Here is a 1,096,628-nt window from a genome sequence, read left to right as displayed (position 1 = left end):
ACGCTCACCAGTCACTCTCCCTGCTTTCCCTCAACTCCCTCTTTGTCAACTTTTCCCACGCTTGTCTCTTTTCCTTTTCAACCTCGCCTGCCTCTTCCCCCCTTTTTTTCCTTCAGTCCCCAAATTTCCCACTCACGCTCGATTTCCTCTACTCCCTACAGTCCCTCAAAGCTCTCTTTCCCTCTCCTTCCCCTTGCCTCTCTCTTTTCCCTAGTTCCGTGACCTCTCCCGTCTTTACGCTCACCAGTCACTTTCCCTGCTTTCCCTCAACTCCCTCTTTGTCAACTTTTCCCACGCTTGTCTCTTTTCCTTTTCAACCTCGCCTGTCTCTTCCCCCCTCTTTTTCCTTCAGTCCCCAAATTTCCCACTTACGCTCGATTTCCTCTACTACCTACAGTCCCTCAAATCTATCTTTCCCTCACTTTCCCCTTGCCTCTCTCTTTTCCCTAGTTCCGTGAACTCTTCCCTCTTTACGCTCACCAGTCACTCTCCCTGCTTTCCCTCAACTCCCTCTTTGCCACCTTTTCCCACGGTTCTCTCTTTCCCTTTACAACCTCGCCTGTCTCTTCTCCCCTCTTTTTCCTTCAGTCCCCAAATTTCCCACTTCCGCTTGTATTCCTCTACTCCCTCCAATCCCTCAAATCTCTTTTCCCGTCTTTTCCCTTGCCTCTCTCTTTTCCCTAGTTCCGTGAACTCTCCCGTCTTTACGCTCACCAGGCACTTTCCCTGCTTTCCCTCAACTCCCTCTTTGCCACCTTTCCCCACGCTTATCTCTTTCCCTTTTCAACCTCGCCTGTCTCTTCTCCCCTCTTTTTCCTTCAGTCCCCAAATTTCCCACTTCCGCTTGTATTCCTCTACTCCCTCCAATCCCTCAAATCTCTTTCCCTGTCTTTGCCCTTTCCTCTCTTTTCCCTAGTTCCGTGAAATCTCCCGTCTTTACGCTCACCAGTCACTCTCCCTGCTTTCCCTCAACTCCCTCTTTGCCACCTTTTCCCACGCTTGTCTCTTTCCCTTTTTCCCCTCTCCTGTCTCTTCCCCGCTCTTTTTCCTTCAGTCTCCGAATTTCCCACTTGAGCTCGCCTTCCTCTAGTCCCTCCCATCCCTCAAATCTCTCTTCCCCCTCTTTCCCCTTGCCTCTCTCTTTTCCCGAGTTCCGTGAACTCTCCCGTCTTTACGCTCACCAGTCACTTTCCCTTCTATCCCTCAACTCCCTCTTTGCCACCTTTTCCCATGCTTGTCTCTTTCCCTTTTTCCTCTCGCCTGTCTCTTCCCCCCTCTTTTTCCTTCAGTCCCCAAATTTCCCACTTCCGCTCGTTTTCCTCTACTCCCTCCCATCCCTCAAAGCTCTCTTTCCCTCACTTTCCCCTTGCCTCTCTCTTTTCCCTAGTTCCGTGACCTGTCCCGTCTTTACGCTCACCAGTCACTCTCCCTGCTTTCCCTAAACTCCCTCTTTGTCACCTTTTCCCACGTTTTTCTCTTTCCCTTTTTCCTCTCGCCTGTCTCTTCCCCCCTCTTTTAACTTCAGTCCCCAAATTTCCCACTTCCGCTTGTATTCCTCTACTCCCTCCAATCCCTCAAATCTCTTTCCCTGTCTTTGCCCTTTCCTCTCTTTTCCCTACTTGGGTGAAATCTCCCGTCTTTACGCTCACCAGTCACTCTCCCTGCTTTCCCTCAACTCCCTCTTTGCCACCTTTTCCCACGCTTGTCTCTTTCCCTTTTCCCCCTCTCCTGTCTCTTCCCCGCTCTTTTTCCTTCAGTCTCCGAATTTCCCACTTGAGCTCGCCTTCCTCTAGTCCCTCCCATCCCTCAAATCTCTCTTCCCCCTCTTTCCCCTTGCCTCTCTCTTTTCCCGAGTTCCGTGAACTCTCCCGTCTTTACTCTCACCAGTCACTTTCCCTTCTATCCCTCAACTCCCTCTTTGCCACCTTTTCCCATGCTTGTCTCTTTCCCTTTTTCCTCTCGCCTGTCTCTTCCCCCCTCTTTTTCCTTCAGTCCCCAAATTTCCCACTTCCGCTCGTTTTCCTCTACTCCCTACAGTCCCTCAAAGCTCTCTTTCCCTCTCCTTCCCCTTGCCTCTCTCTTTTCCCTAGTTCCGTGACCTCTCCCGTCTTTACGCTCACCAGTCACTTTCCCTGCTTTCCCTCAACTCCCTCTTTGTCAACTTTTCCCACGCTTGTCTCTTTTCCTTTTCAACCTCGCCTGCCTCTTCCCCCCTTTTTTTCCTTCAGTCCCCAAATTTCCCACTCACGCTCGATTTCCTCTACTCCCTACAGTCCCTCAAAGCTCTCTTTCCCTCTCCTTCCCCTTGCCTCTCTCTTTTCCCTAGTTCCGTGACCTCTCCCGTCTTTACGCTCACCAGTCACTTTCCCTGCTTTCCCTCAACTCCCTCTTTGTCAACTTTTCCCACGCTTGTCTCTTTTCCTTTTCAACCTCGCCTGTCTCTTCCCCCCTCTTTTTCCTTCAGTCCCCAAATTTCCCACTTACGCTCGATTTCCTCTACTACCTACAGTCCCTCAAATCTATCTTTCCCTCACTTTCCCCTTGCCTCTCTCTTTTCCCTAGTTCCGTGAACTCTTCCCTCTTTACGCTCACCAGTCACTCTCCCTGCTTTCCCTCAACTCCCTCTTTGCCACCTTTTCCCACGGTTCTCTCTTTCCCTTTACAACCTCGCCTGTCTCTTCTCCCCTCTTTTTCCTTCAGTCCCCAAATTTCCCACTTCCGCTTGTATTCCTCTACTCCCTCCAATCCCTCAAATCTCTTTTCCCGTCTTTCCCCTTGCCTCTCTCTTTTCCCTAGTTCCGTGAACTCTCCCGTCTTTACGCTCACCAGGCACTTTCCCTGCTTTCCATCAACTCCCTCTTTGCCACCTTTCCCCACGCTTATCTCTTTCCCTTTTCAACCTCGCCTGTCTCTTCTCCCCTCTTTTTCCTTCAGTCCCCAAATTTCCCACTTCCGCTTGTATTCCTCTACTCCCTCCAATCCCTCAAATCTCTTTCCCTGTCTTTGCCCTTTCCTCTCTTTTCCCTACTTCCGTGAAATCTCCCGTCTTTACGCTCACCAGTCACTCTCCCTGCTTTCCCTCAACTCCCTCTTTGCCACCTTTTCCCACGCTTGTCTCTTTCCCTTTTCCCCTCTCCTGTCTCTTCCCCGCTCTTTTTCCTTCAGTCTCCGAATTTCCCACTTGAGCTCGCCTTCCTCTACTCCCTCCCATCCCTCAAATCTCTCTTCCCCCTCTTTCCCCTTGCCTCTCTCTTTTCCCGAGTTCCGTGAACTCTCCCGTCTTTACGCTCACCAGTCACTTTCCCTTCTTTCCCTCAACTCCCTCTTTGCCACCTTTTCCCATGCTTGTCTCTTTCCCTTTTTCCTCTCGCCTGTCTCTTCCCCCCTCTTTTTCCTTCAGTCCCCAAATTTCCCACTTCCGCTCGTTTTCCTCTACTCCCTACAGTCCCTCAAAGCTCTCTTTCCCTCTCCTTCCCCTTGCCTCTCTCTTTTCCCTAGTTCCGTGACCTCTCCCGTCTTTACGCTCACCAGTCACTTTCCCTGCTTTCCCTCAACTCCCTCTTTGTCAACTTTTCCCACGCTTGTCTCTTTTCCTTTTCAACCTCGCCTGCCTCTTCCCCCCTTTTTTTCCTTCAGTCCCCAAATTTCCCACTCACGCTCGATTTCCTCTACTCCCTACAGTCCCTCAAAGCTCTCTTTCCCTCTCCTTCCCCTTGCCTCTCTCTTTTCCCTAGTTCCGTGACCTCTCCCGTCTTTACGCTCACCAGTCACTTTCCCTGCTGTCCCTCAACTCCCTCTTTGTCAACTTTTCCCACGCTTGTCTCTTTTCCTTTTCAACCTCGCCTGTCTCTTCCCCCCTCTTTTTCCTTCAGTCCCCAAATTTCCCACTTACGCTCGATTTCCTCTACTACCTACAGTCCCTCAAATCTATCTTTCCCTCACTTTCCCCTTGCCTCTCTCTTTTCCCTAGTTCCGTGAACTCTTCCCTCTTTACGCTCACCAGTCACTCTCCCTGCTTTCCCTCAACTCCCTCTTTGCCACCTTTTCCCACGGTTCTCTCTTTCCCTTTACAACCTCGCCTGTCTCTTCTCCCCTCTTTTTCCTTCAGTCCCCAAATTTCCCACTTCCGCTTGTATTCCTCTACTCCCTCCAATCCCTCAAATCTCTTTTCCCGTCTTTCCCCTTGCCTCTCTCTTTTCCCTAGTTCCGTGACCTCTCCCGTCTTTACGCTCACCAGTCACTCTCCCTGCTTTCCCTCAACTCCCTCTTTGCCACCTTTTCCCACGCTTGTCTCTTTCCCTTTTTCCCCTCTCCTGTCTCTTCCCCGCTCTTTTTCCTTCAGTCTCCGAATTTCCCACTTGAGCTCGCCTTCCTCTACTCCCTCCCATCCCTCAAATCTCTCTTCCCCCTCTTTCCCCTTGCCTCTCTCTTTTCCCGAGTTCCGTGAACTCTCCCGTCTTTACGCTCACCAGTCACTTTCCCTTCTTTCCCTCAACTCCCTCTTTGCCACCTTTTCCCATGCTTGTCTCTTTCCCTTTTTCCTCTCGCCTGTCTCTTCCCCCCTCTTTTTCCTTCAGTCCCCAAATTTCCCACTTCCGCTCGTTTTCCTTTACTCCCTACAGTCCCTCAAAGCTCTCTTTCCCTCACTTTCCCCTTGCTTCTCTCTTTTCCCTAGTTCCGTGACCTGTCCCGTCTTTACGCTCACCAGTCACTCTCCCTGCTTTCCCTCAACTCCCTCTTTGTCACCTTTTCCCACGCTTGTCTCTTTTCCTTTTCAACCTCGCCTGTCTCTTCTCCCCTCTTTTTCCTTCAGTCCCCAAATTTCCCACTTCCGCTCGTTTTCCTCTACTCCCTCCAATCCCTCAAATCTCTCTTTCCCTCACTTTCCCCTTGCCTCTCTCTTTTCCCTAGTTCCGTGAACTCTTCCCTCTTTACGCTCACCAGTCACTCTCCCTGCTTTCCCTCAACTCCCTCTTTGTCTACTTTTCCCACGTTTTTCTCTTTCCCTTTTTCCTCTCGCCTGTCTCTTCCCCCCTTTTTTTCCTTCAGTCCCCAAATTTCCCACTTACGCTCGATTTCCTCTACTCCCTACAGTCCCTCAAAGCTCTTTTTCCCTCTCCTTCCCCTTGCCTCTCTCTTTTCCCCAGTTCCGTGACCTCTCCCGTCTTTACGCTCACCAGTCACTCTCCCTGATTTCCCTCAACTCCCTCTTTGCCACCTTTTCCCATTCTTGTCTCTTTCCCTTTTTCCTCTCGCCTGTCTCTTCCCCCCTCTTTTTCCTTCAGTCCCCAAATTTCCCACTTCCGCTCGTTTTCCTTTACTCCCTACAGTCCCTCAAAGCTCTCTTTCCCTCTCCTTCCCCTTGCCTCTCTCTTTTCCCTAGTTCCGTGACCTCTCCCGTCTTTACGCTCACCAGTCACTTTCCCTGCTTTCCCTCAACTCCCTCTTTGTCAACTTTTCCCACGCTTGTCTCTTTTCCTTTTCAACCTCGCCTGCCTCTTCCCCCCTTTTTTTCCTTCAGTCCCCAAATTTCCCACTCACGCTCGATTTCCTCTACTCCCTACAGTCCCTCAAAGCTCTCTTTCCCTCTCCTTCCCCTTGCCTCTCTCTTTTCCCTAGTTCCGTGACCTCTCCCGTCTTTACGCTCACCAGTCACTTTCCCTGCTTTCCCTCAACTCCCTCTTTGTCAACTTTTCCCACGCTTGTCTCTTTTCCTTTTCAACCTCGCCTGTCTCTTCCCCCCTCTTTTTCCTTCAGTCCCCAAATTTCCCACTTACGCTCGATTTCCTCTACTACCTACAGTCCCTCAAATCTATCTTTCCCTCACTTTCCCCTTGCCTCTCTCTTTTCCCTAGTTCCGTGAACTCTTCCCTCTTTACGCTCACCAGTCACTCTCCCTGCTTTCCCTCAACTCCCTCTTTGCCACCTTTTCCCACGGTTCTCTCTTTCCCTTTACAACCTCGCCTGTCTCTTCTCCCCTCTTTTTCCTTCAGTCCCCAAATTTCCCACTTCCGCTTGTATTCCTCTACTCCCTCCAATCCCTCAAATCTCTTTCCCTGTCTTTGCCCTTTCCTCTCTTTTCCCTACTTCCGTGAAATCTCCCGTCTTTACGCTCACCAGTCACTCTCCCTGCTTTCCCTCAACTCCCTCTTTGCCACCTTTTCCCACGCTTGTCTCTTTCCCTTTTTCCCCTCTCCTGTCTCTTCCCCGCTCTTTTTCCTTCAGTCTCCGAATTTCCCACTTGAGCTCGCCTTCCTCTACTCCCTCCCATCCCTCAAATCTCTCTTCCCCCTCTTTCCCCTTGCCTCTCTCTTTTCCCTAGTTCCGTGACCTCTCCCGTCTTTACGCTCACCAGTCACTTTCCCTTCTTTCCCTCAACTCCCTCTTTGCCACCTTTTCCCATGCTTGTCTCTTTCCCTTTTTCCTCTCGCCTGTCTCTTCTCCCCTCTTTTTCCTTCAGTCCCCAAATTTCCCACTTCCGCTCGTTTTCCTTTACTCCCTACAGTCCCTCAAAGCTCTCTTTCCCTCTCCTTCCCCTTGCCTCTCTCTTTTCCCTAGTTCCGTGACCTCTCCCGTATTTACGCTCACCAGTCACTCTCCCTGCTTTCCCTCAACTCCCTCTTTGTCAACTTTTCCCACGCTTGTCTCTTTTCCTTTTCAACCTCGCCTGCCTCTTCCCCCCTTTTTTTCCTTCAGTCCCCAAATTTCCCACTCACGCTCGATTTCCTCTACTCCCTACAGTCCCTCAAAGCTCTCTTTCCCTCTCCTTCCCCTTGCCTCTCTCTTTTCCCTAGTTCCGTGACCTCTCCCGTCTTTACGCTCACCAGTCACTTTCCCTGCTTTCCCTCAACTCCCTCTTTGTCAACTTTTCCCACGCTTGTCTCTTTTCCTTTTCAACCTCGCCTGTCTCTTCCCCCCTCTTTTTCCTTCAGTCCCCAAATTTCCCACTTCCGCTCGATTTCCTCTACTCCCTACAGTCCCTCAAATCTATCTTTCCCTCACTTTCCCCTTGCCTCTCTCTTTTCCCTAGTTCCGTGAACTCTTCCCTCTTTACGCTCACCAGTCACTCTCCCTGCTTTCCCTCAACTCCCTCTTTGCCACCTTTTCCCACGGTTCTCTCTTTCCCTTTACAACCTCGCCTGTCTCTTCTCCCCTCTTTTTCCTTCAGTCCCCAAATTTCCCACTTCCGCTTGTATTCCTCTACTCCCTCCAATCCCTCAAATCTCTTTTCCCGTCTTTACCCTTGCCTCTCTCTTTTCCCTAGTTCCGTGAACTCTTCCCTCTTTACGCTCACCAGTCACTCTCCCTGCTTTCCCTCAACTCCCTCTTTGCCACCTTTTCCCACGGTTCTCTCTTTCCCTTTACAACCTCGCCTGTCTCTTCTCCCCTCTTTTTCCTTCAGTCCCCAAATTTCCCACTTCCGCTTGTATTCCTCTACTCCCTCCAATCCCTCAAATCTCTTTCCCTGTCTTTGCCCTTTCCTCTCTTTTCCCTACTTCCGTGAAATCTCCCGTCTTTACGCTCACCAGTCACTCTCCCTGCTTTCCCTCAACTCCCTCTTTGCCACCTTTTCCCACGCTTGTCTCTTTCCCTTTTTCCCCTCTCCTGTCTCTTCCCCGCTCTTTTTCCTTCAGTCTCCGAATTTCCCACTTGAGCTCGCCTTCCTCTACTCCCTCCCATCCCTCAAATCTCTCTTCCCCCTCTTTCCCCTTGCCTCTCTCTTTTCCCGAGTTCCGTGAACTCTCCCGTCTTTACGCTCACCAGTCACTTTCCCTTCTTTCCCTCAACTCCCTCTTTGCCACCTTTTCCCATGCTTGTCTCTTTCCCTTTTTCCTCTCGCCTGTCTCTTCCCCCCTCTTTTTCCTTCAGTCCCCAAATTTCCCACTTCCGCTCGTTTTCCTTTACTCCCTACAGTCCCTCAAAGCTCTCTTTCCCTCTCCTTCCCCTTGCCTCTCTCTTTTCCCTAGTTCCGTGACCTCTCCCGTCTTTACGCTCACCAGTCACTCTCCCTGCTTTCCCTCAACTCCCTCTTTGTCAACTTTTCCCACGCTTGTCTCTTTTCCTTTTCAACCTCGCCTGCCTCTTCCCCCCTTTTTTTCCTTCAGTCCCCAAATTTCCCACTCACGCTCGATTTCCTCTACTCCCTACAGTCCCTCAAAGCTCTCTTTCCCTCTCCTTCCCCTTGCCTCTCTCTTTTCCCTAGTTCCGTGACCTCTCCCGTCTTTACGCTCACCAGTCACTTTCCCTGCTTTCCCTCAACTCCCTCTTTGTCAACTTTTCCCACGCTTGTCTCTTTTCCTTTTCAACCTCGCCTGTCTCTTCCCCCCTCTTTTTCCTTCAGTCCCCAAATTTCCCACTTACGCTCGATTTCCTCTACTACCTACAGTCCCTCAAATCTATCTTTCCCTCACTTTCCCCTTGCCTCTCTCTTTTCCCTAGTTCCGTGAACTCTTCCCTCTTTACGCTCACCAGTCACTCTCCCTGCTTTCCCTCAACTCCCTCTTTGCCACCTTTTCCCACGGTTCTCTCTTTCCCTTTACAACCTCGCCTGTCTCTTCTCCCCTCTTTTTCCTTCAGTCCCCAAATTTCCCACTTCCGCTTGTATTCCTCTACTCCCTCCAATCCCTCAAATCTCTTTTCCCGTCTTTCCCCTTGCCTCTCTCTTTTCCCTAGTTCCGTGAACTCTCCCGTCTTTACGCTCACCAGGCACTTTCCCTGCTTTCCATCAACTCCCTCTTTGCCACCTTTCCCCACGCTTATCTCTTTCCCTTTTCAACCTCGCCTGTCTCTTCTCCCCTCTTTTTCCTTCAGTCCCCAAATTTCCCACTTCCGCTTGTATTCCTCTACTCCCTCCAATCCCTCAAATCTCTTTCCCTGTCTTTGCCCTTTCCTCTCTTTTCCCTACTTCCGTGAAATCTCCCGTCTTTACGCTCACCAGTCACTCTCCCTGCTTTCCCTCAACTCCCTCTTTGCCACCTTTTCCCACGCTTGTCTCTTTCCCTTTTTCCCCTCTCCTGTCTCTTCCCCGCTCTTTTTCCTTCAGTCTCCGAATTTCCCACTTGAGCTCGCCTTCCTCTAGTCCCTCCCATCCCTCAAATCTCTCTTCCCCCTCTTTCCCCTTGCCTCTCTCTTTTCCCGAGTTCCGTGAACTCTCCCGTCTTTACGCTCACCAGTCACTTTCCCTTCTTTCCCTCAACTCCCTCTTTGCCACCTTTTCCCATGCTTGTCTCTTTCCCTTTTTCCTCTCGCCTGTCTCTTCCCCCCTCTTTTTCCTTCAGTCCCCAAATTTCCCACTTCCGCTCGTTTTCCTTTACTCCCTACAGTCCCTCAAAGCTCTCTTTCCCTCTCCTTCCCCTTGCCTCTCTCTTTTCCCTAGTTCCGTGACCTCTCCCGTATTTACGCTCACCAGTCACTCTCCCTGCTTTCCCTCAACTCCCTCTTTGTCAACTTTTCCCACGCTTGTCTCTTTTCCTTTTCAACCTCGCCTGCCTCTTCCCCCCTTTTTTTCCTTCAGTCCCCAAATTTCCCACTCACGCTCGATTTCCTCTACTCCCTACAGTCCCTCAAAGCTCTCTTTCCCTCTCCTTCCCCTTGCCTCTCTCTTTTCCCTAGTTCCGTGACCTCTCCCGTCTTTACGCTCACCAGTCACTTTCCCTGCTTTCCCTCAACTCCCTCTTTGTCAACTTTTCCCACGCTTGTCTCTTTTCCTTTTCAACCTCGCCTGTCTCTTCCCCCCTCTTTTTCCTTCAGTCCCCAAATTTCCCACTTACGCTCGATTTCCTCTACTACCTACAGTCCCTCAAATCTATCTTTCCCTCACTTTCCCCTTGCCTCTCTCTTTTCCCTAGTTCCGTGAACTCTTCCCTCTTTACGCTCACCAGTCACTCTCCCTGCTTTCCCTCAACTCCCTCTTTGCCACCTTTTCCCACGGTTCTCTCTTTCCCTTTACAACCTCGCCTGTCTCTTCTCCCCTCTTTTTCCTTCAGTCCCCAAATTTCCCACTTCCGCTTGTATTCCTCTACTCCCTCCAATCCCTCAAATCTCTTTTCCCGTCTTTCCCCTTGCCTCTCTCTTTTCCCTAGTTCCGTGAACTCTCCCGTCTTTACGCTCACCAGGCACTTTCCCTGCTTTCCATCAACTCCCTCTTTGCCACCTTTCCCCACGCTTATCTCTTTCCCTTTTCAACCTCGCCTGTCTCTTCTCCCCTCTTTTTCCTTCAGTCCCCAAATTTCCCACTTCCGCTTGTATTCCTCTACTCCCTCCAATCCCTCAAATCTCTTTCCCTGTCTTTGCCCTTTCCTCTCTTTTCCCTACTTCCGTGAAATCTCCCGTCTTTACGCTCACCAGTCACTCTCCCTGCTTTCCCTCAACTCCCTCTTTGCCACCTTTTCCCACGCTTGTCTCTTTCCCTTTTTCCCCTCTCCTGTCTCTTCCCCGCTCTTTTTCCTTCAGTCTCCGAATTTCCCACTTGAGCTCGCCTTCCTCTAGTCCCTCCCATCCCTCAAATCTCTCTTTCCCCTCTTTCCCCTTGCCTCTCTCTTTTCCCGAGTTCCGTGAACTCTCCCGTCTTTACGCTCACCAGTCACTTTCCCTTCTATCCCTCAACTCCCTCTTTGCCACCTTTTCCCATGCTTGTCTCTTTCCCTTTTTCCTCTCGCCTGTCTCTTCCCCCCTCTTTTTCCTTCAGTCCCCAAATTTCCCACTTCCGCTCGTTTTCCTTTACTCCCTCCCATCCCTCAAAGCTCTCTTTCCCTCACTTTCCCCTTGCCTCTCTCTTTTCCCTAGTTCCGTGACCTGTCCCGTCTTTACGCTCACCAGTCACTCTCCCTGCTTTCCCTAAACTCCCTCTTTGTCACCTTTTCCCACGTTTTTCTCTTTCCCTTTTTCCTCTCGCCTGTCTCTTCCCCCCTCTTTTAACTTCAGTCCCCAAATTTCCCACTTCCGCTTGTATTCCTCTACTCCCTCCAATCCCTCAAATCTCTTTCCCTGTCTTTGCCCTTTCCTCTCTTTTCCCTACTTGGGTGAAATCTCCCGTCTTTACGCTCACCAGTCACTCTCCCTGCTTTCCCTCAACTCCCTCTTTGCCACCTTTTCCCACGCTTGTCTCTTTCCCTTTTCCCCCTCTCCTGTCTCTTCCCCGCTCTTTTTCCTTCAGTCTCCGAATTTCCCACTTGAGCTCGCCTTCCTCTAGTCCCTCCCATCCCTCAAATCTCTCTTCCCCCTCTTTCCCCTTGCCTCTCTCTTTTCCCGAGTTCCGTGAACTCTCCCGTCTTTACTCTCACCAGTCACTTTCCCTTCTATCCCTCAACTCCCTCTTTGCCACCTTTTCCCATGCTTGTCTCTTTCCCTTTTTCCTCTCGCCTGTCTCTTCCCCCCCTCTTTTTCCTTCAGTCCCCAAATTTCCCACTTCCGCTCGTTTTCCTTTACTCCCTACAGTCCCTCAAAGCTCTCTTTCCCTCTCCTTCCCCTTGCCTCTCTCTTTTCCCTAGTTCCGTGACCTCTCCCGTCTTTACGCTCACCAGTCACTTTCCCTGCTTTCCCTCAACTCCCTCTTTGTCAACTTTTCCCACGCTTGTCTCTTTTCCTTTTCAACCTCGCCTGCCTCTTCCCCCCTTTTTTTCCTTCAGTCCCCAAATTTCCCACTCACGCTCGATTTCCTCTACTCCCTACAGTCCCTCAAAGCTCTCTTTCCCTCTCCTTCCCCTTGCCTCTCTCTTTTCCCTAGTTCCGTGACCTCTCCCGTCTTTACGCTCACCAGTCACTTTCCCTGCTTTCCCTCAACTCCCTCTTTGTCAACTTTTCCCACGCTTGTCTCTTTTCCTTTTCAACCTCGCCTGTCTCTTCCCCCCTCTTTTTCCTTCAGTCCCCAAATTTCCCACTTACGCTCGATTTCCTCTACTACCTACAGTCCCTCAAATCTATCTTTCCCTCACTTTCCCCTTGCCTCTCTCTTTTCCCTAGTTCCGTGAACTCTTCCCTCTTTACGCTCACCAGTCACTCTCCCTGCTTTCCCTCAACTCCCTCTTTGCCACCTTTTCCCACGGTTCTCTCTTTCCCTTTACAACCTCGCCTGTCTCTTCTCCCCTCTTTTTCCTTCAGTCCCCAAATTTCCCACTTCCGCTTGTATTCCTCTACTCCCTCCAATCCCTCAAATCTCTTTTCCCGTCTTTCCCCTTGCCTCTCTCTTTTCCCTAGTTCCGTGAACTCTCCCGTCTTTACGCTCACCAGGCACTTTCCCTGCTTTCCATCAACTCCCTCTTTGCCACCTTTCCCCACGCTTATCTCTTTCCCTTTTCAACCTCGCCTGTCTCTTCTCCCCTCTTTTTCCTTCAGTCCCCAAATTTCCCACTTCCGCTTGTATTCCTCTACTCCCTCCAATCCCTCAAATCTCTTTCCCTGTCTTTGCCCTTTCCTCTCTTTTCCCTACTTCCGTGAAATCTCCCGTCTTTACGCTCACCAGTCACTTTCCCTGCTTTCCCTCAACTCCCTCTTTGCCACCTTTTCCCACGCTTGTCTCTTTCCCTTTTCCCCTCTCCTGTCTCTTCCCCGCTCTTTTTCCTTCAGTCTCCGAATTTCCCACTTGAGCTCGCCTTCCTCTACTCCCTCCCATCCCTCAAATCTCTCTTCCCCCTCTTTCCCCTTGCCTCTCTCTTTTCCCGAGTTCCGTGAACTCTCCCGTCTTTACGCTCACCAGTCACTTTCCCTTCTTTCCCTCAACTCCCTCTTTGCCACCTTTTCCCATGCTTGTCTCTTTCCCTTTTTCCTCTCGCCTGTCTCTTCCCCCCTCTTTTTCCTTCAGTCCCCAAATTTCCCACTTCCGCTCGTTTTCCTTTACTCCCTACAGTCCCTCAAAGCTCTCTTTCCCTCTCCTTCCCCTTGCCTCTCTCTTTTCCCTAGTTCCGTGACCTCTCCCGTCTTTACGCTCACCAGTCACTTTCCCTGCTTTCCCTCAACTCCCTCTTTGTCAACTTTTCCCACGCTTGTCTCTTTTCCTTTTCAACCTCGCCTGCCTCTTCCCCCCTTTTTTTCCTTCAGTCCCCAAATTTCCCACTCACGCTCGATTTCCTCTACTCCCTACAGTCCCTCAAAGCTCTCTTTCCCTCTCCTTCCCCTTGCCTCTCTCTTTTCCCTAGTTCCGTGACCTCTCCCGTCTTTACGCTCACCAGTCACTTTCCCTGCTTTCCCTCAACTCCCTCTTTGTCAACTTTTCCCACGCTTGTCTCTTTTCCTTTTCAACCTCGCCTGTCTCTTCCCCCCTCTTTTTCCTTCAGTCCCCAAATTTCCCACTTACGCTCGATTTCCTCTACTACCTACAGTCCCTCAAATCTATCTTTCCCTCACTTTCCCCTTGCCTCTCTCTTTTCCCTAGTTCCGTGACCTCTTCCCTCTTTACGCTCACCAGTCACTCTCCCTGCTTTCCCTCAACTCCCTCTTTGCCACCTTTTCCCACGGTTCTCTCTTTCCCTTTACAACCTCGCCTGTCTCTTCTCCCCTCTTTTTCCTTCAGTCCCCAAATTTCCCACTTCCGCTTGTATTCCTCTACTCCCTCCAATCCCTCAAATCTCTTTCCCCGTCTTTCCCCTTGCCTCTCTCTTTTCCCTAGTTCCGTGACCTCTCCCGTCTTTACGCTCACCAGTCACTCTCCCTGCTTTCCCTCAACTCCCTCTTTGCCACCTTTTCCCACGCTTGTCTCTTTCCCTTTTTCCCCTCTCCTGTCTCTTCCCCGCTCTTTTTCCTTCAGTCTCCGAATTTCCCACTTGAGCTCGCCTTCCTCTACTCCCTCCCATCCCTCAAATCTCTCTTCCCCCTCTTTCCCCTTGCCTCTCTCTTTTCCCGAGTTCCGTGAACTCTCCCGTCTTTACGCTCACCAGTCACTTTCCCTTCTTTCCCTCAACTCCCTCTTTGCCACCTTTTCCCATGCTTGTCTCTTTCCCTTTTTCCTCTCGCCTGTCTCTTCCCCCCTCTTTTTCCTTCAGTCCCCAAATTTCCCACTTCCGCTCGTTTTCCTTTACTCCCTACAGTCCCTCAAAGCTCTCTTTCCCTCACTTTCCCCTTGCTTCTCTCTTTTCCCTAGTTCCGTGACCTGTCCCGTCTTTACGCTCACCAGTCACTCTCCCTGCTTTCCCTCAACTCCCTCTTTGTCACCTTTTCCCACGCTTGTCTCTTTTCCTTTTCAACCTCGCCTGTCTCTTCTCCCCTCTTTTTCCTTCAGTCCCCAAATTTCCCACTTCCGCTCGTTTTCCTCTACTCCCTCCAATCCCTCAAATCTCTCTTTCCCTCACTTTCCCCTTGCCTCTCTCTTTTCCCTAGTTCCGTGAACTCTTCCCTCTTTACGCTCACCAGTCACTCTCCCTGCTTTCCCTCAACTCCCTCTTTGTCTACTTTTCCCACGTTTTTCTCTTTCCCTTTTTCCTCTCGCCTGTCTCTTCCCCCCTTTTTTTCCTTCAGTCCCCAAATTTCCCACTTACGCTCGATTTCCTCTACTCCCTACAGTCCCTCAAAGCTCTTTTTCCCTCTCCTTCCCCTTGCCTCTCTCTTTTCCCCAGTTCCGTGACCTCTCCCGTCTTTACGCTCACCAGTCACTCTCCCTGATTTCCCTCAACTCCCTCTTTGCCACCTTTTCCCAAGGTTCTCTCTTTCCCTTTACAACCTCGCCTGTCTCTTCTCCCCTCTTTTTCCTTCAGTCCCCAAATTTCCCACTTCCGCTTGTATTCCTCTACTCCCTCCAATCCCTCAAATCTCTTTCCCCGTCTTTCCCCTTTCCTCTCTCTTTTCCCTAGTTCCGTGAACTCTCCCGTCTTTACGCTCACCAGGCACTTTCCCTGCTTTCCATCAACTCCCTCTTTGCCACCTTTCCCCACGCTTGTCTCTTTCCCTTTTCAACCTCGCCTGTCTCTTCTCCCCTCTTTTTCCTTCAGTCCCCAAATTTCCCACTTCCGCTTGTATTCCTCTACTCCCTCCAATCCCTCAAATCTCTTTCCCTGTCTTTGCCCTTTCCTCTCTTTTCCCTACTTCCGTGAAATCTCCCGTCTTTACGCTCACCAGTCACTCTCCCTGCTTTCCCTCAACTCCCTCTTTGCCACCTTTTCCCACGCTTGTCTCTTTCCCTTTTTCCCCTCTCCTGTCTCTTCCCCGCTCTTTTTCCTTCAGTCTCCGAATTTCCCACTTGAGCTCGCCTTCCTCTAGTCCCTCCCATCCCTCAAATCTCTCTTCCCCCTCTTTCCCCTTGCCTCTCTCTTTTCCCGAGTTCCGTGAACTCTCCCGTCTTTACTCTCACCAGTCACTTTCCCTTCTATCCCTCAACTCCCTCTTTGCCACCTTTTCCCATGCTTGTCTCTTTCCCTTTTTCCTCTCGCCTGTCTCTTCCCCCCTCTTTTTCCTTCAGTCCCCAAATTTCCCACTTCCGCTTGTATTCCTCTACTCCCTCCCATCCCTCAAAGCTCTCTTTCCCTCACTTTCCCCTTGCCTCTCTCTTTTCCCTAGTTCCGTGACCTGTCCCGTCTTTACGCTCACCAGTCACTCTCCCTGCTTTCCCTCAACTCCCTCTTTGTCACCTTTTCCCACGTTTTTCTCTTTCCCTTTTTCCTCTCGCCTGTCTCTTCCCCCCTCTTTTAACTTCAGTCCCCAAATTTCCCACTTCCGCTTGTATTCCTCTACTCCCTCCAATCCCTCAAATCTCTTTCCCTGTCTTTGCCCTTTCCTCTCTTTTCCCTACTTGGGTGAAATCTCCCGTCTTTACGCTCACCAGTCACTCTCCCTGCTTTCCCTCAACTCCCTCTTTGCCACCTTTTCCCACGCTTGTCTCTTTCCCTTTTTCCCCTCTCCTGTCTCTTCCCCGCTCTTTTTCCTTCAGTCTCCGAATTTCCCACTTGAGCTCGCCTTCCTCTAGTCCCTCCCATCCCTCAAATCTCTCTTCCCCCTCTTTCCCCTTGCCTCTCTCTTTTCCCGAGTTCCGTGAACTCTCCCGTCTTTACTCTCACCAGTCACTGTCCCTTCTATCCCTCAACTCCCTCTTTGCCACCTTTTCCCATGCTTGTCTCTTTCCCTTTTTCCTCTCGCCTGTCTCTTCCCCCCTCTTTTTCCTTCAGTCCCCAAATTTCCCACTTCCGCTCGTTTTCCTTTACTCCCTCCCATCCCTCAAAGCTCTCTTTCCCTCACTTTCCCCTTGCTTCTCTCTTTTCCCTAGTTCCGTGAACTCTCCCGTCTTTACGCTCACCAGTCACTCTCCCTGCTTTCCCTCAACTCCCTCTTTGTCACCTTTTCCCACGTTTTTCTCTTTCCCTTTTTCCTCTCGCCTGTCTCTTCCCCCCTCTTTTAACTTCAGTCCCCAAATTTCCCACTTCCGCTTGTATTCCTCTACTCCCTCCAATCCCTCAAATCTCTTTCCCCGTCTTTCCCCTTTCCTCTCTTTTCTCTACTTCCGTGAACTCTCCCGTCTTTACGCTCACCAGTCACTTTCCCTGCTTTCCCTCAACTCCCTCTTTGTCACCTTTTCCCACGCTTGTCTCTTTTCCTTTTCAACCTTGCCTGTCTCTTCTCCCCTCTTTTTCCTTCAGTCCCCAAATTTCCCACTTCCGCTCGTTTTCCTCTACTCCCTCCAATCCCTCAAATCTCTCTTTCCCTCACGTTCCCCTTGCCTCTCTCTTTTCCCTAGTTCCGTGAACTCTTCCCTCTTTACGCTCACCAGTCACTCTCCCTGCTTTCCCTCAACTCCCTCTTTGTCTACTTTTCCCACGTTTTTCTCTTTCCCTTTTTCCTCTCGCCTGTCTCTTCCCCCCTTTTTTTCCTTCAGCCCCCAAATTTCCCACTTACGCTCGATTTCCTCTACTCCCTACAGTCCCTCAAAGCTCTTTTTCCCTCTCCTTCCCCTTGCCTCTCTCTTTTCCCCAGTTCCGTGACCTCTCCCGTCTTTACGCTCACCAGTCACTCTCCCTGCTTTCCCTCAACTCCCTCTTTGCCACCTTTTCCCAAGGTTCTCTCTTTCCCTTTACAACCTCGCCTGTCTCTTCTCCCCTCTTTTTCCTTCAGTCCCCAAATTTCCCACTTCCGCTTGTATTCCTCTACTCCCTCCAATCCCTCAAATCTCTTTCCCCGTCTTTCCCCTTTCCTCTCTCTTTTCCCTAGTTCCATGAACTCTCCCGTCTTTACGCTCACCAGGCACTTTCCCTGCTTTCCATCAACTCCCTCTTTGCCACCTTTCCCCACGCTTGTCTCTTTCCCTTTTCAACCTCGCCTGTCTCTTCTCCCCTCTTTTTCCTTCAGTCCCCAAATTTCCCACTTCCGCTTGTATTCCTCTACTCCCTCCAATCCCTCAAATCTCTTTCCCCGTCTTTCCCCTTTCCTCTGTTTTCCCTACTTCCGTGAACTCTCCCGTCTTTACGCTCACCAGTCACTCTCCCTGCTTTCCCTCAACTCCCTCTTTGCCACCTTTTCCCATGCTTGTCTCTTTCCCTTTTTCCCCTCTCCTGTCTCTTCCCCGCTCTTTTTCCTTCAGTCTCCGAATTTCCCACTTGAGCTCGCCTTCCTCTACTCCCTCCCATCCCTCAAATCTCTCTTCCCCCTCTTTCCCCTTGCCTCTCTCTTTTCCCGAGTTCCGTGAACTCTCCCGTCTTTACGCTCACCAGTCACTTTCCCTTCTTTCCCTCAACTCCCTCTTTGCCACCTTTTCCCATGCTTGTCTCTTTCCCTTTTTCCTCTCGCCTGTCTCTTCCCCCCTCTTTTTCCTTCAGTCCCCAATTTTCCCACTTCCGCTCGTTTTCCTTTACTCCCTCCCATCCCTCAAAGCTCTCTTTCCCTCACTTTCCCCTTGCCTCTCTCTTTTCCCTAGTTCCGTGAACTCTTCCCTCTTTACGCTCACCAGTCACTCTCCCTGCTTTCCCTCAACTCCCTCTTTGTCACCTTTTCCCACGTTTTTCTCTTTCCCTTTTTCCTTTCGCCTGTCTCTTCCCCCCTCTTTTTCCTTCAGTCCCCAAATTTCCCACTTACGCTCGATTTCCTCTACTCCCTACAGTCCCTCAAAGCTCTCTTTCCCTCTCCTTCCCCTTGCCTCTCTCTTTTCCCTAGTTCCGTGACCTCTCCCGTCTTTACGCTCACCAGTCACTTTCCCTGCTTTCCCTCAACTCCCTCTTTGTCAACTTTTCCCACGCTTGTGTCTTCTCCTTTTCATCCTCGCCTGTCTCTTCTCCCCTCTTTTTCCTTCAGCCCCCAAATTTCCCACTTACGCTCGATTTCCTCTACTCCCTACAGTCCCTCAAAGCTCTTTTTCCCTCTCCTTCCCCTTGCCTCTCTCTTTTCCCTAGTTCCGTGACCTGTCCCGTCTTTACGCTCACCAGTCACTCTCCCTGCTTTCCATCAACTCCCTCTTTGTCACCTTTTCCCACGTTTTTCTCTTTCCCTTTTTCCTCTCGCCTGTCTCTTCCCCCCTCTTTTAACTTCAGTCCCCAAATTTCCCACTTCCGCTTGTATTCCTCTACTCCCTCCAATCCCTCAAATCTCTTTCCCTGTCTTTGCCCTTTCCTCTCTTTTCCCTACTTGGGTGAAATCTCCCGTCTTTACGCTCACCAGTCACTCTCCCTGCTTTCCCTCAACTCCCTCTTTGCCACCTTTTCCCACGCTTGTCTCTTTCCCTTTTCCCCCTCTCCTGTCTCTTCCCCGCTCTTTTTCCTTCAGTCTCCGAATTTCCCACTTGAGCTCGCCTTCCTCTAGTCCCTCCCATCCCTCAAATCTCTCTTCCCCCTCTTTCCCCTTGCCTCTCTCTTTTCCCGAGTTCCGTGAACTCTCCCGTCTTTACTCTCACCAGTCACTTTCCCTTCTATCCCTCAACTCCCTCTTTGCCACCTTTTCCCATGCTTGTCTCTTTCCCTTTTTCCTCTCGCCTGTCTCTTCCCCCCTCTTTTTCCTTCAGTCCCCAAATTTCCCACTTCCGCTCGTTTTCCTTTACTCCCTACAGTCCCTCAAAGCTCTCTTTCCCTCTCCTTCCCCTTGCCTCTCTCTTTTCCCTAGTTCCGTGACCTCTCCCGTCTTTACGCTCACCAGTCACTTTCCCTGCTTTCCCTCAACTCCCTCTTTGTCAACTTTTCCCACGCTTGTCTCTTTTCCTTTTCACCCTCGCCTGCCTCTTCCCCCCTTTTTTTCCTTCAGTCCCCAAATTTCCCACTCACGCTCGATTTCCTCTACTCCCTACAGTCCCTCAAAGCTCTCTTTCCCTCTCCTTCCCCTTGCCTCTCTCTTTTCCCTAGTTCCGTGACCTCTCCCGTCTTTACGCTCACCAGTCACTTTCCCTGCTTTCCCTCAACTCCCTCTTTGTCAACTTTTCCCACGCTTGTCTCTTTTCCTTTTCAACCTCGCCTGTCTCTTCCCCCCTCTTTTTCCTTCAGTCCCCAAATTTCCCACTTACGCTCGATTTCCTCTACTCCCTCCAATCCCTCAAATCTCTTTTCCCGTCTTTCCCCTTGCCTCTCTCTTTTCCCTAGTTCCGTGAACTCTCCCGTCTTTACGCTCACCAGGCACTTTCCCTGCTTTCCATCAACTCCCTCTTTGCCACCTTTCCCCACGCTTATCTCTTTCCCTTTTCAACCTCGCCTGTCTCTTCTCCCCTCTTTTTCCTTCAGTCCCCAAATTTCCCACTTCCGCTTGTATTCCTCTACTCCCTCCAATCCCTCAAATCTCTTTCCCTGTCTTTGCCCTTTCCTCTCTTTTCCCTACTTCCGTGAAATCTCCCGTCTTTACGCTCACCAGTCACTCTCCCTGCTTTCCCTCAACTCCCTCTTTGCCACCTTTTCCCACGCTTGTCTCTTTCCCTTTTCCCCTCTCCTGTCTCTTCCCCGCTCTTTTTCCTTCAGTCTCCGAATTTCCCACTTGAGCTCGCCTTCCTCTACTCCCTCCCATCCCTCAAATCTCTCTTCCCCCTCTTTCCCCTTGCCTCTCTCTTTTCCCGAGTTCCGTGAACTCTCCCGTCTTTACGCTCACCAGTCACTTTCCCTTCTTTCCCTCAACTCCCTCTTTGCCACCTTTTCCCATGCTTGTCTCTTTCCCTTTTTCCTCTCGCCTGTCTCTTCCCCCCTCTTTTTCCTTCAGTCCCCAAATTTCCCACTTCCGCTCGTTTTCCTTTACTCCCTACAGTCCCTCAAAGCTCTCTTTCCCTCTCCTTCCCCTTGCCTCTCTCTTTTCCCTAGTTCCGTGACCTCTCCCGTCTTTACGCTCACCAGTCACTTTCCCTGCTTTCCCTCAACTCCCTCTTTGTCAACTTTTCCCACGCTTGTCTCTTTTCCTTTTCAACCTCGCCTGCCTCTTCCCCCCTTTTTTTCCTTCAGTCCCCAAATTTCCCACTCACGCTCGATTTCCTCTACTCCCTACAGTCCCTCAAAGCTCTCTTTCCCTCTCCTTCCCCTTGCCTCTCTCTTTTCCCTAGTTCCGTGACCTCTCCCGTCTTTACGCTCACCAGTCACTTTCCCTGCTTTCCCTCAACTCCCTCTTTGTCACCTTTTCCCACGCTTGTCTCTTTTCCTTTTCAACCTCGCCTGTCTCTTCCCCCCTCTTTTTCCTTCAGTCCCCAAATTTCCCACTTACGCTCGATTTCCTCTACTACCTACAGTCCCTCAAATCTATCTTTCCCTCACTTTCCCCTTGCCTCTCTCTTTTCCCTAGTTCCGTGAACTCTTCCCTCTTTACGCTCACCAGTCACTCTCCCTGCTTTCCCTCAACTCCCTCTTTGCCACCTTTTCCCACGGTTCTCTCTTTCCCTTTTTCCCCTCTCCTGTCTCTTCCCCCCTCTTTTTCCTTCAGTCCCCAAATTTCCCACTTCCGCTTGTATTCCTCTACTCCCTCCAATCCCTCAAATCTCTTTTCCCGTCTTTCCCCTTGCCTCTCTCTTTTCCCTAGTTCCGTGACCTCTCCCGTCTTTACGCTCACCAGTCACTCTCCCTGCTTTCCCTCAACTCCCTCTTTGCCACCTTTTCCCACGCTTGTCTCTTTCCCTTTTTCCCCTCTCCTGTCTCTTCCCCGCTCTTTTTCCTTCAGTCTCCGAATTTCCCACTTGAGCTCGCCTTCCTCTACTCCCTCCCATCCCTCAAATCTCTCTTCCCCCTCTTTCCCCTTGCCTCTCTCTTTTCCCGAGTTCCGTGAACTCTCCCGTCTTTACGCTCACCAGTCACTTTCCCTTCTTTCCCTCAACTCCCTCTTTGCCACCTTTTCCCATGCTTGTCTCTTTCCCTTTTTCCTCTCGCCTGTCTCTTCCCCCCTCTTTTTCCTTCAGTCCCCAAATTTCCCACTTCCGCTCGTTTTCCTTTACTCCCTACAGTCCCTCAAAGCTCTCTTTCCCTCACTTGCCCCTTGCTTCTCTCTTTTCCCTAGTTCCGTGACCTGTCCCGTCTTTACGCTCACCAGTCACTCTCCCTGCTTTCCCTCAACTCCCTCTTTGTCACCTTTTCCCACGCTTGTCTCTTTTCCTTTTCAACCTCGCCTGTCTCTTCTCCCCTCTTTTTCCTTCAGTCCCCAAATTTCCCACTTCCGCTCGTTTTCCTCTACTCCCTCCAATCCCTCAAATCTCTCTTTCCCTCACTTTCCCCTTGCCTCTCTCTTTTCCCTAGTTCCGTGAACTCTTCCCTCTTTACGCTCACCAGTCACTCTCCCTGCTTTCCCTCAACTCCCTCTTTGTCTACTTTTCCCACGTTTTTCTCTTTCCCTTTTTCCTCTCGCCTGTCTCTTCCCCCCTTTTTTTCCTTCAGTCCCCAAATTTCCCACTTACGCTCGATTTCCTCTACTCCCTACAGTCCCTCAAAGCTCTTTTTCCCTCTCCTTCCCCTTGCCTCTCTCTTTTCCCCAGTTCCGTGACCTCTCCCGTCTTTACGCTCACCAGTCACTCTCCCTGATTTCCCTCAACTCCCTCTTTGCCACCTTTTCCCAAGGTTCTCTCTTTCCCTTTACAACCTCGCCTGTCTCTTCTCCCCTCTTTTTCCTTCAGTCCCCAAATTTCCCACTTCCGCTTGTATTCCTCTACTCCCTCCAATCCCTCAAATCTCTTTCCCCGTCTTTCCCCTTTCCTCTCTCTTTTCCCTAGTTCCGTGAACTCTCCCGTCTTTACGCTCACCAGGCACTTTCCCTGCTTTCCATCAACTCCCTCTTTGCCACCTTTCCCCACGCTTGTCTCTTTCCCTTTTCAACCTCGCCTGTCTCTTCCCCCCTCTTTTTCCTTCAGTCCCCAAATTTCCCACTTCCGCTTGTATTCCTCTACTCCCTCCAATCCCTCAAATCTCTTTCCCTGTCTTTGCCCTTTCCTCTCTTTTCCCTACTTCCGTGAAATCTCCCGTCTTTACGCTCACCAGTCACTCTCCCTGCTTTCCCTCAACTCCCTCTTTGCCACCTTTTCCCACGCTTGTCTCTTTCCCTTTTTCCCCTCTCCTGTCTCTTCCCCGCTCTTTTTCCTTCAGTCTCCGAATTTCCCACTTGAGCTCGCCTTCCTCTAGTCCCTCCCATCCCTCAAATCTCTCTTCCCCCTCTTTCCCCTTGCCTCTCTCTTTTCCCGAGTTCCGTGAACTCTCCCGTCTTTACTCTCACCAGTCACTTTCCCTTCTATCCCTCAACTCCCTCTTTGCCACCTTTTCCCATGCTTGTCTCTTTCCCTTTTTCCTCTCGCCTGTCTCTTCCCCCCTTTTTCCTTCAGTCCCCAAATTTCCCACTTCCGCTCGTTTTCCTTTACTCCCTCCCATCCCTCAAAGCTCTCTTTCCCTCACTTTCCCCTTGCCTCTCTCTTTTCCCTAGTTCCGTGACCTGTCCCGTCTTTACGCTCACCAGTCACTCTCCCTGCTTTCCCTCAACTCCCTCTTTGTCACCTTTTCCCACGTTTTTCTCTTTCCCTTTTTCCTCTCGCCTGTCTCTTCCCCCCTCTTTTAACTTCAGTCCCCAAATTTCCCACTTCCGCTTGTATTCCTCTACTCCCTCCAATCCCTCAAATCTCTTTCCCTGTCTTTGCCCTTTCCTCTCTTTTCCCTACTTGGGTGAAATCTCCCGTCTTTACGCTCACCAGTCACTCTCCCTGCTTTCCCTCAACTCCCTCTTTGCCACCTTTTCCCACGCTTGTCTCTTTCCCTTTTTCCCCTCTCCTGTCTCTTCCCCGCTCTTTTTCCTTCAGTCTCCGAATTTCCCACTTGAGCTCGCCTTCCTCTAGTCCCTCCCATCCCTCAAATCTCTCTTCCCCCTCTTTCCCCTTGCCTCTCTCTTTTCCCTAGTTCCGTGAACTCTTCCCTCTTTACGCTCACCAGTCACTCTCCCTGCTTTCCCTCAACTCCCTCTTTGTCTACTTTTCCCACGTTTCTCTTTCCCTTTTTCCTCTCGCCTGTCTCTTCCCCCCTTTTTTTCCTTCAGCCCCCAAATTTCCCACTTACGCTCGATTTCCTCTACTCCCTACAGTCCCTCAAAGCTCTTTTTCCCTCTCCTTCCCCTTGCCTCTCTCTTTTCCCCAGTTCCGTGACCTCTCCCGTCTTTACGCTCACCAGTCACTCTCCCTGCTTTCCCTCAACTCCCTCTTTGCCACCTTTTCCCAAGGTTCTCTCTTTCCCTTTACAACCTCGCCTGTCTCTTCTCCCCTCTTTTTCCTTCAGTCCCCAAATTTCCCACTTCCGCTTGTATTCCTCTACTCCCTCCAATCCCTCAAATCTCTTTCCCCGTCTTTCCCCTTTCCTCTCTCTTTTCCCTAGTTCCATGAACTCTCCCGTCTTTACGCTCACCAGGCACTTTCCCTGCTTTCCATCAACTCCCTCTTTGCCACCTTTCCCCACGCTTGTCTCTTTCCCTTTTCAACCTCGCCTGTCTCTTCTCCCCTCTTTTTCCTTCAGTCCCCAAATTTCCCACTTCCGCTTGTATTCCTCTACTCCCTCCAATCCCTCAAATCTCTTTCCCCGTCTTTCCCCTTTCCTCTGTTTTCCCTACTTCCGTGAACTCTCCCGTCTTTACGCTCACCAGTCACTCTCCCTGCTTTCCCTCAACTCCCTCTTTGCCACCTTTTCCCACGCTTGTCTCTTTCCCTTTTTCCCCTCTCCTGTCTCTTCCCCGCTCTTTTTCCTTCAGTCTCCGAATTTCCCACTTGAGCTCGCCTTCCTCTACTCCCTCCCATCCCTCAAATCTCTCTTCCCCCTCTTTCCCCTTGCCTCTCTCTTTTCCCGAGTTCCGTGAACTCTCCCGTCTTTACGCTCACCAGTCACTTTCCCTTCTTTCCCTCAACTCCCTCTTTGCCACCTTTTCCCATGCTTGTCTCTTTCCCTTTTTCCTCTCGCCTGTCTCTTCCCCCCTCTTTTTCCTTCAGTCCCCAATTTTCCCACTTCCGCTCGTTTTCCTTTACTCCCTCCCATCCCTCAAAGCTCTCTTTCCCTCACTTTCCCCTTGCCTCTCTCTTTTCCCTAGTTCCGTGAACTCTTCCCTCTTTACGCTCACCAGTCACTCTCCCTGCTTTCCCTCAACTCCCTCTTTGACAACTTTTCCCACGCTTGTGTCTTCTCCTTTTCAACCTCGCCTGTCTCTTCTCCCCTCTTTTTCCTTCAGCCCCCAAATTTCCCACTTACGCTCGATTTCCTCTACTCCCTACAGTCCCTCAAAGCTCTTTTTCCCTCTCCTTCCCCTTGCCTCTCTCTTTTCCCTAGTTCCGTGACCTCTCCCATCTTTACGCTCACCAGTCACTTTCCCTGCTTTCCCTCAACTCCCTCTTTGCCACCTTTTCCCACGTTTTTCTCTTTCCCTTTTTCCTTTCGCCTGTCTCTTCCCCCCTCTTTTTCCTTCAGTCCCCAAATTTCCCACTTAAGCTCGATTTCCTCTACTCCCTACAGTCCCTCAAAGCTCTCTTTCCCTCACTTTCCCCTTGCCTCTCTCTTTTCCCTAGTTCCATGACCTCTCCCGTCTTTACGCTCACCAGTCACTTTCCCTGCTTTCCCTCAACTCCCTCTTTGTCAACTTTTCCCACGCTTGTCTCTTCTCCTTTTCAACCTCGCCTGTCTCTTCTCCCCTCTTTTTCCTTCAGCCCCCAAATTTCCCACTTACGCTCGATTTCCTCTACTCCCTACAGTCCCTCAAAGCTCTTTTTCCCTCTCCTTCCCCTTGCCTCTCTCTTTTCCCTAGTTCCGTGAACTCTCCCGTCTTTACGCTCACCAGTCACTCTCCCTGCTTTCCCTCAACTCCCTGTCTACTTTTCCCACGTTTTTCTCTTTCCCTTTTTCCTCTCGCCTGTCTCTTCCCCCCTTTTTTTCCTTCAGTCCCCAAATTTCCCACTTACGCTCGATTTCCTCTACTCCCTACAGTCCCTCAAAGCTCTTTTTCCCTCTCCTTCCCCTTGCCTCTCTCTTTTCCCTAGTTCCGTGACCTCTCCCATCTTTACGCTCACCAGTCACTTTCCCTGCTTTCCCTCAACTCCCTCTTTGCCACCTTTTCCCACGTTTTTCTCTTTCCCTTTTTCCTTTCGCCTGTCTCTTCCCCCCTCTTTTTCCTTCAGCCCACAAATTTCCCACTTATGCTCGATTTCCTCTACTCCCTACAGTCCCTCAAAGCTCTCTTTCCCTCATTTTCCCCTTGCCTCTCTCTTTTCCCTAGTTCCGTGACCTCTCCCGTCTTTACGCTCACCAGTCACTTTCCCTGCTTTCCCTCAAATCCCTCTTTGTCAACTTTTCCCACGCTTGTCTCTTCTCCTTTTCAACCTCGCCTGTCTCTTCCCCCCTTTTTTTCCTTCAGTCCCCAAATTTCCCACTTACGCTCGATTTCCTCTACTCCCTACAGTCCCTCAAAGCTCTTTTCCCCTCTCCTTCCCCTTGCCTCTCTCTTTTCCCTAGTTCCGTGAACTCTCCCGTCTTTACGCTCACCAGTCACTTTCCCTGCTTTCCCTCAACTCCCTCTTTGCCACCTTTTCCCACGTTTTTCTCTTTCCCTTTTTTCTCTCGCCTGTCTCTTCCCCCCTCTTTTTCCTTCAGCCCCCAAATTTCCCACTTACGCTCGATTTCCTCTACTCCCTACAGTCCCTCAACGCTCTCTTTTCCCTTGCCTCTCTCTTTTCCCTAGTTCCGTGACCTCTCCCCTCTTTACGCTCACCAGTCACTTTCCCTGCTTTCTCTCAACTCCCTCTTTGTCAACTTTTCCCACGCTTGTCTCTTTTCCTTTTCAACCTCGCCTGTCTCTTCCCCCCTCTTTTTCCTTCAGTCCCCAAATTTCCCACTTCCGCTCGTTTTCCTCTACTCCCTCCCATCTCTCAAAACTCTCTTTCCCTCTCTTTCCCCTTGCCTCTCTCTTTTCCCGAGTTCCGTGAACTCTCCCGTCTTTACGCTCACCAGTCACTTTCCCTTCTTTCCCTCAACTCCCTCTTTGCCACCTCTTCCCACGCTTGTCTCTTTTCCTTTTCAACCTCGCCTGTCTCTTCTCCCCTCTTTTTCCTTCAGTCCCCAAATTTCCCACTTCCGCTCGCCTTCCTTTACTCCCTCCCATCCCTCAAATCTCTTTCCCTCTCTTTCCCCTTGCCTCTCTCTTTTCCCTAGTTCCATGAACTCTCCCCTCTTTATGCTCACCAGTCACTCTCCCTGCTTTCCCTCAACTCCCTCTTTGCCACCTTTTCCCACGCTTGTCTCTTTCCCTTTTTCCCCTCTCCTGTCTCTCCCCCTCTCTTTTTCCTTCAGTCCCCGACTTTCCCACTTAGGCTCGATTTCCTCTACTCCCTACAGTCCCTCAAAGCTCTCTTTCCCTCTCCTTCCCCTTGCCTCTCTCTTTTCCCTAGTTCCGTGACCTCTCCCGTCTTTACGCTCACCAGTCACTTTCCCTGCTTTCCCTCAACTCCCTCTTTGCCACCTTTTCCCACGTTTTTCTCTTTCCCTTTTTCCTCTCGCCTGTCTCTTCCCCCCTCTTTTTCCTTCAGCCCCCAAATTTCCCACTTACGCTCGATTTCCTCTACTCCCTACAGTCCCTCAGAGCTCTCTTTTCCCTTCCCTCTCTCTTTTCCCTAGTTCCGTGACCTCTCCCCTCTTTACGCTCACCAGTCACTTTCCCCGCTTTCCCTCAACTCCCTCTTTGCCACCTTTTCCCACGCTTCTCTTTCCCTTTTTCCCCTCGCCAGTCTCTTCTCCCCTCTTTTTCCTTCAGTCACTAAATTTCACACTTCCGCTCGACTTCGTCTACTCCCTCCCATCCCTGAAATCTCTCTTCCCCTATTTTTCCCCTTGCCTCTCTCTTTTCCCGAGTTCCATTAACTCTCCCGTCTTTACGCTCACCAGTCACTTTCCCTTCTTTCCCTCAACTCCCTCTTTGCCACCTTTTCCCACGCTTGTCTCTTTCCCTTTTCCCCCTCGCCTGTCTCTTCCCCCCTCTTTTTCCTTCAGTCCCCAAATTTCCCACTTCCGCTCGTTTTCCTCTACTCCCTCCCATCTCTCAAAACTCTCTTTCCCTCTCTTTCCCCTTGCCTCTCTCTTTTCCCGAGTTCCGTGAACTCTCCCGTCTTTACGCTCACCAGTCACTTTCCCTGCTTTCCCTCAACTCCCTCTTTGCCACCTTTTCCCACGCTTGTCTCTTTTCCTTTTCAACCTCGCCTGTCTCTTCTCCCCTCTTTTTCCTTCAGTCCCCAAATTTCCCACTTCCGCTCGCCTTCCTTTACTCCCTCCCATCTCTCAAAACTCTCTTTCCCTCTCTTTCCCCTTGCCTCTCTCTTTTCCCTGTTTCCATGAACTCTCCCCTCTTTATGCTCACCACTCACTTTCCCTGCTTTCCCTCAACTCCCTCTTTGCCACCTTTTCCCACGCTTGTCTCTTTCCCTTTTTCCCCTCTCCTTTCTCTTCTCCCCTCTTTTTCCTTCACTCCCCAAATTTCCCACTTCCGCTTGTATTCCTCTACTCCCTCCAATCCCTCAAATCTCTTTCCCCGTCCTTCCCCTTTCCTCTTTTCTCTACTTCCGTGAACTCTCCCGTCTTTACGCTCACCAGTCACTCTCCCTGCTTTCCCTCAACTCCCTCTTTGCCACCTTTTCCCACGCTTGTCTCTTTCCCTTTTCCCCCTCGCCTGTCTCTTCCCCCCTCTTTTTCCTTCAGTCCCCAAATTTCCCACTTCCGCTCGTTTTCCTCTACTCCCTCCCATCTCTCAAAACTCTCTTTCCCTCTCTTTCCCCTTGCCTCTCTCTTTTCCCTAGTTCCATGAACTCTCCCCTCTTTATGCTCACCAGTCACTCTCCCTGCTTTCCCTCAACTCCCTCTTTGCCACCTTTTCCCACGCTTGTCTCTTTCCCTTTTTCCCCTCTCCTGTCTCTTCCCCCCTCTTTTTCCTTCAGTCCCCGACTTTCCCACTTGAGCTCGCCTTCCTCTACTCCCTCCCATCCCTCAAATATCTCTTCCCCTCTTTTTCCCCTTGCCTGTCTCTCATCCGGAGTTCCATGAACTCTCCCCCTTCTTTACGCTCACCAGTCACTTTCCCTTCTTTCCCTCAACTCCCTCTTTGCCACCTTTTCCCATGCTTGTCTCTTTTCCGTTTCCCCCTCGCCTCTCTTCCCCCCTCTTTTTACTTCACTCCCCAAATTTCCCAGTTCCGCTCGTATTCCTCTACTCCCTACAATCCCTCATAGCTCTCCCCCCCTCTTTTTCCCCTTGCCTCTCTCTTTTCCCTAGTTCCGTGAACTCTCCCGTCTTTACGCTCACCAGTCTCTTTCCCTGCTTTCCCTCAACTCCCTCTTTGCCACCTTTTCCCACGTTTTTCTCTTTCCCTTTTTCCTCTCGCCTGTCTCTTCCCCCCTCTTTTTCCTTCAGTCCCCAAATTTCCCACTTCCGCTCGATTTCCTCTACTCCCTCCCATCTCTCAAAACTCTCTTTCCCTCTCTTTCCCCTTGCCTCTCTCTTTTCCCGAGTTCCGTGACCTCTCCCGTCTTTACGCTCACCAGTCACTTTCCCTGCTTTCCCTCAACTCCCTCTTTGTCAACTTTTCCCACGCTTGTCTCTTTCCCTTTTCAACCTCGCCTGTCTCTTCCCCCCTCTTTTTCCTTCAGTCCCCAAATTTCCCACTTACGCTCGATTTCCTCTACTCCCTACAGTCCCTCAACACTCTCTTTTCCCTTGCCTCTCTCTTTTCCCTAGTTCCGTGACCTCTCCCCTCTTTACGCTCACCAGTCACTTTCCCTGCTTTCCCTCAACTCCCTCTTTGCCACCTTTTCCCACGCTTGTCTCTTTCCCTTTTTCCCCTCGCCTGTCTCTTCCCCCCTCTTTTTCCTTCAGTCCCCAAATTTCCCACTTCCGCTCGTTTTCCTCTACTCCCTCCCATCCCTCAAATCTCTTTCCCCCTCTTTCCCCTTGCCTCTCTCTTTTCCCGAGTTCCGTGAACTCTCCCGTCTTTACGCTCACCAGTCACTCTCCCTGCTTTCCCTCAACTCCCTCTTTGCCACCTTTTCCCACGTTTTTCTCTTTCCCTTTTTCCTCTCTCCTGTCTCTTCCCCCCTCTTTTTCCTTCAGCCCCCAAATTTCCCACTTTACGCTCGATTTCCTCTACTCCCTACAGTCCCTCAAATCTCTCTTTCCCTCTCCTTCCCCTTGCCTCTCTCTTTTCCCTAGTTCCGTGAACTCTCCCGTCTTTACGCTCACCAGTCACTTTCCCTGCTTTCCCTCAACTCCCTCTTTGCCACCTTTTCCCACGTTTTTCTCTTTCCCTTTTTCCTCTCGCCTGTCTCTTCCCCCCTCTTTTTCCTTCAGCCCCCAAATTTCCCACTTACGCTCGATTTCCTCTACTCCCTACAGTCCCTCAGAGCTCTCTTTTCCCTTCCCTCTCTCTTTTCCCTAGTTCCGTGACCTCTCCCCTCTTTACGCTCACCAGTCACTTTCCCCGCTTTCCCTCAACTCCCTCTTTGCCACCTTTTCCCACGCTTCTCTTTCCCTTTTTCCCCTCGCCAGTCTCTTCTCCCCTCTTTTTCCTTCAGTCACTAAATTTCACACTTCCGCTCGACTTCGTCTACTCCCTCCCATCCCTGAAATCTCTCTTCCCCTATTTTTCCCCTTGCCTCTCTCTTTTCCCGAGTTCCATTAACTCTCCCGTCTTTACGCTCACCAGTCACTTTCCCTTCTTTCCCTCAACTCCCTCTTTGCCACCTTTTCCCACGCTTGTCTCTTTCCCTTTTCCCCCTCGCCTGTCTCTTCCCCCCTCTTTTTCCTTCAGTCCCCAAATTTCCCACTTCCGCTCGTTTTCCTCTACTCCCTCCCATCTCTCAAAACTCTCTTTCCCTCTCTTTCCCTTGCCTCTCTCTTTTCCCGAGTTCCGTGAACTCTCCCGTCTTTACGCTCACCAGTCACTTTCCCTGCTTTCCCTCAACTCCCTCTTTGCCACCTTTTCCCACGCTTGTCTCTTTTCCTTTTCAACCTCGCCTGTCTCTTCTCCCCTCTTTTTCCTTCAGTCCCCAAATTTCCCACTTCCGCTCGCCTTCCTTTACTCCCTCCCATCTCTCAAAACTCTCTTTCCCTCTCTTTCCCCTTGCCTCTCTCTTTTCCCTGTTTCCATGAACTCTCCCCTCTTTATGCTCACCACTCACTTTCCCTGCTTTCCCTCAACTCCCTCTTTGCCACCTTTTCCCACGCTTGTCTCTTTCCCTTTTTCCCCTCTCCTTTCTCTTCTCCCCTCTTTTTCCTTCACTCCCCAAATTTCCCACTTCCGCTTGTATTCCTCTACTCCCTCCAATCCCTCAAATCTCTTTCCCCGTCCTTCCCCTTTCCTCTTTTCTCTACTTCCGTGAACTCTCCCGTCTTTACGCTCACCAGTCACTCTCCCTGCTTTCCCTCAACTCCCTCTTTGCCACCTTTTCCCACGCTTGTCTCTTTCCCTTTTCCCCCTCGCCTGTCTCTTCCCCCCTCTTTTTCCTTCAGTCCCCAGATTTCCCACTTCCGCTCGTTTTCCTCTACTCCCTCCCATCTCTCAAAACTCTCTTTCCCTCTCTTTCCCCTTGCCTCTCTCTTTTCCCTAGTTCCATGAACTCTCCCCTCTTTATGCTCACCAGTCACTCTCCCTGCTTTCCCTCAACTCCCTCTTTGCCACCTTTTCCCACGCTTGTCTCTTTCCCTTTTTCCCCTCTCCTGACTCTTCCCCTCTCTTTTTTCCTTCAGTCCCCGACTTTCCCACTTGAGCTCGCCTTCCTCTACTCCCTCCCATCCCTCAAATATCTCTTCCCCTCTTTTTCCCCTTGCCTGTCTCTCATCCGGAGTTCCATGAACTCTCCCCCTTCTTTACGCTCACCAGTCACTTTCCCTTCTTTCCCTCAACTCCCTCTTTGCCACCTTTTCCCATGCTTGTCTCTTTTCCGTTTCCCCCTCGCCTCTCTTCCCCCCTCTTTTTACTTCACTCCCCAAATTTCCCAGTTCCGCTCGTATTCCTCTACTCCCTACAATCCCTCATAGCTCTCCCCCCCTCTTTTTCCCCTTGCCTCTCTCTTTTCCCTAGTTCCGTGAACTCTCCCGTCTTTACGCTCACCAGTCACTTTCCCTGCTTTCCCTCAACTCCCTCTTTGCCACCTTTTCCCACGTTTTTCTCTTTTCCTTTTTCCTCTCGCCTGTCTCTTCCTCCCTCTTTTTCCTTCAGTCCCCAAATTTCCCACTTCCGCTCGATTTCCTCTACTCCCTCCCATCTCTCAAAACTCTCTTTCCCTCTCTTTCCCCTTGCCTCTCTCTTTTCCCGAGTTCCGTGACCTCTCCCGTCTTTACGCTCACCAGTCACTTTCCCTGCTTTCCCTCAACTCCCTCTTTGTCAACTTTTCCCACGCTTGTCTCTTTCCCTTTTCAACCTCGCCTGTCTCTTCCCCCCTCTTTTTCCTTCAGTCCCCAAATTTCCCACTTACGCTCGATTTCCTCTACTCCCTACAGTCCCTCAACACTCTCTTTTCCCTTGCCTCTCTCTTTTCCCTAGTTCCGTGACCTCTCCCCTCTTTACGCTCACCAGTCACTTTCCCTGCTTTCCCTCAACTCCCTCTTTGCCACCTTTTCCCACGCTTGTCTCTTTCCCTTTTCCCCCTCGCCTGTCTCTTCCCCCCTCTTTTTCCTTCAGTCCCCAAATTTCCCACTTCCGCTCGTTTTCCTCTACTCCCTCCCATCCCTCAAATCTCTTTCCCTCTCTTTCCCCTTGCCTCTCTCTTTTCCCGAGTTCCGTGAACTCTCCCGTCTTTACGCTCACCAGTCACTTTCCCTGCTTTCCCTCAACTCCCTCTTTGCCACCTTTTCCCACGTTTTTCTCTTTCCCTTTTTCCTCTCTCCTGTCTCTTCCCCCCTCTTTTTCCTTCAGCCCCCAAATTTCCCACTTTACGCTCGATTTCCTCTACTCCCTACAGTCCCTCAAATCTCTCTTTCCCTCTCCTTCCCCTTGCCTCTCTCTTTTCCCTAGTTCCGTGAACTCTCCCGTCTTTACGCTCACCAGTCACTTTCCCTGCTTTCCCTCAACTCCCTCTTTGCCACCTTTTCCCACGCTTGTCTCTTTTCCTTTTCAACCTCGCCTGTCTCTTCCCCCCTCTTTTTCCTTCAGTCCCCAAATTTCCCACTTACGCTCGATTTCCTCTACTCCCTACAGTCCCTCAGAGCTCTCTTTTCCCTTCCCTCTCTCTTTTCCCTAGTTCCGTGACCTCTCCCCTCTTTACGCTCACCAGTCATTTTCCCCGCTTTCCCTCAACTCCCTCTTTGCCACCTTTTCCCACGCTTCTCTTTCCCTTTTTCCCCTCGCCAGTCTCTTCTCCCCTCTTTTTCCTTCAGTCACTAAATTTCACACTTCCGCTCGACTTCGTCTACTCCCTCCCATCCCTCAAATCTCTCTTCCCCTATTTTTCCCCTTGCCTCTCTCTTTTCCCGAGTTCCGTGAACTCTCCCGTCTTTACGCTCACCAGTCACTTTCCCTTCTTTCCCTCAACTCCCTCTTTGCCACCTTTTCCCACGCTTGTCTCTTTCCCTTTTCCCCCTCGCCTGTCTCTTCCCCCCTCTTTTTCCTTCAGTCCCCAAATTTCCCACTTCCGCTCGTTTTCCTCTACTCCCTCCCATCCCTCAAATCTCTTTCCCTCTCTTTCCCCTTGCCTCTCTCTTTTCCCGAGTTCCGTGAACTCTCCCGTCTTTACGCTCACCAGTCACTTTCCCTGCTTTCCCTCAACTCCCTCTTTGTCAACTTTTCCCACGCTTGTCTCTTCTCCTTTTCAACCTCGCCTGTCTCTTCTCCCCTCTTTTTCCTTCAGTCCCCAAATTTCCCACTTACGCTCGATTTCCTCTACTCCCTACAGTCCCTCAACACTCTCTTTTCCCTTGCCTCTCTCTTTTCCCTAGTTCCGTGACCTCTCCCCTCTTTACGCTCACCAGTCACTTTCCCTGCTTTCCCTCAACTCCCTCTTTGTCAACTTTTCCCACGCTTGTCTCTTTTCCTTTTCAACCTCGCCTGTCTCTTCCCCCCTCTTTTTCCTTCAGTCCCCAAATTTCCCACTTACGCTCGATTTCCTCTACTCCCTACAGTCCCTCAGAGCTCTCTTTTCCCTTCCCTCTCTCTTTTCCCTAGTTCCGTGACCTCTCCCCTCTTTACGCTCACCAGTCACTTTCCCCGCTTTCCCTCTACTCCCTCTTTGCCACCTTTTCCCACGCTTCTCTTTCCCTTTTTCCCCTCGCCAGTCTCTTCTCCCCTCTTTTTCCTTCAGTCACTAAATTTCCCACTTCCGCTCGACTTCGTCTACTCCCTGCTTTCCCTCAACTCCCTCTTTGTCAACTTTTCCCACGCTTGTCTCTTTTCCTTTTCAACCTCGCCTGTCTCTTCCCCCCTCTTTTTCCTTCAGTCCCCAAATTTCCCACTTACGCTCGATTTCCTCTACTCCCTACAGTCCCTCAGAGCTCTCTTTTCCCTTCCCTCTCTCTTTTCCCTAGTTCCGTGACCTCTCCCCTCTTTACGCTCACCAGTCACTTTCCCCGCTTTCCCTCTACTCCCTCTTTGCCACCTTTTCCCACGCTTCTCTTTCCCTTTTTCCCCTCGCCAGTCTCTTCTCCCCTCTTTTTCCTTCAGTCACTAAATTTCACACTTCCGCTCGACTTCGTCTACTCCCTCCCATCCCTCAAATCTCTCTTCCCCTATTTTTCCCCTTGCCTCTCTCTTTTCCCGAGTTCCGTGAACTCTCCCGTCTTTACGCTCACCAGTCACTTTCCCTTCTTTCCCTCAACTCCCTCTTTGCCACCTTTTCCCACGCTTGTCTTTCCCTTTTCCCCCTCGCCTGTCTCTTCCCCCCTCTTTTTCCTTCAGTCCCCAAATTTCCCACTTCCGCTCGTTTTCCTCTACTCCCTCCCATCTCTCAAAACTCTCTTTCCCTCTCTTTCCCCTTGCCTCTCTCTTTTCCCGAGTTCCGTGAACTCTCCCGTCTTTACGCTCACCAGTCACTTTCCCTGCTTTCCCTCAACTCCCTCTTTGTCAACTTTTCCCACGCTTGTCTCTTTTCCTTTTCAACCTCGCCTGTCTCTTCCCCCCTCTTTTTCCTTCAGTCCCCAAATTTCCCACTTACGCTCGATTTCCTCTACTCCCTACAGTCCCTCAGAGCTCTCTTTTCCCTTCCCTCTCTCTTTTCCCTAGTTCCGTGACCTCTCCCCTCTTTACGCTCACCAGTCATTTTCCCCGCTTTCCCTCAACTCCCTCTTTGCCACCTTTTCCCACGCTTCTCTTTCCCTTTTTCCCCTCGCCAGTCTCTTCTCCCCTCTTTTTCCTTCAGTCACTAAATTTCACACTTCCGCTCGACTTCGTCTACTCCCTCCCATCCCTCAAATCTCTCTTCCCCTATTTTTCCCCTTGCCTCTCTCTTTTCCCTAGTTCCGTGACCTCTCCCGTCTTTACGCTCACCAGTCACTCTCCCTGCTTTCCCTCAACTCCCTCTTTGTCAACTTTTCCCACGCTTGTCTCTTTTCCTTTTCAACCTCGCCTGTCTCTTCCCCCCTCTTTTTCCTTCAGTCCCCAAATTTCCCACTTCCGCTCGTTTTCCTCTACTCCCTCCCATCTCTCAAAACTCTCTTTCCCTCTCTTTCCCCTTACCTCTCTCTTTTCCCGAGTTCCGTGAACTCTCCCGTCTTGACGCTCACCAGTCACTTTCCCTGCTTTCCCTCAACTCCCTCTTTGCCACCTTTTCCCACGCTTGTCTCTTTTCCTTTTCAACCTCGCCTGTCTCTTCTCCCCTCTTTTTCCTTCAGTCCCCAAATTTCCCACTTCCGCTCGCCTTCCTTTACTCCCTCCCATCCCTCAAATCTCTTTCCCTCTCTTTCCCCTTGCCTCTCTCTTTTCCCTAGTTCCATGAACTCTCCCCTCTTTATGCTCACCAGTCACTTTCCCTGCTTTCCCTCAACTCCCTCTTTGCCACCTTTTCCCACGCTTGTCTCTTTTCCTTTTCAACCTCGCCTGTCTCTTCCCCCCTCTTTTTCCTTCAGTCCCCGAATTTCCCACTTGAGCTCGCCTTCCTCTACTCCCTACATTCCCTCAAAGCTCTCTTTCCCTCTCCTTCCCCTTGCCTCTCTCTTTTCCCTAGTTCCGTGACCTCTCCCGTCTTTACGCTCACCAGTCACTTTCCCTGCTTTCCCTCAACTCCCTCTTTGTCAACTTTTCCCACGCTTGTCTCTTTTCCTTTTCAACCTCGCCTGTCTCTGCCCCCCTCTTTTTCCTTCAGTCCCCAAATTTCCCACTTCCGCTCGTTTTCCTCTACTCCCTCCCATCTCTCAAAACTCTCTTTCCCTCTCTTTCCCCTTGCCTCTCTCTTTTCCCGAGTTCCGTGACCTCTCCCCTCTTTACGCTCACCAGTCACTTTCCCTGCTTTCCCTCAACTCCCTCTTTGCCACCTTTTCCCACGCTTGTCTCTTTTCCTTTTCAACCTCGCCTGTCTCTTCTCCCCTCTTTTTCCTTCAGTCCCCAAATTTCCCACTTCCGCTCGCCTTCCTTTACTCCCTCCCATCCCTCAAATCTCTTTCCCTCTCTTTCCCCTTGCCTCTCTCTTTTCCCTAGTTCCATGAACTCTCCCCTCTTTATGCTCACCAGTCACTTTCCCTGCTTTCCCTCAACTCCCTCTTTGCCACCTTTTCCCACGCTTGTCTCTTTTCCTTTTCAACCTCGCCTGTCTCTTCTCCCCTCTTTTTCCTTCAGTCCCCAAATTTCACACTTCCGCTCGCCTTCCTCTACTCCCTACATTCCCTCAAAGCTCTCTTTCCCTCTCCTTCCCCTTGCCTCTCTCTTTTCCCTAGTTCCGTGACCTCTCCCGTCTTTACGCTCACCAGTCACTTTCCCTGCTTTCCCTCAACTCCCTCTTTGTCAACTTTTCCCACGCTTGTCTCTTTTCCTTTTCAACCTCGCCTGTCTCTGCCCCCCTCTTTTTCCTTCAGTCCCCAAATTTCCCACTTCCGCTCGTTTTCCTCTACTCCCTCCCATCTCTCAAAACTCTCTTTCCCTCTCTTTCCCCTTGCCTCTCTCTTTTCCCGAGTTCCGTGAACTCTCCCCTCTTTACGCTCACCAGTCACTTTCCCTGCTTTCCCTCAACTCCCTCTTTGCCACCTTTTCCCACGCTTGTCTCTTTTCCTTTTCAACCTCGCCTGTCTCTGCCCCCCTCTTTTTCCTTCAGTCCCCAAATTTCCCACTTCCGCTCGTTTTCCTCTACTCCCTCCCATCCCTCAAATCTCTTTCCCCCTCTTTCCCCTTGCCTCTCTCTTTTCCCGAGTTCCGTGAACTCTCCCGTCTTTACGCTCACCAGTCACTTTCCCTGCTTTCCCTCAACTCCCTCTTTGTCAACTTTTCCCACGCTTGTCTCTTCTCCTTTTCAACCTCGCCTGTCTCTTCCCCCCTCTTTTTCCTTCAGTCCCCAAATTTCCCACTTACGCTCGATTTCCTCTACTCCCTACAGTCCCTCAACACTCTCTTTTCCCTTGCCTCTCTCTTTTCCCTAGTTCCGTGACCTCTCCCCTCTTTACGCTCACCAGTCACTTTCCCTGCTTTCCCTCAACTCCCTCTTTGTCAACTTTTCCCACGCTTGTCTCTTTTCCTTTTCAACCTCGCCTGTCTCTTCCCCCCTCTTTTTCCTTCAGTCCCCAAATTTCCCACTTACGCTCGATTTCCTCTACTCCCTACAGTCCCTCAGAGCTCTCTTTTCCCTTCCCTCTCTCTTTTCCCTAGTTCCGTGACCTCTCCCCTCTTTACGCTCACCAGTCACTTTTCCCGCTTTCCCTCAACTCCCTCTTTGCCACCTTTTCCCACGCTTCTCTTTCCCTTTTTCCCCTCGCCAGTCTCTTCTCCCCTCTTTTTCCTTCAGTCACTAAATTTCACACTTCCGCTCGACTTCGTCTACTCCCTCCCATCCCTCAAATCTCTCTTCCCCTATTTTTCCCCTTGCCTCTCTCTTTTCCCGAGTTCCGTGAACGCTCCCGTCTTTACGCTCACCAGTCACTTTCCCTTCTTTCCCTCAACTCCCTCTTTGCCACCTTTTCCCACGCTTGTCTTTCCCTTTTCCCCCTCGCCTGTCTCTTCCCCCCTCTTTTTCCTTCAGTCCCCAAATTTCCCACTTCCGCTCGTTTTCCTCTACTCCCTCCCATCTCTCAAAACTCTCTTTCCCTCTCTTTCCCCTTGCCTCTCTCTTTTCCCGAGTTCCGTGACCTCTCCCGTCTTTACGCTCACCAGTCACTTTCCCTGCTTTCCCTCAACTCCCTCTTTGTCAACTTTTCCCACGCTTGTCTCTTTCCCTTTTCAACCTCGCCTGTCTCTTCCCCCCTCTTTTTCCTTCAGTCCCCAAATTTCCCACTTACGCTCGATTTCCTCTACTCCCTACAGTCCCTCAACACTCTCTTTTCCCTTGCCTCTCTCTTTTCCCTAGTTCCGTGACCTCTCCCCTCTTTACGCTCACCAGTCACTTTCCCTGCTTTCCCTCAACTCCCTCTTTGCCACCTTTTCCCACGCTTGTCTCTTTCCCTTTTCCCCCTCGCCTGTCTCTTCCCCCCTCTTTTTCCTTCAGTCCCCAAATTTCCCACTTCCGCTCGTTTTCCTCTACTCCCTCCCATCCCTCAAATCTCTTTCCCTCTCTTTCCCCTTGCCTCTCTCTTTTCCCGAGTTCCGTGAACTCTCCCGTCTTTACGCTCACCAGTCACTTTCCCTGCTTTCCCTCAACTCCCTCTTTGCCACCTTTTCCCACGTTTTTCTCTTTCCCTTTTTCCTCTCGCCTGTCTCTTCCCCCCTCTTTTTCCTTCAGCCCCCAAATTTCCCACTTACGCTCGATTTCCTCTACTCCCTACAGTCCCTCAAATCTCTCTTTCCCTCTCCTTCCCCTTGCCTCTCTCTTTTCCCTAGTTCCGTGAACTCTCCCGTCTTTACGCTCACCAGTCACTTTCCCTGCTTTCCCTCAACTCCCTCTTTGCCACCTTTTCCCACGTTTTTCTCTTTCCCTTTTTCCTCTCGCCTGTCTCTTCCCCCCTCTTTTTCCTTCAGCCCCCAAATTTCCCACTTACGCTCGATTTCCTCTACTCCCTACAGTCCCTCAGAGCTCTCTTTTCCCTTCCCTCTCTCTTTTCCCTAGTTCCGTGACCTCTCCCCTCTTTACGCTCACCAGTCACTTTCCCTGCTTTCCCTCAACTCCCTCTTTGCCACCTTTTCCCACGCTTCTCTTTCCCTTTTTCCCCTCGCCAGTCTCTTCTCCCCTCTTTTTCCTTCAGTCACTAAATTTCACACTTCCGCTCGACTTCGTCTACTCCCTCCCATCCCTCAAATCTCTCTTCCCCTATTTTTCCCCTTGCCTCTCTCTTTTCCCGAGTTCCGTGAACTCTCCCGTCTTTACGCTCACCAGTCACTTTCCCTTCTTTCCCTCAACTCCCTCTTTGCCACCTTTTCCCACGCTTGTCTCTTTCCCTTTTCCCCCTCGCCTGTCTCTTCCCCCCTCTTTTTCCTTCAGTCCCCAAATTTCCCACTTCCGCTCGTTTTCCTCTACTCCCTCCCATCTCTCAAAACTCTCTTTCCCTCTCTTTCCCCTTGCCTCTCTCTTTTCCCGAGTTCCGTGACCTCTCCCGTCTTTACGCTCACCAGTCACTTTCCCTGCTTTCCCTCAACTCCCTCTTTGTCAACTTTTCCCACGCTTGTCTCTTTTCCTTTTCAACCTCGCCTGTCTCTTCCCCCCTCTTTTTCCTTCAGTCCCCAAATTTCCCACTTACGCTCGATTTCCTCTACTCCCTACAGTCCCTCAGAGCTCTCTTTTCCCTTCCCTCTCTCTTTTCCCTAGTTCCGTGACCTCTCCCCTCTTTACGCTCACCAGTCATTTTCCCCGCTTTCCCTCAACTCCCTCTTTGCCACCTTTTCCCACGCTTCTCTTTCCCTTTTTCCCCTCGCCAGTCTCTTCTCCCCTCTTTTTCCTTCAGTCACTAAATTTCACACTTCCGCTCGACTTCGTCTACTCCCTCCCATCCCTCAAATCTCTCTTCCCCTATTTTTCCCCTTGCCTCTCTCTTTTCCCGAGTTCCGTGAACTCTCCCGTCTTTACGCTCACCAGTCACTTTCCCTTCTTTCCCTCAACTCCCTCTTTGCCACCTTTTCCCACGCTTGTCTTTCCCTTTTCCCCCTCGCCTGTCTCTTCCCCCCTCTTTTTCCTTCAGTCCCCAAATTTCCCACTTCCGCTCGTTTTCCTCTACTCCCTCCCATCTCTCAAAACTCTCTTTCCCTCTCTTTCCCCTTGCCTCTCTCTTTTCCCGAGTTCCGTGACCTCTCCCGTCTTTACGCTCACCAGTCACTTTCCCTGCTTTCCCTCAACTCCCTCTTTGTCAACTTTTCCCACGCTTGTCTCTTTTCCTTTTCAACCTCGCCTGTCTCTTCCCCCCTCTTTTTCCTTCAGTCCCCAAATTTCCCACTTACGCTCGATTTCCTCTACTCCCTACAGTCCCTCAGAGCTCTCTTTTCCCTTCCCTCTCTCTTTTCCCTAGTTCCGTGACCTCTCCCCTCTTTACGCTCACCAGTCATTTTCCCCGCTTTCCCTCAACTCCCTCTTTGCCACCTTTTCCCACGCTTCTCTTTCCCTTTTTCCCCTCGCCAGTCTCTTCTCCCCTCTTTTTCCTTCAGTCCCCAAATTTCCCACTTCCGCTCGTTTTCCTCTACTCCCTCCAATCCCTCAAATCTCTTTCCCCGTCCTTCCCCTTTCCTCTTTTCTCTACTTCCGTGAACTCTCCCGTCTTTACGCTCACCAGTCACTCTCCCTGCTTTCCCTCAACTCCCTCTTTGCCACCTTTTCCCACGCTTGTCTCTTTCCCTTTTCCCCCTCGCCTGTCTCTTCCCCCCTCTTTTTCCTTCAGTCCCCAGATTTCCCACTTCCGCTCGTTTTCCTCTACTCCCTCCCATCTCTCAAAACTCTCTTTCCCTCTCTTTCCCCTTGCCTCTCTCTTTTCCCTAGTTCCATGAACTCTCCCCTCTTTATGCTCACCAGTCACTCTCCCTGCTTTCCCTCAACTCCCTCTTTGCCACCTTTTCCCACGCTTGTCTCTTTCCCTTTTTCCCCTCTCCTGACTCTTCCCCTCTCTTTTTCCTTCAGTCCCCGACTTTCCCACTTGAGCTCGCCTTCCTCTACTCCCTCCCATCCCTCAAATATCTCTTCCCCTCTTTTTCCCCTTGCCTGTCTCTCATCCGGAGTTCCATGAACTCTCCCCCTTCTTTACGCTCACCAGTCACTTTCCCTTCTTTCCCTCAACTCCCTCTTTGCCACCTTTTCCCATGCTTGTCTCTTTTCCGTTTCCCCCTCGCCTCTCTTCCCCCCTCTTTTTACTTCACTCCCCAAATTTCCCAGTTCCGCTCGTATTCCTCTACTCCCTACAATCCCTCATAGCTCTCCCCCCCTCTTTTTCCCCTTGCCTCTCTCTTTTCCCTAGTTCCGTGAACTCTCCCGTCTTTACGCTCACCAGTCACTTTCCCTGCTTTCCCTCAACTCCCTCTTTGCCACCTTTTCCCACGTTTTTCTCTTTTCCTTTTTCCTCTCGCCTGTCTCTTCCTCCCTCTTTTTCCTTCAGTCCCCAAATTTCCCACTTCCGCTCGATTTCCTCTACTCCCTCCCATCTCTCAAAACTCTCTTTCCCTCTCTTTCCCCTTGCCTCTCTCTTTTCCCGAGTTCCGTGACCTCTCCCGTCTTTACGCTCACCAGTCACTTTCCCTGCTTTCCCTCAACTCCCTCTTTGTCAACTTTTCCCACGCTTGTCTCTTTCCCTTTTCCCCCTCGCCTGTCTCTTCCCCCCTCTTTTTCCTTCAGTCCCCAAATTTCCCACTTACGCTCGATTTCCTCTACTCCCTACAGTCCCTCAACACTCTCTTTTCCCTTGCCTCTCTCTTTTCCCTAGTTCCGTGACCTCTCCCCTCTTTACGCTCACCAGTCACTTTCCCTGCTTTCCCTCAACTCCCTCTTTGCCACCTTTTCCCACGCTTGTCTCTTTCCCTTTTCCCCCTCGCCTGTCTCTTCCCCCCTCTTTTTCCTTCAGTCCCCAAATTTCCCACTTCCGCTCGTTTTCCTCTACTCCCTCCCATCCCTCAAATCTCTTTCCCTCTCTTTCCCCTTGCCTCTCTCTTTTCCCGAGTTCCGTGAACTCTCCCGTCTTTACGCTCACCAGTCACTTTCCCTGCTTTCCCTCAACTCCCTCTTTGCCACCTTTTCCCACGTTTTTCTCTTTCCCTTTTTCCCCTCTCCTGTCTCTTCCCCCCTCTTTTTCCTTCAGCCCCCAAATTTCCCACTTTACGCTCGATTTCCTCTACTCCCTACAGTCCCTCAAATCTCTCTTTCCCTCTCCTTCCCCTTGCCTCTCTCTTTTCCCTAGTTCCGTGAACTCTCCCGTCTTTACGCTCACCAGTCACTTTCCCTGCTTTCCCTCAACTCCCTCTTTGCCACCTTTTCCCACGTTTTTCTCTTTCCCTTTTTCCTCTCGCCTGTCTCTTCCCCCCTCTTTTTCCTTCAGCCCCCAAATTTCCCACTTACGCTCGATTTCCTCTACTCCCTACAGTCCCTCAGAGCTCTCTTTTCCCTTCCCTCTCTCTTTTCCCTAGTTCCGTGACCTCTCCCCTCTTTACGCTCACCAGTCACTTTCCCCGCTTTCCCTCAACTCCCTCTTTGCCACCTTTTCCCACGCTTCTCTTTCCCTTTTTCCCCTCGCCAGTCTCTTCTCCCCTCTTTTTCCTTCAGTCCCCAAATTTCCCACTTCCGCTCGTTTTCCTCTACTCCCTCCAATCCCTCAAATCTCTTTCCCCGTCCTTCCCCTTTCCTCTTTTCTCTACTTCCGTGAACTCTCCCGTCTTTACGCTCACCAGTCACTCTCCCTGCTTTCCCTCAACTCCCTCTTTGCCACCTTTTCCCACGCTTGTCTCTTTCCCTTTTCCCCCTCGCCTGTCTCTTCCCCCCTCTTTTTCCTTCAGTCCCCAGATTTCCCACTTCCGCTCGTTTTCCTCTACTCCCTCCCATCTCTCAAAACTCTCTTTCCCTCTCTTTCCCCTTGCCTCTCTCTTTTCCCTAGTTCCATGAACTCTCCCCTCTTTATGCTCACCAGTCACTCTCCCTGCTTTCCCTCAACTCCCTCTTTGCCACCTTTTCCCACGCTTGTCTCTTTCCCTTTTTCCCCTCTCCTGACTCTTCCCCTCTCTTTTTCCTTCAGTCCCCGACTTTCCCACTTGAGCTCGCCTTCCTCTACTCCCTCCCATCCCTCAAATATCTCTTCCCCTCTTTTTCCCCTTGCCTGTCTCTCATCCGGAGTTCCATGAACTCTCCCCCTTCTTTACGCTCACCAGTCACTTTCCCTTCTTTCCCTCAACTCCCTCTTTGCCACCTTTTCCCATGCTTGTCTCTTTTCCGTTTCCCCCTCGCCTCTCTTCCCCCCTCTTTTTACTTCACTCCCCAAATTTCCCAGTTCCGCTCGTATTCCTCTACTCCCTACAATCCCTCATAGCTCTCCCCCCCTCTTTTTCCCCTTGCCTCTCTCTTTTCCCTAGTTCCGTGAACTCTCCCGTCTTTACGCTCACCAGTCTCTTTCCCTGCTTTCCCTCAACTCCCTCTTTGCCACCTTTTCCCACGTTTTTCTCTTTTCCTTTTTCCTCTCGCCTGTCTCTTCCTCCCTCTTTTTCCTTCAGTCCCCAAATTTCCCACTTCCGCTCGATTTCCTCTACTCCCTCCCATCTCTCAAAACTCTCTTTCCCTCTCTTTCCCCTTGCCTCTCTCTTTTCCCTAGTTCCGTGACCTCTCCCGTCTTTACGCTCACCAGTCACTTTCCCTGCTTTCCCTCAACTCCCTCTTTGTCAACTTTTCCCACGCTTGTCTCTTTCCCTTTTCAACCTCGCCTGTCTCTTCCCCCCTCTTTTTCCTTCAGTCCCCAAATTTCCCACTTACGCTCGATTTCCTCTACTCCCTACAGTCCCTCAACACTCTCTTTTCCCTTGCCTCTCTCTTTTCCCTAGTTCCGTGAACTCTCCCCTCTTTACGCTCACCAGTCACTTTCCCTGCTTTCCCTCAACTCCCTCTTTGCCACCTTTTCCCACGCTTGTCTCTTTTCCTTTTCCCCCTCGCCTGTCTCTTCCCCCCTCTTTTTCCTTCAGTCCCCAAATTTCCCACTTCCGCTCGTTTTCCTCTACTCCCTCCCATCCCTCAAATCTCTTTCCCTCTCTTTCCCCTTGCCTCTCTCTTTTCCCGAGTTCCGTGAACTCTCCCGTCTTTACGCTCACCAGTCACTTTCCCTGCTTTCCCTCAACTCCCTCTTTGCCACCTTTTCCCACGTTTTTCTCTTTCCCTTTTTCCTCTCTCCTGTCTCTTCCCCCCTCTTTTTCCTTCAGCCCCCAAATTTCCCACTTTACGCTCGATTTCCTCTACTCCCTACAGTCCCTCAAATCTCTCTTTCCCTCTCCTTCCCCTTGCCTCTCTCTTTTCCCTAGTTCCGTGAACTCTCCCGTCTTTACGCTCACCAGTCACTTTCCCTGCTTTCCCTCAACTCCCTCTTTGCCACCTTTTCCCACGTTTTTCTCTTTCCCTTTTTCCTCTCGCCTGTCTCTTCCCCCCTCTTTTTCCTTCAGCCCCCAAATTTCCCACTTACGCTCGATTTCCTCTACTCCCTACAGTCCCTCAGAGCTCTCTTTTCCCTTCCCTCTCTCTTTTCCCTAGTTCCGTGACCTCTCCCCTCTTTACGCTCACCAGTCACTTTCCCCGCTTTCCCTCAACTCCCTCTTTGCCACCTTTTCCCACGCTTCTCTTTCCCTTTTTCCCCTCGCCAGTCTCTTCTCCCCTCTTTTTCCTTCAGTCACTAAATTTCACACTTCCGCTCGACTTCGTCTACTCCCTCCCATCCCTCAAATCTCTCTTCCCCTATTTTTCCCCTTGCCTCTCTCTTTTCCCGAGTTCCGTGAACTCTCCCGTCTTTACGCTCACCAGTCACTTTCCCTTCTTTCCCTCAACTCCCTCTTTGCCACCTTTTCCCACGCTTGTCTCTTTCCCTTTTCCCCCTCGCCTGTCTCTTCCCCCCTCTTTTTCCTTCAGTCCCCAAATTTCCCACTTCCGCTCGTTTTCCTCTACTCCCTCCCATCTCTCAAAACTCTCTTTCCCTCTCTTTCCCCTTGCCTCTCTCTTTTCCCGAGTTCCGTGACCTCTCCCGTCTTTACGCTCACCAGTCACTTTCCCTGCTTTCCCTCAACTCCCTCTTTGTCAACTTTTCCCACGCTTGTCTCTTTTCCTTTTCAACCTCGCCTGTCTCTTCCCCCCTCTTTTTCCTTCAGTCCCCAAATTTCCCACTTACGCTCGATTTCCTCTACTCCCTACAGTCCCTCAGAGCTCTCTTTTCCCTTCCCTCTCTCTTTTCCCTAGTTCCGTGACCTCTCCCCTCTTTACGCTCACCAGTCATTTTCCCCGCTTTCCCTCAACTCCCTCTTTGCCACCTTTTCCCACGCTTCTCTTTCCCTTTTTCCCCTCGCCAGTCTCTTCTCCCCTCTTTTTCCTTCAGTCACTAAATTTCACACTTCCGCTCGACTTCGTCTACTCCCTCCCATCCCTCAAATCTCTCTTCCCCTATTTTTCCCCTTGCCTCTCTCTTTTCCCGAGTTCCGTGAACTCTCCCGTCTTTACGCTCACCAGTCACTTTCCCTTCTTTCCCTCAACTCCCTCTTTGCCACCTTTTCCCACGCTTGTCTCTTTCCCTTTTCCCCCTCGCCTGTCTCTTCCCCCCTCTTTTTCCTTCAGTCCCCAAATTTCCCACTTCCGCTCGTTTTCCTCTACTCCCTCCCATCCCTCAAATCTCTTTCCCTCTCTTTCCCCTTGCCTCTCTCTTTTCCCGAGTTCCGTGAACTCTCCCGTCTTTACGCTCACCAGTCACTTTCCCTGCTTTCCCTCAACTCCCTCTTTGTCAACTTTTCCCACGCTTGTCTCTTCTCCTTTTCAACCTCGCCTGTCTCTTCTCCCCTCTTTTTCCTTCAGTCCCCAAATTTCCCACTTACGCTCGATTTCCTCTACTCCCTACAGTCCCTCAACACTCTCTTTTCCCTTGCCTCTCTCTTTTCCCTAGTTCCGTGACCTCTCCCCTCTTTACGCTCACCAGTCACTTTCCCTGCTTTCCCTCAACTCCCTCTTTGTCAACTTTTCCCACGCTTGTCTCTTTTCCTTTTCAACCTCGCCTGTCTCTTCCCCCCTCTTTTTCCTTCAGTCCCCAAATTTCCCACTTACGCTCGATTTCCTCTACTCCCTACAGTCCCTCAGAGCTCTCTTTTCCCTTCCCTCTCTCTTTTCCCTAGTTCCGTGACCTCTCCCCTCTTTACGCTCACCAGTCACTTTCCCCGCTTTCCCTCTACTCCCTCTTTGCCACCTTTTCCCACGCTTCTCTTTCCCTTTTTCCCCTCGCCAGTCTCTTCTCCCCTCTTTTTCCTTCAGTCACTAAATTTCCCACTTCCGCTCGATTTCCTCTACTCCCTGCTTTCCCTCAACTCCCTCTTTGTCAACTTTTCCCACGCTTGTCTCTTTTCCTTTTCAACCTCGCCTGTCTCTTCCCCCCTCTTTTTCCTTCAGTCCCCAAATTTCCCACTTACGCTCGATTTCCTCTACTCCCTACAGTCCCTCAGAGCTCTCTTTTCCCTTCCCTCTCTCTTTTCCCTAGTTCCGTGACCTCTCCCCTCTTTACGCTCACCAGTCACTTTCCCCGCTTTCCCTCTACTCCCTCTTTGCCACCTTTTCCCACGCTTCTCTTTCCCTTTTTCCCCTCGCCAGTCTCTTCTCCCCTCTTTTTCCTTCAGTCACTAAATTTCACACTTCCGCTCGACTTCGTCTACTCCCTCCCATCCCTCAAATCTCTCTTCCCCTATTTTTCCCCTTGCCTCTCTCTTTTCCCGAGTTCCGTGAACTCTCCCGTCTTTACGCTCACCAGTCACTCTCCCTGCTTTCCCTCAACTCCCTCTTTGCCACCTTTTCCCACGCTTGTCTTTCCCTTTTCCCCCTCGCCTGTCTCTTCCCCCCTCTTTTTCCTTCAGTCCCCAAATTTCCCACTTCCGCTCGTTTTCCTCTACTCCCTCCCATCTCTCAAAACTCTCTTTCCCTCTCTTTCCCCTTGCCTCTCTCTTTTCCCGAGTTCCGTGACCTCTCCCGTCTTTACGCTCACCAGTCACTTTCCCTGCTTTCCCTCAACTCCCTCTTTGTCAACTTTTCCCACGCTTGTCTCTTTTCCTTTTCAACCTCGCCTGTCTCTTCCCCCCTCTTTTTCCTTCAGTCCCCAAATTTCCCACTTACGCTCGATTTCCTCTACTCCCTACAGTCCCTCAGAGCTCTCTTTTCCCTTCCCTCTCTCTTTTCCCTAGTTCCGTGACCTCTCCCCTCTTTACGCTCACCAGTCATTTTCCCCGCTTTCCCTCAACTCCCTCTTTGCCACCTTTTCCCACGCTTCTCTTTCCCTTTTTCCCCTCGCCAGTCTCTTCTCCCCTCTTTTTCCTTCAGTCACTAAATTTCACACTTCCGCTCGCCTTCGTCTACTCCCTCCCATCCCTCAAATCTCTCTTCCCCTATTTTTCCCCTTGCCTCTCTCTTTTCCCTAGTTCCGTGACCTCTCCCGTCTTTACGCTCACCAGTCACTCTCCCTGCTTTCCCTCAACTCCCTCTTTGTCAACTTTTCCCACGCTTGTCTCTTTTCCTTTTCAACCTCGCCTGTCTCTTCCCCCCTCTTTTTCCTTCAGTCCCCAAATTTCCCACTTCCGCTCGTTTTCCTCTACTCCCTCCCATCTCTCAAAACTCTCTTTCCCTCTCTTTCCCCTTACCTCTCTCTTTTCCCGAGTTCCGTGAACTCTCCCGTCTTGACGCTCACCAGTCACTTTCCCTGCTTTCCCTCACCTCCCTCTTTGCCACCTTTTCCCACGCTTGTCTCTTTTCCTTTTCAACCTCGCCTGTCTCTTCTCCCCTCTTTTTCCTTCAGTCCCCAAATTTCCCACTTCCGCTCGCCTTCCTTTACTCCCTCCCATCCCTCAAATCTCTTTCCCTCTCTTTCCCCTTGCCTCTCTCTTTTCCCTAGTTCCATGAACTCTCCCCTCTTTATGCTCACCAGTCACTTTCCCTGCTTTCCCTCAACTCCCTCTTTGCCACCTTTTCCCACGCTTGTCTCTTTTCCTTTTCAACCTCGCCTGTCTCTTCCCCCCTCTTTTTCCTTCAGTCCCCGAATTTCCCACTTGAGCTCGCCTTCCTCTACTCCCTACATTCCCTCAAAGCTCTCTTTCCCTCTCCTTCCCCTTGCCTCTCTCTTTTCCCTAGTTCCGTGACCTCTCCCGTCTTTACGCTCACCAGTCACTTTCCCTGCTTTCCCTCAACTCCCTCTTTGTCAACTTTTCCCACGCTTGTCTCTTTTCCTTTTCAACCTCGCCTGTCTCTGCCCCCCTCTTTTTCCTTCAGTCCCCAAATTTCCCACTTCCGCTCGTTTTCCTCTACTCCCTCCCATCTCTCAAAACTCTCTTTCCCTCTCTTTCCCCTTGCCTCTCTCTTTTCCCGAGTTCCGTGAACTCTCCCCTCTTTACGCTCACCAGTCACTTTCCCTGCTTTCCCTCAACTCCCTCTTTGCCACCTTTTCCCACGCTTGTCTCTTTTCCTTTTCAACCTCGCCTGTCTCTTCTCCCCTCTTTTTCCTTCAGTCCCCAAATTTCCCACTTCCGCTCGCCTTCCTTTACTCCCTCCCATCCCTCAAATCTCTTTCCCTCTCTTTCCCCTTGCCTCTCTCTTTTCCCTAGTTCCATGAACTCTCCCCTCTTTATGCTCACCAGTCACTTTCCCTGCTTTCCCTCAAATCCCTCTTTGCCACCTTTTCCCACGCTTGTCTCTTTTCCTTTTCAACCTCGCCTGTCTCTTCTCCCCTCTTTTTCCTTCAGTCCCCAAATTTCCCACTTCCGCTCGCCTTCCTCTACTCCCTACATTCCCTCAAAGCTCTCTTTCCCTCTCCTTCCCCTTGCCTCTCTCTTTTCCCTAGTTCCGTGACCTCTCCCGTCTTTACGCTCACCAGTCACTTTCCCTGCTTTCCCTCAACTCCCTCTTTGTCAACTTTTCCCACGCTTGTCTCTTTTCCTTTTCAACCTCGCCTGTCTCTGCCCCCCTCTTTTTCCTTCAGTCCCCAAATTTCCCACTTCCGCTCGTTTTCCTCTACTCCCTCCCATCTCTCAAAACTCTCTTTCCCTCTCTTTCCCCTTGCCTCTCTCTTTTCCCGAGTTCCGTGAACTCTCCCCTCTTTACGCTCACCAGTCACTTTCCCTGCTTTCCCTCAACTCCCTCTTTGCCACCTTTTCCCACGCTTGTCTCTTTTCCTTTTCAACCTCGCCTGTCTCTGCCCCCCTCTTTTTCCTTCAGTCCCCAAATTTCCCACTTCCGCTCGTTTTCCTCTACTCCCTCCCATCCCTCAAATCTCTTTCCCTCTCTTTCCCCTTGCCTCTCTCTTTTCCCGAGTTCCGTGAACTCTCCCGTCTTTACGCTCACCAGTCACTTTCCCTGCTTTCCCTCAACTCCCTCTTTGTCAACTTTTCCCACGCTTGTCTCTTCTCCTTTTCAACCTCGCCTGTCTCTTCCCCCCTCTTTTTCCTTCAGTCCCCAAATTTCCCACTTACGCTCGATTTCCTCTACTCCCTACAGTCCCTCAACACTCTCTTTTCCCTTGCCTCTCTCTTTTCCCTAGTTCCGTGACCTCTCCCCTCTTTACGCTCACCAGTCACTTTCCCTGCTTTCCCTCAACTCCCTCTTTGTCAACTTTTCCCACGCTTGTCTCTTTTCCTTTTCAACCTCGCCTGTCTCTTCCCCCCTCTTTTTCCTTCAGTCCCCAAATTTCCCACTTACGCTCGATTTCCTCTACTCCCTACAGTCCCTCAGAGCTCTCTTTTCCCTTCCCTCTCTCTTTTCCCTAGTTCCGTGACCTCTCCCCTCTTTACGCTCACCAGTCACTTTTCCCGCTTTCCCTCAACTCCCTCTTTGCCACCTTTTCCCACGCTTCTCTTTCCCTTTTTCCCCTCGCCAGTCTCTTCTCCCCTCTTTTTCCTTCAGTCACTAAATTTCACACTTCCGCTCGACTTCGTCTACTCCCTCCCATCCCTCAAATCTCTCTTCCCCTATTTTTCCCCTTGCCTCTCTCTTTTCCCGAGTTCCGTGAACGCTCCCGTCTTTACGCTCACCAGTCACTTTCCCTTCTTTCCCTCAACTCCCTCTTTGCCACCTTTTCCCACGCTTGTCTTTCCCTTTTCCCCCTCGCCTGTCTCTTCCCCCCTCTTTTTCCTTCAGTCCCCAAATTTCCCACTTCCGCTCGTTTTCCTCTACTCCCTCCCATCTCTCAAAACTCTCTTTCCCTCTCTTTCCCCTTGCCTCTCTCTTTTCCCGAGTTCCGTGACCTCTCCCGTCTTTACGCTCACCAGTCACTTTCCCTGCTTTCCCTCAACTCCCTCTTTGTCAACTTTTCCCACGCTTGTCTCTTTCCCTTTTCAACCTCGCCTGTCTCTTCCCCCCTCTTTTTCCTTCAGTCCCCAAATTTCCCACTTACGCTCGATTTCCTCTACTCCCTACAGTCCCTCAACACTCTCTTTTCCCTTGCCTCTCTCTTTTCCCTAGTTCCGTGACCTCTCCCCCTCTTTACGCTCACCAGTCACTTTCCCTGCTTTCCCTCAACTCCCTCTTTGCCACCTTTTCCCACGCTTGTCTCTTTCCCTTTTCCCCCTCGCCTGTCTCTTCCCCCCTCTTTTTCCTTCAGTCCCCAAATTTCCCACTTCCGCTCGTTTTCCTCTACTCCCTCCCATCCCTCAAATCTCTTTCCCTCTCTTTCCCCTTGCCTCTCTCTTTTCCCGAGTTCCGTGAACTCTCCCGTCTTTACGCTCACCAGTCACTTTCCCTGCTTTCCCTCAACTCCCTCTTTGCCACCTTTTCCCACGTTTTTCTCTTTCCCTTTTTCCTCTCGCCTGTCTCTTCCCCCCTCTTTTTCCTTCAGCCCCCAAATTTCCCACTTACGCTCGATTTCCTCTACTCCCTACAGTCCCTCAAATCTCTCTTTCCCTCTCCTTCCCCTTGCCTCTCTCTTTTCCCTAGTTCCGTGAACTCTCCCGTCTTTACGCTCACCAGTCACTTTCCCTGCTTTCCCTCAACTCCCTCTTTGCCACCTTTTCCCACGTTTTTCTCTTTCCCTTTTTCCTCTCGCCTGTCTCTTCCCCCCTCTTTTTCCTTCAGCCCCCAAATTTCCCACTTACGCTCGATTTCCTCTACTCCCTACAGTCCCTCAGAGCTCTCTTTTCCCTTCCCTCTCTCTTTTCCCTAGTTCCGTGACCTCTCCCCTCTTTACGCTCACCAGTCACTTTCCCCGCTTTCCCTCAACTCCCTCTTTGCCACCTTTTCCCACGCTTCTCTTTCCCTTTTTCCCCTCGCCAGTCTCTTCTCCCCTCTTTTTCCTTCAGTCACTAAATTTCACACTTCCGCTCGACTTCGTCTACTCCCTCCCATCCCTCAAATCTCTCTTCCCCTATTTTTCCCCTTGCCTCTCTCTTTTCCCGAGTTCCGTGAACTCTCCCGTCTTTACGCTCACCAGTCACTTTCCCTTCTTTCCCTCAACTCCCTCTTTGCCACCTTTTCCCACGCTTGTCTCTTTCCCTTTTCCCCCTCGCCTGTCTCTTCCCCCCTCTTTTTCCTTCAGTCCCCAAATTTCCCACTTCCGCTCGTTTTCCTCTACTCCCTCCCATCTCTCAAAACTCTCTTTCCCTCTCTTTCCCCTTGCCTCTCTCTTTTCCCGAGTTCCGTGACCTCTCCCGTCTTTACGCTCACCAGTCACTTTCCCTGCTTTCCCTCAACTCCCTCTTTGTCAACTTTTCCCACGCTTGTCTCTTTTCCTTTTCAACCTCGCCTGTCTCTTCCCCCCTCTTTTTCCTTCAGTCCCCAAATTTCCCACTTACGCTCGATTTCCTCTACTCCCTACAGTCCCTCAGAGCTCTCTTTTCCCTTCCCTCTCTCTTTTCCCTAGTTCCGTGACCTCTCCCCTCTTTACGCTCACCAGTCATTTTCCCCGCTTTCCCTCAACTCCCTCTTTGCCACCTTTTCCCACGCTTCTCTTTCCCTTTTTCCCCTCGCCAGTCTCTTCTCCCCTCTTTTTCCTTCAGTCACTAAATTTCACACTTCCGCTCGACTTCGTCTACTCCCTCCCATCCCTCAAATCTCTCTTCCCCTATTTTTCCCCTTGCCTCTCTCTTTTCCCGAGTTCCGTGAACTCTCCCGTCTTTACGCTCACCAGTCACTTTCCCTTCTTTCCCTCAACTCCCTCTTTGCCACCTTTTCCCACGCTTGTCTCTTTCCCTTTTCCCCCTCGCCTGTCTCTTCCCCCCTCTTTTTCCTTCAGTCCCCAAATTTCCCACTTCCGCTCGTTTTCCTCTACTCCCTCCCATCCCTCAAATCTCTTTCCCTCTCTTTCCCCTTGCCTCTCTCTTTTCCCGAGTTCCGTGAACTCTCCCGTCTTTACGCTCACCAGTCACTTTCCCTGCTTTCCCTCAACTCCCTCTTTGTCAACTTTTCCCACGCTTGTCTCTTCTCCTTTTCAACCTCGCCTGTCTCTTCCCCCCTCTTTTTCCTTCAGTCCCCAAATTTCCCACTTACGCTCGATTTCCTCTACTCCCTACAGTCCCTCAACACTCTCTTTTCCCTTGCCTCTCTCTTTTCCCTAGTTCCGTGACCTCTCCCCTCTTTACGCTCACCAGTCACTTTCCCTGCTTTCCCTCAACTCCCTCTTTGTCAACTTTTCCCACGCTTGTCTCTTTTCCTTTTCAACCTCGCCTGTCTCTTCCCCCCTCTTTTTCCTTCAGTCCCCAAATTTCCCACTTACGCTCGATTTCCTCTACTCCCTACAGTCCCTCAGAGCTCTCTTTTCCCTTCCCTCTCTCTTTTCCCTAGTTCCGTGACCTCTCCCCTCTTTACGCTCACCAGTCACTTTCCCCGCTTTCCCTCTACTCCCTCTTTGCCACCTTTTCCCACGCTTCTCTTTCCCTTTTTCCCCTCGCCAGTCTCTTCTCCCCTCTTTTTCCTTCAGTCACTAAATTTCACACTTCCGCTCGACTTCGTCTACTCCCTCCCATCCCTCAAATCTCTCTTCCCCTATTTTTCCCCTTGCCTCTCTCTTTTCCCGAGTTCCGTGAACTCTCCCGTCTTTACGCTCACCAGTCACTTTCCCTTCTTTCCCTCAACTCCCTCTTTGCCACCTTTTCCCACGCTTGTCTTTCCCTTTTCCCCCTCGCCTGTCTCTTCCCCCCTCTTTTTCCTTCAGTCCCCAAATTTCCCACTTCCGCTCGTTTTCCTCTACTCCCTCCCATCTCTCAAAACTCTCTTTCCCTCTCTTTCCCCTTGCCTCTCTCTTTTCCCGAGTTCCGTGACCTCTCCCGTCTTTACGCTCACCAGTCACTTTCCCTGCTTTCCCTCAACTCCCTCTTTGTCAACTTTTCCCACGCTTGTCTCTTTTCCTTTTCAACCTCGCCTGTCTCTTCCCCCCTCTTTTTCCTTCAGTCCCCAAATTTCCCACTTACGCTCGATTTCCTCTACTCCCTACAGTCCCTCAGAGCTCTCTTTTCCCTTCCCTCTCTCTTTTCCCTAGTTCCGTGACCTCTCCCCTCTTTACGCTCACCAGTCATTTTCCCCGCTTTCCCTCAACTCCCTCTTTGCCACCTTTTCCCACGCTTCTCTTTCCCTTTTTCCCCTCGCCAGTCTCTTCTCCCCTCTTTTTCCTTCAGTCCCCAAATTTCCCACTTCCGCTCGTTTTCCTCTACTCCCTCCCATCCCTCAAATCTCTCTTCCCCTATTTTTCCCCTTGCCTCTCTCTTTTCCCTAGTTCCGTGACCTCTCCCGTCTTTACGCTCACCAGTCACTCTCCCTGCTTTCCCTCAACTCCCTCTTTGTCAACTTTTCCCACGCTTGTCTCTTTTCCTTTTCAACCTCGCCTGTCTCTTCCCCCCTCTTTTTCCTTCAGTCCCCAAATTTCCCACTTCCGCTCGTTTTCCTCTACTCCCTCCCATCTCTCAAAACTCTCTTTCCCTCTCTTTCCCCTTACCTCTCTCTTTTCCCGAGTTCCGTGAACTCTCCCGTCTTGACGCTCACCAGTCACTTTCCCTGCTTTCCCTCAACTCCCTCTTTGCCACCTTTTCCCACGCTTGTCTCTTTTCCTTTTCAACCTCGCCTGTCTCTTCTCCCCTCTTTTTCCTTCAGTCCCCAAATTTCCCACTTCCGCTCGCCTTCCTTTACTCCCTCCCATCCCTCAAATCTCTTTCCCTCTCTTTCCCCTTGCCTCTCTCTTTTCCCTAGTTCCATGAACTCTCCCCTCTTTATGCTCACCAGTCACTTTCCCTGCTTTCCCTCAACTCCCTCTTTGCCACCTTTTCCCACGCTTGTCTCTTTTCCTTTTCAACCTCGCCTGTCTCTTCCCCCCTCTTTTTCCTTCAGTCCCCGAATTTCCCACTTGAGCTCGCCTTCCTCTACTCCCTACATTCCCTCAAAGCTCTCTTTCCCTCTCCTTCCCCTTGCCTCTCTCTTTTCCCTAGTTCCGTGACCTCTCCCGTCTTTACGCTCACCAGTCACTTTCCCTGCTTTCCCTCAACTCCCTCTTTGTCAACTTTTCCCACGCTTGTCTCTTTTCCTTTTCAACCTCGCCTGTCTCTGCCCCCCTCTTTTTCCTTCAGTCCCCAAATTTCCCACTTCCGCTCGTTTTCCTCTACTCCCTCCCATCTCTCAAAACTCTCTTTCCCTCTCTTTCCCCTTGCCTCTCTCTTTTCCCGAGTTCCGTGAACTCTCCCCTCTTTACGCTCACCAGTCACTTTCCCTGCTTTCCCTCAACTCCCTCTTTGCCACCTTTTCCCACGCTTGTCTCTTTTCCTTTTCAACCTCGCCTGTCTCTTCTCCCCTCTTTTTCCTTCAGTCCCCAAATTTCCCACTTCCGCTCGCCTTCCTTTACTCCCTCCCATCCCTCAAATCTCTTTCCCTCTCTTTCCCCTTGCCTCTCTCTTTTCCCTAGTTCCATGAACTCTCCCCTCTTTATGCTCACCAGTCACTTTCCCTGCTTTCCCTCAAATCCCTCTTTGCCACCTTTTCCCACGCTTGTCTCTTTTCCTTTTCAACCTCGCCTGTCTCTTCTCCCCTCTTTTTCCTTCAGTCCCCAAATTTCCCACTTCCGCTCGCCTTCCTCTACTCCCTACATTCCCTCAAAGCTCTCTTTCCCTCTCCTTCCCCTTGCCTCTCTCTTTTCCCTAGTTCCGTGACCTCTCCCGTCTTTACGCTCACCAGTCACTTTCCCTGCTTTCCCTCAACTCCCTCTTTGTCAACTTTTCCCACGCTTGTCTCTTTTCCTTTTCAACCTCGCCTGTCTCTGCCCCCCTCTTTTTCCTTCAGTCCCCAAATTTCCCACTTCCGCTCGTTTTCCTCTACTCCCTCCCATCTCTCAAAACTCTCTTTCCCTCTCTTTCCCCTTGCCTCTCTCTTTTCCCGAGTTCCGTGAACTCTCCCCTCTTTACGCTCACCAGTCACTTTCCCTGCTTTCCCTCAACTCCCTCTTTGCCACCTTTTCCCACGCTTGTCTCTTTTCCTTTTCAACCTCGCCTGTCTCTGCCCCCCTCTTTTTCCTTCAGTCCCCAAATTTCCCACTTCCGCTCGTTTTCCTCTACTCCCTCCCATCCCTCAAATCTCTTTCCCTCTCTTTCCCCTTGCCTCTCTCTTTTCCCGAGTTCCGTGAACTCTCCCGTCTTTACGCTCACCAGTCACTTTCCCTGCTTTCCCTCAACTCCCTCTTTGTCAACTTTTCCCACGCTTGTCTCTTCTCCTTTTCAACCTCGCCTGTCTCTTCCCCCCTCTTTTTCCTTCAGTCCCCAAATTTCCCACTTACGCTCGATTTCCTCTACTCCCTACAGTCCCTCAACACTCTCTTTTCCCTTGCCTCTCTCTTTTCCCTAGTTCCGTGACCTCTCCCCTCTTTACGCTCACCAGTCACTTTCCCTGCTTTCCCTCAACTCCCTCTTTGTCAACTTTTCCCACGCTTGTCTCTTTTCCTTTTCAACCTCGCCTGTCTCTTCCCCCCTCTTTTTCCTTCAGTCCCCAAATTTCCCACTTACGCTCGATTTCCTCTACTCCCTACAGTCCCTCAGAGCTCTCTTTTCCCTTCCCTCTCTCTTTTCCCTAGTTCCGTGACCTCTCCCCTCTTTACGCTCACCAGTCACTTTCCCCGCTTTCCCTCAACTCCCTCTTTGCCACCTTTTCCCACGCTTCTCTTTCCCTTTTTCCCCTCGCCAGTCTCTTCTCCCCTCTTTTTCCTTCAGTCACTAAATTTCACACTTCCGCTCGACTTCGTCTACTCCCTCCCATCCCTCAAATCTCTCTTCCCCTATTTTTCCCCTTGCCTCTCTCTTTTCCCGAGTTCCGTGAACTCTCCCGTCTTTACGCTCACCAGTCACTTTCCCTTCTTTCCCTCAACTCCCTCTTTGCCACCTTTTCCCACGCTTGTCTTTCCCTTTTCCCCCTCGCCTGTCTCTTCCCCCCTCTTTTTCCTTCAGTCCCCAAATTTCCCACTTCCGCTCGTTTTCCTCTACTCCCTCCCATCTCTCAAAACTCTCTTTCCCTCTCTTTCCCCTTGCCTCTCTCTTTTCCCGAGTTCCGTGACCTCTCCCGTCTTTACGCTCACCAGTCACTTTCCCTGCTTTCCCTCAACTCCCTCTTTGTCAACTTTTCCCACGTTTGTCTCTTTTCCTTTTCAACCTCGCCTGTCTCTTCCCCCCTCTTTTTCCTTCAGTCCCCAAATTTCCCACTTACGCTCGATTTCCTCTACTCCCTACAGTCCCTCAAATCTCTTTCCCTCTCTTTCCCCTTACCTCTCTCTTTTCCCGAGTTCCGTGAACTCTCCCCTCTTTATGCTCACCACTCACTTTCCCTGCTTTCCCTCAACTCCCTCTTTGTCACCTTTTCCCACGCTTGTCTCTTTTCCTTTTCAACCTCGCCTGTCTCTTCTCCCCTCTTTTTCCTTCAGTCCCCAAATTTCCCACTTCCGCTCGTTTTCCTCTACTCCCTCCCATCTCTCAAAACTCTCTTTCCCTCTCTTTCCCCTTGCCTCTCTCTTTTCCCTAGTTCCATGAACTCTCCCCTCTTTATGCTCACCAGTCACTCTCCCTGCTTTCCCTCAACTCCCTCTTTGCCACCTTTTCCCACGCTTGTCTCTTTCCCTTTTTCCCCTCTCCTGACTCTTCCCCTCTCTTTTTCCTTCAGTCCCCGACTTTCCCACTTGAGCTCGCCTTCCTCTACTCCCTCCCATCCCTCAAATATCTCTTCCCCTCTTTTTCCCCTTGCCTGTCTCTCATCCGGAGTTCCATGAACTCTCCCCCTTCTTTACGCTCACCTGTCACTTTCCCTTCTTTCCCTCAACTCCCTCTTTGCCAGCTTTTCCCATGCTTGTCTCTTTTCCGTTTCCCCCTCGCCTGTCTCTTCCCCCCTCTTTTTACTTCACTCCCCAAATTTCCCAGTTCCGCTCGTATTCCTCTACTCCCTACAATCCCTCATAGCTCTCCCCCCCTCTTTTTCCCCTTGCCTCTCTCTTTTCCCTAGTTCCGTGAACTCTCCCGTCTTTACGCTCACCAGTCACTTTCCCTGCTTTCCCTCAACTCTCTCTTTGCCACCTTTTCCCACGTTTTTCTCTTTCCCTTTTTCCTCTCGCCTGTCTCTTCCTCCCTCTTTTTCCTTCAGCCCCCAAATTTCCCACTTACGCTCGATTTCCTCTACTCCCTACAGTCCCTCAAAGCTCTCTTTCCCTCTCCTTCCCCTTGCCTCTCTCTTTTCCCTAGTTCCGTGACCTCTCCCGTCTTTACGCTCACCAGTCACTTTCCCTGCTTTCCCTCAGCTCCCTCTTTGTCAACTTTTCCCACGCTTGTCTCTTTTCCTTTTCAGCCTCGCCTGTCTCTTCCCCCCTCTTTTTCCTTCAGTCCCCATATTTCCCACTTACGCTCGATTTCCTCTACTCCCTACAGTCCCTCAAAGCTCTCTTTTCCCTTGCCTCTCTCTTTTCCCTAGTTCCGTGACCTCTCCCCTCTTTACGCTCACCAGTCACTTTCCCCGCTTTCCCTCAACTCCCTCTTTGCCACCTTTTCCCACGCTTCTCTTTCCCTTTTTCCCCTCGCCAGTCTCTTCTCCCCTCTTTTTCCTTCAGTCACTAAATTTCACACTTCCGCTCGACTTCGTCTACTCCCTCCCATCCCTCAAATCTCTCTTCCCCTATTTTTCCCCTTGCCTCTCTCTTTTGCCGAGTTCCGTGAACTCTCCCGTCTTTACGCTCACCAGTCACTTTCCCTTCTTTCCCTCAACTCCCTCTTTGCCACCTTTTCCCACGCTTGTCTCTTTCCCTTTTCCCCCTCGCCTGTCTCTTCCCCCCTCTTTTTCCTTCAGTCCCCAAATTTCCCACTTCCGCTCGTTTTCCTCTACTCCCTCCCATCCCTCAAATCTCTTTCCCTCTCTTTCCCCTTGCCTCTCTCTTTTCCCGAGTTCCGTGAACTCTCCCGTCTTTACGCTCACCAGTCACTTTCCCTTCTTTCCCTCAACTCCCTCTTTGCCACCTTTTCCCACGCTTGTCTCTTTCCCTTTTCCCCCTCGTCTGTCTCTTCCCTTTCTTTTTCCTTCAGTCCCCAAATTTCCCACTTCGCTCGTTTTCCTCTACTCCCTCCCATCTCTCAAAACTCTCTTTCCCTCTCTTTCCCCTTGCCTCTGTCTTTTCCCGAGTTCCGTGACCTCTCCCGTCTTTACGCTCACCAGTCACTTTCCCTTCTTTCCCTCAACTCCCTCTTTGCCACCTTTTCCCACGCTTGTCTCTTTCCCTTTTCCCCCTCGTCTGTCTCTTCCCTTTCTTTTTCCTTTAGTCCCCAAATTTCCCACTTCCGCTCGTTTTCCTCTACACCCTCCCATCTCTGAAAACTCTCTTTCCCTCTCTTTCCCCTTGCCTCTCTCTTTTCCCGAGTTCCGTGACCTCTCCCGTCTTTACGCTCACCACTCACTTTCCCTGCTTTCCCTCAACTCCCTCTTTGTCAACTTTTCCCACGCTTGTCTCTTTCCCTTTTCAACCTCGCCTGTCTCTTCCCCCCTCTTTTTCCTTCAGTCCCCAAATTTCCCACTTACGCTCGATTTCCTCTACTCCCTACAGTCCCTCAACACTCTCTTTTCCCTTGCCTCTCTCTTTTCCCTAGTTCCGTGACCTCTCCCCTCTTTACGCTCACCAGTCACTTTCCCTGCTTTCCCTCAACTCCCTCTTTGTCAACTTTTCCCACGCTTGTCTCCTTTCCTTTTCAACCTCTCCTGTCTCTTCCCCCCTCTTTTTCCTTCAGTCCCCAAATTTCCCACTTACGCTCGATTTCCTCTACTCCCTACAGTCCCTCAGAGCTCTCTTTTCACTTCCCTCTCTCTTTTCCCTAGTTCCGTGACCTCTCCCCTCTTTACGCTCACCAGTCACTTTCCCCGCTTTCCCTCAACTCCCTCTTTGCCACCTTTTCCCACGCTTCTCTTTCCCTTTTTCCCCTCGCCAGTCTCTTCTCCCCTCTTTTTCCTTCAGTCCCCAAATTTCCCACTTCCGCTCGTTTTCCTCTACTCCCTCCCATCCATCAAATCTCTTTCCCTCTCTTTCCCCTTGCCTCTCTCTTTTCCCGAGTTCCGTGACCTCTCCCGTCTTTACGCTCACCAGTCACTTTCCCTGCTTTCCCTCAACTCCCTCTTTGCCACCTTTTCCCACGCTTGTCTCTTTTCCTTTTCAACCTCGCCTGTCTCTTCTCCCCTCTTTTTCCTTCAGTCCCCAAATTTCCCACTTCCGCTCGCCTTCCTTTACTCCCTCCCATCCCTCAAATCTCTTTCCCTCTCTTTCCCTTTGCCTCTCTCTTTTCCCTAGTTCCATGAACTCTCCCCTCTTTATGCTCACCACTCACTTTCCCTGCTTTCCCTCAACTCCCTCTTTGCCACCTTTTCCCACGCTTGTCTCTTTCCCTTTTTCCCCTCTCCTGTCTCTTCTCCCCTCTTTTTCCTTCACTCCCCAAATTTCCCACTTCCGCTTGTATTCCTCTACTCCCTCCAATCCCTCAAATCTCTTTCCCCGTCTTTCCCCTTTCCTCTCTTTTCTCTACTTCCGTGAACTCTCCCGTCTTTACGCTCACCAGTCACTCTCCCTGCTTTCCCTCAACTCCCTCTTTGCCACCTTTTCCAACGCTTGTCTCTTTCCCTTTTTCCCCTCTCCTGTCTCTTCCCCCCTCTTTTTCCTTCAGTCCCCGAATTTCCCACTTGAACTCGCCTTCCTCTACTCCCTACAGTCCCTCAAATCTCTCTTTCCCTCTCCTTCCCCTTGCCTCTCTCTTTTCCCTAGTTCCGTGACCTCTCCCGTCTTTACGCTCACCAGTCACTTTCCCTGCTTTCCCTCAACTCCCTCTTTGTCAACTTTTCCCACGCTTGTCTCTTTTCCTTTTCAACCTCGCCTGTCTCTTCCTTCCTCTTTTTCCTTCAGTCCCCAAATTTCCCACTTAAGCTCGATTTCCTCTACTCCCTACAGTCCCTCAGAGCTCTCTTTTCCCTTCCCTCTCTCTTTTCCCTAGTTCCGTGACCTCTCCCCTCTTTACGCTCACCAGTCACTTTCCCCGCTTTCCCTCAACTCCCTCTTTGCCACCTTTTCCCACGCTTGTCTCTTTCCCTTTTCCCCCTCGCCTGTCTCTTCCCCCCTCTTTTTCCTTCACTCCCCAAATTTCCCACTTCCGCTCGTTTTCCTCTACTCCCTCCCATCTCTCAAAACTCTCTTTCCCTCTCTTTCTCCTTGCCTCTCTCTTTTCCCGAGTTCCGTGAACTCTCCCGTCTTTACGCTCACCAGTCACTTTCCCTGCTTTCCCTCAACTCCCTCTTTGCCACCTTTTCCCACGCTTGTGTCTTTCCCTTTTTCCCCTCTCCTTTCTCTTCTCCCCTCTTTTTCCTTCAGTCCCCAAATTTCCCACTTCCGCTTGTATTCCTCTACTCCCTCCAATCCCTCAAATCTCTTTCCCCGTCCTTCCCCTTTCCTCTCTTTTCTCTACTTCCGTGAACTCTCCCGTCTTTACGCTCACCAGTCACTCTCCCTGCTTTCCCTCAACTCCCTCTTTGCCACCTTTTCCCACGCTTGTCTCTTTCCCTTTTCCCCCTCGCCTGTCTCTTCCCCCCTCTTTTTCCTTCAGTCCCCAAATTTCCCACTTCCGCTCGTTTTCCTCTACTCCCTCCCATCTCTCAAAACTCTCTTTCCCTCTCTTTCCCCTTGCCTCTCTCTTTTCCCTAGTTCCATGAACTCTCCCCTCTTTATGCTCACCAGTCACTCTCCCTGCTTTCCCTCAACTCCCTCTTTGCCACCTTTTCCCACGCTTGTCTCTTTCCCTTTTTCCCCTCTCCTGTCTCTTCCCCGCTCTTTTTCCTTCAGTCCCCGACTTTCCCACTTGAGCTCGCCTTCCTCTACTCCCTCCCATCCCTCAAATATCTCTTCCCCTCTTTTTCCCCTTGCCTGTCTCTCATCCGGAGTTCCATGAACTCTCCCCCTTCTTTACGCTCACCAGTCACTTTCCCTTCTTTCCCTCAACTCCCTCTTTGCCACCTTTTCCCATGCTTGTCTCTTTTCCGTTTCCCCCTCGCCTGTCTCTTCCCCCCTCTTTTTACTTCACTCCCCAAATTTCCCAGTTCCGCTCGTATTCCTCTACTCCCTACAATCCCTCATAGCTCTCCCCCCCTCTTTTTCCCCTTGCCTCTCTCTTTTCCCTAGTTCCGTGAACTCTCCCGTCTTTACGCTCACCAGTCACTTTCCCTGCTTTCCCTCAACTCTCTCTTTGCCACCTTTTCCCACGTTTTTCTCTTTCCCTTTTTCCTCTCGCCTGTCTCTTCCTCCCTCTTTTTCCTTCAGTCCCCAAATTTCCCACTTACGCTCGATTTCCTCTACTCCCTACAGTCCCTCAAAGCTCTCTTTCCCTCTCCTTCCCCTTGCCTCTCTCTTTTCCCTAGTTCCGTGACCTCTCCCGTCTTTACGCTCACCAGTCACTCTCCCTGCTTTCCCTCAACTCCCTCTTTGTCAACTTTTCCCACGCTTGTCTCTTTTCCTTTTCAACCTCGCCTGTCTCTTCCCCCCTCTTTTTCCTTCATTCCCCATATTTCCCACTTACGCTCGATTTCCTCTACTCCCTACAGTCCCTCAAAGCTCTCTTTTCCCTTGCCTCTCTCTTTTCCCTAGTTCCGTGACCTCTCCCCTCTTTACGCTCACCAGTCACTTTCCCTGCTTTCCCTCAAATCCCTCTTTGCCACCTTTTCCCACGCTTCTCTTCCCCTTTTTCCCCTCGCCAGTCTCTTCTCCCCTCTTTTTCCTTCAGTCACTAAATTTCACACTTCCGCTCGCCTTCGTCTACTCCCTCCCATCCCTCAAATCTCTCTTCCCCTATTTTTCCCCTTGCCTCTCTCTTTTCCCGAGTTCCGTGAACTCTCCCGTCTTTACGCTCACCAGTCACTTTCCCTTCTTTCCCTCAACTCCCTCTTTGCCACCTTTTCCCACGCTTGTCTCTTTCCCTTTTCCCCCTCGTCTGTCTCTTCCCTTTCTTTTTCCTTTAGTCCCCAAATTTCCCACTTCCGCTCGTTTTCCTCTACACCCTCCCATCTCTCAAAACTCTCTTTCCCTCTCTTTCCCCTTGCCTCTCTCTTTTCCCGAGTTCCGTGACCTCTCCCGTCTTTACGCTCACCAGTCACTTTCCCTGCTTTCCCTCAACTCCCTCTTTGTCAACTTTTCCCACGCTTGTCTCTTTTCCTTTTCAACCTCGCCTGTCTCTTCCCCCCTCTTTTTCCTTCATTCCCCATATTTCCCACTTACGCTCGATTTCCTCTACTCCCTACAGTCCCTCAAAGCTCTCTTTTCCCTTGCCTCTCTCTTTTCCCTAGTTCCGTGACCTCTCCCCTCTTTACGCTCACCAGTCACTTTCCCTGCTTTCCCTCAAATCCCTCTTTGCCACCTTTTCCCACGCTTCTCTTCCCCTTTTTCCCCTCGCCAGTCTCTTCTCCCCTCTTTTTCCTTCAGTCACTAAATTTCACACTTCCGCTCGCCTTCGTCTACTCCCTCCCATCCCTCAAATCTCTCTTCCCCTATTTTTCCCCTTGCCTCTCTCTTTTCCCGAGTTCCGTGAACTCTCCCGTCTTTACGCTCACCAGTCACTTTCCCTTCTTTCCCTCAACTCCCTCTTTGCCACCTTTTCCCACGCTTGTCTCTTTCCCTTTTCCCCCTCGTCTGTCTCTTCCCTTTCTTTTTCCTTCAGTCCCCAAATTTCCCACTTCCGCTCGTTTTCCTCTACTCCCTCCCATCTCTCAAAACTCTCTTTCCCTCTCTTTCCCCTTGCCTCTGTCTTTTCCCGAGTTCCGTGACCTCTCCCGTCTTTACGCTCACCAGTCACTTTCCCTTCTTTCCCTCAACTCCCTCTTTGCCACCTTTTCCCACGCTTGTCTCTTTCCCTTTTCCCCCTCGTCTGTCTCTTCCCTTTCTTTTTCCTTTAGTCCCCAAATTTCCCACTTCCGCTCGTTTTCCTCTACACCCTCACATCTCTCAAAACTCTCTTTCCCTCTCTTTCCCCTTGCCTCTCTCTTTTCCCGAGTTCCGTGACCTCTCCCGTCTTTACGCTCACCAGTCACTTTCCCTGCTTTCCCTCAACTCCCTCTTTGTCAACTTTTCCCACGCTTGTCTCTTTCCCTTTTCAACCTCGCCTGTCTCTTCCCCCCTCTTTTTCCTTCAGTCCCCAAATTTCCCACTTACGCTCGATTTCCTCTACTCCCTACAGTCCCTCAACACTCTCTTTTCCCTTGCCTCTCTCTTTTCCCTAGTTCCGTGACCTCTCCCCTCTTTACGCTCACCAGTCACTTTCCCTGCTTTCCCTCAACTCCCTCTTTGTCAACTTTTCCCACGCTTGTCTCCTTTCCTTTTCAACCTCGCCTGTCTCTTCCCCCCTCTTTTTACTTCAGTCCCCAAATTTCCCACTTACGCTCGATTTCCTCTACTCCCTACAGTCCCTCAGAGCTCTCTTTTCACTTCCCTCTCTCTTTTCCCTAGTTCCGTGACCTCTCCCCTCTTTACGCTCACCAGTCACTTTCCCCGCTTTCCCTCAACTCCCTCTTTGCCACCTTTTCCCACGCTTCTCTTTCCCTTTTTCCCCTCGCCAGTCTCTTCTCCCCTCTTTTTCCTTCAGTCCCCAAATTTCCCACTTCCGCTCGTTTTCCTCTACTCCCTCCCATCCATCAAATCTCTTTCCCTCTCTTTCCCCTTGCCTCTCTCTTTTCCCGAGTTCCGTGACCTCTCCCGTCTTTACGCTCACCAGTCACTTTCCCTGCTTTCCCTCAACTCCCTCTTTGCCACCTTTTCCCACGCTTGTCTCTTTTCCTTTTCAACCTCGCCTGTCTCTTCTCCCCTCTTTTTCCTTCAGTCCCCAAATTTCCCACTTCCGCTCGCCTTCCTTTACTCCCTCCCATCCCTCAAATCTCTTTCCCTCAACTCCCTCTTTGCCACCTTTTCCCACGCTTGTCTCTTTCCCTTTTTCCCCTCTCCTGTCTCTTCTCCCCTCTTTTTCCTTCACTCCCCAAATTTCCCACTTCCGCTTGTATTCCTCTACTCCCTCCAATCCCTCAAATCTCTTTCCCCGTCTTTCCCCTTTCCTCTCTTTTCTCTACTTCCGTGAACTCTCCCGTCTTTACGCTCACCAGTCACTTTCCCTGCTTTCCCTCAACTCCCTCTTTGTCAACTTTTCCCACGCTTGTCTCTTTTCCTTTTCAACCTCGCCTGTCTCTTCCCCCCTCTTTTTCCTTCAGTCCCCAAATTTCCCACTTACGCTCGATTTCCTTTACTCCCTCCCATCCCTCAAATCTCTTTCCCTCTCTTTCCCCTTGCCTCTCTTTTCTCTACTTCCGTGAACTCTCCCGTCTTTACGCTCACCAGTCACTCTCCCTGCTTTCCCACAACTCCCTCTTTGCCACCTTTTCCCACGCTTGTCTGTTTCCCTTTTTCCCCTCTCCTGTCTCTTCCCCCCTCTTTTTCCTTCAGTCCCCGAATTTCCCACTTGAGCTCGCCTTCCTCTACTCCCTACAGTCCCTCAAAGCTCTCTTTCCCTCTCCTTCCCCTTGCCTCTCTCTTTTCCCTAGTTCCGTGACCTCTCCCGTCTTTACGCTCACCAGTCACTTTCCCTGCTTTCCCTCAACTCCCTCTTTGTCAACTTTTCCCACGCTTGTCTCTTTTCCTTTTCAACCTCGCCTGTCTCTTCCCCCCTCTTTTTCCTTCAGTCCCCAAATTTCCCACTTACGCTCGATTTCCTCTACTCCCTACAGTCCCTCAACGCTCTCTTTTCCCTTGCCTCTCTCTTTTCCCTAGTTCCGTGACCTCTCCCCTCTTTACGCTCACCAGTCACTTTCCCTGCTTTCCCTCAAATCCCTCTTTGCCACCTTTTCCCACGCTTCTCTTTCCCTTTTTCCCCTCGCCAGTCTCTTCTCCCCTCTTTTTCCTTCAGTCACTAAATTTCACACTTCCGCTCGCCTTCGTCTACTCCCTCCCATCCCTCAAATCTCTCTTCCCCTATTTTTCCCCTTGCCTCTCTCTTTTCCCGAGTTCCGTGACCTCTCCCGTCTTTACGCTCACCAGTCACTTTCCCTGCTTTCCCTCAACTCCCTCTTTGCCATCTTTTCCCACGCTTGTCTCTTTCCCTTTTCCCCCTCGCCTGTCTCTTCAACCCCTCTTTTTCCTTCAGTCCCCAAATTTCCCACTTCCGCTCGTTTTCCTCTACTCCCTCCCATCTCTCAAAACTCTCTTTCCCTCTCTTTCCCCCTCTTTCCCCTTGCCTCTCTCTTTTCCCGAGTTCCGTGAACTCTCCCGTCTTTACGCTCACCAGTCACTTTCCCTGCTTTCTCTCAACTCCCTCTTTGCCACCTTTTCCCACGCTTGTCTCTTTCCCTTTTCCCCCTCGCCTGTCTCTTCAACCCCTCTTTTTCCTTCAGTCCCCAAATTTCCCACTTCCGCTCGTTTTCCTCTACTCCCTCCCATCTCTCAAAACTCTCTTTCCCTCTCTTTCCCCTTGCCTCTCTCTTTTCCCGAGTTCCGTGAACTCTCCCGTCTTTACGCTCACCAGTCACTTTCCCTGCTTTCCCTCAACTCCCTCTTTGTCAACTTTTCCCACGCTTGTCTCTTTTCCTTTTCAACCTCGCCTGTCTCTTCCCCCCTCTTTTTCCTTTCAGTCCCCAAATTTCCCACTTACGCTCGATTTCCTCTACTCCCTACAGTCCCTCAGAGCTCTCTTTTCACTTCCCTCTCTCTTTTCCCTAGTTCCGTGACCTCTCCCCTCTTTACGCTCACAAGTCACTTTCCCCGCTTTCCCTCAACTCCCTCTTTGCCACCTTTTCCCACGCTTCTCTTTCCCTTTTTCCCCTCGCCAGTCTCTTCTCCCCTCTTTTTCCTTCAGTCCCCAAATTTCCCACTTCCGCTCGTTTTCCTCTAGTCCCTCCCATCCCTCAAATCTCTTTCCCTCTCTTTCCCCTTGCCTCTCTCTTTTCCCGAGTTCCGTGAACTCTCCCGTCTTTACGCTCACCAGTCACTTTCCCTGCTTTCCCTCAACTCCCTCTTTGCCACCTTTTCCCATGCTTGTCTCTTTTCCTTTTCAACCTCGCCTGTCTCTTCTCCCCTCTTTTTCCTTCTGTCCCCAAATTTCCCACTTCCGCTCGCCTTCCTTTACTCCCTCCCATCCCTCAAATCTCTTTCCCTCTCTTTCCCTTTGCCTCTCTCTTTTCCCTAGTTCCATGAACTCTCCCCTCTTTATGCTCACCACTCACTTTCCCTGCTTTCCCTCAACTCCCTCTTTGCCACCTTTTCCCACGCTTGTCTCTTTCCCTTTTTCCCCTCTCCTGTCTCTTCTCCCCTCTTTTTCCTTCACTCCCCAAATTTCCCACTTCCGCTTGTATTCCTCTACTCCCTCCAATCCCTCAAATCTCTTTCCCCGTCTTTCCCCTTTCCTCTCTTTTCTCTACTTCCGTGAACTCTCCCGTCTTTACGCTCACCAGTCACTCTCCCTGCTTTCCCTCAACTCCCTCTTTGTCAACTTTTCCTACGCTTGTCTCTTTTCCTTTTCAACCTCGCCTGTCTCTTCCCCCCTATTTTTCCTTCAGTCCCCAAATTTCCCACTTCCGCTCGTTTTCCTCTACTCCCTACAGTCCCTCAAAGCTCTCTTTCCCTCTCCTTCCCCTTGCCTCTCTCTTTTCCCTAGTTCCGTGACCTCTCCCCTCTTTACGCTCACCAGTCACTTTCCCTGCTTTCCCTCAACTCCCTCTTTGCCACCTTTTCCCACGCTTCTCTTTCCCTTTTTCCCCTCGCCAGTCTCTTCTCCCCTCTTTTTCCTTCAGTCACTAAATTTCACACTTCCGCTCGCCTTCGTCTACTCCCTCCCATCCCTGAAATCTCTCTTCCCCTATTTTTCCCCTTGCCTCTCTCTTTTCCCGAGTTCCGTGAACTCTCCCGTCTTTACGCTCACCAGTCACTTTCCCTTCTTTCCCTCAACTCCCTCTTTGCCACCTTTTCCCACGCTTGTCTCTTTTCCTTTTCAACCTCACCTGTCTCTTCTCCCCTCTTTTTCCTTCAGTCCCCAAATTTCCCACTTCCGCTCGCCTTCCTTTACTCCCTCCCATCCCTCAAATCTCTTTCCCTCTCTTTCCCCTTGCCTCTCTCTTTTCCCTAGTTCCATGAACTCTCCCCTCTTTATGCTCACCAGTCACTCTCCCTGCTTTCCCTCAACTCCCTCTTTGCCACCTTTTCCCACGCTTGTCTCTTTCCCTTTTTCCCCTCTCCTGTCTCTTCCCCCCTATTTTTCCTTCAGTCCCCAAATTTCCCATTTCCGCTCGTTTTCCTCTACTCCCTCCAATCCCTCAAATCTCTCTTTCCCTCAGTTTCCCCTTGCCTCTCTCTTTTCCCTAGTTCCGTGACCTCTCCCGTCTTTACGCTCACCAGTCACTTTCCCTGCTTTCCCTCAACTTCCTCTTTGTCACCTTTTCCCACGTTTTTCTCTTTCCCTTTTTCCCCTCTCCTGTCTCTTCCCCCCTCTTTTTCCTTCAGCCCCCAAATTTCCCACTTCCGCTCGTTTTCCTCTACTCCCTACAGTCCCTCAACGCTCTCTTTTCCCTTGCCTCTCTCTTTTCCCTAGTTCCGTGACCTCTCCCCTCTTAACGCTCACCAGTCACTTTCCCTGCTTTCCCTCAAATCCCTCTTTGCCACCTTTTCCCACGCTTCTCTTTCCCTTTTTCCCCTCGCCAGTCTCTTCTCCCCTCTTTTTCCTTCAGTCACTAAATTTCACACTTCCGCTCGCCTTCGTCTACTCCCTCCCATCCCTGAAATCTCTCTTCCCCTATTTTTCCCCTTGCCTCTCTCTTTTCCCGAGTTCCGTGAACGCTCCCGTCTTTACGCTCACCAGTCACTTTCCCTTCTTTCCCTCAACTCCCTCTTTGCCACCTTTTCCCACGCTTGTCTCTTTTCCTTTTCAACCTCGCCTGTCTCTTCTCCCCTCTTTTTCCTTCAGTCCCCAAATTTCCCACTTCCGCTCGCCTTCCTTTACTCCCTCCCATCCCTCAAATCTCTTTCCCTCTCTTTCCCCTTGCCTCTCTCTTTTCCCTAGTTCCGTGACCTCTCCCGTCTTTACGCTCACCAGTCACTTTCCCTGCTTTCCCTCAACTCCCTCTTTGTCACCTTTTCCCACGTTTTTCTCTTTCCCTTTTTCCCCTCTCCTGTCTCTTCCCCCCTCTTTTTCCTTCAGCCCCCAAATTTCCCACTTACGCTCGATTTCCTCTACTCCCTACAGTCCCTCAAAGCTCTCTTTCCCTCTCCTTCCCCTTGCCTCTCTCTTTTCCCTAGTTCCGTGACCTCTCCCGTCTTTACGCTCACCAGTCACTTTCCCTGCTTTCCCTCAACTCCCTCTTTGTCAACTTTTCCCACGCTTGTCTCTTTTCCTTTTCAACCTCGCCTGTCTCTTCCTCCCTCTTTTTCCTTCAGTCCCCAAATTTCCCACTTACGCTCGATTTCCTCTACTCCCTACAGTCCCTCAACGCTCTCTTTTCCCTTGCCTCTCTCTTTTCCCTAGTTCCGTGACCTCTCCCCTCTTTACGCTCACCAGTCACTTTCCCTGCTTTCCCTCAAATCCCTCTTTGCCACCTTTTCCCACGCTTCTCTTTCCCTTTTTCCCCTCGCCAGTCTCTTCTCCCCTCTTTTTCCTTCAGTCACTAAATTTCACACTTCCGCTCGACTTCGTCTACTCCCTCCCATCCCTGAAATCTCTCTTCCCCTATTTTTCCCCTTGCCTCTCTCTTTTCCCGAGTTCCGTGAACTCTCCCGTCTTTACGCTCACCAGTCACTTTCCCTTCTTTCCCTCAACTCCCTCTTAGTCACCTTTTCCCACGCTTGTCTCTTTTCCTTTTCAACCTCGCCTGTCTCTTCTCCCCTCTTTTTCCTTCAGTCCCCAAATTTCCCAGTTCCGCTCGCCTTCCTTTACTCCCTCCCATCCCTCAAATCTCTTTCCCTCTCTTTCCCCTTGCCTCTCTCTTTTCCCTAGTTCCATGAACTCTCCCGTCTTTATGCTCACCAGTCACTCTCCCTGCTTTCTCTCAACTCCCTCTTTGCCACCTTTTCCCACGCTTGTCTCTTTCCCTTTTTCCCCTCTCCTGTCTCTTCCCCCCTATTTTTCCTTCAGTTCCCAAATTTCCCATTTCCGCTCGTTTTCCTCTACTCCCTCCAATCCCTCAAATCTCTCTTTCCCTCACTTTCCCCTTGCCTCTCTCTTTTCCCTAGTTCCGTGACCTCTCCCGTCTTTACGCTCACCAGTCACTTTCCCTGCTTTCCCTCAACTCCCTCTTTGTCACCTTTTCCCACGTTTTTCTCTTTCCCTTTTTCCCCTCTCCTGTCTCTTCCCCCCTCTTTTTCCTTCAGCCCCCAAATTTCCCACTTCCGCTCGTTTTCCTCTACTCCCTACAGTCCCTCAACGCTCTCTTTTCCCTTGCCTCTCTCTTTTCCCTAGTTCCGTGACCTCTCCCCTCTTAACGCTCACCAGTCACTTTCCCTGCTTTCCCTCAAATCCCTCTTTGCCACCTTTTCCCACGCTTCTCTTTCCCTTTTTCCCCTCGCCAGTCTCTTCTCCCCTCTTTTTCCTTCAGTCACTAAATTTCACACTTCCGCTCGCCTTCGTCTACTCCCTCCCATCCCTGAAATCTCTCTTCCCCTATTTTTCCCCTTGCCTCTCTCTTTTCCCGAGTTCCGTGAACGCTCCCGTCTTTACGCTCACCAGTCACTTTCCCTTCTTTCCCTCAACTCCCTCTTTGCCACCTTTTCCCACGCTTGTCTCTTTTCCTTTTCAACCTCGCCTGTCTCTTCTCCCCTCTTTTTCCTTCAGTCCCCAAATTTCCCACTTCCGCTCGCCTTCCTTTACTCCCTCCCATCCCTCAAATCTCTTTCCCTCTCTTTCCCCTTGCCTCTCTCTTTTCCCTAGTTCCATGAACTCTCCCCTCTTTATGCTCACCAGTCACTCTCCCTGCTTTCCCTCAACTCCCTCTTTGCCACCTTTTCCCACGCTTGTCTCTTTCCCTTTTTCCCCTCTCCTGTCTCTTCCCCCCTATTTTTCCTTCAGTCCCCAAATTTCCCATTTCCGCTCGTTTTCCTCTACTCCCTCCAATCCCTCAAATCTCTCTTTCCGTCACTTTCCCCTTGCCTCTCTCTTTTCCCTAGTTCCGTGACCTCTCCCGTCTTTACGCTCACCAGTCACTTTCCCTTCTTTCCCTCAACTCCCTCTTAGTCACCTTTTCCCACGCTTGTCTCTTTTCCTTTTCAACCTCGCCTGTCTCTTCTCCCCTCTTTTTCCTTCAGTCCCCAAATTTCCCACTTCCGCTCGCCTTCCTTTACTCCCTCCCATCCCTCAAATCTCTTTCCCTCTCTTTCCCCTTGCCTGTCTCTTTTCCCTAGTTCCATGAACTCTCCCCTCTTTATGCTCACCAGTCACTCTCCCTGCTTTCTCTCAACTCCCTCTTTGCCACCTTTTCCCACGCTTGTCTCTTTCCCTTTTTCCCCTCTCCTGTCTCTTCCCCCCTATTTTTCCTTCAGTTCCCAAATTTCCCATTTCCGCTCGTTTTCCTCTACTCCCTCCAATCCCTCAAATCTCTGTTTCCGTCACTTTCCCCTTGCCTCTCTCTTTTCCCTAGTTCCGTGACCTCTCCCGTCTTTACGCTCACCAGTCACTTTCCCTGCTTTCCCTCAACTCCCTCTTTGTCACCTTTTCCCACGTTTTTCTCTTTCCCTTTTTCCCCTCTCCTGTCTCTTCCCCCCTCTTTTTCCTTCAGCCCCCAAATTTCCCACTTACGCTCGATTTCCTCTACTCCCTACAGTCCCTCAACGCTCTCTTTTCCCTTCCCTCTCTCTTTTCCCTAGTTCCGTGACCTCTCCCCTCTTTACGCTCACCAGTCACTTTCCCTGCTTTCCCTCAAATCCCTCTTTGCCACCTTTTCCCACGCTTCTCTTTCCCTTTTTCCCCTCGCCAGTCTCTTCTCCCCTCTTTTTCCTTCAGTCACTAAATTTCCCACTTCCGCTCGCCTTCGTCTACTCCCTCCCATCCCTGAAATCTCTCTTCCCCTATTTTTCCCCTTGCCTCTCTCTTTTCCCGAGTTCCGTGAACTCTCCCGTCTTTACGCTCACCAGTCACTTTCCCTGCTTTCCCTCAACTCCCTCTTTGTCAACTTTTCCCACGCTTGTCTCTTTCCCTTTTTCCCCTCTCCTGTCTCTTCTCCCCTCTTTTTCCTTCACTCCCCAAATTTCCCACTTACGCTTGTATTCCTCTACTCCCTCCAATCCCTCAAATCTCTTTCCCCGTCTTTCCCGTTTCCTCTCTTTTCTCTACTTCCGTGAACTCTCCCGTCTTTACGCTCACCAGTCACTCTCCCTGCTTTCCCTCAACTCCCTCTTTGCCACCTTTTCCCACGCTTGTCTCTTTCCCTTTTTCCCCTCTCCTGTCTCTTCCCCCCTCTTTTTCCTTCAGTCCCCGAATTTCCCACTTGAGCTCGCTTTCCTCTACTCCCTACATTCCCTCAAAGCTGTCTTTCCCTCTCCTTCCCCTTGCCTCTCTTTTCCCTAGTTCCGTGACCTCTCCCCTCTTTACGCTCACCAGTCACTCTCCCTGCTTTCCCTCAACTCCCTCTTTGCCACCTTTTCCCACGCTTGTCTCTTTCCCTTTTTCCCCTCTCCTGTCTCTTCCCCCCTATTTTTCCTTCAGTCCCCAAATTTCCCACTTCCGCTCGTTTTCCTCTACTCCCTCCAATCCCTCAAATCTCTCTTTCCCTCACTTTCCCCTTGCCTCTCTCTTTTCCCTAGTTCCGTGAACTCTTCCCTTTTTACGCTCACCAGTCACTTTCCCTGCTTTCCCTCAAATCCCTCTTTGCCACCTTTTCCCACGCTTCTCTTTCCCTTTTTCCCCTCGCCAGTCTCTTCTCCCCTCTTTTTCCTTCAGTCACTAAATTTCACACTTCCGCTCGCCTTCGTCTACTCCCTCCCATCCCTGAAATCTCTCTTCCCCTGTTTTTCCCCTTGCCTCTCTCTTTTCCCGAGTTCCGTGAACTCTCCCGTCTTTACGCTCACCAGTCACTTTCCCTGCTTTCCCTCAACTCCCTCTTTGCCACCTTTTCCCACGCTTGTCTCTTTTCCTTTTCAACCTCGCCTGTCTCTTCTCCCCTCTTTTTCCTTCAGTCCCCAAATTTCCCACTTCCGCTCGCCTTCCTTTACTCCCTCCCATCCCTCAAATCTCTTTCCCTCTCTTTCCTCTTGCCTCTCTCTTTTCCCTAGTTCCATGAACTCTCCCCTCTTTATGCTCACCAGTCACTCTCCCTGCTTTCCCTCAACTGCCTCTTTGCCACCTTTTCCCACGCTTGTCTCTTTCCCTTTTTCCCCTCTCCTGTCTCTTCCCCCCTATTTTTCCTTCAGTCCCCAAATTTCCCATTTCCGCTCGTTTTCCTCTACTCCCTCCAATCCCTCAAATCTCTCTTTCCCTCACTTTCCCCTTGCCTCTCTCTTTTCCCTAGTTCCATGAACTCTTCCCTTTTTACGCTCATCAGTCACTCTCCCTGCTTTCCCTCAACTCCCTCTTTGTCACCTTTTCCCACGTTTTTCTCTTTCCCTTTTTCCCCTCTCCTGTCTCTTCCCCCCTCTTTTTCCTTCAGCCCCCAAATTTCCCACTTACGCTCGATTTCCTCACCTCCCTACAGTCCCTCAAAGCTCTCTTTCCCTCTCCTTCCCCTTGCCTCTCTTTTCCCTAGTTCCGTGACCTCTCCCGTCTTTACGCTCACCAGTCACTTTCCCTTCTTTCCCTCAACTCCCTCTTTGCCACCTTTTCCCACGCTTGTCTCTTTTCCTTTTCAACCTCGCCTGTCTCTTCTCCCCTCTTTTTCCTTCAGTCCCCAAATTTCCCACTTCCGCTCGCCTTCCTTTACTCCCTCCCATCCCTCAAATCTCTTTCCCTCTCTTTCCCTTTGCCTCTCTCTTTTCCCTAGTTCCATGAACTCTCCCCTCTTTATGCTCACCAGTCACTTTCCCTGCTTTCCCTCAACTCCCTCTTTGCCACCTTTTCCCACGCTTGTCTCTTTTCCTTTTCAACCTCGCCTGTCTCTTCTCCCCTCTTTTTCCTTCAGTCCCCAAATTTCCCACTTACGCTCGATTTCCTCTACTCCCTCCCATCTCTTAAAACTCTCTTTCCCTCTCTTTCCCCTTGCCTCTCTCTTTTCCCGAGTTCCGTGAACTCTCCCGTCTTTACGCTCACCAGTCACTTTCCCTGCTTTCCCTCAACTCCCTCTTTGCCACCTTTTCCCACGCTTGTCTCTTTTCCTTTTCAACCTCGCCTGTCTCTTCTCCCCTCTTTTTCCTTCAGTCCCCAAATTTCCCACTTCCGCTCGCCTTCCTTTACTCCCTCCCATCCCTCAAATCTCTTTCCCTCTCTTTCCCCTTGCCTCTCTCTTTTCCCTAGTTCCGTGAACTCTCCCGTCTTTACGCTCACCAGTCACTTTCCCTGCTTTCCCTCAACTCCCTCTTTGTCAACTTTTCCCACGCTTGTCTCTTTTCCTTTTCAACCTCGCCTGTCTCTGCCCCCCTCTTTTTCCTTCAGCCCCCAAATTTCCCACTTACGCTCGATTTCCTCTACACCCTACAGTCCCTCAAAGCTCTCTTTTCCCTTGCCTCTCTCTTTTCCCGAGTTCCGTGACCTCTCCCCTCTTTACGCTCACCAGTCACTTTCCCTGCTTTCCCTCAAATCCCTCTTTGCCACCTTTTCCCACGCTTCTCTTTCCCTTTTTCCCCTCGCCAGTCTCTTCTCCCCTCTTTTTCCTTCAGTCACTAAATTTCACACTTCCGCTCGCCTTCGTCTACTCCCTCCCATCCCTCAAATCTCTCTTCCCCTATTTTTCCCCTTGCCTCTCTCTTTTCCCGAGTTCCGTGAACTCTCCCGTCTTTACGCTCACCAGTCACTTTCCCTTCTTTCCCTCAACTCCCTCTTTGCCACATTTTCCCACGCTTGTCTCTTTCCCTTTTCCCCCTCGCCTGTCTCTTCCCCCCGCTTTTTCCTTCAGTCCCCGAATTTCCCACTTGAGCTCGCCTTCCTCTACTCCCTACAGTCCCTCAAAGCTCTCTTTCCCTCTCCTTCCCCTTGCCTCTCTCTTTTCCCTAGTTCCGTGACCTCTCCCGTCTTTACGCTCACCAGTCACATTCCCTGCTTTCCCTCAACTCCCTCTTTGTCAACTTTTCCCACGCTTGTCTCTTTTCCTTTTCAACCTCGCCTGTCTCTTCCCCCCTCTTTTTCCTTCAGTCCCCAAATTTCCCACTTACGCTCGATTTCCTCTACTCCCTACAGTCCCTCAACGCTCTCTTTCCCCTTGCCTCTCTCTTTTCCCTAGTTCCGTGAACTCTCCCGTCTTTACGCTCACCAGTCACTTTCCCTGCTTTCCCTCAACTCCCTCTTTGCCACCTTTTCCCACGCTTCTCTTTCCCTTTTTCCCCTCGCCAGTCTCTTCTCCCCTCTTTTTCCTTCAGTCACTAAATTTCACACTTCCGCTCGCCTTCGTCTACTCCCTCCCATCCCTCAAATCTCTCTTCCCCTATTTTTCCCCTTGCCTCTCTCTTTTCCCGAGGTCCGTGAACTCTCCCGTCTTCACGCTCACCAGTCACTTTCCCTGCTTTCCCTCAACTCCCTCTTTGCCACCTTTCCCCACGCTTGTCTCTTTTCCTTTTCAACCTCGCCTGTCTCTGCCCCCCTCTTTTTCCTTCAGTCCCCAAATTTCCCACTTCCGCTCGTTTTCCTCTACTCCCTCCCATCTCTCAAAACTCTCTTTCCCTCTCTTTCCCCTTGCCTCTCTCTTTTCCCGAGTTCCGTGAACTCTCCCGTCTTTACGCTCACCAGTCACTTTCCCTGCTTTCCCTCAACTCCCTCTTTGCCACCTTTTCCCACGCTTGTCTCTTTTCCTTTTCAACCTCTCCTGTCTCTTCTCCCCTCTTTTTCCTTCAGTCCCCAAATTTCCCACTTCCGCTCGCCTTCCTTTACTCCCTCCCATCCCTCAAATCTCTTTCCCTCTCTTTCCCCTTGCCTCTCTCTTTTCCCTAGTTCCATGAACTCTCCCCTCTTTATGCTCACCAGTCACTCTCCCTGCTTTCCCTCAACTCCCTCTTTGCCACCTTTTCCCACGCTTGTCTCTTTCCCTTTTTCCCCTCTCCTGTCTCTTCTCCCCTCTTTTTCCTTCACTCCCCAAATTTCCCACTTCCGCTTCTATTCCTCTACTCCCTCCAATCCCTCAAATCTCTTTCCCCGTATTTCCCCTTTCCTCTCTTTTCCCTAGTTCCGTGACCTCTCCCGTCTTTACGCTCACCAGTCACTCTCCCTGCTTTCCCTCAACTCCCTCTTTGCCACCTTTTCCCACGCTTGTCTCTTTTCCTTTTCAACCTCGCCTGTCTCTTCCCCCCTCTTTTTCCTTCAGTCCCCAAATTTCCCACTTCCGCTCGTTTTCCTCTACTCCCTCCCATCTCTCAAAACTCTCTTTCCCTCTCTTTCCCCTTGCCTCTCTCTTTTCCCTAGTTCCGTGAACTCTTCCCTCTTTACGCTCACCAGTCACTCTCCCTGCTTTCCCTCAACTCCCTCTTTGCCACCTTTTCCCACGCTTGTCTCTTTCCCTTTTTCCCCTCTCCTGTCTCTTCCCCCCTCTTTTTCCTTCAGTCCCCGAATTTCCCACTTGAGCTCGCTTTCCTCTACTCCCTACATTCCCTCAAAGCTGTCTTTCCCTCTCCTTCCCCTTGCCTCTCTTTTCCCTAGTTCCGTGACCTCTCCCCTCTTTACGCTCACCAGTCACTCTCCCTGCTTTCCCTCAACTCCCTCTTTGCCACCTTTTCCCACGCTTGTCTCTTTCCCTTTTTCCCCTCTCCTGTCTCTTCCCCCCTATTTTTCCTTCAGTCCCCAAATTTCCCACTTCCGCTCGTTTTCCTCTACTCCCTCCAATCCCTCAAATCTCTCTTTCCCTCACTTTCCCCTTGCCTCTCTCTTTTCCCTAGTTCCGTGAACTCTTCCCTTTTTACGCTCACCAGTCACTTTCCCTGCTTTCCCTCAAATCCCTCTTTGCCACCTTTTCCCACGCTTCTCTTTCCCTTTTTCCCCTCGCCAGTCTCTTCTCCCCTCTTTTTCCTTCAGTCACTAAATTTCACACTTCCGCTCGCCTTCGTCTACTCCCTCCCATCCCTGAAATCTCTCTTCCCCTGTTTTTCCCCTTGCCTCTCTCTTTTCCCGAGTTCCGTGAACTCTCCCGTCTTTACGCTCACCAGTCACTTTCCCTGCTTTCCCTCAACTCCCTCTTTGCCACCTTTTCCCACGCTTGTCTCTTCTCCTTTTCAACCTCGCCTGTCTCTTCTCCCCTCTTTTTCCTTCAGTCCCCAAATTTCCCACTTCCGCTCGCCTTCCTTTACTCCCTCCCATCCCTCAAATCTCTTTCCCTCTCTTTCCTCTTGCCTCTCTCTTTTCCCTAGTTCCATGAACTCTCCCCTCTTTATGCTCACCAGTCACTCTCCCTGCTTTCCCTCAACTGCCTCTTTGCCACCTTTTCCCACGCTTGTCTCTTTCCCTTTTTCCCCTCTCCTGTCTCTTCCCCCCTATTTTTCCTTCAGTCCCCAAATTTCCCATTTCCGCTCGTTTTCCTCTACTCCCTCCAATCCCTCAAATCTCTCTTTCCCTCACTTTCCCCTTGCCTCTCTCTTTTCCCTAGTTCCATGAACTCTTCCCTTTTTACGCTCATCAGTCACTCTCCCTGCTTTCCCTCAACTCCCTCTTTGTCACCTTTTCCCACGTTTTTCTCTTTCCCTTTTTCCCCTCTCCTGTCTCTTCCCCCCTCTTTTTCCTTCAGCCCCCAAATTTCCCACTTACGCTCGATTTCCTCACCTCCCTACAGTCCCTCAAAGCTCTCTTTCCCTCTCTTTCCCTTTGCCTCTCTCTTTTCCCTAGTTCCGTGACCTCTCCCGTCTTTACGCTCACCAGTCACTTTCCCTTCTTTCCCTCAACTCCCTCTTTGCCACCTTTTCCCACGCTTGTCTCTTTTCCTTTTCAACCTCGCCTGTCTCTTCTCCCCTCTTTTTCCTTCAGTCCCCAAATTTCCCACTTCCGCTCGCCTTCCTTTACTCCCTCCCATCCCTCAAATCTCTTTCCCTCTCTTTCCCTTTGCCTCTCTCTTTTCCCTAGTTCCATGAACTCTCCCCTCTTTATGCTCACCAGTCACTTTCCCTGCTTTCCCTCAACTCCCTCTTTGCCACCTTTTCCCACGCTTGTCTCTTTCCCTTTTCCCCCTCGCCTGTCTCTTCTCCCCTCTTTTTCCTTCAGTCCCCAAATTTCCCACTTACGCTCGATTTCCTCTACTCCCTCCCATCTCTTAAAACTCTCTTTCCCTCTCTTTCCCCTTGCCTCTCTCTTTTCCCGAGTTCCGTGAACTCTCCCGTCTTTACGCTCACCAGTCACTTTCCCTGCTTTCCCTCAACTCCCTCTTTGCCACCTTTTCCCACGCTTGTCTCTTTTCCTTTTCAACCTCGCCTGTCTCTGCCCCCCTCTTTTTCCTTCAGCCCCCAAATTTCCCACTTACGCTCGATTTCCTCTACACCCTACAGTCCCTCAAAGCTCTCTTTTCCCTTGCCTCTCTCTTTTCCCGAGTTCCGTGACCTCTCCCCTCTTTACGCTCACCAGTCACTTTCCCTGCTTTCCCTCAAATCCCTCTTTGCCACCTTTTCCCACGCTTCTCTTTCCCTTTTTCCCCTCGCCAGTCTCTTCTCCCCTCTTTTTCCTTCAGTCACTAAATTTCACACTTCCGCTCGCCTTCGTCTACTCCCTCCCATCCCTCAAATCTCTCTTCCCCTATTTTTCCCCTTGCCTCTCTCTTTTCCCGAGTTCCGTGAACTCTCCCGTCTTTACGCTCACCAGTCACTTTCCCTTCTTTCCCTCAACTCCCTCTTTGCCACATTTTCCCACGCTTGTCTCTTTCCCTTTTCCCCCTCGCCTGTCTCTTCCCCCCGCTTTTTCCTTCAGTCCCCGAATTTCCCACTTGAGCTCGCCTTCCTCTACTCCCTACAGTCCCTCAAAGCTCTCTTTCCCTCTCCTTCCCCTTGCCTCTCTCTTTTCCCTAGTTCCGTGACCTCTCCCGTCTTTACGCTCACCAGTCACATTCCCTGCTTTCCCTCAACTCCCTCTTTGTCAACTTTTCCCACGCTTGTCTCTTTTCCTTTTCAACCTCGCCTGTCTCTTCCCCCCTCTTTTTCCTTCAGTCCCCAAATTTCCCACTTACGCTCGATTTCCTCTACTCCCTACAGTCCCTCAACGCTCTCTTTCCCCTTGCCTCTCTCTTTTCCCTAGTTCCGTGACCTCTCCCCTCTTTACGCTCACCAGTCACTTTCCCTGCTTTCCCTCAACTCCCTCTTTGTCAACTTTTCCCACGCTTCTCTTTCCCTTTTTCCCCTCGCCAGTCTCTTCTCCCCTCTTTTTCCTTCAGTCACTAAATTTCACACTTCCGCTCGCCTTCGTCTACTCCCTCCCATCCCTCAAATCTCTCTTCCCCTATTTTTCCCCTTGCCTCTCTCTTTTCCCGAGGTCCGTGAACTCTCCCGTCTTCACGCTCACCAGTCACTTTCCCTGCTTTCCCTCAACTCCCTCTTTGCCACCTTTCCCCACGCTTGTCTCTTTTCCTTTTCAACCTCGCCTGTCTCTGCCCCCCTCTTTTTCCTTCAGTCCCCAAATTTCCCACTTCCGCTCGTTTTCCTCTACTCCCTCCCATCTCTCAAAACTCTCTTTCCCTCTCTTTCCCCTTGCCTCTCTCTTTTCCCGAGTTCCGTGAACTCTCCCGTCTTTACGCTCACCAGTCACTTTCCCTGCTTTCCCTCAACTCCCTCTTTGCCACCTTTTCCCACGCTTGTCTCTTTTCCTTTTCAACCTCTCCTGTCTCTTCTCCCCTCTTTTTCCTTCAGTCCCCAAATTTCCCACTTCCGCTCGCCTTCCTTTACTCCCTCCCATCCCTCAAATCTCTTTCCCTCTCTTTCCCCTTGCCTCTCTCTTTTCCCTAGTTCCATGAACTCTCCCCTCTTTATGCTCACCAGTCACTCTCCCTGCTTTCCCTCAACTCCCTCTTTGCCACCTTTTCCCACGCTTGTCTCTTTCCCTTTTTCACCTCGCCTGTCTCTTCTCCCCTCTTTTTCCTTCACTCCCCAAATTTCCCACTTCCGCTTCTATTCCTCTACTCCCTCCAATCCCTCAAATCTCTTTCCCCGTATTTCCCCTTTCCTCTCTTTTCCCTAGTTCCGTGACCTCTCCCGTCTTTACGCTCACCAGTCACTCTCCCTGCTTTCCCTCAACTCCCTCTTTGCCACCTTTTCCCACGCTTGTCTCTTTTCCTTTTCAACCTCGCCTGTCTCTTCCCCCCTCTTTTTCCTTCAGTCCCCAAATTTCCCACTTCCGCTCGTTTTCCTCTACTCCCTCCCATCTCTCAAAACTCTCTTTCCCTCTCTTTCCCCTTGCCTCTCTCTTTTCCCGAGTTCCGTGAACTCTCCCGTCTTTACGCTCACCAGTCACTTTCCCTGCTTTCCCTCAACTCCCTCTTTGCCACCTTTTCCCACGCTTGTCTCTTTTCCTTTTCAACCTCGCCTGTCTCTTCTCCCCTCTTTTTCCTTCAGTCCCCAAATTTCCCACTTCCGCTCGCCTTCCTTTACTCCCTCCCATCCCTCAAATCTCTTTCCCTCTCTTTACCCTTGCCTCTCTCTTTTCCCTAGTTCCATGAACTCTCCCCTCTTTATGCTCACCAGTCACTTTCCCTGCTTTCCCTCAAATCCCTCTTTGCCACCTTTTCCCACGCTTGTCTCTTTTCCTTTTCAACCTCGCCTGTCTCTGCCCCCCTCTTTTTCCTTCAGTCCCCAAATTTCCCACTTCCGCTCGTTTTCCTCTACTCCCTCCCATCTCTCAAAACTCTCTTTCCCTCTCCTTCCCCTTGCCTCTCTTTTCCCTAGTTCCGTGACCTCTCCCCTCTTTACGCTCACCAGTCACTCTCCCTGCTTTCCCTCAACTCCCTCTTTGCCACCTTTTCCCACGCTTGTCTCTTTCCCTTTTTCCCCTCTCCTGTCTCTTCCCCCCTATTTTTCCTTCAGTCCCCAAATTTCCCACTTCCGCTCGTTTTCCTCTACTCCCTCCAATCCCTCAAATCTCTCTTTCCCTCACTTTCCCCTTGCCTCTCTCTTTTCCCTAGTTCCGTGAACTCTTCCCTTTTTACGCTCACCAGTCACTTTCCCTGCTTTCCCTCAAATCCCTCTTTGCCACCTTTTCCCACGCTTCTCTTTCCCTTTTTCCCCTCGCCAGTCTCTTCTCCCCTCTTTTTCCTTCAGTCACTAAATTTCACACTTCCGCTCGCCTTCGTCTACTCCCTCCCATCCCTGAAATCTCTCTTCCCCTGTTTTTCCCCTTGCCTCTCTCTTTTCCCGAGTTCCGTGAACTCTCCCGTCTTTACGCTCACCAGTCACTTTCCCTGCTTTCCCTCAAATCCCTCTTTGCCACCTTTTCCCACGCTTGTCTCTTTTCCTTTTCAACCTCGCCTGTCTCTTCTCCCCTCTTTTTCCTTCAGTCCCCAAATTTCCCACTTCCGCTCGCCTTCCTTTACTCCCTCCCATCCCTCAAATCTCTTTCCCTCTCTTTCCTCTTGCCTCTCTCTTTTCCCTAGTTCCATGAACTCTCCCCTCTTTATGCTCACCAGTCACTCTCCCTGCTTTCCCTCAACTGCCTCTTTGCCACCTTTTCCCACGCTTGTCTCTTTCCCTTTTTCCCCTCTCCTGTCTCTTCCCCCCTATTTTTCCTTCAGTCCCCAAATTTCCCATTTCCGCTCGTTTTCCTCTACTCCCTCCAATCCCTCAAATCTCTCTTTCCCTCACTTTCCCCTTGCCTCTCTCTTTTCCCTAGTTCCATGAACTCTTCCCTTTTTACGCTCATCAGTCACTCTCCCTGCTTTCCCTCAACTCCCTCTTTGTCACCTTTTCCCACGTTTTTCTCTTTCCCTTTTTCCCCTCTCCTGTCTCTTCCCCCCTCTTTTTCCTTCAGCCCCCAAATTTCCCACTTACGCTCGATTTCCTCACCTCCCTACAGTCCCTCAAAGCTCTCTTTCCCTCTCCTTCCCCTTGCCTCTCTTTTCCCTAGTTCCGTGAACTCTCCCGTCTTTACGCTCACCAGTCACTTTCCCTTCTTTCCCTCAACTCCCTCTTTGCCACCTTTTCCCACGCTTGTCTCTTTTCCTTTTCAACCTCGCCTGTCTCTTCTCCCCTCTTTTTCCTTCAGTCCCCAAATTTCCCACTTCCGCTCGCCTTCCTTTACTCCCTCCCATCCCTCAAATCTCTTTCCCTCTCTTTCCCTTTGCCTCTCTCTTTTCCCTAGTTCCATGAACTCTCCCCTCTTTATGCTCACCAGTCACTTTCCCTGCTTTCCCTCAACTCCCTCTTTGCCACCTTTTCCCACGCTTGTCTCTTTCCCTTTTCCCCCTCGCCTGTCTCTTCTCCCCTCTTTTTCCTTCAGTCCCCAAATTTCCCACTTACGCTCGATTTCCTCTACTCCCTCCCATCTCTTAAAACTCTCTTTCCCTCTCTTTCCCCTTGCCTCTCTCTTTTCCCGAGTTCCGTGAACTCTCCCGTCTTTACGCTCACCAGTCACTTTCCCTGCTTTCCCTCAACTCCCTCTTTGCCACCTTTTCCCACGCTTGTCTCTTTTCCTTTTCAACCTCGCCTGTCTCTTCTCCCCTCTTTTTCCTTCAGTCCCCAAATTTCCCACTTCCGCTCGCCTTCCTTTACTCCCTCCCATCCCTCAAATCTCTTTCCCTCTCTTTCCCCTTGCCTCTCTCTTTTCCCTAGTTCCGTGACCTCTCCCGTCTTTACGCTCACCAGTCACTTTCCCTGCTTTCCCTCAACTCCCTCTTTGTCAACTTTTCCCACGCTTGTCTCTTTTCCTTTTCAACCTCGCCTGTCTCTGCCCCCCTCTTTTTCCTTCAGCCCCCAAATTTCCCACTTACGCTCGATTTCCTCTACACCCTACAGTCCCTCAAAGCTCTCTTTTCCCTTGCCTCTCTCTTTTCCCTAGTTCCATGAACTCTCCCCTCTTTATGCTCACCAGTCACTCTCCCTGCTTTCCCTCAACTCCCTCTTTGCCACCTTTTCCCACGCTTCTCTTTCCCTTTTTCCCCTCGCCAGTCTCTTCTCCCCTCTTTTTCCTTCAGTCACTAAATTTCACACTTCCGCTCGCCTTCGTCTACTCCCTCCCATCCCTCAAATCTCTCTTCCCCTATTTTTCCCCTTGCCTCTCTCTTTTCCCGAGTTCCGTGAACTCTCCCGTCTTTACGCTCACCAGTCACTTTCCCTTCTTTCCCTCAACTCCCTCTTTGCCACATTTTCCCACGCTTGTCTCTTTCCCTTTTCCCCCTCGCCTGTCTCTTCCCCCCGCTTTTTCCTTCAGTCCCCGAATTTCCCACTTGAGCTCGCCTTCCTCTACTCCCTACAGTCCCTCAAAGCTCTCTTTCCCTCTCCTTCCCCTTGCCTCTCTCTTTTCCCTAGTTCCGTGACCTCTCCCGTCTTTACGCTCACCAGTCACATTCCCTGCTTTCCCTCAACTCCCTCTTTGTCAACTTTTCCCACGCTTGTCTCTTTTCCTTTTCAACCTCGCCTGTCTCTTCCCCCCTCTTTTTCCTTCAGTCCCCAAATTTCCCACTTACGCTCGAATTCCTCTACTCCCTACAGTCCCTCAACGCTCTCTTTCCCCTTGCCTCTCTCTTTTCCCTAGTTCCGTGACCTCTCCCCTCTTTACGCTCACCAGTCACTTTCCCTGCTTTCCCTCAACTCCCTCTTTGCCACCTTTTCCCACGCTTCTCTTTCCCTTTTTCCCCTCGCCAGTCTCTTCTCCCCTCTTTTTCCTTCAGTCACTAAATTTCACACTTCCGCTCGCCTTCGTCTACTCCCTCCCATCCCTCAAATCTCTCTTCCCCTATTTTTCCCCTTGCCTCTCTCTTTTCCCGAGGTCCGTGACCTCTCCCGTCTTCACGCTCACCAGTCACTTTCCCTGCTTTCCCTCAACTCCCTCTTTGCCACCTTTCCCCACGCTTGTCTCTTTTCCTTTTCAACCTTGCCTGTCTCTGCCCCCCTCTTTTTCCTTCAGTCCCCAAATTTCCCACTTCCGCTCGTTTTCCTCTACTCCCTCCCATCTCTCAAAACTCTCTTTCCCTCTCTTTCCCCTTGCCTCTCTCTTTTCCCGAGTTCCGTGAACTCTCCCGTCTTTACGCTCACCAGTCACTTTCCCTGCTTTCCCTCAACTCCCTCTTTGCCACCTTTTCCCACGCTTGTCTCTTTTCCTTTTCAACCTCTCCTGTCTCTTCTCCCCTCTTTTTCCTTCAGTCCCCAAATTTCCCACTTCCGCTCGCCTTCCTTTACTCCCTCCCATCCCTCAAATCTCTTTCCCTCTCTTTCCCCTTGCCTCTCTCTTTTCCCTAGTTCCATGAACTCTCCCCTCTTTATGCTCACCAGTCACTCTCCCTGCTTTCCCTCAACTCCCTCTTTGCCACCTTTTCCCACGCTTGTCTCTTTCCCTTTTTCCCCTCTCCTGTCTCTTCTCCCCTCTTTTTCCTTCACTCCCCAAATTTCCCACTTCCGCTTCTATTCCTCTACTCCCTCCAATCCCTCAAATCTCTTTCCCCGTATTTCCCCTTTCCTCTCTTTTCCCTAGTTCCGTGACCTCTCCCGTCTTTACGCTCACCAGTCACTCTCCCTGCTTTCCCTCAACTCCCTCTTTGCCACCTTTTCCCACGCTTGTCTCTTTCCCTTTTTCCCCTCTCCTGTCTCTTCCCCCCTATTTTTCCTTCAGTCCCCAAATTTCCCATTTCCGCTCGTTTTCCTCTACTCCCTCCAATCCCTCAAATCTCTCTTTCCCTCACTTTCCCCTTGCCTCTCTCTTTTCCCTAGTTCCATGAACTCTTCCCTTTTTACGCTCATCAGTCACTCTCCCTGCTTTCCCTCAACTCCCTCTTTGTCACCTTTTCCCACGTTTTTCTCTTTCCCTTTTTCCCCTCTCCTGTCTCTTCCCCCCTCTTTTTCCTTCAGCCCCCAAATTTCCCACTTACGCTCGATTTCCTCACCTCCCTACAGTCCCTCAAAGCTCTCTTTCCCTCTCCTTCCCCTTGCCTCTCTTTTCCCTAGTTCCGTGACCTCTCCCGTCTTTACGCTCACCAGTCACTTTCCCTTCTTTCCCTCAACTCCCTCTTTGCCACCTTTTCCCACGCTTGTCTCTTTTCCTTTTCAACCTCGCCTGTCTCTTCTCCCCTCTTTTTCCTTCAGTCCCCAAATTTCCCACTTCCGCTCGCCTTCCTTTACTCCCTCCCATCCCTCAAATCTCTTTCCCTCTCTTTCCCTTTGCCTCTCTCTTTTCCCTAGTTCCATGAACTCTCCCCTCTTTATGCTCACCAGTCACTTTCCCTGCTTTCCCTCAACTCCCTCTTTGCCACCTTTTCCCACGCTTGTCTCTTTCCCTTTTCCCCCTCGCCTGTCTCTTCTCCCCTCTTTTTCCTTCAGTCCCCAAATTTCCCACTTACGCTCGATTTCCTCTACTCCCTCCCATCTCTTAAAACTCTCTTTCCCTCTCTTTCCCCTTGCCTCTCTCTTTTCCCGAGTTCCGTGAACTCTCCCGTCTTTACGCTCACCAGTCACTTTCCCTGCTTTCCCTCAACTCCCTCTTTGCCACCTTTTCCCACGCTTGTCTCTTTTCCTTTTCAACCTCGCCTGTCTCTTCTCCCCTCTTTTTCCTTCAGTCCCCAAATTTCCCACTTCCGCTCGCCTTCCTTTACTCCCTCCCATCCCTCAAATCTCTTTCCCTCTCTTTCCCCTTGCCTCTCTCTTTTCCCTAGTTCCGTGACCTCTCCCGTCTTTACGCTCACCAGTCACTTTCCCTGCTTTCCCTCAACTCCCTCTTTGTCAACTTTTCCCACGCTTGTCTCTTTTCCTTTTCAACCTCGCCTGTCTCTGCCCCCCTCTTTTTCCTTCAGCCCCCAAATTTCCCACTTACGCTCGATTTCCTCTACACCCTACAGTCCCTCAAAGCTCTCTTTTCCCTTGCCTCTCTCTTTTCCTGAGTTCCGTGACCTCTCCCCTCTTTACGCTCACCAGTCACTTTCCCTGCTTTCCCTCAAATCCCTCTTTGCCACCTTTTCCCACGCTTCTCTTTCCCTTTTTCCCCTCGCCAGTCTCTTCTCCCCTCTTTTTCCTTCAGTCACTAAATTTCACACTTCCGCTCGCCTTCGTCTACTCCCTCCCATCCCTCAAATCTCTCTTCCCCTATTTTTCCCCTTGCCTCTCTCTTTTCCCGAGTTCCGTGAACTCTCCCGTCTTTACGCTCACCAGTCACTTTCCCTTCTTTCCCTCAACTCCCTCTTTGCCACATTTTCCCACGCTTGTCTCTTTCCCTTTTCCCCCTCGCCTGTCTCTTCCCCCCGCTTTTTCCTTCAGTCCCCGAATTTCCCACTTGAGCTCGCCTTCCTTTACTCCCTACAGTCCCTCAAAGCTCTCTTTCCCTCTCCTTCCCCTTGCCTCTCTCTTTTCCCTAGTTCCGTGACCTCTCCCGTCTTTACGCTCACCAGTCACATTCCCTGCTTTCCCTCAACTCCCTCTTTGTCAACTTTTCCCACGCTTGTCTCTTTTCCTTTTCAACCTCGCCTGTCTCTTCCCCCCTCTTTTTCCTTCAGTCCCCAAATTTCCCACTTACGCTCGATTTCCTCTACTCCCTACAGTCCCTCAACGCTCTCTTTCCCCTTGCCTCTCTCTTTTCCCTAGTTCCGTGACCTCTCCCCTCTTTACGCTCACCAGTCACTTTCCCTGCTTTCCCTCAACTCCCTCTTTGCCACCTTTTCCCACGCTTCTCTTTCCCTTTTTCCCCTCGCCAGTCTCTTCTCCCCTCTTTTTCCTTCAGTCACTAAATTTCACACTTCCGCTCGCCTTCGTCTACTCCCTCCCATCCCTCAAATCTCTCTTCCCCTATTTTTCCCCTTGCCTCTCTCTTTTCCCGAGGTCCGTGAACTCTCCCGTCTTCACGCTCACCAGTCACTTTCCCTGCTTTCCCTCAACTCCCTCTTTGCCACCTTTCCCCACGCTTGTCTCTTTTCCTTTTCAACCTCGCCTGTCTCTGCCCCCCTCTTTTTCCTTCAGTCCCCAAATTTCCCACTTCCGCTCGTTTTCCTCTACTCCCTCCCATCTCTCAAAACTCTCTTTCCCTCTCTTTCCCCTTGCCTCTCTCTTTTCCCGAGTTCCGTGAACTCTCCCGTCTTTACGCTCACCAGTCACTTTCCCTGCTTTCCCTCAACTCCCTCTTTGCCACCTTTTCCCACGCTTGTCTCTTTTCCTTTTCAACCTCTCCTGTCTCTTCTCCCCTCTTTTTCCTTCAGTCCCCAAATTTCCCACTTCCGCTCGCCTTCCTTTACTCCCTCCCATCCCTCAAATCTCTTTCCCTCTCTTTCCCCTTGCCTCTCTCTTTTCCCTAGTTCCATGAACTCTCCCCTCTTTATGCTCACCAGTCACTCTCCCTGCTTTCCCTCAACTCCCTCTTTGCCACCTTTTCCCACGCTTGTCTCTTTTCCTTTTCAACCTCGCCTGTCTCTGCCCCCCTCTTTTTCCTTCAGTCCCCAAATTTCCCACTTCCGCTCGTTTTCCTCTACTCCCTCCCATCTCTCAAAACTCTCTTTCCCTCTCTTTCCCCTTGCCTCTCTCTTTTCCCGAGTTCCGTGAACTCTCCCGTCTTTACGCTCACCAGTCACTTTCCCTGCTTTCCCTCAACTCCCTCTTTGCCACCTTTTCCCACGCTTGTCTCTTTTCCTTTTCAACCTCGCCTGTCTCTTCTCCCCTCTTTTTCCTTCAGTCCCCAAATTTCCCACTTCCGCTCGCCTTCCTTTACTCCCTCCCATCCCTCAAATCTCTTTCCCTCTCTTTACCCTTGCCTCTCTCTTTTCCCTAGTTCCATGAACTCTCCCCTCTTTATGCTCACCAGTCACTTTCCCTGCTTTCCCTCAAATCCCTCTTTGCCACCTTTTCCCACGCTTGTCTCTTTTCCTTTTCAACCTCGCCTGTCTCTTCTCCCCTCTTTTTCCTTCAGTCCCCAAATTTCCCACTTCCGCTCGCCTTCCTTTACTCCCTCCCATCCCTCAAATCTCTTTCCCTCTCTTTACCCTTGCCTCTCTCTTTTCCCTAGTTCCATGAACTCTCCCCTCTTTATGCTCACCAGTCACTCTCCCTGCTTTCCCTCAACTCCCTCTTTGCCACCTTTTCCCACGCTTGTCTCTTTCCCTTTTTCCCCTCTCCTGTCTCTTCTCCCCTCTTTTTCCTTCACTCCCCAAATTTCCCACTTCCGCTTCTATTCCTCTACTCCCTCCAATCCCTCAAATCTCTTTCCCCGTATTTCCCCTTTCCTCTCTTTTCCCTAGTTCCGTGACCTCTCCCGTCTTTACGCTCACCAGTCACTCTCCCTGCTTTCCCTCAACTCCCTCTTTGCCACCTTTTCCCACGCTTGTCTCTTTTCCTTTTCAACCTCGCCTGTCTCTTCCCCCCTCTTTTTCCTTCAGTCCCCAAATTTCCCACTTCCGCTCGTTTTCCTATACTCCCTCCCATCTCTCAAAACTCTCTTTCCCTCTCTTTCCCCTTGCCTCTCTCTTTTCCCGAGTTCCGTGAACTCTCCCGTCTTTACGCTCACCAGTCACTTTCCCTGCTTTCCCTCAACTCCCTCTTTGCCACCTTTTCCCACGCTTGTCTCTTTTCCTTTTCAACCTCGCCTGTCTCTTCTCCCCTCTTTTTCCTTCAGTCCCCAAATTTCCCACTTCTGCTCGCCTTCCTTTACTCCCTCCCATCCCTCAAATCTCTTTCCCTCTCTTTACCCTTGCCTCTCTCTTTTCCCTAGTTCCATGAACTCTCCCCTCTTTATGCTCACCAGTCACTTTCCCTGCTTTCCCTCAACTCCCTCTTTGCCACCTTTTCCCACGCTTGTCTCTTTTCCTTTTCAACCTCGCCTGTCTCTTCTCCCCTCTTTTTCCTTCAGTCCCCAAATTTCCCACTTCCGCTCGCCTTCCTTTACTCCCTCCCATCCCTCAAATCTCTTTCCCTCTCTTTACCCTTGCCTCTCTCTTTTCCCTAGTTCCATGAACTCTCCCCTCTTTATGCTCACCAGTCACTCTCCCTGCTTTCCCTCAACTCCCTCTTTGCCACCTTTTCCCACGCTTGTCTCTTTCCCTTTTTCCCCTCTCCTGTCTCTTCTCCCCTCTTTTTCCTTCACTCCCCAAATTTCCCACTTCCGCTTCTATTCCTCTACTCCCTCCAATCCCTCAAATCTCTTTCCCCGTATTTCCCCTTTCCTCTCTTTTCCCTAGTTCCGTGAACTCTCCCGTCTTTACGCTCACCAGTCACTTTCCCTGCTTTCCCTCAACTCCCTCTTTGCCACCTTTTCCCACGCTTGTCTCTTTTCCTTTTCAACCTCGCCTGTCTCTTCCCCCCTCTTTTTCCTTCAGTCCCCAAATTTCCCACTTCCGCTCGTTTTCCTATACTCCCTCCCATCACTCAAAACTCTCTTTCCCTCTCTTTCCCCTTGCCTCTCTCTTTTCCCGAGTTCCGTGAACTCTCCCGTCTTTACGCTCACCAGTCACTTTCCCTGCTTTCCCTCAACTCCCTCTTTGCCACCTTTTCCCACGCTTGTCTCTTTTCCTTTTCAACCTCGCCTGTCTCTTCTCCCCTCTTTTTCCTTCAGTCCCCAAATTTCCCACTTCTGCTCGCCTTCCTTTACTCCCTCCCATCCCTCAAATCTCTTTCCCTCTCTTTACCCTTGCCTCTCTCTTTTCCCTAGTTCCATGAACTCTCCCCTCTTTATGCTCACCAGTCACTTTCCCTGCTTTCCCTCAAATCCCTCTTTGCCACCTTTTCCCACGCTTGTCTCTTTTCCTTTTCAACCTCGCCTGTCTCTGCCCCCCTCTTTTTCCTTCAGTCCCCAAATTTCCCACTTCCGCTCATTTTCCTCTACTCCCTCCCATCTCTCAAAACTCTCTTTCCCTCTCTTTCCCCTTGCCTCTCTCTTTTCCCGAGTTCCGTGAACTCTCCCGTCTTTACGCTCACCAGTCACTTTCCCTGCTTTCCCTCAACTCCCTCTTTGCCACCTTTTCCCACGCTTGTCTCTTTTCCTTTTCAACCTCGCCTGTCTCTTCTCCCCTCTTTTTCCTTCAGTCCCCAAATTTCCCACTTCCGCTCGCCTTCCTTTACTCCCTCCCATCCCTCAAATCTCTTTCCCTCTCTTTACCCTTGCCTCTCTCTTTTCCCTAGTTCCATGAACTCTCCCCTCTTTATGCTAACCAGTCACTTTCCCTGCTTTCCCTCAAATCCCTCTTTGCCACCTTTTCCCACGCTTGTCTCTTTTCCTTTTCAACCTCGCCTGTCTCTGCCCCCCTCTTTTTCCTTCAGTCCCCAAATTTCCCACTTCCGCTCGTTTTCCTCTACTCCCTCCCATCTCTCAAAACTCTCTTTCCCTCTCTTTCCCCTTGCCTCTCTCTTTTCCCGAGTTCCGTGAACTCTCCCGTCTTTACGCTCACCAGTCACTTTCCCTGCTTTCCCTCAACTCCCTCTTTGCCACCTTTTCCCACGCTTGTCTCTTTTCCTTTTCAACCTCGCCTGTCTCTTCTCCCCTCTTTTTCCTTCAGTCCCCAAATTTCCCACTTCCGCTCGCCTTCCTTTACTCCCTCCCATCCCTCAAATCTCTTTCCCTCTCTTTACCCTTGCCTCTCTCTTTTCCCTAGTTCCATGAACTCTCCCCTCTTTATGCTCACCAGTCACTTTCCCTGCTTTCCCTCAACTCCCTCTTTGCCACCTTTTCCCACGCTTGTCTCTTTTCCTTTTCAACCTCGCCTGTCTCTTCCCCCCTCTTTTTCCTTCAGTCCCCAAATTTCCCACTTCCGCTCGTTTTCCTCTACTCCCTCCCATCTCTCAAAACTCTCTTTCCCTCTCTTTCCCCTTGCCTCTCTCTTTTCCCGAGTTCCGTGAACTCTCCCGTCTTTACGCTCACCAGTCACTTTCCCTGCTTTCCCTCAACTCCCTCTTTGCCACCTTTTCCCACGCTTGTCTCTTTTCCTTTTCAACCTCGCCTGTCTCTTCTCCCCTCTTTTTCCTTCAGTCCCCAAATTTCCCACTTCCGCTCGCCTTCCTTTACTCCCTCCAATCCCTCAAATCTCTTTCCCTCTCTTTACCCTTGCCTCTCTCTTTTCCCTAGTTCCATGAACTCTCCCCTCTTTATGCTCACCAGTCACTTTCCCTGCTTTCCCTCAAATCCCTCTTTGCCACCTTTTCCCACGCTTGTCTCTTTTCCTTTTCAACCTCGCCTGTCTCTGCCCCCCTCTTTTTCCTTCAGTCCCCAAATTTCCCACTTCCGCTCGTTTTCCTCTACTCCCTCCCATCTCTCAAAACTCTCTTTCCCTCTCTTTCCCCTTGCCTCTCTCTTTTCCCGAGTTCCGTGAACTCTCCCGTCTTTACGCTCACCAGTCACTTTCCCTGCTTTCCCTCAACTCCCTCTTTGCCACCTTTCCCCACGCTTGTCTCTTTTCCTTTTCAACCTCGCCTGTCTCTGCCCCCCTCTTTTTCCTTCAGTCCCCAAATTTCCCACTTCCGCTCGTTTTCCTCTACTCCCTCCCATCTCTCAAAACTCTCTTTCCCTCCCTTTCCCCTTGCCTCTCTCTTTTCCCGAGTTCCGTGAACTCTCCCGTCTTTACGCTCACCAGTCACTTTCCCTGCTTTCCCTCAACTCCCTCTTTGCCACCTTTTCCCACGCTTGTCTCTTTCCCTTTTCAACCTCGCCTGTCTCTTCCCCCCGCTTTTTCCTTCAGTCCCCGAATTTCCCACTTGAGCTCGCCTTCCTCTACTCCCTACAGTCCCTCAAAGCTCTCTTTCCCTCTCCTTCCCCTTGCCTCTCTCTTTTCCCTAGTTCCGTGACCTCTCCCGTCTTTACGCTCACCAGTCACATTCCCTGCTTTCCCTCAACTCCCTCTTTATCAACTTTTCCCACGCTTGTCTCTTTCCCTTTTCAACCTCGCCTGTCTCTTCCCCCCTCTTTTTCCTTCAGTCCCCAAATTTCCCACTTACGCTCGATTTCCTCTACTCCCTACAGTCCCTCAACGCTCTCTTTCCCCTTGCCTCTCTCTTTTCCCTAGTTCCGTGACCTCTCCCCTCTTTACGCTCACCACTTTCCCTTCTTTCCCTCAACTCCCTCTTTGCCACCTTTTCCCACGCTTCTCTTTCCCTTTTTCCCCTCGCCAGTCTCTTCTCCCCTCTTTTTCCTTCAGTCACTAAATTTCACACTTCCGCTCGCCTTCGTCTACTCCCTCCCATCCCTCAAATCTCTCTTCCCCTATTTTTCCCCTTGCCTCTCTCTTTTCCCGAGTTCCGTGAACTCTCCCGTCTTCACGCTCTACCAGTCACTTTCCCTGCTTTCCCTCAACTCCCTCTTTATCAACTTTTCCCACGCTTGTCTCTTTTCCTTTTCAACCTCGCCTGTCTCTGCCCCCCTCTTTTTCCTTCAGTCCCCAAATTTCCCACTTCCGCTCGTTTTCCTATACTCCCTCCCATCTCTCAAAACTCTCTTTCCCTCTCTTTCCCCTTGCCTCTCTCTTTTCCCGAGTTCCGTGAACTCTCCCGTCTTTACGCTCACCAGTCACTTTCCCTGCTTTCCCTCAACTCCCTCTTTGCCACCTTTTCCCACGCTTGTCTCTTTCCCTTTTCAACCTCGCCTGTCTCTTCCCCCCTCTTTTTCCTTCAGTCCCCGAATTTCCCACTTGAGCTCGCCTTCCTCTACTCCCTACAGTCCCTCAAAGCTCTCTTTCCCTCTCCTTCCCCTTGCCTCTCTCTTTTCCCTAGTTCCGTGACCTCTCCCGTCTTTACGCTCACCAGTCACATTCCCTGCTTTCCCTCAACTCCCTCTTTATCAACTTTTCCCACGCTTGTCTCTTTCCCTTTTCAACCTCGCCTGTCTCTTCCCCCCTCTTTTTCCTTCAGTCCCCAAATTTCCCACTTACGCTCGATTTCCTCTACTCCCTACAGTCCCTCAACGCTCTCTTTCCCCTTGCCTCTCTCTTTTCCCTAGTTCCGTGACCTCTCCCCTCTTTACGCTCACCACTTTCCCTTCTTTCCCTCAACTCCCTCTTTGCCACCTTTTCCCACGCTTCTCTTTCCCTTTTTCCCCTCGCCAGTCTCTTCTCCCCTCTTTTTCCTTCAGTCACTAAATTTCACACTTCCGCTCGCCTTCGTCTACTCCCTCCCATCCCTCAAATCTCTCTTCCCCTATTTTTCCCCTTGCCTCTCTCTTTTCCCGAGTTCCGTGAACTCTCCCGTCTTCACGCTCTACCAGTCACTTTCCCTGCTTTCCCTCAACTCCCTCTTTGCCACCTTTCCCCACGCTTGTCTCTTTTCCTTTTCAACCTCGCCTGTCTCTTCCCCCCTCTTTTTCCTTCAGTCCCCAAAATTCCCACTTCCGCTCGTTTTCCTATACTCCCTCCCATCTCTCAAAACTCTCTTTCCCTCTCTTTCCCCTTGCCTCTCTCTTTTCCCGAGTTCCGTGAACTCTCCCGTCTTTACGCTCACCAGTCACTTTCCCTGCTTTCCCTCAACTCCCTCTTTGCCACCTTTTCCCACGCTTGTCTCTTTTCCTTTTCAACCTCGCCTGTCTCTTCTCCCCTCTTTTTCCTTCAGTCCCCAAATTTCCCACTTCCGCTCGCCTTCCTTTACTCCCTCCCATCCCTCAAATCTCTTTCCCTCTCTTTACCCTTGCCTCTCTCTTTTCCCTAGTTCCATGAACTCTCCCCTCTTTATGCTCACCAGTCACTTTCCCTGCTTTCCCTCAAATCCCTCTTTGCCACCTTTTCCCACGCTTGTCTCTTTTCCTTTTCAACCTCGCCTGTCTCTGCCCCCCTCTTTTTCCTTCAGTCCCCAAATTTCCCACTTCCGCTCATTTTCCTCTACTCCCTCCCATCTCTCAAAACTCTCTTTCCCTCTCTTTCCCCTTGCCTCTCTCTTTTCCCGAGTTCCGTGAACTCTCCCGTCTTTACGCTCACCAGTCACTTCCCCTGCTTTCCCTCAACTCCCTCTTTGCCACCTTTTCCCACGCTTGTCTCTTTTCCTTTTCAACCTCGCCTGTCTCTTCTCCCCTCTTTTTCCTTCAGTCCCCAAATTTCCCACTTCCGCTCGCCTTCCTTTACTCCCTCCCATCCCTCAAATCTCTTTCCCTCTCTTTACCCTTGCCTCTCTCTTTTCCCTAGTTCCATGAACTCTCCCCTCTTTATGCTCACCAGTCACTTTCCCTGCTTTCCCTCAAATCCCTCTTTGCCACCTTTTCCCACGCTTGTCTCTTTTCCTTTTCAACCTCGCCTGTCTCTTCCCCCCTCTTTTTCCTTCAGTCCCCAAATTTCCCACTTCCGCTCGTTTTCCTCTACTCCCTCCCATCTCTCAAAACTCTCTTTCCCTCTCTTTCCCCTTGCCTCTCTCTTTTCCCGAGTTCCGTGAACTCTCCCGTCTTTACGCTCACCAGTCACTTTCCCTGCTTTCCCTCAACTCCCTCTTTGCCACCTTTTCCCACGCTTGTCTCTTTTCCTTTTCAACCTCGCCTGTCTCTTCTCCCCTCTTTTTCCTTCAGTCCCCAAATTTCCCACTTCCGCTCGCCTTCCTTTACTCCCTCCCATCCCTCAAATCTCTTTCCCTCTCTTTCCCCATGCCTCTCTCTTTTCCCTAGTTCCATGAACTCTCCCCTCTTTATGCTCACCAGTCACTTTCCCTGCTTTCCCTCAAATCCCTCTTTGCCACCTTTTCCCACGCTTGTCTCTTTTCCTTTTCAACCTCGCCTGTCTCTGCCCCCCTCTTTTTCCTTCAGTCCCCAAATTTCCCACTTCCGCTCGTTTTCCTCTACTCCCTCCCATCTCTCAAAACTCTCTTTCCCTCTCTTTCCCCTTGCCTCTCTCTTTTCCCGAGTTCCGTGAACTCTCCCGTCTTTACGCTCACCAGTCACTTTCCCTGCTTTCCCTCAACTCCCTCTTTGCCACCTTTCCCCACGCTTGTCTCTTTTCCTTTTCAACCTCGCCTGTCTCTGCCCCCCTCTTTTTCCTTCAGTCCCCAAATTTCCCACTTCCGCTCGTTTTCCTCTACTCCCTCCCATCTCTCAAAACTCTCTTTCCCTCTCTTTCCCCTTGCCTCTCTCTTTTCCCGAGTTCCGTGAACTCTCCCGTCTTTACGCTCACCAGTCACTTTCCCTGCTTTCCCTCAACTCCCTCTTTGCCACCTTTTCCCACGCTTGTCTCTTTCCCTTTTCAACCTCGCCTGTCTCTTCCCCCCTCTTTTTCCTTCAGTCCCCGAATTTCCCACTTGAGCTCGCCTTCCTCTACTCCCTACAGTCCCTCAAAGCTCTCTTTCCCTCTCCTTCCCCTTGCCTCTCTCTTTTCCCTAGTTCCGTGACCTCTCCCGTCTTTACGCTCACCAGTCACATTCCCTGCTTTCCCTCAACTCCCTCTTTATCAACTTTTCCCACGCTTGTCTCTTTCCCTTTTCAACCTCGCCTGTCTCTTCCCCCCTCTTTTTCCTTCAGTCCCCAAATTTCCCACTTACGCTCGATTTCCTCTACTCCCTACAGTCCCTCAACGCTCTCTTTCACCTTGCCTCTCTCTTTTCCCTAGTTCCGTGACCTCTCCCCTCTTTACGCTCACCACTTTCCCTTCTTTCCCTCAACTCCCTCTTTGCCACCTTTTCCCACGCTTCTCTTTCCCTTTTTCCCCTCGCCAGTCTCTTCTCCCCTCTTTTTCCTTCAGTCACTAAATTTCACACTTCCGCTCGCCTTCGTCTACTCCCTCCCATCCCTCAAATCTCTCTTCCCCTATTTTTCCCCTTGCCTCTCTCTTTTCCCGAGTTCCGTGAACTCTCCCGTCTTCACGCTCACCAGTCACTTTCCCTGCTTTCCCTCAACTCCCTCTTTGCCACCTTTCCCCACGCTTGTCTCTTTTCCTTTTCAACCTCGCCTGTCTCTGCCCCCCTCTTTTTCCTTCAGTCCCCAAATTTCCCACTTCCGCTCGTTTTCCTCTACTCCCTCCCATCTCTCAAAACTCTCTTTCCCTCTCTTTCCCCTTGCCTCTCTCTTTTCCCGAGTTCCGTGAACTCTCCCGTCTTTACGCTCACCAGTCACTTTCCCTGCTTTCCCTCAACTCCCTCTTTGCCACCTTTTCCCACGCTTGTCTCTTTTCCTTTTCAACCTCTCCTGTCTCTTCTCCCCTCTTTTTCCTTCAGTCCCCAAATTTCCCACTTCCGCTCGCCTTCCTTTACTCCCTCCCATCCCTCAAATCTCTTTCCCTCTCTTTCCCCTTGCCTCTCTCTTTTCCCTAGTTCCATGAACTCTCCCCTCTTTATGCTCACCAGTCACTCTCCCTGCTTTCCCTCAACTCCCTCTTTGCCACCTTTTCCCACGCTTGTCTCTTTCCCTTTTTCCCCTCTCCTGTCTCTTCTCCCCTCTTTTTCCTTCACTCCCCAAATTTCCCACTTCCGCTTGTATTCCTCTACTCCCTCCAATCCCTCAAATCTCTTTCCCCGTCTTTCCCGTTTCCTCTCTTTTCTCTACTTCCGTGAACTCTCCCGTCTTTACGCTCACCAGTCACTCTCCCTGCTTTCCCTCAACTCCCTCTTTGCCACCTTTTCCCACGCTTGTCTCTTTCCCTTTTTCCCCTCTCCTGTCTCTTCCCCCCTCTTTTTCCTTCAGTCCCCGAATTTCCCACTTGAGCTCGCCTTCCTCTACTCCCTACATTCCCTCAAAGCTCTCTTTCCCTCTCCTTCCCCTTGCCTCTCTCTTTTCCCTAGTTCCGTGACCTCTCCCGTCTTTACGCTCACCAGTCACTTTCCCTGCTTTCCCTCAACTCCCTCTTTGCCACCTTTTCCCACGCTTGTCTCTTTTCCTTTTCAACCTCGCCTGTCTCTTCTCCCCTCTTTTTCCTTCACTCCCCAAATTTCCCACTTCCGCTCGCCTTCCTTTACTCCCTCCCATCCCTCAAATCTCTTTCCCTCTCTTTACCCTTGCCTCTCTCTTTTCCCTAGTTCCATGAACTCTCCCCTCTTTATGCTCACCAGTCACTTTCCCTGCTTTCCCTCAAATCCCTCTTTGCCACCTTTTCCCACGCTTGTCTCTTTTCCTTTTCAACCTCGCCTGTCTCTGCCCCCCTCTTTTTCCTTCAGTCCCCAAATTTCCCACTTCCGCTCGTTTTCCTCTACTCCCTCCCATCTCTCAAAACTCTCTTTCCCTCTCTTTCCCCTTGCCTCTCTCTTTTCCCGAGTTCCGTGAACACTCCCGTCTTTACGCTCACCAGTCACTTTCCCTGCTTTCCCTCAACTCCCTCTTTGCCACCTTTCCCCACGCTTGTCTCTTTTCCTTTTCAACCTCGCCTGTCTCTGCCCCCCTCTTTTTCCTTCAGTCCCCAAATTTCCCACTTCCGCTCGTTTTCCTCTACTCCCTCCCATCTCTCAAAACTCTCTTTCCCTCTCTTTCCCCTTGCCTCTCTCTTTTCCCGAGTTCCGTGAACTCTCCCGTCTTTACGCTCACCAGTCACTTTCCCTGCTTTCCCTCAACTCCCTCTTTGCCACCTTTTCCCACGCTTGTCTCTTTTTCTTTTCAACCTCGCCTGTCTCTTCTCCCCTCTTTTTCCTTCAGTCCCCAAATTTCCCACTTCCGCTCGCCTTCCTTTACTCCCTCCCATCCTTCAAATCTCTTTCCCCTTGCCTCTCTCTTTTCCCTAGTTCCATGAACTCTCCCCTCTTTATGCTCACCAGTCACTCTCCCTGCTTTCCCTCAACTCCCTCTTTGCCACCTTTTCCCACGCTTGTCTCTTTCCCTTTTCCCCCTCTCCTGTCTCTTCCCCCCTCTTTTTCCTTCAGTCCCCGAATTTCCCACTTGAGCTCGCCTTCCTCTACTCCCTACATTCCCTCAAAGCTCTCTTTCCCTCTCCTTCCCCTTGCCTCTCTCTTTTCCCTAGTTCCGTGACCTCTCCCGTCTTTACGCTCACCAGTCACTTTCCCTGCTTTCCCTCAACTCCCTCTTTGTCAACTTTTCCCACGCTTGTCTCTTTTCCTTTTCAACCTCGCCTGTCTCTGCCCCCCTCTTTTTCCTTCAGTCCCCAAATTTCCCACTTCCGCTCGTTTTCCTCTACTCCCTCCCATCTCTCAAAACTCTCTTTCCCTCTCTTTCCCCTTGCCTCTCTCTTTTCCCGAGTTCCGTGAACTCTCCCGTCTTTACGCTCACCAGTCACTTTCCCTGCTTTCCCTCAACTCCCTCTTTGCCACCTTTTCCCACGCTTGTCTCTTTTCCTTTTCAACCTCGCCTGTCTCTTCTCCCCTCTTTTTCCTTCAGTCCCCAAATTTCCCACTTCCGCTCGCCTTCCTTTACTCCCTCCCATCCCTCAAATCTCTTTCCCTCTCTTTCCCCTTGCCTCTCTCTTTTCCCGAGTTCCGTGAACTCTCCCGTCTTTACGCTCACCAGTCACTTTCCCTGCTTTCCCTCAAATCCCTCTTTGCCACCTTTTCCCACGCTTGTCTCTTTTCCTTTTCAACCTCGCCTGTCTCTTCTCCCCTCTTTTTCCTTCAGTCCCCAAATTTCCCAGTTCCGCTCGTTTTCCTCTACTCCCTCCCATCTCTCAAAACTCTCTTTCCCTCTCTTTCCCCTTGCCTCTCTCTTTTCCCGAGTTCCGTGAACTCTCCCGTCTTTACGCTCACCAGTCACTTTCCCTGCTTTCCCTCAACTCCCTCTTTGCCACCTTTTCCCACGCTTGTCTCTTTTCCTTTTCAACCTCTCCTGTCTCTTCTCCCCTCTTTTTCCTTCAGTCCCCAAATTTCCCACTTCCGCTCGCCTTCCTTTACTCCCTCCCATCCCTCAAATCTCTTTCCCTCTCTTTCCCCTTGCCTCTCTCTTTTCCCTAGTTCCATGAACTCTCCCCTCTTTATGCTCACCAGTCACTCTCCCTGCTTTCCCTCAACTCCCTCTTTGCCACCTTTTCCCACGCTTGTCTCTTTCCCTTTTTCCCCTCTCCTGTCTCTTCTCCCCTCTTTTTCCTTCACTCCCCAAATTTCCCACTTCCGCTTGTATTCCTCTACTCCCTCCAATCCCTCAAATCTCTTTCCCCGTCTTTCCCGTTTCCTCTCTTTTCTCTACTTCCGTGAACTCTCCCGTCTTTACGCTCACCAGTCACTCTCCCTGCTTTCCCTCAACTCCCTCTTTGCCACCTTTTCCCACGCTTGTCTCTTTCCCTTTTTCCCCTCTCCTGTCTCTTCCTCCCTCTTTTTCCTTCAGTCCCCGAATTTCCCACTTGAGCTCGCCTTCCTCTACTCCCTACAGTCCCTCAAAGCTCTCTTTCCCTCTCCTTCCCCTTGCCTCTCTCTTTTCCCTAGTTCCGTGACCTCTCCCGTCTTTACGCTCACCAGTCACTTTCCCTGCTTTCCCTCAACTCCCTCTTTGCCACCTTTTCCCACGCTTGTCTCTTTTCCTTTTCAACCTCGCCTGTCTCTTCTCCCCTCTTTTTCCTTCAGTCCCCAAATTTCCCACTTCCGCTCGCCTTCCTTTACTCCCTCCCATCCTTCAAATCTCTTTCCCCTTGCCTCTCTCTTTTCCCTAGTTCCATGAACTCTCCCCTCTTTATGCTCACCAGTCACTCTCCCTGCTTTCCCTCAACTCCCTCTTTGCCACCTTTTCCCACGCTTGTCTCTTTCCCTTTTTCCCCTCTCCTGTCTCTTCCCCCCTCTTTTTCCTTCAGTCCCCGAATTTCCCACTTGAGCTCGCCTTCCTCTACTCCCTACAGTCCCTCAAAGCTCTCTTTCCCTCTCCTTCCCCTTGCCTCTCTCTTTTCCCTAGTTCCGTGACCTCTCCCGTCTTTACGCTCACCAGTCACTCTCCCTGCTTTCCCTCAAATCCCTCTTTGCCACCTTTTCCCACGCTTGTCTCTTTTCCTTTTCAACCTCGCCTGTCTCTTCTCCCCTCTTTTTCCTTCAGTCCCCAAATTTCCCACTTCCGCTCGCCTTCCTTTACTCCCTCCCATCCCTCAAATCTCTTTCCCTCTCTTTCCCCTTGCCTCTCTCTTTTCCCTAGTTCCATGAACTCTCCCGTCTTTACGCTCACCAGTCACTTTCCCTTCTTTCCCTCAACTCCCTCTTTGCCACCTTTTCCCACGCTTGTCTCTTTCCCTTTTCCCCCTCGCCTGTCTCTTCCCCCCTCTTTTTCCTTCAGTCCCCAAATTTCCCACTTCCGCTCGTTTTCCTCTACTCCCTCCCATCTCTCAAAACTCTCTTTCCCTCTCTTTCCCCTTGCCTCTCTCTTTTCCCGAGTTCCGTGAACTCTCCCGTCTTTACGCTCACCAGTCACTTTCCCTGCTTTCCCTCAACTCCCTCTTTGCCACCTTTTCCCACGCTTGTCTCTTTTCCTTTTCAACCTCGCCTGTCTCTTCTCCCCTCTTTTTCCTTCAGTCCCCAAATTTCCCACTTCCGCTCGCCTTCCTTTACTCCCTCCCATCCCTCAAATCTCTTTCCCTCTCTTTCCCCTTGCCTCTCTCTTTTCCCTAGTTCCATGAACTCTCCCCTCTTTATGCTCACCAGTCACTCTCCCTGCTTTCCCTCAACTCCCTCTTTGCCACCTTTTCCCACGCTTGTCTCTTTCCCTTTTTCCCCTCTCCTGTCTCTTCTCCCCTCTTTTTCCTTCACTCCCCAAATTTCCCACTTCCGCTTGTATTCCTCTACTCCCTCCAATCCCTCAAATCTCTTTCCCCGTCTTTCCCGTTTCCTCTCTTTTCTCTACTTCCGTGAACTCTCCCGTCTTTACGCTCACCAGTCACTCTCCCTGCTTTCCCTCAACTCCCTCTTTGCCACCTTTTCCCACGCTTGTCTCTTTCCCTTTTCCCCCTCTCCTGTCTCTTCCCCACGCTTTTTCCTTCAGTCCCCGAATTTCCCACTTGAGCTCGCCTTCCTCTACTCCCTACAGTCCCTCAAAGCTCTCTTTCCCTCTCCTTCCCCTTGCCTCTCTCTTTTCCCTAGTTCCGTGACCTCTCCCGTCTTTACGCTCACCAGTCACTTTCCCTGCTTTCCCTCAACTCCCTCTTTGTCAACTTTTCCCACGCTTGTCTCTTTTCCTTTTCAACCTCGCCTGTCTCTGCCCCCCTCTTTTTCCTTCAGTCCCCAAATTTCCCACTTCCGCTCGTTTTCCTCTACTCCCTCCCATCTCTCAGAACTCTCTTTCCCTCTCTTTCCCCTTGCCTCTCTCTTTTCCCTAGTTCCGTGAACTCTCCCGTCTTTACGCTCACCAGTCACTTTCCCTGCTTTCCCTCAACTCCCTCTTTGCCACCTTTTCCCACGCTTGTCTCTTTCCCTTTTTCCCCTCTCCTGTCTCTTCCCCCCTCTTTTTCCTTCAGTCCCCGAATTTCCCACTTGAGCTCGCCTTCCTCTACTCCCTACAGTCCCTCAAAGCTCTCTTTCCCTCTCCTTCCCCTTGCCTCTCTCTTTTCCCTAGTTCCGTGAACTCTCCCGTCTTTACGCTCACCAGTCACTCTCCCTGCTTTCCCTCAACTCCCTCTTTGCCACCTTTTCCCACGCTTGTCTCTTTTCCTTTTCAACCTCGCCTGTCTCTTCTCCCCTCTTTTTCCTTCAGTCCCCAAATTTCCCACTTCCGCTCGCCTTCCTTTACTCCCTCCCATCCTTCAAATCTCTTTCCCCTTGCCTCTCTCTTTTCCCTAGTTCCATGAACTCTCCCCTCTTTATGCTCACCAGTCACTCTCCCTGCTTTCCCTCAACTCCCTCTTTGCCACCTTTTCCCACGCTTGTCTCTTTCCCTTTTCCCCCTCTCCTGTCTCTTCCCCCCTCTTTTTCCTTCAGTCCCCGAATTTCCCACTTGAGCTCGCCTTCCTCTACTCCCTACATTCCCTCAAAGCTCTCTTTCCCTCTCCTTCCCCTTGCCTCTCTCTTTTCCCTAGTTCCGTGACCTCTCCCGTCTTTACGCTCACCAGTCACTTTCCCTGCTTTCCCTCAACTCCCTCTTTGTCAACTTTTCCCACGCTTGTCTCTTTTCCTTTTCAACCTCGCCTGTCTCTTCCCCCCTCTTTTTCCTTCAGTCCCCAAATTTCCCACTTCCGCTCGTTTTCCTCTACTCCCTCCCATCTCTCAAAACTCTCTTTCCCTCTCTTTCCCCTTGCCTCTCTCTTTTCCCTAGTTCCGTGACCTCTCCCGACTTTACGCTCACCAGTCACTTTCCCTGCTTTCCCTCAACTCCCTCTTTGCCACCTTTTCCCACGCTTGTCTCTTTTCCTTTTCAACCTCGCCTGTCTCTTCTCCCCTCTTTTTCCTTCAGTCCCCAAATTTCCCACTTCCGCTCGCCTTCCTTTACTCCCTCCCATCCCTCAAATCTCTTTCCCTCTCTTTACCCTTGCCTCTCTCTTTTCCCGAGTTCCATGAACTCTCCCCTCTTTATGCTCACCAGTCACTTTCCCTGCTTTCCCTCAAATCCCTCTTTGCCACCTTTTCCCACGCTTGTCTCTTTTCCTTTTCAACCTCGCCTGTCTCTGCCCCCCTCTTTTTCCTTCAGTCCCCAAATTTCCCACTTCCGCTCGTTTTCCTCTACTCCCTCCCATCTCTCAAAACTCTCTTTCCCTCTCTTTCCCCTTGCCTCTCTCTTTTCCCGAGTTCCGTGAACACTCCCGTCTTTACGCTCACCAGTCACTTTCCCTGCTTTCCCTCAACTCCCTCTTTGCCACCTTTCCCCACGCTTGTCTCTTTTCCTTTTCAACCTCGCCTGTCTCTGCCCCCCTCTTTTTCCTTCAGTCCCCAAATTTCCCACTTCCGCTCGTTTTCCTCTACTCCCTCCCATCTCTCAAAACTCTCTTTCCCTCTCTTTCCCCTTGCCTCTCTCTTTTCCCTAGTTCCGTGACCTCTCCCGTCTTTACGCTCACCAGTCACTTTCCCTGCTTTCCCTCAACTCCCTCTTTGCCACCTTTTCCCACGCTTGTCTCTTTTCCTTTTCAACCTCGCCTGTCTCTTCTCCCCTCTTTTTCCTTCAGTCCCCAAATTTCCCACTTCCGCTCGCCTTCCTTTACTCCCTCCCATCCCTCAAATCTCTTTCCCTCTCTTTACCCTTGCCTCTCTCTTTTCCCGAGTTCCATGAACTCTCCCCTCTTTATGCTCACCAGTCACTTTCCCTGCTTTCCCTCAAATCCCTCTTTGCCACCTTTCCCCACGCTTGTCTCTTTTCCTTTTCAACCTCGCCTGTCTCTGCCCCCCTCTTTTTCCTTCAGTCCCCAAATTTCCCACTTCCGCTCGTTTTCCTCTACTCCCTCCCATCTCTCAAAACTCTCTTTCCCTCTCTTTCCCCTTGCCTCTCTCTTTTCCCGAGTTCCGTGAACTCTCCCGTCTTTACGCTCACCAGTCACTTTCCCTGCTTTCCCTCAACTCCCTCTTTGCCACCTTTTCCCACGCTTGTCTCTTTCCCTTTTCCCCCTCTCCTGTCTCTTCCCCACGCTTTTTCCTTCAGTCCCCGAATTTCCCACTTGAGCTCGCCTTCCTCTACTCCCTACAGTCCCTCAAAGCTCTCTTTCCCTCTCTTTCCCCTTGCCTCTCTCTTTTCCCTAGTTCCATGAACTCTCCCGTCTTTACGCTCACCAGTCACTTTCCCTTCTTTCCCTCAACTCCCTCTTTGCCACCTTTTCCCACGCTTGTCTCTTTCCCTTTTTCCCCTCGCCTGTCTCTTCCCCCCTATTTTTCCTTCAGTCCCCAAATTTCCCATTTCCGCTCGTTTTCCTCTACTCCCTCCAATCCCTCAAATCTCTCTTTCCGTCACTTTCCCCTTGCCTCTCTCTTTTCCCTAGTTCCGTGAACTCTTCCCTTTTTACGCTCATCAGTCACTCTCCCTGCTTTCCCTCAACTCCCTCTTTGTCACCTTTTCCCACGTTTTTCTCTTTCCCTTTTTCCCCTCTCATGTCTCTTCCCCCCTCTTTTTCCTTCAGCCCCCAAATTTCCCACTTACGCTCGATTTCCTCTACTCCCTACAGTCCCTCAAAGCTCTCTTTCCCTCTCCTTCCCCTTGCCTCTCTCTTTTCCCTAGTTCCGTGACCTCTCCCCTCTTTACGCTCACCAGTCACTTTCCCTGCTTTCCCTCAACTCCCTCTTTGTCAACTTTTCCCACGCTTGTCTCTTTTCCTTTTCAACCTCGCCTGTCTCTTCTCCCCTCTTTTTCCTTCAGTCCCCAAATTTCCCACTTCCGCTCGCCTTCGTCTACTCCCTCCCATCCCTCAAATCTCTCTTCCCCTATTTTTCCCCTTGCCTCTCTCTTTTCCCGAGTTCCGTGAACTCTCCCGTCTTTACGCTCACCAGTCACTTTCCCTTCTTTCCCTCAACTCCCTCTTTGCCACCTTTTCCCACGCTTGTCTCTTTCCCTTTTCCCCCTCGCCTGTCTCTTCCCCCCTCTTTTTCCTTCAGTCCCCAAATTTCCCACTTCCGCTCGTTTTCCTCTACTCCCTCCCATCTCTCAAAACTCTCTTTCCCTCTCTTTCCCCTTGCCTCTCTCTTTTCCCGAGTTCCGTGAACTCTCCCGTCTTTACGCTCACCAGTCACTTTCCCTGCTTTCCCTCAACTCCCTCTTTGCCACCTTTTCCCACGCTTGTCTCTTTTCCTTTTCAACCTCGCCTGTCTCTTCTCCCCTCTTTTTCCTTCAGTCCCCAAATTTCCCACTTCCGCTCGCCTTCCTTTACTCCCTCCCATCCCTCAAATCTCTTTCCCTCTCTTTCCCCTTGCCTCTCTCTTTTCCCTAGTTCCATGAACTCTCCCCTCTTTATGCTCACCAGTCACTCTCCCTGCTTTCCCTCAACTCCCTCTTTGCCACCTTTTCCCACGCTTGTCTCTTTCCCTTTTTCCCCTCTCCTGTCTCTTCTCCCCTCTTTTTCCTTCACTCCCCAAATTTCCCACTTCCGCTTGTATTCCTCTACTCCCTCCAATCCCTCAAATCTCTTTCCCCGTCTTTCCCGTTTCCTCTCTTTTCTCTACTTCCGTGAACTCTCCCGTCTTTACGCTCACCAGTCACTCTCCCTGCTTTCCCTCAACTCCCTCTTTGCCACCTTTTCCCACGCTTGTCTCTTTCCCTTTTCCCCCTCTCCTGTCTCTTCCCCACGCTTTTTCCTTCAGTCCCCGAATTTCCCACTTGAGCTCGCCTTCCTCTACTCCCTACAGTCCCTCAAAGCTCTCTTTCCCTCTCCTTCCCCTTGCCTCTCTCTTTTCCCTAGTTCCGTGACCTCTCCCGTCTTTACGCTCACCAGTCACTTTCCCTGCTTTCCCTCAACTCCCTCTTTGTCAACTTTTCCCACGCTTGTCTCTTTTCCTTTTCAACCTCGCCTGTCTCTTCCCCCCTCTTTTTCCTTCAGTCCCCAAATTTCCCACTTCCGCTCGTTTTCCTCTACTCCCTCCCATCTCTCAGAACTCTCTTTCCCTCTCTTTCCCCTTGCCTCTCTCTTTTCCCAAGTTCCGTGAACTCTCCCGTCTTTACGCTCACCAGTCACTTTCCCTGCTTTCCCTCAACTCCCTCTTTGCCACCTTTTCCCACGCTTGTCTCTTTCCCTTTTTCCCCTCTCCTGTCTCTTCCCCCCTCTTTTTCCTTCAGTCCCCGAATTTCCCACTTGAGCTCGCCTTCCTCTACTCCCTACAGTCCCTCAAAGCTCTCTTTCCCTCTCCTTCCCCTTGCCTCTCTCTTTTCCCTAGTTCCGTGACCTCTCCCGTCTTTACGCTCACCAGTCACTTTCCCTGCTTTCCCTCAACTCCCTCTTTGCCACCTTTTCCCACGCTTGTCTCTTTTCCTTTTCAACCTCGCCTGTCTCTTCTCCCCTCTTTTTCCTTCAGTCCCCAAATTTCCCACTTCCGCTCGCCTTCCTTTACTCCCTCCCATCCTTCAAATCTCTTTCCCCTTGCCTCTCTCTTTTCCCTAGTTCCATGAACTCTCCCCTCTTTATGCTCACCAGTCACTCTCCCTGCTTTCCCTCAACTCCCTCTTTGCCACCTTTTCCCACGCTTGTCTCTTTCCCTTTTCCCCCTCTCCTGTCTCTTCCCCCCTCTTTTTCCTTCAGTCCCCGAATTTCCCACTTGAGCTCGCCTTCCTCTACTCCCTACATTCCCTCAAAGCTCTCTTTCCCTCTCCTTCCCCTTGCCTCTCTCTTTTCCCTAGTTCCGTGACCTCTCCCGTCTTTACGCTCACCAGTCACTTTCCCTGCTTTCCCTCAACTCCCTCTTTGTCAACTTTTCCCACGCTTGTCTCTTTTCCTTTTCAACCTCGCCTGTCTCTGCCCCCCTCTTTTTCCTTCAGTCCCCAAATTTCCCACTTCCGCTCGTTTTCCTCTACTCCCTCCCATCTCTCAAAACTCTCTTTCCCTCTCTTTCCCCTTGCCTCTCTCTTTTCCCGAGTTCCGTGAACTCTCCCGTCTTTACGCTCACCAGTCACTTTCCCTGCTTTCCCTCAACTCCCTCTTTGCCACCTTTTCCCACGCTTGTCTCTTTTCCTTTTCAACCTCGCCTGTCTCTTCTCCCCTCTTTTTCCTTCAGTCCCCAAATTTCCCACTTCCGCTCGCCTTCCTTTACTCCCTCCCATCCCTCAAATCTCTTTCCCTCTCTTTACCCTTGCCTCTCTCTTTTCCCGAGTTCCATGAACTCTCCCCTCTTTATGCTCACCAGTCACTTTCCCTGCTTTCCCTCAAATCCCTCTTTGCCACCTTTTCCCACGCTTGTCTCTTTTCCTTTTCAACCTCGCCTGTCTCTGCCCCCCTCTTTTTCCTTCAGTCCCCAAATTTCCCACTTCCGCTCGTTTTCCTCTACTCCCTCCCATCTCTCAAAACTCTCTTTCCCTCTCTTTCCCCTTGCCTCTCTCTTTTCCCGAGTTCCGTGAACTCTCCCGTCTTTACGCTCACCAGTCACTTTCCCTGCTTTCCCTCAACTCCCTCTTTGCCACCTTTCCCCACGCTTGTCTCTTTTCCTTTTCAACCTCGCCTGTCTCTGCCCCCCTCTTTTTCCTTCAGTCCCCAAATTTCCCACTTCCGCTCGTTTTCCTCTACTCCCTCCCATCTCTCAAAACTCTCTTTCCCTCTCTTTCCCCTTGCCTCTCTCTTTTCCCGAGTTCCGTGAACTCTCCCGTCTTTACGCTCACCAGTCACTTTCCCTGCTTTCCCTCAACTCCCTCTTTGCCACCTTTTCCCACGCTTGTCTCTTTTCCTTTTCAACCTCGCATGTCTCTTCTCCCCTCTTTTTCCTTCAGTCCCCAAATTTCCCACTTCCGCTCGCCTTCCTTTACTCCCTCCCATCCTTCAAATCTCTTTCCCATTGCCTCTCTCTTTTCCCTAGTTCCATGAACTCTCCCCTCTTTATGCTCACCAGTCACTCTCCCTGCTTTCCCTCAACTCCCTCTTTGCCACCTTTTCCCACGCTTGTCTCTTTCCCTTTTCCCCCTCTCCTGTCTCTTCCCCCCTCTTTTTCCTTCAGTCCCCGAATTTCCCACTTGAGCTCGCCTTCCTCTACTCCCTACATTCCCTCAAAGCTCTCTTTCCCTCTCCTTCCCCTTGCCTCTCTCTTTTCCCTAGTTCCGTGACCTCTCCCGTCTTTACGCTCACCAGTCACTTTCCCTGCTTTCCCTCAACTCCCTCTTTGCCACCTTTTCCCACGCTTGTCTCTTTTCCTTTTCAACCTCGCCTGTCTCTTCTCCCCTCTTTTTCCTTCAGTCCCCAAATTTCCCACTTCCGCTCGCCTTCCTTTACTCCCTCCCATCCCTCAAATCTCTTTCCCTCTCTTTACCCTTGCCTCTCTCTTTTCCCTAGTTCCATGAACTCTCCCCTCTTTATGCTCACCAGTCACTTTCCCTGCTTTCCCTCAAATCCCTCTTTGCCACCTTTTCCCACGCTTGTCTCTTTTCCTTTTCAACCTCGCCTGTCTCTGCCCCCCTCTTTTTCCTTCAGTCCCCAAATTTCCCACTTCCGCTCGTTTTCCTCTACTCCCTCCCATCTCTCAAAACTCTCTTTCCCTCTCTTTCCCCTTGCCTCTCTCTTTTCCCGAGTTCCGTGAACACTCCCGTCTTTACGCTCACCAGTCACTTTCCCTGCTTTCCCTCAACTCCCTCTTTGCCACCTTTCCCCACGCTTGTCTCTTTTCCTTTTCAACCTCGCCTGTCTCTGCCCCCCTCTTTTTCCTTCAGTCCCCAAATTTCCCACTTCCGCTCGTTTTCCTCTACTCCCTCCCATCTCTCAAAACTCTCTTTCCCTCTCTTTCCCCTTGCCTCTCTCTTTTCCCGAGTTCCGTGAACTCTCCCGTCTTTACGCTCACCAGTCACTTTCCCTGCTTTCCCTCAACTCCCTCTTTGCCACCTTTTCCCACGCTTGTCTCTTTTTCTTTTCAACCTCGCCTGTCTCTTCTCCCCTCTTTTTCCTTCAGTCCCCAAATTTCCCACTTCCGCTCGCCTTCCTTTACTCCCTCCCATCCTTCAAATCTCTTTCCCCTTGCCTCTCTCTTTTCCCTAGTTCCATGAACTCTCCCCTCTTTATGCTCACCAGTCACTCTCCCTGCTTTCCCTCAACTCCCTCTTTGCCACCTTTTCCCACGCTTGTCTCTTTCCCTTTTCCCCCTCTCCTGTCTCTTCCCCCCTCTTTTTCCTTCAGTCCCCGAATTTCCCACTTGAGCTCGCCTTCCTCTACTCCCTACATTCCCTCAAAGCTCTCTTTCCCTCTCCTTCCCCTTGCCTCTCTCTTTTCCCTAGTTCCGTGACCTCTCCCGTCTTTACGCTCACCAGTCACTTTCCCTGCTTTCCCTCAACTCCCTCTTTGTCAACTTTTCCCACGCTTGTCTCTTTTCCTTTTCAACCTCGCCTGTCTCTGCGCCCCTCTTTTTCCTTCAGTCCCCAAATTTCCCACTTCCGCTCGTTTTCCTCTACTCCCTCCCATCTCTCAAAACTCTCTTTCCCTCTCTTTCCCCTTGCCTCTCTCTTTTCCCGAGTTCCGTGAACTCTCCCGTCTTTACGCTCACCAGTCACTTTCCCTGCTTTCCCTCAACTCCCTCTTTGCCACCTTTTCCCACGCTTGTCTCTTTTCCTTTTCAACCTCGCCTGTCTCTTCTCCCCTCTTTTTCCTTCAGTCCCCAAATTTCCCACTTCCGCTCGCCTTCCTTTACTCCCTCCCATCCCTCAAATCTCTTTCCCTCTCTTTCCCCTTGCCTCTCTCTTTTCCCGAGTTCCGTGAACTCTCCCCTCTTTATGCTCACCAGTCACTTTCCCTGCTTTCCCTCAAATCCCTCTTTGCCACCTTTTCCCACGCTTGTCTCTTTTCCTTTTCAACCTCGCCTGTCTCTTCTCCCCTCTTTTTCCTTCAGTCCCCAAATTTCCCACTTCCGCTCGTTTTCCTCTACTCCCTCCCATCTCTCAAAACTCTCTTTCCCTCTCTTTCCCCTTGCCTCTCTCTTTTCCCGAGTTCCGTGAACTCTCCCGTCTTTACGCTCACCAGTCACTTTCCCTGCTTTCCCTCAACTCCCTCTTTGCCACCTTTTCCCACGCTTGTCTCTTTTCCTTTTCAACCTCTCCTGTCTCTTCTCCCCTCTTTTTCCTTCAGTCCCCAAATTTCCCACTTCCGCTCGCCTTCCTTTACTCCCTCCCATCCCTCAAATCTCTTTCCCTCTCTTTCCCCTTGCCTCTCTCTTTTCCCTAGTTCCATGAACTCTCCCCTCTTTATGCTCACCAGTCACTCTCCCTGCTTTCCCTCAACTCCATCTTTGCCACCTTTTCCCACGCTTGTCTCTTTCCCTTTTTCCCCTCTCCTGTCTCTTCTCCCCTCTTTTTCCTTCACTCCCCAAATTTCCCACTTCCGCTTGTATTCCTCTACTCCCTCCAATCCCTCAAATCTCTTTCCCCGTCTTTCCCGTTTCCTCTCTTTTCTCTACTTCCGTGAACTCTCCCGTCTTTACGCTCACCAGTCACTCTCCCTGCTTTCCCTCAACTCCCTCTTTGCCACCTTTTCCCACGCTTGTCTCTTTCCCTTTTTCCCCTCTCCTGTCTCTTCCCCCCTCTTTTTCCTTCAGTCCCCGAATTTCCCACTTGAGCTCGCCTTCCTCTACTCCCTACAGTCCCTCAAAGCTCTCTTTCCCTCTCCTTCCCCTTGCCTCTCTCTTTTCCCTAGTTCCGTGACCTCTCCCGTCTTTACGCTCACCAGTCACTTTCCCTGCTTTCCCTCAACTCCCTCTTTGCCACCTTTTCCCACGCTTGTCTCTTTTCCTTTTCAACCTCGCCTGTCTCTTCTCCCCTCTTTTTCCTTCAGTCCCCAAATTTCCCACTTCCGCTCGTTTTCCTCTACTCCCTCCCATCTCTCAAAACTCTCTTTCCCTCTCTTTCCCCTTGCCTCTCTCTTTTCCCGAGTTCCGTGAACTCTCCCGTCTTTACGCTCACCAGTCACTTTCCCTGCTTTCCCTCAACTCCCTCTTTGCCACCTTTCCCCACGCTTGTCTCTTTTCCTTTTCAACCTCGCCTGTCTCTGCCCCCCTCTTTTTCCTTCAGTCCCCAAATTTCCCACTTCCGCTCGTTTTCCTCTACTCCCTCCCATCTCTCAAAACTCTCTTTCCCTCCCTTTCCCCTTGCCTCTCTCTTTTCCCGAGTTCCGTGAACTCTCCCGTCTTTACGCTCACCAGTCACTTTCCCTGCTTTCCCTCAACTCCCTCTTTGCCACCTTTTCCCACGCTTGTCTCTTTCCCTTTTCAACCTCGCCTGTCTCTTCCCCCCGCTTTTTCCTTCAGTCCCCGAATTTCCCACTTGAGCTCGCCTTCCTCTACTCCCTACAGTCCCTCAAAGCTCTCTTTCCCTCTCCTTCCCCTTGCCTCTCTCTTTTCCCTAGTTCCGTGACCTCTCCCGTCTTTACGCTCACCAGTCACATTCCCTGCTTTCCCTCAACTCCCTCTTTATCAACTTTTCCCACGCTTGTCTCTTTCCCTTTTCAACCTCGCCTGTCTCTTCCCCCCTCTTTTTCCTTCAGTCCCCAAATTTCCCACTTACGCTCGATTTCCTCTACTCCCTACAGTCCCTCAACGCTCTCTTTCCCCTTGCCTCTCTCTTTTCCCTAGTTCCGTGACCTCTCCCCTCTTTACGCTCACCACTTTCCCTTCTTTCCCTCAACTCCCTCTTTGCCACCTTTTCCCACGCTTCTCTTTCCCTTTTTCCCCTCGCCAGTCTCTTCTCCCCTCTTTTTCCTTCAGTCACTAAATTTCACACTTCCGCTCGCCTTCGTCTACTCCCTCCCATCCCTCAAATCTCTCTTCCCCTATTTTTCCCCTTGCCTCTCTCTTTTCCCGAGTTCCGTGAACTCTCCCGTCTTCACGCTCACCAGTCACTTTCCCTGCTTTCCCTCAACTCCCTCTTTGCCACCTTTCCCCACGCTTGTCTCTTTTCCTTTTCAACCTCGCCTGTCTCTGCCCCCCTCTTTTTCCTTCAGTCCCCAAATTTCCCACTTCCGCTCGTTTTCCTCTACTCCCTCCCATCTCTCAAAACTCTCTTTCCCTCTCTTTCCCCTTGCCTCTCTCTTTTCCCGAGTTCCGTGAACTCTCCCGTCTTTACGCTCACCAGTCACTTTCCCTGCTTTCCCTCAACTCCCTCTTTGCCACCTTTTCCCACGCTTGTCTCTTTTCCTTTTCAACCTCGCCTGTCTCTTCCCCCCTCTTTTTCCTTCAGTCCCCAAATTTCCCACTTCCGCTCGTTTTCCTATACTCCCTCCCATCTCTCAAAACTCTCTTTCCCTCTCTTTCCCCTTGCCTCTCTCTTTTCCCGAGTTCCGTGAACTCTCCCGTCTTTACGCTCACCAGTCACTTTCCCTGCTTTCCCTCAACTCCCTCTTTGCCACCTTTTCCCACGCTTGTCTCTTTTCCTTTTCAACCTCGCCTGTCTCTTCCCCCCTCTTTTTCCTTCAGTCCCCAAATTTCCCACTTCTGCTCGCCTTCCTTTACTCCCTCCCATCCCTCAAATCTCTTTCCCTCTCTTTACCCTTGCCTCTCTCTTTTCCCTAGTTCCATGAACTCTCCCCTCTTTATGCTCACCAGTCACTTTCCCTGCTTTCCCTCAAATCCCTCTTTGCCACCTTTTCCCACGCTTGTCTCTTTTCCTTTTCAACCTCGCCTGTCTCTTCTCCCCTCTTTTTCCTTCAGTCCCCAAATTTCCCACTTCCGCTCGCCTTCCTTTACTCCCTCCCATCCCTCAAATCTCTTTCCCTCTCTTTACCCTTGCCTCTCTCTTTTCCCTAGTTCCATGAACTCTCCCCTCTTTATGCTCACCAGTCACTCTCCCTGCTTTCCCTCAACTCCCTCTTTGCCACCTTTTCCCACGCTTGTCTCTTTCCCTTTTTCCCCTCTCCTGTCTCTTCTCCCCTCTTTTTCCTTCACTCCCCAAATTTCCCACTTCCGCTTCTATTCCTCTACTCCCTCCAATCCCTCAAATCTCTTTCCCCGTATTTCCCCTTTCCTCTCTTTTCCCTAGTTCCGTGACCTCTCCCGTCTTTACGCTCACCAGTCACTCTCCCTGCTTTCCCTCAACTCCCTCTTTGCCACCTTTTCCCACGCTTGTCTCTTTTCCTTTTCAACCTCGCCTGTCTCTTCCCCCCTCTTTTTCCTTCAGTCCCCAAATTTCCCACTTCCGCTCGTTTTCCTATACTCCCTCCCATCAATCAAAACTCTCTTTCCCTCTCTTTCCCCTTGCCTCTCTCTTTTCCCGAGTTCCGTGAACTCTCCCGTCTTTACGCTCACCAGTCACTTTCCCTGCTTTCCCTCAACTCCCTCTTTGCCACCTTTTCCCACGCTTGTCTCTTTCCCTTTTCAACCTCGCCTGTCTCTTCTCCCCTCTTTTTCCTTCAGTCCCCAAATTTCCCACTTCTGCTCGCCTTCCTTTACTCCCTCCCATCCCTCAAATCTCTTTCCCTCTCTTTACCCTTGCCTCTCTCTTTTCCCTAGTTCCATGAACTCTCCCCTCTTTATGCTCACCAGTCACTTTCCCTGCTTTCCCTCAAATCCCTCTTTGCCACCTTTTCCCACGCTTGTCTCTTTTCCTTTTCAACCTCGCCTGTCTCTGCCCCCCTCTTTTTCCTTCAGTCCCCAAATTTCCCACTTCCGCTCATTTTCCTCTACTCCCTCCCATCTCTCAAAACTCTCTTTCCCTCTCTTTCCCCTTGCCTCTCTCTTTTCCCGAGTTCCGTGAACTCTCCCGTCTTTACGCTCACCAGTCACTTTCCCTGCTTTCCCTCAACTCCCTCTTTGCCACCTTTTCCCACGCTTGTCTCTTTTCCTTTTCAACCTCGCCTGTCTCTTCTCCCCTCTTTTTCCTTCAGTCCCCAAATTTCCCACTTCCGCTCGCCTTCCTTTACTCCCTCCCATCCCTCAAATCTCTTTCCCTCTCTTTACCCTTGCCTCTCTCTTTTCCCTAGTTCCATGAACTCTCCCCTCTTTATGCTAACCAGTCACTTTCCCTGCTTTCCCTCAAATCCCTCTTTGCCACCTTTTCCCACGCTTGTCTCTTTTCCTTTTCAACCTCGCCTGTCTCTGCCCCCCTCTTTTTCCTTCAGTCCCCAAATTTCCCACTTCCGCTCGTTTTCCTCTACTCCCTCCCATCTCTCAAAACTCTCTTTCCCTCTCTTTCCCCTTGCCTCTCTCTTTTCCCGAGTTCCGTGAACTCTCCCGTCTTTACGCTCACCAGTCACTTTCCCTGCTTTCCCTCAACTCCCTCTTTGCCACCTTTTCCCACGCTTGTCTCTTTTCCTTTTCAACCTCGCCTGTCTCTTCTCCCCTCTTTTTCCTTCAGTCCCCAAATTTCCCACTTCCGCTCGCCTTCCTTTACTCCCTCCCATCCCTCAAATCTCTTTCCCTCTCTTTACCCTTGCCTCTCTCTTTTCCCTAGTTCCATGAACTCTCCCCTCTTTATGCTCACCAGTCACTTTCCCTGCTTTCCCTCAAATCCCTCTTTGCCACCTTTTCCCACGCTTGTCTCTTTTCCTTTTCAACCTCGCCTGTCTCTGCACCCCTCTTTTTCCTTCAGTCCCCAAATTTCCCACTTCCGCTCGAGTTCCTCTACTCCCTCCCATCTCTCAAAACTCTCTTTCCCTCTCTTTCCCCTTGCCTCTCTCTTTTCCCGAGTTCCGTGAACTCTCCCGTCTTTACGCTCACCAGTCACTTTCCCTGCTTTCCCTCAACTCCCTCTTTGCCACCTTTTCCCACGCTTGTCTCTTTTCCTTTTCAACCTCGCCTGTCTCTTCTCCCCTCTTTTTCCTTCAGTCCCCAAATTTCCCACTTCCGCTCGCCTTCCTTTACTCCCTCCAATCCCTCAAATCTCTTTCCCTCTCTTTACCCTTGCCTCTCTCTTTTCCCTAGTTCCATGAACTCTCCCCTCTTTATGCTCACCAGTCACTTTCCCTGCTTTCCCTCAAATCCCTCTTTGCCACCTTTTCCCACGCTTGTCTCTTTTCCTTTTCAACCTCGCCTGTCTCTTCCCCCCTCTTTTTCCTTCAGTCCCCAAATTTCCCACTTCCGCTCGTTTTCCTCTACTCCCTCCCATCTCTCAAAACTCTCTTTCCCTCTCTTTCCCCTTGCCTCTCTCTTTTCCCGAGTTCCGTGAACTCTCCCGTCTTTACGCTCACCAGTCACTTTCCCTGCTTTCCCTCAACTCCCTCTTTGCCACCTTTCCCCACGCTTGTCTCTTTTCCTTTTCAACCTCGCCTGTCTCTGCCCCCCTCTTTTTCCTTCAGTCCCCAAATTTCCCACTTCCGCTCGTTTTCCTCTACTCCCTCCCATCTCTCAAAACTCTCTTTCCCTCCCTTTCCCCTTGCCTCTCTCTTTTCCCGAGTTCCGTGAACTCTCCCGTCTTTACGCTCACCAGTCACTTTCCCTGCTTTCCCTCAACTCCCTCTTTGCCACCTTTTCCCACGCTTGTCTCTTTCCCTTTTCAACCTCGCCTGTCTCTTCCCCCCGCTTTTTCCTTCAGTCCCCGAATTTCCCACTTGAGCTCGCCTTCCTCTACTCCCTACAGTCCCTCAAAGCTCTCTTTCCCTCTCCTTCCCCTTGCCTCTCTCTTTTCCCTAGTTCCGTGACCTCTCCCGTCTTTACGCTCACCAGTCACATTCCCTGCTTTCCCTCAACTCCCTCTTTATCAACTTTTCCCACGCTTGTCTCTTTCCCTTTTCAACCTCGCCTGTCTCTTCCCCCCTCTTTTTCCTTCAGTCCCCAAATTTCCCACTTACGCTCGATTTCCTCTACTCCCTACAGTCCCTCAACGCTCTCTTTCCCCTTGCCTCTCTCTTTTCCCTAGTTCCGTGACCTCTCCCCTCTTTACGCTCACCACTTTCCCTTCTTTCCCTCAACTCCCTCTTTGCCACCTTTTCCCACGCTTCTCTTTCCCTTTTTCCCCTCGCCAGTCTCTTCTCCCCTCTTTTTCCTTCAGTCACTAAATTTCACACTTCCGCTCGCCTTCGTCTACTCCCTCCCATCCCTCAAATCTCTCTTCCCCTATTTTTCCCCTTGCCTCTCTCTTTTCCCGAGTTCCGTGAACTCTCCCGTCTTCACGCTCTACCAGTCACTTTCCCTGCTTTCCCTCAACTCCCTCTTTATCAACTTTTCCCACGCTTGTCTCTTTTCCTTTTCAACCTCGCCTGTCTCTGCCCCCCTCTTTTTCCTTCAGTCCCCAAATTTCCCACTTCCGCTCGTTTTCCTATACTCCCTCCCATCTCTCAAAACTCTCTTTCCCTCTCTTTCCCCTTGCCTCTCTCTTTTCCCGAGTTCCGTGAACTCTCCCGTCTTTACGCTCACCAGTCACTTTCCCTGCTTTCCCTCAACTCCCTCTTTGCCACCTTTTCCCACGCTTGTCTCTTTCCCTTTTCAACCTCGCCTGTCTCTTCCCCCCGCTTTTTCCTTCAGTCCCCGAATTTCCCACTTGAGCTCGCCTTCCTCTACTCCCTACAGTCCCTCAAAGCTCTCTTTCCCTCTCCTTCCCCTTGCCTCTCTCTTTTCCCTAGTTCCGTGACCTCTCCCGTCTTTACGCTCACCAGTCACATTCCCTGCTTTCCCTCAACTCCCTCTTTATCAACTTTTCCCACGCTTGTCTCTTTCCCTTTTCAACCTCGCCTGTCTCTTCCCCCCTCTTTTTCCTTCAGTCCCCAAATTTCCCACTTACGCTCGATTTCCTCTACTCCCTACAGTCCCTCAACGCTCTCTTTCCCCTTGCCTCTCTCTTTTCCCTAGTTCCGTGACCTCTCCCCTCTTTACGCTCACCACTTTCCCTTCTTTCCCTCAACTCCCTCTTTGCCACCTTTTCCCACGCTTCTCTTTCCCTTTTTCCCCTCGCCAGTCTCTTCTCCCCTCTTTTTCCTTCAGTCACTAAATTTCACACTTCCGCTCGCCTTCGTCTACTCCCTCCCATCCCTCAAATCTCTCTTCCCCTATTTTTCCCCTTGCCTCTCTCTTTTCCCGAGTTCCGTGAACTCTCCCGTCTTCACGCTCTACCAGTCACTTTCCCTGCTTTCCCTCAACTCCCTCTTTGCCACCTTTCCCCACGCTTGTCTCTTTTCCTTTTCAACCTCGCCTGTCTCTTCCCCCCTCTTTTTCCTTCAGTCCCCAAATTTCCCACTTCCGCTCGTTTTCCTATACTCCCTCCCATCTCTCAAAACTCTCTTTCCCTCTCTTTCCCCTTGCCTCTCTCTTTTCCCGAGTTCCGTGAACTCTCCCGTCTTTACGCTCACCAGTCACTTTCCCTGCTTTCCCTCAACTCCCTCTTTGCCACCTTTTCCCACGCTTGTCTCTTTTCCTTTTCAACCTCGCCTGTCTCTTCCCCCCTCTTTTTCCTTCAGTCCCCAAATTTCCCACTTCCGCTCGCCTTCCTTTACTCCCTCCCATCCCTCAAATCTCTTTCCCTCTCTTTACCCTTGCCTCTCTCTTTTCCCTAGTTCCATGAACTCTCCCCTCTTTATGCTCACCAGTCACTTTCCCTGCTTTCCCTCAAATCCCTCTTTGCCACCTTTTCCCACGCTTGTCTCTTTTCCTTTTCAACCTCGCCTGTCTCTGCCCCCCTCTTTTTCCTTCAGTCCCCAAATTTCCCACTTCCGCTCATTTTCCTCTACTCCCTCCCATCTCTCAAAACTCTCTTTCCCTCTCTTTCCCCTTGCCTCTCTCTTTTCCCGAGTTCCGTGAACTCTCCCGTCTTTACGCTCACCAGTCACTTCCCCTGCTTTCCCTCAACTCCCTCTTTGCCACCTTTTCCCACGCTTGTCTCTTTTCCTTTTCAACCTCGCCTGTCTCTTCTCCCCTCTTTTTCCTTCAGTCCCCAAATTTCCCACTTCCGCTCGCCTTCCTTTACTCCCTCCCATCCCTCAAATCTCTTTCCCTCTCTTTACCCTTGCCTCTCTCTTTTCCCTAGTTCCATGAACTCTCCCCTCTTTATGCTCACCAGTCACTTTCCCTGCTTTCCCTCAAATCCCTCTTTGCCACCTTTTCCCACGCTTGTCTCTTTTCCTTTTCAACCTCGCCTGTCTCTGCCCCCCTCTTTTTCCTTCAGTCCCCAAATTTCCCACTTCCGCTCGTTTTCCTCTACTCCCTCCCATCTCTCAAAACTCTCTTTCCCTCTCTTTCCCCTTGCCTCTCTCTTTTCCCGAGTTCCGTGAACTCTCCCGTCTTTACGCTCACCAGTCACTTTCCCTGCTTTCCCTCAACTCCCTCTTTGCCACCTTTTCCCACGCTTGTCTCTTTTCCTTTTCAACCTCGCCTGTCTCTTCTCCCCTCTTTTTCCTTCAGTCCCCAAATTTCCCACTTCCGCTCGCCTTCCTTTACTCCCTCCCATCCCTCAAATCTCTTTCCCTCTCTTTACCCTTGCCTCTCTCTTTTCCCTAGTTCCATGAACTCTCCCCTCTTTATGCTCACCAGTCACTTTCCCTGCTTTCCCTCAAATCCCTCTTTGCCACCTTTTCCCACGCTTGTCTCTTTTCCTTTTCAACCTCGCCTGTCTCTGCCCCCCTCTTTTTCCTTCAGTCCCCAAATTTCCCACTTCCGCTCGTTTTCCTCTACTCCCTCCCATCTCTCAAATCTCTCTTTCCCTCTCTTTCCCCTTGCCTCTCTCTTTTCCCGAGTTCCGTGAACTCTCCCGTCTTTACGCTCACCAGTCACTTTCCCTGCTTTCCCTCAACTCCCTCTTTGCCACCTTTTCCCACGCTTGTCTCTTTTCCTTTTCAACCTCGCCTGTCTCTGCCCCCCTCTTTTTCCTTCAGTCCCCAAATTTCCCACTTCCGCTCGTTTTCCTCTACTCCCTCCCATCTCTCAAAACTCTCTTTCCCTCTCTTTCCCCTTGCCTCTCTCTTTTCCCGAGTTCCGTGAACTCTCCCGTCTTTACGCTCACCAGTCACTTTCCCTGCTTTCCCTCAACTCCCTCTTTGCCACCTTTTCCCACGCTTGTCTCTTTCCCTTTTCAACCTCGCCTGTCTCTTCCCCCCGCTTTTTCCTTCAGTCCCCGAATTTCCCACTTGAGCTCGCCTTCCTCTACTCCCTACAGTCCCTCAAAGCTCTCTTTCCCTCTCCTTCCCCTTGCCTCTCTCTTTTCCCTAGTTCCGTGACCTCTCCCGTCTTTACGCTCACCAGTCACATTCCCTGCTTTCCCTCAACTCCCTCTTTATCAACTTTTCCCACGCTTGTCTCTTTCCCTTTTCAACCTCGCCTGTCTCTTCCCCCCTCTTTTTCCTTCAGTCCCCAAATTTCCCACTTACGCTCGATTTCCTCTACTCCCTACAGTCCCTCAACGCTCTCTTTCACCTTGCCTCTCTCTTTTCCCTAGTTCCGTGACCTCTCCCCTCTTTACGCTCACCACTTTCCCTTCTTTCCCTCAACTCCCTCTTTGCCACCTTTTCCCACGCTTCTCTTTCCCTTTTTCCCCTCGCCAGTCTCTTCTCCCCTCTTTTTCCTTCAGTCACTAAATTTCACACTTCCGCTCGCCTTCGTCTACTCCCTCCCATCCCTCAAATCTCTCTTCCCCTATTTTTCCCCTTGCCTCTCTCTTTTCCCGAGTTCCGTGAACTCTCCCGTCTTCACGCTCACCAGTCACTTTCCCTGCTTTCCCTCAACTCCCTCTTTGCCACCTTTCCCCACGCTTGTCTCTTTTCCTTTTCAACCTCGCCTGTCTCTGCCCCCCTCTTTTTCCTTCAGTCCCCAAATTTCCCACTTCCGCTCGTTTTCCTCTACTCCCTCCCATCTCTCAAAACTCTCTTTCCCTCTCTTTCCCCTTGCCTCTCTCTTTTCCCGAGTTCCGTGACCTCTCCCGTCTTTACGCTCACCAGTCACTTTCCCTGCTTTCCCTCAACTCCCTCTTTGCCACCTTTTCCCACGCTTGTCTCTTTTCCTTTTCAACCTCTCCTGTCTCTTCTCCCCTCTTTTTCCTTCAGTCCCCAAATTTCCCACTTCCGCTCGACTTCCTATACTCCCTCCCATCCCTCAAATCTCTTTCCCTCTCTTTCCCCTTGCCTCTCTCTTTTCCCTAGTTCCATGAACTCTCCCCTCTTTATGCTCACCAGTCACTCTCCCTGCTTTCCCTCAACTCCCTCTTTGCCACCTTTTCCCACGCTTGTCTCTTTCCCTTTTTCCCCTCTCCTGTCTCTTCTCCCCTCTTTTTCCTTCACTCCCCAAATTTCCCACTTCCGCTTGTATTCCTCTACTCCCTCCAATCCCTCAAATCTCTTTCCCCGTCTTTCCCGTTTCCTCTCTTTTCTCTACTTCCGTGAACTCTCCCGTCTTTACGCTCACCAGTCACTCTCCCTGCTTTCCCTCAACTCCCTCTTTGCCACCTTTTCCCACGCTTGTCTCTTTCCCTTTTTCCCCTCTCCTGTCTCTTCCCCCCTCTTTTTCCTTCAGTCCCCGAATTTCCCACTTGAGCTCGCCTTCCTCTACTCCCTACAGTCCCTCAAAGCTCTCTTTCCCTCTCCTTCCCCTTGCCTCTCTCTTTTCCCTAGTTCCGTGAGCTCTCCCGTCTTTACGCTCACCAGTCACTTTCCCTGCTTTCCCTCAACTCCCTCTTTGCCACCTTTTCCCACGCTTGTCTCTTTTCCTTTTCAACCTCGCCTGTCTCTTCTCCCCTCTTTTTCCTTCAGTCCCCAAATTTCCCACTTCCGCTCGCCTTCCTATACTCCCTCCCATCCCTCAAATCTCTTTCCCTCTCTTTACCCTTGCCTCTCTCTTTTCCCTAGTTCCATGAACTCTCCCCTCTTTATGCTCACCAGTCACTTTCCCTGCTTTCCCTCAAATCCCTCTTTGCCACCTTTTCCCACGCTTGTCTCTTTTCCTTTTCAACCTCGCCTGTCTCTGCCCCCCTCTTTTTCCTTCAGTCCCCAAATTTCCCACTTCCGCTCGTTTTCCTCTACTCCCTCCCATCTCTCAAAACTCTCTTTCCCTCTCTTTCCCCTTGCCTCTCTCTTTTCCCGAGTTCCGTGAACACTCCCGTCTTTACGCTCACCAGTCACTTTCCCTGCTTTCCCTCAACTCCCTCTTTGCCACCTTTCCCCACGCTTGTCTCTTTTCCTTTTCAACCTCGCCTGTCTCTGCCCCCCTCTTTTTCCTTCAGTCCCCAAATTTCCCACTTCCGCTCGTTTTCCTCTACTCCCTCCCATCTCTCAAAACTCTCTTTCCCTCTCTTTCCCCTTGCCTCTCTCTTTTCCCGAGTTCCGTGAACTCTCCCGTCTTTACGCTCACCAGTCACTTTCCCTGCTTTCCCTCAACTCCCTCTTTGCCACCTTTTCCCACGCTTGTCTCTTTTTCTTTTCAACCTCGCCTGTCTCTTCTCCCCTCTTTTTCCTTCAGTCCCCAAATTTCCCACTTCCGCTCGCCTTCCTTTACTCCCTCCCATCCTTCAAATCTCTTTCCCCTTGCCTCTCTCTTTTCCCTAGTTCCATGAACTCTCCCCTCTTTATGCTCACCAGTCACTCTCCCTGCTTTCCCTCAACTCCCTCTTTGCCACCTTTTCCCACGCTTGTCTCTTTCCCTTTTCCCCCTCTCCTGTCTCTTCCCCCCTCTTTTTCCTTCAGTCCCCGAATTTCCCACTTGAGCTCGCCTTCCTCTACTCCCTACATTCCCTCAAAGCTCTCTTTCCCTCTCCTTCCCCTTGCCTCTCTCTTTTCCCTAGTTCCGTGACCTCTCCCGTCTTTACGCTCACCAGTCACTTTCCCTGCTTTCCCTCAACTCCCTCTTTGTCAACTTTTCCCACGCTTGTCTCTTTTCCTTTTCAACCTCGCCTGTCTCTGCCCCCCTCTTTTTCCTTCAGTCCCCAAATTTCCCACTTCCGCTCGTTTTCCTGTACTCCCTCCCATCTCTCAAAACTCTCTTTCCCTCTCTTTCCCCTTGCCTCTCTCTTTTCCCGAGTTCCGTGAACTCTCCCGTCTTTACGCTCACCAGTCACTTTCCCTGCTTTCCCTCAACTCCCTCTTTGCCACCTTTTCCCACGCTTGTCTCTTTTCCTTTTCAACCTCGCCTGTCTCTTCTCCCCTCTTTTTCCTTCAGTCCCCAAATTTCCCACTTCCGCTCGCCTTCCTTTACTCCCTCCCATCCCTCAAATCTCTTTCCCTCTCTTTCCCCTTGCCTCTCTCTTTTCCCGAGTTCCGTGAACTCTCCCGTCTTTATGCTCACCAGTCACTTTCCCTGCTTTCCCTCAAATCCCTCTTTGCCACCTTTTCCCACGCTTGTCTCTTTTCCTTTTCAACCTCGCCTGTCTCTTCTCCCCTCTTTTTCCTTCAGTCCCCAAATTTCCCAGTTCCGCTCGTTTTCCTCTACTCCCTCCCATCTCTCAAAACTCTCTTTCCCTCTCTTTCCCCTTGCCTCTCTCTTTTCCCGAGTTCCGTGAACTCTCCCGTCTTTACGCTCACCAGTCACTTTCCCTGCTTTCCCTCAACTCCCTCTTTGCCACCTTTTCCCACGCTTGTCTCTTTTCCTTTTCAACCTCTCCTGTCTCTTCTCCCCTCTTTTTCCTTCAGTCCCCAAATTTCCCACTTCCGCTCGCCTTCCTTTACTCCCTCCCATCCCTCAAATCTCTTTCCCTCTCTTTCCCCTTGCCTCTCTCTTTTCCCTAGTTCCATGAACTCTCCCCTCTTTATGCTCACCAGTCACTCTCCCTGCTTTCCCTCAACTCCCTCTTTGCCACCTTTTCCCACGCTTGTCTCTTTCCCTTTTTCCCCTCTCCTGTCTCTTCTCCCCTCTTTTTCCTTCACTCCCCAAATTTCCCACTTCCGCTTGTATTCCTCTACTCCCTCCAATCCCTCAAATCTCTTTCCCCGTCTTTCCCGTTTCCTCTCTTTTCTCTACTTCCGTGAACTCTCCCGTCTTTACGCTCACCAGTCACTCTCCCTGCTTTCCCTCAACTCCCTCTTTGCCACCTTTTCCCACGCTTGTCTCTTTCCCTTTTTCCCCTCTCCTGTCTCTTCCTCCCTCTTTTTCCTTCAGTCCCCGAATTTCCCACTTGAGCTCGCCTTCCTCTACTCCCTACAGTCCCTCAAAGCTCTCTTTCCCTCTCCTTCCCCTTGCCTCTCTCTTTTCCCTAGTTCCGTGACCTCTCCCGTCTTTACGCTCACCAGTCACTTTCCCTGCTTTCCCTCAACTCCCTCTTTGCCACCTTTTCCCACGCTTGTCTCTTTTCCTTTTCAACCTCGCCTGTCTCTTCTCCCCTCTTTTTCCTTCAGTCCCCAAATTTCCCACTTCCGCTCGCCTTCCTTTACTCCCTCCCATCCTTCAAATCTCTTTCCCCTTGCCTCTCTCTTTTCCCTAGTTCCATGAACTCTCCCCTCTTTATGCTCACCAGTCACTCTCCCTGCTTTCCCTCAACTCCCTCTTTGCCACCTTTTCCCACGCTTGTCTCTTTCCCTTTTTCCCCTCTCCTGTCTCTTCCCCCCTCTTTTTCCTTCAGTCCCCGAATTTCCCACTTGAGCTCGCCTTCCTCTACTCCCTACAGTCCCTCAAAGCTCTCTTTCCCTCTCCTTCCCCTTGCCTCTCTCTTTTCCCTAGTTCCGTGACCTCTCCCGTCTTTACGCTCACCAGTCACTCTCCCTGCTTTCCCTCAAATCCCTCTTTGCCACCTTTTCCCACGCTTGTCTCTTTTCCTTTTCAACCTCGCCTGTCTCTTCTCCCCTCTTTTTCCTTCAGTCCCCAAATTTCCCACTTCCGCTCGCCTTCCTTTACTCCCTCCCATCCCTCAAATCTCTTTCCCTCTCTTTCCCCTTGCCTCTCTCTTTTCCCTAGTTCCATGAACTCTCCCGTCTTTACGCTCACCAGTCACTTTCCCTTCTTTCCCTCAACTCCCTCTTTGCCACCTTTTCCCACGCTTGTCTCTTTCCCTTTTCCCCCTCTCCTGTCTCTTCCCCCCTCTTTTTCCTTCAGTCCCCAAATTTCCCACTTCCGCTCGTTTTCCTCTACTCCCTCCCATCTCTCAAAACTCTCTTTCCCTCTCTTTCCCCTTGCCTCTCTCTTTTCCCGAGTTCCGTGAACTCTCCCGTCTTTACGCTCACCAGTCACTTTCCCTGCTTTCCCTCAACTCCCTCTTTGCCACCTTTTCCCACGCTTGTCTCTTTTCCTTTTCAACCTCGCCTGTCTCTTCTCCCCTCTTTTTCCTTCAGTCCCCAAATTTCCCACTTCCGCTCGCCTTCCTTTACTCCCTCCCATCCCTCAAATCTCTTTCCCTCTCTTTCCCCTTGCCTCTCTCTTTTCCCTAGTTCCATGAACTCTCCCCTCTTTATGCTCACCAGTCACTCTCCCTGCTTTCCCTCAACTCCCTCTTTGCCACCTTTTCCCACGCTTGTCTCTTTCCCTTTTTCCCCTCTCCTGTCTCTTCTCCCCTCTTTTTCCTTCACTCCCCAAATTTCCCACTTCCGCTTGTATTCCTCTACTCCCTCCAATCCCTCAAATCTCTTTCCCCGTCTTTCCCGTTTCCTCTCTTTTCTCTACTTCCGTGAACTCTCCCGTCTTTACGCTCACCAGTCACTTTCCCTGCTTTCCCTCAACTCCCTCTTTGCCACCTTTTCCCACGCTTGTCTCTTTCCCTTTTCCCCCTCTCCTGTCTCTTCCCCACGCTTTTTCCTTCAGTCCCCGAATTTCCCACTTGAGCTCGCCTTCCTCTACTCCCTACAGTCCCTCAAAGCTCTCTTTCCCTCTCCTTCCCCTTGCCTCTCTCTTTTCCCTAGTTCCGTGACCTCTCCCGTCTTTACGCTCACCAGTCACTTTCCCTGCTTTCCCTCAACTCCCTCTTTGTCAACTTTTCCCACGCTTGTCTCTTTTCCTTTTCAACCTCGCCTGTCTCTGCCCCCCTCTTTTTCCTTCAGTCCCCAAATTTCCCACTTCCGCTCGTTTTCCTCTACTCCCTCCCATCTCTCAGAACTCTCTTTCCCTCTCTTTCCCCTTGCCTCTCTCTTTTCCCTAGTTCCGTGAACTCTCCCGTCTTTACGCTCACCAGTCACTTTCCCTGCTTTCCCTCAACTCCCTCTTTGCCACCTTTTCCCACGCTTGTCTCTTTCCCTTTTTCCCCTCTCCTGTCTCTTCCCCCCTCTTTTTCCTTCAGTCCCCGAATTTCCCACTTGAGCTCGCCTTCCTCTACTCCCTACAGTCCCTCAAAGCTCTCTTTCCCTCTCCTTCCCCTTGCCTCTCTCTTTTCCCTAGTTCCGTGAACTCTCCCGTCTTTACGCTCACCAGTCACTTTCCCTGCTTTCCCTCAACTCCCTCTTTGCCACCTTTTCCCACGCTTGTCTCTTTTCCTTTTCAACCTCGCCTGTCTCTTCTCCCCTCTTTTTCCTTCAGTCCCCAAATTTCCCACTTCCGCTCGCCTTCCTTTACTCCCTCCCATCCTTCAAATCTCTTTCCCCTTGCCTCTCTCTTTTCCCTAGTTCCATGAACTCTCCCCTCTTTACGCTCACCAGTCACTTTCCCTGCTTTCCCTCAACTCCCTCTTTGCCACCTTTTCCCACGCTTGTCTCTTTCCCTTTTCCCCCTCTCCTGTCTCTTCCCCCCTCTTTTTCCTTCAGTCCCCGAATTTCCCACTTGAGCTCGCCTTCCTCTACTCCCTACATTCCCTCAAAGCTCTCTTTCCCTCTCCTTCCCCTTGCCTCTCTCTTTTCCCTAGTTCCGTGACCTCTCCCGTCTTTACGCTCACCAGTCACTTTCCCTGCTTTCCCTCAACTCCCTCTTTGTCAACTTTTCCCACGCTTGTCTCTTTTCCTTTTCAACCTCGCCTGTCTCTGCCCCCCTCTTTTTCCTTCAGTCCCCAAATTTCCCACTTCCGCTCGTTTTCCTCTACTCCCTCCCATCTCTCAAAACTCTCTTTCCCTCTCTTTCCCCTTGCCTCTCTCTTTTCCCTAGTTCCGTGACCTCTCCCGACTTTACGCTCACCAGTCACTTTCCCTGCTTTCCCTCAACTCCCTCTTTGCCACCTTTTCCCACGCTTGTCTCTTTTCCTTTTCAACCTCGCCTGTCTCTTCTCCCCTCTTTTTCCTTCAGTCCCCAAATTTCCCACTTCCGCTCGCCTTCCTCTACTCCCTCCCATCCCTCAAATCTCTTTCCCTCTCTTTACCCTTGCCTCTCTCTTTTCCCGAGTTCCATGAACTCTCCCCTCTTTATGCTCACCAGTCACTTTCCCTGCTTTCCCTCAAATCCCTCTTTGCCACCTTTTCCCACGCTTGTCTCTTTTCCTTTTCAACCTCGCCTGTCTCTGCCCCCCTCTTTTTCCTTCAGTCCCCAAATTTCCCACTTCCGCTCGTTTTCCTCTACTCCCTCCCATCTCTCAAAACTCTCTTTCCCTCTCTTTCCCCTTGCCTCTCTCTTTTCCCGAGTTCCGTGAACACTCCCGTCTTTACGCTCACCAGTCACTTTCCCTGCTTTCCCTCAACTCCCTCTTTGCCACCTTTCCCCACGCTTGTCTCTTTTCCTTTTCAACCTCGCCTGTCTCTGCCCCCCTCTTTTTCCTTCAGTCCCCAAATTTCCCACTTCCGCTCGTTTTCCTCTACTCCCTCCCATCTCTCAAAACTCTCTTTCCCTCTCTTTCCCCTTGCCTCTCTCTTTTCCCTAGTTCCGTGACCTCTCCCGTCTTTACGCTCACCAGTCACTTTCCCTGCTTTCCCTCAACTCCCTCTTTGCCACCTTTTCCCACGCTTGTCTCTTTTCCTTTTCAACCTCGCCTGTCTCTTCTCCCCTCTTTTTCCTTCAGTCCCCAAATTTCCCACTTCCGCTCGCCTTCCTTTACTCCCTCCCATCCCTCAAATCTCTTTCCCTCTCTTTACCCTTGCCTCTCTCTTTTCCCGAGTTCCATGAACTCTCCCCTCTTTATGCTCACCAGTCACTTTCCCTGCTTTCCCTCAAATCCCTCTTTGCCACCTTTCCCCACGCTTGTCTCTTTTCCTTTTCAACCTCGCCTGTCTCTGCCCCCCTCTTTTTCCTTCAGTCCCCAAATTTCCCACTTCCGCTCGTTTTCCTCTACTCCCTCCCATCTCTCAAAACTCTCTTTCCCTCTCTTTCCCCTTGCCTCTCTCTTTTCCCGAGTTCCGTGAACTCTCCCGTCTTTACGCTCACCAGTCACTTTCCCTGCTTTCCCTCAACTCCCTCTTTGCCACCTTTTCCCACGCTTGTCTCTTTTCCTTTTCAACCTCGCCTGTCTCTTCTCCCCTCTTTTTCCTTCAGTCCCCAAATTTCCCACTTCCGCTCGCCTTCCTTTACTCCCTCCCATCCTTCAAATCTCTTTCCCATTGCCTCTCTCTTTTCTCTAGTTCCATGAACTCTCCCCTCTTTATGCTCACCAGTCACTCTCCCTGCTTTCCCTCAACTCCCTCTTTGCCACCTTTTCCCACGCTTGTCTCTTTCCCTTTTCCCCCTCTCCTGTCTCTTCCCCCCTCTTTTTCCTTCAGTCCCCGAATTTCCCACTTCAGCTCGCCTTCCTCTGCTCCCTACATTCCCTCAAAGCTCTCTTTCCCTCTCCTTCCCCTTGCCTCTCTCTTTTCCCTAGTTCCGTGACCTCTCCCGTCTTTACGCTCACCAGTCACTTTCCCTGCTTTCCCTCAACTCCCTCTTTGTCAACTTTTCCCACGCTTGTCTCTTTTCCTTTTCAACCTCGCCTGTCTCTGCCCCCCTCTTTTTCCTTCAGTCCCCAAATTTCCCACTTCCGCTCGCCTTCCTTTACTCCCTCCCATCCCTCAAATCTCTTTCCCTCTCTTTCCCCTTGCCTCTCTCTTTTCCCTAGTTCCATGAACTCTCCCGTCTTTACGCTCACCAGTCACTTTCCCTTCTTTCCCTCAACTCCCTCTTTGCCACCTTTTCCCACGCTTGTCTCTTTCCCTTTTTCCCCTCGCCTGTCTCTTCCCCCCTATTTTTCCTTCAGTCCCCAAATTTCCCATTTCCGCTCGTTTTCCTCTACTCCCTCCAATCCCTCAAATCTCTCTTTCCGTCACTTTCCCCTTGCCTCTCTCTTTTCCCTAGTTCCGTGAACTCTTCCCTTTTTACGCTCATCAGTCACTCTCCCTGCTTTCCCTCAACTCCCTCTTTGTCACCTTTTCCCACGTTTTTCTCTTTCCCTTTTTCCCCTCTCATGTCTCTTCCCCCCTCTTTTTCCTTCAGCCCCCAAATTTCCCACTTACGCTCGATTTCCTCTACTCCCTACAGTCCCTCAAAGCTCTCTTTCCCTCTCCTTCCCCTTGCCTCTCTCTTTTCCCTAGTTCCGTGACCTCTCCCCTCTTTACGCTCACCAGTCACTCTCCCTGCTTTCCCTCAACTCCCTCTTTGTCAACTTTTCCCACGCTTGTCTCTTTTCCTTTTCAACCTCGCCTGTCTCTTCTCCCCTCTTTTTCCTTCAGTCCCCAAATTTCCCACTTCCGCTCGCCTTCGTCTACTCCCTCCCATCCCTCAAATCTCTCTTCCCCTATTTTTCCCCTTGCCTCTCTCTTTTCCCGAGTTCCGTGAACTCTCCCGTCTTTACGCTCACCAGTCACTTTCCCTTCTTTCCCTCAACTCCCTCTTTGCCACCTTTTCCCACGCTTGTCTCTTTCCCTTTTTCCCCTCGCCTGTCTCTTCCCCCCTCTTTTTCCTTCAGTCCCCAAATTTCCCACTTCCGCTCGTTTTCCTCTACTCCCTCCCATCTCTCAAAACTCTCTTTCCCTCTCTTTCCCCTTGCCTCTCTCTTTTCCCGAGTTCCGTGAACTCTCCCGTCTTTACGCTCACCAGTCACTTTCCCTGCTTTCCCTCAACTCCCTCTTTGCCACCTTTTCCCACGCTTGTCTCTTTTCCTTTTCAACCTCGCCTGTCTCTTCTCCCCTCTTTTTCCTTCAGTCCCCAAATTTCCCACTTCCGCTCGCCTTCCTTTACTCCCTCCCATCCCTCAAATCTCTTTCCCTCTCTTTCCCCTTGCCTCTCTCTTTTCCCTAGTTCCATGAACTCTCCCCTCTTTATGCTCACCAGTCACTCTCCCTGCTTTCCCTCAACTCCCTCTTTGCCACCTTTTCCCACGCTTGTCTCTTTCCCTTTTTCCCCTCTCCTGTCTCTTCTCCCCTCTTTTTCCTTCACTCCCCAAATTTCCCACTTCCGCTTGTATTCCTCTACTCCCTCCAATCCCTCAAATCTCTTTCCCCGTCTTTCCCGTTTCCTCTCTTTTCTCTACTTCCGTGAACTCTCCCGTCTTTACGCTCACCAGTCACTCTCCCTGCTTTCCCTCAACTCCCTCTTTGCCACCTTTTCCCACGCTTGTCTCTTTCCCTTTTCCCCCTCTCCTGTCTCTTCCCCACGCTTTTTCCTTCAGTCCCCGAATTTCCCACTTGAGCTCGCCTTCCTCTACTCCCTACAGTCCCTCAAAGCTCTCTTTCCCTCTCCTTCCCCTTGCCTCTCTCTTTTCCCTAGTTCCGTGACCTCTCCCGTCTTTACGCTCACCAGTCACTTTCCCTGCTTTCCCTCAACTCCCTCTTTGTCAACTTTTCCCACGCTTGTCTCTTTTCCTTTTCAACCTCGCCTGTCTCTTCCCCCCTCTTTTTCCTTCAGTCCCCAAATTTCCCACTTCCGCTCGTTTTCCTCTACTCCCTCCCATCTCTCAGAACTCTCTTTCCCTCTCTTTCCCCTTGCCTCTCTCTTTTCCCGAGTTCCGTGAACTCTCCCGTCTTTACGCTCACCAGTCACTTTCCCTGCTTTCCCTCAACTCCCTCTTTGCCACCTTTTCCCACGCTTGTCTCTTTCCCTTTTTCCCCTCTCCTGTCTCTTCCCCCCTCTTTTTCCTTCAGTCCCCGAATTTCCCACTTGAGCTCGCCTTCCTCTACTCCCTACATTCCCTCAAAGCTCTCTTTCCCTCTCCTTCCCCTTGCCTCTCTCTTTTCCCTAGTTCCGTGACCTCTCCCGTCTTTACGCTCACCAGTCACTTTCCCTGCTTTCCCTCAACTCCCTCTTTGCCACCTTTTCCCACGCTTGTCTCTTTTCCTTTTCAACCTCGCCTGTCTCTTCTCCCCTCTTTTTCCTTCAGTCCCCAAATTTCCCACTTCCGCTCGCCTTCCTTTACTCCCTCCCATCCTTCAAATCTCTTTCCCCTTGCCTCTCTCTTTTCCCTAGTTCCATGAACTCTCCCCTCTTTATGCTCACCAGTCACTCTCCCTGCTTTCCCTCAACTCCCTCTTTGCCACCTTTTCCCACGCTTGTCTCTTTCCCTTTTCCCCCTCTCCTGTCTCTTCCCCCCTCTTTTTCCTTCAGTCCCCGAATTTCCCACTTGAGCTCGCCTTCCTCTACTCCCTACATTCCCTCAAAGCTCTCTTTCCCTCTCCTTCCCCTTGCCTCTCTCTTTTCCCTAGTTCCGTGACCTCTCCCGTCTTTACGCTCACCAGTCACTTTCCCTGCTTTCCCTCAACTCCCTCTTTGTCAACTTTTCCCACGCTTGTCTCTTTTCCTTTTCAACCTCGCCTGTCTCTTCCCCCCTCTTTTTCCTTCAGTCCCCAAATTTCCCACTTCCGCTCGTTTTCCTCTACTCCCTCCCATCTCTCAAAACTCTCTTTCCCTCTCTTTCCCCTTGCCTCTCTCTTTTCCCGAGTTCCGTGAACTCTCCCGTCTTTACGCTCACCAGTCACTTTCCCTGCTTTCCCTCAACTCCCTCTTTGCCACCTTTTCCCACGCTTGTCTCTTTTCCTTTTCAACCTCGCCTGTCTCTTCTCCCCTCTTTTTCCTTCAGTCCCCAAATTTCCCACTTCCGCTCGCCTTCCTTTACTCCCTCCCATCCCTCAAATCTCTTTCCCTCTCTTTACCCTTGCCTCTCTCTTTTCCCGAGTTCCATGAACTCTCCCCTCTTTATGCTCACCAGTCACTTTCCCTGCTTTCCCTCAAATCCCTCTTTGCCACCTTTTCCCACGCTTGTCTCTTTTCCTTTTCAACCTCGCCTGTCTCTGCCCCCCTCTTTTTCCTTCAGTCCCCAAATTTCCCACTTCCGCTCGTTTTCCTCTACTCCCTCCCATCTCTCAAAACTCTCTTTCCCTCTCTTTCCCCTTGCCTCTCTCTTTTCCCGAGTTCCGTGAACTCTCCCGTCTTTACGCTCACCAGTCACTTTCCCTGCTTTCCCTCAACTCCCTCTTTGCCACCTTTCCCCACGCTTGTCTCTTTTCCTTTTCAACCTCGCCTGTCTCTGCCCCCCTCTTTTTCCTTCAGTCCCCAAATTTCCCACTTCCGCTCGTTTTCCTCTACTCCCTCCCATCTCTCAAAACTCTCTTTCCCTCTCTTTCCCCTTGCCTCTCTCTTTTCCCGAGTTCCGTGAACTCTCCCGTCTTTACGCTCACCAGTCACTTTCCCTGCTTTCCCTCAACTCCCTCTTTGCCACCTTTTCCCACGCTTGTCTCTTTTCCTTTTCAACCTCGCCTGTCTCTTCTCCCCTCTTTTTCCTTCAGTCCCCAAATTTCCCACTTCCGCTCGCCTTCCTCTACTCCCTCCCATCCTTCAAATCTCTTTCCCATTGCCTCTCTCTTTTCCCTAGTTCCATGAACTCTCCCCTCTTTATGCTCACCAGTCACTCTCCCTGCTTTCCCTCAACTCCCTCTTTGCCACCTTTTCCCACGCTTGTCTCTTTCCCTTTTCCCCCTCTCCTGTCTCTTCCCCCCTCTTTTTCCTTCAGTCCCCGAATTTCCCACTTGAGCTCGCCTTCCTCTACTCCCTACATTCCCTCAAAGCTCTCTTTCCCTCTCCTTCCCCTTGCCTCTCTCTTTTCCCTAGTTCCGTGAACTCTCCCGTCTTTACGCTCACCAGTCACTTTCCCTGCTTTCCCTCAACTCCCTCTTTGCCACCTTTTCCCACGCTTGTCTCTTTTCCTTTTCAACCTCGCCTGTCTCTTCTCCCCTCTTTTTCCTTCAGTCCCCAAATTTCCCACTTCCGCTCGCCTTCCTTTACTCCCTCCCATCCCTCAAATCTCTTTCCCTCTCTTTACCCTTGCCTCTCTCTTTTCCCTAGTTCCATGAACTCTCCCCTCTTTATGCTCACCAGTCACTTTCCCTGCTTTCCCTCAAATCCCTCTTTGCCACCTTTTCCCACGCTTGTCTCTTTTCCTTTTCAACCTCGCCTGTCTCTGCCCCCCTCTTTTTCCTTCAGTCCCCAAATTTCCCACTTCCGCTCGTTTTCCTCTACTCCCTCCCATCTCTCAAAACTCTCTTTCCCTCTCTTTCCCCTTGCCTCTCTCTTTTCCCGAGTTCCGTGAACACTCCCGTCTTTACGCTCACCAGTCACTTTCCCTGCTTTCCCTCAACTCCCTCTTTGCCACCTTTCCCCACGCTTGTCTCTTTTCCTTTTCAACCTCGCCTGTCTCTGCCCCCCTCTTTTTCCTTCAGTCCCCAAATTTCCCACTTCCGCTCGTTTTCCTCTACTCCCTCCCATCTCTCAAAACTCTCTTTCCCTCTCTTTCCCCTTGCCTCTCTCTTTTCCCGAGTTCCGTGAACTCTCCCGTCTTTACGCTCACCAGTCACTTTCCCTGCTTTCCCTCAACTCCCTCTTTGCCACCTTTTCCCACGCTTGTCTCTTTTTCTTTTCAACCTCGCCTGTCTCTTCTCCCCTCTTTTTCCTTCAGTCCCCAAATTTCCCACTTCCGCTCGCCTTCCTTTACTCCCTCCCATCCTTCAAATCTCTTTCCCCTTGCCTCTCTCTTTTCCCTAGTTCCATGAACTCTCCCCTCTTTATGCTCACCAGTCACTCTCCCTGCTTTCCCTCAACTCCCTCTTTGCCACCTTTTCCCACGCTTGTCTCTTTCCCTTTTCCCCCTCTCCTGTCTCTTCCCCCCTCTTTTTCCTTCAGTCCCCGAATTTCCCACTTGAGCTCGCCTTCCTCTACTCCCTACATTCCCTCAAAGCTCTCTTTCCCTCTCCTTCCCCTTGCCTCTCTCTTTTCCCTAGTTCCGTGACCTCTCCCGTCTTTACGCTCACCAGTCACTTTCCCTGCTTTCCCTCAACTCCCTCTTTGTCAACTTTTCCCACGCTTGTCTCTTTTCCTTTTCAACCTCGCCTGTCTCTGCCCCCCTCTTTTTCCTTCAGTCCCCAAATTTCCCACTTCCGCTCGTTTTCCTCTACTCCCTCCCATCTCTCAAAACTCTCTTTCCCTCTCTTTCCCCTTGCCTCTCTCTTTTCCCGAGTTCCGTGAACTCTCCCGTCTTTACGCTCACCAGTCACTTTCCCTGCTTTCCCTCAACTCCCTCTTTGCCACCTTTTCCCACGCTTGTCTCTTTTCCTTTTCAACCTCGCCTGTCTCTTCTCCCCTCTTTTTCCTTCAGTCCCCAAATTTCCCACTTCCGCTCGCCTTCCTTTACTCCCTCCCATCCCTCAAATCTCTTTCCCTCTCTTTCCCCTTGCCTCTCTCTTTTCCCGAGTTCCGTGAACTCTCCCCTCTTTATGCTCACCAGTCACTTTCCCTGCTTTCCCTCAAATCCCTCTTTGCCACCTTTTCCCACGCTTGTCTCTTTTCCTTTTCAACCTCGCCTGTCTCTTCTCCCCTCTTTTTCCTTCAGTCCCCAAATTTCCCACTTCCGCTCGTTTTCCTCTACTCCCTCCCATCTCTCAAAACTCTCTTTCCCTCTCTTTCCCCTTGCCTCTCTCTTTTCCCGAGTTCCGTGAACTCTCCCGTCTTTACGCTCACCAGTCACTTTCCCTGCTTTCCCTCAACTCCCTCTTTGCCACCTTTTCCCACGCTTGTCTCTTTTCCTTTTCAACCTCGCCTGTCTCTTCTCCCCTCTTTTTCCTTCAGTCCCCAAATTTCCCACTTCCGCTCGCCTTCCTTTACTCCCTCCCATCCCTCAAATCTCTTTCCCTCTCTTTCCCCTTGCCTCTCTCTTTTCCCTAGTTCCATGAACTCTCCCCTCTTTATGCTCACCAGTCACTCTCCCTGCTTTCCCTCAACTCCATCTTTGCCACCTTTTCCCACGCTTGTCTCTTTCCCTTTTTCCCCTCTCCTGTCTCTTCTCCCCTCTTTTTCCTTCACTCCCCAAATTTCCCACTTCCGCTTGTATTCCTCTACTCCCTCCAATCCCTCAAATCTCTTTCCCCGTCTTTCCCGTTTCCTCTCTTTTCTCTACTTCCGTGAACTCTCCCGTCTTTACGCTCACCAGTCACTCTCCCTGCTTTCCCTCAACTCCCTCTTTGCCACCTTTTCCCACGCTTGTCTCTTTCCCTTTTTCCCCTCTCCTGTCTCTTCCCCCCTCTTTTTCCTTCAGTCCCCGAATTTCCCACTTGAGCTCGCCTTCCTCTACTCCCTACAGTCCCTCAAAGCTCTCTTTCCCTCTCCTTCCCCTTGCCTCTCTCTTTTCCCTAGTTCCGTGACCTCTCCCGTCTTTACGCTCACCAGTCACTATCCCTGCTTTCCCTCAACTCCCTCTTTGCCACCTTTTCCCACGCTTGTCTCTTTTCCTTTTCAACCTCGCCTGTCTCTTCTCCCCTCTTTTTCCTTCAGTCCCCAAATTTCCCACTTCCGCTCGCCTTCCTTTACTCCCTCCCATCCTTCAAATCTCTTTCCCCTTGCCTCTCTCTTTTCCCTAGTTCCATGAACTCTCCCCTCTTTATGCTCACCAGTCACTCTCCCTGCTTTCCCTCAACTCCCTCTTTGCCACCTTTTCCCACGCTTGTCTCTTTCCCTTTTTCCCCTCTCCTGTCTCTTCCCCCCTCTTTTTCCTTCAGTCCCCGAATTTCCCACTTGAGCTCGCCTTCCTCTACTCCCTACAGTCCCTCAAAGCTCTCTTTCCCTCTCCTTCCCCTTGCCTCTCTCTTTTCCCTAGTTCCGTGACCTCTCCCGTCTTTACGCTCACCAGTCACTTTCCCTGCTTTCCCTCAACTCCCTCTTTGCCACCTTTTCCCACGCTTGTCTCTTTTCCTTTTCAACCTCGCCTGTCTCTTCTCCCCTCTTTTTCCTTCAGTCCCCAAATTTCCCACTTCCGCTCGTTTTCCTCTACTCCCTCCCATCTCTCAAAACTCTCTTTCCCTCTCTTTCCCCTTGCCTCTCTCTTTTCCCGAGTTCCGTGAACTCTCCCGTCTTTACGCTCACCAGTCACTTTCCCTGCTTTCCCTCAACTCCCTCTTTGCCACCTTTTCCCACGCTTGTCTCTTTTTCTTTTCAACCTCGCCTGTCTCTTCTCCCCTCTTTTTCCTTCAGTCCCCAAATTTCCCACTTCCGCTCGCCTTCCTTTACTCCCTCCCATCCTTCAAATCTCTTTCCCCTTGCCTCTCTCTTTTCCCTAGTTCCATGAACTCTCCCCTCTTTATGCTCACCAGTCACTCTCCCTGCTTTCCCTCAACTCCCTCTTTGCCACCTTTTCCCACGCTTGTCTCTTTCCCTTTTCCCCCTCTCCTGTCTCTTCCCCCCTCTTTTTCCTTCAGTCCCCGAATTTCCCACTTGAGCTCGCCTTCCTCTACTCCCTACATTCCCTCAAAGCTCTCTTTCCCTCTCCTTCCCCTTGCCTCTCTCTTTTCCCTAGTTCCGTGACCTCTCCCGTCTTTACGCTCACCAGTCACTTTCCCTGCTTTCCCTCAACTCCCTCTTTGTCAACTTTTCCCACGCTTGTCTCTTTTCCTTTTCAACCTCGCCTGTCTCTGCCCCCCTCTTTTTCCTTCAGTCCCCAAATTTCCCACTTCCGCTCGTTTTCCTCTACTCCCTCCCATCTCTCAAAACTCTCTTTCCCTCTCTTTCCCCTTGCCTCTCTCTTTTCCCGAGTTCCGTGAACTCTCCCGTCTTTACGCTCACCAGTCACTTTCCCTGCTTTCCCTCAACTCCCTCTTTGCCACCTTTTCCCACGCTTGTCTCTTTTCCTTTTCAACCTCGCCTGTCTCTTCTCCCCTCTTTTTCCTTCAGCCCCCAAATTTCCCACTTCCGCTCGCCTTCCTTTACTCCCTCCCATCCCTCAAATCTCTTTCCCTCTCTTTCCCCTTGCCTCTCTCTTTTCCCGAGTTCCGTGAACTCTCCCCTCTTTATGCTCACCAGTCACTTTCCCTGCTTTCCCTCAAATCCCTCTTTGCCACCTTTTCCCACGCTTGTCTCTTTTCCTTTTCAACCTCGCCTGTCTCCCCTCTTTTTCCTTCAGTCCCCAAATTTCCCACTTCCGCTCGTTTTCCTCTACTCCCTCCCATCTCTCAAAACTCTCTTTCCCTCTCTTTCCCCTTGCCTCTCTCTTTTCCCGAGTTCCGTGAACTCTCCCGTCTTTACGCTCACCAGTCACTTTCCCTGCTTTCCCTCAACTCCCTCTTTGCCACCTTTTCCCACGCTTGTCTCTTTTCCTTTTCAACCTCTCCTGTCTCTTCTCCCCTCTTTTTCCTTCAGTCCCCAAATTTCCCACTTCCGCTCGCCTTCCTTTACTCCCTCCCATCCCTCAAATCTCTTTCCCTCTCTTTCCCCTTGCCTCTCTCTTTTCCCTAGTTCCATGAACTCTCCCCTCTTTATGCTCACCAGTCACTCTCCCTGCTTTCCCTCAACTCCATCTTTGCCACCTTTTCCCACGCTTGTCTCTTTCCCTTTTTCCCCTCTCCTGTCTCTTCTCCCCTCTTTTTCCTTCACTCCCCAAATTTCCCACTTCCGCTTGTATTCCTCTACTCCCTCCAATCCCTCAAATCTCTTTCCCCGTCTTTCCCGTTTCCTCTCTTTTCTCTACTTCCGTGAACTCTCCCGTCTTTACGCTCACCAGTCACTCTCCCTGCTTTCCCTCAACTCCCTCTTTGCCACCTTTTCCCACGCTTGTCTCTTTCCCTTTTTCCCCTCTCCTGTCTCTTCCCCCCTCTTTTTCCTTCAGTCCCCGAATTTCCCACTTGAGCTCGCCGTCCTCTACTCCCTACAGTCCCTCAAAGCTCTCTTTCCCTCTCCTTCCCCTTGCCTCTCTCTTTTCCCTAGTTCCGTGACCTCTCCCGTCTTTACGCTCACCAGTCACTTTCCCTGCTTTCCCTCAACTCCCTCTTTGCCACCTTTTCCCACGCTTGTCTCTTTTCCTTTTCAACCTCGCCTGTCTCTTCTCCCCTCTTTTTCCTTCAGTCCCCAAATTTCCCACTTCCGCTCGCCTTCCTTTACTCCCTCCCATCCTTCAAATCTCTTTCCCCTTGCCTCTCTCTTTTCCCTAGTTCCATGAACTCTCCCGTCTTTACGCTCACCAGTCACTCTCCCTGCTTTCCCTCAACTCCCTCTGCCACCTTTTCCCACGCTTGTCTCTTTCCCTTTTTCCCCTCTCCTGTCTCTTCCCCCCTCTTTTTCCTTCAGTCCCCGAATTTCCCACTTGAGCTCGCCTTCCTCTACTCCCTACAGTCCCTCAAAGCTCTCTTTCCCTCTCCTTCCCCTTGCCTCTCTCTTTTCCCTAGTTCCGTGACCTCTCCCGTCTTTACGCTCACCAGTCACTTTCCCTGCTTTCCCTCAACTCCCTCTTTGCCACCTTTTCCCACGCTTGTCTCTTTACCTTTTCAACCTCGCCTGTCTCTTCTCCCCTCTTTTTCCTTCAGTCCCCAAATTTCCCACTTCCGCTCGCCTTCCTTTACTCCCTCCCATCCTTCAAATCTCTTTCCCCTTGCCTCTCTCTTTTCCCTAGTTCCATGAACTCTCCCCTCTTTATGCTCACCAGTCACTCTCCCTGCTTTCCCTCAACTCCCTCTTTGCCACCTTTTCCCACGCTTGTCTCTTTCCCTTTTCCCCCTCTCCTGTCTCTTCCCCCCTCTTTTTCCTTCAGTCCCCGAATTTCCCACTTGAGCTCGCCTTCCTCTACTCCCTACATTCCCTCAAAGCTCTCTTTCCCTCTCCTTCCCCTTGCCTCTCTCTTTTCCCTAGTTCCGTGACCTCTCCCGTCTTTACGCTCACCAGTCACTTTCCCTGCTTTCCCTCAACTCCCTCTTTGTCAACTTTTCCCACGCTTGTCTCTTTTCCTTTTCAACCTCGCCTGTCTCTGCCCCCCTCTTTTTCCTTCAGTCCCCAAATTTCCCACTTCCGCTCGTTTTCCTCTACTCCCTCCCATCTCTCAAAACTCTCTTTCCCTCTCTTTCCCCTTGCCTCTCTCTTTTCCCGAGTTCCGTGAACTCTCCCGTCTTTACGCTCACCAGTCACTTTCCCTGCTTTCCCTCAACTCCCTCTTTGCCACCTTTTCCCACGCTTGTCTCTTTTCCTTTTCAACCTCGCCTGTCTCTTCTCCCCTCTTTTTCCTTCAGTCCCCAAATTTCCCACTTCCGCTCGCCTTCCTTTACTCCCTCCCATCCCTCAAATCTCTTTCCCTCTCTTTACCCTTGCCTCTCTCTTTTCCCGAGTTCCATGAACTCTCCCCTCTTTATGCTCACCAGTCACTTTCCCTGCTTTCCCTCAACTCCCTCTTTGCCACCTTTTCCCACGCTTGTCTCTTTTCCTTTTCAACCTCGCCTGTCTCTGCCCCCCTCTTTTTCCTTCAGTCCCCAAATTTCCCACTTCCGCTCGTTTTCCTCTACTCCCTCCCATCTCTCAAAACTCTCTTTCCCTCTCTTTCCCCTTGCCTCTCTCTTTTCCCGAGTTCCGTGAACTCTCCCGTCTTTACGCTCACCAGTCACTTTCCCTGCTTTCCCTCAACTCCCTCTTTGCCACCTTTCCCCACGCTTGTCTCTTTTCCTTTTCAACCTCGCCTGTCTCTGCCCCCCTCTTTTTCCTTCAGTCCCCAAATTTCCCACTTCCGCTCGTTTTCCTCTACTCCCTCCCATCTCTCAAAACTCTCTTTCCCTCTCTTTCCCCTTGCCTCTCTCTTTTCCCGAGTTCCGTGAACTCTCCCGTCTTTACGCTCACCAGTCACTTTCCCTGCTTTCCCTCAACTCCCTCTTTGCCACCTTTTCCCACGCTTGTCTCTTTTCCTTTTCAACCTCGCCTGTCTCTTCTCCCCTCTTTTTCCTTCAGTCCCCAAATTTCCCACTTCCGCTCGCCTTCCTTTACTCCCTCCCATCCTTCAAATCTCTTTCCCATTGCCTCTCTCTTTTCCCTAGTTCCATGAACTCTCCCCTCTTTATGCTCACCAGTCACTCTCCCTGCTTTCCCTCAACTCCCTCTTTGCCACCTTTTCCCACGCTTGTCTCTTTCCCTTTTCCCCCTCTCCTGTCTCTTCCCCCCTCTTTTTCCTTCAGTCCCCGAATTTCCCACTTGAGCTCGCCTTCCTCTGCTCCCTACATTCCCTCAAAGCTCTCTTTCCCTCTCCTTCCCCTTGCCTCTCTCTTTTCCCTAGTTCCGTGACCTCTCCCGTCTTTACGCTCACCAGTCACTTTCCCTGCTTTCCCTCAACTCCCTCTTTGTCAACTTTTCCCACGCTTGTCTCTTTTCCTTTTCAACCTCGCCTGTCTCTGCCCCCCTCTTTTTCCTTCAGTCCCCAAATTTCCCACTTCCGCTCGTTTTCCTCTACTCCCTCCCATCTCTCAGAACTCTCTTTCCCTCTCTTTCCCCTTGCCTCTCTCTTTTCCCAAGTTCCGTGAACTCTCCCGTCTTTACGCTCACCAGTCACTTTCCCTGCTTTCCCTCAACTCCCTCTTTGCCACCTTTTCCCACGCTTGTCTCTTTTCCTTTTCAACCTCGCCTGTCTCTTCTCCCCTCTTTTTCCTTCAGTCCCCAAATTTCCCACTTCCGCTCGCCTTCCTTTACTCCCTCCCATCCCTCAAATCTCTTTCCCTCTCTTTCCCCTTGCCTCTCTCTTTTCCCGAGTTCCGTGAACTCTCCCCTCTTTATGCTCACCAGTCACTTTCCCTGCTTTCCCTCAAATCCCTCTTTGCCACCTTTTCCCACGCTTGTCTCTTTTCCTTTTCAACCTCGCCTGTCTCTTCTCCCCTCTTTTTCCTTCAGTCCCCAAATTTCCCACTTCCGCTCGCCTTCCTTTACTCCCTCCCATCCCTCAAATCTCTTTCCCTCTCTTTCCCCTTGCCTCTCTCTTTTCCCTAGTTCCATGAACTCTCCCGTCTTTACGCTCACCAGTCACTTTCCCTTCTTTCCCTCAACTCCCTCTTTGCCACCTTTTCCCACGCTTGTCTCTTTCCCTTTTTCCCCTCTCCTGTCTCTTCCCCCCTATTTTTCCTTCAGTCCCCAAATTTCCCACTTCCGCTCGTTTTCCTCTACTCCCTCCAATCCCTCAAATCTCTCTTTCCGTCACTTTCCCCTTGCCTCTCTCTTTTCCCTAGTTCCGTGAACTCTTCCCTTTTTACGCTCATCAGTCACTCTCCCTGCTTTCCCTCAACTCCCTCTTTGTCACCTTTTCCCACGTTTTTCTCTTTCCCTTTTTCCCCTCTCATGTCTCTTCCCCCCTCTTTTTCCTTCAGCCCCCAAATTTCCCACTTACGCTCGATTTCCTCTACTCCCTACAGTCCCTCAAAGCTCTCTTTCCCTCTCCTTCCCCTTGCCTCTCTCTTTTCCCTAGTTCCGTGACCTCTCCCGTCTTTACGCTCACCAGTCACTTTCCCTGCTTTCCCTCAACTCCCTCTTTGCCACCTTTTCCCACGCTTGTCTCTTTTCCTTTTCAACCTCGCCTGTCTCTTCTCCCCTCTTTTTCCTTCAGTCCCCAAATTTCCCACTTCCGCTCGCCTTCCTTTACTCCCTCCCATCCTTCAAATCTCTTTCCCCTTGCCTCTCTCTTTTCCCTAGTTCCATGAACTCTCCCCTCTTTATGCTCACCAGTCACTCTCCCTGCTTTCCCTCAACTCCCTCTTTGCCACCTTTTCCCACGCTTGTCTCTTTCCCTTTTCCCCCTCTCCTGTCTCTTCCCCCCTCTTTTTCCTTCAGTCCCCGAATTTCCCACTTGAGCTCGCCTTCCTCTACTCCCTACATTCCCTCAAAGCTCTCTTTCCCTCTCCTTCCCCTTGCCTCTCTCTTTTCCCTAGTTCCGTGACCTCTCCCGTCTTTACGCTCACCAGTCACTTTCCCTGCTTTCCCTCAACTCCCTCTTTGTCAACTTTTCCCACGCTTGTCTCTTTTCCTTTTCAACCTCGCCTGTCTCTGCCCCCCTCTTTTTCCTTCAGTCCCCAAATTTCCCACTTCCGCTCGTTTTCCTCTACTCCCTCCCATCTCTCAAAACTCTCTTTCCCTCTCTTTCCCCTTGCCTCTATCTTTTCCCGAGTTCCGTGAACTCTCCCGTCTTTACGCTCACCAGTCACTTTCCCTGCTTTCCCTCAACTCCCTCTTTGCCACCTTTTCCCACGCTTGTCTCTTTTCCTTTTCAACCTCGCCTGTCTCTTCTCCCCTCTTTTTCCTTCAGTTCCCAAATTTCCCACTTCCGCTCGCCTTCCTTTACTCCCTCCCATCCCTCAAATCTCTTTCCCTCTCTTTACCCTTGCCTCTCTCTTTTCCCGAGTTCCATGAACTCTCCCCTCTTTATGCTCACCAGTCACTTTCCCTGCTTTCCCTCAAATCCCTCTTTGCCACCTTTTCCCACGCTTGTCTCTTTTCCTTTTCAACCTCGCCTGTCTCTGCCCCCCTCTTTTTCCTTCAGTCCCCAAATTTCCCACTTCCGCTCGTTTTCCTCTACTCCCTCCCATCTCTCAAAACTCTCTTTCCCTCTCTTTCCCCTTGCCTCTCTCTTTTCCCGAGTTCCGTGAACTCTCCCGTCTTTACGCTCACCAGTCACTTTCCCTGCTTTCCCTCAACTCCCTCTTTGCCACCTTTCCCCACGCTTGTCTCTTTTCCTTTTCAACCTCGCCTGTCTCTGCCCCCCTCTTTTTCCTTCAGTCCCCAAATTTCCCACTTCCGCTCGTTTTCCTCTACTCCCTCCCATCTCTCAAAACTCTCTTTCCCTCTCTTTCCCCTTGCCTCTCTCTTTTCCCGAGTTCCGTGAACTCTCCCGTCTTTACGCTCACCAGTCACTTTCCCTGCTTTCCCTCAACTCCCTCTTTGCCACCTTTTCCCACGCTTGTCTCTTTTCCTTTTCAACCTCGCCTGTCTCTTCTCCCCTCTTTTTCCTTCAGTCCCCAAATTTCCCACTTCCGCTCGCCTTCCTTTACTCCCTCCCATCCTTCAAATCTCTTTCCCATTGCCTCTCTCTTTTCCCTAGTTCCATGAACTCTCCCCTCTTTATGCTCACCAGTCACTCTCCCTGCTTTCCCTCAACTCCCTCTTTGCCACCTTTTCCCACGCTTGTCTCTTTCCCTTTTCCCCCTCTCCTGTCTCTTCCCCCCTCTTTTTCCTTCAGTCCCCGAATTTCCCACTTGAGCTCGCCTTCCTCTGCTCCCTACATTCCCTCAAAGCTCTCTTTCCCTCTCCTTCCCCTTGCCTCTCTCTTTTCCCTAGTTCCGTGACCTCTCCCGTCTTTACGCTCACCAGTCACTTTCCCTGCTTTCCCTCAACTCCCTCTTTGTCAACTTTTCCCACGCTTGTCTCTTTTCCTTTTCAACCTCGCCTGTCTCTGCCCCCCTCTTTTTCCTTCAGTCCCCAAATTTCCCACTTCCGCTCGTTTTCCTCTACTCCCTCCCATCTCTCAGAACTCTCTTTCCCTCTCTTTCCCCTTGCCTCTCTCTTTTCCCAAGTTCCGTGAACTCTCCCGTCTTTACGCTCACCAGTCACTTTCCCTGCTTTCCCTCAACTCCCTCTTTGCCACCTTTTCCCACGCTTGTCTCTTTTCCTTTTCAACCTCGCCTGTCTCTTCTCCCCTCTTTTTCCTTCAGTCCCCAAATTTCCCACTTCCGCTCGCCTTCCTTTACTCCCTCCCATCCCTCAAATCTCTTTCCCTCTCTTTCCCCTTGCCTCTCTCTTTTCCCGAGTTCCGTGAACTCTCCCCTCTTTATGCTCACCAGTCACTTTCCCTGCTTTCCCTCAACTCCCTCTTTGCCACCTTTTCCCACGCTTGTCTCTTTTCCTTTTCAACCTCGCCTGTCTCTTCTCCCCTCTTTTTCCTTCAGTCCCCAAATTTCCCACTTCCGCTCGCCTTCCTTTACTCCCTCCCATCCCTCAAATCTCTTTCCCTCTCTTTCCCCTTGCCTCTCTCTTTTCCCTAGTTCCGTGACCTCTCCCGTCTTTACGCTCACCAGTCACTTTCCCTTCTTTCCCTCAACTCCCTCTTTGCCACCTTTTCCCACGCTTGTCTCTTTCCCTTTTTCCCCTCGCCTGTCTCTTCCCCCCTATTTTTCCTTCAGTCCCCAAATTTCCCATTTCCGCTCGTTTTCCTCTACTCCCTCCAATCCCTCAAATCTCTCTTTCCGTCACTTTCCCCTTGCCTCTCTCTTTTCCCTAGTTCCGTGAACTCTTCCCTTTTTACGCTCATCAGTCACTCTCCCTGCTTTCCCTCAACTCCCTCTTTGTCACCTTTTCCCACGTTTTTCTCTTTCCCTTTTTCCCCTCTCATGTCTCTTCCCCCCTCTTTTTCCTTCAGCCCCCAAATTTCCCACTTACGCTCGATTTCCTCTACTCCCTACAGTCCCTCAAAGCTCTCTTTCCCTCTCCTTCCCCTTGCCTCTCTCTTTTCCCTAGTTCCGTGACCTCTCCCCTCTTTACGCTCACCAGTCACTTTCCCTGCTTTCCCTCAACTCCCTCTTTGTCAACTTTTCCCACGCTTGTCTCTTTTCCTTTTCAACCTCGCCTGTCTCTTCTCCCCTCTGTTTCCTTCAGTCCCCAAATTTCCCACTTCCGCTCGCCTTCGTCTACTCCCTCCCATCCCTCAAATCTCTCTTCCCCTATTTTTCCCCTTGCCTCTCTCTTTTCCCGAGTTCCGTGAACTCTCCCGTCTTTACGCTCACCAGTCACTTTCCCTTCTTTCCCTCAACTCCCTCTTTGCCACCTTTTCCCACGCTTGTCTCTTTCCCTTTTCCCCCTCGCCTGTCTCTTCCCCCCTCTTTTTCCTTCAGTCCCCAAATTTCTCACTTCCGCTCGTTTTCCTCTACTCCCTCCCATCTCTCAAAACTCTCTTTCCCTCTCTTTCCCCTTGCCTCTCTCTTTTCCCGAGTTCCGTGAACTCTCCCGTCTTTACGCTCACCAGTCACTTTCCCTGCTTCCCCTCAACTCCCTCTTTGCCACCTTTTCCCACGCTTGTCTCTTTTCCTTTTCAACCTCGCCTGTCTCTTCTCCCCTCTTTTTCCTTCAGTCCCCAAATTTCCCACTTCCGCTCGCCTTCCTTTACTCCCTCCCATCCCTCAAATCTCTTTCCCTCTCTTTCCCCTTGCCTCTCTCTTTTCCCTAGTTCCATGAACTCTCCCCTCTTTATGCTCACCAGTCACTCTCCCTGCTTTCCCTCAACTCCCTCTTTGCCACCTTTTCCCACGCTTGTCTCTTTCCCTTTTTCCCCTCTCCTGTCTCTTCTCCCCTCTTTTTCCTTCACTCCCCAAATTTCCCACTTCCGCTTGTATTCCTCTACTCCCTCCAATCCCTCAAATCTCTTTCCCCGTCTTTCCCGTTTCCTCTCTTTTCTCTACTTCCGTGAACTCTCCCGTCTTTACGCTCACCAGTCACTCTCCCTGCTTTCCCTCAACTCCCTCTTTGCCACCTTTTCCCACGCTTGTCTCTTTCCCTTTTCCCCCTCTCCTGTCTCTTCCCCACGCTTTTTCCTTCAGTCCCCGAATTTCCCACTTGAGCTCGCCTTCCTCTACTCCCTACAGTCCCTCAAAGCTCTCTTTCCCTCTCCTTCCCCTTGCCTCTCTCTTTTCCCTAGTTCCGTGACCTCTCCCGTCTTTACGCTCACCAGTCACTTTCCCTGCTTTCCCTCAACTCCCTCTTTGTCAACTTTTCCCACGCTTGTCTCTTTTCCTTTTCAACCTCGCCTGTCTCTGCCCCCCTCTTTTTCCTTCAGTCCCCAAATTTCCCACTTCCGCTCGTTTTCCTCTACTCCCTCCCATCTCTCAGAACTCTCTTTCCCTCTCTTTCCCCTTGCCTCTCTCTTTTCCCAAGTTCCGTGAACTCTCCCGTCTTTACGCTCACCAGTCACTTTCCCTGCTTTCCCTCAACTCCCTCTTTGCCACCTTTTCCCACGCTTGTCTCTTTCCCTTTTTCCCCTCTCCTGTCTCTTCCCCCCTCTTTTTCCTTCAGTCCCCGAATTTCCCACTTGAGCTCGCCTTCCTCTACTCCCTACAGTCCCTCAAAGCTCTCTTTCCCTCTCCTTCCCCTTGCCTCTCTCTTTTCCCTAGTTCCGTGACCTCTCCCGTCTTTACGCTCACCAGTCACTTTCCCTGCTTTCCCTCAACTCCCTCTTTGCCACCTTTTCCCACGCTTGTCTCTTTTCCTTTTCAACCTCGCCTGTCTCTTCTCCCCTCTTTTTCCTTCAGTCCCCAAATTTCCCACTTCCGCTCGCCTTCCTTTACTCCCTCCCATCCTTCAAATCTCTTTCCCCTTGCCTCTCTCTTTTCCCTAGTTCCATGAACTCTCCCCTCTTTATGCTCACCAGTCACTCTCCCTGCTTTCCCTCAACTCCCTCTTTGTCAACTTTTCCCACGCTTGTCTCTTTTCCTTTTCAACCTCGCCTGTCTCTGCCCCCTCTTTTTCCTTCAGTCCCCAAATTTCCCACTTGCGCTCGTTTTCCTCTACTCCCTCCCATCTCTCAAAACTCTCTTTCCCTCTCTTTCCCCTTGCCTCTCTCTTTTCCCGAGTTCCGTGAACTCTCCCGTCTTTACGCTCACCAGTCACTTTCCCTGCTTTCCCTCAACTCCCTCTTTGCCACCTTTTCCCACGCTTGTCTCTTTTCCTTTTCAACCTCGCCTGTCTCTTCTCCCCTCTTTTCCTTCAGTCCCCAAATTTCCCACTTCCGCTCGCCTTCCTTTACTCCCTCCCATCCCTCAAATCTCTTTCCCTCTCTTTACCCTTGCCTCTCTCTTTTCCCGAGTTCCATGAACTCTCCCCTCTTTATGCTCACCAGTCACTTTCCCTGCTTTCCCTCAAATCCCTCTTTGCCACCTTTTCCCACGCTTGTCTCTTTTCCTTTTCAACCTCGCCTGTCTCTGCCCCCCTCTTTTTCCTTCAGTCCCCAAATTTTCCACTTCCGCTCGTTTTCCTCTACTCCCTCCCATCTCTCAAAACTCTCTTTCCCTCTCTTTCCCCTTGCCTCTCTCTTTTCCCGAGTTCCGTGAACTCTCCCGTCTTTACGCTCACCAGTCACTTTCCCTGCTTTCCCTCAACTCCCTCTTTGCCACCTTTCCCCACGCTTGTCTCTTTTCCTTTTCAACCTCGCCTGTCTCTTCTCCCCTCTTTTTCCTTCAGTCCCCAAATTTCCCACTTCCGCTCGCCTTCCTTTACTCCCTCCCATCCTTCAAATCTCTTTCCCATTGCCTCTCTCTTTTCCCTAGTTCCATGAACTCTCCCCTCTTTATGCTCACCAGTCACTCTCCCTGCTTTCCCTCAACTCCCTCTTTGCCACCTTTTCCCACGCTTGTCTCTTTCCCTTTTCCCCCTCTCCTGTCTCTTCCCCCCTCTTTTTCCTTCAGTCCCCGAATTTCCCACTTGAGCTCGCCTTCCTCTACTCCCTACATTCCCTCAAAGCTCTCTTTCCCTCTCCTTCCCCTTGCCTCTCTCTTTTCCCTAGTTCCGTGACCTCTCCCGTCTTTACGCTCACCAGTCACTTTCCCTGCTTTCCCTCAACTCCCTCTTTGCCACCTTTTCCCACGCTTGTCTCTTTTCCTTTTCAACCTCGCCTGTCTCTTCTCCCCTCTTTTTCCTTCAGTCCCCAAATTTCCCACTTCCGCTCGCCTTCCTTTACTCCCTCCCATCCCTCAAATCTCTTTCCCTCTCTTTCCCCTTGCCTCTCTCTTTTCCCGAGTTCCGTGAACTCTCCCCTCTTTATGCTCACCAGTCACTTTCCCTGCTTTCCCTCAAATCCCTCTTTGCCACCTTTTCCCACGCTTGTCTCTTTTCCTTTTCAACCTCGCCTGTCTCTTCTCCCCTCTTTTTCCTTCAGTCCCCAAATTTCCCACTTCCGCTCGCCTTCCTTTACTCCCTCCCATCCCTCAAATCTCTTTCCCTCTCTTTCCCCTTGCCTCTCTCTTTTCCCTAGTTCCATGAACTCTCCCGTCTTTACGCTCACCAGTCACTTTCCCTTCTTTCCCTCAACTCCCTCTTTGCCACCTTTTCCCACGCTTGTCTCTTTCCCTTTTTCCCCTCGCCTGTCTCTTCCCCCCTATTTTTCCTTCAGTCCCCAAATTTCCCATTTCCGCTCGTTTTCCTCTACTCCCTCCAATCCCTCAAATCTCTCTTTCCGTCACTTTCCCCTTGCCTCTCTCTTTTCCCTAGTTCCGTGAACTCTTCCCTTTTTACGCTCATCAGTCACTCTCCCTGCTTTCCCTCAACTCCCTCTTTGTCACCTTTTCCCACGTTTTTCTCTTTCCCTTTTTCCCCTCTCATGTCTCTTCCCCCCTCTTTTTCCTTCAGCCCCCAAATTTCCCACTTACGCTCGATTTCCTCTACTCCCTACAGTCCCTCAAAGCTCTCTTTCCCTCTCCTTCCCCTTGCCTCTCTCTTTTCCCTAGTTCCGTGACCTCTCCCCTCTTTACGCTCACCAGTCACTTTCCCTGCTTTCCCTCAACTCCCTCTTTGTCACCTTTTCCCACGCTTGTCTCTTTTCCTTTTCAACCTCGCCTGTCTCTTCTCCCCTCTTTTTCCTTCAGTCCCCAAATTTCCCACTTCCGCTCGCCTTCGTCTACTCCCTCCCATCCCTCAAATCTCTCTTCCCCTATTTTTCCCCTTGCCTCTCTCTTTTCCCGAGTTCCGTGAACTCTCCCGTCTTTACGCTCACCAGTCACTTTCCCTTCTTTTCCTCAACTCCCTCTTTGCCACCTTTTCCCACGCTTGTCTCTTTCCCTTTTCCCCCTCGCCTGTCTCTTCCCCCCTCTTTTTCCTTCAGTCCCCAAATTTCCCACTTCCGCTCGTTTTCCTCTACTCCCTCCAATCCCTCAAATCTCTCTTTCCGTCACTTTCCCCTTGCCTCTCTCTTTTCCCTAGTTCCGTGAACTCTACCCTTTTTACGCTCATCAGTCACTCTCCCTGCTTTCCCTCAACTCCCTCTTTGTCACCTTTTCCCACGTTTTTCTCTTTCCCTTTTTCCCCTCTCATGTCTCTTCCCCCCTCTTTTTCCTTCAGCCCCCAAATTTCCCACTTACGCTCGATTTCCTCTACTCCCTACAGTCCCTCAAAGCTCTCTTTCCCTCTCCTTCCCCTTGCCTCTCTCTTTTCCCTAGTTCCGTGAACTCTCCCCTCTTTACGCTCACCAGTCACTTTCCCTGCTTTCCCTCAACTCCCTCTTTGTCAACTTTTCCCACGCTTGTCTCTTTTCCTTTTCAACCTCGCCTGTCTCTTCTCCCCTCTTTTTCCTTCAGTCCCCAAATTTCCCACTTCCGCTCGCCTTCGTCTACTCCCTCCCATCCCTCAAATCTCTCTTCCCCTATTTTTCCCCTTGCCTCTCTCTTTTCCCGAGTTCCGTGAACTCTCCCGTCTTTACGCTCACCAGTCACTTTCCCTTCTTTCCCTCAACTCCCTCTTTGCCACCTTTTCCCACGCTTGTCTCTTTCCCTTTTCCCCCTCGCCTGTCTCTTCCCCCCTCTTTTTCCTTCAGTCCCCAAATTTCTCACTTCCGCTCGTTTTCCTCTACTCCCTCCCATCTCTCAAAACTCTCTTTCCCTCTCTTTCCCCTTGCCTCTCTCTTTTCCCTAGTTCCGTGAACTCTTCCCTTTTTACGCTCATCAGTCACTCTCCCTGCTTTCCCTCAACTCCCTCTTTGTCACCTTTTCCCACGTTTTTCTCTTTCCCTTTTTCCCCTCTCATGTCTCTTCCCCCCTCTTTTTCCTTCAGCCCCCAAATTTCCCACTTACGCTCGATTTCCTCTACTCCCTACAGTCCCTCAAAGCTCTCTTTCCCTCTCCTTCCCCTTGCCTCTCTCTTTTCCCTAGTTCCGTGACCTCTCCCCTCTTTACGCTCACCAGTCACTTTCCCTGCTTTCCCTCAACTCCCTCTTTGTCAACTTTTCCCACGCTTGTCTGTTTTCCTTTTCAACCTCGCCTGTCTCTTCTCCCCTCTTTTTCCTTCAGTCCCCAAATTTCCCACTTCCGCTCGCCTTCGTCTACTCCCTCCCATCCCTCAAATCTCTCTTCCCCTATTTTTCCCCTTGCCTCTCTCTTTTCCCGAGTTCCGTGAACTCTCCCGTCTTTACGCTCACCAGTCACTTTCCCTTCTTTTCCTCAACTCCCTCTTTGCCACCTTTTCCCACGCTTGTCTCTTTCCCTTTTCCCCCTCGCCTGTCTCTGCCCCCCTCTTTTTCCTTCAGTCCCCAAATTTCCCACTTCCGCTCGTTTTCCTCTACTCCCTCCAATCCCTCAAATCTCTCTTTCCGTCACTTTCCCCTTGCCTCTCTCTTTTCCCTAGTTCCGTGAACTCTTCCCTTTTTACGCTCATCAGTCACTCTCCCTGCTTTCCCTCAACTCCCTCTTTGTCACCTTTTCCCACGTTTTTCTCTTTCCCTTTTTCCCCTCTCATGTCTCTTCCCCCCTCTTTTTCCTTCAGCCCCCAAATTTCCCACTTACGCTCGATTTCCTCTACTCCCTACAGTCCCTCAAAGCTCTCTTTCCCTCTCCTTCCCCTTGCCTCTCTCTTTTCCCTAGTTCCGTGAACTCTCCCCTCTTTACGCTCACCAGTCACTTTCCCTGCTTTCCCTCAACTCCCTCTTTGTCAACTTTTCCCACGCTTGTCTCTTTTCCTTTTCAACCTCGCCTGTCTCTTCCCCCCTCTTTTTCCTTCAGTCCCCAAATTTCCCACTTCCGCTCGCCTTCGTCTACTCCCTCCCATCCCTCAAATCTCTCTTCCCCTATTTTTCCCCTTGCCTCTCTCTTTTCCCGAGTTCCGTGAACTCTCCCGTCTTTACGCTCACCAGTCACTTTCCCTTCTTTTCCTCAACTCCCTCTTTGCCACCTTTTCCCACGCTTGTCTCTTTCCCTTTTCCCCCTCGCCTGTCTCTTCCCCCCTCTTTTTCCTTCAGTCCCCAAATTTCTCACTTCCGCTCGTTTTCCTCTACTCCCTCCAATCCCTCAAATCTCTCTTTCCGTCACTTTCCCCTTGCCTCTCTCTTTTCCCTAGTTCCGTGAACTCTTCCCTTTTTACGCTCATCAGTCACTCTCCCTGCTTTCCCTCAACTCCCTCTTTGTCACCTTTTCCCACGTTTTTCTCTTTCCCTTTTTCCCCTCTCATGTCTCTTCCCCCCTCTTTTTCCTTCAGCCCCCAAATTTCCCACTTACGCTCGATTTCCTCTACTCCCTACAGTCCCTCAAAGCTCTCTTTCCCTCTCCTTCCCCTTGCCTCTCTCTTTTCCCTAGTTCCGTGACCTCTCCCCTCTTTACGCTCACCAGTCACTTTCCCTGCTTTCCCTCAACTCCCTCTTTGTCAACTTTTCCCACGCTTGTCTCTTTTCCTTTTCAACCTCGCCTGTCTCTTCTCCCCTCTTTTTCCTTCAGTCCCCAAATTTCCCACTTCCGCTCGCCTTCGTCTACTCCCTCCCATCCCTCAAATCTCTCTTCCCCTATTTTTCCCCTTGCCTCTCTCTTTTCCCGAGTTCCGTGAACTCTCCCGTCTTTACGCTCACCAGTCACTTTCCCTTCTTTCCCTCAACTCCCTCTTTGCCACCTTTTCCCACGCTTGTCTCTTTCCCTTTTCCCCCTCTCCTGTCTCTTCCCCCCTCTTTTTCCTTCAGTCCCCAAATTTCTCACTTCCGCTCGTTTTCCTCTACTCCCTCCCATCTCTCAAAACTCTCTTTCCCTCTCTTTCCCCTTGCCTCTCTCTTTTCCCGAGTTCCGTGAACTCTCCCGTCTTTACGCTCACCAGTCACTTTCCCTGCTTTCCCTCAACTCCCTCTTTGCCACCTTTTCCCACGCTTGTCTCTTTTTCTTTTCAACCTCGCCTGTCTCTTCTCCCCTCTTTTTCCTTCAGTCCCCAAATTTCCCACTTCCGCTCGCCTTCCTTTACTCCCTCCCATCCCTCAAATCTCTTTCCCTCTCTTTCCCCTTGCCTCTCTCTTTTCCCTAGTTCCATGAACTCTCCCCTCTTTATGCTCACCAGTCACTCTCCCTGCTTTCCCTCAACTCCCTCTTTGCCACCTTTTCCCACGCTTGTCTCTTTCCCTTTTTCCCCTCTCCTGTCTCTTCTCCCCTCTTTTTCCTTCACTCCCCAAATTTCCCACTTCCGCTTGTATTCCTCTACTCCCTCCAATCCCTCAAATCTCTTTCCCCGTCTTTCCCGTTTCCTCTCTTTTCTCTACTTCCGTGAACTCTCCCGTCTTTACGCTCACCAGTCACTCTCCCTGCTTTCCCTCAACTCCCTCTTTGCCACCTTTTCCCACGCTTGTCTCTTTCCCTTTTCCCCCTCTCCTGTCTCTTCCCCACGCTTTTTCCTTCAGTCCCCGAATTTCCCACTTGAGCTCGCCTTCCTCTACTCCCTACAGTCCCTCAAAGCTCTCTTTCCCTCTCCTTCCCCTTGCCTCTCTCTTTTCCCTAGTTCCGTGACCTCTCCCGTCTTTACGCTCACCAGTCACTTTCCCTGCTTTCCCTCAACTCCCTCTTTGTCAACTTTTCCCACGCTTGTCTCTTTTCCTTTTCAACCTCGCCTGTCTCTGCCCCCCTCTTTTTCCTTCAGTCCCCAAATTTCCCACTTCCGCTCGTTTTCCTCTACTCCCTCCCATCTCTCAGAACTCTCTTTCCCTCTCTTTCCCCTTGCCTCTCTCTTTTCCCAAGTTCCGTGAACTCTCCCGTCTTTACGCTCACCAGTCACTTTCCCTGCTTTCCCTCAACTCCCTCTTTGCCACCTTTTCCCACGCTTGTCTCTTTCCCTTTTTCCCCTCTCCTGTCTCTTCCCCCCTCTTTTTCCTTCAGTCCCCGAATTTCCCACTTGAGCTCGCCTTCCTCTACTCCCTACAGTCCCTCAAAGCTCTCTTTCCCTCTCCTTCCCCTTGCCTCTCTCTTTTCCCTAGTTCCGTGACCTCTCCCGTCTTTACGCTCACCAGTCACTTTCCCTGCTTTCCCTCAACTCCCTCTTTGCCACCTTTTCCCACGCTTGTCTCTTTTCCTTTTCAACCTCGCCTGTCTCTTCTCCCCTCTTTTTCCTTCAGTCCCCAAATTTCCCACTTCCGCTCGCCTTCCTTTACTCCCTCCCATCCTTCAAATCTCTTTCCCCTTGCCTCTCTCTTTTCCCTAGTTCCATGAACTCTCCCCTCTTTATGCTCACCAGTCACTCTCCCTGCTTTCCCTCAACTCCCTCTTTGCCACCTTTTCCCACGCTTGTCTCTTTCCCTTTTCCCCCTCTCCTGTCTCTTCCCCCCTCTTTTTCCTTCAGTCCCCGAATTTCCCACTTGAGCTCGCCTTCCTCTACTCCCTACATTCCCTCAAAGCTCTCTTTCCCTCTCCTTCCCCTTGCCTCTCTCTTTTCCCTAGTTCCGTGACCTCTCCCGTCTTTACGCTCACCAGTCACTTTCCCTGCTTTCCCTCAACTCCCTCTTTGTCAACTTTTCCCACGCTTGTCTCTTTTCCTTTTCAACCTCGCCTGTCTCTGCCCCCCTCTTTTTCCTTCAGTCCCCAAATTTCCCACTTCCGCTCGTTTTCCTCTACTCCCTCCCATCTCTCAAAACTCTCTTTCCCTCTCTTTCCCCTTGCCTCTCTCTTTTCCCGAGTTCCGTGAACTCTCCCGTCTTTACGCTCACCAGTCACTTTCCCTGCTTTCCCTCAACTCCCTCTTTGCCACCTTTTCCCACGCTTGTCTCTTTTCCTTTTCAACCTCGCCTGTCTCTTCTCCCCTCTTTTTCCTTCAGTCCCCAAATTTCCCACTTCCGCTCGCCTTCCTTTACTCCCTCCCATCCCTCAAATCTCTTTCCCTCTCTTTACCCTTGCCTCTCTCTTTTCCCGAGTTCCATGAACTCTCCCCTCTTTATGCTCACCAGTCACTTTCCCTGCTTTCCCTCAACTCCCTCTTTGCCACCTTTTCCCACGCTTGTCTCTTTTCCTTTTCAACCTCGCCTGTCTCTGCCCCCCTCTTTTTCCTTCAGTCCCCAAATTTCCCACTTCCGCTCGTTTTCCTCTACTCCCTCCCATCTCTCAAAACTCTCTTTCCCTCTCTTTCCCCTTGCCTCTCTCTTTTCCCGAGTTCCGTGAACTCTCCCGTCTTTACGCTCACCAGTCACTTTCCCTGCTTTCCCTCAACTCCCTCTTTGCCACCTTTCCCCACGCTTGTCTCTTTTCCTTTTCAACCTCGCCTGTCTCTGCCCCCCTCTTTTTCCTTCAGTCCCCAAATTTCCCACTTCCGCTCGTTTTCCTCTACTCCCTCCCATCTCTCAAGACTCTCTTTCCCTCTCTTTCCCCTTGCCTCTCTCTTTTCCCGAGTTCCGTGAACTCTCCCGTCTTTACGCTCACCAGTCACTTTCCCTGCTTTCCCTCAACTCCCTCTTTGCCACCTTTTCCCACGCTTGTCTCTTTTCCTTTTCAACCTCGCCTGTCTCTTCTCCCCTCTTTTTCCTTCAGTCCCCAAATTTCCCACTTCCGCTCGCCTTCCTTTACTCCCTCCCATCCTTCAAATCTCTTTCCCATTGCCTCTCTCTTTTCCCTAGTTCCATGAACTCTCCCCTCTTTATGCTCACCAGTCACTCTCCCTGCTTTCCCTCAACTCCCTCTTTGCCACCTTTTCCCACGCTTGTCTCTTTCCCTTTTCCCCCTCTCCTGTCTCTTCCCCCCTCTTTTTCCTTCAGTCCCCGAATTTCCCACTTGAGCTCGCCTTCCTCTACTCCCTACATTCCCTCAAAGCTCTCTTTCCCTCTCCTTCCCCTTGCCTCTCTCTTTTCCCTAGTTCCGTGACCTCTCCCGTCTTTACGCTCACCAGTCACTTTCCCTGCTTTCCCTCAACTCCCTCTTTGTCAACTTTTCCCACGCTTGTCTCTTTTCCTTTTCAACCTCGCCTGTCTCTGCCCCCCTCTTTTTCCTTCAGTCCCCAAATTTCCCACTTCCGCTCGTTTTCCTCTACTCCCTCCCATCTCTCAGAACTCTCTTTCCCTCTCTTTCCCCTTGCCTCTCTCTTTTCCCAAGTTCCGTGAACTCTCCCGTCTTTACGCTCACCAGTCACTTTCCCTGCTTTCCCTCAACTCCCTCTTTGCCACCTTTTCCCACGCTTGTCTCTTTTCCTTTTCAACCTCGCCTGTCTCTTCTCCCCTCTTTTTCCTTCAGTCCCCAAATTTCCCACTTCCGCTCGCCTTCCTTTACTCCCTCCCATCCCTCAAATCTCTTTCCCTCTCTTTCCCCTTGCCTCTCTCTTTTCCCGAGTTCCGTGAACTCTCCCCTCTTTATGCTCACCAGTCACTTTCCCTGCTTTCCCTCAAATCCCTCTTTGCCACCTTTTCCCACGCTTGTCTCTTTTCCTTTTCAACCTCGCCTGTCTCTTCTCCCCTCTTTTTCCTTCAGTCCCCAAATTTCCCACTTCCGCTCGCCTTCCTTTACTCCCTCCCATCCCTCAAATCTCTTTCCCTCTCTTTCCCCTTGCCTCTCTCTTTTCCCTAGTTCCATGAACTCTCCCGTCTTTACGCTCACCAGTCACTTTCCCTTCTTTCCCTCAACTCCCTCTTTGCCACCTTTTCCCACGCTTGTCTCTTTCCCTTTTTCCCCTCGCCTGTCTCTTCCCTCCTATTTTTCATTCAGTCCCCAAATTTCCCATTTCCGCTCGTTTTCCTCTACTCCCTCCAATCCCTCAAATCTCTCTTTCCGTCACTTTCCCCTTGCCTCTCTCTTTTCCCTAGTTCCGTGAACTCTTCCCTTTTTACGCTCATCAGTCACTCTCCCTGCTTTCCCTCAACTCCCTCTTTGTCACCTTTTCCCACGTTTTTCTCTTTCCCTTTTTCCCCTCTCATGTCTCTTCCCCCCTCTTTTTCCTTCAGCCCCCAAATTTCCCACTTCCGCTCGATTTCCTCTACTCCCTACAGTCCCTCAAAGCTCTCTTTCCCTCTCCTTCCCCTTGCCTCTCTCTTTTCCCTAGTTCCGTGACCTCTCCCCTCTTTACGCTCACCAGTCACTTTCCCTGCTTTCCCTCAACTCCCTCTTTGTCAACTTTTCCCACGCTTGTCTCTTTTCCTTTTCAACCTCGCCTGTCTCTTCTCCCCTCTTTTTCCTTCAGTCCCCAAATTTCCCACTTCCGCTCGCCTTCGTCTACTCCCTCCCATCCCTCAAATCTCTCTTCCCCTATTTTTCCCCTTGCCTCTCTCTTTTCCCGAGTTCCGTGAACTCTCCCGTCTTTACGCTCACCAGTCACTTTCCCTTCTTTCCCTCAACTCCCTCTTTGCCACCTTTTCCCACGCTTGTCTCTTTCCCTTTTCAACCTCGCCTGTCTCTTCTCCCCTCTTTTTCCTTCAGTCCCCAAATTTCCCACTTCCGCTCGCCTTCCTTTACTCCCTCCCATCCCTCAAATCTCTTTCCCTCTCTTTCCCCTTGCCTCTCTCTTTTCCCTAGTTCCATGAACTCTCCCGTCTTTACGCTCACCAGTCACTTTCCCTTCTTTCCCTCAACTCCCTCTTTGCCACCTTTTCCCACGCTTGTCTCTTTCCCTTTTTCCCCTCGCCTGTCTCTTCCCCCCTATTTTTCCTTCAGTCCCCAAATTTCCCATTTCCGCTCGTTTTCCTCTACTCCCTCCAATCCCTCAAATCTCTCTTTCCGTCACTTTCCCCTTGCCTCTCTCTTTTCCCTAGTTCCGTGAACTCTTCCCTTTTTACGCTCATCAGTCACTCTCCCTGCTTTCCCTCAACTCCCTCTTTGTCACCTTTTCCCACGTTTTTCTCTTTCCCTTTTTCCTCTCGCCTGTCTCTTCCCCCCTCTTTTTCCTTCAGCCCCCAAATTTCCCACTTACGCTCGATTTCCTCTACTCCCTACAGTCCCTCAAAGCTCTCTTTCCCTCTCCTTCCCCTTGCCTCTCTCTTTTCCCTAGTTCCGTGACCTCTCCCCTCTTTACGCTCACCAGTCACTTTCCCTGCTTTCCCTCAACTCCCTCTTTGCCACCTTTTCCCACGCTTGTCTCTTTTCCTTTTCAACCTCGCCTGTCTCTTCTCCCCTCTTTTTCCTTCAGTCCCCAAATTTCCCACTTCCGCTCGCCTTCGTCTACTCCCTCCCATCCCTCAAATCTCTCTTCCCCTATTTTTCCCCTTGCCTCTCTCTTTTCCCGAGTTCCGTGAACTCTCCCGTCTTTACGCTCACCAGTCACTTTCCCTTCTTTCCCTCAACTCCCTCTTTGCCACCTTTTCCCACGCTTGTCTCTTTCCCTTTTCCCCCTCGCCTGTCTCTTCCCCCCTCTTTTTCCTTCAGTCCCCAAATTTCTCACTTCCGCTCGTTTTCCTCTACTCCCTCCCATCTCTCAAAACTCTCTTTCCCTCTCTTTCCCCTTGCCTCTCTCTTTTCCCGAGTTCCGTGAACTCTCCCGTCTTTACGCTCACCAGTCACTTTCCCTGCTTTCCCTCAACTCCCTCTTTGCCACCTTTTCCCACGCTTGTCTCTTTTCCTTTTCAACCTCGCCTGTCTCTTCTCCCCTCTTTTTCCTTCAGTCCCCAAATTTCCCACTTCCGCTCGCCTTCCTTTACTCCCTCCCATCCCTCAAATCTCTTTCCCTCTCTTTCCCCTTGCCTCTCTCTTTTCCCTAGTTCCATGAACTCTCCCCTCTTTATGCTCACCAGTCACTCTCCCTGCTTTCCCTCAACTCCCTCTTTGCCACCTTTTCCCACGCTTGTCTCTTTCCCTTTTTCCCCTCTCCTGTCTCTTCTCCCCTCTTTTTCCTTCACTCCCCAAATTTCCCACTTCCGCTTGTATTCCTCTACTCCCTCCAATCCCTCAAATCTCTTTCCCCGTCTTTCCCGTTTCCTCTCTTTTCTCTACTTCCGTGAACTCTCCCGTCTTTACGCTCACCAGTCACTTTCCCTGCTTTCCCTCAACTCCCTCTTTGCCACCTTTTCCCACGCTTGTCTCTTTCCCTTTTCCCCCTCTCCTGTCTCTTCCCCACGCTTTTTCCTTCAGTCCCCGAATTTCCCACTTGAGCTCGCCTTCCTCTACTCCCTACAGTCCCTCAAAGCTCTCTTTCCCTCTCCTTCCCCTTGCCTCTCTCTTTTCCCTAGTTCCGTGACCTCTCCCGTCTTTACGCTCACCAGTCACTTTCCCTGCTTTCCCTCAACTCCCTCTTTGTCAACTTTTCCCACGCTTGTCTCTTTTCCTTTTCAACCTCGCCTGTCTCTGCCCCCCTCTTTTTCCTTCAGTCCCCAAATTTCCCACTTCCGCTCGTTTTCCTCTACTCCCTCCCATCTCTCAGAACTCTCTTTCCCTCTCTTTCCCCTTGCCTCTCTCTTTTCCCAAGTTCCGTGAACTCTCCCGTCTTTACGCTCACCAGTCACTTTCCCTGCTTTCCCTCAACTCCCTCTTTGCCACCTTTTCCCACGCTTGTCTCTTTCCCTTTTTCCCCTCTCCTGTCTCTTCCCCCCTCTTTTTCCTTCAGTCCCCAAATTTCCCACTTGAGCTCGCCTTCCTCTACTCCCTACAGTCCCTCAAAGCTCTCTTTCCCTCTCCTTCCCCTTGCCTCTCTCTTTTCCCTAGTTCCGTGACCTCTCCCGTCTTTACGCTCACCAGTCACTCTCCCTGCTTTCCCTCAACTCCCTCTTTGCCACCTTTTCCCACGCTTGTCTCTTTTCCTTTTCAACCTCGCCTGTCTCTTCTCCCCTCTTTTTCCTTCAGTCCCCAAATTTCCCACTTCCGCTCGCCTTCCTTTACTCCCTCCCATCCTTCAAATCTCTTTCCCCTTGCCTCTCTCTTTTCCCTAGTTCCATGAACTCTCCCCTCTTTACGCTCACCAGTCACTCTCCCTGCTTTCCCTCAACTCCCTCTTTGCCACCTTTTCCCACGCTTGTCTCTTTCCCTTTTCCCCCTCTCCTGTCTCTTCCCCCCTCTTTTTCCTTCAGTCCCCGAATTTCCCACTTGAGCTCGCCTTCCTCTACTCCCTACATTCCCTCAAAGCTCTCTTTCCCTCTCCTTCCCCTTGCCTCTCTCTTTTCCCTAGTTCCGTGACCTCTCCCGTCTTTACGCTCACCAGTCACTTTCCCTGCTTTCCCTCAACTCCCTCTTTGTCAACTTTTCCCACGCTTGTCTCTTTTCCTTTTCAACCTCGCCTGTCTCTGCCCCCCTCTTTTTCCTTCAGTCCCCAAATTTCCCACTTCCGCTCGTTTTCCTCTACTCCCTCCCATCTCTCAAAACTCTCTTTCCCTCTCTTTCCCCTTGCCTCTCTCTTTTCCCGAGTTCCGTGAACTCTCCCGTCTTTACGCTCACCAGTCACTTTCCCTGCTTTCCCTCAACTCCCTCTTTGCCACCTTTTCCCACGCTTGTCTCTTTTCCTTTTCAACCTCGCCTGTCTCTTCTCCCCTCTTTTTCCTTCAGTCCCCAAATTTCCCACTTCCGCTCGCCTTCCTTTACTCCCTCCCATCCCTCAAATCTCTTTCCCTCTCTTTACCCTTGCCTCTCTCTTTTCCCGAGTTCCATGAACTCTCCCCTCTTTATGCTCACCAGTCACTTTCCCTGCTTTCCCTCAAATCCCTCTTTGCCACCTTTTCCCACGCTTGTCTCTTTTCCTTTTCAACCTCGCCTGTCTCTGCCCCCCTCTTTTTCCTTCAGTCCCCAAATTTCCCACTTCCGCTCGTATTCCTCTACTCCCTCCCATCTCTCAAAACTCTCTTTCCCTCTCTTTCCCCTTGCCTCTCTCTTTTCCCGAGTTCCGTGAACTCTCCCGTCTTTACGCTCACCAGTCACTTTCCCTGCTTTCCCTCAACTCCCTCTTTGCCACCTTTCCCCACGCTTGTCTCTTTTCCTTTTCAACCTCGCCTGTCTCTGCCCCCCTCTTTTTCCTTCAGTCCCCAAATTTCCCACTTCCGCTCGTTTTCCTCTACTCCCTCCCATCTCTCAAGACTCTCTTTCCCTCTCTTTCCCCTTGCCTCTCTCTTTTCCCGAGTTCCGTGAACTCTCCCGTCTTTACGCTCACCAGTCACTTTCCCTGCTTTCCCTCAACTCCCTCTTTGCCACCTTTTCCCACGCTTGTCTCTTTTCCTTTTCAACCTCGCCTGTCTCTTCTCCCCTCTTTTTCCTTCAGTCCCCAAATTTCCCACTTCCGCTCGCCTTCCTTTACTCCCTCCCATCCTTCAAATCTCTTTCCCATTGCCTCTCTCTTTTCCCTAGTTCCATGAACTCTCCCCTCTTTATGCTCACCAGTCACTCTCCCTGCTTTCCCTCAACTCCCTCTTTGCCACCTTTTCCCACGCTTGTCTCTTTCCCTTTTCCCCCTCTCCTGTCTCTTCCCCCCTCTTTTTCCTTCAGTCCCCGAATTTCCCACTTGAGCTCGCCTTCCTCTACTCCCTACATTCCCTCAAAGCTCTCTTTCCCTCTCCTTCCCCTTGCCTCTCTCTTTTCCCTAGTTCCGTGACCTCTCCCGTCTTTACGCTCACCAGTCACTTTCCCTGCTTTCCCTCAACTCCCTCTTTGTCAACTTTTCCCACGCTTGTCTCTTTTCCTTTTCAACCTCGCCTGTCTCTGCCCCCCTCTTTTTCCTTCAGTCCCCAAATTTCCCACTTCCGCTCGTTTTCCTCTACTCCCTCCCATCTCTCAGAACTCTCTTTCCCTCTCTTTCCCCTTGCCTCTCTCTTTTCCCAAGTTCCGTGAACTCTCCCGTCTTTACGCTCACCAGTCACTTTCCCTGCTTTCCCTCAACTCCCTCTTTGCCACCTTTTCCCACGCTTGTCTCTTTTCCTTTTCAACCTCGCCTGTCTCTTCTCCCCTCTTTTTCCTTCAGTCCCCAAATTTCCCACTTCCGCTCGCCTTCCTTTACTCCCTCCCATCCCTCAAATCTCTTTCCCTCTCTTTCCCCTTGCCTCTCTCTTTTCCCGAGTTCCGTGAACTCTCCCCTCTTTATGCTCACCAGTCACTTTCCCTGCTTTCCCTCAAATCCCTCTTTGCCACCTTTTCCCACGCTTGTCTCTTTTCCTTTTCAACCTCGCCTGTCTCTTCTCCCCTCTTTTTCCTTCAGTCCCCAAATTTCCCACTTCCGCTCGCCTTCCTTTACTCCCTCCCATCCCTCAAATCTCTTTCCCTCTCTTTCCCCTTGCCTCTCTCTTTTCCCTAGTTCCATGAACTCTCCCGTCTTTACGCTCACCAGTCACTTTCCCTTCTTTCCCTCAACTCCCTCTTTGCCACCTTTTCCCACGCTTGTCTCTTTCCCTTTTTCCCCTCGCCTGTCTCTTCCCTCCTATTTTTCATTCAGTCCCCAAATTTCCCATTTCCGCTCGTTTTCCTCTACTCCCTCCAATCCCTCAAATCTCTCTTTCCGTCACTTTCCCCTTGCCTCTCTCTTTTCCCTAGTTCCGTGAACTCTTCCCTTTTTACGCTCATCAGTCACTCTCCCTGCTTTCCCTCAACTCCCTCTTTGTCACCTTTTCCCACGTTTTTCTCTTTCCCTTTTTCCCCTCTCATGTCTCTTCCCCCCTCTTTTTCCTTCAGCCCCCAAATTTCCCACTTACGCTCGATTTCCTCTACTCCCTACAGTCCCTCAAAGCTCTCTTTCCCTCTCCTTCCCCTTGCCTCTCTCTTTTCCCTAGTTCCGTGACCTCTCCCCTCTTTACGCTCACCAGTCACTTTCCCTGCTTTCCCTCAACTCCCTCTTTGTCAACTTTTCCCACGCTTGTCTCTTTTCCTTTTCAACCTCGCCTGTCTCTTCTCCCCTCTTTTTCCTTCAGTCCCCAAATTTCCCACTTCCGCTCGCCTTCGTCTACTCCCTCCCATCCCTCAAATCTCTCTTCCCCTATTTTTCCCCTTGCCTCTCTCTTTTCCCGAGTTCCGTGAACTCTCCCGTCTTTACGCTCACCAGTCACTTTCCCTTCTTTCCCTCAACTCCCTCTTTGCCACCTTTTCCCACGCTTGTCTCTTTCCCTTTTCAACCTCGCCTGTCTCTTCTCCCCTCTTTTTCCTTCAGTCCCCAAATTTCCCACTTCCGCTCGCCTTCCTTTACTCCCTCCCATCCCTCAAATCTCTTTCCCTCTCTTTCCCCTTGCCTCTCTCTTTTCCCTAGTTCCATGAACTCTCCCGTCTTTACGCTCACCAGTCACTTTCCCTTCTTTCCCTCAACTCCCTCTTTGCCACCTTTTCCCACGCTTGTCTCTTTCCCTTTTTCCCCTCGCCTGTCTCTTCCCCCCTATTTTTCCTTCAGTCCCCAAATTTCCCATTTCCGCTCGTTTTCCTCTACTCCCTCCAATCCCTCAAATCTCTCTTTCCGTCACTTTCCCCTTGCCTCTCTCTTTTCCCTAGTTCCGTGAACTCTTCCCTTTTTACGCTCATCAGTCACTCTCCCTGCTTTCCCTCAACTCCCTCTTTGCCACCTTTTCCCACGTTTTTCTCTTTCCCTTTTTCCTCTCGCCTGTCTCTTCCCCCCTCTTTTTCCTTCAGCCCCCAAATTTCCCACTTACGCTCGATTTCCTCTACTCCCTACAGTCCCTCAAAGCTCTCTTTCCCTCTCCTTCCCCTTGCCTCTCTCTTTTCCCTAGTTCCGTGACCTCTCCCCTCTTTACGCTCACCAGTCACTTTCCCTGCTTTCCCTCAACTCCCTCTTTGCCACCTTTTCCCACGCTTGTCTCTTTTCCTTTTCAACCTCGCCTGTCTCTTCTCCCCTCTTTTTCCTTCAGTCCCCAAATTTCCCACTTCCGCTCGCCTTCCTTTACTCCCTCCCATCCCTCAAATCTCTTTCCCTCTCTTTCCCCTTGCCTCTCTCTTTTCCCTAGTTCCATGAACTCTCCCCTCTTTATGCTCACCAGTCACTCTCCCTGCTTTCCCTCAACTCCCTCTTTGCCACCTTTTCCCACGCTTGTCTCTTTCCCTTTTTCCCCTCTCCTGTCTCTTCTCCCCTCTTTTTCCTTCACTCCCCAAATTTCCCACTTCCGCTTGTATTCCTCTACTCCCTCCAATCCCTCAAATCTCTTTCCCCGTCTTTCCCGTTTCCTCTCTTTTCTCTAGTTCCGTGAACTCTCCCGTCTTTACGCTCACCAGTCACTCTCCCTGCTTTCCCTCAACTCCCTCTTTGCCACCTTTTCCCACGCTTGTCTCTTTCCCTTTTCCCCCTCTCCTGTCTCTTCCCCACGCTTTTTCCTTCAGTCCCCGAATTTCCCACTTGAGCTCGCCTTCCTCTACTCCCTACAGTCCCTCAAAGCTCTCTTTCCCTCTCCTTCCCCTTGCCTCTCTCTTTTCCCTAGTTCCGTGACCTCTCCCATCTTTACGCTCACCAGTCACATTCCCTGCTTTCCCTCAACTCCCTCTTTGTCAACTTTTCCCACGCTTGTCTCTTTTCCTTTTCAACCTCGCCTGTCTCTTCCCCCCTCTTTTTCCTTCAGTCCCCAAATTTCCCACTTACGCTCGATTTCCTCTACTCCCTACAGTCCCTCAACGCTCTCTTTCCCCTTGCCTCTCTCTTTTCCCTAGTTCCGTGACCTCTCCCCTCTTTACGCTCACCAGTCACTTTCCCTGCTTTCCCTCAACTCCCTCTTTGCCACCTTTTCCCACGCTTCTCTTTCCCTTTTTCCCCTCGCCAGTCTCTTCTCCCCTCTTTTTCCTTCAGTCACTAAATTTCACACTTCCGCTCGCCTTCGTCTACTCCCTCCCATCCCTCAAATCTCTCTTCCCCTATTTTTCCCCTTGCCTCTCTCTTTTCCCGAGTTCCGTGAACTCTCCCGTCTTCACGCTCACCAGTCACTTTCCCTGCTTTCCCTCAACTCCCTCTTTGCCACCTTTCCCCACGCTTGTCTCTTTTCCTTTTCAACCTCGCCTGTCTCTGCTCCCCTCTTTTTCCTTCAGTCCCCAAATTTCCCACTTCCGCTCGTTTTCCTCTACTCCCTCCCATCTCTCAAAACTCTCTTTCCCTCTCTTTCCCCTTGCCTCTCTCTTTTCCCGAGTTCCGTGAACTCTCCCGTCTTTACGCTCACCAGTCACTTTCCCTGCTTTCCCTCAACTCCCTCTTTGCCACCTTTTCCCACGCTTGTCTCTTTTCCTTTTCAACCTCTCCTGTCTCTTCTCCCCTCTTTTTCCTTCAGTCCCCAAATTTCCCACTTCCGCTCGCCTTCCTTTACTCCCTCCCATCCTTCAAATCTCTTTCCCCTTGCCTCTCTCTTTTCCCTAGTTCCATGAACTCTCCCCTCTTTATGCTCACCAGTCACTCTCCCTGCTTTCCCTCAACTCCCTCTTTGCCACCTTTTCCCACGCTTGTCTCTTTCCCTTTTCCCCCTCTCCTGTCTCTTCCCCCCTCTTTTTCCTTCAGTCCCCGAATTTCCCACTTGAGCTCGCCTTCCTCTACTCCCTACATTCCCTCAAAGCTCTCTTTCCCTCTCCTTCCCCTTGCCTCTCTCTTCTCCCTAGTTCCGTGACCTCTCCCGTCTTTACGCTCACCAGTCACTTTCCCTGCTTTCCCTCAACTCCCTCTTTGTCAACTTTTCCCACGCTTGTCTCTTTTCCTTTTCAACCCCGCCTGTCTCTGCCCCCCTCTTTTTCCTTCAGTCCCCAAATTTCCCACTTCCGCTCGTTTTCCTCTACTCCCTCCCATCTCTCAAAACTCTCTTTCCCTCTCTTTCCCCTTGCCTCTCTCTTTTCCCTAGTTCCATGAACTCTCCCCTCTTTATGCTCACCAGTCACTTTCCCTGCTTTCCCTCAAATCCCTCTTTGCCACCTTTTCCCACGCTTGTCTCTTTCCCTTTTTCCCCTCGCCTGTCTCTTCCCCCCTATTTTTCCTTCAGTCCCCAAATTTCCCATTTCCGCTCGATTTCCTCTACTCCCTCCAATCCCTCAAATCTCTCTTTCCGTCACTTTCCCCTTGCCTCTCTCTTTTCCCTAGTTCCGTGAACTCTTCCCTTTTTACGCTCATCAGTCACTCTCCCTGCTTTCCCTCAACTCCCTCTTTGTCACCTTTCCCCACGTTTTTCTCTTTCCCTTTTTCCCCTCTCATGTCTCTTCCCCCCTCTTTTTCCTTCAGCCCCCAAATTTCCCACTTACGCTCGATTTCCTCTACTCCCTACAGTCCCTCAAAGCTCTCTTTCCCTCTCCTTCCCCTTGCCTCTCTCTTTTCCCTAGTTCCGTGACCTCTCCCCTCTTTACGCTCACCAGTCACTTTCCCTGCTTTCCCTCAACTCCCTCTTTGTCAACTTTTCCCACGCTTGTCTCTTTTCCTTTTCAACCTCGCCTGTCTCTTCCCCCCTCTTTTTCCTTCAGTCCCCAAATTTCCCACTTACGCTCGATTTCCTCTACTCCCTACAGTCCCTCAACGCTCTCTTTCCCCTTGCCTCTCTCTTTTCCCTAGTTCCGTGACCTCTCCCCTCTTTACGCTCACCAGTCACTTTCCCTTCTTTCCCTCAACTCCCTCTTTGCCACCTTTTCCCACGCTTCTCTTTCCCTTTTTCCCCTCGCCAGTCTCTTCTCCCCTCTTTTTCCTTCAGTCACTAAATTTCACACTTCCGCTCGCCTTCGTCTACTCCCTCCCATCCCTCAAATCTCTCTTCCCCTATTTTTCCCCTTGCCTCTCTCTTTTCCCGAGTTCCGTGAACTCTCCCGTCTTTACGCTCACCAGTCACTCTCCCTGCTTTCCCTCAACTCCCTCTTTGTCAACTTTTCCCACGCTTGTCTCTTTTCCTTTTCAACCTCGCCTGTCTCTTCCCCCCTCTTTTTCCTTCAGTCCCCAAATTTCCCACTTCCGCTCGTTTTCCTCTACTCCCTGCCATCTCTCAAAACTCTCTTTCCCTCTCTTTCCCCTTGCCTCTCTCTTTTTCCGAGTTCTGTGAACTCTCCCGTCTTTACGCTCACCAGTCACTTTCCCTGCTTTCCCTCAACTCCCTCTTTGCCACCTTTCCCCACGCTTGTCTCTTTTCCTTTTCAACCTCGCCTGTCTCTGCCCCCCTCTTTTTCCTTCAGTCCCCAAATTTCCCACTTCCGCTCGTTTTCCTCTACTCCCTCCCATCTCTCAAAACTCTCTTTCCCTCTCTTTCCCCTTGCCTCTCTCTTTTCCCGAGTTCCGTGAACTCTCCCGTCTTTACGCTCACCAGTCACTTTCCCTGCTTTCCCTCAACTCCCACTTTGCCACCTTTTCCCACGCTTGTCTCTTTTCCTTTTCAACCTCGCCTGTCTCTTCTCCCCTCTTTTTCCTTCAGTCCCCAAATTTCCCACTTCCGCTCGCCTTCCTTTACTCCCTCCCATCCTTCAAATCTCTTTCCCCTTGCCTCTCTCTTTTCCCTAGTTCCATGAACTCTCCCCTCTTTATGCTCACCAGTCACTCTCCCTGCTTTCCCTCAACTCCCTCTTTGCCACCTTTTCCCACGCTTGTCTCTTTCCCTTTTCCCCCTCTCCTGTCTCTTCCCCCCTCTTTTTCCTTCAGTCCCCGAATTTCCCACTTGAGCTCGCCTTCCTCTACTCCCTACATTCCCTCAAAGCTCTCTTTCCCTCTCCTTCCCCTTGCCTCTCTCTTTTCCCTAGTTCCGTGACCTCTCCCCTCTTTACGCTCACCAGTCACTTTCCCTGCTTTCCCTCAACTCCCTCTTTGTCAACTTTTCCCACGCTTGTCTCTTTTGCTTTTCAACCTCGCCTGTCTCTTCTCCCCTCTTTTTCCTTCAGTCCCCAAATTTCCCACTTCCGCTCGCCTTCGTCTACTCCCTCCCATCCCTCAAATCTCTCTTCCCCTATATTTCCCCTTGCCTCTCTCTTTTCCCGAGTTCCGTGAACTCTCCCGTCTTTACGCTCACCAGTCACTTTCCCTGCTTTCCCTCAACTCCCTCTTTGCCACCTTTTCCCACGCTTGTCTCTTTCCCTTTCCCCCCTCGCCTGTCTCTTCCCCCCTCTTTTTCCTTCAGTCCCCAAATTTCCCACTTCCGCTCGTTTTCCTCTACTCCCTCCCATCTCTCAAAACTCTCTTTCCCTCTCTTTCCCCTTGCCTCTCTCTTTTCCCGAGTTCCGTGAACTCTCCCGTCTTTACGCTCACCAGTCACTTTCCCTGCTTTCCCTCAACTCCCTCTTTGCCACCTTTTCCCACGCTTGTCTCTTTTCCTTTTCAACCTCGCCTGTCTCTTCTCCCCTCTTTTTCCTTCAGTCCCCAAATTTCCCACTTCCGCTCGCCTTCCTTTACTCCCTCCCATCCCTCAAATCTCTTTCCCTCTCTTTCCCCTTGCCTCTCTCTTTTCCCTAGTTCCATGAACTCTCCCCTCTTTATGCTCACCAGTCACTCTCCCTGCTTTCCCTCAACTCCCTCTTTGCCACCTTTTCCCACGCTTGTCTCTTTCCCTTTTTCCCCTCTCCTGTCTCTTCTCCCCTCTTTTTCCTTCACTCCCCAAATTTCCCACTTCCGCTTGTATTCCTCTACTCCCTCCAATCCCTCAAATCTCTTTCCCCGTCTTTCCCGTTTCCTCTCTTTTCTCTACTTCCGTGAACTCTCCCGTCTTTACGCTCACCAGTCACTCTCCCTGCTTTCCCTCAACTCCCTCTTTGCCACCTTTTCCCACGCTTGTCTCTTTCCCTTTTCCCCCTCTCCTGTCTCTTCCCCACGCTTTTACCTTCAGTCCCCGAATTTCCCACTTGAGCTCGCCTTCCTCTACTCCCTACAGTCCCTCAAAGCTCTCTTTCCCTCTCCTTCCCCTTGCCTCTCTCTTTTCCCTAGTTCCGTGACCTCTCCCGTCTTTACGCTCACCAGTCACTTTCCCTGCTTTCCCTCAACTCCCTCTTTGTCAACTTTTCCCACGCTTCTCTTTCCCTTTTTCCCCTCGCCAGTCTCTTCTCCCCTCTTTTTCCTTCAGTCACTAAATTTCACACTTCCGCTCGCCTTCGTCTACTCCCTCCCATCCCTCAAATCTCTCTTCCCCTATTTTTCCCCTTGCCTCTCTCTTTTCCCGAGTTCCGTGAACTCTCCCGTCTTCACGCTCACCAGTCACTTTCCCTGCTTTCCCTCAACTCCCTCTTTGCCACCTTTTCCCACGCTTGTCTCTTTTCCTTTTCAACCTCGCCTGTCTCTTCTCCCCTCTTTTTCCTTCAGTCCCCAAATTTCCCACTTCCGCTCGCCTTCCTTTACTCCCTCCCATCCTTCAAATCTCTTTCCCCTTGCCTCTCTCTTTTCCCTAGTTCCATGAACTCTCCCCTCTTTATGCTCACCAGTCACTCTCCCTGCTTTCCCTCAACTCCCTCTTTGCCACCTTTTCCCACGCTTGTCTCTTTCCCTTTTTCCCCTCTCCTGTCTCTTCTCCCCTCTTTTTCCTTCACTCCCCAAATTTCCCACTTCCGCTTGTATTCCTCTACTCCCTCCAATCCCTCAAATCTCTTTCCCCGTCTTTCCCGTTTCCTCTCTTTTCTCTACTTCCGTGAACTCTCCCGTCTTTACGCTCACCAGTCACTCTCCCTGCTTTCCCTCAACTCCCTCTTTGCCACCTTTTCCCACGCTTGTCTCTTTCCCTTTTCCCCCTCTCCTGTCTCTTCCCCACGCTTTTACCTTCAGTCCCCGAATTTCCCACTTGAGCTCGCCTTCCTCTACTCCCTACAGTCCCTCAAAGCTCTCTTTCCCTCTCCTTCCCCTTGCCTCTCTCTTTTCCCTAGTTCCGTGACCTCTCCCGTCTTTACGCTCACCAGTCACTTTCCCTGCTTTCCCTCAACTCCCTCTTTGTCAACTTTTCCCACGCTTCTCTTTCCCTTTTTCCCCTCGCCAGTCTCTTCTCCCCTCTTTTTCCTTCAGTCACTAAATTTCACACTTCCGCTCGCCTTCGTCTACTCCCTCCCATCCCTCAAATCTCTCTTCCCCTATTTTTCCCCTTGCCTCTCTCTTTTCCCGAGTTCCGTGAACTCTCCCGTCTTCACGCTCACCAGTCACTTTCCCTGCTTTCCCTCAACTCCCTCTTTGCCACCTTTCCCCACGCTTGTCTCTTTTCCTTTTCAACCTCGCCTGTCTCTGCTCCCCTCTTTTTCCTTCAGTCCCCAAATTTCCCACTTCCGCTCGTTTTCCTCTACTCCCTCCCATCTCTCAAAACTCTCTTTCCCTCTCTTTCCCCTTGCCTCTCTCTTTTCCCGAGTTCCGTGAACTCTCCCGTCTTTACGCTCACCAGTCACTTTCCCTGCTTTCCCTCAACTCCCTCTTTGCCACCTTTTCCCACGCTTGTCTCTTTTCCTTTTCAACCTCTCCTGTCTCTTCTCCCCTCTTTTTCCTTCAGTCCCCAAATTTCCCACTTCCGCTCGCCTTCCTTTACTCCCTCCCATCCTTCAAATCTCTTTCCCCTTGCCTCTCTGTTTTCCCTAGTTCCATGAACTCTCCCCTCTTTATGCTCACCAGTCACTCTCCCTGCTTTCCCTCAACTCCCTCTTTGCCACCTTTTCCCACGCTTGTCTCTTTCCCTTTTCCCCCTCTCCTGTCTCTTCCCCCCTCTTTTTCCTTCAGTCCCCGAATTTCCCACTTGAGCTCGCCTTCCTCTGCTCCCTACATTCCCTCAAAGCTCTCTTTCCCTCTCCTTCCCCTTGCCTCTCTCTTTTCCCTAGTTCCGTGACCTCTCCCGTCTTTACGCTCACCAGTCACTTTCCCTGCTTTCCCTCAACTCCCTCTTTGTCAACTTTTCCCACGCTTGTCTCTTTTCCTTTTCAACCTCGCCTGTCTCTGCCCCCCTCTTTTTCCTTCAGTCCCCAAATTTCCCACTTCCGCTCGTTTTCCTCTACTCCCTCCCATCTCTCAAAACTCTCTTTCCCTGTCTTTCCCCTTGCCTCTCTCTTTTCCCTAGTTCCATGAACTCTCCCCTCTTTATGCTCACCAGTCACTTTCCCTGCTTTCCCTCAAATCCCTCTTTGCCACCTTTTCCCACGCTTGTCTCTTTCCCTTTTTCCCCTCGCCTGTCTCTTCCCCCCTATTTTTCCTTCAGTCCCCAAATTTCCCATTTCCGCTCGATTTCCTCTACTCCCTCCAATCCCTCAAATCTCTCTTTCCGTCACTTTCCCCTTGCCTCTCTCTTTTCCCTAGTTCCGTGAACTCTTCCCTTTTTACGCTCATCAGTCACTCTCCCTGCTTTCCCTCAACTCCCTCTTTGTCACCTTTTCCCACGTTTTTCTCTTTCCCTTTTTCCCCTCTCATGTCTCTTCCCCCCTCTTTTTCCTTCAGCCCCCAAATTTCCCACTTACGCTCGATTTCCTCTACTCCCTACAGTCCCTCAAAGCTCTCTTTCCCTCTCCTTCCCCTTGCCTCTCTCTTTTCCCTAGTTCCGTGACCTCTCCCCTCTTTACGCTCACCAGTCACTTTCCCTGCTTTCCCTCAACTCCCTCTTTGTCAACTTTTCCCACGCTTGTCTCTTTTCCTTTTCAACCTCGCCTGTCTCTTCTCCCCTCTTTTTCCTTCAGTCCCCAAATTTCCCACTTCCGCTCGCCTTCCTCTACTCCCTCCCATCTCTCAAAACTCTCTTTCCCTCTCTTTCCCCTTGCCTCTCTCTTTTCCCTAGTTCCATGAACTCTCCCGTCTTTACGCTCACCAGTCACTTTCCCTGCTTTCCCTCAACTCCCTCTTTGCCACCTTTTCCCACGCTTGTCTCTTTTCCTTTTCAACCTCGCCTGTCTCTTCTCCCCTCTTTTTCCTTCAGTCCCCAAATTTCCCACTTCCGCTCGCCTTCCTTTACTCCCTCCCATCCTTCAAATCTCTTTCCCCTTGCCTCTCTCTTTTCCCTAGTTCCATGAACTCTCCCCTCTTTATGCTCACCAGTCACTCTCCCTGCTTTCCCTCAACTCCCTCTTTGCCACCTTTTCCCACGCTTGTCTCTTTCCCTTTTCCCCCTCTCCTGTCTCTTCCCCCCTCTTTTTCCTTCAGTCCCCGAATTTCCCACTTGAGCTCGCCTTCCTCTGCTCCCTACATTCCCTCAAAGCTCTCTTTCCCTCTCCTTCCCCTTGCCTCTCTCTTTTCCCTAGTTCCGTGACCTCTCCCGTCTTTACGCTCACCAGTCACTTTCCCTGCTTTCCCTCAACTCCCTCTTTGTCAACTTTTCCCACGCTTGTCTCTTTTCCTTTTCAACCCCGCCTGTCTCTGCCCCCCTCTTTTTCCTTCAGTCCCCAAATTTCCCACTTCCGCTCGTTTTCCTCTACTCCCTCCCATCTCTCAATACTCTCTTTCCCTCTCTTTCCCCTTGCCTCTCTCTTTTCCCTAGTTCCATGAACTCTCCCCTCTTTATGCTCACCAGTCACTTTCCCTGCTTTCCCTCAAATCCCTCTTTGCCACCTTTTCCCACGCTTGTCTCTTTCCCTTTTTCCCCTCGCCTGTCTCTTCCCCCCTATTTTTCCTTCAGTCCCCAAATTTCCCATTTCCGCTCGATTTCCTCTACTCCCTCCAATCCCTCAAATCTCTCTTTCCGTCACTTTCCCCTTGCCTCTCTCTTTTCCCTAGTTCCGTGAACTCTTCCCTTTTTACGCTCATCAGTCACTCTCCCTGCTTTCCCTCAACTCCCTCTTTGTCACCTTTCCCCACGTTTTTCTCTTTCCCTTTTTCCCCTCTCATGTCTCTTCCCCCCTCTTTTTCCTTCAGCCCCCAAATTTCCCACTTATGCTCGATTTCCTCTACTCCCTACAGTCCCTCAAAGCTCTCTTTCCCTCTCCTTCCCCTTGCCTCTCTCTTTTCCCTAGTTCCATGTCCTCTCCCCTCTTTACGCTCACCAGTCACTTTCCCTGCTTTCCCTCAACTCCCTCTTTGTCAACTTTTCCCACGCTTGTCTCTTTTCCTTTTCAACCTCGCCTGTCTCTTCTCCCCTCTTTTTCCTTCAGTCCCCAAATTTCCCACTTCCGCTCGCCTTCGTCTACTCCCTCCCATCTCTCAAAACTCTCTTTCCCTCTCTTTCCCCTTGCCTCTCTCTTTTCCCTAGTTCCATGAACTCTCCCCTCTTTACGCTCACCAGTCACATTCCCTGCTTTCCCTCAACTCCCTCTTTGTCAACTTTTCCCACGCTTGTCTCTTTTCCTTTTCAACCTCGCCTGTCTCTTCCCCCCTCTTTTTCCTTCAGTCTCCAAATTTCCCACTTACGCTCGATTTCCTCTACTCCCTACAGTCCCTCAACGCTCTCTTTCCCCTTGCCTCTCTCTTTTCCCTAGTTCCGTGACCTCTCCCCTCTTTACGCTCACCAGTCACTTTCCCTTCTTTCCCTCAACTCCCTCTTTGCCACCTTTTCCCACGCTTCTCTTTCCCTTTTTCCCCTCGCCAGTCTCTTCTCCCCTCTTTTTCCTTCAGTCACTAAATTTCACACTTCCGCTCGCCTTCGTCTACTCCCTCCCATCCCTCAAATCTCTCTTCCCCTATTTTTCCCCTTGCCTCTCTCTTTTCCCTAGTTCCGTGAACTCTCCCGTCTTTACGCTCACCAGTCACTCTCCCTGCTTTCCCTCAACTCCCTCTTTGTCAACTTTTCCCACGCTTGTCTCTTTTCCTTTTCAACCTCGCCTGTCTCTTCCCCCCTCTTTTTCCTTCAGTCCCCAAATTTCCCACTTCCGCTCGTTTTCCTCTACTCCCTCCCATCTCTCAAAACTCTCTTTCCCTCTCTTTCCCCTTGCCTCTCTCTTTTTCCGAGTTCCGTGAACTCTCCCGTCTTTACGCTCACCAGTCACTTTCCCTGCTTTCCCTCAACTCCCTCTTTGCCACCTTTCCCCACGCTTGTCTCTTTTCCTTTTCAACCTCGCCTGTCTCTGCCCCCCTCTTTTTCCTTCAGTCCCCAAATTTCCCACTTCCGCTCGTTTTCCTCTACTCCCTCCCATCTCTCAAAACTCTCTTTCCCTCTCTTTCCCCTTGCCTCTCTCTTTTCCCGAGTTCCGTGAACTCTCCCGTCTTTACGCTCACCAGTCACTTTCCCTGCTTTCCCTCAACTCCCACTTTGCCACCTTTTCCCACGCTTGTCTCTTTTCCTTTTCAACCTCGCCTGTCTCTTCTCCCCTCTTTTTCCTTCAGTCCCCAAATTTCCCACTTCCGCTCGCCTTCCTTTACTCCCTCCCATCCTTCAAATCTCTTTCCCCTTGCCTCTCTCTTTTCCCTAGTTCCATGAACTCTCCCCTCTTTATGCTCACCAGTCACTCTCCCTGCTTTCCCTCAACTCCCTCTTTGCCACCTTTTCCCACGCTTGTCTCTTTCCCTTTTCCCCCTCTCCTGTCTCTTCCCCCCTCTTTTTCCTTCAGTCCCCGAATTTCCCACTTGAGCTCGCCTTCCTCTACTCCCTACATTCCCTCAAAGCTCTCTTTCCCTCTCCTTCCCCTTGCCTCTCTCTTTTCCCTAGTTCCATGAACTCTCCCCTCTTTACGCTCACCAGTCACTTTCCCTGCTTTCCCTCAACTCCCTCTTTGTCAACTTTTCCCACGCTTGTCTCTTTTCCTTTTCAACCTCGCCTGTCTCTGCCCCCCTCTTTTTCCTTCAGCCCCCAAATTTCCCACTTACGCTCGATTTCCTCTACTCCCTACAGTCCCTCAAAGCTCTCTTTCCCTCTCCTTCCCCTTGCCTCTCTCTTTTCCCTAGTTCCGTGACCTCTCCCCTCTTTACGCTCACCAGTCACTTTCCCTGCTTTCCCTCAACTCCCTCTTTGTCAACTTTTCCCACGCTTGTCTCTTTTGCTTTTCAACCTCGCCTGTCTCTTCTCCCCTCTTTTTCCTTCAGTCCCCAAATTTCCCACTTCCGCTCGCCTTCGTCTACTCCCTCCCATCCCTCAAATCTCTCTTCCCCTATTTTTCCCCTTGCCTCTCTCTTTTCCCGAGTTCCGTGAACTCTCCCGTCTTTACGCTCACCAGTCACTTTCCCTGCTTTCCCTCAACTCCCTCTTTGCCACCTTTTCCCACGCTTGTCTCTTTCCCTTTCCCCCCTCGCCTGTCTCTTCCCCCCTCTTTTTCCTTCAGTCCCCAAATTTCCCACTTCCGCTCGTTTTCCTCTACTCCCTCCCATCTCTCAAAACTCTCTTTCCCTCTCTTTCCCCTTGCCTCTCTCTTTTCCCGAGTTCCGTGAACTCTCCCGTCTTTACGCTCACCAGTCACTTTCCCTGCTTTCCCTCAACTCCCTCTTTGCCACCTTTTCCCACGCTTGTCTCTTTTCCTTTTCAACCTCGCCTGTCTCTTCTCCCCTCTTTTTCCTTCAGTCCCCAAATTTCCCACTTCCGCTCGCCTTCCTTTACTCCCTCCCATCCCTCAAATCTCTTTCCCTCTCTTTCCCCTTGCCTCTCTCTTTTCCCTAGTTCCATGAACTCTCCCCTCTTTATGCTCACCAGTCACTCTCCCTGCTTTCCCTCAACTCCCTCTTTGCCACCTTTTCCCACGCTTGTCTCTTTCCCTTTTTCCCCTCTCCTGTCTCTTCTCCCCTCTTTTTCCTTCACTCCCCAAATTTCCCACTTCCGCTTGTATTCCTCTACTCCCTCCAATCCCTCAAATCTCTTTCCCCGTCTTTCCCGTTTCCTCTTTTCCCTAGTTCCGTGACCTCTCCCGTCTTTACGCTCACCAGTCACTTTCCCTGCTTTCCCTCAACTCCCTCTTTGTCAACTTTTCCCACGCTTGTCTCTTTTCCTTTTCAACCTCGCCTGTCTCTGCCCCCCTCTTTTTCCTTCAGTCCCCAAATTTCCCACTTCCGCTCGTTTTCGTCTACTCCCTCCCATCTCTCAAAACTCTCTTTCCCTCTCTTTCCCCTTGCCCCTCTCTTTTCCCGAGTTCCGTGAACTCTCCCGTCTTTACGCTCACCAGTCACTTTCCCTTCTTTCCCTCAACTCCCTCTTTGCCACCTTTTCCCACGCTTCTCTTTCCCTTTTTCCCCTCGCCAGTCTCTTCTCCCCTCTTTTTCCTTCAGTCACTAAATTTCACACTTCCGCTCGCCTTCGTCTACTCCCTCCCATCTCTCAAAACTCTCTTTCCCTCTCTTTCCCCTTGCCTCTCTCTTTTCCCGAGTTCCGTGAACTCTCCCGTCTTTACGCTCACCAGTCACTTTCCCTGCTTTCCCTCAACTCCCACTTTGCCACCTTTTCCCACGCTTGTCTCTTTTCCTTTTCAACCTCGCCTGTCTCTTCTCCCCTCTTTTTCCTTCAGTCCCCAAATTTCCCACTTCCGCTCGCCTTCCTTTACTCCCTCCCATCCTTCAAATCTCTTTCCCCTTGCCTCTCTCTTTTCCCTAGTTCCATGAACTCTCCCCTCTTTATGCTCACCAGTCACTCTCCCTGCTTTCCCTCAACTCCCTCTTTGCCACCTTTTCCCACGCTTGTCTCTTTCCCTTTTCCCCCTCTCCTGTCTCTTCCCCCCTCTTTTTCCTTCAGTCCCCGAATTTCCCACTTGAGCTCGCCTTCCTCTACTCCCTACATTCCCTCAAAGCTCTCTTTCCCTCTCTTTCCCCTTGCCTCTCTCTTTTCCCTAGTTCCATGAACTCTCCCGTCTTTACGCTCACCAGTCACTTTCCCTGCTTTCCCTCAACTCCCTCTTTGTCAACTTTTCCCACGCTTGTCTCTTTTCCTTTTCAACCTCGCCTGTCTCTGCCCCCCTCTTTTTCCTTCAGCCCCCAAATTTCCCACTTACGCTCGATTTCCTCTACTCCCTACAGTCCCTCAAAGCTCTCTTTCCCTCTCCTTCCCCTTGCCTCTCTCTTTTCCCTAGTTCCGTGACCTCTCCCCTCTTTACGCTCACCAGTCACTTTCCCTGCTTTCCCTCAACTCCCTCTTTGTCAACTTTTCCCACGCTTGTCTCTTTTGCTTTTCAACCTCGCCTGTCTCTTCTCCCCTCTTTTTCCTTCAGTCCCCAAATTTCCCACTTCCGCTCGCCTTCGTCTACTCCCTCCCATCCCTCAAATCTCTCTTCCCCTATTTTTCCCCTTGCCTCTCTCTTTTCCCGAGTTCCGTGAACTCTCCCGTCTTTACGCTCACCAGTCACTTTCCCTGCTTTCCCTCAACTCCCTCTTTGCCACCTTTTCCCACGCTTGTCTCTTTCCCTTTCCCCCCTCGCCTGTCTCTTCCCCCCTCTTTTTCCTTCAGTCCCCAAATTTCCCACTTCCGCTCGTTTTCCTCTACTCCCTCCCATCTCTCAAAACTCTCTTTCCCTCTCTTTCCCCTTGCCTCTCTCTTTTCCCGAGTTCCGTGAACTCTCCCGTCTTTACGCTCACCAGTCACTTTCCCTGCTTTCCCTCAACTCCCTCTTTGCCACCTTTTCCCACGCTTGTCTCTTTTCCTTTTCAACCTCGCCTGTCTCTTCTCCCCTCTTTTTCCTTCAGTCCCCAAATTTCCCACTTCCGCTCGCCTTCCTTTACTCCCTCCCATCCCTCAAATCTCTTTCCCTCTCTTTCCCCTTGCCTCTCTCTTTTCCCTAGTTCCATGAACTCTCCCCTCTTTATGCTCACCAGTCACTCTCCCTGCTTTCCCTCAACTCCCTCTTTGCCACCTTTTCCCACGCTTGTCTCTTTCCCTTTTTCCCCTCTCCTGTCTCTTCTCCCCTCTTTTTCCTTCACTCCCCAAATTTCCCACTTCCGCTTGTATTCCTCTACTCCCTCCAATCCCTCAAATCTCTTTCCCCGTCTTTCCCGTTTCCTCTCTTTTCCCTAGTTCCGTGAACTCTCCCGTCTTTACGCTCACCAGTCACTTTCCCTGCTTTCCCTCAACTCCCTCTTTGTCACCTTTTCCCACGCTTGTCTCTTTTCCTTTTCAACCTCGCCTGTCTCTGCCCCCCTCTTTTTCCTTCAGTCCCCAAATTTCCCACTTCCGCTCGTTTTCGTCTACTCCCTCCCATCTCTCAAAACTCTCTTTCCCTCTCTTTCCCCTTGCCCCTCTCTTTTCCCGAGTTCCGTGAACTCTCCCGTCTTTACGCTCACCAGTCACTTTCCCTTCTTTCCCTCAACTCCCTCTTTGCCACCTTTTCCCACGCTTCTCTTTCCCTTTTTCCCCTCGCCAGTCTCTTCTCCCCTCTTTTTCCTTCAGTCACTAAATTTCACACTTCCGCTCGCCTTCGTCTACTCCCTCCCATCCCTCAAATCTCTCTTCCCCTCTCTTTCCCCTTGCCTCTCTCTTTTCCCGAGTTCCGTGAACTCTCCCGTCTTTACGCTCACCAGTCACTCTCCCTGCTTTCCCTCAACTCCCTCTTTGTCAACTTTTCCCACGCTTGTCTCTTTTCCTTTTCAACCTCGCCTGTCTCTTCCCCCCTCTTTTTCCTTCAGTCCCCAAATTTCCCACTTCCGCTCGTTTTCCTCTACTCCCTCCCATCTCTCAAAACTCTCTTTCCCTCTCTTTCCCCTTGCCTCTCTCTTTTTCCGAGTTCCGTGAACTCTCCCGTCTTTACGCTCACCAGTCACTTTCCCTGCTTTCCCTCAACTCCCTCTTTGCCACCTTTCCCCACGCTTGTCTCTTTTCCTTTTCAACCTCGCCTGTCTCTGCCCCCCTCTTTTTCCTTCAGTCCCCAAATTTCCCACTTCCGCTCGTTTTCCTCTACTCCCTCCCATCTCTCAAAACTCTCTTTCCCTCTCTTTCCCCTTGCCTCTCTCTTTTCCCGAGTTCCGTGAACTCTCCCGTCTTTACGCTCACCAGTCACTTTCCCTGCTTTCCCTCAACTCCCACTTTGCCACCTTTTCCCACGCTTGTCTCTTTTCCTTTTCAACCTCGCCTGTCTCTTCTCCCCTCTTTTTCCTTCAGTCCCCAAATTTCCCACTTCCGCTCGCCTTCCTTTACTCCCTCCCATCCTTCAAATCTCTTTCCCCTTGCCTCTCTCTTTTCCCTAGTTCCATGAACTCTCCCCTCTTTATGCTCACCAGTCACTCTCCCTGCTTTCCCTCAACTCCCTCTTTGCCACCTTTTCCCACGCTTGTCTCTTTCCCTTTTCCCCCTCTCCTGTCTCTTCCCCCCTCTTTTTCCTTCAGTCCCCGAATTTCCCACTTGAGCTCGCCTTCCTCTACTCCCTACATTCCCTCAAAGCTCTCTTTCCCTCTCCTTCCCCTTGCCTCTCTCTTTTCCCTAGTTCCGTGACCTCTCCCGTCTTTACGCTCACCAGTCACTTTCCCTGCTTTCCCTCAACTCCCTCTTTGTCAACTTTTCCCACGCTTGTCTCTTCCTTTTCAACCTCGCCTGTCTCTGCCCCCCTCTTTTTCCTTCAGTCCCCAAATTTCCCACTTCCGCTCGTTTTCCTCTACTCCCTCCCATCTCTCAAAACTCTCTTTCCCTCTCTTTCCCCTTGCCCCTCTCTTTTCCCGAGTTCCGTGAACTCTCCCGTCTTTACGCTCACCAGTCACTTTCCCTGCTTTCCCTCAACTCCCTCTTTGCCACCTTTTCCCACGCTTGTCTCTTTTCCTTTTCAACCTCGCCTGTCTCTTTTCCCCTCTTTTTCCTTCAGTCCCCAAATTTCCCACTTCCGCTCGCCTTCCTTTACTCCCTCCCATCCCTCAAATCTCTTTCCCTCTCTTTCCCCTTGCCTCTCTCTTTTCCGTAGTTCCATGAACTCTCCCGTCTTTACGCTCACCAGTCACTTTCCCTTCTTTCCCTCAACTCCCTCTTTGCCACCTTTTCCCACGCTTGTCTCTTTCCCTTTTTCCCCTCTCCTGTCTCTTCTCCCCTCTTTTTCCTTCACTCCCCAAATTTCCCACTTCCGCTTGTATTCCTCTACTCCCTCCAATCCCTCAAATCTCTTTCCCCGTCTTTCCCGTTTCCTCTCTTTTCTCTACTTCCGTGAACTCTCCCGTCTTTACGCTCACCAGTCACTCTCCCTGCTTTCCCTCAACTCCCTCTTTGCCACCTTTTCCCACGCTTGTCTCTTTCCCTTTTCCCCCTCTCCTGTCTCTTCCCCACGCTTTTACCTTCAGTCCCCGAATTTCCCACTTGAGCTCGCCTTCCTCTACTCCCTACAGTCCCTCAAAGCTCTCTTTCCCTCTCCTTCCCCTTGCCTCTCTCTTTTCCCTAGTTCCGTGACCTCTCCCGTCTTTACGCTCACCAGTCACATTCCCTGCTTTCCCTCAACTCCCTCTTTGTCAACTTTTCCCACGCTTGTCTCTTTTCCTTTTCAACCTCGCCTCTCTTCCCCCCTCTTTTTCCTTCAGTCCCCAAATTTCCCACTTACGCTCGATTTCCTCTACTCCCTACAGTCCCTCAACGCTCTCTTTCCCCTTGCCTCTCTCTTTTCCCTAGTTCCGTGACCTCTCCCCTCTTTACGCTCACCAGTCACTTTCCCTTCTTTCCCTCAACTCCCTCTTTGCCACCTTTTCCCACGCTTCTCTTTCCCTTTTTCCCCTCGCCAGTCTCTTCTCCCCTCTTTTTCCTTCAGTCACTAAATTTCACACTTCCGCTCGCCTTCGTCTACTCCCTCCCATCCCTCAAATCTCTCTTCCCCTATTTTTCCCCTTGCCTCTCTCTTTTCCCGAGTTCCGTGAACTCTCCCGTCTTTACGCTCACCAGTCACTTTCCCTGCTTTCCCTCAACTCCCTCTTTGCCACCTTTTCCCACGCTTGTCTCTTTCCCTTTTCCCCCTCGCCTGTCTCTTCCCCCCGCTTTTTCCTTCAGTCCCCGAATTTCCCACTTGAGCTCGCCTTCCTCTACTCCCTACAGTCCCTCAAAGCTCTCTTTCCCTCTCCTTCCCCTTGCCTCTCTCTTTTCCCTAGTTCCGTGACCTCTCCCCTCTTTACGCTCACCAGTCACTTTCCCTGCTTTCCCTCAACTCCCTCTTTGTCAACTTTTCCCACGCTTGTCTCTTTTGCTTTTCAACCTCGCCTGTCTCTTCTCCCCTCTTTTTCCTTCAGTCCCCAAATTTCCCACTTCCGCTCGCCTTCGTCTACTCCCTCCCATCCCTCAAATCTCTCTTCCCCTATTTTTCCCCTTGCCTCTCTCTTTTCCCGAGTTCCGTGAACTCTCCCGTCTTTACGCTCACCAGTCACTTTCCCTGCTTTCCCTCAACTCCCTCTTTGCCACCTTTTCCCACGCTTGTCTCTTTCCCTTTCCCCCCTCGCCTGTCTCTTCCCCCCTCTTTTTCCTTCAGTCCCCAAATTTCCCACTTCCGCTCGTTTTCCTCTACTCCCTCCCATCCCTCAAATCTCTCTTCCCCTATTTTTCCCCTTGCCTCTCTCTTTTCCCTAGTTCCATGAACTCTCCCCTCTTTATGCTCACCAGTCACTCTCCCTGCTTTCCCTCAACTCCCTCTTTGCCACCTTTTCCCACGCTTGTCTCTTTCCCTTTTTCCCCTCTCCTGTCTCTTCTCCCCTCTTTTTCCTTCACTCCCCAAATTTCCCACTTCCGCTTGTATTCCTCTACTCCCTCCAATCCCTCAAATCTCTTTCCCCGTCTTTCCCGTTTCCTCTCTTTTCTCTACTTCCGTGAACTCTCCCGTCTTTACGCTCACCAGTCACTTTCCCTGCTTTCCCTCAACTCCCTCTTTGCCACCTTTCCCCACGCTTGTCTCTTTTCCTTTTCAACCTCGCCTGTCTCTGCCCCCCTCTTTTTCCTTCAGTCCCCAAATTTCCCACTTCCGCTCGTTTTCCTCTACTCCCTCCCATCTCTCAAAACTCTCTTTCCCTCTCTTTCCCCTTGCCTCTCTCTTTTCCCGAGTTCCGTGAACTCTCCCGTCTTTACGCTCACCAGTCACTTTCCCTGCTTTCCCTCAACTCCCACTTTGCCACCTTTTCCCACGCTTGTCTCTTTTCCTTTTCAACCTCGCCTGTCTCTTCTCCCCTCTTTTTCCTTCAGTCCCCAAATTTCCCACTTCCGCTCGCCTTCCTTTACTCCCTCCCATCCTTCAAATCTCTTTCCCCTTGCCTCTCTCTTTTCCCTAGTTCCATGAACTCTCCCCTCTTTATGCTCACCAGTCACTCTCCCTGCTTTCCCTCAACTCCCTCTTTGCCACCTTTTCCCACGCTTGTCTCTTTCCCTTTTCCCCCTCTCCTGTCTCTTCCCCCCTCTTTTTCCTTCAGTCCCCGAATTTCCCACTTGAGCTCGCCTTCCTCTACTCCCTACATTCCCTCAAAGCTCTCTTTCCCTCTCCTTCCCCTTGCCTCTCTCTTTTCCCTAGTTCCGTGACCTCTCCCGTCTTTACGCTCACCAGTCACTTTCCCTGCTTTCCCTCAACTCCCTCTTTGTCAACTTTTCCCACGCTTGTCTCTTTTCCTTTTCAACCTCGCCTGTCTCTGCCCCCCTCTTTTTCCTTCAGTCCCCAAATTTCCCACTTCCGCTCGTTTTCCTCTACTCCCTCCCATCTCTCAAAACTCTCTTTCCCTCTCTTTCCCCTTGCCCCTCTCTTTTCCCGAGTTCCGTGAACTCTCCCGTCTTTACGCTCACCAGTCACTTTCCCTGCTTTCCCTCAACTCCCTCTTTGCCACCTTTTCCCACGCTTGTCTCTTTTCCTTTTCAACCTCGCCTGTCTCTTTTCCCCTCTTTTTCCTTCAGTCCCCAAATTTCCCACTTCCGCTCGCCTTCCTTTACTCCCTCCCATCCCTCAAATCTCTTTCCCTCTCTTTCCCCTTGCCTCTCTCTTTTCCGTAGTTCCATGAACTCTCCCGTCTTTACGCTCACCAGTCACTTTCCCTTCTTTCCCTCAACTCCCTCTTTGCCACCTTTTCCCACGCTTGTCTCTTTCCCTTTTTCCCCTCTCCTGTCTCTTCTCCCCTCTTTTTCCTTCACTCCCCAAATTTCCCACTTCCGCTTGTATTCCTCTACTCCCTCCAATCCCTCAAATCTCTTTCCCCGTCTTTCCCGTTTCCTCTCTTTTCTCTACTTCCGTGAACTCTCCCGTCTTTACGCTCACCAGTCACTCTCCCTGCTTTCCCTCAACTCCCTCTTTGCCACCTTTTCCCACGCTTGTCTCTTTCCCTTTTCCCCCTCTCCTGTCTCTTCCCCACGCTTTTACCTTCAGTCCCCGAATTTCCCACTTGAGCTCGCCTTCCTCTACTCCCTACAGTCCCTCAAAGCTCTCTTTCCCTCTCCTTCCCCTTGCCTCTCTCTTTTCCCTAGTTCCGTGAACTCTCCCGTCTTTACGCTCACCAGTCACATTCCCTGCTTTCCCTCAACTCCCTCTTTGTCAACTTTTCCCACGCTTGTCTCTTTTCCTTTTCAACCTCGCCTCTCTTCCCCCCTCTTTTTCCTTCAGTCCCCAAATTTCCCACTTACGCTCGATTTCCTCTACTCCCTACAGTCCCTCAACGCTCTCTTTCCCCTTGCCTCTCTCTTTTCCCTAGTTCCGTGACCTCTCCCCTCTTTACGCTCACCAGTCACTTTCCCTTCTTTCCCTCAACTCCCTCTTTGCCACCTTTTCCCACGCTTCTCTTTCCCTTTTTCCCCTCGCCAGTCTCTTCTCCCCTCTTTTTCCTTCAGTCACTAAATTTCACACTTCCGCTCGCCTTCGTCTACTCCCTCCCATCCCTCAAATCTCTCTTCCCCTATTTTTCCCCTTGCCTCTCTCTTTTCCCGAGTTCCGTGAACTCTCCCGTCTTTACGCTCACCAGTCACTTTCCCTGCTTTCCCTCAACTCCCTCTTTGCCACCTTTTCCCACGCTTGTCTCTTTCCCTTTTCCCCCTCGCCTGTCTCTTCCCCCCGCTTTTTCCTTCAGTCCCCGAATTTCCCACTTGAGCTCGCCTTCCTCTACTCCCTACAGTCCCTCAAAGCTCTCTTTCCCTCTCCTTCCCCTTGCCTCTCTCTTTTCCCTAGTTCCGTGACCTCTCCCCTCTTTACGCTCACCAGTCACTTTCCCTGCTTTCCCTCAACTCCCTCTTTGTCAACTTTTCCCACGCTTGTCTCTTTTGCTTTTCAACCTCGCCTGTCTCTTCTCCCCTCTTTTTCCTTCAGTCCCCAAATTTCCCACTTCCGCTCGCCTTCGTCTACTCCCTCCCATCCCTCAAATCTCTCTTCCCCTATTTTTCCCCTTGCCTCTCTCTTTTCCCGAGTTCCGTGAACTCTCCCGTCTTTACGCTCACCAGTCACTTTCCCTGCTTTCCCTCAACTCCCTCTTTGCCACCTTTTCCCACGCTTGTCTCTTTCCCTTTCCCCCCTCGCCTGTCTCTTCCCCCCTCTTTTTCCTTCAGTCCCCAAATTTCCCACTTCCGCTCGTTTTCCTCTACTCCCTCCCATCTCTCAAAACTCTCTTTCCCTCTCTTTCCCCTTGCCTCTCTCTTTTCCCGAGTTCCGTGAACTCTCCCGTCTTTACGCTCACCAGTCACTTTCCCTGCTTTCCCTCAACTCCCACTTTGCCACCTTTTCCCACGCTTGTCTCTTTTCCTTTTCAACCTCGCCTGTCTCTTCTCCCCTCTTTTTCCTTCAGTCCCCAAATTTCCCACTTCCGCTCGCCTTCCTTTACTCCCTCCCATCCCTCAAATCTCTTTCCCTCTCTTTCCCCTTGCCTCTCTCTTTTCCCTAGTTCCATGAACTCTCCCCTCTTTATGCTCACCAGTCACTCTCCCTGCTTTCCCTCAACTCCCTCTTTGCCACCTTTTCCCACGCTTGTCTCTTTCCCTTTTTCCCCTCTCCTGTCTCTTCTCCCCTCTTTTTCCTTCACTCCCCAAATTTCCCACTTCCGCTTGTATTCCTCTACTCCCTCCAATCCCTCAAATCTCTTTCCCCGTCTTTCCCGTTTCCTCTCTTTTCTCTACTTCCGTGAACTCTCCCGTCTTTACGCTCACCAGTCACTCTCCCTGCTTTCCCTCAACTCCCTCTTTGCCACCTTTTCCCACGCTTGTCTCTTTCCCTTTTCCCCCTCTCCTGTCTCTTCCCCACGCTTTTACCTTCAGTCCCCGAATTTCCCACTTGAGCTCGCCTTCCTCTACTCCCTACAGTCCCTCAAAGCTCTCTTTCCCTCTCCTTCCCCTTGCCTCTCTCTTTTCCCTAGTTCCGTGACCTCTCCCGTCTTTACGCTCACCAGTCACTTTCCCTGCTTTCCCTCAACTCCCTCTTTGTCAACTTTTCCCACGCTTGTCTCTTTTCCTTTTCAACCTCGCCTCTCTTCCCCCCTCTTTTTCCTTCAGTCCCCAAATTTCCCACTTACGCTCGATTTCCTCTACTCCCTACAGTCCCTCAACGCTCTCTTTCCCCTTGCCTCTCTCTTTTCCCTAGTTCCGTGACCTCTCCCCTCTTTACGCTCACCAGTCACTTTCCCTTCTTTCCCTCAACTCCCTCTTTGCCACCTTTTCCCACGCTTCTCTTTCCCTTTTTCCCCTCGCCAGTCTCTTCTCCCCTCTTTTTCCTTCAGTCACTAAATTTCACACTTCCGCTCGCCTTCGTCTACTCCCTCCCATCCCTCAAATCTCTCTTCCCCTATTTTTCCCCTTGCCTCTCTCTTTTCCCGAGTTCCGTGAACTCTCCCGTCTTTACGCTCACCAGTCACTTTCCCTGCTTTCCCTCAACTCCCTCTTTGCCACCTTTTCCCACGCTTGTCTCTTTCCCTTTTCCCCCTCGCCTGTCTCTTCCCCCCGCTTTTTCCTTCAGTCCCCGAATTTCCCACTTGAGCTCGCCTTCCTCTACTCCCTACAGTCCCTCAAAGCTCTCTTTCCCTCTCCTTCCCCTTGCCTCTCTCTTTTCCCTAGTTCCGTGACCTCTCCCCTCTTTACGCTCACCAGTCACTTTCCCTGCTTTCCCTCAACTCCCTCTTTGTCAACTTTTCCCACGCTTGTCTCTTTTGCTTTTCAACCTCGCCTGTCTCTTCTCCCCTCTTTTTCCTTCAGTCCCCAAATTTCCCACTTCCGCTCGCCTTCGTCTACTCCCTCCCATCCCTCAAATCTCTCTTCCCCTATTTTTCCCCTTGCCTCTCTCTTTTCCCGAGTTCCGTGAACTCTCCCGTCTTTACGCTCACCAGTCACTTTCCCTGCTTTCCCTCAACTCCCTCTTTGCCACCTTTTCCCACGCTTGTCTCTTTCCCTTTCCCCCCTCGCCTGTCTCTTCCCCCCTCTTTTTCCTTCAGTCCCCAAATTTCCCACTTCCGCTCGTTTTCCTCTACTCCCTCCCATCTCTCAAAACTCTCTTTCCCTCTCTTTCCCCTTGCCTCTCTCTTTTCCCGAGTTCCGTGAACTCTCCCGTCTTTACGCTCACCAGTCACTTTCCCTGCTTTCCCTCAACTCCCTCTTTGCCACCTTTTCCCACGCTTGTCTCTTTTCCTTTTCAACCTCGCCTGTCTCTTCTCCCCTCTTTTTCCTTCAGTCCCCAAATTTCCCACTTCCGCTCGCCTTCCTTTACTCCCTCCCATCCCTCAAATCTCTTTCCCTCTCTTTCCCCTTGCCTCTCTCTTTTCCCTAGTTCCATGAACTCTCCCCTCTTTATGCTCACCAGTCACTCTCCCTGCTTTCCCTCAACTCCCTCTTTGCCACCTTTTCCCACGCTTGTCTCTTTCCCTTTTTCCCCTCTCCTGTCTCTTCTCCCCTCTTTTTCCTTCACTCCCCAAATTTCCCACTTCCGCTTGTATTCCTCTACTCCCTCCAATCCCTCAAATCTCTTTCCCCGTCTTTCCCGGTTCCTCTCTTTTCCCTAGTTCCGTGACCTCTCCCGTCTTTACGCTCACCAGTCACTTTCCCTGCTTTCCCTCAACTCCCTCTTTGCCACCTTTTCCCACGCTTGTCTCTTTTCCTTTTCAACCTCGCCTGTCTCTGCCCCCCTCTTTTTCCTTCAGTCCCCAAATTTCCCACTTCCGCTCGCCTTCGTCTACTCCCTCCCATCTCTCAAAACTCTCTTTCCCTCTCTTTCCCCTTGCCCCTCTCTTTTCCCGAGTTCCGTGAACTCTCCCGTCTTTACGCTCACCAGTCACTTTCCCTTCTTTCCCTCAACTCCCTCTTTGCCACCTTTTCCCACGCTTGTCTCTTTCCCTTTTTCCCCTCGCCAGTCTCTTCTCCCCTCTTTTTCCTTCAGTCACTAAATTTCACACTTCCGCTCGCCTTCGTCTACTCCCTCCCATCTCTCAAAACTCTCTTTCCCTCTCTTTCCCCTTGCCTCTCTCTTTTCCCGAGTTCCGTGAACTCTCCCGTCTTTACGCTCACCAGTCACTTTCCCTGCTTTCCCTCAACTCCCACTTTGCCACCTTTTCCCACGCTTGTCTCTTTTCCTTTTCAACCTCGCCTGTCTCTTCTCCCCTCTTTTTCCTTCAGTCCCCAAATTTCCCACTTCCGCTCGCCTTCCTTTACTCCCTCCCATCCTTCAAATCTCTTTCCCCTTGCCTCTCTCTTTTCCCTAGTTCCATGAACTCTCCCCTCTTTATGCTCACCAGTCACTCTCCCTGCTTTCCCTCAACTCCCTCTTTGCCACCTTTTCCCACGCTTGTCTCTTTCCCTTTTCCCCCTCTCCTGTCTCTTCCCCCCTCTTTTTCCTTCAGTCCCCGAATTTCCCACTTGAGCTCGCCTTCCTCTACTCCCTACATTCCCTCAAAGCTCTCTTTCCCTCTCCTTCCCCTTGCCTCTCTCTTTTCCCTAGTTCCATGAACTCTCCCCTCTTTACGCTCACCAGTCACTTTCCCTGCTTTCCCTCAACTCCCTCTTTGTCAACTTTTCCCACGCTTGTCTCTTTTCCTTTTCAACCTCGCCTGTCTCTGCCCCCCTCTTTTTCCTTCAGCCCCCAAATTTCCCACTTACGCTCGATTTCCTCTACTCCCTACAGTCCCTCAAAGCTCTCTTTCCCTCTCCTTCCCCTTGCCTCTCTCTTTTCCCTAGTTCCGTGACCTCTCCCCTCTTTACGCTCACCAGTCACTTTCCCTGCTTTCCCTCAACTCCCTCTTTGTCAACTTTTCCCACGCTTGTCTCTTTTGCTTTTCAACCTCGCCTGTCTCTTCTCCCCTCTTTTTCCTTCAGTCCCCAAATTTCCCACTTCCGCTCGCCTTCGTCTACTCCCTCCCATCCCTCAAATCTCTCTTCCCCTATTTTTCCCCTTGCCTCTCTCTTTTCCCGAGTTCCGTGAACTCTCCCGTCTTTACGCTCACCAGTCACTTTCCCTGCTTTCCCTCAACTCCCTCTTTGCCACCTTTTCCCACGCTTGTCTCTTTCCCTTTCCCCCCTCGCCTGTCTCTTCCCCCCTCTTTTTCCTTCAGTCCCCAAATTTCCCACTTCCGCTCGTTTTCCTCTACTCCCTCCCATCTCTCAAAACTCTCTTTCCCTCTCTTTCCCCTTGCCTCTCTCTTTTCCCGAGTTCCGTGAACTCTCCCGTCTTTACGCTCACCAGTCACTTTCCCTGCTTTCCCTCAACTCCCTCTTTGCCACCTTTTCCCACGCTTGTCTCTTTTCCTTTTCAACCTCGCCTGTCTCTTCTCCCCTCTTTTTCCTTCAGTCCCCAAATTTCCCACTTCCGCTCGCCTTCCTTTACTCCCTCCCATCCCTCAAATCTCTTTCCCTCTCTTTCCCCTTGCCTCTCTCTTTTCCCTAGTTCCATGAACTCTCCCCTCTTTATGCTCACCAGTCACTCTCCCTGCTTTCCCTCAACTCCCTCTTTGCCACCTTTTCCCACGCTTGTCTCTTTCCCTTTTTCCCCTCTCCTGTCTCTTCTCCCCTCTTTTTCCTTCACTCCCCAAATTTCCCACTTCCGCTTGTATTCCTCTACTCCCTCCAATCCCTCAAATCTCTTTCCCCGTCTTTCCCGTTTCCTCTCTTTTCCCTAGTTCCGTGACCTCTCCCGTCTTTACGCTCACCAGTCACTTTCCCTGCTTTCCCTCAACTCCCTCTTTGTCAACTTTTCCCACGCTTGTCTCTTTTCCTTTTCAACCTCGCCTGTCTCTGCCCCCCTCTTTTTCCTTCAGTCCCCAAATTTCCCACTTCCGCTCGTGTTCGTCTACTCCCTCCCATCTCTCAAAACTCTCTTTCCCTCTCTTTCCCCTTGCCCCTCTCTTTTCCCGAGTTCCGTGAACTCTCCCGTCTTTACGCTCACCAGTCACTTTCCCTGCTTTCCCTCAACTCCCTCTTTGCCACCTTTTCCCACGCTTCTCTTTCCCTTTTTCCCCTCGCCAGTCTCTTCTCCCCTCTTTTTCCTTCAGTCACTAAATTTCACACTTCCGCTCGCCTTCGTCTACTCCCTCCCATCCCTCAAATCTCTCTTCCCCTATATTTCCCCTTGCCTCTCTCTTTTCCCGAGTTCCGTGAACTCTCCCGTCTTTACGCTCACCAGTCACTTTCCCTGCTTTCCCTCAACTCCCTCTTTGTCAACTTTTCCCACGCTTGTCTCTTTTCCTTTTCAACCTCGCCTGTCTCTTCCCCCCTCTTTTTCCTTCAGTCCCCAAATTTCCCACTTCCGCTCGTTTTCCTCTACTCCCTCCCATCTCTCAAAACTCTCTTTCCCTCTCTTTCCCCTTGCCTCTCTCTTTTTCCGAGTTCCGTGAACTCTCCCGTCTTTACGCTCACCAGTCACTTTCCCTGCTTTCCCTCAACTCCCTCTTTGCCACCTTTCCCCACGCTTGTCTCTTTTCCTTTTCAACCTCGCCTGTCTCTGCCCCCCTCTTTTTCCTTCAGTCCCCAAATTTCCCACTTCCGCTCGTTTTCCTCTACTCCCTCCCATCTCTCAAAACTCTCTTTCCCTCTCTTTCCCCTTGCCTCTCTCTTTTCCCGAGTTCCGTGAACTCTCCCGTCTTTACGCTCACCAGTCACTTTCCCTGCTTTCCCTCAACTCCCACTTTGCCACCTTTTCCCACGCTTGTCTCTTTTCCTTTTCAACCTCGCCTGTCTCTTCTCCCCTCTTTTTCCTTCAGTCCCCAAATTTCCCACTTCCGCTCGCCTTCCTTTACTCCCTCCCATCCTTCAAATCTCTTTCCCCTTGCCTCTCTCTTTTCCCTAGTTCCATGAACTCTCCCCTCTTTATGCTCACCAGTCACTCTCCCTGCTTTCCCTCAACTCCCTCTTTGCCACCTTTTCCCACGCTTGTCTCTTTCCCTTTTCCCCCTCTCCTGTCTCTTCCCCCCTCTTTTTCCTTCAGTCCCCGAATTTCCCACTTGAGCTCGCCTTCCTCTACTCCCTACATTCCCTCAAAGCTCTCTTTCCCTCTCCTTCCCCTTGCCTCTCTCTTTTCCCTAGTTCCGTGACCTCTCCCGTCTTTACGCTCACCAGTCACTTTCCCTGCTTTCCCTCAACTCCCTCTTTGTCAACTTTTCCCACGCTTGTCTCTTTTCCTTTTCAACCTCGCCTGTCTCTGCCCCCCTCTTTTTCCTTCAGTCCCCAAATTTCCCACTTCCGCTCGTTTTCCTCTACTCCCTCCCATCTCTCAAAACTCTCTTTCCCTCTCTTTCCCCTTGCCTCTCTCTTTTCCCGAGTTCCGTGAACTCTCCCGTCTTTACGCTCACCAGTCACTTTCCCTGCTTTCCCTCAACTCCCTCTTTGCCACCTTTTCCCACGCTTGTCTCTTTTCCTTTTCAACCTCGCCTGTCTCTTTTCCCCTCTTTTTCCTTCAGTCCCCAAATTTCCCACTTCCGCTCGCCTTCCTTTACTCCCTCCCATCCCTCAAATCTCTTTCCCTCTCTTTCCCCTTGCCTCTCTCTTTTCCCTAGTTCCATGAACTCTCCCGTCTTTACGCTCACCAGTCACTTTCCCTTCTTTCCCTCAACTCCCTCTTTGCCACCTTTTCCCACGCTTGTCTCTTTCCCTTTTTCCCCTCTCCTGTCTCTTCTCCCCTCTTTTTCCTTCACTCCCCAAATTTCCCACTTCCGCTTGTATTCCTCTACTCCCTCCAATCCCTCAAATCTCTTTCCCCGTCTTTCCCGTTTCCTCTCTTTTCTCTACTTCCGTGAACTCTCCCGTCTTTACGCTCACCAGTCACTCTCCCTGCTTTCCCTCAACTCCCTCTTTGCCACCTTTTCCCACGCTTGTCTCTTTCCCTTTTCCCCCTCTCCTGTCTCTTCCCCACGCTTTTACCTTCAGTCCCCGAATTTCCCACTTGAGCTCGCCTTCCTCTACTCCCTACAGTCCCTCAAAGCTCTCTTTCCCTCTCCTTCCCCTTGCCTCTCTCTTTTCCCTAGTTCCGTGACCTCTCCCGTCTTTACGCCCACCAGTCACATTCCCTGCTTTCCCTCAACTCCCTCTTTGTCAACTTTTCCCACGCTTGTCTCTTTTCCTTTTCAACCTCGCCTCTCTTCCCCCCTCTTTTTCCTTCAGTCCCCAAATTTCCCACTTACGCTCGATTTCCTCTACTCCCTACAGTCCCTCAACGCTCTCTTTCCCCTTGCCTCTCTCTTTTCCCTAGTTCCGTGACCTCTCCCCTCTTTACGCTCACCAGTCACTTTCCCTTCTTTCCCTCAACTCCCTCTTTGCCACCTTTTCCCACGCTTCTCTTTCCCTTTTTCCCCTCGCCAGTCTCTTCTCCCCTCTTTTTCCTTCAGTCACTAAATTTCACACTTCCGCTCGCCTTCGTCTACTCCCTCCCATCCCTCAAATCTCTCTTCCCCTATTTTTCCCCTTGCCTCTCTCTTTTCCCGAGTTCCGTGAACTCTCCCGTCTTTACGCTCACCAGTCACTTTCCCTGCTTTCCCTCAACTCCCTCTTTGCCACCTTTTCCCACGCTTGTCTCTTTCCCTTTTCCCCCTCGCCTGTCTCTTCCCCCCGCTTTTTCCTTCAGTCCCCGAATTTCCCACTTGAGCTCGCCTTCCTCTACTCCCTACAGTCCCTCAAAGCTCTCTTTCCCTCTCCTTCCCCTTCCCTCTCTCTTTTCCCTAGTTCCGTGACCTCTCCCCTCTTTACGCTCACCAGTCACTTTCCCTGCTTTCCCTCAACTCCCTCTTTGTCAACTTTTCCCACGCTTGTCTCTTTTCCTTTTCAACCTCGCCTGTCTCTTCTCCCCTCTTTTTCCTTCAGTCCCCAAATTTCCCACTTCCGCTCGCCTTCGTCTACTCCCTCCCATCCCTCAAATCTCTCTTCCCCTATTTTTCCCCTTGCCTCTCTCTTTTCCCGAGTTCCGTGAACTCTCCCGTCTTTACGCTCACCAGTCACTTTCCCTGCTTTCCCTCAACTCCCTCTTTGTCAACTTTTCCCACGCTTGTCTCTTTCCCTTTTCCCCCTCGCCTGTCTCTTCCCCCCTCTTTTTCCTTCAGTCCCCAAATTTCCCACTTCCGCTCGTTTTCCTCTACTCCCTCCCATCTCTCAAAACTCTCTTTCCCTCTCTTTCCCCTTGCCTCTCTCTTTTCCCGAGTTCCGTGAACTCTCCCGTCTTTACGCTCACCAGTCACTTTCCCTGCTTTCCCTCAACTCCCTCTTTGCCACCTTTTCCCACGCTTGTCTCTTTTCCTTTTCAACCTCGCCTGTCTCTTCTCCCCTCTTTTTCCTTCAGTCCCCAAATTTCCCACTTCCGCTCGCCTTCCTTTACTCCCTCCCATCCCTCAAATCTCTTTCCCTCTCTTTCCCCTTGCCTCTCTCTTTTCCCTAGTTCCATGAACTCTCCCCTCTTTATGCTCACCAGTCACTCTCCCTGCTTTCCCTCAACTCCCTCTTTGCCACCTTTTCCCACGCTTGTCTCTTTCCCTTTTTCCCCTCTCCTGTCTCTTCTCCCCTCTTTTTCCTTCACTCCCCAAATTTCCCACTTCCGCTTGTATTCCTCTACTCCCTCCAATCCCTCAAATCTCTTTCCCCGTCTTTCCCGTTTCCTCTCTTTTCTCTACTTCCGTGAACTCTCCCGTCTTTACGCTCACCAGTCACTCTCCCTGCTTTCCCTCAACTCCCTCTTTGCCACCTTTTCCCACGCTTGTCTCTTTCCCTTTTCCCCCTCTCCTGTCTCTTCCCCACGCTTTTTCCTTCAGTCCCCGAATTTCCCACTTGAGCTCGCCTTCCTCTACTCCCTACAGTCCCTCAAAGCTCTCTTTCCCTCTCCTTCCCCTTGCCTCTCTCTTTTCCCTAGTTCCGTGACCTCTCCCGTCTTTACGCTCACCAGTCACATTCCCTGCTTTCCCTCAACTCCCTCTTTGTCAACTTTTCCCACGCTTGTCTCTTTTCCTTTTCAACCTCGCCTGTCTCTTCCCCCCTCTTTTTCCTTCAGTCCCCAAATTTCCCACTTACGCTCGATTTCCTCTACTCCCTACAGTCCCTCAACGCTCTCTTTCCCCTTGCCTCTCTCTTTTCCCTAGTTCCGTGACCTCTCCCCTCTTTACGCTCACCAGTCACTTTCCCTGCTTTCCCTCAACTCCCTCTTTGCCACCTTTTCCCACGCTTCTCTTTCCCTTTTTCCCCTCGCCAGTCTCTTCTCCCCTCTTTTTCCTTCAGTCACTAAATTTCACACTTCCGCTCGCCTTCGTCTACTCCCTCCCATCCCTCAAATCTCTCTTCCCCTATTTTTCCCCTTGCCTCTCTCTTTTCCCGAGTTCCGTGAACTCTCCCGTCTTCACGCTCACCAGTCACTTTCCCTGCTTTCCCTCAACTCCCTCTTTGCCACCTTTCCCCACGCTTGTCTCTTTTCCTTTTCAACCTCGCCTGTCTCTGCTCCCCTCTTTTTCCTTCAGTCCCCAAATTTCCCACTTCCGCTCGTTTTCCTCTACTCCCTCCCATCTCTCAAAACTCTCTTTCCCTCTCTTTCCCCTTGCCTCTCTCTTTTCCCGAGTTCCGTGAACTCTCCCGTCTTTACGCTCACCAGTCACTTTCCCTGCTTTCCCTCAACTCCCTCTTTGCCACCTTTTCCCACGCTTGTCTCTTTTCCTTTTCAACCTCTCCTGTCTCTTCTCCCCTCTTTTTCCTTCAGTCCCCAAATTTCCCACTTCCGCTCGCCTTCCTTTACTCCCTCCCATCCTTCAAATCTCTTTCCCCTGCCTCTCTCTTTTCCCTAGTTCCGTGAACTCTCCCCTCTTTACGCTCACCAGTCACTCTCCCTGCTTTCCCTCAACTCCCTCTTTGCCACCTTTTCCCACGCTTGTCTCTTTCCCTTTTCCCCCTCTCCTGTCTCTTCCCCCCTCTTTTTCCTTCAGTCCCCGAATTTCCCACTTGAGCTCGCCTTCCTCTACTCCCTACATTCCCTCAAAGCTCTCTTTCCCTCTCCTTCCCCTTGCCTCTCTCTTTTCCCTAGTTCCGTGACCTCTCCCGTCTTTACGCTCACCAGTCACTTTCCCTGCTTTCCCTCAACTCCCTCTTTGTCAACTTTTCCCACGCTTGTCTCTTTTCCTTTTCAACCCCGCCTGTCTCTGCCCCCCTCTTTTTTCCTTCAGTCCCCAAATTTCCCACTTCCGCTCGTTTTCCTCTACTCCCTCCCATCTCTCAAAACTCTCTTTCCCTCTCTTTCCCCTTGCCTCTCTCTTTTCCCTAGTTCCATGAACTCTCCCCTCTTTATGCTCACCAGTCACTTTCCCTGCTTTCCCTCAAATCCCTCTTTGCCACCTTTTCCCACGCTTGTCTCTTTCCCTTTTTCCCCTCGCCTGTCTCTTCCCCCCTATTTTTCCTTCAGTCCCCAAATTTCCCATTTCCGCTCGATTTCCTCTACTCCCTCCAATCCCTCAAATCTCTCTTTCCGTCACTTTCCCCTTGCCTCTCTCTTTTCCCTAGTTCCGTGAACTCTTCCCTTTTTACGCTCATCAGTCACTCTCCCTGCTTTCCCTCAACTCCCTCTTTGTCACCTTTCCCCACGTTTTTCTCTTTCCCTTTTTCCCCTCTCATGTCTCTTCCCCCCTCTTTTTCCTTCAGCCCCCAAATTTCCCACTTACGCTCGATTTCCTCTACTCCCTACAGTCCATCAAAGCTCTCTTTCCCTCTCCTTCCCCTTGCCTCTCTCTTTTCCCTAGTTCCGTGACCTCTCCCCTCTTTACGCTCACCAGTCACTTTCCCTGCTTTCCCTCAACTCCCTCTTTGTCAACTTTTCCCACGCTTGTCTCTTTTCCTTTTCAACCTCGCCTGTCTCTTCTCCCCTCTTTTTCCTTCAGTCCCCAAATTTCCCACTTCCGCTCGCCTTCCTCTACTCCCTCCCATCTCTCAAAACTCTCTTTCCCTCTCTTTCCCCTTGCCTCTCTCTTTTCCCTAGTTCCATGAACTCTCCCCTCTTTACGCTCACCAGTCACATTCCCTGCTTTCCCTCAACTCCCTCTTTGTCAACTTTTCCCATGCTTGTCTCTTTTCCTTTTCAACCTCGCCTGTCTCTTCCCCCCTCTTTTTCCTTCAGTCCCCAAATTTCCCACTTACGCTCGATTTCCTCTACTCCCTACAGTCCCTCAACGCTCTCTTTCCCCTTGCCTCTCTCTTTTCCCTAGTTCCGTGACCTCTCCCCTCTTTACGCTCACCAGTCACTTTCCCTTCTTTCCCTCAACTCCCTCTTTGCCACCTTTTCCCACGCTTCTCTTTCCCTTTTTCCCCTCGCCAGTCTCTTCTCCCCTCTTTTTCCTTCAGTCACTAAATTTCACACTTCCGCTCGCCTTCGTCTACTCCCTCCCATCCCTCAAATCTCTCTTCCCCTATTTTTCCCCTTGCCTCTCTCTTTTCCCGAGTTCCGTGAACTCTCCCGTCTTTACGCTCACCAGTCACTTTCCCTGCTTTCCCTCAACTCCCTCTTTGTCAACTTTTCCCACGCTTGTCTCTTTTGCTTTTCAACCTCGCCTGTCTCTTCTCCCCTCTTTTTCCTTCAGTCCCCAAATTTCCCACTTCCGCTCGCCTTCGTCTACTCCCTCCCATCCCTCAAATCTCTCTTCCCCTATTTTTCCCCTTGCCTCTCTCTTTTCCCGAGTTCCGTGAACTCTCCCGTCTTTACGCTCACCAGTCACTTTCCCTTCTTTCCCTCAACTCCCTCTTTGCCACCTTTTCCCACGCTTGTCTCTTTCCCTTTCCCCCCTCGCCTGTCTCTTCCCCCCTCTTTTTCCTTCAGTCCCCAAATTTCCCACTTCCGCTCGTTTTCCTCTACTCCCTCCCATCTCTCAAAACTCTCTTTCCCTCTCTTTCCCCTTGCCTCTCTCTTTTCCCGAGTTCCGTGAACTCTCCCGTCTTTACGCTCACCAGTCACGTTCCCTGCTTTCCCTCAACTCCCTCTTTGCCACCTTTTCCCACGCTTGTCTCTTTTCCTTTTCAACCTCGCCTGTCTCTTCTCCCCTCTTTTTCCTTCAGTCCCCAAATTTCCCACTTCCGCTCGCCTTCCTTTACTCCCTCCCATCCCTCAAATCTCTTTCCCTCTCTTTCCCCTTGCCTCTCTCTTTTCCCTAGTTCCATGATCTCTCCCCTCTTTATGCTCACCAGTCACTCTCCCTGCTTTCCCTCAACTCCCTCTTTGCCACCTTTTCCCACGCTTGTCTCTTTCCCTTTTTCCCCTCTCCTGTCTCTTCTCCCCTCTTTTTCCTTCACTCCCCAAATTTCCCACTTCCGCTTGTATTCCTCTACTCCCTCCAATCCCTCAAATCTCTTTCCCCGTCTTTCCCGTTTCCTCTCTTTTCTCTACTTCCGTGAACTCTCCCGTCTTTACGCTCACCAGTCACTCTCCCTGCTTTCCCTCAACTCCCTCTTTGCCACCTTTTCCCACGCTTGTCTCTTTCCCTTTTCCCCCTCTCCTGTCTCTTCCCCACGCTTTTACCTTCAGTCCCCGAATTTCCCACTTGAGCTCGCCTTCCTCTACTCCCTACAGTCCCTCAAAGCTCTCTTTCCCTCTCCTTCCCCTTGCCTCTCTCTTTTCCCTAGTTCCGTGACCTCTCCCGTCTTTACGCTCACCAGTCACTTTCCCTTCTTTCCCTCAACTCCCTCTTTGCCACCTTTTCCCACGCTTCTCTTTCCCTTTTTCCCCTCGCCAGTCTCTTCTCCCCTCTTTTTCCTTCAGTCCCCAAATTTCCCACTTCCGCTCGTTTTCCTCTACTCCCTCCCATCTCTCAAAACTCTCTTTCCCTCTCTTTCCCCTTGCCTCTCTCTTTTCCCGAGTTCCGTGAACTCTCCCGTCTTTACGCTCACCAGTCACTTTCCCTGCTTTCCCTCAACTCCCTCTTTGCCACCTTTTCCCACGCTTGTCTCTTTTCCTTTTCAACCTCGCCTGTCTCTTCTCCCCTCTTTTTCCTTCAGTCCCCAAATTTCCCACTTCCGCTCGCCTTCTTTTACTCCCTCCCATCCCTCAAATCTCTTTCCCTCTCTTTCCCCTTGCCTCTCTCTTTTCCCTAGTTCCATGAACTCTCCCCTCTTTATGCTCACCAGTCACTCTCCCTGCTTTCCCTCAACTCCCTCTTTGCCACCTTTTCCCACGCTTGTCTCTTTCCCTTTTTCCCCTCTCCTGTCTCTTCTCCCCTCTTTTTCCTTCACTCCCCAAATTTCCCACTTCCGCTTGTATTCCTCTACTCCCTCCAATCCCTCAAATCTCTTTCCCCGTCTTTCCCGTTTCCTCTCTTTTCTCTACTTCCGTGAACTCTCCCGTCTTTACGCTCACCAGTCACTCTCCCTGCTTTCCCTCAACTCCCTCTTTGCCACCTTTTCCCACGCTTGTCTCTTTCCCTTTTCCCCCTCTCCTGTCTCTTCCCCACGCTTTTACCTTCAGTCCCCGAATTTCCCACTTGAGCTCGCCTTCCTCTACTCCCTACAGTCCCTCAAAGCTCTCTTTCCCTCTCCTTCCCCTTGCCTCTCTCTTTTCCCTAGTTCCGTGACCTCTCCCGTCTTTACGCTCACCAGTCACTTTCCCTGCTTTCCCTCAACTCCCTCTTTGCCACCTTTTCCCACGCTTCTCTTTCCCTTTTTCCCCTCGCCAGTCTCTTCTCCCCTCTTTTTCCTTCAGTCACTAAATTTCACACTTCCGCTCGCCTTCGTCTACTCCCTCCCATCCCTCAAATCTCTCTTCCCCTATTTTTCCCCTTGCCTCTCTCTTTTCCCGAGTTCCGTGAACTCTCCCGTCTTCACGCTCACCAGTCACTTTCCCTGCTTTCCCTCAACTCCCTCTTTGCCACCTTTCCCCACGCTTGTCTCTTTTCCTTTTCAACCTCGCCTGTCTCTGCTCCCCTCTTTTTCCTTCAGTCCCCAAATTTCCCACTTCCGCTCGTTTTCCTCTACTCCCTCCCATCTCTCAAAACTCTCTTTCCCTCTCTTTCCCCTTGCCTCTCTCTTTTCCCGAGTTCCGTGAACTCTCCCGTCTTTACGCTCACCAGTCACTTTCCCTGCTTTCCCTCAACTCCCTCTTTGCCACCTTTTCCCACGCTTGTCTCTTTTCCTTTTCAACCTCTCCTGTCTCTTCTCCCCTCTTTTTCCTTCAGTCCCCAAATTTCCCACTTCCGCTCGCCTTCCTTTACTCCCTCCCATCCTTCAAATCTCTTTCCCCTTGCCTCTCTCTTTTCCCTAGTTCCATGAACTCTCCCCTCTTTATGCTCACCAGTCACTCTCCCTGCTTTCCCTCAACTCCCTCTTTGCCACCTTTTCCCACGCTTGTCTCTTTCCCTTTCCCCCCTCTCCTGTCTCTTCCCCCCTCTTTTTCCTTCAGTCCCCGAATTTCCCACTTGAGCTCGCCTTCCTCTACTCCCTACATTCCCTCAAAGCTCTCTTTCCCTCTCCTTCCCCTTGCCTCTCTCTTTTCCCTAGTTCCGTGACCTCTCCCGTCTTTACGCTCACCAGTCACTTTCCCTGCTTTCCCTCAACTCCCTCTTTGTCAACTTTTCCCACGCTTGTCTCTTTTCCTTTTCAACCTCGCCTGTCTCTTCCCCCCTCTTTTTCCTTCAGTCCCCAAATTTCCCACTTACGCTCGATTTCCTCTACTCCCTACAGTCCCTCAACGCTCTCTTTCCCCTTGCCTCTCTCTTTTCCCTAGTTCCGTGACCTCTCCCCTCTTTACGCTCACCAGTCACTTTCCCTTCTTTCCCTCAACTCCCTCTTTGCCACCTTTTCCCACGCTTCTCTTTCCCTTTTTCCCCTCGCCAGTCTCTTCTCCCCTCTTTTTCCTTCAGTCACTAAATTTCACACTTCCGCTCGCCTTCGTCTACTCCCTCCCATCCCTCAAATCTCTCTTCCCCTATTTTTCCCCTTGCCTCTCTCTTTTCCCGAGTTCCGTGAACTCTCCCGTCTTTACGCTCACCAGTCACTCTCCCTGCTTTCCCTCAACTCCCTCTTTGTCAACTTTTCCCACGCTTGTCTCTTTTGCTTTTCAACCTCGCCTGTCTCTTCTCCCCTCTTTTTCCTTCAGTCCCCAAATTTCCCACTTCCGCTCGCCTTCGTCTACTCCCTCCCATCCCTCAAATCTCTCTTCCCCTATTTTTCCCCTTGCCTCTCTCTTTTCCCGAGTTCCGTGAACTCTCCCGTCTTAAAGCTCACCAGTCACTTTCCCTGCTTTCCCTCAACTCCCTCTTTGCCACCTTTTCCCACGCTTGTCTCTTTCCCTTTCCCCCCTCGCCTGTCTCTTCCCCCCTCTTTTTCCTTCAGTCCCCAAATTTCCCACTTCCGCTCGTTTTCCTCTACTCCCTCCCATCTCTCAAAACTCTCTTTCCCTCTCTTTCCCCTTGCCTCTCTCTTTTCCCGAGTTCCGTGAACTCTCCCGTCTTTACGCTCACCAGTCACGTTCCCTGCTTTCCCTCAACTCCCTCTTTGCCACCTTTTCCCACGCTTGTCTCTTTTCCTTTTCAACCTCGCCTGTCTCTTCTCCCCTCTTTTTCCTTCAGTCCCCAAATTTCCCACTTCCGCTCGCCTTCCTTTACTCCCTCCCATCCCTCAAATCTCTTTCCCTCTCTTTCCCCTTGCCTCTCTCTTTTCCCTAGTTCCATGAACTCTCCCCTCTTTATGCTCACCAGTCACTCTCCCTGCTTTCCCTCAACTCCCTCTTTGCCACCTTTTCCCACGCTTGTCTCTTTCCCTTTTTCCCCTCTCCTGTCTCTTCTCCCCTCTTTTTCCTTCACTCCCCAAATTTCCCACTTCCGCTTGTATTCCTCTACTCCCTCCAATCCCTCAAATCTCTTTCCCCGTCTTTCCCGTTTCCTCTCTTTTCTCTACTTCCGTGAACTCTCCCGTCTTTACGCTCACCAGTCACTCTCCCTGCTTTCCCTCAACTCCCTCTTTGCCACCTTTTCCCACGCTTGTCTCTTTCCCTTTTCCCCCTCTCCTGTCTCTTCCCCACGCTTTTACCTTCAGTCCCCGAATTTCCCACTTGAGCTCGCCTTCCTCTACTCCCTACAGTCCCTCAAAGCTCTCTTTCCCTCTCCTTCCCCTTGCCTCTCTCTTTTCCCTAGTTCCGTGACCTCTCCCGTCTTTACGCTCACCAGTCACTTTCCCTTCTTTCCCTCAACTCCCTCTTTGCCACCTTTTCCCACGCTTCTCTTTCCCTTTTTCCCCTCGCCAGTCTCTTCTCCCCTCTTTTTCCTTCAGTCCCCAAATTTCCCACTTCCGCTCGTTTTCCTCTACTCCCTCCCATCTCTCAAAACTCTCTTTCCCTCTCTTTCCCCTTGCCTCTCTCTTTTCCCGAGTTCCGTGAACTCTCCCCTCTTTACGCTCACCAGTCACTTTCCCTGCTTTCCCTCAACTCCCTCTTTGCCACCTTTTCCCACGCTTGTCTCTTTTCCTTTTCAACCTCGCCTGTCTCTTCTCCCCTCTTTTTCCTTCAGTCCCCAAATTTCCCACTTCCGCTCGCCTTCCTTTACTCCCTCCCATCCCTCAAATCTCTTTCCCTCTCTTTCCCCTTGCCTCTCTCTTTTCCCTAGTTCCATGAACTCTCCCCTCTTTATGCTCACCAGTCACTCTCCCTGCTTTCCCTCAACTCCCTCTTTGCCACCTTTTCCCACGCTTGTCTCTTTCCCTTTTTCCCCTCTCCTGTCTCTTCTCCCCTCTTTTTCCTTCAGTCCCCAAATTTCCCACTTCCGCTTGTATTCCTCTACTCCCTCCAATCCCTCAAATCTCTTTCCCCGTCTTTCCCGTTTCCTCTCTTTTCTCTACTTCCGTGAACTCTCCCGTCTTTACGCTCACCAGTCACTCTCCCTGCTTTCCCTCAACTCCCTCTTTGCCACCTTTTCCCACGCTTGTCTCTTTCCCTTTTCCCCCTCTCCTGTCTCTTCCCCACGCTTTTACCTTCAGTCCCCGAATTTCCCACTTGAGCTCGCCTTCCTCTACTCCCTACAGTCCCTCAAAGCTCTCTTTCCCTCTCCTTCCCCTTGCCTCTCTCTTTTCCCTAGTTCCGTGACCTCTCCCGTCTTTACGCTCACCAGTCACTTTCCCTTCTTTCCCTCAACTCCCTCTTTGCCACCTTTTCCCACGCTTCTCTTTCCCTTTTTCCCCTCGCCAGTCTCTTCTCCCCTCTTTTTCCTTCAGTCACTAAATTTCACACTTCCGCTCGCCTTCGTCTACTCCCTCCCATCCCTCAAATCTCTCTTCCCCTATTTTTCCCCTTGCCTCTCTCTTTTCCCGAGTTCCGTGAACTCTCCCGTCTTCACGCTCACCAGTCACTTTCCCTGCTTTCCCTCAACTCCCTCTTTGCCACCTTTCCCCACGCTTGTCTCTTTTCCTTTTCAACCTCGCCTGTCTCTGCTCCCCTCTTTTTCCTTCAGTCCCCAAATTTCCCACTTCCGCTCGTTTTCCTCTACTCCCTCCCATCTCTCAAAACTCTCTTTCCCTCTCTTTCCCCTTGCCTCTCTCTTTTCCCGAGTTCCGTGAACTCTCCCGTCTTTACGCTCACCAGTCACTTTCCCTGCTTTCCCTCAACTCCCTCTTTGCCACCTTTTCCCACGCTTGTCTCTTTTCCTTTTCAACCTCTCCTGTCTCTTCTCCCCTCTTTTTCCTTCAGTCCCCAAATTTCCCACTTCCGCTCGCCTTCCTTTACTCCCTCCCATCCTTCAAATCTCTTTCCCCTTGCCTCTCTATTTTCCCTAGTTCCATGAACTCTCCCCTCTTTATGCTCACCAGTCACTCTCCCTGCTTTCCCTCAACTCCCTCTTTGCCACCTTTTCCCACGCTTGTCTCTTTCCCTTTCCCCCCTCTCCTGTCTCTTCCCCCCTCTTTTTCCTTCAGTCCCCGAATTTCCCACTTGAGCTCGCCTTCCTCTACTCCCTACATTCCCTCAAAGCTCTCTTTCCCTCTCCTTCCCCTTGCCTCTCTCTTTTCCCTAGTTCCGTGACCTCTCCCGTCTTTACGCTCACCAGTCACTTTCCCTGCTTTCCCTCAACTCCCTCTTTGTCAACTTTTCCCACGCTTGTCTCTTTTCCTTTTCAACCTCTCCTGTCTCTTCTCCCCTCTTTTTCCTTCAGTCCCCAAATTTCCCACTTCCGCTCGCCTTCCTTTACTCCCTCCCATCCCTCAAATCTCTTTCCCTCTCTTTCCCCTTGCCTCTCTCTTTTCCCTAGTTCCATGAACTCTCCCCTCTTTATGCTCACCAGTCACTCTCCCTGCTTTCCCTCAACTCCATCTTTGCCACCTTTTCCCACGCTTGTCTCTTTCCCTTTTTCCCCTCTCCTGTCTCTTCTCCCCTCTTTTTCCTTCACTCCCCAAATTTCCCACTTCCGCTTGTATTCCTCTACTCCCTCCAATCCCTCAAATCTCTTTCCCCGTCTTTCCCGTTTCCTCTCTTTTCTCTACTTCCGTGAACTCTCCCGTCTTTACGCTCACCAGTCACTCTCCCTGCTTTCCCTCAACTCCCTCTTTGCCACCTTTTCCCACGCTTGTCTCTTTCCCTTTTTCCCCTCTCCTGTCTCTTCCCCCCTCTTTTTCCTTCAGTCCCCGAATTTCCCACTTGAGCTCGCCTTCCTCTACTCCCTACAGTCCCTCAAAGCTCTCTTTCCCTCTCCTTCCCCTTGCCTCTCTCTTTTCCCTAGTTCCGTGACCTCTCCCGTCTTTACGCTCACCAGTCACTTTCCCTGCTTTCCCTCAACTCCCTCTTTGCCACCTTTTCCCACGCTTGTCTCTTTTCCTTTTCAACCTCGCCTGTCTCTTCTCCCCTCTTTTTCCTTCAGTCCCCAAATTTCCCACTTCCGCTCGCCTTCCTTTACTCCCTCCCATCCTTCAAATCTCTTTCCCCTTGCCTCTCTCTTTTCCCTAGTTCCATGAACTCTCCCCTCTTTATGCTCACCAGTCACTCTCCCTGCTTTCCCTCAACTCCCTCTTTGCCACCTTTTCCCACGCTTGTCTCTTTCCCTTTTTCCCCTCTCCTGTCTCTTCCCCCCTCTTTTTCCTTCAGTCCCCGAATTTCCCACTTGAGCTCGCCTTCCTCTACTCCCTACAGTCCCTCAAAGCTCTCTTTCCCTCTCCTTCCCCTTGCCTCTCTCTTTTCCCTAGTTCCGTGAACTCTCCCGTCTTTACGCTCACCAGTCACTTTCCCTGCTTTCCCTCAACTCCCTCTTTGCCACCTTTTCCCACGCTTGTCTCTTTTCCTTTTCAACCTCGCCTGTCTCTTCTCCCCTCTTTTTCCTTCAGTCCCCAAATTTCCCACTTCCGCTCGCCTTCCTTTACTCCCTCCCATCCCTCAAATCTCTTTCCCTCTCTTTACCCTTGCCTCTCTCTTTTCCCTAGTTCCATGAACTCTCCCCTCTTTATGCTCACCAGTCACTTTCCCTGCTTTCCCTCAAATCCCTCTTTGCCACCTTTTCCCACGCTTGTCTCTTTTCCTTTTCAACCTCGCCTGTCTCTGCCCCCCTCTTTTTCCTTCAGTCCCCAAATTTCCCACTTCCGCTCGTTTTCATCTACTCCCTCCCATCTCTCAAAACTCTCTTTCCCTCTCTTTCCCCTTGCCTCTCTCTTTTCCCGAGTTCCGTGAACACTCCCGTCTTTACGCTCACCAGTCACTTTCCCTGCTTTCCCTCAACTCCCTCTTTGCCACCTTTTCCCACGCTTGTCTCTTTTTCTTTTCAACCTCGCCTGTCTCTTCTCCCCTCTTTTTCCTTCAGTCCCCAAATTTCCCACTTCCGCTCGCCTTCCTTTACTCCCTCCCATCCTTCAAATCTCTTTCCCCTTGCCTCTCTCTTTTCCCTAGTTCCATGAACTCTCCCCTCTTTATGCTCACCAGTCACTCTCCCTGCTTTCCCTCAACTCCCTCTTTGCCACCTTTTCCCACGCTTGTCTCTTTCCCTTTTCCCCCTCTCCTGTCTCTTCCCCCCTCTTTTTCCTTCAGTCCCCGAATTTCCCACTTGAGCTCGCCTTCCTCTACTCCCTACATTCCCTCAAAGCTCTCTTTCCCTCTCCTTCCCCTTGCCTCTCTCTTTTCCCTAGTTCCGTGACCTCTCCCGTCTTTACGCTCACCAGTCACTTTCCCTGCTTTCCCTCAACTCCCTCTTTGTCAACTTTTCCCACGCTTGTCTCTTTTCCTTTTCAACCTCGCCTGTCTCTGCCCCCCTCTTTTTCCTTCAGTCCCCAAATTTCCCACTTCCGCTCGTTTTCCTCTACTCCCTCCCATCTCTCAAAACTCTCTTTCCCTCTCTTTCCCCTTGCCTCTCTCTTTTCCCGAGTTCCGTGAACTCTCCCGTCTTTACGCTCACCAGTCACTTTCCCTGCTTTCCCTCAACTCCCTCTTTGCCACCTTTTCCCACGCTTGTCTCTTTTCCTTTTCAACCTCGCCTGTCTCTTCTCCCCTCTTTTTCCTTCAGCCCCCAAATTTCCCACTTCCGCTCGCCTTCCTTTACTCCCTCCCATCCCTCAAATCTCTTTCCCTCTCTTTCCCCTTGCCTCTCTCTTTTCCCGAGTTCCGTGAACTCTCCCGTCTTTACGCTCACCAGTCACTTTCCCTGCTTTCCCTCAACTCCCTCTTTGCCACCTTTTCCCACGCTTGTCTCTTTTCCTTTTCAACCTCGCCTGTCTCTTCTCCCCTCTTTTTCCTTCAGTCCCCAAATTTCCCACTTCCGCTCGCCTTCCTTTACTCCCTCCCATCCTTCAAATCTCTTTCCCCTTGCCTCTCTCTTTTCCCTAGTTCCATGAACTCTCCCCTCTTTATGCTCACCAGTCACTCTCCCTGCTTTCCCTCAACTCCCTCTTTGCCACCTTTTCCCACGCTTGTCTCTTTCCCTTTTTCCCCTCTCCTGTCTCTTCCCCCCTCTTTTTCCTTCAGTCCCCGAATTTCCCACTTGAGCTCGCCTTCCTCTACTCCCTACAGTCCCTCAAAGCTCTCTTTCCCTCTCCTTCCCCTTGCCTCTCTCTTTTCCCTAGTTCCGTGACCTCTCCCGTCTTTACGCTCACCAGTCACTTTCCCTGCTTTCCCTCAACTCCCTCTTTGCCACCTTTTCCCACGCTTGTCTCTTTTCCTTTTCAACCTCGCCTGTCTCTTCTCCCCTCTTTTTCCTTCAGTCCCCAAATTTCCCACTTCCGCTCGCCTTCCTTTACTCCCTCCCATCCCTCAAATCTCTTTCCCTCTCTTTACCCTTGCCTCTCTCTTTTCCCTAGTTCCATGAACTCTCCCCTCTTTATGCTCACCAGTCACTTTCCCTGCTTTCCCTCAAATCCCTCTTTGCCACCTTTTCCCACGCTTGTCTCTTTTCCTTTTCAACCTCGCCTGTCTCTGCCCCCCTCTTTTTCCTTCAGTCCCCAAATTTCCCACTTCCGCTCGTTTTCCTCTACTCCCTCCCATCTCTCAAAACTCTCTTTCCCTCTCTTTCCCCTTGCCTCTCTCTTTTCCCGAGTTCCGTGAACACTCCCGTCTTTACGCTCACCAGTCACTTTCCCTGCTTTCCCTCAACTCCCTCTTTGCCACCTTTCCCCACGCTTGTCTCTTTTCCTTTTCAACCTCGCCTGTCTCTGCCCCCCTCTTTTTCCTTCAGTCCCCAAATTTCCCACTTCCGCTCGTTTTCCTCTACTCCCTCCCATCTCTCAAAACTCTCTTTCCCTCTCTTTCCCCTTGCCTCTCTCTTTTCCCGAGTTCCGTGAACTCTCCCGTCTTTACGCTCACCAGTCACTTTCCCTGCTTTCCCTCAACTCCCTCTTTGCCACCTTTTCCCACGCTTGTCTCTTTTTCTTTTCAACCTCGCCTGTCTCTTCTCCCCTCTTTTTCCTTCAGTCCCCAAATTTCCCACTTCCGCTCGCCTTCCTTTACTCCCTCCCATCCTTCAAATCTCTTTCCCCTTGCCTCTCTCTTTTCCCTAGTTCCATGAACTCTCCCCTCTTTATGCTCACCAGTCACTCTCCCTGCTTTCCCTCAACTCCCTCTTTGCCACCTTTTCCCACGCTTGTCTCTTTCCCTTTTCCCCCTCTCCTGTCTCTTCCCCCCTCTTTTTCCTTCAGTCCCCGAATTTCCCACTTGAGCTCGCCTTCCTCTACTCCCTACAGTCCCTCAAAGCTCTCTTTCCCTCTCCTTCCCCTTGCCTCTCTCTTTTCCCTAGTTCCGTGACCTCTCCCGTCTTTACGCTCACCAGTCACTTTCCCTGCTTTCCCTCAACTCCCTCTTTGCCACCTTTTCCCACGCTTGTCTCTTTTCCTTTTCAACCTCGCCTGCCTCTGCCCCCCTCTTTTTCCTTCAGTCCCCAAATTTCCCACTTCCGCTCGTTTTCCTCTACTCCCTCCCATCTCTCAAAACTCTCTTTCCCTCTCTTTCCCCTTGCCTCTCTCTTTTCCCTAGTTCCGTGAACTCTCCCGTCTTTACGCTCACCAGTCACTTTCCCTGCTTTCCCTCAACTCCCTCTTTGCCACCTTTTCCCACGCTTGTCTCTTTTCCTTTTCAACCTCGCCTGTCTCTGCCCCCCTCTTTTTCCTTCAGTCCCCAAATTTCCCACTTCCGCTCGCCTTCCTTTACTCCCTCCCATCCCTCAAATCTCTTTCCCTCTCTTTCCCCTTGCCTCTCTCTTTTCCCGAGTTCCGTGAACACTCCCGTCTTTACGCTCACCAGTCACTTTCCCTGCTTTCCCTCAACTCCCTCTTTGCCACCTTTCCCCACGCTTGTCTCTTTTCCTTTTCAACCTCGCCTGTCTCTGCCCCCCTCTTTTTCCTTCAGTCCCCAAATTTCCCACTTCCGCTCGTTTTCCTCTACTCCCTCCCATCTCTCAAAACTCTCTTTCCCTCTCTTTCCCCTTGCCTCTCTCTTTTCCCGAGTTCCGTGAACTCTCCCGTCTTTACGCTCACCAGTCACTTTCCCTGCTTTCCCTCAACTCCCTCTTTGCCACCTTTTCCCACGCTTGTCTCTTTTTCTTTTCAACCTCGCCTGTCTCTTCTCCCCTCTTTTTCCTTCAGTCCCCAAATTTCCCACTTCCGCTCGCCTTCCTTTACTCCCTCCCATCCTTCAAATCTCTTTCCCCTTGCCTCTCTCTTTTCCCTAGTTCCATGAACTCTCCCCTCTTTATGCTCACCAGTCACTCTCCCTGCTTTCCCTCAACTCCCTCTTTGCCACCTTTTCCCACGCTTGTCTCTTTCCCTTTTCCCCCTCTCCTGTCTCTTCCCCCCTCTTTTTCCTTCAGTCCCCGAATTTCCCACTTGAGCTCGCCTTCCTCTACTCCCTACATTCCCTCAAAGCTCTCTTTCCCTCTCCTTCCCCTTGCCTCTCTCTTTTCCCTAGTTCCGTGACCTCTCCCGTCTTTACGCTCACCAGTCACTTTCCCTGCTTTCCCTCAACTCCCTCTTTGTCAACTTTTCCCACGCTTGTCTCTTTTCCTTTTCAACCTCGCCTGTCTCTGCCCCCCTCTTTTTCCTTCAGTCCCCAAATTTCCCACTTCCGCTCGTTTTCCTCTACTCCCTCCCATCTCTCAAAACTCTCTTTCCCTCTCTTTCCCCTTGCCTCTCTCTTTTCCCGAGTTCCGTGAACTCTCCCGTCTTTACGCTCACCAGTCACTTTCCCTGCTTTCCCTCAACTCCCTCTTTGCCACCTTTTCCCACGCTTGTCTCTTTTCCTTTTCAACCTCTCCTGTGTCTTCTCCCCTCTTTTTCCTTCAGTCCCCAAATTTCCCACTTCCGCTCGCCTTCCTTTACTCCCTCCCATCCCTCAAATCTCTTTCCCTCTCTTTCCCCTTGCCTCTCTCTTTTCCCTAGTTCCATGAACTCTCCCCTCTTTATGCTCACCAGTCACTCTCCCTGCTTTCCCTCAACTCCATCTTTGCCACCTTTTCCCACGCTTGTCTCTTTCCCTTTTTCCCCTCTCCTGTCTCTTCTCCCCTCTTTTTCCTTCACTCCCCAAATTTCCCACTTCCGCTTGTATTCCTCTACTCCCTCCAATCCCTCAAATCTCTTTCCCCGTCTTTCCCGTTTCCTCTCTTTTCTCTACTTCCGTGAACTCTCCCGTCTTTACGCTCACCAGTCACTCTCCCTGCTTTCCCTCAACTCCCTCTTTGCCACCTTTTCCCACGCTTGTCTCTTTCCCTTTTTCCCCTCTCCTGTCTCTTCCCCCCTCTTTTTCCTTCAGTCCCCGAATTTCCCACTTGAGCTCGCCTTCCTCTACTCCCTACAGTCCCTCAAAGCTCTCTTTCCCTCTCCTTCCCCTTGCCTCTCTCTTTTCCCTAGTTCCGTGACCTCTCCCGTCTTTACGCTCACCAGTCACTTTCCCTGCTTTCCCTCAACTCCCTCTTTGCCACCTTTTCCCACGCTTGTCTCTTTTCCTTTTCAACCTCGCCTGTCTCTTCTCCCCTCTTTTTCCTTCAGTCCCCAAATTTCCCACTTCCGCTCGCCTTCCTTTACTCCCTCCCATCCTTCAAATCTCTTTCCCCTTGCCTCTCTCTTTTCCCTAGTTCCATGAACTCTCCCGTCTTTATGCTCACCAGTCACTCTCCCTGCTTTCCCTCAACTCCCTCTGCCACCTTTTCCCACGCTTGTCTCTTTCCCTTTTTCCCCTCTCCTGTCTCTTCCCCCCTCTTTTTCCTTCAGTCCCCGAATTTCCCACTTGAGCTCGCCTTCCTCTACTCCCTACAGTCCCTCAAAGCTCTCTTTCCCTCTCCTTCCCCTTGCCTCTCTCTTTTCCCTAGTTCCGTGACCTCTCCCGTCTTTACGCTCACCAGTCACTTTCCCTGCTTTCCCTCAACTCCCTCTTTGCCACCTTTTCCCACGCTTGTCTCTTTTCCTTTTCAACCTCGCCTGTCTCTTCTCCCCTCTTTTTCCTTCAGTCCCCAAATTTCCCACTTCCGCTCGCCTTCCTTTACTCCCTCCCATCCTTCAAATCTCTTTCCCCTTGCCTCTCTCTTTTCCCTAGTTCCATGAACTCTCCCCTCTTTATGCTCACCAGTCACTCTCCCTGCTTTCCCTCAACTCCCTCTTTGCCACCTTTTCCCACGCTTGTCTCTTTCCCTTTTCCCCCTCTCCTGTCTCTTCCCCCCTCTTTTTCCTTCAGTCCCCGAATTTCCCACTTGAGCTCGCCTTCCTCTACTCCCTACATTCCCTCAAAGCTCTCTTTCCCTCTCCTTCCCCTTGCCTCTCTCTTTTCCCTAGTTCCGTGACCTCTCCCGTCTTTACGCTCACCAGTCACTTTCCCTGCTTTCCCTCAACTCCCTCTTTGTCAACTTTTCCCACGCTTGTCTCTTTTCCTTTTCAACCTCGCCTGTCTCTGCCCCCCTCTTTTTCCTTCAGTCCCCAAATTTCCCACTTCCGCTCGTTTTCCTCTACTCCCTCCCATCTCTCAAAACTCTCTTTCCCTCTCTTTCCCCTTGCCTCTCTCTTTTCCCGAGTTCCGTGAACTCTCCCGTCTTTACGCTCACCAGTCACTTTCCCTGCTTTCCCTCAACTCCCTCTTTGCCACCTTTTCCCACGCTTGTCTCTTTTCCTTTTCAACCTCGCCTGTCTCTTCTCCCCTCTTTTTCCTTCAGTCCCCAAATTTCCCACTTCCGCTCGCCTTCCTTTACTCCCTCCCATCCCTCAAATCTCTTTCCCTCTCTTTACCCTTGCCTCTCTCTTTTCCCGAGTTCCATGAACTCTCCCCTCTTTATGCTCACCAGTCACTTTCCCTGCTTTCCCTCAAATCCCTCTTTGCCACCTTTTCCCACGCTTGTCTCTTTTCCTTTTCAACCTCGCCTGTCTCTGCCCCCCTCTTTTTCCTTCAGTCCCCAAATTTCCCACTTCCGCTCGTTTTCCTCTACTCCCTCCCATCTCTCAAAACTCTCTTTCCCTCTCTTTCCCCTTGCCTCTCTCTTTTCCCGAGTTCCGTGAACTCTCCCGTCTTTACGCTCACCAGTCACTTTCCCTGCTTTCCCTCAACTCCCTCTTTGCCACCTTTTCCCACGCTTGTCTCTTTTCCTTTTCAACCTCGCCTGTCTCTGCCCCCCTCTTTTTCCTTCAGTCCCCAAATTTCCCACTTCCGCTCGTTTTCCTCTACTCCCTCCCATCTCTCAAAACTCTCTTTCCCTCTCTTTCCCCTTGCCTCTCTCTTTTCCCGAGTTCCGTGAACTCTCCCGTCTTTACGCTCACCAGTCACTTTCCCTGCTTTCCCTCAACTCCCTCTTTGCCACCTTTTCCCACGCTTGTCTCTTTTCCTTTTCAACCTCGCCTGTCTCTTCTCCCCTCTTTTTCCTTCAGTCCCCAAATTTCCCACTTCCGCTCGCCTTCCTTTACTCCCTCCCATCCTTCAAATCTCTTTCCCATTGCCTCTCTCTTTTCCCTAGTTCCATGAACTCTCCCCTCTTTATGCTCACCAGTCACTCTCCCTGCTTTCCCTCAACTCCCTCTTTGCCACCTTTTCCCACGCTTGTCTCTTTCCCTTTTCCCCCTCTCCTGTCTCTTCCCCCCTCTTTTTCCTTCAGTCCCCGAATTTCCCACTTGAGCTCGCCTTCCTCTGCTCCCTACATTCCCTCAAAGCTCTCTTTCCCTCTCCTTCCCCTTGCCTCTCTCTTTTCCCTAGTTCCGTGACCTCTCCCGTCTTTACGCTCACCAGTCACTTTCCCTGCTTTCCCTCAACTCCCTCTTTGTCAACTTTTCCCACGCTTGTCTCTTTTCCTTTTCAACCTCGCCTGTCTCTGCCCCCCTCTTTTTCCTTCAGTCCCCAAATTTCCCACTTCCGCTCGTTTTCCTCTACTCCCTCCCATCTCTCAGAACTCTCTTTCCCTCTCTTTCCCCTTGCCTCTCTCTTTTCCCAAGTTCCGTGAACTCTCCCGTCTTTACGCTCACCAGTCACTTTCCCTGCTTTCCCTCAACTCCCTCTTTGCCACCTTTTCCCACGCTTGTCTCTTTTCCTTTTCAACCTCGCCTGTCTCTTCTCCCCTCTTTTTCCTTCAGTCCCCAAATTTCCCACTTCCGCTCGCCTTCCTTTACTCCCTCCCATCCCTCAAATCTCTTTCCCTCTCTTTCCCCTTGCCTCTCTCTTTTCCCGAGTTCCGTGAACTCTCCCCTCTTTATGCTCACCAGTCACTTTCCCTGCTTTCCCTCAAATCCCTCTTTGCCACCTTTTCCCACGCTTGTCTCTTTTCCTTTTCAACCTCGCCTGTCTCTTCTCCCCTCTTTTTCCTTCAGTCCCCAAATTTCCCACTTCCGCTCGCCTTCCTTTACTCCCTCCCATCCCTCAAATCTCTTTCCCTCTCTTTCCCCTTGCCTCTCTCTTTTCCCTAGTTCCATGAACTCTCCCGTCTTTACGCTCACCAGTCACTTTCCCTTCTTTCCCTCAACTCCCTCTTTGCCACCTTTTCCCACGCTTGTCTCTTTCCCTTTTTCCCCTCGCCTGTCTCTTCCCCCCTATTTTTCCTTCAGTCCCCAAATTTCCCATTTCCGCTCGTTTTCCTCTACTCCCTCCAATCCCTCAAATCTCTCTTTCCGTCACTTTCCCCTTGCCTCTCTCTTTTCCCTAGTTCCATGAACTCTCCCCTCTTTATGCTCACCAGTCACTCTCCCTGCTTTCCCTCAACTCCATCTTTGCCACCTTTTCCCACGCTTGTCTCTTTCCCTTTTTCCCCTCTCCTGTCTCTTCTCCCCTCTTTTTCCTTCACTCCCCAAATTTCCCACTTCCGCTTGTATTCCTCTACTCCCTCCAATCCCTCAAATCTCTTTCCCCGTCTTTCCCGTTTCCTCTCTTTTCTCTACTTCCGTGAACTCTCCCGTCTTTACGCTCACCAGTCACTCTCCCTGCTTTCCCTCAACTCCCTCTTTGCCACCTTTTCCCACGCTTGTCTCTTTCCCTTTTTCCCCTCTCCTGTCTCTTCCCCCCTCTTTTTCCTTCAGTCCCCGAATTTCCCACTTGAGCTCGCCTTCCTCTACTCCCTACAGTCCCTCAAAGCTCTCTTTCCCTCTCCTTCCCCTTGCCTCTCTCTTTTCCCTAGTTCCGTGACCTCTCCCGTCTTTACGCTCACCAGTCACTTTCCCTGCTTTCCCTCAACTCCCTCTTTGCCACCTTTTCCCACGCTTGTCTCTTTTCCTTTTCAACCTCGCCTGTCTCTTCTCCCCTCTTTTTCCTTCAGTCCCCAAATTTCCCACTTCCGCTCGCCTTCCTTTACTCCCTCCCATCCTTCAAATCTCTTTCCCCTTGCCTCTCTCTTTTCCCTAGTTCCATGAACTCTCCCCTCTTTATGCTCACCAGTCACTCTCCCTGCTTTCCCTCAACTCCCTCTGCCACCTTTTCCCACGCTTGTCTCTTTCCCTTTTTCCCCTCTCCTGTCTCTTCCCCCCTCTTTTTCCTTCAGTCCCCGAATTTCCCACTTGAGCTCGCCTTCCTCTACTCCCTACAGTCCCTCAAAGCTCTCTTTCCCTCTCCTTCCCCTTGCCTCTCTCTTTTCCCTAGTTCCGTGAACTCTCCCGTCTTTACGCTCACCAGTCACTTTCCCTGCTTTCCCTCAACTCCCTCTTTGCCACCTTTTCCCACGCTTGTCTCTTTTCCTTTTCAACCTCGCCTGTCTCTTCTCCCCTCTTTTTCCTTCAGTCCCCAAATTTCCCACTTCCGCTCGCCTTCCTTTACTCCCTCCCATCCTTCAAATCTCTTTCCCCTTGCCTCTCTCTTTTCCCTAGTTCCATGAACTCTCCCCTCTTTATGCTCACCAGTCACTCTCCCTGCTTTCCCTCAACTCCCTCTTTGCCACCTTTTCCCACGCTTGTCTCTTTCCCTTTTCCCCCTCTCCTGTCTCTTCCCCCCTCTTTTTCCTTCAGTCCCCGAATTTCCCACTTGAGCTCGCCTTCCTCTACTCCCTACATTCCCTCAAAGCTCTCTTTCCCTCTCCTTCCCCTTGCCTCTCTCTTTTCCCTAGTTCCGTGACCTCTCCCGTCTTTACGCTCACCAGTCACTTTCCCTGCTTTCCCTCAACTCCCTCTTTGTCAACTTTTCCCACGCTTGTCTCTTTTCCTTTTCAACCTCGCCTGTCTCTGCCCCCCTCTTTTTCCTTCAGTCCCCAAATTTCCCACTTCCGCTCGTTTTCCTCTACTCCCTCCCATCTCTCAAAACTCTCTTTCCCTCTCTTTCCCCTTGCCTCTCTCTTTTCCCGAGTTCCGTGAACTCTCCCGTCTTTACGCTCACCAGTCACTTTCCCTGCTTTCCCTCAACTCCCTCTTTGCCACCTTTTCCCACGCTTGTCTCTTTTCCTTTTCAACCTCGCCTGTCTCTTCTCCCCTCTTTTTCCTTCAGTCCCCAAATTTCCCACTTCCGCTCGCCTTCCTTTACTCCCTCCCATCCCTCAAATCTCTTTCCCTCTCTTTACCCTTGCCTCTCTCTTTTCCCGAGTTCCATGAACTCTCCCCTCTTTATGCTCACCAGTCACTTTCCCTGCTTTCCCTCAAATCCCTCTTTGCCACCTTTTCCCACGCTTGTCTCTTTTCCTTTTCAACCTCGCCTGTCTCTGCCCCCCTCTTTTTCCTTCAGTCCCCAAATTTCCCACTTCCGCTCGTTTTCCTCTACTCCCTCCCATCTCTCAAAACTCTCTTTCCCTCTCTTTCCCCTTGCCTCTCTCTTTTCCCGAGTTCCGTGAACTCTCCCGTCTTTACGCTCACCAGTCACTTTCCCTGCTTTCCCTCAACTCCCTCTTTGCCACCTTTCCCCACGCTTGTCTCTTTTCCTTTTCAACCTCGCCTGTCTCTGCCCCCCTCTTTTTCCTTCAGTCCCCAAATTTCCCACTTCCGCTCGTTTTCCTCTACTCCCTCCCATCTCTCAAAACTCTCTTTCCCTCTCTTTCCCCTTGCCTCTCTCTTTTCCCGAGTTCCGTGAACTCTCCCGTCTTTACGCTCACCAGTCACTTTCCCTGCTTTCCCTCAACTCCCTCTTTGCCACCTTTTCCCACGCTTGTCTCTTTTCCTTTTCAACCTCGCCTGTCTCTTCTCCCCTCTTTTTCCTTCAGTCCCCAAATTTCCCACTTCCGCTCGCCTTCCTTTACTCCCTCCCATCCTTCAAATCTCTTTCCCATTGCCTCTCTCTTTTCCCTAGTTCCATGAACTCTCCCCTCTTTATGCTCACCAGTCACTCTCCCTGCTTTCCCTCAACTCCCTCTTTGCCACCTTTTCCCACGCTTGTCTCTTTCCCTTTTCCCCCTCTCCTGTCTCTTCCCCCCTCTTTTTCCTTCAGTCCCCGAATTTCCCACTTGAGCTCGCCTTCCTCTGCTCCCTACATTCCCTCAAAGCTCTCTTTCCCTCTCCTTCCCCTTGCCTCTCTCTTTTCCCTAGTTCCGTGACCTCTCCCGTCTTTACGCTCACCAGTCACTTTCCCTGCTTTCCCTCAACTCCCTCTTTGTCAACTTTTCCCACGCTTGTCTCTTTTCCTTTTCAACCTCGCCTGTCTCTGCCCCCCTCTTTTTCCTTCAGTCCCCAAATTTCCCACTTCCGCTCGTTTTCCTCTACTCCCTCCCATCTCTCAGAACTCTCTTTCCCTCTCTTTCCCCTTGCCTCTCTCTTTTCCCAAGTTCCGTGAACTCTCCCGTCTTTACGCTCACCAGTCACTTTCCCTGCTTTCCCTCAACTCCCTCTTTGCCACCTTTTCCCACGCTTGTCTCTTTTCCTTTTCAACCTCGCCTGTCTCTTCTCCCCTCTTTTTCCTTCAGTCCCCAAATTTCCCACTTCCGCTCGCCTTCCTTTACTCCCTCCCATCCCTCAAATCTCTTTCCCTCTCTTTCCCCTTGCCTCTCTCTTTTCCCGAGTTCCGTGAACTCTCCCCTCTTTATGCTCACCAGTCACTTTCCCTGCTTTCCCTCAAATCCCTCTTTGCCACCTTTTCCCACGCTTGTCTCTTTTCCTTTTCAACCTCGCCTGTCTCTTCTCCCCTCTTTTTCCTTCAGTCCCCAAATTTCCCACTTCCGCTCGCCTTCCTTTACTCCCTCCCATCCCTCAAATCTCTTTCCCTCTCTTTCCCCTTGCCTCTCTCTTTTCCCTAGTTCCATGAACTCTCCCGTCTTTACGCTCACCAGTCACTTTCCCTTCTTTCCCTCAACTCCCTCTTTGCCACCTTTTCCCACGCTTGTCTCTTTCCCTTTTTCCCCTCGCCTGTCTCTTCCCCCCTATTTTTCCTTCAGTCCCCAAATTTCCCATTTCCGCTCGTTTTCCTCTACTCCCTCCAATCCCTCAAATCTCTCTTTCCGTCACTTTCCCCTTGCCTCTCTCTTTTCCCTAGTTCCGTGAACTCTTCCCTTTTTACGCTCATCAGTCACTCTCCCTGCTTTCCCTCAACTCCCTCTTTGTCACCTTTTCCCACGTTTTTCTCTTTCCCTTTTTCCCCTCTCATGTCTCTTCCCCCCTCTTTTTCCTTCGGCCCCCAAATTTCCCACTTACGCTCGATTTCCTCTACTCCCTACAGTCCCTCAAAGCTCTCTTTCCCTCTCCTTCCCCTTGCCTCTCTCTTTTCCCTAGTTCCGTGACCTCTCCCGTCTTTACGCTCACCAGTCACTTTCCCTGCTTTCCCTCAACTCCCTCTTTGCCACCTTTTCCCACGCTTGTCTCTTTTCCTTTTCAACCTCGCCTGTCTCTTCTCCCCTCTTTTTCCTTCAGTCCCCAAATTTCCCACTTCCGCTCGCCTTCCTTTACTCCCTCCCATCCTTCAAATCTCTTTCCCCTTGCCTCTCTCTTTTCCCTAGTTCCATGAACTCTCCCCTCTTTATGCTCACCAGTCACTCTCCCTGCTTTCCCTCAACTCCCTCTTTGCCACCTTTTCCCACGCTTGTCTCTTTCCCTTTTCCCCCTCTCCTGTCTCTTCCCCCCTCTTTTTCCTTCAGTCCCCGAATTTCCCACTTGAGCTCGCCTTCCTCTACTCCCTACATTCCCTCAAAGCTCTCTTTCCCTCTCCTTCCCCTTGCCTCTCTCTTTTCCCTAGTTCCGTGACCTCTCCCGTCTTTACGCTCACCAGTCACTTTCCCTGCTTTCCCTCAACTCCCTCTTTGTCAACTTTTCCCACGCTTGTCTCTTTTCCTTTTCAACCTCGCCTGTCTCTGCCCCCCTCTTTTTCCTTCAGTCCCCAAATTTCCCACTTCCGCTCGTTTTCCTCTACTCCCTCCCATCTCTCAAAACTCTCTTTCCCTCTCTTTCCCCTTGCCTCTATCTTTTCCCGAGTTCCGTGAACTCTCCCGTCTTTACGCTCACCAGTCACTTTCCCTGCTTTCCCTCAACTCCCTCTTTGCCACCTTTTCCCACGCTTGTCTCTTTTCCTTTTCAACCTCGCCTGTCTCTTCTCCCCTCTTTTTCCTTCAGTTCCCAAATTTCCCACTTCCGCTCGCCTTCCTTTACTCCCTCCCATCCCTCAAATCTCTTTCCCTCTCTTTACCCTTGCCTCTCTCTTTTCCCGAGTTCCATGAACTCTCCCCTCTTTATGCTCACCAGTCACTTTCCCTGCTTTCCCTCAAATCCCTCTTTGCCACCTTTTCCCACGCTTGTCTCTTTTCCTTTTCAACCTCGCCTGTCTCTGCCCCCCTCTTTTTCCTTCAGTCCCCAAATTTCCCACTTCCGCTCGTTTTCCTCTACTCCCTCCCATCTCTCAAAACTCTCTTTCCCTCTCTTTCCCCTTGCCTCTCTCTTTTCCCGAGTTCCGTGAACTCTCCCGTCTTTACGCTCACCAGTCACTTTCCCTGCTTTCCCTCAACTCCCTCTTTGCCACCTTTCCCCACGCTTGTCTCTTTTCCTTTTCAACCTCGCCTGTCTCTGCCCCCCTCTTTTTCCTTCAGTCCCCAAATTTCCCACTTCCGCTCGTTTTCCTCTACTCCCTTCCATCTCTCAAAACTCTCTTTCCCTCTCTTTCCCCTTGCCTCTCTCTTTTCCCGAGTTCCGTGAACTCTCCCGTCTTTACGCTCACCAGTCACTTTCCCTGCTTTCCCTCAACTCCCTCTTTGCCACCTTTTCCCACGCTTGTCTCTTTTCCTTTTCAACCTCGCCTGTCTCTTCTCCCCTCTTTTTCCTTCAGTCCCCAAATTTCCCACTTCCGCTCGCCTTCCTTTACTCCCTCCCATCCTTCAAATCTCTTTCCCATTGCCTCTCTCTTTTCCCTAGTTCCATGAACTCTCCCCTCTTTATGCTCACCAGTCACTCTCCCTGCTTTCCCTCAACTCCCTCTTTGCCACCTTTTCCCACGCTTGTCTCTTTCCCTTTTCCCCCTCTCCTGTCTCTTCCCCCCTCTTTTTCCTTCAGTCCCCGAATTTCCCACTTGAGCTCGCCTTCCTCTGCTCCCTACATTCCCTCAAAGCTCTCTTTCCCTCTCCTTCCCCTTGCCTCTCTCTTTTCCCTAGTTCCGTGACCTCTCCCGTCTTTACGCTCACCAGTCACTTTCCCTGCTTTCCCTCAACTCCCTCTTTGTCAACTTTTCCCACGCTTGTCTCTTTTCCTTTTCAACCTCGCCTGTCTCTGCCCCCCTCTTTTTCCTTCAGTCCCCAAATTTCCCACTTCCGCTCGTTTTCCTCTACTCCCTCCAATCCCTCAGAACTCTCTTTCCCTCTCTTTCCCCTTGCCTCTCTCTTTTCCCAAGTTCCGTGAACTCTCCCGTCTTTACGCTCACCAGTCACTTTCCCTGCTTTCCCTCAACTCCCTCTTTGCCACCTTTTCCCACGCTTGTCTCTTTTCCTTTTCAACCTCGCCTGTCTCTTCTCCCCTCTTTTTCCTTCAGTCCCCAAATTTCCCACTTCCGCTCGCCTTCCTTTACTCCCTCCCATCCCTCAAATCTCTTTCCCTCTCTTTCCCCTTGCCTCTCTCTTTTCCCGAGTTCCGTGAACTCTCCCCTCTTTATGCTCACCAGTCACTTTCCCTGCTTTCCCTCAAATCCCTCTTTGCCACCTTTTCCCACGCTTGTCTCTTTTCCTTTTCAACCTCGCCTGTCTCTTCCCCCCTCTTTTTCCTTCAGTCCCCAAATTTCCCACTTCCGCTCGCCTTCCTTTACTCCCTCCCATCCCTCAAATCTCTTTCCCTCTCTTTCCCCTTGCCTCTCTCTTTTCCCTAGTTCCATGAACTCTCCCGTCTTTACGCTCACCAGTCACTTTCCCTTCTTTCCCTCAACTCCCTCTTTGCCACCTTTTCCCACGCTTGTCTCTTTCCCTTTTTCCCCTCGCCTGTCTCTTCCCCCCTATTTTTCCTTCAGTCCCCAAATTTCCCATTTCCGCTCGTTTTCCTCTACTCCCTCCAATCCCTCAAATCTCTCTTTCCGTCACTTTCCCCTTGCCTCTCTCTTTTCCCTAGTTCCGTGAACTCTTCCCTTTTTACGCTCATCAGTCACTCTCCCTGCTTTCCCTCAACTCCCTCTTTGTCACCTTTTCCCACGTTTTTCTCTTTCCCTTTTTCCCCTCTCATGTCTCTTCCCCCCTCTTTTTCCTTCAGCCCCCAAATTTCCCACTTACGCTCGATTTCCTCTACTCCCTACAGTCCCTCAAAGCTCTCTTTCCCTCTCCTTCCCCTTGCCTCTCTCTTTTCCCTAGTTCCGTGACCTCTCCCCTCTTTACGCTCACCAGTCACTTTCCCTGCTTTCCCTCAACTCCCTCTTTGTCAACTTTTCCCACGCTTGTCTCTTTTCCTTTTCAACCTCGCCTGTCTCTTCTCCCCTCTTTTTCCTTCAGTCCCCAAATTTCCCACTTCCGCTCGCCTTCGTCTACTCCCTCCCATCCCTCAAATCTCTCTTCCCCTATTTTTCCCCTTGCCTCTCTCTTTTCCCGAGTTCCGTGAACTCTCCCGTCTTTACGCTCACCAGTCACTTTCCCTTCTTTTCCTCAACTCCCTCTTTGCCACCTTTTCCCACGCTTGTCTCTTTCCCTTTTCCCCCTCTCCTGTCTCTTCTCCCCTCTTTTTCCTTCAGTCCCCAAATTTCTCACTTCCGCTCGTTTTCCTCTACTCCCTCCAATCCCTCAAATCTCTCTTTCCGTCACTTTCCCCTTGCCTCTCTCTTTTCCCTAGTTCCGTGAACTCTTCCCTTTTTACGCTCATCAGTCACTCTCCCTGCTTTCCCTCAACTCCCTCTTTGTCACCTTTTCCCACGTTTTTCTCTTTCCCTTTTTCCCCTCTCATGTCTCTTCCCCCCTCTTTTTCCTTCAGCCCCCAAATTTCCCACTTACGCTCGATTTCCTCTACTCCCTACAGTCCCTCAAAGCTCTCTTTCCCTCTCCTTCCCCTTGCCTCTCTCTTTTCCCTAGTTCCGTGACCTCTCCCCTCTTTACGCTCACCAGTCCCTTTCCCTGCTTTCCCTCAACTCCCTCTTTGTCAACTTTTCCCACGCTTGTCTCTTTTCCTTTTCAACCTCGCCTGTCTCTTCTCCCCTCTTTTTCCTTCAGTCCCCAAATTTCCCACTTCCGCTCGCCTTCGTCTACTCCCTCCCATCCCTCAAATCTCTCTTCCCCTATTTTTCCCCTTGCCTCTCTCTTTTCCCGAGTTCCGTGAACTCTCCCGTCTTTACGCTCACCAGTCACTTTCCCTTCTTTCCCTCAACTCCCTCTTTGCCACCTTTTCCCACGCTTGTCTCTTTCCCTTTTCCCCCTCGCCTGTCTCTTCCCCCCTCTTTTTCCTTCAGTCCCCAAATTTCTCACTTCCGCTCGTTTTCCTCTACTCCCTCCCATCTCTCAAAACTCTCTTTCCCTCTCTTTCCCCTTGCCTCTCTCTTTTCCCTAGTTCCGTGAACTCTTCCCTTTTTACGCTCATCAGTCACTCTCCCTGCTTTCCCTCAACTCCCTCTTTGTCACCTTTTCCCACGTTTTTCTCTTTCCCTTTTTCCCCTCTCATGTCTCTTCCCCCCTCTTTTTCCTTCAGCCCCCAAATTTCCCACTTACGCTCGATTTCCTCTACTCCCTACAGTCCCTCAAAGCTCTCTTTCCCTCTCCTTCCCCTTGCCTCTCTCTTTTCCCTAGTTCCGTGACCTCTCCCCTCTTTACGCTCACCAGTCACTTTCCCTGCTTTCCCTCAACTCCCTCTTTGTCAACTTTTCCCACGCTTGTCTGTTTTCCTTTTCAACCTCGCCTGTCTCTTCTCCCCTCTTTTTCCTTCAGTCCCCAAATTTCCCACTTCCGCTCGCCTTCGTCTACTCCCTCCCATCCCTCAAATCTCTCTTCCCCTATTTTTCCCCTTGCCTCTCTCTTTTCCCGAGTTCCGTGAACTCTCCCGTCTTTACGCTCACCAGTCACTTTCCCTTCTTTTCCTCAACTCCCTCTTTGCCACCTTTTCCCACGCTTGTCTCTTTCCCTTTTCCCCCTCGCCTGTCTCTTCCCCCCTCTTTTTCCTTCAGTCCCCAAATTTCTCACTTCCGCTCGTTTTCCTCTACTCCCTCCAATCCCTCAAATCTCTCTTTCCGTCACTTTCCCCTTGCCTCTCTCTTTTCCCTAGTTCCGTGAACTCTTCCCTTTTTACGCTCATCAGTCACTCTCCCTGCTTTCCCTCAACTCCCTCTTTGTCACCTTTTCCCACGTTTTTCTCTTTCCCTTTTTCCCCTCTCATGTCTCTTCCCCCCTCTTTTTCCTTCAGACCCCAAATTTCCCACTTACGCTCGATTTCCTCTACTCCCTACAGTCCCTCAAAGCTCTCTTTCCCTCTCCTTCCCCTTGCCTCTCTCTTTTCCCTAGTTCCGTGACCTCTCCCCTCTTTACGCTCACCAGTCACTTTCCCTGCTTTCCCTCAACTCCCTCTTTGTCAACTTTTCCCACGCTTGTCTCTTTTGCTTTTCAACCTCGCCTGTCTCTTCTCCCCTCTTTTTCCTTCAGTCCCCAAATTTCCCACTTCCGCTCGCCTTCGTCTACTCCCTCCCATCCCTCAAATCTCTCTTCCCCTATTTTTCCCCTTGCCTCTCTCTTTTCCCGAGTTCCGTGAACTCTCCCGTCTTTACGCTCACCAGTCACTTTCCCTTCTTTTCCTCAACTCCCTCTTTGCCACCTTTTCCCACGCTTGTCTCTTTCCCTTTTCCCCCTCGCCTGTCTCTTCCCCCCTCTTTTTCCTTCAGTCCCCAAATTTCTCACTTCCGCTCGTTTTCCTCTACTCCCTCCAATCCCTCAAATCTCTCTTTCCGTCACTTTCCCCTTGCCTCTCTCTTTTCCCTAGTTCCGTGAACTCTTCCCTTTTTACGCTCATCAGTCACTCTCCCTGCTTTCCCTCAACTCCCTCTTTGTCACCTTTTCCCACGTTTTTCTCTTTCCCTTTTTCCCCTCTCATGTCTCTTCCCCCCTCTTTTTCCTTCAGCCCCCAAATTTCCCACTTACGCTCGATTTCCTCTACTCCCTACAGTCCCTCAAATCTCTCTTTCCCTCTCCTTCCCCTTGCCTCTCTCTTTTCCCTAGTTCCGTGACCTCTCCCCTCTTTACGCTCACCAGTCACTTTCCCTGCTTTCCCTCAACTCCCTCTTTGTCAACTTTTCCCACGCTTGTCTCTTTTCCTTTTCAACCTCGCCTGTCTCTTCTCCCCTCTTTTTCCTTCAGTCCCCAAATTTCCCACTTCCGCTCGCCTTCGTCTACTCCCTCCCATCCCTCAAATCTCTCTTCCCCTATTTTTCCCCTTGCCTCTCTCTTTTCCCGAGTTCCGTGAACTCTCCCGTCTTTACGCTCACCAGTCACTTTCCCTTCTTTCCCTCAACTCCCTCTTTGCCACCTTTTCCCACGCTTGTCTCTTTCCCTTTTCCCCCTCGCCTGTCTCTTCCCCCCTCTTTTTCCTTCAGTCCCCAAATTTCTCACTTCCGCTCGTTTTCCTCTACTCCCTCCCATCTCTCAAAACTCTCTTTCCCTCTCTTTCCCCTTGCCTCTCTCTTTTCCCGAGTTCCGTGAACTCTCCCGTCTTTACGCTCACCAGTCACTTTCCCTTCTTTCCCTCAACTCCCTCTTTGCCACCTTTTCCCACGCTTGTCTCTTTTCCTTTTCAACCTCGCCTGTCTCTTCTCCCCTCTTTTTCCTTCAGTCCCCAAATTTCCCACTTCCGCTCGCCTTCCTTTACTCCCTCCCATCCCTCAAATCTCTTTCCCTCTCTTTCCCCTTGCCTCTCTCTTTTCCCTAGTTCCATGAACTCTCCCCTCTTTATGCTCACCAGTCACTCTCCCTGCTTTCCCTCAACTCCCTCTTTGCCACCTTTTCCCACGCTTGTCTCTTTCCCTTTTTCCCCTCTCCTGTCTCTTCTCCCCTCTTTTTCCTTCACTCCCCAAATTTCCCACTTCCGCTTGTATTCCTCTACTCCCTCCAATCCCTCAAATCTCTTTCCCCGTCTTTCCCGTTTCCTCTCTTTTCTCTACTTCCGTGAACTCTCCCGTCTTTACGCTCACCAGTCACTCTCCCTGCTTTCCCTCAACTCCCTCTTTGCCACCTTTTCCCACGCTTGTCTCTTTCCCTTTTCCCCCTCTCCTGTCTCTTCCCCACGCTTTTTCCTTCAGTCCCCGAATTTCCCACTTGAGCTCGCCTTCCTCTACTCCCTACAGTCCCTCAAAGCTCTCTTTCCCTCTCCTTCCCCTTGCCTCTCTCTTTTCCCTAGTTCCGTGACCTCTCCCGTCTTTACGCTCACCAGTCACTTTCCCTGCTTTCCCTCAACTCCCTCTTTGTCAACTTTTCCCACGCTTGTCTCTTTTCCTTTTCAACCTCGCCTGTCTCTGCCCCCCTCTTTTTCCTTCAGTCCCCAAATTTCCCACTTCCGCTCGTTTTCCTCTACTCCCTCCCATCTCTCAGAACTCTCTTTCCCTCTCTTTCCCCTTGCCTCTCTCTTTTCCCGAGTTCCGTGAACTCTCCCGTCTTTACGCTCACCAGTCACTTTCCCTGCTTTCCCTCAACTCCCTCTTTGCCACCTTTTCCCACGCTTGTCTCTTTCCCTTTTTCCCCTCTCCTGTCTCTTCCCCCCTCTTTTTCCTTCAGTCCCCGAATTTCCCACTTGAGCTCGCCTTCCTCTACTCCCTACAGTCCCTCAAAGCTCTCTTTCCCTCTCCTTCCCCTTGCCTCTCTCTTTTCCCTAGTTCCGTGACCTCTCCCGTCTTTACGCTCACCAGTCACTTTCCCTGCTTTCCCTCAACTCCCTCTTTGCCACCTTTTCCCACGCTTGTCTCTTTTCCTTTTCAACCTCGCCTGTCTCTTCCCCCCTCTTTTTCCTTCAGTCCCCAAATTTCCCACTTCCGCTCGCCTTCCTTTACTCCCTCCCATCCTTCAAATCTCTTTCCCCTTGCCTCTCTCTTTTCCCTAGTTCCATGAACTCTCCCCTCTTTATGCTCACCAGTCACTCTCCCTGCTTTCCCTCAACTCCCTCTTTGCCACCTTTTCCCACGCTTGTCTCTTTCCCTTTTCCCCCTCTCCTGTCTCTTCCCCCCTCTTTTTCCTTCAGTCCCCGAATTTCCCACTTGAGCTCGCCTTCCTCTACTCCCTACATTCCCTCAAAGCTCTCTTTCCCTCTCCTTCCCCTTGCCTCTCTCTTTTCCCTAGTTCCGTGACCTCTCCCGTCTTTACGCTCACCAGTCACTTTCCCTGCTTTCCCTCAACTCCCTCTTTGTCAACTTTTCCCACGCTTGTCTCTTTTCCTTTTCAACCTCGCCTGTCTCTGCCCCCCTCTTTTTCCTTCAGTCCCCAAATTTCCCACTTCCGCTCGATTTCCTCTACTCCCTCCCATCTCTCAAAACTCTCTTTCCCTCTCTTTCCCCTTGCCTCTCTCTTTTCCCGAGTTCCGTGAACTCTCCCGTCTTTACGCTCACCAGTCACTTTCCCTGCTTTCCCTCAACTCCCTCTTTGCCACCTTTTCCCACGCTTGTCTCTTTTCCTTTTCAACCTCGCCTGTCTCTTCTCCCCTCTTTTTCCTTCAGTCCCCAAATTTCCCACTTCCGCTCGCCTTCCTTTACTCCCTCCCATCCCTCAAATCTCTTTCCCTCTCTTTACCCTTGCCTCTCTCTTTTCCCGAGTTCCATGAACTCTCCCCTCTTTATGCTCACCAGTCACTTTCCCTGCTTTCCCTCAAATCCCTCTTTGCCACCTTTTCCCACGCTTGTCTCTTTTCCTTTTCAACCTCGCCTGTCTCTGCCCCCCTCTTTTTCCTTCAGTCCCCAAATTTCCCACTTCCGCTCGTTTTCCTCTACTCCCTCCCATCTCTCAAAACTCTCTTTCCCTCTCTTTCCCCTTGCCTCTCTCTTTTCCCGAGTTCCGTGAACTCTCCCGTCTTTACGCTCACCAGTCACTTTCCCTGCTTTCCCTCAACTCCCTCTTTGCCACCTTTCCCCACGCTTGTCTCTTTTCCTTTTCAACCTCGCCTGTCTCTGCCCCCCTCTTTTTCCTTCAGTCCCCAAATTTCCCACTTCCGCTCGTTTTCCTCTACTCCCTCCCATCTCTCAAGACTCTCTTTCCCTCTCTTTCCCCTTGCCTCTCTCTTTTCCCGAGTTCCGTGAACTCTCCCGTCTTTACGCTCACCAGTCACTTTCCCTGCTTTCCCTCAACTCCCTCTTTGCCACCTTTTCCCACGCTTGTCTCTTTTCCTTTTCAACCTCTCCTGTCTCTTCTCCCCTCTTTTTCCTTCAGTCCCCAAATTTCCCACTTCCGCTCGCCTTCCTTTACTCCCTCCCATCCTTCAAATCTCTTTCCCATTGCCTCTCTCTTTTCCCTAGTTCCATGAACTCTCCCCTCTTTATGCTCACCAGTCACTCTCCCTGCTTTCCCTCAACTCCCTCTTTGCCACCTTTTCCCACGCTTGTCTCTTTCCCTTTTCCCCCTCTCCTGTCTCTTCCCCCCTCTTTTTCCTTCAGTCCCCGAATTTCCCACTTGAGCTCGCCTTCCTCTACTCCCTACATTCCCTCAAAGCTCTCTTTCCCTCTCCTTCCCCTTGCCTCTCTCTTTTCCCTAGTTCCGTGACCTCTCCCCTCTTTACGCTCACCAGTCACTTTCCCTGCTTTCCCTCAACTCCCTCTTTGTCAACTTTTCCCACGCTTGTCTCTTTTCCTTTTCAACCTCGCCTGTCTCTGCCCCCCTCTTTTTCCTTCAGTCCCCAAATTTCCCACTTCCGCTCGTTTTCCTCTACTCCCTCCCATCTCTCAGAACTCTCTTTCCCTCTCTTTCCCCTTGCCTCTCTCTTTTCCCTAGTTCCGTGAACTCTCCCGTCTTTACGCTCACCAGTCACTTTCCCTGCTTTCCCTCAACTCCCTCTTTGCCACCTTTTCCCACGCTTGTCTCTTTTCCTTTTCAACCTCGCTTGTCTCTTCTCCCCTCTTTTTCCTTCAGTCCCCAAATTTCCCACTTCCGCTCGCCTTCCTTTACTCCCTCCCATCCCTCAAATCTCTTTCCCTCTCTTTCCCCTTGCCTCTCTCTTTTCCCGAGTTCCGTGAACTCTCCCCTCTTTATGCTCACCAGTCACTTTCCCTGCTTTCCCTCAAATCCCTCTTTGCCACCTTTTCCCACGCTTGTCTCTTTTCCTTTTCAACCTCGCCTGTCTCTTCTCCCCTCTTTTTCCTTCAGTCCCCAAATTTCCCACTTCCGCTCGCCTTCCTTTACTCCCTCCCATCCCTCAAATCTCTTTCCCTCTCTTTCCCCTTGCCTCTCTCTTTTCCCTAGTTCCATGAACTCTCCCGTCTTTACGCTCACCAGTCACTTTCCCTTCTTTCCCTCAACTCCCTCTTTGCCACCTTTTCCCACGCTTGTCTCTTTCCCTTTTTCCCCTCGCCTGTCTCTTCCCTCCTATTTTTCCTTCAGTCCCCAAATTTCCCATTTCCGCTCGTTTTCCTCTACTCCCTCCAATCCCTCAAATCTCTCTTTCCGTCACTTTCCCCTTGCCTCTCTCTTTTCCCTAGTTCCGTGAACTCTTCCCTTTTTACGCTCATCAGTCACTCTCCCTGCTTTCCCTCAACTCCCTCTTTGTCACCTTTTCCCACGTTTTTCTCTTTCCCTTTTTCCCCTCTCATGTCTCTTCCCCCCTCTTTTTCCTTCAGCCCCCAAATTTCCCACTTACGCTCGATTTCCTCTACTCCCTACAGTCCCTCAAAGCTCTCTTTCCCTCTCCTTCCCCTTGCCTCTCTCTTTTCCCTAGTTCCGTGACCTCTCCCCTCTTTACGCTCACCAGTCACTTTCCCTGCTTTCCCTCAACTCCCTCTTTGTCAACTTTTCCCACGCTTGTCTCTTTTCCTTTTCAACCTCGCCTGTCTCTTCTCCCCTCTTTTTCCTTCAGTCCCCAAATTTCCCACTTCCGCTCGCCTTCGTCTACTCCCTCCCATCCCTCAAATCTCTCTTCCCCTATTTTTCCCCTTGCCTCTCTCTTTTCCCGAGTTCCGTGAACTCTCCCGTCTTTACGCTCACCAGTCACTTTCCCTTCTTTCCCTCAACTCCCTCTTTGCCAACTTTTCCCACGCTTGTCTCTTTCCCTTTTCAACCTCGCCTGTCTCTTCTCCCCTCTTTTTCCTTCAGTCCCCAAATTTCCCACTTCCGCTCGCCTTCCTTTACTCCCTCCCATCCCTCAAATCTCTTTCCCTCTCTTTCCCCTTGCCTCTCTCTTTTCCCTAGTTCCATGAACTCTCCCGTCTTTACGCTCACCAGTCACTTTCCCTTCTTTCCCTCAACTCCCTCTTTGCCACCTTTTCCCACGCTTGTCTCTTTCCCTTTTTCCCCTCGCCTGTCTCTTCCCCCCTATTTTTCCTTCAGTCCCCAAATTTCCCATTTCCGCTCGTTTTCCTCTACTCCCTCCAATCCCTCAAATCTCTCTTTCCGTCACTTTCCCCTTGCCTCTCTCTTTTCCCTAGTTCCGTGAACTCTTCCCTTTTTACGCTCATCAGTCACTCTCCCTGCTTTCCCTCAACTCCCTCTTTGTCACCTTTTCCCACGTTTTTCTCTTTCCCTTTTTCCTCTCGCCTGTCTCTTCCCCCCTCTTTTTCCTTCAGCCCCCAAATTTCCCACTTACGCTCGATTTCCTCTACTCCCTACAGTCCCTCAAAGCTCTCTTTCCCTCTCCTTCCCCTTGCCTCTCTCTTTTCCCTAGTTCCGTGACCTCTCCCCTCTTTACGCTCACCAGTCACTTTCCCTGCTTTCCCTCAACTCCCTCTTTGCCACCTTTTCCCACGCTTGTCTCTTTTCCTTTTCAACCTCGCCTGTCTCTTCTCCCCTCTTTTTCCTTCAGTCCCCAAATTTCCCACTTCCGCTCGCCTTCCTTTACTCCCTCCCATCCCTCAAATCTCTTTCCCTCTCTTTCCCCTTGCCTCTCTCTTTTCCCTAGTTCCATGAACTCTCCCCTCTTTATGCTCACCAGTCACTCTCCCTGCTTTCCCTCAACTCCCTCTTTGCCACCTTTTCCCACGCTTGTCTCTTTTCCTTTTCAACCTCTCCTGTCTCTTCTCCCCTCTTTTTCCTTCAGTCCCCAAATTTCCCACTTCCGCTCGCCTTCCTTTACTCCCTCCCATCCTTCAAATCTCTTTCCCCTTGCCTCTCTCTTTTCCCTAGTTCCATGAACTCTCCCCTCTTTATGCTCACCAGTCACTCTCCCTGCTTTCCCTCAACTCCCTCTTTGCCACCTTTTCCCACGCTTGTCTCTTTCCCTTTTCCCCCTCTCCTGTCTCTTCCCCCCTCTTTTTCCTTCAGTCCCCGAATTTCCCACTTGAGCTCGCCTTCCTCTACTCCCTACATTCCCTCAAAGCTCTCTTTCCCTCTCCTTCCCCTTGCCTCTCTCTTCTCCCTAGTTCCGTGACCTCTCCCGTCTTTACGCTCACCAGTCACTTTCCCTGCTTTCCCTCAACTCCCTCTTTGTCAACTTTTCCCACGCTTGTCTCTTTTCCTTTTCAACCCCGCCTGTCTCTGCCCCCCTCTTTTTCCTTCAGTCCCCAAATTTCCCACTTCCGCTCGTTTTCCTCTACTCCCTCCCATCTCTCAAAACTCTCTTTCCCTCTCTTTCCCCTTGCCTCTCTCTTTTCCCTAGTTCCATGAACTCTCCCCTCTTTATGCTCACCAGTCACTTTCCCTGCTTTCCCTCAAATCCCTCTTTGCCACCTTTTCCCACGCTTGTCTCTTTCCCTTTTTCCCCTCGCCTGTCTCTTCCCCCCTATTTTTCCTTCAGTCCCCAAATTTCCCATTTCCGCTCGATTTCCTCTACTCCCTCCAATCCCTCAAATCTCTCTTTCCGTCACTTTCCCCTTGCCTCTCTCTTTTCCCGAGTTCCGTGAACTCTTCCCTCTTTACGCTCATCAGTCACTCTCCCTGCTTTCCCTCAACTCCCTCTTTGTCACCTTTCCCCACGTTTTTCTCTTTCCCTTTTTCCCCTCTCATGTCTCTTCCCCCCTCTTTTTCCTTCAGCCCCCAAATTTCCCACTTACGCTCGATTTCCTCTACTCCCTACAGTCCCTCAAAGCTCTCTTTCCCTCTCCTTCCCCTTGCCTCTCTCTTTTCCCTAGTTCCGTGACCTCTCCCCTCTTTACGCTCACCAGTCACTTTCCCTGCTTTCCCTCAACTCCCTCTTTGTCAACTTTTCCCACGCTTGTCTCTTTTCCTTTTCAACCTCGCCTGTCTCTTCCCCCCTCTTTTTCCTTCAGTCCCCAAATTTCCCACTTACGCTCGATTTCCTCTACTCCCTACAGTCCCTCAACGCTCTCTTTCCCCTTGCCTCTCTCTTTTCCCTAGTTCCGTGACCTCTCCCCTCTTTACGCTCACCAGTCACTTTCCCTTCTTTCCCTCAACTCCCTCTTTGCCACCTTTTCCCACGCTTCTCTTTCCCTTTTTCCCCTCGCCAGTCTCTTCTCCCCTCTTTTTCCTTCAGTCACTAAATTTCACACTTCCGCTCGCCTTCGTCTACTCCCTCCCATCCCTCAAATCTCTCTTCCCCTATTTTTCCCCTTGCCTCTCTCTTTTCCCGAGTTCCGTGAACTCTCCCGTCTTTACGCTCACCAGTCACTCTCCCTGCTTTCCCTCAACTCCCTCTTTGTCAACTTTTCCCACGCTTGTCTCTTTTCCTTTTCAACCTCGCCTGTCTCTTCCCCCCTCTTTTTCCTTCAGTCCCCAAATTTCCCACTTCCGCTCGTTTTCCTCTACTCCCTGCCATCTCTCAAAACTCTCTTTCCCTCTCTTTCCCCTTGCCTCTCTCTTTTTCCGAGTTCTGTGAACTCTCCCGTCTTTACGCTCACCAGTCACTTTCCCTGCTTTCCCTCAACTCCCTCTTTGCCACCTTTCCCCACGCTTGTCTCTTTTCCTTTTCAACCTCGCCTGTCTCTGCCCCCCTCTTTTTCCTTCAGTCCCCAAATTTCCCACTTCCGCTCGTTTTCCTCTACTCCCTCCCATCTCTCAAAACTCTCTTTCCCTCTCTTTCCCCTTGCCTCTCTCTTTTCCCGAGTTCCGTGAACTCTCCCGTCTTTACGCTCACCAGTCACTTTCCCTGCTTTCCCTCAACTCCCACTTTGCCACCTTTTCCCACGCTTGTCTCTTTTCCTTTTCAACCTCGCCTGTCTCTTCTCCCCTCTTTTTCCTTCAGTCCCCAAATTTCCCACTTCCGCTCGCCTTCCTTTACTCCCTCCCATCCTTCAAATCTCTTTCCCCTTGCCTCTCTCTTTTCCCTAGTTCCATGAACTCTCCCCTCTTTATGCTCACCAGTCACTCTCCCTGCTTTCCCTCAACTCCCTCTTTGCCACCTTTTCCCACGCTTGTCTCTTTCCCTTTTCCCCCTCTCCTGTCTCTTCCCCCCTCTTTTTCCTTCAGTCCCCGAATTTCCCACTTGAGCTCGCCTTCCTCTACTCCCTACATTCCCTCAAAGCTCTCTTTCCCTCTCCTTCCCCTTGCCTCTCTCTTTTCCCTAGTTCCGTGACCTCTCCCGTCTTTACGCTCACCAGTCACTTTCCCTGCTTTCCCTCAACTCCCTCTTTGTCAACTTTTCCCACGCTTGTCTCTTTTCCTTTTCAACCTCGCCTGTCTCTGCCCCCCTCTTTTTCCTTCAGTCCCCAAATTTCCCACTTACGCTCGATTTCCTCTACTCCCTACAGTCCCTCAAAGCTCTCTTTCCCTCTCCTTCCCCTTGCCTCTCTCTTTTCCCTAGTTCCGTGACCTCTCCCCTCTTTACGCTCACCAGTCACTTTCCCTGCTTTCCCTCAACTCCCTCTTTGTCAACTTTTCCCACGCTTGTCTCTTTTGCTTTTCAACCTCGCCTGTCTCTTCTCCCCTCTTTTTCCTTCAGTCCCCAAATTTCCCACTTCCGCTCGCCTTCGTCTACTCCCTCCCATCCCTCAAATCTCTCTTCCCCTATATTTCCCCTTGCCTCTCTCTTTTCCCGAGTTCCGTGAACTCTCCCGTCTTTACGCTCACCAGTCACTTTCCCTGCTTTCCCTCAACTCCCTCTTTGCCACCTTTTCCCACGCTTGTCTCTTTCCCTTTCCCCCCTCGCCTGTCTCTTCCCCCCTCTTTTTCCTTCAGTCCCCAAATTTCCCACTTCCGCTCGTTTTCCTCTACTCCCTCCCATCTCTCAAAACTCTCTTTCCCTCTCTTTCCCCTTGCCTCTCTCTTTTCCCGAGTTCCGTGAACTCTCCCGTCTTTACGCTCACCAGTCACTTTCCCTGCTTTCCCTCAACTCCCTCTTTGCCACCTTTTCCCACGCTTGTCTCTTTTCCTTTTCAACCTCGCCTGTCTCTTCTCCCCTCTTTTTCCTTCAGTCCCCAAATTTCCCACTTCCGCTCGCCTTCCTTTACTCCCTCCCATCCCTCAAATCTCTTTCCCTCTCTTTCCCCTTGCCTCTCTCTTTTCCCTAGTTCCATGAACTCTCCCCTCTTTATGCTCACCAGTCACTCTCCCTGCTTTCCCTCAACTCCCTCTTTGCCACCTTTTCCCACGCTTGTCTCTTTCCCTTTTTCCCCTCTCCTGTCTCTTCTCCCCTCTTTTTCCTTCACTCCCCAAATTTCCCACTTCCGCTAGTATTCCTCTACTCCCTCCAATCCCTCAAATCTCTTTCCCCGTCTTTCCCGTTTCCTCTCTTTTCTCTACTTCCGTGAACTCTCCCGTCTTTACGCTCACCAGTCACTCTCCCTGCTTTCCCTCAACTCCCTCTTTGCCACCTTTTCCCACGCTTGTCTCTTTCCCTTTTCCCCCTCTCCTGTCTCTTCCCCACGCTTTTACCTTCAGTCCCCGAATTTCCCACTTGAGCTCGCCTTCCTCTACTCCCTACAGTCCCTCAAAGCTCTCTTTCCCTCTCCTTCCCCTTGCCTCTCTCTTTTCCCTAGTTCCGTGACCTCTCCCGTCTTTACGCTCACCAGTCACTTTCCCTTCTTTCCCTCAACTCCCTCTTTGTCAACTTTTCCCACGCTTCTCTTTCCCTTTTTCCCCTCGCCAGTCTCTTCTCCCCTCTTTTTCCTTCAGTCACTAAATTTCACACTTCCGCTCGCCTTCGTCTACTCCCTCCCATCCCTCAAATCTCTCTTCCCCTATTTTTCCCCTTGCCTCTCTCTTTTCCCGAGTTCCGTGAACTCTCCCGTCTTCACGCTCACCAGTCACTTTCCCTGCTTTCCCTCAACTCCCTCTTTGCCACCTTTTCCCACGCTTGTCTCTTTTCCTTTTCAACCTCGCCTGTCTCTTCTCCCCTCTTTTTCCTTCAGTCCCCAAATTTCCCACTTCCGCTCGCCTTCCTTTACTCCCTCCCATCCTTCAAATCTCTTTCCCCTTGCCTCTCTCTTTTCCCTAGTTCCATGAACTCTCCCCTCTTTATGCTCACCAGTCACTCTCCCTGCTTTCCCTCAACTCCCTCTTTGCCACCTTTTCCCACGCTTGTCTCTTTCCCTTTTTCCCCTCTCCTGTCTCTTCTCCCCTCTTTTTCCTTCACTCCCCAAATTTCCCACTTCCGCTTGTATTCCTCTACTCCCTCCCATCCCTCAAATCTCTCTTCCCCTATTTTTCCCCTTGCCTCTCTCTTTTCCCGAGTTCCGTGAACTCTCCCGTCTTCACGCTCACCAGTCACTTTCCCTGCTTTCCCTCAACTCCCTCTTTGCCACCTTTCCCCACGCTTGTCTCTTTTCCTTTTCAACCTCGCCTGTCTCTGCTCCCCTCTTTTTCCTTCAGTCCCCAAATTTCCCACTTCCGCTCGTTTTCCTCTACTCCCTCCCATCTCTCAAAACTCTCTTTCCCTCTCTTTCCCCTTGCCTCTCTCTTTTCCCGAGTTCCGTGAACTCTCCCGTCTTTACGCTCACCAGTCACTTTCCCTGCTTTCCCTCAACTCCCTCTTTGCCACCTTTTCCCACGCTTGTCTCTTTTCCTTTTCAACCTCTCCTGTCTCTTCTCCCCTCTTTTTCCTTCAGTCCCCAAATTTCCCACTTCCGCTCGCCTTCCTTTACTCCCTCCCATCCTTCAAATCTCTTTCCCCTTGCCTCTCTGTTTTCCCTAGTTCCATGAACTCTCCCCTCTTTATGCTCACCAGTCACTCTCCCTGCTTTCCCTCAACTCCCTCTTTGCCACCTTTTCCCACGCTTGTCTCTTTCCCTTTTCCCCCTCTCCTGTCTCTTCCCCCCTCTTTTTCCTTCAGTCCCCGAATTTCCCACTTGAGCTCGCCTTCCTCTGCTCCCTACATTCCCTCAAAGCTCTCTTTCCCTCTCCTTCCCCTTGCCTCTCTCTTTTCCCTAGTTCCGTGACCTCTCCCGTCTTTACGCTCACCAGTCACTTTCCCTGCTTTCCCTCAACTCCCTCTTTGTCAACTTTTCCCACGCTTGTCTCTTTTCCTTTTCAACCCCGCCTGTCTCTGCCCCCCTCTTTTTCCTTCAGTCCCCAAATTTCCCACTTCCGCTCGTTTTCCTCTACTCCCTCCCATCTCTCAAAACTCTCTTTCCCTGTCTTTCCCCTTGCCTCTCTCTTTTCCCTAGTTCCATGAACTCTCCCCTCTTTATGCTCACCAGTCACTTTCCCTGCTTTCCCTCAACTCCCTCTTTGCCACCTTTTCCCACGCTTGTCTCTTTCCCTTTTTCCCCTCGCCTGTCTCTTCCCCCCTATTTTTCCTTCAGTCCCCAAATTTCCCATTTCCGCTCGATTTCCTCTACTCCCTCCAATCCCTCAAATCTCTCTTTCCGTCACTTTCCCCTTGCCTCTCTCTTTTCCCTAGTTCCGTGAACTCTTCCCTTTTTACGCTCATCAGTCACTCTCCCTGCTTTCCCTCAACTCCCTCTTTGTCACCTTTTCCCACGTTTTTCTCTTTCCCTTTTTCCCCTCTCATGTCTCTTCCCCCCTCTTTTTCCTTCAGCCCCCAAATTTCCCACTTACGCTCGATTTCCTTTACTCCCTACAGTCCCTCAAAGCTCTCTTTCCCTCTCCTTCCCCTTGCCTCTCTCTTTTCCCTAGTTCCGTGACCTCTCCCCTCTTTACGCTCACCAGTCACTTTCCCTGCTTTCCCTCAACTCCCTCTTTGTCAACTTTTCCCACGCTTGTCTCTTTTCCTTTTCAACCTCGCCTGTCTCTTCTCCCCTCTTTTTCCTTCAGTCCCCAAATTTCCCACTTCCGCTCGCCTTCCTCTACTCCCTCCCATCTCTCAAAACTCTCTTTCCCTCTCTTTCCCCTTGCCTCTCTCTTTTCCCTAGTTCCATGAACTCTCCCGTCTTTACGCTCACCAGTCACTTTCCCTGCTTTCCCTCAACTCCCTCTTTGCCACCTTTTCCCACGCTTGTCTCTTTTCCTTTTCAACCTCTCCTGTCTCTTCTCCCCTCTTTTTCCTTCAGTCCCCAAATTTCCCACTTCCGCTCGCCTTCCTTTACTCCCTCCCATCCTTCAAATCTCTTTCCCCTTGCCTCTCTCTTTTCCCTAGTTCCATGAACTCTCCCCTCTTTATGCTCACCAGTCACTCTCCCTGCTTTCCCTCAACTCCCTCTTTGCCACCTTTTCCCACGCTTGTCTCTTTCCCTTTTCCCCCTCTCCTGTCTCTTCCCCCCTCTTTTTCCTTCAGTCCCCGAATTTCCCACTTGAGCTCGCCTTCCTCTGCTCCCTACATTCCCTCAAAGCTCTCTTTCCCTCTCCTTCCCCTTGCCTCTCTCTTTTCCCTAGTTCCGTGACCTCTCCCGTCTTTACGCTCACCAGTCACTTTCCCTGCTTTCCCTCAACTCCCTCTTTGTCAACTTTTCCCACGCTTGTCTCTTTTCCTTTTCAACCCCGCCTGTCTCTGCCCCCCTCTTTTTCCTTCAGTCCCCAAATTTCCCACTTCCGCTCGTTTTCCTCTACTCCCTCCCATCTCTCAAAACTCTCTTTCCCTCTCTTTCCCCTTGCCTCTCTCTTTTCCCTAGTTCCATGAACTCTCCCCTCTTTATGCTCACCAGTCACTTTCCCTGCTTTCCCTCAAATCCCTCTTTGCCACCTTTTCCCACGCTTGTCTCTTTCCCTTTTTCCCCTCGCCTGTCTCTTCCCCCCTATTTTTCCTTCAGTCCCCAAATTTCCCATTTCCGCTCGATTTCCTCTACTCCCTCCAATCCCTCAAATCTCTCTTTCCGTCACTTTCCCCTTGCCTCTCTCTTTTCCCTAGTTCCGTGAACTCTTCCCTTTTTACGCTCATCAGTCACTCTCCCTGCTTTCCCTCAACTCCCTCTTTGTCACCTTTCCCCACGTTTTTCTCTTTCCCTTTTTCCCCTCTCATGTCTCTTCCCCCCTCTTTTTCCTTCAGCCCCCAAATTTCCCACTTATGCTCGATTTCCTCTACTCCCTACAGTCCCTCAAAGCTCTCTTTCCCTCTCCTTCCCCTTGCCTCTCTCTTTTCCCTAGTTCCGTGACCTCTCCCCTCTTTACGCTCACCAGTCACTTTCCCTGCTTTCCCTCAACTCCCTCTTTGTCAACTTTTCCCACGCTTGTCTCTTTTCCTTTTCAACCTCGCCTGTCTCTTCTCCCCTCTTTTTCCTTCAGTCCCCAAATTTCCCACTTCCGCTCGCCTTCCTCTACTCCCTCCCATCTCTCAAAACTCTCTTTCCCTCTCTTTCCCCTTGCCTCTCTCTTTTCCCTAGTTCCGTGAACTCTCCCCTCTTTACGCTCACCAGTCACATTCCCTGCTTTCCCTCAACTCCCTCTTTGTCAACTTTTCCCACGCTTGTCTCTTTTCCTTTTCAACCTCGCCTGTCTCTTCCCCCCTCTTTTTCCTTCAGTCTCCAAATTTCCCACTTGAGCTCGCCTTCCTCTACTCCCTACAGTCCCTCAACGCTCTCTTTCCCCTTGCCTCTCTCTTTTCCCGAGTTCCGTGAACTCTCCCCTCTTTACGCTCACCAGTCACTTTCCCTTCTTTCCCTCAACTCCCTCTTTGCCACCTTTTCCCACGCTTCTCTTTCCCTTTTTCCCCTCGCCAGTCTCTTCTCCCCTCTTTTTCCTTCAGTCACTAAATTTCACACTTCCGCTCGCCTTCGTCTACTCCCTCCCATCCCTCAAATCTCTCTTCCCCTATTTTTCCCCTTGCCTCTCTCTTTTCCCGAGTTCCGTGAACTCTCCCGTCTTTACGCTCACCAGTCACTCTCCCTGCTTTCCCTCAACTCCCTCTTTGTCAACTTTTCCCACGCTTGTCTCTTTTCCTTTTCAACCTCGCCTGTCTCTTCCCCCCTCTTTTTCCTTCAGTCCCCAAATTTCCCACTTCCGCTCGTTTTCCTCTACTCCCTCCCATCTCTCAAAACTCTCTTTCCCTCTCTTTCCCCTTGCCTCTCTCTTTTTCCGAGTTCCGTGAACTCTCCCGTCTTTACGCTCACCAGTCACTTTCCCTGCTTTCCCTCAACTCCCTCTTTGCCACCTTTCCCCACGCTTGTCTCTTTTCCTTTTCAACCTCGCCTGTCTCTGCCCCCCTCTTTTTCCTTCAGTCCCCAAATTTCCCACTTCCGCTCGTTTTCCTCTACTCCCTCCCATCTCTCAAAACTCTCTTTCCCTCTCTTTCCCCTTGCCTCTCTCTTTTCCCGAGTTCCGTGAACTCTCCCGTCTTTACGCTCACCAGTCACTTTCCCTGCTTTCCCTCAACTCCCACTTTGCCACCTTTTCCCACGCTTGTCTCTTTTCCTTTTCAACCTCGCCTGTCTCTTCTCCCCTCTTTTTCCTTCAGTCCCCAAATTTCCCACTTCCGCTCGCCTTCCTTTACTCCCTCCCATCCTTCAAATCTCTTTCCCCTTGCCTCTCTCTTTTCCCTAGTTCCATGAACTCTCCCCTCTTTACGCTCACCAGTCACTCTCCCTGCTTTCCCTCAACTCCCTCTTTGCCACCTTTTCCCACGCTTGTCTCTTTCCCTTTTCCCCCTCTCCTGTCTCTTCCCCCCTCTTTTTCCTTCAGTCCCCGAATTTCCCACTTGAGCTCGCCTTCCTCTACTCCCTACATTCCCTCAAAGCTCTCTTTCCCTCTCCTTCCCCTTGCCTCTCTCTTTTCCCTAGTTCCATGAACTCTCCCGTCTTTACGCTCACCAGTCACTTTCCCTGCTTTCCCTCAACTCCCTCTTTGTCAACTTTTCCCACGCTTGTCTCTTTTCCTTTTCAACCTCGCCTGTCTCTGCCCCCCTCTTTTTCCTTCAGCCCCCAAATTTCCCACTTACGCTCGATTTCCTCTACTCCCTACAGTCCCTCAAAGCTCTCTTTCCCTCTCCTTCCCCTTGCCTCTCTCTTTTCCCTAGTTCCGTGACCTCTCCCCTCTTTACGCTCACCAGTCACTTTCCCTGCTTTCCCTCAACTCCCTCTTTGTCAACTTTTCCCACGCTTGTCTCTTTTGCTTTTCAACCTCGCCTGTCTCTTCTCCCCTCTTTTTCCTTCAGTCCCCAAATTTCCCACTTCCGCTCGCCTTCGTCTACTCCCTCCCATCCCTCAAATCTCTCTTCCCCTATTTTTCCCCTTGCCTCTCTCTTTTCCCGAGTTCCGTGAACTCTCCCGTCTTTACGCTCACCAGTCACTTTCCCTGCTTTCCCTCAACTCCCTCTTTGCCACCTTTTCCCACGCTTGTCTCTTTCCCTTTCCCCCCTCGCCTGTCTCTTCCCCCCTCTTTTTCCTTCAGTCCCCAAATTTCCCACTTCCGCTCGTTTTCCTCTACTCCCTCCCATCTCTCAAAACTCTCTTTCCCTCTCTTTCCCCTTGCCTCTCTCTTTTCCCGAGTTCCGTGAACTCTCCCGTCTTTTCGCTCACCAGTCACTTTCCCTGCTTTCCCTCAACTCCCTCTTTGCCACCTTTTCCCACGCTTGTCTCTTTTCCTTTTCAACCTCGCCTGTCTCTTCTCCCCTCTTTTTCCTTCAGTCCCCAAATTTCCCACTTCCGCTCGCCTTCCTTTACTCCCTCCCATCCCTCAAATCTCTTTCCCTCTCTTTCCCCTTGCCTCTCTCTTTTCCCTAGTTCCATGAACTCTCCCCTCTTTATGCTCACCAGTCACTCTCCCTGCTTTCCCTCAACTCCCTCTTTGCCACCTTTTCCCACGCTTGTCTCTTTCCCTTTTTCCCCTCGCCTGTCTCTTCGCCCCTCTTTTTCCTTCACTCCCCAAATTTCCCACTTCCGCTTGTATTCCTCTACTCCCTCCAATCCCTCAAATCTCTTTCCCCGTCTTTCCCGTTTCCTCTCTTTTCCCTAGTTCCGTGACCTCTCCCGTCTTTACGCTCACCAGTCACTTTCCCTGCTTTCCCTCAACTCCCTCTTTGTCAACTTTTCCCACGCTTGTCTCTTTTCCTTTTCAACCTCGCCTGTCTCTGCCCCCCTCTTTTTCCTTCAGTCCCCAAATTTCCCACTTCCGCTCGTTTTCGTCTACTCCCTCCCATCTCTCAAAACTCTCTTTCCCTCTCTTTCCCCTTGCCCCTCTCTTTTCCCGAGTTCCGTGAACTCTCCCGTCTTTACGCTCACCAGTCACTTTCCCTTCTTTCCCTCAACTCCCTCTTTGCCACCTTTTCCCACGCTTCTCTTTCCCTTTTTCCCCTCGCCAGTCTCTTCTCCCCTCTTTTTCCTTCAGTCACTAAATTTCACACTTCCGCTCGCCTTCGTCTACTCCCTCCCATCTCTCAAAACTCTCTTTCCCTCTCTTTCCCCTTGCCTCTCTCTTTTCCCGAGTTCCGTGAACTCTCCCGTCTTTACGCTCACCAGTCACTTTCCCTGCTTTCCCTCAACTCCCACTTTGCCACCTTTTCCCACGCTTGTCTCTTTTCCTTTTCAACCTCGCCTGTCTCTTCTCCCCTCTTTTTCCTTCAGTCCCCAAATTTCCCACTTCCGCTCGCCTTCCTTTACTCCCTCCCATCCTTCAAATCTCTTTCCCCTTGCCTCTCTCTTTTCCCTAGTTCCATGAACTCTCCCCTCTTTATGCTCACCAGTCACTCTCCCTGCTTTCCCTCAACTCCCTCTTTGCCACCTTTTCCCACGCTTGTCTCTTTACCTTTTCCACCTCTCCTGTCTCTTCCCCCCTCTTTTTCCTTCAGTCCCCGAATTTCCCACTTGAGCTCGCCTTCCTCTACTCCCTACATTCCCTCAAAGCTCTCTTTCCCTCTCTTTCCCCTTGCCTCTCTCTTTTCCCTAGTTCCATGAACTCTCCCCTCTTTACGCTCACCAGTCACTTTCCCTGCTTTCCCTCAACTCCCTCTTTGTCAACTTTTCCCACGCTTGTCTCTTTTCCTTTTCAACCTCGCCTGTCTCTGCCCCCCTCTTTTTCCTTCAGCCCCCAAATTTCCCACTTACGCTCGATTTCCTCTACTCCCTACAGTCCCTCAAAGCTCTCTTTCCCTCTCCTTCCCCTTGCCTCTCTCTTTTCCCTAGTTCCGTGACCTCTCCCCTCTTTACGCTCACCAGTCACTTTCCCTGCTTTCCCTCAACTCCCTCTTTGTCAACTTTTCCCACGCTTGTCTCTTTTGCTTTTCAACCTCGCCTGTCTCTTCTCCCCTCTTTTTCCTTCAGTCCCCAAATTTCCCACTTCCGCTCGCCTTCGTCTACTCCCTCCCATCCCTCAAATCTCTCTTCCCCTATTTTTCCCCTTGCCTCTCTCTTTTCCCGAGTTCCGTGAACTCTCCCGTCTTTACGCTCACCAGTCACTTTCCCTGCTTTCCCTCAACTCCCTCTTTGCCACCTTTTCCCACGCTTGTCTCTTTCCCTTTCCCCCCTCGCCTGTCTCTTCCCCCCTCTTTTTCCTTCAGTCCCCAAATTTCCCACTTCCGCTCGTTTTCCTCTACTCCCTCCCATCTCTCAAAACTCTCTTTCCCTCTCTTTCCCCTTGCCTCTCTCTTTTCCCGAGTTCCGTGAACTCTCCCGTCTTTACGCTCACCAGTCACTTTCCCTGCTTTCCCTCAACTCCCTCTTTGCCACCTTTTCCCACGCTTGTCTCTTTTCCTTTTCAACCTCGCCTGTCTCTTCTCCCCTCTTTTTCCTTCAGTCCCCAAATTTCCCACTTCCGCTCGCCTTCCTTTACTCCCTCCCATCCCTCAAATCTCTTTCCCTCTCTTTCCCCTTGCCTCTCTCTTTTCCCTAGTTCCATGAACTCTCCCCTCTTTATGCTCACCAGTCACTCTCCCTGCTTTCCCTCAACTCCCTCTTTGCCACCTTTTCCCACGCTTGTCTCTTTCCCTTTTTCCCCTCTCCTGTCTCTTCTCCCCTCTTTTTCCTTCACTCCCCAAATTTCCCACTTCCGCTTGTATTCCTCTACTCCCTCCAATCCCTCAAATCTCTTTCCCCGTCTTTCCCGTTTCCTCTCTTTTCCCTAGTTCCGTGAACTCTCCCGTCTTTACGCTCACCAGTCACTTTCCCTGCTTTCCCTCAACTCCCTCTTTGTCAACTTTTCCCACGCTTGTCTCTTTTCCTTTTCAACCTCGCCTGTCTCTGCCCCCCTCTTTTTCCTTCAGTCCCCAAATTTCCCACTTCCGCTCGTTTTCGTCTACTCCCTCCCATCTCTCAAAACTCTCTTTCCCTCTCTTTCCCCTTGCCCCTCTCTTTTCCCGAGTTCCGTGAACTCTCCCGTCTTTACGCTCACCAGTCACTTTCCCTTCTTTCCCTCAACTCCCTCTTTGCCACCTTTTCCCACGCTTCTCTTTCCCTTTTTCCCCTCGCCAGTCTCTTCTCCCCTCTTTTTCCTTCAGTCACTAAATTTCACACTTCCGCTCGCCTTCGTCTACTCCCTCCCATCCCTCAAATCTCTCTTCCCCTATTTTTCCCCTTGCCTCTCTCTTTTCCCGAGTTCCGTGAACTCTCCCGTCTTTACGCTCACCAGTCACTCTCCCTTCTTTCCCTCAACTCCCTCTTTGTCAACTTTTCCCACGCTTGTCTCTTTTCCTTTTCAACCTCGCCTGTCTCTTCCCCCCTCTTTTTCCTTCAGTCCCCAAATTTCCCACTTCCGCTCGTTTTCCTCTACTCCCTCCCATCTCTCAAAACTCTCTTTCCCTCTCTTTCCCCTTGCCTCTCTCTTTTTCCGAGTTCCGTGAACTCTCCCGTCTTTACGCTCACCAGTCACTTTCCCTGCTTTCCCTCAACTCCCTCTTTGCCACCTTTCCCCACGCTTGTCTCTTTTCCTTTTCAACCTCGCCTGTCTCTGCCCCCCTCTTTTTCCTTCAGTCCCCAAATTTCCCACTTCCGCTCGTTTTCCTCTACTCCCTCCCATCTCTCAAAACTCTCTTTCCCTCTCTTTCCCCTTGCCTCTCTCTTTTCCCGAGTTCCGTGAACTCTCCCGTCTTTACGCTCACCAGTCACTTTCCCTGCTTTCCCTCAACTCCCACTTTGCCACCTTTTCCCACGCTTGTCTCTTTTCCTTTTCAACCTCGCCTGTCTCTTCTCCCCTCTTTTTCCTTCAGTCCCCAAATTTCCCACTTCCGCTCGCCTTCCTTTACTCCCTCCCATCCTTCAAATCTCTTTCCCCTTGCCTCTCTCTTTTCCCTAGTTCCATGAACTCTCCCCTCTTTATGCTCACCAGTCACTCTCCCTGCTTTCCCTCAACTCCCTCTTTGCCACCTTTTCCCACGCTTGTCTCTTTTCCTTTTCAACCTCGCCTGTCTCTTTTCCCCTCTTTTTCCTTCAGTCCCCAAATTTCCCACTTCCGCTCGCCTTCCTTTACTCCCTCCCATCCCTCAAATCTCTTTCCCTCTCTTTCCCCTTGCCTCTCTCTTTTCCGTAGTTCCATGAACTCTCCCGTCTTTACGCTCACCAGTCACTTTCCCTTCTTTCCCTCAACTCCCTCTTTGCCACCTTTTCCCACGCTTGTCTCTTTCCCTTTTTCCCCTCTCCTGTCTCTTCTCCCCTCTTTTTCCTTCACTCCCCAAATTTCCCACTTCCGCTTGTATTCCTCTACTCCCTCCAATCCCTCAAATCTCTTTCCCCGTCTTTCCCGTTTCCTCTCTTTTCTCTACTTCCGTGAACTCTCCCGTCTTTACGCTCACCAGTCACTCTCCCTGCTTTCCCTCAACTCCCTCTTTGCCACCTTTTCCCACGCTTGTCTCTTTCCCTTTTCCCCCTCTCCTGTCTCTTCCCCCCTCTTTTTCCTTCAGTCCCCGAATTTCCCACTTGAGCTCGCCTTCCTCTACTCCCTACATTCCCTCAAAGCTCTCTTTCCCTCTCCTTCCCCTTGCCTCTCTCTTTTCCCTAGTTCCGTGACCTCTCCCGTCTTTACGCTCACCAGTCACTTTCCCTGCTTTCCCTCAACTCCCTCTTTGTCAACTTTTCCCACGCTTGTCTCTTTTCCTTTTCAACCTCGCCTGTCTCTGCCCCCCTCTTTTTCCTTCAGTCCCCAAATTTCCCACTTCCGCTCGTTTTCCTCTACTCCCTCCCATCTCTCAAAACTCTCTTTCCCTCTCTTTCCCCTTGCCCCTCTCTTTTCCCGAGTTCCGTGAACTCTCCCGTCTTTACGCTCACCAGTCACTTTCCCTGCTTTCCCTCAACTCCCTCTTTGCCACCTTTTCCCACGCTTGTCTCTTTTCCTTTTCAACCTCGCCTGTCTCTTTTCCCCTCTTTTTCCTTCAGTCCCCAAATTTCCCACTTCCGCTCGCCTTCCTTTACTCCCTCCCATCCCTCAAATCTCTTTCCCTCTCTTTCCCCTTGCCTCTCTCTTTTCCGTAGTTCCATGAACTCTCCCGTCTTTACGCTCACCAGTCACTTTCCCTTCTTTCCCTCAACTCCCTCTTTGCCACCTTTTCCCACGCTTGTCTCTTTCCCTTTTTCCCCTCTCCTGTCTCTTCTCCCCTCTTTTTCCTTCACTCCCCAAATTTCCCACTTCCGCTTGTATTCCTCTACTCCCTCCAATCCCTCAAATCTCTTTCCCCGTCTTTCCCGTTTCCTCTCTTTTCTCTACTTCCGTGAACTCTCCCGTCTTTACGCTCACCAGTCACTCTCCCTGCTTTCCCTCAACTCCCTCTTTGCCACCTTTTCCCACGCTTGTCTCTTTCCCTTTTCCCCCTCTCCTGTCTCTTCCCCACGCTTTTACCTTCAGTCCCCGAATTTCCCACTTGAGCTCGCCTTCCTCTACTCCCTACAGTCCCTCAAAGCTCTCTTTCCCTCTCCTTCCCCTTGCCTCTCTCTTTTCCCTAGTTCCGTGACCTCTCCCGTCTTTACGCTCACCAGTCACATTCCCTGCTTTCCCTCAACTCCCTCTTTGTCAACTTTTCCCACGCTTGTCTCTTTTCCTTTTCAACCTCGCCTCTCTTCCCCCCTCTTTTTCCTTCAGTCCCCAAATTTCCCACTTACGCTCGATTTCCTCTACTCCCTACAGTCCCTCAACGCTCTCTTTCCCCTTGCCTCTCTCTTTTCCCTAGTTCCGTGACCTCTCCCCTCTTTACGCTCACCAGTCACTTTCCCTTCTTTCCCTCAACTCCCTCTTTGCCACCTTTTCCCACGCTTCTCTTTCCCTTTTTCCCCTCGCCAGTCTCTTCTCCCCTCTTTTTCCTTCAGTCACTAAATTTCACACTTCCGCTCGCCTTCGTCTACTCCCTCCCATCCCTCAAATCTCTCTTCCCCTATTTTTCCCCTTGCCTCTCTCTTTTCCCGAGTTCCGTGAACTCTCCCGTCTTTACGCTCACCAGTCACTTTCCCTGCTTTCCCTCAACTCCCTCTTTGCCACCTTTTCCCACGCTTGTCTCTTTCCCTTTTCCCCCTCGCCTGTCTCTTCCCCCCGCTTTTTCCTTCAGTCCCCGAATTTCCCACTTGAGCTCGCCTTCCTCTACTCCCTACAGTCCCTCAAAGCTCTCTTTCCCTCTCCTTCCCCTTGCCTCTCTCTTTTCCCTAGTTCCGTGACCTCTCCCCTCTTTACGCTCACCAGTCACTTTCCCTGCTTTCCCTCAACTCCCTCTTTGTCAACTTTTCCCACGCTTGTCTCTTTTGCTTTTCAACCTCGCCTGTCTCTTCTCCCCTCTTTTTCCTTCAGTCCCCAAATTTCCCACTTCCGCTCGCCTTCGTCTACTCCCTCCCATCCCTCAAATCTCTCTTCCCCTATTTTTCCCCTTGCCTCTCTCTTTTCCCGAGTTCCGTGAACTCTCCCGTCTTTACGCTCACCAGTCACTTTCCCTGCTTTCCCTCAACTCCCTCTTTGCCACCTTTTCCCACGCTTGTCTCTTTCCCTTTCCCCCCTCGCCTGTCTCTTCCCCCCTCTTTTTCCTTCAGTCCCCAAATTTCCCACTTCCGCTCGTTTTCCTCTACTCCCTCCCATCTCTCAAAACTCTCTTTCCCTCTCTTTCCCCTTGCCTCTCTCTTTTCCCGAGTTCCGTGAACTCTCCCGTCTTTACGCTCACCAGTCACTTTCCCTGCTTTCCCTCAACTCCCTCTTTGCCACCTTTTCCCACGCTTGTCTCTTTTCCTTTTCAACCTCGCCTGTCTCTTCTCCCCTCTTTTTCCTTCAGTCCCCAAATTTCCCACTTCCGCTCGCCTTCCTTTACTCCCTCCCATCCCTCAAATCTCTTTCCCTCTCTTTCCCCTTGCCTCTCTCTTTTCCCTAGTTCCATGAACTCTCCCCTCTTTATGCTCACCAGTCACTCTCCCTGCTTTCCCTCAACTCCCTCTTTGCCACCTTTTCCCACGCTTGTCTCTTTCCCTTTTTCCCCTCTCCTGTCTCTTCTCCCCTCTTTTTCCTTCACTCCCCAAATTTCCCACTTCCGCTTGTATTCCTCTACTCCCTCCAATCCCTCAAATCTCTTTCCCCGTCTTTCCCGTTTCCTCTCTTTTCTCTACTTCCGTGAACTCTCCCGTCTTTACGCTCACCAGTCACTCTCCCTGCTTTCCCTCAACTCCCTCTTTGCCACCTTTTCCCACGCTTGTCTCTTTCCCTTTTCCCCCTCTCCTGTCTCTTCCCCACGCTTTTACCTTCAGTCCCCGAATTTCCCACTTGAGCTCGCCTTCCTCTACTCCCTACAGTCCCTCAAAGCTCTCTTTCCCTCTCCTTCCCCTTGCCTCTCTCTTTTCCCTAGTTCCGTGACCTCTCCCGTCTTTACGCTCACCAGTCACATTCCCTGCTTTCCCTCAACTCCCTCTTTGTCAACTTTTCCCACGCTTGTCTCTTTTCCTTTTCAACCTCGCCTCTCTTCCCCCCTCTTTTTCCTTCAGTCCCCAAATTTCCCACTTACGCTCGATTTCCTCTACTCCCTACAGTCCCTCAACGCTCTCTTTCCCCTTGCCTCTCTCTTTTCCCTAGTTCCGTGACCTCTCCCCTCTTTACGCTCACCAGTCACTTTCCCTTCTTTCCCTCAACTCCCTCTTTGCCACCTTTTCCCACGCTTCTCTTTCCCTTTTTCCCCTCGCCAGTCTCTTCTCCCCTCTTTTTCCTTCAGTCACTAAATTTCACACTTCCGCTCGCCTTCGTCTACTCCCTCCCATCCCTCAAATCTCTCTTCCCCTATTTTTCCCCTTGCCTCTCTCTTTTCCCGAGTTCCGTGAACTCTCCCGTCTTTACGCTCACCAGTCACTTTCCCTGCTTTCCCTCAACTCCCTCTTTGCCACCTTTTCCCACGCTTGTCTCTTTCCCTTTTCCCCCTCGCCTGTCTCTTCCCCCCGCTTTTTCCTTCAGTCCCCGAATTTCCCACTTGAGCTCGCCTTCCTCTACTCCCTACAGTCCCTCAAAGCTCTCTTTCCCTCTCCTTCCCCTTGCCTCTCTCTTTTCCCTAGTTCCGTGACCTCTCCCCTCTTTACGCTCACCAGTCACTTTCCCTGCTTTCCCTCAACTCCCTCTTTGTCAACTTTTCCCACGCTTGTCTCTTTTGCTTTTCAACCTCGCCTGTCTCTTCTCCCCTCTTTTTCCTTCAGTCCCCAAATTTCCCACTTCCGCTCGCCTTCGTCTACTCCCTCCCATCCCTCAAATCTCTCTTCCCCTATTTTTCCCCTTGCCTCTCTCTTTTCCCGAGTTCCGTGAACTCTCCCGTCTTTACGCTCACCAGTCACTTTCCCTGCTTTCCCTCAACTCCCTCTTTGCCACCTTTTCCCACGCTTGTCTCTTTCCCTTTCCCCCCTCGCCTGTCTCTTCCCCCCTCTTTTTCCTTCAGTCCCCAAATTTCCCACTTCCGCTCGTTTTCCTCTACTCCCTCCCATCTCTCAAAACTCTCTTTCCCTCTCTTTCCCCTTGCCTCTCTCTTTTCCCGAGTTCCGTGAACTCTCCCGTCTTTACGCTCACCAGTCACTTTCCCTGCTTTCCCTCAACTCCCTCTTTGCCACCTTTTCCCACGCTTGTCTCTTTTCCTTTTCAACCTCGCCTGTCTCTTCTCCCCTCTTTTTCCTTCAGTCCCCAAATTTCCCACTTCCGCTCGCCTTCCTTTACTCCCTCCCATCCCTCAAATCTCTTTCCCTCTCTTTCCCCTTGCCTCTCTCTTTTCCCTAGTTCCATGAACTCTCCCCTCTTTATGCTCACCAGTCACTCTCCCTGCTTTCCCTCAACTCCCTCTTTGCCACCTTTTCCCACGCTTGTCTCTTTCCCTTTTTCCCCTCTCCTGTCTCTTCTCCCCTCTTTTTCCTTCACTCCCCAAATTTCCCACTTCCGCTTGTATTCCTCTACTCCCTCCAATCCCTCAAATCTCTTTCCCCGTCTTTCCCGTTTCCTCTCTTTTCCCTAGTTCCGTGACCTCTCCCGTCTTTACGCTCACCAGTCACTTTCCCTGCTTTCCCTCAACTCCCTCTTTGCCACCTTTTCCCACGCTTGTCTCTTTTCCTTTTCAACCTCGCCTGTCTCTGCCCCCCTCTTTTTCCTTCAGTCCCCAAATTTCCCACTTCCGCTCGTTTTCGTCTACTCCCTCCCATCTCTCAAATCTCTCTTTCCCTCTCTTTCCCCTTGCCCCTCTCTTTTCCCGAGTTCCGTGAACTCTCCCGTCTTTACGCTCACCAGTCACTTTCCCTTCTTTCCCTCAACTCCCTCTTTGCCACCTTTTCCCACGCTTCTCTTTCCCTTTTTCCCCTCGCCAGTCTCTTCTCCCCTCTTTTTCCTTCAGTCACTAAATTTCACACTTCCGCTCGCCTTCGTCTACTCCCTCCCATCTCTCAAAACTCTCTTTCCCTCTCTTTCCCCTTGCCTCTCTCTTTTCCCGAGTTCCGTGAACTCTCCCGTCTTTACGCTCACCAGTCACTTTCCCTGCTTTCCCTCAACTCCCTCTTTGCCACCTTTTCCCACGCTTGTCTCTTTCCCTTTTCAACCTCGCCTGTCTCTTCTCCCCTCTTTTTCCTTCAGTCCCCAAATTTCCCACTTCCGCTCGCCTTCCTTTACTCCCTCCCATCCTTCAAATCTCTTTCCCCTTGCCTCTCTCTTTTCCCTAGTTCCATGAACTCTCCCCTCTTTATGCTCACCAGTCACTCTCCCTGCTTTCCCTCAACTCCCTCTTTGCCACCTTTTCCCACGCTTGTCTCTTTCCCTTTTCCCCCTCTCCTGTCTCTTCCCCCCTCTTTTTCCTTCAGTCCCCGAATTTCCCACTTGAGCTCGCCTTCCTCTACTCCCTACATTCCCTCAAAGCTCTCTTTCCCTCTCCTTCCCCTTGCCTCTCTCTTTTCCCTAGTTCCATGAACTCTCCCCTCTTTACGCTCACCAGTCACTTTCCCTGCTTTCCCTCAACTCCCTCTTTGTCAACTTTTCCCACGCTTGTCTCTTTTCCTTTTCAACCTCGCCTGTCTCTGCCCCCCTCTTTTTCCTTCAGCCCCCAAATTTCCCACTTACGCTCGATTTCCTCTACTCCCTACAGTCCCTCAAAGCTCTCTTTCCCTCTCCTTCCCCTTGCCTCTCTCTTTTCCCTAGTTCCGTGACCTCTCCCCTCTTTACGCTCACCAGTCACTTTCCCTGCTTTCCCTCAACTCCCTCTTTGTCAACTTTTCCCACGCTTGTCTCTTTTGCTTTTCAACCTCGCCTGTCTCTTCTCCCCTCTTTTTCCTTCAGTCCCCAAATTTCCCACTTCCGCTCGCCTTCGTCTACTCCCTCCCATCCCTCAAATCTCTCTTCCCCTATTTTTCCCCTTGCCTCTCTCTTTTCCCGAGTTCCGTGAACTCTCCCGTCTTTACGCTCACCAGTCACTTTCCCTGCTTTCCCTCAACTCCCTCTTTGCCACCTTTTCCCACGCTTGTCTCTTTCCCTTTCCCCCCTCGCCTGTCTCTTCCCCCCTCTTTTTCCTTCAGTCCCCAAATTTCCCACTTCCGCTCGTTTTCCTCTACTCCCTCCCATCTCTCAAAACTCTCTTTCCCTCTGTTTCCCCTTGCCTCTCTCTTTTCCCGAGTTCCGTGAACTCTCCCGTCTTTACGCTCACCAGTCACTTTCCCTGCTTTCCCTCAACTCCCTCTTTGCCACCTTTTCCCACGCTTGTCTCTTTTCCTTTTCAACCTCGCCTGTCTCTTCTCCCCTCTTTTTCCTTCAGTCCCCAAATTTCCCACTTCCGCTCGCCTTCCTTTACTCCCTCCCATCCCTCAAATCTCTTTCCCTCTCTTTCCCCTTGCCTCTCTCTTTTCCCTAGTTCCATGAACTCTCCCCTCTTTATGCTCACCAGTCACTCTCCCTGCTTTCCCTCAACTCCCTCTTTGCCACCTTTTCCCACGCTTGTCTCTTTCCCTTTTTCCCCTCTCCTGTCTCTTCTCCCCTCTTTTTCCTTCACTCCCCAAATTTCCCACTTCCGCTTGTATTCCTCTACTCCCTCCAATCCCTCAAATCTCTTTCCCCGTCTTTCCCGTTTCCTCTCTTTTCCCTAGTTCCGTGACCTCTCCCGTCTTTACGCTCACCAGTCACTTTCCCTGCTTTCCCTCAACTCCCTCTTTGTCAACTTTTCCCACGCTTGTCTCTTTTCCTTTTCAACCTCGCCTGTCTCTGCCCCCCTCTTTTTCCTTCAGTCCCCAAATTTCCCACTTCCGCTCGTTTTCGTCTACTCCCTCCCATCTCTCAAAACTCTCTTTCCCTCTCTTTCCCCTTGCCCCTCTCTTTTCCCGAGTTCCGTGAACTCTCCCGTCTTTACGCTCACCAGTCACTTTCCCTTCTTTCCCTCAACTCCCTCTTTGCCACCTTTTCCCACGCTTCTCTTTCCCTTTTTCCCCTCGCCAGTCTCTTCTCCCCTCTTTTTCCTTCAGTCACTAAATTTCACACTTCCGCTCGCCTTCGTCTACTCCCTCCCATCCCTCAAATCTCTCTTCCCCTATTTTTCCCCTTGCCTCTCTCTTTTCCCGAGTTCCGTGAACTCTCCCGTCTTTACGCTCACCAGTCACTCTCCCTGCTTTCCCTCAACTCCCTCTTTGTCAACTTTTCCCACGCTTGTCTCTTTTCCTTTTCAACCTCGCCTGTCTCTTCCCCCCTCTTTTTCCTTCAGTCCCCAAATTTCCCACTTCCGCTCGTTTTCCTCTACTCCCTCCCATCTCTCAAAACTCTCTTTCCCTCTCTTTCCCCTTGCCTCTCTCTTTTTCCGAGTTCCGTGAACTCTCCCGTCTTTACGCTCACCAGTCACTTTCCCTGCTTTCCCTCAACTCCCTCTTTGCCACCTTTCCCCACGCTTGTCTCTTTTCCTTTTCAACCTCGCCTGTCTCTGCCCCCCTCTTTTTCCTTCAGTCCCCAAATTTCCCACTTCCGCTCGTTTTCCTCTACTCCCTCCCATCTCTCAAAACTCTCTTTCCCTCTCTTTCCCCTTGCCTCTCTCTTTTCCCGAGTTCCGTGAACTCTCCCGTCTTTACGCTCACCAGTCACTTTCCCTGCTTTCCCTCAACTCCCACTTTGCCACCTTTTCCCACGCTTGTCTCTTTTCCTTTTCAACCTCGCCTGTCTCTTCTCCCCTCTTTTTCCTTCAGTCCCCAAATTTCCCACTTCCGCTCGCCTTCCTTTACTCCCTCCCATCCTTCAAATCTCTTTCCCCTTGCCTCTCTCTTTTCCCTAGTTCCATGAACTCTCCCCTCTTTATGCTCACCAGTCACTCTCCCTGCTTTCCCTCAACTCCCTCTTTGCCACCTTTTCCCACGCTTGTCTCTTTCCCTTTTCCCCCTCTCCTGTCTCTTCCCCCCTCTTTTTCCTTCAGTCCCCGAATTTCCCACTTGAGCTCGCCTTCCTCTACTCCCTACATTCCCTCAAAGCTCTCTTTCCCTCTCCTTCCCCTTGCCTCTCTCTTTTCCCTAGTTCCATGAACTCTCCCGTCTTTACGCTCACCAGTCACTTTCCCTTCTTTCCCTCAACTCCCTCTTTGCCACCTTTTCCCACGCTTGTCTCTTTCCCTTTTTCCCCTCTCCTGTCTCTTCTCCCCTCTTTTTCCTTCACTCCCCAAATTTCCCACTTCCGCTTGTATTCCTCTACTCCCTCCAATCCCTCAAATCTCTTTCCCCGTCTTTCCCGTTTCCTCTCTTTTCTCTACTTCCGTGAACTCTCCCGTCTTTACGCTCACCAGTCACTCTCCCTGCTTTCCCTCAACTCCCTCTTTGCCACCTTTTCCCACGCTTGTCTCTTTCCCTTTTCCCCCTCTCCTGTCTCTTCCCCACGCTTTTACCTTCAGTCCCCGAATTTCCCACTTGAGCTCGCCTTCCTCTACTCCCTACAGTCCCTCAAAGCTCTCTTTCCCTCTCCTTCCCCTTGCCTCTCTCTTTTCCCTAGTTCCGTGACCTCTCCCGTCTTTACGCTCACCAGTCACATTCCCTGCTTTCCCTCAACTCCCTCTTTGTCAACTTTTCCCACGCTTGTCTCTTTTCCTTTTCAACCTCGCCTCTCTTCCCCCCTCTTTTTCCTTCAGTCCCCAAATTTCCCACTTACGCTCGATTTCCTCTACTCCCTACAGTCCCTCAACGCTCTCTTTCCCCTTGCCTCTCTCTTTTCCCTAGTTCCGTGACCTCTCCCCTCTTTACGCTCACCAGTCACTTTCCCTTCTTTCCCTCAACTCCCTCTTTGCCACCTTTTCCCACGCTTCTCTTTCCCTTTTTCCCCTCGCCAGTCTCTTCTCCCCTCTTTTTCCTTCAGTCACTAAATTTCACACTTCCGCTCGCCTTCGTCTACTCCCTCCCATCCCTCAAATCTCTCTTCCCCTATTTTTCCCCTTGCCTCTCTCTTTTCCCGAGTTCCGTGAACTCTCCCGTCTTTACGCTCACCAGTCACTTTCCCTGCTTTCCCTCAACTCCCTCTTTGCCACCTTTTCCCACGCTTGTCTCTTTCCCTTTTCCCCCTCGCCTGTCTCTTCCCCCCGCTTTTTCCTTCAGTCCCCGAATTTCCCACTTGAGCTCGCCTTCCTCTACTCCCTACAGTCCCTCAAATCTCTCTTTCCCTCTCCTTCCCCTTGCCTCTCTCTTTTCCCTAGTTCCGTGACCTCTCCCGTCTTTACGCTCACCAGTCACTTTCCCTGCTTTCCCTCAACTCCCTCTTTGTCAACTTTTCCCACGCTTGTCTCTTTTCCTTTTCAACCTCGCCTGTCTCTTCTCCCCTCTTTTTCCTTCAGTCCCCAAATTTCCCACTTCCGCTCGCCTTCGTCTACTCCCTCCCATCCCTCAAATCTCTCTTCCCCTATTTTTCCCCTTGCCTCTCTCTTTTCCCGAGTTCCGTGAACTCTCCCGTCTTTACGCTCACCAGTCACTTTCCCTGCTTTCCCTCAACTCCCTCTTTGTCAACTTTTCCCACGCTTGTCTCTTTCCCTTTTCCCCCTCGCCTGTCTCTTCCCCCCTCTTTTTCCTTCAGTCCCCAAATTTCCCACTTCCGCTCGTTTTCCTCTACTCCCTCCCATCTCTCAAAACTCTCTTTCCCTCTCTTTCCCCTTGCCTCTCTCTTTTCCCGAGTTCCGTGAACTCTCCCGTCTTTACGCTCACCAGTCACTTTCCCTGCTTTCCCTCAACTCCCTCTTTGCCACCTTTTCCCACGCTTGTCTCTTTTCCTTTTCAACCTCGCCTGTCTCTTCTCCCCTCTTTTTCCTTCAGTCCCCAAATTTCCCACTTCCGCTCGCCTTCCTTTACTCCCTCCCATCCCTCAAATCTCTTTCCCTCTCTTTCCCCTTGCCTCTCTCTTTTCCCTAGTTCCATGAACTCTCCCCTCTTTATGCTCACCAGTCACTCTCCCTGCTTTCCCTCAACTCCCTCTTTGCCACCTTTTCCCACGCTTGTCTCTTTCCCTTTTTCCCCTCTCCTGTCTCTTCTCCCCTCTTTTTCCTTCACTCCCCAAATTTCCCACTTCCGCTTGTATTCCTCTACTCCCTCCAATCCCTCAAATCTCTTTCCCCGTCTTTCCCGTTTCCTCTCTTTTCTCTACTTCCGTGAACTCTCCCGTCTTTACGCTCACCAGTCACTCTCCCTGCTTTCCCTCAACTCCCTCTTTGCCACCTTTTCCCACGCTTGTCTCTTTCCCTTTTCCCCCTCTCCTGTCTCTTCCCCACGCTTTTTCCTTCAGTCCCCGAATTTCCCACTTGAGCTCGCCTTCCTCTACTCCCTACAGTCCCTCAAAGCTCTCTTTCCCTCTCCTTCCCCTTGCCTCTCTCTTTTCCCTAGTTCCGTGACCTCTCCCGTCTTTACGCTCACCAGTCACATTCCCTGCTTTCCCTCAACTCCCTCTTTGTCAACTTTTCCCACGCTTGTCTCTTTTCCTTTTCAACCTCGCCTGTCTCTTCCCCCCTCTTTTTCCTTCAGTCCCCAAATTTCCCACTTACGCTCGATTTCCTCTACTCCCTACAGTCCCTCAACGCTCTCTTTCCCCTTGCCTCTCTCTTTTCCCTAGTTCCGTGACCTCTCCCCTCTTTACGCTCACCAGTCACTCTCCCTGCTTTCCCTCAACTCCCTCTTTGCCACCTTTTCCCACGCTTCTCTTTCCCTTTTTCCCCTCGCCAGTCTCTTCTCCCCTCTTTTTCCTTCAGTCACTAAATTTCACACTTCCGCTCGCCTTCGTCTACTCCCTCCCATCCCTCAAATCTCTCTTCCCCTATTTTTCCCCTTGCCTCTCTCTTTTCCCGAGTTCCGTGAACTCTCCCGTCTTCACGCTCACCAGTCACTTTCCCTGCTTTCCCTCAACTCCCTCTTTGCCACCTTTCCCCACGCTTGTCTCTTTTCCTTTTCAACCTCGCCTGTCTCTGCCCCCCTCTTTTTCCTTCAGTCCCCAAATTTCCCACTTCCGCTCGTTTTCCTCTACTCCCTCCCATCTCTCAAAACTCTCTTTCCCTCTCTTTCCCCTTGCCTCTCTCTTTTCCCGAGTTCCGTGAACTCTCCCGTCTTTACGCTCACCAGTCACTTTCCCTGCTTTCCCTCAACTCCCTCTTTGCCACCTTTTCCCACGCTTGTCTCTTTTCCTTTTCAACCTCTCCTGTCTCTTCTCCCCTCTTTTTCCTTCAGTCCCCAAATTTCCCACTTCCGCTCGCCTTCCTTTACTCCCTCCCATCCTTCAAATCTCTTTCCCCTGCCTCTCTCTTTTCCCTAGTTCCATGAACTCTCCCCTCTTTATGCTCACCAGTCACTCTCCCTGCTTTCCCTCAACTCCCTCTTTGCCACCTTTTCCCACGCTTGTCTCTTTCCCTTTTTCCCCTCTCCTGTCTCTTCCCCCCTCTTTTTCCTTCAGTCCCCGAATTTCCCACTTGAGCTCGCCTTCCTCTACTCCCTACATTCCCTCAAAGCTCTCTTTCCCTCTCCTTCCCCTTGCCTCTCTCTTTTCCCTAGTTCCGTGACCTCTCCCGTCTTTACGCTCACCAGTCACTTTCCCTGCTTTCCCTCAACTCCCTCTTTGTCAACTTTTCCCACGCTTGTCTCTTTTCCTTTTCAACCCCGCCTGTCTCTGCCCCCCTCTTTTTCCTTCAGTCCCCAAATTTCCCACTTCCGCTCGTTTTCCTCTACTCCCTCCCATCTCTCAAAACTCTCTTTCCCTCTCTTTCCCCTTGCCTCTCTCTTTTCCCTAGTTCCATGAACTCTCCCCTCTTTATGCTCACCAGTCACTTTCCCTGCTTTCCCTCAAATCCCTCTTTGCCACCTTTTCCCACGCTTGTCTCTTTCCCTTTTTCCCCTCGCCTGTCTCTTCCCCCCTATTTTTCCTTCAGTCCCCAAATTTCCCATTTCCGCTCGATTTCCTCTACTCCCTCCAATCCCTCAAATCTCTCTTTCCGTCACTTTCCCCTTGCCTCTCTCTTTTCCCAAGTTCCGTGAACTCTTCCCTTTTTACGCTCATCAGTCACTCTCCCTGCTTTCCCTCAACTCCCTCTTTGTCACCTTTCCCCACGTTTTTCTCTTTCCCTTTTTCCCCTCTCATGTCTCTTCCCCCCTCTTTTTCCTTCAGCCCCCAAATTTCCCACTTACGCTCGATTTCCTCTACTCCCTACAGTCCATCAAAGCTCTCTTTCCCTCTCCTTCCCCTTGCCTCTCTCTTTTCCCTAGTTCCGTGACCTCTCCCCTCTTTACGCTCACCAGTCACTTTCCCTGCTTTCCCTCAACTCCCTCTTTGTCAACTTTTCCCACGCTTGTCTCTTTTCCTTTTCAACCTCGCCTGTCTCTTCTCCCCTCTTTTTCCTTCAGTCCCCAAATTTCCCACTTCCGCTCGCCTTCCTCTACTCCCTCCCATCTCTCAAAACTCTCTTTCCCTCTCTTTCCCCTTGCCTCTCTCTTTTCCCTAGTTCCATGAACTCTCCCCTCTTTACGCTCACCAGTCACATTCCCTGCTTTCCCTCAACTCCCTCTTTGTCAACTTTTCCCACGCTTGTCTCTTTTCCTTTTCAACCTCGCCTGTCTCTTCCCCCCTCTTTTTCCTTCAGTCCCCAAATTTCCCACTTACGCTCGATTTCCTCTACTCCCTACAGTCCCTCAACGCTCTCTTTCCCCTTGCCTCTCTCTTTTCCCTAGTTCCGTGACCTCTCCCCTCTTTACGCTCACCAGTCACTTTCCCTTCTTTCCCTCAACTCCCTCTTTGCCACCTTTTCCCACGCTTCTCTTTCCCTTTTTCCCCTCGCCAGTCTCTTCTCCCCTCTTTTTCCTTCAGTCACTAAATTTCACACTTCCGCTCGCCTTCGTCTACTCCCTCCCATCCCTCAAATCTCTCTTCCCCTATTTTTCCCCTTGCCTCTCTCTTTTCCCGAGTTCCGTGAACTCTCCCGTCTTTACGCTCACCAGTCACTCTCCCTGCTTTCCCTCAACTCCCTCTTTGTCAACTTTTCCCACGCTTGTCTCTTTTGCTTTTCAACCTCGCCTGTCTCTTCTCCCCTCTTTTTCCTTCAGTCCCCAAATTTCCCACTTCCGCTCGCCTTCGTCTACTCCCTCCCATCCCTCAAATCTCTCTTCCCCTATTTTTCCCCTTGCCTCTCTCTTTTCCCGAGTTCCGTGAACTCTCCCGTCTTTACGCTCACCAGTCACTTTCCCTGCTTTCCCTCAACTCCCTCTTTGCCACCTTTTCCCACGCTTGTCTCTTTCCCTTTCCCCCCTCGCCTGTCTCTTCCCCCCTCTTTTTCCTTCAGTCCCCAAATTTCCCACTTCCGCTCGTTTTCCTCTACTCCCTCCCATCTCTCAAAACTCTCTTTCCCTCTCTTTCCCCTTGCCTCTCTCTTTTCCCGAGTTCCGTGAACTCTCCCGTCTTTACGCTCACCAGTCACGTTCCCTGCTTTCCCTCAACTCCCTCTTTGCCACCTTTTCCCACGCTTGTCTCTTTTCCTTTTCAACCTCGCCTGTCTCTTCTCCCCTCTTTTTCCTTCAGTCCCCAAATTTCCCACTTCCGCTCGCCTTCCTTTACTCCCTCCCATCCCTCAAATCTCTTTCCCTCTCTTTCCCCTTGCCTCTCTCTTTTCCCTAGTTCCATGAACTCTCCCCTCTTTATGCTCACCAGTCACTCTCCCTGCTTTCCCTCAACTCCCTCTTTGCCACCTTTTCCCACGCTTGTCTCTTTCCCTTTTTCCCCTCTCCTGTCTCTTCTCCCCTCTTTTTCCTTCACTCCCCAAATTTCCCACTTCCGCTTGTATTCCTCTACTCCCTCCAATCCCTCAAATCTCTTTCCCCGTCTTTCCCGTTTCCTCTCTTTTCTCTACTTCCGTGAACTCTCCCGTCTTTACGCTCACCAGTCACTTTCCCTGCTTTCCCTCAACTCCCTCTTTGCCACCTTTTCCCACGCTTGTCTCTTTACCTTTTCCCCCTCTCCTGTCTCTTCCCCACGCTTTTACCTTCAGTCCCCGAATTTCCCACTTGAGCTCGCCTTCCTCTACTCCCTACAGTCCCTCAAAGCTCTCTTTCCCTCTCTTTCCCCTTGCCTCTCTCTTTTCCCTAGTTCCGTGACCTCTCCCGTCTTTACGCTCACCAGTCACTTTCCCTGCTTTCCCTCAACTCCCTCTTTGCCACCTTTTCCCACGCTTCTCTTTCCCTTTTTCCCCTCGCCAGTCTCTTCTCCCCTCTTTTTCCTTCAGTCCCCAAATTTCCCACTTCCGCTCGTTTTCCTCTACTCCCTCCCATCTCTCAAAACTCTCTTTCCCTCTCTTTCCCCTTGCCTCTCTCTTTTCCCGAGTTCCGTGAACTCTCCCGTCTTTACGCTCACCAGTCACTTTCCCTGCTTTCCCTCAACTCCCTCTTTGCCACCTTTTCCCACGCTTGTCTCTTTTCCTTTTCAACCTCGCCTGTCTCTTCTCCCCTCTTTTTCCTTCAGTCCCCAAATTTCCCACTTCCGCTCGCCTTCCTTTACTCCCTCCCATCCCTCAAATCTCTTTCCCTCTCTTTCCCCTTGCCTCTCTCTTTTCCCTAGTTCCATGAACTCTCCCCTCTTTATGCTCACCAGTCACTCTCCCTGCTTTCCCTCAACTCCCTCTTTGCCACCTTTTCCCACGCTTGTCTCTTTCCCTTTTTCCCCTCTCCTGTCTCTTCTCCCCTCTTTTTCCTTCACTCCCCAAATTTCCCACTTCCGCTTGTATTCCTCTACTCCCTCCAATCCCTCAAATCTCTTTCCCCGTCTTTCCCGTTTCCTCTCTTTTCTCTACTTCCGTGAACTCTCCCGTCTTTACGCTCACCAGTCACTCTCCCTGCTTTCCCTCAACTCCCTCTTTGCCACCTTTTCCCACGCTTGTCTCTTTCCCTTTTCCCCCTCTCCTGTCTCTTCCCCACGCTTTTACCTTCAGTCCCCGAATTTCCCACTTGAGCTCGCCTTCCTCTACTCCCTACAGTCCCTCAAAGCTCTCTTTCCCTCTCCTTCCCCTTGCCTCTCTCTTTTCCCTAGTTCCGTGACCTCTCCCGTCTTTACGCTCACCAGTCACTTTCCCTTCTTTCCCTCAACTCCCTCTTTGCCACCTTTTCCCACGCTTCTCTTTCCCTTTTTCCCCTCGCCAGTCTCTTCTCCCCTCTTTTTCCTTCAGTCACTAAATTTCACACTTCCGCTCGCCTTCGTCTACTCCCTCCCATCCCTCAAATCTCTCTTCCCCTATTTTTCCCCTTGCCTCTCTCTTTTCCCGAGTTCCGTGAACTCTCCCGTCTTCACGCTCACCAGTCACTTTCCCTGCTTTCCCTCAACTCCCTCTTTGCCACCTTTCCCCACGCTTGTCTCTTTTCCTTTTCAACCTCGCCTGTCTCTGCTCCCCTCTTTTTCCTTCAGTCCCCAAATTTCCCACTTCCGCTCGTTTTCCTCTACTCCCTCCCATCTCTCAAAACTCTCTTTCCCTCTCTTTCCCCTTGCCTCTCTCTTTTCCCGAGTTCCGTGAACTCTCCCGTCTTTACGCTCACCAGTCACTTTCCCTGCTTTCCCTCAACTCCCTCTTTGCCACCTTTTCCCACGCTTGTCTCTTTTCCTTTTCAACCTCTCCTGTCTCTTCTCCCCTCTTTTTCCTTCAGTCCCCAAATTTCCCACTTCCGCTCGCCTTCCTTTACTCCCTCCCATCCTTCAAATCTCTTTCCCCTTGCCTCTCTCTTTTCCCTAGTTCCATGAACTCTCCCCTCTTTATGCTCACCAGTCACTCTCCCTGCTTTCCCTCAACTCCCTCTTTGCCACCTTTTCCCACGCTTGTCTCTTTCCCTTTCCCCCCTCTCCTGTCTCTTCCCCCCTCTTTTTCCTTCAGTCCCCGAATTTCCCACTTGAGCTCGCCTTCCTCTACTCCCTACATTCCCTCAAAGCTCTCTTTCCCTCTCCTTCCCCTTGCCTCTCTCTTTTCCCTAGTTCCGTGACCTCTCCCGTCTTTACGCTCACCAGTCACTTTCCCTGCTTTCCCTCAACTCCCTCTTTGTCAACTTTTCCCACGCTTGTCTCTTTTCCTTTTCAACCTCGCCTGTCTCTTCCCCCCTCTTTTTCCTTCAGTCCCCAAATTTCCCACTTACGCTCGATTTCCTCTACTCCCTACAGTCCCTCAACGCTCTCTTTCCCCTTGCCTCTCTCTTTTCCCTAGTTCCGTGACCTCTCCCCTCTTTACGCTCACCAGTCACTTTCCCTTCTTTCCCTCAACTCCCTCTTTGCCACCTTTTCCCACGCTTCTCTTTCCCTTTTTCCCCTCGCCAGTCTCTTCTCCCCTCTTTTTCCTTCAGTCACTAAATTTCACACTTCCGCTCGCCTTCGTCTACTCCCTCCCATCCCTCAAATCTCTCTTCCCCTATTTTTCCCCTTGCCTCTCTCTTTTCCCGAGTTCCGTGAACTCTCCCGTCTTTACGCTCACCAGTCACTCTCCCTGCTTTCCCTCAACTCCCTCTTTGTCAACTTTTCCCACGCTTGTCTCTTTTGCTTTTCAACCTCGCCTGTCTCTTCTCCCCTCTTTTTCCTTCAGTCCCCAAATTTCCCACTTCCGCTCGCCTTCGTCTACTCCCTCCCATCACTCAAATCTCTCTTACCCTATATTTCCCCTTGCCTCTCTCTTTTCCCGAGTTCCGTGAACTCTCCCGTCTTTACGCTCACCAGTCACTTTCCCTGCTTTCCCTCAACTCCCTCTTTGCCACCTTTTCCCACGCTTGTCTCTTTCCCTTTCCCCCCTCGCCTGTCTCTTCCCCCCTCTTTTTCCTTCAGTCCCCAAATTTCCCACTTCCGCTCGTTTTCCTCTACTCCCTCCCATCTCTCAAAACTCTCTTTCCCTCTCTTTCCCCTTGCCTCTCTCTTTTCCCGAGTTCCGTGAACTCTCCCGTCTTTACGCTCACCAGTCACGTTCCCTGCTTTCCCTCAACTCCCTCTTTGCCACCTTTTCCCACGCTTGTCTCTTTTCCTTTTCAACCTCGCCTGTCTCTTCTCCCCTCTTTTTCCTTCAGTCCCCAAATTTCCCACTTCCGCTCGCCTTCCTTTACTCCCTCCCATCCCTCAAATCTCTTTCCCTCTCTTTCCCCTTGCCTCTCTCTTTTCCCTAGTTCCATGAACTCTCCCCTCTTTATGCTCACCAGTCACTCTCCCTGCTTTCCCTCAACTCCCTCTTTGCCACCTTTTCCCACGCTTGTCTCTTTCCCTTTTTCCCCTCTCCTGTCTCTTCTCCCCTCTTTTTCCTTCACTCCCCAAATTTCCCACTTCCGCTTGTATTCCTCTACTCCCTCCAATCCCTCAAATCTCTTTCCCCGTCTTTCCCGTTTCCTCTCTTTTCTCTACTTCCGTGAACTCTCCCGTCTTTACGCTCACCAGTCACTCTCCCTGCTTTCCCTCAACTCCCTCTTTGCCACCTTTTCCCACGCTTGTCTCTTTCCCTTTTACCCCTCTCCTGTCTCTTCCCCACTCTTTTACCTTCAGTCCCCGAATTTCCCACTTGAGCTCGCCTTCCTCTACTCCCTACAGTCCCTCAAAGCTCTCTTTCCCTCTCCTTCCCCTTGCCTCTCTCTTTTCCCTAGTTCCGTGACCTCTCCCGTCTTTACGCTCACCAGTCACTTTCCCTGCTTTCCCTCAACTCCCTCTTTGCCACCTTTTCCCACGCTTCTCTTTCCCTTTTTCCCCTCGCCAGTCTCTTCTCCCCTCTTTTTCCTTCAGTCCCCAAATTTCCCACTTCCGCTCGTTTTCCTCTACTCCCTCCCATCTCTCAAAACTCTCTTTCCCTCTCTTTCCCCTTGCCTCTCTCTTTTCCCGAGTTCCGTGAACTCTCCCGTCTTTACGCTCACCAGTCACTTTCCCTGCTTTCCCTCAACTCCCTCTTTGCCACCTTTTCCCACGCTTGTCTCTTTTCCTTTTCAACCTCGCCTGTCTCTTCTCCCCTCTTTTTCCTTCAGTCCCCAAATTTCCCACTTCCGCTCGCCTTCCTTTACTCCCTCCCATCCCTCAAATCTCTTTCCCTCTCTTTCCCCTTGCCTCTCTCTTTTCCCTAGTTCCATGAACTCTCCCCTCTTTATGCTCACCAGTCACTCTCCCTGCTTTCCCTCAACTCCCTCTTTGCCACCTTTTCCCACGCTTGTCTCTTTCCCTTTTTCCCCTCTCCTGTCTCTTCTCCCCTCTTTTTCCTTCACTCCCCAAATTTCCCACTTCCGCTTGTATTCCTCTACTCCCTCCAATCCCTCAAATCTCTTTCCCCGTCTTTCCCGTTTCCTCTCTTTTCTCTACTTCCGTGAACTCTCCCGTCTTTACGCTCACCAGTCACTCTCCCTGCTTTCCCTCAACTCCCTCTTTGCCACCTTTTCCCACGCTTGTCTCTTTCCCTTTTCCCCCTCTCCTGTCTCTTCCCCACGCTTTTACCTTCAGTCCCCGAATTTCCCACTTGAGCTCGCCTTCCTCTACTCCCTACAGTCCCTCAAAGCTCTCTTTCCCTCTCCTTCCCCTTGCCTCTCTCTTTTCCCTAGTTCCGTGACCTCTCCCGTCTTTACGCTCACCAGTCACTTTCCCTTCTTTCCCTCAACTCCCTCTTTGCCACCTTTTCCCACGCTTCTCTTTCCCTTTTTCCCCTCGCCAGTCTCTTCTCCCCTCTTTTTCCTTCAGTCACTAAATTTCACACTTCCGCTCGCCTTCGTCTACTCCCTCCCATCCCTCAAATCTCTCTTCCCCTATTTTTCCCCTTGCCTCTCTCTTTTCCCTAGTTCCGTGAACTCTCCCGTCTTCACGCTCACCAGTCACTTTCCCTGCTTTCCCTCAACTCCCTCTTTGCCACCTTTCCCCACGCTTGTCTCTTTTCCTTTTCAACCTCGCCTGTCTCTGCTCCCCTCTTTTTCCTTCAGTCCCCAAATTTCCCACTTCCGCTCGTTTTCCTCTACTCCCTCCCATCTCTCAAAACTCTCTTTCCCTCTCTTTCCCCTTGCCTCTCTCTTTTCCCGAGTTCCGTGAACTCTCCCGTCTTTACGCTCACCAGTCACTTTCCCTGCTTTCCCTCAACTCCCTCTTTGCCACCTTTTCCCACGCTTGTCTCTTTTCCTTTTCAACCTCTCCTGTCTCTTCTCCCCTCTTTTTCCTTCAGTCCCCAAATTTCCCACTTCCGCTCGCCTTCCTTTACTCCCTCCCATCCTTCAAATCTCTTTCCCCTTGCCTCTCTCTTTTCCCTAGTTCCATGAACTCTCCCCTCTTTATGCTCACCAGTCACTCTCCCTGCTTTCCCTCAACTCCCTCTTTGCCACCTTTTCCCACGCTTGTCTCTTTCCCTTTCCCCCCTCTCCTGTCTCTTCCCCCCTCTTTTTCCTTCAGTCCCCGAATTTCCCACTTGAGCTCGCCTTCCTCTACTCCCTACATTCCCTCAAAGCTCTCTTTCCCTCTCCTTCCCCTTGCCTCTCTCTTTTCCCTAGTTCCGTGACCTCTCCCGTCTTTACGCTCACCAGTCACTTTCCCTGCTTTCCCTCAACTCCCTCTTTGTCAACTTTTCCCACGCTTGTCTCTTTTCCTTTTCAACCCCGCCTGTCTCTGCCCCCCTCTTTTTCCTTCAGTCCCCAAATTTCCCACTTCCGCTCGTTTTCCTCTACTCCCTCCCATCTCTCAAAACTCTCTTTCCCTCTCTTTCCCCTTGCCTCTCTCTTTTCCCGAGTTCCATGAACTCTCCCCTCTTTATGCTCACCAGTCACTTTCCCTGCTTTCCCTCAAATCCCTCTTTGCCACCTTTTCCCACGCTTGTCTCTTTCCCTTTTTCCCCTCGCCTGTCTCTTCCCCCCTATTTTTCCTTCAGTCCCCAAATTTCCCATTTCCGCTCGATTTCCTCTACTCCCTCCAATCCCTCAAATCTCTCTTTCCGTCACTTTCCCCTTGCCTCTCTCTTTTCCCTAGTTCCGTGAACTCTTCCCTTTTTACGCTCATCAGTCACTCTCCCTGCTTTCCCTCAACTCCCTCTTTGTCACCTTTCCCCACGTTTTTCTCTTTCCCTTTTTCCCCTCTCATGTCTCTTCCCCCCTCTTTTTCCTTCAGCCCCCAAATTTCCCACTTACGCTCGATTTCCTCTACTCCCTACAGTCCCTCAAAGCTCTCTTTCCCTCTCCTTCCCCTTGCCTCTCTCTTTTCCCTAGTTCCATGAACTCTCCCCTCTTTACGCTCACCAGTCACTTTCCCTGCTTTCCCTCAACTCCCTCTTTGTCAACTTTTCCCACGCTTGTCTCTTTTCCTTTTCAACCTCGCCTGTCTCTTCTCCCCTCTTTTTCCTTCAGTCCCCAAATTTCCCACTTCCGCTCGCCTTCCTCTACTCCCTCCCATCTCTCAAAACTCTCTTTCCCTCTCTTTCCCCTTGCCTCTCTCTTTTCCCTAGTTCCATGAACTCTCCCCTCTTTACGCTCACCAGTCACATTCCCTGCTTTCCCTCAACTCCCTCTTTGTCAACTTTTCCCACGCTTGTCTCTTTTCCTTTTCAACCTCGCCTGTCTCTTCCCCCCTCTTTTTCCTTCAGTCCCCAAATTTCCCACTTACGCTCGATTTCCTCTACTCCCTACAGTCCCTCAACGCTCTCTTTCCCCTTGCCTCTCTCTTTTCCCTAGTTCCGTGACCTCTCCCCTCTTTACGCTCACCAGTCACTTTCCCTGCTTTCCCTCAACTCCCTCTTTGCCACCTTTTCCCACGCTTCTCTTTCCCTTTTTCCCCTCGCCAGTCTCTTCTCCCCTCTTTTTCCTTCAGTCACTAAATTTCACACTTCCGCTCGCCTTCGTCTACTCCCTCCCATCCCTCAAATCTCTCTTCCCCTATTTTTCCCCTTGCCTCTCTCTTTTCCCGAGTTCCGTGAACTCTCCCGTCTTTACGCTCACCAGTCACTCTCCCTGCTTTCCCTCAACTCCCTCTTTGTCAACTTTTCCCACGCTTGTCTCTTTTCCTTTTCAACCTCGCCTGTCTCTTCCCCCCTCTTTTTCCTTCAGTCCCCAAATTTCCCACTTCCGCTCGTTTTCCTCTACTCCCTCCCATCTCTCAAAACTCTCTTTCCCTCTCTTTCCCCTTGCCTCTCTCTTTTTCCGAGTTCCGTGAACTCTCCCGTCTTTACGCTCACCAGTCACTTTCCCTGCTTTCCCTCAACTCCCTCTTTGCCACCTTTCCCCACGCTTGTCTCTTTTCCTTTTCAACCTCGCCTGTCTCTGCCCCCCTCTTTTTCCTTCAGTCCCCAAATTTCCCACTTCCGCTCGTTTTCCTCTACTCCCTCCCATCTCTCAAAACTCTCTTTCCCTCTCTTTCCCCTTGCCTCTCTCTTTTCCCGAGTTCCGTGAACTCTCCCGTCTTTACGCTCACCAGTCACTTTCCCTGCTTTCCCTCAACTCCCACTTTGCCACCTTTTCCCACGCTTGTCTCTTTTCCTTTTCAACCTCGCCTGTCTCTTTTCCCCTCTTTTTCCTTCAGTCCCCAAATTTCCCACTTCCGCTCGCCTTCCTTTACTCCCTCCCATCCTTCAAATCTCTTTCCCCTTGCCTCTCTCTTTTCCCTAGTTCCATGAACTCTCCCCTCTTTATGCTCACCAGTCACTCTCCCTGCTTTCCCTCAACTCCCTCTTTGCCACCTTTTCCCACGCTTGTCTCTTTCCCTTTTCCCCCTCTCCTGTCTCTTCCCCCCTCTTTTTCCTTCAGTCCCCGAATTTCCCACTTGAGCTCGCCTTCCTCTACTCCCTACATTCCCTCAAAGCTCTCTTTCCCTCTCCTTCCCCTTGCCTCTCTCTTTTCCCTAGTTCCGTGACCTCTCCCGTCTTTACGCTCACCAGTCACTTTCCCTGCTTTCCCTCAACTCCCTCTTTGTCAACTTTTCCCACGCTTGTCTCTTTTCCTTTTCAACCTCGCCTGTCTCTGCCCCCCTCTTTTTCCTTCAGCCCCCAAATTTCCCACTTACGCTCGATTTCCTCTACTCCCTACAGTCCCTCAAAGCTCTCTTTCCCTCTCCTTCCCCTTGCCTCTCTCTTTTCCCTAGTTCCGTGACCTCTCCCCTCTTTACGCTCACCAGTCACTTTCCCTGCTTTCCCTCAACTCCCTCTTTGTCAACTTTTCCCACGCTTGTCTCTTTTGCTTTTCAACCTCGCCTGTCTCTTCTCCCCTCTTTTTCCTTCAGTCCCCAAATTTCCCACTTCCGCTCGCCTTCGTCTACTCCCTCCCATCCCTCAAATCTCTCTTCCCCTATTTTTCCCCTTGCCTCTCTCTTTTCCCGAGTTCCGTGAACTCTCCCGTCTTTACGCTCACCAGTCACTTTCCCTGCTTTCCCTCAACTCCCTCTTTGCCACCTTTTCCCACGCTTGTCTCTTTCCCTTTCCCCCCTCGCCTGTCTCTTCCCCCCTCTTTTTCCTTCAGTCCCCAAATTTCCCACTTCCGCTCGTTTTCCTCTACTCCCTCCCATCTCTCAAAACTCTCTTTCCCTCTCTTTCCCCTTGCCTCTCTCTTTTCCCGAGTTCCGTGAACTCTCCCGTCTTTACGCTCACCAGTCACTTTCCCTGCTTTCCCTCAACTCCCTCTTTGCCACCTTTTCCCACGCTTGTCTCTTTTCCTTTTCAACCTCGCCTGTCTCTTCTCCCCTCTTTTTCCTTCAGTCCCCAAATTTCCCACTTCCGCTCGCCTTCCTTTACTCCCTCCCATCCCTCAAATCTCTTTCCCTCTCTTTCCCCTTGCCTCTCTCTTTTCCCTAGTTCCATGAACTCTCCCCTCTTTATGCTCACCAGTCACTCTCCCTGCTTTCCCTCAACTCCCTCTTTGCCACCTTTTCCCACGCTTGTCTCTTTCCCTTTTTCCCCTCTCCTGTCTCTTCTCCCCTCTTTTTCCTTCACTCCCCAAATTTCCCACTTCCGCTTGTATTCCTCTACTCCCTCCAATCCCTCAAATCTCTTTCCCCGTCTTTCCCGTTTCCTCTCTTTTCTCTACTTCCGTGAACTCTCCCGTCTTTACGCTCACCAGTCACTCTCCCTGCTTTCCCTCAACTCCCTCTTTGCCACCTTTTCCCACGCTTGTCTCTTTCCCTTTTCCCCCTCTCCTGTCTCTTCCCCACGCTTTTACCTTCAGTCCCCGAATTTCCCACTTGAGCTCGCCTTCCTCTACTCCCTACAGTCCCTCAAAGCTCTCTTTCCCTCTCCTTCCCCTTGCCTCTCTCTTTTCCCTAGTTCCGTGACCTCTCCCGTCTTTACGCTCACCAGTCACTTTCCCTTCTTTCCCTCAACTCCCTCTTTGCCACCTTTTCCCACGCTTCTCTTTCCCTTTTTCCCCTCGCCAGTCTCTTCTCCCCTCTTTTTCCTTCAGTCACTAAATTTCACACTTCCGCTCGCCTTCGTCTACTCCCTCCCATCCCTCAAATCTCTCTTCCCCTATTTTTCCCCTTGCCTCTCTCTTTTCCCGAGTTCCGTGACCTCTCCCGTCTTTACGCTCACCAGTCACTTTCCCTGCTTTCCCTCAACTGCCTCTTTGCCACCTTTTCCCACGCTTGTCTCTTTCCCTTTTCCCCCTCGCCTGTCTCTTCCCCCCGCTTTTTCCTTCAGTCCCCGAATTTCCCACTTGAGCTCGCCTTCCTCTACTCCCTACAGTCCCTCAAAGCTCTCTTTCCCTCTCCTTCCCCTTGCCTCTCTCTTTTCCCGAGTTCCGTGACCTCTCCCGTCTTTACGCTCACCAGTCACTTTCCCTGCTTTCCCTCAACTCCCTCTTTGTCAACTTTTCCCACGCTTGTCTCTTTTCCTTTTCAACCTCGCCTGTCTCTGCCCCCCTCTTTTTCCTTCAGTCCCCAAATTTCCCACTTCCGCTCGTTTTCCTCTACTCCCTCCCATCTCTCAAAACTCTCTTTCCCTCTCTTTCCCCTTGCCCCTCTCTTTTCCCGAGTTCCGTGAACTCTCCCGTCTTTACGCTCACCAGTCACTTTCCCTTCTTTCCCTCAACTCCCTCTTTGCCACCTTTTCCCACGCTTCTCTTTCCCTTTTTCCCCTCGCCAGTCTCTTCTCCCCTCTTTTTCCTTCAGTCACTAAATTTCACACTTCCGCTCGCCTTCGTCTACTCCCTCCCATCCCTCAAATCTCTCTTCCCCTATTTTTCCCCTTGCCTCTCTCTTTTCCCGAGTTCCGTGAACTCTCCCGTCTTTACGCTCACCAGTCACTCTCCCTGCTTTCCCTCAACTCCCTCTTTGTCAACTTTTCCCACGCTTGTCTCTTTTCCTTTTCAACCTCGCCTGTCTCTTCCCCCCTCTTTTTCCTTCAGTCCCCAAATTTCCCACTTCCGCTCGTTTTCCTCTACTCCCTCCCATCTCTCAAAACTCTCTTTCCCTCTCTTTCCCCTTGCCTCTCTCTTTTTCCGAGTTCCGTGAACTCTCCCGTCTTTACGCTCACCAGTCACTTTCCCTGCTTTCCCTCAACTCCCTCTTTGCCACCTTTCCCCACGCTTGTCTCTTTTCCTTTTCAACCTCGCCTGTCTCTGCCCCCCTCTTTTTCCTTCAGTCCCCAAATTTCCCACTTCCGCTCGTTTTCCTCTACTCCCTCCCATCTCTCAAAACTCTCTTTCCCTCTCTTTCCCCTTGCCTCTCTCTTTTCCCGAGTTCCGTGAACTCTCCCGTCTTTACGCTCACCAGTCACTTTCCCTGCTTTCCCTCAACTCCCACTTTGCCACCTTTTCCCACGCTTGTCTCTTTTCCTTTTCAACCTCGCCTGTCTCTTCTCCCCTCTTTTTCCTTCAGTCCCCAAATTTCCCACTTCCGCTCGCCTTCCTTTACTCCCTCCCATCCTTCAAATCTCTTTCCCCTTGCCTCTCTCTTTTCCCTAGTTCCATGAACTCTCCCCTCTTTATGCTCACCAGTCACTCTCCCTGCTTTCCCTCAACTCCCTCTTTGCCACCTTTTCCCACGCTTGTCTCTTTCCCTTTTCCCCCTCTCCTGTCTCTTCCCCCCTCTTTTTCCTTCAGTCCCCGAATTTCCCACTTGAGCTCGCCTTCCTCTACTCCCTACATTCCCTCAAAGCTCTCTTTCCCTCTCCTTCCCCTTGCCTCTCTCTTTTCCCTAGTTCCGTGACCTCTCCCGTCTTTACGCTCACCAGTCACTTTCCCTGCTTTCCCTCAACTCCCTCTTTGTCAACTTTTCCCACGCTTGTCTCTTTTCCTTTTCAACCTCGCCTGTCTCTGCCCCCCTCTTTTTCCTTCAGTCCCCAAATTTCCCACTTCCGCTCGTTTTCCTCTACTCCCTCCCATCTCTCAAAACTCTCTTTCCCTCTCTTTCCCCTTGCCCCTCTCTTTTCCCGAGTTCCGTGAACTCTCCCGTCTTTACGCTCACCAGTCACTTTCCCTGCTTTCCCTCAACTCCCTCTTTGCCACCTTTTCCCACGCTTGTCTCTTTTCCTTTTCAACCTCGCCTGTCTCTTTTCCCCTCTTTTTCCTTCAGTCCCCAAATTTCCCACTTCCGCTCGCCTTCCTTTACTCCCTCCCATCCCTCAAATCTCTTTCCCTCTCTTTCCCCTTGCCTCTCTCTTTTCCCTAGTTCCATGAACTCTCCCGTCTTTACGCTCACCAGTCACTTTCCCTTCTTTCCCTCAACTCCCTCTTTGCCACCTTTTCCCACGCTTGTCTCTTTCCCTTTTTCCCCTCTCCTGTCTCTTCTCCCCTCTTTTTCCTTCACTCCCCAAATTTCCCACTTCCGCTTGTATTCCTCTACTCCCTCCAATCCCTCAAATCTCTTTCCCCGTCTTTCCCGTTTCCTCTCTTTTCTCTACTTCCGTGAACTCTCCCGTCTTTACGCTCACCAGTCACTCTCCCTGCTTTCCCTCAACTCCCTCTTTGCCACCTTTTCCCACGCTTGTCTCTTTCCCTTTTCCCCCTCTCCTGTCTCTTCCCCACGCTTTTACCTTCAGTCCCCGAATTTCCCACTTGAGCTCGCCTTCCTCTACTCCCTACAGTCCCTCAAAGCTCTCTTTCCCTCTCCTTCCCCTTGCCTCTCTCTTTTCCCTAGTTCCGTGACCTCTCCCGTCTTTACGCTCACCAGTCACATTCCCTGCTTTCCCTCAACTCCCTCTTTGTCAACTTTTCCCACGCTTGTCTCTTTTCCTTTTCAACCACGCCTCTCTTCCCCCCTCTTTTTCCTTCAGTCCCCAAATTTCCCACTTACGCTCGATTTCCTCTACTCCCTACAGTCCCTCAACGCTCTCTTTCCCCTTGCCTCTCTCTTTTCCCTAGTTCCGTGACCTCTCCCCTCTTTACGCTCACCAGTCACTTTCCCTTCTTTCCCTCAACTCCCTCTTTGCCACCTTTTCCCACGCTTCTCTTTCCCTTTTTCCCCTCGCCAGTCTCTTCTCCCCTCTTTTTCCTTCAGTCACTAAATTTCACACTTCCGCTCGCCTTCGTCTACTCCCTCCCATCCCTCAAATCTCTCTTCCCCTATTTTTCCCCTTGCCTCTCTCTTTTCCCGAGTTCCGTGAACTCTCCCGTCTTTACGCTCACCAGTCACTTTCCCTGCTTTCCCTCAACTCCCTCTTTGCCACCTTTTCCCACGCTTGTCTCTTTCCCTTTTCCCCCTCGCCTGTCTCTTCCCCCCGCTTTTTGCTTCAGTCCCCGAATTTCCCACTTGAGCTCGCCTTCCTCTACTCCCTACAGTCCCTCAAAGCTCTCTTTCCCTCTCCTTCCCCTTGCCTCTCTCTTTTCCCTAGTTCCGTGACCTCTCCCCTCTTTACGCTCACCAGTCACTTTCCCTGCTTTCCCTCAACTCCCTCTTTGTCAACTTTTCCCACGCTTGTCTCTTTTCCTTTTCAACCTCGCCTGTCTCTTCTCCCCTCTTTTTCCTTCAGTCCCCGAATTTCCCACTTCCGCTCGCCTTCGTCTACTCCCTCCCATCCCTCAAATCTCTCTTCCCCTATTTTTCCCCTTGCCTCTCTCTTTTCCCGAGTTCCGTGAACTCTCCCGTCTTTACGCTCACCAGTCACTTTCCCTGCTTTCCCTCAACTCCCTCTTTGCCACCTTTTCCCACGCTTGTCTCTTTCCCTTTTCCCCCTCGCCTGTCTCTTCCCCCCTCTTTTTCCTTCAGTCCCCAAATTTCCCACTTCCGCTCGTTTTCCTCTACTCCCTCCCATCTCTCAAAACTCTCTTTCCCTCTCTTTCCCCTTGCCTCTCTCTTTTCCCGAGTTCCGTGAACTCTCCCGTCTTTACGCTCACCAGTCACTTTCCCTGCTTTCCCTCAGCTCCCTCTTTGCCACCTTTTCCCACGCTTGTCTCTTTTCCTTTTCAACCTCGCCTGTCTCTTCTCCCCTCTTTTTCCTTCAGTCCCCAAATTTCCCACTTCCGCTCGCCTTCCTTTACTCCCTCCCATCCCTCAAATCTCTTTCCCTCTCTTTCCCCTTGCCTCTCTCTTTTCCCTAGTTCCATGAACTCTCCCCTCTTTATGCTCACCAGTCACTCTCCCTGCTTTCCCTCAACTCCCTCTTTGCCACCTTTTCCCACGCTTGTCTCTTTCCCTTTTTCCGCTCTCCTGTCTCTTCTCCCCTCTTTTTCCTTCACTCCCCAAATTTCCCACTTCCGCTTGTATTCCTCTACTCCCTCCAATCCCTCAAATCTCTTTCCCCGTCTTTCCCGTTTCCTCTCTTTTCTCTACTTCCGTGAACTCTCCCGTCTTTACGCTCACCAGTCACTCTCCCTGCTTTCCCTCAACTCCCTCTTTGCCACCTTTTCCCACGCTTGTCTCTTTCCCTTTTCCCCCTCTCCTGTCTCTTCCCCACGCTTTTACCTTCAGTCCCCGAATTTCCCACTTGAGCTCGCCTTCCTCTACTCCCTACAGTCCCTCAAAGCTCTCTTTCCCTCTCCTTCCCCTTGCCTCTCTCTTTTCCCTAGTTCCGTGACCTCTCCCGTCTTTACGCTCACCAGTCACATTCCCTGCTTTCCCTCAACTCCCTCTTTGTCAACTTTTCCCACGCTTGTCTCTTTTCCTTTTCAACCTCGCCTGTCTCTTCCCCCCTCTTTTTCCTTCAGTCCCCAAATTTCCCACTTACGCTCGATTTCCTCTACTCCCTACAGTCCCTCAACGCTCTCTTTCCCCTTGCCTCTCTCTTTTCCCTAGTTCCGTGACCTCTCCCCTCTTTACGCTCACCAGTCACTTTCCCTTCTTTCCCTCAACTCCCTCTTTGCCACCTTTTCCCACGCTTCTCTTTCCCTTTTTCCCCTCGCCAGTCTCTTCTCCCCTCTTTTTCCTTCAGTCACTAAATTTCACACTTCCGCTCGCCTTCGTCTACTCCCTCCCATCCCTCAAATCTCTCTTCCCCTATTTTTCCCCTTGCCTCTCTCTTTTCCCGAGTTCCGTGAACTCTCCCGTCTTTACGCTCACCAGTCACTTTCCCTGCTTTCCCTCAACTCCCTCTTTGCCACCTTTTCCCACGCTTGTCTCTTTCCCTTTTCCCCCTCTCCTGTCTCTTCCCCCCGCTTTTTCCTTCAGTCCCCGAATTTCCCACTTGAGCTCGCCTTCCTCTACTCCCTACAGTCCCTCAAATCTCTCTTTCCCTCTCCTTCCCCTTGCCTCTCTCTTTTCCCTAGTTCCGTGACCTCTCCCGTCTTTACGCTCACCAGTCACATTCCCTGCTTTCCCTCAACTCCCTCTTTGTCAACTTTTCCCACGCTTGTCTCTTTTCCTTTTCAACCTCGCCTGTCTCTTCCCCCCTCTTTTTCCTTCAGTCCCCAAATTTCCCACTTACGCTCGATTTCCTCTACTCCCTACAGTCCCTGAACGCTCTCTTTCCCCTTGCCTCTCTCTTTTCCCTAGTTCCGTGACCTCTCCCCTCTTTACGCTCACCAGTCACTTTCCCTTCTTTCCCTCAACTCCCTCTTTGCCACCTTTTCCCACGCTTCTCTTTCCCTTTTTCCCCTCGCCAGTCTCTTCTCCCCTCTTTTTCCTTCAGTCACTAAATTTCACACTTCCGCTCGCCTTCGTCTACTCCCTCCCATCCCTCAAATCTCTCTTTCCCTCACTTTCCCCTTGCCTCTCTCTTTTCCCTAGTTCCATGAACTCTCCCCTCTTTATGCTCACCAGTCACTTTCCCTGCTTTCCCTCAACTCCCTCTTTGCCACCTTTCCCCACGCTTGTGTCTTTTCCTTTTCAACCTCGCCTGTCTCTGCCCCCCTCTTTTTCCTTCAGTCCCCAAATTTCCCACTTCCGCTCGTTTTCCTCTACTCCCTCCCATCTCTCAAAACTCTCTTTCCCTCTCTTTCCCCTTGCCTCTCTCTTTTCCCGAGTTCCGTGAACTCTCCCGTCTTTACGCTCACCAGTCACTTTCCCTGCTTTCCCTCAACTCCCTCTTTGCCACCTTTTCCCACGCTTGTCTCTTTTCCTTTTCAACCTCTCCTGTCTCTTCTCCCCTCTTTTTCCTTCAGTCCCCAAATTTCCCACTTCCGCTCGCCTTCCTTTACTCCCTCCCATCCCTCAAATCTCTTTCCCTCTCTTTCCCCTTGCCTCTCTCTTTTCCCTAGTTCCATGAACTCTCCCCTCTTTATGCTCACCAGTCACTCTCCCTGCTTTCCCTCAACTCCCTCTTTTGCCACCTTTTCCCACGCTTGTCTCTTTCCCTTTTTCCCCTCTCCTGTCTCTTCTCCCCTCTTTTTCCTTCACTCCCCAAATTTCCCACTTCCGCTTCTATTCCTCTACTCCCTCGAATCCCTCAAATCTCTTTCCCCGTCTTTCCCGTTTCCTCTCTTTTCTCTACTTCCGTGAACTCTCCCGTCTTTACGCTCACCAGTCACTCTCCCTGCTTTCCCTCAACTCCCTCTTTGCCACCTTTTCCCACGCTTGTCTCTTTCCCTTTTTCCCCTCTCCTGTCTCTTCCCCCCTCTTTTTCCTTCAGTCCCCGAATTTCCCAATTGAACTCGCCATCCTCTACTCCCTACAGTCTCTCAGAGCTCTCTTTCCCTCTCCTTCCCCTTGCCTCTCTCTTTTCCCTAGTTCCGTGACCTCTCCCGTCTTTACGCTCACCAGTCACTCTCCCTGCTTTCCCTCAACTCCCTCTTTGTCAACTTTTCCCACGCTTGTCTCTTTTCCTTTTCAACCTCGCCTGTCTCTTCCCCCCTCTTTTTCCTTCAGTCCCCAAATTTCCCACTTCCGCTCGTTTTCCTCTACTCCCTCCCATCTCTCAAAACTCTCTTTCCCTCTCTTTCCCCTTACCTCTCTCTTTTCCCGAGTTCCGTGAACTCTCCCGTCTTGACGCTCACCAGTCACTTTCCCTGCTTTCCCTCAACTCCCTCTTTGCCACCTTTTCCCACGCTTGTCTCTTTTCCTTTTCAACCTCGCCTGTCTCTTCTCCCCTCTTTTTCCTTCAGTCCCCAAATTTCCCACTTCCGCTCGCCTTCCTTTACTCCCTCCCATCCCTCAAATCTCTTTCCCTCTCTTTCCCCTTGCCTCTCTCTTTTCCCTAGTTCCGTGACCTCTCCCCTCTTTACGCTCACCAGTCACTTTCCCTTCTTTCCCTCAAATCCCTCTTTGCCACCTTTTCCCACGCTTCTCTTTCCCTTTTTCCCCTCGCCAGTCTCTTCTCCCCTCTTTTTCCTTCAGTCACTAAATTTCACACTTCCGCTCGCCTTCGTCTACTCCCTCCCATCCCTCAAATCTCTCTTTCCCTCACTTTCCCCTTGCCTCTCTCTTTTCCCTAGTTCCATGAACTCTCCCCTCTTTATGCTCACCAGTCACTTTCCCTGCTTTCCCTCAACTCCCTCTTTGCCACCTTTCCCCACGCTTGTGTCTTTTCCTTTTCAACCTCGCCTGTCTCTGCCCCCCTCTTTTTCCTTCAGTCCCCAAATTTCCCACTTCCGCTCGTTTTCCTCTACTCCCTCCCATCTCTCAAAACTCTCTTTCCCTCTCTTTCCCCTTGCCTCTCTCTTTTCCCGAGTTCCGTGAACTCTCCCGTCTTTACGCTCACCAGTCACTTTCCCTGCTTTCCCTCAACTCCCTCTTTGCCACCTTTTCCCACGCTTGTCTCTTTTCCTTTTCAACCTCTCCTGTCTCTTCTCCCCTCTTTTTCCTTCAGTCCCCAAATTTCCCACTTCCGCTCGCCTTCCTTTACTCCCTCCCATCCCTCAAATCTCTTTCCCTCTCTTTCCCCTTGCCTCTCTCTTTTCCCTAGTTCCATGAACTCTCCCCTCTTTATGCTCACCAGTCACTCTCCCTGCTTTCCCTCAACTCCCTCTTTTGCCACCTTTTCCCACGCTTTTCTCTTTCCCTTTTTCCCCTCTCCTGTCTCTTCTCCCCTCTTTTTCCTTCACTCCCCAAATTTCCCACTTCCGCTTCTATTCCTCTACTCCCTCGAATCCCTCAAATCTCTTTCCCCGTCTTTCCCGTTTCCTCTCTTTTCTCTACTTCCGTGAACTCTCCCGTCTTTACGCTCACCAGTCACTCTCCCTGCTTTCCCTCAACTCCCTCTTTGCCACCTTTTCCCACGCTTGTCTCTTTCCCTTTTTCCCCTCTCCTGTCTCTTCCCCCCTCTTTTTCCTTCAGTCCCCGAATTTCCCACTTGAGCTCGCCATCCTCTACTCCCTACAGTCTCTCAGAGCTCTCTTTCCCTCTCCTTCCCCTTGCCTCTCTCTTTTCCCTAGTTCCGTGACCTCTCCCGTCTTTACGCTCACCAGTCACTCTCCCTGCTTTCCCTCAACTCCCTCTTTGTCAACTTTTCCCACGCTTGTCTCTTTTCCTTTTCAACCTCGCCTGTCTCTTCCCCCCTCTTTTTCCTTCAGTCCCCAAATTTCCCACTTCCGCTCGTTTTCCTCTACTCCCTCCCATCTCTCAAAACTCTCTTTCCCTCTCTTTCCCCTTACCTCTCTCTTTTCCCGAGTTCCGTGAACTCTCCCGTCTTGACGCTCACCAGTCACTTTCCCTGCTTTCCCTCAACTCCCTCTTTGCCACCTTTTCCCACGCTTGTCTCTTTTCCTTTTCAACCTCGCCTGTCTCTTCTCCCCTCTTTTTCCTTCAGTCCCCAAATTTCCCACTTCCGCTCGCCTTCCTTTACTCCCTCCCATCCTTCAAATCTCTTTCCCTCTCTTTCCCCTTGCCTCTCTCTTTTCCCTAGTTCCATGAACTCTCCCCTCTTTATGCTCACCAGTCACTTTCCCTGCTTTCCCTCAAATCCCTCTTTGCCACCTTTTCCCACGCTTGTCTCTTTTCCTTTTCAACCTCGCCTGTCTCTTCCCCCCTCTTTTTCCTTCAGTCCCCGAATTTCCCACTTGAGCTCGCCTTCCTCTACTCCCTACATTCCCTCAAAGCTCTCTTTCCCTCTCCTTCCCCTTGCCTCTCTCTTTTCCCTAGTTCCGTGACCTCTCCCGTCTTTACGCTCACCAGTCACTTTCCCTGCTTTCCCTCAACTCCCTCTTTGTCAACTTTTCCCACGCTTGTCTCTTTTCCTTTTCAACCTCGCCTGTCTCTGCCCCCCTCTTTTTCCTTCAGTCCCCAAATTTCCCACTTCCGATCGTTTTCCTCTACTCCCTCCCATCTCTCAAAACTCTCTTTCCCTCTCTTTCCCCTTGCCTCTCTCTTTTCCCGAGTTCCGTGATCTCTCCCCTCTTTACGCTCACCAGTCACTTTCCCTGCTTTCCCTCAACTCCCTCTTTGCCACCTTTTCCCACGCTTGTCTCTTTTCCTTTTCAACCTCGCCTGTCTCTGCTCCCCTCTTTTTCCTTCAGTCCCCAAATTTCCCACTTCCGCTCGTTTTCCTCTACTCCCTCCCATCTCTCAAAACTCTCTTTCCCTCTCTTTCCCCTTGCCTCTCTCTTTTCCCGAGTTCCGTGAACTCTCCCGTCTTTACGCTCACCAGTCACTTTCCCTGCTTTCCCTCAACTCCCTCTTTGCCACCTTTTCCCACGCTTGTCTCTTTTCCTTTTCAACCTCTCCTGTCTCTTCTCCCCTCTTTTTCCTTCAGTCCCCAAATTTCCCACTTCCGCTCGCCTTCCTTTACTCCCTCCCATCCTTCAAATCTCTTTCCCCTTGCCTCTCTCTTTTCCCTAGTTCCATGAACTCTCCCCTCTTTATGCTCACCAGTCACTCTCCCTGCTTTCCCTCAACTCCCTCTTTGCCACCTTTTCCCACGCTTGTCTCTTTCCCTTTTCCCCCTCTCCTGTCTCTTCCCCCCTCTTTTTCCTTCAGTCCCCGAATTTCCCACTTGAGCTCGCCTTCCTCTACTCCCTACATTCCCTCAAAGCTCTCTTTCCCTCTCCTTCCCCTTGCCTCTCTCTTTTCCCTAGTTCCGTGACCTCTCCCGTCTTTACGCTCACCAGTCACTTTCCCTGCTTTCCCTCAACTCCCTCTTTGTCAACTTTTCCCACGCTTGTCTCTTTTCCTTTTCAACCCCGCCTGTCTCTGCCCCCCTCTTTTTCCTTCAGTCCCCAAATTTCCCACTTCCGCTCGTTTTCCTCTACTCCCTCCCATCTCTCAAAACTCTCTTTCCCTCTCTTTCCCCTTGCCTCTCTCTTTTCCCTAGTTCCATGAACTCTCCCCTCTTTATGCTCACCAGTCACTTTCCCTGCTTTCCCTCAACTCCCTCTTTGCCACCTTTTCCCACGCTTGTCTCTTTCCCTTTTTCCCCTCGCCTGTCTCTTCCCCCCTATTTTTCCTTCAGTCCCCAAATTTCCCATTTCCGCTCGATTTCCTCTACTCCCTCCAATCCCTCAAATCTCTCTTTCCGTCACTTTCCCCTTGCCTCTCTCTTTTCCCTAGTTCCGTGAACTCTTCCCTTTTTACGCTCATCAGTCACTCTCCCTGCTTTCCCTCAACTCCCTCTTTGTCACCTTTCCCCACGTTTTTCTCTTTCCCTTTTTCCCCTCTCATGTCTCTTCCCCCCTCTTTTTCCTTCAGCCCCCAAATTTCCCACTTACGCTCGATTTCCTCTACTCCCTACAGTCCCTCAAAGCTCTCTTTCCCTCTCCTTCCCCTTGCCTCTCTCTTTTCCCTAGTTCCGTGACCTCTCCCCTCTTTACGCTCACCAGTCACTTTCCCTGCTTTCCCTCAACTCCCTCTTTGTCAACTTTTCCCACGCTTGTCTCTTTTCCTTTTCAACCTCGCCTGTCTCTTCTCCCCTCTTTTTCCTTCAGTCCCCAAATTTCCCACTTCCGCTCGCCTTCCTCTACTCCCTCCCATCTCTCAAAACTCTCTTTCCCTCTCCTTCCCCTTGCCTCTCTCTTTTCCCTAGTTCCATGAACTCTCCCCTCTTTACGCTCACCAGTCACATTCCCTGCTTTCCCTCAACTCTCTCTTTGTCAACTTTTCCCACGCTTGTCTCTTTTCCTTTTCAACCTCGCCTGTCTCTTCCCCCCTCTTTTTCCTTCAGTCCCCAAATTTCCCACTTACGCTCGATTTCCTCTACTCCCTACAGTCCCTCAACGCTCTCTTTCCCCTTGCCTCTCTCTTTTCCCTAGTTCCGTGACCTCTCCCCTCTTTACGCTCACCAGTCACTTTCCCTTCTTTCCCTCAACTCCCTCTTTGCCACCTTTTCCCACGCTTCTCTTTCCCTTTTTCCCCTCGCCAGTCTCTTCTCCCCTCTTTTTCCTTCAGTCACTAAATTTCACACTTCCGCTCGCCTTCGTCTACTCCCTCCCATCCCTCAAATCTCTCTTCCCCTATTTTTCCCCTTGCCTCTCTCTTTTCCCGAGTTCCGTGAACTCTCCCGTCTTTACGCTCACCAGTCACTCTCCCTGCTTTCCCTCAACTCCCTCTTTGTCAACTTTTCCCACGCTTGTCTCTTTTCCTTTTCAACCTCGCCTGTCTCTTCCCCCCTCTTTTTCCTTCAGTCCCCAAATTTCCCACTTCCGCTCGTTTTCCTCTACTCCCTCCCATCTCTCAAAACTCTCTTTCCCTCTCTTTCCCCTTGCCTCTCTCTTTTTCCGAGTTCTGTGAACTCTCCCGTCTTTACGCTCACCAGTCACTTTCCCTGCTTTCCCTCAACTCCCTCTTTGCCACCTTTCCCCACGCTTGTCTCTTTTCCTTTTCAACCTCGCCTGTCTCTGCCCCCCTCTTTTTCCTTCAGTCCCCAAATTTCCCACTTCCGCTCGTTTTCCTCTACTCCCTCCCATCTCTCAAAACTCTCTTTCCCTCTCTTTCCCCTTGCCTCTCTCTTTTCCCGAGTTCCGTGAACTCTCCCGTCTTTACGCTCACCAGTCACTTTCCCTGCTTTCCCTCAACTCCCACTTTGCCACCTTTTCCCACGCTTGTCTCTTTTCCTTTTCAACCTCGCCTGTCTCTTCTCCCCTCTTTTTCCTTCAGTCCCCAAATTTCCCACTTCCGCTCGCCTTCCTTTACTCCCTCCCATCCTTCAAATCTCTTTCCCCTTGCCTCTCTCTTTTCCCTAGTTCCATGAACTCTCCCCTCTTTATGCTCACCAGTCACTCTCCCTGCTTTCCCTCAACTCCCTCTTTGCCACCTTTTCCCACGCTTGTCTCTTTCCCTTTTCCCCCTCTCCTGTCTCTTCCCCCCTCTTTTTCCTTCAGTCCCCGAATTTCCCACTTGAGCTCGCCTTCCTCTACTCCCTACATTCCCTCAAAGCTCTCTTTCCCTCTCCTTCCCCTTGCCTCTCTCTTTTCCCTAGTTCCGTGACCTCTCCCGTCTTTACGCTCACCAGTCACTTTCCCTGCTTTCCCTCAACTCCCTCTTTGCCACCTTTTCCCACGCTTGTCTCTTTCCCTTTTCCCCCTCTCCTGTCTCTTCCCCCCTCTTTTTCCTTCAGTCCCCGAATTTCCCACTTGAGCTCGCCTTCCTCTACTCCCTACATTCCCTCAAAGCTCTCTTTCCCTCTCCTTCCCCTTGCCTCTCTCTTTTCCCTAGTTCCGTGACCTCTCCCGTCTTTACGCTCACCAGTCACTTTCCCTGCTTTCCCTCAACTCCCTCTTTGTCAACTTTTCCCACGCTTGTCTCTTTTCCTTTTCAACCCCGCCTGTCTCTGCCCCCCTCTTTTTCCTTCAGTCCCCAAATTTCCCACTTCCGCTCGTTTTCCTCTACTCCCTCCCATCTCTCAAAACTCTCTTTCCCTCTCTTTCCCCTTGCCTCTCTCTTTTCCCTAGTTCCATGAACTCTCCCCTCTTTATGCTCACCAGTCACTTTCCCTGCTTTCCCTCAAATCCCTCTTTGCCACCTTTTCCCACGCTTGTCTCTTTCCCTTTTTCCCCTCGCCTGTCTCTTCCCCCCTATTTTTCCTTCAGTCCCCAAATTTCCCATTTCCGCTCGATTTCCTCTACTCCCTCCAATCCCTCAAATCTCTCTTTCCGTCACTTTCCCCTTGCCTCTCTCTTTTCCCTAGTTCCGTGAACTCTTCCCTTTTTACGCTCATCAGTCACTCTCCCTGCTTTCCCTCAACTCCCTCTTTGTCACCTTTCCCCACGTTTTTCTCTTTCCCTTTTTCCCCTCTCATGTCTCTTCCCCCCTCTTGTTCCTTCAGCCCCCAAATTTCCCACTTACGCTCGATTTCCTCTACTCCCTACAGTCCCTCAAAGCTCTCTTTCCCTCTCCTTCCCCTTGCCTCTCTCTTTTCCCTAGTTCCGTGACCTCTCCCCTCTTTACGCTCACCAGTCACTTTCCCTGCTTTCCCTCAACTCCCTCTTTGTCAACTTTTCCCACGCTTGTCTCTTTTCCTTTTCAACCTCGCCTGTCTCTTCTCCCCTCTTTTTCCTTCAGTCCCCAAATTTCCCACTTCCGCTCGCCTTCCTCTACTCCCTCCCATCTCTCAAAACTCTCTTTCCCTCTCCTTCCCCTTGCCTCTCTCTTTTCCCTAGTTCCATGAACTCTCCCCTCTTTACGCTCACCAGTCACATTCCCTGCTTTCCCTCAACTCTCTCTTTGTCAACTTTTCCCACGCTTGTCTCTTTTCCTTTTCAACCTCGCCTGTCTCTTCCCCCCTCTTTTTCCTTCAGTCCCCAAATTTCCCACTTACGCTCGATTTCCTCTACTCCCTACAGTCCCTCAACGCTCTCTTTCCCCTTGCCTCTCTCTTTTCCCTAGTTCCGTGACCTCTCCCCTCTTTACGCTCACCAGTCACTTTCCCTTCTTTCCCTCAACTCCCTCTTTGCCACCTTTTCCCACGCTTCTCTTTCCCTTTTTCCCCTCGCCAGTCTCTTCTCCCCTCTTTTTCCTTCAGTCACTAAATTTCACACTTCCGCTCGCCTTCGTCTACTCCCTCCCATCCCTCAAATCTCTCTTCCCCTATTTTTCCCCTTGCCTCTCTCTTTTCCCGAGTTCCGTGAACTCTCCCGTCTTTACGCTCACCAGTCACTCTCCCTGCTTTCCCTCAACTCCCTCTTTGTCAACTTTTCCCACGCTTGTCTCTTTCCCTTTTCAACCTCGCCTGTCTCTTCCCCCCTCTTTTTCCTTCAGTCCCCAAATTTCCCACTTCCGCTCGTTTTCCTCTACTCCCTGCCATCTCTCAAAACTCTCTTTCCCTCTCTTTCCCCTTGCCTCTCTCTTTTCCCGAGTTCCGTGAACTCTCCCGTCTTTACGCTCACCAGTCACTTTCCCTGCTTTCCCTCAACTCCCACTTTGCCACCTTTTCCCACGCTTGTCTCTTTTCCTTTTCAACCTCGCCTGTCTCTTCTCCCCTCTTTTTCCTTCAGTCCCCAAATTTCCCACTTCCGCTCGCCTTCCTTTACTCCCTCCCATCCTTCAAATCTCTTTCCCCTTGCCTCTCTCTTTTCCCTAGTTCCGTGAACTCTCCCCTCTTTATGCTCACCAGTCACTCTCCCTGCTTTCCCTCAACTCCCTCTTTGCCACCTTTTCCCACGCTTGTCTCTTTCCCTTTTCCCCCTCTCCTGTCTCTTCCCCCCTCTTTTTCCTTCAGTCCCCGAATTTCCCACTTGAGCTCGCCTTCCTCTACTCCCTACATTCCCTCAAAGCTCTCTTTCCCTCTCCTTCCCCTTGCCTCTCTCTTTTCCCTAGTTCCGTGACCTCTCCCGTCTTTACGCTCACCAGTCACTTTCCCTGCTTTCCCTCAACTCCCTCTTTGTCAACTTTTCCCACGCTTGTCTCTTTTCCTTTTCAACCTCGCCTGTCTCTGCCCCCCTCTTTTTCCTTCAGCCCCCAAATTTCCCACTTACGCTCGATTTCCTCTACTCCCTACAGTCCCTCAAAGCTCTCTTTCCCTCTCCTTCCCCTTGCCTCTCTCTTTTCCCTAGTTCCGTGACCTCTCCCGTCTTTACGCTCACCAGTCACTTTCCCTGCTTTCCCTCAACTCCCTCTTTGTCAACTTTTCCCACGCTTGTCTCTTTTCCTTTTCAACCTCGCCTGTCTCTGCCCCCCTCTTTTTCCTTCAGCCCCCAAATTTCCCACTTACGCTCGATTTCCTCTACTCCCTACAGTCCCTCAAAGCTCTCTTTCCCTCTCCTTCCCCTTGCCTCTCTCTTTTCCCTAGTTCCGTGACCTCTCCCCTCTTTACGCTCACCAGTCACTTTCCCTGCTTTCCCTCAACTCCCTCTTTGTCAACTTTTCCCACGCTTGTCTCTTTTGCTTTTCAACCTCGCCTGTCTCTTCTCCCCTCTTTTTCCTTCAGTCCCCCAATTTCCCACTTCCGCTCGTTTTCCTCTACTCCCTCCCATCTCTCAAAACTCTCTTTCCCTCTCTTTCCCCTTGCCCCTCTCTTTTCCCGAGTTCCGTGAACTCTCCCGTCTTTACGCTCACCAGTCACTTTCCCTTCTTTCCCTCAACTCCCTCTTTGCCACCTTTTCCCACGCTTCTCTTTCCCTTTTTCCCCTCGCCAGTCTCTTCTCCCCTCTTTTTCCTTCAGTCACTAAATTTCACACTTCCGCTCGCCTTCGTCTACTCCCTCCCATCCCTCAAATCTCTCTTCCCCTATTTTTCCCCTTGCCTCTCTCTTTTCCCGAGTTCCGTGAACTCTCCCGTCTTTACGCTCACCAGTCACTCTCCCTGCTTTCCCTCAACTCCCTCTTTGTCAACTTTTCCCACGCTTGTCTCTTTTCCTTTTCAACCTCGCCTGTCTCTTCCCCCCTCTTTTTCCTTCAGTCCCCAAATTTCCCACTTCCGCTCGTTTTCCTCTACTCCCTCCCATCTCTCAAAACTCTCTTTCCCTCTCTTTCCCCTTGCCTCTCTCTTTTCCCGAGTTCCGTGAACTCTCCCGTCTTTACGCTCACCAGTCACTTTCCCTGCTTTCCCTCAACTCCCTCTTTGCCACCTTTTCCCACGCTTGTCTCTTTTCCTTTTCAACCTCTCCTGTCTCTTCTCCCCTCTTTTTCCTTCAGTCCCCAAATTTCCCACTTCCGCTCGCCTTCCTTTACTCCCTCCCATCCTTCAAATCTCTTTCCCCTTGCCTCTCTGTTTTCCCTAGTTCCATGAACTCTCCCCTCTTTATGCTCACCAGTCACTCTCCCTGCTTTCCCTCAACTCCCTCTTTGCCACCTTTTCCCACGCTTGTCTCTTTCCCTTTTCCCCCTCTCCTGTCTCTTCCCCCCTCTTTTTCCTTCAGTCCCCGAATTTCCCACTTGAGCTCGCCTTCCTCTGCTCCCTACATTCCCTCAAAGCTCTCTTTCCCTCTCCTTCCCCTTGCCTCTCTCTTTTCCCTAGTTCCGTGACCTCTCCCGTCTTTACGCTCACCAGTCACTTTCCCTGCTTTCCCTCAACTCCCTCTTTGTCAACTTTTCCCACGCTTGTCTCTTTTCCTTTTCAACCCCGCCTGTCTCTGCCCCCCTCTTTTTCCTTCAGTCCCCAAATTTCCCACTTCCGCTCGTTTTCCTCTACTCCCTCCCATCTCTCAAAACTCTCTTTCCCTGTCTTTCCCCTTGCCTCTCTCTTTTCCCTAGTTCCATGAACTCTCCCCTCTTTATGCTCACCAGTCACTTTCCCTGCTTTCCCTCAAATCCCTGTTTGCCACCTTTTCCCACGCTTGTCTCTTTCCCTTTTTCCCCTCGCCTGTCTCTTCCCCCCTATTTTTCCTTCAGTCCCCAAATTTCCCATTTCCGCTCGATTTCCTCTACTCCCTCCAATCCCTCAAATCTCTCTTTCCGTCACTTTCCCCTTGCCTCTCTCTTTTCCCTAGTTCCGTGAACTCTTCCCTTTTTACGCTCATCAGTCACTCTCCCTGCTTTCCCTCAACTCCCTCTTTGTCACCTTTCCCCACGTTTTTCTCTTTCCCTTTTTCCCCTCTCATGTCTCTTCCCCCCTCTTTTTCCTTCAGCCCCCAAATTTCCCACTTACGCTCGATTTCCTCTACTCCCTACAGTCCCTCAAAGCTCTCTTTCCCTCTCCTTCCCCTTGCCTCTCTCTTTTCCCTAGTTCCGTGACCTCTCCCCTCTTTACGCTCACCAGTCACTTTCCCTGCTTTCCCTCAACTCCCTCTTTGCCACCTTTCCCCACGCTTGTCTCTTTTCATTTTCAACCTCGCCTGTCTCTGCTCCCCTCTTTTTCCTTCAGTCCCCAAATTTCCCACTTCCGCTCGTTTTCCTCTACTCCCTCCCATCTCTCAAAACTCTCTTTCCCTCTCTTTCCCCTTGCCTCTCTCTTTTCCCGAGTTCCGTGAACTCTCCCGTCTTTACGCTCACCAGTCACTTTCCCTGCTTTCCCTCAACTCCCTCTTTGCCACCTTTTCCCACGCTTGTCTCTTTTCCTTTTCAACCTCTCCTGTCTCTTCTCCCCTCTTTTTCCTTCAGTCCCCAAATTTCCCACTTCCGCTCGCCTTCCTTTACTCCCTCCCATCCTTCAAATCTCTTTCCCCTTGCCTCTCTGTTTTCCCTAGTTCCATGAACTCTCCCCTCTTTATGCTCACCAGTCACTCTCCCTGCTTTCCCTCAACTCCCTCTTTGCCACCTTTTCCCACGCTTGTCTCTTTCCCTTTTCCCCCTCTCCTGTCTCTTCCCCCCTCTTTTTCCTTCAGTCCCCGAATTTCCCACTTGAGCTCGCCTTCCTCTGCTCCCTACATTCCCTCAAAGCTCTCTTTCCCTCTCCTTCCCCTTGCCTCTCTCTTTTCCCTAGTTCCGTGACCTCTCCCGTCTTTACGCTCACCAGTCACTTTCCCTGCTTTCCCTCAACTCCCTCTTTGTCAACTTTTCCCACGCTTGTCTCTTTTCCTTTTCAACCCCGCCTGTCTCTGCCCCCCTCTTTTTCCTTCAGTCCCCAAATTTCCCACTTCCGCTCGTTTTCCTCTACTCCCTCCCATCTCTCAAAACTCTCTTTCCCTGTCTTTCCCCTTGCCTCTCTCTTTTCCCTAGTTCCATGAACTCTCCCCTCTTTATGCTCACCAGTCACTTTCCCTGCTTTCCCTCAAATCCCTCTTTGCCACCTTTTCCCACGCTTGTCTCTTTCCCTTTTTCCCCTCGCCTGTCTCTTCCCCCCTATTTTTCCTTCAGTCCCCAAATTTCCCATTTCCGCTCGATTTCCTCTACTCCCTCCAATCCCTCAAATCTCTCTTTCCGTCACTTTCCCCTTGCCTCTCTCTTTTCCCTAGTTCCGTGAACTCTTCCCTTTTTACGCTCATCAGTCACTCTCCCTGCTTTCCCTCAACTCCCTCTTTGTCACCTTTCCCCACGTTTTTCTCTTTCCCTTTTTCCCCTCTCATGTCTCTTCCCCCCTCTTTTTCCTTCAGCCCCCAAATTTCCCACTTACGCTCGATTTCCTCTACTCCCTACAGTCCCTCAAAGCTCTCTTTCCCTCTCCTTCCCCTTGCCTCTCTCTTTTCCCTAGTTCCGTGACCTCTCCCCTCTTTACGCTCACCAGTCACTTTCCCTGCTTTCCCTCAACTCCCTCTTTGTCAACTTTTCCCACGCTTGTCTCTTTTCCTTTTCAACCTCGCCTGTCTCTTCTCCCCTCTTTTTCCTTCAGTCCCCAAATTTCCCACTTCCGCTCGCCTTCCTCTACTCCCTCCCATCTCTCAAAACTCTCTTTCCCTCTCTTTCCCCTTGCCTCTCTCTTTTCCCTAGTTCCATGAACTCTCCCGTCTTTACGCTCACCAGTCACTTTCCCTGCTTTCCCTCAACTCCCTCTTTGCCACCTTTTCCCACGCTTGTCTCTTTTCCTTTTCAACCTCTCCTGTCTCTTCTCCCCTCTTTTTCCTTCAGTCCCCAAATTTCCCACTTCCGCTCGCCTTCCTTTACTCCCTCCCATCCTTCAAATCTCTTTCCCCTTGCCTCTCTCTTTTCCCTAGTTCCATGAACTCTCCCCTCTTTATGCTCACCAGTCACTCTCCCTGCTTTCCCTCAACTCCCTCTTTGCCACCTTTTCCCACGCTTGTCTCTTTCCCTTTTTCCCCTCGCCTGTCTCTTCCCCCCTATTTTTCCTTCAGTCCCCAAATTTCCCATTTCCGCTCGATTTCCTCTACTCCCTCCAATCCCTCAAATCTCTCTTTCCGTCACTTTCCCCTTGCCTCTCTCTTTTCCCTAGTTCCGTGAACTCTTCCCTTTTTACGCTCATCAGTCACTCTCCCTGCTTTCCCTCAACTCCCTCTTTGTCACCTTTCCCCACGTTTTTCTCTTTCCCTTTTTCCCCTCTCATGTCTCTTCCCCCCTCTTTTTCCTTCAGCCCCCAAATTTCCCACTTATGCTCGATTTCCTCTACTCCCTACAGTCCCTCAAAGCTCTCTTTCCCTCTCCTTCCCCTTGCCTCTCTCTTTTCCCTAGTTCCGTGACCTCTCCCCTCTTTACGCTCACCAGTCACTTTCCCTGCTTTCCCTCAACTCCCTCTTTGTCAACTTTTCCCACGCTTGTCTCTTTTCCTTTTCAACCTCGCCTGTCTCTTCTCCCCTCTTTTTCCTTCAGTCCCCAAATTTCCCACTTCCGCTCGCCTTCCTCTACTCCCTCCCATCTCTCAAAACTCTCTTTCCCTCTCTTTCCCCTTGCCTCTCTCTTTTCCCTAGTTCCATGAACTCTCCCCTCTTTACGCTCACCAGTCACTTTCCCTGCTTTCCCTCAACTCCCTCTTTGCCACCTTTTCCCACGCTTGTCTCTTTTCCTTTTCAACCTCGCCTGTCTCTTCCCCCCTCTTTTTCCTTCAGTCTCCAAATTTCCCACTTACGCTCGATTTCCTCTACTCCCTACAGTCCCTCAACGCTCTCTTTCCCCTTGCCTCTCTCTTTTCCCTAGTTCCGTGACCTCTCCCCTCTTTACGCTCACCAGTCACTTTCCCTTCTTTCCCTCAACTCCCTCTTTGCCACCTTTTCCCACGCTTCTCTTTCCCTTTTTCCCCTCGCCAGTCTCTTCTCCCCTCTTTTTCCTTCAGTCACTAAATTTCACACTTCCGCTCGCCTTCGTCTACTCCCTCCCATCCCTCAAATCTCTCTTCCCCTATTTTTCCCCTTGCCTCTCTCTTTTCCCGAGTTCCGTGAACTCTCCCGTCTTTACGCTCACCAGTCACTCTCCCTGCTTTCCCTCAACTCCCTCTTTGTCAACTTTTCCCACGCTTGTCTCTTTTCCTTTTCAACCTCGCCTGTCTCTTCCCCCCTCTTTTTCCTTCAGTCCCCAAATTTCCCACTTCCGCTCGTTTTCCTCTACTCCCTCCCATCTCTCAAAACTCTCTTTCCCTCTCTTTCCCCTTGCCTCTCTCTTTTTCCGAGTTCCGTGAACTCTCCCGTCTTTACGCTCACCAGTCACTTTCCCTGCTTTCCCTCAACTCCCTCTTTGCCACCTTTCCCCACGCTTGTCTCTTTTCCTTTTCAACCTCGCCTGTCTCTGCCCCCCTCTTTTTCCTTCAGTCCCCAAATTTCCCACTTCCGCTCGTTTTCCTCTACTCCCTCCCATCTCTCAAAACTCTCTTTCCCTCTCTTTCCCCTTGCCTCTCTCTTTTCCCGAGTTCCGTGAACTCTCCCGTCTTTACGCTCACCAGTCACTTTCCCTGCTTTCCCTCAACTCCCACTTTGCCACCTTTTCCCACGCTTGTCTCTTTTCCTTTTCAACCTCGCCTGTCTCTTCTCCCCTCTTTTTCCTTCAGTCCCCAAATTTCCCACTTCCGCTCGCCTTCCTTTACTCCCTCCCATCCTTCAAATCTCTTTCCCCTTGCCTCTCTCTTTTCCCTAGTTCCATGAACTCTCCCCTCTTTATGCTCACCAGTCACTTTCCCTGCTTTCCCTCAACTCCCTCTTTGCCACCTTTTCCCACGCTTGTCTCTTTCCCTTTTCCCCCTCTCCTGTCTCTTCCCCCCTCTTTTTCCTTCAGTCCCCGAATTTCCCACTTGAGCTCGCCTTCCTCTACTCCCTACATTCCCTCAAAGCTCTCTTTCCCTCTCCTTCCCCTTGCCTCTCTCTTTTCCCTAGTTCCGTGACCTCTCCCCTCTTTACGCTCACCAGTCACTTTCCCTGCTTTCCCTCAACTCCCTCTTTGTCAACTTTTCCCACGCTTGTCTCTTTTCCTTTTCAACCTCGCCTGTCTCTGCCCCCCTCTTTTTCCTTCAGCCCCCAAATTTCCCACTTACGCTCGATTTCCTCTACTCCCTACAGTCCCTCAAATCTCTCTTTCCCTCTCCTTCCCCTTGCCTCTCTCTTTTCCCTAGTTCCGTGACCTCTCCCCTCTTTACGCTCACCAGTCACTTTCCCTGCTTTCCCTCAACTCCCTCTTTGTCAACTTTTCCCACGCTTGTCTCTTTTGCTTTTCAACCTCGCCTGTCTCTTCTCCCCTCTTTTTCCTTCAGTCCCCAAATTTCCCACTTCCGCTCGCCTTCGTCTACTCCCTCCCATCCCTCAAATCTCTCTTCCCCTATTTTTCCCCTTGCCTCTCTCTTTTCCCGAGTTCCGTGAACTCTCCCGTCTTTACGCTCACCAGTCACTTTCCCTGCTTTCCCTCAACTCCCTCTTTGCCACCTTTTCCCACGCTTGTCTCTTTCCCTTTCCCCCCTCGCCTGTCTCTTCCCCCCTCTTTTTCCTTCAGTCCCCAAATTTCCCACTTCCGCTCGTTTTCCTCTACTCCCTCCCATCTCTCAAAACTCTCTTTCCCTCTCTTTCCCCTTGCCTCTCTCTTTTCCCGAGTTCCGTGAACTCTCCCGTCTTTACGCTCACCAGTCACTTTCCCTGCTTTCCCTCAACTCCCTCTTTGCCACCTTTTCCCACGCTTGTCTCTTTTCCTTTTCAACCTCGCCTGTCTCTTCTCCCCTCTTTTTCCTTCAGTCCCCAAATTTCCCACTTCCGCTCGCCTTCCTTTACTCCCTCCCATCCCTCAAATCTCTTTCCCTCTCTTTCCCCTTGCCTCTCTCTTTTCCCTAGTTCCATGAACTCTCCCCTCTTTATGCTCACCAGTCACTCTCCCTGCTTTCCCTCAACTCCCTCTTTGCCACCTTTTCCCACGCTTGTCTCTTTCCCTTTTTCCCCTCTCCTGTCTCTTCTCCCCTCTTTTTCCTTCACTCCCCAAATTTCCCACTTCCGCTTGTATTCCTCTACTCCCTCCAATCCCTCAAATCTCTTTCCCCGTCTTTCCCGTTTCCTCTCTTTTCCCTAGTTCCGTGACCTCTCCCGTCTTTACGCTCACCAGTCACTTTCCCTGCTTTCCCTCAACTCCCTCTTTGTCAACTTTTCCCACGCTTGTCTCTTTTCCTTTTCAACCTCGCCTGTCTCTGCCCCCCTCTTTTTCCTTCAGTCCCCAAATTTCCCACTTCCGCTCGTTTTCCTCTACTCCCTCCCATCTCTCAAAACTCTCTTTCCCTCTCTTTCCCCTTGCCCCTCTCTTTTCCCGAGTTCCGTGAACTCTCCCGTCTTTACGCTCACCAGTCACTTTCCCTTCTTTCCCTCAACTCCCTCTTTGCCACCTTTTCCCACGCTTCTCTTTCCCTTTTTCCCCTCGCCAGTCTCTTCTCCCCTCTTTTTCCTTCAGTCACTAAATTTCACACTTCCGCTCGCCTTCGTCTACTCCCTCCCATCCCTCAAATCTCTCTTCCCCTATTTTTCCCCTTGCCTCTCTCTTTTCCCGAGTTCCGTGAACTCTCCCGTCTTTACGCTCACCAGTCACTTTCCCTGCTTTCCCTCAACTCCCTCTTTGCCACCTTTCCCCACGCTTGTCTCTTTTCCTTTTCAACCTCGCCTGTCTCTGCCCCCCTCTTTTTCCTTCAGTCCCCAAATTTCCCACTTCCGCTCGTTTTCCTCTACTCCCTCCCATCTCTCAAAACTCTCTTTCCCTCTCTTTCCCCTTGCCTCTCTCTTTTCCCGAGTTCCGTGAACTCTCCCGTCTTTACGCTCACCAGTCACTTTCCCTGCTTTCCCTCAACTCCCACTTTGCCACCTTTTCCCACGCTTGTCTCTTTTCCTTTTCAACCTCGCCTGTCTCTTCTCCCCTCTTTTTCCTTCAGTCCCCAAATTTCCCACTTCCGCTCGCCTTCCTTTACTCCCTCCCATCCTTCAAATCTCTTTCCCCTTGCCTCTCTCTTTTCCCTAGTTCCATGAACTCTCCCCTCTTTATGCTCACCAGTCACTCTCCCTGCTTTCCCTCAACTCCCTCTTTGCCACCTTTTCCCACGCTTGTCTCTTTCCCTTTTTCCCCTCTCCTGTCTCTTCTCCCCTCTTTTTCCTTCACTCCCCAAATTTCCCACTTCCGCTTGTATTCCTCTACTCCCTCCAATCCCTCAAATCTCTTTCCCCGTCTTTCCCGTTTCCTCTCTTTTCTCTACTTCCGTGAACTCTCCCGTCTTTACGCTCACCAGTCACTCTCCCTGCTTTCCCTCAACTCCCTCTTTGCCACCTTTTCCCACGCTTGTCTCTTTCCCTTTTCCCCCTCTCCTGTCTCTTCCCCACGCTTTTACCTTCAGTCCCCGAATTTCCCACTTGAGCTCGCCTTCCTCTACTCCCTACAGTCCCTCAAAGCTCTCTTTCCCTCTCCTTCCCCTTGCCTCTCTCTTTTCCCTAGTTCCGTGACCTCTCCCGTCTTTACGCTCACCAGTCACATTCCCTGCTTTCCCTCAACTCCCTCTTTGTCAACTTTTCCCACGCTTGTCTCTTTTCCTTTTCAACCTCGCCTCTCTTCCCCCCTCTTTTTCCTTCAGTCCCCAAATTTCCCACTTACGCTCGATTTCCTCTACTCCCTACAGTCCCTCAACGCTCTCTTTCCCCTTGCCTCTCTCTTTTCCCTAGTTCCGTGACCTCTCCCCTCTTTACGCTCACCAGTCACTTTCCCTTCTTTCCCTCAACTCCCTCTTTGCCACCTTTTCCCACGCTTCTCTTTCCCTTTTTCCCCTCGCCAGTCTCTTCTCCCCTCTTTTTCCTTCAGTCACTAAATTTCACACTTCCGCTCGCCTTCGTCTACTCCCTCCCATCCCTCAAATCTCTCTTCCCCTATTTTTCCCCTTGCCTCTCTCTTTTCCCGAGTTCCGTGAACTCTCCCGTCTTTACGCTCACCAGTCACTTTCCCTGCTTTCCCTCAACTCCCTCTTTGCCACCTTTTCCCACGCTTGTCTCTTTCCCTTTTCCCCCTCGCCTGTCTCTTCCCCCCGCTTTTTCCTTCAGTCCCCGAATTTCCCACTTGAGCTCGCCTTCCTCTACTCCCTACAGTCCCTCAAAGCTCTCTTTCCCTCTCCTTCCCCTTGCCTCTCTCTTTTCCCTAGTTCCGTGACCTCTCCCCTCTTTACGCTCACCAGTCACTTTCCCTGCTTTCCCTCAACTCCCTCTTTGTCAACTTTTCCCACGCTTGTCTCTTTTCCTTTTCAACCTCGCCTGTCTCTTCTCCCCTCTTTTTCCTTCAGTCCCCAAATTTCCCACTTCCGCTCGCCTTCCTCTACTCCCTCCCATCCCTCAAATCTCTCTTCCCCTATTTTTCCCCTTGCCTCTCTCTTTTCCCGAGTTCCGTGAACTCTCCCGTCTTTACGCTCACCAGTCACTTTCCCTGCTTTCCCTCAACTCCCTCTTTGTCAACTTTTCCCACGCTTGTCTCTTTCCCTTTTCCCCCTCGCCTGTCTCTTCCCCCCTCTTTTTCCTTCAGTCCCCAAATTTCTCACTTCCGCTCGTTTTCCTCTACTCCCTCCCATCTCTCAAAACTCTCTTTCCCTCTCTTTCCCCTTGCCTCTCTCTTTTCCCGAGTTCCGTGAACTCTCCCGTCTTTACGCTCACCAGTCACTTTCCCTGCTTTCCCTCAACTCCCTCTTTGCCACCTTTTCCCACGCTTGTCTCTTTTCCTTTTCAACCTCGCCTGTCTCTTCTCCCCTCTTTTTCCTTCAGTCCCCAAATTTCCCACTTCCGCTCGCCTTCCTTTACTCCCTCCCATCCCTCAAATCTCTTTCCCTCTCTTTCCCCTTGCCTCTCTCTTTTCCCTAATTCCATGAACTCTACCCTCTTTATGCTCACCAGTCACTCTCCCTGCTTTCCCTCAACTCCCTCTTTGCCACCTTTTCCCACGCTTGTCTCTTTCCCTTTTTCCCCTCTCCTGTCTCTTCTCCCCTCTTTTTCCTTCACTCCCCAAATTTCCCACTTCCGCTTGTATTCCTCTACTCCCTCCAATCCCTCAAATCTCTTTCCCCGTCTTTCCCGTTTCCTCTCTTTTCTCTACTTCCGTGAACTCTCCCGTCTTTACGCTCACCAGTCACTCTCCCTGCTTTCCCTCAACTCCCTCTTTGCCACCTTTTCCCACGCTTGTCTCTTTCCCTTTTCCCCCTCTCCTGTCTCTTCCCCACGCTTTTTCCTTCAGTCCCCGAATTTCCCACTTGAGCTCGCCTTCCTCTACTCCCTACAGTCCCTCAACGCTCTCTTTCCCCTTGCCTCTCTCTTTTCCCTAGTTCCGTGACCTCTCCCGTCTTTACACTCACCAGTCACATTCCCTGCTTTCCCTCAACTCCCTCTTTGTCAACTTTTCCCACGCTTGTCTCTTTTCCTTTTCAACCTCGCCTGTCTCTTCCCCCCTCTTTTTCCTTCAGTCCCCAAATTTCCCACTTACGCTCGATTTCCTCTACTCCCTACAGTCCCTCAACGCTCTCTTTCCCCTTGCCTCTCTCTTTTCCCTAGTTCCGTGACCTCTCCCCTCTTTACGCTCACCAGTCACTTTCCCTGCTTTCCCTCAACTCCCTCTTTGCCACCTTTTCCCACGCTTCTCTTTCCCTTTTTCCCCTCGCCAGTCTCTTCTCCCCTCTTTTTCCTTCAGTCACTAAATTTCACACTTCCGCTCGCCTTCGTCTACTCCCTCCCATCCCTCAAATCTCTCTTCCCCTATTTTTCCCCTTGCCTCTCTCTTTTCCCGAGTTCCGTGAACTCTCCCGTCTTCACGCTCACCAGTCACTTTCCCTGCTTTCCCTCAACTCCCTCTTTGCCACCTTTCCCCACGCTTGTCTCTTTTCCTTTTCAACCTCGCCTGTCTCTGCTCCCCTCTTTTTCCTTCAGTCCCCAAATTTCCCACTTCCGCTCGTTTTCCTCTACTCCCTCCCATCTCTCAAAACTCTCTTTCCCTCTCTTTCCCCTTGCCTCTCTCTTTTCCCGAGTTCCGTGAACTCTCCCGTCTTTACGCTCACCAGTCACTTTCCCTGCTTTCCCTCAACTCCCTCTTTGTCAACTTTTCCCACGCTTGTCTCTTTTCCTTTTCAACCTCTCCTGTCTCTTCTCCCCTCTTTTTCCTTCAGTCCCCAAATTTCCCACTTCCGCTCGCCTTCCTTTACTCCCTCCCATCCTTCAAATCTCTTTCCCCTGCCTCTCTCTTTTCCCTAGTTCCATGAACTCTCCCCTCTTTATGCTCACCAGTCACTCTCCCTGCTTTCCCTCAACTCCCTCTTTGCCACCTTTTCCCACGCTTGTCTCTTTCCCTTTTCCCCCTCTCCTGTCTCTTCCCCCCTCTTTTTCCTTCAGTCCCCGAATTTCCCACTTGAGCTCGCCTTCCTCTACTCCCTACATTCCCTCAAAGCTCTCTTTCCCTCTCCTTCCCCTTGCCTCTCTCTTTTCCCTAGTTCCGTGACCTCTCCCGTCTTTACGCTCACCAGTCACTTTCCCTGCTTTCCCTCAACTCCCTCTTTGTCAACTTTTCCCACGCTTGTCTCTTTTCCTTTTCAACCCCGCCTGTCTCTGCCCCCCTCTTTTTCCTTCAGTCCCCAAATTTCCCACTTCCGCTCGTTTTCCTCTACTCCCTCCCATCTCTCAAAACTCTCTTTCCCTCTCTTTCCCCTTGCCTCTCTCTTTTCCCTAGTTCCATGAACTCTCCCCTCTTTATGCTCACCAGTCACTTTCCCTGCTTTCCCTCAAATCCCTCTTTGCCACCTTTTCCCACGCTTGTCTCTTTCCCTTTTTCCCCTCGCCTGTCTCTTCCCCCCTATTTTTCCTTCAGTCCCCAAATTTCCCATTTCCGCTCGATTTCCTCTACTCCCTCCAATCCCTCAAATCTCTCTTTCCGTCACTTTCCCCTTGCCTCTCTCTTTTCCCTAGTTCCGTGAACTCTTCCCTTTTTACGCTCATCAGTCACTCTCCCTGCTTTCCCTCAACTCCCTCTTTGTCACCTTTCCCCACGTTTTTCTCTTTCCCTTTTTCCCCTCTCATGTCTCTTCCCCCCTCTTTTTCCTTCAGCCCCCAAATTTCCCACTTACGCTCGATTTCCTCTACTCCCTACAGTCCCTCAAAGCTCTCTTTCCCTCTCCTTCCCCTTGCCTCTCTCTTTTCCCTAGTTCCGTGACCTCTCCCCTCTTTACGCTCACCAGTCACTTTCCCTGCTTTCCCTCAACTCCCTCTTTGTCAACTTTTCCCACGCTTGTCTCTTTTCCTTTTCAACCTCGCCTGTCTCTTCTCCCCTCTTTTTCCTTCAGTCCCCAAATTTCCCACTTCCGCTCGCCTTCCTCTACTCCCTCCCATCTCTCAAAACTCTCTTTCCCTCTCTTTCCCCTTGCCTCTCTCTTTTCCCTAGTTCCATGAACTCTCCCCTCTTTACGCTCACCAGTCACATTCCCTGCTTTCCCTCAACTCCCTCTTTGTCAACTTTTCCCACGCTTGTCTCTTTTCCTTTTCAACCTCGCCTGTCTCTTCCCCCCTCTTTTTCCTTCAGTCCCCAAATTTCCCACTTACGCTCGATTTCCTCTACTCCCTACAGTCCCTCAACGCTCTCTTTCCCCTTGCCTCTCTCTTTTCCCAAGTTCCGTGACCTCTCCCCTCTTTACGCTCACCAGTCACTTTCCCTTCTTTCCCTCAACTCCCTCTTTGCCACCTTTTCCCACGCTTCTCTTTCCCTTTTTCCCCTCGCCAGTCTCTTCTCCCCTCTTTTTCCTTCAGTCACTAAATTTCACACTTCCGCTCGCCTTCGTCTACTCCCTCCCATCCCTCAAATCTCTCTTCCCCTATTTTTCCCCTTGCCTCTCTCTTTTCCCGAGTTCCGTGAACTCTCCCGTCTTTACGCTCACCAGTCACTCTCCCTGCTTTCCCTCAACTCCCTCTTTGTCAACTTTTCCCACGCTTGTCTCTTTTCCTTTTCAACCTCGCCTGTCTCTTCCCCCCTCTTTTTCCTTCAGTCCCCAAATTTCCCACTTCCGCTCGTTTTCCTCTACTCCCTCCCATCTCTCAAAACTCTCTTTCCCTCTCTTTCCCCTTGCCTCTCTCTTTTTCCGAGTTCCGTGAACTCTCCCGTCTTTACGCTCACCAGTCACTTTCCCTGCTTTCCCTCAACTCCCTCTTTGCCACCTTTCCCCACGCTTGTCTCTTTTCCTTTTCAACCTCGCCTGTCTCTGCCCCCCTCTTTTTCCTTCAGTCCCCAAATTTCCCACTTCCGCTCGGTTTCCTCTACTCCCTCCCATCTCTCAAAACTCTCTTTCCCTCTCTTTCCCCTTGCCTCTCTCTTTTCCCGAGTTCCGTGAACTCTCCCGTCTTTACGCTCACCAGTCACTTTCCCTGCTTTCCCTCAACTCCCACTTTGCCACCTTTTCCCACGCTTGTCTCTTTCCCTTTTCCCCCTCTCCTGTCTCTTCCCCCCTCTTTTTCCTTCAGTCCCCGAATTTCCCACTTGAGCTCGCCTTCCTCTACTCCCTACATTCCCTCAAAGCTCTCTTTCCCTCTCCTTCCCCTTGCCTCTCTCTTTTCCCTAGTTCCGTGACCTCTCCCGTCTTTACGCTCACCAGTCACTTTCCCTGCTTTCCCTCAACTCCCTCTTTGTCAACTTTTCCCACGCTTGTCTCTTTTCCTTTTCAACCTCGCCTGTCTCTGCCCCCCTCTTTTTCCTTCAGCCCCCAAATTTCCCACTTACGCTCGATTTCCTCTACTCCCTACAGTCCCTCAAAGCTCTCTTTCCCTCTCCTTCCCCTTGCCTCTCTCTTTTCCCTAGTTCCGTGACCTCTCCCCTCTTTACGCTCACCAGTCACTTTCCCTGCTTTCCCTCAACTCCCTCTTTGTCAACTTTTCCCACGCTTGTCTCTTTTGCTTATCAACCTCGCCTGTCTCTTCTCCCCTCTTTTTCCTTCAGTCCCCAAATTTCCCACTTCCGCTCGCCTTCGTCTACTCCCTCCCATCCCTCAAATCTCTCTTCCCCTATTTTTCCCCTTGCCTCTCTCTTTTCCCGAGTTCCGTGAACTCTCCCGTCTTTACGCTCACCAGTCACTTTCCCTGCTTTCCCTCAACTCCCTCTTTGCCACCTTTTCCCACGCTTGTCTCTTTCCCTTTCCCCCCTCGCCTGTCTCTTCCCCCCTCTTTTTCTTTCAGTCCCCAAATTTCCCACTTCCGCTCGTTTTCCTCTACTCCCTCCCATCTCTCAAAACTCTCTTTCCCTCTCTTTCCCCTTGCCTCTCTCTTTTCCCGAGTTCCGTGAACTCTCCCGTCTTTACGCTCACCAGTCACTTTCCCTGCTTTCCCTCAACTCCCTCTTTGCCACCTTTTCCCACGCTTGTCTCTTTTCCTTTTCAACCTCGCCTGTCTCTTCTCCCCTCTTTTTCCTTCAGTCCCCAAATTTCCCACTTCCGCTCGCCTTCCTTTACTCCCTCCCATCCCTCAAATCTCTTTCCCTCTCTTTCCCCTTGCCTCTCTCTTTTCCCTAGTTCCATGAACTCTCCCCTCTTTATGCTCACCAGTCACTCTCCCTGCTTTCCCTCAACTCCCTCTTTGCCACCTTTTCCCACGCTTGTCTCTTTCCCTTTTTCCCCTCTCCTGTCTCTTCTCCCCTCTTTTTCCTTCACTCCCCAAATTTCCCACTTCCGCTTGTATTCCTCTACTCCCTCCAATCCCTCAAATCTCTTTCCCCGTCTTTCCCGTTTCCTCTCTTTTCTCTACTTCCGTGAACTCTCCCGTCTTTACGCTCACCAGTCACTCTCCCTGCTTTCCCTCAACTCCCTCTTTGCCACCTTTTCCCACGCTTGTCTCTTTCCCTTTTCCCCCTCTCCTGTCTCTTCCCCACGCTTTTACCTTCAGTCCCCGAATTTCCCACTTGAGCTCGCCTTCCTCTACTCCCTACAGTCCCTCAAAGCTCTCTTTCCCTCTCCTTCCCCTTGCCTCTCTCTTTTCCCTAGTTCCGTGACCTCTCCCGTCTTTACGCTCACCAGTCACTTTCCCTTCTTTCCCTCAACTCCCTCTTTGCCACCTTTTCCCACGCTTCTCTTTCCCTTTTTCCCCTCGCCAGTCTCTTCTCCCCTCTTTTTCCTTCAGTCACTAAATTTCACACTTCCGCTCGCCTTCGTCTACTCCCTCCCATCCCTCAAATCTCTCTTCCCCTATTTTTCCCCTTGCCTCTCTCTTTTCCCGAGTTCCGTGAACTCTCCCGTCTTCACGCTCACCAGTCACTTTCCCTGCTTTCCCTCAACTCCCTCTTTGCCACCTTTCCCCACGCTTGTCTCTTTTCCTTTTCAACCTCGCCTGTCTCTGCTCCCCTCTTTTTCCTTCAGTCCCCAAATTTCCCACTTCCGCTCGTTTTCCTCTACTCCCTCCCATCTCTCAAAACTCTCTTTCCCTCTCTTTCCCCTTGCCTCTCTCTTTTCCCGAGTTCCGTGAACTCTCCCGTCTTTACGCTCACCAGTCACTTTCCCTGCTTTCCCTCAACTCCCTCTTTGCCACCTTTTCCCACGCTTGTCTCTTTTCCTTTTCAACCTCTCCTGTCTCTTCTCCCCTCTTTTTCCTTCAGTCCCCAAATTTCCCACTTCCGCTCGCCTTCCTTTACTCCCTCCCATCCTTCAAATCTCTTTCCCCTTGCCTCTCTCTTTTCCCTAGTTCCATGAACTCTCCCCTCTTTATGCTCACCAGTCACTCTCCCTGCTTTCCCTCAACTCCCTCTTTGCCACCTTTTCCCACGCTTGTCTCTTTCCCTTTCCCCCCTCTCCTGTCTCTTCCCCCCTCTTTTTCCTTCAGTCCCCGAATTTCCCACTTGAGCTCGCCTTCCTCTACTCCCTACATTCCCTCAAAGCTCTCTTTCCCTCTCCTTCCCCTTGCCTCTCTCTTTTCCCTAGTTCCGTGACCTCTCCCGTCTTTACGCTCACCAGTCACTTTCCCTGCTTTCCCTCAACTCCCTCTTTGTCAACTTTTCCCACGCTTGTCTCTTTTCCTTTTCAACCCCGCCTGTCTCTGCCCCCCTCTTTTTCCTTCAGTCCCCAAATTTCCCACTTCCGCTCGTTTTCCTCTACTCCCTCCCATCTCTCAAAACTCTCTTTCCCTCTCTTTCCCCTTGCCTCTCTCTTTTCCCTAGTTCCATGAACTCTCCCCTCTTTATGCTCACCAGTCACTTTCCCTGCTTTCCCTCAAATCCCTCTTTGCCACCTTTTCCCACGCTTGTCTCTTTCCCTTTTTCCCCTCGCCTGTCTCTTCCCCCCTATTTTTCCTTCAGTCCCCAAATTTCCCATTTCCGCTCGATTTCCTCTACTCCCTCCAATCCCTCAAATCTCTCTTTCCGTCACTTTCCCCTTGCCTCTCTCTTTTCCCTAGTTCCGTGAACTCTTCCCTTTTTACGCTCATCAGTCACTCTCCCTGCTTTCCCTCAACTCCCTCTTTGTCACCTTTCCCCACGTTTTTCTCTTTCCCTTTTTCCCCTCTCATGTCTCTTCCCCCCTCTTTTTCCTTCAGCCCCCAAATTTCCCACTTCGCTCGATTTCCTCTACTCCCTACAGTCCCTCAAAGCTCTCTTTCCCTCTCCTTCCCCTTGCCTCTCTCTTTTCCCTAGTTCCGTGACCTCTCCCCTCTTTACGCTCACCAGTCACTTTCCCTGCTTTCCCTCAACTCCCTCTTTGTCAACTTTTCCCACGCTTGTCTCTTTTCCTTTTCAACCTCGCCTGTCTCTTCTCCCCTCTTTTTCCTTCAGTCCCCAAATTTCCCACTTCCGCTCGCCTTCCTCTACTCCCTCCCATCTCTCAAAACTCTCTTTCCCTCTCTTTCCCCTTGCCTCTCTCTTTTCCCTAGTTCCATGAACTCTCCCCTCTTTACGCTCACCAGTCACATTCCCTGCTTTCCCTCAACTCCCTCTTTGTCAACTTTTCCCACGCTTGTCTCTTTTCCTTTTCAACCTCGCCTGTCTCTTCCCCCCTCTTTTTCCTTCAGTCCCCAAATTTCCCACTTACGCTCGATTTCCTCTACTCCCTACAGTCCCTCAACGCTCTCTTTCCCCTTGCCTCTCTCTTTTCCCTAGTTCCGTGACCTCTCCCCTCTTTACGCTCACCAGTCACTTTCCCTTCTTTCCCTCAACTCCCTCTTTGCCACCTTTTCCCACGCTTCTCTTTCCCTTTTTCCCCTCGCCAGTCTCTTCTCCCCTCTTTTTCCTTCAGTCACTAAATTTCACACTTCCGCTCGCCTTCGTCTACTCCCTCCCATCCCTCAAATCTCTCTTCCCCTATTTTTCCCCTTGCCTCTCTCTTTTCCCGAGTTCCGTGAACTCTCCCGTCTTTACGCTCACCAGTCACTCTCCCTGCTTTCCCTCAACTCCCTCTTTGTCAACTTTTCCCACGCTTGTCTCTTTTCCTTTTCAACCTCGCCTGTCTCTTCCCCCCTCTTTTTCCTTCAGTCCCCAAATTTCCCACTTCCGCTCGTTTTCCTCTACTCCCTCCCATCTCTCAAAACTCTCTTTCCCTCTCTTTCCCCTTGCCTCTCTCTTTTTCCGAGTTCCGTGAACTCTCCCGTCTTTACGCTCACCAGTCACTTTCCCTGCTTTCCCTCAACTCCCTCTTTGCCACCTTTCCCCACGCTTGTCTGTTTTCCTTTTCAACCTCGCCTGTCTCTGCCCCCCTCTTTTTCCTTCAGTCCCCAAATTTCCCACTTCCGCTCGTTTTCCTCTACTCCCTCCCATCTCTCAAAACTCTCTTTCCCTCTCTTTCCCCTTGCCTCTCTCTTTTCCCGAGTTCCGTGAACTCTCCCGTCTTTACGCTCACCAGTCACTTTCCCTGCTTTCCCTCAACTCCCACTTTGCCACCTTTTCCCACGCTTGTCTCTTTTCCTTTTCAACCTCGCCTGTCTCTTCTCCCCTCTTTTTCCTTCAGTCCCCAAATTTCCCACTTCCGCTCGCCTTCCTTTACTCCCTCCCATCCTTCAAATCTCTTTCCCCTTGCCTCTCTCTTTTCCCTAGTTCCATGAACTCTCCCCTCTTTATGCTCACCAGTCACTCTCCCTGCTTTCCCTCAACTCCCTCTTTGCCACCTTTTCCCACGCTTGTCTCTTTCCCTTTTCCCCCTCTCCTGTCTCTTCCCCCCTCTTTTTCCTTCAGTCCCCGAATTTCCCACTTGAGCTCGCCTTCCTCTACTCCCTACATTCCCTCAAAGCTCTCTTTCCCTCTCCTTCCCCTTGCCTCTCTCTTTTCCCTAGTTCCGTGACCTCTCCCGTCTTTACGCTCACCAGTCACTTTCCCTGCTTTCCCTCAACTCCCTCTTTGTCAACTTTTCCCACGCTTGTCTCTTTTCCTTTTCAACCTCGCCTGTCTCTGCCCCCCTCTTTTTCCTTCAGCCCCCAAATTTCCCACTTACGCTCGATTTCCTCTACTCCCTACAGTCCCTCAAAGCTCTCTTTCCCTCTCCTTCCCCTTGCCTCTCTCTTTTCCCTAGTTCCGTGACCTCTCCCCTCTTTACGCTCACCAGTCACTTTCCCTGCTTTCCCTCAACTCCCTCTTTGTCAACTTTTCCCACGCTTGTCTCTTTTGCTTTTCAACCTCGCCTGTCTCTTCTCCCCTCTTTTTCCTTCAGTCCCCAAATTTCCCACTTCCGCTCGCCTTCGTCTACTCCCTCCCATCCCTCAAATCTCTCTTTCCCTCTCTTTCCCCTTGCCTCTCTCTTTTCCCGAGTTCCGTGAACTCTCCCGTCTTTACGCTCACCAGTCACTTTCCCTGCTTTCCCTCAACTCCCTCTTTGCCACCTTTTCCCACGCTTGTCTCTTTTCCTTTTCAACCTCGCCTGTCTCTTCTCCCCTCTTTTTCCTTCAGTCCCCAAATTTCCCACTTCCGCTCGCCTTCCTTTACTCCCTCCCATCCCTCAAATCTCTTTCCCTCTCTTTCCCCTTGCCTCTCTCTTTTCCCTAGTTCCATGAACTCTCCCCTCTTTATGCTCACCAGTCACTCTCCCTGCTTTCCCTCAACTCCCTCTTTGCCACCTTTTCCCACGCTTGTCTCTTTCCCTTTTTCCCCTCTCCTGTCTCTTCTCCCCTCTTTTTCCTTCACTCCCCAAATTTCCCACTTCCGCTTGTATTCCTCTACTCCCTCCAATCCCTCAAATCTCTTTCCCCGTCTTTCCCGTTTCCTCTCTTTTCTCTACTTCCGTGAACTCTCCCGTCTTTACGCTCACCAGTCACTCTCCCTGCTTTCCCTCAACTCCCTCTTTGTCAACTTTTCCCACGCTTGTCTCTTTTCCTTTTCAACCTCGCCTGTCTCTGCCCCCCTCTTTTTCCTTCAGCCCCCAAATTTCCCACTTACGCTCGATTTCCTCTACTCCCTACAGTCCCTCAAAGCTCTCTTTCCCTCTCCTTCCCCTTGCCTCTCTCTTTTCCCTAGTTCCGTGACCTCTCCCCTCTTTACGCTCACCAGTCACTTTCCCTGCTTTCCCTCAACTCCCTCTTTGTCAACTTTTCCCACGCTTGTCTCTTTTGCTTTTCAACCTCGCCTGTCTCTTCTCCCCTCTTTTTCCTTCAGTCCCCAAATTTCCCACTTCCGCTCGCCTTCGTCTACTCCCTCCCATCCCTCAAATCTCTCTTCCCCTATTTTTCCCCTTGCCTCTCTCTTTTCCCGAGTTCCGTGAACTCTCCCGTCTTTACGCTCACCAGTCACTTTCCCTGCTTTCCCTCAACTCCCTCTTTGCCACCTTTTCCCACGCTTGTCTCTTTCCCTTTCCCCCCTCGCCTGTCTCTTCCCCCCTCTTTTTCCTTCAGTCCCCAAATTTCCCACTTCCGCTCGTTTTCCTCTACTCCCTCCCATCTCTCAAAACTCTCTTTCCCTCTCTTTCCCCTTGCCTCTCTCTTTTCCCGAGTTCCGTGAACTCTCCCGTCTTTACGCTCACCAGTCACTTTCCCTGCTTTCCCTCAACTCCCTCTTTGCCACCTTTTCCCACGCTTGTCTCTTTTCCTTTTCAACCTCGCCTGTCTCTTCTCCCCTCTTTTTCCTTCAGTCCCCAAATTTCCCACTTCCGCTCGCCTTCCTTTACTCCCTCCCATCCCTCAAATCTCTTTCCCTCTCTTTCCCCTTGCCTCTCTCTTTTCCCTAGTTCCATGAACTCTCCCCTCTTTACGCTCACCAGTCACTTTCCCTGCTTTCCCTCAACTCCCTCTTTGTCAACTTTTCCCACGCTTGTCTCTTTTGCTTTTCAACCTCGCCTGTCTCTTCTCCCCTCTTTTTCCTTCAGTCCCCAAATTTCCCACTTCCGCTCGCCTTCGTCTACTCCCTCCCATCCCTCAAATCTCTCTTCCCCTATTTTTCCCCTTGCCTCTCTCTTTTCCCGAGTTCCGTGAACTCTCCCGTCTTTACGCTCACCAGTCACTTTCCCTGCTTTCCCTCAACTCCCTCTTTGCCACCTTTTCCCACGCTTGTCTCTTTCCCTTTCCCCCCTCGCCTGTCTCTTCCCCCCTCTTTTTCCTTCAGTCCCCAAATTTCCCACTTCCGCTCGTTTTCCTCTACTCCCTCCCATCTCTCAAAACTCTCTTTCCCTCTCTTTCCCCTTGCCTCTCTCTTTTCCCGAGTTCCGTGAACTCTCCCGTCTTTACGCTCACCAGTCACTTTCCCTGCTTTCCCTCAACTCCCTCTTTGCCACCTTTTCCCACGCTTGTCTCTTTTCCTTTTCAACCTCGCCTGTCTCTTCTCCCCTCTTTTTCCTTCAGTCCCCAAATTTCCCACTTCCGCTCGCCTTCCTTTACTCCCTCCCATCCCTCAAATCTCTTTCCCTCTCTTTCCCCTTGCCTCTCTCTTTTCCCTAGTTCCATGAACTCTCCCCTCTTTATGCTCACCAGTCACTCTCCCTGCTTTCCCTCAACTCCCTCTTTGCCACCTTTTCCCACGCTTGTCTCTTTCCCTTTTTCCCCTCTCCTGTCTCTTCTCCCCTCTTTTTCCTTCACTCCCCAAATTTCCCACTTCCGCTTGTATTCCTCTACTCCCTCCAATCCCTCAAATCTCTTTCCCCGTCTTTCCCGTTTCCTCTCTTTTCTCTACTTCCGTGAACTCTCCCGTCTTTACGCTCACCAGTCACTCTCCCTGCTTTCCCTCAACTCCCTCTTTGCCACCTTTTCCCACGCTTGTCTCTTTCCCTTTTCCCCCTCTCCTGTCTCTTCCCCACGCTTTTACCTTCAGTCCCCGAATTTCCCACTTGAGCTCGCCTTCCTCTACTCCCTACAGTCCCTCAAAGCTCTCTTTCCCTCTCCTTCCCCTTGCCTCTCTCTTTTCCCTAGTTCCGTGACCTCTCCCGTCTTTACGCTCACCAGTCACTTTCCCTTCTTTCCCTCAACTCCCTCTTTGCCACCTTTTCCCACGCTTCTCTTTCCCTTTTTCCCCTCGCCAGTCTCTTCTCCCCTCTTTTTCCTTCAGTCACTAAATTTCACACTTCCGCTCGCCTTCGTCTACTCCCTCCCATCCCTCAAATCTCTCTTCCCCTATTTTTCCCCTTGCCTCTCTCTTTTCCCGAGTTCCGTGAACTCTCCCGTCTTTACGCTCACCAGTCACTTTCCCTGCTTTCCCTCAACTGCCTCTTTGCCACCTTTTCCCACGCTTGTCTCTTTCCCTTTTCCCCCTCGCCTGTCTCTTCCCCCCGCTTTTTCCTTCAGTCCCCGAATTTCCCACTTGAGCTCGCCTTCCTCTACTCCCTACAGTCCCTCAAAGCTCTCTTTCCCTCTCCTTCCCCTTGCCTCTCTCTTTTCCCTAGTTCCGTGACCTCTCCCGTCTTTACGCTCACCAGTCACGTTCCCTGCTTTCCCTCAACTCCCTCTTTGCCACCTTTTCCCACGCTTGTCTCTTTTCCTTTTCAACCTCGCCTGTCTCTGCCCCCCTCTTTTTCCTTCAGTCCCCAAATTTCCCACTTCCGCTCGTTTTCCTCTACTCCCTCCCATCTCTCAAAACTCTCTTTCCCTCTCTTTCCCCTTGCCCCTCTCTTTTCCCGAGTTCCGTGAACTCTCCCGTCTTTACGCTCACCAGTCACTTTCCCTTCTTTCCCTCAACTCCCTCTTTGCCACCTTTTCCCACGCTTCTCTTTCCCTTTTTCCCCTCGCCAGTCTCTTCTCCCCTCTTTTTCCTTCAGTCACTAAATTTCACACTTCCGCTCGCCTTCGTCTACTCCCTCCCATCCCTCAAATCTCTCTTCCCCTATTTTTCCCCTTGCCTCTCTCTTTTCCCGAGTTCCGTGAACTCTCCCGTCTTTACGCTCACCAGTCACTCTCCCTGCTTTCCCTCAACTCCCTCTTTGTCAACTTTTCCCACGCTTGTCTCTTTTCCTTTTCAACCTCGCCTGTCTCTTCCCCCCTCTTTTTCCTTCAGTCCCCAAATTTCCCACTTCCGCTCGTTTTCCTCTACTCCCTCCCATCTCTCAAAACTCTCTTTCCCTCTCTTTCCCCTTGCCTCTCTCTTTTCCCGAGTTCCGTGAACTCTCCCGTCTTTACGCTCACCAGTCACTTTCCCTGCTTTCCCTCAACTCCCTCTTTGCCACCTTTCCCCACGCTTGTCTCTTTTCCTTTTCAACCTCGCCTGTCTCTGCCCCCCTCTTTTTCCTTCAGTCCCCAAATTTCCCACTTCCGCTCGTTTTCCTCTACTCCCTCCCATCTCTCAAAACTCTCTTTCCCTCTCTTTCCCCTTGCCTCTCTCTTTTCCCGAGTTCCGTGAACTCTCCCGTCTTTACGCTCACCAGTCACTTTCCCTGCTTTCCCTCAACTCCCACTTTGCCACCTTTTCCCACGCTTGTCTCTTTTCCTTTTCAACCTCGCCTGTCTCTTCTCCCCTCTTTTTCCTTCAGTCCCCAAATTTCCCACTTCCGCTCGCCTTCCTTTACTCCCTCCCATCCTTCAAATCTCTTTCCCCTTGCCTCTCTCTTTTCCCTAGTTCCATGAACTCTCCCCTCTTTATGCTCACCAGTCACTCTCCCTGCTTTCCCTCAACTCCCTCTTTGCCACCTTTTCCCACGCTTGTCTCTTTCCCTTTTCCCCCTCTCCTGTCTCTTCCCCCCTCTTTTTCCTTCAGTCCCCGAATTTCCCACTTGAGCTCGCCTTCCTCTACTCCCTACATTCACTCAAAGCTCTCTTTCCCTCTCCTTCCCCTTGCCTCTCTCTTTTCCCTAGTTCCGTGACCTCTCCCGTCTTTACGCTCACCAGTCACTTTCCCTGCTTTCCCTCAACTCCCTCTTTGTCAACTTTTCCCACGCTTGTCTCTTTTCCTTTTCAACCTCGCCTGTCTCTGCCCCCCTCTTTTTCCTTCAGTCCCCAAATTTCCCACTTCCGCTCGTTTTCCTCTACTCCCTCCCATCTCTCAAAACTCTCTTTCCCTCTCTTTCCCCTTGCCCCTCTCTTTTCCCGAGTTCCGTGAACTCTCCCGTCTTTACGCTCACCAGTCACTTTCCCTGCTTTCCCTCAACTCCCTCTTTGCCACCTTTTCCCACGCTTGTCTCTTTTCCTTTTCAACCTCGCCTGTCTCTTTTCCCCTCTTTTTCCTTCAGTCCCCAAATTTCCCACTTCCGCTCGCCTTCCTTTACTCCCTCCCATCCCTCAAATCTCTTTCCCTCTCTTTCCCCTTGCCTCTCTCTTTTCCCTAGTTCCATGAACTCTCCCGTCTTTACGCTCACCAGTCACTTTCCCTTCTTTCCCTCAACTCCCTCTTTGCCACCTTTTCCCACGCTTGTCTCTTTCCCTTTTTCCCCTCTCCTGTCTCTTCTCCCCTCTTTTTCCTTCACTCCCCAAATTTCCCACTTCCGCTTGTATTCCTCTACTCCCTCCAATCCCTCAAATCTCTTTCCCCGTCTTTCCCGTTTCCTCTCTTTTCTCTACTTCCGTGAACTCTCCCGTCTTTACGCTCACCAGTCACTCTCCCTGCTTTCCCTCAACTCCCTCTTTGCCACCTTTTCCCACGCTTGTCTCTTTCCCTTTTCCCCCTCTCCTGTCTCTTCCCCACGCTTTTACCTTCAGTCCCCGAATTTCCCACTTGAGCTCGCCTTCCTCTACTCCCTACAGTCCCTCAAAGCTCTCTTTCCCTCTCCTTCCCCTTGCCTCTCTCTTTTCCCTAGTTCCGTGACCTCTCCCGTCTTTACGCTCACCAGTCACATTCCCTGCTTTCCCTCAACTCCCTCTTTGTCAACTTTTCCCACGCTTGTCTCTTTTCCTTTTCAACCTCGCCTCTCTTCCCCCCTCTTTTTCCTTCAGTCCCCAAATTTCCCACTTACGCTCGATTTCCTCTACTCCCTACAGTCCCTCAACGCTCTCTTTCCCCTTGCCTCTCTCTTTTCCCTAGTTCCGTGACCTCTCCCCTCTTTACGCTCACCAGTCACTTTCCCTTCTTTCCCTCAACTCCCTCTTTGCCACCTTTTCCCACGCTTCTCTTTCCCTTTTTCCCCTCGCCAGTCTCTTCTCCCCTCTTTTTCCTTCAGTCACTAAATTTCACACTTCCGCTCGCCTTCGTCTACTCCCTCCCATCCCTCAAATCTCTCTTCCCCTATTTTTCCCCTTGCCTCTCTCTTTTCCCGAGTTCCGTGAACTCTCCCGTCTTTACGCTCACCAGTCACTTTCCCTGCTTTCCCTCAACTCCCTCTTTGCCACCTTTTCCCACGCTTGTCTCTTTCCCTTTTCCCCCTCGCCTGTCTCTTCCCCCCGCTTTTTCCTTCAGTCCCCGAATTTCCCACTTGAGCTCGCCTTCCTCTACTCCCTACAGTCCCTCAAAGCTCTCTTTCCCTCTCCTTCCCCTTGCCTCTCTCTTTTCCCTAGTTCCGTGACCTCTCCCCTCTTTACGCTCACCAGTCACTTTCCCTGCTTTCCCTCAACTCCCTCTTTGTCAACTTTTCCCACGCTTGTCTCTTTTCCTTTTCAACCTCGCCTGTCTCTTCTCCCCTCTTTTTCCTTCAGTCCCCAAATTTCCCACTTCCGCTCGCCTTCGTCTACTCCCTCCCATCCCTCAAATCTCTCTTCCCCTATTTTTCCCCTTGCCTCTCTCTTTTCCCGAGTTCCGTGAACTCTCCCGTCTTTACTCTCACCAGTCACTTTCCCTGCTTTCCCTCAACTCCCTCTTTGCCACCTTTTCCCACGCTTGTCTCTTTCCCTTTTCCCCCTCGCCTGTCTCTTCCCCCCTCTTTTTCCTTCAGTCCCCAAATTTCCCACTTCCGCTCGTTTTCCTCTACTCCCTCCCATCTCTCAAAACTCTCTTTCCCTCTCTTTCCCCTTGCCTCTCTCTTTTCCCGAGTTCCGTGAACTCTCCCGTCTTTACGCTCACCAGTCACTTTCCCTGCTTTCCCTCAGCTCCCTCTTTGCCACCTTTTCCCACGCTTGTCTCTTTTCCTTTTCAACCTCGCCTGTCTCTTCTCCCCTCTTTTTCCTTCAGTCCCCAAATTTCCCACTTCCGCTCGCCTTCCTTTACTCCCTCCCATCCCTCAAATCTCTTTCCCTCTCTTTCCCCTTGCCTCTCTCTTTTCCCTAGTTCCATGAACTCTCCCCTCTTTATGCTCACCAGTCACTCTCCCTGCTTTCCCTCAACTCCCTCTTTGCCACCTTTTCCCACGCTTGTCTCTTTCCCTTTTTCCGCTCTCCTGTCTCTTCTCCCCTCTTTTTCCTTCACTCCCCAAATTTCCCACTTCCGCTTGTATTCCTCTACTCCCTCCAATCCCTCAAATCTCTTTCCCCGTCTTTCCCGTTTCCTCTCTTTTCTCTACTTCCGTGAACTCTCCCGTCTTTACGCTCACCAGTCACTCTCCCTGCTTTCCCTCAACTCCCTCTTTGCCACCTTTTCCCACGCTTGTCTCTTTCCCTTTTCCCCCTCTCCTGTCTCTTCCCCACGCTTTTACCTTCAGTCCCCGAATTTCCCACTTGAGCTCGCCTTCCTCTACTCCCTACAGTCCCTCAAAGCTCTCTTTCCCTCTCCTTCCCCTTGCCTCTCTCTTTTCCCTAGTTCCGTGACCTCTCCCGTCTTTACGCTCACCAGTCACATTCCCTGCTTTCCCTCAACTCCCTCTTTGTCAACTTTTCCCACGCTTGTCTCTTTTCCTTTTCAACCTCGCCTGTCTCTTCCCCCCTCTTTTTCCTTCAGTCCCCAAATTTCCCACTTACGCTCGATTTCCTCTACTCCCTACAGTCCCTCAACGCTCTCTTTCCCCTTGCCTCTCTCTTTTCCCTAGTTCCGTGACCTCTCCCGTCTTTACGCTCACCAGTCACTTTCCCTTCTTTCCCTCAACTCCCTCTTTGCCACCTTTTCCCACGCTTCTCTTTCCCTTTTTCCCCTCGCCAGTCTCTTCTCCCCTCTTTTTCCTTCAGTCACTAAATTTCACACTTCCGCTCGCCTTCGTCTACTCCCTCCCATCCCTCAAATCTCTCTTCCCCTATTTTTCCCCTTGCCTCTCTCTTTTCCCGAGTTCCGTGAACTCTCCCGTCTTTACGCTCACCAGTCACTTTCCCTGCTTTCCCTCAAATCCCTCTTTGCCACCTTTTCCCACGCTTGTCTCTTTCCCTTTTCCCCCTCGCCTGTCTCTTCCCCCCGCTTTTTCCTTCAGTCCCCGAATTTCCCACTTGAGCTCGCCTTCCTCTACTCCCTACAGTCCCTCAAATCTCTCTTTCCCTCTCCTTCCCCTTGCCTCTCTCTTTTCCCTAGTTCCGTGACCTCTCCCGTCTTTACGCTCACCAGTCACATTCCCTGCTTTCCCTCAACTCCCTCTTTGTCAACTTTTCCCACGCTTGTCTCTTTTCCTTTTCAACCTCGCCTGTCTCTTCACCCCTCTTTTTCCTTCAGTCCCCAAATTTCCCACTTACGCTCGATTTCCTCTACTCCCTACAGTCCCTGAACGCTCTCTTTCCCCTTGCCTCTCTCTTTTCCCTAGTTCCGTGACCTCTCCCCTCTTTACGCTCACCAGTCACTTTCCCTTCTTTCCCTCAACTCCCTCTTTGCCACCTTTTCCCACGCTTCTCTTTCCCTTTTTCCCCTCGCCAGTCTCTTCTCCCCTCTTTTTCCTTCAGTCACTAAATTTCACACTTCCGCTCGCCTTCGTCTACTCCCTCCCATCCCTCAAATCTCTCTTTCCGTCACTTTCCCCTTGCCTCTCTCTTTTCCCTAGTTCCATGAACTCTCCCCTCTTTATGCTCACCAGTCACTTTCCCTGCTTTCCCTCAACTCCCTCTTTGCCACCTTTCCCCACGCTTGTGTCTTTTCCTTTTCAACCTCGCCTGTCTCTGCCCCCCTCTTTTTCCTTCAGTCCCCAAATTTCCCACTTCCGCTCGTTTTCCTCTACTCCCTCCCATCTCTCAAAACTCTCTTTCCCTCTCTTTCCCCTTGCCTCTCTCTTTTCCCGAGTTCCGTGAACTCTCCCGTCTTTACGCTCACCAGTCACTTTCCCTGCTTTCCCTCAACTCCCTCTTTGCCACCTTTTCCCACGCTTGTCTCTTTTCCTTTTCAACCTCTCCTGTCTCTTCTCCCCTCTTTTTCCTTCACTCCCCAAATTTCCCACTTCCGCTTCTATTCCTCTACTCCCTCGAATCCCTCAAATCTCTTTCCCCGTCTTTCCCGTTTCCTCTCTTTTCTCTACTTCCGTGAACTCTCCCGTCTTTACGCTCACCAGTCACTCTCCCTGCTTTCCCTCAACTCCCTCTTTGCCACCTTTTCCCACGCTTGTCTCTTTCCCTTTTTCCCCTCGCCTGTCTCTTCCCCCCTCTTTTTCCTTCAGTCCCCGAATTTCCCACTTGAGCTCGCCATCCTCTACTCCCTACAGTCTCTCAGAGCTCTCTTTCCCTCTCCTTCCCCTTGCCTCTCTCTTTTCCCTAGTTCCGTGAACTCTCCCGTCTTTACGCTCACCAGTCACTCTCCCTGCTTTCCCTCAACTCCCTCTTTGTCAACTTTTCCCACGCTTGTCTCTTTTCCTTTTCAACCTCGCCTGTCTCTTCCCCCCTCTTTTTCCTTCAGTCCCCAAATTTCCCACTTCCGCTCGTTTTCCTCTACTCCCTCCCATCTCTCAAAACTCTCTTTCCCTCTCTTTCCCCTTACCTCTCTCTTTTCCCGAGTTCCGTGAACTCTCCCGTCTTGACGCTCACCAGTCACTTTCCCTGCTTTCCCTCAACTCCCTCTTTGCCACCTTTTCCCACGCTTGTCTCTTTTCCTTTTCAACCTCGCCTGTCTCTTCTCCCCTCTTTTTCCTTCAGTCCCCAAATTTCCCACTTCCGCTCGCCTTCCTTTACTCCCTCCCATCCCTCAAATCTCTTTCCCTCTCTTTCCCCTTGCCTCTCTCTTTTCCCTAGTTCCATGAACTCTCCCCTCTTTACGCTCACCAGTCACTTTCCCTGCTTTCCCTCAAATCCCTCTTTGCCACCTTTTCCCACGCTTGTCTCTTTTCCTTTTCAACCTCGCCTGTCTCTTCCCCCCTCTTTTTCCTTCAGTCCCCGAATTTCCCACTTGAGCTCGCCTTCCTCTACTCCCTACATTCCCTCAAAGCTCTCTTTCCCTCTCCTTCCCCTTGCCTCTCTCTTTTCCCTAGTTCCGTGACCTCTCCCGTCTTTACGCTCACCAGTCACTTTCCCTGCTTTCCCTCAACTCCCTCTTTGTCAACTTTTCCCACGCTTGTCTCTTTTCCTTTTCAACCTCGCCTGTCTCTGCCCCCCTCTTTTTCCTTCAGTCCCCAAATTTCCCACTTCCGCTCGTTTTCCTCTACTCCCTCCCATCTCTCAAAACTCTCTTTCCCTCTCTTTCCCCTTGCCCCTCTCTTTTCCCGAGTTCCGTGAACTCTCCCGTCTTTACGCTCACCAGTCACTTTCCCTGCTTTCCCTCAACTCCCTCTTTGCCACCTTTTCCCACGCTTGTCTCTTTTCCTTTTCAACCTCGCCTGTCTCTTTTCCCCTCTTTTTCCTTCAGTCCCCAAATTTCCCACTTCCGCTCGCCTTCCTTTACTCCCTCCCATCCCTCAAATCTCTTTCCCTCTCTTTCCCCTTGCCTCTCTCTTTTCCCTAGTTCCATGAACTCTCCCGTCTTTACGCTCACCAGTCACTTTCCCTTCTTTCCCTCAACTCCCTCTTTGCCACCTTTTCCCACGCTTGTCTCTTTCCCTTTTTCCCCTCTCCTGTCTCTTCTCCCCTCTTTTTCCTTCACTCCCCAAATTTCCCACTTCCGCTTGTATTCCTCTACTCCCTCCAATCCCTCAAATCTCTTTCCCCGTCTTTCCCGTTTCCTCTCTTTTCTCTACTTCCGTGAACTCTCCCGTCTTTACGCTCACCAGTCACTCTCCCTGCTTTCCCTCAACTCCCTCTTTGCCACCTTTTCCCACGCTTGTCTCTTTCCCTTTTCCCCCTCTCCTGTCTCTTCCCCACGCTTTTACCTTCAGTCCCCGAATTTCCCACTTGAGCTCGCCTTCCTCTACTCCCTACAGTCCCTCAAAGCTCTCTTTCCCTCTCCTTCCCCTTGCCTCTCTCTTTTCCCTAGTTCCGTGACCTCTCCCGTCTTTACGCTCACCAGTCACATTCCCTGCTTTCCCTCAACTCCCTCTTTGTCAACTTTTCCCACGCTTGTCTCTTTTCCTTTTCAACCTCGCCTCTCTTCCCCCCTCTTTTTCCTTCAGTCCCCAAATTTCCCACTTACGCTCGATTTCCTCTACTCCCTACAGTCCCTCAACGCTCTCTTTCCCCTTGCCTCTCTCTTTTCCCTAGTTCCGTGACCTCTCCCCTCTTTACGCTCACCAGTCACTTTCCCTTCTTTCCCTCAACTCCCTCTTTGCCACCTTTTCCCACGCTTCTCTTTCCCTTTTTCCCCTCGCCAGTCTCTTCTCCCCTCTTTTTCCTTCAGTCACTAAATTTCACACTTCCGCTCGCCTTCGTCTACTCCCTCCCATCCCTCAAATCTCTCTTCCCCTATTTTTCCCCTTGCCTCTCTCTTTTCCCGAGTTCCGTGAACTCTCCCGTCTTTACGCTCACCAGTCACTTTCCCTGCTTTCCCTCAACTCCCTCTTTGCCACCTTTTCCCACGCTTGTCTCTTTCCCTTTTCCCCCTCGCCTGTCTCTTCCCCCCGCTTTTTCCTTCAGTCCCCGAATTTCCCACTTGAGCTCGCCTTCCTCTACTCCCTACAGTCCCTCAAAGCTCTCTTTCCCTCTCCTTCCCCTTGCCTCTCTCTTTTCCCTAGTTCCGTGACCTCTCCCCTCTTTACGCTCACCAGTCACTTTCCCTGCTTTCCCTCAACTCCCTCTTTGTCAACTTTTCCCACGCTTGTCTCTTTTCCTTTTCAACCTCGCCTGTCTCTTCTCCCCTCTTTTTCCTTCAGTCCCCAAATTTCCCACTTCCGCTCGCCTTCGTCTACTCCCTCCCATCCCTCAAATCTCTCTTCCCCTATTTTTCCCCTTGCCTCTCTCTTTTCCCGAGTTCCGTGAACTCTCCCGTCTTTACGCTCACCAGTCACTTTCCCTGCTTTCCCTCAACTCCCTCTTTGCCACCTTTTCCCACGCTTGTCTCTTTCCCTTTTCCCCCTCGCCTGTCTCTTCCCCCCTCTTTTTCCTTCAGTCCCCAAATTTCCCACTTCCGCTCGTTTTCCTCTACTCCCTCCCATCTCTCAAAACTCTCTTTCCCTCTCTTTCCCCTTGCCTCTCTCTTTTCCCGAGTTCCGTGAACTCTCCCGTCTTTACGCTCACCAGTCACTTTCCCTGCTTTCCCTCAGCTCCCTCTTTGCCACCTTTTCCCACGCTTGTCTCTTTTCCTTTTCAACCTCGCCTGTCTCTTCTCCCCTCTTTTTCCTTCAGTCCCCAAATTTCCCACTTCCGCTCGCCTTCCTTTACTCCCTCCCATCCCTCAAATCTCTTTCCCTCTCTTTCCCCTTGCCTCTCTCTTTTCCCTAGTTCCATGAACTCTCCCCTCTTTATGCTCACCAGTCACTCTCCCTGCTTTCCCTCAACTCCCTCTTTGCCACCTTTTCCCACGCTTGTCTCTTTCCCTTTTTCCGCTCTCCTGTCTCTTCTCCCCTCTTTTTCCTTCACTCCCCAAATTTCCCACTTCCGCTTGTATTCCTCTACTCCCTCCAATCCCTCAAATCTCTTTCCCCGTCTTTCCCGTTTCCTCTCTTTTCTCTACTTCCGTGAACTCTCCCGTCTTTACGCTCACCAGTCACTCTCCCTGCTTTCCCTCAACTCCCTCTTTGCCACCTTTTCCCACGCTTGTCTCTTTCCCTTTTCCCCCTCTCCTGTCTCTTCCCCACGCTTTTACCTTCAGTCCCCGAATTTCCCACTTGAGCTCGCCTTCCTCTACTCCCTACAGTCCCTCAAAGCTCTCTTTCCCTCTCCTTCCCCTTGCCTCTCTCTTTTCCCTAGTTCCGTGACCTCTCCCGTCTTTACGCTCACCAGTCACATTCCCTGCTTTCCCTCAACTCCCTCTTTGTCAACTTTTCCCACGCTTGTCTCTTTTCCTTTTCAACCTCGCCTGTCTCTTCCCCCCTCTTTTTCCTTCAGTCCCCAAATTTCCCACTTACGCTCGATTTCCTCTACTCCCTACAGTCCCTCAAAGCTCTCTTTCCCCTTGCCTCTCTCTTTTCCCTAGTTCCGTGACCTCTCCCCTCTTTACGCTCACCAGTCACTTTCCCTTCTTTCCCTCAACTCCCTCTTTGCCACCTTTTCCCACGCTTCTCTTTCCCTTTTTCCCCTCGCCAGTCTCTTCTCCCCTCTTTTTCCTTCAGTCACTAAATTTCACACTTCCGCTCGCCTTCGTCTACTCCCTCCCATCCCTCAAATCTCTCTTCCCCTATTTTTCCCCTTGCCTCTCTCTTTTCCCGAGTTCCGTGAACTCTCCCGTCTTTACGCTCACCAGTCACTTTCCCTGCTTTCCCTCAACTCCCTCTTTGCCACCTTTTCCCACGCTTGTCTCTTTCCCTTTTCCCCCTCGCCTGTCTCTTCCCCCCGCTTTTTCCTTCAGTCCCCGAATTTCCCACTTGAGCTCGCCTTCCTCTACTCCCTACAGTCCCTCAAATCTCTCTTTCCCTCTCCTTCCCCTTGCCTCTCTCTTTTCCCTAGTTCCGTGACCTCTCCCGTCTTTACGCTCACCAGTCACTTTCCCTGCTTTCCCTCAACTCCCTCTTTGTCAACTTTTCCCACGCTTGTCTCTTTTCCTTTTCAACCTCGCCTGTCTCTTCCCCCCTCTTTTTCCTTCAGTCCCCAAATTTCCCACTTACGCTCGATTTCCTCTACTCCCTACAGTCCCTGAACGCTCTCTTTCCCCTTGCCTCTCTCTTTTCCCTAGTTCCGTGACCTCTCCCCTCTTTACGCTCACCAGTCACTTTCCCTTCTTTCCCTCAACTCCCTCTTTGCCACCTTTTCCCACGCTTCTCTTTCCCTTTTTCCCCTCGCCAGTCTCTTCTCCCCTCTTTTTCCTTCAGTCACTAAATTTCACACTTCCGCTCGCCTTCGTCTACTCCCTCCCATCCCTCAAATCTCTCTTTCCGTCACTTTCCCCTTGCCTCTCTCTTTTCCCTAGTTCCATGAACTCTCCCCTCTTTATGCTCACCAGTCACTTTCCCTGCTTTCCCTCAACTCCCTCTTTGCCACCTTTCCCCACGCTTGTGTCTTTTCCTTTTCAACCTCGCCTGTCTCTGCCCCCCCTCTTTTTCCTTCAGTCCCCAAATTTCCCACTTCCGCTCGTTTTCCTCTACTCCCTCCCATCTCTCAAAACTCTCTTTCCCTCTCTTTCCCCTTGCCTCTCTCTTTTCCCGAGTTCCGTGAACTCTCCCGTCTTTACGCTCACCAGTCACTTTCCCTGCTTTCCCTCAACTCCCTCTTTGCCACCTTTTCCCACGCTTGTCTCTTTTCCTTTTCAACCTCTCCTGTCTCTTCTCCCCTCTTTTTCCTTCACTCCCCAAATTTCCCACTTCCGCTTCTATTCCTCTACTCCCTCGAATCCCTCAAATCTCTTTCCCCGTCTTTCCCGTTTCCTCTCTTTTCTCTACTTCCGTGAACTCTCCCGTCTTTACGCTCACCAGTCACTCTCCCTGCTTTCCCTCAACTCCCTCTTTGCCACCTTTTCCCACGCTTGTCTCTTTCCCTTTTTCCCCTCTCCTGTCTCTTCCCCCCTCTTTTTCCTTCAGTCCCCGAATTTCCCACTTGAACTCGCCATCCTCTACTCCCTACAGTCTCTCAGAGCTCTCTTTCCCTCTCCTTCCCCTTGCCTCTCTCTTTTCCCTAGTTCCGTGACCTCTCCCGTCTTTACGCTCACCAGTCACTCTCCCTGCTTTCCCTCAACTCCCTCTTTGTCAACTTTTCCCACGCTTGTCTCTTTTCCTTTTCAACCTCGCCTGTCTCTTCCCCCCTCTTTTTCCTTCAGTCCCCAAATTTCCCACTTCCGCTCGTTTTCCTCTACTCCCTCCCATCTCTCAAAACTCTCTTTCCCTCTCTTTCCCCTTACCTCTCTCTTTTCCCGAGTTCCGTGAACTCTCCCGTCTTGACGCTCACCAGTCACTTTCCCTGCTTTCCCTCAACTCCCTCTTTGCCACCTTTTCCCACGCTTGTCTCTTTTCCTTTTCAACCTCGCCTGTCTCTTCCCCCCTCTTTTTCCTTCAGTCCCCAAATTTCCCACTTCCGCTCGCCTTCCTTTACTCCCTCCCATCCCTCAAATCTCTTTCCCTCTCTTTCCCCTTGCCTCTCTCTTTTCCCTAGTTCCATGAACTCTCCCCTCTTTACGCTCACCAGTCACTTTCCCTGCTTTCCCTCAAATCCCTCTTTGCCACCTTTTCCCACGCTTGTCTCTTTTCCTTTTCAACCTCGCCTGTCTCTTCCCCCCTCTTTTTCCTTCAGTCCCCGAATTTCCCACTTGAGCTCGCCTTCCTCTACTCCCTACATTCCCTCAAAGCTCTCTTTCCCTCTCCTTCCCCTTGCCTCTCTCTTTTCCCTAGTTCCGTGACCTCTCCCGTCTTTACGCTCACCAGTCACTTTCCCTGCTTTCCCTCAACTCCCTCTTTGTCAACTTTTCCCACGCTTGTCTCTTTTCCTTTTCAACCTCGCCTGTCTCTGCCCCCCTCTTTTTCCTTCAGTCCCCAAATTTCCCACTTCCGCTCGTTTTCCTCTACTCCCTCCCATCTCTCAAAACTCTCTTTCCCTCTCTTTCCCCTTGCCTCTCTCTTTTCCCGAGTTCCGTGAACTCTCCCCTCTTTACGCTCACCAGTCACTTTCCCTGCTTTCCCTCAACTCCCTCTTTGCCACCTTTTCCCACGCTTGTCTCTTTTCCTTTTCAACCTCGCCTGTCTCTTCTCCCCTCTTTTTCCTTCAGTCCCCAAATTTCCCACTTCCGCTCGCCTTCCTTTACTCCCTCCCATCCCTCAAATCTCTTTCCCTCTCTTTCCCCTTGCCTCTCTCTTTTCCCTAGTTCCATGAACTCTCCCCTCTTTATGCTCACCAGTCACTTTCCCTGCTTTCCCTCAGCTCCCTCTTTGCCACCTTTTCCCACGCTTGTCTCTTTTCCTTTTCAACCTCGCCTGTCTCTTCTCCCCTCTTTTTCCTTCAGTCCCCAAATTTCCCACTTCCGCTCGCCTTCCTCTACTCCCTACATTCCCTCAAAGCTCTCTTTCCCTCTCCTTCCCCTTGCCTCTCTCTTTTCCCTAGTTCCGTGACCTCTCCCGTCTTTACGCTCACCAGTCACTTTCCCTGCTTTCCCTCAACTCCCTCTTTGCCACCTTTTCCCACGCTTGTCTCTTTTCCTTTTCAACCTCGCCTGTCTCTTCTCCCCTCTTTTTCCTTCAGTCCCCAAATTTCCCACTTCCGCTCGCCTTCCTCTACTCCCTACATTCCCTCAAAGCTCTCTTTCCCTCTCCTTCCCCTTGCCTCTCTCTTTTCCCTAGTTCCGTGACCTCTCCCGTCTTTACGCTCACCAGTCACTTTCCCTGCTTTCCCTCAACTCCCTCTTTGTCAACTTTTCCCACGCTTGTCTCTTTTCCTTTTCAACCTCGCCTGTCTCTGCCCCCCTCTTTTTCCTTCAGTCCCCAAATTTCCCACTTCCGCTCGTTTTCCTCTACTCCCTCCCATCTCTCAAAACTCTCTTTCCCTCTCTTTCCCCTTGCCTCTCTCTTTTCCCGAGTTCCGTGAACTCTCCCCTCTTTACGCTCACCAGTCACTTTCCCTGCTTTCCCTCAACTCCCTCTTTGCCACCTTTTCCCACGCTTGTCTCTTTTCCTTTTCAACCTCGCCTGTCTCTTCTCCCCTCTTTTTCCTTCAGTCCCCAAATTTCCCACTTCCGCTCGCCTTCCTTTACTCCCTCCCATCCCTCAAATCTCTTTCCCTCTCTTTCCCCTTGCCTCTCTCTTTTCCCTAGTTCCATGAACTCTCCCCTCTTTATGCTCACCAGTCACTTTCCCTGCTTTCCCTCAGCTCCCTCTTTGCCACCTTTTCCCACGCTTGTCTCTTTTCCTTTTCAACCTCGCCTGTCTCTTCTCCCCTCTTTTTCCTTCAGTCCCCAAATTTCCCACTTCCGCTCGCCTTCCTCTACTCCCTACATTCCCTCAAAGCTCTCTTTCCCTCTCCTTCCCCTTGCCTCTCTCTTTTCCCTAGTTCCGTGACCTCTCCCGTCTTTACGCTCACCAGTCACTTTCCCTGCTTTCCCTCAACTCCCTCTTTGCCACCTTTTCCCACGCTTGTCTCTTTTCCTTTTCAACCTCGCCTGTCTCTTCTCCCCTCTTTTTCCTTCAGTCCCCAAATTTCCCACTTCCGCTCGCCTTCCTTTACTCCCTCCCATCCCTCAAATCTCTTTCGCTCTCTTTCCCCTTGCCTCTCTCTTTTCCCTAGTTCCATGAACTCTCCCCTCTTTATGCTCACCAGTCACTCTCCCTGCTTTCCCTCAACTCCCTCTTTGCCACCTTTTCCCACGCTTGTCTCTTTCCCTTTTTCCCCTCTCCTGTCTCTTCTCCCCTCTTTTTCCTTCACTCCCCAAATTTCCCACTTCCGCTTGTATTCCTCTACTCCCTCCAATCCCTCAAATCTCTTTCCCCGTCTTTCCCGTTTCCTCTCTTTTCTCTACTTCCGTGAACTCTCCCGTCTTTACGCTCACCAGTCACTCTCCCTGCTTTCCCTCAACTCCCTCTTTGCCACCTTTTCCCACGCTTGTCTCTTTCCCTTTCCCCCCTCTCCTGTCTCTTCCCCACGCTTTTACCTTCAGTCCCCGAATTTCCCACTTGAGCTCGCCTTCCTCTACTCCCTACAGTCCCTCAAAGCTCTCTTTCCCTCTCCTTCCCCTTGCCTCTCTCTTTTCCCTAGTTCCGTGACCTCTCCCGTCTTTACGCTCACCAGTCACTTTCCCTTCTTTCCCTCAACTCCCTCTTTGCCACCTTTTCCCACGCTTCTCTTTCCCTTTTTCCCCTCGCCAGTCTCTTCTCCCCTCTTTTTCCTTCAGTCACTAAATTTCACACTTCCGCTCGCCTTCGTCTACTCCCTCCCATCCCTCAAATCTCTCTTCCCCTATATTTCCCCTTGCCTCTCTCTTTTCCCGAGTTCCGTGAACTCTCCCGTCTTTACGCTCACCAGTCACTTTCCCTGCTTTCCCTCAACTGCCTCTTTGCCACCTTTTCCCACGCTTGTCTCTTTCCCTTTTCCCCCTCGCCTGTCTCTTCCCCCCGCTTTTTCCTTCAGTCCCCGAATTTCCCACTTGAGCTCGCCTTCCTCTACTCCCTACAGTCCCTCAAAGCTCTCTTTCCCTCTCCTTCCCCTTGCCTCTCTCTTTTCCCTAGTTCCGTGACCTCTCCCGTCTTTACGCTCACCAGTCACTTTCCCTGCTTTCCCTCAACTCCCTCTTTGTCAACTTTTCCCACGCTTGTCTCTTTTCCTTTTCAACCTCGCCTGTCTCTGCCCCCCTCTTTTTCCTTCAGTCCCCAAATTTCCCACTTCCGCTCGTTTTCCTCTACTCCCTCCCATCTCTCAAAACTCTCTTTCCCTCTCTTTCCCCTTGCCCCTCTCTTTTCCCGAGTTCCGTGAACTCTCCCGTCTTTACGCTCACCAGTCACTTTCCCTGCTTTCCCTCAACTCCCTCTTTGCCACCTTTTCCCACGCTTCTCTTTCCCTTTTTCCCCTCGCCAGTCTCTTCTCCCCTCTTTTTCCTTCAGTCACTAAATTTCACACTTCCGCTCGCCTTCGTCTACTCCCTCCCATCCCTCAAATCTCTCTTCCCCTATTTTTCCCCTTGCCTCTCTCTTTTCCCGAGTTCCGTGAACTCTCCCGTCTTTACGCTCACCAGTCACTCTCCCTGCTTTCCCTCAACTCCCTCTTTGTCAACTTTTCCCACGCTTGTCTCTTTTCCTTTTCAACCTCGCCTGTCTCTTCCCCCCTCTTTTTCCTTCAGTCCCCAAATTTCCCACTTCCGCTCGTTTTCCTCTACTCCCTCCCATCTCTCAAAACTCTCTTTCCCTCTCTTTCCCCTTGCCTCTCTCTTTTTCCGAGTTCCGTGAACTCTCCCGTCTTTACGCTCACCAGTCACTTTCCCTGCTTTCCCTCAACTCCCTCTTTGCCACCTTTCCCCACGCTTGTCTCTTTTCCTTTTCAACCTCGCCTGTCTCTGCCCCCCTCTTTTTCCTTCAGTCCCCAAATTTCCCACTTCCGCTCGTTTTCCTCTACTCCCTCCCATCTCTCAAAACTCTCTTTCCCTCTCTTTCCCCTTGCCTCTCTCTTTTCCCGAGTTCCGTGAACTCTCCCGTCTTTACGCTCACCAGTCACTTTCCCTGCTTTCCCTCAACTCCCACTTTGCCACCTTTTCCCACGCTTGTCTCTTTTCCTTTTCAACCTCGCCTGTCTCTTCTCCCCTCTTTTTCCTTCAGTCCCCAAATTTCCCACTTCCGCTCGCCTTCCTTTACTCCCTCCCATCCTTCAAATCTCTTTCCCCTTGCCTCTCTCTTTTCCCTAGTTCCATGAACTCTCCCCTCTTTATGCTCACCAGTCACTCTCCCTGCTTTCCCTCAACTCCCTCTTTGCCACCTTTTCCCACGCTTGTCTCTTTCCCTTTTCCCCCTCTCCTGTCTCTTCCCCCCTCTTTTTCCTTCAGTCCCCGAATTTCCCACTTGAGCTCGCCTTCCTCTACTCCCTACAGTCCCTCAAAGCTCTCTTTCCCTCTCCTTCCCCTTGCCTCTCTCTTTTCCCTAGTTCCGTGACCTCTCCCGTCTTTACGCTCACCAGTCACTTTCCCTTCTTTCCCTCAACTCCCTCTTTGCCACCTTTTCCCACGCTTCTCTTTCCCTTTTTCCCCTCGCCAGTCTCTTCTCCCCTCTTTTTCCTTCAGTCACTAAATTTCACACTTCCGCTCGCCTTCGTCTACTCCCTCCCATCCCTCAAATCTCTCTTCCCCTATTTTTCCCCTTGCCTCTCTCTTTTCCCGAGTTCCGTGAACTCTCCCGTCTTTACGCTCACCAGTCACTTTCCCTGCTTTCCCTCAACTCCCTCTTTGCCACCTTTTCCCACGCTTGTCTCTTTCCCTTTTCCCCCTCGCCTGTCTCTTCCCCCCGCTTTTTCCTTCAGTCCCCGAATTTCCCACTTGAGCTCGCCTTCCTCTACTCCCTACAGTCCCTCAAAGCTCTCTTTCCCTCTCCTTCCCCTTGCCTCTCTCTTTTCCCTAGTTCCGTGACCTCTCCCGTCTTTACGCTCACCAGTCACTTTCCCTTCTTTCCCTCAACTCCCTCTTTGCCACCTTTTCCCACGCTTCTCTTTCCCTTTTTCCCCTCGCCAGTCTCTTCTCCCCTCTTTTTCCTTCAGTCACTAAATTTCACACTTCCGCTCGCCTTCGTCTACTCCCTCCCATCCCTCAAATCTCTCTTCCCCTATTTTTCCCCTTGCCTCTCTCTTTTCCCGAGTTCCGTGAACTCTCCCGTCTTTACGCTCACCAGTCACTTTCCCTGCTTTCCCTCAACTCCCTCTTTGCCACCTTTTCCCACGCTTGTCTCTTTCCCTTTTCCCCCTCGCCTGTCTCTTCCCCCCGCTTTTTCCTTCAGTCCCCGAATTTCCCACTTGAGCTCGCCTTCCTCTACTCCCTACAGTCCCTCAAAGCTCTCTTTCCCTCTCCTTCCCCTTGCCTCTCTCTTTTCCCTAGTTCCGTGACCTCTCCCGTCTTTACGCTCACCAGTCACTTTCCCTTCTTTCCCTCAACTCCCTCTTTGCCACCTTTTCCCACGCTTCTCTTTCCCTTTTTCCCCTCTCCAGTCTCTTCTCCCCTCTTTTTCCTTCAGTCACTAAATTTCACACTTCCGCTCGCCTTCGTCTACTCCCTCCCATCCCTCAAATCTCTCTTCCCCTATTTTTCCCCTTGCCTCTCTCTTTTCCCGAGTTCCGTGAACTCTCCCGTCTTTACGCTCACCAGTCACTTTCCCTGCTTTCCCTCAACTGCCTCTTTGCCACCTTTTCCCACGCTTGTCTCTTTCCCTTTTCCCCCTCGCCTGTCTCTGCCCCCCTCTTTTTCCTTCAGTCCCCAAATTTCCCACTTCCGCTCGTTTTCCTCTACTCCCTCCCATCTCTCAAAACTCTCTTTCCCTCTCTTTCCCCTTGCCCCTCTCTTTTCCCGAGTTCCGTGAACTCTCCCGTCTTTACGCTCACCAGTCACTTTCCCTTCTTTCCCTCAACTCCCTCTTTGCCACCTTTTCCCACGCTTCTCTTTCCCTTTTTCCCCTCGCCAGTCTCTTCTCCCCTCTTTTTCCTTCAGTCACTAAATTTCACACTTCCGCTCGCCTTCGTCTACTCCCTCCCATCCCTCAAATCTCTCTTCCCCTATTTTTCCCCTTGCCTCTCTCTTTTCCCGAGTTCCGTGAACTCTCCCGTCTTTACGCTCACCAGTCACTCTCCCTGCTTTCCCTCAACTCCCTCTTTGTCAACTTTTCCCACGCTTGTCTCTTTTCCTTTTCAACCTCGCCTGTCTCTTCCCCCCTCTTTTTCCTTCAGTCCCCAAATTTCCCACTTCCGCTCGTTTTCCTCTACTCCCTCCCATCTCTCAAAACTCTCTTTCCCTCTCTTTCCCCTTGCCTCTCTCTTTTTCCGAGTTCCGTGAACTCTCCCGTCTTTACGCTCACCAGTCACTTTCCCTGCTTTCCCTCAACTCCCTCTTTGCCACCTTTCCCCACGCTTGTCTCTTTTCCTTTTCAACCTCGCCTGTCTCTGCCCCCCTCTTTTTCCTTCAGTCCCCAAATTTCCCACTTCCGCTCGTTTTCCTCTACTCCCTCCCATCTCTCAAAACTCTCTTTCCCTCTCTTTCCCCTTGCCTCTCTCTTTTCCCGAGTTCCGTGAACTCTCCCGTCTTTACGCTCACCAGTCACTTTCCCTGCTTTCCCTCAACTCCCACTTTGCCACCTTTTCCCACGCTTGTCTCTTTTCCTTTTCAACCTCGCCTGTCTCTTCTCCCCTCTTTTTCCTTCAGTCCCCAAATTTCCCACTTCCGCTCGCCTTCCTTTACTCCCTCCCATCCTTCAAATCTCTTTCCCCTTGCCTCTCTCTTTTCCCTAGTTCCATGAACTCTCCCCTCTTTATGCTCACCAGTCACTCTCCCTGCTTTCCCTCAACTCCCTCTTTGCCACCTTTTCCCACGCTTGTCTCTTTCCCTTTTTCCCCTCTCCTGTCTCTTCCCCCCTCTTTTTCCTTCAGTCCCCGAATTTCCCACTTGAGCTCGCCTTCCTCTACTCCCTACAGTCCCTCAAAGCTCTCTTTCCCTCTCCTTCCCCTTGCCTCTCTCTTTTCCCTAGTTCCGTGACCTCTCCCGTCTTTACGCTCACCAGTCACTTTCCCTTCTTTCCCTCAACTCCCTCTTTGCCACCTTTTCCCACGCTTCTCTTTCCCTTTTTCCCCTCGCCAGTCTCTTCTCCCCTCTTTTTCCTTCAGTCACTAAATTTCACACTTCCGCTCGCCTTCGTCTACTCCCTCCCATCCCTCAAATCTCTCTTCCCCTATTTTTCCCCTTGCCTCTCTCTTTTCCCGAGTTCCGTGAACTCTCCCGTCTTTACGCTCACCAGTCACTTTCCCTGCTTTCCCTCAACTGCCTCTTTGCCACCTTTTCCCACGCTTGTCTCTTTCCCTTTTCCCCCTCGCCTGTCTCTTCCCCCCGCTTTTTCCTTCAGTCCCCGAATTTCCCACTTGAGCTCGCCTTCCTCTACTCCCTACAGTCCCTCAAAGCTCTCTTTCCCTCTCCTTCCCCTTGCCTCTCTCTTTTCCCTAGTTCCGTGACCTCTCCCGTCTTTACGCTCACCAGTCACTTTCCCTGCTTTCCCTCAACTCCCTCTTTGTCAACTTTTCCCACGCTTGTCTCTTTTCCTTTTCAACCTCGCCTGTCTCTGCCCCCCTCTTTTTCCTTCAGTCCCCAAATTTCCCACTTCCGCTCGTTTTCCTCTACTCCCTCCCATCTCTCAAAACTCTCTTTCCCTCTCTTTCCCCTTGCCCCTCTCTTTTCCCGAGTTCCGTGAACTCTCCCGTCTTTACGCTCACCAGTCACTTTCCCTTCTTTCCCTCAACTCCCTCTTTGCCACCTTTTCCCACGCTTCTCTTTCCCTTTTTCCCCTCGCCAGTCTCTTCTCCCCTCTTTTTCCTTCAGTCACTAAATTTCACACTTCCGCTCGCCTTCGTCTACTCCCTCCCATCCCTCAAATCTCTCTTCCCCTATTTTTCCCCTTGCCTCTCTCTTTTCCCGAGTTCCGTGAACTCTCCCGTCTTTACGCTCACCAGTTACTCTCCCTGCTTTCCCTCAACTCCCTCTTTGTCAACTTTTCCCACGCTTGTCTCTTTTCCTTTTCAACCTCGCCTGTCTCTTCCCCCCTCTTTTTCCTTCAGTCCCCAAATTTCCCACTTCCGCTCGTTTTCCTCTACTCCCTCCCATCTCTCAAAACTCTCTTTCCCTCTCTTTCCCCTTGCCTCTCTCTTTTTCCGAGTTCCGTGAACTCTCCCGTCTTTACGCTCACCAGTCACTTTCCCTGCTTTCCCTCAACTCCCTCTTTGCCACCTTTCCCCACGCTTGTCTCTTTTCCTTTTCAACCTCGCCTGTCTCTGCCCCCCTCTTTTTCCTTCAGTCCCCAAATTTCCCACTTCCGCTCGTTTTCCTCTACTCCCTCCCATCTCTCAAAACTCTCTTTCCCTCTCTTTCCCCTTGCCTCTCTCTTTTCCCGAGTTCCGTGAACTCTCCCGTCTTTACGCTCACCAGTCACTTTCCCTGCTTTCCCTCAACTCCCACTTTGCCACCTTTTCCCACGCTTGTCTCTTTTCCTTTTCAACCTCGCCTGTCTCTTCTCCCCTCTTTTTCCTTCAGTCCCCAAATTTCCCACTTCCGCTCGCCTTCCTTTACTCCCTCCCATCCTTCAAATCTCTTTCCCCTTGCCTCTCTCTTTTCCCTAGTTCCATGAACTCTCCCCTCTTTATGCTCACCAGTCACTCTCCCTGCTTTCCCTCAACTCCCTCTTTGCCACCTTTTCCCACGCTTGTCTCTTTCCCTTTTCCCCCTCTCCTGTCTCTTCCCCCCTCTTTTTCCTTCAGTCCCCGAATTTCCCACTTGAGCTCGCCTTCCTCTACTCCCTGCATTCCCTCAAAGCTCTCTTTCCCTCTCCTTCCCCTTGCCTCTCTCTTTTCCCTAGTTCCGTGACCTCTCCCGTCTTTACGCTCACCAGTCACTTTCCCTGCTTTCCCTCAACTCCCTCTTTGTCAACTTTTCCCACGCTTGTCTCTTTTCCTTTTCAACCTCGCCTGTCTCTGCCCCCCTCTTTTTCCTTCAGTCCCCAAATTTCCCACTTCCGCTCGTTTTCCTCTACTCCCTCCCATCTCTCAAAACTCTCTTTCCCTCTCTTTCCCCTTGCCCCTCTCTTTTCCCGAGTTCCGTGAACTCTCCCGTCTTTACGCTCACCAGTCACTTTCCCTGCTTTCCCTCAACTCCCTCTTTGCCACCTTTTCCCACGCTTGTCTCTTTTCCTTTTCAACCTCGCCTGTCTCTTTTCCCCTCTTTTTCCTTCAGTCCCCAAATTTCCCACTTCCGCTCGCCTTCCTTTACTCCCTCCCATCCCTCAAATCTCTTTCCCTCTCTTTCCCCTTGCCTCTCTCTTTTCCCTAGTTCCATGAACTCTCCCGTCTTTACGCTCACCAGTCACTTTCCCTTCTTTCCCTCAACTCCCTCTTTGCCACCTTTTCCCACGCTTGTCTCTTTCCCTTTTTCCCCTCTCCTGTCTCTTCTCCCCTCTTTTTCCTTCACTCCCCAAATTTCCCACTTCCGCTTGTATTCCTCTACTCCCTCCAATCCCTCAAATCTCTTTCCCCGTCTTTCCCGTTTCCTCTCTTTTCTCTACTTCCGTGAACTCTCCCGTCTTTACGCTCACCAGTCACTCTCCCTGCTTTCCCTCAACTCCCTCTTTGCCACCTTTTCCCACGCTTGTCTCTTTCCCTTTTCCCCCTCTCCTGTCTCTTCCCCACGCTTTTACCTTCAGTCCCCGAATTTCCCACTTGAGCTCGCCTTCCTCTACTCCCTACAGTCCCTCAAAGCTCTCTTTCCCTCTCCTTCCCCTTGCCTCTCTCTTTTCCCTAGTTCCGTGACCTCTCCCGTCTTTACGCTCACCAGTCACATTCCCTGCTTTCCCTCAACTCCCTCTTTGTCAACTTTTCCCACGCTTGTCTCTTTTCCTTTTCAACCTCGCCTCTCTTCCCCCCTCTTTTTCCTTCAGTCCCCAAATTTCCCACTTACGCTCGATTTCCTCTACTCCCTACAGTCCCTCAACGCTCTCTTTCCCCTTGCCTCTCTCTTTTCCCTAGTTCCGTGACCTCTCCCCTCTTTACGCTCACCAGTCACTTTCCCTTCTTTCCCTCAACTCCCTCTTTGCCACCTTTTCCCACGCTTCTCTTTCCCTTTTTCCCCTCGCCAGTCTCTTCTCCCCTCTTTTTCCTTCAGTCACTAAATTTCCCACTTCCGCTCGCCTTCGTCTACTCCCTCCCATCCCTCAAATCTCTCTTCCCCTATTTTTCCCCTTGCCTCTCTCTTTTCCCGAGTTCCGTGAACTCTCCCGTCTTTACGCTCACCAGTCACTTTCCCTGCTTTCCCTCAACTCCCTCTTTGCCACCTTTTCCCACGCTTGTCTCTTTCCCTTTTCCCCCTCGCCTGTCTCTTCCCCCCTCTTTTTCCTTCAGTCCCCAAATTTCCCACTTCCGCTCGTTTTCCTCTACTCCCTCCCATCTCTCAAAACTCTCTTTCCCTCTCTTTCCCCTTGCCTCTCTCTTTTCCCGAGTTCCGTGAACTCTCCCGTCTTTACGCTCACCAGTCACTTTCCCTGCTTTCCCTCAGCTCCCTCTTTGCCACCTTTTCCCACGCTTGTCTCTTTTCCTTTTCAACCTCGCCTGTCTCTTCTCCCCTCTTTTTCCTTCAGTCCCCAAATTTCCCACTTCCGCTCGCCTTCCTTTACTCCCTCCCATCCCTCAAATCTCTTTCCCTCTCTTTCCCCTTGCCTCTCTCTTTTCCCTAGTTCCATGAACTCTCCCCTCTTTATGCTCACCAGTCACTCTCCCTGCTTTCCCTCAATTCCCTCTTTGCCACCTTTTCCCACGCTTGTCTCTTTCCCTTTTTCCGCTCTCCTGTCTCTTCTCCCCTCTTTTTCCTTCACTCCCCAAATTTCCCACTTCCGCTTGTATTCCTCTACTCCCTCCAATCCCTCAAATCTCTTTCCCCGTCTTTCCCGTTTCCTCTCTTTTCTCTACTTCCGTGAACTCTCCCGTCTTTACGCTCACCAGTCACTCTCCCTGCTTTCCCTCAACTCCCTCTTTGCCACCTTTTCCCACGCTTGTCTCTTTCCCTTTTCCCCCTCTCCTGTCTCTTCCCCACGCTTTTACCTTCAGTCCCCGAATTTCCCACTTGAGCTCGCCTTCCTCTACTCCCTACAGTCCCTCAAAGCTCTCTTTCCCTCTCCTTCCCCTTGCCTCTCTCTTTTCCCTAGTTCCGTGACCTCTCCCGTCTTTACGCTCACCAGTCACATTCCCTGCTTTCCCTCAACTCCCTCTTTGTCAACTTTTCCCACGCTTGTCTCTTTTCCTTTTCAACCTCGCCTGTCTCTTCCCCCCTCTTTTTCCTTCAGTCCCCAAATTTCCCACTTACGCTCGATTTCCTCTACTCCCTACAGTCCCTCAACGCTCTCTTTCCCCTTGCCTCTCTCTTTTCCCTAGTTCCGTGACCTCTCCCCTCTTTACGCTCACCAGTCACTTTCCCTTCTTTCCCTCAACTCCCTCTTTGCCACCTTTTCCCACGCTTCTCTTTCCCTTTTTCCCCTCGCCAGTCTCTTCTCCCCTCTTTTTCCTTCAGTCACTAAATTTCACACTTCCGCTCGCCTTCGTCTACTCCCTCCCATCCCTCAAATCTCTCTTCCCCTATTTTTCCCCTTGCCTCTCTCTTTTCCCGAGTTCCGTGAACTCTCCCGTCTTTACGCTCACCAGTCACTTTCCCTGCTTTCCCTCAACTCCCTCTTTGCCACCTTTTCCCACGCTTGTCTCTTTCCCTTTTCCCCCTCGCCTGTCTCTTCCCCCCGCTTTTTCCTTCAGTCCCCGAATTTCCCACTTGAGCTCGCCTTCCTCTACTCCCTACAGTCCCTCAAATCTCTCTTTCCCTCTCCTTCCCCTTGCCTCTCTCTTTTCCCTAGTTCCGTGACCTCTCCCGTCTTTACGCTCACCAGTCACATTCCCTGCTTTCCCTCAACTCCCTCTTTGTCAACTTTTCCCACGCTTGTCTCTTTTCCTTTTCAACCTCGCCTGTCTCTTCCCCCCTCTTTTTCCTTCAGTCCCCAAATTTCCCACTTACGCTCGATTTCCTCTACTCCCTACAGTCCCTGAACGCTCTCTTTCCCCTTGCCTCTCTCTTTTCCCTAGTTCCGTGACCTCTCCCCTCTTTATGCTCACCAGTCACTCTCCCTTCTTTCCCTCAACTCCCTCTTTGCCACCTTTTCCCACGCTTCTCTTTCCCTTTTTCCCCTCGCCAGTCTCTTCTCCCCTCTTTTTCCTTCAGTCACTAAATTTCACACTTCCGCTCGCCTTCGTCTACTCCCTCCCATCCCTCAAATCTCTCTTTCCCTCTCTTTCCCCTTGCCTCTCTCTTTTCCCTAGTTCCATGAACTCTCCCCTCTTTATGCTCACCAGTCACTTTCCCTGCTTTCCCTCAACTCCCTCTTTGCCACCTTTCCCCACGCTTGTGTCTTTTCCTTTTCAACCTCGCCTGTCTCTGCCCCCCTCTTTTTCCTTCAGTCCCCAAATTTCCCACTTCCGCTCGTTTTCCTCTACTCCCTCCCATCTCTCAAAACTCTCTTTCCCTCTCTTTCCCCTTGCCTCTCTCTTTTCCCGAGTTCCGTGAACTCTCCCGTCTTTACGCTCACCAGTCACTTTCCCTGCTTTCCCTCAACTCCCTCTTTGCCACCTTTTCCCACGCTTGTCTCTTTTCCTTTTCAACCTCTCCTGTCTCTTCTCCCCTCTTTTTCCTTCAGTCCCCAAATTTCCCACTTCCGCTCGCCTTCCTTTACTCCCTCCCATCCCTCAAATCTCTTTCCCTCTCTTTCCCCTTGCCTCTCTCTTTTCCCTAGTTCCATGAACTCTCCCCTCTTTATGCTCACCAGTCACTCTCCCTGCTTTCCCTCAACTCCCTCTTTTGCCACCTTTTCCCACGCTTGTCTCTTTCCCTTTTTCCCCTCTCCTGTCTCTTCTCCCCTCTTTTTCCTTCACTCCCCAAATTTCCCACTTCCGCTTCTATTCCTCTACTCCCTCGAATCCCTCAAATCTCTTTCCCCGTCTTTCCCGTTTCCTCTCTTTTCTCTACTTCCGTGAACTCTCCCGTCTTTACGCTCACCAGTCACTCTCCCTGCTTTCCCTCAACTCCCTCTTTGCCACCTTTTCCCACGCTTGTCTCTTTCCCTTTTTCCCCTCTCCTGTCTCTTCCCCCCTCTTTTTCCTTCAGTCCCCGAATTTCCCACTTGAGCTCGCCATCCTCTACTCCCTACAGTCTCTCAGAGCTCTCTTTCCCTCTCCTTCCCCTTGCCTCTCTCTTTTCCCTAGTTCCGTGACCTCTCCCGTCTTTACGCTCACCAGTCACTCTCCCTGCTTTCCCTCAACTCCCTCTTTGTCAACTTTTCCCACGCTTGTCTCTTTTCCTTTTCAACCTCGCCTGTCTCTTCCCCCCTCTTTTTCCTTCAGTCCCCAAATTTCCCACTTCCGCTCGTTTTCCTCTACTCCCTCCCATCTCTCAAAACTCTCTTTCCCTCTCTTTCCCCTTACCTCTCTCTTTTCCCGAGTTCCGTGAACTCTCCCGTCTTGACGCTCACCAGTCACTTTCCCTGCTTTCCCTCAACTCCCTCTTTGCCACCTTTTCCCACGCTTGTCTCTTTCCCTTTTCAACCTCGCCTGTCTCTTCTCCCCTCTTTTTCCTTCAGTCCCCAAATTTCCCACTTCCGCTCGCCTTCCTTTACTCCCTCCCATCCCTCAAATCTCTTTCCCTCTCTTTCCCCTTGCCTCTCTCTTTTCCCTAGTTCCATGAACTCTCCCCTCTTTACGCTCACCAGTCACTTTCCCTGCTTTCCCTCAAATCCCTCTTTGCCACCTTTTCCCACGCTTGTCTCTTTTCCTTTTCAACCTCGCCTGTCTCTTCCCCCCTCTTTTTCCTTCAGTCCCCGAATTTCCCACTTGAGCTCGCCTTCCTCTACTCCCTACATTCCCTCAAAGCTCTCTTTCCCTCTCCTTCCCCTTGCCTCTCTCTTTTCCCGAGTTCCGTGACCTCTCCCGTCTTTACGCTCACCAGTCACTTTCCCTGCTTTCCCTCAACTCCCTCTTTGTCAACTTTTCCCACGCTTGTCTCTTTTCCTTTTCAACCTCGCCTGTCTCTGCCCCCCTCTTTTTCCTTCAGTCCCCAAATTTCCCACTTCCGCTCGTTTTCCTCTACTCCCTCCCATCTCTCAAAACTCTCTTTCCCTCTCTTTCCCCTTGCCTCTCTCTTTTCCCGAGTTCCGTGAACTCTCCCCTCTTTACGCTCACCAGTCACTTTCCCTGCTTTCCCTCAACTCCCTCTTTGCCACCTTTTCCCACGCTTGTCTCTTTTCCTTTTCAACCTCGCCTGTCTCTTCTCCCCTCTTTTTCCTTCAGTCCCCAAATTTCCCACTTCCGCTCGCCTTCCTTTACTCCCTCCCATCCCTCAAATCTCTTTCCCTCTCTTTCCCCTTGCCTCTCTCTTTTCCCTAGTTCCATGAACTCTCCCCTCTTTATGCTCACCAGTCACTTTCCCTGCTTTCCCTCAAATCCCTCTTTGCCACCTTTTCCCACGCTTGTCTCTTTTCCTTTTCAACCTCGCCTGTCTCTTCTCCCCTCTTTTTCCTTCAGTCCCCAAATTTCCCACTTCAGCTCGCCTTCCTCTACTCCCTACATTCCCTCAAAGCTCTCTTTCCCTCTCCTTCCCCTTGCCTCTCTCTTTTCCCTAGTTCCGTGACCTCTCCCGTCTTTACGCTCACCAGTCACTTTCCCTGCTTTCCCTCAACTCCCTCTTTGTCAACTTTTCCCACGCTTGTCTCTTTTCCTTTTCAACCTCGCCTGTCTCTGCCCCCCTCTTTTTCCTTCAGTCCCCAAATTTCCCACTTCCGCTCGTTTTCCTCTACTCCCTCCCATCTCTCAAAACTCTCTTTCCCTCTCTTTCCCCTTGCCTCTCTCTTTTCCCGAGTTCCGTGAACTCTCCCCTCTTTACGCTCACCAGTCACTTTCCCTGCTTTCCCTCAACTCCCTCTTTGCCACCTTTTCCCACGCTTGTCTCTTTTCCTTTTCAACCTCGCCTGTCTCTTCTCCCCTCTTTTTCCTTCAGTCCCCAAATTTCCCACTTCCGCTCGCCTTCCTTTACTCCCTCCCATCCCTCAAATCTCTTTCCCTCTCTTTCCCCTTGCCTCTCTCTTTTCCCTAGTTCCATGAACTCTCCCCTCTTTATGCTCACCAGTCACTTTCCCTGCTTTCCCTCAAATCCCTCTTTGCCACTTTTTCCCACGCTTGTCTCTTTTCCTTTTCAACCTCGCCTGTCTCTGCCCCCCTCTTTTTCCTTCAGTCCCCAAATTTCCCACTTCTGCTCGTTTTCCTCTACTCCCTCCCATCTCTCAAAACTCTCTTTCCCTCTCTTTCCCCTTGCCTCTCTCTTTTCCCGAGTTCCGTGAACTCTCCCGTCTTTACGCTCACCAGTCACTTTCCCTGCTTTCCCTCAACTCCCTCTTTGCCACCTTTTCCCACGCTTGTCTCTTTCCCTTTTCCCCCTCGCCTGTCTCTTCCCCCCTCTTTTTCCTTCAGTCCCCAAATTTCCCACTTCTGCTCGTTTTCCTCTACTCCCTCCCATCTCTCAAAACTCTCTTTCCCTCTCTTTCCCCTTGCCTCTCTCTTTTCCCGAGTTCCGTGAACTCTCCCGTCTTTACGCTCACCAGTCACTTTCCCTGCTTTCCCTCAGCTCCCTCTTTGCCACCTTTTCCCACGCTTGTCTCTTTTCCTTTTCAACCTCGCCTGTCTCTTCTCCCCTCTTTTTCCTTCAGTCCCCAAATTTCCCACTTCCGCTCGCCTTCCTTTACTCCCTCCCATCCCTCAAATCTCTTTCCCTCTCTTTCCCCTTGCCTCTCTCTTTTCCCTAGTTCCATGAACTCTCCCCTCTTTATGCTCACCAGTCACTCTCCCTGCTTTCCCTCAATTCCCTCTTTGCCACCTTTTCCCACGCTTGTCTCTTTCCCTTTTTCCGCTCTCCTGTCTCTTCTCCCCTCTTTTTCCTTCACTCCCCAAATTTCCCACTTCCGCTTGTATTCCTCTACTCCCTCCAATCCCTCAAATCTCTTTCCCCGTCTTTCCCGTTTCCTCTCTTTTCTCTACTTCCGTGAACTCTCCCGTCTTTACGCTCACCAGTCACTCTCCCTGCTTTCCCTCAACTCCCTCTTTGCCACCTTTTCCCACGCTTGTCTCTTTCCCTTTTCCCCCTCTCCTGTCTCTTCCCCACGCTTTTACCTTCAGTCCCCGAATTTCCCACTTGAGCTCGCCTTCCTCTACTCCCTACAGTCCCTCAAAGCTCTCTTTCCCTCTCCTTCCCCTTGCCTCTCTCTTTTCCCTAGTTCCGTGACCTCTCCCGTCTTTACGCTCACCAGTCACATTCCCTGCTTTCCCTCAACTCCCTCTTTGTCAACTTTTCCCACGCTTGTCTCTTTTCCTTTTCAACCTCGCCTGTCTCTTCCCCCCTCTTTTTCCTTCAGTCCCCAAATTTCCCACTTACGCTCGATTTCCTCTACTCCCTACAGTCCCTCAAAGCTCTCTTTCCCCTTGCCTCTCTCTTTTCCCTAGTTCCGTGACCTCTCCCCTCTTTACGCTCACCAGTCACTTTCCCTTCTTTCCCTCAACTCCCTCTTTGCCACCTTTTCCCACGCTTCTCTTTCCCTTTTTCCCCTCGCCAGTCTCTTCTCCCCTCTTTTTCCTTCAGTCACTAAATTTCACACTTCCGCTCGCCTTCGTCTACTCCCTCCCATCCCTCAAATCTCTCTTCCCCTATTTTTCCCCTTGCCTCTCTCTTTTCCCGAGTTCCGTGAACTCTCCCGTCTTTACGCTCACCAGTCACTTTCCCTGCTTTCCCTCAACTCCCTCTTTGCCACCTTTTCCCACGCTTGTCTCTTTCCCTTTTCCCCCTCGCCTGTCTCTTCCCCCCGCTTTTTCCTTCAGTCCCCGAATTTCCCACTTGAGCTCGCCTTCCTCTACTCCCTACAGTCCCTCAAATCTCTCTTTCCCTCTCCTTCCCCTTGCCTCTCTCTTTTCCCTAGTTCCGTGACCTCTCCCGTCTTTACGCTCACCAGTCACATTCCCTGCTTTCCCTCAACTCCCTCTTTGTCAACTTTTCCCACGCTTGTCTCTTTTCCTTTTCAACCTCGCCTGTCTCGTCCCCCCTCTTTTTCCTTCAGTCCCCAAATTTCCCACTTACGCTCGATTTCCTCTACTCCCTACAGTCCCTGAACGCTCTCTTTCCCCTTGCCTCTCTCTTTTCCCTAGTTCCGTGACCTCTCCCCTCTTTACGCTCACCAGTCACTTTCCCTGCTTTCCCTCAACTCCCTCTTTGCCACCTTTTCCCACGCTTCTCTTTCCCTTTTTCCCCTCGCCAGTCTCTTCTCCCCTCTTTTTCCTTCAGTCACTAAATTTCACACTTCCGCTCGCCTTCGTCTACTCCCTCCCATCCCTCAAATCTCTCTTTCCCTCACTTTCCCCTTGCCTCTCTCTTTTCCCTAGTTCCATGAACTCTCCCCTCTTTATGCTCACCAGTCACTTTCCCTGCTTTCCCTCAACTCCCTCTTTGCCACCTTTCCCCACGCTTGTCTCTTTTCCTTTTCAACCTCGCCTGTCTCTGCCCCCCTCTTTTTCCTTCAGTCCCCAAATTTCCCACTTCCGCTCGTTTTCCTCTACTCCCTCCCATCTCTCAAAACTCTCTTTCCCTCTCTTTCCCCTTGCCTCTCTCTTTTCCCGAGTTCCGTGAACTCTCCCGTCTTTACGCTCACCAGTCACTTTCCCTGCTTTCCCTCAACTCCCTCTTTGCCACCTTTTCCCACGCTTGTCTCTTTTCCTTTTCAACCTCTCCTGTCTCTTCTCCCCTCTTTTTCCTTCAGTCCCCAAATTTCCCACTTCCGCTCGCCTTCCTTTACTCCCTCCCATCCCTCAAATCTCTTTCCCTCTCTTTCCCCTTGCCTCTCTCTTTTCCCTAGTTCCATGAACTCTCCCCTCTTTATGCTCACCAGTCACTCTCCCTGCTTTCCCTCAACTCCCTCTTTTGCCACCTTTTCCCACGCTTGTCTCTTTCCCTTTTTCCCCTCTCCTGTCTCTTCTCCCCTCTTTTTCCTTCAGTCCCCAAATTTCCCACTTCCGCTTCTATTCCTCTACTCCCTCGAATCCCTCAAATCTCTTTCCCCGTCTTTCCCGTTTCCTCTCTTTTCTCTACTTCCGTGAACTCTCCCGTCTTTACGCTCACCAGTCACTCTCCCTGCTTTCCCTCAACTCCCTCTTTGCCACCTTTTCCCACGCTTGTCTCTTTCCCTTTTTCCCCTCTCCTGTCTCTTCCCCCCTCTTTTTCCTTCAGTCCCCGAATTTCCCACTTGAGCTCGCCATCCTCTACTCCCTACAGTCTCTCAGAGCTCTCTTTCCCTCTCCTTCCCCTTGCCTCTCTCTTTTCCCTAGTTCCGTGACCTCTCCCGTCTTTACGCTCACCAGTCACTCTCCCTGCTTTCCCTCAACTCCCTCTTTGTCAACTTTTCCCACGCTTGTCTCTTTTCCTTTTCAACCTCGCCTGTCTCTTCCCCCCTCTTTTTCCTTCAGTCCCCAAATTTCCCACTTCCGCTCGTTTTCCTCTACTCCCTCCCATCTCTCAAAACTCTCTTTCCCTCTCTTTCCCCTTACCTCTCTCTTTTCCCGAGTTCCGTGAACTCTCCCGTCTTGACGCTCACCAGTCACTTTCCCTGCTTTCCCTCAACTCCCTCTTTGCCACCTTTTCCCACGCTTGTCTCTTTTCCTTTTCAACCTCGCCTGTCTCTTCTCCCCTCTTTTTCCTTCAGTCCCCAAATTTCCCACTTCCGCTCGCCTTCCTTTACTCCCTCCCATCCCTCAAATCTCTTTCCCTCTCTTTCCCCTTGCCTCTCTCTTTTCCCTAGTTCCGTGACCTCTCCCCTCTTTACGCTCACCAGTCACTTTCCCTGCTTTCCCTCAAATCCCTCTTTGCCACCTTTTCCCACGCTTGTCTCTTTTCCTTTTCAACCTCGCCTGTCTCTTCCCCCCTCTTTTTCCTTCAGTCCCCGAATTTCCCACTTGAGCTCGCCTTCCTCTACTCCCTACATTCCCTCAAAGCTCTCTTTCCCTCTCCTTCCCCTTGCCTCTCTCTTTTCCCTAGTTCCGTGACCTCTCCCGTCTTTACGCTCACCAGTCACTTTCCCTGCTTTCCCTCAACTCCCTCTTTGTCAACTTTTCCCACGCTTGTCTCTTTTCCTTTTCAACCTCGCCTGTCTCTGCCCCCCTCTTTTTCCTTCAGTCCCCAAATTTCCCACTTCCGCTCGTTTTCCTCTACTCCCTCCCATCTCTCAAAACTCTCTTTCCCTCTCTTTCCCCTTGCCTCTCTCTTTTCCCGAGTTCCGTGAACTCTCCCCTCTTTACGCTCACCAGTCACTTTCCCTGCTTTCCCTCAACTCCCTCTTTGCCACCTTTTCCCACGCTTGTCTCTTTTCCTTTTCAACCTCGCCTGTCTCTTCTCCCCTCTTTTTCCTTCAGTCCCCAAATTTCCCACTTCCGCTCGCCTTCCTTTACTCCCTCCCATCCCTCAAATCTCTTTCCCTCTCTTTCCCCTTGCCTCTCTCTTTTCCCTAGTTCCATGAACTCTCCCCTCTTTATGCTCACCAGTCACTTTCCCTGCTTTCCCTCAACTCCCTCTTTGCCACCTTTTCCCACGCTTGTCTCTTTTCCTTTTCAACCTCGCCTGTCTCTTCTCCCCTCTTTTTCCTTCAGTCCCCAAATTTCCCACTTCCGCTCGCCTTCCTCTACTCCCTACATTCCCTCAAAGCTCTCTTTCCCTCTCCTTCCCCTTGCCTCTCTCTTTTCCCTAGTTCCGTGACCTCTCCCGTCTTTACGCTCACCAGTCACTTTCCCTGCTTTCCCTCAACTCCCTCTTTGTCAACTTTTCCCACGCTTGTCTCTTTTCCTTTTCAACCTCGCCTGTCTCTGCCCCCCTCTTTTTCCTTCAGTCCCCAAATTTCCCACTTCCGCTCGTTTTCCTCTACTCCCTCCCATCTCTCAAAACTCTCTTTCCCTCTCTTTCCCCTTGCCTCTCTCTTTTCCCGAGTTCCGTGAACTCTCCCCTCTTTATGCTCACCAGTCACTTTCCCTGCTTTCCCTCAACTCCCTCTTTGCCACCTTTTCCCACGCTTGTCTCTTTTCCTTTTCAACCTCGCCTGTCTCTTCTCCCCTCTTTTTCCTTCAGTCCCCAAATTTCCCACTTCCGCTCGCCTTCCTTTACTCCCTCCCATCCCTCAAATCTCTTTCCCTCACTTTCCCCTTGCCTCTCTCTTTTCCCTAGTTCCATGAACTCTCCCCTCTTTATGCTCACCAGTCACTTTCCCTGCTTTCCCTCAAATCCCTCTTTGCCACTTTTTCCCACGCTTGTCTCTTTTCCTTTTCAACCTCGCCTGTCTCTGCCCCCCTCTTTTTCCTTCAGTCCCCAAATTTCCCACTTCCGCTCGTTTTCCTCTACTCCCTCCCATCTCTCAAAACTCTCTTTCCCTCTCTTTCCCCTTGCCTCTCTCTTTTCCCGAGTTCCGTGAACTCTCCCGTGTTCACGCTCACCAGTCACTTTCCCTGCTTTCCCTCAACTCCCTCTTTGCCACCTTTCCCCACGCTTGTCTCTTTTCCTTTTCAACCTCGCCTGTCTCTGCCCCCCTCTTTTTCCTTCAGTCCCCAAATTTCCCACTTCCGCTCGTTTTCCTCTACTCCCTCCCATCTCTCAAAACTCTCTTTCCCTCTCTTTCCCCTTGCCTCTCTCTTTTCCCGAGTTCCGTGAACTCTCCCGTCTTTACGCTCACCAGTCACTTTCCCTGCTTTCCCTCAACTCCCTCTTTGCCACCTTTTCCCACGCTTGTCTCTTTTCCTTTTCAACCTCTCCTGTCTCTTCTCCCCTCTTTTTCCTTCAGTCCCCAAATTTCCCACTTCCGCTCGCCTTCCTTTACTCCCTCCCATCCCTCAAATCTCTTTCCCTCTCTTTCCCCTTGCCTCTCTCTTTTCCCTAGTTCCATGAACTCTCCCCTCTTTATGCTCACCAGTCACTCTCCCTGCTTTCCCTCAACTCCCTCTTTGCCACCTTTTCCCACGCTTGTCTCTTTCCCTTTTTCCCCTCTCCTGTCTCTTCTCCCCTCTTTTTCCTTCACTCCCCAAATTTCCCACTTCCGCTTCTATTCCTCTACTCCCTCGAATCCCTCAAATCTCTTTCCCCGTCTTTCCCGTTTCCTCTCTTTTCTCTACTTCCGTGAACTCTCCCGTCTTTACGCTCACCAGTCACTCTCCCTGCTTTCCCTCAACTCCCTCTTTGCCACCTTTTCCCACGCTTGTCTCTTTCCCTTTTTCCCCTCTCCTGTCTCTTCCCCCCTCTTTTTCCTTCAGTCCCCGAATTTCCCACTTGAGCTCGCCTTCCTCTACTCCCTACAGTCCCTCAAAGCTCTCTTTCCCTCTCCTTCCCCTTGCCTCTCTCTTTTCCCTAGTTCCATGAACTCTCCCCTCTTTATGCTCACCAGTCACTTTCCCTGCTTTCCCTCAAATCCCTCTTTGCCACTTTTTCCCACGCTTGTCTCTTTTCCTTTTCAACCTCGCCTGTCTCTGCCCCCCTCTTTTTCCTTCAGTCCCCAAATTTCCCACTTCCGCTCGTTTTCCTCTACTCCCTCCCATCTCTCAAAACTCTCTTTCCCTCTCTTTCCCCTTGCCTCTCTCTTTTCCCGAGTTCCGTGAACTCTCCCGTCTTGACGCTCACCAGTCACTTTCCCTGCTTTCCCTCAACTCCCTCTTTGCCACCTTTCCCCACGCTTGTCTCTTTTCCTTTTCAACCTCGCCTGTCTCTGCCCCCCTCTTTTTCCTTCAGTCCCCAAATTTCCCACTTCCGCTCGTTTTCCTCTACTCCCTCCCATCTCTCAAAACTCTCTTTCCCTCTCTTTCCCCTTGCCTCTCTCTTTTCCCGAGTTCCGTGAACTCTCCCGTCTTTACGCTCACCAGTCACTTTCCCTGCTTTCCCTCAACTCCCTCTTTGCCACCTTTTCCCACGCTTGTCTCTTTTCCTTTTCAACCTCTCCTGTCTCTTCTCCCCTCTTTTTCCTTCAGTCCCCAAATTTCCCACTTCCGCTCGCCTTCCTTTACTCCCTCCCATCCCTCAAATCTCTTTCCCTCTCTTTCCCCTTGCCTCTCTCTTTTCCCTAGTTCCATGAACTCTCCCCTCTTTATGCTCACCAGTCACTCTCCCTGCTTTCCCTCAACTCCCTCTTTGCCACCTTTTCCCACGCTTGTCTCTTTCCCTTTTTCCCCTCTCCTGTCTCTTCTCCCCTCTTTTTCCTTCACTCCCCAAATTTCCCACTTCCGCTTCTATTCCTCTACTCCCTCGAATCCCTCAAATCTCTTTCCCCGTCTTTCCCGTTTCCTCTCTTTTCTCTACTTCCGTGAACTCTCCCGTCTTTACGCTCACCAGTCACTCTCCCTGCTTTCCCTCAACTCCCTCTTTGCCACCTTTTCCCACGCTTGTCTCTTTTCCTTTTCCCCCTCGCCTGTCTCTTCCCCCCGCTTTTTCCTTCAGTCCCCGAATTTCCCACTTGAGCTCGCCTTCCTCTACTCCCTACAGTCCCTCAAATCTCTCTTTCCCTCTCCTTCCCCTTGCCTCTCTCTTTTCCCTAGTTCCGTGACCTCTCCCGTCTTTACGCTCACCAGTCACATTCCCTGCTTTCCCTCAACTCCCTCTTTGTCAACTTTTCCCACGCTTGTCTCTTTTCCTTTTCAACCTCGCCTGTCTCTTCCCCCCTCTTTTTCCTTCAGTCCCCAAATTTCCCACTTACGCTCGATTTCCTCTACTCCCTACAGTCCCTGAACGCTCTCTTTCCCCTTGCCTCTCTCTTTTCCCTAGTTCCGTGACCTCTCCCCTCTTTATGCTCACCAGTCACTCTCCCTTCTTTCCCTCAACTCCCTCTTTGCCACCTTTTCCCACGCTTCTCTTTCCCTTTTTCCCCTCGCCAGTCTCTTCTCCCCTCTTTTTCCTTCAGTCACTAAATTTCACACTTCCGCTCGCCTTCGTCTACTCCCTCCCATCCCTCAAATCTCTCTTTCCCTCACTTTCCCCTTGCCTCTCTCTTTTCCCTAGTTCCATGAACTCTCCCCTCTTTATGCTCACCAGTCACTTTCCCTGCTTTCCCTCAACTCCCTCTTTGCCACCTTTCCCCACGCTTGTGTCTTTTCCTTTTCAACCTCGCCTGTCTCTGCCCCCCTCTTTTTCCTTCAGTCCCCAAATTTCCCACTTCCGCTCGTTTTCCTCTACTCCCTCCCATCTCTCAAAACTCTCTTTCCCTCTCTTTCCCCTTGCCTCTCTCTTTTCCCGAGTTCCGTGAACTCTCCCGTCTTTACGCTCACCAGTCACTCTCCCTGCTTTCCCTCAACTCCCTCTTTGCCACCTTTTCCCACGCTTGTCTCTTTTCCTTTTCAACCTCTCCTGTCTCTTCTCCCCTCTTTTTCCTTCAGTCCCCAAATTTCCCACTTCCGCTCGCCTTCCTTTACTCCCTCCCATCCCTCAAATCTCTTTCCCTCTCTTTCCCCTTGCCTCTCTCTTTTCCCGAGTTCCATGAACTCTCCCCTCTTTATGCTCACCAGTCACTCTCCCTGCTTTCCCTCAACTCCCTCTTTTGCCACCTTTTCCCACGCTTGTCTCTTTCCCTTTTTCCCCTCTCCTGTCTCTTCTCCCCTCTTTTTCCTTCACTCCCCAAATTTCCCACTTCCGCTTCTATTCCTCTACTCCCTCGAATCCCTCAAATCTCTTTCCCCGTCTTTCCCGTTTCCTCTCTTTTCTCTACTTCCGTGAACTCTCCCGTCTTTACGCTCACCAGTCACTCTCCCTGCTTTCCCTCAACTCCCTCTTTGCCACCTTTTCCCACGCTTGTCTCTTTCCCTTTTTCCCCTCTCCTGTCTCTTCCCCCCTCTTTTTCCTTCAGTCCCCGAATTTCCCACTTGAGCTCGCCATCCTCTACTCCCTACAGTCTCTCAGAGCTCTCTTTCCCTCTCCTTCCCCTTGCCTCTCTCTTTTCCCTAGTTCCGTGACCTCTCCCGTCTTTACGCTCACCAGTCACTCTCCCTGCTTTCCCTCAACTCCCTCTTTGTCAACTTTTCCCACGCTTGTCTCTTTTCCTTTTCAACCTCGCCTGTCTCTTCCCCCCTCTTTTTCCTTCAGTCCCCAAATTTCCCACTTCCGCTCGTTTTCCTCTACTCCCTCCCATCTCTCAAAACTCTCTTTCCCTCTCTTTCCCCTTACCTCTCTCTTTTCCCGAGTTCCGTGAACTCTCCCGTCTTGACGCTCACCAGTCACTTTCCCTGCTTTCCCTCAACTCCCTCTTTGCCACCTTTTCCCACGCTTGTCTCTTTTCCTTTTCAACCTCGCCTGTCTCTTCTCCCCTCTTTTTCCTTCAGTCCCCAAATTTCCCACTTCCGCTCGCCTTCCTTTACTCCCTCCCATCCCTCAAATCTCTTTCCCTCTCTTTCCCCTTGCCTCTCTCTTTTCCCTAGTTCCATGAACTCTCCCCTCTTTACGCTCACCAGTCACTTTCCCTGCTTTCCCTCAACTCCCTCTTTGCCACCTTTTCCCACGCTTGTCTCTTTTCCTTTTCAACCTCGCCTGTCTCTTCCCCCCTCTTTTTCCTTCAGTCCCCGAATTTCCCACTTGAGCTCGCCTTCCTCTACTCCCTACATTCCCTCAAAGCTCTCTTTCCCTCTCCTTCCCCTTGCCTCTCTCTTTTCCCTAGTTCCGTGACCTCTCCCGTCTTTACGCTCACCAGTCACTTTCCCTGCTTTCCCTCAACTCCCTCTTTGTCAACTTTTCCCACGCTTGTCTCTTTTCCTTTTCAACCTCGCCTGTCTCTGCCCCCCTCTTTTTCCTTCAGTCCCCAAATTTCCCACTTCCGCTCGTTTTCCTCTACTCCCTCCCATCTCTCAAAACTCTCTTTCCCTCTCTTTCCCCTTGCCTCTCTCTTTTCCCGAGTTCCGTGAACTCTCCCCTCTTTACGCTCACCAGTCACTTTCCCTGCTTTCCCTCAACTCCCTCTTTGCCACCTTTTCCCACGCTTGTCTCTTTTCCTTTTCAACCTCGCCTGTCTCTTCTCCCCTCTTTTTCCTTCAGTCCCCAAATTTCCCACTTCCGCTCGCCTTCCTTTACTCCCTCCCATCCCTCAAATCTCTTTCCCTCTCTTTCCCCTTGCCTCTCTCTTTTCCCTAGTTCCATGAACTCTCCCCTCTTTATGCTCACCAGTCACTTTCCCTGCTTTCCCTCAAATCCCTCTTTGCCACCTTTTCCCACGCTTGTCTCTTTTCCTTTTCAACCTCGCCTGTCTCTTCTCCCCTCTTTTTCCTTCAGTCCCCAAATTTCCCACTTCCGCTCGCCTTCCTCTACTCCCTACATTCCCTCAAAGCTCTCTTTCCCTCTCCTTCCCCTTGCCTCTCTCTTTTCCCTAGTTCCGTGACCTCTCCCGTCTTTACGCTCACCAGTCACTTTCCCTGCTTTCCCTCAACTCCCTCTTTGTCAACTTTTCCCACGCTTGTCTCTTTTCCTTTTCAACCTCGCCTGTCTCTGCCCCCCTCTTTTTCCTTCAGTCCCCAAATTTCCCACTTCCGCTCGTTTTCCTCTACTCCCTCCCATCTCTCAAAACTCTCTTTCCCTCTCTTTCCCCTTGCCTCTCTCTTTTCCCGAGTTCCGTGAACTCTCCCCTCTTTACGCTCACCAGTCACTTTCCCTGCTTTCCCTCAACTCCCTCTTTGCCACCTTTTCCCACGCTTGTCTCTTTTCCTTTTCAACCTCGCCTGTCTCTTCTCCCCTCTTTTTCCTTCAGTCCCCAAATTTCCCACTTCCGCTCGCCTTCCTTTACTCCCTCCCATCCCTCAAATCTCTTTCCCTCACTTTCCCCTTGCCTCTCTCTTTTCCCTAGTTCCATGAACTCTCCCCTCTTTATGCTCACCAGTCACTTTCCCTGCTTTCCCTCAAATCCCTCTTTGCCACTTTTTCCCACGCTTGTCTCTTTTCCTTTTCAACCTCGCCTGTCTCTGCCCCCCTCTTTTTCCTTCAGTCCCCAAATTTCCCACTTCCGCTCGTTTTCCTCTACTCCCTCCCATCCCTCAAAGCTCTCTTTCCCTCTCTTTCCCCTTGCCTCTCTCTTTTCCCGAGTTCCGTGAACTCTCCCGTCTTTACGCTCACCAGTCACTTTCCCTGCTTTCCCTCAACTCCCTCTTTGCCACCTTTTCCCACGCTTGTCTCTTTCCCTTTTCCCCCTCGCCTGTCTCTTCCCCCCTCTTTTTCCTTCAGTCCCCAAATTTCCCACTTCTGCTCGTTTTCCTCTACTCCCTCCCATCTCTCAAAACTCTCTTTCCCTCTCTTTCCCCTTGCCTCTCTCTTTTCCCGAGTTCCGTGAACTCTCCCGTCTTTACGCTCACCAGTCACTTTCCCTGCTTTCCCTCAGCTCCCTCTTTGCCACCTTTTCCCACGCTTGTCTCTTTTCCTTTTCAACCTCGCCTGTCTCTTCTCCCCTCTTTTTCCTTCAGTCCCCAAATTTCCCACTTCCGCTCGCCTTCCTTTACTCCCTCCCATCCCTCAAATCTCTTTCCCTCTCTTTCCCCTTGCCTCTCTCTTTTCCCTAGTTCCATGAACTCTCCCCTCTTTATGCTCACCAGTCACTCTCCCTGCTTTCCCTCAATTCCCTCTTTGCCACCTTTTCCCACGCTTGTCTCTTTCCCTTTTTCCGCTCTCCTGTCTCTTCTCCCCTCTTTTTCCTTCACTCCCCAAATTTCCCACTTCCGCTTGTATTCCTCTACTCCCTCCAATCCCTCAAATCTCTTTCCCCGTCTTTCCCGTTTCCTCTCTTTTCTCTACTTCCGTGAACTCTCCCGTCTTTACGCTCACCAGTCACTCTCCCTGCTTTCCCTCAACTCCCTCTTTGCCACCTTTTCCCACGCTTGTCTCTTTCCCTTTTCCCCCTCTCCTGTCTCTTCCCCACGCTTTTACCTTCAGTCCCCGAATTTCCCACTTGAGCTCGCCTTCCTCTACTCCCTACAGTCCCTCAAAGCTCTCTTTCCCTCTCCTTCCCCTTGCCTCTCTCTTTTCCCTAGTTCCGTGACCTCTCCCGTCTTTACGCTCACCAGTCACATTCCCTGCTTTCCCTCAACTCCCTCTTTGTCAACTTTTCCCACGCTTGTCTCTTTTCCTTTTCAACCTCGCCTGTCTCTTCCCCCCTCTTTTTCCTTCAGTCCCCAAATTTCCCACTTACGCTCGATTTCCTCTACTCCCTACAGTCCCTCAACGCTCTCTTTCCCCTTGCCTCTCTCTTTTCCCTAGTTCCGTGACCTCTCCCCTCTTTACGCTCACCAGTCACTTTCCCTTCTTTCCCTCAACTCCCTCTTTGCCACCTTTTCCCACGCTTCTCTTTCCCTTTTTCCCCTCGCCAGTCTCTTCTCCCCTCTTTTTCCTTCAGTCACTAAATTTCACACTTCCGCTCGCCTTCGTCTACTCCCTCCCATCCCTCAAATCTCTCTTCCCCTATTTTTCCCCTTGCCTCTCTCTTTTCCCTAGTTCCGTGACCTCTCCCGTCTTTACGCTCACCAGTCACTTTCCCTGCTTTCCCTCAACTCCCTCTTTGCCACCTTTTCCCACGCTTGTCTCTTTCCCTTTTCCCCCTCGCCTGTCTCTTCCCCCCGCTTTTTCCTTCAGTCCCCGAATTTCCCACTTGAGCTCGCCTTCCTCTACTCCCTACAGTCCCTCAAATCTCTCTTTCCCTCTCCTTCCCCTTGCCTCTCTCTTTTCCCTAGTTCCGTGACCTCTCCCGTCTTTACGCTCACCAGTCACATTCCCTGCTTTCCCTCAACTCCCTCTTTGTCAACTTTTCCCACGCTTGTCTCTTTTCCTTTTCAACCTCGCCTGTCTCTTCTCCCCTCTTTTTCCTTCAGTCCCCAAATTTCCCACTTACGCTCGATTTCCTCTACTCCCTACAGTCCCTGAACGCTCTCTTTCCCCTTGCCTCTCTCTTTTCCCTAGTTCCGTGACCTCTCCCCTCTTTACGCTCACCAGTCACTTTCCCTTCTTTCCCTCAACTCCCTCTTTGCCACCTTTTCCCACGCTTCTCTTTCCCTTTTTCCCCTCGCCAGTCTCGTCTCCCCTCTTTTTCCTTCAGTCACTAAATTTCACACTTCCGCTCGCCTTCGTCTACTCCCTCCCATCCCTCAAATCTCTCTTTCCCTCACTTTCCCCTTGCCTCTCTCTTTTCCCTAGTTCCATGAACTCTCCCCTCTTTATGCTCACCAGTCACTTTCCCTGCTTTCCCTCAACTCCCTCTTTGCCACCTTTCCCCACGCTTGTGTCTTTTCCTTTTCAACCTCGCCTGTCTCTGCCCCCCTCTTTTTCCTTCAGTCCCCAAATTTCCCACTTCCGCTCGTTTTCCTCTACTCCCTCCCATCTCTCAAAACTCTCTTTCCCTCTCTTTCCCCTTGCCTCTCTCTTTTCCCGAGTTCCGTGAACTCTCCCGTCTTTACGCTCACCAGTCACTTTCCCTGCTTTCCCTCAACTCCCTCTTTGCCACCTTTTCCCACGCTTGTCTCTTTTCCTTTTCAACCTCTCCTGTCTCTTCTCCCCTCTTTTTCCTTCAGTCCCCAAATTTCCCACTTCCGCTCGCCTTCCTTTACTCCCTCCCATCCCTCAAATCTCTTTCCCTCTCTTTCCCCTTGCCTCTCTCTTTTCCCTAGTTCCATGAACTCTCCCCTCTTTATGCTCACCAGTCACTCTCCCTGCTTTCCCTCAACTCCCTCTTTTGCCACCTTTTCCCACGCTTGTCTCTTTCCCTTTTTCCCCTCTCCTGTCTCTTCTCCCCTCTTTTTCCTTCAGTCCCCAAATTTCCCACTTCCGCTTCTATTCCTCTACTCCCTCGAATCCCTCAAATCTCTTTCCCCGTCTTTCCCGTTTCCTCTCTTTTCTCTACTTCCGTGAACTCTCCCGTCTTTACGCTCACCAGTCACTCTCCCTGCTTTCCCTCAACTCCCTCTTTGCCACCTTTTCCCACGCTTGTCTCTTTCCCTTTTTCCCCTCTCCTGTCTCTTCCCCCCTCTTTTTCCTTCAGTCCCCGAATTTCCCACTTGAGCTCGCCATCCTCTACTCCCTACAGTCTCTCAGAGCTCTCTTTCCCTCTCCTTCCCCTTGCCTCTCTCTTTTCCCTAGTTCCGTGACCTCTCCCGTCTTTACGCTCACCAGTCACTCTCCCTGCTTTCCCTCAACTCCCTCTTTGTCAACTTTTCCCACGCTTGTCTCTTTTCCTTTTCAACCTCGCCTGTCTCTTCCCCCCTCTTTTTCCTTCAGTCCCCAAATTTCCCACTTCCGCTCGTTTTCCTCTACTCCCTCCCATCTCTCAAAACTCTCTTTCCCTCTCTTTCCCCTTACCTCTCTCTTTTCCCGAGTTCCGTGAACTCTCCCGTCTTGACGCTCACCAGTCACTTTCCCTGCTTTCCCTCAACTCCCTCTTTGCCACCTTTTCCCACGCTTGTCTCTTTTCCTTTTCAACCTCGCCTGTCTCTTCTCCCCTCTTTTTCCTTCAGTCCCCAAATTTCCCACTTCCGCTCGCCTTCCTTTACTCCCTCCCATCCCTCAAATCTCTTTCCCTCTCTTTCCCCTTGCCTCTCTCTTTTCCCTAGTTCCGTGAACTCTCCCCTCTTTACGCTCACCAGTCACTTTCCCTGCTTTCCCTCAAATCCCTCTTTGCCACCTTTTCCCACGCTTGTCTCTTTTCCTTTTCAACCTCGCCTGTCTCTTCCCCCCTCTTTTTCCTTCAGTCCCCGAATTTCCCACTTGAGCTCGCCTTCCTCTACTCCCTACATTCCCTCAAAGCTCTCTTTCCCTCTCCTTCCCCTTGCCTCTCTCTTTTCCCTAGTTCCGTGACCTCTCCCGTCTTTACGCTCACCAGTCACTTTCCCTGCTTTCCCTCAACTCCCTCTTTGTCAACTTTTCCCACGCTTGTCTCTTTTCCTTTTCAACCTCGCCTGTCTCTGCCCCCCTCTTTTTCCTTCAGTCCCCAAATTTCCCACTTCCGCTCGTTTTCCTCTACTCCCTCCCATCTCTCAAAACTCTCTTTCCCTCTCTTTCCCCTTGCCTCTCTCTTTTCCCGAGTTCCGTGAACTCTCCCCTCTTTACGCTCACCAGTCACTTTCCCTGCTTTCCCTCAACTCCCTCTTTGCCACCTTTTCCCACGCTTGTCTCTTTTCCTTTTCAACCTCGCCTGTCTCTTCTCCCCTCTTTTTCCTTCAGTCCCCAAATTTCCCACTTCCGCTCGCCTTCCTTTACTCCCTCCCATCCCTCAAATCTCTTTCCCTCTCTTTCCCCTTGCCTCTCTCTTTTCCCTAGTTCCATGAACTCTCCCCTCTTTATGCTCACCAGTCACTTTCCCTGCTTTCCCTCAAATCCCTCTTTGCCACCTTTTCCCACGCTTGTCTCTTTTCCTTTTCAACCTCGCCTGTCTCTTCTCCCCTCTTTTTCCTTCAGTCCCCAAATTTCCCACTTCCGCTCGCCTTCCTCTACTCCCTACATTCCCTCAAAGCTCTCTTTCCCTCTCCTTCCCCTTGCCTCTCTCTTTTCCCTAGTTCCGTGACCTCTCCCGTCTTTACGCTCACCAGTCACTTTCCCTGCTTTCCCTCAACTCCCTCTTTGTCAACTTTTCCCACGCTTGTCTCTTTTCCTTTTCAACCTCGCCTGTCTCTGCCCCCCTCTTTTTCCTTCAGTCCCCAAATTTCCCACTTCCGCTCGTTTTCCTCTACTCCCTCCCATCTCTCAAAACTCTCCCTCTCTTTCCCCTTGCCTCTCTCTTTTCCCGAGTTCCGTGAACTCTCCCCTCTTTACGCTCACCAGTCACTTTCCCTGCTTTCCCTCAACTCCCTCTTTGCCACCTTTTCCCACGCTTGTCTCTTTTCCTTTTCAACCTCGCCTGTCTCTTCTCCCCTCTTTTTCCTTCAGTCCCCAAATTTCCCACTTCCGCTCGCCTTCCTTTACTCCCTCCCATCCCTCAAATCTCTTTCCCTCACTTTCCCCTTGCCTCTCTCTTTTCCCTAGTTCCATGAACTCTCCCCTCTTTATGCTCACCAGTCACTTTCCCTGCTTTCCCTCAAATCCCTCTTTGCCACTTTTTCCCACGCTTGTCTCTTTTCCTTTTCAACCTCGCCTGTCTCTGCCCCCCTCTTTTTCCTTCAGTCCCCAAATTTCCCACTTCCGCTCGTTTTCCTCTACTCCCTCCCATCTCTCAAAACTCTCTTTCCCTCTCTTTCCCCTTGCCTCTCTCTTTTCCCGAGTTCCGTGAACTCTCCCGTCTTCACGCTCACCAGTCACTTTCCCTGCTTTCCCTCAACTCCCTCTTTGCCACCTTTCCCCACGCTTGTCTCTTTTCCTTTTCAACCTCGCCTGTCTCTGCCCCCCTCTTTTTCCTTCAGTCCCCAAATTTCCCACTTCCGCTCGTTTTCCTCTACTCCCTCCCATCTCTCAAAACTCTCTTTCCCTCTCTTTCCCCTTGCCTCTCTCTTTTCCCGAGTTCCGTGAACTCTCCCGTCTTTACGCTCACCAGTCACTTTCCCTGCTTTCCCTCAACTCCCTCTTTGCCACCTTTTCCCACGCTTGTCTCTTTTCCTTTTCAACCTCTCCTGTCTCTTCTCCCCTCTTTTTCCTTCAGTCCCCAAATTTCCCACTTCCGCTCGCCTTCCTTTACTCCCTCCCATCCCTCAAATCTCTTTCCCTCTCTTTCCCCTTGCCTCTCTCTTTTCCCTAGTTCCATGAACTCTCCCCTCTTTATGCTCACCAGTCACTCTCCCTGCTTTCCCTCAACTCCCTCTTTGCCACCTTTTCCCACGCTTGTCTCTTTCCCTTTTTCCCCTCTCCTGTCTCTTCTCCCCTCTTTTTCCTTCACTCCCCAAATTTCCCACTTCCGCTTCTATTCCTCTACTCCCTCGAATCCCTCAAATCTCTTTCCCCGTCTTTCCCGTTTCCTCTCTTTTCTCTACTTCCGTGAACTCTCCCGTCTTTACGCTCACCAGTCACTCTCCCTGCTTTCCCTCAACTCCCTCTTTGCCACCTTTTCCCACGCTTGTCTCTTTCCCTTTTTCCCCTCTCCTGTCTCTTCCCCCCTCTTTTTCCTTCAGTCCCCGAATTTCCCACTTGAGCTCGCCTTCCTCTACTCCCTACAGTCCCTCAAAGCTCTCTTTCCCTCTCCTTCCCCTTGCCTCTCTCTTTTCCCTAGTTCCATGAACTCTCCCCTCTTTATGCTCACCAGTCACTTTCCCTGCTTTCCCTCAAATCCCTCTTTGCCACTTTTTCCCACGCTTGTCTCTTTTCCTTTTCAACCTCGCCTGTCTCTGCCCCCCTCTTTTTCCTTCAGTCCCCAAATTTCCCACTTCCGCTCGTTTTCCTCTACTCCCTCCCATCTCTCAAAACTCTCTTTCCCTCTCTTTCCCCTTGCCTCTCTCTTTTCCCGAGTTCCGTGAACTCTCCCGTCTTCACGCTCACCAGTCACTTTCCCTGCTTTCCCTCAACTCCCTCTTTGCCACCTTTCCCCACGCTTGTCTCTTGTCCTTTTCAACCTCGCCTGTCTCTGCCCCCCTCTTTTTCCTTCAGTCCCCAAATTTCCCACTTCCGCTCGTTTTCCTCTACTCCCTCCCATCTCTCAAAACTCTCTTTCCCTCTCTTTCCCCTTGCCTCTCTCTTTTCCCGAGTTCCGTGAACTCTCCCGTCTTTACGCTCACCAGTCACTTTCCCTGCTTTCCCTCAACTCCCTCTTTGCCACCTTTTCCCACGCTTGTCTCTTTTCCTTTTCAACCTCTCCTGTCTCTTCTCCCCTCTTTTTCCTTCAGTCCCCAAATTTCCCACTTCCGCTCGCCTTCCTTTACTCCCTCCCATCCCTCAAATCTCTTTCCCTCTCTTTCCCCTTGCCTCTCTCTTTTCCCTAGTTCCATGATCTCTCCCCTCTTTATGCTCACCAGTCACTCTCCCTGCTTTCCCTCAACTCCCTCTTTGCCACCTTTTCCCACGCTTGTCTCTTTCCCTTTTTCCCCTCTCCTGTCTCTTCTCCCCTCTTTTTCCTTCACTCCCCAAATTTCCCACTTCCGCTTCTATTCCTCTACTCCCTCGAATCCCTCAAATCTCTTTCCCCGTCTTTCCCGTTTCCTCTCTTTTCTCTACTTCCGTGAACTCTCCCGTCTTTACGCTCACCAGTCACTCTCCCTGCTTTCCCTCAACTCCCTCTTTGCCACCTTTTCCCACGCTTGTCTCTTTCCCTTTTTCCCCTCTCCTGTCTCTTCCCCCCTCTTTTTCCTTCAGTCCCCGAATTTCCCACTTGAGCTCGCCATCCTCTACTCCCTACAGTCCCTCAAAGCTCTCTTTCCCTCTCCTTCCCCTTGCCTCTCTCTTTTCCCTAGTTCCGTGACCTCTCCCGTCTTTACGCTCACCAGTCACTTTCCCTGCTTTCCCTCAACTCCCTCTTTGTCAACTTTTCCCACGCTTGTCTCTTTTCCTTTTCAACCTCGCCTGTCTCTGCCCCCCTCTTTTTCCTTCAGTCCCCAAATTTCCCACTTCCGCTCGTTTTCCTCTACTCCCTCCCATCTCTCAAAACTCTCTTTCCCTCTCTTTCCCCTTGCCTCTCTCTTTTCCCGAGTTCCGTGAACTCTCCCGTCTTTACGCTCACCAGTCACTTTCCCTGCTTTCCCTCAACTCCCTCTTTGCCACCTTTTCCCACGCTTGTCTCTTTTCCTTTTCAACCTCGCCTGTCTCTTCTCCCCTCTTTTTCCTTCAGTCCCCAAATTTCCCACTTCCGCTCGCCTTCCTTTACTCCCTCCCATCCCTCAAATCTCTTTCCCTCACTTTCCCCTTGCCTCTCTCTTTTCCCTAGTTCCATGAACTCTCCCCTCTTTATGCTCACCAGTCACTTTCCCTGCTTTCCCTCAAATCCCTCTTTGCCACTTTTTCCCACGCTTGTCTCTTTTCCTTTTCAACCTCGCCTGTCTCTGCCCCCCTCTTTTTCCTTCAGTCCCCAAATTTCCCACTTCCGCTCGTTTTCCTCTACTCCCTCCCATCTCTCAAAACTCTCTTTCCCTCTCTTTCCCCTTGCCTCTCTCTTTTCCCGAGTTCCGTGAACTCTCCCGTCTTCACGCTCACCAGTCACTTTCCCTGCTTTCCCTCAACTCCCTCTTTGCCACCTTTCCCCACGCTTGTCTCTTTTCCTTTTCAACCTCGCCTGTCTCTTCCCCCCTCTTTTTCCTTCAGTCCCCGAATTTCCCACTTGAGCTCGCCTTCCTCTACTCCCTACATTCCCTCAAAGCTCTCTTTCCCTCTCCTTCCCCTTGCCTCTCTCTTTTCCCTAGTTCCGTGACCTCTCCCGTCTTTACGCTCACCAGTCACTTTCCCTGCTTTCCCTCAACTCCCTCTTTGTCAACTTTTCCCACGCTTGTCTCTTTTCCTTTTCAACCTCGCCTGTCTCTGCCCCCCTCTTTTTCCTTCAGTCCCCAAATTTCCCACTTCCGCTCGTTTTCCTCTACTCCCTCCCATCTCTCAAAACTCTCTTTCCCTCTCTTTCCCCTTGCCTCTCTCTTTTCCCGAGTTCCGTGAACTCTCCCCTCTTTACGCTCACCAGTCACTTTCCCTGCTTTCCCTCAACTCCCTCTTTGCCACCTTTTCCCACGCTTGTCTCTTTTCCTTTTCAACCTCGCCTGTCTCTTCTCCCCTCTTTTTCCTTCAGTCCCCAAATTTCCCACTTCCGCTCGCCTTCCTTTACTCCCTCCCATCCCTCAAATCTCTTTCCCTCTCTTTCCCCTTGCCTCTCTCTTTTCCCTAGTTCCATGAACTCTCCCCTCTTTATGCTCACCAGTCACTTTCCCTGCTTTCCCTCAAATCCCTCTTTGCCACCTTTTCCCACGCTTGTCTCTTTTCCTTTTCAACCTCGCCTGTCTCTTCTCCCCTCTATTTCCTTCAGTCCCCAAATTTCCCACTTCCGCTCGCCTTCCTCTACTCCCTCCCATCCCTCAAAGCTCTCTTTCCCTCTCTTTCCCCTTGCCTCTCTCTTTTCCCTAGTTCCGTGAACTCTCCCGTCTTTACGCTCACCAGTCACTTTCCCTTCTTTCCCTCAACTCCCTCTTTGCCACCTTTTTCCCACGCTTGTCTCTTTCCCTTTTCCCCCTCGCCTGTCTCTTCTCCCCTCTATTTCCTTCAGTCCCCAAATTTCCCACTTCCGCTCGTTTTCCTCTACTCCCTCCCATCTCTCAAAACTCTCTTTCCCTCTCTTTCCCCTTGCCTCTCTCTTTTCCCGAGTTCCGTGAACTCTCCCCTCTTTACGCTCACCAGTCACTTTCCCTGCTTTCCCTCAACTCCCTCTTTGCCACCTTTTCCCACGCTTGTCTCTTTTCCTTTTCAACCTCTCCTGTCTCTTCTCCCCTCTTTTTCCTTCAGTCCCCAAATTTCCCACTTCCGCTCGCCTTCCTTTACTCCCTCCCATCCCTCAAATCTCTTTCCCTCTCTTTCCCCTTGCCTCTCTCTTTTCCCTAGTTCCATGAACTCTCCCCTCTTTATGCTCACCAGTCACTCTCCCTGCTTTCCCTCAACTCCCTCTTTGCCACCTTTTCCCACGCTTGTCTCTTTCCCTTTTTCCCCTCTCCTGTCTCTTCTCCCCTCTTTTTCCTTCACTCCCCAAATTTCCCATTCCGCTTCTATTCCTCTACTCCCTCGAATCCCTCAAATCTCTTTCCCCGTCTTTCCCGTTTCCTCTCTTTTCTCTACTTCCGTGAACTCTCCCGTCTTTACGCTCACCAGTCACTCTCCCTGCTTTCCCTCAACTCCCTCTTTGCCACCTTTTCCCACGCTTGTCTCTTTCCCTTTTTCCCCTCTCCTGTCTCTTCCCCCCTCTTTTTCCTTCAGTCCCCGAATTTCCCACTTGAGCTCGCCATCCTCTACTCCCTACAGTCCCTCAAAGCTCTCTTTCCCTCTCCTTCCCCTTGCCTCTCTCTTTTCCCTAGTTCCGTGACCTCTCCCGTCTTTACGCTCACCAGTCACTCTCCCTGCTTTCCCTCAACTCCCTCTTTGCCACCTTTTCCCACGCTTGTCTCTTTTCCTTTTCAACCTCGCCTGTCTCTTCTCCCCTCTTTTTCCTTCAGTCCCCAAATTTCCCACTTCCGCTCGCCTTCCTTTACTCCCTCCCATCCCTCAAATCTCTTTCCCTCACTTTCCCCTTGCCTCTCTCTTTTCCCTAGTTCCATGAACTCTCCCCTCTTTATGCTCACCAGTCACTTTCCCTGCTTTCCCTCAAATCCCTCTTTGCCACTTTTTCCCACGCTTGTCTCTTTTCCTTTTCAACCTCGCCTGTCTCTGCCCCCCTCTTTTTCCTTCAGTCCCCAAATTTCCCACTTCCGCTCGTTTTCCTCTACTCCCTCCCATCTCTCAAAACTCTCTTTCCCTCTCTTTCCCCTTGCCTCTCTCTTTTCCCGAGTTCCGTGAACTCTCCCGTCTTCACGCTCACCAGTCACTTTCCCTGCTTTCCCTCAACTCCCTCTTTGCCACCTTTCCCCACGCTTGTCTCTTTTCCTTTTCAACCTCGCCTGTCTCTGCCCCCCTCTTTTTCCTTCAGTCCCCAAATTTCCCACTTCCGCTCGTTTTCCTCTACTCCCTCCCATCTCTCAAAACTCTCTTTCCCTCTCTTTCCCCTTGCCTCTCTCTTTTCCCGAGTTCCGTGAACTCTCCCGTCTTTACGCTCACCAGTCACTTTCCCTGCTTTCCCTCAACTCCCTCTTTGCCACCTTTTCCCACGCTTGTCTCTTTTCCTTTTCAACCTCTCCTGTCTCTTCTCCCCTCTTTTTCCTTCAGTCCCCAAATTTCCCACTTCCGCTCGCCTTCCTTTACTCCCTCCCATCCCTCAAATCTCTTTCCCTCTCTTTCCCCTTGCCTCTCTCTTTTCCCTAGTTCCATGAACTCTCCCCTCTTTATGCTCACCAGTCACTCTCCCTGCTTTCCCTCAACTCCCTCTTTGCCACCTTTTCCCACGCTTGTCTCTTTCCCTTTTTCCCCTCTCCTGTCTCTTCTCCCCTCTTTTTCCTTCACTCCCCAAATTTCCCACTTCCGCTTCTATTCCTCTACTCCCTCGAATCCCTCAAATCTCTTTCCCCGTCTTTCCCGTTTCCTCTCTTTTCTCTACTTCCGTGAACTCTCCCGTCTTTACGCTCACCAGTCACTCTCCCTGCTTTCCCTCAACTCCCTCTTTGCCACCTTTTCCCACGCTTGTCTCTTTCCCTTTTTCCCCTCTCCTGTCTCTTCCCCCCTCTTTTTCCTTCAGTCCCCGAATTTCCCACTTGAGCTCGCCATCCTCTACTCCCTACAGTCCCTCAAAGCTCTCTTTCCCTCTCCTTCCCCTTGCCTCTCTCTTTTCCCTAGTTCCGTGACCTCTCCCGTCTTTACGCTCACCAGTCACTCTCCCTGCTTTCCCTCAACTCCCTCTTTGTCAACTTTTCCCACGCTTGTCTCTTTTCCTTTTCAACCTCGCCTGTCTCTTCCCCCCTCTTTTTCCTTCAGTCCCCAAATTTCCCACTTCCGCTCGTTTTCCTCTACTCCCTCCCATCTCTCAAAACTCTCTTTCCCTCTCTTTCCCCTTGCCTCTCTCTTTTCCCGAGTTCCGTGAACTCTCCCGTCTTGACGCTCACCAGTCACTTTCCCTGCTTTCCCTCAACTCCCTCTTTGCCACCTTTTCCCACGCTTGTCTCTTTTCCTTTTCAACCTCGCCTGTCTCTTCTCCCCTCTTTTTCCTTCAGTCCCCAAATTTCCCACTTCCGCTCGCCTTCCTTTAGTCCCTCCCATCCCTCAAATCTCTTTCCCTCTCTTTCCCCTTGCCTCTCTCTTTTCCCTAGTTCCATGAACTCTCCCCTCTTTATGCTCACCAGTCACTTTCCCTGCTTTCCCTCAAATCCCTCTTTGCCACCTTTTCCCACGCTTGTCTCTTTTCCTTTTCAACCTCGCCTGTCTCTTCCCCCCTCTTTTTCCTTCAGTCCCCGAATTTCCCACTTGAGCTCGCCTTCCTCTACTCCCTACATTCCCTCAAAGCTCTCTTTCCCTCTCCTTCCCCTTGCCTCTCTCTTTTCCCTAGTTCCGTGAACTCTTCCCTCTTTACGCTCACCAGTCACTTTCCCTGCTTTCCCTCAAATCCCTCTTTGCCACCTTTTCCCACGCTTGTCTCTTTTCCTTTTCAACCTCGCCTGTCTCTTCTCCCCTCTTTTTCCTTCAGTCCCCAAATTTCCCACTTCCGCTCGCCTTCCTCTACTCCCTACATTCCCTCAAAGCTCTCTTTCCCTCTCCTTCCCCTTGCCTCTCTCTTTTCCCTAGTTCCGTGACCTCTCCCGTCTTTACGCTCACCAGTCACTTTCCCTGCTTTCCCTCAACTCCCTTTTTGTCAACTTTTCCCACGCTTGTCTCTTTTCCTTTTCAACCTCGCCTGTCTCTTCTCCCCTCTTTTTCCTTCAGTCCCCAAATTTCCCACTTCCGCTCGCCTTCCTTTACTCCCTCCCATCCCTCAAATCTCTTTCCCTCTCTTTCCCCTTGCCTCTCTCTTTTCCCTAGTTCCATGAACTCTCCCCTCTTTATGCTCACCAGTCACTTTCCCTGCTTTCCCTCAAATCCCTCTTTGCCACCTTTTCCCACGCTTGTCTCTTTTCCTTTTCAACCTCGCCTGTCTCTTCTCCCCTCTTTTTCCTTCAGTCCCCAAATTTCCCACTTCCGCTCGCCTTCCTCTACTCCCTACATTCCCTCAAACTCTCTTTCCCTCTCCTTCCCCTTGCCTCTCTCTTTTCCCTAGTTCCGTGACCTCTCCCGTCTTTACGCTCACCAGTCACTTTCCCTGCTTTCCCTCAACTCCCTCTTTGTCAACTTTTCCCACGCTTGTCTCTTTTCCTTTTCAACCTCGCCTGTCTCTGCCCCCCTCTTTTTCCTTCAGTCCCCGAATTTCCCACTTGAGCTCGCCTTCCTCTACTCCCTACATTCCCTCAAAGCTCTCTTTCCCTCTCCTTCCCCTTGCCTCTCTCTTTTCCCTAGTTCCGTGACCTCTCCCGTCTTTACGCTCACCAGTCACTTTCCCTGCTTTCCCTCAACTCCCTTTTTGTCAACTTTTCCCACGCTTGTCTCTTTTCCTTTTCAACCTCGCCTGTCTCTGCCCCCCTCTTTTTCCTTCAGTCCCCAAATTTCCCACTTCCGCTCGTTTTCCTCTACTCCCTCCCATCTCTCAAAACTCTCTTTCCCTCTCTTTCCCCTTGCCTCTCTCTTTTCCCGAGTTCCGTGAACTCTCCCCTCTTTACGCTCACCAGTCACTTTCCCTGCTTTCCCTCAACTCCCTCTTTGCCACCTTTTCCCACGCTTGTCTCTTTTCCTTTTCAACCTCGCCTGTCTCTTCTCCCCTCTTTTTACTTCAGTCCCCAAATTTCCCACTTCCGCTCGCCTTCCTTTACTCCCTCCCATCCCTCAAATCTCTTTCCCTCTCTTTCCCCTTGCCTCTCTCTTTTCCCTAGTTCCATGAACTCTCCCCTCTTTATGCTCACCAGTCACTTTCCCTGCTTTCCCTCAAATCCCTCTTTGCCACCTTTTCCCACGCTTGTCTCTTTTCCTTTTCAACCTCGCCTGTCTCTTCCCCCCTCTTTTTCCTTCAGTCCCCGAATTTCCCACTTGAGCTCGCCTTCCTCTACTCCCTACATTCCCTCAAAGCTCTCTTTCCCTCTCCTTCCCCTTGCCTCTCTCTTTTCCCTAGTTCCGTGACCTCTCCCGTCTTTACGCTCACCAGTCACTTTCCCTGCTTTCCCTCAACTCCCTCTTTGTCAACTTTTCCCACGCTTGTCTCTTTTCCTTTTCAACCTCGCCTGTCTCTGCCCCCCTCTTTTTCCTTCAGTCCCCAAATTTCCCACTTCCGCTCGTTTTCCTCTACTCCCTCCCATCTCTCAAAACTCTCTTTCCCTCTCTTTCCCCTTGCCTCTCTCTTTTCCCGAGTTCCGTGAACTCTCCCCTCTTTACGCTCACCAGTCACTTTCCCTGCTTTCCCTCAACTCCCTCTTTGCCACCTTTTCCCACGCTTGTCTCTTTTCCTTTTCAACCTCGCCTGTCTCTTCTCCCCTCTTTTTCCTTCAGTCCCCAAATTTCCCACTTCCGCTCGCCTTCCTTTACTCCCTCCCATCCCTCAAATCTCTTTCCCTCTCTTTCCCCTTGCCTCTCTCTTTTCCCTAGTTCCATGAACTCTCCCCTCTTTATGCTCACCAGTCACTTTCCCTGCTTTCCCTCAAATCCCTCTTTGCCACCTTTTCCCACGCTTGTCTCTTTTCCTTTTCAACCTCGCCTGTCTCTTCTCCCCTCTATTTCCTTCAGTCCCCAAATTTCCCACTTCCGCTCGCCTTCCTCTACTCCCTCCCATCCCTCAAAGCTCTCTTTCCCTCTCTTTCCCCTTGCCTCTCTCTTTTCCCTAGTTCCGTGAACTCTCCCGTCTTTACGCTCACCAGTCACTTTCCCTTCTTTCCCTCAACTCCCTCTTTGCCACCTTTTTCCCACGCTTGTCTCTTTCCCTTTTCCCCCTCGCCTGCCTCTTCCCCCCTCTTTTTCCTTCAGTCCCCGAATTTCCCACTTCCGCTCGTTTTCCTCTACTCCCTCCCATCCCTCAAAGCTCTCTTTCCCTCTCCTTCCCCTTGCCTCTCTCTTTTCCCTAGTTCCGTGAACTCTCCCCTCTTTACGCTCACCAGTCACTTTCCCTGCTTTCCCTCAACTCCCTCTTTGTCAACTTTTCCCACGCTTGTCTCTTTTCCTTTTCAACCTCGCCTGTCTCTTCCCCCCTCTTTTTCCTTCAGTCCCCAAATTTCCCACTTCCGCTCGTTTTCCTCTACTCCCTCCCATCTCTCAAAACTCTCTTTCCCTCTCTTTCCCCTTGCCTCTCTCTTTTCCCGAGTTCCGTGAACTCTCCCCTCTTTACGCTCACCAGTCACTTTCCCTGCTTTCCCTCAACTCCCTCTTTGCCACCTTTTCCCACGCTTGTCTCTTTTCCTTTTCAACCTCGCCTGTCTCTTCTCCCCTCTTTTTCCTTCAGTCCCCAAATTTCCCACTTCCGCTCGCCTTCCTTTACTCCCTCCCATCCCTCAAATCTCTTTCCCTCACTTTCCCCTTGCCTCTCTCTTTTCCCTAGTTCCATGAACTCTCCCCTCTTTATGCTCACCAGTCACTTTCCCTGCTTTCCCTCAAATCCCTCTTTGCCACTTTTTCCCACGCTTGTCTCTTTTCCTTTTCAACCTCGCCTGTCTCTGCCCCCCTCTTTTTCCTTCAGTCCCCAAATTTCCCACTTCCGCTCGTTTTCCTCTACTCCCTCCCATCTCTCAAAACTCTCTTTCCCTCTCTTTCCCCTTGCCTCTCTCTTTTCCCGAGTTCCGTGAACTCTCCCGTCTTCACGCTCACCAGTCACTTTCCCTGCTTTCCCTCAACTCCCTCTTTGCCACCTTTCCCCACGCTTGTCTCTTTTCCTTTTCAACCTCGCCTGTCTCTGCCCCCCTCTTTTTCCTTCAGTCCCCAAATTTCCCACTTCCGCTCGTTTTCCTCTACTCCCTCCCATCTCTCAAAACAATCTTTCCCTCTCTTTCCCCTTGCCTCTCTCTTTTCCCGAGTTCCGTGAACTCTCCCGTCTTTACGCTCACCAGTCACTTTCCCTGCTTTCCCTCAACTCCCTCTTTGCCACCTTTTCCCACGCTTGTCTCTTTTCCTTTTCAACCTCTCCTGTCTCTTCTCCCCTCTTTTTCCTTCAGTCCCCAAATTTCCCACTTCCGCTCGCCTTCCTTTACTCCCTCCCATCCCTCAAATCTCTTTCCCTCTCTTTCCCCTTGCCTCTCTCTTTTCCCTAGTTCCATGAACTCTCCCCTCTTTATGCTCACCAGTCACTCTCCCTGCTTTCCCTCAACTCCCTCTTTGCCACCTTTTCCCACGCTTGTCTCTTTCCCTTTTTCCCCTCTCCTGTCTCTTCTCCCCTCTTTTTCCTTCACTCCCCAAATTTCCCACTTCCGCTTCTATTCCTCTACTCCCTCGAATCCCTCACATCTCTTTCCCCGTCTTTCCCGTTTCCTCTCTTTTCTCTACTTCCGTGAACTCTCCCGTCTTTACGCTCACCAGTCACTCTCCCTGCTTTCCCTCAACTCCCTCTTTGCCACCTTTTCCCACGCTTGTCTCTTTCCCTTTTTCCCCTCTCCTGTCTCTTCCCCCCTCTTTTTCCTTCAGTCCCCGAATTTCCCACTTGAGCTCGCCATCCTCTACTCCCTACAGTCCCTCAAAGCTCTCTTTCCCTCTCCTTCCCCTTGCCTCTCTCTTTTCCCTAGTTCCGTGACCTCTCCCGTCTTTACGCTCACCAGTCACTCTCCCTGCTTTCCCTCAACTCCCTCTTTGTCAACTTTTCCCACGCTTGTCTCTTTTCCTTTTCAACCTCGCCTGTCTCTTCCCCCCTTTTTTTCCTTCAGTCCCCAAATTTCCCACTTCCGCTCGTTTTCCTCTACTCCCTCCCATCTCTCAAAACTCTCTTTCCCTCTCTTTCCCCTTGCCTCTCTCTTTTCCCGAGTTCCGTGAACTCTCCCGTCTTGACGCTCACCAGTCACTTTCCCTGCTTTCCCTCAACTCCCTCTTTGCCACCTTTTCCCACGCTTGTCTCTTTTCCTTTTCAACCTCGCCTGTCTCTTCTCCCCTCTTTTTCCTTCAGTCCCCAAATTTCCCACTTCCGCTCGCCTTCCTCTACTCCCTACATTCCCTCAAAGCTCTCTTTCCCTCTCCTTCCCCTTGCCTCTCTCTTTTCCCTAGTTCCGTGACCTCTCCCGTCTTTACGCTCACCAGTCACTTTCCCTGCTTTCCCTCAACTCCCTTTTTGTCAACTTTTCCCACGCTTGTCTCTTTTCCTTTTCAACCTCGCCTGTCTCTGCCCCCCTCTTTTTCCTTCAGTCCCCAAATTTCCCACTTCCGCTCGTTTTCCTCTACTCCCTCCCATCTCTCAAAACTCTCTTTCCCTCTCTTTCCCCTTGCCTCTCTCTTTTCCCGAGTTCCGTGAACTCTCCCGTCTTGACGCTCACCAGTCACTTTCCCTGCTTTCCCTCAACTCCCTCTTTGCCACCTTTTCCCACGCTTGTCTCTTTTCCTTTTCAACCTCGCCTGTCTCTTCTCCCCTCTTTTTCCTTCAGTCCCCAAATTTCCCACTTCCGCTCGCCTTCCTCTACTCCCTACATTCCCTCAAAGCTCTCTTTCCCTCTCCTTCCCCTTGCCTCTCTCTTTTCCCTAGTTCCGTGACCTCTCCCGTCTTTACGCTCACCAGTCACTTTCCCTGCTTTCCCTCAACTCCCTTTTTGTCAACTTTTCCCACGCTTGTCTCTTTTCCTTTTCAACCTCGCCTGTCTCTGCCCCCCTCTTTTTCCTTCAGTCCCCAAATTTCCCACTTGAGCTCGCCTTCCTCTACTCCCTACATTCCCTCAAAGCTCTCTTTCCCTCTCCTTCCCCTTGCCTCTCTCTTTTCCCTAGTTCCGTGACCTCTCCCGTCTTTACGCTCACCAGTCACTTTCCCTGCTTTCCCTCGACTCCCTTTTTGTCAACTTTTCCCACGCTTGTCTCTTTTCCTTTTCAACCTCGCCTGTCTCTGCCCCCCTCTTTTTCCTTCAGTCCCCAAATTTCCCACTTCCGCTCGTTTTCCTCTACTCCCTCCCATCTCTCAAAACTCTCTTTCCCTCTCTTTCCCCTTGCCTCTCTCTTTTCCCTAGTTCCATGAACTCTCCCCTCTTTACGCTCACCAGTCACTTTCCCTGCTTTCCCTCAACTCCCTCTTTGCCACCTTTTCCCACGCTTGTCTCTTTTCCTTTTCAACCTCGCCTGTCTCTGCCCCCCTCTTTTTCCTTCAGTCCCCAAATTTCCCACTTCCGCTCGTTTTCCTCTACTCCCTCCCATCTCTCAAAACTCTCTTTCCCTCTCTTTCCCCTTGCCTCTCTCTTTTCCCTAGTTCCGTGACCTCTCCCGTCTTTACGCTCACCAGTCACTTTCCCTGCTTTCCCTCAACTCCCTCTTTGTCAACTTTTCCCACGCTTGTCTCTTTTCCTTTTCAACCTCGCCTGTCTCTTCCCCCCTCTTTTTCCTTCAGTCCCCAAATTTCCCACTTCCGCTCGTTTTCCTCTACTCCCTCCCATCTCTCAAAACTCTCTTTCCCTCTCTTTCCCCTTGCCTCTCTCTTTTCCCGAGTTCCGTGAACTCTCCCCTCTTTACGCTCACCAGTCACTTTCCCTGCTTTCCCTCAACTCCCTCTTTGCCACCTTTTCCCACGCTTGTCTCTTTTCCTTTTCAACCTCGCCTGTCTCTTCTCCCCTCTTTTTCCTTCAGTCCCCAAATTTCCCACTTCCGCTCGCCTTCCTTTACTCCCTCCCATCCCTCAAATCTCTTTCCCTCACTTTCCCCTTGCCTCTCTCTTTTCCCTAGTTCCATGAACTCTCCCCTCTTTATGCTCACCAGTCACTTTCCCTGCTTTCCCTCAAATCCCTCTTTGCCACTTTTTCCCACGCTTGTCTCTTTTCCTTTTCAACCTCGCCTGTCTCTGCCCCCCTCTTTTTCCTTCAGTCCCCAAATTTCCCACTTCCGCTCGTTTTCCTCTACTCCCTCCCATCTCTCAAAACTCTCTTTCCCTCTCTTTCCCCTTGCCTCTCTCTTTTCCCGAGTTCCGTGAACTCTCCCGTCTTCACGCTCACCAGTCACTTTCCCTGCTTTCCCTCAACTCCCTCTTTGCCACCTTTCCCCACGCTTGTCTCTTTTCCTTTTCAACCTCGCCTGTCTCTGCCCCCCTCTTTTTCCTTCAGTCCCCAAATTTCCCACTTCCGCTCGTTTTCCTCTACTCCCTCCCATCTCTCAAAACTCTCTTTCCCTCTCTTTCCCCTTGCCTCTCTCTTTTCCCGAGTTCCGTGAATTCTCCCGTCTTCACGCTCACCAGTCACTTTCCCTGCTTTCCCTCAAATCCCTCTTTGCCACCTTTTCCCACGCTTGTCTCTTTTCCTTTTCAACCTCGCCTGTCTCTGCCCCCCTCTTTTTCCTTCAGTCCCCAAATTTCCCACTTCCGCTCGCCTTCCTTTACTCCCTCCCATCCCTCAAATCTCTTTCCCTCTCTTTCCCCTTGCCTCTCTCTTTTCCCTAGTTCCATGAACTCTCCCCTCTTTATGCTCACCAGTCACTCTCCCTGCTTTCCCTCAACTCCCTCTTTGCCACCTTTTCCCACGCTTGTCTCTTTCCCTTTTTCCCCTCTCCTGTCTCTTCTCCCCTCTTTTTCCTTCACTCCCCAAATTTCCCACTTCCGCTTCTATTCCTCTACTCCCTCGAATCCCTCAAATCTCTTTCCCCGTCTTTCCCGTTTCCTCTCTTTTCTCTACTTCCGTGAACTCTCCCGTCTTTACGCTCACCAGTCACTCTCCCTGCTTTCCCTCAACTCCCTCTTTGCCACCTTTTCCCACGCTTGTCTCTTTCCCTTTTTCCCCTCTCCTGTCTCTTCCCCCCTCTTTTTCCTTCAGTCCCCGAATTTCCCACTTGAGCTCGCCATCCTCTACTCCCTACATTCCCTCAAAGCTCTCTTTCCCTCTCCTTCCCCTTGCCTCTCTCTTTTCCCTAGTTCCGTGACCTCTCCCGTCTTTACGCTCACCAGTCACTTTCCCTGCTTTCCCTCAACTCCCTTTTTGTCAACTTTTCCCACGCTTGTCTCTTTTCCTTTTCAACCTCGCCTGTCTCTGCCCCCCTCTTTTTCCTTCAGTCCCCAAATTTCCCACTTCCGCTCGTTTTCCTCTACTCCCTCCCATCTCTCAAAACTCTCTTTCCCTCTCTTTCCCCTTGCCTCTCTCTTTTCCCGAGTTCCGTGAACTCTCCCCTCTTTACGCTCACCAGTCACTTTCCCTGCTTTCCCTCAACTCCCTCTTTGCCACCTTTTCCCACGCTTGTCTCTTTTCCTTTTCAACCTCGCCTGTCTCTTCTCCCCTCTTTTTCCTTCAGTCCCCAAATTTCCCACTTCCGCTCGCCTTCCTTTACTCCCTCCCATCCCTCAAATCTCTTTCCCTCTCTTTCCCCTTGCCTCTCTCTTTTCCCTAGTTCCATGAACTCTCCCCTCTTTATGCTCACCAGTCACTTTCCCTGCTTTCCCTCAAATCCCTCTTTGCCACCTTTTCCCACGCTTGTCTCTTTTCCTTTTCAACCTCGCCTGTCTCTTCTCCCCTCTTTTTCCTTCAGTCCCCAAATTTCCCACTTCAGCTCGCCTTCCTCTACTCCCTACAGTCCCTCAAAGCTCTCTTTCCCTCTCCTTCCCCTTGCCTCTCTCTTTTCCCTAGTTCCGTGACCTCTCCCGTCTTTACGCTCACCAGTCACTTTCCCTGCTTTCCCTCAACTCCCTCTTTGTCAACTTTTCCCACGCTTGTCTCTTTTCCTTTTCAACCTCGCCTGTCTCTGCCCCCCTCTTTTTCCTTCAGTCCCCGAATTTCCCACTTGAGCTCGCCTTCCTCTACTCCCTACATTCCCTCAAAGCTCTCTTTCCCTCTCCTTCCCCTTGCCTCTCTCTTTTCCCTAGTTCCGTGACCTCTCCCGTCTTTACGCTCACCAGTCACTTTCCCTGCTTTCCCTCAACTCCCTCTTTGTCAACTTTTCCCACGCTTGTCTCTTTTCCTTTTCAACCTCGCCTGTCTCTGCCCCCCTCTTTTTCCTTCAGTCCCCAAATTTCCCACTTCCGCTCGTTTTCCTCTACTCCCTCCCATCTCTCAAAACTCTCTTTCCCTCTCTTTCCCCTTGCCTCTCTCTTTTCCCGAGTTCCGTGAACTCTCCCCTCTTTACGCTCACCAGTCACTTTCCCTGCTTTCCCTCAACTCCCTCTTTGCCACCTTTCCCCACGCTTGTCTCTTTTCCTTTTCAACCTCGCCTGTCTCTTCCCCCCTCTTTTTCCTTCAGCCCCCAAATTTCCCACTTACGCTTGATTTCCTCTACTCCCTACAGTCCCTCAAAGCTCTCTTTCCCTCTCCTTCCCCTTGCCTCTCTCTTTTCCCTAGTTCCGTGACCTCTCCCGTCTTTACGCTCACCAGTCACTCTCCCTGCTTCCCCTCAACTCCCTCTTTGTCAACTTTTCCCACGCTTGTCTCTTTTCCTTTTCAACCTCGCCTGTCTCTTCCCCCCTTTTTTTCCTTCAGTCCCCAAATTTCCCACTTCCGCTCGCCTTCCTCTACTCCCTACATTCCCTCAAAGCTCTCTTTCCCTCTCCTTCCCCTTGCCTCTCTCTTTTCCCTAGTTCCGTGACCTCTCCCGTCTTTACGCTCACCAGTCACTTTCCCTGCTTTCCCTCAACTCCCTTTTTGTCAACTTTTCCCACGCTTGTCTCTTTTCCTTTTCAACCTCGCCTGTCTCTGCCCCCCTCTTTTTCCTTCAGTCCCCAAATTTCCCACTTCCGCTCGTTTTCCTCTACTCCCTCCCATCTCTCAAAACTCTCTTTCCCTCTCTTTCCCCTTGCCTCTCTCTTTTCCCGAGTTCCGTGAACTCTCCCCTCTTTACGCTCACCAGTCACTTTCCCTGCTTTCCCTCAACTCCCTCTTTGCCACCTTTTCCCACGCTTGTCTCTTTTCCTTTTCAACCTCGCCTGTCTCTTCTCCCCTCTTTTTCCTTCAGTCCCCAAATTTCCCACTTCCGCTCGCCTTCCTTTACTCCCTCCCATCCCTCAAATCTCTTTCCCTCTCTTTCCCCTTGCCTCTCTCTTTTCCCTAGTTCCATGAACTCTCCCCTCTTTATGCTCACCAGTCACTTTCCCTGCTTTCCCTCAAATCCCTCTTTGCCACCTTTTCCCACGCTTGTCTCTTTTCCTTTTCAACCTCGCCTGTCTCTTCTCCCCTCTTTTTCCTTCAGTCCCCAAATTTCCCACTTCCGCTCGCCTTCCTCTACTCCCTACATTCCCTCAAAGCTCTCTTTCCCTCTCCTTCCCCTTGCCTCTCTCTTTTCCCTAGTTCCGTGACCTCTCCCGTCTTTACGCTCACCAGTCACTTTCCCTGCTTTCCCTCAACTCCCTCTTTGTCAACTTTTCCCACGCTTGTCTCTTTTCCTTTTCAACCTCGCCTGTCTCTGCCCCCCTCTTTTTCCTTCAGTCCCCGAATTTCCCACTTGAGCTCGCCTTCCTCTACTCCCTACATTCCCTCAAAGCTCTCTTTCCCTCTCCTTCCCCTTGCCTCTCTCTTTTCCCTAGTTCCGTGACCTCTCCCGTCTTTACGCTCACCAGTCACTTTCCCTGCTTTCCCTCAACTCCCTTTTTGTCAACTTTTCCCACGCTTGTCTCTTTTCCTTTTCAACCTCGCCTGTCTCTGCCCCCCTCTTTTTCCTTCAGTCCCCAAATTTCCCACTTCCGCTCGTTTTCCTCTACTCCCTCCCATCTCTCAAAACTCTCTTTCCCTCTCTTTCCCCTTGCCTCTCTCTTTTCCCTAGTTCCATGAACTCTCCCCTCTTTACGCTCACCAGTCACTTTCCCTGCTTTCCCTCAACTCCCTCTTTGCCACCTTTTCCCACGCTTGTCTCTTTTCCTTTTCAACCTCGCCTGTCTCTGCCCCCCTCTTTTTCCTTCAGTCCCCAAATTTCCCACTTCCGCTCGTTTTCCTCTACTCCCTCCCATCTCTCAAAACTCTCTTTCCCTCTCTTTCCCCTTGCCTCTCTCTTTTCCCTAGTTCCGTGACCTCTCCCGTCTTTACGCTCACCAGTCACTTTCCCTGCTTTCCCTCAACTCCCTCTTTGTCAACTTTTCCCACGCTTGTCTCTTTTCCTTTTCAACCTCGCCTGTCTCTTCCCCCCTCTTTTTCCTTCAGTCCCCAAATTTCCCACTTCCGCTCGTTTTCCTCTACTCCCTCCCATCTCTCAAAACTCTCTTTCCCTCTCTTTCCCCTTGCCTCTCTCTTTTCCCGAGTTCCGTGAACTCTCCCCTCTTTACGCTCACCAGTCACTTTCCCTGCTTTCCCTCAACTCCCTCTTTGCCACCTTTTCCCACGCTTGTCTCTTTTCCTTTTCAACCTCGCCTGTCTCTTCTCCCCTCTTTTTCCTTCAGTCCCCAAATTTCCCACTTCCGCTCGCCTTCCTTTACTCCCTCCCATCCCTCAAATCTCTTTCCCTCACTTTCCCCTTGCCTCTCTCTTTTCCCTAGTTCCATGAACTCTCCCCTCTTTACGCTCACCAGTCACTTTCCCTGCTTTCCCTCAAATCCCTCTTTGCCACTTTTTCCCACGCTTGTCTCTTTTCCTTTTCAACCTCGCCTGTCTCTGCCCCCCTCTTTTTCCTTCAGTCCCCAAATTTCCCACTTCCGCTCGTTTTCCTCTACTCCCTCCCATCTCTCAAAACTCTCTTTCCCTCTCTTTCCCCTTGCCTCTCTCTTTTCCCGAGTTCCGTGAACTCTCCCGTCTTCACGCTCACCAGTCACTTTCCCTGCTTTCCCTCAACTCCCTCTTTGCCACCTTTCCCCACGCTTGTCTCTTTTCCTTTTCAACCTCACCTGTCTCTGCCCCCCTCTTTTTCCTTCAGTCCCCAAATTTCCCACTTCCGCTCGTTTTCCTCTACTCCCTCCCATCTCTCAAAACTCTCTTTCCCTCTCTTTCCCCTTGCCTCTCTCTTTTCCCGAGTTCCGTGAATTCTCCCGTCTTCACGCTCACCAGTCACTTTCCCTGCTTTCCCTCAAATCCCTCTTTGCCACCTTTTCCCACGCTTGTCTCTTTTCCTTTTCAACCTCGCCTGTCTCTGCCCCCCTCTTTTTCCTTCAGTCCCCAAATTTCCCACTTCCGCTCGCCTTCCTTTACTCCCTCCCATCCCTCAAATCTCTTTCCCTCTCTTTCCCCTTGCCTCTCTCTTTTCCCTAGTTCCATGAACTCTCCCCTCTTTATGCTCACCAGTCACTCTCCCTGCTTTCCCTCAACTCCCTCTTTGCCACCTTTTCCCACGCTTGTCTCTTTCCCTTTTTCCCCTCTCCTGTCTCTTCTCCCCTCTTTTTCCTTCACTCCCCAAATTTCCCACTTCCGCTTCTATTCCTCTACTCCCTCGAATCCCTCAAATCTCTTTCCCCGTCTTTCCCGTTTCCTCTCTTTTCTCTACTTCCGTGAACTCTCCCGTCTTTACGCTCACCAGTCACTCTCCCTGCTTTCCCTCAACTCCCTCTTTGCCACCTTTTCCCACGCTTGTCTCTTTCCCTTTTTCCCCTCTCCTGTCTCTTCCCCCCTCTTTTTCCTTCAGTCCCCGAATTTCCCACTTGAGCTCGCCATCCTCTACTCCCTACATTCCCTCAAAGCTCTCTTTCCCTCTCCTTCCCCTTGCCTCTCTCTTTTCCCTAGTTCCGTGACCTCTCCCGTCTTTACGCTCACCAGTCACTTTCCCTGCTTTCCCTCAACTCCCTTTTTGTCAACTTTTCCCACGCTTGTCTCTTTTCCTTTTCAACCTCGCCTGTCTCTGCCCCCCTCTTTTTCCTTCAGTCCCCAAATTTCCCACTTCCGCTCGTTTTCCTCTACTCCCTCCCATCTCTCAAAACTCTCTTTCCCTCTCTTTCCCCTTGCCTCTCTCTTTTCCCGAGTTCCGTGAACTCTCCCCTCTTTACGCTCACCAGTCACTTTCCCTGCTTTCCCTCAACTCCCTCTTTGCCACCTTTTCCCACGCTTGTCTCTTTTCCTTTTCAACCTCGCCTGTCTCTTCTCCCCTCTTTTTCCTTCAGTCCCCAAATTTCCCACTTCCGCTCGCCTTCCTTTACTCCCTCCCATCCCTCAAATCTCTTTCCCTCTCTTTCCCCTTGCCTCTCTCTTTTCCCTAGTTCCATGAACTCTCCCCTCTTTATGCTCACCAGTCACTTTCCCTGCTTTCCCTCAAATCCCTCTTTGCCACCTTTTCCCACGCTTGTCTCTTTTCCTTTTCAACCTCGCCTGTCTCTTCTCCCCTCTTTTTCCTTCAGTCCCCAAATTTCCCACTTCCGCTCGCCTTCCTCTACTCCCTACATTCCCTCAAAGCTCTCTTTCCCTCTCCTTCCCCTTGCCTCTCTCTTTTCCCTAGTTCCGTGACCTCTCCCGTCTTTACGCTCACCAGTCACTTTCCCTGCTTTCCCTCAACTCCCTCTTTGTCAACTTTTCCCACGCTTGTCTCTTTTCCTTTTCAACCTCGCCTGTCTCTGCCCCCCTCTTTTTCCTTCAGTCCCCGAATTTCCCACTTGAGCTCGCCTTCCTCTACTCCCTACATTCCCTCAAAGCTCTCTTTCCCTCTCCTTCCCCTTGCCTCTCTCTTTTCCCTAGTTCCGTGACCTCTCCCGTCTTTACGCTCACCAGTCACTTTCCCTGCTTTCCCTCAACTCCCTCTTTGTCAACTTTTCCCACGCTTGTCTCTTTTCCTTTTCAACCTCGCCTGTCTCTGCCCCCCTCTTTTTCCTTCAGTCCCCAAATTTCCCACTTCCGCTCGTTTTCCTCTACTCCCTCCCATCTCTCGAAACTCTCTTTCCCTCTCTTTCCCCTTGCCTCTCTCTTTTCCCGAGTTCCGTGAACTCTCCCGTCTTTACGCTCACCAGTCACTTTCCCTGCTTTCCCTCAACTCCCTCTTTGCCACCTTTTCCCACGCTTGTCTCTTTCCCTTTTTCCCCTCTCCTGTCTCTTCCCCCCTCTTTTTCCTTCAGTCCCCAAATTTCCCACTTGAGCTCGCCTTCCTCTACTCCCTACAGTCCCTCAAATCTCTCTTTCCCTCTCCTTCCCCTTGCCTCTCTCTTTTCCCTAGTTCCGTGACCTCTCCCGTCTTTACGCTCACCAGTCACTTTCCCTGCTTTCCCTCAACTCCCTCTTTGTCAACTTTTCCCACGCTTGTCTCTTTTCCTTTTCAACCTCGCCTGTCTCTTCTCCCCTCTTTTTCCTTCAGTCCCCAAATTTCCCACTTCCGCTCGCCTTCCTTTACTCTCTCCCATCCCTCAAATCTCTTTCCCTCTCTTTCCCCTTGCCTCTCTCTTTTCCCTAGTTCCATGAACTCTCCCCTCTTTATGCTCACCAGTCACTCTCCCTGCTTTCCCTCAACTCCCTCTTTGCCACCTTTTCCCACGCTTGTCTCTTTCCCTTTTTCCCCTCTCCTGTCTCTTCTCCCCTCTTTTTCCTTCAGTCCCCAAATTTCCCACTTCCGCTCGTTTTCCTCTACACCCTACAGTCCCTCAACGCTCTCTTTTCCCTTGCCTCTCTCTTTTCCCGAGTTCCGTGACCTCTCCCCTCTTTACGCTCACCAGTCACTTTCCCTGCTTTCCCTCAAATCCCTCTTTGCCACCTTTTCCCACGCTTCTCTTTCCCTTTTTCCCCTCGCCAGTCTCTTCTCCCCTCTTTTTCCTTCAGTCACTAAATTACACACTTCCGCTCGCCTTCGTCTACTCCCTCCCATCCCTCAAATCTCTCTTCCCCTATTTTTCCCCTTGCCTCTCTCTTTTCCCGAGTTCCGTGAACTCTCCCGTCTTTACGCTCACCAGTCACTTTCCCTTCTTTCCCTCAACTCCCTCTTTGCCACCTTTTCCCACGCTTGTCTCTTTCCCTTTTCCCCCTCGCCTGTCTTTTCCCCCCTCTTTTTCCTTCAGTCTCCAAATTTCCCACTTCCGCTCGTTTTCCTCTACTCCCTCCCATCTCTCAAAACTCTCTTTCCCTCTCTTTCCCCTTGCCTCTCTCTTTTCCCTAGTTCCATGAACTCTCCCCTCTTTATGCTCACCAGTCACTCTCCCTGCTTTCCCTCAACTCCCTCTTTGCCACCTTTTCCCACGCTTGTCTCTTTCCCTTTTTCCCCTCTCCTGTCTCTTCCCCCGTATTTTTCCTTCAGTCCCCAAATTTCCCATTTCCGCTCGTTTTCCTCTACTCCCTCCAATCCCTCAAATCTCTCTTTCCCTCACTTTCCCCTTGCCTCTCTCTTTTCCCTAGTTCCGTGAACTCTTCCCTTTTTACGCTCATCAGTCACTCTCCCTGCTTTCCCTCCACTCCCTCTTTGTCAACTTTTCCCACGCTTGTCTCTTTTCCTTTTTCCCCTCTCCTGTCTCTTCCCCCCTCTTTTTCCTTCAGCCCCCAAATTTCCCACTTACGCTCGATTTCCTCACCTCCCTACAGTCCCTCAAAGCTCTCTTTCCCTCTCCTTCCCCTTGCCTCTCTTTTCCCGAGTTCCGTGACCTCTCCCCTCTTTACGCTCACCAGTCACTTTCCCTGCTTTCCCTCAAATCCCTCTTTGCCACCTTTTCCCACGCTTCTCTTTCCCTTTTTCCCCTCGCCAGTCTCTTCTCCCCTCTTTTTCCTTCAGTCACTAAATTTCACACTTCCGCTCGCCTTCGTCTACTCCCTCCCATCCCTCAAATCTCTCTTCCCCTATTTTTCCCCTTGCCTCTCTCTTTTCCCGAGTTCCGTGAACTCTCCCGTCTTTACGCTCACCAGTCACTTTCCCTTCTTTCCCTCAACTCCCTCTTTGCCACCTTTTCCCACGCTTGTCTCTTTCCCTTTTCCCCCTCGCCTGTCTCTTCCCCCCTCTTTTTCCTTCAGTCCCCAAATTTCCCACTTACGCTCGATTTCCTCTACACCCTACAGTCCCTCAAAGCTCTCTTTTCCCTTGCCTCTCTCTTTTCCCGAGTTCCGTGACCTCTCCCCTCTTTACGCTCACCAGTCACTTTCCCTGGTTTCCCTCAAATCCCTCTTTGCCACCTTTTCCCACGCTTCTCTTTCCCTTTTTCCCCTCGCCAGTCTCTTCTCCCCTCTTTTTCCTTCAGCCCCCAAATTTCCCACTTACGCTCGATTTCCTCACCTCCCTACAGTCCCTCAAAGCTCTCTTTCCCTCTCCTTCCCCTTGCCTCTCTTTTCCCTAGTTCCGTGACCTCTCCCGTCTTTACGCTCACCAGTCACTTTCCCTGCTTTCCCTCAACTCCCTCTTTGTCAACTTTTCCCACGCTTGTCTCTTTTCCTTTTCAACCTCGCCTGTCTCTTCTCCCCTCTTTTTCCTTCAGCCCCCAAATTTCCCACTTACGCTCGATTTCCTCTACACCCTACAGTCCCTCAAAGCTCTCTTTTCCCTTGCCTCTCTCTTTTCCCTAGTTCCGTGACCTCTCCCCTCTTTACGCTCACCAGTCACTTTCCCTGCTTTCCCTCAAATCCCTCTTTGCCACCTTTTCCCACGCTTCTCTTTCCCTTTTTCCCCTCGCCAGTCTCTTCTCCCCTCTTTTTCCTTCAGTCACTAAATTTCACACTTCCGCTCGCCTTCGTCTACTCCCTCCCATCACTGAAATCTCTCTTCCCCTATTTTTCCCCTTGCCTCTCTCTTTCCCGAGTTCCGTGAACTCTCCCGTCTTTACGCTCACCAGTCACTTTCCCTTCTTTCCCTCAACTACCTCTTTGCCACCTTTTCCCACGCTTGCCTCTTTTCCTTTTCAACCTCGCCTGTCTCTTCTCCCCTCTTTTTCCTTCAGTCCCCAAATTTCCCACTTCCGCTCGCCTTCCTTTACTCCCTCCCATCCCTCAAATCTCTTTCCCTCTCTTTCCCTTTGCCTCTCTCTTTTCCCTAGTTCCATGAACTCTCCCCTCTTTATGCTCACCAGTCACTCTCCCTGCTTTCCCTCAACTCCCTCTTTGCCACCTTTTCCCACGCTTGTCTCTTTCCCTTTTCCCCCTCGCCTGTCTCTTCCCCCCTCTTTTTCCTTCAGTCCCCAAATTTCCCACTTCCGCTCGTTTTCCTCTACTCCCTCCCATCTCTCAAAACTCTCTTTCCCTCTCTTTCCCCTTGCCTCTCTCTTTTCCCGAGTTCAGTGAACTCTCCCGTCTTTACGCTCACCAGTCACTTTCCCTGCTTTCCCTCAACTCCCTCTTTGCCACCTTTTCCCACGCTTGTCTCTTTTCCTTTTCAACCTCGCCTGTCTCTTCTCCCCTCTTTTTCCTTCAGTCCCCAAATTTCCCACTTCCGCTCGCCTTCCTTTACTCCCTCCCATCCCTCAAATCTCTTTCCCTCTCTTTCCCCTTGCCTCTCTCTTTTCCCTAGTTCCATGAACTCTCCCCTCTTTATGCTCACCAGTCACTTTCCCTGCTTTCCCTCAACTCCCTCTTTGTCAACTTTTCCCACGCTTGTCTCTTTTCCTTTTCAACCTCGCCTGTCTCTGCCCCCCTCTTTTTCCTTCAGTCCCCAAATTTCCCACTTCCGCTCGTTTTCCTCTACTCCCTCCCATCTCTCAAAACTCTCTTTCCCTCTCTTTCCCCTTGCCTCTCTCTTTTCCCGAGTTCCGTGAACTCTCCCGTCTTTACGCTCACCAGTCACTTTCCCTTCTTTCCCTCAACTCCCTCTTTGCCACCTTTTCCCACGCTTGTCTCTTTCCCTTTTCCCCCTCGCCTGTCTTTTCCCCCCTCTTTTTCCTTCAGTCTCCAAATTTCCCACTTCCGCTCGTTTTCCTCTACTCCCTCCCATCTCTCAAAACTCTCTTTCCCTCTCTTTCCCCTTGCCTCTCTCTTTTCCCTAGTTCCATGAACTCTCCCCTCTTTATGCTCACCAGTCACTCTCCCTGCTTTCCCTCAACTCCCTCTTTGCCACCTTTTCCCACGCTTGTCTCTTTCCCTTTTTCCCCTCTCCTCTCTCTTCCCCCGTATTTTTCCTTCAGTCCCCAAATTTCCCATTTCCGCTCGTTTTCCTCTACTCCCTCCAATCCCTCAAATCTCTCTTTCCCTCACTTTCCCCTTGCCTCTCTCTTTTCCCTAGTTCCGTGAACTCTTCCCTTTTTACGCTCATCAGTCACTCTCCCTGCTTTCCCTCCACTCCCTCTTTGTCAACTTTTCCCACGCTTGTCTCTTTTCCTTTTCAACCTCGCCTGTCTCTGCCCCCCTCTTTTTCCTTCAGTCCCCAAATTTCCCACTTACGCTCGATTTCCTCACCTCCCTACAGTCCCTCAAAGCTCTCTTTCCCTCTCCTTCCCCTTGCCTCTCTTTTCCCGAGTTCCGTGACCTCTCCCCTCTTTACGCTCACCAGTCACTTTCCCTGCTTTCCCTCAAATCCCTCTTTGCCACCTTTTCCCACGCTTCTCTTTCCCTTTTTCCCCTCGCCAGTCTCTTCTCCCCTCTTTTTCCTTCAGTCACTAAATTTCACACTTCCGCTCGCCTTCGTCTACTCCCTCCCATCCCTCAAATCTCTCTTCCCCTATTTTTCCCCTTGCCTCTCTCTTTTCCCGAGTTCCGTGAACTCTCCCGTCTTTACGCTCACCAGTCACTTTCCCTTCTTTCCCTCAACTCCCTCTTTGCCACCTTTTCCCACGCTTGTCTCTTTCCCTTTTCCCCCTCGCCTGTCTCTTCCCCCCTCTTTTTCCTTCAGTCCCCAAATTTCCCACTTACGCTCGATTTCCTCTACACCCTACAGTCCCTCAAAGCTCTCTTTTCCCTTGCCTCTCTCTTTTCCCGAGTTCCGTGACCTCTCCCCTCTTTACGCTCACCAGTCACTTTCCCTGCTTTCCCTCAAATCCCTCTTTGCCACCTTTTCCCACGCTTCTCTTTCCCTTTTTCCCCTCGCCAGTCTCTTCTCCCCTCTTTTTCCTTCAGTCACTAAATTTCACACTTCCGCTCGCCTTCGTCTACTCCCTCCCATCCCTCAAATCTCACTTCCCCTATTTTTCCCCTTGCCTCTCTCTTTTCCCGAGTTCCGTGAACTCTCCCGTCTTTACGCTCACCAGTCACTTTCCCTTCTTTCCCTCAACTCCCTCTTTGCCACCTTTTCCCACGCTTGTCTCTTTCCCTTTTTCCCCTCTCCTGTCTCTTCCCCCGTATTTTTCCTTCAGTCCCCAAATTTCCCATTTCCGCTCGTTTTCCTCTACTCCCTACAGTCCCTCAAATCTCTCTTTCCCTCACTTTCCCCTTGCCTCTCTCTTTTCCCTAGTTCCGTGAACTCTTCCCTTTTTACGCTCATCAGTCACTCTCCCTGCTTTCCCTCAACTCCCTCTTTGTCACCTTTCCCCACGTTTTTCTCTTTCCCTTTTTCCCCTCTCCTGTCTCTTCCCCCCTCTTTTTCCTTCAGTCCCCAAATTTCCCACTTACGCTCGATTTCCTCACCTCCCTACAGTCCCTCAAAGCTCTCTTTCCCTCTCCTTCCCCTTGCCTCTCTTTTCCCTAGTTCCGTGACCTCTCCCGTCTTTACGCTCACCAGTCACTTTCCCTGCTTTCCCTCAACTCCCTCTTTGTCAACTTTTCCCACGCTTGTCTCTTTTCCTTTTCAACCTCGCCTGTCTCTTCTCCCCTCTTTTTCCTTCAGCCCCCAAATTTCCCACTTACGCTCGATTTCCTCTACACCCTACAGTCCCTCAAAGCTCTCTTTTCCCTTGCCTCTCTCTTTTCCCTAGTTCCGTGACCTCTCCCCTCTTTACGCTCACCAGTCACTTTCCCTGCTTTCCCTCAAATCCCTCTTTGCCACCTTTTCCCACGCTTCTCTTTCCCTTTTTCCCCTCGCCAGTCTCTTCTCCCCTTTTTCCTTCAGTCACTAAATTTCACACTTCCGCTCGCCTTCGTCTACTCCCTCCCATCACTGAAATCTCTCTTCCCCTATTTTTCCCCTTGCCTCTCTCTTTCCCGAGTTCCGTGAACTCTCCCGTCTTTACGCTCACCAGTCACTTTCCCTTCTTTCCCTCAACTACCTCTTTGCCACCTTTTCCCACGCTTGCCTCTTTTCCTTTTCAACCTCGCCTGTCTCTTCTCCCCTCTTTTTCCTTCAGTCCCCAAATTTCCCACTTCCGCTCGCCTTCCTTTACTCCCTCCCATCCCTCAAATCTCTTTCCCTCTCTTTCCCTTTGCCTCTCTCTTTTCCCTAGTTCCATGAACTCTCCCCTCTTTATGCTCACCAGTCACTCTCCCTGCTTTCCCTCAACTCCCTCTTTGCCACCTTTTCCCACGCTTGTCTCTTTCCCTTTTCCCCCTCGCCTGTCTCTTCCCCCCTCTTTTTCCTTCAGTCCCCAAATTTCCCACTTCCGCTCGTTTTCCTCTACTCCCTCCCATCTCTCAAAACTCTCTTTCCCTCTCTTTCCCCTTGCCTCTCTCTTTTCCCGAGTTCCGTGAACTCTCCCGTCTTTACGCTCACCAGTCACTTTCCCTGCTTTCCCTCAACTCCCTCTTTGCCACCTTTTCCCACGCTTGTCTCTTTTCCTTTTCAACCTCGCCTGTCTCTTCTCCCCTCTTTTTCCTTCAGTCCCCAAATTTCCCACTTCCGCTCGCCTTCCTTTACTCCCTCCCATCCCTCAAATCTCTTTCCCTCTCTTTCCCCTTGCCTCTCTCTTTTCCCTAGTTCCATGAACTCTCCCCTCTTTATGCTCACCAGTCACTTTCCCTGCTTTCCCTCAACTCCCTCTTTGCCACCTTTTCCCACGCTTGTCTCTTTCCCTTTTTCCCCTCTCCTGTCTCTTCTCCCCTCTTTTTCCTTCAGTCCCCAAATTTCCCACTTCCGCTCGTTTTCCTCTACTCCCTCCCATCTCTCAAAACTCTCTTTCCCTCTCTTTCCCCTTGCCTCTCTCTTTTCCCGAGTTCCGTGAACTCTCCCGTCTTTACGCTCACCAGTCACTTTCCCTGCTTTCCCTCAACTCCCTCTTTGCCACCTTTTCCCACGCTTGTCTCTTTTCCTTTTCAACCTCGCCTGTCTCTTCTCCCCTCTTTTTCCTTCAGTCCCCAAATTTCCCACTTCCGCTCGCCTTCCTTTACTCCCTCCCATCCCTCAAATCTCTTTCCCTCTCTTTCCTCTTGCCTCTCTCTTTTCCCTAGTTCCATGAACTCTCCCCTCTTTATGCTCACCAGTCACTCTCCCTGCTTTCCCTCAACTCCCTCTTTGCCACCTTTTCCCACGCTTGTCTCTTTCCCTTTTTCCCCTCTCCTGTCTCTTCCCCCGTATTTTTCCTTCAGTCCCCAAATTTCCCACTTCCGCTCCTTTTCCTCTACTCCCTCCAATCCCTCAAATCTCTCTTTCCCTCACTTTCCCCTTGCCTCTCTCTTTTCCCTAGTTCCGTGAACTCTTCCCTTTTTACGCTCATCAGTCACTCTCCCTGCTTTCCCTCAACTCCTTCTTTGTCACCTTTCCCCACGTTTTTCTCTTTCCCTTTTTCCCCTCTCCTGTCTCTTCCCCCCTCTTTTTCCTTCAGCCCCCAAATTTCCCACTTACGCTCGATTTCCTCACCTCCCTACAGTCCCTCAAAGCTCTCTTTCCCTCTCCTTCCCCTTGCCTCTCTTTTCCCTAGTTCCGTGACCTCTCCCGTCTTTACGCTCACCAGTCACTTTCCCTGCTTTCCCTCAACTCCCTCTTTGTCAACTTTTCCCACGCTTGTCTCTTTTCCTTTTCAACCTCGCCTGTCTCTTCTCCCCTCTTTTTCCTTCAGCCCCCAAATTTCCCACTTACGCTCGATTTCCTCTACACCCTACAGTCCCTCAAAGCTCTCTTTTCCCTTGCCTCTCTCTTTTCCTGAGTTCCGTGACCTCTCCCCTCTTTACGCTCACCAGTCACTTTCCCTGCTTTCCCTCAAATCCCTCTTTGCCACCTTTTCCCACGCTTCTCTTTCCCTTTTTCCCCTCGCCAGTCTCTTCTCCCCTCTTTTTCCTTCAGTCACTAAATTACACACTTCCGCTCGCCTTCGTCTACTCCCTCCCATCCCTCAAATCTCTCTTCCCCTATTTTTCCCCTTGCCTCTCTCTTTTCCCGAGTTCCGTGAACTCTCCCGTCTTTACGCTCACCAGTCACTTTCCCTTCTTTCCCTCAACTCCCTCTTTGCCACCTTTTCCCACGCTTGTCTCTTTCCCTTTTCCCCCTCGCCTGTCTTTTCCCCCCTCTTTTTCCTTCAGTCTCCAAATTTCCCACTTCCGCTCGTTTTCCTCTACTCCCTCCCATCTCTCAAAACTCTCTTTCCCTCTCTTTCCCCTTGCCTCTCTCTTTTCCCTAGTTCCATGAACTCGCCCCTCTTTATGCTCACCAGTCACTCTCCCTGCTTTCCCTCAACTCCCTCTTTGCCACCTTTTCCCACGCTTGTCTCTTTCCCTTTTTCCCCTCTCCTCTCTCTTCCCCCGTATTTTTCCTTCAGTCCCCAAATTTCCCATTTCCGCTCCTTTTCCTCTACTCCCTCCAATCCCTCAAATCTCTCTTTCCCTCACTTTCCCCTTGCCTCTCTCTTTTCCCTAGTTCCGTGAACTCTTCCCTTTTTACGCTCATCAGTCACTCTCCCTGCTTTCCCTCCACTCCCTCTTTGTCAACTTTTCCCACGCTTGTCTCTTTTCCTTTTTCCCCTCTCCTGTCTCTTCCCCCCTCTTTTTCCTTCAGCCCCCAAATTTCCCACTTACGCTCGATTTCCTCACCTCCCTACAGTCCCTCAAAGCTCTCTTTCCCTCTCCTTCCCCTTGCCTCTCTTTTCCCGAGTTCCTTGAACTCTCCCCTCTTTACGCTCACCAGTCACTTTCCCTGCTTTCCCTCAAATCCCTCTTTGCCACCTTTTCCCACGCTTCTCTTTCCCTTTTTCCCCTCGCCAGTCTCTTCTCCCCTCTTTTTCCTTCAGTCACTAAATTTCACACTTCCGCTCGCCTTCGTCTACTCCCTCCCATCCCTCAAATCTCTCTTCCCCTATTTTTCCCCTTGCCTCTCTCTTTTCCCGAGTTCCGTGAACTCTCCCGTCTTTACGCTCACCAGTCACTTTCCCTTCTTTCCCTCAACTCCCTCTTTGCCACCTTTTCCCACGCTTGTCTCTTTCCCTTTTCCCCCTCGCCTGTCTCTTCCCCCCTCTTTTTCCTTCAGTCCCCAAATTTCCCACTTACGCTCGATTTCCTCTACACCCTACAGTCCCTCAAAGCTCTCTTTTCCCTTGCCTCTCTCTTTTCCCGAGTTCCGTGACCTCTCCCCTCTTTACGCTCACCAGTCACTTTCCCTGCTTTCCCTCAAATCCCTCTTTGCCACCTTGTCCCACGCTTCTCTTTCCCTTTTTCCCCTCGCCAGTCTCTTCTCCCCTCTTTTTCCTTCAGTCACTAAATTTCACACTTCCGCTCGCCTTCGTCTACTCCCTCCCATCCCTCAAATCTCTCTTTCCCTCTCTTTCCCCTTGCCTCTCTCTTTTCCCTAGTTCCATGAACTCTCCCCTCTTTATGCTCACCAGTCACTCTCCCTGCTTTCCCTCAACTCCCTCTTTGCCACCTTTTCCCACGCTTGTCTCTTTCCCTTTTTCCCCTCTCCTGTCTCTTCCCCCGTATTTTTCCTTCAGTCCCCAAATTTCCCATTTCCGCTCGTTTTCCTCTACTCCCTACAGTCCCTCAAATCTCTCTTTCCCTCACTTTCCCCTTGCCTCTCTCTTTTCCCTAGTTCCGTGAACTCTTCCCTTTTTACGCTCATCAGTCACTCTCCCTGCTTTCCCTCCACTCCCTCTTTGTCAACTTTTCCCACGCTTGTCTCTTTTCCTTTTTCCCCTCTCCTGTCTCTTCCCCCCTCTTTTTCCTTCAGCCCCCAAATTTCCCACTTACGCTCGATTTCCTCACCTCCCTACAGTCCCTCAAAGCTCTCTTTCCCTCTCCTTCCCCTTGCCTCTCTTTTCCCGAGTTCCGTGACCTCTCCCCTCTTTACGCTCACCAGTCACTTTCCCTGCTTTCCCTCAAATCCCTCTTTGCCACCTTTTCCCACGCTTCTCTTTCCCTTTTTCCACTCGCCAGTCTCTTCTCCCCTCTTTTTCCTTCAGTCACTAAATTTCACACTTCCGCTCGCCTTCGTCTACTCCCTCCCATCCCTCAAATCTCTCTTCCCCTATTTTTCCCCTTGCCTCTCTCTTTTCCCGAGTTCCGTGAACTCTCCCGTCTTTACGCTCACCAGTCACTTTCCCTTCTTTCCCTCAACTCCCTCTTTGCCACCTTTTCCCACGCTTGTCTCTTTCCCTTTTCCCCCTCGCCTGTCTCTTCCCCCCTCTTTTTCCTTCAGTCCCCAAATTTCCCACTTACGCTCGATTTCCTCTACACCCTACAGTCCCTCAAAGCTCTCTTTTCCCTTGCCTCTCTCTTTTCCCGAGTTCCGTGACCTCTCCCCTCTTTACGCTCACCAGTCACTTTCCCTGCTTTCCCTCAAATCCCTCTTTGCCACCTTTTCCCACGCTTCTCTTTCCCTTTTTCCCCTCGCCAGTCTCTTCTCCCCTCTTTTTCCTTCAGTCTCCAAATTTCCCACTTCCGCTCGTTTTCCTCTACTCCCTCCCATCTCTCAAAACTCTCTTTCCCTCTCTTTCCCCTTGCCTCTCTCTTTTCCCTAGTTCCATGAACTCTCCCCTCTTTATGCTCACCAGTCACTCTCCCTGCTTTCCCTCAACTCCCTCTTTGCCACCTTTTCCCACGCTTGTCTCTTTCCCTTTTTCCCCTCTCCTGTCTCTTCCCCCGTATTTTTCCTTCAGTCCCCAAATTTCCCATTTCCGCTCGTTTTCCTCTACTCCCTACAGTCCCTCAAATCTCTCTTTCCCTCACTTTCCCCTTGCCTCTCTCTTTTCCCTAGTTCCGTGAACTCTTCCCTTTTTACGCTCATCAGTCACTCTCCCTGCTTTCCCTCAACTCCCTCTTTGTCACCTTTCCCCACGTTTTTCTCTTTCCCTTTTTCCCCTCTCCTGTCTCTTCCCCCCTCTTTTTCCTTCAGCCCCCAAATTTCCCACTTACGCTCGATTTCCTCACCTCCCTACAGTCCCTCAAAGCTCTCTTTCCCTCTCCTTCCCCTTGCCTCTCTTTTCCCTAGTTCCGTGACCTCTCCCGTCTTTACGCTCACCAGTCACTTTCCCTGCTTTCCCTCAACTCCCTCTTTGTCAACTTTTCCCACGCTTGTCTCTTTTCCTTTTCAACCTCGCCTGTCTCTTCTCCCCTCTTTTTCCTTCAGCCCCCAAATTTCCCACTTACACTCGATTTCCTCTACACCCTACAGTCCCTCAAAGCTCTCTTTTCCCTTGCCTCTCTCTTTTCCCTAGTTCCGTGACCTCTCCCCTCTTTACGCTCACCAGTCACTTTCCCTGCTTTCCCTCAAATCCCTCTTTGCCACCTTTTCCCACGCTTCTCTTTCCCTTTTTCCCCTCGCCAGTCTCTTCTCCCCTCTTTTTCCTTCAGTCACTAAATTTCACACTTCCGCTCGCCTTCGTCTACTCCCTCCCATCACTGAAATCTCTCTTCCCCTATTTTTCCCCTTGCCTCTCTCTTTCCCGAGTTCCGTGAACTCTCCCGTCTTTACGCTCACCAGTCACTTTCCCTTCTTTCCCTCAACTACCTCTTTGCCACCTTTTCCCACGCTTGCCTCTTTTCCTTTTCAACCTCGCCTGTCTCTTCTCCCCTCTTTTTCCTTCAGTCCCCAAATTTCCCACTTCCGCTCGCCTTCCTTTACTCCCTCCCATCCCTCAAATCTCTTTCCCTCTCTTTCCCTTTGCCTCTCTCTTTTCCCTAGTTCCATGAACTCTCCCCTCTTTATGCTCACCAGTCACTCTCCCTGCTTTCCCTCAACTCCCTCTTTGCCACCTTTTCCCACGCTTGTCTCTTTCCCTTTTCCCCCTCGCCTGTCTCTTCCCCCCTCTTTTTCCTTCAGTCCCCAAATTTCCCACTTCCGCTCGTTTTCCTCTACTCCCTCCCATCTCTCAAAACTCTCTTTCCCTCTCTTTCCCCTTGCCTCTCTCTTTTCCCGAGTTCCGTGAACTCTCCCGTCTTTACGCTCACCAGTCACTTTCCCTGCTTTCCCTCAACTCCCTCTTTGCCACCTTTTCCCACGCTTGTCTCTTTTCCTTTTCAACCTCGCCTGTCTCTTCTCCCCTCTTTTTCCTTCAGTCCCCAAATTTCCCACTTCCGCTCGCCTTCCTTTACTCCCTCCCATCCCTCAAATCTCTTTCCCTCTCTTTCCCCTTGCCTCTCTCTTTTCCCTAGTTCCATGAACTCTCCCCTCTTTATGCTCACCAGTCACTCTCCCTGCTTTCCCTCAACTCCCTCTTTGCCACCTTTTCCCACGCTTGTCTCTTTCCCTTTTTCCCCTCTCCTGTCTCTTCCCCCCTATTTTTCCTTCAGTCCCCAAATTTCCCATTTCCGCTTGTATTCCTCTACTCCCTCCAATCCCTCAAATCTCTGTTTCCGTCACTTTCCCCTTGCCTCTCTCTTTTCCCTAGTTCCGTGAACTCTTCCCTTTTTACGCTCATCAGTCACTCTCCCTGCTTTCCCTCAACTCCCTCTTTGTCACCTTTTCCCACGTTTTTCTCTTTCCCTTTTTCCCCTCTCCTGTCTCTTCCCCCCTCTTTTTCCTTCAGCCCCCAAATTTCCCACTTACGCTCGATTTCCTCTACTCCCTCCCATCTCTCAAAACTCTCTTTCCCTCTCTTTCCCCTTGCCTCTCTCTTTTCCCTAGTTCCGTGACCTCTCCCGTCTTTACGCTCACCAGTCACATTCCCTGCTTTCCCTCAACTCCCTCTTTGTCAACTTTTCCCACGTTTTTCTCTTTCCCTTTTTCCCCTCTCATGTCTCTTCCCCCCTCTTTTTCCTTCAGCCCCCAAATTTCCCACTTACACTCGATTTCCTCTACTCCCTCCCATCTCTCAAAACTCTCTTTCCCTCTCTTTCCCCTTGCCTCTCTCTTTTCCCTAGTTCCGTGACCTCTCCCGTCTTTACGCTCACCAGTCACATTCCCTGCTTTCCCTCAACTCCCTCTTTGTCAACTTTTCCCACGCTTGTCTCTTTTCCTTTTCAACCTCGCCTGTCTCTTCCCCCCTCTTTTTCCTTCAGTCCCCAAATTTTCCACTTACGCTCGATTTCCTCTACTCCCTACAGTCCCTCAACGCTCTCTTTCCCCTTGCCTCTCTCTTTTCCCTAGTTCCGTGACCTCTCCCCTCTTTACGCTCACCAGTCACTTTCCCTGCTTTCCCTCAAATCCCTCTTTGCCACCTTTTCCCACGCTTCTCTTTCCCTTTTTCCCCTCGCCAGTCTCTTCCCCCCTCTTTTTCCTTCAGCCCCCAAATTTCCCACTTACGCTCGATTTCCTCTACTCCCTCCCATCTCTCAAAACTCTCTTTCCCTCTCTTTCCCCTTGCCTCTCTCTTTTCCCTAGTTCCGTGACCTCTCCCGTCTTTACGCTCACCAGTCACATTCCCTGCTTTCCCTCAACTCCCTCTTTGTCACCTTTTCCCACGTTTTTCTCTTTCCCTTTTTCCCCTCTCATGTCTCTTCCCCCCTCTTTTTCCTTCAGCCCCCAAATTTCCCACTTACGCTCGATTTCCTCTACTCCCTCCCATCTCTCAAAACTCTCTTTCCCTCTCTTTCCCCTTGCCTCTCTCTTTTCCCTAGTTCCGTGACCTCTCCCGTCTTTACGCTCACCAGTCACATTCCCTGCTTTCCCTCAACTCCCTCTTTGTCAACTTTTCCCACGCTTGTCTCTTTTCCTTTTCAACCTCGCCTGTCTCTTCCCCCCTCTTTTTCCTTCAGTCCCCAAATTTTCCACTTACGCTCGAATTCCTCTACTACCTACAGTCCCTCAACGCTCTCTTTCCCCTTGCCTCTCTCTTTTCCCTAGTTCCGTGACCTCTCCCCTCTTTACGCTCACCAGTCACTTTCCCTGCTTTCCCTCAAATCCCTCTTTGCCACCTTTTCCCACGCTTCTCTTTCCCTTTTTCCCCTCGCCAGTCTCTTCTCCCCTCTTTTTCCTTCAGCCCCCAAATTTCCCACTTACGCTCGATTTCCTCTACACCCTACAGTCCCTCAAAGCTCTCTTTCCCTCTCCTTCCCCTTGCCTCTCTCTTTTCCCTAGTTCCGTGACCTCTCCCGTCTTTACGCTCACCAGTCATTTTCCCTGCTTTCCCTCAACTCCCTCTTTGTCAACTTTACCCACGCTTCTCTCTTTTCCTTTTCAACCTCGCCTGTCTCTTCCCCCCTCTTTTTCCTTCAGTCCCCAAATTTCCCACTTACGCTCGATTTCCTCTACACCCTACAGTCCCTCAAAGCTCTCTTTTCCCTTGCCTCTCTCTTTTCCCGAGTTCCGTGACCTCTCCCCTCTTTACGCTCACCAGTCACTTTCCCTGCTTTCCCTCAAATCCCTCTTTGCCACCTTTTCCCACGCTTCTCTTTCCCTTTTTCCCCTCGCCAGTCTCTTCTCCCCTCTTTTTCCTTCAGTCACTAAATTTCACACTTCCGCTCGACTTCGTCTACTCCCTCCCATCCCTCAAATCTCTCTTCCCCTATTTTTCCCCTTGCCTCTCTCTTTTCCCGAGTTCCGTGAATTCTCCCGTCTTTACGCTCACCAGTCACTTTCCCTTCTTTCCCTCAACTCCCTCTTTGCCACCTTTTCCCACGCTTGTCTCTTTCCCTTTTCCCCCTCGCCTGTCTCTTCCCCCCTCTTTTTCCTTCAGTCTCCAAATTTCCCACTTCCGCTCGTTTTCCTCTACTCCCTCCCATCTCTCAAAACTCTCTTTCCCTCTCTTTCCCCTTGCCTCTCTCTTTTCCCTAGTTCCATGAACTCTCCCCTCTTTATGCTCACCAGTCACTCTCCCTGCTTTCCCTCAACTCCCTCTTTGCCACCTTTTCCCACGCTTGTCTCTTTCCCTTTTTCCCCTCTCCTGTCTCTTCCCCCGTATTTTTCCTTCAGTCCCCAAATTTCCCACTTCCGCTCGCCTTCCTTTACTCCCTCCCATCCTTCAAATCTCTTTCCCCTTGCCTCTCTCTTTTCCCTAGTTCCATGAACTCTCCCGTCTTTACGCTCACCAGTCACTCTCCCTGCTTTCCCTCAACTCCCTCTTTGCCACCTTTTCCCACGCTTGTCTCTTTCCCTTTTCCCCCTCTCCTGTCTCTTCCCCCCTCTTTTTCCTTCAGTCCCCGAATTTCCCACTTGAGCTCGCCTTCCTCTACTCCCTACATTCCCTCAAATCTCTCTTTCCCTCTCCTTCCCCTTGCCTCTCTCTTTTCCCTAGTTCCGTGACCTCTCCCGTCTTTACGCTCACCAGTCTCTTTCCCTGCTTTCCCTCAACTCCCTCTTTGTCAACTTTTCCCACGCTTGTCTCTTTTCCTTTTCAACCTCGCCTGTCTCTGCCCCCCTCTTTTTCCTTCAGTCCCCAAATTTCCCACTTCCGCTCGTTTTCCTCTACTCCCTCCCATCTCTCAAAACTCTCTTTCCGTCACTTTCCCCTTGCCTCTCTCTTTTCCCTAGTTCCGTGAACTCTTCCCCTTTTACGCTCATCAGTCACTCTCCCTGCTTTCCCTCAACTCCCTCTTTGTCACCTTTTCCCACGTTTTTCTCTTTCCCTTTTTCCCCTCTCATGTCTCTTCCCCCCTCTTTTTCCTTCAGCCCCCAAATTTCCCACTTATGCTCGATTTCCTCTACTCCCTACAGTCCCTCAAAGCTCTCTTTCCCTCTCCTTCCCCTTGCCTCTCTCTTTTCCCTAGTTCCGTGACCTCTCCCCTCTTTACGCTCACCAGTCACTTTCCCTGCTTTCCCTCAACTCCCTCTTTGTCAACTTTTCCCACGCTTGTCTCTTTTCCTTTTCAACCTCGCCTGTCTCTTCTCCCCTCTTTTTCCTTCAGTCCCCAAATTTCCCACTTCCGCTCGCCTTCGTCTACTCCCTCCCATCCCTCAAATCTCTCTTCCCCTATTTTTCCCCTTGCCTCTCTCTTTTCCCGAGTTCCGTGAACTCTCCCGTCTTTACGCTCACCAGTCACTTTCCCTTCTTTCCCTCAACTCCCTCTTTGCCACCTTTTCCCACGCTTGTCTCTTTCCCTTTTCCCCCTCGCCTGTCTCTTCCCCCCTCTTTTTCCTTCAGTCCCCAAATTTCCCACTTCCGCTCGTTTTCCTCTACTCCCTCCCATCTCTCAAAACTCTCTTTCCCTCTCTTTCCCCTTGCCTCTCTCTTTTCCCGAGTTCCGTGAACTCTCCCGTCTTTACGCTCACCAGTCACTTTCCCTTCTTTCCCTCAACTCCCTCTTTGCCACCTTTTCCCACGCTTGTCTCTTTCCCTTTTTCCCCTCTCCTGTCTCTTCTCCCCTCTTTTTCCTTCACTCCCCAAATTTCCCACTTCCGCTTGTATTCCTCTACTCCCTCCAATCCCTCAAATCTCTTTCCCCGTCTTTCCCGTTTCCTCTCTTTTCTCTACTTCCGTGAACTCTCCCGTCTTTACGCTCACCAGTCACTCTCCCTGCTTTCCCTCAACTCCCTCTTTGCCACCTTTTCCCACGCTTGTCTCTTTCCCTTTTCCCCCTCTCCTGTCTCTTCCCCACGCTTTTTCCTTCAGTCCCCGAATTTCCCACTTGAGCTCGCCTTCCTCTACTCCCTACAGTCCCTCAAAGCTCTCTTTCCCTCTCCTTCCCCTTGCCTCTCTCTTTTCCCTAGTTCCGTGACCTCTCCCGTCTTTACGCTCACCAGTCACATTCCCTGCTTTCCCTCAACTCCCTCTTTGTCAACTTTTCCCACGCTTGTCTCTTTTCCTTTTCAACCTCGCCTGTCTCTTCCCCCCTCTTTTTCCTTCAGTCCCCAAATTTCCCACTTACGCTCGATTTCCTCTACTCCCTACAGTCCCTCAACGCTCTCTTTCCCCTTGCCTCTCTCTTTTCCCTAGTTCCGTGACCTCTCCCCTCTTTACGCTCACCAGTCACTTTCCCTGCTTTCCCTCAACTCCCTCTTTGCCACCTTTTCCCACGCTTCTCTTTCCCTTTTTCCCCTCGCCAGTCTCTGCTCCCCTCTTTTTCCTTCAGTCACTAAATTTCACACTTCCGCTCGCCTTCGTCTACTCCCTCCCATCCCTCAAATCTCTCTTCCCCTATTTTTCCCCTTGCCTCTCTCTTTTCCCGAGTTCCGTGAACTCTCCCGTCTTTACGCTCACCAGTCACTTTCCCTGCTTTCCCTCAACTCCCTCTTTGCCACCTTTTCCCACGCTTGTCTCTTTTCCTTTTCAACCTCTCCTGTCTCTTCTCCCCTCTTTTTCCTTCAGTCCCCAAATTTCCCACTTCCGCTCGCCTTCCTTTACTCCCTCCCATCCCTCAAATCTCTTTCCCTCTCTTTCCCCTTGCCTCTCTCTTTTCCCTAGTTCCATGAACTCTCCCCTCTTTATGCTCACCAGTCACTTTCCCTGCTTTCCCTCAAATCCCTCTTTGCCACCTTTTCCCACGCTTGTCTCTTTTCCTTTTCAACCTCGCCTGTCTCTGCCCCCCTCTTTTTCCTTCAGTCCCCAAATTTCCCACTTCCGCTCGTTTTCCTCTACTCCCTCCCATCTCTCAAAACTCTCTTTCCCTCTCTTTCCCCTTGCCTCTCTCTTTTCCCGAGTTCCGTGAACTCTCCCGTCTTTACGCTCACCAGTCACTTTCCCTGCTTTCCGTCAACTCCCTCTTTGCCACCTTTCCCCACGCTTGTCTCTTTTCCTTTTCAACCTCGCCTGTCTCTGCCCCCCTCTTTTTCCTTCAGTCCCCAAATTTCCCACTTCCGCTCGTTTTCCTCTACTCCCTCCCATCTCTCAAAACTCTCTTTCCCTCTCTTTCCCCTTGCCTCTCTCTTTTCCCGAGTTCCGTGAACTCTCCCGTCTTTACGCTCACCAGTCACTTTCCCTGCTTTCCCTCAACTCCCTCTTTGCCACCTTTTCCCACGCTTGTCTCTTTTCCTTTTCAACCTCGCCTGTCTCTTCTCCCCTCTTTTTCCTTCAGTCCCCAAATTTCCCACTTCCTCTCGCCTTCCTTTACTCCCTCCCATCCTTCAAATCTCTTTCCCCTTGCCTCTCTCTTTTCCCTAGTTCCATGAACTCTCCCCTCTTTATGCTCACCAGTCACTCTCCCTGCTTTCCCTCAGCTCCCTCTTTGCCACCTTTTCCCACGCTTGTCTCTTTCCCTTTTCCCCCTCTCCTGTCTCTTCCCCCCTCTTTTTCCTTCAGTCCCCGAATTTCCCACTTGAGCTCGCCTTCCTCTACTCCCTACGTTCCCTCAAAGCTCTCTTTCCCTCTCCTTCCCCTTGCCTCTCTCTTTTCCCTAGTTCCGTGACCTCTCCCGTCTTTACGCTCACCAGTCACTTTCCCTGCTTTCCCTCAACTCCCTCTTTGCCACCTTTTCCCACGCTTGTCTCTTTCCCTTTTCCCCCTCTCCTGTCTCTTCCCCCCTCTTTTTCCTTCAGTCCCCGAATTTCCCACTTGAGCTCGCCTTCCTCTACTCCCTACATTCCCTCAAAGCTCTCTTTCCCTCTCCTTCCCCTTGCCTCTCTCTTTTCCCTAGTTCCGTGACCTCTCCCGTCTTTACGCTCACCAGTCACTTTCCCTGCTTTCCCTCAACTCCCTCTTTGTCAACTTTTCCCACGCTTGTCTCTTTTCCTTTTCAACCTCGCCTGTCTCTGCCCCCCTCTTTTTCCTTCAGTCCCCAAATTTCCCACTTCCGCTCGTTTTCCTCTACTCCCTCCCGTCTCTCAAAACTCTCTTTCCCTCTCTTTCCCCTTGCCTCTCTCTTTTCCCGAGTTCCGTGAACTCTCCCGTCTTTACGCTCACCAGTCACGTTCCCTGCTTTCCCTCAAATCCCTCTTTGCCACCTTTTCCCACGCTTGTCTCTTTTCCTTTTCAACCTCGCCTGTCTCTTCTCCCCTCTTTTTCCTTCAGTCCCCAAATTTCCCACTTCCGCTCGCCTTCGTCTACTCCCTCCCATCCCTCAAATCTCTCTTCCCCTATTTTTCCCCTTGCCTCTCTCTTTTCCCGAGTTCCGTGAACTCTCCCGTCTTTACGCTCACCAGTCACTTTCCCTTCTTTCCCTCAACTCCCTCTTTGCCACCTTTTCCCACGCTTGTCTCTTTCCCTTTTCCCCCTCGCCTGTCTCTTCCCCCCTCTTTTTCCTTCAGTCCCCAAATTTCCCACTTCCGCTCGTTTTCCTCTACTCCCTCCCATCTCTCAAAACTCTCTTTCCCTCTCTTTCCCCTTGCCTCTCTCTTTTCCCGAGTTCCATGAACTCTCCCCTCTTTATGCTCACCAGTCACTTTCCCTGCTTTCCCTCAAATCCCTCTTTGCCACCTTTTCCCACGCTTGTCTCTTTTCCTTTTCAACCTCGCCTGTCTCTTCTCCCCTCTTTTTCCTTCAGTCCCCAAATTTCCCACTTCCGCTCGCCTTCGTCTACTCCCTCCCATCCCTCAAATCTCTCTTCCCCTATTTTTCCCCTTGCCTCTCTCTTTTCCCGAGTTCCGTGAACTCTCCCGTCTTTACGCTCACCAGTCACTTTCCCTTCTTTCCCTCAACTCCCTCTTTGCCACCTTTTCCCACGCTTGTCTCTTTCCCTTTTCCCCCTCGCCTGTCTCTTCCCCCCTCTTTTTCCTTCAGTCCCCAAATTTCCCACTTCCGCTCGTTTTCCTCTACTCCCTCCCATCTCTCAAAACTCTCTTTCCCTCTCTTTCCCCTTGCCTCTCTCTTTTCCCGAGTTCCGTGAACTCTCCCGTCTTTACGCTCACCAGTCACTTTCCCTGCTTTCCCTCAACTCCCTCTTTGCCACCTTTTCCCACACTTGTCTCTTTTCGTTTTCAACCTCGCCTGTCTCTTCTCCCCTCTTTTTCCTTCAGTCCCCAAATTTCCCACTTCCGCTCGCCTTCCTTTACTCCCTCCCATCCCTCAAATCTCTTTCCCTCTCTTTCCCCTTTCCTCTCTCTTTACCCTAGTTCCGTGAACTCTCCCGTCTTTACGCTCACCAGTCACTTTCCCTGCTTTCCCTCAACTCCCTCTTTGCCACCTTTTCCCACGCTTGTCTCTTTCCCTTTTCACCTCTCCTGTCTCTTCTCCCCTCTTTTTCCTTCACTCCCCAAATTTCCCACTTCCGCTTGTATTCCTCTACTCCCTCCAATCCCTCAAATCTCTTTCCCCGTCTTTCCCGTTTCCTCTCTTTTCTCTACTTCCGTGAACTCTCCCGTCTTTACGCTCACCAGTCACTCTCCCTGCTTTCCCTCAACTCCCTCTTTGCCACCTTTTCCCACGCTTGTCTCTTTCCCTTTTCCCCCTCTCCTGTCTCTTCCCCACGCTTTTTCCTTCAGTCCCCGAATTTCCCACTTGAGCTCGCCTTCCTCTACTCCCTACAGTCCCTCAACGCTCTCTTTCCCCTTGCCTCTCTCTTTTCCCTAGTTCCGTGACCTCTCCCGTCTTTACGCTCACCAGTCACTTTCCCTGCTTTCCCTCAACTCCCTCTTTGCCACCTTTTCCCACGCTTCTCTTTCCCTTTTTCCCCTCGCCAGTCTCTTCTCCCCTCTTTTTCCTTCAGTCACTAAATTTCACACTTCCGCTCGCCTTCGTCTACTCCCTCCCATCCCTCAAATCTCTCTTCCCCTATTTTTCCCCTTGCCTCTCTCTTTTCCCGAGTTCCGTGAATTCTCCCGTCTTCACGCTCACCAGTCACTTTCCCTTCTTTCCCTCAACTCCCTCTTTGCCACCTTTCCCCACGCTTGTCTCTTTTCCTTTTCAACCTCGCCTGTCTCTGCCCCCCTCTTTTTCCTTCAGTCCCCAAATTTCCCACTTCCGCTCGTTTTCCTCTACTCCCTCCCATCTCTCAAAACTCTCTTTCCCTCTCTTTCCCCTTGCCTCTCTCTTTTCCCGAGTTCCGTGAACTCTCCCGTCTTTACGCTCACCAGTCACTTTCCCTGCTTTCCCTCAACTCCCTCTTTGCCACCTTTTCCCACGCTTGTCTCTTTTCCTTTTCAACCTCTCCTGTCTCTTCTCCCCTCTTTTTCCTTCAGTCCCCAAATTTCCCACTTCCGCTCGCCTTCCTTTACTCCCTCCCATCCCTCAAATCTCTTTCCCTCTCTTTCCCCTTGCCTCTCTCTTTTCCCTAGTTCCATGAACTCTCCCCTCTTTATGCTCACCAGTCACTTTCCCTGCTTTCCCTCAAATCCCTCTTTGCCACCTTTTCCCACGCTTGTCTCTTTTCCTTTTCAACCTCGCCTGTCTCTGCCCCCCTCTTTTTCCTTCAGTCCCCAAATTTCCCACTTCCGCTCGTTTTCCTCTACACCCTACAGTCCCTCAAAACTCTCTTTCCCTCTCTTTCCCCTTGCCTCTCTCTTTTCCCGAGTTCCGTGAACTCTCCCGTCTTTACGCTCACCAGTCACTTTCCCTGCTTTCCCTCAACTCCCTCTTTGCCACCTTTCCCCACGCTTGTCTCTTTTCCTTTTCAACCTCGCCTGTCTCTGCCCCCCTCTTTTTCCTTCAGTCCCCAAATTTCCCACTTCCGCTCGTTTTCCTCTACTCCCTCCCATCTCTCAAAACTCTCTTTCCCTCTCTTTCCCCTTGCCTCTCTCTTTTCCCGAGTTCCGTGAACTCTCCCGTCTTTACGCTCACCAGTCACTTTCCCTGCTTTCCCTCAACTCCCTCTTTGCCACCTTTTCCCACGCTTGTCTCTTTTCCTTTTCAACCTCGCCTGTCTCTTCTCCCCTCTTTTTCCTTCAGTCCCCAAATTTCCCACTTCCTCTCGCCTTCCTTTACTCCCTCCCATCCTTCAAATCTCTTTCCCCTTGCCTCTCTCTTTTCCCTAGTTCCATGAACTCTCCCCTCTTTATGCTCACCAGTCACTCTCCCTGCTTTCCCTCAGCTCCCTCTTTGCCACCTTTTCCCACGCTTGTCTCTTTCCCTTTTCCCCCTCTCCTGTCTCTTCCCCCCTCTTTTTCCTTCAGTCCCCGAATTTCCCACTTGAGCTCGCCTTCCTCTACTCCCTACATTCCCTCAAAGCTCTCTTTCCCTCTCCTTCCCCTTGCCTCTCTCTTTTCCCTAGTTCCGTGACCTCTCCCGTCTTTACGCTCACCAGTCACTTTCCCTGCTTTCCCTCAACTCCCTCTTTGTCAACTTTTCCCACGCTTGTCTCTTTTCCTTTTCAACCTCGCCTGTCTCTGCCCCCCTCTTTTTCCTTCAGTCCCCAAATTTCCCACTTCCGCTCGTTTTCCTCTACTCCCTCCCGTCTCTCAAAACTCTCTTTCCCTCTCTTTCCCCTTGCCTCTCTCTTTTCCCTAGTTCCATGAACTCTCCCCTCTTTATGCTCACCAGTCACTTTCCCTGCTTTCCCTCAAATCCCTCTTTGCCACCTTTTCCCACGCTTGTCTCTTTTCCTTTTCAACCTCGCCTGTCTCTTCTCCCCTCTTTTTCCTTCAGTCCCCAAATTTCCCATTTCCGCTCGTTTTCCTCTACTCCCTCCAATCCCTCAAATCTCTCTTTCCGTCACTTTCCCCTTGCCTCTCTCTTTTCCCGAGTTCCGTGAACTCTCCCGTCTTTACGCTCATCAGTCACTCTCCCTGCTTTCCCTCAACTCCCTCTTTGTCACCTTTTATCACGTTTTTCTCTTTCCCTTTTTCCCCTCTCATGTCTCTTCCCCCCTCTTTTTCCTTCAACCCCCAAATTTCCCACTTACGCTCGATTTCCTCTACTCCCTACAGTCCCTCAAAGCTCTCTTTCCCTCTCCTTCCCCTTGCCTCTCTCTTTTCCCGAGTTCCGTGAACTCTCCCGTCTTTACGCTCACCAGTCACTTTCCCTTCTTTCCCTCAACTCCCTCTTTGCCACCTTTTCCCACGCTTGTCTCTTTCCCTTTTCCCCCTCGCCTGTCTCTTCCCCCCTCTTTTTCCTTCAGTCCCCAAATTTCCCACTTCCGCTCGTTTTCCTCTACTCCCTCCCATCTCTCAAAACTCTCTTTCCCTCTCTTTCCCCTTGCCTCTCTCTTTTCCCGAGTTCCGTGAACTCTCCCGTCTTTACGCTCACCAGTCACTTTCCCTGCTTTCCCTCAACTCCCTCTTTGCCACCTTTTCCCACGCTTGTCTCTTTTCCTTTTCAACCTCGCCTGTCTCTTCTCCCCTCTTTTTCCTTCAGTCCCCAAATTTCCCACTTCCGCTCGCCTTCCTTTACTCCCTCCCATCCCTCAAATCTCTTTCCCTCTCTTTCCCCTTGCCTCTCTCTTTTCCCTAGTTCCATGAACTCTCCCCTCTTTATGCTCACCAGTCACTCTCCCTGCTTTCCCTCAACTCCCTCTTTGCCACCTTTTCCCACGCTTGTCTCTTTCCCTTTTTCCCCTCTCCTGTCTCTTCTCCCCTCTTTTTCCTTCACTCCCCAAATTTCCCACTTCCGCTTGTATTCCTCTACTCCCTCCAATCCCTCAAATCTCTTTCCCCGTCTTTCCCGTTTCCTCTCTTTTCTCTACTTCCGTGAACTCTCCCGTCTTTACGCTCACCAGTCACTCTCCCTGCTTTCCCTCAACTCCCTCTTTGCCACCTTTTCCCACGCTTGTCTCTTTCCCTTTTCCCCCTCTCCTGTCTCTTCCCCACGCTTTTTCCTTCAGTCCCCGAATTTCCCACTTGAGCTCGCCTTCCTCTACTCCCTGCAGTCCCTCAAAGCTCTCTTTCCCTCTCCTTCCCCTTGCCTCTCTCTTTTCCCTAGTTCCGTGACCTCTCCCGTCTTTACGCTCACCAGTCACATTCCCTGCTTTCCCTCAACTCCCTCTTTGTCAACTTTTCCCACGCTTGTCTCTTTTCCTTTTCAACCTCGCCTGTCTCTTCCCCCCTCTTTTTCCTTCAGTCCCCAAATTTCCCACTTACGCTCGATGTCCTCTACTCCCTACAGTCCCTCAACGCTCTCTTTCCCCTTGCCTCTCTCTTTTCCCGAGTTCCGTGACCTCTCCCCTCTTTACGCTCACCAGTCACTTTCCCTTCTTTCCCTCAACTCCCTCTTTGCCACCTTTTCCCACGCTTCTCTTTCCCTTTTTCCCCTCGCCAGTCTCTTCTCCCCTCTTTTTCCTTCAGTCACTAAATTTCACACTTCCGCTCGCCTTCGTCTACTCCCTCCCATCCCTCAAATCTCTCTTCCCCTATTTTTCCCCTTGCCTCTCTCTTTTCCCGAGTTCCGTGAACTCTCCCGTCTTTACGCTCACCAGTCACTCTCCCTGCTTTCCCTCAACTCCCTCTTTATCAACTTTTCCCACGCTTGTCTCTTTTCCTTTTCAACCTCGCCTGTCTCTTCCCCCCTCTTTTTCCTTCAGTCCCCAAATTTCCCACTTCCGCTCGGTTTCCTCTACTCCCTCCCATCTCTCAACACTCTCCCTCTCTTTCCCCTTGCCTCTCTCTTTTTCCGAGTTCCGTGAACTCTCCCGTCTTTACGCTCACCAGTCACTTTCCCTGCTTTCCCTCAACTCCCTCTTTGCCACCTTTTCCCACGCTTGTCTCTTTCCCTTTTCCCCCTCTCCTGTCTCTTCCCCCCTCTTTTTCCTTCAGTCCCCGAATTTCCCACTTGAGCTCGCCTTCCTCTACTCCCTACATTCCCTCAAAGCTCTCTTTCCCTCTCCTTCCCCTTGCCTCTCTCTTTTCCCTAGTTCCGTGACCTCTCCCGTCTTTACGCTCACCAGTCACTTTCCCTGCTTTCCCTCAACTCCCTCTTTGTCAACTTTTCCCACGCTTGTCTCTTTTCCTTTTCAACCTCGCCTGTCTCTGCCCCCCTCTTTTTCCTTCAGTCCCCAAATTTCCCACTTCCGCTCGTTTTCCTCTACTCCCTCCCATCTCTCAAAACTCTCTTTCCCTCTCTTTCCCCTTGCCTCTCTCTTTTCCCGAGTTCCGTGAACTCTCCCGTCTTTACGCTCACCAGTCACTTTCCCTGCTTTCCCTCAACTCCCTCTTTGCCACCTTTTCCCACGCTTGTCTCTTTTCCTTTTCAACCTCGCCTGTCTCTTCTCCCCTCTTTTTCCTTCAGTCCCCAAATTTCCCACTTCCGCTCGCCTTCCTTTACTCCCTCCCATCCCTCAAATCTCTTTCCCTCTCTTTCCCCTTGCCTCTCTCTTTTCCCTAGTTCCATGAACTCTCCCGTCTTTACGCTCACCAGTCACTTTCCCTTCTTTCCCTCAACTCCCTCTTTGCCACCTTTTCCCACGCTTGTCTCTTTCCCTTTTCCCCCTCGCCTGTCTCTTCCCCCCTCTTTTTCCTTCAGTCCCCAAATTTCCCACTTCCGCTCGTTTTCCTCTACTCCCTCCCATCTCTCAAAACTCTCTTTCCCTCTCTTTCCCCTTGCCTCTCTCTTTTCCCGAGTTCCGTGAACTCTCCCGTCTTTACGCTCACCAGTCACTTTCCCTGCTTTCCCTCAACTCCCTCTTTGCCACCTTTTCCCACGCTTGTCTCTTTTCCTTTTCAACCTCGCCTGTCTCTTCTCCCCTCTTTTTCCTTCAGTCCCCAAATTTCCCACTTCCGCTCGCCTTCCTTTACTCCCTCCCATCCTTCAAATCTCTTTCCCCTTGCCTCTCTCTTTTCCCTAGTTCCATGAACTCTCCCGTCTTTACGCTCACCAGTCACTTTCCCTTCTTTCCCTCAACTCCCTCTTTGCCACCTTTTCCCACGCTTGTCTCTTTCCCTTTTCCCCCTCGCCTGTCTCTTCCCCCCTCTTTTTCCTTCAGTCCCCAAATTTCCCACTTCCGCTCGTTTTCCTCTACTCCCTCCCATCTCTCAAAACTCTCTTTCCCTCTCTTTCCCCTTGCCTCTCTCTTTTCCCGAGTTCCGTGAACTCTCCCGTCTTTACGCTCACCAGTCACTTTCCCTGCTTTCCCTCAACTCCCTCTTTGCCACCTTTTCCCACGCTTGTCTCTTTCCCTTTTCCCCCTCTCCTGTCTCTTCCCCCCTCTTTTTCCTTCAGTCCCCGAATTTCCCACTTGAGCTCGCCTTCCTCTACTCCCTACATTCCCTCAAAGCTCTCTTTCCCTCTCCTTCCCCTTGCCTCTCTCTTTTCCCTAGTTCCGTGACCTCTCCCGTCTTTACGCTCACCAGTCACTTTCCCTGCTTTCCCTCAACTCCCTCTTTGTCAACTTTTCCCACGCTTGTCTCTTTTCCTTTTCAACCTCGCCTGTCTCTGCCCCCCTCTTTTTCCTTCAGTCCCCAAATTTCCCACTTCCGCTCGTTTTCCTCTACTCCCTCCCATCTCTCAAAACTCTCTTTCCCTCTCTTTCCCCTTGCCTCTCTCTTTTCCCGAGTTCCGTGAACTCTCCCGTCTTTACGCTCACCAGTCACTTTCCCTGCTTTCCCTCAACTCCCTCTTTGCCACCTTTTCCCACGCTTGTCTCTTTTCCTTTTCAACCTCGCCTGTCTCTTCTCCCCTCTTTTTCCTTCAGTCCCCAAATTTCCCACTTCCGCTCGCCTTCCTTTACTCCCTCCCATCCCTCAAATCTCTTTCCCTCTCTTTCCCCTTGCCTCTCTCTTTTCCCTAGTTCCATGAACTCTCCCCTCTTTATGCTCACCAGTCACTCTCCCTGCTTTCCCTCAACTCCCTCTTTGCCACCTTTTCCCACGCTTGTCTCTTTCCCTTTTTCCCCTCTCCTGTCTCTTCTCCCCTCTTTTTCCTTCACTCCCCAAATTTCCCACTTCCGCTTGTATTCCTCTACTCCCTCCAATCCCTCAAATCTCTTTCCCCGTCTTTCCCGTTTCCTCTCTTTTCTCTACTTCCGTGAACTCTCCCGTCTTTACGCTCACCAGTCACTCTCCCTGCTTTCCCTCAACTCCCTCTTTGCCACCTTTTCCCACGCTTGTCTCTTTCCCTTTTCCCCCTCTCCTGTCTCTGCCCCCCTCTTTTTCCTTCAGTCCCCAAATTTCCCACTTCCGCTCGTTTTCCTCTACTCCCTCCCATCTCTCAAAACTCTCTTTCCCTCTCTTTCCCCTTGCCTCTCTCTTTTCCCGAGTTCCGTGAACTCTCCCGTCTTTACGCTCACCAGTCACTTTCCCTGCTTTCCCTCAACTCCCTCTTTGCCACCTTTTCCCACGCTTGTCTCTTTTCCTTTTCAACCTCGCCTGTCTCTTCTCCCCTCTTTTTCCTTCAGTCCCCAAATTTCCCACTTCCGCTCGCCTTCCTTTACTCCCTCCCATCCTTCAAATCTCTTTCCCCTTGCCTCTCTCTTTTCCCTAGTTCCATGAACTCTCCCGTCTTTACGCTCACCAGTCACTTTCCCTTCTTTCCCTCAACTCCCTCTTTGCCACCTTTTCCCACGCTTGTCTCTTTTCCTTTTCAACCTCGCCTGTCTCTTCCCCCCTCTTTTTCCTTCAGTCCCCAAATTTCCCACTTACGCTCGATGTCCTCTACTCCCTACAGTCCCTCAACGCTCTCTTTCCCCTTGCCTCTCTCTTTTCCCGAGTTCCGTGAACTCTCCCCTCTTTACGCTCACCAGTCACTTTCCCTTCTTTCCCTCAACTCCCTCTTTGCCACCTTTTCCCACGCTTCTCTTTCCCTTTTTCCCCTCGCCAGTCTCTTCTCCCCTCTTTTTCCTTCAGTCACTAAATTTCACACTTCCGCTCGCCTTCGTCTACTCCCTCCCATCCCTCAAATCTCTCTTCCCCTATTTTTCCCCTTGCCTCTCTCTTTTCCCGAGTTCCGTGAACTCTCCCGTCTTTACGCTCACCAGTCACTCTCCCTGCTTTCCCTCAACTCCCTCTTTATCAACTTTTCCCACGCTTGTCTCTTTTCCTTTTCAACCTCGCCTGTCTCTTCCCCCCTCTTTTTCCTTCAGTCCCCAAATTTCCCACTTCCGCTCGGTTTCCTCTACTCCCTCCCATCTCTCAACACTCTCCCTCTCTTTCCCCTTGCCTCTCTCTTTTTCCGAGTTCCGTGAACTCTCCCGTCTTTACGCTCACCAGTCACTTTCCCTGCTTTCCCTCAACTCCCTCTTTGCCACCTTTTCCCACGCTTGTCTCTTTCCCTTTTCCCCCTCTCCTGTCTCTTCCCCCCTCTTTTTCCTTCAGTCCCCGAATTTCCCACTTGAGCTCGCCTTCCTCTACTCCCTACAGTCCCTCAAAGCTCTCTTTCCCTCTCCTTCCCCTTGCCTCTCTCTTTTCCCTAGTTCCGTGACCTCTCCCGTCTTTACGCTCACCAGTCACTTTCCCTGCTTTCCCTCAACTCCCTCTTTGTCAACTTTTCCCACGCTTGTCTCTTTTCCTTTTCAACCTCGCCTGTCTCTGCCCCCCTCTTTTTCCTTCAGTCCCCAAATTTCCCACTTCCGCTCGTTTTCCTCTACTCCCTCCCATCTCTCAAAACTCTCTTTCCCTCTCTTTCCCCTTGCCTCTCTCTTTTCCCGAGTTCCGTGAACTCTCCCGTCTTTACGCTCACCAGTCACTTTCCCTGCTTTCCCTCAACTCCCTCTTTGCCACCTTTTCCCACGCTTGTCTCTTTTCCTTTTCAACCTCGCCTGTCTCTTCTCCCCTCTTTTTCCTTCAGTCCCCAAATTTCCCACTTCCGCTCGCCTTCCTTTACTCCCTCCCATCCCTCAAATCTCTTTCCCTCTCTTTCCCCTTGCCTCTCTCTTTTCCCTAGTTCCATGAACTCTCCCGTCTTTACGCTCACCAGTCACTTTCCCTTCTTTCCCTCAACTCCCTCTTTGCCACCTTTTCCCACGCTTGTCTCTTTCCCTTTTCCCCCTCGCCTGTCTCTTCCCCCCTCTTTTTCCTTCAGTCCCCAAATTTCCCACTTCCGCTCGTTTTCCTCTACTCCCTCCCATCTCTCAAAACTCTCTTTCCCTCTCTTTCCCCTTGCCTCTCTCTTTTCCCGAGTTCCGTGAACTCTCCCGTCTTTACGCTCACCAGTCACTTTCCCTGCTTTCCCTCAACTCCCTCTTTGCCACCTTTTCCCACGCTTGTCTCTTTTCCTTTTCAACCTCGCCTGTCTCTTCTCCCCTCTTTTTCCTTCAGTCCCCAAATTTCCCACTTCCGCTCGCCTTCCTTTACTCCCTCCCATCCCTCAAATCTCTTTCCCTCTCTTTCCCCTTGCCTCTCTCTTTTCCCTAGTTCCATGAACTCTCCCCTCTTTATGCTCACCAGTCACTCTCCCTGCTTTCCCTCAACTCCCTCTTTGCCACCTTTTCCCACGCTTGTCTCTTTCCCTTTTTCCCCTCTCCTGTCTCTTCTCCCCTCTTTTTCCTTCACTCCCCAAATTTCCCACTTCCGCTTGTATTCCTCTACTCCCTCCAATCCCTCAAATCTCTTTCCCCGTCTTTCCCGTTTCCTCTCTTTTCTCTACTTCCGTGAACTCTCCCGTCTTTACGCTCACCAGTCACTCTCCCTGCTTTCCCTCAACTCCCTCTTTGCCACCTTTTCCCACGCTTGTCTCTTTCCCTTTTCCCCCTCTCCTGTCTCTTCCCCCCGCTTTTTCCATCAGTCCCCGAATTTCCCACTTGAGCTCGCCTTCCTCTACTCCCTACATTCCCTCAAAACTCTCTTTCCCTCTCTTTCCCCTTGCCTCTCTCTTTTCCCGAGTTCCGTGAACTCTCCCGTCTTTACGCTCACCAGTCACTTTCCCTTCTTTCCCTTAACTCCCTCTTTGCCACCTTTTCCCACGCTTCTCTTTCCCTTTTTCCCCTCGCCAGTCTCTTCTCCCCTCTTTTTCCTTCAGTCACTAAATTTCACACTTCCGCTCGCCTTCGTCTACTCCCTCCCATCCCTCAAATCTCTCTTCCCCTATTTTTCCCCTTGCCTCTCTCTTTTCCCGAGTTCCGTGAACTCTCCCGTCTTTACGCTCACCAGTCACTCTCCCTGCTTTCCCTCAACTCCCTCTTAATCAACTTTTCCCACGCTTGTCTCTTTTCCTTTTCAACCTCGCCTGTCTCTTCCCCCCTCTTTTTCCTTCAGTCCCCAAATTTCCCACTTCCGCTCGTTTTCCTCTACTCCCTCCCATCTCTCAACACTCTCCCTCTCTTTCCCCTTGCCTCTCTCTTTTTCCGAGTTCCGTGAACTCTCCCGTCTTTACGCTCACCAGTCACTTTCCCTGCTTTCCCTCAACTCCCTCTTTGCCACCTTTTCCCACGCTTGTCTCTTTTCCTTTTCAACCTCGCCTGTCTCTGCCCCCCTCTTTTTCCTTCAGTCCCCAAATTTCCCAGTTCCGCTCGTTTTCCTCTACTCCCTCCCATCTCTCAAAACTCTTTCCCCTTGCCTCTCTCTTTTCCCTAGTTCCATGAACTCTCCCCTCTTTATGCTCACCAGTCACTCTCCCTGCTTTCCCTCAACTCCCTCTTTGCCACCTTTTCCCACGCTTGTCTCTTTCCCTTTTCCCCCTCTCCTGTCTCTTCCCCCCTCTTTTTCCTTCAGTCCCCGAATTTCCCACTTGAGCTCGCCTTCCTCTACTCCCTACATTCCCTCAAAGCTCTCTTTCCCTCTCCTTCCCCTTGCCTCTCTCTTTTCCCTAGTTCCGTGACCTCTCCCGTCTTTACGCTCACCAGTCACTTTCCCTGCTTTCCCTCAACTCCCTCTTTGTCAACTTTTCCCACGCTTGTCTCTTTTCCTTTTCAACCTCGCCTGTCTCTGCCCCCCTCTTTTTCCTTCAGTCCCCAAATTTCCCACTTCCGCTCGTTTTCCTCTACTCCCTCCCATCTCTCAAAACTCTCTTTCCCTCTCTTTCCCCTTGCCTCTCTCTTTTCCCGAGTTCCGTGAACTCTCCCGTCTTTACGCTCACCAGTCACTTTCCCTGCTTTCCCTCAAATCCCTCTTTGCCACCTTTTCCCACGCTTGTCTCTTTTCCTTTTCAACCTCGCCTGTCTCTTCTCCCCTCTTTTTCCTTCAGTCCCCAAATTTCCCACTTCCGCTCGCCTTCCTTTACTCCCTCCCATCCCTCAAATCTCTTTCCCTCTCTTTCCCCTTGCCTCTCTCTTTTCCCTAGTTCCATGAACTCTCCCGTCTTTACGCTCACCAGTCACTTTCCCTTCTTTCCCTCAACTCCCTCTTTGCCACCTTTTCCCACGCTTGTCTCTTTCCCTTTTCCCCCTCGCCTGTCTCTTCCCCCCTCTTTTTCCTTCAGTCCCCAAATTTCCCACTTACGCTCGTTTTCCTCTACTCCCTCCCATCTCTCAAAACTCTCTTTCCCTCTCTTTCCCCTTGCCTCTCTCTTTTCCCGAGTTCCGTGAACTCTCCCGTCTTTACGCTCACCAGTCACTTTCCCTGCTTTCCCTCAACTCCCTCTTTGCCACCTTTTCCCACGCTTGTCTCTTTTCCTTTTCAACCTCGCCTGTCTCTTCTCCCCTCTTTTTCCTTCAGTCCCCAAATTTCCCACTTCCGCTCGCCTTCCTTTACTCCCTCCCATCCTTCAAATCTCTTTCCCCTTGCCTCTCTCTTTTCCCTAGTTCCATGAACTCTCCCCTCTTTATGCTCACCAGTCACTCTCCCTGCTTTCCCTCAACTCCCTCTTTGCCACCTTTTCCCACGCTTGTCTCTTTCCCTTTTCCCCCTCTCCTGTCTCTTCCCCCCTCTTTTTCCTTCAGTCCCCGAATTTCCCACTTGAGCTCGCCTTCCTCTACTCCCTACATTCCCTCAAAGCTCTCTTTCCCTCTCCTTCCCCTTGCCTCTCTCTTTTCCCTAGTTCCGTAACCTCTCCCGTCTTTACGCTCACCAGTCACTTTCCCTGCTTTCCCTCAACTCCCTCTTTGTCAACTTTTCCCACGCTTGTCTCTTTTCCTTTTCAACCTCGCCTGTCTCTGCCCCCCTCTTTTTCCTTCAGTCCCCAAATTTCCCACTTACGCTCGATGTCCTCTACTCCCTACAGTCCCTCAACGCTCTCTTTCCCCTTGCCTCTCTCTTTTCCCGAGTTCCGTGACCTCTCCCCTCTTTACGCTCACCAGTCACTTTCCCTTCTTTCCCTCAACTCCCTCTTTGCCACCTTTTCCCACGCTTCTCTTTCCCTTTTTCCCCTCGCCAGTCTCTTCTCCCCTCTTTTTCCTTCAGTCACTAAATTTCACACTTCCGCTCGCCTTCGTCTACTCCCTCCCATCCCTCAAATCTCTCTTCCCCTATTTTTCCCCTTGCCTCTCTCTTTTCCCGAGTTCCGTGAACTCTCCCGTCTTTACGCTCACCAGTCACTCTCCCTGCTTTCCCTCAACTCCCTCTTTATCAACTTTTCCCACGCTTGTCTCTTTTCCTTTTCAACCTCGCCTGTCTCTTCCCCCCTCTTTTTCCTTCAGTCCCCAAATTTCCCACTTCCGCTCGGTTTCCTCTACTCCCTCCCATCTCTCAACACTCTCCCTCTCTTTCCCCTTGCCTCTCTCTTTTTCCGAGTTCCGTGAACTCTCCCGTCTTTACGCTCACCAGTCACTTTCCCTGCTTTCCCTCAACTCCCTCTTTGCCACCTTTTCCCACGCTTGTCTCTTTCCCTTTTCCCCCTCTCCTGTCTCTTCCCCCCTCTTTTTCCTTCAGTCCCCGAATTTCCCACTTGAGCTCGCCTTCCTCTACTCCCTACATTCCCTCAAAGCTCTCTTTCCCTCTCCTTCCCCTTGCCTCTCTCTTTTCCCTAGTTCCGTGACCTCTCCCCTCTTTACGCTCACCAGTCACTTTCCCTGCTTTCCCTCAACTCCCTCTTTGTCAACTTTTCCCACGCTTGTCTCTTTTCCTTTTCAACCTCGCCTGTCTCTGCCCCCCTCTTTTTCCTTCAGTCCCCAAATTTCCCACTTCCGCTCGTTTTCCTCTACTCCCTCCCATCTCTCAAAACTCTCTTTCCCTCTCTTTCCCCTTGCCTCTCTCTTTTCCCGAGTTCCGTGAACTCTCCCGTCTTTACGCTCACCAGTCACTTTCCCTGCTTTCCCTCAACTCCCTCTTTGCCACCTTTTCCCACGCTTGTCTCTTTTCCTTTTCAACCTCGCCTGTCTCTTCTCCCCTCTTTTTCCTTCAGTCCCCAAATTTCCCACTTCCGCTCGCCTTCCTTTACTCCCTCCCATCCCTCAAATCTCTTTCCCTCTCTTTCCCCTTGCCTCTCTCTTTTCCCTAGTTCCATGAACTCTCCCGTCTTTACGCTCACCAGTCACTTTCCCTTCTTTCCCTCAACTCCCTCTTTGCCACCTTTTCCCACGCTTGTCTCTTTCCCTTTTCCCCCTCGCCTGTCTCTTCCCCCCTCTTTTTCCTTCAGTCCCCAAATTTCCCACTTCCGCTCGTTTTCCTCTACTCCCTCCCATCTCTCAAAACTCTCTTTCCCTCTCTTTCCCCTTGCCTCTCTCTTTTCCCTAGTTCCGTGAACTCTCCCGTCTTTACGCTCACCAGTCACTTTCCCTGCTTTCCCTCAACTCCCTCTTTGCCACCTTTTCCCACGCTTGTCTCTTTTCCTTTTCAACCTCGCCTGTCTCTTCTCCCCTCTTTTTCCTTCAGTCCCCAAATTTCCCACTTCCGCTCGCCTTCCTTTACTCCCTCCCATCCTTCAAATCTCTTTCCCCTTGCCTCTCTCTTTTCCCTAGTTCCATGAACTCTCCCCTCTTTATGCTCACCAGTCACTCTCCCTGCTTTCCCTCAACTCCCTCTTTGCCACCTTTTCCCACGCTTGTCTCTTTCCCTTTTCCCCCTCTCCTGTCTCTTCCCCCCTCTTTTTCCTTCAGTCCCCGAATTTCCCACTTGAGCTCGCCTTCCTCTACTCCCTACATTCCCTCAAAGCTCTCTTTCCCTCTCCTTCCCCTTGCCTCTCTCTTTTCCCTAGTTCCGTGACCTCTCCCGTCTTTACGCTCACCAGTCACTTTCCCTGCTTTCCCTCAACTCCCTCTTTGTCAACTTTTCCCACGCTTGTCTCTTTTCCTTTTCAACCTCGCCTGTCTCTGCCCCCCTCTTTTTCCTTCAGTCCCCAAATTTCCCACTTCCGCTCGTTTTCCTCTACTCCCTCCCATCTCTCAAAACTCTCTTTCCCTCTCTTTCCCCTTGCCTCTCTCTTTTCCCGAGTTCCGTGAACTCTCCCGTCTTTACGCTCACCAGTCACTTTCCCTGCTTTCCCTCAACTCCCTCTTTGCCACCTTTTCCCACGCTTGTCTCTTTTCCTTTTCAACCTCGCCTGTCTCTTCTCCCCTCTTTTTCCTTCAGTCCCCAAATTTCCCACTTCCGCTCGCCTTCCTTTACTCCCTCCCATCCCTCAAATCTCTTTCCCTCTCTTTCCCCTTGCCTCTCTCTTTTCCCTAGTTCCATGAACTCTCCCGTCTTTACGCTCACCAGTCACTTTCCCTTCTTTCCCTCAACTCCCTCTTTGCCACCTTTTCCCACGCTTGTCTCTTTCCCTTTTCCCCCTCGCCTGTCTCTTCCCCCCTCTTTTTCCTTCAGTCCCCAAATTTCCCACTTCCGCTCGTTTTCCTCTACTCCCTCCCATCTCTCAAAACTCTCTTTCCCTCTCTTTCCCCTTGCCTCTCTCTTTTCCCGAGTTCCGTGAACTCTCCCGTCTTTACGCTCACCAGTCACTTTCCCTGCTTTCCCTCAACTCCCTCTTTGCCACCTTTTCCCACGCTTGTCTCTTTTCCTTTTCAACCTCGCCTGTCTCTTCTCCCCTCTTTTTCCTTCAGTCCCCAAATTTCCCACTTCCGCTCGCCTTCCTTTACTCCCTCCCATCCCTCAAATCTCTTTCCCTCTCTTTCCCCTTGCCTCTCTCTTTTCCCTAGTTCCATGAACTCTCCCGTCTTTATGCTCACCAGTCACTCTCCCTGCTTTCCCTCAACTCCCTCTTTGCCACCTTTTCCCACGCTTGTCTCTTTCCCTTTTTCCCCTCTCCTGTCTCTTCTCCCCTCTTTTTCCTTCACTCCCCAAATTTCCCACTTCCGCTTGTATTCCTCTACTCCCTCCAATCCCTCAAATCTCTTTCCCCGTCTTTCCCGTTTCCTCTCTTTTCTCTACTTCCGTGAACTCTCCCGTCTTTACGCTCACCAGTCACTCTCCCTGCTTTCCCTCAACTCCCTCTTTGCCACCTTTTCCCACGCTTGTCTCTTTCCCTTTTCCCCCTCTCCTGTCTCTTCCCCCCGCTTTTTCCATCAGTCCCCGAATTTCCCACTTGAGCTCGCCTTCCTCTACTCCCTACATTCCCTCAAAACTCTCTTTCCCTCTCTTTCCCCTTGCCTCTCTCTTTTCCCGAGTTCCGTGAACTCTCCCGTCTTTACGCTCACCAGTCACTTTCCCTTCTTTCCCTCAACTCCCTCTTTGCCACCTTTTCCCACGCTTCTCTTTCCCTTTTTCCCCTCGCCAGTCTCTTCTCCCCTCTTTTTCCTTCAGTCACTAAATTTCACACTTCCGCTCGCCTTCGTCTACTCCCTCCCATCCCTCAAATCTCTCTTCCCCTATTTTTCCCCTTGCCTCTCTCTTTTCCCGAGTTCCGTGAACTCTCCCGTCTTTACGCTCACCAGTCACTCTCCCTGCTTTCCCTCAACTCCCTCTTAATCAACTTTTCCCACGCTTGTCTCTTTTCCTTTTCAACCTCGCCTGTCTCTTCCCCCCTCTTTTTCCTTCAGTCCCCAAATTTCCCACTTCCGCTCGTTTTCCTCTACTCCCTCCCATCTCTCAACACTCTCCCTCTCTTTCCCCTTGCCTCTCTCTTTTTCCGAGTTCCGTGAACTCTCCCGTCTTTACGCTCACCAGTCACTTTCCCTGCTTTCCCTCAACTCCCTCTTTGCCACCTTTTCCCACGCTTGTCTCTTTTCCTTTTCAACCTCGCCTGTCTCTGCCCCCCTCTTTTTCCTTCAGTCCCCAAATTTCCCAGTTCCGCTCGTTTTCCTCTACTCCCTCCCATCTCTCAAAACTCTTTCCCCTTGCCTCTCTCTTTTCCCTAGTTCCATGAACTCTCCCCTCTTTATGCTCACCAGTCACTCTCCCTGCTTTCCCTCAACTCCCTCTTTGCCACCTTTTCCCACGCTTGTCTCTTTCCCTTTTCCCCCTCTCCTGTCTCTTCCCCCCTCTTTTTCCTTCAGTCCCCGAATTTCCCACTTGAGCTCGCCTTCCTCTACTCCCTACATTCCCTCAAAGCTCTCTTTCCCTCTCCTTCCCCTTGCCTCTCTCTTTTCCCTAGTTCCGTGACCTCTCCCGTCTTTACGCTCACCAGTCACTTTCCCTGCTTTCCCTCAACTCCCTCTTTGTCAACTTTTCCCACGCTTGTCTCTTTTCCTTTTCAACCTCGCCTGTCTCTGCCCCCCTCTTTTTCCTTCAGTCCCCAAATTTCCCACTTCCGCTCGTTTTCCTCTACTCCCTCCCATCTCTCAAAACTCTCTTTCCCTCTCTTTCCCCTTGCCTCTCTCTTTTCCCGAGTTCCGTGAACTCTCCCGTCTTTACGCTCACCAGTCACTTTCCCTGCTTTCCCTCAACTCCCTCTTTGCCACCTTTTCCCACGCTTGTCTCTTTTCCTTTTCAACCTCGCCTGTCTCTTCTCCCCTCTTTTTCCTTCAGTCCCCAAATTTCCCACTTCCGCTCGCCTTCCTTTACTCCCTCCCATCCTTCAAATCTCTTTCCCCTTGCCTCTCTCTTTTCCCTAGTTCCATGAACTCTCCCCTCTTTATGCTCACCAGTCACTCTCCCTGCTTTCCCTCAACTCCCTCTTTGCCACCTTTTCCCACGCTTGTCTCTTTCCCTTTTCCCCCTCTCCTGTCTCTTCCCCCCTCTTTTTCCTTCAGTCCCCGAATTTCCCACTTGAGCTCGCCTTCCTCTACTCCCTACATTCCCTCAAAGCTCTCTTTCCCTCTCCTTCCCCTTGCCTCTCTCTTTTCCCTAGTTCCGTGACCTCTCCCGTCTTTACGCTCACCAGTCACTTTCCCTGCTTTCCCTCAACTCCCTCTTTGTCAACTTTTCCCACGCTTGTCTCTTTTCCTTTTCAACCTCGCCTGTCTCTGCCCCCCTCTTTTTCCTTCAGTCCCCAAATTTCCCACTTCCGCTCGTTTTCCTCTACTCCCTCCCATCTCTCAAAACTCTCTTTCCCTCTCTTTCCCCTTGCCCCTCTCTTTTCCCGAGTTCCGTGAACTCTCCCGTCTTTACGCTCACCAGTCACTTTCCCTGCTTTCCCTCAACTCCCTCTTTGCCACCTTTTCCCACGCTTGTCTCTTTTCCTTTTCAACCTCGCCTGTCTCTTCTCCCCTCTTTTTCCTTCAGTCCCCAAATTTCCCACTTCCGCTCGCCTTCCTTTACTCCCTCCCATCCCTCAAATCTCTTTCCCTCTCTTTCCCCTTGCCTCTCTCTTTTCCCTAGTTCCATGAACTCTCCCGTCTTTACGCTCACCAGTCACTTTCCCTGCTTTCCCTCAACTCCCTCTTTGCCACCTTTTCCCACGCTTGTCTCTTTCCCTTTTCCCCCTCGCCTGTCTCTTCCCCCCTCTTTTTCCTTCAGTCCCCAAATTTCCCACTTCCGCTCGTTTTCCTCTACTCCCTCCCATCTCTCAAAACTCTCTTTCCCTCTCTTTCCCCTTGCCTCTCTCTTTTCCCGAGTTCCGTGAACTCTCCCGTCTTTACGCTCACCAGTCACTTTCCCTGCTTTCCCTCAACTCCCTCTTTGCCACCTTTTCCCACGCTTGTCTCTTTTCCTTTTCAACCTCGCCTGTCTCTTCGCCCCTCTTTTTCCTTCAGTCCCCAAATTTCCCACTTCCGCTCGCCTTCCTTTACTCCCTCCCATCCCTCAAATCTCTTTCCCTCTCTTTCCCCTTGCCTCTCTCTTTTCCCTAGTTCCATGAACTCTCCCCTCTTTATGCTCACCAGTCACTCTCCCTGCTTTCCCTCAACTCCCTCTTTGCCACCTTTTCCCACGCTTGTCTCTTTCCCTTTTTCCCCTCTCCTGTCTCTTCTCCCCTCTTTTTCCTTCACTCCCCAAATTTCCCACTTCCGCTTGTATTCCTCTACTCCCTCCAATCCCTCAAATCTCTTTCCCCGTCTTTCCCGTTTCCTCTCTTTTCTCTACTTCCGTGAACTCTCCCGTCTTTACGCTCACCAGTCACTCTCCCTGCTTTCCCTCAACTCCCTCTTTGCCACCTTTTCCCACGCTTGTCTCTTTCCCTTTTCCCCCTCTCCTGTCTCTTCCCCCCGCTTTTTCCATCAGTCCCCGAATTTCCCACTTGAGCTCGCCTTCCTCTACTCCCTACAGTCCCTCAAAGCTCTCTTTCCCTCTCCTTCCCCTTGCCTCTCTCTTTTCCCTAGTTCCGTGACCTCTCCCGTCTTTACGCTCACCAGTCACATTCCCTGCTTTCCCTCAACTCCCTCTTTGTCAACTTTTCCCACGCTTGTCTCTTTTCCTTTTCAACCTCGCCTGTCTCTTCCCCCCTCTTTTTCCTTCAGTCCCCAAATTTCCCACTTACGCTCGATTTCCTCTACTCCCTACCGTCACTCAACGCTCTCTTTCCCCTTGCCTCTCTCTTTTCCCTAGTTCCGTGACCTCTCCCCTCTTTACGCTCACCAGTCACTTTCCCTTCTTTCCCTCAACTCCCTCTTTGCCACCTTTTCCCACGCTTCTCTTTCCCTTTTTCCCCTCGCCAGTCTCTTCTCCCCTCTTTTTCCTTCAGTCACTAAATTTCACACTTCCGCTCGCCTTCGTCTACTCCCTCCCATCCCTCAAATCTCTCTTCCCCTATTTTTCCCCTTGCCTCTCTCTTTTCCCGAGTTCCGTGAACTCTCCCGTCTTTACGCTCACCAGTCACTCTCCCTGCTTTCCCTCAACTCCCTCTTAATCAACTTTTCCCACGCTTGTCTCTTTTCCTTTTCAACCTCGCCTGTCTCTTCCCCCCTCTTTTTCCTTCAGTCCCCAAATTTCCCACTTCCGCTCGTTTTCCTCTACTCCCTCCCATCTCTCAACACTCTCCCTCTCTTTCCCCTTGCCTCTCTCTTTTTCCGAGTTCCGTGAACTCTCCCGTCTTTACGCTCACCAGTCACTTTCCCTGCTTTCCCTCAACTCCCTCTTTGCCACCTTTCCCCACGCTTGTCTCTTTTCCTTTTCAACCTCGCCTGTCTCTGCCCCCCTCTTTTTCCTTCAGTCCCCAAATTTCCCACTTCCGCTCGTTTTCCTCTACTCCCTCCCATCTCTCAAAACTCTCTTTCCCTCTCTTTCCCCTTGCCTCTCTCTTTTCCCGAGTTCCGTGAACTCTCCCGTCTTTACGCTCACCAGTCACTTTCCCTGCTTTCCCTCAACTCCCTCTTTGCCACCTTTTCCCACGCTTGTCTCTTTTCCTTTTCAACCTCGCCTGTCTCTTCTCCCCTCTTTTTCCTTCAGTCCCCAAATTTCCCACTTCCGCTCGCCTTCCTTTACTCCCTCCCATCCTTCAAATCTCTTTCCCCTTGCCTCTCTCTTTTCCCTAGTTCCATGAACTCTCCCCTCTTTATGCTCACCAGTCACTCTCCCTGCTTTCCCTCAACTCCCTCTTTGCCACCTTTTCCCACGCTTGTCTCTTTCCCTTTTCCCCCTCTCCTGTCTCTTCCCCCCTCTTTTTCCTTCAGTCCCCGAATTTCCCACTTGAGCTCGCCTTCCTCTACTCCCTACATTCCCTCAAAGCTCTCTTTCCCTCTCCTTCCCCTTGCCTCTCTCTTTTCCCTAGTTCCGTGACCTCTCCCGTCTTTACGCTCACCAGTCACTTTCCCTGCTTTCCCTCAACTCCCTCTTTGTCAACTTTTCCCACGCTTGTCTCTTTTCCTTTTCAACCTCGCCTGTCTCTGCCCCCCTCTTTTTCCTTCAGTCCCCAAATTTCCCACTTCCGCTCGTTTTCCTCTACTCCCTCCCATCTCTCAAAACTCTCTTTCCCTCTCTTTCCCCTTGCCTCTCTCTTTTCCCGAGTTCCGTGAACTCTCCCGTCTTTACGCTCACCAGTCACTTTCCCTGCTTTCCCTCAACTCCCTCTTTGCCACCTTTTCCCACGCTTGTCTCTTTTCCTTTACAACCTCGCCTGTCTCTTCTCCCCTCTTTTTCCTTCAGTCCCCAAATTTCCCACTTCCGCTCGCCTTCCTTTACTCCCTCCCATCCCTCAAATCTCTTTCCCTCTCTTTCCCCTTGCCTCTCTCTTTTCCCTAGTTCCATGAACTCTCCCGTCTTTACGCTCACCAGTCACTTTCCCTTCTTTCCCTCAACTCCCTCTTTGCCACCTTTTCCCACGCTTGTCTCTTTCCCTTTTCCCCCTCGCCTGTCTCTTCCCCCCTCTTTTTCCTTCAGTCCCCAAATTTCCCACTTCCGCTCGTTTTCCTCTACTCCCTCCCATCTCTCAAAACTCTCTTTCCCTCTCTTTCCCCTTGCCTCTCTCTTTTCCCGAGTTCCGTGAACTCTCCCGTCTTTATGCTCACCAGTCACTTTCCCTGCTTTCCCTCAACTCCCTCTTTGCCACCTTTTCCCACGCTTGTCTCTTTTCCTTTTCAACCTCGCCTGTCTCTTCTCCCCTCTTTTTCCTTCAGTCCCCAAATTTCCCACTTCCGCTCGCCTTCCTTTACTCCCTCCCATCCCTCAAATCTCTTTCCCTCTCTTTCCCCTTGCCTCTCTCTTTTCCCTAGTTCCATGAACTCTCCCCTCTTTATGCTCACCAGTCACTCTCCCTGCTTTCCCTCAACTCCCTCTTTGCCACCTTTTCCCACGCTTGTCTCTTTCCCTTTTTCCCCTCTCCTGTCTCTTCTCCCCTCTTTTTCCTTCACTCCCCAAATTTCCCACTTCCGCTTGTATTCCTCTACTCCCTCCAATCCCTCAAATCTCTTTCCCCGTCTTTCCCGTTTCCTCTCTTTTCTCTACTTCCGTGAACTCTCCCGTCTTTACGCTCACCAGTCACTCTCCCTGCTTTCCCTCAACTCCCTCTTTGCCACCTTTTCCCACGCTTGTCTCTTTCCCTTTTCCCCCTCTCCTGTCTCTTCCCCCCGCTTTTTCCATCAGTCCCCGAATTTCCCACTTGAGCTCGCCTTCCTCTACTCCCTACAGTCCCTCAAAGCTCTCTTTCCCTCTCCTTCCCCTTGCCTCTCTCTTTTCCCGAGTTCCGTGAACTCTCCCGTCTTTACGCTCACCAGTCACATTCCCTGCTTTCCCTCAACTCCCTCTTTGTCAACTTTTCCCACGCTTGTCTCTTTTCCTTTTCAACCTCGCCTGTCTCTTCCCCCCTCTTTTTCCTTCAGTCCCCAAATTTCCCACTTACGCTCGATTTCCTCTACTCCCTACAGTCCCTCAACGCTCTCTTTCCCCTTGCCTCTCTCTTTTCCCTAGTTCCGTGACCTCTCCCCTCTTTACGCTCACCAGTCACTTTCCCTTCTTTCCCTCAACTCCCTCTTTGCCACCTTTTCCCACGCTTCTCTTTCCCTTTTTCCCCTCGCCAGTCTCTTCTCCCCTCTTTTTCCTTCAGTCACTAAATTTCACACTTCCGCTCGCCTTCGTCTACTCCCTCCCATCCCTCAACTCTCTCTTCCCCTATTTTTCCCCTTGCCTCTCTCTTTTCCCGAGTTCCGTGAACTCTCCCGTCTTTACGCTCACCAGTCACTTTCCCTTCTTTCCCTCAACTCCCTCTTTGCCACATTTTCCCACGCTTGTCTCTTTCCCTTTTCCCCCTCGCCTGTCTCTTCCCCCCGCTTTTTTCTTCAGTCCCCGAATTTCCCACTTGAGCTCGCCTTCCTCTACTCCCTACAGTCCCTCAAAGCTCTCTTTCCCTCTCCTTCCCCTTGCCTCTCTCTTTTCCCTAGTTCCGTGACCTCTCCCGTCTTTACGCTCACCAGTCACATTCCCTGCTTTCCCTCAACTCCCTCTTTGTCAACTTTTCCCACGCTTGTCTCTTTTCCTTTTCAACCTCGCCTGTCTCTTCCCCCCTCTTTTTCCTTCAGTCCCCAAATTTCCCACTTACGCTCGATTTCCTCTACTCCCTACAGTCCCTCAACGCTCTCTTTCCCCTTGCCTCTCTCTTTTCCCTAGTTCCGTGACCTCTCCCCTCTTTACGCTCACCAGTCACTTTCCCTTCTTTCCCTCAACTCCCTCTTTGCCACCTTTTCCCACGCTTCTCTTTCCCTTTTTCCCCTCGCCAGTCTCTTCTCCCCTCTTTTTCCTTCAGTCACTAAATTTCACACTTCCGCTCGCCTTCGTCTACTCCCTCCCATCCCTCAAATCTCTCTTCCCCTATTTTCCCCCTTGCCTCTCTCTTTTCCCGAGTTCCGTGAACTCTCCCGTCTTTACGCTCACCAGTCACTTTCCCTTCTTTCCCTCAACTCCCTCTTTGCCACATTTTCCCACGCTTGTCTCTTTCCCTTTTCCCCCTCGCCTGTCTCTTCCCCCCTCTTTTTCCTTCAGTCCCCAAATTACCCACTTCTGCTCGCCTTCCTTTACTCCCTCCCATCTCTCAAATCTCTTTCCCTCTCTTTCCCCTTGCCTCTCTCTTTTCCCTAGTTCCATGAACTCTCCCCTCTTTATGCTCACCAGTCACTCTCCCTGCTTTCCCTCAACTCCCTCTTTGCCACCTTTTCCCACGCTTGTCTCTTTCCCTTTTTCCCCTCTCCTGTCTCTTCTCCCCTCTTTTTCCTTCACTCCCCAAATTTCCCACTTCCGCTTCTATTCCTCTACTCCCTCCAATCCCTCAAATCTCTTTCCCCGTATTTCCCCTTTCCTCTCTTTTCTCTACTTCCGTGAACTCTCCCGTCTTTACGCTCACCAGTCACTCTCCCTGCTTTCCCTCAACTCCCTCTTTGCCACCTTTTCCCACGCTTGTCTCTTTCCCTTTTCCCCCTCTCCTGTCTCTTCCCCCCGCTTTTTCCATCAGTCCCCGAATTTCCCACTTGAGCTCGCCTTCCTCTACTCCCTACAGTCCCTCAAAGCTCTCTTTCCCTCTCCTTCCCCTTGCCTCTCTCTTTTCCCTAGTTCCGTGACCTCTCCCGTCTTTACGCTCACCAGTCACATTCCCTGCTTTCCCTCAACTCCCTCTTTGTCAACTTTTCCCACGCTTGTCTCTTTTCCTTTTCAACCTCGCCTGTCTCTTCCCCCCTCTTTTTCCTTCAGTCCCCAAATTTCCCACTTACGCTCGATTTCCTCTACTCCCTACAGTCCCTCAACGCTCTCTTTCCCCTTGCCTCTCTCTTTTCCCTAGTTCCGTGACCTCTCCCCTCTTTACGCTCACCAGTCACTTTCCCTTCTTTCCCTCAACTCCCTATTTGCCACCTTTTCCCACGCTTCTCTTTCCCTTTTTCCCCTCGCCAGTCTCTTCTCCCCTCTTTTTCCTTCAGTCACTAAATTTCACACTTCCGCTCGCCTTCGTCTACTCCCTCCCATCCCTCAAATCTCTCTTCCCCTATTTTTCCCCTTGCCTCTCTCTTTTCCCGAGTTCCGTGAACTCTCCCGTCTTTACGCTCACCAGTCACTTTCCCTGCTTTCCCTCAAATCCCTCTTTGCCACCTTTTCCCACGCTTGTCTCTTTTCCTTTTCAACCTCTCCTGTCTCTGCCCCCCTCTTTTTCCTTCAGTCCCCAAATTTCCCACTTCCGCTCGTTTTCCTCTACTCCCTCCCATCTCTCAAAACTCTCTTTCCCTCTCTTTCCCCTTGCCTCTCTCTTTTCCCGAGTTCCGTGAACTCTCCCGTCTTCACGCTCACCAGTCACTTTCCCTGCTTTCCCTCAACTCCCTCTTTGCCACCTTTCCCCATGCTTGTCTCTTTTCCTTTTCAACCTCGCCTGTCTCTGCCCCCCTCTTTTTCCTTCAGTCCCCAAATTTCCCACTTCCGCTCGTTTTCCTCTACTCCCTCCCATCTCTCAAAACTCTCTTTCCCTCTCTTTCCCCTTGCCTCTCTCTTTTCCCGAGTTCCGTGAACTCTCCCGTCTTTACGCTCACCAGTCACTTTCCCTGCTTTCCCTCAACTCCCTCTTTGCCACCTTTTCCCACGCTTGTCTCTTTTCCTTTTCAACCTCTCCTGTCTCTTCTCCCCTCTTTTTCCTTCAGTCCCCAAATTTCCCACTTCCGCTCGCCTTCCTTTACTCCCTCCCATCCCTCAAATCTCTTTCCCTCTCTTTCCCCTTGCCTCTCTCTTTTCCCTAGTTCCATGAACTCTCCCCTCTTTATGCTCACCAGTCACTCTCCCTGCTTTCCCTCAACTCCCTCTTTGCCACCTTTTCCCACGCTTGTCTCTTTCCCTTTTTCCCCTCTCCTGTCTCTTCTCCCCTCTTTTTCCTTCAGTCCCCAAATTTCCCACTTCCGCTCGCCTTCCTTTACTCCCTCCCATCCCTCAAATCTCTTTCCCTCTCTTTCCCCTTGCCTCTCTCTTTTCCCTAGTTCCATGAACTCTCCCCTCTTTATGCTCACCAGTCACTCTCCCTGCTTTCCCTCAACTCCCTCTTTGTCAACTTTTCCCACGCTTGTCTCTTTTCCTTTTCAACCTCGCCTGTCTCTTCCCCCCTCTTTTTCCTTCAGTCCCCAAATTTCCCACTTCCGCTCGTTTTCCTCTACTCCCTCCCATCTCTCAAAACTCTCTTTCACTCTCTTTCCCCTTGCCTCTCTCTTTTCCCGAGTTCCGTGAACTCTCCCGTCTTTACGCTCACCAGTCACTTTCCCTGCTTTCCCTCAACTCCCTCTTTGCCACCTTTTCCCACGCTTGTCTCTTTTCCTTTTCAACCTCGCCTGTCTCTTCTCCCCTCTTTTTCCTTCAGTCCCCAAATTTCCCACTTCCGCTCGCCTTCCTTTACTCCCTCCCATCCCTCAAATCTCTTTCCCTCTCTTTCCCCTTGCCTCTCTCTTTTCCCTAGTTCCATGATCTCTCCCCTCTTTATGCTCACCAGTCACTCTCCCTGCTTTCCCTCAACTCCCTCTTTGCCACCTTTTCCCACGCTTGTCTCTTTCCCTTTTTCCCCTCTCCTGTCTCTTCTCCCCTCTTTTTCCTTCACTCCCCAAATTTCCCACTTCCGCTTCTATTCCTCTACTCCCTCCAATCCCTCAAATCTCTTTCCCCGTCTTTCCCGTTTCCTCTCTTTTCTCTACTTCCGTGAACTCTCCCGTCTTTACGCTCACCAGTCACTCTCCCTGCTTTCCCTCAACTCCCTCTTTGTCAACTTTTCCCACGCTTGTCTCTTTTCCTTTTCAACCTCGCCTGTCTTTTCCCCCCTCTTTTTCCTTCAGTCCCCAAATTTCCCACTTACGCTCGATTTCCTCTACTCCCTACAGTCCCTCAACGCTCTCTTTCCCCTTGCCTCTCTCTTTTCCCTAGTTCCGTGACCTCTCCCCTCTTTACGCTCACCAGTCACTTTCCCTTCTTTCCCTCAACTCCCTCTTTGCCACCTTTTCCCACGCTTCTCTTTCCCTTTTTCCCCTCGCCAGTCTCTTCTCCCCTCTTTTTCCTTCAGTCACTAAATTTCCCACTTCCGCTCGCCTTCCTTTACTCCCTCCCATCCCTCAAATCTCTTTCCCTCTCTTTCCCCTTGCCTCTCTCTTTTCCCTAGTTCCATGAACTCTCCCCTCTTTATGCTCACCAGTCACTTTCCCTGCTTTCCCTCAAATCCCTCTTTGCCACCTTTTCCCACGCTTGTCACTTTTCCTTTTCAACCTCGCCTGTCTCTGCCCCCCTCTTTTTCCTTCAGTCCCCAAATTTCCCACTTCCGCTCGTTTTCCTCTACTCCCTCCCATCTCTCAAAACTCTCTTTCCCTCTCTTTCCCCTTGCCTCTATCTTTTCCCGAGTTCCGTGAACTCTCCCGTCTTTACGCTCACCAGTCACTTTCCCTGCTTTCCCTCAACTCCCTCTTTGCCACCTTTTCCCACGCTTGTCTCTTTCCCTTTTTCCCCTCTCCTGTCTCTTCTCCCCTCTTTTTCCTTCACTCCCCAAATTTCCCACTTCCGCTTCTATTCCTCTACTCCCTCCAATCCCTCAAATCTCTTTCCCCGTCTTTCCCGTTTCCTCTCTTTTCTCTACTTCCGTGAACTCTCCCGTCTTTACGCTCACCAGTCACTCTCCCTGCTTTCCCTCAACTCCCTCTTTGTCAACTTTTCCCACGCTTGTCTCTTTTCCTTTTCAACCTCGCCTGTCTTTTCCCCCCTCTTTTTCCTTCAGTCCCCAAATTTCCCACTTACGCTCGATTTCCTCTACTCCCTACAGTCCCTCAACGCTCTCTTTCCCCTTGCCTCTCTCTTTTCCCTAGTTCCGTGACCTCTCCCCTCTTTACGCTCACCAGTCACTTTCCCTTCTTTCCCTCAACTCCCTCTTTGCCACCTTTTCCCACGCTTCTCTTTCCCTTTTTCCCCTCGCCAGTCTCTTCTCCCCTCTTTTTCCTTCAGTCACTAAATTTCCCACTTCCGCTCGCCTTCCTTTACTCCCTCCCATCCCTCAAATCTCTTTCCCTCTCTTTCCCCTTGCCTCTCTCTTTTCCCTAGTTCCATGAACTCTCCCCTCTTTATGCTCACCAGTCACTTTCCCTGCTTTCCCTCAAATCCCTCTTTGCCACCTTTTCCCACGCTTGTCACTTTTCCTTTTCAACCTCGCCTGTCTCTGCCCCCCTCTTTTTCCTTCAGTCCCCAAATTTCCCACTTCCGCTCGTTTTCCTCTACTCCCTCCCATCTCTCAAAACTCTCTTTCCCTCTCTTTCCCCTTGCCTCTCTCTTTTCCCGAGTTCCGTGAACTCTCCCGTCTTTACGCTCACCAGTCACTTTCCCTGCTTTCCCTCAACTCCCTCTTTGCCACCTTTTCCCACGCTTGTCTCTTTCCCTTTTTCCCCTCTCCTGTCTCTTCTCCCCTCTTTTTCCTTCACTCCCCAAATTTCCCACTTCCGCTCGCCTTCCTTTACTCCCTCCCATCCCTCAAATCTCTTTCCCTCTCTTTCCCCTTGCCTCTCTCTTTTCCCTAGTTCCATGAACTCTCCCCTCTTTATGCTCACCAGTCACTCTCCCTGCTTTCCCTCAACTCCCTCTTTGCCACCTTTTCCCACGCTTGTCTCTTTCCCTTTTCCCCCTCTCCTGTCTCTTCCCCCCTCTTTTTCCTTCAGTCCCCGAATTTCCCACTTGAGCTCGCCTTCCTCTACTCCCTACATTCCCTCAAAGCTCTCTTTCCCTCTCCTTCCCCTTGCCTCTCTCTTTTCCCTAGTTCCGTGACCTCTCCCGTCTTTACGCTCACCAGTCACTTTCCCTGCTTTCCCTCAACTCCCTCTTTGTCAACTTTTCCCACGCTTGTCTCTTTTCCTTTTCAACCTCGCCTGTCTCTGCCCCCCTCTTTTTCCTTCAGTCCCCAAATTTCCCACTTCCGCTCGTTTTCCTCTACTCCCTCCCATCTCTCAAAACTCTCTTTCCCTCTCTTTCCCCTTGCCTCTCTCTTTTCCCGAGTTCCGTGAACTCTCCCGTCTTTACGCTCACCAGTCACTTTCCCTGCTTTCCCTCAACTCCCTCTTTGCCACCTTTTCCCACGCTTGTCTCTTTTCCTTTTCAACCTCGCCTGTCTCTTCTCCCCTCTTTTTCCTTCAGTCCCCAAATTTCCCACTTCCGCTCGCCTTCCTTTACTCCCTCCCATCCTTCAAATCTCTTTCCCCTTGCCTCTCTCTTTTCCCTAGTTCCATGAACTCTCCCCTCTTTATGCTCACCAGTCACTCTCCCTGCTTTCCCTCAACTCCCTCTTTGCCACCTTTTCCCACGCTTGTCTCTTTCCCTTTTCCCCCTCTCCTGTCTCTTCCCCCCTCTTTTTCCTTCAGTCCCCGAATTTCCCACTTGAGCTCGCCTTCCTCTACTCCCTACATTCCCTCAAAGCTCTCTTTCCCTCTCCTTCCCCTTGCCTCTCTCTTTTCCCTAGTTCCGTGACCTCTCCCGTCTTTACGCTCACCAGTCACTTTCCCTGCTTTCCCTCAACTCCCTCTTTGCCACCTTTTCCCACGCTTGTCTCTTTTCCTTTTCAACCTCTCCTGTCTCTGCCCCCCTCTTTTTCCTTCAGTCCCCAAATTTCCCACTTCCGCTCGTTTTCCTCTACTCCCTCCCATCTCTCAAAACTCTCTTTCCCTCTCTTTCCCCTTGCCTCTCTCTTTTCCCGAGTTCCGTGAACTCTCCCGTCTTCACGCTCACCAGTCACTTTCCCTGCTTTCCCTCAACTCCCTCTTTGCCACCTTTCCCCATGCTTGTCTCTTTTCCTTTTCAACCTCGCCTGTCTCTGCCCCCCTCTTTTTCCTTCAGTCCCCAAATTTCCCACTTCCGCTCGTTTTCCTCTACTCCCTCCCATCTCTCAAAACTCTCTTTCCCTCTCTTTCCCCTTGCCTCTCTCTTTTCCCGAGTTCCGTGAACTCTCCCGTCTTTACGCTCACCAGTCACTTTCCCTGCTTTCCCTCAACTCCCTCTTTGCCACCTTTTCCCACGCTTGTCTCTTTTCCTTTTCAACCTCTCCTGTCTCTTCTCCCCTCTTTTTCCTTCAGTCCCCAAATTTCCCACTTCCGCTCGCCTTCCTTTACTCCCTCCCATCCCTCAAATCTCTTTCCCTCTCTTTCCCCTTGCCTCTCTCTTTTCCCTAGTTCCATGAACTCTCCCCTCTTTATGCTCACCAGTCACTCTCCCTGCTTTCCCTCAACTCCCTCTTTGCCACCTTTTCCCACGCTTGTCTCTTTCCCTTTTTCCCCTCTCCTGTCTCTTCTCCCCTCTTTTTCCTTCAGTCCCCAAATTTCCCACTTCCGCTCGCCTTCCTTTACTCCCTCCCATCCCTCAAATCTCTTTCCCTCTCTTTCCCCTTGCCTCTCTCTTTTCCCTAGTTCCATGAACTCTCCCCTCTTTATGCTCACCAGTCACTCTCCCTGCTTTCCCTCAACTCCCTCTTTGTCAACTTTTCCCACGCTTGTCTCTTTTCCTTTTCAACCTCGCCTGTCTCTTCCCCCCTCTTTTTCCTTCAGTCCCCAAATTTCCCACTTCCGCTCGTTTTCCTCTACTCCCTCCCATCTCTCAAAACTCTCTTTCACTCTCTTTCCCCTTGCCTCTCTCTTTTCCCGAGTTCCGTGAACTCTCCCGTCTTTACGCTCACCAGTCACTTTCCCTGCTTTCCCTCAACTCCCTCTTTGCCACCTTTTCCCACGCTTGTCTCTTTTCCTTTTCAACCTCGCCTGTCTCTTCTCCCCTCTTTTTCCTTCAGTCCCCAAATTTCCCACTTCCGCTCGCCTTCCTTTACTCCCTCCCATCCCTCAAATCTCTTTCCCTCTCTTTCCCCTTGCCTCTCTCTTTTCCCTAGTTCCATGATCTCTCCCCTCTTTATGCTCACCAGTCACTCTCCCTGCTTTCCCTCAACTCCCTCTTTGCCACCTTTTCCCACGCTTGTCTCTTTCCCTTTTTCCCCTCTCCTGTCTCTTCTCCCCTCTTTTTCCTTCACTCCCCAAATTTCCCACTTCCGCTTCTATTCCTCTACTCCCTCCAATCCCTCAAATCTCTTTCCCCGTCTTTCCCGTTTCCTCTCTTTTCTCTACTTCCGTGAACTCTCCCGTCTTTACGCTCACCAGTCACTCTCCCTGCTTTCCCTCAACTCCCTCTTTGTCAACTTTTCCCACGCTTGTCTCTTTTCCTTTTCAACCTCGCCTGTCTCTTCCCCCCTCTTTTTCCTTCAGTCCCCAAATTTCCCACTTACGCTCGATTTCCTCTACTCCCTACAGTCCCTCAACGCTCTCTTTCCCCTTGCCTCTCTCTTTTCCCTAGTTCCGTGACCTCTCCCCTCTTTACGCTCACCAGTCACTTTCCCTTCTTTCCCTCAACTCCCTCTTTGCCACCTTTTCCCACGCTTCTCTTTCCCTTTTTCCCCTCGCCAGTCTCTTCTCCCCTCTTTTTCCTTCAGTCACTAAATTTCCCACTTCCGCTCGCCTTCCTTTACTCCCTCCCATCCCTCAAATCTCTTTCCCTCTCTTTCCCCTTGCCTCTCTCTTTTCCCTAGTTCCATGAACTCTCCCCTCTTTATGCTCACCAGTCACTTTCCCTGCTTTCCCTCAAATCCCTCTTTGCCACCTTTTCCCACGCTTGTCACTTTTCCTTTTCAACCTCGCCTGTCTCTGCCCCCCTCTTTTTCCTTCAGTCCCCAAATTTCCCACTTCCGCTCGTTTTCCTCTACTCCCTCCCATCTCTCAAAACTCTCTTTCCCTCTCTTTCCCCTTGCCTCTATCTTTTCCCGAGTTCCGTGAACTCTCCCGTCTTTACGCTCACCAGTCACTTTCCCTGCTTTCCCTCAACTCCCTCTTTGCCACCTTTTCCCACGCTTGTCTCTTTCCCTTTTTCCCCTCTCCTGTCTCTTCTCCCCTCTTTTTCCTTCACTCCCCAAATTTCCCACTTCCGCTCGCCTTCCTTTACTCCCTCCCATCCCTCAAATCTCTTTCCCTCTCTTTCCCCTTGCCTCTCTCTTTTCCCTAGTTCCATGAACTCTCCCCTCTTTATGCTCACCAGTCACTCTCCCTGCTTTCCCTCAACTCCCTCTTTGCCACCTTTTCCCACGCTTGTCTCTTTCCCTTTTCCCCCTCTCCTGTCTCTTCCCCCCTCTTTTTCCTTCAGTCCCCGAATTTCCCACTTGAGCTCGCCTTCCTCTACTCCCTACATTCCCTCAAAGCTCTCTTTCCCTCTCCTTCCCCTTGCCTCTCTCTTTTCCCTAGTTCCGTGACCTCTCCCGTCTTTACGCTCACCAGTCACTTTCCCTGCTTTCCCTCAACTCCCTCTTTGTCAACTTTTCCCACGCTTGTCTCTTTTCCTTTTCAACCTCGCCTGTCTCTGCCCCCCTCTTTTTCCTTCAGTCCCCAAATTTCCCACTTCCGCTCGTTTTCCTCTACTCCCTCCCATCTCTCAAAACTCTCTTTCCCTCTCTTTCCCCTTGCCTCTCTCTTTTCCCGAGTTCCGTGAACTCTCCCGTCTTTACGCTCACCAGTCACTTTCCCTGCTTTCCCTCAACTCCCTCTTTGCCACCTTTTCCCACGCTTGTCTCTTTTCCTTTTCAACCTCGCCTGTCTCTTCTCCCCTCTTTTTGCTTCAGTCCCCAAATTTCCCACTTCCGCTCGCCTTCCTTTACTCCCTCCCATCCTTCAAATCTCTTTCCCCTTGCCTCTCTCTTTTCCCTAGTTCCATGAACTCTCCCCTCTTTATGCTCACCAGTCACTCTCCCTGCTTTCCCTCAACTCCCTCTTTGCCACCTTTTCCCACGCTTGTCTCTTTCCCTTTTCCCCCTCTCCTGTCTCTTCCCCCCTCTTTTTCCTTCAGTCCCCGAATTTCCCACTTGAGCTCGCCTTCCTCTACTCCCTACATTCCCTCAAAGCTCTCTTTCCCTCTCCTTCCCCTTGCCTCTCTCTTTTCCCTAGTTCCGTGACCTCTCCCGTCTTTACGCTCACCAGTCACTTTCCCTGCTTTCCCTCAACTCCCTCTTTGTCAACTTTTCCCACGCTTGTCTCTTTTCCTTTTCAACCTCGCCTGTCTCTGCCCCCCTCTTTTTCCTTCAGTCCCCAAATTTCCCACTTCCGCTCGTTTTCCTCTACTCCCTCCCATCTCTCAAAACTCTCTTTCCCTCTCTTTCCCCTTGCCTCTCTCTTTTCCCGAGTTCCGTGAACTCTCCCGTCTTTACGCTCACCAGTCACTTTCCCTGCTTTCCCTCAACTCCCTCTTTGCCACCTTTTCCCACGCTTGTCTCTTTTCCTTTTCAACCTCGCCTGTCTCTTCTCCCCTCTTTTTCCTTCAGTCCCCAAATTTCCCACTTCCGCTCGCCTTCCTTTACTCCCTCCCATCCCTCAAATCTCTTTCCCTCTCTTTCCCCTTGCCTCTCTCTTTTCCCTAGTTCCATGAACTCTCCCGTCTTTACGCTCACCAGTCACTTTCCCTTCTTTCCCTCAACTCCCTCTTTGCCACCTTTTCCCACGCTTGTCTCTTTCCCTTTTTCCCCTCGCCTGTCTCTTCCCCCCTCTTTTTCCTTCAGTCCCCAAATTTCCCACTTCCGCTCGTTTTCCTCTACTCCCTCCCATCTCTCAAAACTCTCTTTCCCTCTCTTTCCCCTTGCCTCTCTCTTTTCCCGAGTTCCGTGAACTCTCCCGTCTTTACGCTCACCAGTCACTTTCCCTGCTTTCCCTCAACTCCCTCTTTGCCACCTTTTCCCACGCTTGTCTCTTTTCCTTTTCAACCTCGCCTGTCTCTTCTCCCCTCTTTTTCCTTCAGTCCCCAAATTTCCCACTTCCGCTCGCCTTCCTTTACTCCCTCCCATCCCTCAAATCTCTTTCCCTCTCTTTCCCCTTGCCTCTCTCTTTTCCCTAGTTCCATGAACTCTCCCCTCTTTATGCTCACCAGTCACTCTCCCTGCTTTCCCTCAACTCCCTCTTTGCCACCTTTTCCCACGCTTGTCTCTTTCCCTTTTTCCCCTCTCCTGTCTCTTCTCCCCTCTTTTTCCTTCACTCCCCAAATTTCCCACTTCCGCTTGTATTCCTCTACTCCCTCCAATCCCTCAAATCTCTTTCCCCGTCTTTCCCGTTTCCTCTCTTTTCTCTACTTCCGTGAACTCTCCCGTCTTTACGCTCACCAGTCACTCTCCCTGCTTTCCCTCAACTCCCTCTTTGCCACCTTTTCCCACGCTTGTCTCTTTCCCTTTTCCCCCTCTCCTGTCTCTTCCCCCCGCTTTTTCCATCAGTCCCCGAATTTCCCACTTGAGCTCGCCTTCCTCTACTCCCTACAGTCCCTCAAAGCTCTCTTTCCCTCTCCTTCCCCTTGCCTCTCTCTTTTCCCTAGTTCCGTGACCTCTCCCGTCTTTACGCTCACCAGTCACATTCCCTGCTTTCCCTCAACTCCCTCTTTGTCAACTTTTCCCACGCTTGTCTCTTTTCCTTTTCAACCTCGCCTGTCTCTTCCCCCCTCTTTTTCCTTCAGTCCCCAAATTTCCCACTTACGCTCGATTTCCTCTACTCCCTACAGTCCCTCAACGCTCTCTTTCCCCTTGCCTCTCTCTTTTCCCTAGTTCCGTGACCTCTCCCCTCTTTACGCTCACCAGTCACTTTCCCTTCTTTCCCTCAACTCCCTCTTTGCCACCTTTTCCCACGCTTCTCTTTCCCTTTTTCCCCTCGCCAGTCTCTTCTCCCCTCTTTTTCCTTCAGTCACTAAATTTCACACTTCCGCTCGCCTTCGTCTACTCCCTCCCATCCCTCAAATCTCTCTTCCCCTATTTTTCCCCTTGCCTCTCTCTTTTCCCGAGTTCCGTGAACTCTCCCGTCTTTACGCTCACCAGTCACTCTCCCTGCTTTCCCTCAACTCCCTCTTAATCAACTTTTCCCACGCTTGTCTCTTTTCCTTTTCAACCTCGCCTGTCTCTTCCCCCCTCTTTTTCCTTCAGTCCCCAAATTTCCCACTTCCGCTCGTTTTCCTCTACTCCCTCCCATCTCTCAACACTCTCCCTCTCTTTCCCCTTGCCTCTCTCTTTTTCCGAGTTCCGTGAACTCTCCCGTCTTTACGCTCACCAGTCACTTTCCCTGCTTTCCCTCAACTCCCTCTTTGCCACCTTTTCCCACGCTTGTCTCTTTTCCTTTTCAACCTCGCCTGTCTCTGCCCCCCTCTTTTTCCTTCAGTCCCCAAATTTCCCACTTCCGCTCGTTTTCCTCTACTCCCTCCCATCTCTCAAAACTCTCTTTCCCTCTCTTTCCCCTTGCCTCTCTCTTTTCCCGAGTTCCGTGAACTCTCCCGTCTTTACGCTCACCAGTCACTTTCCCTGCTTTCCCTCAACTCCCTCTTTGCCACCTTTTCCCACGCTTGTCTCTTTTCCTTTTCAACCTCGCCTGTCTCTTCTCCCCTCTTTTTCCTTCAGTCCCCAAATTTCCCACTTCCGCTCCCCTTCCTTTACTCCCTCCCATCCTTCAAATCTCTTTCCCCTTGCCTCTCTCTTTTCCCTAGTTCCATGAACTCTCCCCTCTTTATGCTCACCAGTCACTCTCCCTGCTTTCCCTCAACTCCCTCTTTGCCACCTTTTCCCACGCTTGTCTCTTTCCCTTTTCCCCCTCTCCTGTCTCTTCCCCCCTCTTTTTCCTTCAGTCCCCGAATTTCCCACTTGAGCTCGCCTTCCTCTACTCCCTACAGTCCCTCAAAGCTCTCTTTCCCTCTCCTTCCCCTTGCCTCTCTCTTTTCCCTAGTTCCGTGACCTCTCCCGTCTTTACGCTCACCAGTCACTTTCCCTGCTTTCCCTCAACTCCCTCTTTGTCAACTTTTCCCACGCTTGTCTCTTTTCCTTTTCAACCTCGCCTGTCTCTGCCCCCCTCTTTTTCCTTCAGTCCCCAAATTTCCCACTTCCGCTCGTTTTCCTCTACTCCCTCCCATCTCTCAAAACTCTCTTTCCCTCTCTTTCCCCTTGCCTCTCTCTTTTCCCGAGTTCCGTGAACTCTCCCGTCTTTACGCTCACCAGTCACTTTCCCTGCTTTCCCTCAACTCCCTCTTTGCCACCTTTTCCCACGCTTGTCTCTTTTCCTTTTCAACCTCGCCTGTCTCTTCTCCCCTCTTTTTCCTTCAGTCCCCAAATTTCCCACTTCCGCTCGCCTTCCTTTACTCCCTCCCATCCCTCAAATCTCTTTCCCTCTCTTTCCCCTTGCCTCTCTCTTTTCCCTAGTTCCGTGACCTCTCCCGTCTTTACGCTCACCAGTCACTTTCCCTGCTTTCCCTCAACTCCCTCTTTGTCAACTTTTCCCACGCTTGTCTCTTTTCCTTTTCAACCTCGCCTGTCTCTGCCCCCCTCTTTTTCCTTCAGTCCCCAAATTTCCCACTTCCGCTCGTTTTCCTCTACTCCCTCCCATCTCTCAAAACTCTCTTTCCCTCTCTTTCCCCTTGCCTCTCTCTTTTCCCGAGTTCCGTGAACTCTCCCGTCTTTACGCTCACCAGTCACTTTCCCTGCTTTCCCTCAACTCCCTCTTTGCCACCTTTTCCCACGCTTGTCTCTTTTCCTTTTCAACCTCGCCTGTCTCTTCTCCCCTCTTTTTCCTTCAGTCCCCAAATTTCCCACTTCCGCTCGCCTTCCTTTACTCCCTCCCATCCCTCAAATCTCTTTCCCTCTCTTTCCCCTTGCCTCTCTCTTTTCCCTAGTTCCATGAACTCTCCCGTCTTTACGCTCACCAGTCACTTTCCCTTCTTTCCCTCAACTCCCTCTTTGCCACCTTTTCCCACGCTTGTCTCTTTCCCTTTTCCCCCTCGCCTGTCTCTTCCCCCCTCTTTTTCCTTCAGTCCCCAAATTTCCCACTTCCGCTCGTTTTCCTCTACTCCCTCCCATCTCTCAAAACTCTCTTTCCCTCTCTTTCCCCTTGCCTCTCTCTTTTCCCGAGTTCCGTGAACTCTCCCGTCTTTACGCTCACCAGTCACTTTCCCTGCTTTCCCTCAACTCCCTCTTTGCCACCTTTTCCCACGCTTGTCTCTTTTCCTTTTCAACCTCGCCTGTCTCTTCTCCCCTCTTTTTCCTTCAGTCCCCAAATTTCCCACTTCCGCTCGCCTTCCTTTACTCCCTCCCATCCCTCAAATCTCTTTCCCTCTCTTTCCCCTTGCCTCTCTCTTTTCCCTAGTTCCATGAACTCTCCCCTCTTTATGCTCACCAGTCACTCTCCCTGCTTTCCCTCAACTCCCTCTTTGCCACCTTTTCCCACGCTTGTCTCTTTCCCTTTTTCCCCTCTCCTGTCTCTTCTCCCCTCTTTTTCCTTCAGTCCCCGAATTTCCCACTTGAGCTCGCCTTCCTCTACTCCCTCCAATCCCTCAAATCTCTTTCCCCGTCTTTCCCGTTTCCTCTCTTTTCTCTACTTCCGTGACCTCTCCCGTCTTTACGCTCACCAGTCACATTCCCTGCTTTCCCTCAACTCCCTCTTTGTCAACTTTTCCCACGCTTGTCTCTTTTCCTTTTCAACCTCGCCTGTCTCTTCCCCCCTCTTTTTCCTTCAGTCCCCAAATTTCCCACTTACGCTCGATTTCCTCTACTCCCTACAGTCCCTCAACGCTCTCTTTCCCCTTGCCTCTCTCTTTTCCCTAGTTCCGTGACCTCTCCCCTCTTTACGCTCACCAGTCACTTTCCCTTCTTTCCCTCAACTCCCTCTTTGCCACCTTTTCCCACGCTTCTCTTTCCCTTTTTCCCCTCGCCAGTCTCTTCTCCCCTCTTTTTCCTTCAGTCACTAAATTTCACACTTCCGCTCGCCTTCGTCTACTCCCTCCCATCCCTCAAATCTCTCTTCCCCTATTTTTCCCCTTGCCTCTCTCTTTTCCCGAGTTCCGTGAACTCTCCCGTCTTTACGCTCACCAGTCACTTTCCCTTCTTTCCCTCAACTCCCTCTTTGCCACATTTTCCCACGCTTGTCTCTTTCCCTTTTCCCCCTCGCCTGTCTCTTCCCCCCGCTTTTTTCTTCAGTCCCCGAATTTCCCACTTGAGCTCGCCTTCCTCTACTCCCTACAGTCCCTCAAAGCTCTCTTTCCCTCTCCTTCCCCTTGCCTCTCTCTTTTCCCTAGTTCCGTGACCTCTCCCGTCTTTACGCTCACCAGTCACATTCCCTGCTTTCCCTCAACTCCCTCTTTGTCAACTTTTCCCACGCTTGTCTCTTTTCCTTTTCAACCTCGCCTGTCTCTTCCCCCCTCTTTTTCCTTCAGTCCCCAAATTTCCCACTTACGCTCGATTTCCTCTACTCCCTACAGTCCCTCAACGCTCTCTTTCCCCTTGCCTCTCTCTTTTCCCTAGTTCCGTGACCTCTCCCCTCTTTACGCTCACCAGTCACTTTCCCTTCTTTCCCTCAACTCCCTCTTTGCCACCTTTTCCCACGCTTCTCTTTCCCTTTTTCCCCTCGCCAGTCTCTTCTCCCCTCTTTTTCCTTCAGTCACTAAATTTCACACTTCCGCTCGCCTTCGTCTACTCCCTCCCATCCCTCAAATCTCTCTTCCCCTATTTTCCCCCTTGCCTCTCTCTTTTCCCGAGTTCCGTGAACTCTCCCCTCTTTATGCTCACCAGTCACTTTCCCTGCTTTCCCTCAAATCCCTCTTTGCCACCTTTTCCCACGCTTGTCTCTTTTCCTTTTCAACCTCTCCTGTCTCTGCCCCCCTCTTTTTCCTTCAGTCCCCAAATTTCCCACTTCTGCTCGTTTTCCTCTACTCCCTCCCATCTCTCAAAACTCTCTTTCCCTCTCTTTCCCCTTGCCTCTCTCTTTTCCCGAGTTCCGTGAACTCTCCCGTCTTCACGCTCACCAGTCACTTTCCCTGCTTTCCCTCAACTCCCTCTTTGCCACCTTTCCCCATGCTTGTCTCTTTTCCTTTTCAACCTCGCCTGTCTCTGCCCCCCTCTTTTTCCTTCAGTCCCCAAATTTCCCACTTCCGCTCGTTTTCCTCTACTCCCTCCCATCTCTCAAAACTCTCTTTCCCTCTCTTTCCCCTTGCCTCTCTCTTTTCCCGAGTTCCGTGAACTCTCCCGTCTTTACGCTCACCAGTCACTTTCCCTGCTTTCCCTCAACTCCCTCTTTGCCACCTTTTCCCACGCTTGTCTCTTTTCCTTTTCAACCTCTCCTGTCTCTTCTCCCCTCTTTTTCCTTCAGTCCCCAAATTTCCCACTTCCGCTCGCCTTCCTTTACTCCCTCCCATCCCTCAAATCTCTTTCCCTCTCTTTCCCCTTGCCTCTCTCTTTTCCCTAGTTCCATGAACTCTCCCCTCTTTATGCTCACCAGTCACTCTCCCTGCTTTCCCTCAACTCCCTCTTTGCCACCTTTTCCCACGCTTGTCTCTTTCCCTTTTTCCCCTCTCCTGTCTCTTCCCCCCTCTTTTTCCTTCAGTCCCCAAATTTCCCACTTCCGCTCGCCTTCCTTTACTCCCTCCCATCCCTCAAATCTCTTTCCCTCTCTTTCCCCTTGCCTCTCTCTTTTCCCTAGTTCCATGAACTCTCCCCTCTTTATGCTCACCAGTCACTCTCCCTGCTTTCCCTCAACTCCCTCTTTGTCAACTTTTCCCACGCTTGTCTCTTTTCCTTTTCAACCTCGCCTGTCTCTGCCCCCCTCTTTTTCCTTCAGTCCCCAAATTTCCCACTTCCGCTCGTTTTCCTCTACTCCCTCCCATCTCTCAAAACTCTCTTTCACTCTCTTTCCCCTTGCCTCTCTCTTTTCCCGAGTTCCGTGAACTCTCCCGTCTTTACGCTCACCAGTCACTTTCCCTGCTTTCCCTCAACTCCCTCTTTGCCACCTTTTCCCACGCTTGTCTCTTTTCCTTTTCAACCTCGCCTGTCTCTTCTCCCCTCTTTTTCCTTCAGTCCCCAAATTTCCCACTTCCGCTCGCCTTCCTTTACTCCCTCCCATCCCTCAAATCTCTTTCCCTCTCTTTCCCCTTGCCTCTCTCTTTTCCCTAGTTCCATGATCTCTCCCCTCTTTATGCTCACCAGTCACTCTCCCTGCTTTCCCTCAACTCCCTCTTTGCCACCTTTTCCCACGCTTGTCTCTTTCCCTTTTTCCCCTCTCCTGTCTCTTCTCCCCTCTTTTTCCTTCACTCCCCAAATTTCCCACTTCCGCTTCTATTCCTCTACTCCCTCCAATCCCTCAAATCTCTTTCCCCGTCTTTCCCGTTTCCTCTCTTTTCTCTACTTCCGTGAACTCTCCCGTCTTTACGCTCACCAGTCACTCTCCCTGCTTTCCCTCAACTCCCTCTTTGTCAACTTTTCCCACGCTTGTCTCTTTTCCTTTTCAACCTCGCCTGTCTTTTCCCCCCTCTTTTTCCTTCAGTCCCCAAATTTCCCACTTACGCTCGATTTCCTCTACTCCCTACAGTCCCTCAACGCTCTCTTTCCCCTTGCCTCTCTCTTTTCCCTAGTTCCGTGACCTCTCCCCTCTTTACGCTCACCAGTCACTTTCCCTTCTTTCCCTCAACTCCCTCTTTGCCACCTTTTCCCACGCTTCTCTTTCCCTTTTTCCCCTCGCCAGTCTCTTCTCCCCTCTTTTTCCTTCAGTCACTAAATTTCCCACTTCCGCTCGCCTTCCTTTACTCCCTCCCATCCCTCAAATCTCTTTCCCTCTCTTTCCCCTTGCCTCTCTCTTTTCCCTAGTTCCATGAACTCTCCCCTCTTTATGCTCACCAGTCACTTTCCCTGCTTTCCCTCAAATCCCTCTTTGCCACCTTTTCCCACGCTTGTCACTTTTCCTTTTCAACCTCGCCTGTCTCTGCCCCCCTCTTTTTCCTTCAGTCCCCAAATTTCCCACTTCCGCTCGTTTTCCTCTACTCCCTCCCATCTCTCAAAACTCTCTTTCCCTCTCTTTCCCCTTGCCTCTATCTTTTCCCGAGTTCCGTGAACTCTCCCGTCTTTACGCTCACCAGTCACTTTCCCTGCTTTCCCTCAACTCCCTCTTTGCCACCTTTTCCCACGCTTGTCTCTTTTCCTTTTCAACCTCTCCTGTCTCTTCTCCCCTCTTTTTCCTTCAGTCCCCAAATTTCCCACTTCCGCTCGCCTTCCTTTACTCCCTCCCATCCCTCAAATCTCTTTCCCTCTCTTTCCCCTTGCCTCTCTCTTTTCCCTAGTTCCATGAACTCTCCCCTCTTTATGCTCACCATTCACTCTCCCTGCTTTCCCTCAACTCCCTCTTTGCCACCTTTTCCCACGCTTGTCTCTTTCCCTTTTTCCCCTCTCCTGTCTCTTCTCCCCTCTTTTTCCTTCACTCCCCAAATTTCCCACTTCCGCTCGCCTTCCTTTACTCCCTCCCATCCCTCAAATCTCTTTCCCTCTCTTTCCCCTTGCCTCTCTCTTTTCCCTAGTTCCATGAACTCTCCCCTCTTTATGCTCACCAGTCACTCTCCCTGCTTTCCCTCAACTCCCTCTTTGTCAACTTTTCCCACGCTTGTCTCTTTTCCTTTTCAACCTCGCCTGTCTCTTCCCCCCTCTTTTTCCTTCAGTCCCCAAATTTCCCACTTCCGCTCGTTTTCCTCTACTCCCTCCCATCTCTCAAAACTCTCTTTCACTCTCTTTCCCCTTGCCTCTCTCTTTTCCCGAGTTCCGTGAACTCTCCCGTCTTTACGCTCACCAGTCACTTTCCCTGCTTTCCCTCAACTCCCTCTTTGCCACCTTTTCCCACGCTTGTCTCTTTTCCTTTTCAACCTCGCCTGTCTCTTCTCCCCTCTTTTTCCTTCAGTCCCCAAATTTCCCACTTCCGCTCGCCTTCCTTTACTCCCTCCCATCCCTCAAATCTCTTTCCCTCTCTTTCCCCTTGCCTCTCTCTTTTCCCTAGTTCCATGATCTCTCCCCTCTTTATGCTCACCAGTCACTCTCCCTGCTTTCCCTCAACTCCCTCTTTGCCACCTTTTCCCACGCTTGTCTCTTTCCCTTTTTCCCCTCTCCTGTCTCTTCTCCCCTCTTTTTCCTTCAGTCCCCAAATTTCCCACTTCCGCTTCTATTCCTCTACTCCCTCCAATCCCTCAAATCTCTTTCCCCGTCTTTCCCGTTTCCTCTCTTTTCTCTACTTCCGTGAACTCTCCCGTCTTTACGCTCACCAGTCACTCTCCCTGCTTTCCCTCAACTCCCTCTTTGTCAACTTTTCCCACGCTTGTCTCTTTTCCTTTTCAACCTCGCCTGTCTTTTCCCCCCTCTTTTTCCTTCAGTCCCCAAATTTCCCACTTACGCTCGATTTCCTCTACTCCCTACAGTCCCTCAACGCTCTCTTTCCCCTTGCCTCTCTCTTTTCCCGAGTTCCGTGAACTCTCCCCTCTTTACGCTCACCAGTCACTTTCCCTTCTTTCCCTCAACTCCCTCTTTGCCACCTTTTCCCACGCTTCTCTTTCCCTTTTTCCCCTCGCCAGTCTCTTCTCCCCTCTTTTTCCTTCAGTCACTAAATTTCCCACTTCCGCTCGCCTTCCTTTACTCCCTCCCATCCCTCAAATCTCTTTCCCTCTCTTTCCCCTTGCCTCTCTCTTTTCCCTAGTTCCATGAACTCTCCCCTCTTTATGCTCACCAGTCACTTTCCCTGCTTTCCCTCAAATCCCTCTTTGCCACCTTTTCCCACGCTTGTCACTTTTCCTTTTCCCCCTCGCCTGTCTCTGCCCCCCTCTTTTTCCTTCAGTCCCCAAATTTCCCACTTCCGCTCGTTTTCCTCTACTCCCTCCCATCTCTCAAAACTCTCTTTCCCTCTCTTTCCCCTTGCCTCTCTCTTTTCCCGAGTTCCGTGAACTCTCCCGTCTTTACGCTCACCAGTCACTTTCCCTGCTTTCCCTCAACTCCCTCTTTGCCGCCTTTTCCCACGCTTGTCTCTTTTCCTTTTCAACCTCTCCTGTCTCTTCTCCCCTCTTTTTCCTTCAGTCCCCAAATTTCCCACTTCCGCTCGCCTTCCTTTACTCCCTCCCATCCCTCAAATCTCTTTCCCTCTCTTTCCCCTTGCCTCTCTCTTTTCCCTAGTTCCATGAACTCTCCCCTCTTTATGCTCACCAGTCACTCTCCCTGCTTTCCCTCAACTCCCTCTTTGCCACCTTTTCCCACGCTTGTCTCTTTCCCTTTTTCCCCTCTCCTGTCTCTTCTCCCCTCTTTTTCCTTCACTCCCCAAATTTCCCACTTCCGCTTCTATTCCTCTACTCCCTCCAATCCCTCAAATCTCTTTCCCCGTATTTCCCCTTTCCTCTCTTTTCTCTACTTCCGTGAACTCTCCCGTCTTTACGCTCACCAGTCACTCTCCCTGCTTTCCCTCAACTCCCTCTTTGCCACCTTTTCCCACGCTTGTCTCTTTCCCTTTTTCCCCTCTCCTGTCTCTTCCCCCCTCTTTTTCCTTCAGTCCCCGAATTTCCCACTTGAGCTCGCCTTCCTCTACTCCCTACAGTCCCTCAAAGCTCTCTTTCCCTCTCCTTCCCCTTGCCTCTCTCTTTTCCCTAGTTCCGTGACCTCTCCCGTCTTTACGCTCACCAGTCACTCTCCCTGCTTTCCCTCAACTCCCTCTTTGTCAACTTTTCCCACGCTTGTCTCTTTTCCTTTTCAACCTCGCCTGTCTCTTCCCCCCTCTTTTTCCTTCAGTCCCCAAATTTCCCACTTCCGCTCGTTTTCCTCTACTCCCTCCCATCTCTCAAAACTCTCTTTCCCTCTCTTTCCCCTTGCCTCTCTCTTTTCCCTAGTTCCATGAACTCTCCCCTCTTTATGCTCACCAGTCACTCTCCCTGCTTTCCCTCAACTCCCTCTTTGCCACCTTTTCCCACGCTTGTCTCTTTCCCTTTTTCCCCTCTCCTGTCTCTTCTCCCCTCTTTTTCCTTCACTCCCCAAATTTCCCACTTCCGCTTGTATTCCTCTACTCCGTCCAATCCCTCAAATCTCTTTCCCCGTCTTTCCCGTTTCCTCTCTTTTCTCTACTTCCGTGAACTCTCCCGTCTTTACGCTCACCAGTCACTCTCCCTGCTTTCCCTCAACTCCCTCTTTGCCACCTTTTCCCACGCTTGTCTCTTTCCCTTTTCCCCCTCTCCTGTCTCTTCCCCCCGCTTTTTCCATCAGTCCCCGAATTTCCCACTTGAGCTCGCCTTCCTCTACTCCCTACAGTCCCTCAAAGCTCTCTTTCCCTCTCCTTCCCCTTGCCTCTCTCTTTTCCCTAGTTCCGTGACCTCTCCCGTCTTTACGCTCACCAGTCACATTCCCTGCTTTCCCTCAACTCCCTCTTTGTCAACTTTTCCCACGCTTGTCTCTTTTCCTTTTCAACCTCGCCTGTCTCTTCCCCCCTCTTTTTCCTTCAGTCCCCAAATTTCCCACTTACGCTCGATTTCCTCTACTCTCTACAGTCCCTCAACGCTCTCTTTCCCCTTGCCTCTCTATTTTCCCTAGTTCCGTGACCTCTCCCCTCTTTACGCTCACCAGTCACTTTCCCTTCTTTCCCTCAACTCCCTCTTTGCCACCTTTTCCCACGCTTCTCTTTCCCTTTTTCCCCTCGCCAGTCTCTTCTCCCCTCTTTTTCCTTCAGTCACTAAATTTCACACTTCCGCTCGCCTTCGTCTACTCCCTCCCATCCCTCAAATCTCTCTTCCCCTATTTTTCCCCTTGCCTCTCTCTTTTCCCGAGTTCCGTGAACTCTCCCGTCTTTACGCTCACCAGTCACTTTCCCTTCTTTCCCTCAACTCCCTCTTTGCCACATTTTCCCACGCTTGTCTCTTTCCCTTTTCCCCCTCTCCTGTCTCTTCCCCCCTCTTTTTCCTTCAGTCCCCGAATTTCCCACTTGAGCTCGCCTTCCTCTACTCCCTACAGTCCCTCAAAGCTCTCTTTCCCTCTCCTTCCCCTTGCCTCTCTCTTTTCCCTAGTTCCGTGACCTCTCCCGTCTTTACGCTCACCAGTCACATTCCCTGCTTTCCCTCAACTCTCTCTTTGTCAACTTTTCCCACGCTTGTCTCTTTTCCTTTTCAACCTCGCCTGTCTCTTCCCCCCTCTTTTTCCTTCAGTCCCCAAATTTCCCACTTACGCTCGATTTCCTCTACTCCCTACAGTCCCTCAACGCTCTCTTTCCCCTTGCCTCTCTCTTTTCCCTAGTTCCGTGACCTCTCCCCTCTTTACGCTCACCAGTCACTTTCCCTTCTTTCCCTCAACTCCCTCTTTGCCACCTTTTCCCACGCTTCTCTTTCCCTTTTTCCCCTCGCCAGTCTCTTCTCCCCTCTTTTTCCTTCAGTCACTAAATTTCCCACTTCCGCTCGCCTTCCTTTACTCCCTCCCATCCCTCAAATCTCTTTCCCTCTCTTTCCCCTTGCCTCTCTCTTTTCCCTAGTTCCATGAACTCTCCCCTCTTTATGCTCACCAGTCACTTTCCCTGCTTTCCCTCAAATCCCTCTTTGCCACCTTTTCCCACGCTTGTCTCTTTTCCTTTTCAACCTCGCCTGTCTCTGCCCCCCTCTTTTTCCTTCAGTCCCCAAATTTCCCACTTCCGCTCGTTTTCCTCTACTCCCTCCCATCTCTCAAAACTCTCTTTCCCTCTCTTTCCCCTTGCCTCTCTCTTTTCCCGAGTTCCGTGAACTCTCCCGTCTTCACGCTCACCAGTCACTTTCCCTGCTTTCCCTCAACTCCCTCTTTGCCACCTTTCCCCACGCTTGTCTCTTTTCCTTTTCAACCTCGCCTGTCTCTGCCCCCCTCTTTTTCCTTCAGTCCCCAAATTTCCCACTTCCGCTCGTTTTCCTCTACTCCCTCCCATCTCTCAAAACTCTCTTTCCCTCTCTTTCCCCTTGCCTCTCTCTTTTCCCGAGTTCCGTGAACTCTCCCGTCTTTACGCTCACCAGTCACTTTCCCTGCTTTCCCTCAACTCCCTCTTTGCCACCTTTTCCCACGCTTGTCTCTTTTCCTTTTCAACCTCTCCTGTCTCTTCTCCCCTCTTTTTCCTTCAGTCCCCAAATTTCCCACTTCCGCTCGCCTTCCTTTACTCCCTCCCATCCCTCAAATCTCTTTCCCTCTCTTTCCCCTTGCCTCTCTCTTTTCCCTAGTTCCATGAACTCTCCCCTCTTTATGCTCACCAGTCACTCTCCCTGCTTTCCCTCAACTCCCTCTTTGCCACCTTTTCCCACGCTTGTCTCTTTCCCTTTTTCCCCTCTCCTGTCTCTTCTCCCCTCTTTTTCCTTCACTCCCCAAATTTCCCACTTCCGCTTGTATTCATCTACTCCCTCCAATCCCTCAAATCTCTTTCCCCGTCTTTCCCCTTTCCTCTCTTTTCTCTACTTCCGTGAACTCTCCCGTCTTTACGCTCACCAGTCACTCTCCCTGCTTTCCCTCAACTCCCTCTTTGCCACCTTTTCCCACGCTTGTCTCTTTCCCTTTTTCCCCTCTCCTGTCTCTTCCCCCCTCTTTTTCCTTCAGTCCCCAAATTTCCCACTTGAGCTCGCCTTCCTCTACTCCCTACAGTCCCTCAAAGCTCTCTTTCCCTCTCCTTCCCCTTGCCTCTCTCTTTTCCCTAGTTCCGTGACCTCTCCCGTCTTTACGCTCACCAGTCACTTTCCCTGCTTTCCCTCAACTCCCTCTTTGTCAACTTTTCCCACGCTTGTCTCTTTCCCTTTTTCCCCTCGCCTGTCTCTTCTCCCCTCTTTTTACTTCAGTCCCCAAATTTCCCACTTCCGCTCGCCTTCCTTTACTCCCTCCCATCCCTCAAATCTCTTTCCCTCTCTTTCCCCTTGCCTCTCTCTTTTCCCTAGTTCCATGAACTCTCCCCTCTTTATGCTCACCAGTCACTTTCCCTGCTTTCCCTCAAATCCCTCTTTGCCACCTTTTCCCACGTTTGTCTCTTTTCCTTTTCAACCTCGCCTGTCTCTTCTCCCCTCTTTTTCCTTCAGTCCCCAAATTTCCCACTTCCGCTCGCCTTCCTTTACTCCCTCCCATCCCTCAAATCTCTTTCCCTCACTTTCCCCTTGCCTCTCTCTTTTCCCTAGTTCCATGAACTCTCCCGTCTTTACGCTCACCAGTCACTTTCCCTTCTTTCCCTCAACTCCCTCTTTGCCACCTTTTCCCACGCTTGTCTCTTTCCCTTTTCAACCTCGCCTGTCTCTTCCCCCCTCTTTTTCCTTCAGTCCCCAAATTTCCCACTTCCGCTCGTTTTCCTCTACTCCCTCCCATCTCTCAAAACTCTCTTTCCCTCTCTTTCCCCTTGCCTCTCTCTTTTCCCGAGTTCCGTGAACTCTCCCGTCTTTACGCTCACCAGTCACTTTCCCTGCTTTCCCTCAACTCCCTCTTTGCCACCTTTTCCCACGCTTGTCTCTTTTCCTTTTCAACCTCGCCTGTCTCTTCTCCCCTCTTTTTCCTTCAGTCCCCAAATTTCCCACTTCCGCTCGCCTTCCTTTACTCCCTCCCATCCCTCAAATCTCTTTCCCTCACTTTCCCCTTGCCTCTCTCTTTTCCCTAGTTCCATGAACTCTCCCGTCTTTACGCTCACCAGTCACTTTCCCTTCTTTCCCTCAACTCCCTCTTTGCCACCATTTCCCACGCTTGTCTCTTTCCCTTTTCCCCCTCGCCTGTCTCTTCCCCCCTCTTTTTCCTTCAGTCCCCAAATTTCCCACTTCCGCTCGTTTTCCTCTACTCCCTCCCATCTCTCAAAACTCTCTTTCCCTCTCTTTCCCCTTGCCTCTCTCTTTTCCCGAGTTCCATGAACTCTCCCCTCTTTATGCTCACCAGTCACTCTCCCTGCTTTCCCTCAACTCCCTCTTTGCCACCTTTTCCCACGCTTGTCTCTTTCCCTTTTTCCCCTCTCCTGTCTCTTCTCCCCTCTTTTTCCTTCACTCCCCAAATTTCCCACTTCCGCTTGTATTCCTCTACTCCCTCCAATCCCTCAAATCTCTTTCCCCGTATTTCCCCTTTCCTCTCTTTTCTCTACTTCCGTGAACTCTCCCGTCTTTACGCTCACCAGTCACTCTCCCTGCTTTCCCTCAACTCCCTCTTTGCCACCTTTTCCCACGCTTGTCTCTTTCCCTTTTCCCCCTCTCCTGTCTCTTCCCCCCTCTTTTTCCTTCAGTCCCCGAATTTCCCAATTGAGCTCGCCTTCCTCTACTCCCTACATTCCCTCAAAGCTCTCTTTCCCTCTCCTTCCCCTTGCCTCTCTCTTTTCCCTAGTTCCGTGACCTCTCCCGTCTTTACGCTCACCAGTCACTCTCCCTGCTTTCCCTCAACTCCCTCTTTGCCACCTTTTCCCACGCTTGTCTCTTTCCCTTTTTCCCCTCTCCTGTCTCTTCTCCCCTCTTTTTCCTTCAGTCCCCAAATTTCCCACTTCCGCTCGTTTTCCTCTACTCCCTCCCATCTCTCAAAACTCTCTTTCCCTCTCTTTCCCCTTGCCTCTCTCTTTTCCCGAGTTCCGTGAACTCTCCCGTCTTTACGCTCACCAGTCACTCTCCCTGCTTTCCCTCAAATCCCTCTTTGCCACCTTTTCCCACGCTTGTCTCTTTTCCTTTTCAACCTCGCCTGTCTCTTCTCCCCTCTTTTTCCTTCAGTCCCCAAATTTCCCACTTCCGCTCGCCTTCCTTTACTCCCTCCCATCCCTCAAATCTCTTTCCCTCACTTTCCCCTTGCCTCTCTCTTTTCCCTAGTTCCATGAACTCTCCCGTCTTTACGCTCACCAGTCACTTTCCCTTCTTTCCCTCAACTCCCTCTTTGCCACCTTTTCCCACGCTTGTCTCTTTCCCTTTTCCCCCTCGCCTCTCTTCCCCCCTCTTTTTTCTTCAGTCCCCAAATTTCCCACTTCCGCTCGTTTTCCTCTACTCCCTCCCATCTCTCAAAGCTCTCTTTCCCTCTCTTTCCCCTTGCCTCTCTCTTTTCCCGAGTTCCGTGAACTCTCCCGTCTTTACGCTCACCAGTCACTTTCCCTGCTTTCCCGCAACTCCCTCTTTGCCATCTTTTCCCACGCTTGTCTCTTTTCCTTTTCAACCTCGCCTGTCTCTTCTCCCCTTTTTTTCCTTCAGTCCCCAAATTTCCCACTTCCGCTCGCCTTCCTTTACTCCCTCCCATCCCTCAAATCTCTTTCCCTCTCTTTCCCCTTGCCTCTCTCTTTTCCGTAGTTCCATGAACTCTCCCCTCTTTATGCTCACCAGTCACTCTCCCTACTTTCCCTCAACTCCCTCTTTGCCACCTTTTCCCACGCTTGTCTCTTTCCCTTTTTCCCCTCTCCTGTCTCTTCCCCCCTCTTTTTACTTCACTCCACAAATTTCCCAGTTCCGCTCGTATTCCTCTACTCCCTACAATCCCTCATAGCTCTCTCCCCCTCTTTTTCCCCTTGCCTCTCTCTTTTCCCTAGTTCCGTGACCTCTCCCGTCTTTACGCTCACCAGTCACTTTCCCTGCTTTCCCTCAACTCCCTCTTTGCCACCTTTTCCCACGCTTGTCTCTTTCCCTTTTTCCCCTCTCCTGTCTCTTCCCCCCTCTTTTTACTTCACTCCACAAATTTCCCAGTTCCGCTCGTATTCCTCTACTCCCTACAATCCCTCATAGCTCTCTCCCCCTCTTTTTCCCCTTGCCTCTCTCTTTTCCCTAGTTCCGTGAACTCTCCCGTCTTTACGCTCACCAGTCACTTTCCCTGCTTTCCCTCAACTCCCTCTTTGCCACCTATTCCCACGTTTTTCTCTTTCCCTTTTTCCTCTCGCCTGTCTCTTCCCCCCTCTTTTTCCTTCAGCCCCCAAATTTCCCACTTACGCTCGATTTCCTCTACTCCCTACAGTCCCTCAAAGCTCTCTTTCCCTATCCTTCCCCTTGCCTCTCTCTTTTCCCGAGTTCCGTGAACTCTCCCGTCTTTACGCTCACCAGTCACTTTCCCTGCTTTCCCGCAACTCCCTCTTTGCCATCTTTTCCCACGCTTGTCTCTTTTCCTTTTCAACCTCGCCTGTCTCTTCTCCCCTTTTTTTCCTTCAGTCCCCAAATTTCCCACTTCCGCTCGCCTTCCTTTACTCCCTCCCATCCCTCAAATCTCTTTCCCTCTCTTTCCCCTTGCCTCTCTCTTTTCCCTAGTTCCGTGACCTCTCCCCTCTTTACGCTCACCAGTCACTTTCCCTGCTTTCCCTCAAATCCCTCTTTGCCACCTTTTCCCACGCTTCTCTTTCCCTTTTTCCCCTCGCCAGTCTCTTCTCCCCTCTTTTTGCTTCAGTCACTAAATTTCACACTTCCGCTTGCCTTCGTCTACTCCCTCCCATCCCTCAAATCTCTCTTCCCCTATTTTTCCCCTTGCCTCTCTCTTTTCCCGAGTTCCGTGAACTCTCCCGTCTCTACGCTCACCAGTCTCTTTCCCTTCTTTCCCTCAGCTCCCTCTTTGCCACCTTTTCCCACGCTTGTCTCTTTCCCTTTTCCCCCTCGCCTGTCTCTTCCCCCCTGTTTTTCCTTCAGTCCCCAAATTTCCCACTTCCACTCGTTTTCCTCTACTCCCCCCAATCCCTCAAATCTCTCTTTCCCTCACTTTCCCCTTGCCTCTCTCTTTTCCCTAGTTCCGTGAACTCTTCCCTCTTTACGCTCACCAGTCACTTTCCCGTCTTTCCCTCAACTCCCTCTTTGCCACCTTTTCCCACGCTTGTCTCTTTTCCTTTTCAACCTCGCCTGTCTCTTCTGCCCTTTTTTTCCTTCAGTCCCCAAATTTCCCACTTCCGCTCGCCTTCCTTTACTCCCTCCCATCCCTCAAATCTCTTTCCCTCTCTTTCCCCTTGCCTCTCTCTTTTCCCTAGTTCCATGAACTCTCCCCTCTTTATGCTCACCAGTCACTTTCCCTGCTTTCCCTCAAATCCCTCTTTGCCACCTTTTCCCACGCTTGTCTCTTTTCCTTTTCAACCTCGCCTGTCTCTTCTCCCCTCTTTTTCCTTCAGTCCCCAAATTTCCCACTTCCGCTCGCCTTCCTTTACTCCCTCCCATCCCTCAAATCTCTTTCCCTCACTTTCCCCTTGCCTCTCTCTTTTCCCTAGTTCCATGAACTCTCCCGTCTTTACGCTCACCAGTCACTTTCCCTTCTTTCCCTCAACTCCCTCTTTGCCACCTTTTCCCACGCTTGTCTCTTTCCCTTTTCCCCCTCGCCTGTCTCTTCCCCCCTCTTTTTCCTTCAGTCCCCAAATTTCCCACTTCCGCTCGCCTTCCTTTACTCCCTCCCATCCCTCAAATCTCTTTCCCTCTCTTTCCCCTTGCCTCTCTCTTTTCCCTAGTTCCATGAACTCTCCCCTCTTTATGCTCACCAGTCACTCTCCCTGCTTTCCCTCAACTCCCTCTTTGCCACCTTTTCCCACGCTTGTCTCTTTCCCTTTTTCCCCTCTCCTGTCTCTTCTCCCCTCTTTTTCCTTCACTCCCCAAATTTCCCACTTCCGCTTGTATTCCTCTACTCCCTCCAATCCCTCAAATCTCTTTCCCCGTCTTTCCCCTTTCCTCTCTTTTCTCTACTTCCGTGAACTCTCCCGTCTTTACGCTCACCAGTCACTCTCCCTGCTTTCCCTCAACTCCCTCTTTGCCACCTTTTCCCACGCTTGTCTCTTTCCCTTTTTCCCCTCTCCTGTCTCTTCCCCCCTCTTTTTCCTTCAGTCCCCAAATTTCCCACTTGAGCTCGCCTTCCTCTACTCCCTACAGTCCCTCAAAGCTCTCTTTCCCTCTCCTTCCCCTTGCCTCTCTCTTTTCCCTAGTTCCGTGACCTCTCCCGTCTTTACGCTCACCAGTCACTTTCCCTGCTTTCCCTCAACTCCCTCTTTGCCACCTTTTCCCACGTTTTTCTCTTTCCCTTTTTCCTCTCGCCTGTCTCTTCCCCCCTCTTTTTCCTTCAGTCCCCAAATTTCCCACTTACGCTCGATTTCCTCTACTCCCTACAGTCCCTCAAAGCTCTCTTTCCCTCTCCTTCCCCTTGCCTCTCTCTTTTCCCTAGTTCCGTGACCTCTCCCCTCTTTACGCTCACCAGTCACTTTCCCTGCTTTCCCTCAAATCCCTCTTTGCCACCTTTTCCCACGCTTGTCTTTCCCTTTTTCCCCTCGCCAGTCTCTTCTCCCCTCTTTTTCCTTCAGTCACTAAATTTCACACTTCCGCTTGCCTTCGTCTACTCCCTCCCATCCCTCAAATCTCTCTTCCCCTATTTTTCCCCTTGCCTCTCTCTTTTCCCGAGTTCCGTGAACTCTCCCGTCTCTACGCTCACCAGTCACTTTCCCTGCTTTCCCTCAACTCCCTCTTTGCCACCTTTTCCCACGTTTTTCTCTTTCCCTTTTTCCTCTCGCCTGTCTCTTCCCCCCTCTTTTTCCTTCAGCCCCCAAATTTCCCACTTACGCTCGATTTCCTCTACTCCCTACAGTCCCTCAAAGCTCTCTTTCCCTATCGTTCCCCTTGCCTCTCTCTTTTCCCTAGTTCCGTGACCTCTCCCCTCTTTACGCTCACCAGTCACTTTCCCTGGTTTCCCTCAAATCCCTCTTTGCCACCTTTTCCCACGCTTCTCTTTCCCTTTTTCCCCTCGCCAGTCTCTTCTCCCCTCTTTTTCCTTCAGTCACTAAATTTCACACTTCCACTCGTTTTCCTCTACTCCCCCCAATCCCTCAAATCTCTCTTTCCCTCACTTTCCCCTTGCCTCTCTCTTTTCCCTAGTTCCGTGAACTCTTCCCTCTTTACGCTCACCAGTCACTTTCCCTTCTTTCCCTCAACTCCCTCTTTGCCACCTTTTCCCACGCTTGTCTCTTTCCCTTTTCCCCCTCGCCTCTCTTCCCCCCTCTTTTTTCTTCAGTCCCCAAATTTCCCACTTCCGCTCGTTTTCCTCTACTCCCTCCCATCTCTCAAAGCTCTCTTTCCCTCTCTTTCCCCTTGCCTCTCTCTTTTCCCGAGTTCCGTGAACTCTCCCGTCTTTACGCTCACCAGTCACTTTCCCTGCTTTCCCTCAACTCCCTCTTTGCCACCTTTTCCCACGCTTGTCTCTTTTCCTTTTCAACCTCGCCTGTCTGTTCCCCCCTCTTTTTACTTCACTCCCCAAATTTCCCAGTTCCGCTCGTATTGCTCTACTCCCTACAATCCCTCATAGCTCTCTCCCCCTCTTTTTCCCCTTGCCTCTCTCTTTTCCCTAGTTCCGTGAACTCTCCCGTCTTTACGCTCACCAGTCACTTTCCCTGCTTTCCCTCAACTCCCTCTTTGCCACCTTTTCCCACGTTTTTCTCTTTCCCTTTTTCCTCTCGCCTGTCTCTTCCCCCCTCTTTTTCCTTCAGCCCCCAAATTTCCCACTTTACGCTCGATTTCCTCTACTCCCTACAGTCCCTCAAAGCTCTCTTTTCCCTTGCCTCTCTCTTTTCCCTAGTTCCGTGACCTCTCCCCTCTTTACGCTCACCAGTCACTTTCCCTGCTTTCCCTCAAATCCCTCTTTGCCACCTTTTCCCACGCTTCTCTTTCCCTTTTTCCCCTCGCCAGTCTCTTCTCCCCTCTTTTTCCTTCAGTCACTAAATTTCACACTTCCGCTCGCCTTCGTCTACTCCCTCCCATCCCTCAAATCTCTCTTCCCCTCTTTTTCCCCTTGCCTCTCTCTTTTCCCGAGTTCCGTGAACTCTCCCGTATTTACGCTCACCAGTCACTTTCCCTTCTTTCCCTCCACTCCCTCTTTGCCACCTTTTCCCACGCTTGTCTCTTTTCCTTTTCAACCTCGCCTGTCTCTTCCTCCCTCTTTTTCCTTCAGTCCCCAAATTTCCCACTTACGCTCGATTTCCTCTACTCCCTACAGTCCCTCAAATCTCTCTTTCCCTCTCCTTCCCCTTGCCTCTCTCTTTTCCCTAGTTCCGTGACCTCTCCCCTCTTTACGCTCACCAGTCACTTTCCCTGCTTTCCCTCAAATCCCTCTTTGCCACCTTTTCCCACGCTTGTCTTTCCCTTTTTCCCCTTGCCAGTCTCTTCTCCCCTCTTTTTCCTTCAGTCACTAAATTTCACACTTCCGCTTGCCTTCGTCTACTCCCTCCCATCCCTCAAATCTCTCTTCCCCTATTTTTCCCCTTGCCTCTCTCTTTTCCCGAGTTCCGTGAACTCTCCCGTATTTACGCTCACCAGTCACTTTCCCTTCTTTCCCTCAACTCCCTCTTTGCCACCTTTTCCCACGTTTTTCTCTTTCCCTTTTTCCTCTCGCCTGTCTCTTCCCCCCTCTTTTTCCTTCAGCCCCCAAATTTCCCACTTACGCTCGATTTCCTCTACTCCCTACAGTCCCTCAAAGCTCTCTTTCCCTATCGTTCCCCTTGCCTCTCTCTTTTCCCTAGTTCCGTGAACTCTCCCCTCTTTACGCTCACCAGTCACTTTCCCTGGTTTCCCTCAAATCCCTCTTTGCCACCTTTTCCCACGCTTCTCTTTCCCTTTTTCCCCTCGCCAGTCTCTTCTCCCCTCTTTTTCCTTCAGTCACTAAATTTCACACTTCCACTCGTTTTCCTCTACTCCCCCCAATCCCTCAAATCTCTCTTTCCCTCACTTTCCCCTTGCATCTCTCTTTTCCCTAGTTCCGTGAACTCTTCCCTCTTTACGCTCACCAGTCACTTTCCCTTCTTTCCCTCAACTCCCTCTTTGCCACCTTTTCCCACGCTTGTCTCTTTCCCTTTTCCCCCTCGCCTCTCTTCCCCCCTCTTTTTTCTTCAGTCCCCAAATTTCCCACTTCCGCTCGTTTTCCTCTACTCCCTCCCATCTCTCAAAGCTCTCTTTCCCTCTCTTTCCCCTTGCCTCTCTCTTTTCCCGAGTTCCGTGAACTCTCCCGTCTTTACGCTCACCAGTCACTTTCCCTGCTTTCCCTCAACTCCCTCTTTGCCACCTTTTCCCACGCTTGTCTCTTTTCCTTTTCAACCTCGCCTGTCTCTTCCCCCCTCTTTTTCCTTCACTCCCCAAATTTCCCAGTTCCGCTCGTATTGCTCTACTCCCTACAATCCCTCATAGCTCTCTCCCCCTCTTTTTCCCCTTGCCTCTCTCTTTTCCCTAGTTCCGTGAACTCTCCCGTCTTTACGCTCACCAGTCACTTTCCCTGCTTTCCCTCAACTCCCTCTTTGCCACCTTTTCCCACTTTTTTCTCTTTCCCTTTTTCCTCTCGCCTGTCTCTTCCCCCCTCTTTTTCCTTCAGCCCCCAAATTTCCCACTTTACGCTCGATTTCCTCTACTCCCTACAGTCCCTCAAAGCTCTCTTTTCCCTTGCCTCTCTCTTTTCCCTAGTTCCGTGACCTCTCCCCTCTTTACGCTGACCAGTCACTTTCCCTGCTTTCCCTCAAATCCCTCTTTGCCACCTTTTCCCACGCTTCTCTTTCCCTTTTTCCCCTCGCCAGTCTCTTCTCCCCTCTTTTTCCTTCAGTCACTAAATTTCACACTTCCGCTCGCCTTCGTCTACTCCCTCCCATCCCTCAAATCTCTCTTCCCCTATTTTTCCCCTTGCCTCTCTCTTTTCCCGAGTTCCGTGAACTCTCCCGTATTTACGCTCACCAGTCACTTTCCCTTCTTTCCCTCAACTCCCTCTTTGCCACCTTTTCCCACGCTTGTCTCTTTTCCTTTTCAACCTCGCCTGTCTCTTCCTCCCTCTTTTTCCTTCAGTCCCCAAATTTCCCACTTACGCTCGATTTCCTCTACTCCCTACAGTCCCTCAAAGCTCTCTTTCCCTCTCCTTCCCCTTGCCTCTCTCTTTTCCCTAGTTCCGTGACCTCTCCCCTCTTTACGCTCACCAGTCACTTTCCCTGCTTTCCCTCAAATCCCTCTTTGCCACCTTTTCCCACGCTTGTCTTTCCCTTTTTCCCCTCGCCAGTCTCTTCTCCCCTCTTTTTCCTTCAGTCACTAAATTTCACACTTCCGCTTGCCTTCGTCTACTCCCTCCCATCCCTCAAATCTCTCTTCCCCTATTTTTCCCCTTGCCTCTCTCTTTTCCCGAGTTCCGTGAACTCTCCCGTCTCTACGCTCACCAGTCACTGTCCCTTCTTTCCCTCAACTCCCTCTTTGCCACCTTTTCCCACGCTTGTCTCTTTCCCTTTTCCCCCTCGCCTGTCTCTTCCCCCCTGTTTTTCCTTCAGTCCCCAAATTTCCCACTTCCACTCGTTTTCCTCTACTCCCCCCAATCCCTCAAATCTCTCTTTCCCTCTCCTTCCCCTTGCCTCTCTCTTTTCCCTAGTTCCGTGAACTCTCCCGTCTTTACGCTCACCAGTCACTCTCCCTGCTTTCCCTCAACTCCCTCTTTGCCACCTTTTCCCACGCTTGTCTCTTTCCCTTTTTCCCCTCTCCTGTCTCTTCCCCCCTCTTTTTCCTTCAGTCCCCAAATTTCCCACTTGAGCTCGCCTTCCTCTACTCCCTACAGTCCCTCAAAGCTCTCTTTCCCTCTCCTTCCCCTTGCCTCTCTCTTTTCCCTAGTTCCGTGAACTCTCCCGTCTTTACGCTCACCAGTCACTTTCCCTGCTTTCCCTCAACTCCCTCTTTGCCACCTTTTCCCACGTTTTTCTCTTTCCCTTTTTCCTCTCGCCTGTCTCTTCCCCCCTCTTTTTCCTTCAGTCCCCAAATTTCCCACTTACGCTCGATTTCCTCTACTCCCTACAGTCCCTCAAAGCTCTCTTTCCCTCTCCTTCCCCTTGCCTCTCTCTTTTCCCTAGTTCCGTGACCTCTCCCCTCTTTACGCTCACCAGTCACTTTCCCTGCTTTCCCTCAAATCCCTCTTTGCCACCTTTTCCCACGCTTGTCTTTCCCTTTTTCCCCTTGCCAGTCTCTTCTCCCCTCTTTTTCCTTCAGTCACTAAATTTCACACTTCCGCTCGCCTTCGTCTACTCCCTCCCATCCCTCAAATCTCTCTTCCCCTATTTTTCCCCTTGCCTCTCTCTTTTCCCGAGTTCCGTGAACTCTCCCGTCTCTACGCTCACCAGTCACTTTCCCTGCTTTCCCTCAACTCCCTCTTTGCCACCTTTTCCCACGTTTTTCTCTTTCCCTTTTTCCTCTCGCCTGTCTCTTCCCCCCTCTTTTTCCTTCAGCCCCCAAATTTCCCACTTACGCTCGATTTCCTCTACTCCCTACAGTCCCTCAAAGCTCTCTTTCCCTATCGTTCCCCTTGCCTCTCTCTTTTCCCTAGTTCCGTGACCTCTCCCCTCTTTACGCTCACCAGTCACTTTCCCTGGTTTCCCTCAAATCCCTCTTTGCCACCTTTTCCCACGCTTCTCTTTCCCTTTTTCCCCTCGCCAGTCTCTTCTCCCCTCTTTTTCCTTCAGTCACTAAATTTCACACTTCCACTCGTTTTCCTCTACTCCCCCCAATCCCTCAAATCTCTCTTTCCCTCACTTTCCCCTTGCCTCTCTCTTTTCCCTAGTTCCGTGAACTCTTCCCTCTTTACGCTCACCAGTCACTTTCCCTTCTTTCCCTCAACTCCCTCTTTGCCACCTTTTCCCACGCTTGTCTCTTTCCCTTTTCCCCCTCGCCTCTCTTCCCCCCTCTTTTTTCTTCAGTCCCCAAATTTCCCACTTCCGCTCGTTTTCCTCTACTCCCTCCCATCTCTCAAAGCTCTCTTTCCCTCTCTTTCCCCTTGCCTCTCTCTTTTCCCGAGTTCCGTGAACTCTCCCGTCTTTACGCTCACCAGTCACTTTCCCTGCTTTCCCTCAACTCCCTCTTTGCCACCTTTTCCCACGCTTGTCTCTTTTCCTTTTCAACCTCGCCTGTCTCTTCCCCCCTCTTTTTACTTCACTCCCCAAATTTCCCAGTTCCGCTCGTATTGCTCTACTCCCTACAATCCCTCATAGCTCTCTCCCCCTTCTTTTTCCCCTTGCCTCTCTCTTTTCCCTAGTTCCGTGAACTCTCCCGTCTTTACGCTCACCAGTCACTTTCCCTGCTTTCCCTCAACTCCCTCTTTGCCACCTTTTCCCACGTTTTTCTCTTTCCCTTTTTCCTCTCGCCTGTCTCTTCCCCCCTCTTTTTCCTTCAGCCCCCAAATTTCCCACTTTACGCTCGATTTCCTCTACTCCCTACAGTCCCTCAAAGCTCTCTTTTCCCTTGCCTCTCTCTTTTCCCTAGTTCCGTGACCTCTCCCCTCTTTACGCTGACCAGTCACTTTCCCTGCTTTCCCTCAAATCCCTCTTTGCCACCTTTTCCCACGCTTCTCTTTCCCTTTTTCCCCTCGCCAGTCTCTTCTCCCCTCTTTTTCCTTCAGTCACTAAATTTCACACTTCCGCTCGCCTTCGTCTACTCCCTCCCATCCCTCAAATCTCTCTTCCCCTATTTTTCCCCTTGCCTCTCTCTTTTCCCGAGTTCCGTGAACTCTCCCGTATTTACGCTCACCAGTCACTTTCCCTTCTTTCCCTCAACTCCCTCTTTGCCACCTTTTCCCACGCTTGTCTCTTTTCCTTTTCAACCTCGCCTGTCTCTTCCCCCCTCTTTTTCCTTCAGTCCCCAAATTTCCCACTTACGCTCGATTTCCTCTACTCCCTACAGTCCCTCAAAGCTCTCTTTCCCTCTCCTTCCCCTTGCCTCTCTCTTTTCCCTAGTTCCGTGACCTCTCCCCTCTTTACGCTCACCAGTCACTTTCCCTGCTTTCCCTCAAATCCCTCTTTGCCACCTTTTCCCACGCTTGTCTTTCCCTTTTTCCCCTTGCCAGTCTCTTCTCCCCTCTTTTTCCTTCAGTCACTAAATTTCACACTTCCGCTTGCCTTCGTCTACTCCCTCCCATCCCTCAAATCTCTCTTCCCCTATTTTTCCCCTTGCCTCTCTCTTTTCCCGAGTTCCGTGAACTCTCCCGTCTTTACGCTCACCAGTCACTTTCCCTGCTTTCCCTCAACTCCCTCTTTGCCACCTTTTCCCACGTTTTTCTCTTTCCCTTTTTCCTCTCGCCTGTCTCTTCCCCCCTCTTTTTCCTTCAGCCCCCAAATTTCCCACTTACGCTCGATTTCCTCTACTCCCTACAGTCCCTCAAAGCTCTCTTTCCCTATCGTTCCCCTTGCCTCTCTCTTTTCCCTAGTTCCGTGACCTCTCCCCTCTTTACGCTCACCAGTCACTTTCCCTGGTTTCCCTCAAATCCCTCTTTGCCACCTTTTCCCACGCTTCTCTTTCCCTTTTTCCCCTCGCCAGTCTCTTCTCCCCTCTTTTTCCTTCAGTCACTAAATTTCACACTTCCACTCGTTTTCCTCTACTCCCCCCAATCCCTCAAATCTCTCTTTCCCTCACTTTCCCCTTGCATCTCTCTTTTCCCTAGTTCCGTGAACTCTTCCCTCTTTACGCTCACCAGTCACTTTCCCTTCTTTCCCTCAACTCCCTCTTTGCCACCTTTTCCCACGCTTGTCTCTTTCCCTTTTCCCCCTCGCCTCTCTTCCCCCCTCTTTTTTCTTCAGTCCCCAAATTTCCCACTTCCGCTCGTTTTCCTCTACTCCCTCCCATCTCTCAAAGCTCTCTTTCCCTCTCTTTCCCCTTGCCTCTCTCTTTTCCCGAGTTCCGTGAACTCTCCCGTCTTTACGCTCACCAGTCACTTTCCCTGCTTTCCCTCAACTCCCTCTTTGCCACCTTTTCCCACGCTTGTCTCTTTTCCTTTTCAACCTCGCCTGTCTCTTCCCCCCTCTTTTTACTTCACTCCCCAAATTTCCCAGTTCCGCTCGTATTGCTCTACTCCCTACAATCCCTCATAGCTCTCTCCCCCTCTTTTTCCCCTTGCCTCTCTCTTTTCCCTAGTTCCGTGAACTCTCCCGTCTTTACGCTCACCAGTCACTTTCCCTGCTTTCCCTCAACTCCCTCTTTGCCACCTTTTCCCACGTTTTTCTCTTTCCCTTTTTCCTCTCGCCTGTCTCTTCCCCCCTCTTTTTCCTTCAGCCCCCAAATTTCCCACTTTACGCTCGATTTTCTCTACTCCCTACAGTCCCTCAAAGCTCTCTTTTCCCTTGCCTCTCTCTTTTCCCTAGTTCCGTGACCTCTCCCCTCTTTACGCTCACCAGTCACTTTCCCTGCTTTCCCTCAAATCCCTCTTTGCCACCTTTTCCCACGCTTCTCTTTCCCTTTTTCCCCTCGCCAGTCTCTTCTCCCCTCTTTTTCCTTCAGTCACTAAATTTCACACTTCCGCTCGCCTTCGTCTACTCCCTCCCATCCCTCAAATCTCTCTTCCCCTATTTTTCCCCTTGCCTCTCTCTTTTCCCGAGTTCCGTGAACTCTCCCGTATTTACGCTCACCAGTCACTTTCCCTTCTTTCCCTCAACTCCCTCTTTGCCACCTTTTCCCACGCTTGTCTCTTTTCCTTTTCAACCTCGCCTGTCTCTTCCTCCCTCTTTTTCCTTCAGTCCCCAAATTTCCCACTTACGCTCGATTTCCTCTACTCCCTACAGTCCCTCAAAGCTCTCTTTCCCTCTCCTTCCCCTTGCCTCTCTCTTTTCCCTAGTTCCGTGACCTCTCCCCTCTTTACGCTCACCAGTCACTTTCCCTGCTTTCCCTCAAATCCCTCTTTGCCACCTTTTCCCACGCTTGTCTTTCCCTTTTTCCCCTCGCCAGTCTCTTCTCCCCTCTTTTTCCTTCAGTCACTAAATTTCACACTTCCGCTTGCCTTCGTCTACTCCCTCCCATCCCTCAAATCTCTCTTCCCCTATTTTTCCCCTTGCCTCTCTCTTTTCCCGAGTTCCGTGAACTCTCCCGTCTCTACGCTCACCAGTCACTTTCCCTTCTTTCCCTCAACTCCCTCTTTGCCACCTTTTCCCACGCTTGTCTCTTTCCCTTTTCCCCCTCGCCTGTCTCTTCCCCCCTGTTTTTCCTTCAGTCCCCAAATTTCCCACTTCCACTCGTTTTCCTCTACTCCCCCCAATCCCTCAAATCTCTCTTTCCCTCTCCTTCCCCTTGCCTCTCTCTTTTCCCTAGTTCCGTGAACTCTCCCGTCTTTACGCTCACCAGTCACTCTCCCTGCTTTCCCTCAACTCCCTCTTTGCCACCTTTTCCCACGTTTTTCTCTTTCCCTTTTTCCTCTCGCCTGTCTCTTCCCCCCTCTTTTTCCTTCAGTCCCCAAATTTCCCACTTAAGCTCGATTTCCTCTACTCCCTACAGTCCCTCAAAGCTCTCTTTCCCTCTCCTTCCCCTTGCCTCTCTCTTTTCCCTAGTTCCGTGACCTCTCCCCTCTTTACGCTCACCAGTCACTTTCCCTGCTTTCCCTCAAATCCCTCTTTGCCACCTTTTCCCACGCTTGTCTTTCCCTTTTTCCCCTTGCCAGTCTCTTCTCCCCTCTTTTTCCTTCAGTCACTAAATTTCACACTTCCGCTTGCCTTCGTCTACTCCCTCCCATCCCTCAAATCTCTCTTCCCCTATTTTTCCCCTTGCCTCTCTCTTTTCCCGAGTTCCGTGAACTCTCCCGTCTCTACGCTCACCAGTCACTTTCCCTTCTTTCCCTCAACTCCCTCTTTGCCACCTTTTCCCACGCTTGTCTCTTTTCCTTTTCAACCTCGCCTGTCTCTTCTCCCCTCTTTTTCCTTCAGTCCCCAAATTTCCCACTTCCGCTCGTTTTCCTCTACTCCCTCCCATCTCTCAAAACTCTCTTTCCCTCTCTTTCCCCTTGCCTCTCTCTTTTCCCTAGTTCCATGAACTCTCCCCTCTTTATGCTCACCAGTCACTTTCCCTGCTTTCCCTCAACTCCCTCTTTGCCACCTTTTCCCACGCTTGTCTCTTTCCCTTTTTCCCCTCTCCTGTCTCTTCTCCCCTCTTTTTCCTTCACTCCCCAAATTTCCCACTTCCGCTTGTATTCCTCTACTCCCTCCAATCCCTCAAATCTCTTTCCCCGTCTTTCCCCTTTCCTCTCTTTTCTCTACTTCCGTGAACTCTCCCGTCTTTACGCTCACCAGTCACTCTCCCTGCTTTCCCTCAACTCCCTCTTTGCCACCTTTTCCCACGTTTTTCTCTTTCCCTTTTTCCTCTCGCCTGTCTCTTCCCCCCTCTTTTTCCTTCAGTCCCCAAATTTCCCACTTACGCTCGATTTCCTCTACTCCCTACAGTCCCTCAAAGCTCTCTTTCCCTCTCCTTCCCCTTGCCTCTCTCTTTTCCCTAGTTCCGTGACCTCTCCCCTCTTTACGCTCACCAGTCACTTTCCCTGCTTTCCCTCAAATCCCTCTTTGCCACCTTTTCCCACGCTTGTCTTTCCCTTTTTCCCCTTGCCAGTCTCTTCTCCCCTCTTTTTCCTTCAGTCACTAAATTTCACACTTCCGCTTGCCTTCGTCTACTCCCTCCCATCCCTCAAATCTCTCTTCCCCTATTTTTCCCCTTGCCTCTCTCTTTTCCCGAGTTCCGTGAACTCTCCCGTCTCTACGCTCACCAGTCACTTTCCCTGCTTTCCCTCAACTCCCTCTTTGCCACCTTTTCCCACGTTTTTCTCTTTCCCTTTTTCCTCTCGCCTGTCTCTTCCCCCCTCTTTTTCCTTCAGCCCCCAAATTTCCCACTTACGCTCGATTTCCTCTACTCCCTACAGTCCCTCAAAGCTCTCTTTCCCTATCGTTCCCCTTGCCTCTCTCTTTTCCCTACTTCCGTGACCTCTCCCCTCTTTACGCTCACCAGTCACTTTCCCTGGTTTCCCTCAAATCCCTCTTTGCCACCTTTTCCCACGCTTCTCTTTCCCTTTTTCCCCTCGCCAGTCTCTTCTCCCCTCTTTTTCCTTCAGTCACTAAATTTCACACTTCCACTCGTTTTCCTCTACTCCCCCCAATCCCTCAAATCTCTCTTTCCCTCACTTTCCCCTTGCCTCTCTCTTTTCCCTAGTTCCGTGAACTCTTCCCTCTTTACGCTCACCAGTCACTTTCCCTTCTTTCCCTCAACTCCCTCTTTGCCACCTTTTCCCACGCTTGTCTCTTTCCCTTTTCCCCCTCGCCTCTCTTCCCCCCTCTTTTTTCTTCAGTCCCCAAATTTCCCACTTCCGCTCGTTTTCCTCTACTCCCTCCCATCTCTCAAAGCTCTCTTTCCCTCTCTTTCCCCTTGCCTCTCTCTTTTCCCGAGTTCCGTGAACTCTCCCGTCTTTACGCTCACCAGTCACTTTCCCTGCTTTCCCTCAACTCCCTCTTTGCCACCTTTTCCCACGCTTGTCTCTTTTCCTTTTCAACCTCGCCTGTCTCTTCCCCCTCTTTTTACTTCACTCCCCAAATTTCCCAGTTCCGCTCGTATTGCTCTACTCCCTACAATCCCTCATAGCTCTCTCCCCCTCTTTTTCCCCTTGCCTCTCTCTTTTCCCTAGTTCCGTGAACTCTCCCGTCTTTACGCTCACCAGTCACTTTCCCTGCTTTCCCTCAACTCCCTCTTTGCCACCTTTTCCCACGTTTTTCTCTTTCCCTTTTTCCTCTCGCCTGTCTCTTCCCCCCTCTTTTTCCTTCAGCCCCCAAATTTCCCACTTTACGCTCGATTTCCTCTACTCCCTACAGTCCCTCAAAGCTCTCTTTTCCCTTGCCTCTCTCTTTTCCCTAGTTCCGTGACCTCTCCCCTCTTTACGCTCACCAGTCACTTTCCCTGCTTTCCCTCAAATCCCTCTTTGCCACCTTTTCCCACGCTTCTCTTTCCCTTTTTCCCCTCGCCAGTCTCTTCTCCCCTCTTTTTCCTTCAGTCACTAAATTTCACACTTCCGCTCGCCTTCGTCTACTCCCTCCCATCCCTCAAATCTCTCTTCCCCTATTTTTCCCCTTGCCTCTCTCTTTTCCCGAGTTCCGTGAACTCTCCCGTATTTACGCTCACCAGTCACTTTCCCTTCTTTCCCTCAACTCCCTCTTTGCCACCTTTTCCCACGCTTGTCTCTTTTCCTTTTCAACCTCGCCTGTCTCTTCCCCCCTCTTTTTCCTTCAGTCCCCAAATTTCCCACTTACGCTCGATTTCCTCTACTCCCTACAGTCCCTCAAAGCTCTCTTTCCCTCTCCTTCCCCTTGCCTCTCTCTTTTCCCTAGTTCCGTGACCTCTCCCCTCTTTACGCTCACCAGTCACTTTCCCTGCTTTCCCTCAAATCCCTCTTTGCCACCTTTTCCCACGCTTGTCTTTCCCTTTTTCCCCTTGCCAGTCTCTTCTCCCCTCTTTTTCCTTCAGTCACTAAATTTCACACTTCCGCTTGCCTTCGTCTACTCCCTCCCATCCCTCAAATCTCTCTTCCCCTATTTTTCCCCTTGCCTCTCTCTTTTCCCGAGTTCCGTGAACTCTCCCGTCTCTACGCTCACCAGTCACTTTCCCTGCTTTCCCTCAACTCCCTCTTTGCCACCTTTTCCCACGTTTTTCTCTTTCCCTTTTTCCTCTCGCCTGTCTCTTCCCCCCTCTTTTTCCTTCAGCCCCCAAATTTCCCACTTACGCTCGATTTCCTCTACTCCCTACAGTCCCTCAAAGCTCTCTTTCCCTATCGTTCCCCTTGCCTCTCTCTTTTCCCTAGTTCCGTGACCTCTCCCCTCTTTACGCTCACCAGTCACTTTCCCTGGTTTCCCTCAAATCCCTCTTTGCCACCTTTTCCCACGCTTCTCTTTCCCTTTTTCCCCTCGCCAGTCTCTTCTCCCCTCTTTTTCCTTCAGTCACTAAATTTCACACTTCCACTCGTTTTCCTCTACTCCCTCCCATCTCTCAAAGCTCTCTTTCCCTCTCTTTCCCCTTGCCTCTCTCTTTTCCCGAGTTCCGTGAACTCTCCCGTCTTTACGCTCACCAGTCACTTTCCCTGCTTTCCCTCAACTCCCTCTTTGCCACCTTTTCCCACGCTTGTCTCTTTTCCTTTTCAACCTCGCCTGTCTCTTCCCCCCTCTTTTTACTTCACTCCCCAAATTTCCCAGTTCCGCTCGTATTGCTCTACTCCCTACAATCCCTCATAGCTCTCTCCCCCTCTTTTTCCCCTTGCCTCTCTCTTTTCCCTAGTTCCGTGAACTCTCCCGTCTTTACGCTCACCAGTCACTTTCCCTGCTTTCCCTCAACTCCCTCTTTGCCACCTTTTCCCACGTTTTTCTCTTTCCCTTTTTCCTCTCGCCTGTCTCTTCCCCCCTCTTTTTCCTTCAGCCCCCAAATTTCCCACTTTACGCTCGATTTCCTCTACTCCCTACAGTCCCTCAAAGCTCTCTTTTCCCTTGCCTCTCTCTTTTCCCTAGTTCCGTGACCTCTCCCCTCTTTACGCTCACCAGTCACTTTCCCTGCTTTCCCTCAAATCCCTCTTTGCCACCTTTTCCCACGCTTCTCTTTCCCTTTTTCCCCTCGCCAGTCTCTTCTCCCCTCTTTTTCCTTCAGTCACTAAATTTCACACTTCCGCTCGCCTTCGTCTACTCCCTCCCATCCCTCAAATCTCTCTTCCCCTATTTTTCCCCTTGCCTCTCTCTTTTCCCGAGTTCCGTGAACTCTCCCGTATTTACGCTCACCAGTCACTTTCCCTTCTTTCCCTCAACTCCCTCTTTGCCACCTTTTCCCACGCTTGTCTCTTTTCCTTTTCAACCTCGCCTGTCTCTTCCTCCCTCTTTTTCCTTCCTCCACTCTACTCCCTACAGTCCCTCAAAGCTCTCTTCCCTCTCCTTCCCCTTGCCTCTCTCTTTTCCCTAGTTCCGTGACCTCTCCCCTCTTTACGCTCACCAGTCACTTTCCCTGCTTTCCCTCAACTCCCTCTTTGCCACCTTTTCCCACGCTTGTCTTTCCCTTTTTCCCCTCGCCAGTCTCTTCTCCCCTCTTTTTCCTTCAGTCACTAAATTTCACACTTCCGCTTGCCTTCGTCTACTCCCTCCCATCCCTCAAAGCTCTCTTCCCCTATCTTTCCCCTTGCCTCTCTCTTTTCCCGAGTTCCGTGAACTCTCCCGTCTCTACGCTCACCAGTCACTTTCCCTGCTTTCCCTCAAATCCCTCTTTGCCACCTTTTCCCACGCTTGTCTCTTTCCCTTTTCCCCCTCGCCTGTCTCTTCCCCCCTGTTTTTCCTTCAGTCCCCAAATTTCCCACTTCCACTCGTTTTCCTCTACTCCCCCCAATCCCTCAAATCTCTCTTTCCCTCTCCTTCCCCTTGCCTCTCTCTTTTCCCTAGTTCCGTGAACTCTCCCGTCTTTACGCTCACCAGTCACTTTCCCTGCTTTCCCTCAACTCCCTCTTTGCCACCTTTTCCCACGTTTTTCTCTTTCCCTTTTTCCTCTCGCCTGTCTCTTCCCCCCTCTTTTTCCTTCAGTCCCCAAATTTCCCACTTAAGCTCGATTTCCTCTACTCCCTACAGTCCCTCAAAGCTCTCTTTCCCTCTCCTTCCCCTTGCCTCTCTCTTTTCCCTAGTTCCGTGACCTCTCCCCTCTTTACGCTCACCAGTCACTTTCCCTGCTTTCCCTCAAATCCCTCTTTGCCACCTTTTCCCACGCTTGTCTTTCCCTTTTTCCCCTTGCCAGTCTCTTCTCCCCTCTTTTTCCTTCAGTCACTAAATTTCACACTTCCGCTTGCCTTCGTCTACTCCCTCCCATCCCTCAAATCTCTCTTCCCCTATTTTTCCCCTTGCCTCTCTCTTTTCCCGAGTTCCGTGAACTCTCCCGTCTCTACGCTCACCAGTCACTTTCCCTTCTTTCCCTCAACTCCCTCTTTGCCACCTTTTCCCACGCTTGTCTCTTTTCCTTTACAACCTCGCCTGTCTCTTCTCCCCTCTTTTTCCTTCAGTCCCCAAATTTCCCACTTCCGCTCGTTTTCCTCTACTCCCTCCCATCTCTCAAAATTCTCTTTCCCTCTCTTTCCCCTTGCCTCTCTCTTTTCCCTAGTTCCATGAACTCTCCCCTCTTTATGCTCACCAGTCACTTTCCCTGCTTTCCCTCAACTCCCTCTTTGCCACCTTTTCCCACGCTTGTCTCTTTCCCTTTTTCCCCTCTCCTGTCTCTTCTCCCCTCTTTTTCCTTCACTCCCCAAATTTCCCACTTCCGCTTGTATTCCTCTACTCCCTCCAATCCCTCAAATCTCTTTCCCCGTCTTTCCCCTTTCCTCTCTTTTCTCTACTTCCGTGAACTCTCCCGTCTTTACGCTCACCAGTCACTCTCCCTGCTTTCCCTCAACTCCCTCTTTGCCACCTTTTCCCACGCTTGTCTCTTTCCCTTTTTCCCCTCTCCTGTCTCTTCCCCCCTCTTTTTACTTCACTCCCCAAATTTCCCAGTTCCGCTCGTATTCCTCTACTCCCTACAATCCCTCATAGCTCTCTCCCCCTCTTTTTCCCCTTGCCTCTCTCTTTTCCCTAGTTCCGTGAACTCTCCCGTCTTTACGCTCACCAGTCACTTTCCCTGCTTTCCCTCAACTCCCTCTTTGCCACCTTTTCCCACGTTTTTCTCTTTCCCTTTTTCCTCTCGCCTGTCTCTTCCCCCCTCTTTTTCCTTCAGCCCCCAAATTTCCCACTTACGCTCGATTTCCTCTACTCCCTACAGTCCCTCAAAGCTCTCTTTCCCTATCCTTCCCCTTGCCTCTCTCTTTTCCCTAGTTCCGTGACCTCTCCCCTCTTTACGCTCACCAGTCACTTTCCCTGGTTTCCCTCAAATCCCTCTTTGCCACCTTTTCCCACGCTTCTCTTTCCCTTTTTCCCCTCGCCAGTCTCTTCTCCCCTCTTTTTCCTTCAGTCACTAAATTTCACACTTCCACTCGTTTTCCTCTACTCCCCCCAATCCCTCAAATCTCTCTTTCCCTCACTTTCCCCTTGCCTCTCTCTTTTCCCTAGTTCCGTGAACTCTTCCCTCTTTACGCTCACCAGTCACTTTCCCTTCTTTCCCTCAACTCCCTCTTTGCCACCTTTTCCCACGCTTGTCTCTTTCCCTTTTCCCCCTCGCCTCTCTTCCCCCCTCTTTTTTCTTCAGTCCCCAAATTTCCCACTTCCGCTCGTTTTCCTCTACTCCCTCCCATCTCTCAAATCTCTCTTCCCCTATTTTTCCCCTTGCCTCTCTCTTTTCCCGAGTTCCGTGAACTCTCCCGTATTTACGCTCACCAGTCACTTTCCCTTCTTTCCCTCAACTCCCTCTTTGCCACTTTTTCCCACGCTTGTCTCTTTTCTTTTTCAACCTCGTCTACTCCCTACAGTCCCTCAAAGCTCTCTTTCCCTCTCCTTCCCCTTGCCTCTCTCTTTTCCCTAGTTCCGTGACCTCTCCCCTCTTTACGCTCACCAGTCACTTTCCCTGCTTTCCCTCAAATCCCTCTTTGCCACCTTTTCCCACGCTTGTCTTTCCCTTTTTCCCCTCGCCAGTCTCTTCTCCCCTCTTTTTCCTTCAGTCACTAAATTTCACACTTCCGCTTGCCTTCGTCTACTCCCTCCCATCCCTCAAATCTCTCTTCCCCTATTTTTCCCCTTGCCTCTCTCTTTTCCCGAGTTCCGTGAACTCTCCCGTCTCTACGCTCACCAGTCACTTTCCCTTCTTTCCCTCAACTCCCTCTTTGCCACCTTTTCCCACGCTTGTCTCTTTCCCTTTTCCCCCTCGCCTGTCTCTTCCCCCCTGTTTTTCCTTCAGTCCCCAAATTTCCCACTTCCACTCGTTTTCCTCTACTCCCCCCAATCCCTCAAATCTCTCTTTCCCTCTCCTTCCCCTTGCCTCTCTCTTTTCCCTAGTTCCGTGAACTCTCCCGTCTTTACGCTCACCAGTCACTTTCCCTGCTTTCCCTCAACTCCCTCTTTGCCACCTTTTCCCACGTTTTTCTCTTTCCCTTTTTCCTCTCGCCTGTCTCTTCCCCCCTCTTTTTCCTTCAGTCCCCAAATTTCCCACTTAAGCTCGATTTCCTCTACTCCCTACAGTCCCTCAAAGCTCTCTTTCCCTCTCCTTCCCCTTGCCTCTCTCTTTTCCCTAGTTCCGTGACCTCTCCCCTCTTTACGCTCACCAGTCACTTTCCCTGCTTTCCCTCAAATCCCTCTTTGCCACCTTTTCCCACGCTTGTCTTTCCCTTTTTCCCCTTGCCAGTCTCTTCTCCCCTCTTTTTCCTTCAGTCACTAAATTTCACACTTCCGCTTGCCTTCGTCTACTCCCTCCCATCTCTCAAAACTCTCTTTCCCTCTCTTTCCCCTTGCCTCTCTCTTTTCCCTAGTTCCATGAACTCTCCCCTCTTTATGCTCACCAGTCACTTTCCCTGCTTTCCCTCAACTCCCTCTTTGCCACCTTTTCCCACGCTTGTCTCTTTCCCTTTTTCCCCTCTCCTGTCTCTTCTCCCCTCTTTTTCCTTCACTCCCCAAATTTCCCACTTCCGCTTGTATTCCTCTACTCCCTCCAATCCCTCAAATCTCTTTCCCCGTCTTTCCCCTTTCCTCTCTTTTCTCTACTTCCGTGAACTCTCCCGTCTTTACGCTCACCAGTCACTCTCCCTGCTTTCCCTCAACTCCCTCTTTGCCACCTTTTCCCACGTTTTTCTCTTTCCCTTTTTCCTCTCGCCTGTCTCTTCCCCCCTCTTTTTCCTTCAGCCCCCAAATTTCCCACTTACGCTCGATTTCCTCTACTCCCTACAGTCCCTCAAAGCTCTCTTTCCCTATCCTTCCCCTTGCCTCTCTCTTTTCCCTAGTTCCGTGACCTCTCCCCTCTTTACGCTCACCAGTCACTTTCCCTGGTTTCCCTCAAATCCCTCTTTGCCACCTTTTCCCACGCTTCTCTTTCCCTTTTTCCCCTCGCCAGTCTCTTCTCCCCTCTTTTTCCTTCAGTCACTAAATTTCACACTTCCACTCGTTTTCCTCTACTCCCCCCAATCCCTCAAATCTCTCTTTCCCTCACTTTCCCCTTGCCTCTCTCTTTTCCCGAGTTCCGTGAACTCTTCCCTCTTTACGCTCACCAGTCACTTTCCCTTCTTTCCCTCAACTCCCTCTTTGCCACCTTTTCCCACGCTTGTCTCTTTCCCTTTTCCCCCTCGCCTCTCTTCCCCCCTCTTTTTTCTTCAGTCCCCAAATTTCCCACTTCCGCTCGTTTTCCTCTACTCCCTCCCATCTCTCAAATCTCTCTTCCCCTATTTTTCCCCTTGCCTCTCTCTTTTCCCGAGTTCCGTGAACTCTCCCGTATTTACGCTCACCAGTCACTTTCCCTTCTTTCCCTCAACTCCCTCTTTGCCACCTTTTCCCACGCTTGTCTCTTTTCCTTTTCAACCTCGTCTACTCCCTACAGTCCCTCAAAGCTCTCTTTCCCTCTCCTTCCCCTTGCCTCTCTCTTTTCCCTAGTTCCGTGACCTCTCCCCTCTTTACGCTCACCAGTCACTTTCCCTGCTTTCCCTCAAATCCCTCTTTGCCACCTTTTCCCACGCTTGTCTTTCCCTTTTTCCCCTCGCCAGTCTCTTCTCCCCTCTTTTTCCTTCAGTCACTAAATTTCACACTTCCGCTTGCCTTCGTCTACTCCCTCCCATCCCTCAAATCTCTCTTCCCCTATTTTTCCCCTTGCCTCTCTCTTTTCCCGAGTTCCGTGAACTCTCCCGTCTCTACGCTCACCAGTCACTTTCCCTTCTTTCCCTCAACTCCCTCTTTGCCACCTTTTCCCACGCTTGTCTCTTTCCCTTTTCCCCCTCGCCTGTCTCTTCCCCCCTGTTTTTCCTTCAGTCCCCAAATTTCCCACTTCCACTCGTTTTCCTCTACTCCCTCCAATCCCTCAAATCTCTCTTTCCCTCTCCTTCCCCTTGCCTCTCTCTTTTCCCTAGTTCCGTGAACTCTCCCGTCTTTACGCTCACCAGTCACTTTCCCTGCTTTCCCTCAACTCCCTCTTTGCCACCTTTTCCCACGCTTTTCTCTTTCCCTTTTTCCTCTCGCCTGTCTCTTCCCCCCTCTTTTTCCTTCAGTCCCCAAATTTCCCACTTAAGCTCGATTTCCTCTACTCCCTACAGTCCCTCAAAGCTCTCTTTCCCTCTCCTTCCCCTTGCCTCTCTCTTTTCCCTAGTTCCGTGACCTCTCCCCTCTTTACGCTCACCAGTCACTTTCCCTTCTTTCCCTCAAATCCCTCTTTGCCACCTTTTCCCACGCTTGTCTTTCCCTTTTTCCCCTTGCCAGTCTCTTCTCCCCTCTTTTTCCTTCAGTCACTAAATTTCACACTTCCGCTTGCCTTCGTCTACTCCCTCCCATCCCTCAAATCTCTCTTCCCCTATTTTTCCCCTTGCCTCTCTCTTTTCCCGAGTTCCGTGAACTCTCCCGTCTCTACGCTCACCAGTCACTTTCCCTTCTTTCCCTCAACTCCCTCTTTGCCACCTTTTCCCACGCTTGTCTCTTTTCCTTTTCAACCTCGCCTGTCTCTTCTCCCCTCTTTTTCCTTCAGTCCCCAAATTTCCCACTTCCGCTCGCCTTCCTTTACTCCCTCCCATCCCTCAAATCTCTTTCCCTCACTTTCCCCTTGCCTCTCTCTTTTCCCTAGTTCCATGAACTCTCCCGTCTTTACGCTCACCAGTCACTTTCCCTTCTTTCCCTCAACTCCCTCTTTGCCACCTTTTCCCACGCTTGTCTCTTTCCCTTTTCCCCCTCGCCTGTCTCTTCCCCCCTCTTTTTCCTTCAGTCCCCAAATTTCCCACTTCCGCTCGTTTTCCTCTACTCCCTCCCATCTCTCAAAACTCTCTTTCCCTCTCTTTCCCCTTGCCTCTCTCTTTTCCCTAGTTCCATGAACTCTCCCCTCTTTATGCTCACCAGTCACTTTCCCTGCTTTCCCTCAACTCCCTCTTTGCCACCTTTTCCCACGCTTGTCTCTTTCCCTTTTTCCCCTCTCCTGTCTCTTCTCCCCTCTTTTTCCTTCACTCCCCAAATTTCCCACTTCCGCTTGTATTCCTCTACTCCCTCCAATCCCTCAAATCTCTTTCCCCGTCTTTCCCCTTTCCTCTCTTTTCTCTACTTCCGTGAACTCTCCCGTCTTTACGCTCACCAGTCACTCTCCCTGCTTTCCCTCAACTCCCTCTTTGCCACCTTTTCCCACGCTTGTCTCTTTCCCTTTTTCCCCTCTCCTGTCTCTTCCCCCCTCTTTTTACTTCACTCCCCAAATTTCCCAGTTCCGCTCGTATTCCTCTACTCCCTACAATCCCTCATAGCTCTCTCCCCCTCTTTTTCCCCTTGCCTCTCTCTTTTCCCTAGTTCCGTGAACTCTCCCGTCTTTACGCTCACCAGTCACTTTCCCTGCTTTCCCTCAACTCCCTCTTTGCCACCTTTTCCCACGTTTTTCTCTTTCCCTTTTTCCTCTCGCCTGTCTCTTCCCCCCTCTTTTTCCTTCAGCCCCCAAATTTCCCACTTACGCTCGATTTCCTCTACTCCCTACAGTCCCTCAAAGCTCTCTTTCCCTATCCTTCCCCTTGCCTCTCTCTTTTCCCTAGTTCCGTGAACTCTTCCCTCTTTACGCTCACCAGTCACTTTCCCTTCTTTCCCTCAACTCCCTCTTTGCCACCTTTTCCCACGCTTGTCTCTTTCCCTTTTCCCCCTCGCCAGTCTCTTCCCCCCTCTTTTTTCTTCAGTCCCCAAATTTCCCACTTCCGCTCGTTTTCCTCTACTCCCTCCCATCTCTCAAAGCTCTCTTTCCCTCTCTTTCCCCTTGCCTCTCTCTTTTCCCGAGTTCCGTGAACTCTCCCGTCTTTACGCTCACCAGTCACTTTCCCTGCTTTCCCTCAACTCCCTCTTTGCCACCTTTTCCCACGCTTGTCTCTTTTCCTTTTCAACCTCGCCTGTCTCTTCTCCCCTTTTTTTCCTTCAGTCCCCAAATTTCCCACTTCCGCTCGCCTTCCTTTACTCCCTCCCATCCCTCAAATCTCTTTCCCTCTCTTTCCCCTTGCCTCTCTCTTTTCCCTAGTTCCATGAACTCTCCCCTCTTTATGCTCACCAGTCACTCTCCCTGCTTTCCCTCAACTCCCTCTTTGCCACCTTTTCCCACGCTTGTCTCTTTCCCTTTTTCCCCTCTCCTGTCTCTTCCCCCCTCTTTTTACTTCACTCCCCAAATTTCCCAGTTCCGCTCGTATTGCTCTACTCCCTACAATCCCTCATAGCTCTCTCCCCCTCTTTTTCCCCTTGCCTCTCTCTTTTCCCTAGTTCCGTGACCTCTCCCGTCTTTACGCTCACCAGTCACTTTCCCTGCTTTCCCTCAACTCCCTCTTTGCCACCTTTTCCCACGTTTTTCTCTTTCCCTTTTTCCTCTCGCCTGTCTCTTCCCCCCTCTTTTTCCTTCAGCCCCCAAATTTCCCACTTTACGCTCGATTTCCTCTACTCCCTACAGTCCCTCAAAGCTCTCTTTTCCCTTGCCTCTCTCTTTTCCCTAGTTCCGTGACCTCTCCCCTCTTTACGCTCACCAGTCACTTTCCCTGCTTTCCCTCAAATCCCTCTTTGCCACCTTTTCCCACGCTTCTCTTTCCCTTTTTCCCCTCGCCAGTCTCTTCTCCCCTCTTTTTCCTTCAGTCACTAAATTTCACACTTCCGCTCGCCTTCGTCTACTCCCTCCCATCCCTCAAATCTCTCTTCCCCTATTTTTCCCCTTGCCTCTCTCTTTTCCCGAGTTCCGTGAACTCTCCCGTATTTACGCTCACCAGTCACTTTCCCTTCTTTCCCTCAACTCCCTCTTTGCCACCTTTTCCCACGCTTGTCTCTTTTCCTTTTCAACCTCGCCTGTCTCTTCCTCCCTCTTTTTCCTTCAGTCCCCAAATTTCCCACTTACGCTCGATTTCCTCTACTCCCTACAGTCCCTCAAAGCTCTCTTTCCCTCTCCTTCCCCTTGCCTCTCTCTTTTCCCTAGTTCCGTGACCTCTCCCCTCTTTACGCTCACCAGTCACTTTCCCTGCTTTCCCTCAAATCCCTCTTTGCCACCTTTTCCCACGCTTGTCTTTCCCTTTTTCCCCTCGCCAGTCTCTTCTCCCCTCTTTTTCCTTCAGTCACTAAATTTCACACTTCCGCTTGCCTTCGTCTACTCCCTCCCATCCCTCAAATCTCTCTTCCCCTATTTTTCCCCTTGCCTCTCTCTTTTCCCGAGTTCCGTGAACTCTCCCGTCTCTACGCTCACCAGTCACTTTCCCTTCTTTCCCTCAACTCCCTCTTTGCCACCTTTTCCCACGCTTGTCTCTTTTCCTTTTCAACCTCGCCTGTCTCTTCCCCCCTGTTTTTCCTTCAGTCCCCAAATTTCCCACTTCCACTCGTTTTCCTCTACTCCCCCCAATCCCTCAAATCTCTCTTTCCCTCTCCTTCCCCTTGCCTCTCTCTTTTCCCTAGTTCCGTGAACTCTCCCGTCTTTACGCTCACCAGTCACTTTCCCTGCTTTCCCTCAACTCCCTCTTTGCCACCTTTTCCCACGTTTTTCTCTTTCCCTTTTTCCTCTCGCCTGTCTCTTCCCCCCTCTTTTTCCTTCAGTCCCCAAATTTCCCACTTACGCTCGATTTCCTCTACTCCCTACAGTCCCTCAAAGCTCTCTTTCCCTCTCCTTCCCCTTGCCTCTCTCTTTTCCCTAGTTCCGTGACCTCTCCCCTCTTTACGCTCACCAGTCACTTTCCCTGCTTTCCCTCAACTCCCTCTTTGCCACCTTTTCCCACGCTTGTCTTTCCCTTTTTCCCCTTGCCAGTCTCTTCTCCCCTCTTTTTCCTTCAGTCACTAAATTTCACACTTCCGCTTGCCTTCGTCTACTCCCTCCCATCCCTCAAATCTCTCTTCCCCTATTTTTCCCCTTGCCTCTCTCTTTTCCCGAGTTCCGTGAACTCTCCCGTCTCTACGCTCACCAGTCACTTTCCCTTCTTTCCCTCAACTCCCTCTTTGCCACCTTTTCCCACGCTTGTCTCTTTTCCTTTTCAACCTCGCCTGTCTCTTCTCCCCTCTTTTTCCTTCAGTCCCCAAATTTCCCACTTCCGCTCGCCTTCCTTTACTCCCTCCCATCCCTCAAATCTCTTTCCCTCACTTTCCCCTTGCCTCTCTCTTTTCCCTAGTTCCATGAACTCTCCCGTCTTTACGCTCACCAGTCACTTTCCCTTCTTTCCCTCAACTCCCTCTTTGCCACCTTTTCCCACGCTTGTCTCTTTCCCTTTTCCCCCTCGCCTGTCTCTTCCCCCCTCTTTTTCCTTCAGTCCCCAAATTTCCCACTTCCGCTCGTTTTCCTCTACTCCCTCCCATCTCTCAAAACTCTCTTTCCCTCTCTTTCCCCTTGCCTCTCTCTTTTCCCGAGTTCCGTGAACTCTCCCGTCTTTACGCTCACCAGTCACTTTCCCTGCTTTCCCTCAACTCCCTCTTTGCCACCTTTTCCCACGCTTGTCTCTTTTCCTTTTCAACCTCGCCTGTCTCTTCTCCCCTCTTTTTCCTTCAGTCCCCAAATTTCCCACTTCCGCTCGCCTTCCTTTACTCCCTCCCATCCCTCAAATCTCTTTCCCTCTCTTTCCCCTTGCCTCTCTCTTTTCCCTAGTTCCATGAACTCTCCCCTCTTTATGCTCACCAGTCACTTTCCCTGCTTTCCCTCAACTCCCTCTTTGCCACCTTTTCCCACGCTTGTCTCTTTCCCTTTTTCCCCTCTCCTGTCTCTTCTCCCCTCTTTTTCCTTCACTCCCCAAATTTCCCACTTCCGCTTGTATTCCTCTACTCCCTCCAATCCCTCAAATCTCTTTCCCCGTCTTTCCCCTTTCCTCTCTTTTCTCTACTTCCGTGAACTCTCCCGTCTTTACGCTCACCAGTCACTCTCCCTGCTTTCCCTCAACTCCCTCTTTGCCACCTTTTCCCACGCTTGTCTCTTTCCCTTTTTCCCCTCTCCTGTCTCTTCCCCCCTCTTTTTACTTCACTCCCCAAATTTCCCAGTTCCGCTCGTATTCCTCTACTCCCTACAATCCCTCATAGCTCTCTCCCCCTCTTTTTCCCCTTGCCTCTCTCTTTTCCCGAGTTCCGTGAACTCTCCCGTCTTTACGCTCACCAGTCACTTTCCCTGCTTTCCCTCAACTCCCTCTTTGCCACCTTTTCCCACGCTTGTCTCTTTCCCTTTTTCTCCTCTCCTGTCTCTTCCCCCCTCTTTTTCCTTCAGCCCCCAAATTTCCCACTTACGCTCGATTTCCTCTACTCCCTACAGTCCCTCAAAGCTCTCTTTCCCTATCCTTCCCCTTGCCTCTCTCTTTTCCCTAGTTCCGTGACCTCTCCCCTCTTTACGCTCACCAGTCACTTTCCCTGGTTTCCCTCAAATCCCTCTTTGCCACCTTTTCCCACGCTTCTCTTTCCCTATTTCCCCTCGCCAGTCTCTTCTCCCCTCTTTTTCCTTCAGTCACTAAATTTCACACTTCCACTCGTTTTCCTCTACTCCCCCCAATCCCTCAAATCTCTCTTTCCCTCACTTTCCCCTTGCCTCTCTCTTTTCCCTAGTTCCGTGAACTCTTCCCTCTTTACGCTCACCAGTCACTTTCCCTTCTTTCCCTCAACTCCCTCTTTGCCACCTTTTCCCACGCTTGTCTCTTTCCCTTTTCCCCCTCGCCTCTCTTCCCCCCTCTTTTTTCTTCAGTCCCCAAATTTCCCACTTCCGCTCGTTTTCCTCTACTCCCTCCCATCTCTCAAAGCTCTCTTTCCCTCTCTTTCCCCTTGCCTCTCTCTTTTCCCGAGTTCCGTGAACTCTCCCCTCTTTACGCTCACCAGTCACTTTCCCTGCTTTCCCTCAACTCCCTCTTTGCCACCTTTTCCCACGCTTGTCTCTTTTCCTTTTCAACCTCGCCTGTCTCTTCTCCCCTTTTTTTCCTTCAGTCCCCAAATTTCCCACTTCCGCTCGCCTTCCTTTACTCCCTCCCATCCCTCAAATCTCTTTCCCTCTCTTTCCCCTTGCCTCTCTCTTTTCCCTAGTTCCATGAACTCTCCCCTCTTTATGCTCACCAGTCACTCTCCCTGCTTTCCCTCAACTCCCTCTTTGCCACCTTTTCCCACGCTTGTCTCTTTCCCTTTTTCCCCTCTCCTGTCTCTTCCCCCCTCTTTTTACTTCACTCCCCAAATTTCCCAGTTCCGCTCGTATTGCTCTACTCCCTACAATCCCTCATAGCTCTCTCCCCCTCTTTTTCCCCTTGCCTCTCTCTTTTCCCTAGTTCCGTGAACTCTCCCGTCTTTACGCTCACCAGTCACTTTCCCTGCTTTCCCTCAACTCCCTCTTTGCCACCTTTTCCCACGTTTTTCTCTTTCCCTTTTTCCTCTCGCCTGTCTCTTCCCCCCTCTTTTTCCTTCAGCCCCCAAATTTCCCACTTTACGCTCGATTTCCTCTACTCCCTACAGTCCCTCAAAGCTCTCTTTTCCCTTGCCTCTCTCTTTTCCCTAGTTCCGTGACCTCTCCCCTCTTTACGCTCACCAGTCACTTTCCCTGCTTTCCCTCAAATCCCTCTTTGCCACCTTTTCCCACGCTTCTCTTTCCCTTTTTCCTCTCGCCTGTCTCTTCTCCCCTCTTTTTCCTTCAGTCACTAAATTTCACACTTCCGCTCGCCTTCGTCTACTCCCTCCCATCCCTCAAATCTCTCTTCCCCTATTTTTCCCCTTGCCTCTCTCTTTTCCCGAGTTCCGTGAACTCTCCCGTATTTACGCTCACCAGTCACTTTCCCTTCTTTCCCTCAACTCCCTCTTTGCCACCTTTTCCCACGCTTGTCTCTTTTCCTTTTCAACCTCGCCTGTCTCTTCCTCCCTCTTTTTCCTTCAGTCCCCAAATTTCCCACTTACGCTCGATTTCCTCTACTCCCTACAGTCCCTCAAAGCTCTCTTTCCCTCTCCTTCCCCTTGCCTCTCTCTTTTCCCTAGTTCCGTGACCTCTCCCCTCTTTACGCTCACCAGTCACTTTCCCTGCTTTCCCTCAAATCCCTCTTTGCCACCTTTTCCCACGCTTCTCTTTCCCTTTTTCCCCTCGCCAGTCTCTTCTCCCCTCTTTTTCCTTCAGTCACTAAATTTCACACTTCCGCTTGCCTTCGTCTACTCCCTCCCATCCCTCAAATCTCTCTTCCCCTATTTTTCCCCTTGCCTCTCTCTTTTCCCGAGTTCCGTGAACTCTCCCGTCTCTACGCTCACCAGTCACTTTCCCTTCTTTCCCTCAACTCCCTCTTTGCCACCTTTTCCCACGCTTGTCTCTTTCCCTTTTCCCCCTCGCCTGTCTCTTCCCCCCTGTTTTTCCTTCAGTCCCCAAATTTCCCACTTCCACTCGTTTTCCTCTACTCCCCCCAATCCCTCAAATCTCTCTTTCCCTCACTTTCCCCTTGCCTCTCTCTTTTCCCTAGTTCCGTGACCTCTTCCCTCTTTACGCTCACCAGTCACTTTCCCTTCTTTCCCTCAACTCCCTCTTTGCCACCTTTCCCCACGCTTGTCTCTTTCCCTTTTCAACCTCGCCTCTCTTCCCCCCTCTTTTTTCTTCAGTCCCCAAATTTCCCACTTACGCTCGTTTTCCTCTACTCCCTCCCATCTCTCAAAGCTCTCTTTCCCTCTCTTTCCCCTTGCCTCTCTCTTTTCCCGAGTTCCGTGACCTCTCCCGTCTTTACGCTCACCAGTCACTTTCCCTGCTTTCCCTCAAATCCCTCTTTGCCACCTTTTCCCACGCTTCTCTTTCCCTTTTTCCCCTCGCCAGTCTCTTCTCCCCTCTTTTTGCTTCAGTCACTAAATTTCACACTTCCGCTTGCCTTCGTCTACTCCCTCCCATCCCTCAAATCTCTCTTCCCCTATTTTTCCCCTTGCCTCTCTCTTTTCCCGAGTTCCGTGAACTCTCCCGTCTCTACGCTCACCAGTCACTTTCCCTTCTTTCCCTCAACTCCCTCTTTGCCACCTTTTCCCACGCTTGTCTCTTTCCCTTTTCCCCCTCGCCTGTCTCTTCCCCCCTGTTTTTCCTTCAGTCCCCAAATTTCCCACTTCCACTCGTTTTCCTCTACTCCCCCCAATCCCTCAAATCTCTCTTTCCCTCACTTTCCCCTTGCCTCTCTCTTTTCCCTAGTTCCATGAACTCTCCCCTCTTTATGCTCACCAGTCACTTTCCCTGCTTTCCCTCAAATCCCTCTTTGCCACCTTTTCCTACGCTTGTCTCTTTTCCTTTTCAACCTCGCCTGTCTCTTCTCCCCTCTTTTTCCTTCAGTCCCCAAATTTCCCACTTCCGCTCGCCTTCCTTTACTCCCTCCCATCCCTCAAATCTCTTTCCCTCACTTTCCCCTTGCCTCTCTCTTTTCCCTAGTTCCATGAACTCTCCCGTCTTTACGCTCACCAGTCACTTTCCCTTCTTTCCCTCAACTCCCTCTTTGCCACCTTTTCCCACGCTTGTCTCTTTCCCTTTTCCCCCTCGCCTGTCTCTTCCCCCCTCTTTTTCCTTCAGTCCCCAAATTTCCCACTTCCGCTCGTTTTCCTCTACTCCCTCCCATCTCTCAAAACTCTCTTTCCCTCTCTTTCCCCTTGCCTCTCTCTTTTCCCGAGTTCCGTGAACTCTCCCGTCTTTACGCTCACCAGTCACTTTCCCTGCTTTCCCTCAACTCCCTCTTTGCCACCTTTTCCCACGCTTGTCTCTTTCCCTTTTCCCCCTCGCCTCTCTTCCCCCCTCTTTTTTCTTCAGTCCCCAAATTTCCCACTTCCGCTCGTTTTCCTCTACTCCCTCCCATCTCTCAAAGCTCTCTTTCCCTCTCTTTCCCCTTGCCTCTCTCTTTTCCCGAGTTCCGTGAACTCTCCCGTCTTTACGCTCACCAGTCACTTTCCCTGCTTTCCCTCAACTCCCTCTTTGCCACCTTTTCCCACGTTTTTCTCTTTCCCTTTTTCCTCTCGCCTGTCTCTTCCCCCCTCTTTTTCCTTCAGTCCCCAAATTTCCCACTTAAGCTCGATTTCCTCTACTCCCTACAGTCCCTCAAAGCTCTCTTTCCCTCTCCTTCCCCTTGCCTCTCTCTTTTCCCTAGTTCCGTGACCTCTCCCCTCTTTACGCTCACCAGTCACTTTCCCTGCTTTCCCTCAAATCCCTCTTTGCCACCTTTTCCCACGCTTGTCTTTCCCTTTTTCCCCTTGCCAGTCTCTTCTCCCCTCTTTTTCCTTCAGTCACTAAATTTCACACTTCCGCTTGCCTTCGTCTACTCCCTCCCATCCCTCAAATCTCTCTTCCCCTATTTTTCCCCTTGCCTCTCTCTTTTCCCGAGTTCCGTGAACTCTCCCGTCTCTACGCTCACCAGTCACTTTCCCTTCTTTCCCTCAACTCCCTCTTTGCCACCTTTTCCCACGCTTGTCTCTTTTCCTTTTCAACCTCGCCTGTCTCTTCTCCCCTCTTTTTCCTTCAGTCCCCAAATTTCCCACTTCCGCTCGCCTTCCTTTACTCCCTCCCATCCCTCAAATCTCTTTCCCTCACTTTCCCCTTGCCTCTCTCTTTTCCCTAGTTCCATGAACTCTCCCGTCTTTACGCTCACCAGTCACTTTCCCTTCTTTCCCTCAACTCCCTCTTTGCCACCTTTTCCCACGCTTGTCTCTTTCCCTTTTCCCCCTTGCCTGTCTCTTCCCCCCTCTTTTTCCTTCAGTCCCCAAATTTCCCACTTCCGCTCGTTTTCCTCTACTCCCTCCCATCTCTCAAAACTCTCTTTCCCTCTCTTTCCCCTTGCCTCTCTCTTTTCCCTAGTTCCATGAACTCTCCCCTCTTTATGCTCACCAGTCACTTTCCCTGCTTTCCCTCAACTCCCTCTTTGCCACCTTTTCCCACGCTTGTCTCTTTCCCTTTTTCCCCTCTCCTGTCTCTTCTCCCCTCTTTTTCCTTCACTCCCCAAATTTCCCACTTCCGCTTGTATTCCTCTACTCCCTCCAATCCCTCAAATCTCTTTCCCCGTCTTTCCCCTTTCCTCTCTTTTCTCTACTTCCGTGAACTCTCCCGTCTTTACGCTCACCAGTCACTCTCCCTGCTTTCCCTCAACTCCCTCTTTGCCACCTTTTCCCACGCTTGTCTCTTTCCCTTTTTCCCCTCTCCTGTCTCTTCCCCCCTCTTTTTACTTCACTCCCCAAATTTCCCAGTTCCGCTCGTATTCCTCTACTCCCTACAATCCCTCATAGCTCTCTCCCCCTCTTTTTCCCCTTGCCTCTCTCTTTTCCCTAGTTCCGTGAACTCTCCCGTCTTTACGCTCACCAGTCACTTTCCCTGCTTTCCCTCAACTCCCTCTTTGCCACCTTTTCCCACGTTTTTCTCTTTCCCTTTTTCCTCTCGCCTGTCTCTTCCCCCCTCTTTTTCCTTCAGCCCCCAAATTTCCCACTTACGCTCGATTTCCTCTACTCCCTACAGTCCCTCAAAGCTCTCTTTCCCTATCCTTCCCCTTGCCTCTCTCTTTTCCCTAGTTCCGTGACCTCTCCCCTCTTTACGCTCACCAGTCACTTTCCCTGGTTTCCCTCAAATCCCTCTTTGCCACCTTTTCCCACGCTTCTCTTTCCCTTTTTCCCCTCGCCAGTCTCTTCTCCCCTCTTTTTCCTTCAGTCACTAAATTTCACACTTCCACTCGTTTTCCTCTACTCCCCCCAATCCCTCAAATCTCTCTTTCCCTCACTTTCCCCTTGCCTCTCTCTTTTCCCTAGTTCCGTGAACTCTTCCCTCTTTACGCTCACCAGTCACTTTCCCTGCTTTCCCTCAACTCCCTCTTTGCCACCTTTTCCCACGCTTGTCTCTTTCCCTTTTCCCCCTCGCCTCTCTTCCCCCCTCTTTTTTCTTCAGTCCCCAAATTTCCCACTTCCGCTCGTTTTCCTCTACTCCCTCCCATCTCTCAAAGCTCTCTTTCCCTCTCTTTCCCCTTGCCTCTCTCTTTTCCCGAGTTCCGTGAACTCTCCCGTCTTTACGCTCACCAGTCACTTTCCCTGCTTTCCCTCAACTCCCTCTTTGCCACCTTTTCCCACGCTTGTCTCTTTTCCTTTTCAACCTCGCCTGTCTCTTCTCCCCTTTTTTTCCTTCAGTCCCCAAATTTCCCACTTCCGCTCGCCTTCCTTTACTCCCTCCCATCCCTCAAATCTCTTTCCCTCTCTTTCCCCTTGCCTCTCTCTTTTCCCTAGTTCCATGAACTCTCCCCTCTTTATGCTCACCAGTCACTTTCCCTGCTTTCCCTCAACTCCCTCTTTGCCACCTTTTCCCACGCTTGTCTCTTTCCCTTTTTCCCCTCTCCTGTCTCTTCCCCCCTCTTTTTACTTCACTCCCCAAATTTCCCAGTTCCGCTCGTATTGCTCTACTCCCTACAATCCCTCATAGCTCTCTCCCCCCTCTTTCCCTCTCTTTCCCCTTGCCTCTCTCTTTTCCCTAGTTCCGTGAACTCTCCCGTCTTTACGCTCACCAGTCACTTTCCCTGCTTTCCCTCAACTCCCTCTTTGCCACCTTTTCCCACGTTTTTCTCTTTCCCTTTTTCCTCTCGCCTGTCTCTTCCCCCCTCTTTTTCCTTCAGCCCCCAAATTTCCCACTTTACGCTCGATTTCCTCTACTCCCTACAGTCCCTCAAAGCTCTCTTTTCCCTTGCCTCTCTCTTTTCCCTAGTTCCGTGACCTCTCCCCTCTTTACGCTCACCAGTCACTTTCCCTGCTTTCCCTCAAATCCCTCTTTGCCACCTTTTCCCACGCTTCTCTTTCCCTTTTTCCCCTCGCCAGTCTCTTCTCCCCTCTTTTTCCTTCAGTCACTAAATTTCACACTTCCGCTCGCCTTCGTCTACTCCCTCCCATCCCTCAAATCTCTCTTCCCCTCTTTTTCCCCTTGCCTCTCTCTTTTCCCGAGTTCCGTGAACTCTCCCGTCTTTACGCTCACCAGTCACTTTCCCTTCTTTCCCTCAACTCCCTCTTTGCCACCTTTTCCCACGCTTGTCTCTTTTCCTTTTCAACCTCGCCTGTCTCTTCTCCCCTCTTTTTCCTTCAGTCCCCAAATTTCCCACTTACGCTCGATTTCCTCTACTCCCTCCCATCCCTCAAATCTCTCTTCCCCTATTTTTCCCCTTGCCTCTCTCTTTTCCCGAGTTCCGTGAACTCTCCCGTCTCTACGCTCACCAGTCACTTTCCCTTCTTTCCCTCAACTCCCTCTTTGCCACCTTTTCCCACGCTTGTCTCTTTCCCTTTTCCCCCTCGCCTGTCTCTTCCCCCCTGTTTTTCCTTCAGTCCCCAAATTTCCCACTTCCACTCGTTTTCCTCTACTCCCCCCAATCCTTCCAATCTCTCTTTCCCTCACTTTCCCCTTGCCTCTCTCTTTTCCCTAGTTCCGTGAACTCTTCCCTCTTTACGCTCACCAGTCACTTTCCCTTCTTTCCCTCAACTCCCTCTTTGCCACCTTTCCCCACGCTTGTCTCTTTCCCTTTTCAACCTCGCCTCTCTTCCCCCCTCTTTTTTCTTCAGTCCCCAAATTTCCCACTTCCGCTCGTTTTCCTCTACTCCCTCCCATCTGTCAAAGCTCTCTTTCCCTCTCTTTCCCCTTGCCTCTCTCTTTTCCCGAGTTCCGTGACCTCTCCCGTCTTTACGCTCACCAGTCACTTTCCCTGCTTTCCCTCAAATCCCTCTTTGCCACCTTTTCCCACGCTTCTCTTTCCCTTTTTCCCCTCGCCAGTCTCTTCTCCCCTCTTTTTGCTTCAGTCACTAAATTTCACACTTCCGCTTGCCTTCGTCTACTCCCTCCAATCCCTCAAATCTCTCTTCCCCTATTTTTCCCCTTGCCTCTCTCTTTTCCCGAGTTCCGTGAACTCTCCCGTCTCTACGCTCACCAGTCACTTTCCCTTCTTTCCCTCAACTCCCTCTTTGCCACCTTTTCCCACGCTTGTCTCTTTCCCTTTTCAACCTCGCCTGTCTCTTCCCCCCTGTTTTTCCTTCAGTCCCCAAATTTCCCACTTCCACTCGTTTTCCTCTACTCCCCCCAATCCCTCAAATCTCTCTTTCCCTCACTTTCCCCTTGCCTCTCTTTTCCCTAGTTCCATGAACTCTCCCCTCTTTATGCTCACCAGTCACTCTCCCTGCTTTCCCTCAACTCCCTCTTTGCCACCTTTTCCCACGCTTGTCTCTTTCCCTTTTTCCCCTCTCCTGTCTCTTCCCCCCTCTTTTTACTTCACTCCCCAAATTTCCCAGTTCCGCTCGTATTGCTCTACTCCCTACAATCCCTCATAGCTCTCTCCCCCTCTTTTTCCCCTTGCCTCTCTCTTTTCCCTAGTTCCGTGAACTCTCCCGTCTTTACGCTCACCAGTCACTTTCCCTGCTTTCCCTCAACTCCCTCTTTGCCACCTTTTCCCACGTTTTTCTCTTTCCCTTTTTCCTCTCGCCTGTCTCTTCCCCCCTCTTTTTCCTTCAGCCCCCAAATTTCCCACTTTACGCTCGATTTCCTCTACTCCCTACAGTCCCTCAAAGCTCTCTTTTCCCTTGCCTCTCTCTTTTCCCTAGTTCCGTGACCTCTCCCCTCTTTACGCTCACCAGTCACTTTCCCTGCTTTCCCTCAAATCCCTCTTTGCCACCTTTTCCCACGCTTCTCTTTCCCTTTTTCCCCTCGCCAGTCTCTTCTCCCCTCTTTTTCCTTCAGTCACTAAATTTCACACTTCCGCTCGCCTTCGTCTACTCCCTCCCATCCCTCAAATCTCTCTTCCCCTCTTTTTCCCCTTGCCTCTCTCTTTTCCCGAGTTCCGTGAACTCTCCCGTATTTACGCTCACCAGTCACTTTCCCTTCTTTCCCTCAACTCCCTCTTTGCCACCTTTTCCCACGCTTGTCTCTTTTCCTTTTCAACCTCGCCTGTCTCTTCCTCCCTCTTTTTCCTTCAGTCCCCAAATTTCCCACTTACGCTCGATTTCCTCTACTCCCTCCCATCCCTCAAATCTCTCTTCCCCTATATTTCCCCTTGCCTCTCTCTTTTCCCGAGTTCCGTGAACTCTCCCGTCTCTACGCTCACCAGTCACTTTCCCTTCTTTCCCTCAACTCCCTCTTTGCCACCTTTTCCCACGCTTGTCTCTTTCCCTTTTCCCCCTCGCCTGTCTCTTCCCCCCTGTTTTTCCTTCAGTCCCCAAATTTCCCACTTCCACTCGTTTTCCTCTACTCCCCCCAATCCTTCCAATCTCTCTTTCCCTCACTTTCCCCTTGCCTCTCTCTTTTCCCTAGTTCCGTGAACTCTTCCCTCTTTACGCTCACCAGTCACTTTCCCTTCTTTCCCTCAACTCCCTCTTTGCCACCTTTCCCCACGCTTGTCTCTTTCCCTTTTCAACCTAGCCTCTCTTCCCCCCTCTTTTTTCTTCAGTCCCCAAATTTCCCACTTCCGCTCGTTTTCCTCTACTCCCTCCCATCTGTCAAAGCTCTCTTTCCCTCTCTTTCCCCTTGCCTCTCTCTTTTCCCGAGTTCCGTGACCTCTCCCGTCTTTACGCTCACCAGTCACTTTCCCTGCTTTCCCTCAAATCCCTCTTTGCCACCTTTTCCCACGCTTCTCTTTCCCTTTTTCCCCTCGCCAGTCTCTTCTCCCCTCTTTTTGCTTCAGTCACTAAATTTCACACTTCCGCTTGCCTTCGTCTACTCCCTCCCATCCCTCAAATCTCTCTTCCCCTATTTTTCCCCTTGCCTCTCTCTTTTCCCGAGTTCCGTGAACTCTCCCGTCTCTACGCTCACCAGTCACTTTCCCTTCTTTCCCTCAACTCCCTCTTTGCCACCTTTTCCCACGCTTGTCTCTTTCCCTTTTCAACCTCGCCTGTCTCTTCCCCCCTGTTTTTCCTTCAGTCCCCAAATTTCCCACTTCCACTCGTTTTCCTCTACTCCCCCCAATCCCTCAAATCTCTCTTTCCCTCACTTTCCCCTTGCCTCTCTTTTCCCTAGTTCCATGAACTCTCCCCTCTTTATGCTCACCAGTCACTTTCCCTGCTTTCCCTCAAATCCCTCTTTGCCACCTTTTCCCACGCTTGTCTCTTTTCCTTTTCAACCTCGCCTGTCTCTTCTCCCCTCTTTTTCCTTCAGTCCCCAAATTTCCCACTTCCGCTCGCCTTCCTTTACTCCCTCCCATCCCTCAAATCTCTTTCCCTCTCTTTCCCCTTGCCTCTCTCTTTTCCCTAGTTCCATGAACTCTCCCCTCTTTATGCTCACCAGTCACTTTCCCTGCTTTCCCTCAACTCCCTCTTTGCCACCTTTTCCCACGCTTGTCTCTTTCCCTTTTTCCCCTCGCCTGTCTCTTCTCCCCTCTTTTTCCTTCACTCCCCAAATTTCCCACTTCCGCTTGTATTCCTCTACTCCCTCCAATCCCTCAAATCTCTTTCCCCGTCTTTCCCCTTTCCTCTCTTTTCTCTACTTCCGTGAACTCTCCCGTCTTTACGCTCACCAGTCACTCTCCCTGCTTTCCCTCAACTCCCTCTTTGCCACCTTTTCCCACGCTTGTCTCTTTCCCTTTTCCCCCTCTCCTGTCTCTTCCCCCCTCTTTTTACTTCACTCCCCAAATTTCCCAGTTCCGCTCGTATTCCTCTACTCCCTACAATCCCTCATAGCTCTCTCCTCCTCTTTTTCCCCTTGCCTCTCTCTTTTCCCTAGTTCCGTGAACTCTCCCGTCTTTACGCTCACCAGTCACTTTCCCTGCTTTCCCTCAACTCCCTCTTTGCCACCTTTTCCCACGTTTTTCTCTTTCCCTTTTTCCTCTCGCCTGTCTCTTCCCCCCTCTTTTTCCTTCAGCCCCCAAATTTCCCACTTACGCTCGATTTCCTCTACTTCCTACAGTCCCTCAAAGCTCTCTTTCCCTATCCTTCCCCTTGCCTCTCTCTTTTCCCTAGTTCCGTGACCTCTCCCCTCTTTACGCTCACCAGTCACTTTCCCTGGTTTCCCTCAAATCCCTCTTTGCCACCTTTTGCCACGCTTCTCTTTCCCTTTTTCCCCTCGCCAGTCTCTTCTCCCCTCTTTTTCCTTCAGTCACTAAATTTCACACTTCCACTCGTTTTCCTCTACTCCCCCCAATCCCTCAAATCTCTCTTTCCCTCACTTTCCCCTTGCCTCTCTCTTTTCCCTAGTTCCGTGAACTCTTCCCTCTTTACGCTCACCAGTCACTTTCCCTTCTTTCCCTCAACTCCCTCTTTGCCACCTTTTCCCACGCTTGTCTCTTTCCCTTTTCCCCCTCGCCTCTCTTCCCCCCTCTTTTTTCTTCAGTCCCCAAATTTCCCACTTCCGCTCGTTTTCCTCTACTCCCTCCCCTCTCTCAAAGCTCTCTTTCCCTCTCTTTCCCCGTGCCTCTCTCTTTTCCCGAGTTCCGTGAACTCTCCCCTCTTTACGCTCACCAGTCACTTTCCCTGCTTTCCCTCAACTCCCTCTTTGCCACCTTTTCCCACGCTTGTCTCTTTTCCTTTTCAACCTCGCCTGTCTCTTCTCCCCTTTTTTTCCTTCAGTCCCCAAATTTCCCACTTCCGCTCGCCTTCCTTTACTCCCTCCCATCCCTCAAATCTCTTTCCCTCTCTTTCCCCTTGCCTCTCTCTTTTCCCTAGTTCCATGAACTCTCCCCTCTTTATGCTCACCAGTCACTCTCCCTGCTTTCCCTCAACTCCCTCTTTGCCACCTTTTCCCACGCTTGTCTCTTTCCCTTTTTCCCCTCTCCTGTCTCTTCCCCCCTCTTTTTACTTCACTCCCCAAATTTCCCAGTTCCGCTCGTATTGCTCTACTCCCTACAATCCCTCATAGCTCTCTCCCCCTCTTTTTCCCCTTGCCTCTCTCTTTTCCCTAGTTCCGTGAACTCTCCCGTCTTTACGCTCACCAGTCACTTTCCCTGCTTTCCCTCAACTCCCTCTTTGCCACCTTTTCCCACGTTTTTCTCTTTCCCTTTTTCCTCTCGCCTGTCTCTTCCCCCCTCTTTTTCCTTCAGCCCCCAAATTTCCCACTTTACGCTCGATTTCCTCTACTCCCTACAGTCCCTCAAAGCTCTCTTTTCCCTTGCCTCTCTCTTTTCCCTAGTTCCGTGACCTCTCCCCTCTTTACGCTCACCAGTCACTTTCCCTGCTTTCCCTCAAATCCCTCTTTGCCACCTTTTCCCACGCTTCTCTTTCCCTTTTTCCCCTCGCCAGTCTCTTCTCCCCTCTTTTTCCTTCAGTCACTAAATTTCACACTTCCGCTCGCCTTCGTCTACTCCCTCCCATCCCTCAAATCTCTCTTCCCCTATTTTTCCCCTTGCCTCTCTCTTTTCCCGAGTTCCGTGAACTCTCCCGTCTTTACGCTCACCAGTCACTTTCCCTTCTTTCCCTCAACTCCCTCTTTGCCACCTTTTCCCACGCTTGTCTCTTTCCCTTTTCCCCCTCGCCTGTCTCTTCCCCCCTGTTTTTCCTTCAGTCCCCAAATTTCCCACTTCCACTCGTTTTCCTCTACTCCCCCCAATCCTTCCAATCTCTCTTTCCCTCACTTTCCCCTTGCCTCTCTCTTTTCCCTAGTTCCGTGAACTCTTCCCTCTTTACGCTCACCAGTCACTTTCCCTTCTTTCCCTCAACTCCCTCTTTGCCACCTTTCCCCACGCTTGTCTCTTTCCCTTTTCAACCTAGCCTCTCTTCCCCCCTCTTTTTTCTTCAGTCCCCAAATTTCCCACTTCCGCTCGTTTTCCTCTACTCCCTCCCATCTGTCAAAGCTCTCTTTCCCTCTCTTTCCCCTTGCCTCTCTCTTTTCCCGAGTTCCGTGACCTCTCCCGTCTTTACGCTCACCAGTCACTTTCCCTGCTTTCCCTCAAATCCCTCTTTGCCACCTTTTCCCACGCTTCTCTTTCCCTTTTTCCCCTCGCCAGTCTCTTCTCCCCTCTTTTTGCTTCAGTCACTAAATTTCACACTTCCGCTTGCCTTCGTCTACTCCCTCCCATCCCTCAAATCTCTCTTCCCCTATTTTTCCCCTTGCCTCTCTCTTTTCCCGAGTTCCGTGAACTCTCCCGTCTCTACGCTCACCAGTCACTTTCCCTTCTTTCCCTCAACTCCCTCTTTGCCACCTTTTCCCACGCTTGTCTCTTTCCCTTTTCAACCTCGCCTGTCTCTTCCCCCCTGTTTTTCCTTCAGTCCCCAAATTTCCCACTTCCACTCGTTTTCCTCTACTCCCCCCAATCCCTCAAATCTCTCTTTCCCTCACTTTCCCCTTGCCTCTCTTTTCCCTAGTTCCATGAACTCTCCCCTCTTTATGCTCACCAGTCACTTTCCCTGCTTTCCCTCAAATCCCTCTTTGCCACCTTTTCCCACGCTTGTCTCTTTTCCTTTTCAACCTCGCCTGTCTCTTCTCCCCTCTTTTTCCTTCAGTCCCCAAATTTCCCACTTCCGCTCGCCTTCCTTTACTCCCTCCCATCCCTCAAATCTCTTTCCCTCACTTTCCCCTTGCCTCTCTCTTTTCCCTAGTTCCATGAACTCTCCCGTCTTTACGCTCACCAGTCACTTTCCCTTCTTTCCCTCAACTCCCTCTTTGCCACCTTTTCCCACGCTTGTCTCTTTCCCTTTTCCCCCTCGCCTGTGTCTTCCCCCCTCTTTTTCCTTCAGTCCCCAAATTTCCCACTTCCGCTCGTTTTCCTCTACTCCCTCCCATCCCTCAAAGCTCTCTTTCCCTCTCTTTCCCCTTGCCTCTCTCTTTTCCCGAGTTCCATGAACTCTCCCCTCTTTATGCTCACCAGTCACTTTCCCTGCTTTCCCTCAACTCCCTCTTTGCCACCTTTTCCCACGCTTGTCTCTTTCCCTTTTTCCCCTCTCCTGTCTCTTCTCCCCTCTTTTTCCTTCACTCCCCAAATTTCCCACTTCCGCTTGTATTCCTCTACTCCCTCCAATCCCTCAAATCTCTTTCCCCGTCTTTCCCCTTTCCTCTCTTTTCTCTACTTCCGTGAACTCTCCCGTCTTTACGCTCACCAGTCACTCTCCCTGCTTTCCCTCAACTCCCTCTTTGCCACCTTTTCCCACGCTTGTCTCTTTCCCTTTTCCCCCTCTCCTGTCTCTTCCCCCCTCTTTTTACTTCACTCCCCAAATTTCCCAGTTCCGCTCGTATTCCTCTACTCCCTACAATCCCTCATAGCTCTCTCCTCCTCTTTTTCCCCTTGCCTCTCTCTTTTCCCTAGTTCCGTGAACTCTCCCGTCTTTACGCTCACCAGTCACTTTCCCTGCTTTCCCTCAACTCCCTCTTTGCCACCTTTTCCCACGTTTTTCTCTTTCCCTTTTTCCTCTCGCCTGTCTCTTCCCCCCTCTTTTTCCTTCAGCCCCCAAATTTCCCACTTACGCTCGATTTCCTCTACTTCCTACAGTCCCTCAAAGCTCTCTTTCCCTATCCTTCCCCTTGCCTCTCTCTTTTCCCTAGTTCCGTGACCTCTCCCCTCTTTACGCTCACCAGTCACTTTCCCTGGTTTCCCTCAAATCCCTCTTTGCCACCTTTTGCCACGCTTCTCTTTCCCTTTTTCCCCTCGCCAGTCTCTTCTCCCCTCTTTTTCCTTCAGTCACTAAATTTCACACTTCCACTCGTTTTCCTCTACTCCCCCCAATCCCTCAAATCTCTCTTTCCCTCACTTTCCCCTTGCCTCTCTCTTTTCCCTAGTTCCGTGAACTCTTCCCTCTTTACGCTCACCAGTCACTTTCCCTTCTTTCCCTCAACTCCCTCTTTGCCACCTTTTCCCACGCTTGTCTCTTTCCCTTTTCCCCCTCGCCTCTCTTCCCCCCTCTTTTTTCTTCAGTCCCCAAATTTCCCACTTCCGCTCGTTTTCCTCTACTCCCTCCCATCCCTCAAAGCTCTCTTTCCCTCTCTTTCCCCTTGCCTCTCTCTTTTCCCGAGTTCCGTGAACTCTCCCGTCTTTACGCTCACCAGTCACTTTCCCTGCTTTCCCTCAACTCCCTCTTTGCCACCTTTTCCCACGCTTGTCTCTTTTCCTTTTCAACCTCGCCTGTCTCTTCTCCCCTTTTTTTCCTTCAGTCCCCAAATTTCCCACTTCCGCTCGCCTTCCTTTACTCCCTCCCATCCCTCAAATCTCTTTCCCTCTCTTTCCCCTTGCCTCTCTCTTTTCCCTAGTTCCATGAACTCTCCCCTCTTTATGCTCACCAGTCACTCTCCCTGCTTTCCCTCAACTCCCTCTTTGCCACCTTTTCCCACGCTTGTCTCTTTCCCTTTTTCCCCTCTCCTGTCTCTTCCCCCCTCTTTTTACTTCACTCCCCAAATTTCCCAGTTCCGCTCGTATTGCTCTACTCCCTACAATCCCTCATAGCTCTCTCCCCCTCTTTTTCCCCTTGCCTCTCTCTTTTCCCTAGTTCCGTGAACTCTCCCGTCTTTACGCTCACCAGTCACTTTCCCTGCTTTCCCTCAACTCCCTCTTTGCCACCTTTTCCCACGTTTTTCTCTTTCCCTTTTTCCTCTCGCCTGTCTCTTCCCCCCTCTTTTTCCTTCAGCCCCCAAATTTCCCACTTTACGCTCGATTTCCTCTACTCCCTACAGTCCCTCAAAGCTCTCTTTTCCCTTGCCTCTCTCTTTTCCCTAGTTCCGTGACCTCTCCCCTCTTTACGCTCACCAGTCACTTTCCCTGCTTTCCCTCAAATCCCTCTTTGCCACCTTTTCCCACGCTTCTCTTTCCCTTTTTCCCCTCGCCAGTCTCTTCTCCCCTCTTTTTCCTTCAGTCACTAAATTTCACACTTCCGCTCGCCTTCGTCTACTCCCTCCCATCCCTCAAATCTCTCTTCCCCTATTTTTCCCCTTGCCTCTCTCTTTTCCCGAGTTCCGTGAACTCTCCCGTATTTACGCTCACCAGTCACTTTCCCTTCTTTCCCTCAACTCCCTCTTTGCCACCTTTTCCCACACTTGTCTCTTTCCCTTTTCCCCCTCTCCTGTCTCTTCCCCCCTCTTTTTCCTTCAGTCCCCGAATTTCCCACTTGAGCTCGCCTTCCTCTACTCCCTACAGTCCCTCAAAGCTCTCTTTCCCTCTCCTTCCCCTTGCCTCTCTCTTTTCCCTAGTTCCGTGAACTCTCCCGTCTTTACGCTCACCAGTCACTTTCCCTTCTTTCCCTCAACTCCCTCTTTGCCACCTTTTCCCACGCTTGTCTCTTTCCCTTTTTCCCCTCTCCTGTCTCTTCTCCCCTCCTTTTCTTTCACTCCCCAAATTTCCCACTTCCGCTTGTATTCCTCTACTCCCTCCAATCCCTCAAATCTCTTTCCCCGTCTTTCCCCTTTCCTCTCTTTTCTCTACTTCCGTGAACTCTCCCGTCTTTACGCTCACCAGTCACTCTCCCTGCTTTCCCTCAACTCCCTCTTTGCCACCTTTTCCCACGCTTGTCTCTTTTCCTTTTCAACCTCGCCTGTCTCTTCTCCCCTCTTTTTCCTTCAGTCCCCAAATTTCCCACTTCCGCTCGCCTTCCTTTACTCCCTCCCATCCCTCAAATCTCTTTCCCTCTCTTTCCCCTTGCCTCTCTCTTTTCCCTAGTTCCATGAACTCTCCCCTCTTTATGCTCACCAGTCACTTTCCCTGCTTTCCCTCAACTCCCTCTTTGCCACCTTTTCCCACGCTTGTCTCTTTCCCTTTTCCCCCTCGCCTGTCTCTTCCCCCCTGTTTTTCCTTCAGTACCCAAATTTCCCACTTCCACTCGTTTTTCTCTACTCCCCCCAATCCCTCAAATCTCTCTTTCCCTCACTTTCCCCTTGCCTCTCTCTTTTCCCTAGTTCCATGAACTCTTCCCTCTTTACGTTCACCAGTCACTTTCCCTTCTTCCCCTCAACTCCCTCTTTGCCACCTTTTCCCACGCTTGTCTCTTTTCCTTTTCAACCTCGCCTGTCTCTTCTCCCCTTTTTTTCCTTCAGTCCCCAAATTTCCCACTTCCGCTCGCCTTCCTTTACTCCCTCCCATCCCTCAAATCTCTTTCCCTCTCTTTCCCCTTGCCTCTCTCTTTTCCCTAGTTCCATGAGCTCTCCCCTCTTTATGCTCACCAGTCACTCTCCCTGCTTTCCCTCAACTCCCTCTTTGCCACCTTTTCCCACGCTTGTCTCTTTCCCTTTTTCCCCTCTCCTGTCTCTTCCCCCCTCTTTTTACTTCACTCCCCAAATTTCTCAGTTCCGCTCGTATTGCTCTACTCCCTACAATCCCTCATAGCTCTCTCCCCCTCTTTTTCCCCTTGCCTCTCTCTTTTCCCTAGTTCCGTGAACTCTCCCGTCTTTACGCTCACCAGTCACTTTCCCTGCTTTCCCTCAACTCCCTCTTTGCCACCTTTTCCCACGCTTGTCTCTTTCCCTTTTTCCTCTCGCCTGTCTCTTCCCCCCTCTTTTTCCTTCAGCCCCCAAATTTCCCACTTTACGCTCGATTTCCTCTACTCCCTACAGTCCCTCAACGCTCTCTTTCCCCTTGCCTCTCTCTTTTCCCTAGTTCCGTGACCTCTCCCCTCTTTACGCTCACCAGTCACTTTCCCTGCTTTCCCTCAACTCCCTCTTTGCCACCTTTTCCCACGCTTGTCTCTTTTGCTTTTCAACCTCGCCTGTCTCTTCTCCCCTCTTTTTCCTTCAGTCCCCAAATTTCCCACTTCCGCTCGTTTTCCTCTACTCCCTCCCATCTCTCAAAACTCTCTTTCCCTCTCTTTCCCCTTGCCTCTCTCTTTTCCCGAGTTCCGTGAACTCTCCCGTCTTTACGCTCACCAGTCACTTTCCCTGCTTTCCCTCAACTCCGTCTTTGCCACCTTTTCCCACGCTTGTCTCTTTTCCTTTTCAACCTCGCCTGTCTCTTCTCCCCTCTTTTTCCTTCAGTCCCCAAATTTCCCACTTCCGCTCGCCTTCCTTTACTCCCTCCCATCCCTCAAATCTCTTTCCCTCTCTTTCCCCTTGCCTCTCTCTTTTCCCTAGTTCCATGAACTCTCCCCTCTTTATGCTCACCAGTCACTCTCCCTGCTTTCCCTCAACTCCCTCTTTGCCACCTTTTCCCACGCTTGTCTCTTTCCCTTTTTCCCCTCTCCTGTCTCTTCTCCCCTCTTTTTCCTTCACTCCCCAAATTTCCCACTTCCGCTTGTATTCCTCTACTCCCTCCAATCCCTCAAATCTCTTTCCCCGTCTTTCCCGTTTCCTCTCTTTTCCCTAGTTCCGTGACCTCTCCCGTCTTTACGCTCACCAGTCACTTTCCCTGCTTTCCCTCAACTCCCTCTTTGTCAACTTTTCCCACGCTTGTCTCTTTTCCTTTTCAACCTCGCCTGTCTCTGCCCCCCTCTTTTTCCTTCAGTCCCCAAATTTCCCACTTCCGCTCGTTTTCCTCTACTCCCTCCCATCTCTCAAAACTCTCTTTCCCTCTCTTTCCCCTTGCCCCTCTCTTTTCCCGAGTTCCGTGAACTCTCCCGTCTTTACGCTCACCAGTCACTTTCCCTTCTTTCCCTCAACTCCCTCTTTGCCACCTTTTCCCACGCTTCTCTTTCCCTTTTTCCCCTCGCCAGTCTCTTCTCCCCTCTTTTTCCTTCAGTCACTAAATTTCACACTTCCGCTCGCCTTCGTCTACTCCCTCCCATCCCTCAAATCTCTCTTCCCACTCTTTCCCCTTGCCTCTCTCTTTTCCCGAGTTCCGTGAACTCTCCCGTCTTTACGCTCACCAGTCACTTTCCCTGCTTTCCCTCAACTCCCTCTTTGCCACCTTTTCCCACGCTTGTCTCTTTCCCTTTCCCCCCTCGCCTGTCTCTTCCCCCCTCTTTTTCCTTCAGTCCCCAAATTTCCCACTTCCGCTCGTTTTCCTCTACTCCCTCCCATCTCTCAAAACTCTCTTTCCCTCTCTTTCCCCTTGCCTCTCTCTTTTCCCGAGTTCCGTGAACTCTCCCGTCTTTACGCTCACCAGTCACTTTCCCTGCTTTCCCTCAACTCCCTCTTTGTCAACTTTTCCCACGCTTGTCTCTTTTCCTTTTCAACCTCGCCTGTCTATTCCCCCCTCTTTTTCCTTCAGTCCCCAAATTTCCCACTTCCGCTCGTTTTCCTCTACTCCCTCCCATCTCTCAAAACTCTCTTTCCCTCTCTTTCCCCTTGCCTCTCTCTTTTTCCGAGTTCCGTGAACTCTCCCGTCTTTACGCTCACCAGTCACTTTCCCTGCTTTCCCTCAACTCCCTCTTTGCCACCTTTCCCCACGCTTGTCTCTTTTCCTTTTCAACCTCGCCTGTCTCTGCCCCCCTCTTTTTCCTTCAGTCCCCAAATTTCCCACTTCCGCTCGTTTTCCTCTACTCCCTCCCATCTCTCAAAACTCTCTTTCCCTCTCTTTCCCCTTGCCTCTCTCTTTTCCCGAGTTCCGTGAACTCTCCCGTCTTTACGCTCACCAGTCACTTTCCCTGCTTTCCCTCAACTCCCACTTTGCCACCTTTTCCCACGCTTGTCTCTTTTCCTTTTCAACCTCGCCTGTCTCTTCTCCCCTCTTTTTCCTTCAGTCCCCAAATTTCCCACTTCCGCTCGCCTTCCTTTACTCCCTCCCATCCTTCAAATCTCTTTCCCCTTGCCTCTCTCTTTTCCCTAGTTCCATGAACTCTCCCCTCTTTATGCTCACCAGTCACTCTCCCTGCTTTCCCTCAACTCCCTCTTTGCCACCTTTTCCCACGCTTGTCTCTTTCCCTTTTCCCCCTCTCCTGTCTCTTCCCCCCTCTTTTTCCTTCAGTCCCCGAATTTCCCACTTGAGCTCGCCTTCCTCTACTCCCTACATTCCCTCAAAGCTCTCTTTCCCTCTCCTTCCCCTTGCCTCTCTCTTTTCCCTAGTTCCGTGACCTCTCCCGTCTTTACGCTCACCAGTCACTTTCCCTGCTTTCCCTCAACTCCCTCTTTGTCAACTTTTCCCACGCTTGTCTCTTTTCCTTTTCAACCTCGCCTGTCTCTGCCCCCCTCTTTTTCCTTCAGTCCCCAAATTTCCCACTTCCGCTCGTTTTCCTCTACTCCCTCCCATCTCTCAAAACTCTCTTTCCCTCTCTTTCCCCTTGCCCCTCTCTTTTCCCGAGTTCCGTGAACTCTCCCGTCTTTACGCTCACCAGTCACTTTCCCTGCTTTCCCTCAACTCCCTCTTTGCCACCTTTTCCCACGCTTGTCTCTTTTCCTTTTCAACCTCGCCTGTCTCTTTTCCCCTCTTTTTCCTTCAGTCCCCAAATTTCCCACTTCCGCTCGCCTTCCTTTACTCCCTCCCATCCCTCAAATCTCTTTCCCTCTCTTTCCCCTTGCCTCTCTCTTTTCCCTAGTTCCATGAACTCTCCCGTCTTTACGCTCACCAGTCACATTCCCTGCTTTCCCTCAACTCCCTCTTTGTCAACTTTTCCCACGCTTGTCTCTTTTCCTTTTCAACCTCGCCTCTCTTCCCCCCTCTTTTTCCTTCAGTCCCCAAATTTCCCACTTACGCTCGATTTCCTCTACTCCCTACAGTCCCTCAACGCTCTCTTTCCCCTTGCCTCTCTCTTTTCCCTAGTTCCGTGACCTCTCCCCTCTTTACGCTCACCAGTCACTTTCCCTTCTTTCCCTCAACTCCCTCTTTGCCACCTTTTCCCACGCTTCTCTTTCCCTTTTTCCCCTCGCCAGTCTCTTCTCCCCTCTTTTTCCTTCAGTCACTAAATTTCACACTTCCGCTCGCCTTCGTCTACTCCCTCCCATCCCTCAAATCTCTCTTCCCCTATTTTTCCCCTTGCCTCTCTCTTTTCCCGAGTTCCGTGAACTCTCCCGTCTTTACGCTCACCAGTCACTTTCCCTGCTTTCCCTCAACTCCCTCTTTGCCACCTTTTCCCACGCTTGTCTCTTTCCCTTTTCCCCCTCGCCTGTCTCTTCCCCCCGCTTTTTCCTTCAGTCCCCGAATTTCCCACTTGAGCTCGCCTTCCTCTACTCCCTACAGTCCCTCAAAGCTCTCTTTCCCTCTCCTTCCCCTTGCCTCTCTCTTTTCCCTAGTTCCGTGACCTCTCCCCTCTTTACGCTCACCAGTCACTTTCCCTGCTTTCCCTCAACTCCCTCTTTGTCAACTTTTCCCACGCTTGTCTCTTTTCCTTTTCAACCTCGCCTGTCTCTTCTCCCCTCTTTTTCCTTCAGTCCCCAAATTTCCCACTTCCGCTCGCCTTCGTCTACTCCCTCCCATCCCTCAAATCTCTCTTCCCCTATTTTTCCCCTTGCCTCTCTCTTTTCCCGAGTTCCGTGAACTCTCCCGTCTTTACGCTCACCAGTCACTTTCCCTGCTTTCCCTCAACTCCCTCTTTGTCAACTTTTCCCACGCTTGTCTCTTTCCCTTTTCCCCCTCGCCTGTCTCTTCCCCCCTCTTTTTCCTTCAGTCCCCAAATTTCTCACTTCCGCTCGTTTTCCTCTACTCCCTCCCATCTCTCAAAACTCTCTTTCCCTCTCTTTCCCCTTGCCTCTCTCTTTTCCCGAGTTCCGTGAACTCTCCCGTCTTTACGCTCACCAGTCACTTTCCCTGCTTTCCCTCAACTCCCTCTTTGCCACCTTTTCCCACGCTTGTCTCTTTTCCTTTTCAACCTCGCCTGTCTCTTCTCCCCTCTTTTTCCTTCAGTCCCCAAATTTCCCACTTCCGCTCGCCTTCCTTTACTCCCTCCCATCCCTCAAATCTCTTTCCCTCTCTTTCCCCTTGCCTCTCTCTTTTCCCTAGTTCCATGAACTCTCCCCTCTTTATGCTCACCAGTCACTCTCCCTGCTTTCCCTCAACTCCCTCTTTGCCACCTTTTCCCACGCTTGTCTCTTTCCCTTTTTCCCCTCTCCTGTCTCTTCTCCCCTCTTTTTCCTTCACTCCCCAAATTTCCCACTTCCGCTTGTATTCCTCTACTCCCTCCAATCCCTCAAATCTCTTTCCCCGTCTTTCCCGTTTCCTCTCTTTTCTCTACTTCCGTGAACTCTCCCGTCTTTACGCTCACCAGTCACTCTCCCTGCTTTCCCTCAACTCCCTCTTTGCCACCTTTTCCCACGCTTGTCTCTTTCCCTTTTCCCCCTCTCCTGTCTCTTCCCCACGCTTTTTCCTTCAGTCCCCGAATTTCCCACTTGAGCTCGCCTTCCTCTACTCCCTACAGTCCCTCAAAGCTCTCTTTCCCTCTCCTTCCCCTTGCCTCTCTCTTTTCCCTAGTTCCGTGACCTCTCCCGTCTTTACGCTCACCAGTCACATTCCCTGCTTTCCCTCAACTCCCTCTTTGTCAACTTTTCCCACGCTTGTCTCTTTTCCTTTTCAACCTCGCCTGTCTCTTCCCCCCTCTTTTTCCTTCAGTCCCCAAATTTCCCACTTACGCTCGATTTCCTCTACTCCCTACAGTCCCTCAACGCTCTCTTTCCCCTTGCCTCTCTCTTTTCCCTAGTTCCGTGACCTCTCCCCTCTTTACGCTCACCAGTCACTCTCCCTGCTTTCCCTCAACTCCCTCTTTGCCACCTTTTCCCACGCTTCTCTTTCCCTTTTTCCCCTCGCCAGTCTCTTCTCCCCTCTTTTTCCTTCAGTCACTAAATTTCACACTTCCGCTCGCCTTCGTCTACTCCCTCCCATCCCTCAAATCTCTCTTCCCCTATTTTTCCCCTTGCCTCTCTCTTTTCCCGAGTTCCGTGAACTCTCCCGTCTTCACGCTCACCAGTCACTTTCCCTGCTTTCCCTCAACTCCCTCTTTGCCACCTTTCCCCACGCTTGTCTCTTTTCCTTTTCAACCTCGCCTGTCTCTGCTCCCCTCTTTTTCCTTCAGTCCCCAAATTTCCCACTTCCGCTCGTTTTCCTCTACTCCCTCCCATCTCTCAAAACTCTCTTTCCCTCTCTTTCCCCTTGCCTCTCTCTTTTCCCGAGTTCCGTGAACTCTCCCGTCTTTACGCTCACCAGTCACTTTCCCTGCTTTCCCTCAACTCCCTCTTTGCCACCTTTTCCCACGCTTGTCTCTTTTCCTTTTCAACCTCTCCTGTCTCTTCTCCCCTCTTTTTCCTTCAGTCCCCAAATTTCCCACTTCCGCTCGCCTTCCTTTACTCCCTCCCATCCTTCAAATCTCTTTCCCCTTGCCTCTCTCTTTTCCCTAGTTCCATGAACTCTCCCCTCTTTATGCTCACCAGTCACTCTCCCTGCTTTCCCTCAACTCCCTCTTTGCCACCTTTTCCCACGCTTGTCTCTTTCCCTTTTCCCCCTCTCCTGTCTCTTCCCCCCTCTTTTTCCTTCAGTCCCCGAATTTCCCACTTGAGCTCGCCTTCCTCTACTCCCTACATTCCCTCAAAGCTCTCTTTCCCTCTCCTTCCCCTTGCCTCTCTCTTTTCCCTAGTTCCATGAACTCTCCCCTCTTTATGCTCACCAGTCACTTTCCCTGCTTTCCCTCAAATCCCTCTTTGCCACCTTTTCCCACGCTTGTCTCTTTCCCTTTTTCCCCTCGCCTGTCTCTTCCCCCCTATTTTTCCTTCAGTCCCCAAATTTCCCATTTCCGCTCGATTTCCTCTACTCCCTCCAATCCCTCAAATCTCTCTTTCCGTCACTTTCCCCTTGCCTCTCTCTTTTCCCTAGTTCCGTGAACTCTTCCCTTTTTACGCTCATCAGTCACTCTCCCTGCTTTCCCTCAACTCCCTCTTTGTCACCTTTCCCCACGTTTTTCTCTTTCCCTTTTTCCCCTCTCATGTCTCTTCCCCCCTCTTTTTCCTTCAGCCCCCAAATTTCCCACTTACGCTCGATTTCCTCTACTCCCTACAGTCCCTCAAAGCTCTCTTTCCCTCTCCTTCCCCTTGCCTCTCTCTTTTCCCTAGTTCCGTGACCTCTCCCCTCTTTACGCTCACCAGTCACTTTCCCTGCTTTCCCTCAACTCCCTCTTTGTCAACTTTTCCCACGCTTGTCTCTTTTCCTTTTCAACCTCGCCTGTCTCTTCTCCCCTCTTTTTCCTTCAGTCCCCAAATTTCCCACTTCCGCTCGCCTTCCTCTACTCCCTCCCATCTCTCAAAACTCTCTTTCCCTCTCTTTCCCCTTGCCTCTCTCTTTTCCCTAGTTCCATGAACTCTCCCCTCTTTACGCTCACCAGTCACATTCCCTGCTTTCCCTGAACTCCCTCTTTGTCAACTTTTCCCACGCTTGTCTCTTTTCCTTTTCAACCTCGCCTGTCTCTTCCCCCCTCTTTTTCCTTCAGTCCCCAAATTTCCCACTTACGCTCGATTTCCTCTACTCCCTACAGTCCCTCAACGCTCTCTTTCCCCTTGCCTCTCTCTTTTCCCTAGTTCCGTGACCTCTCCCCTCTTTACGCTCACCAGTCACTTTCCCTTCTTTCCCTCAACTCCCTCTTTGCCACCTTTTCCCACGCTTCTCTTTCCCTTTTTCCCCTCGCCAGTCTCTTCTCCCCTCTTTTTCCTTCAGTCACTAAATTTCACACTTCCGCTCGCCTTCGTCTACTCCCTCCCATCCCTCAAATCTCTCTTCCCCTATTTTTCCCCTTGCCTCTCTCTTTTCCCTAGTTCCGTGAACTCTCCCGTCTTTACGCTCACCAGTCACTCTCCCTGCTTTCCCTCAACTCCCTCTTTGTCAACTTTTCCCACGCTTGTCTCTTTTCCTTTTCAACCTCGCCTGTCTCTTCCCCCCTCTTTTTCCTTCAGTCCCCAAATTTCCCACTTCCGCTCGTTTTCCTCTACTCCCTCCCATCTCTCAAAACTCTCTTTCCCTCTCTTTCCCCTTGCCTCTCTCTTTTTCCGAGTTCCGTGAACTCTCCCGTCTTTACGCTCACCAGTCACTTTCCCTGCTTTCCCTCAAATCCCTCTTTGCCACCTTTCCCCACGCTTGTCTCTTTTCCTTTTCAACCTCGCCTGTCTCTGCCCCCCTCTTTTTCCTTCAGTCCCCAAATTTCCCACTTCCGCTCGTTTTCCTCTACTCCCTCCCATCTCTCAAAACTCTCTTTCCCTCTCTTTCCCCTTGCCTCTCTCTTTTCCCGAGTTCCGTGAACTCTCCCGTCTTTACGCTCACCAGTCACTTTCCCTGCTTTCCCTCAACTCCCACTTTGCCACCTTTTCCCACGCTTGTCTCTTTTCCTTTTCAACCTCGCCTGTCTCTTCTCCCCTCTTTTTCCTTCAGTCCCCAAATTTCCCACTTCCGCTCGCCTTCCTTTACTCCCTCCCATCCTTCAAATCTCTTTCCCCTTGCCTCTCTCTTTTCCCTAGTTCCATGAACTCTCCCCTCTTTAAGCTCACCAGTCACTCTCCCTGCTTTCCCTCAACTCCCTCTTTGCCACCTTTTCCCACGCTTGTCTCTTTCCCTTTTCCCCCTCTCCTGTCTCTTCCCCCCTCTTTTTCCTTCAGTCCCCGAATTTCCCACTTGAGCTCGCCTTCCTCTACTCCCTACATTCCCTCAAAGCTCTCTTTCCCTCTCCTTCCCCTTGCCTCTCTCTTTTCCCTAGTTCCGTGAACTCTCCCGTCTTTACGCTCACCAGTCACTTTCCCTGCTTTCCCTCAACTCCCTCTTTGTCAACTTTTCCCACGCTTGTCTCTTTTCCTTTTCAACCTCGCCTGTCTCTGCCCCCCTCTTTTTCCTTCAGCCCCCAAATTTCCCACTTACGCTCGATTTCCTCTACTCCCTACAGTCCCTCAAAGCTCTCTTTCCCTCTCCTTCCCCTTGCCTCTCTCTTTTCCCTAGTTCCGTGACCTCTCCCCTCTTTACGCTCACCAGTCACTTTCCCTGCTTTCCCTCAACTCCCTCTTTGTCAACTTTTCCCACGCTTGTCTCTTTTGCTTTTCAACCTCGCCTGTCTCTTCTCCCCTCTTTTTCCTTCAGTCCCCAAATTTCCCACTTCCGCTCGCCTTCGTCTACTCCCTCCCATCCCTCAAATCTCTCTTCCCCTATTTTTCCCCTTGCCTCTCTCTTTTCCCGAGTTCCGTGAACTCTCCCGTCTTTACGCTCACCAGTCACTTTCCCTGCTTTCCCTCAACTCCCTCTTTGCCACCTTTTCCCACGCTTGTCTCTTTTCCTTTTCAACCTCGCCTGTCTCTTCTCCCCTCTTTTTCCTTCAGTCCCCAAATTTCCCACTTCTGCTCGCCTTCCTTTACTCCCTCCCATCCCTCAAATCTCTTTCCCTCTCTTTCCCCTTGCCTCTCTCTTTTCCCGAGTTCCGTGAACTCTCCCGTCTTTACGCTCACCAGTCACTTTCCCTGCTTTCCCTCAACTCCCTCTTTGCCACCTTTTCCCACGCTTGTCTCTTTTCCTTTTCAACCTCGCCTGTCTCTTCTCCCCTCTTTTTCCTTCAGTCCCCAAATTTCCCACTTCCGCTCGCCTTCCTTTACTCCCTCCCATCCCTCAAATCTCTTTCCCTCTCTTTCCCCTTGCCTCTCTCTTTTCCCTAGTTCCATGAACTCTCCCCTCTTTATGCTCACCAGTCACTCTCCCTGCTTTCCCTCAACTCCCTCTTTGCCACCTTTTCCCACGCTTGTCTCTTTCCCTTTTTCCCCTCTCCTGTCTCTTCTCCCCTCTTTTTCCTTCACTCCCCAAATTTCCCACTTCCGCTTGTATTCCTCTACTCCCTCCAATCCCTCAAATCTCTTTCCCCGTCTTTCCCGTTTCCTCTCTTTTCTCTACTTCCGTGAACTCTCCCGTCTTTACGCTCACCAGTCACTCTCCCTGCTTTCCCTCAACTCCCTCTTTGCCACCTTTTCCCACGCTTGTCTCTTTCCCTTTTCCCCCTCTCCTGTCTCTTCCCCACGCTTTTACCTTCAGTCCCCGAATTTCCCACTTGAGCTCGCCTTCCTCTACTCCCTACAGTCCCTCAAAGCTCTCTTTCCCTCTCCTTCCCCTTGCCTCTCTCTTTTCCCTAGTTCCGTGACCTCTCCCCTCTTTACGCTCACCAGTCACTTTCCCTTCTTTCCCTCAACTCCCTCTTTGCCACCTTTTCCCACGCTTCTCTTTCCCTTTTTCCCCTCGCCAGTCTCTTCTCCCCTCTTTTTCCTTCAGTCACTAAATTTCACACTTCCGCTCGCCTTCGTCTACTCCCTCCCATCCCTCAAATCTCTCTTCCCCTATTTTTCCCCTTGCCTCTCTCTTTTCCCGAGTTCCGTGAACTCTCCCGTCTTCACGCTCACCAGTCACTTTCCCTGCTTTCCCTCAACTCCCTCTTTGCCACCTTTCCCCACGCTTGTCTCTTTTCCTTTTCAACCTCGCCTGTCTCTGCTCCCCTCTTTTTCCTTCAGTCCCCAAATTTCCCACTTCCGCTCGTTTTCCTCTACTCCCTCCCATCTCTCAAAACTCTCTTTCCCTCTCTTTCCCCTTGCCTCTCTCTTTTCCCGAGTTCCGTGAACTCTCCCGTCTTTACGCTCACCAGTCACTTTCCCTGCTTTCCCTCAACTCCCTCTTTGCCACCTTTTCCCACGCTTGTCTCTTTTCCTTTTCAACCTCTCCTGTCTCTTCTCCCCTCTTTTTCCTTCAGTCCCCAAATTTCCCACTTCCGCTCGCCTTCCTTTACTCCCTCCCATCCTTCAAATCTCTTTCCCCTTGCCTCTCTCTTTTCCCTAGTTCCATGAACTCTCCCCTCTTTATGCTCACCAGTCACTCTCCCTGCTTTCCCTCAACTCCCTCTTTGCCACCTTTTCCCACGCTTGTCTCTTTCCCTTTCCCCCCTCTCCTGTCTCTTCCCCCCTCTTTTTCCTTCAGTCCCCGAATTTCCCACTTGAGCTCGCCTTCCTCTACTCCCTACATTCCCTCAAAGCTCTCTTTCCCTCTCCTTCCCCTTGCCTCTCTCTTTTCCCTAGTTCCGTGACCTCTCCCGTCTTTACGCTCACCAGTCACTTTCCCTGCTTTCCCTCAACTCCCTCTTTGCCACCTTTTCCCACGCTTGTCTCTTTTCCTTTTCAACCTCGCCTGTCTCTTCTCCCCTCTTTTTCCTTCAGTCCCCAAATTTCCCACTTCCGCTCGCCTTCCTTTACTCCCTCCCATCCCTCAAATCTCTTTCCCTCTCTTTCCCGTTTCCTCTCTTTTCTCTACTTCCGTGAACTCTCCCGTCTTTACGCTCACCAGTCACTCTCCCTGCTTTCCCTCAACTCCCTCTTTGCCACCTTTTCCCACGCTTGTCTCTTTCCCTTTTCCCCCTCTCCTGTCTCTTCCCCACGCTTTTACCTTCAGTCCCCGAATTTCCCACTTGAGCTCGCCTTCCTCTACTCCCTACAGTCCCTCAAAGCTCTCTTTCCCTCTCCTTCCCCTTGCCTCTCTCTTTTCCCTAGTTCCGTGACCTCTCCCGTCTTTACGCTCACCAGTCACTTTCCCTTCTTTCCCTCAACTCCCTCTTTGCCACCTTTTCCCACGCTTCTCTTTCCCTTTTTCCCCTCGCCAGTCTCTTCTCCCCTCTTTTTCCTTCAGTCACTAAATTTCACACTTCCGCTCGCCTTCGTCTACTCCCTCCCATCCCTCAAATCTCTCTTCCCCTATTTTTCCCCTTGCCTCTCTCTTTTCCCGAGTTCCGTGAACTCTCCCGTCTTCACGCTCACCAGTCACTTTCCCTGCTTTCCCTCAACTCCCTCTTTGCCACCTTTCCCCACGCTTGTCTCTTTTCCTTTTCAACCTCGCCTGTCTCTGCTCCCCTCTTTTTCCTTCAGTCCCCAAATTTCCCACTTCCGCTCGTTTTCCTCTACTCCCTCCCATCTCTCAAAACTCTCTTTCCCTCTCTTTCCCCTTGCCTCTCTCTTTTCCCGAGTTCCGTGAACTCTCCCGTCTTTACGCTCACCAGTCACTTTCCCTGCTTTCCCTCAACTCCCTCTTTGCCACCTTTTCCCACGCTTGTCTCTTTTCCTTTTCAACCTCTCCTGTCTCTTCTCCCCTCTTTTTCCTTCAGTCCCCAAATTTCCCACTTCCGCTCGCCTTCCTTTACTCCCTCCCATCCTTCAAATCTCTTTCCCCTTGCCTCTCTCTTTTCCCTAGTTCCATGAACTCTCCCCTCTTTATGCTCACCAGTCACTCTCCCTGCTTTCCCTCAACTCCCTCTTTGCCACCTTTTCCCACGCTTGTCTCTTTCCCTTTCCCCCCTCTCCTGTCTCTTCCCCCCTCTTTTTCCTTCAGTCCCCGAATTTCCCACTTGAGCTCGCCTTCCTCTACTCCCTACATTCCCTCAAAGCTCTCTTTCCCTCTCCTTCCCCTTGCCTCTCTCTTTTCCCTAGTTCCGTGACCTCTCCCGTCTTTACGCTCACCAGTCACTTTCCCTGCTTTCCCTCAACTCCCTCTTTGTCAACTTTTCCCACGCTTGTCTCTTTTCCTTTTCAACCCCGCCTGTCTCTGCCCCCCTCTTTTTCCTTCAGTCCCCAAATTTCCCACTTCCGCTCGTTTTCCTCTACTCCCTCCCATCTCTCAAAACTCTCTTTCCCTCTCTTTCCCCTTGCCTCTCTCTTTTCCCTAGTTCCATGAACTCTCCCCTCTTTATGCTCACCAGTCACTTTCCCTGCTTTCCCTCAAATCCCTCTTTGCCACCTTTTCCCACGCTTGTCTCTTTCCCTTTTTCCCCTCGCCTGTCTCTTCCCCCCTATTTTTCCTTCAGTCCCCAAATTTCCCATTTCCGCTCGATTTCCTCTACTCCCTCCAATCCCTCAAATCTCTCTTTCCGTCACTTTCCCCTTGCCTCTCTCTTTTCCCTAGTTCCGTGAACTCTTCCCTTTTTACGCTCATCAGTCACTCTCCCTGCTTTCCCTCAACTCCCTCTTTGTCACCTTTCCCCACGTTTTTCTCTTTCCCTTTTTCCCCTCTCATGTCTCTTCCCCCCTCTTTTTCCTTCAGCCCCCAAATTTCCCACTTACGCTCGATTTCCTCTACTCCCTACAGTCCCTCAAAGCTCTCTTTCCCTCTCCTTCCCCTTGCCTCTCTCTTTTCCCTAGTTCCGTGACCTCTCCCGTCTTTACGCTCACCAGTCACTTTCCCTTCTTTCCCTCAACTCCCTCTTTGCCACCTTTTCCCACGCTTCTCTTTCCCTTTTTCCCCTCGCCAGTCTCTTCTCCCCTCTTTTTCCTTCAGTCACTAAATTTCACACTTCCGCTCGCCTTCGTCTACTCCCTCCCATCCCTCAAATCTCTCTTCCCCTATTTTTCCCCTTGCCTCTCTCTTTTCCCGAGTTCCGTGAACTCTCCCGTCTTCACGCTCACCAGTCACTTTCCCTGCTTTCCCTCAACTCCCTCTTTGCCACCTTTCCCCACGCTTGTCTCTTTTCCTTTTCAACCTCGCCTGTCTCTGCTCCCCTCTTTTTCCTTCAGTCCCCAAATTTCCCACTTCCGCTCGTTTTCCTCTACTCCCTCCCATCTCTCAAAACTCTCTTTCCCTCTCTTTCCCCTTGCCTCTCTCTTTTCCCGAGTTCCGTGAACTCTCCCGTCTTTACGCTCACCAGTCACTTTCCCTGCTTTCCCTCAACTCCCTCTTTGCCACCTTTTCCCACGCTTGTCTCTTTTCCTTTTCAACCTCTCCTGTCTCTTCTCCCCTCTTTTTCCTTCAGTCCCCAAATTTCCCACTTCCGCTCGCCTTCCTTTACTCCCTCCCATCCTTCAAATCTCTTTCCCCTTGCCTCTCTCTTTTCCCTAGTTCCATGAACTCTCCCCTCTTTATGCTCACCAGTCACTCTCCCTGCTTTCCCTCAACTCCCTCTTTGCCACCTTTTCCCACGCTTGTCTCTTTCCCTTTCCCCCCTCTCCTGTCTCTTCCCCCCTCTTTTTCCTTCAGTCCCCGAATTTCCCACTTGAGCTCGCCTTCCTCTACTCCCTACATTCCCTCAAAGCTCTCTTTCCCTCTCCTTCCCCTTGCCTCTCTCTTTTCCCTAGTTCCGTGACCTCTCCCGTCTTTACGCTCACCAGTCACTTTCCCTGCTTTCCCTCAACTCCCTCTTTGTCAACTTTTCCCACGCTTGTCTCTTTTCCTTTTCAACCTCGCCTGTCTCTTCTCCCCTCTTTTTCCTTCAGTCCCCAAATTTCCCACTTCCGCTCGCCTTCCTCTACTCCCTCCCATCTCTCAAAACTCTCTTTCCCTCTCTTTCCCCTTGCCTCTCTCTTTTCCCTAGTTCCATGAACTCTCCCCTCTTTACGCTCACCAGTCACATTCCCTGCTTTCCCTCAACTCCCTCTTTGTCAACTTTTCCCACGCTTGTCTCTTTTCCTTTTCAACCTCGCCTGTCTCTTCCCCCCTCTTTTTCCTTCAGTCCCCAAATTTCCCACTTACGCTCGATTTCCTCTACTCCCTACAGTCCCTCAACGCTCTCTTTCCCCTTGCCTCTCTCTTTTCCCTAGTTCCGTGACCTCTCCCCTCTTTACGCTCACCAGTCACTTTCCCTGCTTTCCCTCAACTCCCTCTTTGCCACCTTTTCCCACGCTTCTCTTTCCCTTTTTCCCCTCGCCAGTCTCTTCTCCCCTCTTTTTCCTTCAGTCACTAAATTTCACACTTCCGCTCGCCTTCGTCTACTCCCTCCCATCCCTCAAATCTCTCTTCCCCTATTTTTCCCCTTGCCTCTCTCTTTTCCCGAGTTCCGTGAACTCTCCCGTCTTTACGCTCACCAGTCACTCTCCCTGCTTTCCCTCAACTCCCTCTTTGTCAACTTTTCCCACGCTTGTCTCTTTTCCTTTTCAACCTCGCCTGTCTCTGCCCCCCTCTTTTTCCTTCAGTCCCCAAATTTCCCACTTCCGCTCGTTTTCCTCTACTCCCTCCCATCTCTCAAAACTCTCTTTCCCTCTCTTTCCCCTTGCCTCTCTCTTTTTCCGAGTTCCGTGAACTCTCCCGTCTTTACGCTCACCAGTCACTTTCCCTGCTTTCCCTCAACTCCCTCTTTGCCACCTTTCCCCACGCTTGTCTCTTTTCCTTTTCAACCTCGCCTGTCTCTGCCCCCCTCTTTTTCCTTCAGTCCCCAAATTTCCCACTTCCGCTCGTTTTCCTCTACTCCCTCCCATCTCTCAAAACTCTCTTTCCCTCTCTTTCCCCTTGCCTCTCTCTTTTCCCGAGTTCCGTGAACTCTCCCGTCTTTACGCTCACCAGTCACTTTCCCTGCTTTCCCTCAACTCCCACTTTGCCACCTTTTCCCACGCTTGTCTCTTTTCCTTTTCAACCTCGCCTGTCTCTTCTCCCCTCTTTTTCCTTCAGTCCCCAAATTTCCCACTTCCGCTCGCCTTCCTTTACTCCCTCCCATCCTTCAAATCTCTTTCCCCTTGCCTCTCTCTTTTCCCTAGTTCCATGAACTCTCCCCTCTTTATGCTCACCAGTCACTCTCCCTGCTTTCCCTCAACTACCTCTTTGCCACCTTTTCCCACGCTTGTCTCTTTCCCTTTTCCCCCTCTCCTGTCTCTTCCCCCCTCTTTTTCCTTCAGTCCCCGAATTTCCCACTTGAGCTCGCCTTCCTCTACTCCCTACATTCCCTCAAAGCTCTCTTTCCCTCTCCTTCCCCTTGCCTCTCTCTTTTCCCTAGTTCCGTGACCTCTCCCGTCTTTACGCTCACCAGTCACTTTCCCTGCTTTCCCTCAACTCCCTCTTTGTCAACTTTTCCCACGCTTGTCTCTTTTCCTTTTCAACCTCGCCTGTCTCTGCCCCCCTCTTTTTCCTTCAGCCCCCAAATTTCCCACTTACGCTCGATTTCCTCTACTCCCTACAGTCCCTCAAAGCTCTCTTTCCCTCTCCTTCCCCTTGCCTCTCTCTTTTCCCTAGTTCCGTGACCTCTCCCCTCTTTACGCTCACCAGTCACTTTCCCTGCTTTCCCTCAACTCCCTCTTTGCCACCTTTTCCCACGCTTGTCTCTTTCCCTTTCCCCCCTCGCCTGTCTCTTCCCCCCTCTTTTTCCTTCAGTCCCCAAATTTCCCACTTCCGCTCGTTTTCCTCTACTCCCTCCCATCTCTCAAAACTCTCTTTCCCTCTCTTTCCCCTTGCCTCTCTCTTTTCCCGAGTTCCGTGAACTCTCCCGTCTTTACGCTCACCAGTCACTTTCCCTGCTTTCCCTCAACTCCCTCTTTGCCACCTTTTCCCACGCTTGTCTCTTTTCCTTTTCAACCTCGCCTGTCTCTTCTCCCCTCTTTTTCCTTCAGTCCCCAAATTTCCCACTTCCGCTCGCCTTCCTTTACTCCCTCCCATCCCTCAAATCTCTTTCCCTCTCTTTCCCCTTGCCTCTCTCTTTTCCCTAGTTCCATGAACTCTCCCCTCTTTATGCTCACCAGTCACTCTCCCTGCTTTCCCTCAACTCCCTCTTTGCCACCTTTTCCCACGCTTGTCTCTTTCCCTTTTTCCCCTCTCCTGTCTCTTCTCCCCTCTTTTTCCTTCACTCCCCAAATTTCCCACTTCCGCTTGTATTCCTCTACTCCCTCCAATCCCTCAAATCTCTTTCCCCGTCTTTCCCGTTTCCTCTCTTTTCTCTACTTCCGTGAACTCTCCCGTCTTTACGCTCACCAGTCACTCTCCCTGCTTTCCCTCAACTCCCTCTTTGCCACCTTTTCCCACGCTTGTCTCTTTCCCTTTTCCCCCTCTCCTGTCTCTTCCCCACGCTTTTACCTTCAGTCCCCGAATTTCCCACTTGAGCTCGCCTTCCTCTACTCCCTACAGTCCCTCAAAGCTCTCTTTCCCTCTCCTTCCCCTTGCCTCTCTCTTTTCCCTAGTTCCGTGACCTCTCCCGTCTTTACGCTCACCAGTCACTTTCCCTTCTTTCCCTCAACTCCCTCTTTGCCACCTTTTCCCACGCTTCTCTTTCCCTTTTTCCCCTCGCCAGTCTCTTCTCCCCTCTTTTTCCTTCAGTCACTAAATTTCACACTTCCGCTCGCCTTCGTCTACTCCCTCCCATCCCTCAAATCTCTCTTCCCCTATTTTTCCCCTTGCCTCTCTCTTTTCCCGAGTTCCGTGACCTCTCCCGTCTTTACGCTCACCAGTCACTTTCCCTGCTTTCCCTCAACTGCCTCTTTGCCACCTTTTCCCACGCTTGTCTCTTTCCCTTTTCCCCCTCGCCTGTCTCTTCCCCCCGCTTTTTCCTTCAGTCCCCGAATTTCCCACTTGAGCTCGCCTTCCTCTACTCCCTACAGTCCCTCAAAGCTCTCTTTCCCTCTCCTTCCCCTTGCCTCTCTCTTTTCCCTAGTTCCGTGAACTCTCCCGTCTTTACGCTCACCAGTCACTTTCCCTGCTTTCCCTCAACTCCCTCTTTGTCAACTTTTCCCACGCTTGTCTCTTTTCCTTTTCAACCTCGCCTGTCTCTGCCCCCCTCTTTTTCCTTCAGTCCCCAAATTTCCCACTTCCGCTCGTTTTCCTCTACTCCCTCCCATCTCTCAAAACTCTCTTTCCCTCTCTTTCCCCTTGCCCCTCTCTTTTCCCGAGTTCCGTGAACTCTCCCGTCTTTACGCTCACCAGTCACTTTCCCTTCTTTCCCTCAACTCCCTCTTTGCCACCTTTTCCCACGCTTCTCTTTCCCTTTTTCCCCTCGCCAGTCTCTTCTCCCCTCTTTTTCCTTCAGTCACTAAATTTCACACTTCCGCTCGCCTTCGTCTACTCCCTCCCATCCCTCAAATCTCTCTTCCCCTATTTTTCCCCTTGCCTCTCTCTTTTCCCGAGTTCCGTGAACTCTCCCGTCTTTACGCTCACCAGTCACTCTCCCTGCTTTCCCTCAACTCCCTCTTTGTCACCTTTTCCCACGCTTGTCTCTTTTCCTTTTCAACCTCGCCTGTCTCTTCCCCCCTCTTTTTCCTTCAGTCCCCAAATTTCCCACTTCCGCTCGTTTTCCTCTACTCCCTCCCATCTCTCAAAACTCTCTTTCCCTCTCTTTCCCCTTGCCTCTCTCTTTTTCCGAGTTCCGTGAACTCTCCCGTCTTTACGCTCACCAGTCACTTTCCCTGCTTTCCCTCAACTCCCTCTTTGCCACCTTTCCCCACGCTTGTCTCTTTTCCTTTTCAACCTCGCCTGTCTCTGCCCCCCTCTTTTTCCTTCAGTCCCCAAATTTCCCACTTCCGCTCGTTTTCCTCTACTCCCTCCCATCTCTCAAAACTCTCTTTCCCTCTCTTTCCCCTTGCCTCTCTCTTTTCCCGAGTTCCGTGAACTCTCCCGTCTTTACGCTCACCAGTCACTTTCCCTGCTTTCCCTCAACTCCCACTTTGCCACCTTTTCCCACGCTTGTCTCTTTTCCTTTTCAACCTCGCCTGTCTCTTCTCCCCTCTTTTTCCTTCAGTCCCCAAATTTCCCACTTCCGCTCGCCTTCCTTTACTCCCTCCCATCCTTCAAATCTCTTTCCCCTTGCCTCTCTCTTTTCCCTAGTTCCATGAACTCTCCCCTCTTTATGCTCACCAGTCACTCTCCCTGCTTTCCCTCAACTCCCTCTTTGCCACCTTTTCCCACGCTTGTCTCTTTCCCTTTTCCCCCTCTCCTGTCTCTTCCCCCCTCTTTTTCCTTCAGTCCCCGAATTTCCCACTTGAGCTCGCCTTCCTCTACTCCCTACATTCCCTCAAAGCTCTCTTTCCCTCTCCTTCCCCTTGCCTCTCTCTTTTCCCTAGTTCCGTGACCTCTCCCGTCTTTACGCTCACCAGTCACTTTCCCTGCTTTCCCTCAACTCCCTCTTTGTCAACTTTTCCCACGCTTGTCTCTTTTCCTTTTCAACCTCGCCTGTCTCTGCCCCCCTCTTTTTCCTTCAGTCCCCAAATTTCCCACTTCCGCTCGTTTTCCTCTACTCCCTCCCATCTCTCAAAACTCTCTTTCCCTCTCTTTCCCCTTGCCCCTCTCTTTTCCCGAGTTCCGTGAACTCTCCCGTCTTTACGCTCACCAGTCACTTTCCCTGCTTTCCCTCAACTCCCTCTTTGCCACCTTTTCCCACGCTTGTCTCTTTTCCTTTTCAACCTCGCCTGTCTCTTTTCCCCTCTTTTTCCTTCAGTCCCCAAATTTCCCACTTCCGCTCGCCTTCCTTTACTCCCTCCCATCCCTCAAATCTCTTTCCCTCTCTTTCCCCTTGCCTCTCTCTTTTCCCTAGTTCCATGAACTCTCCCGTCTTTACGCTCACCAGTCACTTTCCCTTCTTTCCCTCAACTCCCTCTTTGCCACCTTTTCCCACGCTTGTCTCTTTCCCTTTTTCCCCTCTCCTGTCTCTTCTCCCCTCTTTTTCCTTCACTCCCCAAATTTCCCACTTCCGCTTGTATTCCTCTACTCCCTCCAATCCCTCAAATCTCTTTCCCCGTCTTTCCCGTTTCCTCTCTTTTCTCTACTTCCGTGAACTCTCCCGTCTTTACGCTCACCAGTCACTCTCCCTGCTTTCCCTCAACTCCCTCTTTGCCACCTTTTCCCACGCTTGTCTCTTTCCCTTTTCCCCCTCTCCTGTCTCTTCCCCACGCTTTTACCTTCAGTCCCCGAATTTCCCACTTGAGCTCGCCTTCCTCTACTCCCTACAGTCCCTCAAAGCTCTCTTTCCCTCTCCTTCCCCTTGCCTCTCTCTTTTCCCTAGTTCCGTGACCTCTCCCGTCTTTACGCTCACCAGTCACATTCCCTGCTTTCCCTCAACTCCCTCTTTGTCAACTTTTCCCACGCTTGTCTCTTTTCCTTTTCAACCTCGCCTCTCTTCCCCCCTCTTTTTCCTTCAGTCCCCAAATTTCCCACTTACGCTCGATTTCCTCTACTCCCTACAGTCCCTCAACGCTCTCTTTCCCCTTGCCTCTCTCTTTTCCCTAGTTCCGTGACCTCTCCCCTCTTTACGCTCACCAGTCACTTTCCCTTCTTTCCCTCAACTCCCTCTTTGCCACCTTTTCCCACGCTTCTCTTTCCCTTTTTCCCCTCGCCAGTCTCTTCTCCCCTCTTTTTCCTTCAGTCACTAAATTTCACACTTCCGCTCGCCTTCGTCTACTCCCTCCCATCCCTCAAATCTCTCTTCCCCTATTTTTCCCCTTGCCTCTCTCTTTTCCCGAGTTCCGTGAACTCTCCCGTCTTTACGCTCACCAGTCACTTTCCCTGCTTTCCCTCAACTCCCTCTTTGCCACCTTTTCCCACGCTTGTCTCTTTCCCTTTTCCCCCTCGCCTGTCTCTTCCCCCCGCTTTTTCCTTCAGTCCCCGAATTTCCCACTTGAGCTCGCCTTCCTCTACTCCCTACAGTCCCTCAAAGCTCTCTTTCCCTCTCCTTCCCCTTGCCTCTCTCTTTTCCCTAGTTCCGTGACCTCTCCCCTCTTTACGCTCACCAGTCACTTTCCCTGCTTTCCCTCAACTCCCTCTTTGTCAACTTTTCCCACGCTTGTCTCTTTTCCTTTTCAACCTCGCCTGTCTCTTCTCCCCTCTTTTTCCTTCAGTCCCCAAATTTCCCACTTCCGATAGCCTTCCTCTACTCCCTGCCATCCCTCAAATCTCTCTTCCCCTCTTTTTCCCGTTGCCTGTCTCTTTTCCCGAGTTCCGTGAACTCTCCCGTCTTTACGCTCACCAGTCACTTTCCCTGCTTTCCCTTAACTCCCTCTTTGCCACCTTTTTCCTCCCTTGTCTCTTTCCCTTTCCCCCCTCGCCTGTCTCTTCTCCCCTCTATTTCCTTCAGTCCCCAAATTTCCCACTTCCGCTCACCTTCCTCTACTCCCTCCCATCCCTCAAAGCTCTTTCCCCGTCTTTCCCCTTTCCTCTCTCTTTTCCCTAGTTCCGTGAACTCTCCCGTCTTTACGCTCACCAGTCACTTTCCCTGCTTTCCCTCAACTCACTCTTTGCCACCTTTTCCCACGCTTGTCTCTTTCCCTTTTTCCCCTCGCCTCTCTCTTCCCTCCTCTTTTTCCTTCAGTCCCCGAATTTCCCACTTGAGCTCTCCTTCCTCTACTCCCTCCCATCCCTCAAATCTCTCTTTCCCTCTTTTTCCCCTTGCCTCTCTCTTTTCCCGAGTTCCGTGAACTCTCCCGTCTTTACGCTCACCAGTCACTTTCCATGCTTTCCCTCAACTCCCTCTTTGCCACCTTTTCCCACGCTTGTCTCTTTCCCTTTTCCCCCTCGCCTGTCTCTTCCCCCCTCTTTTTCCTTCAGTCCCCAAATTTCCCACTTCCGCTCGTTTTCCTCTACTCCCTCCCATCCCTCAAAGCTCTCTTTCCCTCTCTTTCCCCTTGCCTCTCTCTTTTCCCGAGTTCCGTGAACTCTCCCGACTTTACGCTCACCAGTCACTTTCCCTTCTTTCCCTCAACTCCCTCTTTGCCACCTTTTCCCACGCTTGTCTCTTTCCCTTTTCAACCTCGCCTGTCTCTGCCCCCCTCTTTTTCCTTCAGTCCCCAAATTTCCCACTTCCGCTCGTTTTCCTCTACTCCCTCCCATCTCTCAAAACTCTCTTTCCCTCTCTTTCCCCTTGCCTCTCTCTTTTCCCGAGTTCCGTGAACTCTCCCGTCTTTACGCTCACCAGTCACTTTCCCTGCTTTCCCTCAACTCCCACTTTGCCACCTTTTCCCACGCTTGTCTCTTTTCCTTTTCAACCTCGCCTGTCTCTTCTCCCCTCTTTTTCCTTCAGTCCCCAAATTTCCCACTTCCGCTCGCCTTCCTTTACTCCCTCCCATCCTTCAAATCTCTTTCCCCTTGCCTCTCTCTTTTCCCTAGTTCCATGAACTCTCCCCTCTTTATGCTCACCAGTCACTCTCCCTGCTTTCCCTCAACTCCCTCTTTGCCACCTTTTCCCACGCTTGTCTCTTTCCCTTTTCCCCCTCTCCTGTCTCTTCCCCCCTCTTTTTCCTTCAGTCCCCGAATTTCCCACTTGAGCTCGCCTTCCTCTACTCCCTACATTCCCTCAAAGCTCTCTTTCCCTCTCCTTCCCCTTGCCTCTCTCTTTTCCCTAGTTCCGTGAACTCTCCCGTCTTTACGCTCACCAGTCACTTTCCCTGCTTTCCCTCAACTCCCTCTTTGTCAACTTTTCCCACGCTTGTCTCTTTTCCTTTTCAACCTCGCCTGTCTCTGCCCCCCTCTTTTTCCTTCAGCCCCCAAATTTCCCACTTACGCTCGATTTCCTCTACTCCCTACAGTCCCTCAAAGCTCTCTTTCCCTCTCCTTCCCCTTGCCTCTCTCTTTTCCCTAGTTCCGTGACCTCTCCCCTCTTTACGCTCACCAGTCACTTTCCCTGCTTTCCCTCAACTCCCTCTTTGCCACCTTTTCCCACGCTTGTCTCTTTCCCTTTCCCCCCTCGCCTGTCTCTTCCCCCCTCTTTTTCCTTCAGTCCCCAAATTTCCCACTTCCGCTCGTTTTCCTCTACTCCCTCCCATCTCTCAAAACTCTCTTTCCCTCTCTTTCCCCTTGCCTCTCTCTTTTCCCGAGTTCCGTGAACTCTCCCGTCTTTACGCTCACCAGTCACTTTCCCTGCTTTCCCTCAACTCCCTCTTTGCCACCTTTTCCCACGCTTGTCTCTTTTCCTTTTCAACCTCGCCTGTCTCTTCTCCCCTCTTTTTCCTTCAGTCCCCAAATTTCCCACTTCCGCTCGCCTTCCTTTACTCCCTCCCATCCCTCAAATCTCTTTCCCTCTCTTTCCCCTTGCCTCTCTCTTTTCCCTAGTTCCATGAACTCTCCCCTCTTTATGCTCACCAGTCACTCTCCCTGCTTTCCCTCAACTCCCTCTTTGCCACCTTTTCCCACGCTTGTCTCTTTCCCTTTTTCCCCTCTCCTGTCTCTTCTCCCCTCTTTTTCCTTCACTCCCCAAATTTCCCACTTCCGCTTGTATTCCTCTACTCCCTCCAATCCCTCAAATCTCTTTCCCCGTCTTTCCCGTTTCCTCTCTTTTCTCTACTTCCGTGAACTCTCCCGTCTTTACGCTCACCAGTCACTCTCCCTGCTTTCCCTCAACTCCCTCTTTGCCACCTTTTCCCACGCTTGTCTCTTTCCCTTTTCCCCCTCTCCTGTCTCTTCCCCACGCTTTTACCTTCAGTCCCCGAATTTCCCACTTGAGCTCGCCTTCCTCTACTCCCTACAGTCCCTCAAAGCTCTCTTTCCCTCTCCTTCCCCTTGCCTCTCTCTTTTCCCTAGTTCCGTGACCTCTCCCGTCTTTACGCTCACCAGTCACTTTCCCTTCTTTCCCTCAACTCCCTCTTTGCCACCTTTTCCCACGCTTCTCTTTCCCTTTTTCCCCTCGCCAGTCTCTTCTCCCCTCTTTTTCCTTCAGTCACTAAATTTCACACTTCCGCTCGCCTTCGTCTACTCCCTCCCATCCCTCAAATCTCTCTTCCCCTATTTTTCCCCTTGCCTCTCTCTTTTCCCTAGTTCCGTGACCTCTCCCGTCTTTACGCTCACCAGTCACTTTCCCTGCTTTCCCTCAACTCCCTCTTTGCCACCTTTTCCCACGCTTGTCTCTTTCCCTTTTCCCCCTCTCCTGTCTCTTCCCCCCGCTTTTTCCTTCAGTCCCCGAATTTCCCACTTGAGCTCGCCTTCCTCTACTCCCTACAGTCCCTCAAAGCTCTCTTTCCCTCTCCTTCCCCTTGCCTCTCTCTTTTCCCTAGTTCCGTGAACTCTCCCGTCTTTACGCTCACCAGTCACTTTCCCTGCTTTCCCTCAACTCCCTCTTTGTCAACTTTTCCCACGCTTGTCTCTTTTCCTTTTCAACCTCGCCTGTCTCTGCCCCCCTCTTTTTCCTTCAGTCCCCAAATTTCCCACTTCCGCTCGTTTTCCTCTACTCCCTCCCATCTCTCAAAACTCTCTTTCCCTCTCTTTCCCCTTGCCCCTCTCTTTTCCCTAGTTCCGTGAACTCTCCCGTCTTTACGCTCACCAGTCACTTTCCCTTCTTTCCCTCAACTCCCTCTTTGCCACCTTTTCCCACGCTTCTCTTTCCCTTTTTCCCCTCGCCAGTCTCTTCTCCCCTCTTTTTCCTTCAGTCACTAAATTTCACACTTCCGCTCGCCTTCGTCTACTCCCTCCCATCCCTCAAATCTCTCTTCCCCTATTTTTCCCCTTGCCTCTCTCTTTTCCCGAGTTCCGTGAACTCTCCCGTCTTTACGCTCACCAGTCACTCTCCCTGCTTTCCCTCAACTCCCTCTTTGTCAACTTTTCCCACGCTTGTCTCTTTTCCTTTTCAACCTCGCCTGTCTCTTCCCCCCTCTTTTTCCTTCAGTCCCCAAATTTCCCACTTCCGCTCGTTTTCCTCTACTCCCTCCCATCTCTCAAAACTCTCTTTCCCTCTCTTTCCCCTTGCCTCTCTCTTTTTCCGAGTTCCGTGAACTCTCCCGTCTTTACGCTCACCAGTCACTTTCCCTGCTTTCCCTCAACTCCCTCTTTGCCACCTTTCCCCACGCTTGTCTCTTTTCCTTTTCAACCTCGCCTGTCTCTGCCCCCCTCTTTTTCCTTCAGTCCCCAAATTTCCCACTTCCGCTCGTTTTCCTCTACTCCCTCCCATCTCTCAAAACTCTCTTTCCCTCTCTTTCCCCTTGCCTCTCTCTTTTCCCGAGTTCCGTGAACTCTCCCGTCTTTACGCTCACCAGTCACTTTCCCTGCTTTCCCTCAACTCCCACTTTGCCACCTTTTCCCACGCTTGTCTCTTTTCCTTTTCAACCTCGCCTGTCTCTTCTCCCCTCTTTTTCCTTCAGTCCCCAAATTTCCCACTTCCGCTCGCCTTCCTTTACTCCCTCCCATCCTTCAAATCTCTTTCCCCTTGCCTCTCTCTTTTCCCTAGTTCCATGAACTCTCCCCTCTTTATGCTCACCAGTCACTCTCCCTGCTTTCCCTCAACTCCCTCTTTGCCACCTTTTCCCACGCTTGTCTCTTTCCCTTTTCCCCCTCTCCTGTCTCTTCCCCCCTCTTTTTCCTTCAGTCCCCGAATTTCCCACTTGAGCTCGCCTTCCTCTACTCCCTACATTCCCTCAAAGCTCTCTTTCCCTCTCCTTCCCCTTGCCTCTCTCTTTTCCCTAGTTCCGTGACCTCTCCCGTCTTTACGCTCACCAGTCACTTTCCCTGCTTTCCCTCAACTCCCTCTTTGTCAACTTTTCCCACGCTTGTCTCTTTTCCTTTTCAACCTCGCCTGTCTCTGCCCCCCTCTTTTTCCTTCAGTCCCCAAATTTCCCACTTCCGCTCGTTTTCCTCTACTCCCTCCCATCTCTCAAAACTCTCTTTCCCTCTCTTTCCCCTTGCCCCTCTCTTTTCCCGAGTTCCGTGAACTCTCCCGTCTTTACGCTCACCAGTCACTTTCCCTGCTTTCCCTCAACTCCCTCTTTGCCACCTTTTCCCACGCTTGTCTCTTTTCCTTTTCAACCTCGCCTGTCTCTTTTCCCCTCTTTTTCCTTCAGTCCCCAAATTTCCCACTTCCGCTCGCCTTCCTTTACTCCCTCCCATCCCTCAAATCTCTTTCCCTCTCTTTCCCCTTGCCTCTCTCTTTTCCCTAGTTCCATGAACTCTCCCGTCTTTACGCTCACCAGTCACTTTCCCTTCTTTCCCTCAACTCCCTCTTTGCCACCTTTTCCCACGCTTGTCTCTTTCCCTTTTTCCCCTCTCCTGTCTCTTCTCCCCTCTTTTTCCTTCACTCCCCAAATTTCCCACTTCCGCTTGTATTCCTCTACTCCCTCCAATCCCTCAAATCTCTTTCCCCGTCTTTCCCGTTTCCTCTCTTTTCTCTACTTCCGTGAACTCTCCCGTCTTTACGCTCACCAGTCACTCTCCCTGCTTTCCCTCAACTCCCTCTTTGCCACCTTTTCCCACGCTTGTCTCTTTCCCTTTTCCCCCTCTCCTGTCTCTTCCCCACGCTTTTACCTTCAGTCCCCGAATTTCCCACTTGAGCTCGCCTTCCTCTACTCCCTACAGTCCCTCAAAGCTCTCTTTCCCTCTCCTTCCCCTTGCCTCTCTCTTTTCCCTAGTTCCGTGACCTCTCCCGTCTTTACGCTCACCAGTCACATTCCCTGCTTTCCCTCAACTCCCTCTTTGTCAACTTTTCCCACGCTTGTCTCTTTTCCTTTTCAACCTCGCCTCTCTTCCCCCCTCTTTTTCCTTCAGTCCCCAAATTTCCCACTTACGCTCGATTTCCTCTACTCCCTACAGTCCCTCAACGCTCTCTTTCCCCTTGCCTCTCTCTTTTCCCTAGTTCCGTGACCTCTCCCCTCTTTACGCTCACCAGTCACTTTCCCTTCTTTCCCTCAACTCCCTCTTTGCCACCTTTTCCCACGCTTCTCTTTCCCTTTTTCCCCTCGCCAGTCTCTTCTCCCCTCTTTTTCCTTCAGTCACTAAATTTCACACTTCCGCTCGCCTTCGTCTACTCCCTCCCATCCCTCAAATCTCTCTTCCCCTATTTTTCCCCTTGCCTCTCTCTTTTCCCGAGTTCCGTGAACTCTCCCGTCTTTACGCTCACCAGTCACTTTCCCTGCTTTCCCTCAACTCCCTCTTTGCCACCTTTTCCCACGCTTGTCTCTTTCCCTTTTCCCCCTCGCCTGTCTCTTCCCCCCTCTTTTTCCTTCAGTCCCCGAATTTCCCACTTGAGCTCGCCTTCCTCTACTCCCTACAGTCCCTCAAAGCTCTCTTTCCCTCTCCTTCCCCTTGCCTCTCTCTTTTCCCTAGTTCCGTGACCTCTCCCCTCTTTACGCTCACCAGTCACTTTCCCTGCTTTCCCTCAACTCCCTCTTTGTCAACTTTTCCCACGCTTGTCTCTTTTCCTTTTCAACCTCGCCTGTCTCTTCTCCCCTCTTTTTCCTTCAGTCCCCAAATTTCCCACTTCCGATAGCCTTCCTCTACTCCCTGCCATCCCTCAAATCTCTCTTCCCCTCTTTTTCCCGTTGCCTGTCTCTTTTCCCGAGTTCCGTGAACTCTCCCGTCTTTACGCTCACCAGTCACTTTCCCTGCTTTCCCTTAACTCCCTCTTTGCCACCTTTTTCCTCCCTTGTCTCTTTCCCTTTCCCCCCTCGCCTGTCTCTTCTCCCCTCTATTTCCTTCAGTCCCCAAATTTCCCACTTCCGCTCACCTTCCTCTACTCCCTCCCATCCCTCAAAGCTCTTTCCCCGTCTTTCCCCTTTCCTCTCTCTTTTCCCTAGTTCCGTGAACTCTCCCGTCTTTACGCTCACCAGTCACTTTCCCTGCTTTCCCTCAACTCACTCTTTGCCACCTTTTCCCACGCTTGTCTCTTTCCCTTTTTCCCCTCGCCTCTCTCTTCCCTCCTCTTTTTCCTTCAGTCCCCGAATTTCCCACTTGAGCTCTCCTTCCTCTACTCCCTCCCATCCCTCAAATCTCTCTTTCCCTCTTTTTCCCCTTGCCTCTCTCTTTTCCCGAGTTCCGTGAACTCTCCCGTCTTTACGCTCACCAGTCACTTTCCATGCTTTCCCTCAACTCCCTCTTTGCCACCTTTTCCCACGCTTGTCTCTTTCCCTTTTCCCCCTCGCCTGTCTCTTCCCCCCTCTTTTTCCTTCAGTCCCCAAATTTCCCACTTCCGCTCGTTTTCCTCTACTCCCTCCCATCCCTCAAAGCTCTCTTTCCCTCTCTTTCCCCTTGCCTCTCTCTTTTCCCGAGTTCCGTGAACTCTCCCGTCTTTACGCTCACCAGTCACTTTCCCTTCTTTCCCTCAACTCCCTCTTTGCCACCTTTTCCCACGCTTGTCTCTTTCCCTTTTCAACCTCGCCTGTCTCTTCTACCCTCTTTTTCCTTCAGTCCCCCAATTTCCCACTTCCGATAGCCTTCCTCTACTCCCTGCCATCCCTCAAATCTCTCTTCCCCTCTTTCTCCCGTTGCCTGTCTCTTTTCCCTAGTTCCGTGAACTCTCCCGTCTTTACGCTCACCAGTCACTTTCCATGCTTTCCCTCAACTCCCTCTTTGCCACCTTTTCCCACGCTTGTCTCTTTCCCTTTTCCCCCTCGCCTGTCTCTTCCCCCCTCTTTTTCCTTCAGTCCCCAAATTTCCCACTTCCGCTCGTTTTCCTCTACTCCCTCCCATCCCTCAAAGCTCTCTTTCCCTCTCTTTCCCCTTGCCTCTCTCTTTTCCCGAGTTCCGTGAACTCTCCCGACTTTACGCTCACCAGTCACTCTCCCTGCTTTCCCTCAACTCCCTCTTTGCCACCTTTTCCCACGCTTGTCTCTTTCCCTTTTCCCCCTCTCCTGTCTCTTCCCCCCTCTTTTTCCTTCAGTCCCCGAATTTCCCACTTGAGCTCGCCTTCCTCTACTCCCTACATTCCCTCAAAGCTCTCTTTCCCTCTCCTTCCCCTTGCCTCTCTCTTTTCCCTAGTTCCGTGACCTCTCCCGTCTTTACGCTCACCAGTCACTTTCCCTGCTTTCCCTCAACTCCCTCTTTGTCAACTTTTCCCACGCTTGTCTCTTTTCCTTTTCAACCTCGCCTGTCTCTGCCCCCCTCTTTTTCCTTCAGCCCCCAAATTTCCCACTTACGCTCGATTTCCTCTACTCCCTACAGTCCCTCAAAGCTCTCTTTCCCTCTCCTTCCCCTTGCCTCTCTCTTTTCCCTAGTTCCGTGACCTCTCCCCTCTTTACGCTCACCAGTCACTTTCCCTGCTTTCCCTCAACTCCCTCTTTGTCAACTTTTCCCACGCTTGTCTCTTTTGCTTTTCAACCTCGCCTGTCTCTTCTCCCCTCTTTTTCCTTCAGTCCCCAAATTTCCCACTTCCGCTCGTTTTCCTCTACTCCCTCCCATCCCTCAAAGCTCTTTCCCCGTCTTTCCCCTTTCCTCTCTCTTTTCCCTAGTTCCGTGAACTCTCCCGTCTTTACGCTCACCAGTCACTTTCCCTGCTTTCCCTCAACTCACTCTTTGCCACCTTTTCCCACGCTTGTCTCTTTCCCTTTTTCCCCTCGCCTCTCTCTTCCCTCCTCTTTTTCCTTCAGTCCCCGAATTTCCCACTTGAGCTCTCCTTCCTCTACTCCCTCCCATCCCTCAAATCTCTCTTTCCCTCTTTTTCCCCTTGCCTCTCTCTTTTCCCGAGTTCCGTGAACTCTCCCGTCTTTACGCTCACCAGTCACTTTCCATGCTTTCCCTCAACTCCCTCTTTGCCACCTTTTCCCACGCTTGTCTCTTTCCCTTTTCCCCCTCGCCTGTCTCTTCCCCCCTCTTTTTCCTTCAGTCCCCAAATTTCCCACTTCCGCTCGTTTTCCTCTACTCCCTCCCATCCCTCAAAGCTCTCTTTCCCTCTCTTTCCCCTTGCCTCTCTCTTTTCCCGAGTTCCGTGAACTCTCCCGACTTTACGCTCACCAGTCACTTTCCCTTCTTTCCCTCAACTCCCTCTTTGCCACCTTTTCCCACGCTTGTCTCTTTCCCTTTTCAACCTCGCCTGTCTCTTCTACCCTCTTTTTCCTTCAGTCCCCCAATTTCCCACTTCCGATAGCCTTCCTCTACTCCCTGCCATCCCTCAAATCTCTCTTCCCCTCTTTCTCCCGTTGCCTGTCTCTTTTCCCTAGTTCCGTGAACTCTCCCGTCTTTACGCTCACCAGTCACTTTCCATGCTTTCCCTCAACTCCCTCTTTGCCACCTTTTCCCACGCTTGTCTCTTTCCCTTTTCCCCCTCGCCTGTCTCTTCCCCCCTCTTTTTCCTTCAGTCCCCAAATTTCCCACTTCCGCTCGATTTCCTCTACTCCCTCCCATCCCTCAAAGCTCTCTTTCCCTCTCTTTCCCCTTGCCTCTCTCTTTTCCCGAGTTCCGTGAACTCTCCCGTCTTTACGCTCACCAGTCACTCTCCCTGCTTTCCCTCAACTCCCTCTTTGCCACCTTTTCCCACGCTTGTCTCTTTCCCTTTTCCCCCTCTCCTGTCTCTTCCCCCCTCTTTTTCCTTCAGTCCCCGAATTTCCCACTTGAGCTCGCCTTCCTCTACTCCCTACATTCCCTCAAAGCTCTCTTTCCCTCTCCTTCCCCTTGCCTCTCTCTTTTCCCTAGTTCCGTGACCTCTCCCGTCTTTACGCTCACCAGTCACTTTCCCTGCTTTCCCTCAACTCCCTCTTTGTCAACTTTTCCCACGCTTGTCTCTTTTCCTTTTCAACCTCGCCTGTCTCTGCCCCCCTCTTTTTCCTTCAGCCCCCAAATTTCCCACTTACGCTCGATTTCCTCTACTCCCTACAGTCCCTCAAAGCTCTCTTTCCCTCTCCTTCCCCTTGCCTCTCTCTTTTCCCTAGTTCCGTGACCTCTCCCCTGTTTACGCTCACCAGTCACTTTCCCTGCTTTCCCTCAACTCCCTCTTTGTCAACTTTTCCCACGCTTGTCTCTTTTGCTTTTCAACCTCGCCTGTCTCTTCTCCCCTCTTTTTCCTTCAGTCCCCAAATTTCCCACTTCCGCTCGCCTTCGTCTACTCCCTCCCATCCCTCAAATCTCTCTTCCCCTATTTTTCCCCTTGCCTCTCTCTTTTCCCGAGTTCCGTGAACTCTCCCGTCTTTACGCTCACCAGTCACTTTCCCTTCTTTCCCTCAACTCCCTCTTTGCCACCTTTTCCCACGCTTGTCTCTTTCCCTTTCCCCCCTCGCCTGTCTCTTCCCCCCTCTTTTTCCTTCAGTCCCCAAATTTCCCACTTCCGCTCGTTTTCCTCTACTCCCTCCCATCTCTCAAAACTCTCTTTCCCTCTCTTTCCCCTTGCCTCTCTCTTTTCCCGAGTTCCGTGAACTCTCCCCTCTTTATGCTCACCAGTCACTCTCCCTGCTTTCCCTCAACTCCCTCTTTGCCACCTTTTCCCACGCTTGTCTCTTTCCCTTTTCCCCCTCTCCTGTCTCTTCCCCCCTCTTTTTCCTTCAGTCCCCGAATTTCCCACTTGAGCTCGCCTTCCTCTACTCCCTACATTCCCTCAAAGCTCTCTTTCCCTCTCCTTCCCCTTGCCTCTCTCTTTTCCCTAGTTCCGTGACCTCTCCCGTCTTTACGCTCACCAGTCACTTTCCCTGCTTTCCCTCAACTCCCTCTTTGTCAACTTTTCCCACGCTTGTCTCTTTTCCTTTTCAACCTCGCCTGTCTCTGCCCCCCTCTTTTTCCTTCAGTCCCCAAATTTCCCACTTCCGCTCGTTTTCCTCTACTCCCTCCCATCTCTCAAAACTCTCTTTCCCTCTCTTTCCCCTTGCCCCTCTCTTTTCCCGAGTTCCGTGAACTCTCCCGTCTTTACGCTCACCAGTCACTTTCCCTGCTTTCCCTCAACTCCCTCTTTGCCACCTTTTCCCACGCTTGTCTCTTTTCCTTTTCAACCTCGCCTGTCTCTTTTCCCCTCTTTTTCCTTCAGTCCCCAAATTTCCCACTTCCGCTCGCCTTCCTTTACTCCCTCCCATCCCTCAAATCTCTTTCCCTCTCTTTCCCCTTGCCTCTCTCTTTTCCCTAGTTCCATGAACTCTCCCGTCTTTACGCTCACCAGTCACTTTCCCTTCTTTCCCTCAACTCCCTCTTTGCCACCTTTTCCCACGCTTGTCTCTTTCCCTTTTTCCCCTCTCCTGTCTCTTCTCCCCTCTTTTTCCTTCACTCCCCAAATTTCCCACTTCCGCTTGTATTCCTCTACTCCCTCCAATCCCTCAAATCTCTTTCCCCGTCTTTCCCGTTTCCTCTCTTTTCTCTACTTCCGTGAACTCTCCCGTCTTTACGCTCACCAGTCACTCTCCCTGCTTTCCCTCAACTCCCTCTTTGCCACCTTTTCCCACGCTTGTCTCTTTCCCTTTTCCCCCTCTCCTGTCTCTTCCCCCCTCTTTTACCTTCAGTCCCCGAATTTCCCACTTGAGCTCGCCTTCCTCTACTCCCTACAGTCCCTCAAAGCTCTCTTTCCCTCTCCTTCCCCTTGCCTCTCTCTTTTCCCTAGTTCCGTGACCTCTCCCGTCTTTACGCTCACCAGTCACATTCCCTGCTTTCCCTCAACTCCCTCTTTGTCAACTTTTCCCACGCTTGTCTCTTTTCCTTTTCAACCTCGCCTCTCTTCCCCCCTCTTTTTCCTTCAGTCCCCAAATTTCCCACTTACGCTCGATTTCCTCTACTCCCTACAGTCCCTCAACGCTCTCTTTCCCCTTGCCTCTCTCTTTTCCCTAGTTCCGTGACCTCTCCCCTCTTTACGCTCACCAGTCACTTTCCCTTCTTTCCCTCAACTCCCTCTTTGCCACCTTTTCCCACGCTTCTCTTTCCCTTTTTCCCCTCGCCAGTCTCTTCTCCCCTCTTTTTCCTTCAGTCACTAAATTTCACACTTCCGCTCGCCTTCGTCTACTCCCTCCCATCCCTCAAATCTCTCTTCCCCTATTTTTCCCCTTGCCTCTCTCTTTTCCCGAGTTCCGTGAACTCTCCCGTCTTTACGCTCACCAGTCACTTTCCCTGCTTTCCCTCAACTCCCTCTTTGCCACCTTTTCCCACGCTTGTCTCTTTCCCTTTTCCCCCTCGCCTGTCTCTTCCCCCCGCTTTTTCCTTCAGTCCCCGAATTTCCCACTTGAGCTCGCCTTCCTCTACTCCCTGCCATCCCTCAAATCTCTCTTCCCCTCTTTTTCCCGTTGCCTGTCTCTTTTCCCGAGTTCCGTGAACTCTCCCGTCTTTACGCTCACCAGTCACTTTCCCTGCTTTCCCTTAACTCCCTCTTTGCCACCTTTTTCCTCCCTTGTCTCTTTCCCTTTCCCCCCTCGCCTGCCTCTTCTCCCCTCTATTTCCTTCAGTCCCCAAATTTCCCACTTCCGCTCGCCTTCGTCTACTCCCTCCCATCCCTCAAATCTCTCTTCCCCTATTTTTCCCCTTGCCTCTCTCTTTTCCCGAGTTCCGTGAACTCTCCCGTCTTTACGCTCACCAGTCACTTTCCCTTCTTTCCCTCAACTCCCTCTTTGCCACCTTTTCCCACGCTTGTCTCTTTCCCTTTCCCCCCTCGCCTGTCTCTTCCCCCCTCTTTTTCCTTCAGTCCCCAAATTTCCCACTTCCGCTCGTTTTCCTCTACTCCCTCCCATCTCTCAAAACTCTCTTTCCCTCTCTTTCCCCTTGCCTCTCTCTTTTCCCGAGTTCCGTGAACTCTCCCGTCTTTACGCTCACCAGTCACTCTCCCTGCTTTCCCTCAACTCCCTCTTTGCCACCTTTTCCCACGCTTGTCTCTTTCCCTTTTCCCCCTCTCCTGTCTCTTCCCCACGCTTTTACCTTCAGTCCCCGAATTTCCCACTTGAGCTCGCCTTCCTCTACTCCCTACAGTCCCTCAAAGCTCTCTTTCCCTCTCCTTCCCCTTGCCTCTCTCTTTTCCCTAGTTCCGTGACCTCTCCCGTCTTTACGCTCACCAGTCACTTTCCCTTCTTTCCCTCAACTCCCTCTTTGCCACCTTTTCCCACGCTTCTCTTTCCCTTTTTCCCCTCGCCAGTCTCTTCTCCCCTCTTTTTCCTTCAGTCACTAAATTTCACACTTCCGCTCGCCTTCGTCTACTCCCTCCCATCCCTCAAATCTCTCTTCCCCTATTTTTCCCCTTGCCTCTCTCTTTTCCCGAGTTCCGTGAACTCTCCCGTCTTTACGCTCACCAGTCACTTTCCCTGCTTTCCCTCAACTGCCTCTTTGCCACCTTTTCCCACGCTTGTCTCTTTCCCTTTTCCCCCTCGCCTGTCTCTTCCCCCCGCTTTTTCCTTCAGTCCCCGAATTTCCCACTTGAGCTCGCCTTCCTCTACTCCCTACAGTCCCTCAAAGCTCTTTCCCTCTCCTTCCCCTTGCCTCTCTCTTTTCCCTAGTTCCGTGACCTCTCCCGACTTTACGCTCACCAGTCACTTTCCCTGCTTTCCCTCAACTCCCTCTTTGTCAACTTTTCCCACGCTTGTCTCTTTTCCTTTTCAACCTCGCCTGTCTCTGCCCCCCTCTTTTTCCTTCAGTCCCCAAATTTCCCACTTCCGCTCGTTTTCCTCTACTCCCTCCCATCTCTCAAAACTCTCTTTCCCTCTCTTTCCCCTTAACCCTCTCTTTTCCCGAGTTCCGTGAACTCTCCCGTCTTTACGCTCACCAGTCACTTTCCCTTCTTTCCCTCAACTCCCTCTTTGCCACCTTTTCCCACGCTTCTCTTTCCCTTTTTCCCCTCGCCAGTCTCTTCTCCCCTCTTTTTCCTTCAGTCACTAAATTTCACACTTCCGCTCGCCTTCGTCTACTCCCTCCCATCCCTCAAATCTCTCTTCCCCTATTTTTCCCCTTGCCTCTCTCTTTTCCCGAGTTCCGTGAACTCTCCCGTCTTTACGCTCACCAGTCACTCTCCCTGCTTTCCCTCAACTCCCTCTTTGTCAACTTTTCCCACGCTTGTCTCTTTTCCTTTTCAACCTCGCCTGTCTCTTCCCCCCTCTTTTTCCTTCAGTCCCCAAATTTCCCACTTCCGCTCGTTTTCCTCTACTCCCTCCCATCTCTCAAAACTCTCTTTCCCTCTCTTTCCCCTTGCCTCTCTCTTTTTCCGAGTTCCGTGAACTCTCCCGTCTTTACGCTCACCAGTCACTTTCCCTGCTTTCCCTCAACTCCCTCTTTGCCACCTTTCCCCACGCTTGTCTCTTTTCCTTTTCAACCTCGCCTGTCTCTGCCCCCCTCTTTTTCCTTCAGTCCCCAAATTTCCCACTTCCGCTCGTTTTCCTCTACTCCCTCCCATGTCTCAAAACTCTCTTTCCCTCTCTTTCCCCTTGCCTCTCTCTTTTCCCGAGTTCCGTGAACTCTCCCGTCTTTACGCTCACCAGTCACTTTCCCTGCTTTCCCTCAACTCCCACTTTGCCACCTTTTCCCACGCTTGTCTCTTTTCCTTTTCAACCTCGCCTGTCTCTTCTCCCCTCTTTTTCCTTCAGTCCCCAAATTTCCCACTTCCGCTCGCCTTCCTTTACTCCCTCCCATCCTTCAAATCTCTTTCCCCTTGCCTCTCTCTTTTCCCTAGTTCCATGAACTCTCCCCTCTTTATGCTCACCAGTCACTCTCCCTGCTTTCCCTCAACTCCCTCTTTGCCACCTTTTCCCACGCTTGTCTCTTTCCCTTTTCCCCCTCTCCTGTCTCTTCCCCCCTCTTTTTCCTTCAGTCCCCGAATTTCCCACTTGAGCTCGCCTTCCTCTACTCCCTACATTCCCTCAAAGCTCTCTTTCCCTCTCCTTCCCCTTGCCTCTCTCTTTTCCCTAGTTCCGTGACCTCTCCCGTCTTTACGCTCACCAGTCACTTTCCCTGCTTTCCCTCAACTCCCTCTTTGTCAACTTTTCCCACGCTTGTCTCTTTTCCTTTTCAACCTCGCCTGTCTCTGCCCCCCTCTTTTTCCTTCAGTCCCCAAATTTCCCACTTCCGCTCGTTTTCCTCTACTCCCTCCCATCTCTCAAAACTCTCTTTCCCTCTCTTTCCCCTTGCCCCTCTCTTTTCCCGAGTTCCGTGAACTCTCCCGTCTTTACGCTCACCAGTCACTTTCCCTGCTTTCCCTCAACTCCCTCTTTGCCACCTTTTCCCACGCTTGTCTCTTTTCCTTTTCAACCTCGCCTGTCTCTTTTCCCCTCTTTTTCCTTCAGTCCCCAAATTTCCCACTTCCGCTCGCCTTCCTTTACTCCCTCCCATCCCTCAAATCTCTTTCCCTCTCTTTCCCCTTGCCTCTCTCTTTTCCCTAGTTCCATGAACTCTCCCGTCTTTACGCTCACCAGTCACTTTCCCTTCTTTCCCTCAACTCCCTCTTTGCCACCTTTTCCCACGCTTGTCTCTTTCCCTTTTCCCCCTCTCCTGTCTCTTCTCCCCTCTTTTTCCTTCACTCCCCAAATTTCCCACTTCCGCTTGTATTCCTCTACTCCCTCCAATCCCTCAAATCTCTTTCCCCGTCTTTCCCGTTTCCTCTCTTTTCTCTACTTCCGTGAACTCTCCCGTCTTTACGCTCACCAGTCACTCTCCCTGCTTTCCCTCAACTCCCTCTTTGCCACCTTTTCCCACGCTTGTCTCTTTCCCTTTTCCCCCTCTCCTGTCTCTTCCCCACGCTTTTACCTTCAGTCCCCGAATTTCCCACTTGAGCTCGCCTTCCTCTACTCCCTACAGTCCCTCAAAGCTCTCTTTCCCTCTCCTTCCCCTTGCCTCTCTCTTTTCCCTAGTTCCGTGACCTCTCCCGTCTTTACGCTCACCAGTCACATTCCCTGCTTTCCCTCAACTCCCTCTTTGTCAACTTTTCCCACGCTTGTCTCTTTTCCTTTTCAACCTCGCCTCTCTTCCCCCCTCTTTTTCCTTCAGTCCCCAAATTTCCCACTTACGCTCGATTTCCTCTACTCCCTACAGTCCCTCAACGCTCTCTTTCCCCTTGCCTCTCTCTTTTCCCTAGTTCCGTGACCTCTCCCCTCTTTACGCTCACCAGTCACTTTCCCTTCTTTCCCTCAACTCCCTCTTTGCCACCTTTTCCCACGCTTCTCTTTCCCTTTTTCCCCTCGCCAGTCTCTTCTCCCCTCTTTTTCCTTCAGTCACTAAATTTCACACTTCCGCTCGCCTTCGTCTACTCCCTCCCATCCCTCAAATCTCTCTTCCCCTATTTTTCCCCTTGCCTCTCTCTTTTCCCGAGTTCCGTGAACTCTCCCGTCTTTACGCTCACCAGTCACTTTCCCTGCTTTCCCTCAACTCCCTCTTTGCCACCTTTTCCCACGCTTGTCTCTTTCCCTTTTCCCCCTCGCCTGTCTCTTCCCCCCTCTTTTTCCTTCAGTCCCCGAATTTCCCACTTGAGCTCGCCTTCCTCTACTCCCTGCCATCCCTCAAATCTCTCTTCCCCTCTTTTTCCCGTTGCCTGTCTCTTTTCCCGAGTTCCGTGAACTCTCCCGTCTTTACGCTCACCAGTCACTTTCCCTGCTTTCCCTTAACTCCCTCTTTGCCACCTTTTTCCTCCCTTGTCTCTTTGCCTTTCCCCCCTCGCCTGTCTCTTCTCCCCTCTATTTCCTTCAGTCCCCAAATTTCCCACTTCCGCTCGTTTTCCTCTACTCCCTCCCATCCCTCAAAGCTCTCTTTCCCTCTCTTTCCCCTTGCCTCTCTCTTTTCACGAGTTCCGTGAACTCTCCCGTCTTTACGCTCACCAGTCACTTTCCCTTCTTTCCCTCAACTCGCTCTTTGCCACCTTTTTCCCACGCTTGTCTCTTTCCCTTTTCCCCCTCGCCTGTCTCTTCCCCCCTCTTTTTCCTTCAGTCCCCAAATTTCCCACTTCCGCTCGTTTTCCTCTACTCCCTCCCATCCCTCAAAGCTCTCTTTCCCTCTCCTTCCCCTTGCCTCTCTCTTTTCCCTAGTTCCGTGAACTCTCCCCTCTTTACGCTCACCAGTCACTTTCCCTGCTTTCCCTCAACTCCCTCTTTGCCACCTTTTCGCACGATTGTCTCTTTCCCTTTTCAACCTCGCCTTTCTCTTCCCCCCTGTTTTTCCTTCAGTCCCCAAATTTCCCACTTCCGCTCGCCTTCCTCTACTCCCTCCCATCCCTCAAAGCTCTTTCCCCGTCTTTCCCCTTTCCTCTCTCTTTTCCCTAGTTCCGTGAACTCTCCCGTCTTTACGCTCACCAGTCACTTTCCCTGCTTTCCCTCAACTCACTCTTTGCCACCTTTTCCCACGCTTGTCTCTTTCCCTTTTTCCCCTCGCCTCTCTCTTCCCTCCTCTTTTTCCTTCAGTCCCCGAATTTCCCACTTGAGCTCTCCTTCCTCTACTCCCTCCCATCCCTCAAATCTCTCTTTCCCTCTTTTTCCCCTTGCCTCTCTCTTTTCCCGAGTTCCGTGAACTCTCCCGTCTTTACGCTCACCAGTCACTTTCCATGCTTTCCCTCAACTCCCTCTTTGCCACCTTTTCCCACGCTTGTCTCTTTCCCTTTTCCCCCTCGCCTGTCTCTTCCCCCCTCTTTTTCCTTCAGTCCCCAAATTTCCCACTTCCGCTCGTTTTCCTCTACTCCCTCCCATCCCTCAAAGCTCTCTTTCCCTCTCTTTCCCCTTGCCTCTCTCTTTTCCCGAGTTCCGTGAACTCTCCCGACTTTACGCTCACCAGTCACTTTCCCTTCTTTCCCTCAACTCCCTCTTTGCCACCTTTTCCCACGCTTGTCTCTTTCCCTTTTCAACCTCGCCTGTCTCTTCTACCCTCTTTTTCCTTCAGTCCCCCAATTTCCCACTTCCGATAGCCTTCCTCTACTCCCTGCCATCCCTCAAATCTCTCTTCCCCTCTTTCTCCCGTTGCCTGTCTCTTTTCCCTAGTTCCGTGAACTCTCCCGTCTTTACGCTCACCAGTCACTTTCCATGCTTTCCCTCAACTCCCTCTTTGCCACCTTTTCCCACGCTTGTCTCTTTCCCTTTTCCCCCTCGCCTGTCTCTTCCCCCCTCTTTTTCCTTCAGTCCCCAAATTTCCCACTTCCGCTCGTTTTCCTCTACTCCCTCCCATCCCTCAAATCTCTCTTTCCCTCTCTTTCCCCTTGCCTCTCTCTTTTCCCGAGTTCCGTGAACTCTCCCGACTTTACGCTCACCAGTCACTTTCTCTTCTTTCCCTCAACTCCCTCTTTGCCACCTTTTCCCACGCTTGTCTCTTTCCCTTTTTCCCCTCGCCTGTCTCTTCCCCCCTCTTTTTCCTTCAGTCCCCAAATTTCCCACTTACGCTCGTTTTCCTCTACTCCCTCCCATCCCTCAAATCTCTCTTCCCCTCTTTTTCCCGTTGCCTGTCTCTTTTCCCTAGTTCCGTGAACTCTCCCGTCTTTACGCTCACCAGTCACTTTCCCTGCTTTCCCTCAACTCCCTCTTTGTCAACTTTTCCCACGCTTGTCTCTTTTCCTTTTCAATCTCGCCTGTCTCTTCTCCCCTCTTTTTCCTTCAGTCCCCAAATTTCCCACTTCCGCTCGTTTTCCTCTACTCCCTCCCATCCCTCAAAGCTCTCTTTCCCTCTCTTTCCCCTTGCCTCTCTCTTTTCCCGAGTTCCGTGAACATTCCCGTCTTTACGCTCACCAGTCACTTTCCCTTCTTTCCCTCAACTCCCTATTTGCCACCTTTTCCCACGCTTGTCTCTTTTCCTTTTCAACCTCGCCTGTCTCTTCTCCCCTTTTTTCCTTCAGTCCCCCAATTTCCCACTTCCGATAGCCTTCCTCTACTCCCTGCCATCCCTCAAATCTCTCTTCCCCTCTTTTTCCCGTTGCCTGTCTCTTTTCCCTAGTTCCGTGAACTCTCCCGTCTTTACGGTCACCAGTCACTTTCCATGCTTTCCCTCAACTCCCTCTTTGCCACCTTTTCCCACGCTTGTCTCTTTCCCTTTTTCCCTTCGCCTGTCTCTTCTCCCCTCTTTTTCCTTCACTCCCCAAATTTCCCACTTCCGCTCGCCTTCCTCTACTCCCTCCCATCCCTCAAATCTCTCTTCCCCCTCTTTTCCCTTGCCTCTCTCTTTTCCCTAGTTCCGTGAACTCTCCCGTCTTTACGCTCACCAGTCACTTTCCCTTCTTTCCCTCAACTCCCTCTTTGCCAACTTTTCCCTCCCTTGTCTCTTTCCCTTTCCCCCCTCGCCTGTGTCTTCTCTCCTCTTTTTCCTTCAGTCCCCAAATTTCCCACTTCCGATAGCCTTCCTCTACTCCCTGCCATCCCTCAAATCTCTCTTCCCCTCTTTTTCCCGTTGCCTGTCTCTTTTCCCGAGTTCCGTGAACTCTCCCGTCTTTACGCTCACCAGTCACTTTCCCTGCTTTCCCTCAACTCCCTCTTTGCCACCTTTTTCCTCCCTTGTCTCTTTCCCTTTCCCCCCTCGCCTGTCTCTTCTCCCCTCTATTTCCTTCAGTCCCCAAATTTCCCACTTCCGCTCGTTTTCCTCTACTCCCTCCCATCCCTCAAAGCTCTCTTTCCCTCTCTTTCCCCTTGCCTCTCTCTTTTCACGAGTTCCGTGAACTCTCCCGTCTTTACGCTCACCAGTCACTTTCCCTTCTTTCCCTCAACTCCCTCTTTGCCACCTTTTCGCACGATTGTCTCTTTCCCTTTTCAACCTCGCCTGTCTCTTCCCCCCTGTTTTTCCTTCAGTCCCCAAATTTCCCACTTCCGCTCGCCTTCCTCTACTCCCTCCCATCCCTCAAAGCTCTTTCCCCGTCTTTCCCCTTTCCTCTCTCTTTTCCCTAGTTCCGTGAACTCTCCCGTCTTTACGCTCACCAGTCACTTTCCCTGCTTTCCCTCAACTCACTCTTTGCCACCTTTTCCCACGCTTGTCTCTTTCCCTTTTTCCCCTCGCCTCTCTCTTCCCTCCTCTTTTTCCTTCAGTCCCCGAATTTCCCACTTGAGCTCGCCTTCCTCTACACCCTCCCATCCCTCAAATCTCTCTTTCCCTCTTTCCCCTTGCCTCTCTCTTTTCCCGAGTTCCGTGAACTCTCCCGTCTTTACGCTCACCAGTCACTTTCCATGCTTTCCCTCAACTCCCTCTTTGCCACCTTTTCCCACGCTTGTCTCTTTCCCTTTTCCCCCTCGCCTGTCTCTTCCCCCCTCTTTTTCCTTCAGTCCCCAAATTTCCCACTTCCGCTCGTTTTCCTCTACTCCCTCCCATCCCTCAAAGCTCTCTTTCCCTCTCTTTCCCCTTGCCTCTCTCTTTTCCCGAGTTCCGTGAACTTTCCCGACTTTACGCTCACCAGTCACTTTCCCTTCTTTCCCTCAACTCCCTCTTTGCCACCTTTTCCCACGCTTGTCTCTTTCCCTTTTCAACCTCGCCTGTCTCTTCTACCCTCTTTTTCCTTCAGTCCCCCAATTTCCCACTTCCGATAGCCTTCCTCTACTCCCTGCCATCCCTCAAATCTCTCTTCCCCTCTTTCTCCCGTTGGCTGTCTCTTTTCCCTAGTTCCGTGAACTCTCCCGTCTTTACGGTCACCAGTCACTTTCCATGCTTTCCCTCAACTCCCTCTTTGCCACCTTTTCCCACGCTTGTCTCTTTCCCTTTCCCCCCTCGCCTGTCTCTTCTCCCCTCTTTTTCCTTCAGTCCCCAAATTTCCCACTTCCGCTCGTTTTCCTCTACTCCCTCCCATCCCTCAAAGCTCTCTTTCCCTCTCTTTCCCCTTGCCTCTCTCTTTTCCCGAGTTCCGTGAACTCTCCCGACTTTACGCTCACCAGTCACTTTCCCTTCTTTCCCTCAACTCCCTCTTTGCCACCTTTTCCCACGCTTGTCTCTTTCCCTTTTTCCCCTCGCCTGTCTCTTCCCCCCTCTTTTTCCTTCAGTCCCCAAATTTCCCACTTCCGCTCGTTTTCCTCTACTCCCTCCCATCCCTCAAAGCTCTCTTTCCCTCTCTTTCCCCTTGCCTCTCTCTTTTCCCGAGTTCCGTGAACATTCCCGTCTTTACGCTCACCAGTCACTTTCCCTTCTTTCCCTCAACTCCCTCTTTGCCACCTTTTCCCACGCTTGTCTCTTTTCCTTTTCAACCTCGCCTGTCTCTTCTCCCCTCTTTTTCCTTCAGTCCCCCAATTTCCCACTTCCGATAGCCTTCCTCTACTCCCTGCCATCCCTCAAATCTCTCTTCCCCTCTTTTTCCCGTTGCCTGTCTCTTTTCCCTAGTTCCGTGAACTCTCCCGTCTTTACGCTCACCAGTCACTTTCCCTGCTTTCCCTTAACTCCCTCTTTGCCACCTTTTTCCTCCCTTGTCTCTTTCCCTTTCCCCCCTCGCCTGTCTCTTCTCCCCTCTATTTCCTTCAGTCCCCAAATTTCCCACTTCCGCTCGCCTTCCTCTACTCCCTCCCATCCCTCAAAGCTCTCTTTCCCTCTCTTTCCCCTTGCCTCTCTCTTTTCCCTAGTTCCGTGAACTCTCCCGTCTTTACGCTCACCAGTCACTTTCCCTTCTTTCCCTCAACTCCCTCTTTGCCACCTTTTTCCCACGCTTGTCTCTTTCCCTTTTCCCCCTCGCCTGTCTCTTCCCCCCTCTTTTTCCTTCAGTCCCCAAATTTCCCACTTCCGCTCGTTTTCCTCTACTCCCTCCCATCCCTCAAAGCTCTCTTTCCCTCTCCTTCCCCTTGCCTCTCTCTTTTCCCTAGTTCCGTGAACTCTCCCCTCTTTACGCTCACCAGTCACTTTCCCTTCTTTCCCTCAACTCCCTCTTTGCCACCTTTTCCCACGATTGTCTCTTTCCCTTTTCAACCTCGCCTGTCTCTTCTCCCCTCTTTTTCCTTCAGTCCCCGAATTTCCCACTTGAGCTCGCCTTCCTCTACACCCTCCCATCCCTCAAAGCTCTCTTTCCCTCTCCTTCCCCTTGCCTCTCTCTTTTCCCTAGTTCCGTGAACTCTCCCCTCTTTACGCTCACCAGTCACTTTCCCTTCTTTCCCTCAACTCCCTGTTTGCCACCTTTTCCCACGATTGTCTCTTTCCCTTTTCAACCTCGCCTGTCACTTCCCCCCTGTTTTTCCTTCAGTCCCAAATTTCCCACTTCTGCTCGCCTTCCTCTACTCCCTCCCATCCCTCAAAGCTCTTTCCCCGTCTTTCCCCTTTCCTCTCTCTTTTCCCTAGTTCCGTGAACTCTCCCGTCTTTACGCTCACCAGTCACTTTCCCTGCTTTCCCTCAACTCCCTCTTTGCCAACTTTTCCCTCCCTTGTCTCTTTCCCTTTCCCCCCTCGCCTGTGTCTTCTCCCCTCTTTTTCCTTCAGTCCCCAAATTTCCCACTTCCGCTCGCCTTCCTCTACTCCCTCCCATCCCTCAAATCTCTCTTCCCCCTCTTTTCCCTTGCCTCTCTCTTTTCCCTAGTTCCGTGAACTCTCCCGTCTTTACGCTCACCAGTCACTTTCCCTTCTTTCCCTCAACTCCCTCTTTGCCAACTTTTCCCTCCCTTGTCTCTTTCCCTTTCCCCCCTCGCCTGTGTCTTCTCTCCTCTTTTTCCTTCAGTCCCCAAATTTCCCACTTCCGCTCGTTTTCCTCTACTCCCTCCCATCCCTCAAATCTCTCTTTCCCTCTCTTGCCCCTTGCCTCTCTCTTTTCCCGAGGTCCGTGAACTCTCCCGACTTTACGCTCACCAGTCACTTTCCCTTCTTTCCCTCAACTCCCTCTTTGCCACCTTTTCCCACGCTTGTCTCTTTCCCTTTTCCCCCCTCGCCTGTCTCTTCCCCCCTCTTTTTCCTTCAGTCCCCAAATTTCCCACTTCCGCTCATTTTCCTCTACTCCCTCCCATCCCTCAAAGCTCTATTTCCCTCTTTTTACCCTTCTCTCTCTCTTTTCCCTAGTTCCGTGAACTCTCCCGTCTTTACGCTCACCAGTCACTTTCCCTTCTTTCCCTCAACTCCCTCTTTGCCACCTTTTACCCACGCTTGTCTCTTTCCCTTTTCCCCCTCGCCTGTCTCTTCCCCCCTCTTTTTCCTTCAGTCCCCAAATTTCCCACTTCCGCTCGTTTTCCTCTACTCCCTCCCATCCCTCAAATCTCTCTTCCCCTCTTTTTCCCGTTGCCTGTCTCTTTTCCCTAGTTCCGTGAACTCTCCCGTCTTTACGCTCACCAGTCACTTTCCCTGCTTTCCCTCAACTCCCTCTTTGTCAACTTTTCCCACGCTTGTCTCTTTTCCTTTCCAATCTCGCCTGTCTCTTCTCCCCTCTTTTTCCTTCAGTCCCCAAATTTCCCACTTCCGCTCGTTTTCCTCTACTCCCTCCCATCCCTCAAAGCTCTCTTTCCCTCTCTTTCCCCTTGCCTCTCTCTTTTCCCGAGTTCCGTGAACATTCCCGTCTTTACGCTCACCAGTCACTTTCCCTTCTTTCCCTCAACTCCCTCTTTGCCACCTTTTCCCACGCTTGTCTCTTTTCCTTTTCAACCTCGCCTGTCTCTTCTCCCCTCTTTTTCCTTCAGTCCCCAAATTTCCCACTTCCGATAGCCTTCCTCTACTCCCTCCCATCCCTCAAATCTCTCTTCCCCCTCTTTTCCCTTGCCTCTCTCTTTTCCCTAGTTCCGTGAACTCTCCCGTCTTTACGCTCACCAGTCACTTTCCCTTCTTTCCCTCAACTCCCTCTTTGCCAACTTTTCCCTCCCTTGTCTCTTTCCCTTTCCCCCCTCGCCTGTGTCTTCTCTCCTCTTTTTCCTTCAGTCCCCAAATTTCCCACTTCCGATAGCCTTCCTCTACTCCCTGCCATCCCTCAAATCTCTCTTCCCCTCTTTTTCCCGTTGCCTGTCTCTTTTCCCGAGTTCCGTGAACTCTCCCGTCTTTACGCTCACCAGTCACTTTCCCTGCTTTCCCTTAACTCCCTCTTTGCCACCTTTTTCCTCCCTTGTCTCTTTCCCTTTCCCCCCTCGCCTGTCTCTTCTCCCCTCTATTTCCTTCAGTCCCCAAATTTCCCACTTCCGCTCGTTTTCCTCTACTCCCTCCCATCCCTCAAAGCTCTCTTTCCCTCTCTTTCCCCTTGCCTCTCTCTTTTCACGAGTTCCGTGAACTCTCCCGTCTTTACGCTCACCAGTCACTTTCCCTTCTTTCCCTCAACTCCCTCTTTGCCACCTTTTCGCACGATTGTCTCTTTCCCTTTTCAACCTCGCCTGTCTCTTCCCCCCTGTTTTTCCTTCAGTCCCCAAATTTCCCACTTCCGCTCGCCTTCCTCTACTCCCTCCCATCCCTCAAAGCTCTTTCCCCGTCTTTCCCCTTTCCTCTCTCTTTTCCCTAGTTCCGTGAACTCTCCCGTCTTTACGCTCACCAGTCACTTTCCCTGCTTTCCCTCAACTCACTCTTTGCCACCTTTTCCCACGCTTGTCTCTTTCCCTTTTTCCCCTCGCCTCTCTCTTCCCTCCTCTTTTTCCTTCAGTCCCCGAATTTCCCACTTGAGCTCTCCTTCCTCTACTCCCTCCCATCCCTCAAATCTCTCTTTCCCTCTTTTTCCCCTTGCCTCTCTCTTTTCCCGAGTTCCGTGAACTCTCCCGTCTTTACGCTCACCAGTCACTTTCCATGCTTTCCCTCAACTCCCTCTTTGCCACCTTTTCCCACGCTTGTCTCTTTCCCTTTTCCCCCTCGCCTGTCTCTTCCCCCCTCTTTTTCCTTCAGTCCCCAAATTTCCCACTTCCGCTCGTTTTCCTCTACTCCCTCCCATCCCTCAAAGCTCTCTTTCCCTCTCTTTCCCCTTGCCTCTCTCTTTTCCCGAGTTCCGTGAACTTTCCCGACTTTACGCTCACCAGTCACTTTCCCTTCTTTCCCTCAACTCCCTCTTTGCCACCTTTTCCCACGCTTGTCTCTTTCCCTTTTCAACCTCGCCTGTCTCTTCTACCCTCTTTTTCCTTCAGTCCCCCAATTTCCCACTTCCGATAGCCTTCCTCTACTCCCTGCCATCCCTCAAATCTCTCTTCCCCTCTTTTTCCCGTTGCCTGTCTCTTTTCCCTAGTTCCGTGAACTCTCCCGTCTTTACGGTCACCAGTCACTTTCCATGCTTTCCCTCAACTCCCTCTTTGCCACCTTTTCCCACGCTTGTCTCTTTCCCTTTTCAAACTCGCCTGTCTCTTCTCCCCTCTTTTTCCTTCAGTCCCCAAATTTCCCACTTCCGCTCGTTTTCCTCTACTCCCTCCCATCCCTCAAAGCTCTCTTTCCCTCTCTTTCCCCTTGCCTCTCTCTTTTCCCGAGTTCCGTGAACTCTCCCGACTTTACGCTCACCAGTCACTTTCCCTTCTTTCCCTCAACTCCCTCTTTGCCACCTTTTCCCACGCTTGTCTCTTTCCCTTTTCCCCCTCGCCTGTCTCTTCCCCCCTCTTTTTCCTTCAGTCCCCAAATTTCCCACTTCCGCTCGTTTTCCTCTACTCCCTCCCATCCCTCAAAGCTCTCTTTCCCTCTCTTTCCCCTTGCCTCTCTCTTTTCCCGAGTTCCGTGAACATTCCCGTCTTTACGCTCACCAGTCACTTTCCCTTCTTTCCCTCAACTCCCTCTTTGCCACCTTTTCCCACGCTTGTCTCTTTTCCTTTTCAACCTCGCCTGTCTCTTCTCCCCTCTTTTTCCTTCAGTCCCCCAATTTCCCACTTCCGATAGCCTTCCTCTACTCCCTGCCATCCCTCAAATCTCTCTTCCCCTCTTTTTCCCGTTGCCTGTCTCTTTTCCCGAGTTCCGTGAAGTCTCCCGTCTTTACGCTCACCAGTCACTTTCCCTTCTTTCCCTCAACTCCCTCTTTGCCAAATTTTCCCTCCCTTGTCTCTTTCCCTTTCCCCCCTCGCCTGTGTCTTCTCTCCTCTTTTTCCTTCAGTCCCCAAATTTCCCACTTCCGATAGCCTTCCTCTACTCCCTGCCATCCCTCAAATCTCTCTTCCCCTCTTTTTCCCCTTGTCTCTCTCTTTTCCCGAGTTCCGTGAACTCTCCCGTCTTTACGCTCACCAGTCACTTTCCCTGCTTTCCCTTAACTCCCTCTTTGCCACCTTTTTCCTCCCTTGTCTCTTTCCCTTTCCCCCCTCGCCTGTCTCTTCTCCCCTCTATTTCCTTCAGTCCCCAAATTTCCCACTTCCGCTCGCCTTCCTCTACTCCCTCCCATCCCTCAAAGCTCTCTTTCCCTCTCTTTCCCCTTGCCTCTCTCTTTTCCCTAGTTCCGTGAACTCTCCCGTCTTTACGCTCACCAGTCACTTTCCCTTCTTTCCCTCAACTCCCTGTTTGCCACCTTTTCCCACGCTTGTCTCTTTCCCTTTTCCCCCTCGCCTGTCTCTTCCCCCCTCTTTTTCCTTCAGTCCCCAAATTTCCCACTTCCGCTCGTTTTCCTCTACTCCCTCCCATCCCTCAAAGCTCTCTTTCCCTCTCCTTCCCCTTGCCTCTCTCTTTTCCCTAGTTCCGTGAACTCTCCCCTCTTTACGCTCACCAGTCACTTTCCCTTCTTTCCCTCAACTCCCTCTTTGCCACCTTTTCGCACGATTGTCTCTTTCCCTTTTCAACCTCGCCTGTCTCTTCTCCCCTCTTTTTCCTTCAGTCCCCGAATTTCCCACTTGAGCTCGCCTTCCTCTACACCCTCCCATCCCTCAAAGCTCTCTTTCCCTCTCCTTCCCCTTGCCTCTCTCTTTTCCCTAGTTCCGTGAACTCTCCCCTCTTTACGCTCACCAGTCACTTTCCCTTCTTTCCCTCAACTCCCTCTTTGCCACCTTTTCCCACGATTGTCTCTTTCCCTTTTCAACCTCGCCTGTCACTTCCCCCCTGTTTTTCCTTCAGTCCCAAATTTCCCACTTCTGCTCGCCTTCCTCTACTCCCTCCCATCCCTCAAAGCTCTTTCCCCGTCTTTCCCCTTTCCTCTCTCTTTTCCCTAGTTCCGTGAACTCTCCCGTCTTTACGCTCACCAGTCACTTTCCCTGCTTTCCCTCAACTCCCTCTTTGCCAACTTTTCCCTCCCTTGTCTCTTTCCCTTTCCCCCCTCGCCTGTCTCTTCTCCCCTCTTTTTCCTTCAGTCCCCAAATTTCCCACTTCCGCTCGCCTTCCTCTACTCCCTCCCATCCCTCAAATCTCTCTTCCCCCTCTTTTCCCTTGCCTCTCTCTTTTCCCTAGTTCCGTGAACTCTCCCGTCTTTACGCTCACCAGTCACTTTCCCTTCTTTCCCTCAACTCCCTCTTTGCCAACTTTTCCCTCCCTTGTCTCTTTCCCTTTCCCCCCTCGCCTGTGTCTTCTCTCCTCTTTTTCCTTCAGTCCCCAAATTACCCACTTCCGATAGCCTTCCTCTACTCCCTGCCATCCCTCAAATCTCTCTTCCCCCTCTTTTCCCTTGCCTCTCTCTTTTCCCTAGTTCCGTGAACTCTCCCGTCTTTACGCTGACCAGTCACTTTCCCTTCTTTCCCTCAACTCCCTCTTTGCCAACTTTTCCCTCCCTTGTCTCTTTCCCTTTCCCCCCTCCCCTGTGTCTTCTCTCCTCTTTTTCCTTCAGTCCCCAAATTTCCCACTTCCGCTCGTTTTCCTCTACTCCCTCCCATCCCTCAAATCTCTCTTTCCCTCTCTTGCCCCTTGCCTCTCTCTTTTCCCGAGGTCCGTGAACTCTCCCGTCTTTACGCTCACCAGTCACTTTCCCTGCTTTCCCTCAACTCCCTCTTTGCCACCTTTTCCCACGCTTGTCTCTTTCCCTTTTCCCCCTCGCCTCTCTCTTCCCCCCTCTTTTTCCTTCAGTCCCCAAATTTCCCACTTCCGCTCGTTTTCCTCTACTCCCTCCCATCCCTCAAAGCTCTCTTTCCCTCTCTTTCCCCTTGCCTCTCTCTTTTCCCGAGTTCCGTGAACTATCCCGACTTTACGCTCACCAGTCACTTTCCCTTCTTTCCCTCAACTCCCTCTTTGCCACCTTTTCCCACGCTTGTCTCTTTCCCTTTTTCCCCTCGCCTGTCTCTTCCCCCCTCTTTTTCCTTCAGTCCCCAAATTTCCCACTTCCGCTCGTTTTCCTCTACTCCCTCCCATCCCTCAAAGCTCTCTTTCCCTCTCTTTCCCCTTGCCTCTCTCTTTTCCCGAGTTCCGTGAACATTCCCGTCTTTACGCTCACCAGTCACTTTCCCTTCTTTCCCTCAACTCCCTCTTTGCCACCTTTTCCCACGCTTGTCTCTTTTCCTTTTCAACCTCGCCTGTCTCTTCTCCCCTCTTTTTCCTTCAGTCCCCCAATTTCCCACTTCCGATAGCCTTCCTCTACTCCCTGCCATCCCTCAAATCTCTCTTCCCCTCTTTTTCCCGTTGCCTGTCTCTTTTCCCTAGTTCCGTGAACTCTCCCGTCTTTACGCTCACCAGTCACTTTCCCTTCTTTCCCTCAACTCCCTCTTTGCCAAATTTTCCCTCCCTTGTCTCTTTCCCTTTCCCCCCTCGCCTGTCTCTTCTCTCCTCTTTTTCCTTCAGTCCCCAAATTTCCCACTTCCGATAGCCTTCCTCTACTCCCTGCCATCCCTCAAATCTCTCTTCCCCTCTTTTTCCCCTTGTCTCTCTCTTTTCCCGAGTTCCGTGAACTCTCCCGTCTTTACGCTCACCAGTCACTTTCCCTGCTTTCCCTTAACTCCCTCTTTGCCACCTTTTTCCTCCCTTGTCTCTTTCCCTTTCCCCCCTCGCCTGTCTCTTCTCCCCTCTATTTCCTTCAGTCCCCAAATTTCCCAATTCCGCTCGCCTTCCTCTACTCCCTCCCATCCCTCAAAGCTCTCTTTCCCTCTCTTTCCCCTTGCCTCTCTCTTTTCCCTAGTTCCGTGAACTCTCCCGTCTTTACGCTCACCAGTCACTTTCCCTTCTTTCCCTCAACTCCCTCTTTGCCACCTTTTTCCCACGCTTGTCTCTTTCCCTTTTCCCCCTCGCCTGTCTCTTCCCCCCTCTTTTTCCTTCAGTCCCCAAATTTCCCACTTCCGCTCGTTTTCCTCTACTCCCTCCCATCCCTCAAAGCTCTCTTTCCCTCTCCTTCCCCTTGCCTCTCTCTTTTCCCTAGTTCCGTGAACTCTCCCCTCTTTACGCTCACCAGTCACTTTCCCTTCTTTCCCTCAACTCCCTCTTTGCCACCTTTTCGCACGATTGTCTCTTTCCCTTTTCAACCTCGCCTGTCTCTTCTCCCCTCTTTTTCCTTCAGTCCCCGAATTTCCCACTTGAGCTCGCCTTCCTCTACACCCTCCCATCCCTCAAAGCTCTCTTTCCCTCTCCTTCCCCTTGCCTCTCTCTTTTCCCTAGTTCCGTGAACTCTCCCCTCTTTACGCTCACCAGTCACTTTCCCTTCTTTCCCTCAACTCCCTGTTTGCCACCTTTTCCCACGATTGTCTCTTTCCCTTTTCAACCTCGCCTGTCACTTCCCCCCTGTTTTTCCTTCAGTCCCAAATTTCCCACTTCTGCTCGCCTTCCTCTACTCCCTCCCATCCCTCAAAGCTCTTTCCCCGTCTTTCCCCTTTCCTCTCTCTTTTCCCTAGTTCCGTGAACTCTCCCGTCTTTACGCTCACCAGTCACTTTCCCTGCTTTCCCTCAACTCCCTCTTTGCCAACTTTTCCCTCCCTTGTCTCTTTCCCTTTCCCCCCTCGCCTGTCTCTTCTCCCCTCTTTTTCCTTCAGTCCCCAAATTTCCCACTTCCGCTCGCCTTCCTCTACTCCCTCCCATCCCTCAAATCTCTCTTCCCCCTCTTTTCCCTTGCCTCTCTCTTTTCCCTAGTTCCGTGAACTCTCCCGTCTTTACGCTCACCAGTCACTTTCCCTTCTTTCCCTCAACTCCCTCTTTGCCAACTTTTCCCTCCCTTGTCTCTTTCCCTTTCCCCCCTCGCCTGTGTCTTCTCTCCTCTTTTTCCTTCAGTCCCCAAATTTCCCACTTCCGCTCGTTTTCCTCTACTCCCTCCCATCCCTCAAATCTCTCTTTCCCTCTCTTGCCCCTTGCCTCTCTCTTTTCCCGAGGTCCGTGAACTCTCCCGACTTTACGCTCACCAGTCACTTTCCCTTCTTTCCCTCAACTCCCTCTTTGCCACCTTTTCCCACGCTTGTCTCTTTCCCTTTTCCCCCTCGCCTGTCTCTTCCCCCCTCTTTTTCCTTCAGTCCCCAAATTTCCCACTTCCGCTCATTTTCCTCTACTCCCTCCCATCCCTCAAAGCTCTATTTCCCTCTTTTTACCCTTCTCTCTCTCTTTTCCCTAGTTCCGTGAACTCTCCCGTCTTTACGCTCACCAGTCACTTTCCCTTCTTTCCCTCAACTCCCTCTTTGCCACCTTTTACCCACGCTTGTCTCTTTCCCTTTTCCCCCTCGCCTGTCTCTTCCCCCCTCTTTTTCCTTCACTCCCCAAATTTCCCACTTCCGCTCGTTTTCCTCTACTCCCTCCCATCCCTCAAATCTCTCTTCCCCTCTTTTTCCCGTTGCCTGTCTCTTTTCCCTAGTTCCGTGAACTCTCCCGTCTTTACGCTCACCAGTCACTTTCCCTGCTTTCCCTCAACTCCCTCTTTGTCAACTTTTCCCACGCTTGTCTCTTTTCCTTTTCAATCTCGCCTGTCTCTTCTCCCCTCTTTTTCCTTCAGTCCCCAAATTTCCCACTTCCGCTCGTCTTCCTCTACTCCCTCCCATCCCTCAAAGCTCTCTTTCCCTCTCTTTCCCCTTGCCTCTCTCTTTTCCCGAGTTCCGTGAACATTCCCGTCTTTACGCTCACCAGTCACTTTCCCTTCTTTCCCTCAACTCACTCTTTGCCACCTTTTCCCACGCTTGTCTCTTTTCCTTTTCAATCTCGCCTGTCTCTTCTCCCCTCTTTTTCCTTCAGTCCCCCAATTTCCCACTTCCGATAGCCTTCCTCTACTCCCTCCCATCCCTCAAATCTCTCTTCCCCCTCTTTTCCCTTGCCTCTCTCTTTTCCCTAGTTCCGTGAACTCTCCCGTCTTTACGCTCACCAGTCACTTTCCCTTCTTTCCCTCAACTCCCTCTTTGCCAACTTTTCGCTCCCTTGTCTCTTTCCCTTTCCCCCCTCGCCTGTGTCTTCTCTCCTCTTTTTCCTTCAGTCCCCAAATTACCCACTTCCGATAGCCTTCCTCTACTCCCTGCCATCCCTCAAATCTCTCTTCCCCTCTTTTTCCCGTTGCCTGTCTCTTTTCCCGAGTTCCGTGAACTCTCCCGTCTTTACGCTCACCAGTCACTTTCCCTGCTTTCCCTTAACTCCCTCTTTGCCACCTTTTTCCTCCCTTGTCTCTTTCCCTTTCCCCCCTCGCCTGTCTCTTCTCCCCTCTATTTCCTTCAGTCCCCAAATTTCCCACTTCCGCTCGTTTTCCTCTACTCCCTCCCATCCCTCAAAGCTCTCTTTCCCTCTCTTTCCCCTTGCCTCTCTCTTTTCACGAGTTCCGTGAACTCTCCCGTCTTTACGCTCACCAGTCACTTTCCCTTCTTTCCCTCAACTCCCTCTTTGCCACCTTTTCGCACGATTGTCTCTTTCCCTTTTCAACCTCGCCTGTCTCTTCCCCCCTGTTTTTCCTTCAGTCCCCAAATTTCCCACTTCCGCTCGCCTTCCTCTACTCCCTCCCATCCCTCAAAGCTCTTTCCCCGTCTTTCCCCTTTCCTCTCTCTTTTCCCTAGTTCCGTGAACTCTCCCGTCTTTACGCTCACCAGTCACTTTCCCTGCTTTCCCTCAACTCACTCTTTGCCACCTTTTCCCACGCTTGTCTCTTTCCCTTTTTCCCCTCGCCTCTCTCTTCCCTCCTCTTTTTCCTTCAGTCCCCGAATTTCCCACTTGAGCTCTCCTTCCTCTACTCCCTCCCATCCCTCAAATCTCTCTTTCCCTCTTTTTCCCCTTGCCTCTCTCTTTTCCCGAGTTCCGTGAACTCTCCCGTCTTTACGCTCACCAGTCACTTTCCATGCTTTCCCTCAACTCCCTCTTTGCCACCTTTTCCCACGCTTGTCTCTTTCCCTTTTCCCCCTCGCCTGTCTCTTCCCCCCTCTTTTTCCTTCAGTCCCCAAATTTCCCACTTCCGCTCGTTTTCCTCTACTCCCTCCCATCCCTCAAAGCTCTCTTTCCCTCTCTTTCCCCTTGCCTCTCTCTTTTCCCGAGTTCCGTGAACTTTCCCGACTTTACGCTCACCAGTCACTTTCCCTTCTTTCCCTCAACTCCCTCTTTGCCACCTTTTCCCACGCTTGTCTCTTTCCCTTTTCAACCTCGCCTGTCTCTTCTACCCTCTTTTTCCTTCAGTCCCCCAATTTCCCACTTCCGATAGCCTTCCTCTACTCCCTGCCATCCCTCAAATCTCTCTTCCCCTCTTTCTCCCGTTGCCTGTCTCTTTTCCCTAGTTCCGTGAACTCTCCCGTCTTTACGGTCACCAGTCACTTTCCATGCTTTCCCTCAACTCCCTCTTTGCCACCTTTTCCCACGCTTGTCTCTTTCCCTTTTCCCCCTCGCCTGTCTCTTCCCCCCTCTTTTTCCTTCAGTCCCCAAATTTCCCACTTCCGCTCGTTTTCCTCTACTCCCTCCCATCCCTCAAAGCTCTCTTTCCCTCTCTTTCCCCTTGCCTCTCTCTTTTCCCGAGTTCCGTGAACTCTCCCGACTTTACGCTCACCAGTCACTTTCCCTTCTTTCCCTCAACTCCCTCTTTGCCACCTTTTCCCACGCTTGTCTCTTTCCCTTTTTCCCCTCGCCTGTCTCTTCCCCCCTCTTTTTCCTTCAGTCCCCAAATTTCCCACTTCCGCTCGTTTTCCTCTACTCCCTCCCATCCCTCAAAGCTCTCTTTCCCTCTCTTTCCCCTTGCCTCTCTCTTTTCCCGAGTTCCGTGAACATTCCCGTCTTTACGCTCACCAGTCACTTTCCCTTCTTTCCCTCAACTCCCTCTTTGCCACCTTTTCCCACGCTTGTCTCTTTTCCTTTTCAACCTCGCCTGTCTCTTCTCCCCTCTTTTTCCTTCAGTCCCCCAATTTCCCACTTCCGATAGCCTTCCTCTACTCCCTCCCATCCCTCAAATCTCTCTTCCCCCTCTTTTCCCTTGCCTCTCTCGTTTCCCTAGTTCCGTGAACTCTCCCGTCTTTACGCTCACCAGTCACTTTCCCTTCTTTCCCTCAACTCCCTCTTTGCCAACTTTTCCCTCCCTTGTCTCTTTCCCTTTCCCCCCTCGCCTGTGTCTTCTCTCCTCTTTTTCCTTCAGTCCCCAAATTTCCCACTTCCGATAGCCTTCCTCTACTCCCTGCCATCCCTCAAATCTCTCTTCCCCTCTTTTTCCCGTTGCCTGTCTCTTTTCCCGAGTTCCGTGAACTCTCCCGTCTTTACGCTCACCAGTCACTTTCCCTGCTTTCCCTTAACTCCCTCTTTGCCACCTTTTTCCTCCCTTGTCTCTTTCCCTTTCCCCCCTCGCCTGTCTCTTCTCCCCTCTATTTCCTTCAGTCCCCAAATTTCCCACTTCCGCTCGTTTTCCTCTACTCCCTCCCATCCCTCAAAGCTCTCTTTCCCTCTCTTTCCCCTTGCCTCTCTCTTTTCACGAGTTCCGTGAACTCTCCCGTCTTTACGCTCACCAGTCACTTTCCCTTCTTTCCCTCAACTCCCTCTTTGCCACCTTTTCGCACGATTGTCTCTTTCCCTTTTCAACCTCGCCTGTCTCTTCCCCCCTGTTTTTCCTTCAGTCCCCAAATTTCCCACTTCCGCTCGCCTTCCTCTACTCCCTCCCATCCCTCAAAGCTCTTTCCCCGTCTTTCCCCTTTCCTCTCTCTTTTCCCTAGTTCCGTGAACTCTCCCGTCTTTACGCTCACCAGTCACTTTCCCTGCTTTCCCTCAACTCACTCTTTGCCACCTTTTCCCACGCTTGTCTCTTTCCCTTTTTCCCCTCGCCTCTCTCTTCCCTCCTCTTTTTCCTTCAGTCCCCGAATTTCCCACTTGAGCTCTCCTTCCTCTACTCCCTCCCATCCCTCAAATCTCTCTTTCCCTCTTTTTCCCCTTGCCTCTCTCTTTTCCCGAGTTCCGTGAACTCTCCCGTCTTTACGCTCACCAGTCACTTTCCATGCTTTCCCTCAACTCCCTCTTTGCCACCTTTTCCCACGCTTGTCTCTTTCCCTTTTCCCCCTCGCCTGTCTCTTCCCCCCTCTTTTTCCTTCAGTCCCCAAATTTCCCACTTCCGCTCGTTTTCCTCTACTCCCTCCCATCCCTCAAAGCTCTCTTTCCCTCTCTTTCCCCTTGCCTCTCTCTTTTCCCGAGTTCCGTGAACTTTCCCGACTTTACGCTCACCAGTCACTTTCCCTTCTTTCCCTCAACTCCCTCTTTGCCACCTTTTCCCACGCTTGTCTCTTTCCCTTTTCAACCTCGCCTGTCTCTTCTACCCTCTTTTTCCTTCAGTCCCCCAATTTCCCACTTCCGATAGCCTTCCTCTACTCCCTGCCATCCCTCAAATCTCTCTTCCCCTCTTTCTCCCGTTGCCTGTCTCTTTTCCCTAGTTCCGTGAACTCTCCCGTCTTTACGGTCACCAGTCACTTTCCATGCTTTCCCTCAACTCCCTCTTTGCCACCTTTTCCCACGCTTGTCTCTTTCCCTTTTCCCCCTCGCCTGTCTCTTCCCCCCTCTTTTTCCTTCAGTCCCCAAATTTCCCACTTCCGCTCGTTTTCCTCTACTCCCTCCCATCCCTCAAAGCTCTCTTTCCCTCTCTTTCCCCTTGCCTCTCTCTTTTCCCGAGTTCCGTGAACTCTCCCGACTTTACGCTCACCAGTCACTTTCCCTTCTTTCCCTCAACTCCCTCTTTGCCACCTTTTCCCACGCTTGTCTCTTTCCCTTTTTCCCCTCGCCTGTCTCTTCCCCCCTCTTTTTCCTTCAGTCCCCAAATTTCCCACTTCCGCTCGTTTTCCTCTACTCCCTCCCATCCCTCAAAGCTCTCTTTCCCTCTCTTTCCCCTTGCCTCTCTCTTTTCCCGAGTTCCGTGAACATTCCCGTCTTTACGCTCACCAGTCACTTTCCCTTCTTTCCCTCAACTCCCTCTTTGCCACCTTTTCCCACGCTTGTCTCTTTTCCTTTTCAACCTCGCCTGTCTCTTCTCCCCTCTTTTTCCTTCAGTCCCCCAATTTCCCACTTCCGATAGCCTTCCTCTACTCCCTGCCATCCCTCAAATCTCTCTTCCCCTCTTTTTCCCGTTGCCTGTCTCTTTTCCCTAGTTCCGTGAAGTCTCCCGTCTTTACGCTCACCAGTCACTTTCCCTTCTTTCCCTCAACTCCCTCTTTGCCAAATTTTCCCTCCCTTGTCTCTTTCCCTTTCCCCCCTCGCCTGTGTCTTCTCTCCTCTTTTTCCTTCAGTCCCCAAATTTCCCACTTCCGATAGCCTTCCTCTACTCCCTGCCATCCCTCAAATCTCTCTTTCCCTCTTTTTCCCCTTGTCTCTCTCTTTTCCCGAGTTCCGTGAACTCTCCCGTCTTTACGCTCACCAGTCACTTTCCCTGCTTTCCCTCAACTCCCTCTTTGCCACCTTTTTCCTCCCTTGTCTCTTTCCCTTTCCCCCCTCGCCTGTCTCTTCTCCCCTCTATTTCCTTCAGTCCCCAAATTTCCCACTTCCGCTCGCCTTCCTCTACTCCCTCCCATCCCTCAAAGCTCTCTTTCCCTCTCTTTCCCCTTGCCTCTCTCTTTTCCCTAGTTCCGTGAACTCTCCCGTCTTTACGCTCACCAGTCACTTTCCCTTCTTTCCCTCAACTCCCTCTTTGCCACCTTTTTCCCACGCTTGTCTCTTTCCCTTTTCCCCCTCGCCTGTCTCTTCCCCCCTCTTTTTCCTTCAGTCCCCAAATTTCCCACTTCCGCTCGTTTTCCTCTACTCCCTCCCATCCCTCAAAGCTCTCTTTCCCTCTCCTTCCCCTTGCCTCTCTCTTTTCCCTAGTTCCGTGAACTCTCCCCTCTTTACGCTCACCAGTCACTTTCCCTTCTTTCCCTCAACTCCCTCTTTGCCACCTTTTCCCACGATTGTCTCTTTCCCTTTTCAACCTCGCCTGTCTCTTCTCCCCTCTTTTTCCTTCAGTCCCCGAATTTCCCACTTGAGCTCGCCTTCCTCTACACCCTCCCATCCCTCAAAGCTCTCTTTCCCTCTCCTTCCCCTTGCCTCTCTCTTTTCCCTAGTTCCGTGAACTCTCCCCTCTTTACGCTCACCAGTCACTTTCCCTTCTTTCCCTCAACTCCCTGTTTGCCACCTTTTCCCACGATTGTCTCTTTCCCTTTTCAACCTCGCCTGTCACTTCCCCCCTGTTTTTCCTTCAGTCCCAAATTTCCCACTTCTGCTCGCCTTCCTCTACTCCCTCCCATCCCTCAAAGCTCTTTCCCCGTCTTTCCCCTTTCCTCTCTCTTTTCCCTAGTTCCGTGAACTCTCCCGTCTTTACGCTCACCAGTCACTTTCCCTGCTTTCCCTCAACTCCCTCTTTGCCAACTTTTCCCTCCCTTGTCTCTTTCCCTTTCCCCCCTCGCCTGTCTCTTCTCCCCTCTTTTTCCTTCAGTCCCCAAATTTCCCACTTCCGCTCGCCTTCCTCTACTCCCTCCCATCCCTCAAATCTCTCTTCCCCCTCTTTTCCCTTGCCTCTCTCTTTTCCCTAGTTCCGTGAACTCTCCCGTCTTTACGCTCACCAGTCACTTTCCCTTCTTTCCCTCAACTCCCTCTTTGCCAACTTTTCCCTCCCTTGTCTCTTTCCCTTTCCCCCCTCGCCTGTGTCTTCTCTCCTCTTTTTCCTTCAGTCCCCAAATTACCCACTTCCGATAGCCTTCCTCTACTCCCTGCCATCCCTCAAATCTCTCTTCCCCCTCTTTTCCCTTGCCTCTCTCTTTTCCCTAGTTCCGTGAACTCTCCCGTCTTTACGCTGACCAGTCACTTTCCCTTCTTTCCCTCAACTCCCTCTTTGCCAACTTTTCCCTCCCTTGTCTCTTTCCCTTTCCCCCCTCGCCTGTGTCTTCTCCCCTCTTTTTCCTTCAGTCCCCAAATTTCCCACTTCCGCTCGTTTTCCTCTACTCCCTCCCATCCCTCAAATCTCTCTTTCCCTCTCTTGCCCCTTGCCTCTCTCTTTTCCCGAGGTCCGTGAACTCTCCCGTCTTTACGCTCACCAGTCACTTTCCCTGCTTTCCCTCAACTCCCTCTTTGCCACCTTTTCCCACGCTTGTCTCTTTCCCTTTTCCCCCTCGCCTCTCTCTTCCCCCCTCTTTTTCCTTCAGTCCCCGAATTTCCCACTTGAGCTCTCCTTCCTCTACTCCCTCCCATCCCTCAAAGCTCTCTTTCCCTCTTTTTACCCTTCTCTCTCTCTTTTCCCTAGTTCCGTGAACTCTCCCGTCTTTACGCTCACCAGTCACTTTCCCTTCTTTCCCTCAACTCCCTCTTTGCCACCTTTTCCCACGCTTGTCTCTTTCCCTTTTTCCCAAAGCCTGTCTCTTCCGCCCTCTTTTTCCTTCAGTCCCCAAATTTCCCACTTCCGCTCGTTTTCCTCTACTCCCTCCCATCCCTCAAAGCTCTCTTTCTCTCTCTTTCCCCTTGCCTCTCTCTTTTCCCGAGTTCCGTGAACTCTCCCGACTTTACGCTCACCAGTCACTTTCCCTGCTTTCCCTCAACTCCCTCTTTGCCACCTTTTCCCACGCTTGTCTCTTTCCCTTTTCCCCCTCGCCTGTCTCTTCCCCCCTCTTTTTCCTTCAGTCCCCAAATTTCCCACTTCCGCTCATTTTCCTCTACTCCCTCCCATCCCTCAAAGCTCTATTTCCCTCTCTTTCCCCTTGCCCCTCTCTTTTCCCTAGTTCCGTGAACTCTCCCGTCTTTACGCTCACCAGTCACTTTCCCTTCTTTCCCTCAACTCCCTCTTTGCCACCTTTTACCCACGCTTGTCTCTTTCCCTTTTCCCCCTCGCCTGTCTCTTCCCCCCTCTTTTTCCTTCACTCCCCAAATTTCCCACTTCCGCTCGTTTTCCTCTACTCCCTCCCATCCCTCAAATCTCTCTTCCCCTCTTTTTCCCGTTGCCTGTCTCTTTTCCCTACTTCCGTGAACTCTCCCGTCTTTACGCTCACCAGTCACTTTCCCTGCTTTCCCTCAACTCCCTCTTTGTCAACTTTTCCCACGCTTGTCTCTTTTCCTTTTCAATCTCGCCTGTCTCTTCTCCCCTCTTTTTCCTTCAGTCCCCAAATTTCCCACTTCCGCTCGTTTTCCTCTACTCCCTCCCATCCCTCAAAGCTCTCTTTCCCTCTCTTTCCCCTTGCCTCTCTCTTTTCCCGAGTTCCATGAACATTCCCGTCTTTACGCTCACCAGTCACTTTCCCTTCTTTCCCTCAACTCCCTCTTTGCCACCTTTTCCCACGCTTGTCTCTTTTCCTTTTCAACCTCGCCTGTCTCTTCTCCCCTCTTTTTCCTTCAGTCCCCCAATTTCCCACTTCCGATAGCCTTCCTCTACTCCCTGCCATCCCTCAAATCTCTCTTCCCCTCTTTTTCCCGTTGCCTCTCTCTTTTCCCTAGTTCCGTGAACTCTCCCGTCTTTACGGTCACCAGTCACTTTCCATGCTTTCCCTCAACTCCCTCTTTGCCACCTTTTCCCACGCTTGTCTCTTTCCCTTTTTCCCATCGCCTGTCTCTTCTCCCCTCTTTTTCCTTCACTCCCCAAATTTCCCACTTCCGCTCGCCTTCCTCTACTCCCTCCCATCCCTCAAATCTCTCTTCCCCCTCTTTTCCCTTGCCTCTCTCTTTTCCCTAGTTCCGTGAACTCTCCCGTCTTTACGCTCACCAGTCACTTTCCCTTCTTTCCCTCAACTCCCTCTTTGCCAACTTTTCCCTCCCTTGTCTCTTTCCCTTTCCCCCCTCGCCTGTGTCTTCTCTCCTGTTTTTCCTTCAGTCCCCAAATTTCCCACTTCCGATAGCCTTCCTCTACTCCCTGCCATCCCTCAAATCTCTCTTCCCCTCTTTTTCCCGTTGCCTGTCTCTTTTCCCGAGTTCCGTGAACTCTCCCGTCTTTACGCTCACCAGTCACTTTCCCTGCTTTCCCTTAACTCCCTCTTTGCCACCTTTTTCCTCCCTTGTCTCTTTCCCTTTCCCCCCTCGCCTGTCTCTTCTCCCCTCTATTTCCTTCAGTCCCCAAATTTCCCACTTCCGCTCGTTTTCCTCTACTCCCTCCCATCCCTCAAAGCTCTCTTTCCCTCTCTTTCCCCTTGCCTCTCTCTTTTCACGAGTTCCGTGAACTCTCCCGTCTTTACGCTCACCAGTCACTTTCCCTTCTTTCCCTCAACTCCCTCTTTGCCACCTTTTTCCCACGCTTGTCTCTTTCCCTTTTCCCCCTCGCCTGTCTCTTCCCCCCTCTTTTTCCTTCAGTCCCCAAATTTCCCACTTCCGCTCGTTTTCCTCTACTCCCTCCCATCCCTCAAAGCTCTCTTTCCCTCTCCTTCCCCTTGCCTCTCTCTTTTCCCTAGTTCCGTGAACTCTCCCGTCTTTACGCTCACCAGTCACTTTCCCTGCTTTCCCTCAACTCACTCTTTGCCACCTTTTCCCACGCTTGTCTCTTTCCCTTTTTCCCCTCGCCTCTCTCTTCCCTCCTCTTTTTCCTTCAGTCCCCGAATTTCCCACTTGAGCTCTCCTTCCTCTACTCCCTCCCATCCCTCAAATCTCTCTTTCCCTCTTTTTCCCCTTGCCTCTCTCTTTTCCCGAGTTCCGTGAACTCTCCCGTCTTTACGCTCACCAGTCACTTTCCATGCTTTCCCTCAACTCCCTCTTTGCCACCTTTTCCCACGCTTGTCTCTTTCCCTTTTCCCCCTCGCCTGTCTCTTCCCCCCTCTTTTTCCTTCAGTCCCCAAATTTCCCACTTCCGCTCGTTTTCCTCTACTCCCTCCCATCCCTCAAAGCTCTCTTTCCCTCTCTTTCCCCTTGCCTCTCTCTTTTCCCGAGTTCCGTGAACTCTCCCGACTTTACGCTCACCAGTCACTTTCCCTTCTTTCCCTCAACTCCCTCTTTGCCACCTTTTCCCACGCTTGTCTCTTTCCCTTTTCAACCTCGCCTGTCTCTTCTACCCTCTTTTTCCTTCAGTCCCCCAATTTCCCACTTCCGATAGCCTTCCTCTACTCCCTGCCATCCCTCAAATCTCTCTTCCCCTCTTTCTCCCGTTGCCTGTCTCTTTTCCCTAGTTCCGTGAACTCTCCCGTCTTTACGCTCACCAGTCACTTTCCCTTCTTTCCCTCAACTCCCTCTTTGCCACCTTTTACCCACGCTTGTCTCTTTCCCTTTTCCCCCTCGCCTGTCTCTTCCCCCCTCTTTTTCCTTCACTCCCCAAATTTCCCACTTCCGCTCGTTTTCCTCTACTCCCTCCCATCCCTCAAATCTCTCTTCCCCTCTTTTTCCCGTTGCCTGTCTCTTTTCCCTACTTCCGTGAACTCTCCCGTCTTTACGCTCACCAGTCACTTTCCCTGCTTTCCCTCAACTCCCTCTTTGTCAACTTTTCCCACGCTTGTCTCTTTTCCTTTTCAATCTCGCCTGTCTCTTCTCCCCTCTTTTTCCTTCAGTCCCCAAATTTCCCACTTCCGCTCGTTTTCCTCTACTCCCTCCCATCCCTCAAAGCTCTCTTTCCCTCTCTTTCCCCTTGCCTCTCTCTTTTCCCGAGTTCCATGAACATTCCCGTCTTTACGCTCACCAGTCACTTTCCCTTCTTTCCCTCAACTCCCTCTTTGCCACCTTTTCCCACGCTTGTCTCTTTTCCTTTTCAACCTCGCCTGTCTCTTCTCCCCTCTTTTTCCTTCAGTCCCCCAATTTCCCACTTCCGATAGCCTTCCTCTACTCCCTGCCATCCCTCAAATCTCTCTTCCCCTCTTTTTCCCGTTGCCTGTCTCTTTTCCCTAGTTCCGTGAACTCTCCCGTCTTTACGGTCACCAGTCACTTTCCATGCTTTCCCTCAACTCCCTCTTTGCCACCTTTTCCCACGCTTGTCTCTTTCCCTTTTTCCCTTCGCCTGTCTCTTCTCCCCTCTTTTTCCTTCACTCCCCAAATTTCCCACTTCCGCTCGCCTTCCTCTACTCCCTCCCATCCCTCAAATCTCTCTTCCCCCTCTTTTCCCTTGCCTCTCTCTTTTCCCTAGTTCCGTGAACTCTCCCGTCTTTACGCTCACCAGTCACTTTCCCTTCTTTCCCTCAACTCCCTCTTTGCCAACTTTTCCCTCCCTTGTCTCTTTCCCTTTCCCCCCTCGCCTGTGTCTTCTCTCCTCTTTTTCCTTCAGTCCCCAAATTTCCCACTTCCGATAGCCTTCCTCTACTCCCTGCCATCCCTCAAATCTCTCTTCCCCTCTTTTTCCCGTTGCCTGTCTCTTTTCCCGAGTTCCGTGAACTCTCCCGTCTTTACGCTCACCAGTCACTTTCCCTGCTTTCCCTTAACTCCCTCTTTGCCACCTTTTTCCTCCCTTGTCTCTTTCCCTTTCCCCCCTCGCCTGTCTCTTCTCCCCTCTATTTCCTTCAGTCCCCAAATTTCCCACTTCCGCTCGTTTTCCTCTACTCCCTCCCATCCCTCAAAGCTCTCTTTCCCTCTCTTTCCCCTTGCCTCTCTCTTTTCACGAGTTCCGTGAACTCTCCCGTCTTTACGCTCACCAGTCACTTTCCCTTCTTTCCCTCAACTCCCTCTTTGCCACATTTTTCCCACGCTTGTCTCTTTCCCTTTTCCCCCTCGCCTGTCTCTTCCCCCCTGTTTTTCCTTCAGTCCCCAAATTTCCCACTTCCGCTCGCCTTCCTCTACTCCCTCCCATCCCTCAAAGCTCTTTCCCCGTCTTTCCCCTTTCCTCTCTCTTTTCCCTAGTTCCGTGAACTCTCCCGTCTTTACGCTCACCAGTCACTTTCCCTGCTTTCCCTCAACTCACTCTTTGCCACCTTTTCCCACGCTTGTCTCTTTCCCTTTTTCCCCTCGCCTCTCTCTTCCCTCCTCTTTTTCCTTCAGTCCCCGAATTTCCCACTTGAGCTCTCCTTCCTCTACTCCCTCCCATCCCTCAAATCTCTCTTTCCCTCTTTTTCCCCTTGCCTCTCTCTTTTCCCGAGTTCCGTGAACTCTCCCGTCTTTACGCTCACCAGTCACTTTCCATGCTTTCCCTCAACTCCCTCTTTGCCACCTTTTCCCACGCTTGTCTCTTTCCCTTTTCCCCCTCGCCTGTCTCTTCCCCCCTCTTTTTCCTTCACTCCCCAAATTTCCCACTTCCGCTCGTTTTCCTCTACTCCCTCCCATCCCTCAAAGCTCTCTTTCCCTCTCTTTCCCCTTGCCTCTCTCTTTTCCCGAGTTCCGTGAACATTCCCGTCTTTACGCTCACCAGTCACTTTCCCTTCTTTCCCTCAACTCCCTCTTTGCCACCTTTTCCCACGCTTGTCTCTTTTCCTTTTCAACCTCGCCTGTCTCTTCTCCCCTCTTTTTCCTTCAGTCCCCCAATTTCCCACTTCCGATAGCCTTCCTCTACTCCCTGCCATCCCTCAAATCTCTCTTCCCCTCTTTTTCCCGTTGCCTGTCTCTTTTCCCTAGTTCCGTGAACTCTCCCGTCTTTACGGTCACCAGTCACTTTCCATGCTTTCCCTCAACTCCCTCTTTGCCACCTTTTCCCACGCTTGTCTCTTTCCTTTTTTCCCTTCGCCTGTCTCTTCTCCCCTCTTTTTCCTTCACTCCCCAAATTTCCCACTTCCGCTCGCCTTCCTCTACTCCCTCCCATCCCTCAAATCTCTCTTCCCCCTCTTTTCCCTTGCCTCTCTCTTTTCCCTAGTTCCGTGAACTCTCCCGTCTTTACGCTCACCAGTCACTTTCCCTTCTTTCCCTCAACTCCCTCTTTGCCAACTTTTCCCTCCCTTGTCTCTTTCCCTTTCCCCCCTCGCCTGTGTCTTCTCTCCTCTTTTTCCTTCAGTCCCCAAATTTCCCACTTCCGATAGCCTTCCTCTACTCCCTGCCATCCCTCAAATCTCTCTTCCCCTCTATTTCCCGTTGCCTGTCTCTTTTCCCGAGTTCCGTGAACTCTCCCGTCTTTACGCTCACCAGTCACTTTCCCTGCTTTCCCTTAACTCCCTCTTTGCCACCTTTTTCCTCCCTTGTCTCTTTCCCTTTCCCCCCTCGCCTGTCTCTTCTCCCCTCTATTTCCTTCAGTCCCCAAATTTCCCACTTCCGCTCGTTTTCCTCTACTCCCTCCCATCCCTCAAAGCTCTCTTTCCCTCTCTTTCCCCTTGCCTCTCTCTTTTCACGAGTTCCGTGAACTCTCCCGTCTTTACGCTCACCAGTCACTTTCCCTTCTTTCCCTCAACTCCCTCTTTGCCACCTTTTTCCCACGCTTGTCTCTTTCCCTTTTCCCCCTCGCCTGTCTCTTCCCCCCTCTTTTTCCTTCAGTCCCCAAATTTCCCACTTCCGCTCGTTTTCCTCTACTCCCTCCCATCCCTCAAAGCTCTCTTTCCCTCTCCTTCCCCTTGCCTCTCTCTTTTCCCTAGTTCCGTGAACTCTCCCCTCTTTACGCTCACCAGTCACTTTCCCTGCTTTCCCTCAACTCCCTCTTTGCCACCTTTTCCCACGCTTGTCTCTTTCCCTTTTCAACCTCGCCTGTCTCTTCCCCCCTGTTTTTCCTTCAGTCCCCAAATTTCCCACTTCCGCTCGCCTTCCTCTACTCCCTCCCATCCCTCAAAGCTCTTTCCCCGTCTTTCCCCTTTCCTCTCTCTTTTCCCTAGTTCCGTGAACTCTCCCGTCTTTACGCTCACCAGTCACTTTCCCTGCTTTCCCTCAACTCACTCTTTGCCACCTTTTCCCACGCTTGTCTCTTTCCCTTTTTCCCCTCGCCTCTCTCTTCCCTCCTCTTTTTCCTTCAGTCCCCGAATTTCCCACTTGAGCTCTCCTTCCTCTACTCCCTCCCATCCCTCAAATCTCTCTTTCCCTCTCTTGCCCCTTGCCTCTCTCTTTTCCCGAGGTCCGTGAACTCTCCCGTCTTTACGCTCACCAGTCACTTTCCCTGCTTTCCCTCAACTCCCTCTTTGCCACCTTTTCCCACGCTTGTCTCTTTCCCTTTTCCCCCTCGCCTCTCTCTTCCCCCCTCTTTTTCCTTCAGTCCCCAAATTTCCCACTTCCGCTCGTTTTCCTCTACTCCCTCCCATCCCTCAAAGCTCTCTTTCCCTCTCTTTCCCCTTGCCTCTCTCTTTTCCCGAGTTCCGTGAACTCTCCCGACTTTACGCTCACCAGTCACTTTCCCTTCTTTCCCTCAACTCCCTCTTTGCCACCTTTTCCCACGCTTGTCTCTTTCCCTTTTTCCCCTCGCCTGTCTCTTCCCCCCTCTTTTTCCTTCAGTCCCCAAATTTCCCACTTCCGCTCGTTTTCCTCTACTCCCTCCCATCCCTCAAAGCTCTCTTTCCCTCTCTTTCCCCTTGCCTCTCTCTTTTCCCGAGTTCCGTGAACATTCCCGTCTTTACGCTCACCAGTCACTTTCCCTTCTTTCCCTCAACTCCCTCTTTGCCACCTTTTCCCACGCTTGTCTCTTTTCCTTTTCAACCTCGCCTGTCTCTTCTCCCCTCTTTTTCCTTCAGTCCCCCAATTTCCCACTTCCGATAGCCTTCCTCTACTCCCTGCCATCCCTCAAATCTCTCTTCCCCTCTTTTTCCCGTTGCCTGTCTCTTTTCCCTAGTTCCGTGAAGTCTCCCGTCTTTACGCTCACCAGTCACTTTCCCTTCTTTCCCTCAACTCCCTCTTTGCCAAATTTTCCCTCCCTTGTCTCTTTCCCTTTCCCCCCTCGCCTGTGTCTTCTCTCCTCTTTTTCCTTCAGTCCCCAAATTTCCCACTTCCGATAGCCTTCCTCTACTCCCTGCCATCCCTCAAATCTCTCTTCCCCTCTTTTTCCCCTTGTCTCTCTCTTTTCCCGAGTTCCGTGAACTCTCCCGTCTTTACGCTCACCAGTCACTTTCCCTGCTTTCCCTTAACTCCCTCTTTGCCACCTTTTTCCTCCCTTGTCTCTTTCCCTTTCCCCCCTCGCCTGTCTCTTCTCCCCTCTATTTCCTTCAGTCCCCAAATTTCCCACTTCCGCTCGCCTTCCTCTACTCCCTCCCATCCCTCAAAGCTCTCTTTCCCTCTCTTTCCCCTTGCCTCTCTCTTTTCCCTAGTTCCGTGAACTCTCCCGTCTTTACGCTCACCAGTCACTTTCCCTTCTTTCCCTCAACTCCCTCTTTGCCACCTTTTTCCCACGCTTGTCTCTTTCCCTTTTCCCCCTCGCCTGTCTCTTCAGCCCTCTTTTTCCTTCAGTCCCCAAATTTCCCACTTCCGCTCGTTTTCCTCTACTCCCTCCCATCCCTCAAAGCTCTCTTTCCCTCTCCTTCCCCTTGCCTCTCTCTTTTCCCTAGTTCCGTGAACTCTCCCCTCTTTACGCTCACCAGTCACTTTCCCTTCTTTCCCTCAACTCCCTCTTTGCCACCTTTTCGCACGATTGTCTCTTTCCCTTTTCAACCTCGCCTGTCTCTTCTCCCCTCTTTTTCCTTCAGTCCCCGAATTTCCCACTTGAGCTCGCCTTCCTCTACACCCTCCCATCCCTCAAAGCTCTCTTTCCCTCTCCTTCCCCTTGCCTCTCTCTTTTCCCTAGTTCCGTGAACTCTCCCCTCTTTACGCTCACCAGTCACTTTCCCTTCTTTCCCTCAACTCCCTGTTTGCCACCTTTTCCCACGATTGTCTCTTTCCCTTTTCAACCTCGCCTGTCACTTCCCCCCTGTTTTTCCTTCAGTCCCAAATTTCCCACTTCTGCTCGCCTTCCTCTACTCCCTCCCATCCCTCAAAGCTCTTTCCCCGTCTTTCCCCTTTCCTCTCTCTTTTCCCTAGTTCCGTGAACTCTCCCGTCTTTACGCTCACCAGTCACTTTCCCTGCTTTCCCTCAACTCCCTCTTTGCCAACTTTTCCCTCCCTTGTCTCTTTCCCTTTCCCCCCTCGCCTGTCTCTTCTCCCCTCTTTTTCCTTCAGTCCCCGAATTTCCCACTTGAGCTCGCCTTCCTCTACTCCCTCCCATCCCTCAAATCTCTCTTCCCCCTCTTTTCCCTTGCCTCTCTCTTTTCCCTAGTTCCGTGAACTCTCCCGTCTTTACGCTCACCAGTCACTTTCCCTTCTTTCCCTCAACTCCCTCTTTGCCAACTTTTCCCTCCCTTGTCTCTTTCCCTTTCCCCCCTCGCCTGTGTCTTCTCTCCTCTTTTTCCTTCAGTCCCCAAATTTCCCACTTCCGCTCGTTTTCCTCTACTCCCTCCCATCCCTCAAATCTCTCTTTCCCTCTCTTGCCCCTTGCCTCTCTCTTTTCCCGAGGTCCGTGAACTCTCCCGACTTTACGCTCACCAGTCACTTTCCCTTCTTTCCCTCAACTCCCTCTTTGCCACCTTTTCCCACGCTTGTCTCTTTCCCTTTTCCCCCTCGCCTGTCTCTTCCCCCCTCTTTTTCCTTCAGTCCCCAAATTTCCCACTTCCGCTCATTTTCCTCTACTCCCTCCCATCCCTCAAAGCTCTATTTCCCTCTTTTTACCCTTCTCTCTCTCTTTTCCCTAGTTCCGTGAACTCTCCCGTCTTTACGCTCACCAGTCACTTTCCCTTCTTTCCCTCAACTCCCTCTTTGCCACCTTTTACCCACGCTTGTCTCTTTCCCTTTTCCCCCTCGCCTGTCTCTTCCCCCCTCTTTTTCCTTCACTCCCCAAATTTCCCACTTCCGCTCGTTTTCCTCTACTCCCTCCCATCCCTCAAATCTCTCTTCCCCTCTTTTTCCCGTTGCCTGTCTCTTTTCCCTAGTTCCGTGAACTCTCCCGTCTTTACGCTCACCAGTCACTTTCCCTGCTTTCCCTCAACTCCCTCTTTGTCAACTTTTCCCACGCTTGTCTCTTTTCCTTTTCAATCTCGCCTGTCTCTTCTCCCCTCTTTTTCCTTCAGTCCCCAAATTTCCCACTTCCGCTCGTTTTCCTCTACTCCCTCCCATCCCTCAAAGCTCTCTTTCCCTCTCTTTCCCCTTGCCTCTCTCTTTTCCCGAGTTCCGTGAACTCTCCCGTCTTTACGCTCACCAGTCACTTTCCCTTCTTTCCCTCAACTCCCTCTTTGCCACCTTTTCCCACGCTTGTCTCTTTTCCTTTTCAACCTCGCCTGTCTCTTCTCCCCTCTTTTTCCTTCAGTCCCCCAATTTCCCACTTCCGATAGCCTTCCTCTACTCCCTCCCATCCCTCAAATCTCTCTTCCCCCTCTTTTCCCTTGCCTCTCTCTTTTCCCTAGTTCCGTGAACTCTCCCGTCTTTACGCTCACCAGTCACTTTCCCTTCTTTCCCTCAACTCCCTCTTTGCCAACTTTTCCCTCCCTTGTCTCTTTCCCTTTCCCCCCTCGCCTGTGTCTTCTCTCCTCTTTTTCCTTCAGTCCCCAAATTTCCCACTTCCGATAGCCTTCCTCTACTCCCTGCCATCCCTCAAATCTCTCTTCCCCTCTTTTTCCCGTTGCCTGTCTCTTTTCCCGAGTTCCGTGAACTCTCCCGTCTTTACGCTCACCAGTCACTTTCCCTGCTTTCCCTTAACTCCCTCTTTGCCACCTTTTTCCTCCCTTGTCTCTTTCCCTTTCCCCCCTCGCCTGTCTCTTCTCCCCTCTATTTCCTTCAGTCCCCAAATTTCCCACTTCCGCTCGTTTTCCTCTACTCCCTCCCATCCCTCAAAGCTCTCTTTCCCTCTCTTTCCCCTTGCCTCTCTCTTTTCACGAGTTCCGTGAACTCTCCCGTCTTTATGCTCACCAGTCACTTTCCCTTCTTTCCCTCAACTCCCTCTTTGCCACCTTTTCGCACGATTGTCTCTTTCCCTTTTCAACCTCGCCTGTCTCTTCCCCCCTGTTTTTCCTTCAGTCCCCAAATTTCCCACTTCCGCTCGCCTTCCTCTACTCCCTCCCATCCCTCAAAGCTCTTTCCCCGTCTTTCCCCTTTCCTCTCTCTTTTCCCTAGTTCCGTGAACTCTCCCGTCTTTACGCTCACCAGTCACTTTCCCTGCTTTCCCTCAACTCACTCTTTGCCACCTTTTCCCACGCTTGTCTCTTTCCCTTTTTCCCCTCGCCTCTCTCTTCCCTCCTCTTTTTCCTTCAGTCCCCGAATTTCCCACTTGAGCTCTCCTTCCTCTACTCCCTCCCATCCCTCAAATCTCTCTTTCCCTCTTTTTCCCCTTGCCTCTCTCTTTTCCCGAGTTCCGTGAACTCTCCCGTCTTTACGCTCACCAGTCACTTTCCATGCTTTCCCTCAACTCCCTCTTTGCCACCTTTTCCCACGCTTGTCTCTTTCCCTTTTCCCCCTCGCCTGTCTCTTCCCCCCTCTTTTTCCTTCAGTCCCCAAATTTCCCACTTCCGCTCGTTTTCCTCTACTCCCTCCCATCCCTCAAAGCTCTCTTTCCCTCTCTTTCCCCTTGCCTCTCTCTTTTCCCGAGTTCCGTGAACTTTCCCGACTTTACGCTCACCAGTCACTTTCCCTTCTTTCCCTCAACTCCCTCTTTGCCACCTTTTCCCACGCTTGTCTCTTTCCCTTTTCAACCTCGCCTGTCTCTTCTACCCTCTTTTTCCTTCAGTCCCCCAATTTCCCACTTCCGATAGCCTTCCTCTACTCCCTGCCATCCCTCAAATCTCTCTTCCCCTCTTTCTCCCGTTGCCTGTCTCTTTTCCCTAGTTCCGTGAACTCTCCCGTCTTTACGGTCACCAGTCACTTTCCATGCTTTCCCTCAACTCCCTCTTTGCCACCTTTTCCCACGCTTGTCTCTTTCCCTTTTCCCCCTCGCCTGTCTCTTCCCCCCTCTTTTTCCTTCAGTCCCCAAATTTCCCACTTCCGCTCGTTTTCCTCTACTCCCTCCCATCCCTCAAAGCTCTCTTTCCCTCTCTTTCCCCTTGCCTCTCTCTTTTCCCGAGTTCTGTGAACTCTCCCGACTTTACGCTCACCAGTCACTTTCCCTTCTTTCCCTCAACTCCCTCTTTGCCACCTTTTCCCACGCTTGTCTCTTTCCCTTTTTCCCCTCGCCTGTCTCTTCCCCCCTCTTTTTCCTTCAGTCCCCAAATTTCCCACTTCCGCTCGTTTTCCTCTACTCCCTCCCATCCCTCAAAGCTCTCTTTCCCTCTCTTTCCCCTTGCCTCTCTCTTTTCCCGAGTTCCGTGAACATTCCCGTCTTTACGCTCACCAGTCACTTTCCCTTCTTTCCCTCAACTCCCTCTTTGCCACCTTTTCCCACGCTTGTCTCTTTTCCTTTTCAACCTCGCCTGTCTCTTCTCCCCTCTTTTTCCTTCAGTCCCCCAATTTCCCACTTCCGATAGCCTTCCTCTACTCCCTGCCATCCCTCAAATCTCTCTTCCCCTCTTTTTCCCGTTGCCTGTCTCTTTTCCCTAGTTCCGTGAAGTCTCCCGTCTTTACGCTCACCAGTCACTTTCCCTTCTTTCCCTCAACTCCCTCTTTGCCAAATTTTCCCTCCCTTGTCTCTTTCCCTTTCCCCCCTCGCCTGTGTCTTCTCTCCTCTTTTTCCTTCAGTCCCCAAATTTCCCACTTCCGATAGCCTTCCTCTACTCCCTGCCATCCCTCAAATCTCTCTTCCCCTCTTTTTCCCCTTGTCTCTCTCTTTTCCCGAGTTCCGTGAACTCTCCCGTCTTTACGCTCACCAGTCACTTTCCCTGCTTTCCCTTAACTCCCTCTTTGCCACCTTTTTCCTCCCTTGTCTCTTTCCCTTTCCCCCCTCGCCTGTCTCTTCTCCCCTCTATTTCCTTCAGTCCCCAAATTTCCCACTTCCGCTCGCCTTCCTCTACTCCCTCCCATCCCTCAAAGCTCTCTTTCCCTCTCTTTCCCCTTGCCTCTCTCTTTTCCCTAGTTCCGTGAACTCTCCCGTCTTTACGCTCACCAGTCACTTTCCCTTCTTTCCCTCAACTCCCTCTTTGCCACCTTTTTCCCACGCTTGTCTCTTTCCCTTTTCCCCCTCGCCTGTCTCTTCCCCCCTCTTTTTCCTTCAGTCCCCAAATTTCCCACTTCCGCTCGTTTTCCTCTACTCCCTCCCATCCCTCAAAGCTCTCTTTCCCTCTCCTTCCCCTTGCCTCTCTCTTTTCCCTAGTTCCGTGAACTCTCCCCTCTTTACGCTCACCAGTCACTTTCCCTTCTTTCCCTCAACTCCCTCTTTGCCACCTTTTCGCACGATTGTCTCTTTCCCTTTTCAACCTCGCCTGTCTCTTCTCCCCTCTTTTTCCTTCAGTCCCCGAATTTCCCACTTGAGCTCGCCTTCCTCTACACCCTCCCATCCCTCAAAGCTCTCTTTCCCTCTCCTTCCCCTTGCCTCTCTCTTTTCCCTAGTTCCGTGAACTCTCCCCTCTTTACGCTCACCAGTCACTTTCCCTTCTTTCCCTCAACTCCCTGTTTGCCACCTTTTCCCACGATTGTCTCTTTCCCTTTTCAACCTCGCCTGTCACTTCCCCCCTGTTTTTCCTTCAGTCCCAAATTTCCCACTTCTGCTCGCCTTCCTCTACTCCCTCCCATCCCTCAAAGCTCTTTCCCCGTCTTTCCCCTTTCCTCTCTCTTTTCCCTAGTTCCGTGAACTCTCCCGTCTTTACGCTCACCAGTCACTTTCCCTGCTTTCCCTCAACTCCCTCTTTGCCAACTTTTCCCTCCCTTGTCTCTTTCCCTTTCCCCCCTCGCCTGTCTCTTCTCCCCTCTTTTTCCTTCAGTCCCCAAATTTCCCACTTCCGCTCGCCTTCCTCTACTCCCTCCCATCCCTCAAATCTCTCTTCCCCCTCTTTTCCCTTGCCTCTCTCTTTTCCCTAGTTCCGTGAACTCTCCCGTCTTTACGCTCACCAGTCACTTTCCCTTCTTTCCCTCAACTCCCTCTTTGCCAACTTTTCCCTCCCTTGTCTCTTTCCCTTTCCCCCCTCGCCTGTGTCTTCTCTCCTCTTTTTCCTTCAGTCCCCAAATTACCCACTTCCGATAGCCTTCCTCTACTCCCTGCCATCCCTCAAATCTCTCTTCCCCCTCTTTTCCCTTGCCTCTCTCTTTTCCCTAGTTCCGTGAACTCTCCCGTCTTTACGCTGACCAGTCACTTTCCCTTCTTTCCCTCAACTCCCTCTTTGCCAACTTTTCCCTCCCTTGTCTCTTTCCCTTTCCCCCCTCGCCTGTGTCTTCTCTCCTCTTTTTCCTTCAGTCCCCAAATTTCCCACTTCCGCTCGTTTTCCTCTACTCCCTCCCATCCCTCAAATCTCTCTTTCCCTCTCTTGCCCCTTGCCTCTCTCTTTTCCCGAGGTCCGTGAACTCTCCCGTCTTTACGCTCACCAGTCACTTTCCCTGCTTTCCCTCAACTCCCTCTTTGCCACCTTTTCCCACGCTTGTCTCTTTCCCTTTTCCCCCTCGCCTCTCTCTTCCCCCCTCTTTTTCCTTCAGTCCCCGAATTTCCCACTTGAGCTCTCCTTCCTCTACTCCCTCCCATCCCTCAAAGCTCTCTTTCCCTCTTTTTACCCTTCTCTCTCTCTTTTCCCTAGTTCCGTGAACTCTCCCGTCTTTACGCTCACCAGTCACTTTCCCTTCTTTCCCTCAACTCCCTCTTTGCCACCTTTTCCCACGCTTGTCTCTTTCCCTTTTTCCCAAAGCCTGTCTCTTCCGCCCTCTTTTTCCTTCAGTCCCCAAATTTCCCACTTCCGCTCGTTTTCCTCTACTCCCTCCCATCCCTCAAAGCTCTCTTTCTCTCTCTTTCCCCTTGCCTCTCTCTTTTCCCGAGTTCCGTGAACTCTCCCGACTTTACGCTCACCAGTCACTTTCCCTTCTTTCCCTCAACTCCCTCTTTGCCACCTTTTCCCACGCTTGTCTCTTTCCCTTTTCCCCCTCGCCTGTCTCTTCCCCCCTCTTTTTCCTTCAGTCCCCAAATTTCCCACTTCCGCTCATTTTCCTCTACTCCCTCCCATCCCTCAAAGCTCTATTTCCCTCTCTTTCCCCTTGCCCCTCTCTTTTCCCTAGTTCCGTGAACTCTCCCGTCTTTACGCTCACCAGTCACTTTCCCTTCTTTCCCTCAACTCCCTCTTTGCCACCTTTTACCCACGCTTGTCTCTTTCCCTTTTCCCCCTCGCCTGTCTCTTCCCCCCTCTTTTTCCTTCACTCCCCAAATTTCCCACTTCCGCTCGTTTTCCTCTACTCCCTCCCATCCCTCAAATCTCTCTTCCCCTCTTTTTCCCGTTGCCTGTCTCTTTTCCCTAGTTCCGTGAACTCTCCCGTCTTTACGCTCACCAGTCACTTTCCCTGCTTTCCCTCAACTCCCTCTTTGTCAACTTTTCCCACGCTTGTCTCTTTTCCTTTTCAATCTCGCCTGTCTCTTCTCCCCTCTTTTTCCTTCAGTCCCCAAATTTCCCACTTCCGCTCGTTTTCCTCTACTCCCTCCCATCCCTCAAAGCTCTCTTTCCCTCTCTTTCCCCTTGCCTCTCTCTTTTCCCTAGTTCCGTGAACATTCCCGTCTTTACGCTCACCAGTCACTTTCCCTTCTTTCCCTCAACTCCCTCTTTGCCACCTTTTCCCACGCTTGTCTCTTTTCCTTTTCAACCTCGCCTGTCTCTTCTCCCCTCTTTTTCCTTCAGTCCCCCAATTTCCCACTTCCGATAGCCTTCCTCTACTCCCTGCCATCCCTCAAATCTCTCTTCCCCTCTTTTTCCCGTTGCCTGTCTCTTTTCCCTAGTTCCGTGAACTCTCCCGTCTTTACGGTCACCAGTCACTTTCCATGCTTTCCCTCAACTCCCTCTTTGCCACCTTTTCCCACGCTTGTCTCTTTCCCTTTTTCCCTTCGCCTGTCTCTTCTCCCCTCTTTGTCCTTCACTCCCCAAATTTCCCACTTCCGCTCGCCTTCCTCTACTCCCTCCCATCCCTCAAATCTCTCTTCCCCCTCTTTTCCCTTGCCTCTCTCTTTTCCCTAGTTCCGTGAACTCTCCCGTCTTTACGCTCACCAGTCACTTTCCCTTCTTTCCCTCAACTCCCTCTTTGCCAACTTTTCCCTCCCTTGTCTCTTTCCCTTTCCCCCCTCGCCTGTGTCTTCTCTCCTCTTTTTCCTTCAGTCCCCAAATTTCCCACTTCCGATAGCCTTCCTCTACTCCCTGCCATCCCTCAAATCTCTCTTCCCCTCTTTTTCCCGTTGCCTGTCTCTTTTCCCGAGTTCCGTGAACTCTCCCGTCTTTACGCTCACCAGTCACTTTCCCTGCTTTCCCTTAACTCCCTCTTTGCCACCTTTTTCCTCCCTTGTCTCTTTCCCTTTCCCCCCTCGCCTGTCTCTTCTCCCCTCTATTTCCTTCAGTCCCCAAATTTCCCACTTCCGCTCGTTTTCCTCTACTCCCTCCCATCCCTCAAAGCTCTCTTTCCCTCTCTTTCCCCTTGCCTCTCTCTTTTCCCGAGTTCCGTGAACTCTCCCGTCTTTACGCTCACCAGTCACTTTCCCTTCTTTCCCTCAACTCCCTCTTTGCCACCTTTTTCCCACGCTTGTCTCTTTCCCTTTTCCCCCTCGCCTGTCTCTTCCCCCCTCTTTTTCCTTCAGTCCCCAAATTTCCCACTTCCGCTCGTTTTCCTCTACTCCCTCCCATCCCTCAAAGCTCTCTTTCCCTCTCCTTCCCCTTGCCTCTCTCTTTTCCCTAGTTCCGTGAACTCTCCCGTCTTTACGCTCACCAGTCACTTTCCCTGCTTTCCCTCAACTCACTCTTTGCCACCTTTTCCCACGCTTGTCTCTTTCCCTTTTTCCCCTCGCCTCTCTCTTCCCTCCTCTTTTTCCTTCAGTCCCCGAATTTCCCACTTGAGCTCTCCTTCCTCTACTCCCTCCCATCCCTCAAATCTCTCTTCCCCTCTTTTTCCCCTTGCCTCTCTCTTTTCCCGAGTTCCGTGAACTCTCCCGTCTTTACGCTCACCAGTCACTTTCCATGCTTTCCCTCAACTCCCTCTTTGCCACCTTTTCCCACGCTTGTCTCTTTCCCTTTTCCCCCTCGCCTGTCTCTTCCCCCCTCTTTTTCCTTCAGTCCCCAAATTTCCCACTTCCGCTCGTTTTCCTCTACTCCCTCCCATCCCTCAAAGCTCTCTTTCCCTCTCTTTCCCCTTGCCTCTCTCTTTTCCCGAGTTCCGTGAACTCTCCCGACTTTACGCTCACCAGTCACTTTCCCTTCTTTCCCTCAACTCCCTCTTTGCCACCTTTTCCCACGCTTGTCTCTTTCCCTTTTCAACCTCGCCTGTCTCTTCTACCCTCTTTTTCCTTCAGTCCCCCAATTTCCCACTTCCAATAGCCTTCCTCTACTCCCTGCCATCCCTCAAATCTCTCTTCCCCTCTTTCTCCCGTTGCCTGTCTCTTTTCCCTAGTTCCGTGAACTCTCCCGTCTTTACGCTCACCAGTCACTTTCCATGCTTTCCCTCAACTCCCTCTTTGCCACCTTTTCCCACGCTTGTCTCTTTCCCTTTTCCCCCTCGCCTGTCTCTTCCCCCCTCTTTTTCCTTCAGTCCCCAAATTTCCCACTTCCGCTCGTTTTCCTCTACTCCCTCCCATCCCTCAAAGCTCTCTTTCCCTCTCTTTCCCCTTGCCTCTCTCTTTTCCCGAGTTCCGTGAACTCTCCCGACTTTACGCTCACCAGTCACTTTCTCTTCTTTCCCTCAACTCCCTCTTTGCCACCTTTTCCCACGCTTGTCTCTTTCCCTTTTTCCCCTCGGCTGTCTCTTCCCCCCTCTTTTTCCTTCAGTCCCCAAATTTCCCACTTACGCTCGTTTTCCTCTACTCCCTCCCATCCCTCAAATCTCTCTTCCCCTCTTTTTCCCGTTGCCTGTCTCTTTTCCCGAGTTCCGTGAACTCTCCTGTCTTTACGCTCACCAGTCACTTTCCCTGCTTTCCCTCAACTCCCTCTTTGTCAACTTTTCCCACGCTTGTCTCTTTTCCTTTTCAATCTCGCCTGTCTCTTCTCCCCTCTTTTTCCTTCAGTCCCCAAATTTCCCACTTCCGCTCGTTTTCCTCTACTCCCTCCCATCCCTCAAAGCTCTCTTTCCCTCTCTTTCCCCTTGCCTCTCTCTTTTCCCGAGTTCCGTGAACATTCCCGTCTTTACGCTCACCAGTCACTTTCCCTTCTTTCCCTCAACTCCCTCTTTGCCACCTTTTCCCACGCTTGTCTCTTTTCCTTTTCAACCTCGCCTGTCTCTTCTCTCCTCTTTTTCCTTCAGTCCCCCAATTTCCCACTTCCGATAGCCTTCCTCTACTCCCTGCCATCCCTCAAATCTCTCTTCCCCTCTTTTTCCCGTTGCCTGTCTCTTTTCCCTAGTTCCGTGAACTCTCCCGTCTTTACGGTCACCAGTCACTTTCCATGCTTTCCCTCAACTCCCTCTTTGCCACCTTTTCCCACGCTTGTCTCTTTCCTTTTTTCCCTTCGCCTGTCTCTTCTCCCCTCTTTTTCCTTCACTCCCCAAATTTCCCACTTCCGCTCGCCTTCCTCTACTCCCTCCCATCCCTCAAATCTCTCTTCCCCCTCTTTTCCCTTGCCTCTCTCTTTTCCCTAGTTCCGTGAACTCTCCCGTCTTTACGCTCACCAGTCACTTTCCCTTCTTTCCCTCAACTCCCTCTTTGCCAACTTTTCCCTCCCTTGTCTCTTTCCCTTTCCCCCCTCGCCTGTGTCTTCTCTCCTCTTTTTCCTTCAGTCCCCAAATTTCCCACTTCCGATAGCCTTCCTCTACTCCCTGCCATCCCTCAAATCTCTCTTCCCCTCTTTTTCCCGTTGCCTGTCTCTTTTCCCGAGTTCCGTGAACTCTCCCGTCTTTACGCTCACCAGTCACTTTCCCTTCTTTCCCTCAACTCCCTCTTTGCCACCTTTTTCCTCCCTTGTCTCTTTCCCTTTCCCCCCTCGCCTGTCTCTTCTCCCCTCTATTTCCTTCAGTCCCCAAATTTCCCACTTCCGCTCGTTTTCCTCTACTCCCTCCCATCCCTCAAAGCTCTCTTTCCCTCTCTTTCCCCTTGCCTCTCTCTTTTCACGAGTTCCGTGAACTCTCCCGTCTTTACGCTCACCAGTCACTTTCCCTGCTTTCCCTCAACTCCCTCTTTGCCACCTTTTTCCCACGCTTGTCTCTTTCCCTTTTCCCCCTCGCCTGTCTCTTCCCCCCTCTTTTTCCTTCAGTCCCCAAATTTCCCACTTCCGCTCGTTTTCCTCTACTCCCTCCCATCCCTCAAAGCTCTCTTTCCCTCTCCTTCCCCTTGCCTCTCTCTTTTCCCTAGTTCCGTGAACTCTCCCCTCTTTACGCTCACCAGTCACTTTCCCTGCTTTCCCTCAACTCCCTCTTTGCCACCTTTTCGCACGATTGTCTCTTTCCCTTTTCAACCTCGCCTGTCTCTTCCCCCCTGTTTTTCCTTCAGTCCCCAGATTTCCCACTTCCGCTCGCCTTCCTCTACTCCCTCCCATCCCTCAAAGCTCTTTCCCCGTCTTTCCCCTTTCCTCTCTCTTTTCCCTAGTTCCGTGAACTCTCCCGTCTTTACGCTCACCAGTCACTTTCCCTGCTTTCCCTCAACTCACTCTTTGCCACCTTTTCCCACGCTTGTCTCTTTCCCTTTTTCCCCTCGCCTCTCTCTTCCCTCCTCTTTTTCCTTCAGTCCCCGAATTTCCCACTTGAGCTCTCCTTCCTCTACTCCCTCCCATCCCTCAAATCTCTCTTTCCCTCTTTTTCCCCTTGCCTCTCTCTTTTCCCGAGTTCCGTGAACTCTCCCGTCTTTACGCTCACCAGTCACTTTCCATGCTTTCCCTCAACTCCCTCTTTGCCACCTTTTCCCACGCTTGTCTCTTTCCCTTTTCCCCCTCGCCTGTCTCTTCCCCCCTCTTTTTCCTTCAGTCCCCAAATTTCCCACTTCCGCTCGTTTTCCTCTACTCCCTCCCATCCCTCAAAGCTCTCTTTCCCTCTCTTTCCCCTTGCCTCTCTCTTTTCCCGAGTTCCGTGAACATTCCCGTCTTTACGCTCACCAGTCACTTTCCCTTCTTTCCCTCAACTCCCTCTTTGCCACCTTTTCCCACGCTTGTCTCTTTTCGTTTTCAACCTCGCCTGTCTCTTCTCCCCTCTTTTTCCTTCAGTCCCCCAATTTCCCACTTCCGATAGCCTTCCTCTACTCCCTGCCATCCCTCAAATCTCTCTTCCCCTCTTTTTCCCGTTGCCTGTCTCTTTTCCCTAGTTCCGTGAACTCTCCCGTCTTTACGGTCACCAGTCACTTTCCATGCTTTCCCTCAACTCCCTCTTTGCCACCTTTTCCCACGCTTGTCTCTTTCCTTTTTTCCCTTCGCCTGTCTCTTCTCCCCTCTTTTTCCTTCACTCCCCAAATTTCCCACTTCCGCTCGCCTTCCTCTACTCCCTCCCATCCCTCAAATCTCTCTTCCCCCTCTTTTCCCTTGCCTCTCTCTTTTCCCTAGTTCCGTGAACTCTCCCGTCTTTACGCTCACCAGTCACTTTCCCTTCTTTCCCTCAACTCCCTCTTTGCCAACTTTTCCCTCCCTTGTCTCTTTCCCTTTCCCCCCTCGCCTGTGTCTTCTCTCCTGTTTTTCCTTCAGTCCCCAAATTTCCCACTTCCGATAGCCTTCCTCTACTCCCTGCCATCCCTCAAATCTCTCTTCCCCTCTTTTTCCCGTTGCCTGTCTCTTTTCCCGAGTTCCGTGAACTCTCCCGTCTTTACGCTCACCAGTCACTTTCCCTGCTTTCCCTTAACTCCCTCTTTGCCACCTTTTTCCTCCCTTGTCTCTTTCCCTTTCCCCCCTCGCCTGTCTCTTCTCCCCTCTATTTCCTTCAGTCCCCAAATTTCCCACTTCCGCTCGTTTTCCTCTACTCCCTCCCATCCCTCAAAGCTCTTTCCCCGTCTTTCCCCTTTCCTCTCTCTTTTCCCTAGTTCCGTGAACTCTCCCGTCTTTACGCTCACCAGTCACTTTCCCTGCTTTCCCTCAACTCACTCTTTGCCACCTTTTCCCACGCTTGTCTCTTTCCCTTTTTCCCCTCGCCTCTCTCTTCCCTCCTCTTTTTCCTTCAGTCCCCGAATTTCCCACTTGAGCTCTCCTTCCTCTACTCCCTCCCATCCCTCAAATCTCTCTTTCCCTCTTTTTCCCCTTGCCTCTCTCTTTTCCCGAGTTCCGTGAACTCTCCCGTCTTTACGCTCACCAGTCACTTTCCATGCTTTCCCTCAACTCCCTCTTTGCCACCTTTTCCCACGCTTGTCTCTTTCCCTTTTCCCCCTCGCCTGTCTCTTCCCCCCTCTTTTTCCTTCAGTCCCCAAATTTCCCACTTCCGCTCGTTTTCCTCTACTCCCTCCCATCCCTCAAAGCTCTCTTTCCCTCTCTTTCCCCTTGCCTCTCTCTTTTCCCGAGTTCCGTGAACTCTCCCGACTTTACGCTCACCAGTCACTTTCCCTTCTTTCCCTCAACTCCCTCTTTGCCACCTTTTCCCACGCTTGTCTCTTTCCCTTTTCAACCTCGCCTGTCTCTTCTACCCTCTTTTTCCTTCAGTCCCCCAATTTCCCACTTCCGATAGCCTTCCTCTACTCCCTGCCATCCCTCAAATCTCTCTTCCCCTCTTTCTCCCGTTGCCTGTCTCTTTTCCCTAGTTCCGTGAACTCTCCCGTCTTTACGCTCACCAGTCACTTTCCATGCTTTCCCTCAACTCCCTCTTTGCCACCTTTTCCCACGCTTGTCTCTTTCCCTTTTCCCCCTCGCCTGTCTCTTCCCCCCTCTTTTTCCTTCAGTCCCCAAATTTCCCACTTCCGCTCGTTTTCCTCTACTCCCTCCCATCCCTCAAAGCTCTCTTTCCCTCTCTTTCCCCTTGCCTCTCTCTTTTCCCGAGTTCCGTGAACTCTCCCGTCTTTACGCTCACCAGTCACTTTCCCTTCTTTCCCTCAACTCCCTCTTTGCCACCTTTTCCCACGCTTGTCTCTTTCCCTTTTTCCCCTCGCCTGTCTCTTCCCCCCTCTTTTTCCTTCAGTCCCCAAATTTCCCACTTCCGCTCGTTTTCCTCTACTCCCTCCCATCCCTCAAAGCTCTCTTTCCCTCTCTTTCCCCTTGCCTCTCTCTTTTCCCGAGTTCCGTGAACATTCCCGTCTTTACGCTCACCAGTCACTTTCCCTTCTTTCCCTCAACTCCCTCTTTGCCACCTTGTCCCACGCTTGTCTCTTTTCCTTTTCAACCTCGCCTGTCTCTTCTCCCCTCTTTTTCCTTCAGTCCCCCAATTTCCCACTTCCGATAGCCTTCCTCTACTCCCTGCCATCCCTCAAATCTCTCTTCCCCTCTTTTTCCCGTTGCCTGTCTCTTTTCCCTAGTTCCGTGAAGTCTCCCGTCTTTACGCTCACCAGTCACTTTCCCTTCTTTCCCTCAACTCCCTCTTTGCCAAATTTTCCCTCCCTTGTCTCTTTCCCTTTCCCCCCTCGCCTGTGTCTTCTCTCCTCTTTTTCCTTCAGTCCCCAAATTTCCCACTTCCGATAGCCTTCCTCTACTCCCTGCCATCCCTCAAATCTCTCTTCCCCTCTTTTTCCCCTTGTCTCTCTCTTTTCCCGAGTTCCGTGAACTCTCCCGTCTTTACGCTCACCAGTCACTTTCCCTGCTTTCCCTTAACTCCCTCTTTGCCACCTTTTTCCTCCCTTGTCTCTTTCCCTTTCCCCCCTCGCCTGTCTCTTCTCCCCTCTATTTCCTTCAGTCCCCAAATTTCCCACTTCCGCTCGCCTTCCTCTACTCCCTCCCATCCCTCAAAGCTCTCTTTCCCTCTCTTTCCCCTTGCCTCTCTCTTTTCCCTAGTTCCGTGAACTCTCCCGTCTTTACGCTCACCAGTCACTTTCCCTTCTTTCCCTCAACTCCCTCTTTGCCACCTTTTTCCCACGCTTGTCTCTTTCCCTTTTCCCCCTCGCCTGTCTCTTCCCCCCTCTTTTTCCTTCAGTCCCCAAATTTCCCACTTCCGCTCGTTTTCCTCTACTCCCTCCCATCCCTCAAAGCTCTCTTTCCCTCTCCTTCCCCTTGCCTCTCTCTTTTCCCTAGTTCCGTGAACTCTCCCCTCTTTACGCTCACCAGTCACTTTCCCTGCTTTCCCTCAACTCCCTCTTTGCCACCTTTTCGCACGATTGTCTCTTTCCCTTTTCAACCTCGCCTGTCTCTTCTCCCCTCTTTTTCCTTCAGTCCCCAAATTTCCCACTTCTGCTCGCCTTCCTCTACTCCCTCCCATCCCTCAAATCTCTCTTCCCCCTCTTTCCCCTTGCCTCTCTCTTTCCCCGAGTTCCGTGAACATTCCCGTCTTTACGCTCACCAGTCACTTTCCCTTCTTTCCCTCAACTCCCTGTTTGCCACCTTTTCCCACGATTGTCTCTTTCCCTTTTCAACCTCGCCTGTCACTTCCCCCCTGTTTTTCCTTCAGTCCCAAATTTCCCACTTCTGCTCGCCTTCCTCTACTCCCTCCCATCCCTCAAAGCTCTTTCCCCGTCTTTCCCCTTTCCTCTCTCTTTTCCCTAGTTCCGTGAACTCTCCCGTCTTTACGCTCACCAGTCACTTTCCCTGCTTTCCCTCAACTCCCTCTTTGCCAACTTTTCCCTCCCTTGTCTCTTTCCCTTTTCCCCCTCGCCTGTCTCTTCTCCCCTCTTTTTCCTTCAGTCCCCAAATTTCCCACTTCCGCTCGCCTTCCTCTACTCCCTCCCATCCCTCAAATCTCTCTTCCCCCTCTTTTCCCTTGCCTCTCTCTTTTCCCTAGTTCCGTGAACTCTCCCGTCTTTACGCTGACCAGTCACTTTCCCTTCTTTCCCTCAACTCCCTCTTTGCCAACTTTTCCCTCCCTTGTCTCTTTCCCTTTCCCCCCTCGCCTGTGTCTTCTCTCCTCTTTTTCCTTCAGTCCCCAAATTTCCCACTTCCGATAGCCTTCCTCTACTCCCTGCCATCCCTCAAATCTCTCTTCCCCTCTTTTTCCCCTTGTCTCTCTCTTTTCCCGAGTTCCGTGAACTCTCCCGTCTTTACGCTCACCAGTCACTTTCCCTTCTTTCCCTCAACTCCCTCTTTGCCAAATTTTCCCTCCCTTGTCTCTTTCCCTTTCCCCCCTCGCCTGTGTCTTCTCTCCTCTTTTTCCTTCAGTCCCCAAATTTCCCACTTCCGATAGCCTTCCTCTACTCCCTGCCATCCCTCAAATCTCTCTTCCCCTCTTTTTCCCCTTGTCTCTCTCTTTTCCCGAGTTCCGTGAACTCTCCCGTCTTTACGCTCACCAGTCACTTTCCCTGCTTTCCCTTAACTCCCTCTTTGCCACCTTTTTCCTCCCTTGTCTCTTTCCCTTTCCCCCCTCGCCTGTCTCTTCTCCCCTCTATTTCCTTCAGTCCCCAAATTTCCCACTTCCGCTCGCCTTCCTCTACTCCCTCCCATCCCTCAAAGCTCTCTTTCCCTCTCTTTCCCCTTGCCTCTCTCTTTTCCCTAGTTCCGTGAACTCTCCCGTCTTTACGCTCACCAGTCACTTTCCCTTCTTTCCCTCAACTCCCTCTTTGCCACCTTTTTCCCACGCTTGTCTCTTTCCCTTTTCCCCCTCGCCTGTCTCTTCCCCCCTCTTTTTCCTTCAGTCCCCAAATTTCCCACTTCCGCTCGTTTTCCTCTACTCCCTCCCATCCCTCAAAGCTCTCTTTCCCTCTCCTTCCCCTTGCCTCTCTCTTTTCCCTAGTTCCGTGAACTCTCCCCTCTTTACGCTCACCAGTCACTTTCCCTGCTTTCCCTCAACTCCCTCTTTGCCACCTTTTCGCACGATTGTCTCTTTCCCTTTTCAACCTCGCCTGTCTCTTCTCCCCTCTTTTTCCTTCAGTCCCCAAATTTCCCACTTCTGCTCGCCTTCCTCTACTCCCTCCCATCCCTCAAATCTCTCTTCCCCCTCTTTCCCCTTGCCTCTCTCTTTCCCCGAGTTCCGTGAACATTCCCGTCTTTACGCTCACCAGTCACTTTCCCTTCTTTCCCTCAACTCCCTGTTTGCCACCTTTTCCCACGATTGTCTCTTTCCCTTTTCAACCTCGCCTGTCACTTCCCCCCTGTTTTTCCTTCAGTCCCAAATTTCCCACTTCTGCTCGCCTTCCTCTACTCCCTCCCATCCCTCAAAGCTCTTTCCCCGTCTTTCCCCTTTCCTCTCTCTTTTCCCTAGTTCCGTGAACTCTCCCGTCTTTACGCTCACCAGTCACTTTCCCTGCTTTCCCTCAACTCCCTCTTTGCCAACTTTTCCCTCCCTTGTCTCTTTCCCTTTCCCCCCTCGCCTGTCTCTTCTCCCCTCTTTTTCCTTCAGTCCCCAAATTTCCCACTTCCGCTCGCCTTCCTCTACTCCCTGCCATCCCTCAAATCTCTCTTCCCCCTCTTTTCCCTTGCCTCTCTCTTTTCCCTAGTTCCGTGAACTCTCCCGTCTTTACGCTGACCAGTCACTTTCCCTTCTTTCCCTCAACTCCCTCTTTGCCAACTTTTCCCTCCCTTGTCTCTTTCCCTTTCCCCCCTCGCCTGTGTCTTCTCTCCTCTTTTTCCTTCAGTCCCCAAATTACCCACTTCCGATAGCCTTCCTCTACTCCCTGCCATCCCTCAAATCTCTCTTCCCCCTCTTTTCCCTTGCCTCTCTCTTTTCCCTAGTTCCGTGAACTCTCCCGTCTTTACGCTGACCAGTCACTTTCCCTTCTTTCCCTCAACTCCCTCTTTGCCAACTTTTCCCTCCCTTGTCTCTTTCCCTTTCCCCCCTCGCCTGTGTCTTCTCTCCTCTTTTTCCTTCAGTCCCCAAATTTCCCACTTCCGCTCGTTTTCCTCTACTCCCTCCCATCCCTCAAATCTCTCTTTCCCTCTCTTGCCCCTTGCCTCTCTCTTTTCCCGAGGTCCGTGAACTCTCCCGTCTTTACGCTCACCAGTCACTTTCCCTGCTTTCCCTCAACTCCCTCTTTGCCACCTTTTCCCACGCTTGTCTCTTTCCCTTTTCCCCCTCGCCTCTCTCTTCCCCCCTCTTTTTCCTTCAGTCCCCGAATTTCCCACTTGAGCTCTCCTTCCTCTACTCCCTCCCATCCCTCAAAGCTCTCTTTCCCTCTTTTTACCCTTGTCTCTCTCTTTTCCCTAGTTCCGTGAACTCTCCCGTCTTTACGCTCACCAGTCACTTTCCCTTCTTTCCCTCAACTCCCTCTTTGCCACCTTTTCCCACGCTTGTCTCTTTCCCTTTTTCCCAAAGCCTGTCTCTTCCGCCCTCTTTTTCCTTCAGTCCCCAAATTTCCCACTTCCGCTCGCCTTCCTCTACTCCCTCCCATCCCTCAAAGCTCTCTTTCTCTCTCTTTCCCCTTGCCTCTCTCTTTTCCCGAGTTCCGTGAACTCTCCCGACTTTACGCTCACCAGTCACTTTCCATGCTTTCCCTCAACTCCCTCTTTGCCACCTTTTCCCACGCTTGTCTCTTTCCCTTTTCCCCCTCGCCTGTCTCTTCCCCCCTCTTTTTCCTTCAGTCCCCAAATTTCCCACTTCCGCTCGTTTTCCTCTACTCCCTCCCATCCCTCAAAGCTCTCTTTCCCTCTCTTTCCCCTTGCCTCTCTCTTTTCCCGAGTTCCGTGAACTCTCCCGTCTTTACGCTCACCAGTCACTTTCCCTTCTTTCCCTCAACTCCCTCTTTGCCACCTTTTCCCACGCTTGTCTCTTTCCCTTTTTCCCCTCGCCTGTCTCTTCCCCCCTCTTTTTCCTTCAGTCCCCAAATTTCCCACTTCCGCTCGTTTTCCTCTACTCCCTCCCATCCCTCAAAGCTCTCTTTCCCTCTCTTTCCCCTTGCCTCTCTCTTTTCCCGAGTTCCGTGAACATTCCCGTCTTTACGCTCACCAGTCACTTTCCCTTCTTTCCCTCAACTCCCTCTTTGCCACCTTTTCCCACGCTTGTCTCTTTTCCTTTTCAACCTCGCCTGTCTCTTCTCCCCTCTTTTTCCTTCAGTCCCCCAATTTCCCACTTCCGATAGCCTTCCTCTACTCCCTGCCATCCCTCAAATCTCTCTTCCCCTCTTTTTCCCGTTGCCTGTCTCTTTTCCCTAGTTCCGTGAAGTCTCCCGTCTTTACGCTCACCAGTCACTTTCCCTTCTTTCCCTCAACTCCCTCTTTGCCAAATTTTCCCTCCCTTGTCTCTTTCCCTTTCCCCCCTCGCCTGTGTCTTCTCTCCTCTTTTTCCTTCAGTCCCCAAATTTCCCACTTCCGATAGCCTTCCTCTACTCCCTGCCATCCCTCAAATCTCTCTTCCCCTCTTTTTCCCCTTGTCTCTCTCTTTTCCCGAGTTCCGTGAACTCTCCCGTCTTTACGCTCACCAGTCACTTTCCCTTCTTTCCCTCAACTCCCTCTTTGCCAACTTTTCCCTCCCTTGTCTCTTTCCCTTTCCCCCCTCGACTGTGTCTTCTCTCCTCTTTTTCCTTCAGTCCCCAAATTACCCACTTCCGATAGCCTTCCTCTACTCCCTGCCATCCCTCAAATCTCTCTTCCCCCTCTTTTCCCTTGCCTCTCTCTTTTCCCTAGTTCCGTGAACTCTCCCGTCTTTACGCTGACCAGTCACTTTCCCTTCTTTCCCTCAACTCCCTCTTTGCCACCTTTTCCCACGCTTGTCTCTTTCCCTTTCCCCCCTCGCCTGTGTCTTCTCTCCTCTTTTTCCTTCAGTCCCCAAATTTCCCACTTCCGCTCGTTTTCCTCTACTCCCTCCCATCCCTCAAAGCTCTCTTTCCCTCTCTTTCCCCTTGCCTCTCTCTTTTCCCGAGTTCCGTGAACTCTACCGTCTTTACGCTCAACAGTCACTTTCCCTTCTTTCCCTCAACTCCCTCTTTGCCACCTTTTCCCACGCTTGTCTCTTTCCCTTTTTCCCCTCCCCTGTCTATTCCCCCCTATTTTTCCTTCAGTCCCCGAATTTCCCACTTGAGCTCGCCTTCCTCTACACCCTCCCATCCCTCAAATCTCTCTTCCCCTCTTTTTCCCCTTGTCTCTCTCTTTTCCCCAGTTCCGTGAACTCTCCCGTCTTTACTCTCACCAGTCACTTTCCCTGCTTTCCCTCAACTCCCTCTTTGTCAACTTTTCCCACGCTTGTCTCTTTTCCTTTTCAATCTCGCCTGTCTCTTCTCCCCTCTTTTTCCTTCAGTCCCCAAATTTCCCACTTCCGCTCGCCTTCCTCTACTCCCTCCCATCCCTCAAATCTCTCTTTCCCTCTTTTTCCCCTTGTCTCTCTGTTTTCCCTAGTTCCGTGAACTCTCCCGTCTTTACGCTCACCAGTCACTTTCCCTGCTTTCCCTCAACTCCCTCTTTGCCACCTTTTCCCACGCTTGTCTCTTTCCCTTTTTCCCCTCGCCTGTCTCTTCCGCCCTCTTTTTCCTTCAGTCCCCAAATTTCCCACTTCCGCTCGCCTTCCTCTACTCCCTCCCATCTCTCAAATCTCTCTTTCCCTCTTTTTCCCCTTGTCTCTCTCTTTTCCCTAGTTCCGTGAACTCTCCCGTCTTTACGCTCACCAGTCACTTTCCCTGCTTTCCCTCAACTCCCTCTTTGCCACCTTTTCCCACGCTTGTCTCTTTCCCTTTTCCCCCTCGCCTGTCTCTTCCGCACTCTTTTTCCTTCAGTCCCCAAATTTCCCACTTCCGCTCGCCTTCCTCTACTCCCTCCCATCCCTCAAATCTCTCTTCCCCCTCTTTTCCCTTGCCTCTCTCTTTTCCCTAGTTCCGTGAACTCTTCCGTCTTTACGCTCACCAGTCACTTTCCCTGCTTTCCCTCAACTCCCTCTTTGCCACCTTTTCCCACGCTTGTCTCTTTTCCTTTTCAATCTCGCCTGTCTCTTCTCCACTCTTTTTCCTTCAGTCCCCAAATTTCCCACTTCCGCTCGCCTTCCTCTACTCCCTCCCATCCCTCAAATCTCTCTTCCCCTCTTTTCCCCCTTGTCTCTCTCTTTTCCCTAGTTCCGTGAACTCTCCCGTCTTTACGCTCACCAGTCACTTTCCCTGCTTTCCCTCAACTCCCTCTTTGCCACCTTTTCCCACGCTTGTCTCTTTCCCTTTTTCCCCTCGCCTGTCTCTTCCGCCCTCTTTTTCCTTCAGTCCCCAAATTTCCCACTTCCGCTCGCCTTCCTCTACTCCCTCCCATCTCTCAAATCTCTCTTTCCCTCTTTTTCCCCTTGTCTCTCTCTTTTCCCTAGTTCCGTGAACTCTCCCGTCTTTACGCTCACCAGTCACTTTCCCTGCTTTCCCTCAACTCCCTCTTTGCCACCTTTTCCCACGCTTGTCTCTTTCCCTTTTCCCCCTCGCCTGTCTCTTCCGCACTCTTTTTCCTTCAGTCCCCAAATTTCCCACTTCCGCTCGCCTTCCTCTACTCCCTCCCATCCCTCAAATCTCTCTTCCCCCTCTTTTCCCTTGCCTCTCTCTTTTCCCTAGTTCCGTGAACTCTTCCGTCTTTACGCTCACCAGTCACTTTCCCTGCTTTCCCTCAACTCCCTCTTTGCCACCTTTTCCCACGCTTGCCTCTTTTCCTTTTCAATCTCGCCTGTCTCTTCTCCACTCTTTTTCCTTCAGTCCCCAAATTTCCCACTTCCGCTCGCCTTCCTCTACTCCCTCCCATCCCTCAAATCTCTCTTCCCCTCTTTTCCCCCTTGTCTCTCTCTTTTCCCTAGTTCCGTGAACTCTCCCGTCTTTACGGTCACCAGTCACTTTCCATGCTTTCCCTCAACTCCCTCTTTGCCACCTTTTCCCACGCTTGTCTCTTTCCCTTTTTCCGTTCGCCTGTCTCTTCTCCCCTCTTTTTCCTTCAGTCCCCAAATTTCCCACTTCCGCTCGTTTTCCTCTACTCCCTCCCATCCCTCAAAGCTCTCTTTCCCTCTCTTTCCCCTTGCCTCTCTCTTTTCCCGAGTTCCGTGAACATTCCCGTCTTTACGCTCACCAGTCACTTTCCCTTCTTTCCCTCAACTCCCTCTTTGCCACCTTTTCCCACGCTTGTCTCTTTTCCTTTTCAACCTCGCCTGTCTCTTCTCCCCTCTTTTTCCTTCAGTCCCCCAATTTCCCACTTCCGATAGCCTTCCTCTACTCCCTGCCATCCCTCAAATCTCTCTTCCCCTCTTTTTCCCGTTGCCTGTCTCTTTTCCCTAGTTCCGTGAAGTCTCCCGTCTTTACGCTCACCAGTCACTTTCCCTTCTTTCCCTCAACTCCCTCTTTGCCAAATTTTCCCTCCCTTGTCTCTTTCCCTTTCCCCCCTCGCCTGTGTCTTCTCTCCTCTTTTTCCTTCAGTCCCCAAATTTCCCACTTCCGATAGCCTTCCTCTACTCCCTGCCATCCCTCAAATCTCTCTTCCCCTCTTTTTCCCCTTGTCTCTCTCTTTTCCCGAGTTCCGTGAACTCTCCCGTCTTTACGCTCACCAGTCACTTTCCCTTCTTTCCCTCAACTCCCTCTTTGCCAACTTTTCCCTCCCTTGTCTCTTTCCCTTTCCCCCCTCGACTGTGTCTTCTCTCCTCTTTTTCCTTCAGTCCCCAAATTACCCACTTCCGATAGCCTTCCTCTACTCCCTGCCATCCCTCAAATCTCTCTTCCCCCTCTTTTCCCTTGCCTCTCTCTTTTCCCTAGTTCCGTGAACTCTCCCGTCTTTACGCTCACCAGTCACTTTCCCTTCTTTCCCTCAACTCCCTCTTTGCCACCTTTTCCCACGCTTGTCTCTTTCCCTTTCCCCCCTCGCCTGTGTCTTCTCTCCTCTTTTTCCTTCAGTCCCCAAATTTCCCACTTCCGCTCGTTTTCCTCTACTCCCTCCCATCCCTCAAAGCTCTCTTTCCCTCTCTTTCCCCTTGCCTCTCTCTTTTCCCGAGTTCCGTGAACTCTACCGTCTTTACGCTCAACAGTCACTTTCCCTTCTTTCCCTCAACTCCCTCTTTGCCACCTTTTCCCACGCTTGTCTCTTTCCCTTTTTCCCCTCCCCTGTCTATTCCCCCCTATTTTTCCTTCAGTCCCCGAATTTCCCACTTGAGCTCGCCTTCCTCTACACCCTCCCATCCCTCAAATCTCTCTTCCCCTCTTTTTCCCCTTGTCTCTCTCTTTTCCCCAGTTCCGTGAACTCTCCCGTCTTTACTCTCACCAGTCACTTTCCCTGCTTTCCCTCAACTCCCTCTTTGTCAACTTTTCCCACGCTTGTCTCTTTTCCTTTTCAATCTCGCCTGTCTCTTCTCCCCTCTTTTTCCTTCAGTCCCCAAATTTCCCACTTCCGCTCGCCTTCCTCTACTCCCTCCCATCCCTCAAATCTCTCTTTCCCTCTTTTTCCCCTTGTCTCTCTGTTTTCCCTAGTTCCGTGAACTCTCCCGTCTTTACGCTCACCAGTCACTTTCCCTGCTTTCCCTCAACTCCCTCTTTGCCACCTTTTCCCACGCTTGTCTCTTTCCCTTTTTCCCCTCGCCTGTCTCTTCCGCCCTCTTTTTCCTTCAGTCCCCAAATTTCCCACTTCCGCTCGCCTTCCTCTACTCCCTCCCATCTCTCAAATCTCTCTTTCCCTCTTTTTCCCCTTGTCTCTCTCTTTTCCCTAGTTCCGTGAACTCTCCCGTCTTTACGCTCACCAGTCACTTTCCCTGCTTTCCCTCAACTCCCTCTTTGCCACCTTTTCCCACGCTTGTCTCTTTCCCTTTTCCCCCTCGCCTGTCTCTTCCGCACTCTTTTTCCTTCAGTCCCCAAATTTCCCACTTCCGCTCGCCTTCCTCTACTCCCTCCCATCCCTCAAATCTCTCTTCCCCCTCTTTTCCCTTGCCTCTCTCTTTTCCCTAGTTCCGTGAACTCTCCCGTCTTTACGCTCACCAGTCACTTTCCCTGCTTTCCCTCAACTCCCTCTTTGCCACCTTTTCCCACGCTTGTCTCTTTTCCTTTTCAATCTCGCCTGTCTCTTCTCCACTCTTTTTCCTTCAGTCCCCAAATTTCCCACTTCCGCTCGCCTTCCTCTACTCCCTCCCATCCCTCAAATCTCTCTTCCCCTCTTTTCCCCCTTGTCTCTCTCTTTTCCCTAGTTCCGTGAACTCTCCCGTCTTTACGCTCACCAGTCACTTTCCCTGCTTTCCCTCAACTCCCTCTTTGCCACCTTTTCCCACGCTTGTCTCTTTCCCTTTTTCCCCTCGCCTGTCTCTTCCGCCCTCTTTTTCCTTCAGTCCCCAAATTTCCCACTTCCGCTCGCCTTCCTCTACTCCCTCCCATCTCTCAAATCTCTCTTTCCCTCTTTTTCCCCTTGTCTCTCTCTTTTCCCTAGTTCCGTGAACTCTCCCGTCTTTACGCTCACCAGTCACTTTCCCTGCTTTCCCTCAACTCCCTCTTTGCCACCTTTTCCCACGCTTGTCTCTTTCCCTTTTCCCCCTCGCCTGTCTCTTCCGCACTCTTTTTCCTTCAGTCCCCAAATTTCCCACTTCCGCTCGCCTTCCTCTACTCCCTCCCATCCCTCAAATCTCTCTTCCCCCTCTTTTCCCTTGCCTCTCTCTTTTCCCTAGTTCCGTGAACTCTTCCGTCTTTACGCTCACCAGTCACTTTCCCTGCTTTCCCTCAACTCCCTCTTTGCCACCTTTTCCCACGCTTGCCTCTTTTCCTTTTCAATCTCGCCTGTCTCTTCTCCACTCTTTTTCCTTCAGTCCCCAAATTTCCCACTTCCGCTCGCCTTCCTCTACTCCCTCCCATCCCTCAAATCTCTCTTCCCCTCTTTTCCCCCTTGTCTCTCTCTTTTCCCTAGTTCCGTGAACTCTCCCGTCTTTACGCTCACCAGTCACTTTCCATGCTTTCCCTCAACTCCCTCTTTGCCACCTTTTCCCACGCTTGTCTCTTTCCCTTTTTCCGTTCGCCTGTCTCTTCTCCCCTCTTTTTCCTTCAGTCCCCAAATTTCCCACTTCCGCTCGCCTTCCTCTACTCCCTCCCATCCCTCAAATCTCTCTTCCCCCTCTTTTCCCTTGCCTCTCTCTTTTCCCTAGTTCCGTGAACTCTCCCGTCTTTACGCTCACCAGTCACTTTCCCTTCTTTCCCTCAACTCCCTCTTTGCCAACTTTTCCCTCCCTTGTCTCTTTCCCTTTCCCCCCTCGCCTGTGTCTTCTCCCCTCTTTTTCCTTCAGTCCCCAAATTACCCACTTCCGATAGCATTCCTCTACTCCCTGCCATCCCTCAAATCTCTCTTCCCCTCTTTTTCCCGTTGCCTGTCTCTTTTCCCGAGTTCCGTGAACTCTCCCGTCTTTACGCTCACCAGTCACTTTCCCTGCTTTCCCTTAACTCCCTCTTTGCCAACTTTTCCCTCCCTTGTCTCTTTCCCTTTCCCCCCTCGCCTGTGTCTTCTCTCCTCTTTTTCCTTCAGTCCCCAAATTACCCACTTCCGATAGCATTCCTCTACTCCCTGCCATCCCTCAAATCTCTCTTCCCCTCTTTTTCCCGTTGCCTGTCTCTTTTCCCGAGTTCCGTGAACTCTCCCGTCTTTACGCTCACCAGTCACTTTCCCTGCTTTCCCTTAACTCCCTCTTTGCCACCTTTTTCCTCCCTTGTCTCTTTCCCTTTCCCCCCTCGCCTGCCTCTTCTCCCCTCTTTTTCCTTCAGTCCCCAAATTTCCCACTTCCGCTCGTTTTCCTCTACTCCCTCCCATCCCTCAAAGCTCTCTTTCCCTCTCCTTCACCTTGCCTCTCTCTTTTCCCTAGTTCCGTGAACTCTCCCCTCTTTACGCTCACCAGTCACTTTCCCTTCTTTCCCTCAACTCCCTCTTTGCCACCTTTTCCCACGCTTGTCTCTTTCCCTTTTCAACCTCGCCTGTCTCTTCTACCCTCTTTTTCCTTCAGTCCCCCAATTTCCCACTTCCGATAGCCTTCCTCTACTCCCTGCCATCCCTCAAATCTCTCTTCCCCTCTTTTTCCCGTTGCCTGTCTCTTTTCCCTAGTTCCGTGAAGTCTCCCGTCTTTACGCTCACCAGTCACTTTCCCTTCTTTCCCTCAACTCACTCTTTGCCACCTTTTCCCACGCTTGTCTCTTTCCCTTTTTCCCCTCGCCTCTCTCTTCCCCCCTCTTTTTCCTTCAGTCCCCGAATTTCCCACTTGAGCTCTCCTTCCTCTACTCCCTCCCATCCCTCAAAGCTCTCTTTCCCTCTCTTTCCCCTTGCCTCTCTCTTTTCCCGAGTTCCGTGAACTCTCCCGTCTTTACGCTCACCAGTCACTTTCCATGCTTTCCCTCAACTCCCTCTTTGCCAAATTTTCCCTCCCTTGTCTATTTCCCTTTCCCCCTCGCCTGCCTCTTCCCCCCTCTTTTTCCTTCAGTCCCCAAATTTCCCACTTACGCTCGTTTTCCTCTACTCCCTCCCATCCCTCAAAGCTCTCTTTCCCTCTCTTTCCCCTTGCCTCTCTCTTTTCCCGAGTTCCGTGAACTCTCCCGTCTTTACGCTCACCAGTCACTTTCCCTTCTTTCCCTCAACTCCCTCTTTGCCACCTTTTCCCACGCTTGTCTCTTTCCCTTTTCCCCCTCGCCTGTCTCTTCCCCCCTCTTTTTCCTTCAGTCCCCAAATTTCCCACTTCCGCTCGTTTTCCTCTACTCCCTCCCATCCCTCAAATCTCTCTTCCCCTCTTTCTCCCGTTGCCTGTCTCTTTTCCCTAGTTCCGTGAACTCTCCCGTCTTTACGGTCACCAGTCACTTTCCATGCTTTCCCTCAACTCCCTCTTTGCCACCTTTTCCCACGCTTATCTCTTTCCCTTTTCCCCCTCGCCTGTCTCTTCCCCCCTCTTTTTCCTTCAGTCCCCAAATTTCCCACTTCCGCTCGCCTTCCTCTGCTCCCTCCCATCCCTCAAAGCTCTCTTTCCCTCTCTTTCCCCTTGCCTCTCTCTTTTCCCGAGTTCCGTGAACTCTCCCGACTTTACGCTCACCAGTCACTTTCCCTTCTTTCCCTCAACTCCCTCTTTGCCACCTTTTCCCACGCTTGTCTCTTTCCCTTTTTCCCCTCGCCTGTCTCTTCCCCCCTCTTTTTCCTTCAGTCCCCAAATTTCCCACTTCCGCTCGTTTTCCTCTACTCCCTCCCATCCCTCAAAGCTCTCTTTCCCTCTCTTTCCCCTTGCCTCTCTCTTTTCCCGAGTTCCGTGAACTCTCCCGACTTTACGCTCACCAGTCACTTTCCCTTCTTTCCCTCAACTCCCTCTTTGCCACCTTTTCCCACGCTTGTCTCTTTTCCTTTTCAACCTCGCCTGTCTCTTCTCCCCTCTTTTTCCTTCAGTCCCCCAATTTCCCACTTCCGATAGCCTTCCTCTACTCCCTGCCATCCCTCAAATCTCTCTTCCCCTCTTTTTCCCGTTGCCTGTCTCTTTTCCCTAGTTCCGTGAAGTCTCCCGTCTTTACGCTCACCAGTCACTTTCCCTTCTTTCCCTCAACTCCCTCTTTGCCAAATTTTCCCTCCCTTGTCTCTTTCCCTTTTTCCGTTCGCCTGTCTCTTCTCCCCTCTTTTTCCTTCAGTCCCCAAATTTCCCACTTTCGATAGCCTTCCTCTACTCCCTGCCATCCCTCAAATCTCTCTTCCCCTCTTTTTCCCGTTGCCTGTCTCTTTTCCCGAGTTCCGTGAACTCTCCCGTCTTTACGCTCACCAGTCACTTTCCCTGCTTTCCCTTAACTCCCTCTTTGCCACCTTTTTCCTCCCTTGTCTCTTTCCCTTTCCCCCCTCGCCTGTCTCTTCTCCCCTCTATTTCCTTCAGTCCCCAAATTTCCCACTTCCGCTCGCCTTCCTCTACTCCCTCCCATCCCTCAAAGCTCTCTTTCCCTCTCTTTCCCCTTGCCTCTCTCTTTTCCCTAGTTCCGTGAACTCTCCCGTCTTTACGCTCACCAGTCACTTTCCCTTCTTTCCCTCAACTCCCTCTTTGCCACCTTTTTCCCACGCTTGTCTCTTTCCCTTTTCCCCCTCGCCTGTCTCTTCCCCCCTCTTTTTCCTTCAGTCCCCAAATTTCCCACTTCCGCTCGTTTTCCTCTACTCCCTCCCATCCCTCAAAGCTCTCTTTCCCTCTCCTTCCCCTTGCCCCTCTCTTTTCCCTAGTTCCGTGAACTCTCCCCTCTTTACGCTCACCAGTCACTTTCCCTGCTTTCCCTCAACTCCCTCTTTGCCACCTTTTCGCACGATTGTCTCTTTCCCTTTTCAACCTCGCCTGTCTCTTCTCCCCTCTTTTTCCTTCAGTCCCCGAATTTCCCACTTGAGCTCGCCTTCCTCTACACCCTCCCATCCCTCAAATCTCTCTTCCCCTCTTTTTCCCCTTGTCTCTCTCTTTTCCCTAGTTCCGTGAACTCTCCCGTCTTTACGCTCACCAGTCACTTTCCCTGCTTTCCCTCAACTCCCTCTTTGTCAACTTTTCCCACGCTTGTCTCTTTTCCTTTTCAATCTCGCCTGTCTCTTCTCCCCTCTTTTTCCTTCAGTCCCCAAATTTCCCACTTCTGCTCGCCTTCCTCTACTCCCTCCCATCCCTCAAATCTCTCTTCCCCCTCTTTCCCCTTGCCTCTCTCTTTCCCCGAGTTCCGTGAACTCTCCCGTCTTTACGCTCACCAGTCACTTTCCCTTCTTTCCCTCAACTCCCTGTTTGCCACCTTTTCCCACGATTGTCTCTTTCCCTTTTCAACCTCGCCTGTCACTTCCCCCCTGTTTTTCCTTCAGTCCCAAATTTCCCACTTCTGCTCGCCTTCCTCTACTCCCTCCCATCCCTCAAAGCTCTTTCCCCGTCTTTCCCCTTTCCTCTCTCTTTTCCCTAGTTCCGTGAACTCTCCCGTCTTTACGCTCACCAGTCACTTTCCCTGCTTTCCCTCAACTCCCTCTTTGCCAACTTTTCCCTCCCTTGTCTCTTTCCCTTTCCCCCCTCGCCTGTCTCTTCTCCCCTCTTTTTCCTTCAGTCCCCAAATTTCCCACTTCCGCTCGCCTTCCTCTACTCCCTCCCATCCCTCAAATCTCTCTTCCCCTCTTTTTCCCCTTGTCTCTCTCTTTTCCCTAGTTCCGTGAACTCTCCCGTCTTTACGCTCACCAGTCACTTTCCCTGCTTTCCCTCAACTCCCTCTTTGCCACCTTTTCCCACGCTTGTCTCTTTCCCTTTTTCCCCTTGCCTGTCTCTTCTCCCCTCTTTTTCCTTCAGTCCCCAAATTTCCCACTTCCGCTCGCCTTCCTCTACTCCCTCCCATCCCTCAAATCTCTCTTCCCCCTCTTTTCCCTTGCCTCTCTCTTTTCCCTAGTTCCGTGAACTCTCCCGTCTTTACGCTGACCAGTCACTTTCCCTTCTTTCCCTCAACTCCCTCTTTGCCAACTTTTCCCTCCCTTGTCTCTTTCCCTTCCCCCCTCGCCTGTGTCTTCTCTCCTCTTTTTCCTTCAGTCCCCAAATTTCCCACTTCCGCTCATTTTCCTCTACTCCCTCCCATCCCTCAAATCTCTCTTTCCCTCTCTTGCCCCTTGCCTCTCTCTTTTCCCGAGGTCCGTGAACTCTCCCGTCTTTACGCTCACCAGTCACTTTCCCTGCTTTCCCTCAACTCCCTCTTTGCCACCTTTTCCCACGCTTGTCTCTTTCCCTTTTCCCCCTCGCCTCTCTCTTCCCCCCTCTTTTTCCTTCAGTCCCCGAATTTCCCACTTGAGCTCTCCTTCCTCTACTCCCTCCCATCCCTCAAATCTCTCTTTCCCTCTTTTTACCCTTGTCTCTCTCTTTTCCCTAGTTCCGTGAACTCTCCCGTCTTTACGCTCACCAGTCACTTTCCCTTCTTTCCCTCAACTCCCTCTTTGCCACCTTTTCCCACGCTTGTCTCTTTCCCTTTTTCCCAAAGCCTGTCTCTTCCGCCCTCTTTTTCCTTCAGTCCCCGAATTTCCCACTTGAGCTCGCCTTCCTCTACTCCCTCCCATCCCTCAAAGCTCTCTTTCTCTCTCTTTCCCCTTGCCTCTCTCTTTTCCCGAGTTCCGTGAACTCTCCCGACTTTACGCTCACCAGTCACTTTCCCTTCTTTCCCTCAACTCCCTCTTTGCCACCTTTTCCCACGCTTGTCTCTTTCCCTTTTCCCCCTCGCCTGTCTCTTCCCCCCTCTTTTTCCTTCAGTCCCCCAATTTCCCACTTCCGCTCATTTTCCTCTACTCCCTCCCATCCCTCAAAGCTCTATTTCCCTCTCTTTCCCCTTGCCCCTCTCTTTTCCCTAGTTCCGTGAACTCTCCCGTCTTTACGCTCACCAGTCACTTTCCCTTCTTTCCCTCAACTCCCTCTTTGCCACCTTTTACCCACGCTTGTCTCTTTCCCTTTTCCCCCTCGCCTGTCTCTTCCCCCCTCTTTTTCCTTCACTCCCCAAATTTCCCACTTCCGCTCTTTTTCCTCTACTCCCTCCCATCCCTCAAAGCTCTCTTTCCCTCTCCTTCCCCTTACCTCTCTCTTTTCCCTAGTTCCGTGAACTCTCCCCTCTTTACGCTCACAAGTCACTTTCCCTGCTTTCCCTCAACTCCCTCTTTGCCACCTTTTCCCACGATTGTCTCTTTCCCTTTTCAACCTCGCCTGTCTCTTCCCCCCTGTTTTTCCTTCAGTCCCCAAATTTCCCACTTCCGCTCGCCTTCCTCTACTCCCTCCCATCCCTCAAAGCTCTTTCCCCGTCTTTCCCCTTTCCTCTCTCTTTTCCCTAGTTCCGTGAACTCTCCCCTCTTTACGCTCACAAGTCACTTTCCCTGCTTTCCCTCAACTCCCTCTTTGCCACCTTTTCCCATGCTTGTCTCTTTCCCTTTTCCCCCTCGCCTGTCTCTTCCCCCCTCTTTTTCCTTCAGTCCCCAAATTTCCCACTTCCGATAGCCTTCCTCTACTCCCTCCCATCCCTCAAAGCTCTCTTTCCCTCTCTTGCCCCTTGCCTCTCTCTTTTCCCGAGGTCCGTGAACTCTCCTGTCTTTACGCTCACCAGTCACTTTCCCTTCTTTCCCTCAACTCCCACTTTGCCACCTTTTCCCACGCTTGTCTCTTTTCCTTTTCAACCTCGCCTGTCTCTTCTCCCCTCTTTTTCCTTCAGTCCCCGAATTTCCCACTTGAGCTCGCCTTCCTCTACACCCTCTCATCCCTCAAATCTCTCTTCCCCTCTTTTTCCCCTTGTCTCTCTCTTTTCCATAGTTCCGTGAACTCTCCCGTCTTTACACTCACCAGTCACTTTCCCTGCTTTCCCTCAACTCCCTCTTTGCCACCTTTTCCCACGCTTGTCTCTTTTCCTTTTCAACCTCGCCTGTCTCTTCCCCCCTCTTTTTCCTTCAGTCCCCAAATTTCCCACTTCCGATAGCCTTCCTCTACTCCCTCCCATCCCTCAAAGCTCTCTTTCCCTCTCTTGCCCCTTGCCTCTCTCTTTTCCCGAGGTCCGTGAACTCTCCCGTCTTTACGCTGACCAGTCACTTTCCCTTCTTTCCCTCAACTCCCTCTTTGCCAACTTTTCCCTCCCTTGTCTCTTTCCCTTTCCCCCCTCGCCTGTGTCTTCTCTCCTCTTTTTCCTTCAGTCCCCAAATTACCCACTTCCGATAGCCTTCCTCTACTCCCTGCCATCCCTCAAATCTCTCTTCCCCTCTTTTTCCCGTTGCCTGTCTCTTTTCCCGAGTTCCGTGAACTCTCCCGTCTTTACGCTCACTAGTCACTTTACCTGCTTTCCCTTAACTCCCTCTTTGCCACCTTTTTCCTCCCTTGTCTCTTTCCCTTCCCCCCTCGCCTGTCTCTTCCCCCCTCTTTTTCCTTCAGTCCCCAAATTTCCCACTTCCGCTCATTTTCCTCTACTCCCTCCCATCCCTCAAATCTCTCTTTCCCTCTCTTGCCCCTTGCCTCTCTCTTTTCCCGAGGTCCGTGAACTCTCCCGTCTTTACGCTCACCAGTCACTTTCCCTGCTTTCCCTCAACTCCCTCTTTGCCACCTTTTCCCACGCTTGTCTCTTTCCCTTTTCCCCCTCGCCTCTCTCTTCCCCCCTCTTTTTCCTTCAGTCCCCGAATTTCCCACTTGAGCTCTCCTTCCTCTACTCCCTCCCATCCCTCAAATCTCTCTTTCCCTCTTTTTACCCTTGTCTCTCTCTTTTCCCTAGTTCCGTGAACTCTCCCGTCTTTACGCTCACCAGTCACTTTCCCTTCTTTCCCTCAACTCCCTCTTTGCCACCTTTTCCCACGCTTGTCTCTTTCCCTTTTTCCCAAAGCCTGTCTCTTCCGCCCTCTTTTTCCTTCAGTCCCCGAATTTCCCACTTGAGCTCGACTTCCTCTATTCCCTCCCATCCCTCAAAGCTCTCTTTCTCTCTCTTTCCCCTTGCCTCTCTCTTTTCCCGAGTTCCGTGAACTCTCCCGACTTTACGCTCACCAGTCACTTTCCCTTCTTTCCCTCAACTCCCTCTTTGCCACCTTTTCCCACGCTTGTCTCTTTCCCTTTTCCCCCTCGCCTGTCTCTTCCCCCCTCTTTTTCCTTCAGTCCCCAAATTTCCCACTTCCGCTCATTTTCCTCTACTATCTCCCATCCCTCAAAGCTCTATTTCCCTCTCTTTCCCCTTGCCCCTCTCTTTTCCCTAGTTCCGTGAACTCTCCCGTCTTTACGCTCACCAGTCACTTTCCCTTCTTTCCCTCAACTCCCTCTTTGCCACCTTTTACCCACGCTTGTCTCTTTCCCTTTTCCCCCTCGCCTGTCTCTTCCCCCCTCTTTTTCCTTCACTCCCCAAATTTCCCACTTCCGCTCGTTTTCCTCTACTCCCTCCCATCCCTCAAAGCTCTCTTTCCCTCTCCTTCCCCTTACCTCTCTCTTTTCCCTAGTTCCGTGAACTCTCCCCTCTTTACGCTCACAAGTCACTTTCCCTGCTTTCCCTCAACTCCCTCTTTGCCACCTTTTCCCACGATTGTCTCTTTCCCTTTTCAACCTCGCCTGTCTCTTCCCCCCTGTTTTTCCTTCAGTCCCCAAATTTCCCACTTCCGCTCGCCTTCCTCTACTCCCTCCCATCCCTCAAAGCTCTTTCCCCGTCTTTCCCCTTTCCTCTCTCTTTTCCCTAGTTCCGTGAACTCTCCCCTCTTTACGCTCACAAGTCACTTTCCCTGCTTTCCCTCAACTCCCTCTTTGCCACCTTTTCCCATGCTTGTCTCTTTCCCTTTTCCCCCTCGCCTGTCTCTTCCCCCCTCTTTTTCCTTCAGTCCCCAAATTTCCCACTTCCGATAGCCTTCCTCTACTCCCTCCCATCCCTCAAAGCTCTCTTTCCCTCTCTTGCCCCTTGCCTCTCTCTTTTCCCGAGGTCCGTGAACTCTCCTGTCTTTACGCTCACCAGTCACTTTCCCTTCTTTCCCTCAACTCCCTCTTTGCCACCTTTTCCCACGCTTGTCTCTTTTCCTTTTCAACCTCGCCTGTCTCTTCTCCCCTCTTTTTCCTTCAGTCCCCGAATTTCCCACTTGAGCTCGCCTTCCTCTACACCCTCTCATCCCTCAAATCTCTCTTCCCCTCTTTTTCCCCTTGTCTCTCTCTTTTCCCTAGTTCCGTGAACTCTCCCGTCTTTACACTCACCAGTCACTTTCCCTGCTTTCCCTCAACTCCCTCTTTGCCACCTTTTCCCACGCTTGTCTCTTTTCCTTTTCAACCTCGCCTGTCTCTTCTCCCCTCGTTTTCCTTCAGTCCCCAAATTTCCCACTTCCGCTCTCCTTCCTCTACTCCCTCCCATCCCTCAAATCTCTCTTTCCCTCTTTTTCCCCTTGCCTCTCTCTTTTCCCGAGTTCCGTGAACTCTCCCGTCTTTACGCTCACCAGTCACTTTCCCTTCTTTCCCTCAACTCCCTCTTTGCCACCTTTTCCCACGCTTGTCTCTTTCCCTTTTCCCCCTCGCCTGTCTCTTCCCCCCTCTTTTTCCTTCAGTCCGCAAATTTCCCACTTCCGCTCGTTTTCCTCTACTCCCTCCCATCCCTCAAAGCTCTCTTTCCCTCTCTTTCCCCTTGCCTCTCTCTTTTCCCGAGTTCCGTGAACTCTCCCGACTTTACGCTCACCAGTCACTTTCCCTTCTTTCCCTCAACTCCCTCTTTGCCACCTTTTCCCACGCTTGTCTCTTTCCCTTTTCAACCTCGCCTGTCTCTTCTGCCCTCTTTTTCCTTCAGTCCCCCAATTTCCCACTTCCGATAGCCTTCCTCTACTCCCTGCCATCCCTCAAATCTCTCTTCCCCTCTTTTTCCCGTTGCCTGTCTCTTTTCCCTAGTTCCGTGAAGTCTCCCGTCTTTACGCTCACCAGTCACTTTCCCTTCTTTCCCTCAACTCCCTCTTTGCCACCTTTTCCCACGCTTGTCTCTTTCCCTTTTTCCCCTCGCCTGTCTCTTCCCCCCTCTTTTTCCTTCAGTCCCCAAATTTCCCACTTACGCTCGTTTTCCTCTACTCCCTCCCATCCCTCAAATCTCTCTTCCCCTCTTTTTCCCGTTGCCTGTCTCTTTTCCCGAGTTCCGTGAACTCTCCCGTCTTTACGCTCACCAGTCACTTTCCCTGCTTTCCCTCAACTCCCTCTTTGTCAACTTTTCCCACGCTTGTCTCTTTTCCTTTTCAATCTCGCCTGTCTCTTCTCCCCTCTTTTTCCTTCAGTCCCCAAATTTCCCACTTCCGCTCGTTTTCCTCTACTCCCTCCCATCCCTCAAAGCTCTCTTTCCCTCTCTTTCCCCTTGCCTCTCTCTTTTCCCGAGTTCCGTGAACATTCCCGTCTTTACGCTCACCAGTCACTTTCCCTTCTTTCCCTCAACTCCCTCTTTGCCACCTTTTCCCACGCTTGTCTCTTTTCCTTTTCAACCTCGCCTGTCTCTTCTACCCTCTTTTTCCTTCAGTCCCCCAATTTCCCACTTCCGATAGCCTTCCTCTACTCCCTGCCATCCCTCAAATCTCTCTTCCCCTCTTTTTCCCGTTGCCTGTCTCTTTTCCCTAGTTCCGTGAACTCTCCCGTCTTTACGCTCACCAGTCACTTTCCATGCTTTCCCTCAACTCCCTCTTTGCCACCTTTTCCCACGCTTGTCTCTTTCCCTTTTCCCCCTCGCCTGTCTCTTCCCCCCTCTTTTTCCTTCAGTCCCCAAATTTCCCACTTCCGCTCGTTTTCCTCTACTCCCTCCCATCCCTCAAAGCTCTCTTTCCCTCTCTTTCCCCTTGCCTCTCTCTTTTCCCGAGTTCCGTGAACTCTCCCGACTTTACGCTCACCAGTCACTTTCTCTTCTTTCCCTCAACTCCCTCTTTGCCACCTTTTCCCACGCTTGTCTCTTTCCCTTTTTCCCCTCGCCTGTCTCTTCCCCCCTCTTTTTCCTTCAGTCCCCAAATTTCCCACTTACGCTCGTTTTCCTCTACTCCCTCCCATCCCTCAAATCTCTCTTCCCCTCTTTTTCCCGTTGCCTGTCTCTTTTCCCTAGTTCCGTGAACTCTCCCGTCTTTACGCTCACCAGTCACTTTCCCTGCTTTCCCTCAACTCCCTCTTTGTCAACTTTTCCCACGCTTGTCTCTTTTCCTTTTCAATCTCGCCTGTCTCTTCTCCCCTCTTTTTCCTTCAGTCCCCAAATTTCCCACTTCCGCTCGTTTTCCTCTACTCCCTCCCATCCCTCAAAGCTCTCTTTCCCTCTCTTTCCCCTTGCCTCTCTCTTTTCCCGAGTTCCGTGAACATTCCCGTCTTTACGCTCACCAGTCACTTTCCCTTCTTTCCCTCAACTCCCTCTTTGCCACCTTTTCCCACGCTTGTCTCTTTCCCTTTTTCCCTTCGCCTGTCTCTTCTCCCCTCTTTTTCCTTCACTCCCCAAATTTCCCACTTCCGCTCGCCTTCCTCTACTCCCTCCCATCCCTCAAATCTCTCTTCCCCCTCTTTTCCCTTGCCTCTCTCTTTTCCCTAGTTCCGTGAACTCTCCCGTCTTTACGCTCACCAGTCACTTTCCCTTCTTTCCCTCAACTCCCTCTTTGCCAACTTTTCCCTCCCTTGTCTCTTTCCCTTTCCCCCCTCGCCTGTGTCTTCTCTCCTCTTTTTCCTTCAGTCCCCAAATTTCCCACTTCCGATAGCCTTCCTCTACTCCCTGCCATCCCTCAAATCTCTCTTCCCCTCTTTTTCCCGTTGCCTGTCTCTTTTCCCGAGTTCCGTGAACTCTCCCGTCTTTACGCTCACCAGTCACTTTCCCTGCTTTCCCTTAACTCCCTCTTTGCCACCTTTTTCCTCCCTTGTCTCTTTCCCTTTCCCCCCTCGCCTGTCTCTTCTCCCCTCTATTTCCTTCAGTCCCCAAATTTCCCACTTCCGCTCGTTTTCCTCTACTCCCTCCCATCCCTCAAAGCTCTCTTTCCCTCTCTTTCCCCTTGCCTCTCTCTTTTCACGAGTTCCGTGAACTCTCCCGTCTTTACGCTCACCAGTCATTTTCCCTTCTTTCCCTCAACTCCCTCTTTGCCACCTTTTTCCCACGCTTGTCTCTTTCCCTTTTCCCCCTCGCCTGTCTCTTCCCCCCTCTTTTTCCTTCAGTCCCCAAATTTCCCACTTCCGCTCGTTTTCCTCTACTCCCTCCCATCCCTCAAAGCTCTCTTTCCCGCTCCTTCCCCTTGCCTCTCTCTTTTCCCTAGTTCCGTGAACTCTCCCCTCTTTACGCTCACCAGTCACTTTCCCTGCTTTCCCTCAACTCCCTCTTTGCCACCTTTTCGCACGATTGTCTCTTTCCCTTTTCAACCTCGCCTGTCTCTTCCCCCCTGTTTTTCCTTCAGTCCCCAAATTTCCCACTTCCGCTCGCCTTCCTCTACTCCCTCCCATCCCTCAAAGCTCTTTCCCCGTCTTTCCCCTTTCCTCTCTTTTCCCTAGTTCCGTGAACTCTCCCGTCTTTACGCTCACCAGTCACTTTCCCTGCTTTCCCTCAACTCACTCTTTGCCACCTTTTCCCACGCTTGTCTCTTTCCCTTTTTCCCCTCGCCTCTCTCTTCCCTCCTCTTTTTCCTTCAGTCCCCGAATTTCCCACTTGAGCTCTCCTTCCTCTACTCCCTCCCATCCCTCAAATCTCTCTTTCCCTCTTTTTCCCCTTGCCTCTCTCTTTTCCCGAGTTCCGTGAACTCTCCCGTCTTTACGCTCACCAGTCACTTTCCATGCTTTCCCTCAACTCCCTCTTTGCCACCTTTTCCCACGCTTGTCTCTTTCCCTTTTCCCCCTCGCCTGTCTCTTCCCCCCTCTTTTTCCTTCAGTCCCCAAATTTCCCACTTCCGCTCGTTTTCCTCTACTCCCTCCCATCCCTCAAAGCTCTCTTTCCCTCTCTTTCCCCTTGCCTCTCTCTTTTCCCGAGTTCCGTGAACTTTCCCGACTTTACGCTCACCAGTCACTTTCCCTTCTTTCCCTCAACTCCCTCTTTGCCACCTTTTCCCACGCTTGTCTCTTTCCCTTTTCAACCTCGCCTGTCTCTTCTACCCTCTTTTTCCTTCAGTCCCCCAATTTCCCACTTCCGATAGCCTTCCTCTACTCCCTGCCATCCCTCAAATCTCTCTTCCCCTCTTTCTCCCGTTGCCTGTCTCTTTTCCCTAGTTCCGTGAACTCTCCCGTCTTTACGCTCACCAGTCACTTTCCATGCTTTCCCTCAACTCCCTCTTTGCCAACTTTTCCCACGCTTGTCTCTTTCCCTTTTCCCCCTCGCCTGTCTCTTCCCCCCTCTTTTTCCTTCAGTCCCCCAATTTCCCACTTCCGATAGCCTTCCTCTACTCCCTGCCATCCCTCAAATCTCTCTTCCCCTCTTTTTCCCGTTGCCTGTCTCTTTTCCCTAGTTCCGTGAAGTCTCCCGTCTTTACGCTCACCAGTCACTTTCCCTTCTTTCCCTCAACTCCCTCTTTGTCAACTTTTCCCACGCTTGTCTCTTTCCCTTTTTCCCCTCGCCTGTCTCTTCCCCCCTCTTTTTCCTTCAGTCCCCAAATTTCCCACTTACGCTCGTTTTCCTCTACTCCCTCCCATCCCTCAAATCTCTCTTCCCCTCTTTTTCCCGTTGCCTGTCTCTTTTCCCGAGTTCCGTGAACTCTCCCGTCTTTACGCTCACCAGTCACTTTCCCTGCTTTCCCTCAACTCCCTCTTTGTCAACTTTTCCCACGCTTGTCTCTTTTCCTTTTCAATCTCGCCTGTCTCTTCTCCCCTCTTTTTCCTTCAGTCCCCAAATTTCCCACTTCCGCTCGTTTTCCTCTACTCCCTCCCATCCCTCAAAGCTCTCTTTCCCTCTCTTTCCCCTTGCCTCTCTCTTTTCCCGAGTTCCGTGAACATTCCCGTCTTTACGCTCACCAGTCACTTTCCCTTCTTTCCCTCAACTCCCTCTTTGCCACCTTTTCCCACGCTTGTCTCTTTTCCTTTTCAACCTCGCCTGTCTCTTCTACCCTCTTTTTCCTTCAGTCCCCCAATTTCCCACTTCCGATAGCCTTCCTCTACTCCCTGCCATCCCTCAAATCTCTCTTCCCCTCTTTTTCCCGTTGCCTGTCTCTTTTCCCTAGTTCCGTGAACTCTCCCGTCTTTACGCTCACCAGTCACTTTCCCTTCTTTCCCTCAACTCCCTCTTTGCCACCTTTTCCCACGCTTGTCTCTTTCCCTTTTTCCCCTCGCCTGTCTCTTCCCCCCTCTTTTTCCTTCAGTCCCCAAATTTCCCACTTACGCTCGTTTTCCTCTACTCCCTCCCATCCCTCAAATCTCTCTTCCCCTCTTTTTCCCGTTGCCTGTCTCTTTTCCCGAGTTCCGTGAACTCTCCCGTCTTTACGCTCACCAGTCACTTTCCCTGCTTTCCCTCAACTCCCTCTTTGTCAACTTTTCCCACGCTTGTCTCTTTTCCTTTTCAATCTCGCCTGTCTCTTCTCCCCTCTTTTTCCTTCAGTCCCCAAATTTCCCACTTCCGCTCGTTTTCCTCTACTCCCTCCCATCCCTCAAAGCTCTCTTTCCCTCTCTTTCCCCTTGCCTCTCTCTTTTCCCGAGTTCCGTGAACATTCCCGTCTTTACGCTCACCAGTCACTTTCCCTTCTTTCCCTCAACTCCCTCTTTGCCACCTTTTCCCACGCTTGTCTCTTTTCCTTTTCAACCTCGCCTGTCTCTTCTACCCTCTTTTTCCTTCAGTCCCCCAATTTCCCACTTCCGATAGCCTTCCTCTACTCCCTGCCATCCCTCAAATCTCTCTTCCCCTCTTTTTCCCGTTGCCTGTCTCTTTTCCCTAGTTCCGTGAACTCTCCCGTCTTTACGCTCACCAGTCACTTTCCCTGCTTTCCCTCAACTCCCTCTTTGTCAACTTTTCCCACGCTTGTCTCTTTTCCTTTTCAATCTCGCCTGTCTCTTCTCCCCTCTTTTTCCTTCAGTCCCCAAATTTCCCACTTCCGCTCGTTTTCCTCTACTCCCTCCCATCCCTCAAAGCTCTCTTTCCCTCTCTTTCCCCTTGCCTCTCTCTTTTCCCGAGTTCCGTGAACATTCCCGTCTTTACGCTCACCAGTCACTTTCCCTTCTTTCCCTCAACTCCCTCTTTGCCACCTTTTCCCACGCTTGTCTCTTTCCCTTTTCAACCTCGCCTGTCTCTTCTACCCTCTTTTTCCTTCAGTCCCCCAATTTCCCACTTCCGATAGCCTTCCTCTACTCCCTGCCATCCCTCAAATCTCTCTTCCCCTCTTTCTCCCGTTGCCTGTCTCTTTTCCCTAGTTCCGTGAACTCTCCCGTCTTTACGCTCACCAGTCACTTTCCATGCTTTCCCTCAACTCCCTCTTTGCCAACTTTTCCCACGCTTGTCTCTTTCCCTTTTCCCCCTCGCCTGTCTCTTCCCCCCTCTTTTTCCTTCAGTCCCCCAATTTCCCACTTCCGATAGCCTTCCTCTACTCCCTGCCATCCCTCAAATCTCTCTTCCCCTCTTTTTCCCGTTGCCTGTCTCTTTTCCCTAGTTCCGTGAAGTCTCCCGTCTTTACGCTCACCAGTCACTTTCCCTTCTTTCCCTCAACTCCCTCTTTGCCACCTTTTCCCACGCTTGTCTCTTTCCCTTTTTCCCCTCGCCTGTCTCTTCCCCCCTCTTTTTCCTTCAGTCCCCAAATTTCCCACTTCCGCTCGTTTTCCTCTACTCCCTCCCATCCCTCAAATCTCTCTTCCCCTCTTTTTCCCGTTGCCTGTCTCTTTTCCCGAGTTCCGTGAACTCTCCCGTCTTTACGCTCACCAGTCACTTTCCCTGCTTTCCCTCAACTCCCTCTTTGTCAACTTTTCCCACGCTTGTCTCTTTTCCTTTTCAATCTCGCCTGTCTCTTCTCCCCTCTTTTTCCTTCAGTCCCCAAATTTCCCACTTCCGCTCGTTTTCCTCTACTCCCTCCCATCCCTCAAAGCTCTCTTTCCCTCTCTTTCCCCTTGCCTCTCTCTTTTCCCGAGTTCCGTGAACATTCCCGTCTTTACGCTCACCAGTCACTTTCCCTTCTTTCCCTCAACTCCCTCTTTGCCACCTTTTCCCACGCTTGTCTCTTTTCCTTTTCAACCTCGCCTGTCTCTTCTACCCTCTTTTTCCTTCAGTCCCCCAATTTCCCACTTCCGATAGCCTTCCTCTACTCCCTGCCATCCCTCAAATCTCTCTTCCCCTCTTTTTCCCGTTGCCTCTCTCTTTTCCCTAGTTCCGTGAACTCTCCCCTCTTTACGCTCACCAGTCACTTTCCCTTCTTTCCCTCAACTCCCTCTTTGCCACCTTTTCGCACGATTGTCTCTTTCCCTTTTCAACCTCGCCTGTCTCTTCTCCCCTCTTTTTCCTTCAGTCCCCGAATTTCCCACTTGAGCTCGCCTTCCTCTACACCCTCCCATCCCTCAAAGCTCTCTTTCCCTCTCCTTCCCCTCGCCTCTCTCTTTTCCCTAGTTCCGTGAACTCTCCCGTCTTTACGCTCACCAGTCACTTTCCCTTCTTTCCCTCAACTCCCTGTTTGCCACCTTTTCCCACGATTGTCTCTTTCCCTTTTCAACCTCGCCTGTCACTTCCCCCCTGTTTTTCCTTCAGTCCCAAATTTCCCACTTCTGCTCGCCTTCCTCTACTCCCTCCCATCCCTCAAAGCTCTTTCCCCGTCTTTCCCCTTTCCTCTCTCTTTTCCCTAGTTCCGTGAACTCTCCCGTCTTTACGCTCACCAGTCACTTTCCCTGCTTTCCCTCAACTCCCTCTTTGCCAACTTTTCCCTCCCTTGTCTCTTTCCCTTTCCCCCCTCGCCTGTCTCTTCTCCCCTCTTTTTCCTTCAGTCCCCAAATTTCCCACTTCCGCTCGCCTTCCTCTACTCCCTCCCATCCCTCAAATCTCTCTTCCCCCTCTTTTCCCTTGCCTCTCTCTTTTCCCTAGTTCCGTGAACTCTCCCGTCTTTACGCTCACCAGTCACTTTCCCTTCTTTCCCTCAACTCCCTCTTTGCCAACTTTTCCCTCCCTTGTCTCTTTCCCTTTCCCCCCTCGCCGGTGTCTTCTCTCCTCTTTTTCCTTCAGTCCCCAAATTACCCACTTCCGATAGCCTTCCTCTACTCCCTGCCATCCCTCAAATCTCTCTTCCCCCTCTTTTCCCTTGCCTCTCTCTTTTCCCTAGTTCCGTGAACTCTCCCGTCTTTACGCTGACCAGTCACTTTCCCTTCTTTCCCTCAACTCCCTCTTTGCCAACTTTTCCCTCCCTTGTCTCTTTCCCTTTCCCCCCTCGCCTGTGTCTTCTCTCCTCTTTTTCCTTCAGTCCCCAAATTTCCCACTTCCGCTCGTTTTCCTCTACTCCCTCCCATCCCTCAAATCTCTCTTTCCCTCTCTTGCCCCTTGCCTCTCTCTTTTCCCGAGGTCCGTGAACTCTCCCGTCTTTACGCTCACCAGTCACTTTCCCTGCTTTCCCTCAACTCCCTCTTTGCCACCTTTTCCCACGCTTGTCTCTTTCCCTTTTCCCCCTCGCCTCTCTCTTCCCCCCTCTTTTTCCTTCAGTCCCCGAATTTCCCACTTGAGCTCTCCTTCCTCTACTCCCTCCCATCCCTCAAAGCTCTCTTTCCCTCTTTTTACCCTTGTCTCTCTCTTTTCCCTAGTTCCGTGAACTCTCCCGTCTTTACGCTCACCAGTCACTTTCCCTTCTTTCCCTCAACTCCCTCTTTGCCACCTTTTCCCACGCTTGTCTCTTTCCCTTTTTCCCAAAGCCTGTCTCTTCCGCCCTCTTTTTCCTTCAGTCCCCAAATTTCCCACTTCCGCTCGTTTTCCTCTACTCCCTCCCATCCCTCAAAGCTCTCTTTCTCTCTCTTTCCCCTTGCCTCTCTCTTTTCCCGAGTTCCGTGAACTCTCCCGACTTTACGCTCACCAGTCACTTTCCCTTCTTTCCCTCAACTCCCTCTTTGCCACCTTTTCCCACGCTTGTCTCTTTCCCTTTTCAACCTCGCCTGTCACTTCCCCCCTGTTTTTCCTTCAGTCCCAAATTTCCCACTTCTGCTCGCCTTCCTCTACTCCCTCCCATCCCTCAAAGCTCTTTCCCCGTCTTTCCCCTTTCCTCTCTCTTTTCCCTAGTTCCGTGAACTCTCCCGTCTTTACGCTCACCAGTCACTTTCCCTGCTTTCCCTCAACTCCCTCTTTGCCAACTTTTCCCTCCCTTGTCTCTTTCCCTTTCCCCCCTCGCCTGTCTCTTCTCCCCTCTTTTTCCTTCAGTCCCCAAATTTCCCACTTCCGCTCGCCTTCCTCTACTCCCTCCCATCCCTCAAATCTCTCTTCCCCCTCTTTTCCCTTGCCTCTCTCTTTTCCCTAGTTCCGTGAACTCTCCCGTCTTTACGCTGACCAGTCACTTTCCCTTCTTTCCCTCAACTCCCTCTTTGCCAACTTTTCCCTCCCTTGTCTCTTTCCCTTTCCCCCCTCGCCTGTGTCTTCTCTCCTCTTTTTCCTTCAGTCCCCAAATTTCCCACTTCCGCTCGTTTTCCTCTACTCCCTCCCATCCCTCAAAGCTCTCTTTCCCTCTCTTGCCCCTTGCCTCTCTCTTTTCCCGAGGTCCGTGAACTCTCCCGTCTTTACGCTCACCAGTCACTTTCCCTGCTTTCCCTCAACTCCCTCTTTGCCACCTTTTCCCACGCTTGTCTCTTTCCCTTTTCCCCCTCGCCTCTCTCTTCCCCCCTCTTTTTCCTTCAGTCCCCGAATTTCCCACTTGAGCTCTCCTTCCTCTACTCCCTCCCATCCCTCAAAGCTCTCTTTCCCTCTTTTTACCCTTGTCTCTCTCTTTTCCCTAGTTCCGTGAACTCTCCCGTCTTTACGCTCACCAGTCACTTTCCCTTCTTTCCCTCAACTCCCTCTTTGCCACCTTTTCCCACGCTTGTCTCTTTCCCTTTTTCCCAAAGCCTGTCTCTTCCGCCCTCTTTTTCCTTCAGTCCCCAAATTTCCCACTTCCGCTCGTTTTCCTCTACTCCCTCCCATCCCTCAAAGCTCTCTTTCGCTCTCTTTCCCCTTGCCTCTCTCTTTTCCCGAGTTCCGTGAACTCTCCCGACTTTACGCTCACCAGTCACTTTCCCTTCTTTCCCTCAACTCCCTCTTTGCCACCTTTTCCCACGCTTGTCTCTTTCCCTTTTCCCCCTCGCCTGTCTCTTCCCCCCTCTTTTTCCTTCAGTCCCCAAATTTCCCACTTCCGCTCATTTTCCTCTACTCCCTCCCATCCCTCAAAGCTCTATTTCCCTCTCTTTCCCCTTGCCCCTCTCTTTTCCCTAGTTCCGTGAACTCTCCCGTCTTTACGCTCACCAGTCACTTTCCATGCTTTCCCTCAACTCCCTCTTTGCCACCTTTTACCCACGCTTGTCTCTTTCCCTTTTCCCCCTCGCCTGTCTCTTCCCCCCTCTTTTTCCTTCACTCCCCAAATTTCCCACTTCCGCTCGTTTTCCTCTACTCCCTCCCATCCCTCAAAGCTCTCTTTCCCTCTCCTTCCCCTTACCTCTCTCTTTTCCCTAGTTCCGTGAACTCTCCCCTCTTTACGCTCACAAGTCACTTTCCCTGCTTTCCCTCAACTCCCTCTTTGCCACCTTTTCCCACGATTGTCTCTTTCCCTTTTCAACCTCGCCTGTCTCTTCCCCCCTCTTTTTCCTTCAGTCCCCAAATTTCCCACTTCCGCTCGCCTTCCTCTACTCCCTCCCATCCCTCAAAGCTCTTTCCCCGTCTTTCCCCTTTCCTCTCTCTTTTCCCTAGTTCCGTGAACTCTCCCCTCTTTACGCTCACAAGTCACTTTCCCTGCTTTCCCTCAACTCCCTCTTTGCCACCTTTTCCCATGCTTGTCTCTTTCCCTTTTCCCCCTCGCCTGTCTCTTCCCCCCTCTTTTTCCTTCAGTCCCCAAATTTCCCACTTCCGATAGCCTTCCTCTACTCCCTCCCATCCCTCAAAGCTCTCTTTCCCTCTTTTCCCTTGCCTCTCTCTTTTCCCTAGTTCCGTGAACTCTCCCGTCTTTACGCTGACCAGTCACTTTCCCTTCTTTCCCTCAACTCCCTCTTTGCCAACTTTTCCCTCCCTTGTCTCTTTCCCTTTCCCCCCTCGCCTGTGTCTTCTCTCCTCTTTTTCCTTCAGTCCCCAAATTACCCACTTCCGATAGCCTTCCTCTACTCCCTGCCATCCCTCAAATCTCTCTTCCCCCTCTTTTCCCTTGCCTCTCTCTTTTCCCTAGTTCCGTGAACTCTCCCGTCTTTACGCTGACCAGTCACTTTCCCTTCTTTCCCTCAACTCCCTCTTTGCCAACTTTTCCCTCCCTTGTCTCTTTCCCTTTCCCCCCTCGCCTGTGTCTTCTCTCCTCTTTTTCCTTCAGTCCCCAAATTTCCCACTTCCGCTCGTTTTCCTCTACTCCCTCCCATCCCTCAAAGCTCTCTTTCCCTCTCTTTCCCCTTGCCTCTCTCTTTTCCCGAGTTCCGTGAACTCTACCGTCTTTACGCTCAACAGTCACTTTCCCTTCTTTCCCTCAACTCCCTCTTTGCCACCTTTTCCCACGCTTGTCTCTTTCCCTTTTTCCCCTCCCCTGTCTATTCCCCCCTATTTTTCCTTCAGTCCCCGAATTTCCCACTTGAGCTCGCCTTCCTCTACACCCTCCCATCCCTCAAATCTCTCTTCCCCTCTTTTTCCCCTTGTCTCTCTCTTTTCCCCAGTTCCGTGAACTCTCCCGTCTTTACTCTCACCAGTCACTTTCCCTGCTTTCCCTCAACTCCCTCTTTGTCAACTTTTCCCACGCTTGTCTCTTTTCCTTTTCAATCTCGCCTGTCTCTTCTCCCCTCTTTTTCCTTCAGTCCCCAAATTTCCCACTTCCGCTCGCCTTCCTCTACTCCCTCCCATCCCTCAAATCTCTCTTTCCCTCTTTTTCCCCTTGTCTCTCTGTTTTCCCTAGTTCCGTGAACTCTCCCGTCTTTACGCTCACCAGTCACTTTCCCTGCTTTCCCTCAACTCCCTCTTTGCCACCTTTTCCCACGCTTGTCTCTTTCCCTTTTTCCCCTCGCCTGTCTCTTCCGCCCTCTTTTTCCTTCAGTCCCCAAATTTCCCACTTCCGCTCGCCTTCCTCTACTCCCTCCCATCTCTCAAATCTCTCTTTCCCTCTTTTTCCCCTTGTCTCTCTCTTTTCCCTAGTTCCGTGAACTCTCCCGTCTTTACGCTCACCAGTCACTTTCCCTGCTTTCCCTCAACTCCCTCTTTGCCACCTTTTCCCACGCTTGTCTCTTTCCCTTTTCCCCCTCGCCTGTCTCTTCCGCACTCTTTTTCCTTCAGTCCCCAAATTTCCCACTTCCGCTCGCCTTCCTCTACTCCCTCCCATCCCTCAAATCTCTCTTCGCCCCTCTTTTCCCTTGCCTCTCTCTTTTCCCTAGTTCCGTGAACTCTCCCGTCTTTACGCTCACCAGTCACTTTCCCTGCTTTCCCTCAACTCCCTCTTTGCCACCTTTTCCCACGCTTGTCTCTTTTCCTTTTCAATCTCGCCTGTCTCTTCCGCACTCTTTTTCCTTCAGTCCCCAAATTTCCCACTTCCGCTCGCCTTCCTCTACTCCCTCCCATCCCTCAAATCTCTCTTCCCCCTCTTTTCCCTTGCCTCTCTCTTTTCCCTAGTTCCGTGAACTCTTCCGTCTTTACGCTCACCAGTCACTTTCCCTGCTTTCCCTCAACTCCCTCTTTGCCACCTTTTCCCACGCTTGTCTCTTTTCCTTTTCAATCTCGCCTGTCTCTTCTCCACTCTTTTTCCTTCAGTCCCCAAATTTCCCACTTCCGCTCGCCTTCCTCTACTCCCTCCCATCCCTCAAATCTCTCTTCCCCTCTTTTCCCCCTTGTCTCTCTCTTTTCCCTAGTTCCGTGAACTCTCCCGTCTTTACGGTCACCAGTCACTTTCCATGCTTTCCCTCAACTCCCTCTTTGCCACCTTTTCCCACGCTTGTCTCTTTCCCTTTTTCCGTTCGCCTGTCTCTTCTCCCCTCTTTTTCCTTCAGTCCCCAAATTTCCCACTTCCGCTCGCCTTCCTCTACTCCCTCCCATCCCTCAAATCTCTCTTCCCCCTCTTTTCCCTTGCCTCTCTCTTTTCCCTAGTTCCGTGAACTCTCCCGTCTTTACGCTCACCAGTCACTTTCCCTTCTTTCCCTCAACTCCCTCTTTGCCAACTTTTCCCTCCCTTGTCTCTTTCCCTTTCCCCCCTCGCCTGTGTCTTCTCTCCTCTTTTTCCTTCAGTCCCCAAATTACCCACTTCCGATAGCATTCCTCTACTCCCTGCCATCCCTCAAATCTCTCTTCCCCTCTTTTTCCCGTTGCCTGTCTCTTTTCCCGAGTTCCGTGAACTCTCCCGTCTTTACGCTCACCAGTCACTTTCCCTGCTTTCCCTTAACTCCCTCTTTGCCAACTTTTCCCTCCCTTGTCTCTTTCCCTTTCCCCCCTCGCCTGTGTCTTCTCTCCTCTTTTTCCTTCAGTCCCCAAATTACCCACTTCCGATAGCATTCCTCTACTCCCTGCCATCCCTCAAATCTCTCTTCCCCTCTTTTTCCCGTTGCCTGTCTCTTTTCCCGAGTTCCGTGAACTCTCCCGTCTTTACGCTCACCAGTCACTTTCCCTGCTTTCCCTTAACTCCCTCTTTGCCACCTTTTTCCTCCCTTGTCTCTTTCCCTTTCCCCCCTCGCCTGTCTCTTCTCCCCTCTTTTTCCTTCAGTCCCCAAATTTCCCACTTCCGCTCGTTTTCCTCTACTCCCTCCCATCCCTCAAAGCTCTCTTTCCCTCTCCTTCCCCTTGCCTCTCTCTTTTCCCTAGTTCCGTGAACTCTCCCCTCTTTACGCTCACCAGTCACTTTCCCTGCTTTCCCTCAACTCCCTCTTTGCCACCTTTTCCCACGATTGTCTCTTTTCCTTTTCCCCCTCGCCTGTCTCTTCCGCACTCTTTTTCCTTCAGTCCCCAAATTTCCCACTTCCGCTCGCCTTCCTCTACTCCCTCCCATCCCTCAAATCTCTCTTCCCCCTCTTTTCCCTTGCCTCTCTCTTTTCCCTAGTTCCGTGAACTCTTCCGTCTTTACGCTCACCAGTCACTTTCCCTGCTTTCCCTCAACTCCCTCTTTGCCACCTTTTCCCACGCTTGTCTCTTTTCCTTTTCAATCTCGCCTGTCTCTTCTCCACTCTTTTTCCTTCAGTCCCCAAATTTCCCACTTCCGCTCGCCTTCCTCTACTCCCTCCCATCCCTCAAATCTCTCTTCCCCTCTTTTCCCCCTTGTCTCTCTCTTTTCCCTAGTTCCGTGAACTCTCCCGTCTTTACGGTCACCAGTCACTTTCCATGCTTTCCCTCAACTCCCTCTTTGCCACCTTTTCCCACGCTTGTCTCTTTCCCTTTTTCCGTTCGCCTGTCTCTTCTCCCCTCTTTTTCCTTCAGTCCCCAAATTTCCCACTTCCGCTCGCCTTCCTCTACTCCCTCCCATCCCTCAAATCTCTCTTCCCCCTCTTTTCCCTTGCCTCTCTCTTTTCCCTAGTTCCGTGAACTCTCCCGTCTTTACGCTCACCAGTCACTTTCCCTTCTTTCCCTCAACTCCCTCTTTGCCAACTTTTCCCTCCCTTGTCTCTTTCCCTTTCCCCCCTCGCCTGTGTCTTCTCTCCTCTTTTTCCTTCAGTCCCCAAATTACCCACTTCCGATAGCATTCCTCTACTCCCTGCCATCCCTCAAATCTCTCTTCCCCTCTTTTTCCCGTTGCCTGTCTCTTTTCCCGAGTTCCGTGAACTCTCCCGTCTTTACGCTCACCAGTCACTTTCCCTGCTTTCCCTTAACTCCCTCTTTGCCAACTTTTCCCTCCCTTGTCTCTTTCCCTTTCCCCCCTCGCCTGTGTCTTCTCTCCTCTTTTTCCTTCAGTCCCCAAATTACCCACTTCCGATAGCATTCCTCTACTCCCTGCCATCCCTCAAATCTCTCTTCCCCTCTTTTTCCCGTTGCCTGTCTCTTTTCCCGAGTTCCGTGAACTCTCCCGTCTTTACGCTCACCAGTCACTTTCCCTTCTTTCCCTCAACTCCCTCTTTGCCACCTTTTCCCACGCTTGTCTCTTTCCCTTTTTCCCCTCGCCTGTCTCTTCCCCCCTGTTTTTCCTTCAGTCCCCAAATTTCCCACTTCCGCTCGTTTTCCTCTACTCCCTCCCATCCCTCAAATCTCTCTTCCCCTCTTTTTCCCGTTGCCTGTCTCTTTTCCCTAGTTCCGTGAACTCTCCCGTCTTTACGCTCACCAGTCACTTTCCCTGCTTTCCCTCAACTCCCTCTTTGCCACCTTTTCCCACGCTTGTCTCTTTTCCTTTTCAATCTCGCCTGTCTCTTCTCCACTCTTTTTCCTTCAGTCCCCAAATTTCCCACTTCCGCTCGCCTTCCTCTACTCCCTCCCATCCCTCAAATCTCTCTTCCCCTCTTTTCCCCCTTGTCTCTCTCTTTTCCCTAGTTCCGTGAACTCTCCCGTCTTTACGGTCACCAGTCACTTTCCATGCTTTCCCTCAACTCCCTCTTTGCCACCTTTTCCCACGCTTGTCTCTTTCCCTTTTTCCGTTCGCCTGTCTCTTCTCCCCTCTTTTTCCTTCAGTCCCCAAATTTCCCACTTCCGCTCGCCTTCCTCTACTCCCTCCCATCCCTCAAATCTCTCTTCCCCCTCTTTTCCCTTGCCTCTCTCTTTTCCCTAGTTCCGTGAACTCTCCCGTCTTTACGCTCACCAGTCACTTTCCCTTCTTTCCCTCAACTCCCTCTTTGCCAACTTTTCCCTCCCTTGTCTCTTTCCCTTTCCCCCCTCGCCTGTGTCTTCTCTCCTCTTTTTCCTTCAGTCCCCAAATTACCCACTTCCGATAGCATTCCTCTACTCCCTGCCATCCCTCAAATCTCTCTTCCCCTCTTTTTCCCGTTGCCTGTCTCTTTTCCCGAGTTCCGTGAACTCTCCCGTCTTTACGCTAACCAGTCACTTTCCCTGCTTTCCCTTAACTCCCTCTTTGCCAACTTTTCCCTCCCTTGTCTCTTTCCCTTTCCCCCCTCGCCTGTGTCTTCTCTCCTCTTTTTCCTTCAGTCCCCAAATTACCCACTTCCGATAGCATTCCTCTACTCCCTGCCATCCCTCAAATCTCTCTTCCCCTCTTTTTCCCGTTGCCTGTCTCTTTTCCCGAGTTCCGTGAACTCTCCCGTCTTTACGCTCACCAGTCACTTTCCCTGCTTTCCCTTAACTCCCTCTTTGCCACCTTTTTCCTCCCTTGTCTCTTTCCCTTTCCCCCCTCGCCTGTCTCTTCTCCCCTCTTTTTCCTTCAGTCCCCAAATTTCCCACTTCCGCTCGTTTTCCTCTACTCCCTCCCATCCCTCAAAGCTCTCTTTCCCTCTCCTTCCCCTTGCCTCTCTCTTTTCCCGAGTTCCGTGAACTCTCCCCTCTTTACGCTCACCAGTCACTTTCCCTGCTTTCCCTCAACTCCCTCTTTGCCACCTTTTCCCACGATTGTCTCTTTTCCTTTTCCCCCTCGCCTGTCTCTTCCGCACTCTTTTTCCTTCAGTCCCCAAATTTCCCACTTCCGCTCGCCTTCCTCTACTCCCTCCCATCCCTCAAATCTCTCTTCCCCCTCTTTTCCCTTGCCTCTCTCTTTTCCCTAGTTCCGTGAACTCTTCCGTCTTTACGCTCACCAGTCACTTTCCCTGCTTTCCCTCAACTCCCTCTTTGCCACCTTTTCCCACGCTTGTCTCTTTTCCTTTTCAATCTCGCCTGTCTCTTCTCCACTCTTTTTCCTTCAGTCCCCAAATTTCCCACTTCCGCTCGCCTTCCTCTACTCCCTCCCATCCCTCAAATCTCTCTTCCCCTCTTTTCCCCCTTGTCTCTCTCTTTTCCCTAGTTCCGTGAACTCTCCCGTCTTTACGGTCACCAGTCACTTTCCATGCTTTCCCTCAACTCCCTCTTTGCCACCTTTTCCCACGCTTGTCTCTTTCCCTTTTTCCGTTCGCCTGTCTCTTCTCCCCTCTTTTTCCTTCAGTCCCCAAATTTCCCACTTCCGCTCGCCTTCCTCTACTCCCTCCCATCCCTCAAATCTCTCTTCCCCCTCTTTTCCCTTGCCTCTCTCTTTTCCCTAGTTCCGTGAACTCTCCCGTCTTTACGCTCACCAGTCACTTTCCCTTCTTTCCCTCAACTCCCTCTTTGCCAACTTTTCCCTCCCTTGTCTCTTTCCCTTTCCCCCCTCGCCTGTGTCTTCTCCCCTCTTTTTCCTTCAGTCCCCAAATTACCCACTTCCGATAGCATTCCTCTACTCCCTGCCATCCCTCAAATCTCTCTTCCCCTCTTTTTCCCGTTGCCTGTCTCTTTTCCCGAGTTCCGTGAACTCTCCCGTCTTTACGCTCACCAGTCACTTTCCCTGCTTTCCCTTAACTCCCTCTTTGCCAACTTTTCCCTCCCTTGTCTCTTTCCCTTTCCCCCCTCGCCTGTGTCTTCTCTCCTCTTTTTCCTTCAGTCCCCAAATTACCCACTTCCGATAGCATTCCTCTACTCCCTGCCATCCCTCAAATCTCTCTTCCCCTCTTTTTCCCGTTGCCTGTCTCTTTTCCCGAGTTCCGTGAACTCTCCCGTCTTTACGCTCACCAGTCACTTTCCCTGCTTTCCCTTAACTCCCTCTTTGCCACCTTTTTCCTCCCTTGTCTCTTTCCCTTTCCCCCCTCGCCTGTCTCTTCTCCCCTCTTTTTCCTTCAGTCCCCAAATTTCCCACTTCCGCTCGTTTTCCTCTACTCCCTCCCATCCCTCAAAGCTCTCTTTCCCTCTCCTTCCCCTTGCCTCTCTCTTTTCCCTAGTTCCGTGAACTCTCCCCTCTTTACGCTCACCAGTCACTTTCCCTGCTTTCCCTCAACTCCCTCTTTGCCACCTTTTCCCACGATTGTCTCTTTCCCTTTTCAACCTCGCCTGTCTCTTCCCCCCTGTTTTTCCTTCAGTCCCCAAATTTCCCACTTCCGCTCGCCTTCCTCTACTCCCTCCCATCCCTCAAAGCTCTTTCCCCGTCTTTCCCCTTTCCTCTCTCTTTTCCCTAGTTCCGTGAACTCTCCCGACTTTACGCTCACCAGTCACTTTCCCTTCTTTCCCTCAACTCCCTCTTTGCCACCTTTTCCCACGCTTGTCTCTTTCCCTTTTTCCCCTCGCCTGTCTCTTCCCCCCTCTTTTTCCTTCAGTCCCCAAATTTCCCACTTCCGCTCGTTTTCCTCTACTCCCTCTCATCCCTCAAATCTCTCTTCCCCTCTTTTTCCCGTTGCCTGTCTCTTTTCCCTAGTTCCGTGAACTCTCCCGTCTTTACGCTCACCAGTCACTTTCCCTGCTTTCCCTCAACTCCCTCTTTGTCAACTTTTCCCACGCTTGTCTCTTTTCCTTTTCAATCTCGCCTGTCTCTTCTCCCCTCTTTTTCCTTCAGTCCCCAAATTTCCCACTTCCGCTCGTTTTCCTCTACTCCCTCCCATCCCTCAAAGCTCTCTTTCCCTCTCTTTCCCCTTGCCTCTCTCTTTTCCCGAGTTCCGTGAACATTCCCGTCTTTACGCTCACCAGTCACTTTCCCTTCTTTCCCTCAACTCCCTCTTTGCCACCTTTTCCCACGATTGTCTCTTTCCCTTTTTCCCCTCGCCTGTCTCTTCCCCCCTCTTTTTCCTTCAGTCCCCAAATTTCCCACTTCCGCTCGTTTTCCTCTACTCCCTCCCATCCCTCAAATCTCTCTTTCCCTCTTTTTACCCTTATCTCTCTCTTTTCCCTAGTTCCGTGAACTCTCCCGTCTTTACGCTCACCAGTCACTTTCCCTTCTTTCCCTCAACTCCCTCTTTGCCACCTTTTCCCACGCTTGTCTCTTTCCCTTTTTCCCAAAGCCTGTCTCTTCCGCCCTCTTTTTCCTTCAGTCCCCGAATTTCCCACTTGAGCTCGCCTTCCTCTACTCCCTCCCATCCCTCAAAGCTCTCTTTCTCTCTCTTTCCCCTTGCCTCTCTCTTTTCCCGAGTTCCGTGAACTCTCCCGACTTTACGCTCACCAGTCACTTTCCCTTCTTTCCCTCAACTCCCTCTTTGCCACCTTTTCCCACGCTTGTCTCTTTCCCTTTTCCCCCTCGCCTGTCTCTTCCCCCCTCTTTTTCCTTCAGTCCCCAAATTTCCCACTTCCGCTCATTTTCCTCTACTCCCTCCCATCCCTCAAAGCTCTATTTCCCTCTCTTTCCCCTTGCCCCTCTCTTTTCCCTAGTTCCGTGAACTCTCCCGTCTTTACGCTCACCAGTCACTTTCCCTTCTTTCCCTCAACTCCCTCTTTGCCACCTTTTACCCACGCTTGTCTCTTTCCCTTTTCCCCCTCGCCTGTCTCTTCCCCCCTCTTTTTCCTTCACTCCCCAAATTTCCCACTTCCGCTCGTTTTCCTCTACTCCCTCCCATCCCTCAAAGCTCTTTCCCCGTCTTTCCCCTTTCCTCTCTCTTTTCCCTAGTTCCGTGAACTCTCCCGTCTTTACGCTCACAAGTCACTTTCCCTGCTTTCCCTCAACTCCCTCTTTGCCACCTTTTCCCATGCTTGTCTCTTTCCCTTTTCCCCCTCGCCTGTCTCTTCCCCCCTCTTTTTCCTTCAGTCCCCGAATTTCCCACTTCCGCTCGTTTTCCTCTACTCCCTCCCATCCCTCAAAGCTCTCTTTCCCTCTCTTGCCCCTTGCCTCTCTCTTTTCCCGAGGTCCGTGAACTCTCCCGTCTTTACGCTCACCAGTCACTTTCCCTTCTTTCCCTCAACTCCCTCTTTGCCACCTTTTCCCACGCTTGTCTCTTTTCCTTTTCAACCTCGCCTGTCTCTTCTCCCCTCTTTTTCCTTCAGTCCCCGAATTTCCCACTTGAGCTCGCCTTCCTCTACACCCTCTCATCCCTCAAATCTCTCTTCCCCTCTTTTTCCCCTTGTCTCTCTCTTTTCCCTAGTTCCGTGAACTCTCCCGTCTTTACTCTCACCAGTCACTTTCCCTGCTTTCCCTCAACTCCCTCTTTGTCAACTTTTCCCACGCTTGTCTCTTTTCCTTTTCAATCTCGCCTGTCTCTTCTCCCCTCGTTTTCCTTCAGTCCCCAAATTTCCCACTTCCGCTCGCCTTCCTCTACTCCCTCCCATCCCTCAGATCTCTCTTCCCCCTCTTTCCCCTTGCCTCTCTCTTTTCCCGAGTTCCGTGAACTCTCCCGTCTTTACGCTCACCAGTCACTTTCCCTTCTTTCCCTCAACTCCCTCTTTGCCATCTTTTCCCACGATTGTCTCTTTCCCTTTTCCCCCTCGCCTGTCTCTTCCCCCCTCTTTTTCCTTCAGTCCCCGAATTTCCCACTTCCGCTCGTTTTCCTCTACTCCCTCCCATCCCTCAAAGCTCTCTTTCCCTCTCTTTCCCCTTGCCTCTCTCTTTTCCCGAGTTCCGTGAACTCTCCCGTCTTTACGCTCAACAGTCACTTTCCCTTCTTTCCCTCAACTCCCTCTTTGCCACCTTTTCCCACGCTTGTCTCTTTCCCTTTTCCCCCTCCCCTGTCTATTCCCCCCTATTTTTCCTTCAGTCCCCGAATTTCCCACTTGAGCTCGCCTTCCTCTACACCCTCCCATCCCTCAAATCTCTCTTCCCCTCTTTTTCCCCTTGTCTCTCTCTTTTCCCCAGTTCCGTGAACTCTCCCGTCTTTACTCTCACCAGTCACTTTCCCTGCTTTCCCTCAACTCCCTCTTTGTCAACTTTTCCCACGCTTGTCTCTTTTCCTTTTCAATCTCGCCTGTCTCTTCTCCCCTCTTTTTCCTTCAGTCCCCAAATTTCCCACTTCCGCTCGCCTTCCTCTACTCCCTCCCATCCCTCAAATCTCTCTTCCCCTCTTTTTCCCCTTGTCTCTCTCTTTTCCCTAGTTCCGTGAACTCTCCCGTCTTTACGCTCACCAGTCACTTTCCCTGCTTTCCCTCAACTCCCTCTTTGCCACCTTTTCCCACGCTTGTCTCTTTCCCTTTTTCCCCTCGCCTGTCTCTTCCGCCCTCTTTTTCCTTCAGTCCCCAAATTTCCCACTTCCGCTCGCCTTCCTCTACTCCCTCCCATCCCTCAAATCTCTCTTTCCCTCTTTTTCCCCTTGTCTCTCTCTTTTCCCTAGTTCCGTGAACTCTCCCGTCTTTACGCTCACCAGTCACTTTCCCTTCTTTCCCTCAACTCCCTCTTTGCCACCTTTTCCCACGCTTGTCTCTTTCCCTTTTCCCCCTCGCCTGTCTCTTCCGCACTCTTTTTCCTTCAGTCCCCAAATTTCCCACTTCCGCTCGCCTTCCTCTACTCCCTCCCATCCCTCAAATCTCTCTTCACCCTCTTTTCCCTTGCCTCTCTCTTTTCCCTAGTTCCGTGAACTCTTCCGTCTTTACGCTCACCAGTCACTTTCCATGCTTTCCCTCAACTCCCTCTTTGCCACCTTTTCCCACGCTTGTCTCTTTCCCTTTTTCCGTTCGCCTGTCTCTTCTCCCCTCTTTTTCCTTCAGTCCCCAAATTTCCCACTTCCGCTCGCCTTCCTCTACTCCCTGCCATCCCTCAAATCTCTCTTCCCCTCTTTTTCCCGTTGCCTGTCTCTTTTCCCGAGTTCCGTGAACTCTCCCGTCTTTACGCTCACCAGTCACTTTCCCTGCTTTCCCTTAACTCCCTCTTTGCCAACTTTTCCCTCCCTTGTCTCTTTCCCTTTCCCCCCTCGCCTGTGTCTTCTCTCCTCTTTTTCCTTCAGTCCCCAAATTACCCACTTCCGATAGCATTCCTCTACTCCCTGCCATCCCTCAAATCTCTCTTCCCCTCTTTTTCCCGTTGCCTGTCTCTTTTCCCGAGTTCCGTGAACTCTCCCGTCTTTACGCTCACCAGTCACTTTCCCTGCTTTCCCTTAACTCCCTCTTTGCCACCTTTTTCCTCCCTTGTCTCTTTCCCTTTCCCCCCTCGCCTGTCTCTTCTCCCCTCTTTTTCCTTCAGTCCCCAAATTTCCCACTTCCGCTCGTTTTCCTCTACTCCCTCCCATCCCTCAAAGCTCTCTTTCCCTCTCCTTCCCCTTGCCTCTCTCTTTTCCCTAGTTCCGTGAACTCTCCCCTCTTTACGCTCACCAGTCACTTTCCCTGCTTTCCCTCAACTCCCTCTTTGCCACCTTTTCCCACGATTGTCTCTTTCCCTTTTCAACCTCGCCTGTCTCTTCCCCCCTGTTTTTCCTTCAGTCCCCAAATTTCCCACTTCCGCTCGCCTTCCTCTACTCCCTCCCATCCCTCAAAGCTCTTTCCCCGTCTTTCCCCTTTCCTCTCTCTTTTCCCTAGTTCCGTGAACTCTCCCGTCTTTACGCTCACCAGTCACTTTCCCTGCTTTCCCTCAACTCACTCTTTGCCACCTTTTCCCACGCTTGTCTCTTTCCCTTTTTCCCCTCGCCTCTCTCTTCCCCCCTCTTTTTCCTTCAGTCCCCGAATTTCCCACTTGAGCTCTCCTTCCTCTACTCCCTCCCATCCCTCAAATCTCTCTTTCCGTCTTTTTCCCCTTGCCTCTCTCTTTTCCCGAGTTCCATGAACTCTCCCGTCTTTACGCTCACCAGTCACTTTCCATGCTTTCCCTCAACTCCCTCTTTGCCACCTTTTCCCACGCTTGTCTCTTTCCCTTTTCCCCCTCGCCTGTGTCTTCCCCCCTCTTTTTCCTTCAGTCCCCAAATTTCCCACTTCCGCTCGTTTTCCTCTACTCCCTCCCATCCCTCAAAGCTCTCTTTCCCTCTCTTTCCCCTTGCCTCTCTCTTTTCCCGAGTTCCGTGAACTCTCCCGACTTTACGCTCACCAGTCACTTTCCCTTCTTTCCCTCAACTCCCTCTTTGCCACCTTTTCCCACGCTTGTCTCTTTCCCTTTTTCCCCTCGCCTGTCTCTTCCCCCCCTGTTTTTCCTTCAGTCCCCAAATTTCCCACTTCCGCTCGTTTTCCTCTACTCCCTCCCATCCCTCAAATCTCTCTTCCCCTCTTTTTCCCGTTGCCTGTCTCTTTTCCCTAGTTCCGTGAACTCTTCCGTCTTTACGCTCACCAGTCACTTTCCCTGCTTTCCCTCAACTCCCTCTTTGCCACCTTTTCCCACGCTTGTCTCTTTTCCTTCTCAATCTCGCCTGTCTCTTCTCCACTCTTTTTCCTTCAGTCCCCAAATTTCCCACTTCCGCTCGCCTTCCTCTACTCCCTCCCATCCCTCAAATCTCTCTTCCCCTCTTTTTCCCCTTGTCTCTCTCTTTTCCCTAGTTCCGTGAACTCTCCCGTCTTTACGGTCACCAGTCACTTTCCATGCTTTCCCTCAACTCCCTCTTTGCCACCTTTTCCCACGCTTGTCTCTTTCCCTTTTTCCGTTCGCCTGTCTCTTCTCCCCTCTTTTTCCTTCAGTCCCCAAATTTCCCACTTCCGCTCGCCTTCCTCTACTCCCTCCCATCCCTCAAATCTCTCTTCCCCCACTTTTCCCTTGCCTCTCTCTTTTCCCTAGTTCCGTGAACTCTCCCGTCTTTACGCTCACCAGTCACTTTCCCTTCTTTCCCTCAACTCCCTCTTTGCCAACTTTTCCCTCCCTTGTCTCTTTCCCTTTCCCCCCTCGCCTGTGTCTTCTCTCCTCTTTTTCCTTCAGTCCCCAAATTACCCACTTCCGATAGCATTCCTCTACTCCCTGCCATCCCTCAAATCTCTCTTCCCCTCTTTTTCCCGTTGCCTGTCTCTTTTCCCTAGTTCCGTGAACTCTCCCGTCTTTACGCTCACCAGTCACTTTCCCTGCTTTCCCTTAACTCCCTCTTTGCCAACTTTTCCCTCCCTTGTCTCTTTCCCTTTCCCCCCTCGCCTGTGTCTTCTCTCCTCTTTTTCCTTCAGTCCCCAAATTACCCACTTCCGATAGCCTTCCTCTACTCCCTGCCATCCCTCAAATCTCTCTTCCCCTCTTTTTCCCGTTGCCTGTCTCTTTTCCCGAGTTCCGTGAACTCTCCCGTCTTTACGCTCACCAGTCACTTTCCCTTCTTTCCCTCAACTCCCTCTTTGCCACCTTTTCCCACGCTTGTCTCTTTCCCTTTTTCCCCTCGCCTGTCTCTTCCCCCCTGTTTTTCCTTCAGTCCCCAAATTTCCCACTTCCGCTCGTTTTCCTCTACTCCCTCCCATCCCTCAAATCTCTCTTCCCCTCTTTTTCCCGTTGCCTGTCTCTTTTCCCTAGTTCCGTGAACTCTTCCGTCTTTACGCTCACCAGTCACTTTCCCTGCTTTCCCTCAACTCCCTCTTTGCCACCTTTTCCCACGCTTGTCTCTTTTCCTTTTCAATCTCGCCTGTCTCTTCTCCACTCTTTTTCCTTCAGTCCCCAAATTTCCCACTTCCGCTCGCCTTCCTCTACTCCCTCCCATCCCTCAAATCTCTCTTCCCCTCTTTTCCCCCTTGTCTCTCTCTTTTCCCTAGTTCCGTGAACTCTCCCGTCTTTACGGTCACCAGTCACTTTCCATGCTTTCCCTCAACTCCCTCTTTGCCACCTTTTCCCACGCTTGTCTCTTTCCCTTTTTCCGTTCGCCTGTCTCTTCTCCCCTCTTTTTCCTTCAGTCCCCAAATTTCCCACTTCCGCTCGCCTTCCTCTACTCCCTCCCATCCCTCAAATCTCTCTTCCCCCTCTTTTCCCTTGCCTCTCTCTTTTCCCTAGTTCCGTGAACTCTCCCGTCTTTACGCTCACCAGTCACTTTCCCTTCTTTCCCTCAAGTCCCTCTTTGCCAACTTTTCCCTCCCTTGTCTCTTTCCCTTTCCCCCCTCGCCTGTGTCTTCTCTCCTCTTTTTCCTTCAGTCCCCAAATTACCCACTTCCGATAGCATTCCTCTACTCCCTGCCATCCCTCAAATCTCTCTTCCCCTCTTTTTCCCGTTGCCTGTCTCTTTTCCCGAGTTCCGTGAACTCTCCCGTCTTTACGCTCACCAGTCACTTTCCCTGCTTTCCCTTAACTCCCTCTTTGCCAACTTTTCCCTCCCTTGTCTCTTTCCCTTTCCCCCCTCGCCTGTGTCTTCTCTCCTCTTTTTCCTTCAGTCCCCAAATTACCCACTTCCGATAGCATTCCTCTACTCCCTGCCATCCCTCAAATCTCTCTTCCCCTCTTTTTCCCGTTGCCTGTCTCTTTTCCCGAGTTCCGTGAACTCTCCCGTCTTTACGCTCACCAGTCACTTTCCCTTCTTTCCCTCAACTCCCTCTTTGCCACCTTTTCCCACGCTTGTCTCTTTCCCTTTTTCCCCTCGCCTGTCTCTTCCCCCCTGTTTTTCCTTCAGTCCCCAAATTTCCCACTTCCGCTCGTTTTCCTCTACTCCCTCCCATCCCTCAAATCTCTCTTCCCCTCTTTTTCCCGTTGCCTGTCTCTTTTCCCTAGTTCCGTGAACTCTTCCGTCTTTACGCTCACCAGTCACTTTCCCTGCTTTCCCTCAACTCCCTCTTTGCCACCTTTTCCCACGCTTGTCTCTTTTCCTTTTCAATCTCGCCTGTCTCTTCTCCACTCTTTTTCCTTCAGTCCCCAAATTTCCCACTTCCGCTCGCCTTCCTCTACTCCCTCCCATCCCTCAAATCTCTCTTCCCCTCTTTTCCCCCTTGTCTCTCTCTTTTCCCTAGTTCCGTGAACTCTCCCGTCTTTACGGTCACCAGTCACTTTCCCTGCTTTCCCTCAACTCCCTCTTTGCCACCTTTTCCCACGCTTGTCTCTTTCCCTTTTTCCGATCGCCTGTCTCTTCTCCCCTCTTTTTCCTTCAGTCCCCAAATTTCCCACTTCCGCTCGCCTTCCTCTACTCCCTCCCATCCCTCAAATCTCTCTTCCCCCTCTTTTCCCTTGCCTCTCTCTTTTCCCTAGTTCCGTGAACTCTCCCGTCTTTACGCTCACCAGTCACTTTCCCTTCTTTCCCTCAACTCCCTCTTTGCCAACTTTTCCCTCCCTTGTCTCTTTCCCTTTCCCCACTCGCCTGTGTCTTCTCTCCTCTTTTTCCTTCAGTCCCCAAATTACCCACTTCCGATAGCATTCCTCTACTCCCTGCCATCCCTCAAATCTCTCTTCCCCTCTTTTTCCCGTTGCCTGTCTCTTTTCCCGAGTTCCGTGAACTCTCCCGTCTTTACGCTCACCAGTCACTTTCCCTGCTTTCCCTTAACTCCCTCTTTGCCAACTTTTCCCTCCCTTGTCTCTTTCCCTTTCCCCCCTCGCCTGTGTCTTCTCTCCTCTTTTTCCTTCAGTCCCCAAATTACCCACTTCCGATAGCATTCCTCTACTCCCTGCCATCCCTCAAATCTCTCTTCCCCTCTTTTTCCCGTTGCCTGTCTCTTTTCCCTAGTTCCGTGAACTCTCCCGTCTTTACGCTCACCAGTCACTTTCCCTGCTTTCCCTTAACTCCCTCTTTGCCACCTTTTTCCTCCCTTGTCTCTTTCCCTTTCCCCCCTCGCCTGTCTCTTCTCCCCTCTTTTTCCTTCAGTCCCCAAATTTCCCACTTCCGCTCGTTTTCCTCTACTCCCTCCCATCCCTCAAAGCTCTCTTTCCCTCTCCTTCCCCTTGCCTCTCTCTTTTCCCTAGTTCCGTGAACTCTCCCCTCTTTACGCTCACCAGTCACTTTCCCTGCTTTCCCTCAACTCCCTCTTTGCCACCTTTTCCCACGCTTGTCTCTTTTCCTTTTCCCCCTCGCCTGTCTCTTCCGCACTCTTTTTCCTTCAGTCCCCAAATTTCCCACTTCCGCTCGCCTTCCTCTACTCCCTCCCATCCCTCAAATCTCTCTTCCCCCTCTTTTCCCTTGCCTATCTCTTTTCCCTAGTTCCGTGAACTCTTCCGTCTTTACGCTCACCAGTCACTTTCCCTGCTTTCCCTCAACTCCCTCTTTGCCACCTTTTCCCACGCTTGTCTCTTTTCCTTTTCAATCTCGCCTGTCTCTTCTCCACTCTTTTTCCTTCAGTCCCCAAATTTCCCACTTCCGCTCGCCTTCCTCTACTCCCTCCCATCCCTCAAATCTCTCTTCCCCTCTTTTCCCCCTTGTCTCTCTCTTTTCCCTAGTTCCGTGAACTCTCCCGTCTTTACGGTCACCAGTCACTTTCCATGCTTTCCCTCAACTCCCTCTTTGCCACCTTTTCCCACGCTTGTCTCTTTCCCTTTTTCCGTTCGCCTGTCTCTTCTCCCCTCTTTTTCCTTCAGTCCCCAAATTTCCCACTTCCGCTCGCCTTCCTCTACTCCCTCCCATCCCTCAAATCTCTCTTCCCCCTCTTTTCCCTTGCCTCTCTCTTTTCCCTAGTTCCGTGAACTCTCCCGTCTTTACGGTCACCAGTCACTTTCCATGCTTTCCCTCAACTCCCTCTTTGCCACCTTTTCCCACCCTTGTCTCTTTCCCTTTCCCCCCTCGCCTGTGTCTTCTCTCCTCTTTTTCCTTCAGTCCCCAAATTACCCACTTCCGATCGCATTCCTCTACTCCCTGCCATCCCTCAAATCTCTCTTCCCCTCTTTTTCCCGTTGCCTGTCTCTTTTCCCGAGTTCCGTGAACTCTCCCGTCTTTACGCTCACCAGTCACTTTCCCTGCTTTCCCTTAACTCCCTCTTTGCCAACTTTTCCCTCCCTTGTCTCTTTCCCTTTCCCCCCTCGCCTGTGTCTTCTCTCCTCTTTTTCCTTCAGTCCCCAAATTACCCACTTCCGATAGCATTCCTCTACTCCCTGCCATCCCTCAAATCTCTCTTCCCCTCTTTTTCCCGTTGCCTGTCTCTTTTCCCGAGTTCCGTGAACTCTCCCGTCTTTACGCTCACCAGTCACTTTCCCTGCTTTCCCTCAACTCCCTCTTTGCCACCTTTTCCCACGCTTGTCTCTTTCCCTTTTTCCCCTCGCCTGTCTCTTCCGCACTCTTTTTCCTTCAGTCCCCAAATTTCCCACTTCCGCTCGCCTTCCTCTACTCCCTCCCATCCCTCAAATCTCTCTTCCCCTCTTTTCCCCCTTGTCTCTCTCTTTTCCCTAGTTCCGTGAACTCTCCCGTCTTTACGGTCACCAGTCACTTTCCATGCTTTCCCTCAACTCCCTCTTTGCCACCTTTTCCCACGCTTGTCTCTTTCCCTTTTTCCGTTCGCCTGTCTCTTCTCCCCTCTTTTTCCTTCAGTCCCCAAATTTCCCACTTCCGCTCGCCTTCCTCTACTCCCTCCCATCCCTCAAATCTCTCTTCCCCCTCTTTTCCCTTGCCTCTCTCTTTTCCCTAGTTCCGTGAACTCTCCCGTCTTTACGCTCACCAGTCACTTTCCCTTCTTTCCCTCAACTCCCTCTTTGCCAACTTTTCCCTCCCTTGTCTCTTTCCCTTTCCCCCCTCGCCTGTGTCTTCTCTCCTCTTTTTCCTTCAGTCCCCAAATTACCCACTTCCGATAGCATTCCTCTACTCCCTGCCATCCCTCAAATCTCTCTTCCCCTCTTTTTCCCGTTGCCTGTCTCTTTTCCCGAGTTCCGTGAACTCTCCCGTCTTTACGCTCACCAGTCACTTTCCCTGCTTTCCCTCAACTCCCTCTTTGCCAACTTTTCCCTCCCTTGTCTCTTTCCCTTTCCCCCCTCGCCTGTGTCTTCTCTCCTCTTTTTCCTTCAGTCCCCAAATTACCCACTTCCGATAGCATTCCTCTACTCCCTGCCATCCCTCAAATCTCTCTTCCCCTCTTTTTCCCGTTGCCTGTCTCTTTTCCCGAGTTCCGTGAACTCTCCCGTCTTTACGCTCACCAGTCACTTTCCCTGCTTTCCCTTAACTCCCTCTTTGCCACCTTTTTCCTCCCTTGTCTCTTTCCCTTTCCCCCCTCGCCTGTCTCTTCTCCCCTCTTTTTCCTTCAGTCCCCAAATTTCCCACTTCCGCTCGTTTTCCTCTACTCCCTCCCATCCCTCAAAGCTCTCTTTCCCTCTCCTTCCCCTTGCCTCTCTCTTTTCCCTAGTTCCGTGAACTCTCCCCTCTTTACGCTCACCAGTCACTTTCCCTGCTTTCCCTCAACTCCCTCTTTGCCACCTTTTCCCACGATTGTCTCTTTTCCTTTTCCCCCTCGCCTGTCTCTTCCGCACTCTTTTTCCTTCAGTCCCCAAATTTCCCACTTCCGCTCGCCTTCCTCTACTCCCTCCCATCCCTCAAATCTCTCTTCCCCCTCTTTTCCCTTGCCTATCTCTTTTCCCTAGTTCCGTGAACTCTTCCGTCTTTACGCTCACCAGTCACTTTCCCTGCTTTCCCTCAACTCCCTCTTTGCCACCTTTTCCCACGCTTGTCTCTTTTCCTTTTCAATCTCGCCTGTCTCTTCTCCACTCTTTTTCCTTCAGTCCCCAAATTTCCCACTTCCGCTCGCCTTCCTCTACTCCCTCCCATCCCTCAAATCTCTCTTCCCCTCTTTTCCCCCTTGTCTCTCTCTTTTCCCTAGTTCCGTGAACTCTCCCGTCTTTACGGTCACCAGTCACTTTCCATGCTTTCCCTCAACTCCCTCTTTGCCACCTTTTCCCACGCTTGTCTCTTTCCCTTTTTCCGTTCGCCTGTCTCTTCTCCCCTCTTTTTCCTTCAGTCCCCAAATTTCCCACTTCCGCTCGCCTTCCTCTACTCCCTCCCATCCCTCAAATCTCTCTTCCCCCTCTTTTCCCTTGCCTCTCTCTTTTCCCTAGTTCCGTGAACTCTCCCGTCTTTACGCTCACCAGTCACTTTCCCTTCTTTCCCTCAACTCCCTCTTTGCCACCTTTTCCCACGCTTGTCTCTTTCCCTTTCCCCCCTCGCCTGTGTCTTCTCTCCTCTTTTTCCTTCAGTCCCCAAATTACCCACTTCCGATAGCATTCCTCTACTCCCTGCCATCCCTCAAATCTCTCTTCCCCTCTTTTTCCCGTTGCCTGTCTCTTTTCCCGAGTTCCGTGAACTCTCCCGTCTTTACGCTCACCAGTCACTTTCCCTGCTTTCCCTTAACTCCCTCTTTGCCACCTTTTCCCTCCCTTGTCTCTTTCCCTTTCCCCCCTCGCCTGTCTCTTCTCTCCTCTTTTTCCTTCAGTCCCCAAATTACCCACTTCCGATAGCATTCCTCTACTCCCTGCCATCCCTCAAATCTCTCTTCCCCTCTTTTTCCCGTTGCCTGTCTCTTTTCCCGAGTTCCGTGAACTCTCCCGTCTTTACGCTCACCAGTCACTTTCCCTGCTTTCCCTCAACTCCCTCTTTGCCACCTTTTCCCACGCTTGTCTCTTTCCCTTTTTCCCCTCGCCTGTCTCTTCCGCCCTCTTTTTCCTTCAGTCCCCAAATTTCCCACTTCCGCTCGCCTTCCTCTACTCCCTCCCATCCCTCAAATCTCTCTTCCCCTCTTTTCCCCCTTGTCTCTCTCTTTTCCCTAGTTCCGTGAACTCTCCCGTCTTTACGCTCACCAGTCACTTTCCCTGCTTTCCCTCAACTCCCTCTTTGCCACCTTTTCCCACGCTTGTCTCTTTCCCTTTTTCCGTTCGCCTGTCTCTTCTCCCCTCTTTTTCCTTCAGTCCCCAAATTTCCCACTTCCGCTCGCCTTCCTCTACTCCCTCCCATCCCTCAAATCTCTCTTCCCCCTCTTTTCCCTTGCCTCTCTCTTTTCCCTAGTTCCGTGAACTCTCCCGTCTTTACGCTCACCAGTCACTTTCCCTTCTTTCCCTCAACTCCCTCTTTGCCAACTTTTCCCTCCCTTGTCTCTTTCCCTTTCCCCCCTCGCCTGTGTCTTCTCTCCTCTTTTTCCTTCAGTCCCCAAATTACCCACTTCCGATAGCATTCCTCTACTCCCTGCCATCCCTCAAATCTCTCTTCCCCTCTTTTTCCCGTTGCCTGTCTCTTTTCCCGAGTTCCGTGAACTCTCCCGTCTTTACGCTCACCAGTCACTTTCCCTGCTTTCCCTTAACTCCCTCTTTGCCAACTTTTCCCTCCCTTGTCTCTTTCCCTTTCCCCCCTCGCCTGTGTCTTCTCTCCTCTTTTTCCTTCAGTCCCCAAATTACCCACTTCCGATAGCATTCCTCTACTCCCTGCCATCCCTCAAATCTCTCTTCCCCTCTTTTTCCCGTTGCCTGTCTCTTTTCCCGAGTTCCGTGAACTCTCCCGTCTTTACGCTCACCAGTCACTTTCCCTGCTTTCCCTTAACTCCCTCTTTGCCACCTTTTTCCTCCCTTGTCTCTTTCCCTTTCCCCCCTCGCCTGTCTCTTCTCCCCTCTTTTTCCTTCAGTCCCCAAATTTCCCACTTCCGCTCGTTTTCCTCTACTCCCTCCCATCCCTCAAAGCTCTCTTTCCCTCTCCTTCCCCTTGCCTCTCTCTTTTCCCTAGTTCCGTGAACTCTCCCCTCTTTACGCTCACCAGTCACTTTCCCTGCTTTCCCTCAACTCCCTCTTTGCCACCTTTTCCCACGATTGTCTCTTTTCCTTTTCCCCCTCGCCTGTCTCTTCCGCACTCTTTTTCCTTCAGTCCCCAAATTTCCCACTTCCGCTCGCCTTCCTCTACTCCCTCCCATCCCTCAAATCTCTCTTCCCCCTCTTTTCCCTTGCCTATCTCTTTTCCCTAGTTCCGTGAACTCTTCCGTCTTTACGCTCACCAGTCACTTTCCCTGCTTTCCCTCAACTCCCTCTTTGCCACCTTTTCCCACGCTTGTCTCTTTACCTTTTCAAACTCGCCTGTCTCTTCTCCACTCTTTTTCCTTCAGTCCCCAAATTTCCCACTTCCGCTCGCCTTCCTCTACTCCCTCCCATCCCTCAAATCTCTCTTCCCCTCTTTTCCCCCTTGTCTCTCTCTTTTCCCTAGTTCCGTGAACTCTCCCGTCTTTACGGTCACCAGTCACTTTCCATGCTTTCCCTCAACTCCCTCTTTGCCACCTTTTCCCACGCTTGTCTCTTTCCCTTTTTCCGTTCGCCTGTCTCTTCTCCCCTCTTTTTCCTTCAGTCCCCAAATTTCCCACTTCCGCTCGCCTTCCTCTACTCCCTCCCATCCCTCAAATCTCTCTTCCCCCTCTTTTCCCTTGCCTCTCTCTTTTCCCGAGTTCCGTGAACTCTCCCGTCTTTACGCTCACCAGTCACTTTCCCTTCTTTCCCTCAACTCCCTCTTTGCCAACTTTTCCCTCCCTTGTCTCTTTCCCTTTCCCCCCTCGCCTGTGTCTTCTCTCCTCTTTTTCCTTCAGTCCCCAAATTACCCACTTCCGATAGCATTCCTCTACTCCCTCCCATCCCTCAAATCTCTCTTCCCCTCTTTTTCCCGTTGCCTGTCTCTTTTCCCGAGTTCCGTGAACTCTCCCGTCTTTACGCTCACCAGTCACTTTCCCTGCTTTCCCTTAACTCCCTCTTTGCCAACTTTTCCCTCCCTTGTCTCTTTCCCTTTCCCCCCTCGCCTGTGTCTTCTCTCCTCTTTTTCCTTCAGTCCCCAAATTACCCACTTCCGATAGCATTCCTCTACTCCCTGCCATCCCTCAAATCTCTCTTCCCCTCTTTTTCCCGTTGCCTGTCTCTTTTCCCGAGTTCCGTGAACTCTCCCGTCTTTACGCTCACCAGTCACTTTCCCTGCTTTCCCTTAACTCCCTCTTTGCCACCTTTTTCCTCCCTTGTCTCTTTCCCTTTCCCCCCTCGCCTGTCTCTTCTCCCCTCTTTTTCCTTCAGTCCCCAAATTTCCCACTTCCGCTCGTTTTCCTCTACTCCCTCCCATCCCTCAAAGCTCTCTTTCCCTCTCCTTCCCCTTGCCTCTCTCTTTTCCCTAGTTCCGTGAACTCTCCCCTCTTTACGCTCACCAGTCACTTTCCCTGCTTTCCCTCAACTCCCTCTTTGCCACCTTTTCCCACGCTTGTCTCTTTTCCTTTTCAATCTCGCCTGTCTCTTCTCCACTCTTTTTCCTTCAGTCCCCAAATTTCCCACTTCCGCTCGCCTTCCTCTACTCCCTCCCATCCCTCAAATCTCTCTTCCCCTCTTTTCCCCCTTGTCTCTCTCTTTTCCCTAGTTCCGTGAACTCTCCCGTCTTTACGGTCACCAGTCACTTTCCATGCTTTCCCTCAACTCCCTCTTTGCCACCTTTTCCCACGCTTGTCTCTTTCCCTTTTTCCGTTCGCCTGTCTCTTCTCCCCTCTTTTTCCTTCAGTCCCCAAATTTCCCACTTCCGCTCGCCTTCCTCTACTCCCTCCCATCCCTCAAATCTCTCTTCCCCCTCTTTTCCCTTGCCTCTCTCTTTTCCCTAGTTCCGTGAACTCTCCCGTCTTTACGCTCACCAGTCACTTTCCCTTCTTTCCCTCAACTCCCTCTTTGCCAACTTTTCCCTCCCTTGTCTCTTTCCCTTTCCCCCCTCGCCTGTGTCTTCTCTCCTCTTTTTCCTTCAGTCCCCAAATTACCCACTTCCGATAGCATTCCTCTACTCCCTGCCATCCCTCAAATCTCTCTTCCCCTCTTTTTCCCGTTGCCTGTCTCTTTTCCCGAGTTCCGTGAACTCTCCCGTCTTTACGCTCACCAGTCACTTTCCCTGCTTTCCCTTAACTCCCTCTTTGCCAACTTTTCCCTCCCTTGTCTCTTTCCCTTTCCCCCCTCGCCTGTGTCTTCTCTCCTCTTTTTCCTTCAGTCCCCAAATTACCCACTTCCGATAGCATTCCTCTACTCCCTGCCATCCCTCAAATCTCTCTTCCCCTCTTTTTCCCGTTGCCTGTCTCTTTTCCCGAGTTCCGTGAACTCTCCCGTCTTTACGCTCACCAGTCACTTTCCCTGCTTTCCCTCAACTCCCTCTTTGCCACCTTTTCCCACGCTTGTCTCTTTCCCTTTTTCCCCTCGCCTGTCTCTTCCGCCCTCTTTTTCCTTCAGTCCCCAAATTTCCCACTTCCGCTCGCCTTCCTCTACTCCCTCCCATCCCTCAAATCTCTCTTCCCCTCTTTTCCCCCTTGTCTCTCTCTTTTCCCTAGTTCCGTGAACTCTCCCGTCTTTACGCTCACCAGTCACTTTCCATGCTTTCCCTCAACTCCCTCTTTGCCACCTTTTCCCACGCTTGTCTCTTTCCCTTTTTCCGTTCGCCTGTCTCTTCTCCCCTCTTTTTCCTTCAGTCCCCAAATTTCCCACTTCCGCTCGCCTTCCTCTACTCCCTCCCATCCCTCAAATCTCTCTTCCCCCTCTTTTCCCTTGCCTCTCTCTTTTCCCTAGTTCCGTGAACTCTCCCGTCTTTACGCTCACCAGTCACTTTCCCTTCTTTCCCTCAACTCCCTCTTTGCCAACTTTTCCCTCCCTTGTCTCTTTCCCTTTCCCCACTCGCCTGTGTCTTCTCTCCTCTTTTTCCTTCAGTCCCCAAATTACCCACTTCCGATAGCATTCCTCTACTCCCTGCCATCCCTCAAATCTCTCTTCCCCTCTTTTTCCCGTTGCCTGTCTCTTTTCCCGAGTTCCGTGAACTCTCCCGTCTTTACGCTCACCAGTCACTTTCCCTGCTTTCCCTTAACTCCCTCTTTGCCAACTTTTCCCTCCCTTGTCTCTTTCCCTTTCCCCCCTCGCCTGTGTCTTCTCTCCTCTTTTTCCTTCAGTCCCCAAATTACCCACTTCCGATAGCATTCCTCTACTCCCTGCCATCCCTCAAATCTCTCTTCCCCTCTTTTTCCCGTTGCCTGTCTCTTTTCCCGAGTTCCGTGAACTCTCCCGTCTTTACGCTCACCAGTCACTTTCCCTGCTTTCCCTTAACTCCCTCTTTGCCACCTTTTTCCTCCCTTGTCTCTTTCCCTTTCCCCCCTCGCCTGTCTCTTCTCCCCTCTTTTTCCTTCAGTCCCCAAATTTCCCACTTCCGCTCGTTTTCCTCTACTCCCTCCCATCCCTCAAAGCTCTCTTTCCCTCTCCTTCCCCTTGCCTCTCTCTTTTCCCTAGTTCCGTGAACTCTCCCCTCTTTACGCTCACCAGTCACTTTCCCTGCTTTCCCTCAACTCCCTCTTTGCCACCTTTTCCCACGATTGTCTCTTTTCCTTTTCCCCCTCGCCTGTCTCTTCCGCACTCTTTTTCCTTCAGTCCCCAAATTTCCCACTTCCGCTCGCCTTCCTCTACTCCCTCCCATCCCTCAAATCTCTCTTCCCCCTCTTTTCCCTTGCCTATCTCTTTTCCCTAGTTCCGTGAACTCTTCCGTCTTTACGCTCACCAGTCACTTTCCCTGCTTTCCCTCAACTCCCTCTTTGCCACCTTTTCCCACGCTTGTCTCTTTTCCTTTTCAATCTCGCCTGTCTCTTCCGCCCTCTTTTTCCTTCAGTCCCCAAATTTCCCACTTCCGCTCGCCTTCCTCTACTCCCTCCCATCCCTCAAATCTCTCTTCCCCTCTTTTCCCCCTTGTCTCTCTCTTTTCCCTAGTTCCGTGAACTCTCCCGTCTTTACGGTCACCAGTCACTTTCCATGCTTTCCCTCAACTCCCTCTTTGCCACCTTTTCCCACGCTTGTCTCTTTCCCTTTTTCCGTTCGCCTGTCTCTTCTCCCCTCTTTTTCCTTCAGTCCCCAAATTTCCCACTTCCGCTCGCCTTCCTCTACTCCCTCCCATCCCTCAAATCTCTCTTCCCCCTCTTTTCCCTTGCCTCTCTCTTTTCCCTAGTTCCGTGAACTCTCCCGTCTTTACGCTCACCAGTCACTTTCCCTTCTTTCCCTCAACTCCCTCTTTGCCAACTTTTCCCTCCCTTGTCTCTTTCCCTTTCCCCCCTCGCCTGTGTCTTCTCTCCTCTTTTTCCTTCAGTCCCCAAATTACCCACTTCCGATAGCATTCCTCTACTCCCTGCCATCCCTCAAATCTCTCTTCCCCTCTTTTTCCCGTTGCCTGTCTCTTTTCCCGAGTTCCGTGAACTCTCCCGTCTTTACGCTCACCAGTCACTTTCCCTGCTTTCCCTTAACTCCCTCTTTGCCAACTTTTCCCTCCCTTGTCTCTTTCCCTTTCCCCCCTCGCCTGTGTCTTCTCTCCTCTTTTTCCTTCAGTCCCCAAATTACCCACTTCCGATAGCATTCCTCTACTCCCTGCCATCCCTCAAATCTCTCTTCCCCTCTTTTTCCCGTTGCCTGTCTCTTTTCCCGAGTTCCGTGAACTCTCCCGTCTTTACGCTCACCAGTCACTTTCCCTGCTTTCCCTTAACTCCCTCTTTGCCACCTTTTTCCTCCCTTGTCTCTTTCCCTTTCCCCCCTCGCCTGTCTCTTCTCCCCTCTTTTTCCTTCAGTCCCCAAATTTCCCACTTCCGCTCGTTTTCCTCTACTCCCTCCCATCCCTCAAAGCTCTCTTTCCCTCTCCTTCCCCTTGCCTCTCTCTTTTCCCTAGTTCCGTGAACTCTCCCCTCTTTACGCTCACCAGTCACTTTCCCTGCCTTCCCTCAACTCACTCTTTGCCACCTTTTCCCACGCTTGTCTCTTTCCCTTTTTCCCCTCGCCTCTCTCTTCCCCCCTCTTTTTCCTTCAGTCCCCGAATTTCCCACTTACGCTCGTTTTCCTCTACTCCCTCCCATCCCTCAAAGCTCTCTTTCCCTCTCTTTCCCCTTGCCTCTCTCTTTTCCCGAGTTCCGTGAACTCTCCCGACTTTACGCTCACCAGTCACTTTCCCTTCTTTCCCTCAACTCCCTCTTTGCCACCTTTTCCCACGCTTGTCTCTTTCCCTTTTTCCCCTCGCCTGTCTCTTCCCCCCTCTTTTTCCTTCAGTCCCCAAATTTCCCACTTCCGCTCGTTTTCCTCTACTCCCTCTCATCCCTCGAATCTCTCTTCCCCTCTTTTTCCCGTTGCCTGTCTCTTTTCCCTAGTTCCGTGAACTCTCCCGTCTTTACGCTCACCAGTCACTTTCCCTGCTTTCCCTCAACTCCCTCTTTGTCAACTTTTCCCACGCTTGTCTCTTTTCCTTTTCAATCTCGCCTGTCTCTTCTCCCCTCTTTTTCCTTCAGTCCCCAAATTTCCCACTTCCGCTCGTTTTCCTCTACTCCCTCCCATCCCTCAAAGCTCTCTTTCCCTCTCTTTCCCCTTGCCTCTCTCTTTTCCCGAGTTCCGTGAACATTCCCGTCTTTACGCTCACCAGTCACTTTCCCTTCTTTCCCTCAACTCCCTCTTTGCCACCTTTTCCCACGATTGTCTCTTTCCCTTTTTCCCCTCGCCTGTCTCTTCCCCCCTCTTTTTCCTTCAGTCCCCAAATTTCCCACTTCCGCTCGTTTTCCTCTACTCCCTCCCATCCCTCAAATCTCTCTTTCCCTCTTTTTACCCTTGTCTCTCTCTTTTCCCTAGTTCCGTGAACTCTCCCGTCTTTACGCTCACCAGTCACTTTCCCTTCTTTCCCTCAACTCCCTCTTTGCCACCTTTTCCCACGCTTGTCTCTTTCCCTTTTTCCCAAAGCCTGTCTCTTCCGCCCTCTTTTTCCTTCAGTCCCCGAATTTCCCACTTGAGCTCGCCTTCCTCTACTCCCTCCCATCCCTCAAAGCTCTCTTTCTCTCTCTTTCCCCTTGCCTCTCTCTTTTCCCGAGTTCCGTGAACTCTCCCGTCTTTACGCTCACCAGTCACTTTCCCTTCTTTCCCTCAACTCCCTCTTTGCCACCTTTTCCCACGATTGTCTCTTTCCCTTTTCCCCCTCGCCTGTCTCTTCCCCCCTCTTTTTCCTTCAGTCCCCAAATTTCCCACTTCCGCTCATTTTCCTCTACTCCCTCCCATCCCTCAAAGCTCTATTTCCCTCTCTTTCCCCTTGCCCCTCTCTTTTCCCTAGTTCCGTGAACTCTCCCGTCTTTACGCTCACCAGTCACTTTCCCTTCTTTCCCTCAACTCCCTCTTTGCCACCTTTTACCCACGCTTGTCTCTTTCCCTTTTCCCCCTCGCCTGTCTCTTCCCCCCTCTTTTTCCTTCAGTCCCCAAATTTCCCACTTCCGCTCGTTTTCCTCTACTCCCTCCCATCCCTCAAAGCTCTTTCCCCGTCTTTCCCCTTTCCTCTCTCTTTTCCCTAGTTCCGTGAACTCTCCCCTCTTTACGCTCACCAGTCACTTTCCCTGCTTTCCCTCAACTCCCTCTTTGCCACCTTTTCCCACGCTTGTCTCTTTCCCTTTTCCCCCTCGCCTGTCTCTTCCCCCCTCTTTTTCCTTCAGTCCCCGAATTTCCCACTTCCGCTCGTTTTCCTCTACTCCCTCCCATCCCTCAAAGCTCTCTTTCCCTCTCTTGCCCCTTGCCTCTCTCTTTTCCCGAGGTCCGTGAACTCTCCCCTCTTTACGCTCACCAGTCACTTTCCCTTCTTTCCCTCAACTCCCTCTTTGCCACCTTTTCCCACGCTTGTCTCTTTTCCTTTTCAACCTCGCCTGTCTCTTCTCCCCTCTTTTTCCTTCAGTCCCCGAATTTCCCACTTGAGCTCGCCTTCCTCTACACCCTCTCATCCCTCAAATCTCTCTTCCCCTCTTTTTCCCCTTGTCTCTCTCTTTTCCCCAGTTCCGTGAACTCTCCCGTCTTTACTCTCACCAGTCACTTTCCCTGCTTTCCCTCAACTCCCTCTTTGTCAACTTTTCCCACGCTTGTCTCTTTTCCTTTTCAATCTCGCCTGTCTCTTCTCCCCTCGTTTTCCTTCAGTCCCCAAATTTCCCACTTCCGCTCGCCTTCCTCTACTCCCTCCCATCCCTCAGATCTCTCTTCCCCCTCTTTCCCCTTGCCTCTCTCTTTTCCCGAGTTCCGTGAACTCTCCCGTCTTTACGCTCACCAGTCACTTTCCCTTCTTTCCCTCAACTCCCTCTTTGCCATCTTTTCCCACGATTGTCTCTTTCCCTTTTCCCCCTCGCCTGTCTCTTCCCCCCTCTTTTTCCTTCAGTCCCCGAATTTCCCACTTCCGCTCGTTTTCCTCTACTCCCTCCCATCCCTCAAAGCTCTCTTTCCCTCTCTTTCCCCTTGCCTCTCTCTTTTCCCGAGTTCCGTGAACTCTCCCGTCTTTACGCTCACCAGTCACTTTCCCTTCTTTCCCTCAACTCCCTCTTTGCCACCTTTTCCCACGCTTGTCTCTTTCCCTTTTTCCCCTCCCCTGTCTCTTCCCCCCTATTTTTCCTTCAGTCCCCGAATTTCCCACTTGAGCTCGCCTTCCTCTACACCCTCCCATCCCTCAAATCTCTCTTCCCCTCTTTTTCCCCTTGTCTCTCTCTTTTCCCCAGTTCCGTGAACTCTCCCGTCTTTACTCTCACCAGTCACTTTCCCTGCTTTCCCTCAACTCCCTCTTTGTCAACTTTTCCCACGCTTGTCTCTTTTCCTTTTCAATCTCGCCTGTCTCTTCTCCCCTCTTTTTCCTTCAGTCCCCAAATTTCCCACTTCCGCTCGCCTTCCTCTACTCCCTCCCATCCCTCAAATCTCTCTTTCCCTCTTTTTCCCCTTGTCTCTCTCTTTTCCCTAGTTCCGTGAACTCTCCCGTCTTTACGCTCACCAGTCACTTTCCCTGCTTTCCCTCAACTCCCTCTTTGCCACCTTTTCCCACGCTTGTCTCTTTCCCTTTTTCCCCTCGCCTGTCTCTTCCGCCCTCTTTTTCCTTCAGTCCCCAAATTTCCCACTTCCGCTCGCCTTCCTCTACTCCCTCCCATCCCTCAAATCTCTCTTCCCCTCTTTTTCCCCTTGTCTCTCTCTTTTCCCTAGTTCCGTGAACTCTCCCGTCTTTACGCTCACCAGTCACTTTCCCTTCTTTCCCTCAACTCCCTCTTTGCCACCTTTTCCCACGCTTGTCTCTTTCCCTTTTCCCCCTCGCCTGTCTCTTCCGCACTCTTTTTCCTTCAGTCCCCAAATTTCCCACTTCCGCTCGCCTTCCTCTACTCCCTCCCATCCCTCAAATCTCTCTTCCCCCTCTTTTCCCTTGCCTCTCTCTTTTCCCTAGTTCCGTGAACTCTCCCGTCTTTACGCTCACCAGTCACTTTCCATGCTTTCCCTCAACTCCCTCTTTGCCACCTTTTCCCACGCTTGTCTCTTTCCCTTTTTCCGTTCGCCTGTCTCTTCTCCCCTCTTTTTCCTTCAGTCCCCAAATTTCCCACTTCCGCTCGCCTTCCTCTACTCCCTGCCATCCCTCAAATCTCTCTTCCCCTCTTTTTCCCGTTGCCTGTCTCTTTTCCCGAGTTCCGTGAACTCTCCCGTCTTTACGCTCACCAGTCACTTTCCCTGCTTTCCCTTAACTCCCTCTTTGCCAACTTTTCCCTCCCTTGTCTCTTTCCCTTTCCCCCCTCGCCTGTGTCTTCTCTCCTCTTTTTCCTTCAGTCCCCAAATTACCCACTTCCGATAGCATTCCTCTACTCCCTGCCATCCCTCAAATCTCTCTTCCCCTCTTTTTCCCGTTGCCTGTCTCTTTTCCCGAGTTCCGTGAACTCTCCCGTCTTTACGCTCACCAGTCACTTTCCCTGCTTTCCCTTAACTCCCTCTTTGCCACCTTTTTCCTCCCTTGTCTCTTTCCCTTTCCCCCCTCGCCTGTCTCTTCTCCCCTCTTTTTCCTTCAGTCCCCAAATTTCCCACTTCCGCTCGTTTTCCTCTACTCCCTCCCATCCCTCAAAGCTCTCTTTCCCTCTCCTTCCCCTTGCCTCTCTCTTTTCCCTAGTTCCGTGAACTCTCCCCTCTTTACGCTCACCAGTCACTTTCCCTGCTTTCCCTCAACTCCCTCTTTGCCACCTTTTCCCACGCTTGTCTCTTTCCCTTTTCCCCCTCGCCTGTCTCTTCCGCACTCTTTTTCCTTCAGTCCCCGAATTTCCCACTTCCGCTCGTTTTCCTCTACTCCCTCCCATCCCTCAAAGCTCTCTTTCCCTCTCTTTCCCCTTGCCTCTCTCTTTTCCCGAGTTCCGTGAACTCTCCCGTCTTTACGCTCAACAGTCACTTTCCCTTCTTTCCCTCAACTCCCTCTTTGCCACCTTTTCCCACGCTTGTCTTTTTCCCTTTTTCCCCTCCCCTGTCTATTCCCCCCTATTTTTCCTTCAGTCCCCGAATTTCCCACTTGAGCTCGCCTTCCTCTACACCCTCCCATCCCTCAAATCTCTCTTCCCCTCTTTTTCCCCTTGTCTCTCTCTTTTCCCCAGTTCCGTGAACTCTCCCGTCTTTACTCTCACCAGTCACTTTCCCTGCTTTCCCTCAACTCCCTCTTTGTCAACTTTTCCCACGCTTGTCTCTTTTCCTTTTCAATCTCGCCTGTCTCTTCTCCCCTCTTTTTCCTTCAGTCCCCAAATTTCCCACTTCCGCTCGCCTTCCTCTACTCCCTCCCATCCCTCAAATCTCTCTTCCCCTCTTTTCCCCCTTGTCTCTCTCTTTTCCCTAGTTCCGTGAACTCTCCCGTCTTTACGGTCACCAGTCACTTTCCATGCTTTCCCTCAACTCCCTCTTTGCCACCTTTTCCCACGCTTGTCTCTTTCCCTTTTTCCGTTCGCCTGTCTCTTCTCCCCTCTTTTTCCTTCAGTCCCCAAATTTCCCACTTCCGCTCGCCTTCCTCTACTCCCTCCCATCCCTCAAATCTCTCTTCCCCCTCTTTTCCCTTGCCTCTCTCTTTTCCCTAGTTCCGTGAACTCTCCCGTCTTTACGCTCACCAGTCACTTTCCCTTCTTTCCCTCAACTCCCTCTTTGCCAACTTTTCCCTCCCTTGTCTCTTTCCCTTTCCCCCCTCGCCTGTGTCTTCTCTCCTCTTTTTCCTTCAGTCCCCAAATTACCCACTTCCGATAGCATTCCTCTACTCCCTGCCATCCCTCAAATCTCTCTTCCCCTCTTTTTCCCGTTGCCTGTCTCTTTTCCCGAGTTCCGTGAACTCTCCCGTCTTTACGCTCACCAGTCACTTTCCCTGCTTTCCCTCAACTCCCTCTTTGCCAACTTTTCCCTCCCTTGTCTCTTTCCCTTTCCCCCCTCGCCTGTGTCTTCTCTCCTCTTTTTCCTTCAGTCCCCAAATTACCCACTTCCGATAGCATTCCTCTACTCCCTGCCATCCCTCAAATCTCTCTTCCCCTCTTTTTCCCGTTGCCTGTCTCTTTTCCCGAGTTCCGTGAACTCTCCCGTCTTTACGCTCACCAGTCACTTTCCCTGCTTTCCCTTAACTCCCTCTTTGCCACCTTTTTCCTCCCTTGTCTCTTTCCCTTTCCCCCCTCGCCTGTCTCTTCTCCCCTCTTTTTCCTTCAGTCCCCAAATTTCCCACTTCCGCTCGTTTTCCTCTACTCCCTCCCATCCCTCAAAGCTCTCTTTCCCTCTCCTTCCCCTTGCCTCTCTCTTTTCCCTAGTTCCGTGAACTCTCCCCTCTTTACGCTCACCAGTCACTTTCCCTGCTTTCCCTCAACTCCCTCTTTGCCACCTTTTCCCACGATTGTCTCTTTTCCTTTTCCCCCTCGCCTGTCTCTTCCGCACTCTTTTTCCTTCAGTCCCCAGATTTCCCACTTCCGCTCGCCTTCCTCTACTCCCTCCCATCCCTCAAATCTCTCTTCCCCCTCTTTTCCCTTGCCTATCTCTTTTCCCTAGTTCCGTGAACTCTTCCGTCTTTACGCTCACCAGTCACTTTCCCTGCTTTCCCTCAACTCCCTCTTTGCCACCTTTTCCCACGCTTGTCTCTTTTCCTTTTCAATCTCGCCTGTCTCTTCTCCACTCTTTTTCCTTCAGTCCCCAAATTTCCCACTTCCGCTCGCCTTCCTCTACTCCCTCCCATCCCTCAAATCTCTCTTCCCCTCTTTTCCCCCTTGTCTCTCTCTTTTCCCTAGTTCCGTGAACTCTCCCGTCTTTACGGTCACCAGTCACTTTCCATGCTTTCCCTCAACTCCCTCTTTGCCACCTTTTCCCACGCTTGTCTCTTTCCCTTTTTCCGTTCGCCTGTCTCTTCTCCCCTCTTTTTCCTTCAGTCCCCAAATTTCCCACTTCCGCTCGCCTTCCTCTACTCCCTCCCATCCCTCAAATCTCTCTTCCCCCTCTTTTCCCTTGCCTCTCTCTTTTCCCTAGTTCCGTGAACTCTCCCGTCTTTACGCTCACCAGTCACTTTCCCTTCTTTCCCTCAATTCCCTCTTTGCCAACTTTTCCCTCCCTTGTCTCTTTCCCTTTCCCCCCTCGCCTGTGTCTTCTCTCCTCTTTTTCCTTCAGTCCCCAAATTACCCACTTCCGATAGCATTCCTCTACTCCCTGCCATCCCTCAAATCTCTCTTCCCCTCTTTTTCCCGTTGCCTGTCTCTTTTCCCGAGTTCCGTGAACTCTCCCGTCTTTACGCTCACCAGTCACTTTCCCTGCATTCCCTTAACTCCCTCTTTGCCAACTTTTCCCTCCCTTGTCTCTTTCCCTTTCCCCCCTCGCCTGTGTCTTCTCTCCTCTTTTTCCTTCAGTCCCCAAATTACCCACTTCCGATAGCATTCCTCTACTCCCTGCCATCCCTCAAATCTCTCTTCCCCTCTTTTTCCCGTTGCCTGTCTCTTTTCCCGAGTTCCGTGAACTCTCCCGTCTTTACGCTCACCAGTCACTTTCCCTGCTTTCCCTTAACTCCCTCTTTGCCACCTTTTTCCTCCCTTGTCTCTTTCCCTTTCCCCCCTCGCCTGTCTCTTCTCCCCTCTTTTTCCTTCAGTCCCCAAATTTCCCACTTCCGCTCGTTTTCCTCTACTCCCTCCCATCCCTCAAAGCTCTCTTTCCCTCTCCTTCCCCTCGCCTGTCTCTTTTCCCTAGTTCCGTGAACTCTCCCCTCTTTACGCTCACCAGTCACTTTCCCTGCTTTCCCTCAACTCCCTCTTTGCCACCTTTTCCCACGATTGTCTCTTTCCCTTTTCAACCTCGCCTGTCTCTTCCCCCCTGTTTTTCCTTCAGTCCCCAAATTTCCCACTTCCGCTCGCCTTCCTCTACTCCCTCCCATCCCTCAAAGCTCTTTCCCCGTCTTTCCCCTTTCCTCTCTCTTTTCCCTAGTTCCGTGAACTCTCCCGTCTTTACGCTCACCAGTCACTTTCCCTGCCTTCCCTCAACTCACTCTTTGCCACCTTTTCCCACGCTTGTCTCTTTCCCTTTTTCCCCTCGCCTCTCTCTTCCCCCCTCTTTTTCCTTCAGTCCCCGAATTTCCCACTTACGCTCGTTTTCCTCTACTCCCTCCCATCCCTCAAAGCTCTCTTTCCCTCTCTTTCCCCTTGCCTCTCTCTTTTCCCGAGTTCCGTGAACTCTCCCGACTTTACGCTCACCAGTCACTTTCCCTTCTTTCCCTCAACTCCCTCTTTGCCACCTTTTCCCACGCTTGTCTCTTTCCCTTTTTCCCCTCGCCTGTCTCTTCCCCCCTCTTTTTCCTTCAGTCCCCAAATTTCCCACTTCCGCTCGTTTTCCTCTACTCCCTCTCATCCCTCAAATCTCTCTTCCCCTCTTTTTCCCGTTGCCTGTCTCTTTTCCCTAGTTCCGTGAACTCTCCCGTCTTTACGCTCACCAGTCACTTTCCCTGCTTTCCCTCAACTCCCTCTTTGTCAACTTTTCCCACGATTGTCTCTTTTCCTTTTCAATCTCGCCTGTCTCTTCTCCCCTCTTTTTCCTTCAGTCCCCAAATTTCCCACTTCCGCTCGTCTTCCTCTACTCCCTCCCATCCCTCAAAGCTCTCTTTCCCTCTCTTTCCCCTTGCCTCTCTCTTTTCCCGAGTTCCGTGAACATTCCCGTCTTTACGCTCACCAGTCACTTTCCCTTCTTTCCCTCAACTCCCTCTTTGCCACCTTTTCCCACGATTGTCTCTTTCCCTTTTTCCCCTCGCCTGTCTCTTCCCCCCTCTTTTTCCTTCAGTCCCCAAATTTCCCACTTCCGCTCGTTTTCCTCTACTCCCTCCCATCCCTCAAATCTCTCTTTCCCTCTTTTTACCCTTGTCTCTCTCTTTTCCCTAGTTCCGTGAACTCTCCCGTCTTTACGCTCACCAGTCACTTTCCCTTCTTTCCCTCAACTCCCTCTTTGCCACCTTTTCCCACGCTTGTCTCTTTCCCTTTTTCCCAAAGCCTGTCTCTTCCGCCCTCTTTTTCCTTCAGTCCCCGAATTTCCCACTTGAGCTCGCCTTCCTCTACTCCCTCCCATCCCTCAAAGCTCTCTTTCTCTCTCTTTCCCCTTGCCTCTCTCTTTTCCCGAGTTCCGTGAACTCTCCCGACTTTACGCTCACCAGTCACTTTCCCTTCTTTCCCTCAACTCCCTCTTTGCCACCTTTTCCCACGCTTGTCTCTTTCCCTTTTCCCCCTCGCCTGTCTCTTCCCCCCTCTTTTTCCTTCAGTCCCCAAATTTCCCACTTCCGCTCATTTTCCTCTACTCCCTCCCATCCCTCAAAGCTCTATTTCCCTCTCTTTCCCCTTGTCTCTCTCTTTTCCCTAGTTCCGTGAACTCTCCCGTCTTTACGCTCACCAGTCACTTTCCCTTCTTTCCCTCAACTCCCTCTTTGCCACCTTTTCCCACGCTTGTCTCTTTCCCTTTTCCCCCTCGCCTGTCTCTTCCGCACTCTTTTTCCTTCAGTCCCCGAATTTCCCACTTCCGCTCGTTTTCCTCTACTCCCTCCCATCCCTCAAAGCTCTCTTTCCCTCTCTTTCCCCTTGCCTCTCTCTTTTCCCGAGTTCCGTGAACTCTCCCGTCTTTACGCTCAACAGTCACTTTCCCTTCTTTCCCTCAACTCCCTCTTTGCCACCTTTTCCCACGCTTGTCTTTTTCCCTTTTTCCCCTCCCCTGTCTATTCCCCCCTATTTTTCCTTCAGTCCCCGAATTTCCCACTTGAGCTCGCCTTCCTCTACACCCTCCCATCCCTCAAATCTCTCTTCCCCTCTTTTTCCCCTTGTCTCTCTCTTTTCCCCAGTTCCGTGAACTCTCCCGTCTTTACTCTCACCAGTCACTTTCCCTGCTTTCCCTCAACTCCCTCTTTGTCAACTTTTCCCACGCTTGTCTCTTTTCCTTTTCAATCTCGCCTGTCTCTTCTCCCCTCTTTTTCCTTCAGTCCCCAAATTTCCCACTTCCGCTCGCCTTCCTCTACTCCCTCCCATCCCTCAAATCTCTCTTCCCCTCTTTTCCCCCTTGTCTCTCTCTTTTCCCTAGTTCCGTGAACTCTCCCGTCTTTACGGTCACCAGTCACTTTCCATGCTTTCCCTCAACTCCCTCTTTGCCACCTTTTCCCACGCTTGTCTCTTTCCCTTTTTCCGTTCGCCTGTCTCTTCTCCCCTCTTTTTCCTTCAGTCCCCAAATTTCCCACTTCCGCTCGCCTTCCTCTACTCCCTCCCATCCCTCAAATCTCTCTTCCCCCTCTTTTCCCTTGCCTCTCTCTTTTCCCTAGTTCCGTGAACTCTCCCGTCTTTACGCTCACCAGTCACTTTCCCTGCTTTCCCTTAACTCCCTCTTTGCCAACTTTTCCCTCCCTTGTCTCTTTCCCTTTCCCCCCTCGCCTGTGTCTTCTCTCCTCTTTTTCCTTCAGTCCCCAAATTACCCACTTCCGATAGCATTCCTCTACTCCCTGCCATCCCTCAAATCTCTCTTCCCCTCTTTTTCCCGTTGCCTGTCTCTTTTCCCGAGTTCCGTGAACTCTCCCGTCTTTACGCTCACCAGTCACTTTCCCTGCTTTCCCTTAACTCCCTCTTTGCCACCTTTTTCCTCCCTTGTCTCTTTCCCTTTCCCCCCTCGCCTGTCTCTTCTCCCCTCTTTTTCCTTCAGTCCCCAAATTTCCCACTTCCGCTCGTTTTCCTCTACTCCCTGCCATCCCTCAAAGCTCTCTTTCCCTCTCCTTCCCCTTGCCTCTCTCTTTTCCCTAGTTCCGTGAACTCTCCCCTCTTTACGCTCACCAGTCACTTTCCCTGCTTTCCCTCAACTCCCTCTTTGCCACCTTTTCCCACGATTGTCTCTTTTCCTTTTCCCCCTCGCCTGTCTCTTCCGCACTCTTTTTCCTTCAGTCCCCAGATTTCCCACTTCCGCTCGCCTTCCTCTACTCCCTCCCATCCCTCAAATCTCTCTTCCCCCTCTTTTCCCTTGCCTATCTCTTTTCCCTAGTTCCGTGAACTCTTCCGTCTTTACGCTCACCAGTCACTTTCCCTGCTTTCCCTCAACTCCCTCTTTGCCACCTTTTCCCACGCTTGTCTCTTTTCCTTTTCAATCTCGCCTGTCTCTTCTCCACTCTTTTTCCTTCAGTCCCCAAATTTCCCACTTCCGCTCGCCTTCCTCTACTCCCTCCCATCCCTCAAATCTCTCTTCCCCTCTTTTCCCCCTTGTCTCTCTCTTTTCCCTAGTTCCGTGAACTCTCCCGTCTTTACGGTCACCAGTCACTTTCCATGCTTTCCCTCAACTCCCTCTTTGCCACCTTTTCCCACGCTTGTCTCTTTCCCTTTTTCCGTTCGCCTGTCTCTTCTCCCCTCTTTTTCCTTCAGTCCCCAAATTTCCCACTTCCGCTCGCCTTCCTCTACTCCCTCCCATCCCTCAAATCTCTCTTCCCCCTCTTTTCCCTTGCCTCTCTCTTTTCCCTAGTTCCGTGAACTCTCCCGTCTTTACGCTCACCAGTCACTTTCCCTGCATTCCCTTAACTCCCTCTTTGCCAACTTTTCCCTCCCTTGTCTCTTTCCCTTTCCCCCCTCGCCTGTGTCTTCTCTCCTCTTTTTCCTTCAGTCCCCAAATTACCCACTTCCGATAGCATTCCTCTACTCCCTGCCATCCCTCAAATCTCTCTTCCCCTCTTTTTCCCGTTGCCTGTCTCTTTTCCCGAGTTCCGTGAACTCTCCCGTCTTTACGCTCACCAGTCACTTTCCCTGCTTTCCCTTAACTCCCTCTTTGCCACCTTTTTCCTCCCTTGTCTCTTTCCCTTTCCCCCCTCGCCTGTCTCTTCTCCCCTCTTTTTCCTTCAGTCCCCAAATTTCCCACTTCCGCTCGTTTTCCTCTACTCCCTCCCATCCCTCAAAGCTCTCTTTCCCTCTCCTTCCCCTTGCCTCTCTCTTTTCCCTAGTTCCGTGAACTCTCCCCTCTTTACGCTCACCAGTCACTTTCCCTGCTTTCCCTCAACTCCCTCTTTGCCACCTTTTCCCACGATTGTCTCTTTCCCTTTTCAACCTCGCCTGTCTCTTCCCCCCTGTTTTTCCTTCAGTCCCCAAATTTCCCACTTCCGCTCGCCTTCCTCTACTCCCTCCCATCCCTCAAAGCTCTTTCCCCGTCTTTCCCCTTTCCTCTCTCTTTTCCCTAGTTCCGTGAACTCTCCCGTCTTTACGCTCACCAGTCACTTTCCCTGCCTTCCCTCAACTCACTCTTTGCCACCTTTTCCCACGCTTGTCTCTTTCCCTTTTTCCCCTCGCCTCTCTCTTCCCCCCTCTTTTTCCTTCAGTCCCCGAATTTCCCACTTACGCTCGTTTTCCTCTACTCCCTCCCATCCCTCAAAGCTCTCTTTCCCTCTCTTTCCCCTTGCCTCTCTCTTTTCCCGAGTTCCGTGAACTCTCCCGACTTTACGCTCACCAGTCACTTTCCCTTCTTTCCCTCAACTCCCTCTTTGCCACCTTTTCCCACGCTTGTCTCTTTCCCTTTTTCCCCTCGCCTGTCTCTTCCCCCCTCTTTTTCCTTCAGTCCCCAAATTTCCCACTTCCGCTCGTTTTCCTCTACTCCCTCTCATCCCTCAAATCTCTCTTCCCCTCTTTTTCCCGTTGCCTGTCTCTTTTCCCTAGTTCCGTGAACTCTCCCGTCTTTACGCTCACCAGTCACTTTCCCTGCTTTCCCTCAACTCCCTCTTTGTCAACTTTTCCCACGCTTGTCTCTTTACCTTTTCAATCTCGCCTGTCTCTTCTCCCCTCTTTTTCCTTCAGTCCCCAAATTTCCCACTTCCGCTCGTTTTCCTCTACTCCCTCCCATCCCTCAAAGCTCTCTTTCCCTCTCTTTCCCCTTGCCTCTCTCTTTTCCCGAGTTCCGTGAACATTCCCGTCTTTACGCTCACCAGTCACTTTCCCTTCTTTCCCTCAACTCCCTCTTTGCCACCTTTTCCCACGCTTGTCTCTTTCCCTTTTTCCCCTCGCCTGTCTCTTCCCCCCTCTTTTTCCTTCAGTCCCCAAATTTCCCACTTCCGCTCGTTTTCCTCTACTCCCTCCCATCCCTCAAATCTCTCTTTCCCTCTTTTTACCCTTGTCTCTCTCTTTTCCCTAGTTCCGTGAACTCTCCCGTCTTTACGCTCACCAGTCACTTTCCCTTCTTTCCCTCAACTCCCTCTTTGCCACCTTTTCCCACGCTTGTCTCTTTCCCTTTTTCCCAAAGCCTGTCTCTTCCGCCCTCTTTTTCCTTCAGTCCCCTAATTTCCCACTTGAGCTCGCCTTCCTCTACTCCCTCCCATCCCTCAAAGCTCTCTTTCCCTCTCTTTCCCCTTGCCTCTCTCTTTTCCCGAGTTCCGTGAACTCTCCCGACTTTACGCTCACCAGTCACTTTCCCTTCTTTCCCTCAACTCCCTCTTTGCCACCTTTTCCCACGCTTGTCTCTTTCCCTTTTCCCCCTCGCCTGTCTCTTCCCCCCTCTTTTTCCTTCAGTCCCCAAATTTCCCACTTCCGCTCATTTTCCTCTACTCCCTCCCATCCCTCAAAGCTCTATTTCCCTCTCTTTCCCCTTGCCCCTCTCTTTTCCCTAGTTCCGTGAACTCTCCCGTCTTTACGCTCACCAGTCACTTTCCCTTCTTTCCCTCAACTCCCTCTTTGCCACCTTTTCCCACGCTTGTCTCTTTCCCTTTTTCCCCTCGCCTGTCTCTTCCCCCCTCTTTTTCCTTCAGTCCCCAAATTTCCCACTTCCGCTCGTTTTCCTCTACTCCCTCCCATCCCTCAAAGCTCTTTCCCCGTCTTTCCCCTTTCCTCTCTCTTTTCCCTAGTTCCGTGAACTCTCCCCTCTTTACGCTCACAAGTCACTTTCCCTGCTTTCCCTCAACTCCCTCTTTGCCACCTTTTCCCACGCTTGTCTCTTTCCCTTTTCCCCCTCGCCTGTCTCTTCCCCCCTCTTTTTCCTTCAGTCCCCGAATTTCCCACTTCCGCTCGTTTTCCTCTACTCCCTCCCATCCCTCAAAGCTCTCTTTCCCTCTCTTGCCCCTTGCCTCTCTCTTTTCCCGAGGTCCGTGAACTCTCCCGTCTTTACGCTCACCAGTCACTTTCCCTTCTTTCCCTCAACTCCCTCTTTGCCACCTTTTCCCACGCTTGTCTCTTTTCCTTTTCAACCTCGCCTGTCTCTTCTCCCCTCTTTTTCCTTCAGTCCCCGAATTTCCCACTTGAGCTCGCCTTCCTCTACACCCTCTCATCCCTCAAATCTCTCTTCCCCTCTTTTTCCCCTTGTCTCTCTCTTTTCCCGAGTTCCGTGAACTCTCCCGTCTTTACGCTCACCAGTCACTTTCCCTGCTTTCCCTCAACTCCCTCTTTGTCAACTTTTCCCACGCTTGTCTCTTTTCCTTTTCAATCTCGCCTGTCTCTTCTCCCCTCGTTTTCCTTCAGTCCCCAAATTTCCCACTTCCGCTCGCCTTCCTCTACTCCCTCCCATCCCTCAGATCTCTCTTCCCCCTCTTTCCCCTTGCCTCTCTCTTTTCCCGAGTTCCGTGAACTCTCCCGTCTTTACGCTCACCAGTCACTTTCCCTTCTTTCCCTCAACTCCCTCTTTGCCATCTTTTCCCACGATTGTCTCTTTCCCTTTTCCCCCTCGCCTGTCTCTTCCCCCCTCTTTTTCCTTCAGTCCCCGAATTTCCCACTTCCGCTCGTTTTCCTCTACTCCCTCCCATCCCTCAAAGCTCTCTTTCCCTCTCTTTCCCCTTGCCTCTCTCTTTTCCCGAGTTCCGTGAACTCTCCCGTCTTTACGCTCACCAGTCACTTTCCCTTCTTTCCCTCAACTCCCTCTTTGCCACCTTTTCCCACGCTTGTCTCTTTCCCTTTTCCCCCTCCCCTGTCTATTCCCCCCTATTTTTCCTTCAGTCCCCGAATTTCCCACTTGAGCTCGCCTTCCTCTACTCCCTCCCATCCCTCAAATCTCTCTTCCCCTCTTTTTCCCCTTGTCTCTCTCTTTTCCCCAGTTCCGTGAACTCTCCCGTCTTTACGCTCACCAGTCACTTTCCCTGCTTTCCCTCAACTCCCTCTTTGTCAACTTTTCCCACGCTTGTCTCTTTTCCTTTTCAATCTCGCCTGTCTCTTCTCCCCTCTTTTTCCTTCAGTCCCCAAATTTCCCACTTCCGCTCGCCTTCCTCTACTCCCTCCCATCCCTCAAATCTCTCTTTCCCTCTTTTTCCCCTTGTCTCTCTCTTTTCCCTAGTTCCGTGAACTCTCCCGTCTTTACGCTCACCAGTCACTTTCCCTGCTTTCCCTCAACTCCCTCTTTGCCACCTTTTCCCACGCTTGTCTCTTTCCCTTTTTCCCCTCGCCTGTCTCTTCCCCCCTCTTTTTCCTTCAGTCCCCAAATTTCCCACTTCCGCTCGCCTTCCTCTACTCCCTCCCATCCCTCAAATCTCTCTTTCCCTCTTTTTCCCCTTGTCTCTCTCTTTTCCCTAGTTCCGTGAACTCTCCCGTCTTTACGCTCACCAGTCACTTTCCCTTCTTTCCCTCAACTCCCTCTTTGCCACCTTTTCCCACGCTTGTCTCTTTCCCTTTTCCCCCTCGCCTGTCTCTTCCGCACTCTTTTTCCTTCAGTCCCCAAATTTCCCACTTCCGCTCGCCTTCCTCTACTCCCTCCCATCCCTCAAATCTCTCTTCCCCCTCTTTTCCCTTGCCTCTCTCTTTTCCCTAGTTCCGTGAACTCTCCCGTCTTTACGCTCACCAGTCACTTTCCATGCTTTCCCTCAACTCCCTCTTTGCCACCTTTTCCCACGCTTGTCTCTTTCCCTTTTTCCGTTCGCCTGTCTCTTCTCCCCTCTTTTTCCTTCAGTCCCCAAATTTCCCACTTCCGCTCGCCTTCCTCTACTCCCTGCCATCCCTCAAATCTCTCTTCCCCTCTTTTTCCCGTTGCCTGTCTCTTTTCCCGAGTTCCGTGAACTCTCCCGTCTTTACGCTCACCAGTCACTTTCCCTGCTTTCCCTTAACTCCCTCTTTGCCAACTTTTCCCTCCCTTGTCTCTTTCCCTTTCCCCCCTCGCCTGTGTCTTCTCTCCTCTTTTTCCTTCAGTCCCCAAATTACCCACTTCCGATAGCATTCCTCTACTCCCTGCCATCCCTCAAATCTCTCTTCCCCTCTTTTTCCCGTTGCCTGTCTCTTTTCCCGAGTTCCGTGAACTCTCCCGTCTTTACGCTCACCAGTCACTTTCCCTGCTTTCCCTTAACTCCCTCTTTGCCACCTTTTTCCTCCCTTGTCTCTTTCCCTTTCCCCCCTCGCCTGTCTCTTCTCCCCTCTTTTTCCTTCAGTCCCCAAATTTCCCACTTCCGCTCGTTTTCCTCTACTCCCTCCCATCCCTCAAAGCTCTCTTTCCCTCTCCTTCCCCTTGCCTCTCTCTTTTCCCTAGTTCCGTGAACTCTCCCCTCTTTACGCTCACCAGTCACTTTCCCTGCTTTCCCTCAACTCCCTCTTTGCCACCTTTTCCCACGCTTGTCTCTTTCCCTTTTCCCCCTCGCCTGTCTCTTCCGCACTCTTTTTCCTTCAGTCCCCGAATTTCCCACTTCCGCTCGTTTTCCTCTACTCCCTCCCATCCCTCAAAGCTCTCTTTCCCTCTCTTTCCCCTTGCCTCTCTCTTTTCCCGAGTTCCGTGAACTCTCCCGTCTTTACGCTCAAAAGTCACTTTCCCTTCTTTCCCTCAACTCCCTCTTTGCCACCTTTTCCCACGCTTGTCTCTTTCCCTTTTTCCCCTCCCCTGTCTATTCCCCCCTATTTTTCCTTCAGTCCCCGAATTTCCCACTTGAGCTCGCCTTCCTCTACACCCTCCCATCCCTCAAATCTCTCTTCCCCTCTTTTTCCCCTTGTCTCTCTCTTTTCCCCAGTTCCGTGAACTCTCCCGTCTTTACGCTCACCAGTCACTTTCCCTGCTTTCCCTCAACTCCCTCTTTGTCAACTTTTCCCACGCTTGTCTCTTTTCCTTTTCAATCTCGCCTGTCTCTTCTCCCCTCTTTTTCCTTCAGTCCCCAAATTTCCCACTTCCGCTCGCCTTCCTCTACTCCCTCCCATCCCTCAAATCTCTCTTTCCCTCTTTTTCCCCTTGTCTCTCTCTTTTCCCTAGTTCCGTGAACTCTCCCGTCTTTACGCTCACCAGTCACTTTCCCTGCTTTCCCTCAACTCCCTCTTTGCCACCTTTTCCCACGCTTGTCTCTTTCCCTTTTTCCCCTCGCCTGTCTCTTCCCCCCTCTTTTTCCTTCAGTCCCCAAATTTCCCACTTCCGCTCGCCTTCCTCTACTCCCTCCCATCCCTCAAATCTCTCTTTCCCTCTTTTTCCCCTTGTCTCTCTCTTTTCCCTAGTTCCGTGAACTCTCCCGTCTTTACGCTCACCAGTCACTTTCCCTTCTTTCCCTCAACTCCCTCTTTGCCACCTTTTCCCACGCTTGTCTCTTTCCCTTTTCCCCCTCGCCTGTCTCTTCCGCACTCTTTTTCCTTCAGTCCCCAAATTTCCCACTTCCGCTCGCCTTCCTCTACTCCCTCCCATCCCTCAAATCTCTCTTCCCCCTCTTTTCCCTTGCCTCTCTCTTTTCCCTAGTTCCGTGAACTCTCCCGTCTTTACGCTCACCAGTCACTTTCCATGCTTTCCCTCAACTCCCTCTTTGCCACCTTTTCCCACGCTTGTCTCTTTCCCTTTTTCCGTTCGCCTGTCTCTTCTCCCCTCTTTTTCCTTCAGTCCCCAAATTTCCCACTTCCGCTCGCCTTCCTCTACTCCCTGCCATCCCTCAAATCTCTCTTCCCCTCTTTTTCCCGTTGCCTGTCTCTTTTCCCGAGTTCCGTGAACTCTCCCGTCTTTACGCTCACCAGTCACTTTCCCTGCTTTCCCTTAACTCCCTCTTTGCCAACTTTTCCCTCCCTTGTCTCTTTCCCTTTCCCCCCTCGCCTGTGTCTTCTCTCCTCTTTTTCCTTCAGTCCCCAAATTACCCACTTCCGATAGCATTCCTCTACTCCCTGCCATCCCTCAAATCTCTCTTCCCCTCTTTTTCCCGTTGCCTGTCTCTTTTCCCGAGTTCCGTGAACTCTCCCGTCTTTACGCTCACCAGTCACTTTCCCTGCTTTCCCTCAACTCCCTCTTTGCCACCTTTTTCCTCCCTTGTCTCTTTCCCTTTCCCCCCTCGCCTGTCTCTTCTCCCCTCTTTTTCCTTCAGTCCCCAAATTTCCCACTTCCGCTCGTTTTCCTCTACTCCCTCCCATCCCTCAAAGCTCTCTTTCCCTCTCCTTCCCCTTGCCTCTCTCTTTTCCCTAGTTCCGTGAACTCTCCCCTCTTTACGCTCACCAGTCACTTTCCCTGCTTTCCCTCAACTCCCTCTTTGCCAACTTTTCCCACGATTGTCTCTTTCCCTTTTCAACCTCGCCTGTCTCTTCCCCCCTGTTTTTCCTTCAGTCCCCAAATTTCCCACTTCCGCTCGCCTTCCTCTACTCCCTCCCATCCCTCAAAGCTCTTTCCCCGTCTTTCCCCTTTCCTCTCTCTTTTCCCTAGTTCCGTGAACTCTCCCGTCTTTACGCTCACCAGTCACTTTCCCTGCTTTCCCTCAACTCACTCTTTGCCACCTTTTCCCACGCTTGTCTCTTTCCCTTTTTCCCCTCGCCTCTCTCTTCCCCCCTCTTTTTCCTTCAGTCCCCGAATTTCCCACTTGAGCTCTCCTTCCTCTACTCCCTCCCATCCCTCAAAGCTCTCTTTCCCTCTCTTTCCCCTTGCCTCTCTCTTTTCCCGAGTTCCATGAACTCTCCCGTCTTTACGCTCACCAGTCACTTTCCATGCTTTCCCTCAACTCCCTCTTTGCCACCTTTTCCCACGCTTGTCTCTTTCCCTTTTCCCCCTCGCCTGTGTCTTCCCCCCTCTTTTTCCTTCAGTCCCCAAATTTCCCACTTCCGCTCGTTTTCCTCTACTCCCTCCCATCCCTCAAAGCTCTCTTTCCCTCTCTTTCCCCTTGCCTCTCTCTTTTCCCGAGTTCCGTGAACTCTCCCGACTTTACGCTCACCAGTCACTTTCCCTTCTTTCCCTCAACTCCCTCTTTGCCACCTTTTCCCACGCTTGTCTCTTTCCCTTTTTCCCCTCGCCTGTCTCTTCCCCCCTGTTTTTCCTTCAGTCCCCAAATTTCCCACTTCCGCTCGTTTTCCTCTACTCCCTCCCATCCCTCAAATCTCTCTTCCCCTCTTTTTCCCGTTGCCTGTCTCTTTTCCCGAGTTCCGTGAACTCTCCCGTCTTTACGCTCACCAGTCACTTTCCCTGCTTTCCCTCAACTCCCTCTTTGCCACCTTTTCCCACGCTTGTCTCTTTTCCTTTTCAATCTCGCCTGTCTCTTCTCCACTCTTTTTCCTTCAGTCCCCAAATTTCCCACTTCCGCTCGCCTTCCTCTACTCCCTCCCATCCCTCAAATCTCTCTTCCCCTCTCTTTCCCCTTGTCTCTCTCTTTTCCCTAGTTCCGTGAACTCTCCCGTCTTTACGGTCACCAGTCACTTTCCATGCTTTCCCTCAACTCCCTCTTTGCCACCTTTTCCCACGCTTGTCTCTTTCCCTTTTTCCGTTCGCCTGTCTCTTCTCCCCTCTTTTTCCTTCAGTCCCCAAATTTCCCACTTCCGCTCGCCTTCCTCTACTCCCTCCCATCCCTCAAATCTCTCTTCCCCCACTTTTCCCTTGCCTCTCTCTTTTCCCTAGTTCCGTGAACTCTCCCGTCTTTACGCTCACCAGTCACTTTCCCTTCTTTCCCTCAACTCCCTCTTTGCCAACTTTTCCCTCCCTTGTCTCTTTCCCTTTCCCCCCTCGCCTGTGTCTTCTCTCCTCTTTTTCCTTCAGTCCCCAAATTACCCACTTCCGATAGCATTCCTCTACTCCCTGCCATCCCTCAAATCTCTCTTCCCCTCTTTTTCCCGTTGCCTGTCTCTTTTCCCGAGTTCCGTGAACTCTCCCGTCTTTACGCTCACCAGTCACTTTCCCTGCTTTCCCTTAACTCCCTCTTTGCCACCTTTTCCCTCCCTTGTCTCTTTCCCTTTCCCCCCTCGCCTGTGTCTTCTCTCCTCTTTTTCCTTCAGTCCCCAAATTACCCACTTCCGATAGCATTCCTCTACTCCCTGCCATCCCTCAAATCTCTCTTCCCCTCTTTTTCCCGTTGCCTGTCTCTTTTCCCGAGTTCCGTGAACTCTCCCGTCTTTACGCTCACCAGTCACTTTCCCTTCTTTCCCTCAACTCCCTCTTTGCCACCTTTTCCCACGCTTGTCTCTTTCCCTTTTTCCCCTCGCCTGTCTCTTCCCCCCTGTTTTTCCTTCAGTCCCCAAATTTCCCACTTCCGCTCGTTTTCCTCTACTCCCTCCCATCCCTCAAATCTCTCTTCCCCTCTTTTTCCCGTTGCCTGTCTCTTTTCCCTAGTTCCGTGAACTCTTCCGTCTTTACGCTCACCAGTCACTTTCCCTGCTTTCCCTCAACTCCCTCTTTGCCACCTTTTCCCACGCTTGTCTCTTTTCCTTTTCAATCTCGCCTGTCTCTTCTCCCCTCTTTTTCCTTCAGTCCCCAAATTTCCCACTTCCGCTCGCCTTCCTCTACTCCCTCCCATCCCTCAAATCTCTCTTCCCCTCTTTTTCCCCTTGTCTCTCTCTTTTCCCTAGTTCCGTGAACTCTCCCGTCTTTACGGTCACCAGTCACTTTCCATGCTTTCCCTCAACTCCCTCTTTGCCACCTTTTCCCACGCTTGTCTCTTTCCCTTTTTCCGTTCGCCTGTCTCTTCTCCCCTCTTTTTCCTTCAGTCCCCAAATTTCCCACTTCCGCTCGCCTTCCTCTACTCCCTCCCATCCCTCAAATCTCTCTTCCCCCACTTTTCCCTTGCCTCTCTCTTTTCCCTAGTTCCGTGAACTCTCCCGTCTTTACGCTCACCAGTCACTTTCCCTTCTTTCCCTCAACTCCCTCTTTGCCAACTTTTCCCTCCCTTGTCTCTTTCCCTTTCCCCCCTCGCCTGTGTCTTCTCTCCTCTTTTTCCTTCAGTCCCCAAATTACCCACTTCCGATAGCATTCCTCTACTCCCTGCCATCCCTCAAATCTCTCTTCCCCTCTTTTTCCCGTTGCCTGTCTCTTTTCCCGAGTTCTGTGAACTCTCCCGTCTTTACGCTCACCAGTCACTTTCCCTGCTTTCCCTTAACTCCCTCTTTGCCAACTTTTCCCTCCCTTGTCTCTTTCCCTTTCCCCCCTCGCCTGTGTCTTCTCTCCTCTTTTTCCTTCAGTCCCCAAATTACCCACTTCCGATAGCATTCCTCTACTCCCTGCCATCCCTCAAATCTCTCTTCCCCTCTTTTTCCCGTTGCCTGTCTCTTTTCCCGAGTTCCGTGAACTCTCCCGTCTTTACGCTCACCAGTCACTTTCCCTGCTTTCCCTTAACTCCCTCTTTGCCACCTTTTTCCTCCCTTGTCTCTTTCCCTTTCCCCCCTCGCCTGTCTCTTCTCCCCTCTTTTTCCTTCAGTCCCCAAATTTCCCACTTCCGCTCGTTTTCCTCTACTCCCTCCCATCCCTCAAAGCTCTCTTTCCCTCTCCTTCCCCTTGCCTCTCTCTTTTCCCTAGTTCCGTGAACTCTCCCCTCTTTACGCTCACCAGTCACTTTCCCTGCTTTCCCTCAACTCCCTCTTTGCCACCTTTTCCCACGATTGTCTCTTTCCCTTTTCAACCTCGCCTGTCTCTTCCCCCCTGTTTTTCCTTCAGTCCCCAAATTTCCCACTTCCGCTCGCCTTCCTCTACTCCCTCCCATCCCTCAAAGCTCTTTCCCCGTCTTTCCCCTTTCCTCTCTCTTTTCCCTAGTTCCGTGAACTCTCCCGTCTTTACGCTCACCAGTCACTTTCCCTGCTTTCCCTCAACTCACTCTTTGCCACCTTTTCCCACGCTTGTCTCTTTCCCTTTTTCCCCTCGCCTCTCTCTTCCCCCCTCTTTTTCCTTCAGTCCCCCAATTTCCCACTTGAGCTCGCCTTCCTCTACTCCCTCCCATCCCTCAAATCTCTCTTTCCGTCTTTTTCCCCTTGCCTCTCTCTTTTCCCGAGTTCCATGAACTCTCCCGTCTTTACGCTCACCAGTCACTTTCCCTGCTTTCCCTCAACTCCCTCTTTGCCACCTTTTCCCACGCTTGTCTCTTTCCCTTTTCCCCCTCGCCTGTGTCTTCCCCCCTCTTTTTCCTTCAGTCCCCAAATTTCCCACTTCCGCTCGTTTTCCTCTACTCCCTCCCATCCCTCAAAGCTCTCTTTCCCTCTCTTTCCCCTTGCCTCTCTCTTTTCCCGAGTTCCGTGAACTCTCCCGACTTTACGCTCACCAGTCACTTTCCCTTCTTTCCCTCAACTCCCTCTTTGCCACCTTTTCCCACGCTTGTCTCTTTCCCTTTTTCCCCTCGCCTGTCTCTTCCCCCCTGTTTTTCCTTCGGTCCCCAAATTTCCCACTTCCGCTCGTTTTCCTCTACTCCCTCCCATCCCTCAAATCTCTCTTCCCCTCTTTTTCCCGTTGACTGTCTCTTTTCCCGAGTTCCGTGAACTCTCCCGTCTTTACGCTCACCAGTCACTTTCCCTGCTTTCCCTCAACTCCCTCTTTGTCAACTTTTCCCACGCTTGTCTCTTTTCCTTTTCAATCTCGCCTGTCTCTTCTCCCCTCTTTTTCCTTCAGTCCCCAAATTTCCCACTTCCGCTCGTTTTCCTCTACTCCCTCCCATCCCTCAAAGCTCTCTTTCCCTCTCTTTCCCCTTGCCTCTCTCTTTTCCCGAGTTCCGTGAACATTCCCGTCTTTACGCTCACCAGTCACTTTCCCTTCTTTCCCTCAACTCCCTCTTTGCCACCTTTTCCCACGCTTGTCTCTTTTCCTTTTCAACCTCGCCTGTCTCTTCTCCCCTCTTTTTCCTTCAGTCCCCCAATTTCCCACTTCCGATAGCCTTCCTCTACTCCCTGCCATCCCTCAAATCTCTCTTCCCCTCTTTTTCCCGTTGCCTGTCTCTTTTCCCTAGTTCCGTGAACTCTCCCGTCTTTACGCTCACCAGTCACTTTCCATGCTTTCCCTCAACTCCCTCTTTGCCACCTTTTCCCACGCTTGTCTCTTTCCCTTTTTCCCTTCGCCTGTCTCTTCTCCCCTCTTTTTCCTTCACTCCCCAAATTTCCCACTTCCGCTCGCCTTCCTCTACTCCCTCCCATCCCTCAAATCTCTCTTCCCCCTCTTTTCCCTTGCCTCTCTCTTTTCCCTAGTTCCGTGAACTCTCCCGTCTTTACGCTCACCAGTCACTTTCCCTTCTTTCCCTCAACTCCCTCTTTGCCAACTTTTCCCTCCCTTGTCTCTTTCCCTTTCCCCCCTCGCCTGTGTCTTCTCTCCTCTTTTTCCTTCAGTCCCCAAATTTCCCACTTCCGATAGCCTTCCTCTACTCCCTGCCATCCCTCAAATCTCTCTTCCCCTCTTTTTCCCGTTGCCTGTCTCTTTTCCCGAGTTCCGTGAACTCTCCCGTCTTTACGCTCACCAGTCACTTTCCCTGCTTTCCCTTAACTCCCTCTTTGCCACCTTTTTCCTCCCTTGTCTCTTTCCCTTTCCCCCCTCGCCTGTCTCTTCTCCCCTCTATTTCCTTCAGTCCCCAAATTTCCCACTTCCGCTCGTTTTCCTCTACTCCCTCCCATCCCTCAAAGCTCTCTTTCCCTCTCTTTCCCCTTGCCTCTCTCTTTTCACGAGTTCCGTGAACTCTCCCGTATTTACGCTCACCAGTCACTTTCCCTTCTTTCCCTCAACTCCCTCTTTGCCACCTTTTTCCCACGCTTGTCTCTTTCCCTTTTCCCCCTCGCCTGTCTCTTCCCCCCTCTTTTTCCTTCAGTCCCCAAATTTCCCACTTCCGCTCTTTTTCCTCTACTCCCTCCCATCCCTCAAAGCTCTCTTTCCCTCTCCTTCCCCTTGCCTCTCTCTTTTCCCTAGTTCCGTGAACTCTCCCCTCTTTACGCTCACCAGTCACTTTCCCTGCTTTCCCTCAACTCCCTCTTTGCCACCTTTTCGCACGATTGTCTCTTTCCCTTTTCAACCTCGCCTGTCTCTTCCCCCCTGTTTTTCCTTCAGTCCCCAAATTTCCCACTTCCGCTCGCCTTCCTCTACTCCCTCCCATCCCTCAAAGCTCTTTCCCCGATTTTCCCCTTTCCTCTCTCTTTTCCCTAGTTCCGTGAACTCTCCCGTCTTTACGCTCACCAGTCACTTTCCCTGCTTTCCCTCAACTCACTCTTTGCCACCTTTTCCCACGCTTGTCTCTTTCCCTTTTTCCCCTCGCCTCTCTCTTCCCTCCTCTTTTTCCTTCAGTCCCCGAATTTCCCACTTGAGCTCTCCTTCCTTTACTCCCTCCCATCCCTCAAATCTCTCTTTCCCTCTTTTTCCCCTTGCCTCTCTCTTTTCCCGAGTTCCGTGAACTCTCCCGTCTTTACGCTCACCAGTCACTTTCCATGCTTTCCCTCAACTCCCTCTTTGCCACCTTTTCCCACGCTTGTCTCTTTCCCTTTTCCCCCTCGCCTGTCTCTTCCCCCCTCTTTTTCCTTCAGTCCCCAAATTTCCCACTTCCGCTCGTTTTCCTCTACTCCCTCCCATCCCTCAAAGCTCTCTTTCCCTCTCTTTCCCCTTGCCTCTCTCTTTTCCCGAGTTCCGTGAACTCTCCCGACTTTACGCTCACCAGTCACTTTCCATGCTTTCCCTCAACTCCCTCTTTGCCACCTTTTCCCACGCTTGTCTCTTTCCCTTTTCAACCTCGCCTGTCTCTTCTACCCTCTTTTTCCTTCAGTCCCCCAATTTCCCACTTCCGATAGCCTTCCTCTACTCCCTGCCATCCCTCAAATCTCTCTTCCCCTCTTTTTCCCGTTGCCTCTCTCTTTTCCCTAGTTCCGTGAAGTCTCCCGTCTTTACGCTCACCAGTCACTTTCCCTTCTTTCCCTCAACTCACTCTTTGCCACCTTTTCCCACGCTTGTCTCTTTCCCTTTTTCCCCTCGCCTCTCTCTTCCCCCCTCTTTTTCCTTCAGTCCCCGAATTTCCCACTTGAGCTCTCCTTCCTCTACTCCCTCCCATCCCTCAAAGCTCTCTTTCCCTCTCTTTCCCCTTGCCTCTCTCTTTTCCCGAGTTCCGTGAACTCTCCCGTCTTTACGCTCACCAGTCACTTTCCATGCTTTCCCTCAACTCCCTCTTTGCCAAATTTTCCCTCCCTTGTCTATTTCCCTTTTCCCCCTCGCCTGCCTCTTCCCCCCTCTTTTTCCTTCAGTCCCCAAATTTCCCACTTACGCTCGTTTTCCTCTACTCCCTCCCATCCCTCAAAGCTCTCTTTCCCTCTCTTTCCCCTTGCCTCTCTCTTTTCCCGAGTTCCGTGAACTCTCCCGTCTTTACGCTCACCAGTCACTTTCCCTTCTTTCCCTCAACTCCCTCTTTGCCACCTTTTCCCACGCTTGTCTCTTTCCCTTTTCCCCCTCGCCTGTCTCTTCCCCCCTCTTTTTCCTTCAGTCCCCAAATTTCCCACTTCCGCTCGTTTTCCTCTACTCCCTCCCATCCCTCAAATCTCTCTTCCCCTCTTTCTCCCGTTGCCTGTCTCTTTTCCCTAGTTCCGTGAACTCTCCCGTCTTTACGCTCACCAGTCACTTTCCATGCTTTCCCTCAACTCCCTCTTTGCCACCTTTTCCCACGCTTGTCTCTTTCCCTTTTCCCCCTCGCCTGTCTCTTCCCCCCTCTTTTTCCTTCAGTCCCCAAATTTCCCACTTCCGCTCGCCTTCCTCTGCTCCCTCCCATCCCTCAAAGCTCTCTTTCCCTCTCTTTCCCCTTGCCTCTCTCTTTTCCCGAGTTCCGTGAACTCTCCCGACTTTACGCTCACCAGTCACTTTCCCTTCTTTCCCTCAACATCCTCTTTGCCAACTTTTCCCTCCCTTGTCTCTTTCCCTTTCCCCCCTCGCCTGTGTCTTCTCTCCTCTTTTTCCTTCAGTCCCCAAATTTCCCACTTCCGATAGCCTTCCTCTACTCCCTGCCATCCCTCAAATCTCTCTTCCCCTCTTTTTCCCATTGCCTGTCTCTTTTCCCGAGTTCCGTGAACTCTCCCGTCTTTACGCTCACCAGTCACTTTCCCTGCTTTCCCTTAACTCCCTCTTTGCCACCTTTTTCCTCCCTTGTCTCTTTCCCTTTCCCCCCTCGCCTGTCTCTTCTCCCCTCTATTTCCTTCAGTCCCCAAATTTCCCACTTCCGCTCGTTTTCCTCTACTCCCTCCCATCCCTCAAAGCTCTCTTTCCCTCTCTTTCCCCTTGCCTCTCTCTTTTCACGAGTTCCGTGAACTCTCCCGTATTTACGCTCACCAGTCACTTTCCCTTCTTTCCCTCAACTCCCTCTTTGCCACCTTTTTCCCACGCTTGTCTCTTTCCCTTTTCCCCCTCGCCTGTCTCTTCCCCCCTCTTTTTCCTTCAGTCCCCAAATTTCCCACTTCCGCTCTTTTTCCTCTACTCCCTCCCATCCCTCAAAGCTCTCTTTCCCTCTCCTTCCCCTTGCCTCTCTCTTTTCCCTAGTTCCGTGAACTCTCCCGTCTTTACGCTCACCAGTCACTTTCCCTGCTTTCCCTCAACTCCCTCTTTGCCACCTTTTCGCACGATTGTCTCTTTCCCTTTTCAACCTCGCCTGTCTCTTCCCCCCTGTTTTTCCTTCAGTCCCCAAATTTCCCACTTCCGCTCGCCTTCCTCTACTCCCTCCCATCCCTCAAAGCTCTTTCCCCGTCTTTCCCCTTTCCTCTCTCTTTTCCCTAGTTCCGTGAACTCTCCCGTCTTTACGCTCACCAGTCACTTTCCCTGCTTTCCCTCAACTCACTCTTTGCCACCTTTTCCCACGCTTGTCTCTTTCCCTTTTTCCCCTCGCCTCTCTCTTCCCTCCTCTTTTTCCTTCAGTCCCCGAATTTCCCACTTGAGCTCTCCTTCCTTTACTCCCTCCCATCCCTCAAATCTCTCTTCCCCTCTTTTTCCCCTTGCCTCTCTCTTTTCCCGAGTTCCGTGAACTCTCCCGTCTTTACGCTCACCAGTCACTTTCCATGCTTTCCCTCAACTCCCTCTTTGCCACCTTTTCCCACGCTTGTCTCTTTCCCTTTTCCCCCTCGCCTGTCTCTTCCCCCCTCTTTTTCCTTCAGTCCCCAAATTTCCCACTTACGCTCGTTTTCCTCTACTCCCTCCCATCCCTCAAATCTCTCTTTCCCTCTCTTTCCCCTTGCCTCTCTCTTTTCCCGAGTTCCGTGAACTCTCCCGACTTTACGCTCACCAGTCACTTTCCCTTCTTTCCCTCAACTCCCTCTTTGCCACCTTTTCCCACGCTTGTCTCTTTCCCTTTTCAACCTCGCCTGTCTCTTCTACCCTCTTTTTCCTTCAGTCCCCCAATTTCCCACTTCCGATAGCCTTCCTCTACTCCCTGCCATCCCTCAAATCTCTCTTCCCCTCTTTTTCCCGTTGCCTGTCTCTTTTCCCTAGTTCCGTGAAGTCTCCCGTCTTTACGCTCACCAGTCACTTTCCCTTCTTTCCCTCAACTCACTCTTTGCCACCTTTTCCCACGCTTGTCTCTTTCCCTTTTTCCCCTCGCCTCTCTCTTCCCCCCTCTTTTTCCTTCAGTCCCCGAATTTCCCACTTGAGCTCTCCTTCCTCTACTCCCTCCCATCCCTCAAAGCTCTTTCCCTCTCTTTCCCCTTGCCTCTCTCTTTTCCCGAGTTCCGTGAACTCTCCCGTCTTTACGCTCACCAGTCACTTTCCATGCTTTCCCTCAACTCCCTCTTTGCCAAATTTTCCCTCCCTTGTCTATTTCCCTTTTCCCCCTCGCCTGCCTCTTCCCCCCTCTTTTTCCTTCAGTCCCCAAATTTCCCACTTACGCTCGTTTTCCTCTACTCCCTCCCATCCCTCAAAGCTCTCTTTCCCTCTCTTTCCCCTTGCCTCTCTCTTTTCCCGAGTTCCGTGAACTCTCCCGTCTTTACGCTCACCAGTCACTTTCCCTTCTTTCCCTCAACTCCCTCTTTGCCACCTTTTCGCACGCTTGTCTCTTTCCCTTTTCCCCCTCGCCTGTCTCTTCCCCCCTCTTTTTCCTTCAGTCCCCAAATTTCCCACTTCCGCTCGTTTTCCTCTACTCCCTCCCATCCCTCAAATCTCTCTTCCCCTCTTTCTCCCGTTGCCTGTCTCTTTTCCCTAGTTCCGTGAACTCTCCCGTCTTTACGCTCACCAGTCACTTTCCATGCTTTCCCTCAACTCCCTCTTTGCCACCTTTTCCCACGCTTGTCTCTTTCCCTTTTCCCCCTCGCCTGTCTCTTCCCCCCTCTTTTTCCTTCAGTCCCCAAATTTCCCACTTCCGCTCGCCTTCCTCTGCTCCCTCCCATCCCTCAAAGCTCTCTTTCCCTCTCTTTCCCCTTGCCTCTCTCTTTTCCCGAGTTCCGTGAACTCTCCCGACTTTACGCTCACCAGTCACTTTCCCTTCTTTCCCTCAACTCACTCTTTGCCACCTTTTCCCACGCTTGTCTCTTTCCCTTTTCCCCCTCGCCTGTCTTTTCCCCCCTCTTTTTCCTTCAGTCTCCAAATTTCCCACTTCCGCTCTTTTTCCTCTACTCCCTCCCATCCCTCAAAGCTCTCTTTCCCTCTCCTTCCCCTTGCCTCTCTCTTTTCCCTAGTTCCGTGAACTCTCCCCTCTTTACGCTCACCAGTCACTTTCCCTGCTTTCCCTCAACTCCCTCTTTGCCACCTTTTCGCACGATTGTCTCTTTCCCTTTTCAACCTCGCCTGTCTCTTCCCCCCTGTTTTTCCTTCAGTCCCCAAATTTCCCACTTCCGCTCGCCTTCCTCTACTCCCTCCCATCCCTCAAAGCTCTTTCCCCGTCTTTCCCCTTTCCTCTCTCTTTTCCCTAGTTCCGTGAACTCTCCCGTCTTTACGCTCACCAGTCACTTTCCCTGCTTTCCCTCAACTCACTCTTTGCCACCTTTTCCCACGCTTGTCTCTTTCCCTTTTTCCCCTCGCCTCTCTCTTCCCTCCTCTTTTTCCTTCAGTCCCCGAATTTCCCACTTGAGCTCTCCTTCCTTTACTCCCTCCCATCCCTCAAATCTCTCTTTCCCTCTTTTTCCCCTTGCCTCTCTCTTTTCCCGAGTTCCGTGAACTCTCCCGTCTTTACGCTCACCAGTCACTTTCCATGCTTTCCCTCAACTCCCTCTTTGCCACCTTTTCCCACGCTTGTCTCTTTCCCTTTTCCCCCTCGCCTGTCTCTTCCCCCCTCTTTTTCCTTCAGTCCCCAAATTTCCCACTTCCGCTCGTTTTCCTCTACTCCCTCCCATCCCTCAAAGCTCTCTTTCCCTCTCTTTCCCCTTGCCTCTCTCTTTTCCCGAGTTCCGTGAACTCTCCCGACTTTACGCTCACCAGTCACTTTCCCTTCTTTCCCTCAACTCCCTCTTTGCCACCTTTTCCCACGCTTGTCTCTTTCCCTTTTCAACCTCGCCTGTCTCTTCTACCCTCTTTTTCCTTCAGTCCCCCAATTTCCCACTTCCGATAGCCTTCCTCTACTCCCTGCCATCCCTCAAATCTCTCTTCCCCTCTTTTTCCCGTTGCCTGTCTCTTTTCCCTAGTTCCGTGAAGTCTCCCGTCTTTACGCTCACCAGTCACTTTCCCTTCTTTCCCTCAACTCACTCTTTGCCACCTTTTCCCACGCTTGTCTCTTTCCCTTTTTCCCCTCGCCTCTCTCTTCCCCCCTCTTTTTCCTTCAGTCCCCGAATTTCCCACTTGAGCTCTCCTTCCTCTACTCCCTCCCATCCCTCAAAGCTCTCTTTCCCTCTCTTTCCCCTTGCCTCTCTCTTTTCCCGAGTTCCGTGAACTCTCCCGTCTTTACGCTCACCAGTCACTTTCCATGCTTTCCCTCAACTCCCTCTTTGCCAAATTTTCCCTCCCTTGTCTATTTCCCTTTTCCCCCTCGCCTGCCTCTTCCCCCCTCTTTTTCCTTCAGTCCCCAAATTTCCCACTTACGCTCGTTTTCCTCTACTCCCTCCCATCCCTCAAAGCTCTCTTTCCCTCTCTTTCCCCTTGCCTCTCTCTTTTCCCGAGTTCCGTGAACTCTCCCGTCTTTACGCTCACCAGTCACTTTCCCTTCTTTCCCTCAACTCCCTCTTTGCCACCTTTTCCCACGCTTGTCTCTTTCCCTTTTCCCCCTCGCCTGTCTCTTCCCCCCTCTTTTTCCTTCAGTCCCCAAATTTCCCACTTCCGCTCGTTTTCCTCTACTCCCTCCCATCCCTCAAATCTCTCTTCCCCTCTTTCTCCCGTTGCCTGTCTCTTTTCCCTAGTTCCGTGAACTCTCCCGTCTTTACGCTCACCAGTCACTTTCCATGCTTTCCCTCAACTCCCTCTTTGCCACCTTTTCCCACGCTTGTCTCTTTCCCTTTTCCCCCTCGCCTGTCTCTTCCCCCCTCTTTTTCCTTCAGTCCCCAAATTTCCCACTTCCGCTCGCCTTCCTCTGCTCCCTCCCATCCCTCAAAGCTCTCTTTCCCTCTCTTTCCCCTTGCCTCTCTCTTTTCCCGAGTTCCGTGAACTCTCCCGACTTTACGCTCACCAGTCACTTTCCCTTCTTTCCCTCAACTCCCTCTTTCCCAACTTTTCCCTCCCTTGTCTCTTTCCCTTTCCCCCCTCGCCTGTCTCTTCTCCCCTCTATTTCCTTCAGTCCCCAAATTTCCCACTTACGCTCGTTTTCCTCTACTCCCTCCCATCCCTCAAAGCTCTCTTTCCCTCTCTTTCCCCTTGCCTCTCTCTTTTCACGAGTTCCGTGAACTCTCCCGTATTTACGCTCACCAGTCACTTTCCCTTCTTTCCCTCAACTCCCTCTTTGCCACCTTTTTCCCACGCTTGTCTCTTTCCCTTTTCCCCCTCGCCTGTCTCTTCCCCCCTCTTTTTCCTTCAGTCCCCAAATTTCCCACTTCCGCTCTTTTTCCTCTACTCCCTCCCATCCCTCAAAGCTCTCTTTCCCTCTCCTTCCCCTTGCCTCTCTCTTTTCCCTAGTTCCGTGAACTCTCCCCTCTTTACGCTCACCAGTCACTTTCCCTGCTTTCCCTCAACTCCCTCTTTGCCACCTTTTCGCACGATTGTCTCTTTCCCTTTTCAACCTCGCCTGTCTCTTCCCCCCTGTTTTTCCTTCAGTCCCCAAATTTCCCACTTCCGCTCGCCTTCCTCTACTCCCTCCCATCCCTCAAAGCTCTTTCCCCGTCTTTCCCCTTTCCTCTCTATTTTCCCTAGTTCCGTGAACTCTCCCGTCTTTACGCTCACCAGTCACTTTCCCTGCTTTCCCTCAACTCACTCTTTGCCACCTTTTCCCACGCTTGTCTCTTTCCCTTTTTCCCCTCGCCTCTCTCTTCCCTCCTCTTTTTCCTTCAGTCCCCGAATTTCCCACTTGAGCTCTCCTTCCTTTACTCCCTCCCATCCCTCAAATCTCTCTTTCCCTCTTTTTCCCCTTGCCTCTCTCTTTTCCCGAGTTCCGTGAACTCTCCCGTCTTTACGCTCACCAGTCACTTTCCATGCTTTCCCTCAACTCCCTCTTTGCCACCTTTTCCCACGCTTGTCTCTTTCCCTTTTCCCCCTCGCCTGTCTCTTCCCCCCTCTTTTTCCTTCAGTCCCCAAATTTCCCACTTCCGCTCGTTTTCCTCTACTCCCTCCCATCCCTCAAAGCTCTCTTTCCCTCTCTTTCCCCTTGCCTCTCTCTTTTCCCGAGTTCCGTGAACTCTCCCGACTTTACGCTCACCAGTCACTTTCCCTTATTTCCCTCAACTCCCTCTTTGCCACCTTTTCCCACGCTTGTCTCTTTCCCTTTTCAACCTCGCCTGTCTCTTCTACCCTCTTTTTCCTTCAGTCCCCCAATTTCCCACTTCCGATAGCATTCCTCTACTCCCTGCCATCCCTCAAATCTCTCTTCCCCTCTTTTTCCCGTTGCCTGTCTCTTTTCCCTAGTTCCGTGAAGTCTCCCGTCTTTACGCTCACCAGTCACTTTCCCTTCTTTCCCTCAACTCACTCTTTGCCACCTTTTCCCACGCTTGTCTCTTTCCCTTTTTCCCCTCGCCTCTCTCTTCCCCCCTCTTTTTCCTTCAGTCCCCGAATTTCCCACTTGAGCTCTCCTTCCTCTACTCCCTCCCATCCCTCAAAGCTCTCTTTCCCTCTCTTTCCCCTTGCCTCTCTCTTTTCCCGAGTTCCGTGAACTCTCCCGTCTTTACGCTCACCAGTCACTTTCCATGCTTTCCCTCAACTCCCTCTTTGCCAAATTTTCCCTCCCTTGTCTATTTCCCTTTTCCCCCTCGCCTGCCTCTTCCCCCCTCTTTTTCCTTCAGTCCCCAAATTTCCCACTTACGCTCGTTTTCCTCTACTCCCTCCCATCCCTCAAAGCTCTCTTTCCCTCTCTTTCCCCTTGCCTCTCTCTTTTCCCGAGTTCCGTGAACTCTCCCGTCTTTACGCTCACCAGTCACTTTCCCTTCTTTCCCTCAACTCCCTCTTTGCCGCCTTTTCCCACGCTTGTCTCTTTCCCTTTTCCCCCTCGCCTGTCTCTTCCCCCCTCTTTTTCCTTCAGTCCCCAAATTTCCCACTTCCGCTCGTTTTCCTCTACTCCCTCCCATCCCTCAAATCTCTCTTCCCCTCTTTCCCCTTGCCTCTCTCTTTTCCCTAGTTCCGTGAACTCTCCCGACTTTACGCTCACCAGTCACTTTCCCTTCTTTCCCTCAACTCCCTCTTTGCCACCTTTTCCCACGCTTGTCTCTTTCCCTTTTTCCCCTCGCCTGTCTCTTCCCCCCTCTTTTTCCTTCAGTCCCCAAATTTCCCACTTCCGCTCGTTTTCCTCTACTCCCTCCCATCCCTCAAAGCTCTCTTTCCCTCTCTTTCCCCTTGCCTCTCTCTTTTCCCGAGTTCCGTGAACATTCCCGTCTTTACGCTCACCAGTCACTTTCCCTTCTTTCCCTCAACTCCCTCTTTGCCACCTTTTCCCACGCTTGTCTCTTTTCCTTTTCAATCTCGCCTGTCTCTTCTCCCCTCTTTTTCCTTCAGTCCCCCAATTTCCCACTTCCGATAGCCTTCCTCTACTCCCTGCCATCCCTCAAATCTCTCTTCCCCTCTTTTTCCCGTTGCCTGTCTCTTTTCCCTAGTTCCGTGAAGTCTCCCGTCTTTACGCTCACCAGTCACTTTCCCTTCTTTCCCTCAACTCCCTCTTTGCCAAATTTTCCCTCCCTTGTCTCTTTCCCTTTCCCCCCTCGCCTGTGTCTTCTCTCCTCTTTTTCCTTCAGTCCCCAAATTTCCCACTTTCGATAGCCTTCCTCTACTCCCTGCCATCCCTCAAATCTCTCTTCCCCTCTTTTTCCCGTTGCCTGTCTCTTTTCCCGAGTTCCGTGAACTCTCCCGTCTTTACGCTCACCAGTCACTTTCCCTGCTTTCCCTTAACTCCCTCTTTGCCACCTTTTTCCTCCCTTGTCTCTTTCCCTTTCCCCCCTCGCCTGTCTCTTCTCCCCTCTATTTCCTTCAGTCCCCAAATTTCCCACTTCCGCTCGTTTTCCTCTACTCCCTCCCATCCCTCAAAGCTCTCTTTCCCTCTCTTTCCCCTTGCCTCTCTCTTTTCCCTAGTTCCGTGAACTCTCCCGTCTTTACGCTCACCAGTCACTTTCCCTTCTTTCCCTCAACTCCCTCTTTGCCACCTTTTTCCCACGCTTGTCTCTTTCCCTTTTCCCCCTCGCCTGTCTCTTCCCCCCTCTTTTTCCTTCAGTCCCCAAATTTCCCACTTCCGCTCGTTTTCCTCTACTCCCTCCCATCCCTCAAAGCTCTCTTTCCCTCTCCTTCCCCTTGCCCCTCTCTTTTCCCTAGTTCCGTGAACTCTCCCCTCTTTACGCTCACCAGTCACTTTCCCTGCTTTCCCTCAACTCCCTCTTTGCCACCTTTTCGCACGATTGTCTCTTTCCCTTTTCAACCTCGCCTGTCTCTTCTCCCCTCTTTTTCCTTCAGTCCCCGAATTTCCCAATTGAGCTCGCCTTCCTCTACACCCTCCCATCCCTCAAATCTCTCTTCCCCTCTTTTTCCCCTTGTCTCTCTCTTTTCCCTAGTTCCGTGAACTCTCCCGTCTTTACGCTCACCAGTCACTTTCCCTGCTTTCCCTCAACTCCCTCTTTGTCAACTTTTCCCACGCTTGTCTCTTTTCCTTTTCAATCTCGCCTGTCTCTTCTCCCCTCTTTTTCCTTCAGTCCCCAAATTTCCCACTTCTGCTCGCCTTCCTCTACTCCCTCCCATCCCTCAAATCTCTCTTCCCCCTCTTTACCCTTGCCTCTCTCTTTCCCCGAGTTCCGTGAACTCTCCCGTCTTTACGCTCACCAGTCACTTTCCCTTCTTTCCCTCAACTCCCTGTTTGCCACCTTTTCCCACGATTGTCTCTTTCCCTTTTCAACCTCGCCTGTCACTTCCCCCCTGTTTTTCCTTCAGTCCCAAATTTCCCACTTCTGCTCGCCTTCCTCTACTCCCTCCCATCCCTCAAAGCTCTTTCCCCGTCTTTCCCCTTTCCTCTCTCTTTTCCCTAGTTCCGTGAACTCTCCCGTCTTTACGCTCACCAGTCACTTTCCCTGCTTTCCCTCAACTCCCTCTTTGCCAACTTTTCCCTCCCTTGTCTCTTTCCCTTTCCCCCCTCGCCTGTCTCTTCTCCCCTCTTTTTCCTTCAGTACCCAAATTTCCCACTTCCGCTCGCCTTCCTCTACTCCCTCCCATCCCTCAAATCTCTCTTCCCCTCTTTTTCCCCTTGTCTCTCTCTTTTCCCTAGTTCCGTGAACTCTCCCGTCTTTACGCTCACCAGTCACTTTCCCTGCTTTCCCTCAACTCCCTCTTTGCCACCTTTTCCCACGCTTGTCTCTTTCCCTTTTTCCCCTCGCCTGTCTCTTCTCCCCTCTTTTTCCTTCAGTCCCCAAATTTCCCACTTCCGCTCGCCTTCCTCTACTCCCTCCCATCCCTCAAATCTCTCTTCCCCCTCTTTTCCCTTGCCTCTCTCTTTTCCCTAGTTCCGTGAACTCTCCCGTCTTTACGCTGACCAGTCACTTTCCCTTCTTTCCCTCAACTCCCTCTTTGCCACCTTTTCCCTCCCTTGTCTCTTTCCCTTTCCCCCCTCGCCTGTGTCTTCTCTCCTCTATTTCCTTCAGTCCCCAAATTACCCACTTCCGATAGCCTTCCTCTACTCCCTGCCATCCCTCAAATCTCTCTTCCCCTCTTTTTCCCGTTGCCTGTCTCTTTTCCCGAGTTCCGTGAACTCTCCCGTCTTTACGCTCACTAGTCACTTTACCTGCTTTCCCTTAACTCCCTCTTTGCCACCTTTTTCCTCCCTTGTCTCTTTCCCTTCCCCCCTCGCCTGTCTCTTCCCCCCTCTTTTTCCTTCATTCCCCAAATTTCCCACTTCCGCTCATTTTCCTCTACTCCCTCCCATCCCTCAAATCTCTCTTTCCCTCTCTTGCCCCTTGCCTCTCTCTTTTCCCGAGGTCCGTGAACTCTCCCGTCTTTACGCTCACCAGTCACTTTCCCTGCTTTCCCTCAACTCCCTCTTTGCCACCTTTTCCCACGCTTGTCTCTTTCCCTTTTTCCCCTCGCCTCTCTCTTCCCCCCTCTTTTTCCTTCAGTCCCCGAATTTCCCACTTGAGCTCTCCTTCCTCTACTCCCTCCCATCCCTCAAATCTCTCTTTCCCTCTTTTTACCCTTGTCTCTCTCTTTTCCCTAGTTCCGTGAACTCTCCCGTCTTTACGCTCACCAGTCACTTTCCCTTCTTTCCCTCAACTCCCTCTTTGCCACCTTTTCCCACGCTTGTCTCTTTCCCTTTTTCCCAAAGCCTGTCTCTTCCGCCCTCTTTTTCCTTCAGTCCCCGAATTTCCCACTTGAGCTCGCCTTCCTCTACTCCCTCCCATCCCTCAAAGCTCTCTTTCTCTCTCTTTCCCCTTGCCTCTCTCTTTTCCCGAGTTCCGTGAACTCTCCCGACTTTACGCTCACCAGTCACTTTCCCTTCTTTCCCTCAACTCCCTCTTTGCCACCTTTTCCCACGCTTGTCTCTTTCCCTTTTCCCCCTCGCCTGTCTCTTCCCCCCTCTTTTTCCTTCAGTCCCCAAATTTCCCACTTCCGCTCATTTTCCTCTACTCCCTCCCATCCCTCAAAGCTCTATTTCCCTCTCTTTCCCCTTGCCCCTCTCTTTTCCCTAGTTCCGTGAACTCTCCCGTCTTTACGCTCACCAGTCACTTTCCCTTCTTTCCCTCAACTCCCTCTTTGCCACCTTTTACCCACGCTTGTCTCTTTCCCTTTTCCCCCTCGCCTGTCTCTTCCCCCCTCTTTTTCCTTCACTCCCCAAATTTCCCACTTCCGCTCGTTTTCCTCTACTCCCTCCCATCCCTCAAATCTCTCTTCCCCTCTTTCCCCTTGCCTCTCTCTTTTCCCTAGTTCCGTGAACTCTCCCGACTTTACGCTCACCAGTCACTTTCCCTTCTTTCCCTCAACTCCCTCTTTGCCACCTTTTCCCACGCTTGTCTCTTTCCCTTTTTCCCCTCGCCTGTCTCTTCCCCCCTCTTTTTCCTTCAGTCCCCAAATTTCCCACTTCCGCTCGTTTTCCTCTACTCCCTCCCATCCCTCAAAGCTCTCTTTCCCTCTCTTTCCCCTTGCCTCTCTCTTTTCCCGAGTTCCGTGAACATTCCCGTCTTTACGCTCACCAGTCACTTTCCCTTCTTTCCCTCAACTCCCTCTTTGCCACCTTTTCCCACGCTTGTCTCTTTTCCTTTTCAACCTCGCCTGTCTCTTCTCCCCTCTTTTTCCTTCAGTCCCCCAATTTCCCACTTCCGATAGCCTTCCTCTACTCCCTGCCATCCCTCAAATCTCTCTTCCCCTCTTTTTCCCGTTGCCTGTCTCTTTTCCCTAGTTCCGTGAAGTCTCCCGTCTTTACGCTCACCAGTCACTTTCCCTTCTTTCCCTCAACTCCCTCTTTGCCAAATTTTCCCTCCCTTGTCTCTTTCCCTTTCCCCCCTCGCCTGTGTCTTCTCTCCTCTTTTTCCTTCAGTCCCCAAATTTCCCACTTTCGATAGCCTTCCTCTACTCCCTGCCATCCCTCAAATCTCTCTTCCCCTCTTTTTCCCGTTGCCTGTCTCTTTTCCCGAGTTCCGTGAACTCTCCCGTCTTTACGCTCACCAGTCACTTTCCCTGCTTTCCCTTAACTCCCTCTTTGCCACCTTTTTCCTCCCTTGTCTCTTTCCCTTTCCCCCCTCGCCTGTCTCTTCTCCCCTCTATTTCCTTCAGTCCCCAAATTTCCCACTTCCGCTCGCCTTCCTCTACACCCTCCCATCCCTCAAAGCTCTCTTTCCCTCTCTTTCCCCTTGCCTCTCTCTTTTCCCTAGTTCCGTGAACTCTCCCGTCTTTACGCTCACCAGTCACTTTCCCTTCTTTCCCTCAACTCCCTCTTTGCCACCTTTTTCCCACGCTTGTCTCTTTCCCTTTTCCCCCTCGCCTGTCTCTTCCCCCCTCTTTTTCCTTCAGTCCCCAAATTTCCCACTTCCGCTCGTTTTCCTCTACTCCCTCCCATCCCTCAAAGCTCTCTTTCCCTCTCCTTCCCCTTGCCCCTCTCTTTTCCCTAGTTCCGTGAACTCTCCCCTCTTTACGCTCACCAGTCACTTTCCCTGCTTTCCCTCAACTCCCTCTTTGCCACCTTTTCGCACGATTGTCTCTTTCCCTTTTCAACCTCGCCTGTCTCTTCTCCCCTCTTTTTCCTTCAGTCCCCGAATTTCCCAATTGAGCTCGCCTTCCTCTACACCCTCCCATCCCTCAAATCTCTCTTCCCCTCTTTTTCCCCTTGTCTCTCTCTTTTCCCTAGTTCCGTGAACTCTCCCGTCTTTACGCTCACCAGTCACTTTCCCTGCTTTCCCTCAACTCCCTCTTTGTCAACTTTTCCCACGCTTGTCTCTTTTCCTTTTCAATCTCGCCTGTCTCTTCTCCCCTCTTTTTCCTTCAGTCCCCAAATTTCCCACTTCTGCTCGCCTTCCTCTACTCCCTCCCATCCCTCAAATCTCTCTTCCCCCTCTTTACCCTTGCCTCTCTCTTTCCCCGAGTTCCGTGAACTCTCCCGTCTTTACGCTCACCAGTCACTTTCCCTTCTTTCCCTCAACTCCCTGTTTGCCACCTTTTCCCACGATTGTCTCTTTCCCTTTTCAACCTCGCCTGTCACTTCCCCCCTGTTTTTCCTTCAGTCCCAAATTTCCCACTTCTGCTCGCCTTCCTCTACTCCCTCCCATCCCTCAAAGCTCTTTCCCCCTCTTTCCCCTTTCCTCTCTCTTTTCCCTAGTTCCGTGAACTCTCCCGTCTTTACGCTCACCAGTCACTTTCCCTGCTTTCCCTCAACTCCCTCTTTGCCAACTTTTCCCTCCCTTGTCTCTTTCCCTTTCCCCCCTCGCCTGTCTCTTCTCCCCTCTTTTTCCTTCAGTACCCAAATTTCCCACTTCCGCTCGCCTTCCTCTACTCCCTCCCATCCCTCAAATCTCTCTTCCCCTCTTTTTCCCCTTGTCTCTCTCTTTTCCCTAGTTCCGTGAACTCTCCCGTCTTTACGCTCACCAGTCACTTTCCCTGCTTTCCCTCAACTCCCTCTTTGCCACCTTTTCCCACGCTTGTCTCTTTCCCTTTTTCCCCTCGCCTGTCTCTTCTCCCCTCTTTTTCCTTCAGTCCCCAAATTTCCCACTTCCGCTCGCCTTCCTCTACTCCCTCCCATCCCTCAAATCTCTCTTCCCCCTCTTTTCCCTTGCCTCTCTCTTTTCCCTAGTTCCGTGAACTCTCCCGTCTTTACGCTGACCAGTCACTTTCCCTTCTTTCCCTCAACTCCCTCTTTGCCAACTTTTCCCTCCCTTGTCTCTTTCCCTTTCCCCCCTCGCCTGTGTCTTCTCTCCTCTTTTTCCTTCAGTCCCCAAATTACCCACTTCCGATAGCCTTCCTCTACTCCCTGCCATCCCTCAAATCTCTCTTCCCCTCTTTTTCCCGTTGCCTGTCTCTTTTCCCGAGTTCCGTGAACTCTCCCGTCTTTACGCTCACTAGTCACTTTACCTGCTTTCCCTTAACTCCCTCTTTGCCACCTTTTTCCTCCCTTGTCTCTTTCCCTTCCCCCCTCGCCTGTCTCTTCCCCCCTCTTTTTCCTTCATTCCCCAAATTTCCCACTTCCGCTCATTTTCCTCTACTCCCTCCCATCCCTCAAATCTCTCTTTCCCTCTCTTGCCCCTTGCCTCTCTCTTTTCCCGAGGTCCGTGAACTCTCCCGTCTTTACGCTCACCAGTCACTTTCCCTGCTTTCCCTCAACTCCCTCTTTGCCACCTTTTCCCACGCTTGTCTCTTTCCCTTTTCCCCCTCGCCTCTCTCTTCCCCCCTCTTTTTCCTTCAGTCCCCGAATTTCCCACTTGAGCTCGCCTTCCTCTACTCCCTCCCATCCCTCAAATCTCTCTTTCCCTCTTTTTACCCTTGTCTCTCTCTTTTCCCTAGTTCCGTGAACTCTCCCGTCTTTACGCTCACCAGTCACTTTCCCTTCTTTCCCTCAACTCCCTCTTTGCCACCTTTTCCCACGCTTGTCTCTTTCCCTTTTTCCCAAAGCCTGTCTCTTCCGCCCTCTTTTTCCTTCAGTCCCCGAATTTCCCACTTGAGCTCGCCTTCCTCTACTCCCTCCCATCCCTCAAAGCTCTCTTTCTCTCTCTTTCCCCTTGCCTCTCTCTTTTCCCGAGTTCCGTGAACTCTCCCGACTTTACGCTCACCAGTCACTTTCCCTTCTTTCCCTCAACTCCCTCTTTGCCACCTTTTCCCACGCTTGTCTCTTTCCCTTTTCCCCCTCGCCTGTCTCTTCCCCCCTCTTTTTCCTTCAGTCCCCAAATTTCCCACTTCCGCTCATTTTCCTCTACTCCCTCCCATCCCTCAAAGCTCTATTTCCCTCTCTTTCCCCTTGCCCCTCTCTTTTCCCTAGTTCCGTGAACTCTCCCGTCTTTACGCTCACCAGTCACTTTCCCTTCTTTCCCTCAACTCCCTCTTTGCCACCTTTTACCCACGCTTGTCTCTTTCCCTTTTCCCCCTCGCCTGTCTCTTCCCCCCTCTTTTTCCTTCACTCCCCAAATTTCCCACTTCCGCTCGTTTTCCTCTACTCCCTCCCATCCCTCAAAGCTCTCTTTCCCTCTCCTTCCCCTTACCTCTCTCTTTTCCCTAGTTCCGTGAACTCTCCCCTCTTTACACTCACAAGTCACTTTCCCTGCTTTCCCTCAACTCCCTCTTTGCCACCTTTTCCCACGATTGTCTCTTTCCCTTTTCAACCTCGCCTGTCTCTTCCCCCCTGTTTTTCCTTCAGTCCCCAAATTTCCCACTTCCGCTCGCCTTCCTCTACTCCCTCCCATCCCTCAAAGCTCTTTCCCCGTCTTTCCCCTTTCCTCTCTCTTTTCCCTAGTTCCGTGAACTCTCCCCTCTTTACGCTCACAAGTCACTTTCCCTGCTTTCCCTCAACTCCCTCTTTGCCACCTTTTCCCATGCTTGTCTCTTTCCCTTTTCCCCCTCGCCTGTCTCTTCCCCCCTCTTTTTCCTTCAGTCCCCAAATTTCCCACTTCCGATAGCCTTCCTCTACTCCCTCCCATCCCTCAAAGCTCTCTTTCCCTCTCTTGCCCCTTGCCTCTCTCTTTTCCCGAGGTCCGTGAACTCTCCTGTCTTTACGCTCACCAGTCACTTTCCCTTCTTTCCCTCAACTCCCTCTTTGCCACCTTTTCCCACGCTTGTCTCTTTTCCTTTTCAACCTCGCCTGTCTCTTCTCCCCTCTTTTTCCTTCAGTCCCCGAATTTCCCACTTGAGCTCGCCTTCCTCTACACCCTCTCATCCCTCAAATCTCTCTTCCCCTCTTTTTCCCCTTGCCTCTCTCTTTTCCCTAGTTCCGTGAACTCTCCCGTCTTTACACTCACCAGTCACTTTCCCTGCTTTCCCTCAACTCCCTCTTTGTCAACTTTTCCCACGCTTGTCTCTTTTCCTTTTCAATCTCGCCTGTCTCTTCTCCCCTCGTTTTCCTTCAGTCCCCAAATTTCCCACTTCCGCTCGCCTTCCTCTACTCCCTCCCATCCCTCAAATCTCTCTTCCCCCTCTTTCCCCTTGCCTCTCTCTTTTCCCGAGTTCCGTGAACTCTCCCGTCTTTACGCTCACCAGTCACTTTCCCTTCTTTCCCTCAACTCCCTCTTTGCCAACTTTACCCACGATTGTCTCTTTCCCTTTTCCCCCTCGCCTGTCTCTTCCCCCCTCTTTTTCCTTCAGTCCCCAAATTTCCCACTTCCGCTCGTTTTCCTCTACTCCCTCCCATCCCTCAAAGCTCTCTTTCCCTCTCTTTCCCCTTGCCTCTCTCTTTTCCCGAGTTCCGTGAACTCTCCCGTCTTTACGCTCAACAGTCACTTTCCCTTCTTTCCCTCAACTCCCTCTTTGCCACCTTTTCCCACGCTTGTCTCTTTCCCTTTTTCCCCTCCCCTGTCTATTCCCCCCTATTTTTCCTTCAGTCCCCGAATTTCCCACTTGAGCTCGCCTTCCTCTACACCCTCCCATCCCTCAAATCTCTCTTCCCCTCTTTTCCCCTTGTCTCTCTCTTTTCCCCAGTTCCGTGAACTCTCCCGTCTTTACTCTCACCAGTCACTTTCCCTGCTTTCCCTCAACTCCCTCTTTGTCAACTTTTCCCACGCTTGTCTCTTTTCCTTTTCAATCTCGCCTGTCTCTTCTCCCCTCTTTTTCCTTCAGTCCCCAAATTTCCCACTTCCGCTCGCCTTCCTCTACTCCCTCCCATCCCTCAAATCTCTCTTTCCCTCTTTTTCCCCTTGTCTCTCTCTTTTCCCTAGTTCCGTGAACTCTCCCGTTTTTACGCTCACCAGTCACTTTCCCTGCTTTCCCTCAACTCCCTCTTTGCCACCTTTTCCCACGCTTGTCTCTTTCCCTTTTTCCCCTCGCCTGTCTCTTCCGCCCTCTTTTTCCTTCAGTCCCCAAATTTCCCACTTCCGCTCGCCTTCCTCTACTCCCTCCCATCCCTCAAATCTCTCTTTCCCTCTTTTTCCCCTTGTCTCTCTCTTTTCCCTAGTTCCGTGAACTCTCCCGTCTTTACGCTCACCAGTCACTTTCCCTGCTTTCCCTCAACTCCCTCTTTGCCACCTTTTCCCACGCTTGTCTCTTTTCCTTTTCAATCTCGCCTGTCTCTTCTCTACTCTTTTTCCTTCAGTCCCCAAATTTCCCACTTCCGCTCGCCTTCCTCTACTCCCTCCCATCCCTCAAATCTCTCTTCCCCTCTTTTTCCCGTTGCCTGTCTCTTTTCCCTTGTTCCGTGAACTCTCCCGTCTTTACGCTCACCAGTCACTTTCCCTTCTTTCCCTCAACTCCCTCTTTGCCAACTTTTCCCTCCCTTGTCTCTTTCCCTTTCCCCCCTCGCCTGTGTCTTCTCTCCTCTTTTTCCTTCAGTCCCCAAATTACCCACTTCCGATAGCCTTCCTCTACTCCCTGCCATCCCTCAAATCTCTCTTCCCCTCTTTTTCCCGTTGCCTGTCTCTTTTCCCGAGTTCCGTGAACTCTCCCGTCTTTACGCTCACTAGTCACTTTACCTGCTTTCCCTTAACTCCCTCTTTGCCACCTTTTTCCTCCCTTGTCTCTTTCCCTTCCCCCCTCGCCTGTCTCTTCCCCCCTCTTTTTCCTTCATTCCCCAAATTTCCCACTTCCGCTCATTTTCCTCTACTCCCTCCCATCCCTCAAATCTCTCTTTCCCTCTCTTGCCCCTTGCCTCTCTCTTTTCCCGAGGTCCGTGAACTCTCCCGTCTTTACGCTCACCAGTCACTTTCCCTGCTTTCCCTCAACTCCCTCTTTGCCACCTTTTCCCACGCTTGTCTCTTTCCCTTTTCCCCCTCGCCTCTCTCTTCCCCCCTCTTTTTCCTTCAGTCCCCGAATTTCCCACTTGAGCTCGCCTTCCTCTACACCCTCCCATCCCTCAAATCTCTCTTTCCCTCTTTTTACCCTTGTCTCTCTCTTTTCCCTAGTTCCGTGAACTCTCCCGTCTTTACGCTCACCAGTCACTTTCCCTTCTTTCCCTCAACTCCCTCTTTGCCACCTTTTCCCACGCTTGTCTCTTTCCCTTTTTCCCAAAGCCTGTCTCTTCCGCCCTCTTTTTCCTTCAGTCCCCGAATTTCCCACTTGAGCTCGCCTTCCTCTACTCCCTCCCATCCCTCAAAGCTCTCTTTCTCTCTCTTTCCCCTTGCCTCTCTCTTTTCCCGAGTTCCGTGAACTCTCCCGACTTTACGCTCACCAGTCACTTTCCCTTCTTTCCCTCAACTCCCTCTTTGCCACCTTTTCCCACGCTTGTCTCTTTCCCTTTTCCCCCTCGCCTGTCTCTTCCCCCCTCTTTTTCCTTCAGTCCCCAAATTTCCCACTTCCGCTCATTTTCCTCTACTCCCTCCCATCCCTCAAAGCTCTATTTCCCTCTCTTTCCCCTTGCCCCTCTCTTTTCCCTAGTTCCGTGAACTCTCCCGTCTTTACGCTCACCAGTCACTTTCCCTTCTTTCCCTCAACTCCCTCTTTGCCACCTTTTACCCACGCTTGTCTCTTTCCCTTTTCCCCCTCGCCTGTCTCTTCCCCCCTCTTTTTCCTTCACTCCCCAAATTTCCCACTTCCGCTCGTTTTCCTCTACTCCCTCCCATCCCTCAAAGCTCTCTTTCCCTCTCCTTCCCCTTGCCTCTCTCTTTTCCCGAGTTCCGTGAACTCTCCCCTCTTTACGCTCACAAGTCACTTTCCCTGCTTTCCCTCAACTCCCTCTTTGCCACCTTTTCCCACGATTGTCTCTTTCCCTTTTCAACCTCGCCTGTCTCTTCCCCCCTGTTTTTCCTTCAGTCCCCAAATTTCCCACTTCCGCTCGCCTTCCTCTACTCCCTCCCATCCCTCAAAGCTCTTTCCCCGTCTTTCCCCTTTCCTCTCTCTTTTCCCTAGTTCCGTGAACTCTCCCCTCTTTACGCTCACAAGTCACTTTCCCTGCTTTCCCTCAACTCCCTCTTTGCCACCTTTTCCCATGCTTGTCTCTTTCGCCTGTCTCTTCCCCCCTCTTTTTCCTTCAGTCCCCAAATTTCCCACTTCCGCTCGCCTTCCTCTACTCCCTCCCATCCCTCAAAGCTCTCTTTCCCTCTCTTGCCCCTTGCCTCTCTCTTTTCCCGAGGTCCGTGAACTCTCCTGTCTTTACGCTCACCAGTCACTTTCCCTTCTTTCCCTCAACTCCCTCTTTGCCACCTTTTCCCACGCTTGTCTCTTTTCCTTTTCAACCTCGCCTGTCTCTTCTCCCCTCTTTTTCCTTCAGTCCCCGAATTTCCCACTTGAGCTCGCCTTCCTCTACACCCTCTCATCCCTCAAATCTCTCTTCCCCTCTTTTTCCCCTTGTCTCTCTCTTTTCCCTAGTTCCGTGAACTCTCCCGTCTTTACACTCACCAGTCACTTTCCCTGCTTTCCCTCAACTCCCTCTTTGTCAACTTTTCCCACGCTTGTCTCTTTTCCTTTTCAATCTCGCCTGTCTCTTCTCCCCTCGTTTTCCTTCAGTCCCCAAATTTCCCACTTCCGCTCGCCTTCCTCTACTCCCTCCCATCCCTCAAATCTCTCTTCCCCCTCTTTCCCCTTGCCTCTCTCTTTTCCCGAGTTCCGTGAACTCTCCCGTCTTTACGCTCACCAGTCACTTTCCCTTCTTTCCCTCAACTCCCTCTTTGCCAACTTTACCCACGATTGTCTCTTTCCCTTTTCCCCCTCGCCTGTCTCTTCCCCCCTCTTTTTCCTTCAGTCCCCAAATTTCCCACTTCCGCTCGTTTTCCTCTACTCCCTCCCATCCCTCAAAGCTCTCTTTCCCTCTCTTTCCCCTTGCCTCTCTCTTTTCCCGAGTTCCGTGAACTCTCCCGTCTTTACGCTCAACAGTCACTTTCCCTTCTTTCCCTCAACTCCCTCTTTGCCACCTTTTCCCACGCTTGTCTCTTTCCCTTTTTCCCCTCCCCTGTCTATTCCCCCCTATTTTTCCTTCAGTCCCCGAATTTCCCACTTGAGCTCGCCTTCCTCTACACCCTCCCATCCCTCAAATCTCTCTTCCCCTCTTTTCCCCTTGTCTCTCTCTTTTCCCCAGTTCCGTGAACTCTCCCGTCTTTACTCTCACCAGTCACTTTCCCTGCTTTCCCTCAACTCCCTCTTTGTCAACTTTTCCCACGCTTGTCTCTTTTCCTTTTCAATCTCGCCTGTCTCTTCTCCCCTCTTTTTCCTTCAGTCCCCAAATTTCCCACTTCCGCTCGCCTTCCTCTACTCCCTCCCATCCCTCAAATCTCTCTTTCCCTCTTTTTCCCCTTGTCTCTCTCTTTTCCCTAGTTCCGTGAACTCTCCCGTCTTTACGCTCACCAGTCACTTTCCCTGCTTTCCCTCAACTCCCTCTTTGCCACCTTTTCCCACGCTTGTCTCTTTCCCTTTTTCCCCTCGCCTGTCTCTTCCGCCCTCTTTTTCCTTCAGTCCCCAAATTTCCCACTTCCGCTCGCCTTCCTCTACTCCCTCCCATCCCTCAAATCTCTCTTTCCCTCTTTTTCCCCTTGTCTCTCTCTTTTCCCTAGTTCCGTGAACTCTCCCGTCTTTACGCTCACCAGTCACTTTCCCTGCTTTCCCTCAACTCCCTCTTTGCCACCTTTTCCCACGCTTGTCTCTTTTCCTTTTCAATCTCGCCTGTCTCTTCTCTACTCTTTTTCCTTCAGTCCCCAAATTTCCCACTTCCGCTCGCCTTCCTCTACTCCCTCCCATCCCTCAAATCTCTCTTCCCCTCTTTTTCCCGTTGCCTGTCTCTTTTCCCTTGTTCCGTGAACTCTCCCGTCTTTACGCTCACCAGTCACTTTCCCTGCTTTCCCTCAACTCCCTCTTTGCCACCTTTTCCCACGCTTGTCTCTTTCCCTTTTTCCCCTCGCCTGTCTCTTCCGCCCTCTTTTTCCTTCAGTCCCCAAATTTCCCACTTCCGCTCGCCTTCCTCTACTCCCTCCCATCCCTCAAATCTCTCTTTCCCTCTTTTTCCCCTTGTCTCTCTCTTTTCCCTAGTTCCGTGAACTCTCCCGTCTTTACGCTCACCAGTCACTTTCCCTGCTTTCCCTCAACTCCCTCTTTGCCACCTTTTCCCACGCTTGTCTCTTTTCCTTTTCAATCTCGCCTGTCTCTTCTCTACTCTTTTTCCTTCAGTCCCCAAATTTCCCACTTCCGCTCGCCTTCCTCTACTCCCTCCCATCCCTCAAATCTCTCTTCCCCTCTTTTTCCCGTTGCCTGTCTCTTTTCCCTTGTTCCGTGAACTCTCCCGTCTTTACGCTCACCAGTCACTTTCCCTGCTTTCCCTCAACTCCCTCTTTGTCAACTTTTCCCACGCTTGTCTCTTTTCCTTTTCAATCTCGCCTGTCTCTTCTCCCCTCTTTTTCCTTCAGTCCCCAAATTTCCCACTTCCGCTCGTTTTCCTCTACTCCCTCCCATCCCTCAAAGCTCTCTTTCCCTCTCTTTCCCCTTGCCTCTCTCTTTTCCCGAGTTCCGTGAACATTCCCGTCTTTACGCTCACCAGTCACTTTCCCTTCTTTCCCTCAACTCCTTCTTTGCCACCTTTTCCCACGATTGTCTCTTTCCCTTTTTCCCCTCGCCTGTCTCTTCCCCCCTCTTTTTCCTTCAGTCCCCAAATTTCCCACTTCCGCTCGTTTTCCTCTACTCCCTCCCATCCCTCAAATCTCTCTTTCCCTCTTTTTCCCGTTGCTTGTCTCTTTTCCCTAGTTCCGTGAACTCTCCTGTCTTTACGCTCACCAGTCACTTTCCCTGCTTTCCCTCAACTCCCTCTTTGCCACCTTTTCCCACGCTTGTCTCTTTCCCTTTTCCCCCTCGCCTCTCTCTTCCCCCCTCTTTTTCCTTCAGTCCCCGAATTTCCCACTTGAGCTCTCCTTCCTCTACTCCCTCCCATCCCTCAAATCTCTCTTTCCCTCTTTTTACCCTTGTCTCTCTCTTTTCCCTAGTTCCGTGAACTCTCCCGTCTTTACGCTCACCAGTCACTTTCCCTTCTTTCCCTCAACTCCCTCTTTGCCACCTTTTCCCACGCTTGTCTCTTTCCCTTTTTCCCAAAGCCTGTCTCTTCCGCCCTCTTTTTCCTTCAGTCCCCGAATTTCCCACTTGAGCTCGCCTTCCTCTACTCCCTCCCATCCCTCAAAGCTCTCTTTCTCTCTCTTTCCCCTTGTCTCTCTCTTTTCCCCAGTTCCGTGAACTCTCCCGTCTTTACTCTCACCACTCACTTTCCCTGCTTTCCCTCAACTCCCTCTTTGTCAACTTTTCCCACGCTTGTCTCTTTTCCTTTTCAATCTCGCCTGTCTCTTCTCCCCTCTTTTTCCTTCAGTCCCCAAATTTCCCACTTCCGCTCGCCTTCCTCTACTCCCTCCCATCCCTCAAATCTCTCTTTCCCTCTTTTTCCCCTTGTCTCTCTCTTTTCCCTAGTTCCGTGAACTCTCCCGTCTTTACGCTCACCAGTCACTTTCCCTGCTTTCCCTCAACTCCCTCTTTGCCACCTTTTCCCACGCTTGTCTCTTTCCCTTTTTCCCCTCGCCTGTCTCTTCCGCCCTCTTTTTCCTTCAGTCCCCAAATTTCCCACTTCCGCTCGCCTTCCTCTACTCCCTCCCATCCCTCAAATCTCTCTTTCCCTCTTTTTCCCCTTGTCTCTCTCTTTTCCCTAGTTCCGTGAACTCTCCCGTCTTTACGCTCACCAGTCACTTTCCCTGCTTTCCCTCAACTCCCTCTTTGCCACCTTTTCCCACGCTTGTCTCTTTTCCTTTTCAATCTCGCCTGTCTCTTCCGCCCTCTTTTTCCTTCAGTCCCCAAATTTCCCACTTCCGCTCGCCTTCCTCTACTCCCTCCCATCCCTCAAATCTCTCTTTCCCTCTTTTTCCCCTTGTCTCTCTCTTTTCCCTAGTTCCGTGAACTCTCCCGTCTTTACTCTCACCAGTCACTTTCCCTGCTTTCCCTCAACTCCCTCTTTGCCACCTTTTCCCACGCTTGTCTCTTTTCCTTTTCAATCTCGCCTGTCTCTTCCGCCCTCTTTTTCCTTCAGTCCCCAAATTTCCCACTTCCGCTCGCCTTCCTCTACTCCCTCCCATCCCTCAAATCTCTCTTCCCCCTCTTTCCCCTTGCCTCTCTCTTTTCCCGAGTTCCGTGAACTCTCCCGTCTTTACGCTCACCAGTCACTTTCCCTTCTTTCCCTCAACTCCCTCTTTGCCACCTTTTCCCACGATTGTCTCTTTCCCTTTTCCCCCTCGCCTGTCTCTTCCCCCCTCTTTTTCCTTCAGTCCCCAAATTTCCCACTTCCGCTCGTTTTCCTCTACTCCCTCCCATCCCTCAAAGCTCTCTTTCCCTCTCTTTCCCCTTGCCTCTCTCTTTTCCCGAGTTCCGTGAACTCTCCCGTCTTTACGCTCAACAGTCACTTTCCCTTCTTTCCCTCAACTCCCTCTTTGCCACCTTTTCCCACGCTTGTCTCTTTCCCTTTTTCCCCTCCCCTGTCTATTCCCCCCTCTTTTTCCTTCAGTCCCCAAATTTCCCACTTCCGATAGCCTTCCTCTACTCCCTCCCATCCCTCAAAGCTCTCTTTCCCTCTCTTGCCCCTTGCCTCTCTCTTTTCCCGAGGTCCGTGAACTCTCCCGTCTTTACTCTCACCAGTCACTTTCCCTGCTTTCCCTCAACTCCCTCTTTGTCAACTTTTCCCACGCTTGTCTCTTTTCCTTTTTAATCTCGCCTGTCTCTTCTCCCCTCTTTTTCCTTCAGTCCCCAAATTTCCCACTTCCGCTCGCCTTCCTCTACTCCCTCCCATCCCTCAAATCTCTCTTCCCCGTCTTTTCCCTTGCCTCTCTCTTTTCCCTAGTTCCGTGAACTCTTCCGTCTTTACGCTCACCAGTCACTTTCCCTGCTTTCCCTCAACTCCCTCTTTGCCACCTTTTCCCACGCGTGTCTCTTTTCCTTTTCAATCTCGCCTGTCTCTTCTCCACTCTTTTTCCTTCAGTCCCCAAATTTCCCACTTCCGCTCGCCTTCCTCTACTCCCTCCCATCCCTCAAATCTCTCTTCCCCTCTTTTTCCCCTTGTCTCTCTCTTTTCCCTAGTTCCGTGAACTCTCCCGTCTTTACGGTCACCAGTCACTTTCCATGCTTTCCCTCAACTCCCTCTTTGCCACCTTTTCCCACGCTTGTCTCTTTCCCTTTTTCCGTTCGCCTGTCTCTTCTCCCCTCTTTTTCCTTTAGTCCCCAAATTTCCCACTTCCGCTCGCCTTCCTCTACTCCCTCCCATCCCTCAAATCTCTCTTCCCCCTCTTTTCCCTTGCCTCTCTCTTTTCCCTAGTTCCGTGAACTCTCCCGTCTTTACGCTCACCAGTCACTTTCCCTTCTTTCCCTCAACTCCCTCTTTGCCAACTTTTCCCTCCCTTGTCTCTTTCCCTTTCCCCCCTCGCCTGTGTCTTCTCTCCTCTTTTTCCTTCAGTCCCCAAATTACCCACTTCCGATAGCATTCCTCTACTCCCTGCCATCCCTCAAATCTCTCTTCCCCTCTTTTTCCCGTTGCCTGTCTCTTTTCCCGAGTTCCGTGAACTCTCCCGTCTTTACGCTCACCAGTCACTTTCCCTGCTTTCCCTTAACTCCCTCTTTGCCAACTTTTCCCTCCCTTGTCTCTTTCCCTTTCCCCCCTCGCCTGTGTCTTCTCTCCTCTTTTTCCTTCAGTCCCCAAATTACCCACTTCCGATAGCATTCCTCTACTCCCTGCCATCCCTCAAATCTCTCTTCCCCTCTTTTTCCCGTTGCCTGTCTCTTTTCCCGAGTTCCGTGAACTCTCCCGTCTTTACGCTCACCAGTCACTTTCCCTGCTTTCCCTCAACTCCCTCTTTGCCACCTTTTTCCTCCCTTGTCTCTTTCCCTTTCCCCCCTCGCCTGTCTCTTCTCCCCTCTTTTTCCTTCAGTCCCCAAATTTCCCACTTCCGCTCGTTTTCCTCTACTCCCTCCCATCCCTCAAAGCTCTCTTTCCCTCTCCTTCCCCTTGCCTCTCTCTTTTCCCTAGTTCCGTGAACTCTCCCCTCTTTACGCTCACCAGTCACTTTCCCTGCTTTCCCTCAACTCCCTCTTTGCCACCTTTTCCCACGATTGTCTCTTTCCCTTTTCAACCTCGCCTGTCTCTTCCCCCCTGTTTTTCCTTCAGTCCCCAAATTTCCCACTTCCGCTCGCCTTCCTCTACTCCCTCCCATCCCTCAAAGCTCTTTCCCCGTCTTTCCCCTTTCCTCTCTCTTTTCCCTAGTTCCGTGAACTCTCCCGTCTTTACGCTCACCAGTCACTTTCCCTGCTTTCCCTCAACTCACTCTTTGCCACCTTTTCCCACGCTTGTCTCTTTCCCTTTTTCCCCTCGCCTCTCTCTTCCCCCCTCTTTTTCCTTCAGTCCCCGAATTTCCCACTTGAGCTCTCCTTCCTCTACTCCCTCCCATCCCTCAAATCTCTCTTTCCGTCTTTTTCCCCTTGCCTCTCTCTTTTCCCGAGTTCCATGAACTCTCCCGTCTTTACGCTCACCAGTCACTTTCCATGCTTTCCCTCAACTCCCTCTTTGCCACCTTTTCCCACGCTTGTCTCTTTCCCTTTTCCCCCTCGCCTGTGTCTTCCCCCCTCTTTTTCCTTCAGTCCCCAAATTTCCCACTTCCGCTCGTTTTCCTCTACTCCTTCCCATCCCTCAAATCTCTCTTCCCCTCTTTTTCCCGTTGCCTGTCTCTTTTCCCTAGTTCCGTGAACTCTCCCGTCTTTACGCTCACCAGTCACTTTCCATGCTTTCCCTCAACTCCCTCTTTGCCACCTTTTCCCACGCTTGTCTCTTTCCCTTTTTCCCTTCGCATCTCTTCTCCCCTCTTTTTCCTTCACTCCCCAAATTTCCCACTTCCGCTCGCCTTCCTCTACTCCCTCCCATCCCTCAAATCTCTCTTCCCCCTCTTTTCCCTTGCCTCTCTCTTTTCCCTAGTTCCGTGAACTCTCCCGTCTTTACGCTCACCAGTCACTTTCCCTTCTTTCCCTCAACTCCCTCTTTGCCAACTTTTCCCTCCCTTGTCTCTTTCCCTTTCCCCCCTCGCCTGTGTCTTCTCTCCTCTTTTTCCTTCAGTCCCCAAATTTCCCACTTCCGATAGCCTTCCTCTACTCCCTGCCATCCCTCAAATCTCTCTTCCCCTCTTTTTCCCGTTGCCTGTCTCTTTTCCCGAGTTCCGTGAACTCTCCCGTCTTTACGCTCACCAGTCACTTTCCCTGCTTTCCCTTAACTCCCTCTTTGCCACCTTTTTCCTCCCTTGTCTCTTTCCCTTTCCCCCCTCGCCTGTCTCTTCTCCCCTCTATTTCCTTCAGTCCCCAAATTTCCCACTTCCGCTCGTTTTCCTCTACTCCCTCCCATCCCTCAAAGCTCTCTTTCCCTCTCTTTCCCCTTGCCTCTCTCTTTTCACGAGTTCCGTGAACTCGCCCGTCTTTACGCTCACCAGTCACTTTCCCTTCTTTCCCTCAACTCCCTCTTTGCCACCTTTTTCCCACGCTTGTCTCTTTCCCTTTTCCCCTCGCCTGTCTCTTCCCCCCTCTTTTTCCTTCAGTCCCCAAATTTCCCACTTCCGCTCGTTTTCCTCTACTCCCTCCCATCCCTCAAAGCTCTCTTTCCCTCTCCTTCCCCTTGCCTATCTCTTTTCCCTAGTTCCGCGAACTCTTCCGTCTTTACGCTCACCAGTCACTTTCCCTGCTTTCCCTCAACTCCCTCTTTGCCACCTTTTCCCACGCTTGTCTCTTTTCCTTTTCAATCTCGCCTGTCTCTTCTCCACTCTTTTTCCTTCAGTCCCCAAATTTCCCACTTCCGCTCGCCTTCCTCTACTCCCTCCCATCCCTCAAATCTCTCTTCCCCTCTTTTTCCCCTTGTCTCTCTCTTTTCCCTAGTTCCGTGAACTCTCCCGTCTTTACGGTCACCAGTCACTTTCCATGCTTTCCCTCAACTCCCTCTTTGCCACCTTTTCCCACGCTTGTCTCTTTCCCTTTTTCCGTTCGCCTGTCTCTTCTCCCCTCTTTTTCCTTTAGTCCCCAAATTTCCCACTTCCGCTCGCCTTCCTCTACTCCCTCCCATCCCTCAAATCTCTCTTCCCCCTCTTTTCCCTTGCCTCTCTCTTTTCCCTAGTTCCGTGAACTCTCCCGTCTTTACGCTCACCAGTCACTTTCCCTTCTTTCCCTCAACTCCCTCTTTGCCAACTTTTCCCTCCCTTGTCTCTTTCCCTTTCCCCCCTCGCCTGTGTCTTCTCTCCTCTTTTTCCTTCAGTCCCCAAATTTCCCACTTCCGATAGCATTCCTCTACTCCCTGCCATCCCTCAAATCTCTCTTCCCCTCTTTTTCCCGTTGCCTGTCTCTTTTCCCTAGTTCCGTGAACTCTCCCGTCTTTACGCTCACCAGTCACTTTCCCTGCTTTCCCTTAACTCCCTCTTTGCCAACTTTTCCCTCCCTTGTCTCTTTCCCTTTCCCCCCTCGCCTGTGTCTTCTCTCCTCTTTTTCCTTCAGTCCCCAAATTACCCACTTCCGATAGCATTCCTCTACTCCCTGCCATCCCTCAAATCTCTCTTCCCCTCTTTTTCCCGTTGCCTGTCTCTTTTCCCGAGTTCCGTGAACTCTCCCGTCTTTACGCTCACCAGTCACTTTCCCTGCTTTCCCTTAACTCCCTCTTTGCCACCTTTTTCCTCCCTTGTCTCTTTCCCTTTCCCCCCTCGCCTGTCTCTTCTCCCCTCTTTTTCCTTCAGTCCCCAAATTTCCCACTTCCGCTCGTTTTCCTCTACTCCCTCCCATCCCTCAAAGCTCTCTTTCCCTCTCCTTCCCCTTGCCTCTCTCTTTTCCCTAGTTCCGTGAACTCTCCCCTCTTTACGCTCACCAGTCACTTTCCCTGCTTTCCCTCAACTCCCTCTTTGCCACCTTTTCCCACGATTGTCTCTTTCCCTTTCCCCCCTCGCCTGTCTCTTCCCCCCTGTTTTTCCTTCAGTCCCCAAATTTCCCACTTCCGCTCGCCTTCCTCTACTCCCTCCCATCCCTCAAAGCTCTTTCCCCGTCTTTCCCCTTTCCTCTCTCTTTTCCCTAGTTCCGTGAACTCTCCCGTCTTTACGCTCACCAGTCACTTTCCCTGCTTTCCCTCAACTCACTCTTTGCCACCTTTTCCCACGCTTGTCTCTTTCCCTTTTTCCCCTCGCCTCTCTCTTCCCCCCTCTTTTTCCTTCAGTCCCCGAATTTCCCACTTGAGCTCTCCTTCCTCTACTCCCTCCCATCCCTCAAATCTCTCTTTCCGTCTTTTTCCCCTTGCCTCTCTCTTTTCCCGAGTTCCATGAACTCTCCCGTCTTTACGCTCACCAGTCACTTTCCATGCTTTCCCTCAACTCCCTCTTTGCCACCTTTTCCCACGCTTGTCTCTTTCCCTTTTCCCCCTCGCCTGTGTCTTCCCCCCTCTTTTTCCTTCAGTCCCCAAATTTCCCACTTCCGCTCGTTTTCCTCTACTCCCTCCCATCCCTCAAAGCTCTCTTTCCCTCTCTTTCCCCTTGCCTCTCTCTTTTCCCGAGTTCCGTGAACTCTCCCGACTTTACGCTCACCAGTCACTTTCCCTTCTTTCCCTCAACTCCCTCTTTGCCACCTTTTCCCACGCTTGTCTCTTTCCCTTTTTCCCCTCGCCTGTCTCTTCCCCCCTGTTTTTCCTTCAGTCCCCAAATTTCCCACTTCCGCTCGTTTTCCTCTACTCCCTCCCATCCCTCAAATCTCTCTTCCCCTCTTTTTCCCGTTGCCTGTCTCTTTTCCCTAGTTCCGTGAACTCTCCCGTCTTTACGCTCACCAGTCACTTTCCCTGCTTTCCCTCAACTCCCTCTTTGTCAACTTTTCCCACGCTTGTCTCTTTTCCTTTTCAATCTCGCCTGTCTCTTCTCCCCTCTTTTTCCTTCAGTCCCCAAATTTCCCACTTCCGCTCGTTTTCCTCTACTCCCTCCCATCCCTCAAAGCTCTCTTTCCCTCTCTTTCCCCTTGCCTCTCTCTTTTCCCGAGTTCCGTGAACTCTCCCGACTTTACGCTCACCAGTCACTTTCCCTTCTTTCCCTCAACTCCCTCTTTGCCACCTTTTCCCACGCTTGTCTCTTTCCCTTTTTCCCCTCGCCTGTCTCTTCCCCCCTGTTTTTCCTTCAGTCCCCAAATTTCCCACTTCCGCTCGTTTTCCTCTACTCCCTCCCATCCCTCAAATCTCTCTTCCCCTCTTTTTCCCGTTGCCTGTCTCTTTTCCCTAGTTCCGTGAACTCTCCCGTCTTTACGCTCACCAGTCACTTTCCCTGCTTTCCCTCAACTCCCTCTTTGTCAACTTTTCCCACGCTTGTCTCTTTTCCTTTTCAATCTCGCCTGTCTCTTCTCCCCTCTTTTTCCTTCAGTCCCCAAATTTCCCACTTCCGCTCGTTTTCCTCTACTCCCTCCCATCCCTCAAAGCTCTCTTTCCCTCTCTTTCCCCTTGCCTCTCTCTTTTCCCGAGTTCCGTGAACAATCCCGTCTTTACGCTCACCAGTCACTTTCCCTTCTTTCCCTCAACTCCCTCTTTGCCACCTTTTCCCACGCTTGTCTCTTTTCCTTTTCAACCTCGCCTGTCTCTTCTCCCCTCTTTTTCCTTCAGTCCCCCAATTTCCCACTTCCGATAGCCTTCCTCTACTCCCTGCCATCCCTCAAATCTCTCTTCCCTTCTTTTTCCCGTTGCCTGTCTCTTTTCCCTAGTTCCGTGAACTCTCCCGTCTTTACGCTCACCAGTCACTTTCCATGCTTTCCCTCAACTCCCTCTTTGCCACCTTTTCCCACGCTTGTCTCTTTCCCTTTTTCCCTTCGCCTGTCTCTTCTCCCCTCTTTTTCCTTCACTCCCCAAATTTCCCACTTCCGCTCGCCTTCCTCTACTCCCTCCCATCCCTCAAATCTCTCTTCCCCCTCTTTTCCCTTGCCTCTCTCTTTTCCCTAGTTCCGTGAACTCTCCCGTCTTTACGCTCACCAGTCACTTTCCCTTCTTTCCCTCAACTCCCTCTTTGCCAACTTTTCCCTCCCTTGTCTCTTTCCCTTTCCCCCCTCGCCTGTGTCTTCTCTCCTCTTTTTCCTTCAGTCCCCAAATTTCCCACTTCCGATAGCCTTCCTCTACTCCCTGCCATCCCTCAAATCTCTCTTCCCCTCTTTTTCCCGTTGCCTGTCTCTTTTCCCTAGTTCCGTGAACTCTCCCGTCTTTACGCTCACCAGTCACTTTCCCTGCTTTCCCTTAACTCCCTCTTTGCCACCTTTTTCCTCCCTTGTCTCTTTCCCTTTCCCCCCTCGCCTGTCTCTTCTCCCCTCTATTTCCTTCAGTCCCCAAATTTCCCACTTCCGCTCGTTTTCCTCTACTCCCTCCCATCCCTCAAAGCTCTCTTTCCCTCTCTTTCCCCTTGCCTCTCTCTTTTCATGAGTTCCGTGAACTCGCCCGTCTTTACGCTCACCAGTCACTTTCCCTTCTTTCCCTCAACTCCCTCTTTGCCACCTTTTCCCACGCTTGTCTCTTTCCCTTTTCCCCCTCGCCTGTCTCTTCCCCCCTCTTTTTCCTTCAGTCCCCAAATTTCCCACTTCCGCTCGTTTTCCTCTACTCCCTCCCATCCCTCAAAGCTCTCTTTCCCTCTCTTTCCCCTTGCCTCTCTCTTTTCCCGAGTTCCGTGAACTCTCCCGACTTTACGCTCACCAGTCACTTTCCCTTCTTTCCCTCAACTCCCTCTTTGCCACCTTTTCCCACGCTTGTCTCTTTCCCTTTTTCCCCTCGCCTGTCTCTTCCCCCCTGTTTTTCCTTCAGTCCCCAAATTTCCCACTTCCGCTCGTTTTCCTCTACTCCCTCCCATCCCTCAAATCTCTCTTCCCCTCTTTTTCCCGTTGCCTGTCTCTTTTCCCTAGTTCCGTGAACTCTCCCGTCTTTACGCTCACCAGTCACTTTCCCTGCTTTCCCTCAACTCCCTCTTTGTCAACTTTTCCCACGCTTGTCTCTTTTCCTTTTCAATCTCGCCTGTCTCTTCTCCCCTCTTTTTCCTTCAGTCCCCAAATTTCCCACTTCCGCTCGTTTTCCTCTACTCCCTCCCATCCCTCAAAGCTCTCTTTCCCTCTCTTTCCCCTTGCCTCTCTCTTTTCCCGAGTTCCGTGAATATTCCCGTCTTTACGCTCACCAGTCACTTTCCCTTCTTTCCCTCAACTCCCTCTTTGCCACCTTTTCCCACGCTTGTCTCTTTTCCTTTTCAACCTCGCCTGTCTCTTCTCCCCTCTTTTTCCTTCAGTCCCCCAATTTCCCACTTCCGATAGCCTTCCTCTACTCCCTGCCATCCCTCAAATCTCTCTTCCCCTCTTTTTCCCGTTGCCTGTCTCTTTTCCCTAGTTCCGTGAACTCTCCCGTCTTTACGCTCACCAGTCACTTTCCATGCTTTCCCTCAACTCCCTCTTTGCCACCTTTTCCCACGCTTGTCTCTTTCCCTTTTTCCCCTCGCCTGTCTCTTCTCCCCTCTTTTTCCTTCACTCCCCAAATTTCCCACTTCCGCTCGCCTTCCTCTACTCCCTCCCATCCCTCAAATCTCTCTTCCCCCTCTTTTCCCTTGCCTCTCTCTTTTCCCTAGTTCCGTGAACTCTCCCGTCTTTACGCTCACCAGTCACTTTCCCTTCTTTCCCTCAACTCCCTCTTTGCCAACTTTTCCCTCCCTTGTCTCTTTCCCTTTCCCCCCTCGCCTGTGTCTTCTCTCCTCTTTTTCCTTCAGTCCCCAAATTTCCCACTTCCGATAGCCTTCCTCTACTCCCTGCCATCCCTCAAATCTCTCTTCCCCTCTTTTTCCCGTTGCCTGTCTCTTTTCCCGAGTTCCGTGAACTCTCCCGTCTTTACGCTCACCAGTCACTTTCCCTGCTTTCCCTTAACTCCCTCTTTGCCACCTTTTTACTCCCTTGTCTCTTTCCCTTTCCCCCCTCGCCTGTCTCTTCTCCCCTCTATTTCCTTCAGTCCCCAAATTTCCCACTTCCGCTCGTTTTCCTCTACTCCCTCCCATCCCTCAAAGCTCTCTTTCCCTCTCTTTCCCCTTGCCTCTCTCTTTTCCCGAGTTCCGTGAACTCTCCCGACTTTACGCTCACCAGTCACTTTCCCTTCTTTCCCTCAACTCCCTCTTTGCCACCTTTTCCCACGCTTGTCTCTTTCCCTTTTTCCCCTCGCCTGTCTCTTCCCCCCTGTTTTTCCTTCAGTCCCCAAATTTCCCACTTCCGCTCGTTTTCCTCTACTCCCTCCCATCCCTCAAATCTCTCTTCCCCTCTTTTTCCCGTTGCCTGTCTCTTTTCCCTAGTTCCGTGAACTCTCCCGTCTTTACGCTCACCAGTCACTTTCCCTGCTTTCCCTCAACTCCCTCTTTGTCAACTTTTCCCACGCTTGTCTCTTTTCCTTTTCAATCTCGCCTGTCTCTTCTCCCCTCTTTTTCCTTCAGTCCCCAAATTTCCCACTTCCGCTCGTTTTCCTCTACTCCCTCCCATCCCTCAAAGCTCTCTTTCCCTCTCTTTCCCCTTGCCTCTCTCTTTTCCCGAGTTCCGTGAACATTCCCGTCTTTACGCTCACCAGTCACTTTCCCTTCTTTCCCTCAACTCCCTCTTTGCCACCTTTTCCCACGCTTGTCTCTTTTCCTTTTCAACCTCGCCTGTCTCTTCTCCCCTCTTTTTCCTTCAGTCCCCCAATTTCCCACTTCCGATAGCCTTCCTCTACTCCCTGCCATCCCTCAAATCTCTCTTCCCTTCTTTTTCCCGTTGCCTGTCTCTTTTCCCTAGTTCCGTGAACTCTCCCGTCTTTACGCTCACCAGTCACTTTCCATGCTTTCCCTCAACTCCCTCTTTGCCACCTTTTCCCACGCTTGTCTCTTTCCCTTTTTCCCTTCGCCTGTCTCTTCTCCCCTCTTTTTCCTTCACTCCCCAAATTTCCCACTTCCGCTCGCCTTCCTCTACTCCCTCCCATCCCTCAAATCTCTCTTCCCCCTCTTTTCCCTTGCCTCTCTCTTTTCCCGAGTTCCGTGAACTCTCCCGTCTTTACGCTCACCAGTCACTTTCCCTTCTTTCCCTCAACTCCCTCTTTGCCAACTTTTCCCTCCCTTGTCTCTTTCCCTTTCCCCCCTCGCCTGTGTCTTCTCTCCTCTTTTTCCTTCAGTCCCCAAATTTCCCACTTCCGATAGCCTTCCTCTACTCCCTGCCATCCCTCAAATCTCTCTTCCCCTCTTTTTCCCGTTGCCTGTCTCTTTTCCCGAGTTCCGTGAACTCTCCCGTCTTTACGCTCACCAGTCACTTTCCCTGCTTTCCCTAAACTCCCTCTTTGCCACCTTTTTCCTCCCTTGTCTCTTTCCCTTTACCCCCTCGCCTGTCTCTTCTCCCCTCTATTTCCTTCAGTCCCCAAATTTCCCACTTCCGCTCGTTTTCCTCTACTCCCTCCCATCCCTCAAAGCTCTCTTTCCCTCTCTTTCCCCTTGCCTCTCTCTTTTCATGAGTTCCGTGAACTCGCCCGTCTTTACGCTCACCAGTCACTTTCCCTTCTTTCCCTCAACTCCCTCTTTGCCACCTTTTCCCACGCTTGTCTCTTTCCCTTTTCCCCCTCGCCTGTCTCTTCCCCCCTCTTTTTCCTTCAGTCCCCAAATTTCCCACTTCCGCTCGTTTTCCTCTACTCCCTCCCATCCCTCAAAGCTCTCTTTCCCTCTCTTTCCCCTTGCCTCTCTCTTTTCCCGAGTTCCGTGAACTCTCCCGACTTTACGCTCACCAGTCACTTTCCCTTCTTTCCCTCAACTCCCTCTTTGCCACCTTTTCCCACGCTTGTCTCTTTCCCTTTTTCCCCTCGCCTGTCTCTTCCCCCCTGTTTTTCCTTCAGTCCCCAAATTTCCCACTTCCGCTCGTTTTCCTCTACTCCCTCCCATCCCTCAAATCTCTCTTCCCCTCTTTTTCCCGTTGCCTGTCTCTTTTCCCGAGTTCCGTGAACTCTCCCGTCTTTACGCTCACCAGTCACTTTCCCTGCTTTCCCTCAACTCCCTCTTTGTCAACTTTTCCCACGCTTGTCTCTTTTCCTTTTCAATCTCGCCTGTCTCTTCTCCCCTCTTTTTCCTTCAGTCCCCAAATTTCCCACTTCCGCTCGTTTTCCTCTACTCCCTCCCATCCCTCAAAGCTCTCTTTCCCTCTCTTTCCCCTTGCCTCTCTCTTTTCCCGAGTTCCGTGAACATTCCCGTCTTTACGCTCACCAGTCACTTTCCCTGCTTTCCCTCAACTCCCTCTTTGCCACCTTTTCCCACGCTTGTCTCTTTTCCTTTTCAACCTCGCCTGTCTCTTCTCCCCTCTTTTTCCTTCAGTCCCCCAATTTCCCACTTCCGATAGCCTTCCTCTACTCCCTGCCATCCCTCAAATCTCTCTTCCCCTCTTTTTCCCGTTGCCTGTCTCTTTTCCCTAGTTCCGTGAACTCTCCCGTCTTTACGCTCACCAGTCACTTTCCATGCTTTCCCTCAACTCCCTCTTTGCCACCTTTTCCCACGCTTGTCTCTTTCCCTTTTTCCCCTCGCCTGTCTCTTCTCCCCTCTTTTTCCTTCACTCCCCAAATTTCCCACTTCCGCTCGCCTTCCTCTACTCCCTCCCATCCCTCAAATCTCTCTTCCCCCTCTTTTCCCTTGCCTCTCTCTTTTCCCTAGTTCCGTGAACTCTCCCGTCTTTACGCTCACCAGTCACTTTCCCTGCTTTCCCTTAACTCCCTCTTTGCCACCTTTTTCCTCCCTTGTCTCTTTCCCTTTCCCCCCTCGCCTGTCTCTTCTCCCCTCTATTTCCTTCAGTCCCCAAATTTCCCACTTCCGCTCGTTTTCCTCTACTCCCTCCCATCCCTCAAAGCTCTCTTTCCCTCTCTTTCCCCTTGCCTCTCTCTTTTCACGAGTTCCGTGAACTCGCCCGTCTTTACGCTCACCAGTCACTTTCCCTTCTTTCCCTCAACTCCCTCTTTGCCACCTTTTTCCCACGCTTGTCTCTTTCCCTTTTCCCCCTCGCCTGTCTCTTCCCCCCTCTTTTTCCTTCAGTCCCCAAATTTCCCACTTCCGCTCGTTTTCCTCTACTCCCTCCCATCCCTCAAAGCTCTCTTTCCCTCTCCTTCCCCTTGCCTATCTCTTTTCCCTAGTTCCGTGAACTCTCCCCTCTTTACGCTCACCAGTCACTTTCCCTGCTTTCCCTCAACTCCCTCTTTGCCACCTTTTCGCACGATTGTCTCTTTCCCTTTTCAACCTCGCCTGTCTCTTCCCCCCTGTTTTTCCTTCAGTCCCCAAATTTCCCACTTCCGCTCGCCTTCCTCTACTCCCTCCCATCCCTCAAAGCTCTTTCCCCGTCTTTCCCCTTTCCTCTCTCTTTTCCCTAGTTCCGTGAACTCTCCCGTCTTTACGCTCACCAGTCACTTTCCCTGCTTTCCCTCAACTCCCTCTTTGCCACCTTTTCCCACGCTTGTCTCTTTCCCTTTTCCCCCTCGCCTGTCTGTTCTGCCCTCTTTTTCCTTCAGTCCCCAAATTTCCCACTTCCGATAGCCTTCCTCTACTCCCTGCCATCCCTCAAATCCCTCTTCCCCTCTTTTTCCCGTTGCCTGTCTCTTTTCCCGAGTTCCGTGAACTCTCCCGTCTTTACGCTCACCAGTCACTTTCCCTGCTTTCCCTTAACTCCCTCTTTGCCACCTTTTTCCTCCCTTGTCTCTTTCCCTTTCCCCCCTCGCCTGTCTCTTCTCCCCTCTATTTCCTTCAGTCCCCAAATTTCCCACTTCTGCTCGCCTTCCTCTACTCCCTCCCATCCCTCAAAGCTCTCTTTCCCTCTCTTTCCCCTTGCCTCTCTCTTTTCCCTAGTTCCGTGAACTCTCCCGTCTTTACGCTCACCAGTCACTTTCCCTTCTTTCCCTCAACTCCCTCTTTGCCACCTTTTCCCACGCTTGTCTCTTTCCCTTTTTCCCCTCGCCTCTCTCTTCCCCCCTCTTTTTCCTTCAGTCCCCAAATTTCCCACTTGAGCTCCCCTTCCTCTACTCCCTCTCATCCCTCAAAGCTCTCTTTCCCTCTCTTTCCCCTTGCCTCTCTCTTTTCACGAGTTCCGTGAACTCGCCCGTCTTTACGCTCACCAGTCACTTTCCCTTCTTTCCCTCAACTCCCTCTTTGCCACCTTTTTCCCACGCTTGTCTCTTTCCCTTTTCCCCCTCGCCTGTCTCTTCCCCCCTCTTTTTCCTTCAGTCCCCAAATTTCCCACTTCCGCTCGTTTTCCTCTACTCCCTCCCATCCCTCAAAGCTCTCTTTCCCTCTCCTTCCCCTTGCCTATCTCTTTTCCCTAGTTCCGTGAACTCTCCCCTCTTTACGCTCACCAGTCACTTTCCCTGCTTTCCCTCAACTCCCTCTTTGCCACCTTTTCGCACGATTGTCTCTTTCCCTTTTCAACCTCGCCTGTCTCTTCCCCCCTGTTTTTCCTTCAGTCCCCAAATTTCCCACTTCCGCTCGCCTTCCTCTACTCCCTCCCATCCCTCAAAGCTCTTTCCCCGTCTTTCCCCTTTCCTCTCTCTTTTCCCTAGTTCCGTGAACTCTCCCGTCTTTACGCTCACCAGTCACTTTCCCTTCTTTCCCTCAACTCCCTCTTTGCCAACTTTTCCCTCCCTTGTCTCTTTCCCTTTCCCCCCTCGCCTGTGTCTTCTCTCCTCTTTTTCCTTCAGTCCCCAAATTTGCCACTTCCGATAGCCTTCCTCTACTCCCTGCCATCCCTCAAATCTCTCTTCCCCTCTTTTTCCCGTTGCCTGTCTCTTTTCCCGAGTTCCGTGAACTCTCCCGTCTTTACGCTCACCAGTCACTTTCCCTGCTTTCCCTCAACTCCCTCTTTGCCACCTTTTCCCACGCTTGTCTCTTTCCCTTTTCCCCCTCGCCTGTCTGTTCTGCCCTCTTTTTCCTTCAGTCCCCAAATTTCCCACTTCCGATAGCCTTCCTCTACTCCCTGCCATCCCTCAAATCCCTCTTCCCCTCTTTTTCCCGTTGCCTGTCTCTTTTCCCGAGTTCCGTGAACTCTCCCGTCTTTACGCTCACCAGTCACTTTCCCTGCTTTCCCTTAACTCCCTCTTTGCCACCTTTTTCCTCCCTTGTCTCTTTCCCTTTCCCCCCTCGCCTGTCTCTTCTCCCCTCTATTTCCTTCAGTCCCCAAATTTCCCACTTCTGCTCGCCTTCCTCTACTCCCTCCCATCCCTCAAAGCTCTCTTTCCCTCTCTTTCCCCTTGCCTCTCTCTTTTCCCTAGTTCCGTGAACTCTCCCGTCTTTACGCTCACCAGTCACTTTCCCTTCTTTCCCTCAACTCCCTCTTTGCCACCTTTTCCCACGCTTGTCTCTTTCCCTTTTTCCCCTCGCCTGTCTCTTCCCCCCTCTTTTTCCTTCAGTCCCCAAATTTCCCACTTGAGCTCCCCTTCCTCTACTCCCTCCCATCCCTCAAAGCTCTCTTTCCCTCTCTTTCCCCTTGCCTCTCTCTTTTCACGAGTTCCGTGAACTCGCCCGTCTTTACGCTCACCAGTCACTTTCCCTTCTTTCCCTCAACTCCCTCTTTGCCACCTTTTTCCCACGCTTGTCTCTTTCCCTTTTCCCCCTCGCCTGTCTCTTCCCCCCTCTTTTTCCTTCAGTCCCCAAATTTCCCACTTCCGCTCGTTTTCCTCTACTCCCTCCCATCCCTCAAAGCTCTCTTTCCCTCTCCTTCCCCTTGCCTATCTCTTTTCCCTAGTTCCGTGAACTCTCCCCTCTTTACGCTCACCAGTCACTTTCCCTGCTTTCCCTCAACTCCCTCTTTGCCACCTTTTCGCACGATTGTCTCTTTCCCTTTTCAACCTCGCCTGTCTCTTCCCCCCTGTTTTTCCTTCAGTCCCCAAATTTCCCACTTCCGCTCGCCTTCCTCTACTCCCTCCCATCCCTCAAAGCTCTTTCCCCGTCTTTCCCCTTTCCTCTCTCTTTTCCCTAGTTCCGTGAACTCTCCCGTCTTTACGCTCACCAGTCACTTTCCCTTCTTTCCCTCAACTCCCTCTTTGCCAACTTTTCCCTCCCTTGTCTCTTTCCCTTTCCCCCCTCGCCTGTGTCTTCTCTCCTCTTTTTCCTTCAGTCCCCAAATTTCCCACTTCCGATAGCCTTCCTCTACTCCCTGCCATCCCTCAAATCTCTCTTCCCCTCTTTTTCCCGTTGCCTGTCTCTTTTCCCGAGTTCCGTGAACTCTCCCGTCTTTACGCTCACCAGTCACTTTCCCTGCTTTCCCTTAACTCCCTCTTTGCCACCTTTTTCCTCCCTTGTCTCTTTCCCTTTCCCCCCTCGCCTGTCTCTTCTCCCCTCTATTTCCTTCAGTCCCCAAATTTCCCACTTCCGCTCGTTTTCCTCTACTCCCTCCCATCCCTCAAAGCTCTCTTTCCCTCTCTTTCCCCTTGCCTCTCTCTTTTCATGAGTTCCGTGAACTCGCCCGTCTTTACGCTCACCAGTCACTTTCCCTTCTTTCCCTCAACTCCCTCTTTGCCACCTTTTCCCACGCTTGTCTCTTTCCCTTTTCCCCCTCGCCTGTCTCTTCCCCCCTCTTTTTCCTTCAGTCCCCAAATTTCCCACTTCCGCTCGTTTTCCTCTACTCCCTCCCATCCCTCAAAGCTCTCTTTCCCTCTCTTTCCCCTTGCCTCTCTCTTTTCCCGAGTTCCGTGAACTCTCCCGACTTTACGCTCACCAGTCACTTTCCCTTCTTTCCCTCAACTCCCTCTTTGCCACCTTTTCCCACGCTTGTCTCTTTCCCTTTTTCCCCTCGCCTGTCTCTTCCCCCCTCTTTTTCCTTCAGTCCCCAAATTTCCCACTTCCGCTCGTTTTCCTCTACTCCCTCCCATCCCTCAAATCTCTCTTCCCCTCTTTTTCCCGTTGCCTGTCTCTTTTCCCTAGTTCCGTGAACTCTCCCGTCTTTACGCTCACCAGTCACTTTCCCTGCTTTCCCTCAACTCCCTCTTTGTCAACTTTTCCCACGCTTGTCTCTTTTCCTTTTCAATCTCGCCTGTCTCTTCTCCCCTCTTTTTCCTTCAGTCCCCAAATTTCCCACTTCCGCTCGTTTTCCTCTACTCCCTCCCATCCCTCAAAGCTCTCTTTCCCTCTCTTTCCCCTTGCCTCTCTCTTTTCCCGAGTTCCGTGAACATTCCCGTCTTTACGCTCACCAGTCACTTTCCCTTCTTTCCCTCAACTCCCTCTTTGCCACCTTTTCCCACGCTTGTCTCTTTTCCTTTTCAACCTCGCCTGTCTCTTCTCCCCTCTTTTTCCTTCAGTCCCCCAATTTCCCACTTCCGATAGCCTTCCTCTACTCCCTGCCATCCCTCAAATCTCTCTTCCCCTCTTTTTCCCGTTGCCTGTCTCTTTTCCCTAGTTCCGTGAACTCTCCCGTCTTTACGCTCACCAGTCACTTTCCATGCTTTCCCTCAACTCCCTCTTTGCCACCTTTTTCCCACGCTTGTCTCTTTCCCTTTTTCCCCTCGCCTGTCTCTTCTCCCCTCTTTTTCCTTCACTCCCCAAATTTCCCACTTCCGCTCGCCTTCCTCTACTCCCTCCCATCCCTCAAATCTCTCTTCCCCCTCTTTTCCCTTGCCTCTCTCTTTTCCCTAGTTCCGTGAACTCTCCCGTCTTTACGCTCACCAGTCACTTTCCCTGCTTTCCCTCAACTCCCTCTTTGCCAACTTTTCCCTCCCTTGTCTCTTTCCCTTTCCCCCCTCGCCTGTGTCTTCTCTCCTCTTTTTCCTTCAGTCCCCAAATTTCCCACTTCCGATAGCCTTCCTCTACTCCCTGCCATCCCTCAAATCTCTCTTCCCCTCTTTTTCCCGTTGCCTGTCTCTTTTCCCGAGTTCCGTGAACTCTCCCGTCTTTACGCTCACCAGTCACTTTCCCTGCTTTCCCTTAACTCCCTCTTTGCCACCTTTTTCCTCCCTTGTCTCTTTCCCTTTCCCCCCTCGCCTGTCTCTTCTCCCCTCTATTTCCTTCAGTCCCCAAATTTCCCACTTCCGCTCGTTTTCCTCTACTCCCTCCCATCCCTCAAAGCTCTCTTTCCCTCTCTTTCCCCTTGCCTCTCTCTTTTCCCGAGTTCCGTGAACTCGCCCGTCTTTACGCTCACCAGTCACTTTCCCTTCTTTCCCTCAACTCCCTCTTTGCCACCTTTTTCCCACGCTTGTCTCTTTCCCTTTTCCCCCTCGCCTGTCTCTTCCCCCCTCTTTTTCCTTCAGTCCCCAAATTTCCCACTTCCGCTCGTTTTCCTCTACTCCCTCCCATCCCTCAAAGCTCTCTTTCCCTCTCCTTCCCCTTGCCTATCTCTTTTCCCTAGTTCCGTGAACTCTCCCCTCTTTACGCTCACCAGTCACTTTCCCTGCTTTCCCTCAACTCCCTCTTTGCCACCTTTTCGCACGATTGTCTCTTTCCCTTTTCAACCTCGCCTGTCTCTTCCCCCCTGTTTTTCCTTCAGTCCCCAAATTTCCCACTTCCGCTCGCCTTCCTCTACTCCCTCCCATCCCTCAAAGCTCTTTCCCCGTCTTTCCCCTTTCCTCTCTCTTTTCCCTAGTTCCGTGAACTCTCCCGTCTTTACGCTCACCAGTCACTTTCCCTTCTTTCCCTCAACTCCCTCTTTGCCAACTTTTCCCTCCCTTGTCTCTTTCCCTTTCCCCCCTCGCCTGTGTCTTCTCTCCTCTTTTTCCTTCAGTCCCCAAATTTCCCACTTCCGATAGCCTTCCTCTACTCCCTGCCATCCCTCAAATCTCTCTTCCCCTCTTTTTCCCGTTGCCTGTCTCTTTTCCCGAGTTCCGTGAACTCTCCCGTCTTTACGCTCACCAGTCACTTTCCCTGCTTTCCCTTAACTCCCTCTTTGCCACCTTTTTCCTCCCTTGTCTCTTTCCCTTTCCCCCCTCGCCTGTCTCTTCTCCCCTCTATTTCCTTCAGTCCCCAAATTTCCCACTTCCGCTCGTTTTCCTCTACTCCCTCCCATCCCTCAAAGCTCTCTTTCCCTCTCTTTCCCCTTGCCTCTCTCTTTTCATGAGTTCCGTGAACTCGCCCGTCTTTACGCTCACCAGTCACTTTCCCTTCTTTCCCTCAACTCCCTCTTTGCCACCTTTTCCCACGCTTGTCTCTTTCCCTTTTTCCCCTCGCCTGTCTCTTCCCCCCTCTTTTTCCTTCAGTCCCCAAATTTCCCACTTCCGCTCGCCTTCCTCTACTCCCTCCCATCCCTCAAAGCTCTCTTTCCCTCTCTTTCCCCTTGCCTCTCTCTTTTCCCGAGTTCCGTGAACATTCCCGTCTTTACGCTCACCAGTCACTTTCCCTTCTTTCCCTCAACTCCCTCTTTGCCACCTTTTCCCACGCTTGTCTCTTTCCCTTTTCCCCCTCGCCTGTGTCTTCCCCCCTCTTTTTCCTTCAGTCCCCAAATTTCCCACTTCCGATAGCCTTCCTCTACTCCCTGCCATCCCTCAAATCTCTCTTCCCCTCTTTTTCCCGTTGCCTGTCTCTTTTCCCGAGTTCCGTGAACTCTCCCGTCTTTACGCTCACCAGTCACTTTCCCTGCTTTCCCTTAACTCCCTCTTTGCCACCTTTTTCCTCCCTTGTCTCTTTCCCTTTCCCCCCTCGCCTGTCTCTTCTCCCCTCTATTTCCTTCAGTCCCCAAATTTCCCACTTCCGCTCGTTTTCCTCTACTCCCTCCCATCCCTCAAAGCTCTCTTTCCCTCTCTTTCCCCTTGCCTCTCTCTTTTCACGAGTTCCGTGAACTCGCCCGTCTTTACGCTCACCAGTCACTTTCCCTTCTTTCCCTCAACTCCCTCTTTGCCACCTTTTTCCCACGCTTGTCTCTTTCCCTTTTCCCCCTCGCCTGTCTCTTCCCCCCTCTTTTTCCTTCAGTCCCCAAATTTCCCACTTCCGCTCGTTTTCCTCTACTCCCTCCCATCCCTCAAAGCTCTCTTTCCCTCTCCTTCCCCTTGCCTATCTCTTTTCCCTAGTTCCGTGAACTCTCCCCTCTTTACGCTCACCAGTCACTTTCCCTGCTTTCCCTCAACTCCCTCTTTGCCACCTTTTCGCACGATTGTCTCTTTCCCTTTTCAACCTCGCCTGTCTCTTCTCCCCTCTATTTCCTTCAGTCCCCAAATTTCCCACTTCCGCTCGCCTTCCTCTACTCCCTCCCATCCCTCAAAGCTCTTTCCCCGTCTTTCCCCTTTCCTCTCTCTTTTCCCTAGTTCCGTGAACTCTCCCGTCTTTACGCTCACCAGTCACTTTCCCTGCTTTCCCTCAACTCACTCTTTGCCACCTTTTCCCACGCTTGTCTCTTTCCCTTTTTCCCCTCGCCTCTCTCTTCCCTACTCTTTTTCCTTCAGTCCCCGAATTTCCCACTTGAGCTCTCCTTCCTCTACTCCCTCCCATCCCTCAAATCTCTCTTTCCCTCTTTTTCCCCTTGCCTCTCTCTTTTCCCGAGTTCCGTGAACTCTCCCGTCTTTACGCTCACCAGTCACTTTCCATGCTTTCCCTCAACTCCCTCTTTGCCACCTTTTCCCACGCTTGTCTCTTTCCCTTTTCCCCCTCGCCTGTCTCTTCCCCCCTCTTTTTCCTTCAGTCCCCAAATTTCCCACTTCCGCTCGTTTTCCTCTACTCCCTCCCATCCCTCAAAGCTCTCTTTCCCTCTCTTTCCCCTTGCCTCTCTCTTTTCCCGAGTTCCGTGAACTCTCCCGACTTTACGCTCACCAGTCACTTTCCCTTCTTTCCCTCAACTCCCTCTTTGCCACCTTTTCCCACGCTTGTCTCTTTCCCTTTTCAACCTCGCCTGTCTCTTCTGCCCTCTTTTTCCTTCAGTCCCCCAATTTCCCACTTCCGATAGCCTTCCTCTACTCCCTGTCATCCCTCAAATCTCTCTTCCCCTCTTTTTCCCGTTGCCTGTCTCTTTTCCCTAGTTCCGTGAAGTCTCCCGTCTTTACGCTCACCAGTCACTTTCCCTTCTTTCCCTCAACTCACTCTTTGCCACCTTTTCCCACGCTTGTCTCTTTCCCTTTTTCCCCTCGCCTCTCTCTTCCCCCCTCTTTTTCCTTCAGTCCCCGAATTTCCCACTTGAGCTCTCCTTCCTCTACTCCCTCCCATCCCTCAAAGCTCTCTTTCCCTCTCTTTCCCCTTGCCTCTCTCTTTTCCCGAGTTCCGTGAACTCTCCCGTCTTTACGCTCACCAGTCACTTTCCATGCTTTCCCTCAACTCCCTCTTTGCCAACTTTTCCCTCCCTTGTCTATTTCCCTTTTCCCCCTCGCCTGCCTCTTCCCCCCTCTTTTTCCTTCAGTCCCCAAATTTCCCACTTACGCTCGTTTTCCTCTACTCCCTCTCATCCCTCAAAGCTCTCTTTCCCTCTCTTTCCCCTTGCCTCTCTCTTTTCCCGAGTTCCGTGAACTCTCCCGTCTTTACGCTCACCAGTCACTTTCCCTTCTTTCCCTCAACTCCCTCTTTGCCACCTTTTCCCACGCTTGTCTCTTTCCCTTTTCCCCCTCGCCTGTCTCTTCCCCCCTCTTTTTCCTTCAGTCCCCAAATTTCCCACTTCCGCTCGTTTTCCTCTACTCCCTCCCATCCCTCAAAGCTCTCTTTCCCTCTCTTTCCCCTTGCCTCTCTCTTTTCCCGAGTTCCGTGAACTCTCCCGACTTTACGCTCACCAGTCACTTTCCCTTCTTTCCCTCAACTCCCTCTTTGCCACCTTTTCCCACGCTTGTCTCTTTCCCTTTTTCCCCTCGCCTGTCTCTTCCCCCTCTTTTTCCTTCAGTCCCCAAATTTCCCACTTCCGCTCGTTTTCCTCTACTCCCTCCCATCCCTCAAAGCTCTCTTTCCCTCTCTTTCCCCTTGCCTCTCTCTTTTCCCGAGTTCCGTGAACATTCCCGTCTTTACGCTCACCAGTCACTTTCCCTTCTTTCCCTCAACTCCCTCTTTGCCACCTTTTCCCACGCTTGTCTCTTTTCCTTTTCAACCTCGCCTGTCTCTTCTCCCCTCTTTTTCCTTCAGTCCCCAAATTTCCCACTTCCGATAGCCTTCCTCTACTCCCTGCCATCCCTCAAATCTCTCTTCCCCTCTTTTTCCCGTTGCCTGTCTCTTTTCCCTAGTTCCGTGAAGTCTCCCGTCTTTACGCTCACCAGTCACTTTCCCTTCTTTCCCTCAACTCCCTCTTTGCCAAATTTTCCCTCCCTTGTCTCTTTCCCTTTCCCCCCTCGCCTGTGTCTTCTCTCCTCTTTTTCCTTCAGTCCCCAAATTTCCCACTTCCGATAGCCTTCCTCTACTCCCTGCCATCCCTCAAATCTCTCTTCCCCTCTTTTTCCCGTTGCCTGTCTCTTTTCCCGAGTTCCGTGAACTCTCCCGTCTTTACGCTCACCAGTCACTTTCCCTGCTTTCCCTTAACTCCCTCTTTGCCACCTTTTTCCTCCCTTGTCTCTTTCCCATTCCCCCCTCGCCTGTCTCTTCTCCCCTCTATTTCCTTCAGTCCCCAAATTTCCCACTTCCGCTCGCCTTCCTCTACTCCCTCCCATCCCTCAAAGCTCTCTTTCCCTCCCTTTCCCCTTGCCTCTCTCTTTTCCCTAGTTCCGTGAACTCTCCCGTCTTTACGCTCACCAGTCACTTTCCCTTCTTTCCCTCAACTCCCTCTTTGCCACCTTTTTCCCACGCTTGTCTCTTTCCCTTTTCCCCCTCGCCTGTCTCTTCCCCCCTCTTTTTCCTTCAGTCCCCAAATTTCCCACTTCCGCTCGTTTTCCTCTACTCCCTCCCATCCCTCAAAGCTCTCTTTCCCTCTCCTTCCCCTTGCCTCTCTCTTTTCCCTAGTTCCGTGAACTCTCCCCTCTTTACGCTCACCAGTCACTTTCCCTGCTTTCCCTCAACTCCCTCTTTGCCACCTTTTCGCACGATTGTCTCTTTCCCTTTTCAACCTCGCCTGTCTCTTCCCCCCTGTTTTTCCTTCAGTCCCCGAATTTCCCACTTGAGCTCTCCTTCCTCTACTCCCTCCCATCCCTCAAATCTCTCTTTCCGTCTTTTTCCCCTTGCCTCTCTCTTTTCCCGAGTTCCTTGAACTCTCCGGTCTTTACGCTCACCAGTCACTTTCCATGCTTTCCCTCAACTCCCTCTTTGCCACCTTTTCCCACGCTTGTCTGTTTCCCTTTTCCCCCTCGCCTGTCTCTTCCCCCCTCTTTTTCCTTCAGTCCCCAAATTTCCCACTTCCGGTCGTTTTCCTCTACTCCCTCCCATCCCTCAAAGCTCTCTTTCCCTCTCTTTCCCCTTGCCTCTCTCTTTTCCCGAGTTCCGTGAACTCTCCCGACTTTACGCTCACCAGTCACATTCCCTTCTTTCCCTCAACTCCCTCTTTGCCACCTTTTCCCACGCTTGTCTCTTTCCCTTTTTCCCCTCGCCTGTCTCTTCCCCCCTCTTTTTTCTTCAGTCCCCAAATTTCCCACTTCCGCTCGTTTTCCTCTACTCCCTCCCATCCCTCAAAGCTCTCTTTCCCTCTCTTTCCCCTTGCCTCTCTCTTTTCCCTAGTTCCGTGAACTCTCCCGACTTTACGCTCACCAGTCACTTTCCCTTCTTTCCCTCAACTCCCTCTTTGCCACCTTTTCCCACGCTTGTCTCTTTCCCTTTTTCCCCTCGCCTGTCTCTTCCCCCCTCTTTTTCCTTCAGTCCCCAAATTTCCCACTTCCGCTCGTTTTCCTCTACTCCCTCCCATCACTCAAAGCTCTCTTTCCCTCTCTTTCCCCTTGCCTCTCTCTTTTCCCGAGTTCCGTGAACATTCCCGTCTTTACGCTCACCAGTCACTTTCCCTTCTTTCCCTCAACTCCCTCTTTGCCACCTTTTCCCACGCTTGTCTCTTTTCCTTTTCAACCTCGCCTGTCTCTTCTGCCCTCTTTTTCCTTCAGTCCCCCAATTTCCCACTTCCGATAGCCTTCCTCTACTCCCTGCCATCCCTCAAATCTCTCTTCCCCTCTTTTTCCCGTTGCCTGTCTCTTTTCCCTAGTTCCGTGAACTCTCCCGTCTTTACGCTCACCAGTCACTTTCCCTTCTTTCCCTCAACTCACTCTTTGCCACCTTTTCCCACGCTTGTCTCTTTCCCTTTTTCCCCTCGCCTCTCTCTTCCCCCCTCTTTTTCCTTCAGTCCCCGAATTTCCCACTTGAGCTCTCCTTCCTCTACTCCCTCCCATCCCTCAAAGCTCTCTTTCCCTCTCTTTCCCCTTGCCTCTCTCTTTTCCCGAGTTCCGTGAACTCTCCCGACTTTACGCTCACCAGTCACTTTCCCTTCTTTCCCTCAACTCCCTCTTTGCCACCTTTTCCCACGCTTGTCTCTTTCCCTTTTCAACCTCGCCTGTCTCTTCTGCCCTCTTTTTCCTTCAGTCCCCCAATTTCCCACTTCCGATAGCCTTCCTCTACTCCCTGTCATCCCTCAAATCTCTCTTCCCCTCTTTTTCCCGTTGCCTGTCTCTTTTCCCTAGTTCCGTGAAGTCTCCCGTCTTTACGCTCACCAGTCACTTTCCCTTCTTTCCCTCAACTCCCTCTTTGCCACCTTTTCCCACGCTTGTCTCTTTCCCTTTTTCCCCTCGCCTCTCTCTTCCCCCCTCTTTTTCCTTCAGTCCCCGAATTTCCCACTTGAGCTCTCCTTCCTCTACTCCCTCCCATCCCTCAAAGCTCTCTTTCCCTCTCTTTCCCCTTGCCTCTCTCTTTTCCCGAGTTCCGTGAACTCTCCCGTCTTTACGCTCACCAGTCACTTTCCATGCTTTCCCTCAACTCCCTCTTTGCCAACTTTTCCCTCCCTTGTCTATTTCCCTTTTCCCCCTCGCCTGCCTCTTCCCCCCTCTTTTTCCTTCAGTCCCCAAATTTCCCACTTACGCTCGTTTTCCTCTACTCCCTCTCATCCCTCAAAGCTCTCTTTCCCTCTCTTTCCCCTTGCCTCTCTCTTTTCCCGAGTTCCGTGAACTCTCCCGTCTTTACGCTCACCAGTCACTTTCCCTTCTTTCCCTCAACTCCCTCTTTGCCACCTTTTCCCACGCTTGTCTCTTTCCCTTTTCCCCCTCGCCTGTCTCTTCCCCCCTCTTTTTCCTTCAGTCCCCAAATTTCCCACTTCCGCTCGTTTTCCTCTACTCCCTCCCATCCCTCAAAGCTCTCTTTCCCTCTCTTTCCCCTTGCCTCTCTCTTTTCCCGAGTTCCGTGAACTCTCCCGACTTTACGCTCACCAGTCACTTTCCCTTCTTTCCCTCAACTCCCTCTTTGCCACCTTTTCCCACGCTTGTCTCTTTCCCTTTTTCCCCTCGCCTGTCTCTTCCCCCTCTTTTTCCTTCAGTCCCCAAATTTCCCACTTCCGCTCGTTTTCCTCTACTCCCTCCCATCCCTCAAAGCTCTCTTTCCCTCTCTTTCCCCTTGCCTCTCTCTTTTCCCGAGTTCCGTGAACATTCCCGTCTTTACGCTCACCAGTCACTTTCCCTTCTTTCCCTCAACTCCCTCTTTGCCACCTTTTCCCACGCTTGTCTCTTTTCCTTTTCAACCTCGCCTGTCTCTTCTCCCCTCTTTTTCCTTCAGTCCCCCAATTTCCCACTTCCGATAGCCTTCCTCTACTCCCTGCCATCCCTCAAATCTCTCTTCCCCTCTTTTTCCCGTTGCCTGTCTCTTTTCCCTAGTTCCGTGAAGTCTCCCGTCTTTACGCTCACCAGTCACTTTCCCTTCTTTCCCTCAACTCCCTCTTTGCCAAATTTTCCCTCCCTTGTCTCTTTCCCTTTCCCCCCTCGCCTGTGTCTTCTCTCCTCTTTTTCCTTCAGTCCCCAAATTTCCCACTTCCGATAGCCTTCCTCTACTCCCTGCCATCCCTCAAATCTCTCTTCCCCTCTTTTTCCCGTTGCCTGTCTCTTTTCCCGAGTTCCGTGAACTCTCCCGTCTTTACGCTCACCAGTCACTTTCCCTGCTTTCCCTTAACTCCCTCTTTGCCACCTTTTTCCTCCCTTGTCTCTTTCCCATTCCCCCCTCGCCTGTCTCTTCTCCCCTCTATTTCCTTCAGTCCCCAAATTTCCCACTTCCGCTCGCCTTCCTCTACTCCCTCCCATCCCTCAAAGCTCTCTTTCCCTCCCTTTCCCCTTGCCTCTCTCTTTTCCCTAGTTCCGTGAACTCTCCCGTCTTTACGCTCACCAGTCACTTTCCCTTCTTTCCCTCAACTCCCTCTTTGCCACCTTTTTCCCACGCTTGTCTCTTTCCCTTTTCCCCCTCGCCTGTCTCTTCCCCCCTCTTTTTCCTTCAGTCCCCAAATTTCCCACTTCCGCTCGTTTTCCTCTACTCCCTCCCATCCCTCAAAGCTCTCTTTCCCTCTCCTTCCCCTTGCCTCTCTCTTTTCCCTAGTTCCGTGAACTCTCCCCTCTTTACGCTCACCAGTCACTTTCCCTGCTTTCCCTCAACTCCCTCTTTGCCACCTTTTCGCACGATTGTCTCTTTCCCTTTTCACCCTCGCCTGTCTCTTCCCCCCTCTTTTTCCTTCAGTCCCCGAATTTCCCACTTGAGCTCTCCTTCCTCTACTCCCTCCCATCCCTCAAATCTCTCTTTCCGTCTTTTTCCCCTTGCCTCTCTCTTTTCCCGAGTTCCTTGAACTCTCCGGTCTTTACGCTCACCAGTCACTTTCCATGCTTTCCCTCAACTCCCTCTTTGCCACCTTTTCCCACGCTTGTCTGTTTCCCTTTTCCCCCTCGCCTGTCTCTTCCCCCCTCTTTTTCCTTCAGTCCCCAAATTTCCCACTTCCGGTCGTTTTCCTCTACTCCCTCCCATCCCTCAAAGCTCTCTTTCCCTCTCTTTCCCCTTGCCTCTCTCTTTTCCCGAGTTCCGTGAACTCTCCCGACTTTACGCTCACCAGTCACATTCCCTTCTTTCCCTCAACTCCCTCTTTGCCACCTTTTCCCACGCTTGTCTCTTTCCCTTTTTCCCCTCGCCTGTCTCTTCCCCCCTCTTTTTTCTTCAGTCCCCAAATTTCCCACTTCCGCTCGTTTTCCTCTACTCCCTCCCATCCCTCAAAGCTCTCTTTCCCTCTCTTTCCCCTTGCCTCTCTCTTTTCCCTAGTTCCGTGAACTCTCCCGACTTTACGCTCACCAGTCACTTTCCCTTCTTTCCCTCAACTCCCTCTTTGCCACCTTTTCCCACGCTTGTCTCTTTCCCTTTTTCCCCTCGCCTGTCTCTTCCCCCCTCTTTTTCCTTCAGTCCCCAAATTTCCCACTTCCGCTCGTTTTCCTCTACTCCCTCCCATCACTCAAAGCTCTCTTTCCCTCTCTTTCCCCTTGCCTCTCTCTTTTCCCGAGTTCCGTGAACATTCCCGTCTTTACGCTCACCAGTCACTTTCCCTTCTTTCCCTCAACTCCCTCTTTGCCACCTTTTCCCACGCTTGTCTCTTTTCCTTTTCAACCTCGCCTGTCTCTTCTGCCCTCTTTTTCCTTCAGTCCCCCAATTTCCCACTTCCGATAGCCTTCCTCTACTCCCTCCCATCCCTCAAATCTCTCTTCCCCTCTTTTTCCCGTTGCCTGTCTCTTTTCCCTAGTTCCGTGAACTCTCCCGTCTTTACGCTCACCAGTCACTTTCCCTTCTTTCCCTCAACTCACTCTTTGCCACCTTTTCCCACGCTTGTCTCTTTCCCTTTTTCCCCTCGCCTCTCTCTTCCCCCCTCTTTTTCCTTCAGTCCCCGAATTTCCCACTTGAGCTCTCCTTCCTCTACTCCCTCCCATCCCTCAAAGCTCTCTTTCCCTCTCTTTCCCCTTGCCTCTCTCTTTTCCCGAGTTCCGTGAACTCTCCCGTCTTTACGCTCACCAGTCACTTTCCATGCTTTCCCTCAACTCCCTCTTTGCCACCTTTTCCCACGCTTGTCTCTTTTCCTTTTCAACCTCGCCTGTCTCTTCTCCCCTCTTTTTCCTTCAGTCCCCCAATTTCCCACTTCCGATAGCCTTCCTCTACTCCCTGCCATCCCTCAAATCTCTCTTTCCCTCTCTTTCCCCTTGCCTCTCTCTTTTCCCTAGTTCCGTGAACTCTCCCCTCTTTACGCTCACCAGTCACTTTCCCTGCTTTCCCTCAACTCCCTCTTTGCCACCTTTTCCCACGCTTGTCTCTTTCCCTTTTTCCCCTCGCCTGTCTCTTCCCCCCTCTTTTTTCTTCAGTCCCCAAATTTCCCACTTCCGCTCGTTTTCCTCTACTCCCTCCCATCCCTCAAAGCTCTCTTTCCCTCTCTTTCCCCTTGCCTCTCTCTTTTCCCTAGTTACGTGAACTCTCCCGACATTACGCTCACCAGTCACTTTCCCTTCTTTCCCTCAACTCCCTCTTTGCCACCTTTTCCCACGCTTGTCTCTTTCCCTTTTTCCCCTCGCCTGTCTCTTCCCCCCTCTTTTTCCTTCAGTCCCCAAATTTCCCACTTCCGCTCGTTTTCCTCTACTCCCTCCCATCCCTCAAAGCTCTCTTTCCCTCTCTTTCCCCTTGCCTCTCTCTTTTCCCGAGTTCCGTGAACATTCCCGTCTTTACGCTCACCAGTCACTTTCCCTTCTTTCCCTCAACTCCCTCTTTGCCACCTTTTCCCACGCTTGTCTCTTTTCCTTTTCAACCTCGCCTGTCTCTTCTGCCCTCTTTTTCCTTCAGTCCCCCAATTTCCCACTTCCGATAGCCTTCCTCTACTCCCTGCCATCCCTCAAATCTCTCTTCCCCTCTTTTTCCCGTTGCCTGTCTCTTTTCCCTAGTTCCGTGAACTCTCCCGTCTTTACGCTCACCAGTCACTTTCCCTTCTTTCCCTCAACTCACTCTTTGCCACCTTTTCCCACGCTTGTCTCTTTCCCTTTTTCCCCTCGCCTCTCTCTTCCCCCCTCTTTTTCCTTCAGTCCCCGAATTTCCCACTTGAGCTCTCCTTCCTCTACTCCCTCCCATCCCTCAAAGCTCTCTTTCCCTCTCTTTCCCCTTGCCTCTCTCTTTTCCCGAGTTCCGTGAACTCTCCCGTCTTTACGCTCACCAGTCACTTTCCATGCTTTCCCTCAACTCCCTCTTTGCCACCTTTTCCCACGCTTGTCTCTTTTCCTTTTCAACCTCGCCTGTCTCTTCTCCCCTCTTTTTCCTTCAGTCCCCAAATTTCCCACTTCCGATAGCCTTCCTCTACTCCCTGCCATCCCTCAAATCTCTCTTTCCCTCTCCTTCCCCTTGCCTCTCTCTTTTCCCTAGTTCCGTGAACTCTCCCCTCTTTACGCTCACCAGTCACTTTCCCTGCTTTCCCTCAACTCCCTCTTTGCCACCTTTTCCCACGCTTGTCTCTTTTCCTTTTCAACCTCGCCTGTCTCTTCTCCCCTCTTTTTCCTTCAGTCCCCCAATTTCCCACTTCCGATAGCCTTCCTCTACTCCCTGCCATCCCTCAAATCTCTCTTCCCCTCTTTTTCCCGTTGCCTGTCTCTTTTCCCTAGTTCCGTGAAGTCTCCCGTCTTTACGCTCACCAGTCACTTTCCCTTCTTTCCCTCAACTCACTCTTTGCCACCTTTTCCCACGCTTGTCTCTTTCCCTTTTTCCCCTCGCCTCTCTCTTCCCCCCTCTTTTTCCTTCAGTCCCCAAATTTCCCACTTCCGCTCGTTTTCCTCTACTCCCTCCCATCCCTCAAAGCTCTCTTTCCCTCTCTTTCCCCTTGCCTCTCTCTTTTCCCGAGTTCCGTGAACATTCCCGTCTTTACGCTCACCAGTCACTTTCCCTTCTTTCCCTCAACTCCCTCTTTGCCACCTTTTCCCACGCTTGTCTCTTTTCCTTTTCAACCTCGCCTGTCTCTTCTGCCCTCTTTTTCCTTCAGTCCCCCAATTTCCCACTTCCGATAGCCTTCCTCTACTCCCTGCCATCCCTCAAATCTCTCTTCCCCTCTTTTTCCCGTTGCCTGTCTCTTTTCCCTAGTTCCGTGAAGTCTCCCGTCTTTACGCTCACCAGTCACTTTCCCTTCTTTCCCTCAACTCCCTCTTTGCCAAATTTTCCCTCCCTTGTCTCTTTCCCTTTCCCCCCTCGCCTGTGTCTTCTCTCCTCTTTTTCCTTCAGTCCCCAAATTTCCCACTTCCGATAGCCTTCCTCTACTCCCTGCCATCCCTCAAATCTCTCTTCCCCTCTTTTTCCCGTTGCCTGTCTCTTTTCCCGAGTTCAGTGAACTCTCCCGTCTTTACGCTCACCAGTCCCTTTCCCTGCTTTCCCTTAACTCCCTCTTTGCCACCTTTTTCCTCCCTTGTCTCTTTCCCTTTCCCCCCTCGCCTGTCTCTTCTCCCCTCTATTTCCTTCAGTCCCCAAATTTCCCACTTCCGCTCGCCTTCCTCTACTCCCTCCCATCCCTCAAAGCTCTCTTTCCCTCTCTTTCCCCGTGCCTCTCTCTTTTCCCGAGTTCCGTGAACTCTCCCGTCTTTACGCTCACCAGTCACTTTCCCTTCTTTCCCTCAACTCCCTCTTTGCCACCTTTTTCCCACGCTTGTCTCTTTCCCTTTTCCCCCTCGCCTGTCTCTTCCCCCCTCTTTTTCCTTCAGTCCCCAAATTTCCCACTTCCGCTCGTTTTCCTCTACTCCCTCCCATCCCTCAAAGCTCTCTTTCCCTCTCCTTCCCCTTGCCTCTCTCTTTTCCCTAGTTCCGTGAACTCTCCCCTCTTTACGCTCACCAGTCACTTTCCCTGCTTTCCCTTAACTCCCTCTTTGCCACCTTTTTCCTCCCTTGTCTCTTTCCCTTTCCCCCCTCGCCTGTCTCTTCTCCCCTCTATTTCCTTCAGTCCCCAAATTTCCCACTTCCGCTCGTTTTCCTCTACTCCCTCCCATCCCTCAAAGCTCTCTTTCCCTCTCCTTCCCCTTGCCTCTCTCTTTTCCCTAGTTCCGTGAACTCTCCCCTCTTTACGCTCACCAGTCACTTTCCCTGCTTTCCCTCAACTCCCTCTTTGCCACCTTTTCGCACGATTGTCTCTTTCCCTTTTCAACCTCGCCTGTCTCTTCCCCCCTGTTTTTCCTTCAGTCCCCGAATTTCCCACTTGAGCTCTCCTTCCTCTACTCCCTCCCATCCCTCAAATCTCTCTTTCCGTCTTTTTCCCCTTGCCTCTCTCTTTTCCCGAGTTCCGTGAACTCTCCGGTCTTTACGCTCACCAGTCACTTTCCATGCTTTCCCTCAACTCCCTCTTTGCCACCTTTTCCCACGCTTGTCTGTTTCCCTTTACCCCTCGCCTGTCTCTTCCCCCCTCTTTTTCCTTCAGTCCCCAAATTTCCCACTTCCGCTCGTTTTCCTCTACTCCCTCCCATCCCTCAAAGCTCTCTTTCCCTCTCTTTCCCCTTGCCTCTCTCTTTTCCCGAGTTCCGTGAACTCTCCCGACTTTACGCTCACCAGTCACATTCCCTTCTTTCCCTCAACTCCCTCTTTGCCACCTTTCCCCACGCTTGTCTCTTTCCCTTTTTCCCCTCGCCTGTCTCTTCCCCCCTCTTTTTTCTTCAGTCCCCAAATTTCCCACTTCCGCTCGTTTTCCTCTACTCCCTCCCATCCCTCAAAGCTCTCTTTCCCTCTCTTTCCCCTTGCCTCTCTCTTTTCCCTAGTTCCGTGAACTCTCCCGACATTACGCTCACCAGTCACTTTCCCTTCTTTCCCTCAACTCCCTCTTTGCCACCTTTTCCCACGCTTGTCTCTTTCCCTTTTTCCCCTCGCCTGTCTCTTCCCCCCTCTTTTTCCTTCAGTCCCCAAATTTCCCACTTCCGCTCGTTTTCCTCTACTCCCTCCCATCCCTCAAAGCTCTCTTTCCCTCTCTTTCCCCTTGCCTCTCTCTTTTCCCGAGTTCCGTGAACATTCCCGTCTTTACGCTCACCAGTCACTTTCCCTTCTTTCCCTCAACTCCCTCTTTGCCACCTTTTCCCACGCTTGTCTCTTTTCCTTTTCAACCTCGCCTGTCTCTTCTGCCCTCTTTTTCCTTCAGTCCCCCAATTTCCCACTTCCGATAGCCTTCCTCTACTCCCTGCCATCCCTCAAATCTCTCTTCCCCTCTTTTTCCCGTTGCCTGTCTCTTTTCCCTAGTTCCGTGAACTCTCCCGTCTTTACGCTCACCAGTCACTTTCCCTTCTTTCCCTCGCCTCTCTCTTCCCCCCTCTTTTTCCTTCAGTCCCCGAATTTCCCACTTGAGCTCTCCTTCCTCTACTCCCTCCCATCCCTCAAAGCTCTCTTTCCCTCTCTTTCCCCTTGCCTCTCTCTTTTCCCGAGTTCCGTGTACTCTCCCGTCTTTACGCTCACCAGTCACTTTCCATGCTTTCCCTCAACTCCCTCTTTGCCACCTTTTCCCACGCTTGTCTCTTTTCCTTTTCAACCTCGCCTGTCTCTTCTCCCCTCTTTTTCCTTCAGTCCCCCAATTTCCCACTTCCGATAGCCTTCCTCTACTCCCTGCCATCCCTCAAATCTCTCTTTCCCTCTCCTTCCCCTTGCCTCTCTCTTTTCCCTAGTTCCGTGAACTCTCCCCTCTTTACGCTCACCAGTCACTTTCCCTGCTTTCCCTCAACTCCCTCTTTGCCACCTTTTCCCACGCTTGTCTCTTTCCCTTTTTCCCCTCGCCTGTCTCTTCCCCCCTCTTTTTTCTTCAGTCCCCAAATTTCCCACTTCCGCTCGTTTTCCTCTACTCCCTCCCATCCCTCAAAGCTCTCTTTCCCTCTCTTTCCCCTTGCCTCTCTCTTTTCCCGAGTTCCGTGAACTCTCCCGACTTTACGCTCACCAGTCACTTTCCCTTCTTTCCCTCAACTCCCTCTTTGCCACCTTTTCCCACGCTTGTCTCTTTCCCTTTTCCCCCTCGCCTGTCTCTTCCCCCCTCTTTTTCCTTCAGTCCCCAAATTTCCCACTTCCGCTCGTTTTCCTCTACTCCCTCCCATCCCTCAAAGCTCTCTTTCCCTCTCTTTCCCCTTGCCTCTCTCTTTTCCCGAGTTCCGTGAACATTCCCGTCTTTACGCTCACCAGTCACTTTCCCTTCTTTCCCTCAACTCCCTCTTTGCCACCTTTTCCCACGCTTGTCTCTTTTCCTTTTCAACCTCGCCTGTCTCTTCTGCCCTCTTTTTCCTTCAGTCCCCCAATTTCCCACTTCCGATAGCCTTCCTCTACTCCCTGCCATCCCTCAAATCTCTCTTCCCCTCTTTTTCCCGTTGCCTGTCTCTTTTCCCTAGTTCCGTGAACTCTCCCGTCTTTACGCTCACCAGTCACTTTCCCTTCTTTCCCTCAACTCACTCTTTGCCACCTTTTCCCACGCTTGTCTCTTTCCCTTTTTCCCCTCGCCTCTCTCTTCCCCCCTCTTTTTCCTTCAGTCCTCGAATTTCCCACTTGAGCTCTCCTTCCTCTACTCCCTCCCATCCCTCAAAGCTCTCTTTCCCTCTCTTTCCCCTTGCCTCTCTCTTTTCCCGAGTTCCGTGAACTCTCCCGTCTTTACGCTCACCAGTCACTTTCCATGCTTTCCCTCAACTCCCTCTTTGCCACCTTTTCCCACGCTTGTCTCTTTTCCTTTTCAACCTCGCCTGTCTCTTCTCCCCTCTTTTTCCTTCAGTCCCCAAATTTCCCACTTCCGATAGCCTTCCTCTACTCCCTGCCATCCCTCAAATCTCTCTTTCCCTCTCCTTCCCCTTGCCTCTCTCTTTTCCCTAGTTCCGTGAACTCTCCCCTCTTTACGCTCACCAGTCACTTTCCCTGCTTTCCCTCAACTCCCTCTATGCCACCTTTTCCCACGCTTGTCTCTTTCCCTTTTTCCCCTCGCCTGTCTCTTCCCCCCTCTTTTTTCTTCAGTCCCCAAATTTCCCACTTCCGCTCGTTTTCCTCTACTCCCTCCCATCCCTCAAAGCTCTCTTTCCCTCTCTTTCCCCTTGCCTCTCTCTTTTCCCGAGTTCCGTGAACTCTCCCGTCTTTACGCTCACCAGTCACTTTCCATGCTTTCCCTCAACTCCCTCTTTGCCACCTTTTCCCACGCTTGTCTCTTTTCCTTTTCAAACTCGCCTGTCTCTTCTCCCCTCTTTTTCCTTCAGTCCCCCAATTTCCCACTTCCGATAGCCTTCCTCTACTCCCTGCCATCCCTCAAATCTCTCTTCCCCTCTTTTTCCCGTTGCCTGTCTCTTTTCCCGAGTTCAGTGAACTCTCCCGTCTTTACGCTCACCAGTCCCTTTCCCTGCTTTCCCTTAACTCCCTCTTTGCCACCTTTTTCCTCCCTTGTCTCTTTCCCTTTCCCCCCTCGCCTGTCTCTTCTCCCCTCTATTTCCTTCAGTCCCCAAATTTCCCACTTCCGCTCGCCTTCCTCTACTCCCTCCCATCCCTCAAAGCTCTCTTTCCCTCTCTTTCCCCTTGCCTCTCTCTTTTCCCGAGTTCCGTGAACTCTCCCGTCTTTACGCTCACCAGTCACTTTCCCTTCTTTCCCTCAACTCCCTCTTTGCCACCTTTTTCCCACGCTTGTCTCTTTCCCTTTTCCCCCTCGCCTGTCTCTTCCCCCCTCTTTTTCCTTCAGTCCCCAAATTTCCCACTTCCGCTCGTTTTCCTCTACTCCCTCCCATCCCTCAAAGCTCTCTTTCCCTCTCCTTCCCCTTGCCTCTCTCTTTTCCCTAGTTCCGTGAACTCTCCCCTCTTTACGCTCACCAGTCACTTTCCCTGCTTTCCCTCAACTCCCTCTTTGCCACCTTTTCCCACGCTTGTCTCTTTCCCTTTTTCCCCTCGCCTGTCTCTTCCCCCCTCTTTTTTCTTCAGTCCCCAAATTTCCCACTTCCGCTCGTTTTCCTCTACTCCCTCCCATCCCTCAAAGCTCTCTTTCCCTCTCTTTCCCCTTGCCTCTCTCTTTTCCCTAGTTCCGTGAACTCTCCCGACTTTACGCTCACCAGTCACTTTCCCTTCTTTCCCTCAACTCCTTCTTTGCCACCTTTTCCCACGCTTGTCTCTTTCCCTTTTTCCCCTCGCCTGTCTCTTCCCCCCTCTTTTTCCTTCAGTCCCCAAATTTCCCACTTCCGCTCGTTTTCCTCTACTCCCTCCCATCCCTCAAAGCTCTCTTTCCCTCTCTTTCCCCTTGCCTCTCTCTTTTCCCGAGTTCCGTGAACATTCCCGTCTTTACGCTCACCAGTCACTTTCCCTTCTTTCCCTCAACTCCCTCTTTGCCACCTTTTCCCACGCTTGTCTCTTTTCCTTTTCAATCTCGCCTGTCTCTTCTGCCCTCTTTTTCCTTCAGTCCCCCAATTTCCCACTTCCGATAGCCTTCCTCTACTCCCTGCCATCCCTCAAATCTCTCTTCCCCTCTTTTTCCCGTTGCCTGTCTCTTTTCCCTAGTTCCGTGAACTCTCCCGTCTTTACGCTCACCAGTCACTTTCCCTTCTTTCCCTCAACTCACTCTTTGCCACCTTTTCCCACGCTTGTCTCTTTCCCTTTTTCCCCTCGCCTCTCTCTTCCCCCCTCTTTTTCCTTCAGTCCCCGAATTTCCCACTTGAGCTCTCCTTCCTCTACTCCCTCCCATCCCTCAAAGCTCTCTTTCCCTCTCTTTCCCCTTGCCTCTCTCTTTTCCCGAGTTCCGTGAACTCTCCCGTCTTTACGCTCACCAGTCACTTTCCCTTCTTTCCCTCAACTCCCTCTTTGCCACCTTTTCCCACGCTTGTCTCTTTTCCTTTTCAACCTCGCCTGTCTCTTCTGCCCTCTTTTTCCTTCAGTCCCCCAATTTCCCACTTCCGATAGCCTTCCTCTACTCCCTGCCATCCCTCAAATCTCTCTTCCCCTCTTTTTCCCGTTGCCTGTCTCTTTTCCCTAGTTCCGTGAAGTCTCCCGTCTTTACGCTCACCAGTCACTTTCCCTTCTTTCCCTCAACTCACTCTTTGCCACCTTTTCCCACGCTTGTCTCTTTCCCTTTTTCCCCTCGCCTCTCTCTTCCCCCCTCTTTTTCCTTCAGTCCCCGAATTTCCCACTTGAGCTCTCCTTCCTCTACTCCCTCCCATCCCTCAAAGCTCTCTTTCCCTCTCTTTCCCCTTGCCTCTCTCTTTTCCCGAGTTCCGTGAACTCTCCCGTCTTTACGCTCACCAGTCACTTTCCATGCTTTCCCTCAACTCCCTCTTTGCCACCTTTTTCCCACGCTTGTCTCTTTTCCTTTTCAACCTCGCCTGTCTCTTCTCCCCTCTTTTTCCTTCAGTCCCCAAATTTCCCACTTCCGATAGCCTTCCTCTACTCCCTGCCATCCCTCAAATCTCTCTTTCCCTCTCCTTCCCCTTGCCTCTCTCTTTTCCCTAGTTCCGTGAACTCTCCCCTCTTTACGCTCACCAGTCACTTTCCCTGCTTTCCCTCAACTCCCTCTATGCCACCTTTTCCCACGCTTGTCTCTTTCCCTTTTTCCCCTCGCCTGTCTCTTCCCCCCTCTTTTTTCTTCAGTCCCCAAATTTCCCACTTCCGCTCGTTTTCCTCTACTCCCTCCCATCCCTCAAAGCTCTCTTTCCCTCTCTTTCCCCTTGCCTCTCTCTTTTCCCGAGTTCCGTGAACTCTCCCGTCTTTACGCTCACCAGTCACTTTCCATGCTTTCCCTCAACTCCCTCTTTGCCACCTTTTCCCACGCTTGTCTCTTTTCCTTTTTAAACTCGCCTGTCTCTTCTCCCCTCTTTTTCCTTCAGTCCCCCAATTTCCCACTTCCGATAGCCTTCCTCTACTCCCTGCCATCCCTCAAATCTCTCTTCCCCTCTTTTTCCCGTTGCCTGTCTCTTTTCCCTAGTTCCGTGAAGTCTCCCGTCTTTACGCTCACCAGTCACTTTCCCTTCTTTCCCTCAACTCCCTCTTTGCCAAATTTTCCCTCCCTTGTCTCTTTCCCTTTCCCCCCTCGCCTGTGTCTTCTCTCCTCTTTTTCCTTCAGTCCCCAAATTTCCCACTTCCGATAGCCTTCCTCTACTCCCTGCCATCCCTCAAATCTCTCTTCCCCTCTTTTTCCCGTTGCCTGTCTCTTTTCCCGAGTTCAGTGAACTCTCCCGTCTTTACGCTCACCAGTCCCTTTCCCTGCTTTCCCTTAACTCCCTCTTTGCCACCTTTTTCCTCCCTTGTCTCTTTCCCTTTCCCCCCTCGCCTGTCTCTTCTCCCCTCTATTTCCTTCAGTCCCCAAATTTCCCACTTCCGCTCGCCTTCCTCTACTCCCTCCCATCCCTCAAAGCTCTCTTTCCCTCTCTTTCCCCTTGCCTCTCTCTTTTCCCGAGTTCCGTGAACTCTCCCGTCTTTACGCTCACCAGTCACTTTCCCTTCTTTCCCTCAACTCACTCTTTGCCACCTTTTCCCACGCTTGTCTCTTTCCCTTTTTCCCCTCGCCTCTCTCTTCCCCCCTCTTTTTCCTTCAGTCCCCGAATTTCCCACTTGAGCTCTCCTTCCTCTACTCCCTCCCATCCCTCAAAGCTCTCTTTCCCTCTCTTTCCCCTTGCCTCTCTCTTTTCCCGAGTTCCGTGAACTCTCCCGTCTTTACGCTCACCAGTCACTTTCCATGCTTTCCCTCAACTCCCTCTTTGCCACCTTTTCCCACGCTTGTCTCTTTTCCTTTTCAACCTCGCCTGTCTCTTCTCCCCTCTTTTTCCTTCAGTCCCCAAATTTCCCACTTCCGATAGCCTTCCTCTACTCCCTGCCATCCCTCAAATCTCTCTTTCCCTCTCCTTCCCCTTGCCTCTCTCTTTTCCCTAGTTCCGTGAACTCTCCCCTCTTTACGCTCACCAGTCACTTTCCCTGCTTTCCCTCAACTCCCTCTATGCCACCTTTTCCCACGCTTGTCTCTTTCCCTTTTTCCCCTCGCCTGTCTCTTCCCCCCTCTTTTTTCTTCAGTCCCCAAATTTCCCACTTCCGCTCGTTTTCCTCTACTCCCTCCCATCCCTCAAAGCTCTCTTTCCCTCTCTTTCCCCTTGCCTCTCTCTTTTCCCGAGTTCCGTGAACTCTCCCGTCTTTACGCTCACCAGTCACTTTCCATGCTTTCCCTCAACTCCCTCTTTGCCACCTTTTCCCACGCTTGTCTCTTTTCCTTTTTAAACTCGCCTGTCTCTTCTCCCCTCTTTTTCCTTCAGTCCCCCAATTTCCCACTTCCGATAGCCTTCCTCTACTCCCTGCCATCCCTCAAATCTCTCTTCCCCTCTTTTTCCCGTTGCCTGTCTCTTTTCCCTAGTTCCGTGAAGTCTCCCGTCTTTACGCTCACCAGTCACTTTCCCTTCTTTCCCTCAACTCCCTCTTTGCCAAATTTTCCCTCCCTTGTCTCTTTCCCTTTCCCCCCTCGCCTGTGTCTTCTCTCCTCTTTTTCCTTCAGTCCCCAAATTTCCCACTTCCGATAGCCTTCCTCTACTCCCTGCCATCCCTCAAATCTCTCTTCCCCTCTTTTTCCCGTTGCCTGTCTCTTTTCCCGAGTTCAGTGAACTCTCCCGTCTTTACGCTCACCAGTCCCTTTCCCTGCTTTCCCTTAACTCCCTCTTTGCCACCTTTTTCCTCCCTTGTCTCTTTCCCTTTCCCCCCTCGCCTGTCTCTTCTCCCCTCTATTTCCTTCAGTCCCCAAATTTCCCACTTCCGCTCGCCTTCCTCTACTCCCTCCCATCCCTCAAAGCTCTCTTTCCCTCTCTTTCCCCTTGCCTCTCTCTTTTCCCGAGTTCCGTGAACTCTCCCGTCTTTACGCTCACCAGTCACTTTCCCTTCTTTCCCTCAACTCCCTCTTTGCCACCTTTTTCCCACGCTTGTCTCTTTCCCTTTTCCCCCTCGCCTGTCTCTTCCCCCCTCTTTTTCCTTCAGTCCCCAAATTTCCCACTTCCGCTCGTTTTCCTCTACTCCCTCCCATCCCTCAAAGCTCTCTTTCCCTCTCCTTCCCCTTGCCTCTCTCTTTTCCCTAGTTCCGTGAACTCTCCCCTCTTTACGCTCACCAGTCACTTTCCCTGCTTTCCCTCAACTCCCTCTTTGCCACCTTTTCCCACGCTTGTCTCTTTCCCTTTTTCCCCTCGCCTGTCTCTTCCCCCCTCTTTTTTCTTCAGTCCCCAAATTTCCCACTTCCGCTCGTTTTCCTCTACTCCCTCCCATCCCTCAAAGCTCTCTTTCCCTCTCTTTCCCCTTGCCTCTCTCTTTTCCCTAGTTCCGTGAACTCTCCCGACTTTACGCTCACCAGTCACTTTCCCTTCTTTCCCTCAACTCCCTCTTTGCCACCTTTTCCCACGCTTGTCTCTTTCCCTTTTTCCCCTCGCCTGTCTCTTCCCCCCTCTTTTTCCTTCAGTCCCCAAATTTCCCACTTCCGCTCGTTTTCCTCTACTCCCTCCCATCCCTCAAAGCTCTCTTTCCCTCTCTTTCCCCTTGCGTCTCTCTTTTCCCGAGTTCCGTGAACATTCCCGTCTTTACGCTCACCAGTCACTTTCCCTTCTTTCCCTCAACTCCCTCTTTGCCACCTTTTCCCACGCTTGTCTCTTTTCCTTTTCAATCTCGCCTGTCTCTTCTGCCCTCTTTTTCTTTCAGTCCCCCAATTTCCCACTTCCGATAGCCTTCCTCTACTCCCTGCCATCCCTCAAATCTCTCTTCCCCTCTTTTTCCCGTTGCCTGTCTCTTTTCCCTAGTTCCGTGAAGTCTCCCGTCTTTACGCTCACCAGTCACTTTCCCTTCTTTCCCTCAACTCACTCTTTGCCACCTTTTCCCACGCTTGTCTCTTTCCCTTTTTCCGCTCGCCTCTCTCTTCCCCCCTCTTTTTCCTTCAGTCCCCGAATTTCCCACTTGAGCTCTCCTTCCTCTACTCCCTCCCATCCCTCAAAGCTCTCTTTCCCTCTCTTTCCCCTTGCCTCTCTCTTTTCCCGAGTTCCGTGAACTCTCCCGTCTTTACGCTCACCAGTCACTTTCCCTTCTTTCCCTCAACTCCCTCTTTGCCACCTTTTCCCACGCTTGTCTCTTTTCCTTTTCAACCTCGCCTGTCTCTTCTGCCCTCTTTTTCCTTCAGTCCCCCAATTTCCCACTTCCGATAGCCTTCCTCTACTCCCTGCCATCCCTCAAATCTCTCTTCCCCTCTTTTTCCCGTTGCCTGTCTCTTTTCCCTAGTTCCGTGAAGTCTCCCGTCTTTACGCTCACCAGTCACTTTCCCTTCTTTCCCTCAACTCACTCTTTGCCACCTTTTCCCACGCTTGTCTCTTTCCCTTTTTCCCCTCGCCTCTCTCTTCCCCCCTCTTTTTCCTTCAGTCCCCGAATTTCCCACTTGAGCTCTCCTTCCTCTACTCCCTCCCATCCCTCAAAGCTCTCTTTCCCTCTCTTTCCCCTTGCCTCTCTCTTTTCCCGAGTTCCGTGAACTCTCCCGTCTTTACGCTCACCAGTCACTTTCCCTTCTTTCCCTCAACTCCCTCTTTGCCACCTTTTTCCCATGCTTGTCTCTTTCCCTTTTCCCCCTCGCCTGTCTCTTCCCCCCTCTTTTTCCTTCAGTCCCCAAATTTCCCACTTCCGCTCGTTTTCCTCTACTCCCTCCCATCCCTCAAAGCTCTCTTTCCCTCTCCTTCCCCTTGCCTCTCTCTTTTCCCTAGTTCCGTGAACTCTCCCCTCTTTACGCTCACCAGTCACTTTCCCTGCTTTCCCTCAACTCCCTCTTTGCCACCTTTTCCCACGCTTGTCTCTTTCCCTTTTTCCCCTCGCCTGTCTCTTCCCCCCTCTTTTTTCTTCAGTCCCCAAATTTCCCACTTCCGCTCGTTTTCCTCTACTCCCTCCCATCCCTCAAAGCTCTCTTTCCCTCTCTTTCCCCTTGCCTCTCTCTTTTCCCTAGTTCCGTGAACTCTCCCGACTTTACGCTCACCAGTCACTTTCCCTTCTTTCCCTCAACTCCCTCTTTGCCACCTTTTCCCACGCTTGTCTCTTTCCCTTTTTCCCCTCGCCTGTCTCTTCCCCCCTCTTTTTCCTTCAGTCCCCAAATTTCCCACTTGAGCTCTCCTTCCTCTACTCCCTCCCATCCCTCAAAGCTCTCTTTCCCTCTCTTTCCCCTTGCCTCTCTCTTTTCCCGAGTTCCGTGAACTCTCCCGTCTTTACGCTCACCAGTCACTTTCCCTTCTTTCCCTCAACTCCCTCTTTGCCACCTTTTCCCACGCTTGTCTCTTTTCCTTTTCAACCTCGCCTGTCTCTTCTGCCCTCTTTTTCCTTCAGTCCCCCAATTTCCCACTTCCGATAGCCTTCCTCTACTCCCTGCCATCCCTCAAATCTCTCTTCCCCTCTTTTTCCCGTTGCCTGTCTCTTTTCCCTAGTTCCGTGAAGTCTCCCGTCTTTACGCTCACCAGTCACTTTCCCTTCTTTCCCTCAACTCACTCTTTGCCACCTTTTCCCACGCTTGTCTCTTTCCCTTTTTCCCCTCGCCTCTCTCTTCCCCCCTCTTTTTCCTTCAGTCCCCGAATTTCCCACTTGAGCTCTCCTTCCTCTACTCCCTCCCATCCCTCAAAGCTCTCTTTCCCTCTCTTTCCCCTTGCCTCTCTCTTTTCACGAGTTCCGTGAACTCTCCCGTCTTTACGCTCACCAGTCACTTTCCCTTTTTTCCCTCAACTCCCTCTTTGCCACCTTTTCCCACGCTTGTCTCTTTTCCTTTTCAACCTCGCCTGTCTCTTCTCCCCTCTTTTTTCCTTCAGTCCCCCAATTTCCCACTTCCGATAGCCTTCCTCTACTCCCTGCCATCCCTCAAATCTCTTTTCCCCTCTTTTTCCCGTTGCCTGTCTCTTTTCCCTAGTTCCGTGAAGTCTCCCGTCTTTACGCTCACCAGTCACTTTCCCTTCTTTCCCTCAACTCCCTCTTTGCCAAATTTTCCCTCCCTTGTCTCTTTCCCTTTCCCCCCTCGCCTGTGTCTTCTCTCCTCTTTTTCCTTCAGTCCCCAAATTTCCCACTTCCGATAGCCTTCCTCTACTCCCTCCCATCCCTCAAAGCTCTCTTTCCCTCTCTTTCCCCTTGCCTCTCTCTTTTCCCGAGTTCCGTGAACTCTCCCGTCTTTACGCTCACCAGTCACTTTCCATGCTTTCCCTCAACTCCCTCTTTGCCACCTTTTCCCACGCTTGTCTCTTTCCCTTTTCCCCCTCGCCTGTGTCTTCCCCCCTCTTTTTCCTTCAGTCCCCAAATTTCCCACTTCCGCTCGTTTTCCTCTACTCCCTCCCATTCCTCAAAGCTCTCTTTCCCTCTCTTTCCCCTTGCCTCTCTCTTTTCCCTAGTTCCGTGAACTCTCCCGACTTTACGCTCACCAGTCACTTTCCCTTCTTTCCCTCAACTCCCTCTTTGCCACCTTTTCCCACGCTTGTCTCTTTCCCTTTTTCCCCTCGCCTGTCTCTTCCCCCCTCTTTTTCCTTCAGTCCCCAAATTTCCCACTTCCGCTCGTTTTCCTCTACTCCCTCCCATCCCTCAAAGCTCTCTTTCCCTCTCTTTCCCCTTGCCTCTCTCTTTTCCCGAGTTCCGTGAACATTCCCGTCTTTACGCTCACCAGTCACTTTCCCTTCTTTCCCTCAACTCCCTCTTTGCCACCTTTTCCCACGCTTGTCTCTTTTCCTTTTCAACCTCGCCTGTCTCTTCTCCCCTCTTTTTCCTTCAGTCCCCCAATTTCCCACTTCCGATAGCCTTCCTCTACTCCCTGCCATCCCTCAAATCTCTCTTCCCCTCTTTTTCCCGTTGCCTGTCTCTTTTCCCTAGTTCCGTGAAGTCTCCCGTCTTTACGCTCACCAGTCACTTTCCCTTCTTTCCCTCAACTCCCTCTTTGCCAAATTTTCCCTCCCTTGTCTCTTTCCCTTTCCCCCCTCGCCTGTGTCTTCTCTCCTCTTTTTCCTTCAGTCCCCAAATTTCCCACTTCCGATAGCCTTCCTCTACTCCCTGCCATCCCTCAAATCTCTCTTCCCCTCTTTTTCCCGTTGCCTGTCTCTTTTCCCGAGTTCAGTGAACTCTCCCGTCTTTACGCTCACCAGTCACTTTCCCTGCTTTCCCTTAACTCCCTCTTTGCCACCTTTTTCCTCCCTTGTCTCTTTCCCTTTCCCCCCTCGCCTGTCTCTTCTCCCCTCTATTTCCTCCAGTCCCCAAATTTCCCACTTCCGCTCGTTTTCCTCTACTCCCTCCCATCCCTCAAAGCTCTCTTTCCCTCTCCTTCCCCTTGCCTCTCTCTTTTCCCTAGTTCCGTGAACTCTCCCCTCTTTACGCTCACCAGTCACTTTCCCTGCTTTCCCTCAACTCCCTCTTTGCCACCTTTTCGCACGATTGTCTCTTTCCCTTTTCAACCTCGCCTGTCTCTTCCCCCCTGTTTTTCCTTCAGTCCCCGAATTTCCCACTTGAGCTCTCCTTCCTCTACTCCCTCCCATCCCTCAAATCTCTCTTTCCGTCTTTTTCCCCTTGCCTCTCTCTTTTCCCGAGTTCCGTGAACTCTCCGGTCTTTACGCTCACCAGTCACGTTCCATGCTTTCCCTCAACTCCCTCTTTGCCACCTTTTCCCACGCTTGTCTGTTTCCCTTTTCCCCCTCGCCTGTCTCTTCCCCCCTCTTTTTCCTTCAGTCCCCAAATTTCCCACTTCCGCTCGTTTTCCTCTACTCCCTCCCATCCCTCAAAGCTCTCTTTCCCTCTCTTTCCCCTTGCCTCTCTCTTTTCCCGAGTTCCGTGAACTCTCCCGACTTTACGCTCACCAGTCACATTCCCTTCTTTCCCTCAACTCCCTCTTTGCCACCTTTTCCCACGCTTGTCTCTTTCCCTTTTTCCCCTCGCCTGTCTCTTCCCCCCTCTTTTTCCTTCAGTCCCCAAATTTCCCACTTCCGATAGCCTTCCTCTACTCCCTGCCATCCCTCAAATCTCTCTTCCCCTCTTTTTCCCGTTGCCTGTCTCTTTTCCCTAGTTCCGTGAACTCTCCCGTCTTTACGCTCACCAGTCACTTTCCCTGCTTTCCCTCAACTCCCTCTTTGTCAACTTTTCCCACGCTTGTCTCTTTTCCTTTTCAATCTCGCCTGTCTCTTCTCCCCTCTTTTTCCTTCAGTCCCCAAATTTCCCACTTCCGCTCGTTTTCCTCTACTCCCTCCCATCCCTCAAAGCTCTCTTTCCCTCTCTTTCCCCTTGCCTCTCTCTTTTCCCGAGTTCCGTGAACATTCCCGTCTTTACGCTCACCAGTCACTTTCCCTTCTTTCCCTCAACTCCCTCTTTGCCACCTTTTCCCACGCTTGTCTCTTTTCCTTTTCAACCTCGCCTGTCTCTTCTCCCCTCTTTTTCCTTCAGTCCCCCAATTTCCCACTTCCGATAGCCTTCCTCTACTCCCTGCCATCCCTCAAATCTCTCTTCCCCTCTTTTTCCCGTTGCCTGTCTCTTTTCCCTAGTTCCGTGAAGTCTCCCGTCTTTACGCTCACCAGTCACTTTCCCTTCTTTCCCTCAACTCACTCTTTGCCACCTTTTCCCACGCTTGTCTCTTTCCCTTTTTCCCCTCGCCTCTCTCTTCCCCCCCTCTTTTTCCTTCAGTCCCCGAATTTCCCACTTCCGCTCGTTTTCCTCTACTCCCTCCCATCCCTCAAAGCTCTCTTTCCCTCTCTTTCCCCTTGCCTCTCTCTTTTCCCGAGTTCCGTGAACTCTCCCGTCTTTACGCTCACCAGTCACTTTCCATGCTTTCCCTCAACTCCCTCTTTGCCAACTTTTCCCTCCCTTGTCTATTTCCCTTTTCCCCCTCGCCTGTCTCTTCCCCCATCTTTTTCCTTCAGTCCCCAAATTTCCCACTTCCGCTCGTTTTCCTCTACTCCCTCCCATCCCTCAAAGCTCTCTTTCCCTCTCTTTCCCCTTGCCTCTCTCTTTTCCCGAGTTCCGTGAACTCTCCCGTCTTTACGCTCACCAGTCACTTTCCCTTCTTCCCCTCAACTCCCTCTTTGCCACTTTTTCCCACGCTTGTCTCTTTCCCTTTTCCCCCTCGCCTGTCTCTTCCCCCCTCTTTTTCCTTCAGTCCCCAAATTTCCCACTTCCGCTCGTTTTCCTCTACTCCCTCCCATCCCTCAAATCTCTCTTCCCCTCTTTCTCCCGTTGCCTGTCTCTTTTCCCTAGTTCCGTGAACTCTCCCGTCTTTACGCTCACCAGTCACTTTCCCTGCTTTCCCTCAACTCCCTCTTTGTCAACTTTTCCCACGCTTGTCTCTTTTCCTTTTCAATCTCGCCTGTCTCTTCTCCCCTCTTTTTCCTTCAGTCCCCAAATTTCCCACTTCCGCTCGCCTTCCTCTACTCCCTCCCATCCCTCAAATCTCTCTTCCCCCTCTTTTTCCCGTTGCCTGTCTCTTTTCCCTAGTTCCGTGAACATTCCCGTCTTTACGCTCACCAGTCACTTTCCCTTCTTTCCCTCAACTCCCTCTTTGCCAAATTTTCCCTCCCTTGTCTCTTTCCCTTTCCCCCCTCGCCTGTGTCTTCTCTCCTCTTTTTCCTTCAGTCCCCAAATTTCCCACTTCCGATAGCCTTCCTCTACTCCCTGCCATCCCTCAAATCTCTCTTCCCCTCTTTTTCCCGTTGCCTGTCTCTTTTCCCGAGTTCAGTGAACTCTCCCGTCTTTACGCTCACCAGTCCCTTTCCCTGCTTTCCCTTAACTCCCTCTTTGCCACCTTTTTCCTCCCTTGTCTCTTTCCCTTTCCCCCCTCGCCTGTCTCTTCTCCCCTCTATTTCCTTCAGTCCCCAAATTTCCCACTTCCGCTCGCCTTCCTCTACTCCCTCCCATCCCTCAAAGCTCTCTTTCCCTCTCTTTCCCCTTGCCTCTCTCTTTTCCCGAGTTCCGTGAACTCTCCCGTCTTTACGCTCACCAGTCACTTTCCCTTCTTTCCCTCAACTCCCTCTTTGCCACCTTTTTCCCACGCTTGTCTCTTTCCCTTTTCCCCCTCGCCTGTCTCTTCCCCCCTCTTTTTCCTTCAGTCCCCAAATTTCCCACTTCCGCTCGTTTTCCTCTACTCCCTCCCATCCCTCAAAGCTCTCTTTCCCTCTCTTTCCCCTTGCCTCTCTCTTTTCCCTAGTTCCGTGAACTCTCCCGACTTTACGCTCACCAGTCACTTTCCCTTCTTTCCCTCAACTCCCTCTTTGCCACCTTTTCCCACGCTTGTCTCTTTCCCTTTTTCCCCTCGCCTGTCTCTTCCCCCCTCTTTTTCCTTCAGTCCCCAAATTTCCCACTTCCGCTCGTTTTCCTCTACTCCCTCCCATCCCTCAAAGCTCTCTTTCCCTCTCTTTCCCCTTGCCTCTCTCTTTTCCCGAGTTCCGTGAACATTCCCGTCTTTACGCTCACCAGTCACTTTCCCTTCTTTCCCTCAACTCCCTCTTTGCCACCTTTTCCCACGCTTGTCTCTTTTCCTTTTCAACCTCGCCTGTCTCTTCTGCCCTCTTTTTCCTTCAGTCCCCCAATTTCCCACTTCCGATAGCCTTCCTCTACTCCCTGCCATCCCTCAAATCTCTCTTCCCCTCTTTTTCCCGTTGCCTGTCTCTTTTCCCTAGTTCCGTGAAGTCTCCCGTCTTTACGCTCACCAGTCACTTTCCCTTCTTTCCCTCAACTCACTCTTTGCCACCTTTTCCCACGCTTGTCTCTTTCCCTTTTTCCCCTCGCCTCTCTCTTCCCCCCTCTTTTTCCTTCAGTCCCCGAATTTCCCACTTCCGCTCGTTTTCCTCTACTCCCTCCCATCCCTCAAAGCTCTCTTTCCCTCTCCTTCCCCTTGCCTCTCTCTTTTCCCTAGTTCCGTGAACTCTCCCCTCTTTACGCTCACCAGTCACTTTCCCTGCTTTCCCTCAACTCCCTCTTTGCCACCTTTTCCCACGCTTGTCTCTTTCCCTTTTTCCCCTCGCCTGTCTCTTCCCCCCTCTTTTTTCTTCAGTCCCCAAATTTCCCACTTCCGCTCGTTTTCCTCTACTCCCTCCCATCCCTCAAAGCTCTCTTTCCCTCTCTTTCCCCTTGCCTCTCTCTTTTCCCTAGTTCCGTGAACTCTCCCGTCTTTACGCTCACCAGTCACTTTCCCTTCTTTCCCTCAACTCCCTCTTTGCCACCTTTTCCCACGCTTGTCTCTTTCCCTTTTTCCCCTCGCCTGTCTCTTCCCCCCTCTTTTTCCTTCAGTCCCCAAATTTCCCACTTCCGCTCGTTTTCCTCTACTCCCTCCCATCCCTCAAAGCTCTCTTTCCCTCTCTTTCCCCTTGCCTCTCTCTTTTCCCGAGTTCCGTGAACATTCCCGTCTTTACGCTCACCAGTCACTTTCCCTTCTTTCCCTCAACTCCCTCTTTGCCACCTTTTCCCACGCTTGTCTCTTTTCCTTTTCAACCTCGCCTGTCTCTTCTGCCCTCTTTTTCCTTCAGTCCCCCAATTTCCCACTTCCGATAGCCTTCCTCTACTCCCTGCCATCCCTCAAATCTCTCTTCCCCTCTTTTTCCCGTTGCCTGTCTCTTTTCCCTAGTTCCGTGAAGTCTCCCGTCTTTACGCTCACCAGTCACTTTCCCTTCTTTCCCTCAACTCACTCTTTGCCACCTTTTCCCACGCTTGTCTCTTTCCCTTTTTCCCCTCGCCTCTCTCTTCCCCCCTCTTTTTCCTTCAGTCCCCGAATTTCCCACTTGAGCTCTCCTTCCTCTACTCCCTCCCATCCCTCAAAGCTCTCTTCCCCTCTTTTTCCCGTTGCCTCTCTCTTTTCCCGAGTTCCGTGAACTCTCCCGTCTTTACGCTCACCAGTCACTTTCCCTTCTTTCCCTCAACTCCCTCTTTGCCACCTTTTCCCACGCTTGTCTCTTTTCCTTTTCAACCTCGCCTGTCTCTTCTCCCCTCTTTTTCCTTCAGTCCCCGAATTTCCCACTTCCGCTCGTTTTCCTCTACTCCCTCCCATCCCTCAAAGCTCTCTTTCCCTCTCTTTCCCCTTGCCTCTCTCTTTTCCCGAGTTCCGTGAACATTCCCGTCTTTACGCTCACCAGTCACTTTCCCTTCTTTCCCTCAACTCCCTCTTTGCCACCTTTTCCCACGCTTGTCTCTTTTCCTTTTCAACCTCGCCTGTCTCTTCTGCCCTCTTTTTCCTTCAGTCCCCCAATTTCCCACTTCCGATAGCCTTCCTCTACTCCCTGCCATCCCTCAAATCTCTCTTCCCCTCTTTTTCCCGTTGCCTGTCTCTTTTCCCTAGTTCCGTGAAGTCTCCCGTCTTTACGCTCACCAGTCACTTTCCCTTCTTTCCCTCAACTCACTCTTTGCCACCTTTTCCCACGCTTGTCTCTTTCCCTTTTTCCCCTCGCCTCTCTCTTCCCCCCTCTTTTTCCTTCAGTCCCCGAATTTCCCACTTCCGCTCGTTTTCCTCTACTCCCTCCCATCCCTCAAAGCTCTCTTTCCCTCTCCTTCCCCTTGCCTCTCTCTTTTCCCTAGTTCCGTGAACTCTCCCCTCTTTACGCTCACCAGTCACTTTCCCTGCTTTCCCTCAACTCCCTCTTTGCCACCTTTTCCCACGCTTGTCTCTTTCCCTTTTTCCCCTCGCCTGTCTCTTCCCCCCTCTTTTTTCTTCAGTCCCCAAATTTCCCACTTCCGCTCGTTTTCCTCTACTCCCTCCCATCCCTCAAAGCTCTCTTTCCCTCTCTTTCCCCTTGCCTCTCTCTTTTCCCTAGTTCCGTGAACTCTCCCGACTTTACGCTCACCAGTCACTTTCCCTTCTTTCCCTCAACTCCCTCTTTGCCACCTTTTCCCACGCTTGTCTCTTTCCCTTTTTCCCCTCGCCTGTCTCTTCCCCCCTCTTTTTCCTTCAGTCCCCAAATTTCCCACTTCCGCTCGTTTTCCTCTACTCCCTCCCATCCCTCAAAGCTCTCTTTCCCTCTCTTTCCCCTTGCCTCTCTCTTTTCCCGAGTTCCGTGAACATTCCCGTCTTTACGCTCACCAGTCACTTTCCCTTCTTTCCCTCAACTCCCTCTTTGCCACCTTTTCCCACGTTGTCTCTTTTCCTTTTCGACCTCGCCTGTCTCTTCTGCCCTCTTTTTCCTTCAGTCCCCCAATTTCCCACTTCCGATAGCCTTCCTCTACTCCCTGCCATCCCTCAAATCTCTCTTCCCCTCTTTTTCCCGTTGCCTGTCTCTTTTCCCTAGTTCCGTGAAGTCTCCCGTCTTTACGCTCACCAGTCACTTTCCCTTCTTTCCCTCAACTCACTCTTTGCCACCTTTTCCCACGCTTGTCTCTTTCCCTTTTTCCCCTCGCCTCTCTCTTCCCCCCTCTTTTTCCTTCAGTCCCCGAATTTCCCACTTGAGCTCTCCTTCCTCTACTCCCTCCCATCCCTCAAAGCTCTCTTTCCCTCTCTTTCCCCTTGCCTCTCTCTTTTCCCGAGTTCCGTGAACTCTCCCGTCTTTACGCTCACCAGTCACTTTCCCTTCTTTCCCTCAACTCCCTCTTTGCCACCTTTTCCCACGCTTGTCTCTTTTCCTTTTCAACCTCGCCTGTCTCTTCTGCCCTCTTTTTCCTTCAGTCCCCCAATTTCCCACTTCCGATAGCCTTCCTCTACTCCCTGCCATCCCTCAAATCTCTCTTCCCCTCTTTTTCCCGTTGCCTGTCTCTTTTCCCTAGTTCCGTGAAGTCTCCCGTCTTTACGCTCACCAGTCACTTTCCCTTCTTTCCCTCAACTCACTCTTTGCCACCTTTTCCCACGCTTGTCTCTTTCCCTTTTTCCCCTCGCCTCTCTCTTCCCCCCTCTTTTTCCTTCAGTCCCCGAATTTCCCACTTGAGCTCGCCTTCCTCTACTCCCTCCCATCCCTCAAAGCTCTCTTTCCCTCTCTTTCCCCTTGCCTCTCTCTTTTCCCGAGTTCCGTGAACTCTCCCGTCTTTACGCTCACCAGTCACTTTCCCTTCTTTCCCTCAACTCCCTCTTTGCCACCTTTTCCCACGCTTGTCTCTTTTCCTTTTCAACCTCGCCTGTCTCTTCTCCCCTCTTTTTCCTTCAGTCCCCCAATTTCCCACTTCCGATAGCCTTCCTCTACTCCCTGCCATCCCTCAAATCTCTTTTCCCCTCTTTTTCCCGTTGCCTGTCTCTTTTCCCTAGTTCCGTGAAGTCTCCCGTCTTTACGCTCACCAGTCACTTTCCCTTCTTTCCCTCAACTCCCTCTTTGCCAAATTTTCCCTCCCTTGTCTCTTTCCCTTTCCCCCCTCGCCTGTGTCTTCTCTCCTCTTTTTCCTTCAGTCCCCAAATTTCCCACTTCCGATAGCCTTCCTCTACTCCCTCCCATCCCTCAAAGCTCTCTTTCCCTCTCTTTCCCTTGCCTGTCTCTTTTCCCGAGTTCAGTGAACTCTCCCGTCTTTACGCTCACCAGTCACTTTCCCTTCTTTCCCTCAACTCCCTCTTTGCCACCTTTTTCCCACGCTTGTCTCTTTCCCTTTTCCCCCTCGCCTGTCTCTTCCCCCCTCTTTTTCCTTCAGTCCCCAAATTTCCCACTTCCGCTCGTTTTCCTCTACTCCCTCCCATCCCTCAAAGCTCTCTTTCCCTCTCCTTCCCCTTGCCTCTCTCTTTTCCCTAGTTCCGTGAACTCTCCCCTCTTTACGCTCACCAGTCACTTTCCCTGCTTTCCCTCAACTCCCTCTTTGCCACCTTTTCGCACGATTGTCTCTTTCCCTTTTCAACCTCGCCTGTCTCTTCCCCCCTGTTTTTCCTTCAGTCCCCGAATTTCCCACTTGAGCTCTCCTTCCTCTACTCCCTCCCATCCCTCAAATCTCTCTTTCCGTCTTTTTCCCCTTGCCTCTCTCTTTTCCCGAGTTCCGTGAACTCTCCGGTCTTTACGCTCACCAGTCACTTTCCATGCTTTCCCTCAACTCCCTCTTTGCCACCTTTTCCCACGCTTGTCTGTTTCCCTTTTCCCCCTCGCCTGTCTCTTCCCCCCTCTTTTTCCTTCAGTCCCCAAATTTCCCACTTCCGCTCGTTTTCCTCTACTCCCTCCCATCCCTCAAAGTTCTCTTTCCCTCTCTTTCCCCTTGCCTCTCTCTTTTCCCGAGTTCCGTGAACTCTCCCGACTTTACGCTCACCAGTCACATTCCCTTCTTTCCCTCAACTCCCTCTTTGCCACCTTTTCCCACGCTTGTCTCTTTCCCTTTTTCCCCTCGCCTGTCTCTTCCCCCCTCTTTTTCCTTCAGTCCCCAAATTTCCCACTTCCGCTCGTTTTCCTCTACTCCCTCCCATCCCTCAAATCTCTCTTCCCCTCTTTTTCCCGTTGCCTGTCTCTTTTCCCTAGTTCCGTGAACTCTCCCGTCTTTACGCTCACCAGTCACTTTCCCTGCTTTCCCTCAACTCCCTCTTTGTCAACTTTTCCCACGCTTGTCTCTTTTCCTTTTCAATCTCGCCTGTCTCTTCTCCCCTCTTTTTCCTTCAGTCCCCAAATTTCCCACTTCCGCTCGTTTTCCTCTACTCCCTCCCATCCCTCAAAGCTCTCTTTCCCTCTCTTTCCCCTTGCCTCTCTCTTTTCCCGAGTTCCGTGAAGTCTCCCGTCTTTACGCTCACCAGTCACTTTCCCTTCTTTCCCTCAACTCACTCTTTGCCACCTTTTCCCACGCTTGTCTCTTTCCCTTTTTCCCCTCGCCTCTCTCTTCCCCCCCTCTTTTTCCTTCAGTCCCCGAATTTCCCACTTGAGCTCTCCTTCCTCTACTCCCTCCCATCCCTCAAAGCTCTCTTTCCCTCTCTTTCCCCTTGCCTCTCTCTTTTCCCGAGTTCCGTGAACTCTCCCGTCTTTACGCTCACCAGTCACTTTCCATGCTTTCCCTCAACTCCCTCTTTGCCAACTTTTCCCTCCCTTGTCTATTTCCCTTTTCCCCCTCGCCTGTCTCTTCCCCCATCTTTTTCCTTCAGTCCCCAAATTTCCCACTTCCGCTCGTTTTCCTCTACTCCCTCCCATCCCTCAAAGCTCTCTTTCCCTCTCTTTCCCCTTGCCTCTCTCTTTTCCCGAGTTCCGTGAACTCTCCCGTCTTTACGCTCACCAGTCACTTTCCCTTCTTTCCCTCAACTCCCTCTTTGCCACTTTTTCCCACGCTTGTCTCTTTCCCTTTTCCCCCTCGCCTGTCTCTTCCCCCCTCTTTTTCCTTCAGTCCCCAAATTTCCCACTTCCGCTCGTTTTCCTCTACTCCCTCCCATCCCTCAAATCTCTCTTCCCCTCTTTCTCCCGTTGCCTGTCTCTTTTCCCTAGTTCCGTGAACTCTCCCGTCTTTACGCTCACCAGTCACTTTCCCTGCTTTCCCTCAACTCCCTCTTTGTCAACTTTTCCCACGCTTGTCTCTTTTCCTTTTCAATCTCGCCTGTCTCTTCTCCCCTCTTTTTCCTTCAGTCCCCAAATTTCCCACTTCCGCTCGCCTTCCTCTACTCCCTCCCATCCCTCAAATCTCTCTTCCCCCTCTTTCCCCTTGCCTCTCTCTTTTCCCTAGTTCCGTGAACTCTCCCGTCTTTACGCTCACCAGTCACTTTCCCTTCTTTCCCTCAACTCCCTCTTTGCCAAATTTTCCCTCCCTTGTCTCTTTCCCTTTCCCCCCTCGCCTGTGTCTTCTCTCCTCTTTTTCCTTCAGTCCCCAAATTTCCCACTTCCGATAGCCTTCCTCTACTCCCTCCCATCCCTCAAATCTCTCTTCCCCTCTTTTTCCCGTTGCCTGTCTCTTTTCCCTAGTTCCGTGAACATTCCCGTCTTTACGCTCACCAGTCACTTTCCCTTCTTTCCCTCAACTCCCTCTTTGCCACCTTTTCCCACGCTTGTCTCTTTTCCTTTTCAACCTCGCCTGTCTCTTCTGCCCTCTTTTTCCTTCAGTCCCCCAATTTCCCACTTCCGATAGCCTTCCTCTACTCCCTGCCATCCCTCAAATCTCTCTTCCCCTCTTTTTCCCGTTGCCTGTCTCTTTTCCCTAGTTCCGTGAAGTCTCCCGTCTTTACGCTCACCAGTCACTTTCCCTTCTTTCCCTCAACTCACTCTTTGCCACCTTTTCCCACGCTTGTCTCTTTCCCTTTTTCCCCTCGCCTCTCTCTTCCCCCCCTCTTTTTCCTTCAGTCCCCGAATTTCCCACTTGAGCTCTCCTTCCTCTACTCCTTCCCATCCCTCAAAGCTCTCTTTCCCTCTCTTTCCCCTTGCCTCTCTCTTTTCCCGAGTTCCGTGAACTCTCCCGTCTTTACGCTCACCAGTCACTTTCCATGCTTTCCCTCAACTCCCTCTTTGCCAACTTTTCCCTCCCTTGTCTATTTCCCTTTTCCCCCTCGCCTGTCTCTTCCCCCCTCTTTTTCCTTCAGTCCCCAAATTTCCCACTTCCGCTCGTTTTCCTCTACTCCCTCCCATCCCTCAAAGCTCTCTTTCCCTCTCTTTCCCCTTGCCTCTCTCTTTTCCCGAGTTCCGTGAACTCTCCCGTCTTTACGCTCACCAGTCACTTTCCCTGCTTTCCCTCAACTCCCTCTTTGCCACCTTTTCCCACGCTTGTCTCTTTCCCTTTTCCCCCTCGCCTGTCTCTTCCCCCCTCTTTTTCCTTCAGTCCCCAAATTTCCCACTTCCGCTCGTTTTCCTCTACTCCCTCCCATCCCTCAAATCTCTCTTCCCCTCTTTCTCCCGTTGCCTGTCTCTTTTCCCTAGTTCCGTGAACTCTCCCGTCTTTACGCTCACCAGTCACTTTCCATGCTTTCCCTCAACTCCCTCTTTGCCACCTTTTCCCACGCTTGTCTCTTTCCCTTTTCCCCCTCGCCTGTCTCTTCCCCCCTCTTTTTCCTTCAGTCCCCAAATTTCCCACTTCCGCTCGTTTTCCTCTACTCCCTCCCATCCCTCAAAGCTCTCTTTCCCTCTCTTTCCCCTTGCCTCTCTCTTTTCCCGAGTTCCGTGAAGTCTCCCGTCTTTACGCTCACCAGTCACTTTCCCTTCTTTCCCTCAACTCCCTCTTTGCCACCTTTTCCCACGCTTGTCTCTTTCCCTTTTCCCCCTCGCCTGTCTCTTCCCCCCTCTTTTTCCTTCAGTCCCCAAATTTCCCACTTCCGCTCGTTTTCCTCTACTCCCTCCCATCCCTCAAATCTCTCTTCCCCTCTTTTTCCCGTTGCCTGTCTCTTTTCCCTAGTTCCGGGAACTCTCCCGTCTTTACGCTCACCAGTCACTTTCCCTGCTTTCCCTCAACTCCCTCTTTGTCAACTTTTCCCACGCTTGTCTCTTTTCCTTTTCAATCTCGCCTGTCTCTTCTCCCCTCTTTTTCCTTCAGTCCCCAAATTTCCCACTTCCGCTCGTTTTCCTCTACTCCCTCCCATCCCTCAAAGCTCTCTTTCCCTCTCTTTCCCCTTGCCTCTCTCTTTTCCCGAGTTCCGTGAACATTCCCGTCTTTACGCTCACCAGTCACTTTCCCTTCTTTCCCTCAACTCCCTCTTTGCCACCTTTTCCCACGCTTGTCTCTTTTCCTTTTCAACCTCGCCTGTCTCTTCTCCCCTCTTTTTCCTTCAGTCCCCCAATTTCCCACTTCCGATAGCCTTCCTCTACTCCCTGCCATCCCTCAAATCTCTCTTCCCCTCTTTTTCCCGTTGCCTGTCTCTTTTCCCTAGTTCCGTGAAGTCTCCCGTCTTTACGCTCACCAGTCACTTTCCCTTCTTTCCCTCAACTCACTCTTTGCCACCTTTTCCCACGCTTGTCTCTTTCCCTTTTTCCCCTCGCCTCTCTCTTCCCCCCCTCTTTTTCCTTCAGTCCCCGAATTTCCCACTTGAGCTCTCCTTCCTCTACTCCCTCCCATCCCTCAAAGCTCTCTTTCCCTCTCTTTCCCCTTGCCTCTCTCTTTTCCCGAGTTCCGTGAACTCTCCCGTCTTTACGCTCACCAGTCACTTTCCATGCTTTCCCTCAACTCCCTCTTTGCCAACTTTTCCCTCCCTTGTCTATTTCCCTTTTCCCCCTCGCCTGTCTCTTCCCCCCTCTTTTTCCTTCAGTCCCCAAATTTCCCACTTCCGCTCGTTTTCCTCTACTCCCTCCCATCCCTCAAAGCTCTCTTTCCCTCTCTTTCCCCTTGCCTCTCTCTTTTCCCGAGTTCCGTGAACTCTCCCGTCTTTACGCTCACCAGTCACTTTCCCTTCTTTCCCTCAACTCCCTCTTTGCCACCTTTTCCCACGCTTGTCTCTTTCCCTTTTCCCCCTCGCCTGTCTCTTCCCCCCTCTTTTTCCTTCAGTCCCCAAATTTCCCACTTCCGCTCGTTTTCCTCTACTCCCTCCCATCCCTCAAATCTCTCTTCCCCTCTTTCTCCCGTTGCCTGTCTCTTTTCCCTAGTTCCGTGAACTCTCCCGTCTTTACGCTCACCAGTCACTTTCCATGCTTTCCCTCAACTCCCTCTTTGCCACCTTTTCCCACGCTTGTCTCTTTCCCTTTTCCCCCTCGCCTGTCTCTTCCCCCCTCTTTTTCCTTCAGTCCCCAAATTTCCCACTTCCGCTCGTTTTCCTCTACTCCCTCCCATCCCTCAAAGCTCTCTTTCCCTCTCTTTCCCCTTGCCTCTCTCTTTTCCCGAGTTCCGTGAAGTCTCCCGTCTTTACGCTCACCAGTCACTTTCCCTTCTTTCCCTCAACTCCCTCTTTGCCACCTTTTCCCACGCTTGTCTCTTTCCCTTTTCCCCCTCGCCTGTCTCTTCCCCCCTCTTTTTCCTTCAGTCCCCAAATTTCCCACTTCCGCTCGTTTTCCTCTACTCCCTCCCATCCCTCAAATCTCTCTTCCCCTCTTTCTCCCGTTGCCTGTCTCTTTTCCCTAGTTCCGTGAACTCTCCCGTCTTTACGCTCACCAGTCACTTTCCCTGCTTTCCCTCAACTCCCTCTTTGTCAACTTTTCCCACGCTTGTCTCTTTTCCTTTTCAATCTCGCCTGTCTCTTCTCCCCTCTTTTTCCTTCAGTCCCCAAATTTCCCACTTCCGCTCGTTTTCCTCTACTCCCTCCCATCCCTCAAAGCTCTCTTTCCCTCTCTTTCCCCTTGCCTCTCTCTTTTCCCGAGTTCCGTGAACATTCCCGTCTTTACGCTCACCAGTCACTTTCCCTTCTTTCCCTCAACTCCCTCTTTGCCACCTTTTCCCACGCTTGTCTCTTTTCCTTTTCAACCTCGCCTGTCTCTTCTCCCCTCTTTTTCCTTCAGTCCCCCAATTTCCCACTTCCGATAGCCTTCCTCTACTCCCTGCCATCCCTCAAATCTCTCTTCCCCTCTTTTTCCCGTTGCCTGTCTCTTTTCCCTAGTTCCGTGAAGTCTCCCGTCTTTACGCTCACCAGTCACTTTCCCTTCTTTCCCTCAACTCACTCTTTGCCACCTTTTCCCACGCTTGTCTCTTTCCCTTTTTCCCCTCGCCTCTCTCTTCCCCCCCTCTTTTTCCTTCAGTCCCCGAATTTCCCACTTGAGCTCTCCTTCCTCTACTCCCTCCCATCCCTCAAAGCTCTCTTTCCCTCTCTTTCCCCTTGCCTCTCTCTTTTCCCGAGTTCCGTGAACTCTCCCGTCTTTACGCTCACCAGTCACTTTCCATGCTTTCCCTCAACTCCCTCTTTGTCAACTTTTCCCACACTTGTCTCTTTTCCTTTTCAATCTCGCCTGTCTCTTCTCCCCTCTTTTTCCTTCAGTCCCCAAATTTCCCACTTCCGCTCGCCTTCCTCTACTCCCTCCCATCCCTCAAATCTCTCTTCCCCTCTTTCTCCCGTTGCCTGTCTCTTTTCCCTAGTTCCGTGAACTCTCCCGTCTTTACGCTCACCAGTCACTTTCCCTGCTTTCCCTCAACTCCCTCTTTGTCAACTTTTCCCACGCTTGTCTCTTTTCCTTTTCAATCTCGCCTGTCTCTTCTCCCCTCTTTTTCCTTCAGTCCCCAAATTTCCCACTTCCGCTCGCCTTCCTCTACTCCCTCCCATCCCTCAAATCTCTCTTCCCCCTCTTTCCCCTTGCCTCTCTCTTTTCCCTAGTTCCGTGAACTCTCCCGTCTTTACGCTCACCAGTCACTTTCCCTTCTTTCCCTCAACTCCCTCTTTGCCAACTTTTCCCTCCCTTGTCTATTTCCCTTTTCCCCCTCGCCTGTCTCTTCCCCCCTCTTTTTCCTTCAGTCCCCAAATTTCCCACTTCCGCTCGTTTTCCTCTACTCCCTCCCATCCCTCAAAGCTCTCTTTCCCTCTCTTTCCCCTTGCCTCTCTCTTTTCCCGAGTTCCGTGAACTCTCCCGTCTTTACGCTCACCAGTCACTTTCCCTTCTTTCCCTCAACTCCCTCTTTGCCACCTTTTCCCACGCTTGTCTCTTTCCCTTTTCCCCCTCGCCTGTCTCTTCCCCCCTCTTTTTCCTTCAGTCCCCAAATTTCCCACTTCCGCTCGTTTTCCTCTACTCCCTCCCATCCCTCAAATCTCTCTTCCCCTCTTTCTCCCGTTACCTGTCTCTTTTCCCTAGTTCCGTGAACTCTCCCGTCTTTACGCTCACCAGTCACTTTCCATGCTTTCCCTCAACTCCCTCTTTGCCACCTTTTCCCACGCTTGTCTCTTTCCCTTTTCCCCCTCGCCTGTCTCTTCCCCCCTCTTTTTCCTTCAGTCCCCAAATTTCCCACTTCCGCTCGTTTTCCTCTACTCCCTCCCATCCCTCAAAGCTCTCTTTCCCTCTCTTTCCCCTTGCCTCTCTCTTTTCCCGAGTTCCGTGAAGTCTCCCGTCTTTACGCTCACCAGTCACTTTCCCTTCTTTCCCTCAACTCCCTCTTTGCCAAATTTTCCCTCCCTTGTCTCTTTCCCTTTCCCCCCTCGCCTGTGTCTTCTCTCCTCTTTTTCCTTCAGTCCCCAAATTTCCCACTTCCGCTCGCCTTCCTCTACTCCCTCCCATCCCTCAAAGCTCTCTTTCCCTCTCTTTCCCCTTGCCTCTCTCTTTTCCCTAGTTCCGTGAACTCTCCCGTCTTTACGCTCACCAGTCACTTTCCCTTCCTTCCCTCAACTCCCTCTTTGCCACCTTTTTCCCACGCTTGTCTCTTTCCCTTTTCCCCATCGCCTGTCTCTTCCCCCCTCTTTTTCCTTCAGTCCCCAAATTTCCGACTTCCGTTCGTTTTCCTCTACTCCCTCCCATCCCTCAAAGCTCTCTTTCCCTCTCCTTCCCCTTGCCTCTCTCTTTTCCCTAGTTCCGTGAACTCTCCCCTCTTTACGCTCACCAGTCACTTTCCCTGCTTTCCCTCAACTCCCTCTTTGCCACCTTTTCGCACGATTGTCTCTTTCCCTTTTCAACCTCGCCTGTCTCTTCCCCCCTGTTTTTCCTTCAGTCCCCAAATTTCCCACTTCCGCTCCCCTTCCTCTACTCCCTCCCATCCCTCAAAGCTCTTTCCCCGTCTTTCCCCTTTCCTCTCTCTTTTCCCTAGTTCCGTGAACTCTCCCGTCTTTACGCTCACCAGTCACTTTCCCTGCTTTCCCTCAACTCACTCTTTGCCACCTTTTCCCACGCTTGTCTCTTTCCCTTTTTCCCCTCGCCTCTCTCTTCCCCCCTCTTTTTCCTTCAGTCCCCGAATTTCCCACTTGAGCTCTCCTTCCTCTACTCCCTCCCATCCCTCAAATCTCTCTTTCCGTCTTTTTCCCCTTGCCTCTCTCTTTTCCCGAGTTCCGTGAACTCTCCGGTCTTTACGCTCACCAGTCACTTTCCATGCTTTCCCTCAACTCCCTCTTTGCCACCTTTTCCCACGCTTGTCTCTTTTCCTTTTCAACCTCGCCTGTCTCTTCTCCCCTCTTTTTCCTTCAGTCCCCCAATTTCCCACTTCCGATAGCCTTCCTCTACTCCCTGCCATCCCTCAAATCTCTCTTTCCCTCTCCTTCCCCTTGCCTCTCTCTTTTCCCTAGTTCCGTGAACTCTCCCCTCTTTACGCTCACCAGTCACTTTCCCTGCTTTCCCTCAACTCCCTCTTTGCCACCTTTTCCCACGCTTGTCTCTTTCCCTTTTTCCCCTCGCCTGTCTCTTCCCCCCTCTTTTTTCTTCAGTCCCCAAATTTCCGACTTCCGCTCGTTTTCCTCTACTCCCTCCCATCCCTCAAAGCTCTCTTTCCCTCTCCTTCCCCTTGCCTCTCTCTTTTCCCTAGTTCCGTGAACTCTCCCCTCTTTACGCTCACCAGTCACTTTCCCTGCTTTCCCTCAACTCCCTCTTTGTCAACTTTTCCCACGCTTGTCTCTTTTCCTTTTCAATCTCGCCTGTCTCTTCTCCCCTCTTTTTCCTTCAGTCCCCAAATTTCCCACTTCCGCTCGTTTTCCTCTACTCCCTCCCATCCCTCAAAGCTCTCTTTCCCTCTCTTTCCCCTTGCCTCTCTCTTTTCCCGAGTTCCGTGAACATTCCCGTCTTTACGCTCACCAGTCACTTTCCCTTCTTTCCCTCAACTCCCTCTTTGCCACCTTTTCCCACGCTTGTCTCTTTTCCTTTTCAACCTCGCCTGTCTCTTCTCCCCTCTTTTTCCTTCAGTCCCCCAATTTCCCACTTCCGATAGCCTTCCTCTACTCCCTGCCATCCCTCAAATCTCTCTTCCCCTCTTTTTCCCGTTGCCTGTCTCTTTTCCCTAGTTCCGTGAAGTCTCCCGTCTTTACGCTCACCAGTCACTTTCCCTTCTTTCCCTCAACTCACTCTTTGCCACCTTTTCCCACGCTTCTCTCTTTCCCTTTTCAACCTCGCCTGTCTCTTCTCCCCTCTTTTTCCTTCAGTCCCCAAATTTCCCACTTGAGCTCGCCTTCCACTACACCCTCCCATCCCTCAAATCTCTCTTCCCCTCTTTTTCCCCTTGTCTCTCTCTTTTCCCTAGTTCCGTGAACTCTCCCGTCTTTACTCTCACCAGTCACTTTCCCTGCTTTCCCTCAACTCCCTCTTTGCCACCTTTTCCCACGCTTGTCTCTTTCCCTTTCCCCCCTCGCCTGTCTCTTCTCCCCTCTTTTTCCTTCAGTCCCCAAATTTCCCACTTGAGCTCGCCTTCCACTACACCCTCCCATCCCTCAAATCTCTCTTCCCCTCTTTTTCCCCTTGTCTCTCTCTTTTCCCTAGTTCCGTGAACTCTCCCGTCTTTACTCTCACCAGTCACTTTCCCTGCTTTCCCTCAACTCCCTCTTTGCCACCTTTTCCCACGATTGTCTCTTTCCCTTTTCAACCTCGCCTGTCTCTTCCCCCCTGTTTTTCCTTCAGTCCCCAAATTTCCCACTTCCGCTCGCCTTCCTCTACTCCCTCCCATCCCTCAAAGCTCTTTCCCCGTCATTCCCCTTTCCTCTCTCTTTACCCTAGTTCCGTGAACTCTCCCGTCTTTACTCTCACCAGTCACTTTCCCTGCTTTCCCTCAACTCCCTCTTTGCCACCTTTTCCCACGATGGTCTCTTTCCCTTTTCAACCTCGCCTGTCTCTTCTCCCCTCTTTTTCCTTCAGTCCCCAAATTTCCCACTTCCGCTCGCCTTCCTCTACTCCCTCCCATCCCTCAAAGCTCTTTCCCCGTCTTTCCCCTTTCCTCTCTCTTTACCCTAGTTCCGTGAAGTCTCCCCTCTTTACGCTCACAAGTCACTTTCCCTGCTTTCCCTCAACTCCCTCTTTGCCACCTTTTCCCACGATTGTCTCTTTCCCTTTTCAACCTCGCCTGTCTCTTCCCCCCTGTTTTTCCTTCAGTCCCCAAATTTCCCACTTCCGCTCGCCTTCCTCTACTCCCTCCCATCCCTCAAAGCTCTTTCCCCGTCTTTCCCCTTTCCTCTCTCTTTTCCCTAGTTCCGTGAACTCTCCCGTCTTTACGCTCACCAGTCACTTTCCCTGCTTTCCCTCAACTCACTCTTTGCCACCTTTTCCCACGCTTGTCTCTTTCCCTTTTTCCCCTCGCCTCTCTCTTCCCCCCTCTTTTTCCTTCAGTCCCCGAATTTCCCACTTGAGCTCGCCTTCCACTACACCCTCCCATCCCTCAAATCTCCCTTCCCCTCTTTTTCCCCTTGTCTCTCTCTTTTCCCTAGTTCCGTGAACTCTCCCGTCTTTACGCTCACCAGTCACTTTCCCTGCTTTCCCTCAACTCCCTCTTTGCCACCTTTTCCCACGATTGTCTCTTTCCCTTTTCAACCTCGCCTGTCTCTTCCCCCCTGTTTTTCCTTCAGTCCCCAAATTTCCCACTTCCGCTCGCCTTCCTCTACTCCCTCCCATCCCTCAAAGCTCTCTTTCCCTCTCTTTCCCCTTTCCTCTCTCTTTTCCCGAGTTCCATGAACTCTCCCGTCTTTACGCTCACCAGTCACTTTCCATGCTTTCCCTCAACTCCCTCTTTGCCACCTTTTCCCACGCTTGTCTCTTTCCCTTTTCCCCCTCGCCTGTCTCTTCCCCCCTCTTTTTCCTTCAGTCCCCAAATTTCCCACTTCCGCTCGTTTTCCTCTACTCCCTCCCATCCCTCAAATCTCTCTTCCCCTCTTTCTCCCGTTGCCTGTCTCTTTTCCCTAGTTCCGTGAACTCTCCCGTCTTTACGCTCACCAGTCACTTTCCCTGCTTTCCCTCAACTCCCTCTTTGTCAACTTTTCCCACGCTTGTCTCTTTTCCTTTTCAATCTCGCCTGTCTCTTCTCCCCTCTTTTTCCTTCAGTCCCCAAATTTCCCACTTCCGCTCGCCTTCCTCTACTCCCTCCCATCCCTCAAATCTCTCTTCCCCCTCTTTCCCCTTGCCTCTCTCTTTTCCCTAGTTCCGTGAACTCTCCCGTCTTTACGCTCACCAGTCACTTTCCCTTCTTTCCCTCAACTCCCTCTTTGCCAAATTTTCCCTCCCTTGTCTCTTTCCCTTTCCCCCCTCGCCTGTGTCTTCTCTCCTCTTTTTCCTTCAGTCCCCAAATTTCCCACTTCCGATAGCCTTCCTCTACTCCCTCCCATCCCTCAAATCTCTCTTCCCCTCTTTTTCCCGTTGCCTGTCTCTTTTCCCTAGTTCCGTGAACTCTCCCGTCTTTACGCTCACCAGTCACTTTCCCTGCTTTCCCTCAACTCCCTCTTTGCCACCTTTTCCCACGCTTGTCTCTTTCCCTTTTCCCCCTCGCCTGTCTCTTCCCCCCTCTTTTTCCTTCAGTCCCCAAATTTCCCACTTCCGCTCGTTTTCCTCTACTCCCTCCCATCCCTCAAAGCTCTCTTTCCCTCTCTTTCCCCTTGCCTCTCTCTTTTCCCGAGTTCCGTGAACATTCCCGTCTTTACGCTCACCAGTCACTTTCCCTTCTTTCCCTCAACTCCCTCTTTGCCACCTTTTCCCACGCTTGTCTCTTTCCCTTTTTCCCCTCGCCTCTCTCTTCCCCCCTCTTTTTCCTTCAGTCCCCGAATTTCCCACTTGAGCTCTCCTTCCTCTACTCCTTCCCATCCCTCAAAGCTCTCTTTCCCTCTCTTTCCCCTTGCCTCTCTCTTTTCCCGAGTTCCGTGAACTCTCCCGTCTTTACGCTCACCAGTCACTTTCCATGCTTTCCCTCAACTCCCTCTTTGCCAACTTTTCCCTCCCTTGTCTATTTCCCTTTTCCCCCTCGCCTGTCTCTTCCCCCCTCTTTTTCCTTCAGTCCCCAAATTTCCCACTTCCGCTCGTTTTCCTCTACTCCCTCCCATCCCTCAATGCTCTCTTTCCCTCTCTTTCCCCTTGCCTCTCTCTTTTCCCGAGTTCCGTGAACTCTCCCGTCTTTACGCTCACCAGTCACTTTCCCTTCTTTCCCTCAACTCCCTCTTTGCCACCTTTTCCCACGCTTGTCTCTTTCCCTTTTCCCCCTCGCCTGTCTCTTCCCCCCTCTTTTTCCTTCAGTCCCCAAATTTCCCACTTCCGCTCGTTTTCCTCTACTCCCTCCCATCCCTCAAATCTCTCTTCCCCTCTTTCTCCCGTTGCCTGTCTCTTTTCCCTAGTTCCGTGAACTCTCCCGTCTTTACGCTCACCAGTCACTTTCCATGCTTTCCCTCAACTCCCTCTTTGCCACCTTTTCCCACGCTTGTCTCTTTCCCTTTTCCCCCTCGCCTGTCTCTTCCCCCCTCTTTTTCCTTCAGTCCCCAAATTTCCCACTTCCGCTCGTTTTCCTCTACTCCCTCCCATCCCTCAAAGCTCTCTTTCCCTCTCTTTCCCCTTGCCTCTCTCTTTTCCCGACTTCCGTGAAGTCTCCCGTCTTTACGCTCACCAGTCACTTTCCCTTCTTTCCCTCAACTCCCTCTTTGCCAAATTTTCCCTCCCTTGTCTCTTTCCCTTTCCCCCCTCGCCTGTGTCTTCTCTCCTCTTTTTCCTTCAGTCCCCAAATTTCCCACTTCCGCTCGCCTTCCTCTACTCCCTCCCATCCCTCAAAGCTCTCTTTCCCTCTCCTTCCCCTTGCCTCTCTCTTTTCCCTAGTTCCGTGAACTCTCCCCTCTTTACGCTCACCAGTCACTTTCCCTGCTTTCCCTCAACTCCCTCTTTGCCACCTTTTCCCACGATTGTCTCTTTCCCTTTTCAACCTCGCCTGTCTCTTCCCCCCTGTTTTTCCTTCAGTCCCCAAATTTCCCACTTCCGCTCGCCTTCCTCTACTCCCTCCCATCCCTCAAAGCTCTTTCCCCGTCATTCCCCTTTCCTCTCTCTTTACCCTAGTTCCGTGAACTCTCCCGTCTTTACTCTCACCAGTCACTTTCCCTGCTTTCCCTCAACTCCCTCTTTGCCACCTTTTCCCACGCTTGTCTCTTTTCCTTTTCAACCTCGCCTGTCTCTTCTCCCCTCTTTTTCCTTCAGTCCCCGAATTTCCCACTTGAGCTCGCCTTCCTCTACACCCTCCCATAGCTCAAATCTCTCTTCCCCTCTTTTTCCCCTTGTCTCTCTCTTTTCCCTAGTTCCGTGAACTCTCCCGTCTTAACTCTCACCAGTCACTTCCCCTGCTTTCCCTCAACTCCCTCTTTGTCAACTTTTCCCACGCTTGTCTCTTTTCCTTTTCAATCTCGCCTGTCACTTCTCCCCTCTTTTTCCTTCAGTCCCCAAATTTCCCACTTCCGCTCGCCTTCCTCTACTCCCTCCCATCCCTCAAATCTCTCTTCCCCCTCTTTCCCCTTGCCTCTCTCTTTTCCCGAGTTCCGTGAACTCTCCCGTCTTTACGCTCACCAGTCACTTTCCCTTCTTTCCCTCAACTCCCTCTTTGCCACCTTTTCCCACGATTGTCTCTTTTCCTTTTCAACCTCGCCTGTCTCTTCCCCCCTGTTTTTCCTTCAGTCCCCAAATTTCCCACTTCCGCTCGCCTTCCTCTACTCCCTCCCATCCCTCAAAGCTCTTTCCCCGTCTTTCCCCTTTCCTCTCTCTTTACCCTAGTTCCGTGAACTCTCCCCTCATTACGCTCACAAGTCACTTTCCCTGCTTTCCCTCAACTCCCTCTTTGCCACCTTTTCCCACGATTGTCTCTTTCCCTTTTCAACCTCGCCTGTCTCTTCCCCCCTGTTTTTCCTTCAGTCCCCAAATTTCCCACTTCCGCTCGCCTTCCTCTACTCCCTCCCATCCCTCAAAGCTCTTTCCCCGTCTTTCCCCTTTCCTCTCTCTTTTCCCTAGTTCCGTGAACTCTCCCGTCTTTACGCTCACCAGTCACTTTCCCTGCTTTCCCTCAACTCACTCTTTGCCACCTTTTCCCACGCTTGTCTCTTTCCCTTTTTCCCCTCGCCTCTCTCTTCCCCCCTCTTTTTCCTTCAGTCCCCGAATTTCCCACTTCCGCTCGTTTTCCTCTACTCCCTCCCATCCCTCAATGCTCTCTTTCCCTCTCTTTCCCCTTGCCTCTCTTTTCCCGAGTTCCATGAACTCTCCCGTCTTTACGCTCACCAGTCACTTTCCCTTCTTTCCCTCAACTCCCTCTTTGCCACCTTTTCCCACGCTTGTCTCTTTCCCTTTTCAACCTCGCCTGTCTCTTCTCCCCTCTTTTTCCTTCAGTCCCCAAATTTCCCACTTGAGCTCGCCTTCCACTACACCCTCCCATCCCTCAAATCTCTCTTCCCCTCTTTTTCCCCTTGTCTCTCTCTTTTCCCTAGTTCCGTGAACTCTCCCGTCTTTACTCTCACCAGTCACTTTCCCTGCTTTCCCTCAACTCCCTCTTTGCCAACTTTTCCCACGATTGTCTCTTTCCCTTTTCAACCTCGCCTGTCTCTTCCCCCCTGTTTTTCCTTCAGTCCCCAAATTTCCCACTTCCGCTCGCCTTCCTCTACTCCCTCCCATCCCTCAAAGCTCTTTCCCCGTCATTCCCCTTTCCTCTCTCTTTACCCTAGTTCCGTGAACTCTCCCGTCTTTACGCTCACCAGTCACTTTCCCTGCTTTCCCTCAACTCCCTCTTTGCCACCTTTTCCCACGCTTGTCTCTTTCCCTTTTTCCCCTCGCCTGTCTCTTCCGCCCTCTTTTTCCTTCCGTCCCCGAATTTCCCACTTGAGCTCGCCTTCCTCTACTCCCTCCCATCCCTCAAAGCTCTCTTTCCCTCTCTTTCCCCTTGCCTCTCTCTTTTCCCGAGTTCCATGAACTCTCCCGTCTTTACGCTCACCAGTCACTTTCCATGCTTTCCCTCAACTCCCTCTTTGTCAGCTTTTCCCACGCTTGTCTCTTTTCCTTTTCAATCTCGCCTGTCTCTTCTCCCCTCTTTTTCCTTCAGTCCCCAAATTTCCCACTTCCGCTCGCCTTCCTCTACTCCCTCCCATCCCTCAAATCTCTCTTCCCCCTCTTTCCCCTTGCCTCTCTCTTTACCCTAGTTCCGTGAACTCTCCCGTCTTTACGCTCACCAGTCACTTTCCCTGCTTTCCCTCAACTCCCTCTTTGCCACCTTTTCCCACGCTTGTCTCTTTCCCTTTTCCCCCTCGCCTCTCTCTTCCCCCCTCTTTTTCCTTCAGTCCCCGAATTACCCACTTGAGCTCTCCTTCCTCTACTCCCTCCCACCCCTCAAATCTCTCTTTCCCTCTTTTTCCCCATGCCTCTCTCTTTTCCCGAGTTCCGTGAACTCTCCCGTCTTTACGCTCACCAGTCACTTTCCCTGCTTTCCCTCAACTCCCTCTTTGCCACCTTTTCCCACGCTTGTCTCTTTCCCTTTTTCCCCTCGCCTGTCTCTTCCGCCCTCTTTTTCCTTCAGTCCCCGAATTTCCCACTTGAGCTCGCCTTCCTCTACTCCCTCCCATCCCTCAAAGCTCTCTTTCCCTCTCTTTCCCCTTGCCTCTCTTTTCCCGAGTTCCATGAACTCTCCCGTCTTTACGCTCACCAGTCACTTTCCCTGCTTTCCCTCAACTCCCTCTTTGCCACCTTTTCCCACGCTTGTCTCTTTCCCTTTTTCCCCTCGCCTCTCTCTTCCCCCCTCTTTTTCCTTCAGTCCCCGAATTTCCCACTTGAGCTCTCCTTCCTCTACTCCTTCCCATCCCTCAAAGCTCTCTTTCCCTCTCTTTCCCCTTGCCTCTCTCTTTTCCCGAGTTCCGTGAACTCTCCCGTCTTTACGCTCACCAGTCACTTTCCATGCTTTCCCTCAACTCCCTCTTTGCCAGCTTTTCCCTCCCTTGTCTATTTCCCTTTTCCCCCTCGCCTGTCTCTTCCCCCCTCTTTTTCCTTCAGTCCCCAAATTTCCCACTTCCGCTCGTTTTCCTCTACTCCCTCCCATCCCTCAATGCTCTCTTTCCCTCTCTTTCCCCTTGCCTCTCTCTTTTCCCGAGTTCCGTGAACTCTCTCGTCTTTACGCTCACCAGTCACTTTCCCTTCTTTCCCTCAACTCCCTCTTTGCCACCTTTTCCCACGCTTGTCTCTTTCCCTTTTCCCCCTCGCCTGTCTCTTCCCCCCTCTTTTTCCTTCAGTCCCCAAATTTCCCACTTCCGCTCGTTTTCCTCTACTCCCTCCCATCCCTCAAATCTCTCTTCCCCTCTTTCTCCCGTTGCCTGTCTCTTTTCCCTAGTTCCGTGAACTCTCCCGTCTTTACGCTCACCAGTCACTTTCCCTGCTTTCCCTCAACTCCCTCTTTGCCACCTTTTCCCACGCTTGTCTCTTTCCCTTTTCCCCCTCGCCTGTCTCTTCCCCCCTCTTTTTCCTTCAGTCCCCAAATTTCCCACTTCCGCTCGTTTTCCTCTACTCCCTCCCATCCCTCAAAGCTCTCTTTCCCTCTCTTTCCCCTTGCCTCTCTCTTTTCCCGAGTTCCGTGAAGTCTCCCGTCTTTACGCTCACCAGTCACTTTCCCTTCTTTCCCTCAACTCCCTCTTTGCCAAATTTTCCCTCCCTTGTCTCTTTCCCTTTCCCCCCTCGCCTGTGTCTTCTCTCCTCTTTTTCCTTCAGTCCCCAAATTTCCCACTTCCGCTCGCCTTCCTCTACTCCCTCCCATCCCTCAAAGCTCTCTTTCCCTCTCCTTCCCCTTGCCTCTCTCTTTTCCCTAGTTCCGTGAACTCTCCCCTCTTTACGCTCACCAGTCACTTTCCCTGCTTTCCCTCAACTCCCTCTTTGCCACCTTTTCCCACGATTGTCTCTTTCCCTTTTCAACCTCGCCTGTCTCTTCCCCCCTGTTTTTCCTTCAGTCCCCAAATTTCCCACTTCCGCTCGCCTTCCTCTACTCCCTCCCATCCCTCAAAGCTCTTTCCCCGTCATTCCCCTTTCCTCTCTCTTTACCCTAGTTCCGTGAACTCTCCCGTCTTTACTCTCACCAGTCACTTTCCCTGCTTTCCCTCAACTCCCTCTTTGCCACCTTTTCCCACGATTGTCTCTTTCCCTTTTCAACCTCGCCTGTCTCTTCCCCCCTCTTTTTCCTTCAGTCCCCAAATTTCCCACTTCCGCTCGCCTTCCTCTACACCCTCCCATCCCTCAAAGCTCTCTTTCCCTCTCTTTCCCCTTTCCTCTCTCTTTTCCCGAGTTCCATGAACTCTCCCGTCTTTACGCTCACCAGTCACTTTCCATGCTTTCCCTCAACTCCCTCTTTGCCACCTTTTCCCACGCTTGTCTCTTTCCCTTTTCCCCCTCGCCTCTCTCTTCCCCCCTCTTTTTCCTTCAGTCCCCGAATTTCCCACTTGAGCTCTCCTTCCTCTACTCCCTCCCATCCCTCAAATCTCTCTTTCCCTCTTTTTACCCTTGTCTCTCTCTTTTCCCTAGTTCCGTGAACTCTCCCGTCTTTACGCTCACCAGTCACTTTCCCTGCTTTCCCTCAACTCCCTCTTTGCCACCTTTTCCCACGCTTGTCTCTTTCCCTTTTTCCCCTCGCCTCTCTCTTCCCCCCTCTTTTTCCTTCAGTCCCCGAATTTCCCACTTGAGCTCGCCTTCCTCTACACCCTCCCATCCCTCAAATCTCTCTTCCCCTCTTTTTCCCCTTGTCTCTCTCTTTTCCCTAGTTCCGTGAACTCTCCCGTCTTTACTCTCACCAGTCACTTTCCCTGCTTTCCCTCAACTCCCTCTTTGCCACCTTTTCCCACGCTTGTCTCTTTTCCTTTTCAACCTCGCCTGTCTCTTCTCCCCTCTTTTTCCTTCAGTCCCCGAATTTCCCACTTGAGCTCGCCTTCCTCTACACCCTCCCATAGCTCAAATCTCTCTTCCCCTCTTTTTCCCCTTGTCTCTCTCTTTTCCCTAGTTCCGTGAACTCTCCCGTCTTAACTCTCACCAGTCACTTCCCCTGCTTTCCCTCAACTCCCTCTTTGTCAACTTTTCCCACGCTTGTCTCTTTTCCTTTTCAATCTCGCCTGTCACTTCTCCCCTCTTTTTCCTTCAGTCCCCAAATTTCCCACTTCCGCTCGCCTTCCTCTACTCCCTCCCATCCCTCAAATCTCTCTTCCCCCTCTTTCCCCTTGCCTCTCTCTTTTCCCGAGTTCCGTGAACTCTCCCGTCTTTACGCTCACCAGTCACTTTCCCTTCTTTCCCTCAACTCCCTCTTTGCCACCTTTTCCCACGATTGTCTCTTTTCCTTTTCAACCTCGCCTGTCTCTTCCCCCCTGTTTTTCCTTCAGTCCCCAAATTTCCCACTTCCGCTCGCCTTCCTCTACTCCCTCCCATCCCTCAAAGCTCTTTCCCCGTCTTTCCCCTTTCCTCTCTCTTTACCCTAGTTCCGTGAACTCTCCCCTCATTACGCTCACAAGTCACTTTCCCTGCTTTCCCTCAACTCCCTCTTTGCCACCTTTTCCCACGATTGTCTCTTTCCCTTTTCAACCTCGCCTGTCTCTTCCCCCCTGTTTTTCCTTCAGTCCCCAAATTTCCCACTTCCGCTCGCCTTCCTCTACTCCCTCCCATCCCTCAAAGCTCTTTCCCCGTCTTTCCCCTTTCCTCTCTCTTTTCCCTAGTTCCGTGAACTCTCCCGTCTTTACGCTCACCAGTCACTTTCCCTGCTTTCCCTCAACTCACTCTTTGCCACCTTTTCCCACGCTTGTCTCTTTCCCTTTTTCCCCTCGCCTCTCTCTTCCCCCCTCTTTTTCCTTCAGTCCCCGAATTTCCCACTTCCGCTCGTTTTCCTCTACTCCCTCCCATCCCTCAATGCTCTCTTTCCCTCTCTTTCCCCTTGCCTCTCTTTTCCCGAGTTCCATGAACTCTCCCGTCTTTACGCTCACCAGTCACTTTCCCTTCTTTCCCTCAACTCCCTCTTTGCCACCTTTTCCCACGCTTCTCTCTTTCCCTTTTCAACCTCGCCTGTCTCTTCTCCCCTCTTTTTCCTTCAGTCCCCAAATTTCCCACTTGAGCTCGCCTTCCACTACACCCTCCCATCCCTCAAATCTCTCTTCCCCTCTTTTTCCCCTTGTCTCTCTCTTTTCCCTAGTTCCGTGAACTCTCCCGTCTTTACTCTCACCAGTCACTTTCCCTGCTTTCCCTCAACTCCCTCTTTGCCAACTTTTCCCACGATTGTCTCTTTCCCTTTTCAACCTCGCCTGTCTCTTCCCCCCTGTTTTTCCTTCAGTCCCCAAATTTCCCACTTCCGCTCGCCTTCCTCTACTCCCTCCCATCCCTCAAAGCTCTTTCCCCGTCATTCCCCTTTCCTCTCTCTTTACCCTAGTTCCGTGAACTCTCCCGTCTTTACGCTCACCAGTCACTTTCCCTGCTTTCCCTCAACTCACTCTTTGCCACCTTTTCCCACGCTTGTCTCTTTCCCTTTTTCCCCTCGCCTGTCTCTTCCGCCCTCTTTTTCCTTCCGTCCCCGAATTTCCCACTTGAGCTCGCCTTCCTCTACTCCCTCCCATCCCTCAAAGCTCTCTTTCCCTCTCTTTCCCCTTGCCTCTCTCTTTTCCCGAGTTCCATGAACTCTCCCGTCTTTACGCTCACCAGTCACTTTCCCTGCTTTCCCTCAACTCCCTCTTTGCCACCTTTTCCCACGCTTGTCTCTTTCCCTTTTTCCCCTCGCCTCTCTCTTCCCCCCTCTTTTTCCTTCAGTCCCCGAATTTCCCACTTGAGCTCTCCTTCCTCTACTCCTTCCCATCCCTCAAAGCTCTCTTTCCCTCTCTTTCCCCTTGCCTCTCTCTTTTCCCGAGTTCCGTGAACTCTCCCGTCTTTACGCTCACCAGTCACTTTCCATGCTTTCCCTCAACTCCCTCTTTGCCAACTTTTCCCTCCCTTGTCTATTTCCCTTTTCCCCCTCGCCTGTCTCTTCCCCCCTCTTTTTCCTTCAGTCCCCAAATTTCCCACTTCCGCTCGTTTTCCTCTACTCCCTCCCATCCCTCAATGCTCTCTTTCCCTCTCTTTCCCCTTGCCTCTCTCTTTTCCCGAGTTCCGTGAACTCTCCCGTCTTTACGCTCACCAGTCACTTTCCCTTCTTTCCCTCAACTCCCTCTTTGCCAAATTTTCCCTCCCTTGTCTCTTTCCCTTTCCCCCCTCGCCTGTGTCTTCTCTCCTCTTTTTCCTTCAGTCCCCAAATTTCCCACTTCCGCTCGCCTTCCTCTACTCCCTCCCATCCCTCAAAGCTCTCTTTCCCTCTCCTTCCCCTTGCCTCTCTCTTTTCCCTAGTTCCGTGAACTCTCCCCTCTTTACGCTCACCAGTCACTTTCCCTGCTTTCCCTCAACTCCCTCTTTGCCACCTTTTCCCACGATTGTCTCTTTCCCTTTTCAACCTCGCCTGTCTCTTCCCCCCTCTTTTTCCTTCAGTCCCCAAATTTCCCACTTCCGCTCGCCTTCCTCTACTCCCTCCCATCCCTCAAAGCTCTTTCCCCGTCATTCCCCTTTCCTCTCTCTTTACCCTAGTTCCGTGAACTCTCCCGTCTTTACTCTCACCAGTCACTTTCCCTGCTTTCCCTCAACTCCCTCTTTGCCACCTTTTCCCACGATTGTCTCTTTCCCTTTTCAACCTCGCCTGTCTCTTCCCCCCTGTTTTTCCTTCAGTCCCCAAATTTCCCACTTCCGCTCGCCTTCCTCTACACCCTCCCATCCCTCAAAGCTCTCTTTCCCTCTCTTTCCCCTTTCCTCTCTCTTTTCCCGAGTTCCATGAACTCTCCCCTCATTACGCTCACAAGTCACTTTCCCTGCTTTCCCTCAACTCCCTCTTTGCCACCTTTTCCCACGATTGTCTCTTTCCCTTTTCAACCTCGCCTGTCTCTTCCCCCCTGTTTTTCCTTCAGTCCCCAAATTTCCCACTTCCGCTCGCCTTCCTCTACTCCCTCCCATCCCTCAAAGCTCTTTCCCCGTCTTTCCCCTTTCCTCTCTCTTTTCCCTAGTTCCGTGAACTCTCCCGTCTTTACGCTCACCAGTCACTTTCCCTGCTTTCCCTCAACTCACTCTTTGCCACCTTTTCCCACGCTTGTCTCTTTCCCTTTTTCCCCTCGCCTCTCTCTTCCCCCCTCTTTTTCCTTCAGTCCCCGAATTTCCCACTTCCGCTCGTTTTCCTCTACTCCCTCCCATCCCTCAATGCTCTCTTTCCCTCTCTTTCCCCTTGCCTCTCTTTTCCCGAGTTCCATGAACTCTCCCGTCTTTACGCTCACCAGTCACTTTCCCTTCTTTCCCTCAACTCCCTCTTTGCCACCTTTTCCCACGCTTCTCTCTTTCCCTTTTCAACCTCGCCTGTCTCTTCTCCCCTCTTTTTCCTTCAGTCCCCAAATTTCCCACTTGAGCTCGCCTTCCACTACACCCTCCCATCCCTCAAATCTCTCTTCCCCTCTTTTTCCCCTTGTCTCTCTCTTTTCCCTAGTTCCGTGAACTCTCCCGTCTTTACTCTCACCAGTCACTTTCCCTGCTTTCCCTCAACTCCCTCTTTGCCAACTTTTCCCACGATTGTCTCTTTCCCTTTTCAACCTCGCCTGTCTCTTCCCCCCTGTTTTTCCTTCAGTCCCCAAATTTCCCACTTCCGCTCGCCTTCCTCTACTCCCTCCCATCCCTCAAAGCTCTTTCCCCGTCATTCCCCTTTCCTCTCTCTTTACCCTAGTTCCATGAACTCTCCCGTCTTTACGCTCACCAGTCACTTTCCCTGCTTTCCCTCAACTCACTCTTTGCCACCTTTTCCCACGCTTGTCTCTTTCCCTTTTTCCCCTCGCCTGTCTCTTCCGCCCTCTTTTTCCTTCCGTCCCCGAATTTCCCACTTGAGCTCGCCTTCCTCTACTCCCTCCCATCCCTCAAAGCTCTCTTTCCCTCTCTTTCCCCTTGCCTCTCTCTTTTCCCGAGTTCCATGAACTCTCCCGTCTTTACGCTCACCAGTCACTTTCCATGCTTTCCCTCAACTCCCTCTTTGTCAACTTTTCCCACGCTTGTCTCTTTCCCTTTTTCCCCTCGCCTCTCTCTTCCCCCCTCTTTTTCCTTCAGTCCCCGAATTTCCCACTTCCGCTCGTTTTCCTCTACTCCCTCCCATCCCTCAATGCTCTCTTTCCCTCTCTTTCCCCTTGCCTCTCTTTTCCCGAGTTCCATGAACTCTCCCGTCTTTACGCTCACCAGTCACTTTCCCTTCTTTCCCTCAACTCCCTCTTTGCCACCTTTTCCCACGCTTCTCTCTTTCCCTTTTCAACCTCGCCTGTCTCTTCTCCCCTCTTTTTCCTTCAGTCCCCAAATTTCCCACTTGAGCTCGCCTTCCACTACACCCTCCCATCCCTCAAATCTCTCTTCCCCTCTTTTTCCCCTTGTCTCTCTCTTTTCCCTAGTTCCGTGAACTCTCCCGTCTTAACTCTCACCAGTCACTTCCCCTGCTTTCCCTCAACTCCCTCTTTGTCAACTTTTCCCACGCTTGTCTCTTTTCCTTTTCAATCTCGCCTGTCACTTCTCCCCTCTTTTTCCTTCAGTCCCCAAATTTCCCACTTCCGCTCGCCTTCCTCTACTCCCTCCCATCCCTCAAATCTCTCTTCCCCCTCTTTCCCCTTGCCTCTCTCTTTTCCCGAGTTCCGTGAACTCTCCCGTCTTTACGCTCACCAGTCACTTTCCCTTCTTTCCCTCAACTCCCTCTTTGCCACCTTTTCCCACGATTGTCTCTTTTCCTTTTCAACCTCGCCTGTCTCTTCCCCCCTGTTTTTCCTTCAGTCCCCAAATTTCCCACTTCCGCTCGCCTTCCTCTACTCCCTCCCATCCCTCAAAGCTCTTTCCCCGTCTTTCCCCTTTCCTCTCTCTTTACCCTAGTTCCGTGAACTCTCCCCTCATTACGCTCACAAGTCACTTTCCCTTCTTTCCCTCAACTCCCTCTTTGCCACCTTTTCCCACGATTGTCTCTTTCCCTTTTCAACCTCGCCTGTCTCTTCCCCCCTGTTTTTCCTTCAGTCCCCAAATTTCCCACTTCCGCTCGCCTTCCTCTACTCCCTCCCATCCCTCAAAGCTCTTTCCCCGTCTTTCCCCTTTCCTCTCTCTTTTCCCTAGTTCCGTGAACTCTCCCGTCTTTACGCTCACCAGTCACTTTCCCTGCTTTCCCTCAACTCACTCTTTGCCACCTTTTCCCACGCTTGTCTCTTTCCCTTTTTCCCCTCGCCTCTCTCTTCCCCCCTCTTTTTCCTTCAGTCCCCAAATTTCCCACTTCCGCTCGAATTCCTCTACTCCCTCCCATCCCTCAATGCTCTCTTTCCCTCTCTTTCCCCTTGCCTCTCTTTTCCCGAGTTCCATGAACTCTCCCGTCTTTACGCTCACCAGTCACTTTCCCTTCTTTCCCTCAACTCCCTCTTTGCCACCTTTTCCCACGCTTCTCTCTTTCCCTTTTCAACCTCGCCTGTCTCTTCTCCCCTCTTTTTCCTTCAGTCCCCAAATTTCCCACTTGAGCTCGCCTTCCACTACACCCTCCCATCCCTCAAATCTCTCTTCCCCTCTTTTTCCCCTTGTCTCTCTCTTTTCCCTAGTTCCGTGAACTCTCCCGTCTTTACTCTCACCAGTCACTTTCCCTGCTTTCCCTCAACTCCCTCTTTGCCAACTTTTCCCACGATTGTCTCTTTCCCTTTTCAACCTCGCCTGTCTCTTCCCCCCTGTTTTTCCTTCAGTCCCCAAATTTCCCACTTCCGCTCGCCTTCCTCTACTCCCTCCCATCCCTCAAAGCTCTTTCCCCGTCATTCCCCTTTCCTCTCTCTTTACCCTAGTTCCGTGAACTCTCCCGTCTTTACGCTCACCAGTCACTTTCCCTGCTTTCCCTCAACTCACTCTTTGCCACCTTTTCCCACGCTTGTCTCTTTCCCTTTTTCCCCTCGCCTGTCTCTTCCGCCCTCTTTTTCCTTCCGTCCCCGAATTTCCCACTTGAGCTCGCCTTCCTCTACTCCCTCCCATCCCTCAAAGCTCTCTTTCCCTCTCTTTCCCCTTGCCTCTCTCTTTTCCCGAGTTCCATGAACTCTCCCGTCTTTACGCTCACCAGTCACTTTCCATGCTTTCCCTCAACTCCCTCTTTGTCAACTTTTCCCACGCTTGTCTCTTTTCCTTTTCAATCTCGCCTGTCACTTCTCCCCTCTTTTTCCTTCAGTCCCCAAATTTCCCACTTCCGCTCGCCTTCCTCTACTCCCTCCCATCCCTCAAATCTCTCTTCCCCCTCTTTCCCCTTGCCTCTCTCTTTTCCCGAGTTCCGTGAACTCTCCCGTCTTTACGCTCACCAGTCACTTTCCATGCTTTCCCTCAACTCCCTCTTTGCCACCTTTTCCCACGCTTGTCTCTTTCCCTTTTCCCCCTCGCCTGTCTCTTCCCCCCTCTTTTTCCTTCAGTCCCCAAATTTCCCACTTCCGCTCGCCTTCCTCTACTCCCTCCCATCCCTCAAAGCTCTCTTTCCCTCTCCTTCCCCTTGCCTCTCTCTTTTCCCTAGTTCCGTGAACTCTCCCCTCTTTACGCTCACCAGTCACTTTCCCTGCTTTCCCTCAACTCCCTCTTTGCCACCTTTTCCCACGATTGTCTCTTTCCCTTTTCAACCTCGCCTGTCTCTTCCCCCCTGTTTTTCCTTCAGTCCCCAAATTTCCCACTTCCGCTCGCCTTCCTCTACTCCCTCCCATCCCTCAAAGCTCTTTCCCCGTCATTCCCCTTTCCTCTCTCTTTACCCTAGTTCCGTGAACTCTCCCGTCTTTACTCTCACCAGTCACTTTCCCTGCTTTCCCTCAACTCCCTCTTTGCCACCTTTTCCCACGCTTGTCTCTTTTCCTTTTCAACCTCGCCTGTCTCTTCTCCCCTCTTTTTCCTTCAGTCCCCGAATTTCCCACTTGAGCTCGCCTTCCTCTACACCCTCCCATAGCTCAAATCTCTCTTCCCCTCTTTTTCCCCTTGTCTCTCTCTTTTCCCTAGTTCCGTGAACTCTCCCGTCTTAACTCTCACCAGTCACTTCCCCTGCTTTCCCTCAACTCCCTCTTTGTCAACTTTTCCCACGCTTGTCTCTTTTCCTTTTCAATCTCGCCTGTCACTTCTCCCCTCTTTTTCCTTCAGTCCCCAAATTTCCCACTTCCGCTCGCCTTCCTCTACTCCCTCCCATCCCTCAAATCTCTCTTCCCCCTCTTTCCCCTTGCCTCTCTCTTTTCCCGAGTTCCGTGAACTCTCCCGTCTTTACGCTCACCAGTCACTTTCCCTTCTTTCCCTCAACTCCCTCTTTGCCACCTTTTCCCACGATTGTCTCTTTTCCTTTTCAACCTCGCCTGTCTCTTCCCCCCTGTTTTTCCTTCAGTCCCCAAATTTCCCACTTCCGCTCGCCTTCCTCTACTCCCTCCCATCCCTCAAAGCTCTTTCCCCGTCTTTCCCCTTTCCTCTCTCTTTACCCTAGTTCCGTGAACTCTCCCCTCATTACGCTCACAAGTCACTTTCCCTGCTTTCCCTCAACTCCCTCTTTGCCACCTTTTCCCACGATTGTCTCTTTCCCTTTTCAACCTCGCCTGTCTCTTCCCCCCTGTTTTTCCTTCAGTCCCCAAATTTCCCACTTCCGCTCGCCTTCCTCTACTCCCTCCCATCCCTCAAAGCTCTTTCCCCGTCTTTCCCCTTTCCTCTCTCTTTTCCCTAGTTCCGTGAACTCTCCCGTCTTTACGCTCACCAGTCACTTTCCCTGCTTTCCCTCAACTCCCTCTTTGCCACCTTTTCCCACGCTTGTCTCTTTCCCTTTTTCCCCTCGCCTCTCTCTTCCCCCCTCTTTTTCCTTCAGTCCCCGAATTTCCCACTTCCGCTCGTTTTCCTCTACTCCCTCCCATCCCTCAATGCTCTCTTTCCCTCTCTTTCCCCTTGCCTCTCTTTTCCCGAGTTCCATGAACTCTCCCGTCTTTACGCTCACCAGTCACTTTCCCTTCTTTCCCTCAACTCCCTCTTTGCCACCTTTTCCCACGCTTCTCTCTTTCCCTTTTCAACCTCGCCTGTCTCTTCTCCCCTCTTTTTCCTTCAGTCCCCAAATTTCCCACTTGAGCTCGCCTTCCACTACACCCTCCCATCCCTCAAATCTCTCTTCCCCTCTTTTTCCCCTTGTCTCTCTCTTTTCCCTAGTTCCGTGAACTCTCCCGTCTTTACTCTCACCAGTCACTTTCCCTGCTTTCCCTCAACTCCCTCTTTGCCAACTTTTCCCACGATTGTCTCTTTCCCTTTTCAACCTCGCCTGTCTCTTCCCCCCTCTTTTTCCTTCAGTCCCCAAATTTCCCACTTCCGCTCGCCTTCCTCTACTCCCTCCCATCCCTCAAAGCTCTTTCCCCGTCATTCCCCTTTCCTCTCTCTTTACCCTAGTTCCGTGAACTCTCCCGTCTTTACGCTCACCAGTCACTTTCCCTGCTTTCCCTCAACTCACTCTTTGCCACCTTTTCCCACGCTTGTCTCTTTCCCTTTTTCCCCTCGCCTGTCTCTTCCGCCCTCTTTTTCCTTCCGTCCCCGAATTTCCCACTTGAGCTCGCCTTCCTCTACTCCCTCCCATCCCTCAAAGCTCTCTTTCCCTCTCTTTCCCCTTGCCTCTCTCTTTTCCCGAGTTCCATGAACTCTCCCGTCTTTACGCTCACCAGTCACTTTCCATGCTTTCCCTCAACTCCCTCTTTGTCAGCTTTTCCCACGCTTGTCTCTTTTCCTTTTCAATCTCGCCTGTCTCTTCTCCCCTCTTTTTCCTTCAGTCCCCAAATTTCCCACTTCCGCTCGCCTTCCTCTACTCCCTCCCATCCCTCAAATCTCTCTTCCCCCTCTTTCCCCTTGCCTCTCTCTTTACCCTAGTTCCGTGAACTCTCCCGTCTTTACGCTCACCAGTCACTTTCCCTGCTTTCCCTCAACTCCCTCTTTGCCACCTTTTCCCACGCTTGTCTCTTTCCCTTTTCCCCCTCGCCTGTCTCTTCCCCCCTCTTTTTCCTTCAGTCCCCGAATTACCCACTTGAGCTCTCCTTCCTCTACTCCCTCCCACCCCTCAAATCTCTCTTTCCCTCTTTTTCCCCATGCCTCTCTCTTTTCCCGAGTTCCGTGAACTCTCCCGTCTTTACGCTCACCAGTCACTTTCCCTGCTTTCCCTCAACTCCCTCTTTGCCACCTTTTCCCACGCTTGTCTCTTTCCCTTTTTCCCCTCGCCTGTCTCTTCCGCCCTCTTTTTCCTTCAGTCCCCGAATTTCCCACTTGAGCTCGCCTTCCTCTACTCCCTCCCATCCCTCAAAGCTCTCTTTCCCTCTCTTTCCCCTTGCCTCTCTTTTCCCGAGTTCCATGAACTCTCCCGTCTTTACGCTCACCAGTCACTTTCCCTGCTTTCCCTCAACTCCCTCTTTGCCACCTTTTCCCACGCTTGTCTCTTTCCCTTTTTCCCCTCGCCTCTCTCTTCCCCCCTCTTTTTCCTTCAGTCCCCGAATTTCCCACTTGAGCTCTCCTTCCTCTACTCCTTCCCATCCCTCAAAGCTCTCTTTCCCTCTCTTTCCCCTTGCCTCTCTCTTTTCCCGAGTTCCGTGAACTCTCCCGTCTTTACGCTCACCAGTCACTTTCCATGCTTTCCCTCAACTCCCTCTTTGCCAGCTTTTCCCTCCCTTGTCTATTTCCCTTTTCCCCCTCGCCTGTCTCTTCCCCCCTCTTTTTCCTTCAGTCCCCAAATTTCCCACTTCCGCTCGTTTTCCTCTACTCCCTCCCATCCCTCAATGCTCTCTTTCCCTCTCTTTCCCCTTGCCTCTCTCTTTTCCCGAGTTCCGTGAACTCTCTCGTCTTTACGCTCACCAGTCACTTTCCCTTCTTTCCCTCAACTCCCTCTTTGCCACCTTTTCCCACGCTTGTCTCTTTCCCTTTTCCCCCTCGCCTGTCTCTTCTCCCCTCTTTTTCCTTCAGTCCCCAAATTTCCCACTTCCGCTCGTTTTCCTCTACTCCCTCCCATCCCTCAAATCTCTCTTCCCCTCTTTCTCCCGTTGCCTCTCTCTTTTCCCTAGTTCCGTGAACTCTCCCGTCTTTACGCTCACCAGTCACTTTCCATGCTTTCCCTCAACTCCCTCTTTGCCACCTTTTCCCACGCTTGTCTCTTTCCCTTTTCCCCCTCGCCTGTCTCTTCCCCCCTCTTTTTCCTTCAGTCCCCAAATTTCCCACTTCCGCTCGTTTTCCTCTACTCCCTCCCATCCCTCAAAGCTCTCTTTCCCTCTCTTTCCCCTTGCCTCTCTCTTTTCCCGAGTTCCGTGAAGTCTCCCGTCTTTACGCTCACCAGTCACTTTCCCTTCTTTCCCTCAACTCCCTCTTTGCCAAATTTTCCCTCCCTTGTCTCTTTCCCTTTCCCCCCTCGCCTGTGTCTTCTCTCCTCTTTTTCCTTCAGTCCCCAAATTTCCCACTTCCGCTCGCCTTCCTCTACTCCCTCCCATCCCTCAAAGCTCTCTTTCCCTCTCCTTCCCCTTGCCTCTCTCTTTTCCCTAGTTCCGTGAACTCTCCCCTCTTTACGCTCACCAGTCACTTTCCCTGCTTTCCCTCAACTCCCTCTTTGCCACCTTTTCCCACGATTGTCTCTTTCCCTTTTCAACCTCGCCTGTCTCTTCCCCCCTGTTTTTCCTTCAGTCCCCAAATTTCCCACTTCCGCTCGCCTTCCTCTACTCCCTCCCATCCCTCAAAGCTCTTTCCCCGTCATTCCCCTTTCCTCTCTCTTTACCCTAGTTCCGTGAACTCTCCCGTCTTTACTCTCACCAGTCACTTTCCCTGCTTTCCCTCAACTCCCTCTTTGCCACCTTTTCCCACGATTGTCTCTTTCCCTTTTCAACCTCGCCTGTCTCTTCCCCCCTGTTTTTCCTTCAGTCCCCAAATTTCCCACTTCCGCTCGCCTTCCTCTACACCCTCCCATCCCTCAAAGCTCTCTTTCCCTCTCTTTCCCCTTTCCTCTCTCTTTTCCCGAGTTCCATGAACTCTCCCGTCTTTACGCTCACCAGTCACTTTCCATGCTTTCCCTCAACTCCCTCTTTGCCACCTTTTCCCACGCTTGTCTCTTTCCCTTTTCCCCCTCGCCTCTCTCTTCCCCCCTCTTTTTCCTTCAGTCCCCGAATTTCCCACTTGAGCTCTCCTTCCTCTACTCCCTCCCATCCCTCAAATCTCTCTTTCCCTCTTTTTACCCTTGTCTCTCTCTTTTCCCTAGTTCCGTGAACTCTCCCGTCTTTACGCTCACCAGTCACTTTCCCTTCTTTCCCTCAACTCCCTCTTTGCCACCTTTTCCCACGCTTGTCTCTTTCCCTTTTTCCCCTCGCCTCTCTCTTCCCCCCTCTTTTTCCTTCAGTCCCCGAATTTCCCACTTGAGCTCGCCTTCCTCTACACCCTCCCATCCCTCAAATCTCTCTTCCCCTCTTTTTCCCCTTGTCTCTCTCTTTTCCCTAGTTCCGTGAACTCTCCCGTCTTTACTCTCACCAGTCACTTTCCCTGCTTTCCCTCAACTCCCTCTTTGCCACCTTTTCCCACGCTTGTCTCTTTCCCTTTTCAACCTCGCCTGTCTCTTCTCCCCTCTTTTTCCTTCAGTCCCCGAATTTCCCACTTGAGCTCGCCTTCCTCTACACCCTCCCATAGCTCAAATCTCTCTTCCCCTCTTTTTCCCCTTGTCTCTCTCTTTTCCCTAGTTCCGTGAACTCTCCCGTCTTAACTCTCACCAGTCACTTTCCCTGCTTTCCCTCAACTCCCTCTTTGTCAACTTTTCCCACGCTTGTCTCTTTTCCTTTTCAATCTCGCCTGTCACTTCTCCCCTCTTTTTCCTTCAGTCCCCAAATTTCCCACTTCCGCTCGCCTTCCTCTACTCCCTCCCATCCCTCAAATCTCTCTTCCCCCTCTTTCCCCTTGCCTCTCTCTTTTCCCTAGTTCCGTGAACTCTCCCGTCTTTACGCTCACCAGTCACTTTCCCTTCTTTCCCTCAACTCCCTCTTTGCCACCTTTTCCCACGATTGTCTCTTTTCCTTTTCAACCTCGCCTGTCTCTTCCCCCCTGTTTTTCCTTCAGTCCCCAAATTTCCCACTTCCGCTCGCCTTCCTCTACTCCCTCCCATCCCTCAAAGCTCTTTCCCCGTCTTTCCCCTTTCCTCTCTCTTTACCCTAGTTCCGTGAACTCTCCCCTCATTACGCTCACAAGTCACTTTCCCTGCTTTCCCTCAACTCCCTCTTTGCCACCTTTTCCCACGATTGTCTCTTTCCCTTTTCAACCTCGCCTGTCTCTTCCCCCCTGTTTTTCCTTCAGTCCCCAAATTTCCCACTTCCGCTCGCCTTCCTCTACTCCCTCCCATCCCTCAAAGCTCTTTCCCCGTCTTTCCCCTTTCCTCTCTCTTTTCCCTAGTTCCGTGAACTCTCCCGTCTTTACGCTCACCAGTCACTTTCCCTGCTTTCCCTCAACTCACTCTTTGCCACCTTTTCCCACGCTTGTCTCTTTCCCTTTTTCCCCTCGCCTCTCTCTTCCCCCCTCTTTTTCCTTCAGTCCCCGAATTTCCCACTTCCGCTCGTTTTCCTCTACTCCCTCCCATCCCTCAATGCTCTCTTTCCCTCTCTTTCCCCTTGCCTCTCTTTTCCCGAGTTCCATGAACTCTCCCGTCTTTACGCTCACCAGTCACTTTCCCTTCTTTCCCTCAACTCCCTCTTTGCCACCTTTTCCCACGCTTCTCTCTTTTCCTTTTCAACCTCGCCTGTCTCTTCCCCCCCTCTTTTTCCTTCAGTCCCCAAATTTCCCACTTGAGCTCGCCTTCCACTACACCCTCCCATCCCTCAAATCTCTCTTCCCCTCTTTTTCCCCTTGTCTCTCTCTTTTCCCTAGTTCCGTGAACTCTCCCGTCTTTACTCTCACCAGTCACTTTCCCTGCTTTCCCTCAACTCCCTCTTTGCCAACTTTTCCCACGCTTGTCTCTTTCCCTTTTCAACCTCGCCTGTCTCTTCCCCCCTGTTTTTCCTTCAGTCCCCAAATTTCCCACTTCCGCTCGCCTTCCTCTACTCCCTCCCATCCCTCAAAGCTCTTTCCCCGTCATTCCCCTTTCCTCTCTCTTTACCCTAGTTCCGTGAACTCTCCCGTCTTTACGCTCACCAGTCACTTTCCCTGCTTTCCCTCAACTCACTCTTTGCCACCTTTTCCCACGCTTGTCTCTTTCCCTTTTTCCCCTCGCCTGTCTCTTCCGCCCTCTTTTTCCTTCCGTCCCCGAATTTCCCACTTGAGCTCGCCTTCCTCTACTCCCTCCCATCCCTCAAAGCTCTCTTTCCCTCTCTTTCCCCTTGCCTCTCTCTTTTCCCGAGTTCCATGAACTCTCCCGTCTTTACGCTCACCAGTCACTTTCCCTGCTTTCCCTCAACTCCCTCTTTGCCACCTTTTCCCACGCTTGTCTCTTTCCCTTTTTCCCCTCGCCTCTCTCTTCCCCCCTCTTTTTCCTTCAGTCCCCGAATTTCCCACTTGAGCTCTCCTTCCTCTACTCCTTCCCATCCCTCAAAGCTCTCTTTCCCTCTCTTTCCCCTTGCCTCTCTCTTTTCCCGAGTTCCGTGAACTCTCCCGTCTTTACGCTCACCAGTCACTTTCCATGCTTTCCCTCAACTCCCTCTTTGCCAACTTTTCCCTCCCTTGTCTATTTCCCTTTTCCCCCTCGCCTGTCTCTTCCCCCCTCTTTTTCCTTCAGTCCCCAAATTTCCCACTTCCGCTCGTTTTCCTCTACTCCCTCCCATCCCTCAATGCTCTCTTTCCCTCTCTTTCCCCTTGCCTCTCTCTTTTCCCGAGTTCCGTGAACTCTCCCGTCTTTACGCTCACCAGTCACTTTCCCTTCTTTCCCTCAACTCCCTCTTTGCCACCTTTTCCCACGCTTGTCTCTTTCCCTTTTCCCCCTCGCCTGTCTCTTCCCCCCTCTTTTTCCTTCAGTCCCCAAATTTCCCACTTCCGCTCGTTTTCCTCTACTCCCTCCCATCCCTCAAATCTCTCTTCCCCTCTTTCTCCCGTTGCCTGTCTCTTTTCCCTAGTTCCGTGAACTCTCCCGTCTTTACGCTCACCAGTCACTTTCCCTGCTTTCCCTCAACTCCCTCTTTGCCACCTTTTCCCACGCTTGTCTCTTTCCCTTTTCCCCCTCGCCTGTCTCTTCCCCCCTCTTTTTCCTTCAGTCCCCAAATTTCCCACTTCCGCTCGATTTCCTCTACTCCCTCCCATCCCTCAAAGCTCTCTTTCCCTCTCTTTCCCCTTGCCTCTCTCTTTTCCCGAGTTCCGTGAAGTCTCCCGTCTTTACGCTCACCAGTCACTTTCCCTTCTTTCCCTCAACTCCCTCTTTGCCAAATTTTCCCTCCCTTGTCTCTTTCCCTTTCCCCCCTCGCCTGTGTCTTCTCTCCTCTTTTTCCTTCAGTCCCCAAATTTCCCACTTCCGCTCGCCTTCCTCTACTCCCTCCCATCCCTCAAATCTCTCTTTCCCTCTCCTTCCCCTTGCCTCTCTCTTTTCCCTAGTTCCGTGAACTCTCCCCTCTTTACGCTCACCAGTCACTTTCCCTGCTTTCCCTCAACTCCCTCTTTGCCACCTTTTCCCACGATTGTCTCTTTCCCTTTTCAACCTCGCCTGTCTCTTCCCCCCTCTTTTTCCTTCAGTCCCCAAATTTCCCACTTCCGCTCGCCTTCCTCTACTCCCTCCCATCCCTCAAAGCTCTTTCCCCGTCATTCCCCTTTCCTCTCTCTTTACCCTAGTTCCGTGAACTCTCCCGTCTTTACTCTCACCAGTCACTTTCCCTGCTTTCCCTCAACTCCCTCTTTGCCACCTTTTCCCACGATTGTCTCTTTCCCTTTTCAACCTCGCCTGTCTCTTCCCCCCTGTTTTTCCTTCAGTCGCCAAATTTCCCACTTCCGCTCGCCTTCCTCTACACCCTCCCATCCCTCAAAGCTCTCTTTCCCTCTCTTTCCCCTTTCCTCTCTCTTTTCCCGAGTTCCATGAACTCTCCCGTCTTTACGCTCACCAGTCACTTTCCATGCTTTCCCTCAACTCCCTCTTTGCCACCTTTTCCCACGCTTGTCTCTTTCCCTTTTCCCCCTCGCCTCTCTCTTCCCCCCTCTTTTTCCTTCAGTCCCCGAATTTCCCACTTGAGCTCTCCTTCCTCTACTCCCTCCCATCCCTCAAATCTCTCTTTCCCTCTTTTTACCCTTGTCTCTCTCTTTTCCCTAGTTCCGTGAACTCTCCCGTCTTTACGCTCACCAGTCACTTTCCCTTCTTTCCCTCAACTCCCTCTTTGCCACCTTTTCCCACGCTTGTCTCTTTCCCTTTTTCCCCTCGCCTCTCTCTTCCCCCCTCTTTTTCCTTCAGTCCCCGAATTTCCCACTTGAGCTCGCCTTCCTCTACACCCTCCCATCCCTCAAATCTCTCTTCCCCTCTTTTTCCCCTTGTCTCTCTCTTTTCCCTAGTTCCGTGAACTCTCCCGTCTTTACTCTCACCAGTCACTTTCCCTGCTTTCCCTCAACTCCCTCTTTGCCACCTTTTCCCACGCTTGTCTCTTTCCCTTTTCAACCTCGCCTGTCTCTTCTCCCCTCTTTTTCCTTCAGTCCCCGAATTTCCCACTTGAGCTCGCCTTCCTCTACACCCTCCCATAGCTCAAATCTCTCTTCCCCTCTTTTTCCCCTTGTCTCTCTCTTTTCCCTAGTTCCGTGAACTCTCCCGTCTTAACTCTCACCAGTCACTTCCCCTGCTTTCCCTCAACTCCCTCTTTGTCAACTTTTCCCACGCTTGTCTCTTTTCCTTTTCAATCTCGCCTGTCACTTCTCCCCTCTTTTTCCTTCAGTCCCCAAATTTCCCACTTCCGCTCGCCTTCCTCTACTCCCTCCCATCCCTCAAATCTCTCTTCCCCCTCTTTCCCCTTGCCTCTCTCTTTTCCCGAGTTCCGTGAACTCTCCCGTCTTTACGCTCACCAGTCACTTTCCCTTCTTTCCCTCAACTCCCTCTTTGCCACCTTTTCCCACGATTGTCTCTTTTCCTTTTCAACCTCGCCTGTCTCTTCCCCCCCCTGTTTTTCCTTCAGTCCCCAAATTTCCCACTTCCGCTCGCCTTCCTCTACTCCCTCCCATCCCTCAAAGCTCTTTCCCCGTCTTTCCCCTTTCCTCTCTCTTTACCCTAGTTCCGTGAACTCTCCCCTCATTACGCTCACAAGTCACTTTCCCTGCTTTCCCTCAACTCCCTCTTTGCCACCTTTTCCCACGATTGTCTCTTTCCCTTTTCAACCTCGCCTGTCTCTTCCCCCCTGTTTTTCCTTCAGTCCCCAAATTTCCCACTTCCGCTCGCCTTCCTCTACTCCCTCCCATCCCTCAAAGCTCTTTCCCCGTCTTTCCCCTTTCCTCTCTCTTTTCCCTAGTTCCGTGAACTCTCCCGTCTTTACGCTCACCAGTCACTTTCCCTGCTTTCCCTCAACTCACTCTTTGCCACCTTTTCCCACGCTTGTCTCTTTCCCTTTTTCCCCTCGCCTCTCTCTTCCCCCCTCTTTTTCCTTCAGTCCCCGAATTTCCCACTTCCGCTCGTTTTCCTCTACTCCCTCCCATCCCTCAATGCTCTCTTTCCCTCTCTTTCCCCTTGCCTCTCTTTTCCCGAGTTCCATGAACTCTCCCGTCTTTACGCTCACCAGTCACTTTCCCTTCTTTCCCTCAACTCCCTCTTTGCCACCTTTTCCCACGCTTCTCTCTTTCCCTTTTCAACCTCGCCTGTCTCTTCTCCCCTCTTTTTCCTTCAGTCCCCAAATTTCCCACTTGAGCTCGCCTTCCACTACACCCTCCCATCCCTCAAATATCTCTTCCCCTCTTTTTCCCCTTGTCTCTCTCTTTTCCCTAGTTCCGTGAACTCTCCCGTCTTTACTCTCACCAGTCACTTTCCCTGCTTTCCCTCAACTCCCTCTTTGCCAACTTTTCCCACGATTGTCTCTTTCCCTTTTCAACCTCGCCTGTCTCTTCCCCCCTGTTTTTCCTTCAGTCCCCAAATTTCCCACTTCCGCTCGCCTTCCTCTACTCCCTCCCATCCCTCAAAGCTCTTTCCCCGTCATTCCCCTTTCCTCTCTCTTTACCCTAGTTCCGTGAACTCTCCCGTCTTTACGCTCACCAGTCACTTTCCCTGCTTTCCCTCAACTCACTCTTTGCCACCTTTTCCCACGCTTGTCTCTTTCCCTTTTTCCCCTCGCCTGTCTCTTCCGCCCTCTTTTTCCTTCAGTCCCCGAATTTCCCACTTGAGCTCGCCTTCCTCTACTCCCTCCCATCCCTCAAAGCTCTCTTTCCCTCTCTTTCCCCTTGCCTCTCTCTTTTCCCGAGTTCCGTGAACTCTCCCGTCTTTACGCTCACCAGTCACTTTCCATGCTTTCCCTCAACTCCCTCTTTGTCAACTTTTCCCACGCTTGTCTCTTTCCCTTTTTCCCCTCGCCTCTCTCTTCCCCCCTCTTTTTCCTTCAGTCCCCGAATTTCCCACTTCCGCTCGTTTTCCTCTACTCCCTCCCATCCCTCAATGCTCTCTTTCCCTCTCTTTCCCCTTGCCTCTCTTTTCCCGAGTTCCATGAACTCTCCCGTCTTTACGCTCACCAGTCACTTTCCCTTCTTTCCCTCAACTCCCTCTTTGCCACCTTTTCCCACGCTTGTCTCTTTCCCTTTTCAACCTCGCCTGTCTCTTCTCCCCTCTTTTTCCTTCAGTCCCCAAATTTCCCACTTGAGCTCGCCTTCCACTACACCCTCCCATCCCTCAAATCTCTCTTCCCCTCTTTTTCCCCTTGTCTCTCTCTTTTCCCTAGTTCCGTGAACTCTCCCGTCTTAACTCTCACCAGTCACTTCCCCTGCTTTCCCTCAACTCCCTCTTTGTCAACTTTTCCCACGCTTGTCTCTTTTCCTTTTCAATCTCGCCTGTCACTTCTCCCCTCTTTTTCCTTCAGTCCCCAAATTTCCCACTTCCGCTCGCCTTCCTCTACTCCCTCCCCTCCCTCAAATCTCTCTTCCCCCTCTTTCCCCTTGCCTCTCTCTTTTCCCGAGTTCCGTGAACTCTCCCGTCTTTACGCTCACCAGTCACTTTCCCTTCTTTCCCTCAACTCCCTCTTTGCCACCTTTTCCCACGATTGTCTCTTTTCCTTTTCAACCTCGCCTGTCTCTTCCCCCCTGTTTTTCCTTCAGTCCCCAAATTTCCCACTTCCGCTCGCCTTCCTCTACTCCCTCCCATCCCTCAAAGCTCTTTCCCCGTCTTTCCCCTTTCCTCTCTCTTTACCCTAGTTCCGTGAACTCTCCCCTCATTACGCTCACAAGTCACTTTCCCTTCTTTCCCTCAACTCCCTCTTTGCCACCTTTTCCCACGATTGTCTCTTTCCCTTTTCAACCTCGCCTGTCTCTTCCCCCCTGTTTTTCCTTCAGTCCCCAAATTTCCCACTTCCGCTCGCCTTCCTCTACTCCCTCCCATCCCTCAAAGCTCTTTCCCCGTCTTTCCCCTTTCCTCTCTCTTTTCCCTAGTTCCGTGAACTCTCCCGTCTTTACGCTCACCAGTCACTTTCCCTGCTTTCCCTCAACTCACTCTTTGCCACCTTTTCCCACGCTTGTCTCTTTCCCTTTTTCCCCTCGCCTCTCTCTTCCCCCCTCTTTTTCCTTCAGTCCCCGAATTTCCCACTTCCGCTCGTTTTCCTCTACTCCCTCCCATCCCTCAATGCTCTCTTTCCCTCTCTTTCCCCTTGCCTCTCTTTTCCCGAGTTCCATGAACTCTCCCGTCTTTACGCTCACCAGTCACTTTCCCTTCTTTCCCTCAACTCCCTCTTTGCCACCTTTTCCCACGCTTCTCTCTTTCCCTTTTCAACCTCGCCTGTCTCTTCTCCCCTCTTTTTCCTTCAGTCCCCAAATTTCCCACTTGAGCTCGCCTTCCACTACACCCTCCCATCCCTCAAATCTCTCTTCCCCTCTTTTTCCCCTTGTCTCTCTCTTTTCCCTAGTTCCGTGAACTCTCCCGTCTTTACTCTCACCAGTCACTTTCCCTGCTTTCCCTCAACTCCCTCTTTGCCAACTTTTCCCACGCTTGTCTCTTTCCCTTTTCAACCTCGCCTGTCTCTTCCCCCCTGTTTTTCCTTCAGTCCCCAAATTTCCCACTTCCGCTCGCCTTCCTCTACTCCCTCCCATCCCTCAAAGCTCTTTCCCCGTCATTCCCCTTTCCTCTCTCTTTACCCTAGTTCCGTGAACTCTCCCGTCTTTACGCTCACCAGTCACTTTCCCTGCTTTCCCTCAACTCACTCTTTGCCACCTTTTCCCACGCTTGTCTCTTTCCCTTTTTCCCCTCGCCTGTCTCTTCCGCCCTCTTTTTCCTTCCGTCCCCGAATTTCCCACTTGAGCTCGCCTTCCTCTACTCCCTCCCATCCCTCAAAGCTCTCTTTCCCTCTCTTTCCCCTTGCCTCTCTCTTTTCCCGAGTTCCATGAACTCTCCCGTCTTTACGCTCACCAGTCACTTTCCATGCTTTCCCTCAACTCCCTCTTTGTCAACTTTTCCCACGCTTGTCTCTTTTCCTTTTCAATCTCGCCTGTCTCTTCTCCCCTCTTTTTCCTTCAGTCCCCAAATTTCCCACTTCCGCTCGCCTTCCTCTACTCCCTCCCATCCCTCAAAGCTCTCTTCCCCCTCTTTCCCCTTGCCTCTCTCTTTACCCTAGTTCCGTGAACTCTCCCGTCTTTACGCTCACCAGTCACTTTCCCTGCTTTCCCTCAACTCCCTCTTTGCCACCTTTTCCCACGCTTGTCTCTTTCCCTTTTCCCCCTCGCCTCTCTCTTCCCCCCTCTTTTTCCTTCAGTCCCCGAATTACCCACTTGAGCTCTCCTTCCTCTACTCCCTCCCACCCCTCAAATCTCTCTTTCCCTCTTTTTCCCCTTGCCTCTCTCTTTTCCCGAGTTCCGTGAACTCTCCCGTCTTTACGCTCACCAGTCACTTTCCCTGCTTTCCCTCAACTCCCTCTTTGCCACCTTTTCCCACGCTTGTCTCTTTCCCTTTTTCCCCTCGCCTGTCTCTTCCGCCCTCTTTTTCCTTCAGTCCCCGAATTTCCCACTTGAGCTCGCCTTCCTCTACTCCCTCCCATCCCTCAAAGCTCTCTTTCCCTCTCTTTCCCCTTGCCTCTCTTTTCCCGAGTTCCATGAACTCTCCCGTCTTTACGCTCACCAGTCACTTTCCATGCTTTCCCTCAACTCCCTCTTTGCCACCTTTTCCCACGCTTGTCTCTTTCCCTTTTCCCCCTAGCCTGTCTCTTCCCCCCTCTTTTTCCTTCAGTCCCCAAATTTCCCACTTCCGCTCGTTTTCCTCTACTCCCTCCCATCCCTCAATGCTCTCTTTCCCTCTCTTTCCCCTTGCCTCTCTTTTCCCGAGTTCCATGAACTCTCCCGTCTTTACGCTCACCAGTCACTTTCCCTTCTTTCCCTCAACTCCCTCTTTGCCACCTTTTCCCACGCTTCTCTCTTTCCCTTTTCAACCTCGCCTGTCTCTTCTCCCCTCTTTTTCCTTCAGTCCCCAAATTTCCCACTTGAGCTCGCCTTCCACTACACCCTCCCATCCCTCAAATCTCTCTTCCCCTCTTTTTCCCCTTGTCTCTCTCTTTTCCCTAGTTCCGTGAACTCTCCCGTCTTTACTCTCACCAGTCACTTTCCCTGCTTTCCCTCAACTCCCTCTTTGCCAACTTTTCCCACGATTGTCTCTTTCCCTTTTCAACCTCGCCTGTCTCTTCCCCCCTGTTTTTCCTTCAGTCCCCAAATTTCCCACTTCCGCTCGCCTTCCTCTACTCCCTCCCATCCCTCAAAGCTCTTTCCCCGTCATTCCCCTTTCCTCTCTCTTTACCCTAGTTCCGTGAACTCTCCCGTCTTTACGCTCACCAGTCACTTTCCCTGCTTTCCCTCAACTCACTCTTTGCCACCTTTTCCCACGCTTGTCTCTTTCCCTTTTTCCCCTCGCCTGTCTCTTCCGCCCTCTTTTTCCTTCCGTCCCCGAATTTCCCACTTGAGCTCGCCTTCCTCTACTCCCTCCCATCTCTCAAAGCTCTCTTTCCCTCTCTTTCCCCTTGCCTCTCTCTTTTCCCGAGTTCCATGAACTCTCCCGTCTTTACGCTCACCAGTCACTTTCCATGCTTTCCCTCAACTCCCTCTTTGTCAACTTTTCCCACGCTTGTCTCTTTTCCTTTTCAATCTCGCCTGTCTCTTCTCCCCTCTTTTTCCTTCAGTCCCCAAATTTCCCACTTCCGCTCGCCTTCCTCTACTCCCTCCCATCCCTCAAATCTCTCTTCCCCCTCTTTCCCCTTGCCTCTCTCTTTTCCCTAGTTCCGTGAACTCTCCCGTCTTTACGCTCACCAGTCACTTTCCCTGCTTTCCCTCAACTCCCTCTTTGCCACCTTTTCCCACGCTTGTCTCTTTCCCTTTTCCCCCTCGCCTCTCTCTTCCCCCCTCTTTTTCCTTCAGTCCCCGAATTACCCACTTGAGCTCTCCTTCCTCTACTCCCTCCCACCCCTCAAATCTCTCTTTCCCTCTTTTTCCCCTTGCCTCTCTCTTTTCCCGAGTTCCGTGAACTCTCCCGTCTTTACGCTCACCAGTCACTTTCCCTGCTTTCCCTCAACTCCCTCTTTGCCACCTTTTCCCACGCTTGTCTCTTTCCCTTTTTCCCCTCGCCTGTCTCTTCCGCCCTCTTTTTCCTTCAGTCCCCGAATTTCCCACTTGAGCTCGCCTTCCTCTACTCCCTCCCATCCCTCAAAGCTCTCTTTCCCTCTCTTTCCCCTTGCCTCTCTTTTCCCGAGTTCCATGAACTCTCCCGTCTTTACGCTCACCAGTCACTTTCCATGCTTTCCCTCAACTCCCTCTTTGCCACCTTTTCCCACGCTTGTCTCTTTCCCTTTTCCCCCTAGCCTGTCTCTTCCCCCCTCTTTTTCCTTCAGTCCCCAAATTTCCCACTTCCGCTCGTTTTCCTCTACTCCCTCCCATCCCTCAATGCTCTCTTTCCCTCTCTTTCCCCTTGCCTCTCTCTTTTCCCGAGTTCCATGAACTCTCCCGTCTTTACGCTCACCAGTCACTTTCCCTTCTTTCCCTCAACTCCCTCTTTGCCACCTTTTCCCACGCTTGTCTCTTTCCCTTTTCAACCTCGCCTGTCTCTTCTCCCCTCTTTTTCCTTCAGTCCCCAAATTTCCCACTTGAGCTCGCCTTCCACTACACCCTCCCATCCCTCAAATCTCTCTTCCCCTCTTTTTCCCCTTGTCTCTCTCTTTTCCCTAGTTCCGTGAACTCTCCCGTCTTTACTCTCACCAGTCACTTTCCCTGCTTTCCCTCAACTCCCTCTTTGCCACCTTTTCCCACGCTTGTCTCTTTCCCTTTTCCCCCTCGCCTCTCTCTTCCCCCCTCTTTTTCCTTCAGTCCCCGAATTACCCACTTGAGCTCTCCTTCCTCTACTCCCTCCCACCCCTCAAATCTCTCTTTCCCTCTTTTTCCCCTTGCCTCTCTCTTTTCCCGAGTTCCGTGAACTCTCCCGTCTTTACGCTCACCAGTCACTTTCCCTGCTTTCCCTCAACTCCCTCTTTGCCACCTTTTCCCACGCTTGTCTCTTTCCCTTTTTCCCCTCGCCTGTCTCTTCCGCCCTCTTTTTCCTTCAGTCCCCGAATTTCCCACTTGAGCTCGCCTTCCTCTACTCCCTCCCATCCCTCAAAGCTCTCTTTCCCTCTCTTTCCCCTTGCCTCTCTTTTCCCGAGTTCCATGAACTCTCCCGTCTTTACGCTCACCAGTCACTTTCCCTGCTTTCCCTCAACTCCCTCTTTGCCACCTTTTCCCACGCTTGTCTCTTTCCCTTTTTCCCCTCGCCTCTCTCTTCCCCCCTCTTTTTCCTTCAGTCCCCGAATTTCCGACTTGAGCTCGCCTTCCTCTACTCCCTCCCATCCCTCAAATCTCTCTTCCCCTCTTTTTCCCCTTGTCTCTCTCTTTTCCCTAGTTCCGTGAACTCTCCCGTCTTTACGCTCACCAGTCACTTTCCATGCTTTCCCTCAACTCCCTCTTTGCCACCTTTTCCCACGCTTGTCTCTTTCCCTTTTCCCCCTCGCCTGTCTCTTCCCCCCTCTTTTTCCTTCAGTCCCCAAATTTCCCACTTCCGCTCGTTTTCCTCTACTCCCTCCCATCCCTCAAAGCTCTCTTTCTCTCTCTTCCCCTTGCCTCTCTCTTTTCCCCAGTTCCGTGAACTCTCCCGTCTTTACGCTCACCAGTCACTTTCCCTGCTTTCCCTCAACTCCCTCTTTGCCACCTTTTCCCACGCTTGTCTCTTTCCCTTTTTCCCCTCGCCTCTCTCTTCCCCCCTCTTTTTCCTTCAGTCCCCAAATTTCCCACTTGAGCTCCCCTTCCTCTACTCCCTCCCATCCCTCAAATCTCTCTTTCCCTCTTTTTACCCTTGTCTCTCTCTTTTCCCTAGTTCCGTGAACTCTCCCCTCTTTACGCTCACCAGTCACTTTCCCTTCTTTCCCTCAACTCCCTCTTTGCCACCTTTTCCCACGCTAGTCTCTTTCCCTTTTTCCCCTCGCCTGTCTCTTCCGCCCTCTTTTTCCTTCAGTCCCCGAATTTCCCACTTGAGCTCTCCTTCCTCTACTCCCTCCCATCCCTCAAAGCTCTCTTTCCCTCTCTTTCCCCTTGCCTCTCTCTTTTCCCGAGTTCCGTGAACTCTCCCGTCTTTACGCTCACCAGTCACTTTCCATGCTTTCCCTCAACTCCCTCTTTGCCACCTTTTCCCACGCTTGTCTCTTTCCCTTTTCCCCCTCGCCTGTCTCTTCCCCCCTCTTTTTCCTTCAGTCCCCAAATTTCCCACTTCCGCTCGTTTTCCTCTACTCCCTCCCATCCCTCAAAGCTCTCTTTCCCTCTCTTTCCCCTTGCCTCTCTCTTTTCCCGAGTTCCGTGAACTCTCCCGTCTTTACGCTCACCAGTCACTTTCCATGCTTTCCCTCAACTCCCTCTTTGCCACCTTTTCCCACGCTTGTCTGTTTCCCTTTTCCCCCTCGCCTGTCTCTTCCCCCCTCTTTTTCCTTCAGTCCCCAAATTTCCCACTTCCGCTCGTTTTCCTCTACTCCCTCCCATCCCTCAAAGCTCTCTTTCTCTCTCTTCCCCTTGCCTCTCTCTTTTCCCCAGTTCCGTGAACTCTCCCGTCTTTACGCTCACCAGTCACTTTCCCTTCTTTCCCTCAACTCCCTCTTTGCCACCTTTTCCCACGATTGTCTCTTTCCCTTTTTCCCCTCGCCTCTGTCTTCCCCCCTCTTTTTCCTTCAGTCCCCAAATTTCCCACTTCCGCTCGCCTTCCTCTACTCCCTCCCATCCCTCAAAGCTCTCTTCCCCCTCTTTCCCCTTGCCTCTCTTTTCCCGAGTTCCGTGAACTCTCCCGTCTTTACGCTCACCAGTCACTTTCCCTTCTTTCCCTCAACTCCCTCTTTGCCACCTTTTCCCACGATTGTCTCTTTCCCTTTTCAACCTCGCCTGTCACTTCCCCCCTGTTTTTCCTTCAGTCCCCAAATTTCCCACTTCCGCTCGCCTTCCTCTACTCCCTCCCATCCCTCAAAGCTCTTTCCCCGTCTTTCCCCTTTCCTCTCTCTTTTCCCGAGTTCCGTGAACTCTCCCGTCTTTACGCTCACCAGTCACTTTCCCTGCTTTCCCTCAACTCCCTCTTTGCCACCTTTTCCCACGATTGTCTCTTTCCCTTTTTCCCCTCGCCTCTCTCTTCCCCCCTCTTTTTCCTTCAGTCCCCAAATTTCCCACTTGAGCTCTCCTTCCTCTACTCCCTCCCATCCCTCAAATCTCTCCTTCCCTCTTTTTACCCTTGTCTCTCTCTTTTCCCTAGTTCCGTGAACTCTCCCCTCTTTACGCTCACCAGTCACTTTCCCTTCTTTCCCTCAACTCCCTCTTTGCCACCTTTTCCCACGCTTGTCTCTTTCCCTTTTTCCCCTCGCCTGTCTCTTCCGCCCTCTTTTTCCTTCAGTCCCCGAATTTCCCACTTGAGCTCGCCTTCCTCTACTCCCTCCCATCCCTCAAAGCTCTCTTTCCCTCTCTTTCCCCTTGCCTCTCTCTTTTCCCGAGTTCCGTGAACTCTCCCGTCTTTACGCTCACCAGTTACTTTCGCTGCTTTCCCTCAACTCCCTCTTTGCCACCTTTTCCCACGCTTGTCTCTTTCCCTTTTTCCCCTCGCCTGTCTCTTCCGCCCTCTTTTTCCTTCAGTCCCCGAATTTCCCACTTCCGCTCGCCTTCCTCTACTCCCTCCCATCCCTCAAAGCTCTCTTTCCCTCTCTTTCCCCTTGCCTCTCTCTTTTCCCGAGTTCCGTGAACTCTCCCGTCTTTACGCTCACCAGTCACTTTCCCTGCTTTCCCTCAACTCCCTCTTTGCCACCTTTTCCCACGCTTGTCTCTTTTCCTTTCCCCCCTCGCCTGTCTCTTCCCCCCTCTTTTTCCTTCAGTCCCCAAATTTCCCACTTCCGCTCGTTTTCCTCTACTCCCTCCCATCCCTCAAAGCTCTCTTTCTCTCTCTTCCCCTTGCCCCTCTCTTTTCCCGAGTTCCGTGAACTCTCCCGTCTTTACGCTCACCAGTCACTTTCCCTTCTTTCCCTCAACTCCCTCTTTGCCACCTTTTCCCACGCTTGTCTCTTTTCCTTTTCAACCTCGCCTGTCTCTTCTCCCCTCTTTTTCCTTCAGTCCCCGAATTTCCCACTTGAGCTCGCCTTCCTCTACACCCTCCCATCCCTCAAATCTCTCTTCCCCTCTTTTCCCCCTTGTCTCTCTCTTTTCCCTAGTTCCGTGAACTCTCCCGTCTTTACTCTCACCAGTCACTTTCCCTGCTTTCCCTCAACTCCCTCTTTGTCAACTTTTCCCACGCTTGTCTCTTTTCCTTTTCAATCTCGCCTGTCTCTTCTCCCCTCTTTTTCCTTCAGACCCCAAATTTCCCACTTCCGCTCGCCTTCCTCTACTCCCTCCCATCCCTCAAATCTCTCTTCCCCCTCTTTCCCCTTGCCTCTCTCTTTTCCCGAGTTCCGTGAACTCTCCCGTCTTTACGCTCACCAGTCACTTTCCCTTCTTTCCCTCAGCTCCCTCTTTGCCACCTTTTCCCACGATTGTCTCTTTCCCTTTTCAACCTCGCCTGTCACTTCCCCCCTGTTTTTCCTTCAGTCCCCAAATTTCCCACTTCCGCTCGCCTTCCTCTACTCCCTCCCATCCCTCAAAGCTCTTTCCCCGTCTTTCCCCTTTCCTCTCTCTTTTCCCGAGTTCCGTGAACTCTCCCGTCTTTACGCTCACCAGTCACTTTCCCTGCTTTCCCTCAACTCCCTCTTTGTCAACTTTTCCCACGCTTGTCTCTTTTCCTTTTCAATCTCGCGTGTCTCTTCTCCCCTCTTTTTCCTTCACTCCCCAAATTTCCCCCTTCCACTCGCCTTCCTCTATTCCCTCCCATCCCTCAAAGCTCTCTTCCCCCTCTTTCCCCTTTCCTCTCTCTTTTCCCGAGTTCCGTGAACTCTCCCGTCTTTACGCTCACCAGTCACTTTCCCTGCTTTCCCTCAACTCCCTCTTTGCTACCTTTTCCCACGATTGTCTCTTTCCCTTTTTCCCCTCGCCTCTCTCTTCCCCCCTCTTTTTCCTTCAGTCCCCAAATTTCCCACTTGAGCTCTCCTTCCTCTACTCCCTCCCATCCCTCAAAGCTCTCTTCCCCCTCTTTCCCCTTGCCTCTCTTTTCCCGAGTTCCGTGAACTCTCCCGTCTTTACGCTCACCAGTCACTTTCCCTTCTTTCCCTCAACTCCCTCTTTGCCACCTTTTCCCACGATTGTCTCTTTCCCTTTTCAACCTCGCCTGTCACTTCCCCCCTGTTTTTCCTTCAGTCCCCAAATTTCCCACTTCCGCTCGCCTTCCTCTACTCCCTCCCATCCCTCAAAGCTCTTTCCCCGTCTTTCCCCTTTCCTCTCTCTTTTCCCGAGTTCCGTGAACTCTCCCGTCTTTACGCTCACCAGTCACTTTCCCTGCTTTCCCTCAACTCCCTCTTTGCCACCTTTTCCCACGATTGTCTCTTTCCCTTTTTCCCCTCGCCTCTCTCTTCCCCCCTCTTTTTCCTTCAGTCCCCAAATTTCCCACTTGAGCTCTCCTTCCTCTACTCCCTCCCATCCCTCAAATCTCTCCTTCCCTCTTTTTACCCTTGTCTCTCTCTTTTCCCTAGTTCCGTGAACTCTCCCCTCTTTACGCTCACCAGTCACTTTCCCTTCTTTCCCTCAACTCCCTCTTTGCCACCTTTTCCCACGCTTGTCTCTTTCCCTTTTTCCCCTCGCCTGTCTCTTCCGCCCTCTTTTTCCTTCAGTCCCCGAATTTCCCACTTGAGCTCGCCTTCCTCTACTCCCTCCCATCCCTCAAAGCTCTCTTTCCCTCTCTTTCCCCTTGCCTCTCTCTTTTCCCGAGTTCCGTGAACTCTCCCGTCTTTACGCTCACCAGTTACTTTCGCTGCTTTCCCTCAACTCCCTCTTTGCCACCTTTTCCCACGCTTGTCTCTTTCCCTTTTTCCCCTCGCCTGTCTCTTCCGCCCTCTTTTTCCTTCAGTCCCCGAATTTCCCACTTCCGCTCGCCTTCCTCTACTCCCTCCCATCCCTCAAAGCTCTCTTTCCCTCTCTTTCCCCTTGCCTCTCTCTTTTCCCGAGTTCCGTGAACTCTCCCGTCTTTACGCTCACCAGTCACTTTCCCTGCTTTCCCTCAACTCCCTCTTTGCCACCTTTTCCCACGCTTGTCTCTTTTCCTTTCCCCCCTCGCCTGTCTCTTCCCCCCTCTTTTTCCTTCAGTCCCCAAATTTCCCACTTCCGCTCGTTTTCCTCTACTCCCTCCCATCCCTCAAAGCTCTCTTTCTCTCTCTTCCCCTTGCCCCTCTCTTTTCCCGAGTTCCGTGAACTCTCCCGTCTTTACGCTCACCAGTCACTTTCCCTTCTTTCCCTCAACTCCCTCTTTGCCACCTTTTCCCACGCTTGTCTCTTTTCCTTTTCAACCTCGCCTGTCTCTTCTCCCCTCTTTTTCCTTCAGTCCCCGAATTTCCCACTTGAGCTCGCCTTCCTCTACACCCTCCCATCCCTCAAATCTCTCTTCCCCTCTTTTCCCCCTTGTCTCTCTCTTTTCCCTAGTTCCGTGAACTCTCCCGTCTTTACTCTCACCAGTCACTTTCCCTGCTTTCCCTCAACTCCCTCTTTGTCAACTTTTCCCACGCTTGTCTCTTTTCCTTTTCAATCTCGCCTGTCTCTTCTCCCCTCTTTTTCCTTCAGACCCCAAATTTCCCACTTCCGCTCGCCTTCCTCTACTCCCTCCCATCCCTCAAATCTCTCTTCCCCCTCTTTCCCCTTGCCTCTCTCTTTTCCCGAGTTCCGTGAACTCTCCCGTCTTTACGCTCACCAGTCACTTTCCCTTCTTTCCCTCAGCTCCCTCTTTGCCACCTTTTCCCACGATTGTCTCTTTCCCTTTTCAACCTCGCCTGTCACTTCCCCCCTGTTTTTCCTTCAGTCCCCAAATTTCCCACTTCCGCTCGCCTTCCTCTACTCCCTCCCATCCCTCAAAGCTCTTTCCCCGTCTTTCCCCTTTCCTCTCTCTTTTCCCGAGTTCCGTGAACTCTCCCGTCTTTACGCTCACCAGTCACTTTCCCTGCTTTCCCTCAACTCCCTCTTTGTCAACTTTTCCCACGCTTGTCTCTTTTCCTTTTCAATCTCGCGTGTCTCTTCTCCCCTCTTTTTCCTTCACTCCCCAAATTTCCCCCTTCCACTCGCCTTCCTCTATTCCCTCCCATCCCTCAAAGCTCTCTTCCCCCTCTTTCCCCTTTCCTCTCTCTTTTCCCGAGTTCCGTGAACTCTCCCGTCTTTACGCTCACCAGTCACTTTCCCTGCTTTCCCTCAACTCCCTCTTTGCTACCTTTTCCCACGATTGTCTCTTTCCCTTTTTCCCCTCGCCTCTCTCTTCCCCCCTCTTTTTCCTTCAGTCCCCAAATTTCCCACTTGAGCTCTCCTTCCTCTACTCCCTCCCATCCCTCAAATCTCTCCTTCCCTCTTTTTACCCTTGTCTCTCTCTTTTCCCTAGTTCCGTGAACTCTCCCCTCTTTACGCTCACCAGTCACTTTCCCTTCTTTCCCTCAACTCCCTCTTTGCCACCTTTTCCCACGCTTGTCTCTTTCCCTTTTTCCCCTCGCCTGTCTCTTCCGCCCTCTTTTTCCTTCAGTCCCCGAATTTCCCACTTGAGCTCGCCTTCCTCTACTCCCTCCCATCCCTCAAAGCTCTCTTTCCCTCTCCTTCCCCTTGCCTCTCTCTTTTCCCGAGTTCCGTGAACTCTCCCGTCTTTACGCTCACCAGTCACTTTCCCTTCTTTCCCTCAACTCCCTCTTTGCCACCTTTTCCCACGATTGTCTCTTTCCCTTTTCAACCTCGCCTGTCTCTTCCCCCCTGTTTTTCCTTCAGTCCCCAAATTTCCCACTTCCGCTCGTTTTCCTCTACTCCCTCCCATCCCTCAAAGCTCTCTTTCCCTCTCCTTCCCCTTGCCTCTCTCTTTTCCCGAGTTCCGTGAACTCTCCCGTCTTTACGCTCACCAGTCACTTTCCCTTCTTTCCCTCAACTCCCTCTTTGCCACCTTTTCCCACGATTGTCTCTTTCCCTTTTCAACCTCGCCTGTCACTTCCCCCCTGTTTTTCCTTCAGTCCCCAAATTTCCCACTTCCGCTCGCCTTCCTCTACTCCCTCCCATCCCTCAAAGCTCTTTCCCCGTCTTTCCCCTTTCCTCTCTCTTTTCCCGAGTTCCGTGAACTCTCCCGTCTTTACGCTCACCAGTCACTTTCCCTGCTTTCCCTCAACTCCCTCTTTGCCACCTTTTCCCACGCTTGTCTCTTTCCCTTTTCCCCCTCGCCTGTCTCTTCCCCCCTCTTTTTCCTTCAGTCCCCAAATTTCCCACTTCCGCTCGTTTTCCTCTACTCCCTCCCATCCCTCAAAGCTCTCTTTCTCTCTCTTCCCCTTGCCTCTCTCTTTTCCCGAGTTCCGTGAACTCTCCCGTCTTTACGCTCACCAGTCACTTTCCCTGCTTTCCCTCAACTCCCTCTTTGCCACCTTTTCCCACGCTTGTCTCTTTTCCTTTTCAACCTCGCCTGTCTCTTCTCCCCTCTTTTTCCTTCAGTCCCCGAATTTCCCACTTGAGCTCGCCTTCCTCTACACCCTCCCATCCCTCAAATCTCTCTTCCCCTCTTTTCCCCCTTGTCTCTCTCTTTTCCCTAGTTCCGTGAACTCTCCCGTCTTTACTCTCACCAGTCACTTTCCCTGCTTTCCCTCAACTCCCTCTTTGTCAACTTTTCCCACGCTTGTCTCTTTTCCTTTTCAATCTCGCCTGTCTCTTCTCCCCTCTTTTTCCTTCAGTCCCCAAATTTCCCACTTCCGCTCGCCTTCCTCTACTCCCTCCCATCCCTCAAAGCTCTCTTCCCCCTCTTTCCCCTTGCCTCTCTCTTTTCCCGAGTTCCGTGAACTCTCCCGTCTTTACGCTCACCAGTCACTTTCCCTTCTTTCCCTCAACTCCCTCTTTGCCACCTTTTCCCACGCTTGTCTCTTTCCCTTTTCCCCCTCGCCTGTCTCTTCCCCCCTCTTTTTCCTTCAGTCCCCAAATTTCCCACTTCCGCTCGTTTTCCTCTACTCCCTCCCATCCCTCAAAGCTCTCTTTCCCTCTCTTTCCCCTTGCCTCTCTCTTTTCCCGAGTTCCGTGAACTCTCCCGTCTTTACGCTCACCAGTCACTTTCCATGCTTTCCCTCAACTCCCTCTTTGCCACCTTTTCCCACGCTTGTCTCTTTCCCTTTTCCCCCTCGCCTGTCTCTTCCCCCCTCTTTTTCCTTCAGTCCCCAAATTTCCCACTTCCGCTCGTTTTCCTCTACTCCCTCCCATCCCTCAAAGCTCTCTTTCTCTCTCTTCCCCTTGCCTCTCTCTTTTCCCCAGTTCCGTGAACTCTCCCGTCTTTACGCTCACCAGTCACTTTCCCTGCTTTCCCTCAACTCCCTCTTTGCCACCTTTTCCCACGCTTGTCTCTTTCCCTTTTTCCCCTCGCCTCTCTCTTCCCCCCTCTTTTTCCTTCAGTCCCCAAATTTCCCACTTGAGCTCCCCTTCCTCTACTCCCTCCCATCCCTCAAATCTCTCTTTCCCTCTTTTTACCCTTGTCTCTCTCTTTTCCCTAGTTCCGTGAACTCTCCCCTCTTTACGCTCACCAGTCACTTTCCCTTCTTTCCCTCAACTCCCTCTTTGCCACCTTTTCCCACGCTAGTCTCTTTCCCTTTTTCCCCTCGCCTGTCTCTTCCGCCCTCTTTTTCCTTCAGTCCCCGTATTTCCCACTTGAGCTCTCCTTCCTCTACTCCCTCCCATCCCTCAAAGCTCTCTTTCCCTCTCTTTCCCCTTGCCTCTCTCTTTTCCCGAGTTCCGTGAACTCTCCCGTCTTTACGCTCACCAGTCACTTTCCATGCTTTCCCTCAACTCCCTCTTTGCCACCTTTTCCCACGCTTGTCTCTTTCCCTTTTCCCCCTCGCCTGTCTCTTCCCCCCTCTTTTTCCTTCAGTCCCCAAATTTCCCACTTCCGCTCGTTTTCCTCTACTCCCTCCCATCCCTCAAAGCTCTCTTTCCCTCTCTTTCCCCTTGCCTCTCTCTTTTCCCGAGTTCCGTGAACTCTCCCGTCTTTACGCTCACCAGTCACTTTCCATGCTTTCCCTCAACTCCCTCTTTGCCACCTTTTCCCACGCTTGTCTCTTTTCCTTTTCAACCTCGCCTGTCTCTTCTCCCCTCTTTTTCCTTCAGTCCCCGAATTTCCCACTTGAGCTCGCCTTCCTCTACACCCTCCCATCCCTCAAATCTCTCTTCCCCTCTTTTCCCCCTTGTCTCTCTCTTTCCCTATTTCCGTGAACTCTCCCGTCTTTACGCTCACCAGTCACTTTCCCTGCTTTCCCTCAACTCCCTCTTTGTCAACTTTTCCCACGCTTGTCTCTTTTCCTTTTCAACCTCGCCTGTCTCTTCTCCCCTCTTTTTCCTTCAGTCCCCAAATTTCCCACTTCCGCTCGCCTTCCTCTACTCCCTCCCATCCCTCAAATCTCTCTTCCCCCTCTTTCCCCTTGCCTCTCTCTTTTCCCGAGTTCCGTGAACTCTCCCGTCTTTACGCTCACCAGTCACTTTCCCTTCTTTCCCTCAACTCCCTCTTTGCCACCTTTTCCCACGCTTGTCTCTTTCCCTTTTCAACCTCGCCTGTCACTTCCCCCCTGTTTTTCCTTCAGTCCCCAAATTTCCCACTTCCGCTCGCCTTCCTCTACTCCCTCCCATCCCTCAAAGCTCTTTCCCCGTCTTTCCCCTTTCCTCTCTCTTTTCCCGAGTGCCGTGAACTCTCCCGTCTTTACGCTCACCAGTCACTTTCCCTTCTTTCCCTAAACTCCCTCTTTGCCACCTTTTCCCACGCTTGTCTCTTTTCCTTTTCAACCTCGCCTGTCTCTTCTCCCCTCTTTTTCCTTCAGTCCCCGAATTTCCCACTTGAGCTCGCCTTCCTCTACACCCTCCCATCCCTCAAATCTCTCTTCCCCTCTTTTCCCCCTTGTCTCTCTCTTTTCCCTAGTTCCGTGAACTCTCCCGTCTTTACGCTCACCAGTCACTTTCCCTGCTTTCCCTCAACTCCCTCTTTGCCACCTTTTCCCACGCTTGTCTCTTTCCCTTTTTCCCCTCGCCTCTCTCTTCCCCCCTCTTTTTCCTTCAGTCCCCAAATTTCCCACTTGAGCTCTCCTTCCTCTACTCCCTCCCATCCCTCAAATCTCTCCTTCCCTCTTTTTACCCTTGTCTCTCTCTTTTCCCTAGTTCCGTGAACTCTCCCGTCTTTACGCTCACCAGTCACTTTCCCATCTTTCCCTCAACTCCCTCTTTGCCACCTTTTCCCACGCTTGTCTCTTTCCCTTTTTCCCCTCGCCTGTCTCTTCCGCCCTCTTTTTCCTTCAGTCCCCGAATTTCCCACTTGAGCTCGCCTTCCTCTACTCCCTCCCATCCCTCAAAGCTCTCTTTCCCTCTCTTTCCCCTTGCCTCTCTCTTTTCCCGAGTTCCGTGAACTCTCCCGTCTTTACGCTCACCAGTCACTTTCCATGCTTTCCCTCAACTCCCTCTTTGCCACCTTTTCCCACGCTTGTCTCTTTCCCTTTTCCCCCTCGCCTGTCTCTTCCCCCCTCTTTTTCCTTCAGTCCCCAAATTTCCCACTTCCGCTCGTTTTCCTCTACTCCCTCCCATCCCTCAAAGCTCTCTTTCCCTCTCTTTCCCCTTGCCTCTCTCTTTTCCCGAGTTCCGTGAACTCTCCCGTCTTTACGCTCACCAGTCACTTTCCATGCTTTCCCTCAACTCCCTCTTTGCCACCTTTTCCCACGCTTGTCTCTTTCCCTTTTCCCCCTCGCCTGTCTCTTCCCCCCTCTTTTTCCTTCAGTCCCCAAATTTCCCACTTCCGCTCGCCTTCCTCTACTCCCTCCCATCCCTCAAATCTCTCTTCCCCCTCTTTTCCCTTGCCTCTCTCTTTTCCCTAGTTCCGTGAACTCTCCCGTCTTTACGCTCACCAGTCACTTTCCCTGCTTTCCCTCAACTCCCTCTTTGCCACCTTTTCCCACGCTTGTCTCTTTCCCTTTTTCCCTTCGCCTGTCTCTTCTCCCCTCTTTTTCCTTCAGTCCCCAAATTTCCCACTTCCGCTCGCCTTCCTCTACTCCCTCCCATCCCTCAAATCTCTCTTCCCCCTCTTTTCCCTTGCCTCTCTCTTTTCCCTAGTTCCGTGAACTCTCCCGTCTTTACGCTCACCAGTCACTTTCCCTGCTTTCCCTCAACTCCCTCTTTGCCAACTTTTCGCTCCCTTGTCTCTTTCCCTTTCCCCCCTCGCCTGTGTCTTCTCTCCTCTTTTTCCTTCAGTCCCCAAATTTCCCACTTCCGATAGCCTTCCTCTACTCCCTGCCATCCCTCAAATCCCTCTTCCCCTCTTTTTCCCGTTGCCTGTCTCTTTTCCCGAGTTCCGTGAACTCTCCCGTCTTTACGCTCACCAGTCACTTTCCCTGCTTTCCCTTAACTCCCTCTTTGCCACCTTTTTCCTCCCTTGTCTCTTTCCCTTTCCCCCCTCGCCTGTCTCTTCTCCCCTCTATTTCCTTCAGTCCCCAAATTTCCCACTTCTGCTCGCCTTCCTCTACTCCCTCCCATCCCTCAAAGCTCTCTTTCCCTCTCTTTCCCCTTGCCTCTCTCTTTTCACGAGTTCCGTGAACTCTCCCGTCTTTACGCTCACCAGTCACTTTCCCTTCTTTCCCTCAACTCCCTCTTTGCCACCTTTTTCCCACGCTTGTCTCTTTCCCTTTTCCCCCTCGCCTGTCTCTTCCCCCCTCTTTTTCCTTCAGTCCCCAAATTTCCCACTTCCGCTCGCTTTCCTCTACTCCCTCCCATCCCTCAAAGCTCTCTTTCCCTCTCCTTCCCCTTGCCTCTCTCTTTTCCCGAGTTCCGTGAACTCTCCCGTCTTTACGCTCACCAGTCACTTTCCCTTCTTTCCCTCAACTCCCTCTTTGCCAAATTTTCCCTCCCTTGTCTCTTTCCCTTTCCCCCCTCGCCTGTGTCTTCTCCCCTCTTTTTCCTTCAGTCCCCAAATTTCCCACTTCCGATAGCCTTCCTCTACTCCCTGCCATCCCTCAAATCTCTCTTCCCCTCTTTTTCCCGTTGCCTGTCTCTTTTCCCGAGTTCCGTGAACTCTCCCGTCTTTACGCTCACCAGTCACTTTCCATGCTTTCCCTCAACTCCCTCTTTGCCAACTTTTCCCTCCCTTGTCTCTTTCTCTTTCCCCCCTCGCCTGTCTCTTCTCCCCTCTTTTTCCTTCAGTCCCCGAATTTCCCACTTGAGCTCGCCTTCCTCTACTCCCTCCCATCCCTCAAAGCTCTTTCCCTCTCTTTCCTCTTGCCTCTCTCTTTTCCCGAGTTCCATGAACTCTCCCGTCTTTACGCTCACCAGTCACTTTCCCTGCTTTCCCTCAACTCCCTCTTTGCCACCTTTTCCCACGCTTGTCTCTTTCCCTTTTCCCCCTCGCCTGTCTGTTCTGCCCTCTTTTTCCTTCAGTCCCCAAATTTCCCACTTCCGCTCGCCTTCCTCTACTCCCTCCCATCCCTCAAATCTCTCTTCCCCCTCTTTTCCCTTGCCTCTCTCTTTTCCCTAGTTCCGTGAACTCTCCCGTCTTTACGCTCACCAGTCACTTTCCCTGCTTTCCCTCAACTCCCTCTTTGCCACCTTTTCCCACGCTTGTCTCTTTTCCTTTTCAATCTCGCCTGTCTCTTCTCCACTCTTTTTCCTTCAGTCCCCAAATTTCCCACTTCCGCTCGCCTTCCTCTACTCCCTGCCATCCCTCAAATCTCTCTTTCCCTCTTTTTCCCCTTGTCTCTCTCTTTTCCCTAGTTCCGTGAACTCTCCCGTCTTTACGCTCACCAGTCACTTTCCATGCTTTCCCTCAACTCCCTCTTTGCCAACTTTTCCCTCCCTTGTCTCTTTCTCTTTCCCCCCTCGCCTGTCTCTTCTCCCCTCTTTTTCCTTCAGTCCCCGAATTTCCCACTTGAGCTCGCCTTCCTCTACTCCCTCCCATACCTCAAAGCTCTCTTTCCTCTTGCCTCTCTCTTTTCCCGAGTTCCATGAACTCTCCCGTCTTTACGCTCACCAGTCACTTTCCCTGCTTTCCCTCAACTCCCTCTTTGCCACCTTTTCCCACGCTTGTCTCTTTCCCTTTTCCCCCTCGCCTGTCTGTTCTGCCCTCTTTTTCCTTCAGTCCCCAAATTTCCCACTTCCGATAGCCTTCCTCTACTCCCTGCCATCCCTCAAATCCCTCTTCCCCTCTTTTTCCCGTTGCCTGTCTCTTTTCCCGAGTTCCGTGAACTCTCCCGTCTTTACGCTCACCAGTCACTTTCCCTGCTTTCCCTTAACTCCCTCTTTGCCACCTTTTTCCTCCCTTGTCTCTTTCCCTTTCCCCCCTCGCCTGTCTCTTCTCCCCTCTATTTCCTTCAGTCCCCAAATTTCCCACTTCTGCTCGCCTTCCTCTACTCCCTCCCATCCCTCAAAGCTCTCTTTCCCTCTCTTTCCCCTTGCCTCTCTCTTTTCCCTAGTTCCGTGAACTCTCCCGTCTTTACGCTCACCAGTCACTTTCCCTTCTTTCCCTCAACTCCCTCTTTGCCACCTTTTCCCACGCTTGTCTCTTTCCCTTTTTCCCCTCGCCTCTCTCTTCCCCCTCTTTTTCCTTCAGTCCCCAAATTTCCCACTTGAGCTCCCCTTCCTCTACTCCCTCCCATCCCTCAAATCTCTCTTTCCCTCTTTTTACCCTTGTCTCTCTCTTTTCCCTAGTTCCGTGAACTCTCCCCTCTTTACGCTCACCAGTCACTTTCCCTTCTTTCCCTCAACTCCCTCTTTGCCAACTTTTCGCTCCCTTGTCTCTTTCCCTTTCCCCCCTCGCCTGTGTCTTCTCTCCTCTTTTTCCTTCAGTCCCCAAATTTCCCACTTCCGATAGCCTTCCTCTACTCCCTGCCATCCCTCAAATCCCTCTTCCTCTCTTTTTCCCGTTGCCTGTCTCTTTTCCCGAGTTCCGTGAACTCTCCCGTCTTTACGCTCACCAGTCACTTTCCCTGCTTTCCCTTAACTCCCTCTTTGCCACCTTTTTCCTCCCTTGTCTCTTTCCCTTTCCCCCCTCGCCTGTCTCTTCTCCCCTCTATTTCCTTCAGTCCCCAAATTTCCCACTTCTGCTCGCCTTCCTCTACTCCCTCCCATCCCTCAAAGCTCTCTTTCCCTCTCTTTCCCCTTGCCTCTCTCTTTTCCCTAGTTCCGTGAACTCTCCCGTCTTTACGCTCACCAGTCACTTTCCCTTCTTTACCTCAACTCCCTCTTTGCCAACTTTTCGCTCCCTTGTCTCTTTCCCTTTCCCCCCTCGCCTGTGTCTTCTCTCCTCTTTTTCCTTCAGTCCCCAAATTTCCCACTTCCGATAGCCTTCCTCTACTCCCTGCCATCCCTCAAATCCCTCTTCCCCTCTTTTTCCCGTTGCCTGTCTCTTTTCCCGAGTTCCGTGAACTCTCCCGTCTTTACGCTCACCAGTCACTTTCCCTGCTTTCCCTTAACTCCCTCTTTGCCACCTTTTTCCTCCCTTGTCTCTTTCCCTTTCCCCCCTCGCCTGTCTCTTCTCCCCTCTATTTCCTTCAGTCCCCAAATTTCCCACTTCTGCTCGCCTTCCTCTACTCCCTCCCATCCCTCAAAGCTCTCTTTCCCTCTCTTTCCCCTTGCCTCTCTCTTTTCCCTAGTTCCGTGAACTCTCCCGTCTTTACGCTCACCAGTCACTTTCCCTTCTTTCCCTCAACTCCCTCTTTGCCACCTTTTCCCACGCTTGTCTCTTTCCCTTTTTCCCCTCGCCTCTCTCTTCCCCCCTCTTTTTCCCACTTGAGCTCCCCTTCCTCTACTCCCTCCCATCCCTCAAATCTCTCTTTCCCTCTTTTTCCCCTTGTCTCTCTCTTTTCCCTAGTTCCGTGAACTCTCCCCTCTTTACGCTCACCAGTCACTTTCCCTTCTTTCCCTCAACTCCCTCTTTGCCACCTTTTCCCACGCTTGTCTCTTTCCCTTTTTCCCCTCGCCTGTCTCTTCCGCCCTCTTTTTCCTTCAGTCCCCGAATTTCCCACTTGAGCTCTCCTTCCTCTACTCCCTCCCATCCCTCAAAGCTCTCTTTCCCTCTCTTTCCCCTTGCCTCTCTCTTTTCCCGAGTTCCGTGAACTCTCCCGTCTTTACGCTCACCAGTCACTTTCCATGCTTTCCCTCAACTCCCTCTTTGCCACCTTTTCCCACGCTTGTCTCTTTCCCTTTTCCCCCTCGCCTGTCTCTTCCCCCCTCTTTTTCCTTCAGTCCCCAAATTTCCCACTTCCGCTCGTTTTCCTCTACTCCCTCCCATCCCACAAAGCTCTCTTTCTCTCTCTTCCCCTTGCCTCTCTCTTTTCCCTAGTTCCGTGAACTCTCCCGTCTTTACGCTCACCAGTCACTTTCCCTTCTTTCCCTCAACTCCCTCTTTGCCACCTTTTCCCACGCTTGTCTCTTTTCCTTTTCAACCTCGCCTGTCTCTTCTCCCCTCTTTTTCCTTCAGTCCCCGAATTTCCCACTTGAGCTCGCCTTCCTCTACACCCTCCCATCCCTCAAATCTCTCTTCCCCTCTTTTCCCCCTTGTCTCTCTCTTTCCCTATTTCCGTGAACTCTCCCGTCTTTACGCTCACCAGTCACTTTCCCTGCTTTCCCTCAACTCCCTCTTTGTCAACTTTTCCCACGCTTGTCTCTTTTCCTTTTCAACCTCGCCTGTCTCTTCTCCCCTCTTTTTCCTTCAGTCCCCAAATTTCCCACTTCCGCTCGCCTTCCTCTACTCCCTCCCATCCCTCAAAGCTCTTTCCCCGTCTTTCCCCTTTCCTCTCTCTTTTCCCGAGTTCCGTGAACTCTCCCGTCTTTACGCTCACCAGTCACTTTCCCTGCTTTCCCTCAACTCCCTCTTTGCCACCTTTTCCCACGCTTGTCTCTTTCCCTTTTTCCCCTCGCCTCTCTCTTCCCCCCTCTTTTTCCTTCAGTCCCCAAATTTCCCACTTGAGCTCTCCTTCCTCTACTCCCTCCCATCCCTCAAATCTCTCCTTCCCTCTTTTTACCCTTGTCTCTCTCTTTTCCCTAGTTCCGTGAACTCTCCCGTCTTTACGCTCACCAGTCACTTTCCCTTCTTTCCCTCAACTCCCTCTTTGCCACCTTTTCCCACGCTTGTCTCTTTCCCTTTTTCCCCTCGCCTGTCTCTTCCGCCCTCTTTTTCCTTCAGTCCCCGAATTTCCCACTTCCGCTCGCCTTCCTCTACTCCCTCCCATCCCTCAAAGCTCTCTTTCCCTCTCTTTCCCCTTGCCTCTCTCTTTTCCCGAGTTCCGTGAACTCTCCCGTCTTTACGCTCACCAGTCACTTTCCATGCTTTCCCTCAACTCCCTCTTTGCCACCTTTTCCCACGCTTGTCTCTTTCCCTTTTCCCCCTCGCCTGTCTCTTCCCCCCTCTTTTTCCTTCAGTCCCCAAATTTCCCACTTCCGCTCGTTTTCCTCTACTCCCTCCCATCCCTCAAAGCTCTCTTTCTCTCTCTTCCCCTTGCCTCTCTCTTTTCCCGAGTTCCGTGAACTCTCCCGTCTTTACGCTCACCAGTCACTTTCCCTTCTTTCCCTCAACTCCCTCTTTGCCACCTTTTCCCACGCTTGTCTCTTTCCCTTTTTCCCCTCGCCTCTCTCTTCCCCCCCTCTTTTTCCTTCAGTCCCCGAATTTCCCACTTCCGCTCGTTTTCCTCTACTCCCTCCCATCCCTCAAAGCTCTTTCCCCGTCTTTCCCCTTTCCTCTCTCTATTCCCGAGTTCCGTGAACTCTCCCGTCTTTACGCTCACCAGTCACTTTCCCTTCTTTCCCTCAACTCCCTCTTTGCCACCTTTTCCCACGCTTGTCTCTTTCCCTTTTCAACCTCGCCTGTCACTTCCCCCCTGTTTTTCCTTCAGTACCCAAATTTCCCACTTCCGCTCGCCTTCCTCTACTCCCTCCCATCCCTCAAAGCTCTTTCCCCGTCTTTCCCCTTTCCTCTCTCTTTTCCCGAGTTCCGTGAACTCTCCCGTCTTTACGCTCACCAGTCACTTTCCCTGCTTTCCCTCAACTCCCTCTTTGCCACCTTTTCCCACGCTTGTCTCTTTCCCTTTTTCCCCTCGCCTCTCTCTTCCCCCCTCTTTTTCCTTCAGTCCCCAAATTTCCCACTTGAGCTCTCCTTCCTCTACTCCCTCCCATCCCTCAAATCTCTCCTTCCCTCTTTTTACCCTTGTCTCTCTCTTTTCCCTAGTTCCGTGAACTCTCCCGTCTTTACGCTCACCAGTCACTTTCCCTTCTTTCCCTCAACTCCCTCTTTGCCACCTTTTCCCACGCTTGTCTCTTTCCCTTTTTCCCCTCGCCTGTCTCTTCCGCCCTCTTTTTCCTTCAGTCCCCGAATTTCCCACTTCCGCTCGCCTTCCTCTACTCCCTCCCATCCCTCAAAGCTCTCTTTCCCTCTCTTTCCCCTTGCCTCTCTCTTTTCCCGAGTTCCGTGAACTCTCCCGTCTTTACGCTCACCAGTCACTTTCCATGCTTTCCCTCAACTCCCTCTTTGCCACCTTTTCCCACGCTTGTCTCTTTCCCTTTTCCCCCTCGCCTGTCTCTTCCCCCCTCTTTTTCCTTCAGTCCCCAAATTTCCCACTTCCGCTCGTTTTCCTCTACTCCCTCCCATCCCTCAAAGCTCTCTTTCTCTCTCTTCCCCTTGCCTCTCTCTTTTCCCGAGTTCCGTGAACTCTCCCGTCTTTACGCTCACCAGTCACTTTCCCTTCTTTCCCTCAACTCCCTCTTTGCCACCTTTTCCCACGCTTGTCTCTTTCCCTTTTTCCCCTCGCCTCTCTCTTCCCCCCCTCTTTTTCCTTCAGTCCCCGAATTTCCCACTTCCGCTCGTTTTCCTCTACTCCCTCCCATCCCTCAAATCTCTCTTCCCCCTCTTTCCCCTTGCCTCTCTCTTTTCCCGAGTTCCGTGAACTCTCCCGTCTTTACGCTCACCAGTCACTTTCCCTTCTTTCCCTCAACTCCCTCTTTGCCAAATTTTCCCTCCCTTGTCTCTTTCCCTTTCCCCCCTCGCCTGTGTCTTCTCTCCTCTTTTTCCTTCAGTCCCCAAATTTCCCACTTCCGATAGCCTTCCTCTACTCCCTGCCATCCCTCAAATCTCTCTTCCCCTCTTTTTCCCGTTGCCTGTCTCTTTTCCCGAGTTCCGTGAACTCTCCCGTCTTTACGCTCACCAGTCACTTTCCATGCTTTCCCTCAACTCCCTCTTTGCCAACTTTTCCCTCCCTTGTCTCTTTCTCTTTCCCCCCTCGCCTGTCTCTTCTCCCCTCTTTTTCCTTCAGTCCCCGAATTTCCCACTTGAGCTCGCCTTCCTCTACTCCCTCCCATCCCTCAAAGCTCTCTTTCCCTCTCTTTCCTCTTGCCTCTCTCTTTTCCCGAGTTCCATGAACTCTCCCGTCTTTACGCTCACCAGTCACTTTCCCTGCTTTCCCTCAACTCCCTCTTTGCCACCTTTTCCCACGCTTGTCTCTTTCCCTTTTCCCCCTCGCCTGTCGGTTCCGCCCTCTTTTTCCTTCAGTCCCCAAATTTCCCACTTCCGCTCGCCTTCCTCTACTCCCTCCCATCCCTCAAATCTCTCTTCCCCCTCTTTTCCCTTGCCTCTCTCTTTTCCCTAGTTCCGTGAACTCTCCCGTCTTTATGCTCACCAGTCACTTTCCCTGCTTTCCATCAACTCCCTCTTTGCCACCTTTTCCCACGCTTGTCTCTTTCCCTTTTTCCCTTCGCCTGTCTCTTCTCCCCTCTTTTTCCTTCAGTCCCCAAATTTCCCACTTCCGCTCGCCTTCCTCTACTCCCTCCCATCCCTCAAATCTCTCTTCCCCCTCTTTTCCCTTGCCTCTCTCTTTTCCCTAGTTCCGTGAACTCTCCCGTCTTTACGCTCACCAGTCACTTTCCCTTCTTTCCCTCAACTCCCTCTTTGCCAACTTTTCGCTCCCTTGTCTCTTTCCCTTTCCCCCCTCGCCTGTGTCTTCTCTCCTCTTTTTCCTTCAGTCCCCAAATTTCCCACTTCCGATAGCCTTCCTCTACTCCCTGCCATCCCTCAAATCCCTCTTCCCCTCTTTTTCCCGTTGCCTGTCTCTTTTCCCGAGTTCCGTGAACTCTCCCGTCTTTACGCTCACCAGTCACTTTCCCTGCTTTCCCTCAACTCCCTCTTTGCCACCTTTTTCCTCCCTTGTCTCTTTCCCTTTCCCCCCTCGCCTGTCTCTTCTCCCCTCTATTTCCTTCAGTCCCCAAATTTCCCACTTCTGCTCGCCTTCCTCTACTCCCTCCCATCCCTCAAAGCTCTCTTTCCCTCTCTTTCCCCTTGCCTCTCTCTTTTCCCTAGTTCCGTGAACTCTTCCGTCTTTACGCTCACCAGTCACTTTCCCTGCTTTCCCTCAACTCCCTCTTTGCCACCTTTTCCCACGCTTGTCTCTTTCCCTTTTCCCCCTCGCCTGTCTGTTCTGCCCTCTTTTTCCTTCAGTCCCCAAATTTCCCAGTTCCGCTCGCCTTCCTCTACTCCCTCCCATCCCTCAAATCTCTCTTCCCCCTCTTTTCCCTTGCCTCTCTCTTTTCCCTAGTTCCGTGAACTCTTCCGTCTTTACGCTCACCAGTCACTTTCCCTGCTTTCCCTCAACTCCCTCTTTGCCACCTTTTCCCACGCTTGTCTCTTTTCCTTTTCAATCTCGCCTGTCTCTTCTCCACTCTTTTTCCTTCAGTCCCCAAATTTCCCACTTCCGCTCGCCTTCCTCTACTCCCTGCCATCCCTCAAATCTCTCTTCCCCTCTTTTTCCCGTTGCCTGTCTCTTTTCCCGAGTTCCGTGAACTCTCCCGTCTTTACGCTCACCAGTCACTTTCCATGCTTTCCCTCAACTCCCTCTTTGCCAACTTTTCCCTCCCTTGTCTCTTTCTCTTTCCCCCCTCGCTTGTCTCTTCTCCCCTCTTTTTCCTTCAGTCCCCGAATTTCCCACTTGAGCTCGCCTTCCTCTACTCCCTCCCATCCCTCAAAGCTCTCTTTCCCTCTCTTTCCTCTTGCCTCTCTCTTTTCCCGAGTTCCGTGAACTCTCCCGTCTTTACGCTCACCAGTCACTTTCCCTGCTTTCCCTCAACTCCCTCTTTGCCACCTTTTCCCACGCTTGTCTCTTTCCCTTTTCCCCCTCGCCTGTCTGTTCTGCCCTCTTTTTCCTTCAGTCCCCAAATTACCCACTTCCGCTCGCCTTCCTCTACTCCCTCCCATCCCTCAAATCTCTCTTCCCCCTCTTTTCCCTTGCCTCTCTCTTTTCCCTAGTTCCGTGAACTCTCCCGTCTTTACGCTCACCAGTCACTTTCCCTGCTTTCCCTCAACTCCCTCTTTGCCACCTTTTCCCACGCTTGTCTCTTTCCCTTTTCAACCTCGCCTGTCTCTTCTCCACTCTTTTTCCTTCAGTCCCCAAATTTCCCACTTCCGCTCGCCTTCCTCTACTCCCTGCCATCCCTCAAATCTCTCTTTCCCTCTTTTTCCCCTTGTCTCTCTCTTTTCCCTAGTTCCGTGAACTCTCCCGTCTTTACGCTCACCAGTCACTTTCCATGCTTTCCCTCAACTCCCTCTTTGCCACCTTTTCCCACGCTTGTCTCTTTCCCTTTTTCCCTTCGCCTGTCTCTTCTCCCCTCTTTTTCCTTCAGTCCCCAAATTTCCCACTTCCGCTCGCCTTCCTCTACACCCTCCCATCCCTCAAATCTCTCTTCCCCCTCTTTTCCCTTGCCTCTCTCTTTTCCCTAGTTCCGTGAACTCTACCGTCTTTACGCTCACCAGTCACTTTCCCTTCTTTCCCTCAACTCCCTCTTTGCCAACTTTTCGCTCCCTTGTCTCTTTCCCTTTCCCCCCTCGCCTGTGTCTTCTCTCCTCTTTTTCCTTCAGTCCCCAAATTTCCCACTTCCGATAGCCTTCCTCTACTCCCTGCCATCCCTCAAATCCCTCTTCCCCTCTTTTTCCCGTTGCCTGTCTCTTTTCCCGAGTTCCGTGAACTCTCCCGTCTTTACGCTCACCAGTCACTTTCCCTGCTTTCCCTTAACTCCCTCTTTGCCACCTTTTTCCTCCCTTGTCTCTTTCCCTTTCCCCCCTCGCCTGTCTCTTCTCCCCTCTATTTCCTTCAGTCCCCAAATTTCCCACTTCTGCTCGCCTTCCTCTACTCCCTCCCATCCCTCAAAGCTCTCTTTCCCTCTCTTTCCCCTTGCCTCTCTCTTTTCACGAGTTCCGTGAACTCTCCCGTCTTTACGCTCACCAGTCACTTTCCCTTCTTTCCCTCAACTCCCTCTTTGCCACCTTTTTCCCACGCTTGTCTCTTTCCCTTTTCCCCCTCGCCTGTCTCTTCCCCCCTCTTTTTCCTTCAATCCCCAAATTTCCCACTTCCGCTCGCTTTCCTCTACTCCCTCCCATCCCTCAAAGCTCTCTTTCCCTCTCCTTCCCCTTGCCTCTCTCTTTTCCCGAGTTCCGTGAACTCTCCCGTCTTTACGCTCACCAGTCACTTTCCCTTCTTTCCCTCAACTCCCTCTTTGCCAAATTTTCCCTCCCTTGTCTCTTTCCCTTTCCCCCCTCGCCTGTGTCTTCTCTCCTCTTTTTCCTTCAGTCCCCAAATTTCCCACTTCCGATAGCCTTCCTCTACTCCCTGCCATCCCTCAAATCTCTCTTCCCCTCTTTTTCCCGTTGCCTGTCTCTTTTCCCGAGTTCCGTGAACTCTCCCGTCTTTACGCTCACCAGTCACTTTCCATGCTTTCCCTCAACTCCCTCTTTGCCAACTTTTCCCTCCCTTGTCTCTTTCTCTTTCCCCCCTCGCCTGTCTCTTCTCCCCTCTTTTTCCTTCAGTCCCCGAATTTCCCACTTGAGCTCGCCTTCCTCTACTCCCTCCCATCCCTCAAAGCTCTCTTTCCCTCTCTTTCCTCTTGCCTCTCTCTTTTCCCGAGTTCCATGAACTCTCCCGTCTTTACGCTCACCAGTCACTTTCCCTGCTTTCCCTCAACTCCCTCTTTGCCACCTTTTCCCACGCTTGTCTCTTTCCCTTTTCCCCCTCGCCTGTCTGTTCTGCCCTCTTTTTCCTTCAGTCCCCAAATTTCCCACTTCCGCTCGCCTTCCTCTACTCCCTCCCATCCCTCAAATCTCTCTTCCCCCTCTTTTCCCTTGCCTCTCTCTTTTCCCTAGTTCCGTGAACTCTCCCCTCTTTACGCTCACCAGTCACTTTCCCTGCTTTCCCTCAACTCCCTCTTTGCCACCTTTTCCCACGCTTGTCTCTTTTCCTTTTCAATCTCGCCTGTCTCTTCTCCACTCTTTTTCCTTCAGTCCCCAAATTTCCCACTTCCGCTCGCCTTCCTCTACTCCCTGCCATCCCTCAAATCTCTCTTTCCCTCTTTTTCCCCTTGTCTCTCTCTTTTCCCTAGTTCCGTGAACTCTCCCGTCTTTACGCTCACCAGTCACTTTCCATGCTTTCCCTCAACTCCCTCTTTGCCAACTTTTCCCTCCCTTGTCTCTTTCTCTTTCCCCCCTCGCCTGTCTCTTCTCCCCTCTTTTTCCTTCAGTCCCCGAATTTCCCACTTGAGCTCGCCTTCCTCTACTCCCTCCCATCCCTCAAAGCTCTCTTTCCCCTTGCCTCTCTCTTTTCCCCAGTTCCGTGAACTCTCCCGTCTTTACGCTCACCAGTCACTTTCCCTGCTTTCCCTCAACTCCCTCTTTGCCACCTTTTCCCACGCTTGTCTCTTTCCCTTTTCCCCCTCGCCTGTCTGTTCTGCCCTCTTTTTCCTTCAGTCCCCAAATTTCCCACTTCCGCTCGCCTTCCTCTACTCCCTCCCATCCCTCAAATCTCTCTTCCCCCTCTTTTCCCTTGCCTCTCTCTTTTCCCGAGTTCCGTGAACTCTCCCGTCTTTACGCTCACCAGTCACTTTCCCTTCTTTCCCTCAACTCCCTCTTTGCCAACTTTTCGCTCCCTTGTCTCTTTCCCTTTCCCCCCTCGCCTGTGTCTTCTCTCCTCTTTTTCCTTCAGTCCCCAAATTTCCCACTTCCGATAGCCTTCCTCTACTCCCTGCCATCCCTCAAATCCCTCTTCCCCTCTTTTTCCCGTTGCCTGTCTCTTTTCCCGAGTTCCGTGAACTCTCCCGTCTTTACGCTCACCAGTCACTTTCCCTGCTTTCCCTTAACTCCCTCTTTGCCACCTTTTTCCTCCCTTGTCTCTTTCCCTTTCCCCCCTCGCCTGTCTCTTCTCCCCTCTATTTCCTTCAGTCCCCAAATTTCCCACTTCTGCTCGCCTTCCTCTACTCCCTCCCATCCCTCAAAGCTCTCTTTCCCTCTCTTTCCCCTTGCCTCTCTCTTTTCACGAGTTCCGTGAACTCTCCCGTCTTTACGCTCACCAGTCACTTTCCCTTCTTTCCCTCAACTCCCTCTTTGCCACCTTTTCCCACGCTTGTCTCTTTCCCTTTTTCCCCTCGCCTCTCTCTTCCCCCCTCTTTTTCCTTCAGTCCCCAAATTTCCCACTTGAGCTCCCCTTCCTCTACTCCCTCCCATCCCTCAAATCTCTCTTTCCCTCTTTTTACCCTTGTCTCTCTCTTTTCCCTAGTTCCGTGAACTCTCCCCTCTTTACGCTCACCAGTCACTTTCCCTTCTTTCCCTCAACTCCCTCTTTGCCACCTTTTCCCACGCTAGTCTCTTTCCCTTTTTCCCCTCGCCTGTCTCTTCCGCCCTCTTTTTCCTTCAGTCCCCGAATTTCCCACTTGAGCTCTCCTTCCTCTACTCCCTCCCATCCCTCAAAGCTCTCTTTCCCTCTCTTTCCCCTTGCCTCTCTCTTTTCCCGAGTTCCGTGAACTCTCCCGTCTTTACGCTCACCAGTCACTTTCCATGCTTTCCCTCAACTCCCTCTTTGCCACCTTTTCCCACGCTTGTCTCTTTCCCTTTTCCCCCTCGCCTGTCTCTTCCCCCCTCTTTTTCCTTCAGTCCCCAAATTTCCCACTTCCGCTCGTTTTCCTCTACTCCCTCCCATCCCTCAAAGCTCTCTTTCCCTCTCTTACCCCTTGCCTCTCTCTTTTCCCGAGTTCCGTGAACTCTCCCGTCTTTACGCTCACCAGTCACTTTCCATGCTTTCCCTCAACTCCCTCTTTGCCACCTTTTCCCACGCTTGTCTCTTTCCCTTTTCCCCCTCGCCTGTCTCTTCCCCCCTCTTTTTCCTTCAGTCCCCAAATTTCCCACTTCCGCTCGTTTTCCTCTACTCCCTCCCATCCCTCAAAGCTCTCTTTCTCTCTCTTCCCCTTGCCTCTCTCTTTTCCCCAGTTCCATGAACTCTCCCGTCTTTACGCTCACCAGTCACTTTCCCTTCTTTCCCTCAACTCCCTCTTTGCCACCTTTTCCCACGCTTGTCTCTTTTCCTTTTCAACCTCGCCTGTCTCTTCTCCCCTCTTTTTCCTTCAGTCCCCGAATTTCCCACTTGAGCTCGCCTTCCTCTACACCCTCCCATCCCTCAAATCTCTCTTCCCCTCTTTTCCCCCTTGTCTCTCTCTTTCCCTATTTCCGTGAACTCTCCCGTCTTTACGCTCACCAGTCACTTTCCCTTCTTTCCCTCAACTCCCTCTTTGCCACCTTTTCCCACGATTGTCTCTTTCCCTTTTCAACCTCGCCTGTCACTTCCCCCCTGTTTTTCCTTCAGTCCCCAAATTTCCCACTTCCGCTCGCCTTCCTCTACTCCCTCCCATCCCTCAAAGCTCTTTCCCCGTCTTTCCCCTTTCCTCTCTCTTTTCCCGAGTGCCGTGAACTCTCCCGTCTTTACGCTCACCAGTCACTTTCCCTTCTTTCCCTAAACTCCCTCTTTGCCACCTTTTCCCACGCTTGTCTCTTTTCCTTTTCAACCTCGCCTGTCTCTTCTCCCCTCTTTTTCCTTCAGTCCCCGAATTTCCCACTTGAGCTCGCCTTCCTCTACACCCTCCCATCCCTCAAATCTCTCTTCCCCTCTTTTTCCCCTTGTCTCTCTCTTTTCCCTAGTTCCGTGAACTCTCCCGTCTTTACGCTCACCAGTCACTTTCCCTTCTTTCCCTCAACTCCCTCTTTGCCACCTTTTCCCACGATTGTCTCTTTCCCTTTTCAACCTCGCCTGTCTCTTCCCCCCTGTTTTTCCTTCAGTCCCCAAATTTCCCACTTCCGCTCGCCTTCCTCTACTCCCTCCCATCCCTCAAAGCTCTTTCCCCGTCTTTCCCCTTTCCTCTCTCTTTTCCCGAGTTCCGTGAACTCTCCCGTCTTTACGCTCACCAGTCACTTTCCCTTCTTTCCCTCAACTCCCTCTTTGCCACCTTTTCCCACGCTTGTCTCTTTCCCTTTTCAACCTCGCCTGTCACTTCCCCCCTGTTTTTCCTTCAGTACCCAAATTTCCCACTTCCGCTCGCCTTCCTCTACTCCCTCCCATCCCTCAAAGCTCTTTCCCCGTCTTTCCCCTTTCCTCTCTCTTTTCCCGAGTTCCGTGAACTCTCCCGTCTTTACGCTCACCAGTCACTTTCCCTGCTTTCCCTCAACTCCCTCTTTGCCACCTTTTCCCACGCTTGTCTCTTTCCCTTTTTCCCCTCGCCTCTCTCTTCCCCCCTCTTTTTCCTTCAGTCCCCAAATTTCCCACTTGAGCTCTCCTTCCTCTACTCCCTCCCATCCCTCAAATCTCTCCTTCCCTCTTTTTACCCTTGTCTCTCTCTTTTCCCTAGTTCCGTGAACTCTCCCGTCTTTACGCTCACCAGTCACTTTCCCTTCTTTCCCTCAACTCCCTCTTTGCCACCTTTTCCCACGCTTGTCTCTTTCCCTTTTTCCCCTCGCCTGTCTCTTCCGCCCTCTTTTTCCTTCAGTCCCCGAATTTCCCACTTGAGCTCACCTTCCTCTACTCCCTCCCATCCCTCAAAGCTCTCTTTCCCTCTCTTTCCCCTTGCCTCTCTCTTTTCCCGAGTTCCGTGAACTCTCCCGTCTTTACGCTCACCAGTCACTTTCCATGCTTTCCCTCAACTCCCTCTTTGCCACCTTTTCCCACGCTTGTCTCTTTCCCTTTTCCCCCTCGCCTGTCTCTTCCCCCCTCTTTTTCCTTCAGTCCCCAAATTTCCCACTTCCGCTCGTTTTCCTCTACTCCCTCCCATCCCTCAAAGCTCTCTTTCCCTCTCTTTCCCCTTGCCTCTCTCTTTTCCCGAGTTCCGTGAACTCTCCCGTCTTTACGCTCACCAGTCACTTTCCCTTCTTTCCCTCAACTCCCTCTTTGCCAAATTTTCCCTCCCTTGTCTCTTTCCCTTTCCCCCCTCGCCTGTGTCTTCTCTCCTCTTTTTCCTTCAGTCCCCAAATTTCCCACTTCCGATAGCCTTCCTCTACTCCCTGCCATCCCTCAAATCTCTCTTCCCCTCTTTTTCCCGTTGCCTGTCTCTTTTCCCGAGTTCCGTGAACTCTCCCGTCTTTACGCTCACCAGTCACTTTCCATGCTTTCCCTCAACTCCCTCTTTGCCAACTTTTCCCTCCCTTGTCTCTTTCTCTTTCCCCCCTCGCCTGTCTCTTCTCCCCTCTTTTTCCTTCAGTCCCCGAATTTCCCACTTGAGCTCGCCTTCCTCTACTCCCTCCCATCCCTCAAAGCTCTCTTTCCCTCTCTTTCCTCTTGCCTCTCTCTTTTCCCGAGTTCCATGAACTCTCCCGTCTTTACGCTCACCAGTCACTTTCCCTGCTTTCCCTCAACTCCCTCTTTGCCACCTTTTCCCACGCTTGTCTCTTTCCCTTTTCCCCCTCGCCTGTCTGTTCCGCCCTCTTTTTCCTTCAGTCCCCAAATTTCCCACTTCCGCTCGCCTTCCTCTACTCCCTCCCATCCCTCAAATCTCTCTTCCCCCTCTTTTCCCTTGCCTCTCTCTTTTCCCTAGTTCCGTGAACTCTCCCGTCTTTATGCTCACCAGTCACTTTCCCTGCTTTCCATCAACTCCCTCTTTGCCACCTTTTCCCACGCTTGTCTCTTTCCCTTTTTCCCTTCGCCTGTCTCTTCTCCCCTCTTTTTCCTTCAGTCCCCAAATTTCCCACTTCCGCTCGCCTTCCTCTACTCCCTCCCATCCCTCAAATCTCTCTTCCCCCTCTTTTCCCTTGCCTGTCTCTTTTCCCGAGTTCCGTGAACTCTCCCGTCTTTACGCTCACCAGTCACTTTCCCTTCTTTCCCTCAACTCCCTCTTTGCCAACTTTTCGCTCCCTTGTCTCTTTCCCTTTCCCCCCTCGCCTGTGTCTTCTCTCCTCTTTTTCCTTCAGTCCCCAAATTTCCCACTTCCGATAGCCTTCCTCTACTCCCTCCCATCCCTCAAATCTCTCTTCCCCCTCTTTTCCCTTGCCTCTCTCTTTTCCCTAGTTCCGTGAACTCTTCCGACTTTACGCTCACCAGTCACTTTCCCTGCTTTCCCTCAACTCCCTCTTTGCCACCTTTTCCCACGCTTGTCTCTTTTCCTTTTCAATCTCGCCTGTCTCTTCTCCACTCTTTTTCCTTCAGTCTCCGAATTTCCCGCTTGAGCTCGCCTTCCTCTACTCCCTCCCATCCCTCAAATCTCTCTTCCCCCTCTTTCCCCTTGCCTCTCTCTTTTCCCGAGTTCCGTGAACTCTCCCGTCTTTACGCTCACCAGTCACTTTCCCTTCTTTCCCTCAACTCCCTCTTTGCCACCTTTTCCCATGCTTGTCTCTTTCCCTTTTTCCTCTCGCCTGTCTCTTCCCTCCTCTTTTTCCTTCAGTCCCCAAATTTCCCACTTCCGCTCGTTTTCCTTTACTCCCTCCCATCCCTCAAAGCTCTCTTTCCCTCACTTTCCCCTTGCCTCTCTCTTTTCCCTAGTTCCGTGAACTCTTCCCTCTTTACGCTCACCAGTCACTCTCCCTGCTTTCCCTCAACTCCCTCTTTGTCACCTTTTCCCACGTTTTTCTATTTCCCTTTTTCCTCTCGCCTGTCTCTTCCCCCCTCTTTTTCCTTCAGCCCCCAAATTTCCCACTTACGCTCGATTTCCTCTACTCCCTACAGTCCCTCAAAGCTCTCTTTCCCTCTCCTTCCCCTTGCCTCTCTCTTTTCCCGAGTTCCGTGACCTCTCCCGTCTTTACGCTCACCAGTCACTTTCCCTGCTTTCCCTCAACTCCCTCTTTGTCAACTTTTCCCACGCTTGTCTCTTTTCCTTTTCAACCTCGCCTGTCTCTTCCCCCCTTTTTTTCCTTCAGTCCCCAAATTTCCCACTCACGCTCGATTTCCTCTACTCCCTACAGTCCCTCAAAGCTCTCTTTCCCTCTCCTTCCCCTTGCCTCTCTCTTTTCCCTAGTTCCGTGACCTCTCCCGTCTTTACGCTCACTAGTCACTTTCCCTGCTTTCCCTCAACTCCCTCTTTGTCACCTTTTCCCACGCTTGTCTCTTTTCCTTTTCAACCTCGCCTGTCTCTTCTCCCCTCTTTTTCCTTCAGTCCCCAAATTTCCCACTTCCGCTCGTTTTCCTCTACTCCCTCCAATCCCTCAAATCTCTTTCCCTCACTTTCCCCTTGCCTCTCTCTTTTCCCTAGTTCCGTGAACTCTTCCCTCTTTACGCTCACCAGTCACTCTCCCTGCTTTCCCTCAACTCCCTCTTTGTCTACTTTTCCCACGTTTTTCTCTTTCCCTTTTTCCCCTCGCCTCTCTCTTCCCCCCTCTTTTTCCTTCAGTCCCCAAATTTCCCACTTGAGCTCCCCTTCCTCTACTCCCTCCCATCCCTCAAATCTCTCTTTCCCTCTTTTTACCCTTGTCTCTCTCTTTTCCCTAGTTCCGTGAACTCTCCCCTCTTTACGCTCACCAGTCACTTTCCCTTCTTTCCCTCAACTCCCTCTTTGCCAACTTTTCGCTCCCTTGTCTCTTTCCCTTTCCCCCCTCGCCTGTGTCTTCTCCCCTCTTTTTCCTTCAGTCCCCAAATTTCCCACTTCCGATAGCCTTCCTCTACTCCCTGCCATCCCTCAAATCCCTCTTCCCCTCTTTTTCCCGTTGCCTGTCTCTTTTCCCGAGTTCCGTGAACTCTCCCGTCTTTACGCTCACCAGTCACTTTCCCTGCTTTCCCTTAACTCCCTCTTTGCCACCTTTTTCCTCCCTTGTCTCTTTCCCTTTCCCCCCTCGCCTGTCTCTTCTCCCCTCTATTTCCTTCAGTCCCCAAATTTCCCACTTCTGCTCGCCTTCCTCTACTCCCTCCCATCCCTCAAAGCTCTCTTTCCCTCTCTTTCCCCTTGCCTCTCTCTTTTCCCTAGTTCCGTGAACTCTCCCGTCTTTACGCTCACCAGTCACTTTCCCTTCTTTACCTCAACTCCCTCTTTGCCAACTTTTCGCTCCCTTGTCTCTTTCCCTTTCCCCCCTCGCCTGTGTCTTCTCTCCTCTTTTTCCTTCAGTCCCCAAATTTCCCACTTCCGATAGCCTTCCTCTACTCCCTGCCATCCCTCAAATCCCTCTTCCCCTCTTTTTCCCGTTGCCTGTCTCTTTTCCCGAGTTCTGTGAACTCTCCCGTCTTTACGCTCACCAGTCACTTTCCCTGCTTTCCCTTAACTCCCTCTTTGCCACCTTTTTCCTCCCTTGTCTCTTTCCCTTTCCCCCCTCGCCTGTCTCTTCTCCCCTCTATTTCCTTCAGTCCCCAAATTTCCCACTTCTGCTCGCCTTCCTCTACTCCCTCCCATCCCTCAAAGCTCTCTTTCCCTCTCTTTCCCCTTGCCTCTCTCTTTTCCCTAGTTCCGTGAACTCTCCCGTCTTTACGCTCACCAGTCACTTTCCCTTCTTTCCCTCAACTCCCTCTTTGCCACCTTTTCCCACGCTTGTCTCTTTCCCTTTTTCCCCTCGCCTCTCTCTTCCCCCCTCTTTTTCCTTCAGTCCCCAAATTTCCCACTTGAGCTCCCCTTCCTCTACTCCCTCCCATCCCTCAAATCTCTCTTTCCCTCTTTTTACCCTTGTCTCTCTCTTTTCCCTAGTTCCGTGAACTCTCCCCTCTTTACGCTCACCAGTCACTTTCCCTTCTTTCCCTCAACTCCCTCTTTGCCACCTTTTCCCACGCTAGTCTCTTTCCCTTTTTCCCCTCGCCTGTCTCTTCCGCCCTCTTTTTCCTTCAGTCCCCGAATTTCCCACTTGAGCTCTCCTTCCTCTACTCCCTCCCATCCCTCAAAGCTCTCTTTCCCTCTCTTTCCCCTTGCCTCTCTCTTTTCCCGAGTTCCGTGAACTCTCCCGTCTTTACGCTCACCAGTCACTTTCCATGCTTTCCCTCAACTCCCTCTTTGCCACCTTTTCCCACGCTTGTCTCTTTCCCTTTTCCCCCTCGCCTGTCTCTTCCCCCCTCTTTTTCCTTCAGTCCCCAAATTTCCCACTTCCGCTCGTTTTCCTCTACTCCCTCCCATCCCTCAAAGCTCTCTTTCTCTCTCTTCCCCTTGCCTCTCTCTTTTCCCCAGTTCCGTGAACTCTCCCGTCTTTACGCTCACCAGTCACTTTCCCTTCTTTCCCTCAACTCCCTCTTTGCCACCTTTTCCCACGCTTGTCTCTTTTCCTTTTCAACCTCGCCTGTCTCTTCTCCCCTCTTTTTCCTTCAGTCCCCGAATTTCCCACTTGAGCTCGCCTTCCTCTACACCCTCCCATCCCTCAAATCTCTCTTCCCCTCTTTTCCCCCTTGTCTCTCTCTTTCCCTATTTCCGTGAACTCTCCCGTCTTTACGCTCACCAGTCACTTTCCCTGCTTTCCCTCAACTCCCTCTTTGTCAACTTTTCCCACGCTTGTCTCTTTTCCTTTTCAACCTCGCCTGTCTCTTCTCCCCTCTTTTTCCTTCAGTCCCCAAATTTCCCACTTCCGCTCGCCTTCCTCTACTCCCTCCCATCCCTCAAATCTCTCTTCCCCCTCTTTCCCCTTGCCTCTCTCTTTTCCCGAGTTCCGTGAACTCTCCCGTCTTTACGCTCACCAGTCACTTTCCCTTCTTTCCCTCAACTCCCTCTTTGCCACCTTTTCCCACGATTGTCTCTTTCCCTTTTCAACCTCGCCTGTCACTTCCCCCCTGTTTTTCCTTCAGTCCCCGAATTTCCCACTTGAGCTCGCCTTCCTCTACACCCTCCCATCCCTCAAATCTCTCTTCCCCTCTTTTTCCCCTTGTCTCTCTCTTTTCCCTAGTTCCGTGAACTCTCCCGTCTTTACGCTCACCAGTCACTTTCCCTTCTTTCCCTCAACTCCCTCTTTGCCACCTTTTCCCACGATTGTCTCTTTCCCTTTTCAACCTCGCCTGTCACTTCCCCCCTGTTTTTCCTTCAGTCCCCAAATTTCCCACTTCCGCTCGCCTTCCTCTACTCCCTCCCATCCCTCAAAGCTCTTTCCCCGTCTTTCCCCTTTCCTCTCTCTTTTCCCGAGTTCCGTGAACTCTCCCGTCTTTACGCTCACCAGTCACTTTCCCTTCTTTCCCTCAACTCCCTCTTTGCCACCTTTTCCCACGCTTGTCTCTTTCCCTTTTCAACCTCGCCTGTCACTTCCCCCCTGTTTTTCCTTCAGTACCCAAATTTCCCACTTCCGCTCGCCTTCCTCTACTCCCTCCCATCCCTCAAAGCTCTTTCCCCGTCTTTCCCCTTTCCTCTCTCTTTTCCCGAGTTCCGTGAACTCTCCCGTCTTTACGCTCACCAGTCACTTTCCATGCTTTCCCTCAACTCCCTCTTTGCCACCTTTTCCCACGCTTGTCTCTTTCCCTTTTTCCCCTCGCCTCTCTCTTCCCCCCTCTTTTTCCTTCAGTCCCCAAATTTCCCACTTGAGCTCTCCTTCCTCTACTCCCTCCCATCCCTCAAATCTCTCCTTCCCTCTTTTTACCCTTGTCTCTCTCTTTTCCCTAGTTCCGTGAACTCTCCCGTCTTTACGCTCACCAGTCACTTTCCATGCTTTCCCTCAACTCCCTCTTTGCCACCTTTTCCCACGCTTGTCTCTTTCCCTTTTTCCCCTCGCCTGTCTCTTCCGCCCTCTTTTTCCTTCAGTCCCCGAATTTCCCACTTCCGCTCGCCTTCCTCTACTCCCTCCCATCCCTCAAAGCTCTCTTTCCCTCTCTTTCCCCTTGCCTCTCTCTTTTCCCGAGTTCCGTGAACTCTCCCGTCTTTACGCTCACCAGTCACTTTCCATGCTTTCCCTCAACTCCCTCTTTGCCACCTTTTCCCACGCTTGTCTCTTTCCCTTTTCCCCCTCGCCTGTCTCTTCCCCCCTCTTTTTCCTTCAGTCCCCAAATTTCCCACTTCCGCTCGTTTTCCTCTACTCCCTCCCATCCCTCAAAGCTCTCTTTCTCTCTCTTCCCCTTGCCTCTCTCTTTTCCCGAGTTCCGTGAACTCTCCCGTCTTTACGCTCACCAGTCACTTTCCCTTCTTTCCCTCAACTCCCTCTTTGCCACCTTTTCCCACGCTTGTCTCTTTCCCTTTTTCCCCTCGCCTCTCTCTTCCCCCCCTCTTTTTCCTTCAGTCCCCGAATTTCCCACTTGAGCTCTCCTTCCTCTACTCCCTCCCATCCCTCAAAGCTCTCTTTCCCTCTCTTTCCCCTTGCCTCTCTCTTTTCCCGAGTTCCGTGAACTCTCCCGTCTTTACGCTCACCAGTCACTTTCCCTGCTTTCCCTCAACTCCCTCTTTGTCAACTTTTCCCACGCTTGTCTCTTTTCCTTTTCAATCTCGCCTGTCTCTTCTCCCCTCTTTTTCCTTCAGTCCCCAAATTTCCCACTTCCGCTCGTTTTCCTCTACTCCCTCCCATCCCTCAAATCTCTCTTCCCCCTCTTTCCCCTTGCCTCTCTCTTTTCCCGAGTTCCGTGAACTCTCCCGTCTTTACGCTCACCAGTCACTTTCCCTTCTTTCCCTCAACTCCCTCTTTGCCAAATTTTCCCTCCCTTGTCTCTTTCCCTTTCCCCCCTCGCCTGTGTCTTCTCTCCTCTTTTTCCTTCAGTCCCCAAATTTCCCACTTCCGATAGCCTTCCTCTACTCCCTGCCATCCCTCAAATCTCTCTTCCCCTCTTTTTCCCGTTGCCTGTCTCTTTTCCCGAGTTCCGTGAACTCTCCCGTCTTTACGCTCACCAGTCACTTTCCATGCTTTCCCTCAACTCCCTCTTTGCCAACTTTTCCCTCCCTTGTCTCTTTCTCTTTCCCCCCTCGCCTGTCTCTTCTCCCCTCTTTTTCCTTCAGTCCCCGAATTTCCCACTTGAGCTCGCCTTCCTCTACTCCCTCCCATCCCTCAAATCTCTCTTTCCCTCTCTTTCCTCTTGCCTCTCTCTTTTCCCGAGTTCCATGAACTCTCCCGACTTTACGCTCACCAGTCACTTTCCCTGCTTTCCCTCAACTCCCTCTTTGCCACCTTTTCCCACGCTTGTCTCTTTCCCTTTTCCCCCTCGCCTGTCTGTTCCGCCCTCTTTTTCCTTCAGTCCCCAAATTTCCCACTTCCGCTCGCCTTCCTCTACTCCCTCCCATCCCTCAAATCTCTCTTCCCCCTCTTTTCCCTTGCCTCTCTCTTTTCCCTAGTTCCGTGAACTCTCCCGTCTTTATGCTCACCAGTCACTTTCCCTGCTTTCCCTCAACTCCCTCTTTGCCACCTTTTCCCACGCTTGTCTCTTTCCCTTTTTCCCTTCGCCTGTCTCTTCTCCCCTCTTTTTCCTTCAGTCCCCAAATTTCCCACTTCCGCTCGCCTTCCTCTACTCCCTCCCATCCCTCAAATCTCTCTTCCCCCTCTTTTCCCTTGCCTCTCTCTTTTCCCTAGTTCCGTGAACTCTCCCGTCTTTACGCTCACCAGTCACTTTCCCTTCTTTCCCTCAACTCCCTCTTTGCCAACTTTTCGCTCCCTTGTCTCTTTCCCTTTCCCCCCTCGCCTGTGTCTTCTCTCCTCTTTTTCCTTCAGTCCCCAAATTTCCCACTTCCGATAGCCTTCCTCTACTCCCTGCCATCCCTCAAATCCCTCTTCCCCTCTTTTTCCCGTTGCCTGTCTCTTTTCCCGAGTTCCGTGAACTCTCCCGTCTTTACGCTCACCAGTCACTTTCCCTGCTTTCCCTTAACTCCCTCTTTGCCACCTTTTTCCTCCCTTGTCTCTTTCCCTTTCCCCCCTCGCCTGTCTCTTCTCCCCTCTATTTCCTTCAGTCCCCAAATTTCCCACTTCTGCTCGCCTTCCTCTACTCCCTCCCATCCCTCAAAGCTCTCTTTCCCTCTCTTTCCCCTTGCCTCTCTCTTTTCCCTAGTTCCGTGAACTCTTCCGTCTTTACGCTCACCAGTCACTTTCCCTGCTTTCCCTCAACTCCCTCTTTGCCACCTTTTCCCACGCTTGTCTCTTTCCCTTTTCCCCCTCGCCTGTCTGTTCTGCCCTCTTTTTCCTTCAGTCCCCAAATTTCCCACTTCCGCTCGCCTTCCTCTACTCCCTCCCATCCCTCAAATCTCTCTTCCCCCTCTTTTCCCTTGCCTCTCTCTTTTCCCTAGTTCCGTGAACTCTTCCGTCTTTACGCTCACCAGTCACTTTCCCTGCTTTCCCTCAACTCCCTCTTTGCCACCTTTTCCCACGCTTGTCTCTTTTCCTTTTCAATCTCGCCTGTCTCTTCTCCACTCTTTTTCCTTCAGTCCCCAAATTTCCCACTTCCGCTCGCCTTCCTCTACTCCCTGCCATCCCTCAAATCTCTCTTCCCCTCTTTTTCCCGTTGCCTGTCTCTTTTCCCGAGTTCCGTGAACTCTCCCGTCTTTACGCTCACCAGTCACTTTCCATGCTTTCCCTCAACTCCCTCTTTGCCAACTTTTCCCTCCCTTGTCTCTTTCTCTTTCCCCCCTCGCTTGTCTCTTCTCCCCTCTTTTTCCTTCAGTCCCCGAATTTCCCACTTGAGCTCGCCTTCCTCTACTCCCTCCCATCCCTCAAAGCTCTCTTTCCCTCTCTTTCCTCTTGCCTCTCTCTTTTCCCGAGTTCCATGAACTCTCCCGTCTTTACGCTCACCAGTCACTTTCCCTGCTTTCCCTCAACTCCCTCTTTGCCACCTTTTCCCACGCTTGTCTCTTTCCCTTTTCCCCCTCGCCTGTCTGTTCTGCCCTCTTTTTCCTTCAGTCCCCAAATTACCCACTTCCGCTCGCCTTCCTCTACTCCCTCCCATCCCTCAAATCTCTCTTCCCCCTCTTTTCCCTTGCCTCTCTCTTTTCCCTAGTTCCGTGAACTCTTCCGTCTTTACGCTCACCAGTCACTTTCCCTGCTTTCCCTCAACTCCCTCTTTGCCACCTTTTCCCACGCTTGTCTCTTTTCCTTTTCAATCTCGCCTGTCTCTTCTCCACTCTTTTTCCTTCAGTCCCCAAATTTCCCACTTCCGCTCGCCTTCCTCTACTCCCTGCCATCCCTCAAATCTCTCTTTCCCTCTTTTTCCCCTTGTCTCTCTCTTTTCCCTAGTTCCGTGAACTCTCCCGTCTTTACGCTCACCAGTCACTTTCCATGCTTTCCCTCAACTCCCTCTTTGCCACCTTTTCCCACGCTTGTCTCTTTCCCTTTTTCCCTTCGCCTGTCTCTTCTCCCCTCTTTTTCCTTCAGTCCCCAAATTTCCCACTTCCGCTCGCCTTCCTCTACTCCCTCCCATCCCTCAAATCTCTCTTCCCCCTCTTTTCCCTTGCCTCTCTCTTTTCCCTAGTTCCGTGAACTCTCCCGTCTTTACGCTCACCAGTCACTTTCCCTTCTTTCCCTCAACTCCCTCTTTGCCAACTTTTCGCTCCCTTGTCTCTTTCCCTTTCCCCCCTCGCCTGTGTCTTCTCTCCTCTTTTTCCTTCAGTCCCCAAATTTCCCACTTCCGATAGCCTTCCTCTACTCCCTGCCATCCCTCAAATCCCTCTTCCCCTCTTTTTCCCGTTGCCTGTCTCTTTTCCCGAGTTCCGTGAACTCTCCCGTCTTTACGCTCACCAGTCACTTTCCCTGCTTTCCCTTAACTCCCTCTTTGCCACCTTTTTCCTCCCTTGTCTCTTTCCCTTTCCCCCCTCGCCTGTCTCTTCTCTCCTCTTTTTCCTTCAGTCCCCAAATTTCCCACTTCTGCTCGCCTTCCTCTACTCCCTCCCATCCCTCAAAGCTCTCTTTCCCTCTCTTTCCCCTTGCCTCTCTCTTTTCACGAGTTCCGTGAACTCTCCCGTCTTTACGCTCACCAGTCACTTTCCCTTCTTTCCCTCAACTCCCTCTTTGCCACCTTTTTCCCACGCTTGTCTCTTTCCCTTTTCCCCCTCGCCTGTCTCTTCCCCCCTCTTTTTCCTTCAGTCCCCAAATTTCCCACTTCCGCTCGCTTTCCTCTACTCCCTCCCATCCCTCAAAGCTCTCTTTCCCTCTCCTTCCCCTTGCCTCTCTCTTTTCCCGAGTTCCGTGAACTCTCCCGTCTTTACGCTCACCAGTCACTTTCCCTTCTTTCCCTCAACTCCCTCTTTGCCAAATTTTCCCTCCCTTGTCTCTTTCCCTTTCCCCCCTCGCCTGTGTCTTCTCTCCTCTTTTTCCTTCAGTCCCCAAATTTCCCACTTCTGCTCGCCTTCCTCTACTCCCTCCCATCCCTCAAAGCTCTCTTTCCCTCTCTTTCCCCTTGCCTCTCTCTTTTCCCGAGTTCCGTGAACTCTCCCGTCTTTACGCTCACCAGTCACTTTCCCTTCTTTCCCTCAACTCCCTCTTTGCCACCTTTTTCCCACGCTTGTCTCTTTCCCTTTTCCCCCTCGCCTGTCTCTTCCCCCCTCTTTTTCCTTCAGTCCCCAAATTTCCCACTTCCGCTCGCTTTCCTCTACTCCCTCCCATCCCTCAAAGCTCTCTTTCCCTCTCCTTCCCCTTGCCTCTCTCTTTTCCCGAGTTCCGTGAACTCTCCCGTCTTTACGCTCACCAGTCACTTTCCCTTCTTTCCCTCAACTCCCTCTTTGCCAAATTTTCCCTCCCTTGTCTCTTTCCCTTTCCCCCCTCGCCTGTGTCTTCTCTCCTCTTTTTCCTTCAGTCCCCAAATTTCCCACTTCCGATAGCCTTCCTCTACTCCCTGCCATCCCTCAAATCTCTCTTCCCCTCTTTTTCCCGTTGCCTGTCTCTTTTCCCGAGTTCCGTGAACTCTCCCGTCTTTACGCTCACCAGTCACTTTCCATGCTTTCCCTCAACTCCCTCTTTGCCAACTTTTCCCTCCCTTGTCTCTTTCTCTTTCCCCCCTCGCCTGTCTCTTCTCCCCTCTTTTTCCTTCAGTCCCCGAATTTCCCACTTGAGCTCGCCTTCCTCTACTCCCTCCCATCCCTCAAAGCTCTCTTTCCCTCTCTTTCCTCTTGCCTCTCTCTTTTCCCGAGTTCCGTGAACTCTCCCGTCTTTACGCTCACCAGTCACTTTCCCTGCTTTCCCTCAACTCCCTCTTTGCCACCTTTTCCCACGCTTGTCTCTTTCCCTTTTCCCCCTCGCCTGTCTGTTCTGCCCTCTTTTTCCTTCAGTCCCCAAATTTCCCACTTCCGCTCGCCTTCCTCTACTCCCTCCCATCCCTCAAATCTCTCTTCCCCCTCTTTTCCCTTGCCTCTCTCTTTTACCTAGTTCCGTGAACTCTTCCGTCTTTACGCTCACCAGTCACTTTCCCTTCTTTCCCTCAACTCCCTCTTTGCCACCTTTTCCCACGCTTGTCTCTTTTCCTTTTCAATCTCGCCTGTCTCTTCTCCACTCTTTTTCCTTCAGTCCCCAAATTTCCCACTTCCGCTCGCCTTCCTCTACTCCCTGCCATCCCTCAAATCTCTCTTTCCCTCTTTTTCCCCTTGTCTCTCTCTTTTCCCTAGTTCCGTGAACTCTCCCGTCTTTACGCTCACCAGTCACTTTCCATGCTTTCCCTCAACTCCATCTTTGCCACCTTTTCCCACGCTTGTCTCTTTCCCTTTTTCCCTTCGCCTGTCTCTTCTCCCCTCTTTTTCCTTCAGTCCCCAAATTTCCCACTTCCGCTCGCCTTCCTCTACTCCCTCCCATCCCTCAAATCTCTCTTCCCCCTCTTTTCCCTTGCCTCTCTCTTTTCCCTAGTTCCGTGAACTCTCCCGTCTTTACGCTCACCAGTCACTTTCCCTTCTTTCCCTCAACTCCCTCTTTGCCAAATTTTCCCTCCCTTGTCTCTTTCCCTTTCCCCCCTCGCCTGTGTCTTCTCTCCTCTTTTTCCTTCAGTCCCCAAATTTCCCACTTCCGATAGCCTTCCTCTACTCCCTGCCATCCCTCAAATCTCTCTTCCCCTCTTTTTCCCGTTGCCTGTCTCTTTTCCCGAGTTCCATGAACTCTCCCGTCTTTACGCTCACCAGTCACTTTCCCTGCTTTCCCTCAACTCCCTCTTTGCCACCTTTTCCCTCCCTTGTCTCTTTCTCTTTCCCCCCTCGCCTGTCTCTTCTCCCCTCTTTTTCCTTCAGTCCCCGAATTTCCCACTTGAGCTCGCCTTCCTCTACTCCCTCCCATCCCTCAAAGCTCTCTTTCCCTCTCTTTCCTCTTGCCTCTCTCTTTTCCCGAGTTCCATGAACTCTCCCGTCTTTACGCTCACCAGTCACTTTCCCTGCTTTCCCTCAACTCCCTCTTTGCCACCTTTTCCCACGCTTGTCTCTTTCCCTTTTCCCCCTCGCCTGTCTGTTCTGCCCTCTTTTTCCTTCAGTCCCCAAATTTCCCACTTCCGCTCGCCTTCCTCTACTCCCTCCCATCCCTCAAATCTCTCTTCCCCCTCTTTTCCCTTGCCTCTCTCTTTTCCCTAGTTCCGTGAACTCTTCCGTCTTTACGCTCACCAGTCACTTTCCCTGCTTTCCCTCAACTCCCTCTTTGCCACCTTTTCCCACGCTTGTCTCTTTTCCTTTTCAATCTCGCCTGTCTCTTCTCCACTCTTTTTCCTTCAGTCCCCAAATTTCCCACTTCCGCTCGCCTTCCTCTACTCCCTGCCATCCCTCAAATCTCTCTTTCCCTCTTTTTCCCCTTGTCTCTCTCTTTTCCCTAGTTCCGTGAACTCTCCCGTCTTTACGCTCACCAGTCACTTTCCATGCTTTCCCTCAACTCCCTCTTTGCCACCTTTTCCCACGCTTGTCTCTTTCCCTTTTTCCCTTCGCCTGTCTCTTCTCCCCTCTTTTTCCTTCAGTCCCCAAATTTCCCACTTCCGCTCGCCTTCCTCTACTCCCTCCCATCCCTCAAATCTCTCTTCCCCCTCTTTTCCCTTGCCTCTCTCTTTTCCCTAGTTCCGTGAACTCTCCCGTCTTTACGCTCACCAGTCACTTTCCCTTCTTTCCCTCAACTCCCTCTTTGCCAACTTTTCGCTCCCTTGTCTCTTTCCCTTTCCCCCCTCGCCTGTGTCTTCTCTCCTCTTTTTCCTTCAGTCCCCAAATTTCCCACTTCCGATAGCCTTCCTCTACTCCCTGCCATCCCTCAAATCCCTCTTCCCCTCTTTTTCCCGTTGCCTGTCTCTTTTCCCGAGTTCCGTGAACTCTCCCGTCTTTACGCTCACCAGTCACTTTCCCTGCTTTCCCTTAACTCCCTCTTTGCCACCTTTTTCCTCCCTTGTCTCTTTCCCTTTCCCCCCTCGCCTGTCTCTTCTCCCCTCTATTTCCTTCAGTCCCCAAATTTCCCACTTCTGCTCGCCTTCCTCTACTCCCTCCCATCCCTCAAAGCTCTCTTTCCCTCTCTTTCCCCTTGCCTCTCTCTTTTCCCGAGTTCCGTGAACTCTCCCGTCTTTACGCTCACCAGTCACTTTCCCTTCTTTCCCTCAACTCCCTCTTTGCCACCTTTTTCCCACGCTTGTCTCTTTCCCTTTTCCCCCTCGCCTGTCTCTTCCCCCCTCTTTTTCCTTCAGTCCCCAAATTTCCCACTTCCGCTCGCTTTCCTCTACTCCCTCCCATCCCTCAAAGCTCTCTTTCCCTCTCCTTCCCCTTGCCTCTCTCTTTTCCCGAGTTCCGTGAACTCTCCCGTCTTTACGCTCACCAGTCACTTTCCCTTCTTTCCCTCAACTCCCTCTTTGCCAAATTTTCCCTCCCTTGTCTCTTTCCCTTTCCCCCCTCGCCTGTGTCTTCTCTCCTCTTTTTCCTTCAGTCCCCAAATTTCCCACTTCCGATAGCCTTCCTCTACTCCCTGCCATCCCTCAAATCTCTCTTCCCCTCTTTTTCCCGTTGCCTGTCTCCTTTCCCGAGTTCCGTGAACTCTCCCGTCTTTACGCTCACCAGTCACTTTCCATGCTTTCCCTCAACTCCCTCTTTGCCAACTTTTCCCTCCCTTGTCTCTTTCTCTTTCCCCCCTCGCCTGTCTCTTCTCCCCTCTTTTTCCTTCAGTCCCCGAATTTCCCACTTGAGCTCGCCTTCCTCTACTCCCTCCCATCCCTCAAAGCTCTCTTTCCCTCTCTTTCCTCTTGCCTCTCTCTTTTCCCGAGTTCCATGAACTCTCCCGTCTTTACGCTCACCAGTCACTTTCCCTGCTTTCCCTCAACTCCCTCTTTGCCACCTTTTCCCACGCTTGTCTCTTTCCCTTTTCCCCCTCGCCTGTCTGTTCTGCCCTCTTTTTCCTTCAGTCCCCAAATTTCCCACTTCCGCTCGCCTTCCTCTACTCCCTCCCATCCCTCAAATCTCTCTTCCCCCTCTTTTCCCTTGCCTCTCTCTTTTCCCTAGTTCCGTGAACTCTCCCGTCTTTACGCTCACCAGTCACTTTCCCTGCTTTCCCTCAACTCCCTCTTTGCCACCTTTTCCCACGCTTGTCTCTTTTCCTTTTCAATCTCGCCTGTCTCTTCTCCCCTCTTTTTCCTTCAGTCCCCAAATTTCCCACTTCCGCTCGCCTTCCTCTACTCCCTGCCATCCCTCAAATCTCTCTTTCCCTCTTTTTCCCCTTGTCTCTCTCTTTTCCCTAGTTCCGTGAACTCTCCCGTCTTTACGCTCACCAGTCACTTCCCATGCTTTCCCTCAACTCCCTCTTTGCCAACTTTTCCCTCCCTTGTCTCTTTCTCTTTCCCCCCTCGCCTGTCTCTTCTCCCCTCTTTTTCCTTCAGTCCCCGAATTTCCCACTTGAGCTCGCCTTCCTCTACTCCCTCCCATCCCTCAAAGCTCTCTTTCCTCTTGCCTCTCTCTTTTCCCGAGTTCCATGAACTCTCCCGTCTTTACGCTCACCAGTCACTTTCCCTGCTTTCCCTCAACTCCCTCTTTGCCACCTTTTCCCACGCTTGTCTCTTTCCCTTTTCCCCCTCGCCTGTCTGTTCTGCCCTCTTTTTCCTTCAGTCCCCAAATTTCCCACTTCCGCTCGCCTTCCTCTACTCCCTCCCATCCCTCAAATCTCTCTTCCCCCTCTTTTCCCTTGCCTCTCTCTTTTCCCTAGTTCCGTGAACTCTCCCGTCTTTACGCTCACCAGTCACTTTCCCTTCTTTCCCTCAACTCCCTCTTTGCCAACTTTTCGCTCCCTTGTCTCTTTCCCTTTCCCCCCTCGCCTGTGTCTTCTCTCCTCTTTTTCCTTCAGTCCCCAAATTTCCCACTTCCGATAGCCTTCCTCTACTCCCTGCCATCCCTCAAATCCCTCTTCCCCTCTTTTTCCCGTTGCCTGTCTCTTTTCCCGAGTTCCGTGAACTCTCCCGTCTTTACGCTCACCAGTCACTTTCCCTGCTTTCCCTTAACTCCCTCTTTGCCACCTTTTTCCTCCCTTGTCTCTTTCCCTTTCCCCCCTCGCCTGTCTCTTCTCCCCTCTTTTTCCTTCAGTCCCCAAATTTCCCACTTCTGCTCGCCTTCCTCTACTCCCTCCCATCCCTCAAAGCTCTCTTTCCCTCTCTTTCCCCTTGCCTCTCTCTTTTCACGAGTTCCGTGAACTCTCCCGTCTTTACGCTCACCAGTCACTTTCCCTTCTTTCCCTCAACTCCCTCTTTGCCACCTTTTCCCACGCTTGTCTCTTTCCCTTTTTCCCCTCGCCTCTCTCTTCCCCCCTCTTTTTCCTTCAGTCCCCAAATTTCCCACTTGAGCTCCCCTTCCTCTACTCCCTCCCATCCCTCAAATCTCTCTTTCCCTCTTTTTACCCTTGTCTCTCTCTTTTCCCTAGTTCCGTGAACTCTCCCCTCTTTACGCTCACCAGTCACTTTCCCTTCTTTCCCTCAACTCCCTCTTTGCCACCTTTTCCCACGCTTGTCTCTTTCCCTTTTCCCCCTCGCCTGTCTCTTCCCCCCTCTTTTTCCTTCAGTCCCCGAATTTCCCACTTGAGCTCTCCTTCCTCTACTCCCTCCCATCCCTCAAAGCTCTCTTTCCCTCTCTTTCCCCTTGCCTCTCTCTTTTCCCGAGTTCCGTGAACTCTCCCGTCTTTACGCTCACCAGTCACTTTCCATGCTTTCCCTCAACTCCCTCTTTGCCACCTTTTCCCACGCTTGTCTCTTTCCCTTTTCCCCCTCGCCTGTCTCTTCCCCCCTCTTTTTCCTTCAGTCCCCAAATTTCCCACTTCCGCTCGTTTTCCTCTACTCCCTCCCATCCCTCAAAGCTCTCTTTCTCTCTCTTCCCCTTGCCTCTCTCTTTTCCCCAGTTCCGTGAACTCTCCCGTCTTTACGCTCACCAGTCACTTTCCCTTCTTTCCCTCAACTCCCTCTTTGCCACCTTTTCCCACGCTTGTCTCTTTTCCTTTTCAACCTCGCCTGTCTCTTCTCCCCTCTTTTTCCTTCAGTCCCCGAATTTCCCACTTGAGCTCGCCTTCCTCTACACCCTCCCATCCCTCAAATCTCTCTTCCCCTCTTTTCCCCCTTGTCTCTCTCTTTCCCTATTTCCGTGAACTCTCCCGTCTTTACGCTCACCAGTCACTTTCCCTGCTTTCCCTCAACTCCCTCTTTGTCAACTTTTCCCACGCTTGTCTCTTTTCCTTTTCAACCTCGCCTGTCTCTTCTCCCCTCTTTTTCCTTCAGTCCCCAAATTTCCCACTTCCGCTCGCCTTCCTCTACTCCCTCCCATCCCTCAAATCTCTCTTCCCCCTCTTTCCCCTTGCCTCTCTCTTTTCCCGAGTTCCGTGAACTCTCCCGTCTTTACGCTCACCAGTCACTTTCCCTTCTTTCCCTCAACTCCCTCTTTGCCACCTTTTCCCACGCTTGTCTCTTTCCCTTTTCCCCCTCGCCTGTCTCTTCCCCCCTCTTTTTCCTTCAGTCCCCGAATTTCCCACTTGAGCTCTCCTTCCTCTACTCCCTCCCATCCCTCAAAGCTCTCTTTCCCCCTCTTTCCCCTTGCCTCTCTCTTTTCCCGAGTTCCGTGAACTCTCCCGTCTTTACGCTCACCAGTCACTTTCCCTTCTTTCCCTCAACTCCCTCTTTGCCAAATTTTCCCTCCCTTGTCTCTTTCCCTTTCCCCCCTCGCCTGTGTCTTCTCTCCTCTTTTTCCTTCAGTCCCCAAATTTCCCACTTCCGATAGCCTTCCTCTACTCCCTGCCATCCCTCAAATCTCTCTTCCCCTCTTTTTCCCGTTGCCTGTCTCTTTTCCCGAGTTCCGTGAACTCTCCCGTCTTTACGCTCACCAGTCACTTTCCATGCTTTCCCTCAACTCCCTCTTTGCCAACTTTTCCCTCCCTTGTCTCTTTCTCTTTCCCCCCTCGCCTGTCTCTTCTCCCCTCTTTTTCCTTCAGTCCCCGAATTTCCCACTTGAGCTCGCCTTCCTCTACTCCCTCCCATCCCTCAAAGCTCTCTTTCCCTCTCTTTCCTCTTGCCTCTCTCTTTTCCCGAGTTCCATGAACTCTCCCGTCTTTACGCTCACCAGTCACTTTCCCTGCTTTCCCTCAACTCCCTCTTTGCCACCTTTTCCCACGCTTGTCTCTTTCCCTTTTCCCCCTCGCCTGTCTGTTCCGCCCTCTTTTTCCTTCAGTCCCCAAATTTCCCACTTCCGCTCGCCTTCCTCTACTCCCTCCCATCCCTCAAATCTCTCTTCCCCCTCTTTTCCCTTGCCTCTCTCTTTTCCCGAGTTCCGTGAACTCTCCCGTCTTTATGCTCACCAGTCACTTTCCCTGCTTTCCATCAACTCCCTCTTTGCCACCTTTTCCCACGCTTGTCTCTTTCCCTTTTTCCCTTCGCCTGTCTCTTCTCCCCTCTTTTTCCTTCAGTCCCCAAATTTCCCACTTCCGCTCGCCTTCCTCTACTCCCTCCCATCCCTCAAATCTCTCTTCCCCCTCTTTTCCCTTGCCTCTCTCTTTTCCCTAGTTCCGTGAACTCTCCCGTCTTTACGCTCACCAGTCACTTTCCCTTCTTTCCCTCAACTCCCTCTTTGCCAACTTTTCGCTCCCTTGTCTCTTTCCCTTTCCCCCCTCGCCTGTCTCTTCTCCCCTCTATTTCCTTCAGTCCCCAAATTTCCCACTTCCGATAGCCTTCCTCTACTCCCTGCCATCCCTCAAATCCCTCTTCCCCTCTTTTTCCCGTTGCCTGTCTCTTTTCCCGAGTTCCGTGAACTCTCCCGTCTTTACGCTCACCAGTCACTTTCCCTGCTTTCCCTTAACTCCCTCTTTGCCACCTTTTTCCTCCCTTGTCTCTTTCCCTTTCCCCCCTCGCCTGTCTCTTCTCCCCTCTATTTCCTTCAGTCCCCAAATTTCCCACTTCTGCTCGCCTTCCTCTACTCCCTCCCATCCCTCAAAGCTCTCTTTCCCTCTCTTTCCCCTTGCCTCTCTCTTTTCCCTAGTTCCGTGAACTCTTCCGTCTTTACGCTCACCAGTCACTTTCCCTGCTTTCCCTCAACTCCCTCTTTGCCACCTTTTCCCACGCTTGTCTCTTTCCCTTTTCCCCCTCGCCTGTCTGTTCTGCCCTCTTTTTCCTTCAGTCCCCAAATTTCCCACTTCCGCTCGCCTTCCTCTACTCCCTCCCATCCCTCAAATCTCTCTTCCCCCTCTTTTCCCTTGCCTCTCTCTTTTCCCTAGTTCCGTGAACTCTTCCGTCTTTACGCTCACCAGTCACTTTCCCTGCTTTCCCTCAACTCCCTCTTTGCCACCTTTTCCCACGCTTGTCTCTTTTCCTTTTCAATCTCGCCTGTCTCTTCTCCACTCTTTTTCCTTCAGTCCCCAAATTTCCCACTTCCGCTCGCCTTCCTCTACTCCCTCCCATCCCTCAAATCTCTCTTCCCCTCTTTTTCCCGTTGCCTGTCTCTTTTCCCGAGTTCCGTGAACTCTCCCGTCTTTACGCTCACCAGTCACTTTCCATGCTTTCCCTCAACTCCCTCTTTGCCAACTTTTCCCTCCCTTGTCTCTTTCTCTTTCCCCCCTCGCTTGTCTCTTCTCCCCTCTTTTTCCTTCAGTCCCCGAATTTCCCACTTGAGCTCGCCTTCCTCTACTCCCTCCCATCCCTCAAAGCTCTCTTTCCCTCTCTTTCCTCTTGCCTCTCTCTTTTCCCGAGTTCCATGAACTCTCCCGTCTTTACGCTCACCAGTCACTTTCCCTGCTTTCCCTCAACTCCCTCTTTGCCACCTTTTCCCACGCTTGTCTCTTTCCCTTTTCCCCCTCGCCTGTCTGTTCTGCCCTCTTTTTCCTTCAGTCCCCAAATTACCCACTTCCGCTCGCCTTCCTCTACTCCCTCCCATCCCTCAAATCTCTCTTCCCCCTCTTTTCCCTTGCCTCTCTCTTTTCCCTAGTTCCGTGAACTCTTCCGTCTTTACGCTCACCAGTCACTTTCCCTGCTTTCCCTCAACTCCCTCTTTGCCACCTTTTCCCACGCTTGTCTCTTTTCCTTTTCAATCTCGCCTGTCTCTTCTCCCCTCTTTTTCCTTCAGTCCCCAAATTTCCCACTTCCGCTCGCCTTCCTCTACTCCCTCCCATCCCTCAAATCTCTCTTTCCCTCTTTTTCCCCTTGTCTCTCTCTTTTCCCTAGTTCCGTGAACTCTCCCGTCTTTACGCTCACCAGTCACTTTCCCTGCTTTCCCTCAACTCCCTCTTTGCCACCTTTTCCCACGCTTGTCTCTTTCCCTTTTTCCCTTCGCCTGTCTCTTCTCCCCTCTTTTTCCTTCAGTCCCCAAATTTCCCACTTCCGCTCGCCTTCCTCTACTCCCTCCCATCCCTCAAATCTCTCTTCCCCCTCTTTTCCCTTGCCTCTCTCTTTTCCCTAGTTCCGTGAACTCTCCCGTCTTTACGCTCACCAGTCACTTTCCCTTCTTTCCCTCAACTCCCTCTTTGCCAACTTTTCGCTCCCTTGTCTCTTTCCCTTTCCCCCCTCGCCTGTGTCTTCTCTCCTCTTTTTCCTTCAGTCCCCAAATTTCCCACTTCCGATAGCCTTCCTCTACTCCCTGCCATCCCTCAAATCCCTCTTCCCCTCTTTTTCCCGTTGCCTGTCTCTTTTCCCGAGTTCCGTGAACTCTCCCGTCTTTACGCTCACCAGTCACTTTCCCTGCTTTCCCTTAACTCCCTCTTTGCCACCTTTTTCCTCCCTTGTCTCTTTCCCTTTCCCCCCTCGCCTGTCTCTTCTCCCCTCTATTTCCTTCAGTCCCCAAATTTCCCACTTCTGCTCGCCTTCCTCTACTCCCTCCCATCCCTCAAAGCTCTCTTTCCCTCTCTTTCCCCTTGCCTCTCTCTTTTCACGAGTTCCGTGAACTCTCCCGTCTTTACGCTCACCAGTCACTTTCCCTTCTTTCCCTCAACTCCCTCTTTGCCACCTTTTTCCCACGCTTGTCTCTTTCCCTTTTCCCCCTCGCCTGTCTCTTCCCCCCTCTTTTTCCTTCAGTCCCCAAATTTCCCACTTCCGCTCGCCTTCCTCTACTCCCTCCCATCCCTCAAAGCTCTCTTTCCCTCTCCTTCCCCTTGCCTCTCTCTTTTCCCGAGTTCCGTGAACTCTCCCGTCTTTACGCTCACCAGTCACTTTCCCTTCTTTCCCTCAACTCCCTCTTTGCCAAATTTTCCCTCCCTTGTCTCTTTCCCTTTCCCCCCTCGCCTGTGTCTTCTCTCCTCTTTTTCCTTCAGTCCCCAAATTTCCCACTTCTGCTCGCCTTCCTCTACTCCCTCCCATCCCTCAAAGCTCTCTTTCCCTCTCTTTCCCCTTGCCTCTCTCTTTTCACGAGTTCCGTGAACTCTCCCGTCTTTACGCTCACCAGTCACTTTCCCTTCTTTCCCTCAACTCCCTCTTTGCCACCTTTTTCCCACGCTTGTCTCTTTCCCTTTTCCCCCTCGCCTGTCTCTTCCCCCCTCTTTTTCCTTCAGTCCCCAAATTTCCCACTTCCGCTCGCTTTCCTCTACTCCCTCCCATCCCTCAAAGCTCTCTTTCCCTCTCCTTCCCCTTGCCTCTCTCTTTTCCCGAGTTCCGTGAACTCTCCCGTCTTTACGCTCACCAGTCACTTTCCCTTCTTTCCCTCAACTCCCTCTTTGCCAAATTTTCCCTCCCTTGTCTCTTTCCCTTTCCCCCCTCGCCTGTGTCTTCTCTCCTCTTTTTCCTTCAGTCCCCAAATTTCCCACTTCCGATAGCCTTCCTCTACTCCCTGCCATCCCTCAAATCTCTCTTCCCCTCTTTTTCCCGTTGCCTGTCTCTTTTCCCGAGTTCCGTGAACTCTCCCGTCTTTACGCTCACCAGTCACTTTCCATGCTTTCCCTCAACTCCCTCTTTGCCAACTTTTCCCTCCCTTGTCTCTTTCTCTTTCCCCCCTCGCCTGTCTCTTCTCCCCTCTTTTTCCTTCAGTCCCCAAATTTCCCACTTCAGCTCGCCTTCCTCTACTCCCTCCCATCCCTCAAAGCTCTCTTTCCCTCTCTTTCCTCTTGCCTCTCTCTTTTCCCGAGTTCCATGAACTCTCCCGTCTTTACGCTCACCAGTCACTTTCCCTGCTTTCCCTCAACTCCCTCTTTGCCACCTTTTCCCACGCTTGTCTCTTTCCCTTTTCCCCCTCGCCTGTCTCTTCTCCCCTCTTTTTCCTTCAGTCCCCAAATTTCCCACTTCCGCTCGCCTTCCTCTACTCCCTCCCATCCCTCAAATCTCTCTTCCCCCTCTTTTCCCTTGCCTCTCTCTTTTCCCTAGTTCCGTGAACTCTTCCGTCTTTACGCTCACCAGTCACTTTCCCTGCTTTCCCTCAACTCCCTCTTTGCCACCTTTTCCCACGCTTGTCTCTTTTCCTTTTCAATCTCGCCTGTCTCTTCTCCACTCTTTTTCCTTCAGTCCCCAAATTTCCCACTTCCGCTCGCCTTCCTCTACTCCCTGCCATCCCTCAAATCTCTCTTTCCCTCTTTTTCCCCTTGTCTCTCTCTTTTCCCTAGTTCCGTGAACTCTCCCGTCTTTACGCTCACCAGTCACTTTCCATGCTTTCCCTCAACTCCATCTTTGCCACCTTTTCCCACGCTTGTCTCTTTCCCTTTTTCCCTTCGCCTGTCTCTTCTCCCCTCTTTTTCCTTCAGTCCCCAAATTTCCCACTTCCGCTCGCCTTCCTCTACTCCCTCCCATCCCTCAAATCTCTCTTCCCCCTCTTTTCCCTTGCCTCTCTCTTTTCCCTAGTTCCGTGAACTCTCCCGTCTTTACGCTCACCAGTCACTTTCCCTTCTTTCCCTCAACTCCCTCTTTGCCAAATTTTCCCTCCCTTGTCTCTTTCCCTTTCCCCCCTCGCCTGTGTCTTCTCTCCTCTTTTTCCTTCAGTCCCCAAATTTCCCACTTCCGATAGCCTTCCTCTACTCCCTGCCATCCCTCAAATCTCTCTTCCCCTCTTTTTCCCGTTGCCTGTCTCTTTTCCCGAGTTCCGTGAACTCTCCCGTCTTTACGCTCACCAGTCACTTTCCATGCTTTCCCTCAACTCCCTCTTTGCCAACTTTTCCCTCCCTTGTCTCTTTCTCTTTCCCCCCTCGCCTGTCTCTTCTCCCCTCTTTTTCCTTCAGTCCCCGAATTTCCCACTTGAGCTCGCCTTCCTCTACTCCCTCCCATCCCTCAAAGCTCTCTTTCCCTCTCTTTCCTCTTGCCTCTCTCTTTTCCCGAGTTCCATGAACTCTCCCGTCTTTACGCTCACCAGTCACTTTCCCTGCTTTCCCTCAACTCCCTCTTTGCCACCTTTTCCCACGCTTGTCTCTTTCCCTTTTCCCCCTCGCCTGTCTGTTCCGCCCTCTTTTTCCTTCAGTCCCCAAATTTCCCACTTCCGCTCGCCTTCCTCTACTCCCTCCCATCCCTCAAATCTCTCTTCCCCCTCTTTTCCCTTGCCTCTCTCTTTTCCCTAGTTCCGTGAACTCTTCCGTCTTTACGCTCACCAGTCACTTTCCCTGCTTTCCCTCAACTCCCTCTTTGCCACCTTTTCCCACGCTTGTCTCTTTTCCTTTTCAACCTCGCCTGTCTCTTCTCCACTCTTTTTCCTTCAGTCCCCAAATTTCCCACTTCCGCTCGCCTTCCTCTACTCCCTGCCATCCCTCAAATCTCTCTTTCCCTCTTTTTCCCCTTGTCTCTCTCTTTTCCCTAGTTCCGTGAACTCTCCCGTCTTTACGCTCACCAGTCACTTTCCATGCTTTCCCTCAACTCCCTCTTTGCCACCTTTTCCCACGCTTGTCTCTTTCCCTTTTTCCCCTCGCCTGTCTCTTCTCCCCTCTTTTTCCTTCAGTCCCCAAATTTCCCACTTCCGCTCGCCTTCCTCTACTCCCTCCCATCCCTCAAATCTCTCTTCCCCCTCTTTTCCCTTGCCTCTCTCTTTTCCCTAGTTCCGTGAACTCTCCCGTCTTTACGCTCACCAGTCACTTTCCCTTCTTTCCCTCAACTCCCTCTTTGCCAACTTTTCGCTCCCTTGTCTCTTTCCCTTTCCCCCCTCGCCTGTGTCTTCTCTCCTCTTTTTCCTTCAGTCCCCAAATTTCCCACTTCCGATAGCCTTCCTCTACTCCCTGCCATCCCTCAAATCCCTCTTCCCCTCTTTTTCCCGTTGCCTGTCTCTTTTCCCGAGTTCCGTGAACTCTCCCGTCTTTACGCTCACCAGTCACTTTCCCTGCTTTCCCTTAACTCCCTCTTTGCCACCTTTTTCCTCCCTTGTCTCTTTCCCTTTCCCCCCTCGCCTGTCTCTTCTCCCCTCTTTTTCCTTCAGTCCCCAAATTTCCCACTTCTGCTCGCCTTCCTCTACTCCCTCCCATCCCTCAAAGCTCTCTTTCCCTCTCTTTCCCCTTGCCTCTCTCTTTTCACGAGTTCCGTGAACTCTCCCGTCTTTACGCTCACCAGTCACTTTCCCTTCTTTCCCTCAACTCCCTCTTTGCCACCTTTTACCCACGCTTGTCTCTTTCCCTTTTCCCCCTCGCCTGTCTCTTCCCCCCTCTTTTTCCTTCAGTCCCCAAATTTCCCACTTCCGCTCGCTTTCCTCTACTCCCTCCCATCCCTCAAAGCTCTCTTTCCCTCTCCTTCCCCTTGCCTCTCTCTTTTCCCGAGTTCCGTGAACTCTCCCGTCTTTACGCTCACCAGTCACTTTCCCTTCTTTCCCTCAACTCCCTCTTTGCCAAATTTTCCCTCCCTTGTCTCTTTCCCTTTCCCCCCTCGCCTGTGTCTTCTCTCCTCTTTTTCCTTCAGTCCCCAAATTTCCCACTTCCGATAGCCTTCCTCTACTCCCTGCCATCCCTCAAATCTCTCTTCCCCTCTTTTTCCCGTTGCCTGTCTCCTTTCCCGAGTTCCGTGAACTCTCCCGTCTTTACGCTCACCAGTCACTTTCCATGCTTTCCCTCAACTCCCTCTTTGCCAACTTTTCCCTCCCTTGTCTCTTTCTCTTTCCCCCCTCGCCTGTCTCTTCTCCCCTCTTTTTCCTTCAGTCCCCGAATTTCCCACTTGAGCTCGCCTTCCTCTACTCCCTCCCATCCCTCAAAGCTCTCTTTCCCTCTCTTTCCTCTTGCCTCTCTCTTTTCCCGAGTTCCATGAACTCTCCCGTCTTTACGCTCACCAGTCACTTTCCCTGCTTTCCCTCAACTCCCTCTTTGCCACCTTTTCCCACGCTTGTCTCTTTCCCTTTTCCCCCTCGCCTGTCTGTTCTGCCCTCTTTTTCCTTCAGTCCCCAAATTTCCCACTTCCGCTCGCCTTCCTCTACTCCCTCCCATCCCTCAAATCTCTCTTCCCCCTCTTTTCCCTTGCCTCTCTCTTTTCCCTAGTTCCGTGAACTCTCCCGTCTTTACGCTCACCAGTCACTTTCCCTGCTTTCCCTCAACTCCCTCTTTGCCACCTTTTCCCACGCTTGTCTCTTTTCCTTTTCAATCTCGCCTGTCTCTTCTCCACTCTTTTTCCTTCAGTCCCCAAATTTCCCACTTCCGCTCGCCTTCCTCTACTCCCTGCCATCCCTCAAATCTCTCTTTCCCTCTTTTTCCCCTTGTCTCTCTCTTTTCCCTAGTTCCGTGAACTCTCCCGTCTTTACGCTCACCAGTCACTTCCCATGCTTTCCCTCAACTCCCTCTTTGCCAACTTTTCCCTCCCTTGTCTCTTTCTCTTTCCCCCCTCGCCTGTCTCTTCTCCCCTCTTTTTCCTTCAGTCCCCGAATTTCCCACTTGAGCTCGCCTTCCTCTACTCCCTCCCATCCCTCAAAGCTCTCTTTCCCCTTGCCTCTCTCTTTTCCCGAGTTCCATGAACTCTCCCGTCTTTACGCTCACCAGTCACTTTCCCTGCTTTCCCTCAACTCCCTCTTTGCCACCTTTTCCCACGCTTGTCTCTTTCCCTTTTCCCCCTCGCCTGTCTGTTCTGCCCTCTTTTTCCTTCAGTCCCCAAATTTCCCACTTCCGCTCGCCTTCCTCTACTCCCTCCCATCCCTCAAATCTCTCTTCCCCCTCTTTTCCCTTGCCTCTCTCTTTTCCCTAGTTCCGTGAACTCTCCCGTCTTTACGCTCACCAGTCACTTTCCCTTCTTTCCCTCAACTCCCTCTTTGCCAACTTTTCGCTCCCTTGTCTCTTTCCCTTTCCCCCCTCGCCTGTGTCTTCTCTCCTCTTTTTCCTTCAGTCCCCAAATTTCCCACTTCCGATAGCCTTCCTCTACTCCCTGCCATCCCTCAAATCCCTCTTCCCCTCTTTTTCCCCTTGCCTGTCTCTTTTCCCGAGTTCCGTGAACTCTCCCGTCTTTACGCTCACCAGTCACTTTCCCTGCTTTCCCTTAACTCCCTCTTTGCCACCTTTTTCCTCCCTTGTCTCTTTCCCTTTCCCCCCTCGCCTGTCTCTTCTCCCCTCTATTTCCTTCAGTCCCCAAATTTCCCACTTCTGCTCGCCTTCCTCTACTCCCTCCCATCCCTCAAAGCTCTCTTTCCCTCTCTTTCCCCTTGCCTCTCTCTTTTCCCGAGTTCCGTGAACTCTCCCGTCTTTACGCTCACCAGTCACTTTCCCTTCTTTCCCTCAACTCCCTCTTTGCCACCTTTTCCCACGCTTGTCTCTTTCCCTTTTTCCCCTCGCCTGTCTCTTCCCCCCTCTTTTTCCTTCAGTCCCCAAATTTCCCACTTGAGCTCCCCTTCCTCTACTCCCTCCCATCCCTCAAATCTCTCTTTCCCTCTTTTTACCCTTGTCTCTCTCTTTTCCCTAGTTCCGTGAACTCTCCCCTCTTTACGCTCACCAGTCACTTTCCCTTCTTTCCCTCAACTCCCTCTTTGCCACCTTTTCCCACGCTTGTCTCTTTCCCTTTTCCCCCTCGCCTGTCTCTTCCCCCCTCTTTTTCCTTCAGTCCCCGAATTTCCCACTTGAGCTCTCCTTCCTCTACTCCCTCCCATCCCTCAAAGCTCTCTTTCCCTCTCTTTCCCCTTGCCTCTCTCTTTTCCCGAGTTCCGTGAACTCTCCCGTCTTTACGCTCACCAGTCACTTTCCATGCTTTCCCTCAACTCCCTCTTTGCCACCTTTTCCCACGCTTGTCTCTTTCCCTTTTCCCCCTCGCCTGTCTCTTCCCCCCTCTTTTTCCTTCAGTCCCCAAATTTCCCACTTCCGCTCGTTTTCCTCTACTCCCTCCCATCCCTCAAAGCTCTCTTTCTCTCTCTTCCCCTTGCCTCTCTCTTTTCCCCAGTTCCGTGAACTCTCCCGTCTTTACGCTCACCAGTCACTTTCCCTTCTTTCCCTCAACTCCCTCTTTGCCACCTTTTCCCACGCTTGTCTCTTTTCCTTTTCAACCTCGCCTGTCTCTTCTCCCCTCTTTTTCCTTCAGTCCCCGAATTTCCCACTTGAGCTCGCCTTCCTCTACACCCTCCCAACCCTCAAATCTCTCTTCCCCTCTTTTCCCCCTTGTCTCTCTCTTTCCCTAGTTCCGTGAACTCTCCCGTCTTTACGCTCACCAGTCACTTTCCCTGCTTTCCCTCAACTCCCTCTTTGTCAACTTTTCCCACGCTTGTCTCTTTTCCTTTTCAACCTCGCCTGTCTCTTCTCCCCTCTTTTTCCTTCAGTCCCCAAATTTCCCACTTCCGCTCGATTTCCTCTACTCCCTCCCATCCCTCAAATCTCTCTTCCCCCTCTTTCCCCTTGCCTCTCTCTTTTCCCGAGTTCCGTGAACTCTCCCGTCTTTACGCTCACCAGTCACTTTCCCTTCTTTCCCTCAACTCCCTCTTTGCCACCTTTTCCCACGATTGTCTCTTTCCCTTTTCAACCTCGCCTGTCACTTCCCCCCTGTTTTTCCTTCAGTCCCCAAATTTCCCACTTCCGCTCGCCTTCCTCTACTCCCTCCCATCCCTCAAAGCTCTTTCCCCGTCTTTCCCCTTTCCTCTCTCTTTTCCCGAGTGCCGTGAACTCTCCCGTCTTTACGCTCACCAGTCACTTTCCCTTCTTTCCCTAAACTCCCTCTTTGCCACCTTTTCCCACGCTTGTCTCTTTTCCTTTTCAACCTCGCCTGTCTCTTCTCCCCTCTTTTTCCTTCAGTCCCCGAATTTCCCACTTGAGCTCGCCTTCCTCTACACCCTCCCATCCCTCAAAGCTCTTTCCCCGTCTTTCCCCTTTCCTCTCTCTTTTCCCTAGTTCCGTGAACTCTTCCGTCTTTACGCTCACCAGTCACTTTCCCTGCTTTCCCTCAACTCCCTCTTTGCCACCTTTTCCCACGCTTGTCTCTTTTCCTTTTCAATCTCGCCTGTCTCTTCTCCACTCTTTTTCCTTCAGTCCCCAAATTTCCCACTTCCGCTCGCCTTCCTCTACTCCCTGCCATCCCTCAAATCTCTCTTTCCCTCTTTTTCCCCTTGTCTCTCTCTTTTCCCTAGTTCCGTGAACTCTCCCGTCTTTACGCTCACCAGTCACTTTCCATGCTTTCCCTCAACTCCCTCTTTGCCACCTTTTCCCACGCTTGTCTCTTTCCCTTTTTCCCTTCGCCTGTCTCTTCTCCCCTCTTTTTCCTTCAGTCCCCAAATTTCCCACTTCCGCTCGCCTTCCTCTACTCCCTCCCATCCCTCAAATCTCTCTTCCCCCTCTTTTCCCTTGCCTCTCTCTTTTCCCTAGTTCCGTGAACTCTCCCGTCTTTACGCTCACCAGTCACTTTCCCTTCTTTCCCTCAACTCCCTCTTTGCCAAATTTTCCCTCCCTTGTCTCTTTCCCTTTCCCCCCTCGCCTGTGTCTTCTCTCCTCTTTTTCCTTCAGTCCCCAAATTTCCCACTTCCGATAGCCTTCCTCTACTCCCTGCCATCCCTCAAATCTCTCTTCCCCTCTTTTTCCCGTTGCCTGTCTCTTTTCCCGAGTTCCGTGAACTCTCCCGTCTTTACGCTCACCAGTCACTTTCCATGCTTTCCCTCAACTCCCTCTTTGCCAACTTTTCCCTCCCTTGTCTCTTTCTCTTTCCCCCCTCGCCTGTCTCTTCTCCCCTCTTTTTCCTTCAGTCCCCGAATTTCCCACTTGAGCTCGCCTTCCTCTACTCCCTCCCATCCCTCAAAGCTCTCTTTCCCTCTCTTTCCTCTTGCCTCTCTCTTTTCCCGAGTTCCATGAACTCTCCCGTCTTTACGCTCACCAGTCACTTTCCCTGCTTTCCCTCAACTCCCTCTTTGCCACCTTTTCCCACGCTTGTCTCTTTCCCTTTTCCCCCTCGCCTGTCTGTTCTGCCCTCTTTTTCCTTCAGTCCCCAAATTTCCCACTTCCGCTCGCCTTCCTCTACTCCCTCCCATCCCTCAAATCTCTCTTCCCCCTCTTTTCCCTTGCCTCTCTCTTTTCCCTAGTTCCGTGAACTCTTCCGTCTTTACGCTCACCAGTCACTTTCCCTGCTTTCCCTCAACTCCCTCTTTGCCACCTTTTCCCACGCTTGTCTCTTTTCCTTTTCAATCTCGCCTGTCTCTTCTCCACTCTTTTTCCTTCAGTCCCCAAATTTCCCACTTCCGCTCGCCTTCCTCTACTCCCTGCCATCCCTCAAATCTCTCTTTCCCTCTTTTTCCCCTTGTCTCTCTCTTTTCCCTAGTTCCGTGAACTCTCCCGTCTTTACGCTCACCAGTCACTTTCCATGCTTTCCCTCAACTCCCTCTTTGCCACCTTTTCCCACGCTTGTCTCTTTCCCTTTTTCCCTTCGCCTGTCTCTTCTCTCCTCTTTTTCCTTCAGTCCCCAAATTTCCCACTTCCGATAGCCTTCCTCTACTCCCTGCCATCCCTCAAATCCCTCTTCCCCTCTTTTTCCCGTTGCCTGTCTCTTTTCCCGAGTTCCGTGAACTCTCCCGTCTTTACGCTCACCAGTCACTTTCCCTGCTTTCCCTTAACTCCCTCTTTGCCACCTTTTTCCTCCCTTGTCTCTTTCCCTTTCCCCCCTCGCCTGTCTCTTCTCCCCTCTATTTCCTTCAGTCCCCAAATTTCCCACTTCTGCTCGCCTTCCTCTACTCCCTCCCATCCCTCAAAGCTCTCTTTCCCTCTCTTTCCCCTTGCCTCTCTCTTTTCACGAGTTCCGTGAACTCTCCCGTCTTTACGCTCACCAGTCACTTTCCCTTCTTTCCCTCAACTCCCTCTTTGCCACCTTTTTCCCACGCTTGTCTCTTTCCCTTTTCCCCCTCGCCTGTCTCTTCCCCCCTCTTTTTCCTTCAGTCCCCAAATTTCCCACTTCCGCTCGCTTTCCTCTACTCCCTCCCATCCCTCAAAGCTCTCTTTCCCTCTCCTTCCCCTTGCCTCTCTCTTTTCCCGAGTTCCGTGAACTCTCCCGTCTTTACGCTCACCAGTCACTTTCCCTTCTTTCCCTCAACTCCCTCTTTGCCAACTTTTCCCTCCCTTGTCTCTTTCCCTTTCCCCCCTCGCCTGTGTCTTCTCTCCTCTTTTTCCTTCAGTCCCCAAATTTCCCACTTCCGATAGCCTTCCTCTACTCCCTGCCATCCCTCAAATCTCTCTTCCCCTCTTTTTCCCGTTGCCTGTCTCTTTTCCCGAGTTCCGTGAACTCTCCCGTCTTTACGCTCACCAGTCACTTTCCATGCTTTCCCTCAACTCCCTCTTTGCCAACTTTTCCCTCCCTTGTCTCTTTCTCTTTCCCCCCTCGCCTGTCTCTTCTCCCCTCTTTTTCCTTCAGTCCCCGAATTTCCCACTTGAGCTCGCCTTCCTCTACTCCCTCCCATCCCTCAAAGCTCTCTTTCCCTCTCTTTCCTCTTGCCTCTCTCTTTTCCCGAGTTCCATGAACTCTCCCGTCTTTACGCTCACCAGTCACTTTCCCTGCTTTCCCTCAACTCCCTCTTTGCCACCTTTTCCCACGCTTGTCTCTTTCCCTTTTCCCCCTCGCCTGTCTCTTCTGCCCTCTTTTTCCTTCAGTCCCCAAATTTCCCACTTCCGCTCGCCTTCCTCTACTCCCTCCCATCCCTCAAATCTCTCTTCCCCCTCTTTTCCCTTGCCTATCTCTTTTCCCTAGTTCCGTGAACTCTTCCGTCTTTACGCTCACCAGTCACTTTCCCTGCTTTCCCTCAACTCCCTCTTTGCCACCTTTTCCCACGCTTGTCTCTTTTCCTTTTCAATCTCGCCTGTCTCTTCTCCACTCTTTTTCCTTCAGTCCCCAAATTTCCCACTTCCGCTCGCCTTCCTCTACTCCCTGCCATCCCTCAAATCTCTCTTTCCCTCTTTTTCCCCTTGTCTCTCTCTTTTCCCTAGTTCCGTGAACTCTCCCGTCTTTACGCTCACCAGTCACTTTCCATGCTTTCCCTCAACTCCCTCTTTGCCAACTTTTCCCTCCCTTGTCTCTTTCTCTTTCCCCCCTCGCCTGTCTCTTCTCCCCTCTTTTTCCTTCAGTCCCCGAATTTCCCACTTGAGCTCGCCTTCCTCTACTCCCTCCCATCCCTCAAAGCTCTCTTTCCTCTTGCCTCTCTCTTTTCCCGAGTTCCGTGAACTCTCCCGTCTTTACGCTCACCAGTCACTTTCCCTGCTTTCCCTCAACTCCCTCTTTGCCACCTTTTCCCACGCTTGTCTCTTTCCCTTTTCCCCCTCGCCTGTCTGTTCTGCCCTCTTTTTCCTTCAGTCCCCAAATTTCCCACTTCCGCTCGCCTTCCTCTACTCCCTCCCATCCCTCAAATCTCTCTTCCCCCTCTTTTCCCTTGCCTCTCTCTTTTCCCTAGTTCCGTGAACTCTCCCGTCTTTACGCTCACCAGTCACTTTCCCTTCTTTCCCTCAACTCCCTCTTTGCCAACTTTTCGCTCCCTTGTCTCTTTCCCTTTCCCCCCTCGCCTGTGTCTTCTCTCCTCTTTTTCCTTCAGTCCCCAAATTTCCCACTTCCGATAGCCTTCCTCTACTCCCTGCCATCCCTCAAATCCCTCTTCCCCTCTTTTTCCCGTTGCCTGTCTCTTTTCCCGAGTTCCGTGAACTCTCCCGTCTTTACGCTCACCAGTCACTTTCCCTGCTTTCCCTTAACTCCCTCTTTGCCACCTTTTTCCTCCCTTGTCTCTTTCCCTTTCCCCCCTCGCCTGTCTCTTCTCCCCTCTATTTCCTTCAGTCCCCAAATTTCCCACTTCTGCTCGCCTTCCTCTACTCCCTCCCATCCCTCAAAGCTCTCTTTCCCTCTCTTTCCCCTTGCCTCTCTCTTTTCACGAGTTCCGTGAACTCTCCCGTCTTTACGCTCACCAGTCACTTTCCCTTCTTTCCCTCAACTCCCTCTTTGCCACCTTTTCCCACGCTTGTCTCTTTCCCTTTTTCCCCTCGCCTCTCTCTTCCCCCCTCTTTTTCCTTCAGTCCCCAAATTTCCCACTTGCGCTCGCCTTCCTCTACTCCCTCCCATCCCTCAAATCTCTCTTTCCCTCTTTTTCCCCTTGTCTCTCTCTTTTCCCTAGTTCCGTGAACTCTCCCCTCTTTACGCTCACCAGTCACTTTCCCTTCTTTCCCTCAACTCCCTCTTTGCCACCTTTTCCCACGCTTGTCTCTTTCCCTTTTTCCCCTCGCCTGTCTCTTCCGCCCTCTTTTTCCTTCAGTCCCCGAATTTCCCACTTGAGCTCTCCTTCCTCTACTCCCTCCCATCCCTCAAAGCTCTCTTTCCCTCTCTTTCCCCTTGCCTCTCTCTTTTCCCGAGTTCCGTGAACTCTCCCGTCTTTACGCTCACCAGTCACTTTCCATGCTTTCCCTCAACTCCCTCTTTGCCACCTTTTCCCACGCTTGTCTCTTTCCCTTTTCCCCCTCGCCTGTCTCTTCCCCCCTCTTTTTCCTTCAGTCCCCAAATTTCCCACTTCCGCTCGTTTTCCTCTACTCCCTCCCATCCCTCAAAGCTCTCTTTCCCTCTCTTTCCCCTTGCCTCTCTCTTTTCCCGAGTTCCGTGAACTCTCCCGTCTTTACGCTCACCAGTCACTTTCCATGCTTTCCCTCAACTCCCTCTTTGCCACCTTTTCCCACGCTTGTCTCTTTCCCTTTTCCCCCTCGCCTGTCTCTTCCCCCCTCTTTTTCCTTCAGTCCCCAAATTTCCCACTTCCGCTCGTTTTCCTCTACTCCCTCCCATCCCTCAAAGCTCTCTTTCTCTCTCTTCCCCTTGCCTCTCTCTTTTCCCGAGTTCCGTGAACTCTCCCGTCTTTACGCTCACCAGTCACTTTCCCTGCTTTCCCTCAACTCCCTCTTTGCCACCTTTTCCCACGCTTGTCTCTTTTCCTTTTCAACCTCGCCTGTCTCTTCTCCCCTCTTTTTCCTTCAGTCCCCAAATTTCCCACTTGAGCTCGCCTTCCTCTACACCCTCCCATCCCTCAAATCTCTCTTCCCCTCTTTTCCCCCTTGTCTCTCTCTTTCCCTATTTCCGTGAACTCTCCCGTCTTTACGCTCACCAGTCACTTTCCCTGCTTTCCCTCAACTCCCTCTTTGTCAACTTTTCCCACGCTTGTCTCTTTTCCTTTTCAACCTCGCCTGTCTCTTCTCCCCTCTTTTTCCTTCAGTCCCCAAATTTCCCACTTCCGCTCGCCTTCCTCTACTCCCTCCCATCCCTCAAATCTCTCTTCCCCCTCTTTCCCCTTGCCTCTCTCTTTTCCCGAGTTCCGTGAACTCTCCCGTCTTTACGCTCACCAGTCACTTTCCCTTCTTTCCCTCAACTCCCTCTTTGCCACCTTTTCCCACGATTGTCTCTTTCCCTTTTCAACCTCGCCTGTCACTTCCCCCCTGTTTTTCCTTCAGTCCCCAAATTTCCCACTTCCGCTCGCCTTCCTCTACTCCCTCCCATCCCTCAAAGCTCTTTCCCCGTCTTTCCCCTTTCCTCTCTCTTTTCCCGAGTGCCGTGAACTCTCCCGTCTTTACGCTCACCAGTCACTTTCCCTTCTTTCCCTAAACTCCCTCTTTGCCACCTTTTCCCACGCTTGTCTCTTTTCCTTTTCAACCTCGCCTGTCTCTTCTCCCCTCTTTTTCCTTCAGTCCCCGAATTTCCCACTTGAGCTCGCCTTCCTCTACACCCTCCCATCCCTCAAATCTCTCTTCCCCTCTTTTTCCCCTTGTCTCTCTCTTTTCCCTAGTTCCGTGAACTCTCCCGTCTTTACGCTCACCAGTCACTTTCCCTTCTTTCCCTCAACTCCCTCTTTGCCACCTTTTCCCACGATTGTCTCTTTCCCTTTTCAACCTCGCCTGTCACTTCCCCCCTGTTTTTCCTTCAGTCCCCAAATTTCCCACTTCCGCTCGCCTTCCTCTACTCCCTCCCATCCCTCAAAGCTCTTTCCCCGTCTTTCCCCTTTCCTCTCTCTTTTCCCGAGTTCCGTGAACTCTCCCGTCTTTACGCTCACCAGTCACTTTCCCTTCTTTCCCTCAACTCCCTCTTTGCCACCTTTTCCCACGCTTGTCTCTTTCCCTTTTCAACCTCGCCTGTCACTTCCCCCCTGTTTTTCCTTCAGTACCCAAATTTCCCACTTCCGCTCGCCTTCCTCTACTCCCTCCCATCCCTCAAAGCTCTTTCCCCGTCTTTCCCCTTTCCTCTCTCTTTTCCCGAGTTCCGTGAACTCTCCCGTCTTTACGCTCACCAGTCACTTTCCCTGCTTTCCCTCAACTCCCTCTTTGCCACCTTTTCCCACGCTTGTCTCTTTCCCTTTTTCCCCTCGCCTCTCTCTTCCCCCCTCTTTTTCCTTCAGTCCCCAAATTTCCCACTTGAGCTCTCCTTCCTCTACTCCCTCCCATCCCTCAAATCTCTCCTTCCCTCTTTTTACCCTTGTCTCTCTCTTTTCCCTAGTTCCGTGAACTCTCCCGTCTTTACGCTCACCAGTCACTTTCCCTTCTTTCCCTCAACTCCCTCTTTGCCACCTTTTCCCACGCTTGTCTCTTTCCCTTTTTCCCCTCGCCTGTCTCTTCCGCCCTCTTTTTCCTTCAGTCCCCGAATTTCCCACTTGAGCTCGCCTTCCTCTACTCCCTCCCATCCCTCAAAGCTCTCTTTCCCTCTCTTTCCCCTTGCCTCTCTCTTTTCCCGAGTTCCGTGAACTCTCCCGTCTTTACGCTCACCAGTCACTTTCCATGCTTTCCCTCAACTCCCTCTTTGCCACCTTTTCCCACGCTTGTCTCTTTCCCTTTTCCCCCTCGCCTGTCTCTTCCCCCCTCTTTTTCCTTCAGTCCCCAAATTTCCCACTTCCGCTCGTTTTCCTCTACTCCCTCCCATCCCTCAAAGCTCTCTTTCCCTCTCTTTCCCCTTGCCTCTCTCTTTTCCCGAGTTCCGTGAACTCTCCCGTCTTTACGCTCACCAGTCACTTTCCATGCTTTCCCTCAACTCCCTCTTTGCCACCTTTTCCCACGCTTGTCTCTTTCCCTTTTCCCCCTCGCCTGTCTCTTCCCCCCTCTTTTTCCTTCAGTCCCCAAATTTCCCACTTCCGCTCGTTTTCCTCTACTCCCTCCCATCCCTCAAAGCTCTATTTCTCTCTCTTCCCCTTGCCTCTCTCTTTTCCCGAGTTCCGTGAACTCTCCCGTCTTTACGCTCACCAGTCACTTTCTCTTCTTTCCCTCAACTCCCTCTTTGCCACCTTTTCCCACGCTTGTCTCTTTCCCTTTTTCCCCTCGCCTCTCTCTTCCCCCCCTCTTTTTCCTTCAGTCCCCGAATTTCCCACTTGAGCTCTCCTTCCTCTACTCCCTCCCATCCCTCAAAGCTCTCTTTCCCTCTCTTTCCCCTTGCCTCTCTCTTTTCCCGAGTTCCGTGAACTCTCCCGTCTTTACGCTCACCAGTCACTTTCCCTGCTTTCCCTCAACTCCCTCTTTGTCAACTTTTCCCACGCTTGTCTCTTTTCCTTTTCAATCTCGCCTGTCTCTTCTCCCCTGTTTTTCCTTCAGTCCCCAAATTTCCCACTTCCGCTCGTTTTCCTCTAATCCCTCCCATCCCTCAAATCTCTCTTCCCCCTCTTTCCCCTTGCCTCTCTCTTTTCCCGAGTTCCGTGAACTCTCCCGTCTTTACGCTCACCAGTCACTTTCCCTTCTTTCCCTCAACTCCCTCTTTGCCAAATTTTCCCTCCCTTGTCTCTTTCCCTTTCCCCCCTCGCCTGTGTCTTCTCTCCTCTTTTTCCTTCAGTCCCTAAATTTCCCACTTCCGATAGCCTTCCTCTACTCCCTGCCATCCCTCAAATCTCTCTTCCCCTCTTTTTCCCGTTGCCTGTCTCTTTTCCCGAGTTCCGTGAACTCTCCCGTCTTTACGCTCACCAGTCACTTTCCATGCTTTCCCTCAACTCCCTCTTTGCCAACTTTTCCCTCCCTTGTCTCTTTCTCTTTCCCCCCTCGCCTGTCTCTTCTCCCCTCTTTTTCCTTCAGTCCCCGAATTTCCCACTTGAGCTCGCCTTCCTCTACTCCCTCCCATCCCTCAAAGCTCTCTTTCCCTCTCTTTCCTCTTGCCTCTCTCTTTTCCCGAGTTCCATGAACTCTCCCGTCTTTACGCTCACCAGTCACTTTCCCTGCTTTCCCTCAACTCCCTCTTTGCCACCTTTTCCCACGCTTGTCTCTTTCCCTTTTCCCCCTCGCCTGTCTGTTCCGCCCTCTTTTTCCTTCAGTCCCCAAATTTCCCACTTCCGCTCGCCTTCCTCTACTCCCTCCCATCCCTCAAATCTCTCTTCCCCCTCTTTTCCCTTGCCTCTCTCTTTTCCCTAGTTCCGTGAACTCTCCCGTCTTTATGCTCACCAGTCACTTTCCCTGCTTTCCATCAACTCCCTCTTTGCCACCTTTTCCCACGCTTGTCTCTTTCCCTTTTTCCCTTCGCCTGTCTCTTCTCCCCTCTTTTTCCTTCAGTCCCCAAATTTCCCACTTCCGCTCGCCTTCCTCTACTCCCTCCCATCCCTCAAATCTCTCTTCCCCCTCTTTTCCCTTGCCTCTCTCTTTTCCCGAGTTCCGTGAACTCTCCCGTCTTTACGCTCACCAGTCACTTTCCCTTCTTTCCCTCAACTCCCTCTTTGCCAACTTTTCGCTCCCTTGTCTCTTTCCCTTTCCCCCCTCGCCTGTGTCTTCTCTCCTCTTTTTCCTTCAGTCCCCAAATTTCCCACTTCCGATAGCCTTCCTCTACTCCCTGCCATCCCTCAAATCCCTCTTCCCCTCTTTTTCCCGTTGCCTGTCTCTTTTCCCGAGTTCCGTGAACTCTCCCGTCTTTACGCTCACCAGTCACTTTCCCTGCTTTCCCTTAACTCCCTCTTTGCCACCTTTTTCCTCCCTTGTCTCTTTCCCTTTCCCCCCTCGCCTGTCTCTTCTCCCCTCTATTTCCTTCAGTCCCCAAATTTCCCACTTCTGCTCGCCTTCCTCTACTCCCTCCCATCCCTCAAAGCTCTCCTTCCCTCTCTTTCCCCTTGCCTCTCTCTTTTCCCTAGTTCCGTGAACTCTTCCGTCTTTACGCTCACCAGTCACTTTCCCTGCTTTCCCTCAACTCCCTCTTTGCCACCTTTTCCCACGCTTGTCTCTTTCCCTTTTCCCCCTCGCCTGTCTGTTCTGCCCTCTTTTTCCTTCAGTCCCCAAATTTCCCACTTCCGCTCGCCTTCCTCTACTCCCTCCCATCCCTCAAATCTCTCTTCCCCCTCTTTTCCCTTGCCTCTCTCTTTTCCCTAGTTCCGTGAACTCTTCCGACTTTACGCTCACCAGTCACTTTCCCTGCTTTCCCTCAACTCCCTCTTTGCCACCTTTTCCCACGCTTGTCTCTTTTCCTTTTCAATCTCGCCTGTCTCTTCTCCACTCTTTTTCCTTCAGTCCCCAAATTTCCCACTTCCGCTCGCCTTCCTCTACTCCCTGCCATCCCTCAAATCTCTCTTTCCCTCTTTTTCCCCTTGTCTCTCTCTTTTCCCTAGTTCCGTGAACTCTCCCGTCTTTACGCTCACCAGTCACTTTCCATGCTTTCCCTCAACTCCCTCTTTGCCACCTTTTCCCACGCTTGTCTCTTTCCCTTTTTCCCTTCGCCTGTCTCTTCTCCCCTCTTTTTCCTTCAGTCCCCAAATTTCCCACTTCCGCTCGCCTTCCTCTACTCCCTCCCATCCCTCAAATCTCTCTTCCCCCTCTTTTCCCTTGCCTCTCTCTTTTCCCTAGTTCCGTGAACTCTCCCGTCTTTACGCTCACCAGTCACTTTCCATGCTTTCCCTCAACTCCCTCTTTGCCAACTTTTCCCTCCCTTGTCTCTTTCTCTTTCCCCCCTCGCCTGTCTCTTCTCCCCTCTTTTTCCTTCAGTCCCCGAATTTCCCACTTGAGCTCGCCTTCCTCTACTCCCTCCCATCCCTCAAAGCTCTCTTTCCTCTTGCCTCTCTCTTTTCCCGAGTTCCATGAACTCTCCCGTCTTTACGCTCACCAGTCACTTTCCCTGCTTTCCCTCAACTCCCTCTTTGCCACCTTTTCCCACGCTTGTCTCTTTCCCTTTTCCCCCTCGCCTGTCTGTTCTGCCCTCTTTTTCCTTCAGTCCCCAAATTTCCCACTTCCGCTCGCCTTCCTCTACTCCCTCCCATCCCTCAAATCTCTCTTCCCCCTCTTTTCCCTTGCCTCTCTCTTTTCCCTAGTTCCGTGAACTCTCCCGTCTTTACGCTCACCAGTCACTTTCCCTTCTTTCCCTCAACTCCCTCTTTGCCAACTTTTCGCTCCCTTGTCTCTTTCCCTTTCCCCCCTCGCCTGTGTCTTCTCTCCTCTTTTTCCTTCAGTCCCCAAATTTCCCACTTCCGATAGCCTTCCTCTACTCCCTGCCATCCCTCAAATCCCTCTTCCCCTCTTTTTCCCGTTGCCTGTCTCTTTTCCCGAGTTCCGTGAACTCTCCCGTCTTTACGCTCACCAGTCACTTTCCCTGCTTTCCCTTAACTCCCTCTTTGCCACCTTTTTCCTCCCTTGTCTCTTTCCCTTTCCCCCCTCGCCTGTCTCTTCTCCCCTCTATTTCCTTCAGTCCCCAAATTTCCCACTTCTGCTCGCCTTCCTCTACTCCCTCCCATCCCTCAAAGCTCTCTTTCCCTCTCTTTCCCCTTGCCTCTCTCTTTTCACGAGTTCTGTGAACTCTCCCGTCTTTACGCTCACCAGTCACTTTCCCTTCTTTCCCTCAACTCCCTCTTTGCCACCTTTTCCCACGCTTGTCTCTTTCCCTTTTTCCCCTCGCCTCTCTCTTCCCCCCTCTTTTTCCTTCAGTCCCCAAATTTCCCACTTGAGCTCCCCTTCCTCTACTCCCTCCCATCCCTCAAATCTCTCTTTCCCTCTTTTTACCCTTGTCTCTCTCTTTTCCCTAGTTCCGTGAACTCTCCCCTCTTTACGCTCACCAGTCACTTTCCCTTCTTTCCCTCAACTCCCTCTTTGCCACCTTTTCCCACGCTAGTCTCTTTCCCTTTTTCCCCTCGCCTGTCTCTTCCGCCCTCTTTTTCCTTCAGTCCCCGAATTTCCCACTTGAGCTCTCCTTCCTCTACTCCCTCCCATCCCTCAAAGCTCTCTTTCCCTCTCTTTCCCCTTGCCTCTCTCTTTTCCCGAGTTCCGTGAACTCTCCCGTCTTTACGCTCACCAGTCACTTTCCATGCTTTCCCTCAACTCCCTCTTTGCCACCTTTTCCCACGCTTGTCTCTTTCCCTTTTCCCCCTCGCCTGTCTCTTCCCCCCTCTTTTTCCTTCAGTCCCCAAATTTCCCACTTCCGCTCGTTTTCCTCTACTCCCTCCCATCCCTCAAAGCTCTCTTTCCCTCTCTTTCCCCTTGCCTCTCTCTTTTCCCGAGTTCCGTGAACTCTCCCGTCTTTACGCTCACCAGTCACTTTCCATGCTTTCCCTCAACTCCCTCTTTGCCACCTTTTCCCACGCTTGTCTCTTTCCCTTTCCCCCCTCGCCTGTCTCTTCCCCCCTCTTTTTCCTTCAGTCCCCAAATTTCCCACTTCCGCTCGTTTTCCTCTACTCCCTCCCATCCCTCAAAGCTCTCTTTCTCTCTCTTCCCCTTGCCTCTCTCTTTTCCCCAGTTCCGTGAACTCTCCCGTCTTTACGCTCACCAGTCACTTTCCCTTCTTTCCCTCAACTCCCTCTTTGCCACCTTTTCCCACGCTTGTCTCTTTTCCTTTTCAACCTCGCCTGTCTCTTCTCCCCTCTTTTTCCTTCAGTCCCCGAATTTCCCACTTGAGCTCGCCTTCCTCTACACCCTCCCATCCCTCAAATCTCTCTTCCCCTCTTTTCCCCCTTGTCTCTCTCTTTCCCTATTTCCGTGAACTCTCCCGTCTTTACGCTCACCAGTCACTTTCCCTGCTTTCCCTCAACTCCCTCTTTGCCACCTTTTCCCACGATTGTCTCTTTCCCTTTTTCCCTTCGCCTGTCTCTTCTCCCCTCTTTTTCCTTCAGTCCCCAAATTTCCCACTTCCGCTCGCCTTCCTCTACTCCCTCCCATCCCTCAAATCTCTCTTCCCCCTCTTTTCCCTTGCCTCTCTCTTTTCCCGAGTTCCGTGAACTCTCCCGTCTTTACGCTCACCAGTCACTTTCCCTTCTTTCCCTCAACTCCCTCTTTGCCAACTTTTCGCTCCCTTGTCTCTTTCCCTTTCCCCCCTCGCCTGTGTCTTCTCTCCTCTTTTTCCTTCAGTCCCCAAATTTCCCACTTCCGATAGCCTTCCTCTACTCCCTGCCATCCCTCAAATCCCTCTTCCCCTCTTTTTCCCGTTGCCTGTCTCTTTTCCCGAGTTCCGTGAACTCTCCCGTCTTTACGCTCACCAGTCACTTTCCCTGCTTTCCCTTAACTCCCTCTTTGCCACCTTTTTCCTCCCTTGTCTCTTTCCCTTTCCCCCCTCGCCTGTCTCTTCCGCCCTCTTTTTCCTTCAGTCCCCGAATTTCCCACTTGAGCTCGCCTTCCTCTACTCCCTCCCATCCCTCAAAGCTCTCTTTCCCTCTCTTTCCCCTTGCCTCTCTCTTTTCCCGAGTTCCGTGAACTCTCCCGTCTTTACGCTCACCAGTCACTTTCCATGCTTTCCCTCAACTCCCTCTTTGCCACCTTTTCCCACGCTTGTCTCTTTCCCTTTTCCCCCTCGCCTGTCTCTTCCCCCCTCTTTTTCCTTCAGTCCCCAAATTTCCCACTTCCGCTCGTTTTCCTCTACTCCCTCCCATCCCTCAAAGCTCTCTTTCCCTCTCTTTCCCCTTGCCTCTCTCTTTTCCCGAGTTCCGTGAACTCTCCCGTCTTTACGCTCACCAGTCACTTTCCATGCTTTCCCTCAACTCCCTCTTTGCCACCTTTTCCCACGCTTGTCTCTTTCCCTTTTCCCCCTCGCCTGTCTCTTCCCCCCTCTTTTTCCTTCAGTCCCCAAATTTCCCACTTCCGCTCGTTTTCCTCTACTCCCTCCCATCCCTCAAAGCTCTCTTTCTCTCTCTTCCCCTTGCCTCTCTCTTTTCCCGAGTTCCGTGAACTCTCCCGTCTTTACGCTCACCAGTCACTTTCCCTTCTTTCCCTCAACTCCCTCTTTGCCACCTTTTCCCACGCTTGTCTCTTTCCCTTTTTCCCCTCGCCTCTCTCTTCCCCCCCTCTTTTTCCTTCAGTCCCCGAATTTCCCACTTGAGCTCTCCTTCCTCTACTCCCTCCCATCCCTCAAAGCTCTCTTTCCCTCTCTTTCCCCTTGCCTCTCTCTTTTCCCGAGTTCCGTGAACTCTCCCGTCTTTACGCTCACCAGTCACTTTCCCTGCTTTCCCTCAACTCCCTCTTTGTCAACTTTTCCCACGCTTGTCTCTTTTCCTTTTCAATCTCGCCTGTCTCTTCTCCCCTCTTTTTCCTTCAGTCCCCAAATTTCCCACTTCCGCTCGCCTTCCTCTACTCCCTCCCATCCCTCAAATCTCTCTTCCCCCTCTTTCCCCTTGCCTCTCTCTTTTCCCGAGTTCCGTGAACTCTCCCGTCTTTACGCTCACCAGTCACTTTCCCTTCTTTCCCTCAACTCCCTCTTTGCCAAATTTTCCCTCCCTTGTCTCTTTCCCTTTCCCCCCTCGCCTGTGTCTTCTCTCCTCTTTTTCCTTCAGTCCCCAAATTTCCCACTTCCGATAGCCTTCCTCTACTCCCTGCCATCCCTCAAATCTCTCTTCCCCTCTTTTTCCCGTTGCCTGTCTCTTTTCCCGAGTTCCGTGAACTCTCCCGTCTTTACGCTCACCAGTCACTTTCCATGCTTTCCCTCAACTCCCTCTTTGCCAACTTTTCCCTCCCTTGTCTCTTTCTCTTTCCCCCCTCGCCTGTCTCTTCTCCCCTCTTTTTCCTTCAGTCCCCGAATTTCCCACTTGAGCTCGCCTTCCTCTACTCCCTCCCATCCCTCAAAGCTCTCTTTCCCTCTCTTTCCTCTTGCCTTTCTCTTTTCCCGAGTTCCATGAACTCTCCCGTCTTTACGCTCACCAGTCACTTTCCCTGCTTTCCCTCAACTCCCTCTTTGCCACCTTTTCCCACGCTTGTCTCTTTTCCTTTTCCCCCTCGCCTGTCTGTTCCGCCCTCTTTTTCCTTCAGTCCCCAAATTTCCCACTTCCGCTCGCCTTCCTCTACTCCCTCCCATCCCTCAAATCTCTCTTCCCCCTCTTTTCCCTTGCCTCTCTCTTTTCCCTAGTTCCGTGAACTCTCCCGTCTTTACGCTCACCAGTCACTTTCCCTTCTTTCCCTCAACTCCCTCTTTGCCAACTTTTCGCTCCCTTGTCTCTTTCCCTTTCCCCCCTCGCCTGTGTCTTCTCTCCTCTTTTTCCTTCAGTCCCCAAATTTCCCACTTCCGATAGCCTTCCTCTACTCCCTGCCATCCCTCAAATCCCTCTTCCCCTCTTTTTCCCTTTGCCTGTCTCTTTTCCCGAGTTCCGTGAACTCTCCCGTCTTTACGCTCACCAGTCACTTTCCCTGCTTTCCCTTAACTCCCTCTTTGCCACCTTTTTCCTCCCTTGTCTCTTTCCCTTTCCCCCCTCGCCTGTCTCTTCTCCCCTCTATTTCCTTCAGTCCCCAAATTTCCCACTTCTGCTCGCCTTCCTCTACTCCCTCCCATCCCTCAAAGCTCTCTTTCCCTCTCTTTCCCCTTGCCTCTCTCTTTTCACGAGTTCCGTGAACTCTCCCGTCTTTACGCTCACCAGTCACTTTCCCTTCTTTCCCTCAACTCCCTCTTTGCCACCTTTTTCCCACGCTTGTCTCTTTCCCTTTTCCCCCTCGCCTGTCTCTTCCCCCCTCTTTTTCCTTCAGTCCCCAAATTTCCCACTTCCGCTCGCTTTCCTCTACTCCCTCCCATCCCTCAAAGCTCTCTTTCCCTCTCCTTCCCCTTGCCTCTCTCTTTTCCCGAGTTCCGTGAACTCTCCCGTCTTTACGCTCACCAGTCACTTTCCCTTCTTTCCCTCAACTCCCTCTTTGCCAAATTTTCCCTCCCTTGTCTCTTTCCCTTTCCCCCCTCGCCTGTGTCTTCTCTCCTCTTTTTCCTTCAGTCCCCAAATTTCCCACTTCCGATAGCCTTCCTCTACTCCCTGCCATCCCTCAAATCTCTCTTCCCCTCTTTTTCCCGTTGCCTGTCTCTTTTCCCGAGTTCCGTGAACTCTCCCGTCTTTACGCTCACCAGTCACTTTCCATGCTTTCCCTCAACTCCCTCTTTGCCAACTTTTCCCTCCCTTGTCTCTTTCTCTTTCCCCCCTCGCCTGTCTCTTCTCCCCTCTTTTTCCTTCAGTCCCCGAATTTCCCACTTGAGCTCGCCTTCCTCTACTCCCTGCCATCCCTCAAATCTCTCTTTCCCTCTCTTTCCCCTTGCCTCTCTCTTTTCACGAGTTCCGTGAACTCTCCCGTCTTTACGCTCACCAGTCACTTTCCATGCTTTCCCTCAACTCCCTCTTTGCCACCTTTTCCCACGCTTGTCTCTTTCCCTTTTCCCCCTCGCCTGTCTCTTCCCCCCTCTTTTTCCTTCAGTCCCCAAATTTCCCACTTCCGCTCGTTTTCCTCTACTCCCTCCCATCCCTCAAAGCTCTCTTTCCCTCTCTTTCCCCTTGCCTCTCTCTTTTCCCGAGTTCCGTGAACTCTCCCGACTTTACGCTCACCAGTCACTTTCCCTTCTTTCCCTCAACTCCCTCTTTGCCACCTTTTCCCACGCTTGTCTCTTTCCCTTTTTCCCCTCGCCTGTCTCTTCCCCCCTGTTTTTCCTTCAGTCCCCAAATTTCCCACTTCCGCTCGTTTTCCTCTACTCCCTCCCATCCCTCAAATCTCTCTTCCCCTCTTTTTCCCGTTGCCTGTCTCTTTTCCCTACTTCCGTGAACTCTCCCGTCTTTACGCTCACCAGTCACTTTCCCTGCTTTCCCTCAACTCCCTCTTTGTCAACTTTTCCCACGCTTGTCTCTTTTCCTTTTCAATCTCGCCTGTCTCTTCTCCCCTCTTTTTCCTTCAGTCCCCAAATTTCCCAATTCCGCTCGTTTTCCTCTACTCCCTCCCATCCCTCAAAGCTCTCTTTCCCTCTCTTTCCCCTTGCCTCTCTCTTTTCCCGAGTTCCGTGAACATTCCCGTCTTTACGCTCACCAGTCACTTTCCCTTCTTTCCCTCAACTCCCTCTTTGCCACCTTTTCCCACGCTTGTCTCTTTTCCTTTTCAACCTCGCCTGTCTCTTCTCCCCTCTTTTTCCTTCAGTCCCCCAATTTCCCACTTCCGATAGCCTTCCTCTAATCCCTGCCATCCCTCAAATCTCTCTTCCCCTCTTTTTCCCGTTGCCTGTCTCTTTTCCCTAGTTCCGTGAACTCTCCCGTCTTTACGCTCACCAGTCACTTTCCATGCTTTCCCTCAACTCCCTCTTTGCCACCTTTTCCCACGCTTGTCTCTTTCCCTTTTTCCCTTCGCCTGTCTCTTCTCCCCTCTTTTTCCTTCACTCCCCAAATTTCCCACTTCCGCTCGCCTTCCTCTACTCCCTCCCATCCCTCAAATCTCTCTTCCCCCTCTTTTCCCTTGCCTCTCTCTTTTCCCTAGTTCCGTGAACTCTCCCGTCTTTACGCTCACCAGTCACTTTCCCTTCTTTCCCTCAACTCCCTCTTTGCCAACTTTTCCCTCCCTTGTCTCTTTCCCTTTCCCCCCTCGCCTGTGTCTTCTCTCCTCTTTTTCCTTCAGTCCCCAAATTTCCCACTTCCGATAGCCTTCCTCTACTCCCTGCCATCCCTCAAATCTCTCTTCCCCTCTTTTTCCCGTTGCCTGTCTCTTTTCCCGAGTTCCGTGAACTCTCCCGTCTTTACGCTCACCAGTCACTTTCCCTGCTTTCCCTTAACTCCCTCTTTGCCACCTTTTTCCTCCCTTGTCTCTTTCCCTTTCCCCCCTCGCCTGTCTCTTCTCCCCTCTATTTCCTTCAGTCCCCAAATTTCCCACTTCCGCTCGTTTTCCTCTACTCCCTCCCATCCCTCAAAGCTCTCTTTCCCTCTCCTTCCCCTTGCCTCTCTCTTTTCCCTAGTTCCGTGATCTCTCCCCTCTTTACGCTCACCAGTCACTTTCCCTGCTTTCCCTCAACTCCCTCTTTGCCACCTTTTCGCACGATTGTCTCTTTCCCTTTTCAACCTCGCCTGTCTCTTCCCCCCTGTTTTTCCTTCAGTCCCCAAATTTCCCACTTCCGCTCGCCTTCCTCTACTCCCTCCCATCCCTCAAAGCTCTTTCCCCGTCTTTCCCCTTTCCTCTCTCTTTTCCCTAGTTCCGTGAACTCTCCCGTCTTTACGCTCACCAGTCACTTTCCCTGCTTTCCCTCAACTCACTCTTTGCCACCTTTTCCCACGCTTGTCTCTTTCCCTTTTTCCCCTCGCCTCTCTCTTCCCTCCTCTTTTTCCTTCAGTCCCCGAATTTCCCACTTGAGCTCTCCTTCCTCTACTCCCTCCCATCCCTCAAATCTCTCTTTCCCTCTTTTTCCCCTTGCCTCTCTCTTTTCCCGAGTTCCGTGAACTCTCCCGTCTTTACGCTCACCAGTCACTTTCCATGCTTTCCCTCAACTCCCTCTTTGCCACCTTTTCCCACGCTTGTCTCTTTCCCTTTTCCCCCTCGCCTGTCTCTTCCCCCCTCTTTTTCCTTCAGTCCCCAAATTTCCCACTTCCGCTCGTTTTCCTCTACTCCCTCCCATCCCTCAAAGCTCTCTTTCCCTCTCTTTCCCCTTGCCTCTCTCTTTTCCCGAGTTCCGTGAACTCTCCCGACTTTACGCTCACCAGTCACTTTCCCTTCTTTCCCTCAACTCCCTCTTTGCCACCTTTTCCCACGCTTGTCTCTTTCCCTTTTCAACCTCGCCTGTCTCTTCTGCCCTCTTTTTCCTTCAGTCCCCCAATTTCCCACTTCCGATAGCCTTCCTCTACTCCCTGCCATCCCTCAAATCTCTCTTCCCCTCTTTTTCCCGTTGCCTGCCTCTTTTCCCTAGTTCCGTGAAGTCTCCCGTCTTTACGCTCACCAGTCACTTTCCCTTGTTTCCCTCAACTCACTCTTTGCCACCTTTTCCCACGCTTGTCTCTTTCCCTTTTTCCCCTCGCCTCTCTCTTCCCCCCTCTTTTTCCTTCAGTCCCCGAATTTCCCACTTGAGCTCTCCTTCCTCTACTCCCTCCCATCCCTCAAAGCTCTCTTTCCCTCTCTTTCCCCTTGCCTCTCTCTTTTCCCGAGTTCCGTGAACTCTCCCGACTTTACGCTCACCAGTCACTTTCCCTTCTTTCCCTCAACTCCCTCTTTGCCACCTTTTCCCACGCTTGTCTCTTTCCCTTTTTCCCTTCGCCTGTCTCTTCTCCCCTCTTTTTCCTTCACTCCCCAAATTTCCCACTTCCGCTCGCCTTCCTCTACTCCCTCCCATCCCTCAAATCTCTCTTCCCCCTCTTTTCCCTTGCCTCTCTCTTTTCCCTAGTTCCGTGAACTCTCCCGTCTTTACGCTCACCAGTCACTTTCCCTTCTTTCCCTCAACTCCCTCTTTGCCAACTTTTCCCTCCCTTGTCTCTTTCCCTTTCCCCCCTCGCCTGTGTCTTCTCTCCTCTTTTTCCTTCAGTCCCCAAATTACCCACTTCCGATAGCATTCCTCTACTCCCTGCCATCCCTCAAATCTCTCTTCCCCTCTTTTTCCCGTTGCCTGTCTCTTTTCCCGAGTTCCGTGAACTCTCCCGTCTTTACGCTCACCAGTCACTTTCCCTGCTTTCCCTTAACTCCCTCTTTGCCAACTTTTCCCTCCCTTGTCTCTTTCCCTTTCCCCCCTCGCCTGTGTCTTCTCTCCTCTTTTTCCTTCAGTCCCCAAATTACCCACTTCCGATAGCATTCCTCTACTCCCTCCCATCCCTCAAAGCTCTTTCCCCGTATTTCCCCTTTCCTTTCTCTTTTCCCTAGTTCCGTGAACTCTCCCGTCTTTACGCTCACCAGTCACTTTCCCTGCTTTCCCTCAACTCACTCTTTGCCACCTTTTCCCACGCTTGTCTCTTTCCCTTTTTCCCCTCGCCTGTCTCTTCCCCCCTGTTTTTCCTTCAGTCCCCAAATTTCCCACTTCCGCTCGTTTTCCTCTACTCCCTCCCATCCCTCAAATCTCTCTTCCCCTCTTTTTCCCGTTGCCTGTCTCTTTTCCCTAGTTCCGTGAACTCTCCCGTCTTTACGCTCACCAGTCACTTTCCCTGCTTTCCCTCAACTCCCTCTTTGTCAACTTTTCCCACGCTTGTCTCTTTTCCTTTTCAATCTCGCCTGTCTCTTCTCCCCTCTTTTTCCTTCAGTCCCCAAATTTCCCAATTCCGCTCGTTTTCCTCTACTCCCTCCCATCCCTCAAAGCTCTCTTTCCCTCTCTTTCCCCTTGCCTCTCTCTTTTCCCGAGTTCCGTGAACATTCCCGTCTTTACGCTCACCAGTCACTTTCCCTTCTTTCCCTCAACTCCCTCTTTGCCACCTTTTCCCACGCTTGTCTCTTTCCCTTTTCAACCTCGCCTGTCTCTTCTGCCCTCTTTTTCCTTCAGTCCCCCAATTTCCCACTTCCGATAGCCTTCCTCTACTCCCTGCCATCCCTCAAATCTCTCTTCCCCTCTTTTTCCCGTTGCCTGCCTCTTTTCCCTAGTTCCGTGAAGTCTCCCGTCTTTACGCTCACCAGTCACTTTCCCTTGTTTCCCTCAACTCACTCTTTGCCACCTTTTCCCACGCTTGTCTCTTTCCCTTTTTCCCCTCGCCTCTCTCTTCCCCCCTCTTTTTCCTTCAGTCCCCGAATTTCCCACTTGAGCTCTCCTTCCTCTACTCCCTCCCATCCCTCAAAGCTCTCTTTCCCTCTCTTTCCCCTTGCCTCTCTCTTTTCCCGAGTTCCGTGAACTCTCCCGACTTTACGCTCACCAGTCACTTTCCCTTCTTTCCCTCAACTCCCTCTTTGCCACCTTTTCCCACGCTTGTCTCTTTCCCTTTTTCCCTTCGCCTGTCTCTTCTCCCCTCTTTTTCCTTCACTCCCCAAATTTCCCACTTCCGCTCGCCTTCCTCTACTCCCTCCCATCCCTCAAATCTCTCTTCCCCCTCTTTTCCCTTGCCTCTCTCTTTTCCCTAGTTCCGTGAACTCTCCCGTCTTTACGCTCACCAGTCACTTTCCCTTCTTTCCCTCAACTCCCTCTTTGCCAACTTTTCCCTCCCTTGTCTCTTTCCCTTTCCCCCCTCGCCTGTGTCTTCTCTCCTCTTTTTCCTTCAGTCCCCAAATTACCCACTTCCGATAGCATTCCTCTACTCCCTGCCATCCCTCAAATCTCTCTTCCCCTCTTTTTCCCGTTGCCTGTCTCTTTTCCCGAGTTCCGTGAACTCTCCCGTCTTTACGCTCACCAGTCACTTTCCCTGCTTTCCCTCAACTCACTCTTTGCCACCTTTTCCCACGCTTGTCTCTTTCCCTTTTTCCCCTCGCCTGTCTCTTCCCCCCTGTTTTTCCTTCAGTCCCCAAATTTCCCACTTCCGCTCGTTTTCCTCTACTCCCTCCCATCCCTCAAATCTCTCTTCCCCTCTTTTTCCCGTTGCCTGTCTCTTTTCCCTAGTTCCGTGAACTCTCCCGTCTTTACGCTCACCAGTCACTTTCCCTGCTTTCCCTCAACTCCCTCTTTGTCAACTTTTCCCACGCTTGTCTCTTTTCCTTTTCAATCTCGCCTGTCTCTTCTCCCCTCTTTTTCCTTCAGTCCCCAAATTTCCCAATTCCGCTCGTTTTCCTCTACTCCCTCCCATCCCTCAAAGCTCTCTTTCCCTCTCTTTCCCCTTGCCTCTCTCTTTTCCCGAGTTCCGTGAACATTCCCGTCTTTACGCTCACCAGTCACTTTCCCTTCTTTCCCTCAACTCCCTCTTTGCCACCTTTTCCCACGCTTGTCTCTTTTCCTTTTCAACCTCGCCTGTCTCTTCTCCCCTCTTTTTCCTTCAGTCCCCCAATTTCCCACTTCCGATAGCCTTCCTCTACTCCCTGCCATCCCTCAAATCTCTCTTCCCCTCTTTTTCCCGTTGCCTGTCTCTTTTCCCTAGTTCCGTGAACTCTCCCGTCTTTACGCTCACCAGTCACTTTCCATGCTTTCCCTCAACTCCCTCTTTGCCACCTTTTCCCACGCTTGTCTCTTTCCCTTTTTCCCTTCGCCTGTCTCTTCTCCCCTCTTTTTCCTTCACTCCCCAAATTTCCCACTTCCGCTCGCCTTCCTCTACTCCCTCCCATCCCTCAAATCTCTCTTCCCCCTCTTTTCCCTTGCCTCTCTCTTTTCCCTAGTTCCGTGAACTCTCCCGTCTTTACGCTCACCAGTCACTTTCCCTTCTTTCCCTCAACTCCCTCTTTGCCAACTTTTCCCTCCCTTGTCTCTTTCCCTTTCCCCCCTCGCCTGTGTCTTCTCTCCTCTTTTTCCTTCAGTCCCCAAATTTCCCACTTCCGATAGCCTTCCTCTACTCCCTGCCATCCCTCAAATCTCTCTTCCCCTCTTTTTCTCGTTGCCTGTCTCTTTTCCCGAGTTCCGTGAACTCTCCCGTCTTTACGCTCACCAGTCACTTTCCCTGCTTTCCCTTAACTCCCTCTTTGCCACCTTTTTCCTCCCTTGTCTCTTTCCCTTTCCCCCCTCGCCTGTCTCTTCTCCCCTCTATTTCCTTCAGTCCCCAAATTTCCCACTTCCGCTCGTTTTCCTCTACTCCCTCCCATCCCTCAAAGCTCTCTTTCCCTCTCCTTCCCCTTGCCTCTCTCTTTTCCCTAGTTCCGTGAACTCTCCCCTCTTTACGCTCACCAGTCACTTTCCCTGCTTTCCCTCAACTCCCTCTTTGCCACCTTTTCGCACGATTGTCTCTTTCCCTTTTCAACCTCGCCTGTCTCTTCCCCCCTGTTTTTCCTTCAGTCCCCAAATTTCCCACTTCCGCTCGTTTTCCTCTACTCCCTCCCATCCCTCAAAGCTCTCTTTCCCTCTCTTTCCCCTTGCCTCTCTCTTTTCCCGAGTTCCGTGAACTCTCCCGACTTTACGCTCACCAGTCACTTTCCCTTCTTTCCCTCAACTCCCTCTTTGCCACCTTTTCCCACGCTTGTCTCTTTCCCTTTTCAACCTCGCCTGTCTCTTCTGCCCTCTTTTTCCTTCAGTCCCCCAATTTCCCACTTCCGATAGCCTTCCTCTACTCCCTGCCATCCCTCAAATCTCTCTTCCCCTCTTTTTCCCGTTGCCTGCCTCTTTTCCCGAGTTCCGTGAAGTCTCCCGTCTTTACGCTCACCAGTCACTTTCCCTTGTTTCCCTCAACTCACTCTTTGCCACCTTTTCCCACGCTTGTCTCTTTCCCTTTTTCCCCTCGCCTCTCTCTTCCCCCCTCTTTTTCCTTCAGTCCCCGAATTTCCCACTTGAGCTCTCCTTCCTCTACTCCCTCCCATCCCTCAAAGCTCTCTTTCCCTCTCTTTCCCCTTGCCTCTCTCTTTTCCCGAGTTCCGTGAACTCTCCCGACTTTACGCTCACCAGTCACTTTCCCTTCTTTCCCTCAACTCCCTCTTTGCCACCTTTTCCCACGCTTGTCTCTTTCCCTTTTTCCCCTCGCCTGTCTCTTCCCCCCTCTTTTTCCTTCAGTCCCCAAATTTCCCACTTCCGCTCGTTTTCCTCTACTCCCTCCCATCCCTCAAATCTCTCTTCCCCTCTTTTTCCCGTTGCCTGTCTCTTTTCCCTAGTTCCGTGAACTCTCCCGTCTTTACGCTCACCAGTCACTTTCCCTGCTTTCCCTCAACTCCCTCTTTGTCAACTTTTCCCACGCTTGTCTCTTTTCCTTTTCAATCTCGCCTGTCTCTTCTCCCCTCTTTTTCCTTCAGTCCCCAAATTTCCCACTTCCGCTCGTTTTCCTCTACTCCCTCCCATCCCTCAAAGCTCTCTTTCCCTCTCTTTCCCCTTGCCTCTCTCTTTTCCCGAATTCCGTGAACATTCCCGTCTTTACGCTCACCAGTCACTTTCCCTTCTTTCCCTCAACTCCCTCTTTGCCACCTTTTCCCACGCTTGTCTCTTTTCCTTTTCAACCTCGCCTGTCTCTTCTCCCCTCTTTTTCCTTCAGTCCCCCAATTTCCCACTTCCGATAGCCTTCCTCTACTCCCTGCCATCCCTCAAATCTCTCTTCCCCTCTTTTTCCCGTTGCCTGTCTCTTTTCCCTAGTTCCGTGAACTCTCCCGTCTTTACGCTCACCAGTCACTTTCCATGCTTTCCCTCAACTCCCTCTTTGCCACCTTTTCCCACGCTTGTCTCTTTCCCTTTTTCCCTTCGCCTGTCTCTTCTCCCCTCTTTTTCCTTCACTCCCCAAATTTCCCACTTCCGCTCGCCTTCCTCTACTCCCTCCCATCCCTCAAATCTCTCTTCCCCCTCTTTTCCCTTGCCTCTCTCTTTTCCCTAGTTCCGTGAACTCTCCCGTCTTTACGCTCACCAGTCACTTTCCCTTCTTTCCCTCAACTCCCTCTTTGCCAACTTTTCCCTCCCTTGTCTCTTTCCCTTTCCCCCCTCGCCTGTGTCTTCTCTTCTCTTTTTCCTTCAGTCCCCAAATTACCCACTTCCGATAGCATTCCTCTACTCCCTGCCATCCCTCAAATCTCTCTTCCCCTCTTTTTCCCGTTGCCTGTCTCTTTTCCCGAGTTCCGTGAACTCTCCCGTCTTTACGCTCACCAGTCACTTTCCCTGCTTTCCCTTAACTCCCTCTTTGCCAACTTTTCCCTCCCTTGTCTCTTTCCCTTTCCCCCCTCGCCTGTGTCTTCTCTCCTCTTTTTCCTTCAGTCCCCAAATTACCCACTTCCGATAGCATTCCTCTACTCCCTCCCATCCCTCAAATCTCTCTTCCCCCTCTTTTCCCTTGCCTGTCTCTTTTCCCGAGTTCCGTGAACTCTCCCGTCTTTACGCTCACCAGTCACTTTCCCTGCTTTCCCTTAACTCCCTCTTTGCCACCTTTTTCCTCCCTTGTCTCTTTCCCTTTCCCCCCTCGCCTGTCTCTTCTCCCGTCTATTTCCTTCAGTCCCCAAATTTCCCACTTCCGCTCGTTTTCCTCTACTCCCTCCCATCCCTCAAAGCTCTCTTTCCCTCTCCTTCCCCTTGCCTCTCTCTTTTCTCTAGTTCCGTGAACTCTCCCCTCTTTACGCTCACCAGTCACTTTCCCTGCTTTCCCTCAACTCCCTCTTTGCCACCTTTTCGCACGATTGTCTCTTTCCCTTTTCAACCTCGCCTGTCTCTTCCCCCCTGTTTTTCCTTCAGTCCCCAAATTTCCCACTTCCGCTCGCCTTCCTCTACTCCCTCCCATCCCTCAAAGCTCTTTCCCCGTCTTTCCCCTTTCCTCTCTCTTTTCCCTAGTTCCGTGAACTCTCCCGTCTTTACGCTCACCAGTCACTTTCCCTGCTTTCCCTCAACTCACTCTTTGCCACCTTTTCCCACGCTTGTCTCTTTCCCTTTTTCCCCTCGCCTCTCTCTTCCCTCCTCTTTTTCCTTCAGTCCCCGAATTTCCCACTTGAGCTCTCCTTCCTCTACTCCCTCCCATCCCTCAAATCTCTCTTTCCCTCTTTTTCCCCTTGCCTCTCTCTTTTCCCGAGTTCCGTGAACTCTCCCGTCTTTACGCTCACCAGTCACTTTCCCTTCTTTCCCTCAACTCCCTCTTTGCCACCTTTTCCCACGCTTGTCTCTTTCCCTTTTCAACCTCGCCTGTCTCTTCTGCCCTCTTTTTCCTTCAGTCCCCCAATTTCCCACTTCCGATAGCCTTCCTCTACTCCCTGCCATCCCTCAAATCTCTCTTCCCCTCTTTTTCCCGTTGCCTGCCTCTTTTCCCTAGTTCCGTGAAGTCTCCCGTCTTTACGCTCACCAGTCACTTTCCCTTGTTTCCCTCAACTCACTCTTTGCCACCTTTTCCCACGCTTGTCTCTTTCCCTTTTTCCCCTCGCCTCTCTCTTCCCCCCTCTTTTTCCTTCAGTCCCCGAATTTCCCACTTGAGCTCTCCTTCCTCTACTCCCTCCCATCCCTCAAAGCTCTCTTTCCCTCTCTTTCCCCTTGCCTCTCTCTTTTCCCGAGTTCCGTGAACTCTCCCGACTTTACGCTCACCAGTCACTTTCCCTTCTTTCCCTCAACTCCCTCTTTGCCACCTTTTCCCACGCTTGTCTCTTTCCCTTTTTCCCCTCGCCTGTCTCTTCCCCCCTCTTTTTCCTTCAGTCCCCAAATTTCCCACTTACGCTCGTTTTCCTCTACTCCCTCCCATCCCTCAAATCTCTCTTCCCCTCTTTTTCCCGTTGCCTGTCTCTTTTCCCTAGTTCCGTGAACTCTCCCCTCTTTACGCTCACCAGTCACTTTCCCTGCTTTCCCTCAACTCCCTCTTTGTCAACTTTTCCCACGCTTGTCTCTTTTCCTTTTCAATCTCGCCTGTCTCTTCCCCCTCTTTTTCCTTCAGTCCCCAAATTTCCCACTTCCGCTCGTTTTCCTCTACTCCCTCCCATCCCTCAAAGCTCTCTTTCCCTCTCTTTCCCCTTGCCTCTCTCTTTTCCCGAGTTCCGTGAACATTCCCGTCTTTACGCTCACCAGTCACTTTCCCTTCTTTCCCTCAACTCCCTCTTTGCCACCTTTTCCCACGCTTGTCTCTTTTCCTTTTCAACCTCGCCTGTCTCTTCTCCCCTCTTTTTCCTTCAGTCCCCCAATTTCCCACTTCCGATAGCCTTCCTCTACTCCCTGCCATCCCTCAAATCTCTCTTCCCCTCTTTTTCCCGTTGCCTGTCTCTTTTCCCTAGTTCCGTGAACTCTCCCGTCTTTACGCTCACCAGTCACTTTCCATGCTTTCCCTCAACTCCCTCTTTGCCACCTTTTCCCACGCTTGTCTCTTTCCCTTTTTCCCTTCGCCTGTCTCTTCTCCCCTCTTTTTCCTTCACTCCCCAAATTTCCCACTTCCGCTCGCCTTCCTCTACTCCCTCCCATCCCTCAAATCTCTCTTCCCCCTCTTTTCCCTTGCCTCTCTCTTTTCCCTAGTTCCGTGAACTCTCCCGTCTTTACGCTCACCAGTCACTTTCCCTTCTTTCCCTCAACTCCCTCTTTGCCAACTTTTCCCTCCCTTGTCTCTTTCCCTTTCCCCCCTCGCCTGTGTCTTCTCTTCTCTTTTTCCTTCAGTCCCCAAATTACCCACTTCCGATAGCATTCCCCTACTCCCTGCCATCCCTCAAATCTCTCTTCCCCTCTTTTTCCCGTTGCCTGTCTCTTTTCCCGAGTTCCGTGAACTCTCCCGTCTTTACGCTCACCAGTCACTTTCCCTGCTTTCCCTTAACTCCCTCTTTGCCAACTTTTCCCTCCCTTGTCTCTTTCCCTTTCCCCCCTCGCCTGTGTCTTCTCTCCTCTTTTTCCTTCAATCCCCAAATTACCCACTTCCGATAGCATTCCTCTACTCCCTCCCATCCCTCAAATCTCTCTTCCCCCTCTTTTCCCTTGCCTCTCTCTTTTCCCTAGTTCCGTGAACTCTCCCGTCTTTACGCTCACCAGTCACTTTCCCTGCTTTCCCTCAACTCACTCTTTGCCACCTTTTCCCACGCTTGTCTCTTTCCCTTTTTCCCCTCGCCTGTCTCTTCCCCCCTCTTTTTCCTTCAGTCCCCAAATTTCCCACTTACGCTCGTTTTCCTCTACTCCCTCCCATCCCTCAAATCTCTCTTCCCCTCTTTTTCCCGTTGCCTGTCTCTTTTCCCGAGTTCCGTGAACTCTCCCGTCTTTACGCTCACCAGTCACTTTCCCTGCTTTCCCTCAACTCCCTCTTTGTCAACTTTTCCCACGCTTGTCTCTTTTCCTTTTCAATCTCGCCTGTCTCTTCTCCCCTCTTTTTCCTTCAGTCCCCAAATTTCCCACTTCCGCTCGTTTTCCTCTACTCCCTCCCATCCCTCAAAGCTCTCTTTCCCTCTCTTTCCCCTTGCCTCTCTCTTTTCCCGAGTTCCGTGAACATTCCCGTCTTTACGCTCACCAGTCACTTTCCCTTCTTTCCCTCAACTCCCTCTTTGCCACCTTTTCCCACGCTTGTCTCTTTTCCTTTTCAACCTCGCCTGTCTCTTCTCCCCTCTTTTTCCTTCAGTCCCCCAATTTCCCACTTCCGATAGCCTTCCTCTACTCCCTGCCATCCCTCAAATCTCTCTTCCCCTCTTTTTCCCGTTGCCTGTCTCTTTTCCCTAGTTCCGTGAACTCTCCCGTCTTTACGCTCACCAGTCACTTTCCATGCTTTCCCTCAACTCCCTCTTTGCCACCTTTTCCCACGCTTGTCTCTTTCCCTTTTTCCCTTCGCCTGTCTCTTCTCCCCTCTTTTTCCTTCACTCCCCAAATTTCCCACTTCCGCTCGCCTTCCTCTACTCCCTCCCATCCCTCAAATCTCTCTTCCCCCTCTTTTCCCTTGCCTCTCTCTTTTCCCTAGTTCCGTGAACTCTCCCGTCTTTACGCTCACCAGTCACTTTCCCTGCTTTCCCTCAACTCACTCTTTGCCACCTTTTCCCACGCTTGTCTCTTTCCCTTTTTCCCCTCGCCTCTCTCTTCCCCCCTCTTTTTCCTTCAGTCCCCGAATTTCCCACTTGAGCTCTCCTTCCTCTACTCCCTCCCATCCCTCAAATCTCTCTTTCCGTCTTTTTCCCCTTGCCTCTCTCTTTTCCCGAGTTCCATGAACTCTCCCGTCTTTACGCTCACCAGTCACTTTCCATGCTTTCCCTCAACTCCCTCTTTGCCACCTTTTCCCACGCTTGTCTCTTTCCCTTTTCCCCCTCGCCTGTGTCTTCCCCCCTCTTTTTCCTTCTGTCCCCAAATTTCCCACTTCCGCTCGTTTTCCTCTACTCCCTCCCATCCCTCAAAGCTCTCTTTCCCTCTCTTTCCCCCTCTTTCCCCTTGCCTCTCTCTTTTCCCGAGTTCCGTGAACTCTCCCGACTTTACGCTCACCAGTCACTTTCCCTTCTTTCCCTCAACTCCCTCTTTGCCACCTTTTTCCCACGCTTGTCTCTTTCCCTTTTTCCCCTCGCCTGTCTCTTCCCCCCTGTTTTTCCTTCAGTCCCCAAATTTCCCACTTCCGCTCGTTTTCCTCTACTCCCTCCCATCCCTCAAAGCTCTCTTTCCCTCTCCTTCCCCTTGCCTCTCTCTTTTCCCTAGTTCCGTGAACTCTCCCCTCTTTACGCTCACCAGTCACTTTCCCTGCTTTCCCTCAACTCCCTCTTTGCCACCTTTTCGCACGATTGTCTCTTTCCCTTTTCAACCTCGCCTGTCTCTTCCCCCCTGTTTTTCCTTCAGTCCCCAAATTTCCCACTTCCGCTCGCCTTCCTCTACTCCCTCCCATCCCTCAAAGCTCTTTCCCCGTCTTTCCCCTTTCCTCTCTCTTTTCCCTAGTTCCGTGAACTCTCCCGTCTTTACGCTCACCAGTCACTTTCCCTGCTTTCCCTCAACTCACTCTTTGCCACCTTTTCCCACGCTTGTCTCTTTCCCTTTTTCCCCTCGCCTCTCTCTTCCCCCCTCTTTTTCCTTCAGTCCCCGAATTTCCCACTTGAGCTCTCCTTCCTCTACTCCCTCCCATCCCTCAAATCTCTCTTTCCCTCTTTTTCCCCTTGCCTCTCTCTTTTCCCGAGTTCCGTGAACTCTCCCGTCTTTACGCTCACCAGTCACTTTCCATGCTTTCCCTCAACTCCCTCTTTGCCACCTTTTCCCACGCTTGTCTCTTTCCCTTTTCCCCCTCGCCTGTCTCTTCCCCCCTCTTTTTCCTTCAGTCCCCAAATTTCCCACTTCCGCTCGTTTTCCTCTACTCCCTCCCATCCCTCAAAGCTCTCTTTCCCTCTCTTTCCCCTTGCCTCTCTCTTTTCCCGAGTTCCGTGAACTCTCCCGACTTTACGCTCACCAGTCACTTTCCCTTCTTTCCCTCAACTCCCTCTTTGCCACCTTTTCCCACGCTTGTCTCTTTCCCTTTTCAACCTCGCCTGTCTCTTCTGCCCTCTTTTTCCTTCAGTCCCCCAATTTCCCACTTCCGATAGCCTTCCTCTACTCCCTGCCATCCCTCAAATCTCTCTTCCCCTCTTTTTCCCGTTGCCTGTCTCTTTTCCCTAGTTCCGTGAAGTCTCCCGTCTTTACGCTCACCAGTCACTTTCCCTTGTTTCCCTCAACTCACTCTTTGCCACCTTTTCCCACGCTTGTCTCTTTCCCTTTTTCCCCTCGCCTCTCTCTTCCCCCCTCTTTTTCCTTCAGTCCCCGAATTTCCCACTTGAGCTCTCCTTCCTCTACTCCCTCCCATCCCTCAAAGCTCTCTTTCCCTCTCTTTCCCCTTGCCTCTCTCTTTTCCCGAGTTCCGTGAACTCTCCCGACTTTACGCTCACCAGTCACTTTCCCTTCTTTCCCTCAACTCCCTCTTTGCCACCTTTTCCCACGCTTGTCTCTTTCCCTTTTTCCCCTCGCCTGTCTCTTCCCCCCTCTTTTTCCTTCAGTCCCCAAATTTCCCACTTACGCTCGTTTTCCTCTACTCCCTCCCATCCCTCAAATCTCTCTTCCCCTCTTTTTCCCGTTGCCTGTCTCTTTTCCCTAGTTCCGTGAACTCTCCCGTCTTTACGCTCACCAGTCACTTTCCCTGCTTTCCCTCAACTCCCTCTTTGTCAACTTTTCCCACGCTTGTCTCTTTTCCTTTTCAATCTCGCCTGTCTCTTCTCCCCTCTTTTTCCTTCAGTCCCCAAATTTCCCACTTCCGCTCGTCTTCCTCTACTCCCTCCCATCCCTCAAAGCTCTCTTTCCCTCTCTTTCCCCTTGCCTCTCTCTTTTCCCGAGTTCCGTGAACATTCCCGTCTTTACGCTCACCAGTCACTTTCCCTTCTTTCCCTCAACTCCCTCTTTGCCACCTTTTCCCACGCTTGTCTCTTTTCCTTTTCAACCTCGCCTGTCTCTTCTCCCCTCTTTTTCCTTCAGTCCCCCAATTTCCCACTTCCGATAGCCTTCCTCTACTCCCTGCCATCCCTCAAATCTCTCTTCCCCTCTTTTTCCCGTTGCCTGTCTCTTTTCCCTAGTTCCGTGAACTCTCCCGTCTTTACGGTCACCAGTCACTTTCCATGCTTTCCCTCAACTCCCTCTTTGCCACCTTTTCCCACGCTTGTCTCTTTCCCTTTTTCCCTTCGCCTGTCTCTTCTCCCCTCTTTTTCCTTCACTCCCCAAATTTCCCACTTCCGCTCGCCTTCCTCTACTCCCTCCCATCCCTCAAATCTCTCTTCCCCCTCTTTTCCCTTGCCTCTCTCTTTTCCCTAGTTCCGTGAACTCTCCCGTCTTTACGCTCACCAGTCACTTTCCCTTCTTTCCCTCAACTCCCTCTTTGCCACCTTTTCCCTCCCTTGTCTCTTTCCCTTTCCCCCCTCGCCTGTGTCTTCTCTCCTCTTTTTCCTTCAGTCCCCAAATTTCCCACTTCCGATAGCCTTCCTCTACTCCCTGCCATCCCTCAAATCTCTCTTCCCCTCTTTTTCCCGTTGCCTGTCTCTTTTCCCGAGTTCCGTGAACTCTCCCGTCTACGCTCACCAGTCACTTTCCCTGCTTTCCCTTAACTCCCTCTTTGCCACCTTTTTCCTCCCTTGTCTCTTTCCCTTTCCCCCCTCGCCTGTCTCTTCTCCCCTCTATTTCCTTCAGTCCCCAAATTTCCCACTTCCGCTCGTTTTCCTCTACTCCCTCCCATCCCTCAAAGCTCTCTTTCCCTCTCTTTCCCCTTGCCTCTCTCTTTTCACGAGTTCCGTGAACTCTCCCGTCTTTACGCTCACCAGTCACTTTCCCTTCTTTCCCTCAACTCGCTCTTTGCCACCTTTTTCCCACGCTTGTCTCTTTCCCTTTTCCCCCTCGCCTGTCTCTTCCCCCCTCTTTTTCCTTCAGTCCCCAAATTTCCCACTTCCGCTCGTTTTCCTCTACTCCCTCCCATCCCTCAAAGCTCTCTTTCCCTCTCCTTCCCCTTGCCTCTCTCTTTTCACGAGTTCCGTGAACTCTCCCGTCTTTACGCTCACCAGTCACTTTCCCTTCTTTCCCTCAACTCGCTCTTTGCCACCTTTTTCCCACGCTTGTCTCTTTCCCTTTTTCCCTTCGCCTGTCTCTTCTCCCCTCTTTTTCCTTCACTCCCCAAATTTCCCACTTCCGCTCGCCTTCCTCTACTCCCTCCCATCCCTCAAATCTCTCTTCCCCCTCTTTTCCCTTGCCTCTCTCTTTTCCCTAGTTCCGTGAACTCTCCCGTCTTTACGCTCACCAGTCACTTTCCCTTCTTTCCCTCAACTCCCTCTTTGCCAACTTTTCCCTCCCTTGTCTCTTTCCCTTTCCCCCCTCGCCTGTGTCTTCTCTCCTCTTTTTCCTTCAGTCCCCAAATTTCCCACTTCCGATAGCCTTCCTCTACTCCCTGCCATCCCTCAAATCTCTCTTCCCCTCTTTTTCCCGTTGCCTGTCTCTTTTCCCGAGTTCCGTGAACTCTCCCGTCTACGCTCACCAGTCACTTTCCCTGCTTTCCCTTAACTCCCTCTTTGCCACCTTTTTCCTCCCTTGTCTCTTTCCCTTTCCCCCCTCGCCTGTCTCTTCTCCCCTCTATTTCCTTCAGTCCCCAAATTTCCCACTTCCGCTCGTTTTCCTCTACTCCCTCCCATCCCTCAAAGCTCTCTTTCCCTCTCTTTCCCCTTGCCTCTCTCTTTTCACGAGTTCCGTGAACTCTCCCGTCTTTACGCTCACCAGTCACTTTCCCTTCTTTCCCTCAACTCGCTCTTTGCCACCTTTTTCCCACGCTTGTCTCTTTCCCTTTTCCCCCTCGCCTGTCTCTTCCCCCCTCTTTTTCCTTCAGTCCCCAAATTTCCCACTTCCGCTCGTTTTCCTCTACTCCCTCCCATCCCTCAAAGCTCTCTTTCCCTCTCCTTCCCCTTGCCTCTCTCTTTTCCCTAGTTCCGTGAACTCTCCCCTCTTTACGCTCACCAGTCACTTTCCCTGCTTTCCCTCAACTCCCTCATTGCCACCTTTTCGCACGATTGTCTCTTTCCCTTTTCAACCTCGCCTGTCTCTTCCCCCCTGTTTTTCCTTCAGTCCCCAAATTTCCCACTTCCGCTCGCCTTCCTCTACTCCCTCCCATCCCTCAAAGCTCTTTCCCCGTCTTTCCCCTTTCCTCTCTCTTTTCCCTAGTTCCGTGAACTCTCCCGTCTTTACGCTCACCAGTCACTTTCCCTGCTTTCCCTCAACTCACTCTTTGCCACCTTTTCCCACGCTTGTCTCTTTCCCTTTTTCCCCTCGCCTCTCTCTTCCCTCCTCTTTTTCCTTCAGTCCCCGAATTTCCCACTTGAGCTCTCCTTCCTCTACTCCCTCCCATCCCTCAAATCTCTCTTTCCCTCTTTTTCCCCTTGCCTCTCTCTTTTCCCGAGTTCCGTGAACTCTCCCGTCTTTACGCTCACCAGTCACTTTCCATGCTTTCCCTCAACTCCCTCTTTGCCACCTTTTCCCACGCTTGTCTCTTTCCCTTTTCCCCCTCGCCTGTCTCTTCCCCCCTCTTTTTCCTTCAGTCCCCAAATTTCCCACTTCCGCTCGTTTTCCTCTACTCCCTCCCATCCCTCAAAGCTCTCTTTCCCTCTCTTTCCCCTTGCCTCTCTCTTTTCCCGAGTTCCGTGAACTCTCCCGACTTTACGCTCACCAGTCACTTTCCCTTCTTTCCCTCAACTCCCTCTTTGCCACCTTTTCCCACGCTTGTCTCTTTCCCTTTTCAACCTCGCCTGTCTCTTCTACCCTCTTTTTCCTTCAGTCCCCCAATTTCCCACTTCCGATAGCCTTCCTCTACTCCCTGCCATCCCTCAAATCTCTCTTCCCCTCTTTCTCCCGTTGCCTGTCTCTTTTCCCTAGTTCCGTGAACTCTCCCGTCTTTACGCTCACCAGTCACTTTCCATGCTTTCCCTCAACTCCCTCTTTGCCACCTTTTCCCACGCTTGTCTCTTTCCCTTTTTCCCTTCGCCTGTCTCTTCTCCCCTCTTTTTCCTTCACTCCCCAAATTTCCCACTTCCGCTCGCCTTCCTCTACTCCCTCCCATCCCTCAAATCTCTCTTCCCCCTCTTTTCCCTTGCCTCTCTCTTTTCCCTAGTTCCGTGAACTCTCCCGTCTTTACGCTCACCAGTCACTTTCCCTGCTTTCCCTTAACTCCCTCTTTGCCACCTTTTTCCTCCCTTGTCTCTTTCCCTTTCCCCCCTCGCCTGTCTCTTCTCCCCTCTATTTCCTTCAGTCCCCAAATTTCCCACTTCCGCTCGTTTTCCTCTACTCCCTCCCATCCCTCAAAGCTCTCTTTCCCTCTCTTTCCCCTTGCCTCTCTCTTTTCACGAGTTCCGTGAACTCTCCCGTCTTTACGCTCACCAGTCACTTTCCCTTCTTTCCCTCAACTCGCTCTTTGCCACCTTTTTCCCACGCTTGTCTCTTTCCCTTTTCCCCCTCGCCTGTCTCTTCCCCCCTCTTTTTCCTTCAGTCCCCAAATTTCCCACTTCCGCTCGTTTTCCTCTACTCCCTCCCATCCCTCAAAGCTCTCTTTCCCTCTCCTTCCCCTTGCCTCTCTCTTTTCCCTAGTTCCGTGAACTCTCCCCTCTTTACGCTCACCAGTCACTTTCCCTGCTTTCCCTCAACTCCCTCTTTGCCACCTTTTCGCACGATTGTCTCTTTCCCTTTTCAACCTCGCCTGTCTCTTCCCCCCTGTTTTTCCTTCAGTCCCCAAATTTCCCACTTCCGCTCGCCTTCCTCTACTCCCTCCCATCCCTCAAAGCTCTTTCCCCGTCTTTCCCCTTTCCTCTCTCTTTTCCCTAGTTCCGTGAACTCTCCCGTCTTTACGCTCACCAGTCACTTTCCCTGCTTTCCCTCAACTCACTCTTTGCCACCTTTTCCCACGCTTGTCTCTTTCCCTTTTTCCCCTCGCCTCTCTCTTCCCTCCTCTTTTTCCTTCAGTCCCCGAATTTCCCACTTGAGCTCTCCTTCCTCTACTCCCTCCCATCCCTCAAATCTCTCTTTCCCTCTTTTTCCCCTTGCCTCTCTCTTTTCCCGAGTTCCGTGAACTCTCCCGTCTTTACGCTCACCAGTCACTTTCCATGCTTTCCCTCAACTCCCTCTTTGCCACCTTTTCCCACGCTTGTCTCTTTCCCTTTTCCCCCTCGCCTGTCTCTTCCCCCCTCTTTTTCCTTCAGTCCCCAAATTTCCCACTTCCGCTCGTTTTCCTCTACTCCCTCCCATCCCTCAAAGCTCTCTTTCCCTCTCTTTCCCCTTGCCTCTCTCTTTTCCCGAGTTCCGTGAACTCTCCCGACTTTACGCTCACCAGTCACTTTCCCTTCTTTCCCTCAACTCCCTCTTTGCCACCTTTTCCCACGCTTGTCTCTTTCCCTTTTCAACCTCGCCTGTCTCTTCTACCCTCTTTTTCCTTCAGTCCCCCAATTTCCCACTTCCGATAGCCTTCCTCTACTCCCTGCCATCCCTCAAATCTCTCTTCCCCTCTTTCTCCCGTTGCCTGTCTCTTTTCCCTAGTTCCGTGAACTCTCCCGTCTTTACGCTCACCAGTCACTTTCCATGCTTTCCCTCAACTCCCTCTTTGCCACCTTTTCCCACGCTTGTCTCTTTCCCTTTTCCCCCTCGCCTGTCTCTTCCCCCCTCTTTTTCCTTCAGTCCCCAAATTTCCCACTTCCGCTCGTTTTCCTCTACTCCCTCCCATCCCTCAAAGCTCTCTTTCCCTCTCTTTCCCCTTGCCTCTCTCTTTTCCCGAGTTCCGTGAACTCTCCCGACTTTACGCTCACCAGTCACTTTCTCTTCTTTCCCTCAACTCCCTCTTTGCCACCTTTTCCCACGCTTGTCTCTTTCCCTTTTTCCCCTCGCCTGTCTCTTCCCCCCTCTTTTTCCTTCAGTCCCCAAATTTCCCACTTACGCTCGTTTTCCTCTACTCCCTCCCATCCCTCAAATCTCTCTTCCCCTCTTTTTCCCGTTGCCTGTCTCTTTTCCCTAGTTCCGTGAACTCTCCCGTCTTTACGCTCACCAGTCACTTTCCCTGCTTTCCCTCAACTCCCTCTTTGTCAACTTTTCCCACGCTTGTCTCTTTTCCTTTTCAATCTCGCCTGTCTCTTCTCCCCTCTTTTTCCTTCAGTCCCCAAATTTCCCACTTCCGCTCGTTTTCCTCTACTCCCTCCCATCCCTCAAAGCTCTCTTTCCCTCTCTTTCCCCTTGCCTCTCTCTTTTCCCGAGTTCCGTGAACATTCCCGTCTTTACGCTCACCAGTCACTTTCCCTTCTTTCCCTCAACTCCCTCTTTGCCACCTTTTCCCACGCTTGTCTCTTTCCCTTTCCCCCCTCGCCTGTGTCTTCTCTCCTCTTTTTCCTTCAGTCCCCAAATTTCCCACTTCCGATAGCCTTCCTCTACTCCCTGCCATCCCTCAAATCTCTCTTCCCCTCTTTTTCCCGTTGCCTGTCTCTTTTCCCGAGTTCCGTGAACTCTCCCGTCTTTACGCTCACCAGTCACTTTCCCTGCTTTCCCTTAACTCCCTCTTTGCCACCTTTTTCCTCCCTTGTCTCTTTCCCTTTCCCCCCTCGCCTGTCTCTTCTCCCCTCTATTTCCTTCAGTCCCCAAATTTCCCACTTCCGCTCGTTTTCCTCTACTCCCTCCCATCCCTCAAAGCTCTCTTTCCCTCTCTTTCCCCTTGCCTCTCTCTTTTCACGAGTTCCGTGAACTCTCCCGTCTTTACGCTCACCAGTCATTTTCCCTTCTTTCCCTCAACTCCCTCTTTGCCACCTTTTTCCCACGCTTGTCTCTTTCCCTTTTCCCCCTCGCCTGTCTCTTCCCCCCTCTTTTTCCTTCAGTCCCCAAATTTCCCACTTCCGCTCGTTTTCCTCTACTCCCTCCCATCCCTCGAAGCTCTCTTTCCCTCTCCTTCCCCTTGCCTCTCTCTTTTCCCTAGTTCCGTGAACTCTCCCCTCTTTACGCTCACCAGTCACTTTCCCTGCTTTCCCTCAACTCCCTCTTTGCCACCTTTTCGCACGATTGTCTCTTTCCCTTTTCAACCTCGCCTGTCTCTTCCCCCCTGTTTTTCCTTCAGTCCCCAAATTTCCCACTTCCGCTCGCCTTCCTCTACTCCCTCCCATCCCTCAAAGCTCTTTCCCCGTCTTTCCCCTTTCCTCTCTCTTTTCCCTAGTTCCGTGAACTCTCCCGTCTTTACGCTCACCAGTCACTTTCCCTGCTTTCCCTCAACTCACTCTTTGCCACCTTTTCCCACGCTTGTCTCTTTCCCTTTTTCCCCTCGCCTCTCTCTTCCCTCCTCTTTTTCCTTCAGTCCCCGAATTTCCCACTTGAGCTCTCCTTCCTCTACTCCCTCCCATCCCTCAAATCTCTCTTTCCCTCTTTTTCCCCTTGCCTCTCTCTTTTCCCGAGTTCCGTGAACTCTCCCGTCTTTACGCTCACCAGTCACTTTCCATGCTTTCCCTCAACTCCCTCTTTGCCACCTTTTCCCACGCTTGTCTCTTTCCCTTTTCCCCCTCGCCTGTCTCTTCCCCCCTCTTTTTCCTTCAGTCCCCAAATTTCCCACTTCCGCTCGTTTTCCTCTACTCCCTCCCATCCCTCAAAGCTCTCTTTCCCTCTCTTTCCCCTTGCCTCTCTCTTTTCCCGAGTTCCGTGAACTTTCCCGACTTTACGCTCACCAGTCACTTTCCCTTCTTTCCCTCAACTCCCTCTTTGCCACCTTTTCCCACGCTTGTCTCTTTCCCTTTTCAACCTCGCCTGTCTCTTCTACCCTCTTTTTCCTTCAGTCCCCCAATTTCCCACTTCCGATAGCCTTCCTCTACTCCCTGCCATCCCTCAAATCTCTCTTCCCCTCTTTCTCCCGTTGCCTGTCTCTTTTCCCTAGTTCCGTGAACTCTCCCGTCTTTACGCTCACCAGTCACTTTCCCTTCTTTCCCTCAACTCCCTCTTTGCCACCTTTTCCCACGCTTGTCTCTTTCCCTTTTCCCCCTCGCCTGTCTCTTCCCCCCTCTTTTTCCTTCAGTCCCCAAATTTCCCACTTCCGCTCGTTTTCCTCTACTCCCTCCCATCCCTCAAAGCTCTCTTTCCCTCTCTTTCCCCTTGCCTCTCTCTTTTCCCGAGTTCCGTGAACTCTCCCGACTTTACGCTCACCAGTCACTTTCCCTTCTTTCCCTCAACTCCCTCTTTGCCACCTTTTCCCACGCTTGTCTCTTTCCCTTTTTCCCCTCGCCTGTCTCTTCCCCCCTCTTTTTCCTTCAGTCCCCAAATTTCCCACTTCCGCTCGTTTTCCTCTACTCCCTCCCATCCCTCAAAGCTCTCTTTCCCTCTCTTTCCCCTTGCCTCTCTCTTTTCCCGAGTTCCGTGAACATTCCCGTCTTTACGCTCACCAGTCACTTTCCCTTCTTTCCCTCAACTCCCTCTTTGCCACCTTTTCCCACGCTTGTCTCTTTTCCTTTTCAACCTCGCCTGTCTCTTCTCCCCTCTTTTTCCTTCAGTCCCCCAATTTCCCACTTCCGATAGCCTTCCTCTACTCCCTGCCATCCCTCAAATCTCTCTTCCCCTCTTTTTCCCCTTGTCTCTCTCTTTTCCCGAGTTCCGTGAACTCTCCCGTCTTTACGCTCACCAGTCACTTTCCCTGCTTTCCCTTAACTCCCTCTTTGCCACCTTTTTCCTCCCTTGTCTCTTTCCCTTTCCCCCCTCGCCTGTCTCTTCTCCCCTCTATTTCCTTCAGTCCCCAAATTTCCCACTTCCGCTCGCCTTCCTCTACTCCCTCCCATCCCTCAAAGCTCTCTTTCCCTCTCTTTCCCCTTGCCTCTCTCTTTTCCCTAGTTCCGTGAACTCTCCCGTCTTTACGCTCACCAGTCACTTTCCCTTCTTTCCCTCAACTCCCTCTTTGCCACCTTTTTCCCACGCTTGTCTCTTTCCCTTTTCCCCCTCGCCTGTCTCTTCCCCCCTCTTTTTCCTTCAGTCCCCAAATTTCCCACTTCCGCTCGTTTTCCTCTACTCCCTCCCATACCTCAAAGCTCTCTTTCCCTCTCCTTCCCCTTGCCTCTCTCTTTTCCCTAGTTCCGTGAACTCTCCCCTCTTTACGCTCACCAGTCACTTTCCCTTCTTTCCCTCAACTCCCTCTTTGCCACCTTTTCGCACGATTGTCTCTTTCCCTTTTCAACCTCGCCTGTCTCTTCTCCCCTCTTTTTCCTTCAGTCCCCGAATTTCCCACTTGAGCTCGCCTTCCTCTACACCCTCCCATCCCTCAAAGCTCTCTTTCCCTCTCCTTCCCCTTGCCTCTCTCTTTTCCCTAGTTCCGTGAACTCTCCCCTCTTTACGCTCACCAGTCACTTTCCCTTCTTTCCCTCAACTCCCTGTTTGCCACCTTTTCCCACGATTGTCTCTTTCCCTTTTCAACCTCGCCTGTCACTTCCCCCCTGTTTTTCCTTCAGTCCCAAATTTCCCACTTCTGCTCGCCTTCCTCTACTCCCTCCCATCCCTCAAAGCTCTTTCCCCGTCTTTCCCCTTTCCTCTCTCTTTTCCCTAGTTCCGTGAACTCTCCCGTCTTTACGCTCACCAGTCACTTTCCCTGCTTTCCCTCAACTCCCTCTTTGCCAACTTTTCCCTCCCTTGTCTCTTTCCCTTTCCCCCCTCGCCTGTCTCTTCTCCCCTCTTTTTCCTTCAGTCCCCAAATTTCCCACTTCCGCTCGCCTTCCTCTACTCCCTCCCATCCCTCAAATCTCTCTTCCCCCTCTTTTCCCTTGCCTCTCTCTTTTCCCTAGTTCCGTGAACTCTCCCGTCTTTACGCTGACCAGTCACTTTCCCTTCTTTCCCTCAACTCCCTCTTTGCCAACTTTTCCCTCCCTTGTCTCTTTCCCTTTCCCCCCTCGCCTGTGTCTTCTCTCCTCTTTTTCCTTCAGTCCCCAAATTACCCACTTCCGATAGCCTTCCTCTACTCCCTGCCATCCCTCAAATCTCTCTTCCCCCTCTTTTCCCTTGCCTCTCTCTTTTCCCTAGTTCCGTGAACTCTCCCGTCTTTACGCTGACCAGTCACTTTCCCTTCTTTCCCTCAACTCCCTCTTTGCCAACTTTTCCCTCCCTTGTCTCTTTCCCTTTCCCCCCTCGCCTGTGTCTTCTCTCCTCTTTTTCCTTCAGTCCCCAAATTTCCCACTTCAGCTCGTTTTCCTCTACTCCCTCCCATCCCTCAAATCTCTCTTTCCCTCTCTTGCCCCTTGCCTCTCTCTTTTCCCGAGGTCCGTGAACTCTCCCGTCTTTACGCTCACCAGTCACTTTCCCTGCTTTCCCTCAACTCCCTCTTTGCCACCTTTTCCCACGCTTGTCTCTTTCCCTTTTCCCCCTCGCCTCTCTCTTCCCCCCTCTTTTTCCTTCAGTCCCCGAATTTCCCACTTGAGCTCTCCTTCCTCTACTCCCTCCCATCCCTCAAAGCTCTCTTTCCCTCTTTTTACCCTTGTCTCTCTCTTTTCCCTAGTTCCGTGAACTCTCCCGTCTTTACGCTCACCAGTCACTTTCCCTTCTTTCCCTCAACTCCCTCTTTGCCACCTTTTCCCACGCTTGTCTCTTTCCCTTTTTCCCAAAGCCTGTCTCTTCCGCCCTCTTTTTCCTTCAGTCCCCAAATTTCCCACTTCCGCTCGTTTTCCTCTACTCCCTCCCATCCCTCAAAGCTCTCTTTCTCTCTCCTTCCCCTTGCCTCTCTCTTTTCCCTAGTTCCGTGAACTCTCCCGTCTTTACGCTCACCAGTCACTTTCCCTGCTTTCCCTCAACTCACTCTTTGCCACCTTTTCCCACGCTTGTCTCTTTCCCCTTTTCCCCTCGCCTCTCTCTTCCCTCCTCTTTTTCCTTCAGTCCCCGAATTTCCCACTTGAGCTCTCCTTCCTCTACTCCCTCCCATCCCTCAAAGCTCTCTTTCCCTCTCTTTCCCCTTGCCTCTCTCTTTTCCCTAGTTCCGTGAACTCTCCCGTCTTTACGCTCACCAGTCACTTTCCCTTCTTTCCCTCAACTCCCTCTTTGCCACCTTTTTCCCACGCTTGTCTCTTTCCCTTTTCCCCCTCGCCTGTCTCTTCCCCCCTCTTTTTCCTTCAGTCCCCAAATTTCCCACTTCCGCTCGTTTTCCTCTACTCCCTCCCATCCCTCAAAGCTCTCTTTCCCTCTCCTTCCCCTTGCCTCTCTCTTTTCCCTAGTTCCGTGAACTCTCCCCTCTTTACGCTCACCAGTGTTTCCCTTCTTTCCCTCAACTCCCTCTTTGCCACCTTTTCGCACGATTGTCTCTTTCCCTTTTCAACCTCGCCTGTCTCTTCTCCCCTCTTTTTCCTTCAGTCCCCGAATTTCCCACTTGAGCTCGCCTTCCTCTACACCCTCCCATCCCTCAAAGCTCTCTTTCCCTCTCCTTCCCCTTGCCTCTCTCTTTTCCCTAGTTCCGTGAACTCTCCCCTCTTTACGCTCACCAGTCACTTTCCCTTCTTTCCCTCAACTCCCTGTTTGCCACCTTTTCCCACGATTGTCTCTTTCCCTTTTCAACCTCGCCTGTCACTTCCCCCCTGTTTTTCCTTCAGTCCCAAATTTCCCACTTCTGCTCGCCTTCCTCTACTCCCTCCCATCCCTCAAAGCTCTTTCCCCGTCTTTCCCCTTTCCTCTCTCTTTTCCCTAGTTCCGTGAACTCTCCCGTCTTTACGCTCACCAGTCACTTTCCCTGCTTTCCCTCAACTCCCTCTTTGCCAACTTTTCCCTCCCTTGTCTCTTTCCCTTTCCCCCCTCGCCTGTCTCTTCTCCCCTCTTTTTCCTTCAGTCCCCAAATTTCCCACTTCCGCTCGCCTTCCTCTACTCCCTCCCATCCCTCAAATCTCTCTTCCCCCTCTTTTCCCTTGCCTCTCTCTTTTCCCGAGGTCCGTGAACTCTCCCGTCTTTACGCTCACCAGTCACTTTCCCTTCTTTCCCTCAACTCACTCTTTGCCACCTTTTCCCACGCTTGTCTCTTTCCCCTTTTCCCCTCGCCTCTCTCTTCCCTCCTCTTTTTCCTTCAGTCCCCGAATTTCCCACTTGAGCTCTCCTTCCTCTACTCCCTCCCATCCCTCAAAGCTCTCTTTCCCTCTCTTTCCCCTTGCCTCTCTCTTTTCCCTAGTTCCGTGAACTCTCCCGTCTTTACGCTCACCAGTCACTTTCCCTTCTTTCCCTCAACTCCCTCTTTGCCACCTTTTTCCCACGCTTGTCTCTTTCCCTTTTCCCCCTCGCCTGTCTCTTCCCCCCTCTTTTTCCTTCAGTCCCCAAATTTCCCACTTCCGCTCGTTTTCCTCTACTCCCTCCCATCCCTCAAAGCTCTCTTTCCCTCTCCTTCCCCTTGCCTCTCTCTTTTCCCTAGTTCCGTGAACTCTCCCCTCTTTACGCTCACCAGTCAGTTTCCCTTCTTTCCCTCAACTCCCTCTTTGCCACCTTTTCGCACGATTGTCTCTTTCCCTTTTCAACCTCGCCTGTCTCTTCTCCCCTCTTTTTCCTTCAGTCCCCGAATTTCCCACTTGAGCTCGCCTTCCTCTACACCCTCCCATCCCTCAAAGCTCTCTTTCCCTCTCCTTCCCCTTGCCTCTCTCTTTTCCCTAGTTCCGTGAACTCTCCCCTCTTTACGCTCACCAGTCACTTTCCCTTCTTTCCCTCAACTCCCTGTTTGCCACCTTTTCCCACGATTGTCTCTTTCCCTTTTCAACCTCGCCTGTCACTTCCCCCCTGTTTTTCCTTCAGTCCCAAATTTCCCACTTCTGCTCGCCTTCCTCTACTCCCTCCCATCCCTCAAAGCTCTTTCCCCGTCTTTCCCCTTTCCTCTCTCTTTTCCCTAGTTCCGTGAACTCTCCCGTCTTTACGCTCACCAGTCACTTTCCCTGCTTTCCCTCAACTCCCTCTTTGCCAACTTTTCCCTCCCTTGTCTCTTTCCCTTTCCCCCCTCGCCTGTGTCTTCTCTCCTCTTTTTCCTTCAGTCCCCAAATTTCCCACTTCCGCTCGCCTTCCTCTACTCCCTCCCATCCCTCAAATCTCTCTTCCCCCTCTTTTCCCTTGCCTCTCTCTTTTCCCTAGTTCCGTGAACTCTCCCGTCTTTACGCTGACCAGTCACTTTCCCTTCTTTCCCTCAACTCCCTCTTTGCCAACTTTTCCCTCCCTTGTCTCTTTCCCTTTCCCCCCTCGCCTGTGTCTTCTCTCCTCTTTTTCCTTCAGTCCCCAAATTACCCACTTCCGATAGCCTTCCTCTACTCCCTGCCATCCCTCAAATCTCTCTTCCCCCTCTTTTCCCTTGCCTCTCTCTTTTCCCTAGTTCCGTGAACTCTCCCGTCTTTACGCTGACCAGTCACTTTCCCTTCTTTCCCTCAACTCCCTCTTTGCCAACTTTTCCCTCCCTTGTCTCTTTCCCTTTCCCCCCTCGCCTGTGTCTTCTCTCCTCTTTTTCCTTCAGTCCCCAAATTTCCCACTTCCGCTCGTTTTCCTCTACTCCCTCCCATCCCTCAAATCTCTCTTTCCCTCTCTTGCCCCTTGCCTCTCTCTTTTCCCGAGGTCCGTGAACTCTCCCGTCTTTACGCTCACCAGTCACTTTCCCTGCTTTCCCTCAACTCCCTCTTTGCCACCTTTTCCCACGCTTGTCTCTTTCCCTTTTCCCCCTCGCCTCTCTCTTCCCCCCTCTTTTTCCTTCAGTCCCCGAATTTCCCACTTGAGCTCTCCTTCCTCTACTCCCTCCCATCCCTCAAAGCTCTCTTTCCCTCTCTTTCCCCTTGCCTCTCTCTTTTCCCTAGTTCCGTGAACTCTCCCGTCTTTACGCTCACCAGTCACTTTCCCTTCTTTCCCTCAACTCCCTCTTTGCCACCTTTTTCCCACGCTTGTCTCTTTCCCTTTTCCCCCTCGCCTGTCTCTTCCCCCCTCTTTTTCCTTCAGTCCCCAAATTTCCCACTTCCGCTCGTTTTCCTCTACTCCCTCCCATCCCTCAAAGCTCTCTTTCCCTCTCCTTCCCCTTGCCTCTCTCTTTTCCCTAGTTCCGTGAACTCTCCCCTCTTTACGCTCACCAGTCAGTTTCCCTTCTTTCCCTCAACTCCCTCTTTGCCACCTTTTCGCACGATTGTCTCTTTCCCTTTTCAACCTCGCCTGTCTCTTCTCCCCTCTTTTTCCTTCAGTCCCCGAATTTCCCACTTGAGCTCGCCTTCCTCTACACCCTCCCATCCCTCAAAGCTCTCTTTCCCTCTCCTTCCCCTTGCCTCTCTCTTTTCCCTAGTTCCGTGAACTCTCCCCTCTTTACGCTCACCAGTCACTTTCCCTTCTTTCCCTCAACTCCCTGTTTGCCACCTTTTCCCACGATTGTCTCTTTCCCTTTTCAACCTCGCCTGTCACTTCCCCCCTGTTTTTCCTTCAGTCCCAAATTTCCCACTTCTGCTCGCCTTCCTCTACTCCCTCCCATCCCTCAAAGCTCTTTCCCCGTCTTTCCCCTTTCCTCTCTCTTTTCCCTAGTTCCGTGAACTCTCCCGTCTTTACGCTCACCAGTCACTTTCCCTGCTTTCCCTCAACTCCCTCTTTGCCAACTTTTCCCTCCCTTGTCTCTTTCCCTTTCCCCCCTCGCCTGTCTCTTCTCCCCTCTTTTTCCTTCAGTCCCCAAATTTCCCACTTCCGCTCGCCTTCCTCTACTCCCTCCCATCCCTCAAATCTCTCTTCCCCCTCTTTTCCCTTGCCTCTCTCTTTTCCCTAGTTCCGTGAACTCTCCCGTCTTTACGCTGACCAGTCACTTTCCCTTCTTTCCCTCAACTCCCTCTTTGCCAACTTTTCCCTCCCTTGTCTCTTTCCCTTTCCCCCCTCGCCTGTGTCTTCTCTCCTCTTTTTCCTTCAGTCCCCAAATTACCCACTTCCGATAGCCTTCCTCTACTCCCTGCCATCCCTCAAATCTCTCTTCCCCCTCTTTTCCCTTGCCTCTCTCTTTTCCCTAGTTCCGTGAACTCTCCCGTCTTTACGCTGACCAGTCACTTTCCCTTCTTTCCCTCAACTCCCTCTTTGCCAACTTTTCCCTCCCTTGTCTCTTTCCCTTTCCCCCCTCGCCTGTGTCTTCTCTCCTCTTTTTCCTTCAGTCCCCAAATTTCCCACTTCCGCTCGTTTTCCTCTACTCCCTCCCATCCCTCAAATCTCTCTTTCCCTCTCTTGCCCCTTGCCTCTCTCTTTTCCCGAGGTCCGTGAACTCTCCCGTCTTTACGCTCACCAGTCACTTTCCCTGCTTTCCCTCAACTCCCTCTTTGCCACCTTTTCCCACGCTTGTCTCTTTCCCTTTTCCCCCTCGCCTCTCTCTTCCCCCCTCTTTTTCCTTCAGTCCCCGAATTTCCCACTTGAGCTCTCCTTCCTCTACTCCCTCCCATCCCTCAAAGCTCTCTTTCCCTCTTTTTACCCTTGTCTCTCTCTTTTCCCTAGTTCCGTGAACTCTCCCGTCTTTACGCTCACCAGTCACTTTCCCTTCTTTCCCTCAACTCCCTCTTTGCCACCTTTTCCCACGCTTGTCTCTTTCCCTTTTTCCCAAAGCCTGTCTCTTCCGCCCTCTTTTTCCTTCAGTCCCCAAATTTCCCACTTCCGCTCGTTTTCCTCTACTCCCTCCCATCCCTCAAAGCTCTCTTTCCCTCTCTTTCCCCTTGCCTCTCTCTTTTCCCGAGTTCCGTGAACTCTCCCGACTTTACGCTCACCAGTCACTTTCCCTTCTTTCCCTCAACTCCCTCTTTGCCACCTTTTCCCACGCTTGTCTCTTTCCCTTTTCCCCCTCGCCTGTCTCTTCCCCCCTCTTTTTCCTTCAGTCCCCAAATTTCCCACTTCCGCTCATTTTCCTCTACTCCCTCCCATCCCTCAAAGCTCTATTTCCCTCTCTTTCCCCTTGCCCCTCTCTTTTCCCTAGTTCCGTGAACTCTCCCGTCTTTACGCTCACCAGTCACTTTCCCTTCTTTCCCTCAACTCCCTCTTTGCCACCTTTTACCCACGCTTGTCTCTTTCCCTTTTCCCCCTCGCCTGTCTCTTCCCCCCTCTTTTTCCTTCACTCCCCAAATTTCCCACTTCCGCTCGTTTTCCTCTACTCCCTCCCATCCCTCAAATCTCTCTTCCCCTCTTTTTCCCGTTGCCTGTCTCTTTTCCCTAGTTCCGTGAACTCTCCCGTCTTTACGCTCACCAGTCACTTTCCCTGCTTTCCCTCAACTCCCTCTTTGCCACCTTTTCCCACGCTTGTCTCTTTTCCTTTTCAATCTCGCCTGTCTCTTCTCCCCTCTTTTTCCTTCAGTCCCCAAATTTCCCACTTCCGCTCGTTTTCCTCTACTCCCTCCCATCCCTCAAAGCTCTCTTTCCCTCTCTTTCCCCTTGCCTCTCTCTTTTCCCGAGTTCCGTGAACATTCCCGTCTTTACGCTCACCAGTCACTTTCCCTTCTTTCCCTCAACTCCCTCTTTGCCACCTTTTCCCACGCTTGTCTCTTTTCCTTTTCAACCTCGCCTGTCTCTTCTCCCCTCTTTTTCCTTCAGTCCCCCAATTTCCCACTTCCGATAGCCTTCCTCTACTCCCTGCCATCCCTCAAATCTCTCTTCCCCTCTTTTTCCCGTTGCCTGTCTCTTTTCCCTAGTTCCGTGAACTCTCCCGTCTTTACGGTCACCAGTCACTTTCCATGCTTTCCCTCAACTCCCTCTTTGCCACCTTTTCCCACGCTTGTCTCTTTCCCTTTTTCCCTTCGCCTGTCTCTTCTCCCCTCTTTTTCCTTCACTCCCCAAATTTCCCACTTCCGCTCGCCTTCCTCTACTCCCTCCCATCCCTCAAATCTCTCTTCCCCCTCTTTTCCCTTGCCTCTCTCTTTTCCCTAGTTCCGTGAACTCTCCCGTCTTTACGCTCACCAGTCACTTTCCCTTCTTTCCCTCAACTCCCTCTTTGCCAACTTTTCCCTCCCTTGTCTCTTTCCCTTTCCCCCCTCGCCTGTGTCTTCTCTCCTCTTTTTCCTTCAGTCCCCAAATTTCCCACTTCCGATAGCCTTCCTCTACTCCCTGCCATCCCTCAAATCTCTCTTCCCCTCTTTTTCCCGTTGCCTGTCTCTTTTCCCGAGTTCCGTGAACTCTCTCGTCTTTACGCTCACCAGTCACTTTCCCTGCTTTCCCTCAACTCCCTCTTTGCCACCTTTTTCCCACGCTTGTCTCTTTCCCTTTTCCCCCTCGCCTGTCTCTTCCCCCCTCTTTTTCCTTCAGTCCCCAAATTTCCCACTTCCGCTCGTTTTCCTCTACTCCCTCCCATCCCTCAAAGCTCTCTTTCCCTCTCCTTCCCCTTGCCTCTCTCTTTTCCCTAGTTCCGTGAACTCTCCCCTCTTTACGCTCACCAGTCACTTTCCCTGCTTTCCCTCAACTCCCTCTTTGCCACCTTTTCGCACGATTGTCTCTTTCCCTTTTCAACCTCGCCTGTCTCTTCCCCCCTGTTTTTCCTTCAGTCCCCAAATTTCCCACTTCCGCTCGCCTTCCTCTACTCCCTCCCATCCCTCAAAGCTCTTTCCCCGTCTTTCCCCTTTCCTCTCTCTTTTCCCTAGTTCCGTGAACTCTCCCGTCTTTACGCTCACCAGTCACTTTCCCTGCTTTCCCTCAACTCACTCTTTGCCACCTTTTCCCACGCTTGTCTCTTTCCCTTTTTCCCCTCGCCTCTCTCTTCCCTCCTCTTTTTCCTTCAGTCCCCGAATTTCCCACTTGAGCTCTCCTTCCTCTACTCCCTCCCATCCCTCAAATCTCTCTTTCCCTCTTTTTCCCCTTGCCTCTCTCTTTTCCCGAGTTCCGTGAACTCTCCCGTCTTTACGCTCACCAGTCACTTTCCATGCTTTCCCTCAACTCCCTCTTTGCCACCTTTTCCCACGCTTGTCTCTTTCCCTTTTCCCCCTCGCCTGTCTCTTCCCCCCTCTTTTTCCTTCAGTCCCCAAATTTCCCACTTCCGCTCGTTTTCCTCTACTCCCTCCCATCCCTCAAAGCTCTCTTTCCCTCTCTTTCCCCTTGCCTCTCTCTTTTCCCGAGTTCCGTGAACTCTCCCGACTTTACGCTCACCAGTCACTTTCCCTTCTTTCCCTCAACTCCCTCTTTGCCACCTTTTCCCACGCTTGTCTCTTTCCCTTTTCAACCTCGCCTGTCTCTTCTACCCTCTTTTTCCTTCAGTCCCCCAATTTCCCACTTCCGATAGCCTTCCTCTACTCCCTGCCATCCCTCAAATCTCTCTTCCCCTCTTTCTCCCGTTGCCTGTCTCTTTTCCCTAGTTCCGTGAACTCTCCCGTCTTTACGCTCACCAGTCACTTTCCATGCTTTCCCTCAACTCCCTCTTTGCCACCTTTTCCCACGCTTGTCTCTTTCCCTTTTCCCCCTCGCCTGTCTCTTCCCCCCTCTTTTTCCTTCAGTCCCCAAATTTCCCACTTCCGCTCGTTTTCCTCTACTCCCTCCCATCCCTCAAAGCTCTCTTTCCCTCTCTTTCCCCTTGCCTCTCTCTTTTCCCGAGTTCCGTGAACTCTCCCGACTTTACGCTCACCAGTCACTTTCTCTTCTTTCCCTCAACTCCCTCTTTGCCACCTTTTCCCACGCTTGTCTCTTTCCCTTTTTCCCCTCGCCTGTCTCTTCCCCCCTCTTTTTCCTTCAGTCCCCAAATTTCCCACTTACGCTCGTTTTCCTCTACTCCCTCCCATCCCTCAAATCTCTCTTCCCCTCTTTTTCCCGTTGCCTGTCTCTTTTCCCTAGTTCCGTGAACTCTCCCGTCTTTACGCTCACCAGTCACTTTCCCTGCTTTCCCTCAACTCCCTCTTTGTCAACTTTTCCCACGCTTGTCTCTTTTCCTTTTCAATCTCGCCTGTCTCTTCTCCCCTCTTTTTCCTTCAGTCCCCAAATTTCCCACTTCCGCTCGTTTTCCTCTACTCCCTCCCATCCCTCAAAGCTCTCTTTCCCTCTCTTTCCCCTTGCCTCTCTCTTTTCCCGAGTTCCGTGAACATTCCCGTCTTTACGCTCACCAGTCACTTTCCCTTCTTTCCCTCAACTCCCTCTTTGCCACCTTTTCCCACGCTTGTCTCTTTCCCTTTCCTCCCTTCGCCTGTCTCTTCTCCCCTCTTTTTCCTTCACTCCCCAAATTTCCCACTTCCGCTCGCCTTCCTCTACTCCCTCCCATCCCTCAAATCTCTCTTCCCCCTCTTTTCCCTTGCCTCTCTCTTTTCCCTAGTTCCGTGAACTCTCCCGTCTTTACGCTCACCAGTCACTTTCCCTTCTTTCCCTCAACTCCCTCTTTGCCAACTTTTCCCTCCCTTGTCTCTTTCCCTTTCCCCCCTCGCCTGTGTCTTCTCTCCTCTTTTTCCTTCAGTCCCCAAATTTCCCACTTCCGATAGCCTTCCTCTACTCCCTGCCATCCCTCAAATCTCTCTTCCCCTCTTTTTCCCGTTGCCTGTCTCTTTTCCCGAGTTCCGTGAACTCTCCCGTCTTTACGCTCACCAGTCACTTTCCCTTCTTTCCCTCAACTCCCTCTTTGCCACCTGTTTCCCACGCTTGTCTCTTTCCCTTTTCCCCCTCGCCTGTCTCTCCCCCCCTCTTTTTCCTTCAGTCCCCAAATTTCCCACTTCCGCTCGTTTTCCTCTACTCCCTCCCATCCCTCAAAGCTCTCTTTCCCTCTCCTTCCCCTTGCCTCTCTCTTTTCCCTAGTTCCGTGAACTCTCCCCTCTTTACGCTCACCAGTCACTTTCCCTGCTTTCCCTCAACTCCCTCTTTGCCACCTTTTCGCACGATTGTCTCTTTCCCTTTTCAACCTCGCCTGTCTCTTCCCCCCTGTTTTTCCTTCAGTCCCCAAATTTCCCACTTCCGCTCGCCTTCCTCTACTCCCTCCCATCCCTCAAAGCTCTTTCCCCGTCTTTCCCCTTTCCTCTCTCTTTTCCCTAGTTCCGTGAACTCTCCCGTCTTTACGCTCACCAGTCACTTTCCCTGCTTTCCCTCAACTCACTCTTTGCCACCTTTTCCCTCGCTTGTCTCTTTCCCTTTTTCCCCTCGCCTCTCTCTTCCCTCCTCTTTTTCCTTCAGTCCCCGAATTTCCCACTTGAGCTCTCCTTCCTCTACTCCCTCCCATCCCTCAAATCTCTCTTTCCCTCTTTTTCCCCTTGCCTCTCTCTTTTCCCGAGTTCCGTGAACTCTCCCGTCTTTACGCTCACCAGTCACTTTCCATGCTTTCCCTCAACTCCCTCTTTGCCACCTTTTCCCACGCTTGTCTCTTTCCCTTTTCCCCCTCGCCTGTCTCTTCCCCCCTCTTTTTCCTTCAGTCCCCAAATTTCCCACTTCCGCTCGTTTTCCTCTACTCCCTCCCATCCCTCAAAGCTCTCTTTCCCTCTCTTTCCCCTTGCCTCTCTCTTTTCCCGAGTTCCGTGAACTCTCCCGACTTTACGCTCACCAGTCACTTTCCCTTCTTTCCCTCAACTCCCTCTTTGCCACCTTTTCCCACGCTTGTCTCTTTCCCTTTTCAACCTCGCCTGTCTCTTCTACCCTCTTTTTCCTTCAGTCCCCCAATTTCCCACTTCCGATAGCCTTCCTCTACTCCCTGCCATCCCTCAAATCTCTCTTCCCCTCTTTCTCCCGTTGCCTGTCTCTTTTCCCTAGTTCCGTGAACTCTCCCGTCTTTACGCTCACCAGTCACTTTCCATGCTTTCCCTCAACTCCCTCTTTGCCACCTTTTCCCACGCTTGTCTCTTTCCCTTTTCCCCCTCGCCTGTCTCTTCCCCCCTCTTTTTCCTTCAGTCCCCAAATTTCCCACTTCCGCTCGTTTTCCTCTACTCCCTCCCATCCCTCAAAGCTCTCTTTCCCTCTCTTTCCCCTTGCCTCTCTCTTTTCCCGAGTTCCGTGAACTCTCCCGACTTTACGCTCACCAGTCACTTTCCCTTCTTTCCCTCAACTCCCTCTTTGCCACCTTTTCCCACGCTTGTCTCTTTCCCTTTTTCCCCTCGCCTGTCTCTTCCCCCCTCTTTTTCCTTCAGTCCCCAAATTTCCCACTTCCGCTCGTTTTCCTCTACTCCCTCCCATCCCTCAAAGCTCTCTTTCCCTCTCTTTCCCCTTGCCTCTCTCTTTTCCCGAGTTCCGTGAACATTCCCGTCTTTACGCTCACCAGTCACTTTCCCTTCTTTCCCTCAACTCCCTCTTTGCCACCTTTTCCCACGCTTGTCTCTTTTCCTTTTCAACCTCGCCTGTCTCTTCTCCCCTCTTTTTCCTTCAGTCCCCCAATTTCCCACTTCCGATAGCCTTCCTCTACTCCCTGCCATCCCTCAAATCTCTCTTCCCCTCTTTTTCCCGTTGCCTGTCTCTTTTCCCTAGTTCCGTGAACTCTCCCGTCTTTACGCTCACCAGTCACTTTCCCTTCTTTCCCTCAACTCCCTCTTTGCCAAATTTTCCCTCCCTTGTCTCTTTCCCTTTCCCCCCTCGCCTGTGTCTTCTCTCCTCTTTTTCCTTCAGTCCCCAAATTTCCCACTTCCGATAGCCTTCCTCTACTCCCTGCCATCCCTCAAATCTCTCTTCCCCTCTTTTTCCCGTTGCCTGTCTCTTTTCCCGAGTTCAGTGAACTCTCCCGTCTTTACGCTCACCAGTCACTTTCCCTGCTTTCCCTTAACTCCCTCTTTGCCACCTTTTTCCTCCCTTGTCTCTTTCCCTTTCCCCCCTCGCCTGTCTCTTCTCCCCTCTATTTCCTTCAGTCCCCAAATTTCCCACTTCCGCTCGCCTTCCTCTACTCCCTCCCATCCCTCAAAGCTCTCTTTCCCTCTCTTTCCCCTTGCCTCTCTCTTTTCCCTAGTTCCGTGAACTCTCCCGTCTTTACGCTCACCAGTCACTTTCCCTTCTTTCCCTCAACTCCCTCTTTGCCACCTTTTTCCCACGCTTGTCTCTTTCCCTTTTTCCCCTCGCCTGTCTCTTCTCCCCTCTATTTCCTTCAGTCCCCAAATTTCCCACTTCCGCTCGTTTTCCTCTACTCCCTCCCATCCCTCAAAGCTCTCTTTCCGTCTCCTTCCCCTTGCCTCTCTCTTTTCCCTAGTTCCGTGAACTCTCCCCTCTTTACGCTCACCAGTCACTTTCCCTGCTTTCCCTCAACTCCCTCTTTGCCACCTTTTCGCACGATTGTCTCTTTCCCTTTTCAACCTCGCCTGTCTCTTCTCCCCTCTTTTTCCTTCAGTCCCCGAATTTCCCACTTGAGCTCGCCTTCCTCTACACCCTCCCATCCCTCAAATCTCTCTTCCCCTCTTTTTCCCCTTGTCTCTCTCTTTTCCCTAGTTCCGTGAACTCTCCCGTCTTTACGCTCACCAGTCACTTTCCCTGCTTTCCCTCAACTCCCTCTTTGTCAACTTTTCCCACGCTTGTCTCTTTTCCTTTTCAATCTCGCCTGTCTCTTCTCCCCTCTTTTTCCTTCAGTCCCCAAATTTCCCACTTCTGCTCGCCTTCCTCTACTCCCTCCCATCCCTCAAATCTCTCTTCCCCCTCTTTCCCCTTGCCTCTCTCTTTCCCCGAGTTCCGTGAACATTCCCGTCTTTACGCTCACCAGTCACTTTCCCTTCTTTCCCTCAACTCCCTGTTTGCCACCTTTTCCCACGATTGTCTCTTTCCCTTTTCAACCTCGCCTGTCACTTCCCCCCTGTTTTTCCTTCAGTCCCAAATTTCCCACTTCTGCTCGCCTTCCTCTACTCCCTCCCATCCCTCAAAGCTCTTTCCCCGTCTTTCCCCTTTCCTCTCTCTTTTCCCTAGTTCCGTGAACTCTCCCGTCTTTACGCTCACCAGTCACTTTCCCTGCTTTCCCTCAACTCCCTCTTTGCCAACTTTTCCCTCCCTTGTCTCTTTCCCTTTCCCCCCTCGCCTGTCTCTTCTCCCCTCTTTTTCCTTCAGTCCCCAAATTTCCCACTTCCGCTCGCCTTCCTCTACTCCCTCCCATCCCTCAAATCTCTCTTCCCCCTCTTTTCCCTTGCCTCTCTCTTTTCCCTAGTTCCGTGAACTCTCCCGTCTTTACGCTGACCAGTCACTTTCCCTTCTTCCCCTCAACTCCCTCTTTGCCAACTTTTCCCTCCCTTGTCTCTTTCCCTTTCCCCCCTCGCCTGTGTCTTCTCTCCTCTTTTTCCTTCAGTCCCCAAATTACCCACTTCCGATAGCCTTCCTCTACTCCCTGCCATCCCTCAAATCTCTCTTCCCCCTCTTTTCCCTTGCCTCTCTCTTTTCCCTAGTTCCGTGAACTCTCCCGTCTTTACGCTGACCAGTCACTTTCCCTTCTTTCCCTCAACTCCCTCTTTGCCAACTTTTCCCTCCCTTGTCTCTTTCCCTTTCCCCCCTCGCCTGTGTCTTCTCTCCTCTTTTTCCTTCAGTCCCCAAATTTCCCACTTCCGCTCGTTTTCCTCTACTCCCTCCCATCCCTCAAATCTCTCTTTCCCTCTCTTGCCCCTTGCCTCTCTCTTTTCCCGAGGTCCGTGAACTCTCCCGTCTTTACGCTCACCAGTCACTTTCCCTGCTTTCCCTCAACTCCCTCTTTGCCACCTTTTCCCACGCTTGTCTGTTTCCCTTTTCCCCCTCGCCTCTCTCTTCCCCCCTCTTTTTCCTTCAGTCCCCGAATTTCCCACTTGAGCTCTCCTTCCTCTACTCCCTCCCATCCCTCAAAGCTCTCTTTCCCTCTTTTTACCCTTGTCTCTCTCTTTTCCCTAGTTCCGTGAACTCTCCCGTCTTTACGCTCACCAGTCACTTTCCCTTCTTTCCCTCAACTCCCTCTTTGCCACCTTTTCCCACGCTTGTCTCTTTCCCTTTTTCCCAAAGCCTGTCTCTTCCGCCCTCTTTTTCCTTCAGTCCCCAAATTTCCCACTTCCGCTCGTTTTCCTCTACTCCCTCCCATCCCTCAAAGCTCTCTTTCTCTCTCTTTCCCCTTGCCTCTCTCTTTTCCCGAGTTCCGTGAACTCTCCCGACTTTACGCTCACCAGTCACTTTCCCTTCTTTCCCTCAACTCCCTCTTTGCCACCTTTTCCCACGCTTGTCTCTTTCCCTTTTCCCCCTCGCCTGTCTCTTCCCCCCTCTTTTTCCTTCAGTCCCCAAATTTCCCACTTCCGCTCATTTTCCTCTACTCCCTCCCATCCCTCAAAGCTCTATTTCCCTCTCTTTCCCCTTGCCCCTCTCTTTTCCCTAGTTCCGTGAACTCTCCCGTCTTTACGCTCACCAGTCACTTTCCCTTCTTTCCCTCAACTCCCTCTTTGCCACCTTTTACCCACGCTTGTCTCTTTCCCTTTTCCCCCTCGCCTGTCTCTTCCCCCCTCTTTTTCCTTCACTCCCCAAATTTCCCACTTCCGCTCGTTTTCCTCTACTCCCTCCCATCCCTCAAAGCTCTCTTTCCCTCTCCTTCCCCTTACCTCTCTCTTTTCCCTAGTTCCGTGAACTCTCCCCTCTTTACGCTCACAAGTCACTTTCCCTGCTTTCCCTCAACTCCCTCTTTGCCACCTTTTCCCACGATTGTCTCTTTCCCTTTTCAACCTCGCCTGTCTCTTCCCCCCTGTTTTTCCTTCAGTCCCCAAATTTCCCACTTCCGCTCGCCTTCCTCTACTCCCTCCCATCCCTCAAAGCTCTTTCCCCGTCTTTCCCCTTTCCTCTCTCTTTTCCCTAGTTCCGTGAACTCTCCCCTCTTTACGCTCACAAGTCACTTTCCCTGCTTTCCCTCAACTCCCTCTTTGCCACCTTTTCCCATGCTTGTCTCTTTCCCTTTTCCCCCTCGCCTGTCTCTTCCCCCCTCTTTTTCCTTCAGTCCCCAAATTTCCCACTTCCGATAGCCTTCCTCTACTCCCTCCCATCCCTCAAAGCTCTCTTTCCCTCTCTTGCCCCTTGCCCCTCTCTTTTCCCGAGGTCCGTGAACTCTCCCGTCTTTACGCTCACCAGTCACTTTCCCTTCTTTCCCTCAACTCCCTCTTTGCCAACTTTTCCCACGCTTGTCTCTTTTCCTTTTCAACCTCGCCTGTCTCTTCTCCCCTCTTTTTCCTTCAGTCCCCGAATTTCCCACTTGAGCTCGCCTTCCTCTACACCCTCTCATCCCTCAAATCTCTCTTCCCCCTCTTTCCCCTTGCCTCTCTCTTTTCCCGAGTTCCGTGAACTCTCCCGTCTTTACGCTCACCAGTCACTTTCCCTTCTTTCCCTCAACTCCCTCTTTGCCACCTTTACCCACGATTGTCTCTTTCCCTTTTCCCCCTCGCCTGTCTCTTCCCCCCTCTTTTTCCTTCAGTCCCCAAATTTCCCACTTCCGCTCGTTTTCCTCTACTCCCTCCCATCCCTCAAAGCTCTCTTTCCCTCTCTTTCCCCTTGCCTCTCTCTTTTCCCGAGTTCCGTGAACTCTCCCGTCTTTACGCTCACCAGTCACTTTCCCTTCTTTCCCTCAACTCCCTCTTTGCCACCTTTTCCCACGCTTGTCTCTTTCCCTTTTTCCCCTCCCCTGTCTATTCCCCCCTATTTTTCCTTCAGTCCCCGAATTTCCCACTTGAGCTCGCCTTCCTCTACACCCTCCCATCCCTCAAATCTGTCTTCCCCTCTTTTTCCCCTTGTCTCTCTCTTTTCCCCAGTTCCGTGAACTCTCCCGTCTTTACTCTCACCAGTCACTTTCCCTGCTTTCCCTCAACTCCCTCTTTGTCAACTTTTCCCACGCTTGTCTCTTTTCCTTTTCAATCTCGCCTGTCTCTTCTCCCCTCTTTTTCCTTCAGTCCCCAAATTTCCCACTTCCGCTCGCCTTCCTCTACTCCCTCCCATCCCTCAAAGCTCTTTCCCCGTCTTTCCCCTTTCCTCTCTCTTTTCCCTAGTTCCGTGAACTCTCCCCTCTTTACGCTCACAAGTCACTTTCCCTGCTTTCCCTCAACTCCCTCTTTGCCACCTTTTCCCATGCTTGTCTCTTTCCCTTTTCCCCCTCGCCTGTCTCTTCCCCCCTCTTTTTCCTTCAGTCCCCAAATTTCCCACTTCCGATAGCCTTCCTCTACTCCCTCCCATCCCTCAAAGCTCTCTTTCCCTCTCTTGCCCCTTGCCTCTCTCTTTTCCCGAGGTCCGTGAACTCTCCCGTCTTTACGCTCACCAGTCACTTTCCCTTCTTTCCCTCAACTCCCTCTTTGCCACCTTTTCCCACGCTTGTCTCTTTCCCTTTTTCCCAAAGCCTGTCTCTTCCGCCCTCTTTTTCCTTCAGTCCCCAAATTTCCCACTTCCGCTCGTTTTCCTCTACTCCCTCCCATCCCTCAAAGCTCTCTTTCTCTCTCTTTCCCCTTGCCTCTCTCTTTTCCCGAGTTCCGTGAACTCTCCCGACTTTACGCTCACCAGTCACTTTCCCTTCTTTCCCTCAACTCCCTCTTTGCCACCTTTTCCCACGATTGTCTCTTTCCCTTTTCAACCTCGCCTGTCTCTTCCCCCCTCTTTTTCCTTCAGTCCCCAAATTTCCCACTTCCGCTCATTTTCCTCTACTCCCTCCCATCCCTCAAAGCTCTATTTCCCTCTCTTTCCCCTTGCCTCTCTCTTTTCCCTAGTTCCGTGAACTCTCCCGTCTTTACGCTCACCAGTCACTTTCCCTTCTTTCCCTCAACTCCCTCTTTGCCACCTTTTACCCACGCTTGTCTCTTTCCCTTTTCCCCCTCGCCTGTCTCTTCCCCCCTCTTTTTCCTTCACTCCCCAAATTTCCCACTTCCGCTCGTTTTCCTCTACTCCCTCCCATCCCTCAAAGCTCTCTTTCCCTCTCCTTCCCCTTACCTCTCTCTTTTCCCTAGTTCCGTGAACTCTCCCCTCTTTACGCTCACAAGTCACTTTCCCTGCTTTCCCTCAACTCCCTCTTTGCCACCTTTTCCCACGATTGTCTCTTTCCCTTTTCAACCTCGCCTGTCTCTTCCCCCCTGTTTTTCCTTCAGTCCCCAAATTTCCCACTTGAGCTCGCCTTCCTCTACACCCTCCCATCCCTCAAATCTGTCTTCCCCTCTTTTTCCCCTTGTCTCTCTCTTTTCCCCAGTTCCGTGAACTCTCCCGTCTTTACTCTCACCAGTCACTTTCCCTGCTTTCCCTCAACTCCCTCTTTGTCAACTTTTCCCACGCTTGTCTCTTTTCCTTTTCAATCTCGCCTGTCTCTTCTCCCCTCTTTTTCCTTCAGTCCCCAAATTTCCCACTTCCGCTCGCCTTCCTCTACTCCCTCCCATCCCTCAAAGCTCTTTCCCCGTCTTTCCCCTTTCCTCTCTCTTTTCCCTAGTTCCGTGAACTCTCCCCTCTTTACGCTCACAAGTCACTTTCCCTGCTTTCCCTCAACTCCCTCTTTGCCACCTTTTCCCATGCTTGTCTCTTTCCCTTTTCCCCCTCGCCTGTCTCTTCCCCCCTCTTTTTCCTTCAGTCCCCAAATTTCCCACTTCCGATAGCCTTCCTCTACTCCCTCCCATCCCTCAAAGCTCTCTTTCCCTCTCTTGCCCCTTGCCTCTCTCTTTTCCCGAGTTCCGTGAACTCTCCCGTCTTTACGCTCACCAGTCACTTTCCCTTCTTTCCCTCAACTCCCTCTTTGCCACCTTTTCCCACGCTTGTCTCTTTCCCTTTTTCCCAAAGCCTGTCTCTTCCGCCCTCTTTTTCCTTCAGTCCCCAAATTTCCCACTTCCGCTCGTTTTCCTCTACTCCCTCCCATCCCTCAAAGCTCTCTTTCTCTCTCTTTCCCCTTGCCTCTCTCTTTTCCCGAGTTCCGTGAACTCTCCCGACTTTACGCTCACCAGTCACTTTCCCTTCTTTCCCTCAACTCCCTCTTTGCCACCTTTTCCCACGCTTGTCTCTTTCCCTTTTCCCCCTCGCCTGTCTCTTCCCCCCTCTTTTTCCTTCAGTCCCCAAATTTCCCACTTCCGCTCATTTTCCTCTACTCCCTCCCATCCCTCAAAGCTCTATTTCCCTCTCTTTCCCCTTGCCCCTCTCTTTTCCCTAGTTCCGTGAACTCTCCCGTCTTTACGCTCACCAGTCACTTTCCCTTCTTTCCCTCAACTCCCTCTTTGCCACCTTTTACCCACGCTTGTCTCTTTCCCTTTTCCCCCTCGCCTGTCTCTTCCCCCCTCTTTTTCCTTCAGTCCCCAAATTTCCCACTTCCGCTCGTTTTCCTCTACTCCCTCCCATCCCTCAAAGCTCTCTTTCCCTCTCCTTCCCCTTGCCTCTCTCTTTTCCCTAGTTCCGTGAACTCTCCCCTCTTTACGCTCACAAGTCACTTTCCCTGCTTTCCCTCAACTCCCTCTTTGCCACCTTTTCCCACGATTGTCTCTTTCCCTTTTCAACCTCGCCTGTCTCTTCCCCCCTGTTTTTCCTTCAGTCCCCAAATTTCCCACTTCCGCTCGCCTTCCTCTACTCCCTCCCATCCCTCAAAGCTCTTTCCCCGTCTTTCCCCTTTCCTCTCTCTTTTCCCTAGTTCCGTGAACTCTCCCCTCTTTACGCTCACAAGTCACTTTCCCTGCTTTCCCTCAACTCCCTCTTTGCCACCTTTTCCCATGCTTGTCTCTTTCCCTTTTCCCCCTCGCCTGTCTCTTCCCCCCTCTTTTTCCTTCAGTCCCCAAATTTCCCACTTCCGATAGCCTTCCTCTACTCCCTCCCATCCCTCAAAGCTCTCTTTCCCTCTCTTGCCCCTTGCCTCTCTCTTTTCCCGAGGTCCGTGAACTCTCCCGTCTTTACGCTCACCAGTCACTTTCCCTTCTTTCCCTCAACTCCCTCTTTGCCAACTTTTCCCACGCTTGTCTCTTTTCCTTTTCAACCTCGCCTGTCTCTTCTCCCCTCTTTTTCCTTCAGTCCCCGAATTTCCCACTTGAGCTCGCCTTCCTCTACACCCTCTCATCCCTCAAATCTCTCTTCCCCCTCTTTCCCCTTGCCTCTCTCTTTTCCCGAGTTCCGTGAACTCTCCCGTCTTTACGCTCACCAGTCACTTTCCCTTCTTTCCCTCAACTCCCTCTTTGCCACCTTTACCCACGATTGTCTCTTTCCCTTTTCCCCCTCGCCTGTCTCTTCCCCCCTCTTTTTCCTTCAGTCCCCAAATTTCCCACTTCCGCTCGTTTTCCTCTACTCCCTCCCATCCCTCAAAGCTCTCTTTCCCTCTCTTTCCCCTTGCCTCTCTCTTTTCCCGAGTTCCGTGAACTCTCCCGTCTTTACGCTCACCAGTCACTTTCCCTTCTTTCCCTCAACTCCCTCTTTGCCACCTTTTCCCACGCTTGTCTCTTTCCCTTTTTCCCCTCCCCTGTCTATTCCCCCCTATTTTTCCTTCAGTCCCCGAATTTCCCACTTGAGCTCGACTTCCTCTACACCCTCCCATCCCTCAAATCTGTCTTCCCCTCTTTTTCCCCTTGTCTCTCTCTTTTCCCCAGTTCCGTGAACTCTCCCGTCTTTACTCTCACCAGTCACTTTCCCTGCTTTCCCTCAACTCCCTCTTTGTCAACTTTTCCCACGCTTGTCTCTTTTCCTTTTCAATCTCGCCTGTCTCTTCTCCCCTCTTTTTCCTTCAGTCCCCAAATTTCCCACTTCCGCTCGCCTTCCTCTACTCCCTCCCATCCCTCAAAGCTCTTTCCCCGTCTTTCCCCTTTCCTCTCTCTTTTCCCTAGTTCCGTGAACTCTCCCCTCTTTACGCTCACAAGTCACTTTCCCTGCTTTCCCTCAACTCCCTCTTTGCCACCTTTTCCCATGCTTGTCTCTTTCCCTTTTCCCCCTCGCCTGTCTCTTCCCCCCTCTTTTTCCTTCAGTCCCCAAATTTCCCACTTCCGATAGCCTTCCTCTACTCCCTCCCATCCCTCAAAGCTCTCTTTCCCTCTCTTGCCCCTTGCCTCTCTCTTTTCCCGAGGTCCGTGAACTCTCCCGTCTTTACGCTCACCAGTCACTTTCCCTTCTTTCCCTCAACTCCCTCTTTGCCAACTTTTCCCACGCTTGTCTCTTTTCCTTTTCAACCTCGCCTGTCTCTTCTCCCCTCTTTTTCCTTCAGTCCCCGAATTTCCCACTTGAGCTCGCCTTCCTCTACTCCCTCACATCCCTCAAATCTCTCTTCCCCCTCTTTCCCCTTGCCTCTCTCTTTTCCCGAGTTCCGTGAACTCTCCCGTCTTTACGCTCACCAGTCACTTTCCCTTCTTTCCCTCAACTCCCTCTTTGCCACCTTTACCCACGATTGTCTCTTTCCCTTTTCCCCCTCGCCTGTCTCTTCCCCCCTCTTTTTCCTTCAGTCCCCAAATTTCCCACTTCCGCTCGTTTTCCTCTACTCCCTCCCATCCCTCAAAGCTCTCTTTCCCTCTCTTTCCCCTTGCCTCTCTCTTTTCCCGAGTTCCGTGAACTCTCCCGTCTTTACGCTCACCAGTCACTTTCCCTTCTTTCCCTCAACTCCCTCTTTGCCACCTTTTCCCACGCTTGTCTCTTTCCCTTTTTCCCCTCCCCTGTCTATTCCCCCCTATTTTTCCTTCAGTCCCCGAATTTCCCACTTGAGCTCGCCTTCCTCTACACCCTCCCATCCCTCAAATCTGTCTTCCCCTCTTTTTCCCCTTGTCTCTCTCTTTTCCCCAGTTCCGTGAACTCTCCCGTCTTTACTCTCACCAGTCACTTTCCCTGCTTTCCCTCAACTCCCTCTTTGTCAACTTTTCCCACGCTTGTCTCTTTTCCTTTTCAATCTCGCCTGTCTCTTCTCCCCTCTTTTTCCTTCAGTCCCCAAATTTCCCACTTCCGCTCGCCTTCCTCTACTCCCTCCCATCCCTCAAATCTCTCTTTCCCTCTTTTTCCCCTTGTCTCTCTCTTTTCCCTAGTTCCGTGAACTCTCCCGTCTTTACGCTCACCAGTCACTTTCCCTGCTTTCCCTCAACTCCCTCTTTGCCACCTTTTCCCACGCTTGTCTCTTTCCCTTTTTCCCCTCGCCTGTCTCTTCCGCCCTCTTTTTCCTTCAGTCCCCAAATTTCCCACTTCCGCTCGCCTTCCTCTACTCCCTCCCATCTCTCAAATCTCTCTTTCCCTCTTTTTCCCCTTGTCTCTCTCTTTTCCCTAGTTCCGTGAACTCTCCCGTCTTTACGCTCACCAGTCACTTTCCCTGCTTTCCCTCAACTCCCTCTTTGCCACCTTTTCCCACGCTTGTCTCTTTCCCTTTTCCCCCTCGCCTGTCTCTTCCGCACTCTTTTTCCTTCAGTCCCCAAATTTCCCACTTCCGCTCGCCTTCCTCTACTCCCTCCCATCCCTCAAATCTCTCTTCCCCCTCTTTTCCCTTGCCTCTCTCTTTTCCCTAGTTCCGTGAACTCTTCCGTCTTTACGCTCACCAGTCACTTTCCCTGCTTTCCCTCAACTCCCTCTTTGCCACCTTTTCCCACGCTTGTCTCTTTTCCTTTTCAATCTCGCCTGTCTCTTCTCCACTCTTTTTCCTTCAGTCCCCAAATTTCCCACTTCCGCTCGCCTTCCTCTACTCCCTCCCATCCCTCAAATCTCTCTTCCCCTCTTTTCCCCCTTGTCTCTCTCTTTTCCCTAGTTCCGTGAACTCTCCCGTCTTTACGGTCACCAGTCACTTTCCATGCTTTCCCTCAACTCCCTCTTTGCCACCTTTTCCCACGCTTGTCTCTTTCCCTTTTTCCGTTCGCCTGTCTCTTCTCCCCTCTTTTTCCTTCAGTCCCCAAATTTCCCACTTCCGCTCGCCTTCCTCTACTCCCTCCCATCCCTCAAATCTCTCTTCCCCCTCTTTTCCCTTGCCTCTCTCTTTTCCCTAGTTCCGTGAACTCTCCCGTCTTTACGCTCACCAGTCACTTTCCCTTCTTTCCCTCAACTCCCTCTTTGCCAACTTTTCCCTCCCTTGTCTCTTTCCCTTTCCCCCCTCGCCTGTGTCTTCTCTCCTCTTTTTCCTTCAGTCCCCAAATTACCCATTTCCGATAGCATTCCTCTACTCCCTGCCATCCCTCAAATCTCTCTTCCCCTCTTTTTCCCGTTGCCTGTCTCTTTTCCCGAGTTCCGTGAACTCTCCCGTCTTTACGCTCACCAGTCACTTTCCCTGCTTTCCCTTAACTCCCTCTTTGCCACCTTTTCCCACGCTTGTCTCTTTTCCTTTTCAACCTCGCCTGTCTCTTCTCCCCTCTTTTTCCTTCAGTCCCCAAATTACCCACTTCCGATAGCATTCCTCTACTCCCTGCCATCCCTCAAATCTCTCTTCCCCTCTTTTTCCCGTTGCCTGTCTCTTTTCCCGAGTTCCGTGAACTCTCCCGTCTTTACGCTCACCAGTCACTTTCCCTGCTTTCCCTTAACTCCCTCTTTGCCACCTTTTTCCTCCCTTGTCTCTTTCCCTTTCCCCCCTCGCCTGTCTCTTCTCCCCTCTTTTTCCTTCAGTCCCCAAATTTCCCACTTCCGATAGCCTTCCTCTACTCCCTCCCATCCCTCAAAGCTCTCTTTCCCTCTCTTGCCCCTTGCCTCTCTCTTTTCCCGAGGTCCGTGAACTCTCCCGTCTTTACGCTCACCAGTCACTTTCCCTTCTTTCCCTCAACTCCCTCTTTGCCAACTTTTCCCACGCTTGTCTCTTTTCCTTTTCAACCTCGCCTGTCTCTTCTCCCCTCTTTTTCCTTCAGTCCCCGAATTTCCCACTTGAGCTCGCCTTCCTCTACACCCTCTCATCCCTCAAATCTCTCTTCCCCCTCTTTCCCCTTGCCTCTCTCTTTTCCCGAGTTCCGTGAACTCTCCCGTCTTTACGCTCACCAGTCACTTTCCCTTCTTTCCCTCAACTCCCTCTTTGCCACCTTTACCCACGATTGTCTCTTTCCCTTTTCCCCCTCGCCTGTCTCTTCCCCCCTCTTTTTCCTTCAGTCCCCAAATTTCCCACTTCCGCTCGTTTTCCTCTACTCCCTCCCATCCCTCAAAGCTCTCTTTCCCTCTCTTTCCCCTTGCCTCTCTCTTTTCCCGAGTTCCGTGAACTCTCCCGTCTTTACGCTCACCAGTCACTTTCCCTTCTTTCCCTCAACTCCCTCTTTGCCACCTTTTCCCACGCTTGTCTCTTTCCCTTTTTCCCCTCGCCTGTCTCTTCCCCCCTCTTTTTCCTTCAGTCCCCGAATTTCCCACTTGAGCTCGCCTTCCTCTACACCCTCCCATCCCTCAAATCTGTCTTCCCCTCTTTTTCCCCTTGTCTCTCTCTTTTCCCCAGTTCCGTGAACTCTCCCGTCTTTACTCTCACCAGTCACTTTTCCTGCTTTCCCTCAACTCCCTCTTTGTCAACTTTTCCCACGCTTGTCTCTTTTCCTTTTCAATCTCGCCTGTCTCTTCTCCCCTCTTTTTCCTTCAGTCCCCAAATTTCCCACTTCCGCTCGCCTTCCTCTACTCCCTCCCATCCCTCAAAGCTCTTTCCCCGTCTTTCCCCTTTCCTCTCTCTTTTCCCTAGTTCCGTGAACTCTCCCCTCTTTACGCTCACCAGTCACTTTCCCTGCTTTCCCTCAACTCCCTCTTTGCCACCTTTTCCCATGCTTGTCTCTTTCCCTTTTCCCCCTCGCCTGTCTCTTCCCCCCTCTTTTTCCTTCAGTCCCCAAATTTCCCACTTCCGATAGCCTTCCTCTACTCCCTCCCATCCCTCAAAGCTCTCTTTCCCTCTCTTGCCCCTTGCCTCTCTCTTTTCCCGAGGTCCGTGAACTCTCCCGTCTTTACGCTCACCAGTCACTTTCCCTTCTTTCCCTCAACTCCCTCTTTGCCAACTTTTCCCACGCTTGTCTCTTTTCCTTTTCAACCTCGCCTGTCTCTTCTCCCCTCTTTTTCCTTCAGTCCCCGAATTTCCCACTTGAGCTCGCCTTCCTCTACACCCTCTCATCCCTCAAATCTCTCTTCCCCCTCTTTCCCCTTGCCTCTCTCTTTTCCCGAGTTCCGTGAACTCTCCCGTCTTTACGCTCACCAGTCACTTTCCCTTCTTTCCCTCAACTCCCTCTTTGCCACCTTTACCCACGATTGTCTCTTTCCCTTTTCCCCCTCGCCTGTCTCTTCCCCCCTCTTTTTCCTTCAGTCCCCAAATTTCCCACTTCCGCTCGTTTTCCTCTACTCCCTCCCATCCCTCAAAGCTCTCTTTCCCTCTCTTTCCCCTTGCCTCTCTCTTTTCCCGAGTTCCGTGAACTCTCCCGTCTTTACGCTCACCAGTCACTTTCCCTTCTTTCCCTCAACTCCCTCTTTGCCACCTTTTCCCACGCTTGTCTCTTTCCCTTTTTCCCCTCCCCTGTCTATTCCCCCCTATTTTTCCTTCAGTCCCCGAATTTCCCACTTGAGCTCGCCTTCCTCTACACCCTCCCATCCCTCAAATCTGTCTTCCCCTCTTTTTCCCCTTGTCTCTCTCTTTTCCCCAGTTCCGTGAACTCTCCCGTCTTTACTCTCACCAGTCACTTTCCCTGCTTTCCCTCAACTCCCTCTTTGTCAACTTTTCCCACGCTTGTCTCTTTTCCTTTTCAATCTCGCCTGTCTCTTCTCCCCTCTTTTTCCTTCAGTCCCCAAATTTCCCACTTCCGCTCGCCTTCCTCTACTCCCTCCCATCCCTCAAATCTCTCTTTCCCTCTTTTTCCCCTTGTCTCTCTCTTTTCCCTAGTTCCGTGAACTCTCCCGTCTTTACGCTCACCAGTCACTTTCCCTGCTTTCCCTCAACTCCCTCTTTGCCACCTTTTTCCCACGCTTGTCTCTTTCCCTTTTTCCCCTCGCCTGTCTCTTCCGCCCTCTTTTTCCTTCAGTCCCCAAATTTCCCACTTCCGCTCGCCTTCCTCTACTCCCTCCCATCTCTCAAATCTCTCTTTCCCTCTTTTTCCCCTTGTCTCTCTCTTTTCCCTAGTTCCGTGAACTCTCCCGTCTTTACGCTCACCAGTCACTTTCCCTGCTTTCCCTCAACTCCCTCTTTGCCACCTTTTCCCACGCTTGTCTCTTTCCCTTTTCCCCCTCGCCTGTCTCTTCCGCACTCTTTTTCCTTCAGTCCCCAAATTTCCCACTTCCGCTCGCCTTCCTCTACTCCCTCCCATCCCTCAAATCTCTCTTCCCCCTCTTTTCCCTTGCCTCTCTCTTTTCCCTAGTTCCGTGAACTCTTCCGTCTTTACGCTCACCAGTCACTTTCCCTGCTTTCCCTCAACTCCCTCTTTGCCACCTTTTCCCACGCTTGTCTCTTTTCCTTTTCAATCTCGCCTGTCTCTTCTCCACTCTTTTTCCTTCAGTCCCCAAATTTCCCACTTCCGCTCGCCTTCCTCTACTCCCTCCCATCCCTCAAATCTCTCTTCCCCTCTTTTCCCCCTTGTCTCTCTCTTTTCCCTAGTTCCGTGACCTCTCCCGTCTTTACGGTCACCAGTCACTTTCCATGCTTTCCCTCAACTCCCTCTTTGCCACCTTTTCCCACGCTTGTCTCTTTCCCTTTTTCCGTTCGCCTGTCTCTTCTCCCCTCTTTTTCCTTCAGTCCCCAAATTTCCCACTTCCGCTCGCCTTCCTCTACTCCCTCCCATCCCTCAAATCTCTCTTCCCCCTCTTTTCCCTTGCCTCTCTCTTTTCCCTAGTTCCGTGAACTCTCCCGTCTTTACGCTCACCAGTCACTTTCCCTTCTTTCCCTCAACTCCCTCTTTGCCAACTTTTCCCTCCCTTGTCTCTTTCCCTTCCCCCCCTCGCCTGTGTCTTCTCTCCTCTTTTTCCTTCAGTCCCCAAATTACCCACTTCCGATAGCATTCCTCTACTCCCTGCCATCCCTCAAATCTCTCTTCCCCTCTTTTTCCCGTTGCCTGTCTCTTTTCCCGAGTTCCGTGAACTCTCCCCTCTTTACGCTCACCAGTCACTTTCCCTGCTTTCCCTCAACTCCCTCTTTGCCAACTTTTCCCACGCTTGTCTCTTTTCCTTTTCAACCTCGCCTGTGTCTTCTCTCCTCTTTTTCCTTCAGTCCCCAAATTACCCACTTCCGATAGCATTCCTCTACTCCCTGCCATCCCTCAAATCTCTCTTCCCCTCTTTTTCCCGTTGCCTGTCTCTTTTCCCGAGTTCCGTGAACTCTCCCGTCTTTACGCTCACCAGTCACTTTCCCTGCTTTCCCTTAACTCCCTCTTTGCCACCTTTTTCCTCCCTTGTCTCTTTCCCTTTCCCCCCTCGCCTGTCTCTTCTCCCCTCTTTTTCCTTCAGTCCCCAAATTTCCCACTTCCGATAGCCTTCCTCTACTCCCTGCCATCCCTCAAATCTCTCTTCCCCTCTCTTGCCCCTTGCCTCTCTCTTTTCCCTAGTTCCGTGAACTCTCCCGTCTTTACGCTCACCAGTCACTTTCCCTTCTTTCCCTCAACTCCCTCTTTGCCAACTTTTCCCACGCTTGTCTCTTTTCCTTTTCAATCTCGCCTGTCTCTTCTCCCCTCTTTTTCCTTCAGTCCCCGAATTTCCCACTTGAGCTCGCCTTCCTCTACACCCTCTCATCCCTCAAATCTCTCTTCCCCCTCTTTCCCCTTGCCTCTCTCTTTTCCCGAGTTCCGTGAACTCTCCCGTCTTTACGCTCACCAGTCACTTTCCCTGCTTTCCCTCAACTCCCTCTTTGCCACCTTTACCCACGATTGTCTCTTTCCCTTTTCCCCCTCGCCTGTCTCTTCCCCCCTCTTTTTCCTTCAGTCCCCAAATTTCCCACTTCCGCTCGTTTTCCTCTACTCCCTCCCATCCCTCAAAGCTCTCTTTCCCTCTCTTTCCCCTTGCCTCTCTCTTTTCCCGAGTTCCGTGAACTCTCCCGTCTTTACGCTCACCAGTCACTTTCCCTTCTTTCCCTCAACTCCCTCTTTGCCACCTTTTCCCACGCTTGTCTCTTTCCCTTTTTCCCCTCCCCTGTCTATTCCCCCCTATTTTTCCTTCAGTCCCCGAATTTCCCACTTGAGCTCGCCTTCCTCTACACCCTCCCATCCCTCAAATCTGTCTTCCCCTCTTTTTCCCCTTGTCTCTCTCTTTTCCCCAGTTCCGTGAACTCTCCCGTCTTTACGCTCACCAGTCACTTTCCCTGCTTTCCCTCAACTCCCTCTTTGTCAACTTTTCCCACGCTTGTCTCTTTTCCTTTTCAATCTCGCCTGTCTCTTCTCCCCTCTTTTTCCTTCAGTCCCCAAATTTCCCACTTCCGCTCGCCTTCCTCTACTCCCTCCCATCCCTCAAAGCTCTTTCCCCGTCTTTCCCCTTTCCTCTCTCTTTTCCCTAGTTCCGTGAACTCTCCCCTCTTTACGCTCACAAGTCACTTTCCCTGCTTTCCCTCAACTCCCTCTTTGCCACCTTTTCCCATTCTTGTCTCTTTCCCTTTTCCCCCTCGCCTGTCTCTTCCCCCCTCTTTTTCCTTCAGTCCCCAAATTTCCCACTTCCGATAGCCTTCCTCTACTCCCTCCCATCCCTCAAAGCTCTCTTTCCCTCTCTTGCCCCTTGCCTCTCTCTTTTCCCGAGGTCCGTGAACTCTCCCGTCTTTACGCTCACCAGTCACTTTCCCTTCTTTCCCTCAACTCCCTCTTTGCCAACTTTTCCCACGCTTGTCTCTTTTCCTTTTCAACCTCGCCTGTCTCTTCTCCCCTCTTTTTCCTTCAGTCCCCGAATTTCCCACTTGAGCTCGCCTTCCTCTACACCCTCTCATCCCTCAAATCTCTCTTCCCCCTCTTTCCCCTTGCCTCTCTCTTTTCCCGAGTTCCGTGAACTCTCCCGTCTTTACGCTCACCAGTCACTTTCCCTTCTTTCCCTCAACTCCCTCTTTGCCACCTTTACCCACGATTGTCTCTTTCCCTTTTCCCCCTCGCCTGTCTCTTCCCCCCTCTTTTTCCTTCAGTCCCCAAATTTCCCACTTCCGCTCGTTTTCCTCTACTCCCTCCCATCCCTCAAAGCTCTCTTTCCCTCTCTTTCCCCTTGCCTCTCTCTTTTCCCGAGTTCCGTGAACTCTCCCGTCTTTACGCTCACCAGTCACTTTCCCTGCTTTCCCTCAACTCCCTCTTTGCCACCTTTTCCCACGCTTGTCTCTTTCCCTTTTTCCCCTCCCCTGTCTATTCCCCCCTATTTTTCCTTCAGTCCCCGAATTTCCCACTTGAGCTCGCCTTCCTCTACACCCTCCCATCCCTCAAATCTGTCTTCCCCTCTTTTTCCCCTTGTCTCTCTCTTTTCCCCAGTTCCGTGAACTCTCCCGTCTTTACTCTCACCAGTCACTTTCCCTGCTTTCCCTCAACTCCCTCTTTGTCAACTTTTCCCACGCTTGTCTCTTTTCCTTTTCAATCTCGCCTGTCTCTTCTCCCCTCTTTTTCCTTCAGTCCCCAAATTTCCCACTTCCGCTCGCCTTCCTCTACTCCCTCCCATCCCTCAAATCTCTCTTTCCCTCTTTTTCCCCTTGTCTCTCTCTTTTCCCTAGTTCCGTGAACTCTCCCGTCTTTACGCTCACCAGTCACTTTCCCTGCTTTCCCTCAACTCCCTCTTTGCCACCTTTTCCCACGCTTGTCTCTTTCCCTTTTTCCCCTCGCCTGTCTCTTCCGCCCTCTTTTTCCTTCAGTCCCCAAATTTCCCACTTCCGCTCGCCTTCCTCTACTCCCTCCCATCTCTCAAATCTCTCTTTCCCTCTTTTTCCCCTTGTCTCTCTCTTTTCCCTAGTTCCGTGAACTCTCCCGTCTTTACGCTCACCAGTCACTTTCCCTGCTTTCCCTCAACTCCCTCTTTGCCACCTTTTCCCACGATTGTCTCTTTCCCTTTTCCCCCTTGCCTGTCTCTTCCGCACTCTTTTTCCTTCAGTCCCCAAATTTCCCACTTCCGCTCGCCTTCCTCTACTCCCTCCCATCCCTCAAAGCTCTTTCCCCGTCTTTCCCCTTTCCTCTCTCTTTTCCCTAGTTCCGTGAACTCTCCCCTCTTTACGCTCACAAGTCACTTTCCCTGCTTTCCCTCAACTCCCTCTTTGCCACCTTTTCCCATGCTTGTCTCTTTCCCTTTTCCCCCTCGCCTGTCTCTTCCCCCCTCTTTTTCCTTCAGTCCCCAAATTTCCCACTTCCGATAGCCTTCCTCTACTCCCTCCCATCCCTCAAAGCTCTCTTTCCCTCTCTTGCCCCTTGCCTCTCTCTTTTCCCGAGGTCCGTGAACTCTCCCGTCTTTACGCTCACCAGTCACTTTCCCTTCTTTCCCTCAACTCCCTCTTTGCCAACTTTTCCCACGCTTGTCTCTTTTCCTTTTCAACCTCGCCTGTCTCTTCTCCCCTCTTTTTCCTTCAGTCCCCGAATTTCCCACTTGAGCTCGCCTTCCTCTACACCCTCTCATCCCTCAAATCTCTCTTCCCCCTCTTTCCCCTTGCCTCTCTCTTTTCCCGAGTTCCGTGAACTCTCCCGTCTTTACGCTCACCAGTCACTTTCCCTTCTTTCCCTCAACTCCCTCTTTGCCACCTTTACCCACGATTGTCTCTTTCCCTTTTCCCCCTCGCCTGTCTCTTCCCCCCTCTTTTTCCTTCAGTCCCCAAATTTCCCACTTCCGCTCGTTTTCCTCTACTCCCTCCCATCCCTCAAAGCTCTCTTTCCCTCTCTTTCCCCTTGCCTCTCTCTTTTCCCGAGTTCCGTGAACTCTCCCGTCTTTACGCTCACCAGTCACTTTCCCTTCTTTCCCTCAACTCCCTCTTTGCCACCTTTTCCCACGCTTGTCTCTTTCCCTTTTTCCCCTCCCCTGTCTATTCCCCCCTATTTTTCCTTCAGTCCCCGAATTTCCCACTTGAGCTCGACTTCCTCTACACCCTCCCATCCCTCAAATCTGTCTTCCCCTCTTTTTCCCCTTGTCTCTCTCTTTTCCCCAGTTCCGTGAACTCTCCCGTCTTTACTCTCACCAGTCACTTTCCCTGCTTTCCCTCAACTCCCTCTTTGTCAACTTTTCCCACGCTTGTCTCTTTTCCTTTTCAATCTCGCCTGTCTCTTCTCCCCTCTTTTTCCTTCAGTCCCCAAATTTCCCACTTCCGCTCGCCTTCCTCTACTCCCTCCCATCCCTCAAAGCTCTTTCCCCGTCTTTCCCCTTTCCTCTCTCTTTTCCCTAGTTCCGTGAACTCTCCCCTCTTTACGCTCACAAGTCACTTTCCCTGCTTTCCCTCAACTCCCTCTTTGCCACCTTTTCCCATGCTTGTCTCTTTCCCTTTTCCCCCTCGCCTGTCTCTTCCCCCCTCTTTTTCCTTCAGTCCCCAAATTTCCCACTTCCGATAGCCTTCCTCTACTCCCTCCCATCCCTCAAAGCTCTCTTTCCCTCTCTTGCCCCTTGCCTCTCTCTTTTCCCGAGGTCCGTGAACTCTCCCGTCTTTACGCTCACCAGTCACTTTCCCTTCTTTCCCTCAACTCCCTCTTTGCCAACTTTTCCCACGCTTGTCTCTTTTCCTTTTCAACCTCGCCTGTCTCTTCTCCCCTCTTTTTCCTTCAGTCCCCGAATTTCCCACTTGAGCTCGCCTTCCTCTACACCCTCTCATCCCTCAAATCTCTCTTCCCCCTCTTTCCCCTTGCCTCTCTCTTTTCCCGAGTTCCGTGAACTCTCCCGTCTTTACGCTCACCAGTCACTTTCCCTTCTTTCCCTCAACTCCCTCTTTGCCACCTTTACCCACGATTGTCTCTTTCCCTTTTCCCCCTCGCCTGTCTCTTCCCCCCTCTTTTTCCTTCAGTCCCCAAATTTCCCACTTCCGCTCGTTTTCCTCTACTCCCTCCCATCCCTCAAAGCTCTCTTTCCCTCTCTTTCCCCTTGCCTCTCTCTTTTCCCGAGTTCCGTGAACTCTCCCGTCTTTACGCTCACCAGTCACTTTCCCTTCTTTCCCTCAACTCCCTCTTTGCCACCTTTTCCCACGCTTGTCTCTTTCCCTTTTTCCCCTCCCCTGTCTATTCCCCCCTATTTTTCCTTCAGTCCCCGAATTTCCCACTTGAGCTCGCCTTCCTCTACACCCTCCCATCCCTCAAATCTCTCTTCCCCTCTTTTTCCCCTTGTCTCTCTCTTTTCCCCAGTTCCGTGAACTCTCCCGTCTTTACTCTCACCAGTCACTTTCCCTGCTTTCCCTCAACTCCCTCTTTGTCAACTTTTCCCACGCTTGTCTCTTTTCCTTTTCAATCTCGCCTGTCTCTTCTCCCCTCTTTTTCCTTCAGTCCCCAAATTTCCCACTTCCGCTCGCCTTCCTCTACTCCCTCCCATCCCTCAAATCTCTCTTTCCCTCTTTTTCCCCTTGTCTCTCTCTTTTCCCTAGTTCCGTGAACTCTCCCGTCTTTACGCTCACCAGTCACTTTCCCTGCTTTCCCTCAACTCCCTCTTTGCCACCTTTTCCCACGCTTGTCTCTTTCCCTTTTTCCCCTCGCCTGTCTCTTCCGCCCTCTTTTTCCTTCAGTCCCCAAATTTCCCACTTCCGCTCGCCTTCCTCTACTCCCTCCCATCTCTCAAATCTCTCTTTCCCTCTTTTTCCCCTTGTCTCTCTCTTTTCCCTAGTTCCGTGAACTCTCCCGTCTTTACGCTCACCAGTCACTTTCCCTGCTTTCCCTCAACTCCCTCTTTGCCACCTTTTCCCACGCTTGTCTCTTTCCCTTTTCCCCCTCGCCTGTCTCTTCCGCACTCTTTTTCCTTCAGTCCCCAAATTTCCCACTTCCGCTCGCCTTCCTCTACTCCCTCCCATCCCTCAAATCTCTCTTCCCCCTCTTTTCCCTTGCCTCTCTCTTTTCCCTAGTTCCGTGAACTCTTCCGTCTTTACGCTCACCAGTCACTTTCCCTGCTTTCCCTCAACTCCCTCTTTGCCACCTTTTCCCACGCTTGTCTCTTTTCCTTTTCAATCTCGCCTGTCTCTTCTCCACTCTTTTTCCTTCAGTCCCCAAATTTCCCACTTCCGCTCGCCTTCCTCTACTCCCTCCCATCCCTCAAATCTCTCTTCCCCTCTTTTCCCCCTTGTCTCTCTCTTTTCCCTAGTTCCGTGAACTCTCCCGTCTTTACGGTCACCAGTCACTTTCCATGCTTTCCCTCAACTCCCTCTTTGCCACCTTTTCCCACGCTTGTCTCTTTCCCTTTTTCCGTTCGCCTGTCTCTTCTCCCCTCTTTTTCCTTCAGTCCCCAAATTTCCCACTTCCGCTCGCCTTCCTCTACTCCCTCCCATCCCTCAAATCTCTCTTCCCCCTCTTTTCCCTTGCCTCTCTCTTTTCCCTAGTTCCGTGAACTCTCCCGTCTTTACGCTCACCAGTCACTTTCCCTTCTTTCCCTCAACTCCCTCTTTGCCAACTTTTCCCTCCCTTGTCTCTTTCCCTTTCCCCCCTCGCCTGTGTCTTCTCTCCTCTTTTTCCTTCAGTCCCCAAATTACCCATTTCCGATAGCATTCCTCTACTCCCTGCCATCCCTCAAATCTCTCTTCCCCTCTTTTTCCCGTTGCCTGTCTCTTTTCCCGAGTTCCGTGAACTCTCCCGTCTTTACGCTCACCAGTCACTTTCCCTGCTTTCCCTTAACTCCCTCTTTGCCAACTTTTCCCACGCTTGTCTCTTTTCCTTTTCAACCTCGCCTGTGTCTTCTCTCCTCTTTTTCCTTCAGTCCCCAAATTACCCACTTCCGATAGCCTTCCTCTACTCCCTGCCATCCCTCAAATCTCTCTTCCCCTCTTTTTCCCGTTGCCTGTCTCTTTTCCCGAGTTCCGTGAACTCTCCCGTCTTTACGCTCACCAGTCACTTTCCCTGCTTTCCCTTAACTCCCTCTTTGCCACCTTTTTCCTCCCTTGTCTCTTTCCCTTTCCCCCCTCGCCTGTCTCTTCTCCCCTCTTTTTCCTTCAGTCCCCAAATTTCCCACTTCCGATAGCCTTCCTCTACTCCCTCCCATCCCTCAAAGCTCTCTTTCCCTCTCTTGCCCCTTGCCTCTCTCTTTTCCCGAGGTCCGTGAACTCTCCCGTCTTTACGCTCACCAGTCACTTTCCCTTCTTTCCCTCAACTCCCTCTTTGCCAACTTTTCCCACGCTTGTCTCTTTTCCTTTTCAATCTCGCCTGTCTCTTCTCCCCTCTTTTTCCTTCAGTCCCCAAATTTCCCACTTGAGCTCGCCTTCCTCTACACCCTCTCATCCCTCAAATCTCTCTTCCCCCTCTTTCCCCTTGCCTCTCTCTTTTCCCGAGTTCCGTGAACTCTCCCGTCTTTACGCTCACCAGTCACTTTCCCTTCTTTCCCTCAACTCCCTCTTTGCCACCTTTACCCACGATTGTCTCTTTCCCTTTTCCCCCTCGCCTGTCTCTTCCCCCCTCTTTTTCCTTCAGTCCCCAAATTTCCCACTTCCGCTCGTTTTCCTCTACTCCCTCCCATCCCTCAAAGCTCTCTTTCCCTCTCTTTCCCCTTGCCTCTCTCTTTTCCCGAGTTCCGTGAACTCTCCCGTCTTTACGCTCACCAGTCACTTTCCCTTCTTTCCCTCAACTCCCTCTTTGCCACCTTTTCCCACGCTTGTCTCTTTCCCTTTTTCCCCTCCCCTGTCTATTCCCCCCTATTTTTCCTTCAGTCCCCTAATTTCCCACTTGAGCTCGCCTTCCTCTACACCCTCCCATCCCTCAAATCTGTCTTCCCCTCTTTTTCCCCTTGTCTCTCTCTTTTCCCCAGTTCCGTGAACTCTCCCGTCTTTACTCTCACCAGTCACTTTTCCTGCTTTCCCTCAACTCCCTCTTTGTCAACTTTTCCCACGCTTGTCTCTTTTCCTTTTCAATCTCGCCTGTCTCTTCTCCCCTCTTTTTCCTTCAGTCCCCAAATTTCCCACTTCCGCTCGCCTTCCTCTACTCCCTCCCATCCCTCAAAGCTCTTTCCCCGTCTTTCCCCTTTCCTCTCTCTTTTCCCTAGTTCCGTGAACTCTCCCGTCTTTACGCTCACCAGTCACTTTCCCTGCTTTCCCTCAACTCCCTCTTTGCCACCTTTTCCCATGCTTGTCTCTTTCCCTTTTCCCCCTCGCCTGTCTCTTCCCCCCTCTTTTTCCTTCAGTCCCCAAATTTCCCACTTCCGATAGCCTTCCTCTACTCCCTCCCATCCCTCAAAGCTCTCTTTCCCTCTCTTGCCCCTTGCCTCTCTCTTTTCCCGAGGTCCGTGAACTCTCCCGTCTTTACGCTCACCAGTCACTTTCCCTTCTTTCCCTCAACTCCCTCTTTGCCAACTTTTCCCACGCTTGTCTCTTTTCCTTTTCACCCTCGCCTGTCTCTTCTCCCCTCTTTTTCCTTCAGTCCCCGAATTTCCCACTTGAGCTCGCCTTCCTCTACACCCTCTCATCCCTCAAATCTCTCTTCCCCCTCTTTCCCCTTGCCTCTCTCTTTTCCCGAGTTCCGTGAACTCTCCCGTCTTTACGCTCACCAGTCACTTTCCCTTCTTTCCCTCAACTCCCTCTTTGCCACCTTTACCCACGATTGTCTCTTTCCCTTTTCCCCCTCGCCTGTCTCTTCCCCCCTCTTTTTCCTTCAGTCCCCAAATTTCCCACTTCCGCTCGTTTTCCTCTACTCCCTCCCATCCCTCAAAGCTCTCTTTCCCTCTCTTTCCCCTTGCCTCTCTCTTTTCCCGAGTTCCGTGAACTCTCCCGTCTTTACGCTCACCAGTCACTTTCCCTTCTTTCCCTCAACTCCCTCTTTGCCACCTTTTCCCACGCTTGTCTCTTTCCCTTTTTCCCCTCCCCTGTCTATTCCCCCCTATTTTTCCTTCAGTCCCCGAATTTCCCACTTGAGCTCGCCTTCCTCTACACCCTCCCATCCCTCAAATCTGTCTTCCCCTCTTTTTCCCCTTGTCTCTCTCTTTTCCCCAGTTCCGTGAACTCTCCCGTCTTTACTCTCACCAGTCACTTTCCCTGCTTTCCCTCAACTCCCTCTTTGTCAACTTTTCCCACGCTTGTCTCTTTTCCTTTTCAATCTCGCCTGTCTCTTCTCCCCTCTTTTTCCTTCAGTCCCCAAATTTCCCACTTCCGCTCGCCTTCCTCTACTCCCTCCCATCCCTCAAATCTCTCTTTCCCTCTTTTTCCCCTTGTCTCTCTCTTTTCCCTAGTTCCGTGAACTCTCCCGTCTTTACGCTCACCAGTCACTTTCCCTGCTTTCCCTCAACTCCCTCTTTGCCACCTTTTTCCCACGCTTGTCTCTTTCCCTTTTTCCCCTCGCCTGTCTCTTCCGCCCTCTTTTTCCTTCAGTCCCCAAATTTCCCACTTCCGCTCGCCTTCCTCTACTCCCTCCCATCTCTCAAATCTCTCTTTCCCTCTTTTTCCCCTTGTCTCTCTCTTTTCCCTAGTTCCGTGAACTCTCCCGTCTTTACGCTCACCAGTCACTTTCCCTGCTTTCCCTCAACTCCCTCTTTGCCACCTTTTCCCACGCTTGTCTCTTTCCCTTTTCCCCCTCGCCTGTCTCTTCCGCCCTCTTTTTCCTTCAGTCCCCAAATTTCCCACTTCCGCTCGCCTTCCTCTACTCCCTCCCATCCCTCAAATCTCTCTTCCCCCTCTTTTCCCTTGCCTCTCTCTTTTCCCTAGTTCCGTGAACTCTCCCGTCTTTACGCTCACCAGTCACTTTCCCTGCTTTCCCTCAACTCCCTCTTTGCCACCTTTTCCCACGCTTGTCTCTTTTCCTTTTCAATCTCGCCTGTCTCTTCTCCACTCTTTTTCCTTCAGTCCCCAAATTTCCCACTTCCGCTCGCCTTCCTCTACTCCCTCCCATCCCTCAAATCTCTCTTCCCCTCTTTTCCCCCTTGTCTCTCTCTTTTCCCTAGTTCCGTGAACTCTCCCGTCTTTACGGTCACCAGTCACTTTCCATGCTTTCCCTCAACTCCCTCTTTGCCACCTTTTCCCACGCTTGTCTCTTTCCCTTTTTCCGTTCGCCTGTCTCTTCTCCCCTCTTTTTCCTTCAGTCCCCAAATTTCCCACTTCCGCTCGCCTTCCTCTACTCCCTCCCATCCCTCAAATCTCTCTTCCCCCTCTTTTCCCTTGCCTCTCTCTTTTCCCTAGTTCCGTGAACTCTCCCGTCTTTACGCTCACCAGTCACTTTCCCTTCTTTCCCTCAACTCCCTCTTTGCCAACTTTTCCCTCCCTTGTCTCTTTCCCTTCCCCCCCTCGCCTGTGTCTTCTCTCCTCTTTTTCCTTCAGTCCCCAAATTACCCACTTCCGATAGCATTCCTCTACTCCCTGCCATCCCTCAAATCTCTCTTCCCCTCTTTTTCCCGTTGCCTGTCTCTTTTCCCGAGTTCCGTGAACTCTCCCCTCTTTACGCTCACCAGTCACTTTCCCTGCTTTCCCTTAACTCCCTCTTTGCCAACTTTTCCCACGCTTGTCTCTTTTCCTTTTCAACCTCGCCTGTGTCTTCTCTCCTCTTTTTCCTTCAGTCCCCAAATTACCCACTTCCGATAGCATTCCTCTACTCCCTGCCATCCCTCAAATCTCTCTTCCCCTCTTTTTCCCGTTGCCTGTCTCTTTTCCCGAGTTCCGTGAACTCTCCCGTCTTTACGCTCACCAGTCACTTTCCCTGCTTTCCCTTAACTCCCTCTTTGCCACCTTTTTCCTCCCTTGTCTCTTTCCCTTTCCCCCCTCGCCTGTCTCTTCTCCCCTCTTTTTCCTTCAGTCCCCAAATTTCCCACTTCCGATAGCCTTCCTCTACTCCCTCCCATCCCTCAAAGCTCTCTTTCCCTCTCTTGCCCCTTGCCTCTCTCTTTTCCCGAGGTCCGTGAACTCTCCCGTCTTTACGCTCACCAGTCACTTTCCCTTCTTTCCCTCAACTCCCTCTTTGCCAACTTTTCCCACGCTTGTCTCTTTTCCTTTTCAACCTCGCCTGTCTCTTCTCCCCTCTTTTTCCTTCAGTCCCCGAATTTCCCACTTGAGCTCGCCTTCCTCTACACCCTCTCATCCCTCAAATCTCTCTTCCCTCTCTTTCCCCTTGCCTCTCTCTTTTCCCGAGTTCCGTGAACTCTCCCGTCTTTACGCTCACCAGTCACTTTCCCTTCTTTCCCTCAACTCCCTCTTTGCCAACTTTACCCACGATTGTCTCTTTCCCTTTTCCCCCTCGCCTGTCTCTTCCCCCCTCTTTTTCCTTCAGTCCCCAAATTTCCCACTTCCGCTCGTTTTCCTCTACTCCCTCCCATCCCTCAAAGCTCTCTTTCCCTCTCTTTTCCCCTTGCCTCTCTCTTTTCCCGAGTTCCGTGAACTCTCCCGTCTTTACGCTCACCAGTCACTTTCCCTTCTTTCCCTCAACTCCCTCTTTGCCACCTTTTCCCACGCTTGTCTCTTTCCCTTTTTCCCCTCCCCTGTCTATTCCCCCCTATTTTTCCTTCAGTCCCCGAATTTCCCACTTGAGCTCGCCTTCCTCTACACCCTCCCATCCCTCAAATCTGTCTTCCCCTCTTTTTCCCCTTGTCTCTCTCTTTTCCCCAGTTCCGTGAACTCTCCCGTCTTTACTCTCACCAGTCACTTTCCCTGCTTTCCCTCAACTCCCTCTTTGTCAACTTTTCCCACGCTTGTCTCTTTTCCTTTTCAATCTCGCCTGTCTCTTCTCCCCTCTTTTTCCTTCAGTCCCCAAATTTCCCACTTCCGCTCGCCTTCCTCTACTCCCTCCATTCCTCAAAGCTCTTTCCCCGTCTTTCCCCTTTCCTCTCTCTTTTCCCTAGTTCCGTGAACTCTCCCCTCTTTACGCTCACAAGTCACTTTCCCTGCTTTCCCTCAACTCCCTCTTTGCCACCTTTTCCCATGCTTGTCTCTTTCCCTTTTCCCCCCTCGCCTGTCTCTTCCCCCCTCTTTTTCCTTCAGTCCCCAAATTTCCCACTTCCGATAGCCTTCCTCTACTCCCTCCCATCCCTCAAAGCTCTCTTTCCCTCTCTTGCCCCTTGCCTCTCTCTTTTCCCGAGGTCCGTGAACTCTCCCGTCTTTACGCTCACCAGTCACTTTCCCTTCTTTCCCTCAACTCCCTCTTTGCCAACTTTTCCCACGCTTGTCTCTTTTCCTTTTCAACCTCGCCTGTCTCTTCTCCCCTCTTTTTCCTTCAGTCCCCAAATTTCCCACTTGAGCTCGCCTTCCTCTACACCCTCTCATCCCTCAAATCTCTCTTCCCCCTCTTTCCCCTTGCCTCTCTCTTTTCCCGAGTTCCGTGAACTCTCCCGTCTTTACGCTCACCAGTCACTTTCCCTTCTTTCCCTCAACTCCCTCTTTGCCACCTTTACCCACGATTGTCTCTTTCCCTTTTCCCCCTCGCCTGTCTCTTCCCCCCTCTTTTTCCTTCAGTCCCCAAATTTCCCACTTCCGCTCGTTTTCCTCTACTCCCTCCCATCCCTCAAAGCTCTCTTTCCCTCTCTTTCCCCTTGCCTCTCTCTTTTCCCGAGTTCCGTGAACTCTCCCGTCTTTACGCTCACCAGTCACTTTCCCTTCTTTCCCTCAACTCCCTCTTTGCCACCTTTTCCCACGCTTGTCTCTTTCCCTTTTTCCCCTCCCCTGTCTATTCCCCCCTATTTTTCCTTCAGTCCCCGAATTTCCCACTTCCGCTCGCCTTCCTCTACTCCCTCCCATCCCTCAAATCTGTCTTCCCCTCTTTTTCCCCTTGTCTCTCTCTTTTCCCCAGTTCCGTGAACTCTCCCGTCTTTACTCTCACCAGTCACTTTCCCTGCTTTCCCTCAACTCCCTCTTTGTCAACTTTTCCCACGCTTGTCTCTTTTCCTTTTCAATCTCGCCTGTCTCTTCTCCCCTCTTTTTCCTTCAGTCCCCAAATTTCCCACTTCCGCTCGCCTTCCTCTACTCCCTCCCATCCCTCAAATCTCTCTTTCCCTCTTTTTCCCCTTGTCTCTCTCTTTTCCCTAGTTCCGTGAACTCTCCCGTCTTTACGCTCACCAGTCACTTTCCCTGCTTTCCCTCAACTCCCTCTTTGCCACCTTTTCCCACGCTTGTCTCTTTCCCTTTTTCCCCTCGCCTGTCTCTTCCGCCCTCTTTTTCCTTCAGTCCCCAAATTTCCCACTTCCGCTCGCCTTCCTCTACTCCCTCCCATCTCTCAAATCTCTCTTTCCCTCTTTTTCCCCTTGTCTCTCTCTTTTCCCTAGTTCCGTGAACTCTCCCGTCTTTACGCTCACCAGTCACTTTCCCTGCTTTCCCTCAACTCCCTCTTTGCCACCTTTTCCCACGCTTGTCTCTTTCCCTTTTCCCCCTTGCCTGTCTCTTCCGCACTCTTTTTCCTTCAGTCCCCAAATTTCCCACTTCCGCTCGCCTTCCTCTACTCCCTCCCATCCCTCAAATCTCTCTTCCCCCTCTTTTCCCTTGCCTCTCTCTTTTCCCTAGTTCCGTGAACTCTTCCGTCTTTACGCTCACCAGTCACTTTCCCTGCTTTCCCTCAACTCCCTCTTTGCCACCTTTTCCCACGCTTGTCTCTTTTCCTTTTCAATCTCGCCTGTCTCTTCTCCACTCTTTTTCCTTCAGTCCCCAAATTTCCCACTTCCGCTCGCCTTCCTCTACTCCCTCCCATCCCTCAAATCTCTCTTCCCCTCTTTTCCCCCTTGTCTCTCTCTTTTCCCTAGTTCCGTGAACTCTCCCGTCTTTACGGTCACCAGTCACTTTCCATGCTTTCCCTCAACTCCCTCTTTGCCACCTTTTCCCACGCTTGTCTCTTTCCCTTTTTCCGTTCGCCTGTCTCTTCTCCCCTCTTTTTCCTTCAGTCCCCAAATTTCCCACTTCCGCTCGCCTTCCTCTACTCCCTCCCATCCCTCAAATCTCTCTTCCCCCTCTTTTCCCTTGCCTCTCTCTTTTCCCTAGTTCCGTGAACTCTCCCGTCTTTACGCTCACCAGTCACTTTCCCTTCTTTCCCTCAACTCCCTCTTTGCCAACTTTTCCCTCCCTTGTCTCTTTCCCTTTCCCCCCTCGCCTGTGTCTTCTCTCCTCTTTTTCCTTCAGTCCCCAAATTACCCACTTCCGATAGCATTCCTCTACTCCCTGCCATCCCTCAAATCTCTCTTCCCCTCTTTTTCCCGTTGCCTGTCTCTTTTCCCGAGTTCCGTGAACTCTCCCGTCTTTACGCTCACCAGTCACTTTCCCTGCTTTCCCTTAACTCCCTCTTTGCCAACTTTTCCCACGCTTGTCTCTTTTCCTTTTCAACCTCGCCTGTGTCTTCTCTCCTCTTTTTCCTTCAGTCCCCAAATTACCCACTTCCGATAGCATTCCTCTACTCCCTGCCATCCCTCAAATCTCTCTTCCCCTCTTTTTCCCGTTGCCTGTCTCTTTTCCCGAGTTCCGTGAACTCTCCCGTCTTTACGCTCACCAGTCACTTTCCCTGCTTTCCCTTAACTCCCTCTTTGCCACCTTTTTCCTCCCTTGTCTCTTTCCCTTTCCCCCCTCGCCTGTCTCTTCTCCCCTCTTTTTCCTTCAGTCCCCAAATTTCCCACTTCCGCTCGTTTTCCTCTACTCCCTCCCATCCCTCAAAGCTCTCTTTCCCTCTCCTTCCCCTTGCCTCTCTCTTTTCCCTAGTTCCGTGAACTCTCCCCTCTTTACGCTCACCAGTCACTTTCCCTGCTTTCCCTCAACTCCCTCTTTGCCACCTTTTCCCACGATTGTCTCTTTCCCTTTTCAACCTCGCCTGTCTCTTCCCCCCTGTTTTTCCTTCAGTCCCCAAATTTCCCACTTCCGCTCGCCTTCCTCTACTCCCTCCCATCCCTCAAAGCTCTTTCCCCGTCTTTCCCCTTTCCTCTCTCTTTTCCCTAGTTCCGTGAACTCTCCCGTCTTTACGCTCACCAGTCACTTTCCCTGCCTTCCCTCAACTCCCTCTTTGTCAACTTTTCCCACGCTTGTCTCTTTTCCTTTTCAATCTCGCCTGTCTCTTCTCCCCTCTTTTTCCTTCAGTCCCCAAATTTCCCACTTCCGCTCGTTTTCCTCTACTCCCTCCCATCCCTCAAATCTCTCTTCCCCTCTTTTTCCCGTTGCCTGTCTCTTTTCCCTAGTTCCGTGAACTCTCCCGTCTTTACGCTCACCAGTCACTTTCCCTTCTTTCCCTCAACTCCCTCTTTGCCACCTTTTCCCACGCTTGTCTCTTTCCCTTTTCCCCCTCGCCTCTCTCTTCCCCCCTCTTTTTCCTTCAGTCCCCGAATTTCCCACTTGAGCTCTCCTTCCTCTACTCCCTCCCATCCCTCAAATCTCTCTTTCCCTCTTTTTACCCTTGTCTCTCTCTTTTCCCTAGTTCCGTGAACTCTCCCGTCTTTACGCTCACCAGTCACTTTCCCTTCTTTCCCTCAACTCCCTCTTTGCCACCTTTTCCCACGCTTGTCTCTTTCCCTTTTTCCCAAAGCCTGTCTCTTCCGCCCTCTTTTTCCTTCAGTCCCCGAATTTCCCACTTGAGCTCGCCTTCCTCTACTCCCTCCCATCCCTCAAAGCTCTCTTTCTCTCTCTTTCCCCTTGCCTCTCTCTTTTCCCGAGTTCCGTGAACTCTCCCGACTTTACGCTCACCAGTCACTTTCCCTTCTTTCCCTCAACTCCCTCTTTGCCACCTTTTCCCACGCTTGTCTCTTTCCCTTTTCCCCCTCGCCTGTCTCTTCCCCCCTCTTTTTCCTTCAGTCCCCAAATTTCCCACTTCCGCTCATTTTCCTCTACTCCCTCCCATCCCTCAAAGCTCTATTTCCCTCTCTTTCCCCTTGCCCCTCTCTTTTCCCTAGTTCCGTGAACTCTCCCGTCTTTACGCTCACCAGTCACTTTCCCTTCTTTCCCTCAACTCCCTCTTTGCCACCTTTTACCCACGCTTGTCTCTTTCCCTTTTCCCCCTCGCCTGTCTCTTCCCCCCTCTTTTTCCTTCACTCCCCAAATTTCCCACTTCCGCTCGTTTTCCTCTACTCCCTCCCATCCCTCAAAGCTCTCTTTCCCTCTCCTTCCCCTTACCTCTCTCTTTTCCCTAGTTCCGTGAACTCTCCCCTCTTTACGCTCACAAGTCACTTTCCCTGCTTTCCCTCAACTCCCTCTTTGCCACCTTTTCACACGATTGTCTCTTTCCCTTTTCAACCTCGCCTGTCTCTTCCCCCCTGTTTTTCCTTCAGTCCCCAAATTTCCCACTTCCGCTCGCCTTCCTCTACTCCCTCCCATCCCTCAAAGCTCTTTCCCCGTCTTTCCCCTTTCCTCTCTCTTTTCCCTAGTTCCGTGAACTCTCCCCTCTTTACGCTCACAAGTCACTTTCCCTGCTTTCCCTCAACTCCCTCTTTGCCACCTTTTCCCATGCTTGTCTCTTTCCCTTTTCCCCCTCGCCTGTCTCTTCCCCCCTCTTTTTCCTTCAGTCCCCAAATTTCCCACTTCCGCTCGTTTTCCTCTACTCCCTCCCATCCCTCAAAGCTCTCTTTCCCTCTCTTGCCCCTTGCCTCTCTCTTTTCCCGAGGTCCGTGAACTCTCCCGTCTTTACGCTCACCAGTCACTTTCCCTTCTTTCCCTCAACTCCCTCTTTGCCACCTTTTCCCACGCATGTCTCTTTTCCTTTTCAACCTCGCCTGTCTCTTCTCCCCTCTTTTTCCTTCAGTCCCCGAATTTCCCACTTGAGCTCGCCTTCCTCTACACCCTCTCATCCCTCAAATCTCTCTTCCCCTCTTTTTCCCCTTGTCTCTCTCTTTTCCCTAGTTCCGTGAACTCTCCCGTCTTTACTCTCACCAGTCACTTTCCCTGCTTTCCCTCAACTCCCTCTTTGTCAACTTTTCCCACGCTTGTCTCTTTTCCTTTTCAATCTCGCCTGTCTCTTCTCCCCTCGTTTTCCTTCAGTCCCCAAATTTCCCACTTCCGCTCGTTTTCCTCTACTCCCTCCCATCCCTCAAAGCTCTCTTTCCCTCTCTTTCCCCTTGCCTCTCTCTTTTCCCGAGTTCCGTGAACATTCCCGTCTTTACGCTCACCAGTCACTTTCCCTTCTTTCCCTCAACTCCCTCTTTGCCACCTTTTCCCACGATTGTCTCTTTCCCTTTTTCCCCTCGCCTGTCTCTTCCCCCCTCTTTTTCCTTCAGTCCCCAAATTTCCCACTTCCGCTCGTTTTCCTCTACTCCCTCCCATCCCTCAAATCTCTCTTCCCCTCTTTTTCCCGTTGCCTGTCTCTTTTCCCTAGTTCCGTGAACTCTCCCGTCTTTACGCTCACCAGTCACTTTCCCTTCTTTCCCTCAACTCCCTCTTTGCCACCTTTTCCCACGCTTGTCTCTTTCCCTTTTCCCCCTCGCCTGTCTCTTCCCCCCTCTTTTTCCTTCAGTCCCCAAATTTCCCACTTCCGCTCATTTTCCTCTACTCCCTCCCATCCCTCAAAGCTCTATTTCCCTCTCTTTCCCCTTGCCCCTCTCTTTTCCCTAGTTCCGTGAACTCTCCCGTCTTTACGCTCACCAGTCACTTTCCCTTCTTTCCCTCAACTCCCTCTTTGCCACCTTTTACCCACGCTTGTCTCTTTCCCTTTTCCCCCTCGCCTGTCTCTTCCCCCCTCTTTTTCCTTCACTCCCCAAATTTCCCACTTCCGCTCGTTTTCCTCTACTCCCTCCCATCCCTCAAAGCTCTCTTTCCCTCTCCTTCCCCTTACCTCTCTCTTTTCCCTAGTTCCGTGAACTCTCCCCTCTTTACGCTCACAAGTCACTTTCCCTTCTTTCCCTCAACTCCCTCTTTGCCACCTTTTCCCACGATTGTCTCTTTCCCTTTTCAACCTCGCCTGTCTCTTCCCCCCTGTTTTTCCTTCAGTCCCCAAATTTCCCACTTCCGCTCGCCTTCCTCTACTCCCTCCCATCCCTCAAAGCTCTTTCCCCGTCTTTCCCCTTTCCTCTCTCTTTTCCCTAGTTCCGTGAACTCTCCCGTCTTTACGCTCACAAGTCACTTTCCCTGCTTTCCCTCAACTCCCTCTTTGCCACCTTTTCCCATGCTTGTCTCTTTCCCTTTTCCCCCTCGCCTGTCTCTTCCCCCCTCTTTTTCCTTCAGTCCCCAAATTTCCCACTTCCGCTCGTTTTCCTCTACTCCCTCCCATCCCTCAAAGCTCTCTTTCCCTCTCTTGCCCCTTGCCTCTCTCTTTTCCCGAGGTCCGTGAACTCTCCCGTCTTTACGCTCACCAGTCACTTTCCCTTCTTTCCCTCAACTCCCTCTTTGCCACCTTTTCCCACGCTTGTCTCTTTCCCTTTTCAACCTCGCCTGTCTCTTCTCCCCTCTTTTTCCTTCAGTCCCCGAATTTCCCACTTCAGCTCGCCTTCCTCTACACCCTCTCATCCCTCAAATCTCTCTTCCCCTCTTTTTCCCCTTGTCTCTCTCTTTTCCCTAGTTCCGTGAACTCTCCCGTCTTTACGCTCACCAGTCACTTTCCCTGCTTTCCCTCAACTCCCTCTTTGCCACCTTTTCCCACGCTTGTCTCTTTTCCTTTTCAAACTCGCCTGTCTCTTCTCCCCTCGTTTTCCTTCAGTCCCCAAATTTCCCACTTCCGCTCGTTTTCCTCTACTCCCTCCCATCCCTCAAAGCTCTCTTTCCCTCTCTTTCCCCTTGCCTCTCTCTTTTCCCGAGTTCCGTGAACATTCCCGTCTTTACGCTCACCAGTCACTTTCCCTTCTTTCCCTCAACTCCCTCTTTGCCACCTTTTCCCACGCTTGTCTCTTTCCCTTTTTCCCCTTGCCTGTCTCTTCTCCCCTCTTTTTCCTTCAGTCCCCAAATTTCCCACTTCCGCTCGTTTTCCTCTACTCCCTCCCATCCCTCAAATCTCTCTTCCCCTCTTTTTCCCGTTGCCTGTCTCTTTTCCCTAGTTCCGTGAACTCTCCCGTCTTTACGCTCACCAGTCACTTTCCCTTCTTTCCCTCAACTCCCTCTTTGCCACCTTTTCCCACGCTTGTCTCTTTCCCTTTTCCCCCTCGCCTCTCTCTTCCCCCCTCTTTTTCCTTCAGTCCCCGAATTTCCCACTTGAGCTCTCCTTCCTCTACTCCCTCCCATCCCTCAAATCTCTCTTTCCCTCTTTTTACCCTTGTCTCTCTCTTTTCCCTAGTTCCGTGAACTCTCCCGTCTTTACGCTCACCAGTCACTTTCCCTGCTTTCCCTCAACTCCCTCTTTGCCACCTTTTCCCACGCTTGTCTCTTTCCCTTTTTCCCAAAGCCTGTCTCTTCCGCCCTCTTTTTCCTTCAGTCCCCGAATTTCCCACTTGAGCTCGCCTTCCTCTACTCCCTCCCATCCCTCAAAGCTCTCTTTCTCTCTCTTTCCCCTTGCCTCTCTCTTTTCCCGAGTTCCGTGAACTCTCCCGACTTTACGCTCACCAGTCACTTTCCCTTCTTTCCCTCAACTCCCTCTTTGCCAACTTTTCCCACGCTTGTCTCTTTCCCTTTTCCCCCTCGCCTGTCTCTTCCCCCCTCTTTTTCCTTCAGTCCCCAAATTTCCCACTTCCGCTCATTTTCCTCTACTCCCTCCCATCCCTCAAAGCTCTATTTCCCTCTCTTTCCCCTTGCCCCTCTCTTTTCCCTAGTTCCGTGAACTCTCCCGTCTTTACGCTCACCAGTCACTTTCCCTTCTTTCCCTCAACTCCCTCTTTGCCACCTTTTACCCACGCTTGTCTCTTTCCCTTTTCCCCCTCGCCTGTCTCTTCCCCCCTCTTTTTCCTTCACTCCCCAAATTTCCCACTTCCGCTCGTTTTCCTCTACTCCCTCCCATCCCTCAAAGCTCTCTTTCCCTCTCCTTCCCCTTACCTCTCTCTTTTCCCTAGTTCCGTGAACTCTCCCCTCTTTACGCTCACAAGTCACTTTCCCTGCTTTCCCTCAACTCCCTCTTTGCCACCTTTTCACACGATTGTCTCTTTCCCTTTTCAACCTCGCCTGTCTCTTCCCCCCTGTTTTTCCTTCAGTCCCCAAATTTCCCACTTCCGCTCGCCTTCCTCTACTCCCTCCCATCCCTCAAAGCTCTTTCCCCGTCTTTCCCCTTTCCTCTCTCTTTTCCCTAGTTCCGTGAACTCTCCCCTCTTTACGCTCACAAGTCACTTTCCCTGCTTTCCCTCAACTCCCTCTTTGCCACCTTTTCCCACGCTTGTCTCTTTCCCTTTTCCCCCTCGCCTGTCTCTTCCCCCCTCTTTTTCCTTCAGTCCCCAAATTTCCCACTTCCGCTCGTTTTCCTCTACTCCCTCCCATCCCTCAAAGCTCTCTTTCCCTCTCTTGCCCCTTGCCTCTCTCTTTTCCCGAGGTCCGTGAACTCTCCCGTCTTTACGCTCACCAGTCACTTTCCCTTCTTTCCCTCAACTCCCTCTTTGCCACCTTTTCCCACGCATGTCTCTTTTCCTTTTCAACCTCGCCTGTCTCTTCTCCCCTCTTTTTCCTTCAGTCCCCGAATTTCCCACTTGAGCTCGCCTTCCTCTACACCCTCTCATCCCTCAAATCTCTCTTCCCCTCTTTTTCCCCTTGTCTCTCTCTTTTCCCTAGTTCCGTGAACTCTCCCGTCTTTACTCTCACCAGTCACTTTCCCTGCTTTCCCTCAACTCCCTCTTTGTCAACTTTTCCCACGCTTGTCTCTTTTCCTTTTCAATCTCGCCTGTCTCTTCTCCCCTCGTTTTCCTTCAGTCCCCAAATTTCCCACTTCCGCTCGTTTTCCTCTACTCCCTCCCATCCCTCAAAGCTCTCTTTCCCTCTCTTTCCCCTTGCCTCTCTCTTTTCCCGAGTTCCGTGAACATTCCCGTCTTTACGCTCACCAGTCACTTTCCCTTCTTTCCCTCAACTCCCTCTTTGCCACCTTTTCCCACGATTGTCTCTTTCCCTTTTTCCCCTCGCCTGTCTCTTCCCCCCTCTTTTTCCTTCAGTCCCCAAATTTCCCACTTCCGCTCGTTTTCCTCTACTCCCTCCCATCCCTCAAATCTCTCTTCCCCTCTTTTTCCCGTTGCCTGTCTCTTTTCCCTAGTTCCGTGAACTCTCCCGTCTTTACGCTCACCAGTCACTTTCCCTTCTTTCCCTCAACTCCCTCTTTGCCACCTTTTCCCACGCTTGTCTCTTTCCCTTTTCCCCCTCGCCTGTCTCTTCCCCCCTCTTTTTCCTTCAGTCCCCAAATTTCCCACTTCCGCTCATTTTCCTCTACTCCCTCCCATCCCTCAAAGCTCTATTTCCCTCTCTTTCCCCTTGCCCCTCTCTTTTCCCTAGTTCCGTGAACTCTCCCGTCTTTACGCTCACCAGTCACTTTCCCTGCTTTCCCTCAACTCCCTCTTTGCCACCTTTTACCCACGCTTGTCTCTTTCCCTTTTCCCCCTCGCCTGTCTCTTCCCCCCTCTTTTTCCTTCACTCCCCAAATTTCCCACTTCCGCTCGTTTTCCTCTACTCCCTCCCATCCCTCAAAGCTCTCTTTCCCTCTCCTTCCCCTTGCCTCTCTCTTTTCCCTAGTTCCGTGAACTCTCCCCTCTTTACGCTCACAAGTCACTTTCCCTGCTTTCCCTCAACTCCCTCTTTGCCACCTTTTCCCACGCTTGTCTCTTTCCCTTTTCAACCTCGCCTGTCTCTTCCCCCCTGTTTTTCCTTCAGTCCCCAAATTTCCCACTTCCGCTCGCCTTCCTCTACTCCCTCCCATCCCTCAAAGCTCTTTCCCCGTCTTTCCCCTTTCCTCTCTCTTTTCCCTAGTTCCGTGAACTCTCCCCTCTTTACGCTCACAAGTCACTTTCCCTGCTTTCCCTCAACTCCCTCTTTGCCACCTTTTCCCACGCTTGTCTCTTTCCCTTTTCCCCCTCGCCTGTCTCTTCCCCCCCTCTTTTTCCTTCAGTCCCCAAATTTCCCACTTCCGCTCGTTTTCCTCTACTCCCTCCCATCCCTCAAAGCTCTCTTTCCCTCTCTTGCCCCTTGCCTCTCTCTTTTCCCGAGTTCCGTGAACTCTCCCGTCTTTACGCTCACCAGTCACTTTCCCTTCTTTCCCTCAACTCCCTCTTTGCCACCTTTTCCCACGCTTGTCTCTTTTCCTTTTCAACCTCGCCTGTCTCTTCTCCCCTCTTTTTCCTTCAGTCCCCGAATTTCCCACTTGAGCTCGCCTTCCTCTACACCCTCTCATCCCTCAAATCTCTCTTCCCCTCTTTTTCCCCTTGTCTCTCTCTTTTCCCTAGTTCCGTGAACTCTCCCGTCTTTACTCTCACCAGTCACTTTCCCTGCTTTCCCTCAACTCCCTCTTTGTCAACTTTTCCCACGCTTGTCTCTTTTCCTTTTCAATCTCGCCTGTCTCTTCTCCCCTCGTTTTCCTTCAGTCCCCAAATTTCCCACTTCCGCTCGTTTTCCTCTACTCCCTCCCATCCCTCAAAGCTCTCTTTCCCTCTCTTTCCCCTTGCCTCTCTCTTTTCCCGAGTTCCGTGAACATTCCCGTCTTTACGCTCACCAGTCACTTTCCCTTCTTTCCCTCAACTCCCTCTTTGCCACCTTTTCCCACGCTTGTCTCTTTCCCTTTTTCCCCTCGCCTGTCTCTTCCCCCCTCTTTTTCCTTCAGTCCCCAAATTTCCCACTTCCGCTCGTTTTCCTCTACTCCCTCCCATCCCTCAAATCTCTCTTCCCCTCTTTTTCCCGTTGCCTGTCTCTTTTCCCTAGTTCCGTGAACTCTCCCGTCTTTACGCTCACCAGTCACTTTCCCTTCTTTCCCTCAACTCCCTCTTTGCCACCTTTTCCCACGCTTGTCTCTTTCCCTTTTCCCCCTCGCCTCTCTCTTCCCCCCTCTTTTTCCTTCAGTCCCCGAATTTCCCACTTGAGCTCTCCTTCCTCTACTCCCTCCCATCCCTCAAATCTCTCTTTCCCTCTTTTTACCCTTGTCTCTCTCTTTTCCCTAGTTCCGTGAACTCTCCCGTCTTTACGCTCACCAGTCACTTTCCCTTCTTTCCCTCAACTCCCTCTTTGCCACCTTTTCCCACGCTTGTCTCTTTCCCTTTTTCCCAAAGCCTGTCTCTTCCGCCCTCTTTTTCCTTCAGTCCCCGAATTTCCCACTTGAGCTCGCCTTCCTCTACTCCCTCCCATCCCTCAAAGCTCTCTTTCTCTCTCTTTCCCCTTGCCTCTCTCTTTTCCCGAGTTCCGTGAACTCTCCCGACTTTACGCTCACCAGTCACTTTCCCTTCTTTCCCTCAACTCCCTCTTTGCCACCTTTTCCCACGCTTGTCTCTTTCCCTTTTCCCCCTCGCCTGTCTCTTCCCCCCTCTTTTTCCTTCAGTCCCCAAATTTCCCACTTCCGCTCATTTTCCTCTACTCCCTCCCATCCCTCAAAGCTCTATTTCCCTCTCTTTCCCCTTGCCCCTCTCTTTTCCCTAGTTCCGTGAACTCTCCCGTCTTTACGCTCACCAGTCACTTTCCCTTCTTTCCCTCAACTCCCTCTTTGCCACCTTTTACCCACGCTTGTCTCTTTCCCTTTTCCCCCTCGCCTGTCTCTTCCCCCCTCTTTTTCCTTCACTCCCCAAATTTCCCACTTCCGCTCGTTTTCCTCTACTCCCTCCCATCCCTCAAAGCTCTCTTTCCCTCTCCTTCCCCTTACCTCTCTCTTTTCCCTAGTTCCGTGAACTCTCCCCTCTTTACGCTCACAAGTCACTTTCCCTGCTTTCCCTCAACTCCCTCTTTGCCACCTTTTCCCACGATTGTCTCTTTCCCTTTTCAACCTCGCCTGTCTCTTCCCCCCTCTTTTTCCTTCAGTCCCCAAATTTCCCACTTCCGCTCGCCTTCCTCTACACCCTCTCATCCCTCAAATCTCTCTTCCCCTCTTTTTCCCCTTGTCTCTCTCTTTTCCCTAGTTCCGTGAACTCTCCCGTCTTTACTCTCACCAGTCACTTTCCCTGCTTTCCCTCAACTCCCTCTTTGTCAACTTTTCCCACGCTTGTCTCTTTTCCTTTTCAATCTCGCCTGTCTCTTCTCCCCTCGTTTTCCTTCAGTCCCCAAATTTCCCACTTCCGCTCGCCTTCCTCTACTCCCTCCCATCCCTCAAATCTCTCTTCCCCCTCTTTCCCCTTGCCTCTCTCTTTTCCCGAGTTCCGTGAACTCTCCCGTCTTTACGCTCACCAGTCACTTTCCCTTCTTTCCCTCAACTCCCTCTTTGCCACCTTTTCCCACGATTGTCTCTTTCCCTTTTCCCCCTCGCCTGTCTCTTCCCCCCTCTTTTTCCTTCAGTCCCCAAATTTCCCACTTCCGCTCGTTTTCCTCTACTCCCTCCCATCCCTCAAAGCTCTCTTTCCCTCTCTTTCCCCTTGCCTCTCTCTTTTCCCGAGTTCCGTGAACTCTCCCGTCTTTACGCTCAACAGTCACTTTCCCTTCTTTCCCTCAACTCCCTCTTTGCCACCTTTTCCCACGCTTGTCTCTTTCCCTTTTTCCCCTCCCCTGTCTATTCCCCCCTATTTTTCCTTCAGTCCCCGAATTTCCCACTTGAGCTCGCCTTCCTCTACACCCTCCCATCCCTCAAATCTCTCTCCCCCTCTTTTTCCCCTTGTCTCTCTCTTTTCCCCAGTTCCGTGAACTCTCCCGTCTTTACTCTCACCAGTCACTTTCCCTGCTTTCCCTCAACTCCCTCTTTGTCAACTTTTCCCACGCTTGTCTCTTTTCCTTTTCAATCTCGCCTGTCTCTTCTCCCCTCTTTTTCCTTCAGTCCCCAAATTTCCCACTTCCGCTCGTTTTCCTCTACTCCCTCCCATCCCTCAAAGCTCTCTTTCCCTCTCTTTCCCCTTGCCTCTCTCTTTTCCCGAGTTCCGTGAACATTCCCGTCTTTACGCTCACCAGTCACTTTCCCTTCTTTCCCTCAACTCCCTCTTTGCCACCTTTTCCCACGATTGTCTCTTTCCCTTTTTCCCCTCGCCTGTCTCTTCCCCCCTCTTTTTCCTTCAGTCCCCAAATTTCCCACTTCCGCTCGTTTTCCTCTACTCCCTCCCATCCCTCAAATCTCTCTTCCCCTCTTTTTCCCGTTGCCTGTCTCTTTTCCCTAGTTCCGTGAACTCTCCCGTCTTTACGCTCACCAGTCACTTTCCCTTCTTTCCCTCAACTCCCTCTTTGCCACCTTTTCCCACGCTTGTCTCTTTCCCTTTTCCCCCTCGCCTCTCTCTTCCCCCCTCTTTTTCCTTCAGTCCCCGAATTTCCCACTTGAGCTCTCCTTCCTCTACTCCCTCCCATCCCTCAAATCTCTCTTTCCCTCTTTTTACCCTTGTCTCTCTCTTTTCCCTAGTTCCGTGAACTCTCCCGTCTTTACGCTCACCAGTCACTTTCCCTTCTTTCCCTCAACTCCCTCTTTGCCACCTTTTCCCACGCTTGTCTCTTTCCCTTTTTCCCAAAGCCTGTCTCTTCCGCCCTCTTTTTCCTTCAGTCCCCGAATTTCCCACTTCCGCTCATTTTCCTCTACTCCCTCCCATCCCTCAAAGCTCTATTTCCCTCTCTTTCCCCTTGCCCCTCTCTTTTCCCTAGTTCCGTGAACTCTCCCGTCTTTACGCTCACCAGTCACTTTCCCTTCTTTCCCTCAACTCCCTCTTTGCCACCTTTTACCCACGCTTGTCTCTTTCCCTTTTCCCCCTCGCCTGTCTCTTCCCCCCTCTTTTTCCTTCACTCCCCAAATTTCCCACTTCCGCTCGTTTTCCTCTACTCCCTCCCATCCCTCAAAGCTCTCTTTCCCTCTCCTTCCCCTTACCTCTCTCTTTTCCCTAGTTCCGTGAACTCTCCCCTCTTTACGCTCACAAGTCACTTTCCCTGCTTTCCCTCAACTCCCTCTTTGCCACCTTTTCCCACGATTGTCTCTTTCCCTTTTCAACCTCGCCTGTCTCTTCCCCCCTGTTTTTCCTTCAGTCCCCAAATTTCCCACTTCCGCTCGCCTTCCTCTACTCCCTCCCATCCCTCAAAGCTCTTTCCCCGTCTTTCCCCTTTCCTCTCTCTTTTCCCTAGTTCCGTGAACTCTCCCCTCTTTACGCTCACAAGTCACTTTCCCTGCTTTCCCTCAACTCCCTCTTTGCCACCTTTTCCCATGCTTGTCTCTTTCCCTTTTCCCCCTCGCCTGTCTCTTCCCCCCTCTTTTTCCTTCAGTCCCCAAATTTCCCACTTCCGCTCGTTTTCCTCTACTCCCTCCCATCCCTCAAAGCTCTCTTTCCCTCTCTTGCCCCTTGCCTCTCTCTTTTCCCGAGGTCCGTGAACTCTCCCGTCTTTACGCTCACCAGTCACTTTCCCTTCTTTCCCTCAACTCCCTCTTTGCCACCTTTTCCCACGCTTGTCTCTTTTCCTTTTCAACCTCGCCTGTCTCTTCTCCCCTCTTTTTCCTTCAGTCCCCGAATTTCCCACTTGAGCTCGCCTTCCTCTACACCCTCTCATCCCTCAAATCTCTCTTCCCCTCTTTTTCCCCTTGTCTCTCTCTTTTCCCTAGTTCCGTGAACTCTCCCGTCTTTACTCTCACCAGTCACTTTCCCTGCTTTCCCTCAACTCCCTCTTTGTCAACTTTTCCCACGCTTGTCTCTTTTCCTTTTCAATCTCGCCTGTCTCTTCTCCCCTCGTTTTCCTTCAGTCCCCAAATTTCCCACTTCCGCTCGCCTTCCTCTACTCCCTCCCATCCCTCAAATCTCTCTTCCCCCTCTTTCCCCTTGCCTCTCTCTTTTCCCGAGTTCCGTGAACTCTCCCGTCTTTACGCTCACCAGTCACTTTCCCTTCTTTCCCTCAACTCCCTCTTTGCCACCTTTTCCCACGATTGTCTCTTTCCCTTTTCCCCCTCGCCTGTCTCTTCCCCCCTCTTTTTCCTTCAGTCCCCAAATTTCCCACTTCCGCTCGTTTTCCTCTACTCCCTCCCATCCCTCAAAGCTCTCTTTCCCTCTCTTTCCCCTTGCCTCTCTCTTTTCCCGAGTTCCGTGAACTCTCCCGTCTTTACGCTCAACAGTCACTTTCCCTTCTTTCCCTCAACTCCCTCTTTGCCACCTTTTCCCACGCTTGTCTCTTTCCCTTTTTCCCCTCCCCTGTCTATTCCCCCCTATTTTTCCTTCAGTCCCCGAATTTCCCACTTGAGCTCGCCTTCCTCTACACCCTCCCATCCCTCAAATCTCTCTCCCCCTCTTTTTCCCCTTGTCTCTCTCTTTTCCCCAGTTCCGTGAACTCTCCCGTCTTTACTCTCACCAGTCACTTTCCCTGCTTTCCCTCAACTCCCTCTTTGTCAACTTTTCCCACGCTTGTCTCTTTTCCTTTTCAATCTCGCCTGTCTCTTCTCCCCTCTTTTTCCTTCAGTCCCCAAATTTCCCACTTCCGCTCGCCTTCCTCTACTCCCTCCCATCCCTCAAATCTCTCTTTCCCTCTTTTTCCCCTTGTCTCTCTCTTTTCCCTAGTTCCGTGAACTCTCCCCTCTTTACGCTCACAAGTCACTTTCCCTGCTTTCCCTCAACTCCCTCTTTGCCACCTTTTCCCATGCTTGTCTCTTTCCCTTTTCCCCCTCGCCTGTCTCTTCCCCCCTCTTTTTCCTTCAGTCCCCAAATTTCCCACTTCCGCTCGTTTTCCTCTACTCCCTCCCATCCCTCAAAGCTCTCTTTCCCTCTCTTGCCCCTTGCCTCTCTCTTTTCCCGAGGTCCGTGAACTCTCCCGTCTTTACGCTCACCAGTCACTTTCCCTTCTTTCCCTCAACTCCCTCTTTGCCACCTTTTCCCACGCTTGTCTCTTTTCCTTTTCAACCTCGCCTGTCTCTTCTCCCCTCTTTTTCCTTCAGTCCCCGAATTTCCCACTTGAGCTCGCCTTCCTCTACACCCTCTCATCCCTCAAATCTCTCTTCCCCTCTTTTTCCCCTTGTCTCTCTCTTTTCCCTAGTTCCGTGAACTCTCCCGTCTTTACTCTCACCAGTCACTTTCCCTGCTTTCCCTCAACTCCCTCTTTGTCAACTTTTCCCACGCTTGTCTCTTTTCCTTTTCAATCTCGCCTGTCTCTTCTCCCCTCGTTTTCCTTCAGTCCCCAAATTTCCCACTTCCGCTCGCCTTCCTCTACTCCCTCCCATCCCTCAAATCTCTCTTCCCCCTCTTTCCCCTTGCCTCTCTCTTTTCCCGAGTTCCGTGAACTCTCCCGTCTTTACGCTCACCAGTCACTTTCCCTTCTTTCCCTCAACTCCCTCTTTGCCACCTTTTCCCACGATTGTCTCTTTCCCTTTTCCCCCTCGCCTGTCTCTTCCCCCCTCTTTTTCCTTCAGTCCCCAAATTTCCCACTTCCGCTCGTTTTCCTCTACTCCCTCCCATCCCTCAAATCTCTCTTTCCCTCTCTTTCCCCTTGCCTCTCTCTTTTCCCGAGTTCCGTGAACTCTCCCGTCTTTACGCTCAACAGTCACTTTCCCTTCTTTCCCTCAACTCCCTCTTTGCCACCTTTTCCCACGCTTGTCTCTTTCCCTTTTTCCCCTCCCCTGTCTATTCCCCCCTATTTTTCCTTCAGTCCCCGAATTTCCCACTTGAGCTCGCCTTCCTCTACACCCTCCCATCCCTCAAATCTCTCTCCCCCTCTTTTTCCCCTTGTCTCTCTCTTTTCCCCAGTTCCGTGAACTCTCCCGTCTTTACTCTCACCAGTCACTTTCCCTGCTTTCCCTCAACTCCCTCTTTGTCAACTTTTCCCACGCTTGTCTCTTTTCCTTTTCAATCTCGCCTGTCTCTTCTCCCCTCTTTTTCCTTCAGTCCCCAAATTTCCCACTTCCGCTCGCCTTCCTCTACTCCCTCCCATCCCTCAAATCTCTCTTTCCCTCTTTTTCCCCTTGTCTCTCTCTTTTCCCTAGTTCCGTGAACTCTCCCGTCTTTACGCTCACCAGTCACTTTCCCTGCTTTCCCTCAACTCCCTCTTTGCCACCTTTTCCCACGCTTGTCTCTTTCCCTTTTTCCCCTCGCCTGTCTCTTCCGCCCTCTTTTTCCTTCAGTCCCCAAATTTCCCACTTCCGCTCGCCTTCCTCTACTCCCTCCCATCCCTCAAATCTCTCTTTCCCTCTTTTTCCCCTTGTCTCTCTCTTTTCCCTAGTTCCGTGAACTCTCCCGTCTTTACGCTCACCAGTCACTTTCCCTTCTTTCCCTCAACTCCCTCTTTGCCACCTTTTCCCACGCTTGTCTCTTTCCCTTTTCCCCCTCGCCTGTCTCTTCCGCACTCTTTTTCCTTCAGTCCCCAAATTTCCCACTTCCGCTCGCCTTCCTCTACTCCCTCCCATCCCTCAAATCTCTCTTCCCCCTCTTTTCCCTTGCCTCTCTCTTTTCCCTAGTTCCGTGAACTCTTCCGTCTTTACGCTCACCAGTCACTTTCCCTGCTTTCCCTCAACTCCCTCTTTGCCACCTTTTCCCACGCTTGTCTCTTTTCCTTTTCAATCTCGCCTGACTCTTCTCCACTCTTTTTCCTTCAGTCCCCAAATTTCCCACTTCCGCTCGCCTTCCTCTACTCCCTCCCATCCCTCAAATCTCTCTTCCCCTCTTTTTCCCCTTGTCTCTCTCTTTTCCCTAGTTCCGTGAACTCTCCCGTCTTTACTCTCACCAGTCACTTTCCATGCTTTCCCTCAACTCCCTCTTTGCCACCTTTTCCCACGCTTGTCTCTTTCCCTTTTTCCGTTCGCCTGTCTCTTCTCCCCTCTTTTTCCTTCAGTCCCCAAATTTCCCACTTCCGCTCGCCTTCCTCTACTCCCTCCCATCCCTCAAATCTCTCTTCCCCCTCTTTTCCCTTGCCTCTCTCTTTTCCCTAGTTCCGTGAACTCTCCCGTCTTTACGCTCACCAGTCACTTTCCCTTCTTTCCCTCAACTCCCTCTTTGCCAACTTTTCCCTCCCTTGTCTCTTTCCCTTTCCCCCCTCGCCTGTGTCTTCTCTCCTCTTTTTCCTTCAGTCCCCAAATTACCCACTTCCGATAGCATTCCTCTACTCCCTGCCATCCCTCAAATCTCTCTTCCCCTCTTTTTCCCGTTGCCTGTCTCTTTTCCCGAGTTCCGTGAACTCTCCCGTCTTTACGCTCACCAGTCACTTTCCCTGCTTTCCCTTAACTCCCTCTTTGCCAACTTTTCCCTCCCTTGTCTCTTTCCCTTTCCCCCCTCGCCTGTGTCTTCTCTCCTCTTTTTCCTTCAGTCCCCAAATTACCCACTTCCGATAGCATTCCTCTACTCCCTGCCATCCCTCAAATCTCTCTTCCCCTCTTTTTCCCGTTGCCTGTCTCTTTTCCCGAGTTCCGTGAACTCTCCCGTCTTTACGCTCACCAGTCACTTTCCCTGCTTTCCCTTAACTCCCTCTTTGCCACCTTTTTCCTCCCTTGTCTCTTTCCCTTTCCCCCCTCGCCTGTCTCTTCTCCCCTCTTTTTCCTTCAGTCCCCAAATTTCCCACTTCCGCTCGTTTTCCTCTACTCCCTCCCATCCCTCAAAGCTCTCTTTCCCTCTCCTTCCCCTTGCCTCTCTCTTTTCCCTAGTTCCGTGAACTCTCCCCTCTTTACGCTCACCAGTCACTTTCCCTGCTTTCCCTCAACTCCCTCTTTGCCACCTTTTCCCACGATTGTCTCTTTCCCTTTTCAACCTCGCCTGTCTCTTCCCCCCTGTTTTTCCTTCAGTCCCCAAATTTCCCACTTCCGCTCGCCTTCCTCTACTCCCTCCCATCCCTCAAAGCTCTTTCCCCGTCTTTCCCCTTTCCTCTCTCTTTTCCCTAGTTCCGTGAACTCTCCCGTCTTTACGCTCACCAGTCACTTTCCCTGCTTTCCCTCAACTCACTCTTTGCCACCTTTTCCCACGCTTGTCTCTTTCCCTTTTTCCCCTCGCCTCTCTCTTCCCCCCTCTTTTTCCTTCAGTCCCCGAATTTCCCACTTGAGCTCTCCTTCCTCTACTCCCTCCCATCCCTCAAATCTCTCTTTCCGTCTTTTTCCCCTTGCCTCTCTCTTTTCCCGAGTTCCATGAACTCTCCCGTCTTTACGCTCACCAGTCACTTTCCATGCTTTCCCTCAACTCCCTCTTTGCCACCTTTTCCCACGCTTGTCTCTTTCCCTTTTCCCCCTCGCCTGTCTCTTCCCCCCTCTTTTTCCTTCAGTCCCCAAATTTCCCACTTCCGCTCGTTTTCCTCTACTCCCTCCCATCCCTCAAAGCTCTCTTTCCCTCTCTTTCCCCTTGCCTCTCTCTTTTCCCGAGTTCCGTGAACTCTCCCGACTTTACGCTCACCAGTCACTTTCCCTTCTTTCCCTCAACTCCCTCTTTGCCACCTTTTCCCACGCTTGTCTCTTTCCCTTTTTCCCCTCGCCTGTCTCTTCCCCCCTGTTTTTCCTTCAGTCCCCAAATTTCCCACTTCCGCTCGTTTTCCTCTACTCCCTCCCATCCCTCAAATCTCTCTTCCCCTCTTTTTCCCGTTGCCTGTCTCTTTTCCCTAGTTCCGTGAACTCTTCCGTCTTTACGCTCACCAGTCACTTTCCCTGCTTTCCCTCAACTCCCTCTTTGCCACCTTTTCCCACGCTTGTCTCTTTTCCTTTTCAATCTCGCCTGTCTCTTCTCCACTCTTTTTCCTTCAGTCCCCAAATTTCCCACTTCCGCTCGCCTTCCTCTACTCCCTCCCATCCCTCAAAGCTCTTTCCCCGTCTTTCCCCTTTCCTCTCTCTTTTCCCTAGTTCCGTGAACTCTCCCGTCTTTACGCTCACCAGTCACTTTCCCTGCTTTCCCTCAACTCACTCTTTGCCACCTTTTCCCACGCTTGTCTCTTTCCCTTTTTCCCCTCGCCTCTCTCTTCCCCCCTCTTTTTCCTTCAGTCCCCAAATTTCCCACTTGAGCTCTCCTTCCTCTACTCCCTCCCATCCCTCAAATCTCTCTTTCCGTCTTTTTCCCCTTGCCTCTCTCTTTTCCCGAGTTCCATGAACTCTCCCGTCTTTACGCTCACCAGTCACTTTCCATGCTTTCCCTCAACTCCCTCTTTGCCACCTTTTCCCACGCTTGTCTCTTTCCCTTTTCCCCCTCGCCTGTGTCTTCCCCCCTCTTTTTCCTTCAGTCCCCAAATTTCCCACTTCCGCTCGTTTTCCTCTACTCCCTCCCATCCCTCAAAGCTCTCTTTCCCTCTCTTTCCCCTTGCCTCTCTCTTTTCCCGAGTTCCGTGAACTCTCCCGACTTTACGCTCACCAGTCACTTTCCCTTCTTTCCCTCAACTCCCTCTTTGCCACCTTTTCCCACGCTTGTCTCTTTCCCTTTTTCCCCTCGCCTGTCTCTTCCCCCCTGTTTTTCCTTCAGTCCCCAAATTTCCCACTTCCGCTCGTTTTCCTCTACTCCCTCCCATCCCTCAAATCTCTCTTCCCCTCTTTTTCCCGTTGCCTGTCTCTTTTCCCTAGTTCCGTGAACTCTTCCGTCTTTACGCTCACCAGTCACTTTCCCTGCTTTCCCTCAACTCCCTCTTTGCCACCTTTTCCCACGCTTGTCTCTTTTCCTTTTCAATCTCGCCTGTCTCTTCTCCACTCTTTTTCCTTCAGTCCCCAAATTTCCCACTTCCGCTCGCCTTCCTCTACTCCCTCCCATCCCTCAAAGCTCTTTCCCCGTCTTTCCCCTTTCCTCTCTCTTTTCCCTAGTTCCGTGAACTCTCCCGTCTTTACGCTCACCAGTCACTTTCCCTGCTTTCCCTCAACTCCCTCTTTGCCACCTTTTCCCACGCTTGTCTCTTTCCCTTTTTCCCCTCGCCTCTCTCTTCCCCCCTCTTTTTCCTTCAGTCCCCGAATTTCCCACTTGAGCTCTCCTTCCTCTACTCCCTCCCATCCCTCAAATCTCTCTTTCCGTCTTTTTCCCCTTGCCTCTCTCTTTTCCCGAGTTCCGTGAACTCTCCCGTCTTTACGCTCACCAGTCACTTTCCATGCTTTCCCTCAACTCCCTCTTTGCCACCTTTTCCCACGCTTGTCTCTTTCCCTTTTCCCCCTCGCCTGTGTCTTCCCCCCTCTTTTTCCTTCAGTCCCCAAATTTCCCACTTCCGCTCGTTTTCCTCTACTCCCTCCCATCCCTCAAAGCTCTCTTTCCCTCTCTTTCCCCTTGCCTCTCTCTTTTCCCGAGTTCCGTGAACTCTCCCGACTTTACGCTCACCAGTCACTTTCCCTTCTTTCCCTCAACTCCCTCTTTGCCACCTTTTCCCACGCTTGTCTCTTTCCCTTTTTCCCCTCGCCTGTCTCTTCCCCCCTGTTTTTCCTTCAGTCCCCAAATTTCCCACTTACGCTCGTTTTCCTCTACTCCCTCCCATCCCTCAAATCTCTCTTCCCCTCTTTTTCCCGTTGCCTGTCTCTTTTCCCTAGTTCCGTGAACTCTTCCGTCTTTACGCTCACCAGTCACTTTCCCTGCTTTCCCTCAACTCCCTCTTTGCCACCTTTTCCCACGCTTGTCTCTTTTCCTTTTCAATCTCGCCTGTCTCTTCTCCACTCTTTTTCCTTCAGTCCCCAAATTTCCCACTTCCGCTCGCCTTCCTCTACTCCCTCCCATCCCTCAAATCTCTCTTCCCCTCTTTTTCCCCTTGTCTCTCTCTTTTCCCTAGTTCCGTGAACTCTCCCGTCTTTACGGTCACCAGTCACTTTCCATGCTTTCCCTCAACTCCCTCTTTGCCACCTTTTCCCACGCTTGTCTCTTTCCCTTTTTCCGTTCGCCTGTCTCTTCTCCCCTCTTTTTCCTTCAGTCCCCAAATTTCCCACTTCCGCTCGCCTTCCTCTACTCCCTCCCATCCCTCAAATCTCTCTTCCCCCACTTTTCCCTTGCCTCTCTCTTTTCCCTAGTTCCGTGAACTCTCCCGTCTTTACGCTCACCAGTCACTTTCCCTTCTTTCCCTCAACTCCCTCTTTGCCAACTTTTCCCTCCCTTGTCTCTTTCCCTTTCCCCCCTCGCCTGTGTCTTCTCTCCTCTTTTTCCTTCAGTCCCCAAATTACCCACTTCCGATAGCATTCCTCTACTCCCTGCCATCCCTCAAATCTCTCTTCCCCTCTTTTTCCCGTTGCCTGTCTCTTTTCCCAAGTTCCGTGAACTCTCCCGTCTTTACGCTCACCAGTCACTTTCCCTGCTTTCCCTTAACTCCCTCTTTGCCACCTTTTCCCACGCTTGTCTCTTTCCCTTTTTCCCCTCGCCTGTCTCTTCCCCCCTCTTTTTCCTTCAGTCCCCAAATTTCCCACTTACGCTCGTTTTCCTCTACTCCCTGCCATCCCTCAAATCTCTCTTCCCCTCTTTTTCCCGTTGCCTGTCTCTTTTCCCGAGTTCTGTGAACTCTCCCGTCTTTACGCTCACCAGTCACTTTCCCTGCTTTCCCTTAACTCCCTCTTTGCCACCTTTTTCCTCCCTTGTCTCTTTCCCTTTCCCCCCTCGCCTGTCTCTTCTCCCCTCTTTTTCCTTCAGTCCCCAAATTTCCCACTTCCGCTCGTTTTCCTCTACTCCCTCCCATCCCTCAAAGCTCTCTTTCCCTCTCCTTCCCCTTGCCTCTCTCTTTTCCCTAGTTCCGTGAACTCTCCCCTCTTTACGCTCACCAGTCACTTTCCCTGCTTTCCCTCAACTCCCTCTTTGCCACCTTTTCCCACGATTGTCTCTTTCCCTTTTCAACCTCGCCTGTCTCTTCCCCCCTGTTTTTCCTTCAGTCCCCAAATTTCCCACTTCCGCTCGCCTTCCTCTACTCCCTCCCATCCCTCAAAGCTCTTTCCCCGTCTTTCCCCTTTCCTCTCTCTTTTCCCTAGTTCCGTGAACTCTCCCGTCTTTACGCTCACCAGTCACTTTCCCTGCTTTCCCTCAACTCACTCTTTGCCACCTTTTCCCACGCTTGTCTCTTTCCCTTTTTCCCCTCGCCTCTCTCTTCCCCCCTCTTTTTCCTTCAGTCCCCGAATTTCCCACTTGAGCTCTCCTTCCTCTACTCCCTCCCATCCCTCAAATCTCTCTTTCCGTCTTTTTCCCCTTGCCTCTCTCTTTTCCCGAGTTCCATGAACTCTCCCGTCTTTACGCTCACCAGTCACTTTCCATGCTTTCCCTCAACTCCCTCTTTGCCACCTTTTCCCACGCTTGTCTCTTTCCCTTTTCCCCCTCGCCTGTGTCTTCCCCCCTCTTTTTCCTTCAGTCCCCAAATTTCCCACTTCCGCTCGTTTTCCTCTACTCCCTCCCATCCCTCAAAGCTCTCTTTCCCTCTCTTTCCCCTTGCCTCTCTCTTTTCCCGAGTTCCGTGAACTCTCCCGACTTTACGCTCACCAGTCACTTTCCCTTCTTTCCCTCAACTCCCTCTTTGCCACCTTTTCCCACGCTTGTCTCTTTCCCTTTTTCCCCTAGCCTGTCTCTTCCCCCCTGTTTTTCCTTCAGTCCCCAAATTTCCCACTTCCGCTCGTTTTCCTCTACTCCCTCCCATCCCTCAAATCTCTCTTCCCCTCTTTTTCCCGTTGCCTGTCTCTTTTCCCGAGTTCCGTGAACTCTCCCGTCTTTACGCTCACCAGTCACTTTCCCTGCTTTCCCTCAACTCCCTCTTTGTCAACTTTTCCCACGCTTGTCTCTTTTCCTTTTCAATCTCGCCTGTCTCTTCTCACCTCTTTTTCCTTCAGTCCCCAAATTTCCCACTTCCGCTCGTTTTCCTCTACTCCCTCCCATCCCTCAAAGCTCTCTTTCCCTCTCTTTCCCCTTGCCTCTCTCTTTTCCCGAGTTCCGTGAACATTCCCGTCTTTACGCTCACCAGTCACTTTCCCTTCTTTCCCTCAACTCCCTCTTTGCCACCTTTTCCCACGCTTGTCTCTTTTCCTTTTCAACCTCGCCTGTCTCTTCTCCCCTCTTTTTCCTTCAGTCCCCCAATTTCCCACTTCCGATAGCCTTCCTCTACTCCCTGCCATCCCTCAAATCTCTCTTCCCCTCTTTTTCCCGTTGCCTGTCTCTTTTCCCTAGTTCCGTGAACTCTCCCGTCTTTACGCTCACCAGTCACTTTCCATGCTTTCCCTCAACTCCCTCATTGCCACCTTTTCCCACGCTTGTCTCTTTCCCTTTTTCCCTTCGCCTGTCTCTTCTCCCCTCTTTTTCCTTCACTCCCCAAATTTCCCACTTCCGCTCGCCTTCCTCTACTCCCTCCCATCCCTCAAATCTCTCTTCCCCTCTTTTTCCCGTTGCCTGTCTCTTTTCCCGAGTTCCGTGAACTCTCCCGTCTTTACGCTCACCAGTCACTTTCCCTGCTTTCCCTTAACTCCCTCTTTGCCACCTTTTTCCTCCCTTGTCTCTTTCCCTTTCCCCCCTCGCCTGTCTCTTCTCCCCTCTTTTTCCTTCAGTCCCCAAATTTCCCACTTCCGCTCGTTTTCCTCTACTCCCTCCCATCCCTCAAAGCTCTCTTTCCCTCTCCTTCCCCTTGCCTCTCTCTTTTCCCTAGTTCCGTGAACTCTCCCCTCTTTACGCTCACCAGTCACTTTCCCTGCTTTCCCTCAACTCCCTCTTTGCCACCTTTTCCCACGATTGTCTCTTTCCCTTTTCAACCTCGCCTGTCTCTTCCCCCCTGTTTTTCCTTCAGTCCCCAAATTTCCCACTTCCGCTCGCCTTCCTCTACTCCCTCCCATCCCTCAAAGCTCTTTCCCCGTCTTTCCCCTTTCCTCTCTCTTTTCCCTAGTTCCGTGAACTCTCCCGTCTTTACGCTCACCAGTCACTTTCCCTGCTTTCCCTCAACTCACTCTTTGCCACCTTTTCCCACGCTTGTCTCTTTCCCTTTTTCCCCTCGCCTCTCTCTTCCCCCCTCTTTTTCCTTCAGTCCCCGAATTTCCCACTTGAGCTCTCCTTCCTCTACTCCCTCCCATCCCTCAAATCTCTCTTTCCGTCTTTTTCCCCTTGCCTCTCTCTTTTCCCGAGTTCCATGAACTCTCCCGTCTTTACGCTCACCAGTCACTTTCCATGCTTTCCCTCAACTCCCTCTTTGCCACCTTTTCCCACGCTTGTCTCTTTCCCTTTTCCCCCTCGCCTGTGTCTTCCCCCCTCTTTTTCCTTCAGTCCCCAAATTTCCCACTTCCGCTCGTTTTCCTCTACTCCCTCCCATCCCTCAAAGCTCTCTTTCCCTCTCTTTCCCCTTGCCTCTCTCTTTCCCCGAGTTCCGTGAACTCTCCCGACTTTACGCTCACCAGTCACTTTCCCTTCTTTCCCTCAACTCCCTCTTTGCCACCTTTTCCCACGCTTGTCTCTTTCCCTTTTTCCCCTAGCCTGTCTCTTCCCCCCTGTTTTTCCTTCAGTCCCCAAATTTCCCACTTCAGCTCGTTTTCCTCTACTCCCTCCCATCCCTCAAATCTCTCTTCCCCTCTTTTTCCCGTTGCCTGTCTCTTTTCCCGAGTTCCGTGAACTCTCCCGTCTTTACGCTCACCAGTCACTTTCCCTGCTTTCCCTCAACTCCCTCTTTGTCAACTTTTCCCACGCTTGTCTCTTTTCCTTTTCAATCTCGCCTGTCTCTTCTCCCCTCTTTTTCCTTCAGTCCCCAAATTTCCCACTTCCGCTCGTTTTCCTCTACTCCCTCCCATCCCTCAAAGCTCTCTTTCCCTCTCTTTCCCCTTGCCTCTCTCTTTTCCCGAGTTCCGTGAACATTCCCGTCTTTACGCTCACCAGTCACTTTCCCTTCTTTCCCTCAACTCCCTCTTTGCCACCTTTTCCCACGCTTGTCTCTTTTCCTTTTCAACCTCGCCTGTCTCTTCTCCCCTCTTTTTCCTTCAGTCCCCCAATTTCCCACTTCCGATAGCCTTCCTCTACTCCCTGCCATCCCTCAAATCTCTCTTCCCCTCTTTTTCCCGTTGCCTGTCTCTTTTCCCTAGTTCCGTGAACTCTCCCGTCTTTACGCTCACCAGTCACTTTCCCTGCTTTCCCTCAACTCCCTCTTTGCCACCTTTTCCCACGCTTGTCTCTTTCCCTTTTTCCCTTCGCCTGTCTCTTCTCCCCTCTTTTTCCTTCACTCCCCCAATTTCCCACTTCCGCTCGCCTTCCTCTACTCCCTCCCATCCCTCAAATCTCTCTTCCCCCTCTTTTCCCTTGCCTCTCTCTTTTCCCTAGTTCCGTGAACTCTCCCGTCTTTACGCTCACCAGTCACTTTCCCTTCTTTCCCTCAACTCCCTCTTTGCCAACTTTTCCCTCCCTTGTCTCTTTCCCTTTCCCCCCTCGCCTGTGTCTTCTCTCCTCTTTTTCCTTCAGTCCCCAAATTTCCCACTTCCGATAGCCTTCCTCTACTCCCTGCCATCCCTCAAATCTCTCTTCCCCTCTTTTTCCCCTTGCCTGTCTCTTTTCCCGAGTTCCGTGAACTCTCCCGTCTTTACGCTCACCAGTCACTTTCCCTGCTTTCCCTTAACTCCCTCTTTGCCACCTTTTTCCTCCCTTGTCTCTTTCCCTTTCCCCCCTCGCCTGTCTCTTCTCCCCTCTATTTCCTTCAGTCCCCAAATTTCCCACTTCCGCTCGTTTTCCTCTACTCCCTCCCATCCCTCAAAGCTCTCTTTCCCTCTCTTTCCCCTTGCCTCTCTCTTTTCACGAGTTCCGTGAACTCTCCCGTCTTTACGCTCACCAGTCACTTTCCCTTCTTTCCCTCAACTCCCTCTTTGCCACCTTTTTCCCACGCTTGTCTCTTTCCCTTTTCCCCCTCGCCTGTCTCTTCTCCCCTCTTTTTCCTTCAGTCCCCCAATTTCCCACTTCCGATAGCCTTCCTCTACTCCCTGCCATCCCTCAAATCTCTCTTCCCCTCTTTTTCCCGTTGCCTGTCTCTTTTCCCTAGTTCCGTGAACTCTCCCGTCTTTACGCTCACCAGTCACTTTCCATGCTTTCCCTCAACTCCCTCTTTGCCACCTTTTCCCACGCTTGTCTCTTTCCCTTTTTCCCTTCGCCTGTCTCTTCTCCCCTCTTTTTCCTTCACTCCCCAAATTTCCCACTTCCGCTCGCCTTCCTCTACTCCCTCCCATCCCTCAAATCTCTCTTCCCCCTCTTTTCCCTTGCCTCTCTCTTTTCCCTAGTTCCGTGAACTCTCCCGTCTTTACGCTCACCAGTCACTTTCCCTTCTTTCCCTCAACTCCCTCTTTGCCAACTTTTCCCTCCCTTGTCTCTTTCCCTTTCCCCCCTCGCCTGTGTCTTCTCTCCTCTTTTTCCTTCAGTCCCCAAATTTCCCACTTCCGATAGCCTTCCTCTACTCCCTGCCATCCCTCAAATCTCTCTTCCCCTCTTTTTCCCGTTGCCTGTCTCTTTTCCCGAGTTCCGTGAACTCTCCCGTCTTTACGCTCACCAGTCACTTTCCCTGCTTTCCCTTAACTCCCTCTTTGCCACCTTTTTCCTCCCTTGTCTCTTTCCCTTTCCCCCCTCGCCTGTCTCTTCTCCCCTCTATTTCCTTCAGTCCCCAAATTTCCCACTTCCGCTCGTTTTCCTCTACTCCCTCCCATCCCTCAAAGCTCTCTTTCCCTCTCTTTCCCCTTGCCTCTCTCTTTTCACGAGTTCCGTGAACTCGCCCGTCTTTACGCTCACCAGTCACTTTCCCTTCTTTCCCTCAACTCCCTCTTTGCCACCTTTTTCCCACGCTTGTCTCTTTCCCTTTTCCCCCTCGCCTGTCTCTTCCCCCCTCTTTTTCCTTCAGTCCCCAAATTTCCCACTTCCGCTCGTTTTCCTCTACTCCCTCCCATCCCTCAAAGCTCTCTTTCCCTCTCCTTCCCCTTGCCTCTCTCTTTTCCCTAGTTCCGTGAACTCTCCCCTCTTTACGCTCACCAGTCACTTTCCCTGCTTTCCCTCAACTCCCTCTTTGCCACCTTTTCGCACGATTGTCTCTTTCCCTTTTCAACCTCGCCTGTCTCTTCCCCCCTGTTTTTCCTTCAGTCCCCAAATTTCCCACTTCCGCTCGCCTTCCTCTACTCCCTCCCATCCCTCAAAGCTCTTTCCCCGTCTTTCCCCTTTCCTCTCTCTTTTCCCTAGTTCCGTGAACTCTCCCGTCTTTACGCTCACCAGTCACTTTCCCTGCTTTCCCTCAACTCACTCTTTGCCACCTTTTCCCACGCTTGTCTCTTTCCCTTTTTCCCCTCGCCTCTCTCTTCCCTCCTCTTTTTCCTTCAGTCCCCGAATTTCCCACTTGAGCTCTCCTTCCTCTACTCCCTCCCATCCCTCAAATCTCTCTTTCCCTCTTTTTCCCCTTGCCTCTCTCTTTTCCCGAGTTCCGTGAACTCTCCCGTCTTTACGCTCACCAGTCACTTTCCATGCTTTCCCTCAACTCCCTCTTTGCCACCTTTTCCCACGCTTGTCTCTTTCCCTTTTCCCCCTCGCCTGTGTCTTCCCCCCTCTTTTTCCTTCAGTCCCCAAATTTCCCACTTCCGCTCGTTTTCCTCTACTCCCTCCCATCCCTCAAAGCTCTCTTTCCCTCTCTTTCCCCTTGCCTCTCTCTTTCCCCGAGTTCCGTGAACTCTCCCGACTTTACGCTCACCAGTCACTTTCCCTTCTTTCCCTCAACTCCCTCTTTGCCACCTTTTCCCACGCTTGTCTCTTTCCCTTTTTCCCCTAGCCTGTCTCTTCCCCCCTGTTTTTCCTTCAGTCCCCAAATTTCCCACTTCAGCTCGTTTTCCTCTACTCCCTCCCATCCCTCAAATCTCTCTTCCCCTCTTTTTCCCGTTGCCTGTCTCTTTTCCCGAGTTCCGTGAACTCTCCCGTCTTTACACTCACCAGTCACTTTCCCTGCTTTCCCTCAACTCCCTCTTTGTCAACTTTTCCCACGCTTGTCTCTTTTCCTTTTCAATCTCGCCTGTCTCTTCTCCCCTCTTTTTCCTTCAGTCCCCAAATTTCCCACTTCCGCTCGTTTTCCTCTACTCCCTCCCATCCCTCAAAGCTCTCTTTCCCTCTCTTTCCCCTTGCCTCTCTCTTTTCCCGAGTTCCGTGAACATTCCCGTCTTTACGCTCACCAGTCACTTTCCCTTCTTTCCCTCAACTCCCTCTTTGCCACCTTTTCCCACGCTTGTCTCTTTTCCTTTTCAACCTCGCCTGTCTCTTCTCCCCTCTTTTTCCTTCAGTCCCCCAATTTCCCACTTCCGATAGCCTTCCTCTACTCCCTGCCATCCCTCAAATCTCTCTTCCCCTCTTTTTCCCGTTGCCTGTCTCTTTTCCCTAGTTCCGTGAACTCTCCCGTCTTTACGCTCACCAGTCACTTTCCATGCTTTCCCTCAACTCCCTCTTTGCCACCTTTTCCCACGCTTGTCTCTTTCCCTTTTTCCCTTCGCCTGTCTCTTCTCCCCTCTTTTTCCTTCACTCCCCAAATTTCCCACTTCCGCTCGCCTTCCTCTACTCCCTCCCATCCCTCAAATCTCTCTTCCCCCTCTTTTCCCTTGCCTCTCTCTTTTCCCTAGTTCCGTGAACTCTCCCGTCTTTACGCTCACCAGTCACTTTCCCTTCTTTCCCTCAACTCCCTCTTTGCCAACTTTTCCCTCCCTTGTCTCTTTCCCTTTCCCCCCTCGCCTGTGTCTTCTCTCCTCTTTTTCCTTCAGTCCCCAAATTTCCCACTTCCGATAGCCTTCCTCTACTCCCTGCCATCCCTCAAATCTCTCTTCCCCTCTTTTTCCCGTTGCCTGTCTCTTTTCCCGAGTTCCGTGAACTCTCCCGTCTTTACGCTCACCAGTCACTTTCCCTGCTTTCCCTTAACTCCCTCTTTGCCACCTTTTTCCTCCCTTGTCTCTTTCCCTTTCCCCCCTCGCCTGTCTCTTCTCCCCTCTTTTTCCTTCAGTCCCCAAATTTCCCACTTCCGCTCGTTTTCCTCTACTCCCTCCCATCCCTCAAAGCTCTCTTTCCCTCTCTTTCCCCTTGCCTCTCTCTTTTCACGAGTTCCGTGAACTCTCCCGTATTTACGCTCACCAGTCACTTTCCCTTCTTTCCCTCAACTCCCTCTTTGCCACCTTTTTCCCACGCTTGTCTCTTTCCCTTTTCCCCCTCGCCTGTCTCTTCTCCCCTCTTTTTCCTTCAGTCCCCCAATTTCCCACTTCCGATAGCCTTCCTCTACTCCCTGCCATCCCTCAAATCTCTCTTCCCCTCTTTTTCCCGTTGCCTGTCTCTTTTCCCTAGTTCCGTGAACTCTCCCGTCTTTACGCTCACCAGTCACTTTCCATGCTTTCCCTCAACTCCCTCTTTGCCACCTTTTCCCACGCTTGTCTCTTTCCCTTTTTCCCTTCGCCTGTCTCTTCTCCCCTCTTTTTCCTTCACTCCCCAAATTTCCCACTTCCGCTCGCCTTCCTCTACTCCCTCCCATCCCTCAAATCTCTCTTCCCCCTCTTTTCCCTTGCCTCTCTCTTTTCCCTAGTTCCGTGAACTCTCCCGTCTTTACGCTCACCAGTCACTTTCCCTTCTTTCCCTCAACTCCCTCTTTGCCAACTTTTCCCTCCCTTGTCTCTTTCCCTTTCCCCCCTCGCCTGTGTCTTCTCTCCTCTTTTTCCTTCAGTCCCCAAATTTCCCACTTCCGATAGCCTTCCTCTACTCCCTGCCATCCCTCAAATCTCTCTTCCCCTCTTTTTCCCGTTGCCTGTCTCTTTTCCCGAGTTCCGTGAACTCTCCCGTCTTTACGCTCACCAGTCACTTTCCCTGCTTTCCCTTAACTCCCTCTTTGCCACCTTTTTCCTCCCTTGTCTCTTTCCCTTTCCCCCCTCGCCTGTCTCTTCTCCCCTCTATTTCCTTCAGTCCCCAAATTTCCCACTTCCGCTCGTTTTCCTCTACTCCCTCCCATCCCTCAAAGCTCTCTTTCCCTCTCTTTCCCCTTGCCTCTCTCTGTTTTCACGAGTTCCGTGAACTCGCCCGTCTTTACGCTCACCAGTCACTTTCCCTTCTTTCCCTCAACTCCCTCTTTGCCACCTTTTTCCCACGCTTGTCTCTTTCCCTTTTCCCCCTCGCCTGTCTCTTCCCCCCTCTTTTTCCTTCAGTCCCCAAATTTCCCACTTCCGCTCGTTTTCCTCTACTCCCTCCCATCCCTCAAAGCTCTCTTTCCCTCTCCTTCCCCTTGCCTCTCTCTTTTCCCTAGTTCCGTGAACTCTCCCCTCTTTACGCTCACCAGTCACTTTCCCTGCTTTCCCTCAACTCCCTCTTTGCCACCTTTTCGCACGATTGTCTCTTTCCCTTTTCAACCTCGCCTGTCTCTTCCCCCCTGTTTTTCCTTCAGTCCCCAAATTTCCCACTTCCGCTCGCCTTCCTCTACTCCCTCCCATCCCTCAAAGCTCTTTCCCCGTCTTTCCCCTTTCCTCTCTCTTTTCCCTAGTTCCGTGAACTCTCCCGTCTTTACGCTCACCAGTCACTTTCCCTGCTTTCCCTCAACTCACTCTTTGCCACCTTTTCCCACGCTTGTCTCTTTCCCTTTTTCCCCTCGCCTCTCTCTTCCCTCCTCTTTTTCCTTCAGTCCCCGAATTTCCCACTTGAGCTCTCCTTCCTCTACTCCCTCCCATCCCTCAAATCTCTCTTTCCCTCTTTTTCCCCTTGCCTCTCTCTTTTCCCGAGTTCCGTGAACTCTCCCGTCTTTACGCTCACCAGTCACTTTCCATGCTTTCCCTCAACTCCCTCTTTGCCACCTTTTCCCACGCTTGTCTCTTTCCCTTTTCCCCCTCGCCTGTCTCTTCCCCCCTCTTTTTCCTTCAGTCCCCAAATTTCCCACTTCCGCTCGTTTTCCTCTACTCCCTCCCATCCCTCAAAGCTCTCTTTCCCTCTCTTTCCCCTTGCCTCTCTCTTTTCCCGAGTTCCGTGAACTCTCCCGACTTTACGCTCACCAGTCACTTTCCCTTCTTTCCCTCAACTCCCTCTTTGCCACCTTTTCCCACGCTTGTCTCTTTCCCTTTTCAACCTCGCCTGTCTCTTCTACCCTCTTTTTCCTTCAGTCCCCCAATTTCCCACTTCCGATAGCCTTCCTCTACTCCCTGCCATCCCTCAAATCTCTCTTCCCCTCTTTTTCCCGTTGCCTGTCTCTTTTCCCTAGTTCCGTGAACTCTCCCGTCTTTACGCTCACCAGTCACTTTCCATGCTTTCCCTCAACTCACTCTTTGCCACCTTTTCCCACGCTTGTCTCTTTCCCTTTTTCCCCTCGCCTCTCTCTTCCCCCCTCTTTTTCCTTCAGTCCCCGAATTTCCCACTTGAGCTCTCCTTCCTCTACTCCCTCCCATCCCTCAAAGCTCTCTTTCCCTCTCTTTCCCCTTGCCTCTCTCTTTTCCCGAGTTCCGTGAACTCTCCCGTCTTTACGCTCACCAGTCACTTTCCCTTCTTTCCCTCAACTCCCTCTTTGCCACCTTTTCCCACGCTTGTCTCTTTCCCTTTTCCCCCTCGCCTGTCTCTTCCCCCCTCTTTTTCCTTCAGTCCCCAAATTTCCCACTTCCGCTCGTTTTCCTCTACTCCCTCCCATCCCTCAAATCTCTCTTCCCCTCTTTCTCCCGTTGCCTGTCTCTTTTCCCTAGTTCCGTGAACTCTCCCGTCTTTACGCTCACCAGTCACTTTCCATGCTTTCCCTCAACTCCCTCTTTGCCACCTTTTCCCACGCTTGTCTCTTTCCCTTTTCCCCCTCGCCTGTCTCTTCCCCCCTCTTTTTCCTTCAGTCCCCAAATTTCCCACTTCCGCTCGCCTTCCTCTGCTCCCTCCCATCCCTCAAAGCTCTCTTTCCCTCTCTTTCCCCTTGCCTCTCTCTTTTCCCGAGTTCCGTGAACTCTCCCGACTTTACGCTCACCAGTCACTTTCCCTTCTTTCCCTCAACTCCCTCTTTGCCACCTTTTCCCACGCTTGTCTCTTTCCCTTTTTCCCCTCGCCTGTCTCTTCCCCCCTCTTTTTCCTTCAGTCCCCAAATTTCCCACTTCCGCTCGTTTTCCTCTACTCCCTCCCATCCCTCAAAGCTCTCTTTCCCTCTCTTTCCCCTTGCCTCTCTCTTTTCCCGAGTTCCGTGAACATTCCCGTCTTTACGCTCACCAGTCACTTTCCCTTCTTTCCCTCAACTCCCTCTTTGCCACCTTTTCCCACGCTTGTCTCTTTTCCTTTTCAACCTCGCCTGTCTCTTCTCCCCTCTTTTTCCTTCAGTCCCCCAATTTCCCACTTCCGATAGCCTTCCTCTACTCCCTGCCATCCCTCAAATCTCTCTTCCCCTCTTTTTCCCGTTGCCTGTCTCTTTTCCCTAGTTCCGTGAACTCTCCCCTCTTTACGCTCACCAGTCACTTTCCCTTCTTTCCCTCAACTCCCTCTTTGCCAAATTTTCCCTCCCTTGTCTCTTTCCCTTTCCCCCCTCGCCTGTGTCTTCTCTCCTCTTTTTCCTTCAGTCCCCAAATTTCCCACTTTCGATAGCCTTCCTCTACTCCCTGCCATCCCTCAAATCTCTCTTCCCCTCTTTTTCCCGTTGCCTGTCTCTTTTCCCGAGTTCCGTGAACTCTCCCGTCTTTACGCTCACCAGTCACTTTCCCTGCTTTCCCTTAACTCCCTCTTTGCCACCTTTTTCCTCCCTTGTCTCTTTCCCTTTCCCCCCTCGCCTGTCTCTTCTCCCCTCTATTTCCTTCAGTCCCCAAATTTCCCATTTCCGCTCGCCTTCCTCTACTCCCTCCCATCCCTCAAAGCTCTCTTTCCCTCTCTTTCCCCTTGCCTCTCTCTTTTCCCTAGTTCCGTGAACTCTCCTGTCTTTACGCTCACCAGTCACTTTCCCTGCTTTCCCTCAACTCCCTCTTTGTCAACTTTTCCCACGCTTGTCTCTTTTCCTTTTCAATCTCGCCTGTCTCTTCTCCCCTCTTTTTCCTTCAGTCCCCAAATTTCCCACTTCTGCTCGCCTTCCTCTACTCCCTCCCATCCCTCAAATCTCTCTTCCCCCTCTTTCCCCTTGCCTCTCTCTTTCCCCGAGTTCCATGAACTCTCCCGTCTTTACGCTCACCAGTCACTTTCCCTTCTTTCCCTCAACTCCCTGTTTGCCACCTTTTCCCACGATTGTCTCTTTCCCTTTTCAACCTCGCCTGTCACTTCCCCCCTGTTTTTCCTTCAGTCCCAAATTTCCCACTTCTGCTCGCCTTCCTCTACTCCCTCCCATCCCTCAAAGCTCTTTCCCCGTCTTTCCCCTTTCCTCTCTCTTTTCCCTAGTTCCGTGAACTCTCCCGTCTTTACGCTCACCAGTCAGTTTCCCTGCTTTCCCTCAACTCCCTCTTTGCCAACTTTTCCCTCCCTTGTCTCTTTCCCTTTCCCCCCTCGCCTGTCTCTTCTCCCCTCTTTTTCCTTCAGTCCCCAAATTTCCCACTTCCGCTCGCCTTCCTCTACTCCCTCCCATCCCTCAAATCTCTCTTCCCCTCTTTTTCCCCTTGTCTCTCTCTTTTCCCTAGTTCCGTGAACTCTCCCGTCTTTACGCTCACCAGTCACTTTCCCTGCTTTCCCTCAACTCCCTCTTTGCCACCTTTTCCCACGCTTGTCTCTTTCCCTTTTTCCCCTCGCCTGTCTCTTCTCCCCTCTTTTTCCTTCAGTCCCCAAATTTCCCACTTCCGCTCGCCTTCCTCTACTCCCTCCCATCCCTCAAATCTCTCTTCCCCCTCTTTTCCCTTGCCTCTCTCTTTTCCCTAGTTCCGTGAACTCTCCCGTCTTTACGCTGACCAGTCACTTTCCCTTCTTTCCCTCAACTCCCTCTTTGCCAACTTTTCCCTCCCTTGTCTCTTTCCCTTTCCCCCCTCGCCTGTGTCTTCTCTCCTCTTTTTCCTTCAGTCCCCAAATTACCCACTTCCGATAGCCTTCCTCTACTCCCTGCCATCCCTCAAATCTCTCTTCCCCTCTTTTTCCCGTTGCCTGTCTCTTTTCCCGAGTTCCGTGAACTCTCCCGTCTTTACGCTCACTAGTCACTTTACCTGCTTTCCCTTAACTCCCTCTTTGCCACCTTTTTCCTCCCTTGTCTCTTTCCCTTCCCCCCTCGCCTGTCTCTTCCCCCCTCTTTTTCCTTCAGTCCCCAAATTTCCCACTTCCGCTCGTTTTCCTCTACTCCCTCCCATCCCTCAAATCTCTCTTTCCCTCTCTTGCCCCTTGCCTCTCTCTTTTCCCGAGGTCCGTGAACTCTCCCGTCTTTACGCTCACCAGTCACTTTCCCTGCTTTCCCTCAACTCCCTCTTTGCCACCTTTTCCCACGCTTGTCTCTTTCCCTTTTCCCCCTCGCCTCTCTCTTCCCCCCTCTTTTTCCTTCAGTCCCCGAATTTCCCACTTGAGCTCTCCTTCCTCTACTCCCTCCCATCCCTCAAATCTCTCTTTCCCTCTTTTTACCCTTGTCTCTCTCTTTTCCCTAGTTCCGTGAACTCTCCCGTCTTTACGCTCACCAGTCACTTTCCCTTCTTTCCCTCAACTCCCTCTTTGCCACCTTTTACCCACGCTTGTCTCTTTCCCTTTTCCCCCTCGCCTGTCTCTTCCCCCCTCTTTTTCCTTCACTCCCCAAATTTCCCACTTCCGCTCGTTTTCCTCTACTCCCTCCCATCCCTCAAAGCTCTCTTTCCCTCTCCTTCCCCTTACCTCTCTCTTTTCCCTAGTTCCGTGAACTCTCCCCTCTTTACGCTCACAAGTCACTTTCCCTGCTTTCCCTCAACTCCCTCTTTGCCACCTTTTCCCACGATTGTCTCTTTCCCTTTTCAACCTCGCCTGTCTCTTCCCCCCTGTTTTTCCTTCAGTCCCCAAATTTCCCACTTCCGCTCGCCTTCCTCTACTCCCTCCCATCCCTCAAAGCTCTTTCCCCGTCTTTCCCCTTTCCTCTCTCTTTTCCCTAGTTCCGTGAACTCTCCCCTCTTTACGCTCACAAGTCACTTTCCCTGCTTTCCCTCAACTCCCTCTTTGCCACCTTTTCCCATGCTTGTCTCTTTCCCTTTTCCCCCTCGCCTGTCTCTTCCCCCCTCTTTTTCCTTCAGTCCCCAAATTTCCCACTTCCGATAGCCTTCCTCTACTCCCTCCCATCCCTCAAAGCTCTCTTTCCCTCTCTTGCCCCTTGCCTCTCTCTTTTCCCGAGGTCCGTGAACTCTCCCGTCTTTACGCTCACCAGTCACTTTCCCTTCTTTCCCTCAACTCCCTCTTTGCCACCTTTTCCCACGCTTGTCTCTTTTCCTTTTCAACCTCGCCTGTCTCTTCTCCCCTCTTTTTCCTTCAGTCCCCGAATTTCCCACTTGAGCTCGCCTTCCTCTACACCCTCTCATCCCTCAAATCTCTCTTCCCCTCTTTTTCCCCTTGTCTCTCTCTTTTCCCTAGTTCCGTGAACTCTCCCGTCTTTACACTCACCAGTCACTTTCCCTGCTTTCCCTCAACTCCCTCTTTGTCAACTTTTCCCACGCTTGTCTCTTTTCCTTTTCAATCTCGCCTGTCTCTTCTCCCCTCGTTTTCCTTCAGTCCCCAAATTTCCCACTTCCGCTCGTTTTCCTCTACTCCCTCCCATCCCTCAAAGCTCTCTTTCCCTCTCTTTCCCCTTGCCTCTCTCTTTTCCCGAGTTCCGTGAACTCTCCCGTCTTTACGCTCACCAGTCACTTTCCCTGCTTTCCCTCAACTCCCTCTTTGTCAACTTTTCCCACGCTTGTCTCTTTCCCTTTTCCCCCTCGCCTGTCTCTTCCCCCCTCTTTTTCCTTCACTCCCCAAATTTCCCACTTCCGCTCGTTTTCCTCTACTCCCTCCCATCCCTCAAAGCTCTCTTTCCCTCTCCTTCCCCTTACCTCTCTCTTTTCCCTAGTTCCGTGAACTCTCCCCTCTTTACGCTCACAAGTCACTTTCCCTGCTTTCCCTCAACTCCCTCTTTGCCACCTTTTCCCACGATTGTCTCTTTCCCTTTTCAACCTCGCCTGTCTCTTCCCCCCTGTTTTTCCTTCAGTCCCCAAATTTCCCACTTCCGCTCGCCTTCCTCTACTCCCTCCCATCCCTCAAAGCTCTTTCCCCGTCTTTCCCCTTTCCTCTCTCTTTTCCCTAGTTCCGTGAACTCTCCCCTCTTTACGCTCACAAGTCACTTTCCCTGCTTTCCCTCAACTCCCTCTTTGCCACCTTTTCCCATGCTTGTCTCTTTCCCTTTTCCCCCTCGCCTGTCTCTTCCCCCCTCTTTTTCCTTCAGTCCCCAAATTTCCACTTCCGATAGCCTTCCTCTACTCCCTCCCATCCCTCAAAGCTCTCTTTCCCTCTCTTGCCCCTTGCCTCTCTCTTTTCCCGAGGTCCGTGAACTCTCCCGTCTTTACGCTCACCAGTCACTTTCCCTTCTTTCCCTCAACTCCCTCTTTGCCACCTTTTCCCACGCTTGTCTCTTTTCCTTTTCAACCTCGCCTGTCTCTTCTCCCCTCTTTTTCCTTCAGTCCCCGAATTTCCCACTTGAGCTCGCCTTCCTCTACACCCTCTCATCCCTCAAATCTCTCTTCCCCTCTTTTTCCCCTTGTCTCTCTCTTTTCCCTAGTTCCGTGAACTCTCCCGTCTTTACGCTCACCAGTCACTTTCCCTGCTTTCCCTCAACTCCCTCTTTGTCAACTTTTCCCACGCTTGTCTCTTTTCCTTTTCAATCTCGCCTGTCTCTTCTCCCCTCGTTTTCCTTCAGTCCCCAAATTTCCCACTTCCGCTCGTTTTCCTCTACTCCCTCCCATCCCTCAAAGCTCTCTTTCCCTCTCTTTCCCCTTGCCTCTCTCTTTTCCCGAGTTCCGTGAACTCTCCCGTCTTTACGCTCAACAGTCACTTTCCCTTCTTTCCCTCAACTCCCTCTTTGCCACCTTTTCCCACGCTTGTCTCTTTCCCTTTTTCCCCTCCCCTGTCTATTCCCCCCTCTTTTTCCTTCAGTCCCCGAATTTCCCACTTGAGCTCGCCTTCCTCTACACCCTCCCATCCCTCAAATCTCTCTTCCCCTCTTTTCCCCTTGTCTCTCTCTTTTCCCCAGTTCCGTGAACTCTCCCGTCTTTACTCTCACCAGTCACTTTCCCTGCTTTCCCTCAACTCCCTCTTTGTCAACTTTTCCCACGCTTGTCTCTTTTCCTTTTCAATCTCGCCTGTCTCTTCTCCCCTCTTTTTCCTTCAGTCCCCAAATTTCCCACTTCCGCTCGCCTTCCTCTACTCCCTCCCATCCCTCAAATCTCTCTTTCCCTCTTTTTCCCCTTGTCTCTCTCTTTTCCCCAGTTCCGTGAACTCTCCCGTCTTTACTCTCACCAGTCACTTTCCCTGCTTTCCCTCAACTCCCTCTTTGTCAACTTTTCCCACGCTTGTCTCTTTTCCTTTTCAATCTCGCCTGTCTCTTCTCCCCTCTTTTTCCTTCAGTCCCCAAATTTCCCACTTCCGCTCGCCTTCCTCTACTCCCTCCCATCCCTCAAATCTCTCTTTCCCTCTTTTTCCCCTTGTCTCTCTCTTTTCCCTAGTTCCGTGAACTCTCCCGTCTTTACGCTCACCAGTCACTTTCCCTGCTTTCCCTCAACTCCCTCTTTGCCACCTTTTCCCACGCTTGTCTCTTTTCCTTTTCAAACTCGCCTGTCTCTTCTCCACTCTTTTTCCTTCAGTCCCCAAATTTCCCACTTCCGCTCGCCTTCCTCTACTCCCTCCCATCCCTCAAATCTCTCTTCCCCTCTTTTTCCCGTTGCCTGTCTCTTTTCCCTTGTTCCGTGAACTCTCCCGTCTTTACGCTCACCAGTCACTTTCCCTGCTTTCCCTCAACTCCCTCTTTGTCAACTTTTCCCACGCTTGTCTCTTTTCCTTTTCAATCTCGCCTGTCTCTTCTCCCCTCTTTTTCCTTCAGTCCCCAAATTTCCCACTTCCGCTCGTTTTCCTCTACTCCCTCCCATCCCTCAAAGCTCTCTTTCCCTCTCTTTCCCCTTGCCTCTCTCTTTTCCCGAGTTCCGTGAACTCTCCTGTCTTTACGCTCACCAGTCACTTTCCCTGCTTTCCCTCAACTCCCTCTTTGCCACCTTTTCCCACGCTTGTCTCTTTCCCTTTTCCCCCTCGCCTCTCTCTTCCCCCCTCTTTTTCCTTCAGTCCCCGAATTTCCCACTTGAGCTCTCCTTCCTCTACTCCCTCCCATCCCTCAAATCTCTCTTTCCCTCTTTTTACCCTTGTCTCTCTCTTTTCCCTAGTTCCGTGAACTCTCCCGTCTTTACGCTCACCAGTCACTTTCCCTTCTTTCCCTCAACTCCCTCTTTGCCACCTTTTCCCACGCTTGTCTCTTTCCCTTTTTCCCAAAGCCTGTCTCTTCCGCCCTCTTTTTCCTTCAGTCCCCGAATTTCCCACTTGAGCTCGCCTTCCTCTACTCCCTCCCATCCCTCAAAGCTCTCTTTCTCTCTCTTTCCCCTTGTCTCTCTCTTTTCCCCAGTTCCGTGAACTCTCCCGTCTTTACTCTCACCAGTCACTTTCCCTGCTTTCCCTCAACTCCCTCTTTGTCAACTTTTCCCACGCTTGTCTCTTTTCCTTTTCAATCTCGCCTGTCTCTTCTCCCCTCTTTTTCCTTCAGTCCCCAAATTTCCCACTTCCGCTCGCCTTCCTCTACTCCCTCCCATCCCTCAAATCTCTCTTTCCCTCTTTTTCCCCTTGTCTCTCTCTTTTCCCTAGTTCCGTGAACTCTCCCGTCTTTACGCTCACCAGTCACTTTCCCTGCTTTCCCTCAACTCCCTCTTTGCCACCTTTTCCCACGCTTGTCTCTTTACCTTTTTCCCCTCGCCTGTCTCTTCCGCCCTCTTTTTCCTTCAGTCCCCAAATTTCCCACTTCCGCTCGCCTTCCTCTACTCCCTCCCATCCCTCAAATCTCTCTTTCCCTCTTTTTCCCCTTGTCTCTCTCTTTTCCCTAGTTCCGTGAACTCTCCCGTCTTTACGCTCACCAGTCACTTTCCCTGCTTTCCCTCAACTCCCTCTTTGCGACCTTTTCCCACGCTTGTCTCTTTTCCTTTTCAATCTCGCGTGTCTCTTCCGCCCTCTTTTTCCTTCAGTCCCCAAATTTCCCACTTCCGCTCGCCTTCCTCTACTCCCTCCCATCCCTCAAATCTCTCTTTCCCTCTTTTTCCCCTTGTCTCTCTCTTTTCCCTAGTTCCGTGAACTCTCCCGTCTTTACTCTCACCAGTCACTTTCCCTGCTTTCCCTCAACTCCCTCTTTGCCACCTTTTCCCACGCTTGTCTCTTTTCCTTTTCAATCTCGCCTGTCTCTTCCGCCCTCTTTTTCCTTCAGTCCCCAAATTTCCCACTTCCGCTCGCCTTCCTCTACTCCCTCCCATCCCTCAAATCTCTCTTTCCCTCTTTTTCCCCTTGTCTCTCTCTTTTCCCTAGTTCCGTGAACTCTCCCGTCTTTACTCTCACCAGTCACTTTCCCTGCTTTCCCTCAACTCCCTCTTTGTCAACTTTTCCCACGCTTGTCTCTTTTCCTTTTCAATCTCGCCTGTCTCTTCTCCCCTCGTTTTCCTTCAGTCCCCAAATTTCCCACTTCCGCTCGCCTTCCTCTACTCCCTCCCATCCCTCAAATCTCTCTTCCCCCTCTTTCCCCTTGCCTCTCTCTTTTCCCGAGTTCCGTGAACTCTCCCGTCTTTACGCTCACCAGTCACTTTCCCTTCTTTCCCTCAACTCCCTCTTTGCCACCTTTTCCCACGATTGTCTCTTTCCCTTTTCCCCCTCGCCTGTCTCTTCCCCCCTCTTTTTCCTTCAGTCCCCAAATTTCCCACTTCCGCTCGTTTTCCTCTACTCCCTCCCATCCCTCAAAGCTCTCTTTCCCTCTCTTTCCCCTTGCCTCTCTCTTTTCCCTAGTTCCGTGAACTCTCCCGTCTTTACGCTCAACAGTCACTTTCCCTTCTTTCCCTCAACTCCCTCTTTGCCACCTTTTCCCACGCTTGTCTCTTTCCCTTTTTCCCCTCCCCTGTCTATTCCCCCCTCTTTTTCCTTCAGTCCCCAAATTTCCCACTTCCGATAGCCTTCCTCTACTCCCTCCCATCCCTCAAAGCTCTCTTTCCCTCTCTTGCCCCTTGCCTCTCTCTTTTCCCGAGGTCCGTGAACTCTCCCGTCTTTACTCTCACCAGTCACTTTCCCTGCTTTCCCTCAACTCCCTCTTTGTCAACTTTTCCCACGCTTGTCTCTTTTCCTTTTCAATCTCGCCTGTCTCTTCTCCCCTCTTTTTCCTTCAGTCCCCAAATTTCCCACTTCCGCTCGCCTTCCTCTACTCCCTCCCATCCCTCAAATCTCTCTTTCCCTCTTTTTCCCCTTGCCTCTCTCTTTTCCCTAGTTCCGTGAACTCTCCCGTCTTTACGCTCACCAGTCACTTTCCCTGCTTTCCCTCAACTCCCTCTTTGCCACCTTTTCCCACGCTTGTCTCTTTACCTTTTTCCCCTCGCCTGTCTCTTCCGCCCTCTTTTTCCTTCAGTCCCCAAATTTCCCACTTCCGCTCGCCTTCCTCTACTCCCTCCCATCCCTCAAATCTCTCTTTCCCTCTTTTTCCCCTTGTCTCTCTCTTTTCCCTAGTTCCGTGAACTCTCCCGTCTTTACGCTCACCAGTCACTTTCCCTTCTTTCCCTCAACTCCCTCTTTGCCACCTTTTCCCACGCTTGTCTCTTTCCCTTTTCCCCCTCGCCTGTCTCTTCCGCACTCTTTTTCCTTCAGTCCCCAAATTTCCCACTTCCGCTCGCCTTCCTCTACTCCCTCCCATCCCTCAAATCTCTCTTCCCCCTCTTTTCCCTTGCCTCTCTCTTTTCCCTAGTTCCGTGAACTCTTCCGTCTTTACGCTCACCAGTCACTTTCCCTGCTTTCCCTCAACTCCCTCTTTGCCACCTTTTCCCACGCTTGTCTCTTTTCCTTTTCAATCTCGCCTGTCTCTTCTCCACTCTTTTTCCTTCAGTCCCCAAATTTCCCACTTCCGCTCGCCTTCCTCTACTCCCTCCCATCCCTCAAATCTCTCTTCCCCTCTTTTTCCCCTTGTCTCTCTCTTTTCCCTAGTTCCGTGAACTCTCCCGTCTTTACGGTCACCAGTCACTTTCCATGCTTTCCCTCAACTCCCTCTTTGCCACCTTTTCCCACGCTTGTCTCTTTCCCTTTTTCCGTTCGCCTGTCTCTTCTCCCCTCTTTTTCCTTTAGTCCCCAAATTTCCCACTTCCGCTCGCCTTCCTCTACTCCCTCCCATCCCTCAAATCTCTCTTCCCCCTCTTTTCCCTTGCCTCTCTCTTTTCCCTAGTTCCGTGAACTCTCCCGTCTTTACGCTCACCAGTCACTTTCCCTTCTTTCCCTCAACTCCCTCTTTGCCAACTTTTCCCTCCCTTGTCTCTTTCCCTTTCCCCCCTCGCCTGTGTCTTCTCTCCTCTTTTTCCTTCAGTCCCCAAATTACCCACTTCCGATAGCATTCCTCTACTCCCTGCCATCCCTCAAATCTCTCTTCCCCTCTTTTTCCCGTTGCCTGTCTCTTTTCCCGAGTTCCGTGAACTCTCCCGTCTTTACGCTCACCAGTCACTTTCCCTGCTTTCCCTTAACTCCCTCTTTGCCACCTTTTTCCTCCCTTGTCTCTTTCCCTTTCCCCCCTCGCCTGTCTCTTCTCCCCTCTTTTTCCTTCAGTCCCCAAATTTCCCACTTCCGCTCGTTTTCCTCTACTCCCTCCCATCCCTCAAATCTCTCTTTCCCTCTCCTTCCCCTTGCCTCTCTCTTTTCCCTAGTTCCGTGAACTCTCCCCTCTTTACGCTCACCAGTCACTTTCCCTGCTTTCCCTCAACTCCCTCTTTGCCACCTTTTCCCACGATTGTCTCTTTCCCTTTTCAACCTCGCCTGTCTCTTCCCCCCTGTTTTTCCTTCAGTCCCCAAATTTCCCACTTCCGCTCGCCTTCCTCTACTCCCTCCCATCCCTCAAAGCTCTTTCCCCGTCTTTCCCCTTTCCTCTCTCTTTTCCCTAGTTCCGTGAACTCTCCCGTCTTTACGCTCACCAGTCACTTTCCCTGCTTTCCCTCAACTCACTCTTTGCCACCTTTTCCCACGCTTGTCTCTTTCCCTTTTTCCCCTCGCCTCTCTCTTCCCCCCTCTTTTTCCTTCAGTCCCCGAATTTCCCACTTGAGCTCTCCTTCCTCTACTCCCTCCCATCCCTCAAATCTCTCTTTCCGTCTTTTTCCCCTTGCCTCTCTCTTTTCCCGAGTTCCATGAACTCTCCCGTCTTTACGCTCACCAGTCACTTTCCATGCTTTCCCTCAACTCCCTCTTTGCCACCTTTTCCCACGCTTGTCTCTTTCCCTTTTCCCCCTCGCCTGTGTCTTCCCCCCTCTTTTTCCTTCAGTCCCCAAATTTCCCACTTCCGCTCGTTTTCCTCTACTCCCTCCCATCCCTCAAAGCTCTCTTTCCCTCTCTTTCCCCTTGCCTCTCTCTTTTCCCGAGTTCCGTGAACTCTCCCGACTTTACGCTCACCAGTCACTTTCCCTTCTTTCCCTCAACTCCCTCTTTGCCACCTTTTCCCACGCTTGTCTCTTTCCCTTTTTCCCCTCGCCTGTCTCTTCCCCCCTGTTTTTCCTTCAGTCCCCAAATTTCCCACTTCCGCTCGTTTTCCTCTACTCCCTCCCATCCCTCAAATCTCTCTTCCCCTCTTTTTCCCGTTGCCTGTCTCTTTTCCCTAGTTCCGTGAACTCTCCCGTCTTTACGCTCACCAGTCACTTTCCCTGCTTTCCCTCAACTCCCTCTTTGTCAACTTTTCCCACGCTTGTCTCTTTTCCTTTTCAATCTCGCCTGTCTCTTCTCCCCTCTTTTTCCTTCAGTCCCCAAATTTCCCACTTCCGCTCGTTTTCCTCTACTCCCTCCCATCCCTCAAATCTCTCTTCCCCCTCTTTTCCCTTGCCTCTCTCTTTTCCCTAGTTCCGTGAACTCTCCCGTCTTTACGCTCACCAGTCACTTTCCCTTCTTTCCCTCAACTCCCTCTTTGCCAACTTTTCCCTCCCTTGTCTCTTTCCCTTTCCCCCCTCGCCTGTGTCTTCTCTCCTCTTTTTCCTTCAGTCCCCAAATTTCCCACTTCCGATAGCCTTCCTCTACTCCCTGCCATCCCTCAAATCTCTCTTCCCCTCTTTTTCCCGTTGCCTGTCTCTTTTCCCGAGTTCCGTGAACTCTCCCGTCTTTACGCTCACCAGTCACTTTCCCTGCTTTCCCTTAACTCCCTCTTTGCCACCTTTTTCCTCCCTTGTCTCTTTCCCTTTCCCCCCTCGCCTGTCTCTTCTCCCCTCTATTTCCTTCAGTCCCCAAATTTCCCACTTCCGCTCGTTTTCCTCTACTCCCTCCCATCCCTCAAAGCTCTCTTTCCCTCTCTTTCCCCTTGCCTCTCTCTTTTCATGAGTTCCGTGAACTCGCCCGTCTTTACGCTCACCAGTCACTTTCCCTTCTTTCCCTCAACTCCCTCTTTGCCACCTTTTCCCACGCTTGTCTCTTTCCCTTTTTCCCCTCGCCTGTCTCTTCCCCCCTCTTTTTCCTTCAGTCCCCAAATTTCCCACTTCCGCTCGTTTTCCTCTACTCCCTCCCATCCCTCAAAGCTCTCTTTCCCTCTCTTTCCCCTTGCCTCTCTCTTTTCCCGAGTTCCGTGAACATTCCCGTCTTTACGCTCACCAGTCACTTTCCCTTCTTTCCCTCAACTCCCTCTTTGCCACCTTTTCCCACGCTTGTCTCTTTCCCTTTTCCCCCTCGCCTGTGTCTTCCCCCCTCTTTTTCCTTCAGTCCCCAAATTTCCCACTTCCGCTCGTTTTCCTCTACTCCCTCCCATCCCTCAAAGCTCTCTTTCCCTCTCTTTCCCCTTGCCTCTCTCTTTTCCCGAGTTCCGTGAACTCTCCCGACTTTACGCTCACCAGTCACTTTCCCTTCTTTCCCTCAACTCCCTCTTTGCCACCTTTTCCCACGCTTGTCTCTTTCCCTTTTTCCCCTCGCCTGTCTCTTCCCCCCTGTTTTTCCTTCAGTCCCCAAATTTCCCACTTCCGCTCGTTTTCCTCTACTCCCTCCCATCCCTCAAATCTCTCTTCCCCTCTTTTTCCCGTTGCCTGTCTCTTTTCCCTAGTTCCGTGAACTCTCCCGTCTTTACGCTCACCAGTCACTTTCCCTGCTTTCCCTCAACTCCCTCTTTGTCAACTTTTCCCACGCTTGTCTCTTTTCCTTTTCAATCTCGCCTGTCTCTTCTCCCCTCTTTTTCCTTCAGTCCCCAAATTTCCCACTTCCGCTCGTTTTCCTCTACTCCCTCCCATCCCTCAAAGCTCTCTTTCCCTCTCTTTCCCCTTGCCTCTCTCTTTTCACGAGTTCCGTGAACTCTCCCGACTTTACGCTCACCAGTCACTTTCCCTTCTTTCCCTCAACTCCCTCTTTGCCAACTTTTCCCTCCCTTGTCTCTTTCCCTTTCCCCCCTCGCCTGTGTCTTCTCTCCTCTTTTTCCTTCAGTCCCCAAATTTCCCACTTCCGATAGCCTTCCTCTACTCCCTGCCATCCCTCAAATCTCTCTTCCCGTCTTTTTCCCGTTGCCTGTCTCTTTTCCCGAGTTCCGTGAACTCTCCCGTCTTTACGCTCACCAGTCACTTTCCCTGCTTTCCCTTAACTCCCTCTTTGCCACCTTTTTCCTCCCTTGTCTCTTTCCCTTTCCCCCCTCGCCTGTCTCTTCTCCCCTCTATTTCCTTCAGTCCCCAAATTTCCCACTTCCGCTCGTTTTCCTCTACTCCCTCCCATCCCTCAAAGCTCTCTTTCCCTCTCTTTCCCCTTGCCTCTCTCTTTTCACGAGTTCCGTGAACTCGCCCGTCTTTACGCTCACCAGTCACTTTCCCTTCTTTCCCTCAACTCCCTCTTTGCCACCTTTTTCCCACGCTTGTCTCTTTCCCTTTTCCCCCTCGCCTGTCTCTTCCCCCCTCTTTTTCCTTCAGTCCCCAAATTTCCCACTTCCGCTCGTTTTCCTCTACTCCCTCCCATCCCTCAAAGCTCTCTTTCCCTCTCCTTCCCCTTGCCTATCTCTTTTCCCTAGTTCCGTGAACTCTCCCGTCTTTACGCTCACCAGTCACTTTCCCTGCTTTCCCTCAACTCCCTCTTTGCCACCTTTTCGCACGATTGTCTCTTTCCCTTTTCAACCTCGCCTGTCTCTTCCCCCCTGTTTTTCCTTCAGTCCCCAAATTTCCCACTTCCGCTCGCCTTCCTCTACTCCCTCCCATCCCTCAAAGCTCTTTCCCCGTCTTTCCCCTTTCCTCTCTCTTTTCCCTAGTTCCGTGAACTCTCCCGTCTTTACGCTCACCAGTCACTTTCCCTGCTTTCCCTCAACTCACTCTTTGCCACCTTTTCCCACGCTTGTCTCTTTCCCTTTTTCCCCTCGCCTCTCTCTTCCCTACTCTTTTTCCTTCAGTCCCCGAATTTCCCACTTGAGCTCTCCTTCCTCTACTCCCTCCCATCCCTCAAATCTCTCTTTCCCTCTTTTTCCCCTTGCCTCTCTCTTTTCCCGAGTTCCGTGAACTCTCCCGTCTTTACGCTCACCAGTCACTTTCCATGCTTTCCATCAACTCCCTCTTTGCCACCTTTTCCCACGCTTGTCTCTTTCCCTTTTCCCCCTCGCCTGTCTCTTCCCCCCTCTTTTTCCTTCAGTCCCCAAATTTCCCACTTCCGCTCGTTTTCCTCTACTCCCTCCCATCCCTCAAAGCTCTCTTTCCCTCTCTTTCCCCTTGCCTCTCTCTTTTCCCGAGTTCCGTGAACTCTCCCGACTTTACGCTCACCAGTCACTTTCCCTTCTTTCCCTCAACTCCCTCTTTGCCACCTTTTCCCACGCTTGTCTCTTTCCCTTTTCAACCTCGCCTGTCTCTTCTGCCCTCTTTTTCCTTCAGTCCCCCAATTTCCCACTTCCGATAGCCTTCCTCTACTCCCTGTCATCCCTCAAATCTCTCTTCCCCTCTTTTTCCCGTTGCCTGTCTCTTTTCCCTAGTTCCGTGAAGTCTCCCGTCTTTACGCTCACCAGTCACTTTCCCTTCTTTCCCTCAACTCACTCTTTGCCACCTTTTCCCACGCTTGTCTCTTTCCCTTTTTCCCCTCGCCTCTCTCTTCCCCCCTCTTTTTCCTTCAGTCCCCGAATTTCCCACTTGAGCTCGCCTTCCTCTACTCCCTCCCATCCCTCAAAGCTCTCTTTCCCTCTCTTTCCCCTTGCCTCTCTCTTTTCCCGAGTTCCGTGAACTCTCCCGTCTTTACGCTCACCAGTCACTTTCCATGCTTTCCCTCAACTCCCTCTTTGCCAACTTTTCCCTCCCTTGTCTATTTCCCTTTTCCCCCTCGCCTGCCTCTTCCCCCCTCTTTTTCCTTCAGTCCCCAAATTTCCCACTTACGCTCGTTTTCCTCTACTCCCTCCCATCCCTCAAAGCTCTCTTTCCCTCTCTTTCCCCTTGCCTCTCTCTTTTCCCGAGTTCCGTGAACTCTCCCGTCTTTACGCTCACCAGTCACTTTCCCTTCTTTCCCTCAACTCCCTCTTTGCCACCTTTTCCCACGCTTGTCTCTTTCCCTTTTCCCCCTCGCCTGTCTCTTCCCCCCTCTTTTTCCTTCAGTCCCCAAATTTCCCACTTCCGCTCGTTTTCCTCTACTCCCTCCCATCCCTCAAAGCTCTCTTTCCCTCTCTTTCCCCTTGCCTCTCTCTTTTCCCGAGTTCCGTGAACTCTCCCGACTTTACGCTCACCAGTCACTTTCCCTTCTTTCCCTCAACTCCCTCTTTGCCACCTTTTCCCACGCTTGTCTCTTTCCCTTTTTCCCCTCGCCTGTCTCTTCCCCCCGCTTTTTCCTTCAGTCCCCAAATTTCCCACTTCCGCTCGTTTTCCTCTACTCCCTCCCATCCCTCAAAGCTCTCTTTCCCTCTCTTTCCCCTTGCCTCTCTCTTTTCCCGAGTTCCGTGAACATTCCCGTCTTTACGCTCACCAGTCACTTTCCCTTCTTTCCCTCAACTCCCTCTTTGCCACCTTTTCCCACGCTTGTCTCTTTTCCTTTTCAACCTCGCCTGTCTCTTCTCCCCTCTTTTTCCTTCAGTCCCCCAATTTCCCACTTCCGATAGCCTTCCTCTACTCCCTGCCATCCCTCAAATCTCTCTTCCCCTCTTTTTCCCGTTGCCTGTCTCTTTTCCCTAGTTCCGTGAAGTCTCCCGTCTTTACGCTCACCAGTCACTTTCCCTGCTTTCCCTTAACTCCCTCTTTGCCACCTTTTTCCTCCCTTGTCTCTTTCCCATTCCCCCCTCGCCTGTCTCTTCTCCCCTCTATTTCCTTCAGTCCCCAAATTTCCCACTTCCGCTCGCCTTCCTCTACTCCCTCCCATCCCTCAAAGCTCTCTTTCCCTCTCTTTCCCCTTGCCTCTCTCTTTTCCCTAGTTCCGTGAACTCTCCCGTCTTTACGCTCACCAGTCACTTTCCCTTCTTTCCCTCAACTCCCTCTTTGCCACCTTTTTCCCACGCTTGTCTCTTTCCCTTTTCCCCCTCGCCTGTCTCTTCCCCCCTCTTTTTCCTTCAGTCCGCAAATTTCCCACTTCCGCTCGTTTTCCTCTACTCCCTCCCATCCCTCAAAGCTCTCTTTCCCTCTCCTTCCCCTTGCCTCTCTCTTTTCCCTAGTTCCGTGAACTCTCCCCTCTTTACGCTCACCAGTCACTTTCCCTGCTTTCCCTCAACTCCCTCTTTGCCACCTTTTCGCACGATTGTCTCTTTCCCTTTTCAACCTCGCCTGTCTCTTCCCCCCTGTTTTTCCTTCAGTCCCCGAATTTCCCACTTGAGCTCTCCTTCCTCTACTCCCTCCCATCCCTCAAATCTCTCTTTCCGTCTTTTTCCCCTTGCCTCTCTCTTTTCCCGAGTTCCGTGAACTCTCCGGTCTTTACGCTCACCAGTCACTTTCCATGCTTTCCCTCAACTCCCTCTTTGCCACCTTTTCCCACGCTTGTCTGTTTCCCTTTTCCCCCTCGCCTGTCTCTTCCCCCCTCTTTTTCCTTCAGTCCCCAAATTTCCCACTTCCGCTCGTTTTCCTCTACTCCCTCCCATCCCTCAAAGCTCTCTTTCCCTCTCTTTCCCCTTGCCTCTCTCTTTTCCCGAGTTCCGTGAACTCTCCCGACTTTACGCTCACCAGTCACATTCCCTTCTTTCCCTCAACTCCCTCTTTGCCACCTTTTCCCACGCTTGTCTCTTTCCCTTTTTCCCCTCGCCTGTCTCTTCCCCCCTCTTTTTTCTTCAGTCCCCAAATTTCCCACTTCCGCTCGTTTTCCTCTACTCCCTCCCATCCCTCAAATCTCTCTTCCCCTCTTTTTCCCGTTGCCTGTCTCTTTTCCCTAGTTCCGTGAACTCTCCCGTCTTTACGCTCACCAGTCACTTTCCCTGCTTTCCCTCAACTCCCTCTTTGTCAACTTTTCCCACGCTTGTCTCTTTTCCTTTTCAATCTCGCCTGTCTCGCCCCACCCCGTGGGACTCGGCACAGGGTCCACCATACCCTGGGCCACAGAGCACTAACACCAATATGAGGATGCTGCAAATGGCGTTTATTCAACTGCGTCACGCCCTTATATACTGTCTGTCGGTCATCCCGCCTCCTTTAACCCTTCTCTTTCCGTACATCGCGAGATCTTCCGAGCGCCAATCCCTACACTATTTCCCCCAATTTCTCTCGCCTTCCCCCCTTCCCTCTCACTCCTCCACTCTCTCTCTTCCCTCGGCTGTCACTGTTCTCCGGCTTTCCCACAAATCCCTCTTTTCCATCTGTTCCCTCGCGTGCCTCTTTCCCCTCGCCTGTGTCTCTCTCCTCTCTTCCTTCGGTCTCTATTTCCCCCACTTTCTCTCGCCTTCCCCCATTCCCTCTCACTCCTCCACTCTCTCTCTTCCCTCGGCCGTCACGGTTTCTCCGCATTTCCCACATCTCCCTCTTTCCCATTATTTCCCTCGCGTGTCTCTTTCCCCTCGCCTGTGTCTCTCTCCCCTCTTCCTTTCGGTCCCTATTTTCCCTATTTTCTCGCTCCTTCCCCCATTCCCTCTCACTCCTCCACTCTCTCTCTTCCCTCGGCTGTCACTGTTCTCCGGCTTTCCCACAAATCCCTCTTTTCCATCTGTTCCCTCGCGTGCCTCTTTCCCCTCGCCTGTGTCTCTCTCCTCTCTTCCTTCGGTCTCTATTTCCCCCACTTTCTCTCGCCTTCCCCAATTCCCTCTCACTCCTCCACTCTCTCTCTTCCCTCGGCCGTCACGGTTTCTCCGCATTTCCCACATCTCCCTCTTTCCCATTATTTCCCTCGCGTGTCTCTTTCCCCTCGCCTGTGTCTCTCTCAACTCTTCCTTTCGATCCCAATTTTCCCTATTTTCTCGCTCCTTCCCCCATTCCCTCTCACTCCTCCACTCTCTCTCTTCCCTCGGCTGTCACTGTTCTCCGGCTTTCCCACAAATCCCTCTTTTCCATCTGTTCCATCGCCTTACTCTTTCCCCTCGCCTGTGTCTCTCTCCCCTCTTCCTTTCGGTCCCTATTTTCCCCATTTTCTCTCGCCTTCCCCCATTCCCTCTCACTCCTCCACCCTCTCTCTTCCCTTGCCGTCACGGTTTCTCCGGCTTTCCCACATCTCCCTCTTTCCCATTATTTCCCTCGCGTGTCTCTTTCCCCTCGCCTTTGTCTCTCTCCCCTCTTCCTTTCGGTCCCAATGTTCCCTATTTTCTCGCTCCTTCCCCCCTTCCCTCTCACTCCTCCACTCTCTCTCTTCCCTCGGCTGCCACTGTTCTCCGGCTTTCCCACAAATCCCTCTTTTCCATCTGTTCCCTCGCCTTACTCTTTCCCCTCGCATGTGTCTCTCTCCTCTCTTCCTTCGGTCTCTATTTCCCCCAATTTCTCTCGCCTTCCCCCATTCCCTCTCACTCCTCCACTCTCTCTCTTCCTTCGGCTGTCAATGTACTCCGGCTTTCCCACAAATCCCTCTTTTCCATCTGTTCCCTCGCGTGCCTCTTTCCCCTCGCCTGTGTCTGTCTCCTCTCTTCCTTCGGTCTCTATTTCCCCCACTTTCTCTCGCCTTCCCCCATTCCCTCTCACTCCTCCACTCTCTCTCTTCCCTCGGCCGTCACGGTTTCTCCGCATTTCCCACATCTCCCTCTTTCCCATTATTTCCCTCGCGTGTCTCTTTCCCCTCGCCTGTGTCTCTCTCCCCTCTTCCTTTCGGTCCCCATTTCCCCTATTTTCTCGCTCCTTCCCCCATTCCCTCTCACTCCTCCACTCTCTCTCTTCCCTCGGCTGTCACTGTTCTCCGGCTTTCCCACAAATCCCTCTTTTCCATCTGTTCCCTCGCCTTACTCTTTCCCCTCGGCTGTGTCTCTCTCCCCTCTTCCTTTCGGTCCCTATTTTCCCCATTTTCTCTCGCCTTCCCCCATTCCCTCTCACTCCTCCACTCTCTCTCTTCCCTTGCCGTCACGGTTTCTCTGGCTTTCCCACATCTCCCTCTTTTCCATCGTTTCCCTTGCGTGTCTCTTTCCCCTCGCCTGTGTCTCTCTCCCCTCTTCCTTTCGGTCCCAATTTTCCCTATTTTCTCGCTCCTTCCCCCATTCCCTCTCACTCCTCCACTCTCTCTCTTCCCTCGGCTGTCACTGTTCTCTGGCTTTCCCACATCTCCCTCTTTCCCATCTTTTCACCCTCGTGTCTCTTTCCCCTCGCCTGTGTCTCTCTCCTCTCTTCCTTCGGTCTCTATTTCCCCCAATTTCTCTCGCCTCCCCCCATTCCCTCTCACTCCTCCACTCTCTCTTCCCTTGGCCGTCACGGTTTCTCCGGCTTCCCCACATCTCCCTCTTTCCCATCTTTTCCAACACGTGTCTCTTTCCCCTCGCCTGTGTCTCTCTCCTCTCTTCCTTCGGTCTCTATTTCCCCCACTTTCTCTCGCCTTCCCCCATTCCCTCTCACTCCTCCACTCTCTCTCTTCCCTCGGCCGTCACGGTTTCTCCGCATTTCCCACATCTCCCTCTTTCCCATTATTTCCCTCGCGTGTCTCTTTCCCCTCGCCTGTGTCTCTCTCCCCTCTTCCTTTCGGTCCCAATTTTCCCTATTTTCTCGCTCCTTCCCCCATTCCCTCTCACTCCTCCACTCTCTCTCTTCCCTCGGCTGTCACTGTTCTCCGGCTTTCCCACAAATCCCTCTTTTCCATCTGTTCCCTCGCGTGCCTCTTTCCCCTCGCCTGTGTCTCTCTCCTCTCTTCCTTCGGTCTCTATTTCCCCCACTTTCTCTCGCCTTCCCCCATTGCCTCTCACTCCTCCACTCTCTCTCTTCCCTCGGCCGTCACGGTTTCTCCGCATTTCCCACATCTCCCTCTTTCCCATTATTTCCCTCGCGTGTCTCTTTCCCCTCGCCTGTGTCTCTCTCAACTCTTCCTTTCGATCCCAATTTTCCCTATTTTCTCGCTCCTTCCCCCATTCCCTCTCACTCCTCCACTCTCTCTCTTCCCTCGGCTGTCACTGTTCTCCGGCTTTCCCACAAATCCCTCTTTTCCATCTGTTCCCTCGCCTTACTCTTTCCCCTCGCCTGTGTCTCTCTCCTCTCTTCCTTCGGTCTCTATTTCCCCCAATTTCTCTCGCCTTCCCCCATTCCCTCTCACTCCTCCACTCTCTCTCTTCCCTTGCCGTCACGGTTTCTCTGGCTTTCCCACATTTCCCTCTTTTCCATCTTTTCCCTCGCGTGTCTCTTTCCCCTCGCCTGTGTCTCTCTCCCCTCTTCCTTTCGGTCCCAATGTTCCCTATTTTCTCGCTCCTTCCCCCATTCCCTCTCACTCCTCCACTCTCTCTCTTCCCTCGGCTGTCACTGTTCTCCGGCTTTCCCACAAATCCCTCTTTTCCATCTGTTCCCTCGCCTTACTCTTTCCCCTCGGCTGTGTCTCTCTCCCCTCTTCCTTTCGGTCCCTATTTTCCCCATTTTCTCTCGCCTTCCCCCATTCCCTCTCACTCCTCCACTCTCTCTCTTCCCTTGCCGTCACGGTTTCTCTGGCTTTCCCACATCTCCCTCTTTTCCATCGTTTCCCTCGCGTGTCTCTTTCCCCTCGCCTGTGTCTCTCTCCCCTCTTCCTTTCGGTCCCAATGTTCCCTATTTTCTCGCTCCTTTCCCCATTCCCTCTCACTCCTCCACTCTCTCTCTTCCCTCGGCTGCCACTGTTCTCCGGCTTTCCCACAAATCCCTCTTTTCCATCTGTTCCCTCGCCTTACTCTTTCCCCTCGCATGTGTCTCTCTCCTCTCTTCCTTCGGTCTCTATTTCCCCCAATTTCTCTCGCCTTCCCCCATTCCCTCTCACTCCTCCACTCTCTCTCTTCCTTCGGCTGTCAATGTTCTCCGGCTTTCCAAAAAATCCCTCTTTTCCATCTGTTCCCTCGCGTGCCTCTTTCCCCTCGCCTGTGTCTCTCTCCTCTCTTCCTTCGGTCTCTATTTCCCCCACTTTCTCTCGCCTTCCCCCATTCCCTCTCACTCCTCCACTCTCTCTCTTCCCTTGGCCATCACGGTTTCTCCGGCTTCCCCACATCTCCCTCTTTCCCATCTTTTCCCCCACGTGTCTCTTTCCCCTCGCCTGTGTCTCTCTCCTCTCTTCCTTCGGTCTCTATTTCCCCCAATTTCTCTCGCCTTCCCCCATTCCCTCTCACTCCTCCACTCTCTCTCTTCCCTTGTGTGATGGGTTGACCCTGGCTGAACACCAGGTGCCCACCAAAGCCATTCTATCACTCCCCCATCCTCAGCTGGACAGGGGAGAGAAAATATAACAAAAGGCTCGCGGGTCGAGATAAGGACAGGAGAGATCATTCACTATTACCGTCACGGGCAAAACAGACTCAATTTGCAAAACATACTCAATTTATTACAAATCAACCAGAGCAAGGTAATGAGAAGTAAAACGAAATCTCAGAACACCTTCCCACCACCCCTCCGTTCTTCCCGGGCACAACTACCCTCCCGGATTTCACCACCAAGCCCCCCCAGCGGCACAGGGGGACAGGGATGGGGTTTATGGTCATCACACGTTATTTTCTGCCGCTTCACCTCCTCAGGACGAGGGCTGATCACACTCTTCCCCTGCTCCAGCGTGGGGTCCCACCCACGGGAGACAGTCCTCCACGAACTCCTCCAACGTGGGCCATTCCCACGGGCTGCAGTTCTTCACGAACTGCTCCAGCATGGGTCCATTCCACGGTGTGCAGTCCTTCAGGAGCACACTGCTCCAGCGCGGGTCCCCCACGGGGTCACAAGTCCTGCCAGAAAGCCTGCTCCGTGGGCTCCTCTCTCCACAGATCCGCAGGTCCTGCCAGGAACCTGCTCCAGCGCGGGGTTCCCACGGGGTCACAGCCTCCTTCGGGAACCCACCTGCTCCGGCGTGGGGTCCTCCACGGGCTACAGGTGGAGATCTGCTCCACCGTGGACCTCCCTGGACTGCAGGGGGACAGCCTGCCTCACCAGGGTCTTCACCACGGGCTGCAGGGGAATCTTCGCTCCGGCGCCTGGAGCATCTCCTCCCCCTCCTTCTTCACTGACCTTGGTGTCCGCAGGCTTGTTTCTCTTACATGTTCTCACTCCTCACTCCCGCGGCAGTTTTTCTCCGTCCCAACTTTTTCCTTCTTAAAAATGTTATCACAGAGGCGTTACCACTATCACTGATTGGCTCGGCCTTGGCCGGCGGCGGGTCCGTCTCAGAGCCGGCTAATATGGGCTCGCTCTCTCTTGAACACAGGGGAAGCTTCCAGCAGTTTCTTACAGAAGCCACCCCTGTAACCCCCCCCCGCTACCAAAACCTTGCCAAACAAAACCAATACATTCCACCCCTCGCCTCTGTGCATCACATTTTTAAGAACTATCATTAAAATCCACATTCATCACACAAAGTCTTCACTCACATCACAAAAATAATTCCCCACACCAAAATCAAAATAATATCATCACAAAACTGACAAAAGTGGACAATTTACACACACAATCCACCCCTCATCCCTTCACCACAATTACAACAATAAAGATTCCCCACTCATCAAGCAGCTCTTAACTCTCTAGCTGCGTTCAGTCCATGTTTTGCCCGTTACCTCTCTCAGTTACTATCCTTATCTCAAATTCCTCACATTGCCCGCATTCTCCACCAAAAAGACTGTGATGGGTTGACCCTGGCTGAACACCAGGTGCCCACCAAAGCCATTCTATCACTCCCCCATCCTCAGCTGGACAGGGGAGAGAAAATATAACAAAAGGCTCGCGGGTCGAGATAAGGACAGGAGAGATCATTCACTATTACCGTCACGGGCAAAACAGACTCAATTTGCAAAACATACTCAATTTATTACAAATCAACCAGAGCAAGGTAATGAGAAGTAAAACGAAATCTCAGAACACCTTCCCACCACCCCTCCGTTCTTCCCGGGCACAACTACCCTCCCGGATTTCACCACCAAGCCCCCCCAGCGGCACAGGGGGACAGGGATGGGGTTTATGGTCATCACACGTTATTTTCTGCCGCTTCACCTCCTCAGGACGAGGGCTGATCACACTCTTCCCCTGCTCCAGCGTGGGGTCCCACCCACGGGAGACAGTCCTCCACGAACTCCTCCAACGTGGGCCATTCCCACGGGCTGCAGTTCTTCACGAACTGCTCCAGCATGGGTCCATTCCACGGTGTGCAGTCCTTCAGGAGCACACTGCTCCAGCGCGGGTCCCCCACGGGGTCACAAGTCCTGCCAGAAAGCCTGCTCCGTGGGCTCCTCTCTCCACAGATCCGCAGGTCCTGCCAGGAACCTGCTCCAGCGCGGGGTTCCCACGGGGTCACAGCCTCCTTCGGGAACCCACCTGCTCCGGCGTGGGGTCCTCCACGGGCTACAGGTGGAGATCTGCTCCACCGTGGACCTCCCTGGACTGCAGGGGGACAGCCTGCCTCACCAGGGTCTTCACCACGGGCTGCAGGGGAATCTTCGCTCCGGCGCCTGGAGCATCTCCTCCCCCTCCTTCTTCACTGACCTTGGTGTCCGCAGGCTTGTTTCTCTTACATGTTCTCACTCCTCACTCCCGCGGCAGTTTTTCTCCGTCCCAACTTTTTCCTTCTTAAAAATGTTATCACAGAGGCGTTACCACTATCACTGATTGGCTCGGCCTTGGCCGGCGGCGGGTCCGTCTCAGAGCCGGCTAATATGGGCTCGCTCTCTCTTGAACACAGGGGAAGCTTCCAGCAGTTTCTTACAGAAGCCACCCCTGTAACCCCCCCCCGCTACCAAAACCTTGCCAAACAAAACCAATACACCTTGCCGTCACGGTTTCTCTGGCTTTCCCACATCTCCCTCTTTTCCATCGTTTCCCTCGCGTGTCTCTTTCCCCTCGCCTGTGTCTCTCTCCCCTCTTCCTTTCGGTCCCAATTTTCCCTATTTTCTCGCTCCTTCCCCCATTCCCTCTCACTCCTCCACTCTCTCTCTTCCCTCGGCTGTCACTGTTCTCCGGCTTTCCCACATCTCCCTCTTTCCCATCTTTTCCCCCTCGCGTGCCTCTTTCCCCTTGCCTGTGTCTCTCTCCTCTCTTCCTTCGGTCTCTATTTCCCCCACTTTCTCTCGCCTTCCCCCATTCCCTCTCACTCCTCCACTCTCTCTCTTCCCTCGGCCGTCACGGTTTCTCCGCATTTCCCACATCTCCCTCTTTCCCATTATTTCCCTCGCGTGTCTCTTTCCCCTCGCCTGTGTCTCTCTCCCCTCTTCCTTTCGGTCCCAATTTTCCCTATTTTCTCGCTCCTTCCCCCATTCCCTCTCACTCCTCCACTCTCTCTCTTCCCTCGGCTGTCACTGTTCTCCGGCTTTCCCACAAATCCCTCTTTTCCATCTGTTCCCTCGCCTTACTCTTTCCCCTCGCCTGTGTCTCTCTCCTCTTTTCCTTCGGTCTCTATTTCCCCCACTTTCTCTCGCCTTCCCCCATTCCCTCTCACTCCTCCACTCTCTCTCTTCCCTTGCCGTCACGGTTTCTCTGGTTTTCCCACATTTCCCTCTTTCCCATCTTTTCCCTCGCGTGTGTCTTTCCCCTCGCTTGTGTCTCTCTCCCCTCTTCCTTTCGGTCCCAATGTTCCCTAATTTCTCACTCCTTCCCCCCTTCCCTCTCACTCCTCCACTCTCTCTCTTCCCTCGGCTGTCACTGTTCTCCGGCTTTCCCACAAATCCCTCTTTTCCATCTGTTCCCTCGCCTTACTCTTTCCCCTCGCCTGTGTCTCTCTCCTCTCTTCCTTCGGTCTCTATTTCCCCCACTTTCTCTCGCCTTCCCCCATTCCCTCTCACTCCTCCACTCTCTCTCTTCCCTTGCCGTCACGGTTTCTCTGGTTTTCCCACATTTCCCTCTTTCCCATCTTTTCCCTCGCGTGTGTCTTTCCCCTCGCTTGTGTCTTTCTCCTCTCTTCCTTTCTGTCTCTATTTCCCCAACTTTGTCTCGCCTTCCCCCATTCCCTCTCCCTCCTCCTCTCTCTCTCTTGCCTCGGCCGTCACGTTGTCTCTGGCTTTCAATCATCTCCCTCTTACCCATCTTTTCCCACGCGTGTCTCTTTCCCCTCGCCAGTGTCTCTCTCCCCTCTTCCTTTCGGTCCCAATGTTCCCCATTTTCTCTCGCCTTCCCCCATTCCCTCTCACTCCTCCACTCTCTCTCTTCCCTTGCCGTCACGGTTTCTCTGGTTTTCCCACATTTCCCTCTTTCCCATCTTTTCCCTCGCGTGTGTCTTTCCCCTCGCTTGTGTCTCTCTCCCCTCTTCCTTTCGGTCCCAATGTTCCCTAATTTCTCGCTCCTTCCCCCCTTCCCTCTCACTCCTCCACTCTCTCTCTTCCCTCGGCTGTCACTGTTCTCCGGCTTTCCCACAAATCCCTCTTTTCCATCTGTTCCCTCGCCTTACTCTTTCCCCTCGCCTGTGTCTCTCTCCTCTCTTCCTTCGGTCTCTATTTCCCCCACTTTCTCTCGCCTTCCCCCATTCCCTCTCACTCCTCCACTCTCTCTCTTCCCTTGCCGTCACGGTTTCTCCGGCTTCCCCACATCTCCCTCTTTCCCATCTGTTCCCTCGCGTGTCTCTTTCCCCTCGCCTGTGTCTTTCTCCTCTCTTCCTTTCTGTCTCTATTTCCCCAACTTTGTCTCGCCTTCCCCCATTCCCTCTCCCTCCTCCTCTCTCTCTCTTGCCTCGGCCGTCACGTTGTCTCTGGCTTTCAATCATCTCCCTCTTACCCATCTTTTCCCACGCGTGTCTCTTTCCCCTCGCCAGTGTCTCTCTCCCCTCTTCCTTTCGGTCCCAATGTTCCCCATTTTCTCTCGCCTTCCCCCATTCCCTCTCACTCCTCCACTCTCTCTCTTCCCTCGGCTGTCACTGTTCTCCGGCTTTCCCACAAATCCCTCTTTTCCATCTGTTCCCTCGCCTTACTATTTCCCCTCGCCTGTGTCTCTCTCCTCTCTTCCTTCGGTCTCTATTTCCCCCACTTTCTCTCGCCTTCCCCCATTCCCTCTCACTCCTCCACTCTCTCTCTTCCCTCGGCCGTCACGGTTTCTCCGCATTTCCCACATCTCCCTCTTTCCCATTATTTCCCTCGCGTGTCACTTTCCCCTCGCCTGTGTCTCTCTCCCCTCTTCCTTTCGGTCCCCATTTTCCCTATTTTCTCGCTCCTTCCCCCCTTCCCTCTCACTCCTCCACTCTCTCTCTTCCCTCGGCTGTCACTGTTCTCCGGCTTTCCCACAAATCCCTCTTTTCCATCTGTTCCCTCGCGTGCCTCTTTCCCCTCGCCTGTGTCTCTCTCCTCTCTTCCTTCGGTCTCTATTTCCCCCACTTTCTCTCGCCTTCCCCCATTCCCTCTCACTCCTCCACTCTCTCTCTTCCCTCGGCCGTCACGGTTTCTCCGCATTTCCCACATCTCCCTCTTTCCCATTATTTCCCTCGCGTGTCTCTTTCCCCTCGCCTGTGTCTCTCTCCCCTCTTCCTTTCGGTCCCAATTTTCCCTATTTTCTCGCTCCTTCCCCCATTCCCTCTCACTCCTCCACTCTCTCTCTTCCCTCGGCTGTCACTGTTCTCCGGCTTTCCCACAAATCCCTCTTTTCCATCTGTTCCCTCGCCTTACTCTTTCCCCTCGCCTGTGTCTCTCTCCTCTTTTCCTTTGGTCTCTATTTCCCCCACTTTCTCTCGCCTTCCCCCATTCCCTCTCACTCCTCCACTCTCTCTCTTCCCTTGCCGTCACGGTTTCTCCGGCTTCCCCACATCTCCCTCTTTCCCATCTGTTCCCTCGCGTGTCTCTTTCCCCTCGCCTGTGTCTTTCTCCTCTCTTCCTTTCTGTCTCTATTTCCCCAACTTTGTCTCGCCTTCCCCCATTCCCTCTCCCTCCTCCTCTCTCTCTCTTGCCTCGGCCGTCACGTTGTCTCTGGCTTTCAATCATCTCCCTCTTACCCATCTTTTCCCACGCGTGTCTCTTTCCCCTCGCCAGTGTCTCTCTCCCCTCTTCCTTTCGGTCCCAATGTTCCCCATTTTCTCTCGCCTTCCCCCATTCCCTCTCACTCCTCCACTCTCTCTCTTCCCTCGGCTGTCACTGTTCTCCGGCTTTCCCACAAATCCCTCTTTTCCATCTGTTCCCTCGCCTTACTATTTCCCCTCGCCTGTGTCTCTCTCCTCTCTTCCTTCGGTCTCTATTTCCCCCACTTTCTCTCGCCTTCCCCCATTCCCTCTCACTCCTCCACTCTCTCTCTTCCCTCGGCCGTCACGGTTTCTCCGCATTTCCCACATCTCCCTCTTTCCCATTATTTCCCTCGCGTGTCACTTTCCCCTCGCCTGTGTCTCTCTCCCCTCTTCCTTTCGGTCCCTATTTTCCCTATTTTCTCGCTCCTTCCCCCATTCCCTCTCACTCCTCCACTCTCTCTCTTCCCTCGGCTGTCACTGTTCTCCGGCTTTCCCACAAATCCCTCTTTTCCATCTGTTCCCTCGCCTTACTCTTTCCCCTCGCCTGTGTCTCTCTCCTCTTTTCCTTCGGTCTCTATTTCCCCCACTTTCTCTCGCCTTCCCCCATTCCCTCTCACTCCTCCACTCTCTCTCTTCCCTTGCCGTCACGGTTTCTCTGGTTTTCCCACATTTCCCTCTTTCCCATCTTTTCCCTCGCGTGTGTCTTTCCCCTCGCTTGTGTCTCTCTCCCCTCTTCCTTTCGGTCCCAATGTTCCCTAATTTCTCGCTCCTTCCCCCCTTCCCTCTCACTCCTCCACTCTCTCTCTTCCCTCGGCTGTCACTGTTCTCCGGCTTTCCCACAAATCCCTCTTTTCCATCTGTTCCCTCGCCTTACTCTTTCCCCTCGCCTGTGTCTCTCTCCTCTCTTCCTTCGGTCTCTATTTCCCCCACTTTCTCTCGCCTTCCCCCATTCCCTCTCACTCCTCCACTCTCTCTCTTCCCTCGGCCGTCACGGTTTCTCCGCATTTCCCACATCTCCCTCTTTCCCATTATTTCCCTCGCGTGTCACTTTCCCCTCGCCTGTGTCTCTCTCCCCTCTTCCTTTCGGTCCCCATTTTCCCTATTTTCTCGCTCCTTCCCCCCTTCCCTCTCACTCCTCCACTCTCTCTCTTCCCTCGGCTATCACTGTTCTCCGGCTTTCCCACAAATCCCTCTTTTCCATCTGTTCCCTCGCGTGCCTCTTTCCCCTCGCCTGTGTCTCTCTCCTCTCTTCCTTCGGTCTCTATTTCCCCCACTTTCTCTCGCCTTCCCCCATTCCCTCTCACTCCTCCACTCTCTCTCTTCCCTCGGCCGTCACGGTTTCTCCGCATTTCCCACATCTCCCTCTTTCCCATTATTTCCCTCGCGTGTCTCTTTCCCCTCGCCTGTGTCTCTCTCCCCTCTTCCTTTCGGTCCCAATTTTCCCTATTTTCTCGCTCCTTCCCCCATTCCCTCTCACTCCTCCACTCTCTCTCTTCCCTCGGCTGTCACTGTTCTCCGGCTTTCCCACAAATCCCTCTTTTCCATCTGTTCCCTCGCCTTACTCTTTCCCCTCGCCTGTGTCTCTCTCCTCTCTTCCTTCGGTCTCTATTTCCCCCACTTTCTCTCGCCTTCCCCCATTCCCTCTCACTCCTCCACTCTCTCTCTTCCCTTGCCGTCACGGTTTCTCCGGCTTCCCCACATCTCCCTCTTTCCCATCTGTTCCCTCGCGTGTCTCTTTCCCCTCGCCTGTGTCTTTCTCCTCTCTTCCTTTCTGTCTCTATTTCCCCAACTTTGTCTCGCCTTCCCCCATTCCCTCTCCCTCCTCCTCTCTCTCTCTTGCCTCGGCCGTCACGTTGTCTCTGGCTTTCAATCATCTCCCTCTTACCCATCTTTTCCCACGCGTGTCTCTTTCCCCTCGCCAGTGTCACTCTCCCCTCTTCCTTTCGGTCCCAATGTTCCCCATTTTCTCTCGCCTTCCCCCATTCCCTCTCACTCCTCCACTCTCTCTCTTCCCTTGCCGTCACGGTTTCTCTGGCTTTCCCACATTTCCCTCTTTTCCATCGTTTCCCTCGCGTGTCTCTTTCCCCTCGCTTGTGTCGCTCTCGCCTCTTCCTTTCGGTCCCAATGTTCCCTATTTTCTCGCTCCTTCCCCCATTCCCTCTCACTCCTCCACTGTCTCTCTTCCCTCGGCTGTCACTGTTCTCCGGCTTTCCCACAAATCCCTCTTTTCCATCTGTTCCCTCGCCTTAATCTTTCCCCTCGCCTGTGTCTCTCTCCCCTCTTCCTTTCGGTCCCAATTTTCCCCATTTTCTCGCTCCTTCCCCCATTCCCTCTCACTCCTCCACTGTCTCTCTTCCCTCGGCTGTCACTGTTCTCCTGCTTTCCCACATTTCCCTCTTTTCCATCGTTTCCCTCGCGTGTCTCTTTCCCCTCGCCTGTGTCTCTCTCCCCTCTTCCTTTCGGTCCCAATTTTCCCTATTTTCTCGCTCCTTCCCCCATTCCCTCTCACTCCTCCACTCTCTCTCTTCCCTCGGCTGTCACTGTTCTCCGGCTTTCCCACAAATCCCTCTTTTCCATATGTTCCCTCGCGTGCCTCTTTCCCCTCGCCTGTGTCTCTCTCCTCTCTTCCTTCGGTCTCTATTTCCCCCACTTTCTCTCGCCTTCCCCCATTCCCTCTCACTCCTCCACTCTCTCTCTTCCCTCGGCCGTCACGGTTTCTCCGCATTTCCCACATCTCCCTCTTTCCCATTATTTCCCTCGCGTGTCTCTTTGTCCTCGCCTGTGTCTCTCTCCCCTCTTCCTTTCGGTCCCAATTTTCCCTATTTTCTCGCTCCTTCCCCCCTTCCCTCTCACTCCTCCACTCTCTCTTCCCTCGGCTGTCACTGTTCTCCAGCTTTCCCACAAATCCCTCTTTTCCATCTGTTCCCTCGCCTTACTCTTTCCCCTCGCCTGTGTCTCTCTCCTCTCTTCCTTCGGTCTCTATTTCCCCCACTTTCTCTCGCCTTCCCCCATTCCCTCTCACTCCTCCACTCTCTCTCTTCCCTTGGCCGTCACGGTTTCTCCGGCTTCCCCACATCTCCCTCTTTCCCATCTTTTCCCCCACGTGTCTCTTTCCCCTCGCCTGTGTCTCTCTCCTCTCTTCCTTCGGTCTCCATTTCCCCCAATTTCTCTCGCCTTCCCCCATTCCCTCTCACTCCTCCACTCTCTCTCTTCCCTCGGCTGTCACTGTTCTCCGGCTTTCCCACAAATCCCTCTTTTCCATCTGTTCCCTCGCCTTACTCTTTCCCCTCGCCTGTGTCTCTCTCCTCTCTTCCTTCGGTCCCTATTTTCCCCACTTTCTCTCGCCTTCCCCCATTCCCTCTCACTCCTCCACTCTCTCTCTTCCCTCGGCCGTCACGGTTTCTCCGCATTTCCCACATCTCCCTCTTTCCCATTATTTCCCTCGCGTGTCTCTTTCCCCTCGCCTGTGTCTCTCTCCCCTCTTCCTTTCGGTCCCAATTTTCCCTATTTTCTCGCTCCTTCCCCCCTTCCCTCTCACTCCTCCACTCTCTCTCTTCCCTTGGCCGTCACGGTTTCTCCGGCTTCCCCACATCTCCCTCTTTCCCATCTTTTCCAACACGTGTCTCTTTCCCCTCGCCTGTGTCTCTCTCCTCTCTTCCTTCGGTCTCTATTTCCCCCACTTTCTCTCGCCTTCCCCCATTCCCTCTCACTCCTCCACTCTCTCTCTTCCCTCGGCCGTCACGGTTTCTCCGCATTTCCCACATCTCCCTCTTTCCCATTATTTCCCTCGCGTGTCTCTTTCCCCTCGCCTGTGTCTCTCTCCCCTCTTCCTTTCGGTCCCAATTTTCCCTATTTTCTCGCTCCTTCCCCCATTCCCTCTCACTCCTCCACTCTCTCTCTTCCCTCGGCTGTCACTGTTCTCCGGCTTTCCCACAAATCCCTCTTTTCCATCTGTTCCCTCGCGTGCCTCTTTCCCCTCGCCTGTGTCTCTCTCCTCTCTTCCTTTCGGTCCCAATTTTCCCTATTTTCTCGCTCCTTCCCCCATTCCCTCTCACTCCTCCACTCTCTCTCTTCCCTCGGCTGTCACTGTTCTCCGGCTTTCCCACATCTCCCTCTTTCCCATCTTTTCCCCCTCGCGTGCCTCTTTCCCCTTGCCTGTGTCTCTCTCCTCTCTTCCTTCGGTCTCTATTTCCCCCACTTTCTCTCGCCTTCCCCCATTCCCTCTCACTCCTCCACTCTCTCTCTTCCCTCGGCCGTCACGGTTTCTCCGCATTTCCCACATCTCCCTCTTTCCCATTATTTCCCTCGCGTGTCTCTTTCCCCTCGCCTGTGTCTCTCTCCCCTCTTCCTTTCGGTCCCAATTTTCCCTATTTTCTCGCTCCTTCCCCCATTCCCTCTCACTCCTCCACTCTCTCTCTTCCCTCGGCTGTCACTGTTCTCCGGCTTTCCCACAAATCCCTCTTTTCCATCTGTTCCCTCGCCTTACTCTTTCCCCTCGCCTGTGTCTCTCTCCTCTTTTCCTTCGGTCTCTATTTCCCCCACTTTCTCTCGCCTTCCCCCATTCCCTCTCACTCCTCCACTCTCTCTCTTCCCTTGCCGTCACGGTTTCTCTGGTTTTCCCACATTTCCCTCTTTCCCATCTTTTCCCTCGCGTGTGTCTTTCCCCTCGCTTGTGTCTCTCTCCCCTCTTCCTTTCGGTCCCAATGTTCCCTAATTTCTCACTCCTTCCCCCCTTCCCTCTCACTCCTCCACTCTCTCTCTTCCCTCGGCTGTCACTGTTCTCCGGCTTTCCCACAAATCCCTCTTTTCCATCTGTTCCCTCGCCTTACTCTTTCCCCTCGCCTGTGTCTCTCTCCTCTCTTCCTTCGGTCTCTATTTCCCCCACTTTCTCTCGCCTTCCCCCATTCCCTCTCACTCCTCCACTCTCTCTCTTCCCTTGCCGTCACGGTTTCTCTGGTTTTCCCACATTTCCCTCTTTCCCATCTTTTCCCTCGCGTGTGTCTTTCCCCTCGCTTGTGTCTTTCTCCTCTCTTCCTTTCTGTCTCTATTTCCCCAACTTTGTCTCGCCTTCCCCCATTCCCTCTCCCTCCTCCTCTCTCTCTCTTGCCTCGGCCGTCACGTTGTCTCTGGCTTTCAATCATCTCCCTCTTACCCATCTTTTCCCACGCGTGTCTCTTTCCCCTCGCCAGTGTCTCTCTCCCCTCTTCCTTTCGGTCCCAATGTTCCCCATTTTCTCTCGCCTTCCCCCATTCCCTCTCACTCCTCCACTCTCTCTCTTCCCTTGCCGTCACGTTTTCTCTGGTTTTCCCACATTTCCCTCTTTCCCATCTTTTCCCTCGCGTGTGTCTTTCCCCTCGCTTGTGTCTCTCTCCCCTCTTCCTTTCGGTCCCAATGTTCCCTAATTTCTCGCTCCTTCCCCCCTTCCCTCTCACTCCTCCACTCTCTCTCTTCCCTCGGCTGTCACTGTTCTCCGGCTTTCCCACAAATCCCTCTTTTCCATCTGTTCCCTCGCCTTACTCTTTCCCCTCGCCTGTGTCTCTCTCCTCTCTTCCTTCGGTCTCTATTTCCCCCACTTTCTCTCGCCTTCCCCCATTCCCTCTCACTCCTCCACTCTCTCTCTTCCCTTGCCGTCACGGTTTCTCCGGCTTCCCCACATCTCCCTCTTTCCCATCTGTTCCCTCGCGTGTCTCTTTCCCCTCGCCTGTGTCTTTCTCCTCTCTTCCTGTCTGTCTCTATTTCCCCAACTTTGTCTCGCCTTCCCCCATTCCCTCTCCCTCCTCCTCTCTCTCTCTTGCCTCGGCCGTCACGTTGTCTCTGGCTTTCAATCATCTCCCTCTTACCCATCTTTTCCCACGCGTGTCTCTTTCCCCTCGCCAGTGTCTCTCTCCCCTCTTCCTTTCGGTCCCAATGTTCCCCATTTTCTCTCGCCTTCCCCCATTCCCTCTCACTCCTCCACTCTCTCTCTTCCCTCGGCTGTCACTGTTCTCCGGCTTTCCCACAAATCCCTCTTTTCCATCTGTTCCCTCGCCTTACTATTTCCCCTCGCCTGTGTCTCTCTCCTCTCTTCCTTCGGTCTCTATTTCCCCCACTTTCTCTCGCCTTCCCCCATTCCCTCTCACTCCTCCACTCTCTCTCTTCCCTCGGCCGTCACGGTTTCTCCGCATTTCCCACATCTCCCTCTTTCCCATTATTTCCCTCGCGTGTCACTTTCCCCTCGCCTGTGTCTCTCTCCCCTCTTCCTTTCGGTCCCCATTTTCCCTATTTTCTCGCTCCTTCCCCCCTTCCCTCTCACTCCTCCACTCTCTCTCTTCCCTCGGCTGTCACTGTTCTCCGGCTTTCCCACAAATCCCTCTTTTCCATCTGTTCCCTCGCGTGCCTCTTTCCCCTCGCCTGTGTCTCTCTCCTCTCTTCCTTCGGTCTCTATTTCCCCCACTTTCTCTCGCCTTCCCCCATTCCCTCTCACTCCTCCACTCTCTCTCTTCCCTCGGCCGTCACGGTTTCTCCGCATTTCCCACATCTCCCTCTTTCCCATTATTTCCCTCGCGTGTCTCTTTCCCCTCGCCTGTGTCTCTCTCCCCTCTTCCTTTCGGTCCCAATTTTCCCTATTTTCTCGCTCCTTCCCCCATTCCCTCTCACTCCTCCACTCTCTCTCTTCCCTCGGCTGTCACTGTTCTCCGGCTTTCCCACAAATCCCTCTTTTCCATCTGTTCCCTCGCCTTACTCTTTCCCCTCGCCTGTGTCTCTCTCCTCTTTTCCTTCGATCTCTATTTCCCCCACTTTCTCTCGCCTTCCCCCATTCCCTCTCACTCCTCCACTCTCTCTCTTCCCTTGCCGTCACGGTTTCTCTGGTTTTCCCACATTTCCCTCTTTCCCATCTTTTCCCTCGCGTGTGTCTTTCCCCTCGCTTGTGTCTCTCTCCCCTCTTCCTTTCGGTCCCAATGTTCCCTAATTTCTCGCTCCTTCCCCCCTTCCCTCTCACTCCTCCACTCTCTCTCTTCCCTCGGCTGTCACTGTTCTCCGGCTTTCCCACAAATCCCTCTTTTCCATCTGTTCCCTCGCCTTACTCTTTCCCCTCGCCTGTGTCTCTCTCCTCTCTTCCTTCGGTCTCTATTTCCCCCACTTTCTCTCGCCTTCCCCCATTCCCTCTCACTCCTCCACTCTCTCTCTTCCCTTGCCGTCACGGTTTCTCTGGTTTTCCCACATCTCCCTCTTTCCCATCTGTTCCCTCGCGTGTCTCTTTCCCCTCGCCTGTGTCTTTCTCCTCTCTTCCTTTCTGTCTCTATTTCCCCAACTTTGTCTCGCCTTCCCCCATTCCCTCTCCCTCCTCCTCTCTCTCTCTTGCCTCGGCCGTCACGTTGTCTCTGGCTTTCAATCATCTCCCTCTTACCCATCTTTTCCCACGCGTGTCTCTTTCCCCTCGCCAGTGTCACTCTCCCCTCTTCCTTTCGGTCCCAATGTTCCCCATTTTCTCTCGCCTTCCCCCATTCCCTCTCACTCCTTCACTCTCTCTCTTCCCTTGCCGTCACGGTTTCTCTGGCTTTCCCACATTTCCCTCTTTTCCATCGTTTCCCTCGCGTGTCTCTTTCCCCTCGCTTGTGTCGCTCTCGCCTCTTCCTTTCGGTCCCAATGTTCCCTATTTTCTCGCTCCTTCCCCCATTCCCTCTCACTCCTCCACTGTCTCTCTTCCCTCGGCTGTCACTGTTCTCCGGCTTTCCCACAAATCCCTCTTTTCCATCTGTTCCCTCGCCTTACTCTTTCCCCTCGCCTGTGTCTCTCTCCCCTCTTCCTTTCGGTCCCAATTTTCCCCATTTTCTCGCTCCTTCCCCCATTCCCTCTCACTCCTCCACTGTCTCTCTTCCCTCGGCTGTCACTGTTCTCCTGCTTTCCCACATTTCCCTCTTTTCCATCGTTTCCCTCGCGTGTCTCTTTCCCCTCGCTTGTGTCTCTCTCCCCTCTTCCTTTCGGTCCCAATGTTCCCTATTTTCTCGCTCCTTCCCCCATTCCCTCTCACTCCTTCACTCTCTCTCTTCCCTAGGCCTTCACAGTTTTTCTGGTTTTCCCACATTTCCCTCTTTTCCATCTGTTCCCTCGCGTGTCTCTTTCCCCTCGCCTGTGTCTCTCTCCTCTCTTCCTTTCGGTCTCTATTTCCCCCACTTTCTCTCGCCTTCCCCCATTCCCTCTCACTCCTCCACTCTCTCTCTTCCCTCGGCCGTCACGGTTTCTCCGCCTTTCCCACAGCTCCCTCTTTCCTATCTTTCCCCTGGCGTGTCTCTTTCCCCTCGCCTGTGTCTCTCTCCCCTCTTCTTTTCGGTCCCTATTTCCCCAACTTTGTCTCGCCTTCCCCCATTCCCTCTCCCTCCTCCTCTCTCTCTCTTGCCTCGGCCGTCACGTTGTCTCTGGCTTTCAATCATTTCCCTCTTTCCCATCTTTTCCCTCGCGTGTCTCTTTCCCCTCGCTTGTGTCTCTCTCCCCTCTTCCTTTCGGTCCCAATGTTCCCTAATTTCTCGCTCATTCCCCCCTTCCCTCTCACTCCTCCACTCTCTCTCTTCCCTCGGCTGTCACTGTTCTCCGGCTTTCCCACAAATCCCTCTTTTCCATCTGTTCCCTCGCCTTACTCTTTCCCCTCGCCTGTGTCTCTCTCCTCTCTTCCTTCGGTCTCTATTTCCCCCACTTTCTCTCGCCTTCCCCCATTCCCTCTCACTCCTCCACTCTCTCTCTTCCCTTGCCGTCACGGTTTCTCCGGCTTCCCCACATCTCCCTCTTTCCCATCTGTTCCCTCGCGTGTCTCTTTCCCCTCGCCTGTGTCTTTCTCCTCTCTTCCTTTCTGTCTCTATTTCCCCAACTTTGTCTCGCCTTCCCCCATTCCCTCTCCCTCCACCTCTCTCTCTCTTGCCTCGGCCGTCACGTTGTCTCTGGCTTTCAATCATCTCCCTCTTACCCATCTTTTCCCACGCGTGTCTCTTTCCCCTCGCCAGTGTCTCTCTCCCCTCTTCCTTTCGGTCCCAATGTTCCCCATTTTCTCTCGCCTTCCCCCATTCCCTCTCACTCCTCCACTCTCTCTCTTCCCTCGGCCGTCACGGTTTCTCCGCATTTCCCACATCTCCCTCTTTCCCATTATTTCCCTCGCGTGTCTCTTTCCCCTCGCCTGTGTCTCTCTCCCCTCTTCCTTTCGGTCCCCATTTTCCCTATTTTCTCGCTCCTTCCCCCATTCCCTCTCACTCCTCCACTCTCTCTCTTCCCTCGGCTGTCACTGTTCTCCGGCTTTCCCACAAATCCCTCTTTTCCATCTGTTCCCTCGCCTTACTCTTTCCCCTCGGCTGTGTCTCTCTCCCCTCTTCCTTTCGGTCCCTATTTTCCCCATTTTCTCTCGCCTTCCCCCACTCCCTCTCACTCCTCCACTCTCTCTCTTCCCTCGGCCGTCACGGTTTCTCCGCATTTCCCACATCTCCCTCTTTCCCATTATTTCCCTCGCGTGTCTCTTTCCCCTCGCCTGTGTCTCTCTCCCCTCTTCCTTTCGGTCCCAATTTTCCCTATTTTCTCGCTCCTTCCCCCATTCCCTCTCACTCCTCCACTCTCTCTCTTCCCTCGGCTGTCACTGTTCTCTGGCTTTCCCACATCTCCCTCTTTCCCATCTTTTCCCCCTCGTGTCTCTTTCCCCTCGCCTGTGTCTCTCTCCTCTCTTCCTTCGGTCTCTATTTCCCCCAATTTCTCTCGCCTCCCCCCATTCCCTCTCACTCCTCCACTCTCTCTCTTCCCTTGGCCGTCACGGTTTCTCCGGCTTCCCCACATCTCCCTCTTTCCCATCTTTTCCAACACGTGTCTCTTTCCCCTCGCCTGTGTCTCTCTCCTCTCTTCCTTCGGTCTCTATTTCCCCCACTTTCTCTCGCCTTCCCCCATTCCCTCTCACTCCTCCACTCTCTCTCTTCCCTTGCGGTCACGGTTTCTCTGGCTTTCCCACATCTCCCTCTTTTCCATCGTTTCCCTCGCGTGTCTCTTTCCCCTCGCCTGTGTCTCTCTCCCCTCTTCCTTTCGGTCCCAATTTTCCCTATTTTCTCGCTCCTTCCCCCATTCCCTCTCACTCCTCCACTCTCTCTCTTCCCTCGGCTGTCACTGTTCTCCGGCTTTCCCACATCTCCCTCTTTCCCATCTTTTCCCCCTCGCGTGCCTCTTTCCCCTTGCCTGTGTCTCTCTCCTCTCTTCCTTCGGTCTCTATTTCCCCCACTTTCTCTCGCCTTCCCCCATTCCCTCTCACTCCTCCACTCTCTCTCTTCCCTCGGCCGTCACGGTTTCTCCGCATTTCCCACATCTCCCTCTTTCCCATTATTTCCCTCGCGTGTCTCTTTCCCCTCGCCTGTGTCTCTCTCCCCTCTTCCTTTCGGTCCCAATTTTCCCTATTTTCTCGCTCCTTCCCCCATTCCCTCTCACTCCTCCACTCTCTCTCTTCCCTTGCCGTCACGGTTTCTCTGGTTTTCCCACATTTCCCTCTTTCCCATCTTTTCCCTCGCGTGTGTCTTTCCCCTCGCTTGTGTCTCTCTCCCCTCTTCCTTTCGGTCCCAATGTTCCCTAATTTCTCACTCCTTCCCCCCTTCCCTCTCACTCCTCCACTCTCTCTCTTCCCTCGGCTGTCACTGTTCTCCGGCTTTCCCACAAATCCCTCTTTTCCATCTGTTCCCTCGCGTGTCTCTTTCCCCTCGCCTGTGTCTTTCTCCTCTCTTCCTTTCTGTCTCTATTTCCCCAACTTTGTCTCGCCTTCCCCCATTCCCTCTCACTCCTCCACTCTCTCTCTTCCCTTGCCGTCACGTTGTCTCTGGCTTTCAATCATTTCCCTCTTTCCCATCTTTTCCCTCGCGTGTGTCTTTCCCCTCGCTTGTGTCTCTCTCCCCTCTTCCTTTCGGTCCCAATATTCCCTAATTTCTCGCTCATTCCCCCCTTCCCTCTCACTCCTCCACTCTCTCTCTTCCCTCGGCTGTCACTGTTCTCCGGCTTTCCCACAAATCCCTCTTTTCCATCTGTTCCCTCGCCTTACTCTTTCCCCTCGCCTGTGTCTCTCTCCTCTCTTCCTTCGGTCTCTATTTCCCCCACTTTCTCTCGCCTTCCCCCATTCCCTCTCACTCCTCCACTCTCTCTCTTCCCTTGCCGTCACGGTTTCTCCGGCTTCCCCACATCTCCCTCTTTCCCATCTGTTCCCTCGCGTGTCTCTTTCCCCTCGCCTGTGTCTTTCTCCTCTCTTCCTTTCTGTCTCTATTTCCCCAACTTTGTCTCGCCTTCCCCCATTCCCTCTCCCTCCTCCTCTCTCTCTCTTGCCTCGGCCGTCACGTTGTCTCTGGCTTTCAATCATCTCCCTCTTACCCATCTTTTCCCACGCGTGTCTCTTTCCCCTCGCCAGTGTCTCTCTCCCCTCTTCCTTTCGGTCCCAATGTTCCCCATTTTCTCTCGCCTTCCCCCATTCCCTCTCACTCCTCCACTCTCTCTCTTCCCTCGGCCGTCACGGTTTCTCCGCATTTCCCACATCTCCCTCTTTCCCATTATTTCCCTCGCGTGTCTCTTTCCCCTCGCCTGTGTCTCTCTCCCCTCTTCCTTTCGGTCCCCATTTTCCCTATTTTCTCGCTCCTTCCCCCATTCCCTCTCACTCCTCCACTCTCTCTCTTCCCTCGGCTGTCACTGTTCTCCGGCTTTCCCACAAATCCCTCTTTTCCATCTGTTCCCTCGCCTTACTCTTTCCCCTCGCCTGTGTCTCTCTCCCCTCTTCCTTTCGGTCCCTATTTTCCCCATTTTCTCTCGCCTTCCCCCACTCCCTCTCACTCCTCCACTCTCTCTCTTCCCTTGCCGTCACGGTTTCTCTGGCTTTCCCACATCTCCCTCTTTTCCATCGTTTCCCTCGCGTGTCTCTTTCCCCTCGCCTGTGTCTCTCTCCCCTCTTCCTTTCGGTCCCAATTTTCCCTATTTTCTCGCTCCTTCCCCCATTCCCTCTCACTCCTCCACTCTCTCTCTTCCCTCGGCTGTCACTGTTCTCTGGCTTTCCCACATCTCCCTCTTTCCCATCTTTTCCCCCTCGTGTCTCTTTCCCCTCGCCTGTGTCTCTCTCCTCTCTTCCTTCGGTCTCTATTTCCCCCAATTTCTCTCGCCTCCCCCCATTCCCTCTCACTCCTCCACTCTCTCTCTTCCCTTGGCCGTCACGGTTTCTCCGGCTTCCCCACATCTCCCTCTTTCCCATCTTTTCCAACACGTGTCTCTTTCCCCTCGCCTGTGTCTCTCTCCTCTCTTCCTTCGGTCTCTATTTCCCCCACTTTCTCTCGCCTTCCCCCATTCCCTCTCACTCCTCCACTCTCTCTCTTCCCTCGGCCATCACGGTTTCTCCGCATTTCCCACATCTCCCTCTTTCCCATTATTTCCCTCGCGTGTCTCTTTCCCCTCGCCTGTGTCTCTCTCCCCTCTTCCTTTCGGTCCCAATTTTCCCTATTTTCTCGCTCCTTCCCCCATTCCCTCTCACTCCTCCACTCTCTCTCTTCCCTCGGCTGTCACTGTTCTCCGGCTTTCCCACAAATCCCTCTTTTCCATCTGTTCCCTCGCGTGCCTCTTTCCCCTCGCCTGTGTCTCTCTCCTCTCTTCCTTCGGTCTCTATTTCCCCCAATTTCTCTCGCCTCCCCCCATTCCCTCTCACTCCTCCACTCTCTCTCTTCCCTTGGCCGTCACGGTTTCTCCGGCTTCCCCACATCTCCCTCTTTCCCATCTTTTCCCCCACGTGTCTCTTTCCCCTCGCCTGTGTCTCTCTCCTCTCTTCCTTCGGTCTCTATTTCCCCCAATTTCTCTCGCCTTCCCCCCTTCCCTCTCACTCCTCCACTCTCTCTCTTCCCTCGGCTGTCACTGTTCTCCGGCTTTCCCACAAATCCCTCTTTTCCATCTGTTCCCTCGCGTGCCTCTTTCCCCTCACCTGTGTCTCTCTCCTCTCTTCCTTCGGTCTCTATTTCCCCCACTTTCTCTCGCCTTCCCCCATTCCCTCTCACTCCTCCACTCTCTCTCTTCCCTCGGCCGTCACGGTTTCTCCGCATTTCCCACATCTCCCTCTTTCCCATTATTTCCCTCGCGTGTCTCTTTCCCCTCGCCTGTGTCTCTCTCAACTCTTCATTTCGATCCCAATTTTCCCTATTTTCTCGCTCCTTCCCCCATTCCCTCTCACTCCTCCACTCTCTCTCTTCCCTCGGCTGTCACTGTTCTCCGGCTTTCCCACAAATCCCTCTTTTCCATCTGTTCCCTCGCCTTACTCTTTCCCCTCGCCTGTGTCTCTCTCCTCTCTTCCTTCGGTCTCTATTTCCCCCACTTTCTCTCGCCTTCCCCCATTCCCTCTCACTCCTCCACTCTCTCTCTTCCCTTGCCGTCACGGTTTCTCTGGCTTTCCCACATCTCCCTCTTTTCCATCGTTTCCCTCGCGTGTCTCTTTCCCCTCGCCTGTGTCTCTCTCCCCTCTTCCTTTCGGTCCCAATTTTCCCTATTTTCTCGCTCCTTCCCCCATTCCCTCTCACTCCTCCACTCTCTCTCTTCCCTCGGCTGTCACTGTTCTCCGGCTTTCCCACATCTCCCTCTTTCCCATCTTTTCCCCCTCGCGTGCCTCTTTCCCCTTGCCTGTGTCTCTCTCCTCTCTTCCTTCGGTCTCTATTTCCCCCACTTTCTCTCGCCTTCCCCCATTCCCTCTCACTCCTCCACTCTCTCTCTTCCCTCGGCCGTCACGGTTTCTCCGCATTTCCCACATCTCCCTCTTTCCCATTATTTCCCTCGCGTGTCTCTTTCCCCTCGCCTGTGTCTCTCTCCCCTCTTCCTTTCGGTCCCAATTTTCCCTATTTTCTCGCTCCTTCCCCCATTCCCTCTCACTCCTCCACTCTCTCTCTTCCCTCGGCTGTCACTGTTCTCCGGCTTTCCCACAAATCCCTCTTTTCCATCAGTTCCCTCGCCTTACTCTTTCCCCTCGCCTGTGTCTCTCTCCTCTCTTCCTTCTGTCTCTATTTCCCCCACTTTCTCTCGCCTTCCCCCATTCCCTCTCACTCCTCCACTCTCTCTCTTCCCTTGCCGTCACGGTTTCTCTGGTTTTCCCACATTTCCCTCTTTCCCATCTTTTCCCTCGCGTGTGTCTTTCCCCTCGCTTGTGTCTCTCTCCCCTCTTCCTTTCGGTCCCAATGTTCCCTAATTTCTCACTCCTTCCCCCCTTCCCTCTCACTCCTCCACTCTCTCTCTTCCCTCGGCTGTCACTGTTCTCCGGCTTTCCCACAAATCCCTCTTTTCCATCTGTTCCCTCGCGTGTCTCTTTCCCCTCGCCTGTGTCTTTCTCCTCTCTTCCTTTCTGTCTCTATTTCCCCAACTTTGTCTCGCCTTCCCCCATTCCCTCTCCCTCCTCCTCTCTCTCTCTTGCCTCGGCCGTCACGTTGTCTCTGGCTTTCAATCATCTCCCTCTTACCCATCTTTTCCCACGCGTGTCTCTTTCCCCTCGCCAGTGTCTCTCTCCCCTCTTCCTTTCGGTCCCAATGTTCCCCATTTTCTCTCGCCTTCCCCCATTCCCTCTCACTCCTCCACTCTCTCTCTTCCCTCGGCCGTCACGGTTTCTCCGCATTTCCCACATCTCCCTCTTTCCCATTATTTCCCTCGCGTGTCTCTTTCCCCTCGCCTGTGTCTCTCTCCCCTCTTCCTTTCGGTCCCCATTTTCCCTATTTTCTCGCTCCTTCCCCCATTCCCTCTCACTCCTCCACTCTCTCTCTTCCCTCGGCTGTCACTGTTCTCCGGCTTTCCCACAAATCCCTCTTTTCCATCTGTTCCCTCGCCTTACTCTTTCCCCTCGCCTGTGTCTCTCTCCCCTCTTCCTTTCGGTCCCTATTTTCCCCATTTTCTCTCGCCTTCCCCCACTCCCTCTCACTCCTCCACTCTCTCTCTTCCCTTGCCGTCACGGTTTCTCTGGCTTTCCCACATCTCCCTCTTTTCCATCGTTTCCCTCGCGTGTCTCTTTCCCCTCGCCTGTGTCTCTCTCCCCTCTTCCTTTCGGTCCCAATTTTCCCTATTTTCTCGCTCCTTCCCCCATTCCCTCTCACTCCTCCACTCTCTCTCTTCCCTCGGCTGTCACTGTTCTCTGGCTTTCCCACATCTCCCTCTTTCCCATCTTTTCCCTCGCGTGTCTCTTTCCCCTCGCCTGTGTCTCTCTCCTCTCTTCCTTCGGTCTCTATTTCCCCCAATTTCTCTCGCCTCCCCCCATTCCCTCTCACTCCTCCACTCTCTCTCTTCCCTTGGCCGTCACGGTTTCTCCGGCTTCCCCACATCTCCCTCTTTCCCATCTTTTCCAACACGTGTCTCTTTCCCCTCGCCTGTGTCTCTCTCCTCTCTTCCTTCGGTCTCTATTTCCCCCACTTTCTCTCGCCTTCCCCCATTCCCTCTCACTCCTCCACTCTCTCTCTTCCCTCGGCCGTCACGGTTTCTCCGCATTTCCCACATCTCCCTCTTTCCCATTATTTCCCTCGCGTGTCTCTTTCCCCTCGCCTGTGTCTCTCTCCCCTCTTCCTTTCGGTCCCAATTTTCCCTATTTTCTCGCTCCTTCCCCCATTCCCTCTCACTCCTCCACTCTCTCTCTTCCCTCGGCTGTCACTGTTCTCCGGCTTTCCCACAAATCCCTCTTTTCCATCTGTTCCCTCGCGTGCCTCTTTCCCCTCGCCTGTGTCTCTCTCCTCTCTTCCTTCGGTCTCTATTTCCCCCAATTTCTCTCGCCTCCCCCCATTCCCTCTCACTCCTCCACTCTCTCTCTTCCCTTGGCCGTCACGGTTTCTCCGGCTTCCCCACATCTCCCTCTTTCCCATCTTTTCCCCCACGTGTCTCTTTCCCCTCGCCTGTGTCTCTCTCCTCTCTTCCTTCGGTCTCTATTTCCCCCAATTTCTCTCGCCTTCCCCCCTTCCCTCTCACTCCTCCACTCTCTCTCTTCCCTCGGCTGTCACTGTTCTCCGGCTTTCCCACAAATCCCTCTTTTCCATCTGTTCCCTCGCGTGCCTCTTTCCCCTCACCTGTGTCTCTCTCCTCTCTTCCTTCGGTCTCTATTTCCCCCACTTTCTCTCGCCTTCCCCCATTCCCTCTCACTCCTCCACTCTCTCTCTTCCCTCGGCCGTCACGGTTTCTCCGCATTTCCCACATCTCCCTCTTTCCCATTATTTCCCTCGCGTGTCTCTTTCCCCTCGCCTGTGTCTCTCTCAACTCTTCATTTCGATCCCAATTTTCCCTATTTTCTCGCTCCTTCCCCCATTCCCTCTCACTCCTCCACTCTCTCTCTTCCCTCGGCTGTCACTGTTCTCCGGCTTTCCCACAAATCCCTCTTTTCCATCTGTTCCCTCGCCTTACTCTTTCCCCTCGCCTGTGTCTCTCTCCTCTCTTCCTTCGGTCTCTATTTCCCCCACTTTCTCTCGCCTTCCCCCATTCCCTCTCACTCCTCCACTCTCTCTCTTCCCTTGCGGTCACGGTTTCTCTGGCTTTCCCACATCTCCCTCTTTTCCATCGTTTCCCTCGCGTGTCTCTTTCCCCTCGCCTGTGTCTCTCTCCCCTCTTCCTTTCGGTCCCAATTTTCCCTATTTTCTCGCTCCTTCCCCCATTCCCTCTCACTCCTCCACTCTCTCTCTTCCCTCGGCTGTCACTGTTCTCCGGCTTTCCCACATCTCCCTCTTTCCCATCTTTTCCCCCTCGCGTGCCTCTTTCCCCTTGCCTGTGTCTCTCTCCTCTCTTCCTTCGGTCTCTATTTCCCCCACTTTCTCTCGCCTTCCCCCATTCCCTCTCACTCCTCCACTCTCTCTCTTCCCTCGGCCGTCACGGTTTCTCCGCATTTCCCACATCTCCCTCTTTCCCATTATTTCCCTCGCGTGTCTCTTTCCCCTCGCCTGTGTCTCTCTCCCCTCTTCCTTTCGGTCCCAATTTTCCCTATTTTCTCGCTCCTTCCCCCATTCCCTCTCACTCCTCCACTCTCTCTCTTCCCTCGGCTGTCACTGTTCTCCGGCTTTCCCACAAATCCCTCTTTTCCATCAGTTCCCTCGCCTTACTCTTTCCCCTCGCCTGTGTCTCTCTCCTCTCTTCCTTCGGTCTCTATTTCCCCCACTTTCTCTCGCCTTCCCCCATTCCCTCTCACTCCTCCACTCTCTCTCTTCCCTTGCCGTCACGGTTTCTCTGGTTTTCCCACATTTCCCTCTTTCCCATCTTTTCCCTCGCGTGTCTCTTTCCCCTCGCTTGTGTCTCTCTCCCCTCTTCCTTTCGGTCCCAATGTTCCCTAATTTCTCACTCCTTCCCCCCTTCCCTCTCACTCCTCCACTCTCTCTCTTCCCTCGGCTGTCACTGTTCTCCGGCTTTCCCACAAATCCCTCTTTTCCATCTGTTCCCTCGCGTGTCTCTTTCCCCTCGCCTGTGTCTTTCTCCTCTCTTCCTTTCTGTCTCTATTTCCCCAACTTTGTCTCGCCTTCCCCCATTCCCTCTCCCTCCTCCTCTCTCTCTCTTGCCTCGGCCGTCACGTTGTCTCTGGCTTTCAATCATCTCCCTCTTACCCATCTTTTCCCACGCGTGTCTCTTTCCCCTCGCCAGTGTCTCTCTCCCCTCTTCCTTTCGGTCCCAATGTTCCCCATTTTCTCTCGCCTTCCCCCATTCCCTCTCACTCCTCCACTCTCTCTCTTCCCTTGCCGTCACGGTTTCTCTGCTTTCCCACATTTCCCTCTTTTCCATCGTTTCCCTCGCGTGTCTCTTTCCCCTCGCTTGTGTCGCTCTCGCCTCTTCCTTTCGGTCCCAATGTTCCCTATTTTCTCGCTCCTTCCCCCATTCCCTCTCACTCCTCCACTGTCTCTCTTCCCTCGGCTGTCACTGTTCTCCGGCTTTCCCACAAATCCCTCTTTTCCATCTGTTCCCTCGCCTTACTCTTTCCCCTCGCCTGTGTCTCTCTCCCCTCTTCCTTTCGGTCCCAATTTTCCCCATTTTCTCGCTCCTTCCCCCATTCCCTCTCACTCCTCCACTGTCTCTCTTCCCTCGGCTGTCACTGTTCTCCGGCTTTCCCACATTTCCCTCTTTTCCATCGTTTCCCTCACGTGTCTCTTTCCCCTCGCTTGTGTCTCTCTCCCCTCTTCCTTTCGGTCCCAATGTTCCCTATTTTCTCGCTCCTTCCCCCATTCCCTCTCACTCCTTCACTCTCTCTCTTCCCTAGGCCTTCACAGTTTTTCTGGTTTTCCCACATTTCCCTCTTTTCCATCTTTTCCCTCGCGTGTCTCTTTCCCCTCGCCTGTGTCTCTCTCCCCTCTTCCTTTCGGTCTCTATTTCCCCCACTTTCTCTCGCCTTCCCCCATTCCCTCTCACTCCTCCACTCTCTCTCTTCCCTCGGCCGTCACGGTTTCTCCGCCTTTCCCACAGCTCCCTCTTTCCTATCTTTCCCCTGGCGTGTCTCTTTCCCCTCGCCTGTGTCTCTCTCCCCTCTTCTTTTCGGTCCCTATTTCCCCAACTTTGTCTCGCCTTCCCCCATTCCCTCTCCCTCCTCCTCTCTCTCTCTTGCCTCGGCCGTCACGTTGTCTCTGGCTTTCAATCATTTCCCTCTTTCCCATCTTTTCCCTCGCGTGTGTCTTTCCCCTCGCTTGTGTCTCTCTCCCCTCTTCCTTTCGGTCCCAATGTTCCCTAATTTCTCGCTCATTCCCCCCTTCCCTCTCACTCCTCCACTCTCTCTCTTCCCTCGGCTGTCACTGTTCTCCGGCTTTCCCACAAATCCCTCTTTTCCATCTGTTCCCTCGCCTTACTCTTTCCCCTCGCCTGTGTCTCTCTCCTCTCTTCCTTCGGTCTCTATTTCCCCCACTTTCTCTCGCCTTCCCCCATTCCCTCTCACTCCTCCACTCTCTCTCTTCCCTTGCCGTCACGGTTTCTCCGGCTTCCCCACATCTCCCTCTTTCCCATCTGTTCCCTCGCGTGTCTCTTTCCCCTCGCCTGTGTCTTTCTCCTCTCTTCCTTTCTGTCTCTATTTCCCCAACTTTGTCTCGCCTTCCCCCATTCCCTCTCCCTCCTCCTCTCTCTCTCTTGCCTCGGCCGTCACGTTGTCTCTGGCTTTCAATCATCTCCCTCTTACCCATCTTTTCCCACGCGTGTCTCTTTCCCCTCGCCAGTGTCTCTCTCCCCTCTTCCTTTCGGTCCCAATGTTCCCCATTTTCTCTCGCCTTCCCCCATTCCCTCTCACTCCTCCACTCTCTCTCTTCCCTCGGCCGTCACGGTTTCTCCGCATTTCCCACATCTCCCTCTTTCCCATTATTTCCCTCGCGTGTCTCTTTCCCCTCGCCTGTGTCTCTCTCCCCTCTTCCTTTCGGTCCCCATTTTCCCTATTTTCTCGCTCCTTCCCCCATTCCCTCTCACTCCTCCACTCTCTCTCTTCCCTCGGCTGTCACTGTTCTCCGGCTTTCCCACAAATCCCTCTTTTCCATCTGTTCCCTCGCCTTACTCTTTCCCCTCGCCTGTGTCTCTCTCCCCTCTTCCTTTCGGTCCCTATTTTCCCCATTTTCTCTCGCCTTCCCCCACTCCCTCTCACTCCTCCACTCTCTCTCTTCCCTCGGCTGTCACTGTTCTCTGGCTTTCCCACATCTCCCTCTTTCCCATCTTTTCCCCCTCGTGTCTCTTTCCCCTCGCCTGTGTCTCTCTCCTCTCTTCCTTCGGTCTCTATTTCCCCCAATTTCTCTCGCCTCCCCCCATTCCCTCTCACTCCTCCACTCTCTCTCTTCCCTTGGCCGTCACGGTTTCTCCGGCTTCCCCACATCTCCCTCTTTCCCATCTTTTCCCCCTCGTGTCTCTTTCCCCTCGCCTGTGTCTCTCTCCTCTCTTCCTTCGGTCTCTATTTCCCCCAATTTCTCTCGCCTCCCCCCATTCCCTCTCACTCCTCCACTCTCTCTCTTCCCTTGGCCGTCACTGTTTCTCCGGCTTCCCCACATCTCCCTCTTTCCCATCTTTTCCAACACGTGTCTCTTTCCCCTCGCCTGTGTCTCTCTCCTCTCTTCCTTCGGTCTCTATTTCCCCCACTTTCTCTCGCCTTCCCCCATTCCCTCTCACTCCTCCACTCTCTCTCTTCCCTCGGCCGTCACGGTTTCTCCGCATTTCCCACATCTCCCTCTTTCCCATTATTTCCCTCGCGTGTCTCTTTCCCCTCGCCTGTGTCTCTCTCCCCTCTTCCTTTCGGTCCCAATTTTCCCTATTTTCTCGCTCCTTCCCCCATTCCCTCTCACTCCTCCACTCTCTCTCTTCCCTCGGCTGTCACTGTTCTCCGGCTTTCCCACAAATCCCTCTTTTCCATCTGTTCCCTCGCGTGCCTCTTTCCCCTCGCCTGTGTCTCTCTCCTCTCTTCCTTCGGTCTCTATTTCCCCCACTTTCTCTCGCCTTCCCCCATTCCCTCTCACTCCTCCACTCTCTCTCTTCCCTCGGCCGTCACGGTTTCTCCGCATTTCCCACATCTCCCTCTTTCCCATTATTTCCCTCGCGTGTCTCTTTCCCCTCGCCTGTGTCTCTCTCAACTCTTCCTTTCGATCCCAATTTTCCCTATTTTCTCGCTCCTTCCCCCATTCCCTCTCACTCCTCCACTCTCTCTCTTCCCTCGGCTGTCACTGTTCTCCGGCTTTCCCACAAATCCCTCTTTTCCATCTGTTCCCTCGCCTTACTCTTTCCCCTCGCCTGTGTCTCTCTCCTCTCTTCCTTCGGTCTCTATTTCCCCCACTTTCTCTCGCCTTCCCCCATTCCCTCTCACTCCTCCACTCTCTCTCTTCCCTTGGCCATCACGGTTTCTCCGGCTTCCCCACATCTCCCTCTTTCCCATCTTTTCCCCCACGTGTCTCTTTCCCCTCGCCTGTGTCTCTCTCCTCTCTTCCTTCGGTCTCTATTTCCCCCAATTTCTCTCGCCTTCCCCCATTCCCTCTCACTCCTCCACTCTCTCTCTTCCCTTGCCGTCACGGTTTCTCTGGCTTTCCCACATTTCCCTCTTTTCCATCTTTTCCCTCGCGTGTCTCTTTCCCCTCGCCTGTGTCTCTCTCCCCTCTTCCTTTCGGTCCCAATGTTCCCTATTTTCTAGCTCCTTCCCCCATTCCCTCTCACTCCTCCACTCTCTCTCTTCCCTCGGCTGTCACTGTTCTCCGGCTTTCCCACAAATCCCTCTTTTCCATCTGTTTTCTCGCCTTACTCTTTCCCCTCGGCTGTGTCTCTCTCCCCTCTTCCTTTCGGTCCCTATTTTCCCCATTTTCTCTCGCCTTCCCCCATTCCCTCTCACTCCTCCACTCTCTCTCTTCCCTTGCCGTCACGGTTTGTCTGGCTTTCCCACATCTCCCTCTTTTCCATCGTTTCCCTCGCGTGTCTCTTTCCCCTCGCCTGTGTCTCTCTCCCCTCTTCCTTTCGGTGCCAATGTTCCCTATTTTCTCGCTCCTTTCCCCATTCCCTCTCACTCCTCCACTCTCTCTCTTCCCTCGGCTGCCACTGTTCTCCGGCTTTCCCACAAATCCCTCTTTTCCATCTGTTCCCTCGCCTTACTCTTTCCCCTCGCATGTGTCTCTCTCCTCTCTTCCTTCGGTCTCTATTTCCCCCAATTTCTCTCGCCTTCCCCCATTCCCTCGCACTCCTCCACTCTCTCTCTTCCCTCGGCCGTCACGGTTTCTCCGCATTTCCCACATCTCCCTCTTTCCCATTATTTCCCTCGCGTGTCTCTTTCCCCTCGCCTGTGTCTCTCTCAACTCTTCCTTTCGATCCCAATTTTCCCTATTTTCTCGCTCCTTCCCCCATTCCCTCTCACTCCTCCACTCTGTCTCTTCCCTCGGCTGTCACTGTTCTCCGGCTTTCCCACAAATCCCTCTTTTCCATCTGTTCCCTCGCCTTACTCTTTCCCCTCGCCTGTGTCTCTCTCCCCTCTTCCTTTCGGTCCCTATTTTCCCCATTTTCTCTCGCCTTCCCCCATTCCCTCTCACTCCTCCACTCTCTCTCTTCCCTTGCCGTCACGGTTTCTCTGGCTTTCCCACATCTCCCTCTTTTCCATCGTTTCCCTCGCGTGTCTCTTTCCCCTCGCCTGTGTCTCTCTCCCCTCTTCCTTTCGGTCCCAATGTTCCCTATTTTCTCGCTCCTTTCCCCATTCCCTCTCACTCCTCCACTCTCTCTCTTCCCTCGGCTGTCACTGTTCTCTGGCTTTCCCACATCTCCCTCTTTCCCATCTTTTCCCCCTCGTGTCTCTTTCCCCTCGCCTGTGTCTCTCTCCTCTCTTCCTTCGGTCTCTATTTCCCCCAATTTCTCTCGCCTCCCCCCATTCCCTCTCACTCCTCCACTCTCTCTCTTCCCTTGGCCATCACGGTTTCTCCGGCTTCCCCACATCTCCCTCTTTCCCATCTTTTCCCCCACGTGTCTCTTTCCCCTCGCCTGTGTCTCTCTCCTCTCTTCCTTCGGTCTCTATTTCCCCCAATTTCTCTCGCCTTCCCCCCTTCCCTCTCACTCCTCCACTCTCTCTCTCCCCTCGGCTGTCACTGTTCTCCGGCTTTCCCACAAATCCCTCTTTTCCATCTGTTCCCTCGCGTGCCTCTTTCCCCTCGCCTGTGTCTCTCTCCTCTCTTCCTTCGGTCTCTATTTCCCCCACTTTCTCTCGCCTTCCCCCATTCCCTCTCACTCCTCCACTCTCTCTCTTCCCTCGGCTGTCACTGTTCTCTGGCTTTCCCACATCTCCCTCTTTCCCATCTTTTCCCCCTCGTGTCTCTTTCCCCTCGCCTGTGTCTCTCTCCTCTCTTCCTTCGGTCTCTATTTCCCCCAATTTCTCTCGCCTCCCCCCATTCCCTCTCACTCCTCCACTCTCTCTCTTCCCTTGGCCGTCACGGTTTCTCCGGCTTCCCCACATCTCCCTCTTTTCCATCTGTTCCCTCGCGTGCCTCTTTCCCCTCGCCTCTGTCTCTCTCCTCTCTTCCTTCGGTCTCTATTTCCCCCACTTTCTCTCGCCTTCCCCCATTCCCTCTCACTCCTCCACTCTCTCTCTTCCCTCGGCCGTCACGGTTTCTCCGCATTTCCCACATCTCCCTCTTTCCCATTATTTCCCTCGCGTGTCTCTTTCCCCTCGCCTGTGTCTCTCTCCCCTCTTCCTTTCGGTCCCAATTTTCCCTATTTTCTCGCTCCTTCCCCCATTCCCTCTCACTCCTCCACTCTCTCTCTTCCCTCGGCTGTCACTGTTCTCCGGCTTTCCCACAAATCCCTCTTTTCCATCTGTTCCCTCGCGTGCCTCTTTCCCCTCGCCTGTGTCTCTCTCCTCTCTTCCTTCGGTCTCTATTTCCCCCACTTTCTCTCGCCTTCCCCCATTCCCTCTCACTCCTCCACTCTCTCTCTTCCCTCGGCCGTCACGGTTTCTCCGCATTTCCCACATCTCCCTCTTTCCCATTATTTCCCTCGCGTGTCTCTTTCCCCTCGCCTGTGTCTCTCTCAACTCTTCCTTTCGATCCCAATTTTCCCTATTTTCTCGCTCCTTCCCCCATTCCCTCTCACTCCTCCACTCTCTCTCTTCCCTCGGCTGTCACTGTTCTCCGGCTTTCCCACAAATCCCTCTTTTCCATCTGTTCCCTCGCCTTACTCTTTCCCCTCGCCTGTGTCTCTCTCCTCTCTTCCTTCGGTCTCTATTTCCCCCACTTTCTCTCGCCTTCCCCCATTCCCTCTCACTCCTCCACTCTCTCTCTTCCCTTGGCCATCACGGTTTCTCCGGCTTCCCCACATCTCCCTCTTTCCCATCTTTTCCCCCACGTGTCTCTTTCCCCTCGCCTGTGTCTCTCTCCTCTCTTCCTTCGGTCTCTATTTCCTCCAATTTCTCTCGCCTTCCCCCATTCCCTCTCACTCCTCCACTCTCTCTCTTCCCTTGCCGTCACGGTTTCTCTGGCTTTCCCACATTTCCCTCTTTTCCATCTTTTCCCTCGCGTGTCTCTTTCCCCTCGCCTGTGTCTCTCTCCCCTCTTCCTTTCGGTCCCAATGTTCCCTATTTTCTCGCTCCTTCCCCCATTCCCTCTCACTCCTCCACTCTCTCTCTTCCCTCGGCTGTCACTGTTCTCCGGCTTTCCCACAAATCCCTCTTTTCCATCTGTTCCCTCGCCTTACTCTTTCCCCTCGGCTGTGTCTCTCTCCCCTCTTCCTTTCGGTCCCTATTTTCCCCATTTTCTCTCGCCTTCCCCCATTCCCTCTCACTCCTCCACTCTCTCTCTTCCCTTGCCGTCACGGTTTGTCTGGCTTTCCCACATCTCCCTCTTTTCCATCGTTTCCCTCGCGTGTCTCTTTCCCCTCGCCTGTGTCTCTCTCCCCTCTTCCTTTCGGTCCCAATGTTCCCTATTTTCTCGCTCCTTTCCCCATTCCCTCTCACTCCTCCACTCTCTCTCTTCCCTCGGCTGTCACTGTTCTCCGGCTTTCCCACAAATCCCTCTTTTCCATCTGTTCGCTCGCCTTACTCTTTCCCCTCGCCTGTGTCTCTCTCCTCTCTTCCTTCGGTCTCTATTTCCCCCACTTTCTCTCGCCTTCCCCCATTCCCTCTCACTCCTCCACTCTCTCTCTTCCCTCGGCCGTCACGGTTTCTCCGCATTTCCCACATCTCCCTCTTTCCCATTATTTCCCTCGCGTGTCTCTTTCCCCTCGCCTGTGTCTCTCTCAACTCTTCCTTTCGATCCCAATTTTCCCTATTTTCTCGCTCCTTCCCCCATTCCCTCTCACTCCTCCACTCTCTCTCTTCCCTCGGCTGTCACTGTTCTCCGGCTTTCCCACAAATCCCTCTTTTCCATCTGTTCCCTCGCCTTACTCTTTCCCCTCGCCTGTGTCTCTCTCCTCTCTTCCTTCGGTCTCTATTTCCCCCACTTTCTCTCGCCTTCCCCCATTCCCTCTCACTCCTCCACTCTCTCTCTTCCCTTGGCCATCACGGTTTCTCCGGCTTCCCCACATCTCCCTCTTTCCCATCTTTTCCCCCACGTGTCTCTTTCCCCTCGCCTGTGTCTCTCTCCTCTCTTCCTTCGGTCTCTATTTCCTCCAATTTCTCTCGCCTTCCCCCATTCCCTCTCACTCCTCCACTCTCTCTCTTCCCTTGCCGTCACGGTTTCTCTGGCTTTCCCACATTTCCCTCTTTTCCATCTTTTCCCTCGCGTGTCTCTTTCCCCTCGCCTGTGTCTCTCTCCCCTCTTCCTTTCGGTCCCAATGTTCCCTATTTTCTCGCTCCTTCCCCCATTCCCTCTCACTCCTCCACTCTCTCTCTTCCCTCGGCTGTCACTGTTCTCCGGCTTTCCCACAAATCCCTCTTTTCCATCTGTTCCCTCGCCTTACTCTTTCCCCTCGGCTGTGTCTCTCTCCCCTCTTCCTTTCGGTCCCTATTTTCCCCATTTTCTCTCGCCTTCCCCCATTCCCTCTCACTCCTCCACTCTCTCTCTTCCCTTGCCGTCACGGTTTGTCTGGCTTTCCCACATCTCCCTCTTTTCCATCGTTTCCCTCGCGTGTCTCTTTCCCCTCGCCTGTGTCTCTCTCCCCTCTTCCTTTCGGTCCCAATGTTCCCTATTTTCTCGCTCCTTCCCCCATTCCCTCTCACTCCTCCACTCTCTCTCTTCCCTCGGCTGTCACTGTTCTCCGGCTTTCCCACAAATCCCTCTTTTCCATCTGTTCCCTCGCCTTACTCTTTCCCCTCGGCTGTGTCTCTCTCCCCTCTTCCTTTCGGTCCCTATTTTCCCCGTTTTCTCTCGCCTTCCCCCATTCCCTCTCACTCCTCCACTCTCTCTCTTCCCTTGCCGTCACGGTTTGTCTGGCTTTCCCACATCTCCCACTTTTCCATCGTTTCCCTCGCGTGTCTCTTTCCCCTCGCCTGTGTCTCTCTCCCCTCTTCCTTTCGGTCCCAATGTTCCCTATTTTCTCGCTCCTTTCCCCATTCCCTCTCACTCCTCCACTCTCTCTCTTCCCTCGGCTGTCACTGTTCTCCGGCTTTCCCACAAATCCCTCTTTTCCATCTGTTCCCTCGCCTTACTCTTTCCCCTCGCATGTGTCTCTCTCCTCTCTTCCTTCGGTCTCTATTTCCCCCAATTTCTCTCGCCTTCCCCCATTCCCTCGCACTCCTCCACTCTCTCTCTTCCCTCGGCCGTCACGGTTTCTCCGCATTTCCCACATCTCCCTCTTTCCCATTATTTCCCTCGCGTGTCTCTTTCCCCTCGCCTGTGTCTCTCTCAACTCTTCCTTTCGATCCCAATTTTCCCTATTTTCTCGCTCCTTCCCCCATTCCCTCTCACTCCTCCACTCTCTCTCTTCCCTCGGCTGTCACTGTTCTCCGGCTTTCCCACAAATCCCTCTTTTCCATCTGTTCCCTCGCCTTACTCTTTCCCCTCGCCTGTGTCTCTCTCCTCTCTTCCTTCGGTCTCTATTTCCCCCACTTTCTCTCGCCTTCCCCCATTCCCTCTCACTCCTCCACTCTCTCTCTTCCCTTGGCCATCACGGTTTCTCCGGCTTCCCCACATCTCCCTCTTTCCCATCTTTTCCCCCACGTGTCTCTTTCCCCTCGCCTGTGTCTCTCTCCTCTCTTCCTTCGGTCTCTATTTCCTCCAATTTCTCTCGCCTTCCCCCATTCCCTCTCACTCCTCCACTCTCTCTCTTCCCTTGCCGTCACGGTTTCTCTGGCTTTCCCACATTTCCCTCTTTTCCATCTTTTCCCTCGCGTGTCTCTTTCCCCTCGCCTGTGTCTCTCTCCCCTCTTCCTTTCGGTCCCAATGTTCCCTATTTTCTCGCTCCTTCCCCCATTCCCTCTCACTCCTCCACTCTCTCTCTTCCCTCGGCTGTCACTGTTCTCCGGCTTTCCCACAAATCCCTCTTTTCCATCTGTTCCCTCGCCTTACTCTTTCCCCTCGGCTGTGTCTCTCTCCCCTCTTCCTTTCGGTCCCTATTTTCCCCATTTTCTCTCGCCTTCCCCCATTCCCTCTCACTCCTCCACTCTCTCTCTTCCCTTGCCGTCACGGTTTGTCTGGCTTTCCCACATCTCCCTCTTTTCCATCGTTTCCCTCGCGTGTCTCTTTCCCCTCGCCTGTGTCTCTCTCCCCTCTTCCTTTCGGTCCCAATGTTCCCTATTTTCTCGCTCCTTCCCCCATTCCCTCTCACTCCTCCACTCTCTCTCTTCCCTCGGCTGTCACTGTTCTCCGGCTTTCCCACAAATCCCTCTTTTCCATCTGTTCCCTCGCCTTACTCTTTCCCCTCGGCTGTGTCTCTCTCCCCTCTTCCTTTCGGTCCCTATTTTCCCCATTTTCTCTCGCCTTCCCCCATTCCCTCTCACTCCTCCACTCTCTCTCTTCCCTTGCCGTCACGGTTTGTCTGGCTTTCCCACATCTCCCACTTTTCCATCGTTTCCCTCGCGTGTCTCTTTCCCCTCGCCTGTATCTCTCTCCCCTCTTCCTTTCGGTCCCAATGTTCCCTATTTTCTCGCTCCTTTCCCCATTCCCTCTCACTCCTCCACTCTCTCTCTTCCCTCGGCTGTCACTGTTCTTCGGCTTTCCCACAAATCCCTCTTTTCCATCTGTTCCCTCGCCTTACTCTTTCCCCTCGCATGTGTCTCTCTCCTCTCTTCCTTCGGTCTCTATTTCCCCCAATTTCTCTCGCCTTCCCCCATTCCCTCGCACTCCTCCACTCTCTCTCTTCCCTCGGCCGTCACGGTTTCTCCGCATTTCCCACATCTCCCTCTTTCCCATTATTTCCCTCGCGTGTCTCTTTCCCCTCGCCTGTGTCTCTCTCAACTCTTCCTTTCGATCCCAATTTTCCCTATTTTCTCGCTCCTTCCCCCATTCCCTCTCACTCCTCCACTCTCTCTCTTCCCTCGGCTGTCACTGTTCTCCGGCTTTCCCACAAATCCCTCTTTTCCATCTGTTCCCTCGCCTTACTCTTTCCCCTCGCCTGTGTCTCTCTCCCCTCTTCCTTTCGGTCCCTATTTTCCCCATTTTCTCTCGCCTTCCCCCATTCCCTCTCACTCCTCCACTCTCTCTCTTCCCTTGCCGTCACGGTTTCTCTGGCTTTCCCACATCTCCCTCTTTTCCATCGTTTCCCTCGCGTGTCTCTTTCCCCTCGCCTGTGTCTCTCTCCCCTCTTCCTTTCGGTCCCAATGTTCCCTATTTTCTCGCTCCTTTCCCCATTCCCTCTCACTCCTCCACTCTCTCTCTTCCCTCGGCTGTCACTGTTCTCTGGCTTTCCCACATCTCCCTCTTTCCCATCTTTTCCCCCTCGTGTCTCTTTCCCCTCGCCTGTGTCTCTCTCCTCTCTTCCTTCGGTCTCTATTTCCCCCAATTTCTCTCGCCTCCCCCCATTCCCTCTCACTCCTCCACTCTCTCTCTTCCCTTGGCCATCACGGTTTCTCCGGCTTCCCCACATCTCCCTCTTTCCCATCTTTTCCCCCACGTGTCTCTTTCCCCTCGCCTGTGTCTCTCTCCTCTCTTCCTTCGGTCTCTATTTCCCCCAATTTCTCTCGCCTTCCCCCCTTCCCTCTCACTCCTCCACTCTCTCTCTCCCCTCGGCTGTCACTGTTCTCCGGCTTTCCCACAAATCCCTCTTTTCCATCTGTTCGCTCGCCTTACTCTTTCCCCTCGCCTGTGTCTCTCTCCTCTCTTCCTTCGGTCTCTATTTCCCCCACTTTCTCTCGCCTTCCCCCATTCCCTCTCACTCCTCCACTCTCTCTCTTCCCTCGGCCGTCACGGTTTCTCCGCATTTCCCACATCTCCCTCTTTCCCATTATTTCCCTCGCGTGTCTCTTTCCCCTCGCCTGTGTCTCTCTCAACTCTTCCTTTCGATCCCAATTTTCCCTATTTTCTCGCTCCTTCCCCCATTCCCTCTCACTCCTCCACTCTCTCTCTTCCCTCGGCTGTCACTGTTCTCCGGCTTTCCCACAAATCCCTCTTTTCCATCTGTTCCCTCGCCTTACTCTTTCCCCTCGCCTGTGTCTCTCTCCTCTCTTCCTTCGGTCTCTATTTCCCCCACTTTCTCTCGCCTTCCCCCATTCCCTCTCACTCCTCCACTCTCTCTCTTCCCTTGGCCATCACGGTTTCTCCGGCTTCCCCACATCTCCCTCTTTCCCATCTTTTCCCCCACGTGTCTCTTTCCCCTCGCCTGTGTCTCTCTCCTCTCTTCCTTCGGTCTCTATTTCCCCCAATTTCTCTCGCCTTCCCCCATTCCCTCTCACTCCTCCACTCTCTCTCTTCCCTTGCCGTCACGGTTTCTCTGGCTTTCCCACATCTCCCTCTTTTCCATCGTTTCCCTCGCGTGTCTCTTTCCCCTCGCCTGTGTCTCTCTCCCCTCTTCCTTTCGGTCCCAATGTTCCCTATTTTCTCGCTCCTTTCCCCATTCGCTCTCACTCCTCCACTCTCTCTCTTCCCTCGGCTGTCACTGTTCTCTGGCTTTCCCACATCTCCCTCTTTCCCATCTTTTCCCCCTCGTGTCTCTTTCCCCTCGCCTGTGTCTCTCTCCTCTCTTCCTTCGGTCTCTATTTCCCCCAATTTCTCTCGCCTCCCCCCATTCCCTCTCACTCCTCCACTCTCTCTCTTCCCTTGGCCGCCACGGTTTCTCCGGCTTCCCCACATCTCCCTCTTTCCCATCTTTTCCCCCACGTGTCTCTTTCCCCTCGCCTGTGTCTCTCTCCTCTCTTCCTTCGGTCTCTATTTCCCCCAATTTCTCTCGCCTTCCCCCCTTCCCTCTCACTCCTCCACTCTCTCTCTTCCCTCGGCTGTCACTGTTCTCCGGCTTTCCCACAAATCCCTCTTTTCCATCTGTTCCCTCGCGTGCCTCTTTCCCCTCACCTGTGTCTCTCTCCTCTCTTCCTTCGGTCTCTATTTCCCCCACTTTCTCTCGCCTTCCCCCATTCCCTCTCACTCCTCCACTCTCTCTCTTCCCTCGGCCGTCACGGTTTCTCCGCATTTCCCACATCTCCCTCTTTCCCATTATTTCCCTCGCGTGTCTCTTTCCCCTCGCCTGTGTCTCTCTCAACTCTTCATTTCGATCCCAATTTTCCCTATTTTCTCGCTCCTTCCCCCATTCCCTCTCACTCCTCCACTCTCTCTCTTCCCTCGGCTGTCACTGTTCTCCGGCTTTCCCACAAATCCCTCTTTTCCATCTGTTCCCTCGCCTTACTCTTTCCCCTCGCCTGTGTCTCTCTCCCCTCTTCCTTTCGGTCCCTATTTTCCCCATTTTCTCTCGCCTTCCCCCATTCCCTCTCACTCCTCCACTCTCTCTCTTCCCTTGCCGTCACGGTTTCTCTGGCTTTCCCACATCTCCCTCTTTTCCATCGTTTCCCTCGCGTGTCTCTTTCCCCTCGCCTGTGTCTCTCTCCCCTCTTCCTTTCGGTCCCAATGTTCCCTATTTTCTCGCTCCTTTCCCCATTCCCTCTCACTCCTCCACTCTCTCTCTTCCCTCGGCTGTCACTGTTCTCTGGCTTTCCCACATCTCCCTCTTTCCCATCTTTTCCCCCACGTGTCTCTTTCCCCTCGCCTGTGTCTCTCTCCTCTCTTCCTTCGGTCTCTATTTCCCCCAATTTCTCTCGCCTTCCCCCCTTCCCTCTCACTCCTCCACTCTCTCTCTCCCCTCGGCTGTCACTGTTCTCCGGCTTTCCCACAAATCCCTCTTTTCCATCTGTTCGCTCGCCTTACTCTTTCCCCTCGCCTGTGTCTCTCTCCTCTCTTCCTTCGGTCTCTATTTCCCCCACTTTCTCTCGCCTTCCCCCATTCCCTCTCACTCCTCCACTCTCTCTCTTCCCTCGGCCGTCACGGTTTCTCCGCATTTCCCACATCTCCCTCTTTCCCATTATTTCCCTCGCGTGTCTCTTTCCCCTCGCCTGTGTCTCTCTCAACTCTTCCTTTCGATCCCAATTTTCCCTATTTTCTCGCTCCTTCCCCCATTCCCTCTCACTCCTCCACTCTCTCTCTTCCCTCGGCTGTCACTGTTCTCCGGCTTTCCCACAAATCCCTCTTTTCCATCTGTTCCCTCGCCTTACTCTTTCCCCTCGCCTGTGTCTCTCTCCTCTCTTCCTTCGGTCTCTATTTCCCCCACTTTCTCTCGCCTTCCCCCATTCCCTCTCACTCCTCCACTCTCTCTCTTCCCTTGGCCATCACGGTTTCTCCGGCTTCCCCACATCTCCCTCTTTCCCATCTTTTCCCCCACGTGTCTCTTTCCCCTCGCCTGTGTCTCTCTCCTCTCTTCCTTCGGTCTCTATTTCCCCCAATTTCTCTCGCCTTCCCCCATTCCCTCTCACTCCTCCACTCTCTCTCTTCCCTTGCCGTCACGGTTTCTCTGGCTTTCCCACATCTCCCTCTTTTCCATCGTTTCCCTCGCGTGTCTCTTTCCCCTCGCCTGTGTCTCTCTCCCCTCTTCCTTTCGGTCCCAATGTTCCCTATTTTCTCGCTCCTTTCCCCATTCGCTCTCACTCCTCCACTCTCTCTCTTCCCTCGGCTGTCACTGTTCTCTGGCTTTCCCACATCTCCCTCTTTCCCATCTTTTCCCCCTCGTGTCTCTTTCCCCTCGCCTGTGTCTCTCTCCTCTCTTCCTTCGGTCTCTATTTCCCCCAATTTCTCTCGCCTCCCCCCATTCCCTCTCACTCCTCCACTCTCTCTCTTCCCTTGGCCGTCACGGTTTCTCCGGCTTCCCCACATCTCCCTCTTTCCCATCTTTTCCCCCACGTGTCTCTTTCCCCTCGCCTGTGTCTCTCTCCTCTCTTCCTTCGGTCTCTATTTCCCCCAATTTCTCTCGCCTTCCCCCCTTCCCTCTCACTCCTCCACTCTCTCTCTTCCCTCGGCTGTCACTGTTCTCCGGCTTTCCCACAAATCCCTCTTTTCCATCTGTTCCCTCGCGTGCCTCTTTCCCCTCACCTGTGTCTCTCTCCTCTCTTCCTTCGGTCTCTATTTCCCCCACTTTCTCTCGCCTTCCCCCATTCCCTCTCACTCCTCCACTCTCTCTCTTCCCTCGGCCGTCACGGTTTCTCCGCATTTCCCACATCTCCCTCTTTCCCATTATTTCCCTCGCGTGTCTCTTTCCCCTCGCCTGTGTCTCTCTCAACTCTTCATTTCGATCCCAATTTTCCCTATTTTCTCGCTCCTTCCCCCATTCCCTCTCACTCCTCCACTCTCTCTCTTCCCTCGGCTGTCACTGTTCTCCGGCTTTCCCACAAATCCCTCTTTTCCATCTGTTCCCTCGCCTTACTCTTTCCCCTCGCCTGTGTCTCTCTCCTCTCTTCCTTCGGTCTCTATTTCCCCCACTTTCTCTCGCCTTCCCCCATTCCCTCTCACTCCTCCACTCTCTCTCTTCCCTTGCGGTCACGGTTTCTCTGGCTTTCCCACATCTCCCTCTTTTCCATCGTTTCCCTCGCGTGTCTCTTTCCCCTCGCCTGTGTCTCTCTCCCCTCTTCCTTTCGGTCCCAATTTTCCCTATTTTCTCGCTCCTTCCCCCATTCCCTCTCACTCCTCCACTCTCTCTCTTCCCTCGGCTGTCACTGTTCTCCGGCTTTCCCACATCTCCCTCTTTCCCATCTTTTCCCCCTCGCGTGCCTCTTTCCCCTTGCCTGTGTCTCTCTCCTCTCTTCCTTCGGTCTCTATTTCCCCCACTTTCTCTCGCCTTCCCCCATTCCCTCTCACTCCTCCACTCTCTCTCTTCCCTCGGCCGTCACGGTTTCTCCGCATTTCCCACATCTCCCTCTTTCCCATTATTTCCCTCGCGTGTCTCTTTCCCCTCGCCTGTGTCTCTCTCCCCTCTTCCTTTCGGTCCCAATTTTCCCTATTTTCTCGCTCCTTCCCCCATTCCCTCTCACTCCTCCACTCTCTCTCTTCCCTCGGCTGTCACTGTTCTCCGGCTTTCCCACAAATCCCTCTTTTCCATCAGTTCCCTCGCCTTACTCTTTCCCCTCGCCTGTGTCTCTCTCCTCTCTTCCTTCGGTCTCTATTTCCCCCACTTTCTCTCGCCTTCCCCCATTCCCTCTCACTCCTCCACTCTCTCTCTTCCCTTGCCGTCACGGTTTCTCTGGTTTTCCCACATTTCCCTCTTTCCCATCTTTTCCCTCGCGTGTGTCTTTCCCCTCGCTTGTGTCTCTCTCCCCTCTTCCTTTCGGTCCCAATGTTCCCTAATTTCTCACTCCTTCCCCCCTTCCCTCTCACTCCTCCACTCTCTCTCTTCCCTCGGCTGTCACTGTTCTCCGGCTTTCCCACAAATCCCTCTTTTCCATCGTTTCACTCCCGTGTCTCTTTCCCCTCGCTTGTGTCTCTCTCCCCTCTTCGTTTCGGTCCCAATTTTCCCTATTTTCTCGCTCCTTCCCCCATTCCCTCTCACTCCTCCACTCTCTCTCTTCCCTCGGCTGTCACTGTTCTCCGGCTTTCCCACAAATCCCTCTTTTCCATCAGTTCCCTCGCCTTACTCTTTCCCCTCGCCTGTGTCTCTCTCCTCTTTTCCTTCGGTCTCTATTTCCCCCACTTTCTCTCGCCTTCCCCCATTCCCTCTCACTCCTCCACTCTCTCTCTTCCCTTGCCGTCACGGTTTCTCTGGTTTTCCCACATTTCCCTCTTTCCCATCTTTTCCCTCGCGTGTGTCTTTCCCCTCGCTTGTGTCTCTCTCCCCTCTTCCTTTCGGTCCCAATGTTCCCTAATTTCTCACTCCTTCCCCCCTTCCCTCTCACTCCTCCACTCTCTCTCTTCCCTCGGCTGTCACTGTTCTCCGGCTTTCCCACAAATCCCTCTTTTCCATCTGTTCCCTCGCCTTACTCTTTCCCCTCGCCTGTGTCTCTCTCCTCTCTTCCTTCGGTCTCTATTTCCCCCACTTTCTCTCGCCTTCCCCCATTCCCTCTCACTCCTCCACTCTCTCTCTTCCCTTGCCGTCACGGTTTCTCTGGTTTTCCCACATTTTCCTCTTTCCCATCTTTTCCCTCGCGTGTGTCTTTCCCCTCGCTTGTGTCTCTCTCCCCTCTTCCTTTCGGTCCCAATGTTCCCTAATTTCTCGCTCCTTCCCCCCTTCCCTCTCACTCCTCCACTCTCTCTCTTCCCTCGGCTGTCACTGTTCTCCGGCTTTCCCACAAATCCCTCTTTTCCATCTGTTCCCTCGCCTTACTCTTTCCCCTCGCCTGTGTCTCTCTCCTCTCTTCCTTCGGTCTCTATTTCCCCCACTTTCTCTCGCCTTCCCCCATTCCCTCTCACTCCTCCACTCTCTCTCTTCCCTTGGCCGTCACGGTTTCTCCGGCTTCCCCACATCTCCCTCTTTCCCATCTGTTCCCTCGCGTGTCTCTTTCCCCTCGCCTGTGTCTTTCTCCTCTCTTCCTTTCTGTCTCTATTTCCCCAACTTTGTCTCGCCTTCCCCCATTCCCTCTCCCTCCTCCTCTCTCTCTCTTGCCTCGGCCGTCACGTTGTCTCTGGCTTTCAATCATCTCCCTCTTACCCATCTTTCCCCACGCGTGTCTCTTTCCCCTCGCCAGTGTCTCTCTCCCCTCTTCCTTTCGGTCCCAATGTTCCCCATTTTCTCTCGCCTTCCCCCATTCCCTCTCACTCCTCCACTCTCTCTCTTCCCTTGCCGTCACGGTTTCTCTGGTTTTCCCACATTTCCCTCTTTCCCATCTTTTCCCTCGCGTGTGTCTTTCCCCTCGCTTGTGTCTCTCTCCCCTCTTCCTTTCGGTCCCAATGTTCCCTAATTTCTCGCTCCTTCCCCCCTTCCCTCTCACTCCTCCACTCTCTCTCTTCCCTCGGCTGTCACTGTTCTCCGGCTTTCCCACAAATCCCTCTTTTCCATCTGTTCCCTCGCCTTACTCTTTCCCCTCGCCTGTGTCTCTCTCCTCTCTTCCTTCGGTCTCTATTTCCCCCACTTTCTCTCGCCTTCCCCCATTCCCTCTCACTCCTCCACTCTCTCTCTTCCCTTGGCCGTCACGGTTTCTCCGGCTTCCCCACATCTCCCTCTTTCCCATCTGTTCCCTCGCGTGTCTCTTTCCCCTCGCCTGTGTCTTTCTCCTCTCTTCCTTTCTGTCTCTATTTCCCCAACTTTGTCTCGCCTTCCCCCATTCCCTCTCCCTCCTCCTCTCTCTCTCTTGCCTCGGCCGTCACGTTGTCTCTGGCTTTCAATCATCTCCCTCTTACCCATCTTTTCCCACGCGTGTCTCTTTCCCCTCGCCAGTGTCTCTCTCCCCTCTTCCTTTCGGTCCCAATGTTCCCCATTTTCTCTCGCCTTCCCCCATTCCCTCTCACTCCTCCACTCTCTCTCTTCCCTCGGCTGTCACTGTTCTCCGGCTTTCCCACAAATCCCTCTTTTCCATCTGTTCCCTCGCCTTACTATTTCCCCTCGCCTGTGTCTCTCTCCTCTCTTCCTTCGGTCTCTATTTCCCCCACTTTCTCTCGCCTTCCCCCATTCCCTCTCACTCCTCCACTCTCTCTCTTCCCTCGGCCGTCACGGTTTCTCCGCATTTCCCACATCTCCCTCTTTCCCATTATTTCCCTCGCGTGTCACTTTCCCCTCGCCTGTGTCTCTCTCCCCTCTTCCTTTCGGTCCCCATTTTCCCTATTTTCTCGCTCCTTCCCCCCTTCCCTCTCACTCCTCCACTCTCTCTCTTCCCTCGGCTGTCACTGTTCTCCGGTTTTCCCACAAATCCCTCTTTTCCATCTGTTCCCTCGCGTGCCTCTTTCCCCTCGCCTGTGTCTCTCTCCTCTCTTCCTTCGGTCTCTATTTCCCCCACTTTCTCTCGCCTTCCCCCATTCCCTCTCACTCCTCCACTCTCTCTCTTCCCTCGGCCGTCACGGTTTCTCCGCATTTCCCACATCTCCCTCTTTCCCATTATTTCCCTCGCGTGTCTCTTTCCCCTCGCCTGTGTCTCTCTCCCCTCTTCCTTTCGGTCCCAATTTTCCCTATTTTCTCGCTCCTTCCCCCATTCCCTCTCACTCCTCCACTCTCTCTCTTCCCTCGGCTGTCACTGTTCTCCGGCTTTCCCACAAATCCCTCTTTTCCATCTGTTCCCTCGCCTTACTCTTTCCCCTCGCCTGTGTCTCTCTCCCCTCTTCCTTTCGGTCCCAATGTTCCCCATTTTCTCTCGCCTTCCCCCATTCCCTCTCACTCCTCCACTCTCTCTCTTCCCTTGCCGTCACGGTTTCTCTGGTTTTCCCACATTTCCCTCTTTCCCATCTTTTCCCTCGCGTGTGTCTTTCCCCTCGCTTGTGTCTCTCTCCCCTCTTCCTTTCGGTCCCAATGTTCCCTAATTTCTCGCTCCTTCCCCCCTTCCCTCTCACTCCTCCACTCTCTCTCTTCCCTCGGCTGTCACTGTTCTCCGGCTTTCCCACAAATCCCTCTTTTCCATCTGTTCCCTCGCCTTACTCTTTCCCCTCGCCTGTGTCTCTCTCCTCTCTTCCTTCGGTCTCTATTTCCCCCACTTTCTCTCGCCTTCCCCCATTCCCTCTCACTCCTCCACTCTCTCTCTTCCCTTGCCGTCACGGTTTCTCCGGCTTCCCCACATCTCCCTCTTTCCCATCTGTTCCCTCGCGTGTCTCTTTCCCCTCGCCTGTGTCTTTCTCCTCTCTTCCTTTCTGTCTCTATTTCCCCCACTTTCTCTCGCCTTCCCCCATTCCCTCTCCCTCCTCCTCTCTCTCTCTTGCCTCGGCCGTCACGTTGTCTCTGGCTTTCAATCATCTCCCTCTTACCCATCTTTTCCCACGCGTGTCTCTTTACCCTCGCCAGTGTCTCTCTCCCCTCTTCCTTTCGGTCCCAATGTTCCCCATTTTCTCTCGCCTTCCCCCATTCCCTCTCACTCCTCCACTCTCTCTCTTCCCTTGCCGTCACGGTTTCTCTGGCTTTCCCACATTTCCCTCTTTTCCATCGTTTCTCTCGCGTGTCTCTTTCCCCTCGCTTGTGTCTCTCTCCCCTCTTCCTTTCGGTCCCAATGTTCCCTATTTTCTCGCTCCTTCCCCCATTCCCTCTCACTCCTTCACTCTCTCTCTTCCCTAGGCCTTCACAGTTTTTCTGGTTTTCCCACATTTCCCTCTTTTCCATCTGTTTCCTCGCCTTACTCTTTCCCCTCGCCTGTGTCTCTCTCCCCTCTTCCTTTCGGTCCCAATTTTCCCCATTTTCTCGCTCCTTCCCCCATTCCCTCTCACTCCTCCACTCTCTCTCTTCCCTCGGCTGTCACTGTTCTCCTGCTTTCCCACATCTCCCTCTTTTCCATCGTTTCCCTCACGTGTCTCTTTCCCCTCGCTTGTGTCTCTCTCCCCTCTTCCTTTCGGTCCCAATGTTCCCTATTTTCTCGCTCCTTCCCCCATTCCCTCTCACTCCTTCACTCTCTCTCTTCCCTAGGCCTTCACAGTTTTTCTGGTTTTCCCACATTTCCCTCTTTTCCATCTGTTCCCTCGCGTGTCTCTTTCCCCTCGCCTGTGTCTCTCTCCTCTCTTCCTTTCGGTCTCTATTTCCCCCACTTTCTCTCGCCTTCCCCCATTCCCTCTCACTCCTCCACTCTCTCTCTTCCCTCGGCAGTCACGGTTTCTCCGCCTTTCCCACAGCTCCCTCTTTCCTATCTTTCCCCTGGCGTGTCTCATTCCCCTCGCCTGTGTCTCTCTCCCCTCTTCTTTTCGGTCCCTATTTCCCCAACTTTGTCTCGCCTTCCCCCATTCCCTCTCCCTCCTCCTCTCTCTCTCTTGCCTCGGCCGTCACGTTGTCTCTGGCTTTCAATCATTTCCCTCTTTCCCATCTTTTCCCTCGCGTGTGTCTTTCCCCTCGCTTGTGTCTCTCTCCCCTCTTCCTTTCGGTCCCAATGTTCCCTAATTTCTCGCTCATTCCCCCCTTCCCTCTCACTCCTCCACTCTCTCTCTTCCCTCGGCTGTCACTGTTCTCCGGCTTTCCCACAAATCCCTCTTTTCCATCTGTTCCCTCGCCTTACTCTTTCCCCTCGCCTGTGTCTCTCTCCTCTCTTCCTTCGGTCTCTATTTCCCCCACTTTCTCTCGCCTTCCCCCATTCCCTCTCACTCCTCCACTCTCTCTCTTCCCTTGCCGTCACGGTTTCTCCGGCTTCCCCACATCTCCCTCTTTCCCATCTGTTCCCTCGCGTGTCTCTTTCCCCTCGCCTGTGTCTTTCTCCTCTCTTCCTTTCTGTCTCTATTTCCCCAACTTTGTCTCGCCTTCCCCCATTCCCTCTCCCTCCTCCTCTCTCTCTCTTGCCTCGGCCGTCACGTTGTCTCTGGCTTTCAATCATCTCCCTCTTACCCATCTTTTCCCACGCGTGTCTCTTTCCCCTCGCCAGTGTCTCTCTCCCCTCTTCCTTTCGGTCCCAATGTTCCCCATTTTCTCTCGCCTTCCCCCCTTCCCTCTCACTCCTCCACTCTCTCTCTTCCCTTGCCGTCACGGTTTCTCTGGCTTTCCCACATTTCCCTCTTTTCCATCGTTTCCCTCGCGTGTCTCTTTCCCCTCGCTTGTGTCGCTCTCCCCTCTTCCTTTCGGTCCCAATGTTCCCTATTTTCTCGCTCCTTCCCCCATTCCCTCTCACTCCTCCACTCTCTCTCTTCCCTCGGCTGTCACTGTTCTCCGGCGTTCCCACAAATCCCTCTTTTCCATCTGTTCCCTCGCCTTACTCTTTCCCCTCGCCTGTGTCTCTCTCCCCTCTTCCTTTCGGTCCCAATTTTCCCCATTTTCTCGCTCCTTCCCCCATTCCCTCTCACTCCTCCACTGTCTCTCTTCCCTCGGCTGTCACTGTTCTCCTGCTTTCCCACATTTCCCTCTTTTCCATCGTTTCCCTCACGTGTCTCTTTCCCCTCGCTTGTGTCTCTCTCCCCTCTTCCTTTCGGTCCCAATGTTCCCTATTTTCTCGCTCCTTCCCCCATTCCCTCTCACTCCTTCACTCTCTCTCTTCCCTAGGCCTTCACAGTTTTTCTGGTTTTCCCACATTTCCCTCTTTTCCATCTGTTCCCTCGCGTGTCTCTTTCCCCTCGCCTGTGTCTCTCTCCTCTCTTCCTTTCGGTCTCTATTTCCCCCACTTTCTCTCGCCTTCCCCCATTCCCTCTCACTCCTCCACTCTCTCTCTTCCCTCGGCCGTCACGGTTTCTCCGCCTTTCCCACAGCTCCCTCTTTCCTATCTTTCCCCTCGCGTGTCTCTTTCCCCTCGCCTGTGTCTTTCTCCTCTCTTCCTTTCTGTCTCTATTTCCCCAACTTTCTCTCGCCTTCCCCCATTCCCTCTCCCTCCTCCTCTCTCTCTCTTGCCTCGGCCGTCACGTTGTCTCTGGCTTTCAATCATCTCCCTCTTACCCATCTTTTCCCACGCGTGTCTCTTTCCCCTCGCCAGTGTCTCTCTCCCCTCTTCCTTTCGGTCCCAATGTTCCCCATTTTCTCTCGCCTTCCCCCATTCCCTCTCACTCCTCCACTCTCTCTCTTCCCTCGGCTGTCACTGTTCTCCGGCTTTCCCACAAATCCCTCTTTTCCATCTGTTCCCTCGCCTTACTATTTCCCCTCGCCTGTGTCTCTCTCCTCTCTTCCTTCGGTCTCTATTTCCCCCACTTTCTCTCGCCTTCCCCCATTCCCTCTCACTCCTCCACTCTCTCTCTTCCCTCGGCCGTCACGGTTTCTCCGCATTTCCCACATCTCCCTCTTTCCCATTATTTCCCTCGCGTGTCACTTTCCCCTCGCCTGTGTCTCTCTCCCCTCTTCCTTTCGGTCCCCATTTTCCCTATTTTCTCGCTCCTTCCCCCCTTCCCTCTCACTCCTCCACTCTCTCTCTTCCCTCGGCTGTCACTGTTCTCCGGTTTTCCCACAAATCCCTCTTTTCCATCTGTTCCCTCGCGTGCCTCTTTCCCCTCGCCTGTGTCTCTCTCCTCTCTTCCTTCGGTCTCTATTTCCCCCACTTTCTCTCGCCTTCCCCCATTCCCTCTCACTCCTCCACTCTCTCTCTTCCCTCGGCCGTCACGGTTTCTCCGCATTTCCCACATCTCCCTCTTTCCCATTATTTCCCTCGCGTGTCTCTTTCCCCTCGCCTGTGTCTCTCTCCCCTCTTCCTTTCGGTCCCAATTTTCCCTATTTTCTCGCTCCTTCCCCCATTCCCTCTCACTCCTCCACTCTCTCTCTTCCCTCGGCTGTCACTGTTCTCCGGCTTTCCCACAAATCCCTCTTTTCCATCTGTTCCCTCGCCTTACTCTTTCCCCTCGCCTGTGTCTCTCTCCCCTCTTCCTTTCGGTCCCAATGTTCCCCATTTTCTCTCGCCTTCCCCCATTCCCTCTCACTCCTCCACTCTCTCTCTTCCCTTGCCGTCACGGTTTCTCTGGTTTTCCCACATTTCCCTCTTTCCCATCTTTTCCCTCGCGTGTGTCTTTCCCCTCGCTTGTGTCTCTCTCCCCTCTTCCTTTCGGTCCCAATGTTCCCTAATTTCTCGCTCCTTCCCCCCTTCCCTCTCACTCCTCCACTCTCTCTCTTCCCTCGGCTGTCACTGTTCTCCGGCTTTCCCACAAATCCCTCTTTTCCATCTGTTCCCTCGCCTTACTCTTTCCCCTCGCCTGTGTCTCTCTCCTCTCTTCCTTCGGTCTCTATTTCCCCCACTTTCTCTCGCCTTCCCCCATTCCCTCTCACTCCTCCACTCTCTCTCTTCCCTTGCCGTCACGGTTTCTCCGGCTTCCCCACATCTCCCTCTTTCCCATCTGTTCCCTCGCGTGTCTCTTTCCCCTCGCCTGTGTCTTTCTCCTCTCTTCCTTTCTGTCTCTATTTCCCCCACTTTCTCTCGCCTTCCCCCATTCCCTCTCCCTCCTCCTCTCTCTCTCTTGCCTCGGCCGTCACGTTGTCTCTGGCTTTCAATCATCTCCCTCTTACCCATCTTTTCCCACGCGTGTCTCTTTACCCTCGCCAGTGTCTCTCTCCCCTCTTCCTTTCGGTCCCAATGTTCCCCATTTTCTCTCGCCTTCCCCCATTCCCTCTCACTCCTCCACTCTCTCTCTTCCCTTGCCGTCACGGTTTCTCTGGCTTTCCCACATTTCCCTCTTTTCCATCGTTTCTCTCGCGTGTCTCTTTCCCCTCGCTTGTGTCTCTCTCCCCTCTTCCTTTCGGTCCCAATGTTCCCTATTTTCTCGCTCCTTCCCCCATTCCCTCTCACTCCTTCACTCTCTCTCTTCCCTAGGCCTTCACAGTTTTTCTGGTTTTCCCACATTTCCCTCTTTTCCATCTGTTCCCTCGCCTTACTCTTTCCCCTCGCCTGTGTCTCTCTCCCCTCTTCCTTTCGGTCCCAATTTTCCCCATTTTCTCGCTCCTTCCCCCATTCCCTCTCACTCCTCCACTGTCTCTCTTCCCTCGGCTGTCACTGTTCTCCTGCTTTCCCACATCTCCCTCTTTTCCATCGTTTCCCTCACGTGTCTCTTTCCCCTCGCTTGTGTCTCTCTCCCCTCTTCCTTTCGGTCCCAATGTTCCCTATTTTCTCGCTCCTTCCCCCATTCCCTCTCACTCCTTCACTCTCTCTCTTCCCTAGGCCTTCACAGTTTTTCTGGTTTTCCCACATTTCCCTCTTTTCCATCTGTTCCCTCGCGTGTCTCTTTCCCCTCGCCTGTGTCTCTCTCCTCTCTTCCTTTCGGTCTCTATTTCCCCCACTTTCTCTCGCCTTCCCCCATTCCCTCTCACTCCTCCACTCTCTCTCTTCCCTCGGCAGTCACGGTTTCTCCGCCTTTCCCACAGCTCCCTCTTTCCTATCTTTCCCCTGGCGTGTCTCATTCCCCTCGCCTGTGTCTCTCTCCCCTCTTCTTTTCGGTCCCTATTTCCCCAACTTTGTCTCGCCTTCCCCCATTCCCTCTCCCTCCTCCTCTCTCTCTCTTGCCTCGGCCGTCACGTTGTCTCTGGCTTTCAATCATTTCCCTCTTTCCCATCTTTTCCCTCGCGTGTCTCTTTCCCCTCGCTTGTGTCTCTCTCCCCTCTTCCTTTCGGTCCCAATGTTCCCTAATTTCTCGCTCATTCCCCCCTTCCCTCTCACTCCTCCACTCTCTCTCTTCCCTCGGCTGTCACTGTTCTCCGGCTTTCCCACAAATCCCTCTTTTCCATCTGTTCCCTCGCCTTACTCTTTCCCCTCGCCTGTGTCTCTCTCCTCTCTTCCTTCGGTCTCTATTTCCCCCACTTTCTCTCGCCTTCCCCCATTCCCTCTCACTCCTCCACTCTCTCTCTTCCCTTGCCGTCACGGTTTCTCCGGCTTCCCCACATCTCCCTCTTTCCCATCTGTTCCCTCGCGTGTCTCTTTCCCCTCGCCTGTGTCTTTCTCCTCTCTTCCTTTCTGTCTCTATTTCCCCAACTTTGTCTCGCCTTCCCCCATTCCCTCTCCCTCCTCCTCTCTCTCTCTTGCCTCGGCCGTCACGTTGTCTCTGGCTTTCAATCATCTCCCTCTTACCCATCTTTTCCCACGCGTGTCTCTTTCCCCTCGCCTGTGTCTCTCTCCCCTCTTCCTTTCGGTCCCAATGTTCCCCATTTTCTCTCGCCTTCCCCCCTTCCCTCTCACTCCTCCACTCTCTCTCTTCCCTTGCCGTCACGGTTTCTCTGGCTTTCCCACATTTCCCTCTTTTCCATCGTTTCCCTCGCGTGTCTCTTTCCCCTCGCTTGTGTCGCTCTCCCCTCTTCCTTTCGGTCCCAATGTTCCCTATTTTCTCGCTCCTTCCCCCATTCCCTCTCACTCCTCCACTGTCTCTCTTCCCTCGGCTGTCACTGTTCTCCGGCGTTCCCACAAATCCCTCTTTTCCATCTGTTCCCTCGCCTTACTCTTTCCCCTCGCCTGTGTCTCTCTCCCCTCTTCCTTTCGGTCCCAATTTTCCCCATTTTCTCGCTCCTTCCCCCATTCCCTCTCACTCCTCCACTGTCTCTCTTCCCTCGGCTGTCACTGTTCTCCTGCTTTCCCACATTTCCCTCTTTTCCATCGTTTCCCTCACGTGTCTCTTTCCCCTCGCTTGTGTCTCTCTCCCCTCTTCCTTTCGGTCCCAATGTTCCCTATTTTCTCGCTCCTTCCCCCATTCCCTCTCACTCCTTCACTCTCTCTCTTCCCTAGGCCTTCACAGTTTTTCTGGTTTTCCCACATTTCCCTCTTTTCCATCTGTTCCCTCGCGTGTCTCTTTCCCCTCGCCTGTGTCTCTCTCCTCTCTTCCTTTCGGTCTCTATTTCCCCCACTTTCTCTCGCCTTCCCCCATTCCCTCTCACTCCTCCACTCTCTCTCTTCCCTCGGCCGTCACGGTTTCTCCGCCTTTCCCACAGCTCCCTCTTTCCTATCTTTCCCCTGGCGTGTCTCTTTCCCCTCGCCTGTGTCTCTCTCCCCTCTTCTTTTCGGTCCCTATTTCCCCAACTTTGTCTCGCCTTCCCCCATTCCCTCTCCCTCCTCCTCTCTCTCTCTTGCCTCGGCCGTCACGTTGTCTCTGGCTTTCAATCATTTCCCTCTTTCCCATCTTTTCCCTCGCGTGTGTCTTTCCCCTCGCTTGTGTCTCTCTCCCCTCTTCCTTTCGGTCCCAATGTTCCCTAATTTCTCGCTCATTCCCCCCTTCCCTCTCACTCCTCCACTCTCTCTCTTCCCTCGGCTGTCACTGTTCTCCGGCTTTCCCACAAATCCCTCTTTTCCATCTGTTCCCTCGCCTTACTCTTTCCCCTCGCCTGTGTCTCTCTCCTCTCTTCCTTCGGTCTCTATTTCCCCCACTTTCTCTCGCCTTCCCCCATTCCCTCTCACTCCTCCACTCTCTCTCTTCCCTTGCCGTCACGGTTTCTCCGGCTTCCCCACATCTCCCTCTTTCCCATCTGTTCCCTCGCGTGTCTCTTTCCCCTCGCCTGTGTCTTTCTCCTCTCTTCCTTTCTGTCTCTATTTCCCCAACTTTGTCTCGCCTTCCCCCATTCCCTCTCCCTCCTCCTCTCTCTCTCTTGCCTCGGCCGTCACGTTGTCTCTGGCTTTCAATCATCTCCCTCTTACCCATCTTTTCCCACGCGTGTCTCTTTCCCCTCGCCAGTGTCTCTCTCCCCTCTTCCTTTCGGTCCCAATGTTCCCCATTTTCTCTCGCCTTCCCCCATTCCCTCTCACTCCTCCACTCTCTCTCTTCCCTTGCCGTCACGGTTTCTCTGGCTTTCCCACATTTCCCTCTTTTCCATCTGTTCCCTCGCGTGTCTCTTTCCCCTCGCCTGTGTCTCTCTCCCCTCTTCTTTTCGGTCCCTATTTCCCCAACTTTGTCTCGCCTTCCCCCATTCCCTCTCCCTCCTCCTCTCTCTCTCTTGCCTCGGCCGTCACGTTGTCTCTGGCTTTCAATCATTTCCCTCTTTCCCATCTTTTCCCTCGCGTGTGTCTTTCCCCTCGCTTGTGTCTCTCTCCCCTCTTCCTTTCGGTCCCAATGTTCCCTAATTTCTCGCTCCTTCCCCCCTTCCCTCTCACTCCTCCACTCTCTCTCTTCCCTCGGCTGTCACTGTTCTCCGGCTTTCCCACAAATCCCTCTTTTCCATCTGTTCCCTCGCCTTACTCTTTCCCCTCGCCTGTGTCTCTCTCCTCTCTTCCTTCGGTCTCTATTTCCCCCACTTTCTCTCGCCTTCCCCCATTCCCTCTCACTCCTCCACTCTCTCTCTTCCCTCGGCCGTCACGGTTTCTCCGGCTTCCCCACATCTCCCTCTTTCCCATCGTTTCCCTCGCGTGTCTCTTTCCCCTCGCCTGTGTCTCTCTCCTCTCTTCCTTCTGTCTCTATTTCCCCCAATTTCTCTCGCCTTCCCCCCTTCCCTCTCACTCCTCCACTCTCTCTCTTCCCTCGGCTGTCACTGTTCTCCGGCTTTCCCACAAATCCCTCTTTTCCATCTGTTCGCTCGCCTTACTCTTTCCCCTCGCCTGTGTCTCTCTCCTCTCTTGCTTCGGTCTCTATTTCCCCCACTTTCTCTCGCCTTCCCCCATTCCCTCTCACTCCTCCACTCTCTCTCTTCCCTCGGCCGTCACGGTTTCTCCGCATTTCCCACATCTCCCTCTTTCCCATCTGTTCCCTCGCGTGTCTCTTTCCCCTCGCCTGTGTCTCTCTCCCCTCTTCCTTTCGGTCCCAATGTTCCCTATTTTCTCGCTCCTTCCCCCCTTCCCTCTCACTCCTCCACTCTCTCTCTTCCCTCGGCTGCCACTGTTCTCCGGCTTTCCCACAAATCCCTCTTTTCCATCTGTTCCCTCGCCTTACTCTTTCCCCTCGCCTGTGTCTCTCTCCTCTCTTCCTTCGGTCTCTATTTCCCCCAATTTCTCTCGCCTTCCCCCATTCCCTCTCACTCCTCCACTCTCTCTCTTCCTTCGGCTGTCACTGTTCTCCGGCTTTCCCACAAATCCCTCTTTTCCATCTGTTCCCTCGCGTGCCTCTTTCCCCTCGCCTGTGTCTCTCTCCTCTCTTCCTTCGGTCTCTATTTCCCCCACTTTCTCTCGCCTTCCCCCATTCCCTCTCACTCCTCCACTCTCTCTCTTCCCTCGGCCGTCACGGTTTCTCCGCATTTCCCACATCTCCCTCTTTCCCATTATTTCCCTCGCGTGTCTCTTTCCCCTCGCCTGTGTCTCTCTCCCCTCTTCCTTTCGGTCCCCATTTTCCCTATTTTCTCGCTCCTTCCCCCATTCCCTCTCACTCCTCCACTCTCTCTCTTCCCTCGGCTGTCACTGTTCTCCGGCTTTCCCACAAATCCCTCTTTTCCATCTGTTCCCTCGCCTTACTCTTTCCCCTCGGCTGTGTCTCTCTCCCCTCTTCCTTTCGGTCCCTATTTTCCCCATTTTCTCTCGCCTTCCCCCATTCCCTCTCACTCCTCCACTCTCTCTCTTCCCTTGCCGTCACGGTTTCTCTGGCTTTCCCACATCTCCCTCTTTTCCATCGTTTCCCTCGCGTGTCTCTTTCCCCTCGCCTGTGTCTCTCTCCCCTCTTCCTTTCGGTCCCAATTTTCCCTATTTTCTCGCTCCTTCCCCCATTCCCTCTCACTCCTCCACTCTCTCTCTTCCCTCGGCTGTCACTGTTCTCTGGCTTTCCCACATCTCCCTCTTTCCCATCTTTTCCCTCGCGTGTCTCTTTCCCCTCGCCTGTGTCTCTCTCCTCTCTTCCTTCGGTCTCTATTTCCCCCAATTTCTCTCGCCTCCCCCCATTCCCTCTCACTCCTCCACTCTCTCTCTTCCCTTGGCCGTCACGGTTTCTCCGGCTTCCCCACATCTCCCTCTTTCCCATCTTTTCCCCCACGTGTCTCTTTCCCCTCGCCTGTGTCTCTCTCCTCTCTTCCTTCGGTCTCTATTTCCCCCAATTTCTCTCGCCTTCCCCCCTTCCCTCTCACTCCTCCACTCTCTCTCTTCCCTTGCCGTCACGGTTTCTCTGGCTTTCCCACATTTCCCTCTTTTCCATCGTTTCCCTCGCGTGTCTCTTTCCCCTCGCTTGTGTCGCTCTCCCCTCTTCCTTTCGGTCCCAATGTTCCCTATTTTCTCGCTCCTTCCCCCATTCCCTCTCACTCCTCCACTGTCTCTCTTCCCTCGGCTGTCACTGTTCTCCTGCTTTCCCACATTTCCCTCTTTTCCATCGTTTCCCTCACGTGTCTCTTTCCCCTCGCTTGTGTCTCTCTCCCCTCTTCCTTTCGGTCCCAATGTTCCCTATTTTCTCGCTCCTTCCCCCATTCCCTCTCACTCCTTCACTCTCTCTCTTCCCTAGGCCTTCACAGTTTTTCTGGTTTTCCCACATTTCCCTCTTTTCCATCTGTTCCCTCGCGTGTCTCTTTCCCCTCGCCTGTGTCTCTCTCCCCTCTTCTTTTCGGTCCCTATTTCCCCAACTTTGTCTCGCCTTCCCCCATTCCCTCTCCCTCCTCCTCTCTCTCTCTTGCCTCGGCCGTCACGTTGTCTCTGGCTTTCAATCATTTCCCTCTTTCCCATCTTTTCCCTCGCGTGTGTCTTTCCCCTCGCTTGTGTCTCTCTCCCCTCTTCCTTTCGGTCCCAATGTTCCCTATTTTCTCGCTCCTTCCCCCCTTCCCTCTCACTCCTCCACTCTCTCTCTTCCCTCGGCTGTCACTGTTCTCCGGCTTTCCCACAAATCCCTCTTTTCCATCTGTTCCCTCGCCTTACTCTTTCCCCTCGCCTGTGTCTCTCTCCTCTCTTCCTTCGGTCTCTATTTCCCCCACTTTCTCTCGCCTTCCCCCATTCCCTCTCACTCCTCCACTCTCTCTCTTCCCTCGGCCGTCACGGTTTCTCCGGCTTCCCCACATCTCCCTCTTTCCCATCTTTTCCCCCACGTGTCTCTTTCCCCTCGCCTGTGTCTCTCTCCTCTCTTCCTTCGGTCTCTATTTCCCCCACTTTCTCTCGCCTTCCCCCCTTCCCTCTCACTCCTCCACTCTCTCTCTTCCCTCGGCTGTCACTGTTCTCCGGCTTTCCCACAAATCCCTCTTTTCCATCTGTTCCCTCGCCTTACTCTTTCCCCTCGCCTGTGTCTCTCTCCTCTCTTGCTTCGGTCTCTATTTCCCCCACTTTCTCTCGCCTTCCCCCATTCCCTCTCACTCCTCCACTCTCTCTCTTCCCTCGGCCGTCACGGTTTCTCCGCATTTCCCACATCTCCCTCTTTCCCATCTGTTCCCTCGCGTGTCTCTTTCCCCTCGCCTGTGTCTCTCTCCCCTCTTCCTTTCGGTCCCAATGTTCCCTATTTTCTCGCTCCTTCCCCCCTTCCCTCTCACTCCTCCACTCTCTCTCTTCCCTCGGCCGTCACGGTTTCTCCGCATTTCCCACATCTCCCTCTTTCCCATCTTTTCCCCCACGTGTCTCTTTCCCCTCGCCTGTGTCTCTCTCCTCTCTTCCTTCGGTCTCTATTTCCCCCAATTTCTCTCGCCTTCCCCCCTTCCCTCTCACTCCTCCACTCTCTCTCTTCCCTCGGCTGTCACTGTTCTCCGGCTTTCCCACAAATCCCTCTTTTCCATCTGTTCCCTCGCCTTACTCTTTCCCCTCGCCTGTGTCTCTCTCCTCTCTTGCTTCGGTCTCTATTTCCCCCACTTTCTCTCGCCTTCCCCCATTCCCTCTCACTCCTCCACTCTCTCTCTTCCCTCGGCCGTCACGGTTTCTCCGGCTTCCCCACATCTCCCTCTTTCCCATCTTTTCCCCCACGTGTCTCTTTCCCCTCGCCTGTGTCTCTCTCCTCTCTTCCTTCGGTCTCTATTTCCCCCAATTTCTCTCGCCTTCCCCCCTTCCCTCTCACTCCTCCACTCTCTCTCTTCCCTCGGCTGTCACTGTTCTCCGGCTTTCCCACAAATCCCTCTTTTCCATCTGTTCCCTCGCCTTACTCTTTCCCCTCGCCTGTGTCTCTCTCCTCTCTTGCTTCGGTCTCTATTTCCCCCACTTTCTCTCGCCTTCCCCCATTCCCTCTCACTCCTCCACTCTCTCTCTTCCCTCGGCCGTCACGGTTTCTCCGCATTTCCCACATCTCCCTCTTTCCCATCTGTTCCCTCGCGTGTCTCTTTCCCCTCGCCTGTGTCTCTCTCCCCTCTTCCTTTCGGTCCCAATGTTCCCTATTTTCTCGCTCCTTCCCCCCTTCCCTCTCACTCCTCCACTCTCTCTCTTCCCTCGGCTGCCACTGTTCTCCGGCTTTCCCACAAATCCCTCTTTTCCATCTGTTCCCTCGCCTTACTCTTTCCCCTCGCCTGTGTCTCTCTCCTCTCTTCCTTCGGTCTCTATTTCCCCCAATTTCTCTCGCCTTCCCCCATTCCCTCTCACTCCTCCACTCTCTCTCTTCCTTCGGCTGTCACTGTTCTCCGGCTTTCCCACAAATCCCTCTTTTCCATCTGTTCCCTCGCGTGCCTCTTTCCCCTCGCCTGTGTCTCTCTCCTCTCTTCCTTCGGTCTCTATTTCCCCCACTTTCTCTCGCCTTCCCCCATTCCCTCTCACTCCTCCACTCTCTCTCTTCCCTCGGCCGTCACGGTTTCTCCGCATTTCCCACATCTCCCTCTTTCCCATTATTTCCCTCGCGTGTCTCTTTCCCCTCGCCTGTGTCTCTCTCCCCTCTTCCTTTCGGTCCCCATTTTCCCTATTTTCTCGCTCCTTCCCCCATTCCCTCTCACTCCTCCACTCTCTCTCTTCCCTCGGCTGTCACTGTTCTCCGGCTTTCCCACAAATCCCTCTTTTCCATCTGTTCCCTCGCCTTACTCTTTCCCCTCGGCTGTGTCTCTCTCCCCTCTTCCTTTCGGTCCCTATTTTCCCCATTTTCTCTCGCCTTCCCCCCTTCCCTCTCACTCCTCCACTCTCTCTCTTCCCTTGCCGTCACGGTTTCTCTGGCTTTCCCACATTTCCCTCTTTTCCATCGTTTCCCTCGCGTGTCTCTTTCCCCTCGCTTGTGTCGCTCTCCCCTCTTCCTTTCGGTCCCAATGTTCCCTATTTTCTCGCTCCTTCCCCCATTCCCTCTCACTCCTCCACTGTCTCTCTTCCCTCGGCTGTCACTGTTCTCCTGCTTTCCCACATTTCCCTCTTTTCCATCGTTTCCCTCACGTGTCTCTTTCCCCTCGCTTGTGTCTCTCTCCCCTCTTCCTTTCGGTCCCAATGTTCCCTATTTTCTCGCTCCTTCCCCCATTCCCTCTCACTCCTTCACTCTCTCTCTTCCCTAGGCCTTCACAGTTTTTCTGGTTTTCCCACATTTCCCTCTTTTCCATCTGTTCCCTCGCGTGTCTCTTTCCCCTCGCCTGTGTCTCTCTCCCCTCTTCCTTTCGGTCCCTATTTCCCCAACTTTGTCTCGCCTTCCCCCATTCCCTCTCCCTCCTCCTCTCTCTCTCTTGCCTCGGCCGTCACGTTGTCTCTGGCTTTCAATCATTTCCCTCTTTCCCATCTTTTCCCTCGCGTGTGTCTTTCCCCTCGCTTGTGTCTCTCTCCCCTCTTCCTTTCGGTCCCAATGTTCCCTAATTTCTCGCTCCTTCCCCCCTTCCCTCTCACTCCTCCACTCTCTCTCTTCCCTCGGCTGTCACTGTTCTCCGGCTTTCCCACAAATCCCTCTTTTCCATCTGTTCCCTCGCCTTACTCTTTCCCCTCGCCTGTGTCTCTCTCCTCTCTTCCTTCGGTCTCTATTTCCCCCACTTTCTCTCGCCTTCCCCCATTCCCTCTCACTCCTCCACTCTCTCTCTTCCCTCGGCCGTCACGGTTTCTCCGGCTTCCCCACATCTCCCTCTTTCCCATCTTTTCCCCCACGTGTCTCTTTCCCCTCGCCTGTGTCTCTCTCCTCTCTTCCTTCGGTCTCTATTTCCCCCAATTTCTCTCGCCTTCCCCCCTTCCCTCTCACTCCTCCACTCTCTCTCTTCCCTCGGCTGTCACTGTTCTCCGGCTTTCCCACAAATCCCTCTTTTCCATCTGTTCCCTCGCCTTACTCTTTCCCCTCGCCTGTGTCTCTCTCCTCTCTTGCTTCGGTCTCTATTTCCCCCACTTTCTCTCGCCTTCCCCCATTCCCTCTCACTCCTCCACTCTCTCTCTTCCCTCGGCCGTCACGGTTTCTCCGCATTTCCCACATCTCCCTCTTTCCCATCTGTTCCCTCGCGTGTCTCTTTCCCCTCGCCTGTGTCTCTCTCCCCTCTTCCTTTCGGTCCCAATGTTCCCTATTTTCTCGCTCCTTCCCCCCTTCCCTCTCACTCCTCCACTCTCTCTCTTCCCTCGGCTGCCACTGTTCTCCGGCTTTCCCACAAATCCCTCTTTTCCATCTGTTCCCTCGCCTTACTCTTTCCCCTCGCCTGTGTCTCTCTCCTCTCTTCCTTCGGTCTCTATTTCCCCCAATTTCTCTCGCCTTCCCCCATTCCCTCTCACTCCTCCACTCTCTCTCTTCCTTCGGCTGTCACTGTTCTCCGGCTTTCCCACAAATCCCTCTTTTCCATCTGTTCCCTCGCGTGCCTCTTTCCCCTCGCCTGTGTCTCTCTCCTCTCTTCCTTCGGTCTCTATTTCCCCCACTTTCTCTCGCCTTCCCCCATTCCCTCTCACTCCTCCACTCTCTCTCTTCCCTCGGCCGTCACGGTTTCTCCGCATTTCCCACATCTCCCTCTTTCCCATTATTTCCCTCGCGTGTCTCTTTCCCCTCGCCTGTGTCTCTCTCCCCTCTTCCTTTCGGTCCCCATTTTCCCTATTTTCTCGCTCCTTCCCCCATTCCCTCTCACTCCTCCACTCTCTCTCTTCCCTCGGCTGTCACTGTTCTCCGGCTTTCCCACAAATCCCTCTTTTCCATCTGTTCCCTCGCCTTACTCTTTCCCCTCGGCTGTGTCTCTCTCCCCTCTTCCTTTCGGTCCCTATTTTCCCCATTTTCTCTCGCCTTCCCCCATTCCCTCTCACTCCTCCACTCTCTCTCTTCCCTTGCCGTCACGGTTTCTCTGGCTTTCCCACATCTCCCTCTTTTCCATCGTTTCCCTCGCGTGTCTCTTTCCCCTCGCCTGTGTCTCTCTCCCCTCTTCCTTTCGGTCCCAATTTTCCCTATTTTCTCGCTCCTTCCCCCATTCCCTCTCACTCCTCCACTCTCTCTCTTCCCTCGGCTGTCACTGTTCTCTGGCTTTCCCACATCTCCCTCTTTCCCATCTTTTCCCCCTCGTGTCTCTTTCCCCTCGCCTGTGTCTCTCTCCTCTCTTCCTTCGGTCTCTATTTCCCCCAATTTCTCTCGCCTCCCCCCATTCCCTCTCACTCCTCCACTCTCTCTCTTCCCTTGGCCGTCACAGTTTCTCCGGCTTCCCCACATCTCCCTCTTTCCCATCTTTTCCCCCACGTGTCTCTTTCCCCTCGCCTGTGTCTCTCTCCTCTCTTCCTTCGGTCTCTATTTCCCCCAATTTCTCTCGCCTTCCCCCCTTCCCTCTCACTCCTCCACTCTCTCTCTTCCCTCGGCTGTCACTGTTCTCCGGCTTTCCCACAAATCCCTCTTTTCCATCTGTTCCCTCGCGTGCCTCTTTCCCCTCGCCTGTGTCTCTCTCCTCTCTTCCTTCGGTCTCTATTTCCCCCAATTTCTCTCGCCTCCCCCCATTCCCTCTCACTCCTCCACTCTCTCTCTTCCCTCGGCCGTCACGGTTTCTCTGGTTTTCCCACATTTCCCTCTTTCCCATCTTTTCCCTCGCGTGTCACTTTCCCCTCACCTGTGTCTCTCTCCCCTCTTCCTTTCGGTCCCAATGTTCCCTATTTTCTCGCTCCTTCCCCCCTTCCCTCTCACTCCTCCAGTCTCTCTCTTCCTTCGGCTGTCACTGTTCTCCGGCTTTCCCACAAATCCCTCTTTTCCATCTGTTCCCTCGCGTGCCTCTTTCCCCTCGCCTGTGTCTCTCTCCTCTCTTCCTTCGGTCTCTATTTCCCCCACTTTCTCTCGCCTTCCCCCATTCCCTCTCACTCCTCCACTCTCTCTCTTCCCTCGGCCGTCACGGTTTCTCCGCATTTCCCACATCTCCCTCTTTCCCATTATTTCCCTCGCGTGTCTCTTTCCCCTCGCCTGTGTCTCTCTCCCCTCTTCCTTTCGGTCCCCATTTTCCCTATTTTCTCGCTCCTTCCCCCATTCCCTCTCACTCCTCCACTCTCTCTCTTCCCTCGGCTGTCACTGTTCTCCGGCTTTCCCACAAATCCCTCTTTTCCATCTGTTCCCTCGCCTTACTCTTTCCCCTCGGCTGTGTCTCTCTCCCCTCTTCCTTTCGGTCCCTATTTTCCCCATTTTCTCTCGCCTTCCCCCATTCCCTCTCACTCCTCCACTCTCTCTCTTCCCTTGCCGTCACGGTTTCTCTGGCTTTCCCACATCTCCCTCTTTTCCATCGTTTCCCTCGCGTGTCTCTTTCCCCTCGCCTGTGTCTCTCTCCCCTCTTCCTTTCGGTCCCAATTTTCCCTATTTTCTCGCTCCTTCCCCCATTCCCTCTCACTCCTCCACTCTCTCTCTTCCCTCGGCTGTCACTGTTCTCTGGCTTTCTCACATCTCCCTCTTTCCCATCTTTTCCCCCTCGTGTCTCTTTCCCCTCGCCTGTGTCTCTCTCCTCTCTTCCTTCGGTCTCTATTTCCCCCAATTTCTCTCGCCTCCCCCCATTCCCTCTCACTCCTCCACTCTCTCTCTTCCCTTGGCCGTCACGGTTTCTCCGGCTTCCCCACATCTCCCTCTTTCCCATCTTTTCCCCCACGTGTCTCTTTCCCCTCGCCTGTGTCTCTCTCCTCTCTTCCTTCGGTCTCTATTTCCCCCAATTTCTCTCGCCTTCCCCCCTTCCCTCTCACTCCTCCACTCTCTCTCTTCCCTCGGCTGTCACTGTTCTCCGGCTTTCCCACAAATCCCTCTTTTCCATCTGTTCCCTCGCGTGCCTCTTTCCCCTCGCCTGTGTCTCTCTCCTCTCTTCCTTCGGTCTCTATTTCCCCCACTTTCTCTCGCCTTCCCCATTCCCTCTCACTCCTCCACTCTCTCTCTTCCCTCGGCCGTCACGGTTTCTCCGCATTTTCCACATCTCCCTCTTTCCCATTATTTCCCTCGAGTGTCTCTTTCCCCTCGCCTGTGTCTCTCTCCCCTCTTCCTTTCGGTCCCAATTTTCCCTATTTTCTCGCTCCTTCCCCCATTCCCTCTCACTCCTCCACTCTCTCTCTTCCCTCGGCTGTCACTGTTCTCCGGCTTTCCCACAAATCCCTCTTTTCCATCTGTTCCCTCGCCTTACTCTTTCCCCTCGCCTGTGTCTCTCTCCTCTTTTCCTTCGATCTCTATTTCCCCCACTTTCTCTCGCCTTCCCCCATTCCCTCTCACTCCTCCACTCTCTCTCTTCCCTTGCCGTCACGGTTTCTCTGGTTTTCCCACATTTCCCTCTTTCCCATCTTTTCCCTCGCGTGTGTCTTTCCCCTCGCTTGTGTCTCTCTCCCCTCTTCCTTTCGGTCCCAATGTTCCCTAATTTCTCGCTCCTTCCCCCCTTCCCTCTCACTCCTCCACTCTCTCTCTTCCCTCGGCTGTCACTGTTCTCCGGCTTTCCCACAAATCCCTCTTTTCCATCTGTTCCCTCGCCTTACTCTTTCCCCTCGCCTGTGTCTCTCTCCTCTCTTCCTTCGGTCTCTATTTCCCCCACTTTCTCTCGCCTTCCCCCATTCCCTCTCACTCCTCCACTCTCTCTCTTCCCTTGCCGTCACGGTTTCTCTGGTTTTCCCACATTTCCCTCTTTCCCATCTTTTCCCTCGCGTGTCTCTTTCCCCTCGCTTGTGTCTCTCTCCCCTCTTCCTTTCGGTCCCAATGTTCCCTAATTTCTCGCTCCTTCCCCCCTTCCCTCTCACTCCTCCACTCTCTCTCTTCCCTCGGCTGTCACTGTTCTCCGGCTTTCCCACAAATCCCTCTTTTCCATCTGTTCCCTCGCCTTACTCTTTCCCCTCGCCTGTGTCTCTCTCCTCTCTTCCTTCGGTCTCTATTTCCCCCACTTTCTCTCGCCTTCCCCCATTCCCTCTCACTCCTCCACTCTCTCTCTTCCCTTGCCGTCACGGTTTCTCTGGTTTTCCCACATTTCCCTCTTTCCCATCTTTTCCCTCGCGTGTGTCTTTCCCCTCGCTTGTGTCTCTCTCCCCTCTTCCTTTCGGTCCCAATGTTCCCTAATTTCTCGCTCCTTCCCCCCTTCCCTCTCACTCCTCCACTCTCTCTCTTCCCTCGGCTGTCACTGTTCTCCGGCTTTCCCACAAATCCCTCTTTTCCATCTGTTCCCTCGCCTTACTCTTTCCCCTCGCCTGTGTCTCTCTCCTCTCTTCCTTCGGTCTCTATTTCCCCCACTTTCTCTCGCCTTCCCCCATTCCCTCTCACTCCTCCACTCTCTCTCTTCCCTTGCCGTCACGGTTTCTCCGGCTTCCCCACATCTCCCTCTTTCCCATCTGTTCCCTCGCGTGTCTCTTTCCCCTCGCCTGTGTCTCTCTCCCCTCTTCTTTTCGGTCCCTATTTCCCCAACTTTGTCTCGCCTTCCCCCATTCCCTCTCCCTCCTCCTCTCTCTCTCTTGCCTCGGCCGTCACGTTGTCTCTGGCTTTCAATCATTTCCCTCTTTCCCATCTTTTCCCTCGCGTGTGTCTTTCCCCTCGCTTGTGTCTCTCTCCCCTCTTCCTTTCGGTCCCAATGTTCCCTAATTTCTCGCTCCTTCCCCCCTTCCCTCTCACTCCTCCACTCTCTCTCTTCCCTCGGCTGTCACTGTTCTCCGGCTTTCCCACAAATCCCTCTTTTCCATCTGTTCCCTCGCCTTACTCTTTCCCCTCGCCTGTGTCTCTCTCCTCTCTTCCTTCGGTCTCTATTTCCCCCACTTTCTCTCGCCTTCCCCCATTCCCTCTCACTCCTCCACTCTCTCTCTTCCCTCGGCCGTCACGGTTTCTCCGCCTTTCCCACAGCTCCCTCTTTCCTATCTTTCCCCTGGCGTGTCTCTTTCCCCTCGCCTGTGTCTCTCTCCCCTCTTCTTTTCGGTCCCTATTTCCCCAACTTTGTCTCGCCTTCCCCCATTCCCTCTCCCTCCTCCTCTCTCTCTCTTGCCTCGGCCGTCACGTTGTCTCTGGCTTTCAATCATTTCCCTCTTTCCCATCTTTTCCCTCGCGTGTGTCTTTCCCCTCGCTTGTGTCTCTCTCCCCTCTTCCTTTCGGTCCCAATGTTCCCTAATTTCTCGCTCATTCCCCCCTTCCCTCTCACTCCTCCACTCTCTCTCTTCCCTCGGCTGTCACTGTTCTCCGGCTTTCCCACAAATCCCTCTTTTCCATCTGTTCCCTCGCCTTACTCTTTCCCCTCGCCTGTGTCTCTCTCCTCTCTTCCTTCGGTCTCTATTTCCCCCACTTTCTCTCGCCTTCCCCCATTCCCTCTCACTCCTCCACTCTCTCTCTTCCCTTGCCGTCACGGTTTCTCCGGCTTCCCCACATCTCCCTCTTTCCCATCTGTTCCCTCGCGTGTCTCTTTCCCCTCGCCTGTGTCTTTCTCCTCTCTTCCTTTCTGTCTCTATTTCCCCAACTTTGTCTCGCCTTCCCCCATTCCCTCTCCCTCCTCCTCTCTCTCTCTTGCCTCGGCCGTCACGTTGTCTCTGGCTTTCAATCGTCTCCCTCTTACCCATCTTTTCCCACGCGTGTCTCTTTCCCCTCGCCAGTGTCTCTCTCCCCTCTTCCTTTCGGTCCCAATGTTCCCCATTTTCTCTCGCCTTCCCCCATTCCCTCTCACTCCTCCACTCTCTCTCTTCCCTTGCCGTCACGGTTTCTCTGGCTTTCCCACATTTCCCTCTTTTCCATCGTTTCCCTCGCGTGTCTCTTTCCCCTCGCTTGTGTCGCTCTCCCCTCTTCCTTTCGGTCCCAATGTTCCCTATTTTCTCGCTCCTTCCCCCATTCCCTCTCACTCCTCCACTGTCTCTCTTCCCTCGGCTGTCACTGTTCTCCGGCTTTCCCACAAATCCCTCTTTTCCATCTGTTCCCTCGCCTTACTCTTTCCCCTCGCCTGTGTCTCTCTCCCCTCTTCCTTTCGGTCCCAATTTTCCCCATTTTCTCGCTCCTTCCCCCATTCCCTCTCACTCCTCCACTGTCTCTCTTCCCTCGGCTGTCACTGTTCTCCTGCTTTCCCACATTTCCCTCTTTTCCATCGTTTCCCTCACGTGTCTCTTTCCCCTCGCTTGTGTCTCTCTCCCCTCTTCCTTTCGGTCCCAATGTTCCCTATTTTCTCGCGCCTTCCCCCATTCCCTCTCACTCCTTCACTCTCTCTCTTCCCTAGGCCTTCACAGTTTTTCTGGTTTTCCCACATTTCCCTCTTTTCCATCTGTTCCCTCGCGTGTCTCTTTCCCCTCGCCTGTGTCTCTCTCCCCTCTTCTTTTCGGTCCCTATTTCCCCAACTTTGTCTCGCCTTCCCCCATTCCCTCTCCCTCCTCCTCTCTCTCTCTTGCCTCGGCCGTCACGTTGTCTCTGGCTTTCAATCATTTCCCTCTTTCCCATCTTTTCCCTCGCGTGTCTCTTTCCCCTCGCTTGTGTCTCTCTCCCCTCTTCCTTTCGGTCCCAATGTTCCCTAATTTCTCGCTCCTTCCCCCCTTCCCTCTCACTCCTCCACTCTCTCTCTTCCCTCGGCTGTCACTGTTCTCCGGCTTTCCCACAAATCCCTCTTTTCCATCTGTTCCCTCGCCTTACTCTTTCCCCTCGCCTGTGTCTCTCTCCTCTCTTCCTTCGGTCTCTATTTCCCCCACTTTCTCTCGCCTTCCCCCATTCCCTCTCACTCCTCCACTCTCTCTCTTCCCTCGGCCGTCACGGTTTCTCCGGCTTCCCCACATCTCCCTCTTTCCCATCTTTTCCCCCACGTGTCTCTTTCCCCTCGCCTGTGTCTCTCTCCTCTCTTCCTTCGGTCTCTATTTCCCCCAATTTCTCTCGCCTTCCCCCCTTCCCTCTCACTCCTCCACTCTCTCTCTTCCCTCGGCTGTCACTGTTCTCCGGCTTTCCCACAAATCCCTCTTTTCCATCTGTTCGCTCGCCTTACTCTTTCCCCTCGCCTGTGTCTCTCTCCTCTCTTGCTTCGGTCTCTATTTCCCCCACTTTCTCTCGCCTTCCCCCGTTCCCTCTCACTCCTCCACTCTCTCTCTTCCCTCGGCCGTCACGGTTTCTCCGCATTTCCCACATCTCCCTCTTTCCCATCTGTTCCCTCGCGTGTCTCTTTCCCCTCGCCTGTGTCTCTCTCCCCTCTTCCTTTCGGTCCCAATGTTCCCTATTTTCTCGCTCCTTCCCCCCTTCCCTCTCACTCCTCCACTCTCTCTCTTCCCTCGGCTGCCACTGTTCTCCGGCTTTCCCACAAATCCCTCTTTTCCATCTGTTCCCTCGCCTTACTCTTTCCCCTCGCCTGTGTCTCTCTCCTCTCTTCCTTCGGTCTCTATTTCCCCCAATTTCTCTCGCCTTCCCCCATTCCCTCTCACTCCTCCACTCTCTCTCTTCCTTCGGCTGTCACTGTTCTCCGGCTTTCCCACAAATCCCTCTTTTCCATCTGTTCCCTCGCGTGCCTCTTTCCCCTCGCCTGTGTCTCTCTCCTCTCTTCCTTCGGTCTCTATTTCCCCCACTTTCTCTCGCCTTCCCCCATTCCCTCTCACTCCTCCACTCTCTCTCTTCCCTCGGCCGTCACGGTTTCTCCGCATTTCCCACATCTCCCTCTTTCCCATTATTTCCCTCGCGTGTCTCTTTCCCCTCGCCTGTGTCTCTCTCCCCTCTTCCTTTCGGTCCCCATTTTCCCTATTTTCTCGCTCCTTCCCCCATTCCCTCTCACTCCTCCACTCTCTCTCTTCCCTCGGCTGTCACTGTTCTCCGGCTTTCCCACAAATCCCTCTTTTCCATCTGTTCCCTCGCCTTACTCTTTCCCCTCGCCTGTGTCTCTCGCCTCTCTTCCTTCGGTCTCTATTTCCCCCACTTTCTCTCGCCTTCCCCCATTCCCTCTCACTCCTCCACTCTCTCTCTTCCCTTGCCGTCACGGTTTCTCCGGCTTCCCCACATCTCCCTCTTTCCCATCTGTTCCCTCGCGTGTCTCTTTCCCCTCGCCTGTGTCTTTCTCCTGTCTTCTTTTCTGTCTCTATTTCCCCAACTTTGTCTCGCCTTCCCCCATTCCCTCTCACTCCTCCACTCTCTCTCTTCCCTTGCCGTCACGGTTTCTCTGGCTTTCCCACATTTCCCTCTTTTCCATCTTTTCCCTCGCGTGTCTCTTTCCCCTCGCTTGTGTCTCTCTCCCCTCTTCCTTTCGTTCCCAATGTTCCCTATTTTCTCGCTCCTTCCCCCATTCCCTCTCACTCCTCCACTCTCTCTCTTCCCTCGGCTGTCACTGTTCTCCGGCTTTCCCACAAATCCCTCTTTTCCATCTGTTCCCTCGCATTACTCTTTCCCCTCGCCTGTGTCTCTCTCCCCTCTTCCTTTCGGTCCCTATTTTCCCCATTTTCCCTCGCCTTCCCCCATTCCCTCTCACTCCTCCACTCTCTCTCTTCCCTTGCCGTCACGGTTTCTCTGGCTTTCCCACCTTTCCCTCTTTTCCATCTTTTCCCTCGCGTGTCTCTTTCCCCTCGCTTGTGTCTCTCTCCCCTCTTCCTTTCGGTCCCAATGTTCCCTATTTTCTCGCTCCTTCCCCCATTCCCTCTCACTCCTCCACTCTCTCTCTTCCCTCGGCTGTCACTGTTCTCCGGCTTTCCCACAAATCCCTCTTTTCCATCTGTTCCCTCGCCTTACTCTTTCCCCTCGCCTGTGTCTCTCTCCCCTCTTTCTTTCGGTCCCTATTTTCCCCATTTTCTCTCACCTTCCCCCATTCCCTCTCACTCCTCCACTCTCTCTCTTCCCTTGCCGTCACGGTTTCTCTGGTTTTCCCACATCTCCCTCTTTTCCATCGTTTCCCTCACGTGTCTCTTTCCCCTCGCTTGTGTCTCTCTCCCCTCTTCCTTTCGGTCCCAATGTTCCCTATTTTCTCGCTCCTTCCCCCATTCCCTCTCACTCCTTCACTCTCTCTCTTCCCTAGGCCTTCACAGTTTTTCTGGTTTTCCCACATTTCCCTCTTTTCCATCTGTTCCCTCGCGTGTCTCTTTCCCCTCGCCTGTGTCTCTCTCCCCTCTTCCTTTCGGTCCCTATTTCCCCAACTTTGTCTCGCCTTCCCCCATTCCCTCTCCCTCCTCCTCTCTCTCTCTTGCCTCGGCCGTCACGTTGTCTCTGGCTTTCAATCATTTCCCTCTTTCCCATCTTTTCCCTCGCGTGTGTCTTTCCCCTCGCTTGTGTCTCTCTCCCCTCTTCCTTTCGGTCCCAATGTTCCCTAATTTCTCGCTCCTTCCCCCCTTCCCTCTCACTCCTCCACTCTCTCTCTTCCCTCGGCTGTCACTGTTCTCCGGCTTTCCCACAAATCCCTCTTTTCCATCTGTTCCCTCGCCTTACTCTTTCCCCTCGCCTGTGTCTCTCTCCTCTCTTCCTTCGGTCTCTATTTCCCCCACTTTCTCTCGCCTTCCCCCATTCCCTCTCACTCCTCCACTCTCTCTCTTCCCTCGGCCGTCACGGTTTCTCCGGCTTCCCCACATCTCCCTCTTTCCCATCTTTTCCCCCACGTGTCTCTTTCCCCTCGCCTGTGTCTCTCTCCTCTCTTCCTTCGGTCTCTATTTCCCCCAATTTCTCTCGCCTTCCCCCCTTCCCTCTCACTCCTCCACTCTCTCTCTTCCCTCGGCCGTCACGGTTTCTCCGCATTTCCCACATCTCCCTCTTTCCCATCTGTTGCCTCGCGTGTCTCTTTCCCCTCGCCTGTGTCTCTCTCCCCTCTTCCTTTCGGTCCCAATGTTCCCTATTTTCTCGCTCCTTCCCCCCTTCCCTCTCACTCCTCCACTCTCTCTCTTCCCTCGGCTGCCACTGTTCTCCGGCTTTCCCACAAATCCCTCTTTTCCATCTGTTCCCTCGCCTTACTCTTTCCCCTCGCCTGTGTCTCTCTCCTCTCTTCCTTCGGTCTCTATTTCCCCCAATTTCTCTCGCCTTCCCCCATTCCCTCTCACTCCTCCACTCTCTCTCTTCCTTCGGCTGTCACTGTTCTCCGGCTTTCCCACAAATCCCTCTTTTCCATCTGTTCCCTCGCGTGCCTCTTTCCCCTCGCCTGTGTCTCTCTCCTCTCTTCCTTCGGTCTCTATTTCCCCCACTTTCTCTCGCCTTCCCCCATTCCCTCTCACTCCTCCACTCTCTCTCTTCCCTCGGCCGTCACGGTTTCTCCGCATTTCCCACATCTCCCTCTTTCCCATTATTTCCCTCGCGTGTCTCTTTCCCCTCGCCTGTGTCTCTCTCCCCTCTTCCTTTCGGTCCCCATTTTCCCTATTTTCTCGCTCCTTCCCCCATTCCCTCTCACTCCTCCACTCTCTCTCTTCCCTCGGCTGTCACTGTTCTCCGGCTTTCCCACAAATCCCTCTTTTCCATCTGTTCCCTCGCCTTACTCTTTCCCCTCGCCTGTGTCTCTCGCCTCTCTTCCTTCGGTCTCTATTTCCCCCACTTTCTCTCGCCTTCCCCCATTCCCTCTCACTCCTCCACTCTCTCTCTTCCCTTGCCGTCACGGTTTCTCCGGCTTCCCCACATCTCCCTCTTTCCCATCTGTTCCCTCGCGTGTCTCTTTCCCCTCGCCTGTGTCTTTCTCCTGTCTTCCTTTCTGTCTCTATTTCCCCAACTTTGTCTCGCCTTCCCCCATTCCCTCTCACTCCTCCACTCTCTCTCTTCCCTTGCCGTCACGGTTTCTCTGGCTTTCCCACATTTCCCTCTTTTCCATCTTTTCCCTCGCGTGTCTCTTTCCCCTCGCTTGTGTCTCTCTCCCCTCTTCCTTTCGTTCCCAATGTTCCCTATTTTCTCGCTCCTTCCCCCATTCCCTCTCACTCCTCCACTCTCTCTCTTCCCTCGGCTGTCACTGTTCTCCGGCTTTCCCACAAATCCCTCTTTTCCATCTGTTCCCTCGCATTACTCTTTCCCCTCGCCTGTGTCTCTCTCCCCTCTTCCTTTCGGTCCCTATTTTCCCCATTTTCCCTCGCCTTCCCCCATTCCCTCTCACTCCTCCACTCTCTCTCTTCCCTTGCCGTCACGGTTTCTCTGGCTTTCCCACCTTTCCCTCTTTTCCATCTTTTCCCTCGCGTGTCTCTTTCCCCTCGCTTGTGTCTCTCTCCCCTCTTCCTTTCGGTCCCAATGTTCCCTATTTTCTCGCTCCTTCCCCCATTCCCTCTCACTCCTCCACTCTCTCTCTTCCCTCGGCTGTCACTGTTCTCCGGCTTTCCCACAAATCCCTCTTTTCCATCTGTTCCCTCGCCTTACTCTTTCCCCTCGCCTGTGTCTCTCTCCCCTCTTTCTTTCGGTCCCTATTTTCCCCATTTTCTCTCACCTTCCCCCATTCGCTCTCACTCCTCCACTCTCTCTCTTCCCTTGCCGTCACGGTTTCTCTGGTTTTCCCACATCTCCCTCTTTCCCATCTTTTCCCTCTCGTGTCTCTTTCCCCTCGCCTGTGTCTCTCTCCCCTCTTCCTTTCGGTCCCAATTTTCCCTATTTTCTCGCTCCTTCCCCCCTTCCCTCTCACTCCTCCACTCTCTCTCTTCCCTCGGCTGTCACTGTTCTCCGGCTTTCCCACAAATCCCTCTTTTCCATCTGTTCCCTCGCGTGCCTCTTTCCCCTCGCCTGTGTCTCTCTCCTCTCTTCCTTCGGTCTCTATTTCCCCCACTTTCTCTCGCCTTCCCCCATTCCCTCTCACTCCTCCACTCTCTCTCTTCCCTCGGCTGTCACTGTTCTCCGGCTTTCCCACAAATCCCTCTTTTCCATCTGTTCCCTCGCGTGCCTCTTTCCCCTCGCCTGTGTCTCTCTCCTCTCTTCCTTCGGTCTCTATTTCCCCCACTTTCTCTCGCCTTCCCCCATTCCCTCTCACTCCTCCACTCTCTCTCTTCCCTCGGCCGTCACGGTTTCTCCGCATTTCCCACATCTCCCTCTTTCCCATTATTTCCCTCGCGTGTCTCTTTCCCCTCGCCTGTGTCTCTCTCCCCTCTTCCTTTCGGTCCCAATTTTCCCTATTTTCTCGCTCCTTCCCCCATTCCCTCTCACTCCTCCACTCTCTCTCTTCACTCGGCTGTCACTGTTCTCCGGCTATCCCACATCTCCCTCTTTCCCATCTGTTCCCTCGCGTGTCTCTTTCCCCTCCCTTGTGTCTCTCTCCCCTCTTCCTTTCGGTCCCTATTTTCCCCATTTTCTCTCGCCTTCCCCGATTCCCTCTCACCCCTCTACTCTCTCTCTTCCCTTGGCCGTCACGGTTTCTCCGGCTTCCCCACATCTCCCTCTTTTCCATCTTTTCCCCCACGTGTCTCTTTCCCCTCGCCTGTGTCTCTCTCCTCTCTTCCTTCGGTCTCTATTTCCCCCAATTTCTCTCGCCTTCCCCCATTCCCTCTCACTCCTCCACTCTCTCTCTTCCCTCGGCTGTCACTGTTCTCCGGCTTTCCCACAAATCCCTCTTTTCCATCTGTTCCCTCGCGTGCCTCTTTCCCCTCGCCTGTGTCTCTCTCCTCTCTTCCTTCGGTCTCTATTTCCCCCACTTTCTCTCGCCTTCCCCCATTCCCTCTCACTCCTCCACTCTCTCTCTTCCCTCGGCCGTCACGGTTTCTCCGCATTTCCCACATCTCCCTCTTTCCCATTATTTCCCTCGCGTGTCTCTTTCCCCTCGCCTGTGTCTCTCTCCTCTCTTCCTTTCGGTCCCAATGTTCCCTATTTTCTCGCTCCTTCCCCCCTTCCCTCTCACTCCTCCACTCTCTCTCTTCCCTTGGCCGTCACGGTTTCTCCGGCTTTCCCACAAATCCCTCTTTTCCATCTGTTCCCTCGCGTGCCTCTTTCCCCTCGCCTGTGTCTCTCTCCTCTCTTCCTTCGGTCTCTATTTCCCCCACTTTCTCTCGCCTTCCCCCATTCCCTCTCACTCCTCCACTCTCTCTCTTCCCTCGGCCGTCACGGTTTCTCCGCATTTCCCACATCTCCCTCTTTCCCATTATTTCCCTCGCGTGTCTCTTTCCCCTCGCCTGTGTCTCTCTCAACTCTTCCTTTCGAACCCAATTTTCCCTATTTTCTCGCTCCTTCCCCCATTCCCTCTCACTCCTCCACTCTCTCTCTTCCCTCGGCTGTCACTGTTCTCCGGCTTTCCCACATCTCCCTCTTTCCCATCTGTTCCCTCGCGTGTCTCTTTCCCCTCGCTTGTGTCTCTCTCCCCTCTTCCTTTCGGTCCCTATTTTCCCCATTTTCTCTCGCCTTCCCCCATTCCCTCTCACTCCTCCACTCTCTCTCTTCCCTCGGCCGTCACGGTTTCTCCGCATTTCCCACATCTCCCTCTTTCCCATTATTTCCCTCGCGTGTCTCTTTCCCCTCGCCTGTGTCTCTCTCCCCTCTTCCTTTCGGTCCCAATTTTCCCTATTTTCTCGCTCCTTCCCCCATTCCCTCTCACTCCTCCACTCTCTCTCTTCCCTCGGCTGTCACTGTTCTCCGGCTATCCCACATCTCCCTCTTTCCCATCTGTTCCCTCGCGTGTCTCTTTCCCCTCGCTTGTGTCTCTCTCCCCTCTTCCTTTCGGTCCCTATTTTCCCCATTTTCTCTCGCCTTCCCCCATTCCCTCTCACCCCTCTACTCTCTCTCTTCCCTTGGCCGTCACGGTTTCTCCGCATTTCCCACATCTCCCTCTTTTCCATCTTTTCCCCCACGTGTCTCTTTCCCCTCGCCTGTGTCTCTCTCCTCTCTTCCTTCGGTCTCTATTTCCCCCAATTTCTCTCGCCTTCCCCCCTTCCCTCTCACTCCTCCACTCTCTCTCTTCCCTCGGCTGTCACTGTTCTCCGGCTTTCCCACAAATCCCTCTTTTCCATCTGTTCCCTCGCCTTACTCTTTCCCCTCGCCTGTGTCTCTCTCCCCTCTTCCTTTCGGTCCCAATTTTCCCTATTTTCTCGCTCCTTCCCCCATTCCCTCTCACTCCTCCACTCTCTCTCTTCCCTCGGCTGTCACTGTTCTCTGGCTTTCCCACATCTCCCTCTTTCCCATCTTTTCCCCCTCGTGTCTCTTTCCCCTCGCCTGTGTCTCTCTCCTCTCTTCCTTCGGTCTCTATTTCCCCCACTTTCTCTCGCCTTCCCCCATTCCCTCTCACTCCTCCACTCTCTCTCTTCCCTTGCCGTCACGGTTTCTCCGGCTTCCCCACATCTCCCTCTTTCCCATCTGTTCCCTCGCGTGTCTCTTTCCCCTCGCCTGTGTCTTTCTCCTCTCTTCCTTTCTGTCTCTATTTCCCCAACTTTGTCTCGCCTTCCCCCATTCCCTCTCCCTCCTCCTCTCTCTCTCTTGCCTCGGCCGTCACGTTGTCTCTGGCTTTCAATCATCTCCCTCTTACCCATCTTTTCCCTCGCGTGTCTCTTTCCCCTCGCTTGTGTCTCTCTCCCCTCTTCCTTTCGGTCCCAATGTTCCCTATTTTCTCGCTCCTTCCCCCATTCCCTCTCACTCCTCCACTCTCTCTCTTCCCTTGCCGTCACGGTTTCTCCGGCTTTCCCACATCTCCCTCTTTCCCATTATTTCCCTCGCGTGTCTTTTTCCCCTCGCCTGTGTCTCTCTCCCCTCTTCCTTTCGGTCCCAATGTTCCCTATTTTCTCGCTCCTTCCCCCCTTCCCTCTCACTCCTCCACTCTCTCTCTTCCCTTGGCCGTCACGGTTTCTCCGGCTTCCCCACATCTCCCTCTTTTCCATCTTTTCCCCCACGTGTCTCTTTCCCCTCGCCTGTGTCTCTCTCCTCTCTTCCTTCGGTCTCTATTTCCCCCAATTTCTCTCGCCTTCCCCCATTGCCTCTCACTCCTCCACTCTCTCTCTTCCCTCGGCTGTCACTGTTCTCCGGCTTTCCCACAAATCCCTCTTTTCCATCTGTTCCCTCGCGTGCCTCTTTCCCCTCGCCTGTGTCTCTCTCCTCTCTTCCTTCGGTCTCTATTTCCCCCACTTTCTCTCGCCTTCCCCCATTCCCTCTCACTCCTCCACTCTCTCTCTTCCCTCGGCCGTCACGGGTTCTCCGCATTTCCCACATCTCCCTCTTTCCCATTATTTCCCTCGCGTGTCTCTTTCCCCTCGCCTGTGTCTCTCTCCCCTCTTCCTTTCGGTCCCCATTTTCCCTATTTTCTCGCTCCTTCCCCCATTCCCTCTCACTCCTCCACTCTCTCTCTTCCCTCGGCTGTCACTGTTCTCCGGCTTTCCCACAAATCCCTCTTTTCCATCTGTTCCCTCGCCTTACTCTTTCCCCTCGGCTGTGTCTCTCTCCCCTCTTCCTTTCGGTCCCTATTTTCCCCATTTTCTCTCGCCTTCCCCCATTCCCTCTCACTCCTCCACTCTCTCTCTTCCCTTGCCGTCACGGTTTCTCCGGCTTCCCCACATCTCCCTCTTTCCCATCTGTTCCCTCGCGTGTCTCTTTCCCCTCGCCTGTGTCTTTCTCCTCTCTTCCTTTCTGTCTCGATTTCCCCAACTTTGTCTCGCCTTCCCCCATTCCCTCTCACTCCTCCACTCTCTCTCTTCCCTTGCCGTCACGGTTTCTCTGGCTTTCCCACATCTCCCTCTTTTCCATCGTTTCCCTCGCGTGTCTCTTTCCCCTCGCCTGTGTCTCTCTCCCCTCTTCCTTTCGGTCCCAATTTTCCCTATTTTCTCGCTCCTTCCCCCATTCCCTCTCACTCCTCCACTCTCTCTCTTCCCTCGGCTGTCACTGTTCTCTGGCTTTCCCACATCTCCCTCTTTCCCATCTTTTCCCCCTCGTGTGTCTTTCCCCTCGCCTGTGTCTCTCTCCTCTCTTCCTTCGGTCTCTATTTCCCCCACTTTCTCTCGCCTTCCCCCATTCCCTCTCACTCCTCCACTCTCTCTCTTCCCTCGGCCGTCACGGTTTCTCCGCATTTCCCACATCTCCCTCTTTCCCATTATTTCCCTCGCGTGTCTCTTTCCCCTCGCCTGTGTCTCTCTCAACTCTTCCTTTCGATCCCAATTTTCCCTATTTTCTCGCTCCTTCCCCCATTCCCTCTCACTCCTCCACTCTCTCTCTTCCCTCGGCTGTCACTGTTCTCCGGCTTTCCCACATCTCCCTCTTTCCCATCTGTTCCCTCGCGTGCCTCTTTCCCCTCGCCTGTGTCTCTCTCCTCTCTTCCTTCGGTCTCTATTTCCCCCACTTTCTCTCGCCTTCCCCCATTCCCTCTCACTCCTCCACTCTCTCTCTTCCCTCGGCCGTCACGGTTTCTCCGCATTTCCCACATCTCCCTCTTTCCCATTATTTCCCTCGCGTGTCTCTTTCCCCTCGCCTGTGTCTCTCTCAACTCTTCCTTTCCATCCCATTTTTCCCTATTTTCTCGCTCCTTCCCCCATTCCCTCTCACTCCTCCACTCTCTCTCTTCCCTCGGCTGTCACTGTTCTCCGGCTTTCCCACAAATCCCTCTTTTCCATCTGTTCCCTCGCATTACTCTTTCCCCTCGCCTGTGTCTCTCTCCCCTCTTCCTTTCGGTCCCTATTTTCCCCATTTTCTCTCGCCTTCCCCCATTCCCTCTCACTCCTCCACTCTCTCTCTTCCCTTGCCGTCACGGTTTCTCTGGCTTTCCCACCTTTCCATCTTTTCCATCTTTTCCCTCGCGTGTCTCTTTCCCCTCGCTTGTGTCTCTCTCCCCTCTTCCTTTCGGTCCCAATGTTCCCTATTTTCTCGCTCCTTCCCCCATTCCCTCTCACTCCTCCACTCTCTCTCTTCCCTTGCCGTCACGGTTTCTCCGGCTTTCCCACATCTCCCTCTTTCCCATTATTTCCCTCGCGTGTCTCTTTCCCCTCGCCTGTGTCTCTCTCCCCTCTTCCTTTCGGTCCCAATGTTCCCTATTTTCTCGCTCCTTCCCCCCTTCCCTCTCACTCCTCCACTCTCTCTCTTCCCTTGGCCGTCACGGTTTCTCCGGCTTTCCCACAAATCCCTCTTTTCCATCTGTTCCCTCGCGTGCCTCTTTCCCCTCGCCTGTGTCTCTCTCCTCTCTTCCTTCGGTCTCTATTTCCCCCACTTTCTCTCGCCTTCCCCCATTCCCTCTCACTCCTCCACTCTCTCTCTTCCCTCGGCCGTCACGGTTTCTCCGCATTTCCCACATCTCCCTCTTTCCCATTATTTCCCTCGCGTGTCTCTTTCCCCTCGCCTGTGTCTCTCTCAACTCTTCCTTTCGATCCCAATTTTCCCTATTTTCTCGCTCCTTCCCCCATTCCCTCTCACTCCTCCACTCTCTCTCTTCCCTCGGCTGTCACTGTTCTCCGGCTTTCCCACATCTCCCTCTTTCCCATCTGTTCCCTCGCGTGTCTCTTTCCCCTCGCCTGTGTCTCTCTCCTCTCTTCCTTCGGTCTCTATTTCCCCCACTTTCTCTCGCCTTCCCCCATTCCCTCTCACTCCTCCACTCTCTCTCTTCCCTCGGCCGTCACGGTTTCTCCGCATTTCCCACATCTCCCTCTTTCCCATTATTTCCCTCGCGTGTCTCTTTCCCCTCGCCTGTGTCTCTCTCAACTCTTCCTTTCGATCCCAATTTTCCCTATTTTCTCGCTCCTTCCCCCATTCCCTCTCACTCCTCCACTCTCTCTCTTCCCTCGGCTGTCACTGTTCTCCGGCTTTCCCACATCTCCCTCTTTCCCATCTGTTCCCTCGCGTGTCTCTTTCCCCTCGCTTGTGTCTCTCTCCCCTCTTCCTTTCGGTCCCTATTTTCCCCATTTTCTCTCGCCTTCCCCCATTCCCTCTCACTCCTCCACTCTCTCTCTTCCCTCGGCCGTCACGGTTTCTCCGCATTTCCCACATCTCCCTCTTTCCCATTATTTCCCTCGCGTGTCTCTTTCCCCTCGCCTGTGTCTCTCTCCCCTCTTCCTTTCGGTCCCAATTTTCCCTATTTTCTCGCTCCTTCCCCCATTCCCTCTCACTCCTCCACTCTCTCTCTTCCCTCGGCTATCACTGTTCTCCGGCTATCCCACATCTCCCTCTTTCCCATCTGTTCCCTCGCGTGTCTCTTTCCCCTCGCTTGTGTCTCTCTCCCCTCTTCCTTTCGGTCCCTATTTTCCCCATTTTCTCTCGCCTTCCCCCATTCCCTCTCACCCCTCTACTCTCTCTCTTCCCTTGGCCGTCACGGTTTCTCCGGCTTCACCACATCTCCCTCTTTTCCATCTTTTCCCCCACGTGTCTCTTTCCCCTCGCCTGTGTCTCTCTCCTCTCTTCCTTCGGTCTCTATTTCCCCCAATTTCTCTCGCCTTCCCCCCTTCCCTCTCACTCCTCCACTCTCTCTCTTCCCTCGGCTGTCACTGTTCTCCGGCTTTCCCACAAATCCCTCTTTTCCATCTGTTCCCTCGCGTGCCTCTTTCCCCTCGCCTGTGTCTCTCTCCTCTCTTCCTTCGGTCTCTATTTCCCCCACTTTCTCTCGCCTTCCCCCATTCCCTCTCACTCCTCCACTCTCTCTCTTCCCTCGGCCGTCACGGTTTCTCCGCATTTCCCACATCTCCCTCTTTCCCATTATTTCCCTCGCGTGTCTCTTTCCCCTCGCCTGTGTCTCTCTCCTCTCTTCCTTTCGGTCCCAATGTTCCCTATTTTCTCGCTCCTTCCCCCCTTCCCTCTCACTCCTCCACTCTCTCTCTTCCCTTGGCCGTCACGGTTTCTCCGGCTTTCCCACAAATCCCTCTTTTCCATCTGTTCCCTCGCGTGCCTCTTTCCCCTCGCCTGTGTCTCTCTCCTCTCTTCCTTCGGTCTCTATTTCCCCCACTTTCTCTCGCCTTCCCCCATTCCCTCTCACTCCTCCACTCTCTCTCTTCCCTCGGCCGTCACGGTTTCTCCGCATTTCCCACATCTCCCTCTTTCCCATTATTTCCCTCGCGTGTCTCTTTCCCCTCGCCTGTGTCTCTCTCAACTCTTCCTTTCGATCCCAATTTTCCCTATTTTCTCGCTCCTTCCCCCATTCCCTCTCACTCCTCCACTCTCTCTCTTCCCTCGGCTGTCACTGTTCTCCGGCTTTCCCACATCTCCCTCTTTCCCATCTGTTCCCTCGCGTGTCTCTTTCCCCTCGCTTGTGTCTCTCTCCCCTCTTCCTTTCGGTCCCTATTTTCCCCATTTTCTCTCGCCTTCCCCCATTCCCTCTCACTCCTCCACTCTCTCTCTTCCCTCGGCCGTCACGGTTTCTCCGCATTTCCCACATCTCCCTCTTTCCCATTATTTCCCTCGCGTGTCTCTTTCCCCTCGCCTGTGTCTCTCTCCCCTCTTCCTTTCGGTCCCAATTTTCCCTATTTTCTCGCTCCTTCCCCCATTCCCTCTCACTCCTCCACTCTCTCTCTTCCCTCGGCTGTCACTGTTCTCCGGCTATCCCACATCTCCCTCTTTCCCATCTGTTCCCTCGCGTGTCTCTTTCCCCTCCCTTGTGTCTCTCTCCCCTCTTCCTTTCGGTCCCTATTTTCCCCATTTTCTCTCGCCTTCCCCCATTCCCTCTCACCCCTCTACTCTCTCTCTTCCCTTGGCCGTCACATTTCTCCGGCTTCCCCACATCTCCCTCTTTTCCATCTTTTCCCCCACGTGTCTCTTTCCCCTCGCCTGTGTCTCTCTCCTCTCTTCCTTCGGTCTCTATTTCCCCCAATTTCTCTCGCCTTCCCCCATTCCCTCTCACTCCTCCACTCTCTCTCTTCCCTCGGCTGTCACTGTTCTCCGGCTTTCCCACAAATCCCTCTTTTCCATCTGTTCCCTCGCGTGCCTCTTTCCCCTCGCCTGTGTCTCTCTCCTCTCTTCCTTCGGTCTCTATTTCCCCCACTTTCTCTCGCCTTCCCCCATTCCCTCTCACTCCTCCACTCTCTCTCTTCCCTCGGCCGTCACGGTTTCTCCGCATTTCCCACATCTCCCTCTTTCCCATTATTTCCCTCGCGTGTCTCTTTCCCCTCGCCTGTGTCTCTCTCCCCTCTTCCTTTCGGTCCCAATGTTCCCTATTTTCTCGCTCCTTCCCCCCTTCCCTCTCACTCCTCCACTCTCTCTCTTCCCTTGGCCGTCACGGTTTCTCCGGCTTTCCCACAAATCCCTCTTTTCCATCTGTTCCCTCGCGTGCCTCTTTCCCCTCGCCTGTGTCTCTCTCCTCTCTTCCTTCGGTCTCTATTTCCCCCACTTTCTCTCGCCTTCCCCCATTCCCTCTCACTCCTCCACTCTCTCTCTTCCCTCGGCCGTCACGGTTTCTCCGCATTTCCCACATCTCCCTCTTTCCCATTATTTCCCTCGCGTGTCTCTTTCCCCTCGCCTGTGTCTCTCTCAACTCTTCCTTTCGATCCCAATTTTCCCTATTTTCTCGCTCCTTCCCCCATTCCCTCTCACTCCTCCACTCTCTCTCTTCCCTCGGCTGTCACTGTTCTCCGGCTTTCCCACATCTCCCTCTTTTCCATCTGTTCCCTCGCGTGCCTCTTTCCCCTCGCCTGTGTCTCTCTCCTCTCTTCCTTCGGTCTCTATTTCCCCCACTTTCTCTCGCCTTCCCCCATTCCCTCTCACTCCTCCACTCTCTCTCTTCCCTCGGCCGTCACGGTTTCTCCGCATTTCCCACATCTCCCTCTTTCCCATTATTTCCCTCGCGTGTCTCTTTCCCCTCGCCTGTGTCTCTCTCCCCTCTTCCTTTCGGTCCCAATGTTCCCTATTTTCTCGCTCCTTCCCCCCTTCCCTCTCACTCCTCCACTCTCTCTCTTCCCTTGGCCGTCACGGTTTCTCCGGCTTTCCCACAAATCCCTCTTTTCCATCTGTTCCCTCGCGTGCCTCTTTCCCCTCGCCTGTGTCTCTCTCCTCTCTTCCTTCGGTCTCTATTTCCCCCACTTTCTCTCGCCTTCCCCCATTCCCTCTCACTCCTCCACTCTCTCTCTTCCCTCGGCCGTCACGGTTTCTCCGCATTTCCCACATCTCCCTCTTTCCCATTATTTCCCTCGCGTGTCTCTTTCCCCTCGCCTGTGTCTCTCTCAACTCTTCCTTTCGATCCCAATTTTCCCTATTTTCTCGCTCCTTCCCCCATTCCCTCTCACTCCTCCACTCTCTCTCTTCCCTCGGCTGTCACTGTTCTCCGGCTTTCCCACATCTCCCTCTTTTCCATCTGTTCCCTCGCGTGCCTCTTTCCCCTCGCCTGTGTCTCTCTCCTCTCTTCCTTCGGTCTCTATTTCCCCCACTTTCTCTCGCCTTCCCCCATTCCCTCTCACTCCTCCACTCTCTCTCTTCCCTCGGCCGTCACGGTTTCTCCGCATTTCCCACATCTCCCTCTTTCCCATTATTTCCCTCGCGTGTCTCTTTCCCCTCGCCTGTGTCTCTCTCCTCTCTTCCTTTCGGTCCCAATGTTCCCTATTTTCTCGCTCCTTCCCCCCTTCCCTCTCACTCCTCCACTCTCTCTCTTCCCTTGGCCGTCACGGTTTCTCCGGCTTTCCCACAAATCCCTCTTTTCCATCTGTTCCCCGGCGTGTCTCTTTCCCCTCGCTTGTGTCTCTCTCCCCTCTTCCTTTCGGTCCCAATGTTCCCTATTTTCTCGCTCCTTCCCCCATTCCCTCTCACTCCTCCACTCTCTCTCTTCCCTCGGCTGTCACTGTTCTCCGGCTTTCCCACATCTCCCTCTTTTCCATCTGTTCCCTCGCGTGCCTCTTTCCCCTCGCCTGTGTCTCTCTCCTCTCTTCCTTCGGTCTCTATTTCCCCCACTTTCTCTCGCCTTCCCCCATTCCCTCTCACTCCTCCACTCTCTCTCTTCCCTCGGCCGTCACGGTTTCTCCGCATTTCCCACATCTCCCTCTTTCCCATTATTTCCCTCGCGTGTCTCTTTCCCCTCGCCTGTGTCTCTCTCCTCTCTTCCTTTCGGTCCCAATGTTCCCTATTTTCTCGCTCCTTCCCCCCTTCCCTCTCACTCCTCCACTCTCTCTCTTCCCTTGGCCGTCACGGTTTCTCCGGCTTTCCCACAAATCCCTCTTTTCCATCTGTTCCCTCGCGTGCCTCTTTCCCCTCGCCTGTGTCTCTCTCCTCTCTTCCTTCGGTCTCTATTTCCCCCACTTTCTCTCGCCTTCCCCCATTCCCTCTCACTCCTCCACTCTCTCTCTTCCCTCGGCCGTCACGGTTTCTCCGCATTTCCCACATCTCCCTCTTTCCCATTATTTCCCTCGCGTGTCTCTTTCCCCTCGCCTGTGTCTCTCTCCCCTCTTCCTTTCGGTCCCAATTTTCCCTATTTTCTCGCTCCTTCCCCCATTCCCTCTCACTCCTCCACTCTCTCTCTTCCCTCGGCTGTCACTGTTCTCCGGCTTTCCCACATCTCCCTCTTTCCCATCTGTTCCCTCGCGTGTCTCTTTCCCCTCGCTTGTGTCTCTCTCCCCTCTTCCTTTCGGTCCCTATTTTCCCCATTTTCTCTCGCCTTCCCCCATTCCCTCTCACTCCTCCACTCTCTCTCTTCCCTCGGCCGTCACGGTTTCTCCGCATTTCCCACATCTCCCTCTTTCCCATTATTTCCCTCGCGTGTCTCTTTCCCCTCGCCTGTGTCTCTCTCCCCTCTTCCTTTCGGTCCCAATTTTCCCTATTTTCTCGCTCCTTCCCCCATTCCCTCTCACTCCTCCACTCTCTCTCTTCTCTCGGCTGTCACTGTTCTCCGGCTATCCCACATCTCCCTCTTTCCCATCTGTTCCCTCGCGTGTCTCTTTCCCCTCCCTTGTGTCTCTCTCCCCTCTTCCTTTCGGTCCCTATTTTCCCCATTTTCTCTCGCCTTCCCCCATTCCCTCTCACCCCTCTACTCTCTCTCTTCCCTTGGCCGTCACGGTTTCTCCGGCTTCCCCACATCTCCCTCTTTTCCATCTTTTCCCCCACGTGTCTCTTTCCCCTCGCCTGTGTCTCTCTCCTCTCTTCCTTCGGTCTCTATTTCCCCCAATTTCTCTCGCCTTCCCCCATTCCCTCTCACTCCTCCACTCTCTCTCTTCCCTCGGCTGTCACTGTTCTCCGGCTTTCCCACAAATCCCTCTTTTCCATCTGTTCCCTCGCGTGCCTCTTTCCCCTCGCCTGTGTCTCTCTCCTCTCTTCCTTCGGTCTCTATTTCCCCCACTTTCTCTCGCCTTCCCCCATTCCCTCTCACTCCTCCACTCTCTCTCTTCCCTCGGCCGTCACGGTTTCTCCGCATTTCACACATCTCCCTCTTTCCCATTATTTCCCTCGCGTGTCTCTTTCCCCTCGCCTGTGTCTCTCTCCCCTCTTCCTTTCGGTCCCAATTTTCCCTATTTTCTCGCTCCTTCCCCCATTCCCTCTCACTCCTCCACTCTCTCTCTTCCCTCGGCTGTCACTGTTCTCCGGCTTTCCCACATCTCCCTCTTTCCCATCTGTTCCCTCGCGTGTCTCTTTCCCCTCGCTTGTGTCTCTCTCCCCTCTTCCTTTCGGTCCCTATTTTCCCCATTTTCTCTCGCCTTCCCCCATTCCCTCTCACTCCTCCACTCTCTCTCTTCCCTCGGCCGTCACGGTTTCTCCGCATTTCCCACATCTCCCTCTTTCCCATTATTTCCCTCGCGTGTCTCTTTCCCCTCGCCTGTGTCTCTCTCCCCTCTTCCTTTCGGTCCCAATTTTCCCTATTTTCTCGCTCCTTCCCCCATTCCCTCTCACTCCTCCACTCTCTCTCTTCCCTCGGCTGTCACTGTTCTCCGGCTTTCCCACAAATCCCTCTTTTCCATCTGTTCCCTCGCCTTACTCTTTCCCCTCGGCTGTGTCTCTCTCCCCTCTTCCTTTCGGTCCCTATTTTCCCCATTTTCTCTCGCCTTCCCCCATTCCCTCTCACTCCTCCACTCTCTCTCCTCCCTTGCCGTCACGGTTTCTCTGGCTTTCCCACATCTCCCTCTTTCCCATCGTTTCCCTCGCGTATCTCTTTCCCCTCGCTAGTGTCTCTCTCCCCTCTTCCTTTCGGTCCCAATGTTCCCTAATTTCTCGCTCCTTCCCCCATTCCCTCTCACTCCTCCACTCTCTTTCTCCCCTCGGCTGTCACTGTTCTCCGGCTTTCCCACAAATCCCTCTTTTCCATCTGTTCCCTCGCCTTACTCTTTCCCCTCGCCTGTGTCTCTCTCCCCTCTTCTTTTCGGTCCCTATTTTCCCCATTTTCTCTCGCCTTCCCCCATTCCCTCTCACTCCTCCACTCTCTCTCTTCCCTTGCCGTCACGGTTTCTCTGGTTTTCCCACATCTCCCTCTTTCCCATCTTTTCCCTCTCGTGTCTCTTTCCCCTCGCCTGTGTCTCTCTCCCCTCTTCCTTTCGGTCCCAATTTTCCCTATTTTCTCGCTCCTTCCCCCCTTCCCTCTCACTCCTCCACTCTCTCTCTTCCCTCGGCTGTCACTGTTCTCCGGCTTTCCCACAAATCCCTCTTTTCCATCTGTTCCCTCGCCTTACTCTTTCCCCTCGGCTGTGTCTCTCTCTCCTCTTCCTTTCGGTCCCTATTTTCCCCATTTTCTCTCGCCTTCCCCCATTCCCTCTCACTCCTCCACTCTCTCTCTTCCCTCGGCCGTCACGGTTTCTCCGCATTTCCCACATCTCCCTCTTTCCCATTATTTCCCTCGCGTGTCTCTTTCCCCTCGCCTGTGTCTCTCTCCTCTCTTCCTTCGGTCTCTATTTCCCCCACTTTCTCTCGCCTTCCCCCATTCCCTCTCACTCCTCCACTCTCTCTCTTCCCTCGGCCGTCACGGTTTCTCCGCATTTCCCACATCTCCCTCTTTCCCATTATTTCCCTCGCGTGTCTCTTTCCCCTCGCCTGTGTCTCTCTCCTCTCTTCCTTTCGGTCCCAATGTTCCCTATTTTCTCGCTCCTTCCCCCCTTCCCTCTCACTCCTCCACTCTCTCTCTTCCCTTGGCCGTCACGGTTTCTCCGGCTTTCCCACAAATCCCTCTTTTCCATCTGTTCCCTCGCGTGCCTCTTTCCCCTCGCCTGTGTCTCTCTCCTCTCTTCCTTCGGTCTCTATTTCCCCCACTTTCTCTCGCCTTCCCCCATTCCCTCTCACTCCTCCACTCTCTCTCTTCCCTCGGCCGTCACGGTTTCTCCGCATTTCCCACATCTCCCTCTTTCCCATTATTTCCCTCGCGTGTCTCTTTCCCCTCGCCTGTGTCTCTCTCCTCTCTTCCTTTCGGTCCCAATTTTCCCTATTTTCTCGCTCCTTCCCCCATTCCCTCTCACTCCTCCACTCTCTCTCTTCCCTCGGCTGTCACTGTTCTCCGGCTTTCCCACATCTCCCTCTTTCCCATCTGTTCCCTCGCGTGTCTCTTTCCCCTCGCTTGTGTCTCTCTCCCCTCTTCCTTTCGGTCCCTATTTTCCCCATTTTCTCTCGCCTTCCCCCATTCCCTCTCACTCCTCCACTCTCTCTCTTCCCTCGGCCATCACGGTTTCTCCGCATTTCCCACATCTCCCTCTTTCCCATTATTTCCCTCGCGTGTCTCTTTCCCCTCGCCTGTGTCTCTCTCCCCTCTTCCTTTCGGTCCCTATTTTCCCCATTTTCTCTCGCCTTCCCCCATTCCCTCTCACTCCTCCACTCTCTCTCTTCCCTTGCCGTCACGGTTTCTCTGGCTTTCCCACATTTCCCTCTTTTCCATCCTTTCCCTCGCGTGTCTCTTTCCCCTCCCTTGTGTCTCTCTCCCCTCTTCCTTTCGGTCCCTATTTTCCCCATTTTCTCTCGCCTTCCCCCATTCCCTCTCACCCCTCCACTCTCTCTCTTCCCTTGGCCGTCACGGTTTCTCCGGCTTCCCCACATCTCCCTCTTTTCCATCTTTTCCCCCACGTGTCTCTTTCCCCTCGCCTGTGTCTCTCTCCTCTCTTCCTTCGGTCTCTATTTCCCCCAATTTCTCTCGCCTTCCCCCATTCCCTCTCACTCCTCCACTCTCTCTCTTCCCTCGGCTGTCACTGTTCTCCGGCTTTCCCACAAATCCCTCTTTTCCATCTGTTCCCTCGCCTTACTCTTTCCCCTCGCCTGTGTCTCTCTCCTCTCTTCCTTCGGTCTCTATTTCCCCCACTTTCTCTCGCCTTCCCCCATTCCCTCTCACTCCTCCACTCTCTCTCTTCCCTCGGCCGTCACGGTTTCTCCGCATTTCCCACATCTCCCTCTTTCCCATTATTTCCCTCGCGTGTCTCTTTCCCCTCGCCTGTGTCTCTCTCCCCTCTTCCTTTCGGTCCCAATTTTCCCTATTTTCTCGCTCCTTCCCCCATTCCCTCTCACTCCTCCACTCTCTCTCTTCCCTCGGCTGTCACTGTTCTCCGGCTTTCCCACATCTCCCTCTTTCCCATCTGTTCCCTCGCGTGTCTCTTTCCCCTCGCTTGTGTCTCTCTCCCCTCTTCCTTTCGGTCCCTATTTTCCCCATTTTCTCTCGCCTTCCCCCATTCCCTCTCACTCCTCCACTCTCTCTCTTCCCTCGGCCGTCACGGTTTCTCCGCATTTCCCACATCTCCCTCTTTCCCATTATTTCCCTCGCGTGTCTCTTTCCCCTCGCCTGTGTCTCTCTCCCCTCTTCCTTTCGGTCCCAATTTTCCCTATTTTCTCGCTCCTTCCCCCATTCCCTCTCACTCCTCCACTCTCTCTCTTCCCTCGGCTGTCACTGTTCTCCGGCTTTCCCACAAATCCCTCTTTTCCATCTGTTCCCTCGCCTTACTCTTTCCCCTCGGCTGTGTCTCTCTCCCCTCTTCCTTTCGGTCCCTATTTTCCCCATTTTCTCTCGCCTTCCCCCATTCCCTCTCACTCCTCCACTCTCTCTCCTCCCTTGCCGTCACGGTTTCTCTGGCTTTCCCACATCTCCCTCTTTTCCATCGTTTCCCTCGCGTATCTCTTTCCCCTCGCTAGTGTCTCTCTCCCCTCTTCCTTTCGGTCCCAATGTTCCCTAATTTCTCGCTCCTTCCCCCATTCCCTCTCACTCCTCCACTCTCTTTCTCCCCTCGGCTGTCACTGTTCTCCGGCTTTCCCACAAATCCCTCTTTTCCATCTGTTCCCTCGCCTTACTCTTTCCCCTCGCCTGTGTCTCTCTCCCCTCTTCTTTTCGGTCCCTATTTTCCCCATTTTCTCTCGCCTTCCCCCATTCCCTCTCACTCCTCCACTCTCTCTCTTCCCTCGGCTGTCACTGTTCTCCGGCTTTCCCACAAATCCCTCTTTTCCATCTGTTCCCTCGCGTGCCTCTTTCCCCTCGCCTGTGTCTCTCTCCTCTCTTCCTTCGGTCTCTATTTCCCCCACTTTCTCTCGCCTTCCCCCATTCCCTCTCACTCCTCCACTCTCTCTCTTCCCTCGGCCGTCACGGTTTCTCCGCATTTCCCACATCTCCCTCTTTCCCATTATTTCCCTCGCGTGTCTCTTTCCCCTCGCCTGTGTCTCTCTCCTCTCTTCCTTTCGGTCCCAATGTTCCCTATTTTCTCGCTCCTTCCCCCCTTCCCTCTCACTCCTCCACTCTCTCTCTTCCCTTGGCCGTCACGGTTTCTCCGGCTTTCCCACAAATCCCTCTTTTCCATCTGTTCCCTCGCGTGCCTCTTTCCCCTCGCCTGTGTCTCTCTCCTCTCTTCCTTCGGTCTCTATTTCCCCCACTTTCTCTCGCCTTCCCCCATTCCCTCTCACTCCTCCACTCTCTCTCTTCCCTCGGCCGTCACGGTTTCTCCGCATTTCCCACATCTCCCTCTTTCCCATTATTTCCCTCGCGTGTCTCTTTCCCCTCGCCTGTGTCTCTCTCCCCTCTTCCTTTCGGTCCCAATTTTCCCTATTTTCTCGCTCCTTCCCCCATTCCCTCTCACTCCTCCACTCTCTCTCTTCCCTCGGCTGTCACTGTTCTCCGGCTTTCCCACATCTCCCTCTTTCCCATCTGTTCCCTCGCGTGTCTCTTTCCCCTCGCTTGTGTCTCTCTCCCCTCTTCCTTTCGGTCCCTATTTTCCCCATTTTCTCTCGCCTTCCCCCATTCCCTCTCACTCCTCCACTCTCTCTCTTCCCTCGGCCGTCACGGTTTCTCCGCATTTCCCACATCTCCCTCTTTCCCATTATTTCCCTCGCGTGTCTCTTTCCCCTCGCCTGTGTCTCTCTCCCCTCTTCCTTTCGGTCCCAATTTTCCCTATTTTCTCGCTCCTTCCCCCATTCCCTCTCACTCCTCCACTCTCTCTCTTCTCTCGGCTGTCACTGTTCTCCGGCTATCCCACATCTCCCTCTTTCCCATCTGTTCCCTCGCGTGTCTCTTTCCCCTCCCTTGTGTCTCTCTCCCCTCTTCCTTTCGGTCCCTATTTTCCCCATTTTCTCTCGCCTTCCCCCATTCCCTCTCACCCCTCTACTCTCTCTCTTCCCTTGGCCGTCACGGTTTCTCCGGCTTCCCCACATCTCCCTCTTTTCCATCTTTTCCCCCACGTGTCTCTTTCCCCTCGCCTGTGTCTCTCTCCTCTCTTCCTTCGGTCTCTATTTCCCCCAATTTCTCTCGCCTTCCCCCATTCCCTCTCACTCCTCCACTCTCTCTCTTCCCTCGGCTGTCACTGTTCTCCGGCTTTCCCACAAATCCCTCTTTTCCATCTGTTCCCTCGCGTGCCTCTTTCCCCTCGCCTGTGTCTCTCTCCTCTCTTCCTTCGGTCTCTATTTCCCCCACTTTCTCTCGCCTTCCCCCATTCCCTCTCACTCCTCCACTCTCTCTCTTCCCTCGGCCGTCACGGTTTCTCCGCATTTCCCACATCTCCCTCTTTCCCATTATTTCCCTCGCGTGTCTCTTTCCCCTCGCCTGTGTCTCTCTCCCCTCTTCCTTTCGGTCCCAATTTTCCCTATTTTCTCGCTCCTTCCCCCATTCCCTCTCACTCCTCCACTCTCTCTCTTCCCTCGGCTGTCACTGTTCTCCGGCTTTCCCACATCTCCCTCTTTCCCATCTGTTCCCTCGCGTGTCTCTTTCCCCTCGCTTGTGTCTCTCTCCCCTCTTCCTTTCGGTCCCTATTTTCCCCATTTTCTCTCGCCTTCCCCCATTCCCTCTCACTCCTCCACTCTCTCTCTTCCCTCGGCCGTCACGGTTTCTCCGCATTTCCCACATCTCCCTCTTTCCCATTATTTCCCTCGCGTGTCTCTTTCCCCTCGCCTGTGTCTCTCTCCCCTCTTCCTTTCGGTCCCAATTTTCCCTATTTTCTCGCTCCTTCCCCCATTCCCTCTCACTCCTCCACTCTCTCTCTTCCCTCGGCTGTCACTGTTCTCCGGCTTTCCCACAAATCCCTCTTTTCCATCTGTTCCCTCGCCTTACTCTTTCCCCTCGGCTGTGTCTCTCTCCCCTCTTCCTTTCGGTCCCTATTTTCCCCATTTTCTCTCGCCTTCCCCCATTCCCTCTCACTCCTCCACTCTCTCTCCTCCCTTGCCGTCACGGTTTCTCTGGCTTTCCCACATCTCCCTCTTTTCCATCGTTTCCCTCGCGTATCTCTTTCCCCTCGCTAGTGTCTCTCTCCCCTCTTCCTTTCGGTCCCAATGTTCCCTAATTTCTCGCTCCTTCCCCCATTCCCTCTCACTCCTCCACTCTCTTTCTCCCCTCGGCTGTCACTGTTCTCCGGCTTTCCCACAAATCCCTCTTTTCCATCTGTTCCCTCGCCTTACTCTTTCCCCTCGCCTGTGTCTCTCTCCCCTCTTCTTTTCGGTCCCTATTTTCCCCATTTTCTCTCGCCTTCCCCCATTCCCTCTCACTCCTCCACTCTCTCTCTTCCCTTGCCGTCACGGTTTCTCTGGTTTTCCCACATCTCCCTCTTTCCCATCTTTTCCCTCTCGTGTCTCTTTCCCCTCGCCTGTGTCTCTCTCCCCTCTTCCTTTCGGTCCCAATTTTCCCTATTTTCTCGCTCCTTCCCCCCTTCCCTCTCACTCCTCCACTCTCTCTCTTCCCTCGGCTGTCACTGTTCTCCGGCTTTCCCACAAATCCCTCTTTTCCATCTGTTCCCTCGCCTTACTCTTTCCCCTCGGCTGTGTCTCTCTCTCCTCTTCCTTTCGGTCCCTATTTTCCCCATTTTCTCTCGCCTTCCCCCATTCCCTCTCACTCCTCCACTCTCTCTCTTCCCTCGGCCGTCACGGTTTCTCCGCATTTCCCACATCTCCCTCTTTCCCATTATTTCCCTCGCGTGTCTCTTTCCCCTCGCCTGTGTCTCTCTCCTCTCTTCCTTCGGTCTCTATTTCCCCCACTTTCTCTCGCCTTCCCCCATTCCCTCTCACTCCTCCACTCTCTCTCTTCCCTCGGCCGTCACGGTTTCTCCGCATTTCCCACATCTCCCTCTTTCCCATTATTTCCCTCGCGTGTCTCTTTCCCCTCGCCTGTGTCTCTCTCCTCTCTTCCTTTCGGTCCCAATGTTCCCTATTTTCTCGCTCCTTCCCCCCTTCCCTCTCACTCCTCCACTCTCTCTCTTCCCTTGGCCGTCACGGTTTCTCCGGCTTTCCCACAAATCCCTCTTTTCCATCTGTTCCCTCGCGTGCCTCTTTCCCCTCGCCTGTGTCTCTCTCCTCTCTTCCTTCGGTCTCTATTTCCCCCACTTTCTCTCGCCTTCCCCCATTCCCTCTCACTCCTCCACTCTCTCTCTTCCCTCGGCCGTCACGGTTTCTCCGCATTTCCCACATCTCCCTCTTTCCCATTATTTCCCTCGCGTGTCTCTTTCCCCTCGCCTGTGTCTCTCTCCTCTCTTCCTTTCGGTCCCAATTTTCCCTATTTTCTCGCTCCTTCCCCCATTCCCTCTCACTCCTCCACTCTCTCTCTTCCCTCGGCTGTCACTGTTCTCCGGCTTTCCCACATCTCCCTCTTTCCCATCTGTTCCCTCGCGTGTCTCTTTCCCCTCGCTTGTGTCTCTCTCCCCTCTTCCTTTCGGTCCCTATTTTCCCCATTTTCTCTCGCCTTCCCCCATTCCCTCTCACTCCTCCACTCTCTCTCTTCCCTCGGCCATCACGGTTTCTCCGCATTTCCCACATCTCCCTCTTTCCCATTATTTCCCTCGCGTGTCTCTTTCCCCTCGCCTGTGTCTCTCTCCCCTCTTCCTTTCGGTCCCTATTTTCCCCATTTTCTCTCGCCTTCCCCCATTCCCTCTCACTCCTCCACTCTCTCTCTTCCCTTGCCGTCACGGTTTCTCTGGCTTTCCCACATTTCCCTCTTTTCCATCCTTTCCCTCGCGTGTCTCTTTCCCCTCCCTTGTGTCTCTCTCCCCTCTTCCTTTCGGTCCCTATTTTCCCCATTTTCTCTCGCCTTCCCCCATTCCCTCTCACCCCTCTACTCTCTCTCTTCCCTTGGCCGTCACGGTTTCTCCGGCTTCCCCACATCTCCCTCTTTTCCATCTTTTCCCCCACGTGTCTCTTTCCCCTCGCCTGTGTCTCTCTCCTCTCTTCCTTCGGTCTCTATTTCCCCCAATTTCTCTCGGCTTCCCCCCTTCCCTCTCACTCCTCCACTCTCTCTCTTCCCTCGGCTGTCACTGTTCTCCGGCTTTCCCACAAATCCCTCTTTTCCATCTGTTCCCTCGCCTTACTCTTTCCCCTCGCCTGTGTCTCTCTCCTCTCTTCCTTCGGTCTCTATTTCCCCCACTTTCTCTCGCCTTCCCCCATTCCCTCTCACTCCTCCACTCTCTCTCTTCCCTCGGCCGTCACGGTTTCTCCGCATTTCCCACATCTCCCTCTTTCCCATTATTTCCCTCGCGTGTCTCTTTCCCCTCGCCTGTGTCTCTCTCCCCTCTTCCTTTCGGTCCCAATTTTCCCTATTTTCTCGCTCCTTCCCCCATTCCCTCTCACTCCTCCACTCTCTCTCTTCCCTCGGCTGTCACTGTTCTCCGGCTTTCCCACATCTCCCTCTTTCCCATCTGTTCCCTCGCGTGTCTCTTTCCCCTCGCTTGTGTCTCTCTCCCCTCTTCCTTTCGGTCCCTATTTTCCCCATTTTCTCTCGCCTTCCCCCATTCCCTCTCACTCCTCCACTCTCTCTCTTCCCTCGGCCGTCACGGTTTCTCCGCATTTCCCACATCTCCCTCTTTCCCATTATTTCCCTCGCGTGTCTCTTTCCCCTCGCCTGTGTCTCTCTCCCCTCTTCCTTTCGGTCCCAATTTTCCCTATTTTCTCGCTCCTTCCCCCATTCCCTCTCACTCCTCCACTCTCTCTCTTCCCTCGGCTGTCACTGTTCTCCGGCTTTCCCACAAATCCCTCTTTTCCATCTGTTCCCTCGCCTTACTCTTTCCCCTCGGCTGTGTCTCTCTCCCCTCTTCCTTTCGGTCCCTATTTTCCCCATTTTCTCTCGCCTTCCCCCATTCCCTCTCACTCCTCCACTCTCTCTCCTCCCTTGCCGTCACGGTTTCTCTGGCTTTCCCACATCTCCCTCTTTTCCATCGTTTCCCTCGCGTATCTCTTTCCCCTCGCTAGTGTCTCTCTCCCCTCTTCCTTTCGGTCCCAATGTTCCCTAATTTCTCGCTCCTTCCCCCATTCCCTCTCACTCCTCCACTCTCTTTCTCCCCTCGGCTGTCACTGTTCTCCGGCTTTCCCACAAATCCCTCTTTTCCATCTGTTCCCTCGCCTTACTCTTTCCCCTCGCCTGTGTCTCTCTCCCCTCTTCTTTTCGGTCCCTATTTTCCCCATTTTCTCTCGCCTTCCCCCATTCCCTCTCACTCCTCCACTCTCTCTCTTCCCTTGCCGTCACGGTTTCTCTGGTTTTCCCACATCTCCCTCTTTCCCATCTTTTCCCTCTCGTGTCTCTTTCCCCTCGCCTGTGTCTCTCTCCCCTCTTCCTTTCGGTCCCAATTTTCCCTATTTTCTCGCTCCTTCCCCCCTTCCCTCTCACTCCTCCACTCTCTCTCTTCCCTCGGCTGTCACTGTTCTCCGGCTTTCCCACAAATCCCTCTTTTCCATCTGTTCCCTCGCCTTACTCTTTCCCCTCGGCTGTGTCTCTCTCCCCTCTTCCTTTCGGTCCCTATTTTCCCCATTTTCTCTCGCCTTCCCCCATTCCCTCTCACTCCTCCACTCTCTCTCTTCCCTCGGCCGTCACGGTTTCTCCGCATTTCCCACATCTCCCTCTTTCCCATTATTTCCCTCGCGTGTCTCTTTCCCCTCGCCTGTGTCTCTCTCCCCTCTTCCTTTCGGTCCCAATGTTCCCTATTTTCTCGCTCCTTCCCCCCTTCCCTCTCACTCCTCCACTCTCTCTCTTCCCTCGGCTGTCACTGTTCTCCGGCTTTCCCACAAATCCCTCTTTTCCATCTGTTCCCTCGCGTGCCTCTTTCCCCTCGCCTGTGTCTCTCTCCTCTCTTCCTTCGGTCTCTATTTCCCCCACTTTCTCTCGCCTTCCCCCATTCCCTCTCACTCCTCCAATCTCTCTCTTCCCTCGGCCGTCACGGTTTCTCCGCATTTCCCACATCTCCCTCTTTTCCATCGTTTCCCTCGCGTGTCTCTTTCCCCTCGCTAGTGTCTCTCTCCCCTCTTCCTTTCGGTCCCAATGTTCCCTAAATTCTCGCTCCTTCCCCCATTCCCTCTCACTCCTCCACTCTCTTTCTCCCCTCGGCTGTCACTGTTCTCCGGCTTTCCCACAAATCCCTCTTTTCCATCTGTTCCCTCGCCTTACTCTTTCCCCTCGCCTGTGTCTCTCTCCCCTCTTCTTTTCGGTCCCTATTTTCCCCATTTTCTCTCGCCTTCCCCCATTCCCTCTCACTCCTCCACTCTCTCTCTTCCCTCGGCCGTCACGGTTTCTCCGCATTTCCCACATCTCCCTCTTTCCCATTATTTCCCTCGCGTGTCTCTTTCCCCTTGCCTGTGTCTCTCTCCCCTCTTCCTTTCGGTCCCAATTTTCCCTATTTTCTCGCTCCTTCCCCCATTCCCTCTCACTCCTCCACTCTCTCTCTTCCCTCGGCTGTCACTGTTCTCCGGCTATCCCACAAATCCCTCTTTCCCATCTGTTCCCTCGCGTGTCTCTTTCCCCTCCCTTGTGTCTCTCTCCCCTCTTCCTTTCGGTCCCTATTTTCCCCATTTTCTCTCGCCTTCCCCCATTCCCTCTCACCCCTCTACTCTCTCTCTTCCCTTGGCCGTCACGGTTTCTCCGGCTTCCCCACATCTCCCTCTTTTCCATCTTTTCCCCCACGTGTCTCTTTCCCCTCGCCTGTGTCTCTCTCCTCTCTTCCTTCGGTCTCTATTTCCCCCAATTTCTCTCGCCTTCCCCCATTCCCTCTCACTCCTCCACTCTCTCTCTTCCCTCGGCTGTCACTGTTCTCCGGCTTTCCCACAAATCCCTCTTTTCCATCTGTTCCCTCGCGTGCCTCTTTCCCCTCGCCTGTGTCTCTCTCCTCTCTTCCTTCGGTCTCTATTTCCCCCACTTTCTCTCGCCTTCCCCCATTCCCTCTCACTCCTCCACTCTCTCTCTTCCCTCGGCCGTCACGGTTTCTCCGCATTTCCCACATCTCCCTCTTTCCCATCTGTTCCCTCGCGTGTCTCTTTCCCCTCGCCTGTGTCTCTCTCCCCTCTTCCTTTCGGTCCCAATTTTCCCTATTTTCTCGCTCCTTCCCCCCTTCCCTCTCACTCCTCCACTCTCTCTCTTCCCTCGGCTGTCACTGTTCTCCGGCTTTCCCACAAATCCCTCTTTTCCATCTGTTCCCTCGCCTTACTCTTTCCCCTCGCCTGTGTCTCTCTCCTCTCTTCCTTCGGTCTCTATTTCCCCCACTTTCTCTCGCCTTCCCCCATTCCCTCTCACTCCTCCACTCTCTCTCTTCCCTCGGCCGTCACGGTTTCTCCGCATTTCCCACATCTCCCTCTTTCCCATTATTTCCCTCGCGTGTCTCTTTCCCCTCGCCTGTGTCTCTCTCCCCTCTTCCTTTCGGTCCCAATTTTCCCTATTTTCTCGCTCCTTCCCCCATTCCCTCTCACTCCTCCACTCTCTCTCTTCCCTCGGCTGTCACTGTTCTCCGGCTTTCCCACAAATCCCTCTTTTCCATCTGTTCCCTCGCCTTACTCTTTCCCCTCGGCTGTGTCTCTCTCCCCTCTTCCTTTCGGTCCCTATTTTCCCCATTTTCTCTCGCCTTCCCCCATTCCCTCTCACTCCTCCACTCTCTCTCCTCCCTTGCCGTCACGGTTTCTCTGGCTTTCCCACATCTCCCTCTTTTCCATCGTTTCCCTCGCGTATCTCTTTCCCCTCGCTAGTGTCTCTCTCCCCTCTTCCTTTCGGTCCCAATGTTCCCTAATTTCTCGCTCCTTCCCCCATTCCCTCTCACTCCTCCACTCTCTTTCTCCCCTCGGCTGTCACTGTTCTCCGGCTTTCCCACAAATCCCTCTTTTCCATCTGTTCCCTCGCCTTACTCTTTCCCCTCGCCTGTGTCTCTCTCCCCTCTTCTTTTCGGTCCCTATTTTCCCCATTTTCTCTCGCCTTCCCCCATTCCCTCTCACTCCTCCACTCTCTCTCTTCCCTCGGCCGTCACGGTTTCTCCGCATTTCCCACATCTCCCTCTTTCCCATCTTTTCCCTCGCGTGTCTCTTTCCCCTCGCCTGTGTCTCTCTCCCCTCTTCCTTTCGGTCCCAATTTTCCCCATTTTCTCGCTCCTTCCCCCCTTCCCTCTCACTCCTCCACTCTCTCTCTTCCCTCGGCTGTCACTGTTCTCCGGCTTTCCCACAAATCCCTCTTTTCCATCTGTTCCCTCACGTGTCTCTTTCCCCTCGCCTGTGTCTTTCTCCTCTCTTCCTTTCTGTCTCTATTTCCCCAACTTTGTCTCGCCTTCCCCCATCCCCTCTCCCTCTTCCTCTCTCTCTCTTGCCTCGGCTGTCACGTTGTCTCTGGCTTTCAATCATCTCCCTCTTTCCCATCTTTTCCCACGCGTGTCTCTTTCCCCTCGCCAGTGTCTCTCTCCCCTCTTCCTTTCGGTCCCAATGTTCCCCATTTTCTCTCGCCTTCCCCCATTCCCTCTCACTCCTCCACTCTCTCTCTTCCCTTGCCGTCACGGTTTCTCTGGCTTTCCCACATCTCCCTCTTTTCCATCATTTCCCTCGCGTGTCTCTTTCCCCTCGCTTGTGTCGCTCTCCCCTCTTCCTTTCGGTCCCAATGTTCCCTATTTTCTCGCTCATTCCCCCATTCCCTCTCACTCCTCCACTCTCTCTCTTCCCTCGGCTGTCACTGTTCTCCGGCTTTCCCACAAATCCCTCTTTTCCATCTGTTCCCTCGCCTTACTATTTCCCCTCGCCTGTGTCTCTCTCCTCTCTTCCTTCGGTCTCTATTTCCCCCACTTTCTCTCGCCTTCCCCCATTCCCTCTCACTCCTCCACTCTCTCTCTTCCCTCGGCCGTCACGGTTTCTCCGCATTTCCCACATCTCCCTCTTTCCCATTATTTCCCTCGCGTGTCACTTTCCCCTCGCCTGTGTCTCTCTCCCCTCTTCCTTTCGGTCCCCATTTTCCCTATTTTCTCGCTCCTTCCCCCCTTCCCTCTCACTCCTCCACTCTTTCTCTTCCCTCGGCTGTCACTGTTCTCCGGCTTTCCCACAAATCCCTCTTTTCCATCTGTTCCCTCGCGTGCCTCTTTCCCCTCGCCTGTGTCTCTCTCCTCTCTTCCTTCGGTCTCTATTTCCCCCACTTTCTCTCGCCTTCCCCCATTCCCTCTCACTCCTCCACTCTCTCTCTTCCCTTGGCCGTCACGGTTTCTCCGGCTTCCCCACATCTCCCTCTTTCCCATCTTTTCCCCCACGTGTCTCTTTCCCCTCGCTTGTGTCTCTCTCCTCTCTTCCTTCGGTCTCTATTTCCCCCAATTTCTCTCGGCTTCCCCCCTTCCCTCTCACTCCTCCACTCTCTCTCTTCCCTCGGCTGTCACTGTTCTCCGGCTTTCCCACAAATCCCTCTTTTCCATCGTTTCCCTCGCGTATCTCTTTCCCCTCGCTAGTGTCTCTCTCCCCTCTTCCTTTCGGTCCCAATGTTCCCTAATTTCTCGCTCCTTCCCCCATTCCCTCTCACTCCTCCACTCTCTTTCTCCCCTCGGCTGTCACTGTTCTCCGGCTTTCCCACAAATCCCTCTTTTCCATCTGTTCCCTCGCCTTACTCTTTCCCCTCGCCTGTGTCTCTCTCCCCTCTTCTTTTCGGTCCCTATTTTCCCCATTTTCTCTCGCCTTCCCCCATTCCCTCTCACTCCTCCACTCTCTCTCTTCCCTTGCCGTCACGGTTTCTCTGGTTTTCCCACATCTCCCTCTTTCCCATCTTTTCCCTCTCGTGTCTCTTTCCCCTCGCCTGTGTCTCTCTCCCCTCTTCCTTTCGGTCCCAATTTTCCCTATTTTCTCGCTCCTTCCCCCCTTCCCTCTCACTCCTCCACTCTCTCTCTTCCCTCGGCTGTCACTGTTCTCCGGCTTTCCCACAAATCCCTCTTTTCCATCTGTTCCCTCGCCTTACTCTTTCCCCTCGGCTGTGTCTCTCTCCCCTCTTCCTTTCGGTCCCTATTTTCCCCATTTTCTCTCGCCTTCCCCCATTCCCTCTCACTCCTCCACTCTCTCTCTTCCCTCGGCCGTCACGGTTTCTCCGCATTTCCCACATCTCCCTCTTTCCCATTATTTCCCTCGCGTGTCTCTTTCCCCTCGCCTGTGTCTCTCTCCCCTCTTCCTTTCGGTCCCAATGTTCCCTATTTTCTCGCTCCTTCCCCCCTTCCCTCTCACTCCTCCACTCTCTCTCTTCCCTCGGCTGTCACTGTTCTCCGGCTTTCCCACAAATCCCTCTTTTCCATCTGTTCCCTCGCGTGCCTCTTTCCCCTCGCCTGTGTCTCTCTCCTCTCTTCCTTCGGTCTCTATTTCCCCCACTTTCTCTCGCCTTCCCCCATTCCCTCTCACTCCTCCAATCTCTCTCTTCCCTCGGCCGTCACGGTTTCTCCGCATTTCCCACATCTCCCTCTTTCCCATTATTTCCCTCGCGTGTCTCTTTCCCCTCGCCTGTGTCTCTCTCCCCTCTTCCTTTCGGTCCCAATGTTCCCTATTTTCTCGCTCCTTCCCCCATTCCCTCTCACTCCTCCACTCTCTCTCTTCCCTTGGCCGTCACGGTTTCTCCGGCTTCCCCACATCTCCCTCTTTCCCATCTTTTCCCCCACGTGTCTCTTTCCCCTCGCCTGTGTCTCTCTCCTCTCTTCCTTCGGTCTCTATTTCCCCCAATTTCTCTCGGCTTCCCCCCTTCCCTCTCACTCCTCCACTCTCTCTCTTCCCTCGGCTGTCACTGTTCTCCGGCTTTCCCACAAACCCCTCTTTTCCATCTGTTCCCTCGCGTGTCTCTTTCCCCTCGCTTGTGTCTCTCTCCTCTCTTCCTTCGGTCTCTATTTCCCCCACTTTCTCTCGCCTTCCCCCATTCCCTCTCACTCCTCCACTCTCTCTCTTCCCTTGGCCGTCACGGTTTCTCCGGCTTCCCCACATCTCCCTCTTTCCCATCTTTTCCCCCACGTGTCTCTTTCCCCTCGCTTGTGTCTCTCTCCTCTCTTCCTTCGGTCTCTATTTCCCCCAATTTCTCTCGGCTTCCCCCCTTCCCTCTCACTCCTCCACTCTCTCTCTTCCCTCGGCTGTCACTGTTCTCCGGCTTTCCCACAAATCCCTCTTTTCCATCGTTTCCCTCGCGTATCTCTTTCCCCTCGCTAGTGTCTCTCTCCCCTCTTCCTTTCGGTCCCAATGTTCCCTAATTTCTCGCTCCTTCCCCCATTCCCTCTCACTCCTCCACTCTCTTTCTCCCCTCGGCTGTCACTGTTCTCCGGCTTTCCCACAAATCCCTCTTTTCCATCTGTTCCCTCGCCTTACTCTTTCCCCTCGCCTGTGTCTCTCTCCCCTCTTCTTTTCGGTCCCTATTTTCCCCATTTTCTCTCGCCTTCCCCCATTCCCTCTCACTCCTCCACTCTCTCTCTTCCCTTGCCGTCACGGTTTCTCTGGTTTTCCCACATCTCCCTCTTTCCCATCTTTTCCCTCTCGTGTCTCTTTCCCCTCGCCTGTGTCTCTCTCCCCTCTTCCTTTCGGTCCCAATTTTCCCTATTTTCTCGCTCCTTCCCCCCTTCCCTCTCACTCCTCCACTCTCTCTCTTCCCTCGGCTGTCACTGTTCTCCGGCTTTCCCACAAATCCCTCTTTTCCATCTGTTCCCTCGCCTTACTCTTTCCCCTCGGCTGTGTCTCTCTCCCCTCTTCCTTTCAGTCCCTATTTTCCCCATTTTCTCTCGCCTTCCCCCATTCCCTCTCACTCCTCCACTCTCTCTCTTCCCTCGGCCGTCACGGTTTCTCCGCATTTCCCACATCTCCCTCTTTCCCATTATTTCCCTCGCGTGTCTCTTTCCCCTCGCCTGTGTCTCTCTCCCCTCTTCCTTTCGGTCCCAATGTTCCCTATTTTCTCGCTCCTTCCCCCCTTCCCTCTCACTCCTCCACTCTCTCTCTTCCCTCGGCTGTCACTGTTCTCCGGCTTTCCCACAAATCCCTCTTTTCCATCTGTTCCCTCGCGTGCCTCTTTCCCCTCGCCTGTGTCTCTCTCCTCTCTTCCTTCGGTCTCTATTTCCCCCACTTTCTCTCGCCTTCCCCCATTCCCTCTCACTCCTCCAATCTCTCTCTTCCCTCGGCCGTCACGGTTTCTCCGCATTTCCCACATCTCCCTCTTTCCCATTATTTCCCTCGCGTGTCTCTTTCCCCTCGCCTGTGTCTCTCTCCCCTCTTCCTTTCGGTCCCAATGTTCCCTATTTTCTCGCTCCTTCCCCCATTCCCTCTCACTCCTCCACTCTCTCTCTTCCCTTGGCCGTCACGGTTTCTCCGGCTTCCCCACATCTCCCTCTTTCCCATCTTTTCCCCCACGTGTCTCTTTCCCCTCGCCTGTGTCTCTCTCCTCTCTTCCTTCGGTCTCTATTTCCCCCAATTTCTCTCGGCTTCCCCCCTTCCCTCTCACTCCTCCACTCTCTCTCTTCCCTCGGCTGTCACTGTTCTCCGGCTTTCCCACAAACCCCTCTTTTCCATCTGTTCCCTCGCGTGTCTCTTTCCCCTCGCTTGTGTCTCTCTCCTCTCTTCCTTCGGTCTCTATTTCCCCCACTTTCTCTCGCCTTCCCCCATTCCCTCTCACTCCTCCACTCTCTCTCTTCCCTTGCCGTCACGGTTTCTCTGGCTTTCCCACATCTCCCTCTTTTCCATCGTTTCCCTCGCGTGTCTCTTTCCCCTCGCTAGTGTCTCTCTCCCCTCTTCCTTTCGGTCCCAATGTTCCCTAAATTCTCGCTCCTTCCCCCATTCCCTCTCACTCCTCCACTCTCTTTCTCCCCTCGGCTGTCACTGTTCTCCGGCTTTCCCACAAATCCCTCTTTTCCATCTGTTCCCTCGCCTTACTCTTTCCCCTCGCCTGTGTCTCTCTCCCCTCTTCTTTTCGGTCCCTATTTTCCCCATTTTCTCTCGCCTTCCCCATTCCCTCTCACTCCTCCACTCTCTCTCTTCCCTCGGCCGTCACGGTTTCTCCGCATTTCCCACATCTCCCTCTTTCCCATTATTTCCCTCGCGTGTCTCTTTCCCCTCGCCTGTGTCTCTCTCCCCTCTTCCTTTCGGTCCCAATTTTCCCCATTTTCTCGCTCCTTCCCCCATTCCCTCTCACTCCTCCACTCTCTCTCTTCCCTCGGCTGTCACTGTTCTCCGGCTTTCCCACAAATCCCTCTTTTCCATCTGTTCCCTCACGTGTCTCTTTCCCCTCGCCTGTGTCTCTCTCCTCTCTTCCTTTCTGTCTCTATTTCCCCAACTTTGTCTCGCCTTCCCCCATCCCCTCTCCCTCTTCCTCTCTCTCTCTTGCCTCGGCTGTCACGTTGTCTCTGGCTTTCAATCATCTCCCTCTTTCCCATCTTTTCCCACGCGTGTCTCTTTCCCCTCGCCAGTGTCTCTCTCCCCTCTTCCTTTCGGTCCCAATGTTCCCCATTTTCTCTCGCCTTCCCCCATTCCCTCTCACTCCTCCACTCTCTCTCTTCCCTTGCCGTCACGGTTTCTCTGGCTTTCCCACATCTCCCTCTTTTCCATCATTTCCCTCGCGTGTCTCTTTCCCCTCGCTTGTGTCGCTCTCCCCTCTTCCTTTCGGTCCCAATGTTCCCTATTTTCTCGCTCATTCCCCCATTCCCTCTCACTCCTCCACTCTCTCTCTTCCCTCGGCTGTCACTGTTCTCCGGCTTTCCCACAAATCCCTCTTTTCCATCTGTTCCCTCGCCTTACTATTTCCCCTCGCCTGTGTCTCTCTCCTCTCTTCCTTCGGTCTCTATTTCCCCCACTTTCTCTCGCCTTCCCCCATTCCCTCTCACTCCTCCACTCTCTCTCTTCCCTCGGCCGTCACGGTTTCTCCGCATTTCCCACATCTCCCTCTTTCCCATTATTTCCCTCGCGTGTCACTTTCCCCTCGCCTGTGTCTCTCTCCCCTCTTCCTTTCGGTCCCCATTTTCCCTATTTTCTCGCTCCTTCCCCCCTTCCCTCTCACTCCTCCACTCTTTCTCTTCCCTCGGCTGTCACTGTTCTCCGGCTTTCCCACAAATCCCTCTTTTCCATCTGTTCCCTCGCGTGCCTCTTTCCCCTCGCCTGTGTCTCTCTCCTCTCTTCCTTCGGTCTCTATTTCCCCCACTTTCTCTCGCCTTCCCCCATTCCCTCTCACTCCTCCACTCTCTCTCTTCCCTTGGCCGTCACGGTTTCTCCGGCTTCCCCACATCTCCCTCTTTCCCATCTTTTCCCCCACGTGTCTCTTTCCCCTCGCTTGTGTCTCTCTCCTCTCTTCCTTCGGTCTCTATTTCCCCCAATTTCTCTCGGCTTCCCCCCTTCCCTCTCACTCCTCCACTCTCTCTCTTCCCTCGGCTGTCACTGTTCTCCGGCTTTCCCACAAATCCCTCTTTTCCATCGTTTCCCTCGCGTGTCTCTTTCCCCTCGCTAGTGTCTCTCTCCCCTCTTCCTTTCGGTCCCAATGTTCCCTAAATTCTCGCTCCTTCCCCCATTCCCTCTCACTCCTCCACTCTCTTTCTCCCCTCGGCTGTCACTGTTCTCCGGCTTTCCCACAAATCCCTCTTTTCCATCTGTTCCCTCGCCTTACTCTTTCCCCTCGCCTGTGTCTCTCTCCCCTCTTCTTTTCGGTCCCTATTTTCCCCATTTTCTCTCGCCTTCCCCCATTCCCTCTCACTCCTCCACTCTCTCTCTTCCCTCGGCCGTCACGGTTTCTCCGCATTTCCCACATCTCCCTCTTTCCCATTATTTCCCTCGCGTGTCTCTTTCCCCTCGCCTGTGTCTCTCTCCCCTCTTCCTTTCGGTCCCAATTTTCCCCATTTTCTCGCTCCTTCCCCCATTCCCTCTCACTCCTCCACTCTCTCTCTTCCCTCGGCTGTCACTGTTCTCCGGCTTTCCCACAAATCCCTCTTTTCCATCTGTTCCCTCACGTGTCTCTTTCCCCTCGCCTGTGTCTCTCTCCTCTCTTCCTTTCTGTCTCTATTTCCCCAACTTTGTCTCGCCTTCCCCCATCCCCTCTCCCTCTTCCTCTCTCTCTCTTGCCTCGGCTGTCACGTTGTCTCTGGCTTTCAATCATCTCCCTCTTTCCCATCTTTTCCCACGCGTGTCTCTTTCCCCTCGCCAGTGTCTCTCTCCCCTCTTCCTTTCGGTCCCAATGTTCCCCATTTTCTCTCGCCTTCCCCCATTCCCTCTCACTCCTCCACTCTCTCTCTTCCCTTGCCGTCACGGTTTCTCCGCATTTCCCACATCTCCCTCTTTCCCATTATTTCCCTCGCGTGTCACTTTCCCCTCGCCTGTGTCTCTCTCCCCTCTTCCTTTCGGTCCCCATTTTCCCTATTTTCTCGCTCCTTCCCCCCTTCCCTCTCACTCCTCCACTCTCTCTCTTCCCTCGGCTGTCACTGTTCTCCGGCTTTCCCACAAATCCCTCTTTTCCATCTGTTCCCTCGCGTGCCTCTTTCCCCTCGCCTGTGTCTCTCTCCTCTCTTCCTTCGGTCTCTATTTCCCCCACTTTCTCTCGCCTTCCCCCATTCCCTCTCACTCCTCCACTCTCTCTCTTCCCTCGGCCGTCACGGTTTCTCCGCATTTCCCACATCTCCCTCTTTCCCATTATTTCCCTCGCGTGTCTCTTTCCCCTCGCCTGTGTCTCTCTCCCCTCTTCCTTTCGGTCCCAATTTTCCCTATTTTCTCGCTCCTTCCCCCATTCCCTCTCACTCCTCCACTCTCTCTCTTCCCTCGGCTGTCACTGTTCTCCGGCTTTCCCACAAATCCCTCTTTTCCATCTGTTCCCTCGCCTTACTCTTTCCCCTCGCCTGTGTCTCTCTCCTCTTTTCCTTCGGTCTCTATTTCCCCCACTTTCTCTCGCCTTCCCCCATTCCCTCTCACACCTCCACTCTCTCTCTTCCCTTGCCGTCACGGTTTCTCTGGTTTTCCCACATTTCCCTCTTTCCCATCTTTTCCCTCGCGTGTGTCTTTCCCCTCGCTTGTGTCTCTCTCCCCTCTTCCTTTCGGTCCCAATGTTCCCTAATTTCTCGCTCCTTCCCCCCTTCCCTCTCACTCCTCCACTCTCTCTCTTCCCTCGGCTGTCACTGTTCTCCGGCTTTCCCACAAAACCCTCTTTTCCATCTGTTCCCTCGCCTTACTCTTTCCCCTCGCCTGTGTCTCTCTCCTCTCTTCCTTCGGTCTCTATTTCCCCCACTTTCTCTCGCCTTCCCCCATTCCCTCTCACTCCTCCACTCTCTCTCTTCCCTTGGCCGTCACGGTTTCTCCGGCTTCCCCACATCTCCCTCTTTCCCATCTGTTCCCTCGCGTGTCTCTTTCCCCTCGCCTGTGTCTTTCTCCTCTCTTCCTTTCTGTCTCTATTTCCCCAACTTTGTCTCGCCTTCCCCCATTCCCTCTCCCTCCTCCTCTCTCTCTCTTGCCTCGGCCGTCACGTTGTCTCTGGCTTTCAATCATCTCCCTCTTACCCATCTTTTCCCACGCGTGTCTCTTTCCCCTCGCCAGTGTCTCTCTCCCCTCTTCCTTTCGGTCCCAATGTTCCCCATTTTCTCTCGCCTTCCCCCATTCCCTCTCACTCCTCCACTCTCTCTCTTCCCTTGCCGTCACGGTTTCTCTGGTTTTCCCACATTTCCCTCTTTCCCATCTTTTCCCTCGCGTGTGTCTTTCCCCTCGCTTGTGTCTCTCTCCCCTCTTCCTTTCGGTCCCAATGTTCCCTAATTTCTCTGCTCCTTCCCCCCTTCCCTCTCACTCCTCCACTCTCTCTCTTCCCTCGGCTGTCACTGTTCTCCGGCTTTCCCACAAATCCCTCTTTTCCATCTGTTCCCTCGCCTTACTCTTTCCCCTCGCCTGTGTCTCTCTCCTCTCTTCCTTCGGTCTCTATTTCCCCCACTTTCTCTCGCCTTCCCCCATTCCCTCTCACTCCTCCACTCTCTCTCTTCCCTTGGCCGTCACGGTTTCTCCGGCTTCCCCACATCTCCCTCTTTCCCATCTGTTCCCTCGCGTGTCTCTTTCCCCTCGCCTGTGTCTTTCTCCTCTCTTCCTTTCTGTCTCTATTTCCCCAACTTTGTCTCGCCTTCCCCCATTCCCTCTCCCTCCTCCTCTCTCTCTCTTCCCTCGGCCGTCACGTTGTCTCTGGCTTTCAATCATCTCCCTCTTTCCCATCTTTTCCCACGCGTGTCTCTTTCCCCTCGCCAGTGTCTCTCTCCCCTCTTCCTTTCGGTCCCAATGTTCCCCATTTTCTCTCGCCTTCCCCCATTCCCTCTCACTCCTCCACTCTCTCTCTTCCCTCGGCTGTCACTGTTCTCCGGCTTTCCCACAAATCCCTCTTTTCCATCTGTTCCCTCGCCTTACTATTTCCCCTCGCCTGTGTCTCTCTCATCTCTTCCTTCGGTCTCTATTTCCCCCACTTTCTCTCGCCTTCCCCCATTCCCTCTCACTCCTCCACTCTCTCTCTTCCCTCGGCCGTCACGGTTTCTCCGCATTTCCCACATCTCCCTCTTTCCCATTATTTCCCTCGCGTGTCACTTTCCCCTCGCCTGTGTCTCTCTCCCCTCTTCCTTTCGGTCCCCATTTTCCCTATTTTCTCGCTCCTTCCCCCCTTCCCTCTCACTCCTCCACTCTCTCTCTTCCCTCGGCTGTCACTGTTCTCCGGCTTTCCCACAAATCCCTCTTTTCCATCTGTTCCCTCGCGTGCCTCTTTCCCCTCGCCTGTGTCTCTCTCCTCTCTTCCTTCGGTCTCTATTTCCCCCACTTTCTCTCGCCTTCCCCCATTCCCTCTCACTCCTCCACTCTCTCTCTTCCCTCGGCCGTCACGGTTTCTCCGCATTTCCCACATCTCCCTCTTTCCCATTATTTCCCTCGCGTGTCTCTTTCCCCTCGCCTGTGTCTCTCTCCCCTCTTCCTTTCGGTCCCAATTTTCCCTATTTTCTCGCTCCTTCCCCCATTCCCTCTCACTCCTCCACTCTCTCTCTTCCCTCGGCTGTCACTGTTCTCCGGCTTTCCCACAAATCCCTCTTTTCCATCTGTTCCCTCGCCTTACTCTTTCCCCTCGCCTGTGTCTCTCTCCTCTTTTCCTTCGGTCTCTATTTCCCCCACTTTCTCTCGCCTTCCCCCATTCCCTCTCACACCTCCACTCTCTCTCTTCCCTTGCCGTCACGGTTTCTCTGGTTTTCCCACATTTCCCTCTTTCCCATCTTTTCCCTCGCGTGTGTCTTCCCCCTCGCTTGTGTCTCTCTCCCCTCTTCCTTTCGGTCCCAATGTTCCCTAATTTCTCGCTCCTTCCCCCCTTCCCTCTCACTCCTCCACTCTCTCTCTTCCCTCGGCTGTCACTGTTCTCCGGCTTTCCCACAAATCCCTCTTTTCCATCTGTTCCCTCGCCTTACTCTTTCCCCTCGCCTGTGTCTCTCTCCTCTCTTCCTTCGGTCTCTATTTCCCCCACTTTCTCTCGCCTTCCCCCATTCCCTCTCACTCCTCCACTCTCTCTCTTCCCTTGGCCGTCACGGTTTCTCCGGCTTCCCCACATCTCCCTCTTTCCCATCTGTTCCCTCGCGTGTCTCTTTCCCCTCGCCTGTGTCTTTCTCCTCTCTTCCTTTCTGTCTCTATTTCCCCAACTTTGTCTCGCCTTCCCCCATTCCCTCTCCCTCCTCCTCTCTCTCTCTTGCCTCGGCCGTCACGTTGTCTCTGGCTTTCAATCATCTCCCTCTTACCCATCTTTTCCCACGCGTGTCTCTTTCCCCTCGCCAGTGTCTCTCTCCCCTCTTCCTTTCGGTCCCAATGTTCCCCATTTTCTCTCGCCTTCCCCCATTCCCTCTCACTCCTCCACTCTCTCTCTTCCCTCGGCTGTCACTGTTCTCCGGCTTTCCCACAAATCCCTCTTTTCCATCTGTTCCCTCGCCTTACTATTTCCCCTCGTCTGTGTCTCTCTCCTCTCTTCCTTCGGTCTCTATTTCCCCCACTTTCTCTCGCCTTCCCCCATTCCCTCTCACTCCTCCACTCTCTCTCTTCCCTCGGCCGTCACCTTTTCTCCGCATTTCCCACATCTCCCTCTTTCCCATTATTTCCCTCGCGTGTCACTTTCCCCTCGCCTGTGTCTCTCTCCCCTCTTCGTTTCGGTCCCCATTTTCCCTATTTTCTCGCTCCTTCCCCCCTTCCCTCTCACTCCTCCACTCTCTCTCTTCCCTCGGCTGTCACTGTTCTCCGGCTTTCCCACAAATCCCTCTTTTCCATCTGTTCCCTCGCCTTACTCTTTCCCCTCGCCTGTGTCTCTCTCCTCTTTTCCTTCGGTCTCTATTTCCCCCACTTTCTCTCGCCTTCCCCCATTCCCTCTCACTCCTCCACTCTCTCTCTTCCCTTGCCGTCACGGTTTCCCTGGTTTTCCCACATTTCCCTCTTTCCCATCTTTTCCCTCGCGTGTGTCTTTCCCCTCGCTTGTGTCTCTCTCCCCTCTTCCTTTCGGTCCCAATGTTCCCTAATTTCTCGCTCCTTCCCCCCTTCCCTCTCACTCCTCCACTCTCTCTCTTCCCTCGGCTGTCACTGTTCTCCGGCTTTCCCACAAATCCCTCTTTTCCATCTGTTCCCTCGCCTTACTCTTTCCCCTCGCCTGTGTCTCTCTCCTCTCTTCCTTCGGTCTCTATTTCCCCCACTTTCTCTCGCCTTCCCCCATTCCCTCTCACTCCTCCACTCTCTCTCTTCCCTTGCCGTCACGGTTTCTCTGGTTTTCCCACATTTCCCTCTTTTCCATCTTTTCCCTCGCGTGTGTCTTTCCCCTCGCTTGTGTCTCTCTCCCCTCTTCCTTTCGGTCCCAATGTTCCCTAATTTCTCGCTCCTTCCCCCCTTCCCTCTCACTCCTCCACTCTCTCTCTTCCCTCGGCTGTCACTGTTCTCCGGCTTTCCCACAAATCCCTCTTTTCCATCTGTTCCCTCGCCTTACTCTTTCCCCTCGCCTGTGTCTCTCTCCTCTCTTCCTTCGGTCTCTATTTCCCCCACTTTCTCTCGCCTTCCCCCATTCCCTCTCACTCCTCCACTCTCTCTCTTCCCTTGGCCGTCACGGTTTCTCCGGCTTCCCCACATCTCCCTCTTTCCCATCTGTTCCCTCGCGTGTCTCTTTCCCCTCGCCTGTGTCTCTCTCCTCTCTTCCTTTCTGTCTCTATTTCCCCAACTTTGTCTCGCCTTCCCCCATTCCCTCTCCCTCCTCCTCTCTCTCTCTTGCCTCGGCCGTCACGTTGTCTCTGGCTTTCAATCATCTCCCTCTTTCCCATCTTTTCCCACGCGTGTCTCTTTCCCCTCGCCAGTGTCTCTCTCCCCTCTTCCTTTCGGTCCAAATGTTCCCCATTTTCTCTCGCCTTCCCCCATTCCCTCTCACTCCTCCACTCTCTCTCTTCCCTCGGCTGTCACTGTTCTCCGGCTTTCCCACAAATCCCTCTTTTCCATCTGTTCCCTCGCCTTACTATTTCCCCTCGCCTGTGTCTCTCTCATCTCTTCCTTCGGTCTCTATTTCCCCCACTTTCTCTCGCCTTCCCCCATTCCCTCTCACTCCTCCACTCTCTCTCTTCCCTCGGCCGTCACGGTTTCTCCGCATTTCCCACATCTCCCTCTTTCCCATTATTTCCCTCGCGTGTCACTTTCCCCTCGCCTGTGTCTCTCTCCCCTCTTCCTTTCGGTCCCCATTTTCCCTATTTTCTCGCTCCTTCCCCCCTTCCCTCTCACTCCTCCACTCTCTCTCTTCCCTCGGCTGTCACTGTTCTCCGGCTTTCCCACAAATCCCTCTTTTCCATCTGTTCCCTCGCCTTACTATTTCCCCTCGCCTGTGTCTCTCTCCTCTCTTCCTTCGGTCTCTATTTCCCCCACTTTCTCTCGCCTTCCCCCATTCCCTCTCACTCCTCCACTCTCTCTCTTCCCTCGGCCGTCACGGTTTCTCCGCATTTCCCACATCTCCGTCTTTCCCATTATTTCCCTCGCGTGTCTCTTTCCCCTCGCCTGTGTCTCTCTCCCCTCTTCCTTTCGGTCCCAATTTTCCCTATTTTCTCGCTCCTTCCCCCATTCCCTCTCACTCCTCCACTCTCTCTCTTCCCTCGGCTGTCACTGTTCTCCGGCTTTCCCACAAATCCCTCTTTTCCATCTGTTCCCTCGCCTTACTCTTTCCCCTCGCCTGTGTCTCTCTCCTCTTTTCCTTCGGTCTCTATTTCCCCCACTTTCTCTCGCCTTCCCCCATTCCCTCTCACTCCTCCACTCTCTCTCTTCCCTTGCCGTCACGGTTTCTCTGGTTTTCCCACATTTCCCTCTTTCCCATCTTTTCCCTCGCGTGTGTCTTTCCCCTCGCTTGTGTCTCTCTCCCCTCTTCCTTTCGGTCCCAATGTTCCCTAATTTCTCGCTCCTTCCCCCCTTCCCTCTCACTCCTCCACTCTCTCTCTTCCCTCGGCTGTCACTGTTCTCCGGCTTTCCCACAAATCCCTCTTTTCCATCTGTTCCCTCGCCTTACTCTTTCCCCTCGCCTGTGTCTCTCTCCTCTCTTCCTTCGGTCTCTATTTCCCCCACTTTCTCTCGCCTTCCCCCATTCCCTCTCACTCCTCCACTCTCTCTCTTCCCTTGCCGTCACGGTTTCTCTGGTTTTCCCACATTTCCCTCTTTCCCATCTTTTCCCTCGCGTGTGTCTTTCCCCTCGCTTGTGTCTCTCTCCCCTCTTCCTTTCGGTCCCAATGTTCCCTAATTTCTCACTCCTTCCCCCCTTCCCTCTCACTCCTCCACTCTCTCTCTTCCCTCGGCTGTCACTGTTCTCCGGCTTTCCCACAAATCCCTCTTTTCCATTTGTTCCCTCGCCTTACTCTTTCCCCTCGCCTGTGTCTCTCTCCTCTCTTCCTTCGGTCTCTATTTCCCCCACTTTCTCTCGCCTTCCCCCATTCCCTCACACTCCTCCACTCTCTCTCTTCCCTTGCCGTCACGGTTTCTCTGGTTTTCCCACATTTCCCTCTTTCCCATCTTTTCCCTCGCGTGTGTCTTTCCCCTCGCTTGTGTCTCTCTCCCCTCTTCCTTTCGGTCCCAATGTTCCCTAATTTCTCGCTCCTTCCCCCCTTCCCTCTCACTCCTCCACTCTCTCTCTTCCCTCGGCTGTCACTGTTCTCCGGCTTTCCCACAAATCCCTCTTTTCCATCTGTTCCCTCGCGTGCCTCTTTCCCCTCGCCTGTGTCTCTCTCCTCTCTTCCTTCGGTCTCTATTTCCCCCACTTTCTCTCGCCTTCCCCCATTCCCTCTCACTCCTCCACTCTCTCTCTTCCCTCGGCCGTCACGGTTTCTCTGCATTTCCCACATCTCCCTCTTTCCCATTATTTCCCTCGCGTGTCTCTTTCCCCTCGCCTGTGTCTCTCTCCCCTCTTCCTTTCGGTCCCAATTTTCCCTATTTTCTCGCTCCTTCCCCCATTCCCTCTCACTCCTCCACTCTCTCTCTTCCCTCGGCTGTCACTGTTCTCCGGCTTTCCCACAAATCCCTCTTTTCCATCTGTTCCCTCGCCTTACTCTTTCCCCTCGCCTGTGTCTCTCTCCTCTTTTCCTTCGGTCTCTATTTCCCCCACTTTCTCTCGCCTTCCCCCATTCCCTCTCACTCCTCCACTCTCTCTCTTCCCTTGCCGTCACGGTTTCTCTGGTTTTCCCACATTTCCCTCTTTCCCATCTTTTCCCTCGCGTGTGTCTTTCCCCTCGCCTGTGTCTCTCTCCCCTCTTCCTTTCGGTCCCAATGTTCCCTAATTTCTCGCTCCTTCCCCCCTTCCCTCTCACTCCTCCACTCTCTCTCTTCCCTCGGCTGTCACTGTTCTCCGGCTTTCCCACAAATCCCTCTTTTCCATCTGTTCCCTCGCCTTACTCTTTCCCCTCGCCTGTGTCTCTCTCCTCTCTTCCTTCGGTCTCTATTTCCCCCACTTTCTCTCGCCTTCCCCCATTCCCTCTCACTCCTCCACTCTCTCTCTTCCCTTGGCCGTCACGGTTTCTCCGGCTTCCCCACATCTCCCTCTTTCCCATCTGTTCCCTCGCGTGTCTCTTTCCCCTCGCCTGTGTCTTTCTCCTCTCTTCCTTTCTGTCTCTATTTCCCCAACTTTGTCTCGCCTTCCCCCATTCCCTCTCCCTCCTCCTCTCTCTCTCTTGCCTCGGCCGTCACGTTGTCTCTGGCTTTCAATCATCTCCCTCTTACCCATCTTTTCCCACGCGTGTCTCTTTCCCCTCGCCTGTGTCTCTCTCCCCTCTTCCTTTCGGTCCCAATGTTCCCCATTTTCTCTCGCCTTCCCCCATTCCCTCTCACTCCTCCACTCTCTCTCTTCCCTCGGCTGTCACTGTTCTCCGGCTTTCCCACAAATCCCTCTTTTCCATCTGTTCCCTCGCCTTACTCTTTCCCCTCGTCTGTGTCTCTCTCCTCTCTTCCTTCGGTCTCTATTTCCCCCACTTTCTCTCGCCTTCCCCCATTCCCTCTCACTCCTCCACTCTCTCTCTTCCCTCGGCCGTCACGGTTTCTCCGCATTTCCCACATCTCCCTCTTTCCCATTATTTCCCTCGCGTGTCACTTTCCCCTCGCCTGTGTCTCTCTCCCCTCTTCCTTTCGGTCCCCATTTTCCCTATTTTCTCGCTCCTTCCCCCCTTCCCTCTCACTCCTCCACTCTCTCTCTTCCCTCGGCTGTCACTGTTCTCCGGCTTTCCCACAAATCCCTCTTTTCCATCTGTTCCCTCGCCTTACTCTTTCCCCTCGCCTGTGTCTCTCTCCTCTTTTCCTTCGGTCTCTATTTCCCCCACTTTCTCTCGCCTTCCCCCATTCCCTCTCACTCCTCCACTCTCTCTCTTCCCTTGCCGTCACGGTTTCCCTGGTTTTCCCACATTTCCCTCTTTCCCATCTTTTCCCTCGCGTGTCTCTTTCCCCTCGCTTGTGTCTCTCTCCCCTCTTCCTTTCGGTCCCAATGTTCCCTAATTTCTCGCTCCTTCCCCCCTTCCCTCTCACTCCTCCACTCTCTCTCTTCCCTCGGCTGTCACTGTTCTCCGGCTTTCCCACAAATCCCTCTTTTCCATCTGTTCCCTCGCCTTACTCTTTCCCCTCGCCTGTGTCTCTCTCCTCTCTTCCTTCGGTCTCTATTTCCCCCACTTTCTCTCGCCTTCCCCCATTCCCTCTCACTCCTCCACTCTCTCTCTTCCCTTGCCGTCACGGTTTCTCTGGTTTTCCCACATTTCCCTCTTTCCCATCTTTTCCCTCGCGTGTGTCTTTCCCCTCGCTTGTGTCTCTCTCCCCTCTTCCTTTCGGTCCCAATGTTCCCTAATTTCTCGCTCCTTCCCCCCTTCCCTCTCACTCCTCCACTCTCTCTCTTCCCTCGGCTGTCACTGTTCTCCGGCTTTCCCACAAATCCCTCTTTTCCATCTGTTCCCTCGCCTTACTCTTTCCCCTCGCCTGTGTCTCTCTCCTCTCTTCCTTCGGTCTCTATTTCCCCCACTTTCTCTCGCCTTCCCCCATTCCCTCTCACTCCTCCACTCTCTCTCTTCCCTTGGCCGTCACGGTTTCTCCGGCTTCCCCACATCTCCCTCTTTCCCATCTGTTCCCTCGCCTTACTCTTTCCCCTCGCCTGTGTCTTTCTCCTCTCTTCCTTTCTGTCTCTATTTCCCCAACTTTGTCTCGCCTTCCCCCATTCCCTCTCCCTCCTCCTCTCTCTCTCTTGCCTCGGCCGTCACGTTGTCTCTGGCTTTCAATCATCTCCCTCTTTCCCATCTTTTCCCACGCGTGTCTCTTTCCCCTCGCCAGTGTCTCTCTCCCCTCTTCCTTTCGGTCCAAATGTTCCCCATTTTCTCTCGCCTTCCCCCATTCCCTCTCACTCCTCCACTCTCTCTCTTCCCTCGGCTGTCACTGTTCTCCGGCTTTCCCACAAATCCCTCTTTTCCATCTGTTCCCTCGCCTTACTATTTCCCCTCGCCTGTGTCTCTCTCATCTCTTCCTTCGGTCTCTATTTCCCCCACTTTCTCTCGCCTTCCCCCATTCCCTCTCACTCCTCCACTCTCTCTCTTCCCTCGGCCGTCACGGTTTCTCCGCATTTCCCACATTTCCCTCTTTCCCATCTTTTCTCTCGCGTGTGTCTTTCCCCTCGCTTGTGTCTCCCTCCCCTCTTCCTTTCGGTCCCAATGTTCCCTAATTTCTCGCTCCTTCCCCCCTTCCCTCTCACTCCTCCACTCTCTCTCTTCCCTCGGCTGTCACTGTTCTCCGGCTTTCCCACAAATCCCTCTTTTCCATCTGTTCCCTCGCCTTACTCTTTCCCCTCGCCTGTGTCTCTCTCCTCTCTTCCTTCGGTCTCTATTTCCCCCACTTTCTCTCGCCTTCCCCCATTCCCTCTCACTCCTCCACTCTCTCTCTTCCCTTGGCCGTCACGGTTTCTCCGGCTTCCCCACATCTCCCTCTTTCCCATCTGTTCCCTCGCGTGTCTCTTTCCCCTCGCCTGTGTCTTTCTCCTCTCTTCCTTTCTGTCTCTATTTCCCCAACTTTGTCTCGCCTTCCCCCATTCCCTCTCCCTCCTCCTCTCTCTCTCTTGCCTCGGCCGTCACGTTGTCTCTGGCTTTCAATCATCTCCCTCTTACCCATCTTTTCCCACGCGTGTCTCTTTCCCCTCGCCAGTGTCTCTCTCCCCTCTTCCTTTCGGTCCCAATGTTCCCCATTTTCTCTCGCCTTCCCCCATTCCCTCTCACTCCTCCACTCTCTCTCTTCCCTTGCCGTCACGGTTTCTCTGGTTTTCCCACATTTCCCTCTTTCCCATCTTTTCCCTCACGTGTGTCTTTCCCCTCGCTTGTGTCTCTCTCCCCTCTTCCTTTCGGTCCCAATGTTCCCTAATTTCTCGCTCCTTCCCCCCTTCCCTCTCACTCCTCCACTCTCTCTCTTCCCTCGGCTGTCACTGTTCTCCGGCTTTCCCACAAATCCCTCTTTTCCATCTGTTCCCTCGCCTTACTCTTTCCCCTCGCCTGTGTCTCTCTCCTCTCTTCCTTCGGTCTCTATTTCCCCCACTTTCTCTCGCCTTCCCCCATTCCCTCTCACTCCTCCACTCTCTCTCTTCCCTTGGCCGTCACGGTTTCTCCGGCTTCCCCACATCTCCCTCTTTCCCATCTGTTCCCTCGCGTGTCTCTTTCCCCTCGCCTGTGTCTTTCTCCTCTCTTCCTTTCTGTCTCTATTTCCCCAACTTTGTCTCGCCTTCCCCCATTCCCTCTCACTCCTCCTCTCTCTCTCTTGCCTCGGCCGTCACGTTGTCTCTGGCTTTCAATCATCTCCCTCTTACCCATCTTTTCCCTCGCGTGTCTCTTTCCCCTCGCCAGTGTCTCTCTCCCCTCTTCCTTTCGGTCCCAATGTTCCCCATTTTCTCTCGCCTTCCCCCATTCCCTCTCACTCCTCCACTCTCTCTCTTCCCTCGGCTGTCACTGTTCTCCGGCTTTCCCACAAATCCCTCTTTTCCATCTGTTCCCTCGCCTTACTATTTCCCCTCGTCTGTGTCTCTCTCCTCTCTTCCTTCGGTCTCTATTTCCCCCACTTTCTCTCGCCTTCCCCCATTCCCTCTCACTCCTCCACTCTCTCTCTTCCCTCGGCCGTCACGGTTTCTCCGCATTTCCCACATCTCCCTCTTTCCCATTATTTCCCTCGCGTGTCACTTTCCCCTCGCCTGTGTCTCTCTCCCCTCTTCCTTTCGGTCCCCATTTTCCCTATTTTCTCGCTCCTTCCCCCCTTCCCTCTCACTCCTCCACTCTCTCTCTTCCCTCGGCTGTCACTGTTCTCCGGCTTTCCCACAAATCCCTCTTTTCCATCTGTTCCCTCGCCTTACTCTTTCCCCTCGCCTGTGTCTCTCTCCTCTTTTCCTTCGGTCTCTATTTCCCCCACTTTCTCTCGCCTTCCCCCATTCCCTCTCACTCCTCCACTCTCTCTCTTCCCTTGCCGTCACGGTTTCCCTGGTTTTCCCACATTTCCCTCTTTCCCATCTTTTCCCTCGCGTGTGTCTTTCCCCTCGCTTGTGTCTCTCTCCCCTCTTCCTTTCGGTCCCAATGTTCCCTAATTTCTCGCTCCTTCCCCCCTTCCCTCTCACTCCTCCACTCTCTCTCTTCCCTCGGCTGTCACTGTTCTCCGGCTTTCCCACAAATCCCTCTTTTCCATCTGTTCCCTCGCCTTACTCTTTCCCCTCGCCTGTGTCTCTCTCCTCTCTTCCTTCGGTCTCTATTTCCCCCACTTTCTCTCGCCTTCCCCCATTCCCTCTCACTCCTCCACTCTCTCTCTTCCCTTGCCGTCACGGTTTCTCTGGTTTTCCCACATTTCCCTCTTTCCCATCTTTTCCCTCGCGTGTGTCTTTCCCCTCGCTTGTGTCTCTCTCCCCTCTTCCTTTCGGTCCCAATGTTCCCTAATTTCTCGCTCCTTCCCCCCTTCCCTCTCACTCCTCCACTCTCTCTCTTCCCTCGGCTGTCACTGTTCTCCGGCTTTCCCACAAATCCCTCTTTTCCATCTGTTCCCTCGCCTTACTCTTTCCCCTCGCCTGTGTCTCTCTCCTCTCTTCCTTCGGTCTCTATTTCCCCCACTTTCTCTCGCCTTCCCCCATTCCCTCTCACTCCTCCACTCTCTCTCTTCCCTTGGCCGTCACGGTTTCTCCGGCTTCCCCACATCTCCCTCTTTCCCATCTGTTCCCTCGCCTTACTCTTTCCCCTCGCCTGTGTCTCTCTCCTCTCTTCCTTTCTGTCTCTATTTCCCCAACTTTGTCTCGCCTTCCCCCATTCCCTCTCCCTCCTCCTCTCTCTCTCTTGCCTCGGCCGTCACGTTGTCTCTGGCTTTCAATCATCTCCCTCTTTCCCATCTTTTCCCACGCGTGTCTCTTTCCCCTCGCCAGTGTCTCTCTCCCCTCTTCCTTTCGGTCCCAATGTTCCCCATTTTCTCTCGCCTTCCCCCATTCCCTCTCACTCCTCCACTCTCTCTCTTCCCTCGGCTGTCACTGTTCTCCGGCTTTCCCACAAATCCCTCTTTTCCATCTGTTCCCTCGCCTTACTATTTCCCCTCGCCTGTGTCTCTCTCATCTCTTCCTTCGGTCTCTATTTCCCCCACTTTCTCTCGCCTTCCCCCATTCCCTCTCACTCCTCCACTCTCTCTCTTCCCTCGGCCGTCACGGTTTCTCCGCATTTCCCACATCTCCCTCTTTCCCATTATTTCCCTCGCGTGTCACTTTCCCCTCGCCTGTGTCTCTCTCCCCTCTTCCTTTCGGTCCCCATTTTCCCTATTTTCTCGCTCCTTCCCCCCTTCCCTCTCACTCCTCCACTCTCTCTCTTCCCTCGGCTGTCACTGTTCTCCGGCTTTCCCACAAATCCCTCTTTTCCATCTGTTCCCTCGCCTTACTATTTCCCCTCGCCTGTGTCTCTCTCCTCTCTTCCTTCGGTCTCTATTTCCCCCACTTTCTCTCGCCTTCCCCCATTCCCTCTCACTCCTCCACTCTCTCTCTTCCCTCGGCCGTCACGGTTTCTCCGGCTTCCCCACATCTCCCTCTTTCCCATCTGTTCCCTCGCGTGTCTCTTTCCCCTCGCCTGTGTCTTTCTCCTCTCTTCCTTTCTGTCTCTATTTCCCCAACTTTGTCTCGCCTTCCCCCATTCCCTCTCCCTCCTCCTCTCTCTCTCTTGCCTCGGCCGTCACGTTGTCTCTGGCTTTCAATCATCTCCCTCTTTCCCATCTTTTCCCACGCGTGTCTCTTTCCCCTCGCCAGTGTCTCTCTCCCCTCTTCCTTTCGGTCCAAATGTTCCCCATTTTCTCTCGCCTTCCCCCATTCCCTCTCACTCCTCCACTCTCTCTCTTCCCTCGGCTGTCACTGTTCTCCGGCTTTCCCACAAATCCCTCTTTTCCATCTGTTCCCTCGCCTTACTATTTCCCCTCGCCTGTGTCTCTCTCATCTCTTCCTTCGGTCTCTATTTCCCCCACTTTCTCTCGCCTTCCCCCATTCCCTCTCACTCCTCCACTCTCTCTCTTCCCTCGGCCGTCACGGTTTCTCCGCATTTCCCACATCTCCCTCTTTCCCATTATTTCCCTCGCGTGTCACTTTCCCCTCGCCTGTGTCTCTCTCCCCTCTTCCTTTCGGTCCCCATTTTCCCTATTTTCTCGCTCCTTCCCCCCTTCCCTCTCACTCCTCCACTCTCTCTCTTCCCTCGGCTGTCACTGTTCTCCGGCTTTCCCACAAATCCCTCTTTTCCATCTGTTCCCTCGCCTTACTATTTCCCCTCGCCTGTGTCTCTCTCCTCTCTTCCTTCGGTCTCTATTTCCCCCACTTTCTCTCGCCTTCCCCCATTCCCTCTCACTCCTCCACTCTCTCTCTTCCCTCGGCCGTCACGGTTTCTCCGCATTTCCCACATCTCCCTCTTTCCCATTATTTCCCTCGCGTGTCTCTTTCCCCTCGCCTGTGTCTCTCTCCCCTCTTCCTTTCGGTCCCAATTTTCCCTATTTTCTCGCTCCTTCCCCCATTCCCTCTCACTCCTCCACTCTCTCTCTTCCCTCGGCTGTCACTGTTCTCCGGCTTTCCCACAAATCCCTCTTTTCCATCTGTTCCCTCGCCTTACTCTTTCCCCTCGCCTGTGTCTCTCTCCTCTTTTCCTTCGGTCTCTATTTCCCCCACTTTCTCTCGCCTTCCCCCATTCCCTCTCACTCCTCCACTCTCTCTCTTCCCTCGGCCGTCACGGTTTCTCCGCATTTCCCACATCTCCCTCTTTCCCATTATTTCCCTCGCGTGTCTCTTTCCCCTCGCCTGTGTCTCTCTCCCCTCTTCCTTTCGGTCCCAATTTTCCCTATTTTCTCGCTCCTTCCCCCATTCCCTCTCACTCCTCCACTCTCTCTCTTCCCTCGGCTGTCACTGTTCTCCGGCTTTCCCACAAATCCCTCTTTTCCATCTGTTCCCTCGCCTTACTCTTTCCCCTCGCCTGTGTCTCTCTCCTCTTTTCCTTCGGTCTCTATTTCCCCCACTTTCTCTCGCCTTCCCCCATTCCCTCTCACTCCTCCACTCTCTCTCTTCCCTTGCCGTCACGGTTTCTCTGGTTTTCCCACATTTCCCTCTTTCCCATCTTTTCCCTCGCGTGTGTCTTTCCCCTCGCTTGTGTCTCTCTCCCCTCTTCCTTTCGGTCCCCATTTTCCCTATTTTCTCGCTCCTTCCCCCCTTCCCTCTCACTCCTCCACTCTCTCTCTTCCCTCGGCTGTCACTGTTCTCCGGCTTTCCCACAAATCCCTCTTTTCCATCTGTTCCCTCGCCTTACTCTTTCCCCTCGCCTGTGTCTCTCTCCTCTCTTCCTTCGGTCTCTATTTCCCCCACTTTCTCTCGCCTTCCCCCATTCCCTCACACTCCTCCACTCTCTCTCTTCCCTTGCCGTCACGGTTTCTCTGGTTTTCCCACATTTCCCTCTTTCCCATCTTTTCCCTCGCGTGTGTCTTTCCCCTCGCTTGTGTCTCTCTCCCCTCTTCCTTTCGGTCCCAATGTTCCCTAATTTCTCGCTCCTTCCCCCCTTCCCTCTCACTCCTCCACTCTCTCTCTTCCCTCGGCTGTCACTGTTCTCCGGCTTTCCCACAAATCCCTCTTTTCCATCTGTTCCCTCGCCTTACTCTTTCCCCTCGCCTGTGTCTCTCTCCTCTCTTCCTTCGGTCTCTATTTCCCCCACTTTCTCTCGCCTTCCCCCATTCCCTCTCACTCCTCCACTCTCTCTCTTCCCTTGGCCGTCACGGTTTCTCCGGCTTCCCCACATCTCCCTCTTTCCCATCTGTTCCCTCGCCTTACTCTTTCCCCTCGCCTGTGTCTTTCTCCTCTCTTCCTTTCTGTCTCTATTTCCCCAACTTTGTCTCGCCTTCCCCCATTCCCTCTCCCTCCTCCTCTCTCTCTCTTGCCTCGGCCGTCACGTTGTCTCTGGCTTTCAATCATCTCCCTCTTACCCATCTTTTCCCATGCGTGTCTCTTTCCCCTCGCCAGTGTCTCTCTCCCCTCTTCCTTTCGGTCCCAATGTTCCCCATTTTCTCTCGCCTTCCCCCATTCCCTCTCACTCCTCCACTCTCTCTCTTCCCTTGCCGTCACGGTTTCTCTGGTTTTCCCACATTTCCCTCTTTCCCATCTTTTCTCTCGCGTGTGTCTTTCCCCTCGCTTGTGTCTCCCTCCCCTCTTCCTTTCGGTCCCAATGTTCCCTAATTTCTCGCTCCTTCCCCCCTTCCCTCTCACTCCTCCACTCTCTCTCTTCCCTCGGCTGTCACTGTTCTCCGGCTTTCCCACAAATCCCTCTTTTCCATCTGTTCCCTCGCCTTACTCTTTCCCCTCGCCTGTGTCTCTCTCCTCTCTTCCTTCGGTCTCTATTTCCCCCACTTTCTCTCGCCTTCCCCCATTCCCTCTCACTCCTCCACTCTCTCTCTTCCCTTGGCCGTCACGGTTTCTCCGGCTTCCCCACATCTCCCTCTTTCCCATCTGTTCCCTCGCGTGTCTCTTTCCCCTCGCCTGTGTCTTTCTCCTCTCTTCCTTTCTGTCTCTATTTCCCCAACTTTGTCTCGCCTTCCCCCATTCCCTCTCCCTCCTCCTCTCTCTCTCTTGCCTCGGCCGTCACGTTGTCTCTGGCTTTCAATCATCTCCCTCTTACCCATCTTTTCCCACGCGTGTCTCTTTCCCCTCGCCAGTGTCTCTCTCCCCTCTTCCTTTCGGTCCCAATGTTCCCCATTTTCTCTCGCCTTCCCCCATTCCCTCTCACTCCTCCACTCTCTCTCTTCCCTCGGCTGTCACTGTTCTCCGGCTTTCCCACAAATCCCTCTTTTCCATCTGTTCCCTCGCCTTACTCTTTCCCCTCGTCTGTGTCTCTCTCCTCTCTTCCTTCGGTCTCTATTTCCCCCACTTTCTCTCGCCTTCCCCCATTCCCTCTCACTCCTCCACTCTCTCTCTTCCCTCGGCCGTCACGGTTTCTCCGCATTTCCCACATCTCCCTCTTTCCCATTATTTCCCTCGCGTGTCACTTTCCCCTCGCCTCTGTCTCTCTCCCCTCTTCGTTTCGGTCCCCATTTTCCCTATTTTCTCGCTCCTTCCCCCCTTCCCTCTCACTCCTCCACTCTCTCTCTTCCCTCGGCTGTCACTGTTCTCCGGCTTTCCCACAAATCCCTCTTTTCCATCTGTTCCCTCGCCTTACTCTTTCCCCTCGCCTGTGTCTCTCTCCTCTTTTCCTTCGGTCTCTATTTCCCCCACTTTCTCTCGCCTTCCCCCATTCCCTCTCACTCCTCCACTCTCTCTCTTCCCTTGCCGTCACGGTTTCCCTGGTTTTCCCACATTTCCCTCTTTCCCATCTTTTCCCTCGCGTGTGTCTTTCCCCTCGCTTGTGTCTCTCTCCCCTCTTCCTTTCGGTCCCAATGTTCCCTAATTTCTCGCTCCTTCCCCCCTTCCCTCTCACTCCTCCACTCTCTCTCTTCCCTCGGCTGTCACTGTTCTCCGGCTTTCCCACAAATCCCTCTTTTCCATCTGTTCCCTCGCCTTACTCTTTCCCCTCGCCTGTGTCTCTCTCTTCTCTTCCTTCGGTCTCTATTTCCCCCACTTTCTCTCGCCTTCCCCCATTCCCTCTCACTCCTCCACTCTCTCTCTTCCCTTGGCCGTCACGGTTTCTCCGGCTTCCCCACATCTCCCTCTTTCCCATCTGTTCCCTCGCGTGTCTCTTTCCCCTCGCCTGTGTCTTTCTCCTCTCTTCCTTTCTGTCTCTATTTCCCCAACTTTGTCTCGCCTTCCCCCATTCCCTCTCCCTCCTCCTCTCTCTCTCTTGCCTCGGCCGTCACGTTGTCTCTGGCTTTCAATCATCTCCCTCTTTCCCATCTTTTCCCACGCGTGTCTCTTTCCCCTCGCCAGTGTCTCTCTCCCCTCTTCCTTTCGGTCCAAATGTTCCCCATTTTCTCTCGCCTTCCCCCATTCCCTCTCACTCCTCCACTCTCTCTCTTCCCTCGGCTGTCACTGTTCTCCGGCTTTCCCACAAATCCCTCTTTTCCATCTGTTCCCTCGCGTGCCTCTTTCCCCTCGCCTGTGTCTCTCTCCTCTCTTCCTTCGGTCTCTATTTCCCCCACTTTCTCTCGCCTTCCCCCATTCCCTCTCACTCCTCCACTCTCTCTCTTCCCTCGGCCGTCACGGTTTCTCCGCATTTCCCACATCTCCCTCTTTCCCATTATTTCCCTCGCGTGTCACTTTCCCCTCGCCTGTGTCTCTCTCCCCTCTTCCTTTCGGTCCCCATTTTCCCTATTTTCTCGCTCCTTCCCCCCTTCCCTCTCACTCCTCCACTCTCTCTCTTCCCTCGGCTGTCACTGTTCTCCGGCTTTCCCACAAATCCCTCTTTTCCATCTGTTCCCTCGCCTTACTATTTCCCCTCGCCTGTGTCTCTCTCCTCTCTTCCTTCGGTCTCTATTTCCCCCACTTTCTCTCGCCTTCCCCCATTCCCTCTCACTCCTCCACTCTCTCTCTTCCCTCGGCCGTCACGGTTTCTCCGGCTTCCCCACATCTCCCTCTTTCCCATCTGTTCCCTCGCGTGTCTCTTTCCCCTCGCCTGTGTCTTTCTCCTCTCTTCCTTTCTGTCTCTATTTCCCCAACTTTGTCTCGCCTTCCCCCATTCCCTCTCCCTCCTCCTCTCTCTCTCTTGCCTCGGCCGTCACGTTGTCTCTGGCTTTCAATCATCTCCCTCTTTCCCATCTTTTCCCACGCGTGTCTCTTTCCCCTCGCCAGTGTCTCTCTCCCCTCTTCCTTTCGGTCCAAATGTTCCCCATTTTCTCTCGCCTTCCCCCATTCCCTCTCACTCCTCCACTCTCTCTCTTCCCTCGGCTGTCACTGTTCTCCGGCTTTCCCACAAATCCCTCTTTTCCATCTGTTCCCTCGCCTTACTATTTCCCCTCGCCTGTGTCTCTCTCATCTCTTCCTTCGGTCTCTATTTCCCCCACTTTCTCTCGCCTTCCCCCATTCCCTCTCACTCCTCCACTCTCTCTCTTCCCTCGGCCGTCACGGTTTCTCCGCATTTCCCACATCTCCCTCTTTCCCATTATTTCCCTCGCGTGTCACTTTCCCCTCGCCTGTGTCTCTCTCCCCTCTTCCTTTCGGTCCCCATTTTCCCTATTTTCTCGCTCCTTCCCCCCTTCCCTCTCACTCCTCCACTCTCTCTCTTCCCTCGGCTGTCACTGTTCTCCGGCTTTCCCACAAATCCCTCTTTTCCATCTGTTCCCTCGCCTTACTATTTCCCCTCGCCTGTGTCTCTCTCCTCTCTTCCTTCGGTCTCTATTTCCCCCACTTTCTCTCGCCTTCCCCCATTCCCTCTCACTCCTCCACTCTCTCTCTTCCCTCGGCCGTCACGGTTTCTCCGCATTTCCCACATCTCCCTCTTTCCCATTATTTCCCTCGCGTGTCTCTTTCCCCTCGCCTGTGTCTCTCTCCCCTCTTCCTTTCGGTCCCAATTTTCCCTATTTTCTCGCTCCTTCCCCCATTCCCTCTCACTCCTCCACTCTCTCTCTTCCCTCGGCTGTCACTGTTCTCCGGCTTTCCCACAAATCCCTCTTTTCCATCTGTTCCCTCGCCTTACTCTTTCCCCTCGCCTGTGTCTCTCTCCTCTTTTCCTTCGGTCTCTATTTCCCCCACTTTCTCTCGCCTTCCCCCATTCCCTCTCACTCCTCCACTCTCTCTCTTCCCTTGCCGTCACGGTTTCTCTGGTTTTCCCACATTTCCCTCTTTCCCATCTTTTCCCTCGCGTGTGTCTTTCCCCTCGCTTGTGTCTCTCTCCCCTCTTCCTTTCGGTCCCAATGTTCCCTAATTTCTCGCTCCTTCCCCCCTTCCCTCTCACTCCTCCACTCTCTCTCTTCCCTCGGCTGTCACTGTTCTCCGGCTTTCCCACAAATCCCTCTTTTCCATCTGTTCCCTCGCCTTACTCTTTCCCCTCGCCTGTGTCTCTCTCCTCTCTTCCTTCGGTCTCTATTTCCCCCACTTTCTCTCGCCTTCCCCCATTCCCTCTCACTCCTCCACTCTCTCTCTTCCCTTGCCGTCACGGTTTCTCTGGTTTTCCCACATTTCCCTCTTTCCCATCTTTTCCCTCGCGTGTGTCTTTCCCCTCGCTTGTGTCTCTCTCCCCTCTTCCTTTCGGTCCCAATGTTCCCTAATTTCTCACTCCTTCCCCCATTCCCTCTCACTCCTCCACTCTCTCTCTTCCCTTGCCGTCACGGTTTCTCTGGTTTTCCCACATTTCCCTCTTTCCCATCTTTTCCCTCGCGTGTGTCTTTCCCCTCGCTTGTGTCTCTCTCCCCTCTTCCTTTCGGTCCCAATGTTCCCTAATTTCTCGCTCCTTCCCCCCTTCCCTCTCACTCCTCCACTCTCTCTCTTCCCTCGGCTGTCACTGTTCTCCGGCTTTCCCACAAATCCCTCTTTTCCATCTGTTCCCTCGCCTTACTCTTTCCCCTCGCCTGTGTCTCTCTCCTCTCTTCCTTCGGTCTCTATTTCCCCCACTTTCTCTCGCCTTCCCCCATTCCCTCTCACTCCTCCACTCTCTCTCTTCCCTTGCCGTCACGGTTTCTCTGGTTTTCCCACATTTCCCTCTTTCCCATCTTTTCCCTCGCGTGTGTCTTTCCCCTCGCTTGTGTCTCTCTCCCCTCTTCCTTTCGGTCCCAATGTTCCCTAATTTCTCACTCCTTCCCCCCTTCCCTCTCACTCCTCCACTCTCTCTCTTCCCTCGGCTGTCACTGTTCTCCGGCTTTCCCACAAATCCCTCTTTTCCATCTGTTCCCTCGCCTTACTCTTTCCCCTCGCCTGTGTCTCTCTCCTCTCTTCCTTCGGTCTCTATTTCCCCCACTTTCTCTCGCCTTCCCCCATTCCCTCACACTCCTCCACTCTCTCTCTTCCCTTGGCCGTCACGGTTTCTCCGGCTTCCCCACATCTCCCTCTTTCCCATCTGTTCCCTCGCGTGTCTCTTTCCCCTCGCCTGTGTCTTTCTCCTCTCTTCCTTTCTGTCTCTATTTCCCCAACTTTGTCTCGCCTTCCCCCATTCCCTCTCCCTCCTCCTCTCTCTCTCTTGCCTCCGCCGTCACGTTGTCTCTGGCTTTCAATCATCTCCCTCTTACCCATCTTTTCCCATGCGTGTCTCTTTCCCCTCGCCAGTGTCTCTCTCCCCTCTTCCTTTCGGTCCCAATGTTCCCCATTTTCTCTCGCCTTCCCCCATTCCCTCTCACTCCTCCACTCTCTCTCTTCCCTTGCCGTCACGGTTTCTCTGGTTTTCCCACATTTCCCTCTTTCCCATCTTTTCTCTCGCGTGTGTCTTTCCCCTCGCTTGTGTCTCCCTCCCCTCTTCCTTTCGGTCCCAATGTTCCCTAATTTCTCGCTCCTTCCCCCCTTCCCTCTCACTCCTCCACTCTCTCTCTTCCCTCGGCTGTCACTGTTCTCCGGCTTTCCCACAAATCCCTCTTTTCCATCTGTTCCCTCGCCTTACTCTTTCCCCTCGCCTGTGTCTCTCTCCTCTCTTCCTTCGGTCTCTATTTCCCCCACTTTCTCTCGCCTTCCCCCATTCCCTCTCACTCCTCCACTCTGTCTCTTCCCTCGGCCGTCACGGTTTCTCCGCATTTCCCACATCTCCCTCTTTCCCATTATTTCCCTCGCGTGTCACTTTCCCCTCGCCTGTGTCTCTCTCCCCTCTTCCTTTCGGTCCCCATTTTCCCTATTTTCTCGCTCCTTCCCCCCTTCCCTCTCACTCCTCCACTCTCTCTCTTCCCTCGGCTGTCACTGTTCTCCGGCTTTCCCACAAATCCCTCTTTTCCATCTGTTCCCTCGCGTGCCTCTTTCCCCTCGCCTGTGTCTCTCTCCTCTCTTCCTTCGGTCTCTATTTCCCCCACTTTCTCTCGCCTTCCCCCATTCCCTCTCACTCCTCCACTCTCTCTCTTCCCTCGGCCGTCACGGTTTCTCCGCATTTCCCACATCTCCCTCTTTCCCATTATTTCCCTCGCGTGTCTCTTTCCCCTCGCCTGTGTCTCTCTCCCCTCTTCCTTTCGGTCCCAATTTTCCCTATTTTCTCGCTCCTTCCCCCATTCCCTCTCACTCCTCCACTCTCTCTCTTCCCTCGGCTGTCACTGTTCTCCGGCTTTCCCACAAATCCCTCTTTTCCATCTGTTCCCTCGCCTTACTCTTTCCCCTCGCCTGTGTCTCTCTCCTCTTTTCCTTCGGTCTCTATTTCCCCCACTTTCTCTCGCCTTCCCCCATTCCCTCTCACTCCTCCACTCTCTCTCTTCCCTTGCCGTCACGGTTTCTCTGGTTTTCCCACATTTCCCTCTTTCCCATCTTTTCCCTCGCGTGTGTCTTTCCCCTCGCCTGTGTCTCTCTCCCCTCTTCCTTTCGGTCCCAATGTTCCCTAATTTCTCGCTCCTTCCCCCCTTCCCTCTCACTCCTCCACTCTCTCTCTTCCCTCGGCTGTCACTGTTCTCCGGCTTTCCCACAAATCCCTCTTTTCCATCTGTTCCCTCGCCTTACTCTTTCCCCTCGCCTGTGTCTCTCTCCTCTCTTCCTTCGGTCTCTATTTCCCCCACTTTCTCTCGCCTTCCCCCATTCCCTCTCACTCCTCCACTCTCTCTCTTCCCTCGGCCGTCACGGTTTCTCCGCATTTCCCACATCTCCCTCTTTCCCATTATTTCCCTCGCGTGTCACTTTCCCCTCGCCTGTGTCTCTCTCCCCTCTTCCTTTCGGTCCCCATTTTCCCTATTTTCTCGCTCCTTCCCCCCTTCCCTCTCACTCCTCCACTCTCTCTCTTCCCTCGGCTGTCACTGTTCTCCGGCTTTCCCACAAATCCCTCTTTTCCATCTGTTCACTCGCGTGCCTCTTTCCCCTCGCCTGTGTCTCTCTCCTCTCTTCCTTCGGTCTCTATTTCCCCCACTTTCTCTCGCCTTCCCCCATTCCCTCTCACTCCTCCACTCTCTCTCTTCCCTCGGCCGTCACGGTTTCTCCGCATTTCCCACATCTCCCTCTTTCCCATTATTTCCCTCGCGTGTCTCTTTCCCCTCGCCTGTGTCTCTCTCCCCTCTTCCTTTCGGTCCCAATTTTCCCTATTTTCTCGCTCCTTCCCCCATTCCCTCTCACTCCTCCACTCTCTCTCTTCCCTCGGCTGTCACTGTTCTCCGGCTTTCCCACAAATCCCTCTTTTCCATCTGTTCCCTCGCCTTACTCTTTCCCCTCGCCTGTGTCTCTCTCCTCTTTTCCTTCGGTCTCTATTTCCCACACTTTCTCTCGCCTTCCCCCATTCCCTCTCACTCCTCCACTCTCTCTCTTCCCTTGCCGTCACGGTTTCTCTGGTTTTCCCACATTTCCCTCTTTCCCATCTTTTCCCTCGCGTGTGTCTTTCCCCTCGCCTGTGTCTCTCTCCCCTCTTCCTTTCGGTCCCCATTTTCCCTATTTTCTCGCTCCTTCCCCCCTTCCCTCTCACTCCTCCACTCTCTCTCTTCCCTCGGCTGTCACTGTTCTCCGGCTTTCCCACAAATCCCTCTTTTCCATCTGTTCACTCGCGTGCCTCTTTCCCCTCGCCTGTGTCTCTCTCCTCTCTTCCTTCGGTCTCTATTTCCCCCACTTTCTCTCGCCTTCCCCCATTCCCTCTCCCTCCTCCTCTCTCTCTCTTGCCTCGGCCGTCACGTTGTCTCTGGCTTTCAATCATCTCCCTCTTACCCATCTTTTCCCACGCGTGTCTCTTTCCCCTCGCTAGTGTCTCTCTCCCCTCTTCCTTTCGGTCCCAATGTTCCCTATTTTCTCGCTCCTTCCCCCCTTCCCTCTCACTCCTCCACTCTCTCTCTTCCCTCGGCTGTCACTGTTCTCCGGCTTTCCCACAAATCCCTCTTTTCCATCTTTTCCCTCGCCTTACTCTTTCCCCTCGCCTGTGTCTCTCTCCCCTCTTCCTTTCGGTCCCAATTTTCCCTATTTTCTCGCTCCTTCCCCCATTCCCTCTCACTCCTCCACTCTCTCTCTTCCCTCGGCTGTCACTGTTCTCCGGCTTTCCCACAAATCCCTCTTTTCCATCTGTTCCCTCGCCTTACTCTTTCCCCTCGCCTGTGTCTCTCTCCTCTTTTCCTTCGGTCTCTATTTCCCCCACTTTCTCTCGCCTTCCCCCATTCCCTCTCACTCCTCCACTCTCTCTCTTCCCTTGCCGTCACGGTTTCTCTGTTTTTCCCACATTTCCCTCTTTCCCATCTGTTCCCTCGCGTGTCTCTTTCCCCTCGCCTGTGTCTCTCTCCTCTCTTCCTTTCGGTCTCTATTTCCCCGACTTTCTCTCGCCTTCCCCCATTCCCTCTCACTCCTCCACTCTCTCTCTTCCCTCGGCTGTCACTGTTCTCCTGCTTTCCCACATTTCCCTCTTTTCCATCGTTTCCCTCACGTGTCTCTTTCCCCTCGCTTGTGTCTCTCTCCCCTCTTCCTTTCGGTCCCAATGTTCCCTATTTTCTCGCTCCTTCCCCCATTCCCTCTCACTCCTTCACTCTCTCTCTTCCCTAGGCCTTCACAGTTTTTCTGGTTTTCCCACATTTCCCTCTTTTCCATCTGTTCCCTCGCGTGTCTCTTTCCCCTCGCCTGTGTCTCTCTCCTCTCTTCCTTTCGGTCTCTATTTCCCCCACTTTCTCTCGCCTTCCCCCATTCCCTCTCACTCCTCCACTCTCTCTCTTCCCTCGGCCGTCACGGTTTCTCCGCCTTTCCCACAGCTCCCTCTTTCCTATCTTTTCCCTCGCGTGTGTCTTTCCCCTCGCTTGTGTCTCTCTCCCCTCTTCCTTTCGGTCCCAATGTTCCCTAATTTCTCGCTCCTTCCCCCCTTCCCTCTCACTCCTCCACTCTCTCTCTTCCCTCGGCTGTCACTGTTCTCCGGCTTTCCCACAAATCCCTCTTTTCCATCTGTTCCCTCGCCTTACTCTTTCCCCTCGCCTGTGTCTCTCTCCTCTCTTCCTTCGGTCTCTATTTCCCCCACTTTCTCTCGCCTTCCCCCATTCCCTCTCACTCCTCCACTCTCTCTCTTCCCTTGGCCATCACGGTTTCTCCGGCTTCCTCACATCTCCCTCTTTCCCATCTTTCCCCCCACGTGTCTCTTTCCCCTCGCCTGTGTCTCTCTCCTCTCTTCCTTCGGTCTCTATTTCCCCCAATTTCTCTCGCCTTCCCCCATTCCCTCTCACTCCTCCACTCTCTCTCTTCCCTTGCCGTCACGGTTTCTCTGGCTTTCCCACATCTCCCTCTTTTCCATCGTTTCCCTCGCGTGTCTCTTTCCCCTCGCCTGTGTCTCTCTCCCCTCTTCCTTTCGGTCCCAATTTTCCCTATTTTCTCGCTCCTTCCCCCATTCCCTCTCACTCCTCCACTCTCTCTCTTCCCTCGGCTGTCACTGTTCTCTGGCTTTCCCACATCTCCCTCTTTCCCATCTTTTCCCCCTCGTGTCTCTTTCCCCTCGCCTGTGTCTCTCTCCTCTCTTCCTTCGGTCTCTATTTCCCCCAATTTCTCTCGCCTTCCCCCCTTCCCTCTCACTCCTCCACTCTCTCTCTTCCCTCGGCTGTCACTGTTCTCCGGCTTTCCCACAAATCCCTCTTTTCCATCTGTTCCCTCGCCTTACTCTTTCCCCTCGCCTGTGTCTATCTCCTCTCTTCCTTCGGTCTCTATTTCCCCCACTTTCTCTCGCCTTCCCCCATTCCCTCTCACTCCTCCACTCTCTCTCTTCCCTCGGCTGTCACTGTTCTCCGGCTTTCCCACAAATCCCTCTTTTCCATCTGTTCCCTCGCCTTACTCTTTCCCCTCACCTGTGTCTCTCTCCTCTTTTCCTTCGGTCTCTATTTCCCCCACTTTCTCTCGCCTTCCCCCATTCCCTCTCACTCCTCCACTCTCTCTCTTCCCTTGCCGTCACGGTTTCTCTGGTTTTCCCACATTTCCCTCTTTCCCATCTTTTCCCTCGCGTGTGTCTTTCCCCTCGCTTGTGTCTCTCTCCCCTCTTCCTTTCGGTCCCAATGTTCCCTAATTTCTCGCTCCTTCCCCCCTTCCCTCTCACTCCTCCACTCTCTCTCTTCCCTCGGCTGTCACTGTTCTCCGGCTTTCCCACAAATCCCTCTTTTCCATCTGTTCCCTCGCCTTACTCTTTCCCCTCGCCTGTGTCTCTCTCCTCTCTTCCTTCGGTCTCTATTTCCTCCACTTTCTCTCGCCTTCCCCCATTCCCTCTCACTCCTCCACTCTCTCTCTTCCCTTGCCGTCACGGTTTCTCTGGTTTTCCCACATTTCCCTCTTTCCCATCTTTTCCCTCGCGTGTCTCTTTCCCCTCGCCTGTGTCTCTCTCCCCTCTTCCTTTCGGTCCCAATGTTCCCTAATTTCTCGCTCCTTCCCCCCTTCCCTCTCACTCCTCCACTCTCTCTCTTCCCTCGGCTGTCACTGTTCTCCGGCTTTCCCACAAATCCCTCTTTTCCATCTGTTCCCTCGCCTTACTCTTTCCCCTCGCCTGTGTCTCTCTCCTCTCTTCCTTCGGTCTCTATTTCCCCCACTTTCTCTCGCCTTCCCCCATTCCCTCTCACTCCTCCACTCTCTCTCTTCCCTTGCCGTCACGGTTTCTCCGGCTTCCCCACATCTCCCTCTTTCCCATCTGTTCCCTCGCGTGTCTCTTTCCCCTCGCCTGTGTCTTTCTCCTCTCTTCCTTTCTGTCTCTATTTCCCCAACTTTGTCTCGCCTTCCCCCATTCCCTCTCCCTCCTCCTCTCTCTCTCTTGCCTCGGCCGTCACGTTGTCTCTGGCTTTCAATCATCTCCCTCTTACCCATCTTTTCCCACGCGTGTCTCTTTCCCCTCGCCAGTGTCTCTCTCCCCTCTTCCTTTCGGTCCCAATGTTCCCTATTTTCTCGCTCCTTCCCCCATTCCCTCTCACTCCTCCACTGTCTCTCTTCCCTCGGCTGTCACTGTTCTCCGGCTTTCCCACAAATCCCTCTTTTCCATCTGTTCCCTCGCCTTACTCTTTCCCCTCGCCTGTGTCTCTCTCCCCTCTTCCTTTCGGTCCCAATTTTCCCTATTTTCTCGCTCCTTCCCCCATTCCCTCTCACTCCTCCACTCTCTCTCTTCCCTCGGCTGTCACTGTTCTCCGGCTTTCCCACAAATCCCTCTTTTCCATCTGTTCCCTCGCCTTACTCTTTCCCCTCGCCTGTGTCTCTCTCCTCTTTTCCTTCGGTCTCTATTTCCCCCACTTTCTCTCGCCTTCCCCCATTCCCTCTCACTCCTCCACTCTCTCTCTTCCCTTGCCGTCACGGTTTCTCTGTTTTTCCCACATTTCCCTCTTTTCCATCGTTTCCCTCACGTGTCTCTTTCCCCTCGCTTGTGTCTCTCTCCCCTCTTCCTTTCGGTCCCAATGTTCCCTATTTTCTCGCTCCTTCCCCCATTCCCTCTCACTCCTTCACTCTCTCTCTTCCCTAGGCCTTCACAGTTTTTCTGGTTTTCCCACATTTCCCTCTTTTCCATCTGTTCCCTCGCGTGTCTCTTTCCCCTCGCCTGTGTCTCTCTCCTCTCTTCCTTTCGGTCTCTATTTCCCCCACTTTCTCTCGCCTTCCCCCATTCCCTCTCACTCCTCCACTCTCTCTCTTCCCTCGGCCGTCACGGTTTCTCCGCCTTTCCCACAGCTCCCTCTTTCCTATCTTTTCCCTCGCGTGTGTCTTTCCCCTCGCTTGTGTCTCTCTCCCCTCTTCCTTTCGGTCCCAATGTTCCCTAATTTCTCGCTCCTTCCCCCCTTCCCTCTCACTCCTCCACTCTCTCTCTTCCCTCGGCTGTCACTGTTCTCCGGCTTTCCCACAAATCCCTCTTTTCCATCTGTTCCCTCGCCTTACTCTTTCCCCTCGCCTGTGTCTCTCTCCTCTCTTCCTTCGGTCTCTATTTCCCCCACTTTCTCTCGCCTTCCCCCATTCCCTCTCACTCCTCCACTCTCTCTCTTCCCTTGCCGTCACGGTTTCTCCGGCTTCCCCACATCTCCCTCTTTCCCATCTGTTCCCTCGCGTGTCTCTTTCCCCTCGCCTGTGTCTTTCTCCTCTCTTCCTTTCTGTCTCTATTTCCCCAACTTTGTCTCGCCTTCCCCCATTCCCTCTCCCTCCTCCTCTCTCTCTCTTGCCTCGGCCGTCACGTTGTCTCTGGCTTTCAATCATTTCCCTCTTTCCCATCTTTTCCCACGCGTGTCTCTTTCCCCTCGCTTGTGTCTCTCTCCCCTCTTCCTTTCGGTCCCAATGTTCCCTAATTTCTCGCTCCTTCCCCCCTTCCCTCTCACTCCTCCACTCTCTCTCTTCCCTCGGCTGTCACTGTTCTCCGGCTTTCCCACAAATCCCTCTTTTCCATCTGTTCCCTCGCCTTACTCTTTCCCCTCGCCTGTGTCTCTCTCCTCTCTTCCTTCGGTCTCTATTTCCCCCACTTTCTCTCGCCTTCCCCCATTCCCTCTCACTCCTCCACTCTCTCTCTTCCCTCGGCCGTCACGGTTTCTCCGGCTTCCCCACATCTCCCTCTTTCCCATCTGTTCCCTCGCGTGTGTCTTTCCCCTCGCTTGTGTCTCTCTCCCCTCTTCCTTTCGGTCCCAATGTTCCCTAATTTCTCGCTCCTTCCCCCCTTCCCTCTCACTCCTCCACTCTCTCTCTTCCCTCGGCTGTCACTGTTCTCCGGCTTTCCCACAAATCCCTCTTTTCCATCTGTTCCCTCGCCTTACTCTTTCCCCTCGCCTGTGTCTCTCTCCTCTCTTCCTTCGGTCTCTATTTCCCCCACTTTCTCTCGCCTTCCCCCATTCCCTCTCACTCCTCCACTCTCTCTCTTCCCTTGCCGTCACGGTTTCTCTGGTTTTCCCACATTTCCCTCTTTCCCATCTTTTCCCTCGCGTGTGTCTTTCCCCTCGCTTGTGTCTCTCTCCCCTCTTCCTTTCGGTCCCAATGTTCCCTAATTTCTCGCTCCTTCCCCCCTTCCCTCTCACTCCTCCACTCTCTCTCTTCCCTCGGCTGTCACTGTTCTCCGGCTTTCCCACAAATCCCTCTTTTCCATCTGTTCCCTCGCCTTACTCTTTCCCCTCGCCTGTGTCTCTCTCCTCTCTTCCTTCGGTCTCTATTTCCCCCACTTTCTCTCGCCTTCCCCCATTCCCTCTCACTCCTCCACTCTCTCTCTTCCCTCGGCCGTCACGGTTTCTCCGGCTTCCCCACATCTCCCTCTTTCCCATCTGTTCCCTCGCGTGTGTCTTTCCCCTCGCTTGTGTCTCTCTCCCGTCTTCCTTTCGGTCCCAATGTTCCCTAATTTCTCGCTCCTTCCCCCCTTCCCTCTCACTCCTCCACTCTCTCTCTTCCCTCGGCTGTCACTGTTCTCCGGCTTTCCCACAAATCCCTCTTTTCCATCTGTTCCCTCGCCTTACTCTTTCCCCTCGCCTGTGTCTCTCTCCTCTCTTCCTTCGGTCTCTATTTCCCCCACTTTCTCTCGCCTTCCCCCATTCCCTCTCACTCCTCCACTCTCTCTCTTCCCTTGCCGTCACGGTTTCTCTGGTTTTCCCACATTTCCCTCTTTCCCATCTTTTCCCTCGCGTGTGTCTTTCCCCTCGCTTGTGTCTCTCTCCCCTCTTCCTTTCGGTCCCAATGTTCCCTAATTTCTCGCTCCTTCCCCCCTTCCCTCTCACTCCTCCACTCTCTCTCTTCCCTCGGCTGTCACTATTCTCCGGCTTTCCCACAAATCCCTCTTTTCCATCTGTTCCCTCGCCTTACTCTTTCCCCTCGCCTGTGTCTCTCTCCTCTTTTCCTTCGGTCTCTATTTCCCCCACTTTCTCTCGCCTTGCCCCATTCCCTCTCACTCCTCCACTCTCTCTCTTCCCTTGCCGTCACGGTTTCTCTGGTTTTCCCACATTTCCCTCTTTCCCATCTTTTCCCTCGCGTGTGTCTTTCCCCTCGCTTGTGTCTCTCTCCCCTCTTCCTTTCGGTCCCAATGTTCCCTAATTTCTCACTCCTTCCCCCCTTCCCTCTCACTCCTCCACTCTCTCTCTTCCCTCGGCTGTCACTGTTCTCCGGCTTTCCCACAAATCCCTCTTTTCCATCTGTTCCCTCGCCTTACTCTTTCCCCTCGCCTGTGTCTCTCTCCTCTCTTCCTTCGGTCTCTATTTCCCCCACTTTCTCTCGCCTTCCCCCATTCCCTCTCACTCCTCCACTCTCTCTCTTCCCTTGCCGTCACGGTTTCTCTGGTTTTCCCACATTTCCCTCTTTCCCATCTTTTCCCTCGCGTGTGTCTTTCCCCTCGCTTGTGTCTCTCTCCCCTCTTCCTTTCGGTCCCAATGTTCCCTAATTTCTCGCTCCTTCCCCCCTTCCCTCTCACTCCTCCACTCTCTCTCTTCCCTCGGCTGTCACTGTTCTCCGGCTTTCCCACAAATCCCTCTTTTCCATCTGTTCCCTCGCCTTACTCTTTCCCCTCGCCTGTGTCTCTCTCCTCTCTTCCTTCGGTCTCTATTTCCCCCACTTTCTCTCGCCTTCCCCCATTCCCTCTCACTCCTCCACTCTCTCTCTTCCCTTGGCCGTCACGGTTTCTCCGGCTTCCCCACATCTCCCTCTTTCCCATCTGTTCCCTCGCGTGTCTCTTTCCCCTCGCCTGTGTCTCTCTCCTCTCTTCCTTTCGGTCTCTATTTCCCCAACTTTGTCTCGCCTTCCCCCATTCCCTCTCCCTCCTCCTCTCTCTCTCTTGCCTCGGCCGTCACGTTGTCTCTGGCTTTCAATCATCTCCCTCTTACCCATCTTTTCCCATGCGTGTCTCTTTCCCCTCGCCAGTGTCTCTCTCCCCTCTTCCTTTCGGTCCCAATGTTCCCCATTTTCTCTCGCCTTCCCCCATTCCCTCTCACTCCTCCACTCTCTCTCTTCCCTTGCCGTCACGGTTTCTCTGGTTTTCCCACATTTCCCTCTTTCCCATCTTTTCTCTCGCGTGTGTCTTTCCCCTCGCTTGTGTCTCTCTCCCCTCTTCCTTTCGGTCCCAATGTTCCCTAATTTCTCGCTCCTTCCCCCCTTCCCTCTCACTCCTCCACTCTCTCTCTTCCCTCGGCTGTCACTGTTCTCCGGCTTTCCCACAAATCCCTCTTTTCCATCTGTTCCCTCGCCTTACTCTTTCCCCTCGCCTGTGTCTCTCTCCTCTCTTCCTTCGGTCTCTATTTCCCCCACTTTCTCTCGCCTTCCCCCATTCCCTCTCACTCCTCCACTCTCTCTCTTCCCTCGGCCGTCACGGTTTCTCCGCATTTCCCACATCTCCCTCTTTCCCATTATTTCCCTCGCGTGTCACTTTCCCCTCGCCTGTGTCTCTCTCCCCTCTTCCTTTCGGTCCCCATTTTCCTTATTTTCTCGCTCCTTCCCCCCTTCCCTCTCACTCCTCCACTCTCTCTCTTCCCTCGGCTGTCACTGTTCTCCGGCTTTCCCACAAATCCCTCTTTTCCATCTGTTCCCTCGCGTGCCTCTTTCCCCTCGCCTGTGTCTCTCTCCTCTCTTCCTTCGGTCTCTATTTCCCCCACTTTCTCTCGCCTTCCCCCATTCCCTCTCACTCCTCCACTCTCTCTCTTCCCTCGGCCGTCACGGTTTCTCCGCATTTCCCACATCTCCCTCTTTCCCATTATTTCCCTCGCGTGTCTCTTTCCCCTCGCCTGTGTCTCTCTCCCCTCTTCCTTTCGGTCCCAATTTTCCCTATTTTCTCGCTCCTTCCCCCATTCCCTCTCACTCCTCCACTCTCTCTCTTCCCTCGGCTGTCACTGTTCTCCGGCTTTCCCACAAATCCCTCTTTTCCATCTGTTCCCTCGCCTTACTCTTTCCCCTCGCCTGTGTCTCTCTCCTCTTTTCCTTCGGTCTCTATTTCCCCCACTTTCTCTCGCCTTCCCCCATTCCCTCTCACTCCTCCACTCTCTCTCTTCCCTTGCCGTCACGGTTTCTCTGGTTTTTCCACATTTCCCTCTTTCCCATCTTTTCCCTCGCGTGTCTCTTTCCCCTCGCTTGTGTCTCTCTCCCCTCTTCCTTTCGGTCCCAATGTTCCCTAATTTCTCGCTCCTTCCCCCCTTCCCTCTCACTCCTCCACTCTCTCTCTTCCCTCGGCTGTCACTGTTCTCCGGCTTTCCCACAAATCCCTCTTTTCCATCTGTTCCCTCGCCTTACTCTTTCCCCTCGCCTGTGTCTCTCTCCTCTCTTCCTTCGGTCTCTATTTCCCCCACTTTCTCTCGCCTTCCCCCATTCCCTCTCACTCCTCCACTCTCTCTCTTCCCTCGGCCGTCACGGTTTCTCCGCATTTCCCACATCTCCCTCTTTCCCATTATTTCCCTCGCGTGTCACTTTCCCCTCGCCTGTGTCTCTCTCCCCTCTTCCTTTCGGTCCCCATTTTCCCTATTTTCTCGCTCCTTCCCCCCTTCCCTCTCACTCCTCCACTCTCTCTCTTCCCTCGGCTGTCACTGTTCTCCGGCTTTCCCACAAATCCCTCTTTTCCATCTGTTCCCTCGCGTGCCTCTTTCCCCTCGCCTGTGTCTCTCTCCTCTCTTCCTTCGGTCTCTATTTCCCCCACTTTCTCTCGCCTTCCCCCATTCCCTCTCACTCCTCCACTCTCTCTCTTCCCTTGCCGTCACGGTTTCTCTGGTTTTTCCACATTTCCCTCTTTCCCATCTTTTCCCTCGCGTGTGTCTTTCCCCTCGCTTGTGTCTCTCTCCCCTCTTCCTTTCGGTCCCAATGTTCCCTAATTTCTCGCTCCTTCCCCCCTTCCCTCTCACTCCTCCACTCTCTCTCTTCCCTCGGCCGTCACGGTTTCTCCGCATTTCCCACATCTCCCTCTTTCCCATTATTTCCCTCGCGTGTCTCTTTCCCCTCGCCTGTGTCTCTCTCCCCTCTTCCTTTCGGTCCCAATTTTCCCTATTTTCTCGCTCCTTCCCCCATTCCCTCTCACTCCTCCACTCTCTCTCTTCCCTCGGCTGTCACTGTTCTCCGGCTTTCCCACAAATCCCTCTTTTCCATCTGTTCCCTCGCCTTACTCTTTCCCCTCGCCTGTGTCTCTCTCCTCTTTTCCTTCGGTCTCTATTTCCCCCACTTTCTCTCGCCTTCCCCCATTCCCTCTCACTCCTCCACTCTCTCTCTTCCCTTGCCGTCACGGTTTCTCTGGTTTTTCCACATTTCCCTCTTTCCCATCTTTTCCCTCGCGTGTGTCTTTCCCCTCGCTTGTGTCTCTCTCCCCTCTTCCTTTCGGTCCCAATGTTCCCTAATTTCTCGCTCCTTCCCCCCTTCCCTCTCACTCCTCCACTCTCTCTCTTCCCTCGGCTGTCACTGTTCTCCGGCTTTCCCACAAATCCCTCTTTTCCATCTGTTCCCTCGCGTGCCTCTTTCCCCTCGCCTGTGTCTCTCTCCTCTCTTCCTTCGGTCTCTATTTCCCCCACTTTCTCTCGCCTTCCCCCATTCCCTCTCACTCCTCCACTCTCTCTCTTCCCTTGCCGTCACGGTTTCTCCGGCTTCCCCACATCTCCCTCTTTCCCATCTGTTCCCTCGCGTGTCTCTTTCCCCTCGCCTGTGTCTTTCTCCTCTCTTCCTTTCTGTCTCTATTTCCCCAACTTTGTCTCGCCTTCCCCCATTCCCTCTCCCTCCTCCTCTCTCTCTCTTGCCTCGGCCGTCACGTTGTCTCTGGCTTTCAATCATCTCCCTCTTACCCATCTTTTCCCACGCGTGTCTCTTTCCCCTCGCCAGTGTCTCTCTCCCCTCTTCCTTTCGGTCCCAATGTTCCCTATTTTCTCGCTCCTTCCCCCATTCCCTCTCACTCCTCCACTGTCTCTCTTCCCTCGGCTGTCACTGTTCTCCGGCTTTCCCACAAATCCCTCTTTTCCATCTGTTCCCTCGCCTTACTCTTTCCCCTCGCCTGTGTCTCTCTCCCCTCTTCCTTTCGGTCCCAATTTTCCCTATTTTCTCGCTCCTTCCCCCATTCCCTCTCACTCCTCCACTCTCTCTCTTCCCTCGGCTGTCACTGTTCTCCGGCTTTCCCACAAATCCCTCTTTTCCATCTGTTCCCTCGCCTTACTCTTTCCCCTCGCCTGTGTCTCTCTCCTCTTTTCCTTCGGTCTCTATTTCCCCCACTTTCTCTCGCCTTCCCCCATTCCCTCTCACTCCTCCACTCTCTCTCTTCCCTTGCCGTCACGGTTTCTCTGGTTTTCCCACATTTCCCTCTTTCCCATCTGTTCCCTCGCGTGTCTCTTTCCCCTCGCCTGTGTCTCTCTCCTCTCTTCCTTTCGGTCTCTATTTCCCCGACTTTCTCTCGCCTTCCCCCATTCCCTCTCACTCCTCCACTGTCTCTCTTCCCTCGGCTGTCACTGTTCTCCTGCTTTCCCACATTTCCCTCTTTTCCATCGTTTCCCTCACGTGTCTCTTTCCCCTCGCTTGTGTCTCTCTCCCCTCTTCCTTTCGGTCCCAATGTTCCCTATTTTCTCGCTCCTTCCCCCATTCCCTCTCACTCCTTCACTCTCTCTCTTCCCTAGGCCTTCACAGTTTTTCTGGTTTTCCCACATTTCCCTCTTTTCCATCTGTTCCCTCGCGTGTCTCTTTCCCCTCGCCTGTGTCTCTCTCCTCTCTTCCTTTCGGTCTCTATTTCCCCCACTTTCTCTCGCCTTCCCCCATTCCCTCTCACTCCTCCACTCTCTCTCTTCCCTCGGCCGTCACGGTTTCTCCGCCTTTCCCACAGCTCCCTCTTTCCTATCTTTTCCCTCGCGTGTGTCTTTCCCCTCGCTTGTGTCTCTCTCCCCTCTTCCTTTCGGTCCCAATGTTCCCTAATTTCTCGCTCCTTACCCCTTCCCTCTCACTCCTCCACTCTCTCTCTTCCCTCGGCTGTCACTGTTCTCCGGCTTTCCCACAAATCCCTCTTTTCCATCTGTTCCCTCGCCTTACTCTTTCCCCTCGCCTGTGTCTCTCTCCTCTCTTCCTTCGGTCTCTATTTCCCCCACTTTCTCTCGCCTTCCCCCATTCCCTCTCACTCCTCCACTCTCTCTCTTCCCTTGCCGTCACGGTTTCTCCGGCTTCCCCACATCTCCCTCTTTCCCATCTGTTCCCTCGCGTGTCTCTTTCCCCTCGCCTGTGTCTTTCTCCTCTCTTCCTTTCTGTCTCTATTTCCCCAACTTTGTCTCGCCTTCCCCCATTCCCTCTCCCTCCTCCTCTCTCTCTCTTGCCTCGGCCGTCACGTTGTCTCTGGCTTTCAATCATTTCCCTCTTTCCCATCTTTTCCCTCGCGTGTGTCTTTCCCCTCGCTTGTGTCTCTCTCCCCTCTTCCTTTCGGTCCCAATGTTCCCTAATTTCTCGCTCCTTCCCCCCTTCCCTCTCACTCCTCCACTCTCTCTCTTCCCTCGGCTGTCACTGTTCTCCGGCTTTCCCACAAATCCCTCTTTTCCATCTGTTCCCTCGCCTTACTCTTTCCCCTCGCCTGTGTCTCTCTCCTCTCTTCCTTCGGTCTCTATTTCCCCCACTTTCTCTCGCCTTCCCCCATTCCCTCTCACTCCTCCACTCTCTCTCTTCCCTTGGCCGTCACGGTTTCTCCGGCTTCCCCACATCTCCCTCTTTCCCATCTGTTCCCTCGCGTGTCTCTTTCCCCTCGCCTGTGTCTCTCTCCTCTCTTCCTTTCTGTCTCTATTTCCCCAACTTTGTCTCGCCTTCCCCCATTCCCTCTCCCTCCTCCTCTCTCTCTCTTGCCTCGGCCGTCACGTTGTCTCTGGCTTTCAATCATCTCCCTCTTACCCATCTTTTCCCACGCGTGTCTCTTTCCCCTCGCCAGTGTCTCTCTCCCCTCTTCCTTTCGGTCCCAATGTTCCCCATTTTCTCTCGCCTTCCCCCATTCCCTCTCACTCCTCCACTCTCTCTCTTCCCTTGCCGTCACGGTTTCTCTGGCTTTCCCACATTTCCCTCTTTTCCATCGTTTCCCTCACGTGTCTCTTTCCCCTCGCTTGTGTCTCTCTCACCTCTTCCTTTCGGTCCCAATGTTCCCTATTTTCTCGCTCCTTCCCCCATTCCCTCTCACTCCTCCACTGTCTCTCTTCCCTCGGCTGTCACTGTTCTCCGGCTTTCCCACAAATCCCTCTTTTCCATCTGTTCCCTCGCCTTACTCTTTCCCCTCGCCTGTGTCTCTCTCCTCTCTTCCTTCGGTCTCTATTTCCCCCACTTTCTCTCGCCTTCCCCCATTCCCTCTCACTCCTCCACTCTCTCTCTTCCCTTGGCCGTCACGGTTTCTCCGGCTTCCCCACATCTCCCTCTTTCCCATCTGTTCCCTCGCGTGTCTCTTTCCCCTCGCCTGTGTCTTTCTCCTCTCTTCCTTTCTGTCTCTATTTCCCCAACTTTGTCTCGCCTTCCCCCATTCCCTCTCCCTCCTCCTCTCTCTCTCTTGCCTCGGCCGTCACGTTGTCTCTGGCTTTCAATCATCTCCCTCTTACCCATCTTTTCCCACGCGTGTCTCTTTCCCCTCGCCAGTGTCTCTCTCCCCTCTTCCTTTCGGTCCCAATGTTCCCCATTTTCTCTCGCCTTCCCCCATTCCCTCTCACTCCTCCACTCTCTCTCTTCCCTTGCCGTCACGGTTTCTCTGGGTTTCCCACATTTCCCTCTTTTCCATCGTTTCCCTCGCGTATCTCTTTCCCCTCGCTTGTGTCGCTCTCCCCTCTTCCTTTCGGTCCCAATGTTCCCTATTTTCTCGCTCCTTCCCCCATTCCCTCTCACTCCTCCACTCTCTCTCTTCCCTTGCCGTCACGGTTTCTCCGGCTTTCCCACATCTCCCTCTTTCCCATTATTTCCCTCGCGTGTCTCTTTCCCCTCGCCTTTGTCTCTCTCCCCTCTTCCTTTCGGTCCCAATGTTCCCTATTTTCTCGCTCCTTCCCCCCTTCCCTCTCACTCCTCCACTCTCTCTCTTCCCTCGGCTGTCACTGTTCTCCGGCTTTCCCACAAATCCCTCTTTTCCATCTGTTCCCTCGCCTTACTCTTTCCCCTCGCCTGTGTCTCTCTCCTCTCTTCCTTCGGTCTCTATTTCCCCCACTTTCTCTCGCCTTCCCCCATTCCCTCTCACTCCTCCACTCTCTCTCTTCCCTCGGCCGTCACGGTTTCTCCGCATTTCCCACATCTCCCTCTTTCCCATTATTTCCCTCGCGTGTCTCTTTCCCCTCGCCTGTGTCTCTCTCCCCTCTTCCTTCGGTCTCTATTTCCCCCAATTTCTCTCGCGCCTTCCCCCCTTCCCTCTCACTCCTCCACTCTCTCTCTTCCCTCGGCTGTCACTGTTCTCCGGCTTTCCCACAAATCCCTCTTTTCCATCTGTTCCCTCGCGTGCCTCTTTCCCCTCGCCTGTGTCTCTCTCCTCTCTTCCTTCGGTCTCTATTTCCCCCACTTTCTCTCGCCTTCCCCCATTCCCTCTCACTCCTCCAATCTCTCTCTTCCCTCGGCCGTCACGGTTTCTCCGCATTTCCCACATCTCCCTCTTTCCCATTATTTCCCTCGCGTGTCTCTTTCCCCTCGCCTGTGTCTCTCTCCCCTCTTCCTTTCGGTCCCAATTTTCCCTATTTTCTCGCTCCTTCCCCCCTTCCCTCTCACTCCTCCACTCTCTCTCTTCCCTCGGCTGTCACTGTTCTCCGGCTTTCCCACAAATCCCTCTTTTCCATCTGTTCCCTCGCGTGCCTCTTTCCCCTCGCCTGTGTCTCTCTCCTCTCTTCCTTCGGTCTCTATTTCCCCCACTTTCTCTCGCCTTCCCCCATTCCCTCTCACTCCTCCACTCTCTCTCTTCCCTCGGCCGTCACGGTTTCTCCGCATTTCCCACATCTCCCTCTTTCCCATTATTTCCCTCGCGTGTCTCTTTCCCCTCGCCTGTGTCTCTCTCCCCTCTTCCTTTCGGTCCCCATTTTCCCTATTTTCTCGCTCCTTCCCCCATTCCCTCTCACTCCTCCACTCTCTCTCTTCCCTCGGCTGTCACTGTTCTCCGGCTTTCCCACAAATCCCTCTTTTCCATCTGTTCCCTCGCCTTACTCTTTCCCCTCGCCTGTGTCTCTCTCCCCTCTTCCTTTCGGTCCCAATTTTCCCCATTTTCTCGCTCCTTCCCCCATTCCCTCTCACTCCTCCACTCTCTCTCTTCCCTCGGCTGTCACTGTTCTCCGGCTTTCCCACAAATCCCTCTTTTCCATCTGTTCCCTCGCCTTACTCTTTCCCCTCGCCTGTGTCTCTCTCCTCTCTTCCTTCGGTCTCTATTTCCCCCACTTTCTCTCGCCTTCCCCCATTCCCTCTCACTCCTCCACTCTCTCTCTTCCCTTGGCCGTCACGGTTTCTCCGGCTTCCCCACATCTCCCTCTTTCCCATCTGTTCCCTCGCGTGTCTCTTTCCCCTCGCCTGTGTCTTTCTCCTCTCTTCCTTTCTGTCTCTATTTCCCCAACTTTGTCTCGCCTTCCCCCATTCCCTCTCCCTCCTCCTCTCTCTCTCTTGCCTCGGCCGTCACGTTGTCTCTGGCTTTCAATCATCTCCCTCTTACCCATCTTTTCCCACGCGTGTCTCTTTCCCCTCGCCAGTGTCTCTCTCCCCTCTTCCTTTCGGTCCCAATGTTCCCCATTTTCTCTCGCCTTCCCCCATTCCCTCTCACTCCTCCACTCTCTCTCTTCCCTTGCCGTCACGGTTTCTCTGGGTTTCCCACATTTCCCTCTTTTCCATCGTTTCCCTCGCGTATCTCTTTCCCCTCGCTTGTGTCGCTCTCCCCTCTTCCTTTCGGTCCCAATGTTCCCTATTTTCTCGCTCCTTCCCCCATTCCCTCTCACTCCTCCACTCTCTCTCTTCCCTTGCCGTCACGGTTTCTCCGGCTTTCCCACATCTCCCTCTTTCCCATTATTTCCCTCGCGTGTCTCTTTCCCCTCGCCTTTGTCTCTCTCCCCTCTTCCTTTCGGTCCCAATGTTCCCTATTTTCTCGCTCCTTCCCCCCTTCCCTCTCACTCCTCCACTCTCTCTCTTCCCTCGGCTGTCACTGTTCTCCGGCTTTCCCACAAATCCCTCTTTTCCATCTGTTCCCTCGCCTTACTCTTTCCCCTCGCCTGTGTCTCTCTCCTCTCTTCCTTCGGTCTCTATTTCCCCCACTTTCTCTCGCCTTCCCCCATTCCCTCTCACTCCTCCACTCTCTCTCTTCCCTCGGCCGTCACGGTTTCTCCGCATTTCCCACATCTCCCTCTTTCCCATTATTTCCCTCGCGTGTCTCTTTCCCCTCGCCTGTGTCTCTCTCCCCTCTTCCTTCGGTCTCTATTTCCCCCAATTTCTCTCGCGCCTTCCCCCCTTCCCTCTCACTCCTCCACTCTCTCTCTTCCCTCGGCTGTCACTGTTCTCCGGCTTTCCCACAAATCCCTCTTTTCCATCTGTTCCCTCGCGTGCCTCTTTCCCCTCGCCTGTGTCTCTCTCCTCTCTTCCTTCGGTCTCTATTTCCCCCACTTTCTCTCGCCTTCCCCCATTCCCTCTCACTCCTCCAATCTCTCTCTTCCCTCGGCCGTCACGGTTTCTCCGCATTTCCCACATCTCCCTCTTTCCCATTATTTCCCTCGCGTGTCTCTTTCCCCTCGCCTGTGTCTCTCTCCCCTCTTCCTTTCGGTCCCAATTTTCCCTATTTTCTCGCTCCTTCCCCCCTTCCCTCTCACTCCTCCACTCTCTCTCTTCCCTCGGCTGTCACTGTTCTCCGGCTTTCCCACAAATCCCTCTTTTCCATCTGTTCCCTCGCGTGCCTCTTTCCCCTCGCCTGTGTCTCTCTCCTCTCTTCCTTCGGTCTCTATTTCCCCCACTTTCTCTCGCCTTCCCCCATTCCCTCTCACTCCTCCACTCTCTCTCTTCCCTCGGCCGTCACGGTTTCTCCGCATTTCCCACATCTCCCTCTTTCCCATTATTTCCCTCGCGTGTCTCTTTCCCCTCGCCTGTGTCTCTCTCCCCTCTTCCTTTCGGTCCCCATTTTCCCTATTTTCTCGCTCCTTCCCCCATTCCCTCTCACTCCTCCACTCTCTCTCTTCCCTCGGCTGTCACTGTTCTCCGGCTTTCCCACAAATCCCTCTTTTCCATCTGTTCCCTCGCCTTACTCTTTCCCCTCGCCTGTGTCTCTCTCCCCTCTTTCTTTTCGGTCCCTATTTTCCCCATTTTCTCTTGCCTTCCCCCATTCCCTCTCACTCCTCCACTCTCTCTCTTCCCTTGCCGTCACGGTTTCTCTGGCTTTCCCACATTTCCCTCTTTTCCATCTGTTCCCTCGCCTTACTCTTTCCCCTCGCTTGTGTCTCTCTCCCCTCTTCCTTTCGGTCCCTATTTTCCCCATTTTCTCTCGCCTTCCCCCATTCCCTCTCACTCCTCCACTCTCTCTCTTCCCTTGCCGTCACGGTTTCTCCGGCTTCCCCACATCTCCCTCTTTCCCATCTGTTCCCTCGCGTGTCTCTTTCCCCTCGCCTGTGTCTTTCTCCTCTCTTCCTTTCTGTCTCTATTTCCCCAACTTTGTCTCGCCTTCCCCCATTCCCTCTCCCTCCTCCTCTCTCTCTCTTGCCTCGGCCGTCACGTTGTCTCTGGCTTTCAATCATTTCCCTCTTTCCCATCTTTTCCCTCGCGTGTGTCTTTCCCCTCGCTTGTGTCTCTCTCCCCTCTTCCTTTCGGTCCCAATGTTCCCTAATTTCTCGCTCCTTCCCCCCTTCCCTCTCACTCCTCCACTCTCTCTCTTCCCTCGGCTGTCACTGTTCTCCGGCTTTCCCACAAATCCCTCTTTTCCATCTGTTCCCTCGCCTTACTCTTTCCCCTCGCCTGTGTCTCTCTCCTCTCTTCCTTCGGTCTCTATTTCCCCCACTTTCTCTCGCCTTCCCCCATTCCCTCTCACTCCTCCACTCTCTCTCTTCCCTTGGCCGTCACGGTTTCTCCGGCTTCCCCACATCTCCCTCTTTCCCATCTGTTCCCTCGCGTGTCTCTTTCCCCTCGCCTGTGTCTTTCTCCTCTCTTCCTTTCTGTCTCTATTTCCCCAACTTTGTCTCGCCTTCCCCCATTCCCTCTCCCTCCTCCTCTCTCTCTCTTGCCTCGGCCGTCACGTTGTCTCTGGCTTTCAATCATCTCCCTCTTACCCATCTTTTCCCACGCGTGTCTCTTTCCCCTCGCCAGTGTCTCTCTCCCCTCTTCCTTTCGGTCCCAATGTTCCCCATTTTCTCTCGCCTTCCCCCATTCCCTCTCACTCCTCCACTCTCTCTCTTCCCTTGCCGTCACGGTTTCTCTGGCTTTCCCACATTTCCCTCTTTTCCATCGTTTCCCTCACGTGTCTCTTTCCCCTCGCTTGTGTCTCTCTCACCTCTTCCTTTCGGTCCCAATGTTCCCTATTTTCTCGCTCCTTCCCCCATTCCCTCTCACTCCTCCACTGTCTCTCTTCCCTCGGCTGTCACTGTTCTCCGGCTTTCCCACAAATCCCTCTTTTCCATCTGTTCCCTCGCCTTACTCTTTCCCCTCGCCTGTGTCTCTCTCCCCTCTTCCTTTCGGTCCCAATTTTCCCCATTTTCTCGCTCCTTCCCCCATTCCCTCTCACTCCTCCACTCTCTCTCTTCCCTCGGCTGTCACTGTTCTCCGGCTTTCCCACAAATCCCTCTTTTCCATCTGTTCCCTCGCCTTACTCTTTCCCCTCGCCTGTGTCTCTCTCCTCTCTTCCTTCGGTCTCTATTTCCCCCACTTTCTCTCGCCTTCCCCCATTCCCTCTCACTCCTCCACTCTCTCTCTTCCCTTGGCCGTCACGGTTTCTCCGGCTTCCCCACATCTCCCTCTTTCCCATCTGTTCCCTCGCGTGTCTCTTTCCCCTCGCCTGTGTCTTTCTCCTCTCTTCCTTTCTGTCTCTATTTCCCCAACTTTGTCTCGCCTTCCCCCATTCCCTCTCCCTCCTCCTCTCTCTGTCTTGCCTCGGCCGTCACGTTGTCTCTGGCTTTCAATCATCTCCCTCTTACCCATCTTTTCCCACGCGTGTCTCTTTCCCCTCGCCAGTGTCTCTCTCCCCTCTTCCTTTCGGTCCCAATGTTCCCCATTTTCTCTCGCCTTCCCCCATTCCCTCTCACTCCTCCACTCTCTCTCTTCCCTTGCCGTCACGGTTTCTCTGGGTTTCCCACATTTCCCTCTTTTCCATCGTTTCCCTCGCGTATCTCTTTCCCCTCGCTTGTGTCGCTCTCCCCTCTTCCTTTCGGTCCCAATGTTCCCTATTTTCTCGCTCCTTCCCCCATTCCCTCTCACTCCTCCACTCTCTCTCTTCCCTTGCCGTCACGGTTTCTCCGGCTTTCCCACATCTCCCTCTTTCCCATTATTTCCCTCGCGTGTCTCTTTCCCCTCGCCTTTGTCTCTCTCCCCTCTTCCTTTCGGTCCCAATGTTCCCTATTTTCTCGCTCCTTCCCCCCTTCCCTCTCACTCCTCCACTCTCTCTCTTCCTTCGGCTGTCACTGTTCTCCGGCTTTCCCACAAATCCCTCTTTTCCATTATTTCCCTCGCCTTACTCTTTCCCCTCGGCTGTGTCTCTCTCCCCTCTTCCTTTCGGTCCCTATTTTCCCCATTTTCTCTCGCCTTCCCCCATTCCCTCTCACTCCTCCACTCTCTCTCTTCCCTTGGCCGTCACGGTTTCTCCGGCTTCCCCACATCTCCCTCTTTTCCATCTTTTCCCCCACGTGTCTCTTTCCCCTCGCCTGTGTCTCTCTCCTCTCTTCCTTCGGTCTCTATTTCCCCCAATTTCTCTCGCGCCTTCCCCCCTTCCCTCTCACTCCTCCACTCTCTCTCTTCCCTCGGCTGTCACTGTTCTCCGGCTTTCCCACAAATCCCTCTTTTCCATCTGTTCCCTCGCGTGCCTCTTTTCCCTCGCCTGTGTCTCTCTCCTCTCTTCCTTCGGTCTCTATTTCCCCCACTTTCTCTCGCCTTCCCCCATTCCCTCTCACTCCTCCACTCTCTCTCTTCCCTCGGCCGTCACGGTTTCTCCGCATTTCCCACATCTCCCTCTTTCCCATTATTTCCCTCGCGTGTCTCTTTCCCCTCGCCTGTGTCTCTCTCCCCTCTTCCTTTCGGTCCCCATTTTCCCTATTTTCTCGCTCCTTCCCCCATTCCCTCTCACTCCTCCACTCTCTCTCTTCCCTCGGCTGTCACTGTTCTCCGGCTTTCCCACAAATCCCTCTTTTCCATCTGTTCCCTCGCCTTACTCTTTCCCCTCGCCTGTGTCTCTCTCCCCTCTTTCTTTCGGTCCCTATTTTCCCCATTTTCTCTTGCCTTCCCCCATTCCCTCTCACTCCTCCACTCTCTCTCTTCCCTTGCCGTCACGGTTTCTCTGGCTTTCCCACATTTCCCTCTTTTCCATCTGTTCCCTCGCCTTACTCTTTCCCCTCGCTTGTGTCTCTCTCCCCTCTTCCTTTCGGTCCCTATTTTCCCCATTTTCTCTCGCCTTTCCCCATTCCCTCTCACTCCTCCACTCTCTCTATTCCCTCGGCTGTCACTGTTCTCCGGCTTTCCCACATCTCCCTCTTTCCCATCTGTTCCCTCGCGTGTCTCTTTCCCCTCGCTTGTGTCTCTCTCCCCTCTTCCTTTCGGTCCCTATTTTCCCCATTTTCTCTCGCCTTCCCCCATTCCCTCTCAGTCCTCCACTCTCTCTCTTCCCTTGGCCGTCACGGTTTCTCCGGCTTCCCCACATCTCCCTCTTTTCCATCTTTTCCCCCACGTGTCTCTTTCCCCTCGCCTGTGCCTCTCTCCTCTCTTCCTTCGGTCTCTATTTCCCCCACTTTCTCTCGCCTTCCCCCATTCCCTCTCACTCCTCCACTCTCTCTCTTCCCTCGGCTGTCACTGTTCTCCGGCTTTCCCACAAATCCCTCTTTTCCATATGTTCCCTCGCGTGCCTCTTTCCCCTCGCCTGTGTCTCTCTCCTCTCTTCCTTCGGTCTCTATTTCCCCCACTTTCTCTCGCCTTCCCCCATTCCCTCTCACTCCTCCACTCTCTCTCTTCCCTTGGCCGTCACGGTTTCTCCGGCTTCCCCACATCTCCCTCTTTTCCATCGTTTCCCTCGCGTGTCTCTTTCCCCTCGCCTGTGTCTCTCTCCCCTCTTCCTTTCGGTCCCAATGTTCCCTAATTTCTCGCTCCTTCCCCCATTCCCTCTCACTCCTCCACTCTCTTTCTCCCCTCGGCTGTCACTGTTCTCCGGCTTTCCCACAAATCCCTCTTTTCCATCTGTTCCCTCGCCTTACTCTTTCCCCTCGCCTGTGTCTCTCTCCCCTCTTCTTTTCGGTCCCTATTTTCCCCATTTTCTCTCACCTTCCCCCATTCCCTCTCACTCCTCCACTCTCTCTCTTCCCTTGCCGTCACGGTTTCTCTGGTTTTCCCACATTTCCCTCTTTCCCATCTTTTCCTTCACGTGTCTCTTTCCCCTCGCCTGTGTCTCTCTCCCCTCTTCCTTTCGGTCCCAATTTTCCCTATTTTCTCGCTCCTTCCCCCCTTCCCTCTCACTCCTCCACTCTCTCTCTTCCCTCGGCCGTCACGGTTTCTCTGCATTTCCCACATCTCCCTCTTTCCCATCTGTTCCTTCGCGTGTCTCTTTCCCCTCGCCTGTGTCTCTCTCCCCTCTTCCTTTCGGTCCCAATTTTCCCTATTTTCTCGCTCCTTCCCCCCTTCCCTCTCACTCCTCCACTCTCTCTCTTCCCTCGGCTGTCACTGTTCTCCGGCTTTCCCACAAATCCCTCTTTTCCATCTGTTCCCTCGCGTGCCTCTTTCCCCTCGCCTGTGTCTCTCTCCTCTCTTCCTTCGGTCTCTATTTCCCCCACTTTCTCTCGCCTTCCCCCATTCCCTCTCACTCCTCCACTCTCTCTCTTCCCTCGGCTGTCACTGTTCTCCGGCTTTCCCACAAATCCCTCTTTTCCATCTGTTCCCTCGCGTGCCTCTTTCCCCTCGCCTGTGTCTCTCTCCTCTCTTCCTTCGGTCTCTATTTCCCCCACTTTCTCTCGCCTTCCCCCATTCCCTCTCACTCCTCCACTCTCTCTCTTCCCTCGGCCGTCACGGTTTCTCCGCATTTCCCACATCTCCCTCTTTCCCATTATTTCCCTCGCGTGTCTCTTTCCCCTCGCCTGTGTCTCTCTCCCCTCTTCCTTTCGGTCCCAATTTTCCCTATTTTCTCGCTCCTTCCCCCATTCCCTCTCACTCCTCCACTCTCTCTCTTCCCTCGGCTGTCACTGTTCTCCGGCTTTCCCACAAATCCCTCTTTTCCATCTGTTCCCTCGCGTGCCTCTTTCCCCTCGCCTGTGTCTCTCTCCTCTCTTCCTTCGGTCTCTATTTCCCCCACTTTCTCTCGCCTTCCCCCATTCCCTCTCACTCCTCCACTCTCTCTCTTCCCTCGGCCGTCACGGTTTCTCCGCATTTCCCACATCTCCCTCTTTCCCATTATTTCCCTCGCGTGTCTCTTTCCCCTCGCCTGTGTCTCTCTCCCCTCTTCCTTTCGGTCCCCATTTTCCCTATTTTCTCGCTCCTTCCCCCATTCCCTCTCACTCCTCCACTCTCTCTCTTCCCTCGGCTGTCACTGTTCTCCGGCTTTCCCACAAATCCCTCTTTTCCATCTGTTCCCTCGCCTTACTCTTTCCCCTCGGCTGTGTCTCTCTCCCCTCTTCCTTTCGGTCCCTATTTTCCCCATTTTCTCTCGCCTTCCCCCATTCCTTCTCACTCCTCCACTCTCTCTCTTCCCTCGGCTGTCACTGTTCTCCGGCTTTCCCACAAATCCCTCTTTTCCATCTGTTCCCTCGCGTGCCTCTTTCCCCTCGCCTGTGTCTCTCTCCTCTCTTCCTTCGGTCTCTATTTCCCCCACTTTCTCTCGCCTTCCCCCATTCCCTCTCACTCCTCCACTCTCTCTCTTCCCTCGGCCGTCACGGTTTCTCCGCATTTCCCACATCTCCCTCTTTCCCATTATTTCCCTCGCGTGTCTCTTTCCCCTCGCCTGTGTCTCTCTCCCCTCTTCCTTTCGGTCCCCATTTTCCCTATTTTCTCGCTCCTTCCCCCATTCCCTCTCACTCCTCCACTCTCTCTCTTCCCTCGGCTGTCACTGTTCTCCGGCTTTCCCACAAATCCCTCTTTTCCATCTGTTCCCTCGCCTTACTCTTTCCCCTCGGCTGTGTCTCTCTCCCCTCTTCCTTTCGGTCCCTATTTTCCCCATTTTCTCTCGCCTTCCCCCATTCCTTCTCACTCCTCCACTCTCTCTCTTCCCTTGCCGTCACGGTTTCTCTGGCTTTCCCACATCTCCCTCTTTTCCATCGTTTCCCTCGCGTGTCTCTTTCCCCTCGCTAGTGTCTCTCTCCCCTCTTCCTTTCGGTCCCAATGTTCCCTAATTTCTCGCTCCTTCCCCCATTCCCTCTCACTCCTCCACTCTCTTTCTCCCCTCGGCTGTCACTGTTCTCCGGCTTTCCCACAAATCCCTCTTTTCCATCTGTTCCCTCGCCTTACTCTTTCCCCTCGCCTGTGTCTCTCTCCCCTCTTCTTTTCGGTCCCTATTTTCCCCATTTTCTCTCACCTTCCCCCATTCCCTCTCACTCCTCCACTCTCTCTCTTCCCTTGCCGTCACGGTTTCTCTGGTTTTCCCACATCTCCCTCTTTCCCATCTTTTCCCTCTCGTGTCTCTTTCCCCTCGCCTGTGTCTCTCTCCCCTCTTCCTTTCGGTCCCAATTTTCCCTATTTTCTCGCTCCTTCCCCCCTTCCCTCTCACTCCTCCACTCTCTCTCTTCCCTCGGCTGTCACTGTTCTCCGGCTTTCCCACAAATCCCTCTTTTCCATCTGTTCCCTCGCGTGCCTCTTTCCCCTCGCCTGTGTCTCTCTCCTCTCTTCCTTCGGTCTCTATTTCCCCCACTTTCTCTCGCCTTCCCCCATTCCCTCTCACTCCTCCACTCTCTCTCTTCCCTCGGCTGTCACTGTTCTCCGGCTTCCCCACATCTCCCTCTTTTCCATCTGTTCCCTCGCGTGCCTCTTTCCCCTCGCCTGTGTCTCTCTCCTCTCTTCCTTCGGTCTCTATTTCCCCCACTTTCTCTCGCCTTCCCCCATTCCCTCTCACTCCTCCAATCTCTCTCTTCCCTCGGCCGTCACGGTTTCTCCGCATTTCCCACATCTCCCTCTTTCCCATTATTTCCCTCGCGTGTCTCTTTCCCCTCGCCTGTGTCTCTCTCCCCTCTTCCTTTCGGTCCCAATTTTCCCTATTTTCTCGCTCCTTCCCCCCTTCCCTCTCACTCCTCCACTCTCTCTCTTCCCTCGGCTGTCACTGTTCTCCGGCTTTCCCACAAATCCCTCTTTTCCATCTGTTCCCTCGCGTGCCTCTTTCCCCTCGCCTGTGTCTCTCTCCTCTCTTCCTTCGGTCTCTATTTCCCCCACTTTCTCTCGCCTTCCCCCATTCCCTCTCACTCCTCCACTCTCTCTCTTCCCTCGGCCGTCACGGTTTCTCCGCATTTCCCACATCTCCCTCTTTCCCATTATTTCCCTCGCGTGTCTCTTTCCCCTCGCCTGTGTCTCTCTCCCCTCTTCCTTTCGGTCCCCATTTTCCCTATTTTCTCGCTCCTTCCCCCATTCCCTCTCACTCCTCCACTCTCTCTCTTCCCTCGGCTGTCACTGTTCTCCGGCTTTCCCACAAATCCCTCTTTTCCATCTGTTCCCTCGCCTTACTCTTTCCCCTCGCCTGTGTCTCTCTCCCCTCTTTCTTTCGGTCCCTATTTTCCCCATTTTCTCTTGCCTTCCCCCATTCCCTCTCACTCCTCCACTCTCTCTCTTCCCTTGCCGTCACGGTTTCTCTGGCTTTCCCACATTTCCCTCTTTTCCATCTGTTCCCTCGCCTTACTCTTTCCCCTCGCTTGTGTCTCTCTCCCCTCTTCCTTTCGGTCCCTATTTTCCCCATTTTCTCTCGCCTTCCCCCATTCCCTCTCACTCCTCCACTCTCTCTCTTCCCTTGCCGTCACTGTTCTCCGGATTTCCCACAAATCCCTCTTTTCCATCTGCTCCCTCGCGTGTCTCTTTCCCCTCGCTTGTGTCTCTCTCCCCTCTTCCTTTCGGTCCCTATTTTCCCCATTTTCTCTTGCCTTCCCCCATTCCCTCTCACTCCTCCACTCTCTCTCTTCCCTTGCCGTCACGGTTTCTCTGGCTTTCCCACATTTCCCTCTTTTCCATCTGTTCCCTCGCCTTACTCTTTCCCCTCGCTTGTGTCTCTCTCCCCTCTTCCTTTCGGTCCCTATTTTCCCCATTTTCTCTCGCCTTCCCCCATTCCCTCTCACTCCTCCACTCTCTCTCTTCCCTTGCCGTCACGGTTTCTCCGGCTTCCCCACATCTCCCTCTTTCCCATCTGTTCCCTCGCGTGTCTCTTTCCCCTCGCCTGTGTCTTTCTCCTCTCTTCCTTTCTGTCTCTATTTCCCCAACTTTGTCTCGCCTTCCCCCATTCCCTCTCCCTCCTCCTCTCTCTCTCTTGCCTCGGCCGTCACGTTGTCTCTGGCTTTCAATCATTTCCCTCTTTCCCATCTTTTCCCTCGCGTGTGTCTTTCCCCTCGCTTGTGTCTCTCTCCCCTCTTCCTTTCGGTCCCAATGTTCCCTAATTTCTCGCTCCTTCCCCCCTTCCCTCTCACTCCTCCACTCTCTCTCTTCCCTCGGCTGTCACTGTTCTCCGGCTTTCCCACAAATCCCTCTTTTCCATCTGTTCCCTCGCCTTACTCTTTCCCCTCGCCTGTGTCTCTCTCCTCTCTTCCTTCGGTCTCTATTTCCCCCACTTTCTCTCGCCTTCCCCCATTCCCTCTCACTCCTCCACTCTCTCTCTTCCCTTGGCCGTCACGGTTTCTCCGGCTTCCCCACATCTCCCTCTTTCCCATCTGTTCCCTCGCGTGTCTCTTTCCCCTCGCCTGTGTCTTTCTCCTCTCTTCCTTTCTGTCTCTATTTCCCCAACTTTGTCTCGCCTTCCCCCATTCCCTCTCCCTCCTCCTCTCTCTCTCTTGCCTCGGCCGTCACGTTGTCTCTGGCTTTCAATCATCTCCCTCTTACCCATCTTTTCCCACGCGTGTCTCTTTCCCCTCGCCAGTGTCTCTCTCCCCTCTTCCTTTCGGTCCCAATGTTCCCCATTTTCTCTCGCCTTCCCCCATTCCCTCTCACTCCTCCACTCTCTCTCTTCCCTTGCCGTCACGGTTTCTCTGGCTTTCCCACATTTCCCTCTTTTCCATCGTTTCCCTCACGTGTCTCTTTCCCCTCGCTTGTGTCTCTCTCACCTCTTCCTTTCGGTCCCAATGTTCCCTATTTTCTCGCTCCTTCCCCCATTCCCTCTCACTCCTCCACTGTCTCTCTTCCCTCGGCTGTCACTGTTCTCCGGCTTTCCCACATTTCCCTCTTTTCCATCTGTTCCCTCGCCTTACTCTTTCCCCTCGCTTGTGTCTCTCTCCCCTCTTCCTTTCGGTCCCTATTTTCCCCATTTTCTCTCGCCTTTCCCCATTCCCTCTCACTCCTCCACTCTCTCTATTCCCTCGGCTGTCACTGTTCTCCGGCTTTCCCACATCTCCCTCTTTCCCATCTGTTCCCTCGCGTGTCTCTTTCCCCTCGCTTGTGTCTCTCTCCCCTCTTCCTTTCGGTCCCTATTTTCCCCATTTTCTCTCGCCTTCCCCCATTCCCTCTCAGTCCTCCACTCTCTCTCTTCCCTTGGCCGTCACGGTTTCTCCGGCTTCCCCACATCTCCCTCTTTTCCATCTTTTCCCCCACGTGTCTCTTTCCCCTCGCCTGTGCCTCTCTCCTCTCTTCCTTCGGTCTCTATTTCCCCCAGTTTCTCTCGCCTTCCCCCATTCCCTCTCACTCCTCCACTCTCTCTCTTCCCTCGGCTGTCACTGTTCTCCGGCTTTCCCACAAATCCCTCTTTTCCATATGTTCCCTCGCGTGCCTCTTTCCCCTCGCCTGTGTCTCTCTCCTCTCTTCCTTCGGTCTCTATTTCCCCCACTTTCTCTCGCCTTCCCCCATTCCCTCTCACTCCTCCACTCTCTCTCTTCCCTTGGCCGTCACGGTTTCTCCGGCTTCCCCACATCTCCCTCTTTTCCATCGTTTCCCTCGCGTGTCTCTTTCCCCTCGCTAGTGTCTCTCTCCCCTCTTCCTTTCGGTCCCAATGTTCCCTAATTTCTCGCTCCTTCCCCCATTCCCTCTCACTCCTCCACTCTCTTTCTCCCCTCGGCTGTCACTGTTCTCCGGCTTTCCCACAAATCCCTCTTTTCCATCTGTTCCCTCGCCTTACTCTTTCCCCTCGCCTGTGTCTCTCTCCCCTCTTCTTTTCGGTCCCTATTTTCCCCATTTTCTCTCACCTTCCCCCATTCCCTCTCACTCCTCCACTCTCTCTCTTCCCTTGCCGTCACGGTTTCTCTGGTTTTCCCACATTTCCCTCTTTCCCATCTTTTCCTTCACGTGTCTCTTTCCCCTCGCCTGTGTCTCTCTCCCCTCTTCCTTTCGGTCCCAATTTTCCCTATTTTCTCGCTCCTTCCCCCCTTCCCTCTCACTCCTCCACTCTCTCTCTTCCCTCGGCCGTCACGGTTTCTCTGCATTTCCCACATCTCCCTCTTTCCCATCTGTTCCCTCGCGTGTCTCTTTCCCCTCGCCTGTGTCTCTCTCCCCTCTTCCTTTCGGTCCCAATTTTCCCTATTTTCTCGCTCCTTCCCCCCTTCCCTCTCACTCCTCCACTCTCTCTCTTCCCTCGGCTGTCACTGTTCTCCGGCTTTCCCACAAATCCCTCTTTTCCATCTGTTCCCTCGCCTTACTCTTTCCCCTCGCCTGTGTCTCTCTCCTCTTTTCCTTCGGTCTCTATTTCCCCCACTTTCTCTCGCCTTGCCCCATTCCCTCTCACTCCTCCACTCTCTCTCTTCCCTTGCCGTCACGGTTTCTCTGGTTTTCCCACATTTCCCTCTTTCCCATCTTTTCCCTCGCGTGTGTCTTTCCCCTCGCTTGTGTCTCTCTCCCCTCTTCCTTTCGGTCCCAATGTTCCCTAATTTCTCACTCCTTCCCCCCTTCCCTCTCACTCCTCCACTCTCTCTCTTCCCTCGGCTGTCACTGTTCTCCGGCTTTCCCACAAATCCCTCTTTTCCATCTGTTCCCTCGCCTTACTCTTTCCCCTCGCCTGTGTCTCTCTCCTCTCTTCCTTCGGTCTCTATTTCCCCCACTTTCTCTCGCCTTCCCCCATTCCCTCTCACTCCTCCACTCTCTCTCTTCCCTTGCCGTCACGGTTTCTCTGGTTTTCCCACATTTCCCTCTTTCCCATCTTTTCCCTCGCGTGTGTCTTTCCCCTCGCTTGTGTCTCTCTCCCCTCTTCCTTTCGGTCCCAATGTTCCCTAATTTCTCGCTCCTTCCCCCCTTCCCTCTCACTCCTCCACTCTCTCTCTTCCCTCGGCTGTCACTGTTCTCCGGCTTTCCCACAAATCCCTCTTTTCCATCTGTTCCCTCGCCTTACTCTTTCCCCTCGCCTGTGTCTCTCTCCTCTCTTCCTTCGGTCTCTATTTCCCCCACTTTCTCTCGCCTTCCCCCATTCCCTCTCACTCCTCCACTCTCTCTCTTCCCTTGGCCGTCACGGTTTCTCCGGCTTCCCCACATCTCCCTCTTTCCCATCTGTTCCCTCGCGTGTCTCTTTCCCCTCGCCTGTGTCTCTCTCCTCTCTTCCTTTCTGTCTCTATTTCCCCAACTTTGTCTCGCCTTCCCCCATTCCCTCTCCCTCCTCCTCTCTCTCTCTTGCCTCGGCCGTCACGTTGTCTCTGGCTTTCAATCATCTCCCTCTTACCCATCTTTTCCCATGCGTGTCTCTTTCCCCTCGCCAGTGTCTCTCTCCCCTCTTCCTTTCGGTCCCAATTTTCCCCATTTTCTCTCGCCTTCCCCCATTCCCTCTCACTCCTCCACTCTCTCTCTTCCCTTGCCGTCACGGTTTCTCTGGTTTTCCCACATTTCCCTCTTTCCCATCTTTTCTCTCGCGTGTGTCTTTCCCCTCGCTTGTGTCTCTCTCCCCTCTTCCTTTCGGTCCCAATGTTCCCTAATTTCTCGCTCCTTCCCCCCTTCCCTCTCACTCCTCCACTCTCTCTCTTCCCTCGGCTGTCACTGTTCTCCGGCTTTCCCACAAATCCCTCTTTTCCATCTGTTCCCTCGCCTTACTCTTTCCCCTCGCCTGTGTCTCTCTCCTCTCTTCCTTCGGTCTCTATTTCCCCCACTTTCTCTCGCCTTCCCCCATTCCCTCTCACTCCTCCACTCTCTCTCTTCCCTCGGCCGTCACGGTTTCTCCGCATTTCCCACATCTCCCTCTTTCCCATTATTTCCCTCGCGTGTCACTTTCCCCTCGCCTGTGTCTCTCTCCCCTCTTCCTTTCGGTCCCCATTTTCCTTATTTTCTCGCTCCTTCCCCCCTTCCCTCTCACTCCTCCACTCTCTCTCTTCCCTCGGCTGTCACTGTTCTCCGGCTTTCCCACAAATCCCTCTTTTCCATCTGTTCCCTCGCGTGCCTCTTTCCCCTCGCCTGTGTCTCTCTCCTCTCTTCCTTCGGTCTCTATTTCCCCCACTTTCTCTCGCCTTCCCCCATTCCCTCTCACTCCTCCACTCTCTCTCTTCCCTCGGCCGTCACGGTTTCTCCGCATTTCCCACATCTCCCTCTTTCCCATTATTTCCCTCGCGTGTCTCTTTCCCCTCGCCTGTGTCTCTCTCCCCTCTTCCTTTCGGTCCCAATTTTCCCTATTTTCTCGCTCCTTCCCCCATTCCCTCTCACTCCTCCACTCTCTCTCTTCCCTCGGCTGTCACTGTTCTCCGGCTTTCCCACAAATCCCTCTTTTCCATCTGTTCCCTCGCCTTACTCTTTCCCCTCGCCTGTGTCTCTCTCCTCTTTTCCTTCGGTCTCTATTTCCCCCACTTTCTCTCGCCTTCCCCCATTCCCTCTCACTCCTCCACTCTCTCTCTTCCCTTGCCGTCACGGTTTCTCTGGTTTTTCCACATTTCCCTCTTTCCCATCTTTTCCCTCGCGTGTGTCTTTCCCCTCGCTTGTGTCTCTCTCCCCTCTTCCTTTCGGTCCCAATGTTCCCTAATTTCTCGCTCCTTCCCCCCTTCCCTCTCACTCCTCCACTCTCTCTCTTCCCTCGGCTGTCACTGTTCTCCGGCTTTCCCACAAATCCCTCTTTTCCATCTGTTCCCTCGCCTTACTCTTTCCCCTCGCCTGTGTCTCTCTCCTCTCTTCCTTCGGTCTCTATTTCCCCCACTTTCTCTCGCCTTCCCCCATTCCCTCTCACTCCTCCACTCTCTCTCTTCCCTCGGCCGTCACGGTTTCTCCGCATTTCCCACATCTCCCTCTTTCCCATTATTTCCCTCGCGTGTCACTTTCCCCTCGCCTGTGTCTCTCTCCCCTCTTCCTTTCGGTCCCCATTTTCCCTATTTTCTCGCTCCTTCCCCCCTTCCCTCTCACTCCTCCACTCTCTCTCTTCCCTCGGCTGTCACTGTTCTCCGGCTTTCCCACAAATCCCTCTTTTCCATCTGTTCCCTCGCGTGCCTCTTTCCCCTCGCCTGTGTCTCTCTCCTCTCTTCCTTCGGTCTCTATTTCCCCCACTTTCTCTCGCCTTCCCCCATTCCCTCTCACTCCTCCACTCTCTCTCTTCCCTTGCCGTCACGGTTTCTCTGGTTTTTCCACATTTCCCTCTTTCCCATCTTTTCCCTCGCGTGTGTCTTTCCCCTCGCTTGTGTCTCTCTCCCCTCTTCCTTTCGGTCCCAATGTTCCCTAATTTCTCGCTCCTTCCCCCCTTCCCTCTCACTCCTCCACTCTCTCTCTTCCCTCGTCCGTCACGGTTTCTCCGCATTTCCCACATCTCCCTCTTTCCCATTATTTCCCTCGCGTGTCTCTTTCCCCTCGCCTGTGTCTCTCTCCCCTCTTCCTTTCGGTCCCAATTTTCCCTATTTTCTCGCTCCTTCCCCCATTCCCTCTCACTCCTCCACTCTCTCTCTTCCCTCGGCTGTCACTGTTCTCCGGCTTTCCCACAAATCCCTCTTTTCCATCTGTTCCCTCGCCTTACTCTTTCCCCTCGCCTGTGTCTCTCTCCTCTTTTCCTTCGGTCTCTATTTCCCCCACTTTCTCTCGCCTTCCCCCATTCCCTCTCACTCCTCCACTCTCTCTCTTCCCTTGCCGTCACGGTTTCTCTGGTTTTCCCACATTTCCCTCTTTCCCATCTGTTCCCTCGCGTGTCTCTTTCCCCTCGCCTGTGTCTCTCTCCTCTCTTCCTTTCGGTCTCTATTTCCCCGACTTTCTCTCGCCTTCCCCCATTCCCTCTCACTCCTCCACTGTCTCTCTTCCCTCGGCTGTCACTGTTCTCCTGCTTTCCCACATTTCCCTCTTTTCCATCGTTTCCCTCACGTGTCTCTTTCCCCTCGCTTGTGTCTCTCTCCCCTCTTCCTTTCGGTCCCAATGTTCCCTATTTTCTCGCTCCTTCCCCCATTCCCTCTCACTCCTTCACTCTCTCTCTTCCCTAGGCCTTCACAGTTTTTCTGGTTTTCCCACATTTCCCTCTTTTCCATCTGTTCCCTCGCGTGTCTCTTTCCCCTCGCTTGTGTCTCTCTCCTCTCTTCCTTTCGGTCTCTATTTCCCCCACTTTCTCTCGCCTTCCCCCATTCCCTCTCACTCCTCCACTCTCTCTCTTCCCTCGGCCGTCACGGTTTCTCCGCCTTTCCCACAGCTCCCTCTTTCCTATCTTTTCCCTCGCGTGTGTCTTTCCCCTCGCTTGTGTCTCTCTCCCCTCTTCCTTTCGGTCCCAATGTTCCCTAATTTCTCGCTCCTTCCCCCCTTCCCTCTCACTCCTCCACTCTCTCTCTTCCCTCGGCTGTCACTGTTCTCCGGCTTTCCCACAAATCCCTCTTTTCCATCTGTTCCCTCGCCTTACTCTTTCCCCTCGCCTGTGTCTCTCTCCTCTCTTCCTTCGGTCTCTATTTCCCCCACTTTCTCTCGCCTTCCCCCATTCCCTCTCACTCCTCCACTCTCTCTCTTCCCTTGCCGTCACGGTTTCTCCGGCTTCCCCACATCTCCCTCTTTCCCATCTGTTCCCTCGCGTGTCTCTTTCCCCTCGCCTGTGTCTTTCTCCTCTCTTCCTTTCTGTCTCTATTTCCCCAACTTTGTCTCGCCTTCCCCCATTCCCTCTCCCTCCTCCTCTCTCTCTCTTGCCTCGGCCGTCACGTTGTCTCTGGCTTTCAATCATTTCCCTCTTTCCCATCTTTTCCCTCGCGTGTGTCTTTCCCCTCGCTTGTGTCTCTCTCCCCTCTTCCTTTCGGTCCCAATGTTCCCTAATTTCTCGCTCCTTCCCCCCTTCCCTCTCACTCCTCCACTCTCTCTCTTCCCTCGGCTGTCACTGTTCTCCGGCTTTCCCACAAATCCCTCTTTTCCATCTGTTCCCTCGCCTTACTCTTTCCCCTCGCCTGTGTCTCTCTCCTCTCTTCCTTCGGTCTCTATTTCCCCCACTTTCTCTCGCCTTCCCCCATTCCCTCTCACTCCTCCACTCTCTCTCTTCCCTTGGCCGTCACGGTTTCTCCGGCTTCCCCACATCTCCCTCTTTCCCATCTGTTCCCTCGCGTGTCTCTTTCCCCTCGCCTGTGTCTCTCTCCTCTCTTCCTTTCTGTCTCTATTTCCCCAACTTTGTCTCGCCTTCCCCCATTCCCTCTCCCTCCTCCTCTCTCTCTCTTGCCTCGGCCGTCACGTTGTCTCTGGCTTTCAATCATCTCCCTCTTACCCATCTTTTCCCACGCGTGTCTCTTTCCCCTCGCCAGTGTCTCTCTCCCCTCTTCCTTTCGGTCCCAATATTCCCCATTTTCTCTCGCCTTCCCCCATTCCCTCTCACTCCTCCACTCTCTCTCTTCCCTTGCCGTCACGGTTTCTCTGGCTTTCCCACATTTCCCTCTTTTCCATCGTTTCCCTCACGTGTCTCTTTCCCCTCGCTTGTGTCTCTCTCACCTCTTCCTTTCGGTCCCAATGTTCCCTATTTTCTCGCTCCTTCCCCCATTCCCTCTCACTCCTCCACTGTCTCTCTTCCCTCGGCTGTCACTGTTCTCCGGCTTTCCCACAAATCCCTCTTTTCCATCTGTTCCCTCGCCTTACTCTTTCCCCTCGCCTGTGTCTCTCTCCCCTCTTCCTTTCGGTCCCAATTTTCCCCATTTTCTCGCTCCTTCCCCCATTCCCTCTCACTCCTCCACTCTCTCTCTTCCCTCGGCTGTCACTGTTCTCCGGCTTTCCCACAAATCCCTCTTTTCCATCTGTTCCCTCGCCTTACTCTTTCCCCTCGCCTGTGTCTCTCTCCTCTCTTCCTTCGGTCTCTATTTCCCCCACTTTCTCTCGCCTTCCCCCATTCCCTCTCACTCCTCCACTCTCTCTCTTCCCTTGGCCGTCACGGTTTCTCCGGCTTCCCCACATCTCCCTCTTTCCCATCTGTTCCCTCGCGTGTCTCTTTCCCCTCGCCTGTGTCTTTCTCCTCTCTTCCTTTCTGTCTCTATTTCCCCAACTTTGTCTCGCCTTCCCCCATTCCCTCTCCCTCCTCCTCTCTCTCTCTTGCCTCGGCCGTCACGTTGTCTCTGGCTTTCAATCATCTCCCTCTTACCCATCTTTTCCCACGCGTGTCTCTTTCCCCTCGCCAGTGTCTCTCTCCCCTCTTCCTTTCGGTCCCAATGTTCCCCATTTTCTCTCGCCTTCCCCCATTCCCTCTCACTCCTCCACTCTCTCTCTTCCCTTGCCGTCACGGTTTCTCTGGGTTTCCCACATTTCCCTCTTTTCCATCGTTTCCCTCGCGTATCTCTTTCCCCTCGCTTGTGTCGCTCTCCCCTCTTCCTTTCGGTCCCAATGTTCCCTATTTTCTCGCTCCTTCCCCCATTCCCTCTCACTCCTCCACTCTCTCTCTTCCCTTGCCGTCACGGTTTCTCCGGCTTTCCCACATCTCCCTCTTTCCCATTATTTCCCTCGCGTGTCTCTTTCCCCTCGCCTTTGTCTCTCTCCCCTCTTCCTTTCGGTCCCAATGTTCCCTATTTTCTCGCTCCTTCCCCCCTTCCCTCTCACTCCTCCACTCTCTCTCTTCCTTCGGCTGTCACTGTTCTCCGGCTTTCCCACAAATCCCTCTTTTCCATTATTTCCCTCGCCTTACTCTTTCCCCTCGCCTGTGTCTCTCTCCCCTCTTCCTTTCGGTCCCTATTTTCCCCATTTTCTCTCGCCTTCCCCCATTCCCTCTCACTCCTCCACTCTCTCTCTTCCCTTGGCCGTCACGGTTTCTCCGGCTTCCCCACATCTCCCTCTTTTCCATCTTTTCCCCCACGTGTCTCTTTCCCCTCGCCTGTGTCTCTCTCCTCTCTTCCTTCGGTCTCTATTTCCCCCAATTTCTCTCGCGCCTTCCCCCCTTCCCTCTCACTCCTCCACTCTCTCTCTTCCCTCGGCTGTCACTGTTCTCCGGCTTTCCCACAAATCCCTCTTTTCCATCTGTTCCCTCGCGTGCCTCTTTCCCCTCGCCTGTGTCTCTCTCCTCTCTTCCTTCGGTCTCTATTTCCCCCACTTTCTCTCGCCTTCCCCCATTCCCTCTCACTCCTCCAATCTCTCTCTTCCCTCGGCCGTCACGGTTTCTCCGCATTTCCCACATCTCCCTCTTTCCCATTATTTCCCTCGCGTGTCTCTTTCCCCTCGCCTGTGTCTCTCTCCCCTCTTCCTTTCGGTCCCAATTTTCCCTATTTTCTCGCTCCTTCCCCCCTTCCCTCTCACTCCTCCACTCTCTCTCTTCCCTCGGCTGTCACTGTTCTCCGGCTTTCCCACAAATCCCTCTTTTCCATCTGTTCCCTCGCGTGCCTCTTTCCCCTCGCCTGTGTCTCTCTCCTCTCTTCCTTCGGTCTCTATTTCCCCCACTTTCTCTCGCCTTCCCCCATTCCCTCTCACTCCTCCACTCTCTCTCTTCCCTCGGCCGTCACGGTTTCTCCGCATTTCCCACATCTCCCTCTTTCCCATTATTTCCCTCGCGTGTCTCTTTCCCCTCGCCTGTGTCTCTCTCCCCTCTTCCTTTCGGTCCCCATTTTCCCTATTTTCTCGCTCCTTCCCCCATTCCCTCTCACTCCTCCACTCTCTCTCTTCCCTCGGCTGTCACTGTTCTCCGGCTTTCCCACAAATCCCTCTTTTCCATCTGTTCCCTCGCCTTACTCTTTCCCCTCGCCTGTGTCTCTCTCCCCTCTTTCTTTTCGGTCCCTATTTTCCCCATTTTCTCTTGCCTTCCCCCATTCCCTCTCACTCCTCCACTCTCTCTCTTCCCTTGCCGTCACGGTTTCTCTGGCTTTCCCACATTTCCCTCTTTTCCATCTGTTCCCTCGCCTTACTCTTTCCCCTCGCTTGTGTCTCTCTCCCCTCTTCCTTTCGGTCCCTATTTTCCCCATTTTCTCTCGCCTTCCCCCATTCCCTCTCACTCCTCCACTCTCTCTCTTCCCTTGCCGTCACGGTTTCTCCGGCTTCCCCACATCTCCCTCTTTCCCATCTGTTCCCTCGCGTGTCTCTTTCCCCTCGCCTGTGTCTTTCTCCTCTCTTCCTTTCTGTCTCTATTTCCCCAACTTTGTCTCGCCTTCCCCCATTCCCTCTCCCTCCTCCTCTCTCTCTCTTGCCTCGGCCGTCACGTTGTCTCTGGCTTTCAATCATTTCCCTCTTTCCCATCTTTTCCCTCGCGTGTGTCTTTCCCCTCGCTTGTGTCTCTCTCCCCTCTTCCTTTCGGTCCCAATGTTCCCTAATTTCTCGCTCCTTCCCCCCTTCCCTCTCACTCCTCCACTCTCTCTCTTCCCTCGGCTGTCACTGTTCTCCGGCTTTCCCACAAATCCCTCTTTTCCATCTGTTCCCTCGCCTTACTCTTTCCCCTCGCCTGTGTCTCTCTCCTCTCTTCCTTCGGTCTCTATTTCCCCCACTTTCTCTCGCCTTCCCCCATTCCCTCTCACTCCTCCACTCTCTCTCTTCCCTTGGCCGTCACGGTTTCTCCGGCTTCCCCACATCTCCCTCTTTCCCATCTGTTCCCTCGCGTGTCTCTTTCCCCTCGCCTGTGTCTTTCTCCTCTCTTCCTTTCGGTCCCAATGTTCCCCATTTTCTCTCGCCTTCCCCCATTCCCTCTCACTCCTCCACTCTCTCTCTTCCCTTGCCGTCACGGTTTCTCTGGCTTTCCCACATTTCCCTCTTTTCCATCGTTTCCCTCACGTGTCTCTTTCCCCTCGCTTGTGTCTCTCTCACCTCTTCCTTTCGGTCCCAATGTTCCCTATTTTCTCGCTCCTTCCCCCATTCCCTCTCACTCCTCCACTGTCTCTCTTCCCTCGGCTGTCACTGTTCTCCGGCTTTCCCACAAATCCCTCTTTTCCATCTGTTCCCTCGCCTTACTCTTTCCCCTCGCCTGTGTCTCTCTCCCCTCTTCCTTTCGGTCCCAATTTTCCCCATTTTCTCGCTCCTTCCCCCATTCCCTCTCACTCCTCCACTCTCTCTCTTCCCTCGGCTGTCACTGTTCTCCGGCTTTCCCACAAATCCCTCTTTTCCATCTGTTCCCTCGCCTTACTCTTTCCCCTCGCCTGTGTCTCTCTCCTCTCTTCCTTCGGTCTCTATTTCCCCCACTTTCTCTCGCCTTCCCCCATTCCCTCTCACTCCTCCACTCTCTCTCTTCCCTTGGCCGTCACGGTTTCTCCGGCTTCCCCACATCTCCCTCTTTCCCATCTGTTCCCTCGCCTTACTCTTTCCCCTCGCCTGTGTCTCTCTCCTCTCTTCCTTTCTGTCTCTATTTCCCCAACTTTGTCTCGCCTTCCCCCATTCCCTCTCCCTCCTCCTCTCTCTGTCTTGCCTCGGCCGTCACGTTGTCTCTGGCTTTCAATCATCTCCCTCTTACCCATCTTTTCCCACGCGTGTCTCTTTCCCCTCGCCAGTGTCTCTCTCCCCTCTTCCTTTCGGTCCCAATGTTCCCCATTTTCTCTCGCCTTCCCCCATTCCCTCTCACTCCTCCACTCTCTCTCTTCCCTTGCCGTCACGGTTTCTCTGGGTTTCCCACATTTCCCTCTTTTCCATCGTTTCCCTCGCGTATCTCTTTCCCCTCGCTTGTGTCGCTCTCCCCTCTTCCTTTCGGTCCCAATGTTCCCTATTTTCTCGCTCCTTCCCCCATTCCCTCTCACTCCTCCACTCTCTCTCTTCCCTTGCCGTCACGGTTTCTCCGGCTTTCCCACATCTCCCTCTTTCCCATTATTTCCCTCGCGTGTCTCTTTCCCCTCGCCTTTGTCTCTCTCCCCTCTTCCTTTCGGTCCCAATGTTCTCTATTTGCTCGCTCCTTCCCCCCTTCCCTCTCACTCCTCCACTCTCTCTCTTCCTTCGGCTGTCACTGTTCTCCGGCTTTCCCACAAATCCCTCTTTTCCATTATTTCCCTCGCCTTACTCTTTCCCCTCGGCTGTGTCTCTCTCCCCTCTTCCTTTCGGTCCCTATTTTCCCCATTTTCTCTCGCCTTCCCCCATTCCCTCTCACTCCTCCACTCTCTCTCTTCCCTTGGCCGTCACGGTTTCTCCGGCTTCCCCACATCTCCCTCTTTTCCATCTTTTCCCCCACGTGTCTCTTTCCCCTCGCCTGTGTCTCTCTCCTCTCTTCCTTCGGTCTCTATTTCCCCCAATTTCTCTCGCGCCTTCCCCCCTTCCCTCTCACTCCTCCACTCTCTCTCTTCCCTCGGCTGTCACTGTTCTCCGGCTTTCCCACAAATCCCTCTTTTCCATCTGTTCCCTCGCGTGCCTCTTTTCCCTCGCCTGTGTCTCTCTCCTCTCTTCCTTCGGTCTCTATTTCCCCCACTTTCTCTCGCCTTCCCCCATTCCCTCTCACTCCTCCACTCTCTCTCTTCCCTCGGCCGTCACGGTTTCTCCGCATTTCCCACATCTCCCTCTTTCCCATTATTTCCCTCGCGTGTCTCTTTCCCCTCGCCTGTGTCTCTCTCCCCTCTTCCTTTCGGTCCCCATTTTCCCTATTTTCTCGCTCCTTCCCCCATTCCCTCTCACTCCTCCACTCTCTCTCTTCCCTCGGCTGTCACTGTTCTCCGGCTTTCCCACAAATCCCTCTTTTCCATCTGTTCCCTCGCCTTACTCTTTCCCCTCGCCTGTGTCTCTCTCCCCTCTTTCTTTCGGTCCCTATTTTCCCCATTTTCTCTTGCCTTCCCCCATTCCCTCTCACTCCTCCACTCTCTCTCTTCCCTTGCCGTCACGGTTTCTCTGGCTTTCCCACATTTCCCTCTTTTCCATCTGTTCCCTCGCCTTACTCTTTCCCCTCGCTTGTGTCTCTCTCCCCTCTTCCTTTCGGTCCCTATTTTCCCCATTTTCTCTCGCCTTCCCCCATTCCCTCTCACTCCTCCACTCTCTCTATTCCCTCGGCTGTCACTGTTCTCCGGCTTTCCCACATCTCCCTCTTTCCCATCTGTTCCCTCGCGTGTCTCTTTCCCCTCGCTTGTGTCTCTCTCCCCTCTTCCTTTCGGTCCCTATTTTCCCCATTTTCTCTCGCCTTCCCCCATTCCCTCTCACTCCTCCACTCTCTCTCTTCCCTTGGCCGTCACGGTTTCTCCGGCTTCCCCACATCTCCCTCTTTTCCATCTTTTCCCCCACGTGTCTCTTTCCCCTCGCCTGTGCCTCTCTCCTCTCTTCCTTCGGTCTCTATTTCCCCCACTTTCTCTCGCCTTCCCCCATTCCCTCTCACTCCTCCACTCTCTCTCTTCCCTCGGCTGTCACTGTTCTCCGGCTTTCCCACAAATCCCTCTTTTCCATATGTTCCCTCGCGTGCCTCTTTCCCCTCGCCTGTGTCTCTCTCCTCTCTTCCTTCGGTCTCTATTTCCCCCACTTTCTCTCGCCTTCCCCCATTCCCTCTCACTCCTCCACTCTCTCTCTTCCCTTGGCCGTCACGGTTTCTCCGGCTTCCCCACATCTCCCTCTTTTCCATCGTTTCCCTCGCGTGTCTCTTTCCCCTCGCCTGTGTCTCTCTCCCCTCTTCCTTTCGGTCCCAATGTTCCCTAATTTCTCGCTCCTTCCCCCATTCCCTCTCACTCCTCCACTCTCTTTCTCCCCTCGGCTGTCACTGTTCTCCGGCTTTCCCACAAATCCCTCTTTTCCATCTGTTCCCTCGCCTTACTCTTTCCCCTCGCCTGTGTCTCTCTCCCCTCTTCTTTTCGGTCCCTATTTTCCCCATTTTCTCTCACCTTCCCCCATTCCCTCTCACTCCTCCACTCTCTCTCTTCCCTTGCCGTCACGGTTTCTCTGGTTTTCCCACATTTCCCTCTTTCCCATCTTTTCCTTCACGTGTCTCTTTCCCCTCGCCTGTGTCTCTCTCCCCTCTTCCTTTCGGTCCCAATTTTCCCTATTTTCTCGCTCCTTCCCCCCTTCCCTCTCACTCCTCCACTCTCTCTCTTCCCTCGGCCGTCACGGTTTCTCTGCATTTCCCACATCTCCCTCTTTCCCATCTGTTCCCTCGCGTGTCTCTTTCCCCTCGCCTGTGTCTCTCTCCCCTCTTCCTTTCGGTCCCAATTTTCCCTATTTTCTCGCTCCTTCCCCCCTTCCCTCTCACTCCTCCACTCTCTCTCTTCCCTCGGCTGTCACTGTTCTCCGGCTTTCCCACAAATCCCTCTTTTCCATCTGTTCCCTCGCGTGCCTCTTTCCCCTCGCCTGTGTCTCTCTCCTCTCTTCCTTCGGTCTCTATTTCCCCCACTTTCTCTCGCCTTCCCCCATTCCCTCTCACTCCTCCACTCTCTCTCTTCCCTCGGCTGTCACTGTTCTCCGGCTTTCCCACAAATCCCTCTTTTCCATCTGTTCCCTCGCGTGCCTCTTTCCCCTCGCCTGTGTCTCTCTCCTCTCTTCCTTCGGTCTCTATTTCCCCCACTTTCTCTCGCCTTCCCCCATTCCCTCTCACTCCTCCACTCTCTCTCTTCCCTCGGCCGTCACGGTTTCTCCGCATTTCCCACATCTCCCTCTTTCCCATTATTTCCCTCGCGTGTCTCTTTCCCCTCGCCTGTGTCTCTCTCCCCTCTTCCTTTCGGTCCCAATTTTCCCTATTTTCTCGCTCCTTCCCCCATTCCCTCTCACTCCTCCACTCTCTCTCTTCCCTCGGCTGTCACTGTTCTCCGGCTTTCCCACAAATCCCTCTTTTCCATCTGTTCCCTCGCGTGCCTCTTTCCCCTCGCCTGTGTCTCTCTCCTCTCTTCCTTCGGTCTCTATTTCCCCCACTTTCTCTCGCCTTCCCCCATTCCCTCTCACTCCTCCACTCTCTCTCTTCCCTCGGCCGTCACGGTTTCTCCGCATTTCCCACATCTCCCTCTTTCCCATTATTTCCCTCGCGTGTCTCTTTCCCCTCGCCTGTGTCTCTCTCCCCTCTTCCTTTCGGTCCCCATTTTCCCTATTTTCTCGCTCCTTCCCCCATTCCCTCTCACTCCTCCACTCTCTCTCTTCCCTCGGCTGTCACTGTTCTCCGGCTTTCCCACAAATCCCTCTTTTCCATCTGTTCCCTCGCCTTACTCTTTCCCCTCGCCTGTGTCTCTCTCCCCTCTTCCTTTCGGTCCCTATTTTCCCCATTTTCTCTCGCCTTCCCCCATTCCTTCTCACTCCTCCACTCTCTCTCTTCCCTTGCCGTCACGGTTTCTCTGGCTTTCCCACATCTCCCTCTTTTCCATCGTTTCCCTCGCGTGTCTCTTTCCCCTCGCTAGTGTCTCTCTCCCCTCTTCCTTTCGGTCCCAATGTTCCCTAATTTCTCGCTCCTTCCCCCATTCCCTCTCACTCCTCCACTCTCTTTCTCCCCTCGGCTGTCACTGTTCTCCGGCTTTCCCACAAATCCCTCTTTTCCATCTGTTCCCTCGCCTTACTCTTTCCCCTCGCCTGTGTCTCTCTCCCCTCTTCTTTTCGGTCCCTATTTTCCCCATTTTCTCTCACCTTCCCCCATTCCCTCTCACTCCTCCACTCTCTCTCTTCCCTTGCCGTCACGGTTTCTCTGGTTTTCCCACATCTCCCTCTTTCCCATCTTTTCCCTCTCGTGTCTCTTTCCCCTCGCCTGTGTCTCTCTCCCCTCTTCCTTTCGGTCCCAATTTTCCCTATTTTCTCGCTCCTTCCCCCCTTCCCTCTCACTCCTCCACTCTCTCTCTTCCCTCGGCTGTCACTGTTCTCCGGCTTTCCCACAAATCCCTCTTTTCCATCTGTTCCCTCGCGTGCCTCTTTCCCCTCGCCTGTGTCTCTCTCCTCTCTTCCTTCGGTCTCTATTTCCCCCACTTTCTCTCGCCTTCCCCCATTCCCTCTCACTCCTCCACTCTCTCTCTTCCCTCGGCTGTCACTGTTCTCCGGCTTCCCCACATCTCCCTCTTTTCCATCTGTTCCCTCGCGTGCCTCTTTCCCCTCGCCTGTGTCTCTCTCCTCTCTTCCTTCGGTCTCTATTTCCCCCACTTTCTCTCGCCTTCCCCCATTCCCTCTCACTCCTCCAATCTCTCTCTTCCCTCGGCCGTCACGGTTTCTCCGCATTTCCCACATCTCCCTCTTTCCCATTATTTCCCTCGCGTGTCTCTTTCCCCTCGCCTGTGTCTCTCTCCCCTCTTCCTTTCGGTCCCAATTTTCCCTATTTTCTCGCTCCTTCCCCCCTTCCCTCTCACTCCTCCACTCTCTCTCTTCCCTCGGCTGTCACTGTTCTCCGGCTTTCCCACAAATCCCTCTTTTCCATCTGTTCCCTCGCGTGCCTCTTTCCCCTCGCCTGTGTCTCTCTCCTCTCTTCCTTCGGTCTCTATTTCCCCCACTTTCTCTCGCCTTCCCCCATTCCCTCTCACTCCTCCACTCTCTCTCTTCCCTCGGCCGTCACGGTTTCTCCGCATTTCCCACATCTCCCTCTTTCCCATTATTTCCCTCGCGTGTCTCTTTCCCCTCGCCTGTGTCTCTCTCCCCTCTTCCTTTCGGTCCCCATTTTCCCTATTTTCTCGCTCCTTCCCCCATTCCCTCTCACTCCTCCACTCTCTCTCTTCCCTCGGCTGTCACTGTTCTCCGGCTTTCCCACAAATCCCTCTTTTCCATCTGTTCCCTCGCCTTACTCTTTCCCCTCGCCTGTGTCTCTCTCCCCTCTTTCTTTCGGTCCCTATTTTCCCCATTTTCTCTTGCCTTCCCCCATTCCCTCTCACTCCTCCACTCTCTCTCTTCCCTTGCCGTCACGGTTTCTCTGGCTTTCCCACATTTCCCTCTTTTCCATCTGTTCCCTCGCCTTACTCTTTCCCCTCGCTTGTGTCTCTCTCCCCTCTTCCTTTCGGTCCCTATTTTCCCCATTTTCTCTCGCCTTCCCCCATTCCCTCTCACTCCTCCACTCTCTCTCTTCCCTTGCCGTCACTGTTCTCCGGATTTCCCACAAATCCCTCTTTTCCATCTGCTCCCTCGCGTGTCTCTTTCCCCTCGCTTGTGTCTCTCTCCCCTCTTCCTTTCGGTCCCTATTTTCCCCATTTTCTCTTGCCTTCCCCCATTCCCTCTCACTCCTCCACTCTCTCTCTTCCCTTGCCGTCACGGTTTCTCTGGCTTTCCCACATTTCCCTCTTTTCCATCTGTTCCCTCGCCTTACTCTTTCCCCTCGCTTGTGTCTCTCTCCCCTCTTCCTTTCGGTCCCTATTTTCCCCATTTTCTCTCGCCTTCCCCCATTCCCTCTCACTCCTCCACTCTCTCTCTTCCCTTGCCGTCACGGTTTCTCCGGCTTCCCCACATCTCCCTCTTTCCCATCTGTTCCCTCGCGTGTCTCTTTCCCCTCGCCTGTGTCTCTCTCCTCTCTTCCTTTCTGTCTCTATTTCCCCAACTTTGTCTCGCCTTCCCCCATTCCCTCTCCCTCCTCCTCTCTCTCTCTTGCCTCGGCCGTCACGTTGTCTCTGGCTTTCAATCATTTCCCTCTTTCCCATCTTTTCCCTCGCGTGTGTCTTTCCCCTCGCTTGTGTCTCTCTCCCCTCTTCCTTTCGGTCCCAATGTTCCCTAATTTCTCGCTCCTTCCCCCCTTCCCTCTCACTCCTCCACTCTCTCTCTTCCCTCGGCTGTCACTGTTCTCCGGCTTTCCCACAAATCCCTCTTTTCCATCTGTTCCCTCGCCTTACTCTTTCCCCTCGCCTGTGTCTCTCTCCTCTCTTCCTTCGGTCTCTATTTCCCCCACTTTCTCTCGCCTTCCCCCATTCCCTCTCACTCCTCCACTCTCTCTCTTCCCTTGGCCGTCACGGTTTCTCCGGCTTCCCCACATCTCCCTCTTTCCCATCTGTTCCCTCGCGTGTCTCTTTCCCCTCGCCTGTGTCTTTCTCCTCTCTTCCTTTCTGTCTCTATTTCCCCAACTTTGTCTCGCCTTCCCCCATTCCCTCTCCCTCCTCCTCTCTCTCTCTTGCCTCGGCCGTCACGTTGTCTCTGGCTTTCAATCATCTCCCTCTTACCCATCTTTTCCCACGCGTGTCTCTTTCCCCTCGCCAGTGTCTCTCTCCCCTCTTCCTTTCGGTCCCAATGTTCCCCATTTTCTCTCGCCTTCCCCCATTCCCTCTCACTCCTCCACTCTCTCTCTTCCCTTGCCGTCACGGTTTCTCTGGCTTTCCCACATTTCCCTCTTTTCCATCGTTTCCCTCACGTGTCTCTTTCCCCTCGCTTGTGTCTCTCTCACCTCTTCCTTTCGGTCCCAATGTTCCCTATTTTCTCGCTCCTTCCCCCATTCCCTCTCACTCCTCCACTGTCTCTCTTCCCTCGGCTGTCACTGTTCTCCGGCTTTCCCACAAATCCCTCTTTTCCATCTGTTCCCTCGCCTTACTCTTTCCCCTCGCCTGTGTCTCTCTCCCCTCTTCCTTTCGGTCCCAATTTTCCCCATTTTCTCGCTCCTTCCCCCATTCCCTCTCACTCCTCCACTCTCTCTCTTCCCTCGGCTGTCACTGTTCTCCGGCTTTCCCACAAATCCCTCTTTTCCATCTGTTCCCTCGCCTTACTCTTTCCCCTCGCCTGTGTCTCTCTCCTCTCTTCCTTCGGTCTCTATTTCCCCCACTTTCTCTCGCCTTCCCCCATTCCCTCTCACTCCTCCACTCTCTCTCTTCCCTTGGCCGTCACGGTTTCTCCGGCTTCCCCACATCTCCCTCTTTCCCATCTGTTCCCTCGCGTGTCTCTTTCCCCTCGCCTGTGTCTCTCTCCTCTCTTCCTTTCTGTCTCTATTTCCCCAACTTTGTCTCGCCTTCCCCCATTCCCTCTCCCTCCTCCTCTCTCTGTCTTGCCTCGGCCGTCACGTTGTCTCTGGCTTTCAATCATCTCCCTCTTACCCATCTTTTCCCACGCGTGTCTCTTTCCCCTCGCCAGTGTCTCTCTCCCCTCTTCCTTTCGGTCCCAATGTTCCCCATTTTCTCTCGCCTTCCCCCATTCCCTCTCACTCCTCCACTCTCTCTCTTCCCTTGCCGTCACGGTTTCTCTGGGTTTCCCACATTTCCCTCTTTTCCATCGTTTCCCTCGCGTATCTCTTTCCCCTCGCTTGTGTCGCTCTCCCCTCTTCCTTTCGGTCCCAATGTTCCCTATTTTCTCGCTCCTTCCCCCATTCCCTCTCACTCCTCCACTCTCTCTCTTCCCTTGCCGTCACGGTTTCTCCGGCTTTCCCACATCTCCCTCTTTCCCATTATTTCCCTCGCGTGTCTCTTTCCCCTCGCCTTTGTCTCTCTCCCCTCTTCCTTTCGGTCCCAATGTTCCCTATTTTCTCGCTCCTTCCCCCCTTCCCTCTCACTCCTCCACTCTCTCTCTTCCTTCGGCTGTCACTGTTCTCCGGCTTTCCCACAAATCCCTCTTTTCCATTATTTCCCTCGCCTTACTCTTTCCCCTCGGCTGTGTCTCTCTCCCCTCTTCCTTTCGGTCCCTATTTTCCCCATTTTCTCTCGCCTTCCCCCATTCCCTCTCACTCCTCCACTCTCTCTCTTCCCTTGGCCGTCACGGTTTCTCCGGCTTCCCCACATCTCCCTCTTTTCCATCTTTTCCCCCACGTGTCTCTTTCCCCTCGCCTGTGTCTCTCTCCTCTCTTCCTTCGGTCTCTATTTCCCCCAATTTCTCTCGCGCCTTCCCCCCTTCCCTCTCACTCCTCCACTCTCTCTCTTCCCTCGGCTGTCACTGTTCTCCGGCTTTCCCACAAATCCCTCTTTTCCATCTGTTCCCTCGCGTGCCTCTTTTCCCTCGCCTGTGTCTCTCTCCTCTCTTCCTTCGGTCTCTATTTCCCCCACTTTCTCTCGCCTTCCCCCATTCCCTCTCACTCCTCCACTCTCTCTCTTCCCTCGGCCGTCACGGTTTCTCCGCATTTCCCACATCTCCCTCTTTCCCATTATTTCCCTCGCGTGTCTCTTTCCCCTCGCCTGTGTCTCTCTCCCCTCTTCCTTTCGGTCCCCATTTTCCCTATTTTCTCGCTCCTTCCCCCATTCCCTCTCACTCCTCCACTCTCTCTCTTCCCTCGGCTGTCACTGTTCTCCGGCTTTCCCACAAATCCCTCTTTTCCATCTGTTCCCTCGCCTTACTCTTTCCCCTCGCCTGTGTCTCTCTCCCCTCTTTCTTTCGGTCCCTATTTTCCCCATTTTCTCTTGCCTTCCCCCATTCCCTCTCACTCCTCCACTCTCTCTCTTCCCTTGCCGTCACGGTTTCTCTGGCTTTCCCACATTTCCCTCTTTTCCATCTGTTCCCTCGCCTTACTCTTTCCCCTCGCTTGTGTCTCTCTCCCCTCTTCCTTTCGGTCCCTATTTTCCCCATTTTCTCTCGCCTTCCCCCATTCCCTCTCACTCCTCCACTCTCTCTATTCCCTCGGCTGTCACTGTTCTCCGGCTTTCCCACATCTCCCTCTTTCCCATCTGTTCCCTCGCGTGTCTCTTTCCCCTCGCTTGTGTCTCTCTCCCCTCTTCCTTTCGGTCCCTATTTTCCCCATTTTCTCTCGCCTTCCCCCATTCCCTCTCACTCCTCCACTCTCTCTCTTCCCTTGGCCGTCACGGTTTCTCCGGCTTCCCCACATCTCCCTCTTTTCCATCTTTTCCCCCACGTGTCTCTTTCCCCTCGCCTGTGCCTCTCTCCTCTCTTCCTTCGGTCTCTATTTCCCCCACTTTCTCTCGCCTTCCCCCATTCCCTCTCACTCCTCCACTCTCTCTCTTCCCTCGGCTGTCACTGTTCTCCGGCTTTCCCACAAATCCCTCTTTTCCATATGTTCCCTCGCGTGCCTCTTTCCCCTCGCCTGTGTCTCTCTCCTCTCTTCCTTCGGTCTCTATTTCCCCCACTTTCTCTCGCCTTCCCCCATTCCCTCTCACTCCTCCACTCTCTCTCTTCCCTTGGCCGTCACGGTTTCTCCGGCTTCCCCACATCTCCCTCTTTTCCATCGTTTCCCTCGCGTGTCTCTTTCCCCTCGCCTGTGTCTCTCTCCCCTCTTCCTTTCGGTCCCAATGTTCCCTAATTTCTCGCTCCTTCCCCCATTCCCTCTCACTCCTCCACTCTCTTTCTCCCCTCGGCTGTCACTGTTCTCCGGCTTTCCCACAAATCCCTCTTTTCCATCTGTTCCCTCGCCTTACTCTTTCCCCTCGCCTGTGTCTCTCTCCCCTCTTCCTTTCGGTCCCTATTTTCCCCATTTTCTCTCGCCTTCCCCCATTCCCTCTCACTCCTCCACTCTCTCTCTTCCCTTGCCGTCACGGTTTCTCTGGTTTTCCCACATTTCCCTCTTTCCCATCTTTTCCTTCACGTGTCTCTTTCCCCTCGCCTGTGTCTCTCTCCCCTCTTCCTTTCGGTCCCAATTTTCCCTATTTTCTCGCTCCTTCCCCCCTTCCCTCTCACTCCTCCACTCTCTCTCTTCCCTCGGCCGTCACGGTTTCTCTGCATTTCCCACATCTCCCTCTTTCCCATCTGTTCCCTCGCGTGTCTCTTTCCCCTCGCCTGTGTCTCTCTCCCCTCTTCCTTTCGGTCCCAATTTTCCCTATTTTCTCGCTCCTTCCCCCCTTCCCTCTCACTCCTCCACTCTCTCTCTTCCCTCGGCTGTCACTGTTCTCCGGCTTTCCCACAAATCCCTCTTTTCCATCTGTTCCCTCGCGTGCCTCTTTCCCCTCGCCTGTGTCTCTCTCCTCTCTTCCTTCGGTCTCTATTTCCCCCACTTTCTCTCGCCTTCCCCCATTCCCTCTCACTCCTCCACTCTCTCTCTTCCCTCGGCTGTCAC

The sequence above is a fragment of the Accipiter gentilis genome, chromosome W (genome assembly GCF_929443795.1).
Source record: "Accipiter gentilis chromosome W, bAccGen1.1, whole genome shotgun sequence".
NCBI classification, from domain to species: domain Eukaryota; kingdom Metazoa; phylum Chordata; class Aves; order Accipitriformes; family Accipitridae; genus Astur; species Astur gentilis.
The sequence above is the reverse complement of the archived record's forward strand: the minus strand, read 5'-3'. Positions refer to the sequence as shown.